Raw genomic sequence first — 1,078,657 nt, forward strand, 5'->3', positions numbered from 1 at the left:
AAAAGTAGGGGGAGGAGTATGAATATGGCTATAAAAGGGCCATATGAGGGATCCTTATAGTGATAAAAGGGTTCCCTTATCTTGACTATATCAATGTCCATATCTGGGTGTAGCAAAATATTACTACTGGGGGAAAATGAATAAAGGGTACATGGGATCTCTCTGAATCTACAATTAACTCAAAATAAAGTTTAAAAAATAGAAGTAATGCCCAACCAATAGAAGTTGGCCTAGAACACTTTTCTCTCCATTGAGTTAAAAGGTGAAGAAAGCCCCCAAACAATTTAATGTGGCTACTGATAGATTTCTCCATTAAATGACAACTGTCACAACAGTGGAGTCGATATGCACATCTACATTCTCCTCCTGTAAATGCTTGGCTAGAGGAAAACACTCAGATGCAATTTTTGGGACATATAGATGGTATCAAATTTGAATTCAATGTTCCATACATTTTGCTACAGTTTGGGAGGAGCAAAGGGTGGCCCTTTTGAGGATGCTATATCCTCTGTAGTCATGGTCTGGCATTACTGGTATTGTAAGAGATGAGCACAGGATTCAGATCTATCCTTAAGTATCCTGGAGAAATATATCTTCTCTTCACGCTGTGCTCAGCAGAAATACTAATTTATGATGGAAGTGACTATAACTAGGCCCTGGTCAGAAAGTTGTCTGTGACCTGCAGATGCCAGAGTATTTGCCATTGGTTTAGAAAGCTGAGAGAAGAGAACTTTTAATATATCAGTGGTAGCTGGGCTCTATCCCAATCGGGAGAAAAAAATATTGCAAAAATGTCTTAGTGAGACGTTATTTGGGGACACATAAAACAGGAGAGAGGCTCTATAAATGAGGTTATATTCAGAGATCTATACAGATGATCTCTATTACTTTCTCTCTATATATATGCATACTTTCCCTCTATATATATGCACACCCATAAACATGTGTGTATTTCTTATATAATCTCTGAATATGACTATATATACACATATTTATAATCTTATATTAGGATTTTCTTTCTCTTTAGGCATGTTGTGGTAGTTGCGGAAGATTCCTTCTAGATTTGGTCAGTGTCTGGTTAGTATAAATGTGCATTTTTTTCCTAAAGCATAAGGAAAATTTTATTTTAAATTCTTATAAACTAACTTTTCAAAAAATTCATTTGCGTATTTTTTATATAGTTCTTTGAGTACTTCTTTTGATTTTTCCCCTAACTTACACCCTGCCTCCTCCTTTCTACTATTTTCTTTGATTACTATCCTCTCATAGAATTGGCAGGACAAAATAACCCTGCAATTATATATTGTAACTGCTCAATAATAGCAAGCTTAGTGCTTAAGAGCTTCACACAATGGGTTGGTACAAAGATAGGACCCCTTCAGGTCATCTCTGCTGAAGATATTTATCATCATACAGATGTGAATAGAGTCATCTGAGAAAATGGTTTACGAAAAAAATAATAATTCAGAGGATGTTGGATGAGAGTGGCCAAAATTCCGTGGGCCACAAACCCACTATCAAATGAGAATAACAAAATAACAGAACACACAGAAACAGCATTTGATTGTTGCTGAAATGAAAGAAGGTTTGTGGGAAGGAAGCTGAAGATCACTGGGTAGAATCAAGCCTTGTTTTGAAATCTGATTACTAAGAAATGAGAGGGAGTAAGCAGCCTATTAGATTAAAGGGCTTGTGAAAACCTATCAGCCACTCTGAGCACACTTGCAGAGGCAGTAATGAAACCACTAAGATGTGCAAAGATAGACATAGATTTTCTGGGGGAAGAAATAACAAGAAAAATGGGGGTGAGAGTTGGCAAATACTTTCTTGCCAACTTTCAAAAGCTCTATTCTTTGCAACTAATGGATACTATGTTAGTCTTTATAAAGCTGAGCTCTAGGTAATTTTTTTTCTTATATAACAAAGTGCCTTAGAAAATAGACCCGAACCAAAACATTGCTAGGAAAAGAACTTAAAAAACTTGGGTTGAAGATTTCAGAGGTAAGTTATTTATGGCTTTCTTAAAAATCTCTAAAATTAAGCAGAAATTATGATCAAGGTCACAATATCACATATTCGGACTAACTATGGGCTAGTTGAGTTTTATGTTCTTAGGTAAAGAAAGAAAAAGCAACAAAGGAGAGTGAACAGGCCTCAGAGACATGTGGCAGCGTCAACAAAAGAAAACATGGAACCATGAACTGTCTGCTGGAGACATACTTTTGATTCAAAGACACAAACAAGTTGAAAGTAAAAAAAAAATGGAAAAAGATATATCATGAAAACAGTAATCAAAACAGAGCTGGATGGCTATACTAAAATCAGAAAAAAATAAACTTTAATACAAGAATTTATACTAGAGACAAATACATTTGTAAATCCATATTCACCTAACAACAGAGCTGCATGAAGCAAAAATTGACTTTGAATTAAAGGGAGAAATAGACAATTGAATAATAACAGTTGGATACTTCAATGACCCATTTTCAATAATGGATAGAACAACTAGACAGAGACAAACAAGGAAACAGAAGACTTAAATAAGTATATTAAGCAACTAAACCTAACAGGTATCTATAGAACGCTCTACCCAACAACAGCAGAAACCCATTCTTCTCATGTTACATTGTCTAGATTGGCCATATATTAGGCTATAAAACAAACCTCACTAAATTTGAAACAATTGAAATCATACAGCTTTGGTGCTACAAACACAAATAAATTAAATTAGAAGTCAGTAACATGATAAGATTTGGAGAAGTTATAAACATGTAAAATTAAACAACACACTCCTAAATAATCAATGGGTCAAAGATATAAAATTAGAAAATACTTTGAGATTAATAAAAATCAAAACATGACATACCAAAATGTATGGAATACAGCTAATGCTGTGCTTAGAGAGAAATGTACTGCTATCAGTGCTTATATTTTTTAAAAAAGGAGAAAGATTGCTGTTGATAGTCTCTTTTGAGGTGCAGAAGCTTTTTGTCTAATTAGATCCCATTGTCAATTTTTGTTTTTGTTGCATTTGGTTTTTATGTCTCTTTCATGAAATCTTTGCCTGGTCCTATGTCCAGAGTGGTATTTCCTAGGTTATCATCCAGGATTTTTACACTTTAAGGTTTTACATTTAAGTTTTCAATCCATCTCGAGTTGCTTTTTTGTATATGGTTTAAGAATTGAGTCCAGTTTCAATCATTTGCATATGGCTAGCCAGTTATTCCAGCACCATTTGTTGAATAGGCTGTCATTTTCCCATTGCTTGTTTTTGTCAACTTTGTCAAAGATCAGATGGTTGTAAGTGTCTGTCATCATTTCTGGGCTCCCTATTCTGTTCTATTCTATGTGTCTGTTTTACCAGTACTGTGCTGTTTGGTTACTGTAGTCTTGTAGCATTACTTGTAGTCAAGTAATGTGATGCCTCCAGCTCTATTATTTTTAATTAGGATTGCCTTGGCTATTCAGGCTCTTTCTTGGTTCCAAATGAATTTTAAAATAGTTTTTCTCTTATTCTGTGAAGAACGTCTTTAGTAGGTTGGTAGGAATAGCAGTAAATCTGTAAATTGCTTTGGGCAGTATGGTCATTTTAACAACATTTATCTTCCTATTCATGAGCGTAGAATGTTTTTCCACTTGCTTGTGTAAACAGATAACCTACAGAATGAGAGAAAATATTTGCAAACTATGTATCTGACAAAGGTCTACTATTCAGCATCTATAAGGAACTTAAACAAATTCATAAGCAAGAAAACAAGCAACCTCATTAAAAAGCGGGCAAAGAACATGAACAGACACTTTTCAAAAGAAGGCATACACACAGCTAACAAGCATATACTAAATGGCCAACATTACTAATCATTTGAAAAATGCAAATCAAAGCTGAAATGAGATACCATCTCACACCAGTCAGAATAGCTACCATTAAAAAGTAAAAAAAAAAAAAAAAAAAAAAACCCTAAAACAGATGCTGGCAAGGTTGTGGAGAAAAGGGAATGTTTATATACTCCTGATGGGAATGTAGTTCAGCCATTGTGGAAAGCAGTTTGACAATTTCTGAAAGAATTTAAAACATGATTACCACGTGACCCAGCAATCCCATTATTAGGGATATACACAAAGGAATATAAAACATTCTACCATAAAGACACATGCAAGCATATGTTCATCACAGCACTATTCACTATAGCAAAAATATGGCATCAACCTAAATGCCTGTCAATAGTAGACTAGATAAAGGAAAATATGGTACATATACATCATGGAATACTATACAGACATAAAAGGGAACAAAATCATGTATTTTGCAGCAAAATGGATGGAGCTACAGGCCATTATTCTAAGTGATTAGCAGGAATAGAAAACCAAATGCCACATGTTTTCACTTATAAATGGGAGCTAAATGTTGAACATACATGGACACAAAGAAGAGAACAACAGACATTAGAACCTACTTGAAGCGGGAAGGGTGAAAAGAGGATGAGGATTGAAAAATTACCTATTGGGGTACTATGCTTATTACCTGGGTGATGAAATAATCTGTGCTTCAAACCTCCGCAACATGCAATTTACCTATATAACAAACCTGCACATGTACCCTGAACCTAAAATAAAAGTTAAAAAAAGAGATCTCAGATAAAGAACCTAGTCTTTCATCTTAAGAAACTAGAAAATAAAAAGCAAATTAAACCTCAAATAAGAAATAAGGAAATAAAGAATAAGGCAGAAATAAAATAGAGAATAGAAAAATGATAGAGGAAATCATTCAATAAATATAGTTCAACATTTTTATGTGTCAGGCATTGTACTAGGTGTAGTTGTCACTATGTCTGTCCTATCCACTTGACTATGGGCTTCTTGTAAAGAAAAAGTTTGAGTGAATTGTTTTTATGTCTCCAGTAGTGCTTTGTACCTAATATTTAATGACATTTGTATTTGTATAATGCGGCCCATCCGATTGAATAATTAGTACTCACGGAATGGTATACTTTTATCAACAACACTCAGATGTACCTACAATCGGTTATAACTCTTTTGGTAATAATATCAATAGCTAGAAATAAGTGAATACTTTCTAAATTGCAGACTCTACCTTAGCTCTGATGTCCACTGAAATTTGGAAAAAGGTATGAGTAATCACGGCTTGTTTTCAATATATAAAAGTCAATTGTATTTTTGTTTCTTCTACTTTTAATTCACCCACAATACTTGTACGTATTTATCGGGTACCATTTGATGTTTTGATGCATGTGCACATTGTGAAAGATCAAATTAAGGTAATTTGCAAATATATCACCTCAAACATTTATCATTTTTTTGTAGTGAAAACCTTAACAATTCTCTCTTCTAGCTATTTTGAAACATACAATATATTGTTTTTAATTATAGTCACCCTACTATGTGATAGAACACCAGAACTTATTCCTCTTGTCTAATTGTAACTTAAGAAATGTCTATTTAGGTCATTTGCCCATCTTTGAAATTTGATTATTTGTTTTGTTTTTGTTTTGCTATTGAATTGTTTGCATTCCTTATATATTCTGATTACTGATCCCTTGTCAGATCGATAGTTTAAATATATTATTCCATTCTGTGAGATATCTCTTCACTCTGTCGATTGTTTTCTTTGCTGTTCAAAAGCTTTTTGGATTGATTTAGTCCCAATTGCCTATTTTTGCTTTAGTTTCCTGTGCTTTTGAGGTTCCATACAAAATATCTTTGCTAAGATCAATATCCTGAAGTATTTCCCCAAATGTTTTGTTCTAGCAGCTTTCTTCTTTCTAGTAATTTTAGGTCTTACATTTACATTTTAATCCATTTTGAGTTAATTTTTGCATATGGTGAGAGATAGGGGTCTAGTTCCATGTCTGCATGTACATACTCAGTTTTCTCCACACTATTTATTGAAGAGATTACCCTTTCCCCAATATGTATTTTTGGCATCTATGTTGAAAATCAGTTGGTTGTAAGTCTGGATTTATTTCTAACTGTATTCTATTCCCTTGGTGTATATGCCTGTTTTTATGCCACTACCATGCTATTTTGGTTATTACAGCTTTGTAGTACATTTTGAAGCCAGGTATGTGATCCCTCTAGCTTGGTTCTTTTTGCTTAAGATTGATTTGGCTATTTGGGGTCTTTTATGGTTCCATACACATTTTAGGATTTTTCTTTCTATTTCTATGAAGAATATCGTGGATATTTTGACAGGTATTACATTGAATCTGTAGATTGTTTTGGGTAGTATGGACACTTTAACAATTCCAATTCTTTAAATCAATGAACATGGGGGTATTTTTCTGTATCTTTCTATTTATTTGTGTCCTTTTCCATTTTTCATCAATGTTTTATAGTTTTTCTTGTAGATATTTTTCACTTTCTTGGCTAGGTTTATTCTTAGGAATCTTATTTTTTGTGCTATTGTATTGCAAATGAGATTTTTTTCTTGATTTTTAAAGATAGTTTACTAATGCCATCTAAAAATACTACTGATTATCTTAAGTTGATTTTGTGTCCTGCTACTTTACTAAATTTGTTTATTAATTATAACAGGCTTTGGTGGAGTCTTTAGGGTTTTCCATCCCTAAGATCATGTTGTCTGCAAACAGGAACGTTTTGACTTTTTTCTCTGCAATTTAGATGCCTTTTATCTCTTTCTCTTGCCTTGTTGCTCTGGCTAGGACTTCTGGTACTATGTTGAATAGAAATGATGAATGTGGGCATCCTTATAGACCTTAGAAGAAAAACTTTCAACCTTTCATTATTCACTGAGATATTAGCTATGGATATGTCATATATGGCTTTTATCATTTTCAGGCACATATCTTCTGTGCCTAATTTGTTGAGACTTTTTATCATGAAGGGATGTTGAATTTTGTCAATTGTTTTGTCTGCATTTATTGAAATAATCATATAATTTTTGCTCTTCATTTTGTTAATATGATGAATAATATTTATTGATTTGCAAATGTTGAACCATCCTTGCTTCCATAGGATGAACCCTACTTAATCATGGTGAATTATTTTTTTAATGTGCTATAGAATTCAGTTTGCTATTTTGTTGAGGCCTTTTGCCTCTGTATTTATCAGAGATATTGGCCTACAGATTTCTTTTTTGTGATTGTTGTGCCCTTGTATAAGGATAATGTTGTGATTATCCTTGTATAAGGATAATGTTGTGATTATCCTTGTATAAGGATAATGTTGTGCCCTTGTATAAGGATTGTTGTGCCCTGGAATAAGGATAATACCAGCCATATAGAATGATTTTGGAAGAATTCTGTCCTCTTTAATTTTCTGGAGTAGATTGAGAATAACTGGTATTAGTTCTTCAAGTGTTTGTTAGAATTCAGCAATGAAGCCATCAGGTCCTGGGCTTTTCTTTGATATAAACTTTTTTTATTAATAATTCAATCTTGTAACTCATTATTAGTCTGTTCAGATTTTCTGTTTCTTCATGATTCAATCTTGGTAAGTTGTATTTGTTCAGGAATTTATCCATTTCTGATAGGTTCTCTAATTTTCTGGCATATAGTTGTTAATAATAGCCTCAGATGATCCTTTGTATTTCTGTGGAATTAGTTGTAATGTCTCCTTTTAGTCTCTGATTTTATTTATCTGAGTCTTTTTTTCTCAATTAGTCTGTCTAAAAGTTTATGTGTTTTGTTTATTTTTTTAAAAAGCAACTTCATTAACTTTTGTACTTTTAATTCTTAGTTTCATTGATTTGTTTTACCTTTATGACTTATTTCCTTCTACTAAGTAAGGGTTTTGTTTGTCCTTGTTTTTCTTATTCCTTGAGGTGCAATATTAGATTTTATATTTGAGGCTTTTCTTCTTCTTTGATGTAAATGCATTGCTATAAATTTTCCCTCTGAGTACTACTTTTGCTGTATCCCATAGATTTTGGTATGTGTGTTTCCATTCTCTTTTGTTTCTAGAAGTTTTTAAAATTTCCCTTTTAATATTTTTATAATTCATTCGTTGTTCACGAGCATGTTTTTTAAAACTTCCATGTATCTGTATGGTTTGCAAAGTTCCTCTTGTTATTGATTTCTACTTCCATACCATTGTAGTAAGCACCAATTCTTAATACGATTTCAATTTTTTACAATTTGTTGAGACTTATTTTGTGGCCCACTAAATGGTTTATCTTGGATGATGTTACATGTGCACTAGAGAATAATGTGTATTCTACTAATGTTGGATGGAAAGTTCTGTATATATCCTTAGGTCCATTTTGTCTTAAGTATAGCTCAATTTCAGTAGTTTTTTAATTTTCTATCTGCTTAATCTGTCCATTGTTGGAAGTAGGGTATTGAAGTCCACAACTATTATTGTTTTGCTATCTGTTTCTCCCTTCATGTCCATTAATGTTTGCTTTATTAGGTGCTCCAATATTGTGTGCATATATATTTACAATTGTCATGTCTTCTTGATAAGCTGGTGCTTCACCGTTAAATGATGACATTTGTCTCTTGTGGCAGTTTTTGACTTGAAGTCTATTTTACATGACATAAATATAGTCACCTCTGCTCTATTTTGGTTAGCATTTTCATGAAATATCTTCTTCTTCCCATTTACTTTCAGCCTATGTGCGTCCTTAAGGTTTAAGTGTGAATCTCTCAAAGGCAGAATATATTTGGATCTTCTTTCTGTAAAATGCATTTAGCCCCTCTGTGTCCTTGGATTGGAGAATTTAGTTAATTTACATTCAAAGTAATTATTGATAGGTAAGGACTTACTACTGTCAGGTTGTTAATTTCCTACTGGTTGTTTTGTAAATCCTTTGTTCCTTTTTTCCTCTCTTGTTTATCTTTGTGATTTGCTGATTTTCTTCGGTGTTAATTTTGATTTTCTTTTTTTATTATATATGTATTTGCTATAGTTTTATCGCGTTGTGAACATCATGAGGTTATCATAGAACATCTTATAGTTAATAATAGACAATTTGACATTGATAACTTCAGTCACATACAAAAACTCTAAGCTTTTACCTTTCTCTCCACAATTTATAATTTCAGTGTCACAATTTATATTTTATATTACATATTTCTTAACAATTTATTGCAACTATTATTACTTTTGACTGTTTTGACTTTTAACCTTCACGCTAGATATATGTGTGAATATATACAAAATGTCATAACAGTATTGGTCTGTTTTCGACTTGACTATATATTTACCTTTACCAGTGAACTTTTTACTTTCATATGTTTTCATGTTAGTGATTAGTGTCTTTTCACTTCTACTTTAAGAACTCCCTTACGCATTTCTTATAGGATAGGTTTAGTGATGATATAGTCTCTCAACTTTTGCTTATCTGGAAAATACTTTTTTTTTCCTTTATTTCTGAAGTACCTCCTTGCTGGGTATAGTATTCTTCACTAGCAATTATTTTTCTTTCGGCATTTAAATGCATCATCCCATTCTTTCCTGGCCTGCAGGATTTCTGCTGAGAAATCAGCTGATAGTTTAATAGAGATTCCTTTATATATGATTTGATGCTTTTCTCTTGCTGCTTTTAAAATTGTCTATTTGTCTTTGACTTTTGGCAATTTAATTATAATGTGCCTCAGTGAGGACTTCTTTGTGTTAAGTCTGTTTGGGAACCCTTGAGCTTTATGCATCTGGCTGTCCATATCTCTTCCAAAACTTAGAAACTTTTCAACAATTATTTCATTAAATAAGCTTTCTGTTCCTATGTTTGTCTTTTCTCCTTGAATTCCTATGAATGTTTGTTTGCTCAGCGGTGTCCCATAAATCCTGTAGGATCTCTTCAATCTTTTTCATTCTTTTTTTTTTCCTTCTAACTGGGTAATTTCAAAAGATTTATCTTCAAGTTCAGAGATTCTTCTGCTTGATCCAGTCTGCTGTTGAAGGTCTCTATCATATTTTTTTATTTCATTCAATGAATTGTTTAGATAAAAGATTTCTGTTTGATTCCTTTTTATGACATGTAACTTTTAAGTTTTTCATTCAGATCATGAATTGTTTTTCTGATTTTGTTGAATTGTCTGTCTTCTCTTGTATCTTGCTGAGTTTCCTTAAAATCATTATTCTGAGTTTCTCTTCAGGCACTTCATAGATTTCTTTTTCTTTGAGGTCAATTCCTAGGGCATAATTATGTACTTTTGGTGTTCTTATATTCCCTTGATTTTTTATGTTTCTTGTGTTCCAGCATTGATGTCTCCCCAACCAATGGAGCAATTTTCTCTTCGAAACTTTACAAGGTGGATTTTTTCAAGAAAGACTTTCACATGGAGAAAGGTCTTAGTGTGCTGGTTGGGAAGGGTGTAGTGATTCTATTTTTGAGTAGATGCAGTGGTATAGCCTCCATGCAGTTTCTTCAACTGAAACCAATGTCAGTGAGGACTGTGAGTGTCTTAGTGGCCTAGGCTGTAGGAGTTTATGGCAGCAATGGCAGCAGCATAGATTGTTAGGGTCCACAGTGGCAAGGGCTTTTGGGGCCCTCCTATTCTTGTTTTCCCTGCAATGGGAAGATTTAACTGAAGGGTCTTAGGCTCAGGGCCTCATGAGCCTATTGTGGTACTTAGGACTTAAGGTTCAGGTTCACTCTCTGAGGCAGGACTGGATGTAGATTGTCTATAGTGCTACTTAGCTATGACTCTGAGGCCCCTTAAAGCAGCCTGGGCACTGGGGCTGGGTTATACTGTGAATCTGACCATATGGGGTGGGGCACAGCACTGGCCAAACTTTGGGGAAAAATGAGTGGTTTGGAGGTTTGGGCCCAGAAAGCTACAGCTACAATTCAGGAACCAGAGCCAATAGGGCACTGTGGCAATTCAGATCCTGAGGGATGAGTTATTGTATAGTGATCACTCTGGACCCTATACAATACCTCATCACCCAGGCATGACATGACTTGGAAGTACCCTACACTTTCTGAGGTAGGTACAGTAGCAACAAGGATCCCAGAATGGCAGAACACAGCCGTCACTTGAATCGTGGGGGGCAGTGAGCACAGTGATGACTTCACTCCCCATGGAGGAGGGTGTCTCAGCTTAGACTCTAGAAGACTAATTCAAGTTCAAGGAAGCAGGGCCCTAGAGTTGTTTGGCCTGAGGACCAGTGTCTCAGCTCAGCCACTTCTCTGTTTCCCTGGATGAGGGGTACCACATCATCTCAGTCCTGGGATACCTGACTGCTTGGCTCAGCAAGCCTCTTGGCCTCATACCCAAGAGGCAATGGGCCACTTCAGCTCAGACCCTGGGGACATGACTTCTCTGGGAAGCCAAGGTACTGTCTTCCCAGGAGGCAGGCACCACTTCAGCTCAGACACAGAAAGACAAGACATACAGAGACTAGGAGGAGTAGGTGGAGCAGTTCTGCCAAGGAGCTGTTTCCTTGGGAGACAGTGAACAGCTTCAGCTCTAGTCCCAAGAAATAAGGTGCAGAAGTTACTGGGTGGCAGGGGTCAGGTAGATGGAGCAACTCAGCCAAGGCATGTTTCTCCAGGAGAGAGTGCACAGCTTCAGCTCAGGCCCTGAGGGGCAAGGCACAGCAGTGGCTAGGAAGGGTAGATGAGGCAGCTTCAAGGCCACATGCTGCCATGGGCTGGGATGTAGCGGCAGCTTGGCTGAGAGATGGTAAGCCACCAGACAGGGGAGATTCAGTGGTGACTAAAACTCAGGAATGGAATGGTGTTGTGGCCATTCACTCCTGGAGGGGAACACACTCCAGCAGTAGCTCCAGTTCCAAGATGGCATAGTGCAGTAGCCACATGGGCCACAGGGTTGGGGCACAGTGTCAGCTCCTTCCCTTGGGGAAACACAGCTGTGTGGATCTAGGCAGCTCCCTCAGCTGGCCTTAGTGACTGTGAGAACTGCAGGGGTCCCTAGTGGTAAGGACTGTAGGCGTCCTAGGTATTAATGGGGGCTGCTGGGATCTGTTTATTTTTTACCCACAGGGAGAAGTCCCTCCTGGTTCTAAGCTGATCCTCACTGGGGGATAGGATGGCAGAGGCCAGGTGTTCCCTTTGGTTCTCAATGTGGCCATCCTGTGCTCTACAAAGATTTTTAGACTCTTTTGATGTACTCTAGTGCTCTCCTTTAGTTATTTTCGTCAAAATGTGGTTTGTTCATTGTTTTGGCCATCTTGGTTGTGGGGGAAGAACACTAGAAGCTTCTAGCCAGCCATCTTGCTGACATCACCTCGAGTTTACTGGCCTTTTTATAAATGAGAGGACTGAAGTTTGAGTTCTAGGTCAAGGACACATGGTAATAAGCGTGTTAGAGAAGAGTTTTAAACCAAAGCCTGTAGTACTATTCCCACCATACCATGCTAAGTATTAAAGTAAACCCTCGCTTGCAATTGGACAGATTATTGGGTACAAACAAGACACTAAAGGAATCCTTGTCCCAGTGTGCTCAAATAAGTGACCTCTGAGAGCAGCTGTCCAGGCAGGCACAGCTCTCCATGAGGGATGCCTGTGGCAAGCTCTCTAACAGTGGCTGCTGCCTGTCGCGGACAGCTAACTTCCAGATCTCAATGCTGACACCCATGTAAGGCCTCCCAAAATTGATTTTCCCTTGTATAATGGCTTTTGTACCCTTTAGCAACCCAGGCTTATTTTTTGATTGAACTAGACCCTAGTAATTTCCAGACTTAATGGATTTCAGAAGTTCTGAAATGCTGAACTGTTAGAGAAATGCATAACCTACATGTGGCCACAGAGAGAATCTTCCTCATAAGCCAACTGCACTCTAAATATTGAAATGTCATTTTCACAGCTATGCAGTTTTTCCAGATGGATTATTTTTCAAAATGGTTGACATTAGCAAAAAAACTCTTGCTATTAAAAAACTGCATAATATTCTGTTAATGAAAATGTGAATAAAAATGTCTCTAATGTCACTTGTCCCTAATTAAATTTTTCACAAGAATGTTGTCAGCAACATACTGTGATTCTGTTAAATAGGAAAAGGAGTTACATTACATGGCTTAACAATGTTCCTGGAGTTACTTCCATAAGGAAAAGTGATTAGAGCCATTCCAGCTAATGACCACAATGTACAATAGTCATCTGAAGTAAGCATCTTCAGATTGCAATCAACACTTCCACATAATAGCAAATTTGAAATTTTAACTGGTTTCTGGGTTTATCTTAGTTGGTGTCTCATTTTGTGTTTCCCTGTGATTTAATACCAAGTGTCTGTGTTGCAAAGTTTTGTTTTGTTTTAAACTTTCAAAATTGAGGCACAACATGCACAGACAGGTGTATAAATCTTCAGTGAACAACTTAATAAGTGTTTGCATATGTATATGTCTGTGCAGTTACCACCCAGGTCAAGTTATAGAATATTTTCAGTACCCGAGAAAGGTCATTTGTGCCCCTTTTCAGTCAACAGCCTCTTCAGAGGTCACCATATTTTTCCTTCTGTCATTATATATTTGTTTTGCTTGCTCTTGAGCTGCACAGCAGTACCCTTTATGCTTCTGGTTCGTTTTGCATAATACTGTTCCTGTGCGATTCATTCATGGTGCATGTGGCAGTAGTTCATTCTTCTTTGTTCTGTGTAGTATTCCATCATACCACGTTTCCTTTTAAGAATCATAGCTGGCCAGGCATGGTGGCTCATGCCTGTAATCCCAGCACTTTGGGAGGCCGAGGCGGGTGGATCACCTGAGGTTGGGAGTTCAAAACCAGCCTGGCCAACATGGCAAAACCCTGGCTCTACCAAAAATACAAAAATTAGCATGGTCTGGTGGCAAGTGCCTGTAATCCCAGCTACTCAGGGAGGCTAAGGCACAAGAATCACTTGACTCCCAGAGGCAGAGCTTGCAGTGAGCCAAGATCCCACCACTGCACTCCAGCCTGGGCAATAGAGCAAGACTCTGTCTCAAAAAACAAAAACAAAAAAACATAGCCAAGCTAATCACAGACTCACTCAATGTGGGGTGAACCTCTCCATCACTGCCTGCAAAGGATAAATTAAATTTAAAAAAATGCTATCATCTTATCTCCTCCTACAGAGAGGAAAGAACCATCATCTACCCAGAAAAATTTCATCTGACATAGGCAGACGAGTCAGCCCTTTATTGGGTCAGGGCTATTTTACTTGTCAAACAACTGCCTCTATGATGCTTTGCAATATCCAGGGATCCCTGATAAGAAGGTGGTATTGTTAATTGACAAGCATGGAAGAAAATATTGCCAGTTTGATTCATAATCAGTAAATCATATTTAGCGATATACATATCACCAGCAGTTTGAAGAGGAGACAGTTGCTAGGAGCAGTTCACTTAAGTCAAGCATTGATAGTACTCAGGCCCGAGTCACACTGATGCTCAGTGCAGAGACCCAGGTAGAATGTACGAGGACTATAAAGAGGCTCCACAGACAGTGCTCACCACAAACATAAAGGAGCAGAACAAAATAAGATGGATAATGAGCTTTAAGAAATGAAACCTTTTACTAAGGTAGATTTTACATAGAAATACAATAGTGTTATGTATCTGGACACATAGAAACACAGGGGTGGAGATCAACAAAGAACTCAGAGCCTAGAATATCTCTTAACACTTAAGGCTTGTTTTTATAATCTTGTAGGAGGTTGAAACATTCTGGTTTCAGCCTGCCATAAAGTGCATGGAAGTCCAGACCTTATCAGTGCATTGTCATAGTGAAAGCCAGTCATGCAAGTATTTATGAAAACTAGAAGCAGAGGAACATTTGATGAAAGAGAAAAAAAAGGAGGATGTTATAATATTCATACATAATGAAAGGATGAACTTGAGGAGAGAGCAGGGTTTTTAAACTACTTTAGCTCTACCTTTTCAATTTTATTAATAAAATAAATACTTAATTGTGTCTACGACTTACTAATTTGTTCATTCAGCTAGTTTTATTGAGCATCTTCCATATACCAGAACAGTGAAAGAGTCTCGTAGGTAGCAATGCCCTTTGTCGAAGGCAGCTACCCTGAATCTGCATCTTTATTTTCCAAGGACTTTTTTTTTTCCCGTAGCTGTTTTTGCTGCCTGCACTTTCAAGTCTGTAACTATATTTACAGTTTTCTTTTCGCCTTTGACATTTGCACTTCTCAACTTAATGCTTCAGTAACTCTCCATGCCCTTTACGTATCTTGCAGCTAATAACTATGCTGCTTACTTAAGAAGTTACAAGGAATCTCAAGTTGGAATGCTTTGAGAAATATGAGCCAACAGCTCCTATTCCCTGACTCTGCATTTTCTGAGCATGGTTTGCAAAGTAGAAGCTTTGGGGAATTGCTTGGGTGTGGGAAGAAGGAAAAGGAGGCATCGGCCTAAAATTTGAAGTCCTTGTAATGAAGCCCTTGGACTTTTAAAGTCCCCTATAATAAGAAAGGAACAATTTCCTTCATTAATTAGTCGTAGATGGTTTGAGAAACTTTGCCTACTATGCAAATTGCACAGTGCTCAGGACAGGAGATTCAAGAAGAGATGTCATTCTGGAGCTCAGCTGGGTTCATTCTGGCTTGAGAAAGAAGATTCTAGGAGGAGGAATGGAGAAGACAGAATGGACCAAGAGAATTGATCTTGAAAACAGAGAGAAAGCATCAGACTGCAGTTGAAGTTACAATGTTACAACATGTGTCCCATTTGTTGAGCACTTATGTGCCAAACCCTGTGTCATTCCAAGAGCATGTAGTATAAGCTTCCCAACAACCCTATGGGGGCAGTTACTATTATTTTTGTCATATCAAAGATGAAGAGACTGAAGGTCAGATGCTTTCTGTAGATCACAGAGCTGGTAAGTAGCAGAGCTGCAACTCGAACTCAGGTCTGAGCGACCCCAAAACCCAGGGTTTTAGCCATGTGCCATGCCATCTCCATGTTATCTCTTTGTTGAGATAAGGGAAGATATACAGGACAGGGTGATTTTCACTGGAAAGTGAAGGTGGTCAGGGGCAGGGGTACCTGCATGTCTGGAAATGGAGAATAGAAGGATGAGTCTTTGGCTTTTATAAAAGCCAATGTTCTCTGAAAACCTCAGAATACCCACTATTCTGAGTATTCGGGCAGCTCTACTTGTGGATATCACTGCCAATCAAAACTTGGATATGTCCTTCTAAGGAACCCTGGTTTTCTCATCTCTGTTCCTCAACCACTCTGAAGATAAGCAAGAACCTCTTTAACTGGAGCAGCTTGTTAACCTTCCAGAGAGCTCTCTTGCTTCTGACACCTTGACTGCCTCTCATCATGCTGCTGATGTTGTTATTCTCCTTTCACAGTGGAGACTGAGCCACAGGAGCCTACACGGAATCTAAACTAGACGGGTTCCTGCCCCTGTCTTCTTCCTCAGGCTGGCACAGTTATTTGTGGGTCCATCTATGTAAGCATAGAACAAAGAACCAGTGTAAATTTTGGTCAGAATTTAAATTAGATTCCAGAAGGTTCACAAACTTGCCTTCCTCTTTCTCTTCCTCTCTTTCCCCTCCTTCTCCTCCTTCCTCTTTTTTATTGCTTTTATTTTTCCTTCTAAGGAAACAGATCTGAAAGATTCAATGCACTTGGTCATTAGAGTCCTTCTAGAGCCAGATCCATGAACTGTTTCTGAGAGATGCAGAGAGCAGTGGCTCATCCAGCCAAGTTGAAGACCCTGGCATGGGCAGAGCAGCAAAGACCCCCAGAGTGTCTGGAATCACTAAGAATTGTTGCATGCCCACAGCTGGCTCTATCCACTAGAGTTGGGCTATGGTCTTATCCTAAAAAGCACAGACCCTTTACCATGTGCCAACTCTGCCAGGAGCTAGGCTGTGTGCTGGGGATTTGGAGTTAAATAAAACATAATTCAGGTGAAGTGTGTGGGGGGATAAGCATCGTAACAACGTGCCCTTGATGTGCTAAGATGAAGTGCAAAATCAACTGTGTCAATAATATACTACAGCACTGCTGAAGAAAAAAGAATCGATTATGCATTGGGTAAGGAGAAGAATTGGGGGAAGCTGTTTGTGTTGGGCTTGGAGTGGTATGAGTAGAATTCTACAGCAGGAGCATTATAGATAAAGGTGAGAAAACAAGAATAGTCTGAAACTAATAATGTCAAAGAGGGTTCTGTGATTTTAATACTTAAAGCATGATCCATTTATTTCTTTATTCAGGAAATTATTTGCTGAATAACTTGTGCCAAGCGCTAGCTAGTTACTGAGTACACAGCATTGAGCAAGACTGGCCAGCTCCATGTCCATGGGGGGGAAAGTCTCATAGAGGGAGATAGAAGAGAATATGCCATTTACACAGTTATTTCTTTGTTAACAGTCATGATAAATAAAAGTAAAATGGTGCCACAAATGTGCCTAGAAAAGGGCCTGATCTTGTCTTTGGAAGATGGAAATGCAGTTAGGATGCTTTTCCTCAAGGAAGTGACACTTGTATTGAGATCCAGAAGATGATTAGAAATTAGTTAAATGGAAGAAGAAGCCCATCCTGACACAGAGAGGTTTTATGTTCTGAATTTTGTCCCCCCAAAATTTATATGTGGAAGCCCTAAGCCCAGTACCTCAGAATGTAACTGCATTTGGTGATAGGGTCTTAAACGTGGTGGTTGGGTTAAAATGAGGCCATTAGGGTGGGCCTAATCCCATCTAATTGATGTCCCTACAAGAGGAAATGTGGATGTACAAAGAGTGACCAGCGATGCATGTACACAGAGGAAAGTCCACGTGAAGAAACAGCAAGAAGAAAGCTATCTGCAAGCCAAGGAGACAGGCCCAAGAATAATGCAAATAATAATTGCCAGCCTCTAGAACTGTGAAAATTAAATTCCTGTTGCTTAAGCCACCCAGTCGAGGTATTTTATTCTGGCTGCCCTGTTTGTTATGGGTTCTGCTTGAAGATGGGGAAGATGGTCAGTGTGGCTTATGACACTCCTTCACTCTGTGGCCTGGGTAAGTCTGTCTCCTATTCTTGGGACTGGGAGTTGCCTCCTGTAATACGAATGCGTTGGACTGATCACTCATCTCTGAGGTTCCTTCTGGGTTTTTGATGCTGTAAATTCAAAGCCTTAAACCCTTATAATTCCAGGACCCTAGGAAAGAAATGGGCAAGATGATTATTTGGGAATCCCTTAATAAAACTCAGAACACTTTGGAAAAATTCTTGATTCATCAAGTCTAACAGTGGATGATCAATAAATATTTGTTAAAAGAATGGACACTTGGATGAATAAACCAACATTTATCAATAGGTTGAAGGAGAGCTAGCTAGGTAGAGAGAATTCTGATGCTAATATGCAAAACAGTAAACTATTTTCTTTCAACTTCTTGAGGTATTGCTCCTCACAAGAGGGCGTTAGCTGTGAGGGTCTGCCCGCAGACCCTGACCCAAACGACGGATGGATAAAATGTACACTGACACACAGATATTCTGTTTTGCCAGTCCTGCTGAATGTCTGACCGCCTACACCAAGAGAGGTTTGTCACTGCGGCCAGCCCCGATCAGCTCAGGAGGCTTGCATTTATTCATCAAGATTAGCTAACAAAAGCTTGAGTTAACACCATTAGAGGGTAATTGACATTGAGGACTTCCTGAGTAAAAAGCATACGTTAAAGGCTTAAGGCTTAAGACCACATGAGTAAACAAGCTAACCAGATAACTTCCCCACATCCTGTTGTTTACTATTCTAATCTATATAACTAAAGGTAATGGGACCAGGCTGCCTTCTGCCCGGTCTATTACCGAAGTCATATGAAAACCCCAAAAGGGTTTTGTGGCTATCATAACGAATATTTTTCCCACCAGCCTGATCAAATCCCAGCAAGTTTTATTTTAGAATCATGGGGTGCATGGGCAGGTTTGTTGCAAAGGTATATTGCATGATGCTGAAGTTTGGGGTATGATTGAACCTGTCACTCAGGTAGTGAGAATAGAACACAATAAGTAGTTTTTCAGCCCTTGCCCTGTTCTCTCTCTCTCCCCTCTAGTAGACCGCAGTGTCTATTGTTCCTATCTTTATGTCCATGTATACCCAATGTTTAGCTCCCACTTACAAGTGATAATATCTGGTATTTTGTTTTCTGTTTCTGCATTGCATTAGTTTATTTAGAATAATGGCCTTCAACTGCATCCATGTTGCTGTAAATACATGGTTTCATTTTTTATGGCTGTATAGCATTTCATGGTATATATCTATAACATTGTCTTTATCCAGTCCACCACTGATGGGCACCTGAGTTGATCCCATTGAAAGGTGAAGCGAGCTGGACTTCCTGGATCCACTGGGGACTTGGAGAACTTTTCTGTCTTACAAGGAGATTGTAAAATGCACCAGTCAGTACTCTGTAGCTAGCAAGAGGTTTGTAAAATGCACCAATCAGCAATCTGTAAAAATACACCAATCAGTGCTCTGTAGCTAGCAAGAAGTTTGAAAAATGGACCAATCAGTGCTCTGTAAAATGGACCAATCAGCGCTCTGTAAAATGGACCAATCAGCAGGAGTCTAAGAGTAGCCAATTGTGGGGAGGATTGAAAAAAGGGCGTAGGACAGAAATAGGACATGAGAGGGGACAAACAAGGGAATAAAAGCAGGCCACCCCAGCCAGCAGCAGCAACCTGCTCAGGTCCCCTTCCATGCTGTGGAAGCTTTGTTCTTTCGCTCTTCACAATAAATCTTGCTGCTGCTCACTCTTTGGGTCCGTGCCATCTTTAAGAGCTGTAACACTCACCACAAAGGTGCAAGGCTCCATTTTTGAAGTCAGTGAGACCATGAACCCACCAGAAGGAACCAACTCCGGACACACCATCTTTTTAGTATTGTGAATAGTGCTATAATTAACATATGGGTGTATGTGCCCTTTTGGGTATATACCCATCAATAGGATTTTCCTTTGGGTATATGCCCTTTAATAGCATTGCTGGGTCAAATGATAGTTCTGTCTTAAGTTCTTTGAGAAATCTCCAAACTGCTCTCCAGAGTGGCTGAGCTAATTTACATTCCTACCATTGTCCCCTCTTCTCCACAGCCTCACCAACATCTGTTATTTTTTGGACTTTTTAAGCAAAAGCCATTCTGACTGGTGTGAGATGGTATCTCATTGTGGTTTTGATTTGCATTTCTCTGATGAGTGGTGATGATGAGCATTTTTTCATGTTTGTTAGCCGCATGTATGTCTTCTTTTGAGAAGTGTCTTTTCATGTCCTTTGCCCACTTTTTAATGTGGTTATTTGTTTTGTGCTTGCTCCATTGTTTAAGTTCCTTACAGATTCTGGATGTTAAACCTTTCTCAGATGCATAGTTTGTGAATTTTTTCTCACATTCTGTAGGTTGTCTGTTTTCTTCCTTGATAGTTCCTCTTCTGTGCAGAAGCTCTTTAGTTTTCTTATGTCCCACTTGTCAATTTTGTTGTTGTTGTTGTTGTTGCAATTGCTTCTGAGGACTTAGCCATAAATTCTTAACCAAGGCTGATGTCCAGAAGGGTATTTCCTAGGATTGCTTCTAGAATTTTTATTGTTTGAGGTTCTTACATTTAAGTCTTTAATCTATCTTAATTTTTGCATATGGTGATAAGTAGGAGTCCAGTTTCATTTTTCTGCATATGGTTAGCCAGTTGTCCCAGCTTCATTCATTGAGTGGGGAGGCTTTTCCTCATTGCTTATTTTTGTCTAGTTTGTCAAAGATCAGATAGTTGTAGGTTTGTGGCTTTATTTATGGGGTCTACATCTGTTCCATTGATCTATGTATGTGTTTTAGTCACTGTGGCTTTGTAGTATAGTTTAAAGTTGAGTAATATGATGCCTCTGGCTTTGTTATTTTTGCTTAAGATTGCTTTGGCTATTCTTTTATGGTTTCATATGCATTTGAGAGCAGTTTTTTTCTAATTCTGTAAAAAATGATGTTGGTAATTTGTTGGGAATAGCATTGAATCTCTAACTTGCTTTGGGCAGCATGGTCATTTTGATTATATTGATTCTTCCAATACATGAGCTTGTAATGTTTTTCATTTATTTGTGTCATCTCTGATTTCTTTTAGCAGTGGTTTGTAGTTCTCATAGTTATCCTTTACCTCCTTGGTTAGATATATACCTAAGTATTTCACTATTTTTTGTGGCTGTCATAAATGAGATTGTCTTCTTGATTCAGCTCTCAACTAGAATTCCATTGGTGTATAAAAATGCTACTGATTTTTTTCTGCTCTGATTTTGTATCCTGAAACTTTACTGAAGTCGTTTATCAGTTCTAGGTGCCTTATGGCAGTCTTTAGGGTTTTCTAGGTATGGAATAACTTTACCAGTGAAGAGAGACACTTTGACGTCTTCTTTTTCTATTTGAGTCCCTTTTATTTCTTTCTTTTGCCTGATTGCTCTGGCTGGGACTTCCAGTACTATATTGAATAGGAGTGGTGAGAGTGGGCATCCTTGTCTTGTTCCAGTTCTTAAGGGGAATGTTTCCAGCTTTTGCCCATTCAGTATAATGTTGGCTGTGAGTTTGCCATAGGTCGCTCTTATTATTTTGATGTATGTACCTTCAATGCCTAGTTTGTTGAGCATTTTTATCATGAAGGAGCATTAGATTTTATCAACAGTTTTTTCTGCATCTATTGAGATGATCATATATTTTTTGTTTTTAATTCTGTTTATACAGTGAATCACATTTTTGACTTTCATATGTTGAACCAAACTTGCATCCCAGAAATAAATCCTACTTGATCATGGTGAATCAACTTTTTGATGTGCTGCTCGATACAGGTTGTTTGTATTTTGTTGAGGGTTTTTGTGTCTATGTTCATCAATGATGTTGGCCTCAAGTTTTCTTTTTTCATTGTGTCTCTGCCAGATTTTGGTATCAGGATGATGATTTAGTTAGGGAGGAATTCCTCTTTTATTTTTTGGAATAGTTTCAGCAGTATTGGTACCAATTCTTTGTACAACTGATAGAGTTAAGCTGTGGATCCATCTGGTCCAGGGCTTTTTTTGGTTGATAGGTTTTTATCACTGATTCAATTTTGGAACTCATTATTGGTCTGTTAAAATTTTCACTTTTTCCTGGTTCAATCTTGAGTGGTTGTGTGTTTCCAGGAATTTATCCGTTTTCTCTAGATTTTCTAGTTTGTTTGCCTATTGGTGTTCATAATAGTCTCTGATAATCTTTTGTAATTCTGTGGGATCAATTGTAATGTCATCCTTTTCACTCTGATTGTGGTTATTTGGATCTTCTCTCTTTTTTCTTTGGTTATCTAGCTAGCAGTCTATCAATGTTGTTCACTCTTTTGAAGAACCACCTTTTTGTTTCATTGATCTTTTGTATGAATTTTTGTCTCTCAATTTTGTTCAGTTTATCTCTAATTTTACATTTTTCTTCTGCTAGCTTTGGGGTTGGTTTTTCTTTCTAGTTTCTCTAGGTGCATTGTTAGATTGTTAATTTGAGATCTTTCTAATTTCTTTTCTTTCCTTTTTTTTTTTTTGAAAGAGAGGCTTGCTCTGTTGCCCAGGCTGGGGTACAGTGGTGCAATCTCAGCTCACTGCAACTTCTGCCTCCCAAGTTCAAGCGATTGTCCTACCTCAGCCTCCCAAGTAGCTGGGACTACAGGTGCACCCACCATTCCCAGCTAATTTTATTATATTTTTAGTACAGACAGGGTTTAGCCATGTTGGTCAGGCTGGTCTCAAACTCCTGACCTCAAATGATCTGCCTGCCTTGGCCTCCCAAAATGCTGGGATTACAGGCTTGAGCCACCGTGCCGGGCCTCTAATTTCTTGACATAAGCACAAAACAGTAAACTATTCATAGCTAAAAGTTACTTCAAATTTCTCTGCACCAAACTCAGTATTAAGTGTTTCCAACTCAGTATATTTAATCTTCATGGCAACTTTTTTAATGTAAGCATTATTTTGTAAATGAATAAATTGAGACAGGGAGGTTAACCTTCTCAAGGATGCCCAGGTGCTTTGTACCACAGGAGAGCAGAGATGGTGAAACACACAAAGGAGAGCTTCCGTCAACTTTGAGTTCGGACTGGCAGTGTGACTGTCCTATGGGGAGGCTCAGGCGATGGCATGGCCAGTCCCTATCCATGGTAGACCCTTAGTGCCTTGTGAATTTGCTTTTTTTCCTTCCTCAACTTCCTGATTCCTACACCTAATAAAAGGAGCTGCGGGACGACAGACAAGATAGTCTATTCAGAATACAGTTGACAGTTTATAGATACTTCCCAGCTGAGTAAAGAATGCCCTTTACTGAATTAACCAGCCACCCTGTACTAGAAGGCTTGGAGCCTGTTAGTATAACTGTGCCAATTCATTTGATTCCATCATATATCGTCACGACACTGCAGGTGACCTTCAAGGAAGTGTTGGCTGCTTCTCGGTGGACCTGCTGGAGCTAAACCAAATTTTTCCTCATTATTGACCTCATCCATGAGGATGTGAATATGAATATAAAATATTCATATTCATATTTATATCTAATGTGATGCTCCCATCAACCCTCTGATAAGACAATGCTTCAATTAGAGTTGGTTTTGTAGAACACCCACTATCATTATATTTTCACAGCCAGCTTCTGGAAGACAGAAATCACCCGAGGTTGTTTCCATACAGAAGAAGGACAGAAAATTGGCAACCAGTCATCAAAGTATGGCTTCTGTGGACTCTAGAGATTCATAGCTCTAGTGCTGGGAAGAGTCACCCCACATGCAAAAGGAGGCCTCCCTGCCCATCTCATAACAAGGATGCTTCCTAGGGCCTTCTCAAGTAAAATAAGAGTGGAAACTGGCATTGGATCACCTTACGTGGACTGCAGAAGCTCAGCTCAGACTAGAAAATAGTGCTCCTTTGGTCACACTGCTTATTTGTTAATTTTTAAATTTTTAGATTGCACAAAGATCTAAAACTGTTGTAATTCACTGTGCTCCATTCACAATCATTGTCTTCCTTGCCTACACTCAAAACTCTAACCATTATCTTTGAAGTACTTCTTCCCCTAACTTTGCCCATCCATCAACCTAGTTTCCAAAAGGCCATTTTATAGACCAACTCATCACAATCAACTGAGTAGCTTTGTAGATCTACTGATCCCAGGCCCTCATCTGTTAATCAAAGAGATTCTTATTCAATAACTCTGTGGTGGAGCTAAAGAATATTTTAAGAATATTGCCCCACAATATCAAATAAATTGGTAAGGTCTCCCGGGAGGGAATCTTGGTGCCTGCGACAATGGCGTAGTGGTGCAGGGGATCCTTTTCACTGAATACCTTTTTCAGTATTTTAGATTTGTATCCAGTGAATGTATTACTTATTTCTACAAAACAGAATTCACAATGAATGCATAAATAAACAAATACATAAAAACATGTTCCCTTGGTGATTCTGCTGCACAGCCAAGTTTGAGAATCACTGCATTAACTCATCACAAGGGAAAAAATAAATTCAAATTAATTAGCCCATTTACCAAGCTTCCAGTGTAGACATCTGCCTTGTATCCCCAGTGATTAATACAGGGCCTGCATGGAGGGTAAGCAATAAATATTTGTTGAATTTAAATCAGTCTTCATCTGTCCTTTACAACAGACTGAGGTGAACATCGTCTCTTGAGGTTGAGTTCTGTATGTATTTTTATACGCCCCCTTCAAAGCTAGGGGCCACAGCACCATATCTTGTGTGATAAATTCCAGTTTCTAAGTGTCTAGCACTGAAGTGCATTTAATCAGGCTGGTCCCAGGGAACAATGGGATACCTTCTCTGATCCTGTTCTTTAAAGAATATAAATAGTCATCTTTCAAGATAAATTTGAAAAGGGTCTTGGGTCAAAAGTCAGAAGTTTGTATATATAGGGAGTAGTTAGGGATTAGGGAAGTCTTCATGGGGGAGAATGGCACATCTTGACCAAGCTCATCAGAATGATTAAGATTTCAGTGAACGGTGATATAATAAGAAAGGCGGACTCAGGGGTTAAGACATTCCAGGTGGAGGTATAGGAATGGGAAAGTGTAGCATTGGAAAGGCCACAAGTGGAAAAGCACATTTGGGAAAAACAGGGAGCAGCTAGCTATAGGGAAGAAAAACTGAGACACATAATCTGGAGAGGGTGGGGCCAGGTTGTGGGAGGCCTAATGTAAGTAATGCGAAAGTCTTTGAAATGATATGCGCAGGCAGGGAATCATAATTGTTATATTATTGTAATTTTTAAGTCCTGGTTGGTCCTGTAGGTAAACTGGGCTACTATTTTAAGCAAGAAATATGCTCCAAAGCTTGCTGCAAAAGCTGAACAGTACACGAGGAAGCAGGCTCTTTGGCAAAAGAATGTGTTCCCGGGACAGATTCAGCCAGGTTTTGATGTTGAACCCGCTGAGAATAATGAGAAGAGAGGTAGTGAGTGGAAAGAATAAAAAGATAATTATTACTTAAAGAAAGAAATGTAGAAGCAGATAAAATAACTGTTTTCTCCTTTCAAATGTAACAGGGAAAGAAATGCTGAGATGGGTAATGATAAAAAGTGGCCCAAGATGAAATAAAGTATGCAAGCGACAGAAATCAATTCCCTGACTATTGTGTATCCATTCTGGGCTCAAAGGCAGAGCCAACCTGGACTTTTGTTCCACATTCTCAGCTCAGTATATTCCTCTTATTTTCCCTGAAGCACTTCCTACTGAGACATTGTTGGGAGGGGTGGAATATGTTCTTCCTTCCAGATTTAACGCTGCCAGCCAGCCATAGTGTGAACTCCCAACAGGTGTTGAGGAGCACCAGAAACATAGGAGTCCAAGCTAATGGAAAACAGAGGAAATGAAAGCATTTCCTAAGTGAGCGCTATTTGCCCACAAATGTTTTGAGGGGGGAAATATGAAAGAAATCACACAAAATTATCTTCTTTCAGTGTCAGTTACATTCCCCCAGGACAGGGATGAAACCTGGTGAGCATGGATCACACTTATGAATTTCAGCCCCAAACTAGATGTAGTTATTTGTTTTACAGACTAAGCAAAGTTTAAGAAGTGGAAGTTACCTTTTGATGCAACCAGAAGCAAAATTTCCCCTGCTTTCTGACACTTGATGTGCTTACTTAGTTTTAGGTCTTACAAATCGAGGCACATTGCTTAACAGATTATTCTCTCTCTCTCATTTTTAATTTTCATGCCCCTATTCATGGCTCTTTACGTAGGAGATGAGGATAAATATAGAGAAGATGCTCCTCACTCAAGCCATTCTATTCCTCTGTCTGGCTGAGCGGAAATTCCCCTTAGGGTAACACATAACTAGCTTACTCTGCTTTAGTCTTTAGGGAGCTATGAGAAGTAAATTTGCTTGGGAAAAGATCCGGAAACAAAACTAGGCATTGAAAAAGCAGGACCAGCACTCAGGTGAGGTGAATAAGATAAGTAAGGCACAAAATTTAAGAAGTCACTCCCGCTCCGGGTCACAGCACAGGGTTGGCCCTGGGAGTGGACACCTCCTTCAATTTTAATCCCTGGGTGTCTCACTTGCCTCACCCTAGTCTCTGCCTAGAGCCCCAGTGTTCCATTCATAAACACCCAAGTCGCCTTGATATTTTATGCAATCAGTTCACTATTTATTCAGGAGATACATATCTGAATATTATTCACAATATCCAGAAGTTTTTCAAGTTGTTTCATCTGTTTCTTTCACTGGCAATGGCCCCAAGCATGTTAACTTTATATTTTCCTTATTGCTTCCTGCGGAGAATCTTAGAGGCACTGCAGGAAGCTGACATTAAGTGAATTTCAGAAAGTAAAATAATCATGAGGTGTTAATGATCACCTCTGAAATTTATCTGTTTTATAAGTATATTTTCTTGTTTTAATTTTCTACAAGTTTGAAACTTTCTATACATTTGGATTCCTAAAATTCACTGTCCCACAGGCCAGCTAGGAGGCTAAACAAAATGAGAGCAGCCATCGCTCTCTTTATTGTCAACTGATCCTGCATAAGATCTCCTTGAACGCTATATGCCATATTGCAATGTCTTAAACTGCTGGCTGCTAGATTCTCAGGGATTAATTAATTGGGAATGTACTGTTAACCACCTGGAAAATTGGATTCTTTCATTCTAGGATTCTGATTTAGTACCTTGCCAAAGAAAATGATCTCTATTAACTCGATAACAGAGGATTAGTTAGAATCCTTAGTCATTGCTGAAGGCTATGGTGACACGATAGCTGAATGCCTAAAGATGATACTACTTTTCAGATGGTCAGCTGTATTAATACTTTTCTTTGTGACTATTTGCTTTTATGCTTAGCAAGTTTTTTCCTGTTTACCTATATTATTTTTCTTTTTGATTTTTCATTTAAAATGTACTGAAGTCTTCTATTCTTCTAGAATTTCTGTTTATACATGTTCTAAGGAGAATATCTAAATTTATTTTTCTCTGGTTAGTAAAGCAATTCACCTAATACTGTTCATTTCAGAATTTCTCAAGTCTGTGTACACATGAACCCCCTTGAGCACATAAAAAATAGACTTTCAAATAATTGAGGACAAGGAGAAAAGGCTTACTATGCTGTGTTAACTATAAAACATCAGATACAAAACTGAATCAATTTGATCCATGTATAATGTTATACACTATACATGAATATAAATAAAATGTGCTTTACTTAAACATTTAAAAAGGCTAAAAGACACACCTAATTCTTAGTAGTTGTATGTATCTCGGGTGATAAAATTATAGGCAATTTTTATTGTTTTCTGTGTACTTTATGAGTTTTCTGAATATCCTCAATGCATATATTATTTTTATAATATAATGGTATCAAGATTAAAAATTTAAAACTTTTTTGCCTATTATATTAGCAAAGTGAAAAATACATATATTCAGGAGAATTCTGAGCAGAGGGTGGAAATGGCTATAAAGTTTTTCAATCTCTGAATGCCCCCATAAAATTTGAGCAACTTTATGGCAAAACACGGACAACATTGACAACAAAACTAGGTGAGGTGTCCCCACAAACCCTAAAATATAAGCTACCAACAGCCACAAGATCTATGAGGTATTGGCGTTTTTGTGGAGAACACAACTGAAACTATAGGCCAGCATTTTATAGGGCTGAGAACAGAGAACCCCAAAAACTTAATAGGTATTCACCGGAAAGTACCACAGGCTAACTAGAGAACAGCAGCTGAAATGAGGGTGGGGTTTACTCTATCTCATATCGAATGAGTGCAAGAAATCTGGCGCTAGACAGGTGTGAGGGAGCTGCAGCCATCAGCCAAAGCTTGAGATGAATTCTCAAAATAGCCAGAGCTCCTGCTACGATGGGCCCGCCCTCAGGAATAACTGCTGGGAGCAGAATCAAAATTGAGCAGGAGATGGACACCAGGGACAAGAAAAGACAACACTGGGGAGGAGAACAGAGCTGGGAGACCTCAGGAAGCAGGCTGCCTATTTTGGAGCATTATGAAACACACGAGCGAGCTCTGTGAAGTTATAAAAGCTTTCCTGAACCACGCCCATTCTAAAAGTGCAGAGAACCAATTACACATAAAAATGGGCAACAGAAAAGTATGAAGGCCAAACGCATACTCGGTTATTATAAGAAAAAAGAGAATAAGGGGCAGAATAACATCTCTGCAGACAATGAAAGCATGCTAGAAAGATATGCTCCCCAACAACAAAACTATATCCTACAATTTTGAAACTAAAAGAGATTAAGAAAATATGACATTCAAGAACAATACAAATCAAAATTAGAAAAACATAAAAATGTGATGACAAAACTTGAGAAAGAACTAAAAATAATTAAAAAAATGGTGATCGCCCTATAATGTTTTTTAGACATAAAGAGACATAGACATGAGCATCAGTTGTCAGCTTATAGGAATCTATAGAACTAAAACTAAGTGAGAGCTAAGAAGGAGAGGATAGAATTCATAAGTACTATGTATTATGACAATGCAGATAGAGTAGAACTCCAAGAAATACAGGAGGAGAATGTGTAAGTCATATGCAAAAATAATTGTAATATTTTCAGGAATTGTATTCATTAATATTAGTATTAGTATCAATATTATTATTTGGATACTGTTGTGTGTACAATATGTGAATAAATAAATGAGTAATTATGGAATATTTTCATTCTATCACCCCTGCTGTTCTTGAGAACCAAGATTCTCAGTGTGAAAGACAGGAGATGTATATATAATAGAGAAAAAGTTGAGTAAAAGTTCTGTCGGCTTAAATTTGAATTAGAGGCAGCAAAATAAACTTATGTGGTCTTTTATATGTATGTGTGTATGTGTGTATTTCCTAGTTCTGGATACTAATGAATGGAGAAGCCTAGAGACAGTGATCCTCCCAGTAGCAATGAGCTCTAGTACCCAGATTGTGGTATTGAAATAAAATTTGTCTCTAAAAGAAACCTGGGCTCCGTAAAGAAATAGCTAATGGCTGGGAGCGGTGACTCATGCCTGTAATCCCAGCACTTTGGGAGGCCAAGCCAGGCAGATCACCCGGTTGGGAGTTCGAGACCAGCCTGACCAACATAGAGAAACCTCGTCTCTACTAAAAATACAAAAGTAGCTGGGCGTGGTGGTGCATGCCTGTAATCCCAGCTACTCGGGAGGCTGAGGCAGGAGAATCACTTGAACCCAGGAGGCGGAGGTTGCAGTGAATGAGGCCAAGTCCACATAGTTGTGGGCTGCCAAGTCAAGGTGATTGTTTCAATAGGCCACACTTTTAAGGATCTAATCATGAGATAAGAGAAGATGAAAGATACCTCTAGGTGTCATCAATATCTCCAAAGAATGGAATAAATAAGAATATCATCAACAGGCAATGAGCCCAACTTGGAGGGAAACTCAGACAGCTAACAACAATTTCAGCTGATTTGCTCAGCTTCATTTGAAAAGGAAATAAGGCAGAATGGAGTCCTTCAATCAGATGGTTTAATCCTATCTTCAGGGAAGGCAAAAATCATTGTGTTAGAGATGAGAGCTGCCTTTTTAAACCAGTTAAAAACACTTAAACAGATAAAACACAAAAGCTGATGAGAAAAATAGGGCATTGAATCAGGCAGAGATTTTTTTTTCAGATTCTTGATAAACTTTCATCACAAGGAGATTTATTATTGGAAATCAAAGAGGAATGAGCTATTAATAAATGTATTAATGGGAGTAGAAGTATTACTCATACTTTTAATAATATTTAATACAATTAATAGCAAAAATGAGACAAATATCCAAATGGTATCAATTTGAATATTTTATCTACAAATGTATAGACATACAACTTTAATTTGATAACAATGACTAAAAAATGAAACTTAAAGGGTGATTTTTGTCCTTAATTTTAACCATTTAGGAGAAATGGAAATTAAGGTCATTTCATAAATTCACAAATAACTCAAAACTAATAACTAAGGTAAAAATTCAAAATAAAAATAATAAAAAACTGATTATTCATGAATATTTAGCCAGAGCAGAGTGATTTTAAAATGGTAAAGATCACTATTTCAAAATGATAAAAAAAACTCAAGGACTTTATAGATGCTGATATTTTAAGAGAAATTTTAAAATTCTCACTTTTGTAAGAAGAATTTATTTTATCACCCTGAGACAAAAAATGTTCTGGGTATTTTAGCCAAAGTTAACTAATACTTAAATTTGCAAGATTTTTATTGAATGCTAAAGGCCATTGATTCTCAATCATGGTTGCACATTAGAATCATCTGAACAACTTTAAAAATATTAATTCTGCATCTTATTCCAGACTGATTAAATTAGAATCTCTGGGAATAGGGTTGGGCATCAGTTTTTTCAAAAGTCCTCCAGATAATGCTATTGTGCTGTCAGGGTTCAGGACCATTAATTTAGATAGTGAAGAGAAAATTGTAAACATGATGAGAGTAAGAATGATGTGTGATTTATTCAACACAGTGCTTGGGGCACAATAAATGCTCAATAAAGATGGAGTGAATGGAGTAATTTAATAATCATGTGGCATGTCTATAATTAGGAAAGCCTACCAATGCTTCCTATTCCCATCATATCATTTTTAAAGTTGTCCATGCTGAGTGATAACTTATTTTTAGTTCTTCTTGATTATACATTCAAATAATATTTTCAAATCCAAAATCTAAAGAAATGAAATGTCTTTTGAAATGAAGCTGAATTTTAATGTGCCTACTTCTTGTCCTAAAGGAACCAGCTGCCTGTCTTGTTACCATTATAACAAGCACCTCATAGGTGGTGCCCCTAAGCACCTCATATGTGGTGACACAGTGCTGAGTTTGTGGCCTAAGGAGCCATGCCTTCATACATTTTTTATGGTGACCTGCTGTCACATATATTTTACATCAGAACCAGAATATCCATAAATTTAAATCTGAAACAAATATCAATACTAACCTTTAATATGTGAAATAATCTCTGATATGTTCTATTCTATTTAATTCACTAAAAATATTAGTAAAATCTCAATTAATTTCATGACCACTAGGGAATCTTTAAAAAACTTTGAAAAACACTGCTAGTGTACACTACTGATTTTTGTACGTTGATTTTGTATTCTGAAACTTTGCTGAAGTGTTTATAAGATCTAGGAGCTTTTGGACAGAGATTATGGGGTTTTCTATCTATAGAATCATATTATCTGCAAACAAAAAGCAGTTGCAACAAAAAGAAAAATTGACAAAGGGGACCTAATTAAACTAAAGAGCTTCTGCACAGCAAAAGAAACTATCAACAGACTAAACAGACAGTCTACAGAATGGGAGAAAATATTCACAAACTATGCATCCAACGAAGGTCTAATATCCAGCATCTACAAGGAACTTAAACAAATTCACAAGAAAAAAAAAAAACCAACCTCACTAAAAAGTGGGCAAAGGATATGAAAAGACACTTTTCAAAAGAAGACATACACGTGGCCAACAACCATATGAAAAAATGTTCAGCATCACTAATTGTTAAAGAAATGCAAATCAAAACCACACAAGATACCACCTCACACCAATCAGAATGGATATTATTAAAAAAGTCAAAAAGGAAAAGACGCTAGTTAGGTTGTGGAGGAAAGCAAATACCTATACACTGCTGGTGGCAATGTAAATTAGTTCAATCATTATTGAAAGCCGTGTGGTGATTTCTCAAAGAATTTGAAACAGAACTACCATTTTGACCCAGAAATCCCACTATTGGGTAAATACCCAGAGGAATGCAAATTGGTCTGCCATGAAGACTTATGCACACATATATTCATCACAGCACCATTCACAATAGCAAAGTCATAGAATCAACCTAAATGTCCATCGATGGTAGACTGTATAAAGAAAATGTGGTACATATACACCATGGAATACTATGCAGCCATAAAAAGAACAAGACCATATCCTTTGCAGCAACATGGATGAAGCTAGAGGCCATTATCCCAAGCAAACTAATGCAGGGACAGAAAACAAATACCACAGGTTTTCACTTATAAGTGGAAGCTAAACACTGACTACACATGGACACAAAGAAGGGAACAACAGACACTGGGGCCTACTTGATGGTAAATGGTGGGAGAAGGAAGACTATTAAAAAATTACTTATCGGGTACTATGCTTATTACCTGGGTGATAAAGCAATCTATATACCAAACCCCCATGACATGCAATTTACCTAGATAATAAACCTGCACATGTACCCTGAACCTAAAAGAAAAGTTAAAAAACAAAACAAAACAAAATGCTATAACTGAACAGTGCACATAGCATGGCCAAGGCAAAGCAGCAATGCTCTTCTTACCATGGAGGAGAAAATAGATTTTCAGTGATTATAGCTAATTCATAATATCCTGGTATTGTACTTGCTATAAATAGGTATTTTATTGTTTACTCTTTATTTCTTGCCTCATTGAGGGCAGAACTTTCATCTGCCTTCTACATCATTCTATAACGAACTAGGTATAAATATGGTGCCTAACTCATATTAGAAACTGAGTAAATGCTGGTTAGATTGATGAACACATAAATAAATAAATCACAACTATAGTTGTGTAAACTATATGAAAGTTTCAATTATTTTCCAAAAGCTCTCAATTCCAAAGTCTTAGTTGTACAATTTGCATCCTCTTGAAGAGCCGGGCATACCATTATTATTTTATAAAGGGATGCATAGTATTCAGTGAAAAATATCATGAATCTCCTAAAACTCAACCAAGGATTTAAAAAATCATCTTTTCTCTAAAGTTCATAGCCCTAAAACCAAGAATAATATCCCCATCAGCTGAGAGATGGAGACAGAGAGAGAATGAATCTATTTTTTGAATAATTTTCTATGAATAATAATAACTAAATATCTTGGCAGGGAAGAAGGCAGGCCTTGAAAGTAAAAGAGCCATTAAATCAAAAGCCTGGGAGCCATGAATGGTGAATGCCAGTGAGACCACCAGATTTTAGGATGATTTTGGCTTCTGAGGGGATTGGGAAAAGCAAAAAAGACCAGTAATAGGGAAATGATGGCAAAAATAAAGAAATGATATGTTACCTGGCAGGGTATCTGGGAGTAAAAGCAACCCAAGGAAAGAGAAAACCGGTGAGAACATAGATCAATAGATACTCATCCACATACACACACAAGATATCATAGATATACAAGTCAATGTAAGCCAGCGCTCATGTTGCTGAGTGACTCATACGTTTCGATTCAAAGATAAGTTGCACTTAGAGGTTTAGAGCCCAAGCTCTGATATTGGTAGAGAATGAAAATCCATTCATTTACGTAGTCAATAAATATTTATTGAACATTTGTCCTATACAAACATTAGGAATAGAATGGTCAGCATGGTAGACACTGTCCTTATCCCCATGACATTTTTATTCTAATGAGAAATTTAAACAACCATAGTATTAACAAATTAATTGCATAATTAGTTATTGATTATAATTTTAAGAGTTATGAAGGAGGTGTTCAATGGTACCATAAACGCTTGAGCTGTGGTCTAAAGCATGAAGAAGAGCCCACTGGGGCGTTCCAAGCAGAGAGGACAGTATTTGCAAAGGCCCCATGGCAATGGGAGTATGTTTCATTTGAGGATGGTGTGGCTAGAATACATGAGTGAAGGCAGAATCATGAGTGAGGAAGTCAGTAGGGTCTGGACCATGCATGGACTTTCAGGGCATGTTAAGTTTTGGAAACTTTATTCTGAGATTAATGAGAAGCCACTCAAGGCTTTTGAACAGAGTTCAGAGGGGTAGTGTTGAGGAGGATCAGGGACCGGAATTAATGTGAGTTATCTGGCTCAGGTCCGTTCTGTGGCAAGTGTACTGGCACGATGGCTGTCAAATGTCATGACCGTCTCATTCTAATTCTGACTGACATAGTTGTGTTAGGACAGCTTTAGTTCTGTTACTGAATGATCTTTTCATTTTATCCCTGGATCTGCCCAAATTACTGTATAAAGAAGTTTTCCAGTTTAAACCATTTCTCATTAGAGGATGATTTAAAAAGAAAAAGGCTTTGCCTGTCTATTACTACTGAAGAAAATGTTCTGGAGAGAGAGACTTGCCTTAATCTTGGGCCTGCAACTCATGCATTCCAAATATGATTTTCAATAAATCTGTTTAAATCCTCATTGTGTCTCCCTTTAAATCTTTAGCTCCTTCCTTACATATCAAGCTTGGGAAGACACAGTTCTCTTTATTCAATAAGAAAAGCCCACAGCACCATAACCTGAGAATGTAATTCCTTCTGTATAGAAGTGTGCATATCTTTGTGAAATTTTGATGAAAATGGAATTTTACTTTCTAGATGAGGAAAACAAGAGCCAGAGGCCTTGGGATTCCTAGCTTTCCAAAGAGCTCTATCTAGACAGAGAGGATGTATCTACATCCAGGAGGTTTTCTTTTTTTTTTTTTTTTTTTGGTACTGTTTTTAGGGTTAGATAAAATTAAATTGTACCATAAACTATGATTTTTTAGAAAACCTATTCTTGAAAAGTCTAGGTCTGAGAAATCTGAACTTACATGAAAGTATTTAAGTTTGGTACCAGATCCAGCAATGATGGAAGATTACAATAATTCTTTTAAATATTTATTAAGCAGTTACTGTGTGCCAGGCACATGCGGAAGCTTTAGATCCATTATCTCATTTTACCCTCTTAACTATTCCAGGAAATAGATACTGTTAACATCTTCATTTTACAGATGAGGAAAACGAAGCTTGGAAATGTTAATTTGCTGCCTGAGAATGTGGTAGGGCTGGGATCTGAACCCTGTTTATACAACTCAAGCACTCCTTCTTTAATTCCAACATAAAATGTAACACAATTAGATTAATGACCTATCATGTATAAATATAAGACTTTTTTTAAACAGGTTCCTAGCATTGTCCAATATTGAAAAGCTATTAACACAGGCTAGCATCTAGGAAAGACAATGACTTGAGCTCAGAAATAGAGCCCCACCCTTCCTTTCCTATAAAGCGATTAAAAAAACTACCAAAAGAATCCAAAAAATAAAAAGGAACACAATTCTGTCATTAGTGGCAACATGGATGCATGGATAAGCTCGGAGGACATTATGTTAAGTAAAATAAGCCAGGCAAAGAAAGATAAACACTGCATCTTCTCACTCATATGTGAAAGCTGAACAAGTTTATCACATAGAAGTAGAGAGTAGGGCAGCGGTTGCTAGAGGCCAGGGGAGGGCAGCAGGGAGGGCCCTCACTGTTCTTTCTTGACATCACATGTGGTACAGACACCACCATTTTTCACTATGAATAGTGAAAAAAAATTATCCTTTCCACTTAAGAGCTAAAAGAGAACAATAAAAAAAGAGAGAAATCAATCAGAATGGCAAAACATGGGTATTGTAAAACTGAGTGACAGGAGAATTCTTTATGGTATTCTCTTTACTTTTGTGTACGGTTGAAAGTTTTTATAATAAAAAGTCCTAGATTTGGAAAATAAATTCAGGAGTAAAGTTGAAGTTTACAAAATTAACGTACAAAAATTACTAGCATTTCTATATAGCAATAATGATCAAGCCAGGAAAGAAATGAAGAAGGCAGTCTCACAATAGCTACAAAAAAATAAAATACCTAGGAATAAATTTAATCAAGGAGGTAGAAGATTTCTGCAAGGAAAACTACAAAACACGGTTGAAAGAAATTGAAGATGATCCCAACAAATGGAAAAACATCCAATGCTCACGAATCAGAAGTCAATATCATTAAAATGATTATATTGCCCAAAGAAATCTACAGATTTAATGCAATTCCTGTCAAAATAACAATGTCCTTTTTTTACAGAATTAGAAAAACCAATCCTAAAATTCATATGGAATCAAAAAAGAGCTTGAATAGCCAAAGCAATCCTAAGGAAAAAGAAAAGAATCTAGAGGCATCACATTTCCTGACTTCAAAATACATTTCAAGGCTATAGTAACCAAAAAAGCAGGGTGCTGGTATAAAAAATAGACACACAGACCAATAGAACAGAATAGAGAACTCAACAATAAAGCCACACATTTGCAGCCAACTGATCTTTGACAAAACCAGAAAGAACTTAGAATGGGGAAAAGGTAGCCTCTTCGGTAAATGATGCCAGGAAAATTGGAGAGCCACATCCAGAGGAATGAAATTGACCCCTATCTCTCATCATATACAAAGATCAAGTTAAAATGGAGTAAAAACTTAAATGCGGGACACAAAACTATTAAATTACTAGAATAAAACCTAGGGAAAAATTTCCTGGTTCTTGATTTAGGCAATGAATATATGACTAAGAGCTCAAAAGCACAGGCAACAAAACCAAAAAACAGGTAAATGAGACTTTATTAAGCTAAAAATCTTCACAGCAAAAGAAATCATCAACAGGGTGAAGAGACCTCCTATTGAATGGGAGAAATATTTGCAAACTATTTATCTTACAAGGAATTAATATCCAGAATATAGAAGAACTAAAAAACTCAATAAGAAAAAAATCAAATAATACCATTAACATGTAGGCAAAGGACATGGATAGACATTTATCAAAATAAAACATACAAGTGGCCAATAGGTGTATGAAAAAAAACGCTCAATATCATTAATTATCAGAGAAATGCACATCAAACCCACAGTGAGGCATCATCTTACCTCGGCTAGAATTGCTATTATTAAAAAGACACAAAAAAACAAGTTGGAGAGAATGTGAAGAAAAGGGAAAAGAGTTCCCTTCAATTCTGTTGGTAGGAATTAAAGCTAGTACAGCCACTATGGAAAACAGTATGGTGATTTCTCAAAAAACTAAAAATGGAATTCCCATTCGATCCAGCAATCCCACTACTGGGTATCTACCCAAAGGAAAATAAATCAATACATGAAAAGGATACCTGTATTCACATGTTTATTGTAGCCCTATTCACAATAGCTAACATATGGAATCAACCTTAGTGTCTATAAAGAAAATGTGATGTATATAAACAATAGAATACTACCAATAAAATTATGTCATCTGCGGTAACATGGATGAAACTGGAAATCATTCTCTTAAGTAAAATAAGCCAGGCACAAAAGACAAATATCACATGTGCTCACTTATATTTAGGAGTGGAAAATAGATAATAAGGCTGGGGATGTGAGTGGGTGGGAGGGGAAAGGATGAAGAGAAGTGGGCTAAAGGGTACAAACATATGGTAAGATAAGATGAATAAATTCAAGTTTTGATAGCAGAGTAGGATGACCATACTTAACATTGTACTTAAAATCATACTTAACATTGTAAATATATTGTACTCGGGTAATGGACACTGAATACTCTCTTGAAGGAACCACATTATATACGCTACACATTATTTTGTAACAAAATTTTTCATGGACCCCATAATTTTTTACGGACCCTACAATTTTTCACGAATAAAAAAAGCAAAAAAGAATAGGAAGAAGAAATATGCATCAGTATGGGAAACCAGAGATGGTATCATACTCATGTCCAAAACTTACATGAGTTTCTGATATGGTACAGAAATTGCATAGGAAAGTGGACCGGCTTTGATATAATTAAGCAGAAGTGAATATGCAGAAATTGGATATTCCCTAATTGGGACTCCTATTGGAACAGAGTGGGGCAGGCTGCTGGACAGACGGGTCTCCCTCTGAGTACTCTTCTACGCTGCAGATCCGTCAACAGAATCAGCACAGCAAGCAGTGTTCCATCAAAGGAAAAGCCTTGGGGAAGAGGACTGCATATTGAGAGGCAATTCAAGACCCGCTAGGTGGATTTTCCCTCCATCTATGATGCCAAGAAGTAACAAAATGTTACCTACAGAAAACATTTCAATCAGAATATGCAATTCTTTCAGAATACAAATGGTTTCTTAGAAAGACAGGTAGCCTGTTTGAAGGACTGAAGCATACACTTGTTTATTAGCCTTGAGATTGTACAGGGAAGAGTCCATTGATATTTGTGGCATGGAAAGAAAGATGATGTGGTATTTGCTGGTTTTGGGTGCAGAAATTTGACTGTTTATCATTTCTTTTATCCCATGTCTAAGGTGCACTCCCTCCTTATCCTCCAAGACCCAGCTCAAATGCCCATTCTTACATAAAACCATTTCTTGTTATTCCATCCTAGTTTTTATCCTCCTCAGCTAGAAGTAATATTTGTCTTTCTTTTTGTTTGTTGATCCCTCGGGAAAATTTCTTCATTAACTTTTCCAGCCATTTTTTAACTGTCTCACTCCATGCCAGAGGCAATGACTTTCTGAATTCTGCTACAATGTATCAGTTTTTAATATTCTTATACTGAATATAAATGAAATAATATAGTACACAGTCTTATGTTCTTTTATTCTTTTTCCTTGCTGAGTAGTATTTTATTTTGTAAAATTTGTTTATCCATTCTCTTTTTAATAGACTTTCCGATTTCCTCTAACTTTTTCTTCTAGAAAGCTCTATATTTTTAAGCTTTTATATTTAGATATATGATATTAAGTGAATTAATTTTTGTGTATGGCATGAAATGGGGGCTGAGGCTTCTATTTATTCATACAAACATCCAATTATTCTAGCACCATTTGTTAAAACAGCTTTCTCCACTGACTTTGTGCACTGAAGTTCAGTTGTCCATATATGTGCGCATATGTATTTAGATTCACAATCTTTCCCATCAATCAATTGATCTAACACTATCTTTATTACTGTAGCTTTATTTTTAAATCATAAGATATAAATTATCCAACCTCATTCCTCTTTTCAAGGCTGTTTTTCTTATTATAGACCCTTTGAATTTCCATAAAAATTTTACTTTATTATATATTTACTTTCATAAGTTCAACTTTTATTCTAGATTCAGGAAGTACAAGTGCAGGTTTGTTACTTGGGTGTATTGCACGATGCTGAAGTGTTTGGAGTACGATTGATCCCTTTGCATAAGTACTGAGAATAATATCCAACAGTTAGTTTTTCAGTCCTTTCCCCTTCCCTTCCTCCAATGTTTAGCTCCCACTTATAAGTGAGAACATGTGGTATTTGGTTTTGTGTTCCTGAGATATTTTGCTTAGGATAATGGCCTCCAGCTTCATCCATGTTTCTGCAAAGGACATAATCTCATTCCTTTTTATTGCTGCTTAGTATTCCATAGTATAAATATACCACATTTTCTTTATTCAATCCACCATTGGTGAGCACCTAGCTTGATTCCATGTCTGCTATTCTTAATAGTACTACAATGAGCATATGAGTGCAGGTACCTTTTTGGTAGAAATGTTTATTTTCTTTTGGATACGTGCCCAGAATTGGGATTGTCGGATCAAATGGTAGCTCTGTTCTAACCTCTTTGAGTAATCTCCAAACTGCTTTACACAGTGGCTGAGCTAATTCACATTCCTACCAATAGTGTATAAGCACTCCCTTTTCTCTACAGCATTGCCAACATCTGTTGTTTTTTGACTTGTTAATAATAGCTATTCTGACTGATGTGAAATGGTATCTTATTGTGGTTTTGATTTTCGTTACTCTTATTAGTGATGTGGAGCATTTTTTCATATGTTTGTTAGCTACTTGCGTGTCATCTTTTGAGACATGCCTGTTTATGTCTTTTGCCCACTTTTCAATGGTGTTATTTGTTTTGTGCTTGTTCAATTGTTTAAGTTCTTTATAGATTCTGAATATCAGGCCTTTGTTGGATGCATAATTTGTGAATATTTTCTCCCATTCTGTAGGTTGTCTACTCTGTTGATAGTTTCTTTTGCTATACAGAAGTTCTTTTGATTAAGTGCCAATTTTCAATTTTTGATTTTGTTGCAATTGCTTTTGAGGACTTAGTCATAAATTCTTTGCAAAACTGATATCTAGAGAGGTTTTCCTTCTAGGATTCTAATAGTTTACATTTAAATCTTTAATCCTTCTTGAGTTAAATTTTGTATGTGGCGTCCAGTTCCATTCTTCTGCATATGGCTAGCCAGCAATCCCAGCATCATTTGTTGAATAAGGTGTCATTTCCCCATTTCCTATTTTTGTCAACTTTTATCAAAGATCAGATGGCTGTAGATGTGTGGCTTTATTTCTGGATTCTCTATTCTGTTCCATTGTCCTATATGCCTGTTTTTGTACCAGTATGGTGCTATTTTGATTACTGAGCCTTATAGTATAGTTTGAACTTGGGTAATGTAATCTCTCTGGTTTTGTTATTTTGCTTAGGATTGCTTTGAATATTCAGGCTCTTTATTGGTTCCATATGAATTTCAGAATAGTTTTTTCTAGTTAAGTGAAAAATAACATTGGTGGCTTGGTAGAAATGACATTGACTCTGCAGATTGCTTTAGGCAGTTTGGCTATTTTAACAATATTGATTCTTCCAATCCATGAGTATAGAATGTTTTTCTATTTGTGTTGTCTCTGATTTCTTTCAGCAGTGTTTTGTAGTTTTCCTTGTACAGATCTTTCACCTCCTTTTAAAGATATATTGCTAAACATTTTATTTTTGATGGCCATTGTAATGAGATTGCATTTTTGATTTGACTCTCAGCTTGAACATTATTGGTGTATGAAAACATTAATGATTTTTATACATTGATTTTGTATCTTGAAACTTTACTGAAGTCATTTTTCAGTTCCAGGAGGTTTTTGGCTGAGTCTTTAGGTATAGAATCATATTGTCTGTGAAGAGAAATAATTTGACTCCTTATTTTTCAATATGGGTGCCTTTTATTTCTTTCTCTTGCCTCATTGCTCTGGCTAGGACTTCCAGTACTACATTGAATAGGAATGGTGAGAGTTCTCAAAGGGAATGAGTCTAGGTTTTTTGTTTGTTTGTTTGTTTGTTTGTTTGGTGTGGGGGGATCTTGCTATGCTGACGAGGTTGGCCTTGAACTTCTGGGCTCTAGTAATTCTCCCACCTTGGCCTCCTAAAGTGTAGGATTACAGGCATGAGCCGTCACACATGATGGAATGAGTCCAGTTTTTGACTGTTCAGTATGATGTTGGCTGCCAGTTCATAATAGATAGTACACGGGTTTTGGGGGTTGGTAGTTTTTTTTTTTTTATTACTGATTCAATTTTAGAACTCATTATTGCTCTGTTCAAGTTTTCATTTTCTTTCTAGATCAATCTTGGGAGATTGTATATTTCAGGAATTTATCCATTACCTCTAGATTTTATAGTTTGTGTGCATAGAGGTGTTCATAATAGTCTCTGAGGGTCTTTTGTATTTCTGTGGGATCAATCGTAATGTCACCTTTGTAATTTCTAACTGTGCTTATTTGGCCCTTCTCTCTCTTATTCTTTGTCAACCCTACTAGGTAGCTATCACTCTTCTTCATTCTTTCAAAAAAACAATTTTTGTTTTCATTTGTCCTTTTTATGGATTTTTTGGGTCTCAGTTTCATTCAATTCTGCTTCAATTTTCGTTATTTCTTTTCTTTTGCTAGCTTGGGGTGAGTTTGTTCTTGTTTTTCCCTAATAATTCAAGAAAATTTCCCTAATCTTGCAAGTGAGGTAGGCATTCAGATACAAGAAATTCAGAGAACACTTGTAAGATACTACATAAAACTAACATTACTCTGGCATATAATCACCAGACTGTTCAATGTCAATGTTAAAGAAAAAATCTTAAGGGCAGCTAGACAAAAGGCCAGACCATGTATGTACAAAGGACACCCCTTGAGGCTTACAGTGGACTTCTCAGCAGAAGTCTTACAAGCCAAGAGGGACTGGAATCTAACCATGAATTTCATATCCTGCCAAACTAAGCTTCATAAACAAAGGAGAAATAAGATCTTTTCCAGTCAGGGAAATTTATTACCACTAGACCAGCCTTACAAGAGATTCTTAAGTGAGTTCTAAACATGGAAATTAAAGAGATACCCACTACCATAAAAATACACTAAAGTACATAGCCCACTGACCCTATAAAGCAACCACACAACAGGAACTACAAAGCAGCCAGCTAACAACTTCATAATAGGATTAAAGTCTATATATCAATTTTAACCTTGAATGTAAATGGTCTAAATGCTCACTTAAAAGGCAGAGTGGAAAGTTGGATTAAAAAAGTAGGACCATCAATTTTCTATCCTCAAAAGACCCATCTAACATGCAAAGACACTCAGGCTCAAAGTAAAGGGTTGGAGAAAGAAACATTGTGCAAGTGGAAAACAAAAAAGAGCAGGGATGCTATTCTTATATGAGATAAAGCAGACTTTAAACCAACAATAGTGAAAAAAAAGACAAAGAAGGGCACTAGATAGTGATAAAAGGGCTCAATTCAACAAGAAGATTTAACTACCACAAATATACATGCACCCATCAATTGGAGCACACAAATTCGTATAATAAGTACTTCTATACTTAGGAAAAGACTTAGATAGCCACATAATAGTAGTGGAGAACTTCAACATCCTACTGACATTGTTAGATCATAGAGGCAGAAAACTAACAAAGAAATTCTGGACTTAAATTTGACACTTGGTCAGTTGGACCTAATAGACATTTACAGAGTACTCTACCAATCAACCAAAGAATATACATTCTTCTTATCTGCATATGGAACATACTCCAAGATTGATAACATGCTTGGCCATAAAGCAACTCAAAATTTTTTTTAAAAAAGTGAAATCATACCAACCATACTCTTGAACCACAGTGAAATAAAAATAGAAATCACTACCAAAAAGATCTCTCAAAACCACATAATTACATGGAAACTAAACAACTTGTTCTTGAATTGCTTTTGGGTAAATAGCAAAATTAAGGCAGAAATTAAAAAAATTGAAATAAATGAAAATGGAGACACAACATACCAAAAACTCTGGAATGCAGCAAAAGCAGTATTTAGAGTAAAGTTTATAGCGCTAAAGACCTACCATAAAAAGTTGGAAAGATCTCAAATTAATAATGTAACATCACAACTAGAGGAATTAGAAAAATAGTCAAATTTCAGATTTTAAATACCTATTAGTTTTCCATTTTCTTCAATGTGCTCTGCTGGGATTTTAATTTTGGAGAGAATAAGCACCTTGACAATTTTGAGGCATCTGATCCATGAAAATTATATACCTCTCCATTTATTTGGATCTAACTTCATTTCTGTTTCGTTTTCAGTGTAGAAGTATTGTACATCTTTTATTAGGTTTATTCTAAGGTGTTTTATATTTTGGTTGCTATTATAAATGGAATTTTCCAATTCTTTATTATCAGAATAATACAAGTACAATTGATCTATGTATGTTGCATACACATTATGTTATTTGTTTTTTAAATGTTTGTATTCGCTGTATTAGCTTACTAGGACTTCCATAACAAAGTATTACCAACTGGGTGACTTAAACAACAGAAATTTACATCTTCACAGTTCTGGGTGCTGAATGAGGTCCAGGTGTTATCCGAGTCACTTCCTTCTGATGGTCATGAGAAAATAATCTGCTTCAGGCCTCTCTCTTTGGATTAGATACAGCCATTTCCTTGTGTCTTCACATAGTCTTCTCTTCGTGTCTGTGTCCAAATTTCATATTCTCATAAGGGCCCCCATCATATTAGATTTGGGCTCACCCCAATGACTTTATTTTAATGTAATTACCACTTCAAAGACCCTGTCTTCAGGTATGGTCACATTCTGAGGTCTTGGCACTTAGGACTCCAACATATAAATTTGTGGAGGGTGCTAAATTTAGCCCACAACAATGTCCCATAAATTCTTTGTTTCTTTGCTCCCTTTTTCCTCCTTTCCTGCCTTCTTTTGGACAAATCAGGCATTAAAATATTAATTAATGTTAAGATATTAATATTCCATTTCATATTATTTATTGACATCTTTGTTATACTTCTTTGTGTTAATTTTTAGTGGTTGCTCTAGAGATTACCATCTGCAACTTTAACTTTTCACAGCTACCTTCAAATAATATTATACTATTCATAAACATATGAAGGGTGTTTCAACATTGTAATTCTATACACCCCACCCTGACCTTTGTGCATTTTTTCCATATATTTTATTTTACTTCTACATCTGTTATAAAGCCCAGAATATATTTTTATTAGTTTCACTTTTTTATTTTATTATTATTATTATTATTATTATTATACTTTAGGTTTTATGGTACATGTGCGCAATGTGCAGGTAAGTTACATATGTATACATGTGCCATGCTGGTGCGCTGCACCCACTAACTCGTCATCTAGCATTAGGAATATCTCCCAATGCTATCCCTCCCCCCTCCCCCCACCCCACAACAGTACCCGAAGTGTGATGATCCCCTTCCTGTGTCCATGTGTTCTCATTGTTCAATTCCCACCTATGAGTGAGAATATGCGGTGTTTGGTTTTTTGTTCTTGCGATAGTTTACTGAGAATGATGATTTCCAATTTCATCCATGTCCCTACAAAGGACATGAACTCATCATTTTTATTATTATTATTATTATTATTATTATTATTATACTTTAGGCTCTATGGTACATGTGCGCAACGTGCAGGTAAGTTACATATGTATACACATGCCATGCTGGTGCGCTGCACCCACCAACTCGTCATCTAGCATTAGGTATATCTCCCAATGCTATCCCTCCCCCCTCCCCCCACCCCACAACAGTCCCCGAAGTGTGATGTTCCCCTTCCTGTGTCCATGTGTTCTCATTGTTCAATTCCCACCTATGAGTGAGAATATGCGGTGTTTGGTTTTTTGTTCTTGCGATAGTTTACTGAGAATGATGATTTCCAATTTCATCCATGTCCCTACAAAGGACATGAACTCATCATTTTTTATGGCTGCATAGTATTCCAGAACTCATCATTTTTTATGGCTGCATAGTATTCCATGGTGTATATGTGCCACATTTTCTTAATCCAGTCTATCATTGTTGGACATTTGGGTTGGTTCCAAGTCTTTGCTATTGTGAATAATGCCACAATAAACATATGTGTGCATGTGTCTTTATAGCAGCGTGATTTATAGTCCTTTGGGTATATACCCAGTAATGGGATGGCTGGGTCGAATGGAATTTCTAGTTCTAGATCCCTGAGGAATCGCCACACTGACTTCCACAATGGTTGAATTAGTTTACAGTCCCACCAACAGTGTAAAAGTGTTCCTATTTCTCCACATCCTCTCCAGCACCTGTTGTTTCCTGACTTCTTAATGATTGCCATTCTAACTGGTGTGAGATGGTATCTCATTGTGGTTTTGATTTGCATTTCTCTGATGGCCAGTGATGGTGAGCATTTTTTCATGTGTTTTTTGGCTGCATAAATGTCTTCTTTTGAGAAGTGTCTGTTCATATCCTTCGCCCACTTTTTGATGGGGTTGTTTGTTTTTTTCTTGTAAATTTGTTGGAGTTCATTGTAGATTCTGGATATTAGCCCTTTGTCAGATGAGTAGGTTGCGAAAATTTTCTCCCATTTTGTAGGTTGCCTGTTCACTCTGATGGTAGTTTCTTTTGCTGTGCAGAAGCTCTTTAGTTTAATTAGATCCCATTTGTCAATTTTGGCTTTTGTTGCCATTGCTTTTGGTGTTTTAGACATGAAGTCCTTGCCCGTGCCTATGTCCTGAATGGTAATGCCTAGGTTTTCTTCTAGGGTTTTTATGGTTTTAGGTCTAACATTTAAGTCTTTAATCCATCTTGAATTGATTTTTGTATAAGGTGTAAGGAAGGGATCCAGTTTCAGCTTTCTACATATGGCTAGCCAGTTTTCCCAGCACCATTTATTAAATAGGGAACCCTTTCCCCATTTCTTGTTTTTCTCAGGTTTGTCAAAGATCAGATAGTTGTAGATATGTGGCATTATTTCTGATGGCTCTGTTCTGTTCCATTGATCTATATCTCTGTTTTGGTACCAGTACCATGCTGTTTTGGTTACTGTAGCCTTGTAGTATAGTTTGAAGTCAGGTAGTGTGATGCCTCCAGCTTTGTTCTTTTGGCTTAGGATTGACTTGGTGATGCGGGCTCTTTTTTGGTTCCATATGAACTTTAAAGTAGTTTTTTCCAATTCTGTGAAGAAAGTCATTGGTAGCTTGATGGGGATGGCATTGAATCTGTAAATTACCTTGGGAAGGATGGCCATTTTAAAAGTCAATCAACTTTCATTGAAATTTTTAAAGGGAGAAAAAGTAGTATTTAAGAAATTAAACTATATATATGATATTACCCTGGTAAATATTAAATAGTATTTTAAATAAATATCAAAATACACACATATATTTATTCCTATATATATTGATGTGTTAGTAACAATGTATATAACATTTTATTTTCATTCATCAAGTTAAAGATGCTGTTCTCTTGTTTCTGGCCTCCACTGAAACAGGAATTTCTAAACTTAGCTGCTGTGGCCATAGAGATGAATGGGCAAAGAAAAAGTTTCCATGAAGGAAAGAACTTTGTCTTCCATGTAACATTGGACTTCGAAAATACCACTCCCCATCCAGACATGGGAATGCTGTATTCCTCCTCTTACTGTCGCCTTAGTATGCTCTTTGTCAAGGCTCAGAGGGGCTTCTTCACCCTGGATGAGAGATAAATGTACAAATTTTTAACGTCAAGTGAGTCTGTACAGGAAATCACTGATGGACTCTGTACTCCTCTTGCTGTTTACCCTTTGCAAAGCACAAAAGAAAATGGAAAAGGAGAAGACAAAGAGAAAACAAGGTCTTCTAAAAGATAAGAATATTCTGGTTTATAGGAGTGACTCTGGTGAAGGTTGGAGAAATATTTTGGCATGTAGTTTTGGAGCATACATGTGAGGATTGAGCAATTTTGAAGATCCTCTTTGTCCCACCAAGCACACTCATTCTGCTCATGACACAACCTTAGGGTCTTGAAGGTAGAAATGAGAATGAAGATGTAATGTGCAATGTGTGGGCATCTGCGCATTAGCAAGGGCAGTGTTTTGCAAGCACATTATCTGTCTTTGCTTCACCTACTCCCTGGTATTATCCCGGTAATGGCTGCATGCATTCTGATCTGAGATTTCTTTTGAGGAGGCCCTAAGGGCTAAACTATTTCACAGTATCCAAATGCCTGAATACAAAGTGGATTACTAAATTTAAAATGAGACTAAGTTGGGGTAAGTGCTTTATCTAAATTATGGTGCTTTAAGATTTGTCATGTGTGAAAATATTATCAATCAGTGATATTCTGAATGCAGTTATCTTAACTGATGATCTTCAATTTTGAATATTAAATCTCATTAGAATATGCCATTATGCAGTAGTCATGATCTGATAGATTTGACAGATATTCACATATCATATTTCCAAGTATAGGCTGATATTATGAATACACATAATTAATTATGCTTAGAAAATATTGTTATAGATATTTGTTTTACACAAGTGGTTAACACTTGGAGTGAACACTCGCAGGCAGTAAATTGAGGCAAATTATATAATGCCAGAGACTGCTTGTTCATTATCATCAGTTAGGGACTTTTTGTTGTAAGAAAGAAAAAGAAAAAAAAAAAAAGCCAAATTAAGCAAAAAATGGGGGTGAGGAAGGCAGTTCTTGGCTCATAAACCTGAAAGATTTAGGAACATTTCCATGTTTAGGTGATACTTGATTCAATAACACATATATTATAACCAGAACTTGATTTTTCTTTTTGTTCTGTCTTTCATAGTGCTGGCTTCATCCTCAGGCTTCACACATTGCTATCTTCCCCATTCCAAGCCCTCTTTTCTTATTTATGAACAGCTACTGCTAGTTGCAAACTCACAGCCTTAAACCATTCTCCAAGGGAGAAGGAGGGCCACTTCTAGTTGTTCCTGCACAAATCCTTAGACACTCTGTCTCTTATTGGCTCAGATTTGCTGATATGTCCATCCTGAACCAATTATGGTTGACATAGGGAAAGGAGACCACAATCAGCTTAAATCAATCAGGGCCTGGTCTTCAAACATAGACTGGGTCAGCTGCACCAGAACCATATAGTGTCAGAGAGAGGGAGGATAGGTTAGTTCCCCCCACTTTCTGGGTACGCTGGCCTGACAGAGGATTAGCATTTTACTCTCTGGGGATGGTGACATAGGGAGCTTAAAGTTGCAATGCATTCAATCCTTTCCTTGTGCAAACCCCAGGCTTTGGAATTTTCTCTATCAAAACTGATGCTCCCATTCAGGGCACCTACAGGCATATCCTACCCTTAAAAGGGGCATTTCCTTCTTGTTTGGGCAAGTTTTCCTTCTAGGGATGAGTTCTTCTTTTTCTTCTTCTTCTTCTTCTTTTTTTTTTTTTTTTCGAGACTGAATCTCACTCTCTTGCCTAGGCTGGAGTGCAGTGGCTCGATCCCAGCTCACTGCAAACTTCAGCTCCCAGGTTCAAGCGATTCTCCTGCCTCAATCTCCTGAGTAGCTGGGATTACAGGCATGCACCACCACGCCCAGCTAATTTTGTGTATTTAGTAGAGAGGGGGTTTCACCACGTTAGCCAGGCTGATCTCGAGCTCCCGACCTCTGGTGATCCGCCCACCTCGGCCTCCCAAAGTGCTGCGATTACAGGCATGAGCCAATGCTCGCAGCTGGGATGAGTGCTTCTAATTCAAAGGACTCTAGGAACAAAATTAAACAGTGCAAGTTTCATTTCAAAGTATAAACAGTTATTTTATTCCTGGGCACTCTAACCAGAAGGGCACTCATCTGAAAGCTTCAGAATTGCTTGAATTATCATCATCATCACCATCATCATCATTCTCATCATCACTTTCACTGAAGACACGGTAGGACACACATTGCACATAGTGCTCTACTCCAATCTTGGAAGTAATCCTTTTTCTAATCCTATCCATGTTTCAAGGCCCAGTTCTGATCTTCCCTTAGAAATTCTTCACAGTCACCCTGACCCTCATAAATATTTTCTTTGGGTGATCTTTCTTGTCTCAATTATTTATCTTAATCTCCCTTGTCCTGTCTTCCCACTGGGTTGTTAGCTGCTTAAAGGAGGAGACGTTAGATTCTAACTTCATTTATCCTCAGAGCCTAACACAGTGGCCTTGAACATCATTCAAGATTGTGGAACTCTCATTTCTTAAAGGAAATCAGAAAACCGTTGTACCACAGGAGAAAGCTGTTTGTAGAGTTCACATTTCAGGACAGTCATCTTTGGCTGCATACTTACAGGCTTATTCTGCAAAATTACATTGCTCTAAACACTTCTCACACTAAGGAGACTGAAGATTTAGGGCCAGAAATTTCTCCCTTAGCAGTTTTCCTTTCAGCTTCATTCCTGAAATGGGATTGGGATAAGCATTTGTAATATCTGATCTTTGTGAGAGTTAGAGCAGGCTGGCAAAAAGCAAAAAGATCACAGACCTTGGAATCACACAAGCCTCAGTTTAAATTCTAAGTCAGCCACTTAGTAACTGTATTATCTGATGGGAATTACTTAGTGTATTTAAACATTAACATATTCCCTGTAACTTGAAAATATGATTCCTACATTTGAATGTTGGGAAGTATTCCTGCCTTTACCACAACTAAATGTACTGTAATACAATTCAATTTAATGTTAACGACCTGAAGTTAGCATCAGATCAGCATGGTTCATAACAAGACTGTATATTAGACATCAATTATAAATTATGTGGATCCACAAGCCACCTGCATTCTGACTAATAAACTACCAATCCAAGAGTTTTCTACTCTGCCCCTCGTGTTTGATAATTTGCTAGAATGACTTACTGAACTCAGAAAAGTAATACTTATGATTACAGTTTTATTATAAGGTATACCCATAGGGTGAGGTCTGGGAGGAAACACGGAGCTTCCATGCCTCTCCCTGTGGACTGAGGGTGAATCACCCCCTTGGCACATCAGTGTTTTGATAAATTAGTAAACTCCACTGAGCCTTGTTGTCTAGAGGTTTTATTGAGTCTTGATTGCATAAGCATAATTCATTAGCTCATTAGCCATGTGATATGGTTTGGATGCTTTGTCCTCTCCAAATCTCATGTTTAAATGTGACCTCCAATGTGGGCCTGGTGGGAGGTGTTTGCATAATGGGGGTGGATTCCTCATGAATGGCTTGGTGCCATCTCCATGGTAATGCATGAGTTCTCACTCTGGTAGTTGATGTGAAAGCTGGTGATTTAAAATAGCCTGGCACCCCCTGCCTTGCTTCCCTTTTTGTCATCTACTCTAATTGTTAGCTTCCTGATGCCCTCACCAGAAGCTGATGCCAGCACCATGCTTCATGTACAGCCTGCAGAACCATGAACCAAATAGTCCTATTTTCTTTATAAATTACCCAGTCTCAGGTATTTCTTTATAGCAATGGGAACAGACTAACATACCATGTGACTTAACTCAATCTCTTGTTCCTCTCCTTTCCCCCCAAATTAAGATGGTCTAAAGTGCCAACTCTCTAATTACATGGTAGGTCTTTCTGGTGATCAGCTCAACTTGCCCAGAAGAAGCTATCTAGGGGTCCACCATGAGTAACCTAATTAGCATAACAAAGACTCTATCACTCAGGAAATGTCAAGGATTTTAGAAGTTCCATGCTAGGAACCCAGGACAAAGACTAGACAAATTCTTTATTATACTACTGGAAGATTATGAAATAATGAATAAAAATACACTTTTGTTGAGAAAAAGTGGACACAGAATAAAGCACTAAGTTTAAAAAACTAAGTTTTTAATTTCAATAGTTTCGGGGGAACAGGTAATTTTTGGTCACATAAATAAGTTTTTTAGCAGTGATTTCTGAGATATTGTTGGACCTGTTAACCAAGCAGTGTCCACTATGCTCAATATATAGTCTTTTATCCTTCATCCCACCACCATTTTTCTCCCCAGGTCCCCAAAGTACATCCTATCATTCTTATGCCTTTGCATCCTCATGGCTTAGGTCCTACTTATAAGCAAGAACATATAATATTTGGTTTTCCATTCTTGAGTTACTTCACTTAGAATAATGGTCTCCAACTCCATCAAAGTTGCTGCAAAAGCCATTGTTTTATGGCTGAGTAGTATTTCATGGTGTACATATAGCACATTCTCTTTATTCACTTGTTGGTTGATGGGTGCTTAGGTCAGACCTAAGTTCCATACTTTTGCAATGCAAACTGTGCTGTTATAAACAGGCATGTGCATGTGTCTTTTTCATATAATGAATTTTTTCCTTTGGATATGATATGGTTTGGCTCTGTGTCCAACACTAATACATGGTGTTGCACCTATGGGTGCACAGAAATTAAGAATTGAAGTTTAGGAACCTCTGCCTAGACTTCAGAGGATGTATGGAAACACCTGGATGTCTAGGCAGAAGTTTGCCGCAGTAGTGGAGCCCTCATGGAGAAGCACTGCTAGGGCAGTATGGAAGGAAACTGTGGGGTTGGAGCCCCCACCCAAATCTCATTTTGAATCGTAGTTTCCATAATCCCCATGTGTTGTGGGAGAGATCCAGTGGGAAGTAATTTAATCATGGGGACATTTACCCTCATGCTGTTCTCATGATAGTGAGTGAGTTCTCATGGGACCTGATGGATTTATAAGGGGCCTTTTCTCCTTTTGCTCAGTACTTCTCCTTCCTGATGCCATGTGAAGAAGGACATGTTTGCTTCCCCTTCTGCCATGATTCTGAGTTCCCTGAGGCCTCCTCAGCCCTGCAGAACTGTGAGTCAATTAAACCTCTTACCTTTATAAATTACCCAGTCTTGGGCAGTTCTTTATAGCAGCATGAGAACGGACTAATACAGTAAATTGGTACTGCAGAGAGTGTGATGCTGCTGTAAAGATACTAGAAAATGTGGAAGCAACTTTGGAACTGGGTAACAGGCAGAGATTGAAACACTTTGGAGGGCTCATAAGAAGACAGGAAAATGGGAAAGTTTGGAACTTCCTGAAGACTTGAAGGGCTCAGAATATAGGAAGGCATGGGAAAGTATGAAAATTCCTAGAGACTTGTTGAATGGCTTTGACAAAAATGCTGATAGTGATATGGACAATGAAGCTCAGGCTGAGGTGGTCTCAGATGGAGATGAGGAATTTATTGGGAACTACGGCAAAGGCGACGCTTGTTATGCTGTAGCAAAGGGACTGGAGGCATTTTGCCCCTGCCCTAGAGATCTGTGGAACTTTGAACTTGAAGGAGATGATTTAGGATATCTGGTTGGGGAAATTTCTAAGTGGCAAAGTGTTCAAGAAGAAGCAGAGCATAAAAGTTTGGAAAATTTACAGAATGATGATGCAATAAAAAAGAAAAACCCATTTTCTGGGAGAAATTTAAGCCTGATGCAGAAATTTGCATAAATAACGAGGAGCTGAATGTTAATCACCAAGATGATGGGGAAAATGCATCCAGGTCATGTCAGAGACCTTCACAGCAGCCTTTGTTATCACAGGCCTGGAGGCCTTGGGGGGAAAAATGGTTTCATGAGCTAGGCCAGGGCCCCCCTGCAGTATGCAGCTTTGGGATATGGTGTCCTGTGTCCCAGCTGCTTTAGCTCCAGCTTTGGCAAAAAGGGTCAAGGTACAGCTTGGGCCATTGCCTCAGAGGGTGCAAGCCCCAAGCCTTGGTGGCTTACAGGTGGTGTTGGACCTGCAGGTGCACAAAGGTCAAGAATTGAGATTTGGGAACCTACACCTAGATTTCAGAGGCTGTATGGAGACACCTGGATGTCCAGGCAGAAGTTTTCTGCAGTTGTGGAGCCTTCATGGAGAACCTCTGTTAGGGCAGTGTGGAAAGGAAATGTGGGGTTGGAGCCCACACACAGAGTCCCCACTGTGGCACTGCCTAGTGGAGCTGTGAGAACAGGGCCACCATCTTCTAGCCCCCAGAATGGTAGATCCACCAACAGCTTTCACCATGCTCCTGGAAAAACTGCAGACACTCAACACTAGCCCATGAAAGCAGACAGGAGGGGTGCTATTTTCTGCAAAGCCACAGGGGCTGAGCTGCCCAAGGCTGTGGGAGCCCATTTCTTACATCAGTGTGCCTCAGATGTGAGACATGGAATCAAATGAGATCATTTTGGAGCTTTAAGATTTAGCTGCCCTGCTGGATTTTGGATTTGCATGGGACCTGTAGCCCTGTCCTTTGGCTGGTTTCTCCCATTTGGAATGGGTGTGTCTACCCAATGCCTGTACTCCCATTGTATTTAGGAAGTAACTAACTTGCTTTTGATTCTACAGGCTCATCGGTAGCAGGGACTTGCCTTGTCTAAGATGAGACTTTGGACTTGGACTTTTGGGTTATGCTGGAATGAGTTAAGATTTTGGGGTACTGTTGGAAGGGCATGATTGTGTTTTGAAATGTGAGGACATGATATTTGGGAGGAGTCAAGGGTGGAATAATATGGTTTGGCTCTGTGTCCCCACCCAAATCTCACCTTAAATTGTAGTTCCCATAATCCCCATATGTCATAGAAGGGACCTGGTAGGAGGCAATTTAATCATGGGGGGGGGCAGATACCCTCATGCTGCTCTTGTGATAGTGAGTGAGTTCTCATGAGATCTGATGGTTTTATAAGGGACTTTTCCCCCTTTTACTTGGCACTTCTTCCTGCCACCAAGTGAAGAAGGATGTGTTTGCTTCCCCTTCCACTATGATTATAAGTTTCCTGAAGCCTCCCCAGCCCTGCAGAACCGTGAATCAATTAAGCCTCTTTCCTTTATAAATTACCCAGTCTTGGCAGTTCTTTATAGTAGTGTGAGAATAGACTAATGCAGGGTAGATACCAAGTAGTGGGATTGCTGGCTCAAATGGTAGATCTCCTTTTCGTTCTTTAAGGGATCTCCATACTGTTTTCTACAGTGGTTGTACTAGTTTACATTCCCATCATCAGCATAAAAGTGTTCCTTTTTCACCACATCCACACCAACATCTATTTTTTTATGTTTAAATTATGGCCATTCTTGCAGGAGTAAGGTGGAATCTCATTGTGATTTTTCATTTTCATTTCACTGATAACTAGTAATGTTGAACATTTTTTTCATGTTTATTGACTGTTTGTATATCTTCTTTTGAGAATTATCTATTTATGTCCTTTGATCACTTTTTAATGGAATTGTTTTTTTCTTGCTGATTTCTTGTTTGAGTTCCTTGTAGATTCTGGATATTAGTCTTTTGTTGGATGTATAGTTTGCAAATATTTTCTCCCACTCTGTGGGTTGTCTGTTTACTCTGCTGATTATTTCTTTGGCTGTGCAGAAGCTTTTTAGTTTAATTAGGCCCCATTTATTAATTTTTGTTTTTGTTTCATTTGCTTTTGGGTTCTTAGTCATTAATTCTTTGCCTAAGCTAATGTCTAGAAGAGTTTTTCTGATGTTATCTTCTAGAATTTTTATGGTTTCAGGTCTTAGATTTAAGTCTTTGATTCATCTTTAGTTGATTTTTATATAAGTTGGAGATGAGGATCCAGTTTCATTCTTCTGTATGTGGCTTGCCAGTTATCCCAGCACCATTTATTGAATAGGATGTCCTTTCCCCCACTTTATGTTTTTGTGTGCTTCATGAATCAGTTGGCTGCAAGTTTGCCAAAGATCAGACGGCTGTAAGTATTTGGCTTTACTTTGGGTTCTCTATTCTGTTCTATTTGTCTACATGCCTATTTTTATACCAGTACCATGCTGTTTTGGTAACTATAGCCTTTTAGTATAATTTGAAGTTGGGTAATATGATGCCTCCAGATTTCTTCTTTTTTGCTTAGTATTGCTTTAGCTCTAGGGACTCTTTTTGCAATTCCATATGAATTTTAGGATTGCTTTTTCTATTTTTGTAAAGAATAATCATGGTATTTTTGTGGGAATTGCATTGAATCTGTGGATTACTTTTAGCACTGTGGTCATTTTCACAATATTGATTCCACCCATTTATGAGCATGAAATGTGTTTCTATTTGTTTGTGTCATCTATAATTACTTTCAGCAGTGTTTTGTAGTTTTCCTTGTAGAGGTTTTTCACCTCCTTGATTAAGTATATTCACAAGTATTTTTTAGTTTTTGCAGCTGTTGTAAAAGTGATTGAGTTCTTAATTTGATTCTGAGCTTGATTGTTGTTGGTGTATAGTAGTGCTCTTTATTTATGTATATTGATTTTTTATCCTGAAACTTTAGTGAATTCATTTATCAAATCTAGGAGCTTTTGGGATGAGTCTTTAGTGTTTTCCAGTTATATTATCACATCATCAGAAAGCAACAACAGTTTGACTTCCTCTTTTCTGATTTGGATGCTATTTATTTCTTTCTCTTGTCTAATTGCTCTGGCTAAGACTTCCAATATTATGTTGAATAGAAGTGGTGAAAGCGGGCATCCTTGTCTTGTTCCAGTTCTCAGGGAGGATGCTTTCAACTTTTCCCCATTTGGTATTATGTTGGCTGTGGGTTTGTCAAAGATGGCTTTTATTACTTTAAGGTATAGCCCTTCTATGCTAATTTTGTTGAGGGTTTTTATCAAAAAGAGCACTGAATTTTGTCAAATGCTTTTTCTATGTCTATTGAGATGATCATATTTTTGTTTTGAATTCTGTTTATGTAATGTATCACATTTATTGACTTTCATATATTAAATCATCTCTGCATCCCTGGTATGAAACCCACTTGATCATGATGTATTTTTAAATATGCTATTGGATTTTGCTAGCCACTATTTTGTTGAGAATGTTTGCATCTATGTTCATCAAGGATATTGATCTCTGGTTTTCATTGTTGTTGTTATGTACTTTCGTGGTTTGGGTATTAGGGTGATACTAGCTTAGTAGAATGATTTAGGCAGGATTCCTCCTTTCTCCATTATTTGGAATAAAAATCTAACTTTTATGATAAACTATTATGCTGTTCTCCACCTTCCTTCCTCTTTTTCTGCTTTCCAGAACTCTGTCAATATTTCAGCCATTTAAAAGATGCAGTCTATGCAATGGGTAGTGTATTCATGGCATAACACAACATGAAAAGGAATCTGTTATAACTTATGTTTGTACTTAATTGATAAAATAAGGGACACTTCCAATGAAATAGTTTTAGCCACTTTACAGAAATGTTTTTAAAACAGAAAGAAAAAGAGAATTCTGGGTGACCTCCCCAGGATAATGTAATGAGAAGGGACAGTGATAAAAACAAAATCAGATCTTGTCATAGTAACAAATATGGTAAACTCACATGCTGAAGACTTAGATGTTCCAGAAAGATCTGTGATCTGCACATTCACCAAAGCCATTTTACTTCTGCATTCCAGCATGAATTCTTTTGAGATGTTTTCTTTTGAGGTCTCTACATCACCTATGCCCACCAGGTCTTGAGAGTGGGCAAAAAAAATGCTCACACAAAGCCTTTAGGTGGGCCTACTGCAGGAACCACTGTGAGCCACACATCATTTCCCTGTCATGAGTTTGACCAACATTTTTTTGAGTTTTTTTTTTGTTTCTGTCATCCCAGAGTTCATTCCTATCATTTTGAAATGTCAGGTAATCAGAAACATAAAAATGTGCAGAGGTAGCATGACCTCTGTTTAACAGTCTGATGAAAGGAGAAAGGAATTAATTCCATGCTAATCTTTCATTAGATTGTAAGCTCCTAGATCATGGATATTCATGTTAGTCACCGTGTGTGTTCAATACTAGGTCTCCTGTCTGACATATAGCAAGTAGCTGATGTCAGATAGTAGAATAACACATGAAGGGAGGCCCTCAATAGAAATGGAATGCTGGGACCCACAGTACAATTCATTTTTCTTTTATTCTCCTGGGGATCACAACAAGCTCCGTCTGAGTTTTTTTCCACAGTTGTTTACATCACTGGAATGATGTGTCATTGTAAGGATATTATAAGAGGTCAGTGTGAGTGATATAGACAAATGTTCATATTACCATATTTAGCAAAGAAAGAACTAGGTTACAAAATTAAGTATCAATCTAATTCCAGCCCTAATCCTTAGATAATATTCACATATAGAAAAAAATATTGGAGCAGTATATCAACATATACATTTTAATAAAACATAAACTTTTTAATCATGGCATTACTGTTTATGGTTCATTCTTTATTCTCTTCAACATGTTTACAGTGCTTATGCATTCATTTAATCATAATAAAATTATTTTAAGAAAACACTGTATGCTTTTGTGTAAATTGTCCTGTGATTATTTTCACCCTATTTCCTACGTGTCTGTATGATAATCTTATCTCCCAGGTGGAATTAAACTCCTGCACAATAGGCACAATGCCTCCCACTGACTCCAAACATGGCACATTATTTCCCTTGAAGAACAGGCTGATGATTCAAACAAGATACCTAGGAGCAGAATACCTTTAGAATGGTTCCAAGTCAAACAAAGGGGTGGAGCAAGATGTTGGAGTAGGACTCTCCAGTGATTGTTCTCTAGTGCAAACATCAATGTGAACAATTGTCCATGCACAAACACATTTTCACAAGAACTAAGGAAACTAAGTGAGAGATCATAGTACCTGGTATTAGGATAATAATTTTAAAAGACACATTGAAGATAGTAAAAAGAATTTATTGCCCTCATTTACCACTTCCTCCATCCCACGGAGTGTAGTATGGAAAGAGACACCATAAGATTGGGGAAAAGAGAGGGAAGTAAGTATAGGACTTTGCCTTGGAATTCAGTAATGACCCACCAAATTAAGACCCACCACTGGGATAAATGCCATGGCCCTTGACTCCAGGCCAGTTCCTGCAGATGGAGCCTATAGATCCACCCTGATGCCACATGAGGACTTCTGGCCCCAGCAAAAAGAACTCAAATTCTGTGTTGCATCACTGCCAACTGACTACAGCAGCCTCAGGTCCCGTATAAACCTCAGCAGCAGGCAGACTGTAGCCCATGGGCTTTGGGCAGGCCTCAGTACCGTGCCAGTCTCATCAGCAGTGAGCACTGTGTTTGACTGAGCACTTCATCAGCCTCAGTGGCCACAAGACTGCCACATCACTCCTCCCCAAGCTCTGGGCAGTGTAGCACAGAAAGGGATACTGTCTGCTTGGGGAAGAAGAGGGAATTAAGCATACGACATTGCTTTGGAACCTAGAACTGGGCCCACCACAGTAAAATCCAGCACTGCGAAGAACCCCATGGCTCATCAATTTAGGCTGGTGCTCAAAGACAGAGCCTCTAGATCTGTCCCAATGCCAGATGGGAATCTGTGGCTCCAGTAAGACAGACTAAAATTTTAGCTTTCATAATCACCAACTGACTACAGGGACTTTGGGCCCTTAATAAACCTCAGTGGCAGGCAGGCCATAGAGGCTGTACTTCCCCAGTGCTGCACTCATCTCAGTAGCCACGGGCTTCAGGTGCATGAGTACCGTGTCAACTTCAGCAGCCATGGGATTCTGACTGAGTCAGTCCTGGGCTTAGGGCACTCTCTGGCACTGTACTGGCCAAAGAGCTCATGGGCTTAGGGACTTTAGGAGTACACCTTTTTTTGAATATTGGGACAAGCTTACTGTTGAAGAACTCCCCTAAACAAAGCTAGACTGTGAAGACAGAATTAGGTACCTATATCAATGTGGATACATCAATGAATGGCCCTAAGGATCAAGAATAATCAGGGGAATATGACATCATCAAATGAACAAAATAAGATGCTAGTGACTGACCATAAAGAGATATAGATAAAGAACTGCCTGACAAAGAATTAAAAATAATTGTTTTAGGAAGCTTAGTAAACTTCAGAAAAATACAGAAAAAAAATTAGAAATTTATTGGAGAAATTTGATGGAGAAATCGAATTAATTTTTTAAAAGAGGAGGTGAAAAATACAATGAACAAAATGAAAGATACAAATAGGGGACATCAACAGCAGAACTGATCAGGCAAAAGAAAGAACCAGTGAACCTGAAGGCAAGTTATTTGAAAATATATACACAGTGAGAGGAGAAAAAAATGAAAAAGAATAAAGTTTACAGGGTTTATGAGATAACATCAAAAGAGCAAATGTTTGAGTCATCAGTATTCAAGAAGGAGTAGAGAAAGGAGTAAGAAGTTTATTTAACTAAATAATGGCACAAAATGGTTCAAAACTGGAGAATGATGTGAATATCAATTTACAGGAAGGTCAAGAGTTGCCAATCAGATTCAATCTAAAATATAGATACCAGATAATATATTATAATCAAGCTGTCAAAAATCAAACACAAAGCGAGGATGCAGAAAGCAGCAAAAGAAAAGAAGTAAATAACATATAAGGGAGTTTCAATATGCATAAAGCAGATGTCTCAGCAGAAATTTTACAGGCCAGGAGAAAGTAGGATAATATATTCAAAGCACACACACATACATAATCTTTCAACTAAAAATACTGTACACAGCAAATCTGTACTTCAGAAATGAAGGAAAGATAAATACTTTTCTAGATAAATAAAAGCTGAGGAAGTCCATTACCACCAGACGTGTCTTACAGGAAGTGCTAAAGGGAGTTCTCCAAGCTAAAAGAAAACGATGCTAATGAGTAGCACAAAAAACATCTGAAAGTACATTTTTCATACTCACTGGTAAAAGAAAGGACACAATCAAATTGTGAATACTCTTACAATATAACGGTGGTGTGTAAATCACATATCTTTAGTATGAAGGTTAAAAAACTATTAAAGTAATAGCAATAACAATTTTTAAGGCATATGCAATATAAAAAGATGTAAATTGTGACAGCACAATTCAAAATGTGGAAGGTGGAGTGTAGAGTTAAAGTGTAGACTTTTGGTGAGTTTCTTTTTCTTTTTAGTAATGAAAGTTGTTATTAGTTTAAAATAACCAAATACAAACATAAGTATGATAGTTTTTTGTAAGCTTCATGGTAGCCACAAAGCAAAAACTTAAATATGTATACTAAAAATAAAAAGCAAGAAATCAAACACAAAACTGAGAAAATTATTTAACCACAAAGGAAGACAGTGGGAGAGGAAGAAAGAGAAAAAAGAATCAACAAAACAACTGGAAAGCAATTAACAAAATGACAATAGTAAGTTCTTATCTAACAGTAATTACTTTGAATGTAAATGAAGTAAATTTTACAATTAAAAGTTATACAGTAGCTGCATGGATTTTAAAAAAGAAAATTATATGCTGCTGACAAGAGACTCACTTTACTAGTAAGGACACACGCTGACTAAAAGTGAAGGGATGAAAAAAGACATTTCATGCAAAGGGAAACCAGAAGAGAGTGGAATAGCTATAATTATATCAGATAAAGTGGACTTTATGTCAAAAAGTAAAAAAAGAGGCAAACAATGTCATCATACAATGATAGGCAAGGGGATATAAGAATTGTAAATACATATGCACTCAATATCAAAGCACCCAATGTCAAAGTCAACTATTAATAGTTCTAAAAGGAGAGATAGATTGCAATATAGCAACAGTAAGAGATTTCAACATCCCTTTTTCAGCAATGAATAGATCATCCAGACAGAAAATTAATAAAGAAATAATTGGGTTTAAACTGTGCTCTAGACCCAATAGACTTAAAAGATATTTACAGAACTTTTCATCCAACAGCTGCAGAATACACATTCTTCTCAACCGAACATGCAACATTCTCCAGGATAGAACATATGTAGCCACAGAACAAGTTTTAACAAATTTAAGAAGACTGAAATCATATAAAATATCTTTTCAGACCACAGCAATATAAATCTAGAAATCAGTAACAGGAGAAACCTTGGAAAATTTGCAAATCTATGGAAACTAGAAAATATGCTTCCAAACAATCAATGGGTCAATAAAGAAATTAAAAGGGGAATCAAAAAAATTTCTAGAGACAAATGAAAATGGAAACACAACATACCAAAACCTATGGGGTACTGTTATAAGAGAGAATATTATAGCAACAACTGTTTACATAAATAAAAAAAAAAAGTGCAGTGGCTCACATCTGTAATCCTGACACTTTGGGAGGCCAAGGTGGGTGGATCACCTGAGGTTGGGAGTTTGAGACCAGCCTGACCAACATGGAGAAATCCCATCTCTACTAAAAATACAAAATTAGCTGGGAGTGATGGTGCATTCCTGTAATCCCAGAAACTCAGGTGGCTGAGGCAGGAGAATTGCTTGAACCTGGGAGGCAGAGGTTGCAGTGAGCTGAGATCGCACCATTGCACTCCAACCTGGGCAACAAGAGTGAAATTCCATCTCAAAAAACAGACAAACAAAAAAGCAAGATCTGAAATAAACAACCTAATAATGCACCTAAAGGAACTAGAAAAAAAACCCAAAACAAGTGGAAGGAAAGAAAGAACAAAGATTTAAGCAGAAATAAATGAAATAAAGTCTAAAAGTAATTTTAAAAGATCAATGAAACAAAGACTTGTATTTTCAAAATGATAACCAAAACTGACAAACTTTTAGCTAAACTAGGAAAAAACGAGAAAAGACCCAAATAAAATTAGAGAGGAAAAAGGTAACATTACACCCGATAACACAGAAATACAAAGAATAATAATAGACTATTAGGAACAATTCTATACCAAAAAATTGGAAAACCTAAAAGAAATGGATAAATTCCTGGACACATACAACCTACCAATATTAAACTAAGAAGAAAAAGAAAACCTATATAGTCCAAAAGATGTGAAATAAGATTAGATAAGCAATAAAAATGTTTTCATCAAAGCCCAGAACCTGATAGTTTAATTGTCAAATCTTCCCATGAAATTAAAGAACTAATAGTAATTATTCTCAAACTATTTCAAAAAAATTAAAGAGAAGTGAATTATTTTAACCTTTTTCTGTGAGGCCAATATTACCCTGATACTAAACCAGACAAGACACAACAAAAAAGAGAACTGCAGGTAAATATCCCTGATGGACATAGATGCAAAAATCCTGAACAAATATAGCAAAATAAACGCAACAACACATTAAAAAAATCATTCACCATGATCAAGTGGGATTCATCCCAAGGATGCCAGAATGGTTTGACATATGCAAATCAGTAAATGTGACATATCACGTTAACAAAATAAAGGCCAAAACCTGTATGATCATTTCAATAGATGCAGAGAAATAATCTGACAAAATTCAGCCTTCCTTTATGACCATAAAAATCTCTTCATGAATTAAATATAGATGGAATGTATCTCGACACAATAAAGGCCAATTAAAACAAACCCACAGCTAACATAATACTGAATGGGAAAAAGTTGAATTTTTTTTCTCTAGGATCTGGAAAAAGACAAGTATGTCCACATTCACTGCTTTTATTCAACAAAGTACCAGAAGTCCTAGCCAGAGCAATCAGGTAAAAGACCTGGAACCAAACTAAATGTCCAACAACGAGAGACTGGATGAAGAAAATGTGGCACATATACACCATAGAATACTATGCAGCCATAAAAAATGATGGGTTCATGTCGTTTGTAGGGAAATGGATGAAACTGGAAACCATCATTCTCAGCAAACTATCACAAGAACAGAAAACCAAACACCGCATGTTCTCACTCATAGATGGGAATTGAACAATGAGAACACATGGACACAGGAAGGGGAACATCACACACCGGGGACTGTTGTGGGGTGGGGGGAGGGGGGAGGGATAGCATTAGGAGATATACCTAATGCTAAATGATGAGTTAATGGGTGCAGCACACCAGCATGGCACATGTGTACATATGTAACAAACCTGCACATTGTGCACATGTACCCTAAAACTTAAAGTATAATAATAATAAATTAAAAAAAAAAGACAGAAATGAAAGGTAACGAAACTGCGAAGAAGGAAGTTAAATTGTCTCTGTTTGTGGATGACATGATTTTATATACAGAATACTTTAAAGACTCCACAAAAAACTGTTTAAACTGATAAATAAATTCAGTAAGTTGCAAGACGCAAAATCAACATACAAAATTAGTGGCTGGGTGCGGTGGCTTATGCCTGTAATCCCAGCACTTTAGGAGGCTGAGGCAAGTGGATCGCTTGAGGATACGAGTTCGAGACAAGGCTTAGTGAAACCCTGTCTCTACTAAAATATACAAAAATCAGCCAGGCGTGGTGGCAGATGCCCATAATACCAGCTACTCGGGAGGTTGAGGCATAAGAATCGCTTGAACCCAGGAGGCGGAGGTTGCAGTGAGCCAAGATTGCACCAATGCACTCCAGCCTGGGCAATAAGATTGAGACTGCATCAAAAAAAAAAAAAAAGAAAAGAAAAGAAAAAAGAAAAATTAGTAACATTTCTATATATTAATAGCAAACTATCTGAAGAAGAAATCAACAAAATAATCCCATTTACAATAGCCACAAAATTTAGAATACCTATGAATAAATTTAACCAAGGAGGTAAAAGATGTCTACAATAAAAACTGTAAAACATTGATGAAAGAAATTGAAGCAAATACAAAAAGTGAAAAGATATCTTGTTATTAATTGTAATAATTAATATTGTTAAAATGTCCATACTACTCAAAGTAGTCTACAGATTCAGTGCAATTCCTATCAAACCCCAATGACATTCTGACATTCTTCATGTAAATAGAAAAAAATCCTAAGTTTCGTGTGAAACCACCCAAGAGCCCAAAGACCCAAAACAACCTTGAGTAAAAAGAACAAAGCTAGAGGTGCTACACTACCTGACTCAAAGTATATTAAAAAGCTATAATAACCAAAACAGAATGGTAATGGTACAAAAACAGGCACATAGACAATTATAACAGAATAGAGAGCCCAGAAATAAATCCACACATTTACAGCCAACTGATTTTTTTTTACAAAGATACCACAAGCACACGTTGGAGAAAAGACAGTCTCTTTAATAAGTGGTGTTGGGACAATTAGATATACACATGCAGAAGGATAAAATTAGACTCCTTTTTTTCACCCTATGTAAAGATTTACTCAACATGAATTAGACAATTAAATGTGAGACCCAAAACTACAAAACTACTAGCAAAAACATAGGGGAGATACTTTGTGATGTTGTTCTGGGCAAGGATTTTTGGTTAATGCCTCAAAAGCACAGGCAGTGAAAGCAAAAATGGGATTACATCAAACTAAAAAGCTTCAGGAAGCCACCAACATAGTGAAAAGACACCTGCAGAATAGGAGATAATATTTGCAAACTATATATTTGACAAAGGATTAATACCTAAAATATTTGAAGAACTCAAACAACAACAACAACAACAACAAAAATAAAATTAAATAAAATTTTAAAATGGTCAAAAGACCTGAATAGGGATTTGGCCTAATAGTAAATGGCCAACAGGTATATGAAGAAATACTCAACATCACTAGTCATCAAGGAAATGGAAATCAAAACCACAATGAGATATCACCTTATCCCAGTGTGAATCACTATTATAAAAAAAGATAAAAGATGACAAATGTTAGTGAGTATGTGGAGAAAAGGGAATTTTTATACTCTGTTGGTAGGAATATATATCAGTACAGACATTATGGAAAACAGTATGGAAGTTCCTAAAAAAATTAACAATAGAACTAACATAGGATACAGTAACTTCATTACTGGGTTATAGCCAAAGGAAATAAAATCATTATGTTGAAGAGATATCTGCATTCCATGTTTATAGGTGCACTATTTACAATAGCAATGATAGGATATCAACCTAATTGCCCATCAATGGATGAATGCATAAAATAGGTGTGTTGTATATATATACAATGGAATACCATTCAGTAAAAAGAATAAAAGGATAAAAAAGAATAAAATCGCCATTGATGACAACGTGGATGAACCTGAAGGACATTATGTTAAATGAAACAAGTCAGGCACAGACAAATACCTCATTATTTCACTCACATGTGGAAGCTAGAAAAGTTGAACTTATAAAAGTAGAGATTAGAATGGTGGTTACCAGAGGATGAGGAAGTTAGTGGAGAAAAGAAGGTGAGAAGACATTGGTCAAAGGATATATAATTACAGGAGAATAAATATGAGAATGAATTTCAAGAGATCTCTTGTACAGCAAAAGAATATAGTTAATGATACCTTGTATTCTTAAAAAAAGTAAAGAGAGTGGATGTGTTTTCACCACAAAAATGATAACCTTGTGAGTTAATGTATCTGTTAATTAACTAAATTTGACCATCCACAATGTATATATACTTCTGTCAATTTCACATAAATAAATAAATTAGATTTTTTTTTAAAAGAATGGGTTCCAATTCATTTTTAGAACTGCCCTGGGAGGAAAAATTCGGAATAAATACTGTTTTATGGAATATTCCATAACAAAATCACTCATTGATTCAAAATATGTCATAGTAGAGTCTGTAGAAAATGATGGAGAAAAAAACAAAGTCTTTATTTCATAAAAGTTATCCTGTTAATGTGGAGAAAAATCTTCTCAGCAAATATGTAACTTAAGGGCATTTGCCCAAATTCTATGATGCCTTGTTGTATATAGACACCGGCTGTAGAAATAGCTTACCTTTGAGCTTGAAGACAATTCATTTTCTCTCTTGCTATTTCATTGATTCAATCATTCATTCACCAACCCACTCGTTCATTCAACAAAAATTCAACAATTATTTGGGCCACCTACAATATTCATTATAGTGTGCTAGGCATTGAAGGGGATAAGGAGTAGAACACTTGGTCAGGTAACTTTCTAGTGAAAATCATCATGTGATAGACATGATGCTTCTGATCCATGTCACGCATTATCTGGATTTCAAAGTTTCCCTAGCCCTCTTAGTTCTCAATTTAAAATATCTAAGTCATGTTTTTTTTTTCTTTTTTGCAATATGTTAAATAAAAACTTGAGCCTAATTTCAAACACATGAATTTTTAATGTAACAAATTTTAAAATTTTACTATATGGGACTCCTTCTCATCCCCAAATAATTGAGAAGTAAGAAAACAAGATTTTCCTCTGCATGATAACCTTTAAATCAAAGTAATAAAGAACTCCATTCTCTGGCCCATGGGCACTGGCATTGGTGGCCACAGCTGGCCTTCTATTCCGGTCATGCCCCTGCCACTGCTGTTAGCCAAATCTGGACAATAGAATCTTTGCCATGTGGAGCCAATGAAGGAATTTAGAAAAGTCAAACAAACTTAAGAGGCCCAATGGTAAAATATAGGTATTACTGTGTGAAGAACCAGGCTTTATAAATGTGTTGTTTAGAAATATATTTTCTTGGTGAGCTCAAGAAGATTTCTCTCCCTTTGTAATATTAAAAAAGAAAAGAAACCTGGAAGAAAGTCTTATATATCATTTTTTTTCCTGCCAAGGAGAATTCCAAGATAGGTATTTTCTAGTAAATGTCTTGTTTGCAGTAATTGCTTCCTTGGCATTGCGATATAATGCTGCCATTTCCTTTAATCTGAGTCATATACGTTTCAATATCTGACCATTCAAGCCGTTGTAACAAGAGACACCAAAACAAATTACTTTGGCTGGTGTCCTGAGATGTTGGGATAGATGCTGTCATTTACAGCCACAGATTAGGAGAAATCGCTTTAAAAAGCAGGGAATCTGTCTGAAGAGTCTTATCTGTTTTATTGCAACATGATGGAATATGATCACCATCATGTATTGTGTTTTCATCCCCTGATTGATTTGGCTTCTAGTCTTGAGTTGTAATGACAAATACAAATACAAATACTGAATGACTTACCAGCAACAGAAATAGGGATTTAACATCAATCATCTTATAAAAAGCTCAAAATGCAATTTGAAACAAGAAAAGGAAATGCGACTGAAATGGAAATTTCCCATGGTGTTTGTGGCCCATCAGTCACAGCTTTATGTCTCCATTAAAAAATAGCCCTGTCTCCATACAAGGTGAGCAGCTGGCGCATGACCACAGCCCGTGGAGTGAGTCCACTGAGCTTGTGCTTCATTTCCACAAACGGCCTCAGGGGTTTCCCTTTCTTGGCAAATATAATTTGTGTAGGAATTGATTTGCTGCTTCAATAGGAGAATTACATTACTGATGTGCTGTGTACCTAAACTCCTAGATTATTTTCATTAATAAGTCAGATAATGGGTCAGTTTAGTAAACAGATCAGTTGGGTCTGATATCTAATCAGCCTTTATTTAAATTTTGCACCATCAGAGAGGATAGTTCTTTCATGTCTAAATATGTATGAATTATATGAATTAGTTTATGCCAGGCAACATTCTAGACCTTGAAGTTTTGTTGGTAAATGACACAGACAGATTTCCTTCCCTCATATTTGTAAATTGGGGGAGACCCACAATAAGTGAATTAACAAATTAAAAAGGCAAGAAAGAAAGAGACAGAGACAGATAGGGAGGAGGGGAGAGAGAGAGGAATAAGAACTCCGAAAGCAACAAAGGATAGGATATATGTATGTAAACCACAGCATTTATATGTATCACAACTGTAGCTCAGAGGAACATACAAATTAGAGCCACTTGATTTTAAGGTCAGAGACCTATGCTAACACCGCAGGTGTTAGTTATTTCACTGAAGAGGGATGGCCTTGTTGGTCTTTGCATTGTTCCTGAAAGAATGTAACATGGAAACAAGACCCCACTCCCTAGCCCCACAATAGAAGGAGTACTGAGTTCCAATTATACTTGCCCCACTTGAAAAGTCATAACTGATATTATCTGAGACTCTGGAAAGGCTGGTAATTCCTGTTTCATCTATTATTTTAATATTGAAACTTTTTTCCTGTCCCACTTATTAACCTTCCACCTTACTTGTATTCTAACAGTTATCACGTGGGTAGGAAGACTAGGGGAAGGGGGATCATTAAATAGAAAGCTTTATGCACCTGGGCACTCAACAGTACTGGAGAGTAGCCAAAAGACAGTTCAAGAGCAGCACATACTCTCTAGGAATTTATAATCTCAGTTTGTGACAGCTCAGTTTATGAGCAGCCAATCTGTGTCAGTCCTGGAGATAGAGAGATGAGTGAGACATGGTTGGTTTTTTATTTTTTTAAACTTTTATTTTAGATTCAGGGGTACATGTGCAGGTTTGTTTATATAGGTAAATTGTGTGTCACAGGAGTTTGGTGTACACATTATTTCATCATCCAGGTAATAAGCATAGCACCCAATAGGTAGTTTTTGATCCTCACCCTCCTCCTATCCTCCACCCTCAAGTAGGTTGTTTTCTTCTTTGTGTTCACATGCACTCAATGTTTAGCTCCCACTTATAAGTAAGTCCACATGGTATTTGGTTTTCTTTTCCTGTATTAGTTTGCTTAGGATAATGGCCTCCAGCTCCATCCACGTTCCTGCAAAGGACATTATCTCATTCTTTATATTGCTGCATAGTGTTCCATGGTGTATATGTACCGCATTTGCTTTATCCAGTCTGCGACTGATGGACATTTAGGTTGATTCCATGACTTTGCTATTGTGAATAGTGCTGTGATGAACATATGCCTGCCTGTGTCTTTATGGGACAACAACTTATATCCCTTTGAGTATATACTCAATAATGGGATTGCTGGGTTAAATAGTAATTCTGTTTTAAGTTCCTTAAGCAATTTCCAAACTGCTTTCCACAATGGCTGAACTAATTTACATTCCTACCAGCAGTGTATAAGCATTCTGTTTTCTCCACAACCTCTCCGGTATCTATTTATTGACTTTTAATAATAGCCATTTTGACTGGTGTGAGATGATATCTCATTGTGGTTTTATTTTGCATTTCTCTGATGATTAGTGATGTGCAGCATTTTTTCATACAGTTGTTGGCTGCACATATGCCTTCTTTTGAAAAGCGTTTATTCATGTCGTTTGCCTACTTTTTAATGGAGTTATTTTTTACTTGTATATTTGTTTAAGTTCCTTATAGATTCTGGATATCAGCCCTTTGTTGGATGCATAGTTTGCAAATATTTTCTCCCATTCTATAGGTTGTCGGTTGACCCTGCTGATAGTTGTTTTTGTTGAATGCAGTTTTTGCCCTCAAGAAAACAGAGTATAAATTAAAATCTGTATTTCAGTATTACTTGCTATAATCAAGAGAAGGGTCCAGAATAACCAGAGAAGCACAGAGCTCATTTGGTTCAGCCTGGACAAGACATGAGGGGTATTATAGAAGGGACGATAATTGCATATACAAAATTTCCTGGATAATAATCCATGATAGCACAACATCAAAAACTGGGTGATGTAGTTCAGATATAGTTCAGGAATTCAGAAACTGGAAGAAAGATTCTGGGATATTTGGTCAGGTATGGATTTCCACAGAGATAGTGGAACATTAGCAGGATCTTGAAGGAAGCAGGCCTAATAATTAGCTTTAATCATCTACAATTAATAATAATAATATTATATTAAGTATCATTAACTGTAATGGAAACCCTTCTCTGCATTATATTTGTGCCAGACACTGCACAGCACCTACCTCTCCAACAGCCCTCTGAGGTGACCGTCACGGCTGCATTCTTCTGTAGATAAAAAAAAGGAGCTTTGAGTGTTCAGAGAATTTGCTCAAGTGCACCTCAAGGTCAGGGGAAGGGCCAGGATTTTAGCCAGCCATGATGCAGACATTCACAGTCTTCACTGTGACACTGATTATGTTATTTGGACCCGATGCCCAATGATAGGAGAGGAGTCTTTTAGAGTATACTGTGAGTTACATGAAAGATAAAGAAATACTCCTTATGTACAAAATAGCTTTTTATGTAGCATGCTTAACTATACCTCCTCATTCCCTTTGGATTCCTAATACACAGGATTTGATGAAAAAATGTACAAAATACTCAATAACTCTATATGAATTACAAGTCTGCTTAGCTCAGTGCCGCATAATGACACCAAAGGAAATTTTATTTTGTGTTCAAAGTTCATATCCCATTTATAAAAGCTCCTCTCCCCAGTGCTGCTAAGTTTCCAAAAAATTAATATTAAATATAGACTTTGGAATTCTTTGCCTCCTCAAAGAAGATAAAATATGGAAATGACAAGAAAGGAGGACCTATATTTAGAAAGAAATTCCTCAGTTAGAATCAAAGTTGTTGTGATATTGAAATTACAGGTATTTGTGAGTTTCTCTAGTCTTGGAGAAATAGAGCTAACAAGTCAAATCTCAATGCCATAAGTCCTTTGGAACTTTCCCCTTAAGTCATCAAATTTGCTTGATAAAGAAGAGGTCTGCTTCATCTTACACATATCTCCATTTGAAAGAAAGACGTGATTGGGGTCTATTTTTTCATGTTGTTAAGAAATCATACTTTTTATTTATAAAGTTTTACACTTCACTATTTCCCTGAAGTATTTTTTAACTTTTATTTTCATTTCAGGGGTACATGTGCAAGTTTGTTACGTAAGAAAATGTGTGTTGCGGGGGTTTGGTACACAGATTACTTCTTCACCTCAAGCTCAGTACCAAAAATTATTTTTTTGAAAAAGAAATTATACTTGTCACAGAGATTCAAGAATGTCAAATATATGCAAACATTTCTAAATTTCATATGAGATTATTCATTACATTTGGTGCTAGATGTGCCAATGCTGGTTTGATTCTTTCAATTAGGAGGCATACAACATGCATGGAAAAAATATTTTGCATGAACACGGGGCAGATTGATTTGCCTTTTAATGCTACATGGAAGTGGTAGATCAGTAATATTTCAAAGGAAATGCCAGAATAGTGAGTTTTAACTCCTGTTTCCAGAGCTTTAGTTTCCTCATATGTAACAGTAAGCTAAGTAGAGAAAATATGACAACCGGATAAACAAAACCTTTTTGCCTTCTTTGACTCAAACCTGGGCTCCTTCTTCACAGCCTACTTCTCCTGCAGCCCTTTTAAGAGGTAGGTAATTCTCTCTCCAAGTGGATCCTTCAGGGTCAGCTACTGGAGTACATGCCCTTCTGGTTTTCTATTGTCATTTCCAAACCACTCTCAGCCTCTTGGCAAAAAAACACCAAACAAACAAAAATCTTCTTTGAGCCCTATGACATTCAGACTCTCCACTTTTTGCTCCTCAAATGCTTTTCCTCTGCCATCACCCATTGACTTCAACAGTCACATTGACAATTCATCCTGTAATGTGGCTGCTCAGCTCCTTGACCTCTTCATCTTCAGTGTCTAAGATATTCTACCCCACACTTCCTGTCTGTTTCTTATCATCATCTAAAACTGTTGACTAGAGTTGCTGACTAATAACAACTATTATTTCAGACTTCTCCTCTACTCCATCATCTGATCTTGGCCACTTTATCTTCTTTTCTACTATCTCTCAGTAATTGACCCAACTTGTGACTCAGAGAAAAGTAAAGTCATCATGTGGGAAATGCCCTCCATTTCCAAACGCTAAATCTACAGACCTATTTACACCTGTCCTCATTTTTTCTCCTTTTCTCCTTTTCTCATGCCCACTTAGTTTTTCTCAGGGACTTCACACGGACTATGGATTGTCCTTGTCTTTCTCCCGTCAATCTTTCTTTGGAACCAGGTCCTTCCCATAAGCATCTAAACATGCTCAAGTTCCTCTATATTAAAAACAAACAAAAGAGCAAAATCAAGTCTCCCAAAAATCTCTCTTCTGACACTATATCCACCCCCTGAGACACTTATCTTCTCTTTACAACCTATTTCTTTTATAAGAGCTGCCTTTACTTCCTGCCTTTATTTCCTGTCTCCATTTATTCACTTCTTACTTACTCCTCAACCCACTCTGAAGTGAATTACAATCATATCAAGCTAGCAATATAATGCCCGCTAAGATGACCGCTTTTCTAAATCCACCTTTCAGCTCCCCGTTGTTTGACCTCTTGGTCACATATCTTCATGTTGACTGTTCACTCCCCTCTTGAATCACACTCTATTTTGGCTTATGTGACATGACATCTTCCTTATGTTCCTCCAGTATCTCCATCCACTGCCTCTTTAGGTCATTAAATATTAATATTTGTCAAAATTTAATCACAGGCCCTCTACTTTTCATTATGTACTCTTTTAACTCTATGTTTTCTGCCTAGGTTTTCTTATTGATACTCATGGGTTCAATTGTTATCTATACATGATAACTCATTAATATAAATCATTAACCTAGCTTCCAGCACACAGATCTGACTACTTATATGACATCTCTACATAGATGCTTCTAGGTACCTTGATCTCATCCTCTCCAAAATATGGATTTAGTCTCTTTCCAATGTCCTCTGTCTCAGGGATTAGGATCCCCATCCATCCAGTTTCATAAGCCCAAAACCTATGAACCAAATGACCTTCTTCTCCTTTACATCTGCATATTCAATCTATCAACAAGCTCTCTCACCTTCCAAATCTGTGCACATCTCTTTCCACTGCCACAATTTTATTCTAAGTGGTGATCATTTGTCATTTGTCTCCACTATGCAGTTAGTCAAACATTTTCAAAATGCAAATTGGCCATGCCTCCTGTCTGCTTTTAGTTTGAAGACCAAAATCTTTAACACGGTCCTCGAGGTCCTTCTTGTGTTAATTCATGGATTAGTTGATTGATTAATTCTTTTAAGAAATATTTATTGACTGCAAACACTGTTCAAAGCACCGTGGATACAGTGATAAACAAAAAAAACAATATTCCTGCTCTTGTGGAGCCACAGAATATTTATTCTAGTGGGAAAGATCAACAACTCAAACATATACAAAAAAGAAGTTTCTTTTTGGGGGTGATAAATATGATGAATAAATGTTAAGCAGCATAAGGAGTTGAGGAGTAACCAGCAGAGTAAATTTAGAAAGAAGGTGGAGGAAGCCTCTCTAAAGAAAAGACTCCTATGCAGAAAACTAAAGGAAGTGAGAACACATTTGGGGCCCAAGCTCTCTGCTCTCCTTTATTCTCTGTGCTCTAGACTTGTTGACTTTTTTTATATTCCCCAATGCCTAAGCCTACCTGAGGGCGTTTACACATGCCCTTGGCTCTTTGTCCTTCTCCTCTTCCTTCTTCCCTTCTTCTCCTCCTTTTCCTCCTCCTCTTCCTTTTTCAGTACTTGAAACATTCTTCTCCCTTCCTCTCACTGGACCTGGTTTCCTCCTAATCCTCAAACCCAGGCCAAATTCACCTCCCCTGGGAAAATCCTTCGTCACCTTCCAGATAGAATCAATTTTGGTATTATGTGTTCCGCCTGATCATGTTCTTGTCTTCAGGTTGTCAACTGAGTTTTATGTTGTATGAGAATGGATTTTACACATTCAATGGGGTATTTACTATTACTTATACTTTAATTAATACTAAAAAACTTGCTTTTCTTAAGCATTAATCTCAGTTGGTGAATTATGTTCTTTTACTTATAATCTAGCTATTTTCTACATACATTAAAAAATGTTTAACTTGTTATTTGATTAATATAATTTGATTAATAGTTAATAATGAATTTAATAGATTAAATTATCTATAACATTTAACATAATTTTCTTAATTAATATGTCCTTAGATGTTTCAAATTACAATCACAAATGCAATGAATCTAATTCTCTCAGGGCATAGCTGTAGGCAGACCTACAATTCTGACATGATTTTCTTAGGCACCTAAAGACTACTTTCAAAACTAATTAATCTCAACTTTGGGATGTAACCGATCAGATTATTAAATAAACAGTGTTTACAAATACAATCAATCAAATTATCTAGACATTTCAAATTAAAATCACAAGTGTGTTACCAAATAAACAGTTAAAATCAAAATAACAACTCCAATGGGTCAGATGGACTTAACTGTTTCGTATACCTTAAATAGATGGTTACCTATCAGTACGCCCCAAGACTTGATACTCTCAGCTTTTGGGGCAGGCAAGTGGGGCTTGAGGTGGCCAGAATCCATGGGGCTCTTGGCATCCTGCCAAGAACAGCCTCATATAGGGCTCCAAATCCCTCTGGAGAGTAACCCTAGTATTCCTTTGAAATATTATTTATTCTATGACGTGGTAAATGTTGGCAAGCACTACCATAAATGACAAACACACAAATTGTTATGATTGCAAAACCTTCCAAAGCAAAATTTGCTAATACCTTGGGTGTGGCTTATGTATTTTACCAGCTGAGGGCTTATTTCCAAATTTCCCAGGGTACAAAGACACTTCCCCATATAAGGACAGCGTATTTGCCATTTCTGGCCAACCGAGTCACCAGTGTAAGACATAGGATACTAATGGATTTGGCTACACGTCCAGAATAATTCTACCTGAGCCTCAGATTTAAAAGCTGAGCCTTATTTTGTATTCAGGCTGTGGCTTCTTTCTCAGCTTTTAAAAAAACTGTAATCTATCTCATAGTTGTACTGCCTGATCGTTAGTTGGCTCTATTCACCCTACCTAGATGGTAACTAACCCCTTTCCTGACACTTTGAAAATTCTTTTACTCCCTTGGTTTTAGTTTCCTCTCTCGCACGCACACCATCATTATTCTACCGTTCTTTATTTATATATAGCATTAGGACAGTTTTAATATTACATTTAAGCCCTTGATTACGTGATTATTATCTATCTTCTTCACTAGACTGTGAATTCCATTAGGGCCAAGACTGTGTCTGCCTTTTGCTCACCATCTTATCCCTACCATGCGATACAGGATAACTACATGATAAATTTACCAGTGAGCAAATGAAGAATGAATTATTGCCCAGGGAAGGTGTGGTATCCACTAAAATAGAAGTTATATAGATAATATGAAAGTATTACATTAAGGGGTTATATGTCTTTTCAACAAAAATTTGGCCATAACAAATACCTAACTACCCTCTGAAAAATGAGCAAAACACCCAAAACATAATGGTTCAGGGTACATACGCACAAAGCCAAAGCCAGAATATATTCTAGGCCCACAAGATTGATTTGATTTCTCAACAAAAGCCTACTACGCAATGAAGTACTTAGCAAAGGAGACACTGACATTACCCATCTCAGCAGACTCCAGAGAAAAAGGTGCCCAAGGACACCTGGTCTGGTTTCTAGAAAACTGTGTCTCTGTTGTGGAAATAGCATCCAACTTCAAACATCCCTGCAGAGAAAAAGACATGGTTTATGAGCCAACAGAATTAGGAATCATAGGACATTCTTTCCCGCTATCCAGTCCCCCACTGTCCACCACCAGCACATCCAGCTCTCTCCTTTCTTCCTCTTTCAGCCATCCTTCAGGTCTCAGCTTCAGGATGACCGCCTCCAAGTTTTCCCCAGCTCCCCTCTCCCATACCCTGCTCCCCATGCTGGCAGAGATGCCTCTGTTCTGGGCTCCCACACCATCGTACACTTTCTACATCATGTTATATGAGTTCCACATTATTTCATACTCACTTGTAGCCAGTTTACATCCTTCAATAGATTGTGAGTTATTTCATGGCAAGAGTGATTATGATTTTTTCATCATTCAAAGTGTCTCGTACGGAGCCAGACTCATAGCAGTCGTTCCATTAATAGTTATTGAATGAATAAGTTGTTCTGATCTCCTGTTTAGGTGGCCACTAGTTGTTTTTGGTTGTTGTCGTTATTGTTTTGAGACGGAGTCTTGCTCTGCTGCCCAGGCTGGAGTGCAGTGGCATGATCTTGGCTCACTGCAACCTCTGCCTCCTGGGTTCAAGCAATTGTCCTGCCTCAGACTCCCAAGTAGCTGGAGCTACAGGTGTGCACTTCCACACCCGGCTAATTTTAGTATTTTTAGTAGAGACAGGGTTTCATCAATTTGGCCAGGCTGGTCTTGAACTCATGACCTCAGGTGATCCACCCACCTCAGCCTCCCAAAGTGCTGGGATTACAGGCATGAACCACCGCGTCCGGCTGGCCACTTGTTGATTATCACTGGCCTTCACGTGATGTGAGTTACACAGTGGGAGGGCAGAAGGTCAAAAGAGGAACAAGCATGCTCCCCTTAGGAGTCTGAATTTTCAGTGGTAAGTTATAAATTGGTGTTCTGGTTGACACATCAGTCTCTGGGCACTTAGTAAAAACATGTCCATTTCTGAGAGAGAAGTTATGTTTGCCAGGTCCTACCTGATAGCAAATGTCCCCAGCCCTATCAGCAGCCTCGTCAGGCAAACACCCTCGCTGTCTGCATCTCTTTCTCACCCTAAGCTTTGCTTTTGAAACATTCATACATGGGAGGAAAAATGCTTCAAGACTTAACCTGAAGGCAATGTCATCCTAGAAGAAATGAGCAAGCAAATGATAAACAGCAGCTTACACAAAGACCACATTCATTGGAGGTGCCCTGATGCTAGATTTTTATTCAGTTTAGGAAATGTGTAGCTACTTAGCTCTTGAATGTCAGGATCTAAATTTATTCTGCATTGAACGTGTAAAAAGTTCCTATGATGAAAACCTATAATGAAAAAACAGTTTTTTTTTTAAACTGGTTTCATCCCAGGAACCTATTTTCACCTTACCTGCAATATTATTTAGGGCTTTATTTTCCTCTTTTTTCAGAAGCCTTGGGGTTTAGTGAAAATGAAACCTAAAGTAGATGTCAGAAAAATATGGAAGGGGCTCTCACTGCTGTCTTGAGAGGGTGGTGCCCAAGAAAGAGAGTGTTTTCCATGCAGAGACAAGCCCTTGTCTCTTGACCACTTTATTCTGAGCTTAACATTCCTACTGATTAGCTGACAATAAGGAAGAAATAAAGAAGTTTCAAGCCTTCAGAGGCCATTTAAGAAACTTTTTTTTGTCTTTAAGAATGGACCCTGATTATAGTCACTTCAACTAGTAGGAAGAATTACCATGGTTATTTCATGTTTGCAATGTGCCAGACCCTATGCCAAACCCCTGCTTTGCATTTATCTCATTTGATCTTTGCAATGACCCTAGAAGTTCAACACTCATGCCCTTGCCTTCTAAGGCTTATGGAAGTTCAATGATTGCCCAAAGTCATAGAAAACGAACGGGTAGTGCTAAGGTTTATATCCATGTCTGTCTGACTCAAAAGTCCATCACTTTTACCACTGTGGTGTTCTGAATCCACAAAAGCAGGTGACATTAAGTGGTAAACACTGGCAGTTCTAACTCAGGTGCCCACTGCCACCAACATGTCCCACTTATCTTCTGTGATTTCTGTAGCTCTTTGAGGCCACAATCTCCACACTTGTCAGTGATAATACATCAGTTATCATTATTATAGGACAGCCATGCCAAAAATAAGAGTTAGATAAAAATTTTTCCCAGGTAAACTAGAGATAAGAATCACTCCAAATTAACCAAGGGAAAAATGGAGTCTTTCCTGCTTTCCAGGATAAGGGTTTTGAGCACTTTTAAAAAAGAAAGACATACACGTGTGAGAGAACATGTCATGTTCAAGGTGAAATAGAGACAGTAGTTAATACTCATATAAGGACAATAATTTGCGTTTAGTGGAAATAAAATAGCATTTGGTAAAAAGAAACCCAGTGACATAAAAGCAGCCTGCATGATTTTGTTTAACAAGTATTTTATTCAATAAGTAAGATAAAAATTTTTTATTCAACGAATATTTATCAAATGTTTAGTTTACGTCATGGACTGCTCTGTCCTAGATACTAGAGAATTTTTTTTCTCTTAAGCTTCTCTTATGGTTCTCATATTATAATGTAATCAAGACAAATGGTGATGACCAAAAGGTGACACACAATCTGAGACAGCATCCCTTAGAGCCAGGCACAAAGTTTCCCTCTCAGGGACAGGGAGTTCTGCAGGAGACTTGCCATGCTGTCACCTGGTAACGTTCTGTCTTAGGGACTGGAGATCTGCAGGGGAGTCCCTTCTGCATCAGAGAAGGCATTGCCAAATCTAGGACACAATTCTGCACCTTAAATGAGGATTCTGGAGAAGGAAAAAAATGGTGGCTGAATAACATTCAACTTTTTATTGAGCATTCTATCAATGTGTTTTTCATATGTCTTGAAGAAAGCGCTGTAGGATTGCATTAGTCCATTCTCATGCTGCTAATAAAGACATACCTGAAACTGGATAATTTATAAAGGAAAGAGGTTTAATTGACTCACAGTACAGCATGGTTGGGGAGACCTCAGTAAACTTACAATCATGGCAGAAGGAAAAGCAACACATTCCGCTTCACACGGCGGCAAGAGAGAGAATGAGTGCCCAGTGAAGGGGGAAGCCCCTTATAAAACCATCAGCTCTCATGAGAACTCACTCACTATCACGAGACTGGGATGGGGGAAACTGCCCCCATAATTCAATTATCTACATCTGGTCCTTCCCACGACATATGGGGATTATGGGAACTATAATTCAGGATGAGATTTGGGTAGGGACACAGCCAAACCATATCAAGGATACTTCAGGATGTAGGATAGTCTTAATTTGCTTTGTTTACTTATTTTGTTTGTCTTTGTGATGGTTAATTTTATGTGTCAACTTAACTAGGCTAAGGAATGCCCAGATAGCTGATAAAACACTATTTCTGGATGTATCTGTCTCTCAGGTTGTTTCTAGGACAGATCAGCATTTGAATATCTGTAGTTTACATAAAGCAGATGGCCCTCACCAATATGGGTAGACATCATCCAATTGGTTAAGGGCCTGAATAGAATAAAAGTTTCCTAAAAACAAAAATAAGAAGGATGAATTTGCTTCCTGTTTGAGCTGGGACTTCCATCTTATTCTGCACTTGGACATTGGTGCTCTTGGTTCTGGGCCAGACTTCAGACTCCAACTGACACTACAGCATTGTCTTCCCTGGTTCTCAAACCTTTCTTCTCAGACTGGGAGTCACGCTACTGACTCCCCTCCCTGGTTCTCAGGCCTTCAGACTGGGACTGAATTACCCCACCTGTTTTCCTGGTTCTGCAGCTTGCAGATGGCAGGCTGTGGCCTCAACCTCATAATCAATTCCCATAGTAAATCTCGTGTGTGTGAGTGTGTGTGTGTGTGTGTGTGTGTGATCTCTTATTGTGTTTGTTTTCTGGAGCACCCTGTCTGATACACTCTTCTAAAACAGAAATTTGTAGATGAGGTCAATTGAAGTTCCGTGCTTCTTTTTCTCAGCTTTGTGTGTTTTTAAGATATACAACGTCTTCCTTCTGTACCAGTAGACTCTGTGGCCTGTTTCTTCTCAAATTTCCAGGAGGACTTGCCTAATACAGAAAATATAATGTCACAGCTAACATTTTACTGATGATTTACTTCATGCCAGGCTCTATACTAAGCAGTGCTACTTCAGGCCAGTTTTCTTCTTATCCCCATTTTATATATGAGGAAAACAGGGTTAGCAGGTTTTGGTAGCTTGTCCAAGTAAATGGCAGAACTAGGATTGGATCTAAGTCTGACCTCAATGTCCCTGACTTTAAAGGATGAATATGCTCACCACTGACCACATAATTATGGAGTGCCCACTGTGCGCTAGACACCATAAACTCTGAGGCTATAGAGGGGATCAAAATACACAAACTTCCTGCCTGTAGGGGTTTCTCTGGGGATGTGAAGGGAACAATAGACAATAAAATAAACATGAAACACGATATCAGGGAGTGAGTTGTATGAGCAATGTGATCGCCTATTGACAGATGCACATGTATGTTTATATTAGAAACATGCCCAGAAAAAAAGACTAGAAAAAATCTACCATAAGGGTGAATATCTCTGGGTGGTCAGATTTCAATTTTCTTCTTTATATTTTTTGTAAAACTTCCAAATATTCTTCAGTATCTATAAATTTCTGAAGTAATCAGATGTGACACACAAATATTAAAACACACTTTAATCTTAGACAAACTGCATATGGTTTAGGTGGTCTTCTCTTACCCTATTTCAATTCAGTTCTTCATATTAGAAACTAATCACAGTTTGCTTTTTTTCTCAGCTGTAGCAAAGTCTGAAATATTTGTTCCTCCCCAGGAACCTTGTGGGCTGTCTCTGCCCCAAGCTTTTCTGAGTTCATGCTTATCTGGGGTTCTCAACCCTGGCTGCATATTTCAATCCTCTGAGGAAGCTCTGGGGTGGGGCTGGTCCCCCTCTGTAGATTCCAAAGTCCCCCAAGTGACTGGTGTGCAGCAGGGATTGAGACTCCCAGAACAATGGGCTCCTTCCTCCTGTTCCTCAGAGCCCCTGCCACGTTTCCTGGGGAGTAGCCAGGGCAGAGAGTAGTTCAGGGCCTCCTTAGCCCACCTTCCTTTGCTGTGTCTCACTGGATCTGGGTTGGCCCGGGAGGAGGAGGAGGGATGGGCTAGGGCAGGTGCCAGAGCCAGGCAGAAAGAAGACAAGCAAATCCCTAGCCCTGCAGCGCCTGGCTCTCCAGCCCCTCCCTCCTGACCTACTTACTCAGGGCACATGGTGTGGTGTGAGGGACTCAGGGCTGGAGGACAGCAGAAATTGTTAACAAAAGCAGAGCGCTGTGCAGGTGGGAGGCGAGGACACACTTCGGTCCCGCTAGACTTCTCACCGTTCCAGAACGCAGCACTCACTGTCTCAGCTTTGGGCCTTTGCCCTGGCTGCCCTTTCAGACCAAAATGTCCTGTGAAGCCAACTCTCTTCTTCCCTGAGGGCTGAATTCCACCCTTCGTTGAAGGTTAAGCTCTCTGAGGTCTCCCTTGACCCCCTCCCTCCCAGGCTGGATGAATCCCTCCCCCCTTCCCCATCCCTTGGCACCCACAGGAATTTGTCACACGATTTATGCAGCACTTAGCACATTTCATTACTCAGTAAAAGTGTCTGCCTCCCTGGCCAGTCTGGGAATCCTCCAAGGCAGCATCACGTCCTGATTCATCACACACAGTTGCCCCCCATCCCCAGCCCTCACCTCACAGGATACCTGGCAAGTGGATGAGCTCAGGCCTTGAAGTTCAACTAACCAGGTTCAACCCCAGCTCTGCCCTTTATGGCTGATGAAATGGGAAATCATGCCACTTCTTGCTACTCACCTAGAAACAGATTAGAAATGCAGAATCTAGGATCAGACCAGGACCTGCATTTAGTAAGACCTCTAAGTGATTCAGATGCACATTAAAATTCGAGAAACATTAGTAGTCTCTTTCATCCTCAACTTGCTTGGCTGTGAAATGGGAATAATAACTGCTAACTTACAGGGTTGTTGTGAGGTTTAAAAAGGCAACATACTCAAAGTATCCACCACAGTACAGAGCACATAGGGGATATTTTTATTGTTTCTGCTTGATGAATGTTGTCTTAGGAGGGGGCGGGAGTCTGCCGTGGCCCACATTAAGAGTTCTGGGGTCTGCTCCAGTGAGCCCTGGGGCACTGTAGTGGAGCAGGCTTAGCAACCCACAGAAGGAAAAGTAAGGGAGGGGAAACAGAATCTCAGCATGGCTCAGGTTTTAGTAGGTCTTATGATCTCTTTTCCATTTTTTTTAAGGGTCCTTGATCACTGAGGACAAGTGTGTGCTGACCTGCAATGCTGGGGCTTCCTGAGTCAGCCCATCAATGAAGGACAGTGTCATCAGGGCCCACCTGGATCTTCCTCACATGATGAAGTTCATTATATGAATTAGGTGAAATTCACAGAGCTTCAGTCAATTTATGCATGATCAAGCTGTGGAACAGGAAAGTGGGCGCTGTTTGGATTGGGCATTTTTGTGTTAATTAAACATTAGTGCTGACTAATAACTCCATCCAACACATGGAACATATCACATCTGTGAGAACTTACTTTGCATAGACCATTTCATTTTATACTGGCTTATTTAGTTTTTGAAAATCATGACGAAACTGTACACTGAGATCCATTTGGAGGTAGGGGGCAAATTATCAGCATTTCTGCAAGATCGCTCCCATGTAGCGATGCCTTTTCCTTTCAGAATTCCCAGACTCAGTTGCTGCTGGAAAGAGAGGACCTACATGTCTGCCTGGCCTGCAGGCTCCTCCCCTGGGGGCAGGGATAGAATGGAGACATCTTTCTGCTTATCCCGGGTCTGCTCTCATCAGATCATGCCAGCCCATAAGGGCAGGTAACCAAGCGGGAATGATGTTGATTCAATGACACCAGCTTCAATTTCTAACCTTCAGGCCTTGCTCCCAGACAAGTTAGATTAGGGTTGCTCCTAAAGCCACTCTGGCACACGATGAAAAAGCCTTGCCCAGGGAGACACATACGCTACGTGCACTGGCAAAAGGCATGTGAGTCCTTCAGTGACATGGCTTGAGGTTGGCTCAGCCTAGGATTGAGATTCGGGGACGCTGGGCAGCACACAGGCATTACTAGCAGGGATAGGGGCCAGTGGGCAAGGTGGGGCTAGTTGTCAGGGTAGTTTCTGCTATGCAGTCTCAACTCAGGACATACTTAGAGATTGGAGTTGCCAGTAAGGTGGGCAGACCAGGGAGCAGGAAGCCACAGCAGGACACTGTTCTTAGAGTAGGCGCAGCCCCAGGGGCATCTAAGTACAGGATTTGCCTTCCAGGACCTTATAATCCAATAGGAGAGATTAGACTCACAGCAACAAAGAGTCCAGATAAGTGCGGTTGTTGCCACAGTGAGTCAGCATCAGCTCTAGCCTTAATTCTCAGATCAGAGCATGGGGATAGTGGAGAGAGGACGAAATCAGAAGGTGAAGTGTTGAACTTGTTTTTACCTAGCATTATTGAAGGTATGTGCAAAAATATACAATAAACTGCACATACTTAAATGAATATTTTATATGTTTTGTCATACGTTTACACCTGTTAAATCAACAGCACAAACAAGATAATAAAATCAACACCCCAAAAATTTGTCTGTCTGTCACCCCCAAAAGTTTCCTTATGCCTTTTGGAAATTCTCCCTTTCATCTCTCCCTGCTCTGTCATTGTAGAATAGTTTGCATTTTCTAGAATTTCACATAAATAGATTCAAACAGTATATACTTTCTTTTGTCAGACTTCTTTCATTTAGCATAATTATTTTTATTTTCCCCCAGGTTGTTGCATAAATCAACAGTTCATTCCTTCTTATTGCTAAGTTGTGTTATTTATTCACTGGATAATAGACATTCGAGCTGTTTTCAGTTTTTGGCAATGAAAAATAAAGCTGCTATGAACATTCAAATACAAGTCTGTGTATGAACATATCTATGTATCTTTTATTTCTCTTGGGGTAAATAGGAGTGAAATGGCTGCATCATATGGTACATATATATTTAATTTTGTTAAGGAACTGCCAGACTCTTTTCCAAAGAGGCTGTATCATTGTTATCCCCGCAAGCAATGAAGAAAATCATCACTAATACATGGGATTGATGTGACCAACTTTTAAAAAATTTAAGCCATTCTAATAGATGTGTAGTGATATTTCATTTTAGTGTGAATTTGCATCTCTTTAATGACTAAGGATGTTGGATATCTTTTCATGCACATATTTTCTGTCCAAATATCTTCTTTGGTGAAGTGACTGTTGAAATTTTAAAAATTGTTTTTTAAAAATTTTTAAGAAATTTTTTAGGAAAATTTTTAAGACATTTTTTAAGAAATTTAAAAATTTTTAGAAATTTTTAAAAATTGTTTAAAAATTGGGTTGCTGTTTTCTTATTATTTAGTTCTGAGTTATTTCTATAATCTGGATATAAGTCCTTTATTAGATGCATGATTTGCAGATATTTCCTTCCTGTCTGTGGCCTTTTTGTTCATTTCCTTATGATGGTCTGCCAAACAGTTGAAGTTTTAAATTTTTGATAAAATGGAATTTATCATTTTGTTGTTTTATTCTGCTTTTGGTGCCCTACTAAAAAAAAATCTTTACCTAACTCATGGTCACAGGGTTTTATCCTATACGTCATTCTGGAAGTTTTACAGTTTTAGGTTTTACAATCAGGGTCTATGATCAATTTTGAGTTAATTTTTTTATGGGTGTAAAGTATTGATAAGTGTTTGGGTCTTTTTTTTTTTGCATGTGTATGTCCAATTGTTCCAGCACCATTTATTGTCAGATCATTTTTCTTCAGTATGTTGCCTTTGCACGTTTGTTGAGAATCAGTTATCCATATATGAAGGGTTGAAATTTGATAAAAATTTTTCCAAATGTTACAGTTCTGGAGGGAGGAAAATAAAATGTGTTTGAGATCTAATAGGTGGTTGGTCACGTAGTTAATGGTTTACATTCATAATAACTAATGCTAGTAAATAATAACAACAGACTCCCACGTGCTGAGCACTCACCATGAGCAGGCTGTGTGTTGAACACTTTACATGCTTCGTCTCCCTAATCCTCATCACAACCCTATGAGATAGGGTCTATTTTTGCCCTCACTATTCAATGGAATAAGTTGAGTCTCAAGAAGCTTAAATAACTTGCCTTTGCCTAGGGTCATAGGTAAGTAAGAAGCCAAAAAGAGCAGTATAAGAGCAATCCAGCCTGGATTCAAATTTGCAGATTCAAATTTAGATTCTGTGTCACTCCAAAGCATATGCCATATGATCCCTTAACTATATGATCATTAAGCCATATGATCCCTTAGATCAACATTTGCATACAACACAATTTTTATATCTTTCTCAGACACCATAACGGTCAGTGTATCATGAAATAACACTAATAGCCATGACTGTTTATTTTATTGAAATGTTGAATGTGTATGGGTGAGAAAGGTTTAGTATGGCAGGAGTTCTTTCAGCAGAAAGGCAAATTTTAAGTGTCTGATGGAACCTCTAAAAAGCAACTCAAAATACTACATGGGCAAATCTGTTCAGTGCAAGCCTCATGCCTAGTAGCTGCAATAGATCACCCAGCTCTAGTGGGTCCATGCTAGAATGACCTAGGAATATCAGAAGCAGGAACTAGTCAAGTCTCTGGTGGTCGGTTACTGATACCTCTCTGAGGAAAGAGAAGCACATGTCTGGAGCAGAAGGATTAATCTTACCAGTGATAACCAGAGCCTTTTGGGGCACTTGCTATTCCCTGTCTCACTCTGCTCTCCAGGCCACAGCTGCTTGAAGACTCCTTCCCATCTTGTCTTGCAGGGGGACGGGTACCTGCCTTCAGAGTTGGTCCTATTCCCAAGGGTGTGTGGATGAAGCTTGTACTTAGTCTCCAATACCATTCCCAACTTTCTTCACAAAATTCTATTGAGTCACAGTGCTACCCTGCCTGGAAACACCCCCACTGAATGTTACTCTGCATCTGGTTATGCTCGGTGACTCAGTTCAGGCCAATGAGAGGAGATTTATTGAATAATTTGTTTAGTATACATATGTTCCATGCAATATTGGGGATATACTTTTAATTTTAAAAATATTCTTTGTTTAGCTGATATTTAAATTTAACTGTGTGCTCTGTATTTTATCTGACAACACTATCCCCAGTTAAAAGCCCAAGATTGGACTACCATCTCCTAGTCCAGTAGCTGGCAAATTTTTTCTGCAAATAGTAAATATTTTTAGGCTTTATGGGTTATACAGTCTCTTTTGCAATTACTCACCTATGCCATTATAGTGCAATGGCAGCCATGAAGAATATGTAAATGAATGAATGTGGCTGTGATCTAATAACATTTTATTTACAAAAATAGGAAGCAAGCTGGATTTGGTTCACAGACCATAGTTTGCTGACCTCTATTTTAGATCACTGATCCTTAAAGTGTGGTTTCAGGATCAGCAGTATCCTCTGGGAACATCATCTGGGAACTTTGTAGAAAAGCAAACTCTCAAACTCTGTCCCAGACCTACTGAATGAGAAGCACTGGGGATGGGTTCAGCTATGTGAGCCCAGAAGATTCTGATGCACGCTAAAGTGTAAGAACCATTCTTACGAATTCTTAGTTCTCAAACATGAAGGATCATCAGAATCACCTGGGGCACTTCTTAAACTACAGACAGCTGAACCCTCCCGACCCTATGAATCTGAAACTCAGTGTGGGTATTCAGGATGGAGGGGGGACAAGCTAAATGAGTGTATTTCTACATTTCCACAGGTTACTCTCAGCTAGAGCTGAGAACAGTTATGAAGTCATCAATGAATGTTAGATCCAGAACCTGGTATGTTTTAAGATTTCAAAGCATGAATGCCAAATTAATCTCCCCAAAGGAATAGAACCTTTGCACTCTCTGAGCTACCACGTAATAAAGAGATACATAAAGGTTCATATTAGGAGTATAAAAACAATTACGTCTTTTATTCAAAGGTTGATTTTGAGGACAGACCTTAAAAACATCAGAAAATGCATACCGAAGAGAAACCCTATGAATGTAATGAATGTGGAAAAGCCTTTAGCCAGAGCACATATCTTACAAAACACCAAAAAATTCATAGTGAAGAGAAATCAAATATACATACTGAGTGTGGGGAAACCATTAGACAAAACTCTTCTTTTTTACAACAATAAAAACCTCACACTGGAGAGATTCTCTGAATGTCTTAAGAATTTGGTTAACGTGGAGACCCTTCCCGGGGAAACAGAAGGAAGATCTTCAAAACTGTTGACTACTTAGAATGATCACATGGTTTAGTGGAGAGAGCATGATTCTGGGTTTTAAAAGTCATGGATCTCAATCTCAGCTCCTATTACTAACTAGATCTTTTACTTTGGGGTAAGTCACTTCATATCTTTAGGCCTTAATTTCCTCATCTGAAAAACTGGAAGGCCTGATTTGTTGAGCTTTAAGATCCTCAATTATTATATTTACTAGGAATTCAAGTTTCTATAGATGTGGTTCAGAATTGTGACTTATTTATTGTACATCAGGTGTGATTCACAAGTGAGCTTGTAGTAGTTATTAAGGAGTCAATAAAGATATAGAGCACGTAAAAAAAAAAAAGGTTGATTTTCTTTGCCAAGAAACTAAACATGCATTTAATAAGTTGCATTAACCACAGTCCTATGATGCTATTCCCCTGGGCAGAGTTAGGTAAACTAATGCTCTCTCCTCCTGCTTTCCCACTGGGTAGGAAGCTAACGTAAAGTAATTTATACAGGGCAATGCACTGCAGTTCTTCGTTCTAAAGAATATTATTCTACACAAAGAAAAATAATTAAGCCAGCCAGCCATATTTCCTTTTGGCTAACTCCCCGTCCCTAGCCTCCCAAACACTTCCTCCCCAGACAAACAGCAAATACATACAGTGTTACAAGCCCAGGAAAGGAAAACATGAAAACTCATTAGATGCTTATTCTCCCATGAAAGAACCTCAGTTAAGGTCTTAAATGTTAACATTTCTGCCTTATAGTTATTGACTTGCTTTATTTCATTAAGAACAAGTGATCAAAGGGCTTTGGGCAGAGACTTTTGGGGATTGTTCTCCTTCAAAAGGAGTATTATTAATTAGTTAGCAAAATGAAATGTCCCTTTACAGTGGGATTGGGGAGTTGGTTATAGAGATCCAGGAAGGAGAAGTTCTTAAGTTTTCCCCTACAAAGGAGAAAAAGGTAAATAAAAACCCTGGACACTGGGGAAAACAGCAGTTTCCCTTGTCTGCTTTTTGAAATTTTACTTTGAACATTCCATCAAGTTGAACTGGCAAGTGAAAAAAAAAACAAAACAGTAACTTGGGTCCAAGTTAATTAAGCAACTCTGAACAGGAGCTCACAGGTTGGGAAGAATAAGGCACATGATTGGAAACCAGTCTGGCAATACTTTATTGAGAGTCACGGAGTTCATCATGACTTTTGGACCAAAAGATGAGAGATAAGGAATTCTTCCATACAGCTGCAGATCTCTTTCCAAAGTCTTCTTTTTGTAATATCTCACATGGATTATTTTTCTCTTGAAAATCCAATGAATATAAAGGGATGGAAAATTTGAAATACCTGTGTTTATATAAATATGTGAACAATACTAAATGTAACCATCCATGGAGGAAAGGCATTCACTTTTGCAAATGAAGGTAGTAGTTGTTAATATCTCCCAGTAGGGCACTTCTGATAAATTTTTCCTTTAGTGGAAATACTCCTACTTTTTATTATTTGCCAGTTGACTGGTCATGGTTACTGCAGCTGTCTTTGAACAGCTGATCTGCTTAAAAATAAACCTAGCATCCTGCAGAAGCTCAGTTCATAGGATAGAATAAATATTTCTGAATAAGTGATCAAAATGTTGAACACAGCTTCATATTCTTAGAGTCTGCTCCGTGCTATATCTACTTGGTCCTAAGTGTTTCACATTTTTTAAAGGATTTATTTCTCACAAGAACAAAAGTGTTCTTCCTCAAAGGAGGAAGTTACCATTTTCCCTAATTAACAGATCAGCAAATTGAAGGGCAGAAAAATTAAGTAATTTACTCTAAGGTGACAGCTGATTAGTAAGCTAGTAGGGATTGGAACTCATATCCTCCAAGCTTCGAAGTCTTCTCCACCACACATTTTTTCCTTTGCTCAGTTTCTTTGTTCCTTCCTTCCTTTTTTTTTTTTTTTTTTTTTTTTTTTTTTTACCGAGTCTCACTCTATCGCCCAGTCGTCCAGGCTGGAGTGCAGTGGCATGATCTCTATTCACTGCAACCTCTACCTCCCGGATTCAAATGATTCTCCTGCCTCAGTCTCCCAAGTAGCTGGGATTATAGGCGTGCCCCACCACACCCAGTTAATTTTTGTATTTTTAGTAAAGAGGGGGTTTCACCATGTTGGGTAGGCTGGTCTAGAACTCCTGACCTCAAGTGATCTGCCCCCTTGGCCTCCCAAAGTGCTGAGATTACAGGTGTGAGCCACTGCGCCTGGTCCCTTTGCTCAGTTTTTATGCACCCATCCAGACAAATGAGCTATAAATAATAATAAATTGCATAGTTTTATCACCATTATTTCTCAGTTCACTTTTTTCCCCTACATCAACAGAACATAATACTTGTAAACAACTTCCAGATGTTAAAGTTGGAAAACAGTTGGGAAAAGATTGGGAAACAGTGGGGAAAAGTTGGGAAAAATCAACATAGTAAGGCCTTGCATTCTTGCTAGTGTTTAATTGGAAATGCAGAATTTCTTCCACTGAATTCTCTTGGGGTCTAGAGACAGAACAGTGGTCAAAACCACGGACTCTCAGGTGAGAAAAATCCAGACTCTACTGCAAACTACATAATTTTGGGAATGCCTCATTCTCCTCATTTGTATAGTGAGGATAATAATGACATCCATTTTTTTGGATTGTTGGAAGTGGGTATTGACGAGAAAACTTCTGGCCTACTGTCAGCACATAATGAGCATTCACCAAATTTTATTTCCCTTTCTGCTTTCCTTCTGGTCTTGTTTGCAACTACTTCTTACCACATGCTTGATAAACATGGCAGGAGATATACTCTGCTTATTACGGCAACACACATAGATTGGACCTATGGGCCAGCATCAACCTTCAGGAACAGTATGTGGGTTCATCATTATTATTATAAGAGTAATTATTTCATTCACCTTTCAATAATTACTTCAGTTAAAAATGGGTCATCTAAATCCTTTCTGCCATTTTTTGAGTAGAGAATATTTTTCCAAATATTTCCTGTTCTAAAATTTTAGTCATTGAGGCAAATAGACTAAAGAGACCACAGCGAAAAACAACTACAACACCAGGAAGATAGTGTCCATCACTCAAAAACGGAAGGAAACTTCCCTGTCTTAGAGACCTTAAAATTGTCCTTGAAGATTCTTTCAAAGAGAAAAAGAAAGCACCTTCTTCATTCGGAGAGCAGGGTCAGCTTCCTTGCCCCTGTCAGCCAGACACAGAACCAGTGTGTGCTCCAGGGGAATCATGAGGATGGCGAGGTGAGCCAGATCGGAAGGTTTCCACGTCCTGGGAAGCTGTTCGCCCACTTTCTGGCTCCTCTGCCCACCTGCAACAGGCAAAGTTCAGCTCCCTTAGGAGCAGCTTGGAGATTCAGCTCATGATCAGGGTTTCGCAAATGGTCTTTTCAGCGCCAACAAAGTGATTTCATTCTTCTCCATGGAGCATTTTTCCAGAAAAGTCTTTCTTCCTTTCTCTGTAAGAAGCCAAAAGGAGATTTGGGGCTTGCAGTGATGTCTTCCTTTGAAGAGTTGGGGAGAAGTGACAGCAATGAACAGCCCTCTCTGACAGTCAGTAATCTTGGTATGCCCATGTATAACAGCTACCACCTATTGGACACCAGAAGGGGCTACCAGTACCATATACAAGACCACACTGGACCTTGGTAACAACCTTACAAAACAGTTACTATTACCATCTCCAGTCTACAGATGAAAAAGCAGAGGCTTAGAAAGCCCAGGTTACCTTCCTAGGGACATACAGCCGATACTGAGCCAGGGTTTAACCACCAGTGTGTGCCTCTTTTCTGTCTTTAAACAAACACTAAAGCTTAAAAAGGGTATGCAGAGACATGAACACATAGTAATTCTACCTGCAAGTGGCTCTCAGTTTCTCCATCAGGTCCTTCCTGGCCTGGCATTTCAGAAAAAGGTTTTGATGCAGGGTATTGACTTGGTGACCTGAACAATGGGCAAGACCCTGCTGTGCCACCCTCATTCTGGAGGATAACGTATACTGTGTGGAATAATGTGAAACATTTTATAACTTCTTGCTTGGGTGATGTGTTGGGAGGACATTGGAAGAAAGGGAAATACTGACATGTTTAGACTCTTTTAGTCATTAAAATTTGAACATTTGGATTAAGGTGAAAACAGAGTGGTGGGATGTCTTTCCTGACACTAAGAAGGGGAATGAAATCAAATACAAATGGAGGAGGGGCCCCCACCAGTCAGGGATTTACTTTTGAGGAAGTAGCTTCATACTAATAAATTACTAACATCAAGAGTCCTCTTCAATATGCCTGGTGTGTCCATAATTGTTTTATCAGAAGGTTTTTATGGGGGAAATCCTACACTGTACACACTGTACCCTCCCTGCACAGCCTTGGCCTCCAGTGGGTGACAGATGCTTCTGACCATTCCCCACCTTTTCTAAAGACCCTTTGACAAGGTCCCTGTACTTGGATTCCACCATCCGTTAGGTGTCTGCAATGCTCTGCCAATGTCTCATCACAGGGCAGGCGGCTAGGTGAGAAGTGGGTATTTCTGGTTAACATTAGGCAAACAGATGTGATTCTACACTAGGTGCCATTACTTGGCTCCTTAGTGCCCTCACGGCAGCTCTGAAGCCACATGATATTTCTCAGTAACAATTGTCCAGATGAGCAAATGTCCCTAGATCTCTCTTGGGGACAGAGCTAATGTAGCAGCGGACTTCATGCTCCTTCATTCAGGCCTTCATGGGCCTCTCCTCGTCTCTGCCTCCGTGTGGCTTATTTGGAAGAGGATGAAAGGACTTACCAGTAAAGAGGGAATAAGAAGGACATATTTATTAGCTATGGCCAGCTAAAGCCTTTCTAAGGACCCTTGTGGTGGGTTTAAGAACCTGGAATGGAGAATCTCAGTTGACACTGCTTTGTTGTTCTGCTTCTGCTAATGGCATTTGCTACCCCGGTTTTGTAGAAGCACCCTGGACCTCAATTGCCTCAAAGGTAGTAGAAAAGGGCATGGAAGATGGTAAAAAACTACAAAAATAAACAGTTTACAGCATCGTGCAATATGCTTATGTAACAAACCTGCACATGTACCCCCTGAATCTAAATCTTTTTAATGTAAGAAAATAAAAGAAACTGAGTTTGGAAATAATGCATTAAAATTGGTTTGAAATCATAATGGTAACATGTATGTTACCACCCCACGTATGCGCTGGGGACCTGTAGGAGCACACTGCATGAACATATATGAAATATATGAAATATGCATGTGAAGTCATCATCCTATGGCTCACTATGCACCTGTCACATCCAAGACTAGAAGCTTAAAGTCAAGTGGCAATCAAAGTTATCCAAAATGTGTGTCAAATAAGTGCAAAGAGCAGAGACAGGCCCAAGTGTCTCTGAAGTGGTCAGAGGAAGTGAAACTTGATTTGGGGCTTGAAGGAAGGGGGCTCACAGAATGTAGAGAAAGAACAGGGTAAGGCAAGCAGAGACCAAGAGGTAGCAAAAGCTCAGGGCCTGAGAATCAATAGGATAGAGTGATACATGGGATGGCCCTGGAGTGACTGAACCGTCCTGTGGACCTGAGTCTCCGCCACCTTGGCATTGTCTTAGAACCTTCTTAGAATCCCCAAAATTGATCTAGAAGGTGCCTCAGAGATTATAGTGCAACCCTCTCCTCCTCGGGGGACAGAAGGCTGGATATGCAGTGCTTAGGATCCCACTCCATGCTGGATCCTGGCCTAGCCACTCATTGGCTGTGAAACTGACCAATCACTTCCTCACTGTGGACTTCCTTCTCTTTCTGAGAAACAAGAGAAATTATCGACTGCCTCAAAGCATGGGTGTGAAGACTCAGTAGGATGCCACAGGTGATTCCATAGTATACCCAGTAATGACACAATAAATGATGATTATTGTTCTCATCATTATTACTTTCTTGACAGTGAAACCCAGGCTGAAGGAAATTAAATAGCTTGCTGGGGTTACCCAAATTACAGGCTGTGTCAGGCCTACAACCTGGGTCTCCTAAGAGCCAGCCAGATATTTCACCTCTAGGGAGAAATAGAATTTGTGGTGGGAAGTAGAGGTGCATATTGATAAGAGACAAAATTTGTTGCCAAAAGGGCTCCACCCCTTAGGAATAATACAACTGCACAAATTACCTAATCTCTCTTGGCTTCATCTTCCTCGCCTGAAAGTTGGAGATGCTGTCATCTGCCTCACAGAAAGGGTGAGGATTCACTGAGGTGAGACGTGGGAGGGGCTAGCAGGCAGCCAGGCACACAGAAAGAGCTGGATCCATGGACCACTTACTAATCCATCTCAGGAGAAGCAGACAAGATCCCTCTGGCCCCAGGTGCGGCATTTGCATGAAAAAATTGGATCTTGAATTTATTATCTGGCAGAAGGTTGCTTCATAGCATAATTGGAGACAGCCCACAAAGGTGGTAAAACTAATGCTGACCCGCTGCCTGAGAAGCCTTCAACCTGGGCATCCCCTTGAAAGAGCCAGGTAAACATGCATGTCCTGGAGACAAAGAAGCTTTCCTGAGAAAGGCTCTGAAATCTGCCCTGCAGGCCCACCATATCCCTTGAGATGTACCCAGAGAGGGAGGGAGAGATGGCCATCCCATTGTGCTGCTGCCCCCAGCTGCTCTGGGCATGCCACAGCACATTCACCACTTCCTAGCTTTCTGTTTTTGCTGATTCTGGAGAAGAAGCCAAGTAAACTCAATATTTATGGAGCACCTTCTATATGCTGAGTGCTGTGCTTATCCATATATCCTTGTGCCCCACCGAGGATAAGAACTAGAAAGCATCCACAGTCCCCTCAGCACCACCAGCCTGGGTCATGAGGGATGATTCATTACTTCATGAATGACAGCTACTTCATAGATATCTGAAATGTGCCAAGCCATGAGCTAAAGTACTTCTTAGGCATCATTTTGATGAATCCTTACAGTGTCCTAGTGAAGTTGGCCCTATTATTATATGTGAGGCTCAAAGGGGTGAAATAGCTTATGGCCATAGAGTTAGTAGGTGGTGAAAATGTGTATGCACTCAGGCCCCAGAGTCCACTTAATTAACCAGATCAGAAGGCTAGGTGAGCCAGGTAACAAAGTGAGGGCAAGGAGTGGGGCTTCTCTGTCTCTTGATCAGCTCCTGGGTAGCATTAGGGCTGAAGGGTTGATGCCACATAGCTTTTGGGAACAGGAGCCTGGCAACAGAAGAAGAAGGAATCTAGAGTGACAGCCCTTGCTCCAAGAACTCCCTCTGGGCCTCTGCTCTTCCACACCCCAGTCCAGCAATCTGCTTGAGTGGTTCCACCCAGGCCAGGCGCTCTAGAATCAGACAATCTCTGTTTGGGTGCTTCCTGGCCCAGTGACCCTGGACAGGTCCCTTAGCTTCTCTGAGCTTCAGTTTGGTTCACTACAGGAGGAAATGGGATTACCCAATTCCTGAAGAGCCTAAGGATTAAATGGTTTGACACGTGTATACGAGTGTCTGCCACACAGTAAGGTCTCAATGAACATGAACTTTCTCAGCTCTCTGAGAATGCACTAAACCATCCATCTTAATCCAAAAGATGCTGGCTGCCCTCTGAGCCAGGACTTACTGTAATTATTCACTTCTGCCTCCCTCTTGGGATTGAGCAGAGACCTGATACATTTATTTAATTCAATAGTGTGGGCTCTAGGACCAGAATGTCTGTATTCAAATCCAGTCATCATCACTTACTGCCTGTGTGATCTTGAGCAAGTTACTTGAATTCTCCGAGCCTTGGTCTCCTTATCTGTAGAAAGGGATAGTAATGGTGCATATGTTTAACATTTATTGAGCACTTATTTTGTGCCAGACACTTTGCCAATTGCTTTACAAAAAAGAAAAAGAAAAAGAAAAAAAAACCCAGAGCGATAAAACAGATGTTTCTGCAGTAGCCTCTGTGTGTTAGACTCAGCACTAGATGCTGGGGACACTCTAGTGAGTAAGACTGACCTAGACCCAGCCTCCTGGAGGTCACAGTATCCACTGGAGAAGATCTACACAACAGTAGACCAATAAATAAATCTAACATTCCACATTGCAGTACATTGTAGTACAGTCCAAGGAGAAAATGAACATGGTTTGGTGATAGAGAACGGGTAGGACCTACTTTGTGAAGGTCAGGAAGTTTGTGAAGTCTGGAAAATCCTGCATACTACAGTTGCCTGTTAGAAATTCATAATGTTCATTAACATATTAAAGACATGAGAAATCTTCAGCAAAGAAATGACGAAGCAAGTTAATTTTGTGTAACCTAGATATTTTTCAATTGTTTTGACTATAGACTATATTTCCCAGCAGATCTTTTAATCATCTTTTAAAAATTAGCGTTCTACCAAACACATTTCAGGGACTTGAAATCAGCTAATATTTCTCTGTAATTAGGTGTTTTTGGCAGCCTCAGGTAGGAATCTTTCATTTGGTTATTCTTTAGACTAGAATGACAATACTGCTGGTGAAAAATGTGTTTCCAGGTGTCGCATTCATCCTATTTTTCTTCAGTGTTATTGATTCCTTCTCTCTCTTTGAAATTTTCTTAGTACATTTCTTCATATCTCTCTGTTAACAAAGTGGTTTTCACCCTGACTTTTTGCAGAGGAATGAAAAAACATTCTCCTCAAGGAGCAATGAATTCAGGTGAGTTATGCAGCGGGCAGCACAGCATGGAGGCTTGGCAGCATTTTCCTGGGGCCAGCTCAAGGCATCCGTACCTGTGTGGTGAGAGCAAATGTCCTCTTTAGAATTCAGGAGTGACAACGAGGCTGCCATGCCAGCTGGCAGAGATGTCCTGGGCATCCCCGGCCAACATCAGCAAGTAAAAAGGGCTGTAAAGCTCAGTATGACTCTCCCAAATAAAGGAGGCTAATCTACTGCCACTAAATATCAGGATAGAGCACAGAGAAGGCAAAAGGTGACATTGGAGCACAAAGAGATGGCCTTGTGCACAAAATAATTCATATTTCAACCTTGAGAGAGAGTTAGAAAGTCTACCATTGCGCCTACCATTGAGAAGGCTCAAAATGCAGGCATTTCCTGAAATTAAATTGCAAATATTTTATAAACTTGGGAGCCATATGGGCTTGCCTTTGAGTCCTGACTGGCACCATGCTAGCTGTATAACCTTACTTACCTGCTCTATGCCTCAGTTTCCTCATCCATCAAGTGGGGATATTGCCACAAATCTCATTATGAGGATGACATGGGAAGGTGGCAACAGTACAACAGCAGGCACTTAGAAGGGAGTTTTAAAACGCCATTTTTGGGCCAGGCGTGGTGGCTCACGCTTGTAATCCCAGCACTTTGGGAGGCCGAGGCAGGTGGATCACGAGGTCAGGAGTTCAAGACCATCCTGGACAACATGGTGAAACTCTGTCTCTACTAAAATACAAAAAATTAGCTGGGCATGGTGGCACGTGCCTGTAATCCCAGCTACTCGGGAGGCTGAGGCAGGAGAATTGCTTGAACCCGGGAGGCAGAGGTTGCAGTGAGCTGAGATCACGCCACGGCACTCCAGCCTGGCAACAGAGCAAGACTCCATGTCAAAACAAAACAAAACAAAAAAGCATGTCACTTTGCCTCCGCTGCTCCTTGTGAGTCGCACTCAGCCATTAACACCATAGGATGAGTTGTTCATGAGATCAATCCTATCAGAAAGCTGGGTGTTGGGGGGCATGCAGTTGTGAGGAATAGAAAAAAGAATTGAAAAAGTGTGGGAGTGCTCAGAAATGTCAGTAGCTTGGGCACTCCAAGGCCTGCAAACCATTGGCTGCAAACTCTAAAGTGTGGGAGGCTTGTTGGCACACAGAGAAGGAAATTAGTGCAGAAGGGCTCCCTGGCATCATGGCTCAGAGCAAGATGTAGGCCTGCAACATACAGTAACAGCCAAGAGCCAGCTGTGTGATTTTGGCAGTGATGTTCCTCTCTGTATGCCAAGTGGGCACCTGATCAACGGATCACTCCTTTCTGAGGATGCCATGATCATTTGTCATAAAGAAATGCACAGCACAGAATTTTAAATAATCCACCTTACTCAACTTCCTCAATTGACAGGCAGGGAAACTGAGTTATGGGAGAAAGGCTGTCTTATTCAGTGGGTGATATAGTTTGGAAGTTGTTCCCACCCAAATCTCATGTTGAAATGTAATCCCCGATGTTGGAGGTGGAGTCTGGTGACAGGTAATGGGAACACGGGGGTAGATTTCTCATGAATGGTTTAGTACCATACTCTTGGTACTATCCTCGTGATAGTGAGTGAGCTCTTGCAAGATCTGTTCTTTTAAAAGTGTGTGGCACCTCCCCCTTCTCTCCCTTACTGCTGCTCCCACTGTGCGTGATGCCTGATCCCCTTCATCTTCCACCATCAGCGGAAGCTTCCTGAGGCCTCCCCAGAAGCATATGCCACTGTTATGCTTCCTGTACAACCTGCAGAACCGCAAGTCAGTTAATCCTTTTTTCTTTATAAGTTACCCAGTCTCAGGTATTTCTTTATAGCAATGCAACAATTGCCTAACACAGTGGGACAGTATGATCTAAGAAACCTGTTTGCTTAACTCCCAGTTTCCTCTTTCCACTTGATCTAATACTACACACCAGGAAAAATAGTCCTGAATGTCTTAGTACCTGGCACAATGCACAGGGACAGCCTGTATATTTGAACAGAATCATTAAGAAGCCATTTTGGAGACATCTTTTATTCTTCCTCATTACTCCTCCTTCCTTTTGCCTTTTTTGGAACATGGTGATGGTACAGCCACCATCTTGCGACCATGAGGATACCCTGAAGATGCAGCCTAGCACCAAGGAGGCAGAGCAGAAAAGAGGAGGAGGCTGGGCCGTAGAAGGCATCACAGAGCCATCATAATAGTCTGGACTGTCAACTCTAGGCTTATTTTATATGAGAAAAAAGTCTCTAGTTTACTCTGAATGTATGTGTGTGTTTATGTGTGTGCAATGTAGACTGATGTGAGACATGTATTGCATATACTGATGTCACCTTCAAATCCTAGCTCTGCAAGACTTTAAACAACTAGTTAATTTTTTCTCTGGAGCTTCCATTTCTTGATAACCATATAAATAATAATTGCCATAAATTAGACACTCTGTGCCAGGAGCTGTGCTACCTACTTTCCATGCATCACAGAGTAGGTGCCACCTCCATTGTACACATGAGGAAACTGAGGCAGATATTGGCAAGTAACTTGGGTGAGCAGGAATTCAGACCCAGGATTGTCTGATTCTGGATGCCCTACACCTGCCTAAGGAAAATGGATAGACAGTATCTACCTCATAGATTTGTTGGGAGGGCTGTGTACCAAAAGGCATGTAGAAAGCACTCATTAAATGGTGGATAGTATAATAATTCTTAGATAAATAATGAGAAATAAGAATTATACAATTTATATAATTATAGAATTATAAATAATTATGCAATTCTATTAAATAACAATTATAAATAAATTATTAGATAAAGTTATATTTCTTAGTTTTCATTTTATTTGTTGGTTTTGTTTGTTTGATTTGTCAGACATTGCAAAAATTTATGGAAGAAAAGGAGCAATCCCAAGAGGTCAAGAAAAAAACTAGGGTGAGAGGGAATGTTTTCCTTTGCCATCCCTGGCAGTAGCCAATTATCTATAGAAAATAATTAGAAACCCATATTTTCTATTGTATCTAGAGGCCACCTAAAATGGGCCCTAGACTTGGAATAGCAGGAAATGAGCTCTAGTAACTGTATGTATTAGTAGCTCACTATGTGACCCTAGGCAAACTCCATTCATTTTCTGAATCCCAGTTCTCCCCTCCATTAAAGGAGGTGGCTTCATTAAACATTGTACACATGTAGAAAAAAATATTACACTGTACTCTGTAACTATGTGCAATTATTATGTGTCAATTAAAAATAATAATAAAAAGAGAGATAGAATACATTTAATATTAAAGCTGAGAGGAGAAAAAGGGAGGGGAGGGAAAAGAAGGGTGGAGGTTGATAGAATACATTTTGCATGAAAGTATTTTCCAAGTACTTGAAGTTGATAGTTACCGTTCGAATTCACTTATAGTATGGAAAGGCAAAACCATGTGAATGAACACAAATACCAACAATAACACAACTAATAATGATTTTCTAAAAAGTAGATGTTTGGATTGGGTTGGCTTTAAGGGTCATTTCCAGTTGCTTTTCTGAGAATTTCAAGTTCATACAGAATGGGCATACCCCCTACAGAGTATTTATTAATGAAGTTTTCATATTTAGTCATTTTAAGACACTACATATTCATTTTCAAAGCATCTGTTAATTTCAAGACCACTACTGATGACATATGTTAATTTTAGCATCTTATCATCAAATCATTTTCTCTTAAGATATACACTACAGCTACTTCTTTAAAAGTTCTTTTTAAGACATTGGAATTAAGAAGGAAAATATACAAATAAAATTAAATATCAATAATCCTCAAATCTGGCTTTCTTTCCACATTATGTTTTGTTCAGTTTGCTGTTAAAAATGAGTTGGTATTTCCTGTCTGACAGCAACAGGAGGTGTTACAAGCTTCCAGGATAAAAAGAAAGCAGCCCAAATTACTTATGTGTTCTTAGACATGCCATGAAGTCCCTTGAGTGACTCTGGCTGTACTAATAAAGGCTGCATCCTGTATTCCTCTGGCCCATTATGCATTCCAAGATCCCAAAGCTTCCAAGCTGTCAGCAATGAAAATACTTGTGACAGCGATTCAACGACAGTCTTGGGGAAGATTCCTATCTAGAAGATTGCAGGGAATTGGTGTTATCTTCTAAGCACCTAGCCCTACATGCCCATCAGCACCCAGAGGGTAGAACAAGAACCCATGATCAAAGATAGGAAAACTTAAGGAAGAAATTCCTAATGACCAGGCGCTTACAGGCGGTGACCTCCTTGTCACTGTAAGAAGGCAAGTTAATGTTAGGTAACCTCTTAATGGTAAGGCCAGGAGATAAAACTTTAGATGGAGGGTTTGGCCTTAATGAATGTCACCTTCCCTTCCACCAATGCTCTTGACTAGAAATGCTAGCTTTTTTTTTTTTTCATTGTTATTAACTAAACACCCTAAACATCAGGATTTACTTGGATTTCATTACTTTTTTCAGTAGATGACCTCTTTCTGTTACAGGAGCAAATTCAAGAAACCACATTGCACTTAGTTGTGTCTCCTTTGTCTGGAATCTGTGTCTTCTTTACTCTTTCTTTGTTTTTGTGATGTTGACAGTCTTGAAGGTCTTGAGGATAACTGGCCAGGTATCCTGTAGAAATCTTCCGATCTGGATTTGTCTGATGTTTTCCTCATTATTGGACTGGTGATATGGGTTTATTTAAAAGATTATATAGAGGTAAAGTTACATTATATTAGAGGGTACAATGTAACCACATGATATCAGTGATGATTTTAACCTTTATCACTTGGTTAAGGTGGTGCTTGTCAGATTTCTTCACTGTGAATTTACTATTTTTACCTTTCTCCCTACTCTTTAAATATGTCACTAAGTTTGGCCTACCCTTAGGAGGCAGGGCATAAACTAAGCTTTGAGCTTAATGGTATTGTTCTAAATTGTATTTTGGAATTTTTTTTCTTGATATTTAAAACTACAATTGATTTTTGCATATTGACCTTGTACATGACAATCTTGCTAATTTACTTATTAATTATTTTTGTGGATTCTTCTGAGATTTCTATGTACAAAATCATATCTACTGTGAAAAATGATAATTTTACCTCTTCGTTTCCAATCCTCATACATTTATATTTCTTCCTGCCCTATTACATAGACTATGCCTTTTAGTATAATATGAAATTGATGTATGTATAGAAAGCACCATTGTCTCATTCTCAATCTTGGAGGAAAAGTTTTCAACATTTTACCAGTAAGTATATAAATAAAACTTGTATTACTTAGAAAGTGCCTGTATTAGTCTGTTCTCACTCTGCTAATAAAGACATACCCAAGACTGGGCAATTTACAAAGGAAAGAGGTTTAATGGAGATCTCACAGTTCCATGTGGCTGGGGAAGCCTCACAATCATGGTGGAAGGCAAGGAGTACCAAGTCACATCTTACGTGGATAGCAGCAGGCAAGAAAAGGGCTTGTGCAGAGAAACTCCCATTTTTAAAACCACCAGATCTTGTGAGATTCATTCACTATCACAGGAACAGCACAGGAAAGACTCGCCCCCATAATTCAATCACCTCCCACCAGGTTCCTCTCATGACATGTCGGAATTGTGGGAGTTACAATTCAAGATGAGATTTGGTTGGGGACACAGCCAAACCACATCAGCTCCTTTCTATTTCTATTTTGCTAAGACTTTTTATTATGTGTAGATGTTGGATTTTAACAAGTCTTTTTACTATATCCATAAATCTGGTCATATTATTTTATTCTTTTATTTTGTGAATGTTGTAAAATATACTGATCAGTTCCAAGGTTAAATCAACCTTGGATTCCTGGAATAAGTGTGATTAGGATGTATTGTCCCTCTTGCATATTGCTGTATTTGATTGACCAATATTTTGTTGAAAAATTTTACAGCTATGTTACGAGTTATTTTAGCATCATTAAATGAGGTAGAAAGTATTTCTGTTTTTTTTTTCAGTAATCTGGAAGAGTTTTTCTAAAATCATGTTATTTCTCCCTTAAATGTTTGGTAAAATTCACCTAATGAGCCACCTGAGTCTAGATTTTGGTGATGAAGTGTTGGGGTGCAGGGGTGCAAATTTTTAATTATGGATTAAATTTTATTAATAGTCATAGAAGCACTCAGATTTCTATTTCTTCTTCTGCCAGTTTTGAAATGTGTGTTTTTCTAAGAATTTGACTAGTTCATCTAAACTTTTAAATTTATTTGCACACATTTGTTTATAATATCCTTACTTTGGGGTGTTGTTTTTCTTTGCTGATGTTGGTTACTTATGCCTGCTTTCCATTTTTAAAACTTAATCGGTCATGTCATTTTAATCTAATTTATTAGCCTTTTTTAAGACCAATTTTGACTTCGTTACTAGGAGTGTTTTCTTTCTATTTCATGGATTCCTGCTCATATCTTTGTTGTTTTCTTCCTTTTACTTTGTATTTGGCTTACTTTTCTTTTCCTAATTTTTATTTTTTTAAATGTTTTATTTTTTTAGTTTCAATACGTTTTTGGAGGAACAAGTGGTGTTTAGTTACATGAATAAGTTCTTTAGTGGTGATTTCTGAGATTTTGGTGCACCTGTCACTTGAGCAGTGTACACTGTACCGAATGTGTAGTCTTTTATCCCTTACCACCCTCCCACCCTTTCTCCCATGTCCCTAAAGTCCAATATATCATTATTATGCCTTTGCATCCTCATAGCTTAGCTTTCACTTAAGAATGGGAACATATATAAGAGGTTTGATTTTCCATTCCCTGAGTTACTTCACTTAGAATAATAGTCTCCAATTCCATCCAGGTTGCTGTGAATGCCATTATTTCATTCCTTTTTATGGCTGAGTAATATTCTATGGGGGGTGTGTGTGTGTGTGCGTGTGTGTGTGTGTGTGTATATAATATTTCTATCTGTATATATATTCTATCTGTATATATATTCTATCTGTATATATATTTTATTCTGTATATATATATATATCACATTTTCTCTAACCACTTGATTGATGGGCATTTGGTTTCATATTTTGCAAATTGCAAATTATGCTGCTATAAACATGCATGTGTATGTGTTATTTTCATATAATGATTTCTTTTCCTTTGTGTGGATACCTATTATAATAGTGGGATTGCTGGATCAAACAGTAGATCTCCTTTTAGTTCTTTAAGGAATCTCCTCATTGTTTTCCATAGTGGTTGTAATAGTTTACATTCCCACCAACAGTATAAAAGTGCTCGCTTTTCATCACATCCCCACCAACATCTATTTTTTTTTTTATTATGGCCCTCCTTGCAGGAGTGAGGTGGTATCACATTGTGGTTTTGATTTGCATTTCCCTGGTCATTAGTGATGTTGAACATTGTTTCATATATTTGTTGGCTATTTGTATATCTTCTTTTGAGAATTGTCTATTCATGTCCTTAGCCCACTTTTTGATGGTACTGGTTTTTTTTTTCTTGCTAATTTTTTTGAGTTATTTGTAGGTTCTGGATAGTAGTTCTTTGTCAGATGTATAGATTGTGAAGATTTTCTCCCACTCTGTGGGTTGTCTGTTTACTCTGATGACTGTTCCTTTGGCCATGCAAAAGCTCTTTAGGTTAATTAAGTCCCACCTATTTATCTTTGTTTTTATTGCATTCATTTTTGGGTTCTTGGTCATGAAGTCTTTGCCTAAGACAATACTAGAAGGGTTTTTCTGATGTTATCTTCTAGAATCTTTATGATTTCAGGTCTTAGATTTAAGTCTTTGATCCATGTTGAGTTGATTTTTGTATAAGGTGAGAGTTGAGGATCCAGTTTCGTTCTTCTACATGTGTGTTGCCAATTATCCCAGCATCACTTGTTGAATAGGGTGCCCTTTCCCCACTTTATGTTTTTGTTTGCTTTGTCAAAGATCAGTTGGCTATAAGTATTTGGGTTTATTTATGGGTTCTCCATTCTGTTCCATTGATCTATGTGCCTATTTTTATACCAGTACCATGCTGTTTTGGTGACTATGGCCTTATAGTATAGTTTGAAGTCAGGTAATGTGATGCCTCCAGATTTGTTATTTTTGCTTAGTCTTGCTTTGGTTATGTGGGCTCTTTTTTGGTTCCATATGAATTTTAGAATTTTTTTTTCTAGTTCTGTGAAGAATGATGGTAGTATTTTGATGGGAATTGCATTGGATTTTTAGATTGCTTTTGGCAGTATGGTCATTTTCACAATATTGATTCTACCCATTCGTGAGCATGGGATGTGTTTCCATTTGTTTGTGTCATCTAGCTCATTGATGTTATGCTTTTCTGTTTTTTAAACTTACATGTGTTTCAGGCCATAAATATCTCTTTAAGCACACCTTTAGCTTCATCTTAAAATTTCAGTGTTTATCTTCCTTAATATTTGGCTCAAATATTTTCAAGTTTCCATTATAATTTCTTTATTGATCCATGGTTTATATAGAACTGTGTGTCTTAATTTTGAAACATATGGGGATTGTCTAGGACAAACACACTCGTATGTGCACACACACCATCTTATATACTTTGTCTCTATTTTCTGATTGTTCTCAGTGGGAAGATTGGTCTGCAATAATTAGTAACTGATTATCAGAAGCAGAAATCCCACTCCACTTTATTTCTCAACATTTTATAAAGGTTTACTTCTTCATAAAGATTTCCCTAGTTATCCCAACTTCAGTCTCTTTCCTTGGTATATTCTATCCAGTTCCATACAGTGTAATCAGCTCCTGTGTTTCTGTCAATGAGGGTTGTGCTGTTCCTTCTTTCCTGATTATATTTGGACTCCTTCTCACCACTCCTTACACCAAGGGCATCATATTTAAGTTCATCCAAGTCTCACCTCACATATAGGATGACTCTTCAAGGGTGTATTCTAACACCTGGCTGCCTGGTGAGTCTGCTGCCAGCCACACCCCTTAAGTGTGCAGCAACTATTGTCTGGCTAGTGACAGAATTTTTTTCTCAGTCCCTTTCAAGCTGAGACCTCTGGCTGGTGATGCTCCACCCAGGCCTCCCTCAGCCATGCTACCTGCTGCAGGAGATGGCCCACTCACTCAGCCTGCCTCAGCCAAGTTTGGCTTGTGTACCAGTTCCTGAATTCTTGTCCCATATCCAAAAAGAATGAGGATATACTGACAATCAGAGTGAGCAAGGTGAGGAGTGTTACTGAGTGATGAAAATGGCTTTCAGTGGAGAGGGGATGTGAGGGTGGTCCCCCTACATGAAGGCAGTAAAGTCCCCCCAGTGTGGCTGAGTCTGGGGCTTTTATGGGCTCAGAATGGAGGAGGGGCAGGCTCTAGGTAGTATTAGAAAAGGTAACATATGATTGGTTAAAAGGCACTATTCAGAAAGAATCCACTGGGAAAGGGTGGGCAAACAGAAACAGAAGTTCTCAATCTGTGTCATGGGTTTCATCCAGGACCAGCAGTCTGGTCTTTCAGCCTTTAGGCTGTTTTTGGGCTTGAAGGTGGGGTTTCACTGGGGACCCACCCCTGACTGCCTAGGCATTTGTCTGTCTCCCGTCACCTTTACTGGCAGAGGTGCTGCATGTCTTGCCCCATAGGTCAGTGACTGACTTTGATGCAAATAGTTGCCCCACCAGACACATGGCTGGACACTCTCACAGAGAAGCAGTGCGTGTGTTCCCACCCAGCCTCTCTCCTTATATATCTGGCATTATGGCTTTGTTTTCTGAGGTCAGAAGCCTTGACAACCACAGGAGCAAGTTGAGTGCATCAAGCCCTGGCCTTTCTGGAGCTCAGATGAGGTGCCCTGAGGAGATTCTGTCAGCTCAGGCTCTTATCACAATTGCTTAGAGAAAAAAAAAATGAGGGTACTTGGGAGTGATTTTAATTATATGGACTGCAATGACTTGCTCTGCTACTGATTTTATGTATTCAAGGAGTCTTTAAAGTGATTATTCTTGGAATGGGCAACCACCACCATATTGATTTCTATGAAGTCAACAGTATCTGGAGAGGAGCCAGTCCTGCTGGGCAGAATACATTTGGAAGCAAAGTCACAGACCCTTTTGAATGAGGCTCTGGGGGGAAGATGTTGAATATGGAGGAATGAGCAAGGGGGATGGCTTGAGGCAGATTGCTTTAAACACAGCCAGCATGGTCCATTTGTACTCCTTTTTTCTTCATGTGCAAATTTAGTTTTATCCTTAGGACCGGACAGTCAGTTTTCTCCCTACCTGCCTCAACCCTGGAGATTCTGCAGGCTAGTACAAAAGAGGCACCAGAACATTTTAAATAAATGGCAATTGCTTAGTCTTAATACCATTTATACTTGAGTTTATATTTGCACATGAAAAGAAACATATGTCTCAATAAAAAGGGCTAACATATTAGCAGCAACCATCTTTTGGTAGATAAAGCATGGTTTATTATAGTTTTCCACAATAATTTTTATATTCAGAAATACCTTGGTATAGCTGAAAATATATTTCAAGAAAGGACTATATGCTCTGACCCAATATTCTTACTTCTAGGGATATGACCTAGGAAAGTAATTTGAAATACAGAAAATATATTTATATATAAAAGGATGATATATAAAGAACTATTTAGAACAGTGAATGAGCTATACTTTACTCTTGATCTTAGCCAAAAGGCCGAGAAGTGATGAATGAGCTATACTTTAAAAAATAATTTAAGTATTCAATAATAAGGATAGGTAGAAGGAAATGGAGGTTTATGAATTTATAGTGTGGAATATTATGCAGGCTTTAAAAATGTTTACAAACAGCTTTTAATGATTTGGGGGAAGCATAGTAAATTTTGTGAAAAGAAAAATGCCAACTTACAAATTTTATTAATAATACAATAACTTTGTACTCCAATTTAACCCTATAAAATATACATAAAAATATTCTCGGCCAGGTGCGGTGGCTCATGCCTGTAATCCCAGCACTTTGGGAGGCTGAGGTGGGTGGATCATGAGGTCAGGAGATTGAGACCATCCTGGCTAACATGGTGAAACCCCATCTCTACTAAAAACACAAAAAATTAGCCAGGCATGGTGGTGGGTTCCTGTAGTCCCAGCTACATGGGAGGCTGACGCGGGAGAATGGCGTGAACCCGGGAGGGGGAGCTTACAGTGAGCCAAGATGGCGCCACTGCACTCCAGCCTGGGCGACGAGCGAGACTCCATCTCAAAAATAGAAAATAAAAAATAAAATAAAATAAAATATATATATATGTATATATATTCTCAATAGTTAGCCCTGGATGGCAGGATCCCAGGTGACTTTTCTTTATTTTTACTTTTCTATATTTTCTAGGCTTTCCTTAGTGAGCAAAAATATTACATATACACATATACACGCATGCACTGAAAAACTCATATTAGAAGGAATTTTGGACCCTGAGAGTTAGAATTTTGCTTACTTAAACTCTTCAGAGATTAAATGAGGCCTAAGTGAATATAAATTTTTATATCCATTTAATTTTCCACCTAAATTCCAGCTTAAATTCTTATGCAATTATTGAACCAATACCAAGAGCAATTTTACCAATTATTTGGAAGTCATGTTAAATGTGAATGCAGAGGCACACAACAGAAATGAGCCAAAGTGTCTGAGGCCAGATGTCATTCCATTTTCAGAAGATGATACTCCACTATGAGCATTAATCAGACTCTGTCTTTCTCTAAATCCCATTCCCCTGGATTGATGTAGGAGAAAGATTTCACACTTGCTTATTCTACTTAGAGACTGTGGTCTAATTTGATTCACTTATATTTGAGAGGGTTGGCACTTATAATTCACTATGGGTTTGGATTATTGCTACATTTTTTTCACAGAGCCACCAAACTGCACATCTCTGAGAAGCGCCATTTTGTGCATACAGCATGCCCTGGAGCACTGTGTGCAGGGCATCGCAGGGAATTTTCTTCCAGAGAGCAATCTTCATACAGCATTCTTGTGGGCACTACGCCCTGGAGTAGCAAGGGTCCTAAATTTTACACAAATTCCTGCTTTACTCTAACTGATTCCTTACCTGTCTCCTTCCCTCAAACTTTATAATTTTGTTGGGTTGAATTATTTATGCTAGCCATGAATTGGAATAAGGATCAATGTAGAAGGAAGATGAGGTGGTAAAAATTGTAGGGATATTTGACAGACCTTACCCAAATCAGATTCTATAATCCTTAAAATAGTAAGTGTTTTACAACTTACTTCCTTAATAGCAGTCTACTGACTGTGCCATTATGGAAAACGGTGATCAAATCAATACTACATATCATTAATATTATATTGTGATGTGCCCAGTTTGAATGGGAGCAATAGGTTTCAAGCAGGGCCATTAGTCTGATTGGTTAAATTAAGTGGTTAATCATCATGATTATGGTATATGCAAAGATTTAATCAAAGCCAACTGCCCTTCCAAAAAACAAAGAATAAATGTATTTTTAAAAAAAATAAAATGGAGTACATTAGTCAGAATGGCTAGTCTAGTCTATGCTTCAGTAAAATAAACACTCCCTAGTCTCAGACTTACAATAACAAAGATTTATCTTTTATTTACATCAGTCTGATGTGGACTTTACTGATCTACTGATTTACTCTCTTCCAGGTGGTGAGTCAAGAGCTCAGGCCACCTTTATCCTGCTTTTTCATCACCTTGGAATCCCTTGCTTCTGATAGTGTAGATTACACAGAAAAGGAGCAAACAGAATGTGTTTTCATTCTTAATTGTCTAGGACCAGAATCAACAGATCCATTAGACTCAATAATTAGTCACATGACTCCCCAAAAGATGCATAGGTACTGGATATTAGGTGGGGATTAACAGCCTCTGCCACAGGCAGTAAGTGAAGTATTGTATTCTAGCTGGGAGAGTTTGTTTCCATCAGAAAGCTCATGCAGGCTTGCGTGGCAGCCTAGTGCCTGGTGGGCTCATGTGTGAGTCCCCCAAGGAGAAACAATCTGTCTAGAGGGCCAGAGAGTCCCCGACATCAAACTCAGTCATTCCTTCAACCATAGCCCACTTTGGTCATATTTTCTTTAAACTAACATGTGCATTCACACATTACTCCAAGAAATGTGTGTATCCTGTCACTCCAGTTTCCTTGGGAATTGAGACATCCCTATCTGGGCTTTTGTTTGCCCTATTACTTTTGCCTATAATGACCCTCCTATTCTAACTGCAACCAATACTTGTTGAAAGGCTTACTTTCTTAAGATACATTTAGAATGGGTACACTTATGAAGCCTTCTCTGATCCTATCGATCAAATGTTCATTCCCTTAACAGACATTTACAGCAGCAAATAACATAACAAATTTTCTGACCTTGCAGAGTATACCTTCTAGTTGAAGGAGAGAGTAGTAAAGAACAAGTTTTTTTAAAATGCCAATTATGGCAACAGCTATTGAGGAAAATAAAATGGTTTTGTAATGAAGAGAGGTGGGATACTTTAGTTTGGGCAAAGACCTTTTTGAGAAGGTGGCATGTGGGCTCACACCTGAACACTTGAATGTGTGTTCTGTCTTCCTTCTGGGACCCCCAGCAATGTGTTTGTACTACTTAAAAGATACTTCTCATAATCTATATGGTATTTATTTTGTCTTCACCTCCTGGCCCATTCTTTTAGAGTATGAGCTCTTTAAGGGCAAAAACTGTTTTGTTTATCTCTTCATTGAAACTTAAAGTTTCCATTTTAATTATGACGTTTCATTAAATGGTTAATGCCTAACATGATGTCTGACCCTTCATAGTTGCCAAACAAATAGAAACTCTTAGCTTACTGAAGACACATATACCTTAAGTGTTCAAATCTGACTGTTGGATAGAAGAGAATTGGATTGACTAAATATATCATCAGGAGTAACTCACAATGTTAAAAAAACAGTTTCCTCGTGTCCATCCAGCTTGACAATGAATCAAACTTTCTGTGGCATCTTTTAAGTCAAACGACATAACGAGTCATCTCCACTTCTTCCATACATCACTCTGAGTGCACAGCTAACCCAAAGGGTTTTCTTGGCATCCAAGCACATTCCTCATGTAATGTGCTGGCTAGCCCTCATGCTCAGAAGAATAGGATAACATACGTTTTCCTGCAGACTATGGCATCCTGTCAAAGACTACATGGAACAAGCTGAACTGCTGTAGCTATCAATCAGTGAAGTCTTGACCAATTTCTGGGGTAGTGGGTGTAGAAGACTGTAACAGACTTAACACCCTTGTCAGTACAAGGTGAGTGATATCATTCTATTATTATTATTATCATTATCATTACTATTATTATGTGCCTGAACAAAGTCCTTGGCATGTTTTATTTCATTTAATCCTACCAACAGCTTTATGAGATCGATTTGACTATTTTCTCCATTTCACACAGGAAAAATGGAGGCTTCATGAAGTTGAGAAACTTGTCAGGGTTGCAGAGCTAGTAAGTGGTACAGCCACATTTGGAATGTGCAGTCTGATTTCAGAGCCCATGTATGACATCATTATTCTAAGACAGACAACCTTTCCTCAAATTTATACACAATTCAGGGCAGCTCTTTTCTAGGCCAGGAGCCCACATAACTGTCTGTCTGCCCAATACTTTAGGACTTACCAAGTGCTTTCACATCTATGATCACACTTGAAACTCCTAACTACCCCACAAAACATGTAGGGCAGGGTGAAGTAGAAAAATACCTAATACATGTGGGGCTTAAAACCTAGATGACAGGTTGATGGGTGCAGCAAATCACCATGGCACATATATAACAAATCTGCATGTTCTGCACATGTATCCCAGAACTTAAAGTAGATTTTTTTTAAAAAAGCAAAAAAAAAAAAAAAACAACACATAAAGAAATGGAGACAAAAATCCAAGGCTTAGGGTGATTGAGAGAGTTGCTGCTTTTCATAAGATGCTGGTGAATTGGAACTGGTCCTTGTGAAACTACTTTGCCTTTTCTTTCCTTAAATTTCATAGATACCACCATATTTTCCAATAAATACCCTTGCTCCAGTCTTTGCTTGAGGGAAGTATAAATTAAGAGTGTTATTCATAACTGAATGAATCTTGACCATGGTGTAGGATCATTTCCCCATGTGAAAGACCAAGGAAGTGAGTGACATTTCCTATTCTCACAGGTATAAATGCTAGAATGAAGGTTATCTATGCCAGTACAGTGCACTTTCTACTCTAGTAAGCTACCTCTTTAGACTTTGCAATTCAAGCACTATTTTATATGTTGCTTACTTGGATCTCAAACTACCAAATTATGAAAAACTCATAAGATATTCTGACACATAGCCACACATTGCAGTCTCTTAACTGGGCACTGCCTGTCCTGTCTAAGGCAGGAAACTACATTTACCAGGATTCCCTTCCCCACATGAGAGGACTTCTCTGAGATTTTGGAAGCAGAATTGAAGCAGGACCATACTCCCATTGGTTGAAGCAGTCAGGCACAAGGATGAGCCAGTACAGAAGTTCCTGGCGAGCCTCAACCAGTCCTTGCTATCTTCCTGTTGTTCATGAAGTTCATCTGGCTCTGCTGGCCCCACAGCAGCTTGAGGCCCACTCCCAGATCCATGGCCACAGGCTGCACAGTAGCAAGGTTCAAAGAGGCATCTGATTCCACAACGGCAGGAGTTTGCCAGACCACTCCAACAACTCGCCCTTTGTGGTCCCGTGATGCAGTCAGTTGCACAATACTCATATTTTCCTGAGAGTTCTGACTTGCACCCTCACTGATGCAGCAGTCAGATGGGCTAAAGACTCTCTGATTCTCCGACACCCATGTCAAGATGTTCACTTTCCCACATCCATCGTTTGCATAAATAGCAATTTACCAATTAAATCCTTTATTCTCATAAAGGATTCTCATAGAGCTCTGTTTTCATCAATGACACACATGTGAAATGGAAATGATAATAAAAAATAAATGACAATAATAAGACCATCACTCACTTCAATGTATTGAGTGCTTATTACATTCCAGGCTCATGCTAAGGGCTCTATGGGCATTACCTGGTGGTCATCCAGATTCACTCTTACGTGGGGGCATTTCTGAGTTATGGTGGCCATTCTTTTAGCAAAGAAAAGGCTTAGTTTTGTAAAAAAGTAATTTATGACCAAAAATACCAGCAAGATGGCTTTATCAAATACAGATAACTTTAGTGCTGAAGGACCTGCCTGTTTAATTGCACTCTTTAGTGCTCTAGTCTCTGTCAAGGATTATTTTCATGAGCCAATAGAGCCTCAACTCACATTGTGATGTATATTCTTATTTGCCACAATTGAAAGGCATTAATCAACACTCTTACAAGATAAGTCACCAGGAATATTCTTGCCAAACAAGGATTTGGTGTTTCACACAGCCCCCATGTTAAAATGAATGTAAGCTTCCAGTCTCACTTCACATCTTTAAAAATCTCTTTTCCCCTTTAACAATCACTCTCCAGTTCCATGAGCTGTGTGATAAATATTTTTATGCAAAATATTAGGCCTGCAAGGGGCAAGCATTGTCATTATTTCATGAGAACATCCGTATATGTTTCATTCAAGGATAATGAAGTTATTGATGTCATCATTATCAATTATTTGTGATCAACTTAATGGCCATACCAGGCTGTGTCCTTGACATACCACACCCTGCTCCCATGCCTTAAGAAGCTGGCAGTCTCCACGTGTGGGGTCATGAATCCCCACATTGCCAGAATCCAGGAACCTATATGCAACTTTTTTTGTTCAGCCGCTAAAAGTTGTTACACTGTGTGAGCCAACAGGCCTTCAAAGACTTGCATGGAAAAAATATCCTGCCATTTCCCAATTGCTGTATGTATCTACACATTCCACTTGAGAACCTAAAGAGCCTACTGGTAAGAACACCTAACCCTCATCTCTCCTCATAGAACAGAGGGCTGTGGGGTCTAGGCCTGGGACACCCATAAGAGGCGACCTGTGGTAGGCATACAAGAGACCAATGATTCTGAAAGTGGGAACCCTGTAAACAGAACCCTTCTTGGGAACAGTGTAATGAAGTGTCCCCTTCTCCCTCAAATGAATCTTTGACCCAATTCACCATAAGCCCATAGGCTTACCAACTAGTCTTCTACCTCCCACAAAGAAAATACTCAATAAATAGTAGATGAAGAATGGCAAATGAAAATATTTATAAGAATCCACATGCAAGAGGATCAAGTGGGGTCTTGAAGTGCCAATAGCAGTTACTGTGCCGCCTGAGAGACTGGCATGTTTTCAGGTAGAGAGATGTGGGTCTGATAGGAAGCACCATGACTTTACCGAAACCCTTGTATTGCCAGAGGTGCATATTTACAAAATACCTCCCTGAGATTTTATGTGAAATGTATGGTCACGAGATCCACCAATCCACCTGCATAATATGGGTTTTGCTTCATCGTCCCAACCTTCTAACAGAGCAAGTTCCCGTAACACCCCATTTCCATCTTCATTGACTTTAGCGTTTTCTACAAGTAACATATGGCGAAGAGGAAAACTGGCAATAATAGCAGTGGTGATAGTGAGCTTTAAGAAGGGCTTACTACATGCCAGGACTCCCTTTAAAATCTAATTTCCATGTAGTAATAGCTGTTATTCTTATTTTACAGATGAAAAGGGGAGATCTTAGAGAGATTAAATACCTTGCTAAGGTTAATTAGGGCTTAATCTACTAACTTGGTTGATCCTTTGAATTCTGAAGAACCTTTACTTTCTCCTGTTGTTCTAATAATCGAATATCAATTCTTTCTACCAAAGTCATACAAAATGCCTATTTTATATTTCCCTCACTATTCATAAGAAAAATGAATTGCAGTTTGTTAAATTCCATTTTGATTTTCCTCAGGAAAATTCAAATTACTTCCTTGGGCATGCTGACCAATAGAAGAGTGGAGTAAAAATGTTTTTAAAACCGCAAAGATTAGCACAGCATCATTTATGACAGCAGCCACAGCAGCATACATATAAAGCTATCTTAGAATGTTTTAAGCACACATCATATTTCTGGAATCTAAATGATCTAAACAGCATCAAGAAGGAAAACAAAACATACAATTACAGTGCTTTTTGGAATGACACATGGATTTTGTGACAAGCTGTAGGCTATGTCAGGAAAGAGTTATTTTCTGGTTCCTTTCTAAACGATGCTGTTTGGGAATTCTTCCCAGCGTTGTTAGAGATGGATGCAGACCATCTAGTCTGCATCTCTTTGCCAACTCTGTGATCGTTCAGTAGACAACAGATTTGAGCAGGAACTGGAAAATTCTGTCAGCCCATCTTACATGGCCTTTCTGCCTTGGCTGATAATAGGATGGGGACAATGATGCCAGCCCTGAGTGGTAGGATGTGCTGTTAAAAGGCAAAGCACAGAAAAGGGGTGCATGGTGTGGTGATGCAATGTTAATATGGAATTTTCCCGGGAGGGTCCCCACAGAATTTGACTAACATCTGACCCCCAATATAACTCCCACCTCCACCCCCTTATCTTCACTTTTCTGAATACCTAAACCTCTGAGCTATTCAGAAAAGTAAAAGGACTCTGGCCTTTTCAGCTTTGGACTGGTTGTTTAAGTACAAACACAACAAAACTAAACTTCCGGAAACTGAGCAATTGTAGATATGCTGGAGGCACATGCTGAGAAACAGGAAGGCTGCTCTTCTTGTATCATTTCAAACCAGGTTCTGGGGGCAGGATTGGATTTTATGAATGCCAAAGGGCCCAATCCTAAGAATGATTGCCATTTAAGTCTCTCCTCCTGGGTTTGCCAAGACATGTTAGGTCTGATGCACTTCCCTTCCTCCTCTGGTGACATGCACTGGCATTTTGGGAAGCCCACCAGATCACTGCTTGCCTCTGCCTGGATTTACAACATCTCACTGCAGGGTGAACCAGCAGGGTGAAGAGCACGGTGTCGGGCTTCAAAAACTACCTGTCAGATTACTGAATAATTCATCCAAATCTGCAAGGTTTCCTCTATTTCACCAAGTCATCTCTGAGACATTTGCTCTCAGATTTATTTCACTGTGCCACCTGTAGCTTAGGCAGATTTTGTGACTTTAAGTTTTGTATTTAGGAAGCAAATGGTTTTCATGCTATTTTTTTCCCCAAGGCTCCTTAGACAATATATAAGCCAATATTTTATTAACTCCAAGGCACAGGAATAATGGTATTTATGCAATGTATTAACTTCATTGAGCCTCATTCCTATTTCCAAGATGCATGTTCCTATGAACACATACCTAAATAATAATAATTATTATTATTTTACTTTAAGTTTTGGGATACATGTTCAGAACGTACAGGTTTGTTACATAGGTATACATGTGCCATGGTGGTTTGCTGCACCTATCAACCCATCAACTAGATTTTTTAACCCTACATGCATTAGGTATTTGGCAAACATGTCTTTTCTTCTTTGCTTACCAGATATTTACCAGATTATATAATAATAAAGTATTCAATTGGCTTTCAGTTGCACAGAAACAGGCATGCTTTGGGAGACTAATGGAGTTGAAAGACCAATAAGAAGATTTCCTTAAAGATTTCTTGTGCTCTGACCGCAGAATTGTGAGTGGGCGGCCATGTTAATGGAAGTTATACCCAAAGGTGTAGAGCTGCACTGAGCTGTATCTCAACCCTGCTTGGGCACCGACTGACTCTGTGACCTAGGCAGGCCTCCTGACTGCTGTCAAGCTTGGAGTTTTTAACAATAAGAGGATTGATTGTGCCTGGGTCATAGAATTAGTGAAAGGATTATATGAGTTTATACCAAAAAGTGCTTAGCACTGGGCTGAAGACATATTAAGTAACTGTTTACAAGGTAGCTTTTATAAATACAAAGGACTTCAGAGAGGGGGCTGGACAGGCTCATAGACTATTATTGACTGGGACCCTGACATCAGGACTTGTGTGAATCTGTATGTGGATTTACAATGCAGGAAATTAAATATCAGCTTTCCACAAGGCATTGACTGGCTCACGGAAGTCACAGCACAATTGGTTATTTTCACACAGAAAAATAATGTCACAAAATAACATTTTTGGCTTTATATCTTTCATCAGCCAATTCTTAAATCGCTTCTAATACCAGTACATGGAGCATGCCGTACGTAATATTCTGATATCTGTTCCAGTGTGTTTCTCCCCCACCTCACCCTCTATTCACACACACACACACACATGCACACACAGTATTATATAAAATCAAATGAGATAATAACGTCCATAATATTTTTTGGCTCAATTTTTAGCACTGAGTGAAATATTGTGAACATTTTTCATGTCATTAAAAATTATTCCACCTAATCAAATTTGACCTCATAAATTGTTTGAAATTTATTTCCACTTTTAAAATGTTCTAAATGACATTTTGGTAAAGATCTTGAAACATACATCTGTGTATATACTACTATTACAATCTTATAAAAAACTTCTAGATAAAGAAGTTTTGGGTCAAAGGATGTGCACAGTTTTAGGACTTCTGTTACATCTTGTCAGATTTTTCCATGGGAAATGCTAGACCAATTTTCACTTCTGCCAGAAGGGTGCTAGTTTCCCCTCACTATTGCCAACTGGGTACTTTAATTTAAAAACACTTGCCAATTTAAAAAATGAAGGTGGTTTATCAGGCTTCCCAGTCTGATTTACACATCTTTGAACATTTTCACACATTAATTATTTTTTTTCTCATTAGTAAATTGCCTTTCCTAAACTTTTTCTTTGTTAAAACACTGATGAGCCGTGGAAAGAAGATGGGAATAAAATTTCTTTTAAAATATTTTGTTGGCTTTTGAGACTGAAGGTAAATTAAATTCAACAGCAATGTCACACCCTTGTTCCTTCAGAGCAGAAACTCATCCAACAGAGCACTGAACCTGAGAGACGCCAGACATGTTGTGGACATCTCATGATTAGAACAAAGTTTCCCGATAGTAAATGCGATAATAATGAGGGATCTTAGGCCCTACATAGCTATCATGGGATAATAAAGAAAAAGCCCTTCCACCTTACAATAGGAAGTTTATTTTAGCCCTCCCATGAATGCTACTTGGACCAATTTCCAGAGTTTTTCAGGGAATCTGGAAAGACGGTTCTATATGTCATAGAATATCAAGGTAACAAAGAAACTTCGAAGAACAGAGACTACAGAAGGCCAGTCTTATATCATTTCTGCTTCCGTTTTATAGGAAGGTATTCAACAAAATCTGTTGCATGAATGGCAGCCATGGTAATCCTCATGCTTAAATTGTTCATAGACTTAATATTCAAAATAAAAATCCCAGAAGGAAACTTCTCCTGTAATGTGCCTTGGAGGTCAAATAGTGCCCACCCAAGTCCAGGCCTCATTAAAGCTGATGTGTTCATTCTTCCTAGTCCAAATCACTGTAAAGTGTTAAGTCTTGGTGTGTGAATGGGTGTGTGTGTGAGTGTGTGTGGGCTTATAGGAGCACATAGGAAAATCCATGATTATAGGGTGACAGTCCCACAACTTTATGAATCAGGGGTCAAGGATTATAAACCTGGATGCTTAAAATAGAAAGATTGTCCCACAGAATTTGAGAGAGGTAGCTGCAATTTAATTTGTCTCCCTTTCTGTGATCCAAGGCCAAGTGAAATGCTTGTGTGCTTTGCTTAAGTGAAACAGACCCACTGCTCTTACTAACCCTCTCATGCAGATACACATACGCACACACTCTTCCCTAACTTCTATGGCACCACCTTCACAGTCAGCTCTCATCTCATGCATATTTTCCAAGGAGGTATATAAGACCACAGATACTATACCTTCTCTGACCTTGTCGCTCAGACATAGATCACAATCCCAAACCCTTTCTCCTCCTAGTTTAAAGAGTAACACAGAGAAGAAGTGAACAGTGTTTGCTTCAGAGACTGATGAGGTTTCCCTTGGCCTCTGCTACTTCTCCAGCCCTGTGACTTTGAAAAGATTACTTTTAAAAAATAAAAAGTTACCAGTTTCCTTCTCAGTGAAAAGAGCATAAAAATAGTATCACCTTACCAAGGTAGTTGTGTGTATTAAATGAAATGTGTGCAAAGGATTTAGTGAAGTGGTACATTGTAAGTGTGCAGTAGCTGTAAGCATTTATTGTTATAGTCATTACTAAAACTCTTCCAAATAGATCCTGCAGTTACGAGCAATACTGGTTTCGCACTTCCCTTGGAAATGGAGGCAAAAGAACAGCGGAGATTTGTACTATTTAATGAGAAAACAAAATTGCTAGACATCTCTGTAGATTTTTTTTTCTCTGTAGATTTTTTTTTTCTCAGCTCCTTTCTGTTACTAGCTAGTTCTAGGAAAAAGCATGTGTACCTATTTAAAATTCCAATTACAAATAACACAAAGCCATTTCGTTTTCATTTTAAGAACTGAATGAGGGAAAGACAATCTGTTGAGGAAACCAGGATGCTCCTCCAGCTCCTAGGAGGAAAGAGCTGAGGCTTCCCCACACACAGAGTGTACTCAGTTGGAACTCTACGCCCACCATTGGTGTCTGCTGCCAATTATGAGGCAGCTCAGAGCTGAGCCAATTTCTTCACTAATGCAAACATCCCGGGCTGGCATAGTAGTCAATCCTTTCACCTCAGCTATAAAAGGAAAGAGAATGTCTAACAAAATTTGGTATTTTTCCTTTTAAATGTTATCCCTATTTTAATTATAAAAGTAACACATTTATTATATAAAATGTTGCAAAATCAAATAAAAAAGTTCAAGTCACTGTAATCATACCATCAGTGTCAAAGGTCACTGTTAGCATATTAGTGTATATCCTTGCTGACGTATATATACATATTTTTTTTAAAAGATGGGATACTATTTTAGCATCACTTCCCCCACTTAATAGAACATGAACATATGTCCATGTAAATATTTGTATCTAAAACATGTAAAATTGTGATGGTTTCATAGTATTCTACCTTGAAATGATACTCTTAGTTATTTAACCAACCTCTCATTTTTGTACAAATGTCTTGTTTCTTATAAACAACTAACTGACAAATAGCCTTCTAGCGACATCTATGAGTCTATCCAACAATAGTTCCTTAGGAAGAAGTATAATTGTGGGCTAATAGGCATACACAGTTCTAAGGGTTTTGATATGTTCAGGGGATAAGACTTGGCTAATCTAAGTCAACTGTGGTAATTCCATCTTCCTTCCCAGTGACCAGGTTTAGTCATGGGCACATGGCCAATTCTGGCCAATAGAACCTGAAAGGAAGTATATTTGCAGGTGTCCAGGAAATGAGTTCCTCTGATTAAAAGAGACACAGAAGGGAAATACATTTTCCCTCAATGGACCATTTTTCCAGTTCTTAAAGTGGAAGGGAATGTGTAGAAAGAGCTCCTGCACCCATAGGGTAACCACGAGAAGATGTTTGGAGGGGAAGAGACAGTGCACAGAGGACGATGGAGGGAAAGATGGAAAACTTTCCATCTTAAAACCTAAATGATGGGTTAATAGGTGCAGCAAACCACCATATTTACCTATGTTTACCTATGTAACAAACCTGCACATGTATCCCTATGTAACAAACCTGCACATGTTTACCTATGTTTACCTATGTAACAAACCTGCACATGTATCCCAGAACTTAAAGTAAAATAAAAATGCCATTCCTGGACAGCAGGACAGCTCACTAAATTAACTGCCAGAGAACAACTCCACACATACTCTTTGTGCAAGGTAATAAAAGTTTGTATTTTCTGAGCTATGTTTTGTCAGGTTTTCTGTAAATCACAATGAAAAACATTCAATCAGGGTAAGAAGCAAAAATGATATATAATGATCTTAATTTCCATCTTTGATTACAACAAACTTAAGCTTTATCTTTTTAACTTGGCCACTTACGTTGCTCCTTTTGTGAACTGCCTTTTATGTCTGTTGTCATTTTTCTGCAAGGGTATTGGCTTCATGTTGATTTAGGGAAGTATGTTTAGAGGAGGAGTTTCAAGATAACTAACTAGAAGTAAATAGATCATCCAATAGAGAACACTAAAATTCAACAGAAAAGTGACAGGAAATACTTAAGCGAGGAAGGAGAGGGAATCAAGGCAGCTTGCTTTGCCAGGATCGGCTGGGAGCCAAGGGACTTCCCACAGTGGCCCCTCAGTGGTCCACATCCCCACCTTGCACTTCTGCAATTCTAGCCATGGGAGAGCCCCTTAAGCCTTGTAAGTCCTGAAACTAACATGGGGAGTTACCAAGCGACTGTGTGATAGCGCTCCTCCAGGAAGGAAGCTCCTGCTGGGCCCCACACCCTCCGTAAGACCTAAGCAGCTGAAGAGAGCACTATTTGAGAGCCCTGCCCCCAATGGACTGCACATTGTCTCGGGGCCCAGTGGCGTCGGGGCTGAGGTTAAAGAGAAGTGCAGGTCACTGTCCCTGGGGCTGAGCCATGAGCCAGGTATGGGCTGGGGCAGCCAGGGCTGAGGCATAACCATCACACGGGCTATCACCACTGTTAGGACTGAGGAGAGAGCGAGGCAAAGGTTACCACCAGTAAAGCTGAGGTGTGAGTGCTTTGGGGCTGAGGCAAGAGCAGCACTTGCGTTTCCCACCTGCCCACCTAGGCTGCCACCACTGAAGGTGGCTCTGCATTCCCCAGTGGCAGGGGAACAGTGCAGCCACTGCTGCTTCCCACCTGAGCATTCCACGGGTAGCCTGGGGGCCACTCACCCCGGCCTACCATGACTGATGCCTACACACACCATCAGGGAGCCTGAGGACAAGGCTACCTAGCCCAACTTCATCCTCCACCCCATGGCAGAGCACACAGTACATGAGCCAGAGGGTTGTCCAGCCCAGTCCACCACCATTGGCACCTGAACACTCTTTCCTGGGGGCTTGAGGTGGGGTCTGCTCCCTCTGCCACTACAACCACAGCTGTCACCTGCACATGCCACCTGGAGTACTGGGGACTGGTCTGCCCAGCCCTTTGCAGCCACGGCCAACACCAGCACACACTACTCAGGACCCAGAGGGTCATCCTGCCACTGCCACTGCTGTAGCCCAAGTCATGCTGGCAGCCCAGGGGCCTGAGAATCTGCCCACCCACCCAGTCCACAGCTGCCACTACCAGGAAGTAAGCCACGTGGAGACCCAAGAATCAGTCTGCCTAGACTTGCTAACACCAGTGCCAGTGTATGCCACCCTGGGGCCCAAGGACAGTGATGATTAGCCCACCACTGCCACCACTGGAATCTGAAAATCAGCCTACTGGGAGTCCCAGTCTCCAATAAAACTTTACCAAAACCCGTGGCATACAGAAAAAGCAGTGCTAAGAGGGAAGTTTATAGCAACAAATGCCTATGTCAACAAAGTAGAAAGATTTCAGATAAACAATCTAATGATTCACCTCAAGAAACTAGAAAAGCAAGAACAAACCAAACTCCAAATTATCAGAAGAAAAGAAATAGCAAAGACCATAGCAGAACTAAACTAAATAGAAACCAAAAACAACAAAGTATCAATGAAATGAAAGTTATTAGAAAAGACAAAATTAATAAACCACTAGCTAGACTAACCAGGAAAAGAAAAGAGACACAAAATCAGAAATGAAAAAGCGGACTTTACAACTGATATCACAGAAATGCAAGAGATCATCAGAGACCGTTATGAACAACCATACACCAAACAAACTGGAAAACCTAGAGGAAAGAGATAAATTCCTGGACACATACAACCTACTAAGACTGAATCAGGAAAAAAATTAAAAATCTGAACAGATCAATAACTAGTAGCAAGATTGAATCGGTGAATCGGTAATAAAAAATCCCCCAAACAACCAAAGCCCAGGACAGATGGATTCATTGCTGAATTCTACAAAATGTGTAAAGAAGAACTAACACAAATCTTCCTCAAACTGTTTCAAAAAATTGAAGAAAGAATTCTCACTAACTCATTTTACAAGGCCAGCATTAACCTAATACCAAACCAGACAAACAAAACAAAACAAAACAAAAACCATAAGCCAATACCCCTGATGAACTTAGATACAAATATCCTCAACAAAATACTAGTAAACCAAATCCAAGAGTACATCAAAAAAATAATACACCATGATCAAGTGGGATTTATATCTGGGATGCAAAGATGATTCAACATAGGAAAATCAATAAACATGACACATCATATCAACAGAATGAAAATAAAAACCATATGATCATCTTAATAGATGCAGAAAAAGTATTTGATAAAATTCAACATTCTTTCATGATACAGACTCTCAACAAACTAAGCATAGAAGGTACATACCTCAAGATAATAAAGGCCATATATGACAAACCCACAGCTAACAACATACTGAATGGCAAGAAGTGATAGCATTTCCTCTAATAACTGGAACAAGAAAAGGGTGCCCATTTTCACCACTCCTATTCAACATAGTACTGGAAGTCCTAGTCAGAGCAATCAGGCAAGAGAAAGAAATGAAAGGCATACATACTGAGAAAGAATAAACCAAGTTATCCGGCTTTACAAATGATATAATCTTATAATTAGAAAAACCAAAATAATCAAAGTTCTTAAATGATAAATAAATTCAGTGAAGTTGAAGAATACAAAGTAAATATGCAGGATGGGCACAGTGCCTCATGCCTGTAATCCCAGCACTTTGGGAGGCTGAGGTGGGTGGATCACCTAAGGTTAGGAGTTTGAGACCAGCCTGGCCAACATGGTGAAATCCTGTCTCTACTAAAAATACAAAAATTAGCCAGGCGAGGTGGCAGGCGCCTATTGTCCCAGCAACTCGGGAGGCTAAGACAGGGAGGATTGCTTGAACCTGGGAGGCGATGGTTGCAGTGAGCCAAGGTGGTGCCACTGCACTCTATCCTGGGTGACGGAGTGAGACTGTCTCAAAACACAAAACAAAACAACAAAACAAAAATAAAATAAACATACAAAAATTAGTAACATTTCTACACCCTTAAAATAACTGAAAAAGAAATCAAGAAGGGAATCCCATTTACAATAGTTACCAAAAAAGAAAATATTAGAAATAAATTTAATTAAGAAAGTGAAATATCTGTACAAGGAAAACTATAAAATACTCATAAAAGAAATTGAAGAGGACACACACAAAAAAGGAAAGACATCTCATGCTTACGGATTAGAAAAATTAATATTGTTAAAATGATCATAGTGTCCAAAGCAATCTACAGATTCAGTTCAATCCCTATCATAATACCAATGTGATTTTTCATAGAATTAAAATAAATAGTCCTAAAATTTGCATAGGACGAGAAAAGAGCCCAAATTGCCAAAGCAATCCTGAGCAAAAAGAACAAAGTTGGAGGTATCACCTGACTTGAAAATATATTACAAGGCTGTAGTAACAAAAACAGCATGGTATTGGTATAAAAATAGACACATAGAACAATGGAGCAGGATTAACCCACATATTTCCAGCCAATTGATTTTTGACAATTAATTAACCCACATATTTCCAGCCAATTGATTTTTGGCAAAGACATCAACAACATATACTGGGGAAAGGACACTCTCTTCAATAAATTATGCTCGAAAATTAAATATGCACATGCAGAAGAATAAAACTGGACCCCTATCTCTCACCATGTACAAAAACCAACTCAAGATGGACTAAGTCTTAAATGTAAGACTCAAAACTGTAAGAATGCTAGAAGAAAACACAGGAGAAACACTTCAGGACGTTGGTCTAGACAATAATTTTATTGCTAAGACCTCAAAAGCACAGACAACAAAAACAAAAATAGACAAATTGGACTATATTAAACTAAAAAGCTTCTGCACAGCAAAGGGCCCAATCAACAGAGTGAAGAAACAACCTGTTGAATGGGAGAAGATATCTGCAAACTATTCATCTGACAAGGGACAAATATCCAGAATACACAAGGAACTCAAACAGCTTCATAATAAAAACCAATAATCCTGTTAAAAAGTTTTTTTAAAAAGTGAGCAAAGGACATGAGTAGACATTTCTCAAAAGAAGACATACAAATAGCCAATAGATATATATAAAAAAATGCTCAACGTCACTAATCATCAGGGAAATGCAAATTAAAACACATACAAATGACAAATATTTAAGGTGATTGATCTATATTAATATGACACCTGTCCCTACTTTAGACTTTTCTATTCTTTTTCATAACTGTCTGTTTTCCTTTTATATCATTGTCATACTACATTACTCATTGTAACTCCTTAATACATTTAATATCTGGCAATACAAGCCCAACCTCACTATTCTTTTGTAAACTTCTTTGTTTACTCTACTGATTTCTTTTGTATATAGGATTTCAAAATTATTTTTACATACCCCCCAAGTTTTATTAGGAGTTTTGAAATTACATTAAAATTACAAAATAATGTAAAGAGAGATAGCATCTTCATGTCACCATTCTTCTTATTTAGGACCATATTTCATCTGCCATATTTTTTAAGTCTTATTTTACTTTTCCTAGCATTTTGTTTTAATTTTCTGCAGGTAGTTTCTATATATTAACTTTCTTCCTAAATGATTAGATTTTTAAGTTAGTGATACAGTTTCCTCTATTGTTACAGGAGAAATAATTATTGCTTTTTACAGATTGTGTGATACTGGTGTTATAGCAACTCTTCAGTAATAAATATAATCAGCTAATTATGCACTTTTCAATCTTTCTAAAATATTAATGCATATTAGACAGGAGCAGTATCAAAGTAGACACTTCACTTTCATTAGTGTCCTCAGAGTTGTGAACTTTCTGCCAGAGCCAAGGTATTGAACAATCTTATTTTAGAAAGAAGAAAAGCTATTATCATCTAATAAACCTAAAATCTCTCAATAGTCAGACAGGTGAACATGATCACATCAATTACTAAGATAAACGCAATATCTCCCTTTTACACACTTAACCTTAAATAAATACAACATAAATACAATTATGTTTACTACACACTTAAAATATTTGTAAATCAGTCTCCCAATTGACATTATTTACATTAAAAATGACTATTTTACAGTACAACATAAAATGGGCAGTGGTTTACGCCGGTAATCCCAGCACTTTGGGACGCCAAGGCGGGCAGATCACGAGGTCAGGAGTTTGAGACTAGCCTGACCAACATGGTGAATTCCCCATCTCTACTAAAAATACAAAAATTAGCTGGGCATGGTGGTGTGCACCTATAGTCCTAGCTACTCAGGATGCTGAGGCAAGACAATTGCTTGAACCTGGCATGCGGAGGTTGCAGTGAGCCAAGATTGTACTACTGCCCTTCAGCCTGGGCAACAGAGCAAGACTCCATCTCAGCAAAAATAAATAAATAAATAATAAATGGCACTATTCAGAGGGACTTGAAAATATAATAGACTTTAGAAATCTGTGTTTTGGGAGAAACTCAGCTATGTAAAGAGTTCTTTTCCTTCTCTTCCTGTGTAAAGCCAGCTCCCTAAAACTTAAAATCGATGTTACTCTTTACCTATTTTGAAGTTTTAAGGTCTCATCCCTTCCATATTATAAATTAAAAATAACATTTTAATTTCTTTAATGTTCTTTTCATTATACTGCTGGGTTTAGATGTGTTGTAGCTATTCTAGGGTTTTACATGTATCTCTTTTTTAAAATTTTTTAATTTTTAATTTTTGTGATTATATAGTAGGTAGGTGTATATAATTATGGGTTACATGAGATATTTTAATGCAGGCATGCAATGCGTAATAATCACATCAGGGTAAATGGGGCAACCATTACCCCAAGCATTTATTCTTTGTGTTACAAACAATCCAATTATACTCTTTTAGTTATTTTAAAAAGTACAATCAAATTATTTTTTTACTATAGTCACCCTGTTGTACTAGCAAATACTAGATCTTATTCATTCTAGCTATAGTCACCCTGTTGTACCAGCAAATACTAGATCTTATTAATTCTAACTATTTTTTTTTACTCATGAACCATCCACACTCCCACTCCCTACCCACATTACCCTTCCCAGCCCATTCTTCCACTCACCATCTTGATGACTCAAATCGTTTTACTTTTTAGTTCCCCCAAATAAGTGAGATGCAAGGTTTGTTTCTCTATGCCTGGCTTATTTCACTTAACATAATGACCTCCAGTTTCATCCACATTGTGAATGCTTGGATTTCATTCTTTTTTGTGTCTGAATGGGACTCCATGGCCATAAAGGAAGATTTACAATGACCTGAACCGCTTATGATGATCTCACCATTGTTTATAATATAAAGAACAATTCAGAGAGATATGGAGGTAAGGGATAAAATCTCATATGTGCCAAGCTCATATGTATAGATCATATAGTTACAAATTGGATAAATTTCAAAACGAAATCTAGTTTATAATTTCACATACTTTCCTTGACGCTGGGCCCCCATGTGGGTCAGGCTTTCAGTGCAGGCAATGAATTCTAATCCGATCAGAGCATTAAGGGTACAGAACTCCATGTCTTTGATTTTCCATGAGAATACTTGAACTTCTCATCCATGTGCACTGATTTTTGTTCTCTACATATTGGGTCCATTACATTTCTGGGCCTCTTACCAGTTCCTGGCCTTCCTCTATCGATCATGTTGGAGAAGACATAGTAATTCACTTCTGCTTTGCAGTGAGGCAGAATTACAGCACAGAGGGCTTAAGCAAGTTGCCAAAGATCACATATCTGGGGAGGGGTAAAACCAGGATTTGATTTTCAGAGGTCTGATGTCAGAGTCAATGCTCTTAGCTGCTTCTCTTTTAAGGCCTTTTATAACAAATGTTATCAGTATCAGTTTCCCTTTCTCTCCTTTTATGCAATGAACTCTGCCTGTACTGGTGATGATGGCTTGATTCATGTTTGGAGTCGTAAATACCTGACTAATTCAAGACACTCCTCCGAATCTCAAAAACCCTTAAACAGGAATTCTCACACTTAGCTGCTCATTGTAATTACCTGGGGAAATTTTAGAAGTAGTAATATCTGGGTCTCAACCTGAAGATTCTGAAGGAATTGATCTAGGCTATGTTCTGTGCATTGGGAATTTTGAAAGCTCCTCAGGTGACTCAAATGTGCAGCAAGGCTGAGAACCACTGCACTAACAAACCTGGGCATCAGCTGGTTCACCTGACAAGGAAGGGCTCACTCCAGCTCAACTGATTTTATTTCTAGGTATTGGTGACACAAGCAAGCACAAAATGTATCAGTTTAGACCCATCCAAAGTGGAAATTCAGGTACATCACAGTTCTATAACATAGCATCACTGTATTATGATCACACACACACATGCACATGCACACACACACACACACATGCGCACCATTCCTTTAGCTGCTAGATTCCTATTTCTGTATGTCCTTTACTGCTGGGCCCTTGAAGAGCATGTGTTTAGGTATAATAGCATGGTGCCATCTCTCAGACTATTTATACTAATCCTTACAGCTCTTGAAGCTGTCGCTTTGTAAGTGCTATTGTAATATGAAGGGCTCTTCTAAAAATAGAGTGTTTTTTATCTTCCAAAGTCTTTGCTAACTAGGACCATGGAATACACACAGCTCCAGTGCAACTACAGGAAGATTAAAAAAACACTCTTACTTATCTCCATTTTACACCTGCCAGTGCTTTTGGGAGGCCTATCCCACCTATCAGGGCCAAGAAAATATTTAGCAGTTTGAGTTTTTACATTCATAGGTAAAACCACAGTGGAGAAGCACAAACTAAGGCTTGTGAGAAAACTTAGCACTTTACTCCCAGTAAAGTGATCAGCTGGTTCCTATCTTCAGGAGAGCCAGTCCCCTTTTCAGAAAAGAGTCTAAAGTGTGGATTGCTTCCAGTGAGCAGTGTTGGATACACTGAGGAGGGAGGCAAGGCAGCAGCCATGCAAAGCCAGAGCTCAGCATCACTCACTCATACCTCTCACTAACACACTCACACCACTGAACACCTGCCACAGCCTTGCGGGCCCTGGGACCAGCAGCCAACAAGGCAGATGTGGCCCCTGCCCTCATGGAGCTCACAGTCTAATGAGGAGGATGGATGTTAAATGATTAAGGGCAAATAAATAACTACAAACAGTAATAAAAACCAGAAAAGAAAAAAGGGCTATGAGAGAAAATAATAGGAAGAATCTTCTTGAGATTGAGTGTTGGGAGGAGGGGCAGATGCCCCAAGTTTAAGGAATGAGTGAGATGTGGCTTGGAGGAAGGAGAAGAGTATTCCAGGAAGGAGGTGTCACGGGTAATGCTAGCCCATTCCGCAAGGAATTCATATGATGAGAGGGGAGGCAGTGAGCCAGGGCAAGGACCCTAGAAGAGGTGGGAGAGGGAGATTGAGGTCAGACCACTCAAGGCCATGGAGGTCGGGAGGGGGATTTGGGATGTTTTCCTGAGTGCCATGAGAAGTCTTAGAGGCAGAGGGGTTGAGGTTACATGACCACGTTTGCATTCAGAGAGGAGAAAGAGTTAAAGAAGAGTGGATGTGAGCACACCAGAGAGAAGGGGCCAGTCAATCGCTCACAGCATTCTCACCCAGCTGACCACCTTCCCTTTCTTTAGCCTGTGTCCTCAGGTGAGGAAGCAGCCAGTGTGTTTGCTGCCTGTCAGCACTTGTGTTTTCTGTGCCTGGAAGAATGAGGCGGATGGGATGGAGACTGACATGGTTGTTGCATGGTCCACTCATCCACAGTGGCCTCCAGAACACAGCAGAATTGCAGATCTCTGTTTTTGGGGATGACTGCACAAGATTCTTGCCCATGGGAAGAGTCTGCCTGCCTCTGCTTTTTGGTGATGAATGAACCCTGTGTATTTTTGCTCAGTGTTTCTCCTGTCAATCTCCGTTTTTTCCCCAGCCTCTCTCCTGATATCTCAGTTTGGACTCTGACCTCCTTTCACCTGGCTTGCTGCAGTAGATTTGTAACTGGCCCCCCAACTGGTTTTAGAACCTCCAAATATTTTCTGCTAATCAGGCCTGCCTTGAAATCTGACTCATCTTCTCAAATCACAGTTTTCAGGACACCACACCCCTGATTTTCTCTTGGCTCACCATTGCAGAATGAATTAAACTAAAGTTCTTTCATTTGCATTCAAGTCCCCAAAGTACCTCTGCCTTTTATTGCCTACTGTTCTTTGGATTATTGACCCAACAGGACTGCACTCTATTCCAGGACCATGTCCTTTGGTCTCCTGTCTCCTGTCTTTGGAATTGGCCCTGCCTACCAGAAATAAGTGAAATTCCCTTCTGTGAAAGACAAGAGCATATTTCTCATGCCATTTACTCCCTAGCATCAATGGTTATCTTTGCCATCCATCTATCCTACATGTTCTGGGAGGGCACAAACTAGCTAATTCCTCACTGTTGTTGCCCATCTTAGTCCTAGGATCAGGAAACATTGACACACTTGGACATATACACCTGGAATTCTCTTCCCTCTTTTCCTTATCTTCAGATAACACTGGAAGTTTAGCAGTAGGTCAGAGCTGAGAAACACCTCCATTCTTTAAGTCTAGGTGCCTACTTTCTTTCTTATCCTTCTTTGTTTCTTTTAGCAGTGATGGTGTCAGCCACAGTTTTCTTTTAATAGAAGAGAGGGGCTGCAGAGACTTTTTTTCTCAGCCAGTATAACAGTGTTTGCAATACCCCCTCCACATGGCCAGCAGTTCAGTTTCAAAAGTCCCCATGGCAGTGATGGGTAGGTAGAAGGGGACAAGTTCTGTTTTCACCCGCTCTACTTGCAAATGGCTACAAAGTGCTAGTGCAAGTTGGCATTTGATTGACTCAGTCCCACTGAAGGGAGTCAAGAGGCTGTGTTTGTGCACCACCATCTCCAGATCCCTGAAGGGTTTGCAGGCTCCCGAGTCTGTAGACTGCAGCCAGCTTTAAGTGACTATGTCACAAGGCATTAGCAGGTCCTTAGCTGATGCAGAAAGTACCCTTTACAAAGTGTCATGAAGCATAGCTGTGGCCTCTGGATGTCAGGGCTTCTAGCACTACAGCTTCTGATTGCTAAATTCTCAAGTTCCTTACCAGGGACCAGGAATATCACAGTTCTTAAATGTCAAAGAAAAGGGAATCAGTGCCACCCTAGTCTTGACCTGGAGAGTAACAACAGCTCGGCAGTCTTGGGGCAGTGTTCTACAAAACCTGTTTATAGTCCTTGCAGTCCTGCCTTCCTCCACACTCACATTTTTCACTTTCAAACCCAATTCAAAAGCAAATTATGCAGAGGCTGACAACCCCAACGTGGTGAGGATTTGGAGCAACAGGAATTTGTATACATTGTTGGTGTAAGTGTAAAATAATAAACCACCACTTTGAGAAAAGGCCAGCAGCTTCTTATGAGATCAAATATACATCTAGCCTGGATCACCCTTAGGCCTTTACCCAAGAGAAATGAAAACATGTCCATAGAAAGGCTTGTGCTAAAATGTACATAGCTGTCCAAGTGTCCATCAGTACAAGAATGCATTAACAAACTGTGGCATATTCATGCCTTGAAATACTATGTAGCAATAAAAAGCAATACGCTGCTGACACATGCAACAAAACCTGGAAAATATGCTGAGTGAAAAAACCCTCATACAAAAGGGGACATACTATATGATATGAAATTCTAGAATAGGCAAAACTAATATATACTCGAAGAAATCACATCAGCCTCTGCAGAAGGTGAGGTCAGAGATGGACTGAAAGTCTCACAAGGGAGATTTTTGAGATGATGATAATGTTCTACATCTTGGTGGAAGTTTGGGTTAATTGTATGCACCTGTCAAAATTCAGAATGTACACTTCCTAAGACTTGTGCTTTCATTACATGTGGATTTTCATAAAAAATAAAACTGCACACAAATATTAAATTTCACTTAATGATTTTACTACGTATTTAGGGGGAAGTGTCCTGTAGCCTTCAATTTACTTTGAAACCCAAAATATGAGATGGATCCATGGATGAATAGCGGGATAGAGGAATGAATATGTGTTATAGCAAGTATACTGGCATGTCAGTGCTAGAATTTAGGAGGTAGATGTATAGGTATTCACTGAAAAATTATTTCAACTTTCTGAGTAGTGTAAAGCCTGAAAGTAAAGCTCCATATTGTGAGCTCCCTTGACATCTGGTGCAACCATGAGGGCCCTGAATGGCCTTACTGCGAGTTCCCCTCCCCACCCTGCTATCATGGATAAGACCCCAAGCCAAACAGCCCTCTTTATCCAGGGGTTCATACACAGGTTCCTGTTTATCCCTGAGTAGTGGGTTTCAGTTCCTTGCCAGCCCACAGAATTATTCAGTCAAGTCAATCATATCCTCCTATGAGAACCAGGGGCACCCCACTCTCTTGGTACTACAAAGCCTGCCACCCTCAGCCCCTGGTAGTTCACTTTGTTCCTGAGTGGAACCCCCATATGGCACTGTGTGGCGCTGGTGTCCTCCCTCAATTGTGAGTATGTGTGACTGATAAATCTCATCTGTCTAGTGTAGGGTGTCATGCGTTTAGCCATCCCCATAAACCAAGGGTGAGAATCCTTCCTTTGGGTGAATAGGAGACAATTAAAACATGCTTCATGCTTGAAATTTTTATAGTAAAATATTGGGGGAAAAATCTGCCATGTACCTGGCGGTGAGTAATGTTTCAAAAGAGAAAGCATTGCTTCTGTCTTTATTGAGCGTATTAACTTACTCGGGCAAATACTAAATAATATTAAATCACACACTGATCATGTAAATGTAGCATATACTGTACCCGCTGTCTATCATTTAATTCTGACTTGCTCAGGGCCTTGCAGTGATTGGAAGAGTACAAGAATCCACACATCAGAATGCAGTGGTGTGATACAGTTCAGAGAAGAAAGCCCTCCACCACTTTTTAACTCTGTGTCCTATAAGCAAATTACTTCCCCTCTCTGGGTCTCCATTCTTCACACATAAAAAGGAGGGGTTGCCACAATTCACCTTTCCAGCTCTAACAATCTAAATATATTTAATGTTAAACTAGCTTACATTACTGCACTTACAATTACCATATGATAGGAAAAGGAAAGGGGCATTTATTTTTGGACCCCTAATTCCTGACTAGTCATTTGCTTGGTAAACAGTTTATTCCATTGCAGACAGCCCCCTTGTTTCCACCCAAATGCAAACCCCCAAAGAGCAGGAATTTAATTGCCTGCCTAATTCAATCATCTGATTCTGAGAATTTGCACAATAGCTAGCAATTTTTTTTGGTCACACAAATACTAATAGTCAAATAATCCAACTCAGCTTTCTTGTGGACAATCACCCAGAGGGGAGCCATAGTTCTTCTCACTCACAGAAATGTTGGCATGAGGATTTCATACAGAGGCAGGCCACATCCATGCAATGAAGCTGAGTGTGTGACTAAGCAATCTGGATGTGTAGATAAAAATGTCACACGCTGCTGGGACAGATTCACTGCACGCCTGCAGAGATAACAATTTTTCCTTTTATTCTTCTCAGGCTTCAGCTTGCTAAAGATTGGTGAAAGATGATGGCTGATCTAGGACATATTCACCGAGGACAAAACGAGACAGATTATGCTTTAGAGACATCTTTCCGGGGATACTTTAAAATCTGGCTTAAAAGCTTGTGGGAGAAAAGACAGAAAGTACCAATTATCTGTAGATAACCACGTTTCTCTGCCTGTGACATTGTAGTTAGTTACCCATCACCAATTGGATTTTTTTTTTTTTTTCCCAGCAGAAGGAGTGGGCTTGCTGTAAGCCAGGATATCTTAACCTCAGCACTATTGGCATTTGGGACTAGATAATTCTTTGTTGGGAGGTGTGGGGGAATGGTCCTGTGCATTGTAGGATGTTTGGTAGTATCCTTGTCCTGTGAAAACTGATGTGTCTCTAGACATTGTCATCTTCCCCAGTTGAGAACTACTGTTCTAAACTATCCACACTCTCTTCACCAGATATACTGAAGAACAAGCTAAGCATACATGGAAAAGATGGGTAAGGTGAGGGAGGAGCCGTTGGCTCACTACCCTTACTTTCAATGACAGTGAGGAAAGCTTAGTTTCCAAATAATGCCCTCAAATTGGCACATTTTTTTAAATTGTAGGAAAATACATATAATGCAAAATTTATTATCTTAATCATTTTTAAGTGTGCAGTTCAGTATTGTTAAATATATTTATGTTGTTGTAGAATCAATCTCCAGAACTTTTTCATCTTGCAAAACTGAAACTCTATACTCATTAAACTCCCTGCTTCCCCCCAGCACCAGGCCACTGGAATTCTATTTTCTGTCCCATGAATTGGACCACACTAGGTCTCTCATTCATATAAGTGGATTTATACAGAATTTGTCATTCTGTGACCAGCTTACGTGACTTGGCATAATGTCCTCAAAGTTCATACATATTGTCGCCTGTCAGGCTTTTCTTCCTTTTTAAGGTAGAGTAATATTCCATTGAATAGATATGCCACATTTTCTTTATCTGTTCATCTACCAGTGGGCATGTGGGTTGCTTCCACCTTTTGGCTGTTGTGACTAATGCTGCTATGAACATGGGTACACAAATATCCTTGAGACCTTGCCTTGAATTATTTTTGACAAAAATCCAGAAATGGAATTGCTGGATTATACAACAATTGTATTTTTAATATTTTGAGGAATGGACAGACTGTTTTGCAGAGCACCTGGACTATTTTACATTCCCATCGGCAATGCAATTTATCCACATTCTCACCAACACTTGTTATTTTATGTTTTTTGTAGTAGCCATCTTGATAAATGTGGGGTGATATCTCATTGTGTTTTCTTCACAACTTTATTAAGGTATAATTGATATACAAATAACTGTATATATTTAATGTATACAATGTGATGCATTTTGACATACACATGTGGATCAGTGATAGTGTAGACTAGGTAATAAATATGTACATACCTCCAAAAGCTTTTTGTGTCCTTTTACTTTTTATTTTTGGTAGTAATAACACTTAACATAAGATACATCCTCTTAATACATTTTTAAGTGAACAATACCATATTGTTAACTACAGGAACTATGTTGTACAGCAGATCTCTAGAAATTACTAATCTTGTATAACTATAACTTTTTACCCATTACTATGGTTTGAATATCATTTGTTTGTCACCACCAAAACTCATGTTGAAATTTCATCCCCACTTTGGCAGTTTTGGGAAGTGGAGCCTACTGAGAAGTGTTTGGGTCATGGGGGAAGATCTCTCAGGCTTACAGCCATTCTCACAGTAGTAAGTGAGTTCTTGTGAGATTGGATTAGTTCTTATGAAAATGGATTAGTTCCCATGACAGTGAGTTGTTATAAAGCCAGAACACCTCTTGGGTTTTGTCTCTTCACAAATGTCTGCTTCCACTTTGACATTCTTTGCCATGTTTTGATCTAGCACATATCCCTCACCACAAACTAAGCAGATACTGGAGCCATGCTTTTCATAGTTCCCAGCCTTCACAGCTGTGAGCTAAATAAACCTATTTTCATTATAAACTATCCAGACTCAGATATTTTGTGATAGCAACACAAAATGGACTAAGACATGCCATCCATCGAACAAATTCCCCCTTTCTCCATCACCACATTTGCATTTCTCTAATGATTCGTGATGTTGAGCATCTTTGCATATACTGGTTGACCTGTATCCTGTATACTGCCAGCCTTTTTTCAAAGTGGTGGTTTATCAAAGGCTACCGGGCTTTTTTCAAAGTGGTGGTTTTAAATTTTACACTTACACCAACAATGTGTACAAATTCCTGTTGCTCCAAATCCTCACCACATTGGGATTGTCAGCTTCTGCATAACTTGCTTTTGAATTGAGTTTGAAAGTGAAAAGTGTGAGCGTGGAGGAAGGCAGGACTGCAAGGACTATAAACAGGTTTTGTAGAACGCTGTCCCAAGACTGCCGAGTTGTCGTTATTCTCCAGGTCAAGACTAGGGTGGCACTGATTCCCTTGTCTTTGCATATACTGGTTGACCTGTATACTTTCTTTGGAGAAATGTCTATTGAAGTCCTTTGTTCATTTGTTAATCATTCTCTGTTTTTTTTTTTTGTTGTTGAGTTGTAGGAGTTCTTGATATATTCTGGATATTATATATCAAATATATAATATGCAAATAATATCTACCATTCTTTAGGTTGCATTTCACTCTGTTAATTGTATCCTCTGATGCACAGAAGTTTTTAAATTTGATGTAGTCCAATTTATCTGGTTTTACTTTTGTTGCCTGGATTTTTGGTGTCAAGAAATCATTGTCAAATTCAACCCAGGATTTTCCCATTTTTTTCTGACAGTTTTATAGTTTCAGATTTACATTTAGATTTTTGATCCATTTTGTGGCATACACTGTTTACATTAATACTATTATGTGATACAGTTTTCTGAGTTCTGAGGTAGCTAGGTCTCAACTGCTCAGTAATAGATGGAGTCATGGTTACCGTGATAAGATAAATTTCTCAGGCTCTTTCTTCCCTTGCTATAAACTTTTTAAAAGTCCCTGACATTACTCCTGGCAGTACCAAGGGGGGCTCACATGTGCTCACAGGCAAGTTCAGTCACATGTTCCCTGCCACCTCCCATCATCCATTTCAATTGATTGGGTGCCATGAAGTCCAGTGAATACAACCGCCTTGTCTTGACCTGCCTGCCATCTACTGCCAGGCATGCCTCTACTTTTCCATTAAACATTGCCTATAGGAAACTATAGTATAATTTCCTATAATCCACTGCTGCCAATATATATGAGGGCCACCACCATCACCCTGGGGCTCTCAGGGTGTCAGAGCTGCAGTGGTAGTATAGGTTGAAATAAAGGAGCACATCTCTACCTTTTTATTGTGGTACATTTTCTTAAAGAAGCTATATGTTTTAGAGTTTGCTTTTGTTTTATCAATATGACACCTTTAGTATTTGCTGACAGCATCCTTCTCTTCCTGTAACAAGTTCCAGACACAAGTTCATGGGGTTGAGGTTGAGTTTGAGAAGCAGCCAGTGGCAGGGCAGCCACCATGCCTTGGTAAGACCCAGCACTCCAGTCCAATAACAAAGTTTTGTAACTGGGTGAAGCTAAAGGAGGCTGGCTCCTCTTTCCCTCTCGATGAATACTTTCCCATGGATCCTCACCGTCTTGTGCAAATAGACTTTTGTCCACCTATCCTTTTCATACCCCAGCTTAGTGTTCTGCTAAGATTCCATCTGAATTATTTTAGAATGACTGAGAGCTCAGGAAGCAACCTCACAGCTATGCTGATGATCTACTGTGCGTTAGTCACAGCACTGAATAAAGCTTCAATGTTGGATGTTTCCAAGCACTTATATAAATCTCATTTGTTTGGCACTAATGAAGAATCCCTCTTTTTTTTTATTTAAAAGGGATATTTGTTATACACCATCCAATATTTATGAGTTAATTTGAATCCTGCAGTAAAGCAAAATACAATCTTGAACCAGAAAATGCTAGTAATCCTTCCATTGTGCATCACTGTTGACACTGTTAATTTCATTTCAATCACACAATCTTACCCCTGAAATGTTGGCATCTGTGTGGCAATAATTCAAAGTGTTCCAACTTGAGGGGGATGGGGAAAATCACTAAATAAGCTGGCAATCAAACAAGGAAAAATTTGAACTAGGAATTGTAGCATCTGGTTGCCAGCACCTACTAGGCGTGCAGAAGGGTCAAGTGGCACCAACAACCCCAGAACTGTCCGTTGGTTAAAGAGAAAAGGTGATTTTCTTTTGTACCTAAAACCTAAGCCTCTCATTGCTTGTGAATGGGTTTTTTAATAATAATAATTATTATTATTTTATATATATATTTAACAATTGTATTAATATTTAGAGGGATGTTGTGAGCATTTAACAAGATCATGCAACGAAAGCGTGTAGAACAGACCCTGGTATTTAGCTCAGTAAATGATTTTTTTAATAATGTTTAAAAAAATACACTGAAGGCAAAGTGTGGTATAAGAGAAATAAAATGGGCTTTAGCATCATATGGTCGTGATCCAACCACCCCACTTAATAAGTAAGTGACTGTTGCTATGTTACTTCTGGAACCTCATCTTCTTCATCTATAAGATGTAGAAGTCATCATCTTCAAAGAATTGATGTTAAAACAGTAAATGAGATAAATCAATGCCTGCTAGAGTCACTGGTACTTCACTTTCATCATGAAGCAGTAATAAAAGTTAATGTTTAATGATCACCAACTATAAGCCTAACACTTTAAGTCGGTCCTTTTATTGTCTCTAAGAGATGAAGAAACTAAAACTCGAACAGGTTAAATGACTTGCCCAAGGTCACAAAACTAAAAAATATTCACCTTTGAACTGAAGTCATATCAGTTTGATGCCCAAGCTCATGAACTTAATCACTTTAACATACTGACATGCCCCCTTGTTGCAGAACTTTCTTCAATGATGCTTGGTGGCTTGGCATTAAAGAATCCAGACAAAGGAGGCTAGCTGAGGACATGAATAGATGAGGCAGAAAGGTGGGAAATGAAAAGGCTAATGGTGGCAGAGTGCTCTGTTGAGATGGCTGTTGTGAAATGAAGACAGACAAGAGTTGTGTGCATGTGTTGGGAGAGGCAGAAGGGAAGAAATGTTAGGATACTGACACGAAGCCAAAAGAGAGTAATGAAATGAGGAAATAGAGCAAGTCCAATGATTAGAAGACAAGATGGAGTTCCTAACAATGCACCCAAGAGATCTCTTCTGAAGGCAGCTGTTGATCCAAAGGCTTCTAAGAGAAAAATGAAAGCACATCTCTATGTTGTGCTGACTGGATTCTAACAGCATGATACTTGTGGGAATGAAACCACTTTAGAAGGAAAACAACCTGGGTAACTCCAGCATCACTCAGTGTACAAAGATTCTTCTGTAATAACTCTCCTGGTTGAAGAAAAATGCATTATTGAGCATTTTAAGACCATAGGAATATAGAATTAAGAGAACCAAGGTCACAGAAAACTCTATGAATGCCCTTATAAAACTTTCACATTTGTCAATATAAAATACATCCAATCCAATCCAATTAAAAGAATATCAAGTTTGTTTGTTTGTTTTTCCAAGATGGCAGATTAGAGGCTTTTAGTGTGCCTCAGCCACTAGGAAATAGCAAGAGAGTGTATAAAGATCAACTCTGTGAGCCTGAGTTCCAGAAGGAAAATGGGAATCCACTGAAATTGTAAAGGACACTCTAGGTCCTGGGGAAGAGAATGTGTGCGAACAGCCCTTATGACCTTGTCCAGCTGGTAAAAGTGAGTGAAGCTCCAGTATGTGAGAGAAGCAGACAGTCCCCCTCTGTGACTCACCTTTCCACTAGGGATCTAAGCAACCCCACTGAGGCAGAGCACTTTGCTTCTCCCAAACCCTGAAGCTAACCTGGGAAGAGACTTGGAGATGCTGTAAGAGTACGACACTGGGAAAAGCTGCAGACATTTTTGCAGATCCAGGAACAAGAGCAAGAAACCATTTTTAATCTGGATGCATACAAATCAGCCATTCTTTGGAGACCTAGCACCATGGTCATGCAGGCATTTTAATCTTGGGCCAGAGATTGGAGTGCCTGCTTTGGAATAGAGTAAGGACTCCACAGACAGAACTGTGGAAAGCACCTCAGTAATAGGCATGAGAATTGTGCTCTCCTCCATTGCAGTCCTGGGACAAGAGGAGAGCTGCCACAACTGTGGTTTCTCCTGGGTGATGAGACTTACAGCTAGGGCCAGCTTGGCAACCTGGGACTGGTCTGCATGTGTCATTGCTGAGTGCCCAGTCTACTTCCCTGAGATTGTGGTACAGCGAGACCATCTCCACTTCACACCCAGGCAGATCTCCAGGATTTCAGAGTACCTGCTAACCTGGATCAGCTGCCTGATCTACCCCACCTTTCCTATGCATAGATTGTGGTACAGCAGGGCCCTCTCTATCCCATGCTTAGGCAGATCTCTAAGGCATTCAAAGCACCTGCTTGCCCAGATTGGCAGCTTGAGCTACCCCATTTTTCTTGTGCAGATATCTCGGTGCAGGGGGGCCCTCTCTGTTCCATGCTCAGGCAGATCTCCAGGCATTTGGAGTGCTCACTCACCTGGAATAGCAGCCTGAGCTGCTCTACTCTTCCTATGCAGTGATCTTGGTGCAGGGGAGTCCTCTTTGCTCCACATCCAGGCATATGGAACACCCTCTTTCTTGAATTAGGAGTTTAGGCTGCCCTCCATAAACATCCTGAGAAGCTGGGTCTGAAGGGATTTCCTATCTCCACACCTAGGCACACTTCTGGGTGCTTGGTGGCTGCCCACTGAATTACCTCTCAGTGCTTGTGCTTGTGGTTGTCATCAGGGAATCTACAAGCAGACCTGCCCAGTCCAGCCCCACCCAACTTGGATCCCACTCCCCAAGGGCTGAGCATGAAACTCAGACTTCTGTGCATTCCATGAATCAGCTCATTGCCCAAGGCAACAGAAAGCTTCTCCCAGTAAACAACGATCAAGTGTATACCCAGCCACATTGGTTGTAGCTGGCTCTTACCTATAAGTGCCATCTACTGGCTTGTAGGTCAAACTGCATAGCACAATATAAAATCTGCCAAAAGAAATATATAGGGCTATAAAGGCAAAGCCAAAAGACCCTACCCAGAATTCTTTACAGTCATATCCCCTAGGGAAAGGATGAAAGGAAAAAGAAAAGAACAGAATAATATTATAGAGAAAAAAATAAAATATTCTACCTACACCAAAATAATTGCAAAAATTAGAAAGTGACAACATCTCCAGATGAGAAGGAGGAAGTGCAAGAATTCTGGCACCGTAAAAAATCTGAATGTAGTAACATCACCAAAGCTCTCCAACAATGGTCCTTAACCAAAATGGAAACTCAGAAATAACAGATAAAGAATTCAAAGCATGGATTGCCAGGAATCACAATGAGATCCAAGACAAGGTTGAAAATCAACACAAAGAAACTTCTAAAGCAATACAGGAAATAAAGGAAGAGATAAACATCTTAAAAAGAAATCAGTAAGAGCTCCTGGAATTAGAAAAGTCACTTGGGGAATTTCAAAATACAATTGAAAGTTTTAGCAATAAACTGGGCCAAGCAGAAGGTAGAATCTCAGAGTTTAAAGACTGGTCTTTTGAACTAGCCAAGTAAAACACAAATAAAGAAAAAAAATTCGTTAAATAAACAAAGCCTTCAAGAAATATGGAATTATGTAAAGCAACCAAATCTAAGAACTATTGGCATTCCTGAGAGAGAAGGAGAAAAAGTAAACAACCTGGAAAACATATTTGAGAATATAATTCAAAAAATATTCCTTATCTTGCTAGATAGAATAAATTCAGAGAATGCCTGTGAGATACTATACGATACAAACATCAACAGGGCATATAGTGAACTGATTGTTCAATGTCAATGCTAAAGAAAAAAATCTTAACACCAGCTACAGAAAAAGGTCAGATCACGTACAAAGGGAATTCCATCAGGCTAACAGTGAACTTCTCAATAGATACTTTACCAGTCAGAAGAGATTGGGGGCCTATTTTTGACATTCTTGAAGACAAGAAATGCCTACCAAGAATTTCATATCCTTCCAAACTAATCTTTATAAAGCTAAGGAAAAGTGAAATATTTTCAGACAAGCAAGTGCTAAGGGAATTTGTTACCACTGAACCAGCCTTACAAGAGATTCTTAAGGGAGGTCTAAACATAGAAACAAAAAAACAATACCTGCCACCACAAAAACACACTTAAGTACATAGCCCACAGACCCTATAAACCAACCACACAATAGAAGCTACAAACCAACCAGCTAACAACTTCACCTAGGATGGAAACATCACATATTAATATTAACCTTGAATGTAAATGATCTAAATGACCCAATAAGAGGTACGGAATGACAAGTTAAATAAAAAACAAGACGTATCCATCTGCTGTCTTCAAGAGAAGACATCTCACACATAATGACATCCATAGGCTCAAAGTAAAGGGCCGGAGAAATATCTACCACTCAAATGGAAAACAAAAGAGAGCAGGGGTCACTATTCTTATATCAGATAAAACAAATTTTAGACCAGCAACAGTAGAAAAGAACAAAGAAGGGACTTACTAATAATAAAGGGTTCAATTCAACAAGAAGACTTAAATACCTTGAATATATATGTACCCAGATTCATAAGATCAGCACTTCTAGTTATATAAAAAGACTAACACAGCCACACAGTAACAGTAGAAGACATAAACACCCCACTAACAGCGTTAGAGAAATCATCAAGGCAGAAAACCAACAAAGAAATTCTGGACTTAAATTATATACTTAACCAATTGGACTTAGCCGATATCTACAGAATATGCCAGCTATCAACCACAGAATATACATTTTCTCATCTGCACATGGAACATACTCCAAGATTGACCATACGATTGGCCATATAACAAGACTCAATAAATTAAAATGCATAGAAATCATACCAACCATACTATCAGATCACAGTGAAATAAAAATAGAAATCAATACCAAGATCTCACACAACCACACAATTACATAGAAACTAAACAATGTGCTCCGGAATGACTTTGGATTAACAACAAAATTAAGGCAGAAATAAAAAAATTCTTTGAAATAAATAAAAATGAAGACACAACATACCAAAAATCTCTGGGATGTAGCAAAAGCAGTGTTAAAAGGAAAGTTTATAGCACTAAACACTTACCTCAAAAAGTTAGAAAATCTCACATTAACTATCTAATATCACTGCTGGAGGAACCAGAACAACAAAGAGTAACTCCAAAGCTAACAGAAGAAAATATATAACTGAAATCACAGCAGAACCAAACAAAATTGAGACCCCCAAAAAACCATACAAAGAATCAACAAAACCAAAAGTTGGTTTTTTGAAAGGATAACAAGATCAATAGACTACTAAGTAGATTAACAAAGAATAAAACAGAGAAGATCCAAATAAACACAATCAAAAACCACAAAGGTAACATTACAACTGATCCCAAGATATACAAAAGATCCTCAGAGACTATTATAAACACCTCTTTGCACACAAACTAGAAAATCTAGAGGAAATAAATAAATTACCAGAAACACACAATGTCCCAAGATTGAATAAGGAAGAAAATGAAGCCCTAAACAGATCAATATTGAGTTCTAAAATTGAATCAGTAATAAGAAAAACCTATCAACAACAAAAAAGTCCAAGACCACATGGATTCACAGCTGAATTCTGCCAGACATATAAGGAAGAGCTGGTATTGGCTGGGAACACTGGCTCATGTCTGTAATCCCAGCACTTTGTGTGGCTGAGGCAGGCGGATCACTTGAGGTCAGGAGTTTGAGACTAGCCTGGCCAACGTGGTGAAATTCCATCTCTACTAAAACATTAGCTGGGTGTGGTGGCACACACCTGTAATCCCAGCTACCGGGAGGCTGAGGCATGAGAATTGCTTGAACCCGGGAGGCAGAGGTTGCAGTGAGCTGAGATCACACCACTGCACTGCAGCCTGGGTGACAGAGTGAGACTCCGTCTCAAAAAAAGAAAAGAAAAAGAAAAAAAGAGCTGGTACCAATTCTACTGAAAGTATTATAAAAAATTGAGGAGGAGGGAGTCCTTCCTAACCCATTATTTGACTCCGGTATCACCCTGATTCCAAAGCCTGACAAAGACACAACAAAAAAGGAAAACCGTAGATAAATATTCCTGGTGAACATAGATACAAAAATCCTCAACAAAATACTTGCAAATTGAATCCAGCAGCACATCAAAAAGTTAATTCATCATGATCAAGTAAGCTTCATTCTTGGAATGCAAGATTGGTTCAACATATACAAATTAATGTGATTCACCACACAAACAGAATTAAAAACAAAAATCATACGTTCATATAAACGACACAGAAAAACATTTTGGTAAAATCTAACACTTTTTATGATTAAAAACCATCAACAAATTAGGCATTGAAGAAACATAGTTCAAAATAATACGTCATCTATTGCAAACACATAGCCAACATCATACCGAACAGGCAAAAACTGGAAGCATTTTTCTTGAGAAATGAAAGAAGACAAAGATGCCCATTCTCACCACTCCTATTCAACATAGTACAGGAAATCCTAGCCAGAGCAATCAAGCAAGAGAAAGAAATAAAAGTAATCTAAATAGGAAGAAAAATGTCAAACGATCTCTCTTCTCAGATTATATGATTTTCTACCTAGAAAACCCTAAAGACTCTGCCAAAAGGCATCTGGAACTGATAAATGACTTCAGTGAAGTTTCAGGATACAAGATCAATGTATGAAAATCAGCAGCATTTTTATACACTAATAATATTCAAGCTAAGAGCCAAATTATAATGCAGTTTTATTTATAATAGCCACACAAAAAATAAAATACATAGGCATACATATAACCAAGGAAGTGAAAGATCTCTACAACAAGAGCTACAAAACACTGCTGAAAGAAGTCATAGATGACACAAACAAATAGTAAAATATCCATGCTCATGGATTAGAAGAATCTGTATCATTAAAATGACCATACTGCCCAAAGCAATCTGTAGATTCAATGCTATTTCTATCATACTACCACCATCATTTTTCACAGATTTAGAAAAAATATTCTAAAATTCATATGGAACAAAGAGCCCAAATAGTCAAAGCAATTCAAAACAAAAAGAACAAAGTCACAGGCATCACATTACCCAACTTCAAACCGTACCATAAGGCTACAGTAACCAAAACAGCATGGTACTGGTATAAAAACAGACACATAGAACAATGGAACAGAATAAAGAACCTAGAAGTAAAGCTGCACACCTACAGCCATCTGATCTTTGATAAAGTCAACAAAAAAAGGCAATAGGGAGAGGACTTTCTGTTCAATAAATGGGGTTGTGATAGCTGGCCAGCCATATGCAGAATAATAAAACTGCACCACTACCTTTCACCATATAAAAACTTAAGATGGATTAAAGATTTAAAAGTAGGACCTCAAACTATAAGAATCTTAGAAGAAAACCTAGGAAACACCATTTTGGACATCAGTCTTGGCAAAGAATTTATGACTAAGTCCTCAAAAGCAATTGCAACAAAAACAAAGATTGACAAGTGGGATCTAATTAAACTAAAGAGCTTATGCACAGCAAAAGAAACTACCAACAGAGTAAACAGGAAACCTACAGAATGGGAGGAAATATTTGCAAACTATACGTCCAACAAAGACCTAATATCCAGGATCTATAAATAATTGAGTTTATTTGAAAAGAAACTAAGATGATCACGTGCTTCAATCATGGAATGGGAAGAAATAGTTCAAGTATAAGCAAAGGTTAGGGCAGGAGTAGACTTTATGTGCATTTTGAAATAATTGGTGGGTTTGAGGCCTAGGATGAATAACCTTAGGTGACAAGAGAAGTGAATCAAGAGTCCTAAGGCCATCTATTGGAACAACGGTGATTTAAAAAAAATCTAACTGAACTTGTGACGGTGCTAAGATTGGAAAAGTTATACCCTGACCTTATATTTATCTCCAATGTTATAATTTTTGTAAGGAACAGTGTAGTCATATCTTACTTGAGTAATTTAAAAATCTTTAATAAAAAATTTTAAGGGTATGTCAACTTGTGAAAAGTTGGTATGAAATGGGTTGATTGACACTTTTTCTTTCTATTGTTCTGCATTTTTCTAATTCTCAAGATAAATAAATACATATATTTATGTTATATGTAATATATAAAATAAATAACTTTATTTTATTATATGTATTTATAATAACATATATCAATGTATACATTCTGCTCCTGTTATATTCTGCTATAACAATTATTATATCATTTGTTGAGTGCTACTTACGTGTCAAAGGGATCTACTAACAAATGCATCATTTCCTTTAAATATTACAACAATCCCGTAACGTAGAGACTGCTTTTATCTCTGTTTTCAGATAAGAAAACTGAGGAGAAATTATGTACTTGCCCAAAGTCACTTATTAGAAAATATAGTTAAGCTTGAGATTCAGGTCCCTATGTAAACTCCAGAACCTGCTTTTTAATGTTTATATTAAACATAAAAAAGCAAAAAATAAAAGTGTTTATATTTTTATGTTTACATTAAACATAAAAAAGCAAAACATAAAAATGCATGTAGAGTAGAAGCTAACTTTGTGGCTGTATATGACATAAATGAGACACTGGAAAGGAAACAGCCTTATCTTAACCTTCCAGCTTTGCTTATTCCAGAAGGAAGAAGGGTTACTTACCTACTGCCCTACACAAAGAGTTTTGTAATAATTTCTTGTTCATTACTGAGGTAGGCGTTGAGTTGGAAGAAAGGAAGACGATAATAGATGATAATGAAAAAGGAAGAAACTTCAAGGAGATATGAGATAGAATCTTTCTGCTGTCTGAGAAAACAACCCTAGAAGCAGATGCTATTGAGACAAAGGGTTTCTATTCCTAGCAATTTTCAAGAATAAAACTGATACACCACCTTTTCTGGCCAGCTTGGCCAGACAGGGGCCTGCATTTTGTTATCCCTGTGGATTCTGATCTAAGTCTTAAAGATTCAGCCATAATTACAGGGAAAGCAATTTGCTTTCATGCCTCGTTCATATCACCTCATTAACCATTCTGGTCTTCAGCTCCCTCTTCTCATCTCAGATTATCTGGGATAAGAATACTTTTGCAGAACCTGACTGTTTTCATTTTGCAGAAACAATTTAAGATAAATTGATCATTAGATACATGGTGAATTGCTTAAATCTCTTGCTACATGTAATCTTACCTCTAATGTATTTACGGAAACAGTGATGGAGCCTGCTTTCTTTTTCTTGAATATGTTAAACCTAAATAACAGAGAGAAGCTCTCTAAAAGAAAAAGATATTTATTTGGGAATACAGCATTTCAATGGGAATATGCATGCCACAGTAAACTATGTGAATATTAAGGGAGGTAAGGAAGTCAAAGGTTTTTAAAGAAAAAAAAATGAGAATTACATAATTGTTTTGAAATAATTATCCTTGGCTACAAAGATCAATAACATTTGTGACACCAATTCAAGGTTGGACAGGCAGTTTCTGGGTAGGTGTCCATGTGGAAGTATGTTTTTGTGTAAGGTTGTGATAGTCTTTGTGCAAGGTTATGGTATATTTTAGTCTTTTTTTTTAATCAGGTATACAAGCATTAGAATCCTCTCTTCATGGTCTTCCCCGGCTCTATTTGTTGGGGGTTTCTTATCATTAGTGACTCCATTTTGATTCTGAAAACTTTTACTTTTCACCCTTTTGATCAGGATCTTTCTTCTAAAGCATCACTGATCAATCACCCTGCAGTTAGGTTTTGATGTCCTTCCATGTTGGAATACACCTGTACCGGTTGTTGATCTTGTTTTATTTTGGGGAGAGTGACTGGTTATAGAAGTCAGTGTCAAAACCCTTTTAGCCACATTTGAGCAACAAAGGAGGTTTTAAGGGAGTGGCTTTCAGGCTTGTCTCTCCTGAAGTCCATTATTAAGTTCAATTTTGTCTGTCCCATAGTCTTTTGTTATTATCTCAAAGTGCTGGGCCAGCATTATTTTGTTAGTAGTCACATTTCTGCAAAAATTTAGCAAGTAACAGATACAAGTTTAAAAAGAGAAAATACAAAGGGAAATTAATAATAATATGACAATTTCAGTTTACATAATGGTTTAAGTCATGAACCTATGTTTAAATACAACCAATTGAAAAAATCAAATGACCATAGGGAATTGGGTGAGACCTATTATAATCTTAAGTCCTGTTTGCTTATTTTGTGTATATGAGTCTCATCTTTCCAAGAGGAATGTATCCAGGTACAGCACGTAATATTAGCAATAGCACAGACATTTTCTTATTTAATCAATATGTATTAAATGATTTTTGATTAGGTTCTCTTAAGTTACCAGCAGAAACTATTGATTATAAAATTTCAATTATACCATTATCCCATCAAGTGAAAAGGTAAGTGTTAAGTTGTGGGGGGGTGGTAAAAGTCTCATTATGATACAGAATCTTGTTCCAACAACTTAGGAAAAGCTGTCTACAGCATGAAAATATTAACTTTTTTTCCCTTTTTTTGTTTGAATGTCTCTAGTCATGACATTCTGCAGTTTCGTGAACTTTTTGTTGGTCCATACATCAGGCATGAGGCTTGCTCCTTAAACTGTGTCTAGTTTCAGCTTTTAGGGCTTTGGAACAGACAAACTTTTGTTTTTAGTTGGAAAATTGTACTAAATATTGGAGGATATTGGGAAAATTCAGGAACTAATCCAGCCTACATGTAGATAACATGAACTTGAAAACAATTAACAAGGCTACGATCTAACAACAGGTGTATTACAGATTTTCTTTAGAAACATAACTTTTCTCTCCACTTTGATCATATGGGAATCTCAGATTTAAAAATCTCTTGAAGCTAGGAAGCCAAGCCAACACAGACTTCAGATTTTACCCACAGTCGTAAGGTTCTTGGGCCTGCCAGAAAGTAATAATTTTTGCTCACTTACCATAAGGCTGGGAACTCTTGAAGCCAGGCATTTTATGCACATTCTTAAATATGACACTTCAGTCAAAGCATTGGTAATATAACTAATGTTTCCAATTGTATACTGCTTGTAAAGACAGAGTAGATTTTTATTGAACTTTCGTAAATAAAAATGAGAATATTCAACAAAGAGTTTCCAAATTTTGGAGGAATCAGCTGGGGAGAAAAAGCAAATGCTTCCACTTTTGGTTCACAGGAGTATACTTTACCAAATTCTTGTAAACTATAGCTAGCTTATGAGAGAAAATTTTCTTAAATGGGGAAAACAAAATGCTTAAGAACTAATAATGGTTTAAATAAATCATAAAAACGTTACCTTCATCAATTATTTAATTTCACATAATTTTTCTTGTTTTGCTTGATTTTATTAGCAGTATTACGAACGCATTAGTTTCATTATTAGAATTCTAAAAATTTTTATTTAATCTATTGATCTTAAAGCTATCACAAATCTATGTTCAAGAGTACATGTTAGTAGTCTTTTCCCATGAAAAGGAATTTTGGTTTATAGCTGACTGCAAGTGATTTTAGAGCAGAATTCAAAATAATAACTGTGGATGACAAAAACTTGGAATAATCATGGTTAAAATCTGATGCAAGTTCCCAGCTGACAAGGAAATTTAATTATTTCTACTACTTGCAGCATTTTAAGATAACCAGAATCATGACTGGCAGTGTCACATCAAGACTCCCAGACTTTTATAAATTTCATATAATCTTTTTTTTGGGGGGGGGTCATAGAGGATGGAGTCTTGCTTTGTCACCCAGCCTGGAGTGCAGTGACGGGACCCCGGCTCACTGCAACCTCCACCTCCCAGGTTCAAGCAGTTCTCCTGCCTCAGCCTCCCTAGTAGCTGGGATTACAGGCACCTGCCACCACAAGCAGCTAATTTTTGTATTTTTAGTAGAGATGGGGTTTCACCATGTTGTCCAGGCTAGTCTCAAACTCCTGAGCTCAGGTGATCTGCCCGCCTCGGCCTCCCAAAGGGCTAGGATTACAGGTGTGAACCACTGCACCCAGCCAACTTCATATAATCTTTAGAATACTCACATTATATAACATATCCATACAAATATAACTTTAGAAAAGAATTAACATAACAATCAAAATTATGATAACAATAAATTTTTATGAACGTATATAATTTTTGGAATATTTATATGAATAACACACCCACAAACGTAATTGAAAACAGATCTAGTAGGTATATTTGTCTTTGCTAGATATTTTTAAATGTCAAGGTTTGATACAAAGTTTGTAAAACGATATACCCAGCCTAAAGCAGAATGATCTTTATATAATTTTTTGATAAGATTAATTTAATATTGTTAGTTTAATGAAAACAGCCATATCTTCTGAGTTATTGGCAAAATACTCACACATCCTTTAAAAAATTCTGGCTGATTATGCCAGATTATACCATGTAGACATGCTGTATAACATGATCCATGTACATATGCATAGACACATTCAATACCTGTACACACACACATATTATAAAGATTATATAGCTTTCATTTTAGAGTTTATCATGAGTTAATAATGCAAACTTACCAACTTATAAAAGACAGTTGGATCTAAATTATATCTGACTCATCTGGGACCTATTCACATGGTTAAACTTTATTTGCCCCAATAGATAATCTAAAGAAGGCTGTGGGCCAAAATTTTGGGTAATGCAGTTTCAATGGCAGTTTGATTTTTAAAAACCTCTTTCATCCCCCCGTATTTTTTCTTTTCTTAGTTTTTAACGAGTTGAGGGTTAAATTTTCAATGTTTACATTTCAGGTAGGACTGGCTGATTTATAAAAGAAAAACAAAATCTCCAGGCAGCTTTGAATTAGTAACAAATCTATCTTTTGTTTGCTGGTCTGGTTTGCTTGACTAGCAGGAAATAATTTTAAAAGTTTCCTTTTCTTTCTTCTTCTTCTTTTTTTTTCTTTTTTCTTTTGACATTTGCATGGAAAAAGAAGCAAAATTTTTACACTGGACAGAGACAACTTATACTATTTCTCTGAGCTCAAGATTTTTACCTGTTTGATTTGAGAGGCTAACTTTTATAAATATTTATCTAGTTTTTATTTTAGATTATTAATTTTTCAATTAAGTGAAAAATCATACACAATTGATGATCATAAATCATACACAAGCAAACCTAAATTTATATTTGTAAAAGGTGTATAGGTTGTTGGTCACCATGGAGCTACTGCAATTTGTAAAACCATCAATTTGATAACCCTTTAAAACTTTTTTTTAATCCTGGCTGGAATGCCATAAGCAGTTAGTTTATCTCAACACCAGTAGAAAAGTGAGCAGATTCAAAGTAGTCTGAAAAAAAAATACGTAGACAGACAATTTAGAAGACTCTACATGTAAATTCTGTATTTGCAGGTTTTTCAAATAATGCTCATTTGAGTTCTGAATTTTCCTTGATGTAATTTTCCTTTTAGTTAAAAAATGTGTGCAAGAAGGGGCCAAAATATGTAGCCCACTAGAATCCCTCAAAAACCTGGCATGATTTAATGTTTGAGAATCCCATTCTGTTCCTTATTAATCTCCCAAAAGCAAAGAAAATCTTATAAATCCTGTTAGGGAATGTCCGGAGTTTAGATTGGTGTTTTAGATGAAGAAAACCACCCTAATGGCTTTTAATTAGCCATCTTGTCCCCACTATTTAGAATGTTTATTTTTGCTTTCAGAAAATTTTCAAGAAGAAATAATCTAACCAAATTTTTAAAGAAACGACAAGATAAGCATGTTCACAAAAATTTTTACCTAGGCACACAGATCTAAACAAAAATTTAACTGGGTACACAGACTGGACCAAAAATAAATTCACCGGGAGGCATGCCTCACAAACAGAATGCAAATTCTGCAGAAATCAAGAGTACTCAATCCAGAAAGACGCTTGTTTTTGTATCAGAAAGGACTTACCAGAAAAGACAGAAGTCTTTTATCATCCCAGGAGGGATGTATTGTCCTTTATTAAGTCAGCCTTATCCAAACCAGATCCCAAATAATATTAAAAAGCATCTACCAAAAGGAGGGAGGCTCAGCCTGAGAGAAGACTCATCAGGGCAGAAAAGGCGAGCCAAGGAAGCAGAGAGCTCAGAGGGCTCAAGTGAGTAGTGCACCGCAGGTCCAAGAATCACCAATGCAGCCCGATAGTGATCTTTTTCAAGTCCTGTTTCTGACGCATATAGGTCAACATAAAAAACAGAAAGAGGCACTCCAAAAGAAAAGGTATTTATTTGGGAAGAGAGCACTGCAATGGGGAATATGCATCCCATAGTAAATTATGTGCATATTCAGGGAGGTAAAGGAAAACAAAGATTTTTAAAGAGAAAAATGAGGAGGACATACAATTGTTTCGACATTGACTACAAAGATCAATAACAATGGTGACACCAGTCCGAGGTTGGACAAGCAGTTGTTAGGCAGATGTCCTTGGAGAAGTATTTTTTGTGTGTCTAAGATTGTGATGGTCTCTGTGTAAAGTTGTGGTTCTTGCAGTCTTTTTTGTTATCAGGCATACAAACGTGAGAACCCTCTCTTCATGGCTTTCCTCAGCTGTATTTGTTGGGGTGTTCTTAACATTACTGATTCCACTTAGATTCCGACAAGTTTCATAAATATTAATAAACAGTTAAAAACAGAGATACTAGTATTTTTTCTGAAAGCAAATATTGTTCATTCAAATACATTTTAAAGTATGTAGCAATTTGATGTGCTATGAAAATGACAATTGGCATATTACTTATTCAAAGACCAAATGAGTGATATATGAAATAAACCAGATACACTACACCCAGTATTATCAAGTTGGAGAGAAATGCATATTCTTTCAAAGATACAAGTTATAAAAGCAAGACCATGCTATTTAACTTAACAATCTTGCTTTTTCATGATAAAAATGTCACTATGCATGGTACAGCAAAATAAAGTCTAATTTAGCTAAATGTGCTTTGAGTAAATATTATATAATTTCTAAGTCATGTATTTTGAAGAAAACAAGCTGACAAGAATCTTGATACATTGAATTGAAGCCACACATTGTACTGGTTAAGATGCTTTTAAATGCAAGAAATATTAGCTCAACTTCAAGTGATTTTTAAAATAAATTCCTGATCTTGTATAACAGAAAGTCAGGTGGTAAGGCAGGCTTCAGGGTGCGTGGAGCCGGCAGTCCAATCATATCCTAATGGAGCATGGCGTTTTCATCTGTCCATACTACCATTCAGTATCAGATTCATCCTAGCGCAGTTCCATTTCATGGTGCTGTGGTGACTGCCAGCTACAACTGGAGAAATATTTCTGTTCATATCTAGGAGGAGAGGGAACTCCACCCGAAGCATGGAATAAAAATCCTTCCCTTCTCTGAGATAGACAACGTCAATTTATGTGCCCCCTTTTGAACCGGAGCAGTTGCCTAGGAAATGCCACATGCGTCCTTGTTAACAAATCAGAATCCACCCCAGGGCTTGTGGGATGAAGCCATTTTACTGCTTGTTGGTGGGGGCCGGGCAAGGGGGTAACTAGACATCTGAACAATATTGGAAGGAAAAGAGGGGCAATGGGTGCTGAGTTAGCAAGTGATAGGGTTCACCACAATCATCTTTTTTATTTCCCAACACATACACACATCCATTTTCTCATACGTACATTTCAACAATCCTGGCACGTGCATAAAATACTCACATTCCTTAGTCTCATCCAGTCCCAGATCCAGTCTTTCTGGGTGATGGGCAGTCCTTCCTTCCATATCTAAATTGTCTGCTGACATAATACCAGGGAGAAAACGGGTTTTTTTTGTTTTTTTTTTTTTTTAGCGCCTGAAGCTCACGCAATTTGGGAGGCCGTATTAAAGAAAAATAAAGTTAAATTATAAACACAAAATTTGGCACACAAAAGGAATATTTACTTAGAATGAGAAAACAAATCACAAAAAATTATATATTTTAAAAAGCTGACAAATACCATAAACATCAAAAAATTCAGAAAAAAATATATTATTGCATAATAAGTGTTATATTAATTGCCTAACTCATCTCTTTTCCTACATTTTTTGTGTGCATACGCTGATCATCTCTTCAAATGACAATGACTTCATAATTCAAATTTCTATGGAAAGAACAGAAAGATAATACAGTTTTTATTTTACTTTTTATTACTGAAAGTTTAGAAAGTTTCTTTCAACTTTGCAACTTCCTTCCTTATTTTTAGTACCATAGTTCTTAACACCCTCTGCAGTTTCTTACTCAGGCAGATCTGCATTGAGAGAAACTTTAGGAGAATTCCAGCCCTTTAATTTCACAGTATGGTGGTCCAGACTGCAGCTTCCTCAGCAACCAATTCCGTCTGACCTGTGGCACTACCAGTTCCTCCCCGCCTCGCCACTCTTGACCTGAGGCCAAGGATGGCCGGGAGGTGGTGAATCCTGGGTTGTCTTGGTTTTCAAGCAGGAAGCAGAGCAGTTGCTGATTCAGGCACTTCTCCTTTGGGTTAAAGATACACTCCAGGTGCTGAAATGTGGTCCAGCAGAGGGATGCTCTCCCTTGTAGCCAGGCAGATGTGGAGGTAGAACTGATAGCCCACTGGCTGCCTGAAGCACCAAGACCACACCTAGATGTAAAGAGTAAAACCCCACACTGGACAGCACTTCAGGGCTCCAGCTTCTGTATCCTGTTCCCTCATGCCCCAAGGGAGAACACACTGAGCTGTGGAAGGGGTCCATGCAAGTGAGGGGTTTCAACACCAAAACATCATTAACTTCATAGTAAGAGTCTGCCTCTTACTATGACTAAAAGATCATTGTAAAAATTCTCAAACCAGTCAGTATTCAATTGTGCAAAAGGAATGGGTTAATCATTCTATTTAAAAAGGAGAGAAAGGTAACCACGCACAGTGGTTCCTGCTACTAGTATATCCTGCTGCTGGACACAATGGGGAAGACCTTCTGCCCAGGCAATGGCGTGACTCTTGGCCAGCCAACTTGACATTCCTTGAATATTCTCTCTGGGACAACGCTTCTGTTCCTGTTTCCTCCTTGGCCACCTCTGGCCCCCAGAACAGAAATTGAGGGTCTGTACTGCAAGATGGTATGTATACTGGTGGATAATATGTGCCCTTGATGGGGATGCACAGCTTCAGCAGTCTTCTTCCTGACACTACACATTTCAAAGTCAAAGAATTGCTTTAGGAATTAAACATGTTTGCTGTTGTCAGCCAGCTGAGAGCTGTCATTGGCAATATAGTTCCTGTATAAATTTAGTGGTTTCAGTCTATTTGCTTCTAAGCATTTAATTAGGCACTCAAGTACCCAAAGTTAGATATCTTCTCTGCCACTGTGTCTTGTTCATCCACATGGCCTGAAGTTAAACCAATGTCCTCATTTGAAAAATTAGCCACAGTAAACCTCTCCTTGACCCAAGCCTCATCTCAGATATTTCTTTCCAGTGGGCATGATAATACCCTCTGTCAGACAGAAAATACTTGAGAGAAAGTGGTGGCGACAGGTTTATAGAAAAGGGCTTATCTTTTTTATCTCCTTCTAAGTCTTCTGCCTCTTCAATGTCTAACTTTAGCTTGGGGAAGAGACTTCCGCCTTTCTGACCTTGAATATCTACAAATTATTGGACTTGTATTCAACTTAGGTTTTAGGACATAAGCAAAAAGGACCTTCTTTAGTAAAGCTGCATGATCCTCCTTCTCTGCTCTTAGAATCCAGTGTAGCCTAAATTTATCTCTTGTAAGACCTTACTGAAGCTGAAAGAAGTGGCTAAAAACATACCTACAGCCTGAACTTTCTTACCACTTCCCGTAAAAGTAAAGCCTTTGGCACATGGTCTCTGCCCTCAGGTACAATAGGCAACAGAGTTTCCCAGCCGCATCAATAGGGTATCCCATTTCCTAACTGGAGTAACAGGTTCTCCCAACTCAGAGACATCAAGGGCTAGGCTATGCTGGGAGTAACTGGTCTAATTCAAAATTTTGTGCTGAATATTTACAGATGTTAGTATTAATTTTGGCTGCAAGTAACACAAAACCAGACTAAAAGTGACTTAAATCTGCAAAGATAGTTGTTATTTACAACAAAGATAAAAAGTCTGTAGGCAAGTGATTGCAGGGTTGATTCCGAGGATTAGCAATGTCAAGACTCTGGGTCTACAGGCAGAAATACTTTCGGTCTCTCACTAAGAATGACAAGATGTATGCTGAAGCTTCAGGCAACACACCCTTAAGTAACAGAATCTCATGCAGCAATAAGAATGGGGGTAAGTAAAGGGGCTCTTACTCCTACAATGTTGTTTCTCTTATTAAGAAAGAAAATTTTTTCCCAGAAGATCCCCCCTCAGTCTCACTGGACAGAACTGGGTCACATGCCCACACCCAGAGCAATCGCCAGTCAAGAAGACTGGGATTACCTGGACTGGATGAAACCATTTACCCCTAAGGATGGGGTGATGTCTTCCCTGAGCCTGCTGCCACCCACCTGCTGCTGCCCACCTGCTGCCTACAAAGCACAGCTCTGTTTGCAAAAGATAGAGGAGTGGTAGAGGGCAATGCATCTGCCAGAGAACTCTAGAAAGAGAGATACTTGCAAAGTGGAGAAGGCAGTGCCCAGCAAATGTCAAATATTTGTGGACTCCTTTCTGGAGATACACAAGTAAGTCTTTAAGACTCAGAAGTTTCTGATCCACTCATTAAGAGGTCTTAGCACGAGACACAGACAGCAGGAAAAAAAAAAGAAGGCAACTGGCAGAAAGGGAAACGGTAAAGCAAAGGAACAGAAAATTAAGAAGTGAAAATGAGTAGAGGAAAGAGAAAATTGGAGAATATAGAGAGGCAGAAGTGAGTTTGTTTTTTAGATTTTCATAGTGAAAAAGCTATAAAGGTTTTCAGCAGTTTATTTTTCTAGGAAGAGGAGAACAATAGAGGCAAAGAGTACATGGAGAGAGACTTAGTCTGTGGGCAGGGGTCAAGCCAGGTCTTATGGGACCTGAACTTTATGGAATTTGAAGGGCCTTCTTAAAGAAAAAGAAAAAATATATATAAATATGTGATTAGATGTGCAGGTGATTATTTACCTAGGATGAGAAAATAAAGCTATACAAATTTTTAAAATATGACAATTATTTTAAAGAGACGTTATTTTTATTAACTGACTGGCACACCTCTTTAATAATTTTTCCTTCAGTTTTTCCCTGTATATTCTTTAATATCTCTTCAAATATATAACAATCTTGCTGTATTTTTTATAGAAAGCATAGAAGGAAAAATCAGTCTTCTAGCATAGTAAAAATAAAAGATATTTTTATTACAGTGGGAATACATAAAACCTATGACTTTCCACATAGATGTCTTCACTATTTCTAGCACTGGTTGCAGGGCTTGTGCTCTACAAACACAGGCATTCAGATAAATCCTATTTCATGCAATTCAGTTTAGAAAAGGAGAAAACAGGTATGGTGCAATTATCATTACATGTTGGGTGTACACTAGACAGGACAGAATCTCTATTTGGATAAGTTGTCAATGAGACCCAAATTCTCTGCTAGAATTTTGCAAGCCTGATGACAAATTTTTCCTGGATCAGTCTTTGGCTCTATGTTTTTAAAACTTTTTTCTCCTCCACTATACACAAACTTCCAATGCCAGACCCTGAAAGCACATACTTATCCTAGTCCCCTGCATCTTTGTTGTCATGAGGTCTGGAGAGTTGGCAGAGTGCAACAGCAGTGTGCTTGGACACCATTCTCACACCAGATGGCTATCAATAACTTTACACAGAGATGATGGCAAACTCCGTAAACATATCCCACTAGACCCAAACAAAATGTGTTTATAAGTCAACTCTTCCTTAGCTGGATCCCCAAAAATGCCTCTCAGCTACTCTGGTACCACCCAAAACAAGAGGAAATGTGACAGAAAAGAATCTGGCATGGAAAAAACAGCAGTCTTAACCAACTGTCATTAAAATATATTATTTTTACAAAATTCACAAAAACATATGACCATGTGAAGACATTGCTAGGCCCTTTCCAGGACCTAAAATCATAAGCTTTCTTTGTTCAATTAAAAATGCTTCTGTCTGGAGGGAACAAAGGGTATAGATGGGGTTATGGGTAGTATGAATAAATAATTTCATCATCATGGTTTTTCCATGGACCAACGCTACTACCAGCTCCCTGACTTAAGTACCACCCTAGGGCCAAGGCAAGATACCAGTCTGCAGACCTTTGCTGTCAACACAGCTAAAATGTAGTTCTTCCTGACACATTTGGTGAATTCATCCCTCAAGAGTCTACAATTCCTTCTCCATGACACATTTTCTGATCTCTAGAGCAAAATTGACTTCTACTTCCTTCACTTGACATAACTGCACCCCTTCCACCCTCTCTTGAAATGACTCTGGAAATGACTCACTTGGACTGTGGGCTCTTTTCTCTCATGAGGTGTTTGATGGCACCACTAGATCCACAGTGCTAAGTCTAGTATTCTGCACAGAAGAGGAGAATACTAGAATACTCTGGGACTATGTTTTGAAAATAAGTCTGGGAAAAAATGTCAGAATGAGAGGTTCAAGGTGGCTGATTGGAGGCATCTTGTATATGCCTCCTCCACTAAGAAGAACTAAAATAGTGAGTAGATCGTCACACTACTATTAGATTATTCAAAAGAGAACACTGGAATTCAACAGAAAAGAGACAAGAGACCGCTAAAGCAAGGAGGAAGAGAGAACTGAGGCAGCCTGCTTGGCCAAAATCAGCCTGGAGCCAAGAGAGACTCCCTAACATGAGAAAAAGGCAACAGAACCTCCATGATCCATATTCCCACTGCAAATATTACTAAATTGAAAGAGAGAGATAAACTGCAATACAATAATTGTGGGGAACTTCAACACTCCACTCAGGTTTAGACAAATCATCTAGACAGAAAATTAACTGAGACACATTGGATTTAAACTGCACACCAGGCCAAATGGACCTAACAGACATTTACAGAACACTCCATCCAATGAATACAGAACACACATTTTTTTCAAATGCACATGGAACATTCTCCAGGAAAAACCATATGTTAGGCCGCAAAACAAGTCTCAACAAATTTTTAAAAATTGAAAATCTTTCAAATATCTTCTCAGACCACAGTGGAATGAAACTAGACACCAAGAACAAGAGAAACTTTGGAAACTGTTCAAATACATGGAAATTAAACAACATGCTCCTAAATGACCACTGGATCAAGGAAGAAATTTTAAAAATTCTTAACACAAATGAAAATCAAAACACAGCATACAAAAACCCATGGAATAAAGCAAAAAGAGTGCTAAGAGGGAAGTTTAAGGTAATAAGTGGCTACATTACAAAAGTAAAAATTTTAAAATAAACAATATAATAATGCTCCTCAACAATCTAGAAAACCAAGAACAAACCAAACCCAAAATTAGTAGAAAAAAAGAAATAATAAAGATCAGACCAAAGCTAAACAAAATAGAGTAAAACACAATACAAAAGATCAATAAATGAAAAATTGTTGTCTTGAAAAGATAAGCAAAATTGATAAATCGCTTGCTAGACTAACCAAGAGAAAAAAAGAATCTAATAAACAAAATTAAAAATCAAAAAGCAGCTATTACAACTGATACCACAGAAATACAAAAGATCATCAGAAACAATTATGAATAACTGTGCATCAACAAACTAAAAAGCTAGAAGAAATTGATAAATTCCTGGACACACAATCTATCAAGATTAAACAGGAAGAACTACAAAACCTGAACAGACAAATAACAAGTAATAATATCTGTATTAGTCTATTCTCACACTGCTATAAACATACTGCCTGAGAGTGGGTAACTTATAAACAAAAGAGGTTTAATTGGCTCACAGTTCCACAAGGCTGGGGGGCCTCAGGAAACTTATAATCATGGTGAAGGGGAAGCAAGGTATGTCTTACATGGTGGCAGGAGTGAGAGAGTGCATGCAGGAAAAACTGCCACCTTTAAAACCCTCAGATCTCATGAGAACTCCCTGACTATCATGAGAACAGCATGGGATAAACTGCCCCATCATCCACCAGGACCCTCCCTAGATGCATAGGGATTACAATTTGAGATGAGATTTGGGTGGGGACATGGAGCCAAACCATATCAATATCAAAGCAGTAATAAAAAGTCTCCCAACAAAGTACAGAACCAGATGGCTTCACTGTCAAATTCTGCCAAACATCCAAAGAACTAACACTAATTCTCCCCCACCTATTCCAAAAGATTGAAGAGGAGGAAATTATCCCTAACTTCTTCTACAATGCCAGCATTACCCTAACACCAAACCAGACAAATACAAAGAAAAAAACCCAAAACTAAGATGGATAACCATGATGAACGCAGCGCAAAAATCCTCAACAAAATACTAGCAAATCCAACAGCACATTGAAAGAAAAAATACATCATGATCAAATGGAGTTTACCCCAGGGAAATGAGAATAATTCAGCATATGAGAATCAGTAATTGTGACACATCACATCAACAGAATGAAGGACAAAAACGATATGATCATCTCAATGAATGCAGAAAAAGCATCCAATAAAATTTACCATCACTTCATGATTAAAAAAGAAAAAACTCCTAATAAACTAGACCCAGAAGGAGGGCACCTGAACCTAATAAAGACCAAATACGATAAACCTACAGGTAATATCATACTGCATGGGGAAAAGCTGCAAGTCTTTCCTCTAAAAATTGGAACAGGACAAAGATGCCCACTTTCATCATTCCTATTCAATATAGTACTGGAAGTCCTTACCAGAAGAATAGGGCAAGAAAGAGAAATAAAAGGCATCCAAATTGGAAAAGAGGAAGTCAACTTGTCTTTTTTTGTCAACTATATAATCTTGTATTTAGAAAGCCTAAAGACTCCACCACCAACCTATTAGATTTGATAAAGAAATTCAGTAAAGTTGCAGTATACAAAATCAACATACAAAAATCAATAGTGTTTTTATACACCAATAATGAACTAGTTGAGAAAGAAATCAAGAAAACAATCCTATTTACAATAGCTAAAAAAAAAAACCCGTAGGTATAAATTTAATCAAGGAGGTAAAGGATCTCTACAAGAAAACTATAAAGCAATGATAAAAGAAATTAAAGAGGAGACTCATATGAATGGAAAGACATTCTATGCTCATGGATCAGAAGAATTAGCATTGTAAAAATGACCAAATTACCCAAAGCAATTTATAGATTTCATGTAACTCCTATCAAAATACCAATGACATTCTTTGTCAGAAACAGACAAAAACAATCCTAAAATTAATATTAAACCCAAAAAGAGCCCAGATAGCTAAAGCAATCCTGAGCAAAAGAAAAAACTGGAGGCATCACACTAGCTGACTACAGAAATATTACAAGGTTATAGTAACAAAAACAGCTTGATATTGGTATAAAAACAGACACATGAACCAATGGAATATAACAGAAACCTCAGAAATGAATTCCAACTCATTTTCAATAAATGCACCACCTATACACACTGGGGAAAGGACACCGCCTTTAATAAGTGGTTCTTAAAATATTCAATATCTATAGGCAGAAGGATGAAACTGGACCCTTATCTCTCACCATACACAAAAATCAACTCAAGATAGATTAAAGACTTAAACATAAGACCCAAAACTATAAAACTACTAGAAGAAACCATAGAGAAAACAATTTAGGACATTTGTCTAGACAAAGATTTTATGGCTAAGACCTCAAAAGCAAAGGAAACAAAAAGAAAAGGAGACAAATGGTATGATATTAAACTAAAAAGCTTCTGCATAACAAAAGAAACAATCAGCAGAGTGAAGAGACAACCTGTGTAAAAGTATTTGCAAACTATTTATCTGACAAGGGACTAATATCCCAAATATATAATAAACTCAAACAATCCAACAATTAAAAAAAAACAAATACCATTTAAAAGTGAGCAAAAGCACAAACAGACATTTCTCAAAAGAAGACATTCAAATGAACAGTATATGAAAAAATGCGCTTAGCATCACTAATCATCAGTGAAATGCAAATGAAAACCACCATGAGATATTTTCTCACTCTAGCTAGAACGGCTATTACTGAAAAGACAAAAAATAATAATAGCTGCTGGATAGAATGCAGAGGATGGGGAATTCTTACACAGTGTTAGTGGAAATATAAATTAGTACAACCACTATGAAAAACAACATGTATATTTCTCAAAAAACTAAAAATAGAATTACCATGCAATCCAGTAATTCCACAACTGGATATCTATCTAAAGGAAAAGAAATCAGTATATCAAAGGGATAGCTGCACTTGCAAATTTCTCACAGCACTATTCATAAGAGCAAAGATATGAAAAGCAACCTAAATGTTCATTAGTGGACTAATGGATCAATAAAATGTGCTGTATATGCACACAACGGATACTATTCAGCCATAAAAAAGAGTGAAATTATGTCATTTGCAGCAACATGGATGGAACTGGGGATCATTATGTTAAATGAAATAATCCAGACACAGAAAGACAAATACTGCATGTTCTCACTCATACATGAGACCTAAAAAGTTGATCTCATGGTGTAGAGAATAAAATGATAGATACAAGAGGCTGGGAAGAGTGTGCGTGTGGGAGGAGGGTACGGAGAAATGTTGGTTAATGGGTAAAAATATAGAGTTAAATGGAAGAAGTTCTAATGTTTGATATGAGAGTAGAGTAACTATACTTAGATATGTAAAATATTATGTATCAATAAAATACCTTTTTTAAAAGTGATAAAAGATATCTTGAGAGAGTATGCAGTAATGTTAAATAATATCATCATTAATAGCATAAATCATATCATCATTAATAATATCAATAATAATACACATATGTTTTGAGCATTTACAATGTGGCAAGCCACTTTATAGTCACTGTCTCGTCTAATCCTCACCATAGTCCTATTAAGTTGGTACAATAATCACTCCTACTTTATATAGCTCAGATAGTTGAAGTAGTCACACAGCTAGTAAGAAGCAGAGCCAGGATTCCAGTCTAGGTCTGCATAACTCCATAGGCTCATACATAACAAATTTACCTTCTATACTGAGATTACTGAGGCTACCCTATAAAGATTATACAGCCAAGAAAGTCAAGTCTACCTTCCTCTTCTAGGGTTGTAAACAATATCACTAGTAGATCAGGACACTTTTGTCATCCTTTTGGAAGTAAAGTCTACATCCAATTCCAAATAGCTATCCCCAAATCACTTGAGGAAGAACAGAGCTAAAACTTGTATTTCTTCTTGCACCCATCCCTTCAAGTTGGTTGAGAGAAAAGCCACTTGCTCAGGTTTACAAAAGAAATTTGTTATAAATTTAGGTTAAGAATCCAAATCTCCACATTTCATCCAGTAGTCTTTGATCTACATTGTGTGACTGATAACCTTGCTTCTGGTAGCTTACTCTTTTTCTTGAGATTTAAGACTCATTAGGAGATACTCCCAGTGAGTTAGACAAGCTCTCATAGCTGATTGAGAAATGAGGTATTTCTGTAAATGAAATGAGGTATTTCTGTAAAGAGTTACACTCATATTTCTTCCGGTAATTTTTTATCCTGTAATTCATATATATATATGTGTGTGTGTGTGTGTGTGTGTGTATGAGTTATATATATAATATATATAATATAATATATATAATATAATATATATTATATATTATATATAATTCATATATATATAATTCATATGTATATAATTCATATATATATACACACACACTCACACATATATATATATTCCTAATAGATACAGGTGTGCAGTAATACTTCATTTTTTTCATGACGACTGTATAAACATATCAACTTAGTAAATTACAGTATGGCTACTCCTTGCTCTTTCCTCTTTCAAGAAAAATAATAAATTCTATCAATTTTATGGTGATTCATTATTAGCCAGCCATATTAGATCTATCCATGGCAAAAATGAATATATTATGAGTTTTAAAAACTGAACTTGGAAGACAGAATTTGCTTCTCAGAATATTCTTATCTAATATATATTACAAAAATACATAATAAATTTGAGCCAGGATGGAATGAAAAACACCTAACCTGCACTGATGTGTGAGAAATGCTCCACTGAAGCCACAAGTTGTCACTAGAAATAAACATGAGGCAAGCAAAACTAGAAACTCACACCCTGGTGGCAACCTGGGGTTGCTTCTGTGCCTCTAAGCCTGGTGGCCCTCCCAGTTCTCTGAGTGACTCCCAAGACCTTCCTGGGTATTACTTGCAGACCATCCCAATTAATCCTGCTGCTTCTCCCGGAGGTTCTAGTCTTTACTTTTCCAGACTCCAGCAAGTTATCTTTTATTCATCACCAAGTTTATATTTTACAGTTCTCTTACTCCTTCTTCTTCCCATCCAAGGAAGTTTCAATTCCTCCATCCATTCCTCCATCACTTCCTAAAAGGTCCAGCTGAGAGATAACTTACATCCGCAAAAACGAGGTTAGTGGCTACATAGTCTTGATAAAGACCGCTGGATGGAAAGTAGACACACTTGGGTCCTGACCTAGATCTACAACAAATTCCTTTAGTAAACCTGAGTGAGTCCCTTTGCTTTTCCCTTAAAGTTATCAAGAAAAGTGGTCTCTCAGAGTCTCCAGAGCCCAAATAACACAGTAGCAAACAGAGCCAATCAGATTTGTCTTCAGAGATCTTTCCTTTATGTAAAGCTCACAAGTTGTCTCTAGATCCAAAGGGCCTCTAGCTCCAGCTCTGAGCATCCCACCTTTGTGCTCTAGACCTTTTTACTGCCAATTCCCAATACTTCCACTCTTTCTTCTCTAAACCATGATTCTTCTTGGTTCTCGTCAGTGGGTACTAATTTCTTACCTCTGCCTAATAACAAAGTTAAATGTCAAGGGAGGCCTTTGATTCATCCCACCACATGTAGGGTTATAAAAATTCATCCTGTGGCCGGGCGCGGTGGCTCACGCCTGTAATCCCAGCACTTTGGGAGGCCAAGGCAGACGGATCATGAGGTCAGGAGATCGAGACCATCCTGGCTAATACTGTGAAACCCCGTCTCTACTAAAAATACAAAAAATTAGCCGGGCATGGTGGCAGGTGCCCGTAGTCCCAGCTACTCGGGAGGCTGAGGTGGGAGAATGGCGTGAACCTGGGAGGCGGAGCTTGCAGTGAGCTGAGATGTGCCACTGCACTCCAGCCTGGGCTACAGAGCGAGACTCCATCTCAAAAAAAAAAAATTCATCCTGTGACCTTGGACTTCAGGACAGTGGGAAAGATACTCTGAGACTGGCCTTGTCAATTTAACAAATGGGCAAAAAATCTGAACAGACACCTTACCAAAGAAGCTATACAGATGGCATTGGAAACAATGCTCAACCTCGTACATCTCTGGAGAATTGCAAATGAAAAAATAATGAAGTATCACCACACACCTATTCAAATAGCTAATTTTAAAAAACTGACAACATTAAATGCAGATCAGGATCGATATAAATGCATTCACTGCTAGTAAGACTACAAATGGCACAGCTACTTTAAAAGAGAGTTTGGCAGTTTTTATAAAGCTAAACATGCGATCCAGAAATCATGCTCCAAGGTATTTACCCAACTGAGTTTAAAACTTGTGTCCACATGAAAACTTGCACAGGAATGTCACAGCAGCTTTATTCATAATCACAAAAAACTGGAAAAAAATAAGATGTTCTTCAACACATAAATAGATTTTTAAAAACCTGTGGTACTTCAATTATTATTTAATAATAAAAAGAAATGAGCTATTAAGACAAAAAGACATGGAGGAATCTTAAATAGTGCTAAGAGAAAAAAAGCCAGTCTAAAAAGGATATACATTATGTGATTTTAAATATATGGCATTCTGGAGAACATAAAATTACAGCAATGGTAAACATATCTGTAATTACCTTGGGTTCAGGGACAGAATGTTTAGTTAGGAAAGGCACAGCGAATTTTTAGGGCAGTGAAACAATTCTGTATAATATTGTAAGGTGAATACACAGCACAATGCATTTGCAAAAATTCGTAGAACTTTACTACACAAAGAATGAACTTTAGCAAGTGCAAATTAAAAGCAAATCACTTAGGAGTTTGGAGAATCCCAGAATGGAATGCAGAATGTGAAAAAACAGCCCAACTGTATCACAAATATATGAAATAATGTCACTAAAGGTAGTGGGAGAAAATTGTACTGACAAGTAAATTTGGAAATGAGTGGAGTCTCTTAAGACTAAAAGCAAAATAAACTATAGAGGGCCCTCCGTATCTGTGGTTTGCATCCATGGATTCAACCAACCATAGATTGAAAATTTTTAAAAATTGTGTCTGTACTGAACATGTATTAACTCTTTTCTCCAATGTTATGCCCTAAAAAGTGCAGAATAACAACTATTTGCATAACATTTACATTGTATTAGGCATTAAAATTAATCTAGAGGTGATAAAATATATGGGTGGATGTGCATAAGTTAAATGGAAATGCTACATCATTTTATGTCAGGGACTTGAGCACTCATGAATTTTGGTATCCACTGGAGGTCCTGGGACTAATCCCTCATATATCCCAAGGGACAACGGTACACACAAGCACTGTGCTCTCATTTATAAAGCTATTTGCCATGGGAGTATTAATAATTCTGATATTGCTATACATGTATGCTGGAATTAAACAATTAAGTAAACAGACGGAGGATGATAGGAGCCAGGTTTTTCACTGCCAGGGTGGGAGATTACAGGTAAGCAAGAGTAAAAGTCTATAATGATCATGTGGTAATGGATTAGATTTGGAGACATCAATATGAACTCATGTCATAATCCAGATACAGATGGTTACAAATAGAAATATTTATTAAAATGTATATACACATAGGTTAGTATATACACATTAATTTCCTACCTCTGTCAGCTGAGCGGGCCTAGGTGCAATGCCAACCCAGTAGCAATTAGCACACCTAGTACCCAGATCTTGGTTCCTAATGCCATTCTCCAATAAAATGAACCAGGGTTCCTTAGAGAAATTATGATTCTTGGACTGAGTCAGGAAAGATGAGCCTGGAGTATCTTGTTGTGAAGAAAGAAAGGAAAGAAGATGACAGAGAGAGAGAAAGAGAGAGAGAAGAGAGAGAGAGAGAAACAGAAAGATAAAAACAAAAATAAAAAACAAAAATTATGATGGAGACATGTCAAAGGGACACTAGACATGTCTCCCATTCAGAAGAATTCCAAATAATTTATGCAGACACTCTGCCCTCAGGGATGTGGCACATAACTCTGTTTATTTTGCATACAAGTCATTTATCAGATATGTTTGGCAAATATTGTCTCCCAGTCTGACTTCTTTGTATGGCTACTATATTTTTCCAACTACAAGACATTCTAGAAAATTCAAAACTACAGAGATGGTAAATAGATAAGTGGTTACTAGGGGCTGGGGGGAAGAGAAAAAGATGAAAAGTTTATACACAGGAGATTTTTAGAAGATGGAACTATTCTGTGTTATACTTGTAAAGATTAATTTTATGTGTCTGCTTGACTTGGGGGCAATGGGTTCCCAGATATCTAGTCAAACACTTTTCTGGGTGTGTGTGTCAGAGTGTTTCAGATTAGATTAACATTTGAACTGGAACTGGTAGACTGAGAATAGCAGATTTTCATTCCTAATGTGAGGGGGCCTCATCCAATCAACTGAAAGCCTAAATAAAACAAAAAGGCAAAATCTATGAACAATAGAGAATTTCATCCCATCTGACTACCTTGAGCTGGGGCATCATTATTTTCCTGCTGTGGGGCTCCAAATGAAACACTGGCTCTTCCTGGCTCTTGAGGCTATAGGTCTCCAGACCTGGACTGGAACTTACACCATCAGCTCTCCTGAATCTTTAGCTTGTTGACTGCAGATCTTGGTTCTTGACAGCCGCCATGATTATGTGAACCAATTCCTTGTAATAAATCTCTGTCTTCTCTCTCTCTCTCTCTTCTCTCTCTCTCTTCTCTCTCTCTCTCTTTCTCTCTCTGTGTGTGTGTGTGTGTGTGTGTGTGTGTATTCTATCAGTTCTGTTTATCTGTACAACCCTCACTGATACTGTAATGATAGACACATAACATCATGTGTTTGTGAAAATCCATAGAACTGTACAAAACAAAGAGTGAACCAGCATAAAGAATATAAACTGTAGTTAATAATGACATCTCAGTATTTTTTCATTAATAGTAACAAATGTACCATATTAATCCAAGATGTTAACAGAGGAAACTGTGGAAGAGAAGAGGGGGTTATAGGAATTTTTGTACTATCTACCTGCTCAATTCTTCTGTGAATCTAAAGGTAAAGTCTACTAATTTAAAAAATGTAGAGTATGCAGAATATGGTGTGTTGGTGGTGTTTGGAAGAAATCAAGCTAATGTGCAACGGGCTGATAGTTGCTGCTATGAGATGCCAGAAATAAGTTGACAGTTAATTTAAAGAAAGTAAGAGGTTGTAACTTAGATGGCCAGATGCAATCCAATGCTTCCCAAGAATCTCCAGATAAACTGGGGATAAGGGTGGAGGTGGTAATAGAAGCTGTGTGTCCTGTTACACTTAGATTCAAAATCTGAATGAATTTTAGGTAAATTTTAAAGGATTAAGTGGCTTAGAACAGCATTATGTATGTCTTCAATTCCATCTGTAAGGTCTAAACTGACAGGTAGGTACCCCATCACCAAAAGGAAAAGTAGATTTAACACACTGAATTCTTTCTGTTTTCCTTTTAAAATTTTATTCTAGATTCAGAGGTGCATGTGCAGGTTTGTTATATAGGTAAACTTGTGTCATGGGAGTTTGTTATACAGATTATTTTGTGACCTAGGTACTAAGCCTAGTATCCAATAGCTATTTTTTTCTGTTTCTCTCCCTCCTGTCTGTTGTTCTCCTCTTTGTATCCATGTGTTCTCACCATTTAGCTCCCACTTATAAGTGAGAAAATGCAGTATTTGGTTTTATATTCCTACATTACTTTGCTAAGGATAATGGCCTCCAGCTCCATCCATTTTCTGCAAAGGACATGATCTCATTCTTTTTTACGGCTGCATAGTATTCCATGGTGTATATGTACATTTTCTTTAACTAGTCTATTGCTGGTGGGCATTTTAGTTGATTCCATGTCTTGGCTATTGTGAATAGTGTTTCAATGAACATACAGGTGCATGAAACACACTGAATTCTGATGTTAGTATAACATATTTCTTAACTTTTTCTTAATTCACTTGAAGCATAAATGTCTGCCATTGAGGTCTGTCCAGGAGACCCTTCTCTCCCTGTGTTCTCTATTCACCCTGCCCTGAGGTCTTTTTATCCTGTGAAGCCAAGCCTCAGTCTTCTCCTCAGGACCCTCATTGCCATCCAGGTGGTGTACTGAAAGTACTCTGGGCTCACTTTGAGCCTCCTCCTGCTTGCCTCCAGTGGGTCTTTTAGATACTGTGGTATGGATACCTTTCAGAGCTCTGTCATCTTTTCCAAAAAGCCTCCGTCTGTTTATGCTGTCTTATTACAGACACCCTCTTCATTAGGGAGGAGGAGGAGTAAAGATAGGTGGTAAGGAAACCCTATCTTGCCACACTAGTTAGCATCATTATCACCATCATTATCTTCATCATCATTGTTATTGCAGGTACCTAAACAGCCTGCTTCTTGACTGCTTTTCTGTCTCTATGCCAGGCCCTGGGCACCCAATAATAAAGCCCTTTTTCCTCTGAAGTAACCCCAGTGAGCTTCTGGTCAGGATACAAGGTGATTTCCAAATCCTTCCAACTTTCTTTGTACAAATGGAGCAGAGGCTGCTTATGCTTTAGGAAGTGAGAAGGAAGCACCATCCCAGGTGCAGCTGTTTTCACAGGAGCCAGAAAAATGTAGTTTGACCCCTATCATCTCCAGTGACTTATATTTTAATGAGAAATGCTTGAGGAGGCAGGAAACTTTCAGGGGTCTCTGATGGGAAGGAGCTGACTGAATGGCATGTAGTGTGTTTGGTGGGCACACGCTTCAGAACTGGCTCAGCAGCTCTGGCTGCACCCACGTCTCTGGCTGCCTCCCCCTGCTCCTGCCTTTTCCCCTCCATTCACAGACTGAAGGTTAGCTCCCCTGACTGAGCAGTGGTCTGCCCAGACTGGAGACAGCCTGTCCTTCCAGCATCCCATTTAGAAACACCAACCTCACACCTCAAAGGAGCATGAGCAATTTCATTTTCTGCCTTGAAGGCCAAAATGAAGAGACATCATAATGCCAGCTCTAAGGAAAGGTGGGCAGAATCAGAGACCTTTTATCCAATTCTTAGAGATTAACATTTCAAATCTGGAGGGTTTGATGCCTTTGTTCATAAAAGGTCGCAAGAAGGGCACGTTGACTCCAGTCAGCATTCTTAAGCAGTCCCTCAGGTCAGACCATCTCAAAAGCGTCAGCCTTTGGAAAGCCACGCCATACAATGACAAGGAACACAGAGAGGTGAAGAGTTTTCACTGCTAAGATGCTTTGTCTGACTACTCAAAGTCCACTGTGCTCCACCAAATGGGCACTGAGTTCTGGACCTGTTTCTATGCATACTTAGCAGGTGATTCTCTTCTCTGGGGCCTCAGTTTCCTCATTTTGCAAAATGTGAGAATGGACTACACTAGATCAAACACACTCAATGCTGGCTCCACTTTGGTGTTACCTGGCAAGCATTTTGTTTTGTTTTGTTTTGTTTTAATGGAAATATATAGATTCCTGGGCCCAATGCCAGGCTTGCTAAGTCAGGATCCCTTGGGCTGTGACCCTGGACCTTGTGTACCTAGTGACTTCCCTAGTGGTGCTTGAGGCAGCAGCTGGGTCCTCAGCAAAACCATACGTGGGAGCCACTGAATGAAATAACCTTCAAGAGACTTTTCTCATATGATTGTTTTGAAAATATTTAATTATATTTTAACAACCTAAAATATAGGCACTTTTCAGAAAAATCAGAAAAGTAGAGATAGAATTTTTGAAGGACAATAATTCTACTAGCCAAAGATCTCTATGCTATCATTTGTCCGTATGCATCAGTTTCTGGGATTTTTGCTTTTGTTTGTTTGCATAATTATAACCCCATTACAAATATACATGCATATCTTGTTTTCTCACTTGACATTAATCAATTTTAAAAATGTAAGTATTTCCCCATGTTTTATGTATTTTCAAAACCAACATTTTTAAAAGTAAATGACATAAGCTGAGAGTGAGGGCTGCAGTTTACTTTGTCACTCCCTTTTATTGGGCATTTTCAGTTAAATGAATTGCATCACTCACTTCGTTGCAGGGCCCCTTAGTGGAGGGATGAGAGAGCAAAAGATGGGCCATCTACTCTCCTTCCCTGGCCTTGTGGAACCCTGGCAATTCACAACTGCCCACAAACTGCACTTTATGGCACTTGTGCCAGAGGGAAACCAAAACATTGAGTCAGATACTGCTATGGAAAGGCAGCACAGACCTTTCTCCCTTGCTCTGACTCCTCTGCCTGAGAACACTGCATTAGTACTGCTGATGACACAGATTAATGGAGAAACTGATGGATCTGGCCTAGAAAACATCTGATCCTTCCCCATCAGCTTTCATTTGCTATGGGGTGTTTGGCCTTTTTAGGGGCTGCAGTGAGCTTCAATATTAACTAGTGAAATCTCAGGTCAGGGAAACTCATTCATCAACCCAATCATGAGCCCCTGACTAAGTAACAGGCAGGAAACTCAGGGCTAGGCTTTGGGAAGAGATGATGCTCAGGGACTACCAGTTCAGGGACATCATGGCTCCCACTAAACTTCTTATAGTTGGCAGAGAATCCAGCAAAACCACTCATTTTCCAAGGAGGAAGCTGAGACTCAGAGAGGCTAAGGAACATGTCTCAGGTCTTATGGGGAGTATGTGGCAAAGCCTGCTGGCTAGCCTGGCTGCCTGCTCCTGGCCTGTTCCCTACACAGACCGAAATGCTGATACAGGGTGTCCGTGACTCCTCCTGCTTCATTCAGGATGGAACAGAACAGTGACCTCGGTACTCCTCCATATTCCCCAACCACCCACTTTACCTAAAAGTCCGTGTCTCTCTAATATCCATGTGTTCATCTTTTTCTTTCTTTTTTCTCCCTCCATTCTTTCCTCCCTCCCTTTCTCTCTTCCTTCCCTCTTTCACAAAGTTTTTGAATACTAGGCAAATGTCAGGCACTCACTCTAGTGGAGACTCAAAGCATCCACCAGCCCACAGGCAGCTTCGCTACCAACATGATAAGAACCATAATGGGGTTGTAAGAGCAAACAGCAGGGCACTAACTCCAGACTTTCAGGGGAAAGGAAAAAGGCTTCCTAGAGATGGTAACACCTAGATTAAATTCTGAGGACCAAGGCATGAGTAAGGTGAAGCATAAGGAGGGGAGGGGACCCTTTCCTCCTGGGAGAGGGAATAGCATGTGCAAAGGCCTGTGAGTGAAAAAGCTCATGACGCATGTGAGGGACTGCAAGGCATTCCATATTTAGGGACCAAAGAAGGAACAAGGGAATGTGTTTGGGAGAAGAGGTGAGGATCACAGCAAGGCAATGAGTAGACCAAGCAGAAAGGCTACAGATCCTAAGTGGCCTTACTCATACATGGTGGTTACTACTTTATCCTGAGGGATGTGGGGAGGGGCACAATTAGGGTGCACCTGGGATGTGTCTGTGGCTGCAGAGCAAAGACTAGAATGGAGATCCTGAAATCTGCATGAGAAAGGGTGGTGGCCTAATCCATGGATGGGCTGCAGGGATGGCAAGGATGCAGAGAATATCACTTATGGAGTACCCCCTGCATCAGGGCTGCAGAGCTCTAAGGGGATGCCCACATAGTGCATTCCAGGCTACCCCCAAGAGAGTCCCGAAAGCAGAAAATAAGGCTACACAGCTCAAACTGCTAAGCCTTGGCCTTCTCCAGCCACTCAGGGTCATTGATTCCCTGGAACAACCAAGCTGGCTTTAATAACAGACACCTCAGTGCTTCCCACTGGGTAGAACCCTGCAGCTGATCAGTTCAGCCTCAGAGCGTGCAGGCCCCTGAGCACTGCGCACCTTTGAAGAGGGTTAATTGAATTTTTGCATCTTTAAATGTATAATTAGTGACCAAAAATGGAGGAACACTGGTTCTTTATTTCTCCTCGTTACCTAAATAAAACAGATGTTTGTAAAATGCAGTTCCTAAAGAATACAGCCAATTTTTTGTTCACCTGAAAACCCCACTGGTATAGAAAAGCTTTGATACAAGTTCATACTTAACAATTGCATTTTACTGTTATTTATTCTTATTTCCCCAACCCAGAGGTGATGTCTTCCCTCACAGGTATGAGACAAAGGACAAGGGTCCTTTAGAAAAGTCAAATGGTAAGTCTGAGGTGAGAGGGTACAGTGTTGGGACATTGTCTCCCTGTAGGAATGGTGTCTCCTGGGCCACTGATCATAAAATTAACCATCACAGTGAGCAGTAGGTGTCTGCTCCAACAAGAGAGAGCTATGGCTCCATGCATTTGGGGAAACTGAGGGGTCCATCTGAGCCCAAAAAGGAAGGAAGCTGGTTTTGGTTAAATAACACTGAAGGGCCTGTAATCCCAGCACTTTGAGAGGCCGAGGCAGGCAGATCACGAGATCAGGAGATCGAGACCATCCTGGCTAACACGGTGAAACCCCGTCTCTACTAAAAAATACAAAAAAAATTAGCCAAGCATGGTGGCGGGTGCCTGTAGTCCCAGCTACTTGAGAGGCTGAGGCAGGCGAATGGCATGAACCCGGGAGGCGGAGCTTGCAGTGAGCCGAGATCACACCACTGCACTCCAGCCTGGGTGACAGAGTGAGACTCCATCTAGGAAAAAAATAATAATAATAATAACACTGAAGGCGTCTTTAAAGTACAAAGGTAACTAGGAAGAGGGTATCATATTTAGCCATTCCCATTAACTGACATCTCTGTTCTTCCTGTACCTAATTCGGCAGGCACCCAGCTTGGCATTGAGGTGTGGAAACTCAGGAGTGATAAGTATTTCGGGTAAGAGTTAGATGATTCCTAAGAGTAGAACTTGCCCAAGTGGGGCACTGCTAGGAAGGTCCCAGGCAGCTGGGGGAGGGAGTCAGCAAAAGCAGGAAATCCCTGCAGTAAGGACAGAATGAGAAGGAGAGCTGTTGGGGACGAACTTTGCCTTATTCCATATGGGTTGAATTCTAAAAGCCAACAGCATCCCTTTCTCTGGGCTCCTTTTTGCTCATAGTATCCAGTTTATTACAACCCAAGTCTCACGGACAAAGGGGTCTTTTTGGTTTTATCGAAACAAATAATGACCTAAGCCTTTTAAAGAAGTAATCTTCTGCTTGAGGAGCTTGGATTTCAATCTTTATGAAATCACTTTCATTTGGGTCATGAGCTAACCCTGGGTGATTTCAGCTATTACCACCCTCCAAAGACAGTAACTTGACATTACCAATTAGTCTTTTTTTTTTTTAATCTGCATCTGTTACCAAGGGTCTTAGTGTTATTTCATAGTCACACAGTCCAGCTGGTGTCTATTCTCTGGATAATCTGGGAATAGTTATGAGGCAGACAGTGCAGAAATAACAGGAGGAGGGGAAGAAACCTGCAGTCACTGAGTGGCTCTTTCACATTTTGTATTTAATTCAGTCCTCACCACAAGTCTGGGAGGTAGGTTTATTCATCCCTGTTCTCAGCTGAGGAAACTGATATTCCAAAGGGGGTAATGTAGCCAGAGGAGACGTGGTAGGAAGAACTCTGTGATGAACTTCAATGACCCTGACCTTTTTATAATTTCCTTTTGTTGAATGTGGGAAGAACCTGTGAATAGGATGAGGCATCACTTTCATAATTTTATCTTGTTATATGGCAAGAGAGTTGTGCAGATATAGGTGGATTCATAATCAGTTGCATTTGAGTTTATCAGAAAAGAAGCTATCCAGGTGGACCTGACTTGATTACCAGAGCCCTTTAAATCTGCATGAAGAGGTCAGAGAAATAGAAAGTACGAGATTTGAAGAATGGGAGGGATTACACCTGAGAGAGAGTCTCCATAGCTGGCTTCGAAGTTGAAGGAGCCATATGAGAAGGAATGCAGGTGGCCTTAGGAGTTTAGAGCATTCTCAGCTAACAGCCAGCAATAGAGTTAGGCCTCTGTCCTACAAGAACAAGGAACTGAATTCCGCCAACAACCACACAAATTTAGCCCAACTGACACTTTGTGTAACTGAGCAAAGGACTCGGCTCAGCTGTGCTGGATTTCTGACCTATGGAAACCAGGAGGAAAGAAGGGGTTATTGTTTGAAATTGCTTAGTTTGTGTTAATTGGTTACAAAGCAATATAACATGAAGGCAGATGGTGATGAGCTAGAACATAAACTATCTGGACCCAAAGGCCACGCTCCTCCCACTGTAGTAGTTGCCTCTGCCTTCTACTTCTTCCATCTGGGAAGAGAGATAAGAAGGGTTTACTGGACAATTACATTCCACAAGTGTTTATTTACAGCCATTATGTGCATAGCCCTGGAGTAAGCAGGGGGTTTACAAAATGATTAAGGCTGGACAGCATCCCTTCAAGGGGCTCACTGTCTGGCATGAAAGATAAATAAGAGGCAGATGGTGAGAGCAACGTGTGGGAGCAGATAGTCAGTAGCATGCTGCTAGAACTGAGATGAAGAAAGGCTGTGAAGGAGAGGAGACTTTAAGCCTGGATGTGAAGATGAGGAAAGAGGATGTGGTAGGCAAGCTGGGTAGTGCATGTGAGAAAGGGCAACTGCACAGGCAAAATCAGAGACAGAACCCACACAACATATTTAAGCTATAGTATCAGAACCGCTAGGCATACATAGGGCAGGTGGGAAATGGAGCTGGAAATGGATTAGACCAGATGGAGGGAGGCCTCTCAAGCCATGATATGGCAGCTGAGCCATATCATAACCTCTGTTCTGCCAGCTCTGCCTGCCCAAAAGCCCCGTAAAAATCAAGGCAACTTACTAGACAACACTCTAGAATGTCTTAATATGTAAGACCTCAAATGGCTGCTATTTGGGGTTTTTTTCAGTTGACTTTTTTCACTTCATTTAATCATTGATTCATTTAACAAACATTCCTTGTATAGTTTCTCTTGCTGAGCACTATGCCACGCCTATGGGGTACAGCAGGGAAGCAAAGGAGGCCCTTTTCCCCCAAGTGGTTGACAGGTTTGGGAAGCTGCATGGACCTGCCTGGGTTTGGAGATGGGAGAGGAGAGGAAGACTGGGAAAGACTAAGATAATCTTTCCAGAAGGAGGAGAAGAGAATCTGGCTCCTGGGAAGTGAGGATGAAGAGGCCAGAAAACATCAAAGACTTCCCTTTTCTAAAATATTCTGGAATTCCCTATGCCCAGGCAACCTGTTACTTCTGATCAGGTTGCAGATGGAAATGTATGCAGGTTACCACAACCGGTTCATAGCTGGCAACGGTGCCCAGCCTGATTGCATGCTTAGGGCTAAATTGCCATGCATTCTTTGCTTTAATTGCATAATGGCTTATTTTGTTCATTAAACTTTGGCAAATGACATCATAAGCAACAAAACATTTCAGAAGCATTTTGGAAATAATTGTGTTTTTTTTCCTACAGCAGATATCTCCCCACTCTCAAGGTTAGAGCTTTTCAGCCTATTGTAGAAAAGAATAAAAAATTGGGGGCAGTGGGATTGTTCTGTATCCTGACTACAGTGGTCGTTTCATAGGTGTATTTGTCATCTTGGACTGCCATAACAAAATACCATAGACTGTGTGGTTTAAATGACAGAAATTTATTTCTCAACAGTTCTGGAGGCTGGAAGTCCAAGATCAGGATGCCAGCATGGTCAGGTTCTGGTGAGGGCTCCCTTTCAGGTTACAGACTGCTGACTTCTCACTGGGTCCTCACAGCTCTCACTCTCTTTCTCTCTCTGGTGTGTCTTCTTATAAGGGCACTAATCCTATCATATCAGGGCAGACTCTTAGGACCTCATTTAACCTTAATTTCTTCCTTGTAGCCCTGTCTCCAAATACAGTCACACTAGGGATTAGAGCTTCAGCACACGGATTTTGGGTGGACACAATTCAATCTATAGCAACTGGTATATAAATCTATCAAAACTGATGAATTTGTATGCTTCAAAGGAGTGCAGTTTATTATAGATAAAACAGACCTTCATAAAGTTGTTTTTAAAAATAGAACAGGCCAGAAACAGCCAGATCTTGGCCCAGTAGATTTAATAGAGTCTTTTAAAAAAGTCAGGTTAGTCCTTACTCCAGAATTGAGTGACTATGTCACTTGCTACTCAAGAGAAAATTGCAAAAGAAACCACTCCCTTCCAGAAACCTCTCACCCCACTGGGCTTACACTTGTGCCTCTATGACCAGGCTCCAGAGGACAAAACTGGACACTGCCTCTGTACCTGCCGAGGCCAAGTGGGTTCACCCTCTTCCCCAGGCAGCTTTGGCCACTGGTACTCCCCTTGGCTTTGGGTGCTCTCAATACCCAAATAGATGACTGGCCTGCCCCTGCTTTTAAGAAGTTAGGTCCATTTTACCACCTACTTTCCAAAGGGCTCTGGGAGCACTGTGCTGTGGATGGAAGGTCTCAGGTGCTCACCTGTTCAATCAGTGCCCCTGCAAGTTGTGCCCTGCTGTACCAGGACTCCTACCAAGTCTGATCCCTTCCCAGGGGGCTTCATGCTCCAACATTTCCTACTCCTACCCCTTTCTTTTTTTTTTCTTTTTCTTTTTTTCTTTTTTTTTTTGAGACAGAGTCTCACTGTGTCGCCAGGCTGGAGTGCAGTGGTGCAATCTTGGCTCACTGCAACCTCCACCTCCTGGGTTCAAGCAATTATCCTGCCTCAGCCTCCCAAGTAGCTGGGACTACAGGTGCGTGCCACCATGCCCAGCTAATTTTTGGTATTTTTAGTAGAGACACAATTTCACCGTGTTAGCCAGGATGGTCTCGATCTCTCCTGACCTCGCGATTTGCCCGCCTCGGCCTCCCAAAGTGCTGGGATTACAGGTGTGAGCCACCATGCCTGGCCCCTACCCCTTTCTTGATACCCTCATGAAATGTGCTTATGTCTTAGGCTCTACAGACTCTGTTTTCAGATAACGTACTGGTGACTGATAATGACTTGCAACCCAGGGTTGCCTTTTAATTTAACAGAAGCATTCTGGAGACAGCGTCTGAATCTCAGGGAATCTTGATGCTTTCAGTCTAACCCCTGCTAAACTATAAGTTTGTCTGGCCTACTATGCCATGAGGATTTTTCTAAAGCTCCAAATGGATCACATCACTTGGCTGATTCTAGTCCTTCATTATTCATTCATTTATTTATTCAAAATGATATATCAAGTTTCTGCTGCTCTTGGCTCTGGGCATAGAGAAATGAATAAGACATAGTTCTTACCCTCTAGGAAAATACTGTCTAGCAGAGGCAGCTACACCTGCATTTTATGTAAGTAGACAAATGTCACAAAGAGCTGTAGGTGCCTCGATGGAAATGATGGGATTTAGGAGAGCCTAAAGGAGAATTATATCATTTCTTCCTAGAAGGCAAGAGGACATTGTTTAGGCTCAAAAAACAATATCCCAAAATGAAGGCCACAGAAGCAGCCTCAGAAGCCTGTTTTTCTCTGACCTCCTCCTGCCCTCTTGAGTCTTAGTACCATTCTCCCTCAAAACTAGTCCTGTAAACTAGAATCCCGCTCCCCCAAAGCAGATCATAGAAATAAGAACTGCTTTTCTAAAAATCCATCCATAAAACTTAAAATATTCTATGCAAAAACTGGCCATAAAGAAATTATATGACATACCTTGTTTGACTGCAGGTCATTAGAATCCCATTCCAGAGAGAGGCCTGCCCATACCCAGAAGGGAGGAATGTGTGCTTAGCAAGGCCAAGAAGAATCTAGACAGACAGGCCTTGCTGGGTTTACCCAGTCCATTAGATCAGATCATACCTTCCTGTCTATGTTTCTACATGGCTGTCCATACTTGGTTGAACCTAAGTATAAAAATTGATAATTTCCCCTGTATCTTGGGTCTTCATTCTGAAGGCTCCTATGTATTAATGTATATACATTAATAAATGTGTATGCCTTATCTCCTATTACTCAGTCTGCCTCATGTCCATGATTTTCAGCAAATGTCCAAAGGGCCAAAGGCCTTGGCCCTTACAACGTCAAGAAAAGCTTCAAAGAAAAACTGACCCCTGAGCAAGGTCTTGAAATGAGAGGGTTAAGACATTTCTGGAAGAGGAAGCTACACTGAATAAAGGCATGAAACAACATGGACATGTTTATCCACATTTTACTCATAAGAAGTCTGAGGCTCCAACAGGTTAAAAGCTTGCCTGTGACCATATCACTTGTGTTGCTAGTAAGAGCTTCTCCTGTGTGCCAGGTATTATTCTAGGGGCTGGGAATATGGAAGGAAACAAATTCAAATTTAAGTACAGGGATATTTTTATTACTCAACACTGCAATCCCATCTTTTCAGTTTAGTAATGCTACAGAGCACACTTACTCTGCTCAAACATTTTGGGGAATACAGAAATGAGTTACACAAAGCTGTCCTCAAACAATATATGTAATATAGTAATCTCCCCATAGTTAAATTTAAATTTCTTTCCTGCCATATTCCCAAATAACTTTGTGGTCCTTTCAATTTTGTAATGTTATCTTAAAAATAATCACTGTTTTATTTTGTTTTGTTCATTTTATTTACCTGATGACAAAGTGCGAACATTACAAGAAAACCAAAGTCTTATTGACCTGGTACTTAGCGCTTGACCAATGTTTTGATTTATATATTTTTGTTTTTTGTTTTGTTTTGTTTTTTGAGACAGAGTCTCGCTCTGTCGCCAAGCTGGAGTGCAATGGCACGCTCTCGGCTCACTGCAACCTCCACCTCCTGGATTCAAGCTATCCTCCTGCCTCAGTCTCCCAAGTAGCTGGGACTAGAGGCACGAGTCACCACACCCAGCTAAATTTTTATATTTTTAGTAGAGGTGGGGTTTCACCATGTTGGCCAGCATGGTCTTGATCTCTTGATCTCATGATCTGCCTGCCTCGGCCTCCCAAAGTGCTGGGATTACAGGCGTGAGCCACCATGCCTGGCCTGATTTATATATTCCTACGAACAAAATTATGTGAGTTCTGGCCCAAAGGCAATTGGGGGCTGTTTTATTTGTACTCAGACTGTGTAACATGAATTGTCATCCTCAGAGAGGGCAATCTTTACAGTTAAGCTCTTGGGGCTGCTATGTAGGTTTCTTGTGCTAAATCCTTGAGGGGGTTCCCAAACCCATAAATCAGAATCCATACTCAATCTACTTTTATGCCTAGAATCTTTTCATATGGGTGCCTGAACATCTACCTCTGGCTGTTAGAGGAAATAGCAGTGATGAGATCCAGGTAGATAATGTCAGCCTCCCCCTCATGATACTTCTGTGTTAAACAAAGGTGAACTATGTCATCTCAACTCAAGTCTTTACATCCCCTTAGGTCCTCCTGGCCTGAGTTGGGAGGTATTCAGTGACGTCCTGGATGATGGGACCAGAGACATGAGCATCACTTCCTTTGGGCAGGAAGGAAGGCAGGAAACTGGGAATGACTCTTGAAGCCCACCAAGAGATTCCATTCCTACCCCACCCCCCAAGTAACCAATGCAACCTCTAGAATCCCTACCTGGAATTTTAGGTCCCAAATTCCAAAAGTAGTCTGTGTGTAAAATTTGGGGCATTAATAACAGGTCCTTTTGGATTTGTTTCATGGCCAAGGAATCTAGAAACACATTCTACTCATGATCCATCCACTTTCCCTATGAGTCCCCAAGAGAAATAAGATGCAGGACAAGTATAAAAGACAGACACACTTCAGTGTTAGTTGAGCCTTTGAACCTAAACCCCAATATAGAGAGTATCAGTGGGATAGACTGTGCCACAAGTAGCACTCCTTTTTCCCACATTAGTTGAGCCCACTTTCCAACCCTGGGCCCATGGCAGATACCACTAATCAATTGCAATACTCTACTGTTGATTCCAGACAGAGCCTCAGACCCTTTTTCAATACAGAGTTTTAAGAAGATACTCCTTATTAATAGGATTAGTACTGTACAAATATAAAGCCTATAAACTATTTTTTTGGCCCACGAGATGAGTGAACACTTGCTTGGTTCTGTCCTTGTCTTGCTGCTTCCCGCAGGATTCTTCTGCTATTCTAGGCTTGGCTGCATACCCATAGATTTCAAGCTATTAAGAAAGATGTCACATACTTGGATTTGGGTCACTAAAGCTCTGCCATATAGTTCCTCTCCTTCCTTCCTCTTTTCTTAATCCTTATCAGCCAAGTGATGGGAAGGCATTGTGTTTGCTTGATCTTTGTCCATGTGCTTTTTTTCTACCTCTGATTAGAGTCATGCCCTTCTACCTGGATTATCATTTGTTGGTCTTCTCCCCACCGGCTCATACTCTCTAACGATTTTCAAAAAAGTCAAATTTTCAAATGTTTAAACAAAGACTAACTGAAACCTTCTCTTTCATTGTTAACAGAGAATCTAATGTGCCAAGTATGCTGACACCTTTGACTTTGATGTCTCTTAATTCATAACAAATGCACCTACTGTCTGAGAGATATTTTGTGTTCCACCATCTCATGATGTCCCTGGGATGCTTGTTAAAAGATATTCCTCTCACTGAAGCCTCAAACCTTTCTACCTCCTTTAGAAAACTACCTTTCTCTACTTCACCCATATTGCTCCTTGGATTCCCAGGTTGGGCCCAAATATCCCTCTACTTTTCTTTTATTATACATTATTACTATTTTTAGAGAAAGAAAGAATCTTACTCTGTCACTCAGCCTGGAGTGCAGTGGCACAATCATAGCACACTGTAACCTGGAACTCCTGGCTCAATCAATCCTTCTACCTGAGTTCCCTGAGTAGCTGGGACTGCAGGTGTGCAACACCATGCCCAGCTAATCCTCTTCTGTCGTTGAAGGAAGTCAAAGAAGATGCCAGTGAAGAGGCATAAGTGGCCAATTACTCTTAAGCCCAAAGGCTCTTAGGAATTGACTTCTGCTTCACCAGAGGTGTCCAATATTTTGGCTTCCCTGGGTCACATTGGAAGAAGAAGAATTGTCTTTAGCCATACATAAAGTACACTAACACTAACAAAAGCTGATGAGCTTAAAAAAAAAAAAAGTTCTGTGTTGGGCCACATTCAAAGCTGTCCTGGGTCTTATCCATGGGCCACAGATTGGACAAGCTTGCTTAGAGGAAGGAATTCAAATCAGGATTTCACTCTAATTCTGTTGCTTTCACTCTGATGGAGGTATTAATCTGATGGGTTGGATTTCAGGGCCTCATTTTCCAGTGATTGGGAAGCCTTCAGGACATAAACGAGCCTGTGGATAGGCAGACTATGATTTTGCTTCCATCCCTCCTGCAGCTGGTGGATGTCTTTCTTACATAATGATAAGGTTCAAAACTTAAATTTGGTGCTGGGAAAGTGGGAGGTAGGGAACAGGCAGACTGTTCTGATAACCTCCTTTGTCTAAAGCCACTTAGGCTCAACTAAGTCATCACAAATGGTCATGGACAATAGATGTCCCCAATGCCCCTTATCAGGACTCTTAAAATGACTCTTAAAGCTCTAATTCTCTAGTCTTGCCTCTGATCTGTCCTGTATCCTGAACCATAGTGACTTTATGAAATGTGAAAATCTGATGATATCTCTACTCTTGGAAAGGCAAAACACATTCAGAGCTCTGGGACAAGGATCAGAGAAGTGATCTTGCTTAGGAAAGACAGGCCCCTGCATCCCCATAAGCCATGACTTATTAGAGAATTCATGTTCTTATATAGAGCCACACACACCTCAGCCTGTCCAGTGGGAGCTATCATGATAAGCAGAAAAAGGAGAAGGAACTAGAAAACAATTAAATAAGAAATTGAAAATCTAAGAGTTTGGTCAAATAGGTAGCCTTGTAAGATGCCGTCTTCTTAACCATCAGTAAGTGTCTATGTGTTCTCCCCACAAGCTGAGGATTCTGGGTCTATTTTTGGACAGGATAGCAGGGGTGTGGGCCCCAGGGTGGCAGGCTGGTCTGTTCCCATTTTTAGGCAAGGCCCAAAGCACAGCTTGGAGGGTTCATCCTGCCCCATCTCTCCTTCCAGGATCCTGGGCCTGATTAAGAAGCAACTCAGATGTAACGCAGTGGGAAGGAGTCTCTCTTCCTTAGCAGTTCAATTGGAAGCAGTCACGGCCAGCTGTCAGCACTGAGGCAGGAAAAGCCAAAAGCAGGTGGAGGCCAGGGCAGGTGTAGGGGGAGTGGGATCGAAGGTCAGACGCAGGAGTGTGAAATGAGGCCAAGCAGGGGCCGGGAGGATAGAGGGGCCTGGAGTCTGAGGCTAGGTCAGCTCTGCAGGAAACATCTAATCTGAGCAGTGTGTGAAAATTGGAGTTTGGGGTCAGAACCAAGGGCAAGCAGAGCTTGTTTGGAAGATGGGGCCAGGTTTCAGGACAGAGCCTTGGTTGGGAGAAAAAAATCACTTCTAGGTGATAGAAGGCCAGAGCATCACCAGAGAGGCCAAGCTTATCTTGGTTCTCCCCTTTCTTCTAAAAATTTTTACCTCCTCTGGTCTTAAAAGTGCAGTCGTCCAAAACTAGTATCTGTTGTAGAGGGAGGTGCTGTTTAGCATTAAATAATCAAAAGACATCAGCAATGTGTGGGAAGCCCAGGAGGGGACCACATCTCAGCTGAGGAGCCCCCTGCATTCATTACCTTCTGGTGCAGCGCTGAGCAGCATAAGTGGGCTGCTTCAACCCTTCTTTGGGTGTAAGGCATACGCATTAACAAGTGTCCTTCATTTCAAGAACATTCTACATTTTCTGTGATGAATTTTGAAATAAGTGTTCATCCTGAGGCATCATAAAACCAAATTTGAAAACCACCAGTATGACCAGTATCAAGGTAGATTTGAGGATAAAAAGAGCAGGAGTGGTTCCTGTGCAGCCTCTGTCCTTCCTTCTGTCCTCCGCAAGGACTTATGAGCTCCTTTTCTGGACCAGGATGGCCTTCCCCGATAGAGCATACACTTGGAGATGAGCTTCTCAAACCTCTCTGGCATTTTCTTTCCAGTCTCCCGGCTCTCCAAAAGATCCGTAGGGCTGACCAACATTTTATACTCATCTTGCAGGTTAAAACCAAAAGCCACAAAATTAGCCAGGTGCGGTGGCTCACGCCTGCAATCCCAGTACTTTGGGAGGCTGAGGCAGGAGGATTGCTCGAGGCCAGGAGTTCAAGACCAGCCTGGCCAACATGGCGAAACCCCATCTCTACTAAAAATACAAAAAATCAGCTAAGTGTGAGGCTGGGCACTTGTAATACCCCCTACTCGGGAGGCCGAGGCAGGAGAATTGCTTGAACCTGGGAGACAGAGGTAGCAGTGAGCCAAGATTACACCACTGCACTTCAGCCTGGGTGACAGAGCGAGACTCTGTCTCAAATAAATAAAAGCCACAAAATGGGCTTGTTTAGGGTCAAAAGAGTCTTCAAAAAAACAAGATACTCATCATTTGCATGACTCAAAGGTGCCAGATAGTTAAGCCAATTGTTTACTTTATGATTATTCCTCTCCATGATGCCGCTTTGCCTAGCGTTCCTTTCATACAATTCTCCAGCTTTAAAATGTTATGTGATTAATAGGAAAAAGAGGTAGGCAGTCTGGCTTCCCACTGAGAGATGTGACTCACCCTCATAACTTTAATGGCCTTAATGTGTAATGCCCTGTGCCTGAACTTGAATATCTGTGGAAGGATTCTCTTATCACTGTGTTTGCAGCCTATTCTCGGAACCATCGGAGGATCATATCGGAAATCTCCCAGTCTCTGATGTGAGTCTCTTCATTTCGCACAAACATTTTTCCTCTCTGAAATATCCTTTCTTAGCCATGTGATAATCATCACCTGCAAGGGACACCATGAAGACAGGCCCAGGTGCCACCCAGCCTTGCTTTGCTTCTGGTTCTCTGCAAGGGCCCTCAAATGCTTGTTGAGCGTAACCTCTCTTCAGGGCAGCACTAACCTCCTCTGAGTGGCCACCTGCAACCCCATACCACTCATTCATTGCTGGGAGGTAACAGCTACACCGTGGTGAGCAGTCTTTGGTAACAGAATGACTTAGAAACAAATCCACCCCTTACAGGTGAAAGATGTGTGCCTTTAGGTACAACATCCATGTCACTGAATCTGTTGATCTGTTAGAAAGATAAAATGACTAACAGAAAGAATGTCCCAATTGTAAAAATTAATATGAAAATCATAAATGTGCTTAAGGATAGCTTCAAGGATAAAATAGATGGGGCCGGTGTCAGGTGAAATCTCTGAACTTCCTCCTGTCCTGTACAAGGACTTACTAAGGACTGCAATGTGCCAGAAGCTGCATTCACTGCTAAGGATAGAGCAATCAACAAGAACAACTGGTCTTTTATCCCAAAAAGCACATACTGGGAGATAAGCATGTCAAAAATTACTCTGCCCTGGCACATGGTAGGCCCTCAGACACAGGTGGTTATTGTTCACTGAATTATTCTACATCCGGAAGACATATTATGTTCTTGTAGTTTTGTGGAAATGCACTGTTTTTGCTACACTTCTCTAACCCTGGTTTGGTGTTCTACAGCTAAGGAGAGAGCAAGAATGGTTTTCCTTTTCTCTGTCATTAATACAATGTTCCCAGTAAGAGTTCAATAAAATGTTCATTATTTAACTAACCACTGTTAGCAAAATTCAACTTCCAGGAGAGATTTTTCAGAACAGCACACAGTGTCAAGACTGGCATGTGGAAAATCACCTCTTACACTTTAAACTCTGGGTAGAGACAGAAAAGGAAAATGAACAATGATCCCTGGCCTTCCATACTCGGCTGGGTAAGGCAGGGTAGAATCAAACAGAATAATCTTAGCAAACTCAGGTAAGAAGGCCATCCCCAGTGGTGAGTGAACAGAGGGGAATGCACATGCTAAGAGAAGTCCAGCTTTGCCAGATCTCACTAAGATTTTATGTGTACTTTTCCCATTTTACTACTATGAGAAACAACCCAATGAGGGTGTGTAAGGAACAAAGGAAAGAAACCCACAAAATGTAATTGTTACGTGCATGGCATAATGGAGGTGATTTTAACAGCAGGTAGAAATAAGCTCCTTCAGTAAATTAATTCAACTGTAGTGGCAAAGCATCCTGAAACCATAGAGGCTGCTCCTGGCAAACCCTCAGTTCCTTGGCAGCAGTGCTTAAACACAACTTTATGTATTAAAATAGGAGAACCTCCTTTCCAGGAGAATGAGCCAGGAAAATCAAATAAAACAGCAACTTCTCAAATCATTTCAAGTTCAAGAAAATGCTGATCAAGTGGGCCAAATAAAATGAGTTGTGTTTCTAAAATAAGAAAGGTGGGTGTCTCTAAGAGTGGAAGTTGGTTTCATGACCTTTCCTGGTAATAGAAATCTCTTATATCTCTTAGGTCACATATTTCCACCAAGCCCCTCCTCACCACCAAACAAGTACAACAAAACCACCTCAGAATCATCCCTCTGTTTGACTGTCAGCAATGTGACCTTCAGTAAAATCTGCAGACCCATCTTGGAGAAACTTCACATGGTTTCTAGCCTAAAGGTGACTTTGTTTTTTGGTGAATCTCACCAATGTGGACATACACATCACAGGATTTATTTCAGATTGAAACTGGATCTTCTACTCTGATTCGAGTTCTGAAATTTAAAGATTGTTGAGGAGAGAAAATACCCAGAAACAGTTTCTCACAGTTCATTCAGTTCATCAAAATCGAGTTTTAGGTTACTGAAAATTATTTTCTTCCCCATTTTGGAATAATAATTGTCCCTATGAACATTAGGGCAACACTGCTCGTGCAGTTTGGAACACTGATTACTAAGGCAAAAAAACCAGTTGGGGCCGGGCGCAGTGGCTCACGCCTGTAATCCCAGCACTTTGGGAGGACGAGACGGGCAGATCACGAGGTCAGGAGATCGAGACCATCCTGTCTAACATGGTGAAACCCCGTCTCTACTAAAAAATACAAAAAATTAGCCGGGCATGGTGGCAGGCACCTGTAGTCCCAGCTACTCGGGAGGCTGAGGCAGGAGAATGGTGTGAACCTAGGAGGCGGAGTTTGCAGTGAGCCAAGATCGTGCCACTACACTCAAGCCTGGGTGACAGAGAAGACTCCATCTCAAAAACAACAATAACAACAACAACAAGAAAACCAGTTCGTATGTCTTAGAAATATTTTCAACTCCATAAGTTAAAATTAAAAAGGCTCTATGGCTAAAACAGAGTTAACCAGAACATTCAGTTTGGAAAAACATTATATTCACTGATATTTTTGGTTACTCACCATTTTGTTTTATTTTGCATTAGAATGAAAGGTTAATCATTCACTACTTGATGAGATGCTGCCTGGCATAATAGTGTGGGCTGGATAAAAAGCGACTTGGCTTTGTTTGTGTTTTGCTGTAAAGTAGCCTGGTGGCTCAGGGAAATTATTTAGCCTCTTGGAGGTTCAGAATGCTCAACTGGATTAAGATATCAAATTGGAGACTTTATAAGACCCTGTAGTTCTAAGTGCCTTCCATGTGCTTCCAAGTCATTTACCAGGTACCACAGGTGAAGCCAGAGACATTGGCCATGAGTTATCTTCAAGGTCAGCTGTGATCATCCCAATCTCTTCCTAAAAACTGTCAATCATTTCCAAACACCTACTGAACAAAATTCTATGGATACCATCGAAAGCTTCCTACCAATGAAGATAAAGGAAAAGAAAAAAAGGAATTTTCTCTGCCCCAAGGTGAGAAATGAAATCTCTTTCACCATTGTACTTTCTACCACAGTAATTGCTGCTAAGCAAGTAGCTCGACAGAGTGATGTGAGGTTTTTTTTTTTTTGAGACGGAGTCTTGCTCTTTCACCCAGGCTGGAGTGCAGTGGCGCAATCTCAGCTCACTGCAGGCTCCGCCCCGCGGGGTTCACGCCATTCTCCCGCCTCAGACTCCCCCATAGCTGGGACTACAGGCACCCGCCACCTCGCCTGGCTAATTTTTTGTATTTTTAGTAGAGACGGGGTTTCACGGTGTTAGCCAGGATGGTCTCGATCTCCTGACCTCGTGATCCGCCCGCCTAGGCCTCCCAGGTTTTAAACAGACATGACAGCCCCTTTCTAGCAACTTCCAGATTCAAGGTCAGTGAGGGTTACATGGACTCTGGGATTCTAGGTATTAGAGGCTGCGGTTACTCAGCAGCTGTTTACCAAGTTAATTGCCCTCTCTTTCTAGAAACACAACTAGACTAAGTTTCCTGGCCTCCCTTGCAGGTAATTGTTACTTTGTCATGGCATTCTGTCCTACACAATATGGGTGGATGATACCTTTTCTGGGCCTACCCCATGAAAACCTCTCACCTGGCCGGGTGCGGTGGCTCACGCCTGTAATCCCAGCACTTTGGGAGGCTGAGGTGGGCGGATCACGAAGTCAGGAGATCAAGACCATGGTGAAACCCCGTCTCTACTAAAAAAACAAAAAATTAGCCAGGTGCGGTGGTGGGCGCCTGTAGTCCCAGCTACTCGGGAGGCTGAGGCAGGAGAGTGGTGTGAACCCGGGAGGCGGAGCTTGCAGTGAGCCGAGATCGCGCCACTGCACTCCAGCCTGGGTGACAGAGCGAGACTCTGTCTCAAAAAAAAAAAAAAAAAAAAAATGAAAAAGAAAACCTCTCACCTAATTCTCAATTCCCTGTTGCCACCCATCTGCCAGCTGAATTGAAGATGGCAGCCTGGGTTCCTGAATGACTGTCTTCCACCACAGACTGCACTCTGCAAGAGTAAAGAATCAACTTATTTTGTGTTCAACTGCAGAAAATCTGGGTTTTTTTTTTTTTTTTTTTTGTCACAGCAACTAAATTAGCTGCATATAGAAATGTCTGCCTATATACAAAAAAAGGTATTTGCACTATTGATTTCTTCAATGGGAGCTTTTAAGCTTTCACCTAATTAAGTCAATAAACCATCTACTATGGTTCTGATACCAGTTCCTGGGGTCTTAATGAAGGAATGAATACTGAATAAATCACTGGATAAAGAAAAAGTAGATAATTAAGTAAATCATTGAATAAATAAATAAACAGGCCTGTCAGTGGTAGGTGCTCCAGAGTAGGGTAAGATGACAAAAACATCTTCCCTGGGCCTTTCTATGTCTGGAACAGCTGAGCACAACCACTGATTTATTCCTTGAGAAGTGTGACGTGAATTGTAATGCAGGCCTAGGACTCTGAGACAGTTAACAAGAGGCTCAGAGAGAGATTGGCTGACCCACAGCTACTGCCCTGAGACTGAGTAGTGGGGAGGCCAATAGAGGGAGATAAATGAAGTGCCATCTAATTAGGAAACAGGGCAATGGCTCATCCTAGAGCTGAGAAGGAAAGAGAGGCTGCTTCTACCAGGTTCTCCATCCTGCAACACAAGGTATGTCCAATTATAATTTCCAAACAATTAAGAGCGTGACTATGTGTTAAAGATTATTAATTTAATAATGAGAGAGTTGGTAAAATGGTAAAGCTGGTTCAAAGAGCATTTTAAAAAATAAGGGATTCTTACATAATCCAGGAGAGAAGTCATTCTGAAATAAATTTGCCGTTAGACAGAAAATTGGAATATCATACAGGACAATAAAATATAACTTTTAGGATTATCTATTTTAACAGAGAGAAATCTATGTTACATGTAACTTTATTGTATCTAATCCCTTAAAAGCAGGTATATCCCCATATATAATTAATCTTTGAATAAGCCTGTGAAATAATATTCCAGTATGACATTGAAAGGACATGGTGCTCTTTTCTGCCTTATTTCTAAGTTTTAAAAGATTTTTTCCTAGAAGTCCCCCTATTTTGATCATAAACAATTTGCAAAGATTATTCTCTATCACAAAAAAGCTGATGGTCTCGAGAGGAGGTGTCAGCTGGGCTTCCTGGGTCAAGTAGGGGCCCAGAAAGCTGTGAAACTCACTCATTTTCTGCATCAGGACTTACTTTGGTCCTGGATGAATAATATTGAAGATATATGCTTAAAATATTCCTAACATCAGAATTTGTGCATGTGTTTTCTTCCCCAAGAAAGCTATAAACAGCAAAAATTTTGTTGTAAGCTTCCCTGTGTCCTCTCTCCCTCCCTCCCTTCCCCCCCCCGAAACTAAAAGGAATGTTAAAAGCCCATTTTTCTGTGACCAGCAGACCTTATCTATGCTCCCAATTCCAATTCCTTGTAAACACAATTTGTAAAATCCTGTGAGATCCTGTCTCCTTTGCCATGCTGCTGCAAGGTTAGAAAGTAGATAAAACTTAAGTTGCAGTTCCGGTTTTCCTCAAGATCTGAGACATGTTATTTGTCTTTGTTTCTCGCTCTGGTAACATCTTCCTGCCGCATGTATTTCCCACCTTAAAGAGTTTAAAAGGTGATCAAAAAATCTAATACTGGCTACCCGCTCGGGACCCCTTCCACACTGTGGAAGCTTTGTACTGTTACTCTGTTCAATAAAGCCTACAGCTTTTTTTCTCTTGGTCCAATCCGTGTCTCTCTCTCACCACGGGCTGCCGTCACACTAAATCTTTGGTGTGGCTAAGGCAAGAACCTTTGGCGTTACAGTCTCATGGTGTTTTAGCTTGATTATTTACAAAAGTGAAAGAAGAGGTATTAATTAACCATAAAAGCCTCCATGAGCATATAGTACTAAGCAACTACTAAGGCCAGATAATTTAACTTCTGTCTGGAAATTTCATTAAGGAATCTCAGGTAGAGCTTTTTAAAAGACTCAATTGTTCTATCTTCTAGCCTGTGGCTAAAAACCAGGCCCAAGAAACTCCACCACATTTCACATGCAGAACCTCTACATTTTTGTCATTCAGCTTTTAAAACTGTGTTGAGCTAATTAAGAAATATGCATAAAAGAACTACTTATTACTAGCATCCCATTAAATCTTAGAAGATCTCAAAGGATGTCAGGTGTAAAATTTACAAGAGATAAACAACCCCATTAAAAAGTGGGCAAGGGATGTGAACGAACACTTTTCAAAAGAAGACATACATGTGGCCAACAAGCATATGACAAAAAGCTTAATATTAGTGATCATTAGAGAAATGCACATTAAAACCACAATGAGATATTATCTCACACCAGCCATAATGGCTATTATTAAAAAGTCAAAAAATAATGGATGCTGGCGAGGCTGTGGAGAGAAGGGAACACTTATAGACTGTTGGTGAGAGTGTAAATTTGTTCAACCATTGTGGAAAGCAGCATGGTGATTTCTCAAAAGAGCTAAAAGCAGAACTACCATTCAACCCAGCAATCCCATTACTGGCTATATACCCAGAGGAATGTAATGCATTCTACCATAAAGACGCATGCATGTGAATGTTCATTGCAACACTATTCACGATAGCAAAGATATGGAATCATCCTAAATCCATCAATGACAGATTGGATAAAGAAAATGTGATACATATACACTATGGAATACTATGCAGCCATAAAAATAAGATCATTGTCAGGCTTCTGAGCCCAAGCTAAGCCATCATATCCCCTGTGACCTGCACGTATACATCCAGATGGCCTGAAGTAACTGAAGAATGGCAAAAGAAATGAAAATGGCCTGTTCCTGCCTTAACTGATGACATTACCTTGTGAAATTCCTTCTTCTGGCTCAGAAGCTCCCCCACTGAGCACCTTGTGACCCCCACCCCTGCCTGCCAGAGAACAACCCCCTTTGACTGTAATTTTCCATTACCCACCCAAATCTTATAAAACAGCCCCACCCCTATCTCCCTTTGCTGACTCTCTTTTCGGACTCAGCCCGCCTGCACCAAGGTGAAATAAACAGCCTTGTTGCTCACGCAAAGCCTGTTTGGTGGTCTCTTCACATGGACGCGAATGAAATTTGGTGCCGTGACTCGGATTGGGGGACCTCCCTTGGGAGATCAATCCCCTGTCCTCCTGCTGTTTGCTCTGTGAGAAAGATCCACCTATGACCTCGGGTCCTTAGACCAACCAGCCCAAGGAACATCTCACCAATTTTAAATTGGGTAAGCGGCCTCTTTTTACTCTCTTCTCTAACCTCTCTCACTATCCCTCAACCTCTTTCTCCTTTCAATCTTGGTACCGTCTTTCAATCTCTTCTTTCTCTTAATTTCACTTCCTTTCCTTTTCTGGTAGAGACAGGAGACGCATTTTATCTGTGAACCCAAAACTCCGGCGCCAGTCATGGACTCGGAAAGACAGTCTTCCCTTGGTGTTTAATCACGCAGGGATGCCTGCTTGATTATTCACCCACGTTTCAGAGGTGTCTGACCACACAGGGATGCCTGCCATGATCCTTCACTCTTAGTGGCAAGTACCGCTTTTCTGGGGATCAAGAACCCCCCAACCCCTTCTCTCCGTGTCTCTACCTCTTTTCCACTTTCCTGGGGGGCAACAACCACCCACCCCTTCTCTCTGTGTCTCTACCCCTTTTCCACTTTTCTTGGGGGCAAGCACCCCCCCTTCTCTCCGTGTCTCTACTCTCTCTTTTCTCTGGGCTTGCCTCCTTCACCATAGGCAACCTTCCACCCTCCATTCCTCCCTCTTCTCCCTTAGCCTGTGTTCTCAAAAACTTAAAACCTCTTCAACTCACACCTGACCTAAAACCTAAATGCCTTATTTTCTTCTGCAACACTGCTTGGCTCCAATACAAACTTGACAATGGCTCTAAATGGCCAGAAAATGACACTTTTGATTTCTCCATACTATAAGACCTAGATAATTTTTGTCAAAAAATGGGCAAATGGTCTGAGGTGCCTTACATCCAGGCATTTTTCACACTTCCTTCCCTCCCTAGTCTCTGTTCCCAATGTGATTCCTCCCAAATCCTCCTTCTTTCCCTCTCACCTGTCCCCTCAGTCCCAACCCCAAGCATTGCTGAGTCTTTCCAGTCTTCCTTTTCTACAGACCCATCTGACCTCTCCCCTCCTCCCCAGGCTGCTCGTCACCAGGCCAAGCCAGGTCTCAATTCTTTCTCACCCTCCACTCCTCCACCTTATAATCCTTCTATCACCTCACCTCCTCACACCTGGTCTGGCTTACAGCTTAGTTCCATGACTAGCTCTCCTCTACCTGCCCAACAATTTCCTCTTAGAGAGGTGGCTGGAGCTGAAGGCATAGTCAGGGTACATGTGCCTTTTTCTCTATCAGACCTCTCTCAGATTAGTCAGCGTTTAGGCTCTTTCTCATCAGACCCCACTAAATATATACAGGAATTCAGATATCTAACTCTGTCCTACAATTTAACCTGGAGTGACTTAAATGTCATCCTAACTTCTACCCTCTCCCCAGATGAACAGAAAAGAGTTTTTCTCTAGCCCAATCTCATGCTGACAACTGCTGGCTCCATGAGCCAGACCTCCAGGAAGGCATTAGAGCAGTTCCCTGAAAGGATCCTCAATGGAACTATCAGGCAGATTCCCCAGGTATAGCTAGGTGAGATTACATGATTTCCTGCTTAGTTGAAGGGCTTAAAAAGGCAGCTTACAAAGCTGTTAATTATGACAAACTTAAAGAAACTCCCCAAGGTAAAGACGAAAACTCAGCCCAGTTCATGGCTCATTTGGCAGCAACCCTGAGATGCCTTACAGCCCTAGACCCTGAAGGGTCAGAAGGCCGTCTCATCCTAAATATGCATTTTATCACCCAGTCAGCTCCTGACATTAGAAAAAAAACTTCAAAAATTAGAATCCAGTCCTCAAACCCCACAACAGGAATTAATCAACCTCACCTTCAAGGTGTACAATAATAGAGAGGAGGCAGCCAGACAGCAATGCATTTCTGAGTTTCAATTACTTGCTTCTGCAGTGAGAAAACCCAGCCGCACCTCCAGCACACAAGAACTTCAAAATGCCTAAGCCGCATATGCCTAAGCTGCAGCAGTCAAGCATTCCTACAAGACTTCCTCCATCAGGATCTTGCTTCAAGTGCCAGAAATCTGTCCACTGGACCAAGGAATGCCCGTAGCCCGGGATTCCTCCCAAGCCATGTCCCATCTGTGCAGGAACCCACTGGAAATCAGACTGCCCAGCTCACCTGGCAGCCACTCCTAGAGCCCCTAAAGCTCTAGCCTAAGGCTCTCTGACTGACTCCTTCCCAGATCTGCTTGGCTTAGCGGCTGAAGACTGATGCTGCCCGATTGCCTTGGAAGCCCCCTGGACCATCACGGATGCCGAGCTTCGGGTAACTCTCACAGTGGAGGGTAAGTCCATCCCCTGTTTAATTGATATGGGGGCTACCCACTCCACATTACCTTCTTTTCAAGGGCCTGTTTCCCTTTCCCCCATAACTGTTGTGGGTATTGATGGCCAAGCTTCAAAACCCCTTAGAACTCCCCCACTCTGGTGCCAACTTGGACAACATTCTTTTATGCATTCTATTTTAGTTATCCCCACCTGCCCAGTTCCCTTATTAGGCCAAGATGTTTTAACCAAATTATCTGCTTCCCTGACTATTCCTGGGCTACAGCCACATCTCATTGCCACCCTTCTTCCCAACCCAAAGCCTCCTTTGTGTCTTCCTCTCGTATCCCCCAACCTTAACTCACAAATATGGGACACCTCCACTTCCTCCCTGGCAACTGATCACATGCCCATTACTATCCCATTAAAACCTAATCACCCTTATTCCACTCAATGACAATATCCCATCCCACAGCATGCTTTAAAATGATTAAGGCCTGTTATCACTCACCTGTTACAGCATGGCCTTTTAAAGCCTATAAACTCTCCTTACAATTCCCCCATTTTACCTGTCGAAAAACCAGACAAGCCTTGCAGGTTAGTTCAGGATCTGTGCCTTCTCAACCAAATTGTTTTGCCTATCCACCCTGTAGTGCCCAACCCATACACTCTTTTGTCCTCAATACCTTCCTCCACAACTCACTATTCCGTTCTTGATCTTAAAGATGCTTTTTTTGCTATTCCCCTGCACCCCTCATCCCAGCCTCTCTTTGCTTTTACCTGGACTGGCCCTGACACCCATCAGTCCCAGCAGCTTACCTGGGCTGTACTGCCACAAGGCTTCAGGGACAGCCCTCATTACTTCAGCCAAGCTCTTTCTCATGATTTACTTTCTTTCCACCCCTCCACTTCTCACCTTATTCAATATATTGATGACCTTCTACTTTGTAGCCCCTCCTTTGAATCTTCTCAACAAGACACCCTCCTGCTCCTTCAACATTTATTCTCCAAAGGATATCAGGTATCCCCCTCCAAAGCTCAAATTTCTTCCCCATCTGTTACCTAACTCAGCATAATTCTTCATAAAAACACACGTGCTCTCCCTGCCAATCGTGTCTGACTGATCTCTCAAACCCCAACACCTTCTACAAAACAACTCCTTTCCTTCCTAGGCATGGTTGGGTAGTTTTGCCTTTGGATACCTGGTTTTGCCATCCTAACAAAATCATTATATAAACCCACAAAAGGAAACCTAGCTGACCCCATAGATCCTAAATCCTTTCCCCACTCCTCTTTCCATTCCTTGAAGACAGCTTTAGAGACTGCCCCCACACTAGCTCTCCCTGACTCATCCCAACCCTTTTCATTACACACAGCTGAAGTGCAGGGCTGTGCAGTTGGAATTCTTACACAAGAACCAGGACCATGCCCTGTAGCCTTTTTGTCCAAACAACTTGACCTTACTGTTTTAGGCTGGCCATCATGTTTCTGTGCAGTGGCTGCCACCACCCTAATACTTTGAGGCCCTCAAAATCAGAAACTATGCTCAACTCACTCTCTACAGCTCTCATAACTTCCAAAATCTATTTTCTTCCTCACACCTGATGCGTATACTTTCTGCTCCCTGGCTCCTTCAGCTATACTCACTCTTTGTTGAGTCTCCCGCAATTACTATTGTTCCTGGCCTGGACTTGAATCTGGCCTCCCACATTATTCCAGATACCACACCTGACCCCCATGACTGTATGTCTCTGATCCACCTGACATTCACCCCATTTCCCCTTATTTCCTTCTTTCCTGTTCTTCACCCTGATCACATTTGGTTTATTGCTGGCAGTTCCACCAGGCCTAATCGCCACTCACCAGCAAAGGCAGGCTATGCTATAGTATCTTCCACATCTATCAGTGAGGCTACCGCTCTGCCCACCTCCACTACCTCTCAGCAAGCCGAACTCACTGCCTTAACTTGGGCCCTCACTCTTGCAAAGGGACTATGTGTCAATGTTTATACTGACTCTAAATATGCCTTCCATACCCTGCACCACCATGCTGTTATATGGGCAGAAAGAGGTTTCCTCACTACACAAGGGTCCTCTATCATTAATGCCTCTTTAATAAAAACTCTTCTCAAGGCTGCTTTACTTCCAAAGGAAGCTGGAGTCATTCACTGCAAGGGCTATCAAAAGGCATCAGATGCCATTGCTCTAGGCAATGCTTATGCTGATAAGGTGGCTAAAGGAGCAGCTAGCATTCCAACTTCTGTCCCTCATTGCCAGTTTTTCTCCTTCTCGTTGGTCACTCCCACCTACTCCCCCGCTGAGACTTCCACCTATCAATCTCTTCCCACACAAGGCAAATGGTTCTTAGACCAAGGAAAATATCTTCTTCCAGCCTCACAGGCCCATTCTATTCTGTCATCATTTCATAACCTCTTCCAGGTAGGTTACAAGCCACTAGCCCATCTCTTAGAACCTCTCATTTTCTTTCCATTGTGGAAATCTATCCTCAAGGAACTCACTCCTCAGTGTTCCATCTGCTATTCTACTACCTCTCAGGGATTGTTCAGGACCCCTCCCTTTCCTACACATCAAGCTCGAGGATTTGCCCCTGCCCAGGACTGGCAAATTGACTTTACTCATATGCCCTGAGTCAGGAAACTAAAATACCTCTTGGTCTGGGTAGACACTTTCACTGGATGGGTAGAGACCTTTCCCACAGGGTCTGAGAAGGCCACTGTGGCCATTTCTTCCCTTCTATCAGACATAATTCCTCAGTTTGGCCTTCCCACCTCTATACAGTCCGATAATGGACTGGCCTTTACTAGTGAAATCACCCAAGCAGTTTCTCAGGCTCTTGGTATTCAGTGGAACCTTCATATCCCTTACCGTCCTCAATCTTCAGGAAAGGTAGAACAGACTAATGGTCTTTTAAAGACACACCTCACCAAGCTCAGCCTCCAACTTAAAAAGGACTGGACAGTACTTTTACCTCTTGCCCTTCTCAGAATTAGAGCCTGTCCTTGAGATGCTACAGGGTACAGTCCATTTGAACTTTTATATGGACACACTTTCTTGCTCAGCCCCAACCTCATCCCAAACACCAGCCCTCTGGGCAACTTATCTTCCAGTCCTCAAGCAGGCTAGACAGGAAATTTACCAAGCTGCTAATCTTCTCTTGCCTACTCCAGATTCCCAGCCATATGAAGACACCCCAGCTGGATGATCAGTTCTTGTTAAGAATCTGACCCCTCAAACTCTACAACCTTGATGGACCGGACCCTACTTAGTCATCTATAGTACCCCAATGGCTGTCCGCCTGCAGGATCCTCCCCACTGGGTTCACCATTCCAGGATAAAGCTGTGTCCATCAGCCAGCCAGCCTAATCCCTCCTCTTTCTCCTGGAAGTCGCAAGTACTCTCCCCTACTTCCCTTAAACTCACTTGCATTTCTGAAAAACAGTAATAACCCTTATGAGCTTAATACATCCCTTCATTCTATTAGGTCTGTTCATCCTTACCCTTCTTTTTGCAACAGGGCTTTATGAAGTCACCCCCTCTACTTGAACTGAGCCCCAAAAACTAGTCATCCCTACTATCTTCTGTCTAGTCATACTCCTATTCACCGTTCTCAACTACTCATAAATGCCCTACTCTTGTTTACACTGCCGGTTTACACTGTTTCTCCAAGCCATCACAGCTGGTATCTCTTAGTGCTATCCCCAAACCGCCACTCTTAACTCCCTTTTAGAGTGGATAGATGATCTTTGCTGGCAGGGGACCCTCCAATACTTTCACCCTGATAAAGTTCTATTCTTTACTTTTATACTCACTCTTATTCTCATTCCTATTCTTATGCCACCCTCTACCTCTCCCCAGCTATCTCCAACACACTATCAATCTTACTCACTCTCTCCTAGCTGTTTCTAATCCCTCCTTAGCAAACAATTGCTGGCTTTGCATTTCCCTTTTTTCCAGCGCCCACACAGCTGTCCCTGCCTTACATACAGACTGGGCAACATCTCCTGTCTCCCTACACCTCTGAACTTCCCTTAACAGCCCTCACCTTTACCCTCCTGAAGAACTCATTTACTTTCTAGACAGGTCCAGCAAGACCTCCCCAAACATTTCACATCAGCAAGCTGCCGCCCTCCTCTGCACTTACTTAAAAAACCTTTCTCCTTATATCAACTCTACTCCCCCCATATTTGGACCCATCACAACACAAACTACTATTCCTGTGGCTGCTCCTTTTTGTATCTCTTGGCAAAGAACCACTGGAATTCCCCTGGGTAACCTTTCACCTTATCGATGTTCCTTCACTCTTCATCTCCAAAGCCCAACTACACACATCACTGAAACAATTGGAGCCTTCCAGCTCCGTATTACAGATAAGCCCTCTATCAATACTGGCAAACTTAAAAACATAAGCAGTAATTATTGCTTAGGAAGACACTTACCCTGTATTTCACTCCATCCTTGGCTACCTTCCCCTTGCTTGTCAGACTCTCCCCCCAGGCCCTCTTCTTGTTTACTTATACCCAAACCCAAAAATAACAGTGAAAGGTTGCTCATAGGCACTCAACGTTTTCTCATACACCATGAAAATTGAACCTTCCCCTCTACGCAGTTACCCATCAGTCCCCATTACAACTGCTGATGGCTGCCACCCTAGCTGGATCCCTAGGAGTCTGGTTACAAGACACCCATTTCAGCACTCCTCATCATTTTACTTTGCATCTCCAGTTTTGCCTCACACAAGGTCTCCTCTTCCTCTGTGGATCCTCTACCTACATGTGTCTACCTGCTAATTGGACAGGCACATGCACACTAGTTTTCCTTACTCCCAAAATTCAATTTGCAAATGGGACCAAAGAGCTCCCTGTTCCCCTCATGACACCAACAAGACAAAAAAGAGTTATTCCACTAATTTCCTTGCTTGTCAGTTTAGGACTTTCTGCCTCCATTATTGCTCTCAGTACTGGAATAGCAGGCATTTCAACCTCTGTCATGACCTTCTGTAGCCTCTCTAATGACTTCTCTGCTAGCATCACAGACATATCACAAACTTTATCAGTCCTCCAGGCCCAAGTTGACTCTTTAGCTGCAGTTATCCTCCAAGACTGCCGAGGCCTTGACTTACTCACTGCTGAAAAAGAAGGACTCTGTATATCAATCTGGCCTGGTATATGATAACATAAAAAAACTCAAGGATAGAGCCCAAAAACTCGCCAACCAAGCAAGTAATTATGCTGAACCCCCTTGGGCACTCTCTAACTGGAGGTCTTGGGTCCTCCCAATTCTTAGTCCTATTTAATACCTATTTTTCTCCTTCTTTTATTCAGACCTTGTATCTTCCATTTAGTTTCTGAATTCATCCAAAATCGTATCCAGGCCATGACCAATCATTCTGCCTGACAAATGCTCCTTTTAACAACCCCACAATATCACCCCTTACCACAAAATCTTCCTTCAGCTTAATCTCTCCCACTCTAGGTTCCCACATCGCCCCTAATCCTGCTTGAAGCAGCCCTGAGAAACATCACCCATTATCTTTCCATACTACCCCCAAAAATTTTCACCACCCCAACACTTTACCACTATTTCATTTTATTTTTCTTATTAATATAAGAAGACAGGAATGTCAGGCCTCTGAGCCCAAGCTAAGCCATCATATCCCCTGTGACCTGCATGTCCAGATGGCCTGAAGTAACTGAAGAATCACAAAAGAAGTGAAAATGGCCTGTTCCTGCCTTAACTGATGACATTACCTTGTGAAATTCCTTCTCCTGCTTCAGAAGCTCCCCCACTGAGCATCTTGTGACCCCTGCCCCTGCCCACCAGAGAATGACCCCCTTTGACTATATTTTTCCACTACCTAAGCAAATCTTATAAAACAGCCCCACCCCTATCTCCCTTCACTGACTCTCTTTTCGGACTCAGCCCACCTGCACCCAGGTGAAATAAACAGCCTTGTTGCTCACACAAAGCATGTTTTGTGGTTTCTTCATACAGACACAAGTGAAAATCATGTCTTATGTGGGAATGTGGATGGAGCTGGAGGCTATTATCCTTAGCAAACTAATGCAGGAACAGAAAACCAAATACCACATGTTCTCACTTATAAGTAGGGGCTAAACGATGACAATTTATGAACACAAAGAAGAAAACAACAGACACTGAGGTCTACTTGAGAGTGGAGGGTGGGAGGAGGGAGAGGAGCAGAGAAGATAACTATTTGGTACTGCACTTAATACCTGGGTGATGAAATAATCTATATAAGAAACCTCCATGACGTGAGTTTACCTATATAATAAACCTTCACATGTACCACCAAACCTAAACTAAAAGTTAAAAAAAAAAGAATGTTAGGTGTAAAAAGACATGTTGATTATTTTTCTAAATTATGCTTTGATTTTGGAATGACAAAATCAAGAGTTATGAGAAGAGATTTAGGCACTTGATTAGAATAGAAACAATAGCTTTTTTATCTATTAATCAAAGAGAGCATACGATATTTTAAATAAACATTGAAAAAGATGACACAAGTATATGGAATCTTGGCTCTTTAGAATCAAAGGCATGATAAAGTCACACAAAGAACATAAAATTATTCTGGCGAGACTTTGAATCCTTGCTATCCAGACAGATAACACAGGGTGTAAAAAATAACCTTTTTCTTTCCCTCATAAGAGCAGAAATAAATACTCCAAGACAAATCTATCACTTTAACAGAGAGAAATCATATTCTAGGTTTTCATTAATGTCAGACTCAGCAATGAAGATTCTCAGGTTCCTCTCTCCCCCCTTTTTTAAACTTATGGATGAGCCCATCAACACTACGCAAACTTTTCCAGAATTTGAGGACATTCCTTGGCTTCTTTCAGACTCATCATTTGTAAGTATTATAAATCAATTTCTAAAAACCCTCTACAACTTTCTATATTCAAGTTTTGTCTCCCATTATTATTTTTCACATGTGGAACAACCAGACACTTTACTTAGGTCAAAACTACCTCTTTTATCCTTGCCATTTTCCTTTCCCATGATCTTGCAAATAGTTGAATTTATTTGCTATAATGCCTGGTATAGTTTTCTGTTTGTTTGTTTGTTTGTTTTGTTTGTTTTGTTGCTGTTGTTGTTGTTTTTAGGTGGAGTCTTACTCTATTGCCCAGGCTGGAGTGCAGTGGTGCAATCTCGGCTCACTGCAACCTCTGCCTCCCAGGTTCAAGCGATTCTCCTGCTTCAGCCTCCGGAGTAGCTGGGATTACAGGCTCACACCACCACCCCCAGTTAATTTTTTATTTTTAGTAGAGACAGGGTTTCACCATGTTGTCTAGGCTGATCTTGAATTCCGGGGCTCAAGTGATCCACCTGCCTCAGTCTCCCAAATTGCTAGGATTACAGGCATGAGCCACCATGCCCAGCCCCTGGTATAGTCTTAACCATTTATATTCATTAAAACTTATGAACAAATTCTATTTTAAAAAGAGAACTTATAAGTAAGTATGTAATTAAGAATTATCTGTCATACACAAGCATTTAGGCAGACCCAAAAGCATAGAGGAACATATAATACAACCTCCTACTGCCATCCACATGCCTTTTACACCTTCTCCAAGTGGCAAAAAGAAACACTTCCACTAACAAGATCCAAAGATACAGTCACTGTATAATATATGCAAATAGGAAGCAAAAGTATATCCATTTAGTTGTTAAGATGACACTCAGTAACCAAGATTTCTGTATTCTATTTTACTTAGAAATTACCTAAGTAGTCAAAGATTCTTCATTAATCATTATCCATTATCAATTTAATGTTAGTCTATAGATTCAAAGTTTACTGATGGTGTTAGAAATTATGTTCCAACAGACATACTACAAATATAATTGCTGTTAATAGAAAAAGTTTGTAAAAACTGTAATTCAATTTATTTGAAAATTTTGTTTTCTCACAATCCTAAATATTGTGTAGGGCTAATATTAGCTAATCTAATAAATGAATTAGTGTAAAAAGTTTAGGAAGTTCAGATTAACTAGTATCTTCACATAAAAGAAAACATACCAAACCTTACTTTCAAAAAATCTTATATTTATACCCCACACTGATAAAATCACAGGAAATTACATGTAACTGTTGCTAATCCTAATTGTTAAATCAACCTGATTTGGACATGGATTCATCTTGATTACCTGAATTTTTATTCTTATGAAAATGCCTCCTAGCTAGCATTTTCTGTAAGAAAGAATTTTTGTAGTTTAGCCCACTTAAAATATTAGTTTAGCTTCTTTATTTTGGGGGATGACATGGTTTGGCTCTGTATCACCACCCAAATCTTAGGTTTAATTGTAATTCCTTATGTTGGGGTGGAACTTAGTGGTAGATGATTGAATTATGGGGGTGGATTTCCCCCTGGTGTTCTCATGATAGTGAATTCTCACAAGATCTGGTTGTTTAAAATTGTGTAGCACTTCCCTTTTTGCTCTCTGTCTCCTGTCACCATGTGAAGATGTGCTTGCTTTCCCTTTACTTCCACCATGATTGCAAGTTTCCTGAAGCCTCCCCAGCCATGCCTTCTGTACAGCCTGTGGAACTGTGAGTCAATTAAACCTCTTTTCTTTAAAAACTATCCAGTCTCGGATGGTTCTTTATAGAAATGTGAGAACAAACTAATACAGAAAATTGGTACCAGAGAAGTGGGGCGTTGCTATAAAGATACATGAAAATGTAAAAGCAACTTTGGAACTGTGTAATGGGCAGAAGTTGAAACAGTTTGGAGGGTTCTGAAGAAGACAGGAAGATGAGGAAAAGTTTGGAACTTCCTAGAAACTTGTTGAATGATTTGACCGAAATGTTGATAGTGTTATGGACAGTGATGTCCAAGCTGAGGTGGTCTCATATGGAGATGAGGAACTTATTGGGAACTGGAATAAAAGATCCCTCTTGCTACACTTTAGCAAAGAGACTGGCAGCATCGTGTCCCTGATCTAGAGATCTGTGGAACTTTGAACTTGAGAGACATGATTTAGGGTATCTGGTGGAAGAAATTTCTAAGCAGAAAAGTGTTCAAGATATGGCCTGGCTGCATCTAAAAGCTTATGCTCATTTGCATGAACAAAGAAATGACCTAAAACTAGACCTTATATTTAAAAAGGAAACAGAGCATAAAAGTTTGGAAAACATGCAGTCAGATCCTGCAATAAAAAAGAAAAACCCATTTTCTGGGGAAAAAAATTCAAGGTTACAGAAATTTGCATAAGTAAAGAAGAGCTGAATGTTAATAGCCAAGACAATGGAGAGAATGCCTTCAGGGCATTTCAGAGACCTTAGCAGGAGCCCCTCCCATCACAGGCCTGCAGGCCTAAAAGGGAAAAATGGTTTTGTGGGTCAGGCTCAGGGCCCTGCTGCTCTTTGCATCCTTGGGACAAGGCACCCTGCATCCCAATTGCTCCAGCTCCAGCTGTGACTAAAATGGGTCAAAGTACTGCTGGGGTCATTGTGTCAGAGGATGCAAGCTCCAAGCCTTGCTGACTTCCAAGTGGTGTTGGGCCTGTGCATGTACAGAAGGCAAGAGTTGAGGTTTGGGGGAATCTGCCTAGATTTCAGAGGATGTTTGGAAATGCCTGAATGTCCAGGCAGAAGCCTGCTGAATGGATGGAGCCCTCATGGAGACCCTCCACTAGGGCAGTGTGGAGGGGAAATGTGGGGCTGGAGCCCCCACACAAAGTCCCCATTTGGGCCCTGCCTAGTGGAACTGTGAGAAGAGGGCCACTGTCCTCCACCTCCCAGAATGGTAGGTCCTTTGACAGCTTGCACTGTGCATATGGAAAAGCCAAAGGCACTCAGTGCCAGCCATGAGGGCTGTACCCTGCAGAGCCACAGAGACAGAGCTGCCCAAGGCCTTGGAAGCCTACCCCTTGTATCAGTGTGGCCTGGATGTGAGACATGGAGTCAAAGGAGCTTTAAGATTTTATTTTGGAGCTTTAAGATTTTATTTTGGAGCTTTAAGATTTAAGAACTGCCCTGCTGGGTTTGGGACTTGTATGGGGCCTGTAGCTCCCTTTGTTTTGGCCAATTTCTCCCTTTTGGAATGAGAGAATTTACTCAATGCCTATACCCCCATTATATCATAGGAAAACAAACTTGTTTTTGATTTTACAGGCTCACGGGGGAAACAACTTGCCTTGTCTCAGATGAGACTTTGGACTTGAACTTTAGAGTTAATGCTGGAATGAGTTAAGACTTTGGAGGGCTGTTGGGAGGGTATGATTGTGTTTTGAAATGTGAGAAGAACATGAGATTTGGGGGGGTCCAGGGGCAGAATGATATGGTTTGACTCTGTGTCCCCACCCAAATCTCATGTCAAATTGTAATTCCCAATGTTAGAGGAGGAACCTGGTGTAAGTTGATTGGATCATAGGGGTGTATTTCTCCCCTGCTGTTCTCCTGATAGTGAGTGAGTTGTCACAAAATCTAGTTGTTATTTGAAAGTGCGTAGTGCTTCCCTTTCACTGTCTCTCTTCCGTCACTATATGAAGATGTGTTTGGTTCCCCTTTGCCTTCTGCCATGATTGTAAGTTTTCTGAGGGCTCCCAAGTCACACCTCCTGTACAGCCTGTGGAACTGTGAATCAATTAAATCTCTTTTCTTTATAGACTACCCAGTCTCAGGTAGTTTTTTAATAGCTATGTGAGAATAAACTAATACGGGGAATTCTGAGAATATTATATCTACATAATTCCTTAAAATCCTATGAAGCATTTAATTAATTTAAGAGACATTGTAATCTAATTTATTAATATCCTTCAGGAGAAGGAAAATGTTTCACACTCACAGTGAGAAGTAAAGCTTTTCTTAATTACATACAAATCTACAGAAAGCTTGCAGTTTCAGTTCTGTAAACTAAGTCACAGGTCAAGAACAGATACAAATACAAACATTCACTTATCCAGATCTCAAATGATGTGCTTAGTTCCAGGAAGCACAAAATATTTTCTTAGTTACTTGAGCTCACAAATGGTCAAACAAACTGAAAAGAATAACAGAATTATCTCTCATTTCTCACCCAAGAGAGTATATCCCATCGTTCTAGTAAAGATCACCAAATGATCACACTATGCAGCCAGAGTCCCATCATTGCAGTCACCAGTGGCAAATGACTATTGGTCATGCTTAAATCAGAACCATGGCTAATTCTGTCCAAGGGCCAGAAATAAAAAAGTGGAACATGATTAGAAGAGTAAGCAAGTGAAAATGTGAGAGAGAGAGAGGAAAGACAAAGGTTTATTACCACTCGAGATCCATTGTAGTAGCCAAAATCACTTGTCGGAGCTGCAGCAGCCCAGGTTTGCTTCCCATGCCTCAGAGTTTAATGAAAACTAGCAGGTTAGTCCACTTGACAAACTCAGCAAAGCTTCAAAAACCAACAATTATTTCAATTCCCCAAAATTTAAAAACATGCAAATATAGAAACAACATGTATCCAAAACTTACTGATTCATCACTAAGGAAGTAACTAAGAAGGTAAAGTTATTTAAAAGAGCATTTTGATCAAATAAACAATCTAATGCAACTTAAAGAACTAGAAAAGCAAGAGAAAACCAAACCAAAAATTAGTAGAAGAAAAAAATAATAAAGGTCAGAGCAGAAATAAATGAAATAGAAATGGAAAAACAATACAAAACATCAATGAAACAAAAAAGTTTTTCAGAGTTTAACAAAATTGACAAACCTTTAGCCAGACTAAGAGAAAAAGAGAAAATATTCAAATAAATAAAATCAGAAATTAAAAAGGACATATTACAACTGATACTGCAGAAATTCAAAGGATCACTAGTGACTACTATGAGCAACTATATGCCAATAAATTGGAAAATTTAGAAAAAATGGACAAATTCCTAGATTCATACAACCTACCAAGATTGAACCAGAAAGAAATTCAAAACCTGAACAGACTGATAACAAGTAACAAGATTGAAGTCATAATAATAACAATAATAAAAATCTCCCAGTAAAGAAAAGCCTGGGACCTGATGGCTTTGACTGAATTCTACTAAACCAAATTCTACAAAATATTTAAATAAGAACCAATACCAATTAGTTCTTCTAATTCTACTATTTAAGGAAGAACTAATATCAATCCTACTCAAACTATTCCCAAAAATAGAGGAGGATGGAATACCTCCAAACTCATTCTACAAGGCGAGTATTACCCTGATATCAAAACCAGTCAAAGACACATCAAAAAAAGAAAACTACAGGCCAATATCTCTGATGAATATTGATGCACAAATCCTCAACAAAATACTAGCAAGCTGAATTCAACAACACATGAGAAAGATTATTTATCATGACCAAGTAGGATTTATCCCTGAGATGCAAGGATGATTCAACATATACAAAGCAATCAATGTGATATATCATCTAAACAGAATGAAGGAGAAAAATCATATGATCATTTCATTGACACTGAAAAAGCATTTGATAAAATTCAACATCCCTTCATGATAAAAACTCTCAAAACCTGGGGATAGAAGGAACATACTTCAACATAATAAAAACAACAGACCCACGCTAATATACTGAATGGTGAAAAACTGAAAGCTTTTCGTCTAAGATAAGGAACACAAGGATACCTGCTGTCACCACCGTTATTCAACATAGTGCTAGAAGTCTTAGCTAATCAGACTAGAGACATGCAAAAGAATGAAACTAGACCCTATCTCTCACCATATAAACAAATAGAGTCAAAATGGATTAAAGACTTAAATCTAAGACCTCAAATTATGAAACTACTATAAGAAAACATTGGGGAAAATCTCCAGGACATTGGTATTGAGTATTACCCCACAAGTACAGGCAACCAAAGCAAAAACGGACAAATAGGATCACATCAACTTAAAAAGTTTCTGCCCAGAAAAGGATGCAATCAACAAAGCGAATAGACAACCCACAGAATGTGAGAAAGTATTTGCAAACTACTCAACTGACAAATAATTAATAATCAGAATATATAAGAAGCTATAGGAAAAAAAATCAAACAGTCTGATCAAAGATGGGCAAAAGATTTGAATAGACGTTTCTCAAAAGAAGATATACAAATGGCAAACAGGCATACAAAAAGGGGCTCAACATTATCAATCATCAGAGAAATGCACATCAAAACAATGATGAGATATTATCTCACCCCAGTTAAAATGGCTTATATCCAAAAGACAGGCAATAACAAATGCTGGAAAGGATGTAGGGAAAAGGGGACCCTTGTATACTGTTGGTAGGAATGTAAATTAGTACAACCACTATGGGGAACAATTTGGAGATGCCTCAACAAACTAAAAATTGAGCTACCATATAATCCAGCAACTCCACTGTTGGGTATATACCCAAAACAAAAGAAATCAGTATATCAACAAGATATGTGGACTCCTATGTTTGCTGCAGCACTGTTTTCAATAGCTAAGATTTGGAAGCAACCTGAGTGTCCATCAACAGATGAATGGATAAAGAAAATGTGGTACACATATACAATGAAGTACTATTCACCCATAAAAAATAACGAGATTCAGTCATTTACAACAATATGAACAACATAGATGGAACTGGAGATCAATACATTAAGTGAAATAAGCCAAGCAGAGAAAGACAAATATCGCCTGTTCTCACTTATTTGTGGGATCTAAAAATCAAAACAGTTGAACTCGTGGACATAGAGAGTAGGAGGATGTTTACCAGAGGCTGGAAAGGGTAGTAGGAAGGGGCGGGTAAGGTGAGGATCGTTAATGGGTACAAAAAAAATAGAAAAAATAAAAAGACCTACTATTTGATAGCACAAATAGCGACTATCATTAATAATAACTACACATTTTTAAATAACTTAAGGAGAGTAATTAGGTTGTTTGCAACTCAATGAATAAATGCTTGAGTGGATGGATACCCCATTCTCCATGATGTGCTTATTTCACATTGCATGCTTGTATCAAAACATTTCATGTACCCCATAAATATATATACCTACTATGTACCCATAAAAATAAAAAATAAAAATAGATTTTTAAAAAAGACTTACCATGAAACTAAGAAAAATATCTCTTTAAAATATAGTAAGGATGAAAAATAAAACTTATTTTTTACACAAAAAATAAGTAAATAAAAGAGCATTTTGAGGAACATGGACTGTGTTTACTATATTGTGGTAGGCTGAAAAAAGATCCCCCAACACTGTTATCCCCAGAACCTGTGAGTATAATATCTTACATGGCAAAAAAGATTTTAAAAATTAATTTAGTCTAAGGATATTTATATGGGAAATAATCCTGGATTATCTGAGTGTGCTCAGTTTAATCACAGAATAAAAATAGAAGAGGAAGGCAGACAGTAGGTCAGAATGATACTATGTGAGAAGGACCTGCTGTTGCTGGCTTTGAAGTTAGAGGAAGGGGACCATTAGCCAAGAACGTGATGACCTCCACAAGCTGGGAATATCCCTCAACTTATACTTAGCAAGAATATGGATGGGGACCTCAGTCACAAACCTGTAAGGAACTGAATTCTTCCAATAACTCAAATGAGAAGGAAACAGATTATCTCCTGAAAGACTCCAAAAGGGAGCAAAGCATGCACAGACCTTGATTTTAGTCTGGTAAGACTTGTACTAAACTTCTGATGTTCAGAAGTATGGAATAATAAATCTGAGTTGTTTTAAGCCACAACATTTGTGGGAATTTACTATAGCAACGATAGAAAACTAACATACTAGAATGGAGATTTAATTTGTTAACATCCTACAGGACAATAAAACTGTGATCTTGAAACTTATCTTTTCTACCACACAGATACCTACATTATGCATTTGATATGTTTAGGTTTTGTGTCACCACCCAAATCTCATCTTGAATTGTAACCCACAAGTGCGGAGAGAGAGACCTGATGGGAAGTGGTTGGATCATGGGGGCAGTTTCCCTGTTCTCATGATAGTGAGTGAATTCTCACGAGATCTGATGGTTTTATAAATGGTAGTTTTTCCTGCACTCTCACATGATCTCTTTTACCTGCTTCCCCTTCCACCGTGATTGTAAGTTTCCCAAGGCCTCCCCAGCTACGTGGAACTGTGAGTCAGTTAAACCTCTTTCCTTTGTAAATTACCCAGTCTTGGGTCCTACCTTTACAGCAGTGTGAGAACAGACTAATAAAGCATTTAACATCAGAGTATGACTTCATAGTTAATAGTGAATATCAAAATAAAAAACAGGTACATTATTCTAGATATTTAAGTTATTGTTGAGTGAATCCATTAAACAATGTCCCAGTATGACATTGAAAGAATATGCTATTCATCTTTTTGCCTTCTTTCCAAGTTTAATTATTTTTTTTTCTGCCAGGTGAGACTAGGAGATGTCATTTCATTTTATAGGCTATAAGTTTCATGATGGCAAACACCATATTTTTTTCAACAGATGTCTTACTTGAGTCTAACACATTGCCTGACATATTGTGGGTGCTAAATAAATGTTGAATGGACAAACAAACTCTGCAATCTCATGTCTGAATATTTCCTGCTGTGAAATGTATGATTCAACCTCACTGAATTCCTTCCATTCCTCTAAATATCAATAAACCATGCTCTCTCTCACTGTGAGACTTTTGCACTTTCTTTTTTCTCTGCCTGAAACCCACATCCCCATTTTGCCTGGCTAATGATCAATCAATGTTAGAGCTCAGCTCAGATGTCACTTCCTCTGGGAAGCAGTGTCTGATCGCTCTCCCCTTCCCATACATCATTCTCTTTGCTCTCACAGTCTGTGTACTTACACCTCCATAGCACTTAACACATTATATTTTTCTGTATGTTCTCTTCTTGATAGACTAATGCAGCAAACAATAATAGTGTTTTTGTTTGTTTGTTTGTTTTTGAGGCAGGGTCTCACTCTGTTGCCCAGGCTGGAGTTCAGTGGTGCCATCGTGGCTCACCACAGCCTCAACCTCCCCAGGCTCAGGTGATCCTCCCATCTCAGCCTCCAAAGTAGCTGGGACCACAGACCTGCACCACCACACCCAGCTATTTAGTTATTTTTTTGTATTTTTAGTAAAGACAGCATTTCACCATTTTGCTCAGGCTGGTCTTCAAAATGCTGAGCAACCATAATAGTTTAATCATCAACCCTAGAGTCAGACTGCCTGGCTCTACAATTGACTAGCTGTATTAATTTAGGTCATTTAATCCATGACTCAATTTTTCATCTCTAAAGTAACAACAATATTAATGCAACCATTGCATAGGGCTAGTGTGAGGACTAAATGTTAAGAACACAGCCTGGTATACTGCTAGCTCACAGGAAGCTTTTCCTGTTTTATAAGTTTCCTGAACTCAGAACCACCATCTTATTCACTCTTTTCCTTAGTTTCTGATACAGAACACCTGACATAGAGTGAGTGTTCAGTATCCTTTGGTGGCTTGAAGAGATTTGTGATCCAGTAAAGAACATCCTTCTGTGGGACCATAATTGGATATAGAAAAGCAATGTCTTTACAGTGAGATAAGCTACCCAGAGAGGCTCAACTTCAAAGGCAAGAGGGATCCTCCAACTCACCCCCACCCCAAATATCTGGAAACAAAAGTACCGGTCCTGGTGCTCCGTGGAGGGGCCTGTTGACTCAAGCCTTCTGGGACATATAGCTCATTACATCACAGATGCAAGAAGCCTATTCTCCCAAAAGACTGTGGATTCTCAGTAACAGCAGACCCTTTCCATCCCTACCTCCCTAATACACATAAATGCATGTGCACACACATACATACCACTCCCTCCATCCCACCCCAAGCTTCCTGGATTAGGAAATTCTCCTGTGGTCTTTAGACCCATTATGCTGACCCTAGGAATCAGCCTTTATAATTCCAAGAGCTTGTTCAGGCCCAGGATGACTCGAAGGAAAATAAGAGTTGCCTTTGACTGAGGGAACACAGTGCCATGCTTTCCCTCTTTGGTTATTGGGGTTCCTAGCTGAGTCATTACACCCTTTTTGGTGCACAGATTGAGAGCTTTCCTCAGCCTTTCTGCCCAGCAGGGTCCGGAAGCACCAGCCCATCCAGGAACAGCACAGAGCTGGCTGATGACTTCATCAAATTCACACTCCTGCAGGCATCTGCCTACAGCCCCCACAGAGTGAAAAGAGAACATAAATTATGTGAAAGGCACAGTCACTTTGCAGAAATTACCCTGAGCCAGCATGGAATTTGTGCATGGATAGAAACTGTGAGATTTGGTATGAATTTTTAAAGGCCCAGTCTTATCACATACTGGACCTGTGTGGGCTGCATTCAAAAGAGCTGTGCAGGAGCCTCACTGATGATTGTCCGCATCCTCCTAGTTTCCATCTGTTTTTGAATAAGGTTTTACATTGTTTGCCAATGTATGCTTTTATTTTCCCTATCACTAAAGAGCAGAAAACGCCAAGTAAACATAAAAAAAACTAGACAGTACATGCCTGAATTATTATTATTATTTTGCCATTGAGAAAAGCGAGCCAGAAGAGGTTACACAAAATGTGAAAGGTTATATAGCACAATAGGCACAGAGACCAGACTCTTGAGTTCCAGATTTCTAGGGACATTACAGCATATAATCCATACAACAATCTACCAGTTGGATGCTATTAACCCACTAGCAAGGAAGCACTTTTTTTTTTCCAATTAAACATTTATTTTTTACCTGAAAACTCCACAGCTAATAAAAGAGGTAGGTGAATATTAGAATTTTTGCTTTTTTCTGGTTTGTCTTATTATTATACCTTAAGTTCTAGGGTACAGGTGCACAATGTGCAGGTTTGTTACATAGGTATACATGTGCCATGTTGGTTTGCTGCACCCATTAACTCATCATTTACATCAGGTATTTCTTCTAACGCTATCCCTCCCTCTGCCCCCTACCCCATGACAGGCCCCGGGGTGTGATGTTCCCTGCCCTGTGTCCAAGTGTTCTCATTGTTCAATTCCCACCTATGAATGAGAACATGCGGTGTTTGGTTTTCTTTCCTTGTGATAGTTTGCTCAGAATTATGGTTTCCAGCTGCATCCGTGTCCCTACAAAGGACATGAACTCATCCTTGTTCATGCAATACTGCATAGTATTCCATAGTGTATATGTGACATATTTCCTTAATCCAGTCTATCACTGATGGACATTTGGGTTGGTTCCAAGTCTTTGCTATTGTGAATAGTGCTGCAATAAACATACGTCTGCATGTGTCTTTATAGTAGCATGATTTATAATCCTTTGGGTATATACCCAGTAATGGGGTGGCTGGGTCAAATGGTATTTCTAGTTCTAGATCCTTGAGGAATTGCCACACTGTCTTCCACAGTGGTTGAACTAGTTTACACTCCCACCAACAGTGTAAAAGTGTTCCTATTTCTCCATATCCTCTCCAGCATCTGTTGTTTCCTGACTTTTTAGTGATCGCCATTCTAACTGGTGTGAGATGGCATTTCATTGTGGTTTTGATTTGCATTTCTCTGATGACCAGTGATGATGAGCATTTTTTCATGTGTCTGTTGGCTGCATAAATGTCTTCTTTTGAGAAGTGTCTGTTCATATCCTTTGCCCACTTTTTGATGGGGTTGTTTGTTTTTTTCTTGTAAATTTGTTTAAGATCTTTGTAGATTCCAGATATTAGCCCTTTGTCAGACAGGTAGATTGCAAAAATTTTCTCCCATTCTGTAGGTTGCCTGTTCACTCTGATGGTAGTTTCTTCTGCTGTGCAGAAGCTCCTTAATTTAATTAGATCCCATTTGTCAATTTTGGCTTTTGTTGCCACTGCTTTTTGTGTTTTAGTCATGAAGTCTTTGCCCATGCCTATGTCCTGAATGGTATTGCCTAGGTTTTCTTCTAGGGTTTTTATGGTTTTAGGTCTAACATTTAAGTCTTTAATCCATCTTGAATTAATTTTTGTATAAGGTGTAAGGAAGGGATCTAGTTTCAGCTTTCTACATATGGCTAGCCAGTTTTCCCAGCACCACTTATTAAACAGGGAATCCTTTCCCCATTTCTTGTTTTTGTCAGGTTTGTCAAAGATCGGATGGTCGTAGATGTGTGGTGTCATTTCTGAGGCCTCTGTTCTGTTCCATTGGTCTATATATCTGTTTTGGTACCAGTTCCATGCTGTTTTGGTTACTGTAGCCTTGTAGTATAGTTTGAAGTCAGGTAGTGTGATGCCTCCAGCTTTGTTCTTTTTGCTTAGGATTGTCTTGGCAATGCAGGCTCTTTTTTGGTTCCATATGAACTTTAGTTTTTTCCAATTCTGTGAAGAAAGTCATTGGTAGCTTGATGGGGATGGCATTGAATCTATAAATTACCTTGGGCAGTATGGCCATTTTCATGATGTTGATTCTTCCTATCCATGAGCATGGAATGTTCTTCCATTTCTTTGTGTCCTCTTTTATTTCTTTGAGCAGTGGTTTGTAGTTCTCCTTGAAGAGATCCTTCACATCCCTTATAAGTTGGATTCATATGTATTTTATTCTCTTCATCTTGTGAATGGGAATTCACTCATGATTTGGCTCTCTGTTTGTCTATTGTTGGTGTATAGGAATGCTTATGATTTTTGCACATTGATTTTGTGTCCTGAGACTTTGCTGAAGTTGTTTATCAGCTTAAGGAGATTTTGAGCTGAGATGATGGGGTTTTCTAAATATACAACCGTGTCATCTGCAAACAGGTACAACTTGACTTCTTCTTTTCCTAATTGAATAGCCTTTATTTCTTTCTCTTGCCTGATTGCCCTGGCCAAACTTCCAACACTATGTTGAATAGGAGTGGTGAGAGAGGGCATCCCTGTCTTGTGTCAGTTTTCAAAGGGAATGCCTCCAGCTTTTGCCCATTCAGTATGTTATTGGCTGTGGGTTTGTCATAAATAGCTTTTATTATTTTGAGATACGTTCCATCAATACCTAGTTTATTGACAGTTTTTAGCATGAAGGGCTGTTGAATTTTGTCAAAGGCCTTTCCTGCATCTATTGAGATAATCATGTGGTTTTTGTCATTGGTTCTGTTTATGTGATGGATTATGTTTATTGATTTGCATATATTGAACCAGCCTTGCATCCCAGGGATGAAGTCAACTTGATCATGGTGGATAAGCTTTTTGATGTGCTGCTGGATTCAGTTTGCCAGTATTTTATTAAGGATTTTTGCATTGATGGTCATCAGGGATATTAGTCTAAAATTATCTTTTTTTTGTTGTGTCTCTTCCAGGCTTTGGTATCAGGATGCTGCTGGCCTCATAAAATGAGTTAGGGAGGATTCCCTCTTTTTCTATTGATTGGAATAGTTTCAGAAGGAATGGTACCTGCTCCTCTTTATACCTCTGGTAGAATTCGGCTGTGAATCCATCTGGTCCTGGACTTTTTTTGGTTGGTAGGCTATTAATTATTGTCTCAATTTTAGAGCCTGTTATTGGTCTATTCAGAGATTCAACTTCTTCCTTGTTTAGTCTTGGGAGGGTGTATGTGTCCAGGAATTTATCCATTTTTTCTAGATTTTCTAGTTTATTTGCATAGATTTGTTTACAGTATTCTCTGATGGTAGTTTGTATTTCTGTGGGAAGCACTGTCTTGAAAGGAATAAGACTGGATTCTGAGAGTAAGCATTTGATGAGAAAATATAGTTCAAATCCTGCACACCTGGGTGACTTAGAAAATTTTAACTATAAATAAGGGCATTCAAAATACATAGCAGTATTGGGAAAGGGAGTCCCAAATGCCATGCTCAGACTAATTGTCTTTCTCTCTTCTTTCTAGGACAGCAGTTGGTTGACATTTAAAGGGCCACTGTCCCAGAAGGCTGCTTGCCTTGGCCCATGGCACTGGCAGAAATCTCAAGACCAAGCTGAAAAAGCACAAAGAAATTTCCTTTGGTTCCAGGAACCTCTTGGCTTGAATAGGAAATAGCCTCTTAGTGACACTACACTGCAATTTCAAATAACAGGTTTTTTATCACCTCTTTGAGAAATATCACCTTGGGTTCATCTCAGAAAAAAAATACAAAGTAGAATTTTTTCAAACTTAATACCCTTGGGTTCATCTCAGAAAAAAATAGAAAGTAGAATTCTTTCAAACTTAATCCCCTCTTTGTATTTGTCTCCTCTGCATCTCTCCAAAGTAGATGGGTAGGAGAGGGAAACAGTGCTGTAGAAAATGGGACAAGACTGCACCCTAATAAAACAAGAAAACATGGTTTGCCAGAGGTCTCCTTTCCCAGGCTCAAGCTTCAAGTTTCTAATTGTCCCTACATTACTCCCACAAATGCCTTTCTGGGAGAGTCTTGTATGCTAGACCTCTGCCATCTTCCCATCCTTTCTACCTTCCTCCTAACCTTCACTCTTGAGAAAGCCTCATCCTGGCTTCTGTGTCCATAGAACCTTGAAGCAGCTTTCTGGTGAGGAGGTGAGCTACTTCCTGCAAAACTACTAGTAGCTGCTATTGATTAATGTATTCTTCCAACCAGGTAATGTATTCCTGTTCCAACAGAAGTCTTCTTGAGACATATCTGAAAGTGACATGGTAACCACAAGGAAGATTTTTGGAGGGTTCTTGAACTAGCTCTACATAGGGAACTGCCAACAATAACTTTCTGTGGCATTTGTTAAATTGTGATTCTGCCCCTCACTGCTTGACTTAGTCCCCTTGACGAGGGCCAGGAGGAGACAACAGGTCTCAAAGAACAGTGCACATCAAAGCCTGCCTTGCCAGCAATGCCTGACCCTGCCAAAGAAGGCAGGGAAGCCCCCACAGAGCCTCTTAGAAACCTCAACTCTCTCAGCCTCTTGTCCCAGAGCATCACTGGCAGGTATAGACCAAGTATATTCACATCCTCATGTACGTCTTTTTTTGCTTTTATTCATTTTAGTTTATAATAACTATTTATTTAGGACGTGGTTCTGTGGGCTGTTAAATTGTTTTATTGTCAAATCATAGCTGTATACATCTGTGAGGTGTTAAAACGATGTTTTAACGTATATATACAATCAGTGTGATTAAATCAAGCTAATTAACACATCCATCACCTTGCTTACCTATCTTTTTTATGGTAAGACATTTGAAATTTACTCTCTTAGTTGTTTTGAAATATACAATGCAGTGTTATTGACTATAGTCACCCTGGTGTGCAATGTATCTCAAAATCTATCCCTACTGTCTCTCTGAAACTTTGTACCCTTTGATTAACAACTCCCATTCCCCTCTCAATCTGAAACATTGTACCCTTTCATCAGCAACTCCTCATTCCCTCCCTCCCAGCCCACTCTTAGCCTCTCTACTCTCTATTTCTATGAGTTCAACTTTGTTAGATTTTTACATGTAAGTTAGATCATGCAGTATTTGTCTTTCTTATCTTTCTTCTTCTTGATAAAAGCCATATTAACAGATGTGAGGTGATATCTCATTGTGGTTTTAACTTGAATTCCCCTAATGATTAGTGATGCTGAGCATTCTTTAATGTACCTGTTAGCCATTTGTGTGTCTTCCTTTGGGAAATGTCTGCTCAAGTCCTTTGCCCATTGTGTTAGATCATTCTTTTGTTGTGAGAAATTAATATCTGAGATTGGTAAGTTATACAGAAAATAGGTTTAATTGGCTCACAGTTTGAAGGCTATACAGAAAGCATAGCCCCGGCATCTCCTCAGCTTCTGGAGTGGCCTCAGGGAGCTTTTACTTATGGCAGAAGGCTACTCGGGAGCAGGCACAAAGCATGGTGAAAGCAGGAGCAAGAGAGAGGGGAGGTGCCACACTTTACATCAGCCGGATCTTGTGAGAACCCATGGTTGTGATGACAGCACTAAGCACGAGTGATCTTCTCCCATGACCCAAACATCTCCCACCAGGCCTCACATCCAACATTGGGGATTAGATTTCAACATGAGATTTGGGTGGGGACAAATATCCAAACTATAACACCCATTTTTAAATCAGGTTTTTGTTTCTTTGCTATCAAGTTGTTAGAGTTGCTTCTATGTTTTGGATATTAACTCCTTGTCAGATGTATGGTTTGCAAATATTTTCTCCCATTCTATGAGTTGTCTCTTCACTTTGTTAGTAGTGTCCTTCGTTGTGCAGAGGCTTTTTAGTTTAATATAACCCCAATTGTCTATTTTTGCTTTTGTTTCCTGTGCTTTCAGGGTTACATCCAAAAATATCATTGCTTAGACCACTGTTAGGGAGATTTTCCACTATTTTCTTCTAGCATTTTTACAGTTTTGGGTCTTATTTTTAAGTCTTTAATCCATTTTGAGTTTATTTTTTAATTGTGTAAGATAAGGATTCAATTAAGCCCTGAATTCTCTAATTCTGAAAGGGTGGTGTGAAGTAACTTTATTCCTACTAGGAAGGTTGTAAGACAAACTTATTAAAAATAACTGTGGATCCAATAAATTCTTTAAAATATAAATACAAGAACAAATGTAAATTATGGCATTAAAAACAAAAGGTGGGAGAAAGGAAGTGAAAGTGTAGAGTTTTGTATGCAATTAAAAGCAATTATTGTCAGCTTAAAGTAATCCGTTTTAAGGATAACATGTTTTATGTAAGCCTGATGGTAACCACAAAGCAAAAACCTATAGTAGTTGCACAAAATATAAAATAAAAGATTTCAAAGTGTACCCCCACAGAAAATCATCAAACTACAAAGGAAAACAGTAAAAGATGAGGAAAGAAACAAGGGACCTACCAAACTATCAATAATTACATTGAATGTAGATGAATTAAATCATCCAATAAAAAGAGTGGCTCAATGGATGAAAAAAAAAAAAAAACAAGAAAAATCTTTCTTTACTAGTAAGGACCCACATAGGCTGAAAGCAAAGGAATGCAAAAAGATATTCCATGCAAATGGAAACTAAAAGGAGCAAGTGTAGCTATGCTTATATTAGACAAAATACACTTTAAGTCAAAAACTATAAAAAGAGACAAACATCATTACATAATAATAAAGAATATACAAATATATATTTGTAACATTGCAAATATATATGCCCCCAACATTGGAGCACCTAAATTCGTAAAGCAATTATTAAATAATCTGAAGGGAGAGACAGAATGAGTTACTATTATAGTATGGTGCCTCAATACCCCACTTTGGACAATGGGCATATTATCTAGACAGAAAATTAATAAAGAAACATTGGTCTTGAATTATACTTTAGACCAAATGGACCTGACAGACATATACAGCACATTCCATCCAACAACAAAATACACACTCTTCTGAAGTACACATGGAACATCTTCCAAGGTAGATCATATTTTAGGCCACAAAACAAATCTCAACACATGTAAGAGGAATGAGGTCATATCACGTATCATTTCAGATCTCAATGGCATAAAACTATAAATCAATAACAGGAGAAATCTTGGAAAATATAGAAATATGTGGCACATATTTCTGTTACAGTTTCAGTACACAGATCTTTTACCTCCTTGATTAAATTAATTTTTTTGGTTGCTATTGTAAGTGGGATTACCTACTTAATTTGCTATTCAGATAGCTTGTTACTAGTATAAGGAAATGTTCCTCATTTTTGTATGTTGATTTTGTAACCTGAAACTTTACTGAATTTATCAGTTTCAACAGTTTTTTGGTGATGCATTTATGGTTTTCTATACATAAGATCATGTCATCAGCAAATAGACTTGCATTTCCCTAATGATTAGTGATGCTGAGCACACTAATAGATCACAGAAGAAATAAAAAAGGAAATAAAAAATACCTTGAGACAAACACAAATCAAAACACAACATACCAAAAGTTAGGAAAAGCAGCCCTAAGAGGAAAATTTATAGCAACAAATACCTATATATGGAAAAAAATCACAATCTACTGTTATACCTCAATAAATTAGTAAAAGAACAAACTAAGCCCAAAGTTAGCAGAAGAAAGGACATAACAAAGATCAGAGTAGAAATAACTGAAATAGAGACTAGAAAAACAATAGAAACATTGATGAAACTGAAAGTTGGTTTTTTGAAAAGGTTAAAAAAGAAAAGACAAACCCTTAGCTAGACCAGCTAGGAAAAAAAGAGTAACTACTCAAATAAATAACATCACAAATGAAAGAGGAGACATTACAACTAATACCACCAAAATACAACCGATAATAAGAAACTAATATGAACAAGTATATGCCAACAAATAGTAAAACCAAGAAGAAATGGATAAATTCCTAGATACATACAACCTATCAAGAATGAAGAATGAAGAAATAGAAAATCTGGTTTGACCAATCATGAGTAAGGGATTGAATCAGTAGTTGAAAAAAAAAATCTCTTACCAAAGAAAAGCCCAGAATCAAACAGCTTCACTACTGATTCTTCCCAACACTTAAAGAAGAACTAATACAAATTCTTCACGAATCCTTCCCAAAAAATCATGGTAGAAAGAATACTTCTGAACTTGTTTTACAAGGCTAGCATTACCTTTTCACCAAGGCCAGACAAGGACGCTACAAGAAATGAAAATTACAAGCCAATATCCCTGGTGAACACAGATGTAAAATCCTCAATAAAATATTAGCAAACTAAATTAAAGAGCACATTGAAAGAATAATTTACCAGAACAAGTAGGATTTATCCCTGGGATTCAACGATGCTTCAATATATGCAAATCAATAAATGAAATATACCACATTAATGAAATGAAGGATAAACATTATATGATCATCTCAACAGATACATAAAAACTATTTGACAAAATTCAACGCTCTTTCATGATTAAGAAAAAACTCTCAACAGATTAGGTATACAGGGAATTATCTGAATAAAACAAAGCCCATACATGACAAACCCGTAGCTAACATCATTCTCAATGATGAAAATTTGAAAGCTGTTCATCTACGATCAGGGACAAGACAAGGATGCCACTCTCACCGCTTCTTTTCAACATAGTATTGGATGTTCTAGCCAGAGCAATTAAGCATGAGAAAGAAATAAGAGACATTCTAATAGCAAGGGAAGAAGTAAAATTATCTCTATTTGCTGATGACATGATCTTATGTATAGAAAACCATAAATGCTTCACTAAAAAACTGTTAAAACTGATAAATTCAGTAAAGTTTCAGATTACAAAATCAACATACAAAAATGAGGAACATTTCCTTATACTAATAACAAGCTATCTGAATATCAAATTAAGTAAGTAATCCCACTTACAATAGCAACCAAAAAAAATAATACTTAGGTCTAAATTTAATCAAGGAGGTAAAAGATCTATGTACTGAAACTGTAAAACCCTGATGAAAGAAATTGAAGAAAACATAAATAAATGGGAAGATATCGCATGTTCATGAATTGGAAGAATTAATGTTGTGAAAATGCCCATACTACCCAAAACAATCTACAGATTCAGTGTAATTCCTGTCGAAATTCCAATGTCATTTTTTAAGAAATGGCCAAAACAATCCTTAAATTCATGTGGAACCACAGAAGACCCCAACAAATGTCTAATATCCAGAATCTATAAGGAACTTAAATAAATCAACAAGCAATAAACAAACAGCCTCATTTAAAGATGGGCAAAGGAAATAAGCAGACGCTTCTCAAAAGAGACATACACATGGCCAAAAAGCATATTAAAAAAATGCTCAGTATCACTAATCATTAGGGAAACGCAAATCTAAACCACAATGAGATGCCACCTCACACTAGTCAAAATAAATATTATTAATAAAATCAATAAATAGCACGTGCTGACGAGGGTGTGGAGAAAAGGGAATGCTTATATACTACTGGTGGGAATGTAAATTAGTTCAGCCATTAGTTTCAGTCATTAGAAAATTAATTCAGTGGAAAGCAGTCTAGAGATTTCTGAGAGAACTTAGAATTATAATTTGACACAGCAATCCCATTAGTGGGTACATACCCAGAGGAATATAAGTCATTCTATCATAAAGAGACACACACACACATGTTCATCACAGCACTGGTCACAATACCGACATGGAATCAATCTAAATGCCCATCAATAATGGATTGGATGAAGAAAATGTGGTGCATATACACCGCAGAATACTATGCAGCCATAAAAATGAAATCATGCTCTTGGCAGCAACATGGATGAAGCTGGAGGTCATTATCTCAAGTGAATTAATACAGGAACATAAAACCAAATACTACATGTTCTCACTTATAAGTGGGAGCTAAACATTGAGTATATGTGGACACAAAGAGGCCTACTTGAGGGTGGAGGTTAGGAGGAGGGTGAGGATTGAAAAACTACCAGTTGGGTATTATGCTGATTACCTGAGTGACAAAATCATCTGTCTACAAAGCCCCCACTATACACAATTTACCCATGTAACAAACCTGCACATTTATTCCTTGAACCTAAAATAAAAGTTGGAAAGAAAACCAACCAAATGAACAAAAGTTACTTCCCAAGCTTATGCCACATTCTTTTTATATCTCCTTAATGAGGTCAAATTGTTGTCTTGGGAGGAGGGTTTTAAATGTTGGAAAATAGCCCAAGGTCATTACGAGTTTAGCCTGATGGCTGAGTACCTTGAACTCTACTGTCTCACCACTCTGCTTGCTCTTCTGCACAATGCTGGGATGATAATGAGAATAAATTTCTTGTATAATTTGTAAAATGACCCTGAAAGCCATCTTAAAAGAAGAATGAGAGTTATTGAATGGCTTGTTTAGAGCAACCAAAGCACCTGTGGAACAGGTGCACAGTCTTCCAGCATGACTACTTAGAAATCAATAACACTCACTAGGCCATATAGGTCTGGACAAGATTCATTTACAAGATACAATCAATGTCTCTCTAGCAGAGCCACATTGAAAACCAAGTAGTATTTTGCATTGTTACCACCTCTAAAAGCCTGAAAAATGGAAACAATTTCCATAAGCTCCAGAACATTCCAGAAAACCCTTTTCTTTTGCCTCCTACCACACGTATGAGAGACAGCAAGAGAATATGAGATAACACGGGTTCACGTGCATATGAAGGAGAGAAACACAGTGGATTTTTGTTAGGAGGATATAATTTCCAATCAGCCAGACCCTTTTCACTCAATAATTTCCTACACTGCAGAGAAGTTAGGTGTTGGATCACTTCCCTCTATGCTTTTTAGACCAGAAGTGTAAATTCTGGCAATGTGTTAATTTATTATCAAATGTGGTTATAAACTCCCCAATAATTTGTAGCACACACACACACACACACACACAGAGAGAGAGAGAGAGAGAGAGAGAGAGAGAGAGAGAGATCAAATTTGTAGGAAAAAATCATGTTTTGGAGTTGCATAGGCCATAGCAGTGATTTTTAGAAGCCAAATGCCAAGAGAATAGAGATGTTGAACACTGTAGTCCCTTTGTTCCTAATTAAGCACAAATAAATGTATTTGAATTATTTTATTTGATCTATTAGATTTTATTTTGCATGTAACTAGCATACAGCCAGACCTGGGAGTACTCACTCACCACTAAATTGTCTCCTGATTAGAAGGTTGAATGTTGTTGGTTGGCATTTGGTTCAGTTAGAAACCTTCCTTTCTGAGTGTCAATCTGAACTGGCCACCTTGCAACAAAAAGAAACAGTGGTGTGTTGGCCATGGGCTGGTTCATACCACGTTGAGGCTGAGGATGTGTGGTTTGATGGAAATCTGAATGCTGGAGCTCCCCATCAGTCTTCCCACATGTGAATGCCTGCAGTGTCTCCTATCTACTATGAGGACAGAACTCATAATCAAGAGCCTTCGGGAGAGCCTGGATTGATGGGCATGTGTCCCATGCCCTGAACAAAGTGTGCTTCCCAAAGCCAGCACTGGTGCCCCCTAGCACCCCTCCTCAAAAACTTAGGTCCACACCAGAGCTGAACTCCCTCTTCACTTATCTCAAATATGCTAAGACTAATTTCTGTCTTAGTTCATTTTGTGCAGGTATAACAAAATAACTGAGACTGGGTAATTTATAAAGAACAACCATTTATTTTCTCACAGTTCTGGAGGCTGAGAAGTTCAAGATCAAGGATTCAGGAGGTTTGGTTGTCTGGTGAGGGCTGGTCTCTGCTTTCAAGATGGCACTTTGATGCTGTGTCCTCCAGAGGAGACAAATGCTGTGTTCTCACCTGGTGGATGGCACAAGGCCCAACTGTCACTGAGGAGGGGAAGACCCAGGAAGAAAGGTCAAAAGTCAAGCAAATTGCCTCACTATCCTCTCAAGTCCTCTAGAGCCTCAGGATCCCCTGTGGACCCTGGAAGTTTTCCCCCACCTTCCAATGACAAAGGTCACTCCTTTCTCCCACACCTTCTAAACTTTGAGGAAACTAAGAGACCTGGCCCTAAGCATAGATGGGACAGGATGGTGTAAATGCGCAACACAAACCAGCAAGACACAGGTACTCTCCTCTACCTTCCCTGCAGAGCAAACAGTGTTGACAACAGTGAGGATGATGATAATGATGACAACTGAAGTGTTTTGGAGAGCAAATACCAAGGGCTAGCTATTTTACACATGTCCTTATGTTACTATCCAAAGAAACTTTATAAAGAGACAATGGAAAATCACGGCTTTGAACTAGATGATCTGTGTCTTTATTTGATTTGCCTGCCCTTCCTTCAGAATTTTTTTTTGTCCTTCTTTACCTCCCACAAGTTGAATGCCTACCTCATGCTCCTAGGGCTCTTCTCTATCAGAAAATTTGGTCCCCACTGGTACTATGGGTTACCCATGACTGTCTCCCTTGCTTAGGATGTGAGCTATAAGAAGCTGACTTTGTCTCTATAAACCCAACCCAATCCAGTACCAAGGACAGAGTATGCCCTTGGCAAATGGGTGTTGGATGGATGGATGGATGGGTGGATGGATAGATGGATGGATGGATGGATGGCTGGAAAAAAAATCTACATACAACTTGGCTTAGATTAAACAGGTATTGAATGTCTCCTATGTGTCAGGCTTAGTGCTAAGAATTCAATGGTGACCATACAGACAGTTCCTGCCTTTAAGGAGCTTCCAGTCTGGTTTATAAGTTTACAAGCCCCAACCCTTTTCCTTCTCCCTCCCTGGAAAAGTCTACCTAACAGCCTACTTCTCAGTGTTTAAGACACAGCCAGGCTCTCTTGAAGGCAGAGAACAGAGCAGGGGTCTCAGTCATATTCTCAGTTCTATCTGCCACAAGAGTAATGTAAGTACAGATGGTACGGATGGGAGAGAAGTTCAATCTTCTGTCTTTTGGCTCACCATTCAGAGGCTCCTACTTTCTGTGACAGTCCCTCTCAGGGCCATACTACTGCTTTTTACTCTTTCAGGTGCCTGTACTCCTGCTGACCTCCTCAGTCCTGAGTCAATGCAGCAGATGCCAGAACTTTCCATGTCCCCACATTGAGTGCAAATCACACAGCATTAAACAAAACAGACATCAGCACTGCCTACCCTCTGTCCCTTTCCCTTGACAAAAGGAAATGATAAGTGCATGCTGTTGAGTAGGTGTAGTGTATCTGGCAATTACTTTTCTAAACTCTCAACCAACCTGCAAGATAAGCATCACAGATATGGGAAACAAAGCGCTCAGAAGTTGGGCAGACTTGTTCAAGACCTCACAGGACTTGAATTCAAGTCTTTCTAGGTCCATAGCAGGTGCTTATCATACTATACCAGGCTTTATGGAGCAAAGTGAACGACTGTGCTTTGAACAACCAGGGGGAAATTTGCTGAAATGGCCAAACATAAATTATTTGGAGTCCTATCAAACGCTATGTTTTCCTCTGTGGATATGCAATCTTTTATCTCACAACCTAGAGACAAAAAATATTTCTAGGTGAAAGAGAGCTGACAGGAAGGAATTTAGACAGGCTTACCAGGGTGACATTAAATTGCCTCTGAACCAGTGAGCTATGGCAAATGCTCCACTCTTGATCAACTTTATAATCCAGCTGAGGCAGCGTATAGCCTGCCATGCAAATGAGATTCCAGAAAGATGGGCTGAGGTCAGGGTAAAATTGGGACTTGTTCTCAAAGGATGTCATGAGATGACTGTTGGGGTGATGTTGAATCCCCAGGGTGTTACGGCTAGTGTCAATCATTCCAACTAATGTGTTTTGGGGGCCAACTCTGGGCCAGGCTCTGGACCAGGCCCTATATTTTCAGTCATGAAAATGGCAGTGCAGACAGGCTGGAGAAGTGGCAATTAGACAAAGAAATCTCATGCACTGAGAAGTGCTAAACTAGGGGTGGCTCCTGTTCACATCTCCATGAGCGTGAATAGAAGCCCCTGCCCTCCAGGAACTTATGACTGCTGTGACCTGCGTGAGACAAGGGTGCAAGTATCTGACAACAAGTGGTACTCATTCATTCAACAAAACCTGCAGGCCAATGAGAAGACAAGATTAGTGAGACAGCCCTATCTTTTGAATATCATTACACACATTCTACAGAAGAGGGAAAATACCTCCAGACAGCTTGTCAACTTGCCTGGGCTCATAAGCTAGTGTTTGGCAGAATCAGATTGGAACACTAGACTGTCTGGGATCACAAGGCCTATATCTTTCCACAACATAACAGAGGCTGAAATGACTCTGAATTGCTCTCTCAATGAATCTCATCTGTAAGTATTCTTTGGAGTCTGAAGAGATGCTTTAATACAAGACTAGTGTCTAGTTCATGTGCTCAATTCAGGCCAGTTGGCTCAGAGGCTTAGAAAGAGCCCAAGCTGTTGCTAACTCTTCTTGGGCACCAGTTTATAACACAGGGGTAGAAACAGTGTGCTTCACTCAAGTAGCCCTCAGCAATTGTATATCCTCCATAGTAGGCTCAGAGACAAGCCACTCAAATCCCCCTCAAGGAAGGACTTGCTCCCCAGCTGCTGGGGGAATACAGCAGGCAACTCCAGCTGTCAGCTCCTCTTGGATCTGCCTCAGCTGCAGACAGCCTGGGTCACACCTTCCTGGGCAGCCTGTATTCAGTGGTATAGGGCCAGCCATTTCAGCCCAGCCCAACACAGGTGGGTGATCTTTGCTCCCGTGCTCCTTATCAAGTGGGCCAAGGCTTTGTCAGGTATACATTGTATTTTGGTTTTTCCCTCTGACCCATCCTGCTTCCTCCCCTTCCTTCCACAGGTGTTCATTCCTAATAGACATCTTGTTTTTTTTGTTGTTGTTTGTTTGTTTTTTTGAGAGGGAGTTTCGCTCTTGTTGCCCAGGCTGGAGTGCAATGGCATGATCGCAGATCACCACAACCTCCACCTCCCTGGTTCAAGTGATTCTCCTGCCTCAGCCTCCTGAGTAGCTTGGATTACAGGCATCTGCCACCATATCCGGCTAATTTTGTGTTTTTAGTAGAGATGGGGTTTCTCCATTGTTGGTCAGGCTGGTCTCGAACACCCGACCTCAGGTGATCCACCCGCCTTGGCCTCCCAAAGCACTGGGATTACAGACATGACCTAATAGACAACTTGCATTCCAGTTTGTCTCGGCATTTACTGTCAGAGACTCCAACCTCCAGCAGTGTTGAACATCTTCAGCACTGTGTGTGTGTGAGGAGTGGAATGAAGAGTGTTGCAAACAGACACAGCCTTGCTCTTAAGATGTTCATCATTCGGCATAAAGGGAGAAGTGTGGATGGTTCATTTCACACTCCCATTTGCACAAGAATTCAGTCTAAACTCCCTGCATCTGCCTGAGCACCAGCACAGCGGGCCCTCCTCGGTGCCCAGCCTGGCTGAGGGTGAGTCACAGAGGCCTGGGGCCATATGAGGAGTCTGTGGCCCTGGGCACCAGCTTCTTTCCAGCTCATCTGCCAATTACTTTGCTCACATTCTTCTCTTCACATCCACTGACCATCCTGATGCAAGCCACCAGCACATTCCCTGAGTTCCATCTCTGGACCCCTGCTTCCAGTCATTCTCCATAATATAGCCACAGTAAACTCAAAATGCAAAGCAGATCACATTCTCTACTGCTTAAAACTTCCCAGTGGGGCCAGGCATGATGGCTCACATTTGTAATCTCAGCACTTTGGGAGGCCAAGGCAGGTGTATTGCTTGAGCCTAGGTGTTCAAGACCAGCCTGGGCAACATGTCAAAACCCTGTCTCTACAAAAAATACAAAAATTAGCCAGGCATGATGGCACATGCCTGTAGTCCCAGCTACTCAGGAAGCTAAGGTGGGAGGATTGCTTGAGCCCAGGAGGTGGAGGTTGCAGTCAGCCGAGATTGCACCATTGCACTCAGCCTTGGTGACAGAGCAAGACTCTGTCTCAAAAAAACAAAAACAAAAACAAACTTCCCAATGGCTTCTTACTGCTTTTAGAATAAAACCTATAGTGCTTAATACTGTCTATTACATTCTCCATGTTCCACCCCTGTGTATGTTTCTAACCTCCAAAATATTTTGGGGAATCTGCCACATGCCAGGCAGGTGTTGGAGATACAGCAATGAACAGAATGAAGTCCCTATACAATGAGCTTCCATCCTAAGGGGAACAGACAACAAACAAACAACTAATGCATCAAAGAGTGATAAATGTCAGGGAGAAAAATAGAAAGTGCTGGCCAGGCGCGGTGGCTCATGCCTGTAATCCCAGCGCTTTGGGAGGCCGAGGCAGGTGGATCACGAGGTCAGGAGATGGAAACCATCCTGGCCAACATGGTGAAACCCCATCTCTACTAAAAATACAAAAATTAGCTGGATGTTGTGGTGCGCACCTGTAGTTCCAGTTGCTCGGGAGGCTGAGGCAGGAGAATCGCTTGAACCTTGGAGGCAGAGGTTGCTACTTGGGAGGCTGAGGCAGGAGAATTGCTTGCACCTGGGAGTTGGAGGTTGCAGTGAGCCGAGATCATGCCACTGCACTCCAGCCCGGTGACAGAGCAAGACTCCATCTCAAAAAAAAAAAAAAAAAAAGAAAGAAAGAAAGAAAGAAAATCAAAGAAAGTGCTCAGGGTGGGTGATGGAGACATTGAGGAGGAGTAGACAGGTTGGTAAGAAGCCTCCATAATAACTTGATATTCAAGCAGAGACATAAAAAGCCATGTGGGCAAGCATGTATGAGGGGAGGCAACAGGGAGTTCTCCAGCTGACAGAAGAGCAGGTGCGAAGGCCCTGAGGTAGGGTGTGTGCTTCGCATGTATGAAGAAATCAAGGCTGCTACTGGAGCAGAGTGGATAGGAGAGGCGGAGTGCATGCCGGGTCTTGTGGGTCACCGTACGCACTTGCAGGTTATGCTCTGAATGAGATGGGAGCTACAAAAGAATTTGAGCAGCACAGTACTATCATCTAACTTACATTTTCAAAGGTTCCTTCTGGCTGCTTAGGGGTAGAAATCAGGTGCGAGACTCCTGCTCACTCCAGGTGGAGTTGAACCAGGATGGCCATCAAGCACAATGAAGCTGACTGGACTTGCTGAGAGAGTGGCTACAGAGTGAGAGAGAGGGTCAAGGATAGCTGCAAAGTTTGGCCCCTGAGCAGTGGAAGAATGGAGATGGGAAAGATAAGAGGAGGGGCAGGTTTTGTGGGGAAATCAGTTCAGCTTGGACATGTGAAATTTGATAATATTTCATCTCCTATCAACCACTGATTTCACACTGCTTATTCATCAGTTTCTAGAAATGTAAGCTAGCTTTACCTCCTGGCCTTTGCACGTGCTGTACCCTCAGCTAGATGCTCTTCCTGTCTACATGGGCAGTGGGGTGCAGCCGTCTGAGAGACAGACAGGGCTCTCACCCTTGGGCACCTTCTTTTTTCAGGTTTCAATATGACTGTCACTTCCCTCCGATGTGTTTAAAGTAGATCTCAATCGCATGCACTGTTTGCTTTTTTGTAGCATTTGTGACTACCCATGACCTTTGTGTTGTGTGTTTCTCTGCTAGTCTAGCTCCATGAGCATCGCTGGCACCTAGCTAGCGCCTGGTACATGGAGGATGCTCAGTTAACATTTATTAAATTGATTTAACAGAGACTAGCAACCATGGTTCTATACTCCAGGGGCTCACAGCCAGAATGAGAAGGATATGTCACTAAAGATTAGTCACAGGTGAGAAAGAGCAAGTGCAGACAGGACCAAAGGAACATCTAGCAGCCAAGGGACAGGGCAGGGGCAGAGATAGGATCTGCCAGGGAGGGCGTCAGCAAGGCCAGTCAAGGGAAGATGAGCTGGGCAGGAGGGAGAGGGCATGGCCAGTCAGACCTGGATTAAGTGGGCCAAGCCAGGCAGGGCCAGGCTGAGCTGGCCTTCTCTCCACACAGCTAGCAGACAGAGGGGGCACAGGCCACACCAGGACCAGGGCAGGGAGCACCAGAATAAAAATACCAGCAACGTCTGCCACAAAGCCATTTCGACAGCTCCTTCTCCAGGTGGTGGAGGGAGGCTCAGAGGCCGTAAATCAAAATTAACTGCAGCTGTCAGGCAGAGGGTGATTCCCCAGGATGTTCATCTAGACACCACGGGAAAGAAACCCCACTGGGCCACCCAGGCCAGCGCACCGCGTGTTCTCACCCCACCAACCACTGCTTTACCTCTGCAACTGCAGCCAAAGCTTCCCTCCAACAAATCATGACCTCAACAACCTTCACCTTGAACACAGGGCAGAGGTAAACCCTCCCACAAGTCCCAGGAAGGCCAAGGCCTAAAGGAAATATGGCTGCTGAAAAATAATGAAACCCCTATGCACCCTAGAGCTACTCCTGCGTGAACCTGGGAGGTGTCCCTGAGGCTGTGTGGGTGAGGCCAAGGAGGGTGACAATCGCACATCACCAAGGGAAGGAGGTAGTTCTTGTCAGTTCACAGCAAGGAGCAGGGGCCCATGGTGGGGCAGCAAAGCTAGGCTGGGAGCACCAACCAGGATAAAGCCCATCTGGCAAATTTCCCCAAATCGATTGGCACTGGCTGCTAAGAAGCTAAGGCTGTGTTAGCAGCAGCTGTCAGAGCACAGTGTGGTGGAACCTGTGGATTTCTCCGCTCTGGGGTATTTTTCTTGGCTTCTTGAGGCCACAGAAAGTATGATCTCTCCCCATCCTCCAACCATGACCCTGGTCTGTGCCAGGGTTAATCTGGCTGCCCTGAAGGTCAGGAACCCCCTACATCAGCACTGTGTCTGGTACAGAGGGGACGTGCTGCCTTGGAGGAACTCCTTGGCTCTCAGATTTCTGGGCACTCCAGAGGCAGTCCCAGGCCCTTCTGGGATGACTGGAGGCATATTAACAAGCGTGGGACGTTTGAAGGGGCCTGGCTCTGGGCCATTTCATCTGCTGGGTTTTCGGCCCTCTGACCCTCCTTGGAGAACCTTTCTCTGGGTCATCCTCTCTGACTGTGTTGCAACAGCCCCTGCTCCCTAAGTCTCTGGCCTGGGCTCCTCGTTCAGATGCTCCAGCCCACTCACAGTCTGGTCCTTCATCGCCCCCCAGTGGCTGTCCAGGCTCACTGCTCGCTGAGCTGACTTACATTTCCTGTTTCCTTTGAACATGGTAAACAGACACTGCTTTCCTACTATTCGCCTGGCGCCCTCACTAGACCTGCAAGGGACACAGTGCCTGTCCTAAAAAATGTATAATCTCCCCAGGAGATGAAGGCACACCCTCAATGGAACACTGAAATCAAATAAGATAATATATGCTTTCAGGGAGAGATAAAGTCGCAGCAGAGAAGGAAAGGCTCAAAAAGACTGAAGCCATAGCATGCCTTTAAGCATGGAGTACATTGTGGTATGTGGAGAGGTTGGGGAAGGACTCCAGGAAGGAGGGACGACATGGGTAAAGACTGGGTGAGGAAAGACCTGCAAGGAGTCAGAGAGGAAGGAAATGAAGCAGTATGCATGGCTGGAGCCAAGATCCCAGAAGAGAAGTCACTTCTCTTCCAATGAAGAGAGCAAGAGAGACCCCAGCCAACTCCTCCCAAGTTATGGAGCACCTTGAAAGGGGCTTTTTCCTTTAAATACCAACGCTCTCAAAAAAGATGAATCTGACACCCAAGCAGGGGGTTGAGTGGACACAATAGGCTCCAGAAGTAACAAGCATAGCGGAAGCACCTAGGGAGCCAGCGGGCCCAGCCCAGCCCTTTGAAGGATCCCGTCTATCTGTGGAGAAGAGGAGGCTCTGGCACTCACTAAGCCCCTGCTGTATGCCTGATCCATGCAGGTGTCAAATCACCTGCTATCTTATTTAAGTGCCACGCGGGCTCCTGTGGGAGGCCTGTTCCCTTTTTCACAAATGGAAAGGCCAGGGCTCAAAGAGGTTAAGCATAAGGTCACATAGGTAGGAAGAAGCCAAGCAGAACTTCAAGCCCATCTGTGATTCCTCACCCGTGTTCTTCCTAAAAAATCACAGTTTATGTTAGTGTGGGGGCATAATCTGTAGATGTGCTTTCATATGCTTTATTTAATGTAATCATCATATTAACCCCAGGAAGCTGGAGGTATTATTTCTATTTTGCAGGAGAGAAAATAAAATCTCCAAGAAATAATATGCCCCATGATTCATTATCTAGTAGGTGGCTAGGCTAAGATTTAAAATTCAAACACCAGTGTTTCTGGCAACCTAGACCCTTTCATGACTCCACAGTGATACTGTTATGTGTCACCTCCTTCCATTAAAATCTGGAGACTGAGAGTTTTCCTACAAAAACTGTCCTGCTGTCTCCCAGCCCAAGTTCAATCTCACCTAAGCCCCCCCTCCCCATGCCTTGTCACAGGAAGTCAGAGGCACACACACTCCAAGGACCCTGACCATCAGGAACAGTTCCTGCCCCTCATTAGCAGATGTGGTTGATCTGTTAGTTTTGTCACTGCTGCCCTTGGATATCTCCATGCTCAGGTTCTGGGCTGGGGCACAGCTAGGAACAAATATCCTTGAGATTGCATGAGTGCCCCTAAATCTAAAGCCATGGTCTGGGGAGCCAGAATGGGTGAAGGGTTGATACAGACATGTTTTATTAAAAGAATTTTCTGCCATTTCTCCTGAGAACCATTTTCCCTAGAGCTGAAAATGTGTGGGGGACAACCTCTCTCCAACTAGAGGGATTGCCTGGGTGGAAGAAACAGCTCCCAACAACAGGAATGATGTAGGAAGGCAAGACACACATCCCAAGGTGGGATGGCAATGATTCTCACTACCTGAGTGTAGATTATAGGATGACAAGTAACAGAAATGCAAGAGAAGCACAAAGGCAGATTCCACAAAGGATCAGAACAAGGGCTCATGTTTATTGAGATTTACATGCTAAGGACTGCACTGCTCCATTCCAAATGAGCACCATAACCACCCAGTGAGGCCAGAATTCTCATGCTTCCATTTGACGGATCAGAAAATGGAGGCTCAGGAAGCTTAGGTAACTTGCCCAAGGCTTTGTAATCCAGTGAGACTGATTCCCTCCCCTCTGCCCATAATCACTGTTTGATATAATACTCCCCTGAAGTATTCTATCAAAGGCCTCACCTTCAAGAATTTCTGATTTAAAAGGTCTGGGGTATGGCCTGCAAATTTGCATTTTTGACAAGTTACCAGATGACTTGGAAGCTTTGAAAATGATTGTTCTAGAAGTTGGATGGCTAATCAATAATTTACTCAAAATCAACCCAAGTTCAATGGCAACAAGGATGTGTATCATCTTGCATTTGGGGGTGAACTGGGCTGGTGATGCCGATGCACTTCTTAGCTGTAGCAGTAACCAGCTCTGAGCTAGATCTTCTCCCTCATGGCTGGCTCCTGTGGAGCAGGGCACAGAGGTGGGCACTGTACCGTTGAGCCTTGAAAGAACCCCAGGGGGCTGATCCATCACACAAGGACAGCACCAATGTGGGAGGCTCCAGGGACTCTGACAGCCTGCAAGTGCTGGAGCCTGAGCCACCAGCCATGAGCCCAGCTGGGCAGCCCAATCCTACTCTCTATTTTTTGTAAACCACAATCATCTGAAGTGTGCATCCCTGGAGGTTTGGTTTTAGCATTTCAGGATCAAGAAGCAGACACACTTGCCTTGTCTGCTGCTCCAAGGGCACACAGTCCCCTCCTACCCCTACTCCACACATAGCCCAACCATAGAAGATGGCAACTGGAGGAGAAAAGGGAGGAGGGAAAGACAGTAGCCAGGAGGTGGTGAATAGAGGAGCTCAGAAGACCCTACCCCCTCGTGTCCCAGGATGTGCTGCCCCTGTCAGCTGAGTCCTAGCCAAGGTCCAGTTGCAGGTGGTGGCAAGAGATTTAAATTCATAGTAAAAGCATGGTTCTCATGTTTGCCTGTGTGGCTGCATCTCTGCTCTGTTTCAGGTCAGGCTGACCCTAGACTCCTAACATGGACAGACAGTCCAAATGGAGATATACTGTATGTACGATTAGTTGTCCAGCTGGAAAATGCACTTTCTAATGATGCCACACTTTGGATCTTTAGATCTTTGATCATTAATAGAGCATTTAAAAAGAAGCAGGTAATTTGTAGAAGCTCTAAAAGCCTATGTTGAAAATTCATTGCTGGGCAGCAGTCAGATATTACAGTTCTAGGGCCACCAGCATCCTTTGACGATGAATGTCAAATATAAGCAGAACAATTATGAGCCCTTGGTGAGTCCCAGGGCAATATTCAAAAGAAAATCATAAATAATTTTTCAAAACATGTTTTAATATTTGATGAATATAAAAATTAAAAAAGTAAAACATGCCCTTATATGAAACCAGCTATGTAGTTTCGGAAGCAGAAGTGACAGTTCCATTTGTTTTATGTTGGTGTAAAATTCACAAAAATTTAAAAACAAGGTAAATACAAAGCACAAACAAACCAAAACAAAGAATGCAAAGGAAAATAACTGATTCTATAAATCCGGGGTTGCACCACTGAGAGGTGACAGCGTGCTGGCAGTCCTCACAGCCCTCGCTGGCTCTCCGCGCCTCCTCTGCCTGGGCTCCCACTTTGGCGGCACTTGAGGAGCCCTTCAGCCCACCGCTGCACTGTGGGAGCCCCTTTCTGGGCTGGCCAAGGCCAGAGCCGGCTCCCTCAGCTTGCAGGGAGGTGTGGAGGGAGAGACGCGAGCGGGAACCCGGACTGCGCCTGGCGCTTGCGGGCCAGCTGGAGTTCCGGGTAGGCGTGAGCTTGGTGGGACCCGCACTCAGAGCAGACGGCCCACCCTGCCAGCCCAGGGCGACGAGGGGCTTAGCACCCGGGCCAGCGGCTGTGGAGGGTGTACTGGGTCCCCCAGCAGTGCCAGCCCACCGGCGCTGCGCTTGATTTCTCGCCGGGCCTTAGCTGCCTTCCTGCGGGGCAGGGCTCGGGACCTGCAGCCCGCCATGCCTGAGCCTCCCACCCGCTCCGTGGGCTCGGAGCCTCCTCGATGAGCGCCACCCCCTGCTCCAGGGCGCCCAGTCCCATCGACCACCCAAGGGCTGAGGAGTGTGGGCACACATGCGGGACTGGCAGGCAGCTCCACCTGCAGCCCCGGTGCGGGATCCACTGGGTGAAGCCAGTTGGGCTCCTGAGTCTGGTGGGGACGTGGAGAACCTTCATGTCTAGCTCAGGGATTGTAAATACACCAATCGGCACTCTGTATCTAGCTCAAGGTTTGTAAACACACCAATCAGCACCCTATGTCTAGCTCAGGGTTTGTGAATGCAGCAATCAACACTCTGTATCTAGCTACTCTGGTGGGGACTTGGAGAACCTTTGTGTGGACACTCTGTATCTAGCTACTCTGGTGGGGACTTGACGAACCTTTGTGTGGACACTCTGTATCTAGCTAATCTAGTGGGGAGGTGGAGAACCTTTGTGTCTAGCTCAGGGATTGTAAACGCACCAATCAGCACCCTGTCAAAACAGACCACTCAGCTCTACCAATCAGCAGGATGTGGGGTTGGCGGGTGCAGATAACAGAATAAAAGCAGGCTGCCCGAGCCAGCAGTGGCAACCTGCTCCGTCCTCTTCTACACTGTGGAAGCTTTGTTCTTTTGCTCTTTGCAATAAATCTTGCTACTGCTCACTCTTTGGGTCCACACTGCTTTTATGAGCTGTAACACTCACCCCGAAGGTCTGCAGCTTCACTCCTGAAGCCAGCGAGACCAGGAGCCCACCGGGAGGAACGAACAACTCCAGACGCGCCGCCTTAGGAGCTGTAACACTCACCGCGAAGGTCTGCAGCTTCACTCCTGAGCCAGCGAGACCACGAACCCACTAGAAGGAAGAAACTCCGAACACATCCTAACATCAGAAGGAACAAACTCCAGACGCGCCACCTTAAGAGCTGTAACACTCACCGCGAGGGTCCGCGGCTTCATTCTTGAAGTCAGTGAGACCAAGAACCCACCAATTCCGGACACACCACCAACTGCTCTGATGCTTAGCATAGGGTTTGATTGCCCAGGTGAAGGGGAAACACTGGTGTGAACAAGAACAAAGACACAGTTTTGAACCCCGCATGAAGGGTTGGGGTGCAGAGGGGAGAGACATCACCTTACTCAGTAGTCTTTCCTGTCTGGCTTAACTAGTGTCCAAAAGGAAAGTCTGCATTCTAGATTCCCTAAACTTGCAAGAGATAGTGAAGAGACAAAAAGATACCACTAATTCATTGCCCTGGCCAGCCTTTTAGATCAGTGGTTCTCAATGTAGTCTGAACATCAGAGTTATCTGGGGAGCATTTAACATCTTAATGTCAGGTCACTCCTCAGACTAGTTAAATAAGAATTGGTAAGAAGCAGGCATCAAAGTTTTTAAAAAATATTTCAGTGGGTCAATAGTCAGGCTGAGAGACACTGCTCTAGAATACTCTTTGACTTAATGTTGAATTTCCTGGATTTTTTGGCAGATTTTGATAATCTGCTTTATGCCATCATCCACGTGGTCAGTTAAGATCTGGCCACAAATCCACCTCACTGCCCATTCCTGACACTCTGCATCCTTATATCCTTATCTTGCATTGATTACCTTACAATGGGCATGAACCAAAGTTGAGCAATTAATTGATACTTTAAAAAGCAACAGAATAAAATTATGAAAGTATATCCCAGTCCTCTCAGCACAAAATGTCTTCTAAGAACACAGTAACATCATATCCAATTTCATTAGCCACAAATGCCTTTGCAAAGTAAACTCAATTCACTAGCAAGCCAAAGCTTTCTTCTCCCATTGTCAATCAGTTCCTTGATTTTATCCTTTGCCTCACAAAACATTTTGTGGAAGATCTGCCATCTACCTCTTCAAATAACTTTTTTTTTCCTTCAGGTTATGTGATAATATGGTCATTCTGATTTTTGTCCTAAGAGAAACTTATACCAGGCAGACAGGTCTTAGATCATTTTTTCTCCCACTTTACCATCATGCTGTTGTTCAATTTTTTTTAAAAAACGTTCTTTTAGAAGTGCCTCTTCCAATCAAAGGAAGGCAATTTATTTCAAGATATATAAATAGCTGTGGATTTTTAAGATTCTTCTAGAACATTGTATTCCTGACTCTATAGCGTTTATTTTCCTCCCAATTTTCTTATTCCTACGCAGCCTGAAAAATATTCCCTGTGGAGAAAGCTATAACAAATGCTTCAAAAAAGGGGGACTGTGCCAATTTATATGTGAAGTTCACATATAAACTTCAACACTACCAATAACTACACATTCCTAGATGAGTATACATGTCACAATTCTGACAAAGCATCTGGAGAAGACTGTGTTATTAGAAGTTCTAACAGGGGTCATTATCATAAACCAGTAGATAGAAGAATCCAATCTCTACTTTCATCTCTGCTCAGACTCACTCATGCATCTTGGTGAACACTGCTTGGATTCAAAAACAAAGGGAAAGGATTGAGATTATTTGATGACTTTGGACTTTTGTTTATCAATACTTGAGATAATCAGATTATTTCTTATTTTTTAATCTCAATTTGTCTTATACTTATATTAATGTTTTTGTCTGTATTCTATCTTTTAAACCATGCGTATTTCATTATGACACAGCCATGGTTTACAAGTTATCAGTCACTTAATCTTCAGGAGTAGATAATGACTGTGTAAAAAATGTTTTTTTCCAGGATTTGAATCAAGGAATAATTTGGTAAGGTGCCTAAAAAAGAATCAACCTCCAGGAATCATGTTCAAATCTCTAGTTGTCCCCAAACCAAGTCCAGAGTATCTGATCCCATGAGAAGAGCCCTAGATTTTAGAAAGACTTGTGTTTAAGCCTGCTCTCTGCTCTTTGAATGGGTATACTACTTGTTTTAATGTACAGGGAAATTCATTGCAGTGGAATTGATTATGAAGAAAAGTTTAAAAGCAACAGAAATGGCCAACAATTTATACTTGGTTGAATTCAGCAAATTTTGATATTGAACATCAATATAATGGAAAATACGCAGTCATTCAAACTGTATTGTAGAGGGATACCTGGAGACATGTATTAGGATATAGATTCAGCTACTATTAAGAAGACTTAATTTATAATGAAGCAAAGAAAATGGGAGTTTCTTCCTTATTCACAGTTTGGAGATGGTCAGTCCAGGGCTTGCAGTAGCTCTGCTCCATGAAGTCACTCAGGGCCCCAGTCTCTTTATATTTTGTTCCTCTGCCTTCTATCTTGTTAACAGTCTATTTTGTCATATCAGCCTTCTGTCTCATTATCAGTCTGTTTTGTTGTCAATCTATGTATCTTGTTATCAGTCTTCTTCTATCCTATTATCTTGTAGAGCATGATCCAAGACAATCCACACTTTGTCTTCATTCCCTTTAGCTGAAAGTAGCAAGAGTGGGCAACGGAGGGCATATCCCTTTCCTTCAGTGCAGTACTCCCATCCCTTCCACTGGCTAGAACTTGGTTGCATGGCTACATCTAGATGGAAAGGAGGCCGCAAAGTAGGGTTTTTAAAAGAATTGTGGACAATCATAAAACATTTTGGTGGATTCTGTTACTAAAGAGCAAATGAGCACAAATAGCAGTCTCTGATTCAGCACAAAAACATTTTTACAACATACTTAGTAGAAAAAAACAGGAAACAAAACAGGATCAGTTTTACATGTCTGTGTGTACTCATACATAGAATTCCTTTTCTATATAAACAGTGGTTATCTTTGAAAGTTGGAATTGTGGATGACTCCAATTTCTTCTTCTTGCTTTTATTGTGGAAAAAAAGTCCCAATTTTTTACAAATTAACATTTTTCCCCCAGTAATAAGAAAAACCTCGCAACTTGTGCATTAAAAAGAAGTAATTTAGGAGAGAAAGCAGTGCCTCTTTTCTGCTTGCAGCCATCTCCCTTTCTTCTCGGTTGTTCCTCTGCTGAGCCTCTTTTGTTGGTGGATCTCTTGGTTATCATGCAAAGTAATAACATTGTCCAGTCTGAATGGGTGTATTACTTTTTAAAAGAGGAGTAAGAGAGCTCTGTTTGGAAATTTCATTTTCATTGTGGATAATGGAGTGGTGTGTTAGTTGTTGATGTTCAAATGTCTATTTTGTGTGTTAGTTGACCTGCCTCAGCTTTCCCATGATGACCAATCTCAGGGAAACTAATCGATTTGGAGAGAACACATAGAAGCAGGCACAAGATTCATCTGCCCCCTTTCAGCCAGACTGTTTCACCATGCCAATCTACTAGGAGCCCTGTGTTTCTGTGCTGAAATTCCTTTCCAGTATTTCTTGGAAAATTTACACCTTTCTGAACTCAATTTTGAGAAAAATCAGTCAAGAAATCAGGAAAATGAAAAACAAATAATATAAATCTCCTTTGAGGGTTAAAACTTAATTAGTAACACAAAGACACTCCTGGCTTGAAGTTCAAACAAGAACAGGAAAATTTAGCAAGAAAAATCAAAGGTTAAGGTGGACATTTCTAGGAACCAGACATTAGCCCAAAGACAGTCAGAATCTAATTAATGTTTCCTTTATAGCTATGGACATGTTTATGAGTGTGTGTCCTTGGCCCTCTCTGCTGCTAATAGTAAGCCATTCTTTCAAGTAAAATGAATATTAATAAGCTTATAAACATAGTATGCTTTATACAAATCTTATGAGTGGTGCTTCAAGAAATAGTAAGTTTTGCAAATAAATTACATCCTAAAATGGGCAATTTTGACATGCAATTCTGTGAAGTATCATTTATCTCCCTAGGAGATCTGAACACTACAGTATCTCAGTACCATCCAAAAATGTGCCAGCATTTTCCAGTGTTTAAATCTATAGGCTACGGTTCTTTGTAAAGTCTCTAAACCTTCTTTTTACTTCTTATTTATTGAAACAACTTATTCTGCTATCCATAATAATAATTAAGAAATATGACAAATGTTCAAAGTTTTTTTTTTAAAAAAGTATGATTTTGGAAATTCCTGAAAATCCCCAGGATTCCAATTTCCAGTTTCCAAATTCTAAAGACCCTCAGAAATTTGGAAACACTGCTGTCAATTACAACTCCTAAATTTCTTAGTTTGGTGCCCTTATGGCTGCCTCCAACCTGGGCTGTCATCTGCCTTGGACTGGATTGCTGAACCAGCCTCCGGACAGGATCCTCTCAGTCCACCCTCTATACCAGAGCCAGACAGACCTTATGGAAACACAAATCTATTGGTTTCATCCCTTCACATGAGACATTCTAGTGGCTGCCAATATGACAACAAGGTGCTCAACTTCATTAATAACCTGGGAAATTAAAATTAAAACCACAATTAAGGATCAGTACATACCGATCATATTGGCAAAAATGTTAAGTCCCAGATTCATGAGGGTAGGGACAATATCCATTTTTGCTCACCATTTTATTTGTAAGCTTAGCACAATGCCAGACAACTAGTAGATGCTTAATGTCCATTTGTAGATGAATGAATGGGCAAATGAATGAGATTGATACATGCAAGGGCTCCCATTTTATACTATTACACAGTGTCACCCCACACATGGAAAAATTGAGTCCCCTAGGCATTGTTCAACCTTATTTTTCTTCTCTTAGGCTGACATCCAAAGATCCCTTGATTTTTCAAATGCCTTCTCCCATCACAGTGGTGAAATACATTCTTATGAGCCCAAATTTTCCCATCTTAAACAAAGAGAGACTGTACAACAGGCTTGGTGTTTCCTTCGTTCTGAGAAATTATCAAACTATATTAAATTCTATAAAAATCTATCAAACATAGCCAACATTATCAACACTACTTCCACCTGTTTTGTGGGATTGCAGTGAGAAAACAAAGGAGATAATATACATAAAAGTGCTCCATAAAGCACAAAACGTCATGCAACATTAGAATTCAACATTAGTAAATCGGCATGCCTCCACTTTACAAGCAAACCCCATCTACCTACATTTATATCACGGAGCCTGGGCACAGCCTTAAGCCAACCTGGAGAGATCCTCTCTTTATCTGGGAACACTTTCTTTTCTGATTCTCTTGCCCTGCTTTGGGTGTGTTATAATTCAGTACCTGACTTCCACAATCAAGATTTTCATTCTATCTGGAGAAAAATGCATTTTAGAATCAAACACACCTGGTTTTGAATTTTGACTTTGTGGCTTATAGCTTCTTCAAACACTTAACTGGTTCCTTTCATTTCTGAGACTCATTTTATGCACCTGTTAAATGGGAATAATCATCTCTCCCTAATGATGGTGTTTTGGGAGATCAAATAAAGCCATATACTCAAAGTAGCTTCCTTATTATCTGATTCATAATGAATAGAAGCTCTATCAATTCCCTTCTATTTCCCTGAGTAATCTCAACAAATTGAAAATCTCATTTTCACTAATAGGAGAGAACAAAAAGCAAGTTCTCCATAGTAAGACAAAAAAATGGAATATGAGGCAGGGTAAGATAGCATTTAGTCCCTTAACAAAGCAAAGGGTTACAACTTGGTCACGTAGAAGCCTAACAGCCTCTCTCAATGACCACCAAATTTTCTGGGGTGTTGGAAGAATTGGAATACACAAGAAAAGAAGCTGACCTACTGAGCAAAGACCCTTGTCTGAAAATATGTTCTAGGAGAATGACGATTTCCCAGGTCTCAAAGTCATAGTCAGCCAGAAATTGTACTATGCTAGGTTTGACTGTACTACTTTAACACATTCTGGGAACAATGCCAACAACAATCTGGATACCAATTGAGGGCCCCAAATTACTTATGCCTTAAACCTAAACTTTCAGTCTAAGGGATTGTCATCTTAGACCAAGACTTGCAATAGGAATGGCCTTGTCATAGGTTTGCTGTGAGACTTTATGCGAGACCACCCATATAAACCGATCTACAAACTGAGTAGGCTGGGCTTGAAAGTCTCAGGGCCCTCCCCAAAGTTGCATCCTGTTGATTAATGATACAAGCCTCTGACTGGCAATTCATGCCTCAGGATCAGGGACTGTTTCGCTTGTTTTGAAATCAAAATCGTGTCGGTTGTATTTGAAGTCTGTTCCTGCACTCCCTGTTCTTTCAACAGAGAGAAAAAGAGCTACTCATTGTTCCAAACTCCCAGGACTTCCTCTGGTTTCTGATTTCTTGTTTCGTACTTGCACTGAGGTCCCCAGCCTCAGCTCTGTGGCCACCAGGGTGCTGGCTGACAGCACAATGCAGCACATCAGGTCATCGTGATATCAGCAAAGGATGTTTTTATTCTGTACCCTCTCCCCATCACCTTGACACAAACAAATATCTGGTGCACAATATGAAAGTTTGCTTATTTCCAGTCTGACTTGGTTGGTACATTAGCTGAATCAGAAGGGGCTTTGATCAAATACAAAAAGTCCTTAGCTATAACAATCTCACGGCAAGAATTTTGCAGGATAGTCACTATTTCCAATATTACAGGCCTCCTTTCGTATCCATGGGGTATTGGTTCTCGGAACCTCCATGAGCAGATACCAAAATCTGGGGATGCTACATATAACCTATGCACATTCTCCCATATCTTTTAAATCAGTCCTAGATTACTTATGATACCTAATACAATGTAACTAGAAATAGTTGTTATAGTGTATTGTTTTTATTTGTATTACTTTTATTGCTATATGTTTTTCTATTTTTTTTTCCAAATATTTTAGATCCTTCATTGGTAGAATCTGCAGATGCAGAACCATGGACATAGAGGACTGACTGTACATTCTATTTTCAAATCAAGAGTTCTAAATTTTAATTGTGAAAACACTCACTGCAATGAGGATTAAGAGCAGTAAGATGGTTGCAAAATTGACCTATGTCAGAGATGTAAGTGATGAAGAAAATCCATGCCTGGTGTTCACAGCAGAATCAACCTGAACAGCAAGAAAACGTGCAACTTAGCAAAAGCCTTTTCACCGTGATAAGCCCCGAAGCGTGCATTGTTTCATGTGTGTGGTTTTACTGCCCTCTAGTGTCTCAGAGTGTTAAGGATGTGTTGAACCTGGAGATGCCTTCTTACCACTAATTATAGAGTCACAGATTCCAAAATATTATCACTTAATGAAAAAAAAAGAGATAATCTAGTGAACATCAACAACTTTTGTATAGGTGTCTAATTGAAGATGAGAGAGTAAAAGACGCTCAGTCAGCCAAAATTAGAAACAGCACAGTAATGATTAATCACCTCATTCATTTCATTGCAAAATATTGGAGAAGACAATTTACATTATTTGTTCCCTAAGTTAGATCCTTTTCTGTGAGGTCCCTCAGGGCAGAAAATTGCACCTCTGACTTCAGAGCCAGGGTTCTTAATTCAAACTTTGTGCCTAAGCTCCTTTATATCCTCCAGGAGAAAGGAAAAACAAGGTCCCTCTTGCTTACAACTGTATTCCAAGTGCTTTGGATAGAGTTTGACACATGTTAGGTGTGAAGTCACTATTTGTTGAAAAAACCAATCAATGAATAAATAGCAGGGTAATTTGTTGAAATATTAATCATGGGTTTTTTTGTTATTGTATATTTATCTCATTGCTCTAGGTATGTACACAAGCTGTTGAAAGAGCAAAATTTAGTAGGGTGTAGTCACAAGGCAATTCTGTCCCAATGACTGCCCTTTCATACCTGCTTAGTGGGCTAGTTGCTTTTTTCCCCCACACACAAGTTTCTCGGAAACTTTGTGGGCATGCAACCATGCCCACAGCAAGAAGCATGTTTTGCAGTGCCCAGGGCACACACTCACATGTGTTCGTGAAACAAAAGTTTCTGGAAAGAGTGATCTTTGTTATGGACCACATGCCCTGATAGTTCCAATTCCATTCATTCTCTGTGTTTTTTAAAGCTGGTCATGACATACGAAATGGGTTTCATGACTCACTAAGAAACTATGAACTTCAGTTTGTAAAACCATATACTAAACTGATTTCTGCAGTCCCTCTGAATCTTTTCCTCTTGCTCCTCTGAGATTTCACACTTGCCACTCTTTCTGGTAGGATTCACTTTCTCTTCTCCACTCCTCCTTTGGCTACTTCAATTGTGTATTAGGGTTCTCTTGAGGGACAGAACTAATAGGATATACACATACGTATATGAAGTTTATCAAGTAGTATTAACTCACATGATCAGATGGTCCCACAATAGGCCGTCTGCAAGCTGAGGAGCAAGGAAGCCAGTCCGAGTCCCAAAGCTGAAGAACCTGGAGTCCAGTGTTCAAGGGGAGGAAGCATCTAGTATGGGAGAAAGATGTAGGCTGGAAGGCTAAGCCAGTCTAGCCTTTTCATGGTTTTCTGCCTGCTTAATATCCTGGCTGCACTGGCAGCTGATTAGAAGGTGCCCACCCAGACTAAGGGTAGGTCTGTCTTTTCCAGCCCACTGACTCAAATGTTAATCTTCTTTGGCAACACCCTCACAGACACACCTAGGATCAATATTTTGCATCTTTCAATCCAATCAAGTTGACATTCAGTATTATCCATCACAAGTTGTTTCCTACCTTTCCTGCACATTAGATTCACACAGGATGCCTTAAAAATGCACTAATGCCTGGTCTCCTTCCAACCCATCCCTCAACCCCTACTCTGTGATTTTGATTTAATTGGTCAGGGTGGAGCCCTGACTCCCAGGTGGTTCCTCATAGGCAGCCAGAATTGAGAAGCACTTGGCCTCACTCCTACTCACTCTTCAAAATTTATCTGCAACATCCCCTCCAGGAAACTTCCTCTCCCACCCCCGACACACACACACACACACACACACATATGCATGCACACGTACACACACACACAAACACACACACAAACACAAACACACGAGTCCACAAGCTCCTAGCTCTCTCTGGTCCAGTCTCTATAACATTCACCACGTTTTATTATATTTGCTGTTCTATCTCTCTCCCCTCTAGGTGGTGAATGGCTTGAAGGCAGGGATGTATCATATCTTATGCCTATAAACTTACCCTACTTAGCACACAAAATGTGCTCAGTAAATATCGATTGCATGACCTCTGAGGCAGTTCCTATCATTATCCTGTTTTACAGGTGTGAGTTCTAATCCCATTGTACACTCCAGCTATATGACACTGGCTAGTTTATTTAACCTTCCAGATATGTTTTCTTTTTAATCGCCAAAAGTTGCAAAAAGTACTTGAAAACCAATCTGTCTGAAGGTATCAGAGAGTTATAGAGGTAATGAAAACTTGAGAAAGCTAAGATTTCCAAGAGACCAGAAGCCCAGAGACGTAATCACAACATTTGCCAAGGCACTCTCCCTGAAACATTTGGAGACTGGAAAGTAGTGGCAAAGATGAAGAGATGAGCAGGGAGCCAGAGATGAGAAGCTGAGAACCTGAGCAGAGATCTTCATCAGTGTCATGAGATGGGGGGGAAAGTCTTATTTCAGAGCCTGGCAAGGAGGAGCGACCCTGACAAATACTCCAGAGTTTCAACCGAGATCCCTACTCTCAAGGCCTTACACTAGATTAGTCTAGCCTTCGCCAAGAATGAAGCTCAATCCATAATTGCCCTCGGGTGATGTGCATCTAGGCTATCAGGCTGTCAGAAGTAATAGTAAATCCTCTCTGGAGAAGAACATCATACAGATCCTCACGTGATATCCAAAGTTTTTGAACACAAGCCTCATACTCAATCAAGATTAACCAGACAAAACAGAATATGAGATATGACCCCAAAATTTAACCAAACAATAGAAATAGTTTCATGGGAGATCCAGATATTGGAGTTATGAGATAGGGATTTTAACAGAGTCATTATTAATGTATTCAAAGAGTTAAAAGACCAAATGAAGACTTAGAGTAAATAACTATAAAACATAAAAAAGAATACAACAGAAATTTTAAAAGTGAAAAATACCCCTCGAAATGTGATATAGTTACAGAGATAGTTAATAAACCGGAGTATAGGTCAAAACATATCTAGACTGAAGCACAGAGAAATAAAATAATGCAAAATACAGAAAAGAGCACAGAAAACATACATACTTTTTGAGTCTGAGAAGTTGAGATGAAAAGGATGGATCAAAAGTAGTATTTGAAGAGTCAATGTCTGAGAATTTTCCAAAATTCATGAAAGAAATTAAGCCACATACACCAGAAGCTCTATAAACCCAAGGTAAGCACAAGGAAAACCACACCTAAGCACATCATAATAAACTTATAAAAATCAATAAAAATCAATGGTATTACATTAACACTATGGAATATTATGCAGCTGTGGGAAAATATTTGCAAACTCTCCATTTGTCAAGGGATTGATAATCAGAATATATAAGGAATTCAAACAACTCAACAGAAAAACCCAAATAATCCAATTTTTAAAATGGGCAAAGAATCAAAATAGGCATTTATTAAAGGAAGACATACGAATGGCCAACAGGTGTATTAAAAAATATTCAACATTACTAATCGTCCAGAAAATGCAAATCAAAACCACAATGAGGTATTATCTCACCTCAGTTAAATTGGCTATTATCAAAAAGACACACACACACACAAAACCAGATGTCTGTGAAGATTCAGAGAAAGGGGAACTCACACACTGTGGGGATGTAAATTAATACAACCATTATGGAAAACAGTATGGAGGTTCCTCAGAAAACTAAAAGTAGAACTAATATATGATCCAACAATCCTACTGCTGGGTATATAGCCAAAAGAAAAGAAATTGGTATATTGAAGAGATCTATTTGCACTCCCATAGTGCTATTCACAATATCACAGCACCATTCACAATAGCCAAGATATGAAACCAACCTAAAGTATCCATCAACAGATGAATGCATAAAGAAAATGTGGTGTGTACACACAATGGAATACTATTCAACCACAAAAAGAATAAAATCCTGTCATTTATAGCAACATGACAAATGGCCAATACATATATTTAAAGATTATTAACCTCATTACTTATCAGGGAAACGTGAATTAAAATTACAATGTGGTTTTACTACATACCTACCAGAATGCTTGAAATAAAAATGACTGATTATATCAAATCTTAGCAAGAACAGGGACCACTGAACCCTCACATGCTGATGGTGGAAGTCTAGATTGGAATGACTCTTTAGAACAACTCTTTAACAGTATCTATAAATTTTTTTTTGTATATGCAGAAAAAAAGGGCAATATCTTCACCAAAAAACATGCAAGAATGTGCATACAGCCACATTATTCTTAAGAGCCAAAAAGCATAAATAACCCGCCAACAATGTCTACTAATAATACAATGGATAATATATGGCATTTTGGCATTTTCACACAATGGAATCCAGGCAACTATGAAAATTCATATCAACAATTGTATGCAACACAAGGATGAATCTCAAAAACAGAATATTGAGCAAAAGAAGCCAGGCCTAAAAAAATGCATACTATGTGATTCCAAGTCTGTAAAGCAGAAAAACAGGAAAACTTACTTATATATATATATATTTTTTTTTGAGATGGAATCTTGCTCTGTCACCCAGGCTAGAGTGCAGTGGCGTGATCTCGGCTCACTGCAACCTCCACCTCCCGGATTCAAGTGATTCTCCTGCCTCAGCCTCCCGAGTAGCTGGGATTACAGGTGCTGGCCACCACGCCAGGCTAATTTTTGTATTTTTAGTAGAGACAGAGTTTCACCATCTTGGCCAGGCTGGTGTTGAACTCCTGACCTCGTGATCCACCTGTCTCGGCCTCCCAAAGTGCTGGGATTACAGGCATGAACCACCGTGCTCAGCCAAACTTACCTATGTTACCTATGATCTTAGAAGGCAGAATAGTGGTTTTACGCTGGTAGAAGAAGAGGGTAGTGACAGAGGAACATGAGGGGGCTTCTGAGTTGCTGGTGATGTGCTGTCTCCTAATCTGTGTACCTGTTTCACAATTGAGTTCACTTTTTGACAAAATGTACATTTAAGATTTGCTCACCTTTTTGCATGTATGTTGTACTACAACAAAGCTTTTATTTAAACAATGAGGATGGAGATGATTGGGCATATACTCATGCAATCAGTTTCTGAAGGACAAAGTGCTAATCTGCATTAAAACTCATCAACATTTTCATATCGTTTGGCCCAGGAATTCTACTTCCAGTAACTTATCCTAACAAAATACTTAAGAATGTGTAAAAAAGTAAAAAGATTTAGCTACAAAAAAAGTGTTCAAGATAGCATTGTATACAATAGTGAAAACCTGGAAATTGCCTTGCTGTCAAACAAAAAATGGTTTGCTAAACTGTGAAATATTAGAAAACAGTATAATAAATATAAAATTTAAAAGTAAATGTATAGACTTGGAAAGCTATAAACAATTTATTAGGACAAAAAGTTCAAGTTATTGGCTGGGCACAGTGGCTCATGCCTGTAATCTCAGCACTTTAGGAGGCTGAGGTGGGCAGGTCACCTGAGGTCAGGAGTTCAAGACCAGCCTGGCCAACATGGTGAAACCCCCTCTCTACTAAAAATACAAAAATTAGCCAGTGTGGTGGTGCACGCCTGTAATCCCAGCTACTCGGGAAGTGAAGGAAGGAGAATCGCCTGAACCCAGGAGGCAGAGGCTGCAGTGAGCCAAGATCACACCACTGCACTCCAGCCTGGGTAACAGAGGGGGATTTAATTTTAAAAAAATCTTTTTTAAGTTATCAACAGCATTTCTTTTCAGATTCTAATTATATTAAATAAATTGTTGGATTATATTCAGCAAAATTCTTTTTTTCTGAGTGGAAAAAAATAAGTGATTTTAAGTTTATTATTATCTTAATTTATAACTTTTCTGTAGTAACAACACACTACCTAAGCATATTTGCTGACTCCTAGGCTGGTGGTCTTTTAAGAGCAGGGACCTGAGGGTCCTTATAAGTGGCACAGATATGGCGAAAGGGGAGCAGGGATAGGGTGCTACTGTATAGCATCTCCTCTGTTATTTCACATTTAGGTGGCTTGGACAATCTGGTAAGTTATGCAATTCTTCTTCTCTGGCCACTCTAATCTTGTGATTCAAGAGATCTATTGCATCTGGGGACAGGTTGCTGGTATATAGGTATGCAAAGACAGCTTTTCCAAGAAAAATGATTTTCTGGAACAGATTCCCATGAGAAGCAGCAATGAGTGGGAGTATTTGGGGTATCTCAGAGGTAACCAGGTGTAAATTCAATGATGCTTCTGGGGATCATGTCAAAATAGCCACTGACTATTTTTAATCACATGAATTCTGAATTTGTAGGTCACTAATGTGCAAAATATGATAACTACAGCTCTGTCAGAGCTTCTATTTGTTTTTCATTTTCAGAAATATCTACCTACCAAATGGAGTAATAGTGTGAAGTGGATTGTGTTTGTACAGGCGGGATGGGAACTTGGAAGATAGGACTCTGTTATGAAGTAATTTGGGAGCCCTTCCTCTGCTGTGGACAATTCTCTCACTAAATATATGCTTATCTGTTCATTTAATACAGCTTTATGCTGTTGATATCTAGTCATCAACTTAAATTTTGGAATTTGGACATAAAGCTGAATATCTTTTAAGAAATAACTTCTTTGGAGTTGGGGATATGTTGATTCGAGGACACAAAATTTCTGTTAGATAGGAGGAATAAGTTCAAGAGATATATTTTACAACATGGTAACTAGTTAATAACAACATACTGCATTCTTGAAAATTGCTAAGAGAGTAGGTTTTAAGTGTTCTCACCACAAAAGAATGATAAGTATGTGAGGTAATGCATATGTAAATTAGCTTGATTTAATCTTCCCACAATGTATGCATATTTCAAAACATCACTTTGTACATAATATATACAATTTTTTGTGAATTAAAAGTGAAGGAAAAAAGAAAAAAGTACTTCTGATTGAGCATATACCTTGATCAAGTACTGGGCTATCCTTTTACAATCCTTTGAGATCTGTTGTTACTGATAATCCCATTTACAGGCATCCAAAATTTCTAAATGGTTACATAATTTGCTCAAGTACACGTATGCTAATTACTAGGGTCAGATCAGAATCTCCATCTTTCTACACTAAACTAATTTTTCTTTTTCCATTGACCCACCTCTTCCTTTAGATAATCTTGTTAATTTAGACTGAACTACCTTTCCTTCAGAAAGTGAGGTTCTGTAGCTAGAGTGGATAGACTTGACTTTCATAGCCTGGTAGCCTCAAAGCACTGTTCTCTCTTGGAGTCCAGTAGGACAGGGCCCTGCCCTTCTACACCAGGCCGTACTTCCACTGCCTGACCCCTGCTTGCCTCTCAGCCCTCTCTGCAAAGTGCAAGGCTGGTGCTTCCAGGGCAATCTTGCTCTCCAAGTGACTGAAGTAGAAAAGCCCAAAGAAATCAAACTGAGCAGATCTTAGTACTCCTGGTTGTCACCCATTATATTGCTAAAATATTTTTTATGAAAAGGCAGGGAAAGTTCAGCTGCCTTGCAGCATGTCCCAAACTTCTCTCCTGGGGTGGTCGGTTCTGGAAATTTTCAGCTGTGACTTCAGTGTGATGTTCATTATCTTTCCTGGTGGCAGTTTGCAGAGAGGATGTTGAGGTTGTACACAGTAATCACAGTAATCACCTGACACATAGTAGGTGATCATTAAATGCTTATCACATACATTAATATGCCTTCATCATTCCTTTTTCAAGCACTTTTGAATCTTCCACCTTCACATCTATGGAGTGCCCTGCAAGCTTGTAAACATTATTTGGAATGATAAAGTAGAAATTGTATTATACATCCTCCAGGGGAGGAGCCTGAGGCACTTTGATGCTCAAGCAAAGAGCTATGCAGCAGAAACATGGTAGAGGCAAAGATAGGTCAGAAATTATCAAAAAGAATCCTACTCTGTTGGACTCCTTTCCTGTCTCTCTGGCTGTTTCATTCTCTTTCTCTTCTTTCTGATCTTAACATTTCAGAAGTTCCTCTTCTCTTAAACCAGTGCTGAAGTTAATGGCAGCACAGGATCAATAATATAAAAGCCCCTTCATCAACAGAGCAGAGGCAATATTCAAGCATTGTGAACTCCTCTCCCACCTAAACTCTGAGATTGTATCTTAGAAGCCCATGGGCTGAAAGAGAGTGGCTAGTGACATATTTTGTTGCTGTAGTTTGTTGGATCATCTATCTCCCCATGGGGTCACTTGGGGACTCCCAGAGAGACAGTGTGGAATCACAAAAACTTCAGATCCTGGAGTCACAGCCCAGCTCATGGGCCTTGGCTTTGCACTCATTCAATAAACACTGACCACCAGCCACCATGCTGAGACTGGGGACTATCACGGTAACAAAACAAGCATGGTCCCTGCCTTTATGGTACCACAGGGTCACCTCTGGAAGATGGGCACTTGATGAAGGAATAGAAGCATGGCTCATATTTATGAGTGCTTGCCATGTGCCAGACACTGTGTTTAACAGGTTGCAAGCATTGTTTGAAGATAAAACATTGGGTGGCAGAGCTAGAGATTCATACTACACCTATATCTGTCTCACTCTAAAGTCCAAACAGGAGAAAAGAGAATGTATAGAAAATACCAAGTCAAATGTATGGCACTTGGTACATGGCATGGTTGAGGGAAATGGGTCTGGATGTGGAGTCAAAATGTGAGGGGTTGAGCCCTGCATCTGCTGCCTTTGTCTGTGATGAGGAAGCACAGGGGTGAGGCCACATCAAGAAACAGCGAGCTCCATGTAGCAAGGCCAAGCCAGGCAGGTTCACTACTTTACCCTTAGCATCTGGCACAAAGAAGGAGCTGGAATTCAATTACATTGACTTGACTTAGAACATCCTGGCAAACCTGCTTTGTTACAAAAGCTAAGAAATAGTCTGAAGAGGACATACCTATAGGAGTCAAGTGGCTGATTAACTGATGATATCACTCTCACCACTAATAATAGCATACTCCCATGTATGGAGACACTACTCTGCATACTCTACTACTACCCAATACAGAAGCTATTATTTCTATTTTATAAAAAAGAAAACCATAGCTCAGAGAGTGTATTGCTCTTGGCTACACAGCCAGTAAGAGGGAGAGTCTAAATTTAAACCCAAGTCCCTAATGTACCTATCCCAGCAGACCCTGCTTGCAGAGACTCCTCCTCAGAAATCACCCTCAGTCCAGGCCATATCCTCATTTGGGTGGACTAAAAGCTGTCATTCGAAGATAAGCTTTGGTGAGATTCAAACATCTCCCGGATCTGAAGTCTGTGTTTAGTTTGGAAGCAGTTACAATTAAGATAACAGAAAAGTTCTAATCAAATCGAACATTATCTGGGCCAATCAGATCTTCTGCTAATAAGAGTTCCATTCAAATAATAATGCACACAAAATTGTCTTTCTTGAGTTAAGGAGGAAGACTAGCTTTTATGAAAATATCTAGCCCTAAGCTGTACCAACACTCATCCCAGAAAAGCAGGTGAGTGCATGAGGCTGGGCCTTGTCCTGGGCAGCTCCAATTTCTTCTGAAACCTTGAGTGCTCCTAGCAGACTAACCAGTGGTGTCTGCCCATTGCCCTAAGGCAGGGTTTCTCAACCTGGGTACTATTGACATTTGGGCTAGAAAGTTTCTTGTAGGGGCTGTCCTGTGCATTGCAAGATGGTTAACAACAGGCCGGGTGTGGTGGCTCACACCTATAATCTCAGCACTTTGAGAGGCCAAGGCAGGTGGATCACCTGAGGTCAGGAGTTCGAGACCAGCCTGGCCAACATGGCAAAACCCCGTCTATATTACTAATACAAAAATCAGCCGGGCATGGTGGCACATGCCTGTAATCCCAACTACTAGCAGGGCTGAGGCAGGAGGATCACTTGAACCTGGGAGGTGGAGGTTGCAGTGAGTGGAGATCACACCACTGCACTCCAGCCTGGGCAACAGAGTGAGACTCCGTCTCAAAAAAAAAAAAAAAAAAAAAGATGGTTAACAACATCTCTGACCTCTATCTACTAGATGCCAGCTGAAGCCCCTCCCCTAGTTGAGTCAACAAAAAATGTCTCCAGACATTGCCGTATACCTCCTTGAGGGGAAAAATTGCCACTGGTAGAGAACCACTATGATAAGAGAACATTTATTTGGGGATGGATTAATTAATTCAGTCACTTTGCCCTCCTTGGTATGCTGGGTCTCTTCTCCTGGCCGCTGCCAGCCTTATATACTACGGATGCTATAATTAAGGAATGGAACACACAGAATTAAAGAAAGGAGCAATGCCTATCCCTGGCTTGCCTTACTTCTTTGTCTTACTGCATGTGAAAATCACCATGTGTGCTCTGGTAGACAGTTGCAGTGCATGACTCAGTAATGTAAGTGAATGAAGAAATTAAACAAATGTTACTAGTGGGTGGGAAGAACCCTTGCCTCACATAGGCCAATAAAGGTAATTTTTGTGGTTCTGGTTATTGAAATATCTAATCTACCTGCAAACTATCTCAGCGGAGGGACTTCGCAGGTGTATTTTGGCTCAGCGTGCCATGGGAAGTAGTCCCTGACATCTCTCACACTGGGACTCCTCAGCCTGTCCTTGTGGGATGGTGTATCAGAGTCCACTCACAAGTCAGGTAGCTACCCTGCCACAATGAGAGCAAAGCAGTGGTGCTGTTAGCAGTGGGTTGTAAAGTCACAAGCAGAGGGTAGAGTCAGGGAGTACAGGTGCAGCTTTGTTACATGGATGCATTGTATGACACTGGGGTTTGGGCTTCTACTGAACCCATCACCTGAATAGTGAACACAGTACCCAATAGATAGCTTTTCTGCCCTTGCTCCTGTCCTCTCCTCCCCTGTCTCTCCCCATAGTTCCCAGTGTCAATTATTTCCGTGTTTATGCCCATATGTGCCCATTTTTTAGCTCCCACTTATAAGTTAAAACATGCAGTATTTGATTTTCTGTTTCTGAGTTATTTCACTTAGGATAATGGCTTCTAGCTGCATCCATTGTTTCTGCAAAGGACATGATTTCATTCTTTTTTATGGCTGCATAGTATTCCATGGTGTATATGTGCCACATTTTCTTTATCCATTCCACCATTGATAGTCACCTATGTTGATTCTATGACTGTGCTACTAAGAATAGTACCGTGATAAACATTTGAGTGCAGACGTCTTTTTTGGTAGAATGGTTTCTTTTCCTTTGGGCACATAACCAGTGGTGGGATTGCTGAGTTAAATGGCATTTCTATTTTTAGTTATTTGATAAATCTCCATACTGCTTTCCACAGGGGCTAAACTACAAACAGTGTATAAGCATTCCCTTTTCTCCACATCCTTGCTAATGTCTGTTTTTGTTTTTTTACTTTTTAATAATATCCATTCTGGCTGGTGTAAGATGGTACCTCACCATGTTTTAATTTGTATCTCTCTGATAATTTAGTGATGCTGAGCATTTTTTTCATGTGTTTTGGCCACATGTATGTCTTCAAGTGTCTGCTCATGTGTTTTGTCCACTTTTTAATGGGGTTATTTGTTTTTTTCTTCTTGATTTAAGTTTCTTATAGATTCTGTAAATTAGTCCTTTCTTGGATGCATAATTTGCAAATATTTTCTTCCATTCTGTAGATCGTCTGCTTACTCTGTTGATAGTTTCTTTTGCCGTGCAGAAGTCCTTTAGTTTAATTAGTCCCAATTGTCAATTTTTGTTTCTGTTGTGTTTGCTTGTGAGGCCTCAAAATAATGAGAGCCATCTATGACAAATACACAGCCAACGTCATACCAAATGGGCAAAAACTGGAAGCATTCTCCCAAAGAACAGGAACAAGACAAGGATGTCCACTCTCACCACTTCTATTCAACATAGCACTGGAAGTCCTAACCAGGGCAATCAGGCAAAGGAAACAAATAGACCTCCAAATACGAAATAATGAAGTCAAATAATCTGTTTGCTGATGATATGATACTTTACCTAGAAAACCCTAAAGATTCCTCCAAAAGACTCCTAGACCAGATAAATGACTTCAATAAAGTTTCAGGATATAAAATCAATGTACAAAATTAGTAGCATTTCTATACATCAGTAATGTTCAAGCTGAGAACCAAATCAAGAACTCAATTCCATTTACAAAAGCCACAAAAAAAAAAAAAAAAACCCTAGGAATACATCTACTAAGGAGGTGTATTCCTAGGAATACATCTACTAAGGAGGTGTATTCCTAGGAATACATCTACTAAGGAGGTGTATTCCTAGGAATACATCTACTAAGGAGGTGTATTCCTAGGAATACATCTACTAAGGAGGTGTATTCCTAGGAATACATCTACTAAGGAGGTGTATTCCTAGGAATACATCTACTAAGGTGAAAGATCTTTACAAGGAGAACTACAAAACACTCCCTAAAGAAGTCAGAGAAAAACAAACAAATAGGAAAAATATTCCATGCTCATGGATTACAAGAATCAATATCATTAAGATGTCTATATTGCCCAAAACAATATACAGATTCAATGCAATTCCTATCAAATTACCAAGGTCAACTTTCACAGAATTATAAAAAATGAATTCTAAAATTCATATGGAACCATGAGTAGCCAAAGAAATCCTCAGCAAAAAGGAAAAAAAGCCAGAAACATCACATTACCCAACTTCAAACTATACTACAAGGCCATGGTAACCCAAACTGCTGGTACAGAAATAGTCACTGAGATTAATGGAACAGAATAGAGAACCATAAATAAAGCTACACACCTACAACTAACTGATCTTTGACAAAGTCGACCAAAATAAGCATTGGAAAGGACTCCCTATTCAATGAATGGTGTTGAAAAAACCAGCTAGCCATACGCAGATGACTATTTAATCCATCTGCCATATGGATCTATAAGAAACTTAAATCAACAAGAAAAAAACAAATAACCCCATTAAACAGTGAACAAAACACATGAGCAGACACTTGAAGACATACATGTGGCCAAAACACATGAAAAAATGCTCAGCATCACTAAATTATCAGAGAAATACAAATTAAAACATGGTGAGGTACTATCTGCCATATGCAGCTGGATTAAAGACTTAAACTTAAAACCTCAAACTATAAATTCCTAGAAGAAAACCCAGGAAAAATTCTTCTGGACACTGGCTTAAGCAAATAATTTATTATTAGGACCTCAAATTCAATTTTAGGGTAACTTCATTTACTTGGTTTTTTTTTTCCTTTTAGACTTTTACTTTTTAAATGAACTGTAAAGGTAATATTTATTATAGAGATACTTAGTAATGACAAAGAAGTACAACAGCACGGAAAATATGGATAATTCTAATGCCAGAAACGGTGAGGCAAAGAATTTTGTCATTTTTGGTCATAATTTGGTCAAGGTTTTTTTTCTTCTGTGATTTTTTTCTTCATTTTGAAATGTATTACTCACAGTCCCAGCAAAAGTACAGGATATACTTAAGTTGAGTAACTTGAAGATAATTTAGTAAACTTACTATTTATAAGAGAGTGGATGGAATGTAAGGAAACCACAAGAGATAGTGCAGCACCTAGGGTTTGGTATTAGTGGGGATGACATTGCCACCTGGAGCTTGAGTGGGAGAAGACAATGGTCAGAACCCAAAACAGAGAGAACTGTGTAGGGACCACCTCCTGACAGCAAGAGGAGGTAGTGCAACATCACTGGGAGGAGAATACATGCCTCAGCCTCACTCTTCCCCTTCCCTACCAGTGGCTTCCTCTGGCCAAATACATCAGAAACCAGCAATCAAGGCTGCAGCCCATTTATGCAGCCTATACCCCTGGGCATAGGACAGAGTCAGGGAGTGTAGGGTCCAACCAGACGGGCAAACAGAAGATATCCAGCCCAAACTGCCCAAACACACTTTGCTTTCATTGTCTGATATTCAAACATTAAAGATAAAGCAACCTCTCCCCTACAAAGAGGTAAGCATTGTTTTAAGTTTAGTGTATGTCTTCCAGACATTTTCCTAGTTTGTTACCTGTATAATATATGCCCTCATAATAGGTACAATTTTGTTCTGCCTGTGTGGGCATGTGTTTTGTAAACAGTGTGATACAATATGTATTGTTAAAGAACTTGCTTTTTTACTCAACAATTTGTCTTGGACTCTTTTCACATCAGCATGTAGAGACCTGACATTATTTTAATCCCCTGTGTGGCATTCCACAGTGTGGTTGATAGGAGGGCTGTTCTCCAATGTCCTAGTTCTCTCTCTCTCTCTCTGGGCACATAGTAGGATGGGAGCATCCCACTCTACTAAACTCAGGTTGCCAGTATGATTGCCTTTGGTCAAGGAGATATAAACCCCTTTCCCATATGTCACTCCCAGGCAAAAGCTTTAAGAGCTGACACATGCTTCATCTTTCTCTTTTCACTTGCTGTTGAGACTAGTGGTGTTCTCGACCAGCACTGCCTAGTAAAAAATATAATCTAAGCTGTTATCTAATTTTAAATATTCCATAAGTCACATTTAAAAAAAGTTAAACACAGGCAAAATTAATTTTAATAATGTATTTCATTTACCCAGTATACCCAAACTATTATCATTTCAACATGCAATCATCACGAAAAACTATTAAATAAATATTTTACACTCTTATACTCAACCTTTAAAATCCGGTATATAACTTACACTTACAGTGTTTATCAATTCAGACTAGACATATTTCAAGGGCTCAATAGCTCCATGTGGCTAGTAGCTACCATGTGGGACAGTGATGGAGCTGAGCCCCAGCTGAAGTGTGTTGAGTTACTTTTACTCACACTACAGTGTGAGAAATTTTTTATTGGTTTTTTTAAGGCATCGTGATTTGGATGTTGTTTGCTCCCACAGAATCACCTGATCTGTCCAAACACACATATCGTAATTCATTTAATCATTTCAATATGGGTGGACAAGCAAGTTGTTTCCAATTTTTCACTGTTATAACAAGATGTTGGTGAATATCTTTGTGCACATTTTTGTGCTCAGATGGAACTTTTTATATCATAGGCATTTTTTTTTACTTTAACAAATTTATCTAAAAGGCTGTCCAGAGTGTTTCAAATTTTCACTTCTATTAGAAATATGTGAAAGTACCCATTTTCCCCATATCCTTACCATTACCTGATATCGTCTAATTTTTTATTTCAAATACTTTTTCTATTTGTTTTTATTTACATCTCTTATATTAGTTGATATAATATACAGCCCATTCTTCTAACATCGTATTTTTATATAATTAAAATTTTCTTGAAACTTTGTTTTTCAATGACAGCATCAACATGTGGCCTAGATATAGCAAGTCAATTTCACCATTTCCCCAGTTTCTGGGATATTCACATTGGGATTACTTCCAAACTTTATTATACATATCACCATAATGAACATCTTTTGTGCATACAGCATTTTATACATTTCAGTTAATTTTCCTACGATAAGTTCTAAAAGTGTAGTTACTGACTTGAAAGGCCCATACACATTTATAGTTCTTGGTATTTGCTAGCAGATTCTTTTTTCTTGCTAGAAAATTTGTATCAATTAGGGAAATTTCAGGTTTTTATATGACATAAATTGAACATTTGCCTTTACAGATGCTTTTAGATACATTCTTGCATCTAATGCTTACAAGGGTTCCATAAGGTGAGCAAAAGGAAAATGACCTGCCAGGGTCACAGCGTAGGTGAGAAGCAATGCTGACATTTGAACTCAGCTTCAGACAACAAATTCAGGTTTGTTTGTTTGTTTTGTTGAATACTTCAATTGCTTCCTTTACATTGACCATGGAAAAATAGGCTTCTTCTTGATCCCCATTTCAGCCACAACTTGTGGCCCCAAGTAACTCATTAGTTTGGGTCTTCAAGGAGAGAGAACTAATATTACCAATGGCTTATTTCTATAAAAATCCTCCTCCGTGCTTGAAAAGAGGAATGTCACTCTATAATTTCAAGATGCCAGGTGAGGGCACTGCTGGCTCATAATTTGTTTCAGAAACAAAACAGAAATGGTCTCAAGAGGAGGCTGACAATTTTTTATATGGTTTCCCTCAGAGAGACACCTTCCACTGAAGGAATATTAAACTGGTGTCTGGCATAGAGAACTGTTTTCCAATGGGACTCACTGGGGTTCTCTATTTGGCGGATTTATCCACACAGACCAACTTGTTTCAAAATGAAAAGGGAGCCATAATAAAAAAAGATGTTAAGCTGTTTTAGGTGGAAACCACTGCAGATATTTTCTAGTATAGTTCTCACTACTGCAGACAACAATAAAATGCAAATGGGGAAATAGAGCGAAATGCAAAATTTCCTTTTAGAGTTCAATAGAGTTGAGCCTATCAGAAAAGATTAGAAACAACTTCTCAACATTTTTACATTTTGTTCTTTGGATAATGTTGATATATTATAGTTTTAGCTGAAAGGAGAATGTTTGTGTTCTCTGAAGTCATCTATCCCTTGTTGTAATCTGAGCTTCCTTCTTGCCTGGACCATGGCCATAGTGTTCTGATCAGGGTTCCTTCCCCCATTGTCACATCTCCATATCCAATTCACCCTCACTCTGCATACTACATTCTGTATGAACTAGAAAGTTCATTTCTAAGATAAAAGTTGGATCCTTTCACATCCCTTCTCAAAGTTCACCAGTGGTTCACCACCCTCTAGAAGATAAAAGCCTTCACATACCTTATACTACCTTCAAAATGAAGCTTCTACCCACTTTCCAGCTTCATGTTATGCCATGCTTCCTGCATCCCCTTGTAATACTGTGCTCCAGCCACACTGAACTTCTTGCCTTCTGCTATGGTCTAAATGTGTCCCCACAAATTCACATGTTGGAAACTTAATCCCCAATGCAACAGTGTTGGGAGGTGGGACCTAATTGGTGGTGTTTAGGTATGAGGGCAGAGCCCTCATGAATAATTAATGCCACCATAAGAAGCTCTTAAAGAAGTAAATTCACTCTCTTTTCATCTTCTGCTATGTGAGAACGCAATGTTCCTCCCCTTCAGCAGACACGGCAAGAAGGTATTAGTTTGGTGCAAAAGTAATTGTGGTTTTTGTCATTTCTTCCAATGGCAAAAACTGCAATCACTTTTGCAGCAACCTAATACCATCTTGGAACCAGAGACTGAACCTGCCAATGGCATGATCTTGGACTTCCTAGTCTCTAGAATTGTAAGAAATATATTTCTGTCATTTATAAAATACCTAGTCTTAAATATTCTGCTATAGCAGCACAAAATGAACTAGGCTACCTTCCCCCAAATGTGCTCTGCTCTTTAATATCGCCAAAGTTTTATACCTACTCTTTTTTCTGCGTAAGAGTTTATTCATTATTTTGCTCAACCTACCAATCCCTCTCACTCTTTAAAACCCAGCTAGCAGGTCACCTTTCCAGGATATTTTTTCCCAAATCTCCAGATATAATCACTTGTACCAGTCAAGGTTCTCCAAATAAACAGAACCAATAGGACACACACACACACACACACAGATACAGATAATAGATATCAATATGTGAGAGGGGGCCAGATGCCATGGCTCACCCTGTAATTCCAGCACTTTAGGAGGCCGAGGTGGGTTGGATCACTTTAGCTCAGGAGTTTGAGACCAGCATGGGCAACATGGCAAAACCCCATATTTACAAAAACATGCAAAAATTAGCCAGGCATGGTGGCATGTGCCCATAGTCCCAGCTACTTGGGAGGCTGAGGTGGGAGGATCACTTGAACCTGATCCTGTGAGGGTTACAGTAAGACAAGATGGCGCCACTACACTCCAGCCTAGGCAACAGAGACAGATCATGTCTCAAAAATGTATATCTATCTATCTATCTATCTATCTATCTATCTATCTATCTATCTATCTCTATCTATCTATCTCTATCTATCTGTCTATCTATCCATCTATCTATCCATCTATGGGTATTTATTATGGGAATTGGCTCACATAATTTTGGAGGCTAAGAGGATAAGCAGTCCCACAATATGTGATCTGCAAGCTGGAAAATCAGGGAAGCCAGCAGCCTGGCTCAGTCAAAGTCTGAAGGCCGAAGAACTGGGGGAGCTGAATGTGCAACTCTCAGTTCAAGGCCAAAGGCCTTGGTTGGGGGGACGGATTTGTGCAAGTTGCAGAGTTCAAAGGTGAGAGAATCTTGAGTTCTGATATCCGAGGGCAGAAGATGAGTGTCCCAGCTCAAGCAGAGAGAACAAATTCAGTGTTCCTCTGCCTTTTTGTTCTATCTGGTCCCTTAATGGATTGGATGGTGCCTGCTCACACTTGGTGAGGGCAGATCTTTCTTACTTAGTCTGCTGATTTAAATGTCAGCCTCTTTCAGAAACACCCTCACAGACATACACAGAAATAATGCTTTACCAGCTATTTGAGTATCCCTTAATTCAGTCAAGTTGACACCTAAAATTAACCATCACATGACTCCTCTATTGGTACTCCCATGAGTGATCTTAGGACTACATTATGTTGCTATTTCTTATTTTGAGTGCCTATCAGTACCTCTGTACAGAGAGCTCCTAGAGGAAAGAGATCATATCTAATTCATCACCGAATTCCAAATCTAAGCTTACGCTTGGCACATAATAGACCCTCAATAAACTATTATTATTATTTACATTTTGGTAGATAAAGAGGTTTTTCATGTTAATAATCTGGCAGCATGCCATATATACCATTCTAAAAGTTTATGGAGGTTCTGAGACATCATTATTCATCACTTTACAATTCATACTTGCAAAGATGTTTGTGCTTACTTTTACTTCTGTCTTCTTCTGGATTATTTGGTTTGGGCAGAAGGGGAGAGGATATCTGAGGTTAGAATTTGGTCCAATGCCAGCACAGGTTTTTTTAAAAAGAGGTGGAATTTAAGTGAAGGGAGGAAGATTTCCCAATGGGTAAGAAGGGAAACCTGCTCTGAGTATTTAACAGAAGAAAGCAGAAAGATTAAAGTGGAGAAGGAAGCAAGAATCCTTGAAAACAGTTTTGCCACATTGTAGGGAAGAGAGATGGGAGAGAACAGGAGTGAATTAGGAAGGAGAGAGAGAAGTGAGTTTAGGCATTTATTCCTCTTCCTACAACTTCTTTTTCTGCCCTCAGTGGCAGATATTAGCAGTGGTGAAAGACAGTTGCAAAGTTCTACCAACTCCCCATGTTCGTTTAGATGGTAATAAACTCTAAATGATCATTACATCTCAAAATGTAGAAAGTCACTAAAGGGAATATTATACATTCAGAGATCTATAAAGCTTGTCACTACAGAGTGTATACTATTTTAATGAGTCTTAAACTCTTTACACAGGTCCTGTATCCACACAGAGTCATAACCAATAGCCTATAAAACCACATGCCTGCACGTGTGTGCACACACACAAATATGGCATCTCACACATCTACTATCCCACCTGGGGCATGACTGTATTTTCCTACTGATGGATTGAGCTCTTGGGTTGAGATGAACCATCTGTCTCCCAAATGGATTTCTAGTACTTCAATCACATCTCCAGTAATCATGTCCCCTAAACACATTAGTGGGAAATGATGTAAAAAATAATTAAGCATAACTATCCAGTGCATTAGAAATTGATGGTATCTATGTTGTGTAAATTAGAGACATGTAGAAGAAAATGATTATTTTCACAACTCATTGCTACAGAAAGATCTCCTTATTATTGCATAGAATTCATTCTACTAAAAGGAATGTTTGACTTCAAAGGAAAGAAGTGAAAACTTTAAATGAAAGAGAGAGCTACTTAGAAAAAATGAAGAAGACATGATGGTGAAAGATGATGATGAAGACAAGAAGAAAAAGGAAGCTATGCCAGCAAAACTAGCTTCTAATCTTAAATACAGCCTAGAGTAAATTAATTTAGCTCCTGTGACCCAAGAAAGTGAGGCAGACATTTGGTTCCTAGAATATTGCTTCTGGCTTAAGATTATATCTTGCTGTAGCCTTAGACACAAGTTTTCTTATATTTTCACTAATTCACCTATGAAAAACTCTTGTCCTAAAGTAAATGGGTAGAGCCTTTGTTCATCATCATCTATCTGGTTGAGAAACACATCCAAGAAAATGGAGCAATGGCTCTCAACTACATGGATGTCACTCTTTTTGGCAGAAAAAATATTGCTTCTTACTCCTTTAGTGCACTCTCAATAGACACTTTTTTTTTCAGTAAATTTTACCTTACCCAAAGACATAACCCTGAGAAAACAACTAAACAAGACATATAGGGGAGGGGGGGAGGGGGGCATGTACAATGAGTATGTCTGTGGGGATGAGGTAGGGGCTACATGCACACAGCACTCAGCATTTTTTTCCACACAGGTTGAGTGCCCAGTGGAAACAAGAAATTGGGCTAGGAACTGTGTGTACCATTTTGCTCTTTGGCTATAAAATATGAGAAAAGTGTTTACCAGAATTCAAAGGCCTCAATGATTAATAACACATAGCAACCTTTGACTCTGCATAAAGCACATTTATTCAAGCACACGAGAGAAAAAACATTATGGGATCCATTAGAATATTCTACAGGATTGGTGAAAGGCTATTTTATTGTGAAGATGCAGAGGAATAGCAATCTTTGAAGATAATTTACTACAGAGATCAGAAAAAGAGTTCAGAAAATTGTTTGTATATTTAAGAAGATGCTATGAGGTGTGACCTCTCTGGAACAGAAGCAGAATTCCACAAGGTTAAAATGCAGTTAAAATATTTAATGCGGTTTCAAAAGTTTCTAGGAAAACCTAAACTGAACAGATAACATAATAAGATGGAAGAAAAAATAAAATGTAGATTTTCTGTAAACCAAAAGTACAGAATTAAATCTATATTGGAGGCATTAAAGATCAGAAGTGGCAGAAAAATTCATTTTAGTGATACAAACAGCAAACTTTAAAGTATGTTTAATAATTAGAGGAATGGGATAAATATTAAAATGGGAGCAATGATATATATAGAGAAAACAGAGGCTAAACATTCCACCTAATAATTACATGAATTTCTAAGGAAAATCTGGAATCATTAATATTGAATCAATAATGGAGAACATAATTGAAGAACCTTCTGCATAGTTTAAGGAGATTTTAATAGGAAGATATTAGGGTGAGAAATCTTACTACATTCTCAGATAGAATCAAAGAAAATGACCCAAATTTATATGTAAATCTAAAATGGAATATTTTAATTATAAGTACAAATAAAATTCTATAAGCATCCTTTCAGATGATCCACAAATGACCTGCAAAGAAATATATATCTGTTTGATGATACACTTTTCCTCTGTGATACTAAGTTATAGAGAAAAAGAGAGAAATGGTTTTGAGGGGATAACAATAGAATACAATAATTCATATGTGAAAGCAACAGGAAAATACTCTCAGGTCCACATATGTTAAATAAATGTACCATCCACACATCTATCTTTAAAATAATACTTGAAGAAATAGCTTCAATTGGCAAAATGACTCATAAGTCAAGAACCAGGATAACTTGTATAAAAGCATGGCAATTTCTTCTTCAATTCAAAGTCTCTGCCTTTAGGAAATAATTTTACATGCTATGATTTGTTATACAAAGATATTAATTGAAGCATTATTTCTTTTAGCTAAATGTTATAAACAAGCAAACTGACCAATATCTTCGAAATATCCAAATGACAGATTATTCTTCAGTCATTGAAAGTAATATTGAGGAAAAAATTTAAGGATATGAAAAAACACAATAAAAAGTTAAATGAAGAAAATATGATAGAAGTTTGTTATGCACAATAATATTTATTATGTAAAAACACAAAAGAAAGTAGATCAGAAGAAAATATATTTGATGTCAACTATGGTGCCTCTAAATAGGAGGATTAGGATTGAGTTTTGTACTTTAATGCAGGTTCAAAAGTTTCTAGGAAAACCTTGAAGATAGGGATGGAGAAAGCAGAATCAAACTTTTAGAACCAGAAAGGACTTTAGAGATTGTCTAGTATTGTGGCTCCCAACCATGAAGCCATTTCTGGAAGTCTTTAAGCAATGTTTAATGTTTCAAATAATAACAAGAAGGTACATTTATTACACATTCACTGCAAGCTAGTCACTATGATAACTCCTTTACATATACTCCCTCCAAGTTTAAGAAGAGTCATTCAGGTATTCATCAAAAGCTCTAGAAACCATATTTCAGGTCTTCTAATAACTGGTCTAATAGCCTTTCTAACACCCCACAATTCTCATGACTCTAGGTCTAGAGTGTTCTCATAGTGTTAATTGTTGGGACATTTGGTTTTCACTGGAGTAGATCATACTTTATTCTCAGGAGGAGAATATTTGGAATATTTTTGCAGAAGCACTTACAATGCAAAGCTCTTGGAGCCTGACGGAATTGGCTTTCAAATGTGACTCAACAACTTAAAAGCTGGATGGTTTTAGGCAAGTCAATTAACCTTTCTGAATCTCTATATCCTCACAGAAGTGTTGTAAGAATTTAATTAGATGACACATATGGAGTGCCTGGCACATTGCCTAGCATGTAAGCCTCCATTGTAACTATTGATTATCACCACCCTTTCACAGAGTCTTCAATATCTGCACTGATGATCCCATTTGACACCCTGACCTTGTAATCTGAAATGGGGAACACTCTATGTCCCATTTTCAAACATAATGGAGCAGCTTTCAATTGCCCTATAACTTGTTCCGAGTGCCCTCTTCTATTACGCTGTCTAATTGAACACTAAGTACTGCAGTTCCTCTTGGCAAGGGTTCTAAGGAGCTTCCTGCTTACTTGCAAATCTGCCTCTGACGCAGCCTATTTTCTTTGCCTCTCACAATGCCAATGGTAGCCTCTGTGGAGACCTCAAGCAAGGCTGGCTAAGCCACAGGTAGCAGGCAGCAGGCAGCTTTCTCACATGAAGTAACTCAAGTGCCAGCCTGGCATGAATATGGGCATTTCTGCTTTACTTACTCCCTTGGTCTAAGTCATGCAAGAGACCCAGACCTACTGATGAAAGAAGTAAGTTACAAGACTGACATCTTCTTTCATCTGAATGGACAAGTTCCAGGAAAAAGGCAATGGAGGCAGGTTGGTTCAGAGACACATTTGGCTGCAAACTACCCCTCCAGTCCCCTCCTTTTCTCATCTTCTCACAGACTGGCACAGACTATCACAATCCCAACAAGCTTTCGCCCACTCTGCCCTCCCTTCTGGAACATTTTCCCATCCCCTTTGCAGTTCTTTACATTCTAACTACCCTGTAGACTTCAGTTTCAATCTCATTTTGCCCAAGAAGCATTGTCTTACTGCCCCAGCCTACTCCATTCCCTACCTCCCCTCAATGCCTGTGGCACTAGGTTATCTCCCTTACTCAACTGTGTTTCAGAATTAGGACTCTGGAGTCAGAAAAAATGATCCTGAACCTAGCCTCTTCCTCTCATTAATCTTGAGAAAGTGAATTAAGAAAGTAAAAGTTATCTTGTGAGAAAAGTAATCTTGAGAAAGTGACTAATCTTTTTAAAATAAGACTTCTCATTTGTAAATAGACAAGCTAATAATATATTTCTCATAGGAATGCTATGAAGATCAAATAATTCATAAAGAAGACTTAGAAAAGTTTCTTGTACATAGTTAACTGTTTAATGAACATTTTCTAAGTTACTTAATTTTTTTTACTCTAAGTCCTATAGGGCAAGATTAATCATCTCTCAATCCATCCATTCTTTCATCCATGCACCCATCCAAGCATTTAACACCTGGAATCCCATAGATATATTAAACCCAGTCTTTGCCCTCAAAGAGCTGGCAGTCTTGCCAGAGAGACAGAAATGCAAACAGGTTTATTATGACATGATATATTTGAAAGGCTTAGGGCCCGCCAATTGGAACTTGTCAATCTTCCCCAATAATGGGACAGCTAAGACAGACCACTCTCATTTGCCTGCAGTGTCCAACATCCTCATTGCTCTTGGCTCCTCAATGAAGCCTTTTGGTTCCAGAGAAAAAGCTGAACCCTATGGCTACACAGGGGTCTAGAGGGACTTGTGCTATGTCCTGATTTCAATACCACAGCAAGCTCCCTTTTGCTGTATAGGAAATGGAAAACAACTTTTTAGCACAAGCTGCTGAAGCTTCCAGGACTTTTGCCAGGATTTTAGTTCATCCAAATCAATTATTCTAAGATCAAGGTCAGTGGACCAGCACAGGATGTGATTCGGGAGTCAGACAGCAAAAGTTGCAGGTCATCTAATGCCTTGTCAACACCTTCCATCCAGCAAGTCAGTCTAAACTATCACCAACAATGAGAAAGTCTTGTCATTGGAAGATTTTCAGAGAAGTGGTTCCACAGGTGCCCTTTCCAATATGAGATTAATCATAAAATCTCTGAATCATCCTACAAAGCTGCAGGAGCACATGAATATAGAAATAGTGTCCGATCAGCTCAGGGGATTATAATAGCCTGTGAGCACAGCCTTAGTCAGGGCTGTGATTCCCATGTAAGCCAGCTGGCCTTTCTCTGATGCCAGCAGACTTAATGCTGATAGGATAACATGTGGTCTTCAAAAACCAGGGGAGAGTGTAGGCAGCTCTGCACAGTCCCCATGACCAAAAGCTATACCCTGAATTGTTGACGTGCCTTTGCATATAATGTTCTTTCCAATTGGCATCATTTGCCTACCTGGCAGATCTCAGCTGTTCCACACAGACATTGCTTGTGTCTTCTCTGTTCTGTGAAATTCTCCTAATAGGCAATCAGTTACCTGATGCTTCCAAGGGTTCTATTCAATAGATATTTATGTGGTTCTCTTTTTACTTAGATGTGTATATGTCACTATATTTCATTACTTTTATGCATGTCTGTATTTTCTGTTAGACTTGAACTACCCAAGGACAAGGGCATGTCTTCTCTATTCCAATACTCAGCACACAGTTGGTAGAAGAAGATAAGCATAGATAGGACCAGATAAATAAAAAAGTCAGAATTCCATCCACACTAGTGGAGAAGGCATAGCGTTGCCATTAGCAAAGAGCTAAAAAAAAATGGAATAGGTTCCAGTGGTCTCTTGGCTCAGGAAAACAGGAAGCTTCTGAGCTGGGATGGGAAAGATATCAACTCAGCCCCTTGTTGGCTGTTTTCCCAGAGTTTAGCAACTCTTTTATCTTTCAAACACTTGGCTTTGCTTTTTTTTCTAATTATTTGACTACCTTTTCTATTATCTATTTTCTTAAGGTTATTAACATCTTTTGTATCTGTGTGGTGCACCATCACATACCATTTTCATTACACAGATACAATAGATGTCAATAATCCTAAGAATATTAGCTAAAATGCAGTCAAATAATTAGGAAGTGAGAAGCTTTGAGTTCACATCACCTTTCAAAAATATAATTTGTTTCATATTTAATTATATATTTATTTAATTATATACTTATATGATCTAGTTAATTGTAACTTTATATAATTTAATTTGTAACGTCACTATGTTTAACACTCAGCTTGGTGAATTCCTAAAAATAGAACAGTGAGCACTGTGAGCAGGCATGAGTCAGCTCCAGCAGCCCATTGTCAGGATGACTAACCCAGATCATTTCCCCTAACCATCTTTCCAGGACTCTGCACTCCAACGGGGATGCTTTACAGGAGACGCCACCTGCTCAGTACTGGAGACTTGAGCTTCAAACTTGTCCAGACATAAGCAAAAGCAAAGCAGTCTAGCCAGCAGGAGAACTGCCACTCTGCCCATCAGAAGACTGGGGACTATCACCATCATTCTTCGCAGAATTGAAAAAACAATTCTAAAATTCATATAGAACCAAAAAAGAGCCTGCATAGCCAAAGCAAGACTAAGCAAAAAGAACAAATCTGGAGGCATCACACTACCTGATTTCAAACTATACTATAAGGCCATCATCACCAAAACAGCATGATAGTGGTGTAAAAATAGGCACATAGACCAATAGAACAGAATAGAGAACCCAGAAATAAACTCAAGCATTGATAGCCAACTGATCTTCAACAAAGCAAACAAAAACATAAAGTGTGGAAAGGACACTCTTTTCAACAAATAGTGCTGGGATAATTGGCAAATCACATGTAGGAGAATGAAACTGGACCCTCATCTCTCACCTTAAACAAAAATCAACTCAAGATGGATTAAAGACTTAAATCTAATACCTGAAACTATAAAAATTCTAGAAGATAACATTGGAAAAACCCTTCTAGACATTGGCTTAGGCAAGGGTTTCATGACCAAGAACCCAAAGCAAATGCAATAAAAACAAAGATAAATAGCTGGGACATAATTAAACTAAAGAGCTTTTGTATGGCAAAAGGAACAGTCAGTAGAGTAAACAGACAACCCAAAGACTGGGAAAAAATCTTCACAGTCTATACATCTGACAAAGGACTACTATCCAGAAGCCACAACGAACTCAAATCAGTAAGAAAAAAATAAATAACCCCATGAAAAAGCGGCCTACAGACATGAATAGACAATTCTTAAAAGAAGGTATACAAATGGCCAACAAACATGAAAACACGTTCAATATCACTAATGATCAGGGAATGCAAATCAAAACCACAATATGATACCACCTTACTCCTGAAAGAATGGGCCTAATCAAAAAAAAAAACAAAAACAAAAAAAAAAAACAGTACATGTTGGTGTGGATGCAGTGAACAGGGAACCCTTCTACACTGTTGGTGGGAGTGTAAACTAGTATAACCACTATGGAAAACAGTGGAGATTCCTTAAAGAACTAAAAGTAGAACTACCATTTGGTCCAGCAATCCCACCACTGGGTATCTACCCACAGGAAAAGAAGTCATTATTCAAAAAATATACTTGCACACGCATGTTTATAGCGGCACAATTCACAACAGCAAAATCATGGAACCAACGCAAATGCCTATCAATCAACAAGTGAATGAAGAAACTATGGTATATATTTACGATAGAATACCACATAGCCATAAAAAGGAATGAATTAACAGCATTTTCAGTGACCTGGATGAGACTGGAGACTATTATTCTAAGAGAAGTAACTCAGAAATGGAAAACCAAACTTCTCATGTTCTCACTGATATGTGGGAGCTAAGCTCTGAGGAAGCAAAGACACAAGAATGACACAACGGACTTTGGGGACTTGGGAGGAAGAGTAGGAGGGGAGTGAGGAATAAAAGACTACAAATATGGTGCAGTGCATACTGCTCGGGTGAAGGGTACACCAAAATCTCACAAATCCCCACTAAAGAACTTACTCATGTAACCAAATATCACCTGTACCCCAATAACTTATGGAAAAATTTAAAAAAATAAAATAAAAAGACTGGGGACTATGAAGGCTACAAAGCAGGCCCATGCTCTCACTATTTGTTACAGATTAAGTCCTCAGGGGTGTGGGGGACTCTGTCATGGAGATATGTGTTTATTAGGGAATGTTATTGGGAACAACTGTGAGGGAGTGAAGGCAGCAGGACTGAGCAGGGGGAGATGTTAAACTGAGATTTACCTGAAAAGAGGACCCCAGCTGATCCCAGGGGAGGTCCAAAGCTGAAAGGTTTTCCAGAATCATCACACACGGAGGCAAAGAGCCTGGGCCTTTGTGTGCCCACATCACTCAGTCACTGAGTGTGATGTAGCATCGATCCCTGAGGAGATGTAACACTGGACAAGGAAACCGCTTCTTCCCAGGGCAATGCCTAAGGAGAGACTCAGCAGTGAGCCACCTAGAAGTTGAGGCAGCTAGGAAATAAATGCCTTGGTGCTGCAAGGGGGTTGGGGGTGTCTGTCCTACACACACAACATCTCTTACACCTGAGAGAGTCCTGGATCAGCATCAGCTGGGAACTTGTTAGAAACGAGTACGTTTAAGCCTTACCCAGGCCTCCTCCATCAGAAACTCTGGAGATGGGACCCAGCAATCTGTTTTGACAGGCTGCCCAGGTGACTCTGATGTATGTTGAAGTTTGAGAATAACTGCCTCATACCAGCAATTCTCAGATTCTGTGGTCCCAGAACCACTTATCCTCTTCAAACTTACCTGGGATCTCTAAGAATTTTTGTTTATGTGGGTAATAGTTATATTTACCACATTAGAAATGAAAGTTTAGAAATTTAAAAAATATTTTATTAATTTATTTAAGATAAACTCATCTTTTTTATGAAAAATAACTAGATTTTCCAAATTAGGAAAAAAGTTAGTAAGAAAAATAGCATTGTTTCACAGTTTTGCAAACCTCTTCAATATCTAGCTTAATAGAAGAGAGCTGGATTCGCATAACTACTTTTATATTCAATCTGTTTTAACATATGTCATATATATAGCTCATGGAAAACTCCACTGTACACTTGCAAGAAAATGAAAAAGAAAAAGGCAAATAACAACTTAGCATTATTATAAAAATAGTTTGACCTCATGGACCCTGAAAGAGTCCCAGGGACCCCCACTTTGAGAACAGCTGGCCCTAGCATCAATAATGAAGCAAGAGGCCCAGGCTTTTAGGTCAGATATTGCTAGTTACTCATTTGTGGTTTGGGATTGTGTCTTGGAACTTGTGAATGTTACATTTGGGAGACTGATTATGTTTTATCCGGTCATATCCTGAAGAGTACTTCCTCCCTATCCCCAGAAGATAATGCAATTGATTAAACTCAGACTACAAGCTTTGTCTCTTTGGCAGCGGCCCTAAGCTTTCCTGGAGTCTCTTCTGGGAGCGCATGGTGCAGGGCTCATGCAGAATTGGCAGAGTTTATACGCAAAATCTGGGGCCCTCTTTCTCTGGTTCTCTCCATTCAGGGATTGCTCCCTCACTTTCGGGTACGTGTGGTGACCTTAAACTCAGACATCTAGTTTTTCGAATTGGAAAGAATATGGAGTTTCTAGCAGACTTTTAGCCACCCTACAGAATGCAGATTTCAGTTTTCTCTAGAGTCAAAAACCCCATGCAAACCGCAGTCTCACACCACACCATTCCTTTGTTCTGAGTGTCATCCCCGCTCCAGAATCTGCCTGATAGTGTTCACTCTCCAGTCTCCTGTGCCTGCAGATCGTCGGGTTTGGATGCTTTGTCCAGTTTAGTTATCTGCAGGAGGATCAGACGGTCATGAGCTACTCAGTCACAGAGCAAAGGAAGGGCCACAGGTCCTTAGGAAGCCCCATGCTTCCCTCCGGCTCACTCCTCCCGAGAAGGAAGAATGCTAACATGGATTCTGGGCCTCCGTGAGTAGAATCACTGTGAGTTAAAGGGTTGGCACACAGCGCAATTCTTTTTTTTTTTCTTTCAGCTTTTATTTTAGGTTCACGGGGCACACGTGCAGGTTTGTTACATGGGTAAATAGTGTGTCGCTGGAGTTTGGAGTACAAATGATCCCGTCACCCAGGGAGTGACCATAGTATCTGAGAGTCAGCTTTTCCACTTTCACCCCTTTCCCCGTCCCCGATTTAGTAGTCTCCAGTGTCTATTGTTCTCATCTTTGTGTCTGCATATTCCCAGTGCTTAGCTCCCACTTATAAATGAGAACATGTGGAATTTGGTTTTCTATTCCTGCATCGATTTTACATCTTCCCTTTTGGTGGCAGAGAGGGAAGCAGACCTATCCAGACAACATCTTTTTCTCTCTGGGTGTCCTCTATTTCTCCTGCTAGATGGGCTAGCCTTGGGACATCTGCCTCCCCTGAGGTCCAGGACAGCTCTGAGCTAAGTACTGGAACCCAAACCCTTTCTTATGTTACCACTTCTCTCTGGTTACATTCCTCCTGCAGCGGATGGGTTTGCATTGGATCAATCCTCGGTCTGAAGTTCGTTAGGCCTAACTAGCTTAAGAAAAACATGTTTACCAGTTTACTAGAGTTCTCTGCTTTGGGGCTGGAGGAAACACCACAGCTGATAACATATTGTTTTGTTATATTTTATTTTTTCCAGGCATTTTCCTATATTCCTTGCTCCCTCTGGGGCCTCAAAGAAAGGGAGGCCAGAAAGGGCAGGATTAAGGACTCCCAAGTGCTTAGCAAAAATAGTATCTAAGAGTACAGAGAATACACTATTAGTGCCAGCTGGGGACACCATTAAAACTTGTCAGGCACATGGCTTCTCTCAGGCCAGACCCCAGAATCACAGGATCTATTTGAATGACTGAGGCACAGACTCCAGAGTTTTTTCCCACACACTCTAGAGAAACCTAGATATGGGAGACCTACATATTAAAGAGAAAGCACCCAGAACCTGAAGCCCACCCCAGCCACATTCCTTCCAGGTTATCTGCCAGGTCATGGGCAGAGTTCTGGTCTAATGCCTGACATACTATGGTGTGGTCAACCCCTTCCACATCTGCCTCCCCTGCTAGACTAGAGACCCTTAGGCATCTGTGAGCTCATCTCTGTTTCCTTCTACCCTTGCAGGCTCTTGGTACACATTGTCTATTCCTGTTCTCAGGTTAACACATCCAGAAGCCAGATCAATTTGTTCTACTTTAAATCTTTGGCCATGTAACCCAAAGGGGTCTACAACATCATTCAGCATGAGTACTGCACACTTTTTTAACAAAGGCGTGGACTGGGCTTAAAGAAGAAACTAGGGATGGTGCAGTACTCCAGTACTACAAATGGATGTGATGTTAGTGGAACCCAGAGAAAGAGCTCTATGGAGAGTGCCACCTGATGGAAACTGTAGCCTGAGTTCAAGGCACACAGCCAACCCGGAGAACTCAGCAGAGAGGGAGGCAAGGACATAAGCACCAACATAACTCTCCTTCTGTCATCTGGTCTCCTGCAGGTGACTTCCATTGGCTGACCTCAAACAGAAGCCAGCAGGCAAGGGAGCCCATTGAAGCAACACACAGAGATCAAGTTCCTAGGCACAGAGCAGAGTGGAATGTAGGCAGGGAACAATCTACAGCAGCAGAGAGAAGCTGATCAAGGGAAAAATCACCTAGCCCTACTTCCATTCCTACTAACTCAGGGCAAAGGAACAGAGGGAAAGGAAAGTAGCCCTAATAGAATGAACTGATGTTTTTGGTTTACTCATACTTACCTGCTGTATGATCTTGAGCATACTATTGAATCTGTATGCATCTCAGTTTTCACCTCTGAAAATTGATGGCAATGATACATAGTTTATGGGGATTTTATGAGACCGTTGTGGTAGACATAAAGCAGTAGGATGTGGTCTGGCACCCAGGAGGCTTCAATAAATGGCAAATATCCCTGCCAGGCCAATCTTTCCTCATATACCCTTAATCATATCAGTAATCCCTCTCTCTTTTGCAGTTTCATTCTCTCCAAGGAATTCTTCCCTACTGTCAGCAAACATGTCTGGACATCTCTTTTCCTAATTCAACTTTAATTTAGTTCACAAAATTAAATGCAGCGATTGGCATTTTTAGAGCACTGGAAACTCCTGGAGGGCCAAGCCCCTGGTGTGGATGTAGCCGTGGACTGGCAGCAAGCCCTTCATGTTTGGTCAACCCAGGACTAGGACCAGCTACTAAGTCAGCCTTTACAGCTTAGCCTACAGAAACTCAGGTGAGTATATTAGCAAAGGCAGTGCCAAAACTGGGCAGCCAGTCCACCCAGGTTTGGTTGTGTTGAGTCTTCTGTCAGAGACTGGTCAAAATACAAATCTGGAGAAGACTGCCCATGTTTGGATTTCATTGCATGCTCAGGGTTTATTGGCCTTTTCCAGTTGTGTATTGAGTGTGAACAATCCTCAGGTCCTAGGATCCAGGAGATGCCCCTTATTGGCGATGTTATAAGAAAGTCACAACATTTAAGCAGAGGTCAGACTACCATCAGGATTGGCAGAAGGTGTATAACACAAACTACCAATACCCAGATGCCCTTTGTATCAGTTTGCTAGGGCTACTGTAAGAGGACCACACGCTGGGAGGCTTAAACACAAAAATTTATTATCTCATAGTTCTAGAGCTAGAAGTCTAAAATCAAGACTTCAGCAGGGTTGGTTATTCTTGCGGAGCTGTGAGGGAGAATCTGTTCCAGCCCAATCTCCTTGGCTTGTAGATAGCCATCTCTCCCTGTCTACAACAGGGATATGATGTCTCTTCACATCATCTTCCCTCTATGCATGTCTCTGTGTCCAGGTTTCCCTTTCTTATGATGACACCAATCATATTGGCTTAAAGCCTAGCCTAGTTGACCTCATTTAACTTGATTACCTTTGTAAAGACCCCATCTTCAAGTAAGGTCACATCCTCAGATGCCAGAGATTAGGACTTCAACATTTGAACTTTAGGGGGATAAAATTCAACCCATAGCACCTTCTTGATGGCTCTTATGTCAATAAAGTGTCATATAAGTAAATATATATAGAAGAGTCTCAAGTTGGCTATATTCCCATAATTATTTTTCTAATTACTTTTCTGCTAAAGCAAACTTTTTCCCATTCTCCCTTGTAATTTTTTGGATAGTACCTGGGTATGCCAAATGGATTAAAGAATTCACAGACAGTACTAGGCTATTGACCGGGCTGGCCTCTTCCCTTTGCACAAATCAGGGCAGGTCCCTGGATAGCCCTGAATGAACTAACTGGCAGAGAACTCAGAGTTTCACACTGAGCCTGTCTGTTTACTTGCATGTGCTTCTGCCTCTGTTACATCTTTGGATAATTCTGTCTGAGAGCCACTATTTGTCGTGTCAACACAGACCACGAAAATATGAAAACTGAGCTCTACTAATCCTGACTTTTGTGCATCTTGTCCTATACCTTATGTCCAGAATCCCAGGGTATGCCTGGCACCTACCCTCAGGGCAACATAAAAAAAGGCTTTTCTCTCCAGGGCTTGAAATGTTCAGATTGATTCCACTGGCTCCAGGTTGCTGAGTCTACAGATGTTTTGCTGCAGAAAGCTAATGTTTTCCAGGGCTCAGAGATAAAACCATATCAGAGGCAGGATAGAGACAATGGGCATTTGGCTTGCCACAACCAGCCTTTGAAGAGAACGACGTGCTAGACGTGCTAGGTGCTGGGCTAGGCACAGGGAAGTTGGGTGAATAAGTCACAGCTCTCAAGGGACTTGCAGCCACTGTGAAACATTTATGGACAATGAGGCATTAAGGCTGAGGGGAGTCTGGAAAAGAGTTGGCCTGGGCTCATATGGTCCTGCTGGATTGGACTGTTTGTGTCCCACCTGAAGGATGGATATCACATATTCTTCTTGAAACTCAGTAACCCCAACTCTGGGATCTATTGATGTTGGTTTCTTGTATGATTTTCAGCTTAGTCCCTTAGGGTCAGACTGGTGATGTCATTCCTCCTGGAGGAATTGAAAACATATGCTGTCCCTTATCCTGGGCAATAAATGATTTAGAAGGCAGGCTCTAGATCGGGGTAAGGCAAAAATGTCCTCCTCTTCCAGGGTCCATCTGGCCTGATTCTGAGACAAAGAGGTATCCTGGTATAAGAGTACCCTGCCACAAGGAAGCCACTCAGTAATGAATAAACGACGTAGTGGGATGAAGCTTGCCTGACTTTAATGCTATTCCTCTGTATTATACTGTATTATACTTCTTTGTCATAAGTCTTGAAACTTTCAGAGTTAGAGCCTGACACATGCCCTACTGCAGGTGGTGATGGGAAGGGTGGGTCTCTTTCTCAGGGGAAGTGGACAAGGCTAGAACAGTGTCCTCTATGACCACATGGTGGCATCAACTGGGGAACCCATAGATGGGGCCATGTCCTGACAGGAGAGCGGGTGAAGCTCATGTCCCTGTGATTCAAGTTACACAAATAAACAGCCAGTTGGAATTCAGCCTGATCAATCCTGTGTACTGGGTCAGCACAGGTGCAGAGTAGAACACAAAGGCAGCATAGCTGAAGGATCAGGAGTGTAGGTGTGTGCCTGGGTAGTTAGCGGCTCAGAATAGGGTTCTGGAACCCAATAGCTTTGATTTGAGGGCTGTCAACACCCTCAAATTGCTGACTGTATGATTGTGGGTAGATTCGTTTTGCTAAGCCTCAGTTTCCTCATTTATAAAATGGAGATGATTATAATACTTTGTAAGATTCTTGTAGGATTGTGATAATCTTTGTAAAGTCCTTAATCTGTGTAAATCACTCATTAATTAATTCATTCATAATTCAGCAGTGTGCATAGATCACCTGTATTGCACCAGGTCCTGTTCTAAGCACCAGGATACATCAGTGAGTAAAAGCAGACAAAAATCCTGCTTCCTACCCCATTACCGCATTCCACCACCACCACCAAATTTATATCCACCAGGTGTTTAGTGCAAGCCCTCAAAAAAGTTAACAAGGCTTGTTATCCCTCAGGTAGCATTTGGGAAAGGAATCAAAGGGTGAATGAGGAAATGATAATGCAGAAAGAAGGTGAGAGAAAGGCTTTCAAGTCAGGACCTTGCACAAGTAAACCTGCAGGCTGACATGAAAGCACACACAAATTGTGATTCAAGTGGCCATTTGGGAGGCTCTCCATGCCTCACTATGACCGGTCAAGCCAAGCCACCCTCTGGAGGTGCACAGCACCGGGGTAACTTTGTAGCTCAGAAGTTCTATGTTGGAGCCCAGGGAATGCTGCTATGGGTCTGACTTTGTGCTCACATGGCCCCTAGGGAAAACGCAGCTGCATCAGGGCTGAACTGGAGTGCATTCTACAACTGAGCGATTCTGCCTTACTTTTCTAATTCTGGTAGCACAATAGAAACCTTCCTGTTATTTTACAGAATCAAATAGGAAAAGCAATTAGAGAATGAGAAAATTATGCAGGATTTCAGCTTGAGAGAGCAAAGAAATTAGCAATTGCATTATTGAAATGGAAACGTGACCAGGAGATTTTGAGAGCAGTGATATCCATACTGAGACAGCCGGTCTGTAGAAGATTCTGGCATCACTGTAATTCAGCTAAACTAAAGACTCCCACTGCCTTGGAAAGTGTGTGGCATTCTATCCCTCTCATCTCAGAGCCTCCTGCCATCTGAGCGACTGGTGTGGATGTGGTATTTGCAGGGCTCATCTGCACAGAATCTCTATTTGTTTCTGGCTTAATAAGTTCTCCATGTGTCCTAAACCAATCACCACCTGTGGTCTGTGAGTGAGCCATTTGCAGCGTTTGCTGTGCAGGAACATTTAATGGGATCCTAACACCTGCCTGGACCTCCGATAGAAAAGACAAGTGACAAGAAGTCAGCACTGCATCATTGCATTCTGGGAGCCAAATGCTGGCACTGTATATTATAGAGAGAAATTCACAGGGCGAGTCCTGTGACCTGTCCAGAGTAATAATTATGGAAGGATAGCTAACATTAATTTACCATTAACCTAAATTTTTACTATGAATAAGGTACTGTCCTAAGCATTCTACACATAGCAAGTTAACTTGGTCTTCACAAAACCTCTGTAAGATAGGTGCAATTATTAATTCTATTTTGCAGATAAGGACACTGAGACCCAGAGAGCTTAACTAACTTGCCCAAAGTGACTCAGTTGATAAAGGGTGGAGCCAGAGTTTGAATCCAGGCAGTCTGACACTGGGATCCTTGTTCCTGCACTTCATCTAAAGTTTCTTATCGTGGTGGGATGAAGGATTAGGCATATGAGATTGCAGCCTGCTTCACACCAAAGTCTGTGCAGAATCAAACTCCCACCCAATTTTAGGGAGCTTCAATCTAAAGCCATGTCCCCATCTGTGAGGTCTGATTCCTTGCCCTAGTTTATGGGATTTATTACTCATTACCTGAAATACCATTTGGGTGGTCTGGAGATCACTCAAATTCAGCGTTCAACTATTTAGACTCGATTGACTTTTTAAATTTATTTTTTATTTCAATAGGCTTTTGGAGAACAAGCAGTGTTTGGTTACATGAATAAGTTCTTTAGTGGTTATTTCTGAGATTTTGGTGCACCCATCACCCAAGCAGTGTACACAGCACCCAATGTGTAGTCTTATCCCTTACATCCCTCCCACCCTTTCCCCAGCATCCCCAAAGTCCAATGTATCATTCTTATGCCTTTGTGTCCTTATAGCTTAGCTCCCACATATGAGCAAGAACATACAATGTTTGGTTTTCCATTCCTGAGTTACTTAACCTAAAATAATCGTCTCCAATTTCATCCAGATAGCTGCAAATGTTATTATTTCATTCCTTTTTATGGCTGAGTAGTATTCCATGGTACATGGAATATATATATATATATAATATAGAAAACATATATAATATCTAATATATAGATATTATATTTACATATATATAAATGTGAGACATCACATTTTCTTTATCCACTAGTTGATTGATGGGCATTTGGGCTGGTTTTATATTTTTGCAATTGTAAATTTTGCTGCTATAAACTTGCATGTATAAGTATATAAGTATCTTTTTCCTATAATGACTTCTTTTCTTCTGGGTAGATACCTAGTAGTGGGATTGCTGGATCAAATGGTAGATCTAATTTTAGTTCTTTAAGGAATCTCCACACTGTTTTCCATAGGGGTTGTACTAGTATACATTCCCACCAATGGTGTAAAAGTGTTCCCTTTTCATCGCATCCCTGCCAACATCTTTTATTTTTTGATTTTTTTAGGTGAAATAACATTATTATTATTATTATTATTATTATTATTATTATTATTATACTTTAAGTCTTAGGGTACATGTGCACAACGTGCAGGTTTGTTACATATGTATACATGTGCCATGTTGGTTTGCTGCACCCATTAACTCGTCATTTACATTAGGCGTATCTCCTAATGCTATCCCTCCCTACTCCCCTCACCCCGTGACAGGCCCTGGTGTGTGATGTTCCCTTTCCTGTGTCCAAGTGTTCTCATTGTTCAATTCCCTCCTATGAGTGAGAACATGTGGTGTTTGGTTTTTTGTCCTTGAGATAGTTTATTGAGAATGATGGTTTCCAGCTTCATCCATGTTCCTACAAAGGACATGAACTCATCCTTTTTTGTGGCTACATAGTATTCCATGGTGTATATGTGCCACATTTTCTTAATCCAGTCTATCATTGATGGACATTTGGGTTGGTTCCAAGTCTTTGCTATTGCAAATAGTGCCGCAATAAACATATGTGTGCATGTGTCTTTATAGCAGCATGATTTATAATCCTTTGGGTATATACCCTGTAATGCTATGGCTGGGTCAAATGGTATTTCTAGTTCTAGATCCCTGAGGAATCGCCACACTGACTTCCACAATGGTTGAACTAGTTTACGGTCCCACCAAAAGTGTAAAAGTGTTCCTATTTCTCCACATCCTCTCCAGCACCTGTTGTTTCCTGACTTTTTAATGATCGCCATTCTAACTGGTGTGAGATGGTATCTCATTGTGGTTTTGATTTGCATTTCTCTGATGGCCAGTGATGATGAGCATTTTTTCATGTGTCTGTTGGCTGCATAAATATATTCTTTTGGGAAGTGTCTGTTCATATCCTTTGCCCACTTTTTGATGGGGTTGTTTTTTTCTTCTAAATTTGTTTGGGTTCTTTGTTGATTCTCGATATTAGCCCTTTGTCAGATGAGTAGATTGCAAAAATTTTCTCCCTGTAGGTTGCCTGTTCACTCTGATGGTAGTTTCTCTTGCTGTGCAGAAGCTCTTTAGTTTAATTAGATCCCATTTGTCGATTTTGCCTTTTGTTGCCATTGCTTTTGGTGTTTTAGACATGAAGTCCTTGCCTATGCCTATGTCCTGAATGGTATTGCCTAGGTTTTCTTCTAGGGTTTTTATGGTTTTAGGTCTAACATTTAAGTCTTTAACCCATCTTGAATTAATTTTTGTATAAGGTGTAAGGAAGGGATCCAGTTTCAGCTTTCTACATATGGCTAGCCAGTTTTCCCAGCACCATTTATTAAATAGGGAATCCTTTCCCCATTTCTTGTTTTTGTCAAGTTTGTCAAAGATCAGATAGTTGTAGATGTGTGGTATTATTTCTGAGAGCTCTGTTCTGTTCCATTGGTCTCTATCTCTGTTTTGGTACCAGTACCACGCTGTTTTAGTTACTATAGCCTTGTAGCATAGTTTGAAGTCAGGTAGCATGATGCCTCCGGCTTTGTTCTTTTGGCTTAGGATTGTCTTGGCAATGCAGGCCCTTTTGTGGTTCCATATGAACTTTAAAGTAGTTTTTTCCAATTCTGTGAAGAAAGTCAATGGTAGCTTGATGTGGATGGCATTGAATCTATAAATTACCTTGGGCAGTATGGCCATTTTCATGATATTGATTCTTCGTATCCATGAGCATGGAATGTTTTTCCATTTGTTTGTTTCATCTTTTATTTCGTTGAGCAGTGGTTTGTAGTTCTCCTTGAAGAGGTCCTTCACATCCCTTGTAAGTTGGATTCCTAGGTATTTTATTCTCTTTGAAGCAATTGTGAATGGGAGTTCACTCATGCTTTGGCTCTTTGTTTGTCCATTATTAGTGTATAAGAATGCCTGTGATTTTTGCACACTGATTTTGTATCCTGAGACTTTGCTGAAGTTGCTTATCAGCTTAATGAGATCTTGGGCTGAGACAATGGGGTTTTCTAAATATACAATCATGTCATCTGCAAACAGGGACAATTTGACTTCCTCTTTTCTAATTGAATACCCTTTATTTCTTTCTCCTGCCTAATTGCCCTGGCCAGAACTTCCAACACTATGTTGAATAGGAGTGGTGAGAGAGGGCATCCCTGTCTCGTGCCAGTTTTCAAAGGGAATGCTTCCAGTTTTCGCCCATTCAGTATGATATTGGCTGTGGGTTTGTAATAAATAGCTCTTATTATTTTGAGATACATCCCATCAATACCTAATTTATTGAGAGTTTTTAGCATGAAGGGCTGTTGAATTTTGTCAAAGGTCTTTTCTGCATCTATTGAGATAATCATGTGGTTTTTGTCTTTGGTTCTGTTTATATGCTGGATTATGTTTATTGATTTGTGTATGTTGAACCAGCCTTGCATCCCAGGGATGAAGCCCACTTGATCATTGTGGATAAACTTTTTGATGTACTGCTGGATTCAGTTTGCCAGTATTTTATTGAGGATTTTTGCATCAATGTTCATCAAGGATATTGGTCTAAAATTCTCTTTTTTTTTTGTTGTGTCTCTGCCAGGCTTTGGTATCAGGATGATGCTGGCCTCATCAAATGAGTTAGGGAGGATTCCTTCTTTTTCTATTGATTGGAATAGTTTCAGAAGGAATGGTACCAGTTCCTCCTTGTACCTCTGGTAGAATTCGGCTGTGAATCCATCTAGTCCTGGCCTTTTTTTGGTAGGTAAGCTATTAATTATTGCCTCAATTTCAGAGCCTGTTACTGGTCTATTCAGGGATTCAACCTCTTCCTGGTTTAGGCTTGGGAGGGTGTATGTGGCCAGGAATTTATCTATTTCTTCTACATTTTCTGTTTTATTTGCGTAGAGGTGTTTATAGTATTCTCTGATGGTAGTTTGTATTTCTGTGGGATCAGTGGTGATATCACCTTTATCATTTTTTATTGTGTCTATTTGATTCTTCTCTCTTTTCTTCTTTATTAGTCTTGCTAGTGATCTATCAATTTTGTTGATCTTTTCAAAAACCAGCTCCTGGATTCATTGATTTTTTGAAGGGTTTTTGTGTCTCCATTTGCTTCAGTTCTGTTCTGATCTTAGTTATTTCTTGCCTTCTGCTAGCTTTTGAATGTGTTTGCTCTTGCTTCTCTAGTTCTTTTCATTGTGATGTTAGGGTGTCAATTTTAGATCTTTTCTGCTTTCTCTTGTGGGCATTTAGTGCTATAAATTTCCCTCTACACACTGCTTTAAATGTGTCCCAGAGATTCTCATATGTTGTGTCTTTGTTCTCATTGGTTTCAAAGAACATCTTTATTTCTGCCTTCATTTTGTTATGTACCCAGTAGTCATTCATGAGCAGGTTTTTCAGTTTCTATGTAGTTGAGCAGTTTTCAGTGAGTTTCTTAATCCTGAATTCTAGTTTGATTGCACTGTGATCTGAGAGATAGTTTGTAATAATTTGTGTTCTTTTACATTTGCTGAGGAGTGTTTTACTTTCAACTATGTGGTCAATTTTGGAATAAGTGCGATGTGGTGCTGAGAAGAATGTGTATTCTGTTTATTTGGGGTTGAGAGTTCTGTAGATGTCTATTAGGTCTGCTTGGTGCAGAGCTGAGTTCAATTCCTGGATATCCTTGTTAACTCTCTGTCTCGTTGATCTGTCTAATGTTGACAGTGGGGTGTTAAAGTCTCCCATTATTATTGTGTGGGAGGCTAAGTCTCTTTGTAGGTCACTCAGGACTTGCTTTATGAATCTGGGTGCTCCTGTAATGGGTGCATATATATTTAGGATAGTTAGCTCTTCTTGTTGAATTGATCCCTTTACCATTATGTAATGGCCTTCTTTGTCTCTTTTGATCCTTGTTCATTTAAAGTCTGTTTTATCAGAGACTAGGATTTCAACCCCTGCCTTTTTTTGTTTTCCATTTGCTTGGTAGGTCTTCTTCCATCCCTTTATTTTGAGCCTATGTGTGTCTCTGCATATGAGATGGGTCTCCTGAATACAGCACACTGATGGGTCTTGACTCTTTATCCAATTTGCCAGTCTGTGTCTTTTAATTGGAGCATTTAGCCCATTTACATTTAAGGTTACTATTGTTATGTGTGAATTTGATCCTGTCATTATGATGTTAGCTGGTTATTTTGCTTGTTAGTTGATGCAGTTTCTTCCTAGCCTTGATGGTCTTTACAATTTGGCATGTTTTTGCAGTGGCTGGTACTGGTTGTTCCTTTCCATGTTTAGTGCTTCTTTCAGGAGCTCTCTTAGGGCAGGCCTGGTGGTGACAAAATCTCTCAGCATTTGCTTGTCTGTAAAGTATTTTATTTCTCCTTCATTTATGAAGCTTAGTTTGGCTGGATATGAAATTCTCGGTTTTTCTTTCAGAATGTTGAATATTGGCCCCCACTCTCTTCTGGCTTGTAGAGTTTCTGCCGAGAGATCCGCTGTTAGTCTGATGGGCTTCCCTTTGTGGGTAACCTGACCTTTCTCTCTGGCTGCCCTTAACATTTTTTCCTTCATTTCAACTTTGGTGAATCTGACAATTATGTGTCTTGGAGTTGCTCTTCTCAAGGAGTATCTTTGTGGCATTCTCTGTATTTCCTGAATTTGAATGCTGGCCTGTCTTGCTAGGTTGGGGAAGTTCTCCTGGATAATATCCTGCAGAGTGTTTTCCAACTTGGTTCCATTCTCCCCATCACTTTCAGGTACACCAATCAGATGTAGATTTGGTCTTTTCACATAGTCCCATATTTCTTGGAGGCTTTGTTTGTTTCTTTTTACTCTTTTTTCTCTAAACTTCTCTTCTCACTTTATTTCATTCATTTGATCTTCAATCACTGATACCCTTTCTTTCAGTTGATCGAATCAGCTACTGAAGCTTGTGCATTTGTCACGTAGTTCTCGTGCCATGGTTTTCAGCTCCATCAGGTCATTTAAGGACTTCTCTGCATTGGTTATTCTAGTTAGCCATTTGTCTAATCTTTTTTCAAGGTTTTTAGCTTCTTTGCGATGGGTTCGAACTTCCTTCTTTAGCTCGGAGAAGTTTGATCGTCTGAAGCCTTCTTCTCTCAACTCATCAAAGTCATTCTCCGTTCAGCTTTGTTCCGTTGCTGGCGAGGAGCTGCATTCCTTTGGAGGGGGAGAGGCTCTGTGATTTTTAGAATTTTCAGCTTCTCTGCTCTGTTTTTTCCCCATCTTTGTGGTTTTATCTACCTTTGATCTTTGATGATGGTGACATTCAGATGGGGTTGTGGTTTGGATGTCCTTTCTGTTTGTTAGTTTTCCTTCTAACAGTCAGGACCCTCAGCTGCAGGTCTGTTGGAGTTTTCTGGAGGTCCACTCCAGACCCTGTTTGCCTGGGTATCAGCAGCAGAGGCTGCAGAACAGCGAATATTGCTGATCAGCAAATGTTGCTGCCTGATCGTTCCTCTGGAAGCTTCGTCTCAGAGGGGTACCCAGCTGTGTGAGGTGTCAGTCTGCCCCTACTGGAGGGTGCCTCCCAGTTAGGCTACTCGGGGGTCCGGGACCCACTTGAGGATGCAGTCTGTCCATTTTCAGATCTCAAACTCCATGCTGGGAGAACCACTACTCACTTCAAAGCTGTCAGACAGGGACATTTAAGTCTGCAGAGGTTTCTGCTGCCTTTTGTTTGGCTATGCCCTGCCCCCAGAGGTGGAGTCTACAGAGGCAGGCAGGCCTCCTTGAACTGCAGTGGGCTCAAGTGAACTGCAGTTTGAGCTTCCTGGACACTTTGTTTACCTACTCAAGCCTTAGCAATGGCAGGCGCCCCTCCGCCAGCCTTGCTGCTGCCTTGCAGATAGATCTCAGACTGCTGTGCTAGCAATGAGTGAGGCTCCGTGGGTGTGGGACCCTCTGAGCCAGGCACAGGATATAATTTCCTGACGTGCTGTTTGCTAAGACGGTTGGAAAAGCACAGTATTAGGGTGGGAGTGACTCGATTTTCCAGGTGCCATCTGTCACCACTTCCCTTGGCTAGGAAAGGGAATTCCCTGACCCCTTGTGCTTTCCAGGGTGAGGCGATACCTTGCCCTGCTTCGGCTCACACTTGGTGGGCTGCACCTACTCTCCTGCCCCCACTGTCTGACAAGCCCCAGTGAGATGAACCTGGTACCTCTGTTGGAAATGCAGAAATCACCCATCTTTTGCGTCACTCATGCTGGGAGCTGTAGACTGGAGCTGTTCCCATTCAGCCATCTTGGAACTGCCCCCCATATTTTTTGATTTTTTGATTGTGGCCATTCTTGCAGAAGTGAGGTGTTAATACATTGTGATTTTGATTTGCATTTCCCTGATAATTAATGATATTGATGATTTTTCCATATGCTTCTTAGCCATTTGTATATCTTCTTTTGAGAATTTTCTATTCATATTCTTAGCCCATTTTTTGATGGGATTGTTTATTTTTATCTTGCTGATTTGTTTGAGTTCTTTGTAGGTTCTGGATATTAGCCTTTTGTCAGATGTATACATTGTGAAGATTTTCTCCCACTCTGTGGGTTGTCTGTTTGGTGATTACTTCTTTTGCTGTGCAGAAGCTTTTTAGTTCAATTATGTTCTAGCTATTTATCTCTGTTTTTGCTGCATTTGCTTTTGAGTTCTTGGTCAGGAAGTCTTTGCCTAAGTCAATGTCTAGAAGGGTTTTCTGATATTATTTTCTACAATATTTATGGTTTCAGGTCTTAGATTTAAGTCTTTAATCCATCTTAAGTTGATTTTTGTGTAAGCTGAGAGATGAGAATCCAGTTTCATTCTTTTATATGTGGCTTGCCAATTATCCCAGCATCATTTGTTGAAAAGGATGTCCTTTCCCCACTTTAGGTTTTTGTTTGCTTTGTCAAAGATCAGTTGGCTGTAAGTATTTGGCTTTATTTCTGGGTTCTCTATTCTGTTCCATTGGTCTTTGTGCCCATTTTTATGCCAGTACCATGCTGTTTTGGTGACTATGGCCTTATAGTATAGTTTGAAGTCGGTTAATGTGATGCCTCCACATTTATTCTTTTTGCTTAGTCTTGCTTTTGTTGTGTGGGCTCTTTCTTGGTTCTATATGAAGAACTGTTCTTTATTCTGTGAAGAATGATGGTGGTATTTAATGAATTTGTATATTGCTTTTGGCAGTATGGTCATTTTCATGAGATTGATTCTACCCATTCATGAGCATTAGATGTGTTTCCATTTGTTCGTGTCATCTTTGATATCTTTCAGCAGTATTTTACCGTTTTCCTTGTAGAGGTCTTTTACTTCCTTTTTGGGTATATTCATAAGTATTTTATTTTATTTTTTTGCAGCTATTGTAAAGGGGTTGAGTTCTTGATTTGATTCTCAGCATGGTCACTGTTGATGTATAGCAGAACTACTTATTTGTGTATATTAATTTTGTATCTGGAAACTTTGCTGAGTTAATTTACCAGTTCTAGGAGTTTTTTGGATGAGTCTTTAGGGTTTTCTAGGTATATGGTCATATTTTCAGCAAAAAGCAACAGTTTGACTTCCTCTTTACCCATTTGGATGCCCTTGATTTCTTTCTCTTGTTTGATTGCTCTCGCTAGAACTTCTGGTACTGTGTTGAATAGAAATGGTGAAAATGGGCGTCCTTGTCTTGTTCCAGTTCTCAGGAGGAATGCTTTCAACTTTTCCCCGTTCAGTATAATGTTGGCTGTGGGTTTGTCATAGATGGCTTTTATTACCTTAAGGTATGTCCCTTCTATGCCGATTTTGCTGAGGGTTTTGATCATAAAGGGATGCTGGATTTTGTCAAATGCTTTTCTGTATCTATTGAGATGATCATATGATTTTTGTTTTTAATTCTGTTTATGTGGTGTATCACATTTATTGACTTGCAGATATTAAACCTTCATTGCATCCCTGGTATGAAACCTACTTGATCATGGTGGATTATCTTTTTGATATGCTGTTGGATTCAGTTAGCTAGTATTTTGTTGAGGATTTTTGCTTCTAAGTTCATCAGGGGTATTGGTCTGCAGTAATATCTCCTGTTTTTTTTTAATTGAATTTATTTAGATCTTCTCTCTTCTTTTCTTGGTTACTCTCGCTAATGGTCTATCAATTTTATTTATCTTTTCAAAGAACCAGCTTTCTGTTTCATTTATCTTTTGTATTTTCTTGTTTCAATTTCATTTAATTCTGCTCTGATCTTCGTTATTTCTTTTCCTCTGCTGGGTTTGGGTTTGGATTGGTCTTGTTTCTTCAGTTCCAAGAGGTGTGACCTTCAATTGTCTATTTGTGCTCTTTCACACTTTTTGATGTAGGCATTTAATGTTATGAACTTTGCTCTTAGCACCACTTTTGCTGTATCTCAGAGGTTTTGATAGGTTGTGTCACTATTATAGTTCAGTTCAAAGAATTTTAAAATTCCATCTTGATTTCATTGTTGACCTGAAGATCATTCAGGAGCAGGTTATTTAATTTCCATGGTTTTGAGGGTTCCTTTGGGAGTTAATTTCCAATTTTATTCCACTGTGTTCTAAGAGAGTACTTGATATAATTTCGATTTTCTTAAATTTACTGAGACTTGTTTTGTGCCTCATTATATGGTCTATCTTGGAGAACGTTCCATGTACTAATGAATAGAATGTATATTCTGCAATTGTTGGGTAGAATGTTCTGTAAAAATCTGTTAAGTCCATTTGTTCTAGGGTATAGTTTTTTGTTTGTTTGTTTTTGTTTTTGTTTTTTGAGACGGAGTTTCACTGTGTCACCCAGGCTGGAGTGCAGTGGTGCAATCTTGGCTCACTGCAACCTCTGACTCCCAGGTTCAAGCAATTCTCTGCCTCAGCCTCCTGAGTGGCTGGGACTACAGGTGCTCCACCACCATGCCTGGCTAATTTTTTGTATTTTTAGTAGAGACAGGGTTTCACTATCTTGGCCAGGCTGGTCTTCGACTCCTGACCTCGTGATCCACCTGCCTTGGCCTCCCAAAGTGCTGGGATTACAGGTGCAAGCCACCACACCTGGCCTAGGGTATAGTTGAAGTCCATTGTTTCTTTGTTGACTCTCTGTCTTGAAGACCTGTCTAGTGCTGAAAATGGAGTATTAAAGTCCTCCACTGTTATTGTGTTGCTGTCTATTTCATTTCTTAGTTAGGTCTAGTAGTAATTGTTTTATAAATTTGGGAACTCCAGTGTTAGGTGCATATATATTTAGGATTGTGATATTTTCCTGTTGTAATAGTCCTTTTATCATCATATAATATCCCTCTTTGTCTTTTTTAACTGCTATTGATTTCAAGTTTGTTTTTCTGATGTAAGCATAGCTACTCCTGCTCACTTTTGGTGTCCATTTGCATGGAATATCTTTTTCCACCCCTTTACCTTAAGTTTATGTGAGTCCTTATGTGTTAAGTGAGTCTGCTGAAGACAGCAGAAACTTGGTTGATAAGTTCTTATCCATTCTTCCATTATCTTCCATTATTTGCATTCAATATTAGTATTGAGATGTGAGGCACTATTCTATTGTGCTATTTGTTGCCTGAATACCTTGTTTATTTTTCATTGTTCTATTGCTATATAGGTCCTGTGAGATTCATGCTTTAAGGAGGTTCAATTTTAATGTATTTCAAGGATTTGTTTCAACATTTAGAGATCCTTTTAGCAGTTCTTGTGGTGCTGTCTTGGTAGTGGCGAATTCTCTTAGCATTTGTTTGTCTGGAAAAGACTGTATCCTTCCTTTGTTTATAAAACTTAGTTTTGCTGTATACAAAATTCTTGGCTGATAATTGTTTTGTTTGAAGAGGCTAAAAATAGGACCCCAATCCCTTCTAGCTTGTAGGGTTTCTGATGAGAAATCTGCTATTACTCTGATAGATTTTCCTTTATAGGTTACCTGGTGCTTTTGCCTCACAGCTCCTAAGATTATTTCCTTCATCTTGACTTTAGATAACCTTATGACTATTTGCCTAGAGAATGATCTTTTTGACATGAATTTCCCAGGTGTTCTTTGAGCTTCTTGTATTTGGAAATCTAGATCTCTAGCAAGGCTGGGGAAGTTTTCCTCAATTATTTCCTCAAGTATGTTTTCCAAGCTTTTAGATTTTTCTTCTTCCTCTGGAACACCAGTTACCCTTAGGTTTGGATGCTTAACATAGTCCTAAACTTCTTGGATCCTTTGTTCATTTTTAAAAATTCTTTTTTCTTTGTCTTTGATGGATTAGGTTAATCTGAAAGCCTTGTCTTTGAGCTCTGAAGTTCTTTCTTCTGCTAGTTTGATTCTATTGCTGAGACTTTCCAGTGCAAATTGCATTTTTCTAAATGTGTTCTTGATTTCCAGAAGTTGTGATTGTTTTTTATTTATGCTATTTATTTCACTGGAGAATTTTCCTTTCATACCTTATATCACGTTTTTAATTTCTTTAAGATGGGGTTCACATTTCTCTGGTGCCTCCTTGATTAGCTTAATAATCAACGTTCTGAATTCTTTTTCTGGCAATTCAGAGGTGTCATTTTGGTTTGGATCCATTGCTGGTGAGCTGGTGTAATCTTCTAGGGGTGTTAAAGAACCTTGTTTTGTCATATTACCAGAATTATTTTTCTGGTTCCTTCTCATTTTGGTAGACTATGTCAGAGGGAAAATCTGGGACTCAAGGGCTGTTGTTCATATTCGTTTTCCCATGGGTTGCTCCCTTAATGTGGAATTCTCCCCTTTCCCCTAGGGATGAGATTTCTCAAGAGCTGAACTGCAGTGATTGTTTTTGCTCTTCTGGGTCTAGCCACTTAGTGGATCTACTGGGCTCTGGGCTGGTACTGGGGAGTGTCTGCAAAGAGTCCTGTGATATGATTTGTCTTCAGGTCTTTCAGCTATGGATACCAGCACCTGCTGCAGTGGAGGTAGCAGGGGAGTAAAGTCGACCCTGTGAGGGTCCTTGGTTGTAATTTTTGTTGAGTGCACTGGTTTTGTGTTGATTGGCCTCCAGCCAGAAGGTGGTGCTTTCAAGAGTGCATCAGCTGTGGTACTATAGGAAGGAAGTAAACTTGCCCTAGGGTTACCTGGTTATGTATTTAGGTTTCTCAGGCAGTGGGCAGGGCTATAGAGCTCCCAAGAGATTATGTCCTTTGTCTTTGGCAACCAGGGCAGGTAGAGAAATACCACCAGGTCGGGGCAGGGATAGGCATATCTGAGCTCAGCCTCTCTTTGGGGGCTTGCTGCAGATGCTGTGGGGGACGGAGGTGTGGTTCCCAGGCCAATGGAGTTACGTTTCCAGGGGGATTACGGCTGCCTCTGCTGAGTCACACAAGTCACCAGTGAAGTGGGGAAAGCTGGCAGTCACAGGCTTCAACCCACTTTCATGCATCCTGCAGTCCTAAAGGCATGTCTCATTCCCATTATGCACCACCACCAACAGCACTGAGTCTATTTCCAGGCAGCCAGTGACCAGAGCTGAGAACTTGCTCCACACCCCGAGGCTTCCTGCTGAGAAAACAAGCAGACTCACAGTTTTTGGCATTTGGGGAGCCTGCAGTGGCAATACAGTTCCCTCAAAGGGTCTGTGGATTCTCCTGAAATTATCTTTTATCTCATTAGATTCAGTCATTCCAATCACTTGAAGAATCTGAGTGGGGATATAGTCCAAAAGGCCAAGAGTTATATCCCTCTGACTCTGATGACTTTGTCTTCTCTGTTGTTCACTAGGTGAGCAGTTATGGCTTGCATTGTGGAAGTTGTTCAAGTAGGCAGCACTGTCCTATTACAGAAAAATTATAAATCCCTATTTCTTAGTTATAATATTCTTTATGTTGTTCTGATGGTTAAAGATTTACATATATACCTACAGTTTTTTTACAGCATTAAGTTAATATGGACAAGGGGAGAGTATTATGTGTGCATCCCAAAGCTGAACATTGTATAAGATCTGGAAAGGGAATAAATAATGGAAACAAAATCAGATAGGCAACTGTATTAGTCCATTTTCATGCTGCTGATAAAGACATACCCGAGACTGGGTAACTTATATAGAAAAAGAGGTTTAATGGACTCACACTTCCACATGGCTGGGGACGCCTCACAATCATGGTGGAAGAGCAAAGGACGTCTTACATGGTGGTAGACAAGAGAGAATGAGACCAAGTCAAAGGGGTTTTCCCTTATAAAAACTATCAGATCTCATGAGAAACTGCCCCCATGATTCAATTATCTTCTACCAGGACCCCCCTACAGTACATGAGAATTATGGGAGCTAAAATTCAAGATGAGATTTGGGTGGGGACACAGCTAAACCATATCAGCAACTTAGAAGGAGCCAGAGGGCAGATCATGGGAGAGGACAAGTTCTTACAAATCCCTCTGTACCACTTATTCAAAACTAAATGTTCAAAGGAACTAGACTCAGAGCAAGTTAGCAAATGGGGATAGGAGTACAAGATTTTTATTACCAATTAAGTGTCCATATTTGTGACCCTCATTTGTGACCCTGTGAAGCAGCAGAGATCCTCACAAAGTATTGGGCATGGAAACATGAAACTGCAAGACTCCAGCAGCTCTTTTTTTCTTGAACGAGTCCCAGAGGCTGTGCAGAAGATGTCATGGTGCCAAGGCTCAGCCTAATAGGGTAGCTCCCTCTAGTCTCCACCAGAGGGGAAGTGATTATTTCTATCAGACTCTAAGATGTTACCCTTTCTTTGCAGTAGAGAGCAGAAGGATGCTGAGCCCTCAGGCATGATATAAGCACTGGAGAGTGCAGACCCAACACATTCCCTTTGGTAAGCCAGGGCTACCCCCTTCTGGTTATAAATTTTATAAGGCAGAGAAACTTAAAAAAGAAAGAAAGAAAGAACCATTGACAGAGAAGTGACTAATGTACTTGATCTAACAAAAATCTGTGATAAAAGTAATCAAAACAGTGTGTTTATTGGTGGAGAAATTAATAAATAGATCATTAGAATAAAACAGAGGATATAGAAATGGTTCCAAGTAGATACAGAAATTTAGCTTAGGAAACAGATTGAATTTCACATGGAAAGAAAAAGAATGGCCTATTTTCCCTTCAAATGGATAACTAGTAGTCCCAATGTCGTTGATTTAATAAAGCTAGGTGTGCCCCAACTCTCTGTTCCCAGCACTAAAATGTAACTGAGATGGGCTAAAGAATGCTATATTCAATACAATGATAATATTAGATGAAAATAAACAAGAATATCTTGATGGCTTTGGAGTGAGTTAAGTCTTCCTACGTAGAATACAAAATGTCAGAAGTTTGAAAAAGCTGTTCACAGATGTGTAAAATAAATTTAAACTCTGTATACAAAAGGCATAAGAGAAGTTAAAAAAATAAGCAACATTTTTAAAAATTGCTGAGTATTTGAAATTTTTCTTAATGAAATTTGGGGAAAAATAAGCAACATACTAAGAAAAAATGTTTATCACAAAAATTATAGGCAGGATTAATATTCAGAATATATAAAAGCTATAAATGCCAGAAAAATTGAGAAAGATTAGAGATAGGCAATTAACATGAAAAGAAGTGCCAACAGACTATAAACATATGAAAAGTTGTTCAACTTGACTAGTAATCAGGGAAATGAAAATTAAATCAACAATTAGCTCACATTTTTTATTCATTAGATTGGAAATAATTAAACATATTGATCATATTCAGTGTTGTTGTTAAGGAAACAGACACTCTCATATACTCTGGTGTATTCATTGCAAAGTCATTTTGAGGGTAACTTGGAAGTATTATCAGTGCTTTAAATATGTACATTCCTTAATCCAGAAAATCTGTATCTCAGAATTTATTCTCAAGGAAGATGTATTTTCTTCAAGATTCATGGAAAAGCAGTGGGAAAAATGTCCATCACTAGAAGAATAGTTCAAAAAAACTGTTGATACACATAACCACTGCCTTCAGAAAGAATATCATAGATCTTTATGTACTGACACAAAAACATTTGCATGGCATTTTTCTTTTATTTAACTTTTATTTTAGGTTTAAGGGTACATGTGCAAGATTGTTAGGCATTTTTCCTTTTCAGTGAGAAAGGCCAGTCAGAAAACAATTCATAGAACATGATTTTCATTATAAGTAGAAAAAGAAAAAATGTTTGTTTTACATAGAAAACATGACTGGAAGGATGACCATCAATCACAATGTCTCACCTCTCTCTCACTCAGCAATTCTGGCTTTCTAATCTTTTTGAACATTCCAGGCTCTCTCTCAACTCACAGAACCTTTTTCTTTTTATAAACACCTTTCCTTTGACTCTTCAGGAGGCTGCCTCCTTCTCATCCATGAAGTGTCATTATTCGTATAGTGATCATTAGCCATCCACCTCCACCGCATAGTAACAATTTTCCTGTTTCTCTTCCTAAATGGACCACAATTTTGCTTGTCAAGTGGCTTTGATAGGACTAATCCCATGTTCAGTTCCCAGAATGGGTCATAACTAGCTTAAGCCAATCAATGTATTCCATCTTCCTGGCTATAACTATTGATTTAGGAATGGGCCAGATCAGTTCAAGTAGAACAATGAAATTTAATTCTATGGTTTGTAGGGTTGATGAGGTAATGGCTAGGAATGAGAAAAGTTGCAGTACTAGCTGTTGCTGGAGGATATCTCATGTCAGGGAGAATGGAGCCCACCTGAGAACAGTACCAATGCTGAGGTAGCTAAGCCAATAATTGGAGCAAGCATCCAGTTCTTTGATAATGTCATTTGAATGGCTGAGTCAAACTGTGCCTCTGGATGTTTGGTTAGAGTTCCTAGGCTTTCTGTGACTTGCAAAAGCATCACCACCACCCATATCTGAAGGAACCCTCTCTATCTCATCTTTTTTCCCTTTCATAAGTGGTCTTTGTACCACTCTAGAAGGTAAGCACTGTAAGGACAGGTATGCATCTGTCATAATTACTGTTATAACTCTATAATTAAAACTCAGTATTTTTGAATGATTAGATAAATGAATGAGTAAAAGTGAAGGATGCTATGGGATGACTTTCATGTTTTGCTGTGTATACTTATGTATCACTTGAATCTTTTACCTAAATGATATACTATGTATTATTTTTAAAATGTTTAGTAAAAGGTTAAAAAAAGGCTTGAAGAAATATACTTCCAAATGTTTATATTATGTAATTATATTAATAGAAAGTATCTGTGATAGTGAGATTATGGTTAGATTCCCTTCTTCTTCATATTTTTCTGAATTTTCTAAAATTTCTACAATAAACATACATTGCCTTACAATAATTTTAAAAGGAACATTTTTAAAACACTCTGAGGTCAGTAACAATGATCCTAAGTTGAGAATTAGACATCCCATTGTGGGCAAACAAGAACAATGTTGGTCAAAGAGAGACAAATTCAGAGTCTACAGGAATTAATCCCTCAGCTACCCAGGGGAAGGGTATTAATGAGTCCCTTAATGAGGAGGAACATAGTAGAGCTATAAAGGGTCATTATAATTGGTTGGTATTGTCTATGCAGCAAACTTTCTGTAGTCTTCAGCACAGAATGTGGCAGAGTGCTGTTTTCAATCTCTGTTCTCCTTTTTTAGCAACAAAACCCCACATTTTAAACTGCACACATGGTCCTCTAGGGTAAAGACTGGATTTCCCAGCTTCCTTTGCAGTCATGTGGCATGTCACTAAGTTTCAGCCAATGGGATGAGAGCAGAAGTGTAAAGCAAGGTGTTCCTAAAGGGATGGGGCTTCAGCCCATCCTTCTCTTCTTCCTTCCAGCTGCCTGGAGTGTGTGGCCAGGATGGCTGGAGCTCAAGCATTTGGGGCCATGACCAGGCGTCCACGTGCTAAGGATGACAAGGCAAGATGATTAGGAGTCTGGCTGTCTGATGCCATGAAGTGCCATGCCGGCTCTGGACTGCTCACCCCACCCCACCCCACCCCACTCTGTACTTTTATATGAGGAATAATCTTCCATCTTGTTCAAGCTGCCAGTATTGTTTCCCCACCCCGCTTTTTTTAAACCGTAATGCAGGTGAACCTAATCTAATTGATCCACAGTGTGGTCATTCTCAATAAATTGTTATTCTGTGTCGCTCTCAAGCAACCCTATTATAGTTTTCAGACAATCCCAAGTTGATTAAACCCACTGCACACTATGCTATTTAGATGACTGAACTGAGTAGACACCCCTGAATAAATTGAAAAAAATTCTTATGTCCAAAGTAGACAAAATCAAGGAAGTACCTTCCTTCATTTCTCCCTAACCACACACACACTTGCATACCACTTAGAGAATTAGGTCCTAATTAGTTTATAAGCTCCTTTCCCTATGGTGTGTTTTCTTAATACCTTGTGCTTCCACTTCTCTCATCTTTATCATAATTATTCATTCAAACTCTTTTCTCTACTAGCTTCTGGAAGGCAGTGACTATGCATTACATACCAGTGCACCCCTGAGGCCGAACACTGCGCTAGGCCCACAGAGGGCACCCAACAAATATTTGTTGGATAAATAAATAACTCCTTTCTCAAAGGCAACACCGAAAGAAATTAACACATTATTAGTTAATAAATTAAAATACAAATAAATTAGCATTTTTCTATATCAAATGGCTAATTGGAGAATAAGAAGTTTACATGTGACAAAGTGTGGGACTGTTTCACATACGTCACTTCCCCAAAGGTATTAAATGTATCATTCTATTTTCTCTAAGTTGCAATAAGAAGAGATCAGCACTTGTTCGTATTCTTCATGGACATGAGCACAGACTTCAGCAGGTGCTCTTTCTATACCACTGATAATGGGAAATCTCAATAGAGAAAAGAAAGAGAAGGGAGTGAGAGAAGCTTTCTTTTTCAGTTTGTCCTGGCACTTCAATTTTATTTTATTTTTTTAAGGAAAAAAAAATCTAGTGAAGATAACTTAGAAGTTGGGTTCCTCAAAAATAGATAAATAATGGAGGAAATGCAGCTCTCCTGTAAACACAGATAATGACCAGAGAAACCCAGTATCTCAGGGGTGGAATGGATCTGAGAGGTTATCCATTCCAGTGAAATTATTTTTGTTATAACATCTAAGTCTGCAGAAGATATGTTATCACTATGGGTGAGTTTTCAGGGAGGGATAAGGCTGCACGTGGGTGTTGGGAGGAAGAATACCATGTGTTGAGGACAGATGGAGCTTGTGGGGAAAACTGGGTAAAATGAACTCTCTTGTCTTTGTCTTCATCTTCAAGCCTGCCTCTGGTCGTGTTTGGCTCTATTTTGAGCAGACACTGCTTCCATGGGCTCTGTGTAAGCTCTGCAAGAGGAGCAATGTGACATCACCACACAAATGTATAATATCATGATCACTGCCTGAGTTGGAATTCTCTGTCTGCTTCACCAGGTCCATGGAAATCTGTTAATTGCCTGGTTCTCCATTACCAGTAAGTAGAAGGCAAATCATAAAAGTTTATTGAATTGATAACATTTTGTGCCTTTTTCTTAACATGGAAATAAGGAGGTGGTTCTTTGTTTGAAAATGATGTATGGCTTCAGGAGATGGCAAAAAAGACAAGAAGTTTGTACGTCTCTTTGGTCTCTGAATTGTTCCTAGAGATTGGGTGTGTGGGTTTTACCTGATTTGATAAATAAGATCGGAGACCTAGAAGTGCAAGAGAAAGTCCTAGGCTCATTATTACTCCACTCTTAGATTATTCTAGACCAGAGTTTTTCACTCTGTGTCTCTTGAAAGGGGTTGGGGAGACCAGAAGGTTGGAAAACAAACAAGTAGGTCCAAGTGTTTCTGTGGGACACGGTGTATTTTTCTCGATGAGCATAACTGAGTTTTGTGGTGACTGTTCTGCCCATAGCCCTGTTCTCTGGGAATTCTCTCTATTCACTCGCAGCCTGTGCAACCCTGGGAGGGTGGTACCGCAGCAACCAGCTTGCAATTCAAGTCACTGCTCCACCAGGAAGGAACTGAATTCTCTCTCCTGAGAATTTCAATGCCACAGAGGCCAAATCAGTCTTTTTAGGGCTCTGGAATTGAAAGTCCACATGGAAAGTCAGGGTTAGGCCCAGTGCCCCAAAAACCAAAGCCACACAGCAACCAAAGTGAGAGGAGGAGGCAGGGTCGGCAGAGGTGGCCAGATGGTGGGGAGAGTGGAGCTCATATCAGAGAGGAGCTGGGGAGCTCCATGTGGGAGATGAGGACAAGGACGAAAGGTCCAGACATTCAGAGACAGGGACTCCATGGCTGTATATAGTGCTTCACCAATGGATGTCTTTGAGATTTGTGTCCTTTCAATAAGTGCCCTTAAATGGGCACTGATGTAGGTGGATATATATCTCTTACTGAAAATCTCTAAGACACTTGTTTGATGAAAGTAATCCATCTTTTCATGAGTACTCTGGATTTGTGCATGTGTGCTATGAACCTCAGTGTTCTGCTACTAAGTCTATTCAGGCTTCTGTATATTCTCCACCAGAAAAGGCATGTGCCCATTACCAGGTGCCTCTACTTAAGAAACAATTTTGAACTTAAAAACTAGTTCTTTTTTTGAGATGGGGTCTCACTCTGTCACCCAAGCTGGAGGGCAGTGCGATCATAGCTCACTATAACCTTGAATTCCTGTGCTTAAGCAATACTCCCACCTCAGCCTCCTGAGTAGCTGGAACTATAGACACATGCCACCACACCTGGCTAATTTTTGAATTATTGTTATTATTATTTGTAGAGACAGAGTCTTGCTAGGTTGCCCAGGCTGCTTTTGAACTCCTGACCTCAAGTGATTCTCCCACCTCATCCTCCCAAAGTGCTGGAATTACAGGTGTGAGCCACCATGCCCAGCCAAGGACTAGTTCTTTAAAAACTGAGTTTCCTAAGTTTACGTTAAATATGGCTTACAAATACACAAATTTTTAGGAATGTTATATCTAAAACAAGGTCACTGAACACTAATCTCATTCTCTTCTGTGTTTCTCTGGCCAGCTGCATCATTGCTTCTGCCTTTCAGTGTATCTACATGATAAGGGACTTGGATAGTCAGGTACATTCTTCTCCTTTATATATGAAGAAACTGAGGCCCAAGGAAGTCAAGCAACCTACTTACCCAAGGTCGAAAAGTGATCCTGGACAAAGCTATGGATGAACTCAGTGGTCCTGAGCGCTAAGTCCCACGGCACTCCCCTTTCATTGAGCGATCTTCTTGTCTTGTCAATATTTAATTTATCCCCTAGCTACAATAGGCCCCTCTTGGCCAGCTGAGTATAAACTTAGGCATACTTTATTTCTTTTCCAGTGAAGTTTTTCCATATGGTCCTTTATATAATTGGTCCTCAGCTAGGAAAGAAAATGTATGCTGGTGTCAGGGGGTAAGCCCTCCAACAGTTCCAAAGTTAGCTTTCTGCCTGCTGCATTTTTCAGCTGCAGAGCTGAGTAAATCTAGGACAAATGCTCTCACGAATCACTGATGGGGTCTGTGAAGAAGAATGTTTCCAGTCCCTCTGAGGCCTGGCTTAAAAAATGCAAGTAGTTTTAGGAAAAGAGAAAGGTGGCTACTTTTCAAACCAATACTTTGTCCACCCTCTGAGTCTCTGACCTGCATGCACAACATTGGCTCAAACAAACATGATCCACTCAGCTTCACCTGGCTTGTCATCTCAAATCCCAAACCAACAGCACCTCATATTCAAGAAGCAAGGCTGTGTAGAAGCAGTAGGCAAGACTACAAAAGGCCTAGAATAAACAAGCCCAGGAGAAGCCAGCGAGTTGAGGGGAGGCAATGCTGCCATGGCCTGGAGCACTGGAGCTACTGAGAAGTTTAAGAGTGTTAGAGAATCTACCTGCCCAGTCAGGTCCCTGCCCATTGCACAGACAGCCTTGTTAGGCATTCCCCACCGTGAATGTATGCAGAAGAAGGAACTGAAGGCACTGAAGGAAACTTGTAAATCCTTGGGACAATAGAAGCAAAGCATCAGAGACAGAAGCCAACCAGCCGTAGGAGGAACACAGGACTAGCCCTTAAGCCTGTGCTTTGAACCTGTGCTGGGCCCTTATAAGGGAAGCAAGTGCTGCCTGTGGGGGTCATCCCAAACTGCTTCCAGCTCTGTTGCACACTGCTTTGTACAAATAGTAAAAGGCAACATGGATGTGGCATTTATCCTGGCACTGTGCTGGCCACTCTTTGCATTCATTAGGCGTTCACTGAATCTTCTCCAAAAGCCTGTTAGGTGGGTTTTCAGTATCCTTACTTTCCAAGTGAAGAAGCAGAACTCTGCAAAGTCAAACGACTTTCCAAATTTACACATTTATAAAGGAAAAAGGCCTAGATTTAAACCAAGGTTTTTCTAACCTTAGAATCCAAAGTCTTATCTCTAATTATCTCTTGCAATGTGTTTGTTCTACAAGAAATTGCCAACCTTCTTGGTAATCATGCTTAGATGCTGCCAAAGTTATTCAGACGACCCAGGCTTTTTAATTCCTCCCTTCTCCTTCTCCCCCTCCCTCTTTTTCTCTTTCCCTTTTCTCTTTCTTGCTTTTATTCTTTTTTTTCCTTTGTACTTCTTGAGAAACTCTCCCTAACCCCTAACAATATTGTTGAAACCAGTATTTGGCTCCCTGTGTCAAAGGCTTCCTATTTAGCGGCAAAGGTCACATTCTTTCCACTTTCCTATAAATGTAAGATCCTTGAAAGAAATTTCTGATAAAAAAAGTGTTGGCCCCTTTTCTTATCGGAAATTTCTTTCAAGGGTCTCACATTTACAGGGAAGTATAAATGGTTGATAAGCCTCATAGAAGAGGGTGCCAAGCCTTAGCAATAATAAAATATCCTCAAAGGTGAAGAATCACAGAAGAAATCAGGCACAATGGAGATTAAGTCACCAAGGAAAGGAATCAGTCACCATGAAGAATTGAGCTCACCATCAGGGCCAAGAAGAGGGAGGCTTTTCCATTGGGAATGGAGTTCAAGAGGAGAGATGGCTGGTAGACTGAGCAGGTTAACCTCCTTAGTTGACCTTCAGACCATCAGTGGGCAATGCTCTTCCTTCTCCCAAGGCTGCCTCCCTGCCGTCTAGCTCAGGAAATGGCCAGGTGGTCTTCTCTCCTTCCCCTTTGCCTTCCTTCTTAACTGGATCCAGGTTCCTGTCACATGTCCCATCCAGCCTGCCTCTTGAGGAAGCCTGGTTCCTCTTGTCCTCTAATATGGCTAATTTATCTAGGCCCTGGGTAAATAGTCTTATGGACAACCTATCTTCCCCCTACCCCACAATATTTGCCACCACAATAAAGTACATGGGGAAATCACATCTAGAAAAGAACATGCCCAGAGGTAGTCTCAGAATTGCAATTTCTCTTGGCTGGGCTGAACAAGGCAGCTAAGGGAACTGCTGTTCTAAGCCATAGAGTTATGAAGATATCCAGTATCTCTGAGGACCATCTCATGCTATTCCTGTATTTCATTAGCTCAGCACCAATTGACTTGACTAGAACAGACAAAGGCTCATTAAAATATCATGCTGAATGAGATGTAATTTTCAGAATAATGTTAATATCAAAAAGTGATTGGGAAACAGCTTTGCCCACCCCTGCAAGTGAGGAGATATTTTGCAAGGTAAGCACTTTTCTCAACAACGGGGTTTGGAAGCTGAGAAAAGGGAAAATAATATGGATGAAGAGGCTGTTGCTGTGAGGATAGAAGTTCCATGTCAACTAAACCCAGCTCTATCTAGTCAACCCAATATCTGAACATTTGGCTTCTCAAAACATAATTCTACTTTAACCCTAATCCACTAATTACGTCTTCTCTAAATTGACCATTCAACAATTCTTCCATACAAATTAACCACCAGTCCACTTTTAAGAGAAACTGCCAAATTAAATTTAGAATCAGCCAGTGCTGCTTTTCCCATAGAGATCAGTCAGTTGTGAAGCATCATGGCAATGATAACGTAGGCAGATGTAGTTAGTTTTGTATGGTATAAAGAACATGGCCTTGAGTTAGTCCTAACTTACAGTCTTAGCTCAGTCACTGTGGTGGGTTGAATAGTGTACCCCCAAAATTAATGTCCACTCAAAACCTCAAACTGTGAACTTATTTGGAATTAGGATTTAGTTTGGAGATAGTAATTAGTTGAGATGAGGTCATAGTAATTAGGGTGGGTTATACCAATGACTGATATTCTTACAAGAAGAGGAGAGGCTCACAGAGACACACACAGGGTAGAAGACCATGTGAAGACAAAGGCAGAGATGAGAAAGATGCAGCCATAAGCCGTGAGAAGTTAGGAAGAGGCGAGAAAGGAGTCTTCCCCAGAGGCTTCAGAGGGATTATGGCCCCACCAACACCTGTTTTGGACTTCCAGCCCCCAGAACTGTGAAAGAATAAGTTTCTGTGGTTTTAATCCACCAAGCTGGTGGTCGTAATTTGTTATAGCAGCCCTAGAAGAATAAGACAGTCAGTAATCAGCTGAGTAAACTTGAACGAGTTATTTATCCTCTCTGAGGGTCAGTTTCTTTGTCTAGACCAGAATTTAGGCCTACAACTTTGGATAAATTATATAGGCATTCTATTTGCTTATCTTAAAATGGACAGTAATATTACCTAGCTTTTTAAATAGAGAGAATTGGAATTAACATGGGTTGAGCTCCTAATACATCATGAGCATTAATAGGCATCTCATTAAATATTTGCAATAAATTTCTCTACACTGACTTGATCTGAAAAGAAGTTGAGATGGCTTAACAAATTCTTACCTTAAAGCATGATACACTTGGACAGAACTTGATGCTAGACTTTCCAACATCCAATGCAAAAAGGGAAACATGACATTTTATGTGACTCACATATCCACAGGGTAAATTATCACTATGTTATCCTGGCAATCCTAGGGAAGATACTAATGGGCCAAACTCTGCTCTCCCATGAACCCATTTTCCTGTCAATGTTTCCAGATTTGATTTAACCTCATATGTTATTAAATTTCTCTGTGAACAAGGCTTACCATAGCAAAAATAAGGGAAGACCTAATTTCTGTCCAGAAAGAACTTCTTGTCCAGTAGTGAGGTAGGATTTGGAGGGAAGTTATATAAGCCTACAGGAAACTGATGTAAAGCAGAATAGAATCATGTCCTAAGTCCTTTGACGCTTGAAAGGATGGATAAAAGACGGCAATAGGATTCTGAAATAACACAAACCCAAGTTCTATCTCACAGCCAGTTTTCTCACAAAGCAATGGACACCCCAAACATTATCTCACCTCCTACCCACAGCCTAGTGCCCAAACGGGGCAGTTTAGAGGGTTGGGGCTTCTTTTTTTCTGAAAAACTTACCTAAGGATTGGCATTTCCAAGAAAAGCAAAGTCTAGGAATTGATGCAAGAAATGGTATGTTAAGTTCTAGGAATGTAATGGTGAATAAAAACAGACAAGATCCCTGCCCTGATAGAAATTACACCAATCATAACCAAATTTGAAGGTAAAAATGTTCTCTGCTGTGAGAATGGATAATAAAGATGAGTATTCTAGTTAGAGCAGTCAGGGAGTTGTCCTGTTGAAGTGGTGTTAGAGCTGAGATTCAAAGCATGAGTAAAATGTATCTAGGAGAAAAGATGGTGACGCAGCTTTCCAGACAGGATGAACAGCATCTGCAAAGGCACTGAAATGAGCAGAGCTTGACTAGTAGAAAGGACTTAACAACGGCCAAATTCAGTGCTCTGGGAAGAGCACAGAAAATCATGGAGGGAAGAAAAAAAGCTGTTGTGTTAGATGGCAACGAAATCATGCAAAGACCTTGTAAGCCATGTTAAGCTGTGTCTGTATCTCAAGAGAAATGTGAAGCCATTTGAGAGTTTAGAAGTTTGTTCTGCAGTGTGGGTCATGGATCAGCAGCATGGGCATCACCAGGGAACATGTTAGAAAAGCCTAACCCCAGGGACAAGCCCATGCCAACCAAAACAGAATCTGTTCCCCAGGTGATTTGTATGCATATTTATGTTTGAGAAGCACTGGAAACTAGAGCATTTTTTGATGGTAGAGGAACCACCAAATGCAGAATTCAACGCAAAACATTTATGGTTTTTCTTGAAATCCTACTATCTGTAACAAAACGGATAAACCTGGAGGACATTTGCTAAGTGAAATAAGCCTGTCACTAAAGGGCAAATATGGCATGATTTCATTCGTATGAGGTGTCTAAAAGAGTCAAATTCATAGAATCAAAACGTATGATAGTGGTTGCCAGTCCCTAGAAGGAGAGAGAAAGAGAGTTGCTAATAAGCAGTCAAAAAGTTTCAGTCAAGCAAGATGAATAAACACGAGAGATATAATGTGTAACATTGCACCTATAGTCCATAATAATGTAGTGTACATTTTAAAATTTGTTAAGAGGATAGTTAAGTATTAACTCATGTTAAGTGTTCTTACCACAATAAAAAAATATGAAGTTGTACATTATTCTGTATCTTTCATATACCTCAATATATTTTTTCTTTTTTATATACTTTAAGTTCTCGGATACATATGCAGAACATGCAGGTTTGTTACATAAGTATACATGTGCCATGGTTGTTTGCTGCAGGTATCAACCCTTCATCTACATTAGGTATTTCTCCTAATGTTATCCCTCTACTTGCCCCCTACCCCCTGACAGGCCCTAGTATGTGATGGTCCCCTCCCTGTGCCCATATGTTCTCATTGTTCAACTCCCACTTATGAGCAAGAACATGCAGTGTTTGGTTTTCTGTTCCTGTGTTAGTTTGCTGAGAATGATGGTTTCCAGCTTCATTCATGTCCCTGCAAAGGACGTGAACTCATTATGGCTGCATAGTATTCCATGGTGTATATGTGCCACATTTTCTTTGTCCAGTCTATCATTGATGGGCATTGGGTTGGTTCCAAGTCTTTGCTATTGTGAATAGTGCTGCAATAAACATACATATGCATGTGTCTTTATAGTAGAATGATTTATAATCCTTTGGGTATATACCCAGTAATGGGATTGCTGGGTCAAATGGTATTTCTAGTTCTAGATCCTTAGGGAATCTCCACACTGTCTTCTACAACAGTTGAACTAATTTACACTCCCACCAACAGTGTAAAAGCATTCCTATTCTCCACATCCTCTTCAGCATCTGTTATTCCCCGACTTTTTTTTTTTTTTTTTTTTTTTTGAGACAGAGCCTCACGCTATTGCCAGGCTGTAGTGCAGTGGCACGATCTTGGCTCACTGCAACCTCTGCTTCCCAGGTTCAAGCAATTCTCTGGCCTCAGCCTCCTGAGTAGCTGGGACTACAGGCACGTGCCACCACACCCAGCTAATTTTTGTATTTTTTGTAAACACGGGGTTTCACCATGTTGGCCAGGATCGTCTCAATCTCTTAACCTCATGATCTGCCCGCCTTGGCCTCCCAAAGTGCTGGGATTACAGGCATGAGCCACTGCGCCTGGCCTTTCCTGACTTTCTAATGATTGCCATTCTAACTGGTGTGAGATAGTATCTCATTGTGGTTTTGGTTTGCATTTCTCTAGTGACCAGTGATGATTAGCATTTTTTCATGTTTTTTGGTTGCATAAATGTCTTCTTTTGAGAAATGTCTGTTCATATCCTTCACCCACTTTTTGTTGGGGTCATTTGTTTTTTTCTTTTAAATTTGTTTAAGTTCCTTGTAGATTCTGGATATTAGCCATTTGTCAAATGGATGGATTGCAAAAATTTTCTCCCATTCTGTAGGTTGCCTGTTCACTCTGATGGTAGTTTCTTTTGCTGAGCAGAAGCTCTTTAGTTGAATTAGATCCAATTTTTGAATTTTGGCTTTTATTGCAATTGCTTTTGGTGTTTTAGTCATGAAGTCTTTGTCCATGCCTATGTCCTGAATGGCACTGCCTAGGTTTTCTTCTAGGGTTTTTATGGTTTTAGGTCTTATGTTTAAATCTTTAACCCATCCTGAGTTAATTTTTATATAAGGTGTAAAGAAGGGGTCCAGTTTCTGTTTTCTGCATATGGCTAGCCAGTTTTCCCAACACCATTTATTAAATAGGGAATCCTTTCCCCATTGCTTGTTGTTGTCAGGTTTGTCAAAGATCCGATGGCTGTAGATGTGTGGTGTTATTTCCGAGGCCTCTATTCTTTTCCACTGGTCTATATATCTGTTTTGGTACCAGTACCATGCTGTTTTTGTTACTGTATCCTTGAAGTATAATTTGAAGTCAGGCAGCGTGATGCCTCCAGCTTTGTCCTTTTTGCGTAGGATTCTCTTGGCTATATGGACCCTTTTTTGGTTCCGTATGAAATTTGAAGTAGTTTTTTTCTAATTCTGTGAAGAATGTCAATGGCAGCTTGATGGGAATAGCATTGAATCTATAAATTATTTTGGGCAGTATGGCCATTTTCACGTTATTGATTCTTCCTATCCATGAGCATGGAATGTTTTTCCATTTGTTTGTGTCCTCTCTTATTTCCTTGAGCAGTGGTTTGTAGTTCTCCTTGAAGAGGTCCCTCATATCCCTTGTAAGTTGTATTCCGAAGTATTTTATTGTCTTTGTAGCAACTGTGAATGGGAATTCACTCATGATTTGGCTTTCTGTTTGTCTGTTATTGGTGTATAGGAATGCTTGTGATTTTTGCACATTGATTTTGTATCCTGAGACTTTGCTGAAGTTGCTTATCAGCTTAAGGAGTTTTTGGGCTGAGACGATAGGATTTTCTAAATATACAATCATGTCATCTGTAAACAGATAATTTGACTTCCTCTCTTCCTATTTAAATACCCTTTATTTCTTTCTCTTGCCTGATTGCTCGGCCAGAACTTCCAATACTATGTTGAATAGGAGTGGTGAGAAAGGGCATCCTTGTCTTGTGCCAGTTTTCAAAGGGAATGCTTCCAGTTTTTGACCATTCAGTATGATATTGCCTGTGGGTTTGTCATAAATAGCTCTTATTATTTTGAGATATGTTCCATCAATACCTAGTTAATTGAGTGTTTTTAGCATGAAGGTTTGTTGAATTTTGTTGAAGGCCTTTTCTGCATTTATTGAGATAATCATGTGGTTTTTGTCATTGTTCCTTTTTATGTGATGGTTTACTTTTATTGATTCACATATGTTGAACCAGCCTTGCATCTCAGGGATGAAGCCAACTTGATAGTGGTGGATAAGCTTTCTTATGTGCTGCTGGATTCAGTTTGCCAGCATTTTATTGAGGATTTTCGCATCAGTGTTCATCAGGGATATTGGCCTGAAATTTTCTTTTTTTGTTGTGTCTCTGCCAGGCTTTGGTATCAGGATGATGCTGGCCTCATAAAATGAGTTAGGGAGGATTTCCTCTTTTTCTATTGTTTGGAATAGTTTTAGAAAGAATGGTACCAGCTCCTCTTTTTACCTCTGGCAGAATTCAGCTGTGAATCTGTCTGGTCCTGGGGTTTTTTTGGTTGGTAGCCTATTAACTACTACCCCAGTTTCAGAACTTGTTATCGGTGTATTCAGGGATTCGACTTCTCTCTGGTTTAGTTTTGGGAGAGTGTATGTGTCCAGGAATTATCCATTTCTTCTAGATTTTCTAGTTTATTTGTGTAGAGGTGTTTATAGTATTCTCTGATGGTAGTTTGTATTTCTGTGGGATCAGTGGTGCTATCCCCTTTATCATTCTTTATTGAATCTATTTGATTCTTCTCTCTTTTCTTCTTTATTAGTTTGGCTAGTGGTCTATCTGTTCTGTTAATTTTTTCGAAAAACCAGTTCCTGGATTCATTGATTTTTTGAAGGGTTTTTCATGTCTCTATCTCCTTCAGTTCAGCTCTAATTCTAGTTATTACTTGTCTTCTGCTAGCTTTTGAATTTGCTCTTGCTTATCTAGTTCTTTCAATTGTGATGTTAGGGTGTCAATTTTAGATCTTTCCCACTTTCTCCTGTGGGCACTTAGTGCTATAAATTTCCCTCTACACACTGCTTTAGCTGTGTCTCAGAGATTCTGGTATGTTGTGTCTTTGTTCTCATTGGTTTCAAAGAACTTATTTATTTCTGCCTTAATTTCATTATTTACCCAGTAGTCATTGAGGAGCAGGTTATTCAGTTTCCATGTAGTTGCACAGTTTTGAGTGAGTTTCTTAATCCTAAGTTCTAATTTGATTGCACTGTGGTCTGAGAGACTGTTTGTTATGATATCCATTCCTTTACATTTGCTTAGGAGTGTTTAACTTCCAATTATGTGGTAAATTTTAGAATAAGTCCAATGTGGTGCTGAGAAGGATGTATATTCTGTTGATTTGGGGTAGAGAGTTCTGTTCATGTCTATTAGTTCTGCTTGGTCCAGAACTGAGTTAAAGTCCTGAATATCATTGTTAATTTTCTGTCCCATTCATCTTTCTAATATTGATAGTGGAGTGTTAAAGTCTCCCACTATTATTGTGTGGGAGTCTAAGTCTCTTTGTAGGTTTCTAAGAACTTGCTTTATAAACCTAGGTGCTCCTGTATTGGGTGCATATATATTTAGGATAGTTAGCTCTTTTTGTTGCATTGATCCCTTTACCATTATGTAATGCCCTTCTTTGTCTTTTTTCATCTCTGTTCATTTAAAATCTGTTTTGTCAGAGACTAGGATTGCAACCCCTGCTTTTTTTGTTGTTTTTGTTTTTTGTTTTGTTTTTGTTTTTGTTTTTGTTTTGCTTTCCATTTGTTTCGTAAATCTTCTTCCATCCCTTTATTTTGAGCCTACGTGTGTCTTTGTATGGGAGATGGGTCTCCTGAATACAGCACACCAATGAGTCTTGACTCTTTATCCAATTTGCCAGTCTGTGTCTTTATATTAGGGCATTTAGTCCATTTACATTTAAGGTTAAATATTGTTATGTGTGAATTTCATCCTGTCATTATGATATTAGCTGGTTATTTTGCCCATTAGTTGATGCCGTTTCTTCATAGTGTCAATTATCTTTACATTTTGGTGTGTTTTTGCAATGGCTGGTACCAGTTTTTTCTTTCTATATTTAGTGCTTCCTTCAGGAGCTCTTGTAAGGCAGGCCTCATGGTAACAAAATCACTCAGCATTTGCTTGTCTGTAAAGGATTTTATTTCTCCTTCACTTACAAAGCTTAGTTTGGCTGGATATGAAATTCTGGGTTGAAAATTCATTTCTTTAAGAATGTTGAATATTGGCCCCCATCTCTTCTGGCTTGTAGGGTTTCTGCAGACAGAGCTGCTGTTAGTCTAATGGGCTTCCCTTTGTGGGTAACCTGACTTTTCTCTCTGGCTGCCCTTAACATTTTTCCTTCATTTCAACCTTGGTGAACCTGACAATTATGTGTCTTGAGGTTGCTCTTCTCGAGAAGTATCTTTGTGGTTTTCTCTGTATTTCCCGAATTTGAATGTTGGCCTGTCTTGCTAGGTTGGGGAAGTTCTCCTGGATAATATCCTGAAGTGTGTTTTTCAACTTAGTTCCATTCTCCCCGTCACTTTCAGGTGTACCAATCAAACATAGGTTTGGTCTTTTCACATAGTCCCATATTTCTTGGAGGCTTTTTTCATTCATTTTTGTTCTTTTTTCTCTAATGTTGTCTTTACACTTTATTTCATTAAGTTGATCTTCAATCTCTAATATCCTTTCTTCCACTTGATCAATTTGGCTATTGATACTTGTCTATGCTTCATGAAGCTCTCGTGGTATGTTTTTCAGCTCCATCAGGTCATTTATGTTCTTCTCTAAACTGGTTATTCTAGTTAGCAGCTCCTGTAACCTTTTATCAATGTTCTCAGCTGCCTTGCATTGGCTTAGAACATGCCCTGTTAGCTCAGAGGAGTTTGTTATTACCCACCTTCTGAAGCCTACTTCTGTCAATTTGTCAAACTCATTCTCCATCCAGTTTTGTTCCCTTGCTGCCAAGGAGTTGCCACCCTTTGGAGGAGAAGAGGCATTCTGGTTTTGGGAATTTTCAGCCTTCTTGTGCTGATTTTTCCTCATCTTCATGGACTTTTCTATCTTTGGTCTTTAATGTTGGTGACCTTTAGATAGGGTTTTTGCGTGGTCATCCTTTTTGTTGACGTTGATGTTATTGCTTTCTGTTTGTTAGTTTTCCTTCTAACAGGCCCCTCTTCTGCAGGTCTGCTGGAGTTTGCTGGAGGTCCACTCCAGACCCTGTTTGCCTGGGTATCACCAGCAGAGGCTGCAGAACAGCAAAGATTGCTGCCCACTCCTTCCTCTGGAAGCTTTATCCCAGAGGGGCACCCGCCAGATGCTCATCGGAGCTCTCCTGTATGAGGGGTCTATTGACTCCTGCTGGAAGGTGTCTCCCCATAGGGAGGCATGGGGGCTAGGGACCCACTTGAGGAGACAGTCTGTCCCTTAGTGGAGCTCCAGCACTGTGCTGGGAGATCCACTGCTCTCTCCAGAGCTGGCAGGCAGGAACGTTGAAGTCTGCTGAAGCTGCACCCACAGCTACCCCTTCCCCCAGGTGCTCTGTCCCAGGGAGATGGGAGTTTTATCTATAAGCCCCTAACTGGGACTGCTGCCTTTCTTTCAGAGATGCCCTGCCCAGAGAGGAGGAATCTAGAGTGGCAGTCTGGCTACAGCAGCTTTGTGGCACTGCAGATGGGCTCCGCCCAGTCCAAACTTCCCACCGGTTTTGTTTACACTGTGACCAGAAAACCACCTACTCAAGCCTCAGTAATGGTGGACGCCCCTCCATTTATGTTTTTAAGTATGTGAGTATGCATTCATGTGTTAAGAAGGGACGATGATAAATCTCAACACAGAGCCATGCCCAATAATGCCACATACCACCCTGTTCCATGTACACTCTTTTTGAGAGCAATAACTACATTTTCTACTATGTCAGAGCTCCTCCATGCACTTGGAACAGTATTAGGTATGTATAGAATGCTCCATAATTGTTGCATGCCCTTTGTTGACAACTCTGAGGCACTCAAACCCAGTGCCTCTGTGGGGCTGGCTTCCACTCCGGAGAGATATCTCTTAACAGTCAGGCTCTATTTTTACTCAACACCAGAGATAAGACATGACCTGAGAGTCTCTCCACATAGTTCTCCTGTGCATACTAATTGATCTGAATTGACACACAAATGAAATCAATTTGCCACCCCCAATTTCTTTGAACAAGACATGGAAACAAATCTCAGCAACAATCAAAACTTCTGAACCTTCCAATGCATTTGCTCAGGGTCCTTCTGGCTTGCAAGCCTAATTTCTGGGAATACCTTTCCAAGAGGGAAGCAAAATCACACCCTGTTGGAGGTTGGCCAAGGGAAACAGTGATGGTTACACAGCAGGCTCCCCACCCAGAATGGGAGGAATGGATGCTAGCTCTGAGAGCTTGCTTCTTGCAGAAACACCAATGTTTGAAGAAGGAACAGCAGAGACATCATTGGGCCACACAATGATTAAGATGCATGTGAAATATGGTCAGCACTATCCCAAGTATACAGATAAGCTCTGATGGGTTAGAAAATGCGGTTATTGCTCTCAAGCAGTGCTTCCTTCTGGGGGAAGAAATTGTTTGTTCTTTTGAACCACCAGAGCTGCCTCTCGGTCTGCAAAGAAGGATGACTGGAAGCTGTTCAAAAAGACAACTTAACCTTCCTCCCACTGGGCAACTTCAGGTACCACAAGCTTGGACAGAGATGTATAAGCTGTCAAACACCACAAAACTAATTCTAAATCTCTGAACCAAGCAAGATTCCCAGCATAAATAGCCAGCCTCATTTTGCTTTCAAACTGTTTATAAAAGGACAGACAAATCTTTCTCTCCCCCTATTCACGCATAGAGGAGAAACATAAAACTGGATTTGCCACCAACTGTGCCAAATCCAACATTTGGTCAGTTCTTTCAAGCACAAGCGTTTTTCTGGACACTCAGCTCTGAGAGTGTAATCAAATGAAATTGATTTTGCTTCTGAATGAATCAACTTTATTTTGGGGGGGTTAAGTGGACTTAGCCTAGGTCAGCTTTTAGGTTGTATCCACTGGTAAATTTAAAGGGACCACCGAGCACATCCATATGTCAGTGTCCTTGGAGTCCTAATGTAAGAGGAAAAGGCAAGAAATGCAGGACATGGCTCGATCCTCAAAACCACTGCCACACAATTAAGTGATATTTTAACGTTTTATTTATCCATATACTATCAGGAGAGGCAAATATATGGCAGACCCTAATAAACAGACATAGTGAATAACATCAAACAACCAAACAGAAGGCTTTGTGTCATGAGGAAAAGCCAACATATCAATGAGGGCTACAGGATCAGAGGAAAGGGGAGACTTGGGATCCATGTGGAACTGAAAGAGAAAAAACAGGAAGTTGGGCTTTTGAACAAGTCACCCAACAGATATATGTGTGCCTTCATTGAGCACATTCGGAATGTCTTAGCTGATGCTGTACCCTTTACACTTACACCTACCATACTCTTCCCAAGGAGAGAGTCAGGAATAGGACAGATTGCCAAATCCTGAAAGAAACATCATCCAAATGGGTAAAGACATCTTTCCAAACGTAGGAAGTCCCAAATCACTGCAATGTTCAGAAAGATTTACTCTGGAACACAAAAAGGTAGCAACTAATTCCAGCTTTCATATCTGAGTACTATAATTTCTATATTCCCCTGGGAGTTATTCTATCACCGTTTTATGTTATTGCTATGTTTGTTTTTATGCTCGGCATGAAAACCTAAGACTTCATGGCACCAGATTCCATGCTGCTGATTCACTATTTTATACCTCAGCTAACCCCTCTGAGAAAAGTACTATTGAGATATATTTCTGTTTGAGAGAGCTATGATTTTACTAATCAACAGAAAGCCCATTGCTGAACAAAAGACATGTATTTGAGTGTGTTCATTATGCATCCTTGGCATAACTGTAAGGCTTTGTATACAATGAGGACTAAGGAAAGTGTTAGTTCATTCAGAAAGTCAGTCAAAAGCAGCTGTTGATTTCAAACAGTGAGAACAAATGAATGAGGTAGGAAATTTAAATGCGTTGTTTGAAATTTCATTAATGGGGTGCATTTAATGACAGTGGGAGCATGCATAAGGGAGACTTAATTATATTTAGCTCAGCTTCTTGAAATGGAGGTCTAAAACCCGAATGATATGATATATATTTTAAGCCGTAGGTAAAAGGAAACATAATTTTAAAAATGATATTATGCTTAATTCTGATTGGAATACAACAGGGAAAACATATTTAGATCTAGGTTCCTTATTTTAACAAACATAAATATTCATAGGGAAGTGTCTAGGGTAGTGAAGTATTCAGAAACTGCACCACATGAAGAATGGGGAGGGCATTTACCGAATTTTAATCCTGGGAGGATGGCTTCATGAAAGTAGTATCATTGAATGACTGAAGAACTGCTTTGTGGCTGCAAACTCATTCTATGTTGTTCTACAAGGGCAGAAACCATGAAGAAGTGAGCACGATGATAGGGTTTCCAAGCTGCTAGAACTGCCCAGTGATAGAATCAGTGTGGCAGAAGCAGAACAAGATGGGACAAGAAAGGGAAATAGTTCAAAGAGTAAGAAACTGAATGAGGAATCATATTGCAGACAAGACCCAAATCTCTACATAAAAGGAATCAAAACCAGGGGAACTTTTTTTCCCAATAAAGTTTATTTTTTCGGAACAGTTATAGGTGTACAGAAAAATTAAGACCGTATACAGAGTTCTGGTATACCCCACACCCAGTTTCCCTTATTATTAACCACTTACATTTGTTACAATTAATGAACCAACATTGAAACCATATTTTTAATAACTGAAAGTTCATAGTTACCCAGATTTGCTTAGTTTTTCCTTATGTCCTTTTGCTGTCCCAGGATCCTATCCAGGATACTACCATACACTCACATCATGTCCCCTTAGGATCCTCTTAGCTGTGAAATCTTCTCTTAATTTTCTCATTTTTGGTTACCTTGGCACTTTTGAGTACTGGTCAGATATTTTGTAGGATGCCTCTCAAATAGGATTTGTCTGTTATCTTTCCTCACAATTAGACTGAGATTGTGGGCTTTGCGGGGAAAACCACAGAGGTAAAGTGCCATTTTCATCACATTATATCAACATGGTTTCTCACTGCTGATGTTGGCCCTGATCGCCTGGCCATGGGTGTTTTCTGGGTTTCTTCACTGTAAAGTTACTCTTTCCCTCCTTCCTTTCCATGCTGTACTCTTTGAAAGGAAGTCACTATGAGAAGCCTACAATTAAAGAGTAGAGATTTATGCTCCCTTTCTTAAGAATGGAGTATGGAAACCATCATTCTCAGCAAACTAACACAAGAACAGAAAACCAAACACCACATGTTTGGTTTCTACTCATAAGTGGAAGTTGAACAATGAGAACACATGGACACAGGGAGGGGAACATCACACACTAGGGCCTGTCAGGGGATGGGAGGCAAGGGGAGGGAAAGCATTAGGAGAAATACCTAATGTGGATCACGGGTTGATGGGTGCAGCAAACCACCATGGCACATGTATACGTATGTAACAAACCTACACGTTCTGCACATGTACCCCAGAACTTAAAGTATAATAATAAAAAAATTGTTAAAAATGCTACCGGAAGTGTGATGCACGGCGGCTATTTTCCCTTCTGTCAGATCTTGATGAATAAAGCAGTCATAATTCATCTCTAGAAAGATTATTTATACCCTGGCATTTGAAATGCTTTTTATTTAGAATAGTAGTAAAAATGGAAAAAGAAAAAGGAAATAATGATAGAATACCAGACCAAGGGAATTCCTTGGATTTTTCCGAACACTTTAACCAACTTGAATTTTTGGAAACTCATGGACACCTTATTCCTACTGGTACTCAAAGTCTTTGGGTAGGCAATACTGATGAAGACGAGGAGCAAGATGAAAAAAATGAAGAGTGGTATCAATTGCAAGAAAAAACAATGGAAAAATACCCAGGCAAATTGCTTCTTTGGGCTGCTGAAAAAAATCGGCTTACTACAGTGCAGAGACTACTTTCTGAAAAGGCTGCTCATGTGAACACTAAGGATGAAGATGAGTATATCCCTCTTCATCGTGCAGCCTACAGTGGACACGTAGATATTGTCCAGGAGATCATTGCATGGGGGCAGATGCTCATGCAGTGACTGTGGATGGCTGGACGCCCCTGCACAATGCTTGTAAGTAGAATAATATAAGTGGCTTCTTTCTTACTGCAGCATGATGCAGATATCAATGCCCAAACAAAAGGCCTCTTGGTCCCCTTGCATCTTGCTGCTGGGAACAGAGACAGCAAGGATACCCTAAAACTCCTCCTGGTGAACTGTTACATCAAGCCAGGGCTGAAAAACAACTTGGAACAAACTGCATTTGATATTGCCAGGAGGACAAGTATCTATCACTACCTCTTTGAAATTGTGGAAAGCTGTACAAATTCTTCACCTCAGTCTTAACAGTTCTAGTAATTTTCTTAAGTTTCTAAGTACCAGTGCCTCCTTTGTGTAAGATGTAAAGTATTCCCATAATCAAAGTTGACATTGAACATCTTACTACAAAAATTCAGTGGTATTCGTTATAATGTTCTTCCAAGTGAATTGCCTGACTTTGATGTCAAAATGTATTTGAAAGTTGTTTGCATGCATCTTTAATAATTAAAAAAAAGAATGGAGTATCTACATGATTTACTTGGAATTCTTTTGAAAGGGACATTTGTTTCTTCTCCATCATTTATTTAGTCATTTTCAGTATGGACTTATGGATATTTATATTACACTTTGGCTTATAATCCAATACTGCTATATTTTGTTGTTCAAATCGTTCCAGCTTTTTCCATTGGAAGTTCTTTCAGTTGGATTCTGTGTCCCTCTGTTCCTCTGACATAATCCCATCATTGTGAGTTTCTTTTAATTTTTAAGCGCTTCCTAACTTTCTGATATTACAAGATGCTTGAGGCTCATCTTGTTTGTTTCCTGCCCCAAAACTATAATCAGCCATTTCTCCAAGGAATCCTGGTTCTTTTTAATGGTTCCTATAATTGTATTATAGACCAAAATCTGGATTCTAGGTGTGTTCATTGCTGCTGGGATGCTGTTCTTTCTAGCCCCTCTCAGCTAACAGAATGAGGAAATACATATGTATATACTAAATTATGAATATACATTTATCCATAAATATTTCTGTATCTGTATTAAACTAAATATAAATTCACACTGATGTCTCCAACTGTAATGAATTACCACATGGACAATTCCATGCTTATCTATAACCCCTTGCTTATCTGTAACCTCCCACTTTAACAGTGAGGAACCTGGCTCCCACACTTCTACTGCACATTTACTTAATTGTTCAGTTGCTGCATATATGTGTAGCAGTATCTGGATCATTAATCTGTTCCCCATAAGAAACAACTTTATCAAATAGCATACAGTGCTTATTTGAGTCCCTTTTGACTTTAGTCTTATAGACTTTACTTTTAGACTAAAGTTACATAGGTTAGCACCTATCCTACCCCCTTCAGTGGTGTAGTTTTGTGTATTTGCAATACAATCAGAATCTCTTATCACAGTCTGAATTCCTTCCTGGGATTCTTGGAGCTCCTAATTTTTTGCTTGTTTGTTTGTCTACATTAAGGTTCTCTCTTTGTGCTATAAAATTCTATAAACTTTGAAAGTAATGTCATGTATCTAACATTATAGTATCATGAAGAATAGTTGTATTATCCTAAAGATCGCTTGTGCTTCAACTGTTTAACCCTCTACCCCTCCCCCGAACCACGAATCTGTTTACTACATTTATAGTTTGTCTTTTTCAGAATGTCATATAATTTGAATCATACAGTATGTGGTCTTTTCAGACTGACTTCTCTCACTTAGCAATATGCATTTAAAGTCTATCGGTAGCCTTTTGTGGCTTGATAGTTCATCTCTTTTTAATCAGTGAATAAACATCTATTCACCTATTGAATGACCTCTTTGCGGCTTCCAGTTTTTGTCAGTTATGAATAAAGCTGCTGTAAACACTTGCTTGCAAGATTTTCTGTGGAAATAAGTCTTTAAATAGGAAGATGATGGCTGAATTATATGGTAAGACTATGTTTAGCTTTGTAAAACATTGACAAACTGTTTTCCAAGATGACATTTTTCATCCCTATCAGCAATGAATGAGAACTCTTGCTGCTTTGCTAGGATTTCTTTTTGGGTTTGTTTTTTTGTTTGCCATTTAAGTAGGTATGTGGTAGTATCTCATTGGTTTAACGTAAAGTTCCTTGATGACAAATAATTTTGAAATTTTTTTCACATTGTTATTTTTTATCTGAATATCTTCTTTGATGATGTGTCTATTCAGATCTTTTGCCCATTTTTAAATTGTTTGTTTGTTTTCCTATTGTTGAGCTTCAAGCGTATTTGCGTTTTGGATATAAGTCCTTTATCACATATGTGTTTTGTAAATGTTTTCTCCCAGTCTGTTGCTATATTTTCATTGTTTTTTTTTTGTGTGTTTTTTTTTTGACGTGGAATCTCACTCTGTCACCCAGGCTGGAGTGCAGTGGCATGATCTCAGCTCACTGCAACCTCCACCTCCTGGGTTCAAGCAATTCTCCTGCCTCAGCCTCTGGAGTAGCTGGGACTACAGGTGCACCACCACACCCAGTTAATGTTTGTTTGTTTTTTTTTTTCGGTAGAGACCGGGTTTTACCATGTTGGCCAGGATGGTCTCAATCTCCTGACCTCGTGATCCGCCCTCCTTGGCCTCCCAAACTGCTGGGATTACAGGCGTGAGCCACCATGCCCAGCCTTCATTCTTTTAATAGTGTCTTTCACAGAGTAAAAGATTTTAACTTTAATGAAGTACAACTTATCACATTTTTTTCTTTCATGGATCATGCTTTTTTATTACCTCTAATCACCAAACCCAAGGTCACCTAGATTTTCTTCTGTATTTTCCTCTAGAAGCTGTATAATTTTGCAATTTATATTTAGGTCTACAGTTCGTTTATTTAAGTGGTCATTTCTAGACATTTTTTGAATTTTGACATTCAATTGTTCCAGTACCATTTGTTGAAATGGCTATTTTTTCTCCATTGAATTTCTGCATTTTATATTTGTATATTCCTTCTTGTACAATGAGAACGAATAGTCTATAAATAGGCATAATGAGAACTGTGGTTCTCAGTATCAATATAGTTACTCATTGCTCAAATCTACAGTACAATGATTAGTGGTTTCAAAGTTACTACACCAATGCCACTACCAAAACAAATTTCCTAAATAGAGTTCAAGGTTTCTTTGTTGTTCCTTTTGGTCTTTAAAATAAATCTCAACAATTGTATCTAGTGATATATTCAAAAGTTACTTGAACAAATCCTGGTTTTCTTTTGTATGCTTTTGATAGCTATTTGATATTAACATAGGATCAATAGTCTGTGTTTAAATTTCATTTTAGCTTTCCTCCATCTTTATTAATTTATTTTGATTATTTAGCATATGTAAAACATTAATATGGAATCAAAGGAAAACTATAAAAAGATATACTCAGAAAGACTCCAGTTTCTTCTGTCACTCCTATACTGTATTCCTGCCCATTCTTGTACATTACTTATTACTTGTTATAGTAAGGTTTATTTGACCCCTCCAAATCTCATGTTGAAATTTGATTCTCAATGTTGGTGGTGGGCTTAATGGGAAGTGTTTGGGTCATGGGAATAGATCCCTCATGAATAGATTAGTGCCCTCCCTGGGTGGTGGGGGTAAGGGAGTTCTCACCCTATTAGTTTCCTCAAGAGTTGATTGTTAAAAAGAGACTGGTATCTTTCCCTGCTCTTTCTTGCTTCCTCTTTCACCATGTGATCCCTACACATTCTGGCTCCCATTCACCTTCCACCATGGGTAGAAGGAGTCTGAGGACCTCAACAGAAGCAGATGCTGGCACCATGCTTCTTATATAGCCTGGAGAACCATGAGCCAAACAAATGTCTTTTCTTCATATTTCCCAGCCTAGGTATTCCTTCATAGCAGCACAAATGGACTAAGACATTAAGTAACTAATTTTTTTAGTGTCTGGTTTATTCTTCCTGTGTTTCTTTTTGCAAAATAACACACACACACACACGTGCGTGCACACACATTATTTTTTAAAATTCTCTGTTTGGATTATTTAAAAGTCTTTAATTGTTTAGAGCAGTTTTGGGTTCACAGCAAAATTGAGGGAATGATACAATGATACAGAGATTTCCCATATATCCACTGCCCCTACACATGCAACATCCCTCAGTATCAACATCCTCATCAGAGTGGTTTATTTGTTAAAATTGGTGAACACATTATAATCACTCAAGGTCTATAGTTTGCATTAGGGTCCACTCTTGGTGTTTTACTTTCTATGGTTTTGGACAAGTGTATAATATGTATCCACCATTATAGTGTCTTATGGAGTATTTTCACTGCTCTAACACTTTTACATGCTCTGCCTATTCATCCCCTCCACCTCCAACTCCTGGAAAACACTAATCTTTCTACTGTCTTCATAGTTTTGTCTTTTCCAGAATACCATGTAGTTGAAATCATAAAGTATGTAACCTTTTCAGATTGGCTTCTTTAGTTAATATTACGCATTTAAGGTTCCTCTGTGTCTTTTCATGGCTTGATGCTTTTTTTTTTTTTTAACACTTAATAATATTCCATTGTCTGAATGTACCATAGTTGACTTACCCATTCACCAACTGAAGGACATCTCGGTTTTTTCTAAATTTTGGCTGTTATAAATAAACCTGCTTTAAACATCCATTTGCAAGTTCTTCTGTGGACATAAGTTTTCAACTCCTTTGGGCAAACACCAAGGAAATTTATTTTAATATAAACAGTAAAATATTATATGTAATTTTTTGCATTGTGCTTCTTTTCACTTGAAGATACATATTCTGGAAATTATGCCAGATCATTTCACAAATATCATCCTTATTTATTTCTACAGATGCATACCATTTCACTGTATGAAAATACCACCAGTATTTTATGACTAGACATTTTGTTCATTCTAATATTTTGCTATAATAAATAACTCTTCAATGAATAATATTGCTCATATGAGTGGTTTTGATATTATTGAGAATCAATCTTCAGGGTAAATCCTTACAAGTGAGATTGCTAAATCAAAGTGTTTCTCAGCCTTTTTCCTCCCTTGACATGAATGCTTAGATTCAATTTTGAAAGCAGGGCTTTTTGTTTGTTTGTTTGTTTTGCTTTGCCTTTGTATTGTGGAGGGGTGGGGAAGAATATAAGAATATTTTGTTTATGCAAAATTGTCAAGTCTGAAGCAATGGAGAACTAAACTCTTAAGTGTACTAACTTATCTCCATATATAACAGCATCAACAGGCAGGCCCCAAACTGGAAGTAAGAGGAAATTTGACTTATTCTTATTCTGGACCTAAGGAAAAACATAAACAAAAATGAAGATATAAATACCAGCAGGGCTGCCACACTGGCAACTCCATAAGGTGCTATTCATATGTTATAAAATGTTAATCATGTCCCCCAGGAGTTACAGAACATGACAGCTCTGGGAACTTGGACTCTAGAAGGGAAAGGCCTATTCAGACCTTTGATATTTGGGCACTAAAGGGAAGGCGAACCTGGAGATGTCAGGAGCATCTGGACAACAACAGCAGCAAAAGTTTGTTTTTGAGCAATTGGATGGATTTAACACAATTTAACTTTTATTTGGTGCATACTGTACACAGGGTTTTTCAGGATACAAGCAAGCACTCAGTACTTGCTACATGCCATAGTCTGTACTGTTAATTACTTCGGCTAGTATTAACAAGTTTGTAAGTTAGGTGATATTCATATCCCCATTATCAAGATGGGGAAACTGAGATTCAGGGTGTTTCGTATATGTCAGAACAACCAAAGTGCAGTTCAGCTACTTCTGCGCTATATAGCCTCGGGTAATTTAGTTAACCTGAGACTCAGTCTCCTCAGTTGTAATAAAGGAGATAATTAGAACATTAGAACACAGTCTGGAGCAGTCTCAAAAAGCAGCATCAACATCACCTAGGAACTTTTTAGAAATGCATATTCTCGGGCCCAACTACAGAATCAGAACTGGGCATGGTGGAGGAGGGGGTGGTTAGGACCCAGTAATTTATGTTTCCATGAGCCTTCCAGGTGGTTCCAAAGCATGCTCAATTCGAAAGACTGGTGGTGTAGAGTAAGGATGTGGATTCTGGAGTCTGAGTCCGTGATTTTGAACCCTGGCATTGTTTCATTGTTATACTTATTGGTCGTGTTACTTTGCTTACTAAATCTCTAGTTACTTAGCCCATCTGAATCTGAGTTCACTCATCTATAAAATGGAAATAATAGCTATATCTGCTTTGTTGAGATTGTTATAAGGATTAAGTTGTGAATATACATAAAACACAACGTGTCTGGCCCATACTGAGTGTTGTAGTGAGTACTTTATAGCTGTTTGTTAAACAGAATAAATTAAAATGAGGTTTGTTGGGGAAATTTGGGTAATGTATGTAAATTGTGCTTGGCACATAGTAAGTGCTCAACAAATGTTAACAATTATTGTCATTAGTAGCCATAATGTTCTAATAACTTGTTCTAAAGTCCCATAGCCTCTAAGGGACAGGAATGAGCTTGGTGCATTTTATACCCTCAACATACATACAGTGTAATCCACGTGAACACAGTCTCTGTTTTTGAGGGGAGGTGAAAATAAAAAGTCCAAACTAAGCAGGTAGGCATCAGAGTAGAACTAAACCCAGGAGCCCTGGGCAGTTGCAAATATTGCTGCAAGAAACTCGATATTGGTCTCAGAGGGATGACATCAGTATGGGGGAAGCAGTGGAGGGAGGAGGCTGATGGCTGCTGGGTCAGAATTGAAAGGGAAACACCATTTCAGCTGGAAACACTCAAAACATCACTATTTCGAAATTGCCGAGCAAATTCAATGACTGGTATTGCTGTGCTAATGTGTTAATAATAATTCTGCAGTTAGAGACAAGCCTGGGCTGTTAGCGTTCAAGGCCACTTAAATTTTAAAGAGTCATTTTATGGAAAGTTTTAATTAGCTCTGGATTGTAACTAACATTCTCTTTAAAACTGTTGTGGGCGTTTGATGAGGTCTGAGTTCCAGTGGATGGAAATGAGAGCTGGATTTTACTCATTGCTCTCACAGTCTGTCCAAGGCAGTTCATGTTTTCGGGGCCTTGGCATGAGTGCTGTGTAGCCAGGCATTACGCCCACCAGAGAATTCAGGCCTGCATGTCCTGTCATCCTCTGCGCAAAAGGAAAAGGGAGCTGGGCCCTTCAAGGGGGAAGGTATTTCTGACCCTCGACTGCAACCCCTGCTTCCCTCCTGCTGCAGTTTACATCTCTTCTTCTGAAGCCCGAATGCCCTGCCTATCCCTTAGGACAGGCTCCTGTGCACAGGTACACACTCCAGCTTCATGCTGTCCCCTCCTATCTCCCTCCTAAACTCCTACCCAGCAGGCCCAGCCGTTCATCTTTCTTCTTTGCAGCATGGTGCAGTGGGACTAACAGCAGGATTCTGGTGGACCTAGGTTTGAAAACTGGCTTTGCCACATATAAGCTATATACCTTAGGCTTATTAATTCTCAGACTCAGTTTTTTCATCTATAAAATGGGGAAAAAACACCTAATAATGTTACTGTGATGATACTCAGTAGCAAGTATTCAAGGAGAATTTTATCATCATCTAATCACTTCCAACCATCCTAACATTTACTTCGGTTCTGCCTGTGTCCTTCTTAAATTATTCCATCATGTCCTCCCTTTAACCCCTAAGAAGAAGGATCTGGATGACTTCTTTGATTACTCTCCTACGGCTCCCCCCACCTAGTTCCCTGCACACTAATCAAATTTCCCTGGTGACTGGCAGACCTGTGCACAGGACATGAGCACCCTTGCTCATGGTGGAATTGGAGGATTATAAAATGACTCCAATGGTGTAGCACTTAAGTGGAAAGAAAAATAATCATTCAAATTTGAGATCTAGAACTTTACGATCCATGCTGACTCTGGTGATGGAGGAAGCCCAGGTGTGAGAAATGATTTGTGCCATTTCTGCAGCTGTTTATGTTACTTGAGGGTCAGAGAGCCTCACAGGAAGTCAAGGGATTTGGAGGAAGTAAAATGAATCTCACCCACACCTATGATTGAGCAGGGGGAAGCAGAGAGCCTAATAAAGAAGTGAGTAAATGGAAATCTACCAGTAGGGATGTTGTGGCCTCTGACAGCTGTCCTGAATGAGATCCTGAGGCTTTGGCTGGCAGAGCAGAAAGAAGGGAAAACCAGGATGGGGACAGAAAAAGACAGGCAGCATTAAAACTCACTCCTGGTTGGTATCTTTGAAGGAGCTCGCTGGGCTGTGTGTGTGCAGTGACCATCCTTGAGCTTCTTCCCTGCAGTGGACCACCTCCCACCTTGTGACTGGCTGCCCATTTCTGGCCATTTCCTGTTTTAAATGCAGTCTTTTTTCCTACTGGGCTGTGAGTTCCTTGGGACCGAGAGCTCTGATTTTTTTTTAGGTTTTGAATTCTGGGTGTCTACTCTGTGCCTGGGCCATAATGAGGAAACTCTAAATGGAAATATAAAAAGAATATTATCTTTGGAATTATCCAGACCTCAGTTTCAATTCAGGCTCCAGCATCTATCTGCTTGTCTAGTTATATCAGACAAGTCACTTTACCTCTTTGCTTTTTCTTATCTGTAAAATGGCCAAAATGAGGCTTATCTTTCAGCTGTGAGATTTCTCTCTTGAGGCACATGTAACATATTACCTGCTCATTAATGGCAGTTATTTGGTGGTCAATCACATTGGTGGGTCAGGTAAGGTCTTAGCCTAGAACATCCAGTGATTTCAAGGGATGACAACTAAACCCAAATGACAAAAGCTCTTCAATTTTACAGCTAATTTAGTCCAACCATATTTAGCTAATTCAATCAGTTCTCATTCACCAATGGATAAATTGTGCTCATCATAGGCTTAACCATGCAACTAATATGGTTTTGAGATAGATTGATTAACAAAGCCCTAATTGAGGCTAAATAAATGAGATAAATCTGTAAGTCTATAATATCAACCAGCAGTTCAGAAAAAACCAGTGGCAATATTCAGTCACCTGCTTTATTTAGCAATATTTCAACAAATACTTATCGTGTGTCTACTCTGTGCATGCCAGGGATAAGACTATATCCTGTGTCAAAGCTGGATATTAAGAGAATATTAACTCAGCTATGGTCGGTCCGAGTAGAATATAACTAAAAAGGATGATCACTGTGGGATCAGAGTTACAGCAGGAAGTGTAAGGCCAGAGACAGAGCCAAGCTGAGAGAGGGACCAAAAGCCAAGGCCAAGAAGCCAATATTGCAAATATTGCTGCAAGAAACTCGATGTTGGTCTCAGAGGGATGATATCAGTATGGGGGAAGCCATGTGGGGAGGAGGCTGATGGCTGCTGGGTCAGAATTTTTCTGAAAGGGATACTCCAGACACACTGGGAGTCAAGAGGATCTCAAACAGCTAACAGAAGTGAGGATAGAGCAGGAAGGGACAAACAGAGATCTAAGAGTGATCAGTCTGAGACCAGCATCTGTGTGTGGTGGGGAGGAAGGGCAGGAATCAGAAGGGGGAAGACTGCACACACAGGCTTCTTTTATAGGCTGGCTGTATTCTTGTACGTCTGAGTGAACTAACATAATTTATGAGGACCAAATAGATATAGATTGGTTAGAATCACCACAAAATGCTACATTCTTGAGCCAAATATGACCTGTTGACTTTACAGCTCTGAGCCTATGTGTCCTTCCTGTAGAGAGTGGGAAACTGCACAGACAAGCAAATATGTGCCTATTTTCTTTCATTTTAACTGTGGCCTCAGCACTACGCCCATGTTGTCTAAATTTACTACACATCCTATTTTCTGAGCAGGGCCATCTCACATACTTGCTTTGCTTCCTCAAATTGATTTCCTGACATTGGCCCTGTTTCTTTTCCAACTTGCACAAAAACTCAATGTCCACTTTATTGTCCAATTCAAATTGGGCTTCTCATCCTTTTCCTAATAAAAGTATTTATCAGTCTTCAACCAAAACATGACACCTCTGTCCCCTCTGCGACAATGGCTAAAAACAGAGATGTGGCATGTGATGGCTAATTTTATGTGTCAACTTGACTGGGCTAACAGGTGCCCAGATGGCTGGCAAACATTATTTCTGGATATGTCTATGTGGGTGTTTCCAGAAGAGATGAGTGTTTGAGTCAATAGACTGAGTAAAGAAGATCTGTCTTCACTATGGGTGTGAGCATCATCCAATCCACTGAGGGCCGGCATACAACAAAAAGGCAGAGGAAGGGCATATCTGCCTGAGCTGAGCCATCCTTCTTCTTCTGCCCTTGGACATTAGCACTCCTCGTTCTCAGGCCTCTAGACTCAGACCAAGCTTTACATCTTTGGCTCCTGGTTCTCAGGCCTTTTGGTTGAGCTTGGGCTGGAGCTACATCACTGGCTTTTCTGGGTCTTCAGCTTGCAGATAGTAGATCATGAGACTTCTTGGCCTCTTTAATTGCATGAGCCAAAACGTTCATAATAAATCTCTTTGTATTAATATATAAATTATATAACTTTATTTTAATATACTTATATTAATATATAAATCTTATTGGTTCTGTTTCTCTGGATAAGCCTGACTAATAGAGAGCAGAAGACTCTGCATCTTCCCCCGATGGTTTTAAATGAGTTTTAATCACCCGTCTCCACACTCATGCAAACATAGCTCAGGCAAGGAGTTTCAACCTGCAATGCATTTTTTTTCTCCTTTTATGTAATCAGTTGATATTTTCCTATTTCAGCCCTTGGGTAGATTTGCTTCACTCATTAGCTAACAGAGCTTATTTTACCTACCTAGGATCTGTACATCTCAGGTCCTTAGTCTTGCCCAGAAGGATGTCTGCTATTTAAAGGAAATAGTGTGTTGTATGATCCCAAATTGCTGTCTTCAGTTCTGGAAACTAAGGTTTGGGAAGGGCTGTCAGTTTAGGATGGTTCCAATAAAAGTTCCATGAGAAAATAAAAGTATGCTCCAATGATATGTCTTGGAATTCAGTTGGCTTCTGAATACATCCTAAATTTCTTTTGATGTGTGACTTGATTATACTTAGTTGAGAATGTTGTTGACTGGTAATTATATTCCACTATTGAAATGCTGATGGCACTCAGGGAACTGGTGAGATCCTAGGAAAAGGTTGAGAGAAGGCCTAGAACTCTCTAATTCTTCACACTGTTTTTGAGCTTTTGTTTTCTTCTATAAAAAAGGAGTAACTTCCCTTCTTGAGTCCCATTTTAGAAATGCCACCTATAAAAGAAAGCTTTTCTAATAGCAGATCAGTTTCCCAATTAACTGTGTTTATGTCAGAATCAAAGTGAAAGTAAGGGCAGAAAGAGATCATTAGTTTGCAAGGAAGTCAGTGTCTTCCTCATCCAGCTTCAGCTCTGAAGGCTATACGAGCCCCAGAAGCAGCTGACACATAGAGGGACACTTGTATGGCATCATAGATGTTAGATATCAACCATTAATGCCACCTATTTAACAAGAATGAACTTGCTCTTCTAAGTCATCTGTTATGGAGAGTTTCAAGAATAGAAAAACTCACAGCAAAACATTTTCTTAGTGTGTCTACCTAATGGATGGGCATTTGGAATCCTCTCACATTCACCTTAACCCCTTTGCTTTGAGTTATAAGGCAACTCCTTGAACAAAAGATTTGTCGGTATCTTTTTTTAAGCTAATTATTGTAGATGTCCCCATGCTGTTCCCTCTCAACTGCTGAAAACCATTCTAACAATACTGTCTCTCAGCTCATATACTTCTAATCTAAACTCAGAATAAATTTTTAGAACAAGTATGTTTAGAAGTAGGTTTTTGACATTTTCAATTAGAATTTGGAACATTTTTTTCTGTATCAAATGCACAATGGCAGAATGTACCCCTAATCTCAAGAAGACTCATTAAAAACTTCCATCTTGATACATAATTATCAAGAGTCAAAATGGTCATGATCAGTCAAGCTTCAAAATTAAAATCCTCTCTTTGATGAACTTTTGAAATAAAATGCCATTATCATCTAAAACCTCTATCATCTATGATAATGAAGCTCTCAATTAATTCTTCTGTTATTCACAAAAAGATTAATAATGCTAGTTCATAGTTTTTTTGTTTTTTTTTTTTTACGTGTGTAAATAAGTATCCACGTCTGCAAGAGGCATACCATATAAACCATATGTAACTAATCTCTTCCAAGGGAAACAAGAAACAGATTTGAGCATATATTTTATGGACAGCTAGTATTCCCCTACAATAATGGCTCATGCTAATTATTTTTCTTAAATTGATTATACTTGCAATAAATTATTATCTTTATGACTATTTCTAGTTTTAGGAAAGTGTTCATGAAATAAATGGTGATTAGTCTAAATGACCTTGCACAGAGTTAGTGTTTCAGATAAATGCCACATTAAGTGGATAATTGTCGTGAGCTGATCCTAACTCTTCTAACAGCTTCTTCTGGTCCAGCTGTTGCTTTAGAAATCTTGAGCACCAAACTGAATCCTACAAGTATTAAGGCTCTATTGGAAACTATTGATTGGAAAAGTCCTTACATTTGTGTGGAATATTGTCCTGGGCATTGTAACAACTTTGACTTAGGTGGCCAAGTGTGATAACATTGATGGCTTTTACCTATTTCAAGGTAGCGATCCACCATGGAAGCCAAAAAATGACTTACACTTCATTTGCCTGTTAGATCCCTAGCTAAAACACAATATTTGGTCATCTTCCTATGAAAATTCTCCTAAAGTTCATAAGACACTTGGTTAAGAAAATCCGCCTTTATAATTTAAATTTATTTTGCATCATGTTTTATCCTAGTTGCAAAAATAACTAGAAACTAGGTGCTCAAACTCTACTAATCATTGCTAGACACATCACTGAGAGAGAAACTATTTATAGAGAAGTAAGATTACATAGCTAACAGTAGATACGTATTACCTATTGCATACAGGAGGCTTCTGAAGGGTCAGCTCAGCAGTCCCTTTTGTTGTGGTTGGGGAAACATCTCATGAAGTATTCAAGTTCAAATGAAATATAAGCTAAATATCTGAATCTAGCATCAGCGAAATGAGCTTAGGATCCTAATATTTATTAGGTCTTCCTTTTTATCTCTGATATACCACAGTGTTCAAAAAATATGTGAGGCATTCATTATGCTGGACCGTACAGGAGAGTTGTGAATGAGACAGCCATCTCACCTGAGCAGTCTGCTGAGGGATATCAAGTAGAGAATGACTATACAAGGCTATGATGTGGTTATGGTATTGAAGGTATATGGGGCTACGTAATCAGAGAGGTGCCGCTAAACCAGCTGGGAGTTATGGAAGACTGCCTGGTAGGAGTGAAATCCAGGTAGAGTTTTGAGAGGTGAACAGAAGTCAAGAGAATGCAAGGTAACCTGGGTGAGGTCTGGGAAGGCATATAGAGACTTTCTTTAGGTTCTAGGCAATAGGTACACATATATAACCTTCCAAAGGCCAAGAAGACTACAGTACACTTTGAGAAGAGTAGTAGCTAAGCCTGGGGAGGGAAAAAGATTGCATTTTATACAGAAAGTAGAGAAGAGCCATAATAGGGTATTAGGAGGGGAACAATGTTATCAGATGTGCTTTTGAGAAAACACTCTAACAGCAACATGGACTATGGATTGAAGGAGGGTAGGGGAGACCCATAAATATGCTGGAAATAGAGCCTAGCACTAAGAATGGGGCTCACTTCAATCAGTCTCATTTTTCCATGTTCTCTGCAAGTAAAATCCACTTTGGGAACCAACTCAACAATTCAAGGGTGTTTTCAATTATTCTTTGTAATAACATAATCTACTTCATATGAGAAAAATCCTGTTTGCCATAGTTGAAAAATGCTCAGTTGGTAGTTCTCTGGGAGAAACTACTCAGTTTCCTAAAATTTAAATACCCACAGAGTACAAACAAAGGCTGCTAATAAGAAACGTGTCATTGAAATTGAACAGAAGCTAGAGAAGTCCCATTTCTTGTTCTTTTTATCTTTTCAAAAGCATAGTTCCACAGCAATTTACCCATGATATCATTCATCCTTCGTATCATTAGCATTTGGGAAAATGCCTGAAACTGTCACCATGAGACAAGCAACATGTAGAAACTAGAAATGCAGTTTGGGGAAATTAGAAAATAAAACTCCTAAAGAGGAGAATTGAATGTTTCATTAAGCATAAACATGATGCAAAAAAAAATCCTTTCTGACTTCAACTGTTGCTGGCTACTAAAATGTCATCATCAATTAGGTCTTTTTGCATGCTCTGTGGTGCAAAACCAATTACCCTGACAGTCCCTGTTCTCAAAACACCAAGATCACTGATGTGGGCAGACAGAAAAAGAGCCAACTTTTTGATACAAACACATGTTAAAGCAAGTACCAATTTTTAAAAGAAAGTCATAGGTAATCGCTCATTCATTCATGTATTCATGCCAGTATACACCATGCAAGGCAGGGGCTAGGGGAAGAGGGATAGGTGCTAAAACTGGATTAGGGTCATGCCCATAGTAGGCTTAGTTATAGTCTGGTAGGAATGTCACATCATATAATTAAGTGACAGAAAGAAATGAAAGTGGAAAGTAGTAAGTATCAATAGAGACTGTGTTTCAGTAAAAATAGATGAGGAAAATGTTGGAGAGTGGTAGAAAGTAAAAAGTAGAGGGAGGAGGAAAATTGCAACAGTTCACATTTTACTGAACCAAGCACTGTATTTGTGTATTTATATCTTAGATTTCAAGTGATAGGGACTATTATTACTCATATTTTAACATCAGGGAACTAAGACTTAGAAAGATTAAATAGTTTACTGATTCTTGGATATGGGTAGCACTGGGGATCACCATGGTGCCTGGTGTTGGACTTCAAAGCAAGCACATCAATTTATTTCTAGCCTACTCTGCAGTTGAGGTCTCAGAGGGAAGAAGACATTATGAGTTTGGTTCAGGATTTTGCAGACTTTACTAGGTCAAAGAGCCATGATCACATGCATTTTTGAGAATTCCATATATACACTTCAAACAGTAAGACAGAGCGCAGGAAGCATGGAACTTATGAGGTACAGAGTCTCTTCTACTGTGGTACCAAGATAAGCAATTTGGATGATGAGGACTCTGGAATTTCAGGATTGAGATCTCATCCTGCCAAGGAAGGTTTCCTAGAAGAGGTGGGGCATAAGCTGGGCCTTTGAAAGTAGGACATGAGCAAAAGGAAGTACAAGGAAACCCTCTGAGATTTCAGTGAGCTGTGATCACACCACTACACTGCAGCCTGGGCAAAAGAATGAGACCCTGTCTTGGCCAGGCGTGGTAGCTCACGCCTGTAATCCCAGCACTTTGGGAGGTCAAGGTAGGCAGATCACGAGGTCAGGAGTGGGCCTGAGAAAATGAAACCAATTCTGCATTCACTGAAGGGTAATTTGATTCCAGTTAAGGTGTCTGACCAGTGCCCGACCAAGAAGTGATACTCTGACGATTGCACACCAGAGTGTTCTGCACTGTGCGGGTTGGAGAGATATGATTTCAGAAGCAGCCAGTGATAGAAAAGGAAAGGCTGAGCTGCTCCTTTAGTCTCCACTTGCCTCTCTCCATCCTTGGATGTGCACAGGGAACATTTTCTTGGTTTTGACAAATGTGGCTTTAGACCTCCCTCTTACCCCTCCCCACCTTCCAATCAGATTATATAGATATGGCCCCCGTTGAGCCATCCCCTCAGAAAAGGGTAAATTAAAAGGAAGAGGGTTGGAGATACTAGAATATATCATTTATTCTCTGGCTGTCACCATCTCCTCCTACATTTTAAATTTATATACCTGGTTTGTAATTTTCCTCCCATCACTGGTTGAACATAACCAATAAATACATTCAATGCCAGAGAACTCAAGCCTGTATGCACATGGCATTCTCCAGTGAAGGTTACAGCAGTGGGGTGGAGGGTTGAAGGTAGATCATAGGATTCAGGAATCTTGGATATATTCTGGACGTTGGGCTCAGTCATAGCTTTGATATAAGAACTAACTTGTTTTTATGAGAACTGAAGTAGTAAGCAATTCCTCTTGTTCTTCACCTTATTTAAAGGAAAACAGGTTGGAGGCAGGGTTGCAGGGGAATGTCTTATACAAATCAGAGAAGTGAGATTAGGAGGACAGAGTTAGATTTTCTAAATAGCTGTCTACTCCTCCACCTGAAGTTTGAGTGTATGATACATGGCTTGTATGTCATTGGCAGATGACTGATAAATACAATGACTTCTAGCAGGCTTAGCTCTGTCTGTAATAGTGGTTGCTCAGTTGAAATCGCCCCAGTGTTCACAGATGAAGTTACCTGTTGACATAGAAGCCCCAATGACATATACAGTTTAGAGATGTAAAATGAAGTCAATAGGCACATATGCATAGCTTTAAATTTGCATTTGAAAAGACCTTGGGGAAGCAAGACATTTCTCTGGTTGTTCCTCTTAATTCTGGGTTGGTGAGGAGACTAACTTGGTTTTGAGAGAATTTCTACAGGGAAGGTAGGAACCCATACTTTCTTTTACTATCAACTTTTGACATCTCAGATGTCTTCTTGGTCAATACAGCACCTTTTCGAGATACCTTTTCTGTCTAAGTAGCTTTCCTTCAGGCTTGCTGTCATTCAGCCCACCATGCCAATTTTATATCTCCTATATAAGAGGAGTCTGATTCCATTTGTGACAAGAGGAGCTGCTATCTGGGCCAATCTTCTTCAAGCACTGTCTCAGTTAAGCTGGTACTCTATATATTGTAAGGATACAAAGTTCCAATTGAATTAAACAGAATATTGCCACAGGAAACAGAGACAAAAAAAGTAAAAATAAATTATCTTGTGTTAAACACTTGGGTGGATTCGTGCTTTCCATATTCCAACATCATAAAATATTTACCTATAACCAAGACATCGTGCAAAATAAATCAATGGTACCATTCTGTTTTTGAAGAACCAATCATCTCTAAAAAGTCAGTGTTTTTACATAGGGCTATATTTTGATGTGTTAGAGAAAAAATCAACACTACTAGCAAAAGTGCCCAACTTCGTCTTGCTATTTTAGCTATTATGCTATTCCTGTTTCATTCTGCTTGATTAAATCAGTTGAGGCTTAAGACAAAGCTAGAAATACAAAGGTGATTAGGAGAGAAATGAAGGAAAAGAAAATAAAGTACCCATAAAGGTTGGGTGGTAATTACTACTTAGGGAGTAGGAAGGATTAATTAACATTATTCTGTCTAATATAAACCCTCCTCCCTACCACTGTGAACTAGGAAGTCCAATAAAATATAAGTGAATAAAGTATAATCAAATCTACTTCTTTGAAATGTACTTTAAACAGAATTTTTACAAATTCTTAAACATTTCTTTGTTGCAAAGAATCTACCTATGTAGTAATTACTTTAGTTCAAGTGGCTATTAATTTTTAAGCTAATTTTATGCCTAGTGCTATACATCAAAATAATTTCCAGATGAGCTAAAAGTTTATATATAAACATCTATATGATAAAATTACTTAAAGAAATTATAACACATTATAAAATTGAAACAAAGCTGATATTTCCAAGTGTGACTCCAAAAAATGAACCTACCAAAAAGGTGGGGAGGGAATAGGTGAAACTATCAGCATTGAATTATTTCTGAAGTTTATCCATAAAAAGATATTGTAGATAAAGCTAAAAGGGAAGTTTTTAAAACTGAAAAAAAAAATTACAACATATGACAAAGGACAAATAGGGGGATAAATAATTTTTAAAATAAATTAAAATAGCCAATAAGTGTACACAAAGTATTCAGCTCCCCTAGTGATGATGTCAAAGACATAGCAAAATGGCAAAGATTTTAAAATCAACAATGATAAGGGAAATAGATATTTACATTCATTCATGGGTGTTTGGAAACAATATTTCTAGGTCAAACTTTGGCATCACATTTCAAATTTGATTATACCTTTTGATCCAGAAATTTCATACTTGGGAATCTACCCTATGAAATACAGGTTGAACACCCTTAACACAAAAATCCGAAATTCAAAATGTTCCAAAATTTGAAACTTTTTGAGTACCGACATGATACTCACAGGAAATGCTCATTGGATTATTTCAGATTTTGGATTTTTTAGATAAGGAATGTTTAGCTGGCATATAGTCTTCAAATATTCCAAAATACAAAAAAAAAATAAAATCAAATATTTCTCTGGTCCAAAGCATTTCAGATAAGAGGTACTATAATAACAAAAATTAAATTATAAAATAGCTAATTTCCACTGCATATTTATTACATGAAAGGATCTGTGTCAAGTAATTTATATACTTCGTCTCATTTAATATTTCCAATAATTTTATGAGATGGGGGCTGTTATGTTCTTTTATGAAAAAAATGAAGCAACTTAAAAGTCTAAGAAGGGAATTTGTTAAATTATGTCACAGTTATACAGTGGAATTCAGCCATCCTGACATTAAAAAATGATATCAAATATTTTTTGACATACAGAGTTGCCTATGATGTATTAAGTACAAAAAAGTAGATTACAGGAGAGTATATACAATATCATCTCATTTTATTTTAAAAGTATCTGCATATTTTTCCTGTGTACATACCAGATACATTTTTATTTGTCTCAAAGTGTATGCATCAAAATATTAATGGTATTTATGTCTATAGTGCATTAATTTTCTTTTTTGTTGATTGCTTTTTTTATCTCTCTACATTGAATGTATTTTATTTGTTTAATATAAAAGGTGACAAAGAAAAAGAAGCAAAGAATTTATAACCCAACTAGAAAACAATTAACAATATGACAGAAACAAAACCTCACATATCAATATTAACCTTGAACATTAATGGTCTGTGTGTGCTCCACTTAAAAGATATAGACTGGTGGAATCAATAACAAAACACAGTCCAACTATATGGTTCTTAAAAGAAACTAATCTTAGCTGTAAAGACATATAGACTGAAAGTAAAGGAGTGAAAAAAGATATTCCATGCAAATGGAAACCATAAGTGATCAAGAGTAGCTTGCTTATATCTTTATGCTTTAAACTTTAAATCAAAAATAGCCAAAAAAATGAAGAAAGTCATCAAATAATAATAACTGGATAAATTCAGCAAGGAGATATAACAATTCTAAATATATATATGCATCCACCACTGGAGCACTCAGACTCATAATAACAAATATTACTAGACCTAAAGAAAGAGACCAACAGTAATATAGTAATAGTGGGGGTTTCAAAACCGCAGTCACAGCATTAGATTTTTAAGATAAAAAAAAAATCAACAAAGAAACACTGGACTTAAATTAGACTTAAAGCCAAATGGATCTTAAAGACATTTACAGAACATTTTACGTAAACAACTGCAGGATATACATTCTTTGCATCAGCACAAAGTACATTCTCCAAGACAGACTATATGTTACGCCAAAAAACAAGTCTCAACAAACTTTTAAAAACTAGAAATCATATCAGGTATATTCTCAGATCACAGTAGAATAAAACCAGATATCAATACCACAAGCAATGTCAGAAACTATACAAATACATGGAAATTGAACATGCTCCTGATCATGAGTGATCATTGAGTCAATGAAGAAATTAAGATGGAAATTTTAAAAAAATTGAAATAAATGAAAATGGAAACACAACATACCAAAACCTGTGGGATACAGCAAAAGCAGTGTGAAGAGAGACATTTATAACAATAAATAAAAAAGTGGAAAGAATGCAAATTAACAACCTAACATCAAACCTAAATAAACTAGAAAAGCAAGAATAAACCAAATCCAAAATTAGCAGAAGGAAGAAATAACAAAAATCAAAGCAGAACTAATGAAATAGAGGGCAAAAACACAATACAAAGGACTGACAAAACAAAAAGCTGCTTCTTCAAAAAGATTTTAAAAATTCATTAACTTCTAGCTAGGCTAACCAAGAAAGAGTGAAGATCCAAATAAAACAAGAATGAAAAAGGAGACATTACAATTGATACCACAGAAACACAAAACATCATCATAGACTATTATGAACAACTGTATACTCACAAACTAGAAAACCTAGAGGAAATAAATAAATCCCTGGAAATATACAACCTCCCAAGATTGAACCAGGAGGAAATGGAAAACCTGAACAAACCAATAATGAGTAGCAATATTGAGTCAGTAATAATAGAAAAATCTCTCAAAAAAGAAAAGCCCAGGATCAGATGGATTCACAGCCAAATTCTATCAAACATACAAAAAACTAATACCAATCTTCCTGAAACTGTTCCAAAAAATTCAAGAGTAAAGAATTCACCCCAACTCATTCTATGAGGTTAGTATTATCTTGATACCAAAACCAGACAAGGACAAAACAAGAAAAGTACAGACCAATATCCTTGATGAACATCTAGCAAAAATCTTCAAAAAAAAAAAAAAGAAAAAGAAAAAGAAAAAAGAAAAGAAGAAACTAGCAAATCAAATCCAACAGCACATCAAAATGATAATACACCATGATCAAGTGTGTTTTATACCAGGGATGCAAGGATGGTTCAACATATGCAAATAAAAAAATGTGATACATCACATAAACAGATTTAAGTACGAAAATCATATCATCATCTCAGTAGATGCAGAAAAAGCATTTGATAAAATTCAGCATCCCTTCATAATAAAAGAGCTTAAAACACTAGGCACAGAAGGAACATACCTCAAAATAATAACAGCCATATATGACAAAACCACTGCCAACATCATGCCAAATGAGGAAAAGTTGAAAGTATACCCTCTAAGAATTGGAAGAGGACAACAATGCCCACTCTCACTACTCCTATTCAACATAGAGCTAGAAGTTCCAGCCAGAGGAATCAAGCAAGAGAAGGAAATAAAAGGCATCAAAATTGGAAAAAAGGAAGTCAGATTATCCCTGTTCACTGAAGATATGATCTTATAGCTAGAAAAACCTAAAGACTCCACCCCCCAAAAATCTCTTAGAGTTGATAAATCAGTCTGGTAAAGGTTTAAGATACAAAAAACAATGTACACAAATCAGTAGCTTTTTTTTTTTTTTTTTTGAGACGGAGTCTGTTTCTGTCGCCCAGGCTGGAGTACAGTGGTGCAATCTCTGCTCACTGCAACCTCTGCTTCCTGAGTTCAAGCAATTCTCCTGCGTCAGCCTCCCAAGTAGCTGGGACTACAGGCACAGACCACTGCACCCAGCTAATTTTTGTATTTTTTTTTAGAGACAGGGTTTCACCATGTTGGTCAGGCTTGTCTCGAACTCCTGACCTCGTGATCCGCCCCACCCCCCTCAGCCTCCCAAAGTGTTGGGATTACAGGTGTGAGCCACCGCACTCTGCCCAAGAATCAGTAGCATTTCTATACACCAATAATGACCTAGCTGAGAATTAAATCTAGAAGCCAATCCCAGTTAAAATAGCTACAAAAAATAAAAAATAAAATAAAATACTTTGGAATATATTTAACCAAGGAAGTGAAAGATCTCTACAAATAAAACTACAAAATACTGATGAAAGAAATAATAGATGACACAAGCAAATAGAAAAACATCCCATGAATATGAATCAGAAGAATCGACATCATTAACATGCACATACTGCCCAAAGTAATCTACAGATTCAATGCAACTCCTATCAAAATACCAAAGTCATTTTCCACAGAATTAGAAAAACAATCCTAAAATTAGTAGGGAACCAAAAAAGAGTCTAAATTGACAAAGCAATCATAAGCAAAAGGAACAAAGCTGGAGGCATCACATTGTCTGACTTCAAATTATATACTACGAGGCTATAATAACCCAAACAGCATGGTGCTGGTATAAAAATAGACACATAGATCAATGAAACAAAAGAGAGAATCCAGGAATAAAGCCACATATTTATAGCCAGCTAATCTTTGATAAAGTTGACAAGAACATACATGGGGGAAAGGGCACTTTTCTATAAATGGTGCTGGGAAAAATAGACTTCCATATGCAAAAGAGTGAAACTGGATCCCTGTCTCCCACTATATGCAAAAATCAACTGAAGGTGGATAAAAGACTTCAATGTAAGACTTAAAACTATAAAAATAAAAGAAAAAAATGGAGAAAAACTCTTCTGTACATTGGTCTAGGCAAAGAATTTATGATTAAAACCTTTAAGGCAACAAAAACAAAAATAGACAAATGGGACTTAATTATACTAAAATGCTTCTGCACAGCAAAAGAAATAATCAACAGAGTGAACAGGCAGCCTGCAGAATGAGCGAATATATTTGTAAACTATGAATCCAACAGGAGACTAATATTCAGAATTCACAGGGAACTCAACTCAATGAAAAATCACAAATAATCCCATTTTTTAAGTGTGCAAATGACATGTATAGACATTTTTCACAAGAAGACATATAAATGACCAACAGGCATATAAAAATGTTCAACATCACTAATCCTCAGAGAAGTACAAATTAAAACTACAATGAGATATCATCTTATAACAGTCATAATGACTATTATTAAAAAGACAAAAACTACTAGATGTTGATGAAGATGTGGAGAAGAGAGAACTCATACACCGGTAGAAGTGTAAATTTGTACAACCTCAATGGAAAACAGTAAGGAGATTTCTCAAAGGGCTAAAATAGAACTACCATTGGATCCAGCAATCTCACTACTGTGTATCTACCAAAAGGAAAATAAATCAATATATCAAAAAGATACATATACTCATATGTTTATTGCAGTAGTATTCTCAATAACAAAGATATGAAATCAACCTTAACATATGTTGATGTTAAGTGCCCATCAACATATGGCTGAATAAAGTGGTATATATACATATATAATATACATACATATACACAATGGAATACTATTTAGCCATAAAAATAATGATATAATGTCTTTTGCAGCAAAAGGAATGGAGCTGGGGGTCATTATCTTAAGTGAAATGAATCAGATACAAGAAGACAAATATTGCATGTTCTTGCTTATAAGTGGGAACTAAATGTGTACATATGAACATAGAGTGTGGAATAATAAACGGTAGAGACTTGGAAGGGTGAGGGGGTGAGAAGGGGGTGGATGATGAGAAATTATTTAATGCCTATAACATACATTATTCAGGTGATGGGTACCCTGAAAGCCCTGACTTCATCACTATGCAATCTATGCATGTAATAAAATTGCACTTGTACCCCATAAATTTATGGAAATAAAAATACTAATTAAATTAAAAAATAAAAAATGACAAAAATAAAAGCAAAACAAAGTCGATTAATTGTTGTTAATTTTTTATCTCAAGTAGAAAGTAGAAGATCTGTGTTTAATTGTACTTAGTAGGCAATTAAACAAAGCAGGCTCAAAAGAAATTGGTTTCAATGGAAGTTTCTAAAGATTTTCTTAAATACCAGTGAGTAAAAATTAAAGTGCACAGCAGAGATAGACTGGAGGGTTATGTGTCTTTATAAAAAACAAAAAGGAGTCTCTCTGAAGTTGAATTGCTGGGTCACTTATCCAAGTACCTCTATCTAGAACTGATTCTAAACTTGGGGACCAGAAACAACAGGACACCAGATGGTTTTGCTTGGTTCAGGAGTTGCAAAGTGGTGGCCCTTGGATGTGTTTCATTCAGCCTCCCCAGTGTTTTTAAAAATGTGTGTCTGAATGCCTTCAGTTAGACTTGCATGCTCAAACTTTCCACAATTGCCATGGTCCCTTCTTGCTGCTCAGTACTCCTTTTTAGTTTACTTGCCTGGCATCTTAGAAGGTCCATGGACAGAATTAAGGCTGCCCATGATCTTGGGTTGAGGGAAATTACATCTTTATTTTCACTAAGGTCTAGCTACAAATTAAATTTTCCTTCAGTTATAAATGTAGGTAGTAAACCATCATTTGCAGCACATGTGACTTTGCCACCAATAGAAAGCCCATATAGTTTCATATTATAAGATATTACTATTTATGTTTATTATTTCTTTAAAATTATGGCAGTTATTAGCTCTGCAAATATGCTTTTGTCCTAATTATTTATGCAATAATAAAGAAGCACCTATACTGTCGTATTATCTCTTTAAGTTTCTTTTTTAATATTTTGCAAAAAAAACCTCAATATCATTGGTTTCCTTTGGACTTGTATGTATCTTAATTTTATGTGTTTAAAAATAATGACTCAAAAAAAAGCCTGAGTTTAGGATAAAATATCTTCAGCCTCACTCCCTTGAAGAACACAGACTTAACATTGCAGCATCTGAATACTGAATAACGAAGGTTTGGTTTCTTCACCCGAAAATATTTTTATCAGTTAAATCCAGGCCCATGTGTTTTTCTGGCTAACTCAGTTCACTCAAGTTCATTTGTTCCCTCTTCTAGAGCTGTGCTGTCCAACATAGCAACCACATGCTATACATGGCTATTGAGCCCCTGAAATGTGGCTAGTATGAAATGTGATATGCTATAAGAATAAAATACGCTTTGGCTTTTGAATATTTAGCAGAAAAAATATAAAGTATTTTGATTTTGTTTCATTAACTAGTGTCACAGAGCTGGTGACAGAAGTGTGAGCACAATGGCTGCCGCACAGCGAACATTTTTATATGTGTCTATCTTTTCTCTTCTCCTTTCCTTACCTGCCTCTTTGAGTGGCTGGTGGCTATCCCTGACTACAAGCCTACTAAACAATAAGAAGTTATTAACTAGCTACTTTTTACATGCCCATATATCTAACTGTACTCAGTGGGGGCTATTTTCCAACTGACATATGCATAAACGAAGTCACCATTCAAACCTCTGCTGAGTACACATCAGGTACAATGCCCACAGTGTGATCTTTGGAGACACACAAACTGTTAGCTCCTTGTCCTCAAGGAGAGTTCTAGCTGATGGGACACAAAGGAGGTGCATGCAAACCATTTTCACAGAAGGTGGATGGTAGAAGGAGCATTTGAGCTTGATTTTGGGGTTTCATTGCACATCTGTTTCTGGGATCTCAGCACTTGCCTATTTGTTTTCTTTGTAGAAGTTCGGCTTCTTTTTGTGATGTTCTTATGAAAAAGCAGCATTAACAAAAACATACTAATCATCCTTTCTCATCTCTCTTTTGAGTTTGCTTTTCTGTCCCTTTAGCTGTTACATCCATTGCTTACCATTGAGCAATACATAGTAGGTGCTCAATTGCTATTTTTCAGGCGGATGAATGTAGCTAGCTTACAAAACACTTTGACATCTGTTGACTTACCACTGCTCCTTAAAGTGTGATCCAAGAAACATCTCACAATATTGTTGAAAGCAGGACTGGGACTGATTTTAATCTGCTGAGTCAGAATCTCTGAAGTGAGGTCTCAGAAATCCGAATTTCTAAGTTATTTCTCTTCCCTTTCTGGCCCATTTCCCCAGTGATTTTTGTTCACATGAAAATTTGAGAATTGCTATTTTACATGATCTTCACAAAAATCCTATAAATTAGGTAGGCTGAAAATCATCAGTTCATTCTAGAAATTAGGAAAATGAACATAAGTGATTTTGTTTAAAATGATACATTTATAACATGGCAGCTGGTAAGAGTATTATTCATAGAGATAGAGGTAGGCAGAGAGGGAAAAACGTAAGGAGAATTCCTGTCAGCCAGAACCTTGAATTCAGGCACAGACAATGGGGAGTATAAGATGGGCGTGGAAAGTGGGAGGCTGGGGGAGAAAGATAGCTCAGGAGAGTTGCCGCAGTAAATTTAGGCAAAGGGAAGCCAAGGCTTCAGTGAGGACAAGTGTATCAGGTAAGAGAAGGAAAATGCATAGTTGATTCTCATTATTCACATATTCCATATTTGCCAATTCACCTACTGGTTACAATTTATTTATAACCTCAAAATCAATACTCAGGGTGTTTTCACTGCTATTTACAGGCGTGTGCAGAGGATCAGAAAATTTGAGTTGCCCAATACTCACACTTCCAGCTGAGCTGGAGCAAATTTACACTCTGTGATATAGTTTGGCTGTGACCCCACCCAAAATCTCATGTTGGATTATAATTCTCATAATCCCCATAATCCCCACCTGTCAAGGGAGAGACCAAGTAGAGGTAATTCAATCATGAGGGCAATTTCCCCTATGCTGTTCTCATGATAGTGAGTGAATTCTCACGAGATCTAATGATTTTACAAGTGTTTTGTAGCTCTTCCTGCATTCACTCTTCCTCCAGTTACCTTGTATAGAAGGTACCTGCTTCCCCTTTGCCTTCCATCAGGATTGTAAGTTTCCTGAGGCCTCCCCAGCCATGCGCAACTGTGAGTCAATTAAACCTCTTTCCTTTCTAAATTACCCAGTATCAGGCAGTTTTTTATAGCAGTGTGAAAATGGACTAATACCCTCTGCCTTACTGTTTCAGCTCTCATGCCGTAAACACGCATCCTTTTTGTGGTCTATTTAACAGTGCCATGTTTTTTGCATTTTTGTGCATTTTATTGGTGATTTAACTGTTTAAAATGACCCCAAGCATAATACTCAAGTGCTGTCTAGTTTTCTTAAGTGCAAAAATGCTCTCATGTGCCTTATCGAGAAAATATGTGTGTTAGATAAGCTTCATTCAAGCACAAATTATAATGTTCTTGGATACAAGTCCGATGTCCATGAATCAGCAAAATATATCAAATGTCTTTAAATAGAAACACACATAAAACAAAGGTACATACTGATTGCTCAATGATAATGTTGTGATCATATGTTTATAGGAACCTAACCCTGTATTTCCCTAGAACCAATGGTTCTAGGGAAATATTCACTAATTTAGTGTCTGGGGCAACTTTATAGAACATAACCACTGTGAATAACAAGACTAAACTGTAATGATTATAGCAAGAACAACTAAAAGTAGCTGGGTGTGGTGGCTCACACCTGTAATCCCAGCACTCTAGGAGGCTGACGCGAGAGGATTGCTTGAGCCCAGGAGTTAGAGACCACCCTGGGCAACATAGGGAGACCCCAACTCTACAGAACAAAACAAAATGAACAACTCAAAGTATCTACTCAAAGTAGTAAAGTACCAGTCTCTCAGTGCTTTAATAGCAGGGCTATCAACCCTTAACAACACCTGCACCGTATCTGCCATGATCTACACGGCAAGGGTTAGGAAACTGAGGCTCAGGATGGTTAAGTTTATCCTAAGTCACTTCTGAAAGAACTGCCAAGTGCTAGTTTGTGATAGATATTTCACAGTCAGAACCAACAGGGCTCACTTACTGTTAGGATGGAAGGGAAGGGAAGAAGGGAGTGGCTTAAAAATAATCCCAAGGTATCAAGCCCTGTCACTCAGGAAGGTAGTAATGCCACTAGAAAAAAGAACAGGCTGAGAATCAAATGTGTGCACTTGGTATGGTGGAATTTAATTAGAAAGGCAGGACTTGATTTTACTATAGATTTGGAACTCGTCCACAAAGATGCATTTATAGTCAGAAAAGAGGATGAGACACAATCCCCACCACCACCACCACCAGAAGAAAGTAGAACTTGAAAATGTTTGTATTTAAGAGAGTGAGGGCACAAGGGAAAGCAAAGAAAGGGAACAAAAACCACATCCAGAACCAAGGAGAGAAGAAAGAAATTGCAAGATAACGGAAGCAAAAATGAATTTTCCATAAAGGCAGAAGAGATGGTCCATAGTGTGAGACACTCAGAAAGGGCAAGCAGCATGAAGACTGAGAAAAGGTCACCACATTTGCTGATAGAATGTCATTAGTGACCTTTGGCAGAGCAGTTTCTGTCGATGATAGGGACTGAAGACAGAGAAAAAAAATAGTGACTAGGAAATGGAGGCTGCAGATGTGGACTGCTCTTCGCTCTTCTCCCATCTGCAAATTCCAGAGGGACGAAATGGAATGATCACCTTAAAAGGAGAGTGGAACAATCTTGGAGACCAGAAAACGGAGACCACAAAAACTGGAACAGCAAGAGATGTGGTTTCAAAACACAGGGGAGACTGAAAAAGGAGGAACAAGCAAATCTCTCCCATGGAAAGAGAAGTCATTTCTTCTTTTTGAGACAGTGTGCAGCTTACATCTGCTGATCTGTAGAAACAGAGAAATCTAAAGTTCTCAGCTGAGTTCTAAACCGTTAAACACGGTCATCTGAAAAATGAATAAACTGCAAGAAAGATTTGGACCCTTGGTGTTTTCAGTCTCAGAGATAATATGTCAGGACATCCTGATGGGAGCATGTCTAGTCACTGAAGGAAATAACATTGTTGGAGAAATAGACTACAGTTTTAAAGCAGGAATAGTTACTTGGCTACTTCTAAAAAGTTATGACCTAGAAATCTTGCTGAATCTGCTTTTGCCATTAATAATAACTATTTAGGAGCCGGCATTTTCAGACAGACACCATGCTTAAGTTCTTTACAAATAAAACAACAACAACAAAAAACCACTTAAATCCCTCAAGTAGGTTAAATGTTTCCTATCCTTACTTGTCTGTTTTCCTTATTTATCAAGAAATCTGGCAAATTTTTTATCTACAGATATTGCAGAAGCAAACTTCAGCCAAGCTTATACTAAATTGTCACAAAACTCCAAATTAATAAGACCTGACTGCCTAACTCCACACTCTGGCTATACCTGAATACCCTTAATTTCCCTGCCCATGGGCATGGGAAAGTGGGCTAGGCAATTTGAATGCATCTTGGTTAAGTCTCCTCAATGATAAAATGCTTCCAGACATAAGATGTTCCAAACAACCTGTTCCAGGGAAATACTGTGTAGAGGCTGATGAGTAATAGCAGCTCGCTCAGCTAAGCCCAGCCATGAGAATTGAGTTATTAAAATTTGATATGCTAGGGAAGCTATTCTAACCCTGGGTCCAGCTCACAGCTGTCACGGTTCCTGCCCTGTCACTGGGTACAGCGGAAATTGCTCACCACCACCTGATACTCCTGTATAGAGGCCTCGTGCTGGACCTCTTGGTACCTGGAAGCCCTCTACCTGCATCCCCACCCCCAGGGATTATGTAGTTGGCCTGACCTTGGTTCAGACCCCAAATATGTCAGGAAAGTGTGGTGCAAATTCAGGCAACTTAGCATTTCTGAGCCTGTAAAATGGGAGCATAAGGCTTTCGTAAGATGCAAGCAAGAGTGTATATGAAGCACTTAGCAGTGGATATGATACATAATAGGCTACAAAGACGATGCTTTCTATTACCCGTTAGTACTATTTGCTACTTTATATGCTAAGCAATTTAATGTTTCTATGGTTTTATTCTTTTTAAGTGAGATTCCAGTAATCTGTGTGCCTTGTGGCAACTCAAATGATACATAGGGGTGCGAAGAAAACCTTAATTTTCTCTTCCTCCTTCCCAGTACGTCCTCCACTCTCCCTGAGGTATCCAGTGGTAAGTTTCATAGGGATCCCTCACACCTTTCTCTTTCCTCACAGGAATACATACATAATCATCAGAGATTGTTTTCCCTAAGTTCATATGTATTGTTTTTGTTGTTGTTTTACCAAAATGAAATCATAATGTCCTTAAAGTTACTCTTTCTACTTTCACAAACATCTCTCTTGGGTCAATATTATACATCAACTTATTCTTTTGAAGAGCCACATGTTATCCAAAACAGCCTGTTAATATAATGAGTACATAGTATAATGCTACCATAATTGACTCAACCAACCTCCTCCTGATGGAAAGTTAGGCTACTTATAGCTTTGTTTATCTAGCAGAAATATTGTCATTAGTAGTAGTCGTAATGTTCCATTATGGTCATAAGATTGGGCCTCCAGAAATATCCCAGTTTTGGTGAGAAAACCAGAATTTATAGTTAAATCCTATATTCTGCATTGTTTTTTCTTCCTCAACTCCCCTTTCTTTCTCACATACCCCTCTGTCTTCCCCTCCATCACCCTCCCTCTCTTTCTTCCTCTTTCTCTTCCCCGCTTCCCTCCCTTTCTCGTTCCTCTGCAGAAAAACCTGGAAACAAGGGGACATTGAAGGTTTGTTTTCATTTCTGTAGTTTATTGGATCTGGCCATCAGGGATCCTATAGTCATTTTTATGACAAAGTATTAGTTGTAAGAGGACTTTGCAATCCCTAAGCAAGAGGTCTTACAGAAATGAATTACCAGGTTGTACTCTCCCTGCTCAGTGGACACTCTGTCCCATCCCTGATCGGCTCATTCTATTCTATTAGTATCCTCAGGAAAATCAGAAATACAAGCATTCTCTTAATCAGAGGAGAGCTCTTATTTCACTCTGGAGAAGAAACATTGGAATTTTTTTTTACAATTTCTGTTGTAAACTGCATCTTTGAGTCTGCAGGCTCAGAGGCATAAACTGTTTCCTAGAGTGTTGTTTGCTCTCTTCTTCCCATAGCTTCTGCTTCTGGCACATGCCAGGATTAAGTTGATTGTAAGGACAGAGACCCAAAGTCTTATTCTCCCGTGGTGGTTCCCACAGCTGGCTAGTGCTGGACCCATGGTGGCAGCGGCAAGGGCTGGAGGAGGAGGATAGGGCTGGGCTCAGTGGGGTAAGTGCTGGCTTCCAGGGCAGGTAAGAGCTGGCTCAGACAAGGCCTCATCCCTCTGCCTGGCAAAGAGAAAGTTAAATTTAGTCTAACACACTATATTCAGTTCAATTTATAGTGTTTTGGTCACTTCTAGTTCAAAAGTCTCTCCCAGGTATTAAGTCAAATTTACATCCTGTCAGTATTTGGGAACTACCCACCATTCAGAGTTTTCTCTCCAGGGTTCCCACAGACGCACACACACTTACTGATTCCAGGTATCTTGAGGTCTCACACCAAGCAGAAAGGGTGGACAGGTGGAGGGAGACTGTCTTTTTATTGGTGCCTCTCCGAATACCCCTTCTCTATCCTTCTGGAACTGGAGGCATGGAAGATTCCACCCGCCTCCGTTAGCCTCTCTGCCTTGGCCTTTGTTCTGCAAGGGGTACTCAGTGTGTACCTTGTCATAGGACAGCGAGCTTCTCCCTGGTCCAGGCCCACAGGAGTCTGGCCATGCTAGCTCAAGCTTGCAGGGATTGAGTAAGCTTTGCCTTCTGCTTTCTCCCTCTGCCACCCTACCACCTCTGCTGCTCTGTCCAGCTCCCTAAGGGTTTCTGTTTAGGAAACTCCCATCAAAAAGTGGGTACTAGACCTTGTATTACTAGTCACTCCAAAACTGTCGAGAACATTCTCTGGGGATCACTTCTTGACTTTCTCCAAAGTTCCTCTCCTCTCTTTCCCAGTCCTTTTATTCCTTCTGTCTTGGTAGCAAATAACCACCCCCCATGCCCCCCCCACCCCCACTAAACCAGTTATGCTTTATTTTCTACTTGGTATGGACTGGGAGAATCTGCCCCCAGGAAATATATTTCTTATCATTTAGAAGATGAAGGACACAACCTCTCTGGCTGTCAGCTGTGAGCTTGCCTTCTAAAATTGGGCACTGATGGGGGTAGGGACAGGCAAACAACCAGTTGGAGCAGGGAAGGCATCTTTTGGTGACATTTAACATCACCTTGTGTCATAATTATATAATTAATTTTGTGACCAGTTGCTTTACATCAGCTTCGCATTTGCTGGAGGAGGCAGCCTGTGTCATGGTGACAACATCCATGTTTTTGTTCACTGTTATAGCTCTAACAGTTTGCATGTGACCTGCCATGTAATAGGTGCTCAGTTAATGTTCGCTGGGTGAATGAAGGAGCCATCAAACTAGTGCCCAAGGTCAGAACCTGACTGCCTACAAAAGCGAGTTCTGTCAACTTCACAAGGGCTGACTGACGCTCCTTTAAGTCCTCATCCAAAGACCAGAGTTAATAACACTTGTGGCCAGGATAGACAGATTGAGCAATTGGTAGAAGAGAGGCAAGGATCTGGGGAACCAGGTAGGACCTAGCAAAAGCAGATGGCTGTCTGCTAACTACAAGTCTCCTAGTCTGAAATGCAAGTGTTTATGTCTAAATATGAAGAACAAGACTCTTTGTCTGCCAGTGCAAGATCCCAGCTGTCATCCACGGTCATTTTCTATACCTTACTTGGGTTGAATTCCAAAGGAAAGAGAGAAAAGTATCTAAATCCCATCCACTTTGCTCTTTCATTTGAAAGGGCTTTGTCTGTGTGCCTGGGTGCACGTGATTAAAATCCACAAGTGTGGAGCTCTCTCTTCATTTTTATAGACATTTGTTATTCCCAATTTTATGTGGGAGGCAGTGTAATATAGTGTAAAAGGTTGAAATCCAAATTCAGCTACTTGTTAGTTGTATGGCCTGTTACTAAATTTTCTAAGCATCAGTTTCCTTATCAGCAAAACAAGGGAATGGACTTGTAATAAATACTAAATAAATGTTAGCATATGTAACAGGCAGAAAGAAAACACACCTCACACTTTTGCCACTCCTTGGTCAATTAGTCTCATGAATGCCATGTAAACCCAATTGCATTCATTTCTTTATAAACTCATTCATTTGACAAACCCTTCTTGAGCCACCACAATACAGTTGCTAAGACCACAAGCTCTGGAGCTCCACTATCTAGATTTGAATTCTTAGTATTTATTTACCGGCTGGGTCACCTTGGGCAAGTTACTTAACCTCTCCATTCCTCCAAACCCCCATCTGCAAAGCAAGTATACCAATAGCATTTATTTCGTGGATGATTATGAGGATTAATTAGGTTCATGCATGAAGAAGGTGGCAAGAACCCAAACAAATGTTGGCCACTTCTATGACTATGAGCCAGGCACCATGCTAGGGGTGGGATATAGTGTTAAGTAAAAATAGATGCAAACTCTGACCTAACAAAGCTTACAACCCAACAGGAAATGTGGCTTATAAATAATTACACAATATTCTTGTAATTATAATCATGCTAAGTGCTAGGAAAGCAATGTAAAGAGGTCAATGGGCAGATGGACCAGAAACTTGATCTGGAATATGTGGAAAAGGGGCCTCCCAGTGAAGTGACAGTAAAGCTGTGCTTTGAGAATTAGAGAGCTTTGGTCAGGCAAAAGGCAGAGGAAATGGCAGGTGCAAAGGTCCTGGGGTGGACAGAACCACAGCAAGCTAGAAAAACTGAGACCAATCTGGTGTTGTTGGGGGGAAACAAAGGGTGACCAGGCTGGAGGCGCAGGCAGGCACCAGATGGTGCGGGCCTTTGGAAGCAAAGTGAAGATTGCAGACTTGATCCAAAGAATATCAGAAACCATCAAGGGGTTTTAAGCAGGGAAGTGATATGGCAACTTTCTCACTGTCTTTTTCTATCTTTAGAGCTACAAGATGAGATTAGGACATGGCCCTTTGGCCACTGAGGCATCCTAATGCTTTCTTTCTTCACAGCTTCGTTAGGTAATTCATCTCAGCAGTCTAAAAGCTAGGGACAAATCTGGGAAAACTCTAGGGCCTGAAAAATTTGATTCTTCAACCATTGCTGTCTAGCATTCCCCACTAGAGGATGCATTCTGGAGGAAAATGGTAACACATATTTTTCTTTTCCAATTACACCCTCAGTGCTTACCATACCATAAGGTGTGATATAAATTGATCCATGCATAAATGGTGGCTGTTCAGAACCATCACCAATACTGACATCATTAGGAGCTCAAGAACACCAACCCCAGATTCCTTTTCACTCTGGTCTTTATGATTTTGGTGAGTGGGACAGGGGCCTCAACATCGGCTTCCTCCTTTGAAGCCCTGGTGTGGCGTGAGTCAGTTATTTCTGATTTTAGGCAGCTCTGAGGTTCACAGGGACAAGATGTTGTGACACTGCTTTGCTTTATTTCTATAGTTTTCTTTGAGCAGCCATTTGTTCCCTCCTCTTCTACCTCTTTGAAAAGCTCCCGATTCTCCATGAAGGATTGAATTCATTTGCATTACAATACATTGTGTTCTAAGCCAGAGTGTCTGTGCTGGTGAAACCTTCCCTTGATCAAACTCCACGACTTCTGTAGAGTGTTTGGAGAGGCACAATGCTTTTTTTTGCTATGCCCGAGGAGTATGTTTCGAGAAGAAAATATCGCATTCTCTGTGTAACAAATCATACCTGTCAGGTAGGCTGTCCATCTTAGAGAGAATTAAGCACAAGCCCAAACTCTCTGCAGTTTTCCCTGGACCATAACTGATTTCTCAAGGACTGATTAAACAGCAAATGCAAAATCTCTACAGACAAATATAGGTCATCTTCCCCTTCAATGGCTGAATTGCTATCTGCAGCCAGAGCTCCTGCATGTCAGACCCCTAACAAGGTTTTGTTTTACATTGCAAACACAAGCAGGCTCATAGAACCCTCTGCCCCACCGACAGACTCCAGACCTCAGCTCCCCCTGCATAAACGCAAGGCTGTCCCTCCTGCCAAAATCCCAGGACTTGAACCAAATGTAAAAACAGTAGAATTCAATTCAGGTTCAGTTTAGAGAATATTTTTATTTTCTGGTTGAATAATTCTAGAAAAGATATAGGTTTAGTCCTGAGTCCAGCTGGCTTATTGGATTTATGTATTTAAAAACAACTTTGATTTGCTTCATAGCTTGCTTTAAAATAACCTGGGCTCAATCTGATTCTGGGAATGAGAATGACCCATTCCCGCTTCTGCTTAGTGCTCAGTTCAAGACCCTATGCCCTACATAGAAAGCTAAATGAAGCTCAGTTCTGAAAAATAAATCTTCCTAGTCTGACTGTGCTTGGGACCCAAGGACAATTGAAAAAGCCCCAAAGTTCCTTTTAAACAAAGAGTTGGTCTATAGATAATTTTAATAAAAACATTTTTACTTTTTGGCAATGACCATAGATCAGCCTTCCATAGGACAAGGGAAGCCTGGAGGGGGGGTTGTTGTTGCTAGCAACTATCCTGGAAACTTGGCAGCTGATCTAAGTTATTCTAAGAAATAAAAAATTGACTTTTGTCCAATTCTAATCATGGGATTTAAGGGATCAGAGAGAAGCATTTAGCCCATCAAGGGAACTAAGGTGTCTCCCCTTTTCTCAATCCTTCATTGTCTACATGTTTGTGATTCCTCTTGCTGTACCTGGAACCAAGCATGGGGCCAAATATATAACAGGTGTTTTCTAGGTGTAAGTTGCATTAATTCCAACTCTTACCTTATAGAAGTTAGGATTAGATTGGCTGCAAGAAACATAAATTCCCAAGAGTGACTTAAATGAGATTGAAACTGGTTTCTCTGTAGTGTAGAAGCAGTTCAGAGGTACATGGTCCAGGGCTGACTTGGCATCACCGTGATGGTCTAGAACCCAGTTTTCCCTCTGCCATTCATACTGAGTAAACCTGTTTCTCCACCAAGGAAGTAAGAAAGAAGGATGTTCCCCTCACTCTTTTTAAGTTACTCATTGTGAAATGTAACAGACATATAGAAAAATATAAAAATACATTATCATAAAACAAACACATAACCAATACCCAGGTCAGAAAATAGAATATTGGCAGCAGCCCAGAAGTTCCCCTCGAGGTTTTTGCCTAATCTTTCCCCTTACCACCATCAATCCTAAAAAGAAAACTACTAGGCTGACTTTAATAGTTGACAGTCCTTACTTTTCTTTATAGTTTTATCAGTTAAGTTTTATCCCCACAGGCTACAGCTTAGAATTGCCTGTATTTAAGATCTTTATAAATGGAATCATGCAGTGTGTATAATTGTCTGATTTCTTTTGCTCAATATTATGTTCATGAGATTCATCCATATTGTTGTGTGTAGAAATGGTTTTCACTCTTACGTGCAATTCTTGTAAATGAACAGTAGTATCTCATTGTGCTTTTAATTTGTGCTTTCCTGATTACTAATGTAGTTGAGCACGTTTTTTGTGGCTTTTAGTCATTTGGATAACTTCTTTTGTGAATCACCTGCTTAAATCTCTCATCTATATTTTCTGTTTTATTTATTTATAAGAACTCTTTGCATATTCTGGATACAGTTTGTCAGTTATTGGGATATAAATATCTTCTCATACTTTGTGGCTTTGCCTTTTCATTCCCATAAGAGTGTATTCTGATGGTAAAAGTCCCTACTTTTAATTTAGTCAAAATTATCCATTTTTTTCTTTGTGGTTAGCAGTTTTGGTTTCTGGTTAAGAAATCGTTCTATGCCCTGAGGTTATAAGAAAATTTTCCTATGTTATTTTCTACAAGCTTTACTATTTTGCCTTTCACATTTTCGGTCTACCATCCTCCCAAGATTGACTTTTATATATGTATGAGACAGGGTCGAATATTCCCCCAACTAGATTGCCAGTAGTTCTAGTACCATTTGTTAAAAAGGTCATTCATTTCCTACTCCTCTGCAGTGCCACCTTTTCCATCAATCACATCACATGTTCATATATGCACGGTTCTGTTTCTGAACTTTCTATTCTAGTCCATTGATTTATTTGTCTCTCCTAGGTTTCAATCCTGCATTGTAAAAATTACAATGAAGCTTTATAGTAGATCTTAATATCCAGTAGAGCCTGTTTTTTTCATTTTCTTCTCCAAAGATATCTTGACTTTTCTTGGCCCCTTGTATTTCTCTCTGTTTCAGGATCAGTTTGTCGAATTACCCATGCACACACATACGACGTAAATCTGGTGGACTCTTGATTAGAATTTCTTTAAATTTATAGATCAAATCTGGGGAGAGATGACATCTATACAGTCCCTACTTTTCAAACCTGTGAATGTGGCACATTCCTCTGTTTAATTAGATCTTCTTTAATTTCTGTAAATAATATTTTACAGTTTTCTGTGTGAAGTTCTTTCACATAGGTTATTCCTAGGTATTTGATTATTTTAAGGTTATTGTAACCATACCTTTAAATTTCATTTTCTAACGGGCATATAGAAATGTAATAAATGCTCATATTCTGATCTTGTACTGAACAATTTTTTCGAAGCTTAGTTGTTAACTCTAATGATTCTTCTATAGATTACTGTGAGTCTTTTACAAATATAATTATCTCTATAATTAATGGCAGTTTTATTAATGAAAGTTTTCTACCTTTTCAATCCTTATACCTTTGTGTTTATTTTAAATTTCTTTCACTGTATTTGCTAAGACTTCCACTGCAAGTTTGATTAGAAGTGACAATAGTGAGCATCCATTCTAGTTTGTGATCTCACAGGGAAATTTTTTAATATTTCACCATTAAGTTGATTGTTTGCTATAAGTTATTTGTAAATATCACATTTCAGGTTAATAGACTTCTTCTATTCTAAATTTCCTAAGATATTTTAAAAATCATAAATGGATATTGAATTTAATTAACTGCTTTCACTGTATCTACTGAGACAATCATATAATGATCTTTTTTGTTGTTGTTAATGTAGGAAAATACATTGATTTTTTTTTTTTTCTAATGTAAAACCCAGCCTACATTCCAGGAATCAACCCAACTGGTTCATGAAATATAGAAAGTAGATTGGTAGTTACAAAAGGCTAGGAAGATACAGAGGAGGGAAAATGAAGAGAGGTATATAAATGGGTACAAATATACAGTTTGATAGAGGAAAGAAGACCTACTGTTTGATAGATCAGTAGGATGACAATAATTTACAATAATCTCTTTTGTATTTCAAAATAGCTACGAGATAATAATTTGAACTTTTCTAGCATAAAGAAAAGGCACAAATTTAAGGTGATGGATATCCCAATTTTACTGATTTGATTTTTTCAAATTATGTAAATGTATTATCAAATGTATCCTGAAAATATGTACATCTTTTTTTGTTTATTTGTTTGTTTTTGAGACAGAGTCACACTCTGTTGCCCAGGCTGGAGTCCAGTGGTGCAATCTGAGCTCACTGCAATCTCCACCTCCTAGGTTCAAATGATTCTCCTGTCTCAGCCTCCTTGGTAGCTGGGATTACAGGCGCCTGCCACCACGCCTGGCTAATTTTTTTTTTTTTTTGTATTTTTAGTAGAGATGGGGCTTCACTGTGTTGGCAAGGCTGATCTCGAACTCCTGACCTCAGGTGATCCACCCACCTCAGCCTCCCAAAAGTGCTGGGATTACAGGCTGTGTACATCTATTTGGTATCACTTTTAAAAAATTTAAAAGAGAAATAACCTTTTAAACATATTACTGAAGTTGGTTTGCTAATATTTCACTTATAACTTGTGTGCCTATGTTCATGAATGATATTGGCTTCAATTAAATAATATTCTATTCTTAAGGTTCTTTTATGTTTTGATTGTATAGTTATCCTGGGCTCATGAAAAGATTTGGAAAGTTATTTTTTTTTCCAGTGGCTGAAGCAATTTGTGTAAGATTAATGATATTTCTTCCTTAAATATTTGGTAGAATTCTCAAAGAGGCTTTTTTGTAGTAAGGTCTTATAGATTCAATTTCTTTAACAAATATAAGGTATTCAAATTTCCCACTTCTCATGTTAGTTTTAGGATGTATTTTCTAATAATTTCTCATTTCATCTAAATTTTAGCTTACTAAAAATTAAAAAATAACTCATAATAATATAACTTATCTTTTTAACATCTGCAGGATGTATACTGATATGTATCTTCTTTAGTCCTGTCCTTTATTAGGCAATTTTAAAACATGATCTCACAAGAAACTTGTCAATTTTATTAATTTTGTTAAAAAGCCAACATTCAACTTTGAGCCTATTTTGTCATGTAACATTTCAGCTTTTCTATTCTTTTTATGTACTTCCTTTTTTTCTTCTTTTAAAAAATCTTTTGGGTTTTAATACCTTAGTTTTTTCCTAACATTTTTAGATGGGTTTTAACTTATTGATTTTTCCCAGACTTTTAAATTTTCCAATAAACACACAAAGCTCTAAATTTTCTTTTCAGCATGGCTTTCATTCCACGAGTTTTTGTATATAATATTTCTATATGTAATATTTTCTTATAATCCAGTTAAAATATTTTCTAATATCAATTGCAGATTGACTTGTGGAGTTTTTTAGAAATGTATTTATTAATTTCCAAATAATTAGGGACTTTGGAGTTTTCATTTTGTTATCAATTTCTAACTTAATTGCATTATGGACAGAGAATATATTTTATATGATTTCAATCTTTGGAATTTTTTGTTTTGTTTTTTGTTGTTGTTGTTTTTATATAGATACAGGGTCTTGCTCTGTCATCCGGGCTGTTGTGCTGTGGCCCAATCATAGCTCACTGCAGCCTTGAACTCCTGAGCTTAACTAATCCTCTCACCTCAGCCTCCCCAGTAGCTAGGGCTAAGGCTGACACCACCATGCCCAGTTAATTTGTTGTCATTGTTGTTGAGATGGGGTCTCACTATGTAGCCCAGGATCACTATGTTTCATGGTCTCAAGCTATGCTTCTGCCTCAGTCTCCCAAAATGCTGGGATTACAGGTATGAGCCACTGTGCCAGGCCCAATCTTTGGAATTTGTTGAGACTACTTCTTGGCCCAGGATATGGTCAACTTCTGTCAATCCATGTATGCAATGCTTTTATATGTCCAATAAGTCAGGTTGAATAACCCGTTATTCAAATCTTTGTTTATCACATATTAAAATTATGACTTTATATAATTGTGAATTTGACTATTTCTCCAGATTATTTTTTGCTTCTTACTTTAAAAAATGAAACTATGATACTAGATATAGTCAGGTTTAAAACTGTCACATATTCTTAGTAAATTGAACTATAATTATATTTAAATTAAAATCACTTCTTTATCTCCAATAAGACTTTTTGCCTTAACGTCTACTTTGATGTTAGTATAATTATATTAACTTGTCTTGGTTAGTGTTTTCATGGGATATCATATCCCATCACTTTATTTTTCAACCTGTCTATGTCTTTATATTTTATGTGGATCTTTTGTAAATAGGGTATAGTTTGATTTTTTCCTTCCTAATCCACTATGTCAATCTTTCTCTGTTAATTGAATATTTAAATCCATTTGTAATTAAGAAAATTCCTATTACGTTTGTGTTTTAATATTTTCCATTTATCTTGACAGTTCTACATTTTTTCTTTTTTTCTCTTTTCTTGATTTCTTTTGGGTTACATATTTTTGTTATTTCCTATTTTATTTTGTACAATTTTTCAATTAAGCTAGCTTTCACTATTTATTCATGTTTTAGTTATTCACCTAGAGATTATAACATGCATCCAGATCTAACATTACAACTTCTTTAACTATTCAAGGGCCATATAACTTTAATTCTCTTATCTTGCATTTTTATTTATATATATTTTAACACATAAAATCTATGTTTTTTTAAATTTTACTTTACGTTCTGGGACACATGTGCAGCACGTGTGGGTTTGTTAGATAGGTATATGTGTGCCATGGTGGTTTGCTGCACCTATTGACCTGTCCTCTAGGTTCCCTCCCCTCACCCCCACCCCGCAACAGGCCTGGTGTGTGTTGTTTCCCTCCCTGTGTCGATGTGCTCTCATTTTTCAACTCCCACTTATGAGTGAGAACATGAAGTGTTTTGTTTTCTCTTCCTGTGTTAGTTTGCTGATGATAATGGCTTCCAGCTTCATCCATGTCCCTGCAAAGGACATGATCTTATTCCTTTTTATGGCTGCATAGTATTGCATGGTGTATACATACCACATTTTCTTTATCCATTCTATCATTGATGGGGATTTGGGTTGGTTCCATGTCTTTGTATGGTAAATAGTGCTGTAATATACATACATGTGCATGTGTCTTTATAGTAGAAAGATTTATATTCATTTGGGTATATACCTAGTAACAGGATTATTGGGTCAAATGGTATTTCTGGTTCTAGACTCTTGAGGAATCATCATACTGTCTTCCACAATGGTTGAACTAATTTACATTCCCACCAACAGTGTAAAAGCATTTCTTCACAGCCTCGCCAGCATCTATTGTTTCTTGATTTTTTAATATCACCATTCTGACTAGTGTGAGATGGTATCTCATTGTGGTTTTGATTTGCATTTCTCTAATGATCAGTGATGTTGAGCTTTTTTTCGTATGTTTGTTGGCCATGTAAATGTCTTCTTTTGAGAAGTGTCTGCTCATATCCTTTGCCCACTTTTTGATGGGGTTGTTTGATTTTTTCTTGTAAATTTGTTTTGGTTCCTAGAAATTCTAGATATTAGACCTTTGTTCAAATGGGTAGATTGCAAAAATTTTATCCCATTCTGTAGATTGCCTGTTCACTCTTATGATAGTTCCTTTGGCTGTGCAGAGGCTCTTTAGTTTAGTTAGATTTCATTTGTCAGTTTTGGCTTTTGTCGAAATTGCTTTTGGTGTTTTAGTCATGAAATTTTGGCCCATGCCTATGTCTTGAATGGTATTGCCTAGGTTTTCTTCTAGGGTTTTTGTGGTTTTGGGTTTCATATTTAAGTCTTTAATCCATCTTGAGTTAATTTTTGTATAAGGTGTAAAGAAGGGGTCCAGTTTCAGTTTTCTGCATATGGCTAGGCAGTTTTCCCAGCACCATTTATTGAATAGGAGATTCTTTCCCCATTGCTTGTTTTTGTCAGGTTTGTCGAAGATCAGATGGTTGTAGATGTGTGGTATTATTTCTGAGGTCTCTGTTCTGTTCCATTGGTCTATATGTCTGTTTTGGTACAAGCACCATGCTGTTTTGGTTACTGTAGCCTTGTAGTATAGTTTGAAGTCAGGTAGCATGATGCCTCCAACTTTGTTTTTTTTGCTTAAGATTGTCTTGGCTATACAGGGTCTTCTTTGATTCCATATGAAATTTAAAGTAGTTTTTTTCTAATTCTGTGAGGAATGTCAATGGCAGTTTGATAGGAATAGCATTGAATCTATAAATTACTTGGGCAGTATGGCCATTTTCATGATATTAATTCTTTCTATCCATGAGGATGGAATGTTTTTCCATTTGTTTGTGTCATCTCTTATTTCACTGAGCAGTGGTTTGTAGTTCTCCTTGAAGAGGTCCTTCACGTCCCTTGTTAGATGTATTCCTAGGTATTTTATTCTCTTTGTAGCAATTGTGAATGAGAGTTCATTCACGATTTGGCTCTTTGCTTGTCTATTGTTGGTGTGAAGGAATGCTTGTGATTGTTGTACATTGATTTTGTATCCTGAGACTTTGCTGAAATTGCTTATCAGCTTAAGGAGTTTTTGGGCTGAGATGACAGGGTTTTCTAACTATATAATTGTGTCATCTGTAAACAGAGATAATTTGACTTCCTGTCTTCCTATTTGAATACCATTTATTTCTTTCTCTTGCCTGATTGCCCTGGCCAGAACTTCCAATACTATGTTGAATAGGAGTGGTGAGAGAGGGCATCCTTGTCTTGTACCAGTTTTCAAAGGGAATGCTTCCAGTTTTTGCCCATTCAATATTATATTGGCTATGGATTTGTCATAAATAGCTCTTATTATTTTGAGATAGGTTCCATCAATCCCTAGTTTATTGAGACTTTTTTAACAGAAAGGGATGTTGGATTTTATCAAAGGCCTTTTCTGCATCTATTGAGATAACCATGTGGTTTTTGGTTCTGTTTATGTGATGGATTATATTTATTGATTTGCGTGTGTTGAACCAGCCTTGCAACCCAGAGATGAAGCAGAATTCATTATGGTGGATAAGCTTTGTGATGTGCTGCTGGATTTGGTTTGTCAGTATTTTATTGAGGATTTTTGCATCAATGTTGACTGGAATATTGGCCTGAGTTTTCTTTTTTTGTTGTGTTTCTGCCAGGTTTTGGTATCAGGATGATGATGTCTTCATAAAATGAGCTTGAGAGGAGTCCCTGCTTTTCAACTGTTTGGAATCATTGCAGAAGGAATGGTACCAGCTCCTCTTTGTACCTCTGGTAGAATTCGGCTGTGAATCCATCTGGTCCTGGGCTTTTCTTTGGTTGGTAAGCTATTAATTACTGCCTCAATTTCAGAACTTGTCATTCGTCTATTCAGGGATTTGACTTTTTCCTGGTTTAGTGTTGGGAGCATGTATGTATCCAGAAATTTATCCATTTCTTCTAGATTTTCTAGTTTATCCACTTAAAGGTGTTTATAGTATTCTCTGATAGTAGTTTGTATTTCTGTGGGGTCAGTGGTGATATTCTCTATCATCTTTTATTGTGTCTATTTGATTCTTCTCTCTTTTCTTCTTTATTAGTCTAGCTAGCAGTCTATCTATTTTGTTAATTTTTTCAAAAAAACAGCTCCTAGATTTGTTGATTTTTTTGGAGGGTTTTTTGGGTCTCTCTTTCAATTCTGCTCTGATCTTAGTTATTTCTTGTCTTCTGCTAGTTTTTTGATTAGTTTGCTCTTGCTTTTCTAGCTCTTTTGATTGTGATGTTAGGGTGTTGATTTAATATCTTTATAGCTTTCTGATGTGGGCACTTAGTGCTATAAATTTCCCTCTTAACACTGCTTTAACTGTGTCCCAGAGATTCTGGTACATTGTCTCTTTGTTCTCACTGGTTTCAAAGAACTTCTTTACTTCTGCCTTACTTTCATTATTTACCCAGAAGTCATTCAGGAGCAGGTTGTTCAATTTCCGTGTAATTGTGTGGTTTTGAGTGAGTTTCTTAATCATGAGTTCTAATTTGATTGCACTATGGTCCAAAAGACTGTTTATTATGATTTCAGTTCTTTTGCATTTGCTGAGGAGTGGTTTACTTCTAATTATGTGGTTGATTTTAGAGTAAGTGCCTTGTGCTACTGAGAAGAATGTATATTCTATTGATTTAGGGTGGAGAGTTCTGTGGATGTCTATTAGGTCTGCTTGGCCCAGAGCTGAGTTCAAGTTCTGGATATCCTTGTTCATTTTCTGTCTCATTAATCTGTCTAATATTGACAGTGAGGTGTTAAAATCTCCCAATATTATTGAGTGGGAGCCTAAGTCTCTTTGTAAGTCTCCAAGAGCTTGTTTTATGTATCTGAGTGCTCCCGTATTGGGTGCACATATATTTAGGCTAGTTAGCTCTAGCTCTTCTTGTTGAATTGATCCCTTTACCATTATGTAATGCTGTTCTTTTTCTTTTTTGATCTTTGTTGTTTTAAAGTCTGTTTTGTCAGAGACTAGGATTGTAACCTGTACTATTTTTTTGCTGTAAAAGCTATTTTTATTGCACTTAATATTTATTATGTTTATAGATATGTTTACCATTTTCATTTGCTCTGTATTCCTTTTGGTGTCTGGAAGCTAGTGCTTCAGTTATTTTCTTCTTTCTTTTTTTTTGTTGTTGTTAAAGTCAGCTCTCAGTCTAATTGTTGCTCCTATAAAGGTTAATTTTTTTTTGTTTTTAATTCTGGCTGCTTTTTAGACTTTTCTCTTTTTTCTCAAAAATTTTACTAATATGTGTATATGTATGGATTTCAGTTTATCATGATAGAGGCTCATAGTGCCTTTTGAATCTAAGTTTCAAAGTCTCATTGGCTTTGGAAAAAGAATTCTCAGTCATTTTCTCTTCAAATATTGCTTCTGTTCCATTTGTCTCTCCTTTTATTTAGGAACTTCAATTGCATGTATCTTAGACCATCTGTCTTTTTTTGTCTCTTTCTCTCTTTTCTGTGTCTTCTACCTTTATGTCTCTTAGGGTTTTATTACTGATATATTATTTTATCCTAAATCCTAGCACATTAATTCTCTCTTTAAATATGTCTAATTTTTTAAACCCATCCATTTGAATTCTTAAATTCAGCTTCTTCAGTTCTATAATTTTTATATGATTCTTTTGCAAATATATTATGTTACTTTTTTTAGTTTCTAATTCTCTGTAAGAATTCACATACTTTTTTTTAAATCCTCAAGTGTAGTAAGCATAATTATTTTAAAATTTGCTATGTGGAGCTTCTCTGGGTGTCACTGTATTGTCTGTTATTTCTGTATGCTCTTATTCATTTTCTCATGAGCCTGGTTATTTTTTTACTGGATGTCAGTAATTGCATACACAAAAAGTGTAGAGATAATGTGAAAGCTAAGATGATATCTTCCTTCAGAAAGAATTGATTTTTGTCTCTGCCAGCTTTCTCATGACGCTGGTAATGCAGAGCCTTTTAAACCAATTTTTGGGACTGAAATATTTGAAGCTGAGCTGAAGTTCTGTGACAGTTTGTCTAGGTCTCATTTGTCACTATTCCTAGGGTAGGACCCTTTAAAAGTCTAACCTTAAGCACAGAAGATTTATCAGGGAGGATCCACTTCCTTGGCAGACCTTGGACAAAACTTTTGTCTCCCAGTTCCAATGAGGCTATCAAAAGTACTGCTCGGCCTCTTAGCAGTCTGTAAAGTTTTCTTCATACCTAATCATGTCTGCAAATAAGAGTTTTACTTCTTCTTCTTCAATCTGCCATTTACCTAATTATCTTGCTGTATTTCACTGGCTTGGACCTTCAGTACAGTATTAAATAGAATTGGTGATACAATATCTTTGCCTTGTTTATTATTTTAAGAAGGTATTATTAAGCCCTGCATTATTGTTTATAAGTTTACATAGATGCCCTTGATTAAGTTTAGACAATTCTCTTTTGCTCTGTTTTTGGAAAACTTTTACCATAAAAGAATATTAAATTAAGGGGTGGGAGCTATCTGCATCTATTGAAATAATTTTGGGTTTTTTTTTTCTTTTTTGTACTAATATAGTAAATTGCACTGATTGATTTTTTAATCAATTAACTTGATTGGTATTCCTCCTCCTCTGATTTTGCAGAGAGATTAATATTCTTTCTTCTTTAAATATTGGATAGAATTCACCAACCAAACAATTAGGGCCAGGAGTTTTTTGTCTTCAGAAAAATTTTACATTGCAAAATTCAATTTTCTTAAGTGAGCTAAATCTGTTCAAGTTTTCTATTTCTTCTTGGGTCAGTTTTGGAAATTTGTGTCTTTCAGGAAATTTTTCCATTGTTGCCTAGATTGCAAAATTTATTGTCATAAAGTTACTCATAATATTACCTTATTATCTGCTTAATATTTGAAGGCTCTGTAGTGATATCTCCCTTTTTACTCTTCTACTTTATTTCTTGATAATTCTGGCCAGAAATTTTATCAGTTTTATTGATATCAAAAAACAAGCTTTGATTTCTTTCTTTATTGTTATTTTATTTTCTATTTTATTAACTGTTCTTGTCTTTATCTCATTTTGTCTGATTGCTTTATGTTTAATTTGCTTTTCTTTTTCTAGATTTTTAAGATAGAAGTTTAGATCATCAATTTAAGTTCTTTCTTTTTTAATATAGCCTTATGAACTTACAACATTCCCTCTAAGCATTGCCTTCAACTCAAAATTTTTGATATCATATTTTTATTATCACTCAGTCTAAATATTTTCCAATTTCTCATGTGATTTCTTTTTTCAGAAGATTATTTAGAACTGTGTTGTTTAATATCTATATGCCAGAGATTTTATTTGTAATTTTATCATTTTTATTATTTACTTTAAATATTTTCTCTGCATTCTTACTCTCTCTTCTCCTATGGCATTTCAAATACATGTATGTTTACTGTTTGATATAATATTATCTAACAGATCCATAGATTTTGTTTATTTTGTTTTTAATATTTCTTCTTTCTCTTTCACCTTGTATAATTTCTGTTCCTTTATCTTTGAGTTTACTTTTTTCTCCATTATGTCTATTTGGCTGTTAAGTCCATCCTATGAATTTTTATTTTAATTTTTGAGATTATATATTTCAGTTCTCTAATCTTCATTGCTTTATTATCTCTATTTCTCTGCTGAGATTTTCCTTTATTGAAAATATGTTTGGGTTTACTTTTTAAGAATAGTTAAAATGTTTGTATGTTACTTTAAAATCTTTTTATGTTACTTACAACATTTGGTTCAGTTCAGGCTAGGACTCAATTACTATTTTCTCTTGAGAATGTGCTCCATCCTCTTTGTTTGTTTGTTTGTTTTTGTTTTTGTTTTTTGAAACAGGGTCTCACTCTGTCTTCCAGGCTGGAGTGCAATGGTACAATCATAGCTCACAGTAGCCTCAAACTCCTAGGCTCAAGCCATCCTCCTGCTTCAGCTAAGGATGGCTTCCTGAGTAGCTGGGAATATAAATTGGTACCATCACACCTGACTGATTTGACCTTCTTCCTTCCTTCCTTCCTTGCTTCCTTCCTTCCTTCTTCCTTCTTCCTTCTTCCTCCTTTCTCCTTTCTCCTTCCTTCTTTCTTCTTTCTTCTTCCTCTTCCTCCTCCTCCTCCTCTTCTTCTCCTTCTTCTTTTTCCCTTTCCCCTTCACCTTTCTCCTCCTCCTCCTCCTCCTTCTTCTTCTTCTCTTTTTTTTTTTTTTTTTTTTAAGTAGACACAATGTCTCTCAATATGTTGCCCAGTCTGATCTCAAACTCCTGGCCTCAAGTGATCCTCTTGCCTCCACCTCCCTGAGTGCTGGAATTACAGGCATGAGCCACCAAACCCAGCCCATCTTTTTAATTCTTTGAATGTCAGATAATTTCAGATTATATCCTGAACATTATGAACGTTAAGTTAGTAGGATTTGGGAATCTTGGGTTTTGGGGATTTGTCTGCTTGTTTTTAACCCAGTGGGTGTTGCTTCCTTTGTCCTTCGTTTCAGCAGATAATTTTTCTTGGCTGGGCTTGAATTTGCAAATTTTATTTCTCAGGCAGCAGCTTTGGTCTTAAAGAAGACATTTTGTCTTCAGCTTAGCTGCTCTAAATCTGTTCCATGCCTGAATAGTTTAGGGGTTGTACAGAGATGTGGGTAGGCAGAGTTTGGGGATCTTCTATCTGGCTTTTCTTTTCTTTTGAGGGTCTCTCACTCTTCTCTTCAGCACCCAGCTCAATTGCCCGGCTTCACTTTTCTGGTTCCCCAGGCTGGAAAGATTACAGGTTTTTTTCATGCAACCCTGTCTGCCTCTGTGTATTCAGCTTAGCCTTAGGCTAAAAGCCTCAGAGGTGGAAACTTATTTATACAGCTCCCTGGCTCCCTCATCTAAGCTATGCACTCCCCACCAGTCTGTCTGCTTTTGTTTACTTTCCAGGATCTTTAGGCACTTGGGTTTTGTATCATATCCAGGATTAGTACTGGTTTCCTCTAGGAGAGGGAGGTTGTCTTATTCCGTCATGCCTAGAAGTGGAAGTTCTTTTTTAGGATTCCATCAGGGAGATAGGGAGAGGTGGAATCCAATGGCAGTAGGTCAGGATCCAGACTGCCCTACTGCTCCACTTGATATAAATATTTCACCAATAAATTTTCTTATTTCTGACATTAGGATATAGGCAATATGATCAAACTGCCTCTCATTCTAGCCAGAGTTCCCAGACACATTGGCCTTCTGAGCTGGTGCCACAAAGTGGGCCCAAGGTGTACACCTACACTAACTATTTGGAAAGTTATTGAGTTTCAGGTATATTCAATAGGGCATAAGTCAAGCCTAGTAATTAGAACCTCATGTCCCATAAGGGGAAACCCTTCCAGACCTTTGTCACCAATGTTCCCCAGTAAGAACAGTATATATGGTCTTATAGAAATCAGACATAGGAGAATTAATCAGGATGGTATAGAATTTAGAGGAAGATAGGAAGAACCCACCATGAAATTCACACTGAGAAATAAAAACATAAAAAGCACTGGAGTTTATTAAGAAATGACTTACTGAGCCATCTGGGAAATAGTCAGGAGCAAAATGTGGGCAGACAAGGGGCTGCTCAGTGGGTCCAACAGGGCATGCTTACCACAGGGCAGGAACAACTAAATATTGAGTGCCCACCATGTTCTGCCAGGGCTGCCTCAGGGCTCCTGTTGGACAGAGAAGGAGGTAAACCTCAGACAGCTTTTACTACTTGCTCAAGGTTTCACAGCTAGTAAGGATGTGAATCATGGTCTGCTTGGCCTCAGAACAGGTAGATAATCAAGCTACAAGGTGCTATGGTTTGGACATCTGTCTTCTCCAAACCTCATGTTGAAATTTGATCCCCAGTGTTGGAGATAGAACCTAACAGAAGGTGTTTGGGTCATGGGGGCAGATCACTCATTAATCACTTAATGCCCACCCTATTAGTTCCTAGAAGAGCTGGTTTTTAAAAAGAGCCTGGCCCCTCCCCCACTCTCTCTTGCCTCCTCTCTGGCCATGTGATCTCAGCACACACCAGCTCCCCTTCACCTTCCATCATGTGGCAGCAGCCTGAGGCCCTCCCCAGATACAGATGCCCAATTCTGAACTTTTCGAGCCATCAAAATCATGAGCCAAATAAACCTTGTTTTCTTTATAAATGACCCAGCCCAGGTATTCCTTTATAGCAACACAAAATGGACTAAGACAGGAGAGAACTTCACATTGTTCCCTGCATCAGAAGTTCTCAGCCTTTTCCAGGCCTCAAGTATACAGTATAGATAAGACAAATAGTAGAACTTTATCACCCACTCAAGAAAGCAAATTAAAAGACAGATGAGCAAGACATTGTTAAAACTTAACCAGGAATCTCAATTTATTTCAGAAAAAAATTATTCGCACTGTTCAGTGTCTTGATTATTATACACAACAAATTACATGAGCCACCATGTCATAATTTATCCTGACATATCAGGGTGAAGGCACTCAAGGCCTGGGGAATGTTATCCTGGAGAAAGGGAAATATTTGGATGCAGGGACTCAGCAGGAAAGAAGCTGAATCAGTTTCCTCAGGGGCTTTGCAGCACAGCAGCAAGAAGCAACCAACCAGAAACCCGGCTTCTCCCTATCTACTCCCAGCCCCTCTCCACCTCCTTGCTCACTCCTTGCCTGCCATCAATCTGGGCTCTTAGAGCTATTGACTGGGCTGCCTGAAAGTCATTGACCAAATTCCATCTCCTCTCAAATCCATTTTCCCTGCCTCAGAGAGAGCCAATTGGATTTCTCAATTATCAAATTGTACAGTCGTGAGCTTATATACTTCTAAGAGGTAACACGGTGTAAGTTTCTTTTCTGTGGAAACGTCATATCAGCTCCTTTGGGAAGTGAATGGAATATTTAAAATACTCTTTCAGTCTCTATGGCCCATTAAGAGGAATGCCAAGATGGAATGTGACTTTGCTAAGGCTGCAGTAGAAACGTATGTTCTTTAAGAAGCTTGGAGGCAGTTTGCTTTACTGATAACATCACTGCCTAATCTTATATTATCTTTCTCTCTCTTCTCTTCTACCTGGTTTTAAAAGTACATAAATGGGCAAATAAAATTTATCCCTTAATACATATCTGTAACACACATAAGCCAATTTTGGCAATGTATTTAGCACCTTTAAGGCTAATTAAATCAACACTGCTTGTTTATTTTTTTAAAATAATAAAAGCAACTACCATTTGTTTGATCTGTACTTTGTGCTAGATAATATTAAGGCATTTAAAAAATGCTATTTAATTGTAAAAATTAATGTTTCTTATACATATAATATATGCATATATTCTCCTTAAAAATTTCAAATAATTTAAATAATACTAACTCAATTTGATCTCAATCCTTGTTCTCACTCAAGGCTCTGCTATTCTACTCAAAAGTAGCACATTTTCAATTTAGTGTGTCCTTCCAGAATTTGCTATGCGCTTACATACATATGTTTCTGTAAAAGAGATATAGTACCGTGAATCTCTGTGTGTGTGTTTGTTTTATAAATAGAACCATCAATATGTTTTATGCTGCAATTTGCTTTTCACACTCAACAATATGCCCTGGGTATTTCCCCATGTTGGTAAGAGAGTTCTGGCTCATTCTTTTAAATTCCTATTTCAATTTTCATAACAGGATAGCAGTAAACTTTATTTAGCTGTTGCCCTTTTAAAGCATAATTAGGTTTTCTTTTTGCTTTTCTTTTTCCTTTTGTAGTTACACACGGTGAATTTCCACAGTCTCCATCTTATTTGATGATTGTTAGCTTTCTTATTGCCAGTGAGAGGGTGCTGCAAATGCAAAGTCGGCCATAGCCTAGTGTGTAGGGTTACACAGACAAGATTCCAGAGCCTCAATTCCGGTATCCAATCATAGACAGGATTATCTGCATTTTATTTTGAGGGTGATGATAAGGAGAAAGAAAAAAGCTACAAATGTAAACAATAGCTGTTGAGATATCACCTCTGGGATATTATATATTTTTCAGACAACATGAAGGACTACCAAACAATAGGAAACAGTCATTGTTTTCATCTTGATTTCTTGGTGTTTTTAACTGGAAACTATCAAAATCTCCTGCAGATATGAGAAAAACAAACTCTTAATTTAGAAGAGTGTATAACGCATGTGAAGACCCCTTTCTTTCCAGACATTACATGTAAATGCAACTTCTTGTACATCCTCATAGGCTTGCACACCCCATCTTGTGGCTAAAGCTCTGATCGGTGCTGCCACCCTCTCGTGGTTCTGGATCTCAGATAGCTGCACTTCTGTCCTGCAGCCTTCAGAAGAACAAAACACAAATGTTTGCATTTGTTTATCTTTTCCAAATTAGTAGGTTTGTTTAGTGACAGAGTTATTATAAACATGATTTATACTCATACCAGATATTCAAACATTATGGAAATGTATAAAGAAGAAAGTAAAAATAAAATCTCCCCCAGTTTCCCTCTCCTGATGTGAATTAACATTTTGATAAACATGCTTTCTCTCTCTCTAAAAACTGAAATTTCTATACGTGGCTATAACTAGCTTTTTTTTTTTTTAAGAACTAGCTTTTTTCACTCAACAGATGTTATATATATATTTCCTTAACAATGCTAATAGATGTGATTTATCCTAGATACTGACTAAATCATAATCAGGCACATAGTGGTATGGTAGACTTGTTCATTCATTTATTCATCTATCTATTCATCCATTTGTCCTCCAATCTTCATTTTGTGGCTTGCTACATGTCAGGCAGTGTACTAAGCACTGGGCACACAATGGGGAGCAAGACAGGCACAGCATGAGGCCGATAGATTATAGTTCTAGCAGAGGAAACAGATAAGCGATAACAATATGCGGCAAATCTTACTATACCCAGTTTAGGGGTGTGATTAGGAGAGGCTTCGTGGAAGAACAAATGACTATGCTCAGAAGTCGCAGATGATGAGGGGGGAGTTTGCCAGGCAACAGGGAAGGGGCAGAGGAGGTGTTTAAGTCAGAGGGAATAGCCCTTGCAAAGACCTGGAAATGAGAGAGATTTTCACCATTCTGCTGAATATATTGTATCTAGCTGGAATACATTGTTTTCGGGGGTATGGAAACAGATGAAGCTGGAGATTAGGCAATAGCATTAACCTTGCTCAGTGACCCTCTAAACTGAATCAGCAGTTATTTTCCAAGCATGAACATATTACATCCCTAAGTCATCTAGTTAAATTCAGACCTGGGCATGACTCAAATAAAAACGAAAATCAAAAATTAGTTTCCTCTATTTTGATATATTGTAAAAAATTGTAAATATGACCAGGGACTTTCATAAAGACATTTAAAAGGAGGCAGAAGACTTTGGCAGTGAGAGACCATGGATTGGCTCTTTTGCTGCTACATAATATTGTTGAGTGGGACCTAAAAAGAAGAAATTGAATAAGCACAGGAATAATTGCCCAAATACCTGTTTTGCTATTGTCCAGGTCTGGCTGATTTTATGAAGGGTGGGTGGGTAGTAAGACAAACATCATGAAGAATATTACAGTATTAATATTCTAGAAACACTTGAACACAGAACAAACTTTTATCATTCTGGGGCCCAATGAGGCAAACAAAAGTAGGCAGCCAGGCCCTGCTGGCTCAAGCAGAATGAGACCCCCAAGACAGTTGTAAGTCAGATGTCTGTCCCATGTGCTTCAGGAGCATATGCAGGTTAGGAATTATGAGCAAGGTAAGTGGCCAACATGGAAGATTTGGGACATCAGAAGCAAGAACACTGATTTCTGCCAGAGGACAGGACTCCTCTCCCATCAAATCACCTTCAGCAGCAGAGAGAGGGAAAGTAGCCACAGAGAAGGCGCTGACCCTGCACCTCCAATGCTCTGCCTGGGCAGAGCGCCAAGAGGCTCCCACCAGCCCAGGTCTGCTCAGGGGCAGAGCAAACCTCCTGGGGAGTGAGGAGTCCCCTAAGTATGCATCAGTGCCAGAAGCACTGGCCAAGGGGTAATTAACAATGTTCTGATCTCAAAGATGGAGACATAAGGGCTAATATAGGAAACTGAAAACTAAACAGTAACTTACAATTTTGACATTTAAAAGCAGCCTCCGCTGGGCATGGAGGCTCACGCCTGTAATCCCAGCACATTGGGAGGCCGAGGCGGGTGGATCACTTGAGGTCAGGAGTTCGAGACTAGCCTGGCCAACATGGTGAAACCCTGTCTCTACTAAAAATAAAAAATTAGCAGGGCATGGTGGCAGGCACCTGTAATCCCAGCTACTTGGGAAGCTGAGGCAGGAGAATCACTTGAACCCAGGAGGTGGAGGTTGCAGTGATCTGAGATCGCACCACTGCACTCCAGTCTGAGTGACAAGAGTGAAACTCTGCCTCAAAAAAAAAAAAAAAAAAAAAAAAAAGTAGCCTCATTTCCTAAGTGTGGTTTTAAATGGACATTTTTATATTCTCCACTAAGCGAAATTCTGGAAAATGAAGATAGAGCCACACAAGAAAGCACAATGAAGATAGAGGCACACAGGCAAAGAAGGCAACTTGTCCAATTAAGGTCAAAATCAAGTAGCTACAGGCAGAGACAGGGTCAGAAAGTAGGTTTATTCTGTGCACTGTTCTATCCGCATCTGATGAGCAATCCTGCCTCCTTCCAAGGAAAGCAGTGCTTGTTTTACTTCTCTCAAAGTAAACAAGGTTTGGGACACAAGGAAGCATAAAAAATATATGAAACATGTCTTTTAATAAATAGAGAGTGGGCCATGATAAATCCAACAAGACTAGGTTTAATCCCACAAGGCTGACCACAGAACACATTGATTGACTCTAGAAAATTAAATTTTAAAATTATTACTTGACTAACTTTTGATAAGAATTCAATTGCATGATTTGAAACTTTAAAAAGGTATAAAATATTTAAAAAGGTATAAATATTTTATTTTTGATACAGTGTCTTACTCTGTCACCCAGGCTGGAGTGCAATGGTAAAATCATGACTCACTACAGTCTTGACCTCCTGGATTCAAGCAATCCTCTCACGTCAGCCTCCTGAGTAGCTAGAACTACACATGCACACCACCATGCCCGGCCAGTTTATATTTTTTTTAATTTTTTGTAGAGATGAGGTTTCACTATGTTGCCCCTGGTCTCAAACTCTTGAGCTCAAGCAATCCCACCTGGGCCTCCTAAAGTGTTGGGATTACAGGTGTGAACCACTACACCCAGCCTTAAAATTTCTTTATGGTTATTCAAGACAAATATAAATAGATATTCATGCTTACTTCCTTTTTATTACACAAAATGTAGCGTATTACACATATTGATCTGCATCTTTATTTTATAATTTAAAATATATCTTAGAGAACTCTCATATGAACACAAAAAGAACTATCTTTATTCAGGTACAAAGTATTTTATTAGAGGGATGAAACATAATTTAATTAAATGGCCTCTTATTGATAGACTTTGGAGTTATTTCTAGTCTTTTGATTTTAGAAAAATTTTCTTTAGTGACTAACATTGTCCATAGTCCAAGGGTTTGTGCATTTGTAATTTTGACATATTGCCAATTACCCTTGTAGTTGTTATACCAATTTACATTCAAGTCAGCAGTCTGAGAGGGCCTGATTCTTCACAGCCTCTACATCCGAGTGTGTTATCAAACTTTAGGATGTTAGCCAATATGATGGGTGAAAAATGGTATTTAAGGGTAGTTTAGTTTGCATTTATCTTAGGAATGAGGTTGAGCATCTTCAAAATACTAGAAAATGGAAGTATAGAATGAAACTAAAACAGCATTTTCTTCTCTTATCAAGACCAAAAACCTGCACACAGCAGGCCCCAGAGAAGGAAATCTCAGCTTCCTCTGAGAAGCATTTGGGAACAGACCACCCCTCAGTACAAGTACTTCACATGAATTAACCCATTCAAATTCACACATCCTTGAATTATAGGCACTTTTATATCATCTTACAGATGAGAAAACTGAGGTTGAGAGAGCATAACCTTCCCAAGATCTGTTAAGTGACAGAGCGGGGGCTTAATCCTAGGTCTGGAGAACTTCAGGACCCTGGATATCAACCACTAGCCTATACTATTTAGGAGGCTGTATTTATGCATGGAGTTTGAATTAGGCCATTTGTATGCTGTTCTTCTCCCATCGGATTTATGCTCTTCTCACTGGCCTAGCCATCTTCCAACTCTGCGCCTGGCTTGGAAGGATATATTTTTTCTTTAATGTAGCTCTGGTTCATTGCTTTTACCTGTAGAGTTTTGAGATGCAGCAAGTTCATTCTCAGGCAGTCTCTACCTCTCTGTACTTTACCCTTTTCTGCATGTGTCTTGATAGAAGCCACTGTGTTTGTAGCAAATTATAAATATTGATCTGTTTTCTCTCTCACCTTCATATAAATATGGGAGTTGGACCATTGGGCTGTGTAGTGATCATTTTTTAAAAAGCAATTGGGGAAAATTCATTTCTTGATTATATATGAGGGATTAACTCAACATAATCATGTGAGCACAAAATAATGTAAGACTAGTTGATTTATAATTCCTTATTAAACACAACTGAACTTTCCAAAATTACTTAGGAAAGATAAATTCCTCCCAAGTAGAACTATTACATTGAAAATAATGGGCCAGGTGTGGTGGCTCACGCCTGTAATCCCAGCACTTTGGGAGGCCAAGGTGGGCGGATCATGAGGTCAGGAGATCGAGATCACCCCGGCTAACACGGTGAAACCCCGTCTCTACTAAAAATACAAAAAAATTAGCCGGGCGTGGTGGCAGGCGCCTGTAGTCCCAGCTACTCGGGAGGCTGAGGCAGGAGAATGGCATGAACCCACGAGGCGGAGCTTGCAGTGAGCTGAGATTGCGCCACTGCACTCCAGCCTGGGCAACAGAGCAAGACTCCATCTCAAAAAAAAAAAAAAAGAAAAAGAAAAAGAAAAAGAAAAAAAAGAATGGAGAATTTAAAAGTTAGTTCTCTAGCTATATAGCAGTTGTGTCTATACCATCATAGTCAGAGTGAATTATTAGTCTTCCACTGAAGTGGTGTGTACTTCATTAGAATGGATTGGGAGCCCTATCAGCAACAGCTGTCCATCTAGGAAGCCTTCAGTAGGTTATAAAATAACTAACCTGTATTCACCTCTGTCCTCTCCAGGACTGCTTGCAAACCCTTCCAGGTTCCTTTGATCTCATGGTTGCATCTAGGCATTCTCATTCCCAGCAGCCACCTTCAGAAACTTCTCTCTGGTAACCCAGGACAGCACTTCTACAGCTGCTTCTGCCTTCCCTGTCTAGCTCTCTTTCCTCCTCCTAGCCTAAAACCTCAACACGGCTGCTGTAGGAAAGCAAGCTTTTTAAAGCTGGGTCCCCTTCCCATGAAACCTGCACCAGCAACATCTAGTTTCACAATCTTGGGTCATAGAAGTCCTGGAGACCAAGGACCAGGTTAAGGTTGTTTAGAATAAAAATCACCTAGGCAAATCAAATCACTTGAAAATTGCCATTACTATTATTAAAAAGTCAAAAAATAACAGATGCTGGCAAGACTGCAAAGAGAAGGGAATGTTTACTCACTGTTGATGGGAATGTAAATTAGTTCAGCCACTGTGGAAGGCAGTTTGGAGATTTCTCACAGAACTTAAAACAGAACTATCATCTGACCCAGCAATACAATTATTGGGTATATACCCAAAGGAAAACAAATTGTTCTACCAAAAAGGCACATGTATTCATATATTCATCGCCATGCTATTTACAATAGCAAAGACATGGAATCAACCTAGGTGCACATCAACAGTGGATTGGATAAAGAAAATGTGGTATATATACAATGTGGAATATTATGCAGCCATAAAAAGGATGAAATAATGTCCTTTGCAGCAACATAGATGCAGCTGGAGGCCATTATCCTAAGAAAATTAAAACAGAAACAGAAAACCAAATACCACACATTCTTACATATAGGTGATAACTAAGCATTGGGAAACACATGGATGTAAAGATGGGAACAATAGATGCTGGGGACTACTACAGGAGGGAGAGAGGAAAGGAGGAAAGGCTAAAAAACTACCTATTGGGTACTATATTTACTACCTAGGTGACAGAATTACTTGTACTCCAAGCCTCAGTGTCACACCTTATACCCATGTAACAAACCTGCACATGCATTCCCTGAATCTAAAATAAAAGTTGAAATTAGAAAAAAAAAAAAAAAAAGAAAGAAAAGAAACGACAATTGCCCTTAACATGTACCTCATGTCCCTGCCATACAATTCAGTTGAACAATGAAGGAATTTAAGGAATTGCCACCCTATGCGCTGCCTTTTACCCCATCCCAAGGGCTCACCTCAAAGGTGTCTTTTTCTGTCCTGGGTAGAGGTAGGTCTGGAATAAGACTTTGGCAGGAAAAGAGAGAAGGGGAACCAAGATGCAGGTGCCTCTATTTTTCTTCTCTCTGCTTCCACTGCGAACAACTTCATTTTACATGGTGGTTCCCTGCCCCCTTGGCTACATATCGGAACTACCTGGAAAGTTTTAAAAATACTGATGCCTAGGTCTAATTGGATTTGGATGGTCTAGGGTGCAACCTGAGTTGTTTAAAGACTCCCACATGTACACACTTGTTGATAGCAGCATCATTAACAATAGCCAGAAGATGGAAGCAACCTAAGTGTCCATTGATGGATGAGTAGAAAAACAAAATGTGGTGTATGTATGTAATAGAATACTATTCATTCTTAAAAAGGAAGGAAATTCTGATATATATTACAACATGGATGAACCTGGAGAAAACTCATGCTTGAGTCTGACAAGTGGACTAAAAGACAAATACTGCATGATTCCACTTGGTAGAGGTAGACTGCGAGAGTAGTCATGGACTTTTGGCTCCTATCATAGATATGAGCTGTTCTCACATGGCAGTTTCCAGATTTGCTCTGCAAGAACCTCCTGGGGTCTCTAATTTTCATCCTACAATTATAGAATCTGAATTTTGATGGTTGGAGCCTGGGAATATAAACTTTAATCATCCCCCCAAGTCATTCTGATGAGCCGTAAGTGCTGGAAGTCACTAGATGTCCTAAAATCCAAACTCTCTGATCTCACCTGAGGTCTTGGGCACTCTGGCTCTAGCACATTTTTCCAGCCTTACATCCTATCTTCCCTGTGCCCTTTAGACAAGGCATTGTGTCCTTTATCTCCTCTGCACTTACACCATGCCCTGGTTCAGAATTTTCTTCCTGCCTAGAGTGCCTTCTACTCCTTTGCACTTTGCCCTTCTCCTCAACCTTTGAGGCTTGGACCAACTTCTGCCTTTTCCATGGAACTTCCCCCTGGATTCCTTTCCCCATACTCATTTTTTCTCTCTCCTCTCCCCACCACTGGTCACAATTTGTTGCGAGCTGTAGGGCCCTTTCCATTGTAGTGTGTGCATATCTCACTTTTGACATATTCAGGATATGGTCTCATGCTTGGTTCTAATTCTCTCTGGGCAAGATGATGAAGTTCCCTGGTACCAGCATGATGCTTGGCTGAGAGTAAATATTCAGTATTTGTTGTACTAAAATGAATTTAACTTTCCAGCTCAGATCTTCTTTACTTCTAAAGTCCAGATAAATATATCCAGAGGTCTACAAGATGTCTCAAGCTATTCAAACAAAACACAGTCAAAATGAAGTCTTGATATTTCCTTACAGTTCTCCCTTTCCTAGTGTCCCTGTCTCAACAATGGCATCTCTAGCTACCCAATTACTTGCTCAAGTGAGAATGCTGGACATCACCTTTTATACCTCTGTGTTTCTCTCCTCCCATATCCAATGGGACACCGGGAACTGGCAATTTCATTCCCAAAATGAATTACAAACCCTCCCTTTTCTCTCCATCTTTATTTATCACCACCTGGTATTGTCATCTCTCTCTAAAGTGAAATATGACCTTGTCTCAAACACCCACCTTGCCCCTTCCAGCTTTTTCTCCTTACTGCAAAGAATGAGGTTCTGGCCTCATTCTGGCCGTGTCACTCCATTGCTCAAACCCTGTCATTGGCTGCCCACTGCTCTTGATAGTCATGGTCTTCTGTAGGATCTGGAAGGCTCTGAGTGATCCAGCCTTTGCCAGTGCCTCCTGCCTCGCACTCTGGTTTTACTCCTGCTACAGCAACACCATCTCCACCACTGTGCTTTATTTTGGCCTCACTTCTTTCCTTCTCCAGAGAATTTGCCCATAATGATCTCTCTGCACAAAGTTCTGGTACTATCTACCCTGTGAGTAACAACTACACATTACTCTTTTTTTCAAGCTTTAGTGTATATGTCACTAATTTAAAGTGAGGTGTCCTCAGCCCAAGTGTAGAAGGCAGCCAGATTCCCTCCACAGAGCACTCTTGATTTTTCCATCTTAGCCCCTATTATAAGTGTACTTATCCCAGCATGGCACATGTATACATATGTAACTAACCTGCACATTGTGCACATGTACCCTAAAACTTAAAGTATAATAATAATAAAATAAAAAAATAAATAAAAATAATAATTTCTTGGATACTCCCACTCTACTGAGTTTCATCCCTGATTGCATCCCCATCTTTAAGCATATAGTAATTGCTCAATAAATAATTGCTGCATGAATCAACTCCATCCAACCTGCCTGCACAGACCATCCTCATTTTCCAAGCCCCTCTCCTTTTCAACCCCAAGGTAGAAAAAAAATCATTAATTTATCTGCCACAGAATTGCTCTTTTCTTGAGCTGGCCCAAGCTAATCACTGATATGCAAGATGGGGAGAGCTATCTTAGGAGGGAGAAATGCAGGAGTGGGCTTCTGGTCACCATCGTGCTAAAAACCCGAGTCCTCCACCCCTTCTCCAATGAGCTCCCGCCATGACTGGAACAGAGTTCTGTAGCCTCTGGCCCCTACCTGCCAGGCTCTGGACCTGGGACTGGAAGTTGGGAGGGAGGGAGGCCCCACCCTTTTTTCTTTGCCTTTCAGGGCACATTGTCATGAACAAAAGCAGGAGAAGGAGGATTATTTTCTTGTGATGAATGCTGCATTTTAAATGAAGTTCCTTAGGCATTTAAACAATCATATTTATTCTACATGCAACAGTAGTTTCATTATATATAGTGAAAATCCTTCTAAATGTTAATGTAACATTGGCCCAAGGAACCTCACATTTGGAATGACTAAACCAAGACGTGGCCTCACATTAGTGAAAACGTACTGAGCTTAGTTCTCTGCTGCAAGTTGTTTTAGGAAGAAAACAATTTTTCATAGTTGTAAAGAACACAGGCTTTGAAGCCTCTGAAGACCTGGGTTCAAATCCTAGCTTACTAACCTGGTGGCTTCAGGTAAATTATTTGAGGTTAGTGAACCTTCGTCATAGGGCTTTTTGAAGGGATTACACTGAAGAACATATATCAACTTATTAGTATACAGTGCTTTCAGTATATAGTATACAAATGGCCCTCCATACCCATGAGTTCTGCATCTGTGGATTCAACCAAGCACAGATTAAAAATACTTGGGAAAAGAAATTCATAAAGTCCCAAAAAGAAAAAACTTGAATTTGTTGCACATCAAGTGCTGTGTCAAATCTGAGTGAAGTGATGTGTAGGCATTGTATTAGGTATTATAAGTATTAAAATTGTTAGTAGTATTATAAATTCCTTATACTCTATTAATAGCACAGTGATAGAGCTTATCTTGAGTCAAGTTGAATCTTGCCTAACATCCACCATTCATTCCATAATTATTTCTTGAGCTCCTACTTTGGTTCAGGCAGTATGCTAGGTATTGGGTAATATTTTGGTGAATGAAATGAATAAGGGTTTGCCCTTATGAAGCATAAAGTCAATGAGGGACAGAAAAACAGGTAAACGAACCAATTAGTATATAGCTATTAATACAAAATGTGACTTGTGCTGCAGGGGAATGAGCTGTGTGCTGTGAAAGGAGATGATAGGGAGGAACTGCACAGATGAGGTCATCAGAGATGTGCAAACCCACGAGTGCAACTGAGAAGATCAGGCGCTTGGCTGACTCCTGTTCCCACCCCCACAACACAGGACCATCAGAGACTGTCAAAAACTGTGTTTATTCATCATGGTACTCTTCACATTTCCTGACATTTTACAAAGCTAGCCTCACTCTGATGCTTTCCCTAATCTGACCAAAAACTGGTGATTGTGCAACACACACCCAACCTTCAGGTCGGTAGATTAAAAAGAAAAACCCTTAAATAAAATGTTAGCAAACGCAATCCAGCAGCATTTAGAAAGAATAATTCACCACAACCAACTGGATTTATTCCCAGAATACACAGGTACATTGATATAAATTAATCTGCTAATATAATTTATCCTATCAGTCCCTCAAAGAAGCAAAACTGTATCCTCATCTCCTACAGATGGAAAAAGTCTTTCATTGTATTCAACATTCAGAATAAAGCTTTTCCTTACTACTCGTTGCCGTGGTTATTTTACCTGAAGTTCTAAGGCTTTTGATTACCAAGCATGATGACTAATGTAAGCAAACATCAAGGTTAGAACAAAAGCGCTGTGTGTATCCCTGTGTGTGTGTGGAGTGGGGGTAAACTGGCCATTTCTACCAGGTTCGTTTAGATTATATCAAATCCATAAGACTTCAAACCAATATAAGCACCATTTCAGCACAGTTCATGCCTTGTACTTAGCCCAGGAACTGAAACAGAAGTAACAGGAAAAAATCCCCAAAGGCTGTGGACGCTCACAAGTGGGATGGTTTATGCTAAGGTATAACTGACTGACAGCCTCTGCTTCTGAAATTAATTACTTTTCTTCTGGAGTTAAATTTGCTGATGATGCTTCTCACAAAAATATGAGATCTTTACATAGCAAATGCTCTAATTAAATAAGAATAAAGGCAGAAAACTTCAAGACCTAAATGAGATACATTTATTCCGTGCATGTGGTTGAATCTTTAATAATTTGAAATGTAACAGCCTCTTCCCTCCTGGGATGGCGATGATATCTTGCTCTTTCCTGAATTTGCATCTATCTCCCGTCTGATGTTTATTTATGACTGTGGTAAAGAGGAGAGATGCACTCACTTTGTTCTTTCCCTACCACCCCCTGCCCAAGCTCTCAATCTGCTGTGCTGTGTACAGAATGGTGTCTTCCCCAAATCCATATGTTGAAGCCCTAACCCCCAATATGACTGTATTTGGAGATAGGGCTCTTAGGAAATAATTAAGGTTAAATATAGTCATAAGGGCATAGGATCCTATCAGATCCTAATCTGATAGGATTTGTGGCCTTATAAAATCTCTCTCTCTTTCTTTCTTTTCCCTTCACCCACAACAGAAAGGCACCATGTGAGCACACAGCAAGAAGGTGGCCACCTGCAAGCCGAGAAAAGAGCCCTCACTAGAACCTGACAACACTGGCTCCCTGATCATGGACTTCCAACCTCCAGAACTGTGAGAAAATCAATTTCTGTTCTTTATGCCACCCAGTATATGTTATTTTGTTATGGCAGCCCAAACAGATTGTGATACCCAGAGGGAAGAAAAAGGAATAGCTACGAGTATAAGGAAAATGAAGAGATCCAGCTTTTTCTTCCTTCTTTTGTTTAAACATTCTTTCCTGCTTTCAGCACTTGGCCCACTCAGGGAAAAATGCTGGGTTACTTGTGCCTTTGAACTAGCTTCCAAGAGACTAAGTGTATTGGTATACACTTCCCTGACGAGGGACCACAGACATCATTGTTGTCTCAGAATCAACCTCTCTTTTCAGCATCCCTCCTCCACTGTAGGTCAGAACACAGTAAAGATGTATGGCAGGGACAGTGGCACCACTATGTGCCAGATGCTGGGCTGGGCAATGCAGCCAGAGACCAGTCATTTTAATCCTCATATGGGCTGCATCAGAAATACAACAAAGGAGCCTCAGGCTATAAGTCATAGAACTTAGGCATGTCTGGCTTTGAGGCTAGTCCTCTTGGCACAGTTCTCTGCTCAGATCATGATGCTTCCAAGAGCTAATTATCCCAGGAGCCACAGCTGGCCAAGAACATGTGTAATGCAGACATCCGGTGGATTTCCAAACTAGTGAGCATTCTCAATAGGAGTCTCAACTTCTACTCTCCCACTTCTCCCCCATTCCCCTTCACCCCAGAACTGGATCCATTGGGCAAAGAAGATAGACAAGTCCCAGGTGCTCCATGCCCTCAAAGTTCCCAAAGGTTGCTCTTTTAAGTATTTGGAGGGAGGAGAAAGGAGAAAAAGAAAGAGAACATGTTAAATGAGAATCTTTCAGTGGCAAGCTAGCTTGGGTAGGGATGAGGAGAGATTTAATGAATGACAAGGGTCAGTTCACAGAACCCAAAAGCAGAAAAGGGCTGGGCCCTAGGAAGAGTTACTAGAGTTAGGAACTGGAAACTGGACAGGATGTCCTGCAACTCTTGTTCTCTGTCCATCCTGCTTAACTGGTTTATCCTCCTCTCTATTCATGTAACAACAGCTTAGTATTATTATTATTATACTTTAAGTTCGGGTACATGTAAAGAATGTGCAGGCTTATTACATAGGTATACATGTGCCATGGTGGTTTGCTGCATCCATCAACTTGTCATCTATATTAGGTATTTCTCCTAATGCTATCCCTCCCCTAGCCCCCCACCTCCCGACAGGCCCTGGTGTGTGATGTTTCCCTTCCCATGTCCATATGTTCTCATTGCTAAATTACCACTTATGAGTGAGAACATGTGATGTTTGGTTTTCAGTTTCTGTGTTAGTTTGCTGAGAATGATGGTTTCCAGCTTCATCCATGTCTCTGCAAAGGACATGAACTCATCCTTTTTATGGCTACATAGTATTCCATGGTGTATATGAGCCACATTTTCTTTATCCAGTCTATCACTGATGGGCATTTGGGTTGGTTCCAAGTCTTTGCTATTGTGAATAGTGCCACAATAAACATATGTGTGCCTGTGTCTTTATAATACAATGATTTATAATCCTTTGGGTATATACCCAGTAATGAGATTGCTGGTCAAATGGCATTTCTAGTTCTAGTTCCTTGAGGAATTGCCACACTGTCTTCCACAATGATTGAACTAATTTACACTCCCATCAACATTGTAAAAGTGTTCCTATTTTTCCACATCCTCTACAGCATCTGCTGTTTCCTGACTTTTTAATGATTGCTATTCTAACTGGCATGAGATGGTATCTCATTGTGGTTTGGATTTGCATTTTTCTAATGACCAGTGATTATGGGCTTTTTTTCATATGTTCATTGGCTGCATAAATGTCTTCTTTTGAGAGGTGTCTGTTCATATCCTTCACCCACTCTTTGATGGGGTTGGTTTTTTCTTGTAAATTTGTTTATTTGTAGATTCTCGATATTAGCCCTTTGTCAGATGAATAGATTGCAAAAATTTTACTCCCATTCTGTAGGTTGCCTGTTCACACTGATGATAGTTTCTTTTTCTGTGCAGAAGCTCTTTAGTTTAGTTAGATCCCATTTGTCAATATTGGCTTTTGTTGCCATTGTTTTTGGTGTTTTAGTCATGAAGTCTTTGCCTATACCTATGTCCTGAATGGTATTGCCTAAGTTTTCTTCTAGGATTTTTATGGTTTTAGGTGTTACATTTAAATCTTTAATCCATCTTGAGTTAATTTTTGTATAAGGTGTAAGGAAGGGGTCCAGTTTCAGTGTTTCACATATGGCTAGCCAGTTTTCCCAGCACCATTTATTAAATAGGGAATCGTTTCCCCATTGCTTGTTTTTGTCAGGTTTGTCAAAGATCAGTTGGTTGTAGATGTGTAGTGTTATTTCTGAGGCCTCTGTTCTGTTCCATTGGTCTCTATATCTGTTTTGGTACCAGTACCATGCTGTTTTGGTTACTGTAACCTTGTAGTATAGTTTGAAGTCAGGTAGCATGATGCCTCCAGCTTTGTTCTTTTTGCTAAGAATTATCTTGGCTATGCAGGCTCTTTTTTGGTTCCATATGAAATTTAAAGTAGTTTTTTCCAATTCTGTGAGGAAAGTCAATGGTAGCTTGATGGGGATAGCATTGAAACTATAAATTACTTTGGGCAGTATGACCATCTTCACCTTATTGATTCTTTCTATCAATGAGCATGGAATGTTTTTCCATTTGTTTATATCCTCTCTTATTTTCTTGAGCAGTGGTTTGTACTTCTCCTTGAAGAGGTCCTTCATACCCCTTGTAAGTTGTATTCCAAGGTATTTTATTCTCTTTGTAGCAACTGGGAATGGGAGTTCAATCATGATTCAGCTCTGTGTTTGTTTGATATTGGTGTATAGAAATGCCTGTGATTTTTGCACATTGATTTTGTATCCTCAGACTTTGCTGAAGTTGCTTATCAGCTTAAGGAGATTTTGGGCTGAGATGATGGGGTTTTTTAAATATACAATCATGTCATCTGCAAACAGAGACAATTTGACTTCTTCTTTTCCTAGCTGAATGCACTTTATTTCTTTCTCTTGCCTGATTGCTCTGGCCAGAACTTCCAATACTATGTTGAATAGGAGTGGTGAGAAAGGGCATCCTTGTCTTGTGCTGATTTTCAAAGGGAATGCTTCCTGTTTTTGCCCATTCAGTATGATGTTGTCTGTGGGTTTGTCATAAATAGCTTTTATTATTTTGAGGTACATTCCATCAATACGTAGTTTATTGAGAGTTTTTAGCATGAAGCACTGTTGAATTTTGTCAAAGGCCTTTTCAGCATCTATTGAGATAATCATGTGGTTTTTGTCATTGTTCCTGTTTATGTGATGGATTATGTTTATTGATTCATGTATGTTGAACCAGCCTTGCATCCCAGGGATGAAGCCAACTTGATCTTGGTGGATAAGCTTTTTGATGTGCTGCTGGATTCGGTTTGCCAGTATTTTCTTGAGGATTTTCACATCGAGATTCATCAGGGATATTGGTCTGAAATTTTCTTTCTTTTTTTTTCTCTTTCTTTCTTTTTTTTTTTTTTTTTTTTTTGTTGTTGTTGTTTTGTCTCTGCCAGGTTTTGGTATCAGAATTATGCTGGCCTCATAAAATGGGTTAGGGAGGGTTCCCTCTTTTTCTATTGTTTGGAATAGTTTCAAAAGGAATGATACCAGCTCCCTTTTGTACCTCTGGTAGAATTCGGCTGTGAATTGTCTGGTCCTGGACTTTTTTTTGGTTGGTAGGCTATTAATTATTGCCTCAGTTTCAGAACTTGTTATTGGTCTATTCAGGGATTTGACTTCTTCCTGGTTTAGTCTTGGGAGGGTTTATGTGTCTAGGAATTTATCCATTTCTTCCAGATTTTCCAGTTTATTTGCATAGAGGTACTTATAGAATTCTCTGATAGTAGTTTGTGTTTCTGTGGGATCAGTGGTGATATCCCCTTTATCATTTTTTTATTGTATCTATTCGATTCTTCTCTCTTTTCTTCTTTATTAGTCTGGCTAGTGGTCTATCTATTTTGTTCATCTTTTCAAAAAACCACCTCCTGGATTCATTGATTTTTTTGAAGGGTTTTTCATGTCTCTAACTCTTTCAGTTCTGCTCTGATCTTAGTTATTTCTTGTCTTCTGCTAGCTTTTGAATTTGTTTGCTCTTGCTTCTCTAGCTCTTTTAAGTGTGATGTTAAGGTGTTGATTTTAGATCTTTCCTGCTTTCTCTTGTAGGAATTTAGTGCTACAAATTGCCCTCTAAACACTGCTTTAGCTGTTTCCCAGATATTCTGTTATGTTGTGTCTTCGTTCTCATTGGTTTCAAAGAACATCTTTATTTCTACCTTAATTACGTTATTTACCCAGTAGTCTTTCAGGAGCAGGTTGTTCAGTCTCCACGTAGTTGTGCAGTTTTGAGTGACTTTCTTAATCCTGAGTTCTAATTTGATTGCACTGTGGTCTGACAGACTGTTATGATTTCCATTCTTTTGCATTTGCTGAGGAGTGTTTTGACTTCCAACTATGTGGTCAATTTTAGAATAAGTGTGACATGGTGCTGAGAAGAATGTATATTCTGTTGATTTGAGATGGAGAGTTCTGTAGATGTCTATTAGGTTTGCTTGTCCCAGAGCTGAGTTCAAGTCCTGGATATCCTTGTTAATTTTCTGTCTCATTGATCTGTCTAATATTGACAGTGGGGTGTTAAAGTCTCCCACTATTATTGTGTGGGAGTCTAAGTCTCTTTGTAGGTCTCTAAAGACTTGCTTTATGAATCTGGGTGCTCCTTTATTGGGTGCATATATATTTAGGATAGTTAGTTCTTCTTGTTGCATTGATCCCTTTACCATTATGTAATGCCCTTCTTTGTCTCTTTTGATCCTTGTTGATTTAAAGTCTGTTTTATCAGGGACTAGGATTGCAACCCCCCCTTTTTTTTTTTTTTTGCTTTCCATTTTCTTGGTAAATCTTCCTCCATCCCTTTATTTTGAGCCTATGTGTGTCTTTGCACATGACATGGGTCTCCTGAATACAGCACACTGATAGGTCTTGACAGCCACTCAGAGACCCCATCAGAAGGTCACCAACATCAAAGACCAAAAGTAGATAAATTCACAAAGATGGGGAGAAACCAGTGCAAAAAGGCTGAAAATTTCAAAAACCAGAATGCCTCTTCTCCTCCAAAGGATTACAACTCCTCCCCAGCAAGAAAATAAAACTGGATGGAGAATGAGTTTGACGAATTCATAGAAGTACGCTTCAGAACATGAGTAATAACAAACTCTTTCGAGCTAACAGAGCTTTTTCTAACCCAATGCAAGGAAGCTAAGAACTTTGAAAAAAGGTTAGAGGAATTGCTAACTAGAATAACTAGTTTAGAAAAGAACATAAATGACCTGATGGAGCTGAAAAACACAGCATGAGAACTTCATGAAGCATACACAAGTATCAATAGTTGAATCTATCAAGCGGAAGAAAGGATATCAAAATTGCAGATCAACTTAATGAAATAAAGCAGGAAGACAAGGTTAGAGAAAAATAGTGAAAAGAAATGAACAAAGCTTCCAAGAAATATGGGACTATGTGAAAAGACCAAAACGTTTGACTGGTTTACCTGAAAGTGATGGAGAAAATGGAACCAAGTTGGAAAACACACTTCAGGATATTATCCAGGAGAACTTCCCCAATCTATCAAGGCAGGCCAACATTCAAATTCAGGAAATACAGACAACACCACAAAGATACTTCTTGAGAAGAGCAACCCCAAGACATAATCGTCAGATTCACCAAGGTTGAAATGAAGGAAAAAATGTTAAGGGCAGCCAGAGAGAAAGGTCGGGTTACCCACAAAGGGAAGCCCATCAGACTAACAGCAGATCTCTTGGCAGAAACCCTACATGCCAGAAGAGAGTGGGGGCCAATCTTCAACATTCTTAAAGAAAAAAAATTTTCAGCCCAGAATTTCATATCCAGCCAAACTAAGCTTTGTAAGTGAAGGAGAAATAAAATCCTTTACAGACAAGCAAATGCTGAGAGATTTTGTCACCACCAGGCCTGCCTTACAAGAGCTCCTGAAGGAAGCACTAAACATAGAGAGGAACAACTGGTACCAGGCACTGCAAAAACATACCAAATTGTAAAGACCATTGACACTATGAAGAAACTGCATCAACTAACGGGCAAAATAATCAGCTAGCATCATAATGACAGGATCAAATCACACGTAACAATATTAACCTTAAATGTAAATGGGCTAAATACCCCAATTAAAAGACACAGACTGGCAAATTGGGTAACAGCAGCTTTGACTCTCCAGTCTGCAGGGTGAAATGTGGGTGCCCCACTTGGGCAAGCTTCCATATTTTTGCCTCAGCTATCCAGAGATTTCTGGGTTATCTCTTATTTATACATCCCTAGGAGATGCATAATGAACATGGGTGAATGTTCTACCCTTGGTCCAGTTTGCTGTGGCCAAGAGAGACAGAGTCATGAGGTAAGCAAGGCAATGAGGTGAGAACAAAAATACATCCCTCACAAAAGCAATGCACCACAAAAAAAAAGAAGAGAAGAGAGCCCGAGGGAGGAGAAAGCTGGCTGGATAACTTTTATTGACTATCTCCCAGGTGTCTTACTATGTTCTAGATGTTAGAATGAATGCAAGGTGTGATGGTTAATATTAGGTATCAACTTGACTGAATTGGGAAATGGCCAGATGGCTAGTAAAGTATTGTTTCTGGATGTGTCTGGGTATATACCCAGAAAAGTTGTTGCCAGGGGAGATTGATGTTTGAGTCAGTGGACTGAGAGAGGAAGACTCACCCTCGTTGGGGGGCACCATCCAATCAGCTGCCAGTACAAGAACAAAGCAGACAGAAAAAGGGCGATAGGGTTGCTTGCAGAGTCTCCGGACTTTCTCTCCTCCTGCCCTTGGACATCATATTCAAGGTTAGTTGGCCTTTGGACTCTGGGTCTTACACCAGCAGCCTCCTGGGGGCTCTTGTGCCTTAGGCCTCAGACCGATGGCTGCACTGTCAGCTTCCATGGTTTTGAGGCTTTTGGACTTTGAGCCATGTTACTGGCTTCTTGCTTTTCCCAGCTTGCAGATGGCCTATCCTGGGGCTTCATCTTGTAATCATGTGAACCAATTCTCCCGATAAACTCCCTTTTATATGTACATATATCTTATTAGTTCTGTCCCTCTGGAGAATGCTGGCTAATGCATAAAGGACAAATAAAGCATGACCTTCTAAGGACCTAGTTGTGGAGACCAGAGAGACATGGAAGAGAAATTCCCTGTCAATATGCAACAGTATTTACCCATGAGCTGAACTGTGAGGCCAAGATGCTGTGCCTCAGGTTGCAGAAGGAGTAGGGTCTGTGGCAGTGAGAAGGAAATTCGAGTTTACTGTGCCAAGCATCTGCTAGCATGTTCTTATCTGACTCCAGCCTCTCAACAATTTATCTATAAGATAAATGCTACCTGAGAAAACTTCCTGGAGGATAGAGGGAAAGGGCATGTTAGTGGAGATAATAGCATGGTCAAAGTCTTGGTGGTCAGAAAGACCATGGTTTGTGCAGGGGAGATTCAGGTAACCAGTCTAAATGCTTTAAACTCTCCAGTCTGCAGGGTGAAATGTGGGTGCCCCTCCATGGGGCAAGCTTCCATGTTTTTGCCTCAGCTATCCAGAGACTCTGGTGTAAGACCCAGAGTTCAAATCCTTTGAAGCAGGAAATGTTTTGAAAGGGTGGAATTTGTAGGAAGGAAGTTTAATAAAAGCTCAAATGAATGAAACCGATATTCGTTTATTCAATTTACTTCTTGATCCCTACTATGTTGTATGCCAGGCTCTGGGTATGTCCCTACTATGGTGTGCCAGTCAGGTATTAGGGACAAAGAGATAAATAAGATACAGCACAAACTTTGAGAAGTCCACAGTCTAGTGGGCAGAAGAATACATGTTGGAAACAACAGGCACATGCTTCACAAATTTCAGAGACTGAAATGTCGCCCACAGATTCTGGTTTCTCGGTATATGAGCCATGTTTTGCCATGGCAAATAAGTAAGGCAAAGGATTAAAACCAGAACATCATTAGTGCAGGCTTTATGTGTCTCTACCATTTTTAAAAGCATCTAAGGAGATTTTTAAAAGAGATTTAACAATCTAATAGTCAAGACTTTGGGGATTTTAGGGTGACCTGGTACCCAAAGCAACAGCATGCTGAAGACACTAATCTACAGTACCAACTCTGAATAATACTCTAAAAAAGTTGATGCCATACCATTGGGCAGTCACTTTGTAATGCTGTTCATATAGAATAAATCTCATTTTTAATAAAAATGTATCTTTAAGATATATTCAACGATTACCCTAGAAATAGATTGGGCTGTCTATTATATTGATATATATGCAAAGTTGGAAATTTGTCTCTAGTGCCTGGTTTACTATACCCAACAGAATTTAGAGCTCCATAAAAATACTTTATAGCATTCAGGCAGCAATGTTCCTATTTCTTATGCGGATACATTGGAAATATGGTTGGGGCTGTCATTCATCCCTGGCACCTAAATGTTTTTCACAAATAGTTGTTGCCTTAAGGAAGTATCACCAAATAAAATGTTTTTATTTGGTTCTTTGGTGATATGTCAATAGACATTAAAATAAAAACTTCCTGTACTTAGGTGCAATAGTCCCCTTCAAAGTGTTTTCAAGAGGAGCTGGAGGGTCTCTAAGGACCCATCAGTGGGAATGAGGAGGCAGAGCTGAGGGATTATTACCTCTTAAAAGGATGGATCTTTCTATTGGCCACTTCACCTTTATTGGGAAGGAGGGAGCATAATAGAATTTTATACATACTATCACACATCCAGAGGAGGATCGTTGATATGCTGTGTGCCTCGTGTATCTGCCAGCATGGGAGCAGGGCACACACGGGCCTTGTCTCCAGACACCAACAAAATGCAGTTGTCCATTTCTCCAATGAACTCAGTTCATGGTAATGTCTTTGGATATTAATAATAATATCTTTGGATATTATCACGATCTGAGTTCATTGGAGAAACGAGATATTACCATGAACCGAGTTCGTTGAAGAAATGGACACCCGGATGTGGTTCAGGAGGAGGATAATATGCAGGCCTTACACAATGACTTATTTGTGATCTATTTAAATAAGGAGGCATCATAGAACAATGAAAATAGATTTTTTTGCTTCCATAAATTAGATTTACCTTCCTAACTGTATTGCCTGGGGTTATATACATATATATATATATAAAATATATATTATATCATATATATGTATATCATATATATGAAAATTTGATTCATTCCTTATTAGTCATATAACAATAGTATTACTAAAAATAGCAATAGCACTCCCTTAGCCCCTTCATTGCTTTAGTTTTCTTCATAGCACATATTGCCTGATAAACTATTTATTTTATTATTTCTGTATGATTTTCCTCCCTCCACTAGAATGTAAATGCCATGTGGGCAAAGATTTTGACTTCTTTCTCCTCCCCCACCCTCTGCATCTATCCCCAGAGCCTAGAACATGTCTAGCTCAAAGCATGTGCTCAAAAAATATTTTGTAAACAAATGAAAAAGCTAGCCCTTAGTAAGTCTTGATTATATACTTTACCTTATTTAATTAATACAATACTGTGCGTAACATTATTTCCATATTTTTGAGAAAATACATGAATTATTTTTCATATAAAGAGTTAAAATGGGGCTGGCATGGTGGCTCATGCCTGTAATCCCAGCATTTTGGGAGGCCGAGGCAAGTGGATCACTTGAGATCAGGAGTTCGAGACCAGCCTGACCAATATGGTGAAACCCCATCTCTACTAAAAATACAAAAATTTGCTGGGCATCATGGCTGTAATCCCAGATACTTGGGAGGCTGAGGCAGGAGAATCACTTGAACCTGGGAGGCAGAGGTTGTAGTGAGCTGAGATTGCGCCACTACACTCCAGCCTTGGCGACAGAGCTAGACTCTATCTCAAACAAACAAAAAGTTAAAACACTACTAGAGGCCAGATTGTAGTCTTTAAATACCATATCCTAGTAAAATGAACAAAGACTTCCTAGAGAAATGGCTGATTCTAGATCTAGTGTGGGAAATACATAGAATGAGACTAGAACATCCTGTTGTGCAGAAAGCAAAGAAACTATCAAAGACTACGTGAGTAGTGTCAAAGATTTAAAAGACCAATTTAAAGGGACTCCCACTGTCCAAAGCTGGGGCAATAGTGATTTTAAAAAGAATAACTGCAACAGATTGAAAACCTTAAAATGTTAAAATCCATTAGTTCATAATAGTACTGCCAAAACAAACAAACAAACAAACAAAAAAACCACCTGATTGGTCACCTTTGGAAGATACTAGAGAACACCCTCTTCATTCTGGAAGTGGTAAATAAGAGAATCAAGACTCAGTTTCATCTCAGAGATACAAAGAGTAGAAAGCAGTATTGTTCCCACACTTACAGCATGAAAAAAGCTTTAAAAATGCAAATAAGCAACTTTTCTTGAACTTTCAGAGAACTGAGGTCACAGGGCAAATAACTAACCTGAAATCTAGTGTTGAAGACAAAATGCACAAGACAATTAAGGAGATGATTATATTTAGACTATTGTAATAGAAGAACACCTTGAATTCAAAGATCAGAGTATCTCAGCAATGTGGTTTCATCCTGGACTTTTTAAAGGAGAAGTAGATAAGTTACAGCTGGGGTGATTTACAGATGGTATCATTTTGCAGTTAGAGGAAGTCTCAGTCATGTTGCTGAACTAGAGATGTTTATTTCTACGTCTACCAGGTTTCAGGGAAACAAATGGTTCTAACTTCAGCTACTCATTCCTAAGGCTAGGGGTGAAAGGGAAAGGATCTATATCTGGCTTATCAACAGGTTCAAGCAAAAGGGGAAAAAAAAAGATCTGTGTTTGACCTTGTCTCAGGTAAACACAAAAGTCTTATGTCAGTCATGACAAAATGTGGACAGCAAGTTTTAGCTGAGTCATATTGGGAAGGGTGGTTCTTTGTGATGTCCTTTCCTGAAACACCAAATAATCGGAGAACTTCTTAACTATTGCTGTCTGCTGGGAACACAAGACTCAGTAAATTTCAGCATTGTTCCTGGAGAGAGACAGGTGCCTACAGAGAGAAACAGGACCAGGACAGCTGCCTATCTGATGCAGAATACAAACACCATGTAAGTGCATAAGAAGGTTCATATATAAACTTTTAAGGAATTCCTAAAGTCTGGATATGGGCTATAAGAGTGTTAATTTCTTGGGAGCCACAGAAACAGAGGTTTGCAAACTCTTACAGGTGTAATTTCCCTCAGGTGTTCAGCTTACTTTAGCTTTAGCCCCTGCTGAAACTTCACAGAGACTCATCACCCCTTTCAAATAAAAGCGTTCATCTTCAGAAGGAAGCACAATAAAAACTGTAGCCTTAAGAAGCTGGAAGCAATTCATTGCAGCTGGGCATGGAGAAAAGGAAAACATTTTCTATCCCTGAGAGAAAGGCAGGAACAGTACCAAGCCTAGCACAAGTCTGCAGGAGGGTAAGACCACACCCCCTTGAGACAGGTGCTCAGGGATTGTCCACGACTGAGGCTCAACCAGAAAATCAGAGAACATCGCCCTGCTTTACACCAAGTGTTAAGAAAAAGTAACAGTGGAATAAGATAGGAGAAGCACAAGAAGTGGATTTTCTTTGGGGAGCAGGTCAAAGGGAAGACCCAGTGCCAAGGCAGTATATCCAAAGCCAACGGGGGAGCAGACATTGAGAAAAACACTCCAGCAGATTATCCTACATCCTGAAACAAGGTAGGACTCTCCATGAGTAAAGTCAGTTTTTCTTTAATCCTTATAAAATCTATTTCATTTATTTTTTGCCTTCTATTCTGCTTCATCATATAGCAATTAGCTTTCTTGTTATTACTTGCCTCATGTGTGCATTTCCATCCCTTTACTTCCAACTTTCCTATGTCACTTTATTTCAGATGTGCTTCTTGTAAAAGTACATCACTGTTTTTGATGTTTGCTGTGTTGCAATTTTATAATGGCCATTTTGAATCCCTTGATCAGAAATGTATCCTTGGAAGGTTTAGAGAGGATCATAAACTTGGCTAAAGCCACTGGCTCAGCGGCATGATGACCTGCTGCTACATTGCCTTTAACTTCCATACTATCTTTTTATCTGGGCTTCAATTTGATAACAGCCACCTCTCTAGGAAGTAGGAATGCAACTAAATGTCTCTTAATTTGCTGTCCACTTTTGATGGAAGTTCCAGGGAGCTGAGAGACCCTCTTTATTTCCAAAGCATCCGAAAGTCATGTACTACTCTAGAGTAACCCTGCTATCTGTATATAAGTCTATTCTCTGGTCTTTGGCTATTTGACAAACTCCAGTAGGTGCAATAAATTCTGCCACCTGGGATGCCTTTTCCTCAGACAGAGGACTGTATTCTAAAGGAGAGCTTGGATTAGTGATGGAATATCTTGCTCGATAACCGCCAGATTCAGTTTTTGTTACAGTAAGTAGCTAGTCAGGTATGAGCAGGGCATAAAAGAGCTCCCCACCACCCAACACACACTCCAGTAGTGTCAGGTGACCATCCAGTGACGGTCAGGCAGTGTTAACTGTCTCTCTAAGGAAATAATTGATCCCAGCTGGCACTAGGGAAAGACAGTCTCCTAATAGAAAATACCTGAAACTGGTGATTCGCAGCTTCCCGATAAGATCTAAGGAGTTGGGAGAAGTGACACAAGACCCGGAAGTATGCCAACATATGAAACCCCAAGTCAAAAAGGTCAAATTGTGCACTTGTCTTTCAAGTTGCCCACTTGGCTCTCTTCCAAGTGTACTTTCCTTCCTTTCATTCCTATTCTAAGGTTTTTAAATAAATGTTCTCTCCTGCTCTAAAACTTTCCTCAGTCTCTCTTGCCTTAAGCCCCAAAGTCAAATTCTTTCTTCTGAAGAGGCAAGAACTGAGGTTACTGCAGACCAGTACCCATTTGCCACTATTAACATATTTTGGTGCCTTGTGACTCAGATACCTTCCACTACTAACATTTTGAGGTATGATCCATAACAAATATTATGAGGTCATTGTTCTCAATATGAGTCTCTGTTAAATCTGATTGTGGTACCGAGGGTTCCCTAATTAAGAAAAGATAATCCTGAGGTTCAGCTCCCCATCTTCTTGTAGGGCAGGAGAGTGACAGGTTTTAGGTTTTGTTGTGGTGAATAACCCATGTGAGAGGCAGGGAGTAATAGCATCTCATAAGAGGTTAATCAGATGGCTGAAAAGTGCTGGTGTCTTCAGTAATGTCTGTATTGTGTGAGGAACCCTGAGGTCAAGTAGGGAGCCAAAACCAGTTCAGCAGAAACATCACCAAGTTTGCAGCTGTGGTCCTCAGACAAGGAGGATGAACCTTTGCCCCTGGGTCTACTGATGATGCAGTTAAAACCCAAAGGGCATGTCCCAATCACTCATATGCAAATAGATGAAATGTTTTTTGTTTTTTGTTGTTGTTGTTGTTGTTGTTTTAGTTAGAGATACCTAGACAAGGAGGCAATTGAAAAACCTTCAGGTGCCAGAAGTCCTGCTCCCATTTGGACTTTCAGAGCAGAAGTCTGTCCCTGAGGATTTATTCGTAAAAAGGTTTTGCAATCTCAGAAAAATTTGGAACCCATTGTCTGCAATATCCACTTAAACCTACAGATCCTTTCTATTGTAGTTTCTAAGAGATCTAGGGCATGTTTGAAGAGCCTTCAGTCTAACAGTTTTTCCCCTCTTGTGCCGTATTCGATAAACTATTCAGGAAAAATGGTAGTTTATCTTTTGAAACTTTAAGTCCATTTTCTAAGACTGAGAGCAAGTAAATGGAATCTTTTTTATGGTCTTACTTGTTCTCAAAAAAGAGTATGAGATCAACTACATACATATTAGAACTGAATCACAAGATAAATTTAGATCTTTTTTATTTTTTTATATTAAACTTGAAATTCTGGGATATATGTTGCAGAATGTACAGGTTTGTTACATAGGTATACACGTACCATGGTGGTTTGTGGCACCCATCAACCCATCATCTACATTAGATATTTCTCCTAATGCTATCCCTCCCCCACTCCCTGACAGACCCTGGTGTGTGATGATCTCCATGGATCCATGTGTTCTCATTGTTCAACTCCCACTTATGAGTGAGAACATGTAGTGTTTGGTTTTTTGTTCCTGTGTTAGTTTGCTGAGACTGATGATTTCCAGCTACATCCATGTCCCCGCAAAGGACACAAACTCGTCCTTTTTATGGCTGCATAGTATTCCATTATGTATATGTGCCACATTTTCTTTCTTTTTTTTTAAATTATACTTTAAGTTTTAGGGTACATGTGCACAGTGTGCAGGTTTGTTACATATGTATACATGTGCCATGTTGGTGTGCTGCACCCATTAACTAGTCATTTAGCATTAGGTATATCTCCTAATGCTATCCCTCCCCCCTCCCCCAACCACACAACAGGCCCTGGTGTGCGATGTTCCCCTTCCTGTGTCCATGTGTTCTCATTGTTCAATTCCCACCTATGAGAGAACATGCAGTGTTTGGTTTTTTGTCCTTGTGATAGTTTGCTGAGAATGATGGTTTCTAGCTTCATCCATGTCCCTACAAAGGACATGAACTCATCATTTTTTATGGCTGCATAGTATTCCATGGTATATATGTGCCACATTTTCTTAATCCAGTCTATCATTCTTGGACATTTCGGTTGGTTCCAAGTCTTTGCTATTGTGAATAGTACTGCAATAAACATATGTGTGCATGTGTCTTTATAGCAGCATGATTTATAATCCTTTGGGTATATACCCAGTAATGGAATGGCTGGGTCAAATGGTATTTCTAGTTCTAGATCCCTGAGGAATTGCCGCACTGACTTCCACAATGGTTGAACTAGTTTACAGTCCCACCAACAGTGTAAAATTGTTTCTCTTTCTCCACATCCTCTCCAGCACCTGTTGTTTCCTGACTTTTTAATGATCACCATTCTAACTGGTGTGAGATGGTATCTCATTGTGGTTTTGATTTGCATTTCTCTGATGGCCAGTGATGATGAGCATTCTTTCATTTGTCTTTTGGCTGCATAAATGTCTTCTTTTGAGAAGTGTCTTTTCATATCCTTCGCCCACTTTCTGATGGGGTTGTTTGCTTTTTTCTTGTAAATTTGTTGGAGTTCATTGTAGATTCTGGATATTAGCCCTTTGTCAGATGAGTAGATTGCAAAAATTTTCTCCCATTCTGTAGGTTGCCTGTTCACTCTGATGGTAGTTTCTTTTGCTGTGCAGAAGCTCTTTAGTTTAATTAGATCCCATTTGTCAATTTTGGCTTTTGTTGCCATTGCTTTTGGTGTTTTAGACATGAAGTCCTTGCCCATGCCTATGTCCTGAATGGTATTGCCTAGGTTTTCTTCTAGGGTTTTTATGGTTTTAGGTCTAACATTTAAGTCTTTAATCCATCTTGAATTAATTTTTGTATAAGGTGTAAGGAAGGGATCCAGTTTCAGCTTTCTACATATGGCTAGCCAGTTTTCCCAGCACCATTTATTAAATAGGGAATCCTTTCCCCATTTCTTGTTTTTGTCAGGTTCGTCAAAGATCAAATAGTTGTAAATATGCGGCATTATTTCTGAGGGCTCTGTTCCATTCCATTGGTCTATATCTCTGTTTTGGTACCAGAACCATGCTGTTTTGGTTACTGTGGCCTTGTAGTATAGTTTGAAGTCAGGTAGCGTGATGCCTCCAGCTTTGTTCTTTTGGCTTAGGATTGACTTGGCAATGCAGGCTCTTTTTTGGTTCCATATGAACTTTAAAGTAGTTTTTTCCAATTCTGTGAAGAAAGTCATTGGTAACTTGATGGGGATGGCATTGAATCTATTAATTACCTTGGGCAGTATGGCCATTTTCATGATATTGATTCTTCCTACCTATGAGCATGGAATGTTCTTCCATTTGTTTGTATCCTCTTTTATTTCATTGAGCAGTGGTCTGTTGTTCTCCTTGAAGAGGTCCTTCACATCCCTTGTAAGTTGGATTCCTAGGTATTTTATTCTCTTTGAAGCAATTGTGAATGGGAGTTCACTCATGATTTGGCTCTCTGTTTGTCTGTTATTGGTGTATAAGAATGCTTGTGATTTTTGCACATTGATTTTGTATCCTGAGACTTTGCTGAAGTTGCCTATCAGCTTAAGGAGATTTTGGGCTGAGACAATGGGGTTTTCTAGATACACAATCATGTCATCTGCAAACAGGGACAATTTGACTTCCTCTTTTCCTAATTGAATACCCTTGATTTCCTTCTCCTGCCTGATTGCCCTGGCCAGAACTTCCAACACTATGTTGAATAGGAGTGGTGAGAGAAGGCATCCCTGTCTTGTGCCAGTTTTCAAAGGGAATGCTTCCAGTTTTTGCCCATTCAGTATGATATTGGCTGTGGGTTTGTCACAGATAGCTCTTATTATTTTGAGATACATCCCATCAATACCTAATTTATTAAGAGTTTTTAGCATGAAGCATTGTTGAATTTTGTCAAAGGCCTTTTCTGCATCTATTGAGATAATCATGTGGTTTTTGTCTTTGGTTCTGTTTCTATGCTGGATTATGTGTATTGATTTGCATATATTGAACCAGCCTTGCATCCCAGGGATGAAGCCCACTTGATCATGGTGGATAAGCTTTTTGATGGGCTGCTGGATTCAGTTTGCCAGTATTTTATTGAGGATTTTTGCATCGATGTTCATCAGGGATATTGGTCTAAAATTCTCTTTTTTGGTTGTGTCTCTGCCAGGCTTTGGTATCAGGATGATGCTGGCCTCATCAAATGAGTTAGGGAGGATTCCCTCTTTTTCTATTGATTGGAATAGTTTCAGAAGGAATGGTACCAGCTCCTCCTTGTACCTCTGGTAGAATTTGGCTGTGAATCCATCTGGTCCTGGACTTTTTTTGGTTGGTAAGCTATTAATTATTGCCTCAAATTCAGAGCCTGTTATTGGTCTATTCAGAGATTCAACTTCTTCCTGGTTTAGTCTTGGGAGGAGGGTGTATGTGTCCAGGAATTTATCCATTTCTTCTAGATTTTCTAGTTTATTTGTGTAGAGGTGTTTATAGTATTCTCTGATGGTAGTTTGTATTTTTGTGGGATGGGTGGTGATATCTGCTTTCTTATTTTTTATTGCATCTATTTGATTCTTCTCTCTTTTCATTTTTATTAGTCTTGCTAGTGGTCTATCAATTTTGTTGATCTTTTCAAAAAACCAGCTCCTGGATTCATTGAGTTTTTGAAGGGTTTTTTGTGTGTTTATTTCCTTCAGTTCTGCTCTGATCATAGTTATTTCTTGCTTTCTGCTAGCTTTTGATTGTGTTTGCTCTTGCTTCTCTAGTTCTTTTAATTGTGATGTTAGAATGTTAATTTTAGATCTTTCCTGCTTTCTCTTGTGGGCATTTAGTGCTATAAATTTCCCTCTACACACTGCTTTGAATGTGTCCCACAGATTCTGGTATGTTGTGTCTTTGTTCTCGTTGGTTTCAAAGAACATCTTTATTTCTGCCTTCATTTCATTATGTACCCAGTAGTCATTCAGGAGCAGATTGTTCAGTTTCCGTGTAGTTGAGCAATTTTGAGTGAGTTTCTTAATCCTGAGTTCTAGTTTGATTGCACTGTGGTCTGAGAGACAGTTTGTTATAATTTCTGTTCTTTTACATTTGCTGAGGATTGCTTTACTTCCAACTATGTGGTCAATTTTGGAATAGGTGTGGTGTGGTGCTGAAAAAAATGTATATTCTGTTGATTTGGGGTTCAGAGTTCTGTAGATGTCTATTAGGTCCACTTGGTGCAGAGCTGAATTCAGTTCCTGGATATCCTTGTTAACTTTCTGTCTCGTTGATCTGTCTAATGTTGACAGTGGAGTGTTAAAGTCTCCCATTATTATTGTGTGGGAGTATAAGTCTCTTTGTAGGTCTCTAAGAACTTGGTTTATGAATGTGGGTGCTGCTGTATTTGGTGCATATATATTTAGAATAGTTAGCTCTTCTTGTTGAATTGATCCCTTTACCATTATGTAATGGCCTTCTTTGTCTCTTGATCTTTGTTTGTTTAAAGTCTGTTTTATCAGAGACTAGGATTGCAACCCCTGCCTTTTTTGTTTTCCGTTTTCTTGGTAGATCTTCCTCCATCCCTTTATTTTGAGCCTATGTATGTCTCTGCTCATGAAATGGGTTTCCTGAATATAGCACACTGATGGGTCTTGACTCTTTATTCAATTTGCCATTCTGTGTCTTTTAATTGGAGCATTTAGCCCATTTACATTTAAGGTTAATATTGTTATGTGTGAATTTGATCCTGTCATTATGATGTTAGCTGTTTATTTTGCTTGTTAGTTGATGCAGTTTCTTCCTAGCCTCAATGGTCTTTACAATTTGGCATGTTTTTGCAGTGGCTGGTACTGGTTTTCCTTTCCATGTTTAGTGCTTCTTTCAGGAGCTCTTTTAGGGCAGGCCTGGTGGTGACAAAATCTCTCAGCATTTGCTTGTCTGTAAAGTATTTTATTTCTCCTTCACTTATGAAGCTTAGTTTGGTTGGATATTAAATTCTGGGTTGAAAATTCTTTTCTTTCAGAATGTTGACTATTGGCCCCCACTCTCTTCTGGCATGTAGGGTTTCTGCCAAGAGATCTGCTGTTAGTCTGATGGGCTTCCGTTTGTGGGTAACCCAACCTTTCTCTCTGGCTGCCCTTAACATTTTTTCCTTCATTTCAACTTTGGTGAATCTGACAATTGTGTCTTGGAGTTGCTGTTCTTGAGGAGTATTTTTGTGGCATTCTCTGTATTTCCTGAATTTGAATGTTGGCCTGTCTTGCTAGATTGGGGAAGTTCTCCTGGATAATATCCTGCAGAGTGTTTTCCAACTTGGTTCCATTCTCCCTATCACTTTCAGGTACACCAATCAGACGTAGACTTGGTCTTTCAACATAGTCCCATATTTCTTGGAGGCTTTGTTCATTTCTTTTTATTCTTTTTTCTCTAAACTTCTCTTCTTGCTTCATTTCATTCATTTGATCTTCCATCACTGATACCCTTTCTTCCAGTTGATCAAATCAGCTACTGAGGCTTGTGCATTTGTCATGTAGTTCCCGTGCCATGGCTTTCAGCTCCATCAGGTCCTTTAAGGACTTCTCTGCATTAGTTATTCTAGTTAGCCATTCGTCTAATTTTTTTTCAAGGTGTTTAACTTCTTTCCATGGTTTCGAACTTCCACCTTTAGCTTAGAGTAGTTTGATCGTCTGAAGACTTCTTCTCTCAACTCATCAAAGTCATTCTCTGTCCAGCTTTGTTCCGTTGCTGGTGAGGAGCTGTGTTCCTTTGGAGGAGGAGAGGCACTCTGATTTTTAGAGTTTCTGGATTTTCTGCTCTGTTTTTTCCCCATCTTTGTGGTTTTATCTACCTTTGGTCTTTGATGATAGTGATGAACAGATGGGGTTTTGGTGTGGATGTCCTTTCTGTTTGTTAGTTTTCCTTCTAACAGTCAGGACCCTCAGCTGCAGGTCTGTTGGCGTTTGCTGGAGGTCCACTCCAGACCCTGTTTGCCTGGGTATCAGCAGTGGAGGCTGCAGAATAGCGGATATTGGTGAACAGCAAATGTTGCTGCCTGATCGTTCCTCTGGAAGTTTTGTCTCAGAGGAGTACCTGGCTGTGTGAGGTGTCAGTCCACCCCTACTGGGGGGTGCCTCCCAGTTAGGCTACTCGGGGATCAGGGATCCACTTGAGGAGGCAGTCTGTCTGTTCTCAGATCTCCAGTTGCGTGCTGGGAGAACCACTACTCTCTTCAAAGCTGTCATACAGGGACATTTAAGTCTTCAGAGGTTTCTGCTGCATTTTGTTTGGCTATGCCCTGCCCCCAGAGGTGGAGTCTACAGGGGCAGGCAGGCCTCCTTGAGCTGTGGTGGGCTCCACCCAGTTTGAGCTTCCCAGCCACTTTGTTTCTTTGTTTACCTACTCAAGCCTCGGTGGCATGTGCCCCTCCCCCAGCCTCGCTGCCACCTTGCAGTTTGATCTCAGACAGCTGTGCTAGCAATGAGTGAGGCTCCGTGGGCGTAGGACCCTCTGAGCAAGGCGCATGATATAATCTCTTGGTGTGCTGTTTGCTAAGACCGTTGGAAGAGCGCAGTATTAGGGTGGGAGTGACCTGATTTCCCAGGTGCCATGTGTCACCCCTTTCTTTGACTAGGAAAGGGAATTCCTTGATCCCTTGCACTTCTCGGGTGAGGTAATGCCTCGCCATGCTTCGGCTCACACTCGGTGCACTGCACCCACTGTCCGACACTCCCCAGTGAGATGAACCCGATACCTCAGCTGGAAATGCAGAAATCACCCGTCTTCTGCATTGCTCACACTGGGAGCTGTAGACTGGAGCTGTTCCTATTCTGCCATCTTGGCTCCACCCCTGACATTTTCTTTATCCAGTCTATCACTGATGGTCATTTGGATTGTCTCCAAGTCTTTGATATTGTGAATAGTGTGGGAATAAACACACATGTGCATGTATCTTTATATTAGAATGATTTATAATGCTTTGGGTATATACCCAGTAATGGGATTGCTGGGTCAAATGGCATTTCTGGTTCTAGATCCTTGAGGAATCACCACACTGTCTTCCACAATGGTTGAACTAATTTACACTCCCACCATTTGTGTAAAAGCATTTCTATTACTCCACATCCTCTCCAGAATCTATTGTTTCCTGACTTTTTAATGTTCACCATTTTAACTGGCATGAGAGGGTGTCTCATTATGGTTTTGATTTGCATTTCTCTAATGACCAGTGATGATGAGCTGTTTTTCATGTTTGTTGTTCACATAAATGTTGTCTTCTGAGAAGTTGTCTCTTCATATCCTTCACACGCTTTTTGATGGGGTTGTTTATCTCTTGTAAATTTGCTTAAGTTCTTTGTAGATTCTGGATATTAGCTCTTTGTCAGATGGATAGATTGCAAACATTTTCTCCCATTCTGTAGGTTGCCTCTTCATGATGATGATAGTTTATTTTGCTATGTAGAAGTTCTTTCATTTCATTAGATCCCATTTGTCAATTTTGGCTTTTGTTTCAATTGCTTTTGGTGTTTTAGTCATGAAGTCTTTGCCCATGCCTATGTCTTGAATGGTACTGCCTAGGTTTTCTTCTAGGGTTTTTATGGTTTTAGGTCTTACGTTTAAGTCTTTAATCCATCTTGAGTTAATTTTTGTATAAGGTGTAAGGAAGGGGTCCAGTTTTAGTGTTCTGCATATGGCTAGCCAGTTTTCCCAACACCATTTATTAAATAGGGCATCCTTCCCTAGTGTTTGTTTTTATTAGATTTGTCAAAGATCAGATGGTTGTAGATGTGTGGTGTTATTTCTGAGGCCTCTGCTCTGTGGTCTGTATATCTGTTTTGGTACCAGTACCATGCTGTTTTGATTACTGTAGCCTTGTAATATAGTTTGAAGTCAGATAGTGTGATGCCTCCAGCTTTGTTCTTTTTGCTTAGGATTTTCTTGGCTATGTGGGCTCTTTTTTGGTTCCAAGTGAAATTTAAAGTAGTTTTTTCTAATTCTGTGAAGAAAGTCAATGGTAGCTGGATGGGAATAGCATTGAATCTATAAATTACTTCAGACAGTATGGCCATTTTCATGATATTGATTCTTCCTATTCATGAGGATGGAATGTTTTTCCATTTGTTTGTGTCCTCTCTTATTTCATTGAGCAGTGGTTTGTAGTTCTCCTTGAAGAGGTCCTTCACATCCCTTGTAAGTTGTATTCCTAGGTATTTTATTCTCTTTGTAGCAATTGTGAATGGGAGTTCACTCATCATTTGGCTGTTTGTCTATTACTGGTGTGTAGAAATACTTGTGATTTTTGCACGTTGATTTTGTATCCTGAGACTTTGCTGAAGTTGCTTATCACCTTAAGGAGATTTTGGGCTGAGACAATGGGGTTTTCTAAATATACAATCACGTCATCTGCAAACAGACAATTTGACTTCTTCTCTTCCTATCTGAATACACTTTATTTCTTTCTCTTGCCTGATTGCCTGGCCAGAACTTCCAATACTATGTTGAATAGGAGTGGTGAGAGAAGGCATCCCTGTCTTGTGCCAGTGTTCAAAAGGAATGTTTCCAGTTTTTGCCCATTCTGTATGATATTGGCTGTGGGTTTGTCATAAATAGCTCTTATTATTTTGAGATATGTTCTATCAATACCTAGTTGATTGAGAGGTTTTAGCATGAAGGGTGTTAAATTTATCAAAGGTCTTTTCTGCATCTATTGAGATAATCATGTGGTTTTTGTCATTGGGTCGGGTCTGTTTATGTGATGGATTACATTTATTAATTTGCATATGTTGAACCAGCCTTGCATCCCATGGATGAAGACAACTTGATCATGGTGGATAAGCTTTTTGATGTGCTGCTGGATTCAGTTTGCCATTATTTTATTGAGGATTTTCACATCAATGTTCATCAAGGATATTGGCCTGAAATTTTCTTTTTTGTTATGTCTCTGCCAGGTTTTGGTATCAGGATGATGCTGTCCTCATAAAATGAGTTAGGAAGGAGTCCCTGTTTTCTATTGTTTGTAATAGTTTTAGAAGAAATGATACAAGCTCCTCTTTGTACCTCTGGTAGAATTCGGCTGTGAATCATCTGGTTCTGGACTTTTTTTGGTTGGTAGGCTATTAATTACTGCCTCAATTTCAGAACTTCTTTTTGTTATTCACGGATTCGACTTCCTCCTGGTTTAGACTTGGGAGAATGTGTGTTTCCAGGAATTTATCCATTTCTTCTAGATTTTCTAGTTTATTTGCATAGAGGTGCTTATAGTATTCTCTGACAGTAGTTCTTATTTCTGTGGAATCAGTGGTAATATCCCCTTTATTATTTTTTGTTGCATCTACTTGATTCTTCTCTTTCTTCTTCTTTATTAGTCTGGCTAGCTGTCTATTTTGTTGATCCTTTCAAAAAACCAGCTCCTGGATTCATTTTTTTTTTTAAGGGTTTTTGGTGTATTTATTTCCTTCAGTTCTGCTCTGATCTTAGTTATTTCTTGTCTTCTGCTAGCTTTTGAATTTGTTTGCTCTTGCTTCTCTAGTTCTTTTAATTGTGATGCTAGGGTGTCGATGTCGATTTTAGAACTTTCTTGATTTGTCTTGTGGGAATTTAATGCTATAAATTTCCCTCTACACACTGCTTTAGCTATGTCCCAGAGATTCTGGTATGTTGTGTCTTTGTTCTCATTGGTTTCCAATAACTTATTTATTTCTGCCTTAATTTCGTTATTTACCCAGTAGTCATTCAGAAGCAGGTTGTTCAGTTTCCATGTATTTGTGCAGTTTCTTAATCTTGAATTTTAATTTGATTGCACTGTGGTCTAAGAGACTGTTATGATTTCCGTTCTTTTGCATTTGCTGAGGAGTGTTTTACTTCCAATTATCTGGTCAATTTTAGAGTGAGCGTGATGTAGTGCTGAGAAGAATGTATATTCTTTTGATTTGGAGTGGAGAGTTCTGTAGATGTCTAGTAGGTCTGCTGATTCCAGAGCTGAGTTCAAGTCCTGGATATCCTTGTTAATTTTCTCATTGATCTGTCTAATATTGACAGTGAGGTATTAAAGTCTCCCACTATTATTGTGTGGGAGTCTAAGTCTCTTTGTAGGTCTCTAAGAACTTGCTTTATGAATCTGGTTCCTTCTGTATTGGGTGAATATATATTTAGGATAGTTAGTTCTTCTTGTTGCATTGATCCCTTTACCATTATGTAATGCCCTTCTTTGTCTCTTTTGATGTTTGTTGATTTAAAATCTGTTTTATGAGAGACTAGGATTGCAACCTCTGCTTTTTTTCTTTTTCTTTCCATTTGCTTGGTAAATCTTCCTCTTTATTTTGACCCTATGTGTGTCTTTGCATGTGAAATGGGTCTCCTGAATACAGCACACCGATAGGTCTTGATTCTTTATCCAATTTGCCTCTCTGTGTTTTTTAGTTGGGGCATTAGCCCATTTACGTTTAAGCCTAATATTGTTATGTGTGAATTTGATTCTGTCATTATATGCTAGCTGGTTATTTTGCCCATTATTTCATGTAGTTTCTTCATAGTGTCAATGGTCTTTACAATTTTATATGTTTTTGCAGTTGCTGGCACCAATTGTTCCTTTCCATGTTTATTGCTTCTTGTAAGACAGGCCTGGTGGTGACAAAATCTCTCAGCATTTGCTTGTCTGTAAAGGATTTTATTTTTTCTTCACTTATGAAGCTTAGTTTGGCTGGATATGAAATTCTGGGTTGATTTGCATTTCTCTGATGGCCAGTGATGATGAGTATTTTTTCATGTGTTTTTTGGCTGCATAAATGTCTTCTTTTGAGACGTGTCTGTTCATATCCTTTGTCCACTTTTTGATTGGGTTGTTTGTTTTTTTCTTGTAATGCAAATCAAAACCACAATGAGATACCATCTCACACCAGTTAGAATGGTGATCATTAAAAAGTCAGGAAACAACAGGTGCTGGAGAGGATGTGGAGAAATAGGAACACTTTTACACTGTTGGTGGGACTGTAAACTAGTTCAACCATTGTAGAAGTCAGTGCGGCGATTCCTCAGGGATCTAGAACTAGAAATACCATTGACCCAGCCATTCCATTACTGGGTATATACCCAAAGGATTATAAATCATGCTGCTATAAAGACAAATGCACACATATGTTTATTGTGGCACTATTCACAATAGCAAAGACTTGGAACCAACCGAAATGTCCAAGAATGATAGACTGGATTAAGAAAATGTGGCACATATATACCATGGAATACTATGCAGCCATAAAAAATGATGAGTTCATGTCCTTTGTAGGGACATGGATGAAGCTAGAAACCATCATTCTCAGCAAACTATCACAAGGACAAAAAACTAAACACTGCATGTTCTCTCATAGGTGGGAATTGAACAGTGAGAACACATGGACACAGGAAGGGGAACATCACACACCGGGGACTGTTGTAGGGTTGGGGGAGGGGGGAGGGATAGCATTAAGAGATATACTTAATGCTAAATGATGAGTTAATGGGTGCAGCACACCAACATGGCACATATATACGTATGTAACAAACCTGCACGTTGTGCACATGTACCCTAAAACTTAAAGTATAATAATGATAAAATTTAAAAAAAAATTCTGGGTTAAAAATTCTCTTTAAGAATGTTGAAGATTGGCCCCCACTCTCTTCTGGCATGTAGGGTTTCTGCAGAGAGATCCACCGTTAGTCTGATGTTAGTCTGATGGACTTCCTTTTGTGTTTAACCTGACCTTTCTCTCTGGCTGCCCTTAACATTGTTTCCTTCATTTCAACCTCGGTGAATCTGACAAATATGTGTCTCTGGGTTGCTCTTCTTGAGGAGGATCTTTGTGGTGTTCTCTGTATTTCCTGAATTTGAGTGTTGGCCTGTCTTGATAGGTTGGGGAAGTTCTCCTGAATAATATCCTGAAGAGTGTTTTCCTCCTTGATTCCATTCTTCTTGTCACTTTCAGGTACAACAATCAAATGTAGGTTTGGTCTTTTCACATAGTCCCATATTTCTTGGAGGCTTTGTTCACTCCTTTTCACTACTTCTTCTCCAATCTTGTCTTCATGCTTTATTTCATTAAGTTGATCTGCAATCTCTGATATTCATTCTTCTGCTTGATTAATTCAGCTATTGATACTTGTGTATGCTTCATGAGGTTCTTGTGCTGTGTTTTTCAGCTCCATCAGGTCATTAATGTTCTTCTCTAAACTGGTTATTCTAGTTAGCAATTCCTCTAACCTTTTTTCAAGGTTCTTAGCTTCCTTGCATTGGGTTAGAAGATGCTCCTTTAGCTGGGAGGAGTTTGTTATTATCTACCTTCTGAAGCCTACTTCTGTCAATTCATCAAACTCATTCTCTGTCCAGTTTTTTCCCTTGCTGGTGAGGAGTTGTGAGCCTTTGGAGGAGAAGAGGTGTTCTGTTTTGCAATTTTCAGTCTTTTTGCACTGGTTTCTCCCCATCTTTGTGGATTTATCTACCTTTGGTGTTTGATGTTGGTGACTTTCAGATGCGGTTTTGGTGTGGACATCGTTTTTGTTGATGTTGATACTATTCCTTTCTGGTTGTTAGTTTTCCTTCTAATAGTCAGACCCCTCTGCTGCAGGTCTGCTGCAGTTTGCCAGAGGTCCACTCCAGACCCTGTTTGCCTGGGTATCACCAGTGGAGGCTGCAGAACAGCAAAGATTGCTGCCTGTTCCTTCCCCTGGAAGGTTCATTCCCGAGGAGCACCTGCTAGATGCCAGCCGGAGCACTCCTGTATGAGGTGTCTGTCAAACCCTGCTGTGTCTCCCAGTCAGGAGGCACAGGGGTCAGGGACCCACTTGAGGAGGCAGTCTGTCCGTGAGCAGAACTCCAGCACTGTGCCAGGAGATCTGCCACTCTCCTCAGAGCTGGCAGGCAGGAATATTTAAGTCTGCTGAAGCTGCACCTATAGCCGCCCCTGCCCCCAGGTGCTCTGTCCCAGGGAGATGGGCGTTTTATCTATAAGCCCCTGACTGGGGCTGTTGCCTTTCTTTCAGAGATTCCCTGCCCCAAGAAGAGGAATATAGAGAGGCAGTCTGGCTATAGCAGCTTTGCCAAGCTGCAGTGGGCTCCGCCCAGTGCGAACTTCCTTAAGGCTTTGTTTACACTGAGGGAAAAACCCCCTACTCAAGCCTCAGTAATGCCAGATGCCCCTCCCCCCCACCAGGGTGCAGCATCCCAGGTTGACTTCAGACTGCTGTACTAGCAGCAAGAATTAAAAGCCAGTGGATCTTAGCGTGCTGGGCTCTGTAGGGGGTGGGATCCACTGAGCTAGACCACTTGGCTCTTTGGCTTCAGCTCCCTTTCCAGGGGAGTGAATGGTTCTGTCTTGCTGGCATTCAGTCACTACTGGGGTGTGAAAAGAAAATCCTGCACCTAGCTCAGTGTCTGCCAAACCCCTGCCCAGTTTTGTGCTTTAAAACCAGGGCCCTTGTGGTGTAGGCACCGGAGGGAATCTTCTGGTCTGTGGGTTGCAAAGACCATAGGAAAAGCGTAGTATCTAGGCCGGAGTGCACTGTTCCTCACAGCACAGTCTCTCACAGCTTCCCTTGGCTAGGGGAGGGAGTTCTTCAACCGTTTGTGCTTCCTGGGTGAGGCAATGCCCCACCCTGCTTCTGCTCACCCTCTGTGGGCTGCACCCACTGTCTAACCAGTCCCAGTGAGATGTGCCAGGTACTTCAGTTGGAAGTGCAGAAATCACCCGCCTTCTGCGCTGATCTCGCTGGGAGCTGCAGAGCAGAGCTTTTCCTATTTGGCCATTTTTCCAGCCTCTCCCAGATCTTTTAATTCTTGTTTGAGGACCTGGGAAAAGTAGGAAAGGGCTTCAGCAACCCTCTAAGGCGTGACTTTCTAGATAGAATGTTGTCCTTCTCAGGAAAAGGCAAAAAGGTATTGACTCTTCTAGTCTACAGGCACACTGAAAAAGGCAGAGCAAAGGCTCACTGCAGGTAAGCAAGTGGCTTCTGGAGGAGTTGTGTGTGTTGGGGTATTTCTGGAAAGTGAGGAATAACAATTTTGCCAATGGCCTTGAAGTCTTAAGCAAACTGACATTGTCATCTGTTTGAGTTCTTTACTCACAGGACAGAAGTGTTACAGGGCTAATGCGGGGTATGAGAAGACCTTGGGATACAAGGCTTGCAACTGTAGGTTTGATCCCTTACCTGTGTCTGAGTTCAAGGAATATTAGGGAAGTTTATGTAATGGTTTGATAGACTCTATCTGTATTTTTTATAGGTTCTGCTCTGATTATTTTGCCTACATCAGTAAAATTTTTGCCCATACAGTGTCACTTTTCTGTGGCATGCATTAAATGTAATGGGAGAAGCAATGGCATATCTAGAGCAGACACATCTTGACCATGAACAGAGGAGTTCTCTGGAACCTCAAGAAATAGTCCTCCTGGCATGCTTTTAATCATTCATTGCAGCTCCATTTGCAAAGTAACCATTCTATTAAATTTGCAGGGGTGGTATCACAGAGCAGGAAGGAATGTTTTTCAGTCAAAGACACAAGGGTTAGGTTAAGAACTGGGAGATGGGGAAAACCAGAGGGTTATTTGAAATACCTTCCACATATGTTGTAAGTTTACTCTGAGGAAGAAGTTAAGAAAGGTAACAAGGTATAATGCAGAAAAAGTGGCACACATATCTTTTTTTGTATGAGTTGAACTAGGAATTGATTAGCATGACTGTATTCATAGTTAATTTACTTTGAGTGTTTGAGGGTATGGCAAGATATTGAATGCTTTTTCATTTCTTGGAATGCCTTCATTGATCCAAATTGAGGGATGTTTCTTTGTCTTGGTTTTTCTTTTATCAGATGGATTCATCTTTTTCCAGTGTTCCTTCTGTTAACAATATCTACAAGTGTCCTTGTCAGCAGGTGTTTGGTTGGGGAATGGACTACCTAGCTGTTTAATCTATAGTCCCATCAATTTACTTTAGAGATTGTCTCACTTTTGTCCTAAAACCCTGGCAAAATGTTCTGTCAGGTATTAGAGTTTAGCTAATGGGGCTATTTCCCATTCTAATGTCTACTTTCACATTAGGACTTTAACGTCAGGTTTAACTCCATCGACAAAGTGAGATGAAAGGGCTGCTTTGTTCCCAAGAGATGTCAGAAAGTATTTCCTACTCTATCTTGAGCAATCTATAGTTTCATCTTTTGTGCCTATTTGCATGATTGAATTGTGGTCCTATCAATTTTTACTGTGAATGTTTCAGGTATGGCTTTTTATGAGACGTTGACCTAATTTTCTGGCCTGTTTTTGACCCTCAGGTTTGTTATGGAAAGAAGGATCCTGTAGATTGCTTTCTGGGTCAGCCCAATTAGCTTTTGCCATTTAGGATTTAGTATCTGAGGTTTGGGCCAATGTGTGTACAAGCTGATATAGGTCAGGTAACCCTAGGTCATATGTGCCCAAAATAATTATAAATTATTCTATGAATATTTGCTGGTCTTGTTTGAGTTTAGGGAAATCTTTAGTTGCAGCTCTTGAATGAGCTCAGGTCCAAGACTTAAGTTCCACAGTTGCCTGCAGGACAGGCTCATGAGAGGAATGGGTCCTTATAGGCAACTGGCATTGGGGGGTTTTAGGAAAGTTGTTGGGAAAGGTAGGGAGGCTAGACAAAGGGAAGAAGAGGTAGGAGGTGCGGAAGGAGAGAGATCAGCAGCATAAGAGGAAGACATTGAGGTCCCTTGAACTGTCTGACCCCCCTGACCTGAGGTTCTTATCACTACCCATACTCCTCATTGATTATCCTGGACCTAGTGATTGTGCTGTCCCTAGCACCCAGTGGGTGCTTTGGAGAATTCATTTGGTCATAAGCTTGGGCGATGGGAAGGGAGGCAGTTTCTAGAAGAGCTAGCAACTGGAGGATAAGGACTGGGGGGAGGATTTACTAGGGGAATAAGTCTAGTTTGTTCTTGCTTAACTTTGTCAAGGTGCCCTTTAGCTTTAGCTGGAGGCTTTTTTAGTGACGCAATTTTTAATTCAGAGTTTTGTTTGGAGGTCCCTGAATACCAATCAAGAAATGCTACCCTTGCAGTGAGCCAAGATCGTGCCACTGCACTCCAGCCTGGGTGACAGAGCGAGACTGTCTCAAAAAAAAAAAAAAAAAAAAAAAAAAACAGAAAGAAATCCTACCCATGGAGCTTGTAGAATCTTATTCGCTTTCTTTTCTAAGGTGCCTCTCCAACTATTTTATTCAAATTCAGTGTTCCCCAGAGTGGCACTGAAGACCTAAGTCATCTTCTGAAGTTATGCCATTTAGAGAGACAGGCACAAGAATTAGGACTGTAATCAGATTACATACAAGAAGCAGGGATTTTTCCAAATACAGGAGAGAATTTAGACTTAGAGGACCCCACACGAGCTGGTGATAGTTGGTTGGAATGTAATGCTGTGCACTTCGTGTCTCAGGTCCACAACCTGACAGTTGGCGGCCTCTGAACATAGACCCAATAGTCTGTGCCCCTGGCAGGTGGAAAACCAGAAATAACATTCCTTCTGGATCAAAGCCAAGCTCTCAGGAGCCAAATTCAGGATGGAAGAAGAACCTCATCTGGTTTCATTGGCGACCCACAGCAAAGTTTGTCCAATGGACACCAGTCCAACAAGATCTGAAAACTTCCCTGCCTGTGAGGCCAGCTTGAACAACAGGCCAGTAAGGCCTTTGCCCATGTTCTGCCCTAGGATTCTCCTTTTGACAAGTAACACTTTTAGACAGCGCAACACAAAACAGTAACACAAAAAATAGAAAAAAAAGAAAAGGGTGGGGAGGGATGAAAAGAGATGGCCTGATTCAAACAAGGGCGCCAAACAAATAGGAACCAATAACAAAGCCAGTGACTCACCTGAGAATAAATAGCCAAGAAACTCAACACAAAGAGAGCAGAGTTCATGCCCAGGGTGTGGCATCATAGAATTCATAAGCTATGAGCAGCAAGGCACGAGGGGACTTTGTGAATAGTGCACCTGGATGAAGGCTGGGGTCTGTACAGTACGCAGTGCAGACAGGCGCTCTGTGGAGCCTCCACAATAACTATGGAAATGAATGAAGACCAACCAGATGAGAATAACCAGGCATGGTTTATTCAGAGCCTGCCATAGCAAGGGAGTCAGCCACCATTATTTGTGCTTGGCAGAGGCTCAATGGCAGGCAGAGGAATGGTAAAGCTTTATAGTGAAAAAAGGGAAGTCTTCATGTATGCCCTACTGGAGGCTATTGGCATGGGGAAGCTGCAGGCAGGCTAACGAGAAACAGAGCATTCTATCTCGTTGGTTAGTGGTAAGTATTTGACTTTACCTAATTGGTCCTCTGTTGTACAAAAGTAGGTACAAAATTAGGAAAGCTGTCAGTTATTAATAAAGTCCTGCTTGGGGATAATTATCACAGGTATTATTGTTTAGCTTCCTGGATTTTTGTTAGAAGTAGAGATCTGACACCCTACAAAGTCTGACTTAGAAATAGCAGACTGGTTTCCTGGGCTGTTTACCACAGATTATGGGTTGACTTCCTGAGCTGGTTGCTGCGGATTGTGGGTCAGAGTTCTATTTTTATATATGGCCTGGCCATTGTCTGTTTGTATATCTAGTCTCTTGCATCAATCTGATTTATTCATGTGTAGCTATTATGAGTTTCCAGCATATTTTAGAGTTTTACATGTATCCTTGACGTTATCTTGCTTGACACTTAGTGGTCTCTTAAACTGAAGACTTGTGCCTGTCTTTAGTTCTTGGCTATTCTTCCTTCTCTCATTGCTATTCCTTCTTTATCAATTCTCACTCTCTCCAGAACTTCCGTTACAAACTTGTTAGTTTTTAGATCTCTCCTTTACATTTATTAGCTTACTTTCCTTCTTTTCACCTGATTACTCCTTTGGCTGTATTTTGGAAAAATTCCTTACTCAATTTTCCAGCTAATTAATTTGTTCCTTTTAAGTGTTTATTTGATGTTTCAGTACATCTATTGAGAATTTTTCCCCTCTAAGTTATATTTTTCATTCTAAGAAGGTAATATATTTTAAAGATTTTCTAAGTATGTAAATTATCTTTTTTAAAAATCATATTCTTATTTCTATTACTAATTCTTTGTCTTTGGATATAAATTCTGCCATTGATTGAGTTTGCTTCTTCCATGGTGTCAAATTTCCTCCTATATTTGATGATTTTTGTATTGTGTGTTCACCTTGGTGCTTGAAGTTTCCTGTTAAATTTTCCACTATCCAGTATTTCTACACTATGAGACCTTAGCAGTGTTACTATTTTGGATGAAATGTATCTGGTGAGAATGGGCAAGGGTGGATTGAATGAGTTGAGTAGTAGCTGGCATTTGGTGCTTGAGCACCCTATGTTTCTCCTGGCCATGGAAGCAATGTCCTGCCTCTTTGATTTCAGCTCCCACCTGCATATACCAACCCTCCATCCCTACCCCCACCCCTATGGCTGCAGCCTGGGCCCTGAGGAGTGACACACAAGATTTTATCTGCCTAGAGTATCTCAACTTAGCATCCTATTTGTTGCTTCTGGATCACCTTCAGGTTCTGACATCCACCACCTCAATGCATGGGACTTTTAAAAATGAGATTTTCAATTGTTTATGATAAAATTCTCCTTCAAGGAATTTCCCTGTCCCCTGACGCACACATACTTAGTTTTCTTTTCTTTATGGGGTGTGGGGGAGGCAGGGTCTTACTCTGTTGCCTAAGTTGGAGTGCAGTGGTGTGATCATGGCTGACTGCAGCCTCAACCTCCTGGCCTCAAGTCATCTTCTGTCTCATTCCTCCTAAAGTGCTGGGATTACAGGTATAAGCTACTGCATTCAGCCTATACTGAATTTTTTTTGGTACAGCCATACATTTTTATTTTAATGTATTTTCTGTAACTTCTTTCAGTTTGGCATAGGATGTAGAAGATTGGTACACGTGTTTAGTTTGCAGTCTTGTAACTGGAAACTTTTTAGTGTAGTAATTGTTAAAGTGTGATCCAAGGACCCCTGGAGGCCACAAAGACTCTTCTAGAGAGTCTAAAAGATTCTTCCTTCTTCAGCCTCACATCTATGTGAAGTTGAATTCTCTTTATATACTTCAACCAACACAACATATTGCAGCAGATTGAATGCACAAACAGATATGACAATCCAGCTGTCTTCTATTAAGTTGGACATAAAAGAGATTTGCACCAGTATAGAACATTGCCATTCTTCTCATTGTTTATTGTTTTGAAATATATACTTATTTTTATAAAGTATTGATATTAACGTGTAATAGATGTCTTATTTAATGAATTAAATATTAAAAGAAAAATAAAGGTTCATATTTATTAAAATAAGTAAAGATTTTCTATTATCTCATTTTTTTATTTTCACAAATTCCTTTGGACTATTCTTTTCCTCTCATTCCATACATTCCCCTTAACTAATTTGGTGTTATACATTGTTACCATTGTTATAGTGAATGAAGTGAAATTTTTAATATTTACAATTTCATGAGTCTAAATGTAATAAATGTATTGTTTTTTCTCACACAAAATAAGAATCTGTTTTAGATCTGATCATCCCAATATTGATCTGTATGCTTTTGTATGCTACAGTGTTCATTCTAAATTAATTTTTACAGCCCTTCAGATTAGAAAGTAATGTTTTTGTTTTCCATAATTAATATTGGTTTAAATTTACCATTTTGTTTGCTTCCCTATTTCTTTTTCCATCTTGAATCTTCCTTCTGAAATAATTTTTCTTCCTCCTGAAGCACATATTCTTGAAGTTATTTCAGTGAAAGTCTTTTTTAAACTCTCAATTTTTGTCCAACAATATCTTTATTTTGCCCATGTTCTTGAAAGATAGTTTGTTTTCCCATGTATCAATTCTAGATTGACAGTGACATTTTTCACTTGGTACTTTACAGATAATGTCTTTTGTCATTCTAATGTCTTTCGTTTTCCAATATTGCTCTTTATAATGCAAATATCACTCTAATTCAGTGATTTTCAAAAGTGGTTCTTAGACCAGCAGCATCAGTATCACTTTGGAGCTTTTTCGAAATGCAACTTTTAAAAATCTTATTCCAGATTTGCTGAACCCAAACTTTGTAGTTGGGGTTCAGAAATGTGTTTTTAAAAGTCCTCCAAGTGATTCTACTGCCCACTTAAGTTTGAAAGCCAGCTATCTAATTGTTATTTCTGTAAAGGGTAAAGGTAATTCACCTTCTATTTCTGGCTGCTTTTAAGGATTTTTCTTTGTCTTTAATGTGCTACAGACTCTGATAGGTCTATAAATAAATTTACTTTTATTTATTTTAATTGGAATTTATTGGGCTTCCTGGGTCTAAGGATTGGTGGCTTTCATTAATTTTGGAAAACTGTAACCCATTACCTCTTTAAATATTGATTTTACCCTACTTCCTGTATTCTTCAGAAACTTCAATTATACTTATATTGGACCTTCTCACTTTACATTTCATATTTTAAAATTTTTTCCCCATATTTTCTATATCTTATGTTTACTATATTTGGGATCAGTTTTTCAGCTATTCCCCAGAGAAGATTTGTGTTTACTTCTGCTGGGGACACATTAAATTCAATTTTCTTCTTGGGTTTTTGGACCACATAGGTAATATAAATTCTTCCCTCAAACCCATATGAATGCAGATTGTGTTAAAAATTCTCATGGGAAATGTTTTTTCTTTATTTTTATTCTATTTTATATGGCACCAAGGCCAAGATCAGCATATCTACTCCTCTACCCCAATTTTCCTGTTTTTAAAAAAATTCATTCACTGAGATCATTGCCTTTTGAAGGTCTTGGCTTCCCTGAAGTTTCTGAGCTTACCTGTATACTTACTTCCATGGCCTAGGCTTTGTCTACTATCTCCTGAACCCACAAACTATTAAAGACAGAAACCACCAAAAGATTAGCAGATACTCTGGGGCAAAAGCTAGCTCTAGAATTAGCTTAACCTTGTGGAGTTTTGCTTGCTTGTTGTTTTTTTTCCCTCTACTAATTGGGACATTATATTTATATCTATATCTTGGCGGTTGAGCTATCAGTGAAGTACATTAATTTTATTCAATATTTTGAAACATACTGAGCTTCCTGTCAGTTCTGTTACCAAACATTGAGGTCACTTGAATTATCTAGCCCCCATGACCTCAGGTTCTTATCACTACCCATACTCCTCATTGAATATCCTGGACCTAGTGATTGTGCTGGCCCTGGCACCCAGTAGGTGCTTTGGAGAACTCACTTGGTCATAAGCTTGGGTGATGGGAAGGGAGCCAGGTTCAAATTCCCTGGGGAACCCACAGGAGTTTTGTCCATAAGAGTTTAGGCCTTATTCTGGCTCACTGGGAGTTTTCTGGCCTGAGATAACCTGAGAGCAACTTGGAGAGGGTGGGGTTTTAGAGGTCATGTCCCCCTTTTCCTTCAGTCTCAGCTCAGAAGGGGCAGGCCCAAGTGCCATCAGAGAACCTCAAAGGAGACAGGCTGCAGATCAGAACAATGAAGTAAAAGCAACAATACTGGGTATCCTGGATCTAGCAACTGCAGTACCCTCAGATATGGACCTGGAATTGGGAAATTCTCTCTATTATGAATGTCACAGGTTGTAGGATCGGGGGAAACCCCATCAATGAATACAGTAAAGATAGGGGCAAAACAAATATTTGTTGAGTGGATGAGTTCACAGGAATTTTTCTGAGCCTTGGAATATTACTGGAGGTTCTAGTCCATGATTGATCCTGGGCTATTTCAGTTCTTTTCATTAAAAAAGAATTTTTATTGAGCATCCAAACCAGCCAAAAGCCCAGGCTATGCTTTTGTGGGGTGTAGAGAAGTGGCCTTTTTCGATGATTGAGGGGTCCATGTGGGACAGCTAACATATCACCTAGGAGATATCAGTGCTGATGCAGATGCTTCCACCAAGCATATGGCTTGAAGTGGGGAAATAGAGGAGACATTCCAGAAACAGAGAAATGAATGTAGGATAAAAGTGAAGCAGATTGAGAAAAAAGATTAACGTGGAAAAGGAGGTCAAGGGTGATGGGGGTAGGCTTTGCATACACAGAGAAATTGTAGAGGGAGTTTATGTGTTATTTATGTGGCAAAAAGCCATGGGCTTTTGACCAAAAATGGGCCAGGATATTTCATGCTAACAAAGGCAGTTGACTGAATCCATAGACAGGCCAGAGATTTTATGTTGGGGTAAGAGACTACAGGATATCCTTAGAGTTCTCTAGGAGTGATTGTTGTGGTTGGTTTCTAGGGCAGGTGGTGCTGTCTGGTGTCAATAATGACTATCTCCTGTGGCCAGCTGGCTGTGACATTATGTAGTATCCTTACATTAAATGTGATTCTGGAAAGTGGCTTCATTTCTATTGGTTAATGTTAGCCAGCTCCTAAATCCTAGTTTAATGCTCATCCAAAGTGCTAAGTCCCTTTGTTCGTGAACCATTTGTTAAAGTATAAAATAACTTGGGAATTATTCTGCACGAAATGTCAAGCGGCAGAATAAATAATTATTCCCCTCATTAATCCCTATGGGCAGCGTCTGTTTGAGAGCTTTGCTTTTCCATAATGAAAATATGTCAGCCCTGAATATATGCTTGTGCTATTGAGACTGAACAGTGAAATGAAATGAATTCTCCACTCAGCCACAGGTGAAATATGGCAGTTTGTGGCGAATGAGGCACTGAGCGCTGTAGGAAGTTGAGACTCAAACTTTGAGAAACCATAGGGAGGCTAAAATCAGTGAGAGAGGGGAGGGCAGTGTGTGATTAAAGTGTAAAGCAATTCCCCAAACGAAATTCATCTTAATTCATTCTCATTTATAAGAGAAAGCTACTCCACATAGTACAGCTGGGTGTCTAAGAAATATGTGGGGCTTCGTTGTCCTCAAAGCCATGGAGATCAGGGGAAAGCCCAGGGGTGAGGGTTTGATGTGCAGAAATGGTGTCATACAGAAAGCAAAGAGCACAGACTGTCAGTGAGCACTGAATCATAGGACCTCACGGACAGCCCATCCATCTCACAGGTGAGGACCGTGAGGCCCAGAAAGGGAAGGAAATTGTCTAAGGAATCAGAGAGCCAGTGAAATTCCTACCCAACAGGGCCTATAATCAGACTAGCCTATTCACTCAACACTGTGTGCAGAATGCCTAGCTCTCTGTCCTCTGCTCTCTCCAGTGCAGAAATCAGTAATTCTTTAAGGGCAGCATCTGATTTCTTCCTCAAATAGTGCTGGGTACCTGGTAAATGATAAATATTGTGAATTGATATATTACTGGATTTTTCCTCGAGGTCCAGAGTGGTATGCTTTGTGTACAGATGGGTGGAGGGATGTGTATATGTAGTTACCTTCTTTTTATTTATCTATGTTTTATTTTTTTATTATACTTTAAGTTCTTGGATACATGTGCAGAACGTGCAGTTTTGTTACATAGTTATACACATGCCATTGTGGTTTGCTTTCATTTTTTAAGTCAGATCACATAGCCCCACAACATAGCAGTTAAGAATGTCAGCTTTGGTGATTGCCCATGCAAGGTTTAAATCCTCACTCTGCCATTTATTAGCTGTGTGACTTTAGACAAGTTGCATAACTTCTCTGTCAAGTGGAATGAGACATTGTATCTACCTATAGAACTGTGGTGAGACTTCTACAAGATAATGTAGTTGTAGGTAAGTAGTCCTGGCCTCTAATGATGGTTGTTAATGTTATTTCCCTTTCATCCTAACTCACTCCTGCACCAGTTCCCCCATGCCAACTCTGCAGAGGCTGAACTACATCCACTTGTGACACAATATTCTCATAGCATAGCTCTACATTAAGGCGTTGTTGCTTTTCCTAGCTTGCAAAGCTGCCTCCAATCAGTGTTCTTCTCCATGGGAGAAGAGTGAACCACTAAGTAGACTGTTAATGTTGATGCCTTCATTTGTTTTTGAAAATGGTCACAGATGATCAGGAGGTGAGCGAAAGCTGCCTTGAGCCTCCAATCTACAAGACATGGAAGCAGCATTACCAAGGTCCCTATTTTAAGAACTGGCTAGAATTTTCATAAAAATTAGACTTGGTTTTACTGAGTCTCATTGTTTTGCCAGAATGTGATTAGCTTTTTAAAATTAAGCTTGGGTTTATAGGAATAGAGGTCAAATTTGTGAAAAATAAGTAGGAAGAAAATATTCTTGTTATATATAATCAAATGGTCTCTAAGTCCTTTAAAAAAAAACAAAAAAACAAAAAGGAGCCCGGGCGCGGTGGCTCACGCCTGTAATCCCAGCACTTTGGGAGGCCGAGGCAGGCAGATCACGAGGTCAGGAGATCAAGACCATCCTGGGTAACATGGTAAAACCCTGTCTCTACTAAAAACACAAAAAATTACCTGGGTGTGGTGGTGGGCACCTGTAGTCCCAGCTACTTGGGAGGCTGATGCAGGAGAATGGCGTGAGCCCGGGAGGCGGAGCTTGCAGTGAGCTGAGATAGCACCACTGCACTCCAGCCTGGGCGACAGAGCAAGACTCTGTCTCAAAACAAACAAACAAACAAACAAAAAAACAAAAAAAGAAACAGTGAATAGTAAAACTAAGAATAGTGGAATAAAATAGTAAAAACAACAGGAATGTCAGGAAAAGAGAACTGCCCTCTGATTTGGAGAGCATGTGCTGTCAGTCGTTTAGAGTCTCAAGACCCATTGCTGAAAACCTTTGCAAATCATTATATGGCACCAGCATTACCATTCGAATTTGTGATATTTGAACTTTTGGACAGTAGAACCTTGACATTGTAGATTTGTCATCGTGGATCTACATGAAGCCCACATGTAGTATGATTCTATTTTATGAAATGTTCAAAAAAGGCAAATCCATAGAGACAGAAAATAGTTTGACGGTTACCTGGGGCTCAGCATGGGAAAGGGAAAGGACTGGATAGCTGGGCATGAGGTTTCATTCTGGAGTAATGGAAATATTCTAACATTAGATGTGCTGTGGTTAACAACTCAGTAAATTTCAAAAAGTCACACCTCAAATGGGTGGACTTTATAGTAAATAAATTATTCCTCAATAAAGCTATTTATAAATTCAACTTGTGTGAATGATGAACAATTCAATCTGTGTAAAAGTATTGATCAAATGTCATTGTTTCTATGAAGTTTCTTTTTAAAAATATATCCAGGCAGAATTAATTGGTCAGTTTTCCTTGTTCCTATTGCTATTTGCTATGTTCATTATTCATTCAACAGACAGTAATCGCTCGTCTACCATGTGTTGAACACTGAGGAATAAGAGCAGGATTTTTTTTTTACTGTGGTAAAATGTATGTAACAAAATTTTCTATTTTTATCATTTTAAATTTAAGGTTCAATGGGATTAAGTACATTCACATTTTTGTGCAACCATCACTGCTATCTTTCCCCTTATTATTCCAGACGAAATCTCTGTATCCATTAAATACTAACTCCCCATCTTCTGTTTTCCCCAACCCCTGGCAACCACTATTCTACTTTCTATCTCTGTGAATTTGACTACTCCAGTTACCTCATATAAGTGGAATCATACAGTATTTGTCCTTTGATGTTGGCTGATTTCATTTAGCATAATGTGTTCAAGCTTCATCTATGTTGTAGCCTATAACAGAATTTCTTTTTGAAGGCTGAAAAATATTTCATTGTATATATTGACCACATTTTCTTTATCCATTCATCCATTGATGAACATTTGGGTTACCATTTCTTGGCTACTGTGCATAATATTGCTATGAATATTGGTGTACAAAGTATTGCTATGAATATTGGTGTATAAGTATCTGTTCAAGTCTGTTTCCAGTTTCTCTGGATAAATAAGTAGGAGTGAAATTACTCAATCATATGGAGATTTTACATTTACTTTTTTGAGGAACTGCTATTCAGTCTTCTGCAATGGCTGTCCTGTTTTACATTCCTACCAGCAATCCACAAGATTTTCAGTTTCTCCACATCCTTATTATTTATTTATTTGGAAATAGCCATCCTAAATGGTGTAAAGTGGTATCCCATCGTCGTTTGGATTTGTATTTCCCTAATGATTAGTGATGTTGAGGATTTTTTGTGTGCGCTTAATGATCATTCATATATATTCTTTGGAAAAATGTCTATTCAAGCAAGTCTTTTGCCCATTTTAAAAATCAGGTTGCTTTTTTGTTGAGTTATAAGAGTTTTTAAAATATATTATTGATATTAATTCCTTACTAGATACAGTATTTGCATATATTTTTCCTCTTCTATAATTTGCATTTTCATTCTGTTCATAGTTTCTTTTACACAGAAGTGTTTAATTTTCATTAAGTTCAATGTATCAAGTTTTTCTTTTGTTGCCTGTGCTTTTGGTGTCAAATAGAAATCATTGCCAAATCCAATGTCTTGAAGTTTTTTGTTTTTTTTCTCTTAAGAGTTTTATAGTTTTAGCTCTTACATTTAGGTCTTTGATCCTTTTTGGAGTTAATTTGTATATAGTATAAGGTAAGGGTCCAATTTCATTATTTTGCAAAGGATATCCAGTTTTTCCAACACAATTAGTTTAAAAGACTATTCTTTCCTCATTGCATGGTCTTGGAACCCTCACTGAAAATCATTTGAGAGTTCATTTCTTGGCTTTTTATTCCATTTATCTATATGTCTGTCTTTATGCCATTACCACCCTTTTGATTACCATAGTTTTGTTGTAGGTTTTGAAATCAGGAAGTGTAAGGTCTTCAACTTTGTTCTTCTTTTCCAAGATAGTTTTGGCTATTCAGGGCCTCTTTAGATTCCATATGAATTTTGGGATGGGTTTTTCTATTTCTGCAAAAAAATAAAAAATCATTGGAATATTTATAGGGATTTGTTTTGAACCTGTAAATCACTTTCAGAAACATCTTAATACTATGAAGTCTTCTATGAACACTGGATGTTTTTCCATTTATCTATGTCTTTAATTACTTTCAGCAATATTTTATAGTTTTCATTGTAAAAGTTTTTTGCTGCCTTTATTAAGTTTCTTCCTAAATATTTTGCTCTTTTTGTTGCTATAGTAAATTGAATTGTTTTCTTAATTCCATTTTTGGAGTTTCATCGTTCTTTAGAAATACAGCTGATTTTTGTCCGTCAATTTTGTGTCCTGAAACTTTGCTGAATTCATTTATTCTAAGTTTTTGTGTGTATGAAATATTTAGTCTTTTATATATGTGAGATTATGCCATCTGCAAACAGAGTTAATTTTACTTTTTCCTTTCTAATTTGGATGCTTTTATTTTTCTTGCCTGATTGCCCTGTCTAGAACTTCAAATACTATATTGAATAAAAGTAGTAAAAGCAGAATCCTCGTCTTGTTTTTATGATCATAAAAGAGAGGCTTTCAGTCTTTTGAGTATGATGTTAGCTAAACGCTTTTCACATATAGCCTTTATTAAATAGTTTTCTTCTATTTCTAGAGTATTTTTGTCATGAAAAGGTGTCGAATTTGTCTAATCAGTTGAGATAATCATGTGTTATTGTTTATTCTTCACTGTTAATATCAGGTATGTTATACTATTGAGATTTGTATGTTGAACAACCTGACATTCCAGGAATAAATTCCACTTTGGCATGGTTTATAATTTTTTTAATATACTGCTGAATTTAGCTTGGTAGTATTGAAGATTTTTACAAGAATATTATTGATAGTGGTCTGTAGTTTTCTTGTAGCATCTTTGGCTTTGGTTTCAAGGTAATATTGGCCTTATAAAATTACGCAGGAAGTTTTCTGTGAAGAATTTGAGAAGGGCTGGTGTTATTTCTTCCTTAATTGTTTGTTTGAATTCACTAGTGAAGCTTTCTGGTCCATAGAGTTTGTTTCTTGGAAAGTTTTTGACTACTGATTGCGTCTCCTTATTAGGAGTCTATTTTGATTTTCTGTTTCTTCATGATTCAGTCTTGGTAGGTTGTGTGTTTCTAGAAATTTTTTTCATTTTGTCTATTTACCTAGACTATCCAACTTGTTGGCATACAACTTTTCATAGCATTCTCTTATAATCCTTATTTACATATAATCAGTAGCAATACCTCCCACTTTCTGTTTTGAGTAATGTAAGTCATCTCTTTTTTCTTAGTCAATTAATTAAAGCTTTGTCAATTTTGTTCATTTTTTCAAAAAATAAACTTTTGGTTTTGCTTATTTTTCTGTATTATTTCTCTATTCTGTATTTTATTTGTCTCTACATTAATCTATGTAATTTTCTTCGTTTTGTTAGCTTTGGCTTTATTTTGTCCTTCTTTTTCTAGTTCCTTATGGTTTAAAGTTAGGTTGTTGATTTGAGATTGTTCTTCTTTTTCAATGTAAATGTTCAGAGCTATAAGTTTCTCTCTCTCCTAGTGCTGGTATTGCTGTACCCCACAAGTTTTGGTTTATTTATTTTCATTTTATTTGTGTCAAGATATTCCCTAGTTTCCTTTGTGATTTCTTTTTTCACCTACCGGTTGTTTAGGAGTGTATTGTTTAATTTTCCCACATTTGTAAGTTTCCTCATCCAAGTACTAACTAGGCTCAACCCTGTTTAGCTTTGGAGATCAGATGAGATTGGGTGTGTTCGGGGTGGTATGGCTATAGGTTCACACATTTGTACATTTTCTAGTTTCCCTTTTGTTATTGATTTCTAGTTTCATTCAACTGTGTTTAGAAAAAAATACTTTGTGTGATTTCTGTCTTTTTAAATATATACAATTTAACATCTTAATAAGACTTGTTTCATGACATAATATGTGGTCTATCTTAGAAAATGTTTCATAAACACTTGAGAAAAATGTATCTTCTACTATTGTTGAGATAAGTGTTCTGTATATGTCTATTAGGTCCAATTGGTTTATAGTGTTGTTCAAGTCCTCTATTTCCTCATTGATCTTCTGTCTGGAAGTGGGGTTGAAGTCTCCAACTATTATTGTAGAGCTGTCTATTTCTTCATTCAAGTCTGTTTGCTTTGTGTGTTTTGGAGCTATGATTTTGGGTGCATGTATGTCTATAATTGTTATGTCTTCTTGGTGAATTGACCCTTTTAACATTATACAATGTCCTTCCTGGTCTCTTGTAATCATTTTTAATGTAAACTTCATTTTGTATAATAGTATATCCATCCCTGTTCTCTTTTGGTTAACAATAATATTTACATGGAATATCTTTTTCCATTCTTTCATCTTCAACCATTTGTGTCCTTAGATATAAAGCAGAGCTTCTTGTTGAGGGCATAGAGTTAGATCATATTTTGTTTATCCATTCTACCAATCTATACCTTTTGACTAAAAAGTTTAGTCTATTTAAAGTAATTATTAATAGGAAAAAATTTACTCTTGCCATCTTGTTATTTCTGTGTGTCTTACAGTTTTTTCCCCCCTCATTTCCTCCATTACTGCCTTCCTTTGGATGTGTGTGTGTGTGTGTGTGTGTGTGTGTGTGTGCATGTGTGTGTGTGTTTTGGTCAGAGTCTTGCTATTGCCCAGGCTGGAGTACACTGGCAAGATCCCAGTTCACTGCAATATCCACCCCCTGGGTTCAAGCGATCCTCCTGCCTCAGCCTCCTGAGTAGCTGGGATTACAGGCATACACCACCATGCCCAGCTAATTTTTGTAATTTTAGTAGAGACTAGTTTCACCATGTTGGCCAGGCTGGTCTCGAACTCCTGACCTCAGGGGATCCACCCATCTCAGCTTCCCAAAGTGCTGGGATTACAGGTGTGAGCCACCATTCCTGGCCAGATTTAGTTGATTTTTTTTGTAGTCACATGTCTTGATTCTCTTCTCATTTCCATTTGTGTATATTCTATAGATATTTTATTTGTGGTTACTATGAAAATTACTTCTTAAAGTTATAACAATCTATTTTAAATTGGTAATAACTTCAATTGCATACAAAAACTCTACTCCTTTACAGCTCCACCCCCTTCAAGTTTGTTATTGTTTCAAATTACATATTTATATATTGTGTACACATTAACCTACATTTATAATTATTTTTTATTTATTTGTCTTTTAAATCTCACAGAAGCTAAAAACTGTTATGAACCAAAATTACAATAATATTGGCTTTTATATTTGACTATGTATTTACCTTTACCTTTAAGGAACTTATATCTTTGTATGGCTCTGAGTTCAGCATCCTTTCATTTCAACTCGAAGGACTACATTTAGCATTTTTTTATACGGCAGGTCTGGTGGTACAGAAATCCATTAGCTTTTGTTTACCTAGGAATGTATTAATTTCTCCCTCATTTTTGAAGTACATTTGTACTGGGTAGAGAATTCTTGGCAGACAGATTTTTTTTTTCTTTCAGAACTTCAAATATCATTTCATTCCTTTCTGGTCTCCAAGGTTTCTACTGAGAAATCAGCCTATAATTTATTGAGGATTCTTTGTATTTGATGGTCATTTCTCCCTTGCTGCTTTCAAGATTCTCTCTTTGGCTTTGACTTTCAACAGTTTAATTATGATATGTTTTGGTGTGGCTCTCTTTGGTTTATCTCACTTAAAGTTCACTGAGCTGTTTGGATTTGTAATGTTAGGTCTCTCCTCAAACTCGAGACATTTCCAGCTTTAATTTTTCACAAGTAATCCCTGTACACCTTTATCTCTTCTTCTTCTGGAATCTTCTTTTAATGTGCATATTGGTCCATCTAATGGTGTCCCAGAAGTTCCTTAAGTTCTACTTGCTTTTCTTCTTTTTTCTTTCTGTTTCTTAGACCTGTTAATTTTGAATGTCCTATCTACAAGTTTTCTGATTCTTTCCTCTACCTGCTCAAATATACTGTTAGACTCTTCTAGTGAATTCATAAATTCAGTTATTGTATTTTTCAGCTCCAGAATGTCTAATACTTCCTCTTTTTTTTTTTTTTTTTTTTTTTTTTGAGAGGGAGTCTCACACTTGTCACCCAGGCTGGAGTTCAATCTTGGCTCACTGCAACCTCTGCCTCCTGGATTCAAGCAATTCTCCTGCCTCAGCCTCCCAAGTAGCTGGGATTACAAGAGTGCACCACCACACTTGGCTAATTTTATATTTTTAGTAGAGTTGGGTCTTCACCATGTTGGCCAGGCTGGTCTTGAACTCCTAACCTCAGGTAATCCACCCACCTTGGCCTCCCAAAGTGCTGGGATTACAGGCGTGAGCCACCGCACCTGGCCTACTTCCTTTTTATAATTCACATCTCTTTTCCATATTTTTATTTTATTCATATATCATTTTTCTTATTTCCTTGAGTTTTTGGTCCATGTTTTCTCTAGCATTTTTTTTTTTTTTTTTTTTGAGAAAAGGTCTCATTTTCACCCAGGCTGGAGAGCAGTGGCAATCAGGGCTCACTGCAGTTTCAAACTCCTGAGCTCAAGCAGTCCTCCCACCTCAGCCTCCCAAGTAGCTGAGAGTATAGGCATGTGCCTCTGTACCTGGCTCCTTTAGCTCTTTGAGTGTGTGTGTATATATATATATGTATATACACACACACACACACACACACACACATTAGACCCTAATCCTCTATCTCTTTTATGTCACCTATATCTTTTTTAATCTCTTGTTTAAGTTTATGTTATTAATTTTGATGGAGGCAAATTTTTTCATCTTCTCCATTTGGCTCATGTGTGCTAAGACTTAAGAAAAGTCTTGCTGACTCCTACTGTCATAAGTATATTTCTTATATATTTCATTCTGTCATTTGGATTTTTTAAAATTTGCAGTTGAGGTGTCAGTGAAAAATTCAAGTAGAATTATCTAAATGGCAGGGATTGTTTCAGAATGGAGAAGAAATCAAAACCTACACTTGAGTTACAGATTGGGGGCATCTCAAAATGGAGATGTTTAAAACCGTAGACATAGATAAGACTGTCCAGAGAAAGCACGTAAAGTTAGAAGTGGGACAGGGATGCAGATCTGAGGTACACCCATACTAACAGAACTGGTTGAACAAAAGAATACACAGGAAACCTAAAAGGAATGTCCAGAGAGGCAGGAGGAAAGCCAGGGAATGATGGATAAAAAGAACCAAGTAAGGCAAGCTTTAACAAGGGTTGACCAGCTACTGCCCTCAATATCAACCCATTATGATTACGACAACGTCAACCCTTTTTTTTTTTAGACAGGATCTCACTCTGTTGTCACCCAGGCTGGAGTGCAGTGGTGCGATCATGGCTCAGTGCAGCCTTGACCTCCCAGGCTCAAGTGATCCTTCCACCCCAGCTTCTGAGGTAGCTGGGATTACAGGCACATGCCACTGTGCTCAGCTAGTTTTGTTTTGTTTTTGTTTTTTGTTTGTTTTGAGACAGAGTTTCACTCTGTTGCCCAGGCTGGAGTTCAGTGGCATGATCCTGGCTCACTGCAACCTGTGCCCCCTGGGTTCAAGCAATTCTTCTGCCTCAGCCTCCCAAGTAGCTGGGATTACAGGCGTCCACCACCACACCCAGCTAATTTTCATGTTTTTAGTAGAGATGGGGTTTCACCATGTTGCCCAGGCTGGTCTCAAACTCCTGAGCTTAAGAGATCCGCCCTCCCTAGCCTCCCAAAGTGCCAGGGTTACAGGTGTGAGCCACCACACCCAGCCTCAACCTATTTTTTAAAAAGAATTATTGGCCAGGTGCAGTGGCTCACACCTGTAATCCCAGCACTTTGGGAGGCCGAGGTGGGTGGATCACAAGGTCAGGAGATCAAGACCATCCTGGCCAACATGGTGAAACCCTGTCTCTATTAAAAGTACAAAAATTAGCTGGGCATAATGGCGCACGCAGGAGAATTGCTTGAACCTGGGAGGCAAAGGTTGCAGTGAGCCGGGATTGTGCCACTGCACTCCAGCCTGGAGACAGAGCAAGACTCCATCTAAAAAAAAAAAAGAATTATTTACGTTTGTCTTGTTCAAAGTGGTAATAACTTTTTCAAGCAGGTACCAGATCTTACTCATTTTCATATTCCTAGAACTGAATATGTTTCCTGCCCATGGTGCCATCCATCCATCCAACAGAGTGAAATCTATAAATCTACCAATTAACCTATAAAGGTTTGTCGAATGAATATTTTTAAAATCTTTCTTTCTTTAAGTCAATATATCAAAGCAAATCTCACCACTAAGAACTTTAAGAAAGTACTATGACCTTTATGGTCAGCTCTATAACTAAAGCTGGAGAATTGGCTTCCAATTCTTCCTCCGTTAGTCTTGGCCTTTAACATACTAACATGGCATCCATGAAGGTGCAACTTTAGGAGAAACGTGGGGTTTTACCTGCTGATTTGAGAAGAATTGGAAGTATGTTCACAAACACCAACAACTCTTTAATGTACCCTTTAACTACCTTGAAGACTTTACATTGGTCCTTGTTCTCCTGACATTAGTTATTTTGTGGATTTATTAAGCACCTTTTCTTGAACTGTCAATCTATAAATTGTCTGTAAAATTTAGTCCCGAGGGTAAAGGAATGGAATTATTCATAAGATAGTTTCTACCTCAGCTCATGGCGAAATTATTCACTCAGGGTATAATTAAGTCGTAGACACACTGATCCAAAAGTGGATAGAGGGGAAACGGAAATAATTCCTGTTCCAATTTGGGTGCTTTCTGATGTTTGACAAGTATCTAGTGTACACAAAGAGAGGGGACCCTAGGGTCCCCATAAAGGGAAGAGAGGTGAGTTGTGTTTTTTTGTTTGTTTGTTTGTTTGTTTATTTTCAGAGAATTGGAGAATAACTGGCTGGGGAGGGGAGGGAAGGGATAAGCAGAGTTTAAAAACTTTAAGGTTGTAAACAGGATGACAAGAGTGAAATCTGATAGGTAAGGAGTAAAGTTGGAGCCTGAGAGAGGCAAAGGCAGCCAAAAGAAGGGCTCAGGTGAGGGATTCTAGAGCAGTGGTCCCCAACCTTTTTGGCACCAGGGACGGGTTTCATGGAAGACAATTTCTCCATGGACCTAGGGGTGAGGGAGATGGTTTCAGGATGATTCAAGTGCATTACATTTATTGTGCACTTCATTTCTATTGTTATTACATTGTAATATATAATGAAATCATTATATAACTCACCATAATGTAGAATCAGTGGAAGCCCTGAGCTTGTTTTCCTGCACCTAGATTAGTCCCATCTGGGGGTGATGGAAGACAGTGACACGTCATCAGGCATTAGATTCTCATAAGGAGCATGCAGCCTATATATCTTGCATGCGCAGTTCACAATAGGGTTCTCACTCCTATGAGAATCTAATGCCACTGCTGATCTGACAGGAGGCAGAGCTCAGTCGGTAATGCAAGTGATGGAGAGTGGCTGTAAATACAGATGAAGCTTCACTTACTCATCCACTGCTCACCTCCTGCTATGCAGCCAGGTTCCTAAGAGGCCACAGACTGGTATTGGTCTGTGGCCCAGGGTTTGGGAACCCCTGTTCTAGACTGAGCAGGCACAGGGCATGCATGTGCCAGGGGTGCTGCAGGTGCCAGGCCAGACCACCGGCAGGCAGACCTCCCCACCACAATCAGAAGTCCTGACAGAGCCTTATTGGCTATCCCCTTTGTCTGCTCATACTATTCTGTAGTGATTGAGTGCAGGACATGGCCTGCTGAATGTACATTCCACCCAGTGAAATACAAACACTCAGATGTTGCAGACAAAGTAAAATTTATTGAGACAGACAGAAATGCACCTACTTAGGACTACAGTTAAGCATTTACTATTAACCAAAGAGTTGTGTTCACATTCCAGATAAGTCTACGTGGAAAAGCATTCAGAATTTACTAGGTTTTTGCTACATCACTATTTCATCTACAATAGGGACAACAAACTGACGCTCAGGATTTGATGGGCTCTCATTACAATGCTATACATTTAACAGGAACAAACATCAGTGACTTTGAGAAAAAGTTATAAAAAGACCAAAACCACCCACTGTAGAACGGGCTCTTGGATGTTACTGTACAGCGTGGTCAAGGTAACAAGAAGAAAAAAATGTGAGTGGCATCCTGGGATGAGCAGGGGGGCAGACCTGGACAGACACGTTGTCATTTGCTGCTGTGGGTAAGAAAATGGGCGTAAAGGAGGAGAAACAGATACAAAACCTCCAACTCAGTATTAAGGTATTCTCATGCCTAGAATATTGGTAGAAACAAGAATACATTCATATGGCAAATAACTAACCATGGTGGAACAAAATTCTGGGATTTAAGTTGGATACCAAGGAAATTGTATTAAAAGAGCTGTTTATGGAATAAGAATAAAACTGTTCATCAAGAACTTTTCAAAAGTGAATTAGTGAGGATTCAGCTTAATACCTGTATCAAACAAGGAACTGGTTTATCACAATATTTTTGTAATCAGTATTTTATGTGTACTTGGTGACTTCTTGTCACTGGTACAAGTGGACTTTTTGGAGGACTATTTCCAAGAAGAAGAAAGCAAACATTCTACTTCTAAGGATAAGGTAACTCATCATAATCTTTAGTACTCATGGAAAGTATTAAAGATCTTTAAAAAAATCGAATGCTGTCATGTCAAAGTGAGGCATGAAAAGTATTATTAATGTGGCTTCATCGATTTGGGGGCTCCAATCTGAGGAGGGCTTTTTATTTAATATTTTAATGAATCAAAATATCTTCTTAGAATGTCTCTGAAAATGGCATCTCATTACCTTACTGGGAACTGTCTATTGAGTACTCTTCTCCATCATTAAGTTAATGCTAAGGATCTTTAAGTGTCATCTTAATTTGATACTTGTCATAAGATAATTAGGCAAATTAAAATCAGTGGTTCACCCTGTTCCTAGAAGTTTTTCTAAGTGAAATCAGTTTTTCAATTTTAATTTGTTCTCTTGTACATTTTCCTAAGCTCAAAGGAGATAGTAACAATGGTTTTCTTTGATGATCTAAAGTGAGATTTTACAATGTCATGATTTTTAATATACTTTATAGTAATTTTATTGCAATTAAGCACCTGTTTTCTAAATTATCTCAGTTTTGTTCAAGAGAGAAAAAAAATATTGAAACAAAGGTGATGGAGTTGAGATCCCAAAACAGAGTTTGCCTATGGTCTGTCTTCCTATGGGGAAAGTAAGTACAAAACCTCAGGGTTATTTACGAAGCCAAAGGACTTTGCTATATCAAGTAGTTCATTTCCTATCTAAGACCAACTATAGGTATGATGCCACTTTATTCAGCCAATGCTGATTGGATTGGAACATGCTAATTTAAGGTGAGTTGAGTACATCTAAATGGTCAATTTGGGATGAGGGACTGGTCAGCTGCCACTATGATCATGTTTTGGCTGAACATAATTCTTGCTTGAGTTTATGTGGCTTTTGTGTGGACAGGCTGAAGTTCATGGGGAAGGCAAGAGATAGATATGTGGGCCAGAGAGGCTTGCTTGGGTGGCTGATTCTGATTAGAACACCCTGGTAGATGAAAACCAGTGGGGGACAGGAGCTTATAGAATGGTACTGAAGGAAATGGGGGAACTTCAGAGACTACTGTTTGGTACTTGTATCTGGGCCAGCTTGATAGGGAGAGAAATCCTAAGGAATGTAGAGATGATGACCCTACCAAATTTGGAACTAGACTCCAATGAGTTTAGTTAAAACAAACACTATGGTGAAGAACTTTCTTCATTAGTATCTTGTCACTTGGGGGAGTGAGAGGGGGACAGAATTTGCTCTTAAAAACCCAGGGTTTGCTTCCATGTGTTATTATGACGTTCTTTATAGGCCTCCATTTGGGATTGAGTGGTTAAAAAAAAAAAATCTGTACAGCTTTTGTGCCCTTATCATGATTTGTCTGTAGAAAGGGACTAAAAGCAAAACATTGAGTTCAGAATTAGAAATTTTCTTCTCTTAAGGAACACAATGGTACTCTCTTCTCAGAGAACAGGAGATACGTGTGCATGCCTTAGAAAAAGCCCTTGAGTAGGTAAGGAAGGAAGGAACCTATGGCAGACAGGATTGCTGCAGCCAAGGGGGCTTCAAGCAGAAATGAAAGAGATGGCTTGTGAAGCTGCCCGTGTCGTGTGGGAGTCGCATGGCTTCTGCGAGAAAAGTGATTTAGGCAGACGAAGGTTTTTTCTCAATCAGAGGCTTTCAGTAACTCTGCTGATGCACAGAGAAGACACCTCCTCAGCCTGCAGGCTACAAGAGCCAACTGTTAGTGCAAAAAAGGACTTTAATACAAATTTCTTATTCCAGAAATTTTGTTCCAGGTCTGGACAAGCTGATAAATTTATCATTGTTTTTCAAGTGAGTTTTTAAGATACCCAAACACTTTTTCTGAGAGGTATGGGTGTGTGTGCAAGGCGCACACACACAGTCTTTCTGTACATGCATGCATATTTATGCATGTACAGGGAAGTATCCAGACACCAATTTTTAATAAAATGAATTCCCCAAAGGGAGTTTTGACTGAATTAAGGCTGTTGTTTATAGGAAGCCAGATATAATGATGTGAAAAAAACTAATTTTTAATAATAAACACCAGCAGTAACGGGGGCAGGGGGAAAAGGTACAGTGTGGTGTATTTTTTGTTTTTTTTCTTTTTCACGACATCTACAGGACACAAGAAAAGCACTTAGACACTGTAAGGCTGGGAACCATGCTGTAATAACCACCAGTGTGGGTAATCAAAAAGGGTCTTTGACATTTAAGAGGGTGGGGGCTCCCTGCACTGTCAGAATTCCACATAAATCACATGCTTGTTGGAAAAATCTCACAGAAAGGAAGGAGGCTCTAATTAAGCCAACCACTTCCCTATCCAAAAAATAAACATCAACAAAAAAAAAACACAACACCCTTTCTCCCATACAAACATATGCAAAATCAGAATCCTCTGGGAACAAGCAGTTGTCTTCCAAACCTTAGGTTGGGTATAGAGAGCAACAATGGAGAAGAGACCTTGGTGCCTTGGAGTCTTAGATACAAATGCAGGAATAGGAAGTGACTTGCAATTTTGTGCAAAACTTGTGTCCTCTTTCTTGTGGGCACTACCATATGTACCCGACCTCATCCTCTTTGTCGTCATCCTCGTCCTCATCATCCTCTGTCACGGCTCGGGTGTGCACCCTCAGCTTCCCCTCTTTGTCCTTTGGTCCCAGCTCCCGTTCATCTTCTAGGTCATCCAGCAGGACCACAGAGCCACCACTGCCAAAATCCCCTGAGGTTTCCTGCTCCTCTTCTGAAAGATTAAAAAAAGCATTGAGGTTAGTTTCCACTTATACCTCATGACCCACGTCAGGGGTTCCTTTGCCTGAATTGTAGGGTAAAACCAAGCAGTTTACTTTCTGAAAACAGAAACATCCCTGCCCCACTGAGGTGAGTCTTCAGGGCATAGATTACAAACTTTGTTCTCATAAGAGCCCTAGAATTCTTGAGATGCTCCTACCTTCCCAGGAGGTTTACAACCCTAAATGAGAAGTGAAAGCAGCCTAAGTCGCTCTTTGCCTGCAGCAGTTCTGTCTCTCTTCTCTGGTCATAGTGAGTTCCTGCCACTTGCCAAGCTAGCTACACAGGAGCTCATGTGATTTCAGGGTTAGTATGCCTCTATTATAAACTTAATGTATACTGGAGTTACCTCTCAACATTCTTCTGCAGAGATCCCTATGCAGTGAGGACCCACAGGCCACCCAGGTCATTGTGGGGCTGATGCAGGAGGCCTTACTCACCACAGCTCACAGCACCCTGTTTCCTGGAGCCAGCCAACTCATTCCCATATTTGTCCACACACCAGCACTGCCCCGTGCTGCCATGGCACTGTGTGGCTTTGTAATAGCCCTCCTCATTACACCGAGGTATGAAGGCCCCTGGGGGAACAAAAGGTGCAACTTTAATCAGAGACATGCAGAGATACTTGGGGTTAATGCCCCTCAACACAGGGAAGAGGGCTCACATGTCAGAATATCTGCTGCAGGGTCAGCAGCAGAGGATGGAGATGGTTGGCTATTAGTCAAAATTACAGGGCCCTTAACTTTTAGAGGCCCAAATGCAATGAGCTCTAAGGATGTCAGTGTTTAAACAGGAATGATAATAGCTATCATGTATTGAACACTTCTATTATGGGCACTGACCTAAATCATGCTTACATATGTATGTGTATATATACATACGTTTGCGGAATCTCTTATTCCCACAACTCTAAGAGATACGTACCATCATTACCTTTTAATATGAAACTGATGTCTAGGAAAATTAAGTAATCTTCCCAAGGCATTATCAAGTCCAGCATTACCAATACTTTGCCCAACCACATAAAGTGACTCTGTGAAATTGTTATAAAACTTTCTATACGCATTAACTACTGCACTTGGTACTGAGTAGTAACAAATGTTCTATGAACAACACCAGTCTGTGGATCATACAGTTCCAAGCTATTCCTTGTCACTGTCTTCTAGCCTCTAAGAAAGAGGTAATTAATAATAGGTAAGTGCTTTACTTGCATTATTTCATCAAGCCATGCCAATATCACCATAAGGTGTTGCTATTACTATCTCCCTGTTTACAGGCAAAAAAAAAAAAAAAAAAAAGTGATAAACTGGAGTTAAACAATTTGCCCAGTGTTAAGCAAAAATCCTTCTTTGATTAGTTCTAATTTTTCACTTTAAATCTTGAATGGATACTACTGTTATTACATTTTTAATGTGAGAAAATCATATGGTTTTTATGCTTTATATACTTTTAACAAGATGGATTACTAGTGGCACAAATTTACAAGTATGTTACTAAGTGATTGATATGGTTTGGCTGTGTCCCCACCCAAATCTCATCTTGAATTGTAGCTCTCATAATCCCCATGTGTTGTGGGAGGGACCCTGTGGGAAGTAATTGAATCATGGGGATGGGTTTTTCCCATGCTGTTCTCATGATAGTGAATAAGTCTCACAAGATCTGATGGTTTTGTAAAGGGCAGTTCCCCTGCACACGCTCTCTTGCCTTCCGCCCTGATTGTGAGGCCTCCACAGCCATGTGGAACTGTGAGTCCATTAAACCTCTTTTTCTTTACCCAGTCTCAGGTATTTCTTCATAGCAGTGTGAAAATGGACTAATACAGTGATTGAGGCATATAATTTTGTTTTGGTGTTTTCTGCATTGTTTCTTTTGAAGTTCCTAATTCATAAAATGATTCAGATATGCTTGAGATTTTTTATAAAATTAGAATCTCTCTTTTGAAGAATTTGCCCATAAAAATATCTTGAGCCTGGTGCCCATTTTGAGGGATGAAAGTAGCATTTTGATTAATTTCCTGGTTTTGATTTACTTGGGTCTTCTGTTACCAAAATTTGGTAACTGATAGTATCCATTTCAACTAGGTTTTCATAATTGTTATAAATTGACTTATAGCAGTGGTTCTCAAAGTGAGGTTCCAGGACAAGCAGAAGTGGTACCACCTGGAAAACCCTTAGAAATTCAAGGTCTTGGGCCCCACCTGAGACTTAGAGAGTGGGGCTCAGCAGTCTATTCATTTATTTAATCCTCCAGTTAATTCTGGTACACACTAAAGTTTGAGAACCACAAGTTTATGGTATTCTTCTATAACTGAGCTTATATCCCACTTTTAAATTCATGACACTATTTGAGACTTTTCACTTCTTCATATTGTCAAAAGTTTGTCTATTTCATTAGTTTGTTCAGAAAACTATCTCTGATATGGTATTTTAATATTTTTACTTCACTGTTGTCTGCTTTCATCTTATTCACTTTGTGTTGTTCCTATAGTTTAAGTTAAATCTAGTTAATTTTATTTTGATCTTTTTTTATAAATGCATTTGACACTATGAAGTTTCACTTTAGTTGCTTCTCATGTATTTGGTACACCATGCTTTAATTTTCTTTCATTTCTAGATATTTTGTAGATTTTACTTTCTTCATCTTTGATCAATTTTTATTCATGAAACCAAATGTATGGGGGTTTAGTAATCTCATATTTTACTTCTATTGTTATTGTGGCCAGTAAGTTTGATCTGTGATCATTTATTTGAAATTTGTTGAGTTTTCTTTTGTGGTATGGTCTGTGGCAGATGTTTGAAAGACTACATTCAATGCCTAGATTCAGGAATACATATATAAGCATGAATGCTAACAAATCTTTGTCTACTTGAACTGTAAGTTTCAGGAAGTGGTATGTCAAAGTTTCTGAAGACCACTGTGGCTATAATTCGCCCTTACAGTTCTATTCCATTTTAAGTTATGAGTATAGTCATGTGCCACATAACGATATTTTAGTCAACAATAGACTGTATATGTGACAATGGTTCCATAGCATTATAACACCATATTTTCACTATGCCTTTTCTATGTTTAGATATAAAAATAATTCCCATTGTGTTACAATTGCCTGTAGAATTCAGTACGATAAAATGGTGTACAGGTTTGTACCTAGGAGCAATAAGTTACACCATCTAGGTTTGTGTGGGTATACTCTATGATGTTTACACAATGACAAAGTTACCTAATGACACATTTCTCAGAACCTATCCCTGTCATTAAGCAAGTCATGTCTATACAGCAACTGATGGCATAATATGGTAAAAGGGATATTTCAGCAAGATGATTGCATTGTAAAAAACAGATTTGCTTTGTCAGATATTAATGTTGTTTAAAAGAGTATTTACCCTCATTTAATTTCAACTTTCTGTGGAATTATTTTTGTATAACTCTCCTTTAAAATACTAATCAATAATAATAAATGTGTTTGACCTGTTCACATTTATTGTGATTACAGATATTGTGATTACAGAAATGCTTACTCTTATTTCTGCCACCACACATTCTTACCACCTTTTTCTCACTTCCCCCAATTGTCTGGAATTTTAATTCCAGGTTGCCATGTAACTATTTTTATTGGTCTTATTTATTTAGAGTTAGCAGAATTGTCATTTCTTTTTCATTATTGCATCTGAATAGTTCTTTCTGGGATCATTTGTTTGGTAGAATAAATCCTTTAGTGATATTTAAGTGAGTCTGGGGTTAGTAAGCTGACTGAATCTTAGATGGTTTCAGAGTACTTCTGTCATCACACTTGAATGATCACTGGGATAAATTTAAAATTGTAGGTCATCACACTTGAATGGGATAAATTTAAAATTGTAGGTTCATAGTTATTTCCCCTCAGCACTTTGATTCTCATTGTACTGTGGGCAATCTTTATTTATAATAGTTTTTAGTTTTGGTTTTCCTTACAGGGTATGTGTGTTTCATGATAGTGTGCACCTTCTATGGAAGAATTCTTCCTCTTTGTGTAACCTGGGTGGTAACACCATCTACATCGGCCTCCTGAAAACAGAGGTTCCTGCCTACCACTGTAGCTTTCTATGCCCTAATTTTATTTCTGATTTTGTGAGTGTGCTTACATTTTCAAATTTGCCTTTTATTTAGTGGAACAATCCCAGAATAAAAGTGTGGCATGGGAGGGACAGATTTCTCCTATTTTGAACCAAGACTTCAACCCAGACCCAGCTGACTCTAGGGTCTAGTCTAGAACATGCTACTCACTAGGCTATACCAAGATGATCATATTCTCAGAGATTAAATGAGACCATGGAACACCATATCTATCACTTAGGAAAGGCTGCTGATGCCACAGTATCCACCCTCTCATTAAGGAGTGTACGCCATCGCATGCTATCAGTTTTCAAAGAGCAGTAGATAGAAAAGAAAATGTAGATGCTGTCAGTAGCCCAGAAAGAGATTTGTGAACAGATTCTCAATCAAGGACTGCAAAGAAAGTGGACATGTAGAGAGCTGGCTCCTCCTTGGACCAAAAAAAAAAAAAAAAAAAAAAAAAAAAATTGGGCTGAGGCCCTGGGTTGGTAAGAAGCAGGTGCTGCTCTAAATCTACAATGCAATAATTATAGCTGATAATAATTTGTTGATTGTTTTATTTATTTGACTCTGTATACCCCTGACTACATAAAGAATTTGTAAGCAAATGGCATTTTTTCTGAGTCAGCTGGAGTAATCTCCATATGTGGGAAATGTGATAAAGCAAGCTTTAAAACAAAATGGGGTTTATTTTAAGAGAAAGGTAGGCATTTCATTCATGTGCACTAGGGTAAATGAGACATCTTATCACAGGTGACCCTTACCAATAAGGCAATGTATGTTTTAATAAACAGCAATGTACTAATTCTACAACTACCTGCGGATCATAGGTACGTCACTCAAAATAATATCCCACATGGAGAAATGAGATCAATAAACACAAGTCTTTGCACTAGAAAAACCTATGGAACAAGTCTTTGCACTAGAAAAACCTACGGAGGAGGGATCCAGCCACTTGGCCTTCAGACCAGAAATATATCTTTATGTCCTTTTACTCACCAGAAGAATGTAGGCCCAAACAGTTCAAAATCATGACAACTTTCGGGAAGTCTACAGGCATTTTGAAATAACTCAAAAAATCCTAAGAGAAGAAAATTACCGGAATTCATAGACTGCCTACATTTGACAATCTGCAAGAAAACTTGCCCATTTCCTTCTCTATTCACTTCCAATGAATAGAGAAACTTCTGAAATGGCAGGCTGCTTGGGGAATGCACCTGCCTCTGAATGCTTCACAGGAATAATTCTGTATTACTGTGTTGCAGCTGACACCTCCTTTTTTAAAAGCAAGGAAAGCAAAGCAGGCTCCTCCTTTCTTCAGCAAACCAATGAGAATGGCCAGTGTTTCTATTACAAATGCCAGGACTTCCTCCACGTGCTGGAGAAAGGCAGGCTTGGAGCTAAAGGGGACACTTTGAGAGGCCTGCAAGTTGTGCATGTTAGGGGAACACACATTCACTCAACCTACTTGCTTCCGTGGTGTCCAAATAGCCTGCATACTTTCCTGGAGGGATTAGGTGAAGGTAGAAATAGGCTTAAGCACATACATGTCATTCAACCCTGTCTGATAAATTCTGAAGAAAGTACAGCTCATCTGCCTCCTTCAACAGACAATCCTATCTGGGGAATGGAGGAAATGCTATAATTTTTAGACCTTCTAGTTTGAGCACTTGATAGCACCATTCAATGATCTTACTTAGAAAAAGCCAAGATTTGTTTTAGCCTAAGATCAGGGAGGAGTTAGCAGTGGGGAAGGTACTGGACTCCAGCCCTGGCTGACCTCTCTTCCTGCCGAAGGAACACACAGCAGTTCTCAACCAGCCAGTCCTCTGTTTATGTCCAGCTGCCTGCAAGAGTTCTGCCTGGGGTAAAACAAGGCATTTCTTTCATGAAACACTAGCCCTAATTGAATAACCATTGCCATGCTGATCATTACAAGGGACATGGCTGGTTTAATTAGTTGTTTAAACGAGTGGCAAGAAATTGTACTTACCCAACAGGCTTTTCCCCTTACTCAGCTTCTGAATTCTGTTCATTTCATTCTGGCAAGGGAGACCTAAAAAATAATTTCTGAAAGTCAGTTTCCAGATGGTATGGAGTACAATCTCTAATGATTGACTTCACTCTTGATGTGAAATGTAGACAATGACACACCTGGGAGTGGAATTGTTCCATATGCTGTTACTATGCAACAAAACAAATTCGGGCCATTAGTGTTACTAATTAAAAAACAAACCTCATACTACAATGCACTTAAAATAGTATTTGGGAGCCACTTGCATTGTATAGAAATTTTTCTTTCTAGTACCAACTCAAGCAAATACCAAGTATCTAATAGGTGGTGTAATGGACTTTTTCCTTTCTATCAGGAAGCAAGTAATCAGCCAAGGCTTACTAGTGGGGAAGTGTTCTGAATCCACAGACGAACTAACCAGAGGTGACAAATACTTATGTAGCCTAGGTTTTGCTGTAGGAAAGGATGGATAGGAATGGTTACTTCAGACCTCACTACCCCCAGGAAAGTAAAACAGGCTTTGAGGGACAACTATGAGGATACAGAAGAGATCTGGAGAGGCAGTGATGAGACTTTGTATCTAGGCTCTGCCACCTCCTAGCTGAATACTTTGGGCAAGTCTCTTCACCTGTCCCAGCCTCTGGGTCCTCAGCGGCAAAATGCATGTCATAGAAAAGAAGTTAGTTTCATTCTAAGCAAAGTGAAAACTGACCTCATTCATTCTTCAGAGTTTTACCATGATTTGCCTTTGCAGACCTTGTGGCTCTGGGAGTTCTGCTATTTGTTCATGGTTCTCCTGTCCTTGGCAGAGGAGTTCTGGTTCTCTGAGTTCTTATCTTTGGCTGATACTGCCTCTTTCTGCAGGCCCCACACTTGCATATAAAGTATCTAAGCAACCATTTACAACTCTTACCCTGTAGACTGCACAATGCTACCTGGTCTTGCTGCTTGTTCCATGAGAGAAACTGCTCGTAAAATACATTTTGTTGACTTCTTGTTTTAAGATGCTTTCAGAGTAAAGGAGAAACAAATTTCATCTGGATTATAAAAGGTAGCATTTCCTGGATGCTGTGCCACAGGAAGGGGTTCTGGCTTTCAGCAACTGCAAGAGTAAGGGCAGTCTATCCACAGATGTCCCATGTGGCCAGGTGACCAGCTCTGGTACTGTTACCTCCAGGCAAGCATTAACACATAGGCTCTGTGTTGTAAGGAAACCATGCTAAAAATCACGTTACAATATGAACTCAAACCTAAAACTATCACTAGGCTTAATGCTGAGAATCACTACAAGTATTTACACTACTAAAATTTTTAAATGGCTATTATCTTAACATTGATTTTAGGTACTAACAGATGTAATTAGAAAAGAGAAATGAGGTATAAAAATTGAAAATGAAGAGAAAAATTATCACTGTTTGCAGATGATATGATTGCACACCTGAAAAATCTAACCAAACCGATCAGAATAACTTATAAACAAAGCAAGATTTTAGTAAGGTGGTTGGGAACAAAATTAATGTTGAAACAACCACCAGGGAGGGAATATAGTGCAAAAAAAAACACCTATTTCAGTTACAATGGTAGCAATAATAAATACAAGGGAAGTATAATAATTGTTAGAACAAAATTTAAAAATTAACACCATGGGTTGATAGATAACTGTTCTAAAACAAAATGATTCCATATTACACAGCTATTGATTTTTATTTGATTAATTTTTCCTGATACTTAAAAATTACCAATAGGAATTGTTGTTAATTGGATAAACTGATGCTAAAGTTCACACAGGGAAAGAAACATACTAATATCCAGGAAAATTCTAGAAAAACAGTAATGGCAGCAAAGGATGGTTCTACCAGGTAATAAAACATATTGTAAAACAACTGTGATTTAAAAGTCTAAAACTGATTTATTATATATATATAAATATTTATATATTTTTTATATATATTATATTTATATATATAATGTATATATAATATTTATATATTATATATATAATATTTATATATATTTATATATAATATAAAAATATATTTTATAATATATATAAATATTATATATATATATATAGCAACTGGATGACCATCTCCAGGGAGGCTGGGAGCCTACTTGACTGTGTAATACACAATCTAGACTGATACAGAATTTAAGTGAACAGCAAAAAAGATAAAGTGAGAAATACCCTTCTAAGCTTTATGTCTTCTTAGAAGCCATAAAATATAGAGAAGCTTGGCTATCTTAAAATTTCTCCCTAACAAAAATGCATGAACTGTAATTTGGGAAAAAATAGTTACAATACCTATGACCAGAAAAGTTCCAATTTCCTTAAAAAACAAACACAGGAGAACCTGATAGAAAAAATATACAAAGAACATATAGACATTTCAAGAATGTTTCATAAGTACAGATGTTCAACCTAACTCATAAATCAAGAAGCTTGGTAACGCCATAGAGAATAGGTATTCTCATATATCTTTGGTGAATGTAAAAATTGTTATAACGTCTTTGGAGGTGAGGTCAATTGCTCAAATTTTAAAAGGCACATGCCTTTTGACTAGTAATTTTAAGAACATATCTTGAAATCCCATACACACATACTTATCTTTCACTGAATACCCACGTTTTTTGTTGTGTGTGTATTGTCTATGCATACATAACTTAAATACTTTCATATTAGCAGCCATCCTCCTTTCCTGGCAGTGGGATATACCAGCTATGCCTGTAGTTGTATGTTCTCCCAATGTGGGCCAGTCTCTGCTGGTCCCATTAACTGTGACTGCCATACTCAGGTGCACCCCCTAGACAGAGGGAGGTGAAATCAGAGCACCTGACACTGGCTTCCTGTCCCTACTCTGAATCCCCCAGCAGGCCAACCTGTCTGACTTTGGGTTATATGAAATATCCCGGTATCTTTTCTTCTATTCCCCAAATCTTGCCTCTTTTTTTCATTAGCTGGAGTTTATTTATAACCAAAATATTCTTGTCTAGGACACTTAGTATAAATCTGAACTTATCCTAGAGAAACTGACAAGTGACTTTCTCAATGAGAATGATTTTCATTGTCTCTTACATTTTTAAGGTATGTTTTACATTGAGAGCTCACAATGACCTTTGGATTATGTAATGAAGGTTTCTATACCCATTGTATAGATGAAAAAACAGACAGTTGAGAGACTTCCCCAAAGGGAGGAACAGACAGAAGTAACTGACTACTTGATTTCTACTCTTGGGTTTTCTAGTATACCACATTAAAAGCAGAAATAAAATGGAAGAAATGAGACTTTGGGCCTGGCATTAAATGGAATGAATTCTTTATTCTCTGGCTGTGGCTCTCTGCCCACTTCATAGTCATATGCAGTCCTCCTCTGCTCCAGCAAGGCTGCCCTGGTCTAGGGACCCCACCCCTCCATCCCACCTTACCTCCAGGCTTCTGGAAGCAGTAGCACCACTCATTGTTAGAAAGCTTGCCATCCTTGAAGGAGTCACACGAGTTGAAAAGAGGCTTGATACAGGGCTCGTACTTATCCAGGTAGATGGCATTGATCTCTGAATGGTCAAGCAGGAGGTCATAGTTCATGTCCAACTTGTTGAACATCCAGCCCAGGGAGTCCTTGCAGATGGGCAGGATGCTAGTGTCAAACCCTGCCAAACAAAAGGCACATCTCAGCTGCCACCAAGCCTGGTGCTTCCCTCCCTGCTCACTCCCCAGCTTTCTGCCCCAAGAAGATGCCAAGGCCCACCTGACTCCCCTCCTGAGGCTGTTTCCTTCCCAGCATACAGATTTAGAGGTTCTCTAGAATATTTTGTGTTTTTTTGTTTTGTTTTTAAGTGAAATGGTTTAAAAGTCATCAAAAGTCATCATTTGAGGAAAATATGTTCTAAAGGGGAAAAATCCCCAACGTTAACTTATCTGTGATATAAATATGTGTTTTCATTTGCTTAAAATGGGGTATGCCTGAAAGAAATAATAGAAACATGGTGAGTGAGAGGTATAGCTTATGGTATCAGAAACTATGCTTTCATATTTCAAAAAATACTGAAAAACCAAAACAAAATATTTTTAAAAGGATAGCAGTGAAATGAAACAATATAGCATAATCCAGAAGCACCGATTGCATCCCAGAGGACCTTTAAATCCAAGCAGTCTGAACGTTAATGGCAAAACAAGCCAGGTGCCTGCCTCTGTTCCCCACTCTTCTCTTCTGCAATCCCCTAAGGAGATCCATGAGATGGATTCCAAATCAACTCAAACAATAATTTCTTTCTTATTTCCCTGGGGGAGAAGAAGTCGTTTTCTTAAAGAATTATTTGTTTCCACAATGGAAAGTGTATGCACTAAAATAATAACACTTAGCTCAACACTCAGGATATTGAGTCTACTGTAGACATGTCCCAGATTTAAAACTCATCTTTTTTCAGAATCAAAGGTCCCGTGCAATCTCAGGTTATTCTATAAACTGGATTTCTAGGGCTAGTTGTATTTTTCTGGAATACCCCAATGATAAAAGTGAACGTCTGTTGCTATATAGAAAGCATGCTTCTAAGCACTTTGTACTTAATTTTCACACTGAATCCTTGTAACAGTCCTATGAAATGGTGCTATATCATTTCCACTGTACAGATGAAAAAATAAGGCTCAAGGTTATACAATTGTAGAATGGAGATTCAGACCCCGGCAAGCTTAATCCAGAATCTACATATTCTCAATGACTCCTCTGCTAGCCTTCTGCCTGACTTGATCTTCCTGTCCTGAGGCCATCCAGTTGGCCTAGAGTGTCATGTTTAGGGATGCGCAGTGCAAGGGGGGCCTGATGGGGTCAGTTGTCCACAGCCTGGTCATTAAGTTTCTATGTGTATCACTAGGAACCCTTTCTTAGTGAAATGTGGAATACAGCAAAATGTACCCACTCTTTTTTTTTTGAGATGGAGTCTCACCCTGTTGCCCAGGCTGGACTGCAGTGGCGCCTTCTCGGCTCACTGCAAGCTCCGCCTCCCGGGTTCGCGCCATTCTCCTGCCTAGCTTCCTGAGTGGCTGGGACTACAGGTGCCTGCCACCATGCCCGGCTAATTTTTTGTATTTTTAGTAGAGACGGGGTTTCACTGTGTTAGCCAGGATGGTCTCGATCTCCTGACCTCATGATCCACCTGTCTTGGCCTCCCAAAGTGCTGGGATTACAGGCGTGAGCCACCACGCCCGGCCATGTACCCACTCTTTTTAAAGCAGCATCGTTGCAGAAAAGTCTTCAGTGTCCAGAAGCCAGTAAAATAAGTACAGCATCTCCTCCTCTGAGCTCTCTTATAACCCTATGCTTCCCCTCATTGTCCATGCTTGTTAATCAGACTATAGGCTCCCTGAGGGAAAAGACTGTCTTGTCCCCTTCAGCAGCCTCAGGCATGACAGGCATACAGTGCTCAATTTAAAAAAAAAAAAATGTTGGGAGGAGTTTTCTAGCTATTGTAAACTCTATTGCTTTAAAACATAAAATCTTTCCATTTTTAAATTTATTCAATATCTTAGAACACATTTTAAAATACCCACCCCTCTCTTTTTTTTTTCTAGAAGAGAAGCTATGGGACATAACGTGGCCCCTTCTTTGACCGAATGTCATGATTGTCAATAGTCTTTGCTGGTGCTGTCCTCAGGGGCTGCTGAATGAGAGGAGATAATTTACTTTGGCACTACACAGCTCTACGCTTTCGTATACAATATTTTACATACATCAATTTTATAGGATATCGATATTTTAATACATAAGGCAAGAGGAGTTTACTGCTGACTGGTCAGTAAAAAGAAGTGCCAGTCTGGTTGGGTAGTAGTCAAAAAGTCAAGCACAGCCCACCCCACCACTACTAGAAAAGGGGTGCCTGCATCTTGACATCTGTGGTTGCCTGTCATGAGGGAGAAAGGAAAGCAGCCCTTCTAGTTGGCCCCAAGAGTGCAGGGACCAAGCAGGGTTCCAGGGCTTCCCCTTCAGAACTCCTAGACTCAAATGCCGCTCACTCCTCTGGCCTTCTGGGCTAACCAACATCATGCTTTAACATTCCCTTCACTCCAGTTGCTTCAGGATATCAAATCTAAAAGCCTCTTAGGGGACTCAATTTGCTTTTGGGCAAAGGCAGGTCTTCTGGAGAAATCTCCAGAGACTGGAGGCTGCAAGCAGCTGCTCTCCTCACATCAATCTGCTCTTTGTTGAAAGGTTGTTCAGAAAACCCAAGGGTCAGTCTGCTCCTACAAGATCCAGGGGAAAAAAATCTTATTTTGCTTTTCCAACAGACCCAACCACCAAGAGCCACTTTGGAGACACTTAAATGCTATTTTTTCCTTAAGGTAAAAGATCCCAACTACTAAAATAATTGTCCCCTGGATTGATGTTCTCCACTGATATCTCTAGAAGGCTATGAGCAGCCAAAAATAACCAAAAATTAAGGAGATCATTTTTGTTTTGGCTGAAAACCAGATGCTAGTCAAACTCAGGATCTCAACAATTGCTACTCTAACTTCTTACCTACTGCGTTCAATCCAGGAGCATTACTTTCAGAAATTCCAAACAAGCAGGGGATCAGGTGAAATGCTGTTTTAAATGATGTGTTTTTATATTTTGACCAAATAATATCAGAATGGCTACACAGAAAAGGTTGTGGCCAAACTACATATATCAAATAATTGTGTTTAGTAATCTATTCTGTGCTCATTGGCCACAGTGTGGAGAAGCCTATCCCTAACTGCCTTTGAATTAAAGGCATCAAAGAGACTCCATCGATGTGCAAATGTGAGGACCCACTCTGAGTGGTCTCTGCAGCTTACAACAAAGCTGAGTATGGTCTCTGCCAACTCAGCACCTGATGCTGGCAGGAGGCTCCTTGAGCAATCTGCATGTTATGGATGGGGAGAGGGGACACCTGTCTGGGAGTTTCTGTGGAAGACAATATGCAGTCTGACTATTGTACAAAAAGACATAGCACCAAAGATGTTTGCTGCAGTGTTACTTCTATTAGCCTAACATTGGCAACAACCTCAATGTCCCAAAATAAAGATCAAATTAAGTAAATTGTTATCTCCATAAACTGGGATTCTGTGTAGCTATCAGAAAGCAGAATACTATTCACAACATGAAAAGATAGTCACATTTCTACATGGTAAAAGATCATAAAACAGTCCGGTAAGTATGATCCAAACTTTGTAATTATACACACACACACTGTTTCATACATGACACCGAAAAAAACTCAAAGTATGTACCACAGCATGCTTACGGTCATTAAAATGGTGAGATCATGTATTTTTTTCAAAATGCCTATACTAAACATTTTTTAATCCAACTTTTTTTTGAGACTGGGACATTTTTAAAGTCAAAGTATATATTTAATGTAGTGGGTGTTTTTCACCCCCAAATGATATTGCTAACCCTAAATCAATGTCTAATAAATTGAGGAAATATGATATTTAAAATGGTCTTACTGCCTTGGGCTGTGTTGGAGCTGGTGGGCTTGATGACTCTGTTCGCATCCTCATGGAGAGCTCCAAACCAATCCTTCAGCCGGGAGGCAAGGTTCCGCAACTCCTTGTCTGTGCAGGCTAGAGAAAAGCAAACAGAACAATGGGTCTAGGGGCTTTCTGCTTTCTGTGTGCAGGGCTACTGGCAAAGCCATGTTCAAAGCAAACCTTTCTATCCAACCACGATATAACTGTTACCTCACGTGGAAAACACCCCAAAGATGCTGTTAGCACAAACAAAGAGTGGGACAAAAAGAGAGCCTAGACCCCCAGGGCAAGCAGCCATTGTTCAGAACTTGAATTTGGATGGCCTCTGTGCTGTGAAAGCAAGCTGCGGTGGTCTCACAGTTGTGCAGCATCCTCAGAAGACAGTCACAGATCACTTTTGCTAACCGCATAAAGCTTGCTCTTGCAGTTTTGCCAGAGGAGATTACATTTTCCACTAAACTCATGCCAAGAGATTAACACCCAGGCACAGCTAATGCTCTTGGAGAGAGGCTGCCTAGGACACCAAAAGATCCGATTAACAGCAGACTCCCAATTTTGTCTTAGCCAAGGGTTTGGATTTGGGGATTGGGCCTATTTTACTAGCCTTCCAGTGGTCTCATTCTTGACTTTCCACTGTAAACAGATGGATGCCTTCTCCATGAAAGAGTCCTTTCAGCCCATCTATAACTATTTAGTCATTTCTTAGGATAAGACAGAATCAATGGGGCAGACAGATACTCCTGAGAACAAGAAAATCCAGACAGATGAATGGGTGGGCAGGTGAGTAGGTAGGTGCAAGCTATTTGAAGGTCTTGTAGAGTGCTAAAACTTGAGGAAATAAATCCCAAAGGAATAAAAATGGTGCAGAGAAGGGAGTTGACTTTCCCTAGCCCCTCCCTCTCCCCTCAGGGCATACGCTAATTCTTGGTACTGAGAAAACCTGCAAAGGGTTCAGGCAGTAGGCTGCTACCAAGACCCAGAGAACCCAGCAATGCGTTTGGGGTCTTTAGCATCTGGAGACACAGAAATTAAAGATCTGAGGAGTCAAAATTCCAATGAGTAAAATGGGACAAAGAATAGAGCCCCACATCTGTAACGTCTCCCAAATTCTAAAACTACAGGAGCACGCTGCTAAGGAGTTAAGTAGAAATGCTCTTACAAGGCACAGCCAAGTTCTGAATATCTCATGGTGCTGAAGAGACACAGATTAAGGCTCAGAACCTACCAGTGCAGAGGGAGCCTGGGGGAATCCCTGGGGTCTTCACTGGAAGCCATAGGGACAGTGATGAAAAAGGAGTAGACACAGCCTCACCAAAACTCCAAGCTAGCCTTCAACCAACGCGGGACCTGATTGAATTAAGGTGATCAGCCCCCATCGGCCTGCCTTGCAAAGAACTAGGTGAAACTTCTCCAGAAGAAAATACCATGCAGATCCTCTCCTCATTTTTATCATCCACATGTGCTTATCAGGCAAGCCCATTTCTCACCCTAAGGCTTGATGGAGAACCCAGCTTCCCAGAGCTCAGGCAGAAAAGGTCTTTCCCCACCCTCCATATTAGAGGAGAGGTGACCAGGCCCTGACTGGGTCTCTGCAACCTGAGGACTCTCATTTACGACACTGCCTTCTGTCCAGGTAGGATCCAGACTCTACACTCTGCAAAGCATGGAATGAATGTGTGTCCAGTGTTTATACCCCAGTTTTTAATGACCTTAAAATACTGCCTTGCTTTTAATAACCAGGGTTTGGCTGTATTTTAAAACAACAGCCAGGAAACAACACTGAAAAATGTCTTGACAGGCAGCAAAGAATAACTTCTCAGGAGTCGCGCTGGCTGGAATGAATCCCAGCTTTGCCACTCACTGGCTGGGTGACCTCAGACAAGTCAGCCTCCAGCATCTCGGCTTCCTTATCTGTAAAACTTCGGATAATATGGTTATATAACTATAAATCAGACAATGTATATAAAGTTCTTAGCAAAGTACATGATATATGGTAATTATTCAGTATGTGCCACCTATGATTTTGATTATTATTACTATCGCTATTTTTAAACTGAAGATTTATAGGTAACATTAGGGCTAGCATCACAGCATTCAGAAAGCCAACAACAAATCCACCTACACACAACTGGCTTTAGCCACATAAAATAGATGCTTGTGTTATCTAGTAAGCTGCCATTAGCCATATATGGCTATTTACATTAATTAAAATTCAGGCCAGGTGCGGTGGCTCACACCTGTAATCCCAGCACTTTTGGAGGCAGTGGATCACCTGAGGTCAGAAGGTTGAGACCAGCCTGGCCAACATGGTGAAACCCTGTCTCTGGTCAAAATACAAAATTAGCCAGTCATGGTGGTGCACGCCTGTGATCCCAACTACTTGGAAGGCTGAGGCAGGAGAATCGCTTGAACCTGGGAGGCGGAGGTTGCGGTGAGCTGAGATTGTGCCAGTACACTCCAGCCTGGGCAACAAGAGCAGAAACTCAGTCTCAAAAATAAAAATTTAAAAAATCTAATAGATAGTTCCTCAGTTGCACCACTGCATTCAACAGCCCCACACAGCTAGCGACCTCCACACTGGACAGCACAAACGCAGAATTTTCCCACCACAGCAGGGTGTCGTGCTGGGCAGCACTGAATCAGGTTAGCAATCATTTTGGGCTAACTTTCTGAAGCATCATCATGATATTCTGCCATCCAAGTTTGTTCCCGTACTTCTCCCCTTCAACTGTTTAAGATGAGCTGAGAAAGAAGATAAGCTCCCCAAGCCAGGAACCAGCATCTCTTGCTAAGCCATGCTCCCAAATAGCAGGGAAGGTAGTTGTTTAGTTGTTATGAAAGTGGAGAATCCTGGCTTAGCCCAGGTGCCAAGGCAGATCCTCAGGAGCAGGCCCTCCCGACACACTTATTGGATCCAACTCAGAACCTCTGGGGCACTAGGTGTTCACTTTTCTGTCACTGCCCTGCTCTAAGCAGGAGAGAATGTGGCCTGTTTTTCTGAGGGAAATAGGTTGTGCACTCCATAGTCAATTTCACATTAGAAAATGGGAAACAGCCTCTATTTTTTCTCTATTGCCATGCGCACCATCTATTCTAAATGTTCTCTGAACAGAGAAAATTGCCAAGTCAACGTGCAGAGGAAATCTCATGCTTCAAGATAAATTAGTCAGTCGTGTTTAACTAAACCCTGACAGACGTGCAGGTAATCTGTATCCTTACAAGACTGCTGGATTTTCCACAGGTTCCCCAAAGTACTCAAGTCTTGGATGTCTGACGGGATCAGGCACTGAAATCCTGAAAGAATGAATCTGTCACTCAGGGACAAGTCCACTAGCAAGGAGCCACTGGTGTGGGTCGAGAGAGATCAGAAACCCGAAATGGAAAGAGGAGGCTCTCAGTTACTGGGCCCTGTTCACTCACAAAGTCTTCAACTGAATGGTCCTTATGAGAAGAAAGTCAGGCACAGGTTGCCCAAAGCTTGATACATCCCAAAGAAGGAAATAATCAAAAGCAACAGCCTGCAGAGGGCTATTTGTTCAAATTTGGTATTCCAGCCACAACGCACAGGCTGGTGATGGGAGAAAAGTGCCTGCCTTTTAAGGTGCTCATCACCACCCCCAATAAAGGTGTGAATGGGGGACTGAAGCTTTCAGAAGTGGGGACCCAAAGGATACGTCCCACACACTTAGTACATTCCCAGGGAAAAGTAATGTTCGTGGGGTGAAAAATATAGTCATATATCCCCCTGCTATTCTGGTGCCATTCTGGCATTCTACCCTGTGGCAATCCTGGCAATTTCTGGAGAGGGGTCCTGGCGAGAGGAGCAGGGCACTCGGGCTACCAGCATCAGACTCTTCAGAGGAAAAGACAGTGCTTTTGTGGGAGAGGATTTGGATTAATCACGAAGACCAAGACCTGCTTTCTTGTGCTCTCCTCACCCTCCTGGATGGACATGTGCCAGCTAGCCCTCTAATTCTCCCATTTTCAATTACATTCCCTCCCGCCCTCCATCCTGGTTTCAGCTTGCTTTTCATTGCTCTTGTGCTCCCAGTTCTTTCCTCAGCATCCTACTGAGAGGTGAAGCCAGCTAGACTTCCTAGGTCGAATGGGGACTCGGAGAACTTTTCTGTCTTACAAGAGGATTATAAAATGCACCAATCAGTGCTCTGTAGCTAGCAAGGGATTGTAAAATGCACCAATCAGTGCTCTGTAGCTAGCAAGAAGATTGTAAAATGCACCAATCGGCAGGATCCTAAAAGTAGCCAATCGCAGGGAGGATTGAAAAAAGGACACTCTGATAGGACAGAAATGGGACATGGGAGGGGACAAATAAAGGAATAAAAGCTGGTCACCCCAGCCAGCAGCGGCAACCCACTCGGTTCCCCTTCCACACTGTGGAAACTTGGTTCTTTTGCTCTTAACAATAAACCTTGCTACCGCTCACTCTTTGGGTCTGTGCCATCTTTAAGAGCAGTAACACTCACTGCAAAGGTCCATGGCTTCATTCTTGAAGTCAGTGAGACCACGAGCCCACTGGAAAGAACCAACTCCAAACACACTACTTCTCAATGATATTTCCCCATTTACCCTACTGTTTCTACAGGTTATGATGTATCATTTTTACACAATCTCCATCTGCTCCAACGGGCTGGTGTGTGAGCCATGTCTCTGGGATCTGCTCCCCAGCCTTGTGTCTACTTCTTCCCATAGTCAGAAAATGGTACCAGCAGATACTCATATTCTCAGGGCAAACACTTGGGAATTGTCCTGGTTCACAGTGAAAAAGTTCACTGCTTCTTATCTTCACTGCCTCTATTCTAGTCTCCAATGCCACCACTACCTCCCACCAAGACAACTGGAACAGGCTCCTAATTGGTCTCCCATCTTGCCCCCTCCCTCCCCCACCATGTTCCCTTCTCCATCCAGCAGCCAAAGTGATATTTCCAAAATGGATATTTGATCAAGTCCCTCTCCTGCTTGAGATACTTCAGAGGCTCCCAGTTATTCTGTAGGTTAAGTCTAAACTCCATAATGTGAGCTAAATGGCCTGCAGGACACACTCACTGAAAAACTGAATCTCTCTTCTGTATCTGCTCCTCCTCAACCTTCATGCTCTGGCCTTACTGCCCCTCCGACATGCTCTTCTACTGGGAAACAAACACCTCCTCCCACTGCCTTACTAATGCCAATTCCCCCATCAGATCTTGGCTTTAAAGTGACATTTTCTTAGAGGACTTCCCTAATCCTCAAACTTGAGATTTCTCTTTTCTATGCTCCCAATGCCTTGTTTCTCTGATAGCATTCATAACACCCATCTCGTTCAGTGCCCATTTCTCCCCTAGATCATAACAACATAAAACATGCCCTGACTCTGCCCAGCACTGGGGACCCAGCATCTAACCCTGTCAGTTCCTGGCATGAAGAAAGTTCTCAATACGCACCTATTGACTGAATAGAATCACCCTTTTACTGCCTTTTGTAAACTTCAATTTTTCCATCTGCAAAATGGTGTAATAAAGCTTAGCTCATAGCATCACTACATGGAATAAGATGAAACAATATTAGTAAAACATAGCTCACAGCTACTGGCATATAGCAGGAACTCAATAAATTTATGTTCCCCTTCTCATATCCCAACTGTCTGCATAATATGTTAGAATTTTATTGTTATGCTTTTTTTAAGCCTGAGGAGATGCTTGTGATATAAAGAATAACATCTCTCCTTATTTTATACATGGGTCAGTAGAAGTCCAAGAAATACAGGTTGCAATATCTGTCTGCTGTGGATAAGTTCCAGGATTGGGAGATTGGTCTGACTTCCCCACACCCGTATTCTTAGCACTTGCTCTAAGATAGCATGTAGTAGTTGTTCAAAAATATATTTATCACTGTAAGTATATTTTAAATGAATGAACAATAGATCACAGACTCCCAATGTCAAACAGCTATTAAGTAGAAGAGACAGGATTTGAATCAGGCTGTCATCTTGCTGGGCCATCCCCATGTGCAGGACTTACTTCCTGGATATGTTGGTCTTGTGGGCAGCCAATATTAACCTAACAATTAATATACTTGGTCCATACTCTGGGTTGAAAAAAAATCAAAATATCAGGCCTTGCCTTGTGTAGGAAGCTCTGCCAATGATGCAGGTGAAGTAGCTAGCTGAGCAATATAGGGTGGAGGGAGAGCAAGTAGGCTCTCGCCTTTGTTAGCTTTGGTGTGAGAACAATGGTCTTTTGGAAGAACTGCGAACAGCCTGCTGCCTGTGTCACATGTGTGGCCACTGGGGCTTCATTAGAGAAAAGTATAGTGCCATTGCACATTACTCCAAAATGTGGAAAAAGACAGCTCTCTCCCCCAGGAAAGCACAGCACTCAGGCAGAGAAGGGCTCAGGTAATTTGGTCCTCTCCCAGTGGACTTTTCCTGTCTGTTTGGAAAATATGAACAAAATGCAATGAGCAAGTGTAAATAAGGCACGTTCAGTCTCCATGGAAAGTACATAGCCCTGGGAAGAAAATGTGATCGCTCTCCACCTGGCCACCTTTGCCCCCTCCACCCAAGGCATGGAGCTTTAAAGGGCTTTAAGCTAGACTGGATTTGAATGCAGACAGTGTTCAAACAAAGCTTGGAGTGCAGCATGAGGAGCGCAGCTGATGGGAGGGAGAAGGAGGCACTGTTGCCAATACTGTAGGACAAAGAAGCTGCTACAGGGTTACCGCAGCCTTGGTGGGGTTGTAAGGGGGAAGGGGAGCTCTAAGTTATTAGTATTTGCTTATGTGGCAGTTAGACTTCCCAGGCAGTAGTCTTTGGAGGAAAGAAGGGTTGCTTCTTACCTAGATGAGTGCCAGTAGTCTGGCTCTGCCTGTACCCTGGGACCCCATTGTCCCCTTCTCCCTGGCCCCTGTATCCTCCCTCAGACAAAACCAGGGCCTAGTGAAGAGCTGGTGAGGAAGTTTCAAAATAGGTAACGGTTTTGAAAGTGGAGAGGTAGGAGCTGGGAAATCCAAGCATCTTTGAAAAATGCTCCCAAAGGCTATAACTGGCGTTCCATGCTGGTCTCAGCTCATTGATGACTTCAGGGGCTGCATGACAGTCTGAAAAGCCCTTTCTGAGGATTTGACAAAAAAGGGGAAGACAAGGAAACAATCAGTGGGATAAAAAACATTTGGGAGATGAGATAAAAAATGGAAAGGGAGACAGAGGATAGAAATCCTTTATTCAAAGCTATAGTGTTACTATCTAATAGAGTAAGAAGTGGCGAGCAAGTGTGAGTGAGCGTGTCTCTATTAGAAATCCTAACTGAAGCCACATTTGAACACCCAATTGGGGATGTCCGAAAATGGCAAATCTGACACACAGGCATCACAGGATATCTGTAAACCTCTGTTGGGGAACCAATTACTGGTATATTCTTGTAATGCATGAAATCTTTCAGCTAAAGAACCAAAGGATAAAAATAACCCTACCCCACTCCCCGCCTTCTGTCACAGGACCAGCCCCCCTCTCTCAGGCAAACCTCACTAATGCGATCTCAGGGCTCTAGCAGAAGCAAATATGAAGACAATCAGAATTTAATTTAAACTTTAGTGACTCCGAAGGTGATTAAGGAGTTGGGCGAGACTCAAGTTCTCTTTGGGGCAGGCTGGGAGGCCTCTCAGAAATGGAGACCTGATGCTGATTCTTTCAAACTAATCTCCTTCAGCCCTCCTAGGTGCTGTTGTGAATAATTACTTAATCAGAGCAGTCCTGGATCAATGTGCTCAGAGTGTTTGCAATCAGTAGCTCCTGTAGAAGGTCCAGCTGGGCTTTCCTTAGAGCAGTGATGAGTTGAGATGAAATAACACTTTCCAGAGTCTGGGTTCAAGCAAACACAAGGGTGCCTTCCTGAACTGCCTTGCCTGGGTTGGGTCTCTTCCCTCCATCATGGCATTCTCAGGCTGCTGGAAGCCTTCAGCAGCAAGTGTCTGTCTCCCAGTATAGCATGGTAGGCTCCTCCTTACCAACAGGGACCATGTCCCTCCTGTCATTCAATATCTAAGGAAACAGAAGATGCCCCAGTGCTGGAAAAATGTGTAGGAACACCAAGGAGAGGATGCTGCATGCCATGGGAGCATGAATGTGGAGGAGTGAGTCTACAATTCCCTTAGGAATGTGGGCCCCAATAAACTTGAATGCAAACAGGTGAAGATTGATTCTGCTTAGCACAGTCATTCTGCCTTAAAAGCTTAAAAGCAGGAGAGAGAAAGTAGGCTCTGGGCCAGGCATGGTGGCTCATGCCTGTAATCCCAGCATTTTGGGAGGCCGACTCACCTGAGGTCAGGAGTTTGAGACCAGCCTGGCCAACATGGTGAAACCCCGTCTCTACTAAAAATACAAAAATGATCTGGGCTTGGTGGCAGGCGCCTGTAATCCCAGCTACTCTGGAGGCTGAGGTTCCAGTGAGCCGAGATCACGCTACTGCACTCTAGCCTAGGAGACAGAGTGAAACTCCATCTCGAAAAATAAATAAATAAAAAATAAAAAGTAGGCTCTGGAGTCAGGGCTGAACGCAGATCCCAGTGGTGCCATCCTCGCTGAGACTACAGACAGGTTACTTTTTAATCTTCAGTTTCCTCATCTCTAGAATGACGGTGATAACAGAACTAGTATTAGGACCATGAGGAGAATGAAACTATAATAGAATGCACTTAAGTGCTCAGCTCCAGGCTTGCCATGTGGTAGCACCAGGCCACACTCAGTAGCTGTCGGCTATGATCTGATTTGTGTTTGTGGACATGGAGCAGCATGGTGATCCATCAAATAGAAAAGTATGGGAATCAAGAACATGCATGTGATGTTTTCACAGGAAACGACCACAGGAAGCCATCCAGCAAGATAGGAATCTCTTCTATTGCTTTTCAGAGAAGGTGGATGATATCTCCCAGGTCCTACGGATGGTAAATGGCAAAATTGAATTCAAGCCCAGCTCTCTCAACTAGAGGTTCACTCATCTGCTCATCTATGACAACCCCATTTTCCCCAAAGGCATCTGTGTCTGCTCTTCCACTAGGCATGCTGAGCACCTCCTCCACAAGATACAGACCATGCACCTGAGTGCAAGGTTGGGACCGACACTCCCTCAGACTTCTAGCTCTCACAACCCTCAGTGTACAAGTTGGTGCTCTTCACGCAAGCCCTTGCTCTTCTCTGATCCCCTGCTTTTTCATCTGTAAAATGGGAATAATGGTTGTGGTGAGGATTTTTCTTTCAAATACTGACAGGCAGCCACTATTTCTTCTCTTCCAAGGAGCTTCAGGGGCTGGGAGCACTTACCCTTGAGAGGCTGATAGATAATAGGCTCCTTGCCATAAGCAGTTTTGTAATAGAAAACACAATAGGAGCTTACTGAAGGGATTTAAAAAACATATACAAGGTGAATTGCCTTTCTAATTGGAGATCATCTAACAGAGATCTTTGAGCCAGGTTATGCCTGCTCAAATTAAATTGCATTATATGTAATTCCAGCTTTTACTTTTCACTGCCTAAAACATCAATATATATGCGTGTTCTCTTATCCTTAGAGAATGCGTCATTTTATGTAAAAACAGGCATGAGCAAAGGAATTAGGTGCCATTATTCAGGAACTTGCTAATAAAGTCTTTAAAAAGCAATCTTTGGAAGAGTTTAAAATACTGACATTAAACTTGGAAAAAGATGAGTTATACTAATTAATGGTACAATCTACAAGCAAAGATGAATAAATTTCCCTATTAAACCCATTAAGACTATTCTAGGTAAGCTGATTTGAGGAGACTTTAATGTTTCCCTTGATTCTAATGATAATCTTTCATCTGGAAAAAGAAACACATTTAGAACTTGCATAACATCTGTAAATGTGCATTAGTGGAGTAACGCTTTTTTTTTTTCTCCCTGAATAATCTAGATCAGGGAAGTCAGCTAGATGAAATAAGCTTTTAAAGCTTCTGATAAAATCCACAGCCACTTTCACACTCTGGGGCAAAAAAATATATATATATTGAATATGCAAAATATTGGTTTAAAATGCCAAGTCTGGCTTTAGTTGTGCTCCCTAGCCAGTGGGTCAGCATTTCCCTACATGGGAAACCTGAAATCGATTAGCAGCATCATACCCAGCAGTATTACTGAAGGGTTTCATGGGCAACCAGACTTTTTAGGCCCTCAACCAATAAAGAGTAAGCTGCAGAAATGACAACTGCTGTTCTCATCTAAAATCAGCAATGGCAAATGCTCTGAGATGAGGGTGTAAAACAGGCTCAACCTGGACTACCGAGAGAGCCACGGGCGAAGGCGAAGGACAGAGTCCTGGGAAAGGGGCTAGGTGATAATGCCCAATTCCTTCATGGGCCATCCCACTGCGGAGAGCCAGACTGAGTGTCTGAGAGTCACTTTGCCTTTTGTTAATGTATGAGCTTAACTGGCCAATAGCAGTCAGTGAAGGCTTCCTGGAGGAGGCAAGAATTGAACTGAGGCTCATATGCAGGGAGGACTTAGAGACATTCTAGGCAGGCCTTAGAAATAATGAGGAGCCCACTTTGAATAAAGTGATTTATTTTTAATGCTCTGCTCAAATTAAATATACCATTTCTAAATCATAAACGTATATAAAATCATAAGTTGGGGCCTGGTGCAGTGGCTCATGCCTGTAGCCCCAGCAGTTTAGAAGGCCCAGGAGGGTGGATCACCTGAGGCCAGGAGTTCATATCAGCCTCGTCAACATGGTGAAACTGTCTCAAAATACAAAAAATTAGCTGCGCATGGTGGTACACGCCTGTAACCCCAGCTACTCAGGAGGCTGAGGCAGGAGAATCACTTGAACCTGGGAGGTGGAGGTTGTAGTGAGCCAAGATGGCGCCACTGCACTCCGGCCTGGGTGACAGAATGAGACTCCATTTCAAAAATAAATAAATAAATCATAAGTTGTATAAATATGTATATTTGTTCTGCATATCTGTTTAAGCTATTCCACTATATTACATAATATATATGAGTATATACATCTCAAGGGATGACTTCTGACAAAGGTAGCACCGCTTGTTCCAGGGCCAATATATGAACTTATATCTGTAAGAGGCTGTTGACAGACGGTGTCTTTTTAGGGTATATACAAGTCTCTATTTCTAATGAGCAATTTGTTTCCAGTTTGACCTGCTCAAATTCAACATCCAAATCTAGGTATTATTGAACAATTTTAATTTCTATATTTTTTCAATCCCAGAAGCATCAAAATATGCATGTATGTTTTTACACTTAAACATGAGGTAAACTTAAATTGTTATTTAATGGAGCAGAAAGCCACAAAGAATTGGTGGAGGACCAAGCTTGGTATTTGAGATCAGATCCTGAAGGTGATAGGAAGCTTAGGAGGTGTCTGGAACCCGGGAATGGCTCTTTTATTTGGGAGTGGGAGGAGAACACTGGTACACTTTCATTCACAGATTACATGGGGAGGATCAGACATAGACTTAAAATGAATGCAGAGAACCATGAGCTCCTTTTAATTCCCCCCACTACTCCACCATTGCCCTGGTTTAGAGTGGATGGTGCCATGGGGTTATGGGCTGATGGAAGGGTGGTAGCATTGACTCTTTCTTGCAACAAAGGTCCAGCAGCATCTCCAGGGGTGCCAGAGTCTAAGGTAAGATGGTGGATATTGAGCTGGAGTTGAAAATTCCCACTTGGAATTGAGGCCAGAACAGAATAATCCTGGAGATGCCTGGACCAGATGCAGCAGGACACCTGCATTATCATGCTTCCAGTGAACAAGCTGATGAAGGAGGAAGACAGATAAATGAGGGTCTAGGGACAAACTGCATCCTGAAACCATAAAGGTGTTTTAGGCTATTCCAAATCCTGCTTGCTTGAGTGTACAACTTACTACTCTTCTCACTCTTCAGGTCATGCAAGTCTCTCAATCATCTCCCCTTCTCCTGAGGGCATGATTAGGTATAGTGACTTGGCATGAAAAGTAGCTGGCATTCAAGCCTCAAGTGACCTCCTGTGGGCTCAGAGAGGATCGTGTGACTGGCACAGTGATGAAATGTTTGCTATTACCTCTATTTCTAGTAAAACTGCTATATTTGATCTACATTTCCTATTTAGAGATCCAGTATCTAACAACACAGCATGACATAGCTAGTAATTTATCTCTTCCCCTCCTGAATGTCATATATAAGCAACAATGTACCCAGGAAAAAAAAACTACATTTTATTTTCAGTAAAACTAGGAGATATATCCCCAGGCTTGAACAGTACAACAGAAGCCACCCAGATGGAAGTTAAAAGGTCCAGGTGGACCAATAGAAACACAATGACCCAACAAAAATAGACTTCCTACAGGCAAAGAGCTCCTTCTGAAGTGATAGACTTCTTGTTCAGCAAGAACTAAGGGATCTGGAAGAAGGGAGAGTGCACAGATTAAACAGAAGCTGCACAGGAAAGTAAAACAAGGGAAGGAAGAAAAGAGCAAAATGGCCTAGAGGCAGCAGATCTCAGAGAGCATCTACAAAATTATTCTTGTAGGCAAGAGGCTTGCCATAAAGTACAACTTGGGTCTGGCAAGAAAATTAGAGACAGAGTGAGCACAGCTGATAAGAGAAATCTTCTTAGACCTGATCTGTTTCATAGAAACAGAAAAGATAGGACCATACAGAGGAGCCATTTTTATAGGGGGCCATCTGTCACTGGTAAATCCCTGAAGCAAGTGCCTTTGGAGTGTGAATCTATAAAGACAGCCTGGTTCTTCCCCTTCCATCCACAGGGCTTCCTTTTGAATAGATAGGCCAGTAACATCTAACTTATTCCAATAATAGCTTTTTTTTTTAAGGGGCTGGCAAGTTGATTTTTAAAGTGAGTTGCAAAAGAGCAGCATTGCATCTATGTTCTAGGTTTTGAAAAAAAAGAAGAAGAGGAAAACTTACCACAGAACACTTAGCAGAAAGATGGAAAAGATGAACATGTAGACCAAGTATAAAACCATGGATTAAAATGAAACAATCACCTTTGTAAAGAAAGACAACAAAGCAGTATTCAAGAACTCAGGGGAGAGATAAGGAGTCAATGAGGAAATGGCATGGAAGCATTTAGAACCTAGGAGAAAATGAAGCCAAAGTGTAGAAGCACAAGGGAGAACAGACACTGTGGAAAAATACAAGAGAGAAGGATGCCAGAAATGAGAAGAGTGAACAACATGAAGAGGAAATAAAGAAGGAATTACAGAAGGTTACAGAGTAACATATAGCTACAGAGAAGAGGCAAATGAAACCCTATATATGGATAACTGAAGCCTCTGAAGAAACAAAAGACAACAGTGGAACACGACATAATTTAAAATACAATTCATTAAACCACTCCAGAAATAAGGGTGGAATTTACATGTTTAAAAGGCACAGCATAAGCTAGGGAAAATGGACCAAGAACGGTCAATACTAAGATCTACCTAAATAGAGTTACTGGGTTTTAAAAGTAAAGAAATATCAGGTTTGTCAAAGATCAGATGGTTGTAGATGTGTGGTGTTATTTCTGAAGCCTCTGTTCTGTTCCACTGGTCTACATGTCTGTTTTGGTACCGGTAACATGCTGTTTTGGTTACTGTAGCCTTGTAGTATAGTTTGAAGTCAGGTAGCATGATGCTCCCAGCTTTGTTCTTTTTGCTTAGGACTGTCTTGGCTATACGGGCTCTTTTTTGGTTCCATATGAAATTTAAAGTAGTTTTTTCTAATTCTGTGAAGAAAGTCAATGATAGCTTGATGGGAATAGCATTGAATCTATAAATTACTTTGGGCGGTATGGCCATTTTCACCATATTGATTCTTCCTATCCATGAGCATGGAATGTTTTTCCATTTGTTTGTGTCCTCTCTTATTTCCTTGAGCAGTGGTTTATAGTTCTCCTTGAAGAGATCCTTCACATCCCTTGTAAGTTGTATTCCTAGCTATTTTATTCTCTTCGTAGCAATTGTGAATGGGAGTTTGCTCATGATTTGGCTCTCTATTATTGGCGTATATGAATGCTTGTGATTTTTGCACATTGATTTTGTATCCTGGGACTTTGCTGAAGTTGCTTATCAGCTTAAGGAGTTTTGGGGCTGAGATGATGGGGTTTTCTAAATACGCAATCATGTCATCAGCAAACAGAGATAATTTGACTTCTTCTCTTCTTGTTTGAATACCCTTTATTTCTTTCTCTTGCCTAATTGCCCTGGCCAGAATTTCCAATACTATGTTGAATAGTAGTGGTGAGATAGCGCATCCTTGTCTTGTGCCGGTTTTCAAAGGGAATGCTTCCAGCTTTTGCCCATTCAGTATGATATTTGCTGTGGGTTTGTCATAAATAGCTCTTATTATTTTGAGATATGTTCCATCAATACCTAGTTTATTGAGTGTTTTTAGCATGAAGCGTTGTTGAATTTTGCCGAAGGCCTTTTTGGCATCTATTGAGAAATCGTAGTTTTTGTCACTGGTTCTCTTTATGTGATGGATTATGTTTATTGATTTGCATATGTTGAACCACCAAAAACAAGCAGTGGTGAAAAGATTCCCTATTTAATAAATGGTGTTGGGAAAACTGGCTAGCCATATGCAGAAAACTGAAACTGGACCCCTTCCTTATACCTCATACAAAAATTAACTCAAAATGAATTAAAGATTTAAACATAAGACCTAAAACCATAAAAACCCTAGAAGAAAACCTAAACAATACCATTCAGGACACAGGCATAGGCAAAGACTTCATGACTAAAACACCAAAAGCAATTGCAACAAAAGCCAAAATTGACAAATGGGAAGTAATTAAACTAAAGAGCTTCTGCTCAGCAAAGAAAAAAAAGAAAACCTATCATCGGAGTGAAGAGGAAATCTACAGAATGGGAGAAAATTTTTGCAATCCATCAATCTGACAAAGGGCTAATATCCAACATCTACAAGAAACTTAAACAAATTTATGAGAAAAAAACAACCCCATTAAAAAGTTGGCAAAGGATATGAACAGACAGTTTTCAAAGGAAGACATTTATGTGGCCAAGCAACATATGAAAAAAGCTCATCATCAGTGGTCATTAGAGAAATGCAAATCAAAACCACAATGAGATACCATCTCAGGCCAGTTAGAATGGCGCTCATTAAAAAGTCAGGAAACAAAAGATGCTGGAGAGGATGTGGAGAAATAGGAACACTTTTACACTGTTGGTGGGAGTGTAAATTAATTCAATGATTGTGGAAGACAATGTGGCAATTCCTCAAGGATTTAGAACTAGAAATACCATTTGACCCAGCAATCTCATTACTGAGTATATACCCAAAGGATTATAAATCATTCTACTATGAAGACACAGGCACACGTATGTTTATTGCGGCACTATTCACAATAGCAAAGACTTGGAACCAACCCAAATGCCCATCAATGATAGACTGGAAAAGAAAATGTGGCTCATATACACCATGGAATACTATGCAGCCATAAAAAAGGATGGGTTCACATCCTTTGCAGGGACATGGATGAAGCTGGAAACCATCATTCTCAGCAAACTAACACAGGAACAGAAAAGCAAACACCATATGTTCTCATTCATAAGTGGGAGTTCAAAAATGGGAACATATGGGCACAGGGAGGGCAACATCACACACCGGGGCCTGTCGGGGGGTGGGGGGCAAGGGGAAGAATAGCATTAGGAGAAATACCTAATGTAGATGACAGGTTGATGGGTGCAGCAAGCCACCATGGCACATGTATACCTGTGTAACAAACCTGCACGTTCTGCACATGTATCCCAGAACTTAAAGTATAATAATAAATATACACACACACACACATCAACACAGTAGCAGAAAAGATATCCAAGTAACTTAGGAGAGGAAAAAGGAATAAGTCTGCCCTCAGATTTCAGCACGGCAATATTCAAAAGAGGAAGTCAATACAACAACATCCTTAAAACAGCCAAGAAAAGAAAGTCGAACCAAGGATTTTCCATTGAACTGTGCTCTCTATCAATAATAAATACTTCAGAAAACCAGTTCTATACATTTAACCAGGAACTACTGTTCTCATGAGCCCTTCCAAAGGAAATACTAGAGAACTGTAGGCAACTGTGGTGACTGGAGTGACAGATAAGAAGGCAAACGCTACATGCCCTGTCAATGAAGAAATGATATAAACAACAACAACAAAGAGGGGAAGAGAAGAAGAAGATGCAAAGTACAACAAGTTTACTGATGGCCTTAAACATAATAGTTGGAGTCAGATGACAGAATTAAAAGCTGAGTAATATAATATTGAACATATTTCACTGAACAAAGATTAAACCCTAAGAGGATAATTGTATCAACTATGATCAAGTGTCAGGAGAAATGAAGGGGAGGCTAAACTGGGGGAGAAGGGAAGAGAGAGAAGAATCATATTAATTTTATCACTGTTTTAAGTGAGAACATTCCTGAATATCAGAAGAATGATACACACACATGCCCTGCCACACAATATTAAAAAACATAAAGGAAAATATGGAAAAATAACAGAGATGATAGTACTAAACATAACTTTTTACTTTGATAAGTCTAAATGAGTTAAAATTCACCTCTCAAAAGAATAAGATTTTATTTTCAGACCAGGTCACAAAGAGAAGCCTAACTCCATATTGATTTTTACAAGAAATATAACAATGGCAAAGTGATTCAGAGAGGTTGCTAGATATTTTGACCCCAAAATTTCACTTTGGGACTAACACCTACAGATATGCATATAAATACATTTGAAGTAGCATGTATAAGGCTATCTGTAACAGCATTATTTGAAATAGCAAAAGGCTGGAAACATTCAAATGTCCACGGTTAAATCAATTATAGTATATCCACCAATGGAAAAACTATAAAGCTACTCATATGAGATGCAAAGATCTCCAAGAGAGGTCAACTGAAAGTGCAGAATAGCGTATATTCTATACTATATATGTGTTAAAAGGGAGAGAGATAATCTGTATTTGCATTCGTTTCTATGTGCATCAAGAGCCTCTTCAAGCATACACAGAATATAAATACATATAAATGAGTGAGCAAAGGCAGTGCAGGGTAGTAGCCCTGAGGTGGGAGAAAGCTTGAGTGATATGAACATAAGAGACTTGTTAGCTATAACCCAAGACAGTTTGCACCAATCCATCTGTTCTCATGCTACACACTACCATTTTTCTTTTAAACCAAAAGGGAGAAAATAATTCCTAAATGCAGGATTTTTTAATCAACACAATCTGTGTGCTGTTCTCCATTCTGCCCTGTGACCTTGGGCAGGTCTAAATTCAATTCCAGCACTCCCTAAATCAGACACTCTGGGGGATACAAAGATGATTAAGACATAGCCCTTGCCTGGTGCTTGGTCTCCTCTCTCCTAATTTGTAAAAGGAGAATGCATTCCCTCCACTGAGTTGGTGGAATTTTCACAAGGAAGACACAGACTCTCTCTGTCTCAGAATCCTCCTTCCTGGAGAATCAAGGTTTGCTTCAAATATGTGTTCACCTGGGGAATCTTCTCCCAACACCCATCCAAGAAGAGTCTGCCTCCCCCTCCTTGGGGTGTCCCCAGGGCCCTATTCATGCAGTTCTACTTTTCCATGCCATATCACAACCTGCTATCTCTTTTGGACTCTGAGGTCAGACGCAGTAAGAATTCTGCAGCAGTCACATCTATACTCACCCGAGTTCCCGGCAGAGTGCCTGGCCAAAAGTCGGCATCAATATATGTTTACAGGAGGTGCAAAGGGAAGAATGTGAATACTTAAGTGAAAACGCTGCTCCAATTACCACAAGAGCACCAAGAATAAACATGCCAAACAGGTCACGGCCAGCATGTACCTTTGAGGATGTTGTGGAGAGAGAGCCACCATGGAGAGGGATAACTTCCAGCCAAACAGAAAATGGACTTTGGGGGAAGGGAGGGGCAGGGAGAAATGCATGTGTGTGGGACACTATGATGTAGCATAGATAAAAAGACACACATTGTCTCAGTGAAGCCTCAGGATGTCCTGGGAGGGTGACACTATGATCTCTACTACATACCTGAGAATACCAAGGTCCCTAAACAGGCTAGGGGGCTTGCTCACTCCAGCCTCCAGCTCCCTCACCAGCACACACATAAAGGCCAAAGTGAACATTTGACACCAGGACAAAATAACTCAAATCTGTGCTCTTAACTTCACCCATGCTGACTAATTTATGAAAAATATGACCTAATTCTTCTACCACAGATATCACGCCAACATCCCTTGCCTGAGAACAGGAATTACCAGGTACCACATGCCGAAATTGGGTCTCTGGGTTTATAGATTGTTGCTATCCCACCCTGATAACACCTCAGACCTTAGCTTAGCCTGGCAGCAGCCTGAGGTCCCTGGAATGTCATTTTCATGTTTCTTCGCATATTGTGATTGAGGGATGCTAGAACGATTGCACACCTAGCTTGTTTTGCACTGGCTTCTCATTCCTGTCTGGATAGTTACCACTAAGTAATTTAGTTTATCTGTGTCTCCACAAGCTTATTTGAAAGCCATGGAATGCTGCTTACAGAAAATTAAGCTTCATTTTCTTTAAGCATCCAGCCAATAGCGCAGGCAGGAGATGGTGATTTGGAGGTAACTGGCTTATGCATATGTAAACATGATGTATTTAGCAAATTTTATAGACTTCACACTTCAGAGCATTGAAGAAAACAAAGGTACCTTCCAAAGAAACTTTAGTGCAATCGAGTCATTCTGAAAGGAATACAGAATTACTGGTTTGTGAGAATAGTTGAGCTCGGATATGAATGGAAAATAATGGTGTGGAGCACAGGCATAAACAAGAATTTGAACAGGGTTAATTTTAGGTGGTATTACGGCATCTCTAAGGACTCCCAGGAATTATACCCCATAACGTGCCTTGAGATTGAATTCATGGTGTAATGAGGTTGTATGTTTCAGACTCAATTCCACTGTGACTCCTCATGCTTTCCACAATTTCCCAGCATGTTTTTCTCCTTAAGCCCAGAGGCAGAATTCTAGACATGCCTTGTGCTCACAAAGCATTGCAATGGTTAAAGCATCCCTGAAATTTATTACATACCTTTTCCATTCTCCACCAGGTCCTTTTGCCTCAGTCTCATCTACCACATCAGCAATACATTGCACTGATAATGTAATTAAAAATATCACCCCAGAAGAGCAACCTTATAAACCACTGTTATGGACTTTAGAACTCCTGGACAAGTCAAATTAGAGTACTTGGGTGTAAGTAGTTTCCAATTTGTAGACCAAAGTCAAGATGGTTCATTTGTCTGCAGGTGCTGCACCTAAGGGGTACACTAGCTTGCAGTGCTCAGACTGCCAACAGTTTACTGCAAGGGTCCAAGTGGCACCAGTGCAGTTCAACTTGTCGTGTTCATCAACATCAACACCAGGAGTCCCGAGAGCTGCCATATATTAAACATCTACTGTTGCCAATAACCATGTTAGCACTTTGCCTTCATTTATTTCTTTTTTCATTTAATCCTGGAGAAAATCCACTGAAATTATTATTTCAGGTGACTTTTATCCAGCTGCCACTGACTGCTTGTTGTAGGACAGGCACTCTACACCCAAATGTGATCTCATTGACTCAGCACACGAACTCTCTGTGAGGTGAGGATTTTAATTCATATACTTTTTCCAGACTGTGAACCTGAAGAAGTTACAAAACATGTCTAAGTCAAGGAGCTAATAAGTGGCAGAACTGGGAGTCACATTCAGGTCATGGCCACAGTCATGTCTGTCCTGTTGTATCCTGCATTCTCACCATTTAAAAAGAGGTTCTAATTGCCAGAAAATGAGGATGAGCTGCAGAAAGAAGCACTTTGGGCATGCAGAGGTTATGTTGGTCTCTGGTACATAATTCTTCCCTTTCTTCTCCCTGCCATCCTCCCATACACACACACACACACACTCAATTCCAACTGATAGACTCATTAATTCTCACAACTCTTTGAGGCAGGCACTATTTATCATTCCCATTTTACAGCTGTGGAGACTGAGCCTTGGGCAAGTGACATAACCAGCTCAAATTCAGTGAAATATATAGTAGGTTCAAAGTTTGCACTAAGGCTGTCTGATTCCAGGTCCCAACCTCTCAGCCAGAAGTTTCTATAATAGTTAATCTAATAATTAGAGGCATGTTTCTGATGGTCCAAGAGCTAATTCTAATTAGCGTTCTGCCTCAAGATGAGGGACAAACACTGAAAATTATGACCCGTTAGATTTTCTATAATACTTAAGTTGAATAAGCACAGGTGGGTGCAAAGATGATGTTGTACTCTTATAACTATGAGGCTTATCATAGAAAAAAATAACCTAGAAATAATGTCTAATATTAGGGGTTAAATTGTGGTTTACAAATATGTTGGAAAACTACGAAGGCATTAAAAATTATGCCAAAGAAGAATATTATGACATGGAAAATGTTTATGATACATTGAGTGAAAAAAAGCAGCTTACAAAAGCATCTATGATTTGACCCCACTTTTGTAACATGAAATGCATAATGTGGATGTGTGGAGTGAGTTGGAGGGAGAAAGAGAGACAGAGAGAGAGAGACAGGGGAAAGTATATAATAAAAGGTTAACAATGGTCTCTGACATGAGAAGAGCATGGCTCTTTTTCTCCCATTGCCTATAGATGTTTTCTAATTTTCTACAATTAACATTGTATCCATCATTTTGTGATTTTTTTTAGGTGGTTTTTTTTTTTTTTTTTTGGCCTAAGAACTTGAATGTATGTGGTATAAGACAAAAACACTCCAGTGAGACTCTGAGATAGGCTGCTGTACTGATCTCCAGCAATCTTTTCTGAGTCTTGAGTTTGTGGATATTTCCTGAGAAGTCTTTCATGGTAACATTCGCTTGGCAAACTTTCTTTGTTGACTTGGACTGTAGCCTCGTGTTAAAGAGAGTTTATTTAAATTTGCTTAACCTGGAGGTTCCCCAATTTACATGACCACACAACATTTTTTGTGTGCAGTACATAATTGGTATCTTGCAACTCTGAGGAACCCAGTCTGGGAATCGTTTGCCTAGAGAACATTTTTTATTCATATCTACGATCTATGTGTAGTCCGAATGCCAACCTCTCCCTCCAGAAATTCTCATTCTCTAACACCTGTAAAACTAATGAATTTTTCCTCTCTGCATCCCCTATAAATACTTTCAGAATTTAACTAAACGAAGCAGAAATATTTGTACTCCCTCTAGACATGGGATACCTGGATCTGTAGACATAAATTCCAGTCAAAATACTTTGTGAAATATGAAATGCTTCTCTTTTTCACTGCATCTACTGCTAATATTGCTAAGAGTGTTATCACCAGGAGTTACAGTTTTTTTAAGAGCTTGCCTTGGGAGCCGGGTCAGCAGAGATCCGCAGGTAGTGGAGACAGTGGGGGCGCATCAGGATAGTAGAGATGGCTCTGACTATCTCCTTTCTTGTTGATATAGTTTGGATATTTGTCCTTGCCCAAATCTATGTTGAATTGCAATCCCCAGTGCTGACAATGGGGTCTGGTGGGAGGTGTTTGGATCATGGAGGTAGATCCCTCATGGCTTGGTGCTGTCTTCATGATATTGACTTCTTGTAAGATCTGGTCATTCAAAAGTGTGTGGCACCTCTCTTCTCCCTCCCCCTACACCCCCACTTCTCTTGCTTTGTTCTGTTTTTGCCATGGGATATGCTTGATCCCACTTCACCTTCCTTCATAAGTAAAATACTTTCTGAGGTCTCCCCAGAAGCACTTGCCAGCACTATGCTTCCTGTTCAGCCTGCAGAACCGTGAGCCAACTCAACCTCTTTCCTTATAAATTACCCAGTCTCAGAGGTATTTCTTTATAGGAATGCAAAAATGGCCTAAGACACTCACTGAGCCCATTTTCTTTGGCCATGTGGTCCCGAGTAGGGGTGTGGCCTAAAGACATTCAGGTTCACACATATATCCTTGTTAGTCCAAGACTGGAAATCTTGCGGCATCAAGATTTGGGGTTTTATTCAAAAAGTGCCCTTAGACATAATTTACAAGCTAGTTAAGCCTGCTATGCCCAGATTGTAAGTATCCAGGATAGAGGACGAAGAGAGAGACCCTCTTGGGTCTCTCAGATCTATCCACAAGAGGGACTTTCTGTGTCAATATACCTGAGCTTATCACCCATAATGGAATATGTACATAGCTAAGGCTCATTAATCCAATTTTCTATCTTAAGGGATATTAGAATCCTGACAAGAACAAATTCCTGAGAGGGTCAGAATATATCATCTTTTATTTAGTTTGTTTTGCTTTTTTAATCTTGTGTAATAATGTGAAAACTGCCAAGGACTCCAGCAGAAACCACCCATTTATCTGACAGTTATTCTGTACACGGTGGGGGTCTTGCTGAGAAAACTTGGCAGGGTGAACAGACAAAGGTCAAGCCCATTTGGAGGTGACTTCTCCAGAACATACAGATTGTCTCCTGTGAAATTAGGCTGGAGCTAATTCAAAAAATGTCTTTGGGTAAAAGCGAATTCTGAAACCTCATTTTTCTACTTTTGCCAAGAGGTGGCTTAAGTAGCTGTGGAGAAGAATTTGTAGCACGGTTATCACATTAGTCTTGGGAAAGTAAAATTGGTCTGCTTTTTAAAAAGCAGAGCAGGCCAGGCGTGGTGGCCCACGCCTGTAATCCCAGGACTTTGGGAGGCCGAGGCAGGCGGATCACGAGGTCAGGAGAACGAGACCATCCTGGCTAACACAGTGAAACCCCATCTCTACTAAAAATACAAAAAAAAAAAAAAATTAGCCAGGCATGGTAGTGGGCACCTGTAGTCCCAGCTACTTGGGAGGCTGAGGCAGGAGAATGGCGTGAACCCAGGAGGCGGAGCTTGCAGTGAGAAGAGATTGCGCCACTGCACTCTAGCCTGGACGACAGAGCAAGACTCTGTCTCAGAGAGATAGATAGATAGCAAAGCAGAGATTCAGACACTAGTGCTGGTAGCATTCACATTCACACTCACATTCAGGGCACATTTTCCCACAAGGTTCTCCTTCTCCAAATAGGAGCCTGAAGGAATCTGGGAAGCACAGTCAGAGCCCTAAAAGGTCCTGCTTCTGATGTTGTCACCCTTTGACAGTTCTCAGCATGGGAGAAAATGGGGTCTGTTTGTGTGCACACATGCACATGTAATAGAACGTAATAGACTACAGAGGGGGAACTCCCATCCTGCCCTTCTGCATGCAAATCCTCTCAAGGTGACAGATCTGTTCTGAGACATGTCTGTGGCCTGCCCCTCTGGAGGCATGGAGCAGATCCGGGGGAGTGGCCACAGAATGGGACTGCTTTCAACATCCCCCAAGTCAGGATACCATTTTAAAAGGCTCTAGCACCTAAGCACGTGACACTGAGCCCAGTGACAGATGGCTTTTAAGGGAACCTAGCCAGCGTAGAGAAGTGTGGAGGAAAGGAGGAGAGAAATCATTCCATATTGTGGTTCCAAGACTTGGAGTCTGAAGGATACTCCTACTGAAATGGCTAGAGTTAGGCAGGTCAACTTCACTGCAGAAGAAGGAGAAGGCCTAGGGGAGATAAGGGCGATGGAATCAGGGTGTCAATACCCCACTGGAAAAAAGGCCGCTTTTCATCGCAAAATCAGAGTACTAACAAACCCCCGCGCGTTCCTACCTCTGGACCTTTACAAACATGAACATCCCTCCCAAACTGCTATGTTCTCCTTGTGAGCTCTGAGATTTCACTCATGTGAATACTGGTAAAAATAATATTCCCACCTCACACATTGTCATACAGAATAAATGAAGGTCATGCAATACCGCAAGCATGAGCACAGCAGGAAGTGGGTATTTAACAAGCCGGACATCCATAGAACACTCATTCTCTGGCTTACGTACTTAGAACTCTTTGCAAGTGTGGAGCTGAATAGATAATACGTTCATAAGTTCAAATTCAAATAGCATTTCCCAAATAAGAAGACCTAGAAAATAAATCCTATACCAAACAATAAATTTTCTGTGGGAAACAGGCTTGTACTAAAAAACCCAGATTATAAGAACTTGGAAAAATCAAACAGGACATCTTAACACCAACTGGTGTCTAACAGTGAAAACATGAAGAAGTCATCCAGTTCTTGCACAATTTTTACCACAGGGACGGGGTATATTTTTCTAGACTTCCAGAAGGAAACAAACAACCCAACTTAGAGTTTGAGTTAGGGTAGAGAAAGGCTGCCCAGGCATCAAATGGGCTGCCTAGGTCCAAAACTATTTGCTGTATTTTAAGAGAGCAAAACAAGCAAAAACAGCAGCCTACTATGGCCTCACGTTCACAATGGTATGAGATGGCCCTGCAGGTGGTCCAAGGAGTGGAACCTGGTGGGGAGTAAAGGAGAAACCAGGAATGATGGGGCTCTGTTTTGGGTACAGGTGCTGGGCCACTCCTGTGTGCTCAAGCACATGTGGAGGCTGGAGCGCTGAGGCTCCTCCTTCTGACTGGGAAGTACTCGAGGCCCTGCAGCATGCTGTGGCCCCCCACAGTTCTCCTCCCCTGTTCTTCTAGCTGGCATCACATGACCTGCTGAGGCAGGAGCTCTCAAGGCTGCCTGCTGCTTATGTGAATGGAGGACCTCAGCTACCACAGAGCAGGGAATTAAATAGTCAACTCAGCCACAGGAGGCAGCACATGTGGCTTCTGGATTTGAGTCTGCCTCCCTACCAGACCACAAGGCTTTGGCAACTATAGACAGCATTACATTTCTGTCTCTCTTATGGCAGTACCTTGACGTGGTAGGAGCTTCATACACAGTTGCTATTGGCGACCAATTAAGAAGCTGAGGCTGGTGTTCTTGCTTCTTTTCTGAGCCAAATTCCAATGGGAAATTTAAATGACTTAAAAAGTCATAAAAGAAAACAAGAATAATAATTTTTGAATTGCATTATTCTCAACACCTAGCTATGTATATATGTAAACAAATAATATATAAGTAGGGTCTTTGCTCTAATAATTAAAAACTATAATATTGCAAGATTCTTTAGACAGAACCGCAAAACAATATATGACGCTGAAAAGGTAATAACACAATGAATGTCTTAAAGGACATCATAATAGAATTATTCAGCCAGTGGCATCATTATATTTGTTATTTTAAAAGAAAAAAGTTGCAAAAAGTTAAAACTTCACCTCACAAAACACATCAATGTAAGTTTTACAGGGATTAAAGGATTAGGCTAAAAACAATTAACAGTACCAATTATTAAAAGATGAATAAAGAGGGGGTCTGTATATATCAAAGCCATAAAGGAAAAATTTTTAAAAATTATAAAATTGAGTATAAAAATGAAAGATTTATGTTCATTAAAAGACTCTCTATAGCCCCACACTGTGGAAGAGAGCCTATGGGCAACCAGCCACAATTCCATCCAAGCAAATCAAGCCAGAAAATTCTCCAAATTACAATTCAATCTAAAAGTCCCCAAAGCTTAGAAGGAAACATCTAGCATTAATTGCCCTGTGTCAGCTTTAGCCTGGAACAGTGATTCTCAACCAGGGCTAGTTTTGCCCCTGAGGGGACATTTGGTAATGTGTGGAGACACTTTTGTCCTTCATAACTGGAACAGTGCTACCAGCATCTTGTGGGTAGAGGCCAGGGATGTTGTTAACATCTTATAATGCACAAATCAGCCCCTACCACAGAAAAATCATCCCACCCAAAATGGCAACAGTGCCCAGGTTGAAAAACTCTGGTGTAGAAGAGAAAAGGGGTTTATTCTGTGGAAGATATGACTAAGTGGGGACCAGTAAGGTGACCTGGAGGAAGAAGTGGACACAGGTCTAAACCTCAGGACTCTGGTCAACATGGAACCATCACTAGGTTAATTCCTACTATAATACGTATAAATCATTACCCTGCATATATTAATAGTTGTAATTTGCTGAAGCCTTCCTTTCCCCTCACCTTGTTCCCTCCCTCAGGTATCTCATATAGTGACAATGAAGTATTATAACCCTCAGGAGGTACATGATAACCATTGAAGATATTGATACAAAAGTATGGATATGTACATCCACAGAGGAATGACTGATGAGGCAAATCACCCCTTCCCCCCATTAGTTAAAAACTCTAGAGGAATGCTCTGCCCCTCTCCTTCTTAGAGGTATATTTTATTTGCTTTTTCTCTTCTTATTATACAAATGCATATTAGGATCTTTTTTGAGTATATATTTTACCTTGCCTGTAATTATTCCTCTCTCTTTTTTCAAAATGTATACCTGAATCATTTTTAAAATTTTAAAAAAAGAAACAACTAAGTTACTATAAGTGATGTTACAAGACAAGCTGGAAAACAGTTTGGAAAAAGGCAGAGTCAATATTCTTCATATATAAAAAGTTCTTTCAAATCAATAGCAAGACCATTAAGAATGTAATTGAAAAATCAACAAAGGCAATGAGCAAATGCTCTAGAGTGAGAAGAAATACAAATAGCCAATAAACACACACACATACACAAAAGTGTTTCACTTCAATAGTAATAAAAAAGTATAAATTTTATAGTATACTTATTTTTTATAATAGTATACTTATAAATTTTATAGTATACTTATAAAATTGGCAGACATTAAAAATATAACTGCTACTCATACACTACTGGGGTCAGATGTGAATGTAAACAATCCAATCTTCCTTAAAATCATTTTGATTATGGGAAACTTACAAAATAAATTACTGGTTTCTAATTATAAATGCTATACTTGCTTGTGTAGAAAGTTTATAAAATATCAAAAAGTATAAAAATGAAAATCAAATCACCTATCACTTCAACATCTGAGAAATAATTTTAACGTTTTGCTATACTTTTCCTAGTTTTTTCTCAAGGTGTTTATGGGTGTGTGTGTATCATGTTATACATACAGTTTAGTGCCTTGCTCTTTTTCACTTAGTATTGTATTGTGAGTGTATTCCTATACTATCACATTACCTTTTAAAACTTAATTTATGGTTGTAAAATATGTCATATTTGTATAGCTAACCACTCCCCTATTGTTGAATATGTAGGTTTTTCACTGTGCTTTTGTTTTTGTCTTTCATAAACAATGCAGTAAAGATCATCATTGTGCCTCAATCTTTTCTGAATTTTCAATGATTGCTATTTGCCAAGATTTTACTTAGAATGACAGGAAAATAAAGACAGTGTGAGACAAACAAAAAAATAGATATTTTGCAACAAACAGACCCTCATTATATGAATTTCCATTAAAATATATTGTTCTTCAGAAAGAAGAAAAATGCCCACAGACAGGACTTCTGAAGCGCAAAAATGAATGATAGACAAAGAAAAAGGAAAATATATAGGTAAAACCAAGCAAAACATAAACTATATAAAATAGTAATATCTTGGAAGTTAGAAAATGTAACACACAAACCCACATCAATAATGCCATATAAGTTAGAGCTAAAGTATCCTAAGCTTCTTCCTTGTATTGTCTGGGAGGAACGCAGAGATACTGATTAAGTTTAGGCTCTGATAAGTAAAGTATGCTGCCAAAATCTCTGGATTACAAACTAAGAGAATAGAATAGGGTGGTTATCTTTAAGACTAATGAGCATAAAAAAATAGGAAAAAAATCCAAAATTAGAAAAAAGGGAGAGATAAAAAGCAGAAAATATTAATAAGAGAGTAGAATTTCCATAAATCTATGTAGGTTAAATTATACCAGAATGAAAAAAAAAAACCCATCTGATTGCTGTTACCAGACAACCAAGACAAAAGGATAAAGAAATATTTAATATAAAAGGATAAAATTTTAAAAAGATATTCTAGGCACATACTAAGAGAGTGGCAGTAGCTATATTATCAGACTTTTAATATCAGAATTCTTAATTATCAAAATTCAGAAAAGACTACTAAAAACAGAATCAAAACACAATAAGAGGTTCACATCACCAGGAATGCAGAGTCTTCCTAAAATGTATACACTTAATAATACAAAAGATATTCAGAAGAAAATATAATAGAATATGTTTATGACTTCAAGGTCGGGAAGGATTTTTCAAGTAAGGTAGGAAAGGATTTTTAAAGAAGGACTCAAAAGATTGCAAAATTGGATGGTATAAAATTAACAATTTCTTTTTATTAAAAGACACTACAAAGAGTAAAAAGAAGCAGCCCACAAACTGGGAGAGGATATTTGGAACACACAACTGAAAAAAGGTTAGTATCCAGGATAGAAGAATAATTCTATACATAAATGTTTTAAAAGACAACCCAATACAAAAATCAACAAGAGACATGAACAGGAACTTAATAAATGAGAAAGCCAGAATGACCAATAAATATAAGAAAAGATGCCCATAAATGCCAAAGAAAACCATGAAGATCCCATTTCATACACACCAGGTTGGCAAAAGTTAAAAACAACCTAAAAAAATAGAAAAGAAGTTTTGGTGAGGATGTGAAATAACCAGAACTTTCATGTACTCATGGTAGAAGCATCAATGGAACAATGACTGTGGAATACGATCTGCCATTTCTTATAAAGTTGAAAATAAGCATTTATTATTCCTCAATAATTTCATTCCTAGGTATATGCCCTGCATAAAATCATTTGTACATATACACCCAGAGAAGTGTAAGAATGTTAATATCAGCATTGTTTATGATAGGGAAAACTGGAAAAAAGAAATGCCCATCAAAAGTATATGTTCTTGTTTACAATGTTGAATGCTATATAACAGCAAATGTGATTGAAATTTAGCTACATGCAGCAGCATAGATAAATTTTGGGAATGCAGCATTGAGTGAAAGAATACGATATGATTCCATCTACAAAAATATTCTAAAGCAAGCAAAACTGAACAAAATGTCATTAAGGGATGCAAATATGTGACAAACTGTAAAGAAAATTAATGTTGCAATAAACGCAGAAGTCAATATGATAGTTACCATGAAATAGGGAGGAGAGAGGATGCGGTTAGGAGGTGACACAAGGTAACTTCGAAGTTAATGGCAATAATCAAAGTTACTGGTGTTCTTTCTTTGTATTGTTACCGTTTATCCCTTACACACATTTCATAGATTTAAAAAATTACCTATTTTATATTAAATAAAATTCTAACAAATTAAAAATGAATATACTAGCTGTGTTTCATTAAGCTAGTTCTGAGCCTAACTGTATTCACAATAATCTGGCAGCCATGAGAGAACATTTTTCTGTGAACTAGAAAACTCCAAAATGGAATGCAGTTATTCTACAAATTATTCTGGTTGTTCAACATCCTTGGAACTACTCTAAATTATACTTTGCTTGGGAAGAAGATGACAATATTTTCCATTGATTGGTACTGCTCAAGATGCAGTTGATTTTTTTAATACCCATATGTTTCACTGAGAAAAGAGTTGATATCAATAATGAGTTTAAAGAGAAAGATCTATGCTGACAGAAATGTTTGCTTGATGCAGAAGTTTTAGCTCTAAAAGAAAACAAATTTTTGGAAAAAAACTGTGGCAGATTATATTTTCAAAATATGCTCTTCTTTATAATGCAACCTTGGCACACTTGCTTAGAGAGATGGCATCTCTCTGTCCCCTCCTTTTACTTGGACAGAGCTTTGTGACCGACCTACAGAGTATGGAAGGACTGATGCACGATGACTTGCCAGTCTAGGTCATTAAAGGTGACAGAGTTTCCCCTCAACCCCACCTTCTCCCTTCCATACCACATTGCTAGCCTTGCCTGTCTCTGGGCACTTGCCCTGGGAATCTAGCTGCCAAGCTCTGAGGAAGCCCAAGAGACCACAAGTGGGTGTTCCAGTCAACAGCCCCAATTCACGTACTAGCTGACAGCCAGTTTCAATGCCAAACATGGAAGAATGCTTTTAATATGACTCCAGTCCCAGGCACTATCTGCCTGCAACCACCTAAGAGACCCCAAGTGCAAACCACCCCAGTTGACCTGAAGAACCACCATAGATACTGACGATCAGTAATTTGTTATTATCTTGTCACCAAGATTGGGGCAGTCTGTTACATAGCAAGAGATAACTGAAACAAACTATGATTTTAAGCTCCCTTCAGGCAAGTAGAGGAAAGAGGATATAGAATATTATACTCATGCCAGACGCCCAGGATGTACAACGAAGCCCTGCTACTAAGTAGCTGTGTGCCTGGTTAAGCTCTGTGAGCTTCAATTTCCCTAAGTGAAAAAAAAGTGTAGATTTATATCAATTTACATGTCTCAAGGTTTTTCAAGCATAGGATATATTGCATGAAAGTCAGATCATATACAGTAAACAACAAAGGGCAGCTATTGACATTAGTATTACTGTTGTTAGGGCTGGCATTTGGGTGGCCAGCGTTCTCTTCCAGACCTCTTCCATTCCTATATGGGCCAAAGATAGAATTCTCCACTGCTCATTGGCTGAGAACACATCAATCGTGTCTGCAGCTCACATGAGGGACCACTTGGTTTCACTTTTCTCTGAGTTTGTTCTTTCTTTCCTATTCCTTAATCTTGGTTCTGATTCCCAGGCAGCAAAGCCTAGCAAATAAGAGAGGCAGCACAGTACAGTGGATACAGGCATAAATGCTGGAGTTGACTGCCTGAGTTTGGATCCTGGCTCTGCTTCTTGCTGTCTTTGTTACCTGGGAAAACTTGCATGCTTTCTTTGCCTCAATGTCTTCATCTTAAGAATGAGACTAAGAATAGTATCTATCTTACAGGGCTTTTAAGAGGATTCAAATAAATGAATTAACATATATAGTTCTTAGAACTTTGGAATATAGTAAATTTCTTAGTAAGCATTGAGAGCACTTGGTCACTAAGTTGAATAAAGTGACTTATTTTGGTAATGTGAAAAATAGACCTCAATAGAAACAGAAGGGCTGGCTTCACTTCCAACCAGCTCCCCAGTAGAGAGTAGGGACTGGGTTTTGGCTAGAGGATTAGGTACCCCTACAGTGACATCTTGAAGACACATTCTGGTAGCCATTGCTTGACAGGCACTAGGGGCAGATTTGAAGGCAGGGTGTGATAGGCTAACTATTGCTGTACTTCTAAAATCTGCAACACATAAAACATGCTCCGAGAAAAGTGACATGAAAAGTGTGACTTATATACCAGACTGGGACTAGAAGGATAGATGAGGAAATGAGAATCAAATTTTGCTACCGATGGACAGAAGGTGCCATGAGGAAGGCATCCTTTCATCTGCAATGCGTTGCCCAGACATGTTCGATACCCTAATTATCACAAGAGAAGAAATGCCAATTCTTTGTCAGCCTAAGTGATTTTCTTCCTCTGTCCCTTCCTTTCTGCTCTCACAGAAATGAAGGAGAACCAAGCTGATTTGTCTCTTTTAAAAGACTGCTCCCACCAAAGACATTGAGTATCATTAGCAAGAACTGCTTCTATAGCACAATGCAAATAAAGGTAGTAAAATTCACATAACCATAGCAGACTACATGGTGAAATTGGATCTAATTAGCAAGTGTCAATATAGTTTTTTGTTTTGTTTTGTTTTGTTTTTTGCTAACTTTAACACTTGCATCCTTTGCTATTTCAGGAAGTCTGCAGAAGATCTTCTTAGGCATGCAACCTAGAAGCTTGTACTTCCTGTTAAGTTACTTTATATTAATAAGGTAGCTTCTCTCTGAAATTCTAGTGCTAGGCAGTTCCTTAAATGATACAGAAGAAAACTTTGGCTTTTAAACAGCAAACCCAGCAGCACAGGTACTGCTACCCTGATAAGGTTAGCACAGAATGAGAGAGTGCGGCCGAGGGTGACGGGTGTAATTAAAATTATGTTCGGCTGCTGATCTGCCAGACAGAAAAATTCCATAAGCACTAAATTGCAGCAGTTTGAGGGGGGATAGTTACAACTGACTGCTCATTTTTTGTTAGATACAACACTGATGTAAAGCTGGGATCCTGACAGAAATGTTTGCTTGATGCAGAAGTTTTAGCTCTAAAAGAAAACAAATTTTTGGAAAAAAACTGGCAGATTATATTTTCAAAATATGCTCTTCTTTATAATGCAACCTTGGCACACTTGCTTAGAGAGATGGCATCTCTCTGTCCCCTCCTTTCACTTGGACAGAGCTTTGTGACCGACCTACAGAGTATGGATTTGCTGTGATTAATAACATCTCACCAGGTTTTTAGAATAAAAGGAACACCAACCTTTGACCTACTGAAATATTTAAAGTAATAATGCAGAACATGGGAGAAAATGCCCTGCTTACTGCTATCTACCCCTCTGTGGCGCTAACATTTGAACATCTCAGTCATTAAAAATAATTTCCTGTTGTATAGAGCAATTACTAGGAAGGGAGCCATCTGACATGTAAAAAAAAAAAAAAAAGTAGAAGAACCACAAAGCTAGACAGGGAAAATAAAAAAATTGAATATCCACTGATCTCATGATATGTCAGTCATCTCTACCATGCAGTTAAGACTGAAGGCATCCACTATATGCTCCAGCAATTCCACTTCCGGATATTTATCCAAAGGAACAGAAATCAGGATCTCAAAGAGACAACACTCCCATGTTCACTGCAACACTGTTCACAAGATCCAAGATGTGGAAATAACCTAAATTCCCATGAACAGATGAATGGAAAAATAAAATGTGGTATGTACATATAATGGAATATTATTCAGCCTTAAAAAGAAGGAAATCTCATAATGCAGCAATGTGGATGAATCTTGAGGATATTATGCGAAGGGAAGTAAACCAGTCACAGAAGGATACATACTACATGATTCCACTTATATGAGGTATCGAAAACAGTCAGTCAAATGGATATCATCAAAGAGTGGAACAGCAGTTGCCAGGGGGAAGAGAAAATGGGGCATTACTAATCAAAGGGCATAAAGTTTCAATTAAGATGAATAAGCACTAGAGATCCATTGTACAACATTGTAACTATAGTCAAAGATAATGTATTGTATACTTAAAAAGAAGGTAGACCTCATGTTAAGGTAGATCCCTTTTCCAGGCCTTATCTCACCTGTGATGCTGCCAGAGCACAATGAAATTTTTTCAAAAAAGACTGGCAGCATCACAGGTGAGATAAGGCCTGGAAATGAGACATTAACGGCAAGCCAGCAACAGTGGGAAATAATCCTACACTTGAAGCACCTGCTACATACATCAACTCTGCCCATATCACTCCCTTCTTATAAATTCATTTAACATTTAATAGACAGATATTTCATGAGCATCCACTGTATTCTAGCTATTCTATTTACACAATGGTAAATAAAACATAATTCCTTTCCTCAAAAACAAAGAAGCAGCTGGGTGTAGTGGCTCATGCCTGTAGTCCTAGGTACCAGGGAGCTGAAGTGGTTGAGGTGGGAGGATCACTTGATCTAGCTAACACAGCAGAACCTGTTTCTAAAAGCAAAACAAAACAAACAAGGAAGGACAAAGAGATCAGGAGAAAATTCTAAAACTGAATGAAAAGTGATACAAAGGATACCATGAAATAAACTAGCATACCATTTTACAGATGAGATAGCTGAGATTCTGAGAGGTCAGCCAGCAATAAAACCGAGGTTAAAATCTAAATCTGAGTCCAAACCTGTGATATTTCCAGTCCATCATGAGCCCCCTTCTAGCTGCAGGAAGGCGAATAAACTAGTCAAGGCAGCTAGGGAGGTGTTACCCCACTCAGGAATACATTGCCAAGGAAAATTGGGCTTAAGGACTTAAACAAACAAGTGAGGAGGCTGGCTTTGAGGAATGGTGAAAACTATCATTAAATAGAAGGAAGGCATACAGAGAAACATGTCTGCAAGAGGCGAAATTCTATATACCTGAGGTCATCTAGCTCTCCAAAGGGATGGAACAGGACCAGGCTAGAGAAAGAACCAGACAAGTAAAAACATTGGCTCAGTGTGGTCAGGAAATGGGTCTCCTTCGGTTGCAACTCATTGCCACCAAGGGAAGGTAAAACAAGAATACCAGAGCAGTTAATTTTATGTGTCAATGTGGCTGAGGCCACAGTATCCAGATGGTAGGTCAAACATTATTCTAGATGTTTCTCTGAAGGTATTTTTGTAGATGAGATTAACATTTAAGTCAGTAGACTGAGTAAAGCAGATGACTCTCCATAACGTCGCTGGGCCTCATCCAATTATTTGAAGGCTTTAAAAGACTGACCTCCCCTAAAAAAGAGGGGGAATTCTGCCAGCAGATTGTCTTTGGGCTTGAATTGCAGCATCAATTCTTCCCTGGGTCTCCAGCCTGCCAGCCCACCCTGCAGATTTTGGACTTTCCAGCTGCTATAACTGCATCAGCCAATTCCTTCAATACAATTTCCCTCTCCCTCTCCCTTTTTCTGTCCACACACACACCCTCTATTGGTTCTGTTTCTCTGGAGAACACTAACACAACCACATTAAAATACAGAACCGGCTTCAATATCCAGAAGAATCCAACCAAGCCTGGAGTACAGTCAATCCAAAGCTGCCTCCCAGGTGCTGGTCTGAGTTGCTGGGCCGAGGACCTCCTCAACATTCACAGGAAACAAAAAGGAACAGCAGGCTGGATGGCTTGGTGGACTTGTTCTAGGGTGAGTAATTTATTCATTGGTTTGATAAATATTTATTGAATATCTATTATGTTCCAGGCCCTGTGTCAGGTGCTGGTGAATCTGGGCTCTGATTCACCTGAATCCTGGCACAGAGTAGGCATTCAGTAAATATCCTTTAAATGAATGAATAAAATCTTCATTCAAAAATAATTAAACTCATGTATTTTTATGATTGTTTTATTTTGTGAAAAACTCCACCGCTGATGACTACATCAGGAACTTGGGTCAAAATACCTAGAGGACAAACATCACCTAAAGGACCAGGTGACAGTGGCAAGAATTCCTGTGAGAGACTGAGAGTTCTGGGACCCTGCTTCACAGGCCTGAGACTTTCTCAAGCTCTTTCCATGTTTTGAACTTGATTTTTTGTTAGGGGGAAGGAGAGATGACACCCAGATAGTGCCTTCAGAGAAAAGCAGGCCCCAATTTATACAAATAATATAGCCATCAGAAGCTATTAGGTCAGTTTTATATGAATTCAATGCTTATAAAAATTTTCTAGTGTTAATGGAATCCCAAAGTGGCTTCTTTTGTAGAGCCAGTAATCCTCTGCCCTGTCCCAGAGCAGTGCTATCCAATATAACTTTGGTGATGATAGAAATACCCTATATCATAGTGTCTGATGTGGCAGCCATTAATCATGTGTGGGCTATTGAGTACTTGAAATGTGGCTAGTGTGACCAAGGAATTGAGCTTTTATTTAATTTTAATTCATTTTAATAGCCATAAACACTCAATATCCATATGTGGCTAGTAGCAGATATAGACTAACTGAAGGGTGTGGTAAAAGGGTGTTTTAACAGAGTAGGTCTCTCCAAGCATGGGGAGGCTTCTTCCATCAACTCCCTTGCAGAGCTCATCAGCAGTCAGTACGGCTGTAGTTCACCCTCCTGCCCCCATACTCACCACCCCTTTTGCACCCCTCATTCTCTCTTGCACAAAAGCAGGCAGGAAGCCAAACCTCAGTAGAGACCTTGTAGCTGCACTGCTGAAAAGCCTGCTGGGCAAGGAACTGATGAGAACCATGGGGCGAACCTTAAGGTGGGCAGCAGGGAGAGTGGGTGTCTATGAAGCTCTGTGGTCAGAATAAACTTACCACCCCCAAACTGCTGTGTCCTTCAGATTTCAGGAAGCCAACCTCTCCCATCCCCCCTCCAAAATGGTATAACTAAGAGGGAGGGCATTTTCCACAGGAGGGGTACCCACACCTCCTGTGCTCCTCTCTGTAAGTCAGGTGACTCTGACACATCAAAGCATCCAGCTGTCAGAGTGGTGAATCTCCTCTGTGGGATGCAAGCTGCTTCCCCAGGGACACAGGTGAAGGGCTGAAGGACTGGAAATTACAGTATGAGGACACATGCTCTCTCGCCACGTGAAACGGAGTAGAAAAGTCACCTCAGCCAGACTCTCACTGGGCAAAATGCTGTGTCCCAGAGGAAATGTAATTCATAGGACTACCACTTGCAGACTCTAAATGACAGAATACAGGATCTGGCAGAGAAGGTTCACTGGAAAAACGTATTATCTAGCACAGCAACACAGGGCCGGTGGCTTTGAGCATGTTTACCAATATGTTTAGTGGCCTCTAGGAGCAGCAGGAGTTCCTTGAGCTTGCTGCCAGCTCCCCAGAGACACTGAGAGAGAATGTGTGTGTTGTTAGGGATGTTATCCCTGGGGGTGGGCTTCATATTCCAGATCATTGCTTAAGGTAGGAAGTTTACAGATGGGTCCTGGGGTAGAGAGATCAGTGAGGTCCAAACCTCCTACCTACCTATTCTAGGACTCTCTGGAAATGAGACTGACCTCAGAGAAGTGAATGACAGAACCAATGGGCAAGTGAACACATGTGAAATCTCTCCCCGAGACTTGACCCCAGAATGAGAGCAAGACTTGGTGGGAACTAAGCCAGTTTCAAGACATTGACACATCCGGACAATGTGTCAAATAGGAAAAAAAGAAAAAAGTGGTCATTATAGAACCAAGAAGAAAATGAGAGCTTGAGAAGCAAGCACTGGAAGTGCCCTTTGAAGCCCTCTCCCAAGGGGCTGGGACCTCAGTCCATGGATGGTCATGTAAGCAAGACTAAACCTAAAAGCAGCCAAGGTCATCAAGCTATTTTATCCAGGGTGGTGTTGGGGGGCTGCCTGCTTATGGTCAACTGAGTCCCCTTGCTCTAATTCCCAGCTCACCTAACAAGCATGAATTATAATCTGGCTCTGAGAGAGCCATACCCAGAGAGTAAAACTGGCCCAGGATGTGAGTATTTTGGTCTCCATCTATTTCACAACTGTCCAGACTTGATAAGCTATCTTGGTTTTGGTTTATAGAACAGTCTTTTGAGAACTTGCTTCATGTGACCTCATTCCTGAGAGACTGAGCCACTCTCAATGTAAAACTAAAATCAAGTTTCAGATCTGTAAAACTAAGATCCAGACAGATCCAGGCTATAATAAATATGTCAAAGAAACGGCCACCTTGTACAATCTTTTGTCATAACCAGCTAGACTTCCTTAATGATAAACTTACATGACTTGACTAATAACAATAATTTAAATAATCATCTTGACTGATCCTTACAAAAACCCTTGTGCGGCAATTTATTTACCTATTTTAAATAATAGGGAACTGAGACCTAGAGAAGGTAAGTAAGGAGCTCAAGACTTTTTAGTGGAAGAGCTGGGATTAGGCCCTGGGTCGGCTTGGCCTCAAAGTCCTCACAGGTGCAACTCCAACAGTGATTATCAAACTTGGTTTGGCAAGGAAGCCAGAGATCATGCTAGGGTCATGGCAAAAGCCAAGAGGAAACCAAATTTATTAGCTTCTACAGAAAGAGTACTAGAGGGCTAGGCATGGTGGCTCATGCCTATAATCCCAGCCCTTTGTGGGGCTGAGGCAGAAGGATAGTTTGAGGCCAAGAGTTCATGACCAGCCTGGGTAACACAGTGAGATCCCTTCTCTATTTAACAATAATATGAAGAAGAAAGGGTACTAGAGGAGGTTCCGTTTTGTTTGCTACAAATTGGATTTGATCATCTGTTTGTTGCTCAAATTTGCCTCCCCAAGGAAGCATGCAAGGAGAAAACAGACACATGCCTTAGAAATCATGTGCGCTGGGAGGCTTCTGCTATTTCATGAAAGCATGAGCACTTTCTATGGGTCAAAAATGTCCCCTCTTGGACTTCTGTTCAAAAGGATTTCCTTTCATGAGTTCACACACTGTATTATAAACTCTTCTTTAGACCACCATTCTTGAGAGCAGGAACTAAAGCCTAAAACACAGCCTGGCACACTTAAAAATATATATCGGGTAGAGTGATGGATGAAGTAATGTCCTGCCACTCCTGGGGATAACAGCCATTAGCTCTTGGCCCTACGGCCATCCAAGTTACTGCATTATGATTCATTTAGCATTTATCCAACAAACATTTATTTTTGGATAAATGAGCAGTTTAAAGGTCTGATCCAAGAGGACATAACACAGCTTAATGAACCATTAGTGACTACGCCGTGGCAATTCAATGCAAGAGCAGAGGTGTTAAACAAGGCCCGTAAGTACAAAGGACACAAATGGCAATTTACAAAGGAAGGACTGCAGCTTGCCAAACAAAAAAGAAAAAATGTTCAACCTCACAAGCAATCAAAGCAATACAAATTAAAATAGGAATCGATTTTGGGGGGAGGTCTAGCAACTAAGAAACACTTAAAAAATTCTGTGTCTTTTTAACCAACAACTCAGGATTAGAAAAGATGTTGGCAAATGACCAGAACATGGGAGTATGAGTTGGTAGGGCATTTTTGGGCAGATATGTTGGTAGCATGGATGGATTAAAACACCTAAAGTTATCTATACTTTTGATGTGTAATTTCATTTTAGCTATTTATCCTATCAAAGATGTGGACAAAAGCCTATCTGTAATAATGCTAACAAAATATTTTGAATAGCAAAAAATGTCAAACAACTTAAACCTGGAAACTAGTTAAATACACCCTATGACAGAATGCTATGCAGCCCTTTAAAAATCAATTCCTCAAAAAACTGATTTGAGGGGAGTTTGTGATATATCTTAAAGTCAGAAAAGTAGGTTCCAAGGCACTACCTATAAAATCATTCCTGTTTTGTTTTAAAAATCCATAGTTTCTGTATTTTTCTTTTCTCTATACTAAAATAATTAATATTTCCCACATGTTCAATAATACATATTTTGTAATTTTTTTAAATGGCATTTAAGTCTCACAAATAAAACTAACAGTAACCGCTCAAATTTGTGTGGGACTCTGTACAATTTCCTTACTCTTTTTATTCCCCACAGTATCCCTGACTTGGAAAGAGAAGAAACAATACATCCGATGCTTTCTACTTATTAAATGCCACCTCACACCCAGGTCCCTCAATTCAAAGGCAGAATTCTTTCCATTAAACTAAAGCTAGGTCTGCCCTGAACCAGTGTCAATTTCCAAAATTCACCGGCTATCATGTTGAATTTCTCTGAGTTAACATAATCCAGTGGACTTCAAAAACAGCAAATGTAATTATGCCATTTCTCTAGATGTAAATATCCCCCAATGGGAAAACCTAGCAGCTACTATATGTTTGTAATTCTAATTCTTCCCAAAGAGTTTTAAAAATTATAATATGTACAGTAATGAAGAGTTTTGTTTTGTAAGTGTTTTCCCCCAGAATTATGAAAGCACATTCTTCCTTGTAAATTATACATGGCATAACTACAGCAAGATGGGCCATGTTTTGGGTCTCGTTTCAAAGAGATTCCATTTTAACACATTCCTTCTAACAAATACAAAACACTCACAGCCTGCACTGTGCAACTAACAGGAATTAGCAGACCCTATTTTTTAAGGGTAGACGCCATCCAGGGAATTAATACCAAGTCCTCAAAGCCTAAGCTTTATCTCAGAAAAATTCTTTTTATCATAATCAAGAATTAAGTGGGTGGTGAAAATGACAGTGGCAAGAATGATTAACAAATGTATGGTGTACATAGAGTTCTAGCTTGTGGGTGAACTATCAAAGAGGAGTTTACAATATACATACATACACACACATACATATGTGTGTATATATATGTGTGTGTATATATATACACATATATAATATATAATAAAATATATATATTCCCCATATATATAAAATATATAATAAAAAGAAATATATATATTCTCCATATATATATATAATATATAATAAAAAGAAATATATAATATATACATATTCCCCAGCCAGGAATGCCATTTCTTTTTTGGCATTCTCTACATCTGTCCATCTCCTCAAACCCACTAGAAACTTCTGAACAGCAAGCTACATGTTAGGAGCTCAGTACATGTTTGCTGACTCACTGTGAGTACCAATGAGAAAGATCCTCCCCACAAACAAACAGATAAACATGTCTCATCCCAGAGGAGGAATCCCAGTAGGTTAGCGTGGCTTCGTGAGTTGACAAAGAAAAGAGGATTCTCAGGTTTGGGAACAGCATAGGCAAAGGTCTAATCATATTCACGGGACAATAAGAATGAGCCTGGTTATACCAAAAGGGAAGAATGGCTATTCCATAAGTCATGATTTTAAAAGATTAATTTGGGGCTGGGGAACAGGGGAGTGGGAAGGAGAAAAGAACAGGCAAGAAAGCCTGTGAGCAGGCACTGCAGCGGGGAAGCTGAGAGATGATGGTGCCAGAAAAGGGCACAAGGTAGCATAAGTGAATAGAAGTGTGGGCTCCTGCAATGTGGAAAATGATGGTACTCACGAGAAAACCAAGGGTGAGGTAGCCCAGCAATCAGCTAAGGCAAAAGGAGAAGAGTTTGCAGAAGGAAGGAGGTAGTCAACATCCCCAAAATCTATGGAGAGAAAGTAGCTGAGGATTTAGCCATCAGGGTTGCTGTGGTGGGGGCAGGTGATGAGAAAAGGGAGGCAGTCGGTATGTTCTGCACGATGAACTCAGAAGCATGGTGGTAACGAGGTGTTCAAGATAGGAGAGACCCTAATGGATTTGAAGGCTGAGGATGGAACAGGCAGAGAAGGAGGGGCAACAGGAAAAAGGAAGGCGGTTCACCAGGTATAAAGGGATTCTTCTTCCTGTTCCTGAGAAGAAGAGATGCACAAGAACTCGGCCCTCACAGCCTCAGTGCAGCTAAATCAGGAAGAAGTGGACCCGCTAAATGGCTGGGGATGGGCAGAGAGGCAGGTCTAGGGCTGGGCTTGGCAGGGCTGCTGCAGGGTCAGGAAGTGAGCTCAGTTCGGCTATGATGCAGCTGAATGAGAGCCCAGTATGAGTCAGGGGAGATGAACTCCCTCGTGGCGGCCGAAGGCCTGGGTGAGGCAGGAGGATGGAGCAGCTGGCGATCTGCGAGAGGAGCCTGGAGTCCCGGTGTGCTGCAGCCTGCAGTGCGGGAAGCATGGAAGCCTGGATGCTATGGAGCCACAGTGTCAGTAAGGGCTGAACTCCACAGGAGAGGACACTGGTCTCTGAACATGCTACGTGCCTTCTAATTTGCATACCTTTGCATTTGCTGACACGCCTGCCTCCCTACCAAACCCCTATTCCTTTTTTCCTTTCTATTGAAATGCCCCACCTCTGTGAAGCCCAGCCCCCAAGGAAATGCAGGGCTGTTTCCTCACTGTTCTTCCTGCATATTGACACCATCCTTCCCTTGTCCCCGGGACTCACCTTGCAAGCTATCCGAAAGCCACTCACATGCATGAAGGGGTCTCCCCACTGGTAGCTCTGTCTACCCCTCTCCCTCGCCTCATTCACACTTACAAATCCTTCCAGCCTCAGATCAGGTGTCATTTCCTAATGGAAGCCCTTCTTCCCTGCTCCCACCCAAATGAGGTCAACTTCAACCGTTCTTCTCTTTCATGGTACCTTGTACTTGTTCTTCAGGGCTTCTCTATGTTGTTATTAATTTTCATTTATTTTTTATTTTTTGTAGAGATGAGGGTCTCACTTTGTTGCCCAGGCTGGTCTTGAACTCCTGGCTTCAAGTGATCCTCTTGCCTTGGCCTCCCAAAGTGCTGAGATTACAGGCAGGAGCCACTGCTCCCCACCAGGGCTACTCCTAACACACTTACCATATTCCTAATCACACGCTGTGTTTTATAATTGTATCATCACAGTCCATGTCTCCCACTAAACTGTAAGCTCCATGAGAGCAGAACCCTTTTCTTTTTTTACCATTACACTCTACCTTGTAGCACAGTGGCTGACCTCAAGTAGGCACTCAGGAAGTCCCTGTCAAAAAACCAGCAGGTGAATGACTTGGACTCCAATAGCCATGTGCTGCATTCTCTCCTGCCACGGAGAACAGGCTGCTCAGGGCTTACCATGCAGTAAGTCCCCGCCCTCAAGGAGCCCTTGACCTAGGGAGAGAGACAAATGAAACCAAGCTTTTCAACAGAGGGTGAAGAATGCTGTGTGAGTACCGTGTACAGTGCTGAGGGGGAAATCTCCACCCACTTATTGGTGGGGTCTTACCAGGTGCCAAACTTGCTGGAGACACTTCACCAAGATGACCTCATGCAGCTCCTCATAATACCCCTACAGTGAGCCAAGGGATGGCATTCTCCAAGGCAGAGCTGTAAATCCCTAAAGGCAGCTGTTGGTGGTGAGAACCCCTTGCACCCATTGCTGTGATGATGGCAGATGGCATGACGGTGCACTCACTGTATTCCAAGCCCTATAAAAAATATTTCACAGACATCATCCCCTGGCTTTGTCACACTCCATGGGCTCAGCATTATCAATAAGCCTGTTTTACGACACAGAAAACTCGGGTTGTCTCAGAGAAGTTAAATGATTTGTCCATCCTGCGGCTAGGAGGTAGCAGAACTACGAATGAATCCTAGGTCTGCGGGGTTCCAGAGTGAACTACGAGGCTGTGGTTAAGGAAATATTCAGTCCAAACAGGAGCCATGTGGTGATGACAGATCCACAGTTGAGAAAGGGCACTCGGATGTGGCACTGGGGCCAGGCTGGTGTGGACAGTGGCACGGATTACAGCAGCTGCCTTTTCCAACTGACAAAGCGTGTCTAGGAGGAAAATTGGAGAACACGAAAGGGCACATGCGGGTGGCCCAGAGGGGTCCAGGTGTAGGCCTGCCCAGCCTTGGTGGGGTGGGAGGGGGCATTGGCTGCCTCCAAAGTGGGTTCTACTGCTGGGGTTGGCTGTGGCTGAGTTCTTCCATCAGATGCACGCCTTCCCTGTGAGTGAGACCACAAACAACTCCTCAGGCCCTGAGCCTGGCATTCACAGGACTGCCACAAGTTAGCACCTGAATTTAAATCAGGCAAATTAGTGCTATTTCTGCAGGTGTCTGTGCTGCAACTTCTTTTTTCTCTCCCTCTGCCTGAAGGAGGAGAGGGAGAAAGCAGACAGCCGAGGAGCACAGCCAGCCGTATCAGGACCAGAGTGGTGGCTGTCAGCCCCTGCGGCTCCCCCAGCGGATGGCAGCTGTCAGTCTGAATCACAGAACCCCTGGGGAAGATACAGGGTCTTCACTGTTTTCAGGAAGCCATTTCTGGGCAGAGACTCCTATTTGCAAGGCAAAGGCACAGACACTGTACCTCTCTGCAAGGTGGCTGTTTTTCCAAAGGGAGGGTAGATGGAAAGAAGGATGACAAAGCTGGAAGAGGGTGAATTAGGAAGGGAGAGGAGGAGATGCAAGCTATAACCGGGGGGAATGCTCACCTGGGGCTGCTGGCTGCTGCCCTTCAAGGACGGCCTGTCTGCCAGACCATCCCTCAGGGTGGGGCTTCCAGTCTGAGACTCCATGGAGAAGAAGCATGATCCTGAGGTCACTGTGTGCTCATGCCCTCCCCCTTGTCACAAGAATGAATCATAGCCAGCCTTTGCTGTGACTGTGCTTAACCCAAGCTGGAGCTGTGGTGGGGAGCATGTGTCTGCTAGCAAGTCCTCACCCCATGATGCCCAGGAGACAACTCAACTTGCCTCTTGGCTAAGCTGAACAAAGGCAGTGGGGAAAGGAGAGACCAATACCTAGACAGGAGCAGGGTTGCACTGTCTCTCTGCTCAGACTCCTTCTATGTGTCAGCCCAGTGCTCCATACTGGGGATTAACCAGGGATTGAGGCAGAGATGGAGCTGCCCTCATGGAGCTCCCCACAAGGATGAGAGTGAGGAGAGGGAGACTAGCAGAAAAGGGGAGAACAACCGCAGGGGAGGCAGGAGAGAGCTGGGCTTGCATAGGAAATCATATGTCCCTGACAGCAAAAAAGGGCTAAGCAACACTCAAGGGTGGTGGGTTAAAGGGTAGTGCATCTGTTTTCTTGAAGAGGAAAGAAGCTAATACCTGCTGGGTACCAGCTCTGGCAAATATTAATTATTTTTCTAATTAACCCTTATCCATCTAGTAACTCTGAGCAGGGAGGTTGATCACATAGTTCTGGATTTCTCTGCCTTGCCCATTTTTTTTTTCTTTAACAATCAGCAGCTCTTGGAGAAGGTTTGCAGGTAAGGAATAGTCAATGGCAAGACATATGAAGACTTCTCCTCCATCCAGGAAGCCCTCTCTGATGATCCCATCTGCTCCTGTGTCCTCCTCCCTAAGCTCTCTCTACTTTCCTTCCTTGTTGTACAATATAAAACTATAAACCTGTTTGTTTATCTGCCCTGCAAACAGGAAGCTGAGGGCAGGGATGGCATGTCCAGCACTGAACACAGTGCTCAGAATTTGTGTCATGGAATAAATGGGTAAATCAATGAATGAATGAGTGACTGCCATTCTCTCAGACCCTCACAAGCATGTCGACTCATTTCCACTTCAAAGAGCCCAGGCACTGAGGCAGTCATTTTACAGGACAGTAAGGCCGGAATGTGATGGGAGGGAGGATCCTCCACCTCCAAGGCTTTTCCTGCTCCAGGCAGTTCCTGCTGCCCTGAGCACTGCCCCCAGGCTAAGCCCTTGGGAACCTGCTTCATAAACACTTACTTAGCAAGACATTTAAAATGCTATTGATTTCTCTCCTCAGAAGGAGAGGTGAGACAGTGATAGACACGGTGAGCAGTTAGCAACAATGAGTCCCATTCACCCCCCAACCAGAAGTCATTTCCCTCTCAGATTACCAGCCCGGCAGCCCTGGGAGAGAGAGAGAGTGGCTGCACGCTAATGTAGGCAGCGCTGGAACCAGCAGGTGCTCTGGCTCTGATAGTGGCAATTAGAGCTTAAGCTCCTTTTTCTATGAGACAATGAAAAATAAAGCTAATTTCAGATGGCATATTCTGTATACCTGAATCCAAGGCACCCTTCTCCCCTACTTAGGAAGAAAGACAGGAGTCCATGCCTCCCCAAGAACCAGAAGGAGATGCCTCTGATCCAAGTCATGGTATCATCAACAATATTTTCAAGCACTTACTAGATGCTAGACAGAGATCTTACTAGACGGGAATAGGTACTGGGAAATGGAGGCACATAACAATGTAGCCCTCATCCCCTGTGGCTAGCCTATGATGGACAGAACACATGTGTACCACACATACTAGATAGATGGATTAAGTGCTGCCCTGGAATTCTAGCTCCATGAGAGCAAACCTTCCTCTGTGGTCCACCTTGTTAGGCTCCCAAATTTCAGAACACTTGTCTCATAGCAGGTGCTCAACAAACACTCTTTGAATTCATTTTGTATTTTGTTAAGGTAACAGCAACTGCTATAATAAATGCCTAACATCTAAGTGGTTTAGGATAAGAAAGTGTATAATTACCACTGTCCTCTCCAACGAAGATCAGGGAGGAGCAAGATCAGCATACATATACTCCCTTAGCCTCACTTGCAGATTTCTCTGGGGTGAGCTGTATTCCTTGAACTCATGGGAGTCGCTAACCTAAAAAAAAGTTTCCTGATACATAAATATGCGTTGGGAATAACAGACCTAGAAATGAAGTTTCAGAAACTCCAGTTGCTTACCCCTGATATTTGAGGATTTTGTGGCCCAGCTGAGCAGGGAGAGGTGACTCAGGGGTGCTTGTCTCATTCACATGAGTGGAATGCAGCCAGTAGCTACATTTACATATTTTAATGATCACATAAATGGGAGTTGGTGGCAGAGGCCATATCAGATTTGTCATAGAATAGAAAAATCCCTTTGGGAAACTAGGTATTAGGAAACAACAGACCTTTCCACCTAACTGCAAGAGGGGTTGAGATGTATGCCCTTGCCTGAGGGTGGAGCTGTCTCTCCCGTAAGCCTGTTGTGGGGGGAACATGAGGCAAAAGCCTCATGGATTGTAGAAAGAAATGCCACTGAATGATTCCTCTCCTCTGCTGACACAGAGGGCAACACAGTTTAAGAAGCTATGTAGATCCATGCTTTTGTCACCAAAGTCTGAGACTCATGAAAGACCTTACTGGATGTCAAATTACTCTGTCTTAGGGGAAACCAGACCTCTGAGCACTCCCTCTACCCCTTCACCCCAGTGAAGCTTCCCTGGATACAGGATGCTGGTATCTGGCAGGTAAGGAGCAGGTACCTGACAATGCCCAGAACCAGGCCTGGGAAGGGATGAAGATCTCAGTAGACATCTTCTGCCCCTTTCCTCTTCCTCCTGCAGAAATATTTTAAGTGCCAAGGTTTCAACTGACTGGGTGGTTTGAAAGTGAAGAAGAGAGGTATGGAATGGAGGGATTTAAGAGAGAAAAGGAAGAAGGCAGGGAAGGGCAAAGGGAATAACTACTTAATGCCAGAACAACAACAAAAAATTGGTGAGGAGCTTTGCAGTGGCTTTAATTTACTTTCCTGTCCTCTCTGGCTCTCATCACTTTTTATGGAAATATATTTTTTGTGTCACAGATTGACAATGACATGAGCCAAGGAAAGAACTTATGGGTCAGGACTGTTTGAAATCAGATGGATGCCATTACTTTGGTTTTCCAAGCAATTAATAATCACAAATTGCATTGCTTATTTTTATATTTATTAATGAAATTTAATAAATTTATCAAGTTTCACCCCTAGAAGGTATAAGCTCTATGAGAGCAGAAACTGTGTATGCATGTCTGTATCCATCAGTATGTCCTACTATATGTCCGGCATATAGTAGGAAACAAAAAGCGTTTTCTGATTTTTATTTAATGCAGAGAGCTGATGACAGAGGGTGGAAAGAATGTTGTTACATGGACCTTCCTATTGCTAATAACAGTGTAGATGATGATGGTGGTGGTGGTGATAATAATGTCACTTATTATAAGCTGGATCCCATTCCAAGTGCTTTATTTTGATCATTTCATTAAAACCTCAAAACAACTCCATGAGGAGGTGGAGGTATTGTTATTCTTATCTCCATTCTTCCAATGAAGGCATGAATTCAACAGGTAAAGGATTTGTTACAAGTGATTTAACTAGTAGATGCTGAATCTAGAAAGAAGACTTTATCACTCTGCCTTTCTGCCTGCCACATATTATTTTTTTTGCAACAGGGACATTCTGCCTATACTTGGAGCCCTAGGAGAACAGAGGTGAACTTGAGACATGTGTAGACAAAATAAATTATGGATCTTGATCCTTGAGGACCTCAATGCCCACGTTCATGCTAATGATCCATTGAGTACTTGAATTTAAGTTACTACTTTTCCTCAGTATTATTCCACCCTGTATGCTGACCCTTGCAGAAGACTCAAGTTGGAAGATGCAAATTCAGATTACAAGCTACCTCACCTGCTATCTGCCACCTCTCTGGCTCTCCTACAAACCAGATCATCCATGCAACAGGTCCCACAACCCCATGGGCAGGGCCCACACCATCAGTAGGAAAGGCTTTGCTAATGATGGCCTAGAGGGAGGAGTAGCCCTGGCATCAGAGCCCTGTGTATGATTTAGCCTATAAACCCAAAGCTGCTATTAGCTTCTACTAAGCCACCACATTGGGCAGGTCGTGAAAGAGAAGAACAAAGCAGCCCCATCAAAGGGAACCTTCTATGCACCCAGGGCAATGCTGGGTATTCACAGGTATACAGGTGCCTGGCTCTTCACCTGAACAACAGCTTCCCTCCATGGTAGCTTTCCTAAGGTTAGGTTATGACCAAATATCCCTGCAGGGAACCCATTCATTGCTCCTATACTTTGAATAATAATAAAACCGGCTGCTGGCTGGAGTCTGCCAAGGTTACCTCCCAGGAGAGCTTCTCTGAAGGTTAATGCAGAGCTGTCATGCACAGCCAGATTTTCACTTAGGCCTTTGTTGTTCCTCTTGCACTTGTTTCCCTGCTCTGGCTGTGTCCAGCAGCTTCCCAGTGCCCACTAGGTGGTGATGCCAGCAGAGACTGGGCTCTGAGCCTGGAGCAAAAGGACTATCAGTATGAATTGGCTTCCAGCTGAAGTGGGCCCACCCAGCAATCCGAAGAGGTGGGAAGGATGGTGTTAACAGCAAGCTAGCACTTCATGAGGGCTTGGATTACTGTTCAATGCATTCTGATGAGCACCATCTGCTGCCAATCCACACTGGACATATGTCTTTTTGCCCAAGCACTGCACTGTGGCTACAAATTCATCACAAAGCATGCATAGGACTTGCAGAGAGGAGAGAAGTGCTGGAGACAATCTCCAAGCATATCTGGGAGCAAGGGAAGACAGGTGGAAAAACACTCTGTAAATACAGGCCCACAAAATACATAGGGGACAAATACTGCCTGAGACATTTAGCAATACCCAGTTTGCCACATGACAGACCATAAAAGTGACCAGAGAAGTTTCTGCACCAGCTGAAGCCTTAGCTAAATCTATTGCTTAAACTGCTTCTTTTGTTTCTGTATGGTATGTTTGATGTTCTAATTCCCATTCAACTATGAGCTCCAGTTCATCCCAAAACTTTTTTTTTTGTTGTTGTTAAGAACAATCAATTTCACATCTCTCTCTATTAATCATCAGCACTAGGAATCAGTTTTCTTTTGGGAAACATAAGTGTCTGTCACCCCATGAGAGATGCTGAGGCATAATGGCCCATCAAGATGGTCATGCCCAACCATCTGCTGAACTCACTGGCCAAGGAAATTGTTCCTACTGTCCTTCTAAGCAGTCAGCAAGTGACAAAGGAGGGCCTACTGTGTACTTGGCCAGCACTAGATTGCCCAGACAATGTACGTGTATCAGGCAAAAAGGCTAGGAACCATACGTATTTCTTTAAAAAAATTTTTAATTACATTTTTTTAAAAAGAGCATTGTAATACTGAAGAAGAGAAACAAAGTATGAGGTCTCATATTACCAGATGTCATGACTTACTATAAGGTTGCAATAATAAAGGCAGCATGGTTGTGGTGAAAAAAAAATAAACAGATTAATGGAACAGAATAGAGGAATGAGATATAGCCAACTGATTTTTTTTAAAGGCACAAAAGCAAGGAAAGGATAGTCATTTCAATAAACGGTGCTGGAATAATTAGATATTCAAATGCAAAAGAATGAACCTAGTCAGAGACCTTCTACCTTACACAAAAATTAACTCAAAATGGATGATAGATCTCACTGTAAATTACTAAACTATAAAACATCTAGAAGAAAACATGGGGAAAAAATCTATGTGATCTTGAGTTTGGTGCTGAACCAAAATCACAACCTATAAAAGAAAAAATAGATAAGTTGGACTTTATTAAAATTAAAAACTTATACTCTGTAAATGACACTGTTAAGAGAACCAAAAAGCAAGCCACAGCCTCAATAAAAATATTTGCAAAACACATAGCTGATAAAAGACTTGTATCCAAAATACAAATGCTCTTAAAATTCAACAAGAACATAACCCAACTTTAAAAGTGTACAAAGCATGGGAACAAACATTTTGCCACATATGATAGAAAATAACCATATCAAAAGCTTATGAACATCATTTTTCATAGGGAAATACAAATTCAAACAATAATACCATATCACCACATACCTATTATAGTGTCTAAAATCCAAAACAACTGACAATACCAATTGCTGGCAATGATGCAAAGCAACAGAAACTTTCATTTATTGCTGCTGGAAATGCAAAATGATACAGCCACTTTGCAAGACAGTTTTTCCATTTCTTATATAACGAAATATCTTATAAACAAGTTAGTAACAGCACTCCTAAGTATTTACCCAACTGATTTGAAAAATTATGGTAACACAAAAAGTTGAACTCAAATGTTTATATCACCTTTATTCATAATCACCAAAACTGGAAGCAACCAAGATGCCCTTCAATATGTGAATGGATAAACAAATTATGAAACATCCATACAATGGACTACTATTCAGTGATAAAAAATAAATGAGCTATCACACTACAAAAAGACCTAGATGAATCTTAAATGGATATTGTCAAGTGAAAGAAGCCAGCATAAAAAGGCTATGTAATGCACAGTAAAATTTATATGACATTCTGGAAAAGGCAAAACTGTAGAGAAGGTAAACAGATCAGTGGTTCCCAGGGTTTTGAGGTAGGGAAAAAGGAGTAGTTGAAAAGATGAAACACAGAGAATATTTTTAGAGTAATAAAACTATTTGTTATGATACAATAAGGGCAGATACATGACATTAGAAATTAGTGAGAACCCAGAGAACTTTACAGCATAGAGTGAACCTTAATGTATGCAAATTTTTAAAAAATCATTTAGGAGGCCAGGGGATCCTAGGATGTAATGCAGAATGTGACACAGTAATCTGAATGTATTATAAAGGTGCTGACCTGTGTAGCTTTGGAAATGAGTGGAGATTATAAGCAAACAGCCTATACATAAGCACTGTACTCTAGTTGATAAAGTTGTTTCCCATGGCAATCAGGGTTAATAATTTTGATACTGGGATTAAAGAATTAATAAATGGATGGTGGATGGTGGGAGCCAAGTTTCCTACTGTTGGAGTGGAGAATTACAGATAAGCAAGGGGAGGAAGCTATAACGATATGGTAATGAGTTGGATACATTAGCATAAACTTGTATTTAGCTTAATATAGATACATATGGATACATATAGAATTTATAAATGTATGTACATACATTTATATACACACACACATACACACACACATATGGATTAGTATACACATATATATTCCCTTGCTGTCAAATGAGAGTGCAGAACAACAACAACATTCCTGAAGTAGTGAGCACACTCAGTGCTAGGATCTTGGTTTCTAATTCCATTCTACAATAAAAAGAACCAGGTCTGTTTGTGGAAGTTGCTGATTCTATGGCTGGGATACTAAACACACAAGATGAGCCTGGATATTTTATAGTGCCAGAAATAATGGAAGTGTTCAAGAGTAGGTAAATAAAATACACCACAGTGAGGGTATGTCAAAGGGACACAAGACCAACAGAAAGAGTGCCAAATGACCAAAGCTGGAACAATTTGAAATGTAAAATCTTAGTATTGGATTAATAGTTAGTATTGGATTATAACCTCAAGTACAAAATATATATCCATGAGTCCACATTATATAAATATTAATACATGCTTTAACAAACAACCATAAATGGGGTAAAAGAGATAAATATCTCATGCAAAACATTTCAAATAATTTATGTAGACACACTACCCTGAAGCATCTACATAAGGAGAGGGAACATTAAACACCTACTCCTTAAGTGTAGGCTATGCATAGTAACTTCTTCCAAAAAGTATGGTGTAGAAATGGGGTAAAAAGAGTACCTTTGCAGTAGAGAAGCCTGACAAACACTACCTCAGCCAGGTGATCAAGGTTTGCATCAACGGTGATAAGTCGTACAGATAAGCATGTAACTATGACTTCATAGGATGACAATGACACTTGTGCTGATTCCTCTGTGGATCTTGGGGGTTCTTCCCCAAAACTCATAACCCTACTCTAATCATTAGACCAACATGGAACAAATCCTAATTGAGGGACATTTTAGAAAATAGCTGACCAGTACTCAGAACTTTCAAGGTCATCCAAAACAAGGAAAATGTTAGCAAAGCCTAAGAAGACCTGATGACTAAATGCAATGTGGTATCCTGGATGAGATCCTGGAACAGAAAAATGAAATTAGGTAAAAACTAAGGAAATACGAATTAAAACATGGACTTTAGTTGATTATAATGTATTGATATTTGTTAATTGTGACAAATGTACCATGCCAATGTAAGACATTAATAATAGAGAAAAATGGGTGCAGGGTATCTGGGAACTCTCTCTACTATCTTTGCAATATTTCTATAAATCTAAAAATTTTCTAAAATAAAGAGTTTATGTGAAAAAATTAATATTAAATTAATGACTTTGGGATATAGTAGAGCTTTATTGGACACCAGTTGCTAAACAGAAGGGGAACACAGTGTTCTAAGCATGAAGAATGACCAAGAATTGATCAAGCCAAGAAAGTGAGGAGAGTTGTCTCTAAGTGATGCATCAGGAGTTCACCAGACCAATCTTAGAAGGATGGTGTGTGCAAAGGCCTTCACAGCCTTGATTCCCATTTATGCCCCAGCAACAACGGAAATTACTGTAGCAGGGACTTCTTAGCAAAGTATTATTCACTTTATTGTGAAAGTTTTAACCAAAGCATTAAGACACACACACAAAAGAAATGTAACATACATATAGACAATAGAATGAAGTACTTAAAAGCCCAAGTGTAAGAGTAAGAATAATCTGAGTTCAAATCTTGGCTCTGCCATTTGCCAGATGGGTGTCTTGGAAGAATTTGAATTTTAAAAGGCGTATTTTCTTGTGTTTAAGATGAAGATCATAGTCCCTCCCAACACTGGGCTTTCAGGACTATTACATGGAAACATACATAAGGTACAGAGTGTCTAGCAATAGTGACATAAATAAATAGAGACATAAATAAATGACTATTTCTTAAAATTTACTTTGGAGAGGAAGATAAAAATGCCCATTATCTGCAGATGATATCATTTTCTAAAGAAAATCCAAAGTGATAAACTAAAAACTGTCAGAATCAAGATTTCCTATTTGAAAGAAATAGTCATTTTAACAAAAATGGAAAACAGATTTCATTCACAAAAAGCAATCTCAAACATTGACTCTCGAGTCATAAATGTAATGAGAAATACTCCCGTATTCTGAAAGAAAACTGCAGACGTTTTCCAAGGAGGCTTGGAGAGATGTGTGCCACATTTCCAGATGGAACAACTTAACTCTAAAGTTATCAATTCTTCTCCAATTACTTTGTAAATGCAATCTAAATATCATTTCTTTAAAGTTTTCAAAATGATTTTGAATATTATCGGAGAGAATAGATAAGAATACCCATGAAAAAATATGAAAAAGCAGATAACTTGTTAGATGAAAGATGAATTATTGAGTAAAAATCATTTTTTTTAACTGGCTATTTAAAACACACACACAAAATATAGTTTCAGTTTTCCTATTATACCCCAAAAAGTATTAGACTGATTATTAGTAGTACTTTTCCAACTACGAGTGCAATCTATGAATGGGCCCTCAAAAAATCTTTCTCAAACATGAGGTATGATAGAGAAAAGAAAATAGGGCATGTCTTACAGAGTAAGGGTGCTGCCTGGTGAAAGCTTTGAGTACTGGCTTACTGTAGAAATGATTTCTTCCTGTTTGAATGCCACTGGCCTTATGCATCGAACATGAAAAATTCAAGCCATGACAGTACAAAATAGAAACATAGGTGGAATTTTATCTGATCTCAGAGTAAGACAGAGATTTATAAACACATATCAATGCCAGAAATTCTAAACAAAAAGAATGATGGACCTGACTGGATAAAAACCTCAAAATCTTAGTTCATCAGAAAGCACTGTTAAAGACAAATGACATATTGGGAGAAAAGTGAACTATATATGAAGAATTCATATCAAATTAAGGATATAAAAGAATAACCTGAGAAACTATTGAGAAAAAAAATCAGCATCCTAAAAGGGAAATCATAAAGGATATGGGGCATTTTAAAAATAATTACAAATAGCATGCACACACACATACACACCTTTAACCTCCAGTATGGTCAAAGAAGTAAGAAATCAAAATGTGTAGGAGTCAGATAATTGTCTCCCAAGACCCATTCTTCTGCCTAGTAATAAGAACCCTGATTTTTAGCTGGCTTACTGCTTTCGACCTGAAAACTCTGTACTCCCCAGCATCTAGGTAGGACCATGTGTGACTGTACTCAGACTAAATTCAGACTGAGATGGCCATTGAGATGTAAGCAGAACTGTATCCAAATTCACAGAGGTCTGCTCGAAAGAAAGGGATGCCCTTCTTTGCTCTTCAATTTTTCCCACTGACTGGACTAAAGCTGGAAGGGCTGGAGCTCTAGCAGACATCTTGGACCATGAGGCAGACTTGTTTGAGCAACAAGGGTGAAGCCTGGTTCCCTCATGATTGAGGTTGCCTCATACAAGCCCTGGACTTCCTACCACTTGACTCATTTTATGTGAAAATGAAATACACCCTCTTTTGTTTAAACCCCTGTTATTTAGGTTCAGGAGTGTCAATCACATACTGTTAAACTAAATCCCTGCTAAGAAAGCTACCTTTTTCTTAACCCACAAAGTGGAAAAATACTTTTAAAAATTATAGTATCCAAAAATGATAGCGGTCCTCTGACTAGGCATTCCTACACATCACTTGTGGCACATCTTTTCTGAAAGAATTTCTGCTAGTATGTAACAGAAGACTTACAGTATACAAGCAATTTTACCCAGAAATTCTACTGCTAAAAATGCACCCTATGAAAATAATTAAGATGTGTGCAAAATTAATATACATTTTTGTTCATAAAAGCAGTATTTATAACTAAAAATTAGAGAAGCTAAATGTTCAATAATAAAGGACTAGTTATAATAATTATATACTTTTATAGAATTGAACACCACGCAGCCATTAAAAATCAGGTTTTAAAAGAATAATTGATGATATGGGAATATTATTAAGTATTATTAAGCTAATAGTAAAGATTTTTAAATAGTATTTTATTATATTCAGTTTGGGAGGCTGGGTAATTTTAAAAATTTATTCTTTGTATTTTGCAGTATTTTTAAGTGTTCTATAATAAATATGTATAACTCCTATGTTTTTTTTAATGCTCATTTTAAATGAGCCTATGTCTCCTGTCTTCCATCACATACCTGTCTTCTCCAGTTGGGTGGTTTCTTCTACTCAACTGCAGGCACAGGGTGTTCCGGTCCAGCATGCCTTGCTGGCTGGTACCATGGGGCAATTTTTCTGCTCCCTTGTCAGTCTTTACAAGGCATGAGGAACACATGATTTATAACCATAGGTCAAATATTCCCTCTCCAGGACATTCTAAGACCTTTAGCTAGTTCTAGGAACTACATGCTCCTGAGACAAGGAGCATGACCTCTGAGCCACACTGTGATGTCCCTTAGCTGCTGCTCATGCACAAGAAGGCAACCAACCAAGGTGCACAGGGCACCAGAGGGCAAAGTAGTCCCTTGTGGTTATCACAGAAAGCCAACAAGGAAAGCCACCCAGAGAGTGTAGAGGCCAACTTGAATCAGAAGTCTTGGAGTAAACCAGAGACGGCTCCTGAGGCCATCTCTGGTCTCCTCCTTCCTTAGATACCAAGTTGCCATTATTCCTGACACCTTGGCAACTTCTGACCTTGCACCAATATTGCCTGTAAAAAGGATGTGCTCTATCTCCATTATAAAATGTGTTCAGCTGCAAATAAGAAAGCTTAGTTAACAGTGGCATAAATTCATGGGGATTTACTTTGTGACACAAGAAATCAGAAGAAAGGCGTCACAATGTTGCTTCAGCTACTCCATAGTGCCACTGGGGACCCAGGTTCTTTCTGGGCTTCAGCTCAGTCATCCTTAATGGGTGGGGGGTGGGTTTGAAGCCTTAGGCTTGGCATCCTGTGGCTACAAAAAGGCTGCTGCAGCTCCACTCACACCTCTGCAAGGATAAAACACAGCACAAGTTCTGCCTGTCCCTGTTTGTTATAAAAGCAAAAGCTTTCTTAGAAATCTCTAGAAGACTTTTCTTGCATTTCACAGGCCAGAACTGAATCACAGGGCCACATCCTCAGCTGGAAGAGACTGGGAAAATAAGAATGCAGGTGAGCTTATTCTTCCTCAAAGAAAACCAGAATCAAACAGGTATGGGCTAGACAACTAACAATGTCTCTGCTACATGTCTGCAAGACTAATTCTAGAATTCCAAGGTCTTTTGGAAGGCTGGTATTGTCAAATTGTACAAAGAACAGATCCGTGTTAATGGGTGTGTGTGTGTGTGCATGCATGTTCACACACATTAAAAAAAGAAGGAAAATGTTATTTATTGAGCACCTTTTAGAACCCGCCACTTTCATAATTATCTCAATTAATTTGTTTCATTCTAATAACCTCTCAAGATAGGCCTACCTATTTTTTTTTACAGATGAGAAAACTGAGACTCAGAGAAGTTAAGTAGCTTGCCCAAAGCCACACAGCTAGCAAGTTCTGGGGCTAGAATTCAACTTTACAATTGCCTGGTTCCACAGGCGATGCATTTTCTAGTGTATAACACTCCCTCTCAACAAGTCTCATCATATATAGTTGAAGGCAAATAGTAGAGAAGTGCAAACAAGTTTGCCTAAACCTTGAAGATACAGAGTTAGGCTCACAGAAGGTCAGGGGAACAGGAGTCTTCCTGTAGAAGACAGAAAGCAAAGGCAGCACATGTGGCAGAGGCCACACTGTGATGTCCCTTAGCTGCTGCTCATGGACAAGGAGGCAACAAACCATGTGCACTGGGCCCCAGAGGACAAAGGAGTCAGTGTGGTTATCACAGAAAGCCAACAAGGAAAGCCACCCAGAGAATTTAGAGGCCAACTTGAATCAGAAGTCTTGGAGTAAACCAAGAAGGAGGTCAGTCTCTGCCATATGGAGAAAAAACAACTCATAACAGACAGGAAGTAGAAACACACTAAATTTAATTTAGATATTTATGAAGTATTGCTCTAATTAAATATGTAACAGATATATTACAGATATATTATATATTATATATATTTATATATAATTATATATATAAAATATATTATAACAGATATATTATATTATATATATAATATAAACAGATATATTAATTTACTAAGTGTAAATTAATATTTACACTTAATGGTGACCATATACTTGACAGACCCTATGCTGGGGATATAAAGATAAATTAGACATAATCCCTGCTTTCAAGAAGGTCACAACCTAATGAGTTTACAATGCCAGTACATAAGGTTCAAAACGTAATAGAATCACCTGTATTTTTAAGTAGGTGTCCTTGTTTCAACCACATGAAATGAAGCCTAGCTCTTCTGACCAAAGAGACCACGATCGTAGTATGTCAAAATTATAGAAATGTATTCAGCAATAAAAATTATTGGAGTCCTGGACTTATAAACTCTGCTCTATAAAGACATGGAAAACAGCTCAGCTCGACACAATTATTACCCTGAGACATAAGTGAGCTCCATATGCAGACCCATGAGCAACACACTGTGGTTGTATCTGGTCCTAAGACTTCTTGTTATCCCACTTAGGGGAGAAACAGCATAGGACCTGGGCACAGAACAGGCACTTAATAAATGCCAGCTGGCTGGATGGACGGCTGAATGGATGAAGATACATTACTCACTACCACAGACCCAGTCGCTGTCCTCAATTTTAGGGCAAAAAAAAAAACCCTCTGGGGGTATTGTTTAAAGCTTTAAATTTTAAATATAGCTCAGAGAACTTGAGAAGCAAGGTACACAAAGTAACATATCTGTGTTATTTTAACTCATTATACTTTCCCCAAATAGGCAAGTTTCCTCTTGGGCACAATGGTAATCAGATTTTAATCCAACTATTTCACAAGACAGAACTATGTATAATTCTTGTAACAGAAGCTCTTCACTCAAATGAGAACAAATGCTCATAATCTCCATATACTTCCTCCTCTGGCTATAAATGTTCTGTGTTCTCACAAGAGCCCAAAGAAACACTAAACAGAATGTTCTATACCACAGGATGCTACACCTCTGTCATTAAGGCAAAAATATTTGCTTCTTGAGACACCTTGAGCTCTTCTCTCAAGTCAGGGAGGTAGGCTGTAGGGAGAGAACAGACTGCCTGAGCTTGCTTCTGATGATGGCATCTTCCCAGTGCAGGGGAGCCAGAAACGCACAGCAGTTACCTGTTAGCCTGAGGTCATGCCCCAGAATGACCCATGTAAGGAAGTACATAGACAAGTACCTTCAGGTGGAGGAAGCTGCCTCTTCGACTTTGGGACCTAAGTCACCTACAAAACCCAACTTTTCCAAGGGCTGGGACCACCAAAATCTCAAGTACATAAATGTGCCTGGAAAACAGTAAGACCCTATACATTTCCTCAGATACTTCATTCCACAAATGATTGAAGTCAGCCTAATCTGTGCCATGCACTGTCCTGGGCATGGTACACACAGCAGCCAACAGGCTGTAGGAAAAGCTGGAGCTGACGACCCTGGTGGAGAAGACAGGCTGGCAGGTGTGAATCACAGACAGAAGTCTGGCAGGTGAGGGGACGCTATTGCAGCCACCCAATCATGTGGGGGTGGCGGACAGGGGGTCTATGGGAAGTACAGATGCCAGATCCTGGAGGCTGGGGAGAACCAGCAGTATCCCACCCTAGAGGAAACAGGTCATAGACTGAGATCTGGATTTAGATGAGGTCAAGGGAGTAACGGGACATGATGCCGTCCACTCCAAGCTACTGTCCTGGAGTGCAAAAACTCCCTGGTGACTAGCCTGGCTTATGATATAATATCCTAAATTCTAAGATTTTGGGATTTACAGGGAGAGAGATTTAGGCCTCTTCAGCCTCTGTAATACTTCTCAGGGGTAGTTCCATAGGATTAGTAGCCCTCATAAAAAAGGACATTTATTTTTTTTTTAACTTAGTTTTTTTGCAAGTCATTTTCGGGAGTATTTCTTGGCTGGGGCTATGATCACATCTGTTTTTGAGTGAAGCCCAGGGGATCTACTTGGTTGTCAGCCTCACTCCACTTCCACACATGACTTGGTGGCAACAGCCATTTAGGAGACTCAAGCTTGGACCAAACATAGTAAGGCCAAGGAATCCAGAGTAAATTGGTGCTCTCTTGGCTAGGGTGAGAGGAGACAGGCAAATGTAACTACCTTCTTGAGACCCTCCCCCCACCACCGACTGCTATGCAACAGGTGGGCTGGGTTTGTTCATTCAAGATCCTTCTACATGGTAAAATTTACGCAAGTATGAAGGACCTGCCTCCAGGAAGACCTGCTACTACATCACTGGAAAACTTGAAAGCAGGGCTTCACACATTATGCAGACCCTATGGTCTCCTCTCTCCTAATATCACTGTTCCTCAACCTCCCAGTACTTCCCCTAAATTGTTCTGAAGTTATTGCTGCTTTAAGCTCATTCTAAGCCTTGAAATAATAAGATTCATAACCAGATCTCCTACTGTGTCAGCAGGTCTCTTCTCTTGACATAGAGCTCTGCTCACTCTTTTCAAGCAGGAGGGCCTTGGAGGTGACCTTTCTGGGACTAAGAGAAGAATACAAGGTTTTACTCTAATTACTTCTTTGTGATTTGAACACATTTCTCAGTTCCCTCTTTTACTTCAGTCTCTTCGGAATAAGGAGAGAGCTGGATGGTTGTTTGTGTTTTGGTTGCAGCTCTAACCAATCTGAACATCTATCACTATACATTCAACCAACTATTGATTCTGAGCTTTATCTGGCATCATTATATATTCCTCAAGTTAAATTATCAAAGTGACATTCCTGCTTTATATGTAATTGCCACTTCGGGTTTTCAAACAGAGAATCATCATCATTGATATGACAATGATGATAAAAGTTATATTTTGTGAACTGTGACTCTACTTTTATAGCGAAAATTGAGCTCATTTGATTCTCACTACACCTGTTGGACTGGGGCCACACCTTTCTTTGCTCTCTGCCCTGTCAAATGCCTAGCTCCCAATACACCACTTGGATCTAGGAAAGAGGCCTACCAACATTTCACTAAGCAGCCTGCTTTGTGGGGTGGAAGCCACTTACTTTCGTCTGGTGATAATTTCAATTTATTTTTTATTGTAATGCTGTCTTTTCTTTTCACAGTAATGGATAGCAGGGCAATGGAAGAATAGTCAACCTCAGGACAGATTACAAATTAATTTTTATCTTTAAGAGCTAGGATGGAAACTTGTAGCTATCAGAAAAGTATAATATGGTGGTAAACAATGAGCCCATGCCAGTGTTTTGGTAAACTTCAGAGAGCTAAGCCTGCTTGAGAAAAAGACAGGAGAAAATGTGTGAGGACATTACTTCCTTCACTTTGGAAAAATCCCATCAGTGAGGGCTGTGATCTCGTAAAGGGCTATATTCTCTGAATACCGAAAGCATGGGAAAATTTAGCTTAAAGTGTATGGAGGGACACATGTGTGGAAGAGTGGGGTGTGCACTTTTTCTTTTTTCAAAGGAAGCCTGACCTTTCAGTGGACATTGAATTTAGGTTAAGAACACAGTATAATGTAAGGGTAAGAGCACAAGTTCCAGAAAAGGCTTCAGATCCCTGTTCTGTCATCTATTATCTGTGTGGCCTTAGGCAAGGTACTGAATAGATCCAAATCTCAAATTTTCTCACCAGCAAAGGAGATAACATTATTTGGCTGTTAGAGGGATTAAACATATGCATAAAGTGCTTAGCACAATTCACAAATTAAGCACCTTATACAGACTATCTTGTGCCATAAATCATCTGTTTACTATTTTAAACACTGTATATTATGGTACATATGTACAATGGACAACATTTTAAAAAGAATAAGGTAGATTCATTTGACATTTGTCAGTCATTGAAAATCTAGACAAAAAGACTTCCTGTAACTTCCATTCTACTTGGGCAAGATAGACAATAAAGAAAAAAGGTAAGCAAACGAATATATTAGAAGGTGATAAATGATACAGAGAAAAATAAATAGGAGAAGGTAGGTAGGAAGTTCAGGGGAAGGTTTCCTGAGAAGGTGACATTTGTGCAAAGATTTAAAGAGGTGGTTTATGGAGTGGCCCCATGGATGTCTGGGGAAGAGGTTCCTGGCCTAGGAGATGGTCAGTGCCAAGTCCTGAGGCAGTGGTGTGAAGGGCACATTTGAGGAGCTCCAGGGAGACCTGTGTGCCTGGAGCTGAGCACACAAGTATCAGAGCAGCAAAAGATGGGGAAGATGAAAGAACTTTACTTTTCCTCTTAATCTTAACAAGATGGAGTATCTTGAACAGGAGACTACATAATCTGATTTACATTTTACAGAATCCGTTGGACTACCATGTGCAAAAAAAAGAACGTAAGGACCAGGAGATCAATTAGGAAGCTATTACAAGACAAGACAAGGATGTCTTAAACCTCTGGGGTGGTTCCTCTGTGGAGATGGTAAGAAGTGGTTATGTCTGAAACTATATTTGAAAGTGGAGCCAATATGATTTGCTGATAAGTTATATGTGGCATGTAAGAGAAAAAGAAGGTTGTTATATTTTTGTTTTTTGGCTTTTTATTCAGCAAATGGAAGTATAGAGTTGCAGTTAATTAAAATAGCAAACACTGCAGGACGAAGGAGCAGATTTTGGGGAAAGAGTAGGAGTTTGATTTTGGACATTAAGCTTGATATGCCTAGGGCATCCAAGTGGAAATGCTAAGTAGTCATTACATGTTTAAGTCTGGAGTTCAAGGAAGCAGGTAGGCAGGTTAGCTGGTGATAGACAGGCAAATACACACATATCTAGATAGGTCTACATGTACTTACATGAAAATATATGTATGATATATAAAAGGCAGGGTGCAAAACATTTTGTAGAATATAATCCCAATTATGGATGAGTAAAGTTAAAAAATTATTATATGCATATAAAAATAATTGAAGGTAAATGCAAAATAAATAAATTAATAACCAAACTGGGATGATGGATTAAAGACTTAAATGTAAAACCTAAAACTATAAAACCTCTTCAAGAAAACCTTGGAAATGCCATTCTAGACATAGACCTTGGCAAAGATTTTATGACAAAGATGCCAAAAGCAACTGCAACAAAAACAAAAATTGACAAATGGGACCTCATTAAACTAAAGAGCTTCTGCACAGCAAAAGAGAGTAAATAGACATCAACAGAGTAAATACACAACCCACAGAATGGGGGAAAATATTTGCAAATTATGCATCTGACAAAGGTCTGATAACCAGAATCAATAAGGAACTTAAATTAACAAGTAAAAAACAAACAACTCCCTTAAAAAGTGGGCAAAGGACATGAAATTTTTCAAAAGAAAACATATACATGGCCAACAAGCATATGAAAAAATGCTCAACATCACTAATCATTAGAGAAACACATATCAAAACGACAGTGAGATACCATCTCACATGAGTTGGAATGGCTATTATTAAAAAGTCAAAAAATAACAGATGCCGGCAAGGCTGCAGAGAAAAGAGAACACTTATATACTGCTGGTCGGACTGTAAATTAGTTCAGCCACTGTGGAAAGCTGTTTGGCAATTTCTCAAAGGATTTAAAAGAGAACTACCGTTTGACCCAACAATCCCATTATTGGGTATTTACCCAGAGGAATATAAATTGTCCTACCATAAAGACACCTGCATGCATCTGTTCATCACAGCACTATTCACAATAGCAAAGACATGCAATCAACCTAAAAGCCCATCAGTGGTAAACTGCATAAATAAAATGTGGTACACATGTACCATAGAATACTACATAGCCATAAAAAAGAGTGAGATCGTATCCTTTGCAGCAACATGGATGGAGCTGGAGGCCATTATCCTAAGCAAACTCATACAAGAACAGAAAACCAAACACTGCATCATCCTACTTATAAATGGGAGCTAAACACTGAGTACACATGGACACAAAGAGGGGAAGACTAGATACCAGGGCCTACCTGAGGGTTGAGTGTGGGAGGAGGGTGAGGATCAAAAAATTACCAATTGGGTATGCTTATTATCTGGGAGATGAAATAATCTGTACACCAAACCCTCACAACATGCAATTTATCTATAGAACCAACCTGCACTTATACCCCTAAAACTAAAAGTTAAAAAAAAAAAAGAATTTATGTTAATTTTGTACATAAAAAAAAAAAAACAGTAAGGGCAGGAGAAGAGTACTGTCTGGGCAAACTATCAAAGCCATTAATTTCTACCACAAACCTCTATCCCATTCACTGAACTCTGGTTCCAACCCCAGCTACATTTCCCTCAGCTTATCCTTCTTTCTCTGTTCACCTTTAGCTTTCCCCAGTCACTTGCTATCAAATCGACTTCAGAGGACCGGGAAAACCTGTGGTGCACTTTCCCAGAGTTGAACTCACAGAAAAGGAAGAATCTGAGATCAAAGTCAAAGTCAGCAGTTACCTCAGAGTCCTGACAAATGAGTTTCTCTTCTTTGATGCAGTTGCCAATTTAATTCTCAAGCATTTTTTTAAGGTCACGACATTTAGAATAACAAGGCCCTAAAAATTAAATATTCCTTTATGTGCTTAATTTCTGACCCAAATGTAGTACTGAATGACAAGTGAATGAAGCTGAATAGGTATAGAAAGGTTAGTATAAACTGCTTTTAAATTCCAAGTTTGCAAGCCCAAGGCTTTCACTCTCTTACACAACGGGCATTAAAGAAAAATGTTCTTTCCTGGATGCAAAGATAAATCTCCATTTTTCTAGGAGCCTCTGCAGCAGGATTCTTTCAGGAATTTTCCATTGAGACATTACAGCTAGGAGGAACTCCTTACCCTATTCCCTTTTGCACCGCCTCCTGTTCCCTTTTATACACATTTTTCCATCTCCACTTGTGATAAGTAATGGAATTGGACAACCGTCTGTCAACCCAAGACGGTTTCCCCCAGAATCTAGCCCTCAGGTTGAAAACACTGTTTGAGAAAAGAAAATCACTGTAGACTATTTTTCTACTGTTCTAAATAGCTCAGCTGGAGGGAAGTTGTTATTTCCTCTTTAGCACGCCCTGTTGGAAAAACTTGCAGTTCTCTTTCCTCCCCTCCTGCACCAAACCTGCCCCCATCCTGCTCCTACCTCCCAGCTCATGTCAGGCCAGGAAGCGGGTAACAGTTCCACAGCCTTCTCCATAATTTCTTAGGCTGGAGTCACATCCCTTCTAATCTAATCTGTGCCAACAGAAGAAAAGAAGGAGCTGTCCTTGGAGAATGTTCTGTTTCCTCTTCTAGAGATAGAGTGGAGGGGGCGGGTGGGAGAGCGCCTGTAGGATGCCATTCTAAACCTTGCTGGTTTGGGAGTGTGGTGACATTCTCTGCCTGATGGTTAATACTGTAAGATGCGGGCAAGTGACTTCAGACCCAGGAGAAATTAAATTTAACTCCCACCATACAGACCTGCCACCATCTTCAGGCTAAAGATGCTGCTGACTGTGACTGAGGATGTACCCACACGTGATAGGAACAAACTCACTAGACCCAGGGTCAGGTGAGCTGTCAGCTGACAGCACGCAAGGATCTTTTCTCAGTGAGCCTCCAGGGTTCTCTTCTGGTGAATGTGGACTGAATAAAGACGAGTGGTGGTCAAACTCTTCCCACAGGTGTAATCTAAGTGGTAACGTGTAAGAATGGAGTCACTCTCGGGGAGATCTGAGGCCCCACCAATTTGGCCTTCCCCTGGTCCCTATGGGGAAAGCTGTGGCACCTTGGAGGAACAGAGAGGACTCCTCAACATGGTGTGATAGGGGATAAGTGAGACCCTTCTTGATCCAAAATCCTACAACCCTGCCAAGTCCTCACCTCGGGGAAGAGGAAGCTCCAAATCCCTCCTCAGATGAGGTGCGGGGAATGGGGCTGCTATGCTCAGGCTGGAAGGGAGTGGTTTATGTCCCTGAAACAGGGGAAGTAGGGCAGAGTGGGCAGATGCTCAGGTTCAGAAAGGGTGGAGTATGGGCTAGCTGAAAAATCTACCTTAAAGCCTCCACTTTTAAGAGACCTCTATTTCCTCTTTAGATTTTCAAGCATTACAAATAATAATAATAATAAAGACAGCACCTCAGACTTTCCTCATGGTTTTCACTGAGTACTGAAGAAAAAGCATCAGCAATGCCCTGGAGCTGAAGAATTCAGGTCAGAGCTAAAAAAGTGACTTTGCTGACTGGGCTGACTGTTGGGTCCTAAAAAATACCAAGAGAAACTGGGAGAGACCTTTCCTGAAAAGACTCAGAAAAAATGCACAGAACCCCAGGTCCAACACAGAGATTTCAATTTTATCTCCCTCTTTTTAACTGTGTTTTCCTTTATTTATTTTTTGTTTTTGTGGATAACCATTGCTTCATACTCTTGAGGCTGGACTGGCTTTATGGAGACGAGAGAGATAAGGCAATGAAGTCACCTGCCCATGTCAGGAGGTAATTTAGAGGTGTAGTGGAAATATTCAGAAATTTTAAAGGATGGTCCCACCTTTCACCATCTCTTCAGGGTACACGCCAAAGGAGAGATGCCAGATAAACAAAGAGAACAACAACAACAAAAAAATCAGCCGCTTGGCTTTGACTTCTGAAAAAAAAAAAACAGATGAAACTTAAAGGTGAGACAAGAGACTTCTGATTTGCCAGAGCTGAATATGTTATAACTCAAAAGACCAAAGGCTGGAAGAGGCAGAGAAGCAGAGCACACTAGGAGATTGGAAGAGAGTGAGTTAGACCTGCCTCATACATCCTCCACACTGACATCCAGTGTTGACCAAAGTGGGGCTACAAGAAGTAAACCTCTGAGAAGGAGAATATCATGCAGGTGAGTGCTGGATTTTCCTCTCTGTAATTCTCCCCATCTCTCACCCAGTTCTGGACCCTAGGTTGGGAAGAGGTGATTCTGAAACCTGAGACAGGTGGGGAGCCCTGGCAGTAAAGAGGACCTGTGTTTGGCTACCAGCTTGAAAGCCAATTTGAGGCAAGCCTCATAAAACCGTGCTCTGCATTGAGTAGAAACGGTTGCCAGGCACCTCTAAAAGAACCTAATGCATATCTTGGTCTAACAGAACAGATCCATGAAGAGAAGGCTTGAGATAGCAACCTCACTACAGTCTTTCTTGATGCCAGAAAACCACAGAAGGGCCTCCTCAAGTTTTCTGTGCCCCTGAACAGGGCCAAGAAGAAGCTGAGCGGGCTAGTAAACCCAGAGGAATCTAACAGAGAACAAAGAGGATTCACCATGACCTCAGTGGACAAGGTGAGTACAGGTCTCTCGGTAGATGCAGTGAGAATGAACACCACTGGCCTAACTGAAGATGTTAAGAACTCCATCTAAGTGGATGGATCCCAAAGAAAGAGAAAACACCAGGAAAAGCCTCCCACCAATACTGTAGCTCATAAGCCCTCAGCCCACTTCTACTTCCTGGAATTCAGGTACAGCCCTGCGTTAACAGAATTGACCTGGGAGTGACTTTATAAAAGTTTCACCTCAGAAATGAGGTTCAGAATAGAGGTAAGGTTGAAAATAAAATATCAACACAACAGTTTGTGTGTATGTATGTGTGTGTATGTGTGTGCATGTGTGTATTGCCACAGTTTTTACAGACCTGCATTTATAAGACTGTAAACTCTCATTTCTGCAATAGGCACAGAAATAAGACAGCTCCTCCTACGGTCCAGAGCCATAATGTGTCTCAGGGGCCAGGACTGCCTGTGGACACCACGCCCACTGCCTGCAGCTTCTGGAAGAGGCTGCTGACAGGTAAGGGGAGGTGGACTGCATGCTCAGCTCTTCTTCCTCCCTCTCTCCACAGCTAAGTTGCCAACTGAAAGTTGCCTCTTATTTCACTTCTGATCTCTCCCTTGTACCCATGCCCTCCTCTTCATTTGAACTGCCACCACCTCAGGTCAGCCCTGTTGCCTGTCATGAATTACTGTGAGAGCTGCATGGAAAGGGGTGTCAAATCAAAGGAAAAGGTCAGCCTTCCCGTGCTCAATTTTGTCCAGGTAAAGCATTATTACTTAAGTGTTTCATTTCAAAGAATGACTCTGGGGATTTATCAATGCCCTCACTCCCCCAAATGTGTTCTTATCCTGTAGGAAAACACTGATCAAATCCATATTAGATAGTTTGGCCAGGCCTAGTAGCTCACACCTGTAATCCCGGCATTTTGGGAAGCCGAGGCAGGAGGACTGCTTGAGGCCAGGAGTTGAAGACCCGCCTGAGCAACATGGCGAAACCCCATCTCTACTAAAAATACAAAAATTAGCTAGGCGTGGTAGTGCACGCCTGTACTCCCAGCTACTAGGGAGGATGAGGCAGGAGAATCGCTTGAACCCAGGAGGCAGAGGTTGCAGTGAGCTGAGATTGCACCACTGCACTCCAGCATGGGTGACAGAGCAAGATTTCATCTCAAAAAAAAAAAAAAATCCATATTAGATAGTTAAACATGTACCCTAATAGGTGATTATTTTCTCCTGCGTTAGGATACTGTTGGTATTGTCATAAATTAACTACCACCAACAGGTAGCTTCTGCTTCCCCTCATACTTACGTGAAAACTCTGCTGTAAGTCAAAGCCTAGAAATGAAGTCTTTAACAATGAAGCACAGTCTTAGAACCTCATGGAGAGAATTGTACCAAGTTTGAACTACTGACACTCCAAGTAACAGACTCATTGGTGCAGGCTTCCAAGGTGGTATTTCTTAGATAATTTCCAAAGAGTGTTCATAAAAGCAAATTGTTGACCCAAGATCCGGTGGAGCAAAAATCATTATACTGGACTAAAGGAACTGATGAGGAAATAGAATTTTAGTTGTTTTGTAATATTGTTGGTATTATGTTTAATGTTCTATTTTCTGATATCACAGAGTTTTTTCTGTTTTTTCCTGATCTGTCTCTCACCAATAACTTAGTAGCCTGTGCTTTTGTAAACATTTTGAAATGAAAGATTTTTAAATGGTAATCTTGTTCTCACTGGCCTTTCAGAATTCAGGAAGAACACTTTGTCTGAGTCTCTTTACTTTTAATGGCAATGGGGTTACTTGTATAGATTCAATAAGAATCTGTTCTCATTTTTACCCATAAATAATTGAACAAATAGATGGCACAGTCAAGGCCACACCTGGAATGTCAATCTCATCTGCTTAAATATGAAGCCCATCATTAAGAAACAACGGTTGTTCTTTATTTGCAAAATCATGAGGCCCTCCCAGAAACCCAGACTGTTACCTTATAATGGCAGACTTGGAGGCCATCTCTCTTAAGGAGAGATGCATTCACCCTCATTTACAGATACTACAGGCAAAATAGTGGCAATGACTTTTTTTATTTAGTTTTTTTTGAGATGGAGTCTCACTCTGTTGCTCAGGTTGAAGTACAGTGGCGCGATCTTGACTCACTGCAACCTCCACCTCCCAAGTTCAAGCAATTCTCCTGCCTCAGCCCCCTGAGTAGCTGGGATTACAGGCACCAGCCACCACGCCTGGCTGATTTTTGTATTTTTGGTAGAGGTGGGGTTTCGTCATGTTGGCCAGGCTGGCCTTGAACCCCTGACCTCCAGTTATCCACCCACCTCGGTCTCCCAAAGTGCTGGGATTACAGGTGTGAGCCACCACACCCGGCTGGCAACATGGCGTTGCCTAGACTCAGAATAAAAGCAATAAACAATATACCTAGAATAAGAGAGGCTTCTGAAATTTCCTAAGATTTTTAAGAAATCTCCAGACAGAAGTTAATTTTCTGGGCTATGTAGTTGCTTAACACCACATGGCTTTAGATTTTCTGACCAGACTACAAAAAGGCTTATGTATATTAGTTAACTTTTCTTACTGCATTTATAACTAAATGAATCAGGCCTAACTGCAATGAGATTAGCTTTTTAGAAATCAAGAATAATAATTGGAGATTATTTGTAATCACAGTGTTTTGTGGTTTACAACGTCCTTCCACATCCTGACTTAAACCTCGTTAAAAAGCCTTTAAACACAATATTCCTGAAGTCACCATGATTACATTTAGATTTGAAATCGTCATCATTTATTTGCCCTGGAAAAGACAACATAGCTTATAAAGAGCCAAATAGATAAACGTTCACACCCCATTCATTCCGCTCCATTACAAATCACTCCTAGATTTAAAAACATAAGCATATACACACGTGTGCATGCACACACACACACACACACACACACACACACAGAAATGCAACAATTTCCAAGAAAAGCCGACTACAGCTGAGAAAGCCCAATTCCACAGAAGGCAAATTCAAACGTCTATCTTGGGTCTCACCAAGTAAGGCTCAAAAAGAGGCTGAGACCAGTGGGACGACATTACTTTCTCCATCATGAAAACATCCAAACGAGCCCAACCTTTCCTGCCCCTCTCAGCCATGGAAGAGAAACAGTTACCCCTAGGGAGGTATTCTCTTTCATCTGTCCCCTGGCTCTGTGCTGCCTTACAAGCAGAATATATTAATAAGGAAATACTTTAGGGGAGAACTCTCTCCACTGTTGTGACATCTCTGCAGTCTCTGTTTCGATATTTGGTCTGAGAAGTTCAAAGGATTCGAAAGATTAGAGTTCAAGAAAGACTAAGATGTACCCCAGGGCAGGTCCTGGTCTTAGATGCTGAAAAACATGCTCCTCCCACACCATAGCAAATATGACCTCTAAAAGAACCTAGTGGATATCCTGGTCTAACAGGATTATTTTCAAAGGCTCTTGTTCTTCTTTTTAATGGTAGTTGAAGGCAATTCAGTTTAGGGTCCCTAAATCTGGAGTACTTACTTGTCATGTCTGCTCATTTCTCCAGTTTGTTCCTGGTGCCTGAGACAGAGCTCGGCCACATCAACCCTCCATGACCCCCCATTCCTGCCCAGGAATTCTCTGGAGGAGACCCCCACTCACCACTCCTTTCTGCCTTGTGCTTTGGTGGCTCAGGCTCTGGGAGACATGGACAGGGCCCATCACAGAGGGTGGTGAGGCTTTTGCCAGTAGAACAAGCATGGAACTCCAATTTGCACTGCAAAACAGAGACACAACAGGTCTTAAAAATGCAGCCACAACAGACCCCTACTCTGCCTCCTAAGAAACAGCAGTGCCCTTTGCTTCACAAAAGCAAAGACAAAGCAGGGAGAGGTCGACCTCAGGTAGAGGTCTCAATTACAGAATACTGAATACGAAATGGCCTTTTATATTTTACCAAATGCAGAGGATAACTTCTAAAAACACTGTAGAAGCCCTAGAAGACTTCCTTTAATGATGGTAAACACTACTGTTACTATTTCTAAAATAAAATTATTAATATGAAACTTAACATCTGTAGAGTCCTATCTGGTCCAGGAACCCCCTCCATTCACTTTGAGGCAACTTCTCCACACTCCTCCCGTGTGGAGGCAGCACCGCTGGAATATCGCTGCTGGTCCCTCTCAGCCTGCTCACATGCTCTTCCTGGGAGGGAAGAGTAACAATCCCTTTAGTAAGTCTGTATGGTAATCTGAGGCTCAGCCCTTTCCCCTTGGGAGCAACGAGGAATGAATGCTCTTGCTTCCATTGTCCAAAACCTAGGTTTACACGGGTCTTCCCCCATCAGAGGATGCCTGCCATCTAACTAGCTTGTGACTCTGTGGAAATGTTTACCTAATTCTAGGATTAAATATTAGAAGCCCATAATCCACATCCTCTTGTCAACCCTTTGTCAGTAGCAATGGTAATATTTTAGTCATTTTTCTGTCAGCTCTTTACTCTTAAGTCTCAATGAATTCTCAGAACACAGGTGGGAGAGAGGAATGTTATTAATAGGTGCAAAAGACAACAATTATCAGCATTTGTATTATTCCTACATTATGGAAGAAGAAATTAAGACTCAGGTTAAGTAACTTGCAAAAGATCACAAAGCTCAGGGCTAAGCACTTAATGCATTCCACAACACTGTGTATATGGGGCTTCGGAATACAGACATCCCATACTGAACTGTGTGTGGCTAATTACGCAACTTTGCTATTGGCCTGGATCTGTGTTGTCTGAGAGTTTACTCCTTTTTTGTCTGTAAATTTCTCAAGATCAAGGCTGGTGTGTAATCGGTCCTCTGCAAAGACCCATGGGCCCAGGACCACATGTGTATCTGGTGGAGGTTCAAAGGAAGAAGAGATAGGTGAAATTTAATGAGCACCCACTGTGCGTGCAGCTCTTATCAGGTGCCATGGGGAATCTTTTAAATGAAAGAAAAGAGGAGATACAGTCCTTGCCCTTGGAAAACACAAATGCATACCTTTGAAAAAAGTACACTAGCATTTGCAAAGCCACACACATGAGCGCAGATAAATACTGGCTCATTGTGAGAGGACAAGCTATTCAGTCCCTATACCGAATAGAAACGGAGGGAAAGAATACTTTAAACCTGGTTCTAAACGTACTGAAGTCATTCCTGTGTCACTCCAATGATCACCCATACAGTCACCGGCTGCCCATTCAGGGAGAGGGCAACAGAGCAAACCGACAGAGTGCTGGCTCCCTCTTGATACAAAACTTCCTCTTGTGCATATTTGTTCAGTGCCTAGTACGTGCCCAGCATGGCAGCAGGCATTGTGGGGGCTACACAAAAATAAGCCATTGCCCATGTCTCACACATCAACTGAGATGATGAAGCAAAAAAGAGTGTGTCCTTGTAAAGCCATGTGGATGTGACTATAAGGTGAGGCAGGACATACGTCTCCGTAGGGATGGGGTACGAAAGAGGCTCTCAGGTATGGGATGTGCTACAGAGAGCACGTGGACTGAAGTTGAGCCGAGTGGAATGCCGGGAAGGCAGCAAGCAGGTCACTAGCATAAGGAGCTTCCTTTCACTCAGCACAGCGTGTGTGCACGTGCCCAGGGCCGGACACAGCTGCCATGACTGGCCTGCTGCCTCCTCCGCCTCTTCTGGGCTAGTTCTCTGGAACAATCCTCTGTTTCAGACTAGTGGTTCTCCAGCTTATTAAAAGAATCCTTAAAGCTAATTTAGGGGAAAAAATATATTTTTATGTGTCCATTTGTTTCATAAAGTCAAAATTATTACCTTTATTTATCATAAAGTCTTATCATGCTATTGCTGTTACTGCCCGATTGTATCTGTGATAGACTGTGAGACTCCCCCTCTCCACCCCATTCTCTTCTCTCTCTGAGAGAGGAATCCACACTTCTGCTCCAGGCCCCATGTCTTGCAGCAGCACCTCCCTGTAGGAGGGTCAACTTTCCCACCAGGTCTAGCCACATGCTCACTCCACCCAGTGGTGGTTAGTAGGAGGGATGCAAGCCAGGTTTGAGCAGACATGTCAAGAATCACTGGTTTCATCACCTCTCTTGCTCTTCTCTACCATGAAAATGATGTGCCAGATAAAGGCTGTTCCCTTCTGCCCAGGACCCAGAAGGCAGAGAACATGGAACAGAGCTGAAGTGTTCTGAACAGAGCCACAGCTAACGCACAATGTGAACATGGAAATAGGGTTTATCATAATAAGCCAACGATGTTTGGGGATTATTTGTTATTACAGCATAACTTAGCAAAAGCTGACCAACAGAATGACTTACCTCCTGCTAGACCATGAAGACCTTAACAGCAAGAAAAGGTTTTAGTTACTGTTTTATCCCTGGCGTGATGTGACATACACAGAGCCCTGGCATAGAGTAGGTGTTCAATAAACAGCTGCTGAATGACAAAGGCAGAAAGAAGGGAGCCACAATTCACTTTGCTGCCGTGGACCTCTGTTCCAGTCCCTGGGTGCTTACCAATCTGCCTGCACAAGGAAGGAAGTGCTGGAGCTCAGTACTCACCACATTCATCCTAAACCATCCTTTACCCATGTCTACTCCCTAAGACGCCTCTTTGAGCTCCACATTGAGTACTCTGCCCCTCAGCCTGCCTGCTCACCCCAGCCTATCATTGGAGTATGAGCCTCTCTGGGTAGCCTTGCCATGACTGTGGGCCCTGTGGACTGTAATTCCTGGAACTCCACTTTCTCAGCTGGCCTGCAGCATCCCCTCTCCTGTCCAGCCCTGGTGGCCATCTCTGCAGGCAGCCCAGTCTCCTCCCTAGCTACAGAAAGACACCACCAGAGAAAACAGTACTTAGCTCTTATCTGTATCAGTGAAAATCCAAGTTCAAGGGCACAGATCTGTTTTTTTTACCTTTCAGGACAATATGTGGCATTTCACACATGTAGCTCAAAAGGCTAATTTCTTTCTTTTTTTTTTTTTTTTTTTTTTTTTTTAAAGAGACAGGGTCTCACTCTGTCACCCTGGCTAGAGTGCAGTGGCATAATCACAGCTCACTGCAGTCTTGAACTCCTGAGCTCAAGCAATTCTCCTGCCTCAGCCTCATGAGTAGCTGGGACTATAGACATGTGCCACCATGCTTAGCTATTTTTTTAATGTTTTATAGAGATAGGGTCTCACTATATTGCCCAGGCTGGTCTAAAACTCCTGGGCTCAAGCCATCCTCCCACCCCAGCCTCCCGAAATGCTAGAATTACAGGCAAGAGCCATCATATCCAGCCATAATTCCATTTTTTATAAAGCTCAAAACAGGCTATTTAGAGATGCATATACATGTGGTCAAAGATCCTTTAAAAACTGGCAGGGGAGGGGACCATGACAAATACCAGGAAGACAGAGGTCACCTCCCCAGGGAAGGCAGCAGGATTGGTCAGACAGGAGCCCAAAGGAAGCGTCACAAACATTGATGATGTTTTATTTTATAAAGTAAGCATTAGATTCTGAGGCTTTTGTTCTGTTACTAGGCTTGACAACTTCTATAAATAATATATACATTTTTATGTATCAAAGACTTTATGATAAAACATAAAACAATGTTTATAGGCTCCTATGGAGGTGACAACCAAGCTGGAACCACACCTCCCAGAAAACTCCATGAGCAAGTGTGGGGAGAGCCCTCCAGGAAGGGTTGAGAGTGTGAAGCTCTGCTCCTGAGCCCACGGCCTCCCACAGATGTTCTATTCCCACAACACTTCTCTAATTCTCACCCTTGAAGTTACCCTCCCAATCACTTTCCCTCATCCTCGCTCCTCCCTTCTCCCAGGTTCTTTCTAGGGAAGAACAGATACAGAAGCCAAAACCTGATCACCATTCCAGCTTTACACTGAGGACTCTATGTAAAGACTATAAATCTCTGTTGTTGAAGCACCCAGTTTGTGGCACGTTGTTACAGTAGCACTAACAAATTAATATTCTTTCCATCCAGATTTTTTAAAAAGAGGGAGACTCTACAGAATGAAGACACTTTGTCTTAGGTTTCTAAAGCACAGATCTTTGTGCCAAGATGGCTCAGCTCTGCTGGAAAGAAACAAAACAAAAACTATGAAACAGCAGCCTCAGGATATGAGCAGTTGGACCTAAAGAACTTGGCCAAGTTGTATCAGTTGTGACGCATGCCCAGAAAAGAGGAAATATTAAAAATTCAAACCTTTATATTGATTTTATGATGAAGCAGTCAAATAAATAATTAACTCTAACTCTCTAAAGGAGGAGAGTTGAGAAACTAGGAAATAAGTTAAAGACTTTTAAACATTATACTAGAACCCATACTCATACACAACATATTATTATAAATACAAACCCCTGGGGATTCTAGACCCTTGACCTGCTAAAACAGAGCTGCCTGCCCTTATCACTGCAGACAGAAAAAGAAGCGAGAGCCAATGACGACATGAACGGGTAGATACATTCAAAATGTTGACCTACTTAAAAATAAATGTGCTAGCAGATTTCCCAACCAATCTTTCCTTCCATTTTGCATAACACACTAATACATTGGTTGGAATGAGTGAATGTTTTCCTGCAAATGGCCAGTAAATCTTTCTCTTTTATGATTTGTAAAGCACAGCTAACAACCTCTTTCTGGTTCATTGCTCACACAGGTCTCAACCGAGTACATTTCTCTACCACACCACACTCTGCTTTGCCTCTCATGCTTTGGGTATTATTTTTAACATTTTATTCAAATTGCCTTCTCCACTGTATTTCATCAACCTATCATCCATTTTTTAAGCCAGACTGTTGACAGTTCACAGTTGACAATTTTGTTCACAGTTGATGAATTCTGATTTGTTTTTATTCACCCAAAATCATGTCACAGTAGGTCAGGGGGAGCAATCCTGAGGCTTTGCCTGCTTTAATAATTGGGCGGGAAGTGAGCGGCTGCTGACTGCACCAGTCAGATGCCAACATGCTATTCCTGGCTGACGGGAGAGTAACCACCCATTTCTGCACGGGGCTTGAGTGGCTCAGTGTTCATCTGGAAGCAGCTATGCACAGAAACAAGGGAAGGTCTTTGGTGTCATTTAGAACCTTATTGAACATCCATAAATATATGTGTTCCTTTCTGCATTTAACACATATTCACTGAGCATCTACTATGGGCCAGGCCCTGGTCTAGGTGTAGAACCAATGGGACAAAGGTCTGTTTCCATGAAGTTCACGTGGCAGGCATTGATGGCAGTCAAGGAATTAAGTAAGAGAGAGAAAGAGACAGGAAATAAAGGAGAGGGAATGATGTATTGTATGGTGTGATCTTCTGAAAAGATGGCATCTGAGCACAGAACAGAAGAAAGTGAGCCATGCAGCTCTCTGGGGAAGGAGGGTCTGGGAAAAAGGAAGCACAAAGGCCCAGGGTAGAAGATTTCGACTACACTTGAGAAACAATGAAGAAGCTAGAGAGGGATGAGGAGAGTAGGAAGGATCATCTTAGTGGAACCGATGTTTGACCTGTATGTGACCCAGGGCACAGTCTTGCATTCTCTCTCTCTCCCTCTGTGTGGTACACACACATTTCTATGAGTTAAGACTTCCAAATAAGTCAAAGCCTTAAACTTCTTTAAGACCAAGCTGCTAAAAATATAAAAGAGGAAAATGGTTTTGTTTTTTTTTTAACAAGAGAATAGCAGCTACAAAATTTAAAAGAAAGGCTAGAGTTAGAAAGTCACCATTTTGAAACTCCTCATGTAATTAATTGAGTCAGAAAAGGACCATTTGATGTTTGCTAAAAATTTTGGGTGAAAGTTATTAGAGAATGAAACATTCACACAGTCTTAAAATGTCTCCTTACAGCGTTATTATTATACAAAGAAGAAAATGCACACTTTCAATAAAACAAATGGCAGTCACCCCTTAACAAAGGGACCAAGGGTCCAAGCTAATACCACTGGCGGTGGGACAGGCTGGCATGTGCCTCCTAATATGCAACAAAAGAAAATACACAGTAGCACCTGTGAGGCACTGGTATTAAAAAGGTTGAACCTGAGTCTATGCATTAGGAAACAGACAAATCCAAAATTGAGGACATTTTATAACAGTCTGAACTCTAAAAGCAAATAAAACAAACCAGGGGCAGGTGGATTATCATACTAGAGTAATCATTTCTAATTAAAATAAATTAAAAATCGGAAACAAACGAAATGAGTGAAAGTTAATTGAACCTTGACTAATAATTATTATACAAAACACACTATTATACAAACATTTGGGGAAGAATTTCTGTGATGTTAATGTGAACTATATGCTAGGTGATATTATGGAATGTTCTTATAGGCATAATACCTACTAAGGTTAAGGTGGTTACATAAGAGAATGCCCCTTTTCTTAGGGGTGAGGTGTCACAATGCTGCCAATTACTTCTAACTAGTTCAGGGGAAAGTGCGTATGTATATACAGAAAGTAAGAGTACACAAATGTGCCAAAATACTAACAACTGCCAAACCTTTTTGTTTTGTTTCTGTTTTGAGACTGAGTTTTGCTCTTGTTGCCCAGGCTGGAGTGCAGTGACCTGATTTTGGCTCAGTGCAACCTCCGCCTCCCAAGTTCAAGCAATTCTCCTGCCTCAGCCTCCCTAGTAGCTGGGATTACAGGCACCTGCCACCATGCCTGGCTAATTTTTGTATTTTTGTTGTTGTTGAGACGGAGTCTCACTCTGTCACCCAGGCTGGAGTGCAGTGGCGTAAACTTGGCTCACTGCAAGCTCTGCCTCCCAGGTCCACACCACTCTCCTGTCTCAGCCTCCCGAGTAGCTGGGACTACAGGCGCCCACCACCACGCCCGGCTAATTTTTGTATTTTTAGTAGAGACAGGGTTTCACCGTGTTAGCCAGGATGGTATCGATCTCCTGACCTCGTGATCAGCCCACCTCGGCCTCCCAAAGTGCTGGGATTACAGGCGTGAGCCACCGTGCCCGACCTAATTTTTGTATTTTTAGTAGAGACGGGGTTTCACCATGTTGGCCAGGCTATTCTTGAACTCCTGACCTCAATGGATCTGCCTGCCTCATCCTCCCAAAGTGCTGGGATTACAGATGTGAGCCACTGCAACAACTGTCAAATCTTAATGATGGGTATACAGTATTCATTGCATTATTCTTTAAATGCTCTGTACATTGAATAATTATTAAACTAATAGCCAGGGAAAGAAAATTTAACTTGCTTTGCCCAGTGGTGCTAGGAGAACTCTTCCCAGAAACCACTCCTCTTTTCCCTCCCTAAACTCCTCCCTCCCCAGTGGCTTGCCACTCTCAGGTGTTACAATTACTGTCCCTCCTGCAGCTCCCGCTAGAGGGCGGCTCTCGAGGCAGGGACTGGACCCTATTTCCTGCTGTATCCAGGCTGGCTTACACCTGGTAAAGAGCTGACCCTTCAGTAAGGATTTGTTAAAGGGACAAGTGATTGAGGCTTTCCCAAAGCACAAATTCTCTTGATTGATATCAGCAATTAGCTTTGCTCATTTTCTCACCTTGTTTATCTTGTCAGTGATTTAGCAAACCCTTTTCTAGTGAGTGAGGAGGTAAGTTTCAGTCCAGTTCATGTACAGATTGTCACAGGCTTGGTTTTAGAGACAAGGCTGAATAAAGTTCCTCTAAACTGTGTAACAAAACCAGTGGAGAGTCTTGCCGTCCTCCAGGCAACGCATCCAAGAGTGGCTGGCACCGTGGAGAGGAGTGCAGCCCTGCCCTGCACGTGCAGGCCCACCCCGCGCAGGCTCCTGGCCCCTGCTTTAAGCTCCCAAACTGCACACAAGGGGAACTGCCTTGGCTCACCTCCACGTTCTCACTTCTAGGAATTTTCCCTGTTATCATCTCCTCTGCCTGGGATTTTCTTAGGACTGGACGCTATTTTGACATTTTAAATTTCTGTGGAATTTTTTACTTAACTGGGATTTTGGAGAATAGTGCAGATGAGGAAGGACTTGAAGTTCCCGGGCCTGTCATCCTCTCTAGGAGATGGCTGACCCCAAGGAGGGAGGACATCAGAGAGGTGTGACCATGCACAGCCTCACCAGGCAAGGCCTGGATGCAGCAGAGAGCCCAGACCAGAAGGACCCTCAGTGAAGGCCCAGTCAGGCCAGCTGCAGCCCTCTCCTCTTCCGAACCGGGCTCCAGTGCCTTTCCTCCAGGAAAGCTTTTCTGAGGCTCCTGCCTCTGTGCCCCAGGACAATTCTCTCATTGCACTCACCACTGGACAGTGCTTATCTGTTTACATATCTACTTCTTGAAGGAAACAGTATCTTTGACTAGAGCCTAGCATATCACAAGTACAGGTGCTCCTCAACTTACTATGGGGTGACATCTCAATAAACCCATCTTAGGGTAAAAATAATCAGAAATTGAAAGTGCATTTAATACGTCTAACCATCAAACATCATAGCTTAGCCTAGCCTACCTTCAGTGTACTCAGAACACTCACATTAGTCTACAGTGGGGCAAAATTATCTAAGATAAAGCCTATTTAATAATAAAAAGTAGGATATCTCATGTAATTTATTGAATACTGCACTGAAAGTAAAAAAAAGAATGGTTGACGGGTAGCCAAAGTACAGTTTCTACTAAATTCGTATCTCCTTTGCAGCATCCTAAAGTCATACCATTTTCAGTTGAACCATTGTAAGTCAGGGACCATCTGTGTCTTATATATTTTTTGTTTATTTATGGGATATACCTTATGTAACCCTATGTGAGAGCAGGTGTTAATACATTCATTCTATAGATTAAGAAACTGAAACTAGAGAAAGCAAATAACTGCCTCGGGGACAAAGGTGAGTAAGTAGCAGATTTAATTCTTTTTTTTTTTTTTTTTTTTTTTGAGACAGAGTCTGGCTCTGTCACCCAGGCTGGAGCGCAGTGGCATGATCTCAGCTCACCGCAAGCTCCGCCTCCTGGGTTCATGCCATTCTCCTGCCTCAGCCTCCTGAGTAGCTGGGACTACAGGCACCCGCCACCTCGCCTGGCTAATTTTTTTTTTCTTTTATTATTATTATTATTATTATTATTATTATTATTATACTTTAGGTTTTATGGTACATGTGCGCAATGTGCAGGTAAGTTACATATGTATACATGTGCCATGCTGGTGCGCTGCACCCACCAACTCGTCATCTAGCATTAGGTATATCTCCCAATGCTATTCCCTCCCCCCTCCCCCCACCCCACAACAGTCCCCAGAGTGTGATGTTCCCTTTCCTGTGTCCATGTGTTCTCATTGTTCAATTCCCACCTATGAGTGAGAATATGCGGTGTTTGGTTTTTTGTTCTTGCGATAGTTTACTGAGAATGATGATTTCCAATTTCATCCATGTCCCTACAAAGGACGTGAACTCATCATTTTTTATGGCTGCATAGTATTCCATGGTGTATATGTGCCACATTTTCTTAATCCAGTCTATCATTGTTGGACATTTGGGTTGGTTCCAAGTCTTTGCTATTGTGAATAACTGGCTAATTTTTTTGTATTTTTAGTAGAGACAGGGTTTCACCGTGTTAGCCAGGATGGTCTCGATCTCCTGACCTCATGATCCACCCGCCTCAGCCTCCCAAAGTGCTAGTATTACAGGCATGAGCCACCGCGCCCGGCCCCCGCAGATTTAATTTTTAATTCAACCCCTTCACTTCTCCCTAGTCCAGTGCTATGTGTAATGACTCACAGACTTCTACAAGAGTGAGGGGTTTGGCAAAGCCTTTACAGGAATCCTAGGAGGACAGAGAGGAGAGGGAAATTATGCCAGAGCTCGGGAAAGGGAGAGAGAACAGGAGGTGCCCTGCTGGCGGCTGTGTGGTGCTGACTGGCAGGGAAGAAATGGAGTCAGCCAAATACAACCCTTGCTTGTCAACTGTAACTTGTCACTAGTGATAGTGATGTTATTCAAAGCCACTTTAACATGTTGCAATTAGCTAAGCCAACTTACAGAAGTGAAGCTGATCAGCTCACAGACTTGAATCAGGTGATGTGGCTACCTTCTGTGTTCCAGAAGCTGACAGCAGCCAGACTTAGCCTCTCCTGGAGGCATAAAGGCCTGCAGCTATTCCTAGCTAACAGATTAACTGTCAAGTGTGATCATCGGAGCTCTCCCAAGCAGTCCAGAGTGGCCCAGCCAGGGCCTCAGAAGACAGTTCTGTTCATAGGATCTGGTCTCCGAACTTGACTCCCACCTGATGCAAGCTCCTTGAGAGAGCTGTCCATGCTCATATACCCCAGGGCCACATATAAGCTGTACCTCGAAAGTGGACAGGAAGAGGTTCCTGAAATAAATTCATCATCTTCCCAGAAACTCTAGGAAGTTGGAGACTATCACTTTCATTTTACAGATGAGAAGGAAAAGGGTAAGAAAGGAAAGAACACAAATAAGAATGAAAGAAGGAGAGAGCAAGAAAAGAAATCTGTAGAGGAGGCATGACAGAGGAGAGGAGGGAAGAAAAGAGAGAAGAAATACAAGAAGGAGAACAGAGAAGATGCTTCAAGTATAGAAAAAAGCACAAAACATCCCAGAGAGACTTGGGAGATGCAAAAGGCAATGTGGGAGCAGAGACCTTGTTCACATGTCTCTCGCCCAGCCTGGATATGTGGGCTCAGGCAACGTTAGGAGAAAGGAAGAGGATGTTCTGAGGTGCTGGCACCTGCTTAAAATTAAAATGTCTCTGCAGCTATAAATGCCCTCGAGATGCCTGTCTCTCCAGCTGTCCTGGTTTCCTTGGAGGGGACCCAGCCCACACTAAGCCTCCTCTCCATACTGCCTGTTCCCCACTGGCTCGGGCAGTTTACTCCACAGACAGAATTCACCGGAGGTGGAGGGCAAGTTGAGGTGGCACCTGATTCTATCATGACTCACACCTCTCCAGCTGTGATGGTGGGTAGGGAGAAACTCTCTGCCCAGGATCTTTCTGCATCTCTCATTACAAACCTAGTAGGGAATCTGACACCCAGGGCGCCACTGCTTACCGGGGTTAAAGGCAGGTCAATTTACATAACCTGTCCAAATCTTCATTTCCTTCTCACTAAAGATAATCCCTACTTCCTGCAGCCATCCTGGGAGTAGAAAGGATAACTAATGATCTCTAGATCTCTAGTGCCTGGCAGCATTCCTGGCACATGGTAGACAATCAATCTTTGCTCCTTCCTCCATACCCCAAAGCCCACGTTCATTCTCTTCTTCCTCCAATAGCTTCTCCAGGCCGGACTGATCTCTGTAAAATGCAAATGTGTTTGTGACACCCTACCCCAGCTTGCAACCATTCCTTGTATCCTGCTATCCTCAGACAAAAAGTAAAGATTTTTAGCCCAGCAGAAAAGGTCCCCAGAGATCTGTACCCCACATATCTCTCCACTCACATCTCTTATGTCTCTCCAAACACATGCTTACTGTGACCCAGCTTGCAGACCACGCTTACTCCCCCTCGGTCTCCTCAGCCATGTCCCTTGAGGCTTCCTCTTGGATGCTTTGCTTTGTCTACAGCTCCCCCAGGAGCCTGCAGTAGGCATCCCTAGGTACTTCTAGCACCTGCCCACCTCTAACACTCTGTCTCTTGCCCTATACTTCAATGACAGTTTTCTTGCCAGTCTCTCTTATGAGTTCCATAAGGACTAGGTTTTAATTCACTTGGTTAGCCCCAGTGCCTGGAAAAGAATCTAAAAAAGAGTATGTACTAAATAAATGTTGGACAGCTATATAGATGCATGGGCAGGAGGATGGAGGGATAGCCCCACCCACCTAACCACCTGCTGAGCAATCGACACAGCTCTGCTGTCATCTCCAATGCACTTGGCCAAATGAAGTCACTCTCACTATCCATCTCCAGGCTTTGATACTCCTTGGGTCCATGAATAGCATCTGGACTGTCACAGTCCAACAGATGCAAAGCTTTGACTGTCTCTCCTACCATCCCATCTGATTCCCCCCACTTAGTGAAATGTCGTACCAAAGATCCCAAACTAACATTTTGCTCTCAAGTCCTGATCAAAACTCAAGTCCTCCCTTTTGATGCTGGTCACCATCTGGTACTGATGCTGCTTCTTCAAGAACACTGCTCTGACTCTTCCACAGTATGCAACAATTCTTTAATAGCTATCTTCTCCCTCCTCCCCATCCCTGCTTCACTCTGATGTTGCCTCATCTGAATACCTCTTTCTTTTCCCATCCCAAACCTTCCCCACCCAGGCGTGTCTTCCTCTGGACATGTCCCTGACCACTCCTCCTCCTGCAGACCCCCATTGGCTTCAGTGACATTTCCAGCCCACCCCACTCAACCACACACAGTCCCATGCCTGCTCTTCTGGTTTCCTCTTACCCTCTAATATTTTCTTCCCAATTATAATTTAGCTGCTAGACTTCAGGATATTTGTGTCATATGTCTATGTATTCTTCATAATACAGATACGAGCACTAAGTATATTTCTATTCTTCACAGTGCTGGTAGAAATGGCTTCTAATTCTTCATAATGTAAATAAGGTTTAATATAACTAATCATGAACCTGGCATTGTGCTAAAAGTTTTACCTATATTTTCTCCTTTAATTTTCACCCCAGCCCCTATATGATAAAAATGATAACAACATCCATCTTACACATGAAGAAATGGAGGCTCACAGATGTCGTTTGGCCAGTGAAAGCCAGCTCTAAGTTGCGAAGCCTGAGTCCAAATCCAGCCTATCTGACTCTAAAGTCTGTGCTCTTAAGAGGTTAATTATGTAGTCTCAAGTCAAAATGTTTTCTGATGTTTGCTCAGGTCACATGTTTTCACAGTGTTCAGGGCTGTGCTGACAATGGTCTTCTCTGTCAGCTCACAGTACCTGCAGGAACCATTATCTTCCAGACAAAGCCAAGTCACACAAAAGGTAGGGAATTCTCTGAGAACTGTACCAAGGTAGTGCGCACTCAGAGTTACAGTGTCCCTCCCAGATGTCTCCCCTGCCATGATCTCGCTGAAACGAGGGCTCCACCATGGGTGGAGATCTTGGTCTTTTCATTCCCAGATGCACCCCAGGCACACAGAACACAGCCAGCACACAGTAGGTGTCCTTTAATTATTCCTTGAATCAAAGAATGAATGAATGAATGAGATAGAAAGCAAGCCCCACAAAGCCCTGCCACAACTATCACCAAAGAAGGAACAAGTTTCTTGGTGAAATGAGTGACGAAAACTACAGAAAATCTAAGTAGCTGTATCGGAGAGAGCACTTCACAGCCACCAGAAGGCACGGGTGAGATGACCACATCACTAATAAAAGGGAAAGTCAGAGCGAACAGAGGTCTACATCAGATCTATAACTGCTACAAAGCAGCCCAGTAATGGCCTCTTTTGCAACTTCAAACCAATTCTGAACTGATTCTGAACTCCCGAGGGTGCAGGCTTCATAAGTACTTTATCATTCAGAGTTCAGACAATCAACAGCTCCTCTGTTCTGATCCCTCAGCAGGGGGGCTGTGCCTCCTGTCCCTGGACATCTCTGCAGATCAGCCTTCTGAGGGGCATTCCAGGCCTGGGGTCTGCCCTCCTCATGCTGTCTGTGTTTCTTTGTCGTAACTAACACACTGTAGAGGGCAGGCTCCTGAGCCTTAGTTTCTGAAGCAGTAACCTCTCTTAGACTCTCTGCATAAAAACACCTCTCCTCGCTTACCTACAGAGACTTCACAGATCAGGGAGAAGAAATGCAGATGGAGAAAGAATAACAGCAGATTTTTAAAGTGATAGAGAGGCAGTATTCCATCCCTGGTTGCCCCCAGTGTACTCTGAAAATGGAAAAACGGATACTAGCTAAGCACATCCACCAATTTCTGTCCAAAGCTGACACTTTCCAAGGTCAAAAACAGCCATTAAAATCTCACCTTGGGCTGCCATAAGATACCCATCACCAACCATTCAGCCTGCTTTAGTTCTGCACTTCAGCCCAATTTCTTCCTTTCTCCCCTATCACTTGCTCTAGAAAATAAACCCCAAATATCTTTCTGAATAAAGCCTGCATATGTCCATAAGAGCCAATAGAAACGAAACCACAGATAAAGGTGACCAAAAACGCCAAAGCAGACTTTTGACCAAATGCAACAAAATTAAGTTGATATTTTTTAAATGAAACAGTAACTTAAACTTTGAATTACTGCCTGATTTTACTGCTTAGAGATGAAAGACGCTGTAGTGCTGAACAAAAAAGCCATATATAACTCAAAGAGGATTTTCTTTGCTTGGCATCACCTCTGTGAAAAATACGTTTAAGTAATAAAATGCCCTTGCAAGAGTCGATTCTCTGATGATGGAGCTGAGGTGTGAAAACGGTTGAGGGCTGGACAAAGACTGTCATTTTTCCTTTCTTTTGATTACACAGTTTTTCTGGAACACGACTGATCTCATTTCTCTGAGAGCCTGATGAAAGGAGAGCTGGCTAGGCCTGGTGCCCCAACAGGCCTGCCTTGGTGACCATTCTGCCCTGCGAGGCAAGTTGTGTGCTGATTGCTCCCACCACTTGCCCCACGGCCAGAAACGCCCAAGTCACGTGGTCCATGCAGACCTCACTCTCCTTTTCTATTTAATTTTGAGGCCAGAACTATAGCCCCAGTGATCCTGAGATGGTCATGATTTGAGAAGGCAAACTCACAAGGCTGGGTGGGATGCAGACATCTGATGTGGGAAGGCAAATATCTGGGTAACTTCTTGGTGTGCACAGAAAGAAGCAGATCTAGAGCCAGGAGGTCAGCCCATGGGGACAAAGGGAGGAGAGACATGCCAGCTACTTGCAACAAGCTATTGGGATAAGATGCCACGAGCCTAACCAGGTGGGTGGGGATGCTTATAGAGAAAGGTCCACGGAGAAGCAGTTGGCATGGGTGCAGACAGGAGGGGTAAGAACACAAACCATGTGATACAGAGGCAGGCATCCAGGGACAAGATACCTCTGGAAGTCCTTGTGAAGATTTCAGGGAATGGTGACATTGGATGAGGATGCATAACAAGTATCCAGGTTTTTAGGAAAAGAGATGCAAGAGAAGCAGTTGGCACAGCTTTTGAGGGTCAATCAGCCTTAGATTTCCATCCTGGTTGTATGCTTGGGCATGGAATAGAGCCAAGAAAGCCCCAGAGTCTGAGCTGGGCCTCGGTCTACAGAGGCCTAAGCAAAGTGGGGCAGCTTCAAAGACCCAAGAGCTCATTACATATTCAGTCCTCAGCTCCAAGCTTTGTACGAGCCTTCTCTTCCCCTGATTTCAAAGTTAGAAAGTTCAAACTAGTCTCCTCCCACTCCTACTAAGTTTCCACTTGCATATTTTGATGTCAGTCCGAATCCTGTGTTAATCAGGCCAAAATTCATTAACGAAGGCTAACTGTGATCTCCAGGAAGCTAGCTGCTCTCCATCTAACATAATCTGTGTTTCATACAGCTGAGTGGTTTCTCAAACACTCTAACACCAAGCTCTGAGGGGGGGACCCTGTGAACAAAATAGAACAGCTCCTGTCTCATGGTGCCTGTTGCAATATGTGTGCTCCTGTTTCTGGGAATTCTGCACTGCAAAGTCATAATGAGCAGTCACATTGAGGCGCTCTCATCATGTCATTTCCACAGATAATTAAGCTCATCAATTATCTCCTTTCCTTCGCTGCCTTAAGAGGATGTCACTGTGAGCTCACAGGGAAGCCAATAGATCAGCTACTCAAATTCTCGGGAGCCACATTGCTGACTCCCCAGAGCAGCAGAGTGGTGAAAGCAGAGGCTCTAAACAAACTAACCTGGGTTCAAACCTTCCCTGGCTCCAGCCTTATAAGCTCCGAGGAACTAACCCTCCTGTGTCTTAGCTTTCTGATCTGTAAAATGGGGGAAACCATGATGCCTCCCTCAATGGGCAGCGGCACTCCATTTATTCAACTGATACTTGTTGAGCACCTATTATGGGCCAGGCAGTGCTCTGGTTGCTAGGGATACAATGGTAAACAAAACAGGCAAGGCTGCTGTCAGCTTGGGGCTTACATTCTAGAGACGAAAGCCAGGTATTAGAAAAAAAATTAAATAAAAGAATGTATATGAAGTACTTGACACAATGCCAGACGCTGAATACTTGCTATGTGAGAGCTGAAAACTGAATACTTGCTATGTGAGAGCTATGTTACATTTGGGATACACATCGCCCCCAATACCCAGCCTATGGAGGGAATGGGCATTCTTAAAGCCTTGACCTTGGGGAAGTTTGCCAGGCTCCTGTCCCTCCAGTGTGACAGGAGTGAGCTACAATGCAGGAAGAATTCTACTGGGCTCTGGAGCAAGGCAATATCACCAAGAGGAACGCATTTGGAGGCAGACAAATCTGGTCTCAAATCCCAGCTCTTGCTTGCCCACTCTATGACCCTGAGCCTGTCACTTAAGGCTTTGAGACTTAGTTTTTACATCTGTAAAATGAGGATAATAAAGCTGCCTGCCTCTTTGTGTTATGAGGATTAGCCAGGATTATGATGAGAGTTCAGCTCAGTGCCCAGTGCAGAGTAAGTGCTCATCCCCCTCTGCCAGCCCCACCTCCACCCCATGCAGACTCAGGAAGCTACGGCTGTTATGGTGCCTCGATCCCACTTCTGAAACTGTGCCCAGAGTACCTAAGTCATTTCACTTATTGCCCACAAAGATGCAGTAAATTCCATCCCCACAAGCTGGCCCTGCCTCCTTCTGCTTGCTAAGGGTATCCCTGAGCAGCAGGACACACCTCAGAAGCTGCAGAGTGGTGTGGGAATTGCAAGTCCAGGGCAGTGCACTGCCTATAACTTCCCATTCAACCTGGGGCCATGGCATGGATAACGTCTTTCTTCTCCCCTGCCAGACTGAGCTCCAGGAGGGCAGAGACTCGAGCACCAGTGCCAGCCAGGGGCATTTCTAGGGCACAGGAAACACACAAGGGATGGAAATGAGGCCAAGTAGAATCAGTGTGGTAGGGGCATCGGGAAATCCCTATTAGAGAGGGATGCATCTAATACTCTTTGATTCCCTCACCAAAAGTCCTAAGACACATTAGTGAAAAAGGAATACTCTGTTAAAGATTTCACAGGGCCACAGAGGAGAAGGTTAATCCACAGCGCCTTACCAAGCCTAAAAAGAAAAAAAAAAAACGGAAAAGAAAAGAGAAGAAGAGAAAAGAAACTCTATTAGGTCCTTTAATCTCCACTGAAAGTCCTCTCAGCTGCCACTGACCCTGGGCTGCCTTTACCTTTCCATGCCAACCCCACTATACCACTCCAAATGCTTTTCCTCGGGGTCCTTACACCCATATCCCTCTAAGGAAGCGAAGCACTTGCTTTGGGATCCAATCTCATCAGAAGGCAAGAGATTTATACGAAGCAAAAAAACAAAAAAAAAATTGCACCATCACACACATTGTTTGGATGTATAATCAGAACAAAGCAATAAAACATGTTAAAATTGAAAAGAAAAATGTCCCATTTATCTAGAAGACAACTAAATACGTGATTCTAAAGGAAAGAACCTTCAGCGCTGACAGTAACAAGCCACATGAGGAGGTGGCAAGGCACCTCAGGGTCGGAGGGTTCCCCAAGTAGCACTACTGGGGCTGTCCGCAGATGCCCCACCTGGCCCACCCTACGCTCATAGGGCCAGTGACAAGGACAGCACGGCATGAAGCAGGCGTGAGGGTAGCGGTCAGAAAGGACCTCTATGTTACTAGAAAGGAAAAGCCATGATTTAAATTTAGGGCCATCACCAACCACAGCTCTGAGGCATTTGTGAGGCAAGAGCAGAAAGTGACATTTTCCCAAGCAGCAGCTCAGCCCCAGTGAGATGATCCCACTCACCATCTGCACAGAGAGCTTCTGGCCATGCCTCTTCCAGAAGGAAGTGGGGACTGATAGAGAGGCCTGTGGGGAGACGGCTTTAGAGAAAGAGACCAGTGTCCTGGAAAACACAGAACAGTTTGGGTCTCCACACTGGGGAGGAAGAACATTCACCTTTTGCAAGGGAATGAAGGAAGATCAAGCCAGATCTACACCCATAACAAAGGAAAAGACCAGCTCCACTCCCGGTCAGTCATTCCTGAAGTGAACGCCTAACGGTGATGATGATGACAGAAACTGAGTAATAAGTACTAAAGTTGAGCTTTGCATCCCTTAGCTCATCTGATCTTCTTGATAAACCTCTAAGGTAAGCATGCTTGGTTCTTAAACTACTTGCCAGTTTGATGGGTGGAAAACTGTATCTCACCATTGCTTCTGATTACCTCCTCACCCAAGGCAAAAAGCCCTTCCTCCCTGCCCCAGTAGTATTATTCCAGGCTGGAGTCATGGGCTCTGCAGTGACAGACTGAGACCTACAGTGTTTTCTGCAACATCATAGTTGAGTCCTGGTTCTCCCATCTATAGACTAGAGGTAAGAGTACCTATTTCAAATGCTGTTTTAAGGCAAATGAAATTAAAAATGCTCATAGAGTATTTAGCACAGGAACTCCCCATCTGACCCATCTCCCTTTTCTCACTGGGTTAATTTGATGCTTGCAGGCAAAGCACACCTGACCCTCACTAAGAAGCCAGACCTTCTACCTGAGCTCTGGGGCTCCTTCCTTCTGCCCCTCCCTGCATCTCTCACTGCATCCCACACTGCTCAGTTACAAAATTTCACTTAGCGACAAAGTTAGCCACCCCACAGGCTACAAGATGTCAAGGGCTTACCTTCCACGTTCCAGCCCCCACCTAGATGGGGCTAAAAACTGGACAAGGACAGTAGCAGCATCTCTGCTGGGAAGACACCACACCCAGGCCACAAAGGCAGCCCAGGGCTGAGCAGCACTCAGCAGCCCTCATGGAGGAGGTCGCAAAAAAAAATCTCAAACATGAGGGCACAGGCTCTTTGTTTACTCTGAAGATGAGCAAAATCATCCTCTAGAAGGCAGAGCATCATCTACAGAACCCAAATTGAATAAAGGCCTTCTCAGGAGGTGGCTGACTGGGGCTCTGTATGCTGGGTTGGAAAGACCATTCGTAAGGCATTCACGCCCTCCACCATTCCTGCATCCACTGAGTAGGTCATGCAAGCAATGTCTATGCAGCCCCTGTCACGTGCCTGATGTCACTAGTCAATGAAACTACCAGCTGAGCAGAATTATGGCAGACCCAATTCCTGATCCCAGAAAGTTTAAATTTTAATGGGCATGTTTCGAGTTAATAATAGGGAAAAGAAACACTTAGCTTTCTACTACACCTTATTCTTAGTAAAGTGCCCTCCTTTCTACTAAGTTTTTTACTGTGCAGCAAGCTTTTAAGGGACCTAGGAAGCCAGCTGCGTCTGATGGATGGAGAAACTGAGACTCACAGAAGTCACAGGATTTGCCCAAGGTCACCGGGATAATACAAGATAGAGCTGAGACTTGACTAATGTTTTCTGAGTTCCAATCAACTGCTCTTGTTATGTAACAAGCTGTCATTTCCCCAGCAACTAGAGAAATCCTTGTAGATATTTGCTGAAATTAATCAAATTGATACAACAAAAAGCCACCAGAAAAGCTTCCTACTGGGAATGGTGAAGGGAGGCAGGCACAGTCTTTTTTTCTTTCCCTCCCATCTGATGAACTGCAGCAGGGAGGTGTCACCAGGTGGGCTCCCTTCCTCTCTCAAGGTGAAAGCCACATGTGCAGCTGCATCTGGAAGGGCTGACTGCTGGAGGAATAGGTCTGGGCATGGGCTCAGCTGCATGAACTCAAACAAGGCAGTATATCTCTCTGCACTTCAACATCTTGCTCTAAAAAGAGAACTAGTACCACTGACATCTTTGGCGTTGTACTAAGTGAGATCACAGAAGTAAAGCGCTTAGCACTGGGCAGCACTCAATATACAGAAGCCATTTTATTGCTATTATCACCGTCATTAATACTGTTATTCTTGTCATCAGGTTCTTCACTAAAAGAGCTACCTCCGCAAGGTCTCTCACTCTCAAAAATCCTGCAACTTGGGGCCTCTGCATGGCAGGGAGGGCTGGAGACTTGGCCTCTCTGTGAAGCAGCCACTGGCAGCATCTCTTCCGTGACTACTGCAGTGTGTGTCCCAGGGCAGGGCCCTGGAGAGCACCAGGACCTTGGTGTGCAGGAGACACTGAGGTAAGGGGCCCAGCCTCCGCTGGATCTTTCAGAGGTTTTAGGGAAGGTTTTCCAAGCCCCATGAGAGGGAGAACATTGAGAAGGTTCAGAAAGGAAGTCAGGAAGCAGGGAGGAAGAAAGAGAAAAAAGTGTACAAACCAAGGGAAACACAGGGGTGGCTGTATCTAGGAACCTCCCACCCAGGATTTCTGCAACAAAGGGCTGCCAACACTACATGCTTTCTCTACGCCTGTTGGTGCCCAGAAGCATCTACCACTTTCTCGTGTAAAGCTCTTAGGTAGAAGTGGGGAGACTTTGGTTCCAGTCTGTGCTTAGACAATAACCTAGCTTCTCAGGTCTAGTTTCCATGTGTGTGAAGATTGCTGGGGGTCAGGGAGTAGGGACCACAGGAGGCTGGACTAGATAGGCTCTAGGCTTCCCACCAGGCCTTCATCAGCCACCAGAACATCCTGCCTCAAGGACTAATCTGGGTCCCTCTCCAGGGAGAGGTTACAGCTTCTATTCCTACGAACCTCTCACGGAATGTGTCTGAAGTCTCAGAGCGGTGTCACGGACTTGAAGTCACATCCTTCTCCTGCATATTTGTCGGGTAAACCTTAACTTCATAACCGCATTTGTTTTTATCAATGTGAGCTGGTTGTATGTTTTCCTTTGCTCAGCAATTTCTCACATACTTGAAAGATGAACTATGTCTGTCTCCCATATGGGTTTGTTTCTACTTTTGGATATAAATCACCTGATCGGCTTGCTTCCAGGCATTTGTAAAGAAAGATAAAAAGAACATTATCAGGATGCCAAATCTATCAACCTCTGAGAGAAAGTTTGCTAATCCTCCTGCCCCTTGTCTCACCCACCATCACCCCCAGTCCTCCAGATATCATTAGCTTTTCATGCCAATCATCTTTGTGTTGCAGGAGTAGGTATTTTGAGAAATACACAAAAAAGGTAGCAAGGTCAGAGTCCCTACCCTTAAAGAGATTTCAGGTAGATCAACAAATGGATCAATTAGCATATGATACCACATCGGTCACAATTCCATGGTGAACCATGGCAAGGGAACTTAAGTACCATGGGGGTTGAAAGATGGAAAGCCATTGTGGGGAGAATCTTCCAGGTGGATTTGCAACTTGGTGCAAGGTTCTGAAAAATTTGGAAAGAATGATGTATGGGGGAGATCAGGACCCAAAAGATTAAGAAACAGGTTTAGAATCTAATTTGGTGCCTGGTCTTGTGAGAAGCGAGAAGCTTCTACTGTGGGTTCTCAAGCAAAGGAGAAGCAAGTCGACATGCTGAGAGAGGAGGCCAGGAGAGCACTGGGACTATGGCAAGGGGGCTGAGCAGGAGAATGGAGGAGGGACTAGAACGGGGAGCTAGCACAGACATGCAGGTGCAAGGGGAGGAGGAAGGGGGCTTGTGCCTGGTGGGGCCTACACAGTGCCACCTTCCTGGCTTCCCATCCCCCTCTTTGTCCCTGCTCATAAGCGTCAAAATCTTTGACACTGCCTCTGAATTAAACTGAAACAAAACAAAACAACAACAACAAAACTTCAAAAGCCACCGTGTCTCAACAGCATTTTCTAATTTTCTGGTTAGTCATTCTAGGGAAGATGCTCCCAGACTCAAAATGTGGTGACAACTCCTTTCTCATATGGAATATAGCTGTCATGGCCAACAAACTAACTCACAGGATGTGGCCACTCTCCTCCTCCTGCCACACCTGCTACAACGTGATAGCAGAGGGCCTTGGAGCCAGTGACCTGAGGGCAGTAGGGTACCAGCAAGCTCTTTTCTGTACCTAGGACCTGGGGAACTATGCTGCTGCCCCTCAGCATCTCCTCGGTGACCTAGTGCAGCCACACCTACCAGTGCCTGAAGTCACCAAGAAGCTGATGTTCAGAAGCCACACAAAGCAGATGAAACTTTAATAAACTTTAATGTCTCTACTAAAATCGTAGGTCCCCTCAACTCCAAAGTCCCATCAGATGCATCATCTCATGCTGAAACAGAAACACCAAATCTACACTGATTTTGAGTAACAAAATTAGAAATGTATTCTCAATCGAGAATACATTTTTAGAAATTCACATTTCTAAACACATTTTGTGAAGCCCTAGGTTAGAGGCCTTTATAACTATCAAAGATAGCTGCACAGTTTGACCTGGAATAAAGAAAAGGGCCTCTTCTGAAATACACCAGGAGATGCACCAGGAAGTCCACAGAGGCCACTGGCAGGCTACAGCATTTCCCTCCTCAAATAACCAGGGCAGGTGTAAGCACTAGGATCTAACACTAGATACTTGGCATTTTTGCTCACTGATTTGGTTGGGACTACATGGAGATCTGGAATCAACCCATCATTTAGAACAACAGAAATGGAAGCAATACTTTCTCTGACAAAAAGCAAATCCCACGCAAGACAAGCTGCTAGTTTAAGGTTGTATTTCAATGAAGAAGGGTTGAGCCTACCTCAGGAACAAACAAGTAATTTTTAGCAAAACAGCAACTTGAAGTTCATCCTTTTGTCAACAAAACTGCTATGTAATTTCTAAACTTCCCACCAAGAAGCAATCAGCCAACAGACACATCTGTGAATACCAGAACACCTCTCTTTTCTTGCTGTGTCAGAGAGAATTTTATCCTGGGCTCTGCCTCTGGCCACATCCAGGCCTTCCTCCCTCTGCAGATCACAGGCATCTGGCACACAAGCATAGACTGTTCAGGGAACAACCAACCTTCCACTGGAGTGGTGCTCACTGCCCAGCCAGCATAAGTTAAGAGATAGCTAGAATTATCAACTCCTTGAGGACAGGACCTATGTCCAGCCATCTCAACACCCCTCACCTCACAGCCAGGCATGGGGACCCAGCAGGCACCTTTGCTGGCTGAAGTTAATGAAAGAGCAGAATTCAGTCAAACTTGATTGTGATGTGAAGTTGTATTCCAAAAGTATAAAATACCTCTCAAATATCCCACAGTCCCCAAGCTTCAAGAGGAAAAAGGGTCATGGCACAAACAGAATGGGCAGATTCTGTAAAAGGAAAATCTCTTTGTTCCCCTGGGCTTTTCAGCAAGGGGCTTTGACAAGATGCAACTTGATTCTCCTGAGACTCTCAGGCACCTGCAGTCATGAAGTGTTTTCTCTTTCTTTCAGTATTCTCTGGCTCAGTTTCAAATTCCAGTCTAAAGCCCTCTCCTCCCCACCCCCATCTCTTTACATACTAATTCAGCCATGGAACTGAGCCAGGACCCAGGAAAAAAAAAGTAGCACAAGAGAAATGAAAATGGGGCCACAGGAGCCTCTGTGTTCAATGGCCAGGAGGCAAAGGGGAGCTGAGGAGAATGAAGACACAAGCATAGGAGAGTTGGCTAAAGGGGTGCAAAGACGTGTGTCACAAATCAGCCAGTTTCTGCACAAGCATGGGGACTCTGCTTTCAATCTGGGCAGCCAGTAGGTCATTTCTCCTGTCCTCCCAAGGACTATCTCTTCCCTGCTCCATCCCACCCTTCCACCAACATTTACTGAGCACCTACTAGCTGCTAGGCACAGTAGTAGGTGCTGTGAATATAAAGTAAAGGCTCTAGCAAAAACACACCCAAGCCAGGACAAGAAGACAACCTCAAGGGTTACGCTAGCCAAATAAAACCCTCGCTGTAGATGAAGCTGAGATACTATCCTTCATCATGATATCAATGCCAGGCAGCATTCCCTGGGATGTATTTGGAGAAGGCCTGTGTTCATGTTTACTGAGAGTGGTGCCCACTGGCAGCCTTTACATTTATGTTTTGGTTTCTAGGTAAGGACAAATAAAAATAACAGTTCCCTTGACAGCCACATTTAATTTAATTGCCACTCCCCTTGGCTCTCAGGCTCTCAGAGCCTCCCACAGCTTCAGCAGTTCAAATTTCCTCACTGTCAGTCTGTTGGAGTATCACAGATCGGCCCTCCCCTTCAAATGGAGAGTGCCTCCAGGCAGGGGAGCTTGAATTATTCATCTCAGGCATTCCCAGAGCTGGGCACAAAGCCTGGAACCAAGGTACACAGAGGACACTGGATGGTGAATTGAAGTTTATTAGCCCCTCTTTCCAGGACTGAAAACTCTTTGCATATGGGAGCTCATCTGCTCTTACAGATTCTTTATAATATTTACTCATGAAGCTATTTCATCCACCAAGACTAGAAAGAATCCCCAAAGTGCTCAATTACATCAGTTACTTACAAACACAAACTCACATTTCCATTATTTTCTTGTCAAGTCCCTCAGTGGGCGACAGAGACCTTCCTGATCTGGCCCCTGCTCACCTCTCCAGCCCTATCTACCCCCATACTCCCTGCCACTCCACCCACCTTCCAATACCCAAGTGTCCATTAAGTAATTTCTCTGTGTCAGGCATTGTACAAGATTCTGAGGATAAAGCAGTAAGCCACAAACAAACATGGTTCATATTCCATGTTCATAGTTTACTGGAGTATAGAGACATTAAATAATCTTACAAATACAAAATTAATCTATAACTATGGCAAATGCTAAGAAAAAAAAGATGCACAGTGCTGTTGAGATGTGTAACAAGAGGCCCTGAGCTGGTTGGCTCTCAGGGAAGGCATTCCTGAGGAAGCAACCGAGGGGATGAGATTTACAGGAGGAAGAGTGTGCCACAAGTGTGTGAATGGGAGGGCAGGGCGTCCAAGGCTGGCCCCACTTGGCGCTTCTGCCAGAGGCCCTTCTTGACACTTCTCTTATGTAGCTCAGTCGTTACCTCCTCAAGAGGCCCTCCCTGATATCCAGGTGAGGTCAGATGTTCTCTTACTGTGTGCCCACCTGATACACACCCACTTTTCTCAAGCCATTCAATACATCTCCCCTTCTGAACTGGGAATTCCAGGAGGACAGAGACGTTGCCTAGTACATTTTTGTATATCCTGTGCCTAGAGAGGAACAAGCACCCAGTTGTTTCCTGACGAACAGGAGAAAAGATCAATCGATGAAAGGATGGATGGATGAGCACAGTGCCTCTTTCCAGCACTGACGCTTGCACACGTCAGTGTTTGGGCAATTGTAGTAGACCATTTTCTGTTGCTGAAACTGGGTAATTTATAAAGGAAAGGAATTTACTTCTCACGGTCACAGAGCTGAGAAGTCCTGGGTTGAGGGGGCTTATCTGCTGTGAGCCTTTTTGCTGGTGGGGGCTCTGTCTAGGGTATCGCATGGCCAAGGGCCTGAGCACATTAATGAGTCAGCTCAAGTCTCTCTTCCTCTTCTTATAAAGCCACTAGTTCCCCTTCCATGATAACTCATTAATCCATTAACCCATTAAAACATTAACCCATTAAAATATTCATTAGGGCAGAGTCTTGATGATCCAGTCACCTCTTAAAGGCCCCACCTCTCAATATCTGCCACATTGGGGATTAAGTTTCAATATGTGTTTTAGAGGGGACATTCAAATCATAGCAGCAGTTATCAGCATTTCTGTATTAACTACCATGCTCCTGTGCTATGTCTCCCTGAGATCCTGAAAGAGCAATTAGAAGAGACTAGCATCCTCACTGGGGGCTGAAGAAGGGCAGGGTCTCTCTCAGCCCTGGAGAGATTCTGGACTAATATAAATCCAATGTTCCATCCAGCAGCTTTCCTGGCACATTATGAGAACTATAGCACTTTAATCATTTAATTCTTTATTCACAGTGTTTACTGAGAATCTACCATATGCTAGGCCCCATTCTAGAAATTCAGGAGGAAATAAGATAGACATGGACTCTGCCTTTGTGGAGCATACAGTCTTGAGTAGCAAGTGAAATAAGAGATTTCAGATGCAAGTAATTGGTATGAAGAAAGTAGAGCAATAGGCCAGAAAGTAATGAGGGGAAGACAGCTCTGTTGTGTGGTGGTCAAAGAGGGTCTCTCTGAGGAGATAACCTTCCAGCTAAGATGGGGATGAGGAGAAGGAGCCAGTCCCATGACAGTCTAGGGAAACAGCATGCAGGCAGAGGGAATGGGATGTTCAAAACACTGATATGAAATGAGCTCAACACATTGGAGGCAGAAAAGCCACCCAAGTGACTGGAGCGGAGTCATGATGAGAAAAACATGGTAAGACAGAGGTCAGATCATAGAGAACCTGGGGGAGCAGGGTGAGGACACCACTTGTAAGTGAGGGGAAAAGAATAGGCTGTTTCAATGATCACTCAGCTGCTCTGTGGAGAATAGACTACAGCAAATACTGATGAAAACAGAGACCAGTAACGAGACCATGCAATGTCCCTGGGGCTCTCACCAGTGTTTAAGGAGTAGCAATGGGGATAAGTGGTCAAAATCAGGATATAGTTTAGAGGTGAAGAAGACAAGGCTTGCTAAGGATTGATTGAAGAAAATGAGAGAAAATCAACAAAGATGACTCCAGAGTTTTTGGCCTGAGTTACTGGATACAGAATAGAGTCATTAGCAGATTGGGGGAAACACTGGGGACCAAGGAGAATCAGGAGCTCTGTTTTAGACACATTGAATGTGAGAAGCCAACCAGATATCAGGGTGGATGGTTCAAGTAGGCCACTCAAAAGCTACTCTACATATGCACCATGCTATTCCTATTCACCACTATTAAACCAGGAGAGTTTAGTACTTTATAAATTTCAAGTACAGGCAAACTTCAGAAGTATTGTGGGTTCATTCCCAGACAACCACAATGAAGCAAATATTACAATAAAGTGAGTTACTCAAATTTTTTGGCTTCCTGGTACATATAAAAGTTATCTTTATACTATAGTATAGTCTATTAAGTATGCAATAGCACTAGGTCTAAAAATAATGTACAGGCCTTGATTTAAAAATATTTTACTACTAAAAAATGCTAACCATCACCTGAGCCTTCAGAAAATCATGATCTTTTTGCTGGTGGAGGGTCTTCCCCTGATATTGATGACTGCTGACTGATAAGGGTGGTGGCTGCTGAAGATTAAGGTGGCTGTAATTCCTGAAAATAAGACAATAAAGTTTGCCACATTGATGGACTCTTCCTTTCACAAAAATTTCTCTATAGCATGTGATGCTACTTGATAGCATTTTACCCAAAGTAAAGCTTCTTTAAAAACTGGAGTCAATCTTCTCAAACTCTGTCACTGCTTTATCAACTAAGTTCACAGAATATTCTAAATCCTTTGTTGTCATTTCAACAATGCTCACAGCATCTTCACCATGAATAGATTCCATTTGGAGAAATGATTTTCCTTCCTCATCCATAAGAGGCAACTCCTTATCTGCTCAAGTTTTATTCTGAGATTGCAGCAATTTAGTTACATCTTCAGGCTCCACTTCTAATTCCAGTTACCTTGTTACGTCTACTTACATCTGCATTTACTTCCTCCACTCAAGTCTTAAACCCCTCAAAGTCATCCATGAGGGGTGGAATCAACTCCTTTCAAACTTCTGTTAATGTTGATATTTTGACCTCCTCCCATGAATCACAAATGTTCTTAATGGGCAACTCCTTATGTTCTTAATGAGCAACTCACTTTATTGTAATATTTGTCTAGACTGTGAACCCTTTCCAGAAAGTTTTCAATTTGCTTTGCCCAGATCCATCAGAGAAACCACTATCTATGGTAGCTACAGCCTTATGAAATTTATTTCTTCACTAATAAGAATTGAAAGTAAAAAAATGATCCCTTAATAATTTTGGCTGCAGAGTAGATATTATGTTAGCAGGCATTAAAAACATTAATCTCTTTGTACGTCTCCATCAGAACTCTTGGGTGACTCCGTACATTGTTAATGAGTGATAATATTTTGAAAGGAATCTTTTTTTCTGCGCAGTAGATATCTCAACAATGGGCTTAAAATATTCCATAAACCATGCGGTAAACAGATGTGCTGTCCTCTAGGCTTTGTTGTTCCATTTGTAGAGTACGGGCAGAGTAGATTTAGCTTATGTCTTAAGGGCCCTAGGATTTGGGAAATGGCAAATGAGCAATGGCTTCAACTTAAAGTCATTAGACCCTAATAAGAAAGTCAGCATATTCTTTGAAGCCAGGCATTGACTTCTCCTCTTTGGCTATGCAAGTCCTAGATGTTATCTTCTTCTAATAGGAGGTTGTTTCATATATATTGAAAACTTGTTGTTTAGTGTGGCCACCTTCATACATTCTTTTGGCTAGATCTTCTGGATAACTTGCTGAAACTTCTACATCAGCACTTGATGCTTCATCTTGCACTTTTCTGTTACGGAGACAGTTTCTTCTCCTAAACCTCATGAACCAACCTCTGCTAGCATCAAACTTTTCTTCTGCAACTTCCCCACTTCTCTTAGCCTTCATAGAATTGGTGAGATAATTTTAGATTAGGTTGTGGCTTAAGAGAATGTTGTGGCTGATTTGCCTTCTATCCAGACCACCGGAACTTTATCCATACCAGCAATAAGGCTGTCTCCCTCTGCTATCATTGGGGTGTTCACTGGAGTAGCACTTTTAATTTCCTCCAATAACTTTTCATTTGCACTTACAACTTGGCTTGGCACAAGAGGCCTGGCTTTGGCCTACCTCATCTTTCAATATGCCTTTGTCACTAAGCACAATCGTTTCTAACTTCTGATTTAAAGTGAGAGACATGTCACTCTTCCTTTCACCTGAACACTTAGAGGCCACTACAGTGTTATTAATTAGCTTAATTTCAATATTGTTGTGTCATAAGGAACAGGGATGCCCATGGAGAGGGAGAGAGACAAGGGAAAGGCTGGTTAGTGGAGCAGTCAGAACACATACTACATTTATCAATTAATTTCATCATCTTATGTTGGAGTGGCTTATGATGCCCCAAGACAATTTCAATAACAACATAAAAAATCAGTGATCCCAGATCACCACAACAAATATAATAATGATTTGCAAAGTTTGAAATATTGCGAGAATTACCAAAATGTGACACAGGGACATGAAGTGAGCACACATTGTTGAATAATTGGTACCAACAGACTTGTTTAATGTGGGTCTGCCACAAACCTCCAATTTGTAAAAAAAAAAAACCTCAGTATCTGCAAAGCACAATAAAAGAACGTGCAATAAAATGACGTATGCCTATATTAACCAAAGACCAAAATTGTTTGGGTTCAGCTAAGTCTAGGTTCAGATTCCACTTCTGTCATTTATGATTGTGTTATCTTAGGCAAGGAACAACCTTTTTGTGAGTGTTGGTTACCTCTTCTGTAAAAATGAAAACAGAATTGTGCATCCCAAGGTGGCTGTGAGGACCAGACATAATGGTGAGCAGCAAACTCCCAGAGTAGCACCTGGCACAGAGTACACACTGCACATAGGCCCACCAGCACTACTCCTATGATAGCCAGGCTGGCAAGCAGCTCAGTAAAGTCAGCTGTGGTTCTCCATTCTTATCATTAGCCAGTATTATCCCTAGGCTGATGGAAACCTTAGGAAGGAAAAAAGTCTTAGAAATTCCAAAGCAATAAAGTAATACTGTTTTGAGTGACTGAAATAGCAGGTCAAAAATATGACAGCTACAGGGATAAAAATGTGGATCTACAAAACATGCAATCAAGAAAACCTGTGAGCTGTGAAAACCAAGTAACCTCAGGAACCCTCATTCCCTCCCCATAGCACCAGCTTCTAATAGCACAGAAGAATCTGGGTAGATGGGTGGGTGGGCAGGGGGAAGGAGGGAGCCTTCCTCATTGACGGGATGGGGTCATCAAGGAGAATAGATTTCGGGAGACTGACACCACCAAAGGCGAGCGACAGAAGCCCTTTGTTTATAGGATGCAATAATGGGGTGGTATACACAGCGGCCTCCCTGAGAGATGCCATGTGGTCTACCCCATCCTCAGCCCCCCAAGTATAGCATACTGCTGGAGCCATCTCTGAAATTGCTCAGCAGTATGCTACACTCATCTGCCATAGCTGGGCACTCCACTCTTTCCAGATAGTTGTAATAAAACAGTGACCCTTCCCAAGACAAGACAAAAAAGAAAAAAAATAAAAAAGAACCCAAATAGGTTTCCATGACAACCACTTCTGAATGAGGTACTTGGGAGATGGTACCATGCAGAGAGGCAGCACCAGCGGGGTCAGTTATGGTCTATGGAGCCCAGCCCTCCACCTCATCCCACCAACACTTAGACCCCTCTGTTCAGTGAAATGCCATCCTGGGCTGGGCTTGGGATCATAAAATCAGGAGTTTGAGAAAGAAACAGTCTACTCAAAGGGAGAAATTACTGCAGGCATAATTGCAATAGGAACATCTCAACTACTCAGGAAAAGAGGCTGCTTGTGATACTTGAAAATAAATCATCATAGCACATAGTTGTATCCAAGAAATCGATGAGCCAACCCAAGCCATCGTTTGCACTCATTTGCCAAGGCAGTATTAACAGACCCTCAGTCTGTAGTCATAGTATTTTTTTAAAAAAGTTTTTTTAAGAATTATATAAACATATTTAAAATCCAGTCTTCTTGCCATTGTTAACTGAACCCAACCCCTCCCAGGTTAGTATGAATTGGTGTAGTTCTGTCATAGTGGCTTTTGCAGTGTGGAGGATGCTTGGCTGTCTGGACTCTATGAGTCAGGGTGATGTGTTGAAGCCTGGCTCCTCCACCTATGGGCCAAGGGAGCTCAGGAGCATTAATAATAACTGAGTATCCCTCTCTGCATTATCTGAAGAAGAGGTTTTTCAGTAGCACCCATCTTTCGAGACTGGCATGAGAATTATGTAATGTCATGTTACGTGCATAGCATGGCAGGTGGCACACAGCAGACAGTAATGTAGTACCAGTACTAGTGTTCATGCAAATCACACCTACTTATACACAGGGAGGAGCTGGAGTATGATGCCCAGGTCAAGGGAGGTGAAGCTGGCCACTGGGGAGTAGACCCTGGTCTCTGCCCTTGTGAATAGAGGGGCTGCTTTTGCTTAATTTATTAGGGAGGGGGTCTTGCCCAGCAAAAGCAGTTCTAAGCCCAGTTTTCTGACTCCCTTGCACATTTGGCAGACCTGAGAAGGTTCCAGTACAGGAATGGTCATCCCAGCAACCAAAGTTGCTGCTCACTTAGTCTTCCGACATAACCCTGTCTCAGAGAGATGTGAGCCGTGGCTTAGAAATTCCAGCAAAGCCCAATAACTATTCCCAAGCTCTAGCAAATGCAGCCAGCTCAATTCACCTGCCTCAGCATCCTGTACACAGACTGAGCATGTCAGAGGAGCTGAGCAAGCATTGGACAAATGGATATATGGCGGAATGGGGATAAGGGGATGTCACAGAGAGCCAGGAGAACAACTGAGTGTGCAAAAACATTCCCCCTTGCAATGCTGGGCAGGTTTTTACTCACTTCCTATTGGAGCCTCACAGTCTATGTAAGATTCTTCTGATTTCACTAACGAAAACTAACCCGAACCTGCTATGGCCTAATGCTCACTACATGTTGGCAAAATGAATGAAAACGGACCCGAATACCACTGCATCTGTCACGTTGGGTGCTGCCATGGGATCAATAATGAGTAAGAAAAGCCAGGCCCCAGCCAGTGCCTGCTAAAGAGTCTGCCCTCAATCAGAGGTGCCTGCTGCCATTACCACCACCATCGGGCAGAACATGGTGCAATCCCACCTACCCAAGAGCAGAAGGCAGAGAAGGCTTTCTGAAGCAAATGGAAGGTGTAATGTAAAAGCTGGGCCAATGGAGCTAGGGGGAGGACTGGTGTGCTACAAAAGATCCTTCAGACTTCCTTGGGGAGGGGGTAATTAGTAATAAATGAGTACTGATAGATGGCTTATCAATGTGACAGATACTGTTCGATGAATTTAATATGTAATAACTCAATTCTCACAAAAACCCTTCCAGACAAGTATTATTATGTCCATTTCATGGACAAAGAAACTGAAGCATAGGAAGATTAAGTAATTTGCTCAAGGTCACACTAACAAGCCAAGGACAAGCTCTTAACTCGGACACTGCTGCACCCAGCCCTCCTCTTCCCCACCCACAGTACCTCACCCTGGCTCTACTTCCAGCAGTCCCCTCACCTGGCTGACCTGTGAAACTATCTACATTTACATATGTGTCTTCCTCAGAACCAAGCAGCAACCTGAGCACAGGACCAGTGGCCCAGCAGGCGCCTGGCAAAGGGTGGGTGTGTTAGATGACTTTAAAGGGACCACCCTGGAAGAGGATCCCAAAGCAGGTGCCATAAAAGTCTGTGGCCTCATCTAACTCTGTGGACTAAAGGTCTGAGCATGGAATTGGTGGATGGAGCCTGAACACCCGCAGTCAGAAGACAAAGTGGCCCCTCCCAACCCATAACCTTCACAGGTACAACCTCCCTTGCTCCATCACCTACATGGCTGAAAGCTTTGTCACATCAGTCTCAGAGGCCATGTCAAGAACACATTGCTCTTCCCTCACCTGCACTGACCATCAATTTTTGTCTCCCAGATACTTAGAGACTTTGCATAGTTTATTCTTGCCATACCATGAGCCTGAACTCTCCCTCCCACCAAAGCAGATTTTCTCTGAAATGCCACTGGGTCCACAGGCTCCACGGGCCACCTCAGGAGACCTGCTCTGCAACCGCAGCCACCTCCTGGTTGGCTCCTCCGGCTGCTGCTCAGTCCCCCAAGACTTCTTCTCAAAGAGGTGGAAGAAGGGCAACACCAACAAATGAGAACCAGGCTTTGTTCCCAAAGGGATGTTAAAATCCAGGACATGCTTCAAGTACAGACTTTCTTCAGGAAAGGAGAGTCCAGAGTGATTGAGTGTTCGGGGTGCCCACACCTTTTTTATCTTTCAATTTTTCACTGGAAAAACATTTGAAAAGTGTCACCTCCATTTTCTGACGTTCCTCAGCCTAGATGAGAGAGCAAAGCAGGATCTTTCTCAGTGAGGGAGGATACCAGCATCAAAAATGAGAAACACAGAAACAAATGTGGGTGACTGGAAGAATGTACTGATCTCTGGACACCCTCCACAGGTCTCATTTTTAATATACATACTTTTTAAACAGCTCTATTGAGGTATAATGGGTTGGGGCAAAAGTAATTGCAGTTTTTGCCACTACTTTTTCTGATTGGTTTATGTCTGTGTCCTATATATGTCTTTAAATATTTTGTGTAAAACCTTTGCCCTGAGTGAATGCAAGTTCTCTGTTATAAAAGTTTCATCAGGGATCTTTTCTCTCTCTAACCAGAGTCCAAGCTGAAACTGGCAAGTGTTCTTTTGCCCTGTTTTACTAACAGGCAGATTTAAAAATATATATATATGTGTGTGTATATAAAAATATATATATATACACATAAATATATATATACACACATATGTATATACATGTATATCTACGTGTGTGTGTATGTGTATGTATATGTACATGTGTGTATATATATATCTCCCACCCTTTAACTCAGGGTGAACCCACTGAAGGTCTTGGATTTATGTTTGTGGTTTCAGCTCCAACTTCTCACTATGTTAGGACTTAAGGCATTGTATCCAGTCAAGCTAATCAAGAGGTTTTGGGGCAACAGCTGCATATTGTTGCATTGGGGTATGCAGCTGTTACCTTAAAATCTCTTGAGCTTCCCTACCTCCCCACCCCCCAGAGTTATGGTCAGGATTCTGTCTGGATTTCAGTGCTCCTCTCTCCCTACAATCAGGGATTTCCCTTATATCCTGCAAGCTCAACTATTAAAATAATGTCTGCATTATAACTAGGAGTTCGGTATCAGAGAGTTTTCAGGGACTCTAGTCTATCATACGGCTGGATTTCCAAGTGTACAACAACATTTCCAATGTGATGGAATCAGTGCTCCAACAGGGGAGTTTACAGGAAAGAAATGGTCTAATTTGGCACAAAGGGCTCAGGAGGGTTCACTGAGGAGATGGTTCTTATTCTAAGCCTTACAGCTAAAATCCCAGGAAAATGGTTCCTCCTTTTTTGTAGGGCTAGATGTGGGTGAGGGATCATCATAGTGCATTAAATTGCCAAAACCAATTGATGCATTCTCTCTATTCCACCTCTCCTTGTCCCTTGTTTGGTGCCAGGGAGTTGGGTTGTGCATTGGTTTGTTATAAAGAGAAGCCAGGTGGCTGGACTAGATAGCTTCCAGCAGAAAATGGTAGAAGACAACGTGCATGATGTAGTGAATCTTGATTAGAGCCACCTTTGGGGCATCCCACCCTCACTGATACATATCATCTTTTGGTCTCTCCACTGGAGAAGAGAAAGCAAAGAAATACTCCTAATGAGCTCAATCTGACCAAACTGTTTGGGGTCACCTGTTTCCTATAGCATCCAAGTTTCTTACCTGCCTGCCATTGTACAGCCTGACTTTGGGGAGGTTTGGATTCAAAAGCTGTCCTTACTGCCTTTGGATGAGAACTTGGGAAAACTTGCTCATTTGGACACAGGGCCTTTCCTGCTACTGGAGGTTTGCTGTTCTGAGCACCTTCCTGGACAGAACCTAGCAGCTCAAGAAGGACACCCTTGTCCAGAGGAAGAAGCATTTCTGTTCTGTTCATGGTATACAAAGATTCCCAAATGTTTCATTTGTTTCCGAAAGGGGGCAAAAAAAAAAAAAAAAAAAAAGCTTGCTTTGGTAAAAATAAGAGCATCATTAAAGCCCATTTCCTTCAATACACAATTATGGCAATAACTCATGGTAAGTCCCAACCCAGTTAATATTCCTTAATTTCCTCATATAACACACAGGTCTCAGCCTAGGGCTTATAAAGTAAGATCAGCTTCACTGAGCACTACCTACATCTTGGCGCTGAAATGTTCTCTTGAAAAATGTGAAGAAGTCTGACCGTACTCATTTGAGCAGAATGTCAGCAAGGGAATATTTTGTTTGTCTCTTTTAAAGAAAAACAAAAGTGACATGATCATGAACTTAATTACAGTTGTTTGCAATGATTTAATTAGGCTTATAGCACTGTGTCTATTCATTCTGGCCAGGGACATTTCTGTCTTTTAAAGGATTGGTAGGCAGAGATATCATGTGCTGTGCAATTTTACCTAATCCTTAATTTCATCTCCCGATGAAATGAGGCCAAGCATCTTCGTGTTCAGGTAATTGCTTTATCAAATGGCTTAATTGTGCATTCAACAGAACCGACAACAAGAAGGTATTCTTCCTAATGTGTTTTTAACAAAAGCACTAACTAATTACATGGCATTCTACTCAGGGCATTTGAGAAGAAGAAATGAAAACCTATTCTTCAAATCTTGGTTAAATGCATGTTTGCATATAGAACACAGAAATAAGTGGTAAAATAATTAGTTGAATTGCTTCCTTCTGCTCTAACTTCATGACTAATCTGCGTGCTTAAGTAGTCTGTGTAAATTCTGTGGATGTATTTTCACAATGGACGATGTCTGAACATCTGTGCTTTCTGAAAATGTCACAACAATCATTTTGCCTGAAAGTTTATCTTCAGGAGCCAAAAAGACTGTGTTATCTTGGCATGTTCTAAGAAGAAATAAATGCTGGGAGAACTAAGGACAGATGTGTCCCATGATCAGAAGAAAGTATTAAATCATTAGGCCAAATGGTTTAAAAACATCCTGAATTAAAATGACACTAGATCACGTTCCCGTAGATGAACTTCCTCTTCAACTAAACAACATGTCTGGGATAAAAACTTGCCTTGCATGCCCCTCTATGCCCGTCATTCCTAGAAACACAATATGCCTTAATACATTCTTACCACCTCAAACCAGGCTCATGCAGCCATAGCATTTAATGAGGCTAACATAGTTAATATTTAAAAAGGTGATTGGGTGGTACACTACTTATTAAATTTTATTCATGCAGTATAAACTCTTTTCCTCCCACTTCTTCTGCTGAAAAAAAATCTTAACTCTTATTCATAGCGAAGGTTGGGATGAAGAGGTTCATGTGACCAGAGTAGGCCAACCATAGGGCCATATCAGCCTGGATATAATATTTCATTAAGGGAAGGGCACATGATTCAAAATGAGCTAGTTGGAATCTTTTGCCAGGGTTAAAACATGAGTAAATTTCTTTGGTGTTTCTAGGCTGGGAGCAAGTGAATCTGGGGCTATTAAAATCCCTATTCTCTGCTGAGGGAAGAAAGCCTCTTTGCAGAATAAATACAAGTAGAAGCAAACAAAGATGAGCGATGGAAAGAAATGGAGTGGTGGCAACACTGAAGGTTTCCTTCTTTCTCTAAGGCCTGGCTACCTCAATATGCTTTCTAGTCTTTTATGCCAGTAACTGTCCTTTTTTGGATTGAGTCACGTTTCTGTCATTAAAATCAAAAGCATTCTGTTATTACAACTAGTATTTTACATTACTTTTCAGATGGTTTTTCATTCGTGAAAGTAAAAATTGCAGCTCTTGGGTCAGACAGACCAGGGTTCAAATATCTACTCTGCTACTTACTAGCACTATTGACCTGAAAAAAGTTGTATAGCTTCAGTTTTCTCATTTTCAGTTTAGGACTGACAATAGTACCTACCTTACAGGTTTACTGTGAGAGCAAGATGAAATAATACAGAAAATAAAATAAAGAATACTGCAGTACTTAGCACAATGTGATAGTACTTAATATGCTCAATAATTACTGTTTTTCTGTTGTTATTATTATTTAAATATCACTGTGGTAGTGATTGCTGGATAAGTCCAATATCTACTCTGTTTTGTGTGTGTGTGTGTGTGTGTGTGTGTGTGTGTGTGTGTTTTAAAGACAGAATCTTGTTCTGTTGCCCAGGCTAGAGTGCAATGGTGTGATCTCCACTCACTGCAACCTCTGCCTCCCAGGTTCAAGAGATTCTCCTGCCTCAGCCTCCCAAGTAGCTGAGATTACAGGTGCCCACCACCACGCCCGGCTGACTTTTGTATTTTTGGTAGAGACAGAGTTGCACCATGTTGAGCAGACTCAAATTCCTGACCTCAGGTTATCCACCCACCTTGGCCTCCCAAAGTGCTGGGATTACAAGTATGAGCCACCATGCCGGCTTTGTCCTTCTGTTAATAATGTAACTTTCCTATTTTGGCTGGATACATTGCTGCCTATAATAAAAACAACATTCCCCAGCCTCCCTTGAAGCTTGCAGTGGCCTTATGATTAAGTTCTGGCAAGTGGGATGTAAACAGAAGTAACACTAGTGGCTTCGCAATTGTGCCCCCTTTCTTTTCCTCTATCCTACTGGCTGGATGTAGCAGCCATCCTGGACCCAGAGACAGAAACTCAGCAATTCCAATCACTGAGAATGACAGCAGGCCAAAAGGATCCTGGTCATCGCCAGTCTGGAGGCTGCACATCAGCCTTGGGCTGCTTACCTTGGTAAATGTTTACAGGAGCAAGAGCTAAAATGTAATCCCGTTGTAAGCCTCTGTTTCATTTGGGTTTTTGTTATAGCAGCTACAACCTATATCCTAACTAATGCACAATTAATATTTTAAATAGTATTCTGACTTGCTCCTTCCAAAAGCCCTGAAAATCAGAAAAGAGAATAATTCTAACAAAACTAGGGCATGAACTCTATTTAAACTAATAGTTGAGGATTTTCACATAATGTAAACTAGCTCTTTTTATTAAATGATATTTGGCTAAGGAAAAAAGGTTGAAAATGAGCAAGGGCTGGGTGGAAAAGGCAAAATTGAGTCATCTGACACTGAGTGTTTGTCCCCAACCCTCAAACTGTTGAATGTATAAAGCAAAATCGTGTGGAGTTGGTTAGATGCCACTGAGTACTTCTCCAAACACATACAACTTCATTTGTTGGCTTTTTCTAAGCAGCAGTGATATGGTTTGGATCTGTGTCCCCCACCCAAATCTCCTGTTGAATTGTAATCCCCAGTGTTGGAGGTGGGGCTGGTGGGAGGTAATTGGACCATAGGGGCTGATACCCACTTTGGTGCCATTTTCATGATAAGAGTTCTCAGGAGATCTGTTTGTTCAAAAGTGTGTGGCATCTTCCTCATCTCTCTCTCTTCCTCCTGCTCCTGCCATGTAAGATGGGCCTGCTTCCACTTCACTTTCCACCATGATTGTAAATTTCCTGAGGCCTCCCCAGAAGCAGAAGCCTGTACAGCCTACAGAACCATAAGTCAATTAAACCTCTTTTTTAAAAATAAATTACCCAGTCTCCGGTATTTCTTCATAGCAGTGAGATAATGGACTAATACAAACAAAATCAAAATAATAAAATCTACCACCCAAATGCCTTATCGCAGAGTCCCCATCCCCAAGGCCATGGACTGCTACTGGTCTGTGGTCTGTTAGGAACCAGCCCGCAGCAGGAAATAAGCAGTGGGCAAGCGAGCATTATTGCCTGAGCTCCGCCTCCTGTCACATCAGCGGCGGCCTTAGATTCTCATAGGAGTGTGAACCCTACTGTGAAATGCACATGCAAGGGATCTAGGTTGCATGCTCTTTATGAGAATCTAATGCCTGATGATCTGTCACTATCTCCTATCACCCCCAGATGGGACCATCTAGTTGCAGGAAAACAAGCTCGGGGCTCCTGCTGACGCTACATTATGGTGAGTTGTATAATTATTTCATCACAACAAAATAATTATACAGCATTGTGTATTATTATGTAATAATAATAGAAATAAAGTGCATAATAAATGTGATGTGTTTGAATCATCCAAAAACTATCCCCTGCCATGGCCCAGGGAAAAAATGTCTTCCACGAAACTGGTCCCTGTGCCAAAAAGGTTGGGGACCGCTGCCTTATTGGACTGTTGGTGTCCACTGTGGTCTATCTGCACAAGACTCTTTTCCCTACTACCACCCAAGAGTAGGCAGGGATGAAATTGTAACTTCTCATCTCCCCTCAGTGCTGCACAGATGGGAACATCCAGTGACTTGCCTAATTGCTGCTGCTGCTGCTCTCATCCTTAACGCCATTGCTATTGCCATTGTGTTCCAGCCTGTGGATGCCCAACATGTGCAAGTGCAATCTTCTGCCTTCAGTTTCCAATAATTTTATTTTCTGCTTAGTCAGAAGCAAGGCCCTCACCAATAAGCCATTTGCAAGTAAAGCCAGTTTTCAACCCACCAGGTCTGGTGGGAGCAGGACTATCCAAAAAATACTCCTGAAAACACCAACAGTCTCAACTCTGCTTAAAAGAAAAGTAGCCACACATAAAAACCTCCTATGCCTGACATGGTCACAAGGTCATAAAAGCCTGTGGGAGACAGAGAAGTCATGCTGAGCTTAAAGCCATCTTGAGAAGTCTTACACATCCACAACCCTGATTTGCTCCGACCCTGAGAATAGCCTGTTGTTAGGCAATGTCGGCCAATACAGACTCTACTTGCCAAGAACTTCAAACATGACCTTTACAAGGTAGCAATTGTTGGAAACTATTAAGATGCCTCTGAAAAAACAATATAATCTGCAGCGACAATATGCTGAAAGAAATGCCAACCCTGTAAAGCAAGTGCTCTCTTGCCTCCCTCACACGTGCTCAGGCAGAAGGGAAGAGAAACATTTTCCTCCACAGCAGTTCTTAACTCTGCATCTCTCTTCTGTCTCGAGACATAATTGAGCCATTTGCTAATTGTTTAACAGCAATTAAGGAAGAGAATGTCAGGGGGAGGGGAGTGACAGCAGACAGGTGTTTGCCTGCTTAGTCACCGATTACCAACAGCCAAGCTGATGCCAGTGAACGGTGCTGGCTCTCAAGACTCACAGTGGTGGCGCTTGGTGGGCCCTCTCCTCAAAGACAAGGCCCAGTGCTGGGAAGTAAGCAGTCAGCCCTGACATCTGAGCTTCAGTCAGGTGGGCCCAGATGACTGAAGTCCATAAAGTCTTATCAAAGGAGGCCTGGCAATTAGACACCTCCACCCCCCACCACAACCAGGGCCAGGACCTGGAGCAGTAGCAACCTCCTCTTCTGCTCCTTTCTGAGCTCCCAGGAGCCCAGTTCCTTGCCAGATCTCCTCCCATTTTCTAAAGCAGCTCTCTCCTCCAGAGTGAGAAAGCCTGAGACTGCCCACCTGGGTGAAGCCTGGGCTGCCCAGGGTCCAGTCAGCAGTATCAGTGCTTCTCTTCTAGCAGACAGAATTAAAAGCTGGCAATCAGGCCCCCAGCAAGCTTTATTCTTTCTATGCTGATAACTGAAAAGAAAGGAAAGGATTCCAGAAGTGCTGGGCTCCCAGATGGTCCAGGACAAAACCACAAAGCTGCAGGCAGGAGGACTTGCAAGTCCCGCCAAGATGAAGACGATGAAGAAGTCCTCCTGGGCTCAGAGCTGTAATGATTCTATATCTGAAATTCAAATCATTGCTAAGACCAGCTATAGCTTCCCAAATACCTTTTTAGATGGTTTTCCATCCATCCCTGTACCCTCTCTGCAAATCCAGGCCTCCCTCACACCAGGCCTAGATGATTCCAGGAGGCTTCTCACAGTCACCCTGCCTCCAATCCTGCCCCAACCATGCCCACCCTGCAGCCAGTGTTAGCATACTCAAAAATATAAACCTTTGGTAGGTTCCCCAATATTCTTCAGGTAAAGTCCAAACCCCCTCATGTGGCCCCTGCAAAATGTGGCCCTTGGTGACTTTTCTAGCCTCATTTCTACAGCTAGTGAACCCCTTTCCCTACCTCACATGTGACCCAGCCACACTGACAGTCACCAGTTCCTTCAAGGTGCCATGCTTTCTCTCACCTCTTCGACCCCCTCCTCCCTGACTGAATGAGCTCCTGTGCCCCCAGCTCTTACTCCGGTTGACTCTTTCCAGCCTTAAGATCTCACCTGAACCATCGCTTCCCCAAAGAAGACTGCTTACACCTCCAAACTGGTTGAGGTGGCCTTGCTCTGTGTTCCTGCAGCTTCCCAAATGTCTCTTATCTAAACACTTATTCTAATGAAAGGAGACTGCTTTTCAATTTGTCTACCTTCCTTGTAAGTTCCATGAAAACTGGGGCTTTGTCTATTTTGTCTTTGGCCATATCCCTAGTATTTAACACAGTGTATGGTACAGAGGAGGAAATAACTCAATACATATTTATTGAATTTCTGAATTCAATAAATTCAGAAATTTACTTCAGTCTTCCTTGCCATAAAAATGCAGTATCAGGAGTAGTTAAGAAATTACTAGGGTGATCCTTACTGCCTGGAAGCCAAGTGAAGGGTCAGAGTCTATATCACACTCTCAAACCAGCTGCACTGTTGGCCTTCCTTTTGTCAATTCCCTGTAGTACCCTTCTGTTCCTTATCTTTTATGGATTATGCTTTATAGTGTCTGAATAAACATTTATTGCCATGTAACATCTTATATCCCTTCATCTCAAGCCTCTGTGCCTTCCTGTGCACTTTATCTTTGATCCTGGGGGAGTCACACAGCTCTGAGTGGTGTCCCTGGTATCAGGGCATTAGAAGATTCCTCAATGCATCCTCCACTTCTAAGAACCTCTGACTACTGGTGGCCCAGAAGCAGAAGGAAAGCTTGCTTGATGAAACCCAAGGACAGATACCAGCATCAAGAACAGGAAGATGCTCAGGTTTCTTCTTCCAGCTGTCCCGGTGATGCTCATACAGCCATGGAACCCATCTTGAAGGAGTAAACAATTCACCCGGAGAAATGTGATTATGTACTATGGAGTGTGGGTTTCCCTGGTGATGATGGGATGGGGACAGTAATATATTTTTGCCAAAATTAATTTTTATGATTTTGACTTGATGACATTGAATCACCTCCAGCTACACATGCATCATGGTCTCATCTGTCCTTTGTTTCCTGACACTGATGATCCAAAAAAGGTTCTAACTCCATGGGATGGGAAGTCATTTGCTCCTGTACAGTTAACTAATTCACTCTTATTAATTGAGCATCTACTGGTGGTCTCCAACAGGTTTGTCTCTGAAACTAAATCATCTTTTTGAACCTCAACAAATAAGTGGCCATGTATTTAGGAGCAATGTCTAAAACACTCCAGTAGTAAATCCAACCAGACTGAAATAGCCCCCTTGGAAGGAAGTCTCATAGAATGCCACAGGGGTCTAGAATTGTCCTCTGCTTCAGAAGTCTTCAGCAATCAACATACAGCTTCAGATTAAGTAATATTTGCCCCACTATGTTAAGAAAGAGAAAACACAAACTTCTAGATGTTCACATAAGACAGAAGACTAGCACACTAATGCCAAGAACTAACACCCATGCCATTTCCCACTGCAGCAGTGCCCCTCCCACCACTCTTTTCCCTTTATCTTCCAATAGAAGTGAATAGATCACAGATACCCAGGCAGGAGACCATGGGTGTAAAACTCCCACTCTCCTTGTCTTTAGGGGCTTCGGTATATCTTATATGGAATATGGGAGAAGAATATTACAACCTTTGGTAAGACGGCTTTAGACATCTTCTTCTGCCCCAGGAAAAGAGTTAAGCAGGTCTGGGAAACTGAGAACTTGGTCAGGCTGGCGCAGGAATTCAAAGACACTAAAGGAACGTCAGGATGCTGTTTGGGAAGGTCTGAGGGCCAGGCCCAGCAGTATGTATATGCCACTCCTCTTATGAAGAATCAGAAGTCATTGCAAAGCGGTCTTCCCAATCCTTCTCAAACCAGCTATTAAGTACTTGTAAGCAGGCAACCTTTCCATATCCAAAAAGTCAACTTTCCTGCCCAAACTACCAAGAGGCTTTGACCAGCAAACATTTCCAGAGCTATTCCCTGGGCAACTGACAGCATTTCAGCCATGTCTGACAGGTTACCACTGCTCTTTGCAGCTCAAGGTTCACAGGGAGCTGGCATTTTAAGCTCCTCCTGCGAATGAGAGGCAGAGGTGAGTGAGCAGGTTTTTACTGGGGTTCGATGTACAATACGCCACTTGCCCGAACAGTCCTGAGTACTCAGACATCTCATGGCTCCTCTCCAGTCTCAGGCTGAGGATCAGACAGTTTGCTCCAGGGCTGGAAGGAATAATTTGAACAGCACAAACAGGATCTTCACAAAGACAGAAACATTGCAAGGAGCTGCTAAGTCTCTGCCAGAGCCCCAGGTTGGGTGTTCAGCTAAGCAGCTTGGCCCAGGATAGGGATGGCTTGTTTTTTTCTATTGCAAAGCTCTCTTCACCCCATTGACTCAAATCCAAGTTGAGTTATGTGAACTGGAATCTCCCCATTCCTTCTCAGCTAGACTCTTTTTTGGCTCCTCTCTTGGTAATGATGTTTTCTGAGCAGCCACTATCTACTACACCCCATGCCTGAGCAGCCACTATAAACGTCTCTGCCTCTGGGATCTCACATTCTTAAGGCAATTACAATACCGAGTATTCCTCAAGCCTGGAATTGCCAGATCATCTTCTCACCTTCCAGGCTGGCTAAGTGTCCCTGCTTAGACAGTGTCGATATCCTCCCTCTCCTCCTTATCTCGTGTCTCTCCACAGGGGCATCCTCATGGTTCTTCAAACACCTCACACTGACTTACTGCACTGGCCCATGCTATTTTCTCTATCTGGAACATTCTACTCCTCCACTCTCAGTTTAAAGGACACCCCCTCAGAGACACCTTCCCGGATCACCATCCCCTATAAAACAAGTCTCTCTCCAACCCTCTCTTTCAGAACTATGCTTTGTAGCACTTACTAAAATTTGAAATTACATATTTATTTGCTTGGTTACCTATTTATTTCTGTGTCCCCTACCAGATGGTAACTTCCAAGTGAGTAGGAATGGTGCCTGTCTTATTTCCCACTGCCCTCACCCCATGTTTTGCACAGTCTGTACAACAACCTCAAGTGTTCAATAAGAGCTGCTGAACAAATGAATGAAAGATTATTTCTATGGTGAGTGACCTGGAGCAAAAGGGGGCAGGCTCTGGAGGGCCCCGTTAGTAATGATAGTGGCAAGGGAGAGCTAGCCAAGCATTTTTAGCAGAGGAGACACACAGACTTTTATTACAAAAATTCCCCATCTTCGGATATGTGGAAATTGACTTTGGGGTAGCAGGAGGGGCAGACTGGAGGCAGGGAGACCTATTAGAAGGGTTCTATAAACACTGATATCCTTGCTACTAAAAGTGTGGTCTGTGGACCAGCAGCTTGGCCATCACCTGGGAAACTGCTAGAAGTGCAGAATGTCAGAACTGTCATCTCAGAATCTGCATTTTAACAGCATCTCCAGATGATTGTTTACACACCTAGGATCTGGGCCCTAAGTGAAAGACAATGATGGCCTGATATGCCTTTGGGAAGGGAGGATAGAAATGACTCATCAGTGTCCCCTTTAAATCCACCATTCCAGACATGGCTAGGGTATCAAAAGCAAGTCCTGTTACTACAAACTATCAAAAATGTTGAATCTATTAGGGGCTAAAAAGAGTAAGGGGATGGGGAAGTGTGGGTTTAGTTGAGCTGAGATGGGCTATGGCTATTGAGAAAGGCTATAATCTTGGATAAAGAATTTCTAACTCACAGAACAGGTCTGGAGTTAGAGAGTTAAGGATTCCTGAGTCTGGCCATGAAGAAGAGCCAACTCTTTTATTCCCACTATATTATAAATTTCCCCAGCACCTGGCACAGTGCCTGGCACTAGAAATGGATCAGATGACGCCTGTTGAATGAACCAAGGAACCAATCAAGCAATGATATGCTATTGAATCCTAAAGCAGATCCCATGGGTCTGAGTACAAGCCAGACATATGTACCTTTCCACTTTCCTGTTTGTGAGAAACACATTTTTCTTCTCCTTTGTTAGAAAAATGTGAACATCTGGGAGGATAAAACTCAACTATTAGTGGACAAAATCATAAGGATATATGACCCGTGAATCACAAAATCGGTAGGGAAAAGTGGTCACAGCCTCTAAATAACCCTGATAAGTCTCTGAGGACAGCAAGCAGTGAGGATCATCATGAGCCTGTGACACCTCCTTGGTGTGAGGGTCACAGAGAACAGAAGTTGCCAATTGTCTGTGCGGTGGTAGCATGACAAGGAGGAGGTCCCAACAGAAAGGCCCAAGAACCACGCAGCTGTGTGGCCAGGAGTCACCATGATGTCCCCTACAGCAACTCTTTAGTCACGGGCTCCACTCTGCAAGTTAAACCTTACACAGAAAAACAGGAAGACAGATGAAAATGGTGTAGCTCTGGCTGGAGGAGACGGGGAGGGCAAGAGCTCTACTCCCACCCACCATGTCTTACAGAAAACCCTGACACACGCACCCATACGCTGGCTCCTTTGTGTCTAGCAGTGTTAGACCCTCAGGGGATGGTTGTCAGATATGAAAATGAAGAAGCAAACTCCTATCAATTCTACGGTTTCCCTTTAGTTCATTATCCTGGTGAAACGTACCCATTCTCAATCACAAATGGCCATACTTCACCCAAGGAGAGTTCCAAGAACAGATTATCACCTCCTTTCTCTACTTCCATAACCCCTGCCTCCCTGCCTGTAAATCCTATTATTAGAGCTTAGGTGAAATGCCCCTCTAGAAGAGGCTTTTCCTCATCCTTCCAAAGAAACAAAGCCTTTCCTCATCCCTCCAATAAATATAAATAGACATATTTTATCCCAGCCCCTTTTTCTGTGAAACTATTTTCTTTTTGTTGGTTTGAGTTAAAATGACCTGTCACTCACTTGTCCCTACCCCCATTCATCTGGGAATCCCTGAGGCACCCCCCAGAAAAGAACAGTGCCTTATTTGGGGCCTGTGCAGGGCCAGATGCATTCTAGATGTGCAGTAAGTGTGGATTAGGTGTGCACTGACGTCACACCCCTTCCTTCCACTGCACTGGCACAAGGCAGCATCCCGAGCCCCCCTTACTGGTTTGCTCCCTATCATTTGAGCTATATGACTTGCCTCTTTTGAACAGCTGGCTATCCCACCTTCTCCAGGAAGCTTGTCTAGATTAACTTCAGGATCACACACCACTCTCAGAACCACCCCTTCTTCTTACCCTCCAACCAGCCCAGTTACACGGGATAGAATATTTTTATTTTGCTTGTCTCCATGGCCAAAGAACATCTCTGAGTCTGCTAATGTAGCAGCTTCTCAAGGGCAAAGTCTGGAGCCCACCACACTTCCCAAGCTCCAGTTTTGGCATAGAGACGTGTTAGAACAAGCCGACATGAAGTATTTTTGATAACATAAAAAGACAAGAAAACCAACCTTGGATGTGTAGGAGTGACCATCTGAGCCACAGACCATGGCTGACTGCGCCACGGGACAGGGCTTGCACTTGACCAAATTCGAAGGTCCAACCCAGTGTTTGTGGGCCACGTTCCCTTTCTTTTGCCTAAAGATGAGAAAAAAGGGGATAAATTAGTTGAAGCTCCAGACCCTATGAGTCTTTCCTCTAAGTTCCCAGAATAAAAAGCCAGATAAATAAAGGACTATCCAACCAGGCCAAGGGATCCTGAGGGCCTTAGCCAGCATTTCCATTTGCTACAACTCATGGATAGGAAGCAGAGGATTTTGTCCCAGAAGCATAGATTCAACAAACCAAATGGACTGAGGAAAACAATGTAGCCATTGAAAACGTGACTACTGACATGGGAAGATGTTTACAACACACAGAAAGAAAAAAAAAAAAAAAACAGTGAGGGAATATGGCTTAATCAGCCCCAATACCATATATGGCATATCACACGTGCCCAGAGAACAGCACTCCGAAGTCTGAGACTCTCCTGGGGCTCACAGGCAGCCTTTTGTGTGGAGGACGCACAGGCAACTCAATGAGTGCTTTAGACAAAAGCATACCTCTGAACACAACTGAAAGACTTTATCACAGCTGTAGAAAACTATCTCTGGATATATTTTAAAGTAATTTCAGTCCAGCTTCCAATCTGCCATTTCATAGAGGCTCTGAGGTGATGGCACTTTCAACTGTTAAAATAATCAGAATTCTACTCTTTCATTCCAGCTCAAGTTTTCCCCCATTCTAACCTTTGTCATAATGATAAATGGTGCTATTAGGATGGCTTATGTCCACGGAAGGAACCCCATCACTATACCATAAACCACTGAAATAAAGGCCTGCAGTTACTGCCACCCTTCCTCTCTTAGCCGAAGCTGTTCTCCAAGCAAACCACTTGGAGCGACTCCCAGGGCCCTGGGGCTGAGTTCTGGTTGAAGGCTACCCGTCTCTGGATAGCCCATCAATCAGGCAATTACTGTGCCTTTGAAATGTTTGGCACTGGCCTTCCTGCATGATGATTAGTGCTTGGGCTCTGGAGTCAGAAAGTACAAGTTCAAATCTCAGCTCTGTCATTCACTCACAGTGCGACCTTGGCAAGATATTTAATGGTACAAATCTGTTTCTTCATTAGTAAAATGGAAGAAAATAGAATTGACTTCAAGTGGATATTATGAAGATTAAATGAGCTGATGTATCTGAAGTACTCAGCAGAGTGCCTGCAAAATAGGAAGCAGTAAAAATGGTAGCCATTATTACAATTATTACTTGCCCCCACAGGTGGGGGTATGGAGGATGAAATTACCAATATCCATAGAAATGTGATTAATCCTCAGTCCTCAGGCTTGGAACGGCATTTAATTTTCAAAATAATTCATGGAAGCAGAAGAAGGAAATATTTTCTACCAGGTGTGGAATGAATCTCCAGTCCTCAGGAATTCAGGTTTGGTATCTAGGGTAACCTACCCTCTTCCAAATGAAGGAAAGTGAGCAAGAAAGAAAGATGCATAAAGCCAAGAGCACTGTTAATTTGGTTCTTATTCTACCTCAGACCTACTCTAGCAATTTGGGGGAGGCGGTAGGAGGAAAAAGGTCTGTTTGGGAAACAACCTTTGAGGGTGACATCAGAGAGGATCAACAGGTACCCACAGCACAGCACATGGGGCCCACAGAGATCCTAGGCTGGGCAGGCCACAGGGCTGAGCCTGTCTAACCACAGAACCAGAGAAGAAAGTCTTATGAGTGTCCCTTGAAATCACCTTGCTTGTTCAACTTGCTTGTCTTACTAGCGGGGAAAACTGAAACTCAGTGAGAGCCAGAGTCTTGCCTAAAGTCGTAGAGCTGATCAGTAGCTAGATTTCGGATGGCATGCACGCAGCTGTAGAGAGTGTCCAGGGATGTGTCTCTCTTCTTTAGCCCATCTCAGCCCAACCTAGATTACCAGCTTGAAAATTCTTTGAGGGCACCCATATGTGTGTCATTTGGGGTCTTCTCTCCAACACTTCACTGCTTTCACAGCTGCTGCTCACCTTGGCTTTGCCCTCTGGATTTTTTAAAGTCTATTATTTGCATTTATAAATTACATGGGCATGAGGCCTCCTATTATCCTTCATCAAACATACGGTACTCTTTCAGGATTTGTTCTAGGATACTGATAAAGGGATGGTGGGTGGGACTCCTTGTGGTGAAAGAGCGGGCTGTCAGCATGGGGTTAATCGTAGGGTACGTGATTCCTTCAGCAGAACACTAGACATTTATCATCATTCACACAGCAGATTGTCTGACACTGATAATGAATCAGCAAATGCAGGAAGTAGTTCTGGCATCTAGCAGCCCTGCTCCTGGGTCAGTCCCCAGTGTGCATGTCTACAGCTGAAGCAATTCTTGTTATGAGTTCCCAGAAAGGGGCTATAAAGTCCAAAGAGTGGGCAGCTTTGCTGGAGCAGACATAACCATGTACAATGATGCCCTAGAGGAAAAAAGCCTGAGGGAGCTTAGCCACAGTCAGGGGAGGGAGACGTAGACACTGAACCAACGGCTTTGAAGAAAAGATGGAATCAGCTATCAATCACCAGTTAATGACAAATCATCTCTATCACTGGACCTGAACTTCACCATTAAAGTAAGTTCATTAAAGGGAAGCAACGAGGTGAGGCTGACTGGTGCCTATCAGAGGGCCCGGTGCATCCTGGACGCTAAAGGTATCCCTGTAGGGTGGCGGGGTTGGGGGCGGGGGTCCCTATGTGCTGACCACTGCAGTGGTATCTCAGCAGTTAATCACAAAATCACAGAATGTCAGAAGAAGGAAACACCTTAAAACTACTCTACTTCAACAACTTTATTTTCTAGGTGAGAAACCAGAGACACAGAGAGGAAGTGACTTTCCCGGTGTCACCAAGAAATACGGCGAAGTTACATCATCTAAATTTGTTGAATGGAAGTTGTTCAGGAAACCAGCATCAATCTGGGACTATTTTCATCCCCTGTTTTGGCATCTGTACTTTCATTACCAACCTTCAGTTTTATAAATAATAGTCCTTTGAAACATTGTTCCTGGCTCTATACCTGCAGAGCAGCAAGCTGGACATACTTGATATCAGGTGGTTATGAATTATGCCCAGATAAAACCACCTTTGACTTCTCCAAGGACACCTTGGGGGCTCTGGACACAAAGGCCCAGCCATTCTGAATGCTCTCAATTCTAAGGAAACAAGAATACCTGTTAGATGGGGGCAAACTCAGCTGTCGTTTACCTCCACAAGGTAGGACTCTAGTGGAGATGGCACATGATTCTGAAGTCTCTTTCCAGAGGCCAAGTATGTAAAGTTATGTACAAGTATATGTGAGCCCAAGGAAGCATAACTTCCCTGGCTATTGTATATTTTAATCCCTACAATTCAGGGCAAATCATAAAAAATAACTAACCCACTTAAGGCAAGGGACTAAGATTTTTAACTCGAGATATTTCCATTCTTGAGTCAATGAAGAGTGAAATCCAATGAAGGTATCTTGATGGCATTGTTATGCCCAATGTCACAGATATTTGTCAACTGGGGTGACACAACAATTTAGTCTGAGAGCAGGTTCTGTCAGCCTTCTCTCATTGGCCAGTGAGCCCTAAATCCACCCCAGCCCAGCTGGTGCCAAGGGGCAGCCACATCTCCTGCAAGCTGATGGCACCACACACAAAATCCCAACCCTCAAGCCCGCCATGATGTCAAGAAGATAGATAATCAACAGATCACTGACATTTCTTATTCCTTTTTGTTCAACTGTATATTCTCCATCTTTTTTCAAAAAGTATACTCAAATTCCCAGCATTATGTTTGTGAAGCAGAGGAATGATTTTTAGGTGCAAATCTGATCATGTGATTCTCCTGCTTAAAACCTCTATCTTCAGCTGGGCGTGGTGGCTCACACCTAAAATCCCAGCACTTTGGGAGGCTGAGGCGGGTGGATCACCTGAGGTCAGGAGTTTCTTCCATACAAATTAACCACCAGTCCACTTTTAAGAGAAACTGCCAAATTAAATTTAGAATCAGCCAGTGCTGCTTTTCCCATAGAGATCAGTCAGTTGTGAAGCATCATGGCAACGATAACGTAGGCAGACGTAGTTAGTTTTGTATGGTATAAAGAACATGGCCTTGAGTTAGTCCTAACTTACAGTCTTAGCTCAGTCACTGTGGTGGGTTGAATAGTGTACCCCCAAAATTAATGTCCACTCAAAACCTCAAACTGTGAACTTATTTGGAATTAGGATTTAGTTTGGAGATAGTAATTAGTTGAGATGAAGTCATAGTAATTAGGGTGGGTTATACCAATGACTGATATTCTTACAAGAAGAGGAGAGGCTCACAGAGACACACACAGGGTAGAAGACCATGTGAAGACAAAGGCAGAGATGAGAAAGATGCAGCCATAAGCCGTGAGAAGTTAGGAAGAGGCGAGAAAGGAGTCTTCCCCAGAGGCTTCAGAGGGATTATGGCCCCACCAACGCCTGTTTTGGACTTCCAGCCCCCAGAACTGTGAAAGAATAAGTTTCTGTGGTTTTAATCCACCAAGCTGGTGGTCGTCACCTGAGGTCAGGAGTTCGAGACCAGCCTGGCCAACATAGTGAAACCCCATCTCTACCAAAAATACAAAAAATTAGCTGGGTGTGGTGGCGGGCACATGTAATCCCAGCTACTTGGGAGGCTGAGGCAGGAGAATCACTTGAACCCGGCAGGTGGAGGTTGCAGTGAGCCGAGAAAAGAAAAAAAAAACTTCTATCTTCTCCCTACCTCCTAGGGCATAGTCTACACTCCAAGCTTGAGAATTAAACTGTCCCAGCCTACCTTCACAGGCTCCCTGTCTACCTGCTCCCCTCCCCAACACACACATGCACACTGACCACGACCAACACCAATTTTTGCTCCAGCCACTCTCAGCCATTTCCCAGAGTCAGCTCTTTCCCATGTGCCATCACGTGGGTTTTCCTTGACCCACATTTCTCCCCTCCATCCACCTTTCTCTGCAGCCTAGCTAAAATATCAGTTCCCCAGGAAGCCTCCTAGGCCCCTCCAAAGGCAGTCAGGCTGCACTCCCACTCCACCATAGCCTAGTGACCGCTTCTGGTTGGGTTCTCTGACTAATTTCCAAGCAAGCACCTTGATTTAACTCGACAAAAGGTTAAGAGGTTATTATTATTCCAACAGGACATGGGGCACACCCAGGCTAAAAGCCTGGGAAGCCCATGCTGGACACCTCCCTCTTCCTGCTCACACCAGTTTTCCCTACCAGGCAGTCCTAATAAGTTCTATCTCCAGCCAGCCACATCTACCACTTAAGTGTCTCTTCCACATGTCAGGCAAATTCAAGTCTATAGGACTGGACAATTATTTTCCATCTGCATAACAATGTCTATTCCTTGTTCAAGCTTCAAATCCATTGCTTTCTGTGAAGTCTTGCTGACCCTGTAAACTTCATCCCAAGTAGTTAACCATGACATTGTTTATTCCAACATTATAACCTGTTCAGTCCCAACTGTGGCATTCAATACAATGTGAAAGTTCTTTTTGTGTCTATCTTCCTCAATATACTATGTACTCCTTAAGGGAGGTGACTGGGCTTTAATCATGTTTGTGCTTCTGGTACTTAGAAATAGGGGAACACTTCGCACATGATCCTACTCAGTCTATAAGTGAACATATTAATCTGGACCTTTAGAACTTTCTCCTTTTATTTCTGGAAAATGTTAGCACTATGGCGAAGACAAAAATGGTGTGTTGTTTTAAGCAACAAGAATTCAACAGGCTCTTGTTTCCAGAAATCCTAATTCAGACTATGAAAAAAAAACCATTTAGCAAAAAACCCCACAAAACTCTAGAAACAACTGAGAAGTGGGTGGAGGGAGCTCCCCTGTGCATCAGCGGGCTAAGGATTCCCACACTCTAGAAGTCAGACAGTTTCCAAAGCTGCATGAGGGCCTCTGATGATGTGGTTCCAAACTGTTGGCAGATATTAATCTTCAGGATTCAGGAATGATAAATCAGAATGCTGAAATAATGTTTTTCTATATTTCTCACAATATTTTGTGTTTTTTTAAATAAGCAAGAAATATTAAGTTTAGTAGTATTTATAAAGACATGCAGCCTAGAGCAAAAATTCAAAAACTGTGAACTGTCATCCAACATTATTGGGTAGTACTCAATTAACATAACATTTGGATCTTCTAACAAGTTAACAGTACTGCCCAGAATCACATGTTGATATTATCAAATTGAAGACTTACTTTGTTATAAAACAATTCTTTGGAACTCCACTCAGAGGATATTTATAAAATATACTATTGAAACAAATCTATTCACATTCATCTTATTTACAAGAACAACTCGCCATGAGTGGCTGACAGGACTATAAGCACAATCTTTTAAGATGGCAACAGCTACAAGCAAGATGGACTGCCCAGGTCATAACCCCTCTCTTCAACATGCTCCTGTCCTGGTTCCCGGGAATGTCAACCTTAACCTTCAACTCCACACATCAGTGTTTCCCACTCTTGCTTTAGACAGGACCCCACTAAGATATCCCCACCCTCACCCACCCATGCCCTGTTACCTCCCCCACAGGTGACACCAAGGGATTCCTTGATGACATCAATGTGACCCAGCATTTCACTTGACCATGGCATAATGGGGCCACAGCCAGGGCCCACAGCAAGCAGGTGGCAAGACAGAGTAATTTTTTTTAGCAATAAGTACATGTACAGGTGTAAATTTCCTGGCATAACCCTGCTGAATGAAATTCAAAAATCTGTGTCAAAAATATTTTAATAACGGGGAAAGTAGCTGCTAAAAACATGTAGAATTGCTGGCTTTTTCTTTCAGTCACTGAAGGAGGGCCATTCATTTTACTCAGTACACTCTGCCATCTACCATGTTTGTATAACTTTAGATAAAACTGTTTTTGCTCTGCATATGAACAGCTGCTGAAGGAGTAAAGCAATTCCAGATAATGAACACCAGCAGCAGCACTCAACTTGTTTCATGTGGCTACTACATGCCAGTCTAATTGCCCTGAACGCATCTCCCTGATTCCTCGCACATAGCAACTACTCTGAGGGTAAATGCTATTAATAACCCCATTTCACAGATGGAAAAAATGAGGCATACATAACCAGTCCTAGTAACTGGACCTTCTTTTCTGTCCTGTCTTTGTTCTCTTATCACATCTCTAAGACAGAGACCTGTCAGCTCAAAGGGATGAAGAACCCACCAGAGAATGATCCCTCTCCAATAATAAGAGTGTTTGTTTCCTGGCACAGAAGGATTACATGCATTTTACTTTCATGTTACTATCAAATTGCCTATTCAAAAATAATATTGAATTTGCTTGCCAAATCAAAACTAATTGCTTCTAAAGCAGATAGTTAACATAGTGGCTATTTTGAACCAGAGACAAAATAATGAATGTTAATTGAAATGAAAAACATGTTAACCATTGAAATAATCTGTCATGTAAAATGATGCTATAATTCCTCTGTTGTTAGGGTTATTTGAGTCATTATACTAAGTCATAAAATTACACAGGAAGAGCATAATGGCCTGTGTCATTTACAAAAGCAGCTCTGATGAAAGAGACTCCCACGAGAGAGATTTTCCATCATGGGCTATGTGGGCTCACATGTCTCCCTCCTGTTCCAAATGAAGAAGATCCCAGACGCGAGATCATGTCCAAAGAATCCAGTTTTCCTAACAAGGCAAAGAGAACTGAAGAGAGTGATTCCTATGTGCCTGAGGGTGTCCCAAGCGCTACTGGGCACACAATGGTGCAAAAGACTTGCTGTTTACAGAAGCTGAAATTTAAAAGGACAAATATGTAATAATAACAATAACGCAGCTAAACATTTACTGAGGCCTTATTATGCCACTGCTGCTACTACTGCTGTTACTACTACCCATAATAGCTCACATAACATGTGTCCAGTTCCTATAACGTACCAGGCATTGTTTCAAGCCCTTTATTTGATCTGTCCATCTCCTCCTCTCAACATTCCCAAGAGGGAGAAAAGTCAAGGAAGAGCAAGAGAATCTGTTAGGGAGGGGGTGATTTGGGGAGATTTCATAGGAAAGCAGACCTGGGGCAATGGGAAGGACCCATACCCACAAGATGAGCCCTCAGCATCAGGGTGGAGGGCATCCATTGATTCAAGCTGGGAGGTCAACCACAGGAATACCAGCACCTTTATGTGCTTCACCCCGTCTTGCTTGGCCCAGATAATGAGACCAGGGTCACCACACATCCAGGTCAAGACTTGCTCATATCAGGAGAGACAAGCAGGCCCCAGAAGAAGTAGAGAGCCATCATCCCAGGGCATGCTTTCCAAACCAGCCCCAAGCCAGGTTTCTCAAGCACCTTCAAAACTCCTAGGAAAAGTGCACATTTAAAAAGTCTTAGAGCAGAATCAGGCCCACCAGAAGGATACGTGTCTGGTATGCATGCAATTCCAAAAGCATGAACATCTCTCTGGTGTACCTGAATGTCGAACTCTAGACTGTGGTTCATTTCAACTTGGGACTCCATGATGTACCTCTCACCTGGACTGCATAGTGGCCAAGGCAGCTGAGGAGAATCTGTTCTTCATAGATGAGAGGATTGAACAGCCTCAAATGAGAATTTCCAAAAACACTTTATGTGTAGGTGCAAATAAATTGAAAATGAGTAAAGAGGCACACACCAAATGTGTAACACACCCTCAAGAAAAGTAGGATTGAGGACATGAAACAGAACTACTGCTTTGTTACTCTATATGCCTTTCTATTGCTCAATTCTCTTACAACCACGTATCGCTGATCTAAATTGTTCAAAATCTAAAAAGGAAATGCATTTTCAAAATTTCTAAAGAAATACATGCTGCTGGACTGACACCTGCCCACCAGTCTCGCATTTCTATAGCAATGCTTAAAGAAACCAAAGTTGTCACAATCAGAGAAAGATCTCCCAAGTGCAGGAAGGAGGCTGAAGAAAGGAGTTCACCTAGACAAAATCTTCCTGACGAGTCCTCAAAAGTTCAGTGGAGATGAAGAGGTGAGATCAATCCTATCTGAATTAAATTTCCACCTTAATATTTTGAGGGCCTGTTTAAGCTAAGCTATCAAAGCTGAAGGTATAAACGTTCCAAATGTGTTAGGATTCTACAGGGTCTTTACTTTTTTAACAAACACTTATTAATTACCTAGAATGTGCCAGAAATTGAGCAACAAATTCGAAGATACTGCTAGCACTGCATTAAATGTACGTCCCATAACATACATTAAATGGGATGATTATTAAACATAATGATCATATTTAATTTCTCTGAACAGCTAAATTTATTCAGTAAAGGTATTATCTTAACTATTTTTGCTCTTATTCTTATTTTGAGACATTAAAGATCCACAGACTGCTAACTTTTCCAACAAAATATTTATGTGGCAAGACATTTGCTATTAATTTCAGGAATCCCACGAGCCAGGCTATATTTAAATATGCCAGGAGCAAATTATGTGGCCAATGGGAAAACAGTAAGAAGAAAATGAACTTGCCAGATCACAATCCATATCTCTGGTGGTTCACACATTTTGGAACATTACTTGAATCAACGTTTCCTTATAAGTGAAACCAAATTTATATATAATATATTTAAATATATAATATTTATTATCATATATTATATATATTTTACATTACATAGAACATTATTCTATATTACATATAGTGACATTAATTATATATAATATATATAATTATATATTATATATTTGGTTTCATATATATATTTATAAAACAGGGATACCAGTATTACTGGACATCATATAAGTGTGTGTGTATTTTATATACATATATAAAATAGGGATACTAATATCCTTATTATCCTTATTAATAGTATCCTATTATCCCTATTATTATATTTTATATTTGGTTTCAAATATATAATATATAATTATATATAATTATTAGTATATGTTATTATATGTCATATATAATACTATGTTATTATATAATGTATTATATATATGATTTTATATATATATATATATATATATGATGTCCAAGGATACTAGTCAAACCTACTTCCAGCATTAAACTCACAATATCCTCCATGTTTCCTGACCAGATCATGAAGACTAACAGGATGGTGTGACCATGTAAAGTCTACTAACTGCTATGAGACTGCAGTCTCCACTTACCATTAAGAGAGTGACAGAGCACAGCCAGTAACACTAAGGGTATCTGTAAGGCAGACACCAGTGGGGTTTTACCTCAAAGTTCAGTTGTTGAACAAGCAAGGCCCCTGGGGCCTGCATGCAAAAGCAGTTTACACACACACACACACACACACACACACACAGAGGCACTCTCAGGCTCTAACTAAAATTCTGCTTTGCTAAGGAAAAGTGCCAAGCAGCAGTGTAATTGCAAGCTATTAGGGAAATGTAAACGAACAGTTGAGCTTTTTTTATTCCCTTAGGATAATAGTTAGTGATGTACTCCATTTTAAAAATCCATTTCTTACTAACAAGGGTCAGAAAAGAAATTGTTCCTTTTGTCCACTGACCTTTGGCATTTTGGTTTGATTTATTGTTTTGCTACTTTACTTTTTTCATTGGCCCAGTAAAGAGAGGTCCATCTCTATCCCTGAGACCTTAGAGGAAATCTTTAGCAATGGACACACTAATTGGAAAAAAGCAAATACTCATCAAGCAAACCCAGGACTGAGAACTTCATTTGGTACCTCCTTCCTGAGCATTCATAATGCTGCTTCTTCACAGGAGGAGCCAGAGCAGCTGGGAAAGCACAGATTCCAGCTAATTGTAGGCTCAGGTGTGCATACAAAGGCTGGCACAAGCACATGTAATTCCACCATCAGCTTCACTGTTCTAATCTTGGAAAACACTTGCTTACATTCCTTGAGGGCAATTAATTATCATGGGATGTGCCCATGGGATAGAAAACACTTGTAATTGTTTTCTGGTCACCAGCAGCAAAGCCCGTTATTCTGGGAGGGCTGGGTATGATCTCTGTTAAGAAGGAGCAAGTCAGTAAAATGAAGCAGAAGTGGCTTCGGGGACATAATGCCAGGACAGACACAGAGACAGGCTAAATCCTGATTGAGACATGGCATTTGAGGAGCTTAGGCTGAACACCACTCCCCATAAGACATTAATGGTGAGTCATTCACAAAAGTGCTACAGGAGGCTGGTACAGCCAGATCCGCATCATTACTTATCTCATGCTCCAGAAGTTTCTTCACAGTCAGTGTTGGAGGAGAGAAGATGGAGCCCCAGGAAAGCTCCTTCTCTCCTGTGTGGCCCTGACTGGTAGGACATTTTCTGGATTGGTAGTCAAGAACTCTGGCTAGCTCCCCAGGCCTTGTGTTTTCTCCAGCACTTGTCTTCTGCCGGTATGCCCCATCCCTTCCCAAAGGTGAGCTCAAGTAGCAACCCTCTCTGAGAAGGTCTCAGATAGCCTCCACCTCCACACACATTTGCCCTGTGTTCCCAGCCACTCATACATAGCTGTTTATCAGTGGCCACTTTGGGCGATACAGTTGATACTCAACTGCCCCTCTTGTAGAGACAAAATGCTCAAAATTGTGTCAGCACAGGGAGTAGTAAGCCAATGTGTCCCGATGCTATTCCACAGCAGAACCAAATAGAACCTATTCTACCTAGACCATGTTGAAGTTATCAAGAAAAAGCCTTTTGACTCAACCTAAGGAAGATAACTCAAACATCACATAAGAGCTGTCCACACAGGAAAGCTACTTCAGAAAGTTGGTAGGGAGGTTCGTAATACTGCAAGAATTCAAGCAGAAATCACCTAGAGGAAGGGGATCTTTCCATTTATTTAATCTTGTCATCACTGAACATCCTGAATCACATTGAACATCCCTGTATATAAACCTGTATGTGAATGTCTATTTACTTCCATGAGATAGATCCACCAAAATGGAATCAAAGAATCAAGGGGGTCAAAATACCCACCAGAAATGTTGCACCAATTTGTACCCCCAAAGCCAGCACCCTGAAGGAGCACGACTTCATGACCCCAAGCCTCTGCTCTGCCTATTTCTACCAGGTATTGCTCTGAGAACCGCTCTGATGCAAAGGATTTGGAACACCACCAAAGAACTGTAGGTAATCACAGAGCCATAAAGAGCAACAAGCCAATTTTCCCGCGTACCACAAGACGAAGAAAACGGTGCAAGGAGAAACTGCTCAAGTTGGAGACCAGGTAGACTGGCAGGAAATCACATATTTCAATTAGTTTGCAGGTGTATCCTGGGCTCCCACATGGCAGAGAGCAGCAGCTGCAGGCCTGAGCGCCTCTCAGGGTTGAGCAGCTCACCACCCAGCCCCTCTTCTCTGTTCTTCTCCCCGGGACATAAAGTGAACCCATGAGGATGCTGCCTGCTGCCTCCCCAGGCTTATTTCTGGCTGAGTGGGCAACACAGGCCTCAGGCAGCCCTGTTGCCTCCTATTCTAAAGGGCAACATGGGTGAATCCTGTGGACCAAGGGGAGAGGAATCAGACCTTAGAGAGAAGAGATTCTGGAGCCTACAAGCCTCATGGCTGAGGCAGTCCTTAAGGATAAACCTAGGCCAGGCATGGAATAGCCTTGGGGCTCAGGAGCAGTGAAGAGCCATGCAGGCCCTCATCGAGACAGTCAGCAGTGTGCACACTCAATACCTCTCTCTCTCCTTTTTTACTTCCTTAAGGCAGATCCAAGGCCATTCTACAACACTCTGAAGAACAGAGAACTGCAGGTCTAAGAGACTCCTGGGGCCACTGGGATGGATGACATCCTCTCACCACCAGCTGCAGAAGAGAGCTGACTTTAGATGTGTGTAGTCACTTAGCCCTGAGAGAGGAAGGCAAAGAGACAAGGCCCTAAATAAGAGGCTACCAGGTCAGGCAGGGTGCAAAGTCTAGTTATGCTGCTCTTTCTCAAGAACAGGGCCACTTTCACAGCAGACTGACACATTACCTCCAGTTTCCCTGGGGAGTTTCATAGACACATTCTGAGTATTTTCTGTGTATCCAGGAATGCAGTAGGTTCTATGCAGCAAACAAAAGGAAATGGGATATACTCACTTCCCTCATGGTATTAACAGCCCTAACTCTTACTGTAAGCATCACTTTGCAACTCAGCTGACCTAACACAGCTTCCATTAAGTGCACCAGCTTGGCCCTGTACCCCAGCTCCTTTCTTGATTTAACTGATTCATTCATCCATTAAACATGCCATGAATACCTGCAGTGTGCCAAGGCCTGAGCTAGGCCCAAGGGATACAAGAGTGAACTAGTCATGCCCGCCTATGGCTGACACTCCAGAGGGAATCTGGGCATTGCGAGTGATAAGAACAAAACAAGCAGTGGAGTGTTCATTCAGCCAGTAGAGAAAGCAACAACTGCTGTAGATCAAATGTTTGTGTCGCCCCAAAAATCCATATATCAAAATCCTAACCCCTAAGGTGATGGTATTAGGAAGTGGGGCCTTTGGCGGGGGTAATTATGTCATTAACTCACCTCTCAAAAGGGATTAGTGCCCTTATAAAAGAGACCACAGAGAGCTGGCTAGCTGTTCCCACAATGTGAGGACACAGCGAAAAAATGTCCTAGTGAAAAGGGACTCTCACTAGACACAGAGTCTGCCAGTGCCTTGACCTGGAACTTCCTAGCCTTCAGAACTATGAGAACTACATTTCTGTTATTTATCAGCCAGTCTATGGTATTTTTGCATAGCAGCCCCAAACATGATAAGATGGAAAATTGGTACTGAGAAGTGGGGTGCTGCAGTGACAAGTACCTAAAAATGTAAAAGCAGCTTTGAAACAGGGCAATGGACAGAGGCTGGAAGAGTCTGAATGTGCATGCTGGAAAGAGCCTAGATTGTCATGAAAGGATCTTTATGGCTATTCTGGTGAGTGCCCAGAAAGAAAAGGAGAGAGCTGTAGAGAAAGCTTTGATCACCTTAGAGAATACCTAAGTAATCCTGAACAGAATATTGGTAGAAATTGGATAGTAATATAGTTGGAATATCTGTCCCCTCCAAATCTCAAGTTTGATCCCCAGTGTTGCAGGTGCAGCCTAATGTAAGGTGTTTGGGTCATGGAGCAAATCCCTCATGAATGGCTGGCTGGGTGCCGTTCTCACTGTAATGATTGAGTGTTCAGTTCTTGCTCTTTTTGTGTCCATGAGAAATAATTGTTAAAAAGAGCCTGGGACCTCCCTCCTCTTTCCCTCTTGCTTTCACTCTTGCCATGTGATGCTGCTCTCCTTTGCCTTCCACCATGAGTGGATGCTTCCTGAAGTCCTCATCAGAAGCAGATGCTGCACCACGCTTCTTGTACAGCCTGCAGAACCATGAGCCAAATATATATCTTTTCTTTATAAATTACCGAGCCTCAGGTGTTCCTTTATAGCAACACAAACATATTCAGATAGCAAAGGCTATTCTGACGAGGACTCAGACATAAATGAGGAATATATTATTAGAAACTACAGGAGATCAGGCACAGTGGCTCACACCTATAATCCCAGCACTTTGGGAGGCTGAAGTGGGCGGATCACCTGAGGTCAGGAGTTCGAGACCAGCCTGACCAACATGGAGAAACTCCATCTCTACTAAAAATACAAAATTAGCCGGGCATGGTGGCGCATGCCTGTAATCCAAGCTACTCGGGAGGCTGAGGCAGGAGAATCACTTGAACCCGGGAGGCGGAGGCTGCAGTGAGCTGAGATCGCACCAGCCTGGGCAACAAGAACGAAACTCCATCTCAAAAAATAAAGAAACTAGAGGAAAGCCACCTTTGTTAGAAAGTTGTAAGAAACTTGGCTGAATTGTGTTTATGTCCTAGTGCCTGCGGAAGGTAGAACTTGCAAATAACTAAACTGGATATTTGGCTGAGGAAATATCTAAGCACAGTGTTCAAGAAGTGGCCTGGCTCCACCTGATTGCTTATAGTAAAATGACTCAAAGATGAGATTGTTCATCAACAGGGAGGCAGAACTTAAGGATTTAGAAAGTTCTCAGCCTATTCATATTGTAAAGAATGAGAAAACATGGTCTAGAGAGAATGCCAAGGGTATGGTAAAGTGACAATGTATAAAGGAGATTAGTATGGGTCAGCCATCTCCACAGAAGCCAGGCGCTATTCAAGAAAATGGTGAGATTAGTCAGTGACCTAAACAAAAGCCAAGAGCTATCATCAAAGACAAGGAAAGAGCAATTCAGAAATTATCATCCCCATCAAGCTACCAATGACTTTCTTCACAGAATTGGAAAAAACTACTTTAAAGTTCATATGGAACCAAAAAAGAGCCTGCATTGCCAAGTCAATCCTAAGCCAAAAGAACAAAGCTGGAGGCATCACACTACCTGACTTCAAACTATACTACAAGGCTACAGTAACCAAAACAGCATGGTACTGGTACCAAAACAGAGATATAGACCAATGGAACGGAACAGAGCCCTCAGAAATAATGCCGCATATTTACAACTATTTGATCTTTGATGAACCTGACAAAAACAAGAAATGGGGAAAGGGTTCCCTATTTAATAAATGGTGCTGGGAAAACTGGCTAGCCATATGTAGAAAGCTGAAACTGGATCCCTTCCTTACACCTTATACAAAAATCAATTCAAGATGGATTAAAGACTTAAATGTTAGACCTAAAACCATAAAAACCCTAGAAGAAAACCTAGGCATTACCATTCAGGACATAGGCATGGGCAAGGACTTCATGTCTAAAACACCAAAAGCAATGGCAACAAAAGCCAAAATTGACAAATGGGATCTAATTAAACTAAAGAGCTTCTGCACAGCAAAGGAAACTACCATCAGAGTGAACAGGCAACCTACAAAATTGGAGAAAATTTTCACAACCTACTCTTCTGACAAAGGGCTAATATCCAGAATCTACAATGAACTCCAACAAATTTACAAGAAAAAAACAAACAACCCCATCAAAAAGCGGGCGAAGGACATGAACAGACACTTCTCAAAAGAAGACATTTATGCAGCCAAAAAACACATGAAAAAATGCTCACCATCACTGGCCATCAGAGAAATGCAAATCAAAACCACAATGAGATACCATCTCACACCAGTTAGAATGGCAATCATTAAAAAGTCAGGAAACAACAGGCGCTGGAGAGGATGTGGAGAAATAGGAACACTTTTACACTGTTGGTGGGACTGTAAACTAGTTCAACCCTTGTGGAAGTCAGTGTGGCGATTCCTCAGGGATCTAGAACTAGAAATTCCATTTGACCCAGCCATCCCGTTACTGGGTATATACCCAAAGGACTATAAATCATGCTGCTATAAAGACACATGCACACGTATGTTTATTGTGGCATTATTCACAATAGCAAAGACTTGGAACCAACCCAAATGTCCAACAATGATAGACTGGATTAAGAAAATGTGGCACATATACACCATGGAATACTATGCAGCCATAAAATATGATGAGTTCATGTCCTTTGTAGGGACATGGATGAAATTGGAAATCATCATTCTCAGTAAACTATCGCAAGAACAAAAAACCAAACACCACATATTCTCACTCATAGGTGGGAATTGAACAATGAGAACACATGGACACAGGAAGGGGAACATCACACTTCGGGGACTGTTGTGGGGTGGGGGGAGGGGGGAGGGATAGCATTGGGAGATATACCTAATGCTAGATGACGAGTTAGTGGGTGCAGCACACCAGCATGGCACATGTATACATATGTAACTTACCTGCACATTGCACACATGTACCATAAAACCTAAAGTATAATAATAATAATAAAAAAAATTTAAAAAAAAAGAAATTATCAGGGCTGCTCTACCCATCACAAGCCCAGAGTACAAGAGCCACAGTGAGTACTATGAGGCCACCACAGAAAGACCCCATTACGGCAACACCCACCTACTCCAGCAGCTCCATACCAGCAGAGCTACCAGTGTATGATTCCAGCCCAAGGGAGCTATGGTTGCAAGAACCAGAGACACGGCAGGGGGACAGGGCTGCCTGGAGCCATCAGGGGCCCCAACCCTGCTAGGCAAAGCCGTGGGGGCAACACAGCCATCTCAATGGGTCCAGAAGGTGAGACTCTCACTCCAGTGGGTCTGGCAGGCAGTACCCCTACCCCAGTGGGTCTGGAAGGGAGGAGCTCTGCCCAGTGGGCCTGAAGGGCAGAATATCAAGTCACAAAAGATTATTCTTGAATGTTAAGGTTTACTACTATTTGCCCTTTTGAAGTTTCCACTTACTTGGGGCCTGTTATCCCTTTCTTCTTTCCTATTTCTCCCTTTTGGGATGGGAATCTTATACCTATCCCACAATTATATTTTGGAACCACATAACATGTTGGTTTCACAGGTTCACAGCTGGAGAGCAATTTGCCTCAGGATGAACAGTATCTTGAATCTCAGTCCTATCGGATTTAGATGATATTTAGATGAGAGTTTGGACTTAAGACTTTAAAGTTGATGTTGGAATGAATTAAGACGTTTATGGCTATTGAGATAGAATAAGTGTATTTTGCATATGAAAAGGACATGAATTTAGTGGGGGTCAGAGGAAGAATGCTATGGACAATGTTTGTGTCTCCCCAAAATTACTATGTTGAAACCTAATCCCCAATGTGAGGGTATTTGGAGGTGAAGCCTTTGGAAAGTAATTAGGTCATGAAAGTGGAGCCCTCATGAATGGAATTGGTGACCTCATAAAAGAGGCCCCATAGATATTCCTGGCTGCTTCTGCCATGTGAAAACACAGCAAAAAGACAGCTGTCTATGAAACAGGAAGTAGGTCCTCACCAGACACAGAATCTGCCAGTACCTTGACCTTGGATTTTTGAGCCTCCAGAACTATAAGAAATAAATTTGTTTATAAGCCGCCCAGTCTATAGTATTGTATTATAGCAACCCAAATGGACTAAGATAACAACTGACACCACCCAGAACATTAAAAATAGCAGGACCCTTTGCACATATGATCCTGAAAACCTCTGTGAGATTAGCAAGGATTGTTCCCCCATCTGATTGTTCCCTGAGGAACTAGAGGCTCAGATGAAAGACTAAATTTACTGAGTGCCTACTATGTACTGGTACTAAGCTCACTGCTTTCCTTATAAAAATACCACAATGTGGGGATTAAAGTAATCATTTTAGAAGGAAACGGAGATTCAGTGCAGGAAGCAGCTTGAGGGCAGAGTGGCTCTTACACAGAAGATGGGTTTGGGGCAGCACTGCCCTGGTCCCCCAGCTGTTTCATTTAACAGGTGTCAACATTAAGCATGTCCCAGTGGGTCTAAGCCAGTGTCCTCATATGCTCTTAAACACTAGTAAATACTAATAAACACTACTAAGTAATGCTCCTTATCCGAGTTCAACCCTCCCCCAACCCCAACTGCAGCTGGAAGCGCTTGCTTCCTTCTTAGAGCTTCCACTTTATTTCATGGGATTTTCTATCTTCTAGATTAGATTATACATATTCACATTCTTTACCTCCTCTACTAGTCTACAAGCTCAATGAGGATATCGTTAGGATTTTTAATGCACACAGAACCCTCTAGATTCTCTCATGTGGTACAAAAGTCTGCTTTAAAGAACAAGAACTTAAGGAAATACAGTCCACCCTAAACCACACAATTCTATCACTCTCCAACTGAAAGTCTCACAAAACATCCCATCATACCTAGTCTGAGAGCTGCACATGTCCTCATGGTCTTCAAGGTGTTTCAAAATCTAGCCCTGCCTTTCTTTCCAGCCTCATGTATCCATACTCCCTCAGTCACCTCTTTCCTGCAGCACAGGCCTCCCCTTTCTCACTTTCTTTTGGACACCGAGCTCCTTCTCTTCTTCCCTGACTCAGGGCCTTTGCAGAAGCTGTTCCCTCCACTGAGAACACTTCCTCTCCTCTCTGACTTGCTGGTACCTACACCTTTGTAATTGCCTGATAGATTCTTCTTGCCCGCTACACAGAGAAAACCAATTCACCGAGACTGTGATATTATAGTAGAGAAAGAGTTTAATGCGGAGCTAGCCAAGTGGTCGGACAGGAGTTTTCTTGCTCAAATCAGCCTCCCCGAGAATTCAGAGGCTAGGGATTTTATGGACAATTGGGTGGGCAGGGGCCTAGGGAATGGGTGCCACTGATTGGTGGGGGATAAAATCACAGGGCTGTGAAAAAGGGTCCTCATGCACTCAGTCCTCTTCTGGATAGGGGCCACAGGACTGGTTGAGTCGTGACTCCCAGGTCCAGGTGGAGTCAGTCAGGTGCTTGATGTGCAGGTCTGAAAATATCTCAAAAGATCAATCTTAGGTTCTACAATAGTGATGTTATCTATAGGAGCAATAGATAGAATAGGGAAAGTCACAAATCTTGTTACCTCTGGTCACATGACTCCTGAGCAGCCAGGGATCAGAGAAAGGCAAGCTGGTAGACAACGGCTGGTTATTGTTTAGCTACACCTACATTTTAGCTGAATTCAGACCCCTCCCATAATCCTAATCTTGTGGCTTTTCATTAGACTCACAAAGGTGGTTTTGGTCCCTGAGCAAGGAAAGGGATCATTTTAAAGAGGGAACTTCCCCTCCTTTCTTCCCCACCTCATCCTTCTTTCAAAGTTTAACTATAAACTAAGTTCTTCCCATGGTTGGTTTGACCTGTGTCCAGGAATGAGTGAAGACAGCCAGCCTGTGAAGCTAGAGGCAAGATGGAGTCACCCATGCTAGACTTCCCTCGCTGTCATAACCTTTACAAAGGCGGTTTTACCTTTGTCCCCCCCTTCACTGTTCAACCAATCTAAAGTGATTCTTAAACCATTCCACTCTTATCCTCCTTAATCTTACCACAGTTTATTAGATACTAAATTTTTTTTCATCTGTCTCTTTCAATAGACTTTAATCTCCACATGGGTAGACTATGCCCACTCATCACAAAACTCCAAACATATAACACAGTGTCTGGCAAATGGAAGGCACACATAAGTATTTGTTGAATAAAGAAATTATCACAAACTCCAACTTAGTGGGATCTGAATTAATGACCCAAAACCCACCATCACCAAAGCATGCACATGAGCAGTTTTCTGAGCTAGTCCTGCTGAAGCAACTATAGGAAGGACTCAAGCTCTAATGCATTTCATCACTGTCACCATATTCAGAGATGGCCTTCCCTGGTGCCTGCCAAGAGAAGGAGTCTAGCTCAAGGCCAGAGGGCCCCTTGTCACTTTGCTGTCTACTTGGGAATTCCTCACAACAATGGAAAGTTTGAGCCAGGTCTCCTCCTTTCCTTCAGGTCAATGTCACCATTCTGAAGCTGGACTTGCAGTTCACTGGGAAGCATGACACCACAGCACCTCCAGCTGTGGATGCATCATGGACAAGGCAGGCTGAGAGGAGAACTTCTCATTACTTGCAACACAGCAACATTGGGTTCGATGTATGCCCATGAAAAACCTCATTTAAGAGAATGCCTTGGAAAGGTGCCGAGGTCCCCAAACTAATTAACTTTCATCTCTCCTGTCCCTCTGTGTACAGAGGGCCTGCCCTCTGCACCCTCTCTCCAGGAGGAACATTAAAGACAGAACATCAGCTTGAGAACACTCTATTTAAAAGAAAAGTCCTTCTAAAGATAGCCTTGAATGTCCATCTAAATCATCCTAAATCCATTTTCTGGCCCAGAACCCACATGGTCAGTGCCCCAGATGGGCCCTACCATGGTGGCTTATATCCATAAAGAATGTCTTTCACGGTTCATTGGTTGGATTAATCTGATATAAAATGTCTAAACTGAAAACCTCTGGGTTCGGATCTTGATGAGTTTTGGCAGAACAGCAAGTAAGTGACAGTAGATTTATTAATAACAAAGGAAAAGGAAAGTGATTAAAGAAAAATTAAAATGAAGTAAAAGTGGGAAAGTTCAATCTCATAACTTTTATAAAAGAAGATTATATCGGCCGGGCGTGGCAGCTCACGCCTGTAATCCCAGCACTGTGGGAGGCTGAGACGGGCAGATCACAAGGTCAGGAGATTGAGACCATCCTGGCTAACATGGTGAAACCTCGCCTCTACTAAGAATACAAAAATTAGCCAGGCATGGTGGCACATGCCCGTAGTTCCAGCTACTCGGGAGGCTGAGGCAGGAGAATCATTTGAACCCGGGAGGTGGAAGTTGCAGTGAGCCGAGATCACACCACTGCACTCCAGCCTGGGCAACAGAGTGAGACTCCATCTCAAAAAAAATTAAAAAAGATGACGACATCTTTGTGAGGAGGCCACACAGGCTCTGGTCTACCTGAATATTAAAAAATATCTCCGGCCGGGCATGGTAGCTCACACCTGTAATCCCAGTACTTTGGGAGGCCAAGATGGGTGGATCACGAGGTCAGGAGATCGAGACTATCCCGGCTAACAAGGTGAAACCCAGTCTCTACCAAAAAATATAAAAAATTAGCTGGGCATGGTAGCAGGTGCCTGTAGTCCCAGCTACTCAGGAGGCTGAGGCAGGAGAATGGCGTGAACCAGGGAGGCAGAGCTTGCAGTGAGCAGAAATCGTGCCACTGCACTCCAGCCTGGGCAACAGAACAAGACTCTGTCTCAAAAAAAAAAAAAAAAAAATCTCCAGAACTTACTAGGAATTTTGTACTCAAGATCGGCAATTTAACATCTTCAGTGATTCAGTGAATTGCAGGGGGGCTCAGGTTTGTTATTTTCTCAATGTTTAGGGAGAGATGTGCTCTAGCAATTCACACCTGAGTGCTGCCCAGCAAGACCTGATCCCTAATGGAAATCACACCTAGTAATTATCTATTCAAAATAGGCACACCTACCTCAACCTCCTCTTTCTACTCCACTGAAATCCGATGCAGGAAATACATCAATATGTACATTCCTTAATAAGCAAGGACACCAATAAATACAGCAACTGTAGCCCCATCATTCTGGGCAGAACCACAGAGAAGGGCAGTGCACTTAATGCCATTTTACTGGAAATGGAAGTAGGAAATCGGAGGGCATTGCTAATCAATCCCTGGCCCTGCCATTCCCAGCTTCGCAGACACTTGACTTATTAGCATCTGAGCATGTGCACATCCTGGGAATTCAACCATAAAACATTCTCCATCTCCTACAGATAAAACGTGGCTCATAAAAAAAAGATGGTGATCCAGTGCTTTGGGGTCAATGGAAAATACGAACTGCCCCCTCTGGAAGCGCTTTTTCTGTTGTTTTTTGTTGTTCTTGTTGTGTTTCTTCAACAAGTGCAGCCTGGAGGGGAGATGACAAGCTCCTAGGGCAGAGGCTCTGGTTCTTGGCACGAGGGCACATCTAGAAACTACTAGGCCAGGCAGGAGGTAGGAGTCTCACTGGTTGACCTTGCCAGGTAAACCTGCCCCACTCACCCCCATCTTCAGATGGCACTGAAAGCAAGGCTTAAATGAAAAATGGGAAAACAAGGCAGAACAAGATGAGTGTGACACATTTAACTGGCAGTCTTCTCTTGTTATTTTTAAAAATGTATTTGTAGGCCAGGTGTGGTGGCTCACACTTGTAATCCCAGCACTTTAGGAGGCTGAGGCAGGCAGATCACAAGGTCAGGTGATAGAGACCATCCTGGCTAACACAGTGAAACCCCACCTCCACTAAAAATACAAAAAAATTAGCTACGTGTGGTGGCATGCACCTGTAGTCCCAGCTACTCAGGAGGCTGAGGCAGAAGAATTGCTCAAACCCGAGAAGTGGAGGTTGCAGTGAGCCAAGATTGCACCACTGCAGTCCAGCGACTCCATCTCAAAAAAAAAAAAAAAAAAAAAAAAATTGTATTTGTAAAGGGGGACCCCCAGCCTAGCGAATTTGCCTGACAATGTGCAATATCTGCCTCTCATTCTGTTCCTTAATCCAAGGGACTAAAAATTCCACGTAATTATTCACATCTCCATTATGAATTGCTTTTTACTCTCTGCTGCTTGTCATCAAGGTCATCTAATCAATAGTCTTCGTTTCAGAGAGAAAAACAAAGGAACAGAGGAGTTAAGCGGCTTGAGTTATAAAACCTTGTTCAGTGAAGGCTCCACAAGCAGCTAGTTCCTTACCCTGAGCACAGCCATAAAGTGCTTCTGCTGTTTAAAAAAAAGAGAGAGGCGCTTGCGGGTTTAAAGTAATTAAATATCTCTATGTTTAAGTGACATGTGGTTTGAATGATTACTTTCGGAAAAGCCAAGAAGGGGAAAAATGAACTCAGAATTATTGCTTTGGGCACAGAAAGAAGAAATAGGTTTTAATACCAGGGCATGGACTAGTTGCTTTGCGAGGGGCAAGGATTGGGAGAAAAGGTCCCAGGCATCTGTATAGCAGCACCTCTAAGGCCAGGAGCAGATGGGCTGGGGGTGGGGCGGCGGGGGGCAGGTGGCAGTTATCACTAAGGGAAATGTACATCAGGCTCCTGGGAGCTTGCCCCATGACTCCACAGCAGAGGAGGCTGTGCAGCATAGGCAACAGGCATGGAATCTGGAAGTGCAGTGACCTCCACTGTGGTTCTAATCTTCCCCTTACTGGCAGTGTCCAATTAGGACAGTTATTTATAGAACCTCAACAATTCCATCTGTAAAATGGGTATTATAATACCAACCTAGCAGACTGTTGTGAGAAGTCAGTAAGATTCCTCCTGCAAAGTGTGCCTAACACAAGATAGGTGGTCAGTAAGTAGCATCCTTGAGCCAGCCACTTTCATTCTCATCTTCTTTACTGTCCAGTGGTATTTATTTGCAGAACAATAGACCACAGTGATGATGTTTCTGTTTACAAAGATGACTGACTCTGAAGAGGGAAACCCAAAACTCCATGCATTAATTCCACAATCAGTGTAGGAATATAGCACCAAGCTCTCATTGGCACCCTATCCAGACCCAGAACACAGTAAATGAAGATCCTCTGAGCTTAAAGGAGAACCCCAAAGCAATGCATGAGCCACTTGGAGAAGGGGCATAAGCTACATAAATACAAAATCGTAGTAATGAATGTGGGCACAATCACTCTTTGGTCACTGGCAATGCCTTGACTTGTGAAGTGCCAGAAAGCCATCCAGACACCCAGGAATTACCCACCTCCTGCATGGCCACGTGTCTTCCAAACCTTGACAGCTATGTGTATATATAATCAACCAGTTCAAAGCCCCTGTAGCAGGAGGCAGTGCTTTGTTGTAAAACAAAACTGAGATGAAATAACCATCATCCTTTCAAATCTCCTCTGAGAGTTTGGTATTTGAGGCACATTCTGTGATGTACTTCTCTCTGACCTCGAACACTTTGATTCTTTTTTTCAAGTTCACATAAAAGACAGAAAGCTCTCAGATCAGTCTACTGTATCGAGATCCTCGACTGGATCTGAATCCTTTGCTGGTGTGGAGAATTAGTTGTTATTCCAGATAGTTAAGAAGTGGAGATAAAGGGCCATTACATTAGAGAGGCCCAGCCCATTGGGAAGTCGGGCCATGTCTGCTCCTTATTTAAAAACAGATTAGTTCCCACTGCTCCCCTAAGGCTTCGAAGGGTACGCTTAGATATTGTAAGTTCCATCCTAAAATCCCTCCCTCCCATTCACAGTACACTTGCAGAATTTGAGAATGTGGCTTGTCTGGAAGGCTTAAAACAAATGCTTCAATTTTCCATTCTCCAAATGAAAATCAATGGCAACAGAGAGGTAAAATCAATGTTCAGCACTCTGTAGGGAAACCTCCACCCTCTGCCCCACAGAACAATAAATCAGAACCAGCCATGCAGACTAGCAGAAAATCCCTGAGGGCAGAGCCCTCTGCAGGCCTGAGGACTTTCTGTTTATCCCCCTGTCCCCTAAGAGAACATTTTTCTTAAGAATGCCTATGAGAATGTTGCTAAAACCTAAGTCAGGAAGAATAGCACAATGTTGTAATAAAAGCCCTTCTTCTGCAAACAAACCCATTTACCAATGGGATCCTGGGCATCTAAGACCAGAGTGTGACTTAACTGTCTCCCAAAGGGTCTACTTTATGATCAAGGCTTACAGAATGCTTAGGCACTCAATGATCATTACTCTGAGGACAAATAACCTGCTTTCTGTCATCACAGATTGGTCTGTATTCTCTACAATTTCATGTAAATGGAAATTGTACAGTATCTCCCCCTTTTTGTGGGAGGTTTGTCTTCTTTCACTCTGCCTAATTATTACCAGATTCATCCATTATGTTGGATGTATCAATAACCTATTTCTTTTTATTGCTGAATAGTAATCCATTATGAGATAGACCACAATCTGTCTACTCATTCACCTCTTGTTGACATTTGGGTTGTTTCACAGTTTTTATCGATCACACATAAAGCTGATATGAACATGCAGGATGGAGTCTTTAAATGCACATATGCTTTCATTATATTTTACTATCAAATCTTTTGTTGTACATGTTTTGCAAATATTTTCACTCAGAGTGACTTGTCTTTTTCATTTTTGTAAAAGTGCCTTTAGAAGACCAGTGATGAAGTCTAATTTGTTGCTATTCTTTTTGCATTACAGTTCAGGCTTTTTGTATCCCACTTAAGAAATCTTAGTCAAACTCAAGGTCATAACTCCTATGTTTTCTTCGAAGCCTTCTTCCAAGACTTCTAAAAAACCCTAAGCTCTTATATTTAGGTCTATGACTCATTTCAAGTTATTTTTTATATAGTATGTTATATAATGATTAAAATACATAACTATATTGCTAGAGCCCAGGAGTTCAAGGTTACAGTGAGCTATGATCGCTCCACTGCCCTTCACCCAGATGACAGAGACTGTCTCAAAAAAAATTATATCTATAAATAATTTGTAGTATCATTAAAATACTCACTTATAAAAATTAACTAAAGAGGGTGCAATAGAAATTTTTATATACAATATAGGAACCACTTGATGAGTTTTGATAAAAACACACCAATAGACAAAACTCATGATTCGAAAAAAGAATGGAAGAAAATATTCCGCAATATTTTAATTACTGTTTTTAGATAGTGTGACCATTGCCTATTTCTTGTTTCTTTTTTTCCCTCTACTTTTAATGTTTTCTATAACAAGCATCAACTATCATTACACCAAACTAAATTAAAAATTATTTTAAAGTAGCTTAAGAGAAGGCTTCCTGACTCCCAGCTGTCTTCACACTGCTCTTTTGTGCATAACTGGCCCTTTTAGAGAACTTGAAAGATGAACATACTACAAAAATCTGTCCCTCACAACCCCACTCAATATTGCTTAACAGCAGGAAGGTGTGAAACAAAGAATTTCCAAAGAGAATTCTCCAAAGAGAATATGAGTTTACCTGAAACCAAATACAAATGCCACCCTAATCAAGGAGAAGAACTCCAGCAGGGGAGGGCTGGCTGCCTTGCTTGGCCCCCCACTGAAATTGCTTGCTTGCCGGCCCTGACACACTGCAGTCACAGATGTGTGTGTCAAACAGCTTCTCTGCTCACTCAATCTCTGCAGGCAAGGAAAGCTAATGAAATTCTCTCACTGATGTGCTCACTGTCCTTCTGTCTTGATCTGCTTGCAAAGATAGCCTAAGTCTGGAGCCTCATAACCAGCTAAAGCCTGGCCTGGCTAACTCTCTGTGTGCACTCATGACTGTCTGGCAGGTGAGATTTGCCTCTTAAGCTGCTGCAGAGGCCAACTTGGCTGGCGAGAGTGCCTACAGATGTTTCACAGAGAGAAAGATTACTTCCCTGATTGATGAATAAATAGAGTTGTCAACATGGTCTCCCTGGTCAGAGGGGACTCCTGGAGTATAATGTGGAAGGACAGATGTTTCTTCTGGGAAGGTGTCCAAGACCCTTCAAAGAGGTATGCACTCAACTGATATCGTGGGCTGAGTAATTCAGCCTCTAAGAGGAAGAGAAGGAAGGCTGGACATAACAACCACAACAAACACACTCAGGGACTTCCTGGGCCAGGCCGCCTCCCAGATCTTGATAAAGGAGTGGGCACACTATCTCAGCCAGTGCCTCCTCTTTGGGCTTTTTCCAATGAACCGATGGGCCCAATTATCAGAAATCCCATCATCTTCTTAGTCTACACCTGCTGTGAATTGCAAAGGGGGCAGCAGAAATGACACTGTCATCCTCACGCTAAACCTCAAAGGCTTCCTGTTGCAGAAATTGCAGACGCAGGCACAATCGAACTGGGTAGGGACCAAGGCACCTGTAGTGATTTACTTTTTAGTCAGTAACTTGCAACTTTGGAGATTTCTGGCTGACCTTCCGAAATGAAGTAGACAATAATAACTATTAGCATAATTGTTTCAGTAATTGTACGAACAGCTGCTATTATTTGACAATAGACTATGTACTTTACACACCATCATTTTATTGAACACTCAAACACATGCACACACACACACACACACACACAATACTCTGCAAGGATTCATAAAATTTATCACCCATAAGTCCTCCCTATAAGAATTACTAGAGGAGGTGTTCCAGCAAATGAAAAAGAGGAATGGTAGAAGCACTGTCATTAAACCTATTTAACAGATAAGGAAGCACAAATTCAGAAAGATAAAATAACTTGCCAAGGCCACTTGGAAAAGGAAATAGCCAACCTGGGAATTGAGCCCAGATGGGTCTCCTTCCCAAATCCATGCTCTCAGCCACTGTAATTTTGTGGTCACCAGGAGATGTGGGAGATGAGGATTACAATTTTCAACACAAGCAAAAGTGTTGGTGCTTCCAACACAGAAACATGGCATGCCCAGAAAAACACCATTTACACCTGGATATACCTGAATATCAATGAGGCTGCTGAATAGATCTCAAACCAATTTGAGTTTAAAACTAAAAATGTCTTGTCTAACACTTCCAGAAAGGGCCATATCCTGCATTGTAGGAGGAAACATGCAATGGACTCTCCATCTTACACACACACACACACATGCACACATGCACACACCACACACACATGGCTAAACAACCTAGAGCACCATCCCAAAGGGTATTTGGGTATTTTTAATTCATATGGTCACATCTTCCCTCCATCCAAGAAGAAAGACATTGCATGTAGCAGGAGATTCTAGGCTAGTTTTCTCAGATAATATATACCTTAAAAGGAACTTCAAATAATAACCCCCCCCAAAAAAGTGGTATTTTTTTACATACCACTCCCCAATGAACTTGACTTTCCTTGAGGGTAGGAATAGGGTCTCTTGTATACCATCTGTAGCCTTAGTGCCTAAGGCCTCGATACCTTTTCGTTGAATGTCAATGAACGGATGAGCAGACAATCACAGGTAGAATGAAGACATCAACATATTGTAGTAGTGAAAACCATAAGCTTTGGAGGCAGACAATCCTGGGTTTGAATCATGCTGCTGCTTGCAAACAAATTACTAATGCCTCACTAGCTTCGGTCCTCTCATTTGTAAAGCAGAGACAAAATAAATACCAAATTTACAAAATGGCTGAAAGAACTCAAGGAAACAGGTGCTGAGCACAACGCTAGCACAGGCTGAAGTATTCCAGGGATGCAATCTAGCTTTACCACCAGGAAAACAGTTCAGTCTGGGGACAGAGAAAAGCACATTATGACACCTTGCATCTTGCTCTTGTAGAGACAAAGTCTGATTATTTTAAAAACAACCTTGACAGTGACCCCAGAGCAAGATGACCCTGGAGGCTAGGTCTATTGTTGCAGGTGCCAGGCTCAGAGAGGCCAGAGGGGTATGGGGTGGGAGCTGCTCTAGATGCTCACCTCATGCCAGGCGCACCATTTCTCTGCCAGACCATGATTTCAGAGGGCAGGAGCTCCCTAGGCACATTCAGAGGAAACCATTCACAGGATTGAGGGAAATTAAAATACCCCCAGAGGAACAGCCAAGGGGACCAGCATTGCTTGGACTTCAGGAACAGAGGGAAGGGATAGGACCCATTCTGCATGGTCCCAGCTCAAGCTGGAGATATAAAGCAAAAGTTCTCAATGGGGAGCAGATTTAAGTGGGAATCTTTATTTATCTAAATTCAGAAAGGTTGCTTTATTTGTCTAAGGTCATGGTACAATGCCGGTGAGCGGCAAAGCATATTACCCACTTGGGAACTGGACATGGGTAACTCCAAAGCGCCATTGCGACACCTCTCAATTATACAGCAGCACAGGAAGAAGTGCAGAATATGCACTGAAATTGCCTTCCTCTCATCCCTGCCCCATCCAACTCCCTTCTTAAAGAAAGCCCGCTTGCATGTGTATGTTTGTTTGCTTTCATGCTTCAGGTATTTTTGCAGGACCAAAGGCAGAAGCAGTCTGAATTGAAAGCCTGCATCCATCATTTGTGATGCTGGGAGTGGAGTTAGGGCTAAGAGCAATGGCTTTAAGGGCCCTGAAGAAGATGGGGGACACTTCCCCCTGGGCTAGGGAAAAGAGGATATCAGGGGCTGTATCATGAGGAAATAGCATGTTCTCAGAAGGAATGGTGGTGTGGTGGTCTTAAGAAAGAAGGACCCAAAAACCAAGGCTGGCAAAGATGCTACATCCAATGGGGACATGGAAGCAGAGAGCCCTTGGGCCTCAATGGACCTCGAAGAATCATCACAGTGAGGTTGTTAGTGCAACCAGGAGACTAAACACTTGGCCTCTGCTTTCTTAGTTGTAAGTTTCCTGGGTTGTGGCATCACTCAGGGAGGAGAAAGGTTTCAATCATGACCAAGAAGGAATTTTCTGCTCATCTGTTCAGATCAGGACTCAGAGTCAAAATGAAGTAGATTTAAAGGAAATAAAGATGGACATTGTTTGTAAACCTGTGTTTGAGAACTGAGATTCCTATCATAGTCGGAGTACAGGCACCAAACACCATACAAATGGCAACCCTAACACTATGCTCTCCCCTCCCCATATCCCCACGTCAAAGACTGGAAACTCTCAGATCTGCCAGCTGCAGAATGCCTCCCAGCCCCCAGCCCCCGGCCTTCCTGCCTTACCTGGGGAGCAGGTGCTTGCGGCTGACACACAGGGCGGTCTGGTAGTCCTGGGTCACACACACTTTGTGAGGGCTGCATTTTACCTTCAGGCAGGGGTCCTTGGATGGGTCCAGGGCTGAGGCAAAAACAAGAAGGAGGGCGGGGTTAGGACCTCCAGGGAAATTTAATTTTTCGTTTTCCTTTTTTTTTTTTTTTTTTTTGGTTGAGACATACTCTCACTGTGTTGCCCAGACTAGTGTGTGGTGGCGCGATCTCAGCTCACTGCAACCTCCCCATCCCAGGTTCAAGTGATTTTCCTGCCTCAGCCTCCCAAAGTAGCTGGGACTAAAGGTGCATGCCACCATACCCGGCTAATTTTTGTATTTTTAATAGAGATGGGGTTTCACCATGTTGGCCAGGCTGGTCTCAAACTCCTGACTTCAGGTGATCCACCTGCCTCGACCTCCCAAAGTGCTGGGATTACAGGCCTGAGCCACTGCACCCAGCCTTAATTTCTATTTCTACTTAAATAAACAGATAGGAAGATAGGAAGTAAACCAACCATGTGTTTGCCCTCGGTGCTGTTCTCTGAGGCTGGAGGGGAATAGAATGAAAGCCCAAGCCAGGGGAAATTCTGTGTCTATCACACATTCTTCCTCAGCATCAGGGGAGCAATTCCTTTGTGCTTTGGGAGTTTCAGCATCTTCAGCTCAGGCAGGAATTACTTTTAAAAAATCCTTTAGAATCTCACATGATCCAAATACTTTTCCCTCTTTGGTTATGAATCTGGTGTTGCTTTTTATGACTTCATTCATGCCTAAGTTTACTTATTTCCTATAAAAAGTCCTTGAGGACAGAGTTTTTTGCTTCCATTCAGTAAACACTAACTATGTGCATAAACAACCTATTTTAAGTTTTTGAAGAACTTCAGGATATATAAGACAGTTTTGTGCCACACAAAGTTACAATGTAACAGGGAGGGGGAAAAGCTCACACATAAATATTTATTGTGCAAGGCAGAATTAGATAAGGACCATGACGGCATATAAAATGATAACAGAGCCCAAGAGAAAAATGGAGATCAATTTCTAGGGCAAGGATTGGTGAAGCATTAATATATGAATTGGATCTTGAAGGATGGGCAGGATTTTGAAAAGCAAAGATAGAAAAAGCAATCCAGGCAGAGTGAACCGGCACAGCGAGTGTAGGGAGGCATGTTCAGGCAATCATAAGATACTCAATCTGACTATTAAGTGTGGTTTGTGGGGAGGCAGTAATGAGACAGGAGGGGGTGAGGGGAGTTGATTCAAACAAGTAACTCCAGAAAGGGTCTCCAAAGACAGCAGTTCATATATTGCAACATTTCCTGGAATAGGCTGAGCAGCAGGCCCTCAGCTAATCAGCACTCTGCATGCTGAGATGCACATGCTCATCATTGGCACAGAAGAGACCTCGGGGAATTCTCTGCAAAACAAAAGCAATTGTGCCATCTTCCAGCTCTGGGGCCTAAAGCCTATTAAGCAGTAAATCTTTCATAACTGCTCTCCACAGTCAAGGGAGGTGATGTCTCCCCATGTCCTCCCCATGCAAACATTTGGTTAAACAAATTGGCATCCTAAGCAGGTACAGCAAAACTTCTATAAGAAATGACATGGTCAAAAAACCAAACCAAAACAAACACAAAGAAATGTCACAGTGCCCTCAACCATTGGACTCAGCCATCCCGACTCCTCAGCATGTAGAGGACATCACTGTTCCTCTCCTCCTGCCCAGGCCCAGAATCTGCACACTACTTTCTTCAAATGCCTGCTGAGAATTTCTCAAGGGTCCTGAACACACAACATCCAAAGGCATTTCTGCTACTTGAACAGCTTAGCTGGCTCCCTCCACTGCCGCAGCTTCAGCAGCTGTAAACAGAAGCCAGGCTGCATTCTCAGGCCCATCTGGAAAATAATAAGACCCAGGGCCCGGTCCTAGGGGAGTCACCTGGTAGAGTCTACTCCCCAAGGGATGTGGCTCTGATACTTGGAGCTTAGCAGAGAGAAACAGGCTGTGAGATAAAAGAGAGGCTGATTTGAGCCCCAGGGACAGAGTGTTCATTCACTCAGAGCTCTTAAGCTGAAGGCAACCTCTTCAAGGCAGGTAGCAGGGCCCTGTGTCTGCCTTCAGAGTCTTCCAAGGCTGGGGCTTCCAGAAACTTGCAGCAAGAGCTTCCTGGTCCTAAGTGGAACTCTTTTGGTTCCTGGGGATGTCTGCATAAGAAGCCAGGAGACTGGTGCGGTCTCAGTCCAGTGCACTGCCCCCGACGCCAACCCTGGGGCTGCAGCTCAGCCAACTTTGACTCATTCTCCAAGAATCATCCAAAATTGAGTCAACAATTAAGAATGATTACCAGATGACCACTAATGATGAAAATTTCTCAAGGGTTCTGAACACACAACATCCAATGGTGTTTCTGCTGCTTGAACAGCTTAGCAGGACGTGTCAGTCCTTCATTGCCCCTTCTCACACTTCCACACACCACAGGATGAAGACATTTATAGATCTCAAGAAACTTGGGTACTAGACCACTGGCAGCCCCAGTCATAGTTACCAGCTGAGGCATTTTCCCCAACAGATGCCAAGTGCTACAGCAGAGAACTTGAGATTTTCACCTGAGTGGATGTCAGAGACAGAGAAAAACAGGTTGGCCTAGGGTGATGGGTGTCAAAATCTGCAGTACTACATGACAAGCTTTGTGGCAGAATTTGAGCTTATTTTTGCCTCTGTAGCCAACTTTGTTAACCTGCCACACTGCCCTCCGGGTGGTCTCAATGGACAGTGCAATCACAAGGATCATGAATCAGCTGAGCAGATCCAGGAACAGCACAGACTCCAAGGCGGAGTAGCTTCTGGGACTGAACCCTGCTCTGCTGCTTGTTAACCTTGCTATAACTCACTTTCCTCTTCTGTAAAAATGGGGATAATAACATCACCTGCTGTTGCTTGGTGGTTGTCATGAACATTTAATGAGTTGATATCTGTAAGTACTTAGACTTGGAACATGCTAAGCACCTCATATGTGTTTATTAAGTTTTTTGTGTTTGTCTTTTGTTCCCAGAGTAAATAATCAGTGTTCATAATAACAAAGAACCACAGTTAACACTCACTGAGTGCTTTTGACATACAGACAGTGAACGAAGCCCTCTGATTGGATTACCACATTTAATTTTCATAGCCATCAATGGAGGTAGCTGCTATTAATGTGCAGGTCTTAAAAATAAATTGCTAATGAGAGATGCAGGACAAACCTGGTCTGTGACTCCAGAACCCAAATTCTTCACCAGTGTATGCTTGAAGCATGAGAATCTCCTACTATCTTCTTTAAAAAGCTGATTGGGGGGCTCACCTCACACCAAGGTCCCAAGTGCATCATATTCTTAAGAGGCTTTGGGGGCAGAATGAGACTTACTGGGTAAAAGGAGGGGGCAGCCAGATGACCCGGTGCTGCAGAGGATGGTCCATGATTCACTCTTAGTACACCCCACAGGATGAGGTCACCAGCCCTGATCTTTCCCCAGAGGGTGGGGTGCCCAGCTCTGGACACCTGAGCCCTCAGCCTACCCCCTCTGAATGAAGCCATCCCCCAACTGAGTCAAAGGAACCATGGTCTGGTCAATTTTGTTCCTGTAGTTTTGCCATCTGTCACCCTACCTTAGGCTAACTCCTGTAGACCACCCTCCACTTCTGGAAGCTAACATTTCTTTAAAAACAAAAAATCTCCAACCCAAAATACTAATAAATAAAAACTGTTCGTTATTAAACTCCCTACACATACTTAATAATTTGCATACAGAAATCAAGTCTGCTAAAAATCAATTACTAGGGTCTGAATACTTCAAACATGTATGCAAATTATTTAGAGTAAATGAACTTCACAGAGCAACAAAACAGTAACAAATCAAGCTGTCAGCGATTGTTTAATCACCTCGCCGCATTTTGTTTTTGAAAAACAGCAACACTGGGATTGAAAGGGGATGAGGAGCGTGTCATTTCCATTTAAACTCAGGCCTCCCAAATACGTTTTACCTAGCAGCCTCAAGGCTCAGGGTGATTGATGCTCCTGAAAGGCACCCAGCACCAGTACTGGAAAGGACTGTGGATGCACTTTGTAAAGGGAAGGATAAGAGATCCGAATAATAAGTGGCATTTGAGAGGCCTTTTAATAAGTAGGGGAAACTGCAGGTGAGAAGGTAGGAGAGGCAGCTGAGCGTGACAGCCCTGAGCAGGGTTCAAAGTTTCCTTGTCATGGTGCTATTGATTTCTTGGGGACTTGCTCCAAGTTTCAGTCTCTCTCTGCATACAAGGAGTGAGAGGATGCAGACATCCCCAGAGGATGACAAAGCCCTGTGTCCTCTCTACCACTTCTATCAACAAACCTGCAGGACTCCTGTGGACCCAAACAGGACAGCATCCCTAGCACAGAGCAGGTGCCCACCAACGGTTAATTTTATCTTTCCCACCTATATGCAGAACTATTCAAGAGTCAACTGGCACCCAGCACAAATCCAATTATTTTTTTCAAAATGACTTTTTACAGAAACTTTTCTCAAGGAACAAACCAAGAATGAATTAATTTAAAGAGATTTGTTAAGCTATAAAGCATTGAATTCAAAAGCCAGTTAATTACTGGTTCCATGTAACTTTTCTTTGATTAATTTTATTTTTAAGCTCACTACTTGGTCTCAATTAAGGTGGTGATATTTTAATTATCTTAATTGTTTCTGAACTTGTTTTTCAGTTCAACGAGTTATTTTTTAATTAGCTACATTGATTTTAAAATCCTGAATCAAGCCTTTGCACTCTCCTTGAGCACATCCTATAGGCTAATTGGCAAAGGGTCATGACACCTAGCACAGCAGAGCTTGATACCACCTCAGAGATGCTGAGATGAGAAGAAGACTCCATTTTGTGGGTTGGCCCAAAGTGTTCCTCACCTGGGGGAAAGCACGCACATTTGTGTTTATTCAATTAATATTTACAGAGTGTCATTCAGTGTGAAGCATCTTTCTGCAGGCTAAAGGTGAATACAAAGAGGTGAGCAAAAAGATGTCCTTCCAGCTTTCCAGGGGTTCACCGTTGAACATAGGAGACAGGTGAGAGGAGAGTTCTATGGGGGACAGGTAAGGTACCTAATTCAGCCTTTCAGGGGGTCAGGTGAGACTTCCTGGACAGACTGACATCTATGGAAAAGTAGGTTTAAACCAGATAATAGGATGAGGAAGAACACTCCAGATAACAAGAAGCTGTCTTTCCAGGGGTAAGAAAGTTTGTGGCAGGCTTAAGGAATTCAAGTGTTTCATCAGGCTGGCAGCAGTTGGAGCAGGCCGGTGAGTAAAAAGGCTGGAGAGGAGGCTGAGCCTGGTCCTGAAGGGCCTTGGGGCCACAGGGACCATGCTGGGGAGCCAGGGCCTTTGAGTTCCACAGTGCCTTCAACCCAGCATGCAAGAACCTGTGACCAGACTAAAGTCGAGGGAGAGGGACAGGAAGAGGGAACCCTAAATATGCATTTTATGTAGAAAGTGGCACTTAGTAAGAACAGACACACTACAAATATTCTCGTCCGCCAAATGACAGAGGACGTCAGGGCTAGAAGGCCCAGTGGTCAACTCTTAGAACCCCTTTTCTCCTGCCAGGAACCTCCTTCCTCCCTCTCCCCAGGAACACCAAGCCACACAGGATTCTGGGAGGCACAACCCTACCTGTTGAGACCAGTAAGCAAAAGATTAATCTAAAACAGCAGCTTGAACTCCTGGCCCACGCTGGTGACTTCCAGAATCTTCCTCAGGCCAGAGGCCACTCGATTTGCAAAAAGTCCACCAGTTAAAGATGCCCTGTTGTCTCGCTGTTGCTTTTAAGACTGCTCTCTGCCTGAGTCATGCGAACCCAAGGTTCACATGAAGAGCAGACACTCCCAGTGATTCATTAGGAGTGACTTAATGGACGACTGACAAAGAAATTACACCAAACTGTGAAAACCTCGTCAAGCTAAGAGCAGGAACATTTATTGCAGCTTGTCTGTCCCCATGGTAACCCGTGCATGCATCTTGCCTCCCGTGTCTCCAGAGAGGCTTGTTCACCAGCTGACGACAGAGCCTCTCAGAATATAAAATAGAAGATTCTGCCCATAGGATTTTTGCTGTAACCAGTGAAGAATGGCAGCTTGGAAAGCCTCCTCACCATTCTTTCCTTTCACATTCAAGGGGCTGGCCAAGTTCTCCGAGGCCAAACAAAGGGCCTATTAGTCATGTGCCTGGATAGGGCAGAGAGCAGAGTGGCATAAAGGTCGGACTCCTGCAATTAAGGATTGGGGAATCGGTGGGGAGGGACACAGTACAGACAGAGACAAAGAGGCAGAGGAGAGAAAGATGAGTCTGACCGAAGATAGCCCTCCTGGGAAGAGACCTTTTCTTTCCCCTTTAAACTGAGGGCCTGGGGACTTCTTTCTGTGTCAAAGATAAAAGCATCTTCTCTGTTACATTATGTGTGTGTGTGTGTTTGTGTGTGAGGTGGCGGAGTGGGTTAGAAATTGATAACAGCCTTTTTTGGGGGTCAATTTTTTGGTTGTGCCCTTAAATGATAACAATTGTTAAATGTAGGTAGATGGGTGTATAGCAGTTTATAGTATCCTCTCAACATTTTGGTATACATAAAAATTATAACAAGAAAAAAGGGAAAAAAGAAACATCCTATGACCCAGCAAGTGAACATATTCGCAAAAATGTTCATCTTAATAATCTATAATAAGGGAAAATTATAACAATTTGAGTGTCCATCTGTGTTAGTCCGCTCGGGCAGTCATAATGAAAGTACCACAGATTGGTGGCTTAAACAACAGAAATTTTATTTTCTCACAGTGCTAGGGACTAGAAGTCTGAGATCAGTGTGCCGGTAAGGTGAGGTTCTAGGAGGGCCCTCTTCCTGGCTTGCAGCTAGCCAGCTTTTTGCTACGTCCTTACATGGTCTTTCCTCAATGCAAGCACTTGGAGAGACAGAGAGCCAGCCCTCTCTCATGTCTCTTCTTATAGGACACTTATCCTATCAGCTCAGGGCTCCACCCTTTGGACCTCTTTTAACCTTAATTACTTTCTTAGACGCCCCCTCTCCAAATACAGACACCCTAGGAATTGGAGCTTCAACATGGGAATTTGAGGGGGATAAAAACATTCAATCCAGAACACCAACTGTAGGGAAATGGTTTAGTTAATAACATAATACATTTTTTAAACATCATGCAACTATTTTACAGAAACTAGTAGATCTATATTTGGTAACATAGGTAGATATTTATGATAAATTAAGTGAAAAGGCAAGTTGAAGATGAGAAAACCAATTTGAAACGGTAAAGTAACTTCCCAGCACCATAAAGCCTTAATGGCAAAGCCGGTACTCAGAACCAGACCTGCCTTCTTCCAAAGGAAGTGCCTTTCCCTTCCCTACCCTTCCTCTCCCCATAGCCACAGCCTCCACCCCACTCACAGACCAGGGCCCTCAGTTTCTCCTGATTGCCCTCTATCTCATATCCTGTCTGCAGCAAGGAGACAATGACAAGCCATGATCATGGCCAGGGTCCAGAGCAGGTGCCTAGCCCTGGGTGATCTTGGCATTTGTCTCTGAGATGAAGGAGTTAAGGACTACCCGCTACTGAGAGTGTCTGGGAAGAGCTTGGCCCCTCTGCTCACATGCAAAGCAAGACATTATGAGCAACCACTGATAAGCCCAACATGGTAATTTACACGTCTTGATCATTAGAAAAGAAGGCATTAAGAGGGGTCTGCCAGAGCAGCTGTGGAAATGTGTGTCATAAAATCAACGACCACAAAATTTTATTAGCCTGGGCAGCCAAGCCTCCCTTCTCAAAGCTATCATCTCACATTTTCCCTGCTCCCCAGCTGCTCTGACAAGGACCCTCACTCAGCATTTCCATCAAGAAATTGATTTCCCTTTGAATGTGCGGTGGGAGTGGGAAGAGGAAGTAGAAGGAAAGGGGGGATTAAATAGAAAGGAAGGGGAGGGAGAACATTACATACTCTGTCACCTAATTAGGGGGCTGACATGGAGACAATGACAACCACCAACTATAGAATAATGTACTATTATCCTAATTCAACAATAAAGAAACTGATACAGAGATCAGATCATTCTTAATTTACCAACTGGTAACTGACAGAGAAATGTTAAGCCTGTTTGTGGTCACACAGCCAGTGAGCCTGGATTTTAATCTTGGTGAGTCTCACACCACGGCTGATACTTGAAGCCACTAAGCCACTAATGAAAATAACTTGTGATGGGGATAAAGGTGATGATTAAAATGTCAAGCAGCAATGTATCACACCCCTCTGTCCACCTTCCCCAAGATTCATGTTACCCAGAAGACCTCATAAAAAAAGACTTCCTGTGAAAAAAAAAAGATTGAGCTATCAGAAATCAAAGCCAAATTGTTGGCTATCTTAATAAGCTTGTATTACTTTTATAATGAATACAAAAGTGCAAGCTGCTTTTAAAGGCAATGCTGCTGTCCTGTGAACTTAACTCCCTCTGACTTAAGAAACAGCAGGGACCAGGTGAACTGACTGTGGTTCCTTCCTTGAGGGGTCTCTGTGAAGTGTGCACATGCTCCACACTGCTAATGGGGAGACGCATGAAGCCCAGCGCAGCATAGGACAGGGCAGCGTAGGCAACAAGAGCTGAGAATGGCCTTGCCTCTAAGTAGAGAAAAAGATATCATCCACAGAGAAGTCTTCACCTTCTCATCCATCACAATGGCCAGAATTTATTAAAATGCTATAACAGTAAAGGTACTTGGGTTCTATTTCATTATAATTGACATAAATTATTCATAAGACATTTATGAACAAAGGAGAGAGATTTACTCAAAATACAAAAGAACCAATTCTATAACCTAAGAGAATAATAGGGCATAAAAAGCATAGTAAAAATCAAATATTTCCTGGAAAAAAGTATACTTAAAAGATCACTGTGGCTCATAAAGTCTATCTTTTGTACCTGTGCTTCACTTTAATGCAATTAAAATTTCTATAAAAACATGGAGCTTTTCCCAGGCCAAAGACATCCAGAGAATTAACTCTTTTGGTGCTGATTATTCTGACATTATTCAGCAGCCATGGTTGTTGATCATGTAAGGATTGGGAAACTCAGCAACTCCAAGAATTTCTGCCAAATTTTTAGTGTACCTAGAAGACAAGAACCCAAAGCATTTGGCTCGGAGAGATATAAGTTTGAGAGGAGAGAGGCAGCTTTACCACTTCTTGCCTAGGAGATATCTTGATGGGTTACTTAACTCTTTAGGATTCAGTTGCAAGCAAACAGATCCACTTTACTGAGATGTTGTGAGGATCTGATGGGATAACACATGAAGGTTGTCTAGCACAGGGCCTGGTACACAGTTCATGCTCATTTATTATCCTCATTGCTTTTACCAGCTCTTTTTAGCTTGATCCTAAAATACAGAAAATAGATGTCCACCAAGGGCAAGGGACCCTGGACACTTCAGAAACACAAGATCCTGGAGCCATAATTCTGTTCAGTCTTTCCATTCTCAAAATGGTAAACTCTATAAGAAGAAACATTAAAGCTTTTCAACATCAAGCATGGGGTCCACTTTGTCCCAAAAACTTCTGCTGACTAACCACATCCACACCACTGATGAAGCCACCCTACAACAACAAAGTAGCTCATGCCTCTCTAGTAGAGCTGTACTCTGCCTTGTCTATACCCACAGATAGTAACGGCTGGGAGTAAAGGATGAAAATCCTCTTCCTCTCCTAAGTTTTTGGCACTAGGTTCACACAACAGAGCCTTGTACACAAACCTACGCTCATGCTCTTTTTGTTTTAGGAGAAGCTCTGTGGGCTTTGAAATGTCACTATTGAAGAGTCACAGAGCTTAATTGTTAAGGTATCTTAAGGACCTACATTCAAGCACTGTTGATTAAGAGGCTAGAAAAAAAGAGCTTGGTTAGGGAAACAGAACCTGGCAAATGTTGTTGATCCAAGCAGACAAGGAGTCCAGGGAAGTTGGTGGCAAGGGGTATGTTGGGGACAAATGGGCAGGCAGAGCTCAGCAAGGCAGGTTTGGTGTCTAAGGTTGGTGCTTTCTGATCCTCAGCCCATGAATGTCTTCTGCCCTCTCCTACAGAGCCTGGCAGTGACAGGTGTTAATTGAAACCAGAACAGGAAAGTCTGTAGGGAAAGCCTACCCCAGATTAGAAACAGGGATCTCAAATCCCCTCTCAGAGCCTCAGATGAAGAGGTCACTTCTGCAGTATGGCAGCCTACGGAACACAGCTTCAGTGGAGCACTCTGGTGAGGTCACCTCTCAACAAGTCTAAAAATCAACTAAGGGAAGGGAAACAGGTAGGCCTACACCATATGCACCTAACAGAGCCTGGCCACTTCTTTCTCTTGTGTTCCCATAATCCAATCTAATCCTTGCTTCTCAGACTATATGGTAGGCCAAGAAGAATGCAAATCTATATTGAATCTCCCTGCAGCTTCTATTTTACTAGATGGTAGTGGGTAATCTAAAACTTACATTTTGTATTTTGTAATTTTTTTTGTTGCTGTAGAGACAGGATCTGTCTATGTTGCCCAGGCTGGTCTCAAACTCCTGGCCTCAAGCAGTCCACCCATCTCAGTCTCCTGAAGTGCTGGAATTACAGGCTTGAGCCACTGAGCCTGGCTAGAACTTATTTATATTAAGGCAATCAATGATCTAGTATGGAATAGAATGAGAAATGTATATAAACTTGTATGGAAGAGACTTCAAGAACGTACGTCTCACAGTGGATTCTGCCCCCCGAACCTCAAAATAGGTGTTTTCTCTTACTTGTCCTTAGGAGCTCTTTGGTAGAAAAGTTTGAGCAGTGCTGAAAATATTGAACAAGTTTAAAGGGTCCTAGAATGAAGTGGTAAGCTCTCCAGGGTACTGTTACGTAAGATGGAAAATCAATACCAGTAAAAGTACACACAAAGAACTCTCATAAGCAAATTCCTTATTCTTGCAGGACAAGAAAGCAGCTCCCATTAAATCTAACTAATCAAAAATGTATCCCATGCCACCTGAAACAGATTTCCATACCATCTCTTCCCTGGAATCTCAATCCCACAGGTGAAAGGTCCTAGAGTTTTTCAGAGAACTGACCCTGCAAAGTTCAAAGCTTGTTTGAGAGCCTTGTAAGTGCCAAGCACTGGGTGAGGTATTTAAATGAGCTACAAAGCATTTGCAGTTCCCCAGATATATTAAAATTAAAGCTGTTACTACTTTCATCCCTCTCACTGTTAATTTTTCAGAAACACTTGGCTGTGGGTTTATAAATGGATATTTGAAGACTATTCATTTCCAAGCCCTTTCTTTCTCTAGTTAGAGTGGGTTCATTTCTGCTTCTTTAGGATGGTTCCCAAGGTTATTAAATTTCATTCCTCAGCTGATAACATTGAAGCAATCATGACAAAGTTAGTGTCGACTGGAGCTGAAGTTTCTTGGGCACCTACTATTAGAAACCACCTCAAGCCGAGAGAAAAATGGTTGCATCCCCCACTATAGGAATTGGTAAGCGCCGTATAACTTAAGTCTTATGTATTCTTGTTGTTTCTACATTTTTTGTATGTGTTCTGTGCTATTCAGTCATGGCTAAAATACTTCATCAATGCATCTAAATAAGCTAAATAATTCGCAGTTCCTGCCTTGCTCACAACCAGATCTTTCCCACCAATCTCTCCACCAATGTGCCACTCAATGACTAATTATTTCCCTTACATTAGCTAAGATAAGGACTATCATGCTAACATAAAACATAAATCAGGGCTTAACCGCACATGGAAGACAGTTGCAACATTAAATAATGGAAAAGGACATATGGGGTTTCCTAAGACAAGCATAAAACAAACACAAGGGGCAAAATCTTTCTTTTTTTGTTCTATAGCAATAAGTACTGATCACCTAACAGGTAAGACAGAGTAGAAAGAAAGTCATCTTTGGTTACTACAATGGCTGCAAAATTCTTTCCACCAGAGGGGTTGTAGATATTCTAGTTTTTTGTTAAAGTTAAGGATTCTAGTTTTTTCCTTTAAAGGAGCCTCATGACTCTGTCTTCTACAGTCTGGCTTGAAACTTCCCTTCCAGAATGTAGTTCCCATTTCCTGCCAATATTCTCCTTATCATCCAATATTTACCCCACCTTAATTTATATGGACAACCCACAAACTCTCAAACATTTGAGGTGCTTTCATGTCTCTTGAGTCTTGACTGCACTGCTCAATACAAAATACCATTCCATTCTTACACCACCCTGTGAGGCCAAAAGAAAGAATTAGAATTTGCCAGAGATAATCCAACTAGTAAGTAGCCAATCTGGGATGTAACTGTAAGTCTGCTAAATCCAGTTGAAGCTCCAAGAGACTAAGGACAGTGTCTGTCCTCTTCACTGCCACATGCCACCTCTCACCCAACACAGTGTCTGGAATATCTTGGGGGTTCAATAACTATTGCTGAGCCCAGGTCTATGGGCTTAACCACTAGTCTAGCCTGCTCTGTGAGGCCAGGGGCCAAGTTTTGCTCACTATTTCTGAATCCCAACTCCCCTGACATGTGTCTTCTGTAAAGTTAATGCTGAAAAACTCTGTGCAAGGGGCATCTCTGGATGGATCTAATAACTTAAGATTTCCAGGTCACAAAAATTCAGAGCTGTGAGAATCCCTGGAGTATTTCCAGACCAACACACTCATTTTTCTTTTATTGTTTTGTTTCAGAGAATAAAAACACACATCTTTAATGTAGGGGAGACTTCATTTTGTCAATTCAACAAACATTTATGAAACTCATTTTATACGTCAAGTACTATTATAACCATTGAGAATTCAGAGATGCTTAAGACAGACAAAGTCCTAGCTCTTAAGGAACTTATGACCTAGTAGAGATGTGATAAGAAAGAAAAGAGGGGAGGAGAAAGAGGCCAGGCACGGTGGCTCATGCCTGTAATCCCAGCACCTTGTGAGACTAAAGAGGGAGGATTGCTTGAGCCCAGGAGTTCAAGATCAGCCTGGGCAACAGAGCAAAACCCTGTCTCTACAAAATTGTTTGAAAAAAATTAGCCAGGTACGGTGGCACGTACCTGTAGTCTCAGCTACTCAGGAGGCTGAGGTGGGAGGATCCCTTGAGCCCAGGAGGTCAAGGCTGCAGTGACTCGTGATCACGCCACTGCACTCCAGCCTGGGTGACAGAGCAAGATTCTGTCTCAGAAACAAAAAAAAAAAAGAAGAAGAAGAAAAGAAAGAAGGCAGGGAGAGGAAAGAAGAAATAGATAAGGAAGAGAGGTAAGGGGAAAACATGAGATAATGATAAGACCTAAGCAGCACATTTTAAGAGTGATATAATAACGGCGGGCATGGTGGCTCAAACCTGTAATCCCAGCATTTTGGGAGGCAGAGGTGGGCAGATCATCTGAGGTTGGGAGTTTGAGACCACCCTGAACAATATGGAGAAACCCCATCTCTACTAAAAATATAAAATTAGCCAGGCGTGATGGCACATGCCTGTAATCCCAGCTACTCAGGAGGCTGAGGCAGGAGAATCACTTGAACCCAGGAGGCAGAGGTTGCGGTGAGTCAAGATGGCGCCATTGCACTCCAGCCTGGGCAACAAGAGCTAACTCCGTCTCAAAAAAAAAAAAAAAAAAAAGAGTGCTATAATAGAGAAGCTCCTAGGTGGTCACTCTAGATTAAGTGGTCAGGGAAGACCTCTCTGAGGAGGTGACATTTAAGCCATGATCTGACAAGAGGGAGCCAGTGTTTTGAAGATCTGCTGAGGAACAGTGCAATCCCTGGAGAGGGATTGCAAGGGCCCCAGGATGGGAAATGGCCTTGGAGTGATGGAAAAGAAAAGGTAGCAATAGATCTCATGACTTTTCCAAGAACACACTATTGGACCTGGACCAGGAAGTATCTTTAGAATGATGGGTTCTCACATCAACATGTGCATCCTTGGTGCAATGAGTCTCCAGATATCTGATGAACATGTTGAAGTCTAACTGAGGTTCATCAGCACCAATGGGCTGGCCTTGCTCCAGATCTGTACTCAGCTTTATGATCATCATAATGCCCTTACAGACCCATGGGGCTGCTTCAACACAGGGTTCTTGAGTGACCATTGCTCAGAGTGCCAAAGCTAAAGGTGAACAATCTGCAGAGAACCCAGATCACCAACTTCCTGGTTACAGTCTTTGCTCCTATAAGCAAATCACCAACACGTGTAATAGAAATTATGTGGAAGAGCCAAAGGAGAATGAACTGGGGGCTTCATTCAAAGGAGAATGAACTGTGGAACTGACACAGCCAGTTCCAAATCTGAGCTCAGCTCCTTCCACGCTGTGTGAACTTGGGCAAGTTACATAGCTTCTCTGAGCTTTAAAGAGGAGTGGTAACATCTCCCTGATATGGTGGTCAGGAGGACTGGGTGAGACAATGTGTCAAATGCTTAACATTGATCTTTGCAAGTCCTCAGTAAGTGTTAGTTTCAACTCTTTCCCACATGATCCCTTTTAAGCATTCCTTTCAGTTGCAGCAGCCCAAACTGGGCCCCTTTTCCTCTCCAGGTTTCTCCACCAGGTCATCTTTAAGCCAAATTACAGTCCTGAAATTGTGTTGCCTCTAATCTCTATTTCCCAGGAGACCTCCTGTGAGCTGCCCCTGGTGCCAGAATGGCCCTGCTATCCATAGCCGTCCCCCGTCCCCTGCTGGTGAGTCCCCTTCTCAATGGGCCTGCACTCCACTCTCGCAACTCCCTGAATCAGAAAGCTGATCACCTCACCTGGCCTCTATTGTTGCCCAGTTAGCCAATGTGGGGAAAGGTGAAAGGATGGTTTAACACCCTCCACTCAGTGAGGTCACGCTGGAAATTGATACGTGGCACTCCATCAACAGCAGAAAGGAGATGAAATACAGGGATACCCTTTCTCCAAATACTCCTTCCCCATGAAAATGTGTAACAGAGACTTTTGGCAGCAAATCCCACTGGCTGGGACTAAACCAGTCATCAGGCTTTTTGTGATCCTGAAAAAGCTAATGAGAAGATGTGTCTCTGTGTAATTCAAACAGTATCCATTTCATGCCCAATCGTTTTTTAAATGGGCAACAAATCTCCCTGGCGTGTTCCTTTCTCTGACAAACAAAGGCTCCGTCTGGTCTCTTTGTGGGCTGTGTCCAATCAACAAGGGCAAGAGGCCCTTGATGCCTGTTCAAAGCCCTGTTAGAGGGCAGACCCACTGGGCGGCCTTGCTCCCTCCTGAAAAGTTTCTCTCATTGGAAGCCAAGTCAACATCTAGAATTTTCAACTCAGACTGATGAAGCAGGCCACTGATTTCAACCAGCTTCTAAATGGCAAGTTGACAACTTTTCAGACTACGTTTACTCCTGTTTCAGGCAGTAGCATTAAGGGATGGAGTAAGACAAAACCACATAGCATCACCAGATAGGGTAGCACCACAATGTAAGGGGCCCCTGGGGTGCATTCCTGGCTCCTCAGGTCCTGGGGGAGCAGGGCAAGTGCCTCTGCACCCTGAGAGTGGGGAGGGCCCGTAGCAATATAATACTCTTGCACCAAGTATTGCTGCAAAAATGAGGTGACATGTGAACGTGGTCTGCCCTGTGAAGGTGGCCTCTGCTGTCCTGGCTTCCAAGGGTCATGAATAAAATAACCACACTGCTTAAATTCCAAAGACTTCTCAAACCATCCCTCTCTATCTCAGCAGAGTTTGCGCATTCATATCCTGGGGCATAATTCCTCACGAGAACACATCGCCATAGCAACCCCTCACCTTTTGACCTCAAAAGGGAAATTAATAGGAGAATAGAGTTTACTCTGAAGTAGTTTGACATCCAATAATTCATGTGTGTGAAGCAGTGACCTTCACTGAGCACCTACTACATGTAGAGAGTTTTCACTGAGCACCTACTACTACATCATTTGGGGTGGTGAATATACATGTTGAAAAGGGAGGGCCTATACCTGTGCTCAGGTAATTGCAGGCCTGTGAAAGGTATCTGGTAGGTGCCTGGTATATATGACCTCAAGGAATCTGTACAGCAAAACCATGAGCCAGGTGTTTCCTTCATCCTCATTCTATAGCCAAGGTAACAGAGAAATTTGTTGAGAAAAGACCCAGAATTTGCTCAAGCACCTACAGCTAGAAGGGATGAGCAAGAATTCATACATAAGTGAATCCAGAGCCCTCCTGCACCAGAGGCCACAAAGAGTGGATCCAATGAGCCCAAAGGTGTGTGGTGACCAGCCCATATAGTGCTTTTAAAATAAGGTGTTAGCAGTAAGAAATTAAGGAATATCATACAAAAATCTATCATAAATTTTTGGGTTATTTTTAATAGAAAGATCTGGCCACACTGGGGCTTGCACTCCCCCATGGCTGCCTCCATCCTGTTATCATTTCCTTCTCCCACTTTACACTCTGCTGCCTGGGTCCCTTCCTCCCTCCTGCACTCTTACATGAATTGCCCACTTGGTCCCACCAGCACTGGTGTTTGCACTACCTATAGCTCCATAAGAACACATCTTTTCTTCATAAAATAAACAACCACACTGCTCAAAATAAACAACCACACTGCTCAAATTCCAAAGACTCCCAAGACAATTTGGATGGGAATGCTCCAGGAGGATTAGTTTTCTTCAGTTTAAAAGCAGTTCCCAGTCCCTGGTACTTCATTGTGTGGCAAACGACATGATAAACTTCTTTTTTAGCTTAACAGGCTGTGTAATTATTCTTCCTTTGAATTTTTGCATCTGAGTAATTAATTTAGCAATCCTCTGTCCTGAAGAATTTTCCCCCTCCTACTAGGCTGGACTCTGCTTTTTCCTTTCAGTCTTAAGAATGCTGTCTAAATGCTGTTGGATTCCAGAGGTGACTCCCAGAGGAAGAAAGGGACCTCTTCCTCCCAGTGCTTTTGCTGGGCTGGGTCTTTAGCACCATGTATCCAAAAGCTGGCAAGTGAGGAAGCCTTCTACATGGTTTCTCTCTCCATAGAGTTTTCTGTTAATCACTTGGTCCCAATCCCATTCCCCAGGCACTAACCTCTGAAATGATATGAATGAACAGAAACTCCTATGGATGAAAGGTTGGTCACTAGGATTCTGGGAACAGCTTTTAGATGGTTTAAAACTGGCATATGGGGCCAGGCACAGTGGCTCACACCTGCAATCCCAGCACTTTGGGAGGCCGAGGCAGGCAGATCACCTGAGGTCAGGAGATCGAGACCAGCCTGGTTAATGTGGTGAAACCCCGTCTCTACTAAAAATACCAAAAAATTGGCTGGCTGTGGTGGCGCTTCCCTGCAATCCCAGTTACTTCGGAGGCTGAGGCCGGAGAATCACTTGAACCTGGGAGGCAGAGGTTGCAGTGCCATTTGCACTCCAGCCTCGGCAGTAAGAGGGAGATTCCATCCCAAAAAACAAAAACAAAAACAAAAAAAAAACTTGCACACAAAACTTTATGGGCACTTTTGTGATATGGGGTCCCAAATGCCCACTCTCCACTAAAAAGACAGATGTGCCAGCTGATCCTACCTTTCTCCATCCTGATGATTCCATCCCAGTGACTGTCCAGAGACTCTGCAATGTGAAGGAGGAGCCCCAGGGCAGAGGGGACACTGGCAATGATTAGACTGGGGTTCCTGCTGCCTAGCCCTTTGGCCTCCCCTTAGTCCTTTCACATTTCCAAGCTGGGGTTTTCTAGCCTCTCGCAGCCTCTGGGAGCTTTGGATACCCTTCCTGGGACAGTTGAGTCACGTTCTGTTGCTAACGTCCAAAGAACTCCTTGGCAATATAGGCTCATACTCTGTAGAGAACTTCAAAAGGGTCTCTGGTTAGAAATCAGTTTTGGGACATGGAACATGTCAGTTGAAATGCAGCCAACACCTGAGCAAGTTAACACACTGAACCTTAATACCATGAAGGCTCTGAGTGATTGGGGTGAGCCGATTCTCCTCAACACCACAGCCCACAGAAAGCTGCTCCCTGGAGATGAAAAATACTATGTATATCACTGGAATGGGTGTCATGAAATTTACACAGAACACTCCACAAAATGCAGCTGGAAAGGGGGCAGTGGCTGTGCCACAGAAGGGAAGGAGTCTCAGGGGGACACCATGACAAGGGAGAGACCATGGAGAAAGGACAGGTTGGGGGTGTGAGAAGACCCCTGAGCAAACCTCATCCACTTCACAGGGATGAGGTGAATGACCTGGTCCGCAGAGGATGGGATCTCCTAAACAGATGGCAAATTGCCGACTTCTCATGTGGCTTCTCCAGTCTCCACAGGGGAAATATGGCTGCCCACGGCTCCCAGCTCCAGTAACAGGAAGAGACTGACATGCTCTTATTCCTAAATCCAAATTCTCGGTCTAAATGATCAGGTATACCTGACTGGTCCAGCAGGAATCAGATGCTCCCCTTGACCAAATCAGCTATGGCCCAGGGAAGGGAGGCTGGTCTCAAGAGCCCATCCATAGGTCTTTCTTCTTCTTACTTTCTTTGATGGAGATACAATATTCCTAGGGAATGGGTAATTTGGAAGTGGGAAAATACTTCAAAGAATATCAACATAGACTTCTTAAAATGGGATTACTTCTACTTTAAATATTCTAGGCCATAGAATAAATACCTTAGAATTGACAATGTCAAGTATATGTTGTCTCACAAGTCTCCAAGTAAAGCTAATTAGGATCATTTAAAAACCTAACGCTTTCTGGGATTTTAGTACACCCATCACCTGAGTAGCATACACTGTACCTAATATGTAGTTTTTTTATCCTTCACCCCCCACCAGCCAGCTCCACCCCCCAGCCTCCCACTTCTGAGTCTCCAAAGTCCAACATATCACTCTTTATGCTTTTGCATATCCATAGCTTAGCTCCCACTTATGAGTTACAACATGCAGTATTTGGTTTTCGGTTCCTAAGTTATTTCACTTAGAATAATGGCCTCCAGCTCCAACAAAGTTACTGTAAAAGGCATAATTTCATCCTTTTTTATGGCTGAGTAGTATTCTACGGTGCATATATACCACATTTTCTTTACCTACTCATTGGTCAATGGGCAGTTAGGTTGGTTCCATATCTTTGCAATTATGAACTGTCCACTTTTAATTCTAGTTCTCTTTCTTTTTCTACTACATCTGCAATTACTTCCTCCACTGAAGTCCTGAGTCCCGCGAAGTCATTTATTTTTATTTTTACTTTAATTTTTTTGCCAATCCATGTCTATATTTTAGTGGAAATCCAGCATGTTTTCTTTACCTTGGTGAACATAAGGAGGCAAATAAGTCTTTTTTTCCATAAGTTATTGAGAAACTGGTGGTGTATGGTTACATGAGTAAGTTCTTTAGTGGGGATTTGTGAGATTTTGGTGCACCCTTCACCCGAGCAGTGTACACTGCACCATATTTGTAGTCTTTTATCCCTCACCCCCTTCCCACTCTTCCCAAGTCCCCAAAGTCCACTGTATCATTCTTATGCCTTTGTGTCCTCATAGCTTAGCTCTTACATATCAGTGAGAACATACGATGTTTGGTTTTCCATTCCTGAGTTACCTCACTTACAATAACAGTCTCCAATCTCATCAAGGTCACTGCAAATGCTGTTAATTCGTTCCTTTTTTTGGCTGCATAGTATTTCATCTCATATATATATATATATAATATAATATATTATATTATATAAAATATTATATAATATATAATATTATATAAAATATAATATATTATATATAATTATATAATTATATATAATATATTATATATAATTATATAATTATATATAATATATTATATATAATTATATAATTATATATAATATAATATGTAGTATATAATATAATATATAATATAATATGCAGTATATAATATAATATATAATATAATATGCAGTATATAATATGATATATAATATAATATATAGTATATAATATGATATATAACATATAGTATATAATATAATATATACTATATAAAAAATAATATATATTATATATTATATAATAAATATATAATATACAATATATAATATATATGATATAGAATATATATTTATTTATAAATATATAAATATATATTATATATTATATAATATGTATTATATATTATGTACTATATATAATATATATTATATATTATATATTATATATCACATATATATTACATATATTATACAATATATTATGTATTTATATATTTATATGTTTATATGTTATATATTTGTATACTATATTATATATATTATATATAATATATGTATAATATATACAATATATAATAAATATAATATATATTTATATAATATATATATAAAACATATGAAAAAATGTTCAACATCACTAATGACCAGGGAAATGCAAATCAAAACCATAATGTGTTACCACCTCACCCCTGCAAGAATGGCCATAATCAAAAAATCAGAAACACAGTAGATGTTGGTGTGGATGCAGTGAACACTTCTACACTGCTGGTGGGAATGTAAATTAGTACAGTCACTATGGAAAACAGTGTAGCGATTCCTAAAAGAGCTAAAAATGTAACTACCATTTGATCCAGCAATCCCACTACTATCTACCCAGAGGAAAATAAGTCATTATTTGAAAAAGATACTTGCACACGCATGTTTATAGTGGCACAATTCATAATAGCAAAATCGTGGAACCAATCCAAATGCCCATCACTCAATGAATGGATAAGGAAACTGTGAGAGAGATATATATTATATATATTATATAATATATATCTGTAATATATAATATAATATATATTTCTAATATATGTATTTTATATATAATATATATCTCTAACATATATTATATAATATATATCTGATATATCTAATATATTATATAATATATATCTCTAATATATATTATATTATATATCTGATCTATCTAATATACAATATAAATCTGATATATCTAATATATTATATAATATATATCTGATATATAATATATATCTGATATATATTATATATCTGATATATAATATATATCTAATATATATTATATATCTAATATATAACATATATCTAATATATAACGTATCTAATATATATAATATATATTATATATATACACATATATGGGACATGGAACATGTCAGTTGAAAAGCAGCAATAAACCTAATGCTTTACACAAACTATACTCACTGCACCCCATGTTGCCCAGGAGCCTCTAAACTCTCTCTCCAGGTAAGTCTGACTACCTTGCCTGCCAACATGACCCCACACTTGGGTTTCTTTGGGCTCCAATGGCAGTAATTGCTTAGGCTATAAAATCATCATTGCTTTCATCTACACATTTTTTTACGATTTATATTTTGAGTTATGCTTCCCCTGGTTTTTGTCTTACTTGTAACAAAATTGTGAGCTCCTATCTTATATAAAGATTTTTGCTTCACTCAGAGCAACCAGTACCATACTTTTGCTGACGAAATGTTATTAACAAGTTCATAATAAATGCATGCTTGATAACATCCTGGCTGCACTGAAAATGTTGCCATCTCCAAACTGTTTTTGTATTAAAAAATCCAGGATTTGCCTGTATCTAAGATGTGAGCAAGATGGAAGATTTTTAGAACGTATCTTTTTCATCAAGTATTCAATGCCACAGCTATCCAATTTCCATTATGTAAGAATAAGATCCAATAGCTGTCATATTCTGGGTAAGATCTAAGAGTTGTCACTCCCTATTCTAATCTTTGGTGATATATTATACATAGAATTATCTCAGTGTGAATTCAGGTCCCCAACAAAATATTTGGGCTAGCTTTATATCTTTACTTTCAAGCTGGTAAGAAAGTCGTTTTTCTTTCTTTTCCTCCCTCCCTAGGGGAAAAAGATGCCCCTTATCAATGTACCATTCCCATTTGTTCTAGTCTCTAATGCTTTCTTTTTTTTTTTTTTTCTCTTAAGATGGAGTCTTGGCTCTCTGTTGCCCAGGCTAGAGTGCAATGGTGGGATCTCGGCTCACTGCAACCTCCACCTCCAGGATTCAAGCAATTCTCCTGCCTCATTCTCCCGACTAGCTGGGACTACAGGCATGCACCACCATACCAGTCTAATTTTTTGTGTTTTTAGTAGAGACAGGGTTTCACCATGCTGGCCAGGCTGGTCTTGAACTCCTGACCTCAGGTAATCCTCCCGTCTCGGCCTCCCAAAGTGCTGGGATTACAGGTGTGAGCCACTGCACCTGGCCTTATAATGCTTTCTGAAATAAGACTATGAAATAATGTGTGCCTAATCAGGGATGATTGTTCCCTTTCCCTGCCTCGGTAGACATTTAGCAACCTCTAAAAACATTTTTGCTTGTCACAACTGTGTGCAGAGGTGGGGGTGATGCTACTGGCATTTAGTGGGTTGAGGCCAGGGTGGTGCTAAACATTCTACAATGTACAAGACAGCTTCCTCCCCTACAACAAAGAATTATGTGGCCCAAATGTCTATAGTTCCGAAGTTGACAAACCCTAGCTTAGATACACAAGATGTGCTGGGAGAAGGTATTGTTTAAAAACTTCTCTGGGGCTACAGTGATTTCTGTATGGGAGACAAGAAGGAAATAAGTGAACCTGGCAGTTATTGGAGGCATAGGAAAAGAGGACAGGAAACTGAGACATGTCCCTAAAGAATCTCCTGAGAACCTACTTACTCCACATCAGCATTGGAAGGGTCTTCAAGAAATTACATAAACCAGTTTCCTTGTGATGCTATTTGGGAATGGAGAAGCAGAAAGGGAAGGCTGACTTTTCCAAGGTTCTTTAGCAAGTTAGCTGCAGAGCTGAAACTAGAACTCTGGCCTCATACCCCTAGCCCAGTGTTCTGCCTACTGTATCATGCTGATCCTAATGAAAACAGAAAAGGAAACATTGCTCCAAAAACTACCATTGGCCTTTAAATTAATTAAGAGAGATGGGAAGTGAGAAGCCAGTAAATTTATTCAACAACAAATATGTATTTAGCACCTACTATATACCAAGCACTGGTTTTGGTGCTGGAAATGTAGCAGTAAATGGGAAAGAAAAATCCCCTGCTGCCACAGGACTCTTTCTAGTGATATACGCAAGACAGGCAACATGGCTGCCAGGGAAAGGCAGCAAAGATAAACAGAAGTCTAAGGTACATCTGGTACCCTCCAGGACTCAAAGACCTCAGTGGGCAAATTCCCTAAATACCTTTATACAAGATATTTTAGGATGATGTGACATTTGACTTCAGGCTCTAAAAATTCCATAGGTCACTAAGTAGTTCATTACTAGGCAATGAAAGAAGAGTAATAATAACATCAGCCAACACTTCCTGGATACAAATGTATGTGCAGGATGCTATCTTACCATCTCACTAAATCCTCATAATAATCTTTTGAAGTAGACATCATTATCCCAGTTTATAGATGCAAAAACTTGGGTTTGATGACATAAAATAATTAGTCCAAGTTAGAGGAACTCACCCTCAGGTCTGTCAGCCTTCAAGGCCTATTCTCTTAGTGACCAGGCTAGATGGCACAAAGCTTTTCTAAGCTTTTGGAGCTAAGATCAATCACTCAGTATGGCAGCTACTCCAGGACAACATGTGACTCTCAAATTCCCTGTTCCTTTACCAAGGCACAGCTACAGTTTCTCTATAAGATCTCATATCACACAAACACCTATCTTAATTATATATATTGCTCATATTTCTTTCTGTTTAAAGTAGCTTCTCAGAAAATTTAAATTGTTAGCAGACCATATATTTCACACACTGGAGTAAGGGCCACCTTGATTGAAATGTAAATGCTTATATGCTGTTAAACTCTGAAATCAGAAAGGTTATATGAAGAGTTCATTTGCACTTTTGAGAACCACCAGGCAAGACTGATTGCTTGCTGCCCCATAAATTCTCACCAGTAGATTAAATTTTGTTAATGGGACCAAGAACATTCAAAATAACCCATTTTTCTATGTGAATACTTGATCTAAGTCATTACTTCTCTACCAGATTAAGTTTGTCTTTTTTTTTTTCTTATCCCTATCAAGAATCTCATCAAGCTCAGCCACAGCAGGATAGGGCACCAGTCAGTGGGGAGGCTCCCATTCCAGGCTGCAGCTCTTGGACGACACTTCTAGACACACCCTGGGACAGAAGGAAACCCAGTGTCTTGAAGGGAAGGACCCAGTCCTGGAAAGATCCATCACTTGCTGAATATAGAGCCCTTGGATCCTGAATCACCAGCAGTGATATCCAGGTAGCTCACTGTGGGCCTTAGGTGAGGCTCTAAGATGTGCTGGCTTCAGGAGGGACCCAGTACATTCCCAGCTGTGGTGGCTACAGTGAGAGACTCGGGAGGCTTTCTTTTGTACCTTAGGTATCAGCTTGGCCACAGTGGGATAGAGTACCAAATGGGCTCTTGGAATCCCTGCTTCCAGGCCATGGCTCTTGGACAGCATTTCTGGACCTGCCCTGGGCCAAAGGAGAGCCCATTGCCCTGAAGGATGAGTCCCAGGCCTGGCAGCCTTCACCACAAACTGACTAAAGAGCCCTTGGGCCTTAAGGGAACATCAATGGTAGCCTGGCAGTACTCCCTGTGAGCCTGTGATGGTGGTGGCAATGGGGTGAGGCTGTTCTACCTTCGGAAAGGGGAGAGAAGAGTGAGAAGGACTGTGCCTTGTGGTCTGACTGCGAACTCAGATGCAGTAAAATAGAACACTAGGTAAATGTCTAAGGCTTTTGACTCTAGTCCCTGGCTCCCAGATGGCACCTCTGGACCTGCCCAGGGCCTGGGGGAACTCGCCACCCTGAAGGGAAGGACACAGACCTGGCTGGCTTTGTTATCTGCTGATTGTGGAGCCCCAGGACTTTGAGCAAACATAAGCCATAGCCAGGAAGTGGTTACAGTAGGCCTTGGGCAAGAACCAGTACTATGCTGGCTTCACATCTGACCCAGTGTGGTCCTAGGGGTGATGGCCACAAGGATGTTTGTGTCACTCCAACCCCACCTCCACATGGCTCAGAACAGAAAGAAAGACTTTGTTTGTTAGGGAGAAAGCAAGGAAAGAGACCAAGAGTCTCTGCCTGCTAATCCAGAGAATTCTGGGTCTTGTCCAAGACCATCAAGGTGGTACTTCTATCCGTCTACAAGAACCACAGCATGACTGAGCTTGAGGTGTCCCCCTAAAGGATATACAGTTTATCACAACACCCAAGTCTTTGCAAATATCTGAAAAGCCTTCCCAAGAAGGATGGGCACAAACAAGCCCAGACTGCAAAGACTGCAGTAAATACCTAATTCTTCAATGCCCAGACACAGATGGACATCTACAATTATCATGATGATCCAGGAAAACATGACCTTACCAAATGAACTAAATAAGGCACCAGGGGCCAATCCTGGAGAAAGAGAAATATGTGACCTTTCAGACAGAGAATTCAAAATGTTAAGGAAACTGAAAGATATTCAGGATAACACAGAGAAGGAATTCAGAATTCTATCTGATAAATTTAACAAAGAGATTGAAATAATTTTAAAAAATCAAGCAGGAATTCTGAGTTGAAAAATGCAATTGGCATACTAAAGAATGCATCAGAGTCTTTTAATAGCAGAATTGATCAAACAGAAGAATTAGTGAGCTTGAAGACAGGCTATTTGAAAACACACAGTGAAAACACAAAAGAAAAAAATTAAAAACAATAAAGCACACATAAAAGATCTAAAAAAATAGCCTCAAAAGGGCACATCTAAGAGTTATTGGCCTTAAAGAGGAAGTAGAGAAAGAGATAGGGGTAGAAAGTTCATTCAAAGTGATAATAACAGAGAACTTCCCAAACCTAGAGAAAAATATCAATATCTAAGTACAAGAAGGTTATATAACACCAAGCAGATTAAATCCAAAGAACACTACCTCAGGACATCTAATAATAAAACTCCCAAAGGCCAAGGATAAAGAGATGATCCTAAAAGCAGCAAGAGAAAAGAAACAAATAACATACAATGGAGTTCCAATGTGTCTGGCAGCAAACTTTTCAGTGGAAACCTTATAGGCCAGGAGAGAATGGCATGACATATTTAAAGAGCTGAAGGAAAAAAACTTTTACCCTAGAAAAGCGTATCTGGTGAAAATATCCTTCAAACACAAAAATGAAATAAAGACATTCCCAGACAGACAAAAGCTGAGGGATTTCATCAACACCAGACCTTTCCTGCAAGAAATGCTAAAGGGAGTACTTCAATCAGAAAAAAAAAAGACATTAATGAGCAATAAGACACCATCTGAAGGTACAAAATTCACTGGCAATAGTAAATATACAGAAAAACACAGAATATTATAGTGCTGAAACTGTGGTATGTAAACTACTTATCTTAAATAGAAAGACTAAAAGGTTAATGAATCAAAAATAATAACTACAACAACTTTTCAAGACACAGACAATACAATAAGATATAAATAGAAACAAAAAAAGCTGGGGGACAAAGTTATAGTGTAGAGTCTTAGTTTTCTTTTTGTTTATTTGTTTGCTTATGCAAGCAGTAAGTTGTTATCAGCTTAAAATGATGGGTTATAAGATAGTACTTGCAAGCCTCATTGTAACCTCAAATAAAAAACATATGATGAATACACCAAAAACAAAATTATATCACCAGAGAAAATCACCTTTACTTAAAGGAAGACAGAAAGGAAGGAAGGAAAGAAGGGAGAGAAGGCTGGCCACAAAACAACCAGGCAGCAAATAGTAAAATGGCAAGAGGAAGTCTTTATTTATCAATAATAACATTGAAAGTAAGTGGACTAAACTCTCCAATAAAAAGTCATAGAGTGGCTGAATGGATTTTAAAAAAACACTGAAAGATCTGTTGCCTATAGGAAACACACTTCACCTATAAAAACACACATAGACTGAAAATAAAGGGATGGAAAAAGATATTTCATGCCGTGGAAACCATAAAAGAGCAGGAGTAGCAATTCTTATATTAGGTGAAATAGATTTTTAAGATAAAAACTATAAGAAAAGACCAAGAAGGTCATTATATAATGTTAAAAGGGTCAATTCAATAAGAGGATATAACAATTATAAATGTATTTGCACCCAAAACTGGAGCACCCAGATATATAAAGTAAATATTTGATCTAAAGAAAGAGACAGACCCAATACAATAATAGCTGGGGACTTCAACACCCCAGTTTCAGCACTGGACAGATCTTCCAGACAGAAAATTAACAAAAAAAGCATAGGACTTAATCTGCACTATAGACCAAATGAATCTAGTAGATATTTACAGAACATTTCATCCGATGGCTGCAGAATACGCATTATTTTTTTCAGCACCTAGATCATTCTCAAGGATGGACCTTTTTTGTTAGGTCACAAAACAAATCTTGAAACATTCAGAAAAATTGGAATAATATCAAGCATCTTCTCTGACCGCAATGGAATACAACTTGAAATTAATAACAAGAATTTTGGAAACTATACAAACACATGGAAATTAAACAATATGCTCCTGAATGACCAGTGGATCAATGAAGAAATTAAGAAGAAAACTGAAAAGTTTCTTGAAACAAGGGAAATGCAACATACCTATACTATGAGTATAACCATGGGATACAGCAAAAGCAGTACAAAGAGGGAATTTTACAGCTTTAAGTGCCTACATCAAAAAGAAGAAAAATGTCAAATAAATAACCTAACAATGCATCTTAAAGAATTACAAAAGCAAGAGCAAACCAAACCCAAATTTACTAGAAGAAAAGAAATAGTAAAGATCAGAGCAGAAATAAATGAAATTGAAACAAAGAAAACAAAAGATCAATGACATAAAATATTGGTTTTTCTGAGAAGATAAACAAAATTGACAAACCTTTAGCAAGACTGACAAAGAAAAAAGAGAGAAGACACACATTGGGGAAAGGATAGTCTCTTCAACACACGGCACTGAGAAAACTGGATATCCATATGCAGAAGAATGAAACTAGACACCTATCTATCACCATATCAAATCAAAATTGATTAAAGGCTTAAATCTAATACCACAAACTATGAAACTACTAGGAGAAAACATTAGTGGAAAGTCTCCAGGACACTGGACAGAGCAAAACTTTCTTGAGTAAGCACAGGCAACCAAAGCAAAAATGGACAAATGGGATCACACGAAGTTAAAAAGCTTCTAAACAGCAAAAAACTATCAACAAAGTGAAGAGACAACCCACAGAATGGGAGAAAATATTTGCAAACTACCCATGTGATAAAGGGATTAATAACCAAAATATATAAGGAGGTCAAACAACTCTGGAGGAAAAAAATCTAATAATCTGATTGAAAAATAGGCAAAAGATCTGAATAGACATTTCTCAAAAGAAGACTATACAAATGGCAAGCAGGTATACAAAAAGGTGCTCAACATCACGATCATCAGAGAAATGCAAATCAAAACTACAATGAGATACCACCTCACTCCAGTTAAGATGGCTTTTTTCCATAAGACAGGCAATAAATGCTGGCGAGGATGTGAAGAAAAGGAAACCCTAGTATACTGTTGGTAGGAATGTGAATTAGTGCAATCACTATGGATAACAGTTTGGAGGTTCCTCAAGAAACTAAAAATAGAGCTACACTATTATCCAGCAATTCTACTTCTAGGTATATAAAGGAGGAAATCAGTTAACTGTTAAACTAAAAGCTCATGTTTATTGCAGCATTATTCACAATAGCCAGGATTTGAAAGCAACCTAAGTGTCCATCGACAGATGAATGAACAAAGAAAACATGGTACATATACACAATGGAGTACTATTCAGCCATAAAAAGGAAGGAGATCTTGTCATTTGCAACAACAAGGATGGTCATTACATTAAGGGAAGTGGCTGGGCACAGAAAGACAAACTTTGCATGTTCTTGTTTGTGGGAACTAAACATTAAAACAATTGAATGTATGGATATAGAGAATAGAAGGATGGTTACCAAAGGCTGGAAAGTGTTGTGAGGGGTTGGGGGGAAGTGGGGATGGTAAACAGGCACAAAAAAAATGTTAGAAAGAATGAATAAGACCTAATATTTGCTAGAACAAAAAGGTGACTATTGACAAAAAATTAATTGTACATTTAAAATAACTAAAAGAGCATAATTGGATTGTAACACAAAGGATAAGTGCTTAAGATGATAGATAACTCATTTGTCCCCATGTGATTATTACATATTGCATGCCTGTATCAAAATATTTCATGTACCCAACAAATATATATACCTACTACGCACCCACAAAATTAAAAATCAATTTTAAAAAATTTCACCAAATACCTATCTGCCCAGGCACACACCCACCGCATCTAGATGCCCACATCAGGGGCAGGAGAGTCAGAGCAACCTAGGAGTTAAGACCACACGTTAATTAACTGTGCCAAATCAATGAATACTGTACCGATAAACCTCATCCCACCAACATTTAGAGAACATCCACTATGTATCAGAAAATACATGTGGTTTCGCATGTATTATCTCATTTAGTTCTCATCAGAAGTCTGGGAAGTAAGATGTGTTGTTCTCATTTTACCAATCTGAAAAGCTAAGGTTCAGAGTTTTGACCACTGCTCTAGGGCATGTGGCTAGGACACAGCCAGGCCAAGATTCAAAGCTACTATTCTGAATCCAAAATCTCTGGTCTTTCTCCTTTCACCCACATCTTCATTGTAGCAATCATTTCCAGTAGAAAGCCACAAATAAAATACGGGCCTCACTTAAGTATCTCATAATTTTACAGGGAAAAAAGATATACCCATGTAACTATAGAAGTTAATATTCACAAAGTAATGTTGTCCTTCAGTATCCATGAGGAATTGGTTCCAGGACCCATGCAGATACCAAAATCTACAGATGCTCAAGTCCTGATATAATAAAATGATGTAGTGTTTGCATATAACCTCCACAATCCACCTGTTTGCTGTAAATCATCTCTAAATTACTTATGATACAATGTAAATGCTATGTAAATAGTTGTTATATTGTTTTTATTTGTATTTTAACCATTGTATTGTTATTTTTGTTTTCTCTTTTAATATTTTTGATTCATGGTTGGTTGAATTTGGGAATGCAGAACCCTTGGACACACAGGCCTGACTGTACCTATCGTGTACCAGGCATTGGACCAAGCACTCCACAAGCATTGTCTAAAAGCAACCAAATGAAGCAGGTGCTGCTACGGACTGAATTCTGTCCCTCCCAAAATGTGTATGTTGAAGTCCCTGGCCCCTGATGTGATGATATTTGGAGATGGGGCCTTTGGGCTATCAGGGTTAGATGAGGTCAGGAAGTAGAGCTCCTATGATCGCATCAGTGCTCTTATAAGAATAGGAGAGACACCAATGAGCTTGTTATTTCTCTCTCTCTCTCTCTCTCTCTGTGGACACTAACAGAAGGCCGTGTGTAAGCACTGTAAGAAGGCAAGTTGCCTGCAAGCCAGGAAGAGGGCGCTCACCAGATGCTAATTATGCTGCCTCCCTGATCTCAAGACTTTCAGCCTCCAGAACTATAAGAAAATAAATTTCTGTTGTTTAAGCGACTCATTTTATGGTATTTTGTTGTGGCAGCCCAAGATGACTAATGCAGGTGCTACTACTATTATCATTTTAAAGATAAGGAAACTAAAGCTCAGAGAGGCTATGAGACTCACCTGAGTGCACAGAATCATAGGCTGTGACTTGGGGCCTCCTGTGGGTGACTGCAAAGCCCTTATCCTTAATCACTGTGCTCTGAGACTATGTCCACAGTTAAGCAGGTGAGAGACTGCCCCCGTAGCAGGGATATAAATACACATGTTCTAGAGGTTCCCAGTGGGGAGAGTGTCCTGTGGAGTGAACAGGAACAGCCTCCAATAGAACTCAAACATAAGCAAGCCTTTGGAGACAGCAAGCATCCTCGATGCACCCGAGACCACCTGCTCATCACCGGACTGTGTCCTGACAATCTGCTCTTCTCCCATCACGCCCACCTCTGAATTCATGTTCATGTCTGGACAGCCTCCTATGACCCATATTCAATTCCACACACGTGGAAAGGCACATGGTCCTCTCTTTGCCATTCCTGCATATCTTTCTCCCTGATGGTGAGCTCCTTGGGGACCGAGAGGGGCTCTTGCTCATATCTATGCCACCACTGACTTCCATGGTGCCTGATACAGAGCTGGCACTCAATCAACCTTTGCTGAGTCTAACTGGGAAGCGACCTTCTTGAAGCCACCACATGAAAGGGCCAGCCACGCTACCAATGTGGAGGATCAGGACCCAGCTGCTATTGTGGGCTCTGTAAATGTCAGCTGGATCAAGGAAACTCCACTCACCAGTTTTAAGCAACTAGAAACCATTTATATGAAGATATCTTCAATTTATTCTCAGACTCAAGTAGTTGTTGGGAAAAAAAATTACAAATGACCAAAGGAAAAATAATAATAATAAAGACAAGAGAGGAAAACCTCACGCTGGCACACAGTAGGCGTTCGATGACTGTTTTTTGACCTGCAGAACTCATTTCCTACTAACAGATCCCACAACTAACAATTCCTACAAAGAGAAACCGATGCTAGTGTGAATTGCCATTCATATCTGAGAGGGCAACATCAGTATCCTCGTACCTTTCTAATAAACATATGTTATATGTGTGCCTACAATTATAAAGGTTACTGTGACTTAAAATTCCATTGAGAGTACCAGAGCAGCTGCTCCTGTTCTGTTCATCTTATATACGAAACCACCATGAACAATTTGCCTCTGTGGCCAGTGAATGGCCTGAGCACCTGGCCTTTGAATGTAGGTTGTGATACTTCACTTGAGTGAAATAGCTTTCTCAAGAAAGTCAAAAATTATTTCACTTAAACCCTTTCCACCAAACAGTGCAGCCCTGGGCCTCAACACCCAACTCACAACATTTCTAAATCTTCCAGACAGACAAATAACAAAATAAGATTCTACCAAGTTTTAAAAAGATGGTCAGAATGGTTCTCAAGCTTAACCCACAGAAAGTGCCTGATCCTGCAAGCTGGTTTATATGAAAATGCCAGTACTTTCCTGTGCCCCTCCATTCATTTTGATACCTCAGTGATGGCAGGATAATGAGGATTTGGAAAACAAGAATCACTTGGGTCTATCTCTCCATTAATAGAAAACAAGAATCACTTGGGTCTGTCTCTCCATTAATAGACAGGGCTTGATATGGTGAGCAAAAGAGTCACAATATTTCCAATCTATCTCCGTTGCCATGTAGAAAAACCAATTATCCAGAGGCCCCTCTCCCCTGCAGGAAGATGAGCTCTCTGTGCATCAATATTTCATGCACTGTCATCTGTGCATTATTTAATAAAGCAATTGAAGGGATGAGTCTATTTTATTTTTCAACCTTCCCACCAGAGACACTAGGCCTATAGTGCACACAGTGCTAGAAGTTGGTGGGCAATCCTAGAGATGTATTTGCTGATTTTTTTGAGGCCAAGGGGCTGTTTCTAGTCTTAACTACACACTCCCAATGTCTAATACACTCCTTACCCCAGGGACACCCAATCTGTGTCTGTGCTAATGGAGGTGAGCTCACTTCAGAATCCAATAAGTGGGATGCAACTGATCACCAGGCATTTACTGAGTGCCATACTTGGGGGTACAAAGCTTATAACCCAGGGTCCCTGCCTCCTGGAACCTAAAGGCTGTCTGCAAAGACAAGATGAAAATTCATGGACAGGCAAAAGACAGACCACAAACCAGCTAAGCACATGATTGACCAGGACACAAGTGATGCACAGAGCCTGGCATGTCAAGGGCACAGAAGATATCTGTCTTTTTTAATCCCCTACCCAATATCTAACTCCCTTTCTTCTTGCCCCCAATCTCCCATTGTGTATGGTGTTAGTGGGAATGCAGCTTCCATGATGCTTGCCTCTCATCTCATAAGTGAAGGTACCAGATATTTCTTTTACCTGAGTCCTGGTATTGCTGTGGGCAGGTACATGGTCTGAACTCAACACGAGACCTCTTTCTTGGACCTCCAAGTCTTCAAGGAGTGACTCAAAGAAAATCTCAAGATCAAATTTACTACAGCCAAGATGGTAGCCCTTAGAGTTGACCTTTTCCAATGTATGGCCTTCAGCAGGGCCCTCAGATTCTGCTCATTGTCCTAGCCCCCTGGTAGTTCTGTGAGCTACCTAATAATCCTAATAAATCACCTTTTTGTTAACAAGAGTTGGCTTCTGTTTCTTGCAACCAAGACGTTGACTGATCAAGCACTCAAGAATTGTTTGTTGAAAGAGAGATGGAAGCTGTGATCCAATTGCTATTCCATTTCATCACCAGCAGCCTGAACGTGTGCTTAAGGTACCAAAAATATTTTTCTAAGACTGTGATATTTCAAAAACAAAAACTAAACACCACCAAGCTGTGGACTAGAATGATGATAAACATCAGATACAATACAAATCAGTATTTCTTGAATTTATTTTGTGGTTCAGTATTGTTTTTAGTTTGAATGGCATATGAGGTCAGAACTTAAGGATCCTAAAAATTTCAGCCTAGCTCTGCTCAGTGTGCAAACATCTTTGCATTTATCAAATCTCCTTAACCAGGGTAACGACTCCTTCAGGGAAAAGTCTGAGCAACACTTATCCTCCTAAATATCTAGCTACTATATACCTGGCACCATCTATGCCTTAAACAGTTACTAAAATCTGTGTATCCTTGTTATCATTTAATCCTTGCAACAATGCCACGAAGTATGTGTAATTACCATTTTATAATAAAAGGGATAGAGGTTCAGAAAGCAAAACTAGCACCAACTTATGCAACTGATGAAAGGCAGAGCTGAGATCTGAACCTGCTTTAAGAAATTCAAAAGCATCTGTGTCTAACCTAACCAAGTAATGTCACATCATGCTTACTGTCACATACATATTGTGGTACTTCTCACATTTAAATCAAGTCAGCAAGCCCAGGGAACAAGAGGAAGTTTAAGACTTATCTAAGACAGCTCCCTGTTTCTGCCTAAGCTTTCCTTCTGGAAAGAGGGACTCTCTGCAACTTCGATACAAGCACTTTGGTGACAGCTCCTGCCAGCAGGTAACAATTGCACATTTAGCTGAAATCATTCCTTTCCAAGCTTAAACATACTTCTCTCCCCTCCACGGGGAAGAGACAAGCTGACCTAACTCAGTGGTAAAATTGGCTTTCATATGCTTCAAGACAATTACTAGATCTCCCTGCAGGCTTCTTTCTCTGAGGCTACAATTCCTAATTATTTTTCATACATGCCCTAATTTCCAACTCCACAACGAAATCTGTTGCCCTCCTTTATACCATGTCCGAACTGTCCTTTGTAGTCAGTGGTCCTGACACATGAGCAGTGCACCCCAGTGCCTGGGCTTGTCCATCCTCTCATTCCGGACTCAGGTGTCTGCATCCATGGGACAGAGATAAAAAGGATCATCCCAGAATGTGCAGGACAGTCCCCATTCCAAAAGGGAGCATTTGTCTTGATCTGATATTTTGTTCCAAAGCCACGTCACTGGCAGGCCCGAGAACCCACAGGTTGGTATTGATCAGGGAAGAAACACTATTATGGTTTGGTGTCAGGGAAGTCCTGGCCTTTCACCAGCGCCAGTGTTCTCTAATGAATGACTGAGACAGAAAAGAGGGGTCCAGAACCCACGGAAAGGAGTGATGGCATAAAGGCACCATATGCCCCATGTGGCACCTCTCACTCAAGGAATAAAACCTTGCTAGAAGCTGAAGCCACCACCACCTTCTTGATGTTCTGTGTAGCATTACAGGCCCAAACCCGTGTACCCGACCACCACACACCTTTGCAGAACCACTCTCACTCATTCTGTAAAAATCTACAGTTCAGTCCTGCCCTCAAGGAGTTTATACAACTATAAAAAGAAAGGTGCCAAATGTCACAAGAGAGAAAAATGACAAATTACTATGGAAATGAGTTGTGAAGAGGGGGAAATTACTACCTGCACCAGGCATGAAAGCTTATGGAAAAGAGGGTGTTAGGAGTGGGCCCTGGAAAATGGGTAGTACAAGACACGTAGAAACTGTGGGTAGTAAAACCATGTGATCAAAGGACCAGAGGCCACCGTTGAAGCACTGGTGGGTTGGATAGGTAGGAGGCCAGTGAGGCTTTTGAGTAAAATTGTGATATGATTAGAGCTGATTCAACCCCTTGATAAGTACAAAAGTTGTATGTCTAGAATTAGCATGTAAGCTGCTTAGGGGAAGAGCATACAGTTGTGCCAGGGAATGGTACAGTAGGAGACTAATACATGTTGGTTATGATTTGATCTGCCAGTTCCTGGAATTGCTGGATTGTTATATTAAGTGTTATTGTCAGTCAATATAGCTTAGTAGTTAAAAGTTCAGGCTTTGGGTTCTAATCCCAGCTTCACCATTTACTAGTTTTGTGACCTTGGATAAGTTACTTGGTTTTACTTGACCTCAGTTTATCTTTGAAGTAGAAAAATAATTATAGCTATCTCACTTCTCACTAGGTTGTCAAATAACAAAGCAACCAATCCATGTAAAGTGTTTTGCAGAGCACCTGGCATATAAAATGTACTCAGAAAAGCTCCTAAACCATCCTATCTAGCCCCACCAATCTCCTCCACCACCATCCATTTAGACATGTGCATGTGGATACACTTCAGCACATGCAAATACATGTTTATGGCAAGCAATAGGCAGTGACTTCTTGGGGAAAATGCATAATTTGTTCAAATTTCACAATAAAAATTTATCTGCAATAATAATAAAGGCAGGAGGCTTGCACTGCCCACATGTATTTTTGACTATACTTATGCTAACTCTAACACTACAGAAAGAAACTTCTAGACCTGGATATCAAACCCAGAGGAATGCCAACAATATAAACTTTTACTTTATCTTCCTAATGACTGAATTAATCTAAGGCAACAACCATTAAAACTACCAACCCTCTTGCTTACAAAAGCTCCTAAGATGAAAAGCACTAAGCAAATCCCACAATGATGTTTTATTTGTCTTCAAGTAAGAAAGACCGTGTTCCTTAATCACACAAATGGCCAGTATGTCCTCAACCCTCTTCAGCACTTGCCATCAAGGTCATCTTGAACAGGCTCACAGGTAGGCATTCTCTTGGCAGTGAACACAATAGCAAGGGGTGGTGCCATGAGTTGGCAGATCCCCTAGAAGCAGGGAAGACTCTTGGATGTCCTGGAGGATATTTAGACCCTGCTAAAATAAACTTGAGATGTTCTAATGGAGAGACTCAGGATCCTGGCAGGTTTCTAATGATTACAAAAATCTCTCCCACCACAATTTGTGTGTGTGTGTGTGTGTGTGTGTAGGTACATGTGCATATACACACATATGTATATATATTTACCTTACTAGAAAGGTACATTTTATTCATCAGCAATTAAAAATGACTAAGAACCCGTCATACCTGTTAAGTCCTCAGAAAGATGAACCCTTCATCAGAAAAGGCAACAACTCAAATTGATGTTCTCATCAATACAAATCAACTGTAGGGGCCAGACAGGCTGAAGGCTGGCATGGATAAAAAAGAAAAATGATGCTAATAAACTGCATATGGAGCTAATAAGTGGTATCTAGTTGATGAAATGCAGCAACAATTGATGCCAAAAGAATCCTAAAGCCCTGGTTTCTCTTCTTACAATATTCTCCTAACTGGCATTTGTGGTGGTGGAGGTCTGGTCAGGGCAGGCAGAGGGGTGGTGACTAGGTCTGAGTACATAACAGTACAACCACAATCCACTAATCCATTTTGAAAGTTCGGATCATGTCCTCCTCTGCCAGAAAAATTTCAGTAGCACCCAAAAACTGGGACTGGGACTTACAGACAAGAGTAAATCCCTAGACACAAAAGGAATTAATTAACAGAAGATGGGATAGAGTATGCTCAGGGAAAAGAGATGAATGAATGGCCTCACAGAGCAGCATCTCCCCCTCAATAATGAATGCTGGGTGTACTTTTTTCTTAGTAGCTGCAGAAATTCCTCCCAGAGAAAATCTACCATGTGAAGTTAAAGACAACATTTGCTTTCTTTGAAATCAGGGCAACTTCAGCCAGTGGGCAAATAGGTGTCCTGCAGTACAGGTCTGCTGGGGGCCATCCCCAGGTTATCAAAGGCATCTTCAAAGGAGTCTGGGGTTGGAGGAGACCAGAGGCCCCTTCACTTAGAAAACAGCCCTTGGCAACAGCTGGGTTAAAGAGCTCAGGGAGTCCAGCTTGGGGACAGAGAAAGTGAGTGCAAGGGAAAACCAGAGAGGAAAGCAAAAAAAGAAGAGGTGGGAATCATGCAGGCGTGGCAAAGAGAAGATCAGATCAGAATACATGCTTCAGGAAAGGGGCTTCAGGAGGTTGGGGGGTGTTTGGAAAGGAGGAAAAAGAAAATGGAATTTTCTAAGATAACAAAGTTTAAAACTCCCTTTAACATTAACACACATTAAAAAAAGTATTCCTCCACAAAAATGCTGTTGGACTCAAAGATAAGAAGAAGGGGAGCCCCAAGCATTCACTTTGAAGAGTCTTTTTAAGAAGAAACGTCTTTGGTGTGATCCAGTCGAGAGAAATGAGGAGTGGGAAGGAAAGGAGATCTCTAGGGGAGAGGGTGTGGGGAAAGAGGGAATCAACCAAAAAGCTTTCCAAGTACGGACTGAGAAACAAAGCCGGGCAAGCCCATGCCCTCCTGTCCTAAATAGAGGCAGTATAGCTAGGAAAAGGTGAGGACAAGGGAAACGGAAGGACCTCAAGGACCACATGTTGAGAGGAAAATGTGCCTGACACCGGCTTTCTTCAGGAAATCTCCTCCAAAGCCCTGGCAGGCGAGCAGAGAAAATATGAATCTCTGAGGCAATTTCACCCCTAGCCCATCTTACCATCCAGATCAATGCAAGTGACCCTTCCTCCAAGAAGCCTCCCAGATCATCCTGCTGCTTCATCAAGACACTGCCCTAAAATTGGCCAATACATTTGTTTGGTTATTTCACACTGATTCCCCTGCTAGAATGTGAGTTCCATGAGTGAGGGAAATTTGTCTGTCTGTTTAGCTCTCAATCCCCTGTGCTTGGCACATGGTAAACACACACTTTGTGGAACAAGGGAGAGAATTTCCAAACAATTCCACTTCTCAGTTACATGAGTAGCACTGTTGGGGCAGCACCTTCTTAGCGGGCAAAGAGAGAAAGTCTCACGTTTGTGATGTCTGGTAGGCACCGGGCATGCAATTGCAATCCATTCTTACAACTTCCCATGAGGAAGCATCTTTATCCACACCTTGCTTTTAAGGAGACTGAGGCTCAGAGAGGCCAAGTGACTTGACATTTCACATGACTGAATACCAGAGCAAGAAGTGAACTCAAATCCTGAAGTTTCTTTCTCTACAGAGTCTGCGGTGGAAGAAGGGAAAACAAATGACAGAGTCTAGTACCAGCCCAACCAACTCCCCTTCCTCTGGGGCCACCCTCACAACAGTCCTGCACCCTCAAGTGAGAAGGGGGCAGAAATAAGAAATGAAGATTTGTTCAGACTAAGACTGCCAGTGACCTGCATCTGGGCTGGCCCACCAGAGACACTTTGTTTATCTGTCCCAGTAGAAGGCACATCCACAAGAGCAGTGATCTTTTCTACCGTGTAAACCACTATATCCCCTGGGATAGGCTTAAGATAGTAGTACAGCATAACCTTAATAAATGGCTAAGAATCCCTCCACATCCCCAAGGACTAGCACAGTGCCTGGCCCAGAAGAGCAGGTGCTCAGAAAACAATGGTGTGTTGGGTAGGGAATGGTGACTTCCTCCGTTTCCAACCTGGCTAATACATGACTGACTACAGAGTATTTCTAAGGCCATTCAGGCTATTTAAACTCTGATGTTATTTTTCCTCCAATATCAAAAACAAGTTTTTATTACAAAAATAGGACTGTGCAAAAAGGCAGAATCCAACCCCAGTCTGCTAAGAGCCACATGTATAGTGGATTAATAAAAATAAAGGGACTGGTTTCCACCCATATCCAGTGAAAAACAACAAAATATCTGATCCCTTTTCCCAATTTGATCTAAAAATAAAGGCACCAGCTCTGAATTCCTCTGAGAGCATTTGATTTCAGCTCTGATTTTGTCTCACAAAAGGCACAGCCATTTGCTCTCCCTTAATAGGACATAATGCTACCAATTAGTTAACTTACACATTTAAGTTGTCACACAGGGTGAATTACAGGCTCCCAGGGCTGGCAGACCTGCAGGGGTCATCTAATTTCCCCTCTGCTTTATCAGACCACCCTAGGCACTTGGGAACCACTCTTTTCTTAGAGGAGGGGGTCCCATCACCCACTTACGACACCTTTTTGTTTAACCACCCTTTTGACCAAAAATTCCCCCCGGTAGCAGCCTCAATCCTGCCTCGCATGACGACAGATTGTTTGCCTTGCTCTATCTCCAGCAGAGAGTGAGGGGAACTCATTCCTGAGGTTGCGTAGCCAAGAATATGAGGTATAAGACCTGCTCCAAGCCCCACTTAATGACTTGCCAGTCATGAGACTTGGAGCAGTCCCCTGACAACTGTCCCTACTACTTCCTGGGGCTTTTCTGAGGATTAAACATAGATGAGGTCTTCTGCCCCCTTGTACCATGTGCTCCTTGAAGACCAGGCCCCAACCCCTCCCACCTTGCCACTGCATAGGTCACTGTGCCCTCACCGATGCCAGGCAACAGAGCGCCACAGGAGGTATCTCCTTTCATCCTCAGAATAACACTATAATGTGACTGCTAGCATCTCAACCTTATAGTGAAGAGACTCAGAAAGGTTAAGCCACTTGCCCAAGGTCACACAGCCATTGAGTAGCTGAATGGGGATCTACCTGGATCTGGCAGAGGCAAGCATCCGGTTCTCCATCCCTCTAGCACCTGCCTCCTAATCATCTCTGTACCTACCTGCACGGCATGGCTGGCCAGGAGCACCAGGCACACAGCACATGCAAGCGCTTGTTGAGCCAAGTGTAACATGTTTTGTACAGCAAAAAGATGCACGTGTAAGATGCTAGTATTAATATTATGTTTTGTAAAATAATGTTGGTAACTCTACCCTCAGTGGGTTTAGATAAGGGGGTGATGGCTGGGGTGGGGCAGGTAGGTGACAAAGAAGAGATACTTGACTCTCTGAAGCATCAGACACATCGCCTGAATTATCTTATTCCTGCATGGCTCTGAGCTATACATTAGTATCCCATTTTACAGGAGGCAACACGAAATTCAAAGAAATTTCCAGCTTCCTAAACTGAAACCAGTGAGTTCTAGTCCTCAAAGACCCTGCTACTAAGAGACTCACGACTGACAATGACCTGTACAAGGGGGTTGTTTGATTCCTTGGGACAGTTCTCTTCACCACCCCAAGGACAGCTCAGCTATGGCCAAGAACCCCCACTGTTTAGTTAAAAGAAAACCAGGTGAGCCAATTTTAGAATATTCAGGTCAGAGCTGTGAGGAGACCTCATTTCCCCTCTTCAGTGTTTTCCTTCCCAGTCTCTGACAAACAGTCTCAAAATAAAAACCCCCAGGGTTTAGGCATTGGGATACTGGAATAACACAGAAAGGCCGTGAAGGAGCTGTTCATTCTCCTGGTCCTCACAATGAAAAATTGAAATGATGGGTGATAAGTGATGGCTTGGCCAGCTTTGTCTTGGAATCAAATCCAATCTTACACACATATCATGAGCTGCCTGTGAGGTCTTGGGCTAGGCACCAGGCAGAAAGATGGGGAATAAAGGTGACACAAAGATCATCAGTTCAAGGGCCTTCTAGTCTGGAGTTCCAGTCTCACAGATGACTCTAACACCGGTCCTAAAACACCAAATGGGAAACAAGGATGCAGACTAATAGAAGTGAAAACACTCGATGGAAGGAATAGTATCAAGTTGGGCACCGAAGAACATACAAGATTTCTAACAGGTAGCAATGAGAAGTGGCAGCATGAGCAAACACAGGCAGGAGAGGAAGGTAGAGGGGTGGTGTACAAAGGTGTAGTCTGCAGATAGAACATGAAGCACTGGGCTATTAAGTTTGGACTTTATTCCATAATCAATGAGAGCTACTGTCAGTTTCTGAGGCAGGTAGTGACACAAAGATATCTGCTTTAGGGTCCTTCATTCTATCAGCAATGAGGACTAGGATGGACTAGAAGCACCAATCAACAGGGGGCTGTGGTTCTGCTCACAAAATGAGGCTCTCTCAAATTTCTGCCTCAGAAATGAAAATTCTAGGCTGGATTCAGGGAATGGGAGAAACAATCACAGGGCTAGACTTGGAGGGGCCCCACGGCCAGTTTCCCAAGCCCAGAAGTCTGTAGCTTGCCATCAGTTCTGCCCCTCTCATTTGCTGCATTTGAATTAAACATTAAACAGAGCTGGAAACGGTCCCCACGGGGGCTAGAAACTTTGGAGCATTAGCTGACAAACAGCCTTGCTGCTGTGTAAACTCCCAGGGCAAATGCAAAGTGTGAGCTAATCTTGCCACCATCACCAGTTCTCTGAGCTGAGGATAATGTATGATAATCTAAATCGGGCTGGGCAGATGCCTGCCTGGGAAATCTGATTAGGATTTGCTTGATGATTCCCTTTCATCCCCCAGGAGACTGCAGGGCATGGTATACAGGACCCGGCCATGAAGTTGACATGCTCCCAGTGGTCCAGGCCCCAAGGCACTCCTCTGCTGAACCTCCACTGGTAGCAAAAAGGGACATGAAGACAATAATCTGCAAATAGTTTTGCAGCAGTGGGCCTAAAGGAGCAGATCCCCAGGTTGATCAATGCACAGCTAAAGAGATCAGGGCCTCTTTCTTACAGAGACTGTGTAAAGTGTGTAAGCTCAATCGTGCCACTTTTTTGCCCTGCATCCTTCAATGGATACCATCAATTCTGGAATAAAGTTTAAATTGCTCAGTAGGACCCATCTCTCTGGCCCTCATCAGCTGTGATTTTCCTCACCTAAAACTTAATGTCCAGATAATAAATGAACTGCCAGTAGCTTCCCTCATCTACCTCACATACCACCGGGTCTTTGCTCCTGCAGTGCCCTCCATCTGAAACACCCTTCTGCTGGCTGAATCTTACTCATTCTTCAAAACAAAACTCAGACATCTTCTTTTCTGGGAAGCTTTTCCTAAACAATGTCTCAGCTCTTGGTTATTCAACAAATATTTGCCAGTGTTTCCTATTGGTATACACCAAGGACCTACTATTATAATCCCTTCTTTACAATGAGGGAGACCAGAGAGCTTAACTGGCTGGAGGTCACATAGAGACAGCCTGGATTCACCCCACATTCTTGACTGGATTTCGGAGCCCTTGTCTGAGTGACCTCCCTCCTCACACTAAACCTCTGGGTCGGCAGTTCTGCTTCTGGGTTTGCCTGCCAGACTGTGAACTCCTTGAGGGCAGAGATGGTCTGACCCATCCCTCTGGCCAGCATGGGGTGCTGGCCCGCTGCAGGTGCTCAGTCAAGAGTCCCTGAGCTAAAGGTCTTCACTTGCTCAATAGAAGTGGCCACAGTACCATCAGGCTAAGCTCCTAAGCTGAAGCTCTCCTCCCCTCTAGACCCACATGCCCACGCTCTGGCCACCTGCCTTTCAGTTCCAGGTCACCAATCTCCATGGAGGCCTGGTAAAGGAACGTGGATGGGTTAGTGCAGAGCCACACCCACAATTTGAAAAACAACTCCTAGTGTGTTTATTAGGTACAAGGCACCTGCACTGGTGTTCTCTATGTGAATGGTAATAATTGAAGCATGAGAACCTCATGTACATCCCCTATAGTCTCTATTGGGAAGGAACAGGTAACTCCACATGCAAACGCAGGCCATTTTGTTACATGTAAATATATCCTTCCAAGCATCCATCAATCTCATTAATCTTTATGGTATACTCACTATGTGGCAGACACTATGAATAAAAAGATTAAAAAGTACTCATCCCCAGTCACATTTGGCAAAGAAGAATGAGCAGGCACTAAGGTCTGCACATGGTGTGAAGCAACAAGCATGGGGTCACAGAAAGATGAATGGCTAATTCAACAAAGATAAAAGTCAGGAAAAAAGTCTATAAAAGGGGCATGGAAGACATCCTGGCCTGCAAACCATGGTTCCCTGTGTAGAAAGTTATTGGCCTTAAAGAGGATGAAGAGAGATCCGCGTAGAAAGTTTATTCAAGGAAATAACAGTGTAAGTGTCTGGGTCAGTGGTTCTCAAACCCAACTTCACAACAAAATATTGATTCCTATATCTCACCTTCTGAAATTAGAATCCTGGTGGTTGCAACCAAGATTCTGTACTTTTAAGTTCTCCAGGGGACTTTTGCAGCCTGTTTGGCACTGGTCTAGGGGTGGGACCTGGTAGCCACTGCTGTGGGTCATCAGCTACCTGGAGAACACTAGAGGGAGCCCAGGGAAGGCTAAGAGAGCCTCAATCTCTCGAAAGGCTGTGAGTCCGGTTTCCAGCCCTCGCTGGCTGTGTAGACGTTGGCAAGTTGCTTAGCCTCTCAGGGACTCGTCATCAGCAGGCAGGAAGGCACAGAGGTAGAGAATCAGACTGCCTGGATTAAAATTCCAGCTCCATTCTTTCCCAGGAGGGTGACTTTAAGCAAGTCACCCATCCCCCTCTATGCTTTAGCTCTCTTTATTTATAACACAGAACTGTGACTATTATCTATCGCATAGGAGACAATCCAGCCAACACACTTAGCACAGTGGCTGATGCCCGACATTATTGACTACTTCTGTGCTATTATGATTGTCAGCAGCAATTGCTAAGGTGTGGCCTTAGGATTTAGTCCAGTGACCACAAGCAGGAGGATTCTCCAGGACAAGAACAAATTTTACCAATTTTTAAGTATAGCTTTGCTTTCCTCAATGACCATGTAAAGTAGGCTTTTGCCAGTGAGCACCTGAGCTTCAGCTTTCTCCCAAGGGCATACAGCTGTGTTTAAGAGGCTAGCCAAATAAGCACACAGTAGACATGATTCTGATAAACAGAGTCAGAGGAAGCCAATGAGGCACAAGCCTGGTGCAGGGGCATCTCAGCTCCTCTCATGGACAGATCCTAGCATCCAGCCACAGGAAGCCTTCTCTCCCCTGGCCCCACACATGTTACTCCTGACCCAGATTGTTGGGTCTTTCCTTGCCCCAGAATGTCCCATCAGCCCCTGGAATCTGCTGCCCAGCATGGGCAAAGCTTTTCCATTTAGGAGAAGGTAAAGACCACCCTCCCTAAGCTGCTGGGCAAGTAGCAGAGGTTCTGGCCAGAGCTCTGCAAAGTTTCAAGTAAAGTAAATACCCATGTCCACGAGTCAACGAAATCACAAGGGGCATCTGGCCCTTCACAGCCCAGCACAGAGAATATTGGGGCAGCCACATCACAACCCAGCTCAAGGAATGAGGATGGAAGGCACAGAGCACAAGACAACGGACTTCTTCATAAGGATCAGAAACAGGTGCATGCATCCCAGCCTGTCTCCAACTCCTCCATCACTCCCTCCTGTCCCCCACCCTCAATGCCTCCTCTCCCTTCTGACCCCTGCTCTCAATGCCTCTCTAGGAGGCCTTGGAATTGCAGCTCCCTCTGAGCCTTGCCCTTCAAATGTTCTCAAGCTTGGCTCCTTCTCATCCACATGTCCCCACCTCAGAGATGCCACTCCTCACCACACTGTCCCTGTCATTCTCCATCACTGACACCTGCTGATTCCCTGTGCAGAACTTAACCATGATTGAGACTATCTTGTCTGTCTTGTTGACCACTGTATCCGGCACCCAGCACAGCAAATGGGGCAGAGCGAATGAATGAAATGACAAACAAGGGAGGAACAGGGTGAAGTCAGGGCACAGAGATGACAAAATGGAAAGGGTCAGTTGGGAGAGGGGGAGGGAAGAAGAGATGGAGAAGGTGAAACAGAAAAGAAACTGCCTCTCTTATATCCTGGGTGGCCAGAGATTTTTTTATTTCTTATTCTCTTTCCTTTGGAGGCCTATGAAGGGATTACACAGGTTCCACTCCATTCATTTCAAATTTACTTGCTCCAAGACTGAGGCCATCTTCCCTGAAGCCCCTGCCATCAGAAGATAGCCACCAGCTGCCCCTCACCACCTGACTGTCACCAGAGTTGAGCTGCAGGTCATGAGCTGAGGCAGGACCCTGGAACTCCTCTCACAGATGCCTTGGTTCTAGCACCAAAGGAGTTTCAGCAATTAGTTTAATTTGTTGCATTTCTCTTTTTAATTCAGGAAATAGACAAATTAGCTACACTTGTATGACTTTAATACCTGACAGCTTTGTAGCAATCACTTTTCCATCTAGGGCCCTCTGAGGTTCCTAAGTCTTAATAAAATAAAGAAATAAATAAAATCTTCAGAAGAAATGCAGAGAACATGGTGGGATGGGCATGAGATTAGGTGATGGACTACCGTGGTGCCAGGGTGCCGAGAGGAGGCTGTCTCACCAAGGGGCAGAAAACAGATGTGAGCCAGGCTGGCACCTAAGGAGGCCCCTGCAGGACCACAGAGAAATACTGCACAGGGAAGATGCAAGCTGTGTCTCTGCTAGATAAGGCCTTTCAAAGTACATCTTGGTAATTGAAAACAAAATGAATGTGGTATTGCTACAAGACAGGCAGTAACAAAATACAGTGCTCCATCCTGATAAGCCATGAGAAACGAAGTCTTCTAAAGGGGCAGAAGCGGGAAAGGCAGCGTATGGAAACAAATTCCCTTTGAGATCAAATTTATCTGTGCCACAGAACAGAGATGGTTATTGGGAATCCAAAAAAATTCCTGTCCTCGCAAGCACAAACCTTCTGAAAATCCTGATCTGGAGGTGGGACAGCTGAATAGACTTGAGTCACCCTGTCTTTAACAACTCTCAGTCCCATATCCCCCTTCAGATATTTTCCTCTCTCATTGTCCTTTCATAGCCAACCTTCTTGAAGGAGTTGGTGGAGAAGTAGTACTGATGATCATTGAGATAATGTACATGATCAGTACATGATCACAGAGACATGCTAAGTTGAGCAGAACACTTTTATGAGCCACCCTTCCCTTTGCACAGGCCCCTGTTTGGGGTATAGGGGGATTGCATCAATGGCTAGACAGTGACATAAGGGCTAGGACTGCTCCTGCTCAGCCATCTGTTTTGGATTTCATCCACTGTCACCAGCATTGTCTTGGAAGGACTCAATTCCACTCAAAGAAAACATCTTCAAAGCCCTGGGCCAAACTGGACAAGATAACATCAGTAACTTTCCTCCAGCTTCACAAGGCAATGGGAAGGGGACAGAAGACATGGGGCTTAGGAGGACACAACACTTATTGTGTCTTTATGAAATTTCATTTGCTGGGTTGGATTTATATAAGGGCTATCTGACCCAAGTGGAGCCAAGACTTCCAGTCTGTGAGCCAGGTGTTCTCTGCACTCCTTTCAATTATCTCAGGATTCCCAAGCATCCAGCCTGGGGAGGCACAAGGCAGTGAGCTAGGTGCTGGTCTCCATCCAGTGTACAGCTACTGTCTTCACTGCCTCGCTTCCTCCCCTTGGCTTCCCTCCCTGTCACTCCACTTCACAAAACTGTTCTCACCAGAGGACCAATGACCTCCAGGCCATTAACTCCAAAGGCCACATCAACGTCTTCATCTGGCCTGGCTCTCAGAATCCCTTGGCCCCTGATCATGTCTCCCTCCCTCCTGAACATGTTACTCCCTGTAGTTTCTGTGATATTGTGACATTGCCCCATCCAGTCCACGTCCCACCTCTCTGGCAGCTCCTTCGTCTCTTTGTAAACTCTCATCTCTCTTGTTATTCCTTATGCTTTGCTGTTCCTTGGGGTTCTGCCCTAGGTTATCCCTCTGTCCCACTCCCTGAAAGGATAATGCAGCATGCCACCCGCTCCATGGCTACAAAAAGCAGCCTCATGCTGACGACTCCCAGACATTTCTCTAGGCCCGACCTCAACCCTGAGCTCCAGGCCCATCTGTCAACAGCCTGCTTCTCCTCCTCCCCAGGGTGATTCACTGGAAACAGAGCAGCAAGCTGGGGCCAGTGTTTACCTCATGCTTTCTCTTTCTGTGTTCATCTCTTCTCTCTACGTTCCTTATCTAGTTAATGAAGCCAGAAACTTAGTCATTTAGAGTGTCGTCCTTTCTCTCCCCACATCTAAATTCACCCTTCTACCCTCTAGTTACCACTCCAATCAGACCCCTTCTCCAGCAACCTATCATACTTTCTCATCTATAGCAAATATCTCCTTATTGACGTGTTCCTGGGTTCAAGCTTAATCTCTCTCCCATTTGCCATTGTTATCTACCCCCAACGCAACTGTAACTCATACATGTATGGAGTACCCAGTGTGTACCAGGCACTGTGCTGGGCACTATGGACAAAATGGTACGCTCACTCTGGGCATGCTCCTGGTGGCTGTCACTGCTAAACAAGACAGGAACCATTAAAATTCAATATGTTAATAGGAGAAATCTGTATATAGTTATGTAGGAGCCTAAAAAAGAGGATGATAAAGTTGTTCATGTCACTTCCCCTCAACAAATCTCAGTGATTTCCCTGCAGATGCCTTCAAAAAGCTACCAGTAGTGGTGTCCTGACACATGGGAGGGTTATGATCCATTATGAGATAGCCAAGTAATTAGTTAGCATAAATTAGTGGAAGTAACAATGGCTCAAGAACGGGAGTTTTTAGAACGTTATCTTTCCACCCCTTGGAGCAAATATAAGGTTGTCTGGTAAGAACACATCTCTTGTTTAGCCGCAGTGTAGAGAAGAGGAGTTACAATCCTATTAGGTGAGTATCAGCCCAAGCAAGTCCACAGGACATCCTGAGTCAGGTGAATCATGGCAGAACGGTGGGAGCTCTTATTATGCTATCCAAGATCCCATGTATGTGGCCCCATTCTTCCCTATCTTACACCTGCCCCCAACTTGCTGCTTGCTCCAGCCACATGTGGCCACCACTTTCTGCCTATACAGCATATCTTATCTTATGGCGCTTTGCTTATTGAACTTCTCAGATCTTGCATTTTTTACACATTGAAGGTTTGTGGCAACCTGAGTTGAGCAAGTCTATTGGCATCATTTTTCAAACAGCATGTGCTCACTTTGTGTCTCTGTGTCACATCTTGGTAATTCTTGAAATATTTTAAACTTTGTCGTTATTATTATATGTGTTAGGGTGCTCTGTGATCAGTGATCTTTGATGTTACTATTATATTTGTCTTGGGGCACTATGAACCACATGTATATAAGATGGTGAACTTCATCAACAAATGTTTTATGTGTTCTGACTGGTCCGTTGACTGGCCCCTACCCCATCTCTTTCCCTCTCCTCAGGCCTCCCTATTCTCTAAGACAAAACAATATTGAAATTAGGCCAATTAATAACACTACAACGGGCTGTAAGTGTTCAAGTGAAAGGAAAAGTCCAACATCTCTCACTTTAAATCAAAAGCTATAAATGATTAAGCTTGGTGAAGAAAGCATGTCAAAAGCCAAGACAGGCTAAAAGCTAGGCATCTTGTGCCAAACATTTAGCCAAGTTGTGAATACAAAGGAAAAGTGATTGAAGGAAATTAAAAGTCCTACTCCAGTGAACACATAAATTACAGAAAAGTGAAACAGCCTTATTGCTAGTATAGAGAAAGTTTCAGTGCTCTAGATAGAAAATCAAACCAGTCAAAACCTTACTTAAGCCAAAACCTAGTCGAGAGCAAGGCCCTAATTCTCTTCAATTCTTTGAAGGCTGAGAGAGGACATTTCAAAAGAAAAGTTTGAAGCTAGCAGATATTGGTTCATGAGGTTTAAAGAAAGAAGCCATCTCCATAACATAAAAGTGCAAGGTGAAGCAACAAGTGGTGATGGAGAAGCTGCAAGTTATCCAGAAGATCTAGCTAAGGGAATTGAAGGTGGCCACACTCAACGGCAGATTTTCAATGCAGACAAAACAACTTTCTATTGGAAGAAGAAGCAATGTTGCACTTTCACAGCTAGAAAGGAGAAGTTAATGCCTGGCTTCCAAGCTTCAAAGGACAGGCTGACCCTCTCATTAGGAGCCAATGCAGCTGGTAACTTTAAGTTGAAGCCAATGCTCATTTACCATTCCAGAAATCATAGGGCCCTTAAGAATGACACTAAAGCTACTCTGCCTGTACTCTAGAAATGGAACAACAAAGCTCAGATGACAGCACGTCTGTTTACAGCATGATTTACTATGTATATTAAACTCACTGTTAAGATACCTACCATTCAGAAAAAAAGATCCCTTTGAAATAGTACTGCTCATTCACAATGCATCTGGTCATTCAAGAGCTCTGATGAAAATATATAGGAGATTTATGTTGTTTTCAGGTTGCTAATACAACATCCTTTTTGTAGGCCACGGATCAAGAGGTAATTTGACTTTCAAGCCTTATTATTTAAGAAATATATTTCATAAGGCTATAGCTACCATAGATGGTGATTCTCCTGATGGATCTGGGCAGAGTAAATTGAAAACCTTCTGAAAATGATTCATAATTCTATATGCCATTAAATACTTTAGTGATTTACAGGAGGAAGTAAAAATATCAACATTAACAGATATTTGGAAGAAGTTGACTCTAATGCTCATGAATGACTTTGAGGGGTACAAGACTTCATTATAGGAAGTAACTACAGATGTGGAGGAAATAGCAAGAGAACTAGAATTAGAAATGCAGCCTGAAGATGTGGCTGAATTACTATAATTTCTTAATAAAACTTGAACAGATGAGGAGTTGCTTCCTATGGATAAGAAAAGAAAGTGGTTTATTGAGATGGAATCTACTGCTGGTGAAGAGGCTGTGAGCATTGTTGAAATGATCACAAAGAATTTAGAATATTCCATAAACTAAGTTGATTAAACAATAGCAGAGTTTGAGAGGATTGACTAATTTTGAAAGAAGTTCTACTGTGGGTAAAATGCCACGAAACAGCATAGCATGCTACAGAGAATTCTTTTGTGAAAGAGTCAATCAATGTGGCAAACTTCATTGTTGTATTATTTTTAAAATCTGCCACAGCCACCCCAACATTTAGCAACCACCAATCTGATCAGTCAGCAGCCATCAACACTGAAGCAAGACCCTCCACCAGCAAAAAGACTCTCTGAAGGCTCAGATGATGGTTGGCATTTTTTAGCAATAAAATATTTTCAAATTAAGGTATGCACATTGATTTTTAAGATATAATCCTACTGCTTGGAATAGTATAAATATAACTTTTATATGCACTGGGAAGTAAAAAATGTGTATGACTCACTTTATTGCAATATTCACTTTAGAGGAATGGTTTGGGGCCAAACCCACAGTATCTCTAAGGTATGCCTGTACTCTGTGCTCCCTAAACCTTGGAATCTTTGTCATACTGTTCTCCCTTTCCTGAAATCCTTTTCCCACCCTGTCTACCAGCCTTCAGGTCCTTCAGGTCACATGTCACATTTCAGAAAATCTTGACAAACCACTTGACTCCTAGAACTCCTTTTCATCTGCAGCCTTCCTTCCCATTCCTCCAAGAGACTGAGGTCAAGATTGAGCAGGGCTGGTGTCTAATCCAGACACTGGCAATGAATACAGGTCTATGTATATTTTCTGAGCAAACCAAGGGGAACTGATTTTGAAGTCCACCTGTTTCAGAGCCTTAGGAAATAAGCCTGTCCCAGACAAGGAGAAGCAAGCCTCGAAAGACCTTCCTGTCAGTGTCTACCCTTTGTATCTGGGGATACAGAATGTTCCTGGCTGTCTTCTATTCTCTTCTCTATTAATTCTTCTGTCTTATTTTCCCAGCTAGAAGCTACAGAGGGCCAGAAACAACAGGATATGGGAGAAAGAAGATTCTAACTCTTCTTGGCTGGGATCTTGAGCAAGTTACTTAACCTCTCTGAGTGTTTCCTCTTCTGAAAAATGAGAAACATAAAACATCCCCTCACATGGGTTTTATGAAGAATAAATAAGTTAACACATAGCTTTCAAAGCCCAGAGTAAGTCCTTAGTTAATATGTATTTAACTAATCTTCTCCATTCTCTTTTTTCATAATCTTTGCTAAGCAAACCACAGGATCTCGTACCACTAGTTTCCAGAGAAGGCCTGCTGCATGATGGAAATTCTGTATCAGTAGACTCTAAGACACAACCCATACTCTAGGGCTTAGCTAAGAAGTCTAATGTACTTGGACTTTGAACATAAAAACTTTTGTTTGAAATAAAGTAGATTTCATCCAGTACCTCAAAACCTTCGCATGAATCATAAATTTCTTTTTCAAAACTGCAGTATGTGACCTGTAGTATCAATAGATCAATCATACTCTTCCAAATTACAGACAATATCAGTGGCCTATCAGGTTAAACAGGCTTAGAACTACTTTTTCATTATAGAAAATGGCACATTCTATGTGCCATGTACACCACTGATGACCTTCACTGCCTTTGGCCAAGGTCACTGGAGACATTAACGTGTGGGGAATAATTTGGGGGGAAACAATACCTAAAGTCTATGAGTCTTAAAACTAAGGTGCTCAGCTCCAGAAAATTCCCAATGTCTGCATGCTACATTCCAACAAACTCACCATCTGTCCTTGTGGAAAAGATACAGGAAACAGATAATGAAAATTAAGCAGTATGAAAAACAAGCGGCCGGGCGCAGTGGCTCACACCTGTAATCCTAACACTTTGGGAGGCTGAGGTACGTGGATTGCCTGAGCTCAGGAGTTCAAGACCAGCCTGGTCAACACGGTGAAACCTCGTATCTACTAAAATACAAAAAAAATTAGCTGGGCATGGCGGCATGCACCTGTAGTTCCAGCTATTCAGGAGGCTGAGGCAGGAGAATTGCTTGAACCCGGGAGGTGGAGGTTGAGCTGAGATCACACCACTGCACTCCAGCCTGGGTGACAAAAGAAAAAAAAAAAAAAAAAGAAAAGGAAAACAAGCTCAGAGAGTCTCCTTCCCAGGGCTGTGTGCTGCATGGAGAGACGGGGGGCGGAATGAGTTGTGCAAGAGAGCCTCACACGCATGAAAGCCTGGCAAATCAGCATAAACCCAGCTCCCAAGACCTGAAGTTCAACACAGCAGAGTCCAGTGTTATTTGTTAGTCACCCACTAAATCCCAGCCACTGCTAGGTGGGAATAACGAAAGGCATGGAGTTAGCTTACATTAGAAGGATTTTTCCCACTCCTGAGGCTGCCTCCCCGGCAACTGCCTGTGTGGGCTGTGCAGTCCCTAGCATGGGCAGGGGCAAACAAGGCCACGCATCCTGCACAGCCTCCTAACCAGGGCACTGAAGGGTTGTACACAAAGGAGAAACATGATGTGATTCATACTTCGCAAAGATGACGCACTATCTATCAACAGAAAGATGGTCAAATAAATCAGTCTGTACACAATAGACTATGGCCCAGCGGCTACGGTGAATGAGCTAGAACTGCATGAACCAACAACATGGAAAAACCTCAAGACTATGTCAAGGAAAAAAACAGTGTGATACCATTTGTACGGGGTTTGATACATGCAAAATAATAGTATGTAATGTTTACTTACAGATCATAGTAAAAACATACACATGGGCATGAAAAATACCAAATTCAGAATTGTAATTACTTCTAGGGAGGCAAGGAGAGAATGAGATCTGGGAAAGATACACTAGGGTCCTCACTGACAAATCTCTGATGTTTTGTTTTTGTAAGTAAAAGCTCTGAAGCTGATAGGGCTGTATTAATGCTGGTAAGTAGATACAAAGTTGCATTTTTAAACAGAGAAGAAAGTATCACCCTGATGTTTGTGTGGCAAAGAGTTTGGAGGGGAAGGGGAAAGACTGGAAGAAGTATACCAATTAGGAGATTGCTGCAACTAGGAGGTTTAAGAGGGTCATGTTAAATTAGGAGGTCCTAAGAGGTAGAGGAAGGGGTAGACCAGTTAGGAGGCTGCTACAATTAGGAGGTCCAGGCAAGAGACAGTGAGAAATGAAGAGACCTGGGATATGCCTGGGAGGTGACCCAAAGCCTTGGGGATTGACTGCGACATTAAGGGGAGGTAGAAAGTGATGGAAGGGGAGAAGGAATTTTGATGTCCGGTTTTCTGGCTATAGTAACTGGGTGATGGAGGCCCTGGAGCAGGCAGAAAGCAGTGGAGAAGAAACATCCAGACATTCCAGGGATAGATCAGAACCAACCACCCCCAGCACAATTCTCTAGTAAATTAAGTGAGATACAGAAATCTCCCCAGACTCATAATGGGCAGTCACCATAGAATATCGTGAGAATTATTTTATAAGTCATGCCTGGTGCCCACCTCTGATGAAATAACCCAATTAAAGAAGGGATGGAAAGGGTAGAGCTGAAGCCCCAGGTAAAGCAGACAGCCCTTGCTTCATTCTGCCCTCAAACCTTTGGGTACAATCAGCAGAGAAAAATGGGAGGTCTGAATGGTGTCCATGAATACTTGATAGCTCAATATAGCTTTGGGGGTGCAAATGACTAAGAAACATGAACAGCGTCTGGCTGCCCCTGAGAAGTTACATTAGCGGTAATAACATGGAGGGCTATAGGTACAGGGTGCCGGTAATTTATTTCCCCTTTAAGGATATGTTAGGAAAGGCAGATTTAATAGTGTGGAAATTAGAATGGGTGAGAGATGATGTGGCAATCATGTAGATAACCCATCAGGCTACTCTAGCCCCAAAATGGCCTGGGGTCAGCTCTCCTCCTCTAGAGGCAGCTCTGAAGCCCTCTGCACAGCTTCTTCCCTTCACCCTATGGAAAAACAATGCACACCTCACTCTTGGGCAGAATGGGGAAGCATTTAATTGCTTATTTAATTCCTGGGCTGCTGGCAGAAGGCAGGGAGAGCCTGGGCCAGCCACTCCAAACAGTACCACCCACAGGTGGAAAAAGAGATGGCTACAATAGCAACTTTTCTTCCTTCATGCTTTGCAGATTCAATAGCTCATCATGAGGGGACAGAATAGCATGGTGGCCTTGATCACTTTTGTTAATGAGGTATTGACTGTGCTGGGGCCAGGGCATTAGTCAAAGAAGTGAAAGAGCATTTCAGAAAAAGGGAACAGCTCATACAAGGGTGCAGGAGTGAGAGAACATGCAGCCTGTTAGCAGAACTGCAGCAATTCAGTTTCCTCAAAGCAGAGTGGTGGGTGGAAAGTGCCAAGAGCTGAGGGTGGGGGGCCAGGCAAGAGCACTGATCTTTGCTTTCTCAGAACTCGGCCCTGTGCCACCCTATGCTGGGCAGATAGAAGGATGACATGGAAAGCCCTGCCCTCTAGGAGCTGACAGAGCACAGCCAAGTCTTCCTCCCCTCCTCCCACATCCTCCTCTTTCCCGGGGACCAGACTCCTGCTCCCCATACCAGGCCCCACCTGACTTCCTTCTAGAAGGGCAGTGATCACCCTGTGGCTCCACCCTCTACCCCAGAGCATTCAGTGAGCACTCTCCTCTCCAGGTCCACGAAGACTCAGTGAAAGCTCCCATCTGAGCCTCCCATAAGCACCAGCCCTGAGCCGGCAGCTACAAGCCCACTTCTGGTCAGAGCCTTCGGAAAAAGGATGCCATCACCATGCACAGCACCACAAAGGACCTGGTCCTGTCTGGTCAGGCTCCACAGGTTTAATCACAATGAAAACAACATGCTGAGAGCAGCCACTCTCTCTCTTCAATGTGGTTCTTATTCCCTCCACATCCAACATGTGAGTGAGGGAGAAAGAACAACCAGTCCCCCATCCCTAATTAAATTCACCACACGGCAAAGGGGTCATCCATCACTTCTTTTGTTTTCTTCTCACTCTAACAATGTAAAATGACTCTCTTAAACCAAACTAAATAAGCTCGTTTGGCCTGTCCTTTTAATGCCCCTTCACTGAAAGCATAGCCAACATATGTAGACAGGTTTCCAACTCCCTCCACTCGCTTCCACTTTGTTTCTCTTTCCAACTTTTAGGAGCCTCTGCCCATTTAGTGGGCAGATACTCTCTCTCATAGATACTCACCTGCCACTTTGCCTTGATGGGCAGTGGGCAGTTCACCAGAATCTCATAGACATTTACAAAGATAATTTCAGGGCTGTGGTTTTGCTTAACATTAATTGTTTTTTGAAGATATCTTAACAAAGCATGCAGGCAGCCATAAAATGAGTTCTGAGTTCCAGCCCTGACATCACTACTGCCTCACTAAGCAGAGGAAAATGTGGGAGCTGGGGCAGTGGATGAAGGATGGGGCTCAGGCATGACAGCCACCCTATTTGGCCACAGGCTACAGTAGGCCAGCCTTGAGCTTGGACTGCTGCCAATGAGCATGGCATGATGTGAGGGTGGCCCACAGCTCCAGATTTGGAAACTTTATGTCAGTCATCACCCAGACTACCTACTCCAAGGCAGGTGACTCAGCCCAGGCAGGCTCCTGCAGCAGGAAATGCAAAGATAGGTATGAGTACATGACTGGTTGGCAGCACCAGGGGAACATCCCTCCAGGATGGCTGGAATAGGCTGGGCCAAGCCAGGGATGCAGATGCCAGCCCTCTGGGTAGTAGTAAATATGCAGAATTGTGTGCACCCCACAAGTCTCTTAGAGCTACTGTCACAAAGTATGACCCCCAGAGTCACTAAGATACCTCACCCTGGGCATGTGGAAGACTGAGAGAGAAGAGAATAACTCTCTCAGGCCACCCAAGAGCACCAGTCAATCAAATTAGCATCTACCATATGCCCAGGGCAATGTGAAATGCTGTGAAGGATCTCAAGAAATAGAAGACCCACTTTTGCTACCCATTACCTCATAGATCATTGCCTCAGGCCCTCTGACACCCCTCATCTATTCTGAGTCCATCTACCTGCCAGCATCTCCAGCACCAGCTCCTTTCTAGTGCAACCTAAGACTAATGTACAGCAACAGTCTCCCAACTGCAGACTCCAAACCCCAGCTCTCCCTGCCCAACCCATTCCCCACATGGCAGCCAGAGAGCACTTTTCAAAACATAAATCTGTTGCCTAGCCCTCTGCATCTGCCTGAAAACCTTTCGGTGGGTTCCCATTGCTGCTAGGATGAGGACAGTACTCCACAAGGTGCATGGCCCTGGGCCATCTGGCTTCAGCTGGTCCCTCCATGGCATCTCACCAGGCTTTCCCTACTCTCTGCAACTGGTCTTCTTTGACCACCTCTCATCCACTGCCTTCCATCACAGAGTATTTAAACATGTGATACCACTGGCTACAATGCTCTTCCTTCTCTGCTTTAACCTATTCAGCTCCTTCAAGTCTCAGATCGAATACCACTTCCTCAAGGAAGCATTCCCTGACTGCCTCCAATTATGTCAGATCTTCCTTTTATAAACTTCTGGAGCACTGTGTGCCTCTACTTGGCACATATCACTGTTTAAAATTTACATTTATTTATATGATCATTTGGTTAATGTTTCCCTACTGAACTATAAGTTCCTGGAGGGCAAGAATTGTGCTTGTCTTTATCATCATGTGACCAGTCCTCTTCAGGGTGCCCCTGCACAATATGAGCTTAGTAAATATTTGTTGAATCAAAAAATCCTGGCATCAAAGGGCTTGCAATAGCTGGTCTAGTTTCATGACAGGATCCACATCTAGCTTCAATAAAATTGACATCCAGCAAAGAAAATAACCTAGCCACCCCAGAGCTGTTGAAGAAATCCAGGCAAAGAGGTTGACCAAAGTCCCCTATGTGCCAGAATACCCACCTGAGGACCATCACCTTAATCTTGACAACATGATCAGGATCTTACACTCTTTGGATGACTGTGGGAGGCTCACTGATTCTGCGAAGACTCCAGAATTCATTTACACATGAATCTCTGCATTCATACCACCAAAACCTGCTCTGGAACTCGTATGTCCAGGAGCTTCAGGGCCCTCTCACATCAGAACAAATGACTGTCCTGAGTAAGCTGCTGGTACCTGCTTGTTTTGCACCATTAAAAAGATGTGGCTGAGGAAGATCAAGATACTCTGGGAGGAGATGAGGGATGAGGGAGCAGAACTATGAATTCCGCTTTGAAAGCAAGCAGAACTATGAATTCCAGCTCTGCAGTGCACTGGCTATGTGACCACGGACAAGTCACTGTGCCACTCTGGGCCAGTTTTCCCATGCACAACAAGGTCAGGTTAAGAATCACAGTATCTACCTGCCAAGGCTGTGAGAGGATTAAATAAGATAATGTGTGTGACATGCCTGCCACAGGAAATTCAAATCCTAGTTTCCATTAGAAGAGAAAAATCTTCATACTAAGAATCAAATTTGCTAACACATTGTATTCCTTTAAAAATTTTTTAAAGTTTCTTTTTTTCTGATTCATCACAGTAATACATTTTCATTGAGACGTAATGTGGAATAGGAGATAAGAAGCCATTAAATGGGTTCAAATCTAGTTCCACTTCCTAACAGCTGTTTGACCATGGGCAAGTTATTTACCTGCCAGAGTTCAGTCTCTACATTTACTAAATGGCTGTGATAGTATTTCCCAATTTATATCCTAGCTGTGGAAATTAAACAAGACAATCTATATAAAGTACCTGATACAGTGCCTGACACACTGTGAGGACTAAGTAAATATTATTACAATCATCCTCCTCACTGCTACTGGTAAAACTTTTTAAAGTCAGAATTGTACAAAAATAAGAAAGGCAAATAATTTGTAATACCACCACCCTATAGACAGAGTGTTTTTTCCTTACATTGACATCAGTATTTTTCTGTTATGAAATTGGGGTCATATGATATAAACTTCATCATATTCTGATCTTTTCACTTTTTTATGTCATAATTGTTGTTTAAAAACAAATGTAAAAAAGTTTCATATATTCTATTCCATAAAAGTAACAAAATTAATCCATCATAACAGTTCACCAACAAATGTTTTATTAAATGTTAGTTTTATAAATAATGCTGCAATGAATGCACTTCTGCATATGTCCTTGTCCTAATTTCATTTCCTTAGAAGAGACTTCAAAAGGATAAATTACTGTTTAACAAAACATATGTATTTTTTAAAATTCTCAATATATGGCTAACTGCTTTCCAGAATTTATATCTCCATGCTTTTTAGCACAGTGCTTGCCATATTGAGGGGCTGGATAAACAGCTATTAAAGGGAGAAAGAAAAGTAAGCACTATCTTTTCAAAAAATACTGGCTAATGATAGAAAGATTGTTTCTTGTTGCATTTTTCACTCCTTTGAATGCTAATGAAGTTGAACTTTTTCATGCTAATTGTTTATCTATAGTCTATGAAATTTTTTGCTCATCTCTGTCTATTTAATAGTAAGATTTTAATACTTTTATTAATTTGTAAATGCTTTTTATATAGTATGGCTAGCATCTCCTTGACTTATTTGTGGCAACATTTTTCTTAATTTGATTGGTGTGTTGTTTGATTTTTGACAGGTTTTAATTTTAGTGTATCAAGACTTATTTTAAGATTATTGTCTTTATGGTTAGATGAAAACTCAACCATGTCTTCTATTACGTGTTCTAAATTTTTATACATAACTCTTCTGAATAAATACTAAACGATGAATAAATGTATTTTGGTGGGTAGCATGGAATGCTACCTTAAATCATTTGCAAAATCTACCTTAAAGTATCTGCAAAATCTCCCAGCACCATCAAGAGAACAATCCTTTATGTGATACTGCCATAACTGTTTGTTAAAGACCTACCAATGACTATCAGGATTTATTTCTGATTTGTGGATTCTAGTTCATTGTTCTGTCCATTAACTTTTTCACCGTTTACTGAGCTTTTAAGGAGGAAAAATTCATCTTCCTCAGAGTCTGAGTCAGTGGATCCTGTCACATTGTGACCCAGGAGAACACAGCGTGCTGCCACCTTATTGCGATGACAGCCACCTGTCTTAGAACCAGCCCACACGTTGATACAATGACCCCTGTGTTCAGAAGAACATGGCATCAGTCTGACACATGCCTCCAATATCATCAATACCACTCAGGCCAGCAATGACCCTCCTTCACCTCATAGATTCCCTTCTCAGCTGTGGTTTTTGCTCTCTGCATAGGTTCTCTTAAGTTCAGGCTGGTTAGAAAAGAGCCTCCTGGGTTGCATGAGTCACAACAGACCTAGTTTGTTGAGCACAAAGTTGAGCAGGATGGTGCTCAGCTCTCTGTGGCCACTACTGAAACCTCATGGGCTCTGAGTCCTTGCTTCACCTGACCCATCAGCTGCATTAAACCCCGATGATCTCCTCCTCCTCCTTGAACATTTATTTTGCTTCTAGGACACCACATTCTCATGAGTTTCCTCCACCTTTCTAGCAATTTCCTCTCAACCTCTTCTACTACTGTCTTCTAATTTTTCCAACTTCGGAATGTCAGAGAACCCAGTTTTTAGTCATTAGGCCCCTGCTTCTCTGCCTAGGTGATGCATCTCACCTCATGGTGCTAAATACCAACTACAAGCTGATGACTCCCAAAGCTTTTACATGCCCAATCTGGGTCCCTCCCCTGAAATTCAGACCAATAGACTCAGCCATCAACACAGAAGCCTCTAACGCGTCCTGAAGTGAACACCCATCCTTCCCTGAAAACCAGCACCTCCTGCTGCCTGCTCCCTCTAGACTCCAGCAGCAAACTCACCAAAACATAGCCAGAACTCGGCAGTGCCTTTTTGCCTCTGGCACCACCACTCCAGCCCCTAGAGCCCCGAGCCTGCGCTAGAGCAGCAGCCTCTAAGTGGTCTCCCTGCTTCTTCCATTTAGTCTGTGATCCCATCATATCACTCAAAGTGAAGAGTCCTTCTGTATTAGTCATGGTCCCATGGCTTCTCTGTTCTCATTGTCAAATATTCTCCACCCCCTCCACCCTCCACCAGATGTCCCTGTGGTTCCTCAGACACATCAGATGCACCCTTTTGGACCTCCGGACCCGCTGCTTCCCTCTCCCCAGTGTCCCTGCCTCCTCACTTCATTCTAGTCTTTGCTCATTGGCAGCTTCTCAGTGAGGCCTTTCCCTGGCCCCATCTGAAATATCAAACCTCCTAAAATGAATAAAAAATAAAATGTCAACTCCTCACTTTATACCCCCACTTCCCTGCCTTACTTTTTCTCCTTGACACTTACACTACCAGACTCTGTGTTTTACTGATTTATCCTGATTGCTGGCTGTCTCCCTCACCAGCATCTATGCTCCATAAAGGCAGGCATTCCTGTCGGTTTACTGTTGCTAGAACAGTGTTTGGCACATAATAGGTACTTACTATTCATTCAGTGAATGGGAGTAAATGGATGACTTTACAATTCGAATCCCTCTTTTTTTCAATTTTAATTTTTAATTTTTATTTTTTATTTTAAATCCTGGGATACACGTGCTGAATGTGCAGGTTACATAGGTATACATGTGCCATGGTGGTTTGCTGCAACTATTAACCTGCCATCTAGGTTTTAAGCCCCTCATGCATTAGGTATTTGTCGGAATCCCTCTTCTATAAACAAGGAAACTGAGGCTTTGAGTAGTTTAATAACCTCCTGAGGTTGGAATTGGAACCCAGAGCTGATTCTAGAATAAGGCTTCTGTTTATGACACTGTGAGTATGAATTGAAAAGTTGGGCCAGTGACACTGTGAATAGACCCTGGATCTACTTAGCAAGCCCCGCTCTGTTTTACAACACAGCCGGGGAGTTGTCCACTGGCATCTTTAGAATGTGGTTTTCTTGGGGAAAGAAAATAACAACAAAAAAAGAAACAATACAGACATCAAGGCAACTGTCCTGTTGAGTTGTCCCAGGAAGGGAAAGGCATCAGCAAGACAATGTCTCACATTGAGTGAAGGATCTGATTGATTGACAGAAAAGGGGAAGAACTAATTCATCAGAACAAAAGAGACCAGAAGGGCTGGACCAGCAGAGAAGCATGCTGTCCATCTAGGGGCTCCATGGATGGAATGTTGATTACAAAACAAAACAATCCTAATAAGATCACAGCTGATAATGAATCCACTACAAAACTCTAGAACGATGTTAGGATTTTAATAAGCATCCCCCAAAGACCATTCAGTCAATTTCACAAATACCCATTCTCATCACTTAATTCTAGTGGGGGAGAAGGACTGCTCTACCTACCTGTTTCCAAATTAATAATGTGCTTCATTCCTGTTATGCTTCAGAAACAAAGCCACTGTAACATTTCCAGCTGCTTGGGGAAGAATTTTAATATTCTCACTGCTAATATAAACAGAACCTTATTAACTAAGTCCCAGAGATGCCTCGTTTGGGATGTAATCCAAGCCCTGGTACCAATGCCAATGTTAACATTTGAAAATACCTCATGTTCATACTTCGTTTGAACAATTAAGGCAATATAAGCTTTCCCCTAGAAAAATGGAAAGAAAAAACAAAGATAATGCTGCACCACATTGAGAAAGACTGCTTAATCCCAATTTGGATAAAGGCTACAGTAAATGGTACACACTGTCTCTTCTTCATCATTTTCATACCAACGCTCTATCAACTCTGAGGGGCCTATGCTAAAAATACACTCAGCTCTATTCCATGCAGGGGAAAATAAAATGAGAAAACAAAACCCATGTGACTTAAATACACATTGAAACTGCATCCCAGCAAGCGACACAACTCTCAGTCCAACCAAGGCCCAGATGTGGCACTGGTACCAAGTCTCCCAGCCCACTCACTTTGCAGCCTGTGCCTGAACACTCCAACCTACAGGGGTGCTCAAGCCTGCTAAGGAACAATACATGGCCAACCATCTGAGCAGAGAATGGGCTTTGCATCATTGGATGCAATCATTTCCCAATCATACTGATCCCATTCTTATGACTCAGCCTCTAGGGACAACCCAGACTCATGTAGCTGTAGCAAATCCTCACCACTTCCAATCCCAACAGAGGAAAGGCTACGAATAGAATGATGAAAAGGAAAAACTGAAAGAAAGAAGTCATGGGGGAAGGTATGGTTTGTCTACTTGTTCAAAATCTGGACAAAACACTTGCTTGTGAATATACTGCTAATACACAATTTTTTGAATGTTTTTCTTGTGTTGGAAATAGAAACCCAGAAGGTTTCATGCAACACGACAAACCAGAAAAGCCAAACTAATGCCCAGGACAAGCTGGTATTCCACTCCATTTGAGGCCTGGTTTTATCCATCCTGATATAGTTGTATGCAGGAATGTACATAAACAAATGTACATGATATCAATTTTTGGTGTTCCCAGCATGTATAAATGCCTCCAGGAGAACCAATGAGTAAAAATTGTGTTGAATAGCCCTTAGAGGCTTTGAGTTCAAAAGTCATTTCCTCAGTTTGTAAATGAATTAGTTAGGTGTTCACAGGCTGAAACAGCTGCTTCACTTGAGGAACTCTGATTTGAAAAGGAAAATAACAGCAAAGCATTCTTTTCCTGGAATTAAAAATCAGGTCACAGTAAACTCAAAAATAACTTTGTAAAGGCTAAGGATGGGAATAGAAGAGTTCTTCTATAAATAATCACTAGCATCCATATTCATTGTAAGCCTTTTAAACTCGCTGGACAAGTAGCTTCAGAAAAGCTGTGGCTGATCTGAATATGTTGCTTTAAGAACATCATACATATTCACGTCCTTGATGCATTCTAATCAACAAATCAAAGCACTCGACTAATTAAATGTTGATTGCTTGTTGCACAAAGGTGAAAGTCAACCTTCTTAGCCAAGGTTTGAGTTATTCTAAGAAATGATGATAGTTCAGCTTTTTCAAACCATTTTGTGCTTAATGAGTACATTACCCTTAATGAAACTTCATTTAGGCTAATGACTACCTTGGTTTACCAAGTAACTAACTGATGACAGCCTGTCTTTTAAAGCCCTAAATGTGGTAACTGACACCATGGACATGAGTAATAGATTTCAAACACTTTTCTGTGCTTGGCCATTGGCAGTCAACAGATGATCTACTGTGTCCCAGCCCCCAGGTGATGAGCTCAGCCTCATCATCGAGGGAAAAAGTGGCACCTGATATGAGATATTCACTGATAAGGTTCACGAGAGCTTCAGCATCACCACCCAGGTGTGATGAGAACATTTCCCCAAATTAGGGTGGCAAGGCTAAAGACATGTCACTCATCTCAGGAAGTGAAAAGGCGATGAATGGCTCCAGGCCTGAGCAGCTTATCATTAACTCCCTGGGGAAGTCCCAGGGAGCTGCTTCTAATTACCGATGTTCACTATATGATTTCCTTATCATTACTGCTATTTACACTTTTTTCCTTAGGATGACATTACCATGTTTACCTGAAGAGTAATGTGTGCTTTAGCTAAATGAGAAAATCATTTTCTCTCTATAATCCTCGAGAACTTGGCATATGGGGCCACATAAATGAATTTAAAGTATCTCACCAAATCATCAACAGAAGTTACTTGCTTTATCCGGCTCACAACTTTTTGATTTATAGGGGCTTTCTAACGTTGCACATGTAAACAAGAAACTACTTAGATCAGGAGCAATGTCACTCTTGCATAACTGTCTCTACTTCATCAATTAATCAAGCTGATTGGAGGACATTATGGAAAATCCCTCTTAAGTAATGTGGATTAGCAATGTAGATGTGCCACCACTTCCAAAGGGAGGGGAAAAGTTGAATTCTCCCTAAACATGGAATGTTGGCAACACACAGAGTAACTCTGGATAGTGGATATGCACTGGGGCTCTGGATTCTGACAGATCTGGATTTGTCCTGTACTCTGCATTTGCTTGGTGGCCTTGGGCTGGTTACCCAACCAGCTCTAGCCCTGTTTTACTCCTCTGTAACGTGGAAATAACTACTCCTAACTCTTGGTTTGTTATGAGGCATCAATCAATATCATGCCTACAAAGTCTTTAGCCCTGGCTTAATAAATGTTAGATGCTAATATTATTTTTTTATTTTGTTCAGAATATTTGTAGTGATATTCAGCCAGTAGCAAAACAGCTTAAAAATAGAAGACAGTTTTGTAAACCTGATGGAACAAAACCTAAAATGCTTCATGCATCCCCACTCTGTGTCTGGGAGAGTGCACTGTCTCAGCAGAAATGACTCAGCTCTGATGGAAAACTGAGGCAGCAGATTGGAAAGAGGGAAACATATCAGTTGGTTTCTAGGACTCTTCAATAAATGGCACCCTCCCCTCACCTAATGGTCAAGGTAGAAATCTAAGAGCCATCCTTAAATCCACCTCATTTCTCTCATTCCCTTTGTTCAGCCCATCACCCTGTACCATAGATTCTACCACTAAAACATACTCCCAAGCCTCCCCCTCCTCTCTTGCACTTCTAGCACTTGCCCCTAGGGCAAGTTGCAATATTACAAGCGGTTTGTAACCGACCTCTCCACTTCCAACCCCACCAAATGCAGTCTCCATCCAACAGCCAGACTTGTCTGCTTCAAACCCTTGAGCAGCTTCATCCTGCCTTTGGAATAAAGTCCATATCCCAACTGACCTCCGCTGACCCCTGCAATCTCATATCCCGCTCTTTTCCCCTCACTCTATACACCCTAGAAGCACTCACCTCTGCTCCTCGAGCACGCTCAGCTTGTTCCCACCTCAAGGCCATGTGCAAGTTGTTTCGTCTGCATGAAAGGCCAACTCCACCACCCTTTGCTTGGCTGGCTCCCTCTTTGTCACCAAGATCCAGCTAAAAGATTTTCTCCTAAGAAGTGATAATCCCAATGACTCCAAAGAAGATGATTTATTCCCTATCACCATACGCCATTTGTTTCTTTACAAGTTTGCTGAAGTTGATGTTCCTTTTGCTTGTTTACCAGTTGATCTCCCCACTAGACTACCGGCTTTACAAGAGCAAGTTCATTCACTGCCATGTTGTCGCTATGTAGCGCAGAATTTGGCTTGGTACTTGGTAAGAATGAATTATTCAAGTGCTGTCAAGGAGTAAAGTGAGATGTGGATGTTTCTCTACATGGTTTCAGAATAAGAAGAAAAGCCATGAATGGGAAATATGAGGCAGCCTATTGCACGCCAGTGAAAGGAAGCTGTCATGCTCTCTAACGAGCTGCATGCCCTGTGGGTAGTGAGTTTCCTAGGCCTGAGAGTGTTCAAGCAGGGACAAGTCAACAGTTTACAGGAAATGAATGATTGGACTACACAACCTGGTAGGTGGCTTTCATCCTATGACTCCATGAGATGAAAAAGGCCCTGCTCTTGGCAGTGATGAATTGTCTGTGTGGGGTGGCAGGAAAGGAGACAGTGGAACTATGCACTTGGGTTGCAGAGGCTCTCCCAGCTGCTGCTGTGATTGCAGGTGTCCCTGTGTCCTCGGATCCTGAAACATGCCTCTTGGACTCAGTTTTAGAGAAGAAGCATGATCAAGTCACAGCCACCACTGAAGGTCAAATAACATTTCTTACTTGTTACATACAGACTGAGGAGCATCTCTATGCCAGAATAGCCTGAGCTGGTCACTGGGGAGAGAAACAGTGGAATAAAAGAAAAAAGGAACATCTAACTGAGTTTTGCATAGCACTTATATGTACTCGGCACAGTTCCAAGCACTCTGTATAAATTAATTCATCTAGTCCTCACCAAAGCCCTATGAGAAAGACACTATCATTGCCACCACTGAACGGATGAGAACATTTAGACACAAAGAGAGGTCAACACACAATGCCCAAGGTCAAATATCTACAATGGCAAAGCCAGAGTGAGAAGCCAAGCAGGCAGACCAGAAAACACACTGGTAACCCTCACACTATCCTGCAGCACAACAACTCAAAAGCAAGATTCAATATGTATCATTCTTTTCAATTCCTCTACAAGAACCATTAGCTGTGCTCAAAAACCTACTTAACATCCTTGTTAAGGCTGCCACACTGGGCTGGATTCCAAGAAGCCAGTAATAATCCCTAAGTGGAAGTACACTTAAGTTTAGGTTAAAGAAAAGGGCTTCTGAGAGTGCAAACACGAAGCCACAGAGTGACCTGAGAATTCCCTCCAAGCCTCTGGAGCTTCATGCCCCCAAGGCCATGCTGGCCTCCTAGGCCACCCACACTGGGTTCACCTGCCTATCTCTACCCAGCTTTCAAGTTATAGGAGGCTGCCAGGCACAGAAAGAGAAATAAGAGTCCTTAGCATATGAAAAAGCCAACAAGGTGAAATTATTTTAGAAGGGTACACGACTGAATGGGAGAAGCCGGGGCCATGACTCAGTGGAATTTTTCGCCCTGCAATTTACTAGCAGAGGCACAAGAAGCTAGAGACTTGCCCCACCGTGTGTCTGTTTCTTCACCTGTATCAACCAACTGCTCCTTAGGGCTGCTGTGAGGTATCAGTAGGTGTATTTAGAAAATGCTAATTGTAATTCTACAAATTAAAGTTGCTTTTAATATGTTACAACCAGCATATTTAATTTAAACAGGAGAAACTTCACATAAATATCATCATAGCTGACATTTATTAAGCATTATCTATGTTCCAGGCAACATCTTATGCGATGTATTTGGGGTGTTTGATTTAATCCTCAAATGCTCTATAAAGACAGGCCAAGTATCAAGCCCATTTTACAGTCAAGGAAACTGAGAACCAGAGAGATTTAAAGACTTGTCAAAGGGACATGATGATGATGAAGTGGCAGACCCCAGATTTGAACTCAGCCAGGTGATTCCAGAGGCCACATGCTGCTGAACCACAGAGGCACCAGCCTGTGAAGAATATGAGAGTAGGGCACGCTTGCCCCTGGAATGTGTACATAAATATACCTATATATAAAGTGCAGTCCTTGGCCCTGAGTAACAGATTGTCCCAGTTCCAGTCTCAGGTCTCCAGAATGTCCTCTTGCCCAGGTCCTCTGGTATCCAGGTAGGGAACCCCGAGCAGCCTGTCTGATGAGTTCCTTCCATGCCTGTCACCGGCCAGCACTGCTATCACTCTGCCAAGGTCACTGACAACCCCAGCTGCCCAGAATGAGCACCTGCAGGCCTGGAACAGGGCCACCAGCAGGGAGCCTTTTCAGTGGGGGGCTGTTCTAAGTTGGAACCAACACACCAGCACCTGCATTCTCTTGATTTAGTATTATGTAGTAGAAGGGATGGTGAATAAATGATTTACAGGTGCACATATATTTCCTCCATGAATTTTTTCAATCAAACTTTTTCTAACTGCAGGAAGAGGTATAGGCTTCAGTTGCAACACAGCCCTGGGTTTCCATATGCTTTACCTGCAGGTAACAATAGGTCCCCTGGGTTGCCTCCTCTGCCAGTGTGAGATGGTAAATGGAGACATCACTGTGGGTGGACTTAATAGAGCCCTGTAGCAGGAACAGAGACACTGGAGGAGGTGGCAATGTGACTCAGGGACAAAAGACAGGGGTCAGGAACCAATATTTACTGAGCACATGTGATGTGCTGGGCCCTGTGCTAGATGCTTCTGGGGTGCTGGAGGGTTAAATAAGAGGATGCATGTAAAGTCTCAGCCCCGGGCCTGCTCTGCTCATGCTCCACCAATGCTACTTGTGGTTCCTGTGATTTACTATTGCCATTGATTATTATTTTTAATTATTATCATACCCTATGAGTCCACAATCCTACACGGTTTACAATCAGAGCACAGCTCATTTATTTATCAACTTAAAAAATAAGAAATTTCATCCTTTACTCTCCCTGGAAGGCATTTTAAAAGGTTCTAAACATACAATCCCCAGCAACATTAATCAAAATCCCTCCCTCTCCCATTCGTCTCCCTCACACCCACAAAAGAGCCAGCCTCACTATGAGCACTCCCAAAATAATCCCAATTTAAATGTCTTTTTCTCTTTGCCCCCAATTATTTTGACTGGCTTCACCTCTCTCCCAAACAGAAAAACATTATTTTTTTCTATTTACGAGTAGGAGAGAAAAGCAAAAACAAGGCTGGCAATTACAGGATTCTCTTTGTTGAATGGCAGAGCGGGGAGCTCTGTGGATATGCTCATATCAATAACTTTTGCCCCAGAATTATTATAATATGGATGACTGTGTGAACTGGAGGATGTTGTCCTTGTTTTTAGAGATGAGGAGATGAAGCCTGAGAGGTGTTAAGAAAGGCCACACAACTCACAGATGGGAGAAAGACTGAATTCTGCTTCCCTAAAGAGACCATGCCATCCAAAACACCGTTTCATATCTGAAATTCAGTGGATTAAAGATAAAGAAAATGTGGTGCATATACACCAGGAAATACTATGCAGCTCTTAAAAAGAATGAAATCACATATTTTGCAGCAACATGGATGCAGCTGGAGGCCATTATCCTAAGCAAATTAATGCAGGAAGAGAAAACGCAATACTGCATGTTCTCACTTATAAGTGGGGGCTAAACAGTGGGTACTCATGGATGCAAAGATGGCAACAATAGACAGTGGAGACAGCTACAGGTGGGAGGGAGGAAATGGGGCAAGGACCCATAAATGAACTATTGGATACTATACTCAGTACCTGGGCGATGGGATCAAGCGTACCCCAAACCTCAGCATCACACAGTATACCCAGGTAACAAACCTGCACATGTATCCCCTGAATCTAAAATAAAAGTTGAAATTATTTTAAAAAAATAAAACTAAGCAGAATTCTAGTTTTATGGAGTAAAGGAAGGAACACAGGATGTGGAGTTAGCTCTGACGGTAAAACCCAGTTTCATTCCTTCTTGATGAAACAATCACCAATCAGCAAGTCTCCTAGCCCCTTTTGACCTCCATTTCCTCATTTGTAGAACTGGGATAATTAAGTGCTTGTTTTATAGGAGTGTTGTAAGAATTCAAAGAACATACTCAACAAATGTTATTTCCACCCTTCAACCTAATGAGACATCTTTTAAAAAAATTTCTATATGTAGCCTCTTGAATGTGGCAGCAACAATCTTTTTCCCTTTCAATATCAAATCCCACACCATGGTAGTAATTACTCACAAAGACTGTTTTTACTATTTCCTATCTCCAAAATATATTTTCTGTTGGGTAATTCGAAGCTATTAAGGCTGCCAAAACCCTAAATAACCAGGCCACGTCAGAGCCAGCATTGCATGACCTGCATGCTATAAATGAATTGCTTGTAAACCCAAGTAGATGTGGAGGTAGTTTGATTTTGCTCTGATATGACTCAAACTAATAGAAACACCATAAATATCCTTCCCAAAGTTGGAAGCAGGCAACATTACCGTTGGCAGTAAATGTGAAGCCATTTTCATAATAATTTGTTGAGCCAAGAACCTCGAGAGTGGCTTCTGTGACAGATGAGAAGTCACTGGGCTTGACTGAATCAGACTAACCACATATTACTAGACTGTACTCTGCCTCCATTATGGCCCTCCTGAGAATTCAGTCTCAGTGTCAGTCAAATCAGGACAAAACAAGAACCCAACCCTTTCGCCTAACAACGGCCAGGAAAGTTACATTATATTAGAAGGTAGAAAATTGATTCATACAGTCAATTAGTATGTGGTTACTGGGATCAAGTTTTAAAAGAGGCACACGATACGCTTGATATACAAATATAAAACCACAGGAAGTGCAGAGAAAAATAAACTTTCTCAAACACCAAAGGTAATAAATCCATATTTATGCTCTTGGGCATTAAGACTCAAGTACTTCCAGTGCTCTCAATGTTCCACTATAGTCTTTTCAAACTTGTGTATTTGCCAACACAACTAGATTTGATATTGATTTTTTGTTACAAAGCCAGAACTGCAAGATCTTGGGACCAAATATAAGATCCAGAGTGGTCCCTTCTTCTCCTTGCATTTCCAATTCTATAAAATTTCAGGGTGACACTTCGCCCTGTTATACATAGGACAATTGAGCAAAGTGATGAGGAGATGTCAGTTGTATAATATCAGCTAAATGAGTTTCAATTTCATTCCACGCTCTGTCAGCTTCCCTTCTTCTTGCACACCCTCCTTCTTCTATAGAACAGGAAAAAGAAACTGGGCCAAGTTTTATGTGAATTCATCTCAAAGAAACACTGAAAATGCCACCTAAAGAAGCAGAGAACTTCCTTGCTTTCTTAATATTTTCAAGGCTAGAACTGGATACATTCTTTATCTAGGGAATCCTTAAGGCAACATCACATCTTAGTCTTTGGAGAACTAAGAATGAATATACAAAAACATGTGCACTTGTTTTTGAAATGCTTTAGAATAATCGGTTTTATTTCAGAGTCATTTCATTCCGTTATTTAAAAGCCTCCTACCAATCCTTTTTATTAACTCAAGAAGGTTCAGGAGAGACATAATAAAAGGCACATTTGTAATACAGGTCAGATACACGGTCTGGGACTAGGGGGCATCTGGAGAGGTGAAGGTAAGCCTTTACCAATAAGTCATCATTGTGAGTCCCAGAGCTGTCATTCTCTAGATAACCCAGTCACCAGGCAAGGCACGCAGAGGCAGCTGGGATGCAGGGGAAGGTTTGCCCAGTGCTCCACTGCACAGCTCTCATCTTCTAATTCTGTTATTTGTATTCTCCCTAGTCCGGCTTTATGCCAGTTAGGGAAGAGAGATATCTAGACCCAAAATTGTCAGTAAACTTGGCCGCATGACATCACTGGAGTCCAGGGGCTCAATTCTAAGGTTGTTCTTTCCCCCAGTACTCTGTCCAAAAGCCAATCAGCTATAATTCTTTGTAATAAGCCAAAACAATATGGAAACACAGTTGTCATTCTCAGCAGCCAACACACCAGCAGCAGGGAGATGAGCTGGGGTCATAACTCAGCCCTTCGTATACCTGATGCCCAAAGAGAAAGAAGACTAAGAATGATAGTTCTAAGAGAAACCTCTAAAACCCCCAACTAATGCTATTTCTTGGAAGATGAGGAAACAGAGGTCCAGGGAGGTAAAGAAACACAGTTCCACACTTTAGCCCCTACTATCCTGGATCCCACTGGTGCACAGGAGTTAAGAGCAGGATCTTCAGAGTCAAATAGATCTCAGATTTCTACCGCAGCTACCCACTAGCTGTGTGACCTTGAGCAAGTCTTTAAGTACCTGTGAGGCTTAGGTCCTACAACTACAAAATACAGGGCACCTACCTCAATAGGGATGTTACTGTGATATTGTGATAGAAGAAGTACATATTTGGTCTGTGCCCCTGGTTTCTGAGACAAAGCTCCTAAAACTCTTACGGATAAGGGTATAGAAAGATTCTATAGATACGGAATGTTTTGTTCTACTATTTGGTCTTTGACCCTGGCTTCTAGCAGGCAGTTCCTAAAACCCTTGGAATATCGGGAGTGATGAGTGTCTTTTGTACACTAATGAGTTGACTGGCAGTTGGGGGCCCCAAGATAGCTTCCAGATGGAGACTGGTCATCAGAAAGACCAAGGTATGAATAGAGGGTTGGGACTTTCAGTCCCACCCAACCTCTCAGCTGGGGAGAAGGGCTGCAGGTTGAGTTGATCACCAATGGCCAATGATGTAATCAATCACGCCTATGTAATGAAGCTTCCATAAAACCCACAAAAGCAGGGTTCAGAGAACTTTTGGATTGTTGAACACAATCCAAAAGGGTGGTGCACCCCAAGAGGACATGGAAGCCCTGCCCCCTTCCACACACCTTGTCCTATGCATCTCCTTACCTGGCTGTTCATCTGTACCCTTTGTAATATCCTGTATAATAAATGGGTAAATGAGAGTAAAGTGGTTCCCTGAGTTCCATGAGCAAGTCTAGCAAATTAATCAAAGCTGAGAAGAGGGTTATGGGAACCCCAACTTATATAGCCAATCAGTCAGAAGCACAGGTCACAACCTGGGGCTTATGACTGGCATCCAAAGGGGGGTCCATCTTGTGGGAGTGAGCCCTTAACCTGTGGGATCCAATGGCAACTCCAGGTAGACAGTGTCAGAATTAAGTTAAACTGTAAGACATCCAGTTAGTGTCCACTGGAGAATCAGGTGTTGGTGGGGAGAAACTCTCACATATTGTGGTGACTAAAGGTGAATTATTCTGTATTGAGTGTGTTGAGTGTGCTGAGAGTAGAGAGAAAAAACAGGGCTTTTTTTTTTTGTAATGTTTCAGACTAAAAATCAGGGACAATCAAAGTGTTTCACCCAGTGTCTGGCAAATAATAAGTTTGCAATATATTGCAACTAATATATGAATGATGGTGCAATTTCTTAGAATCCCTTTAAACCATAATTCTTTCCAGATTAATTTTATTAATTCAACAAACATAAGCTGAATATATACTATGTGTCAGGCACTGTGGATTCTTCTGGACAGAAGCAGAGAGCGGGAATTGTGCATCAACTTTGGCCTGATTTGCCTGCATAGTGCCTGATTAACAATCTTATCTTGGTCAGGTGAGAAGCCCATATGGTTACTTTTTTAGTCCATCACTGACCTAGAGGCCCTGGGCCAAAGGCAAGGAGCCTTAGTCCTTTCAAATTGCATTTCCAGAATTTCCTAAATTTGTATTTTTTGTGTTGCCAGATTGCTTTACCCTGAAGCTGAGCTTCCTTGCAGTAGACAATGTCAGAGGCTCACTTATTGCATGTGGATAACAGCCTCAAGCAGTTGGCTGGACAAAGACAACTGCACAGTCTGTTGAAATAGAAAACTGCGGAGAGTGGGGTAAACATAACCCCAAGCTTAGCCTCTGACCTCCCAGACTCAAGCTGCTGCCGACCAGGGGGTAGGTGCTCAGCCAAGTCTAGGGGAGGTCAAGGCCATGAGTCTTGGTTTCAATGCACTGCAGAGGCCTCTGCAAATCACTGTGGATCCTTTCAGGAAGGAGAAAGCCCACTGCAGCAGCTGGAGACCATAAAAGGTGATAATCTGGGGCATAGTCATGGGTTTCATTCTTGATGAGGGGGAAAAGAGTGGAGAAATCAAGCGAAATCATCCACCCCAGCAACACTATAGTGATATCTACCCTTTACTGAGCACTTGCTATTCAGAGTGCACGTGTTCATTACAACTATCCCCATTTACTCATAAGGAATCTGAGGCTTAGAGAGGATAAGCAACTAACCCGAGGTCACATAACAAGTAAGTGCAGAAACAGACTTCACACCCAGGAAGTCTCATAGATTCTGCACACTGACTATACTGACAACAACACTATCAAGAACTCATATTTTTAGACTTGATGAGCCAAGCTCTGTGCAGAGCAATTATATTCTCTCATTTTATGCCATCAAACCTCTATCAAGTAAGTGCCATTGTTATCCCCATTTTACAGAAGAAGAAACAAACTCAGGTCACATTACACTAGTGGGTGACAAGGCTAGGGTCTGCCTCTAACCACCACGCTCACAAGAGCACTAGATTAGGAATCAGGAGACCTGGTTCTAGTCCTGTATTCACCACTCAATGACCATATGCTCCAAGCTAATTCAGCATCTTGATGAGCCTCTAGTTCCCCATCTGTAAAATAGGGGAACAATACCTCCTTCTTGGAGTTTGAGTGAGACTCCAATAGAAGGGTGCAGCACACACACACCTGGGAGAATGGTTATTACTGTGATGATAATGACCTTCCTTCCATCTGGGGTTGCTGTTGTATACAGCAAAGCCCTGGAACCAAATCTTGCCCTGGTCTCATCATTTTAATTCATTGTACTCTTGAAGCAAGAACAGTGTCAACAGAAGTACTGCCAACAACAACAAAACCAATGTGCATCTGTTCTTGTCTGCATTTAATTTATACCAACACTAGGAAACTTAGACCAAAGAAAACTGCAACCAAAACTCAAGTGCAATGGCCTTTCTCATTATAATATTCCTTAATACTTAGCATAATACCTAGCCCAGGGTCGAACACATAATAAGAGTGAAAATATTTCCAAATGACAGTAAATAGTTAACAAAATTACTGTTACTTACTGCTATGAACCAGACATTGTATTATCTCAACTTATCTCCCCAACCTATAAAAAAGAGGTTACTTTTATTTCTATTTTACAAATGAAAAAAACTGAAGCTTGGAGGGGAGATATATGTTGGCCAAAGTCACAGAGCTGGCAAGTGGTGCAGCCAGAATTGAAACCCAAGTTTGTCTGAATCAAATACAGAGCCCACCTCCCTAGAGTACCATTGCCAAGGCACAATAAAAAACATCCAGACACCAGAAAGTGACGTCACTTCTACAGGGCTGAATCCGCCCTTACAGAAGCATGTGGCTTCATCATTCATTTAGAAAGAAAGGATCATGTTTATCTGCTTCACCAGTATTTCTCTACAGCCAAGCAGACTTGTGGCACATTGCAATCACTCAACAACAACAACGATGTCAGATGACTGATTGAATAAGCATGTATTAGTAGCTGTGGTCTATACCTTCAAACCAATTGGGATAAATAATAAGACACAGGCATGAAAAGATAAACAGAAACAATACCTCACATACCAAGTGCTAGTGTCAGGATACAAATGAGAAGAGATAAGGGGGAATGAGCAAGAGATAGTGGGGCCTGACGTGGTCAGGAAACTATATTTGAGCTGAATTTTAAAGAAAGTACCTGAATGAGTAGAAATGACATGAGGCAGAATTTACAGTATATTAAATCATGATCAGTTTACTGTAGAAATATTCTACTCCTATGCATATTTTTTCATTCACAAGTCCTACCCCCAATTTTTTAAGCAAAAGCTCAATGTAATGAGCTTGTAATGACAAGCTCCCTTGAAATGACAAGGGAAAAGTTAATATTTACTCCTTAATTGGGTGCAGACCACAAGCATACCATGTCCTAAGCACACACACACACACTGTGACTCAACAAATGAAAGATAAAGTCTTGCCCACAAAAGATACTGGATAAATATTGGCTAGTGTGGGTGGGTAGGTGGCAGGGTCTATAATTTCAATGGGAGAAAACAATATTTCTGAACACTTACTATGTGTCAAGAACCAAACTTTCTATAGGTTTCCACATCTAAGACATACGAGAAGGATGTTTTTACCTCTCTAGAAAACAGGTATATTCCTTCCAAATTAATGTTAAGAATCTGGTTTGCACTCAGGCAATGAGGTGAAATGTCTTCCAGGCAGCCTCACCCACTTGGTGAAATCACCCTGTATACAGGTCTGGCCTTCAGACCAGGAAAGGAAGAACTGTGCTCTGCAGGGTCCCTATGGTCAGATTCTTCCCTCTCACCTAGAGAAGACTTACATCAACTAAGCTTTGAGGGACAAGAGGAAAAGCCACAGCACCAAAATGTCTCATCTTCAATGAGAATTAGAACAGTTGTGATGATAGTACCTTCCTGGAATGTAAATTTTACTGGATGATAATTTTACACATTTTTTATACCAAAATAAACACAGATATGTTAAGAAGTAGAATTCAAAATGTGTATGAGTTTTTAAGATGAAACCTAAGACTTCAAAGAAATTTAAGGTTTATGAAAGATTGCTTCAGGCCATACTCCCAAACCTCCCAGCAATAGGGTTCATGTTCCCCTACCATGAGCAGTTTGTAGTAGAAGGTTTTGGTAAAGCTCTGAGTTTGTCAATTTTTGTAGATTCAGGAACCACAAGGTATCTTTAGGATAACTGCACATTTTTGATCTGATGCATAAGGGTTCATTTCAGAGGTTAATCCTCAAATTCTATGCCAGTTAAAGTTCTTAGGAACACACAACTACCTATTCTAGAGACAAAGAAACTAGTGTTTAAAGAGATCAGTGGCTGGCCCAAGGTCAAACTGTGGCAGAACTGTGGTTCAATCCAGGTTCAAAGTCAAAGCCTGGTCCCTCTTTTACAGAAGCAAATGATCCAGGGGGCATACCAAATGTCCAATGAAAAGATGGCTCATCATGTAATGCTCCCTATGACATGAGTTCTGAAGTGAGTAAGGATGACCAGGCAATCCATGGCATGGCTGGGAAAGGGGGCACTGAGGTAGACCCTAAATGACAGGAGGGACTCAGACAGAATGGGTGACACATTCAGCAGGTGAAGGCTGTCTTGAGCAGGGGTCTCAAGATAATCAAATGAGATGCTTGTATATGGCCCTGCAGAGCACTGGGCACAAAGAAAGCATGCAACAAACATTAGCTGTTATGGCTCACTCAGTTCAACATCCAGACATTTATAAAATACTCACCCAGGGCAGCCATTGTGCTAGTGATAGCAAATAAAAATTGTATAATATAGCAATGTTTCTTTCAAGGATCATACAGTAAGGCCAGGTGCGGTGGCTCATGCCTGTAACCCCAGCACTTTTGGAGGCCAAGGCGGGTTGATCACTTGAGGTCAGGAGTTCGAGACCAGCCTGGCCAATGCTGTAAAACCCCATCTCTACTGAAAATACAAAAATTAGCCAGGCGTGATGGTACATGCCTGTAGTCCCAGATACTCAGGAGCCTGAGGTAGGGGAATCACTCAAACCGGGGAGGCAGAGACTGCAGTGAGCCAAGATCACACCACTGCACTGCAGCCTGGGTGACAGAGGGAGACTTCGTCTAAAAAAAAAAAGGGCTCATGCAATATGTTAGCAAAATAAGCGAGTATGAAATGAGAGCAAGGGAGATTAAAACACCACCCAACTCTACCTGGAGGAATCAGGGGTTGGGGGTGTGTTGTGAAACCATCACTGGGAAAGGCATAAAAGAGGTGATCTTTTGGCTGACTTTCAGGACAAGTAGGAAATCACAATGGAAAGAAGTGGCCAAAAGGCATGGTTTTAAAATAGGCATAAGGCAGGAATTAGGAGGCTTGAGGACAAGAAGAGGAGCCCAGAGGCAGGAGGTGGGTTAGGAGGCAAGTTTCTGAAGGCCTAGGTCAGGAGAAGGGAGTGGATAGCTCAGACTTGACACTGGGAACAAAGAACAAGACAGGGAGGCCCATGAGAAGCCACAAGGAATCAAGATAAACCAACAAAGACAACAAAACTCAGTTGACTGAAGAATTTCTTTCATGTACTGGAGTCTCTTTTCAAACATAATGAATAAATAAACATGCTCCCAGTAACAAAGCAGTACTTTGCTTCTATCTAAATCACTCCCCAGAGCCCGTGGTTGTAGGAGCACTGAGAGAGCACCATCTCATCCAGCAGCAACTCCTCTTCTTGCAGAGGCCCCTGTTCTGGGCAGCACTAAGCCGAGGGGAAAGAGACAGAGTTCAAGAATGTGCTGGAGTCTGAGAACAGGCCCCACTTTGCCTTGCCTCCACCCAGGGACACTGGACTAGAGCCTCCCCCACCACAGCCTCCGTTCCCCATCTGTAAAACATGGACTCTGCAATTGCTTCCAGCTCAAATGCTCTGATTCTAAAGATGGGATTTCGTCTTCAGGGATGGGATATAATACGCCTCTGTGCTGCTTAGAGGTTGTCATCTATATCCAAATGTCGGTACCACACTGTGGTTTGAAATAAAAAACTGCTTGGCAAAGTCAGCCACTGTTACTGAAGTAAGTACTCACTGTACTTCTTATATTAGTAAGAACAGCTTGATAACATTTTTACTGATCATCTACTATGCAAAGTACTTAAAACGCCTGACTCAATCATAGCAATCTTTTGCGGTAAGGACTATAACATTCTCCTTTTACTGATGAGGAAATTACAGCTCCGAGAAGCTAAGTAATGTATCCAAGGTATTGTGGTTAATAAGTGACAAGCTGGAATAGAAGTCAGGCTGTGTGGCTCCAACCCTACTCCTATCCATTATACTGCACTATCTTACTTACCCAACCTCACAGCATCTATATTACTACATAGGTATAGATGGTCAGAAGGAGAAGGAGAAGGAGAAGGAGATTTGGCAAGACCCAGCTTAGGATTGCCAACACTCACCCTTTCCTCCCCTAAGGGAGACATGACTAATCAATTACAGAATTCTTCCCCACTGACTTGTGACCACAAATCCATTTCTAACTAATCAGAGTTCAAGATGAAGCTCGATCTTTATCTTCATCTCTGGGATAATGGAATCCCATCAGAGGGGTGTAATTTGTTTAAGGAAGCGCAGCTTGTTAGTGACAGGGTTGGAAGTAGAATCTTGGTCTCTTGACTTTCAGTCTAATGGGTTGATGGTAAGATCTCCCTATGCAAAGGACAGTGCCTTTTCTAACTGACCAGAGAGAAATAATAGAACATATACCAAAGATGACCACATCATCAGGTGCCAGAGGAGACTGCTCTAAATCCAGCCCTAACACATGGTTCTTGGACATTACAAGTTATCCAATTAATGGCCACTGTAAAACGGCATTCCTGCTTTGTTCTGATTGAAATGAACAATTTGTAAAGCTGAGAAATTAACTTTCTTTCAAGGTAACAAATATTTGAAGTTGGAATCCCAGAAAACTTGTGAATTAAGCAAAAGAACAACAATGCCACTTATTTAATCCTTCTGGAAAGACTAGATTTTATTCAAGCTTTGCTGGGAAAATTGACAAGTTGTATGACTCAGCTACATCAAACAAATGAGCCACTGGTCTCATTCCTGAGACAGCAGAAGCAAGCTGCCAGAATTGAGTCCTATAGTAGCTAGTCAGATTCTTCCCCTACATTGAAGGTGTACAACAAGCACAGGTGGTCCCAAACCTGCCCAAGGAGGAGCTCCTTCTCATCAGACCACCATACCAGACAATACCACCAAAGATAACTAGTTACCAGGTGCCTGGGCAGAGGCGGCATGGTGATATGAAAGAAAATCATCAACAAGGAAAAAAGCAGTGCCCAGGCTGGCTCCAAGCAGGCTGAAGTGGGACAGACAAAATGCAGCGTCCCTGCCAAGGCACTCTTTTGTTGTAAGCCCTGCAAGGGGGAACCTTAAGGAGGCATATGAGAAGAAACCTGTTTTATACAAAGCTCTCTTCCCTAGGATCTCACCTGGAATCTCTCCAAATAGATGACGGCTGTCAAATCTGCACACAGGAAATGCTAGCATCACCCTCTTAATTTGTCCAGTGGCCTGCTTACACAAATACACTGTGTTCTTTGTGTGAACCTGAATTAATGATGCTAAGATGACAAAAATCATTCATCTAAAATTATTTGCTGAGTGGTAAGTAAACAGGATTCTGGCAGTGGGTGTCAAAAGGACCTTTCATTAAATGTTAACTCTTCCTTGTGAGAGGTGGATTTCAGTGGAGGCAAAGGGATTGGAAAAAGTAAGAGTATCCCAACACTTAGCAGGGCCTGCCCCAGGGAAAGCTGGACATCTCCGCTGCTAGAATGGGCCTAATGAGCCCGGAATTGGCATTGCTGCAAATATGTTTCTTTCTAAAAGGGGATTCATTACTCCAGGACTCGCATTTCTGAATTCATGAAGGTAAAATTACAGCAATTAAGAATCATGGCTTTTTTTCTCCAAATGAATAGAAACTCAAAATATCACCAAACAAAACTCCAGGTCAAATTTCATGAGAAAGTATACCTTATTGCCAGAAAACACACAGATGTGTGGAGAAACAATAACTGGCACAGTGCCTTTGCCCAGTGTTCTAGAGCTCATCATGATCAAAGTATTCATGGAACATATGTCTGTCCAGGCTGTGCTGAGTGCTTAGGAAGCTGAGATCTTGGCCCTGGCTGGGCCCCTAGTCTACTTCACTGAAGATAACCTAGGTGGCTATTTTTCCTGGAGAGACATGATGATTTTATAGGGCCTCCATGGTGTCTTTTAGAGCTGCTTTGCCTCCTTAGAGTGAGCAGGTCCTGAAGAAGCAATTAGAAAATGTGAACCTTTCTAGAGCCATGGCCTTCAGGATTCTCTTCATCTAGACTCTAAGCCCTGGGCAACCCACCCAGTATTCCATCTGCCCCAGAAGCAGATTCTGAAAGAATAGCCCAGGGTATCTAGACACCACGCCCTACATCTAGTGGGGGTCAGTTGCGTCTCCTGACCCAGGAGGGTGGTGTTTCTAGATAGAGCAACAAGAACCCATGTTTGAGAGGAAGGAAGATGGGAAGCATAGAGACAGAGCAGTGCAGAACAAAATCAAACAACCTCAAAATCATGTCCTCCACATCCCATATTGACAACTCCTCATTTCCAAAAGCACTGTTTCAGTTAAATCTGTGGAAAAAGAAAACAACCTTCTCTCATTTTGGGGGGCATGCACCTAATTAATCCTTTCACTTGAGTCACCCTGCCTGGCAGTGCCCCCCAGAATGCATTTGCAGTCACTCTCTATAGCACCTGGCTGTGAAGCCATGAATGGGTCATCATTTTCTAAGTATTATCACACGCAAGGAACTGTACTTTACATGGATTTAGATTACTTAATCCTCAAGGAGCCCTGTGAGGTTGTTTGTATTTTAACCCCACTTTATAGAGGAACAAACCACATCACATAGGATGTAATAATTTGGCCAACATCACCCAGGTCTGACTCCTGAGTCTAGTCTCCTAACCACTATGAACTCCACTGCCCTCTAGTGTAATTGTTGGGCGTCTCTAAACAGTGAGGACACTAAGGACAAGGACTGAATCACAGTCATCTGTTTCGTCAGCACCTTAGATAGGAATCACTGCTCAGCAGGCACTGAGCAAATGGTCACTAAGAAGATGTGTCAGCGAATAGGTAGGTGAGTGAGTGAATAAGTGAAGGCTGCTAGTCTCCATACTGAATCCTCAGCCTCTCTTGGGCACACACACGGTTCCAGAGCACAAAATGTTAACATTCTAAAGAAAGTCTAGTGAAAAAGTCCCCCAACTTTTATTAAGATGTGTGACTTTATATCCATGTTTTCAAAGCATCTTTGCAATTATTCTTAGAATCACTCATTTAACACTCCACCACAGTGAGCCAACAGCCACAGAAACATGGCCAGCAGAAATACATCTGCTTAAACAGGTGTGTCTCACTTTGAGAAAAACTGGAATATAAAAACCCAAATATCTATGTAGAAACATAAATGGGGGAGGCATTCCAATTTTAAAAGGATTCACAAGTTTCCTCTAAATAGCCTGTTGCCTTGGAAATTTCCATTTTAAATGTCTGATTTCAGCACCTTCCAAAAATCCCATCTTTTAAATGTCTGTCCATCCTAAGGTAAATGACCAATGAGTTATAGTTACTAAGAAAAGCACATGGCTTCATGTTATAAAAGTCCAGGCCCATTTCAGAAACTGCCACGTGCATTCAGCTGTAAAAAAGCACTCGAAGAAGCAGCATGCCTAACCCCCCTAAAATGAAAAGGCAATATATATGATACACAGAGGTCTTGTTTCAAGGAATCTGTCCCAACAAAGCAAATAAAAAATTCAACAGATCTATATGTTATGAGGGCAGTTGCCTCATCTCCAGGTGTCGAAAACAGCATGAAATTCCTAATAACTGAGACTTTTACACAACATCTTCGATGAGATATTTTCAGTTTCAGTCAATGACTGAGATGACAATAGATTCCAATTTTAGGAACTTAACTGTATTATTACATCCATGAGGGTCCAACTATCAGAACCATTCATTATGATATGTGTTTAGACTGTAACTAAATTCATTTTCTTGGCATGAATATTCATTATTTTTCTTTAATTGTTAAAATAAAAGTAAGTGTGAATGTCAATCTTCTCTTCCAAGAAAATTAACATCTGAAATATTTCTATGGAGAAACAAGGCAATAATGAAAATAATGAATGAATACTTCTCCTTCTGGGAATGTACACAACCAGTTATTCCTCCCACGGCATCTCAGGGAAGCAGCACCCACCCTCCACAAGGCTCAGGCACTGGGTTTGATTCTGTCTGAAGAGAAAGCCTTGATCAGACTCCATCTGAAAAGGTCTTCCTGGTATCTGGCTTCTTTAACACACCAACTGTCATGCTTTTATTACTATTCCCATCATACAGGACAGCATGAAGCCTCGAGTTTTCTTGTTTTATTTAATGTACTCAAAACTCTGGCTTTTATCATGTCACATCCATACGCCATCAGGAGACAGGACAAAGCAGCTGCAGCATATCAAGGGATCTAAAAACACGCAGGCTGCCTGGGCAAATCCAGAGTATAATAAGAAGATCTGTTTAAGTGCTTCTATTTGATTCCCACCCCTACTTCAGAGTAGGTGGGGGGAACCTCTCTTTGGGTAGGGCCAAGCAAAATACTCTCAGGGGCTCTGTCACCAAACAGTTCAGGTTCAGTATCAGAGCTTAAGTAGGAACAAAGGCTAACACCAATAGCTAATAAGAGCATTTAGTAAATTTGTACATTTGCTTTCTGTGTATACATAGATCATCAGGGATAATTATCTATAGGTTTAAATAAGACCCTCAATTAAAGCATTACCTCTCCTGGATAATCACAGACTCTTAAAAGAAGAGCACAGATTTAATACAACTATAAAAGGGAGACCCCCTTCACATATCTTTCAAGTGGTTAGCCAACATTTGTTTGGCCTCTACTGAAAAAGAAAAAAAGACAATGAAATTCTAAAAACAGATGCTTGAAAACTGCAAGCACATCATTTATGTGTGGGTTTAACCACTTTCATGAAGACAGGCATCCGAGGTAAGTCAAATTAATTCAACACAAATTAATTGAGCACCTACTGTGCTCCATGTACTCCTTTTGACACTAGGTCTAGAATGTGCTTTCTCAAAGGGGGCCACACTGTCCCTCAAGGGAGTGAAAACTGGTTTTTCATGGATGAAAACAAAATCTTACATTTCTTTTTACATATAAAGCACAGATATACAAATAGCATCTAAACAGATACGCAGTATTAGTGGCTTTACATTTCAGAAAGGGGAGAGGCAATTAGGAAAAAAAAAGTTTAAAGTCTTCTTAGGGAAGTGATAATGAAAAAAACTGTTGAGACATGCTGATCTAGAATGACAAAACTCCCTACTCTTACGGAGCTAATAGTCTACCAGTGACATGCAGATGATAAACAAGTGTCTGTGCTATGGCAAAAATAAAGCAGGGAAAGGAGATAACAACTGGGCAGGAAGAGACTGAGGATGGAAACAGGAACAGACCACCATTTCCATCAATTAATTTGTCACTTTTCTCCCAATCATGAAGTGAGAAAAATGAACTTTTGATGACAAATTAAAGGGGTAGCCCCTATAATCCAAGGCAGCCCTATACATAATGTGCTATATAGTATGCAAAAAAAAGTAAAAAGTGTGACAATGAAACAACAGGTCTATCTATGGGGGATTGTCTGTTCCCTACCTATTAAAACAGCATGAAATTCCTAGTAACTCAGCTTTCGAAATACCATCTTTGATGACACATTTTCAGCACTTCATTTGTGCCCTTTATTTTCCTCTTTCCTCACAATTGACTACGTAGTTGGCTGTCTTAATTCCAGGGTCCATCCATCTGAGACTAATGATTCACCATTTGGGGCCTGCTTAATGACTCTCAATGTTATCTCCACATTTATGAGACCCAGGTTTTAACACATATTTTCAACAATGAGATGAAATTATTCTCATTTTATCACATGTTGATAAAATAATGAGCAAAAACATGTTCTAAACGTTCAAAAAATTGCTCAAACATGTAAGGTTGTACAAGCAAAGGTGATGGTCTTGCCAAAAACATGAACCGTTAACTGACATGCCCTGCCAGAGTTCAGAATGTCTGTCTACTCAGGAACATCTGAAAAAAAATATAAGGTCATTTGTGGGCATCAGTTCATAAAGTACAAAATAAAGTTTATGAAAAAGTTAAATCTGAAAAAGTTGGAATCACCTTAGTGCACGCACCTACTAAATAATAAGAGAATGGTTAAGAGTCATTTCATGAAGTTTACTCCTGAGGTCTTTTTCCCCTAACTAATGATGCCACAGAGATTCCAACTTCCTGCAACACTCTAACATTATAACAGATGCTAAACAAACTTACTCTCCAAGGGAGAGGCTGGTTCTTTGGAAAGAGGAACAGCATAGCTCAGCACTGTTTGTTAAGTTCAGCCTCCCTGTAGCTTTGCCACAACTTTTCTACAGGGAAATTAACAAGAAAAGCTCTCAGCTTAATATATTATTGGAACTTGGCTACAAGCTTATTAGGAAGGAGAAATCATAGGGAAATGCAGTCCATCACTGGATGTCTCCAATATAAATCTGGAAAATGGTGAGACGCTGAATAGACAGAGGATTGCTTGCCGTGTAGGCAGGGTATACACATACATTGTGACTTAATTTACATTTATTCCTTGGAGTAAGTGACATGCTTTCAAGGTACAGACTCCAAAGTTGGAGTCCATAAGGAGAAAACAGCCAAACAGAAATCCTTAAAGAATGTTAGCTGAGAAAGGAAACATGTAAAATCAGAATGCCAGTTCACACCTAATTCCCAAAGTACCTATCTACATGCAGATTTCAGAACCAGGGAGAAACTTGAAAAAGCATCACCGATCAACCTGAAAGCAGCAAGCTGAAATTCGGAAGCTGACTCTATTGAGCTTAATAAAACAGAAACCTCATACACATGGCTTCATGAAGGTGTCTAAGCCTCTGCCAGATTACTCTTCCCAGTTAAATAAAATTGTTGCTTCTAACTATTTAATAACAAGAAGAAACTCCCCAGGGAGACCCGCAGGCAGCATGGGAGCCTTGTCCTTCGCACAGGCTGCTGCAATGACCTGGGAAGACAATTAGCCAGGCTTCCTCCCACACTCCAGGTCTATGTTTTAATGGCTTCAATCACAGGGGGCTGGAAGCACAGGCCAGGCTCAATTTAATAGGCAGTCATTCACTTGTGGTACATTTCAAGTGTAAAATAGCTCACTTCATTTTCTTGGTTCCTGTTTATGCTTCTAAAGTTACTCTTGGAGAGAAGATTAAGTATCGTTCTCCCCGAAAGCATGAAAGCCCTTCATGCTCAATCTCTTTGCAGGGCTGTATATTGAAACACGTCCACCAAGCCAGCCCAAGAGCCGCACACAGGAAACCCAGGTGATCCTGAAATCAGTCATCCCCAGAAGAGCCAGTACATAAGCAGAGAATGACAAGAATTAGACTTCAGTGGCCAAGTGCAGAACTGGGCTCAGGTTCCATCTCTACCATTTTCTGGTTGGATGATCTTGAGCAAGTTAGTTAACTGCTCTGAGCCTCACTTTTAGTCATTATAAAATGGAGACAGTAAATGCAACTACCTCATAGAGGTTACTGTAGAAATAAAATAGGATAATGTCTACAATGCTTGGCAAAGTGACTGTCACACAGTACACATGCAAAATTGTTAGCTATTGTCATCAACATCTTCATTAGGTACTAACGAGGATTAAAGAACTTTCAAGTTTCACTCAGCCCCTACTCAGGTGTTACCTACAACTATTTCCCTGCACAGAACCTTCCCTAAATGGATCAAACATGTTTACCCATACTCAAACACAAACTTAGACCTTCCACACTCTCAAATGCTAGGGCATGCCACACGATGCCTCGACATACACACTTGATGTAGCAGTGGTTCTCCACTTGAGCATCCTTTAGAATCACCTGGAAGGCTTGTGAAAACACAGGTTTCTGGCTCTATCATCAGAGGTACTGATTCAGCATGCCTGAGGTGGAGCTGCAAAATTTGCATGTCTAATACTGCTGGTACAGGGATCACATTTTGAAGACAATTGTGCTAAAGAAAGGAGAAAGAGAAGCCAACTTCAAGAACTGAGAAAGGAATATGTGCAAACAAAAGCCTTTTGTGAGAAGCTCAGAACCAGAAGAAGTCTAGCCCTCAAGGACACTAGGAGGTCTCCCCCCAGAGAGCACCAGGAATGGTGCAGGCAGCCTTCTTCCCACTTGGAGCCAGCCTCACCAGCCTCCTGGATCTTGGACTGTTGGGCTGACCCAAGGCCACAGCCCAACAGGGACATCCAGACCCAACCTAAATCCTGAAAAGAGATGGGGTTTTTGAAACAAGACTATCAGTGGGCTGCACACCATCCTGCTCAATTATCATCTCTTCCTCCTCTGTGTTAAAGCAATTCGGCAGCACAATGATTCTTCACAGGGAGATTGATGGGCGTCTTTCATGCTAATTCATTCTGGAGTTGGGAAGCCTTTATTTTCCTCATGACATGAAGAAAATGATGGCAGACATTTCCTGTAGAAATGCCACTGCATTCTTTATAATGTCATTCAGCTGCTGCCAGAATTAAACTATTGACCAAACTAATCTGTTTACCACCCCCGTTATGGCTTGATCTCCTTGCCCCAAGGGGTGAAGCATCATGTTGCAAAGGCATCCACATTTATTCTCAGTAAGTGATGCTGGATTGCAAAGTGCCATGCATACAGGCTGGGTTTTTAATGTCATGGAAGCCCCGCAGAGGCCACCTCATCCTCCACTGTGCTTTACCCACTTCAAACCATCCCCTACCTCCTTGAGGGTTAGATCCAAACCCCTCAACATGGCTGATGAGCCCCATATGACCAGACTCTCATTTTCACAGCTTCCAATCTCCTCTGGTCTCACTCTCTACACCCTAGGGAACCCCTACCCATAGGCTCAGGACTTGCCCATCTCTGGGCCTTTGCATAGGTTGTTCCCTCTGCCTAGAAGATGGCCCTCCCCTGCTTTCTCTAGATGCTTAATTTCTACTTGTCCTTTATTCAGTTTAAGTATAACTATTGTGTGCCCTGTAGTATCTTATACCTCACATGTTATAGCAATCATGTTGCTGATAATTATTTGTATTCAGATTATAAGCTTTGAGAGGCCAAGAGCCATATCTAATAAAGCACCTAATAAAAAATGTGATGTAACAGGTGCTCAACAAATATTTATAAATGAATGCATGGATAGCTAGCTCTGACAACTCCCTCTTTCAAAGCCTTCCTCTGTTATCCATCTGCAAAATGAGGAATTTTGACTGAGGATTTCTAACGAGGGATTTGTGACAAGGGGACAAAACAGGGGCTCCAGAGAAGCTGCAAGAAATGAAGTTCAAAGCATGCAGGGGATCAGAACACCCTACTCCTGGACCTTTCTGTCTTTTGTGAACTACAGTACTTTTCCCTTAGCTTCAAGGCAGTGGAGAAGGATGCTTAATGGCAATACTCCTCAAAGCATAGACCCTGAAATCCTAGGGTTCCAAGAAAGTGCCTCAACATCTATTGTAGAAAGCAAGGAGTAGGCCAGTCTTAGAAACTGTACCTTAATCCATTTTATGTACTACGTTCTAGGTGAGAGTTCATTTGCAATAAAAGTAGACTTTGCTGCTTACAAAAAGGAAATTTGAAAGCATGAGCTGAATTGGTCACTGAATTAGGATTTAAAGTACATCATCATCAGAGGGTCATGAAATCCTGACAATCCTCTGGCTCTGGTATGCTCGAAACAGATAAGAGTCTTTGAGAATTTGGCATCTCTTGCCCAACTCACTACCAGGCATTGAGAATTGCAAAGGAGCCTAAAAGCCTTCTACTCTGGTGAAAAGAACAAAGCTTCCTACACAGCAAGGTTTATAGAGTAAGGAAACATAGGGAATAACCCAAACTCAATAACTCTCTTAGAAGAAAGGTCACAGCTTCAGATCAGACCCTGGGGCTTTGCAAACAAAGATGAGGGCAAGTTATCATAGGAGCAAAGGGAACAGCCAACAGTGCCAGTAACTCTGGATACAGATCACCAATGCAGATTTGTGCCATAAGCTTGTGCCTCTTAGACCCTTCCCTCCTCTGAATCTTTCTTGTCCTATTTCTCGGGGCCTCGTGTGAGGCAGATACATCTATGAAGAGGAACCACAAAACTCTGCGATCTGGACATTTCCTCATCCATATCCAATGCAGAAAAAGTATAAATACCCTTTCTTTAATAAAGCTAATCAGCCCAAATATGCAACGATGAGAAAACCAAACCTGTTTTCTTTTCTTTGCATTTTCTCCTCTTCATATATCTGCAAACAGGAATACATGGCTTTCTGACCAATGCCAGTTGATCTGAGCATCCCTGAATGACTTAAGCCCCAGGACTCATACATGATACATGGCTGGTACAACTGCAGAGATGGCTTCAGCCAACATGAATGACCAAGGAGGCTGTCACTGTACACAGTTTGTAAAGATGGCACCCAAGCCATAGGGCAAGACTTAACCATCCAAGTGAGACTTCAGACTGAACACAGAAGTGAATCACAAAACGACTTTTTTCCAGGATCCATCCAATATGAGACTTAAAAAACTAATCATCAGCCAGATGCAGCGGCTCATGCCTGTAATGCCAGCACTTTGGGAGGCTGAGGTGGGTGGATCACTTGAGGCCAGGAATTCGAGACCAGCCTGGCCAACATGGTGAAACTCCATCTCTACTAAAAATACAAAAAATTTAGCTGGGTGTGGTGGTGTGCACCTATAGTCCCAGTTACTTGAGAGGCTGAGGCATGAGAATCACTTGAACCCAGAAGGCCAAGGTTGCAGTGAGCAGAGATTGGGCCACTGCACTCCAGCCTGGGTGACAGAGAATCTGTCTCAAAACAAAAACAAAAACAAAAGAAAAAAAACCTAATCATCTTCTCAAAATATTGCTTAAATGTTACTCAGGTGGAATTGCAGTACAAAAGTACAAAATTTTAAAAATCACCTCCAAGAATATTTTAAATATGTTTTGCTGAGGGGCAGAAAGCATGTACAAATATAATATTTTCAGTTTAATTACTACATAGTAGCTCTTACCCAGATAATGGATTTACCTCAGAGCAATGTCAGAATTTAGGAACAATCTAAATATACTTCTGCAATCCCGCATTGGTCTTGATTCATGAATTTGTTAGAACTTACCCTGGGTGGCTTTCAGTAACCAGCCGAGCTCATGCACTGCAAATACAGGCACTGGGAGCAACCTGGGCTGCCCAGTCCAGGCCTTCTTAAATTCTGATTAGGGGGAATTTGTGGTCAGACTGGAGCTGCTCCTGGAAAAGCATCATCCCCACTAGACATACAATGGGAATCTTCAACCTATCTTGACTGGGATACAGCAGGAAACTTACAGACAGAATAAAATGATGAACTTATTTTTGCTTTTCCATTTATAGTTAAGAACAGTAAGATAAAGAGAAAAAAATAATGTATGTTGATCTTGGCGAAAGTATGAATTGGGACATGTGAATGCATGTGAAGGAAACTCAATGTGAACTAGCTCAGCCAAGGAACACACCTCCCTAGCTCATAAAAACAAACAGCGAAAAGGGGGGCTGGTCTCAAGGATGACTGGTACCAGGGGCTAGTCTAGTACCAGGTCCTAGAGACACCTCTGGTAGCTCTCAGGCCCCCAGTCACTCCTTTTGATCAGGAGACAGACCCTATGGGAAGACGACACTCTCACTTGAATCACAAGATTAGGCAAGAGGAGAGACACATCTGCTAGAAAGGTGGATGGCTAATGTCTGGTCAGACCAAACAACAGATGTCCATAACAGGGGGCTCAGATGAGAGATGTATTAAGCTAAGAGCAGCCTTGTCACTATGCTGTAGAGCAGCAGTCCCCAGCCTTTTTGGCACCAGGGACAAGTTCATGGAAGCAAATTTTTCCACAGACCAGGAGGTGGGGTGGGGGGAAGAGGTTGCACAGAGATGGTTTCAGGATGAAACTGTTCCACCTCAAATCATCAGGCATTAGATTCTCATAAGGAGTGTACAACCTAGGTCCCTCACATGTACAGCTCACAATAGGGTTCACACTCCTATGAGAGTCTAATGCCGCAACTGATCTGACAGGAGGCAGAGCTCAGGCAGTAAGGCTCACTCACCCTGCTGCTCACCTCCTGCTGTGCAGCCCATGGGTAGGGGACCCCTGCTGTAGAGTAGTGACAACGAAGGCAGCCTTTGGCCAATGAAGGAAAGGCAATGCAAGACTCGCCCATGCTCCACTCTTAACAAAAGGGGCCAGTCAGAGACAAGATTGGATACTCTGGAAACTAAGCTTGCCCCATTTTCTTTATATGCAAACATCTATTGGCAACAACGTAATATAAACTCAGAGCCACTGAGCGCACATAAGACGCATGCTTCATTATAGTCTCTTGGGTAGCTAACTTCTTAAACTTTGTGCAAGAGCCTTGTCTCAAACCAATAGCATCCCTGCAGAAAGACAGACCCAGCCAGTCAGACAAAGACATTCACACCCAAGGACTTGGGGATTCTCCTTGGAAAGAAAAATCGCCCCATCAGCTTCCTGCAAAATGAATGTTAGAAGGAACCAGCAAGAGCAAAACAAAACACCACAGCCTGGGCTGTCTATTAAAAAGCAAACACTCATAGGTAATGTTTATTTTATTCCTTGTGCTTATTTGGAAATTTTAAACACAATGAATCTTTACTACTTCTTCACATCACATCTTTTTATTGAATTTTTTTGTTGAAATCATTTTGGATTCATATGCAGTTGTAAGAAATAATCCAGAGACATCCCATTTTCCTTTACCCAACCTCCCCAGAAAGCGACTTCTTACAGAACTAAGTACAACTGTACTTGCACTATTTGTGTATGTGTGTGTACATATGCCTAGTTCCACAAAATTCCATCACATGTATACCTTCCTGTATCCACTACCATGGTCAAATACAAAACAGTTCCATCACCACAAGGATCCCTGGTGTTACCCCCTTTTTTTTTTTTTTTTTTTTGAGATGGAGTTTCACTCTTGTCACCCAGGCTGGAGTATAATGGCATGATCCTGGCTCACTGTAACCTCCACCTTCCCGGGTTCAAGTGATCCTCCTGCCTCAGCCTCCTGAGTAGCTGAGATTACAGGCATGTGCCACCACAACAAGCTAATTTTTGTATTTTTAGTAGAGGCAGGGTTTCACCATTTTGGCCAGGCTGGTCTCGAACTCCTGTCCTCAGGTGATGGAGACCCACTTCAGCCTCCCAAAGTGCTGAGATTACAGGTGTGAGCCACCACACCCAGCTGGTGTCACCCTTTTATAACCCACCCACCTTCCTGCTGACCCTGCCCCCTTGTTCCCCTACTATCCCTAACCCCTGGCAACTACCAATCTTTTCTCCATTTCTAAAATGTGGGCATTTCAAAAATATTATATAACTATACAGTCTAACATTTTGGAGACTGACTTTTTTCACTCAGCAAAATTTCCTGAAGATTCACCCAGGATGCTGCATGTATCAGCAGTGCATTCCTTTATTATTGCAAAGTACTATTCCATGGTATGGATATGCTACAGCTGGTTTAACCACTCACTCACTGAAGGCCCTCTGGCCTGATTCCAGATTGTAGCTATTGTAAATAAAGCTGCTATAAACACTCACGTGCAGGTTCTTACACGAACATACGTTTTCATTTATCTGGGATAAATGCCCAAGAGTGCAATTGCTGCCCTGTATGGTACTAGCATTCCACAGTGACTATGTCACTTTACATTCTAACCAGGAACACAGGAGTTATTCAGTTTCTCCACAACCTTGCCAGCATTGGGTGTTGCCACTATTTTTCACTTTAGCCATTCTGATAGGTGTCTAGTGATATCCCACTGTTACACTTCAACTTGCATTTCCCTGATGATGGTGAACATCATTTCATGTTCTTATATGCCATCTGTATATTCTCCTTAGTGAATGTCTCTTCATATCTTTTACTTGTTTCAGATTGGCTTGTTCAGATTCACTCTTGAGTTTTAAGAGTTCTTTACATATTCTCAACACTTGTCCCCTGTAAGATATGTGATTTGCAAATATTTTCCAGTCTAGTTTTTCTTTTCACTCTTAACAGAGTTTTTCACCCAGCACAAGTTTTTTTTTAATTTTTTAATAAGCCCAGTTTACCAAACTTTCCTTTTATAAATCAGGTTTTTGGTGTCAAGTCTGAATTCTTTGTCTAGGCCTAAATCCTGAAGATTTTTAATGTTTTTTTCCTAAAAGTTGTATAGTTTTGAATTTTACATTTAAGTTCATGATGCATTTTGAGTGAATTTCTGTCTATGGATGAGGCTTTGGTCCAGATTCGTTTCTTTGCCTATGAATGTACAGCTGCTCCAGCATCACTTATTGGAAAGGGGAAAGGCGGTCTTTTCACCCTTGAATTGTACCTTTGTCAAAAAGCAGTTGAGCATATTTGCCTGGCTCTCTTTCTGGGTTATCTATTCTGTTCCAAGGATCCATGGGTCTATCCCCTGCCAGTACCACACTGTCTTGATTACTGTAGCTATATAGTAAGCCTTAAAATCAGGTAGAGTGATTCTTCCTACTTTATTCTTCTTGTCAAAATTGCTTTAGCTATTCTAGGGCCTGTGCCTTTCCATATAAATTTTCAGAATAACCTTATCCATGTTTACCAAAAAACCTTGCTGCAATTTTGATAGGAATTTCATTGAACCTGTATAGCAATTTGGAGAAAATGAACATCTTTACCATGTTAAGTCTCCAAATCCATTAACAAGATATGTCTTTCTGTTCATTCAGGTCTTCTTTGATTTCTATCATCAGTGTTTCTTATACTGTAAGTATAATACAATTTGTATTTGTCAATTGAAATAGATGTGTTATTCCACACTATCATGGATGGAGGGAAGATCTTTGTCTCAGGCTACATGGAACATACTGTGGTTAATCCCAGTCCTGCTCATTGTATTTGCCTACTTGGACTCCTTTCTAGACCTGCATTGCCGTTTGATAATATTCAGAATACCGATCCTAAATATCAGCAGTCCTCAGGCTTTTTGGCACCAGGGACTGGTTTCATGGAAGACAGTTTCTCCATGGACCAAGAGAGGGGCAGGCAGCGATGGTTTCAGGATGATTCAAGTACATTATATTTATTGTGTACTTTATTTCTATTATTACATACATATGAAATAATTATATAACTCACCATAACGTACAATCAGTGGGAGCCCTGAGTTTATTTTCCTGAATCTAGACGGTTCCATCTGGGGGTGATGGGAGACAGTGACAGATCATCAGGCATTAGATTCTCATAAGAGCACAACCTAGATCCCTCACATGTGCAGTTCACAGTATGGTTCATGTGCCTATGAGAATCTAATGCTGCTACTGATCTGACAGGAGGCGGAGCTCAGGCGGTGATGCAAGCAATGGGGAGTGACTGTAAATACAGATAAAGCTTTGCTTGCTCACCTGCCGCTCACCTCCTGCTGTGTGGCCCAGTTCCTAACAGGCCATGGACCACTACTAGTCCATGGCCTGGGGACTCGGGACCCCTGCTATACATGTCTTAAGTGTATATCTAAATATTTCTTTTTCTTTGGAGTAAACATACATGACATTAACTTCAATTTTTACATATTCATTGTTAGTATGAGGATATGTACTTTTTTTTTTTTTTTTGGTTATTGATCTTGTATCCTGTGACTTTGCTGATCTCACTTACTGATTCTAGGAGGCTTTATTTCCTTTAAAAAAAAATTTCTTGGGATTTACTACACAACCATGTCATCTGCCAATAGGCACAGCTTTATTTCTTCCAGTGCCTTTTATTTATTTTTCTTGCCTCACTGCAGTGACCACAATTTCCAGTACTACGATGAATAAGAGTGGTGAGAGCAGACATTCTTGCCTCGTTCATCAAGGCAAAGGGTTTCCTCAGACCAGGCCATCTGGTGTCACCTGGCTGGAAAGGACAGTCTGAGGCCCATGAGGATGAGAAGACATCCTGAGTGCCCTCTGCCAGTGTCTCCAGCTGCCCAGGTGTCTCTGGGTAGGGAAAAGGAGTTTTGAGCTCACAGGGATAAAGAGGCTTCCCATACCAGGCCACTTATTGTGGGGCCTGTTCTGCTGATGGCCCCCAGACACTGTGGCCTCTCTCAGTAGAGGACAGGATTCTTAGGACCAGCAAAGAGGCCACTATTTCCCTTAGCCTCTTACCCAGGTGCTGGGTTCAGCCTCTTACCCTGCTGGGGCTGCTTTCTTCTGCTGGGTGGTGGGTCAGGAAACACCATGCCTGGGCCACCTTCTCCTGTTGGGCAAGGGGAGGATTTAGATGCCCTGCTGCTGCATTGCCTCTCCAGCACTGGACTCCCAAACCAGCTCACCTTCTTCTTACCACTTTCACCATTCTCTTTTGGTTGCCTCTTGTGCTATTTCCAGCATTTATTAGCATATTTAACAGAGAAGAGCGGAAAGAAACAAGTCTATACCATCTTGTCCAGGCCATAAATCACATCAAATCCCATTGTATCTTTTTAAAAGTTAGGGTGAGTGAAATACTTCTTTCAATACAATTCTAAATAATATATGTAGATGCTGGTCCCTACAGGAAACAGACCTTAATTCCTCCCCTCCTCCCCTTGAGGGTGGGCGAGAGTTAGTGACTAGCCTCCAAAGAAGAGTAGGGAAAGGGGAAATCATGGATTTACAGAGAGGCAGCCTGAAAAACACCATGTTCACCAACTGATCAAAGTCTGGAGTTTAGTTAATTAGTGATGTACTAATGTGTTTCTTAGGTTTGACAAGTATATTACTAAATACCAAACATTCTTCCAACAAAAATTGCTCATCAGAGAGATGAACATCTTACAACACTGACATTAAAGGGTTTTTGCCTAAATATTGCTGACCTGGAAGTGCCTCACTGAGCACATATTATTTCATCTCAGAGACAGTACTGCTACGGAAGCGACAAAACCAAGTGCGTGCTTTGTGTCTGCTCCTTCTAGTGGGCAGTGACCTGGGGACCAGACATTTGGGGCTGAATCATTGGCAAAGTGGGAGCTGAGGCTCCCAGGAAGATCTAGCATCACTTAGGCTTTCCTGTATGGTTTCTTTGATGTAGGATGTTGTAAGGAATGCTGAATATCGTCCTAAAATATCCAGGTCAGGGAGCCATGGCCAAGTCCTCTGACCTGTTGGATGGCAAGCGTAAACCTTCAGAGGGAGTGTGTCACCTAGAGAGACAAGGTAAAAGGATGTTTATGTTCAGATTACCTTATGGTCATCAGGAAAAACAATGTGGCCGGTATTCATTATCCACTCGTGAGTCATAAGTAGAACCTCTGTAAAATAACTGCACCCAAAACCTTAACGCCTTATTTCAACCACTAGTTCCAACCTGAGTCCTGGTAATACCAATGATCACAAGTGCTGACAAGAAAAACATGCCCAGATAAAGTGTGGCTACATGTTAGAGAAATGAGTATGGGCAGAAAGATGCCTACGTTTGGAGGTATGTATACAAGTGAAATGTTGGTGGGTATACATACATGTGTGAGCAAGTAGATGCACGTGTGTGTGAAAACACTGCTCTGTGTGAAGATTTACAACAGGTGTCTGGGTATGGGTGCCATAGTGTGGCAGACAAGTGAGAACTACGAAGAGTGTGTGTTTATACATAAAAGTAGTACAGATATGACTACTGGGAGTATAGGAGTCTGTTAGTGTGAAAGGATGGAATGTGTGAGTACAACAGGCAGACAGCTCACATAGGTGGTTCGGCTTCTGATCATCCGTACATGTAAATGTCTGTGGGGGGTGTATACATGAACATGAAAGTCTGTGTTTAAAGCCTCTCCTTTGATAGAGGCCCCGGAGAAATGAAACTATGCTAACATTTTGCAAGTCGAGCATCATGCTCAGACACAGGCAGGAAAAGCCTCCACTCTGTGCCTCATCTGACTGTGTCCCTCCCAGGGCGGTGGGGCTTCTGTAGGGCTTAGAAAAAATGATCAGCCAGAGCTCATGCTTTGCCTTTCCAGCGCATGTCCTTGGTCCCTGAGATCCCAGAATTTTCTGCCCAAATGGCCCTGAGCCACCTTCCATGACTATCTGGCCTGTCCTCCAGGTCTATCCTCTTGAGGTGGCCTAAGCTGCCAGTGAGGGCCCTCTAGGCCCAGGAGAAGCCACGGGAAAGTGGTTTGCAGTGACGAGGGGGTTACAATCAGCGCCTTGCTGGCTGGCTGCCAGCATGCACACCAGGCCCTTCATTGAGTAGGATGAAGCCAATGGTGGTCAGTGAACGGGAGCTCTTTTCACACGGCCACACCCCAAGCATTATCAGGGTTAACTTGCCAAGGAAGGAGGACAGAACACATGTTATTGTTTAACAGTGGGTTAGCCTGATTTATAATTTAGTTATTTAGACAGGAGGTATGTGAGCCTCTGCTTGAACTCTCCCTGTAGGCCCCACAAATGTTAGAGGCAGGCTGTGCATAGATGTACAATAAGAGCATGCTTGCCCAGACTTCTTTGAGCTCTACCAAACCTAGTCTCCAGCCCTTAGGTCCTGAGGTATAGAGATGTAGACTGGGGCTATGGTCATATCTGACCTGGATTGGGGAGAGAATGGTTTAGAATCAGCTCATACAAGTACACACTCTGCAGACCCTAAAAACTGGTTCCTTTCCCTTATCAATTCCCCACTGGTCACACACACAGATGCACAGCAGAAAAACATCTACTGAGCACAGAAATATGTCAGGCCTGGGAGCTTCCTGAACTGGACAAGATACCTGAATATAATGAAGACCTCATTTCAGCAAACTATACTTGGTCACTGGTAAACCCATGGCACCCTCACAGCCCCCAACCAATACCATTCAGATCTAATTACTCTGGGGTGAGGACCAATGCCGGGATGAGAGGCATGTTATCGAAAACCACTTTAGCACTGCTCCAGCTCACAGCCACACTGCCCTCTATAATGACTTCACCCAATTAACTTGCTAGCAGTCTGCCTTTTGTAAATCAGCGATGCCAATGGAATGAATTCTGCACTGAAAGGGAAGGGCAAGCAACTGGTAATTGCATGGAAATCATTAATTGCCTTTCAGGTTAAGTGAATTATCATTATTTCCTCCATTTGGTGGCACTGTGTGCAGATGAAGTCAAGCGGGCAGCCCACCATGAGCTCCCATTCCCAACATTCACTCATTCAGTGAATGGAAGAGTGGCAGTGTGTACCTCTCTGAGAGGCAGAGGACTAACGGTGCTGGGCCCTCCCCTGAGAGCCCCCCATCTACTTAGTCCCAGGAAGGAACATCCCACAGACAGGCCATACACGGAAAATGTACACATCTGTGAACTGCTTTCACTCCTAAAATGAAGCCTAACCAGTTTGTTAAAACCTCTGCCTGGACTGAGGCTCTGAGTAAATGATGCTTTACTGACGTCTCACAAGAATGTTTAATTCTCACAAGTTTCACAGGGAGCTAAGCTGAGCAAATACTCCCTTTTGTGAACAAGACGTATGGTGTTAAACAAATAATTAGCCTTTATTTCTGGAAAGAAAAAAGAATATTTTGCCCTTATTCAAAGAGTCAACATGTTAATAACTCCTACAATTCAGACAGCAGAAGGGAAGAAGAGGATGCAGCCTCTAAGGCACTGGTTCTTGAGCTTTAGCGTATGTGAGGATCACCTGCAGGGCTTATTAAAACACAGATTGTTGGGCCTCATTCCCTGAGTTCCTGCTGCAGTAGATCTGGTTGGGGTGTGAGACTCTAGCAAGGTTCCAGGGGATGCAGATGCTGCTGGTCTTGGGGCTACACTTGAAGGCACTGCTTCAGGAAATAGGTTTTTTTAACCTCAAATTACCTACAAAAACTCAAATTTCTTTTAAAAGCAATACATCATGGTGGTTGAGAATATCGATACCGGGATAAAGGAGATCTAGATTTAAAGTGTGATTCCTCCCTTTACAGCTGTGTGATCTTGGGCAAGACTGGTTCACCTCTTCAAAATAAGCTTTCTCTTCTATAAGTTGAAATCAATTCCTTACAGGGCTGTAGAGAGAATTAAAATGAACTAATATATGTAAACCCAAGCTACTTATATTAAACTAAACAATTACTTCAATTAACTAATGACTGTTATCAGTAGGTCTTATTAGTACTAATGAAGTGTTAACAAATTATTTTGCATAATATGCCACCCCAAAGAGACAAACCCTATTTTCACTACTGGCTGAAATTTGCACTCACATACACACTGCAGTCCTTGAAACCACTTGTTCCTTTATGCTAAACATGCTCCTTACAATCTTGCTCACAATGTGAAATTATTTAGAAAACACTCTTTCACAGAAAAACTAAATGTAAGTTCTTTAAAATAAGTGCTACACATAAAAGGCAACTCAAAATGAATCTCATTTATGAAGAGCAAAGTAAAAAAAATTACCACAAAGACTCAAGAAGCACAATAAAAGAATAGTATGTCATGACCAAATAGAGTTTACACAAGAAAGGCAAATATTGCACAATATCAGTAAATCCATCAAACCAGTGAATATTAATAGAGCTCAAGTAAAATCATGTAACCATTCCAAAGACGCTGAAGAAGTACTGAGCAAAATTCAACCACTCTTGGTAACAACAAAAATACTCAATAAAATAGGAACAAACATATACTTCCTTAACATGATAAAATATATTTTTCCCAATTACAAAGCTAAGATCACACTTAATGGGGGCAAAACTAAAATACATGTGTGATAGTGAGATATACACTTGATCTTAGCCAAAAGGCTAAAAAGTGATTGATAGTGAAATATAGTAAGAAATATACATTTGGTCTTCATTCCTGGTTTGTGGCACAGAGCTCCTAAAACCCTTAGAATGTGAGTGATAAATGGGAGAGAAGCATCTTTTGGTATTCACAGTAAGACCCTTTTAACCCCATATGAGTTTATGCTAATGAAGTGACTCCTGAAGGATGGGGGCTGGTGTCCAGAGGAGCCAACCATGTGATTAAAAGATTTTAACTTGCAGCACTAATCCCCAATTTCCAGGGAGAGGAGAGGGGCTAGAGATTGACCTAATCACCAATGACCATTAATTTGATCAACCATGCCAACAAAACAAAGCCTCTATAAAAACCCTAAACAATAGGATTTGATGAGGTTCTGAGGTGGTGAATGTATCCACATGCTAGGAAGGTGATGTACCCCAACTCCACAGGGAAACTCCTGCACTTGGGATCATTCTAGACCCTTGCCCTATGTATCTCTTCATCCGGACTTTCATTTATATCATTTATAACAAACCAGTAATAAATAAGCAAAGTATTTACCTGTGTTTTAAGTATTTACCTGGCACTGTGACCCATTATAGCAAAGTATTGAACATGAGATGGGAGTTGTGGGAACTCCTGAATGTATAGCCAGTCATCAGAAGTATGGGATTTGTGACTGGCATCTGAAGTGAGGGGCAGTCTTGTAGGATTGAGTCTTTTAACTTGTGGGATCTGACACCAACTCCAAGTGGATAGTGTCAGAATTGAACTGAATTGGAGGACACCAGCTAATGTCCACAGAGAATCAGAGGATTGCTTGGTGTGGAAAAAAAAATTCAGACATTTTGTATTAAAAGTGTTATGTCTATAGAGAAAAAGTTTTTCCCTTTAACAGACAAGAAAAATCAAGATCAAAATAAGACAAGGGAATTCACTACCATCATTGTTATCTTACATTGAATAAGGGAAACTAGGAAAAGCCTAAAAAGGTATAAAAATGGTAAGGAGTACTTAAATCTAGGACTTTTTAAAAACAAGTTGATTATATACTTAGAAAGTCTAAAAGAATAAACTAAAAAAACTATAATAAACCCAACACAGCTCAGAAAGCTAGTAAAATACAAAATTGACTTGCAAATATCCATAGCTTCCTTATATGCAAACTTCCATCAAGTAGTAGACCTATGTGAAGAGAAAATTCCATGTAATATAGTACATATGAAATAAAATACCAAGGAATTGACTAAATAAGAAATACACCAGAGCTATAAGAATAAAACTTTAAAACTCTTCTGAAGGACACAAAAGAAAACTTGAACAAATCAGAAGACATACCATGTTCTTGGACAGTGTATTAAACCATTCTTGCATTGCTATAAAGAAATACCTGAGACTGTGGTAATTTATAAGAAAAGAGATTGGATTCTCTCAAGGTTCTGCAGGCTATCTGGGAAGCACAGTGGCATCTGCTTCTGGGGAGGCTTCGGGAAGCTTCCAATCATGATAGAAAGCAAAGGGAAGCAGGCATACAACATGGCAAGAACGGAGCAAGGTGGGAGGAGATGCCACATATTTTTAAATGACCAGATCTTGCCAGAACTCAGAGTGAGAGCTCACTTATCATCAAGGGGATGGGCTAAGCCATTCATGAGGGCTACACCCCAGTGATCCTGACACTTCCCACCAGATGCCTCCTCCAACACTGAGGATTACAATTCAACATGAGATCTGGGTGGGGATATCTATTTAAACCATATCAGACAGGAAGACAAACTCACAGAGCTGTCAACTCTCCTTAAGGAAATTTGTAAATGTAATGCTCTCCTAATGATAACCTTGTTTTTAGGTTGGAGACTATACAAGTTTATCCTTAAATACATTTAGAAAAATATAGGACTATAAAAAAAAAAAGAGAGACTCTGAAAGAGAAAAGTCATGAGGAAGGACAAGCATATCAGACAGTATAACATTACCGAGCAATGATTAAAATAGTGTGGGACTGGTACTGGAATGTGACTATAAGACAAACAAATAGATCTAAATACAAAGTCCAGAAACTAATCCAAATACAAATGGAAATACTTCAGTGTAAGTGAAGATGGCATCTCAAATCAGTGGACAAAAAATGTATATTCAACTAGTGACACAAGGACAACTGAATAGCATCTAAAGAATAAAGTTGGTTCTATATCCTACATCACATACCAAAATAAATTCCAAATGGATAATGAGATCGATAGGAAAATCCTATTAAATTGAGGGGTGGTGGGAGCAAAGTTAAATTTAAAAAATGATGGGAGAAAAACTAGAAAAATTTATTAACCTCAAAGTGGAAAAGGCCTTTAAGACATGCCTGAAAATCCAGAAGCCATAAAATTCAAGGTTAATAAATACAAACACATAACAATGAAACTTTTCCTTAGTAGTACACATAAGCAAAGTCAAAAGACAAACACCACCACAGAAAATTGATTCAAACTATAGGTAAAAGGCTAATATCTCTCTATATAAAGAGCTTCCAGAAGTTGACAAGTGAAAGACCAAGGACCCATCTGAAAGATGGGCAAAGGACATGAATAGACATACTTACTGCCAAGGCTGGTTGGAAACAATTATTCCCAAATACTGACTGCTATGGTTTGGATGTGTCCCCCAAAAATCATGTATTGGAAATTTAATCCCCAATGCAACAGTGTTGGGAGGTGGAGCCCAGTGGAAGATGCTTATGTCATGAGAGCTCCACCCTCATGAATGATGAATGTCAATTATAAAAGGATTCCAGTCTTTAAGTTTTATCTCTTGCTCTCTGTCACCCTTTTTGCCCTTCAGCCATGGGATGGCACAGCAAGAAGGCCTCACTAGATGCTAACCCCCTGATCTTGAACTTCCCTGCCTATAGAACCATGAGCCAATAAATTTCGGTTCATTATATATTACCCAGTCTGTTGTGTTCTGTTATAATAGCACAAAGAGACTAAGACATTGACCATTATGGAATGGGGACAATTTCCCAATAGCCATCAAAATTAAGAATGCATACATCTTCTGACCCAGCAGCTCCTCTTCTGGGAATTCAGCATATTGAAGAACTGGCACATGTAAAATGACATATATACAAAATTATTCATTCCAGAACTGCTTATGATAGTAAAATACTGGAAACAATTCAAAGAGTCATTAACAGAGGATAGGTTGAATAAGTTACAGTCTATTTAACACTAAAAAACCATACAGGCCAGCATGGTGGCTCCCACCTGTAATCCCAGCACTTCAGGAGTCTGAGGCAGGCACACCTCTTGAGCTCTTGAGTTCAAGACCAGTCTGGGGGACATGGCAAAACCCCATTGATATGGTTTGGCTGTATCCTCACCCAAATCTCATCTTGAATTATAGCTCCCATAATTCCCAGGTCATGGGAGGGACCCGGTGGGAGGTAATTGAATCATGAGGGTGGGGTTTTTCCTGTGCTGTTCTCATGATGGTAAATAAGTCTCATGAGATCTGATGGTTTTATAAAGGGCAGTTCCCTAGCACACACTCTGGTGCCTGCCACCATGTAAGACTTGCCTTTCTTCCTCCTTCGCCTTCTGCCATGATTGTGAGGCTTCCCTAGCCATGTGGAACTGTGAGTCCATTAAACCTCTTTTTCTTTATAAATTACCTAGTCTCAGGCATTTCTTCATAGCAGTATGAAAATGGACTAATACACTTGTCTCTACCAAAAAAATACAAAAATTAGCCAGACATGGTGATGTACGCCTGTAGTCCCAGCTATGCAGGAGGCTGAGGTGGGAGAATCACCTGAGCCCAGGAGGTCGAGGCTGTAGTGAGCTGTGATTTCTCCACTGCACTCCAGCCTGGGTGACAGGGTGAAACCCTGTACCCCCAAACCCCAAAAAACCATACAGCTATAGAAGAATAAAAAAGTTAACAATTATCTCTATGCACAAACACAAAAATAAAAGATATTATTTGCAAAAAGCAGGGCAGAGAACATTGTGTATAACATGTTCATATGTCTTGGAGAAAGAGAATATATATACACATGCTAACTAACGCGTGTATTAAAATTCCTCTGGAAGAATACAAAGAAACTAATAACAGTGGTGACAGGGTGAGAAAATTGAGCACAAAGAGACTTTTTACTGTACTTCTTTCTATTTTCATTCCTGAACCAACTGAATTTATTCCTTATTTAAAAACTACATTCAATAAAAAAATAAACTAAAAGGAATGTGATCTTTTCTGGGATGATTTTTTAGAAAATGTTATCCAAATGTGTCCTGGGAAGTGCCTCGTCCCACCTACAACTGAGCCACTGATTTTTCCTTGGCTCATTCTTGAGCCCCATGTTTCCTTTTTCTTAACAACTAATACCTGGGGAAAAGCACGCTGAGGTCTTAAGATGCCACATAATTGGCGGCTATTTTTTAATCTCTTAAAATTATAATGAAACTCACCCAAACGTCAAAGCCAGGCTAGTATTTTATATTTTAAATTCAGTATCAGAGCCTTTCTATTTTTATGTGTTTTCAGTCTCACTTTCCTAAGACCAAAGACATCATCAAGAAGATGATTTTCTGAAACTGATAGAAAAAAAGGTGAGTATTTAAATGCGAACTGCTGTATTCACATATGGGTACCATCCAGAACAAACTGATTTAAAGTTTCTAAGACAATGGAAGACTTATTCATGTAGAAAACCTCCTATCTCTCTGTGTTACCAAAAGACTCTAAATTAATCCATGTAAGAAATGATTCTGTCCAAATCTACTATTACATTTCACAGGAATTCTGCAGGAAAAATGCCATAATTTAAGACACTGATGGTGCTGCTGATGCAATTTTCTGCTTGCATAAATATCTGCTAAATCCCTTATTATGAATGAACACAGCTAGCCTCAGGTATGAGACCTCCAGTTCTAATCACTGCAGCCACCAGAACTAATGATTCCATAATGACCCGAAACTGATAAAATAGCAGGCCAGCCTCACCCACCACACTGTTCCGTGGGCTTGCATTAACAGCACTAGCAAGGATAGTCAGGATCTATGGGCAATGAACAGGGATTAAAGGATTATTTAACCAGATAAAAGCAACGAGGATGAAACTATTTCTAAAAAGGTGGCAATGGCCCTCTTTCCCAACAGTGGTGGCAATCTCAGTAAATATTCCAGAGAAGAGTGTTGCAGCTTAGGTTATTATTGATGAAAGATATAACTGTAATAAAAATTCAGTGAATATAAAAAACGTCAGAGATGGTTTTGTATCATGTGTAATAAAGAAAGGCACATAAAAATAACATGTTGCTTATAAAGAGACTATATTACATTCGATAGAGGTACTCAAAAACACAAAGTCAGGGACTTAAAGAGTCTGCTAGTGGCACAGGGATCCACAAAAAACAAACCTCCAAAATTCAACGTGTAGAAAATTCAGATTATGCTGGGACTTGGAGAGACTGCTCTGGGAAACCCGCTGTCCTTCAGGTAACTGTGAGCCTGTTGCTTCCATTATGCGATTTTCAAAATGAAAATATTTAGGAAGAAAAACACATAACAGAATTTGAAGGGGGAAAAAAACATTTTTGAGGCAACTAAAAAGAAACTGTACATATTGAAGCTGAATCCTAGACGCTTCCAAAAAGCCATATAGTTCTGACAGAACTATAAAACACAGTAATCAATTCTGAATTTGAAGTCAGGAGAATATGAAATCCATGGGCCTTAATTTAGTAGTATCCCACCAGACGACAGAGCCCCACTTGACACTGACCATCAAGATTTTTTTCTACCCTCAATGGAAAGTGCTCACACCCAGAAAAAAAGGAACTGGGGCTACCAAACCTATTTATGACTGAAAATAACTCCACAAGGCAAGGTGCTGGGCACCTGCTGGTACCTGGGTGCCCTTTTTCCCACCCGATGCTCTCTACCATGCCAGTTTCTGTCACCTTGGCCTAGTGCCCTCCAACATAAGAACCAAAGATCCAACCCCCTACAGGGTGGGGAGGACAGACTCTTTCAAAGATCTTTGCTGGTTTTTAAATACTAATTTTATTACTTACAATGTCCAGTACAAAGTTTACCTCTACCTAATAAGAGAAAATTGCTCATAGAAATGGTTGGAAATTTTAAAGGTTGATTTTAAACTCTGAGTAATTCAAAATAATCCTCTACAGATTTGAATAAAAAATATTATGACTCTCTCCCTCCCACCCCTATCCTCCACAAAATTAAGAAGATACTAGTGAACATGACCACGTGTCCCACTAAAAGGAGAAAATAAATTTTACTGGCATTAAGCTGCCAGGTGAGAGCTAACATAATTAATAGTAAACACATCATATTTCACTAGGATTCTCCTTGATGCCAGTATTTAAAAAAATCAATCATCTTTTCAACTTAATGGCCAATCTGAAAAGTAATCTGAGAAAAATAATTGGTTTTAGAAACACATGGATGTAAGTGTATCTTTCTATGACTTTCTGGAACTTTACAAGGCCATTCCTAGTACTCATATAACATTTATAAGAAATAATTATACCTCAAATGATTATTATGCCAATTGTTGGTTCTAATCAATAGTTAAGGACATAGTAGAGGAGGGAATTCATTAAATATTCAATATTGCTCCTTAAAAATGAAAGCAAAATTGAGGGCAATAAAAGCATCAGAAACTTAGCGGAGTCAGAAAAGCACAAGCTCCAGATGAAAGTGCCCACGCATGGAGGGCTCCCGCTTTGCAAAGGTGCACAGAGCGTTCTGGAATTGAATCACAGAGACATCCACAACCTCAAGCCTCAAGGGATGTATGGTTAGATGGCCCAATCATGAATTCTCTGCAGCATGAATTTTCTGCAGCATGAATTTTCTCACAGCTGCATTTGTGTAAAAAAAAAAAAACTGTCGAGATATTCTTTGAGATATTCTTTAAGAATGGGATCCACGATTAAATAAGTTTGGGAATCACTGTATATACTGCCTGTCTATTAACATATAAAAGACTTTGAGAAGTCCAGCAAGAAAGATGTCTAGCTAATGTTTAAACTAATGTCCCAGCTTCTCTGACCAACATGCATGCCTATAATAACTATTAACACCTATTAACAGGACAAGGACCATCTTTAGGAAAGGTTTCTCTCTAGATTTCTTAGTTGTCCTCTATGTCCTACTTGAACAGTTAGTGATGGGATGTCAATCCCCCTACAAGCAGCCCATCATTATAGTCAACTCTACCTACTGAGAGGAAACAGCAGAGTGGACACACTTCAGGTTTTAAAGCGAATCTGACCAATATTTGAATTCTCACTACCCACTTAATCACTGCGTACCCTCAGCAACATTTTTAGTTACCTCTGAGACTCAGTTCCATCATCTGTAAAGCTGGGGTAACAGTAACCATTTACAGTGATGCTGTAAATCTTAGAGACACTATCTATAAAGTGACCAGTAAACTGTCTGCCATCTATTACTATTGTCATTATGATATGACATTTCCTTCTATCAAGATAAAGTTGACCTCCCTATAACCTACATCCATTAAGACTAGTTCTACCTCCTGGAATCAAATAGAACATATTTTCTCCCACTCCCACTTATTACACTGGCTTTTCCCAAATTAAACATCCTCAGTTCAACTTTCCATCAAGGCTTCCAGAGCTTCCACTGCCATCTCCACATTTCACTGCTTCTCATATCTCTGATTTTGCTATTTGCTTTGTAATGATGGACTCTAAATTTGATGGCCCTGACAGGGGTAAGGACAGTGTGACCTGATGGGGTCTTCACACTTAGAACCTGCCATGAATGACCACTCCCACCCACTACTCTAGATCTCATTCTGTCACACATTCAGCCTAAAATTGTCCAAGCAACCTTGCCCAACATGTGGCCGTGGCACATGAGAGGTAGAAGCAAGGCCCTCAAAACAAGCTGAAAATCACAGAGTGAGTTTCTGGCAGCTGCAATGAGTCACATGCCTGGAGCTTCTGCTACACTGGTTCTTCAGGTGGGTCTTTAGATCACCTAAATCAGAAGCCCCATCCCAGACCTGCTGAATCTAATCTCCACGGGTGGAGCCCAGGATCAGCATTACAGCACATACCCTCACATGTCTTCAGGACACTTCTGTACCACAACCCTGCAGTTTGGAGGACATCTAAAGTTGAAGTTCACTTAACCTGCAAAACTTTCTGAAGGATGAAGAGACATCAACCACAGTAAAGAAGAAACCACGGAGGGAAGGCAGAACATGGCAGGCAGAGGCTATGAACAAGGCATGGATAAAAGGCCCATGTGCCAGAGTGGGGAAAGGGCAGAGGAGGGCACTGTGAAGGGAAGCTGGAGATGAAAATGGGTGCCTGGCCCAGGGCCTGGCAAGCAGCAAGCTCAGTTCTTGCACCAAGAGCTGGAGGAGTTCTTCCAGGCCACTCAGTTCTGGTGCAGGTCAGTGGCAAACATGCCAGGTTTAGACTCCCCCTTGATTCAGATGCCACCAGCCATGCAGAAATTATGGCCTTGCTATGGTGAATACCCATATCATCCTATGATTATGGAATTAATGCAAATTGTGTGATTTCTTTGCAATCTCTCTTCTGCTTATGTATCCATAATCAACCATAGTGCAGAAAACATAACATATATCTCTTCTGGACCCCAGCTATACAACCAATTATCACCAAATAGATTTGCAGAGCACTTAAAAAAAACTGCTTATCTTGTAGTCCATTTTATGTTGCTATAAAAGAATACCTGAGACTGGGTAATTTATAAAGCAAAGAAGTTGATTTAGCTCAAGGTTCTACAGATTCAGTTCAAGGGCATGGCCCTGGAATCTGGTGAGGGCTTTCCTGCTGCATCATGACATGGCAGAGGGGGTCAAAGGGGAAGAGAGGAAAACCTGAGGGGGTGGCCTGGCTTCATAACAACCCACTGTTGCAGAAACTAATCCATTTCCACGAGAACTAATCAGTCTCACAAGAACTCACTACCTGGGTAAAAGCACCAAGATACTCATGAGGGATCTGCCCCCCAAAACCCAAACACCTCTCATTAGGCCCCACCTCCCAACATCGAAACATTGGGGATCAAATTTCAACATGAGCTTTGGTTGGGACAAACAAACTTTTCTAAATATAGCAGTTTTAGATAAAAGTTTAGATGCAAAAGGCTTCGGGTTAACTGTTCTTACCTATTTCCCTACACATAACTTAGGGGTGAAGGATTAGCTACCAACAAACTTTTAACATATTAAAAATAAAATTTACTATTCTTTTGATCTCATTACTAAGTGAGGAAATATAGAGAAGAATATACTTTCTAAGCCCTTCTTTCCCTTAAAAATCTATAGCATCTTAATCTTTACACCCTACTACTTAGCCCCTGATATTATAAAGCCTTAATATATCTTCTATTTTATGTGTATGTGTCAAATTCATTCATTGATCTGTTCAGTTCATCAACATTTTTGAGCACTTTTCTGCACTTGGGTCATATAGGTGTAAGTGACCCACCATCCTGTCCTCGAAACTCACAGTCTGGCAGAAACACCTGTTTCTATGTCTAGCTGTGAAGCAGAAGGCAGAAGCAACAGCTACTTCTGTGGCTCCCTCAGAACCATTCATTGATCTCTATCATGCAGTAAATTAATACTTACAAAATTTTGAGATGACTGGTGATCAAAAACAGAGTTTTGAAGTCAGCTCTGTGTTCAAAGCCTAGCCCTACCATTTCCTCGTTCTCTGACCCTGGGCCTCTCTGAACCTCAGTTTCCCCATCTGCACAGATAGGGATGAGTGAGAATAGTCCCAGTCTTACATGTTCATCATGCATATTCAAAGAGATGATTCATATAAAGGGCTTAGTACAGAAGCTGGAATATACAGTGGTCAAAATCAGTAGACATCAATTAATGTATACGCTATTAACAATTCTCCCTTAGGCTTTGAGGAACATTTACAGAGATTATGGTTTTCACAAAGCATTGTTCCTTCCCCATCTGAGAATCTTGGCCAAGGAGGCCCAGAAAACATTTCTTATTTTATCAAAGAAAAGTTGCTTTTTTCTTGTAAATTTGTTTGAGTTCATTGTAGATTCTGGATATTAGCCCTTTGTCAGATGAGTAGGTTGCGAAAATTTTCTCCAATTTTGTAGGTTGCCTGTTCACTCTGATGGTAGTTTCTTTTGCTGTGCAGAAGCTCTTTAGTTTAATTAGATCCCATTTGTCAATTTTGGCTTTCGTTGCCATTGCTTTTGGTGTTTTAGACATGAAGTCCTTGCCCATGCCTATGTCCTGAATGGTAATGCCTAGGTTTTCTTCTAGGGTTTTTATGGTTTTAGGTCTGACATTTAAGTCTTTAATCCATCTTGAATTAATTTTTGTATAAGGTGTAAGGAAGGGATCCAGTTTCAGCTTTCTACATATGGCTAGCCAGTTTTCCTAGCACCATTTATTAAATAGGGAATCCTTTCCTCATTGCTTGTTTTTCTCAGGTTTGTCAAAGATCAGATAGTTGTAGATATGCGGCGTTATTTCTGAGGGCTCTGTTCTGTTCCATTGATCTATATCTCTGTTTTGGTACCAGTACCATGCTGTTTTGGTTACTGTAGCCTTGTAGTATAGTTTGAAGTCAGGTAGCGTGATGCCTCCAGCTTTGTTCTTTTGGCTTACAAGAAAAAAACAAACAACCCCATCAAAAAGTGGGCAAAGGACATGAACAGACACTTCTCAAAAGAAGACATTTATGCAGCCAAAAAACACATGAAAAAATGCTCACCATCACTGGCCATCAGAGAAATGCAAATCAAAACCACAATGAGATACCATCTCACACCAGTTAGAATGGCGATCATTAAAAAGTCAGGAAACAACAGGTGCTGGAGAGGATGTGGAGAAATAGGAACACTTTTACACTGTTGGTGGGACTGTAAACTAGTTCAACCATTGTGGAAGTCAGGGTGGTGATTCCTCAGGGATCTAGAACTAGAAATACCATTTGACCCAGCCATCCCATTACTGGGTATATACCCAAAGGACTATAAATCATGTTGCTATAAAGACACATGCACATGTATGTTTATTGCAGCACTATTCACAATAGCAAACACTTGGAACCAACACAAATGTCCAACAATGATAGACTGGATTAAGAAAATGTGGCACATATACACCATGGAATACTATGCAGCCATAAAAAATGATGAGTTCATGTCCTTTGTAGGAACATGGATGAAAGTGGAAATTATCATTCTCAGTAAACTATCGCAAGGACGAAAAACCAAACACCGCATGTTCTCACTCATAGATGGGAATTGAACAATGACAACACATGAACACAAGAAGGGGAACATCACACTCTGAGGACTGTTGTGGGGTGGGGGGAGGTGGGAGGGATAGCATTAGGAGATATACCTAATGCTAAATGACGAGTTAATGGGTGCAGCACACCAGCATGGCACATGTATACATATGTAACTAACCTGCACATTGTGCACATGTACCCTAAAACTTAAAGTATAATAATAATTAAAAAAAAAAGAAAAGTTGACTTTTCCTTTAAACAGATGTCAAAGATCATGATGAGATCTGGAGCCCAAAACCTTAGTGTCACCATGTATTAATTCTCTACAAACTGTTTTGAAGATGAAACACAATCTATTTTCTCAGCAAACAGAAAACAACAGACAAATGGAAGTGTTAGAGCAGGCAGGAAGGAGTCAATTTTCCCACCAGCAATGCTATTCTTTGTGGACATTCATGGCTCAAGCAAATAATTTGCTTGAGAGTTAATATAAGAAAAACATTAATTATCAAAAATGCACATTTCCTTTGATGCAGTGGTTTCACTTCTAGGAACTTATCTCACAGAATTATTTATAGATGCATGATAGATTTAATTGCAGCATATTGAATGAACTATGTTTGATAATAACCAAAAACTAGAAATAAATCCAACAATGGAATCATGGTTAAATAAATAACAGTATTTCAGAAGTACACCACACAGAATAACTATGCTATAAAAATTATGTATCAATAGACAAATTTTTATGGAGCACTAAGATGTATTACATGAAAAAGCAAGTATGCAGTTAAAAATGAATATGCATACATACATACTGGTATATTTACATAGCCAACTTCTAGAAGGATGCAAAAAGGCTATTAAGAATAGTTATCTATGGGAAGAATTATTAGAGATAAAAAGCAACAGGAGAAAGAGTTTTACTCTGCCTTTTATCTACTTTTGAAGTATTTGAATTTTTTATGCTGTGTGCATGTTTATTTTACTTAAAAAAACTTTACAATTCCAAGCTGTCAGTTCAAAAGCCAAAATGCCTTCCCAAATTATAAGTAACACTGAGCTAAAAAGAAACACGTCCAGAGGAAATTACAATTAGACATTCCTTGAAAAATTTGACAATCTTCACAATAAAGGCAAGTACAAAAAAAAAAGTACAGTTTTTTTTTTTTAAGAAATAAACAGTTGACAATCAGCTACTCTCCTTATTATGTGCGGCATAGTATAGCAGAGATTAAAACCTGGTTGAGAAGACACACTTGGATTGGAAACTTGATTCCAGGTGACTGTAAATCAGGGGTCAATAATCTATGGCCCACAGCCAAATCTGGCCCGCCACCTGTTTTATATAACCCATGAGTTAAGAGTTATTTTTACATTTTAAAGTAGGTGAAAAACTTAAAACAATATTTCATAACACATGAAAATTTTATGAAATTCAAATTTCAGTTTCCACACATAAATTTTATTAAAATGCAGCCACACCCACTCATTTGCATATTATAATGGCAGCTTCCCTCTACAAGGCCAAATTGAGTTGTTGCGGCACATGTGGACCCCAAAGGCCAAAAATATTTATTATATGACCTTTCAAAAAAATAAATTTGCTGATTCCTGCCCTATAAACTGACTTAATTGAGCCTCCGTTTCCTTACCTGTAAGATAGGTACAATAATAGATAGCCTCAACTCCACAGAGCAGTTATGAAGCTTGAACATAATGATGTATGAAATGCTCAGCACGTACTGGTTTTTTAATATTGCTTCTCACATTTTAACATAGAAACCAGGATTTTTTTAACAGTCAATGGCATGTCTGAGTCCGTTCATAGAAGTGGGGGAAGCCCCACTGCACAGCCTCCCTGAATGCTCCCTCAGCTACATCCTCCCCGCTGCCTGCCAACACGAGCTGCTTGCCCCTATGTGCAGAGCATTGGGAAGCTGAATCTTTCCAAGAGAGCCTCGAGAGGACACACGGAATGGCTTCAGTGTTCAGGAACAGGCTGTATTATGCTACGGAGAAAGGAAGTAAATGAAAGTAGCCTCGAGGGCACATCATAAGAGGGAGTACCAGGGATATTTACCAGTTCATGAAGATCAGAGCAAACAAATGTTCCAAGCTGGATTACTTGGGCTAAAACTGTACAAATCACACTTGCCTGTATTAGCTCACTGATTCTTCCACCAATTCAGCAAGTTAGGTAGCACCACCCCTATTCTACAGACCCAGAGAAGTCTGGGACATACCCTACACATCAGCTGATGGCATGGCAACACCAGAAAGCGGAGTCTCAGCTTCTTTCCATCTTACCAGCATTTTCTTAAACTTGAGCTTGCATCAGAATCAACCAGAGGGCTTGTTTCAACATGGATTGCTGGCCCCCACACCCAAAGTCTCTAATGCGGCAGGGTCTGAGGTGAGGATGGAGAATTTGCATTTCTAACAAGTTCTCAGGTAAAGACCACACAGCTGTCTGAGGGCCACGCACTGAAAACCAATGAATTATATAACTAAGCCACTGAAAACGTAAAGTCCTTACCCCTCCTCATCTTTCACACCTCCTATTCCTCAAAGTGAATCCCAACCAACCTCACCCACACAATAAACTATTTTCTTGTTTGTTTGCGTGTTTGTTTTCAGGAAAACAATCACATTAGTCTTCCCATTGTTGTCTTGATGGGACTCACTGCAAGACTAGGAGCCAGGAGACTGCAGACTAGTCCTGATAGGCCAGTAACTAGCTGGGGAGTTTTTGGCCAGTGACTTCTCTCCAGCCTTGGTTCCCCCTCTGTGAAGTGAGAAAGCCAAATCAGATTATTTCCAAGAGCTTCTCTATAGAACACAAGGCTGATGCTCCGATTCAACAGAGCAGCCTCCCTGCCTGAGTGGTCACTTTCAACCCATGAAACTCATAGACAGGTTCCCCTCAGTAATGAATGAACTAAAGAAAACTACTGGGTGAGACCTGTTTATGTAGGCACCAGCAAAATGGTGCCGCAGATGGGCTTTTAGATGCCTGCATGAAAGAGCTCACAGTAAAATGTTTAGATAGACAGCATAAAAAATTATGAAGCAAAAAGTAAATTCCTCATACCCCTCTCAGCCCATTCCTCAGAGATAATACATTACGATTTGGTACTGATTCAGGTATTTTATACGCAAATACAAGCATTTGTCAGATACATACATACATAAACACTCTGGCATAATTAGGATCATATTCGACATATTATTTGCTTTTTTATTTTTCTTCAAGATGGAGTCTTGCTCTGTTGCCCAGGCTGGAGTACAGTGGTGCAATCTCGGCTCACTGCAACCTCCACCTCCCAGGTTCAAGCAATTCTCCTGCCTCAGCTTCCTGAGTAGCTGGGATTACAGGCACCTGCCACCACGCCCAACTAATTTTTGTATTTTTAATAGAGATGGAGTTTTACCATGTTGTCCAGGCTGGTCTCAAACTCCTGACCTCAGGTGATCCACCTGCCTCGGCCTCCCAAAGTGCTGGGATTACAAGCGTGAGCCACTGTGCCCAGCTTAATTCACTTTCTTAATTAGAATTCTCCCATCTTCCCCCATGCTATCTGGAAATTTATACCAGCAGGATAATTTTCCATTTGGTACATTTGAAGAATCAAACTCATGGAGGAAAGCATGGTTCTAAGAAACATGGTACACATATAGAGCAATACAGAGCAAAGGAGAAAAATGTGGATGACAGTCATGATCATACAGCAGCCACTGAGAATACTGTATGCAAAAGTTCCTACAGCACGAGTTACTTAATGTCAGGCATTATCTTTCCTGACTGACCCCTGCCCTGTCATACTTCAGCCTGAACATCCCTGCAGACAGAAACAGTTCTTCCCCTTTCTCTTCCAGGGCAGGCCAGCTCATTGTTGACCAGATATAAACACTAGGCACATAGTTTCCAAACACATAATAATGTGCCTTTATCTGAGAGTGGTAGGGCCTTTTCTTTGGTGTCTGAGATAGCATGATGTTCTAAAAATATAAGAAGTTGTTACTTGATACACTAACAAAACTACAATTAATCTGGCATGCATTTCAATTCTTAAACAACATGAGCTAAGTCAGAAGACAGGAATCCCTAAGAGCATGCCCTTTGGGGCTGTGGCATGGATTTGTGGATACAGCTCCACACTTTGAAGCTGGACAACAGCACACTGGTAGGGACACGCATAGGGACTTGTAGGGATCTAACCTAACCCTCCAGATCCTCAGTGGTTACTCTGTAAAGACAATGACTTCCTATGCCATTCTTTATTCACCTGCTAGTTGCCTCCCCAAGCACCTGAATGTCAGGCAAAAGCACTTCCTTTTCTAGAGGACAAAAATCCCTCTACATGAGCCTCACATTGAGAAGTCACACTGCATTTGGAAACGTATGCCTGCGTCTACAGCTCTGGATAGACAAAACAGGGCACCAACATCATTTATTCCCCTGCTTTTCTTACCAAAGACAATAGAATCCACTCAGAGCAATAGGTTAGTTCTAAATTCATGAAACTGAAGCTCTACAATGAGTGGGTAGGTTGCTTTTCTTTACTAGGAACATCCAGTACTTCTGCCATTTTTCTTTCTTACTCCCTTGTATTTGCAATGAATGAGGCTTTGATTGTAAAAGATTGACCTAATTTACTTATTAGATATTCTTGCAAAGCTGCATAGACATAACTTTGGTAAACTGAATCTACCTCAGACATACTAATTAGGCAGGCTGTTTGAGGAAATTCTATGAGGAGTCATTGTATAAAATAAATTATCACCCCTCAACAGTCCTGCCTTATCACAGAACTGCCTAAACTCAAGATCAGAAACAATCTCAATAGTATCTCTGTCCTCGTCCAATGTTCAATTCCCCCTACATCAAACCAGCCATGTGGCTGTCTACTCTTACATGTACACATCCCAGGAACGGTGGCTCAGTCTCCCCCATGGCAGCCTACCCCATCCTTACACAGCTTGGGATATGAAAATGCCATACTTGGATTGAGCCAAAAGTCATCCCTTTGCAACACCCACCCTCTAATTCTAGAGCTACCCTTTGGAACCAAATAGAATCCTCAACTCCCTTTGAGCAACCTACAAATATCCAGGTATGGCTATTATGTCCAAAGGAGTTCAAATGTCCACACACTGCACTAGCTTATGTTGAGGCTGCCCCCAGTTCTAGGTGTCCCACCATGCTACCCCTGCTTTTAAAACTATTCATAAAGCACTCAAAACCATTTCTGGGTGAAGGAATCTGTGCCTTGCTATGAGAACAGAATGATGAATACTCACTCTTAATCTGACAGTATAATTTTATCATTACAAACTGGGAATTTCTCCTCCTGCCTAATCACTGATAGAACGAACAACTCAGGATCGACCTCGCTAAAAGCAAAAATCATAATTATTAGCAGATGCCTGCCAACATTTACATGGCTTATATCCAAAAATTATATTTTTCCCAAGGGTATATTTTTCTCCTACAAATAATTTTATCTTAGCAGGGTCACCGCAAAGAGATGTGGCTTAAAATTAGGCATTCTGTGGATTTCTATTGGTATTTTTTATGGCTGTTTCGTAATACCTGCTTGAAAACATTACAAAATGAAACTCCTGCATGTACGCACTGTGGTAATGTGCCCAAATTCTTCCACCATGAGAAACTCTTTCCACTGTCAAAAAAAAATTTGTAAACTCCACCTCCCCTTGACCTCTCCAAAGATAGCTATCATTCTAATCGTTCTGTTAGTTGCTGAGAATTTTATAATGACAAGATCTAATATGGATTTGCTGATGTCTTAAAATAAGATGTGGATTTTATTGAGCACATCAGCATCCACACACGTTTGAGAAACATATGTAAATATGCATGTATGTGTGCAAGGAAAGCATTTCCCACCCACGTAAAGCCCATACTACACTGTGAAGCTCCACAAAAAACTGCCCTTGGCTCTGGTGGCCTATAGGGAAGAATGCTGACATTCTTAATCCATCATTTGCCTATGGGGTCGAACTAATCTACAGTGTTAGCATGGAGGAAGGTAACTATGCAGTCAGGCATCAAAGCTCTAGTTTGGATTCTGAATGTCTAACCAACAAGACTGGCTCTGCCTGCCACTTGGCTGAAGAGAGAAGAACCATATGCTTCCATTAATTGGCAGCACAGATCATCTGAACTCCTTGTTCCTGCCAGGAAAAGCCCAGAACTCTCTGTTCCCAATGCTAATCAGTTAACAGCAACAAAACAATCAGAGTATTCCCTGATGGAGATGCAGGCCAACCATTCTTCCTGATATTGTCAATTTCGTCCATGTATCAAGCCAGGCCTTTAGAAGACAGTGCACTCTGAATTATTGAGTTGACTTATAGAACTGTACTTTGGCACTAAGCATCATTGTATAATGAAAGATCTTGGATGAAGTAATCATAAAAGCTTACTAGGGTATTCACTGCCAGATACTGGCGGGAACACTGGCCACCCTGATAAACCCCCTTCTGAGAACCCACAGGAGGAAAGCATCTCTGGTCTCACTACTATGAATACCTGTATTTCTCCTGAACACCTGCCTTGTTTACACATCATGGGAACATAGTGCTCTGTGTGTCCTTCTCTACTTTGTTAGGAAGCTCTGAGCCCAGTTACAGAAGTATACAGAAACTTACTGGGCATGTGATGGAGTAACAGCATACATAGCATGGCTTTGCTATGCCTTTAATTTACTTATACTCAAATGTTTTTTCTTATACTCAAATGTTTTCATCTATTCGTGTTATCACTTGACACTTATATATGCCTATAAGTTGTTTTCTGGTGAATGAGGCAAAGACAAAAACAAAAAAAGACATATCGGGTTATCATGTATTTTGTTACAGATCCAAGGACCACAGAGTGATAGTTCAAGTAAGTTCCTGCAGGGAAAGTGAGCATTCATGGACGTGAAGTGAAGGCAGGAGGAGAACTCAAGTGCATTGATCACCATATATTGAAGTTAGGAAGGGAAAGGGGGAGCTAGAGTGGAGTTCAGGGCAAGGGCCTGAGAGTGGCACAACCCCGGGCAAATTTAGGACCTGAATGTCACAGTGGCTCCAGTGGGCTCGGAGGATCATTTTTCACCTAATTAGGGATTGTCTTGCCTTGGCAATGACTGCAACTGACATTTTCCACCTTCTCTAGCCCTTTCTACCATGAATTTTGGAGGCAAAGAAGAAGACGAGTAGTGCAGGGCCATCTACTGTACACAGCATCCATCCTCTGCTAAGCAGTTCCTCCTGGCCAGGCTGCCAGTGCCCATGGAATTACCCACACCCTCCTGGCAGCAAGGAAACTCAGCACCTCACACCATCACTGTTGAGATCACATGGGTTCCACTTTTGTTCTTTGGGAATTGGCATATGTTTCTAAATCATGGTGGCACCATATTCTGTATGGATTTTTGAGTATGAGACTTGTGCATGTGTGCATGTATGAGGGCATGGGCTGTGTTTCCCTCTTTTAAAGGATAAACCACTCCATCTCCAGGTGATGGAGGCCACATAGAAATAGCAATTCAGGCTCTTATGCTTATTACAAGTGGCTTTAGGCCTTGTACTGGTCCGTTGTGTGCTGCTATAATAGAGTATCATAGACTGGGTAATTTATAACAAACAGAAATTTATTTGGCTTATGGTTCTGGAGTCTGAGAAGTCCAAGATCAAGGGACTGCATCTGGTGAGGGCCTTCTTGTTGTCTCAGTACATGGGGGCAGGCATCACATGGTGACAGAGGGCAAGAGGTCAGACTCGCAGCCTCAAGTCCTTTTACAATAGATAGGCATGGCTCCATTCGTGAGGGTGAAGCCCTCATGACCTAAACAGCTCCCCTACGCCCCACCTCTCAACACTATTGCATTGGGGATTATGTTTCCAACACATGCTTGTGGGGGGAACACATTCAAACCACTGCTGGCCTCCTGTGGTCTCTGAGCACAGTCCCAACAAAGACAACTTCTGCTCAGGCAGTCTGTCCCCAACTGTGCGAGGCACTGCCTCCACCCCAAGGGCTACGCAGCTGCACCAAGTCAGAGGGACCCCAAGGACACATCAACCTCCAGTGCACGCGTGCCACAAGCTAAAGACAAGAAGAGAAGCTACAAACAGCCCAAAGGCACATTTACCCTCTTGCTGTATTTTTTTAATAATTGATTTTCCAGCACTGAAGAATTAAGTTTCACACACAAAAACAAATGTTCATTTCCAGCTGCTTTTGAGCAATCCGTAGTCCTTACAATGCTGACCCAAGCCCTCATAACCATCGTCAGCTAGAGTTGGGTCAGGGCTGCTCTCTGCCGGTGGCATGGGTGTCAGTTTGTCCCAGTCCCACCACTCCCAGTGTTACTGCATCACGCCCATCTTGCTATCTACAATCCTGCTCTGGGTGTTTCAAGGTGCCCAGCAGAATGAGACTTGAGAGACAAAGGGAAAAAGTGAAACAGCCTACTAAAGTAATGATTGACATTTCCTTCATATCTCTTAACAAAAGTATTTTTAAAAGAAGCATCCTATCTGCACTGAACTGAATGTTTGTGTCCCCCCAAAATTTAAGTGTTGAAATCCTTTCTCCAATGTGGTGGCATTAGAGGTAGGGCCTTTGGGTGGTGATTAGGTCATGAGGGTGAATCCTCTTGGATGTGATTAGTGCCATTATCAAAGGAACCCCAGAGAGTTCTCAAGTTCTCTTTCCCCCAACATGAGGACACAAGAAGATGTCCATCCACAGCCTGGAAGAGGGCCCTCACCAGCACCCAGCTATGCTGGCACCTCATCTCCAACTTCTGGCCTCCAGAACTGTAAGAAATAAATTTCTACTGTTTGTAGGCCACCCGGTCTATGGTGTTAGAACAGAAGCCGCAAAGGACTAAAGCATGATCAGATTTCACCTCTGCAGCACTGAGCGATCAGCTGTCAGAAAACATTTCTCCCCACCAGATGCTCCCCTTCCTCTCTACCTCCAAACACCTGCCCATCTTCAGAAAGGCCCCCAGGTCACCTCTTCTAGGATCCTTTTCCTGACCTTCAACCAGGAAGGGCTAATCCCTGGCCTGAGCCCCAACTCTGCCAGCTTCTGTCAGGGCACCTCAAACACATCCTTTGAGTGATTTTATTTTGTGTGTGTCTCTTGGCTCTGTAGACCACAAGCCCCCTGAGGAGAGCACTGTCACACTCCCCTCCACAGTCCTCACCAAGTCTGTGAGTTCTTCATTCAATGATTAACTGATCAATGAGCTCACACTCTGGTGGAATAGGCAGAGACACCTAAAACCACTAAGATCCTTCCCAATATGAAACACCAGAAGAAGACAGCAGTACTCTATCTCCTGCCAAAGCTTTCTTGCCTTTCTCACGTGCATTCTGAGATTGAATCAGGAGTTTTATCCCTCATGCCACATGTGTAATAGATGTCATAATTTCTATGTTACAGATAAGAAAACTGAGGCACCCACTTAGGTATACACAGCTATTAGAGGGAAGAGCTAGAAAATGAACCCATTCTCTAAGAGTGCAAATCCCCAGGGCCTTTCCACTATACCACATTGCCTTTCATCAGGCATGGTTTCTGAGGCAGAATGAACATTTAATAGGTTTCCAGCAGTTAATTGCTACACAGTACAATTGAGGAGCTTAACAAAACAAAACCCCCATCTCAGGCCTGAAAGTTGTAGAGGATGCAGGTGACGCCTGCAGGTTTTTCTCCAAGCAGCCATTTCCTGATTGGGAAAATGCAATAATCCATTCTACCTTCTCAAATGAGAAAAATTTAAGAGCATTACTGATTGATTTTAAAATTCAGCTGACATTTTTTTCCCTATTGAGAATTTTCCCAAACCAAGGCTGGTTCATTAAGACTCAACAAGTACAATATAATTAATTCAGGGACTGTTGTTCTAGCAGGTGGATTAACAGGAAGGTTTTTTTTCCCCCTTTTATACAACTAACACCACATTTTATGAGTTTGGGGAAAGGTAATAAACATGTCTTTAAAATGGATTCATTCGTGCTGAAAGAACCTCTTAAACACAGTATTAGAAAGCTGCAGTGCCCCATAATTGCAGGGAGAATTTTACCACCCTTCATCATTCACTACGATTCCCTCCAAAGGGTGGAGCACAACCCAGAATGGCTTTTGCTCCTTGGTTCTAGGGGCACAGAGTCCTGAGAGCTCTTTGTGAAGTCAGGGTGAAGCCAGAACACAAACTCATAGCCGATCCCAGCACTCAGTGAGGAAAAGGAACCTACATAGTTCCTGGCAGAACTGACTGAGCAGGAAGAAACGCTCTTTGTAGAGAACATACCACATACCCACTCCTTGGCCCTTTGCAAACATGCCCTCTCCACAAATGGCCTACAAGACAGCTGTGATTAGACCCATTCTACAGATAAGAAAACAAAGGCTTATAAATCATTCTACTATAAAGACACATGCACACATATGTTTACTGCGACACCGTTCACAATAGCAAAGACGTGGAACCAACCCAAATGCTCATTAATGATAGACTGGATAAAGAAAATGTGGCGCTGGGAGGAGCCAAGATGGCCGAATAGGAACAGCTCCGGTCTACAGCTCCCAGCGCGAGCCACGCAGAAGACGGGTGATTTCTGCATTTCCATCTGAGGTACCGTGTTCATCTCACTAGGGAGTGCCAGACAGTGGGCGCAGGTCAGTGGGTGAGTGCACCGTGCGCCAGCCGAAGCAGGGGCAAGGCATTGCCTCACTCGGGAAGCGCAAGGGGTCAGGGAGTTCCCCTTCCAGGGGTGACACATGGCACCTGGAAAATCGGGCCACTCCCACCCGAATACTGTGCTTTTCCGACAGGCTTAGGAAACGGTGCCCCAGGAGAGTATAGCCCGCACCTGGCTCAGAGGGTCCTACGCCCACGGAGTCTCGCTGATTGCTAGCACAGCAGTCTGAGATCAAACAGCAAGTCGGCAGCGAGGCTGGGGGAGGGGCGCCCGCCATTGCCCAGGCTCACTTAGGTAAACAAAGCAGCCTGGAAGCTTGAACTGCCTGGAGCCCACCACAGCTCAAGGAGGCCTGCCTGCCTCTGTAGGCTCCACCTCTGGGGGCAGGGCACAGACAAACAAAAAGACAGCAGTAACCTCTGCAGACTTAAATGTCCCTGTCTGACAGCTTTGAGGAGAGCAGTGGTTCTCCCAGCACGCAGCTGGAGATCTGAGAACGGGCTGACTGTCTCCTCAAGTGGGTCCCTCACCCCTGACCCCCGAGCAGCCTAACTGGGAGGCACCCCCCAGCAGGGGCAGACTGACACCTCACATGGCCGGCCAGGTACTCCAACAGACCTGCAGCTGAGGGTCCTGTCTGTTAGAAGGAAAACTAACAGAAAGGACATCCACACCAAAAACCCATCTGTACGTCACCATCATCAAAGACCAAAAGTAGATAAAACCACAAAGATGGGGAAAAAACAGAGCAGAAAAACTGGAAACTCTAAAAAGCAGAGTACCTCTCCTCCTCCAAAGGAACGCAGTTCCTCACCAGCAACGGAACAAAGCTGGACGGAGAATGACTTTGACGAGCTGAGAGAAGAAGGCTTCAGACGATCAAATTACTCCGAGCTACGGGAGGATATTCAAACCAAAGGCAAAGAAGTTGAAAACTTTGAAAAAAATTTAGAAGAATGTATAACTAGAATAACCAATACAGAGAAGTGCTTAAAGGAGCTGATGGAGCTGAAAACCAAGGCTCGAGAACTACGTGAAGAATGCAGAAGCCTCAGGAGCCGATGCGATCAAATGGAAGAAAGGGTATCAGCCCTGGAAGATGAAATGAATGAAATGAAGTGAGAAGGGAAGTTTAGAGAAAAAAGAATAAAAAGAAATGAGCAAAGCCTCCAAGAAATGTGGGACTATGTGAAAAGACCAAATCTACGTCTGATTGGTGTACCTGAAAGTGATGGGGAGAATGGAAACAAGTTGGAAAACACTCTGCAGGATATTATCCAGGAGAACTTCCCCAATCTAGCAAGGCAGGCCAACATTCAGATTCAGGAAATACAGAGAACGCCACAAAGATACTCCTCGAGAAGAGCAACTCCAAGACACATAATTGTCAGATTCACCAAAGTTGAAATGAAGGAAAAAATGTTAAGGGCAGCCAGAGAGAAAGGACGGGTTACCATCAAAGGGAAGCCCATCAGACTAACAGCGGATCTCTCGGCAGAAACCCTACAAGCCAGAAGAGAGTGGGGGCCAATATTCAACATTCTTAAAGAAAAGAATTTTCAACCCAGAATTTCATATCCTGCCAAACTAAGCTTCATAAGTGAAGGAGAAATAAAATACTTTACAGACAAGCAAATGCTGAGAGATTTTGTCACCACCAGGCCTGCCCTAAAAGAGCTCTTGAAGGAAGCGCTAAACATGGAAAGGCACAACCGGTACCAGCCACTGCAAAATCATACCAAAATGTAAAGACCATTGAGACTAGGAAGAGACTGCATCAACTAACGAGCAAAATATCCAGCTAACATCATAATGACAGGATCAAATTCACACATAACAATATTAACTTTAAGTGTAAATGGACTAAATGCTCCAATTAAAAGACACAGACTGGCAAATTGGATAAAGACTCAAGACCCATCAGTGTGCTGTATTCAGGAAACCCATCTCACATGCAGAGACACACATAGGCTCAAAATAAAAGGATGGAGGAAGATCTACCAAGCAAATGGAAAACAAAAAAAGGCAGGGGTTGCAATCCTAGTCTCTGATAAAACAGACTTTAAACCAACAAAGATCAAAAGAGACAAAGAAGGCCATTACATAATGGTAAAGGGATTAATTCAACAAGAAGAGCTAACTATCCTAAATATATATGCACCCAATACAGGAGCACCCAGATTCATAAAGCAAGTCCTGAGTGACCTACAAAGAGACTTAGACTCCCACACATTAATAATGGGAGACTTTAACACCCCACTGTCAACATTAGACAGATCAACGAGACAGAAAGTCAACAAGGATACCCAGGAATTGAACTCAGCTCTGCACCAAGCGGACCTAATAGACATCTACAGAACTCTCCACCCCAAATCAACAGAATATACATTTTTTTCAGCACCACACCACACCTATTCCAAAATTGACCATATCCTTGGAAGTAAAGCTCTCCTCAATAAATGTAAAAGAACAGAAATTGTAACAAACTGTCTCTCAGATCACAGTGCAATCAAGCTAGAACTCAGGATTAAGAATCTCACTCAAAACCGCTCAACTACGTGGAAACTGAACAACCTGCTCCTGAATGACTACTGGGTACATAACAAAATGAAGGCAGAAATAAAGATGTTCTTTGAAACCAACGAGAGCCAAGACACAACATACCAGAATCTCTGGAATGCATTCAAAGCAGTGTGTAGAGGGAAATTTATAGCACTAAATGCCCACAAGAGAAAGCAGGAAAGATCCAAAATTGACACCCTAACATCACAATTAAAAGAACTAGAAAAGCAAGAGCAAACACATTCAAAAGCTAGCAGAAGGCAAGAAATAACTAAAATCAGAGCAGAACTGAAGGAAATAGAGACACAAAAAACCCTTCAAAAAATCAATGAATCCAGGAGCTGGTTTTTTGAAAGGATCAACAAAATTGATAGACCGCTAGCAAGATTAATAAAGAAAAAAAGAGAGAAGAATCAAATAGATGCAATAAAAAATGGTAAAGGGGATATCACCACCGATCCCACAGAAATACAAACTACCATCAGAGAATATTACAAACACCTCTATGCAAATAAACTAGAAAATCTAGAAGAAATGGATAAATTCCTCAACACATACACCCTCCCAAGACTAAACCAAGAAGAAGTTGAATCTCTGAATAGACCAATAACAGGAGCTGAAATTGTGGCAATAATCAATAGCTTACCAACCAAAAAAAGTCCAGGACCAGATGGGTTCACAGCCGAATTCTACCAGAGGTACAAGGAGGAGCCAGTACCATTCCTTCTGAAACTATTCCAATCAATAGAAAAAGAGGGAATCCTCCCTAACTCATTTGATGAGGCCAGCATCATCCTGATACCAAAGCCTGGCAGAGACACAACAAAAAAAGAGAATTTTAGACCAATATCCTTGATGAACATTGATGCAAAAATCCTCAATAAAATACTGGCAAACAGAATCCAGCAGCACATCAAAAAGCTTATCCACCATGATCAAGTGGGCTTCATCCCTGGGATGCAAGGCTGGTTCAATATACGCAAATCAATAAATGTAATCCAGCATATAAACAGAACCAAAGACAAAAACCACATGATTATCTCAATAGATGCAGAAAAGGCCTTTGACAAAATTCAACAATGCTTCATGCTAAAAACGCTCAATAAATTAGGAATTGATGGGACGTATCTCAAAATAATAAGAGCTATTTATGACAAACCCACAGCCAATATCATACTGAATGGGCAAAAACTGGAAGCATTCCCTTTGAAAACTGGCACAAGACAGGGATGCCCTCTCTCGCCACTTCTATTCAACATAGTGTTGGAAGTTCTGGCCAGGGCAATTAGGCAGAAGAAGGAAATCAAGGGTATTCAATTAGGAAAAGAGGAAGTCAAATTGTCCCTGTTTGCAGATGACATGATAGTATATCTAGAAAACCCCATTGTCTCAGCCCAAAATCTCCTTAAGGTGATAAGCAACTTCAGCAAAGTCTCAGGATACAAAATCAATGTGCAAAAATCACAAGCATTCTTATACATCAATAACAGACAAACAGAGAGCCAAATCATGAGTGAACTCCCATTCACAATTGCTACAAAGAGAATAAAATACCTAGGAATCCAACTTACAAGGGATGTGAAAGACCTCTTCAAGGAGAACTACAAACCACTGCTCAATGAAATAATAGAGGATACAAACAAATGGAAGAACATTCCATGCTCATGGGTAGGAAGAATCAATATCATGAAAATGGCCATCCTTCCCAAGGTAATTTACAGATTCAATGCCATCCCCATCAAGCTACCAATGACTTTCTTCACAGAATTGGAAAAAACTACTTTAAAGTTCATATGGAACCAAAAAAGAGCCCACATCGCCAAGTCAATCCTAAGCCAAAAGAACAAAGCTGGAGGCATCACGCTACCTGACTTCAAACTATACTACAAGGCTACAGTAACCAAAACAGCATGGTACTGGTACCAAAACAGAGATATAGATCAATGGAACAGAACAGAGCCGCCAAAAATAATGCCACATATCTACAACCATCTGATCTTTGACAAACCTGAGAAAAACAAGAAATGGGGAAAGGATTCCCTATTTAATAAATGGTGCTGGGAAAACTGGCTAGCCATATGTAGAAAGCTGAAACTGGATCCCTTCCTTACACCTTATACAAAAATCAATTCAAGATGGATTAAAGACTTAAATGTTAGACCTAAAACCATAAAAACCCTAGAAGAAAACCTAGGCAATACCATTCAGGACATAGGCATGGGCAAGGACTTCATGTCTAAAACACCAAAAGCAATGGCAACAAAAGCCAAAATTGACAAATGGGATCTAATTAAACTAAAGAGCTTCTGCACAGCAAAGGAAACTACCATCAGAGTGAACAGGCAACCTACAAAATGGGAGAAAATTTTCGCAACCTACTCATCTGACAAAGGGCTAATATCCAGAATCTACAATGAACTCCAACAAATTTACAAGAAAAAAACAAACAACCCCATCAAAAAGTGGGCGAAGGACATGAACAGACACTTCTCAAAAGAAGACATTTATGCAGCCAAAAAACACATGAAAAAATGCTCACCATCACTGGCCATCAGAGAAATGCAAATCAAAACCACAATGAGATACCATCTCACACCAGTTAGAATGGCAATCATTAAAAAGTCAGGAAACAACAGGTGCTGGAGAGGATGTGGAGAAATAGGAACACTTTTACACTGTTGGTGGGACTGTAAACTAGTTCAACCCTTGTGGAAGTCAGTGTGGCGATTCCTCAGGGATCTAGAACTAGAAATTCCATTTGACCCAGCCATCCCATTACTGGGTATATACCCAAAGGACTATAAATCATGCTGCTATAAAGACACATGCACACGTATGTTTATTGCCGCATTATTCACAATAGCAAAGACTTGGAACCAACCCAAATGTCCAACAATGATAGACTGGATTAAGAAAATGTGGCACATATACACCATGGAATACTATGCAGCCATAAAAAATGATGAGTTCATGTCCTTTGTAGGGACATGGATGAAATTGGAAATCATCATTCTCAGTAAACTATCGCAAGAACAAAAAACCAAACACCGCATATTCTCACTCATAGGTGGGAATTGAACAATGAGAACACATGGACACAGGAAGGGGAACATCACACTTCGGGGACTGTTGTGGGTTGGGGGGAGGGGGGAGGGATAGCATTGGGAGATATACCTAATGCTAGATGACAAGTTGGTGGGTGCAGCGCACCAGCATGGCACATGTCTACATATGTAACTTACCTGCACATTGGACACATGTACCATAAAACCTAAAGTATAATAATAATAATAATAATAATAATAAAAGAAAAAAAAAAAGAAAATGTGGCACATATACACCATGGAATACTATACAGCCATAAAAAAGGATGAGTTCATGTCCTTTGCAGGGACATGGATGAAGCTGGAAACCATCATTCTCAGCAAACTAACACAAGAACAGAAAACCAAACACTGCATGTTCTCACTCATAAGTGGGAGTTGAACAATGAGAACATATGAACACAGGGAAGGGAGCATCACATACTGGGGCCTGTTGGGGGATGGGGAACTAGGGGAGGGGTAGCATTAGGAGAAATACCTAATGTAGATGATGGGTTGATGGTTGCAGCAAACCATCATGGCACATGTATACCCATGTAACAAACCTGCACATTCTGCACATGTACCCCAGAACTTAAAGTATAATAATAATAAAAAAAACACTGAAAACAGATGAAAAGTAAAGGCACATTAAAGTAAAAAAAAAAAAAAAAAAGAAAACAAAGCCTAGATAAGTCAAATGATTCAAATGTATACAATGAGCTTATGGGAGAGGCAAGATTTGATTTGAGCGCTTTCAACTCTTGCTCTTTCCTCCACAACTCACAGTGTCCCATAGGATTCTGTAAGAAAAGACTTCTTTGGCCTTTTTTGCTTTTTATTCTGAGCCCTCTCCACCCCTGATGGTTAAAAGGCCCATTTAATTCCATTGGTTTTATTTCAGTTACAGTATATTCATAACTCATTAGCTAAACTGTAACCTTTGAAATAAGAGCATCATGCTTCAAATTTTTCATTTTTCCTTTATGAGAAAACATATATGGAAAACTATTCTGCCTGAACTTAACTACCATAGCTCCCAAGGACTTCAGCAACTATCTCATCCACCCTCTTTATTTCAGAGATGGGTGAACTAAAGTCCAGAAAGGACATGTGATTTGCCCAAAGTTGCACATTTTAACAGTGGCAGAGCCATGTCCCACCTCAGCCCTCCTCCTGGCATCCCACACTCTTCAGGCCAAGCATTTTACATTTAAAAATACTAAGAAAAAGCAGCCCCAACAGCAAAACAGATGGAGTCAAGAGAAACATCCATCAGTGGGGGAATAATTGAATTAATTGTGATATATTAATACAATAGAATAGCACAATATACAAGAATTCATTAGATCTACAACTACCAAAAAAGGTACCTCAAAAGCAATGTTAAGTGGAATAAACAGATTAGAGAGGGAAACATTAATTTCTATTGCAAAACATATAATGTAACATTGCCTGTATACATATACATGACATAAAAACATAAGGACATGAACAGAAAAGCAAATCAATGATATGGTCACCTTTAGAAAAAAGAAAATGGGAAAGAAGAAGGGGCACCCATGAGATTCAAATTTTGTAGCTGATATTTTATTCTCTAAAATAAGCAAACAGACAAAGGCAGACAAAGACAAAAGAGAAAATATTCAATTTGATCAAACATCGAGGCAGAGAGACTGAGTTAAAATAGGAGCACACTAATATTTGAATTAATAGCTTTCTGTTTCTTCCCTGGAGTACTGAATTAGAATGTTTAAAAATCAATACTCCAAAATTTTTTTTAAATAGGACTATCTTATTGTCACAATCAAGAAACAGAAGAAAAGATGGCAGTGGGAACAGGCTAATTAGGCTGGAGCCGATTGTGCGTGTCTGGGGCAGAGAGTAGGTTAATGTGAATAAGACGAGTAGTTGCTGTCGGGGAAAGCGTATTCCTAATTATGTGCAAAAGGCAAAGGTGAGAGGGAGAAACCAACCAGACCAAACATGAGCGAGCCAGGAGAAAAGTATTAAGATGCTTCCCACAAACGAGGCCAGCTGCCTCTGAAAATCCACAGCTCCAGGGATCAGATAAGGTGAAAAAATTCTTTAAAAAACTGAAAAACTTTCAAGGCCCTATAAATGCTAATCAGAGCTTCTTTTGGGGTGAGGCTAAACTCCACATTAAGAAGAAAGCTATGGGGAGTTAAGATTTCTATTAAGCCTATTATGTAAATTTTCAGATTAATCTAGAGAAGGAAAACTCCCCTTCTATAGAAGATTTTTAGAAATAAGCAATCTTGACTCCCCAGGCACCCTTTAAGACCTTGGCAAAACACAAATGCTGTGATAATCCATTGGGCTGCGGTTCCAGAAACACAGCTGGAACACGAGAAGAACTCCTTCCTTTTGAGTTTTAGAATTTTTGCCTCAAAATAGCTCAGGGCTTTGGTCAGGATTTGAGTTTGTCAGGATCTTGGTATAATAGACTGGAAGTCAAAGGGTGAGGTCTTTCTTTTCTCCTATTCACGAGAACAGCATGAGTGAAAGGGGCCCCTGACTCTGTGAGTTTTATTTTTATCTGGAGATCAATTTCTACAAGTTCACATGCTGCTTTGAAGATCACCAGCAACATCTGAGGTTTATCTACAGCCAGTCTGCTCTGGAAGAATGATTAGTATTCACTCCAGAATAAAAAGCATCATCTTTAAAACCAATGTCTATACACTTTATCTGAAATGTTCATTGATTCCACTTTAAAGGAACCCACTTGTCTCAGGAAAGTCCCATGCTAAATCTCTCCAGCCATTAGTCCTACAGTGGCTTGTCTCCTCAAGTGGAACTTCATAGCCAAATAAATTGGGGGGGAGGGTTCTTTCCTGAGTGCACCCTGTGGCTCCAGCAGAGAACCTGTTAGTGTTCCATCACTTTGAGACATCTTCACGTAATCAGAATTTTTTTCTAAAATAGTATGGTGGTTATATACATAAATTACCTTCCAAACCTTCCAGTGCACAAAAAATCCTTTTGTTCAGCAAAATTACTAAAAATAAGTTTCCATTTTCTTCTTCTAAAAGAACTAGTCAGGCAGCTTTGAAAGACCTTCTTAGAATTCACTTTGCTGTATGTTCACCCCCTATTCAATGAATCCCCAAAGCATTACCTTTATTTTATTTTTACAACAGCTTTGTGGTTCAATAAATTCTATCTTTCATTCCCCTCCAGACCCTCATCAAGCCATCTCACTTAAAGGCAAAAGAGACAATCTTTGTGACAACACCTTTATTATTTGCATTGAAGGTAACTGTTACCAGCAAGTGTTGGTTGTACAGCATCAGGGAGCCTGGTCCACACACCAAAGGCACAGACTGCATAAGGCCAAGGCATAGCAAAAAACATCACCTCAACTAAAACTGACCTGTCACCTGTATAAACACTTGACATATTAAGGATTTCCCTGTTACCCAGACCAACTCTCCTCACTTCCCTACCCCCAATAGGACCTTGGATGGATGTCTCTGAGGACTGATAACCGGGAGTGTCCCCCAAGAGCGGTCTTCCTTAGTGTTGTCCCTATTATCCAGTTCAGTGCATTTAAACATCAGGCATTTGGTAACCGCTTAAGGAATGAAGGAAGGAATGAACACATTAAGAGCCTGAACTTCTTCAGCTCCAATAATGGGGATCTGGAGTATACCAGTACGATGACCCACCACTAGTTAAGACAAGCCAGTGTCAGTTTAGCTCCAAGAGCTTCAGAGCATCACAACTTGGAAGGCCACCAGGAAGGAACAAAAGGAGAAGGGAATAAAACCAGAGTGGAATGGGAAGAAAGCCACTAGGAGAGGCTGCTAAATAGGAAGAGAATGAAAACAATCAATGACTTGCTGATCACTTGTCAAGCACTTCCTATATGCCAGGCATATTAACTCACTTCATCTTCTCAGGGCTATTATTGAAAGTACTTATCATTATTGCCATTTCCAGATAGGAAGATTTAGAATCAGAGAAATTAAGCTACTTGCCCAGGATCACACAGCTAGTAACTGACAGAGTCAAATTCTAAACTTGGAGAATCTGACTCCAAACCCTAAGACCCCAGACTGCACTTACCAAAGTGTATCATGCCAAATACATTACCTCCTCTGAGTATCTGATAGGTGTGTAGTGGAAAAAAATTGAAAATATGGTCACAGGCAAATTTGGAAAATGATAGGTTAAATGGGCTTCTTTACGGAAAGACACCTCAGAGTTTTTAAGTTGATAATGAGCATGTGAATCTCCAAGAGATGAGGGTACATGTGTGTCCCTTATTTGACCATCAATGGTTTTCTCGGGGAAGCATCTTGCTGACCCAGATTCCCACTGAGAAGTACTAACCTCATATGCGCTCCTGAGTTTGTCAGGGGCCAGTTAAGGGAAGGTGCTGGCAGGGCAAAGTGGCAGAGGCAACCAAAAGCTCTGGAATCACCCCAGAGCTCTGCAGCCTCAGCCAGCCCTCTGAAGGTCCATCCAGGGGTCTTCATTTCTCCTGACTATGCAAGATAAGAAAGCCATTTGCATTGGCCCATGGCTCTCTCAAACTGTGCAGCCTGTCCAACTCTGTCTGCATGGTGTCTTTCTTTATGGACTTCACAAGGGAAATTTCTCACCTGAGTTAATCATTGCCTTCAATTCTGAACTCCTGTCTGTCCTTTCTGTGAGGAGATTTGGCATTAAATCATTACAAGACAAAAGGATATACTACTTATGCCACTTTACCCTAATCTCAGGAAGAATTCTTAGAAAAGTCTGAAGTTGATGGCCATTATACTCCACTGACAGAAACATTGAAGATTCACTTAAAGATAACAAGTTAAAGACATTCTGAGTCTCATCATTGGAGAGCACCAGGTGAGATAGTTTTCTTCTAACTGCCTTAGAGTCAATTATGTGATGATAGCACTCGCTCCATGAAGCCCTGTTGTTCAAAGTTCAGTAAATATCTTTAAGCAGAGACAGCAATTACAGCTAAGTAACTATTTCTTGAATACTTTGAGTCTTCTAACTATTCACCACACCAACACGACAATCAGAAGCTGCATGGGCATTTCAGAGGTCAAGCTGGAGAGCTGAATTGATAAGTCTGACCACTGGTGACAGCCAGAGTCCAGGGCTCCAAGGCAATTAACGATGCCATGAAGAAGTTACCCAAGAGTCCTAGAGGAGTGACATCATTTAGCAAGTATGTTTTTGGGTTCCTAATTATAGCTGTTGAGTCACCAAACCAAATTCTCTAAAATACTGCCCTCATTGTGTCACTCGCCTGCTCAAAGACTTTCTATGGCACCCCACTGCCAAGAAAACAAGGTTCAAATTTGGCAGATTGGTATGGAATGTCCCCTCAACCCATTTCAAATCCACCTTTCTGACTACACTATTACCAGAATTCTCTATGCTGGGCCTTCCTTCTCCTCGTCTCCCTCTACATTCCAAGCCTACTCCACACCCACCTCCATCATGAAGCCCCTTCCATCCCCATCCTAAACCATATTTGTCATCTGAAACTCTGAAGACACTCTTCAACAAGTTCTATTTCTACAAACTAAAACTTTCCCCCAACCACAAACCCATTTTAATTATGTTTGATTCTTTTTTCAGCTCAGAAGAGGAAATGACTCCTCTCTTTGGCTGTCATCTTCCACTGGAGTTCAGTAATTCTCCTATTTTCTGGAAGATGAAATGCTCTACATCTTCCATGCCTGTGGTTTATATTTCACCAAGTGGTGTCAGCGCTGATAGAGTAACCTCTCATTTTTATTGAGCCGCACACAATGTAATTGATGACATCTGCTGGGGCTGATATTTTAAGTGAAGGCTATTCTCAGCTCTGCCTGTGCTCCTCATGGTTCTGTATATAAATAGCCAATGGCAGCTACCCCTGAGGTACAAAGTGGGGATACTCAGCTAAGGTCCTTAATTATATCCCATAAAGTCATAAGGTTTTCTGGGAGGGTTAATCTGAGCAGACCCAGTTTTCAAGCCTGCAGAGCTAGAAAAAGAGAACAGGATGGGGCTCTGCTGGATATAGCTGCCATCAATCCTAGGAGAGAAAAATCCTTGTTTGAACTGTTTACCTACTCAGGTTTAAAGACGGTGATTTTGTGGTTCTCAAAATTTCTGTGTTAACTCCCAAACCAAGGGAAGCTATCATTTATATCCCGAGTGGCAAATGACACCTACCTTGATGTATTCTTTCTCCAATGTGCATTAGTAAAAGTAAAAATGTCTTCCCTCGGGAGAGTGTATTCATTTGCAAGCTTTGGCAAAGAGTAATTTTGACAGTTATTTAGGCAACATTTGATCCTTATAGCACAAGAACCTATTTCTAGTTCTTAGCTAAAAAGAATCAGTTCACAGCGACTGTCAGCTGAGTTACCTTTGCAGGCAAAAGCCTGGTAGGGTTGTTTGCAGAAGGGCTTGTTTATCAGGCACAGACAGGGAATTTGTTGCTCTTTAACTACCAGTATTCTTCATAAAGTTTTATCCTATTAAAAAGTTTTAAACTTTTTGATCACTTTTAATAAAACATTTCTAAACTAAATTACAAATGCCTTTGTATGCTTTTGAGTGAATCATTGTGATGATTCAGTCATTGTTAGGATTGTAAAGGAACAATTCCGTTACCACTCTAAGGCTGCTAAGACGTGTATAGTCCAGATAGAGCCTCCAAAGGAATGTTTTGCTGGACACCTTGCCCTTTACACAAACATACACAGTTCTCCATCTGTAGATTCACATGCTTCCCTGAACACACCTGCATCACAGCCATTAACAGATCCCACCACAATTGTTGACTGATTCATTTCCCTACTCCCCACTCTGAGCTCCTGTAGGGTAGGCACCACAGCATTTTTGCTCTATCCCCAGTACCTGGCTTGGTGCTTGTGCATACAGTGAAAGCTCAATAAATGTTTGAGAATGCTAGCGTGCATGAATGAAAAAAATGTTACACTACTTCAAAGCATATGATAAATGTATATATGGAAATTTTAATACTATTTTTGCTTATGAGAAAACCAGAGTCCAGAGGTAGTGACCCATTAAACTGACAAAGCAGACGGCAGAAAGAAGCACCTTCCTCCATGACACATGTCAATGCCTCCCTCAATTTCTTCGTATCAAGTTGGCCATCATGATCACATCGAATACTCACATTACAGAACTGAAGCTGATTCTCAGAAGCATGAACGCTTTGAGATGTAGTAGGTAATACCGTTTCATTGTGTTTTGGCATTAATTGCATACGAACACATGAAGTGCAATCTACCATCATTTTCAACAGCACCACACATGGAACAACGGGGGAAGGGATGTGATTCGTGGCAGGTCCTCATTGTGTGTTAAATAACTCACAGGAGGACACTGTTAGTGATTTACAACAGCTATCATGAGAGACTGGTTTGATGCTTGCTGGGGGAATGGGGGTGGAGAAAGCCTTCTGTGGGCCATGCTTAAACCCTAGTAGTCACCAAGCTAACTCTGAAACAGGCTTCTATTTAGAAACCATGATGAAGTTATTTAACAAATAAAATCGCAGTACCCTTGAAAGTCTCCCAGGATTAACCTTTTTCTAGAAAGAAAGTTTCATTTTTATGGCTCATGTGAATTAGGGAAGCATCTCCAGGCATAGTCTGTTCCATGAATGAAAGCGCTGCATTCAGCCCCACAATTCACCATGTTAATTTGATAATCAAATTTCACTTTTTTCAAAACAAAACCAATCAATGATTATATTGGTCAAGTCAATTAAAAGAAATTGTTTAAATCAGCCCTAGATATAACCTCAGACAAATAACCAATTTGATAAAATAATTTCTATCACCCCAGTCAATTCAGTCCCCAAAGTCAATAAAGTAACACCGCTAGCTGGCCCTTGTGGAAACATTAACTCAGCGTGCAAGGAAGGAAAAATGAAACCACATTTACCACAGAGTATACAGCAAGAAATATTGCATCCATTACCTTGGTCAAAGGGCTTGTTGGGATTCCAGTTTCTGAAATAATCATCCTATATAAGGAAAAAATAGAAAACAAAGGTCAGAGTTCAAAAAGCTTCTCACATAACTGCATAAAAACCTGCCTTCCTTTTTACCTCCCAAAACACAAAGGAAAACACTGAAAGCTTAGAAATTTTTCCCAAAACAGGCATTAATGTGTAATAAAAAAATATCAATTTCCTTTTCAAATTCCTGTCTTTCAAACTGTATGTATTAAATACTGGGAAGAGTAAAAACATTTCAGCCCAGTATGGAAACAGCGCTGCTCTTCTTAGTTTGACATATAAACCCAGACACCTTCTAAGTGCAAGGTGTATTTGCTATCAATTATACTGTAGGTGATGCCTTGCTGCTCTCAGTTATGATTAAGCCTCTATGTTTGTAACAGCTGATAATTCAACTGTCAACATTTCTTTACATAGAGACATGCATCTTGTGGTGCACAGTTCCAGTTTTTCAATACTCACAAAACCTAAAAAGAGACAGCCTTCCAAATATTAGAATTAACCAAAGGCGTACATTTAGCTTAATATCATTTGTTCTGGGTATGGAAAGATGAAAAAACAAAGGCTGGCCAATCTGGTCTCTTCATAACCATGTCTTTCTTGCATTTGGGTTGCATCAATTTATGCTCTGAGGATAGGCAATTCATTACTTTAAAATTGCAAGGATCTCAATCACTCAATTCTTCATAGCTATGTTAACTTCTTCCCCACTCCTAATAACCCTTTCCTTCCTAACAGCCACCGTGTACTCCTTTTATTCTCCCCATCAGCACTCTTTGACCCCATTGTTTCCTGGCACACCCACTGTATCAGCAAAACTGAACAGCTTGCAAGTTGAAGAGGTGTCACCCATGCACATTATTCCCATAGCGTCTTTAAGGATTTGTCCCTTTGTAGTTAATATTCAATTGCTTTGCTATATGTGTTTTTGGCAGGCAGTCTGCATGCTGCAGTTTCAGAAAGCTGTCCAAAATGAAGCCTCAATATCTCTTCTGGAAAAGCTAATTTACATCAAAGTGCACAATTAGTTTAAATTATTGTCCATGCTGTGTTCTGATGCAGTTTATCTCTGACACGATCTCCTGTGAATTTTATCAGCCTCAGTGTCATTCAATTACGTAGCTTTATTATATCCTTGTTGAGTTCACCTAAGCCCTTAAATAGATTTTAGGAAACTAGCTTTAGAGTAAACTCAGAACATATTGTTTCTTGGCCAGTGATTCCATCTTCCAAAGCATTAGGAAATAAACAGCTTCCTCTGGATCCAGAGGATTCAGCACTAAATTATTTTTAGTTTCAAAGAATTGCCCACTTTGCTCTGGCTTGCTTTAATTTTATAGAATAACTGGCCTTCTCACCAATCTAGTTAGGGAGTCTTTGAGCTCTTTACCATGAAATACCACTGAGGAAATTTAAAACAATCTCTCTGCAATATCTTTCCCTATTTATAAGTTTAAATACAATCCCAAACTTTTGGAATTGTGCTGTCAGAAACTCGGCAGCCACTGTTAAATGATTTTAAGTTAAAAGTTGGATAGTAGATAGGAAATTTAGCACCCAATTTCTAGGTTTGATGACCAAAGTGTTCTTAGCCTTAGACAACCATGTTACCAATATTTTCTGCTATTCTCAAGGGCAGAAGAGATAACCCAAGATGAACTCATTCTCACCAGTGGAGAAAAAAAGGATCAAACTGTTCATCCTTCCAACTGTGGTTTATCGATGCTCTCTCCACATACAGAGGACGGCATCACGTATAATGGCAATATGGAATCTTGTGAGATATTTTCTACCTGAACATGCTGTTCTAATAGATAAAGCCCTTGGAAGCTCAGGCTGTGTATCCAACAGGGAAGGGCTGGAACCAAAGACAAGTTCCTTTAACTTTAATTTCACAGGTCACATTCTCTTTGATGTCAAAGAAAGGTTTGAGCAAGTCTCAAGAACTGGATATTCCCTAATGATTTCAACATACTTTATAACTTGGATGGAATTTGAAGCATTCTTCTGGACCTTGCCACTTTTTCAGGTTAACTATAATTACCATTTTTACATATTTCTTGGGGAAAAATCACAGTTTTAAGTATAAGGCCTCCAAAAGTAGCTATCTGCATTAGGATATTTAAAACCCATTGCAAATGTGACAATACTGCCTAATTGCTGCCAAAATGTGAAAGTACACCTTGAGTGAAAACTCATTATGCAAAATGAGTCCTTCAAACAACCCCTTGCCCAGCCAGGCCAAGCAGGGAAGAAAAATGATTCTCTGCATCTGATTGCTTTTGCCCTGCCTCAGGAAAGTGGACCGCCAAAGCAAAAACCAATGAGCCAGAGCTGATAAAACCTTGTGTGTCACTGCTTTGGCTGCAGCTGAGAGAGGAAACCTCACATCAGGGGCCAAGATCATGAACACATGTGAAGGACTCTAGGCACCAGAGCCCACTTGGGGGGATGGTCACTGAGCATGGGGGAGGGGTCTCTTAGCAGCTACTGCTGCAGTCTATGTCAGGGAATAAGTGCTGGAGCATACGTGATCACTCCTGCACACTGTCCTAGCTAGGTTCAAGGGCTTCCACACATGGTGAGTACAAGCAGGCTGGGCTGCATCAATTAAGTCACTCTGTGTCTGGGAGAATTCTGGTGAGGCACAGTCCAAACTCAAGTGGAGAAAGCCAAAGATAAAAGACAAAAGAGAAAAGAATGGCTCCTCTAGAGCTTCATCTCCTGAAAACTTGTTTATCCCTGAGACCCACTTAACAATTGGGGTGCTCAAAGGACATAAGGATAGCTGTCAGTGGTCCTGAACCAATACCCTACCAATACCAAGGCTGGGCATTTCACCAGGGCCTAAGACTCAGGTGGCAGAGCCAGGCTTTTAAAAAAAAAATCTTATTTTCTCTCTAAATAAAAACATATTGTATCTATTTTACATTGTCCTGAAATGATCAGACCCCATGACTTGCTATGCTGTCAATAATTCTATCACTTCTACCCTGGGAAGTAGTATGTCTGCCCCAGCACGACCCCAGAGCTGTGTGGGCCCCACACTTAAGCCCTGAAGCTGACAAAGTGCAGGACATTAACAGCCCTTGCCTCTGACCTTCTCTCTGGCCCAATAAAGTTATGGCTTGTTAAAATTCAAACTGTGGTGAAAGACATATTGGATAGATCAAACTTGTCAGGCAAGGCCTATCGATCTAAGTTAGCCTCTTGAGTGGCAATTTTATCATCTAATGATAAAGCTTTTTTAAAGACTTGCAAGGAGCCCAGCAACAGTTAATTTTTAAGACATAAACCCAAATATCTAAATAAAGTCATTTATTAAGTTCAATAGCTATCATTAATGCATTCCACAGGTTGAGGAATGAAGAATGGCAGTGTTACTACATGTGTATTTTATGGGTTACACTGAAGAATATAATTATGTCAGGCATCTTCTGGACAGGACAGAGAACAGTCTTGCTGTAAATTCTAACTAACCCATATGAGGAAAGACTGATTCCATTTCACTATAGCATTTCATAAATGAATATTATTCAACCCTTTTTTAGGGATTGTTAAAACCTGAAAGACCCTATAAATGTAAACAGAGGCCCAAACTTAAGCATATTGACTTAGGTCTAGAATCACATAGTATTCCAAGGCAGCAGGAACTCTCTTGAAAAGTTGACATGGCCAGGCGCAGTGGCTCACACCTGTAATCCCAGCACTTTGGGAGGCTGAGGTGGGTGGATCACCTGACGTCAGGAGTTTGTGACCAGCCTGGCCAACATGGTGAAACCATATCTCTACTAAAAAATTAGCTAGGTGTGGTGGCACATGCCTGTAGTCCCAGCTACCCGAGAGGCTGAGACAGGAGAGTCACTTGAACCCGGGAAGCAGAGGCTGCAGTGAGCCAAGATCGCACCATTGCACTCCAGCCTGGATGAGACGGAGCAAGACTCTGTCTCAAAATAATAAATAAATAAATTAATTAATTAATTTTTAAAAAGTCACCATAAAGATCATGGCAAGAAAGTGACAAACCATACATGTCCAGGATGAAGGAGGAGGGCTGGTATTAGTGGGAGAGGAAGAAACAGAGACTGGTAGCAAATAAGACTCCAGTTACTGTTTTATTTTCTACAGCTGATCAACAAAGATAAAACTATATTTCTCCATTTATCTCACTTATTAAATATTCCACTAACATAGTATTGAAACCTGTGAAATTATTGGCACTCGATGGCTGGCGCAAAGGAATTTAACTATTAATGCTTTAGAGATATTCTGTTCTGATAAGCATCAATGAAAAAGAAAATGTTTTACATATACATATATACACATTTTATATATTATATATTATTAAAGATATATTTGTTATTATATATTACTACATGTTTTTCATACACATAAATATGCCAAGAGCATTCCACTCTATAATGCATCTTCCAATGAAATAATTAAGTCTGCTTAACATGAAATGACAAAATATTCTTGCTATAATTTGGGTGATTAAGTCTCTTCATCACGGATGATCATAGCCAACTACAGAGCCTATGGTTCCAGCCCATTTTGAATAAGAACCTGAATTTTCTTTTACTATACCATAGCCCCAAAATGACTGATGCAATTTAGCTCAAATATTCCCCAGGGATTTGCCTTTCAAGAGGTACCTATTTAATCTCCAAGGAATGTCAAAGCTGACTCTGAGGAAAAGATGGGGTGGCAGAACCAAATGAAAACCCAATTGCCTTGGCACCCAATTATAAAGATGATAATGTAATTTATTACATACTACAGCTTCAGATGCTACAGATCAAACACATTTAGTTCTCATGAAACAGATCATTTCTCCTTCATACATATTTTAGCTAAGCTGTTTGAACCCTGCCGTTTCATCTGATGATTACCTGAGATAATATTAATACAAATTACCAGCCTAGAAAATAAATGGGAGCCTCATTTGTCTTGACCAGGAGGGAGCAATAGAGACATAAACCGAAGGAAGCAAATTAAAAGGAGGGCAGGCAGTCACTTTGGAGTTGTCTGTGGGCCGATTGCAGATACACACAAAATGGAGAAGCACTTCCCTGCAACGCTAAGTGGATCAGAACTGAGTCTGTAGATCCCAGATGGAGGCAGACTCCACTTTACCAAAACTGCAACCTTTAGAAAGAGATCAATGAAGGGACTGTAGACAAACTGCTCTCAAGAGGATTCAGTGCAAACTGGTTCCATTTATCTTCACACTACTTGACTGGGGGGAATAGGAAGAAGGTCTGGTTGGTGGGTGGGAGAAATGTCCCCAAAATGATAATAGAAGTCACCAGAAAAGTGAGATTTCCAGACCATTATGTAAATGCATCTGTTATATAATGTGACATTTGCCTGTAATTTTGTGTGCAGTGGAAATCTCTGCTAATCAAACTATTATAGGGTACAAAACACTCCATTTATTAAGAAAGGAGCTAGCGTCAAACACAACTACCCTGCCTCTGAGCTGTTTTCATTCACATCTCTGGGCAAATAATTTACTGTTTGTCTCCTCCCCATCTCTGGTGAGGAGCCTCAGTGAGAATCCTTCTGAATGAAGTGACCCAGCTTGGGCAGTGACTTGAGGCTTCTCAGCCTTCCATTCAAACCTACCACTCATGAGAACCCTGTACAACAGGGCCTGGGAGTTGTCTGCATTAATACATTTCTGTGTGCACAAATCAGCCACCCCCACCCCCCACCCCCCCCACACACATGGACCTAGGCCGCTTCTGAGCAGGGATGGGTCTTACTCACCTGCACATCCCCTAAGGTATCACTCAACAGCACACAGTAAATCCTTGCTAAATCACATCAAATATAAGTAAGCAATACCAGTTTTATTAATATCTCTATATCCCTGTGAAATTCTCATAACTATTACTGGCGTGTGTAAGTACAGGTGGGTGTATGTTTATACACACATTCTAAATCACCTTCGCCCTGAATAGAGCAATTCTTTGATAAATTGGTCTGACATTTGGTTTAAAGTCCTGCAGGTCTTAGACAAAATGATTCAGGAAATAACAATGTCAGTTGCTCTGCTCTTTCAATAAGTAACCCACCAGTAAAACACAGATAATAACTGACAATCATACTTGTACTGTAACTAATGAGAAAAGATAAAGCAGCAAATGGACTGTTTATATGCATTTGATAAATTGCATCCCTTGGATATACCAATGAAAAATAAATGTGTGTGGTACTGGTTCACTGAACTAAAACAAATATTTACTACTGAGATTTCAGATTTAGAATGAAATTTACATTTTATTTGGCAACTACTTTGATGCTATGTCTACATACAGTTGAAAAATCAAAAACCTACCTCAACTTCCTGAGCACGAAAGCATTATAAATGAGAAAAAAATAAAAGAATCACATCAAACAATAGGAAGAAATGTATACATTTTTGATAATTGCATCAAATTTTCAAATTATCATAACATTAGAAAGGTCATCCAGATATGCTCTCTTAAGTCACCTACCATCATTCCTTTGAAAAGGTCCCAACAATTCACTAAGTTCATGGGAAAGGACATGAGGTTATGGGGTAGAATAACTGAAGCGGGAAGAAATCTGAGTGTGCTCTAGTGATCTATATCATTGCTGCCGAACAGCTAGCAAAATCATGATTAAATCCAAACACTCAGCCATGATTACCATCCACTAGAATTTCAAATGAGTAATTGCCTGTGACATTGGTCCAAAGGGCGAAATTCAATAAAAACCCCAAGATGACATCCAAGACCAAGAGTAGTATACCTTCTACATTTCTGCAAAGAAATTCCTTTGCCTTGCAGTTTCAAAATAGCTTGAGAGGTCCTCAAATCTGAGAAAAATATGGATTTATGTTCCTAGGAAATATGTAAAATGAATAGCATTGTCATTGCTCCTCTAGCTGATTCAAGGATCTTCACCAACACAAAGAGCTCCCTCTTCTTGGGGACTTTCTTTCTGTCTTGGTCAGTCCATCCAAGCTGGGGTGGAGAGAAGTCACCCACTGGCTTGTTCTTTTCCCAAGGGAAAGAACTGAGTCTGAGGTTTCTTCCCCAAAATATGCTCTGTGTTTGAGCTTTTCTTCTGGGGATATGAATGGGCATATGATGCTCCATTTGTACTCTGGCCAAGACATGTGTTGTCTCCTCAGACTCAAAACCATCCACAACCTTGACTTTATTAGCAAAATTATCAAATTGAGCTAGCCAAGAGCAGCCTTCTCAATATCTAGGAAGGAAAGAATAGGTCAGCACCAGGGAGTTAAAGTCAGAGAAGATACTGTAAACATGGCAGGCTTTGAAGCAGATGTGGGTTCAAATTCTGGCTCTAGCACTCACCAGCTAAGTGGCCTTGCACAATCTACTCAGCTTCTCCGAGTCAATTTCCTTATCCATAAAACAAGACCACTCGCACCTACCTTGAAGGATGGTCACAATGACTTGCAATAATGATGCAAAGTGCTTGGTATGATATCTGGCATATAGAATTAATAAATAAAAGGCACACAATTTCATGTCCATTTCCTGAGGTTTACGGTAGGGGGATGTCCCAGGAACACTGAGAGAAACATTAGTCTTTGTGTATATGTTTTAAATTTCAATAATGCAATTCTTGCGTATTTGAATCTTGTCAATTAGGCCCAAGTGAAGGGAGACCAATTGCAACCGGAAAAAATAATTATGAAATACTTAAATGCATGTAATTTTATTAGTCTCACGTATGAAGAGAGATTTTTAAAAAATCAATGAAATTTGAAAACTTGAGCTACAGGCATATTTTGTGTAAAGGGCAGACCCCTACTATCTAAGATTCGGTCACCCCTACTATCTAAGATTCTCTATTGAATAGACCCTATCTATTAAAAAAGATAATACTTACACCATTGGGCCTATTTGTGCATTGGTGTGGTGTTTTAAACCACTGAAAGGTATTACCTATCATGTAAATGTAAACAAATTAATTAAAGTTTCAATTATGATTAACTATATCCTGATAAGGGACCTGAACCTGCTCTGAACAGGCAAAATTTCTGTGTAATCATTAATTTACATGTAGAAAACAGATGGAGGAACCCTGAAAGGGTATGTCTCCTTGGCATACCAAACAAAGCCATTGCCATCTTGTAGCTTACAGCATGTAAACCTTCATTTCAGAGAAAGTACAAATTATACTGGCCTGAGGCCCAGCCTTGTCCGAGTATCACAAATTCCAAATTAATTAGGTCCAGGCATCTTTCTAAGAATGCCTGCTCCCTTCCCCTGCCATAGCTGGCAGGCCTCCATGAACATCCCGATGCTACCTTGTAGAGAATAAAACACCAGCTATTAACTACCACCTCACCATCCCTCCCCACTTATCCTCTCGCCAAACACAGGGATTGGCAGAAGCAGTGGTTTCCACCTTGGCTGATGTCTGGGGATGCTGTGGGGCTTTTCAAACACTGATGCCTGGCCCAGGGCAGGAGGTGCTGATTCAGTGGCTGGAGTGTAGCCTCCACACTGGGATTTTTTAAAAGCTCTCCAGGTGATTTTAATGTGCAGCCTCCATAGGAAGTCACACACTAAATCACAGTGACTGAGGTGACTGAGGGAAGGCCAGGCCCACCATGGAGAGCAAACCAGGTACAGAACATCAGGGGCCTTCTCCCCCAGCTTCTGGAGCTTTCCAGACTTGTATCCACCTACCACTCTCAGAGTCTGCTGCTCTAAGAGTCTCCAGCTCAGTAGACAGCACCTCTCCACCTGCTGCTGAGGCAAGAACCCAGGCCGCGGGCTGGACTCCTCCCTCTTCCTTCCCTCTGCCATTCAGGCAACAACGAAGTCCTCTTCGCTTGCACTCCTGGGTCTCTCTCACATCTCCCCTCTCCTCTGCCTTGGGTCAGGCCTCCACAATTTCTCCTCACAACATGGCCACGTGCCCTAACCAGCCTCCCTGCCTCCCCTGAGCCCTGCCCAGGCTGTTCACACTGCTTCAATAGTGACCTTCTAAAAGGATGTTCTGGTCACATCACCCTCCTGCTTAAAATGCTGGGGGGGGGGGCTCCCAGGTCAAGGCCAAGCCCATCAGCCCAGCTCACAGGACCTCTGTGCCCCAGCACCTGCTGAGCCTTGCAGTCCCCTTATGGCCACACTCTAGCTTACATGTTCGAGCCATCAGTGAACTATGTTTTAATCCTACAGCAGCCCACGCTCTCTTTGTTCCCCAAAACTCTGTCCATGCTATTCCTTCTGTGCCTGAAACACTCCACCTTATCCTTCTTTTGTTAACATTTACTCCTCTATCAAATCCCAGTTTAGACACTTCTTCTCGTGGAAAGCCTTCCTTGTCCCCAATCCCTCTGCACTCGAGGCACCCCTGCTGTGTGATCTGCAGCCCCCTGGGCTGCCTGAACAGAGCACTGAACTGCTCACACTGTAGAAGCTGGCTACTCCTCTGCAACTCAGCCACACAGACGGCAGTCCCTAGGGCCAGGGGCTGGGTAGCCTCACTGCTGAACCTCAGCACAGCATTCATTTGGCACCAGGTACTCTAACATCTACTGAATGAATAAGACAACAATCCAACTTTGGCTGGTTTTTTATGCCAGTATCTTGCACTGCAGCTCCTCAACTTCTTCCCCTTCATCTTAAAACTGATGGTTCTGTGACCTGGAGGTTTCTGAGGAAGGTGAAATAGATAACTCCCTTTTAGTGACTAACTGGGGCAGTAACAGGAAACTGGAAACCAATGGGGATGACATTGGAAGGTCTCAGAGGGATCAACCAGGCTCCATAGAAGGCGGACAGGTAGATTTCTGCCCAATGGCCCCATTCCACATCTCCTAATGCCCTGAGTCTCCTCAGGGACCAAAAGGACTTCATGATTTGGAACACTACAGCTGAGCCAAAATCTGATACAAGATTTAAGACTTGCATCAAATCAAAGCCCAAATCAAAACATCAAAGTAATAGTAATATTAATAGTAATCATCGTAATAATAGCAGCTACCACTTTTTTTTTTTTTTTAATAGACAGGATCTTGCCATCACTCAGGCTGAAGTGCAGTGGCACAATTGTAGGTCACTGTAACCTGGAATTCCTGAGCTCAAGTGATCCTCCTACCTCATCCTCCCAAGTAGTTAAGACTACAGGTGTACACCACAATGCCCAGCTAATTTTTAAATTTTTTGTAGAGATGGGGTCTTGCTATATTGCCCTAGCTGGTCTCAAACTCCTAGCCTCATGCAATCCTCTTGCCTCAGCCTCCTAAAGTGCTGGGATTACAGGCACGAGCTACTCTTGCAATAACAATCTGAGACAAGCATGTCAGTGTTATTGTTGTGGAAATTGAAGCTTAGAGAGATAAAATTACTATACAAGTTCACACAGCTAGTGAGAAGCAGAACCAGGATTTGAACTCCATTTTTGCCTGACTTCAAAGATCATGCTGTAACCACTACATACTACTGCTTCAATGGCATCAATGTGAACACCAGAGACCCTGGAGAGAAGGCATGGGGCTGCCTGCCCTGTGGAGATGCACCATGGTACAGGAGATACCAACAAATGGGAGGTGAGAACACAGATGAGGGGCCTCTCAAGAGATTCTCACTACCACTACCAGGACTCTCATTATGTCTGAAGCCTCAGCTTTCCTATCTGTGAAATAGGGGATGAAAACACCTGCCTCACAAGGTCTCTAAGTAAGCGGACAGCAGGTCTATCTGTCGTGTGTCTGCCCCAGGAAAGCAGGCAGGACACCCTGGATTCCTGATCCACCCCTAGCCTCAGGCCCAGCCTGACTAAGATGGTTTTCTGGGAAGAATCATGGCCTTCGGCCCCAAAGATAGCAGCCCCAAGAGCAGGCCGGCAGGAGATGAACAGGAGTCTCCTGCCTTTATGTGCCCTGAACTGAGCACTCACACCTGTTTACCACCAGCACTCCTGGTGGCTCTGTGCAAAGTGAAACATCCAACACCAACATCCAAGCACCATGCAGAGGATGTAGTGGCTTTCGCATGAATCATCTATCTGGAAAACTATGGCTGCAGGCTTGGCATGAAGTTTTCTTTAGCTGCAAAGTGAGGGATGCTATGGCTCCTCCTAGCCCTGCCGTTCTGCAGCTTCTCTTCCAAGGAACATCTGGGAAAGAAAGCAATAAAACTCCTTTCACTGTGTCCCTAAGACTGTCCTAGCTGCCACCTTGCAGCCCTGTATCCTGAGGCTCCAGCCTTTGGATCCACTTACACAGCAGATGCTCCTCACCAAAGCACCAGAAATAAATTGAGTCCAAGACTTTTTCCACTCCAAGCCTGTGCTGTCTTGATCTGATAATTCTCCTTTGAAATTTGCAATTTTGGAAGTGACATTTTCCCCATGGTAAGAGGTAACCAGAGTAGGCAAGCCTGCCACAAATGGACCCACATTCCTGAGCCACAGTTTTCCCGTACAATCACCAACAAGGCTTCCATGAAGAAGAGTGGGCATCCCCTCTCTGAGCAACAGCCACTGCTAACACCAGGGCCTACCACATGGGTAGAACAGTCCTCTGAGATTGACTGAAGGCTCTCCACAGAACCCACACTCCCAAAGGCTGCGGGGTCAAGGAGTCCTGAGCTACCCTGCCTGTTACCCAACAGGCACTGATGCAACTCTGTAATTGTTGTAACACAATTTCTTCTCCCCAGCACTGACAGAAAGATGCCTGATAGAAACAGATGACCATGAGGCACTTCAGCCAGGCTCCACTCTTCATAACTTGCTCAGCTGACCCCTTGGACAGAGAGATGATGTACTGATGTCATGTGGACAAGATGGATGGTCCAGAGAACCTACAAGAGAATTGTCTTTAGAACAAGAGCAATGAACATGAGTCCCCAGATAGTAGTCCTAACCCCACTTTTGAGGACCCATGTACTAGTCTATGCCATGAACAACTGGCTGTCCTACTTCCCCCCAGGGGGAATGCTATTATCTGGTCCCGCTTATTTAGGGCCTGGGCACCCACAGAGACAAAGTGAGGCTAAGGCTAGGAAAGAAATGGAGATCAAACGCTCTAGGACCTCAATGCCCAATGACACATCCAGATTTAACCTATAAGCATTGGGGAGCCCCTGGAGGGCTTATTTGGAGGGTGACCCCACCAAACTGGTATTTTCTAAAGCACACTGCACTCTCTCTTGTGTGGGACAAATTAGAGAGAGCCCAACTGAAACCAAGGACACCAGCGAAGACTAACAACTACCCTTACCCTCTTGAAACCCATGGTCTAGCCGAGGAGAAGTAACAAGAAATGTAAGCAGATTAAGCATAACATGACCTGGTAACTATCACTTAGAAAAATTAGCTATGGGTACACAGAGGAAGAAGCCACAAATTATTCCAGAGAACCAGGGAAGATTCTACTTAGGAAGTACCACTGAAGCTAGCTCTTGAAGGACGGTTTTCCAGAGGAGGGACACACAGTGGCGCGAGAAAGGACATTGCATTCAGGGGATCTGGCAGGTGCACGATCATGCAGTCTTTGCCACAGCAGCTCTAAGCTATGACAAAAGGCCATGAAGCATGAGCCCAGGTGCAACAACAGAGAAGAGAAAATGGGAGATGCTGGCAGCTCTACTCAGTGTCTCCTGCACCTCTCAGTCTGCTCTTTGCTCTGTGACTAGGAAACTCTGTAGCTACTGCAGCTGGCTGCCAGAGATAATGCATATGATAATTACAATCCCTCCACTTTAGCTGGAAGGCTGAGCCATGACACTGTGTCTATGCCACCCAAGGGACAAGAAGCAAGCCCACACCCTGGCCCTTCCAATCCAGCAGCAAGTTTTGCCATGCCACCTGTTATGGACATGTGTGAGTCATTATGAAGCATAATTAAAACCAACTAGTCTTCTGCCTGCCCTCTTTCCCTCCTAAAGAGACATGCTGAGAGCTTGCTGTACCTTTCCTTTGTTAAATAATTAAACGTCTTTCCCTCTGAAGGTGAGCTCATAGGGCCATGCCATGTGCTTACGAAACCAGGACCCTGGAGGTCCCCCCCACAGCCAGTGATTGTGATTCATGGCCTCTGGCTCTCACTCGGCCTTTGAAAGGTCCCACTCTAGTTTGCAGGGGACTAGAGAAGGGGAAGAGGAACAACCAGGGTTCCTGAGTCCCATCTTTTAAAATAAAAATTCTCCAGGGTAAAATTATCAGGTAAGATCATTTATACGATAAAAAAATACACATCAATAAGGACATATTTATTTCTTGTAAGGAGCACCCAGCTGACAGAAATCATGTAATACTTTTATGTTTTCTTTTCATTTATTATTTGGGGAAACAATAGGAATGTTAATAACATTGCAAGTCCCTTCCAGTCCTAACAGTCTATGATTCTAAACATGTCAAATGATAAATCAAATATGCCTAAAAGCTCTGTGTAAATAAACTAGGAGCAATTTTCAGACTAGCAAAGACTGGAATGCACTGAAAGAATCCAAGGCAGACTAAAGCAATAAGCTGCTTTTGCTTTTCTTTTTATTTTTGTTTCCAAATTTTAAGGACCTAACATGAACACAAACAGTAATTATGTCCTAGATCTTTAAAAATCCCTTTCCTGTTAAATAACTTATGAATATTAAAGAAAGATTCCAGTTGGATTTTTCTCATGATGCCCAGAACTACTAAAACAGAATCTCTTGAGCAAATTATCAAGACCAAATCCTTTGGCAAAATTATGTTCTCTTGCAAGTCGAAGACTCTTAGGGGAAAGTTACATAGGAAGACATGAGAAGAAAACAGAAAGACAATAAGAAAGAAGACTAAAGATGCCACAGTGATTACTTCATCCACCTCATAAACACAGCCCCGGTGCACCAATCCCCTCCTCCCAGGGCTCAGAGTCCTGCAAAGGAAGGACAGCCACCTCCACCAACGTGCTGGAAGCCTCAACCATCCTTACATAGTGCCCATGACCCACTGTAAGAAGAAGAGAAGGGAATACAGAAAAGGATTAGAGAAAAATCAAAATGGTAAAAATTGTTATGGGAATATGAAGGGTTTCTTCCTGTTTCCACTTTACTACTTTTCAATTAAAAAAAAAACATGGATTACTTCTTAAATTCATATATTGTCTATATATTCATTCATTTATTCATTCAGTCATTGACTCGTTCATTTAAAGCCCTCTGGGGTAGGTATAAGGAAAACAGCATCACCCTAACATTATAATCTGGGAAACTATAGCCCAGAAAAGTAAAATCATCTTTACATGAATTCACACAACACTAAAATCTATAGTATAAGGTCCATGTACACCAGTGGCATAGACTCTGAGAAAAGTATCTACATCCCAGACATGAGGAGTAAAAATGAAGAGCTTCTTGGGCCATGATCATGGATAAAGTCCAGGAATGCTTCCAGGCAGCTGAATGGAACCACAAACCCTTATAATTAGCCTGTTTCTGCGATGGCAAATAGTGTCACCCATTCATTTATTTCTTTTGTCCTGGCATTTCTGCTACCCTATTAAGAAATGAAAGATCTGAAATAAGCAAGGAGTGACCCTCAGCTCACCCACCAACACATAGCCCATGGCCCATGCCAGAAATATGCAGGAGAAAGCCCCAGAAATCATGTTTACCCACAAGGCGGTGACAGCTCCTGCAAAATATCCAAATTGTGGCTCGATTTGTTCAAGCATTCAGGGCTCAGCTATCTCATCTAATTTGCCAGCAAGACACACAAGTCACAGCTAGAACTGAAGGCACCCTGTCAGGGCTGCCTGCTGGAATTATTTGGGAACAATACTGTGTGGGTTACTGTCAAGCTGCCTATCACAGCCTCGGATGTCCGTTTCTCACACCTCTCTTCACAAAACTCAGCTCTTAGCCCAGCTTGGAGCTAAAATTAATGGTTCTGCTTCCTGGTCTAAAACATGAAATATATGAACGGCTATGGTAGTTTTTTAACTGGTAACTTTTCTTGATGTTTCTATTGCCATTGCCTAAGTGACTCTGGACAAGCATTTAACCTTCCTAGGCTTCAGTTTCCTCATCTGAAAATGAGGGCAATGGTGCCTACTCTATCGGGGTTAATGGGAGGATTATTTGAGACTTATATGCCAAACACCCAGCACATAGGATGCACCAAGAAATGGTAACTATATTTTGTAGTTGACCCCAGTATATCCTCTGCCTTACGCTAATAACAGAGTTTTAAAAATATACTGCTACTTTCCTCTGGATTAGTATATTTGTGATGCTGCCATTCTGACTCTGAGGAGATTTTTAAAAATCAAATCTGGGTGATAGCTGCATTGGAAAAGCGGCAGCCACTGCTCTGTGCAAAAGTGTAAATAAAATGCCACTTAAGTAATCACATTACTCACAGCTTAACGTATGCAGCTCAGAGCTGCAAGCAAACACGCATGTGTGATGGATTTCTCATTATCTGTTGACTGCCACTGCAGTCCATCCAGCTGTCTGCAGGCGTCCTGCCTGGGAACGTCTACATCAGCTCCTGATGGGCCCACACTCCTGCTATCAGTGGGAACAGACCTAGCAGGAAGGAGGTGATGCCTTCATAATAAGGTGATAATGCAAACAGAAATGTTTGTTTGGAGAAAAGCTGCCAGGTTCGAAGTCAGCCACTGAAGTTCCCTTCCTTAGCTTCCAAATGATGCTGGGACTCCCCAACATCATTTGGGCCAGAGGAAACTCTAGTTTCTTCCTCCTGGTCCCTGCCATGGAGAGACTCGGCCTCCTCAGAAGCTATGGTATCTTCTACTTTTGACTCAGCAGTGCCCAGTGCCAGACCAGGCACCAAAGGAGAAAACCCAGAAATACTGCATTAGACTCTAGCTCCTCTCTGAAGTGGGGCTCTGAAATCCCAGGGGTTCCCATTTGACTAAAGCTGCCCAGAAAAGTGCCAAGAACTGACTGCAGATGCATTACGTGCTTAGACCTTTTATACTCTGGATAGATACAGAACTTGTGGAGAAGCCACTTCACAATCCAACTGCAAGTGTACAGTGCAGTTGTGGGTGTCTACAGGGGCACAGGCTGGAATGTCCTCAGGTAAGGATGCGAGGCTCAGTTCCTCATGCTAAATCTGATCCTCTGAGGCACCTGCCACCTTTCCTTGGGGATGGGGCTGCCTCCACGTGGGTATCTTTGATTGGGGTAAGGCTTATCCTCAGAGACTCTACCCCTTTTGCCTCTACCTCCCAGTGGAGCTTCTGTGCCCTCATGATCTTCTTCCCTACCTTTGCACCTCAACACTTGCTCCTGGATCCTTCCTCAGCTCCCAGTTCACTCACATGTTATAAGTGATCCAAGCCTGAAGTGACAGACTTCTACCAGGGTGTCTGGCTCCTGAATTTATGGCATGCCTGACAGCCTCAGTCAGAAAAGGATGGAAGGTGAGGACACTTAAGAACTAGCAGAGACCAGGGGCAGTGGCTCAGGCCTGTAATCCCAGCACTATGGGAGGCCAAGGTGGGCAGACCACTTGAGGCCAGGAGTTTGAGACCAGCCTGGCCAACACAGTGAAACCTCATCTCTACCAAAAAATACAAAAATTAGCCAGGTGTGGTGATGTGCACCTGTAGTCCCAGCTACCTGGAAGGATGAGACAGGAGAATCACTTGAACCCAGGAGGTGGAGGTTGAAGTGGGCCAAGATCATGCCACTGCACTCCAGCCTGGGTGACAGAGTAAAACCCTATCTCAAAAACAAGACGAAACAAACAAACAAAAAAAAAAAAAAACTAGGGTAGAGGTAAAAGGGAATGAAAATATTCTGCAAATAGCATTCAAGGAAGAGACAGTGGCCAAGAAAATGAGCATAGTCAATGTGAAAACATTTTCTACTACAGACCTGAAATAGGCCCAGTAGGCAGCAGAGCAAGGACCCAGGTCCTAGTGGAGGTAATGATACCTTGCCATTTTCTAAGCAGAAACCAAGAAACTGTAACTTGAGCCTGTGTTCCACCTACAACAGGAAGCAAATGAATGTTTACTGAACATCCATGGCCTGCCAAGCACCGCACTCTGTGCTTTACATAGATTATTCCACAATATCATCACAATGACTTTGCAAGGATGATGGTAGCCTCTATATTTTGTAGCTGAGGAAACCATGGCTCAGAGAAGTTAAGTAACCTGTTCCAGGTGACACCAGGCAGGAAACACAAGAGCCAGCAGTCACATCTGGTTCTGTCCAACTGCTCCTTCTATGCACCATGATAGCCTATCGCCCCAAATTGACTACAGGTTCCACCAAGTTCTAGACCATCATCTTCCAAAGGGTGAACTCTGCTGCACCCGACTCAGACCCATACAACCAGCAGAGACTCAGAACAGGTATTGGTTAATCAAAGCTGCTACATGGAGAAACTATGACTCCTCTTGGCAACTAACAATTCTTTTGAAGGAAAAGGACCACTCTTGATAAAGCCTAGGGAAACTGAGCTTTCTGTGCTAAAACATGAGTGAACACAGGATTTAGAAAGAGAGGGGACAAGAACTGAAATCCTAAGAGACATCTGGAAGGAAGGGGACGGAAGGACGAGGAAGGTGCTGGGCCTGGCTCTGCGCTAGAGTAAGGTCAGGAGAAAGCCAGTCCATGGGAAGGTCCTTCGGGTGGCGGAGTGACCTCATGAAAGGAGAAAATACACGTTTAATTACAAATTTTGAGATTGTCTGTTGTGGAGTGTGTGAGGTAAGACCCATCCTCAGTCTCCCACACAAAATCTTTAGTGAATTCCACTGGGCACACTAACACCTGTGTGCAAATGACTCCTCTTTGGGAAAGGAGGGGCGGGTTCAAAGAGGTGGCAAGTTCTGTGACTGTAAGGGAAGCTCTGGGAACTACAAGATGAGGGAACAGCTGGCCCCAAACCAACCTTGCTATGACACTGGACCTCTGCATGGCTCCTGGGTAGAGATGGGCAGTGGGCAGAGGATAAAGCAGGAGTCTCGCTCATATAGTGTTTGTTTACACAGGTTCTGGGGAGGGCCAGTTCTCAATGTATGGAGAACAACTCGCTACTGTGCATCAGCCCACAGTTCGATATGTGAATTGCCCCAGACTAATGTGCCTCTGTCCCCAGCAGCAGCACAAGCACAGATCGGGCCCAACAGCCAAGCGGGTTGCTGGCAGACACACACATGTTAAGAAACCTGGGGCCCGCCTCACTAAAATTAGATGCAAATTTGATTTTGGTCATTGCTTGCCTTCCTGCTGGTCCTTGCATACTTCTACTCAATGATTATATCTGATGACAGAACTGGAGAAAATATTAAACAAATTATGAACACATGCTCAATCATAGCAACACAGACCTTTTGCGTTATTAACATTGTCTCTCTGCTCTTTAGAGGACCACATTATTCTTGAATCTTTCACAGCTAAAATCTACCTGCAAACATAAATCTCCCTCACCATAATGTGAACAAGTTCCCTAACAACAGCAGCAGTTCATTACCAAACCATTTTGGGTTAGATTTCTCCAAGAAAATAAATAACTAGTTTAAAGACTGTCAGAAAAATGGCCCACTCATATTCAGCTTAAACATGGTTATTTATTAGAAATTATCAAGAGCCACTCACACCTGTGGTAACTATTAGCACAGAAGGTCCTTAGTGAGGTTTCTACTTAAAGACAGGAAAAAGACATGAAACATGGAGGTGCCATGGCATTCCATTTTGAATAGATCTGCATTTCAGCCTCGCCTTGGCCTTTGTGTCTGATCTTGGTAATGGAAGCCTTTTGCACCAATTGTTCAGGCATGGAAGAGCCCTAGGGGGATATTTGTAAGAGGGGAGAATATCACATGTAGGGCCACTACTCTGTGCCAGGCAGGGCTCACCCTCCAAAGTGGGGGTCAGCACAATTGTTTTTTTCTGTAAAGGGCCAAATAGTAAATAGTTTAGGTTTTGAAGGCCATATGCAGACTCTGTCACACATTTGTCTTCTTTTTAACCCCTCCTTTAAAAATCATACTAAACTAGCTGGCCTCAGCTGGAGCAGGCCTGTAGGCTGAGTTTGTCCACCCTGCTCTAAACAGACTACATTTCTTAATGTTCTTCACCACCCTAGGTGGTCGATGCTGTTTTTACCATTTTAAAGATAAAGGGAATGAGGTGCTGAGATGTTAGGGAACCTGCTTGAGTTCACACACTTGGCTAAGTGTCAAAGTACAAAGCCAGGCAGGATCTAAATCTAGGTCCATTCGTTTTTAAAGGTCAGACACTTCCCACTATATCACATGGCCTCAAAAACATTCTAAATTTGGCAACTCTCTTCTCAGAAAAGAGTGAATTTATACTATGAGTAAGAAGGGATGTAGGGAACTAATGTTTCTTGAACATCTATGTGTTGCCCTGGCCATGAGAGTCCACAGGGCTGCCATGGATGGTTGTATAGGTCACTCACTGAACAAGAATGCCAGGTCAGGAAACTAACACAGGCTGAAATCCCATCTGCACTGCACACAGTAACCAAGCACCCTGGAGCAGGTCTGCATTCACCCAGAGGTGCCCCTTCTTCTATTTCTTACTAGGCCCATGGTGGCTGCAGCAGCCCTGCTAGTGTACCTCCCAGGGAGGCAGAATGAGGGAGGACCAGCCTCACCAAAATCCAGGGGAGACTGCACCCTAGAACAGCAAAGGGAGATAGAATAGAGTCTGAGTGTGTCAAATCACAGAGCAGGAGGGTGGTGGGTGAAGCCAGTGACAAGGACCCAGGTACCAAGTCTCGACCACAAGGAGAACAAAGTCCCCCCAACAACCTTAGGATAGAATTTTGCAGTAAGAAGACAAACAGACTACTGTTGCACACACAGTATGAATTAACGTACATCATTATCTCAAAAGATAACAGTGGAAAATAGGTACTTTAAAGGAAGAGTTACACAAATTCTATTCAGTTCAACAATTATTGGCTCTCTTAGTGATCACTTTATAAGAGCTTATTAAAAGGCGACAGGAAGTGCTGGAGAATTTCCCTAATATCTTGATGTTTATATTCTACAGGTGCCATCCTTAACAAAAACACACTGTTAACCCGGAAGAAAAATAGGTGGCACCCAGGGTCACACTGCTTTTCAGTTGGTCCTGCAAGCTCCCAGCCCACAGTTCTTCAGACCACTGCCTCCAAAGTCATCACCCAAGCATTATGGGGACATACAAGTCCCCACTTGGCTGCCATGGTGCAAACTGTTTCTGCCCTAAAGCTCCCTGTCAGAAGACAGCTAGGGTCCAGTCCCAAGACTGACTGTATGTCCTGCTCATCATGCCCCTCCTCCTGGACTCAGATCTTCTGGTCATAACTTGCAGGATGCAAACTAAACCAAACACCACCAGAAGTTCCTCCACACAGAGGCATGCTCCTGCCTCAGGACTCGACAAGACTTCCTTGCAGTGACAGTGCTGGGAAAGGGTCCTTAAGCACCCTTGAGGCTTCTGTTCTCCCCCATCCTACCCAACTGGAAAAATATGCTCAGAATCGTCTCCCTGAGATCGCAGAGGGCAAAAATTTAGTGAAATTGATAGGGACTAGTTAACAAATGGAAGAAACTACACTTTCCGTTTTTAATCTCCAATTTTAAGGACAACATTTTTCTCAGATGCCTCTAAAAATTTCTGCAATTGTCTCTAGATAGACACTAGTGAAGAGAGAAAGCAAATTGCTCCCTGCAATTACTAAGCTCTGAACTCCTAAACAGCCAATTTTTATGCTGCCATTGTAGTTGTGTCTATGGACAGCTGGTTCAGGCTAGGGCAATCATTCCCAGAGCCCTTCACTACTGCTAAATGCAATGTGGAAAATTACCCAGAAAACAGCTGTTTGTGCTTTAGGCGGTACCTACATGGGGAGAGAAGCAATGGGCGGGTAGAAGTCACAAGCCATAAAATTGAGAAAATACTATTTTCAAGTTAAAAGCAAAGGGAAGTCCCATTACAAGAGGTAATCAATAATCAAGAAGAAGGACAATAAGAAAAGACCCTCTGGTTAAAGAGAGAAAGGAAGCAGCAAGAGTCCCCTCCAAATGACAAATAAGTGAGCTGTAACAGTCCCAGAGAGACTTCACTTCACCACTGTTATGGTCCCAAGAGCATTGATGGCGCTTCACTCAGCAACAGTGAGCCAGGCACAGTCCTCAGCTTCTGTGTGATTTTCTCCTTCAATGCACACAGCTCCACAATGTAGAGGCAGCTTCTATCTCAATTTTGGTAAAGTCTGTGGCTCAATGCACACTGCTACTGACTTTTGAAAGAACAAATAATGGCAGCATACCTATTACTACTTTCCAACCATAAGCCAAGAACCTAAGAGACTTGGAACCCTTGGACATACCCAATCCTGACTCTGTCCCAGGTCTCGACAATAAGCTGCCCACAACATAGAAAGACCAGCACAGTGTCCTGAATCCTACACAATGCTGGGCCCTATCTTCCCAGCCACAGCCAATTCTCACTCTTTACTTTGAATCCCTCTTACCTGTGAACAATTGGCCAGTGGGGTATAAAGCAAGGGTCTCTAATCAGTGAATACAGAGAGGGTCCAGAAGCAGCCAGAGAATCAAATCACTAGCCTCTCCTAGGTTCCTGAGACCTGGCAGTCATTTGCTGCCAAGCCTGGACACCAGGCTACATTTAGATGGAAAATCTGGACTCACAGAGATTGTTACATACAGAATTCTAAGCAAGGTTATTGAAGTCCCTCATGGTTTACCCAGAACCTCCAGGCTCTCCTAACTGTACCAGGGGAACAGGACACAATGCCATCTGGAATGATGTTTTAGTAAACAACTTTAAAAGCCACTAAGGTGACTGTTGACTTCATTGATTTATTTCTGTGATGGAGAACTGGGGAAGGAGAAGCTACCCAATTTTTCCTCAGTACTGAACTAATCATAGCAGAAAGCTTGAAATGTGGTTTGATTAGCTTAATGCAAACTGCAAAAAGCAAGGATACATCCTCACCAGCAGAGCAGTGCAGTAGAGTACTGAGCTCTGGGGTCCAAGAGAACCCAGCTTGAGTCTTCGCTTCAACAGGATTATTGACTACGTAACCTTAGAAATGAACTGAACCTCACTTATCCAATCTATGAAATGAGGTTATTAATGAAGCAAGCTTCATAGAGTTTACCAAGTCAAAATGAGTTAATCCATGTAATGTGCTTAGCTAAAGGACTGATGAATGCTCATTATAAGTAATACTCTTGTTTAATAAATGATTATAAATTATATGTATTTTAACCCTTACCTCCTTTTTTTCTTTCCAAGGCCTGCTTCTCTTATAATCATTTTAGGGGAAAATGGTTAAAGGAAATACTTGATTGGCTTGTTGCTTTTCTTTAAAACATGGCACATTCTGCTTCCATGTTCTAAAATATGATCCAAAAAGTCAGTGACTCTTTGGATTTTACCCAGTGGAAATGAGTCCTTTAAAAAGAGGTCTAACATGTAAGCCAGAGGCAAAGGTGAGAGAAAGTGGTTCTTTTTTATCATAAAGCAGCAGCAATTCAGGGGAGAAAGACAACAAGTTTCCCAGCTAGAGATGTGTTGGTTGAAGCTGGAACAAAGCCATTAGAGCTGTATATCATGCTCAACAAGAGAAGGAAAACCACATTTTCCCAGATCTTGCTTTAAAATGCATAAGGGAATGAGCAGGCAAAGAATAAAATTCATAAAGCATCTCCCACCTCAAAAAAACACCAAAAAGAGAGTGAAAAGCCAAGCCACATAGAGAGAAGACACTTGCATCATTTAAAACCAACAAATGGCTTGCATGTAGAACTTACACCAATCAATAAGAAAAAGACAGATAATCCAATTAAAAATAAGACACAGGAGGTATGAATAGGCACTTTACAAAATAGGATACCCATAGGCCAAAATATACCAGAATGCCTAAAAACTAAAAGATAATGGCCATACCAAGCATAAGAAAAGATGTGGAGCAACTGGAACTCCTGCACACTGCTGGCAGGAGGGCAGCATTAAAGTGCTACAGCTGCTTCAGAAAACTGTTTGGCAATAGGAGCTGAAGATAAGCACATGAACCTCACAGCCCAGCAACTCCAACCCTAGGATTTTACCCAATGGAAATGAGTACAGTAATACAAAAAGACCTCAACAGAAATGTTCATAAGCAGAAATACTCAAAATAACCCTCACTTGAAAAAACTCAAATATCCACCAGGAATATTAATCAAATGGACACTGTCGTATGTTCACACAACGGAATTTTACACAGAAAAAAAAATTGCTATGCATTACCAGAGATAATATTACCTACATAACAGTGATTGACAAAAGGCCAGACATAGAAGAATATTAACTGTGTGAGTCCATCTATCCATCTATATAAAGTTCAAAAAAGGGCAAAACTAACATATGATGAAAAGTTAGAACAGCAGTGTCCTTTGGAAACAAGGGAGGTGAAAGGAGTCAGGAGGAGAATACGATTAGGGGAGCATAAGTGAGGCTTTTGGAGTAATAGTAATATTCTGTTTCTTGATCTCAGGGATGGTTACATGGGTGTGCTCACTTTGTGCTAAGTCCATTCTATTCATGTATTTTGCACACATGCATATCACATTTTAATAAAGGTTTGAGAAATAAGTGAAACAGAAACAGGCTATTCTGATGTCTTGATATCATTGACATGGGCCACTGCTTAGTTGTGAATAAAGAAATACTCTGAGACAGAAAAAGGCATTTCCAGGGAAACCTTCACATGGCAGAATGGACAGGTTTCCTAATACCAGGTGAACTGCTGAAGGTGCACATCCCACAGTCAGGGAGAAGCAGGGCCCTTGTCTAGTCTCAACCCTGACAGGTCTGGAAAGTCAGAAAGGCGCAAGGGGAGCCTAGTACTGGCACAAGTAGTAATTAACATATCGATCGCTTACTAAGTGCTGGTATCTTTCCAAGTGCATAAAACATCTCAATCGATGTAATCCTCATTACTCCCTATTTTATTTTTCAAGTGAAGTAACTAAGCACAAGAGGAATTTGGGGGTTGGCCTGAGGACACACAGCTGGTAAGAGCCAGAGCCTAGATTCACCTGGGTAGTCTTGATCCAGAACCCACATGCTTAACAGCACAATTGACCACCTCCCTGAACTACCTGGCGATCTATAGAAGAACAGGAAATCCATCCATCTGCCTCAGCAGAAGCATGCATGCCAGCCCAGAAGAGAGCAGACAGACACTGGAGGAGCAGAGCCACCAGGGATGGGCACCAACCACATGCCAGGCAACAGGCTAAGCGAGCTCTCTGTCCCAATTTCGATTTAATTCTCACATCCCTCTAATATAGCTATGATTATTGGCCCTATTTGAAAGATGAAAAACGTGAGGCTCAGAAAAGTTAACTTTACACAGCCAGGGAGGGGCACAGGCAGGTTGCAAGTGTGTAATTCCTTCACCTGAAAGGTCAGTAAGGTCTCCCAGGTCCTACAAACTAGAATCAGAACAGGCCCTGACATCATGGTGTTTCCATGGAAACTCTAGGAGGCCACCACTACTGAGGTCAGGTGTGGGCAGAGGAGTTCACACCTATAAGATTGCTTTATAGGTCCAGGCTAGAACCAAATGCAGCAAATAACAGAGCTCCCTCGAGCAAGGAGAGGGGTAAGCTGAGCTATGAGAACTCCATGCAAATGAAAGCTGATGGGAGGCTTGGACATGCCCTGCCTGGAGTGGTGGAGAGGACCTCTGTTTTATCTGTCCCACAGGCTTCCCCCTTCTTCCAAGCAAACCATTTACCTAAGGTCCAGGCATGGCTGACCACACCCCCAGCCAAGCTGGCCACTGTGAGCTCACACTCCTTGCCACAGCGATGCATCAAGGAATGGATGCATGACCTTCACAGCTTGGTAAAAACCCTTCCTGTTTGCATGTGGATGCCAGAGAGAAAGCGTTCTCTCTCCACATGGCCCTATTAGGAAGACGCTGGCTTGGAACTGCCAGAGAAGATCTTCCCAGTCAGTGATAAAAGCATCTCTGAGAATAAATCCAATGTGCCAAAGGACCTACAGCCAAGAGAGAGGAAGAAGCGAGTGCAAGCCTGGATGCAGCCATGCCTGAAGTCCAACAAAGAACTTTCAAATTACACGGAACAATAATTCGGCTTTGTATGTAAGCCAGCCTGAACTAAATTTCATTCATGTGTAACCATGAGAATCCTAACACAGTAGAGGTCTCTGGATGAGGTATGAGGAAGGAACATTTTCCAAAGCAAGAAACTGCCGACTAAAGGGGGTGAAGCTGAACAGTCTTAATTACCCTTGAGGAGAGTTTCGAATGGGAACTACCCTAAGCTAAACTCCTGAAAGTGTTGCTCAGCATCCAGAAAAGGAAGGAGCTTGGTTTCATAGGAAAACCCTATGCTGTCCATTCACTGTGTAGTTAAAGAAAAAAAAAAGAAAAAAAGTTGGAGGAGCCAGACCAAAATGCTGGGGCAGCTGCCATGGGTGTGAATGTGATCTGAAAAGACTGAGTTACCCATCACCTTCCAGAGAAAACAATTGTTAGAACGAAGCCCTTCCCAGGACAGAACTAGTGCATAGCCAGCTAGTCTTCTGCACATGAATCTCTACAGTGTAATGCATTGACACATCTTTAACAAGATTTTCCTGTGATTTTCATTCCATACAGGATTCAGCCACTGAGAAAGAACAAAATGGTATTTTACTACCTGTAGATACACACCCTAACTTTTAAATTCGTATCTTCAGATAGGAAGGGAGTTGGCAATAAGAGGTAATTAAATCCATAAATCCACTAGTTTATCACTGGACAAACACACAACTGGCACCATGACAGTAAACTCTTTGCAGGCCACATTTCCCTCAGAGTCGCTGCTGCAAACACAGCGGAAAATCCTGATTTGGAGTGAGAAATAATTTCATTTTGATCTTGTTTATCTTCTTGGTCTAGTAATCCCCTGTGACCAGTGCCCATCTGGCACATTCTTTTAAGAAAACTGTGGCCACTGCTGTTTCATTCAATTCTGCGGTTGGTTTGTTGAATTTTTTTCAATGTACATTGTAGGCCATTGGGTATTGGGCTTATTTCTTTAAATAAATCTAATAAATGAACACACAGCACCATTTATTTCAGGAATATTTTGAAAGCACAAATAACATGTTGGCAGCTTTTATTAGAGCACATGAAATGCTGTCTCCAGGGGAGTTCACAGAGCCCAACAAATTAGTTTAATCTCAAGTGGACCATGATGAAGGAAAGTGATCCACCAAAGCAATACACAATTAGTACTAATATTCTGCAATTCTGTAGCTTGCATCATCTGAGCATTTTAGGATGGACTACATGCTTTAATAAATTCTGACAATGCCCTCTAGAGCTTCAAATCTCAAACTTTAGCCTGCATCAGAATCACAGAGGAAGTGGAAAAAAGAGGCAGATCCCTGGGACTTACCCACAGAAATTCTGATTCAGGAAATCTGTCACGGGGCTCTGAAATCCCACCTTGCCTCCTCTCCAGTGTGACGGTGCTCCTGGTGTGAATCAGGAATACTACCATAAAGAAAGGTAATACCGCTTTCCCTATACACGGACAAGAGCTCGGAATAAGTAGAAGCTTGACACTTGCTGTAGGGCAGCACCATCTAATAAAACTTTAAACAATGCACCAGGCATGGTGGCTCACGCCTATAATCCCAGCATTTTGAGAGGCTGAGGCGGGTGGATCATGAGGTCAGGAGATCGAGACCATCCTCGCTAACACGGTGAAACCCCGTCTCTACTAAAAATACAAAAAAATTGGCCGGGCGTGGTGGCATGCACCTGTAGTCCTAGCTACTCAGGAGGCTGAGGCAGGAGAACAGCGTGAACCCGGGAGGCGGAGCTTGCAGTGAGCCAATATAGCACCACTGCACTCCAGCTTGGGCGACAGAGCAACACTCCATCTCAAAAAGTGATGCTGGAAATGGTCTCTATTCTGCACTGCCCAAAACAGTAGCCACGTGGGCTAATGACCTCTTGAAATATCACTAGTATGACTGACAAATTGAGCATTTAATTTTATTTAATTTCAATGAATTTAAATTTAAATGGCCACATGTGTCTTTTGGCTTCTTTATCAAACCATATGGTACTAGATGAAACAGCAGCATCTAAGAAAAAATAATTGAGAGTTAGCTGTACTAGATCATATTTATTTCCATCATGAGAAAAACTACAGCAGTTTCCTATATCAATAGATACAGGCAAAATGGCTTGGATTAAGTACATACTGTGCATTATAAGTCTCTCAAAAACTCTGTATTAGTTACATTTTATAGGTAAAGAGACTGAGGCTCCAAGAAGCTAAGTGATCTGCCCAAGGATGCAGGGCTGGCCATGACACAGTCAAGAGCTGAACACAAGTCCTACAATTCCAACACCCATGCTGTCTCCATCACAACACACTGCCTCCATGTAGATGAGCTCAACTGAAAACACAAAGTCCAAGGCCGTGGAAGTTGTCACCTCCCTTATCTCACACTGACATTTTCCATTATTTTCCACATATCAACTGGCATTCCTATCCAGGGTTCTATACATAAATAAAGACAGCATTTCACAGAGAAGGGAAGGTGTTCCAGGACCAGGATTTGACCCTATTGCTTCTCCTACTTTCTAGCTCTCCCCTCTGGTTCACTCTGCTCCAGTCACTCTGATCTGCTGCTGCAGCAATGTTTCAGGCACATTCTTGCCTCAGGGCCTTTGCACTTGCTGTTTTCTTATCTGAAATACTTTTCCTTCAGGTACCCACATAGCTTACTACCTCTTTCTTGAGATCTCTGCCCAACTGCCCTTTACAAATGAATCCTTCCTTCACTAGCTATTAAAAGAAGACCAAACTCCTCTTTCCACCCCCGTGATCTCCTACTTCTGGCACTGCCCTTCTCCCTTTATTTTTCTCTGTAGGATTCATCACTCATTTATTGCCTGTCTTCCTCTACTCCCTCTAGGACATCAGCTGCATGAGGGCAGGAATTTCATTCTGGTCACTGATGCATCCCAGCACTTGACCTACGGGAGATACTGCACAAATACCCTGAATAAATACCTAGACATACAACCAAAGTTCACCTGCATGGCTGCAATACAGCTGTTTTTTGTTCTTTATGCTTTTCTGTACTTCCCCAACATTCTACAATAAACTATGTCCCCTGCAGTCACAAATCGACATGTCTTTCACATAATGCTACTCGGTGGTCACTGTGTTGCCCTAAATGTCACTGCCTCCACGAAAGCTCACCTTAAATCTACCCTACTTGCCACTCTTCCTCCTTAGAGCTCTACCACCAGCAGCACAGAGCTAATATTCCCTGGAAACAGAGATGAGCATGTCTACGTTTCATCAAAACTCTTGGATCGAAGAACTCACCACAGGGCCAGCCAATGAACAATTCTCCACTTATTTCATTTGAGAAAAATAAAACTTTACCATTTCTGACAATTTTACAATTGTGTTGAAGGCTAAGAATTAAAGGACCCAGTATTTGCTAAAGTAACCACGTGATTTTTTCCCCCAATACAGGCCAACTACAGACACTGTTTACAATGCTGGCATCAGGAAGTTAAGGGTACACTCCCTTCACTGACCAAGCACGTTTAGTTAATACTTTTTTACTGGAAAAAAAAAAAAATACATATTATTGGGTGTGGTTTCTGATTTATGTGAATCAAATATGAGTGGAGTTATATATTAAAATAATAAATACACATGGCATACTACTTCATTTTACAGTGTTTTCCCTCATGTACCACCTTCCTGAATCTTCTGAACTCAGTAAGGGGCGGTTTACTCTTATTCCTGTTAAGAAGTTGCTATGGGCTGAATGTTTGTGTTTCCCCCAGATTTTTTGTTGAAACCTAACCCCCAATGTGAGGTGTCAGGAGGTAGAGTCTTCAGGAGGTGATTAGGTTGTGAGGGCACAGCCCTCAGGAATGGGATTAGTGCCCTCATAAAAGAGGCCCTGAAGAGACCCCTCATCCCTTCTGCCACATGAGGACACAGTGAGAAAACAGCATCTATGAGGAATGGGCGGGCCCTCTCCAGATGATGAATCTGCCAGTGCCTGGATCTTGGACTTCCCAGCTTCCAGACTGTGAGAAATAAGTATCTGTTGTTTACAAGCCACCCAACATATGGTATTGTTGTTACCGTGGCCTGAACAGACTAAGTCAGAAACTGAGGAAACAAAAGCACAGAAAGGCAATATGCATGCCTTTCTCAAATATCACCAAGTCATGCAGGGGGAGCCCGCATTCAAACTCAGGACTCAGGTTGCATTAAAGGACGTCATTTCTAGTCAAGAGTGATGAGCAAAGCAGCAAGGCTGGGCATCCAAGTAATGGAGAGGCTGGGATGGGTGACTGCAAAGCATGGCATGGCTGACTGAACGTGAACTAAAGGAGCATCCAGACTGCGAAATTGTGCTCCTGGCTCTGTCTATGAACATTACTGTTGGACAAGTGCTGCCCAGTGAATCAGGGGATGGAAAGGCTTTCCCACTGACCTGGCACTAATGCAGGCCTCATAAGTAAATAGCACTCATCTGTGACAAGCACCAATAAATTGCAGTTTAGGGCTTTCCTTTGGAAAGACTGGTGGAGATGTCCTGACTAGCATAACTCATCATCCCAGAGAGACACGTTAAAAGGTACATTCAATGCTATGCAGAATCCTGACACAGGCTCACACAGGTGGGAGACTGGGGACTTGGGATTTGAAGAAGCCCATGTATGGAATAGCAGAGACCTTAGCAGCAGGCTTCCTGAGACCAGGCTACCCAAGCCCTCCTGCAAAAGGGGGAGAGAGGCACAGCTAACCCCAATGAACTGCAATGTACTTTGCTTAAAGAATTTTAGCTTGAGTGATCCTCAAGAAGGACAGACAAGAGTATCTATGTGTGTATATATGTACAAACATACAATACATACATACACATGCAACAGATACATATGTGTATATGTATATAAACATAATATGTATGTATATTTTCTTTTTGCCTTTTCTTGAAGTTAAGCTTCAATTAAAGAGGGATGTATATACACACACATACATGTATTCATATCTTTATGTGTGTGAATACACGCATACATGTATATTTTTATACAAATAAGTGTGTATGTGTCTACTTATCTCCCTTTAATTAAGACTGTCCTCAGAATGCGTCTCCTTTGGAATGACTGAGTAAACTATGATTAATTCACTCAACAGCATATCATGATACGTTAGAAAAGATGCTTCCAAAGAATCTGAAATAATGAGAATATTTTATGAAATTATAACTGAAAAAAATTGGGATTTTTATTAAGCATGCACAACAAAAACACAGTGGAAGCAAATATAAAAAAAATTAAGGGTAGCTACCTCTTAGTGATAAGAGACATTTCTTCCTTTACGCCTTTCTATAGCAGGCATGAATTGTTTTAACAACGATAAGTATCAGACTATGTTTTAAGGAGACTATGAGGTGTGCCTCTCTTTTGTGAGGGGAGGGGTCCCTTCTGGCCTAGTAGAGGGCCTGGCCTGCAGTGAGCATTCAAATCCTCGAGGAACAGGGTGGGGAGGTGGGACAAAGGCAGGAAGAAAGTAAGGGAGAGCCTAGGGAGACATGGTAGGGCACAAACCTGAGCAGACCAAGGATTGTCAGAAGTTATCTCACGAAGATCTAGGAGGTCAGTGATTGTCTTCAATTGAGGTGCACAGGGCAGACTTCTGGCACACTTAATTTTAACAGAAGGAGGAAAATGATAGGAGAAAGTACAAATCGGGTAGGAATGGACATATTTTCATCAGAAAAGAGCATAGTACAGTTTCAAAATCTCATCAAGACAGGAAATGTGACCATACAAACATGATTCAAAGACGGTATTTTACTATGGCCCAGAGAAGTCTGTCTCTGAAATCAGACAGACGTGGCCCCAACCTCAGCTCACCCACCCACTAGCTGTGAAACTGTGGGCAAGTCACTCAAACTTTCTGAGCCTCATTCTTCTTACCTCTAAAACAGGAATAGTTGTATGAAGATTACATCTAAGGTACTTTTAACAGTGCTATGTGTGCAGTGAGGACCCAGTGAACGCCAGGTGCCTTCTCCTCTCACTGTGATGGGCCGACCATACCCCACCCTGAGGGCAGGTTCTCTTGCTTTGGATACCAGAATGGGGTCTCCCGAGAGCATGTTTAATTTCCATTTATTTAGGATTTTGTTGATATTGTATTGATACTAATTTCTAATTCAATTCCAGTGTGGTCAGAGAACAAACTTCATAACATTTCAATGGTTTGAAATGTGGGTCTTATTTATGACACAGAACGGTTTCTCTTGGCAAATGTTCCACATGCACTTATTAAAAATAAGTACATTCTTCTTTTGGGTGAACTGTTCTACAAAAATCAATTAGGTCAAAATGGTTGATTGTGTTTTTAAGATCTTCTGTATTCTTACTAATTTTTAATCTGATTGTCCATCAGTTGCTGAGAGAGGAGTGTTGAAATCTCCAGCTACAAGAGAGAATCTGTTTATTTCTTCCTATACTTGTCTGGTTTTGTTCAAATAATTTGAAGTTCTGTTACTAGGTACGTACATATTGATGACTGTTAGGTTTCTAGGTGAATTGACTCTTTTATTCTTACGAAATACCTCTCTTTATCTGGGTTAATATGCCTTGTTTTAAGGTCTATTGTCTGACATTACTATTGTCACTCAAGTTTTCTTATTTTTATAGTTTGCATGGTATATATTTCTCCACCTTTTAACTTTCAACCTACCCATTTCTCTATATTTCAAGTAAGCCTCTTGTAGACAACATTTAGGTGTCCTCCCTTTCAATCCAGTCTGACAATCTCTGATTTTTACATGAATGTTTATTTACATCTAATATAATCATTGAGATAGTTGTATTTAGGTCTGACATATTCCTATTTGTTTTCTATTTGTTCCATCTGTTCTAATTCTCATTTCATTTCTTCATTTAATCGAATATTTTTAGCATACCATTTTAATTCTTATACTGTCTATTTTGGCTAGATCTTTTACTATTTTTAGTAACTGATATGATGATCACAATATGTATCCTTAATTAAAACAGTCTAGGCAGAGTTCCTGTTGTACTACTTAATGTAGGAAACACAATCATTCTATTTATCCCCTCCCTACATCCTGTTCCTACAGGCTATTGCTGATGTTCATATATATGAATATATATGCACATGTTATATAATATATATTGGGTTTATACACTATACCCATTACAAATCCAATAAACTTTTTTAAGTTTTTGTTCCAAATTACTGTCTTTTAAATAAACTGAGAAGAAAGATATATACATATATAGTCCTGTATACATTTATGTTTATATATAAATTTATGTTTACATATAAAATACATATATTTCATTCATTCCTGTAGATCCATGTTGCCATCTGGTACAACTGCCTTTTAGCCTGAAGAAGTTCCTTTGGCATATCCTACAGTATAGTTTTGCTGGTGACAAATTTTCTGCTTTTATCTGAAAATATTTTACCTTCATTTTTGATGAATATTTTTGCTTAATGCAGATTTAAGAGTTGACAGGTTTTAATGTTCTAAATAAATTTAAATTTAAAATATTTTGTTCCATTGTTATCTGGTCTCCATTATTTCTAATAAGGAGTCAGGTTTTTAAAATATCATTATTCTCACTATAAATAATGTATCTTTCTGCCCTCTCTGGCTGCTTTAAAACTTTCTCTTTCTTTTGGTTCTTAGCATTTTGGCTATAATATACCTAAGTGCAGATTTCTTTGTATATATCCTTCTTTGAGTTTGCTGAGCTTGCTGTATCTATAAATTAATGTTTTCACCAGTTTTAGGAAATGTTAGGCCATTATTTCTTCAAATATTTTTCCTGTCCCACTTTCCTCTTCTTTCTCTGAGATTCCTATTACACATATATTAGACCACTTTATATTGTCCTGGAGGATCCTGATACTCTGTTGACTTTTTTTCCTACTTTTTTCTCTTTTTCAGGTTGAATAAGTTTTTATTGATGTAAGTCTAGATTCAGTGACTTTTTCTTCTGCCATTTCCAATCTACTCTTGACTCCATCTGATAAAATTTTCATTTCAGATAGAATTTTCATTTTTAAAATAGTTTCCATTTTTCTGCTCAGAATCCCCAATTTGTGTATTATGTCTCCATTTCCTTTAGGTCTCTGAACATATTTATAACATTGTTTTGAAGTACTTGTCTCCTAATTCTCACATCTGGATCATTTCAGGGTCAGTTTCATCTAATTGTCTAATAACCATGACTTAGACACTCCTGTTTCTTCACATGCCTAGCGATTTGTATTGTATAGAACATACTGTTGGCCACAAAGAGTCTCTAGATTCTTGTATCTTTCTTTTAAAATAATTTTTATTTCTGTGTTCCAATAGGCAGTTAATGTGGCTAGACTCCAAGTCCAAACTGTCTCCCCTGCAATGAGTCACAGCTGAAACTGCTCAGTTCTTCCAGACTTTTCCTGTTGCTTTTTGCTGGAAACCTTGGAGTCTCACCCATTCATGTGAGTTCAGAGGGCCACCAATAACTTGGGTAGAGTTTACAATGATTTTAGTGCTCCCCTTCTGTGGTTCCGTCCTGTCTGAAATGTCTTCCCTCCCTTTCCAGTTGTTCTAGCAGTTCTTAACTGTGTCCTCCAATTCTGAAATCCAGTTGTAACACAGCTCTCAGCTGTGACCTCCAGCAGCTCCGTGCCACAGTGAGTGGAGGGCACCCTCACACAGAAAGCCCCATGAACACAGATTGTACCAAGTGTAGCTCTCTTCTCACAAGGGTCCATTCCCTCCCAGGTTCTGGTGGCCACTGGGTTTTTTCCTCAAAGAGAAGAGGCTTCTTTAGGACTCTAGTCTAAGACCATGTGGTCTTAATAAAGGAAGAGGCTCATCCTTAGCCAAACAGAGAAGAAACAGAGACATCCCTGGGAATCTTCTAGTCTCTTAACTGACCCCTTAGTCTCTTTGTCCATGCCTCCATTGGAATTAAGAATTCTTTTACAGCCTTGGAGCTCCCAGTAGGAATGCCCAGGACCTATAGAGGGACCTCCTCCACCTTCCCAGGAAAGGGGGAATGCCTCTGCTATACTCACACCTGCAGGATCTTCTCCTCCAGCCTGGACAAAGAGCAGATCCCAGTGGATGCCTGTGGCTGTCCTGGACCTATTTGTCACTGATATTACTCAAAGCAGCTTACCAAATGAGAGGCATCATGACAATAATATTCATGAAACTGGGGAAGCCACAGGGAAACTATTTTTGGGCAGGATGCAGGTAGTACCATTTTCTGCCAACACCAGTTGTGAACTCCTTCAGAAGCATGAACAGCTCCATATAAACCTGCCTTCCATCTCCACCATCAGTTCCCCTTGGTCTACTCTAGAACAGTCAGTCAATACTAAAGCAGTATCTTCGCATCTCCTGTTTCTAGGGTATGAACTCCAGTTGTAATCTTCAGGAACTACCAGCAAACGTACTCATTAAGCATTTCGTCTCTTTTTTTTTTTTTTTTTTTTGAATGTGTTCTCATTTTGGGCAAGGACTACTCAGGGCACAGAAGGAAGAACAATGACATAGTTTACTCAACTAATATTGGCAAGATGATTCTATGCCTTACAAAATTTCCTGTACACAAGCAGAGGCAATTTACAGAATAATGAAAAGCAAGCTGATTTCAGGTTTTCTATTTTAACAACTCCAGATACACAAATTTTCTCTAAACAGTACTGCTTCAGAGTCATCAATGAATAATTTAAATACTGGGAGGATGGCAAGAGCTGTGAGTATGATGACTGACATCCACAAGCCCACTCCAGGTGGCCCATAATGCTGAGGGTCATGGCGCTTCTAAAACAACGTGCTTTCAACCATTATAAAATGAAATTGGTTCTTGAAGAGGCATCTTATAAACAGCCTGAACTTACTGCCAAATAATATTGCAGAACCTATAAACAGTTGTCCAGAAATTCAGGCTGGTCCACTCCACAGAAACGAGACGTTTTAGAATCAGAATGTAAAGGGAAAGAGAAAATCAAATTAGATATTAAATAGTTTTGAATGATAAATTGTAGGAGAACATGCATATTGTAGGAGATTCCTTTGCTTTACATGAGGAATTAACATTGAAGCTCCTTTAAATCAGTTTATAGGCTGGGGGCGGTGGCTCACGCCTGTAATCCCAGCACTTTGGGAGCCCAAGGCGGGCGGATCACAAGGTCAGGAGATTGAGACCATCCTGGCTAACACAGCGAAACCCCGTCTCTACTAAAAATACAAAAAAAAAATATATTAGCCGGGTGTGGTGGCGCACACCTGTAGTCCCAGCTACTTGGTAGGCTGAGGCAGTAGAATGGCGTGAACCTGGGAGGCGGAGCTTGCAGTGAGCCGAGATTTTGCCATTGCACTCCAGCCTGGGCAACAGAGCAAGACTCCATCTCAAAAAATAAATAAATAAATAAATAAATCAGTTTTAGATGCCATTAAAAGTCTAACCCAACTATATTTCTTCTCCCATGGAAATAAACATATATACACATACATATACGTTATAAATAATTTCAGGAGTAAGGTACACCTTCTAAAACGTCCTTCAACTCTGCATCCATGAGGACTTCCTGACTCAACATTAAGAAACTCAAAATAGTGCATCTTTTGCTTCCCATTGCTGTCTCAGTCTTTGGGGAGTTATAAGGCTGGAGTTGTTCCATTCATTTCCACAATAGTATTTTCAGATCTGGAACAGGTACAGGGCTGGCACAAAGTAGGTACTCAATAAATAATAGCAGTATATTTTATTATTTAATCTTCATGAGAATCCTTTTGAGGAAGGTAATGTCATTTCCATCTTACAAAACCAGCTCAGAGAGGTTTAGTACTTGGCTGAGAAACACAGCTAGTGAGTAGTGCAACCTGAATTGGAAGGAAGAATCACAGGACCCTGATTTTAAAGTATGCACTTTTTTAAGGCTTTTTGTGCCTCTGGGGTTATTGTACAAAGAGGCAAGCATTTTTGAGTGGGGGTTCCTTGGTGACTAGATTAATGATGTATATGTGGAAAAAAGAGACATTAAGTAACAACTATTTACAGAATGCCTATGACATGTGATATCTCAGACCCTCTTGGGAAAGCGAGACCTATAAGATGTGGGGAGGGGTGCCCACTGTTCAAGCACCTGCTGCTTGGGAGGCAAGATACTAGATGCCTCACATACATTTTCTTATTGAATGCTTATGATTATTCTATGTGATAAGTCTCTGTAACTTTAACTCAGAGCTCAGTGAAGATAAGTAATCTGCACACACAGACACACAGATTTTAAGTGGCAGAACCAGGATTTGGACTCATTTTTGAGTTTGTTATTAACAAGTAATTACAGTGATTGAAAATCAGGTCATAAAATCAGGTCACAGCATGCTCAACCGATGACAGAGGATCAATGTATTCAGCAGACACATAGGCTGTGTTTAGTATTTGTCCCAAGAGGAAAGGAGCAGGCACTGGGTGGAGAACAACAATGCCTGGTTGAGAAGGCAGGCAAGGCTTCGGGAGGAGGGGAGGTTTGGTTTGGTTCCTAGGGAACCTAGGAGTGGGCTCCTGAAGCAGGTGGTGAGGACAAAGTCCTGGAGACCAGGCTGGGGCAGCCAGGAGGTGCCCACAGAGAAGGTGTGTGATGCCTAGGACCCTGAGCAGGAATTCCAGCGACTCTTTGCCCTTCTCCTTTCTTCGTACTCACTCCCTTTTCCTGTGGGCTCTCTGCTGCTCTTCTCCTTGTGCCAGGAACCGGTTTGGAAAGCCGTCTCCCTTAGGAGTCTCTCAGTGTTGCAGAGGAGAAAGAAAGATGGTGATGACATAGGCATCCTTCACTTCACACTGAAAATCTATCTACTTTTAAATGACTTTTTCCCCAAAATGCAATGGGCTTTTTTTTTTTTTTTTGGTTTTGTTATAAAAGCAATTCCTACTCATTACAGAAGAATCAAATTCTTTAGAAAAGCACAAAGAAGGGGGAAAAAAATCCACCACCTCATCACCTGGAGATAAACACAGTCAAAATTTTACATCCATAAGAAACAAGGTTTTGATGTTCAAAGGCTTGAACCCACATGTAATACTCAAGGTAGGGAAAGGAGCAATGTTCTGTTTATCTCTGCATTCCCACAGCACCTGACCGAGGCCCTGGAACACACAGGCTTGCCAATAAACCTGTATAAACAGCAGCTCACAAGCCCTGCCCCGGCTGCTTTTCCTCTCAGGCTTCCAGAAGGCCCTCAAATGAAGGGCATGTGCTTTGCCAAGTTTATCAGTTTGAAGTGTGCTGGCTGACATGTAAGCTGAGTTGTGCGGGGCGGGGGGACAGGAACTGCAGAGTGTGTGGGGCAGTCAGGAATAGGATTTTTATGGGAAGAGGAAATTAAGAATGTGCCACAGAAGGTGCCCTGGTGAGGTCTGCAACATGGGAAACCAGCAGGTTTGGTAAGGGAGGCAGCTTCCCCGCACTGGGTGAGCAAGGCAGATTGTCTTTGTCAATTGAGGAGCAAGACCCCCTGCTGCTCTGGACCAGTGGCCCATGTACCATGTGAATACCACCAGAAGGGCCTCTCTACAGAGAGGAGGGTGGATGCGCTGCCCAGGCTCTACCGTGAGTGGCTGTGTGACATCAACAAGTCACTTAATCTGTGTCTCAGCTTCCTCTTCTGCCAGTGGGGGCTGTGACTGCACCTGCCTTGTATGTTCGGCAGGGGAGAGTACATCAGCTTCCTAGGGTGGCTTTAACAAAGGACCATAAACTGGGGGCTTAAACAGCACAAACTTACTCTCTCAGTTTCAGAGGCTGGAAATCCAAAACCAAAGTGTTGGCAGAACCACATTCCCTCTGAAAGCTGTAGGGGAGAACCCTCCCCTGCCCCTTCCTAGCTTTAACTATTAATTTACCCATAGCTTCAATTACACTCATCATTCCAATTTTATTAACCACCCTCGAATTTGCTGTAGCCCTTATTCAGGCTTATGTCTTTACACTATTAGTAAACTCTCTCCTTACATAACACATAATGACCCACCAAACTCATGCTTATCACATGATAAGCATGTAGTGGTTGTCAGCCACCCTGGGTGTTTGCCTGAAGGCAGTACTTCACCCTCTGCCTTGAACAGCACTCTCACCCTGTGTGTCTGTGCCCCGTGTCTCTTCTCCCCGCATAAGGATGTCTGCCATATAGGATTCAGCCCCATCCTGCTTATGTTATCCTAACTTGATCTGTAAAGACCTCATTTCCAAAGGTGGTCACATTCATAGATGCCAGAGGTTAAGACTTAATATCTTTTTGGAAGCCACAGTTCAATGCATGGCCTAGAGACTCACTGAGATAGGGCTGGGGAAACTCACCTGGCCACCGGAAGTGCTCCATGGGATGTCAGCCGCTCTGCTGTAATCAACAACACGGACAGGTTTCGGGATGGCCATTCTTATCATTTAATCTACACCATCTCCTTGTCCTCACAGCCTAATGGCCCTTTAATTATGATCTCCACTGTAAAAACACACCTCCTCATTTAGGCTGCACCCAGTCCTACTGCCTTCACACCCAGCTCAACTCCAGTTCCTCCATGCAAACTTCTTCACTCAAGGCAGCCAGAGTTCCCCTGAACTAGAGGCAGCCACGCTGTGAGGTTAAGAGAGCCTCAGGTCTCCTTCTTGTGCATGCTCCTTCCAAGATCTCGGGGCAGGCCCTAGCAATGCATTCACGTGGGTATATGTTTGCATACGACGTGCAAAAGCAAGATCTTTTAACAACAATTAGTTAAGACCTCTCTCTTTCTATCTCACCTTGTTCCAGGTAGCACAGGAATCCAGCTAAGAGGTGGGGATGTATTCAGGGAGGATTCAGTAGGGTGGACTGTGTAGTTGGTGGGGACTTCTACATATAGTTAGAATTACTGCTAGTCACCATGGCGTGGAAATGGCTTTTAGGAACCCACAGTAACACTTAAGAATGGGGCGAGAAGCCATGTGACAAGAGGAACACATCCTACAGTACACAGCACTGGAAGTCCAGGAAGGTGGAGGAGAAACAAGTTCTGAAACCTACAGAGCCAGAATCTAACCTGTGGCACAACCTGCCAGTTATCAGACACATAAAACCACCACGGGGGTTTGGTGCTCGTTGCTGCCTGTTTAAAATGGAAGTTCTCATCCAATAGGAGTGTCCCCGATAATGCAGCACGTACAATCACAAATGCTCATGCTTTGTTCCTCTCTCTGGGTGGGAGCCACATGACACAGAATTAATTAGATTCCCTGTGCTTGAGGGGAGTAGTATTACAAGCGGTGAGCAGGGGACATCTGTGTAGGAAGTTGTGTGCTTTCTTCGTCCAATTATCAAAAATAAAAAGCAAATTTCCTCAGCCATGCTAGAGGAAAGACTGAATTATCTTTTCAATCTCTCAGTAGAGAAAGATTACAAAATTGATGTCATATAAAGAGACAACCAAAAAGCATACAGCAAAAAACATAACATATGGGGAAATTTTATTATAAAGCTGTGTTGGGCAGTTAATTCACAATGTAAATCTGGTTTTTTTTTCAGACCTGACCATGTTTGTAATGTGCATAGCTTTTTAAAGTTTATAATTTTGTGATTATTTATTTTCTCAGCCTAAACAACACATCATTTTACTCCTAAGTGTGTACATATAATTCTATGGGGATTTTTTATAAAGAAGGCCACTATGTCATACAAGCTTTAGGCCCCACAAAATCTGGGTGCACCCATGTTTGAACAACTGCAATCTCTGAGTTTACTGCTCTCTCTGGAAAATCCAGTGGTCTTAGAATGCACTAAGCACACACAGAACCCTCCGGCAGGCCCATCCTGGTGTCAGACTCCACCCTTACCCAACTCTAGTCCTTGCTAGTTGCTAGTTGTTTATCTAACCTATTTGAGCCTCAATGCCCTTGCCTGCAAAATGAGGATTGTTTATATGGTAGTGTACATATCCAACGCCCAAGAAATATTTTTAAGTTTCCACACACGAGGAGATAAAGACAAAATTACGTGCAAAAGCAAGACATGATCCTTATTCTCATGGGACAAAGCTGGAGGCAGGCCTTTGCCGATGGAAGAGCCCGGCCACTTAACTGCCGTCTCCAAAATCATTTCTAACTACCAAACATACATACCCACAAGCCACAATGGCACAGTTTTGAAATTTACCTATTTTTCTCCAAGAACTGTTTATGCTGTCAGCCAGGGAGAAAAAACACAGCCCCACCACACAGCTAAAGCTCTCAGCCAACATGTTCTGCCACACCGTCCTGAGCCAATTCAATTCTGCTGTACTATGCTGAAGCTTCTCTTCTCACCGTTTATTTTGTGTTCTGGTCCACGGTTTTTACCCATTGTGGGTAACACTCAATGGTTTGCAAAAGTTGTCTAGCAAAGGAAGAATGTGGCACATGATGCTAAAATGCCAATTTCCCAGATAAAAACCTACAGAACACAGAGCAAAGGCCAGCAGACTTTTAGTCATTGGTGACCACCTCGGTGACTTAGAGAGGACATCATAAAAACTGCTGCAGCCTGGATGGACTGCCCTGCAGTTGTCAGAAATTGGGAGTATAATAGGCAAAGATGGATGCCTGACATGGCCTTGAGAACTTTGCCTGGAAGGGTGACTGCCAACATCTGAAGACTAGAACGCTGTGCTGCAGGGGCTCAAGTGTCCTGACCTTGCATAGTGCTGACTCAGTGAGCAAGTTCGTTTCCAGGAACACATCCTGCACTAAACCAGGTATGCATTTCCATAATGTCCAAAAGAAATGAATGTGATGCTATGAGCCATGAAGATTAAAATGATGATATACACAAAGGGCTGAGCACAGTGCCTGGCAGTTAGTAAATGCTCAACAAACAGCAGGTGTTGTTAGCCTTCCTATTATCTCCCCTGTTGACCTTTACTACAGAGCAGGAGCAATGTCCTATAGTTCTTTGTATTCCCAACTGGACTTCAGCCAGTGCAGGGCATACAAAAGTACTATAAAGATATCATCTCATTAATTCTACCAAGATTTTTCAGACTCACAAAGCCTTTGGACTAAGTTGACTGATTCTCATCCTTACCAGTCATCTGCCTATTTGATCTCAGAAAAATTCCTGTCTCTGCCTCTCCTCTGCTCTGCTCTGTATCAGAGAGAAAAGCATTTCTCATTCTCCTTTGACCTCTGGCTGCAGCAAGGCAGCTTTGTCCAGTGGGAGGCCCAAATGGAATGTTGGAAGGTAGAAAACCAGAAGCCAGGGCATTTCTCCCCAGCTTCCCCTGCTTTGAGTGGCACCTCAGCAGTGAGAGAGCAGTGCCATGCATCTCTCCCAGGGCCCCAGTTCCAGAGGACAGCACATCTGTGGTTCCAGCTCCTACCAGAAGGCCCTGGCTCCTGGCCTCTGGTATCATCACTGCCTCCTCCCATGTGAACCCTAGCCCAGGGGTGGTAGCAATTTCTTGCTGCTCTCAGCTCTTTCATCTCCCATGTAACCAATTCCCTGTATAAAATATTCTCCATTTAAAACACCTATTGTGGGTCTGTTTTCCTGATTGGACCCTGACAGATACACCATCTAAAGAAGAATTTTTATACAACCATCCTATGGAGTACTCAGCAGCCATTAGAAACAATGATACATATCTAAACATACTGATGTATAAAGATGACTGAGGGTTATTGTGAAGAGAACCAGAAGACAGTGAAACAGTGTTATACCCAGAGAGCAGATGTTGAGAAGTATGCACATTTACACACTTAAAAAAATGACTGGAGAAATATACATAACATTTTGACTGTGGTTATCTCCAGGTGGCGAGATGCTGGATTTTTTTCCCCCTTCTTTGTGCTTTTCTAAAGAATTTGATTGTTCTATAATGAGTAGGAATTGCTTTAATATCAGAACAAAAAAAATTTCCCATTGCATTTTGGGGAAAAAGTCATCTAAAAGTAGATAGATCTTCAGTGTGAAGTGAAGGATGCATACATCATTGCCATCTTTCTTTCTCCTCTGTAACACTGAGAGACTCCTAAGGGGAACAGCTTTCCAAACTGGTTCCTGGCACAAGGAGAGGGGCAGCAGAGAGCCCACAGGAAAACAGTGTGGATAAGGAGAAGGGCAAAGGGTTCCTGGAATTCCTGCTCAGGGTCCTAGGTGCCAGGCACCTCCTCTGTGGGCTCCTCTTGGCCCCCCCAGCCTGGTCTCCAGGTCTTTGTCCTCATCACCTGCTTCAGGAGCCCACTCCAGCTCCCTAGGAACCAAACCAAACCTCCCCTCCTCCTGAAGCCTTGCCCACTTTCTCAGCCAGGCATTGTTATTCTCCACCCAGTGCCTGCTCCTTTCCTCTTGGGACATGCACTAAACACATCCTATGTGTCTGATGAGTATATTGATCCTCTGTCATGGGTTGAGTGTGCTATAACCTGATTCTCACTCACTGTAATTATCTGTTAATAACAAACTCAAAAATGAGCTGAAATCCTAGTCCCTCCACTTAAAATCTGTTTCTATGTGTGCAGATTACTTATCTTCACTGAGCTCTGAGTTAAGGCTACAGAGACTTATCACATAGAATGATCCTGAGGATTAAATAAGAAAATGCATGTGAAGCACCTAGTATCATGCCTCCCAAGTAGGAGGTGCTCAAACAGTGAGTACCCCCCATTCAATTTATAGGTTCTACTTTTACAAGAGGGTCTGATATATCACATGTCATGGGCATTCTATAAATAGTTGTTACTTAATGTCTCTTTTTCCACATATACATCATTAATCTAGTCACTGAGGAACCCTCACTCAAAAATGCTTGCCTCTTTGTACAATAACCCCAGAGGCACAAAAGCCTAAAGAGAGCATAGACTTTCGAGCCAGGATCCTGTGATTCTTCCAGTTCAGGTGGCACCACTCACTAGCTGTGTGTCTCAGCCAAGTTACTGAACCTCTCTGAGCCAGTTCTGTAGAATGGAAAAGACACTACCTTCTTCAAAAGGAGTCTTAAAAGGATTAAATGAGAAAACGTAGGCACAAAGTGCTTAACAGAGCTCCTGGCATGGGCAGTCTCTATAAATATAAGTTCCTGTCTCTCCCATTTAAATGAATGGCACCAAGCTTTTCTGAGCTCAGGAAAAAAGCAAGCAGACCTCGCTGTAATTATAAACACCACAGCATAATGGCATCCAGGTGGAACCATGCTAGTGTCATCCTCATTTAAGAATTTTATATCGTCTACTGATTTATTAGCCATAAGAAGCCATGCCCCAGAGGAGACTACAGTTGAAATAATTGTTTTGAAGAAAGTAGGGTGGATCAACATGCCAGAATCATTAATCATCAAAACAGCAACATATATTTGATGAGCTGGCCTCTGTGGAGCTTGCTTTCTGTGACGAAAGGAGAATTTGCACAAAAATCTCCAGCCCTGTCATCCAACAACTCATTGGCATTTTTCCTATATCTGCCCTGTTCCACTCAAACAAAGTGGGAATCTGCATCTGAAAATGACAGTTCCAATGGAGGATGGACCTCATCATTAATTGCTGCAAAGCTGCAAGGATTTAATGGGTTTATTAATGAATTAATAATTTGGAGAATATTTACTGGCTATTTTCTACTGAATAACATCCACGTAAAACCGCAAAAGCCACCCAGAAATGAGAAACTATGATGCTGAACAGAAGAAAAAGCTACCTCCCCCAGATGCAGGCAACACACAGCTTTAAAATCAATTTGACCCTCATGAGAAAGGAACAGAAGGACTGCTCAATTCCCTAACACAGGCACCCTCTATGAGGGAACAGGCCTTGGGGAACCCTTCTCTCATTCAAGAGCAAACCTCCTAAAGGCCAGTCTGAAAATCTATGCTGTTTTCCTCTTAAAAAGCACATTTCCAAATGGGTACTAGGATCTCAGGCCACAAGGTAGAGCCTCTGAGTGTTGGTTTAACAAACAGAGATAATCCAAAAGGGATAAATTCAAAGTCATCTCTTTTCCCTATTGGCTTCAGAATGTCATGGTTTAATTTTAACCAGAACAAAAGCACTGATCCCAGAAAAGAAAAGATGAATCTTCTGGATACCTACTGTGTGCTAAGCACCTTCCTACATTCTCTTGTTGAGGGGTGGGAAGGAGGGTGACTGCAAATTTGTGTCTGTTCCTGAGCCACCAAGCTAATGTTTGGTTTTCAATCTGGACCGCATATTAAAACCACCTGGAGAGTATTAAAACATACCACTGTCTTGGATACCTTACAAATGTTCTTCTTCCATAAATAATTACAACAAGCATGTATAACAGATAAGGTTATTCCCACTCTGTTGAACCTCAGTTTCTTCATCTGCAAGCATAAGTAATGTCCAACATAATTTTAAATAATTTCAAACTATCTACTCCGTTCCTCTTTTCCTTCGGTCTAATCTTTACACACACATAAGCACACGTGTACACTTTTACTGACTTTTCTCCTTTTGATAAATATCATGCATACACTGAAAAATATATAAATATGTAAAAATTTTTAAATAATCACCTGAAAGCAGAACTCCCAGGAAGAATCACTGTTAACATTTTGATGTCTGCCTAGTCAGTCTTTTTGTATACTGTTTTTTAATTATGAAAGAATAGGATAAGTCTGTACCCAGTCTTTTGTAACCTGCTTTTTACACTTAATAAAGCATGAACTTTGCTTCATATCATTAAATATTCTACAGCATCATTTTAGTGGCTGCCTAGCATCGCAGTGTATGCCTGTGCCCTAATTTACTTAGCTCGCCTGAATTAATTAGGCTTTACTGTCTGACAAAAGTTAGTCTTCCATTTCTATCCCCAAACTAGAAAAATCAGGTACCCAGGTATTTGAAAATGTGGAGACACTTTCATTGCTTGGCACGTAGCTCCATTAATATGCCAATTCTTTCGGGTACTTCTTTTTCAAAGAGATCCTAGACACATTTCATTTCAATAAATGTCTGGAAACCCCCTAGGGGATGGCTCAATATTCAAACTCAACTCCCTTAAATCCCTAGCAGCAGAGCTGGCCTGAAAGAGCTTACCACACCTGGTCCCAGGCAGCCTGCTGTCCGGAGAGGTGGAGAGGGAAGGAATGTCACAGGTTCCAGATTCCAGGGTCTGGCCCAGGCTTGGGACCTCAGAGGGTCACGGATCTGCTTGATCTCATCCCCACAGCACTCAAATAAGAGAGACCTCCTCCAGGAGGGTTGGAGAATAAAGCAAAAAATTGCTGAGGCCTTCAGGAAAACCATGCCATAAACAGTCAAAACCCTTTGTCACTACACCGGTGAGGAAGGACCAGAATTTTGGTTGTTTTTTTTTGTTGTTGTTGTTGTTGTTGTTTTCTCTTAATTTAAATTCAGATGCTGGGTTATGAATTATATTATTCCAAGAAGTGCCAATGCAGGAGCCCACAGCTGTCAGGAATCTGGGGTGGTTTAGGTTGGAATGTGTGCTCTTTCAGGAGCAGCAGGCCCATCCTTCAAGCACACAGCGAGTGGGGTACAAGTGGACAGGAAAGCACCCACAGGAGCTGTGTATAGAGGTTCTGAGAAGAGATGCTCTCTCTGCCCCAAAATCCTACTTCTACCTCTCTCCCATCATCCCCATCTAGTCAATTGTCCACTTGCAGGAGATTCCTTTGTGTTAGGAGGACTTCTTTGAAGACTAAATGCCCCTGGAGGAGGAATGCCCACTTCTGCATAGATCTGAAGGATGACAGCTACCATCAGACCACAGTCAACCAGGGACAGGCCCATTTTCCTACTGGCAGGTAAACATGAATCCCAACCAGGAGTATCCTGGGTTGCTGTCTTCCCCTTGCAGCTCCTACAGTAAAAGAAAGGCTAGACCCAGGAGAACACACTGCCACCTACTTGGGGTAACAGAGGGTGGGGTTAAGTTACCTGGACCAAAATGTGTCCCTACCATCCATTCCCAACAGTGCCTGAAATTCCCACAGTTAGAGTCTCTCCTAAGAGCCCAGTGGAGATGTGTGTGTTTTAATAAACATAAAGCATTATACTTTTGGAGCAACACATAAACCAGTCCCTGCTATACTCATTAATCCTATTAGCCTTATTGACAGGACACTATAATCATTTATTTGGAAGTAGGGATGAGGTATGGGCACACAGAAGAGCCAGACATTGACAGGACAAAAAGATTAAAGAGAGGAAAAGTAAAGCCCAGCATCTTGCTCCAGAAAGTGTCTTACCTGCTGCAAGGGGTGGTCTCAGGAAATCATCAGGGCACAGGCCGGGCACCTGTGACACCCACCCAAAACAAGGACACCAACAGCCTCAGAAGGGATCCGTAGGAGAGTCACAGGCTCCAGCCTGCCTCCTACCTCCTCTTAAAATGAACCTGACCCCATTCTTTTAAGCTCCCAGAACATATTGCTACTTTGCACAAATATAGATGCTCTGGGGAAAACAATCATCCAAGTCTATCCAAGCTACAACCCACTGCTTGGCCAGGAGGCCACCCTACCCTACCCAGCTGCTGCCTATAGTTCTTCCAGAGCTCCTTGGACCAAGGGCATTTACAAAGGGGTTGCATTCAGGCATGACAGGAAAAGGAACCATTTTCCTACCTAGCTCTTTCTGATCATGTACTGCAAGGCTCCACATCCTGGGGGAAATGAAGAACCCCCTTATAAATGCTTCCCACAGAAGAGAGCAGCAGCAGAACTGACATACGCTCACAACAAGGAGATAAGGAGACTCTGGCTAGAGCCTGCTTTTTGTGTTCCCAGATGGTCCTGCACCACACCCACATGCAGACATCCAAGCTCTCCTCCCATCGCCCTTTCAGAGCTCCTTGTCTCTAGATCATCTCAATTCAGTTTGGCCTCAAGCTCTGAGCTCTACCCCTTAGGCTTTCCTGCCCAGGGGCTTTATCCCAGTTAACCCTCCATTTCTCCCCAGCCCCTCCCCAGCCTGACAGTCTCTGAGGACAAGTAGTGCCCATCTCATTTCCTTTTCTTGGCTCATTTTAATTAACAAGGCAACCAGGCACATCACTGCTCATCAGTGAATAAGGACCAGACAACATCATTCTCTCACATGATACTGGGACAATTCTTACTTTCTAATACCAGTTCAAAGGCCTCCAAACTCCAGCCTCACAAACGCTACCACCTCTGCACTCTAGTACCTCCACCAGCTTCTGTGGGCTTGATTTAGAAGTGACACATGATTCCACAGAAGGAAGACAGGACTTGGCACCTAACAAACCTGTACTGCAACCCCAGTTCTTCCAATGACAAGCTTTCTGAGTCTCATTTTCCTCACCTGTACAACAGAGATAATAAAATCTGCTTTGGGGATTTTCAAAAAATTAATTAGAAATGCCATCTATAAAGCACCCAGCAGAGTGCCAGGAACACACACTCTGTTCTCTACGAAAAGTAGCCAGTATCAGTATTTGTCACGTGTCTATTGTTTTTCCACAGCTAGAGTCCTTAGCTATCGGTTTACTGCCTGGCTCTATTTAAAAGGACATATGGGATCCTGCCATATTTAAAGGTTTTAGAGTGCATGGACCACATATTCCATGTTCTCTTTACTCCTCCACTGCCTCTCATCCTGAGCTCAGCACCAAGCAGGTGCTCAATAAATTAGGCTCTCAGGACAACCCCAGCCAGTTCCATGTCTTTAATCGGCTTAACTGAGATAGTAGCATTTAAAACTGTCTGTCCACCTACATGCACCAGCTCAGTCTCAATACCCAGCAGAAATGAGTTGTCTTCAGGAACATTTGAAAGAATTGCTGTATGCACCAAAGCCAGCTTCAGTATGCACCAAATCCTGTAGCTTCTCTAAAATAGGAACCCTCACCTGTCTGCTTACCCCTGCCAATCCCCACAGGTCCCTACTCTTTTCTGATAGGGAAAAAAATGGCAAAAGCTAGAACTAGAACTATGTCAAGGAATAGTTTCACTGTCTTAGCTAAAAATCCATCTCCTTCCACTAGGAAGCCTTCCAAGATTCACCATGGACAGAATTCAACACTAATCCTCAGTGCCTCTCTGCATTTCATATTCCATGGGGCTGTACTCCATGGAACTGTAATTCTCTCTCCATCTCATCTGTCATTCTCATGAGGCTATGAGTTCCAAGGATCTGTCTTCAACTCTGAACCACGTATGGCGATGGATAGAGAATACAGGTTCAGCAAACTTTTGATGAATAACTTAGCAGCCTTCTGAAGCAAATATGGCATCCCACCGCCCACCCCCCACCCCACCATCTCCACTTTGATACATGAGAAGCAGTAGCTAGGAGCAACTGAGCACTTTACCTTCAATGCCTCTGTTTTACACAGGAGAGAAAAGAGACCTCCATGCCAGGACATGCCACCAGAGCACATCGAGTGGCCTCCTGCTGCACTGATGGCTCAAGGCTCTCACAAACACCCCTTTGAGATCATTTCATAATCATTATTTGCCATCTTCTCCTCTGGACAGTTAGCTTCCCGAGACTAGGCACAGTGTCTGTCTCCTCTCGCTGTGTCCAGCACTAGCAAGGCAGGCAGGCTGTAGGTTCCCATGAAGATCTGCTGAAATAATACAGACAACTCATCCATCCCTCTCTGCTTCTCAGACTTCATGGTGCCTGTGAATCCCCAGGAGATCTTGTTAAAACGCAGATTTTAACTCAGTAGGTCGTAGGGGGGTTGGAGGCAGGGTGCTGGAGAGTCATCCTTTCCGATAGCTCCCAGGTTTTGCCAAGGCCACTGGAAAGCAGACTGCCTTCTGAGAGGCGAGCCGCTAGTTGTTGAAGGCTTGGCTGGTCGTTCACTTGTGCTATGACAAAATACCTGAGACTTGGGTCATTTATAAAGGACAGAAACTCATTTCTCACAGTTCTGGAAGCTGGGAAATCCAAGATCGAAGTGATAGCATCCGGCATCCAAGGAGGGATGTACCGTCCAAAGGGGAGGAACACTGTGTGCTCACATGGTGGAAGGACAAGAGCCAAATGCTGCTGTGTGAAGCCTCTTTTATAAGAGTCATAATCCCATTCATGAAGGAGGTGCCCTCAAATCACCTCTCAAAGGACCCACCTCTGAATGCTATCAAATGAGCAACACCTGAATTTGGGGGCTGACGCATTCAAATCACAGCGGCTAGCTAGAGACAATCCTCCTATTTTCAAAAAAGAAGTTTGTCTTTCCCGAGCACTTGGAGTTGTCTTTTCTTTCAGCTATAACGTGAGCCCTTCCTCCTGGTCCTTGATATCATGTGATTCAAGGAAGTCAGAGCAAAGTTTCAGCCCTGAAGAGCTAAAGGCTGAGAGCTGGAGAACCTGCCAGTTGAATCCCCTCTCTGCTAGCTTCCAGGCCCACAACCAGGACTTGTGACTCACAGTTTATTATTGACAACCTGGCTTTGGCAGCAGGAGCATTTTTGGATGCCTTTACTCCTAAATCCCTGGAATTCAGAACTGTACAAGTTAAACCTTATTCTAACTACTTTTTTCCCTGCAGTTTTCATCTCTAGCTCCTCTGCCCTCTGAATATTTCATTCATGCCCAGGACAGAGTCTTAAATTGCAGGAAACCAGAATTCTGCAGATCAATTGGCCTAACTCACAACATGTCATTTTTCTTATTTAACAATTAGAATAACACCATTTCTGTGTTCAGCATGGGCCCGCTGTGTGCCCACTGGAGAACAAATCTACCTGCCTTTGGAGGAGATCCATTTAAGAACCAAAGCCCCCATGGGGCCTCATCATCTAAGAAGGGTGACACTGTAAATCCTTCTGAGGATTACTCTTTTTTCCAAGCCGATAAGAGCTCTGAATGGCCACTCAGCTAGGAAGATCAAGCAGCCTACCTTCTTCCAAGGGCTTCTGGGCACAACAAGGATGCTCCTTGATTTTACTGCTTGGCTGAGGCAGAGGGGCATGTCTTTTGGCAGAGGTGAGTGCGGGTATCCTGGGGGAGAGTCTCTGGTCACCAACTACAGCCCTTGTCTCCCTCCCAGTTTTCACTACAGCTAGATAAGCACAGAGGGCTTTGTAAGAAATGTTCAGTCAAGAAGCAGAAAGAGCCTCTGCTTTTAGGTCCTACAGTGAAATTGCTGGAAGCCTTTTCTTCCTTGCTCCTCCCATCTCCTGGCCATGGACTAAGGGTAGTGAGATCTGGTGGTCTCCAACCTTCAGGGACTTCAGGGGATTCATCCCTGACCTACATTACTGCTGTTTTTGTGCAATGCAGGACACTGGAGAGAACATGGGCTTCAGCAGATCAGGAATAGGTGAGTTTCAGGAATGGATGGAGGGAAGCTCCAGTCAGATGGGAATGTTTAAAAACAAAACTAACGGTGTACACAGCATAGTTAAAACATCCTTGTCAAAAAAGCCTCTTGGACACACATGTTTCAAGAAATGAAGGCTCAGCTCCACAGGTATTGTTCTTCAACATGTCTGACAAGTCAACCCTACAAGTCAACAGGTTGAAGAAAAGTCTGGCATCCACAGAAATAAAACATTACTGCAAGGCCACCTCCTTCCTCCAGAATGTGAAGCATTCATGACAAAAGAAAGAATTCACTAACCATAATCTACAAATAAAACTAGTCACGATGGGCATATTTTCTCTTATTTTACTCCATCAGATGAAACTAGTTTCCAAGATCCGCATAGCTGTCAATTTCCCCCCGCAATTCATATTTTTATTCTTCTCAGTAGACACTTTATTTTTGTAAGCTGTACCCAGTTTTGTTTTGATAGCTCATCAGAACCTGGAGTAATACTTTTAATTTGATTATTTAAAAAGTCTCATTAACTTTTCAAGCCACACAACATACACAAGCACAAATGTATTCGCCAGACACCCACAACCAGTGAAGGTTAATAGTCATTTAATGTAACTGCATATGTTACAAGCAATCTTCCTGTCCCACTGCATTTTCAAAGACCACATAAATATGTAATCCATTCCTCTTTTTTCCTATCATAACATTCCACTGGGGCGATTCTGATGAGCTGTCCCCCCGCTGCCTCCACAGTAAAGTACTGCACAGTGGCTGATGGATAGATACTGGGTTTGAGTAAAGAGGATTTCTGCAGCCATCCATAAACCCAGCTCATTTAAATTGCTAGCTGTCGACTACCTGAGAAGAAAGAAAAGGCTGTCCTTAAATAATAAAAAAAGCATGGCTCTATTGTCTAGAATGTCAAGCAGAATTTCTATTTCCAGGTAGCAGCACTGAGGGACCACCTGATCACAATGAGGGGCTTTGTCTGTCTTCTCAGCCCAGTCTCCTGGGAACCCCTCTCAGTACCTTGAGAAGAGGTAAGAGTGCTCGAGATTCCTCTCCCTGTAACTAGGGTTCTGGTGGATGGTGAGCCAGATAATTGTTTAGATGGCCAGGTGGGTTTGAAGTGGAAATAGAAACAGATCCAGGATGTTACTAGGAGACTACCCCTTGATTAAAGGGAATTCAAAGATGAAACAAGTATTGCCTATTGTTTAATGTTCCCTTCTTTGCAAGTAGGGTGTTTGGGGAGAAAGCTAAGACTCTAAAAACCAGAGCATATATGAGACAGCACAGAGCAGGCCCTCCTTAAACTTTTCTCTTGGTCAAGATAAAATTTTTCCTAATCCCAAGACATGCTGCTGAGGGCAGAGACACTCAATAATGTGGATTTACTGACCAATTCACCTGCTTCTCTGCAGGAAATCAAAGTTCATTCATTCACAGACTTGCTCAGTGACAGAAGACGTTTAATAGATGCCATTCTATCCAGGGCATACAATTCATGCTTTAGCCCCTAAAATTTGCCAAGCAATGCAGTAGAAAGCTAAAAAACATAAGTCACTTTCTCTATATCAGCAGTTCAAGTTTGTCCAATCTCTGCCCTCAGAGAAAAGAGGAGGCACACACAAATTCCAAGACTATATATCATGAAGGTTATGGGGCCTGTTTGAGACCTCACAAAAACTACCCAGCTGAATTTTAAGCTGCCTCTCATCAGAGAACTGAGGATTCACAGACTTCCAGGGAAATTGCATTTTGAGGGAAATTCTTCTAGGTAAAAACCCATATAATTCAATGATGAATATTTCCTTTGGCCTTTAATTGATTTACAAGCAATACTCCATGGCTAGCTTTAGGTGAAAGATCTATTAATTTAAAGCCATTCATTACCCTTTTCTTTCATCTAACACATTTTTCCAATATGCTTATTGTTCACTATAAGTAACAGATTGACATCTCTCCAAGAGCAAGTCCTTTTAATACTTGTAAATGTTTCTTGGAAGGCATCAATGATAAAACTAGTTATGTTTTCAGTAGAGTGATGCTAGGATACACTTTTATGCAATGCCATGAAACTATCCTTCTTATTGAAGTAGCATCAGCAAGATAGTAGAATAGGAAACCCGAGAGCTCATTTCCCAACAGAAACACCAGCTTTAACAACAACACATGATCCAAAAAGCCTTTATGAGAACTCCAGAAATCAGTTAGGAAGTCACAGTACCGCAGGCAACTCAAAATCAAGAACAGCTACATTGAAATGGGTAACAAAAAGCTATTTTATTACAACTGCATCAATCCTTCTCCCAAGCCAGCACAGCTCATGATCAAAAGGAAGAGTCCAACTTGTGTATTCTCCCTTGGGAGGGAAATTGAAGAAATTGAAATACTTCCAATGTTCCAGCTTTTCAGGAAATTGCCCAAGGGACTGGTTTCTGTCTTGCCTGATTCAGAGTGCTGATGGGAAACTGACATACCTTGGATGCCTGGGATCCACAGAGAACAAAAGAGAGCTCAGAAGCTTGTGGCAGCACCAGAGAACTTGTAGTATCACACAGAGACACCAGCACAGCTTGCCACAAATTACAGAAAGCACCCAACTCATGGCTTCTCCACTGGGAGGGAAAGGAAGGGTGGAATGTATATATTGTGTTCTGGCTTTTCAACGGCTGCCAGAGGGAGTGGTTTCTGTTTTGCCTGACTTAGAGTGCTGACAGACTCAGAAAACTTTGGATACCTGGGAGCCAGAGAACAGAAAAGAGCTCAATGCCAGAAAAAGCGCCAGAAAACCTGAAATACCTCATAGAGACACCAGAGGGAGCAAGAGGCTACAAGCGCCTGAAAAAGAGACCAGCAAATCTCTCTAAATGGGAAATTACACACACAAGCCTAGAAAAGATTTCTCTCCCCAAAAGGGTTAAGAGACGCTTGGAATCTCTAGCTAGGCTGATTGCTGAAGGTCTTTCCCTATAAGAAAAACCATAAGGACTGGGAAAAGTGGTTGTGTTTTCAAATGTGCAAATCCCAACACAAAATTATAAGGCTCACAAAGTAATAGGGAAACATAGCCCAAAGTTACAAAATAAATATCCAGAAATTGGTCCTAAAGAAACAGAGTTATATGAATTATCTCATAAACAATTCAAAATAACCACCATAAACATGCTTAGCAAGCTCAGGAAAATTGTGTATAAACAAATGAGAGTGTCTGTAAAATGAAAAAGAGTATTTTTTAACCAAAGAAATTTGTGAGCTAAAGAACACAATAACTGAGTTGGAAATTTCACTAGAATAATTCAAGAGCAGAACTGTTTAAGTAACAAGAATCAGCACACTCAGAGACAGGTCATTGGAAATTATTCAGTCATAGAAACACCAAACCAAAAAAAAAAAAAAGTGAAGAAAGCCTAAAGGACCTACTATGGGACACCATAGAGACCAATAGGTATATTATAGGTGTTCCAGAAGAAAGAAAGACAGACAAAGGGGCAGAAAGCTTATATGAAATAATAATGGCTCTGGTAAAGGAAATGAACATCCAAATCCAAGAAGCCAAATAGATCTCAACCAGAACATACCCAAAAAAGTCCACACTGAGATACATTATAATCAAGCTGTCAAAAGTTAGACAAAAAGAATTTTGAAAGCAAGAAAAAAGTAACTCGTCACATACAAAGGAGTCTCCATGAGACTATCAGTGTATATATCAGCAGAAACCTTGCAGGACAAAAGGGAGTGGGATGATATATTCAAAGTGATTAAAAAAGAAAAAAAAGGGCCAGGGCAGTGGTTCACGCCTGTAATCCCAGCACTTTGGGAGGCCGAGGCAGGTGGATCACGAGATCAGGAGTTCAAGATCAGCCTATCCAAGATGGTTAAATCCCATCTCTACTAAAAAAATACAACAAAATTAGCCAGGCATGGTGGCAGGTGACTGTAATCCCAGCTACTCAGGAGGGTGAGACAGGAGAATTGCTTGAACCCCAGTGGCAGAGGTTGCACTGAGCCAACATCATGCCACTGCACCCTAGCCTGGGCAACAAAGTGAGACTCTGTCTCAAAAAGAAAAAAAAAAAAAAAAGAAAAAGAAAACTGTCAATCCAGATTTGCGTGTCTGTGTTTTTCAAAAATTAAGAAATTAAAAGCTTTCCTAGAAAAACAAAAGCTGATAAAATTTATCACCACTAGACCCGCCTTACAAGAAAAGTGAAATAGAGTCCTTCAAGTTGAAAAGAAAGAATGCTAAAAGAAAAGACACTGGTCAGCAACATAAAAGCATATAGAAGTATAAAGCTTATTGGCTGAGGCAGGCAGTGAACCCAGGAGTTCGAGACCAGCCTGGGCAACATAGCAAAATCCCATTCTTACAAAAAAATACAAAAATTAGCCAGGCATGTTGGCACAACACTTGTAGTCCCAGCTACTCAGGAGACTGAGGTAAGAGAATAACCTGAGCCCAGGAAGTCGAGGCTGCAGTCAGCCATGATTGTGCCACTGCACTCCAGCCTGGGCATCAGAGTGAGATGCTGTCTCAAGGAAAAAAAATAAAATTAAAAAAACTCACTGGTAAAGGTAAATATATAAATATTACAAATACAGAATATTGTAATACTCTAACAATGGTAGGTAAATCACTTAATTCTGGCATAGAAGTTAAAAGACAAAATACAAAAATAACTATAAAGATATGTTAATGGATACACAATACAAAAGATGTAACTTGTGACAATAACAAAACAGAGGGGAGAAGTCAAAGAGTAGAATTTTTGTATGTGACTGAAGCTAAGTTGATATCAGCTTAAAATAGATATCACAACTGTAAAATAAGCCCCATGTAATCACAAAAAACCTACATAAGGTACATAAATGAAAATGAGAAAGGAATCAAAGCATATCCTTACCAAAAAAAAAAAAATCAAAAGAGGAAAAAAGGAACAAAACCACTAAGAGGCAGAAAACAAAGTGCATTTTAGTCCATTTTAGTATCACAGGAAACCTGAGACTGGGCAATTTATAATGAACAGGAATTTAATTTCTCACAGTTCTGGAGGCTGGGAAGTCCAACACTGAGGGACCAGCATCTAGTAAGGGCCTTCTTGTTATGTCATAACATGGTAAAAGGAATCATGGTGAAAGGAAGCACATGGTAGAAGAGCAAGAGAGAGAGTAAAAGGAGGATGAACTCTCCCTTTTATAACAAACCCACTCTTGCAATAACAGTGTTAATTCATTCACTCTATTCTCAATGGCCTAATCACCTCTCATTAGGCCCCACCTCCAAACACTGCTGCACTGGGGATTAAGTTTTTAACGTGTGCATTTTGGGGAACATATTCAAGCCATAGCAAAAAGGCAATAGTAAGTCCTTCCCTATCAGTAATTACTTTCAATGAAACTGAATTACATTCCCGAATCAAAAGACATAGGGTAGTTTAATGGATTTTTTTTAAAGAAGATGAAACTATTTGCTTGTTTTAGGACACACACAGGATGGAAGTGAAAGTATGGAAAAAGATATTCCTTGCAAAAAGTAACCAAAGGAGAACAGGGTGGTCATATGTATTTCATACAAAATAGACTTTAAGTCAAAAGCTGTCATAAGAGACAAATAAGAACATTACATATTGATAAAAGGGTCAATTCACCAGGAAGACATACCAATTATAATTATATTTGCACCTAACATTAGAGGAGCCAAATATATGAAACAACATTGACATGACATGGGCTCAACAGAGGGGGAGAAAATGTTTACAAGCCGTATTTTAGAAGGGATTAATATCCAAAATATATCAAGAACTCAAATAACAGCAAGAAAACAACCCAATTTTTAAAATGGGTATTTTAAAAAACTGAAATAGACATTTCTCAAAGAAGACATACAAATGGCCAACATGGATGGGAAAAAAAATACTCAACATCACTAATAATCAGGGAAATGCAAGTTAAAACCACAATATGATATTACCTCACACCTGCTGGAATGACTATCACCAAAAACACAAAAGTATTGGCTAGGGTGTGGGGCAAAGGAATCTCTCACATATTATCAGATAGTGTAAATTAGTACAGCCATTATGGAAAACAGTATACAGGGTCCTCAAAAAATTAAAAAGAGAACTACCACATGATGCAGCCATCCCACTTCCAGGTATCTACCCAAAATAATTAAAATCAAGATCTCAAAGAGATATTTGCATTCCCATGTCCAATGCAGCATGATCTATAAAAGCCAAGAGGTGGAAATGACCCAAGTGTTCATCTATGGATGAATGGATAAGTAAGATGTGGTGTACAAATACACAACCAACCTTAAAAAAAAGAGAAAATTTTGGCCAGGCACGGTGGCTCACACCTGTAATTCCAGCAATCTGGGAGGCAGAAGTGGGTGGATCACTTGAGGTCAGGAGTTCAAGAACAGCCTGGCCAACATAGTGAAACCCCATCTCTACTAAAAATACAAAAAGTAGCCAGGTGTGGGGATGAGTGCCAGTAATCCCGGCTACTTAGGAGGCTGAGGCAGGAGAGTCGCTTGAACCCGGGAGACAGAGTTTGCAGTGAGCCAAGATCACACCACTGCACTCCAGCCTGAGTGACGGAAGGAGACTCCATCTCAAAAATGAAAGAAAGAGAAAATCTTACAAATGGATGAACCTGGAAGACATTGTGTTAAATAATACAAGCCAATCACAAAAGAGGAGATACTGCATCATTCTACTTACATGGGATATCTAAACTAGTTAAACTTTAAAAACAAAAAGTAGAATAGTGGTTTCCAGGAGCTGCAGAACGAAGCAGAAGAAAAATGGAGCTGCTGTTCAATGAGTACAAAGTTTCAGTCATGCAAGATGAAAATGTTCTTCAGCCATACAACAATATGCATATAATTAACACTGAAATTTCATTAAGGAGGTAGCTTTCATGTTATTTGTTTTTTTAACCACAATTAGGGAAAAAAAAAAGCTATACTTCCTGTACAAGCTGGAAATCTCCAAAGAATCTGAACACAACCCATTTTGCAAGCAGGTTACCCCATCCCAAAATTTCGTTTCCAAAGGGACAGAGAGAGCAGACCAGCACCAACACTAAGCTGTACAGACAAGCTTGATGGCTCAATCCTGAAAAAAAAAAATGAGGGGTTTGCACTTACCAAGGAAGCTAAATTGTCAATACACCTGCAGACCTTGAGTTTGATATATGTGTGTATAAACACACAAAAATATGTCTGGAAATAGATATGGCAAACTAACAGCTCTGTCTTTCTGAGAGGAAAGGTTTTGGGGATGGGGGACAACTGGGATAAGAATTTGTCAAAATAATGACTTAATTATGTAATTCAAAATCGTGAAAATAGAAGTTTTTGATTGAAAAAACTATTTACCAATCAGCTATGGTATTATCTCTCAATATATGTCCTTGATATTCAAAAACATACCAGCCCTCCCTTGCATGACACCCCTTCTCAAATCGGGAAAATTTCATCTTTCTCTCATCAGAAAGCCACATGGTTTCTGGCCACTGAGTTCATTGCCCTTTGTGCTTTGGGGCCAGAACAAAGTACCCCAACCCCCTCCTCATCAAGAGAGCCAGATCTTGTATACAAACATGTCTCTTAAGTCACTGATGCCTTTGCTAAGAAGAATTCTGCATACATGCTTCCTGAAAACTAACAGCTCTGCCCTCTGAAGTTGTCTGCCAAAACAGAACTTCAAGGCAGTAACTTGTAATTATATCACTCAATGATTTATGAATCACCCACTCTGTGCCAGACATAGCACTGCTCTCAGTGCTGGGTACACAGAAAGGAGCAAATCAAAGGCCCTGCCCTCTCAGACCTCTCATTTGTTGGGGAGATGGACAGACAAACTCACACATGCATATGTTAATACCAGGAAATATCAAAAGCTATGGAGAAAACAGCGGCATAAGCAATCCACAGAGTGATGGGCAGTGGTAGTTTACATGGGGCAACCAGCTATGACTTCTCTAAGTCACATTTGGGCCAAGGGCTAAAATAAAGAGAAAACCACACACACATGCGGGAGTAATGCATTCCAGGCAAAGGAAACAGCAAGTGCAAAGGCCCTGAGGCCTTTTGGTTTTGATTGATAACAACAGGTCAACCTCTAAAAGGGCTGCACCAATTCCCACTCATCAGCAGCATCTGGGAGTACCTATTTCCCTACATTTTTACCAGCACTTCTTACCATATTCTGTTTATTTCCATAAAAGATAATTACTATTGTGTCATATCTTATGTAATATCCATAGATGGACTCAAAGCACTGATGATAGGAGAAGAGGAAATGAAAAAAACACAGCTCCCATTCAGTACTCCCCGTACCATATACTGCACCCCTCCCAATTGACAGATGTTTCAATTTATCCTCACATCAACCCTTTAAGGGAGGCATGAGGTACCTACTTCTGCATGCAAAAAAAAAAAAAAAAAATCTAGATCCTGCAGACGTTAAGAAATCAGGCCAAAGGCATTCGATTCTTAGGCTATAACCGGAATTGACCTCAGGTGAGCCTACCTTCAGAACCTGAGCTCTTTCTATTCCACCAGTTTGCTCCCTAGTCCAGGGGCACAGAAGAGCTTGCTTGGCAATCCCATATGAGGGACAAGCTCCAGCCTGAGTGGAGCTGGTTGCCCTGGATAATTTCTTGCATATGCATTTGATTTTTCTTTCACTGGACCTTTTTTAACAGCAAAAGCCAATCTTCCCCAATGTACCAGGAATTTATCTACAGCTGAAGGAAGTTACTGTCAGGAAGATGTGGATATGAATAATTAAGGCCCTATTAAACATGCACACATCTTGTAATAAATCTCAAATTAGAATGTGCCAAGATCTTGTTAAACCTGCCAACACATATTCCCAAATAAGGTGGGAATATAATTTGGAGCTTATCAGGAGATTCAACCTTTCACAGAAAAATACTATTTGACTGTTTGGAATTTTAATCTGTAGATTACCTGAATTTGTCTCATCTGTCATTCCGTTGTGTTTATGCCCATTGTGAAAAGTCAAACAAGTAATTTCTCTCAGGATGTTCTCAAGTGGTGTGTATTTTGATACATACTGCACTAAACCTCATTATTTCTGACATTATCCAAAAGAGCCTCACTCTGAATACACTTCCCTTAAATTCTAAAAAAAAAAACAAAAACAAAACAAAAATGTTCATTCATCAATGACTTAAACAGAACTTTTTGAAAAGCCCAGGAGTTACACTTCCTGATGTGGATAGGGAGAGAGCACTATGGTTACGAGCACACACTCCGAGTCCGATTGATTTCCTGTCCCGGCTCTACCACTTACCTATTGTCATATGGGAACGGCAGGAATGCCTGCTGCGCAGGGTAGCTTTAAAGACCTCACGAGTTAATCACCTAAAATGCTGCCTTCCCCATAGTAAGTGCCAGCTGTAGTTATTATCATTGGGTGTATCCCAATAATGAAAACTGATGTTACCAAAAACATTAACTAACAGTTCTTAGTAACCTTTAATTTTTCTGATATAAAAAATACAGGTTTATTTTTATAATCTTATGAACAACTCACATGAACAAATAAGAAAATAGAGTCTTAAGCATAACATAATGAAGTGTTAAATATCCCCGTGGCACTGGCAGAAACCAATACAACTATATCTGTTTTGCCATCAGGGAAACTGAGATACCAGTGGTTGAGACTTTGGGTTTTAATCTTCCAGAAAAGAGGAAGATCCCCAGCCTTTCATGACTCTTTAAATGCTGCTTCCTGTTCCAATAGGCCAGTACATTCTTGAAATATAGGCTTAACTTTTACACTGAAGCTGTGTAACCTCAGACAAAGCAAATAACCAGGCTGTGCCTCTGTTTCCTCATCTGTAAGGTAGAAAATAATAAAAACACATAGCTCTTAGAGTCGCGGTGAAGAAAATGAGCCAAAATCATAGACAAGTCCTGCCACACACATGCATGAGCTGCTGGAAAAGCATGCCCATTTGCCTGTTCTAGAGTGGGCCTTCCCAGTATGGGAAATAGTCCAGATCCTCAAGCCAAAGAAACAGTGGAAAAAAGCCACGGCAAGGGGAAAAAATGAATACACTGTTCCTACAGAGATCCCTCAGATTCTTAAGATCACACTGCGGAATTAACCATCCATGGTCCACGCCCACCTGTGAAGCCATTTAAGGTGGAAACAGCAGCAGCTCATCACAGCCTTTGCTGCCGCCTGACATCCTACTGAGAGCTAAACTCTTTGCCAGTAATTGGAGAACAAATTGTGCAAAATGATTGGACTGACCAATAAATCTGTGCCGGTAACCCACTGGAAGGGCAACCATGTGATTCTGTAGAATCTGTAAATCTCACCCAGATGGCAAACTTACTGAAGTCCCTGGGTCAGGGGCCTTAAGTTCCCAGGCCATATCCCCAACCTCATCTGTACTCTGAGGACAGGGATGGCAGGAAGAGGATGGACTGGGAAGAGTGAAAGTTCGAAAGGATGACCTATGCCCTCCCCAAGAAATAAATCTCTCATTTAAATGACAAAAGAAAAAACCCAGAAGAGAAAATATGATCTGTGTGGTCTTCGGGGGAGAGAGCAAGTCAGATACTAAGACCTGAACCTAGCTCCTGAGCAGGCAGGCCAGAAGGGAGTTCACACAGACAAAGCATTTAACACCGTGCCAGGCCCACAGTGTTCACTTAATACTGACGCTAGTCACTGCCCTCCTTCTCAACGCAGAACACAGCTATAACAGCAGCCAGTGTGCTACAGGCCAAGGCACAATGCTAAGTGTTTTACATGAATTATTTAATTTTCTCCTCAAAACAATCCTAAGGAGCAGGTGCTATTCTCATTCGCACTTTCCTGCTGAGATAGCTGAAGCTTAGAGAGGCTAGGAGACATGCCAGGATCACACCATCAGGACACGGCAGAACCACACCACCAACCCAAGCCATCTGCATCACTACTTCTAAATGACATCGTCTCTGTATACCATGGGATCTTTTAAAAACTGTTTTTGCTACCTGCAATTCTTTTGGGAATTGCAAATGGTATATAAAGTCAGAAACAGCTGGCACGCTTTCACCACCCCACCCCCGCCTTTGGATGCTGTGATGGTTAATTTTATCTGTCAATTCGACTGGGTCATGGGGTGCCCAGACATTTTGTGAAACATGATTCTGGCTGTGTCTGTGAAGGTGTATCTGGATGAGAGTCATATTTGAGTCAGTGAACTGAGTAAAGCGGACTGGCCCTCTCCAATGTGGGTGGGCCGCATCCAATCCATTGAAAACCTGAATAGAACAAAAAGGCTAGGGAAGAGGGAGCTCCTCTTGCAGAACTGTGAGCTGGGGCATTGGTCTTTTCCTGCCTTCAGACTGGAACTGAAAAATAGGCCCTTTTTGGGCCTTGAGCCTACCAAATCTTAGACTGGGATTTACACATCGGTTCTCCTGGGTCTCCTGCTTGCTCAATCTCCATAGTCACATGAGCCACTTCCTTATAATAAATCTATTTATATATGTACACCTATATATACACATACACATCTATCTGTCTGTATCTCCTAATATCTCCTTTTGGTTCTTTTTCTCTGGAGAACCCTAATACAGATGCCTTGCATCACAGAAATCCAACTGAAGCCTTCATTAATAGTAGAGATTTTTTTATGGGTCATTTGGACACTAAGCATGCAATAACCCAGTGTTTAAAACTAAACTTTAGAGGAATGTCCAACCTAAAAAAGCACTGCGGTGAAAATAAAATGGGAACTGATGCAAAGCGTGGGATGTAGTGGGGAGGGAGAAGGGAACACAGAGGAGCGGTGTGCCCTCATGCCCCTGCAGAACCTTTCTGCATTATTGTTTTGTTGGCTCCTCTAATGCACCACATCCCTTTGTGCACACACACTATCCCATAGTGCAAGCTCGAGAAGCCATCTGCATGGCTCACTCAGCATATCACCCACAGGTCTCCTCACCTAAATGAATCTAGGTAAGGATCTGAAAGAGACTGAACAAATGGTAGAAGGAAATGCTATTTTGGGGTCGGAACCTTCTTTGTAGTTCCTGTCTCTCTCTCATTTACAAGACAGGCTCCCTTGGCCCTCAAACTAGGCTCAGTGGGAATTAACTGTCATGAGCTGGAGCCAGATCAGCCATTATTGTATGTCCCATGGGAAGCAGACCTGAGACCTCACTCTGTTCTGCCAGGCCTCCCACCAGGCCACTGCTCCTGAAAATTAGCTCTTTCATCATGACGAGCTGCCCAAAGCGCAGGAACTAAGAGATGACCTATGGGCCCAATTCATAATATTTATGTTCCTGCCACTTCGCTGCCCTCTATCTCCGCTCAGTACCTTTGGCTGGCTGAATCAGAGACCCCCCAGACACTGTGGGGATGGAAACTATGATTGCAATTGTCAGTGGTGAGCGGCTTTTATGGTGAGGGCTACAAACCTACAATCCTCCTGCATTTCCCAGCTCCTTCCACCAGCTTCAGCCAAAATTCAGACTGACACTACCTCTTTAGATTAGGATAAAGCCAGTTTAATTCACTCCTTAAATGCATCAGCATTTATTTTAAAACCACATATCTCTCAGATCATAAGACATGAACCTGCTCCAAACCTATCACCAGATGCATTGTAAAAATTCACACAGAAAGCTAGAAGCAAAAATTAAAAGTGAATGTGAATACAAGGCTGATACTTAGGTATCCAACTTGCTTTAAGTTCTTGATAGTAAAAATATCCACTCATGCAACTCAACAAATACATATTGACAAACTACTATGTGCCAGACATAGACTGAGGAGATGAAGAGATGAGGCCCTGCCCATATGAGCTCAATGTTCTAATGCACTCCACCAAACTTCCCTCAGTTTGCCAGGAAGGAGTTGTGTGAATCTTTGCAAAGATCTTCCCAGTCCCACATTCACCTTGATAATTGTAGCTTTCATCTAAGGAAGTCACACATGCCAAGCACTATTCAGCCATAGGTATTTTCAGCATTCCATTTATTGAGTACCTATTATATCAGGTAACTGTGATAAGTACTATGCACATTATACGATTTAATCCACCTGACATCTCTGCAAGGTATGTATTTGTACCATCATTTTACAGGAGAAGGCCGGAGAGATGTTAAATAACTTTCCAAAAGTCATGTAATCAGCAAATGGCGGTGGAGCTAGGATTCAAATTCCTAGCCTAATTGAACTTCCTGGGCATCCACTGTGATTCCCAAGAGATTCAAAGGAGGCCTCCTCTTCACTCAGCTGTACAGCAGTGTTCATGCTACCCTGTCTAAGGCCAAGGGACTGTTTGTTCCTCTGTGTGAGAAAAAGGAGCACCAATGTAACTGGCAAGGCTGCAGCCGTAGGTCCCAGGTGAGTTGCCTTCCCTAAGTCTGCCTTGTCATCTCTCAAATAAGGAAGGTGAACAAAGGGATCCATAAGACATCTTCCAACTCCAGAGTCTTCTGAATCCCTGCAACTGGAAGACCTGCCAAAGTGTGGCCAAGAAGACCTAACTCATTCCCAGGGCATGCAGCACCACAATCAGACCCTCACCAGGACCCACAAGGGAGAAGATGACTCCAAAAGACCTGTGTATTGGGCCGTTCTTGCATTGCTATAAAGAAACACCTGAGGCTGAATAATTTATGAAGAAAAGAAGTTTAATTGGCTCATACTTCTGCAGGCTGTATAAGCATGGTGCCGGCATCTGCTCAGCTTCTGATAAGCCCTCTGGGGGCTTTTACTCATGAAGGAAGATGAGGCAGGAATAGGCATGTCACATGGTGAGAGGGGGAGCAAGACAGAAAGAAAGGAGAGGTCCCAGACGCTTCTAAACAACCAGATCTTGGTGAACTAACTGAGAACTCACTCATCATCAAGGGGATGATGCTAAGCCACTGGGGAGGGATCCACTCCCATGATCCAATCACCTCCCACCAGGCCCCATCTCCAACCCTGGAAATCACATTTCAACACAAGATTTGGAGGGGACACAAATCCAAAACATATCAACCTGCCGCAGCACATCCCAGGCAAACAGAATACTCCCCAGACCCATCGCTGACCTTCAAGTTCCACCCTGATTTCATCTGACTTGTTGAAATAGAGCCATTATTTACAGATTCAAGTTCTACTAACCCAGATCACATCGCTCCCCCACATCCAAAGTAACACACACACCTGAAAGCCAGTGATAGAAACTCCTCAGCAAGGCCTGCAAGGCCCCAGGTGGTCAGTCTGGCTTCTTTTCCCCTCTCTGGCCCTGCCTAGGCTCCCACGTCCCAGCTCTCCACTCCAACCTCCCCAGGCACCCAGCTTTTCATACTCTTTTCCTCCTGGGATCCCCACCCTTCCCTCTGTCGCAACACTTCCCCCCAGCCCTCTTCACAAGACTGTGCCCCTCCCTTTGACCTGAGCTCACAAGTTCCCTCTTGTGAGAGAGCTTCCTGCTCATTATTTAAGACTCCAGCCCTGTTTGGTGCCTCACAGTAACCTCACAATTAGTAATTTTTCTACTTAGGTTCATCGCTCATCTTCCCCCACCCCGAGAACTCTGTGTGCTTCATCCACCATCTGCGCTCTGCACCCAGCCCCCAACAGAGCACCTAGCACAAAACCAGCAGTCAGTAACACTTGCCTAATGCTTGAAAGAACCTGCATTGCTTATCTCAACAGGCCCTGTATGATTACCACAGCGACTGGCTGGCCAGCACCATGGATCCTTCTCCACTTCTACGGGCTGGAGGAGGGGGATGTGCCACGTTTTGTGCAGATAGCAAAGGCTGTGCTCTGCAGGACCTAAGGAATACACACAAAAGTGTTTTCAGATGATACGGTGCCATGCAAATAGAAAGCACTTTCATATATATGTATGTGTGTAGATACTACACTTGATCTTATCCAAAAGGCCGAGAAGCAACTGTGTGTGTGTAGACAGGCAGACAGAGAGATGTCTGCTGAAAAAAATGCATATATAACAAACATTGAAATCATGGTCCAAGGCAAAACAGGCTAAGTGCAAAGTGAGTATCACAAATAATGAGTGCCGCAAAAATGAGGGTGAGTCCAAGAGGGAAAGGTGAGGTTACCCAGGGAAAATGGACTTCAGTCAAACTCTAAAAAGTGGCACATATCGATAGATGTCAACAGCCAGAGCAGCATAAGTGTGGCCCCAACCCACTTCCATCAGTATCACCTGGGGTGTTGGTCAACTCCCTGCCTACTAGCAGAGCCCCGGAAGTTGGGCCTGGAAGTCTGTAGTTTTTATCACATGCTCAGGTGATTCTGACGCACATTAAAGAAAAGTCATCACTGAGCCCACCAGGCAAAAGGGCCTAAGTGTACAAAGCTGTATAGGACAATAATTTGAGAGAACTAGGAAGCAACAGCTAGAAATACATGTTAAGGCTCGAGAGCTAGGTCTGGATTCTATAGGTAAAGGGAAGACACTGAAGGCTTTTGGATAAAGGAGTGACATAGTGAACATGATGTTCTAGAAAGCTTGGGAAACAGCTCAGGAGGGACTGGGAAAAGAATTGAGGAGGAGGGAGCCAAGTCAGGAGGCCACAAGACCTCCAGCAGACACTGGGGCCCTCCCCAGGTTGAGACCCCCATGTTGGCCACCACCAGGGACCAATCGGGGACATGAAGAAGCCTCCCTGGTCTCATCCATGGACATCTGCTCTGGTCTTCCTGATAAGTCGGGGCCTGAGGATGTTTTGATAAAAAAGAAACACACAGGATCTCAAGGCACAAGTGAGAAACTCTTAAGAGATCCTTCAGAATTCACGTGCTCAGGCACTGGTACTGGGCAAGGATGTGCTGTATGCCTGGCACCCAAGTTGCTGGAAACAAATAGTAACTGTAATCTGGTCAAAGCCGAGAATTTACATTTCTCAGGAACACTGAAATATGCACATTAAATCTATAAATACATAAAGATTTCTGGGAGCACTAAATAGAAATGTGAGATTTTTCCAAACAGATGTGTTTGTCTGTTAGGAGATGAATCTCAATGACCTCTACTACTACTTAACAAAAAAAAGAAAGACAAAAACAATCATGAGTTAGAGGCTATATAAACATCATATCCAATGCATCACTGTGAATATGAAGCAGGTTGGGTAGTTTCCATCTTGACAAGGGAGTTTAAAGGGTGCCCCATCAGATCCCCATGGAGTCCTACTCTCTGGGGGTCTCTGCCAATGGAGGCATTCCTCTCTCCCTCCCTGTTTCTGCCTGGCTCTTGTGCTGTAAGCTGTACAAAATTCGCTGTCTTCACAAGAGTACACAGATTCCATGAGACAGATTTGCCTCAAAACAATGCAGATGCATAACTTGAACTCCAGCTGACAAAGCGTATGAGCGTCCAAACAAGTTTCTTTTCTGCTGAGATGAATAGAAGAGGTGACTTTTCGAAAGCTTTCCTCTTTCAAATATATGAACAGGGTTCCAGCCAAAAGGAACTATATCATTTCCACCTGTCTGAAGGCAGACAGGCTGTAAACATTCCAGCAAGATGTTTGGGGAGTCCTTTAAGCTCCGTGCAAGAAAGCAAATGGTTTGAGAAAGGTCTCTCTAATTAGCTAGTGCAAAGGGAGAGCAACAATGTTTCAATTCCAAGAGTGTGGGAGGGTTTGGTCGCAGAACGCGTTCCCTGTGCTTCTTGCTCTGGTGCTCCACATTCTCTCCAAAGCAGACAATGTTTTTCTGGCCTTGTGGTTTCAAAAGATAACCTTCATGGTAAAAATCAATAGCTGTAACACAGTCTTCGGTTCAGAATGAAGCAATAACCCAGGCTCTAAGATGAGGTCCCCTGTTGAGGTCAGAGAGATGCTGACACAGATGCCTCATTTTCTCCTCACAGTCTTGCTAACATTTGTAATCGCTGCCCTCTTGCCCGAGGAGAGACACCTTTGCTGTCTTGCCTTTCTCTGATGGGAGAGATGCTCACAGCCTTCAGACCGTGGTTCCCAACGCACTAAAAACAGGTGGGTCTCTAAGAACATTTAAACCAGACCATTTAAACCGACCGCTGGTATGATATTTGCACTTTGGTGTTGCACCCAAGGGCGCACCTGTCACTAAGGGGGATACCACTAGTGATGCTCAGAAAAAGAAGCCAAATGCCAAAAACCACCTGTGGACAGATTTCACCCCTATGACATGTCCACAGACGGCACATTTACAGAGACAGAAGGCGGACCAGCAGTTGCCTGGGGTTAGGGTACAAGTGAGATCTCAGGGAATTTGGGAAGACAATGGAAATGTTCCCAAACTGGATTGTGGTATAGTTGCAAAACTTGTAATTTTATTAAAATTCATGAACTGTATACTTAAAATGGGCTAATACTATGAAATTAAATTACACATCAATAAAACTGTAAAAGAGATGCATTCATCGAGTAGTTAATGATATGTGGAAATACAGGTTAAAAAACACAGAATACCAGATATTAAATCATATGTTCCTGTTTAAAAAAAAAATGCATCAGCACACATTGGCTTCAGAGGAATAAGAGAAGGCAATATGCCAAAATGTTTATAGTAATTGTTCTTTATGTAGTGGAATGACAGGTGCTTTTCACTTTCTTCTTTATACTTCCTGTGTATTCCAAATTTTTATCACGAATATGCACGTGCTTTCATCATCAAAAATTGATGCTGTAATTTAGTAATGCACCTGTGAAATAATTGGCCAAGAGTACATAACTGAAGAGTTAATAGCCAAGTTTGAGAGGACACTGCTTATGGCCTCTGCAATTGAGCAGACACTTAATGGCTATTGTGAAACTCAGGGACCCGAAAGATTTAAGGCCTCCCTCTTCAAGTAAGCACACCTTCCTCCCCTCATCAGGCCCACTGTATGTGTCCCCAGAAAGGGTCAGGCCTTGCACAGGGAAAGCAAACATTAATTAACTTGCATATTGCACGTGCACACACACCAGTCCCCTGTTAACACACTGGAACAAATTTCAACATGTTCAAGTCAATCAAATACAGGTGACAGGAACTGAACTACATTACAAAGCATGAGCCCTGCAGTGCCCATCGCCAATCTAGAACACAGCCTATCTGTACAAATGCTTCTTGTTTTCCCCTGTGAGAAAGGCTCTTTATTTTCTTGGAATACACAGTCTTACCATAACAGAGGACTCACTGACCCTAATGATTTTCTCTCCTTCAAAATTAATATCACACAATGGCTCTCTAGGTACTTTACAGTACTTACAGAATTTTCTAAAATAATGAATACTCTGTACCATGCTAACACGGGAGTTTCTCCATCCTTGGTGTTAAAATTGAGGACAAGGGTCAGCTGAGGCCAGTCCTGCAGTTTGTTGGTTTGGAGAAGGATCCTAAACTGAGCAGACAGCAAGTTTCCTTGACTGGCTCAAGAGGAAACCTTGAGGGTGGTATCCTTAGCTCATCAGCATTTTTCTACCATTGACCTGTGTCTATCATAGGGACAGGCCCTGCAGCCTGGTTTGCATTCCAGAACCCACCATCCCCTGTCAGATCACAGCTGCTGGAGCTGTGAGCAGCACAGCTGACCCAATTATTCTCTCCTCTGACCTCAGGAATGGGAATTTACGGTACTGTTGCTCTCCACTGGTAATCTGAAATAAGGCTCTATAAATTCCAGAGCTGTGGGACAGACATTTGCTGCCAATGTACCTGGTAAAGCAGGTAAATCCAGGCTCAGGAAAGAGCAGTGCAGAGCAGAAAAGCAGAGAACAGAGAGAGAAGAGGCCAAGAGTTGCTTTCTTGGCCCCCTTAATTCTCTAGCTCCTGGTAACAGTCTCTGTGAGGTCAGCAATCAGGCTGCACAAACTACCCTCTCTGCCTCCTGATTACTGCTCCTTCTAGCCTGAATGAGTCTTTGTGACTTACATCCAAAGGAGGCTTGGATAAAGAACCTACAAAATAAATTCCTCTCTGAAAATAGGAAATACTTCCCTGGGCTCTCTGCCTGGAGGCATTAGCAAAAGGACAGCCAGAGGAATTAAACATTTTTTTCAGGATTGGAGCCCAAGAGAGCTTCAAGTGCAAGTTCCTAAGAAAAGGGCTCCTAGGGCAGGTGTCCAGGCTGGAGACCCAGCAGAGCCTCCAGAGTGAATGATTCACCCAGTGGAGGTCAGAATGAGAGCTCCCCCAGGGCAAAGACCAGCGACACTGTCTCCCTTACTAACCACTGTATCCCAGCACCTAGAACAGTGCCTGGCACACAGTGGGATCTCAACTAGTACCTGCTGAATTAACTCATAGGTGTATAAATACTTGATGGGTAGCTACCTTTTGCAAAAAGTAATTCTAGGCACAGGCTCAAGAAGTTACATAAACCAAGGCAGAAGCAAAAAAGTACAGTGTATCTCCAGGGAGCAGGTAACAACCCCATTTGGCAGATACATCAAGCCTATTTGCAGAGCTATAGGATGGGACTACGAGGGAGAAAGCTTTGCGTATCAGGCTAAAGAAGTAGTTTTGTCTGCAAGGGTGAACGTCCTGCAGCTAACATTTCCAATGACCAAAACACATTTCCACTGGAGTTCCTTAAACACATACTTCCTATGCGGCCTTCTCACTCCACCTCCTAGGTATCCCTACTGACCCAGGAGACTTGATGGCATCTTCCTTTCTGTATCATGTACCATGAAAATAATAAGTCTACTGAAGCTGTGGCCTACAGACTTCACAACATCCTCCACTTCTGGACATTCTGACTAAAGGCACCTAATAACTCAAGTTACAGGATCAGAGAGGCAGCATCAGCTTCAGCATCCATCGAGCTAAAGGCAAGGGGCAAGTATCAATTCACACTAAGACCAGAGATTCAACTCTCTCCACTTTTATAACAGAATGTATACAATTGTATATATTCACAAACACACAGAGAGAATTCAGTTTACAACTGCGTCAAGCTCTGACCCTCCTAAACAAAGACATTTTTCAGTTTCTCCTTGTCATTGAAGAAGCATTAATAAACATCTGATTCTCTTTCAAATAAGTATGTCCACAGGAGTGGGAGAGTGATTTGGTAGCAAGAATACACTCTGGCCACTGGACCTGAATGAGTTCTCATCGTGGCCTCTCCACTAATTAACAATATGATCTTGAAGGCATTTTACCTCCCTGAGTCTGTTTCTCTATCTGTAGGTTGGGACTAGTGACACTCCTCTGTATTGTTATTTCTTTTTTTATTATTATTATTATTATACTTTAAGTTTTAGGGTACATGTGCACAACATGCAGGTTTGTTACATATGTATACATGTGCGATGTTGGTGTGCTGCACCCATTAACTCGTCATTTAGCATTAGGTATATCTCCTAATGCTACCCCTCCCCCCAACCCCACCCCACAACAGTCCCCAGAGTGTGATGTTCCCCTTCCTGTGACCATGTGTTCTCATTGTTCAATTCCCACCTATGAGTGAGAACACACAGTATTTGGTTTTTTGTCCTTGCAATAGTTTGCTGAGAATGATGGTTTCCAGCTTCATCCATGTCCCTACAAAGGACATGAACTCATCATTTTTTATGGCTGCATAGTATTCTATGGTGTATATGTGCCACATTTTCTTAATCCAGTCTATCATTGTTGGACATTTGGGTTGGTTCCAAGTCTTTGCTATTGTGAATAGCGCTGCAATAAACATATGTGTGCATGTGTCTTTATGGCAGCATGATTTATAATCCTTTGGGTATATACCCAGTAATGGGATGGCTGGGTCAAATGGTATTTCTAGTTCTAGATCCCTGAGGGATCGCCACACTGACTTCCACAATGGTTCAACTAGTTTACAGTCCCACCAACAGTGTAAAAGTGTTCCTATTTCTCCACATCCTCTCCAGCACCTGTTGTTTCCTGACTTTTTAATGATTGCCATTCTAACTGGTGTGAGATGGTATCTCATTGTGGTTTTGATTTGCATTTCTCTGATGGCCAGTGATGATGAGCATTTTTTCATGTGTTTTTTGGCTGCATAAATGTCTTCTTTTGAGAAGTGTCTGTTCATCTCCTTTGCCCACTTTTTGATGGGGTTGCTTGTTTTTTTCTAATGAACTGTATTGTTATTTCAAAGATTAAGTCAAAGAATGTGCATCAAAGGGACTGTCAATGCCTGACATGTGGGAGGGACTCAATGAATGGTAACTATAATATTGCCACCGACTTAAGTGTAAGTTGTCACATCAGCATTAGCACATGGCCAGGGCACACATACATGTCTGCTTTGTAATATAGTCAGAAGTGTACACTGGATTCTCCCCACACAGCACACATAACCCCAGCATACAGCCAGTGACCAGAGGACCAAAGAGATCTAAGAGAAGTAACCAGTTTTATATCACAGCCACCAGTATCCATCTCCCTTTCTATAGGTTCCTTTGGGAAACCAGCTGTCCCCTACATTTGGTCCCTGGCTTTGTGACTCTACCCCAGTTCCGGGATGGAGCATGTGACCCAAACCTAAGTCAACTAATGCACTGCATTTTCCTGGCCAAGGTGATTGGTCCATGGATGGGCACATTTTCCTTGGACAGGGAAATGTAATGAGATACTTGCCAGAATGGCTGAAAGACATTTTCTACTAAATGTATATATAAAGGCCTTTAAGACTGGCCCTGCTGCAGCCAGCTCACCCCATGAGGACAGCCTGCCCAAGAACAGACCTAATGCACAGAGAACAGAGCTCAGAGACGGGAAGGGGGAACCCAGCTTCCAATGACATTTATGAGCCTTTGCATCAAGCTAAACCTAAAACCAGAACTAGCTCTTGAGTTCTTGGCAGTGTCTTAAAGCTCCTTTTTTTTCAATCAGTTTGAAATAAGTATTCTGTCTCATGACACTGGAAGAGTCCAGACGGGTACACATAGCAGGGGTGTTCATGGCTGGCGAGACGTTTTGGGGGAGCAAGCAGAGACACCCAGATTATGCTTCGTGAACCATAATTCTACTTCTAAGCCAGGAGCCCTGATTCACTCTAGATTATAGAAAAGATGCTCTGAAGAAGTGGCTGGGCCTGAAAGTAAATTGGAAGCCCCTGGGATGAGTGCTCCTAACCTGGGGACAGCACCCTCTAAGCCTGAGAGCCTGAGCTCTACCCACGGGGTCCAGCTTAGGTGTGATGTGTGCTCCTGCACATGCCAGCTTCTGACTTACTAGTCTTCTCATCCTTCCAGGTAGGTGGGAATGTGATATTTACAAGGGCCATGTTCTCCAGAGCACGGTGTGGAAGCGCCTCATAAATTCTACTTTACTATTTCAAAGGGAAAAAAAAAAAACACTTGATTAAAACACACACCAGAGAAGGTACACAGTTAGGGGCCTTTCAGTCTCCAGCTGTCACCACTGAAGGAGATCTTGATCCCGGTTTGTTTCAAGAAAGGGGAACTGAAACAGTTGGATGACACGCCCTCCTCCACTGCACAGGTGCAATGCATCATTACCTGACACTGGCCGCCTGAACTTTTCTGCTGAGCCCTTCCTTCTGACCCCTTCCTGGAGCTCCCCAATAAACAGGTCTTCACTGAGAGAGAATGCTGGATAATAATTAGTGCCACACTCTGAGGCTTCAGAACATCCAGGGCTGGCTGGATTCCTGACCCACTCTGCCACTTCCTAACTAGGACCTAAAACAAGACATTTTACCTATCCGAGCCTTCAGTTCTGCACCTGTGAAATAAGAATAACTGTAGTACCCCTCACCAGGTTGTAAGAATTAAGTGAGGAAGTCAGGGAGGCAGCAGATCTTACTTCAGTTTTACTTGTAAGAAGGTTGAAGCTAGGCACGGTGGCTCACACCTATAATCCCAGCACTTTGGGAGGCCGAGGTGGGTGGATCACTTGAGGTCAGGAGTTCAAGACCAGCCTGGCCAACATGGCAAAAACTGGTCTCTACTAAAAATACAAAAATTAGCTGGGCGTGGTGGTGTATGTCTGTAATCCCTGTTACTCAGGGGGCTGAGCCAGGAAAATCACTTGAACTTGGGAGGCAGAGGTTGCAGTGAGCTGAGATCACACCAATGCACTCCAGCCTGGGTGACAGAGTGAGATTCCATCTCAAAAAAAAAAAGGAAGAAGAAGATTGAGGCCCACAGTGGCTGTCTGACTTGCCCAAGATCCTAGAGCTAATAACTGCAGCATCTGGGACTCACATCCAGGCTTGACATCAGAGCCCTCATACTCTGCCCACCCTTCCACAGGACCATAGGCCTGATCCCTCTGGCACTCCATGACTCTGAAGTCAACATGCACATCTGTGATGCTGTCTTCACTGTCTCTATTCATGTACTTGCTGCACCATCCAGGCCACAGTCTCCTTGAGGGGGAACAACTTCAAGTATTATGTTCTGCACGCACTTGGCAGAAACTTTATGCTCTTCAAGGCAAGGTCTCAGAGACAAGAAACAAGTTCTATTCTCTCCTAATGTGTGTGTTTGCTCAGAGTGCCTTGCAGGCACAGTATAAATGTAGTTATATTTTAAGATCTGCTCAGAATAAACAAAACCTGTTCCCAGAGACTTTACTCTTCATAAGTGTCAAGAAAATCCAGCAAATCGAACAGGTGTCTCACTGTACAAAGAGAATCAGGACGCTGCCAAGGAAGATGGCTTAGGCCTCAGGGATGCAATCGTGTCTCAGGTTTGAAAAAATGATAGCAAAAAATAAAAGCAAAATGAAATATGTCACTTGGCTTTTGAGATTGTGCCTACTAGCACAGAGGACATGTGTGAACTAAGAGTTTTACAGGCCGATTACATTTTTTAAACAAAACTTATCTTATTCACTCATTTGTTCCATGAGTTTTTACTGAGCTTCTATGTGTCAGGCACTGTGGTAGACCCTCAGGCTATACCCCTGAATAGGACAGATACAGCCCTGGCCCTCCTGCTGAGAGTAGAGACAACACTTCCCGGCATCCCCTGCCAGTCACTCAAATAGGTTTGCAAAAACTCCATGTTTACAATGATGTGGGTAACAGCTAATCCCAGGAGAAAATCATTTCATACAGCAACATCTCTAAAAACTTGTTCCTTCTAATAATGTGTCACGGGAAGAAAACAAAAAGCTTTTGTAGCCAAATTACCTGAGAATGAGTGGTTTTAAAGCTGGCAAACTTTAAAACTGTGACTGTGCTCAGTGACTTGCCAGAGAGCGCCAGGGCTGCAGTGTGTGGGTACACAGGCCTGCCCAACTCCAGGAAATGAGCAAAGCCTTGCAAACATGTATGTGATCAGACAAACTCTCAGCAAAGAGCGTTTTGATGGATAGTGTTCCACAGAAAGCACTTCAAAAAGACATCTCCGTGGAGGAGCGTGTCTGAGCTAGACCTACTGTGGAGATGAAATCCCAGCCTCACCTTGGCCCTCCTTGCTAGGTATGCCATTGCCCTGATGCAACCAATATAGAACTGCCAGGTTTCCTTCAGAATAAGAATCTCTTTCAATGGAAGAAAATAAAATTAAAAATCTGAAAGGTATTTCATCCTTTATGTCACTAAAAAAAAATCTTGTCTTGGGCATTTCTTTCAGCTCACCCCATGGAATCGGTCACTATGAATAATTGAAAATATAAATAAAAAATTCATTTGGTAGCCCAGCCAATCTCTGCTGTGTCTGTGGAGGGTGGTAAGACTTGTTGTCTCAAGAGGAATTTCCATGACCTCTTTCCTACCCATTCAGGAGCAAATAAAGTCGATTTCCACTAGAAGAATGTCAGGCAGAAGTGTGAACAATAGTGGTGTAGAATGACAAAGACAGTAGGTTCCTGGAAGAAAATGAGGGTCTTCACAGGTTATTTAAAATAAAGAAATCTGGCTAGAGTTTCAGACCAGAAGAGAAGAGCAGGCTGAAATGGAAGATGCTCAGTTATTCACAGAAAATTACCTGTGGTTGAGGAAGGAGTCAGAGAACCTTGCCCTTTGGCAACACCGGAGAGTAGAAACTTATTTTGTCTGTTCTGGTCTCCAAGTTCGGTGCCCTTTTTGTTCCTCCTGGCTCTTTGTTCCACTCTTTGTTCTTACTTGACCCTCTCAGAAGTACAATATCTGTATTCTCCTTTCCCAGTGAAATCTGATCTCAGGAAATGAACTGAACCTCATTCACACCAAAATGAAATGACTAATGCTAGATAAATGATCTGATGCCAGATCAAGTGTTAAACCAAAAGAACTGTACTCCCAAAGCAGGCTTTCAGGCATCAGAAGGCTGCTGGGTGACTGTCTTTGAGCAGAAGGCCTTCAATCAAGTGCAAGTACATCCCGTCACTTGTCCACCCCCACAGGTGTCAGAGGAAGCCACAGAGGCCTCAGTCACAAAGGGGAGGTCTGAGAGGGTTTGGCTGTCCCCTCTCCAGTGTTCATGCTGATGCAGAGACTAGCTAAACCTGCAGACCTTCAGGAGGGAACAATAAGTTAGACTGAGGTCAAAAACCACATAGCATTTCCTTCCCCTCCCTACTGAGGACACTCTTGTCTAGGCTCACCCAGAGCAGAAGAGGTGCAAAAGCCAGCTCTTCTTCCCACAAGGTCCATCCACACAGTGATGCCACTTTCAGTGCCCTGGAGATGTCCAAGCTCAACACTCCCACTCAACAGTGGAAGAAGGGCCCCAAGAAGGGCAGAGGCTTCCCCAGGGCTGTACAGAGGACCCGTGGAAGAGCCTTGCAGAAAGCAAGCACCTCACTGCTTCCAACCCACTCAGCTGCCTCGACTCTAGCAACCATCACAGCCACCTGTGAAGCTCAGCCTCTCAGCCCTGTTGTATGAAATCCCGGGTCCAACAGGAAGCATATTCACACAGTTCCTCCTTAGTGTCAATCCCAACCCTCTACTTTTAGGGAACAAGAAGTCAATCCCTTCTACAATACCCAAGGATTCATCCTGCAACATGTTCCCTGGTGTTTGGCTATTCCTGTGTGGGGCACTCTGTCCCAGCATGAGAAGATCAGAAAGCCTGTAAGGTGCTGGGGGGGTACTGACACTCCCCCAGTTAACTGACTTCCAGTTGAAGTGTTAAGTCCAAGAGGTCACTTCTGGGAAAGCCATACCAGGTGCCATACAGGAGACTTCAGCTCCCCATCATAGAACAGGCTCAGCAAGTTTCATTTAACCAGGCTAGGGTCCACAGGAATGCCCAGTGAACTCTCTTCCCCACAGTGAGTATTGTCTGTAACCTTTTGGGAATACGTTTTCTGTACAAAAATATAATTCACACAATAAACAGCCCCTTCCCACAATGGAAAAACCTAATAGAATTTAATTATTGCAAAGAGATTCTGGGAGAAAAGAAGTTACACTTCTCTCTCTTGATCCCTCCCGAGAGGCTCCCACGCACCAGGAGTCTGAGCCAAAATAGCCGCCTGAGAAAGGCACAGGGTGGCCCATGCTCAAGTGTGGGGAGTCCTTAATTCCAGTCCATCCTGTATGACTTTCCCTGATGACTATTTAAAAATCAAAACAAAGGTCATAAAGCCAGAACGTTTTATTCTACTTACAAGTCCGAAGTCATTTCACATTTGCGTGAATAACCTTCTGTAAAGACAGGTGTCACATCTTAACTTTTAGTGACCCTGTGGCACTTGCTGTCATTGAAATGGGCTAGATGTTCACAGCACACCTCAGGGCAGCAGTTCTTAAGCAAAAGTGATTTTGCCCCCTAGGGGACATTTGCCAATGTCTGGAGATAATTCTGATTTTCACAAATGGGGAGGGGGCGGTGCCACTGACATTTAGTGGGCAGAGGTCAGGGATGCTGCTAACCATCGTATACTGTGCAGGACAGCTGCCTGCAACAGGGAATTTTCCAATCCAAAAGCCAATACTACCAAGGTTGAGAAATCCTGCTGTCAAGCAATGGTTTTAAACAACATTGGGCGTAAGGTTCACATAAAGTATTTAGTATAAACGCAAGTTTCTGGATTCTACCCACAGAGATGGTTTCAGTTGGTCTGAAATGGGAATTTGCCATTTTTTAAAAAAAAACAAAGACTGTTCCCCATTCCCCAAGGGATTTTGATGCAAGTGTTTCCTGTATTTCCAAAATGAGGGGCTTGCAATTCCAAAAGCTACCACCAGGCAGCAGTGCTGTTAGCTTGGGTAACAAAAGCTTTATAGAAGGTTCTTAGGCAGAGTCTCAACCACACACGCTCTACTTCCCCACGAAAATATAATCACAGGTAAGTAGAAACATGGACTAAATATAGAAAGTGAATAAACTCACACAATATAGATCAATATTTAAAAAGAATGCAAACACCAGACATTAGGGGCACCCTTCTAACAAATATTCATCTCTGCCTAATGTAACTTATATGGAATTGTTTGGAGCCAAGTGATTTCAGAGGTGGAAGGACTAAAGTCATCCAGTCCCATAGCCTCATTTTAGCAAAGAATATGACTGCCTTTAAACGACCAGTTTCTAGAATTTGAGACCTTGCAATGCTGTGCCCACTCAGTCCCAATAGTGAGCACTTCAGAATCCCTTCCCTGATGAGCTCTTCTGTTTATGGGGTGAGCCTGTGTCTGCCTCTGAAACATATCCCCAGCTGCTTGCACCTCTTGCAGTAAATACTCCTCCTGCAGAGATGGGCATTACTTGGATTCCATACTTCAGTGTTAACCAAATTTGCTTTATCCAAGAATCACCTGGGGCTTGGTCAAAATACAGGCTTTCCCTCTGAAGATTCCCACACAGTTGGTCTGGAGCAGGGCTGACAATCTGTATTTTTAGCAAACACCCTGGTCTAAGTGGCTCTTTAGCTCTGGTTCTATTCCAAAACTTTCCCAAAATGTGGTCCCTATAAAAAATCAACTGGGAGCCATTCCAGACCAGTCACTCTCTCTAGGGGCTGAGCCCAGGAACGTGTAACAAACTGCAGGTTGAGTATTTTACATATTAAGGTTGAGGCCCCTAACACTCTACATAGAAATTACTTACAGCAGGATGCCCTCCCAGATCTTAAGGAAGCCTCATCTCTAAAAAGGCGGGGAAGAGAAGGCTACCAGATAGACACAAATGTCTCAGCATTACTGCAGGCACTCCAGCAGACACTGCGGGCACCAAAGAGCACTGACCTCTGCCTCATCTGGGCCTCAGATACCTGTGTGACAGGGCTTATCACTGCCATCTTATCAGACAAAATAGACTCGGAAAAGCGAAGCAGCTGCCCAAGGCCATGGGGCTGAGTAGCTGAGTCAGGATTCAAACTCAGGTCTGTCCCACCCAAAGGCCCTGTCTTCCTTTGCACAGGCTCCCTCTCAAGAGGCAATTTTGGTAAGGCCTCAACTCTCCTTTCTCCTGCACCAGATGCCCTTTGGCTTCCTCTCCCAGCACACAACAGAATAGACCCCAAAGAACGAGAAGCCCAGAAAGACTGGGAAGTTGCATTTCCTTGTGGGCCCCTCCTGCCCTCATGAGCTCGGCACCTGGAAGCTGGGGTCACAGGAGTTTGCTCCCCCTCCTTCCCTGCACCCCTCCTCCACCTGTCCTTTCTCGTGAATGGCTAATTTAAATGGATAGGATTTATTTGACTCAACTCTGCATTGTCTGACCCCAGCCTGCTTCCAGCTATAACTCCGAACTCAAAAGGCAGGAAGTCAGAACAGGGAGGAGAAAAAGGCTGAGATAATCAGCCCTTGATTAACATTGAGCTGTGAATGCACAGCCTTTTCTAAAGCTGCACAGAGCGTGAACAGGAGGAATGCAAATGAGGTGGCAGTTATGAAAATGATGCCTGAACTGTAAAGCGCCATATAAACAGTAGGTATCATTCAAATTTAAAAGAAACAAACAGGAAAACATGGTTTTCCACACAATTCTCCTCCGAGGCTTGCCTCCTTCCACCAACGTTCTCCCGAAAAGGGGTTCGCAGCTCAGAAAGACAACTCCTGATAGCGCTGTGTGCCAGGCCCAGTGTTAGACACTGTAAGTCAAACAAAAATGTGCAATACATGAGCCCTGTCTTCAAAAAACTGATGATCTGATAAAGAGAGGAACTGAGAAATACCCGCAAATCTACATGGTATATGCCTAGTGGGGCAGACTCCAGAATGTGAGAGTCAGAAAGTTACTCAGACCTTCTGCAGGATACCAGCCAATGGCACCTCCTAATGGGCCTCTCCCTTCTCTGTTACCTTCCCCACTCCAGGGTCCTGATCCAGTTCTGCCTCCTAAACATGTCTCAAAGGCACCACCTACCTCCCCTGCAGCATCATTACCTTGGTCCAGGCCTGTCCTCTGTATCCTGGGTAGCTCTCCACCCTCCCTTGCACCAACCCATCTCCCACATTGTAGCTGAAGTGATTTTTCTTCAATCCAATCATGTTTTCAAATCAAATAATGTTTAAATGCCTCAATGGCTCCTTGTGACCACCTGGGGAAAGTTCAAACTTCTTGTTTGGGGACCTGAAGCCCCTCTCTGCCTCCCATGTTGCCCCCAGTGCTCTGAGCTCAAAGATTGTAATTCCTCTAACAGGGTGTAATTTCTCATGCGTCAGAGTTTAAGCACACTGCCTGGAATGTGAGATCTCACACAACCACCAGTCTTTGCCTGGTTCATGCTTCTCTGTCCTTCCAGTATCAACTAAAACAGCCTCTTAGGCCAGACATGGTGGCTCATACCTGTAATCCAAGCACTTTCGGAGGCAGATCACCTGAGGTCAGGAGTTCAAGACCAGCCTGGCCAACATGGTGAAACCCCATCTCCACTAAAAATACAAAAATTAGCCGGGTGTGGTGGCATGGGCCTGTTAGCTACTTGGGAGGCTGAGGCAGGAGGATCACTTAGAACCTAGAAGGCGAAGGTTGCAGTGAGCCAAGACGGCACCACTGCACTCCAGTCTGGGCAACAGAGCAAGACTCCATCTCAAAACAAAAAACAAAAAACAAATCAAACAAACAAAGAAAAAAACCAGTCTCTTGCTTTGAAGCCTCCCCAGAGCCCCCAGAGCCACGCCTTCTCTGGCACAGGCGTAATGTGATGGCTCCTCTCAAAATGCCCTACACGTGCCCTTCCTGAGCATTTTCACACTATATTTGAACAACTTGTTGAATATGTATGTCCTCTTGTATAGGAATAGGAATCACCTGGCCATCTTGTTAAACTGCACATTCCGATTCAGTAGGTCAGCAGCAGGGCCTGGCTTGCTACGTTTCTATCCACCTCTCAGGTGATGCTGCTGCTGCTGGGCTGTGGGCCACACCTGGTGTATACAGACTGGACTTTGCTGCCCAGAGACAGCAGGGCCAAGTTTGTCTTGTTTACTAAGTATCCCTAGCACCAAGCCCAAGCCTGGTACATGTTGGCACTAAGTAAGTTTTTACAGAATGAACAAATAAAGAAGGTAAACAGGTTGGAGGTGGACATTCAGTAATTTGGGGTTCAAGTAATAGTTTCATCAGGGCCACAGGGGATAATGACACTGACAATGTCTGCAAAATTAGCACCATCCCTTACAAATCAGACCTGACTGATAAATATTTATCCATTTATAAATTTGATTATTGGCCTAAATCAAATCCATACAGCAAGTGCATGACCAAAATAGAACATCTGAACTTGGTGATTTTGTACCCTTTACCAAAGCTAAACAAATTGCTGCTTGCTGCAATCCCAGAGGGGTGGGGGTGGGGGTGCGGCGGGGGCATAGCGCCTGTGCTTAACTGTGAATTATTAATGTGAAAGATTTGCATGTGCTTTTTATGATTATAGCTGACTTTGATGTCTTTGTGCCCTGCTCAGGGCTTCAACACACAACTATAATTTATTTGCAAAAAAAAAATGTGCATAGACCAAGTATCAGAAATATGTTGAAGTAGTTACAATATAAAATAAAACTGCAACAATTATATTGCTCCTGTGTTGCCAAGGGTAGTCCAGAGGCTCTGAAAGGATGGAGCACACGGACTTGTTCAAATCACCGTCTAGAGAAAAATAGCACAATATCTCTTTGGAAACCTGACTCTTAATTCTGCAGACCAGTGATTTCAATATCACTGAATGGGAAAAATAGAGGTAAGCATTTGCAACAACTTCAATAACCCACTGCAGATCAATACAGCTCTAACACTGCCCTCCTCGCCCTAAGCCATCCAACGAGCTCAGCCAAACCTCCGAGATTGGTTACAAAGGTCACATTGTTTGACTCAACACACTGGTGCTGCTCTTACACAATGATGGAGAAACTGGTCAAAAGAGAACTTTTAGATAACTCTCCCAACTCAAAATCGATAGTTCTCTGAAGAATTGAAAGGCAGGCAAGCTGCTGAGTCCTTATTTACATATATGTGGCTCTCAATAGATGCCTTCCCCATGGCTGCAAGAAGAAATCAATAGTTTCTCTCAGGAAACTTCAAGTACAGAGGGATGGGATGGATATAAAAGATGTTTGGGGTTTGCATCTCTCTTTAATTCCAATTCTGCATATCCTCAGGGTAGTAGCTATAATTGCCAAAAGACCTGCAATATTTGAAAGCATCTATTTAAATAGTCAATATTACTGAGTTCCTAACTTCAAGCCAGCCCAATTCTTGGGACTGAAGATTCAGGTTTCCAGCTTGATTAAGTGGAGAAATTGGGGAATGACTTGCTGAGACCAGGACTAGAGGAGGAAGATCAAGCTTACAGCATAGATGGTATAAGGGAATATCTTTGTTTCCTAGAGTAGTCACACAAATGACCAAAAACTGGGTGGCTTAGCACAGAAATTATTGTCTCACAGATTTGAAAGCTAGAAGCCCAAGATGGAGGTTGGCAGGGCTGGTTCCTTCTGAGGCCAGGAGGGAGAATCTGTTCCATGCCACTCTCCCGGCTTCTAGTGGTTTGCTCATCTTTGGCATTCCTTGGCTTGTAGATGCATCACCTAGATCTGTGCCTTCATCTTCACATAGTGTTCTCTCTGTGTCTTCACACTCTTCTCTCTCTGCATGTCTGTCTCTGTGTCCAAATTTCCCCTTTTCATAAGGACACCAGTCGTACTGGATTAAGGGCCCACCCGAATGATCTCAGAGTAACCTGATTACCTCTCTAAAGACTATTTCCAAAATCTGAGGTACTGGGGATGAGGACTTCAACATCTCTTTTTGGGAGGATACAATTCAAGCCATAGCGTGGAGGGAAGGGGGATGTTAAGCCCCGTTCTCAGCATGTTGAGAGTGAGCTATCTATGAATGCTTGGGTGCTAAGATCAGAAGAAAAATTTGCCCAAGAGATATAGAGCTAAGAGACATGTTCCTTTAGCGGTTCAAACAGAATCAGATGCTTAAGAGTCAGGTGCTGGTGTGGATGGCATGGCTGAAGCAACAGACAGGAGACTGCCCCCCAGAGAAGTTACAGTGCTATGGACAGAAGGAGAGCTGAGAAGAGGTGCTGCCAATGAGGTGGAGAAAACCCAGGCAACCTCAGTGAAGCCAAGGGAAAAGAAGGTCTGAAGGGAAATGTCACTGGTCTAATTACACTGTCCCAGTTATCTATTACTGTGTAACTAACTACCCCAAAATTTAGTGATTTACAACAACTGCCACTTATTCTCTCTCACAATTGTGTGGTAAGGCTTGGCTGAGCAAGGCTTCTGCACCACGTGGCATCAACTGAGGTAACTTGGAGGAAGTTCATCTGGGGGAGGGATGAACTCATCTGGAGGGTACAACACTGCTTCACTCCCATGTCTGGCACCTGTAGGAGTGAGTGCAGGGGAAATGTCTAGAAGGCTGGACCCAGCTGCAATCATCCAAAAGAGTGCACACACATGGCTTCTCCCACTTGTTGGTCTCAGGGGCGGGCTGAGGGCAGGGCTCTTTCTAGTTCATGATTCCTCATCCTCCTGTTTTCAGTGGAAGCAATCCTCAGCTGCAAGATGAATTTGTGGGGCCTAACACAAAATGAAAGTGTAGGAGCCCTTCTTCAAAAAGCAGGAAGGAATCATATAGGGTTGTGTGTGTGTGCGCGTGTGCATGTGTGTGTGTGTGCGTGTGTGTGTGTAATGTAGCATCAAAGTGGGCATGGAAGCACTACTATGCTAAGATCAAGTTTGATCAGTTTTCAAGGGACATGAGTTTCTATTTTATCAACATACATGCTTCCCATGTGTTTCACATGAAGGACATATTTCATTCATGATTCTATCATGACTCAGCTGAGTGTAGGTAGTCACAATGTCCAACTAGGCCTCAGTGGCAGGTTCGGCAAATTCCACATCTGTTTCAGAGAACAGTTATAAAAACAATCCTGACCCACCAAGGACCATAGGCACTTGAGATAGCCCAACAGCCAGAAGAATCTGGACGAAGACAAGAGCATCAGAGAAGCAGGATGCTGGGTTGGAAAGGTAGACCTTCTGCGCTGGATCCCCACTTCCCACCAGAGCAGATGGTCCTTTAGAAAGAGCTCAGCCACATCTGCTGACAATGCCACTCACTGGCTGTGTGCAGCTGCCCAAAGTGCTTGGCCACTCAGGCTCCTCGTTGATGAAATGGAAACACAATGCCCTCTTCTTGCTAGGTGGTTGTATCAACTACAGCTGATTAGCAGGAAGCACCCTCTAAAGGAGATATTCTCATCATTCTGCTGATTCCAAGGGTCCTCCTGAAAACCACAATCCCCTTGTTGTCCATCTCCTCCTGACAAAGAGAGGAACGTAAGGTGAGACAGAACCCAGGGAGTATTGCATTCTCCATTCCCAGAGTGGGAGAAAACTCCTAGATTTTACTCTCCAGGCCCTCCCAGTTCTGTTTCACAGCCCACCAGCCATCTTGCAAAGGGGCCTGACATCCAGGCTGTAAATTTGTAGCCAAGATAGCTGTATGTTTTGACCACATCCAAGGGCAGTACATTGCCACAATCATATGGTAATTAATGTTTCAAATGTCACCACCTTTCATGCATCCTTTAAGATAGCACCCTTTAAAACACAAAAAGGATACATAATGTTGTCATGTAGATCCGAATAGCCACATAATCATGATGGGAGTAGGGCCCACGTAAACTAAAATTAAAGGACGGGCATGGAGGAGCATGAATCCCAGCTCAGCCTCTCATCAGCCTTGCTCTAGATGGCACAGTGGAGAACCTGCATGAGAAGCTACTTTTCTGGAGGCTCTAAAAGATGTTAAGGCCATTCCGTAAGCAAGGATATGGAGAGAGACTCAAAGGGCTCCAGCTCTGGAATCAGACAGGATAAGGTTGGAATCCTCTCTACAATATATTGGCTGTGTGACCTGGAGCAAGTGTCTTAACTTCTCTTCCCCCTCATGAGTAAAATCCAGACTTGCCAAGCTGTTTAGAAGGCTTGAGAAAATTGTAGAGAAATATCTAGAATGAGAGCTGATATACTGCAGGCCGCCAACCAGCTGCAGTTACTATCACTTTATTACCATTCCAGTAAATATTTTAATAGACTAGATGTTCTTCCTCAAGGCACAGAACAAAATTTCACCCACAAAGGCATCTCTGTTAATCACTCATTAAATATTTAGCACGCCCCTTATACAGTCAACTATTGTGGGGGTAGAAAAACAAATAAGGCACAACGTGTCTCTCCTCAAGGTGGTTATAACGTGGTGACTGCTGAGGATGCGGCATTCTTGGACACATGATTGCTAAAGAATTTTCTATCTTTTTCGCCAAGTTGTTATCAATCTTTTTTGCATATGACTGTCCTTCCCTGGAAGGATTAAACCACATCTGTTACAGAGCTAGTAGAGTGCCTGGCACAGCTCATATAACAGCTCAGCAAGAAGCCACAGTGGAAAGATGCAGGAGGAGGAAAAGAGGAGGAAGAAAGAGGGAGGAGAGGAGGGAGAACAAAGAGGAAAGGGTGGAAGGGGTGGAGGAGAAGGAGGCATTTAAGTCAGAAATAACCTGAAAAGGTAGCCAGAACCATGCAGTCATAGACCTTGATAAGCTATAGCTAAGGAGAATTTGTTATCTCTTGTAAATGCTAGTGAAATAAATTCTCTAGTTCAAAACAAAGATAGGGAAAGAGTGGGTGATGTTTCATGTGTGGTTGCAGAAGGTGGACATTGCAGTGACCCTTCTCCATATTCTTTTCTCTCTCAGACACATACAATTATTTTCTATATTTCCAAAAACACACAAAGTCCTTCTGATGGCTATCATCTTTGTAGTTCTGGATTTACCAAGTACCACTGCAGTACTGGTCAAGTCAGAGATGACAAACTGAAAGAAGACAGAGATGAAAAACCTTTCAGAACCCTTTCCTAAAAGTGACACAGGGGCCAGGTGTCGTGGCTCACTCTTGTAATCTCAGCACTTTGGAAGGCTGAGGTAGGCTGATCGATAGAGCCCAAAAGTTAGAGACCAGCATGGGCAATATGGCAAAACTCCATCTCTGCAAAAAAATACAAAAATTAGCTGGGTGTGGTGATGTATGACTGTAGTCCCAACTACTCAGGAGGCTGAGGTGGGAGGATGGCTTTAGCCCATGAATTCGAGGCTGCAGTGAGCAGAGATCACACAACTGCACTCCAGCCTGGATGACAGAGCAAAACCCTGATTCAATCAATCAATCAATCAATCAATAAAAATATAAATAAATTGTGACACAGGCTAAGGGAGCCCACTGCCACCTTCTTGATGAATCAGACATACAGCCCAATCACAAAGCCTCTGCTGACCCCACACCTGCCACCACACACCTCAGGATGGGTTATCTTTACACATCAGAAACAAATGTCTCTGCTCAGATAACAGAGACCTCCCGATCAGTTAAAGTGGCGCCTTCAACAGAGACTAATTACTCAGTCCATTCAAATTCTGTAGCTGCTGCCAGGTCCCTCCAGGAAACTAACTTTACACTCTGACCAATAGGGACTGCAGTGATGTACAAACAAATCAAGAGTCTCTGAACACAGCTAGCAAACATTCATGACCTAGAACTCCTTCCTAGATGAGAGGTTCAGCAGGGGCAAGCCGAGGTGTCCCTCTTCAATTTCCTGTCCCCAGTCTCTCCCTGGCAGACCCATCCACTTCCAGAAGGGTAACACCTAAGTTTCCATTCCTTACCCATACCCTCCCTCTACAGACACTTGCTGGCCTCCCCAGCACCACATGACAAAGCTAAAAACCACGTCTTCCCTCCCCAACGGCATCACCAGCTTAATTTCCTGATGTCTGCTGAAAGTGGGAAACTCTCACATTTGCCCTTTCCTTTCCACTGCCACCATTTTCACTCACGTTCTGACCCTAAGAAGCTCTGAAATCAGATCTCCCTGACTCCAACATCTTTCCACTTACTACCGCCATCCCCACACTCATCCCGAAAGGTGTTTCTTAATCCACTGCTGCAGGAAACCCAGTGGTGGCTCCCCAGCCCTCACCACACTAAGCATCGATCCCTGTTCCTGGCTTCTCCCTTCCTAGTCTCCTGCATTCCTATACTTACATCCTTCATTCCAGCCAGATCTTCCCAGAATAGTGGATGTGGATTTCTGCCCTTGCAAGGCCCTGCCCTCATTGGTCCTCTCCCCACTCCTCAAGAATACCTCAAACCTGGCTCCCATTGAGGCTTCTCCAAGATTCCCCAGGATGACATTGCACCCTCCCTTGACCCCCCCCAGGCAGCCTCCTCAGTCCCTCTCTGGGGACACACCCTGCCCTGTGTCACCTGCATACTCGACTTCTCTCTGCCACCCCCAACTATGAGCCCCTTGAACTCAGGACTGAGTGTATCTGCCTCTGAGGAGATCTCCCATGGTGCAGACAGTTTTACACACCATAAGCTTTCTATCAATATTTGTGGAACAGACTGTCTAATCAATCCATAGAGCATAAAGTTTAGGAGCAACTGCCCAGCCATCAACTGCAGACGTCAGGTACTTTGTTTGTTGACTGCTTTGTGTCTCAGCCACCAAAATGTAACCTTCCTGAGGACAGAGCTGTGTTTCTCATTCCCTGCTGTATCCCAGCACCCAGGAAAGGATTGGCCCCTAGGAGGTATTCAGTGAATATTTCATTGATTGAAAAACCTGCTTTCAAGTATCACTTATTGACTGTATCACCTTAGGTAAGTGACTCACTCTAAGTTTTGTTTTTTGTTTTTTTAAAAAGGCATCTCTCTCTGTCTCCCAGGCTGGAGTGCAGTGGTGCAATCTCAGCTCACTGCAACCTCCACCTCCTGGGTGCAAGTGATTCTCGTGCCTCAGCCTCCTGAGTAGATGGGACTACAGGCAAGCACCACCATGCCTGGCTAATTTTTTGTATTTTAGTAGAGATGGAGTTTCACCATGTTGCCCAGGCTGGTCTTGAACTCCTAAGCTCAGGCAATCTGCCCACCTCAGCCTCCCAAAGTGCAAGGATTACAGGTGTGAGCCACTGCATCCAGCCTGTTTTTAAGAGTTTTGGTCTCACTCTTGTCATCCTGGCTGAAGTGCAGTGGCACTATCATGGCTCACTGCAACCTCAAACTCTTGGGCTCAAGTGATCCTCCCACCTCAGCCCCCAGAGTAGCTGGTACTACAGGTGTGTGCCACTACACCCAGCTAATTTATTTTTTGTAGAGGCAGGGTCTCACTATGTTACCCAAGCTGGTCTTGAACCCTTGGCCTCAAGTGATCCTCCCACCTCAGCTTCCCAAAAGTGCTGGGATTACAGGAATGAGCCACAACACCCAGTCCTGACTCTAAGTTTTAGTTCTCACCTCTGAAATGGGAGAACAGGATAGTATCATCTCAAAGAGCAATCACAAGGAGTTGAAGTAATCCAGGATGAGGGCTTGGTATGGGGCTGGGCACCATGATTGTTTACAATGACCATCCTGGAGAGGTGCCGGACTGTCTCAGCATTCCTGCCACACCTCTTTCATCCAGTTTGCGTCAAGGACCTGAGCTGTTCCAGATGTTATCCACAACACCCCCCACACCACTCTTCTCTGATAGCTTTTCTTGCCCTCATGCCTCCCCCTCTCCTTTTCTGGCTCAGATCATAGCCCAGCCCCCAGGTGGCGTCCTGCATGCCTCCCTCACAGCGTCAAGAATGCTCAGGCAGCAGCTGCTGAACACAGCAGGCCCAGTGGAGCAGACTCCAGCCTGGTAGCTCAGCCACCTTGGACACATCCTGCTGGAGGAGAACCCGCTCCTCCTGGGAAGCCACAGACTCAGGGAGAGGCTCAGTTCTTCCAGCTGTCACTTCCACTACCCTCCTGTTGGAAGGAACCTATGTACTTCTGAGAGAATAACTGAGATGCCTGAACAGCCCTGCCCTGAGCTCACCCTCAGAGGGTGGGCTCAACTGAGTCAAAGCACACCAAGCTCTGCGACCTCCTTACACCTGCTCTGTCTCATCAGTGCAGGTTGGATTAGGCTGACCATGCCATTTCCATTTGCCTAACTCTAACTCGGCCCCAGGCTAGCCTATCAAGCCCACCACCACAAAGCCCACTTATTACTAAGCTGACTGCCAAGTGAGGTCAATCTGTAATTTAAATCTGTACTGCATAATGCATAAGAGATCTTGGTATAAATTATTCACCCGCAAATTGCCTTCTGGACATTTAGGAAACTTAGTGGGAAATCTAAAAGGGAAGTGGGCATTTGCCCAGCATCACCTTAGTAAGCAGAGAGTGCTCTTTTGCTGCTGTTGTCATTTTATTTGCCAGGAACCCAAGCAGATGGATTCCATTTACCTCCACCAAAAAACATTTTAGAGGCGGGGTGTGGTGGTTCAGGCTTGTAATCCCAGCACTTTGGGAGTCCCAGGTGGATGTATCACTTGGGGGCCAAGAGTTCGAGACCAGCCTGGCCAACATAGCAAAACCCCTGTCTCTACTAAAATACAAAAAAGTAGCCAAGCATGGTGGCACATGCCTGTAATCCCAGCTACTTAGGAGGGTGAGGCACGAGAATCACTTGAACCCGTGGAGCAGAGGTTGCAGTGAGCTGAGATCACGCCACTGCACTCCATTCTGGGCAATAGAGCAAGACTGTCTCAAAAAAAATATATATATATAGAGAGAGAGAGAGAGAGAGAGCGAGAGAGAGAATATGCAGACCAACCAGGGGGCCAGCTACTTACTATGTTTCCTCTCCCAGCACCAGATCCTAGAGCCAAGCTCCAGCTTAATATAGCTATAGGGCACCTTCTTTACAGGAGCTTCTCCTGTCTCCCAGGAACACAAAGGGAAACTTGGCCTACTGCTGACCTGGCCATTAGCAAAGACTCCCTTCCCTTTCTCTCATGTCTATACAAAGAACTGGTTTCTGCTCTCCCATGGCTCCATCTTCCCTATAGAAACTCCCCTGAACAGGTTATTAGTGCTTACACCAGAATCCAACAAGAGGACCACTCATGGAGTTTGCTCTCTTACACTAGTCCATCCTCTTCTTAGGCCACTATGCTAACTCTATCCATTCAGCTAATCATAATTGAACATCTATAATTATGATTCAGGCACTAAGGACAAGGGTGAGTAGAACATGTTCTCTGTTGTTAGGGAGTTCACAGACCAGAAGGGTAGGTGCTCATGCAAACAAACCACTACAAAACAAATTTGCCCTGATGCACACTTTGTTCTAGGCACAGCGTGAGGCATTGGGGGATGTGGGAATGAGAACTGGAATAAAGGTTCTCATTCATGACCTGGAATCATCTCATGACCTGGAATCAAGGTCAGTGGGAATATAAAGGAGCTCATGATCAGCTCTGCTTGTGGAAGGAGAGGGTCAGGGAAGGCTGCGCAGAGAAAGAGATGCCTGACTGGGTCTTTAAGAATGAGTAGGAGTTGCCAGGCAGACATGTTACACCCACATGCACATATGGGGAACGGCAAGCAGGTAGGTGAGTGTACACAAATGCTTTAAGGATCATGCAACCCAGCTTGTACTGCTGGGACAGGCTGAATATAGACTACATATTTCCTTTAAGGAGATCAGTGTGTTTCCATTTGTGACAAATGATTCTCATACAATCTTTGTGAAGTTGGAAGGAAATGGAACTTCTCTCATTCTGTCACAGCAGAAAAATTGGAACCCTTATAATTCCCTCTTCTTACCTTCTGTTAATAATCCACCTTTCATCAGAATAAAATATCATTACCCTAAGGTACCATTCCATTTAAACCTTATGGATCTTCCTAGGAATCAAGAAATCATTGCCAGGCTCACCTCACCTTGAGACACAAATGAGAAAAAAAAAAAAAAAAAAGACCAGAAATTTGTCTTCTGACAAGGACTTCTGGAGTCCCATTTCCTTCCTGAGGACTGTACCAGTCACTGCAAATCCTGAAGGTTTTTCTATGCAGAAGTCAGAAAGCACCAAGTGGCGCAACTAGCCTGCTTAGGGAGGAGGAGTAGAGTAAAGGTGTTTTGTGGCTGCTATGTGTCCATGAGACGCATCACTGAGCAATGACTGAACAAACCAGTCACTTTCTCAAGGCCAAAAAATCTCTCCACCATCCTTCATACCTGCCAAGCATCCCCAACAGGTGATGTTCATCCAACACCACTGCCCAACTCACAGAAGAGGACACAGGCTTGACCCAGGGCATCTCTTGCCCCTGATCTGTACAACACATTTGGCTCTTACGACCTTCATGCAAGAAAGAAAGAAAGAAAGAGAGAGAGAGAGAGAGAGGGAGGGAGGGAGGGAGGGGGAGGGGAGGGGAGGGGAGGCTGGAAGGAGGGAAAGGAGGGAGGGAAGGGAGGAGGTGGAGGAGCGGGGGAAGGAGGAGGGGAAAGAGGAGGGGAAGGTGGAGGGGAAGGGGAAGAGGAAGAGGAAGAGGAAGGGAAAGGGGGAGATAAACTTCCTCCCTCTGTAATATCTACCCAGACAGCCATATCTTTCCACCAACCATGACAAGAAATTGAACCTATCCAACAGGTCTTCAGCATTTTCCTGCAAACCTGGAATGTTCCAGGTGGCTGTGCATCTAAGAGACATTTTCTGTTGGTTTTTGATAAACTGTTTATATCAGAGTTTGATATTCTTTGGCTAACCCCTAAGACTCTGTTCAAACAGATTAAACACTCAAAACTTTGAAGGGTTTTTCTATGCCTCCTGGACAAAATTTCAAGACTTACATGATCAAATCAAGACTCTAGGTACCCTGAACTCCAATTTAATAGGCACTTTTGGATGGTACTGAAAGTATGAACTCATCACAAAGCCTGCAGTATAGAACAGAGCACAGCTTCTTAAGGCATCATTTCTGGGATGAAGGCTAAAAATTGTCTATCACAGCCAGTTAGCCTCAAAGGGAGTCTAAATAAATCGAGCCCACTGGGGAGTCTGTGAAATAAGACCTATATTAGGAGCAATCTTTTGAGCATCATGTCCATATGAAGTAAGAATTCTCCCTCTAACTGGGGCACAAGACCCTCTTAAGAATAAAACTTTGGATCATTTCACAGTAATATGACTGTATCTTAGAAAGCAATCTAGGGATTGAACTAGAAATTTGCATGATACTCTCATTTGGTTATAAGACCCATCTCTGGCTGTTCATCACTAGGAAAGCAATTGCCCACAGGAAGGTGAGCAAGATACAAGGCATTCTCATCATCACCTCCCTCTCTGATTAAACATCAAAATATGTTTGATCCAGAGCATACAAAATCAATTAAGAGAGTTAACACATGTAAAGCACATTGAATCCTGAATCAAAATTAGCTATTATATCAATAAAAATAATAGCTTCCATTTATTGAGTACCTACGACAAGGCAAGCAGTAGGTTAGCACATGTGCTCTCTAATTTAATCCTAACAGCCAACCCTACAAGGTAGTGCTAACTCTCACATTTTATAGACAAAGGTAAAGAAATGCAAATTGTGTTAGTTTCTGCCTTGCTTGCAGGCCTTTGCTAATGAAAAGTCATTTTTATTTTTTTTATAAAGCACTGCAGTCCACACTAAGGAGCAAATGCAGTCAGCATTTTTATATGCTTGCCCAAATTGGATAAAGATAAAAAGTCAAGAAGAAATACATAGGCAGATATATTTCCTGAACTGGATTTTCTTTTTCCTCTAGGATGGACATAATATAGTGTGGAGCTTTCTCTACATCACTTGCACATCTATGTGGTTACCTATCCACTGCTGGGAGATGGCTGTGGTCCACAGATTCGTCCTGAAGCAACTTCAGAGACTCTCGTGGTGACAAATGTACTACTAAATCTCCACAAGGGTTTCCCTGACCAATTCCATCTCCTGATCACCCAAGTAATAAAGAGGGCCAACTTCTATTTCAACCACTCAGAGAGGATTTAAGACCAAGAGCAATTGGTGCCATTAGTCTCTTGTTGCAGATGCACAAGTCTAAGCCCAGGTCAGCTGTCAAACATAAACATGCAAGATCCAACATGCAATCAGTTTGCCACAACAGCCATCTCTCCCCATGTCACTCCTCATGGGAAACACATAAAAACAAACACACAGGTAACAAGGCAAAAGGAAGAAGGCAGGCATTGTGTGCTCAGAACTTGGGAAGAGTGTTGGGTTTGAGTTTTGCCCTTGCTAAAATGTTGTGTCACCTCACATCTTACAAAGGCACACAGTCTTGTCCACATTAATCCAACAGTCATCTGGACCCACATGGACCTTGAGCATCCCTAAAGTCACCAGAAGGCAGACAGGATCCGGGATCTCAAAACAGTGCTGCTGAACCTTCAAAAGGCAAGAGTACTTCCAAATACTACCCTTCCTAGGATGTGCCCTTAAGTCAATGGAGGTGATTCTGGAACATTGCCTCCTATTTCAGGAATAAGTCCAGCATTTCCAAATGAGTCTGCGCACTTTGATCTCTGCAGTAGGGCTTTATTTTAAGAAGATAGTCTTGATAATAATACAGCACAGTGATATTTGGGGTTCCACCACTCACAGTAACTACTAATTTATTTTCCTTCCATCTCATTTAGACGCACATTTCTCAAAAGACTGTCTACCATCCCAAAGAAAGCTGGTAGATCAGGGTTTCTCAAACTTCCTCCAAAGAGATGACTCAGAGACTGGGACTGGCTTCCTCTGGGAAGCCTTCATGCAACACTTCAAGTGAATTGATGGGTCCCTTCTGTACGTGTTTCTACGTATCCTCTACTTCCCATTAGGGCATTATCACATGATGTCTGTTAGGGATTGAATGTTTGGGTTCCCTCCTAAACTCACATGTTGAAAAAGAACCCTAGCCCCCAGTGTGATGATATCTGGAGGTGAAGTGTTCAGGAAGTAATTAGGTCTAGATGAGATCATGAGGGTGCTGCCCCATTAAGCGATTTGTGTCCTTCTAAGAGGAAGAGACCCCAGAGCCTCCTCTCTTCTCTGTGTGAGGATACAGAGAGAAGTTAGCCATCTGCAAGTCAGGAAGTGGGCCTCACCAAGAACTGAATCTGCCAGCACCTTGACCTTGAATGTTCTAGCCTCCAGAACTGTGAGAAATAAGTGTCTTTTGTTTAAGCCACCCAGTCTATGGTATTTTGTTATAGCAGCCTGAGCTATGACAATGTTATAATGATTAGTTATCTCTCTATATGCCCTACTAGACTGTGAGCTCTGTAAAGGGAGAGATAAGGTCTATTTTACTCACCACTGTATCAGAGTCACCTAACAGGGTCTGGGATATAAGAGGCACTAAGGAAGTATCTGTTGAGTGAATGGATGCACGGGTGGGTGGAAGCACATGTACATGCATAGATAAAAATTATGGTTTTAAAGAATATCAGACACTAGAGGAAATGCTTTATGGCATAAGTAAAAATGCAGGAAATAAAATTATTTAAACAATGTGATTTCAATTATGTAAACATTTACACACGATTAGGAATCTGGAAGGAAATATGCTAAAAAATGCTAATAGTGGTTATCTGGGTGGTAAGATTTGGATGAATTGTTGCCGTTGCCTTCATTTCCCATGTTTCCACAAATTGCATATATTACATTTATGATTCAGAAATAAGATTACATTTTTAAAAAGCAAATTACTGAGAAAAAACTTGCCTGCACGTTTTAGGAGGTTTTCACCTATAAAAACAGGGCAGAGAGACTCGGGGAAGAAGTCAAGACTCTGGGTGAGTTCATGTTTCCAGAGTTTAGGAGCTCCTGTCTCTCCCAATTTCCCAGAAGCATGAGGGACCCTCAAACACAATGATTTCACAGCAAGCTTCCCCCTTAAGTGTTCCTCTCAGCCCCAGCCATTCAGTACGGAGAGCTGTTCAAAGATGGAGGTGGAAGAAATGCCACCTTTTGAGGACAGATCCAAAACTATGAGGGATCAAGAGACCAGAAGAAAAAGGCTGGGAAGGAATTCCACCCAAATCTTCAGAGCCATCAAGACCAAAACCAAGAGAAGCACAAACATGTTCCTCAAGCATTGAGAAGTTCCTCCCAAAACTCAAAAGTACAGAAGAAGGTCACTGCTTTAAAAGTGACTTATTTAAGGGTTAGAAGGGGGGTGGTGAAATTATAGATAATGACAATAATTGTAATAAACACTGCAGCTTACCATTTATTAAGGACTTAACACAGACATCAGCAACCCTTTTTTTTTTTTTTTTTTTTTTGAGACAGAGTCTCGCTCTGTTGCCCAGGCTGGAGTGCAGTGGCACGATCTCTGCTCACTGCAAACTCCTCCTCCCAGGTTCACACCATTCTCCTGCCTCAGCTTCCCAGCTACAGGCACCCGCCACCACGCCCGGCTAATTTTTTTTTTTTTTTTTTTTTTTTTTTTGGTAGAGACAGGGTTTCACCATGTTAGCCAGGATGGTCTCGATCTCCTAACCTTGTGATCCACCCGCCTCAGCCTCCCAAAGTGCTGGGATTACAGGCATGAGCCACTGCGCCTGGCCAGCAAACTTTTAATGTAAAGGGCCAGGTAGTAAATATTTTCCACTTTGTGAGCCATATGACCTCTCCTCAACTCTGCCATTGTAGTGCAAAGACAGCTATAGATAATACATGAAAGAATGAGCATGGTTGCATTCAAATAAACCTCTATAAAAACAGACAGACAGGGCAGATTTGGCCTGAGGGCCACAGTTTGCAACCCCTGGCTTAACATGGGCAGGCATTGTACTAAGCTCCTGACTTAGCACTAATTTAATTCCCACAACCCTCAAGTGGGGAAACTGAGACTCAGGAAGATTAAATCACTTGCCAGGCTATACTGTCAAAAGGTGGCAAGGCTCAACTCAACCCTAGGTTAGTTTGACTCCAAAGGGGACACACTTTTTCATGAGGTTATTCAGCCTCAGAGGCCCTCATGACAGTAATCAATCCTCCTTCACCACGTGAACACGTACTGAGCACATCTTTGTGCTGGTATCAGGCTGAGTATGGGAGATCAAGGATGAATAAGATCCAGACCTTGCCCTCCAAAGTTCATAATTTGAGCTAGGCATCTGCCCTGTAAGTACCTACCTAGCTCTCCCTCCCCAGTAGAAGTATGTCCCCAACAGAATAAAATAGGTCCAGGGATACCAAAAACTCACACCACAGACATGCATTAAATACACCTCATTTCTTTACAAAAGGATTTTATGCTCTACACAAGACACTGCTAAGAAGAGACTCCACTCAGAACTTGTAAATATTGGCTTACACATCCATAAGTCCTGAGTGCAGAGGTCAAGAAACAAACTGCAGCCTGAGAAGCTCTACCAGAAATTCACTGTACTGAGTCACAGTTCAGCTTGATGGTTAAGGGCATAGAACCTGAAGACAGACCTGGACTGGAATCACAACTCTGCATCACCTTAGGTAAATGACCAACCTGCTCTAAAAGCCTCAGCTACCTCACCTGTATACAAAAGTTAAGAATCCTTACTGTCCTAGAGTTGTCAGGAGACAATGTAGGGTTGGAGGGCAGGGACTAGATTTGTCTTATCCATCATCATATCCTCAGCACCAGGCAGATACCAGGTGCAAAATAAATACAAGGGGATAAACAGAAATTGAGACTTTTTGAAATAACCTCAGTGAAAGGAAAATAGGACTTACTTTGCAAAGAACCTCACAATTAAAGAAGTCTAGCACTGGAAGCAAGGTGCAGGTGTCCTGCAGAACCAGCCTGGGTAAGCCAGTCACTGGGGACAGGCTTGAGATGCACAAGTCCATGCTCAGAATGGGCCTGGGAGGCCCTTCTCTGCAGGAAGCAGGGCGGACGGCAGCAAAAGTGAGCAGTGAGGTGCAGGCGCATCTTCTGTTTACCCATCTCTACATAAACAGCCTGAGATCCCAGGGCCCTGCATCTGCCCCAGCCCAGCCCAGCCCTGCTGCTTATTTCCCCCACCCACTCATCTCCTGCTTCTGATTCTAAATAAACTCTGATCTTATTAACCTCCATCACATGGGGGAGTGAACACCCAGCCTGCCCCTTCACAGGCCTTTCTGACAGAGGCTGCCTCACTGGAGAAGGACGGAGGTTAAATACCGAGATTTGCAAGCAGTTTTCCCTAATACCTAAGCACCATCTGCCCACCTGTGGCTGCTTCATCAACCTCAAAGCTAGAGGCAAGGATGTTGGGGAGCGGGGTGACATTTTTTGCAGCTGTCATGTGCCAGGCACCATGGGGCTTAACACTCAAATTGCGAGTGATTTATCTGCCAATGGAAAGCTAAGTGACCTGACAGAAGAATCTGCACAAAGCCAAAGAAAAACGGAGTCATTTTTACACAGCCTTTGGATGGGGTAGATAAGCACAAGGCTGCAGAACAAAGAGCTTTTTGCATGAGGGTCCCACAGCCCTGGTGATACCTGAATCCAGGTGACAGGAGCACCTATAGTTCTGCTTTGCCTCCACTTACAGCTTCTCCACCTAAGACAAGGGCAATTTGCCCATTTCCCTAACAAACAACTACAGTGGGACTGTATGAAAAGGGCAAAATCTGAACCTGCTCCCCCGAGCCTATGTTGTGGGACAGTGCCCAATACTCAGTGCTTACCACACCACAGCATTAGCTATCATTTTATACCAAGGATAGAGCAGGATTTAAGAGCCAAGACTTGGAATTAGCCAAAGCTGTGTCCTAGTTGAGGCTCTGTCACTTATTACCACGTGGCCTAAAGGCTCCTCATTTGTAAAATGGGGCTAATAATAGTGCCTCCCTCAAAGAGGTGCTATTAGGATCAGATGACTTAGTTGCATGCAAACTGCTCCTTCATGCTCACTGTGGGACACTGTCATCTCCTCATTTGTTGTACCAGATGGAATGTGAGCTCCTCACAGGGAGGATTCATGTCCAAGTGCCCAGCATGGGTGCTGGCACACAGTAGGGCCTCAGGTCATACTTCTGGCGAGGATACCAACCCAAGCTTGTGGGATGCATCTGCAGAACACCCAGCTTTCCACAGCTGCTCCCCTGCTCGGTCGTCCCCTCTCCTCCCAGGCTGCAGTTCTCAGTCCAGGGATCTCCACTAAGACCTTCCTGAAAGCAGTGCTGTGGCCAGTAAACAAGTGAGGAGAGCCCCAGCCATTCTGTCCATCCACACGGGAATCTCTGACCAACTTGAATTAAGTTGGTTCCTTCCCAGCTCTCTGGCATATGCTCAGGATTCAAAGGTTCACCTTCCAAGGGGCAGTTCTGGTTTTCTCAAGCCTTTCTAATTGAGTCAGGTTTGGGAGGAATTCTAGAGTCTACTCCAGAACTGACAGAAGCAGGTAGCCTCTCTTCCCTAGAAGTAAGTTTCTCTCTTTAAATAAAGGACCCTGAGAAATTGCCCCTAAAAGGAACACCAATATTGGGGCAAACCCTCTCTTTGGAGGGTCTTGGTTAGTCAGCTAAAATTCTCCCTTTTGAAAAAACAATTGTGAAGCAATCTGCCTCCTAATCCATTCATAAATCAGACACTCAAGTCTTAGAATAATTTCCCCATAATTCATGTTAATCATTCCACTCTCATAATATGAATCATCTGTTTAATGGAAAACTTTCACCAAGACGGGCAAGAGCCACTGGATCTTGCTTTAAAAATCTCTCCAGAGCTCAGAAGGTTTTCTATTATTGATAGAAAAGTTACTATATTTTTAACAGGCACTTTAAATATTACTCATGCAATCAAGACTGTTTTCATAACTCAACTTACACAGTTTTCAAACATGTATTATGTTTGACCTTATTAAATATTCTGTAGTACCACTTACACACAACGATGCACAAAAGTACAGTACCAAAACTTCTGGCAGCACTGGAAAAAAGCAAATCCTCATGAATTGCCCAAAAGGGTGCAGCAAAAGCTCTGAGCATAGCATGGACTCCCAACCAGTGCCATGGGAGGCAGGGACAGGGGGCAGGTTCCCAGAAGAGCTCTTTGCCCTGAAGTTCAGTGATCAGGAAACAGACAAAAATCTGGGATTTTTGCACTTCAGTCAAGAATTTCACTGAATCTTCTCCAAGAATACTCCCCCAGTGCTCCAAGAATAAGACAGCACTGTTCAACCTTATTAAGATCCAGGATGTCACATAGGAAACAAGACAATTTTGATGTTTTCAAAATAGAAAATTTGGAGCTGTCTTATCAAAATCTATAAAATAGACAATAATACCACAAATAGCTACCATTTACTGAACACTCAGTACCAGGCATTGTGCTAACTAATGTAAAGATAGAAGATCTTGTTTAATCCCCACAAAAACCCTAGGAGGCAAGTGCTATCTTCATTTTTCCGACAAGAAAAGACAAACTTGCCTGTGACCACCCCACCAAAAAGTGACAGAGCAGGCTGGGAGCAGGGGCCTGTTGGACTCCAACATCTGTGCCCTAAATCCTTCCACCAAACTTGCCTAGGAGGTCAAAGCTGGAGTCCTGCCCCACCCCACCAGCTATGGTGTAGGACTACATTCAGTGAGTTAATGCCATTTAACACTAACGAACTGCTTGTCAGAATAGCTTAGCTGCTTCGAATGGGAAGGTCTTTGAGTCCTGCCAAGACATAAGTGATTAAGTAGGAGTTTAGTCAAAACAGGTGGGGCAAGGGATTCTCTCACCGGCCTTGTGAAAGTCAGAACCAGAATGAAAAGCATGTGGCTCTAAGAGAAGTGAGAGAAAGGGAGATGGATGCTCCAACTAAGTGTGGACCAGTTGTCAGCAAAACAAGAAAAGTATCAGGCCAAGTAACTGAGAAGAATAACAAACAACTATGGTTGCAATTTTTAAATACAAGGCCTTAGACTGCTTCAATTGCTGAGCCAGAGATGAGAAGGAGACAGAGAGTGCACTGTGACAATTGAGTCAAATGGCAGTGATTCCAGTGTTCTTGTTTTGTTAATTCATGTGTTCACATATCTTAAAGTACGTGAAGTATCTGGATTACACTTGCTTCATATAAGCCCTGGATTCGGGGAACTGAGTGCCTATAGTTCTGCTTTGCCTCCATCAACGGCTTTCCTGCCTAAGCTGATGCCCTTCCTTTGCGACTTGAAGTGAAACACTGACAATCACCAGGTGGCAACAACTGGTACAAAATGTATGATTGACAAGAAGAGCCCTGGTCTGGACTCCCCGTAAGCCTTTACCATTCCTGAACAGTCACACCCACTCCTGCAGTCAACATGCCGCAAGAAGCAGCAGCACTGTTGAGCACTGTGCACGGAAGAATATGAAGTTCAGGTTTACAGAAACCAAGTCACTGAGTATTTCTAGAGCAGCTCCAGGGGATCAAGGCCCCAGATAAGGCACCTGGGGGACACTTTCCTGTAAGAAGTTTACAACTTAATGAAAAAAATATAAATAACTCAATTGGAGACATGCCTCAAGAACATTAAATTCGAAAGCAGGCATGCAGTGAATAAAACAAAAGTGCCAACACACGTGATCTATATTCCCCACGGCTATCCCTTGTCGAGCCCCTTCTAGCTCCCTGTTTTTCTTTGCCCGCACTCTTTCATGCTGACCCATATAAACCACACATCCCAACAAAGCAGGTCAGGCTAAACAGTTTGGAAATCGCCTGATGCCTCTTCTCTTTCATGTTGGAACCAATACCATTTAGGCACCAACTACCTGCCGATAACTGAGCCAAGTTCTTGGGATGCTAACATAAAGTGCGCGTCCCTGCCCCCAAAGTCAGAGGAGCTATGGCTTTGGATGCAGAAAAAGGGCTGTAGCCAAGGCGAGGGCAAAGGGGGCTCGGGTCCACCTCTAGTTAGGAAACCGCAGTGGAAATATCAGCCCATATGCTCTCCATGCCAGCCTTCCTCACCCCACTTATACTATCCAACCGCCCCCAAAAGGCAGTTTCACTATCACACGACCCTCTCTTCAAAGCAGTTTCCATTAGATTAATCCTGATCCTAGAAGACACACTCACTAGCCCAAATTAATCCAACCACATTCCCCGTCAAACATCTGTACCTAACAGTCACAAGGATTATGGTCAGCTAATTATGGCTTTTGAGCCAAATGATGTTGAGCCAGGGCTGGGAGAGTTGTTTCCAGGCATGAAAATATGAAAAAACAGCCAGGGAAATCCAGTTTACTTAGTGAAGCAGAATAACCCAAGTGGGCAAAAGACATGGGGAAGAGGGTTACAAGTTAAGGTACAATGACAACTGGACCGTGCCACAAAGAAAGGGAGCACGGGGTCCTGAGAGGGAACAATGGGCACCTGTGACCTGCTTTGGGGGTCTGGAAAGGTTTCCACAAGCAAGTGAGACCTGGAGGCAGAATGGGAGCTAACTAGGCAGTAATGGGAGAGGCTGATCCAGGCAGGGAGGAGGGCACATGCAAAGGCCCTGTGCAGTCCCAAATACAGCCAGCTAGGCTAGAGGACAGTGTGCATGGGGGACACATGCAGCATTTCACACACAGCTTCAGGGCATCTTCAGATTGCTAGAAACCCATCCTGGACCCAGGTTTAGAACCCCTGTCATCATGCGGCCCTTCCTCCCAGGAAGTGTCTTGGGCTGGCTTTTGTCTGGGGCTGCTGGCCCTGTGTCTCCCTCTCCCTTCCCCACAGCCCTGTCCCCACTGCTTCCATATCTCCCATGTGTCTCCCTTCACGACTGCACACAGGACTGTGTGTTCCAGAGGAACACGTGGTCTGCTCCCTTATTAATCTTGCTGTATCTTATTAAAATGGCCTCATGCCCGCCTGGTATTATTCTGCACAGAGCAGCGGGGTTCATGCAGCAAGCTGCAGCTAGGCAAGCTTTATTTCATTTCTTTTGTGTTGAAGGAATGACCTAGATGCTGCTCTGTACAACAGACTCATACTTGCAGGCTTTAACTTGTTCTTTCCCATCCAGCCTGGTGCTCAGATGGAAGCAGAGGTTTGGACTCCCACCAGGGTGGTGTCAGTTGAGCTGACAAGTAGGCTGAGTTGGACCCATGTGGGAAAGAACAGCTTGAGACCCTTCAGAGCTGCTCCTGATGACAAAAGCAATGCTCCTTGATGGGTGGGTGGGTGTCTGGACAGCAGAGGAAACTTCTCTGGGAATCCTTATTCATGCAAATTCATACACAAGACATGAGTGAAAGGAAAAGTTGAGTGACTTGTGGCTTCCTCCATCTATCTACCTCTTTCCTTGGTTGGTTTCCATCCCGGGCTGTCATATTCATTCATTCACTGTGCTGTTATCTATTCAATGTCTACTCTACACATGGCTTTGCAAGGGACCCAAAAATAATGACAGGGCTGTAAGAGATCCTCCTGAGGAGAACATATATAAGCAAAACCCCAACAGGCAATATCCATATTGTCGAGAAGTGCCAGGGAGACCAGCTGTTATCCCCAGATTGACCTGGGTGTGCCACTTACTAACTGGGAACTTATGTAAGCTTCCCAAAGTTGTGAACTAGAACTAGGACCACTGTCTTAGCTCAGGTTTCCGTAACAAAATACATTAGAGTGAGTGGCCTAAACAACAGGAATTTACTTCTCACAGTTCTAGAGGCTGCAAGTCTAAGATCAAGGTGCTGGCCAATTCAGTTCCCTGGTGAAGGCTCTCTTCCTGGCTTGCAGATGGCTGCCTCCTTGCTGTACCCTCATATGGCAGAGAGAGAGGAAGCAAGGTCTCTGATGTCTCTGCTTATAAGGACACTAATCCCATCATGAAGTCTACACCCCCATGACCTAATCAAAACCTAATCACCTCCCAAAGGCCCCATTTCCAAATACCATAACACTGGGGGTCAGAGCTTCAACAAAGGAACTTTGGAGGAACACAATTCTATCCATAGCAACCACCAACCCCACAGGATGAGTGCAGTGATTTACTGGAATCCCACAGGTACACCTCCTTATAAGAATAAGCCTAGCTGGTCCACTTATTCTGGTAGCGAGTGATGCAAGGATGGTGCCTAGGGTGAATATAGGTAGAATTCATCTCCTAGGACCTAGGCTGCCTCTCAGCACACTCAGGACCAACCGATTCTGCACCCTTCTCACCCGCTGCCTACCTCTGCCGAGCCAGAGCATGACTTGGAATTGAACTTTTTCCCCCCAGGGGTATGAAAGGAAACAGAAAACACAAGAGATGTGATTACATGCTGAGCTGGTCATCATGCCATGATCAGACAGTCACACGCCGACCAAGTCCGGTGATTTTCCACCTCTTAATCATGTCCCTGCCAGATTTAAAATGCAATGAACATCAATGAGAACAAATGCTAATAAGGCTCTAACAGGCATTGGATGTCAAGAGGTGAGGAATAAACCTTGCATATTTTGACTGAAAGGGGGTCAAAGAGGAAATAACTGGATACTAAATAGAATTCTTCTATTCAAGAGAAAGCCTCCTTGAAAGTCAGCTGCTCCAATGAGTGACACTCGCTCATTAAAGAATGCATTATTCAATGTCCCGTGGCAACAGAAACACCCAACCCAGTGACACATATCTTTCCTGGAATTTAGCTAATGTGGTAAAGTCACCAGCAAATTTATATCAGGCCTAAATGAAAAAGAAGATCCTTTTCTGACACATGCAATCATTAGAGTTTTAGCTGTACTGAGATTTCTCTAAGAAAACACTGTGGCTTTGGAAATGTTATATCACATGCCTCCTTTAAGCAGCGTTGGCAAAGTTAATGCATTTGTCAAGCATCTCTGCCTCTCCATGGTCTTGGGAAAGCCTCTCGGGTGGATGGGCCTCAGGTCCATGAATGCATCCTATAAAATCTGCCTATCTGACACAAAGGGACAGCCTGAGACCAGGGCTGTGCTGTTCTCACTGCTGGTCACAGTAGCTGGCCATGCCTGTCAATGGCCACCATGTACTGCACTCTGGTTCCAGAACCCAGTTCAGCCCTGGCCTGAGGACTCAGCCATTTTCTGGGCTTACGCCTTCAGGCTTATGCCCTCTCCAGTGTCTCAGACATTCTGAAATACCCAGTGTGCTGCATAAGGTTTCCTGTTTAAAAGAGACTCACTTTTTGAGTTCTAAGGAGGCAGAATGAATAGTGCCACAACTTGAGAATCAGACTGACCTAGATTCAAGGCTCAGCTCCCTCACGTCCTGGCTGCAAGATGTTACTTATGCTAAGTTCTGCTTCCCTCCACTTAAACTGGTGGGGACAGCACTTGCCTTGGAGGGCTACTGTGAGCATTAAATAAAGAAATATATGAGAAGCACTTAGCATAGTGCTAGGCATATGGTAAGCACTTCCCAAAGGTTAGCTATTTATAACTGGTTTCATGAAAACCTGATTTTTCACTCCATTGCAAGAGTCAAAGTAGCTTGGTAAATAAATAAGCCTCTGGGGATTCTACAAAGCAGTTTGCAGTGAGCAGCCATCCCTTTAGGTAACAGGATTTACCATGAACTGTATACACAGCCTTCCATTACCAATATAAATGAGGAGCCAAAGGGATGAGGATTACTTATAACACCAGAGAGCCCCAAATCATAAACAACCTCCTAAGAAGTTGATAAGTTTACCTCAAACCACAATCCAGATGTCTCCACACCCCAACTTTCTCCTCTTAGCTTAGGTTTCCACCCTGGATGATAAGATGATGATGACGATAATGTCAATGATGATCATCTGAGGCTTTGTAAATACTTACTATAAGCCGAGTACCAAACTAAACACCATTCATCTATTCACCCATTTAACCCTCACAGCAACCCATGAAGAAGGAAGGGGCTGTTACTATCCTCAGGTGAGATCAGCACTATTCAACAGAAATATAACGTCAACCACAAATGTGAACCACATATATAATTTGAATTTCTGGCAGTCACACTAAAAAGCAAAAACAGGGAACATTAATTCTAATATTTTATTTAACCCAACATATCCAAAGTATCATTTCAACATGCCATCAATATTTTAAAATATTAATGATCTTTCATCCTAAGGCATTGAAATCTTGGTGTTTTATACTCCCAGCACATGCCACTGTGAGCTAGCCTGGTTTCAGCTGCTGAGTAGCCACATGAGCCTGGTGGTTACTGTACTGGACTGTGTAGGTCTAAAGAATGATAAAACAGGAAGAAACTTCATCAGTTCCTCACGTGGACCCAAACAGTCTGTGTCCACAGCCAAGCTCCTAACTACTGTGCTCTTCAGTGTCTCATTTGCTGAATCCACTTAACCCCACATTCTGCCAACCAATACCCTCCCTGAGCAACAGAAGCTTGATCTTTCCTTATAAGGATTGGATGCAAACCCCTTCCTGCATGCTGAGGGAAAGTGTAAGGAGACACCTGCACTGTAACTTTTAAAGAAAATATCTTGACAAGGCACCATCACTAAAACTTGCTAAAAACGACCCCAGGGTAAGAAACAGCTAAGAGGAGACAAGCAGTTTTTCAACAGCACCCAACTGATGTCAGAGGATAATTCCAAAACTGTCACACATGAAAAAGGGTCCAACACTGTGTCAGAAATTCCAAGAAAGGGTAAAGAGAGTGTTACAGAGATTAGATACAATTAGGTAAGGATTCCAATGTAAAATACCAGAAGATGACAATGCTAAGCACAGAAAAATATGGAATAGAAGAGGAGATAATACATACTTAAGTGGGAATGGGTACACACACACTTAATGGAGATAAAGAAAGGACAAGCACCAGGCAAAAAAAGCCTGGAGGTGAGCAGCCACTCTCTGCCTGCATCTCATCTCATAAATCTTCAGTTCTTCCTCCAAGGATGTAGAAATGATAGCAGACAGGAACTCTTTGCAGCTACAGTTTGTGGTATGATGACATTGCTATGGTTTGAATGTGTCCACCCATTCATGAATGGATTAATGCCAATTCTAAAAAGGCTTGAGGCTGTGAGTTCCCTCTCTTGTTCTCTCTGTGTATGCTCTCTTGCCCTTCCACCTTCCACCAAGTGATGATGCAGCAGGAAGGCCCTCACCACATTTAGGCCCCTGGATCTTGGACTTCCCAATCTTCAGAACTTTGAGCCATATAAGTTTCTATTCATTGTAAATTACCCAGTCTCAAGTATTCTGTTATAGCAGCACAAAACACACTAAGACAGGCCTAATGGTAATTACCTGCTGCCGACTATACTGTGAGTAAAAGGGCACTTAAAAATCAAAATGGCTTGAAAAGCCTCCACAAGACTAACATGATCAAAAGGGAGTTTCCTACTGAGAATACCTAGAGTTTAAACAGAAGGAGATGAAAATCCCCAAGCACGAACGATCATTGCCCTAAGCACAGGACTGATCCAAGACCTCTGTCAGACAAGGGTGGGTTTCACCTCCTGCCCCACCAATTCCCCTGCAGCATCCCTGTAGAAGGATCCAGGACAGGAATATCTGTCCAATGCCTGCAGAATTCTGGTGAAGGGCCAAGATGGAAGCCCATCGCCAAGTCCTCTGCCATGCCAGACTGGGGGCAGCAAAGACCTGGACCCATGCAGGTGAGGGTCCTGAATGGCTCCACCTGGATGGCAGGTGGCACATCCCATGTGTACTCAGCAGCATGTTGGGCTCATTATCACAGGTACATATAAACACTGAGCTCAAGGTAAAACCCCTCTCTCTCATCCCATCCTTTCAGGAGGGGCCTCCCCTCCAATTCTTGTACAGGAGGACAGTTGCCAGCAGGAACTCAGAATCAAACAGACCTGGCTCAGCCTCTTACTAGCAGTGTGATGTTGGGTGAGTCATTTAACTTGTCTGAGCCCCAAATTCTTCTTCTTTAATAGAAAGAATCATTCATTTATTTTACACATTTATGGAGCCCACACTGTTTTAGCTTCTGGGGATACAACAGTTAAGAAAAGAAAAGAAAATCTCTGTCTCATGGAATTTAATTCTAGTTAAAATGGGGAGGTGCCCAGTGGGCAGATCAACACATGTAACTGTACCTATCTCATAGGACTGTCGGGAAGATTAAATAACACATCTAATGGAGATTGCATGCACTAATAATTGTCGCCTATTGTTATTACAAACAGTTATAATAGTAATAACTAATCCTTCCAGCAACACATGGGCCTGGGCCTGGGCCTGGCTCCAAAAGAGCAATTTGGCTGGAAGCCAGGGTAGAATAAAAGCCTGAAAGGGGCTCCATTCTTCACATCATAACCTCTTTCTGGATTCACGCCACAAGGACGTCCTGTCACAAAGATGAAGCCCCAGGCAGTCTTTATTTAGCAGACTCAATAATCCCAACAAGCCGAGGTACATAGTGAAAAATGGGTCTGAGAAGTAGAGCTCTAGGAGGTCCAGTTCCACTCGTGAAGAGAGTGCCAGCCTTCTGCCAGTCCCATGATGAGCGATGCACCTGCTGCCCACGGGTTCCTGCACTAGCAGGGAGGAGGGCCTCAGAGGCACTCCAACATGCTGTGACATGTCACATCTTCACGGGCTGGAGGGACAGTGAGGGCTGTGATTCTGCTACTGCCATGAATCCATGGCTTTCTGATGGTGCCCCAGGGAGTACTAAGGCTCTGCAGAAAATGACACTGACTACAGTGATGACAGCAGTGCTCACCACACCATTTATGACACCCTTACTGAGGGGAACACAGCATGCAGTGCTTTCCTAGCACTGCTTTTCTTAATGCTTTCTAGAACCCTGCAATGTAAGGATTTTTTTTTTCTTTTTTAAAAATCTCCATCTCACAGATGAGGAAAGTGAGGTTAAGTAATTTGTCCAAGAATGTACAGCAAGGAGAAAACAGGCAGGCAGTCCAACTCCAGAAGCCAGGTCTGAACTAACAAGCTAAACTGCTTCACCTAAGGGCCATCCTATAGGGATAAGAGAAAGCAAAGAGGCTGGGGGCTCCAAGCCACTCTCCCCCATCTCAGTTGCAGCCGTTCACATTTTATCTGTTTCCTATGAATGGACTCTATATGAAATTTCCTTTGGAAAAAAAGAAAGATCCACTGCTAATTTTTAAAAAATCATTGGAATAAATGATGGCCAACATCAAAAGATGGTTTTTGATAAGCCAAGCTTTAAAAAAATGTCAAGAAGTAACAAGAAGTAAAATGCCCAATTAACAGAACAGATAAACTGTGGTAATAAACTCACAAAAAGGAATAAAACACAGCAATGACAAACAACGACTTCTAGACACAACACCATGGTAATCCCATAGACATAATGAGTGAAAGAAGGCAGATACAGAAGAATATATACTGGATGAATTCACTTTATATCAAATTCAAAAACAGGCAAAATGAACAGTTGGTGATAAGTTAGAACTGTCATTACCCTTGGGAAGGGAGCACTGTCTGGGAAGGGCACTAGACGGCCTTTGGAAGTGCTGGAAGTGCTTTATATCTTCATCTGGATAAGGTAATAAGGTTACAAAGGAGTATTTAGAGGTAAACATTTACTGAGATGTACACTGAAGATCTGTGTACTTTTTCTGTACGTGTATTATGCCTCAATAGAAATGTAAAATAAAAAGTCAAAAATATCTCAGTAAATTGTTTAATCCAGTATTCTACTGTTAGGTAAGAATGAGGCCATACTCATTTAAGAAAGAGAGCAATTGTGTCTCCTCATTGTAAAAAACTAAAAATAAGATTTTTTTAACTCCAAAACAGAAATTCAGCATCAACAATAAAACACTTGAGCAATAGAACCGACTAACGGGAGCTTTGTGCTCCAAGTCTGCACAGGCTACGCGTGACCTCCAGCTACCCCAGTCCACCCTGCTGGGGAGATCCACAGCTTGATTCTCAGAAGATGTGTCTGCAGAGAACAAAGTCCAGGCCTGCCACTTCAAAGGGGCTTAGAAGAATGCTCCCTTCCTCTGCGCCTAGGAGCATCAGGCCTTTTAAGAAGGCACCATGAGAAACTCAAAAGCACTGAATGCAATAAAACTGTCGCTGGCTATCTCAACAACCAAGTACATGAAGTAAAATGGGCATACATGACAAAAGGAAGCCAACAGCCCACCAGGCTTTCACCACACAGTAGACAACCGCAGGCATGCTTGCCTCTAATTATTTCCAGGTCTGGGGACAGGTAGGGCCTAGAATAAAAGCCCAGGGATCTGCCCAGTTACACTCCCAGAAAGGAACCCAGAGCCCTGGGTCTTTCTAGTTCCAAGAAGAGAGCAGCACAAGCACCTCTTGCCACCTACCACCCTCCTCCTGCAGACGGCACCGGCTGCCCCGCCCTCTTGTGCTACCCTGCCTATTAAAAGGGAAGCCGGCCTGCTGAGAATCACAGGCTAAGTGTGCTCGGCTTTGCTCAGTATCAATGTGAGTGGTTTTGATGCAAGAGGCAAAGGAGTAATGAGAGTCACTTGGTTTGATCACAATTGCACTCTGATTTGAAATGCAGTTCAGCAATTACAAGGTCCTCAGCTGTAGAGCTCCCCAGGGATGGGGGCAGAGGGGGGGCCTTTTAAAAGGGAAATTATAATCACCATACAAAGGTTTCACTTTTTAGCTCCTTGTAGAAGATTCTTTTTCACGAAAAACCCCTTCTGGAGCTGAGGAAAAGAATAAGCCTTATGGGAAAAGTAACTCCTGGACTTATCTTATTTTCAGGCTCTTGTTTTTTTTCTCTTCATGCCAGTTTCTTCTTTAAATACTGCTGTATACTGACTCTCTGCAAGCTGTCTCCAACCTTTCTGGTACACCTCTATATAGATGCATAGAAAAAAAGATTACAAGGTCAACAACAAAATATTAACAGCTGTTAAGTATGAGTGGAAGGACCATGGGTGACTTGTGCCTTCTTTTTGTGTACCAATATGTTAAAATAGTACATTAAGAATTTTACTGGTATCTTCTGTTCATCTGTTTTTGCTGCAATATGGCACTTTGCTTCCTAACTCATGAAGGAAAGACCAGCTTTGAACTTCCTAAGGTCTGGGCTCTCATTGCTCCACAAAAGAGTAAACATTATTATTTGTGGGTTTCCAAATGTGAGGGAGGAACCGACAGGCAGTGGATAAGCCCTCCTCCAATTTTTTGTCTTCAGTTTGTTGGCCCAATGAGGCAAATTAATTGTACCAGCACTTCCAAATAGGAGAGATGAAGGTATGTGCTTCAAGCACTGTATCAGGAAATGGCCCCACACAGGTTACTGGGCAAGGCAGTGATTAATGAGTTTATGGGGCCTCCCCTGGGAGAGCCTGATGCCTCTGCAACACAGAACTCTGATAGGGTAGAAAGTTGTGTGGGGAAGGACAGGGAGGTACCACTGAGACAGGAGCACTCAGTGCTGGGGCCTGCAGAGCCTTCTGGCCATCCTCTCTTCCTCCTGAGTCTTATAAATTCCTCCTCCCAAGGGAAGAAGTCTTGAGGAACACCTGATACTGGGCTTCTTGTCTATCTCAGCAAATTATGCTTAAAGTTGATTTAACTTTAGAAAAATATTTTAATGTGTGATGTCTTACTCCCCAAGTATCAAGGAACAATTTGTTCCTGTTATTTTTTTTAATCTACAAGGAACATGTACTACTTGTGGAATAATAAATTAAGTTTTTGGAAGAATGCAAGACATAAGCAATTCAATAAGCTGACAGATAAATCGTGGGAGGGGGCCACTTCTTATGCTCCTGCATGACCATCAGCTGTAGAAGGATTCCGGATTCTCTTACAATGTGTTCAGAAGAAACCCCTTGACATTCTCTACAATGGACGGGTTCCAAGATCAACGAATTAATCAAATCAGTCCTGAATGGAATTTCTCGTCCTAAAGAGAAATCAGACAGGGTCTAAAAGAAATCAGGCAAGCCTAAATGCAAAGCAGGAGACAGAGCTGGCAGAAATGCAATACAATCACTTCTTCCTTTTTTTTTTTTTTTTTTTTTTTGTCTTTTGAGACAGTTTGCTCTTGTAGCCCAGGATGGAGTGTAATGGTGCAATGTTGGCTCACTGCAACCTCCGCCTACTGGGTTCAAATGATTCTCCTGCCTCAGTCTCCTGAGTAGCTGGGATTACAGGCATGCACCACCACATCCGGCTACTTTTGTATTTTTAGTAGAAATGGGGTTTCTCCATGTTGGTCAGGCTGGTCTAGAACTCCCAACCTCAGGTGATCTGCCCGCCTTGGCCTCCCAAAGTGCTGGGATTACAGGCGTGAGCCACCACACCGGCCTTCCCTTCCATTTCTTAGCTTTGTTCTGCATGAGAATTGCTATGTGAGGGAGACTCAGATGCTTGAGTTCTCACAGCTTTACAGCTAGAAGAAGTATGGAGAGAACAGGTCTAGTAGGAGGTAAGAAAGAAGTGGCATTGGGGATACAGGTAGGACAGGCATAACAACTCCAGCTCCGTACACTGTGGACAGGCCAGTTGATATTGAAAAACCACCTTGAAGGTTGAGCTAAATGGTGGTAACTTGTCTCACGCATGGATGGCTGCAGTCTCTGAGCTAGATACGCTAATGACCCAAAGGTCCTTCATGGGAACAAGGTTGGAACCCCACCTGAGCCAGAGAAGAGCCTAAGATGATGCAAAGAGCTACATACTGACAGTTTTCTTTTTGAGCAAATCAGCTGGACAGAGTTCCATGGCCATAGGTCAGCATGCTTGGTACCAGGCAAACACCCCTGGCCTAAACTAGCCAGACCAGGGTTTGGTGCCTGAGGCAAAGGCTGTTTTATATAGACTAGCTAGCAACAGGATCACTTGCAGCAACTCAGTTTCCTTGTGGGGAGTTTGAAGTGGGGCTTGAAGAAATGTGTCAGTAGCTAGAGAGAAGAAAGCAGCATCAGAGGGGTAAAAAGGCACCAGAAAGGCAAACTGCTAGGCTTGGAGATAGCCATGGAGCCAGACCTAGGAAATCACTGCTGTACCCTGAGCCACTTCCCAGGGCTCCACGGGGTTGGCTGTTTGAAAGGCTTTCCTTTCATACAACTAAGACTATATCTTGAGTCTCTTCATCTCCCCTGGGAGCCCTGCAGTGCAACCCAAGCCACACTCTTCTCCAAGAGCCTAAACTCTCTCCCATCACCAGCTAACCTCAAAGGCATGTCTACAGGGATGGGGGGATGCTATAAACTACTATGGGCCAAGGAGCACTTGCCACCCTGCCCCCACTCCACAATCCCCCAAGCAACCCCCGCCTTGGCCCTGCGTGGAACTGATAATGTCAGAATCATGTTTTGAAGCCACCAGAATGAAAACTTATTCTAGCTTTCCATCACAGCAAAGACAGAATAACCATTTGAAAAGAGTTTCATCATAATGATTCTATTTTAATCTCCTTCAAACATGAGAGATCAAACATATACAGATTTATCTTTACTGAAAAGAAAAAAAAATCCTGGGTAATATGCGAATGCATTTCTGAGACATCCTGTGGCTTTAACAAAAAAAGGAAGGTTTAATGTTCAAAAAGATACTGCTCAAGTAACAAGATCTCTTAATACCCACCGCCCCCCCACCACCACCACCACTCCTAAACACCCTGCAAATGCTCCTGAGCAACATCCATTGCTGACCAGAGGGATTTGGGAGCTACTTAAAAATCACACAAGACAAGCCAGTGATTTCAAACTTTACTAATGTCTTTGACTTAACAGCCATAAATCATACATGAAATCAGCATCTGACTTGAATGTGAGATTTTGCTCTGATGAGCCAAGACATGCTTGGCAGTGCCACCGCACCAGTCACCAGCCAGGGCTTGATGTGACAACAGAAGCTGTAAGGTGAGTGGGGCTTAAAACTATCTTCTCTTTCCAAAATCCAAATAAACTCATCTCTCAAGTCATTCAGACCTTAGGGGTGGATTAATTCATGAGCCCCAGTGGTGATAGCACTAAAACCAATTCTCCTGCACAGACTGAATCATCAAACTAAATATTGCCACTTTAACACTTAGTGGGTAAGAATTAGAATGTCAGGGAAGAGCTTTCCAAGCATTCATCATTCTCCTTTTTTCCCTCTAAGATATTCATATAGCAACTCCCTAAGACCCACACCCAATAAACTCCAGACCGACAGCTTGGTGGAGCAAATGCTGTGTGTGTGAATCATGCTCCATCTATGGCATAATATATCTGCCTGCCACCAAAAGGACTCACTAAGGGCACAAGGCAGGAGTAGAGACGGTGGGGGCTGGGGGAAAGGTGATGTGACAGGTTAGACAACATCCAAAGCTAAAAATGAATGCAACACAACAGAAAACTCATTAATGCAATTGCTTTATTGGTGTAGTCACCACAATAGCTTCTGGGTACATTTTCCTATGCAACATAAAGGAGACAGAAGGTAATAAAATGATCTGTGTGTATCTAATGTATGAGTGTGAGCTTCTGAAAAAGTCTCTTGCTTAGGAAGAGGAATGCCGTATCAGTCCATTTTCACATTGCTATGAAGAATTACCTGAGATTGGATGATTTATGAAGACAAGAGGTTTAATTGACTGACAGTTCCATGGGCTTAACAGGAAGCATGACTAGGAAGCATCAGGAAACTTAACAATCACGGCAGAAGGTGAAGGGAAACCATCTTCACATGGTGGCAGGAGAGAGAGCAAGGGGGGAAGTGCCAAACACTTTTAAACCATCAGATCTCATGAGAATTTACTCACTAATGTGAGAATGGCAGGAAGGAAACCCACCCCTACAATCCGATCACCTCCCACCTGGCCCCTCCTGCAATTCAACATGAGATTTGGGCAGAGACAAAAATCCAAACCATATTATTCCATCCCTGGCCCCTTCCAAATCTCATGTCCTTTCTTGAGCCTCTTCAGCTCCCCTGGGAGCCCTGCAATACAACCCGAGCTACATTGCAAAATACAATTATCCCTTCTAAACAGTCCCCCAGTCTTAACTCATGTAAGCATTAACTAAAAAGTCCAAAGTATCATCTCCCACTAAGAGCCTGTAAAATCACATACAAGTTATGTACTTCCAAGATATAATGGTAGTACAGGCATTGGGTAAATGCTCCCATTCCAAATGGGGGAAATTGGCCAAAAAAAAGGGGGTTACAGGCCTCATGCAAGTTCAAAACTGAGCAGGGTAGTAATTACATCTTAAAGCTCCAAAATAATCTCCTTTGAATCCATGTCTCACATCCAGGCCACAGTGATTCAAGGGGTGGATTCCCAAGGCCTTGGGCAGCTCTGCAGGGTACAGTCCCCATGGCTGTATCATGGGCTGGCATTGAGTGCCTGTGACTTTTCCAGGAGCAAAGTGCAAGCTGTTCATGAATCTACCATTCTGGGGTCTGGTAGATGGTAGCCCTCTTTTCATAGCTCCACTAGGCAGCGCCCCAGTGGGGATTCTGTATGGGGGCTTCAACCCTATGTTTCCCCTCTGTACTCCCCTAGTAGAGGTTCTCCATGAGGGCTCCACCCCTGCAGCACACTTCTGCCTAAACATCCAGGCAAGTCCATACATCCTCTGAAATCTAGACAGAGCTTCTCAAATCTCAACTCTTGTCTTCTGCACACCCACAAGCCCAACACCACATGGAAGCCACCAGTGCTTAGGGATTGCACCCTCTGGAGCAATGGTCTGAGCTCTACCTTGGCCCCTTTTAGCCATGGCCAGAGCTGGAGTGGCTTGGATGCAGGGCGCCATGTCCCAAGGCTGCACAGAACAGCTGGGCCCTGGGCCTGGCCCACAAAATCATTTTTTCCTCCTTGGCCTCTGGGCCTGTAATGGGAGAGGCTGCCACAAAGGTATCTGAAATGCCTTTGAGGAATTTTCTGCATTGTCTTGGCTATTAACATTTAGCTCCTCTTTACTTATGCAAATTTCTGCAGCAGACTTGAATTTCTCCACCAAAAATGGGTTTTTCTTTTCTACCACATGACTGGGTTGCAAATTTTCCAAACTTTCATGTTCTGCTTCCCTTTTAAATATTAGTTCCAGTTTCAGATAATCTCTTTCCTCACACATACAAGCATATACATTTAGAAACAACCAGGTCACATCTTGAATGCTTTGCTGCTTAGAAATTTCCTCTTCTAGATACTCTAAATCATCTCTCTTGAGTTCCACAGATCTCTAGGGTAGGGGCAAAATGCCACCAGTCTCTTTGCTAAAGCATAGCAAGAATGACCTTTGCTCCAGTTCCCAGTAGGTTCCTCATCTCCATCTGAGACCATCTCAGCCTGGACATCACTGTCCATATCACTATTTGCATTTTGGGCAAAGCCATTCAACAAGTGTCTAGGAAGTTCCAAACTTTCCCACATCTTTCTTTCTTCTTCTGAGCCCTCCAAACTCTTCCAACCTCTGCCTGTTACCCAGTTACAAAGATGCTTCCACATTTTCAGGTATCTTTATAGCAGTGCCCCACTCTCCTGGTACCAATTTTATGTATTAGTCCATTTTCACACTGATATAAAGAACTACTTGAGACTAGGTAATTAATGAAAAAAAGAGGTCTAATTGACTCACAGTTTTATAGGCTTAACAGGAAGCGTGACTGGGAGGTCTCAGGAATCTTACAATCACGGCAGAAGGTGAAGGGGAAGCAAGGACCTTCTTCACATGGTAGCAGGAGAGAGAGAGTAAGGGGGGAAGTGCCACACACTTTTGAACTATGAGATCTTATGAGAACTCACTCACTATCATGAGAACAGCATGGGGGAAATCCACTCCCATAAGCCAATCACCTCTGACCAGGCTCCTCCTCCAATTTGACATGAGATTTCAGAGGGGACACAAATCCAAACCATATCACATGCCCAGGAGGACAGAGCATACAACATTACCCAGTGGGAGAAAGTAGCTTAAACATATTCACCTTAAAATTAAAGCATGTGATGTGACAAGTTCTCAGAAATTTGATTAGTTGCTGGGCCAGGACTCGTTAAAATGATGAAATAAGTAAAAAATGGCCTTTTTGTTTTCTGTCCCTTTCCACAATCTCCACGTAGAAGAGCCAGCACCAAGCAGCCCCCTGAGGGCCCTGCCTGGTCTGTACCTCGTGCCTCAGAAGCAGTAGGTAAGGGGGTGGCCTTTGGAGTCAGAAAGACTCCAGGTTCAAATCCCATCACTGTCATTTACTGTGAGTCCTTAGATTAGTCACTTAAGAGTTAAGCCCTCAAACCCTTTTTCCTACCTATAAAATGGAGACAGGAAAATTTATCTCAAAGAGCTGCTGTGATACTTCAGTTTAAGAAAATCAGGGAAAAAAAATCTTAAAGTCTTAGCATACTGCCTGGTACTTGGCAGGGCTCAACAAATGGCAGCTCCATTTGCCCTTCCCCTCCCCACATCCTGACCCACCCAGCCCTTAGTATCTACTGCTGGCCTGATGAGTTGGTCTTTCCAACCACACTAGCAGCTAACTGGCTAGCTGAGTTTCAACTACATCTGTTCCCCATGAAGAAGGGATGGAAACAGATTTGTGGGGAGCCTTTAGAAGCTAATAATGATCCTTACCCCCAAGAATGCAGCCAGCCTGTGTGAAAGGCTGACCTTACAAGGTGACCTAGTCAGGGTAACTTCCTCCTTCCCTCTAGCTAGTTAAGATGGAGCTGTAGTGAGATAAACCAAGGCAGTCTAAGAATGAAGAGGGCAGTGGCACAGGCTTTGGCCAAATAGACGCAGCCACTGATTGAGACGGAAACGATTGATGGGGGAAGTCCAAGAAACAGTTAACTGCGAGGTCCCTGTAGGCCCAGACCATCCTTGCATCAACAGTCTTCCCACAGCTGCAGCTCTCAGGACACACTTTCACTCTTTCAGGCATTGGAGTCTATTCCACCTCTTTTTCCCCCTTGGGGAGTCCTGAATCATTTGCAATTTAAAATGAGGATCCTGGTAAAACTCAGCACTGGCTCCCTCCTCATCAGCCAACCAAGGTCACTGTTCTTTCAAGGACCACAAAAGGCACACACAGTTTTCCCCACCCCCTAGACCAAGCATGGAGGCCTCTGCTTCCTGCTATGTCCACAGCCTGTGCCTCAAATGCCCAGTCCAGCTCCAAGCCACATTTTCCAAGGCTGCCCTCTGAGTCCCCAGCTGGCATAAACCATGTGGGCTCTGTTCCAGGCACAAGGACTGTCAGCACAGCATGGACATATGGCCCAGCAAGCTCCCTATGGGGATTCCACCTGGGCCTCTGTACACAGGAGGCAGAGGGGCACTTGCCCTTTGTGGCGGGAACAAGGCCTCTGAGGAATAAGCACAAATGCTCACTTAGAATTGACAGGCAGAGCTGCCCAGTGGGACTCTGCCCAAAACATTTTGTTAATCATGTTCCACCACATCTGGAACCCAAACCCTGCTCTACCAGTCTAAAGTAGACTACCCTATCAAAGCTCTAGCTTCAGTTCAAAGCTCTAGCACTCACCAGATATGCCACCATGGACAACTAATGAAACTTCCCTGGGTAAGGTAATAATTGTTTTCTGTGGCTGCCATCACAAATTAACACAGGTATATACATACATACACACATGCATGCATATATATATATATATACACACACACACACACACATACATACATATATGTGTGTGTATATATATATATATATATATATATATATTTTTTTTTTTTTTTTTTTTCCTGGAGGCCAGAAGTTCACAATTAGTGTGCCCAGCAGAGTCCCTCTGAAGTTTCTAGGGAATTCTTTCTTACCTCTTCCAGTTTCTAGTGGCACCTGACATTCCTTGGTTGCGGCAGTAAAACTCCAATCTCTCCCTCCAACTGCACGTGGCCTTCCCCTCTGTGCCTCTGTGTGTCAAATAACCCTTTCCTTTCTCTTTTAAGGACAACTAATCATTGATTTAGTGTCCACCCTAAACCTAGGATGATATCATCTCAAAATTTCCAACTTAATTACATCTGCAAAGACCCTCTTTCTAAATAAAGTCATATTCACAGGTACTGGGGATTATGACTTGACCATAACTACTGCAGGATGGGTGGGGGGAGTGGTGCATAATTCAGCCCTGCAGTGTCTATCACATAATAACATGGAGTTATTTAGATTAAAAGAGATAATGTCTGCAACATGCTTTGCACAGTATCAGGCACATGGTAAATAATAAACATTACATGTTGCTTTTATCACAGTCATAATCTTCACCTCCCTCTCCAGGAAGCCTTCCTAATACCTCATTCCAAAAAGAATTTGAGGCAATTCAGACTGCCACTCTAGATCACAATCACCTTAAGAGCAGGAACCATGCTTGTTGATATCCACTTCCTCAGTATTACTAAGAGTGTGTGGTACATATAAAGGTCCGTGGTCTCAGTGGCAAGATCATGGGCTCCTGCATCAGATAGACCCATGCTTGGAAACTGGCTCTGCTGCATTGTAATGATGTGATGTCAGATGTGTGAATCAATGTCTAAGCCTCACCATTACCATCTGTAAAACAGGAATATGACCAGCTTTGTAGGAATGTTAAACACACTTCAGACATTGCATATGTAGCACCAAAGAGTAACCAGCAAATAGTACATGGTCCATAACTAGAATAATGATTCATTATTGTGCTTGGGAATTGTTTTGTTAAATAAATGTCTAATAACTAAATAAATGAACACCAACAGCCACTCCTCCTCACAGTCCAACAGAGGTGTCAGATCACCATCCACACTCCTGCACAGACTTCTGGTCCTCAGAGATAGTGCTGAGATTGAGCCCACAACCTTACCTCCTCCACATCTCCTAGGAGTGAACACCCCACCTGCAGATTAATAAACCAACCCATTCATCCATTCTACAGGCATTCACTGAACACATACTCTGCCAGGTTCCTACCATCTGCTAAATGCCTTCTGAATGCTCTTGAGCAGAGATCAGCAAACTTTTTCTGTCAAGGGCCAGATAGTAAATATTTTAGGCTTTCTGGGCCATATGGTGTCTGTTGCAACTACTCAACTCTTCTGCATGAAAGCTGCCACAGACGACATGTAAACAAATGAGAATGGCCATACTCCAGTACAATTTTATTTACAAAAGCAGGTGGTGGCTAATAAGCAATTATAGCAAGGTGGCAGGATACAAGGTTAATATAGAAAAGTCAATTGCTTTCCTATTTGCCAACAGTGAACAAGTGGAATTTGAAATTAAAAGCACAATATCATTTATATTAGCATCCAAATAAATGAAATACTCAAGTATAAATCTTAAAAAAGTACAAGATCTATATGAGGAAAACTACAAAACTCTGATGAAAGAAATCATTTTCTTAATCCAGTCTATCATTGTTGACACCAGCATGGCACATGTATACATATGTAACTAACCTGCACATTGTGCACATGTACCCTAAAACTTAGAGTATAATAATAATAAAAAAAAAGTAAATGAAAAAAAAAAAAAAGAAATCAAAGAATTAAATTGAGAGACATTCCATGTTCATGGATAGGAAGACTCAATATTATCAAGATGTCAGTACTTCCCAACTTGATCTGGAGATTTAATGCAATCCTAATCAAACTCCCACAGGTTATTTTGTGGATATTGACACACTGATTCTAAAGTTTACATGAAGAGGCCAAAGACTGAATAGATAATGCAATATTGAAGAACAAAGTCAGAGGACTGACATTACTCAACTTTGAGACTTATTATAAAGTTTCCATAATCAAAACAGCACAGAATAGAGAACCTAGAAATAGACCCACATAGATGTAGTCAACTGATCTTTGACAGGGAAGCAAATGGGTAAAAGGTAGTCTTTTCAACAAACAGTGCTAGAAAAATTGGACATCTACAAGCAAAGAAAAAATCACAGACTTTACACCCTTCACAAAAATTAACTCAAAATGGATCACAGACCTATGTGTAAAATACAAAACTATAAAACCCCTAGAAGATAACACAGGAGAAAATCTAGATGGCCTTGGGTTTGATGGTGACTTTTTAGATATGGCACCAAAGACAGAATCCATGAAAGAAAGAATCGATAAGCTGGACCTCATTAAACTTAAAAATTTCTGCTGTACAAAAGACATTGTCAAGAAAATTAAAAGACAAGCCACAGACTGGGGGAAAAATATGTGCAAGACATATCTGACAAAGCACTGTAATTCAAAATATATAAAGAACTCTTAAAACACAACAATAAGAAAACAGACAACTTGATTTAAAAAAATAAGTCAAAGACCTTAACAGACAGTTTACAGAAGACATACAGGTGGTAAATAAGCCTATGAAAAGATGCTTCACATCATGTCATTAAATTTGTTTTAATACAAATAAAAAAAAATGAGATCCCATACACACCTATTAGAATGGCCAAAATCCAGAACACTGACACCACCAAATGCTGATAGGAACTCTCATTCATTGCTGGTAGAACTGCAAAATGGTGCAGCCACTTTGGAAGACCATTTGGTGGTTTCTTATATAAGTAAACACACTCTCACCACACAATCTAGCACAAGTGCTTTCTCCTCGGTATTTTTCCAAAGGAGCTGAAAATGTATATCTACACAAAAACCAGCACATGGATGTTTACAGCAGCTTTATTCATAATTGCCAAAACTTGGAAGCAACCAAGATATCTTTCAGTAGGTGAATAAACTGTGATATATCCAGACAATGGGATATTTTTCAACACTAAAAAGAAATGAGCTGTCAAGCCATGAAAAGACATGGAGGAACTTCAAATGCATATTTCTAAATGAAAGAAGCCAGTGTGCAAAGGCTTACAATACTGTATGAGCACAGGGGATTTTTAGGGCAGTGAAACTAGTCTGTAGGACACTATTAATATAATGATGGATACATGTCAGTATGCACATGTCCAAACCCATAAAATGCACAACACCAAGAGTGACCGTAGTAATGTAAACTATAGTCTTTGGATGATAATGATGTGTCAATGTAGGTTCATCAACTGTAACAAATGTGTGACTTGCAGGGATGTTGATAATAGCTCAGGCTGTGTAGGTGTTACAGCACAGGCTATATGGGAAATCTCTGTACTTTCCTCTCATTTTTGCTGTAAATTTAAAACTGCTAAAAAAAATAAAGTCTATTTAACAAAGAAAAGACAGTGAGCTATATACAGTTTGTAACCCCTGCTTTTGAGGATACACAAATGAGTAAGATGCAGTCTCCATACAGTGATAAGAAAAAGTCAGAGAGAGAGGAAGGGACAGTGCTGAGAATAGAACCCAGGTTTCCCATTCCCATAAAGGCTATCGAGCTAAGTCCTACCTTGTCCACCTAGGGCCAATTAAAAGTGCATTTAAAGGGAAAAATAGAAACAGTTATACCAAAACAATTTGTCAGATGGCACAGAGGAAATATTTATAATACAAAATCCAATCAACAGATATGAAGAGTCTGTTCACACACACATTTAACTAGTATTTACTGAGTGGATGAGAGTTTCATCTCCTGGGTAACAGCATTGTGCTAGATGCTAACTGAAAGCATGCAAACTATATAAGCACATGGCAGACCAAGAAACCCCACTGAAAACAGATACTCTTTCAAAAATTGTGCCAAGTTCTTGGGTTCTCTGATGGTATCTCTAGGATAAGGGGTATGTGGCAGGGGGAGAGGCGGAAATGATGTTGAGTTTACAAGACATTGTATACCAAAAGCAAGGTCACAAAACTATGCTCTATTTTTCCTGATATGCAGTCAGATGTTTAGAGTGTACAGGTCTGTGATGACCCGTACCATCTCCTGCCCTTGAAGGACTTCAACCTCTCATTGAAGTCCACATGGTATGATGGCATGTAGGGCCCCAGCCCCAGAGGCACCCCTCCAGTTCAGCTCAACATCATGGATGGCCACTCTCACCTTCCAGCTCTCCACAGATGTGGACCCAGTTTCTGGATGTGGCATTCACACATCACACCGAACTAGAAGCTTTTAGCACCTCTGCCAGGGCTCCAGATTCTGTTCTGCAAAACACCGCAACTGCTCAGCAACCTCTTCAAAACAGTCAAAATTAATTTTAGACAAACATTTAAGGGAAAAGAAAATCTATCTGAGGGATCTTGCCAACACTCACAGCTGTGACACTGACAAGAAAAGGGCTGCAGAAGAGAGAATTTGCCACAGACCATTCACTTGTCATCATATACAGCATTTTGCACAAATTGGCATAATTTAGGTGGGCAAGAAAATAGGCCAACTACAGCAAAACACCTAAGGCTTATTCCAAAGACCAATCAAGACAGGATGAGAGAGGTACAAATAAAGCACACTGCCACACACTTTCTGGGAGATGATTTTTATCGCAGGCTTACAAATGATAATCCAAATAAGACACATAAGTTCCAAGTATAACAGCCCTCTTTAAAATAGCACAGAAGCATCTCCAATTTCTCACAAGCTCTGGTGTTGCACAAGACTACCAGAAGGGCCAAGAGCTTTCTAGGCTTCCAAGAACACCTTGTCCTGGTCCTGTCTGTCCCCTCAGGAGCTGATATGCCCTGTCCTCTGTTGGGGACTGCCTGCCTTTGTGGATCCCAAATGTTTGAATCCCCACTGTCTAATACTACTCGGATTTGTATTAAGTTTTTGACAATACAGTGCATTACTGCACCAAACATCCTTCATCAGGGTTCAAGATGTCATTGCTGAGGTGAACCAGAAGCAGGAGGGACCCCTGACTTTGTGGATTTGACACATGGTCCCAACACTTGATGAAGTGATGAGCAATCCAAAGCTGGTGGTGATGGCAAGAGCCACTGTTTCTGACTACCGTCATGTGCTGAGCTTCCACAGAGTACTTGCAGGTCCGTCCTCAGCACAGTGACATCCTCATCTCACAGACTGAGAGCCACAAAGCTGCAAGAGGCAGAGCTGGTGTTCATATCCAGGTGTCTGAGATGCTGAGGAACAGATCTGAATCCAGTCCCTCATAGCTGGAGTGTGGAAGAAAAACCAGTTGGCCACAACATCTCGGGTTCCATGCAGCTTAGCTATGTTGTCTCTTTAAGGTTCTGATGGGTACATACGGGTTTCAGACATGCTTGATGGCATTTTATGGGGAAAATCCTAGGCTACTAACAATATTAACTAATTCTGTGATGTGAGACTGTCAAGGGCATATTCAGCATGCAGGGATACCACCCCCGCCCCATCCTACTCCACCCACAGTGTCCTGTCCACTCTGGTCCATGTATGTGGGTGAGGGAGGATCTGTACCTCCACCCAGGTTCAAGCAGAACTTCACATTCTTTCTTGCTCTGACATAAAAATTCCCATGTCTTTGTCCTATGTTCCCTACTAAAGGAAATCCTTTCTCCTCTTCTCTCTAAAAGGGACTCTGCAACCTGGGGGTACTTGGGGATTTTCTATTTAATAAAAAGGGCAAAATACAAGACATCTTGGCATTCAAAAATCCCCTATGGTCTGAAACAAGGTCATGGAGAAGTCAATGTGGGGAAATCATGCTTGCCTGGAAGCCGTATATATCTATAAGCAAATAAAGGACATTTGTTCCTGTGGCTGCTAACACAATGACCCCTGGGAACTGAACAGCCTCCCAGCCTAACTCATATATATTTTTAATGAAAAATTGCAAATTAGATTAGCTTAATTTGACCACATCTGCCTTTTTAAATAAAGGAAATTACCATTTTAATAGGAATACCAGCCATTTGTCTTGAGGAAGAAGGTCCTTGTGAGGTCTGCTTTGCCCGTTCTATTTCCATTTTTAATAAGAGAAAAGGGGACTGGAAGGCAGAGGACAGACAGCTGCTCGGGCTTGAAAAACACACAGTGGTTCTCCTGGTGAGCATACAAAGAGACTGAGAGAAACACCAGATAAATCTCCACCTTCATAGATGTTCTCAACTACCAGAGGCAAAAAGGGTTTCCCTCTGCACGTTAACACGGCCTGTCTCAATTGCCTTCAGAAAATCTGTTCTGAGCCCCTACTGCCAGCAAGGCATGGTGTCAGGGCCAGCACTTCCAGAGGAGTTCAGGAAAGAAGCCAGAGGTCAACTGTCCAAACCAAGGCCTGCAGTTAGGGAGTAGCTGGTGGGGGGTGTGGCAAATGGAACAGAGCTGGCGGGAGTGTGTATAAATATATGTATACACACACATACATACTTTAAGTTCTGGGATACATGTGCACAACGTGCAGGTTTGTTACATAGGTATACATGTGCCAAGGTGGTTTGCTGCACCCATCAACCCGTCATGTAGGTTTTAAGCCCTGCATGCATTAGGTATTTGTCCTAATGCCCTCCCTCCCCTTGCCCCCCACCCCTCAACAGGACTGGGTGTGTGATGTTCCCCTCCCTGACGTTTCTCATTGTTCTATTCTCACTTATGAGTGAGAACACGCAGTGTCTGGTTTTTTGTTCCTGTGTTAGTTTGCTGAGAATGATGGTTTCCAGCTTTATACATGTCCCTGCAAAGGACATGAACTCATCCTTTTTATGGCTGCATAGCATTCCATTATGTATATATGCCACATTTTCTTTATCCAGTCTATCACTGATGGACATTTGGGTTGGTTCCAAGTTTTGCTATTGTGAATAGTGCTGCAATAAGCATACGAGTGCTGGCGAATATTGAGGGAGGGATTGGCTGGATGAGGCTGAAGAACCACCAGGAACCCCAACATGAAGGGCACCCAGCAATACAGGCCACCTTAAGGAGAACAGACTTCAATCCTGAGGGCAAGGGAGATCAAGAATCGTTTTATTTTCAGAATACCCTCTGGCTCCTGTGTAAGAAGCTGTAACTGCAAATACAGCAATGGTGACTACCCCATGACAGAATGGGTCTTATCCTTTTCTGCCAGCCCCACCAAACCCCCGATTCACTCGGTGCCTCCCCAGGTCCTTCCACACATCTCTCCCCGCTCCCCTCCATGGTCAATTCCTCCTCCTCAGCTGGTTCCTGGTCTGCATTTTTCACGTGTCCCCTGGGATCTGCTCCTGCAATTAGGCCTCTCTCTTAAGCATCCTAAATCATTTCCAACTGCTTCCTCTTGAGCTGCCAGTCTCTACGGCACAGACAGCCCTCTCCCCTAGCCCTGCTGCCCCAAACAAAGGTCCTGGGCTTGGCTGCCAAACTCCCTGAGTGCAGGCTCTAAATCTGACACTCACATACTGCCCTCCAGGTAGCTATGCAACCTGCCTTCTATTGCCACAGCTCCCTGAAACTGCCCTCTCCAACACCTTCACACTGACCTTCACACTGCCAAATCCTAGAACTCTTCTCAGTTTTCTTCCTTGTGGCTTTTCCCACACTTGACCATACCCTATTCCTCCACCTTGAAACTCTTCTCCTTTAGTCTAAATTAATTCTATCCACAATATCCACCTACTTTTCAGGTCACTCCTTCACTGGCTCAACTTTCTGTTTCTAAGTGTACACTGGCCTCAAAGCTCCATTACCAGCCCTCCCTGCTCTTTGTATTTCCCAGATCCCCCAAGTCCATGGCTTTACCACTGCTTGCACCCACAGTCCATAGACATCCAACCGCCCAGTGCATATCCAACCTCAGCAACTTTACAATCCCCAACGCCAGCCCACAACTTGACTTCTATCTACCTTTCCTACTTCTGTCCAAAGTACGACTCCTATGACTGGAATGTTCAGTTATTTCTATAACTTATCTCTGCTCCTCTTTTCTTCCATCAACAATTACCAAGTCTTAGCAAATCTCACTCAATGGTATGTGCTGCTCCCAGGGGTGATCTCTGGAGTTACAGTGAAGGGTTCAGGCTCTGGAGACTGACTGCATGGGCTCACACCCAGCATAGACATGAGGTGTCTGTGTGACCTTAGACAAGCTGTTTAATTGCTATGCCTCCACCTCCTTGTCTGTAAAAGGGGATAATACGAGTACTGTTCTGAGGATTACAGGTAAACACAATGAGTTTGACATAGTGCCCAGCATACAGTAAGAACTCCATTAATGAAAGCTGCAATTATTAATCTGATTGCTTTTGTCTATCCCTTCCTTTCCATTTCCTTCTACCCCAGGCCTATACTTGAATTATTCCAATACATAGTGACTTGGTTCCCTTTATCCGCCTCTATTCACCCAAATGTGTGCCATATATCATTCTTACCTTTACTTTTTGAGGCCCTACCCTTATTGTATCATCCCGCATTTCTGACAAGATAAAGTCCAGCCTCTTTCTCCTAACACACGATGCCCTGTGACTCTCCTCTGCTCATAGAAAATGGGCAGACCCAGCCCCAACATCCAGTGCTTTCTCCACATCTTTTCCAACACATACCCTTTGTCTTAAAATTCCTCCACCCACCCCCTGCATCTATAGGCACATGATGGAATTTTGTGCAGCAAGCAAGAACGGCAATGACGATGTATATTACAGTAGATGAATTGCATTAGGGGTCCCAATTCTTCACCCCTTCCTGTATGTACACTCTTGGCCATGTCACCTTGCAGAGGGCTTACACTCTGCCACTGAGCCCATCCATGTGACTTGTCAACAGATAGGACACAAGCAGAAGCTTGAAAAAACACTAGAGTGTTTCAGCTACTGCTCCTTTGCCTCAGCCATCACCATGAGAACATGCCTGAGCTAGCTTCTGGGAGATGAGACACATGGAGTTGCCCCAGCCAAGGCTATCCTGCATCAGCTGACAACCAGTGGATGCACAGGCATGCCAGGAGACCAGCCAAGGTGAGTCCACCCTAGCTAACTACAGACATAAATGCTTACTGTTGTGTGTTTCAGTGGCTAGTTGATTTGCAACAGATAGCTGATATATACATCAAGTGACATCAAGAAAAGTTCACAGCACATTAGAAAGGGAAGATCACAGACAGCAGAGCAATAACATGGTCCCAACTGTGTATGTGTGCTTATGTTCATAGGAGGTGACACAGCTGCAATTACATATTTCTAATAATTGTTCAACTAATGCTAGGCTGTTTCCCAGCCTAGCGGACAATGTTCTTAAGAAACCATATCTGCTTTGTTTACCATAATAAACTTAAGTGCCTAACTCAAGGCCAGGAACATTGTATACACATAATAAACACTATTAAGTGAATGAAAGTCCATGAAAGTGCATGCATCCACAGATCTAGAGGGTTCACACCAAATGGTAAAAAGTGGTTATCTCCAGATGCTCAAACGATGAGTTATGTTTTGGGTTTTTTTTTCAATAAGTATTTTCTATTTTTCTACAGTTAACATGGATGACTTATATAATAAAGTAATAAGAGTAAAGTAATAAATCCTTCAAAATGAAGGTTCCTGGATTCCAGGCAGAGGCTTTGTCAGTCAGCCAAACCCCAGGCAATGCTTCCTTCTCTGAATCCTTGGTGTGCACTGTCATTCATTCTTGCATTTTTATTTACTTTTTTAGTGTCATTCATTCTTACATTTTTATTTACTTTTTTAGATAAAAACTCCTGACATTAAGAGTTGTACAGTTTACTGGTGGATCTTTATCTCCACCGGTAGACTGTAAAACTCTTTATTAAGATTTTTACACACTACACACTACACAGTCCCATAGTACTTAATGTCAACTTTTAAATATTAATTCACTAGCATCTCTGAATTTTATGACAATTCTGAAACAGAGAAAGTCCTAAAATTGTTGTACATTTGAAGAAACTGAGGCACAGTGAGTTGCTTAGTATCACAAAGGACAGCATTATAATTCATCACAAGGCTGGAATCAGGTCTCAAACCTTGACCTTTTCTCCAGTGTTGCTGCCACCACGCCTTATAGCCTTCATCAGCATTAGTGCTGGTGACCACATGTGAAGCTTCCCACAGGCTATACCCTTTAAAGGCTGGGTATGAATCTCATTCATCTTTGCAACTCTCCCATCTGAACCAGTGCCTTACATGCAATAAGTGCTCAATAAATGTTCCCTGAGCTGAACCAGGAGGCAGAGACCACAAGAATGAGAAAGCCAGCTCCAAGAGGCAGCTCTTGTTTCTTCCATGAGAGAAGTGTTATAAAGTGGAATAGGGTTTTAAGATAGTCTCCAGAGCAGAGTGAGTCTGTGAGACTCATTAAGTCTGGGGGTCCTTAACCCGAGACCCATGGATGGACTTCACAGGGTCCATCAAGTCCTGGCACTGTATGAAAAATGCTTTTTGGATATGTACATGTTTCTCAGGGAAAGGGTAAAGCTTTGATCAGAATTGGAGTCAATAACTCAGCAAAGCTGAGGTCCAGCAAGACCAAGTTACTTCTGCCCATTGGTGCATGGTGGCCACTGGGCAGAGCTGGGGCCAAACCCAGACCTCCTCATTTCTACCCTGGGGTCTTCTCTTCCTTGTAGGCTGCCCAGCATGTGGCATGTGTACGCCAGTGACATGGTCCCAGAACTCTACATTTCTGCAGCTTGGAAGGATGGTCAGACAGCTTTGTAGCTTTATTGGATTTTGTTTCCCGCAGGCCACAATGTTTTGTAAGGGTAAAAAATTTCTGACGTGATCTGGATACATTCCTCTAATTCATCAGCAATTCATACAAATGTCAGGTATGCCAAAGTAATTTTCTTTAAAATGATTTATCAGCCATACAAACACAAGCCACCCCGCCTGATCTTTGGAATTAAAACCACATTTCTCTTCAGAAGGGACTAAAAGTGCAGTCTTGACAAACAGGACATATTTTCACTGGTCTGGGATGAGCTGGTCTCCATCAGGGAACAAAGTGGTAAACAGGAGGACACTTTGTCAGGCCTGTGAATCTTCCCCACATCTCATCCACACCAGATCTGGCACTTGATACCTGGTGACTCATTCCTAACTGACTGTGTTTAATAACTAACATAATCACCCAGCTACCAGCCAAACTGCAGGCAGCTACTACATTATGTGTGCCCTGGAATAAAGGAGAAGACAGGGCTATGGTGAGGTGAGGTGGTTGATGGAGCAGAAATAGTGTTCCTGCAATGCAGCTTGGAAGAGATAAAAGTCAGTTCCTGCAAGGCATGGAGCTGTATTCTTGAGAGGTGAGGAGGTAAGCTCAGCGGGCCAGTCCAAAGCATGCTGTTTATCCTGGGTGGGATTCTATCCCACATGTGCACTTACCCTCTGAGAAAAGCCTAGATAGGAATAGCTAACCAAGGTCATTCACTTAGTTTCCTCCCAGAAAGATCCAAATCCCCCCAATACAAATAGAAAGGCTACAACTGCCTACTAATGGCACCCATTCATAACTCTGAATCTCTCTCCAACATAAGTTACGTTTCCTTACAGCCAATAATATTACCCAATATTTTGCAGCTTTTTGAAGGACTGCCTCAGTTGAGTCTCCTGGGTTCCACTATCTAGAGACAGATGGAGATTTTAAGCCTCAGAACCCAGACATCAAACTGGATTTGGGGTTCCTCACTGAAATTCAGCCAGTTCTGTTCCTCAAATTTCCTGGGATAAAAAATTCCCTCCACTAACCTATCTCCAAAATTCCTTGAGTATTTCTTAATGAGAAATAACATAGAAAACACCACTAGCAAGCGTGACAAGTAACTCAAAGGCATTTGACTAGCACAGTGTTTTTCAAAGTATGAAACAACTAAGGATTTTAGAAAATATACATATATTTTTTATTTAAGTAATTTATATGAATGTGTATTAAACCTGTGGCTTCAAATGGATTATCCTTTAAAACTAAGTTAGGGGGAAAGAGGAATTGATTTTTTAAATATTTCTACATTAATTCAGGTGTCTGATAATGTGGCAGGAATCAGGACTGTGGTACCCACAAATCTAGGAAGCACTGGATTAGGTATGAGATTGGAGACCCCTGCCTAGTGCACCTGCTGCACCTGCAGCTACCTATGAGCACACATCTAGGTTGTGATTAGGGGAAGGCAATGAACATTCTCTGATTATATACTCTGTTTCAGGAGCCATTTGTGCACTGTTTCATTTAATTTTCCTAATGACCCTATGAGGTAAAACTCAGCCTCCTCATTTTATAGTCAGAGGAAAAAACCCAGATACATTAAGTAGTTGTCCAAAGTAGTACACTTATTAATCTCATGTGCATTGAGTGACTTATCTGGCCTTGACATGTGGCTGAACCAATTCACTGCCACCCAAGAGAGGGTGCCTCAGGAGCCATCTATCCCCCTTCTAAAAAATATAACACTAAGAACTTGCTCTCCAAAGAGCCTTATGCTTTTATACTTTGAATGCTTAAAAAAACTTTTGCAACCATCAACACCTGTGTACCTTGTGGTATTACTTGAAACAGGGCCCAGAGATGTTGAGCAAGTTGCCCAAGGTCACTCAGTAAGTGAGGAATTGAGGCAGGATCAGAACTGAGACTTCCAGATTATTGGTCCGAAAGCTCAACACCCTGTTCCATGATCCCACCATGATGCCAGACCAAAGAGTCAGAGCCTTACCAAAGAACTCATCCAGAAGTGGGATGCAGGGAGCTCCATGGATGACCCTCTAGAACAGCAATGGCATCCCACCTAGCAAGGGCTGGTCCAAGAAGTGAGTGGAGCCACGCCCACTCCTCCTCAATATTTGAGGACTGGGTATGTGTGGATGCCAGTGGTGATGGACCACTTGCTGTCATCTCCTAGAGATCAATGTCTGGGCTGTACATGTGATCACAGTTTTTATTTCTATCAAACAGAGCTTTCCAGCTTTACCTTCCTAACTGGATCATAAACTCCTTAAAAATCTTAAGGACAGATATCAAGTCTGTCCTTCTCTTCACCACAAGCTCCTCTCCTCTCATAGAGGCAGCCCTGGAGGTCGGGTTTATTCATCGTCCTCTCGCTCCTCACAACTGTCTCCTTTTCCTTGCCAACATTGGGTCAAATTGTGGACTTTACCTGTCTGTCCTCTGTTAAAGAACAGTGGTTGAGCATGGGAGCTCTGAAGAGAGACTTCCTAAGTTCACTTACTAGCTCTTGACCTTGAGCAAGTCACTTACCCTCTCTGAGATTCATGTCCTTCTCCATCAAGTGAGAATAACACTAATACGGACTACTCAGGGCTGCAAGGGGCCTAAGTCATTTCAGCTGGCTCTCACATATTCAAGACTCAACTCAAACATCGCTCCCCCAGGAAGCCTTGTTGGACACACCCACCCTCCTGTCCACAGAGGCCAACACTACACCCAGCATATACTTGATGCTCAGTAAATATTTATCCAGTGAATGTTTGAAGAAAATTTCCCAAAGAAAAGAGAATCATCAGAACCTAAAAGAAGGAAGATGAACTACTAGAATGGCGATGGTAGGGTCAATCCTCGGTAGCCTGGACAGACTACCCAGGACACCGTCTGGGCCATACCAGCCAGCCACACCACACAGGAGGCTGCCAACACCACCGACACCTGAGCCCATTCCACTGGCCCACAACACTTCCATGAGGCCTGCCAGCCAGCCTGCCTGCCATTTCTGAGCATCTGCAAACCTTAGTGAGGAAGCCTCATTAGCTGATGGGTTGCAATGAGGTGGCACCACGACAATAATTTGTGCCTCTGAAATAATTGGTGCCTAGAGACTAAGTGTTCAGTCCAAGATAAAGTGGCATGAGGCAGAGGCAGATCCCCATCACCCTGGGAGATGGGCCAGAGAAACCTGAACTGCAATCCATCCTCAGCTTCCCCAGGAAAAGCAGAATGTAACGTGATTGTATCTGGCATTAAGCAATGTATCTGGCCTTGGATCATTAACTTATATCGTTCACGAAAATATAGTAACAAATCTGAAATATTTGCTTAATTTATCTCTGACTCAATCCCTTCAAACAGCTTCTGATAGGATATGCAGAACACATTCTTCTCTCAGGAAGAGAGAAACAAATATTTGGGGGAATTATGAGAATAAATAAAGGAGGAGACACCCCGAGACCACAGCTAAACAAATACTCAACAAATCTAATTGATTCTGTAATTTGAAAAGTTGGCAGATTAACAGGGATTTATGGTGATTTTATGGATAATATTTCCATAATTTCTTCCTAGTTAAGTGATCGATAAAATCTAATACTATGGCACCTGTTTATTCCTGCAAATGAACAAGCTGCATGAAAAATACTTTATGGAAGTTGCCAAATGCACCAGCCTACCATAATCTGCAGCCCACAAAACAGGGCAGAGAGACTAACACAATAGGTATACAGCATGCACCACGCCAACTGGATTTTCCAAAAACCTGACACTGCAAGCAACTAGGGAGAATTGAAGAGGGCCAAATAAATTGGAGTGGGGAGGACCATCTGCATACAAATGACACCATCCTAACTTATGCAATGAAAGGCAAGGAGACAATGCATGCCACCCAAAAGATAGGCACTTCACATTTATATCTTAACAAGCCTTTTATTTTTCCTGAAAGTTCTACTTTTCGAGTCACAGTAGCCTATGTAGGGTGCCAAAAGTAATGCCAGAAAAGATTTGAAATATGTCAGCAGTGGGGACATCAAGGAAACCTAGTAACCTTAATAACTAATACTGAGGACTAGGCATTGTAAGTGGCAAGTTTTTGCAGGCATGAGCTCATTTAATTCTAATAAACCTACTAGGGGATATCCAGGGCGCAGCTTCTTCACTACTGGGCTATATTGCCTCTTTATTGTTTGTTGTTGTTGTTGTTGTAATTGCTTTATTGAGGTATGACTGACATACAAAAATCTGTCAGTGTTTAATGTATATGACTTGGTGAGATTGCAGATAAGTATATATTCATGAAACTATCACCATATTGCCTCTTCAAGTATTAAAAAAAAAACAACCTGTGACTTTGCCTCCATCATCGAAAACATTTATTCCATGCAGAGATTGACCACCACCACCACGGCTCCCAGCCAAGAGATATGGGTGTACCCCAAAGACCAGTGTAGACCAGACATTTGCACTGTAAAGAGAGACCTCACCAACAGCAGAGGAAAGCTTTGTGCAGTGATTAAAAGTTGACCTTTTCAAACTATATATTTTTTAAATTGATTGCTTTTAATTGTAAAAATTATTTTAAAAAAAAAACTAGTAAGTAAACTAAGAGTCTCTCTTCAGAGCCCTCCTGTTCAACCACTGTACCTTAACAGAGGACAGAAAGGCAAACTCCACTATTTGACAGTGTTGGCAGGGAAAAGTGGGAGACAGTTGTGAGAATAAAGAAACCACTAGGCTTGTCAACTCTGGGAGAGTTTAACTTCTTTTCTGGACTTGCTATCTCTGAGGTCAACATTTCCTGAAAATAAACAGAATTGCTATTTAATCTCAAAGTTTTCTACCCTAAAGCAGGTCTCATCCACCAAACTGCAGATAAGCTGATTCATCTGCAAAAGCCTGGCTTGCACACATGGGCGTTAAGTTAAGTTAACTGGGATATTCTTGCCCCTCTGCAGGCAGTATGTGCATCATGAGGCTGAGATCACTGTAGCTTCTGGCCAGCTCGAGTGATCACCAGACCACAGTGTGGAAGAGGACAGTATTCCAAGTACAGCCTCATACAGGCTGATTCTTGTAGCCTGTCACCACAAACAGAGACTGTACCAAGCCAGCCTATGCAGACTCTGCAGCTCCCCAGGACAAATGCAAATGACTTAGAGAAAGACTATAGGAGTCTTCGCAGAGAAGGGGCTCAAGCCAGCTCTGTATGGGAACATCCACAAGTAGGTAGGAGACCACTGAAGTCTTCCAGGAAGCTACATAGAGTCTCTACCCACACCTATGCCTGAGAGAGGTCTCATCTCTCCCTGTTCACCCAGTCAGCACAGCAAATCTGCAAGCTATGCTGTATTTCCTAGAAAAAAATTGCCTTGGATTATAATATATTATAATATATATTATAATATATAATATTATAATATATATTATAATATATAATATTATAATACTCCTGCTTTGAGGAACCAAGTGGAAGAACTCTCCGCCTAACTTGTCTTCAGGGTTTTATGGAGTACTGTGGCAGTGTGGTCAGCACAGTTGTCATCAAATGGTCCTTGCAGGGCCCTCAGCACACACAGCACTCAGAACTTTAGCGGGCCCTTGAGAAGACTTAAGCACTTCTCCCAGCCAAGGAGCTCAATGCTGCATGGGCAAACACCCAAACACAGATGGTCCAAAGAACAGCTGGCAAGGAGGGAGGAAAAGTGTGGATCAGAGAAAAGAAAAGTCCAAGCTACAGACAAATCAGGGGTGGTTCCCACTACCCAGAGGGCAGCTCTTCCATAGCCACTTTCAGTTTTACCCAGCAGAGAACCTGCTGGAAACCCCTCTCCTGCCCACCCCTTCATGTGCTGCCTTTGCCGGAGCCAGAGTCAGTGGACAAGTATGGGGCCAGTGCAAAGAGAGGGCCTGTCTCTCAACAGGGGCTATTGAGCATCCTTGTACCAAATCCAACATATAAGCAGAGGCTAGAAACCAGGGGTCATCCCTGATGGTTCCAGCAGGTCGGGTAATAATGGACTAAGTCATCAAGAGAGGTGTACACCAGGTCCCACTCATGGAAACACTTCAACTGGAGGAAAAGTAATAGTGCTTAAGGAGTTTATCTTTCCGTCATTCCAACAGCAACAAGAAAGAGTCTTGTGGGGGGCAGGGGGAAACTTAGCAAAATGATAGCTAATAAAAGCTAAAATTTACTAAGTGCTTATCATGTGCTAGTTTTATATGCATCATCTTATTTAGTCCTCTGGTTGACCCTATGCAGCAGGCATTATTAACATTCTCATCTTAAAGCTGGGTATAGTGTATGGTGGGTGTGGTGTCTCATGCCTGTAACCCCAGCACTTTGGGAGGTTGAAGCAGGAGGATCAGTTGAGGCCAGGAGTTTGAGACCAGCCTGGGCAATATAGCAAGACCTCGTCTCTACCAAAAAAAAAAAAAAAAATGTAAATTTAAAAAAATTCACTGGGCACGGTGGCACACACCTCTAGTCTCAACTACTTGGAAGGATGAAGCAAGAGGATCACTTGAGCCCAAGAGTTCGAGGTTACAGTGAGCATGATCTCACCACTGCATTCCACCCTGGGTGACACAGTGAGACCCTGAATCAAAAAGAAAGGTTGGGAAATGGAGGGTCAAAGAGGTTATATAATTTTCTCAAGGTCACACAGCTTGCACCAAGGAAAATCTGCTCATGATACATGTACGCGTGATGTGCACAAACTCCCCACACTTCTCTCTCACCCACCTCTCCTTGAGTCCCTGCATCTCTTTCTTTTAGGGGAAAGCTAAAGGTGTTTTTACTCAAGAAAGGCTTCTATTTTGTCTAAGATATCAAGATTTTAGTCTCATATTTCTCTGTAAGGAAAGGGGCACTTTGAAATGACGCATTTATTAGTGTTACCTCAGAGGCATTCTATCTCCCTCTCAAGGAGCAACAAGGAGCCCCATCTGTTCATGAAGATTTCACCTTCAGGCCAGCACCAAAAAGCCAGGGAAGACAGGTTACAAGGGCAAACCTGTCATGTCTTGAAGAAAACAGGCCCGTTTATTTTGGTTCCCCTGAGTCAGAGGAGTTTTCATTTGTTTCAGTAGAAGCTGTTAGGTTTCTCTTGGAAAAGCTTTCAGGAAATGTACAATCATTGTAGATACTCTAGTTCATCGGAGGTTAATATGCTTATAGGCATTATAACAAAATAGACTTGCACATCTTCCCAAAAATGAATTTAAATTATGTAAGAAAGCATTTCACAGGCTTGAATTTAGTCAGCATTTTTAAATGTCATTTTTTATTGACAACCATTTGGAGTGGGAATGAGATGTGTTTTGTGCCACTTGGCTGAGGCAAGAGTTGGCCTATATCATTTCATCTTTGACTGAAATTAATTCTCTTTTAGTAAGAATGGCAGTGAAAATCTCAACAACTCCATTAATTACACATGACGGTGTGAACGCTGGGGTTGCAAAAGCAGCCCCCGGGTGTCAGACCTCAACCTGCTCCCCGCCTTCCCAGAAGGGATATGAAAACCACAGCCCAGTAAAACAGCTCTTTGAAATCATATCATATTTCACTGAGTGAGGGGAAACTGTCTGAACCCAAAATGGAGTTTCTAATGAAATCTGAAAATAAGAAAAAGTATGTTTTTAATAGCACTGATTTAGATTTAGGAAATAATTATGGATCCTACACAGTGCAGATGAGAAGCACAAATAATTTTACTTAAAGTTTCTCCTGCTAAATGTGAAATATAGTCAGTGTGGGTCAGGACCTTCTTGGAACTATTGATGGCTTACAGAGTTGTGAGAAACGTCAGAGAATTCTCCAAAACAACAGGCTCATCTCATAGATGGTAAAACTGATGCTCAGAAATGTGCCAAAGGTCACACAGCTGATGACTTCAGAACTGGAACAACCTAAACTTGTCCCTTCACCTTCCTTCCCTCCTTCTCCATTTCCTCCTTGCTCCATTTGACAGATACACTGGCACCTTAATTCCCATTTACAGAGAAAGAGATAGAAGAGCAAGGAGACCACTACGGAAGATGATCAAGGAAAACTGTTAGGATTCCAGCCCTCACACCTCCAGCTGAGAGCAGTCACTCTGCACTGCCTCTGCTGAGCTTCCCTGCTGGGCAGTGTGCACCCAGATAGAAAGACAACCTCCAATTCCCATCATTTTAAGGGTTAAGCACCTGGAAGCACTCAGAAAACAGGAACATCCAACAACACATATTTATTAATACCCACTCTGTACCAGGCATGCCTCAAGATGCTTAGGATAAAATGGTAAACAAACAAACAAAAAAATCCTTACCATCATCAAATTCACATTCTAGCAGACAGAAGTGGAAAATAAGAGACATGATAAAGAAAGCATCTAATGTGTTATTAGGGAATAAATGCTATGGGAAAATGAAAGTGTACAGCAGGCTGAGGGGCAGAAAAATGCAGGGGGTAGGGTGTGGCCAGGTTGTAGTAATAAATGGGATGGTGAGGGGAGGCCTCATTGGTAAGGAAGTGAGAGAATTGGCCAAGCAGATATCTAGAGGGCATTCCAGGCAGCACGGGCACAGGCACTAAGGTCTGGCTTGTTCAAAAAACAGCAAGGGGGCCGGTATGGCTGGAACAGAGCGACTGAGACAGAGAGGAGGAGGAGGAGATCAGCTTGGAGAGGTAACAGGAGGCCTGTCATGACAGCCTGCAAGACAGGGTGGGTACTTTGGCTTTTCCTCTGAGAGAAATGGGGGCCCACAGCAAGGTTTGGAGCAGAGGAGTGATACGCTCTGACTTACATTTTCAAAGGCACAGTCTGACTTCTGTGCTGCGCATAGACTTGGGCTGGGAGGAACAGGGAAGATGCAAAGGTGAAACAGACAGGCCTGCTGGTAGACGTTTGTGTCAATCCCGACCAGAGATGTTAGCTCAGGCCAAGATGGTGCAGCAGAGTTGACAGGCAATAACTCACTGAGCATATCCACACTCACTTCTCTGGTCCTGGAGTCACCAACTCAAATGCGCATATGTGGCCAAACTGATAAATTAAATAAACAAAGAAGATCAGGTAGAAACAGAAAAAAGCTGCACGGCAAGTGCACACCAGCCCCGTCGGAAGGGGCAGCTGCTACGATAGCCAACTGTGTCCGAAAGGGATCATGGGCTGGTGTGCTCAAGTCTGAGGATTTTCCCAAAGAATCAGGCAATCCAGATGTATGGATTTTTAGATGTTTTTAGATGTCATCTTCTATTTTTTTAATCTTAACAACTAATTCAAAACAACTTTTTTTTTTTTTTTTTTTTTTGAGACAGAGTCTTACGCTGTCACCCAGGCTGGAGAGCAATGGCATGATCTCGGCTCACTGCAAACTCTGTCTCCTGGGTTCAAGCTATTCTCCTGCCTCAGCCTCCCCAGTAGCTGGGATTACAGGCCCTGCCACCACACCCACCTAATTTTTTTTTTTGGTTTTTTTTTTTTTGTATTTTTAGTAGAGATGGGTTTTCACTATGTTGGCTCGGCTGGTCTCGAACTCCTGACCTCGTGATACGCCTGCTTCAGCCTCCCAAAGTGCTGAGACTACAGGCATGAGCCACCGCACCTGACCTAAAATAACATTTTAAATATCGTTGGTACAGGCCAAAGAAACCACATCAAGCCAGAGTTAACCCATGGGTTTGTCACCTCTGGTGCTCCCGTGCTAATTAGTTTGATGAATCAGTGAAAAACTAGCCTACTGATATATAAAGAAATACGCTGCATCAGCACTACCCACAAAGTTACGTTTCCAGGTGCTTATTAGTTTTTATGTTTAAAAATACTCCATCCTTCCATTTGAATCTGGCTGCCAATACAGCAAACATTCATACCAGGAGCTAGCAGGCTGAAGTCCTCCCAGGTGATGCTCTTAATAAATATTTAACAATTAGGAAAATAAAGACAACACAACCATATCAAAGATGCAGGGAGTCTTTGGTCACCTATAGAGCCAGAAAATTTCCTGAGAAACCCCACCTAAGACAAGCTTGTTACAAAGCAATAGATGCAGAGATCAGAAGTTATTCTGAACTAAAAGAAGCTAATGTCTAAATTCATCACTGTTTAGGTCAAGAAAGTGAAATCAACCTGAAATGATTTTGCAAGCATCAAAGGGAACAGGGAATCCCCTCATCAATTCATATAATTACTGACAACTCACATAATGAGCTTATCTTAGTCCCATAAATAGGCTGAACTGCAAGTTATTAAGTCTCTGAAGGGAGAGAGCTTGGGGTGCACTTCCTGGGAGAAGGGCCAGAGGCAGGAGGTAAAGCTGGCTGCCCGTTTCTCCTGTGTCCTATTTTCCAGACAGAAACGAGGGTCCTCCTGCGGGTATCCCAGGGCTGAATGCTAGGCACCCACTTCACCATCCCACCTCTGTCACCATGAATAAGCCAAGGACGGGCAGACAGATCCCTACTGGGCCATAGAGGGCTCTTCCTGTTTCTCCTTCCCAAGTCCATCTGAGCTCCAGATTGCCCCCAGCTACACAAGTGAGAGGCACCAAGAAGAACAAACCCACCGACAACATCTAAATTGCAGAGGGCAAGGGAAAGAGAAAAGGTTGGCTAATTCCTTTCTCAGTCTAGCCAAATATTTCCATTCCTAATTTAAGAGGATACTCTTTGTGGTTAGAAAAGGAAGCAAGGGCCCTCAGAGCTGTGCTGTGGATCAACAGTACATCTTCGCCACACCATCTGGGAACTCAGACCAGGCAAACAGAACCATCCCACAGGCTTCCTGCAATGGCCGAGTCTCCAACTCTCCTCTGTTCACCCATTTGGCCCACCAACTGAGGGGAAAGAGAACACAGAAGACTGTGGCTGGAAGGCAGCCTGGCTCTGTCACACCTTGATTCAGAGTCCCCGGGCAAGGTGTGGCTCTCCAGGCTGCTGTGACAGTCCAGCTAAGACAACGTCCCAGTTTCTAGAGAGTCAAAACAAGAAGCTGTAGGCTCCCTGCTAGAGAAGCCCAGCCTCCTACAGAAGCTCACCACTAACAGATACTTACAGCCCCGGAGCCAGGCATCCAGACAGGGGCAGCCTCTCACCAGGACAGTCATATCTAGGGACATAAAAGTGGTGTCAGCCCCTAGTGCTTGATGCCAGTGCCAAATGCTGTAGGTGCCAAAGTCATCGGAAGGAAGAGATTAATTCTAGGACTGAGGTGTGTATCAATGAGCGAGGACTCCCACAGGAGCAGTAAGGCCAGGCAGGAGTAGATGCATGCCCACGATACTGAAGGCAACCAATGGGCCTGGGGGTCTGGGCAGAACACCGATTTTCAGACAGCCTTGCCTTGTCAACATCTAATGGCTTGACATGCAGTCCTTCTTGAGCACTGGATGCCAAAGAACTGTCACCATCAGCAGAAAGCCCATTTGGATTCAAAGCTTCTGCCCTTCTAGTTAGAAGTCTTCCAAGAGGGCAACCCTTCAGAGCTAGAGAAGAACACTGATTATGTGCCAGGCACTGTAATAAGTGCAATGCACACATTTTTCCATTTAAGTCTCACAGCGGCCCTCAGAGGGAGGTTCTATAGATAGCTCTAGTTAGGGGCCAAGAATATACACTCTGGCTTTAGATCCCAGCTTCTCCACTTTCCAGGTGAGTGGCATTGGGCTAGTAACTGAACCTCACCCGTGTTCACACCTGTAAAATGGAAATAATAATAGCATTTGCCATGTAGGACTGTTAAGAGGACTCAATGAATTATTCAAGCAAGTGCTTCAATAGACTAATATGAATGTTCACTTCCATTAGCTTCTACCATTATAATAATTTTATATTGAGGACACTGATGCTCGCAGGAGAAAGAAATCTGCCTAAGGCCAAAAAGTGAGTGGCCAAGCTGGGTCTTGAACTAAGGTCTTGCCCTTAACCACTGTGAGGCATTAACAGCATCCTGGGATAAAACATGGCTGAAATAAACTCAGAAAGAATTAAGAGCTTAATTATATCAGTGAAATATGTACTGGAGCAGGACATAATTTCATGGTCTGGAAAAAATAGATAAAAGATTTTTACTTCAACTCCATAGCTGTCACTTTAAACCACTGCTGTCCAAGGAGAATGGGCAATTTTAGAGCAATTGATCTTTTTTCTCTAGGGAAATGTGACAATGTTGTGCTCTTTAAGCTGCATTTCATAGCTGGGGAGAAACTTGGGAAGAGACAAGAGGCAGAGAAAGAGCAGCACTAACAGGCTTAACCCAGAGGGCAGGATGTTATGATAAAAATCAAACCTTCCTGAGACACAGGACCCCAGGGTTCTTGCAGTCACTCACCAGCTTGGTGTACCTGAGAAGGGGGAGTGGTGATCAGATTAGGAAACTATTCGATGGTAGCATTCTGTAGTGACCCAGGAATGCATAAATCCTGCCTGAGCCTATATTCCCCTCCTGCAGGTCCCTGTAAAAAAAAATATATAAGACAAAAGCAGCACAAAACACTACATTCTTGAGTCCAAACCCCAACATAAAATGCCAGTGATTCAGGCTAGACCACAGAGAGAACTCTGATCACTCAGACTAACATAAAGAATCTCATTCTCCCCTCAACACAAAACAGAACCTCAAGTCTTTCTGCTCTGTAAGAAAACATAAGCCACTGCGCACCTATCAGCAGAGCCAGAGAGATAGAGAACATCTGAAACCTATGTCAGGTCACATCATTTCCTAGATTAAAACCCATTGTTGGACATTTGGGTTGGCAACCCAAATGTCCAACCATGATAGACTGGATTAAGAAAATGTGGCACATATACACCATGGAATACTATGCAGCCATAAAAAATGATGAGTTCATGTCCTTTGTAGGGACATGGATGAAATTGGAAATCATCATTCTCAGTAAACTATCGCAAGAACAAAAAACCAAACACCGCATATTCTCACTCATAGGTGGGAATTGAACAATGAGAACACATGGACACAGGAAGGGGAACATCACACTTCGGGGACTGTTGTGGGGTGGGGGGATGGGGGAGGGATAGCATTGGGAGATATACCTAATGTTAGATGACGAGTTAGTGGGTGCAGCGCACCAGCATGGCACATGTATACATATGTAACTTACCTGCACATTGTGCACATGTACCATAAAACCTAAAGTATAATAATAATAATAATAATAAAGTACTGAAATAAAAAAATAAGCATCAAACCTAAAAAAAAAAAAAAAAAAAAAAAACCCATTGGTGCTTTCCCCTATGCCTAGAATGACATCCCAGTCCTGCTTCCAAGCCACAAGGCCCTGCAGGATCTATGCTTGCTGGCTTCCTCTCCCGCCCCCACCCCCACCCCCACTGCTAACTTGGCTCCAGGCACAAGGGCCTCCTTGCAGCCCCTGTAACAGGCCAAGCTCTGCACTACCTGGGACTCTTTGTAGATGATATTTCATCTCCCTGGAAGATTTTTTTCACTGCATCTTGACATTTCCTTCACAACAATTACCTGAAAATAGATGATTTATTTGTTTTCTGGCTTAATGTCTATCTGTTAGTTCTACTAGCCCACAAGGCCCATGAGAACAAAGACCTTGGCTGTGTTATTCAGTGCTGTGTTCCTGACACTCCCCATATATTATAGAAGACTGAAGAGGCTAGGTGTCCCCCAACCCCACCACGGATGGTGAGTGGTACGGTCTTACCATCAGATAGTCAGGAGTGGGGATGTGAAGGGGAGAGAGACAGACAGGGATACGTTTCCTCTCATACAGGCCCAACCATGATGCCCAGCAGACTGAGGCTGAAGAAGAAACACCACAGCCCTTTGCTGTGATCATTCCTGCCTTGCCAGTGCCACCTCTAGCATGCAATACCTCCTAAGTGCCCTTGAAACATATCAGTTCTTGCCCTCCTTCTCAGGGATAAAAAGCTTATCTTTGTCTCTAATCTAAACCCATTCTTGAGGAAAAAGTAAGGGGAAAGGGGAACAGCTTAAGCTCTTAGCTGTGGCCAATGTGAAAGGAACATATTTACCCTCTCTGGACCCCATTTACTTTATTTTTTTTTAACTGCATAACTCTTAATGTTACCTGCAGCTCATTTTCTAATGTTATGTCATGGCAAAGGATACCAGCCTCCACCAAAAGCCAATTCCCCTGGAAATCAGAACAAGATGTCAAGGAAAGAACATGAGACAGACCAGGAGCAGCCCAGCTCCACCACTTACTAGCTGCATGGCCTTGCCCATGCTTCTTAGCCTCTGTGAGCCTCAATTTCCTCAACCAAAAAAATGGGAGGATAACTCCACTTTCCTAACTGGGTGAGTGGGAAGACAGCCCTCAGCATTGTGCCTAGTGCTCAATTTATGTTTCAGTCCCATCTCCCTCCCAAACCCCTTCCCCAAACACACATTTTAGAGCACAGCCTATCAGACTCCTGGGAAAGAAATTCCAAGTCTGAAGGAATCCAGGCCACCTCCAGTCCACCATACAATCTCCAAAGTGCCATCACCACCCACCACTAACGCTATCCATGAAGCACCAGACATGGTCCCCACCTCCCCATCCTCAAAGGGGGTTTTCCCTTTCTTTATGAAAAGCCTGGAAGGAGGCAATACTGTTAGAAGCATTGAAAGTGTCTGTACCAATCCTATTTGTTATACCCTTCATAGGAGACATAAGCTTCATAACCCTAGGCAGGTGGGCTGAACCAAAGCCATGGGTTTGGGGAATCGCAGATCCATAGCCAGCATGCAGGTGGAGAGGGAGGCTGCCATGGGACCAGGCTGAGGAGTGCTGGGCTAAAGGAAATCTGGAGGAGGAAGTCTGGCCTAGCATCTCAGAGCACGGGATCTAGAGTCAGACAGTCTGGGCTCATATCTCAAATCTGCCGTGTGCTAGCTGTGTGTCACTTTCTGTAAAATGGCATAATGATAGTACCCATCTCCTAGGGTTGCCCATAAGGATTAAATAAAATTAGCCTTAGCAGAATTTTAATACATGATAAATTAGCAATACTTGGCACATGATGAATTTTACATGGGTAAGAGGCACATGGCAGCTGCCATGGGAGACTAGCTATTGTGCCCACAATGATTGGGTTGGGAAAGTTAATTTTGTTTTTTGGTTTTGACGTTCCTATGTTTCTGTTAGGTTAGAAAGATATACATACCAGAACTCCATTCCTTCCACCATTTGACAGCTACTGTATGCTAGGCTCACTAATAAGTGCTGAGCAAAATAGACATCTAGCCCTTGGGGAACCTATGGTTGAACGGAAATTCAGTTTAGCTTGGTTTAGCATTTACCAGCTACCTCCTATGCTTCAGGCCAGGGCTGAGCACTGTGGTGATGGGAAGGAATGCCCAGGCACATCAGATATGGTCTAGCAATGGTCCACCATGAGCCACCTCCCACTGCCACCACATAGCTGGCCTGGGTCCCAGCTGTCTCCTCAAGCTGTGAAAACTTCACTTTCTCCCTCAGCTTCACCACTTCCCAAATCATCACACCACAGACCTTATTATCTTTGCAAGCCTTCCCATTTTATGCCTTTATTATCATGCTCCTGATATTTGGCATTCACAGGCACTTAATCAAGGTGCTCTGCTGGTTTATTACAACATCTTCCAGCTGATCTATTTTCCCTTATCTAGACACTCCACCACAGTGCCTGTTAGTGTTTAAAAGGATCTTTCTGAGGTATCATTTGACTGGTTCTGATGATAATTAATTTTAAGAACTGATCAAGATGTTAAGGGGAACCAGCCCTTGGAAACTGATGACCATGTAGGTTTATCATGACAACAGAGCCTTTTTAAGATGTTATGAGCAGGCTGGCTGCAGGAAACCAGGGAAAGGCTGCTTGTTGATAATCATCTCATTGGCTGCATGGATCACGGCTGTCAGGTTCTGTTATTGGTTTCATTATTCCAAACAAGTTCCGTTCTGTGCCCATTGGATAATTGGCCCAGAAGATATCCCTGCATTTTAATAAAGTCAACAAATATTAAATAGAGACTGCGCCCCACACCACTGGACAGCTCTCTTTGCCTATGGCATATCACAAAGAGTAGGCAAGCAAGATTCACATCTGTGAGCATGAGCTCGAGTTCAGAAGGGAGTGTGCCACGCCAGCTCTCCAATGGACACCAGCCAACGCACAGTCAGAGACATCCCATGCACAAAGGAGATCTGCTTTCCCTCCAAGGAGGCCCAGATGGAGAGACAGGCAGCAATGCAGTAGGAGGGAGGAGGGGATGCAAGCCACAGAAAAGGCAGAAATACTGCCTTGAGAAGAGCACCAAGCCTTGCAGATGAGCACATCAAGTTTGGGGACCTCAGGAAAGTATGTTTCCTAGTGTCCTGCTTTGAATAAACTCCAGAAGCAAGTCACAAATGCCCATGCTTCTCAGGACCAGTGGCAGCAAGGGTTCCAGCCAGAAGGTCTTCACTTGGCACCATCTTACGGGCTGGGCACTGTACTGGGCCCCAATAAAGATACGGTGGGGAAAAGCACAGGTGCAGTCCCTGCCCTCACAATCCTATCACAATACAATGGAGCAGGGTGCAGTGTGAGCAGCTGGAACAGACAACTATTTAACCCAGTCTGGGATCTAGCTAAGACTTCCCAGATAAAAGGAGCTTTGAGCTAAGGCCTATAGGATGGGTCCTAATTATCCACAGAATGAGGACAAGTAGAGAGATGAGCACAGTTACAAGCAGGAGGCAAGATGGAGGATGTTCTATAGGATTACAGCAAACACCTGAAGAAGGGGAGAGCACCAGCGATGAGGATGGAGGGAGAGGCAGGGCCAAATCACCAAGGACCTTGTCGGGCATGTTGAGTTTGGGCGTCACTCTGAAGTTAACAAGGAGCCCCAAAAGATTTCAAGAACAGTAAAGACATAATACTATTGGCATTTGAAGACAATCCCTCTGAGTAACCAATGTGATGTTCTGGAATGCACCTTGGACTGGAAGAAAAGAGACCCCAGGCTTCTTTCCACTCTGCCACTTCCCAGCTGTGTGTTTTTGGATGTGCCACCTCCCCTCATGGGCCTCACTTTATCTTCTGTAAAATGGGGTTAACAACTTCTGGGTCTGTTTATCTCACCAGGGCCTTGTGAGGCTCCCATCCTGCAAATGAGAGCATGGCAAAGTGCAGGAAGTTAAATAAATGCAATGGATAATGAAAGCTCTCCCAAATACCAAACTTTCACTTCATCCCATAGCTTCAACCCTCTCCAAAAAAATTAAAAATCTATTTAGACCTTCAAAAGGAAAATGTTGAATATGTTTTTCCACTGCATTTCCTAGCCTTCACCTACGCAGTAAAGAAAAGGTCCGCGTGGCTATCACAGCAGCCAAGGAGAAAGAAGAATGGGGGAGAGAGACACTCTAGGACTCTGATGCAGAGCTCTCGGACTCCAGATAAACAATCTACCCACACTGTGAAGAGTTGAGGGGAAGAGTCACCTGTCATGGAGATGGACTGCACGAGCCCAATGCAACAGTGACCTCATGTATTACTTCTCTCACCAGACAATCATTTTCCAGGCCCACAAGCCCCACTCCACTCAGACAAAATCTCTAATTTGTCAGAGTGCAGGTTTGCACTCTGCAGGCTCATTGTAACTCACCGACAAGGGGCAGGTATAGAGCTCCTGTTGGCACCCAATTTCTGCCAGCTGGAGTGCCTTATGCCAAAATGAACATCTGGCAAGCCTATGGAAGTTGAGCCACAGTGAAACATCAGCTGGGCTTCCCTTCTACAGCTGACAGGCCTGAAAAAGGCAATTCATGGGAGATGGCTAAGTATGGGTAGATGTTTCCCAAGTAAAATGTGTCACCTTGAAATGTCAATGAATGAGAAAACAACTGCATAGCTGTCCACTTTGGTTTAAGGAGGGACACAAGGGAAGCACAAGGTCACTGTCTGGGAAACATCATTCCTAGGCCAAATGAAAGGAACCAGGTTGACCCACTCAGAGCTCCTGAAGCTCAGAAAGAGAAGCAGTCCCTCAGACAGAAAGAGAACAGTATTGACTCCAATTTCCACCTCAGAAGAAGCCTGGGAACTTCAGTGGAGTCTTCACCTGGGCCTGTGATCCAAGGCAGGGACTGTGTTGCCCTTCACAGGCCTCAAGAACAAGTGACAGAGATGTTATTCTTCAAAGCTAATAAATAAATAAACAAAATAAATGTGCAGAAATGTTCTCTACTGCACTGTGAGAGAAGACAAGTGCAGAGGACCTAAATTTCCTTCAACAGAAGACTTGGAAGATAAATGAGAGTCCAAGTGTACTCTGATTATCTGACTAGATCACTATGTTCTAACAGAGAAAGCTGTCCCAAATCTAGTGTTAAGTGGGGAAAAAAAAGGTACCTTTAAAAACAACATGTAGCATATAATGCTATTTTTATAAAATCTTAAAAGTAATTTTTGGAGGTGCTGTATCAAAAACTTACAGTCATAACCTCATTTAGTTCTCTATGAGGTAAAGACCACTATTACCTCATTTTAGAAATGAGGACAGTAGCTCAAAATTCTTTTCTCCTCAGTCAACTCTGCTGAATGAAGAGCTATACTTTGCTTCTCATTGACTCTTAGTCTATTTCGGGTTTTTTCCCCAGAATTACACTGCATTTAAATATAAACTCATGGAAGAAAATATAGAAATACACAAACATTAATTCTCTTTCACTGATGACAAGCAAAATTTTTAAAATCGTGAGCAAAAACAAAAACCACACACGCACTATAATCTATGATTTTACCAACTTCTCTTATTTCAAAATTTGCTTTGGTATTAAACTGTTTTAATAATAATAATAAGCAGATAATTAACAGCTGAGTGGACAGATGAATGGGATTTCTGTTCACTTACTAGGGTAGTTTCCCCCTGATCTTGTCCTGCCTTCCTGGAAGATCTCAGCCACATCTATTCCTTCACAGCTCCTGGCATGAACTCCATCCCACCTAAGCATAAATCACAGCCCTCAAACCAAGACCTGAGCTACACTCCTGGCTTCTCTGAAGGCACGACCTTTGGAGAGAGCAGTACCATGCCCTATGTCACATCAGGGTATAATGTGATGTCACAACTCTATTTGGAAGGCTTCTGCCTCTATACAAACTTCAGTCCCAAATACCTGATTAAACATTTATCTCACATGATCAAGAAGTACCAAACTGTTCATAATGAGCCCCTATCTGTTCCCATCAACAACTAGTTTGTCTATCACAAGGTTCTACCAGGTATGTGCATGACAAGAATCTGAATTTCCTCAGCCCCACACGCACTTTTTTAAAACAGAAATTACCCTCCCTCCACCCATCTGTTCTCCTGAAACAAATACATGAGCACTGTCTCCCAACTATTGGTTCAAGAAAATATCATCTATAGACAAACCTTGATTGGTAAATGATTCCAAATGGAAAGAAAACACACACACACAAATGTTTTGTCCTGCTTATAACCATATGAACAAATTTAATACAGAAGAGCAAAAATATAATTCTTAGGGATCAGACAGATTCTGCTTACTTCCTATTCCTCCTCCACACTTCACTACAGTGTCTGCAATCACAAAGCTTCCCCTCCAAGCAAGTACACTGGCTGGGTGAGAGGGGTGAGCAGGCCAGTGTTTCTGAGTGGCAAAAGATAGTGACCAGACATGCCTGTCCTTTGTCACTAACCACCTTTCAAGCTTCCCCTTCTGCCGAGCCATCTGCAGGAAACTGTCAACATGTGCTGCAGGGAAAAAATGTATTTGCTAATTTACATGCTGGGTAAATTCACTTATTCAGTAGAATAATAAAAATGTGACTGCTTACCACCTTTCCCTTCTAGAGTAAAGACATCTTTATTAATGATTTTAAAGCCTGAAGAAACAGGAATGCTTGCTCTGTTTACATTTCCCCATATTAAACGGAAGACATTTACTTGCTAGTGGCGAAACATTGAAAATACCCTTCTGGTCATGATTTATTGCTGGAGAAATTTTACTAAATTGGGATATGACCATGTATCCACCTATTAATTACATTGCTGGGAAAATAAAATAACAGAGATTTACATTTTCAGTAATTCCTGAAATAAGCACTCTGTGTTTCTGGAAGGTATTAAAAAATATTTTCCAAGATTTTATATTTTAGCATCTAAGGTCTGGAGTTTCAAAAGCCGCATACTCTGAAGCTAAAAAAAGTCATAGATAATCCCAAGTATGTCCCCGCCCACCCCCCTTACTAACTGGAGGATATTACATCTTGTCCCTTAGGTGCTATATCTTTGCTGATCAAAGCTTGTTCCATCAAAGACCCCCCTGAATCTGAATTTGGCCTGAATCCACAAATGAACATTCAATTAGGACCAGGGAAGCATTCCAATTTAGGAAATAGCATAGTTATAAGTAAGCCAGAAGAGGAGATACAAGATAATATTTCTAAGTCCTACTTAAAGGATAAAAGCCATTTGGGGGATTAAATTTAAAATTGATGAGAAAAATGTATTTCAGAATAAATATGTAAATAGAGATTTATGAATAGTTCCTCAATTAGGGAGGAAGGTGAGATAAATAGAGAAGAACCCATATAGTTTGAGATTCTGATCACAAAAGGCAATCCCTTCCTATTACAAGCACACAAATATTTGTGAGCTGAATCAGTACTACTGGTAATTCTCTGGGCTGACTGTTTAAATAGGATTTGTGAGGGAGGAGGAGAAACACAAGCCATATGTTTGTGTGACTAATGAAGGCCAGTGGTTAAGAAGCATACTGTGAGCTATACAGGCCCAAGGTTGAGGGACATGCACCCAAAGGTGGTAGGAAGGGTCCTCTAGGATGAGGTCAAGATGACAGCCAGGTCCTTCCCTCTCCCTCCATTGTGAAGAAGAATGAAAACTGCTCGGATCCCCATAATGGGGTAAACAGGCAGTTCCCTGGTTCAGAGGAATTCTTCAGCACATTCCAGAAGCTTGATTCCAATAAGCACTGAGCCAAAAAGCCACAAATGGGAAATCTCTACCTGGTCAACTGCCCAGGTGAATAAAAATTTAAATGAAGGTCCTTATTTTCTTAACCAAGAGTCTGGTGGCAAGCTCACTTAAGGTTTCTGGGAAAAAAAGAGAAACTTTTGCTGATCTATATCCACTTACTTACCTGCTAACTTAATTGAACGAAAATACATTAGCTGTCACTGTCACGTTGGCAACCCTGAGAAATCATACCTTCCTAAATATCCCAAAAGCTCAAGTCACCTTGTTAGTTCTTAGAAACCTAAGCAGATTAAAAACTGTAAACCCACAGATCCAATAATCTCAATGAACCTCAATCACAGGAAACAGGAAGAAAAAGATACAAAGGCTCATATCAAATTGCTCCAAACTAGTCATAAAGAGAAGAAGTCATAAAACCTTAAAATCAGCCAGAGGAAAAATAGACATGTTACATACAGAGGACAATAGAAAAGGAAAAGAACACATTTCTTGCTGAAAACAACGCAAGCAAGACAGAAGAGCAACATCTTTAAAGTACTGGAAAAAAAAAAAAAACTGTCAACATAAAATTCTATACCCAGCAAAAATGTTTTTCAAAAGTTGCAATAAAGACTTTTTCGGACATACAAAACCTTAGAGAATTCATCACCAGCAGATCTGCCCCTCTGAGGAAAAAAAAAAAAAAAAACATTAAATGCTTCAAGCAGAATAAATATTATACCAGATGGAAACCTGGATCTACACAAAGATATAAAGAACTCTGGAAATGGTAACTATATGGGTTCTCAGAATCAACATTAGTTATATATATTAGCTGCTTTTCCTATAGTAATTGTCTTTTTAAATATACCTATCGCTTTCTTTGATATTACTTTTAGTTAAGCAGAGGAGTAAAAGTGATAGCCTTATATAATCCTAGTCAAAAATAATAATGGAACTTGAGAAAACCTATCGCTCTCCCCAGAGAGCCATAAAACTGGGGGAAATAAAAGATACAGTGGAGGATGTAACTGTAACTAAGAAAGAATCAGAAGGCTATCAAAAATAATATTAATAGGAAACTGCCAAACACTTTTCCAAACCAAGTGTAGCATTTTACACTCTCAGCAACAACCAGTGAGAGTTCCACATCCCCATCAGCACCAAGTATTGCCAGACTTTTAAATGTTAGCCACTATCATGAAGGTGAAATAGTATCTTCTTGTGATTTTAATTTGCATTTCCATAAGTACTAATTTTGAACATCTTTTTATGTGCCCATTGGTCACTTATAGATCTCTTTTTGTGAAGTTTTTGTTCAAATATTTTGAATATTTTGAATATTTGAATATTTGATTATTTTGAATATTTTGAATATTTTGTGAAGTTTTTGTTCAAATATTTTGTCCTCTCATTGTGAAGTTGTAATATTTCTTTATATATTTTGGGTATAAGTCCTTTGTCATACATATACATATCCACATATATAGATATATGTGTACGTGAATGTTTACATGCACATGTGTGTATATAAAATATTTTCTCCCAGCAGGTGTCTCATCTTTTCATTTTCTTAATGGGGACTTTCTAAGAGTCCAAGTTCTTAATGTTAATGAAGTTCAGTTTTTTTTTTCTCATATGAGAATGCTTTTTGAGTCCTATCTAAAAAATCTTTGCCTACTCCAAGGTAATGAACACTTTCTTTTAGAAGTTTTATAGTTTTACATTTTACTCTGATGTTCAGGTATGTATAACCCATTTCTTTTTTTTCCTTTTTTTTAAAAAATCAATTTTATTGAGGAAAAATTACTGTCAAATGCACACATTTTAAGTTACAGAAGATGACTTTTGACATTCACATACACTGTGTAACCACCACGCCAATCAGTCAAGATATTATAGGACATTTCCATTAACCCAAACAGTCCCATCATGTTCCTTTGAGTCAACCCTCCACTCAGCTTCCACTCCAGACAATCACTGATCTGATTTCTGTCACAATTGATAAGTTTTATCTCCTCTAGAACTTTACATTAAGAAAACAATAAAGTCTGTACTTTTTCTATCTGGCTATTTAAATTCAACATATTTTAGATTCATCTATTACCAATAGTTTGTTCTTATGTATATCTCAGAAATTTATTCCTTTCTAATTGCTGGCTAGTATTTCAGTATTTTTGGAATGTTTTTCTATTATTTTTTTATCTTTACTAGTCAGTTTTTATTTTTTATTTTCTTTTATTATACTTTAAGGTTTAGGGTACACGTGCACAACGTGCAGGTTTGTTACATATGTATACATGTGCCATGCTGGTGTGCTGCACCCATTAACTCGTCATTTAACACTAGGTATATCTCCTAATGCTATTTCTCCCGCCTCCCCCTACCCCACAACAGGCCCCAGTGTGTGATGTTCCCCTTCCTGTGTCCATGTGTTCTCATTGTTCAATTCCCACCTATGAGTGAGAACATGCGGTGTTTGGTTTGTTATCCTTGTGATAGTTAGCTGAGAATGATGGCTTCCAGCTTCATCCACGTCCCTACAAAGGACATGAACTCATCATTTGTTATGGTTGCATAGTATTCCATGGTGTATATGTGCCACATTTTCTTAATCCAGTCTATCATTGTTGGACATTTGGGTTGGTTCCAAGTCTTTGCTATTGTGAATAGTGCTGCAATAAACATATGTGTGCATGTGTCTTTATAGCAGCATGATTTATAATCCTTTGGGTATATACCCAGTAATGGGATGGCTGGGTCAAATGGTATTTCTAGTTCTAGACCCCTGAGGGATCGCCACACTGACTTCCACAATGGTTGAACTAGTTTACAATCCCACCAACAGTGTAAAAGTGTTCCTATTTCTCCACATCCTCTCCAGCACCTGTTGTTTCCTGACTTTTTAATGATCACCATTCTAACTGGTGTGAGATGGTATCTCATTGTGGTTTTGATTTGCATTTCTCTAATGGCCAGTGATGATGAGCATTTTTTCATGTGTCTTTTGGCTGCATAAATGTCTTCTTTTGAGAAGTGTCTGTTCATATCTTTTGCCCACTTTTTGATGGGGTTGTTTGTTTTTTTCTTGTAAATTTGTTTGAGTTATTTGTAGATTCTGGATATTAGCCCTTTGTCAGATGAGTAGATTGCAAAAATTTTCTCCCCTTCTGTAGGTTGTCTGTTCACTCTGATGGTAGTTTCTTTTGCTGTGCAGAAGCTCTTTAATTAGATCCCATTTGTCAATTTTGGCTTTTGTTGCCATTGCTTTTGGTGTTTTAGACATGAAGTCCTTCCCCATGCCTATGTCCTGAATGGTATTGCCTAGGTTTTCTTCTAGGGTTTTTATGGTTTTAGGTCTAACATTTAAGTCTTTAATCCATCTTGAATTAATTTTTGTATAAGGTGTAAGGAAGGGATCCAGTTTCAGCTTTCTACATATGGCTAGCCAGTTTTCCCAGCACCATTTATTAAATAGGGAATCCTTTCCCCATTTCTTGTTTTTGTCAGGTTTGTCGAAGATCCGATGGTTGTAGATATGTGGCATTATTTCTGACGGCTCTGTTCTGTTTCATTAGTCTATATCTCTGTTTTGGTACCAGTACCATGCTGTTTTGGTTACTGTAGCCTTGTAGTATAGTTTGAAGTCAGGTAGTGTGATGCCTCCAGCTTTGTTCTTTTGGCTTAGGATTGACTTGGCAATGCAGGCTCTTTTTTGGTTCCATATGAACTTTAAAGTAATTTTTTCCAATTCTGTGAAGAAAGTCATTGGTAGCTTGATGGGGATGGCATTGAATCTATACATTACCTTGGGCAGTATGGCCATTTTCACGATATTGATTCTTCCTACCCATGAGCATGGAATGTTCTTCCATTTGTATCCTCTTTTATTTCATTGAGCAGTGGTTTGTAGTTCTCCTTGAAGAGGTCCTTCACATCCTTTGTAAGTTGGATTCCCAGATATTTTATTCTCTTTGAAGCAATTGCGAATGGGAGTTCACTCATGATTTGGCTCTCTGTTTGTCTGTTATTGGTGTATAAGAATGCTTGTGATTTTTGCACACTGATTTTGTATCCTGACACTTTGCTGAAGTTGCCTATCAGCTTCAGGAGATTTTGGGCTGAGATGATGGGGTTTTCTAGATATACAGTCATGTCATCTGCAAACAGGGACAATTTGACTTCCTCTTTTCCTAATTGAATATCCTTTATTTCCTTCTCCTGCCTGTTTTCCCTGGCCAGAACTTCCAACACTATGTTGAATAGGAGTGGTGAGAGAGGGCATCCCTGTCTTGTGCCAGTTTTCAAAGGGAATGCTTCCAGTTTTTGCCCATTCAGTATGATATTGGCTGTGGGTTTGTCATAGATAGCTCTTATTATTTTCAGATATGTCCCATCAATACCTAATTTATTGAGAGTTTTTGGCATGAAGGTTGTTGAATTTTGTCAAAGGCCTTTTCTGCATCTATTGAGATAATCATATGGTTTTTGTTGTTGGTTCTGTTTACATGCTGGATTACGTTTATTGATTTGCATATGTTGAACCAGCCTTGCATCCCAGGGATGAAGCCCACTTGATCATGGTGGATAAGCTTTTTGATTTGCTGCTGCATTCGGTTTGCCAGTATTTTATTGAAGATTTTTGCATCAATGTTCATCAGGGATATTGGTCTAAAATTCTCTTTTTTTGTTGTGTCTCTGCCAGGCTTTGGTATCAGGATGATGCTGGCCTCATCAAATGAGTTAGGGAGGATTCCCTCTTTTTCTATTGATTGGAATAGTTTCAGAAGGAATGGTACCAGCTCCTCCTTGTACCTCTGGTAGAATTCGGCTATGAATCCATCTGGTCCTGGACTTTTTTTGGTTGGTAAGCTATTAATTATTGCCTCAATTTCAGAGCCTGTTATTGGTCTATTCAGAGATTCAACTTCTTCCTGGTTTAGTCTTGGGAAGGTGTATGTGTCGAGGAATTTATCCATTTCTTCTAGATTTTCTAGTTTATTTGCGTAGAGGTGTTTATAGTATTCTCTGATGGTAGTTTGTATTTCTGTGGGATCGGTGGTCATATCCCCTTTATCGTTTTGTATTGTGTCTATTTGATTCTTCTCTCTTTTCTTATTAGTCTTGCTAGCGGTCTATCAATTTTGTTGATCTTTTCAAAAAACCAGCTCCTGGATTCATTGATTTTTTGAATGGTTTTTTGTGTCTCTATCTCCTTCAGTTCTGCTCTGATCTTAGTTATTTCTTGCCTTCTGCTAGCTTTTGAATGTGTTTGCTCTTGCTTCTCTAGTTCTTTTAATTGTGATGTGAGGATGTCAATTTTAGATCTTTCCTGCTTTCTCTTGTGGGCATTTAGTGCTATAAATTTACCTCTACACACTGCTTTAAATGTGTCCCAGAGATTCTGGTATGTTGTGTCTTGGTTCTCGTTAGTTTCAAAGAACATCTTTATTTCTGCCTTCATTTCGTTATGTACCCAGTAGTCATTCAGGAGCAGGTTGTTCAGTTGCCATGTAGTTGAGCGGTTTTGAGTGAGTTTCTTAATCCTGAGTTCTAGTTTGATTGCATTGTGGTCTGAGAGACAGTTGGTTATAATTTCTGTTCTTTTACATTTGCTGAGGAGTGCTTTACTTCCAACTATGTGGTCAATTTTGGAATAAGTGGGGTATGGTGCTGAGAAGAATGTATATTCTGTTGATTTGGGGTGGAGTGTTCTGTAGATGTCTATTAGGTCCACTTGGTGCAGAGCTGAATTCAATTCCTGGATATCCTTGTTAACTTTCTGTCTCGTTGATATGTCTAATATTGACAGTGGGGTGTTAAAGTCTCCCATTATTATTGTGTGGGATTCTAAGTCTCTTTGTAAGTCTCTAAGGACTTGCTTTATGAATCTGGGTGCTCCTGTATTGGGTGTATATATATTTAGGGCAGTTGGCACTTCTTGTTGAATTGATCCTTTTACCATTATGTAATGGCCTTCTTTGTCTCTTTTGATCTTTGTTAGTTTAAAGTCTGTTTTATCAGAGACTAGGATTGCAACCCCTGCCTTTTTTTGTTTTCCATTCGCTTGGTAGATCTTCCTCCATCCCTTTATTTTGAGCCTATGTGTGTCTCTACACATGACATGGGTTTCCTGAATATTGCACACTGATGGGTCTTGACTCTTTATCCAATTTGCCAGTCTGTGTCTTTTAATTGGAGCATTTAGCCCATTTACATTTAAGGTTAATATTGTTATGTGTGAATTTGATCCTGTCATTATGATGTTAGCTGGTATTTTGCTCGTTAGTTGATGCAGTTTCTTCCCAGCCTCAATGGTCTTTACAATTTGGCATGTTTTTGCAGTGGCTGGTACCTGTTGTTCCTTTCCATGTTTAGTGCTTCCTTCAGGAGCTCTTTTAGGGCAGGCCTGGTGGTGACAAAATCTCTCAGCATTTGCTTGTCTGTAAAGGATCTTATTTCTCCTTCACTTATGAAGCTTAGTTTGGCTGGATATGAAATTCTGGGTTGAAAATTCTTTTCTTTAAGAATGTTGAATATTGGCCCCCACTCTCTTCTGGCTTGTAGAGTTTCTGCCGAGAGATACACTGTTAGTCTGATGGGGTAACCCGACCTTTCTCTCTGGCTGCCCTTAACATTTTTTTCCTTCATTTCAACTTTGGTGAATCTGACAATTATGTGTCTTGGAGTTGCTCTTCTCGAGGAGTATCTTTGTGGCGTTCTCTGTATTTCCTGAATTTGAATGTTGGCCTGCCTTGCTAGATTGGGGAAGTTCTCCTGGATAATACCCTGCAGAGTGTTTTCCCACTTGGTTCCATTCTCCCCATCACTTTCAGGTACACCAATCAGACGTAGATTTAATCTTTTCACATAGTCCCATATTTCTTGGAGGCTTTGTTTGTTTCTTTTTGTTCTTTTTTCTCTAAACTTCTCTTCTCACATCATTTCATTCATTTGATCTTCCATCACTGATACCCTTTCTTCCAGTTAATCGAATCAGCTACTGAGGCTTGTGCATTCGTCATGTAGTTCTCGTGCCTTGGTTTTCAGCTCCATCAGGTCCTTTAAGGACTTCTCTGCATTGGTTATTCTAGTTAGCCATTTGACTAATTTTTTTTCAAGGTTTTTAACTTCTTTGCCATGGCTTTGAACTTCCTCCTTTAGCTCGGAGTAGTTTGATCGTCTGAAGCCTTCTTCTCTCAACTCATCAAAGTCATTCTCTGTCCAGCTTTGTTCCATTGCTGGTGAGGAGCTGTGTTCCTTTGGAGGAGGAGAGGCACTCTGATTTTCAGAGTTTCCAGTTTTTCTGCTCTGTTTTTTCCCCATCTTTGTGGTTTTATCTGCCTTTGGTCTTTGATAATGCTGACGTACAGATGGGGTTTTGGTGTGGATGTCCTTTCTGTTTGTTGGTTTTCCTTCTAACAGTCAGGACCCTCAGCTGCAGGTCTGTTGGAGTTTGCTGGAGGCCCACTCCAGACCCTGTTTGCCTGGGTATCAGCAGTGGAGGCTGCAGAACAGCAGATATTGGTGAACAGCAAATGTTGCTGCATGATCGTTCCTCTGGAAGTTTTGTCTCAGAGGAGTACCCAGCCGTGTGAGGCATCAGTCTGCCCCTACTGGGGGGTGCCTCCCAGTTAGGCTACTCAGGGGTCAGGGACCCACTCGAGGAGGCAGTCTGTCTGTTCTCAGATCTCCAGCTGCGTGCTGGGAGAACCACTACTCTCTTCAAAGCTGTCAGACAGGGACATTTAAATATGCAGAGGATTCTGCTGCCTTTTGTTTTCCATGCCCTGCCCCCAGAGGTGGAGTCGACAGAGGCAGGCAGGCCTCCTTGAGCTGCAGTGGGCTCCACCCAGTTCAAGCTTCCCAGCCACTTTGTTTACCTACTCAAGCCGCGGCAATGGCGGGTGCCCCGCCCCCAGCCTCGCTGCTGCCTTGCAGTTTGATCTCAGACTGCTGTGCTAGCAATGAGTGAGGCTCCGTGGGCATAGGACCTTCTGAGCCAGGCATGGGATATAATCTCCTGGGGTGCCGTTTGCTAAGACCGTTGGAAAAGTGCAGTATTAAGGTGGGAGTGACCCGATTTTCCAGGTGCCATCTGTCACCCCTTTCTTTGACTAGGAAAGGGAATTCCCTGACTCCTTGTAGTTCCCGGGTAAGGCGATGCCTCACCCTGCTTTGGCTCATGCTCGGTGCGCTGCACCCACTGCCCTGCACCCACTTTCCAACACTCCCCAGTGAGATGAATCCAGTACCTCAGTTGGAAATGCAGAAATCACCTGTCTTCTGCGTCGCTCACACTGGGAGCTGTAGACTGGAGCTGTTCCTATTCAGCCATCTTCATGTTTTTTTCCGTATAACCCATTTCAAGTTTATTTTTGTATATGTTGTGAGGTATGAGTGAAGATTCATTTTTTTTCCATACAGATACCTGGTTGTTCCAGCAATATTTGTTGAAAGTCTATCCTTTTCTCCAGTGATTTACATCTTGACATCTTTGTAAAAACAAACAAAATAAGCCAGGCATGGTGGCGCACACCTGTAATCTCAGTCTTTGGGAGGCCAAGGCAGGAAGATTGCTTTAAGTGAAGGAGCTTCAGAACAGCCTGGGCAACATAGCAAAGGCCTATCTCTAAAAAAAATTTTTAACTTAGCCAGGCATGGTGGCATGCACTTGTAGTCCTAGCTACTCAGGAGGCTGAGGTGGGAGGATCACTTGATCCCAGGAGTTTGAGGCTGCAGCAAGTTATGATCATGCCACTGCACTCCAGCCTGGGTGACAGAGCAAGACCTTATCTCTAAAAACAAATAAAAATTCAACTGACCATATATGTGTGGGTCTATTTCTGGACACTCTATTTTGTTCCATTGATCTATAAATATGACCCAGCAATTCCACTCCTAGTTACTTACCCAATAGAAGTTAAAAGCATTCATTGCCATGAATGCTCATGGCAAACAAAAGCTTTGTACATGAATGCTCATGACAACCCTACTTATAATAGTCTCAAGCTGGAAACAATCCAGATGGCCATCAACAGGTGAATGGATAAACAAGTTATATCTATACAATGGAAAGTAGTCAGCAATAACAAAGAATTACTGATATACACAAGAACATGGACAAATCTAAAAAAGATTGTGCTAAGGGAAAGAAGCCAGACACTAAAGATTACATACTATATGATTCCACTTATACATAAGATTTATCTACAGTGACAGAAAGTAGATGAGAGGTCTCCTGGGACTGAGGGACTGAGTATAAAGGGGCATGAGGAAAGTTTGGGTAATAAAAATGTTCTAAATCTTGATGGTGGTGGTATTTACATGTGTGAATACATTTGTTAAATCTCAAACTGTATACTTTAAATGGATGCATTTGATTGCATATGTTATCCCTCAATAAAATTGATCATTTAAAAAGCAGTCTTCCCTGTTATCAATACAAGCTTCCCATTCTAGAACTTTACCAAAGGGTTTGTCTACATTCATAAATATGAACAACACAGTTATAAATATAAATATTTCAGGCTGTCCCTTGTTTCTATTGACTACTTCTAAAGTGCTTTCACAAGGCTAATATTTTAAACCAACACTTAAGATTGGGCTTAATACAATGGATGGCCTTACCTAGTGGAGATATATTTATTACTAATGTACTTATTGATCTGCTCTGGTTGTTTATTTTCTGGATTCCCATAAAGCATCGGTATGGCAAAAGACTATGATCCTGGAGACATGAGAGAATATTCAACAAAGATATATCCTACTGCACATTATCTCCTGCTCCCATGTATGGCTTTTCATCTGTGTCACATCAAACATCCTCCACAACCTGCCCTCCAAAAAAGAATGACCTGAAATTCTGCTGCCAAATTCATCTCCAAAAAAAAAAGAAAGAATACCACATGCATTTTCTGAAGCAAATGACAACTCTAATAATGTTGCTGAATCACAATATAACACAGTACTACAGAGAACTGAAGCTTGCCCAGATATCTGTGTTTGCACGCCAGTGTCTGGATGCTGATCACACATCTACAACCTCTGGTTTAGCAAACTATATATCAAAGCTTCTCAAGCTGGGACCTGCTTACGTCTATCGGTGCCCTGCATTTTACCAGAGAGTACAGCAAGCCACAAAATAGCATGGTGCATATTTTCTTGAATGTCAATTTTACATGGAAATTTAGAAAGGATAAAATGAAAATGTTTTCATGGTAAAAGAGTCACACTATATTATAGAATAGAAAGCCATCTTCACAAAATTTATTAAGATGTTTAAAAAGACATTTCCCACTGCAGTCGATGCTTCTAGTTAAACTCCCCAAACCCTCAAACGCCTTTGGGGTATGCATTCATCTTCTGTATTGTTAAGGGTACATTACAGAAAAAAAAAAAAAAAGGTTGCCAGAAGTACACCAACTCATTCTAGCTTAGCATCTATCCAGAAATTAGGTACTACACCCAAGAGCTGGGCTCCAACCCTGGCTTGGCCACATCTCTACAATATGACCTTTGAAGGATTGCTATAGTTTTTGCATCCATAAAATAGACATGACAAGAGTACCTGGCTTATAAAGTACTGCACAGTTCATATGCCTGGCCAACAGTAAGTGATCGATTAGTGTTAGCTACCTATCATCATTGCTGTTATTTGACTGTTGCTTTTAATCTATATATACCATGGCATAACTTTTTTACATATCAACTGCAGTCCATTTGGTGATAAGATTATCAACTGCTTACTCCCCAGTGCAGAAGGAGGCAATGAGAATTCTGGACACCCAATGTGAACGCACAGCTTTTCAGGAACTCTTAACTCAGGGACGGTATACTCTTTGGATACCAACTGACATCAACAAAAGAAATGAGGGGTTTTCAGGGCTGAGCTTTGAAAAATTACCTGGAGCAATCTTGATGCTCAACATATGCCTAACAAGGGCAGCCTGGTGAGTTATTCTCCCACATTTGTAGGATATTTCTATGGAACGAATGTGGATCATCTCCCCTAGAAAAACTCTGGAAAATTCTTATTACATGTGACCTGAGTTTCCTCAAACACCATCAACCTATAGGCCTTGCTCTAACCTATGGGTGACTGCCTCAACATGATGTAAGAACTGCTACCAGAAGTGCCACCCAGTTATTTCTGGGAGTCCCCAGAAGTGAAAACAAGAGTTCACAAGGAATCCTTCCCAGTCAGCACCCCCATTGCTCAGTCCTACCTGCACAACACCCTGATAGTGCTGACATCTCTGCCACGGGTCACAGATACCAACGGACTCCCATAAGGTGCACCACAATATTGCTGTATGTGGCACAGAGAGTGAGTGGTCCACCAACCATTCACATTCTCCTTCCAGAGTAGATGTACTGCTGGGAAGCAGCTTCCAAGCCAAGGACTTCATTTCCCAGATACCTCTGCATGTAGGTGGGACCATGTGACTAATTCTTGCTAATGGAGTGACTAGAAATAATGTGTGTCACTTCCAGGTCGAACGGTTAAGAAGTGGGTATGCCTTCTCATATTCTTTCCCCATTTGCCAGTGGATTCAGAGACAGCAGCTGCCCCCAGTAGCCTAGGTCTCTGAATGATGCCAAGAAGCAGAACCCTCCCCTAACCCACTGAGGTGCTGGGATTTCTCTCCTATAGCAGCTAGTATTATCTTTACTAAAAGCACTGTGTTCACTGCTGAAGTGGAGAGAAGCCTTTCTCCACAACACTGGTTGATACTTTTATGCTTGGGCCCAAAAGCAGTGTGGGCTGTGCTCATGTATCTCACCAATGTCCCCATAAAAACACAGTTTTTTTCATTTACTCTGGAAGAAGCAGCTAAGCAGGGCCAGGGTTAGGAAGAAGCCAAGGACATGGGCAAGGGCTGAGCTCTAGGTGATCTCCCTTGTTTTCTACAAAGGTGCATCCAGAATCCCCCACAGAGTAAGATGCCTACCAGGCCAAAGATCTCAGAACTATGATCTCCCTACTACTCCACTCTGGGTCGGAACCCAGAAACAACTTGTCTTACCGTAAAAGGCAGTAACTGGCCAGGCACGGTGGCTCACACCTGTAATCTCAGCACTTTGGGAGGCTGAGGCGGGTGGATCACGAGGTCAGGAGATCGAGAACATCCTGGCTAACGTGGTGAAACCCCATCTCTACCAAAAATACAAAAAATTAGCCGGGCGCTGTGGTGGGTGCCTGTAGTCCCAGCTACTCGGTAGGCTGAGGCAGGAGAATGGTGTGAACCCAGGAGGCGGAGCTTGCAGTGAGCCGAGATCGCGCCACTACACTCCAGCCTGGGTGACAGAGCGAGACTCCGTCTAAAAAAAAAAAAAAAAAAAAGGCAGAAACTTTGGCTACTCAGCAAGTCATGTTACTCTGGCCAAGTCCTGTTTCCATGCTCAAAGGTACTGCTGTGCCAGGAGTAAGCTCTCTTTACTTGTACCTGCACTGTAGAACCCAGAAGTTTTCCATTTCTGTCCACTTCAGGACTTTCTATGGATAAGCCAAGCCATGACCCAGCACAAGTCACTCCCTGGGGCCACTGTAGACATACCAATCTCTTTGTAACCTGGCTGGACTCAGGTTAAAAACAAGTTAGAATGTGTGAAGGAAGGAGAAAGTGGAGAGGACAGTAGTAGGAGAGAGACTGAGAGGGTAGACTGTATCTTTTATACAACAAAGAACCTTCATTCAGGCTTTTAACCTCTTAAGCAAAAGGTTTCTGAGACACAGTCACATCACTAGGAGAGTCGTGTGGGGAAAATGGAAAGGCAGGGAGCCCAGTTCAGAGGCAATCACAGCCAATGAACCAGGAGAGATGGCCATGGGAGAGCCAGTCTCCAACCTGTCCTTCAAGGCAACTTCATCGACTCTTCCTGGAGTTACTCATGGTTTGCTGGACCTCATGGAATCTAAGTTCCTTTCACTGTTTGTGTCAACCATTTTCATTCTGCGTCTTTCCCTGGAAAATTTGTAGACTGTCTACTCACTGAATGGAAATGTTGCATTTTCCCTCAGATAAGCTTTCCAGAAGCACTAGTTCATCCCCGTTAGGTATAAGTTCTCCCTCAATGTCCTGCTGCCAAACTGTGGGTCCCCTCTGGCTCTCCTCACTGGCCCCTAGCCCACCCATCCCCAAAGACAGACAACCAGAATTATGGGAGTTGTCCTAACACCTCCCTCTTCCTAATTCCTCCGCCTTAAAGTAAAACACCAAATCCTATCCATTCTGCCTCCTGAGTTTCTCTCAAGCCCTTCAGCTTCTTTCCATCTCCACTGCTGCCATCATCCAAGCCAATAACAGCTCTCTCGCATGGACTGATGGAACTCCCTCCAACCTGGGTGCCCTCGTTCTTCCCCAGCCTGTTTTCATCCTGCAAGAAGAGTGATCTTTTACAGACTTACATCTGATCATGGTACTCTCGCCCTACCTTGAGTGGTTTTCCTTTATTCTTTGGATAAATACCAAAATTTCCACATGGTTTTCATGATGCTGTGAGGATCTGGGCCCTGCCTACTTTTCCAGCAGTCTTTCTGCTTTTCTCCTATTCACTCATTCTGTTCCCACAGATTGGTCTCCTTTCAGTTCCTGAAATGCAGCAGGATTCTGCTTTCTCAGGCTGCTCTGTCTCTGGAAATAGACTTGTGACTCTGTCCCTTGGGATCACATATCCCGCAAAACATAATCCCACAGAAAACTCATATGTACCCTTCATCTCTGTTTAAGGCAGAACTTTCTCTGTGAAATGTTTCCAGCTCACCCCCATCCCCATTATATCAGGTCTCTCATTACATAACACATTATATTATACTTTCCTTTACAGCACTTACCACCACTGTAATTAATACTTACTTGGATAAGTATTTGTTTAATGGCTGTCACATCTGCTGAATGTAAGCTCCATGAAGGCAGAAACAAGTTCAGCATGCTCAGTACAATGGCCTCAGAGCCAGTGCATTCCCTAGCTCATAGTAGGCAATCAGTAAGTATGATTTGGCTTAGCACATTCAGCATGCCCACATAGACTGAGAAGAATAAACTGAGGCCTAGAAAAGGAAAGGGGATTTCCCAAAGCCTTGTCTTCTTTGGCAGAGCTGTAGTTTAAACCCTGGACTCTTAATCCACAGTTCAATCCTTAGCCCATACTGACACTGAAGTCACTCTAGACCCAAGAGATCAATCCATCTATAATCCAAAAGAGAGGAGAAAAACTAAACTGTGGAGACCAAAGATCTCTATTCAAATCCTGGATGGACTGACCACTTAAACCTCACAACACTATGGCAGAAATTAAGCAAGGTGATGTGTACACTATGATTGGTGTAGAATCTGGCCTGAGTGGTCTCTCCAGAGACGTGGCTGTTTCTAGGACAGCTTGTGAAGTGTGTCTTCAATTCCTGTGTGTCCACCTCAATCCAGGCCAGAATAGCAAGTACTTGGGAAGGCAGGAGAGCATTTCATATTGAGCAGTTGCTGCTTCCCCAGGCAGCTGGTAAACAGCGTTTGATGAGGATGATAAACACATGATACTAATCTTACTACACAGAGGTGTGTTCAACATTCTAGCACACAGAGCCACATGGCAGGTGATCCATCTTAAAAAGATGACATTTCTGGCTGATTTCTGCTGCAGTGTATTTACTTGGAATTTAAATTTTGATTTAAACCTACCTATAGCATTATTATAGAATATACCAAAGGCTCTATTCACAGGTGGGCAAAAAGACTATCCATCACCCCAGCTCATACTCAGCAATTCACAGACAGCTTCTCCTTCCTTCATCCAGGACAGCTGGGTGTCCTGGAAGCTTTTCTACCACTGGCATATTAAAATGATGCTTCAGCCAATTCTGTAATCACCGATTTATTTTGCCCATGATGTTTCACGCCCTGTGCTAGACCCTAGGGATTCAGCAATGATGAGACACAGCCTCTGCCCCAGGAAGCTCCAAGCCTAGCAAAACTACATTTGCATAGTCCTTTACAATCTACTAAGTGATTTGGACTTAAACCTTTTATCCACCTCTCCTGGTATTTTCATTATCTTTGTATATGCCTTCCTTGGTTGGAGACGATTTTGACATAAAATTTGTTTCCAGTTAAAATGCGGCAGAGGAACTTAATCACTCTCATTTTGGCTTTAGAATTCTAATTAAGGAAAAATAAACCCTGGATTCCTCTAGAAATGTACACCATAACTGACTGTTGAGTGGCTGCCCAAAAGCCACTGCAAACACCTTTTCCCTTGCTGCCTTTCACTGCAGAGATGGCAGAGTCACTCATCCACTTGCCTTCTTTACACTGAGGGGTCATCACATGATCTAGTTCCGGCCACAGCAATGTCTGTAGAAATCTGTTCAGAGGCTTCTACCAAAGCTTTTCCTTTAGTTTTTTATAAAGACAGTCCAAGCTAGTTTGGCCCTTATTTCTTCTCCCCATCTTCATCCTAGATGTAATGTTTGGGGCTGTAACAGCCACCCCACAAACAGGAAGCAATGAGGGAGCTATAAGGGAAAGACCCAGAGAATCAGATGTTAGCTCTGATGTTGTTGAGCTAATGAGGCAAGGACAGCAGCTACATCCCTTCAGACTAGTTATTAAGTAAGAAAAACAAACTCCTCATTCTTTAAACCAGTGTAGGAGAGGTTTTCCGTTACCTACAGCCAAACAGTCTTGGAATGCATGGTTCAGGAGATGATTAAGCACACAGCCTTTGAACTAGACACACTTGGGTTTGTGTACCAGCTCAGTCACTCACTGGCTGCATGGGGCTGGACAAGTTATTTAACTGCTCAGAGTTCTGTTTCCATCTTCCATGAAATGAATATACTATAACTGCCTTTTTCACAGGCTTGCTGTTAGGAATAAGTGAGATGGTGTATGCCATGATTTGGATATGGTTTGTTTGTCCCCACCAAAACTCATGTCTAAATTTGATCCCCGGTGTGGTAGTGTTGGGAGGTGGGACCCAGTGGGGAGTGTTTGGGTCATGAGGGTCTCACCCTGGTGGGTGGCTTGGTGCCATTCTGGAGGTAGTGAGTGAGTTCTTCCTCTGGCATGACTGGATTATTTCTCAAGGAAAATGAATTAGTTCCTGCAAGAGTGGATAGTTACAAAGCCAGGATATCGCTTGGGTTTTGTCTCTTTGCATGTGTCCGCTTCCCCTTTGACCTTCTCACTATGTTATGATGCAGCTTAAAAGCTCTCACCAGAAACCAAGGCCATGTCATTGAACTTCCCATCCTGAAGAACCATGAGCTAAATAAGCCTCTTTTCTTTATAAATTGCCCAGTCTTGGGTATTCTATCACAGCAACACAAAATGGACTAAGATAGTGCATGTAAAGACTTTTTGTGCAATGGCAATGTCTAGCTAAACAACTACTCAAATGATGAACCACAGCCAATAGGCACATGAAAAGATAATAACCATAATCATAAAGAAATGCAAATCAAAACCACAATGAGATACCACTTCACACCCCTTAGGATGGTTATTACATAAAACAAAAACGAACCCAGAAAATAACAAGTGTTGGTATGAGGATATGGAAAAATTGTGCACCGCTGATGGGTGAGTAAAATGATGCAGCTGCTATGGAAAAACAGCACTGAGATTCCTCAAAAAGATAAACATAGAATTACCACATAACTCAGCAATTCCACTTCTGGATATATACCCAAAAGAACTGAAAGCAGGGACTGGAGAAGATATCTGTATACCCATGCTCATGGCAGGATTATTCACAATAACCAAAAGGTAGAAACAACCCAAGTGTCCACTGACCAGCAAAAAGATTTTTTAAATGTAGTATATAATACAATGAAATATTATTCAGCCTTAAAAAAGGAAATTCTGACATATGACACACCATGAATGAATCCCAAAGACATTATGCTAAGTGAAATAAGCCAGACACACAAAGACAGATGCTGTTAGGATTCCTGTCTGACTTATGTGAGGCACCTAGAGTAGTCAAACTATTCACAGAGACAGCAAGTAGAATGGTGGTTGCCTGGGGCTGGGAGAAAAGGAGAACAGTGTTTCCATTATGCAAGACGAAAAAAATTCTGGAGCTAGACAGTGGTGATGGTTGCACTACAATGTGAATATACTTAATGCCACAGAAGTTCACAGATTAAAATAGTGAATTTTATGTTACATTTTATCGCATTTTTAAATAAATTTTTAAAATAAAAATGAAATAAAATGATGACCTGCATTACTGATCCTAATACTGATATTATCATCTTACTGAGTTTTCAGTAACTCAGTAAGTTGTCAGACAATACCACTGGCTGGGTACAACCCTGGGTCAAATGCTGAAATGCTTGCCCCCATCGCATTTTTGTCCTAGATCAACATATCTAAAAGGCATTTCATCCATGCAGCAAACAAGCATATTTACTTCTTTCTCTAGGAAACCAAACGTAAGTCAAATGGTTTCCTGCCCTGTGGAAGGCAAAAAGATGTTCACAAATAGCCACACTACAAGGTAAGATGTAGCACCTGCCTTGAAGACAAATGCAGAATCTTCAGAGAGCAGAGCCACTGTTTCTGGCTTTGGGGTTTGAGGAAAGTTCCAAAGAAGAGATGGAAATGGAGCTGGACTTGAAAAATCGGAACTGTTATTGCTGAAACAGAAGGAGTGTTATAGATGATTCCAGGTAGAAATAGCAGCAATGTGAGAGAGACAGCAGAGCATCTTGTTTGGTTGGAGGCAACTGTACATTAGGGTGAACAGAAAAGACAATAGCCAGTCACTAGGCAGAGAAACCATGTCTTTATTTCATGGAGGAGGGCAGGAGATAAAGATGTGTTTACATCCACAGCACCTAGGACTCTCTTAGCACACATCAAGTTGTCAAAATTGTTAATTCAATCATTGACCAGCAGATTGGAAGATCTGTAGAATCCTCCAGATGTCTAGCATTGATGCTCAGGAGAGGCAGGCCCCATTTGGCTGCCAAAACCACCTCTTTCGTGTCACTATTGTCTAGGCTACTTCCCAAGAGATGGAGGAGCATAGCAAACAGGCGAACATCTCAAAAGGCCTTTGGTTATTGATGGACACCACAGGCCAGTCCTAACCTCCCAAAAACCTTTATCATGCATGCTCCCAGATGGAATACAACCAACTAGAACAGAGCTTCCCTTCCAAAGGAACACTGAGACTACCCTCCCAGGACAACTTGAACTCTGGGCATTGTGTCCTTTGAAAGCATTTTCCATGTCCTTATCTATATGGAAGGCAAGTACACTAGCACAAATAATTGAGGGGGAAAAAAATGGACAAGGAGACCCAATCAAAAAAAAAAAAACCATGTATTCAATTGAGTACCATTTTAAGGAATTATTTCAAAGTTCTAATCACTATAAGTGATGAAACAATTCATGACAAAAATTGCAATTACCAAAGAAATAATCTGTTCTGCAACAGCAATTTTAGTGACATTTATAACACACAAGAAATCATGAAGCTTAATTATTTGAATTTACTGAGGCTACAGATGCCATGTTTAAATCTAATTAAACAGATCCACCAAAACTGGCCGTCTGAAGAAATGGCAAAGTTGCTGAACCGAGCGCTGGTTTTTAAAAGCAGTTCATGAACAGCCTCCAAATAGGCAGTGAGTAATGATCTATCTTTCTTCCTCAGCTGTCATTTGGAAAAAAAAAAAGAAACACTTCTATATTGATCTTCAGTCCTTCACAATAGAATTTACCTCAACTCCTAAAAAAAAATCCCCCATTCCAATGATCTTTGATAGATCTGCAGGATAAATGGGAACTCTCCTACTATTACCTTTCAGGTCTCACACTCAAACTATATTAGATCTCAAGGAAGTAGGTACAAACCCTTAAAAGTGATTGAGAAAAAGATTTGCCTTCTCCACTTCTTTTTTTTTTTTTTTTTTTTTTTTTTTTTTGAGATGGAGTCTTGCTCTGTTGCCCAGACTAGAGTGCAGTGGTGGTGCAATCTTGGCTCACTGCAAGCTCTGCCTCCCGGGTTCACGCCATTCTCCTGCCTCAGCCTTCCGAGTGGCTGGGACTACAGGCGCCTGCCACCACGCTCAGCTAATTTTTTTTTTTTTTTAGTAGAGACACAGTTTCACCGTGTTACCCAGGACGGTCTCGATCTCCTGACCTCGTGATCTGCCCGCCTAGGCCTCCCAAAGTGCTGGGATTACAGGCATGAGCCACCACGCCCGGCCTCCATTTCTTAAGAATGTTAACTGGTAAATATCAGTAGCCTACAGAATTTGTATAATTCCTGAAATATCAATGAATTGTTTGCTTAAATAATAAGTATTCTATGAAGACAAGATTCTGATTATAAAAGTAATAAATGTTCAAAGAAGAAAATATGGAAAACATAAAGAAACGAAGAGAATTAAAATTTCCAACAATCCCACTAACCACGTATGATCACAATTAACATTTTGCTCTCCTTACTTCCAATGTCATTTCTAAGCTTACATACTTTTATCACAATGCGAACATGTTATATTTATAATCTTATATCTTGTTCTATCATTAAACATGATATCAAGTACATTTAATTTAATTTCTTTAAGCAACCTCTCATTGCTGGATTTATAGCTTGTTCCCAATTTTTAAACTTTCATCAATAAACTGACTTACATTCACATAGATAAACCTATGGTTGCATCTCTAATTAATTCCTTAAGAGGAATTCTCAAAAATAAACTCTTGGGATGGCATTCATTGACTCGTTAAAGTTCTAATAAGACCTGCCAAATTGCTTTATCTAAAACTTATACCAATCTACATTTCTACCAATGGTATAATAAATAGCTCAAATTTAAAACTCTTTTCTTTCCTTTCCAACAGCATTACTTAACTTTCAGTGAATTTCTTACCAATTTTTTTGTATGTTTCTCTGTTTTACAGATTTTTGATACACTATTTTGTCTCCTGTTGTTTCCACTTCATATTAAACTCATTTCCTTAGGATATTAAGGCTTCTTTGAAAACATGATTTTCTTAAGGGGCACATATAAGCCATCCTATAAAATGTATTTCTTTAAGTAAAGTGGGAGGCATTGAAAGGCTTAAGATTTTTTTCGTGTTTATTAGCTATTTGTACTTATTCTGTTAATTGCCATCTTACTGCCTTCACCAATTTTCCCATTAAGGTTTTAGTGTTGTTCTTATTCCTATATTAACAAAATTAATGCTTTGTTGCATGTGTTTTTCTTAGATTTTTTTTTTTACCAGCATCTTAATTTTAATTTCTTGGGGGAGTTTTTTTACTTATTAAAACACTAATTTTGGCTGGGCGCGGTGGCTCACACCTGTAATCCCAGCACTTGGGATGCTGAGGCGGGCAGATCACCTGAGGTCAGGAGTTCAAGACCAGCCTGGGCAACATGGCAAAACCCAGTCTCTACTAAAACATGTAAAAATTAGCCGCGCATGGTGGCGCATGCCTGTAATCCCAGCTACTCAGGAGGCTGAGGCAGGGAGAATTGCTTGAACCCAGGAGGTGGAGGTTGCGGTGAGCCAGAATTACACCACTGCACTCCATCCTGGGTGACAGAGTGAGATTCTGTCTCAAAAAACTATATATATATTAATTTTATATGGAGAAATGAGTCATTTTCCTCCAGTGATATTTTGTTTCTGTTGACTTCCCTAATGTCAGAGTTACCCACAATTTTTCCTACTTTTCATTTTTTATTATTAAAATTTTTGCATCAAACCAAAATTTATTTTGGTATATAGGGTGAGGAAAGGCTCTAATCCCATTTTTTCCAAGTAGTTAACTTAGAATATATTAAATAATTCATCCTTTCCCTCCATCATGCACCAAACCCTCTTTCACATTAGGCTCTGTTTCTAGACTATTCTGTTCCACTTACTGGCATGTTCCGGCAATAATAACCACGTGGTCTTAATTAGCATCATTTGAGTACATTTTATATCTGGAAATGTAAATCTCCTCTATTATGCATCATTTCCAAAAATTTTTTGGCAATTCCAGCTAGCATATTCATATTTGAGAATAATTTGACACAATCCAAAAAAAGAAAGAAAGAAAACCCCAGCTGAGATGCTGATTGGAATGGGGTGAAATGATACATTACTTTGGAAAGAACTGACATCTTCATCACACAGAGAAACTGGCAGCACATATCTCCATTTATTGAAGTCTCCTTTTATGTCAGTCAGTAAATTTTTGTGATTTTCCTCATACGGATTCTGTAACATTTCCTGTTACGCTATTCCTGTGTGTTTTATACATTTTTACTCCTAAGTAAACTACACCAAGCAAAGAAAGTCTGAGATTGTATGCCTGAATTTCAACACCACATCATGAAATATATGCCTGTCTCTCTTTAGGGTCTGACAGAGAGGGCCCAACATTTCCGGAATGAATGAGTGATAAATGAGTCCAAAAGCCCTAGTATCAGGACAGAACTGGGTGGGCTACACTGTGTAGCAGACTCACAATTGTTCTTTCATGCTCAGTGCCAATTTTATATTTTCAAAGAATAAAAAATCATCTTAAAATAATCACACAACTACCTCTGATAGTTCTGCCATCATGGTACACTCTCCCGCCACTCCTCATCCTCCATCTCATCCCAAGAGGTGGGTACAACCAAACCAAAGTCCTTCTAGGAAACCTCAGTTTGGGACAGAATGACTAGCCTTTGGAGCTGAGCCAAGACAGAGATATCTCCCCATGAAAACCATCTCTGAGTCCCTGAAGAGGAGCACAGAGGAAACAGAGGTCAGCCCTGATGCATATTAAAAAGCAGGTTTGCAATAAAAGAGATTAACTCTTTCAACAATTTTATTGAGATCATCATCCGCATACCATACAATTCACCCAATTAAAGTGCACAACGGGTTTTAGTGAGTTGTGCAACTATCACCACAATGGATTTTAGAACATTTTTATCACCTCTAAAAGAAATCCTGTAGTTTTTTAAAGTTGTGGTAAAATATACATTAACTTTCCCATCTTAACCTTTTTAAAACAATTTTTAATTGATGTATAATAAATGTACAAAGCTATGGAATACATGTGATAATTTAACACATTCATATAATTTGTAAAGATCAAATCAGTGTACTTGGATATTTAGTACCTTATATACTTGTCATTTACATATGCTAGAAACATTCAAATTATTCTCTTCTAGCTCTTTTGAAATGTAGAGATTATTATAAACTATAGTAACCACTTCTAAGTCTACAGTTTGGTAGTAGTAAGTCGATTCCCTGAAGCCAATCTCCAGAACTTTTTCATCTTGAGAAACTGAAATTTATACCCATCAAACAGTAACTCCCCATTCCCTCTCCCCACCCAGTCCCTGGCAACTGCCACTTTAATTTCTGTTTCTGCGATTCTGACTACTCTAAGTATCTCACATAAGTAGGATAATAACAGTATTTGTCTGTTTTTGACTGGCTCATTTCACTTAGCATAATGGCCCCAAGGTTCATCCATGTTTTAGCATATGTCAGAATTTCCTTCCTTTTTTAGGCTGAATACATTATGAGCTTTTTTAAAGAGAAGAGAAGGGAGGGAGAGGTAAGGGGGCAGTGGGGGAAGAAGTAGGGAGCAGGGAGGGAGACCAGAAACTGGGGGCTCCTGCACAGGTCCAGGCAGGAGTTGATGGCGGTCTGCCCTCAAGGAAAGATGGGAAAATGGATGGGAGTAGATGAGTTCAAGATATATTTGGATTAATATAATTAAAGATAAAATGAGAGGACTTGCAGATGAATGGGATGTGGGAAAGGGAGAGGAATGCCCCAGGGTGACACCTTGCCTAACAGAAGGAAGACTACAGAGAGCAGAGAAAACCCAAGCCAGGCAGCTCCTGGGTGCACCTCCTAAATAACCCAAAAGAGAAATGCAAGTCCTCAAAGTAGTGAACGCAGTTCTGCCCTGGAAGGGAATATCTACAGCCAATTTCCCTCTTAGAATGTGTTGACCAATCTATCACCACTGTATGCCTTTGTAAGAAAACTTCATTTCTAAAATTTCATTTGGAGATATTTGCATATGCACACACACACACACACACACACACACAGAAGCCACCAAGCTGAACCTGATGACCTGTTTGTCTGAATTCCCACCCATAGGTTTCAAAAGGAAGGTAGCATCTCTTCTCAGCCAAAATGAACTGGCAGGCAGGCTGCTGAATTGCAGAGAGAGCAGTAGGAGGTAGACTAGACAGACTCCCCAATCACAAGGAAAATAACCATTACTTAAGTTTCCCAAGTCAAGTCAGCTGTAAAAGTCCATGATAAAAGTAAGTAAAGTTTTCAGATCATTTGGGTTCATTAGGCAGGGCTCAACAACTCAACACGTGATTTAAGAGGGTGCAATGCATCAGTAAAGCACACACTTTGGAGTCAGATGCTGGTTCTACCACCAAATAGCTCTGTGGCCACAAGCAAATTATACCATCTGAGTTTCAGTTTCCTTATTTGTAAAATCAAGATAATCAAGCCTAACTCATAGGATTAGTGTGGCAGTCACATGAAACAGAGAAGGGGAGGACGGGAGACGAAGAGACAGAGGATGGGGATGTTGTGTGTGGGTGTGGCTGTGACACAGTGCTGAAGTACACAGGATAGTTTCAATGCTGGATGAAGAGTCAAAAGACCCAGTTTCTATGCCAGCTTCTACCCTAACTAGTTCTATGAGGACAGACAAGCCACTTCCCTTCTCTTGCCCTAGGCTTCCTCACTCATTAAAGTCTCAGCTGACCTGAGGACACCAAAGTGTAAACTAGCACAGGGAGAGCTAAGGACCAATCCATTTAACACTACAAGTCCCAAAAGGCTGAAAAGCTCAGGCTATTATTAACAGATTCCTCCAGAGGTAGGAGGTGAGGGGGCTAAAGTAAAAAGAATTGATTGCAATTGTGATCAACAAGCAGTCAGGCCCCTAGACTTCCTCTGCCACTCTGCACAACAGAGCTGCCTGCTCCTTCTCTACCATGGCAAAATACAGGAGGCTTAATAACTGGTACCTCACAGGGTCTGTTAATTAAGGGCCTAGGTTTAAGGCTGGGGTACCTCATTTAAAATAGGAGTATTAAACAAAGGGAGATGCCAAGACACACACCCCACCACACACAAACACAACCCTCTCATCTTTGCTGGCTCCCAGTAAAAATGGCAGCTGGCCCTTCGCTCTACAGGTGGGAGATGATAAGCATCTTCTCTGAGGTCTGAGAAGCCTAAGAGGAAAGACCTAAAGATACCAACACTGATTCTTAATCAAACAGCCCAGCCAGATCACCCTACAGTGAAGCTCAGCGTCGACTAGCCCCACCCACACATCAAAGCCTCCAAACAGCTTTGTAGTCCCTCTTACAGATGAACAACAACTGAATATTATCAGACATTGGAGGAAAGCCTTTCACGGGAAAATGGAGATTAAAACGGCGGGGAAAAGAACGTAAAAAGCTTGGAGAAAAAAAGACTCTGCAGGGAGGGGGAAAAATCTTTAAAATAATTACCATGAATATCTTTAGAGAGATAAGAAATGATAGTAACCGTGAAATAGTAATAATATGATAAAATAAAAGAACATCTGCAAAGACAAAAGAAAAAAGATCTGGAAAGTTATATTTATGTATTTGTGTATATTCACAGACATGGAAAAGTTAATAGAGAGACAAAGACAAAGGAAGAAGAGAGAAAGGGAGGGAAGAAATAAGTTTGCATGGCCCAAGAATGTAATGGTAGGGAAGAGTATGTACAGTTAGCTTTGGAGAGATGTTCATTAAAGACCAAAGCCAAGAGCTACAGGAATGATTACATAACAAACTCTCATAAGTGAAATCTGATTATGTCAAGGGTTAACCCCTGCCACTTGCTGTTCACGATCTTTTTAAAATGATCTCTCCAACTTAAGCACCATCCAGTGGGTATAACTGTACCTTTGCTATGAGCAATCATCTTACAGAACTCAGAATCAAATTTTGAGTCTAAACCACATTATGGTGAAGTGTTGATATAAATGGAAATGGTGTCGTGATTTGGTTCCCTGGAAGTTATATTTTATTTTTTATATCTAAATTTGATTTAAGCTTTTACTCTTATAATCTGCCAGTTTTATTTTTTCCCCAAAGCCTACTGCTTCAAAAGCAAGTTCCAGAAAAAATAAGCCTGTCTAATATGAGTAAAGAAAGATGAATGTCTTATGAAAATAATGTCTATTGACCCAGATCCTGCTGAGAGAGCAAGCGAATCCTTAGGTGCAAATGAGGCACTTATTGCTGCCATTCAGCTTCAGGAGGCTTCACTTATTACATGACTGTTGGAGGGCAGTAATAGTTCTTTAATAACCTGAAGAGTAAAGGAGTTTTCTAATATGACAACTGATGCTCGTTCACTTGTCTGCAGGTGACTGAACATTCGTCACAACTCTTCCTGTGATTCTGGATAGAAATAGGTGAGTCACAATCAGACGTTCAACATCAGAGTGGCTGAGAAGAAACTCACCAACAGCCACTGGAAAACTGATGAGGTTTCTCCAATCTCTTTATAACCTTCTTTTCCAATTTTCTTAGGCAATAGGACCAGCCTTCGAAGCATTTGCCATGGAGACATCTGAAGTGGTAGCAGAGAAAAATCACCGGGGTATGAGGCAGAGGGCCACTGCCTCAGCTGTCACCTTGGAGTCTCCTCAAGACCTAGCCAAGGAAATCACCACCTTTCTCCAGCCTTGGTGTTCTCCATTGGGACTGGACCAAGGTTCCTTTCGGCTTTAAGTCTATGATTCCAACTTTTATCAAATCATACTATTTAGTAAGATAAATCAGCCATCTTAGCCACCCGCCAGGCTGAAACCACTGCTCACCACAGGCAAATGAGCAAATGTGTATTTGCAGGGCTCCCTGGCATATAGAAAGGGAATGGGAAAGTGGCTAATGGCAGAGCTTTGTAATCACTTTGGAGGCTCTGACCCTTGGGTCCCAGTCACACAAGGCTGGCAGCTGTGTCTTATGCTGCACGGATGGCAACACCAATCCATTGTGCATGGGCCATTGACTCTTGGGTAATTCATTAGCAAAAGAGCACAGACCCACTCTGGTAACAAAAGAAAATCCACAAGAAGGAGATCTCAAACAAAGGGAATGTTTCTGTCTATGTAGTAAGACATTGGCTTTTAAAAGGACACTCACTCCAGCTCTCTGGGGATGAGCAGTTACCTACTCACAACTAGGCAGGTGCAGAACCCCCAACAGAGCCAGAAAGCATGTCCCCTGCAAGAATAAAGGGCCCCAGAGCCACCCCTAAAGGCCACAGGGTGTTTGATAGCATCACAATTTCTTGAGTCTCAGAAACAACCTCCTTCCACTTCTAAAGAGGCAAAAAGAACAAAGTCTGTCAGTGACAGGCCTGGAGTGTTCACTTACTGATGACATTCCGGCAGATCTTGATCCATTCCTCCTGGGACTTCAGCTAATGCTAATCCCAAGACCTCAGCTAGTCCAGCTGCAGACTAAGGCCTCTATATGGGTTGTTTGAAATGTTTTGGGTCACTCAACCAGTTACTTTTTAAACAGTCATGCTAGCCCTTACGAGTCTTCAAGAACAATCATAATTCGGGTACAGGGGAGCAGGGGGAAGATGCAGGTGAGGAGGCTCTGACTTGGATAAGACACCAGCCCAGAGAAGATGTAGAGAGTAACTGGGAAGGCCAGGGAGAATTGGGTTCAAATCTCCAATTTGCCATTTATTAGCCATGGGATCTTGTACAAATTGCTAACTTCCTTTAGTATTGTTTCTGCACTGGTAAAATGACAATGATAATATTACCTAACTCACATGGTTGTGCCAAGAATTAAATAAGATAGTGCATGTACAACACTGAAGTCTACTACCTTGCACCCAGAGTAGGTGCTCCATAAATGTCAGATTCAGGTGTGTGCCCACACTCACACTAACCGAGGATCCCACAAACTCTTTATAATGTAGCTAGACAATTCTAACACAAGTACCTTAGATAAAAACTGATCCACCATGTACAATCAAGGAAGGAAATATTAAATAGGGAGGCATGTGCCAATAAGGAAAACAACAGAAATAATTATAGTAGATCCTCTGTGCCTTGTGCCCAACAGAAAATGAGTTTGTTGTTAGGTTCCTTTCCTGGTCACAATTCACGGTGCAATTAAATCCCTGGCATTGTTTTTCATGTTCCATTTTAAACAGCCTTCTTGTCCAGGTCTCTGTCATGTGACCTGCTCAGTGGGGCCAACAGAGAAATGAGCCCAGTGGGCCTCCCTCTCATTGGCACCTGTAATGCTCAAGTTCCTCCAATTTGACATCTGCCCAAGTTGCTGAGGTCCCCTAAAGGAGGAGGTTTTCTGGACTCTGGAGCCTCCATCTCTGCTACCACCACCATTCCCATGGGGTGGAAAAGAACATGGGCTTTGGAAAAAAAAAAAAAACACAGGTCTGCCACTTTGGCTTGACAGCTAAACTTGGACATGTTATTTAAACTCTGAGCCCCTAAGTCATGGCTAATTCCACCCACCTGCAAGACTGTTGCAGATTTACAAAGTGAGGGACCTGGAGTTCTCAGCATAGTATGTGAATCACAGCAGACCTCCAATTCATGGTAACAGCTATCCCTGCCATGCCCTTAGGTCTCCTCCTCCATCTCTCCTTGGTCCTTCTTAGTGTCCTTTATGTGCACTCATTTCTCCTTGCCTTTTCCTTAAACACTTGTATCCCTAAACAAAGGCTTAGTCTTTCATTTTCTCTTCTTCTGTGACACCACTCCCCCTGAACAGTAGCATCCACACTGAAGGATCCAGTTCTCACCCACAACCGAATGACTTGCAGATGGCTGTCCCAGGCCAGTCTTCTCTCCTGGGCCCCAGACCACTACTTTCAGGTCCACACTTGACTCCTTGTCCGGCTTCCCCATGACCCCAAACCATAGACCTAAAACAAACTTCAACTGCACCCCTGCCAAAGCCTGCCCTTATTCAGCTATCCTCACTAGCCCCTCTCCAGACAGCCATGGGTTCACCAAGGGCTGTGGTCTGTACCTCCTTGCTAGCTTTCACATGAGCACTATCTTACCCCGTTGTATTATCACTGCTTTGCTCAGGCCCTTCTCTCTAAGCTGGCCTCCGGGCATGCTCCTGTCCCTCCGTCCTCTCCCCTACCTCCTGAATCATCTCCCTAACTTGAAATCTCACCCTGTCCCTTCGTTGTTTAAAATCCTTCATCAGGTCCCATCATCTAAAAGTAGGACAAAGATATTTCTTATCAAACCTGGGCACTTTTGAGAGTGAAAGAGGGACACCGTTCATCATTGTACCAGGATAACAGGCATAAACAGGCATAAAGCATGACACAGTGAGATGTACAGTCATCCTACCTATGAAGAACAAGCCTTGGCCAGGCTCCCAAGGCACTTTGTGACCTAGCTTTCACCTGTGAGAGCAATCACACCTCCCTTTCTCTCTCAAATGCAATCTGCTCTGGACTTCTCCCTGCATCCCCTGTGTCATGCTCTTCCCCACCTGACACATCCTTCTACCTCTGCCTAGATGCTCCCTCTGTCCACCAGGCAGTTGCCTACATCCAACCCTACATCACCTTCCCTGTGATGTCTTTCTGCTCCCTGGAGCACCCTGGATCCTTCACTCCCACCCTCTCAAGTGCCTGAGCATGTATCATATAGGCTCTGCCTGGTGTCACAATAGGGTTGGGTGCAGAATGCAGTGTAGGTGTCCAAGGTTTACCAGATAAATACGTAAGTTTCCAACCAATGATCCCCTCTCTCAGGTGCTGAACTCAGAATGGCCAGAGGTGCTAAGTCACAGCAGAGAGAACAGACTGACCCAGGCACACTAGGACCAAGCAAGCCACTAGACCTGGCCTCCAAGAAGATCAAAACCAAACCTCAGCAACAAGCTCCTGAGATACAGCCAGGACTTGTTCTGCTTCCTGAGACTCCCTTTATTCTTAACACTCTTAGAAGCAAGTAATAGAGTCATCTTCACTTCTCCCCAGAGGAGAGTGGGGACTTGCAGAGAATCTATGCCACAGCCACAAGAATATTGACATGGGAGTGCACGCAGGGCTATAGCCAGGCCCTACAACCAGGCAAGGCCCTAAGGACTGGAAAATCACCCTCTGCTGACCATTCTCTTCCCCTTGTTCAGCCTCCTGGCAGATACCAGGTTGTCCACCTCCCAGCTCTCAAGCTCACATGACACAAACCCAGCTACCTAAGTTCCTCTCCCAGCTCCTAGTCCAAATACCCAGGAAAGAGGCTCTGATCTTGGGTTAGGGGCCTGTCCCTAGCTCAATCAACTAGATATCTGGCAGGATGCTTCCAGACAGAATGGCCATGGAGGAGCCCACTACTACAAATGGAGAACGAGGCAGAGCATCAGGGCTCACATGAGCCAGGTAAACACTCCAAAAGGAAATTCCACTGCCCACCTCCACCATAGACATTGTGTTTTCTCCTCCCCTCCCACTTCTCTATATTCCCTTCTTCCTGGGTATGCTATTTTTCCTCTACTAAAATTATCTTCACAAATTCTCTGCCCATTCTTCAGAACTGAGACCAAATTTTACCTCCCCATGAAACTGGGTGTGGCTAATTCTAACTGATTACAAAATGCTATTCACATTGCATTAGGAAGCTGCATTTTATTTGTGATCATACTTTTCCTTCAACCCTATGAATGGTCTACTTAAATTCAGTACAGCCAGATTGAGAAGAAAAAAAAAATTTAAAAACTCCCTTCCATGTGCTGGGCACTCAGAGGCAACAGGGAGGCTTGGGAAGCTTACAATCTAGCAAGAAGTAATGTACAAGGTCCCTGAAGAGTATCATACAAGTGTAAATGAGGAAAGGGAAGAGGGAGTCAAAGTTGAATGCAAACATTATTTCCCAAGAAAGGTTAATTCAAGGATGATTTTTGTCATGTTATAGAAGAACTCTTCCATTTTCAAAATGGTTTAATCCAGCAATCCTCTAATAGCCAGCTCCTTGGAAGCATTAAGTTCAAAAGTTGACTTTGGCACAGAAGCACTTATCTGGGGTAAAGAGAAGGCAACTGACATAGGACTTCAGACATGGTCTGAAGAATTTATAAATGGTATAATCACTTCTCGCTGCTGACAGACTGGACATACAATCACTTCAAGCTAATAGATATATTATGCTCTGAAATGAATGGTGTTCAGATCCCTGGAACTAGATATAGTTTTATAAATTCCAAGGGGGTGCATCAAGAAATAGAGCACAAAATACAAACTGTGACCTAAGCCTGATTCCAGCTTCGCCATTAAACACTTCCCTAATCAGGGCCCCAAATTCCTCCCCTATAAAAAAAGGAAGTTGAAATTAAAGCTCTCAGAAATCCCTTCCAGCACTAAAACTCTGTGCTCTACATTAAATTATATATATGCAGGCTCCACAATATCCCTTTGGACTTAAATGTCACACCAAAAAACGTGCCAGGCATTTATTAACAATAAAAATTCAAATGATATGGAAAAATGATTACATTTTATCTTTTGGGGAGATAGAAGCACCCAAAGACTTTTTTCCTGCTGTACCTTGTATAAATCGTTAACAGCAGAGTCACTGCAATTAAACCAAACCTAATGATGCAACTAATCAATGCAGCTGCAGAAAATGACACAGCATTTGGATCTCCAGAGAGCTGTTGGGCCAGGAAGAAACAGATTATAGATGCTAGGAGACATGAAGAGTAGACACCCACCACAGCAGTGGCCCAGAGGCAAAGGCAGTCTTCCCTTTGGTCTCAGCAGGATCCCACAGGTGAGAGATCCCAGAACAAGTCTAACCTGGATTCTAAGGAATTCCCATAGGAGGAAGGTATGTGAGATGCACAGTATGAGAAAATTGGGAAGGTGCCAACACCATGGAAAAGACAAGACGGGCACAAGTCAACATGGCAGAAACTAGAAATGCGATGATTCTTTTTATTGTGATTTTTAAAACAGAACAAAAAATTTACCATTTTTTTGTAAAAAAAATTTTGTAAAAAAAAATTAAACATTTTTTTTGCAGATTTATTTATTTATTTATTTTATTATTATTATTATTATTATTATTATTATTATTATTATTATTATACTTTAGGCTCTATGGTACATGTGCACAACATGCAGGTAAGTTACATATGTATACATGTGCCATGCTGGTGCACTGCACCCACCAACTCGTCATCTAGCATTAGGTATATCTCCCAATGCTATCCCTCCCCCCTCCCCCCACCCCACAACAGTCCCCGAAGTGTGATGTTCCCCTTCCTGTGTCCATGTGTTCTCATTGTTCAATTCCCACCTATGAGTGAGAATATGCGGTGTTTGGTTTTTTGTTCTTGCAATAGTTTACTGAGAATGATGATTTCCAATTTCATCCATGTCCCTACAAAGGACATGAACTCATCATTTTTTATGGCTGCACAGTATTCCATGGTGTATATGTGCCACATTTTCTTAATCCAGTCTATCATTGTTGGACATTTGGGTTGGTTCCAAGTCTTTGCTATTGTGAATAATGCTGCAATAAACATAAGTGTGCATGTGTCTTGATAGCAGCATGATTTATAGTCCTTTGGGTATATACCCAGTAATGGGATGGCTGGGTCAAATGGAATTTCTAGTTCTAGATCCTTGAGGAATCGCCACACTGACTTCCACAAGGGTTCAACTAGTTTACAGTCCCACCAACAGTGTAAAAGTGTTCCTATTTCTCCACATCCTCTCCAGCACCTGTTGTTTCCTGACTTTTTAATGATTGCCATTCTAACTGGTGTGAGATGGTAACTCATTGTGGTTTTGATTTGCATTTCTCTGATCGCCAGTGATGGTGAGCATTTTTTCATGTGTTTTTTGGCTGCATAAATGTCTTCTTTTGAGAAGTGTCTGTTCATGTCCTTTGCCCACTTTTTGATGGGGTTGTTTGTTTTTTTCTTGTAAATTTGTTGGAGTTCATTGTAGATTCCGCATATTAGCCCTTTGTCAGATGAGTAGGTTGCGAAAATTTTCTCCAATTTTGTAGGTTGCCTGTTCACTCTGATGGTAGTTTCCTTTGCTGTGCAGAAGCTCTTTAGTTTAATTAGATCCCATTTGTCAATTTTGGCTTTTGTTGCCATTGCTTTTGGTGTTTTAGACATGAAGTCCTTGCCCATGCCTATGTCCTGAATGGTAATGCCTAGGTTTTCTTCTAGGGTTTTTATGGTTTTAGGTCTAACATTTAAGTCTTTAATCCATCTTGAATTAATTTTTGTATAAGGTGTAAGGAAGGGATCCAGTTTCAGCTTTCTACATATGGCTAGCCAGTTTTCCCAGCACCATTTATTAAATAGGGAATCCTTTCCCCATTTCTTGTTTTTCTCAGGTTTGTCAAAGATCAGATAGTTGTAGATATGTGGCATTATTTCTGACGGCTCTGTTCTGTTCCATTGATCTATATATCTGTTTTGGTACCAGTACCATGCTGTTTTGGTTACTGTAGCCTTGTAGTATAGTTTGAAGTCAGGTAGTGTGATGCCTCCAGCTTTGTTCTTTTGGCTTAGGATTGACTTGGCGATGCGGGCTCTTTTTTGGTTCCATATGAACTTTAAAGTAGTTTTTTCCAATTCTGTGAAGAAAGTCATTGGTAGCTTGACAGGGATGGCATTGAATCTATAAATTACCTTGGGAAGGATGGCCATTTTCATGATATTGATTCTTCCTACCCATGAGCATGGAATGTTCTTCCATTTGTTTGTATCCTCTTTTATTTCCTTGAGCAGTGGTTTGTAGTTCTCCTTGAAGAGGTCCTTCACATCCCTTGTAAGTTGGATTCCTAGGTATTTTATTCTCTTTGAAGCAATTGTGAATGGGAGTTCACTCATGATTTGGCTCTCTGTTTGTCTGTTATTGATGTATAAGAATGCTTGTGATTTTTGTACATTGATTTTGTATCCTGAGACTTTGCTGAAGTTGCTTATCGCTTAAGGAGATTTTGGGCTGAGACAATGGGGTTTTCTAGATATAGAATCATGTCATCTGCAAACAGGGACAATTTGACTTCCTCTTTTCCTAATTGAATACCCTTGATTTCCTTCTCTTGCCTAATTGCCCTGGCCAGAACTTCCAACACTATGTTGAATAGAAGTGGTGAGAGAGGGCATCCCTGTCTTGTGCCAGTTTTCAAAGGGAATGCTTCCAGTTTTTGCCCATTCAGTATGATATTGGCTGTGGGTTTGTCATAAATAGCTCTTATTATTTTGAGATACGTCCCATCAATACCTAATTTATTGAGAGTTTTTAGCATGAAGGGTTGTTGAATTTTGTCAAAGGCCTTTTCTGCATCTATTGAGATAATTATGTGGTTTTTGTCTTTGGTTCTGTTTATATGCTGTATTACATTTATTGATTTGCGTATATTGAACCAGCCTTGCATCCCAGGGATGAAGCCCACTTGATCATGGTGGATAAGCTTTTTGATGTGCTGCTGGATTCTGTTTGCCAGTATTTTACTGAGGATTTTTGCATCAATGTTCATCAAGGATATTGGTCTAAAATTCTCTTTTTTTGTTGTGTCTCTGCCAGGCTTTGGTATCAGGATGATGCTGGCCTCATCAAATGAGTTAGGGAGGATTCCCTCTTTTTCTATTGATTGGAATAGTTTCAGAAGGAATGGTACCAGCTCCTCCTTGTACCTCTGGTAGAATTCGGCTGTGAACCCATCTGGTCCTGGACTTTTTTTGGTTGGTAAGCTATTGATTATTGCCACAATTTCAGCTCCTGTTATTGGTCTATTCAGAGATTCAACTTCTTCCTGGTTTAGTCTTGGGAGGGTGTATGTGTCGAGGAATTTATCCATTTCTTCTAGATTTTCTAGTTTATTTGCGTAGAGGTGTTTGTAATATTCTCTGATGGTAGTTTGTATTTCTGTGGGATTGGTGGTGATATCCCCTTTATCATTTTTTATTGCATCTATTTGATTCTTCTCTCTTTTTTTCTTTATTAATCTTGCTAGCGGTCTATCAATTTTGTTGATCCTTTCAAAAAACCAGCTCCTGGATTCATTTATTTTTTGAAGGGTTTTTTGTGTCTCTATTTCCTTCAGTTCTGCTCTGATTTTAGTTATTTCTTGCCTTCTGCTAGCTTTTGAATGTGTTTGCTCTTGCTTTTCTAGTTCTTTTAATTGTGATGTTAGGGTGTCAATTTTGGATCTTTCCTGCTTTCTCTTGTGGGCATTTAGTGCTATAAATTTCCCTCTACACACTGCTTTGAATGCATCCCAGAGATTCTGGTATGTTGTGTCTTGGTTCTCGTTGGTTTCAAAGAACATCTTTATTTCTGCCTTCATTTCGTTATGTACCCAGTAGTCATTCAGGAGCAGGTTGTTCAGTTTCCACGTAGTTGAGCGGTTTTGAGTGAGATTCTTAATCCTGAGTTCTAGCTTGATTGCACTGTGATCTGAGAGATAGTTTGTTATAATTTCTGTTCTTTTACATTTATTGAGGAGAGCTTTACTTCCAAGTATATGGTCAATTTTGGAATAGGTGTGGTGTGGTGCTGAAAAAAATGTATATTCTGTTGATTTGGGGTGGAGAGTTCTGTAGATGTCTATTAGGTCCGCTTGGTGCAGAGCTGAGTTCAATTCCTGGGTATCCTTGTTGACTTTCTGTCTCGTTGATCTGTCTAATGTTGACAGTGGGGTGTTAAAGTCTCCCATTATTAATGTGTGGGAGTCTAAGTCTCTGTGTAGATCACTCAGGACTTGCTTTATGAATCTGGGTGCTCCTGTATTGGGTGCATATATATTTAGGATAGTTAGCTCTTCTTGTTGAATTAATCCCTTTACCATTATGTAATGGCCTTCTTTGTCTCTTTTGATCTCTGTTGGTTTAAAGTCTGTTTTATCAGAGACTAGGATTGCAACCCCTGCCTTTTTTTGTTTTCCATTTGCTTGGTAGATCTTCCTCCATCCTTTTATTCTGAGCCTATGTGTGTCTCTGCACGTGAGATGGGTTTCCTGAATACAGCACACTGATGGGTCTTGAGTCTTTATCCAATTTGCCAGTCTGTGTCTTTTAATTGGAGCATTTAGTCCATTTACATTTAAAGTTAATATTGTTATGTGTGAATCTGATCCTGTCATTATGATGTTAGCTGGTTATTTTGCTCATTAGTTGATGCAGTCTCTTCCTAGTCTCGATGGTCTTTACATTTCGGTATGATTTTGCAGTGGCTGGTACCGGTTGTGCCTTTTCATGTTTAGCGCTTCCTTCAGGAGCTCTTTTAGGGCAGGCCTGGTGGTGACAAAATCTCTCAGCATTTGTTTGTCTGTAAAGTATTTTATTTCTCCTTCACTTATGAAGCTTAGTTTGGCAGGATATGAAATTCTGGGTTGAAAATTCTTTTCTTTAAGAATGTTGAATATTGGCCCCCACTCTCTTCTGGCTTGTAGAGTTTCTGCCGAGAGATCCGCTGTTAGTCTGATGGGCTTCCCTTTGATGGTAACCCAACCTTTCTCTCTGGCTGCCCTTAACATTTTTTCCTTCATTTCAACTTTGGTGAATCTGACAATTATGTGTCTTGGAGTTGCTCTTCTCGAGGAGTATCTTTGTGGCGTTCTCTGTGTTTCCTGAATCTGAATGTTGGCCTGCCTTGCTAGATTGGGGAAGTTCTCCTGGATAATATCCTGCAGAGTGTTTTCCAACTTGTTTCCATTCTCCCCATCACTTTCAGGTACACCAATCAGACGTAGATTTGGTCTTTTCACATAGTCCCACATTTCTTGGAGGCTTTGCTCATTTCTTTTTATTCTTTTTTCTCTAAACTTCCCTTCTCGCTTCATTTCATTCATTTCATCTTCCAGGGCTGACACCCTTTCTTCCATTTGATCGCATCGGCTCCTGAGGCTTCTGCATTCTTCACGTAGTTCTCGAGCCTTGGTTTTCAGCTCCATCAGCTCCTTTAAGCACTTCTCTGTATTGGTTATTCTAGTTATACATTCTTCTAAATGTTTTTCAAAGTTTTCAACTTCTTTGCCTTTGGTTTGAATATCCTCCCGTAGCTCGGAGTAATTTGATCATCTGAAGCCTTCTCTCAGCTCGTCAAAGTCATTCTCCGTCCAGCTTTGTTCCGTTGCTGGTGAGGAACTGCGTTCCTTTGGAGGAGGAGAGGTACTCTGCTTTTTAGAGTTTCCAGTTTTTCTGCTCTGTTTTTTCCCTATCTTTGTGGTTTTACCTACTTTTGGTCTTTGATGATGGTGATGTACAGATGGGTTTTTGGTGTGGATGTCCTTTCTGTTAGTTTTCCTTCTAACAGACAGGACCCTTAGTTGCAGGTCTGTTGGAGTACCTGGCCGGCCATGTGAGGTGTCAGTCTGCCCCTGCTGGGGGGTGCCTCCCAGTTAGGCTGCTCGGGGGTCAGGGGTCAGGGACCCACTTGAGGAGGCAGTCAGCCCGTTCTCAGATCTCCAGTTGCGTGCTGGGAGAACCACTGCTCTCCTCAAAGCTGTCAGACAGGGACATTTAAGTCTGCAGAGGTTACTGCTGTCTTTTTGTTTGTCTGTGCCCTGCCCCCAGAGGTGGAGCCTACAGAGGCAGGCAGGCCTCCTTGAGCTGTGGTGGGCTCCACCCAGTTCAAGCTTCCAGGCTGCTTTGTTTACCTAAGCGAGCCTGGGCAATGGCGGGCGCCCCTCCCCCAGACTCGCTGCCGACTTGCTGTTTGATCTCAGACTGCTGTGCTAGCAATCAGCGAGACTCCGTGGGTGTAGGACCCTCTGAGCCAGGTGCGGGCCATACTCTCCTGGGGCACCGTTTCCTAAGCCTGTCAGAAAAGCACAGTATTCGGGTGGGAGTGGCCCGATTTTCCAGGTGCCGTCTGTCACCCCTGGAAAGGGAACTCCCTGACCCCTTGCGCTTCCCGAGTGAGGCAATGCCTCGCCCCTGCTTCGGCTGGCGCACGGTGCACTCACCCACTGACCTGCGCCCACTGTCTGGCACTCCCTAGTGAGATGAACACGGTACCTCAGGTGGAAATGCAGAAATCACCCGTCTTCTGCGTCGCTCGCGCTGGGAGCTATAGACCAGAGCTGTTCCTATTCGGCCATCTTGGCTCCTCCCCCAAAATTAAACATTTTTAAGTGTGCAGTTCAGTACTGTTAAGTATATTCACATTGTTGTGCACCCAATCACCAGAAATTTTTCATCTTGCAAAACTGAAACCCTATACTCATTAAACTATACCCCATTTCCCTTCCCCACGGCTCTTGGCAACAACCATCCTACTTTCTGTTTCTATGCATTTGACTACTTTAGATACTGCATAAAGTGAAGTTATACTGTAGTTGTCTTTTTGTGACTGGATTATTTCATTTAGCTTTATGTCTTCAAAATCCATCCATGTTGTAGCATGTGATAGAATGTCCTCGCCTTTAAAGCTGAAAAAGATTCCATTTGTATGTATACATCACATTTTCTTTACCCATTAATCCATCAGTGCACTCTTGGATTGCTTCCACTTCTTGGCTGTTGTGGTTAATGCTGTTATGAATATGGGTGTACAGATATGGAGATAATTCTTATAAGTAGATTCTCATACACAGAAATGCCTATTTTGAACAAAAGGTCAGCCTAATGTTTTTCATTGTTTCCTAACATAAATTATTGCTCCTTCTTGCCTAACGTGGAGAAAAGGAGGGCAACAGCTGAGAAAGGCCTTCACCAGCAGAGGAGAAGAGTGTCCACACTAAAGGACTGTCGTGTGTGCTACATAACATATGCCCCTGAATACACAGAGGAGAACATGACCTAGTCGCAGGGATATAGCTGTTCCCCAAACCAGTGGTCCTCTACTTGTTCTGTTTCTGTCTGAGGAGACTCTCTTAAATATCTAGAAAAACCTTAATTAAAATAGGTACACTGTGACAAAAAACTACTGGCAAATCAGAAGTGTTTTGAAATAAATCGGTATTATATTACACTCAATCACACACATGTAATAGGCAAAGCTTAGCAAACATATGGATTCACCAACTTGAAATCATCCCCCTACCAATATATGACCCACCACCATTATACCTACCACCTCTCCCAGGGATCTCAGAGCCAGAAGTGGGAAACGCCTCCCTAAACCATCCCTACTCACCTGTTCAGGCATCTGTGAACCTATCACCATACCTATAAGAGAAATCACCAGGATTCAATCTATGCCTGCAAGAAAATTCCTAAATAAATTTAATCCGCCTCTATAAAGCCAGCCAAAAACATCAGCAACCTCAAGGTAGGTGATATAATCCGGCTATATTCAAAAGCCCAGGGGTTTGATGCCTGGCTTTCCATAATATTACCATTCAGTCTCTAACATCAAATAGGCATTAAGCATTGGTATGAAAAAATAAATACAGCCAGGCACAATGGCTCATGCCTCTAATCCCAGCACTTTGGGAGGCCAAGGAGGACAGATTGCCTGAGGTCAGGAGTTCGAGACCAGCCTGGCCAACATGGTGAAACCCCGTCTCTACTAAAAATACAAAAATTAGCCGGGCTTGGTGGCAGGCACCTGTAATCCCAGCTACTCAGGAGGCTGAAGCAGGAGAATCGCTTGAACCCTAGAGGCAGAGGTTGCAGTGAGCCAAGATCATGCCATTGCACTCCAGCCTGGGTGACAAGAGCAAGACTTCATCTCAAAAAAAAATTTTTTTTAATTAAAATTAAATACACACCCACTCCCTGGTATCTCAGTAAGAACCACACCTCACCTCATGTTCGTACTACAGAGGGTACACAATCTGAGAGCAAGTTAGGGTCCATCCTCCTTCTACCAAACATCATCTGATTAGAAACCTGGTGGTTTCTTCGGGGCTCTTAGACTAGGGAGGACTGGACAGAATTCTACTGTGAAGTACAACCCCAGAGATCCCCAAACACCTACAGATGCCACCTGACTCCCTGTGTGCCTAGGCTACAGGGGCCAGGACTCAATTATTTCTTTTCATTAGGTGTAGCCACTAAATGGAATTCAAATACAGGTAAGAATGTATGAGTGACAAATAATCAGATTTTTTTAACTTTACAGGAAAATTTCCTTGAACTTGCATTTGCAAACAGCAGCATATCAAAGACATTTTTTCCCCATCAATCAATTTGAATCATTCATTCAGAATTAATTCAATGATGATTTCAAACTCCAAACATCAGATTCTCCGTTGTTTCATCTTTCTCAGAGTTAGCAGACACTTTGTACAGAGACATCCTGCACTTGGCACCTGCTCCACTTTCTGTGCCCTCCCAACTTTCTTCCTCCCATGGGGCAGGGCCCTATCAGAAAAGCCCTGCCTGAGAGAAGAAGGTCTGCCCTTCAGTAGGAATCTGGCCTGACACCTGATTTCCATGGAGTTGTCAGCAGGGTGCCAGGGAAGTGAGACCGCACTCTTCGTTCAGGTGTCATTTCCACAGTCTTCCAGTGATCTCCCTATCCTCAGGCCCTGCTTCAAGGCATCAGAACTGCTAAGAAGCCAGGAAGGAGATGCTTGGCTTCAGCCCCCGGGACAGCTGCAGGACCAGTTGCCCTGGCACTCTTTCCAGCCTGCTGGCTGGTCACTATCGCAAAGTAGAAAATGATTTCTTCTCAACTGACCCAAGGGCCCAATACCTTCTGCCCAGTGGGACAAAAAGAGAGAGTCTCCTTGAGCAGACACAGGCAATCCTGGGCCATGTGTCAGGGACATGTACCACCTGCACAATAACTTTGACTCAAAAACATCCTCTGCTCTACCCCACCTCTCTCCTCTTAGCCTAAATAAAATAACCAGTTAGTTTCCTCAGAAAGTAGTTTTAACATTAGCTCTGCTACAACTGTGTTTTTTCAGTCTTAAGCGGTTCTGATTGTCTGTGTTTCCATAGCCAGCAAAGAGAGGCAGCATCACAGAGATGGGCTCTGCCAAGTAGAAACTGTCAAATTTTAGAGCCTCTTGCCTCTCTAAGTCCCAGTTTCCTGCAAAATGAGGCAAAACCCACGTCTAAGATTAAACAAGGGGCCTGGCACAGTGGCTCATACCTGTAATCCCTGTACTTATGGAGGCCGAAGTAGGAGGATGGCTTCAGCCCAGGAGTTCCAGACCAGTCTAGGTATCATAGTGGAACTCCATCTCTACAAAAAATAAAATAAAATAAAATAAAATAGCCAGGTGTAGTGGCAGATGCCTGTAGTCCCAGCTGCTAAGGAGGCTGAGGTAGGAGGATCACTTGAGCCCAGGCTGCAGTGAGCTATGATCATAGCCACTGCACTCTGGCCTGGGCAACAAAGTGAGATGCTGTCTCAAAAAAAAAAAAAAGAAAAAGAAAGAAAGAAAGGAAACAAAATAAAAAGTAAATAAGAAAAAAATGAAATAATTTTTTAAAATTAAACAAGGTGGCATTCATAAAAAAAAAAAAAAAAACTCTATAGAAGAGTGTGTCCAAAAACACATGGTAGATGCCTCCCAAAAAGGGCAAGATCTTCTTTCCTCAATGCAAAAAAGCCCAGGGAATCTTCAAGCTATACCCTTGGGGGAGTGAGATGTTGAGGTGGGGAAGGGCAAGAAGATTGAGAACGTTTCTTCTCAACTTTAATAGTTTTCACTCAAATTGCAATTGATGACAACTATCAGAGGACTTGTGTCTCCACATCTGTTCTAGGGAATTTATCACCTTTGGTAATGATAGGTGTTAACCCACTGGGATAGAGTGGGTTCGGTTCCACTCAAAGACTGCTGTGATTCTTGTCCTTTTCAACCCTGGTCACCGCTCTGTGGCATCCTGCACCAATGCATGCAAATCTGCTCTGAGTTTTTACTTGAGCATTCCAAAAATGGGGGCAGGTGCATCTCCCCAGGAAAGGTGTGGGGTGTACATGCATCTCAGCACCTCCAGCTCAATCAGGGCTGACTTCATGGGTGTGTGGCCTGCGCATTCACACAGGGCCCATGCTTAGAAGGGCCATGCTCTGCTATTACCATCTTGAAATTCTTAGTAATTTTTTAACAAGAGGCCTCGCATTTTACTTTTTTCCGGGCCCTGAAAATTATGTAGACAGTCCTTACTTCCAAATTTCGCAACAATATTCGGCTTCTTTCAAAACTGTTCTCCCTCTTTTTTCCTGATAATGGCACCATTATCTCTCCTATTACCTGGGCTTGAAGTCATAGGCTCTCTCCCCTCACTAGCCCTCTGCATCTGAAAGCTGCAAGATGCTGCCAATTCTATCTCCGTGCTGCATCCATGTCATCCCATCCATTCTCACTGTGGCTGCTCCACCTCTTTCTCTCACCCAAACTATTAAAATACCCTCCCGACCAGTGTTCCCTCCTCCAAACTCCTCCATAGCTCATCTACCCTGACCACCCATGCCGGGCAAATTTCACCAAGGCAAGAGCAATCATAGCATTCTCCTGCTCAAAGCTCCTCAGTCTCTCCCAGTGTGGCAGTTCAGTTGCTCTGACCACTGATAATCCCCACACCTGGCCCAGTCTAGGAACAGACCCATCCTACCCAGGACTCAAACTTTTCAGGTAAGCCACAGGCCACAGGGTAGATCACCTCTCCCTCCTTGATCCTTAGTCTAAAACAGAACAGTTTTCCCCTTCTGAGGTAATACCATTCTTATTATACTCCATGCTCCCTGCAGCCAGGAGCCATGCTTGATCATTCCATCTCTGCTTACCCCCAAACACTCCTGCACAACGCAGAATTTTTTTCAAAGTGACTGTCACAATACACAGTTTCAATGTTGCCCCAAGCTCACGTTTCAGCCTTAGCAGGGATGAACTCAATGCTATCACAGTGCTTTTTACAATGTATTCAATTTTGCAGGACATCTGTCACTTCCTTTTCTTCTTTTTTTAGTGACAATAAACACAAACAGAAGAATTACATTAAGCATCAACAGACTCTTAAAATCTACCTCAAAGTAATATGAAAGATCTGCACTAATCCAGCTAATGTGCTTTCCCTGCAACACCACGGAAACCCAGCTCTCATTTGAATATTTAACAAGCATCATCTTGGTAAATCTCATTCCCTTGATCCATGTAGAAATAAAAAATGGATTTAGCCCATTCAGACTGTGTTTGGTCCTGCACATACATTTTATGCCTCCACTTGAAATCTTAATCCTATTGCAGCACACTAATTCTGGCTTGCATAAGATGCTGCCAGCAGAATCCATTGATTTGCTTCACCCATTTACATTTGTATCCTTCAGCCAGTCCTATAACGTTTTAGCTCAGTAAGTAAGCATGTATATTTTTGAGTTCTACAAATTAGGGTAATTTTAGACCCTAAAGGTTGAGTTTCCCTCATCTAAAATGCTTGGGACCAGTAGCGTTTTAGATTTTGGATTTTTTCCATATTTCGCAATACATGCATTATACACTGACCTTGGTTAAACATCTCAAATTTGAAAATCCAAAATGCCCCAATGAGCATTTCCTTTGAGCATCAGGTTGATGGCCAAAAAGTTTTGGATTTTCCAGTGTTTCAGATTTTGGATTTGGGATGTTCAATCTGTATAACAACTACATACTTTAGACCACTAACCACGTAGAAAACCTTGAAAGTATGTTTGGTAAAACAAGCCAAAATTCAACTATTTACATTCGTGGTATATAACTTCACCATCACATGCCGTGTGTTTTGTATCAAAATGATATGATTAGATGAGCTTTTTTGCCAATGAAATGTATTTTTTTATACCAATTCTGCTGGCTTGTTGCTGTACATACTAAGAAGACATGAAAATGGAGTGTTTTGCCAAGTCATTATGAAGCCGACATTTTGAAAGGGCGGGGCTTACTGAATCCCAAATAATTTAGTTATCTTTCTCCCCATTTGCATTGGCTATTACCTACTGCCACCTGGTAAAAGAAAAAAAGTGAATCTGATTCAAGGTTTATAACATAGTAGTTTTGAAAGAACTCATCTTTTTAATTTGGATGTGTCTAACAGACATCCTAAAAATTGAGATTGTAATGTGCATAGGTGACATGTCTCATCTAATACCTCATGTAATAATTCTTGTGAGAAAATAAGCAACAAAAACAAATCCCAAAGCATAGTTATGACTCACAATGGTGCTTGTATTTTTATTACTTGCACTTGAAATGCAAAAACTATAGTTTCCCTTTTGCTTATGTGGCACCCTTCGCACATGGGCAGTTATCTATCCTATGTTCTGTTTCCTCCACTGCTCTATCAGCTCTATGAGGGCCCAGATGTAAATTCTCAAGAAATATACATTAAATCCAATATTGCTTTTGGTCCTGGTGCTAGTATCAAAGCGGCAGAGCTACCTGGGTGGAGAAAAAAGCACTCTCTTGTTTCCTAAGAATTTTCTAGGGCACTAGCACCCTAAGAATCCAGGACACTTTCAAGTCCATGAATCTGAGTTTTAGAAAAAGAGAAGATGAATGTTACTTGACTTTTAAGTCCTTTTCCACTTTATCACGTTCTTCACCTCATTCAAACCAAAGGTAAATATTAGAGAGCTGTGTTTTCCCCAAATGTCCCAACTAGTAGGTTTGCTTAGAAAAAATAAGGCATGCTTCTGAAATAAAACTAAAAACCAGAGCCCACTTGGTCCTTCCAGAAAGTGATTATGAAATTCACTGTCAATGCAAATGGCACCAGAAGCACATCTCAGACTCCCTGATTCCACTAAAAAGCAGTGCAGGAAATTCAGAGTAAGAAGCTGCTTCATATACACCTCTCATTAAAAATAATTGTCAATTCCCTGTGTGCTTTCTGTGATACTCTTGGGTAGCTACAGGAAAGAAAAAATGAAAACACGAGCTTTATCTACCAAAAACAGCCCAGTAGCAAGAAATTCGTCCAATGTCTAAGACCAAGAAAACTTGGGCCCAAAATATCAAGGCACTGAAAGCTAAAACCATTATTTTGGCTCAATCTAGTGAAACAATTGTCCCCAATTTTCTATTTCATTCAGTATGGCAAAACCCAGCCATGGGAATCTAGAGCGCTAATTTCAGGGGGCAAAAGGTTTCATTCCATCCAAGGCTGCACTCTTGTTCAAGAATAGTTTTCTTAATAAGCCTATCAGCACCACGGACAGTTCCAAGTAGCATTGCTGAGATACATATTACCACTGCCCCATAGGTGTATCTACGCCACAACAGTGATGCAATTTAAGGGGTAGAGTGAGACATGATCAAAGTGTCCTTGTGTGTTTTTATTGTCCTGTTCTGTAGGGGTACAGGGGGTGCAGAAAATTAAAAGTAAATGAAAAATCAAGGTCTTAGAGGTCTAATGTGACTGTAGTGGAGTCCCCTTATTCCCTAGGTTTCACTTCTCCAAACTAAATTTAGCTGTTTGTACATGGATAAATTCAAATGCATGTCATGCTCCCTAAGGACAAACATTATGATGTACAAGGATTTCACTATCAAGGATAAAAGACAGATACTACTTGGGATCAGGAAAAAAAGAAAGAAAAGAAAGATTTCAGAGTCCATATATTGTATTCAAGAATAGCACTGGTGAGAATAGTGAAGATAAATCTCTACAGGATAAAATAGAATTGTTGTCTCTGTTAGTGTAGCTCAGCTCATATAACTTAAGGTGGCTCATCTAACAAGCAAAACCTGGGCCTAGATGGGTATTAATGAGCTCAACAACAGAGAGAAAGCCAGACTTAAGAGGACAGCCATGCCTACACCAACTCTGGCGACCACAGGGTGGGTTATAAGTCAACTGCAAGGATCTCCCCCAAAATACTTAGAATAATGGGAAACACATTCAGAGGATCACTGAGCTCCTGCTTAAGGTGACTCAATAACATTCACATGAAAGAGCATTTAAAATATCTTTTACATAACCAAAAGACCCTAAAGGAAAAGCCATATTCCTATAAATCCATACAAGTCCCTCAAAATCTGCTGAGGCTGGAGGGGAGGGGGAACAATGAGATATAACTTGCTAAGGTAATGAAGTGAGTCCCCTAGAAGAATTCAAAATTATTTATTCCAGCAATGTTTGAGAGAGGCTCACAGTGATTTGTATTCTCATTCAAAAATAGATATTGATTCCTCTATGGAAGGATAAATAAACATTAAAGTTACATGATTGGCATGATGAGAATGTTTTCCCTTAATTTTGTTTTGGCAAAGGACAATGAAAGCCCTTGAACAATTAATCACAATTGTTGAATCACAGCAATAAATGACAGCTCTTATACAATCCAAGACCAAGAATGCTGTCAAATCATATATATGCAAAAGGGGAGTTGCTTTTAGATGCCAGCTTTTTGGAAAGCTGTCATGCATAATTTGGAACACTTGAATATGAAGCATATATCTATCTATCTGTTCCATTGTTTTTTACCAAGAAAAAATAATACATGAGAAAATGGTCTCTCTTTTCCAAAGCAAATTTATCACCAAACAAGACCTCCATTGTCTTAACGGGTAAGCTTCTTCAGATAAGTGTTCAATTCTCAAACCTTTGGGTTATCAGTTCACTTAGCAAGGAATTGTGGAGAAATGGTGCCACATTTTGAGGCTGTAACAAGACTTTGTACCTTACACAAGAGAATGCACCCATTTATCATTGTGATAATATTACTTCACTTTCATCTTCAGGAGCATGTTTCCTTGATGGATCTGGGTCTATTCACAAATACCACCTTATCTTAAGGACAACAAAGTTATCTGAGGCCAGAAAAGGTGGAGGGACTTGCCTGGAGTCCCACAATAACTCATCAAGAAGGAAAGATCCTTCTTTACAGATGGTTTTGTTTCCAGGGCACACTGTAGGCACCAGGCTGCCTGAATCAAACTAAGATAGTTTCTCTCAGAATATCGAGCATGTCTCCTAGGAGACAGGGCCCAGGCTGGCCTAACAGGGTATATGAGAAGAATAGCTGCTTCTTGGAGCCTAAATAAAGACAATACTAAAGAGACAGCAGCCAGTCAAAGTCACAGCCCTAAGATGGCCTGGAATAATAGCAACCATTTACCATGGGAATCTGTGCCAATGTGGTCTAGAGTAACAGGTTGCTTCTTGTCTCTAATACCTGCAGCACTGGGGATCTGACACACTTAGAGGATCTTCTCTTAAAATGGAATCATTCCTTCCTGCCAGCCACCAGCTTTCTTCATGGCTTAAGATTCAGAGACTTCCTGGGCACAGTGGCTCACACCTGTAATCCCAGCACTTTGAGAGGTCGAGGTGGGAGGATCGCTTGAGCCCAAAAGTTCTAGACCAGCCTAGGCAACGTAACAAAACTCCACCTCTGCAAAAAGTAGAAATAAAAAAAATTAGCTGGGTGTAGTGGTGCACACCTAGCTACACGGGAGGTGAAGCAGAAGGATAGCTTGAGCCCAAGGATCCAAAGTTACAGTGAGCTATGATCACACCACTGCACTCCAGCTTGGGCAACAGAGTAAGACCCTATCTCTAAAACGGAGGAGGAAGAAGAAAAAAGGAGGAGAACAAGGAAGAAAGAAGAAAAAGGAGGAGGAGAAGGAGGAAAAGAATTCAGAGACTAATTTCTTTTCCTAGTCCAATTTAATAAGTGAGACTGCTCATATGAGGGGCCACAGCCTGAATCTAAGAAACTTCTGTAGATGTCCACAGTGTTTAATTATCATCGCCCCCAGTTGCTTCTCCTATTTCTCAGGAGATTCCTACTCAATCCAGTGCTCACAGCTTTCCTTTGGACAGGAAGAGAAACAGGAGTCTGTATTATTACAAAACTAACATAACCAATAACTCATGTGTCATAATTCATGGAGCTGTTTGTACATACTTTTAATACCTATAAATACAATGATTTCTTCTCTCCTTTTGGCAAACTGAGAAGAAATGTGCCCTTTATACCTTCTAATTCTCTAACTATATTAAATGCTAAAGAATCTTGGTAATTCCTGATCCCAGATTGTATATTTATATCCAACGACCCAAGGGTGTTTTTGACCCATCAGCTTAATTAGAATTTTTGATGTATTTATTCAATCAATGAACACTTACTAAATGGTATTATGTTCTGTCACAATTATCACCACTGGGAATGTATATGAAAGGAGAAAGTCTTTGTCCTCAAGGAGGTAATAATGAATGATGAAGGAAAGAACCCATAACCAGTAAAATGATTGTCTATAGGGACTATGACAGAAGTCTGTAATGGATACCGTAGTAGACTGAAACAATAACTAGTCACCTAGAACCAATGGGAAATTTATATAAATTGTATCTATGAAACTATAATCATGATACCAAACAGACTACTTCAATACAAGATAGCTTGACACCTACAGAAGAAATTCATTGTTAATACACACTACCAACTACTATACCTCTGCTAGTGGGTATATTAACTTTTGTTTCAAGAAACTATACAGTAAATCTGAAGTAAGTCTGCAAGTTGTTTGGCCAACTCATGTTTTCCAATAGTTATCCTACTTAATGGTCTGGGGCTCTCAGTTTAGCTTGATATTTAGTAGGGAATAAATTGAAATGTGAAAACAACTCATCAGATGGATAAATCACTAGCTAAGATGAGGCTTCACTATCAAGAAGAAGGAGTTTCACATATGGCTGGTTTTGAGCAGAAACCCACACATACGCAGATACCTGCCGAGGTCCTTATAAATTTTTCAGAGGAAGATCAAAGAGAAAATAGACATGAATGGGTTGGATCAGAATGATATAAAGTGGAAGCAGTGTCAGTATGGGTTAGAATTTAGATAAAGTCTATCCATGCAGGACGAGTCTGAGCAGAATACAATGTTCCTAGGCTTGAGGAGACTGATGAATAATATCACTGTGGGGCAGTGGGAGAGCATGAGCAGCTTTCAGACTCAATGTCACTTTTCGAGATTTTTGTTTTCACCATACCAAGAATCATGGACCCTTTCAAATCTCATATTCTGGATTGACTATTCCTTCTAGACAAGGCTGCTACATTAGGCTGCACAGACAGGACAGTACTTGTGCAAAAGTGCCCCTAGAGTTATGCAGTGTGGCAGCCCTCTTTCAATGAGATAAGCTAATAAGGATGTATTGGTGTTTTAAATCAGTAATTCAACTAGCCTTGTTTGAGTACCAACTATGTGCCAAATAGTGTGAAAGGCATTGGAGATGCAAAGATTAAAAAGCACTGAGCCTACCTTCACAGAATTACTACATTCCTTTTATTTCAACAAGAACATATTGGCTTGTCTAATTATCCCAAAGGGGGAAAAAGGGGAATTTGTTCCTCAAACAAGGTAACTCTCCTTCAGTTTTAAACAAAGTGGGAGCTGCATATGGGGGATAAACCAAACGATACAAAATGAGAAAACCCACAGAAATGACTCTATTCTGTTTTGTGGTTATTAAAAATAAGAAAACAGTGGCAGCCAGTGCACTGCTAGGAAATATAAGCAGGGACTTAAAGAAATGTTGAGGTGTCTTTTAAAGAGAGGTGGTTTCTTTACGGACCACAACATTATCATTCCAGTAAGCTCTCATTCTAGGTTAGGCTGGACTCTTCTTGATAAGTCAGAGAAGCACATTTCAGAGGGAACAGGCTATGGGAGAGATGACCTGGCGAAGAACCCATGTAAACAGACACCAGTGTCACTTTCTTGTGACATATGTTTAAGACATAGAACTGGCCAGCAAATGCTCCTGAAGACACCACAAGCTTTGGTCATCATTTCCAAACCTGAGTCCATAATCAGGTTCTCTTGGAAGAGTCTTAGAAACAAACAAACAAAAAAAAAAAAAAAAAAAAAAAAACAAGAGTTGACACTATTTTCTAAATTTTCTACAATAAACCTATGTTACTATTATTTTTGTAATAAGAGAAACAAATATTTAAAATACAGAAAGTATTAAATACTGCCTGGGGCAACATCTTTCGCCCCTAGATGCTTTAACTTTGCAAAATAATTCACTCTTCCTGAGAAAGTCAGTGAATCTTGACCTTCACTCAAGCTTTTATGGTAAGATATGGTAAAAACTCATGTGCTATTAAATTTAAGAAACGTTACTCTTCAATTATCCCATTTTGCTCCAACTAAATTTCTCCTGCAGTAAGGGTTCCATTTCTTGTTTGTTTTTTTTAGCTTTTACCAATAAAGGCAAGAAAACATCTAACATTCTTGAGTGTATCACATTGTCCCTTTGAGAAAACACATGTGCTCTGTGGGCACAAGGGAAGCACTTGAGCATCAAATGACAATACACAGATTAGACCCTCAGCTAAAATAAAATACTATAGAAACACTCATGCCAAAATAAATACTAGAAGCAACTGTTCTGGGGTGGTTTTACCATCTTCTAAGCCCATAAAGATGGGCCACCAATTCGGTTGTGCTAAGTTAGAATGATGTTTACCAACAGGGAGACAGAGAATACACACAGGAAGGAAAGTCTGTCTGTATCTTACCATTTCCCAGTGAAGCTGCACACACAATTCCATGTGGTCAGGTGGTGCAGTGAGGCTGGCAGCCCAAGTCCAATGCCCTATATCGAGTGAGTGTGTTAGTGACTACATGTTGAACCAGACAGGGCCTGCTCTTGCTCAAACTGAGTGGGTGAGGATGTACGTGTCATGTAGTCTCCTGCGAGCTAAAAACAAGACCTATTATTGAATTCAAGAGCAGGGGAAGCATCCTCAAGTCTGAGACAAAGAATATTTATCAAATCAATGCCAGAAGCAACAAGGCAGTCCCTGTGACCAGGTCCACCTATCTCCAGAGCTGACCTTCCCCCTCAAACAAAAATAGGCAACTCCCAACTCCAAGCTTTAGAGGAATTTTCCCATCAATGAAGAGGTGGTTCCAAGAGCAGGATGCCCTTGCCTTCTACAAGGAGAGAGAGGCTAATGCAAGGCTTTTTTTTTTTTTTTTTTTTTTTAATTCATTGCTCACAGCTGGACTCGCGGGGAATTATTTCAGCCAGGGACTTCTTTTGGAAACTATCTGAAGAGCTGACCGGAACACCAAGAAATTTAAGCAGTGCTACTCTATCTTTCTGGACTATTTCATGGGGAATATACTCCCACCCCAACCTGAAGAAGGTGCGTGTGGCTTCCAGCTTGTTCACAGATTCTCACCGTCTCTGAGGCTTTTATCAACACCATCAATAAAGAAAGTGCCCTGCGCTCCAGGAGCTGACGGTACACTGGAGGAGATAAAAAGGTAAAATAACTACATGGTGAGGCCATTACAGACAAAGACTGTAAGTACTAGAGCCATTCAGAGGTATATGAAAGATCCTCATGAATTAAAGCAATTGGGGAAGGCTGCCCGGAGGGGCAGGTTTGGAACTGGAAATTGAAGGTGTTCCTGGAGTGCTAGGATAATGGAAAAGGTATGCTAGGAGAAGGGGCTTGGCATATGCAGATGCAGACAGGACATTGGTATTTATACATTGTGGGTAAACATGTACAGTATGGGAAAGAATCTGTGTAGGAGAAGTATGAGCGAGAAGGATGGGGCAGTAAGTAGGACTAAATGGTAAAGGGCCTTGAAATCCAAGCTAAGAGGTACGGATTCAATTCACTGAATTGAATTAGTTTTTAAAGCACCTGAGCAGGTACATTTAAGGAAAATATGACAAATATGAATCAGGCAGTGGGATGGTCAGCATGGTGTAGGCCTGTGCTGGAGAATAAGCAAAGGCTCAATAAGTCTGGGAGATCTGGCTTCTACATCTGCAAGGTGAGGAGTCTACTGACCAGGACTTCTCTGAAGATCTCTGCCCCTGTATGCTTAACAATCTTCACAGCAGGGGAGTAAGCCCTTAGGATATGAGGCCTCCAGGGAGACTCTTCCAGGTCAAGGCACGTGATAAGGACCAGCCTGTTTAATGCACTTAGGGGACACCGAAGAGCCAAGGAGTAGAGCTCAGCAGCCCCTCCCTGCCCTGCTCCTGTGCCCCAACCCTACAGGAGACATTGAAGTAAGCTGGTCCAGTAGCCAGCAGATGCAGGCCAGGCTCCAGGATGAATATTAGACAGACAGAGAGGACAATGGTGACTGTCTCTAGTAGAGAGGCAAGTAACGTGAAGTTGCAAAGACTCTCCAAGCAAATTCACTCTGAGTTTCTACTTGTTAAACTTGATGAGTAGAGAAGGTGATCTCTAACATCAAATACAATCCAATTCCTTACACGGATCTACATGGCCCTGTATGATCTACAAAGCTCTACCTATCAATTATACCACACTGCTGCCCATTGAATGTGCTCCAGACATCCTTCTTTTATTCCTCAAACACACCATATTCATTCCCACCTCTGGGACTCTGCATTGCTGCTCCCTCAACCAGAATGCCTCTCCCCAGATCTTAATCCAGCTGCCTCCACTCAACTTTCTACAAGGCCTTCCTGGCTGCTTTTATTTAACTTTTGTGCCCCCAAGGAGGCATATCATACGTATCACATCTCCCTGTCATGTCTTCTTCTCTGGACGTAGCTCTATCAGAAATTCTAATATATGTACATAGTTGGTTTGTTGTCTGTGGCCCTATTAGAATGTAAAACCTAGGAGAGCAGGGACCTCTTCCGTCTTGCTCAAGTCTGTCTCTCCAGGATCTATAAATGTGCCTGGCACATATTAGTGCTCAATACATTTTTGTTAAATAAATGGAATAATTAATCAGTCCGTGTCTTGGGAGATCCATGAAACTTTACCTCCCTGGGTAGAAAATCTGTTTAAGGGTATGTGATGCTCAAGCAGATCTTAAAGAGACTGCAGCTACAGAGTTTCTAGTTTCTTTTAAACCATCTGCATCCAAGACACTGGCAGCTGGATATTGTGTATGCTCACATCAAATGGAGGAAAAGCCATGGGGAACCAGCTGAACACACAGTCAGTGAGAAAGGATACTTCCAGAAATGTCTTCATTAATGAAGCAGCTTTTGGGGGCAGCCTCTTGAAATGCTGTCAGTGTTGCTAATAAAACTCCCATAACTGTGGACTTAAAGGGTGGGAGAGACAAGGATAAGATCACTGGAATTCCACTGTGATTGAAATAAGAGTCTCCTGGAAAGCTTAGGCTGCAAGTCACAGTGTGCTCCAGGGCCTGCATTTTTGTTCTGCCCGTCTCTGGGCTCTAATGAGGCTTTATGAAAAGCAGAACTGCCTTTTAAGAAAATTTCATCCTAACCTAGAAACAGCAAAATGCAGCCAAGTCTCACTTACTGGTGCTAACGAGATAGAGAGACAATAACTGAAACTCAGATAAATCAGAAATATCTTCCAGCAAACCTCTCTATGATCTAATAATAAAAACTACCCCCATTTCTGTAGCATTTGATTACTCACAAAGCACTTTCACATCCCATTATCTCTTGTGATCCTCAAACTCCCCATGAAGCCAGTGTTAACATCACCAGATGAAGAAACTGAAGCTCAGGACAACAAGGAGACTCACCCAGAGCCCCAGATGAAAGGCCAAATGAGGACTTGAGCCATGACCCTCTGACTATGCTGAAGGGGTTAACGCCCAACCTGTGCCTGCACCTGCTGGCACTTAAAGCCTTAAGCGAAAGGAAGTGGGAAGGTCCTGATGGCCCCCTGTGCTTAGCCTCTGGAGGCCACCAGGAGGCCACATCTGGGCAAACCCCACACCCTTACAGCCACTTTATTTTCTCTTATTTTTTACTGGTAGAATTTCCCATTGTTTCTAGCATGCACATTTCTCCTTGACAGCCAGGATCCAGAAAGACCCCAAAGGCAGGAACCACATCTGTTGTTCCTCTGGCAGCAGCCAGAGCCTGGAGCTTCCATCCATTCAGGCATTCAGCCCAAAGTTTCACTGCAGCTGGATACAGACAAGGCCATGGCTCACACTCCAAGGTGAGAAAGGTTTCCAAGGTCAGACTAATTCCTGCAAGCCACAGACACTGGGCAGCTGAATCGTGCACTGGCTAAGGGGCAGGTTCGTGGTCAGACTGCCAGGCTTGGAACCCCAGCTCCGCCACTTCTCACCTGTATGACCCAGGGCAAGTTACCTTGTCTGTGCATTGTTTTCCTTATCTGAAAAAAATGAGGATTATAGTGGTATTGATGACACGGGGCTACTGTGAGTATTAAATGCAAAGCACTTAGAATGGTGTCTAGCATGTTAAGAATGGGCTTAATAAATGTAAGCTATTGTCATTAATTGCTCTTATTTCAGATATAATGCTATTAAAAGGTTAAGAGAGTCTGCAAAGAAAGGGACGGGGAGAAACATGTCCATGTGTCAGAATGTAGCATGCTGAATAGTATCTCAGAGAGATGAACAAAGAGCCAAATACAAAACCAAAAATTCACTAGAAGGAACAGGGAGGGCTTCACTGAGAACAGCAAGTTCATTCCAGCTTCAACAAGTGCTGATAGTTTCGGTACCATTCAGGGAGTGGAAAAGGATGAGGCTAAAGGGATGAGCAGGAGCCAAATCATTCAGGGGCCTCATGGGTCACAGTAAAAATTTGGACTTAGTCCTGAGGACAACGAGGAGACATCACTGAAGCATGTTAAGCAGGAATGTAATAACATCAGATTTAGGTTTCAGAAATATGGAGCTCAAAGCCAGGTCCATATGAAAGGTGGCTTAAAGATGATATGCTCCACTACTGGGTATATACCCAAAAGAAAGGAAATCAGCATTTTAAAGAGATTCTACACTCCCATGTTTGTTGCAGCACTGTTCACAATAGCCTAGATTTGGAAGCAACCTAAGTGTCCATCAACATGTGGTACATATACACAATGGAGTCCTATTCAGCCATACAAAAGAATGAGATTCTGTCATTTGCAACAACATGGATGGAACTGGAGATTGTTATGTTAAGTGAAATAAGCCAGGCACAGAAAACAAAGACAAACATCACATGTTCTCACTTATTTGTGGGATCTAAAAATCAAAACCATTGAACTCATGGAGATAGAGAGTAGAAAGATGGTTACCAGAGGCTGGCAAGGATAGTGGGGGGGTTGGGAGGAGGGAGGTGGGGTGGTTACTGGGTACAAAAAAAATAGAATAAATAAGACCTAGTATTTGATAGTATAGCAGGGGGACTATAGCCAATAATAATTTAATTGTACATTTAAAAATAACTAAAAGAGGCCGGGTGTGGTTGCTCATGCCTGTAATCCCAGCACTTTGAGAGGCCGAGGCGGGTGGATCACGAGGTCAGGAGTTTGAGACCAGCTTGGCCAACATGGCGAAACCCCATCTCTACTAAAAATAGAAAAATTAGCTGGACACAGTGGCGTGCACCTGTAGTCCCAGCTACTCCGGAGACTGAGGCAAGAGAATCACTTGAACTCGGGATGCAGAGGTTGGAGCAAGCCAAGATCACGCCACTGCACTCCAGCCTGGGCGACAGAGCAAGATTCCATCTCAAAAAATAAAAAAATAACTAAAAGAATGTAACTGGATTGTTTGTAACACAAAGGATAAATGCTTGAGAGGGCCAGGCACAGCGGCTCATGCCTGTAATCCCAGCACTTTGGGAGGCCAAGGAGGGCAGATCACTTGATCCCAGGAGTTTAAGACTAGCCTGGGAAACATGGCAAAACTCCATCTCTTAAATAAAAATACAAAAATTATCCAAGTATGATGGTGCAGGCCTGTAGTCCCAGCTACTTGTGGGGGCTGAGGCAAGAGAATCACTTGAGCCCAGGAGGTTGAGGCTGCAGTGAGCCATGATCATGCCACTGCACTCCAGCCTTAGTGACAGAACAAGACCTTGTCTCAAATAAATAAATAAATAAATAAATAAATAAATAAACAAACAAACAAACAAACACACAAACAAAGGCTTGAAGGGATGGATACTCAATTTTTTGTGATGTGATTATTACAAATTGCATTCCCTGTATCAAAATGTTTCATGTACCCCACAAATATATACACCTACTATATACCCAAAAAATTAAAAATTATAATTTAAAAAAAATTAAGAATATGGAAAAGATAGTGTGGCAAGAAATGGTATGGGCCTAAATTAAGAGACTGGCAAGAAGCCAGTGAAGATGGGTTGAGAGCAACTGAGGAGGTCAAATGGACAGGCCTGGGTGGGGTGGGGTGGGGTGGGGTGGTAGATAGCAACAGCCTGCCAGTCTATGTGACAGGATGAATGGCAATGCCACTCACCACAACGAGAAGCAAGAGGAAAAGGAGCAGGTCTAGGACAAAGAGGAACTCAGGTCTGCACATGCTGACTGTGGGGTGACAAGGTGGAGGGGCCATCCAAGTGGAGAGGTCACTGAGCAAAGGAACGAGTGGTGTCTTGAACCTAGGAGAACAACCTGGACTGGAGACACGTATTGGAGTGTGAGCATATATGTGGTAGCAGAAACATTCCTAGTGAATTAAATTATCCAGGAGAGATTAGTAAGGTGAAAAGAGGTCTGAGGACAGAACCCTGGAGAATCACCAATATTTAAAGGTTGAGAGAAAGAATATGACCCAGACAAAAAGACAGAGCCAGAGATATCAGAGAGAACGTGCAGAAAACCTTCAGAGAACAACGCCATAGAGGCCACTAGAGAGGAAGGGAGTGCCAGATAACACCAGAGGCCAGGATTCACGACTGAATGAGAAATAATCAACAAGCATCCAAGGCCATGAATTTTGGTTATATTCATAAAATACCTCCACAAGGAAGATATAAGATCTCAAAATAAGTGAACGCATTTCTCCAAATTTAGGTTGTTGAAGAGACTACCAAATCACACTTACTTAATTTGCTTGTGATCTCACTGAGGTTAGAAAACAACTCCAACATCAGAAAGCTGCCAAAATCATGACAGCTTTAAAAAAATTAAAATCATGACAGCTGAACACCATGGGCAAAGCAAAGCCTTGGAATATAAAATCCAAGTTCCATCCAAATTCCTTCTCATAACAACATTAAGACTAATATATAAGCTTATAATTTCTAAAAATTGTAAACTCCTCTTTTCCTGAGAGCCCCAACTTGATTCTTGTTTAGCTGGAAAAGTTCTGCTGAACTGTCAGGGATTTTTGCTACTAGATACACAGGCATATCTCCACAATACAAAGTCTGATCTGAAGCAACATTTCAAATAGTCACACACTCAAGACACATTTCATATCCAACACTTATCTGCAATCTGTATCTGTATATGCCAGGTTATTTGGCAATCACTCAAAATTAATCTATTTGGGTAAGCAATTATCATGCAGTACTCAAGAAGTTGCCAAAAATCAATTCTGAGGCAAGAGATATAGAATCACACCAAAGAATAGAAAAACAGACAACAAAAGAGTCTTGGTATTCCAAGATTTCTAACAAAGAACATATATTCCAGAATCCAGGGCTCAGAATCACAATGCATACAAAATTACAGCACAAGGTCTTAGAACCTCATAACCTAAAACCATAGTGATTGTACACAACATTTATCTCTTCCCCCAAACATCTTACATTCTGTTCATTACATTTTAAGATCTAAAAATAAATGAGATAAAATGAAACATAAGCTTAAAGACTTTATTACTGGTTTAAATATTCACAATGCCACAATCTGCCTCAGACAAATCAGAGTCATGTGGTTAAATGTGCAAACAATTACTCGATTTAATTTCATCTTGCAGAGGTTGAAAACAAGCTGTAATCACAGTGGATGCTGCTCATTTTATTCCAAAAGCCACCATCTTTTGTGTTCCTGGTTGGATTTTATTCTTGGACACAAGTGGAGTGACTGACCAGAATTTCTTCCTGGGTTTCCACACTAAGCATGCTAATTCATAGGATATTAAGAGGGTCATGCCTAAATAAAACAACAGCTGGATCTCTCCTAAAGGAACTTATTTCAGCTCCTTAAAGAGACAGGGTCCAAGCTGAGGCACTGCCCAAATCTTCATACTGAACAGTTGGACAACTTACTTGCATTGAGTCCTGGAAGCTCATAAAGTCAGGAGCCCTGGTCTTTAGGTGAGGACAGAGCCCAAAGCAATTCCAAGTCATAGTTTACCTTCAGATTGATGGGTAAAAGCAGACTCCAGGATCACACTCCCAGCGCTCTGCCAAGGCTTTAGACAAGTTACTCAATCTCTCTTTGCCTCATTTTTCTCATCTGTAAAATTGACATAATGGAACTTACATGGAGTTAATGTAAGGAATACATAAGAGTGTGCATCTTAAGTGTTTAGCACAAGACCTTGCCCGTATTAAGTTCCCATGAGCATCATTTGTAGCTAAAAACCTAACAGAGAAAAATCTGTGTATGAGTTATCTATGGCTTTATAACAAATTACCCCCAAAATTACTAGCTTAAAATAGTGAGCATTAATGATCTCAGATTCTCTGGGTCAGGAATCTGAGCACAGTTTTGCTCAGTGCCTCTGCCTCAAGGTTTCTCACAGGCTGCAATCAAGGGATCTGCCAAGGTTTCACAGGAAGCTTGGATGGAGGGAGGGGCCACCTCACAGTCCACTCACATGGTTGTTGGCAGGATTCAGATCCTCAGGAACTACTGGGCTGAGAGCCTCAGCTCCTCGCTGGCTGGCAACTAGAAGTTTCCTTCGGTTCCTTGCCACATGGCCTAGGCCTCTGGTAGGGTAACTTACAGCATGGCCACTGGCCTCCATCAGGGCAGGCAAAGAAGGGAGTGAGAGAGGGCACACAAGCTGGAAGCCACGTTCTCTGTAACCTAATTTCAGAAGTGATATCCTATACTTTTGCAATATTCTACTGGCTAGAGATGTGTCACTAGGTCCAGCCCATACTCAAGGAGAGGGGACTACACAAGGGCATGAATGTCAGGTGAGAATATTTGGGGACGTTCTTAAAGGTGTACCTATTGCAATCTGAAAAGCCAAAATCTTCACGATGAGCTTCCAACTCTTCCTTTCCTTCTTTCAACAACTATTTGAGTACCTACTTGGTGCCAAGCTATGTGCAAGAGCTTGAAAACATATTAAAGAAAATAGACACACCTCTGCTCTCATGAAGCATATAACATAGCAGAGGAAACAGATGTTAAATAAAACAAATCATCATTGACTTAAAGGTGTGACAAGGGCAATGAAGAAAAAGTACATCTGATAACACCACAGGAAGAATGTGATCTGCTTGGGATTCAAGTAAGGCTTCCCTAAGGAAGAGAGCCAGGCTGAGACCAAAAGGATGAGAAATAGTTAACCAGGTAAAGGGCAGGGCCGGTAAAGAGACAGCATTTCAGACACAAAGGGAATAAAGTTTTTGAAGACTGTGAGGTTGAAGCTATCTTGCACATGGCAGAGGCTCAGCAAATGCAAGGGTGGAGGCAGATATGTGCCCAAGCAACATCAAATAGAAACGTTTCTAATTGGCCCTTGTTCTCAACTAAATTAAATTCAACAATGTAATTCAGGCAAATTGACCCTCCATGGTTTAGGTTAGATCTACAAACAATCCAGATAAACAGAGTTAATAAAATCCACTTTGGTCTCAATCCTCCACACTTCTAAAACCTCCAGTGCCTTCGGGGCTTAGAATTATTTTAATAATTTTTCCATTAAAACAGCTTTATACAATAGGACACACTGTCCCTAATCAAAATGAGATCTCACTCCAATGGATTGCTGCTAACCAAAAGACACTCACTTAGAACAATGAAGACTCCTTCTCATTACATTTCTTTAAACTCAATCAATTTTTATATAAGTAATGCTACTTAGTGACTCCTGGAGTTAAAGAGAACAGAGGGCTGCCAATACATGGCAGAGGTAGACCGAAACACTCAAAATAAAGATGCTTTTCTTTTGATTCCCGTGCTTAAAGGATAAACACAGAAACAGACACAGACCAGTGGGTGTTTAAAGAACTTTCCTGCAAGGCATTTGAATTCTGCCCAGCGCTTTCTCCTGCTTACCAGCAAGCTGCAGGTTCAAGTACCAGCCATAGAATGACACATTTCAATACATCCGAAATCTGATGCATTTGTACAGGAAAAGAAATTAACAGTTGCTCATTATAGCCACATTAACCTGGGCTAATATACTTATGACAAATGGCCAACATTGTAATCCTATTGACAAAGGACCATCTTTTCTATTGATGCTGTGAAACCCCCAAGTACACTGTCAGTAGCCAATACATACGTAATAATAATGCAGTGGAAGTTTGGGGGGCTGGTAACACGTTTTTATTACGCTCAAAAATTGAGTGTCAGCTAAAAGTCAGCTACGGGAAAAGCCCGCCTTCAGCCCCAATTCCAGGATGGAATTCCCAAAGTAAAAGCCACAGGGAGAACGAAGCAGGCATGATCACAGTTACATGCTTTCCTGGGTCAAGAAGCTGTAGTGAGATAAAACTGAGAAAGAAGGGCCATTCCCCCCAACTCACACACACATGCCGACAACTGTCCCCTCACCCACCTCATCACAATTAAGGCCCATGATAATGGATGAAGGGGAGTCAGGAATGATGGGCCTGCAGAAAACTACTTAATAAAAGGGTTAACCTTTTAAAATAGTTTTGGTAAACTGTAGGAAGCTGGAGGGCCCTAAATTTAGAGTTTGTGGGCTGACAAAACAAGCTTCTGGCTGGAAGTTGAAAGAACTGGATTCCAGCATCAACTAATTAACTCTTTGGCCTTTAACAAACATCTTCAATCAGTCAATTAACAAGTAATTATTGAATAGCTATTACATAGTCAGTGCTGAGAAAGCTGTGGGCTTGATACAAAGGATGTTAGGATTTCATTGCTTGCCCTCAAGGAACTTAACATTTTAACTCAGGAAGGAAACACAAATATGTAGTCAGCTTTCCAAAACCCGCCAGGAACAACTCTGTTATTCAGTCCTCCAAGAGTTGGAACCTTTAAATTCAACAGCTTTTTAGCAGTTAAGTGCTTTTACCATAGAAATCTTTCAGAAATATACTATCTCACCATTCCCAAAGTTTTTTTTTTAAGGCACAGACCCTGGTTCTTATGAATATTAATAAGAGTTATGCAAAAAAGTAGGGAGATCCCATGGTAAGTTTGGGAAACAATGAGTTGAAAAGTTGAATAGGTTTCTTTAACTATAGAACATCTTAGAGCCCTTTAAAAACTAATGTGTACTGCACATATCTAAAGGGAGTATATTATATACTTCTCCAGGGAATCATTTATTCTCATGGGATTAAAGTTCAGTGCAACCTACTTTGGAAACACTGTGATATACAAATCCCATTCTCCTTGAGTAAATGCTCCTGATGGCTCAGAACTGTCTTGTCATGGACCTCCGTCATGGAGATGGACTGGTGATATGGATAAGCTGCTGCATGGAAATGCCTTCATTGGCCACCCCCACCCAAGAGGCTATTTCATGGGCAGAAGCTGTGGACACTACTCAGTCATGCTCCACTATTGACTATGCTGCTATGAGGTGGCTTTGAGAGCAGCCCAAACTTGACATTCCCATCTGGGACCCAGAGGCTGGCTGTGAAAAACTTTCAGGACCTAGAACACTCTTCACTCCATGATGCTGCTACTATAAGTTATCTCCTACCCTTGAAGCTCCACCTCCCTTAGAAATACTCTAGGCCACACTGATCTCCTGCTCCACTGAGACCACAGATGGCCTGCATGATGTTTGTGGCATTCACCCAGGCTCTGCCTTATGGATTTCCATCCACAATGAAATGTATTTGGCCATTTATTGTGGACGGATTTGTGGGTGCATCCTCAGCTAAACAATATGTTCCACAAGAGCAGTGTCTGTGTCTCCCTGTGGCACTGAGAACATACTTTTAAATTTTTGCTGATTGATCAAGAAAAATTTAAAGAGAAATGCAAGGTATTTTTATGAAAAGAGGTCAGTCAAGCTCAGCCAGCCATCCTGGCATTGGCCTTCTGAGATAAGAGTCATGCTGTTTGTCTTATCCACAGGCACAGTGTGGGAGGTGAGGCTGTCCCCACACTGTGGTGATAGTATTAATAAGAAGTCCAAACCCAGACAGAGGTAGAGGAGGCTACAGGGACATCCGGAAAGGCTTCTGAAGGTGTGGCTGCTGAGCATGGTGCCCTCGAGACCCCACCATGCCCTGAAGTGGTCAACCATCTCCAAGTGTAGTCTGGTGGCTCATGCAAGAGCCACGCACTCTGCAGCCCACGGAGACTGCCTTTGTACCAAGCCCACCGAAGCCAGAAAGGAAATCTGCTTTCTTAAAATCACTGGTCACTGGTTCACCAAACAGTAAACAGCAAAAAATTCTGGCTGCCCTGTCTCCAGTACTAAAAGGGAGAATCTGTCTGGAGGATGCTGCCCAGTGTCTAGCAGAATTTCCCTAGCCTCACGGGAAGCAGATCAGCTAGGTCTGCTCAACCGGAGGCAGATCAGCCAGGTCTGAATCATGGCTCTCTAGTGGTTAGTCATCCAACCTTGGGCAACGTGGTTAGTGTCCAGGGCCTCAGTCTTCTCATGTGTAAATGTAAACTGGGGGAAAACAGTTCTTTTTCATAGGGTTGTTGTGAGAGTAATACGAGTTAATTGTGCAAAGTGCTCAGCCCAGCACTTGGCATGCAGTAAATGCTCACTAAACGTTGGCATTATTGATCAATAGCTCCACCTGCTCTGTGCAGGACTTATCTCTGTCCAGCTCTCCAATCCAAGCTGAGGTCCCCAGAGCCACATAGGGTGATCCTGGGCTGATCTATTCAGATGACATAGGCTCAATAAGTGAAATTTATTTTTTACATAATTAGATTGGCAGATTTTGCTGCCCTCCCCACCAAATCATAATACTCCCCAAAGTTAAATTAGTTGTATATTTTTACTTTTTTTTGTTTGTTTGTTTTGTTTTGTTTTGCTTTGATACCCAATAGCTGTGAGGATTTGGGCAGCTTCCTTATCTGTAAAAATGGAGATGATGATGGCACCTACGTCATTCAGTTGCTGCAAAGGTTAAATGGAATACAAGTAACATGCTCAGCCCATAGTAAATTCTCAGTCAGTAGTCACCGCTATTCCTATCTGTGCATCTACATTTGCCAGGATCAAGAGAAAGATCCACCACCACTGCTTTTTCTGCCATAGTGTGGCTAACAAACATTGCTAGAGACTGCAGGACCCTGGTGACTATTCTAAAGTAATGTGAAAGCCCAGAAGCAGTCCTTTCCTACCCAGCATAGATAATGATGGCTCCTGGAGGCCAGCAGTCAGCAGATCAGACCCACGGCAAAGTGCACCACGCCTAGAAGGGCAAGGTCTCAGCAGCCAGAAAAGGAGCGTCTCCCAAGAGCAGGAGGAACCCCATCACTCCCTCCACTTCTCAGCAGGGAAATAAGAGGCTGAGAACAAGGTGATTAGGGAACTCCACAGCCTTGCAATCAGCGAAGAGGTAATCACATGCCCATGGGACCTGAGGGCATGGGAAATAATAGGGCAGAGTGACTTCACCCAGGTAGATTGGGCAGGAGAGGAGAACACAGCAACTGACAAGGGTGAGCAGAAATAAAAGGGATGAAAACATCCCTCAAGTCACAAACTGTGCTTCCAGAGTCAGATTCTCCCTCCACTAAGAAATTCATCTGGAGGGTGGCTTGCCAAAGACTCACTGCCACGAATTCATGGGAGGACACGCCCGGGGCCCTGGCTCAGTGCTGCCAGCAGACCCTGTCCACACTTGGAGTGGACCTTAGGAACAAGGACACTTGATGAGGGCTTTAGTCTGCTGCTGCAATTCTCCAGAGACAGAGTTTCTGGTCAGACAGGAGCAATCCCCATCATACTACCTTCTCTTTGACTCCCCCATCACCACCTTATCCAGCAAGAAGTGATTCTGCCAGGAAAAAGGGGGCTTGAACCTGAAAAGAATGTATTAGGTGTACAAAAAAAAATGCTCAGTGCAAACTAACAATTCACTGAGATCACATGTTTTTCCTATCAGGACAAAAATCCAAAAGGCAATCACTCAGTCAGTGGGGAGAAAATAGGCACTCACGTGTGCTGCTGGTGGGGGCTTTAACTGGGGTAACCCATGGAAGGGGAGTGTAATTTGGCAACATTCATTAACATAACTAATGTATATGCCCTTGGACCAAACAAATTCATTTCTGAAATGTAACCTACATATACAGCTGCACATGAGTGAAATGAGGCTTCCCTAAGATTATTCATTACAGCATTGTTTTTAACAGCACAACACAGGGAACAACCCCAGTTTCCACCAATAGGAGACAAGGCAAATAAATCAAAGTACATTCAGACAATGGAATATACACAACTTTCAAAAAGAGAAAGAATTAGGACCCAATAGAAAAATGGGCAAAATTCATAAAAAGTCCACACAGAATATTTGAAAAGATGCTCTACTTCACTGATAATAAAAGAAATGCCAATTAAAACTACACTGTGATACCATTCCTCACCTATCCTGCTTGCAAAAGTCCAAACGCTTCATCACATATTCTGTCAGCAAGGCTGTAGGGAGCCAAGCACTGTTCTATGTTGCTGGTTAAAGGGCAAAATGGTTCATCCCCATGGAGAGGGATTTGGCAATTGCTGACAAACCTGCATATGCTTCTGCTGTGACCCAGCAATTCCCCTTCTAGGAATTTACCCCCAAAGATATACGCCTCTTCAAACATGAAACAACAAATGTACAAGGTTATTCACTCACCCTCATGAATATGCCAGAAAATGTTCAAACAACCTAAATGCCCATACATAGGAGACTGGCTAAATAAACTACTATAAATTCACACAACGGAAAAAATTCTGCAGCCCTATGAAAGAGTGAGAAAGATCTTGATAAACTGCTATAAGCTGTTTCCATGTATTGTTAAGTGGAAAACAGCAAGGCACACAAGTAAACATGTATACATGTATACACATGAGAGAATAGGAAACAAAAACATACGAATATACATCCTTGTTTTTCTAGAAAGAAACACAGAAATAATAAACTAGCAGCTACTAGAAATGGTTCCCACAGCGGGTAGGAGAAACAGAGCGGGAAGGACAGTAACAGGGAGTAAGATTTCTATTCCTCTCTATATAGTTTTGATTTTGAACATAAATGTTTTATATTTTCAAGAAATTTTAAAGTGATGAACAAAGCATACCCTAAAGTTGAATACAAACAGCAATAAGAAAACCTAATCATATATTAACATGGAAACAAAATCACTTTAAAAATAAGAATTTGTCCAAGTAATTTTCAAAACACTACTCCTTTAAACCTTTACTGGGATATACTGTAAGAACAAAAAGAGCTGGCTGTCTATAGCACCCGAATTATTTTCTTCGCACTGTTAGGATAACCTCACTTCAACAATTTTAATAAAGCCAAATACCCATCAATCAATGAGTGGATAAAGAAACTGTGGTGTATATATACAATGGAATACTATGCAGCCATAAAAAGGAATGAATTAACAGCACTTGCAGTGATCAGGATGAGATTGGAGACTATTACTCTAAGTGAAGTAACTCAGGAATGGAAAACCAAATATCACATGTTCTCACTGATATGTGGGAGCTAAGCTGTGAGGACACAAAGGCATAAGAATGATACAGTGTGACTCTGGGGACTTGGGTGGAAGAGTGGGAGGGGAGCAAGGGATGAAAGACTACATATATGGTGCAGCGTATGGTGCACCAGTGATGGGTGCACCAGGATCTCACAAATCACCACTAAAGAAGTTACATAACCAAATACCACCTATATCCCAATAACTTATGGAAAAATAAAAGAAAAAAGAAAAAAAAGAAATTTTGAACTTTGGTAGGTTTGTTGTATTATCAGTACGGTAATTCCTAGACTCTTGTATACATCGTAGAATACAGTAAATAAGTAAATGTATTGATCTTATTTGGAATTAGGTTTCTCACTGTGGGAAAAATAAAGAGCCTATTTTGTGGAGTCTAATGGTATGGTGTTTGATTTACACTGAAAGTATCGATAAGAGCTCATAATTTATAGCATTCCTGCCTCTGTGCATTTAAAGTGGCTCAAAGTAATGACAAGTGCTGATAGCGACCTGCACACCCAGCCCCCAGATCTTGGTTTATAAATACCGTCCTCATTAGAAGGAACCAGGATTCTTTGGATCTGATTCCAGGACTGGGGAAATGCAAGATAAGCCTAGAATATCTTATTATGCCAGAAAGTGAGTGAGTGCTCAAAAGAACAGAAAAGCAAGCTTGAAAGGGCTCCCATGGTCAGATTTGGGACAATTAGTGTCTCAACCCATTGAATGGTAATCACTGAACTGAAAGAAAATCCAGGAGTCTACAGTGTTACTAACAAGGTGGGAGAGAGATGAAGCTCTTCTTTACTAAAAAATACTAGCAAAAAAAATGTGGGTAATATTGGAAAATCATCACTTTGCAATGTAATACCACAGGAAAGCACCATTAATGCATGCTAAAGTATTTGGGTAAAAGGTCTGTTGAAGGACAGGATATTCACATGGTCTCAAACTTCCATCTCACAGATTATTTATTGGATACAAAGGAAACAGAGTGCCTTTACTCTGAGCTAGCCAGCAGACACCCCCTTAACCAAGTGATCAAACTAAGGATCCCAAACAGTGAGACAAGGCGGCATGGCATCTTATGTGCTACAGTGGGAAGTATAATACAGACCATCACTGCTGTGACCTTCCCGGCAAAGTGTCTGATCAGAGTCCAGTCGTGAAGAAGCAACCAGACAAGTACAGATGGGGTGACATTCAACAGGACAACCTGCCTGAACTCTTGAAAAATAACAATATCCTGAAGGACCCCCTTCGCCCCCAAATGGTAGCAGTACTCTTCTCTTTTCTAGACCAAAGTTGATTCTAACAACCAAATTCAATATCTCACAGATCCTGGAATGGAAGAAAAAAACAGTTACATACAATGCTTTTGGAAAGTAAGAGGAAATGCTTTTCAACAAGGTTCTAGCTAAAGTAAGAAATTTTAATGCAAACTTGATATCATTATTATATTAATGTTAAATTTCTTAGGTCTGATCATTTTGTTACTGAAAACATGAGATAATTAATGTATCACCTAAAGTATCTTTATTTATCTATTTATTTATTTATTTTTTATTTATTTATTTATTTTGAGACAAGGTTTCACTCTGTTGCCCAGGCTGGAGGGCTGAGGCACAACCACGGCTCGCTGCAGCCTTGAACTCCTGGTCTCAAGCCGTCCTCCTGCCTCAACCTCATGAGTAGCTGAGACTACAAGCACACCATGCTAGCTAATTTTATTTTTTGTAAAGATGGGGTTCTCATTATGTGGCCCAGGCTGGTCTTGAACTCCTGGCCTCAAACAATCTTCCTGCTTTAACCTCCCAAAGTGCTGGGATTATAGTATGAGCCACCAAACCCGGCCTAAAGGGTCTTTGAACATAAAAAAAGATGAACATGTTGTCTCTGTTCTGATTATTTTTAAAGTTTCTTTATTATATTTTATGTTTAAAAAGGCAAGCTAGAGAATAGTGTGTATAGACTTCTACCTTGGGGTAAAATGTTGGGGAGGGGGCAAGTTATAGGTTTTTTTTTTAACTTTTAAGTTTAAGGGTACATGTACAGGTTTGTCATACAGGTAAACTCTTGTCATGGGGGTTTGTTGTACAGATTATTTCATCATCCAGGTATTAAGCCTAGTATCCAACAGTTATTTTTCCTGATTCTCTCCTCCCTCCCACCCTCCACTCTCTGGTAGGGCCCAAATTATACAGTTGCTTATATGCACACATGCAATTTCTGGAAGAATATGTAAGAAATTAATAAAGATGGTGACCTGTGGCAGGTAGCAAAGAGAAGCAGAGAACAAAACAGAGCAGATAAGAAACACAGGTAGGAGCAAGTACATCAGCTGTACCTTTTTTGAAATATTTTGAACCATGCATAGGTATTATGTACCAAAAAAAGAAAAAGTCAGCATTGTGTTTTAGAAGAGAAAAGTGAATATCTAGAAGGTGGAAGGAATAGGTCAGTGAAAGAACTAAGAACTTTGAGACCTTAAGGGAGGGGACCTTAACATTTTCTAGGGGTGTCAGTGATGTCCTTGGTATCATGAAACATGACCTTCTCAGGCTGAGTGGGGAAGAGCGGGTGTGCAGCTCAGCAAAACACATCAGAAGTCTTACATTTTTGTAAGACACGGTGGCTCACGCCTGTAATGCCAGCACTTTGGCAGGCCGAGGCAAGTGGATCACTTGAGGTCAGAAGTTCAACACCAGCCTGGCCAATATGGTGAAACACCATCTCTACTAAAAATGCAAAAATCAGCCAGGCATGGAGGCAGGTGCCTGTAATCCCAGCTACTTGGGAGGCTGAGGTGGAAGGATCACTTGAACCTGGGAGGCAGAGGTTGCTGTGAGCTGGGATCGTGGCACTGGACTCCAGCCTGGACAACAGAATGAGACTGTCTCAAAAAAAAAAAGTCTTAGATATTCTTATTTCCCAGCAATTCAGCAATTCTTTTGCTAAAAATATATGCCAAGGAAATAATAAAGATGAACAAAGATTTAATCACCGAAAATGTTTATCACAACATTGTTATAATAGGGAAAAACTGAAAACAGTCCAAATGTTTTAAAAAGCCTTATTTAAATAAATTATTGGACTATCCACCCAAAGAAATACTAGACAGTCATGCTCAAAGTATATGCCATGACCCAGAAAGATGTTTATGTAGCATTTTAAAATGAAGGGGGCATATACAACTCATGATTTCATTTAAAATTGTTTATGTGTGGATATATAAATGTATAAAGCAATACGGCTATCTTGGGGTGACAGGATTACAGGTTTTTTTTCTTCTGGTTAATTTTCTCAAAAAGTGAGGTTTATTCTATGTTTTGTTTTTTGTTTGTGTTTTTTTTAAGTAGTGAATTTATTGTTGTAAGTGGGACTGGGAAGGCCCTGGCAGAGAATTCTGGAGAGGCACAATCCAGATGCCCTTCTCATCAGCTTCAAGGTTGGGAAGACACTTGCAGACCACTCAGTTTGGGTATAGCCAACTTGCACCTCTAGCTTCTGAAGCATTTCTCAGTATAACTTGCAGGGAAGCAGAGGGGGCCAGCCTTCTGGCTAAGATATCAAAGCAAACCTGTCAACCTGCTGACAACCCCTAAGAGCAGCTAGAGTAGGTCAATGTCCACTGGACTGTGACGCTTCCCCACTCACTCTCCAGGGAATGATCACATTTGAGGGGGAAAACAGAGCTGCATTTTAACAGAGCACCCCTTGCTAAGCTCCACACATCAGCTCAGACAGCACCTGAAGCTAAGGACCACTGTAAAAAGCTGACAAAAGCAGCTCCCACACATCAGCATATCCTGCTGACTCTGGAAAGAGAGACGCTTGGCTTCATGTAAGGAAGCTGAAAAAGTCCTGGTTTCTGTCAACTTGCTGGCTGCCGAGGCAGTGAACAGAATGAAGTGGACTTCATTCAGCAACACAGCATGCTGGAGAATGCAGATTTGGGGTCAAACCCAGATTTGAAGCTCCCCTTCTATTCCTTAGCTCCTCTACTTGGGCAAGTCACCTCCTCACCCTGTGTTTCAGGTTCCTCAGGTATATAACGGAGGTAATGGGATCTTCTAGCAGAACCAGGAAGATTAAACGGGCTATGTGTAAGGCTTGGATAGAAGTCCAGTACATGTGTAGGTGTACACGTGCATGGGAGGACGGATAAACACAGAGGAAAACGGTGACAAAGCCATCTTAGAATAGCACCTGGCACAGACTAAGTCATAATAAATGCCAGCTGTTATTGCTAGAGCAAAGATCAGTGAGCTGGAGTCACCCACCAACAGATCACATAACCAAGCATCAGGGCCTGAGACACAATCTCTTGTGGCAAGATTCGAAGTCTCCAGGAGACAAGCCTGGCATTGGTATCCCAAAAAGGGGAGAAATTACTGGATTTAAAGTAAAAATCACATCTGGGTCCCACATGACAGAGACATTCAGATTTGAAATAATCACTGGTTTTACTTTAAATGCAACATAAACTAAATGACCCAATAAAATGTTTGTTTTTAGAAATTAAACAAGCTTTCTCCCCAGTCCCTAGTACATTTGAACAGAAAAAGAAATTTGGGTTCAGTAAAAGTTCCACCAAAATAAGCTAGGCCACAAATCTAAAGGATTTTAAAATCGGTATATATTAGTAAGATTTCCCATTTATCAATAAACTACTACGTTTCCAAGCAGAGAGTTAGGTCTCTTATATCCAGACTCTTGTTTAAATGGGACTTTGTATTCACCACCACCCCCAACCCAAATTTGACTAAGACCAAAGTTCAACACCAAATTCCTGACTATTCTAAAAATAATAATAATAAGGAAGATAGGGGTAGCGGGGCAGGAAACAAGCTTTCAGATGTGAAAGCTTTCAGATGGGTAATTCTTACCCAGAAAGCTTCATAAAAGGGGTAGAAAGAACAAACCTCTACCATTACTCCACACCAGCCCTCCCTGCTCCCCCAGTCTGTATAAGAAGAAAACCAAAGGGAGAAGGCGGTGGTCACCAGCCTTTGGGGACATGCAAGGTTCACCAGGTTTTCCCACTGAGGTGTGTTCCCCATTCAAGTGCCGTGTAAGGGTATACTAGATGGGAGAACTGCTCAAAAACTGGAGCACCTGCAAGAAGAGAAGATTTGTTTCCCCACTTGGGCCTTTTCTCAGGCAGCGAGCCTGCTTATCTGTCCTGTGACTAACTGAACAGAGAAAAGGAAATTCAAGAGGTCTAGCCAAATTGAGAGAAGAGGCAGCATTAGGGAAGTCTCTGTCCCCGTGGGTTAGTAGAGCAAGGAATGAGAGTTTAGGGAGCATCATAAACAGTAGCTCAGCTGGAGCCAATACGTGCATATCCATCCGTCCATGAGGACCACCTACAGGTGAGAGGACTTTAGTAGCATAACACTGCAGGATAGATCCCCAGAAGGGGATGCCCTTGGGACAGTATTAATACCACTGGCCAAGCATGTGACTTCTCCACCTCCTAGGCACATGATAGCATCACCTTTAACTGGCCTATTGATGGGGGGTCTGGCCACGTGACCTACCTGGCTCTCAAAAATGGCATCTCCTCTAAGAAGATGCACTGAATTGCTAATGCAAGGCCCCACAGCACACTCTTCCTCCTGCACAGTGATTGTGAATGCACGGAGATGGAGCCTTCATCAGCCTGGTGTCCTGGGACAACACAGATCAGAGCCCCTACCAATCCCTGAGAGATGTGTGGCATGAGAAGAAACAAACCTTTGTTGTTTTAAGCAAAAGTGTGATTAACATGGAGTTATCGGTTACCACAGCATAATTTAACCCGTCCTAACTGATAAAAGCGGGATAGGAAGGAAGAGGTTGACCTGGATTCAAACAACTGCATCAAGAAATTATATAGTAGGCAAGTTCCCTGCCTGGCCCTCTAGAGGGCATACCTTGATGGCAAGCCTGGGAGGAAGAGGGTTAAATAATCAATCAGACATTCATCCCCACTCGGACTCCTCAAGCCAAGTCAAGACTGTGCAGGGGAACAGGAAGAGAAAACCCCAAATCTGATGTAAGATGGAAGTTGTAAACTCAACTGGACTTAGTTTTAAGGCTAAAAATGATAGAAAATTATGCAATCTGCCAAGATGTTATTAAGGGAAAGCAGCAATTAAAAATAAACAAAACTGCCTCGTGTTTATTTCCCAAACTGAAATTCTTCAATACGCTGGCTGCCCATACATGTTTGGTAAACAAGGACATGTGTTTATGACTGGTCTTAGAAAGCTACAGCTGTTCACGTTGCTCGCCTTCACACACACACACACACACACACACACACACACACTCATTCACTCGTATTACTGAAATAATTTCCAAAAGACAATCAATATTGCCCCAAGACAATCAGTTCTAATCGGCTCTACCAACTGTGATATATTAATCCTATTATGTGGCCTTCCTGCTTCTTTTGGACATAGAGTTGTTTTGCTTTGCACAAAGAGGGTACACCCGCTGGGAAAGAGAGATTAGGATGTCTGAAAATAATGTGTCCAAGAGAAGTAAGTGGATTAGAGCCCGACTATCATTACTGAGAGGATGGGCACTGAATGGCCAAATGGCCCATGAGTGTGACAGGCAGGAGATTTATTAAGATGTCAAGCTTCCCCAACTTCTCCCCACTCCACATCACCCACCCCATGCCCTCTAAAGAACCATTGTATCTATTTCTAGCCTGGAAGTCAGGAGGGTAGAAGAGCACCTAAGAAGCCAGGGGACAGTGGGAAGTATTTAACCAGGAGAGGCAAATATCTCCTGGCTAAGGAGAAGAGTTTTATGCTGTTGTCACAAGAGAGACTCCTGCGCATACAAAGGGATCAAAAGAATGAGGAGAGGGAAGAGGAAGAGGAGAAGGAAGAGGAAGAGGAGGAAAACAGAGCTTTCGAGAACCTTCATTGTGGGTTATGATTTTGAGTATTCTTTAGTATTTTTTACTTGAAGTAAAAACTGAAACTTCTCACGAATTCCTTTGGCTGGTGGATGTGCATCTGTGAATGGAACTTTAAGCAAAGCCCTGGCTGTGTGAGGCTCTGAGGTTTATTTGGGTGACAGATTCTTCCGCATCATTCTCCCCCTTGCCCTCTTCCTCTGATACTTCTCCAAAAGGCATTTCACAATTTAGAGCAGATGCCTTCTCTCTGCAAGCCTCTCTGACCTCTCCACTGGGATTGTATGACCCTCCCTGAGGCTCCCCTGGCGTCCTATGCTTCCCCTCACATCAACTTGTATTACAGCTATTTACCTGTTTATCCAAGTATAGCCTTAGCTCCTTAGAGCCAAGATTTAGTCTTGAATTTCACACCCCTGAGCCTGATACCATGCCTAGCACACAAGTATTCAGTAATTAAGACAATCTAGCATCTCTCAAACTCAAAATTTTACTAGGTCAAAAATATGGGAAGAAAATGATTATCTGCTTCCCTTGTCCCATAAAACATAAACCGCATTTCTTGCCTATGCATCAACATCTGTGTTATTTCTGCAGAAGCTCAACCATTCTTCTGGTCAGTCTTACATACATTTCACATAAACACTAACTCTGTAGTGGGGAAGGGAATTGAGGAGAAAGATTTTAAAACTATAACAAGTATCTTAAAAGTTTACTCCAGAAGATTCCCTGGAGTATCAAGGTCTCTTGTTGGATGATGAGTCACGGAGTAGCAACGTCAGCTACAGGTCTGTGTGAGCACCTCAAAGGATGGGGTCCTGCCAAGCTGCGGTAAGTAAGCAGGCTGAGGCTATGACATTACAGGTTTTCTTCTCTGTCTTCCATTCCCCCTAAAGTATGCCAAAGAGCTTAGTGGGCCTTTAAACTTTAACTCAAGACTGGAAAGGAGAAAGATACACTTTAGCTTAGAATTGCTCAGGAGTTACACTGGCAGGAAGTTAATATTTAAAGGGAAAGGGGCCTTTCAGACTGGACCCAAAAGACTTTTCTCCCATACTCCTACCCATGCCTAAGACATCCGACCTTTACCTGGCAAGTGACTGGCCAGGGCAGAGATAGCAACCCATGCTGGATGTCGGGGATAGAAATTGGGAGGATTTGGGGAGGGATACAGAATAAAGGGCAGGGGAGGGAAGGGGAAACTGCAGAAAATGCCCAAAGGAACTCTCTCTGCCAGCCATGGGATGGGCCACATGGTACACCACATAATGCTGGACTAAGACTTCACATCCATGAGCAGCAGATGTAGAAATATCCAAATAGAGCAGAGGCATTTGTTCCCCATCTCCACTATCCTATGGACTTGACGTGGACTCACAGATAACTTGAACCAGAAGTAAAGACGTGATCAGACATCCTCTGAGAGGCTGGTGGGCTTGATCACTTTGTTATGGACCGTGTCCCCTTTCCCACACTAAGGCAGAGATATTAGAATTATACAGGGAAAGAGAAGATGCTCCCCCAGCACAGCCTCAAATGTATACTGACCATCTAGAGAGGCTTCTAGATGCCACAATACAGAAGCCAAGGCCTGGAACACAGGAGTTCACAATCCAAGTGTGCCTCAAACCAATCAAATGGGAGCCAGGGTGAGGAACATGCTCCCCAATACCTAGCCATGTGGCATTGGCTGTCACTGCTACAGAATTCAGGGGACCGGGTCATTAAAATTTGCCATGCAGCAGATGAAAAAGAAGCAAGCTGTGAACAAGGATCATCTTGTTGGAAATAACAGATACTACCCAAGATGTGCGGAGAAACAAGAATCAAGCGAGAATACCCAGCCCATCCATCTGGAGACTGTCAGTTCTCTTGGGGAAAAGCAATATTTTTATGCTGCATTTTCCTACTCCTCAGGGTAAAAAAATCAAACAGGCTCTCTGATTCACAGTGCAGCCAATTTACTGTAACTCATAGGTAAATAAACAACATCTCCCAGTGGCCATTTATCTTGGCAAAAATAATAAAAATCATATAGTCTTTATTATACCTGATTGGATGTAATAATCTGTCAAACTTCCTTGAGATATAAAAAGTAATGTATTTAGGCCGGGCACAGTGGCTTACGCCTGTAATCCCAGCACTTTGGAAGGCCGAGGCGGGTGGATCACCTGAGGTCAGGAGTTTGACACCAGCCTGGCTAACATGGTGAAACTCTGTCTCCACTAAAAATACAAAAATTAGTCGGGCGTAGTGGTAGGCACCTGTAATCCCAGCTACTCAGGAGGCTGGGACAGAAAATTCACTTGAACCTGGAAGGCGGAGGTTGCAGTGAGCCAAGATCACGCCACTGCACTCCAGCCTGGACAAGAGTGAGACTCCATCTCAAAAATAAAAATAAAAAATAAAAAGTAATGTATTTGTTCAGTTAGCCCTCCCTTCTCTTGGCTCTGGAAAAGTCAAACTTCACTAACAAGAGGAGCCATATGCCCTAGAACATAAGCTCCATAAGGGCAGGGAATGTTGTCTGTTTTGTTCAGAGCTGTGTCCCATAGCCTGGGAGAGTACCTGGCACATGTATTTCTCAAATGAACAACACTCTTACCTTCATCCACCTGGACTATATCTTACATTAAAAAATAATTATAAAAGGAGCAACTGTATCTCTAGGCCAGCATTTCTCAACCTTGACCTTAGTGACAATTTATTTTGGGGTTGGAGGGAGGCTGCCCTGTTCATTGTAGGCTGTTTAGCAGCAGCCATGGCTTCTACTCACTAGATGCCAGTAGCACACTCTCCAAGCAGTATGGCACCAAAAATGTCTCCAGACAGGGCCAAAAGTCTTCTGGGGCAAAATCTCCTGGCTGGGAATCACTGCTCTAGGCATGCAGAGAGCTCCCAAAGAGCTGACACAGACCAAGAGAACTGTTGTGTTTTCTGTCTCATTCATGATGCTGAGACAGCACCTGGGGAAGCCCTTCTGCCTGCCTGCTCTCTGAGGTGAGTGCACCAGACAAGCCTGCGGTGGGAGGAAATATTGGGTAATGAAAATCAAGTAGATGTCTTGAACACAGATGAAGACTGAGATGCGGGCCCAAGCCTTGTCTGTATTCGACAGGAAAAACCACTTTACCGCTGTGGTGGGAATGGACTTGGGTTTTAATGATCTCCTCTCACCCTCCTCCACCACAAGGGCATTAAAACATCTACACATTGCACCAGGAGCAGGGCATCCGTCAGCAGCAATTTCACTTAAAATCCAGCTTGGAGCATTTGCTTCTGCTCCTAATTAGGAACAAGGCTGAGATTCATTAATATCCCCACAACCAGTTCAAAGGGCTCTTCGGAGAACAGGCCCTGCAAAGCATTCCCAAGGCCAGGCACAAGCATGAGGAAGGGCAGCAGCTTCTGCTCCCTGGCTCTGGGTGAGCTGTGGGCTCTCACACCTGTTTCCCTGACAAAACTCAAGTGGGATCAGAAAAACCTTCCTCCCAGTCGGGACTCTGATGATCATGCATCACCTTACCTATGCGGATTTAGTACTTGCACATAACCTGGCATGCCATGTTTCCATCAAATTCTTCTTCTTTACCAAAATTCACTGATACCCATGGCTGGAAAGGTTGCAGTAAAACACACATTCTACAGCTCCAAGGGTAGAATCAGTACCACATGATAACAAACATCAACGCCCTTTAAAATACATGTGCCGGCACACCGAGCATTACTACTTCTGGAAATATATCAAAAGGAAATCATTGTAAATGTAGTAAGACTTATAACCAAAAATATTCATCACACAATTATTTAGAATAGGGAAAAAATAGAAACAACCAATTGCCTACCATCAGATACCTTAGTTTGGCATACTGTAGCATATACACTCACTGGACTCAAAAACACCATTAAAATGTCATTTACAAAGAATAGCACCATACTAAAATGTTTATGTTGTGTTGTTACATGAAAAAAGACAGCACCAAATCATATAAACAGCATGATATCAACCATGAAAATAAAAATTTTAGTATTCATAAGTCTACTGGAGGCAAATAGACCCTTCCTAAAAAGTGCTCAAGGTGAGTGCATTTTGGAGGGAAGTAATTTATTTCACTTTTCTGTATCTTCTAACTTCTTTTTTAAAAATTATCTACTTCTTCAAATTGGGAAAAGAACAATCTAAAGTCAAAAGAATAATGGAAGACCCACCATTAAAGCATAAATATATCCCCTCTATATTCCCTCTATATTAGGGTATCTTTTTCCCTAGCACTTAAAACCAACCATTGTATCTTTAACTGTATTACTTTTCTCCCTCAACTGGAACATAATTTTCATAAGGGTGCGCAAATGTCTGACACGTAATTGATAGACTTTTGTTGAACGGATGTATGAGCTAGATTATAGGATTTCTCTTTTTAACTTCTCAATCAGCAAAAAAAAATGTTGCTCCCAGTGAACTTTCATATATGAATGAAAGAGTAATTGGCACAACCACTTTGGAAAAGTAGTTAACTGCATCTCTTTAAGTTAAACACTCGCCTATCTTATGGTAACCAGTGGATTCCCACACCTAGGTATATACCTGAGAAAAATGTGTACATGGGTTCACAAAAAGACATGTCTCAGAGAGTGCTATTATGTAATAAGCAAAAACTGGAAACTAACTGCCCTTCAACAATATAACAGGTAAATAAATTGTGGAATATTTATACTGCAAGGAAAATTTTAAAAACACACACATAAAAAAATATAACAAATTAAATGTTGAAAAAAAAGAAGCCAGACATTTAAAAGTACATATTTATTCCATTTATACAAGTAAGAAAATGGGCAAAACACATCTATGGTGTTAGAAGTCAGTGACTGCCAGGGGCATGAGATGGTCTTCAAAGATGCTGGTAATATTCTGTCTCCTGATCTGGTTGTTTGGGTGTGTTCACTTTGAGAAACTGCATCAAGTGGGACATTTATAATGTGCACCTTCTGATCTCTGTATGCTATGCTCCGATGAAACACACTCCCTACCAATCCAGGGCTGCTAAGGGCAGGGTGTGTTTTCCATAATTATCCCTCCATTCACTACAGCCCTCGACCAACAGCCCTGACAAGGCTAAACTCACCACACTTCAGCATTTATGCACACACAAGTTCTATCTTGTCTGAACTCTCCACCTTGATTGTACAGGCCAGCACCTTCCTGTTGGCCTATTGGCAGTGTCTGCACCCATAAAATTGGGTAAAATGACAGAAGTTGCCCATGTATGCCAGGAAAATTTGAGGCAAACTGAAGTGACCTGACTATCAGAAAGATTCAGAGACGTGGCCCTGGATCACAAGAAGGACACTGCCTCTGGAAGCCCAGCTTGCCAGAACTGCTCTGGGCCATTTGCCGAGTAGGCCCTTTTCTTTGCAGAAAAATCCCCAACAGGTTTCCCTGACCTCTAAGCACCTCTTTCTCTCACTTTGTCGCAAATAGAAAGCCTGCAGCCTGACCAGGGGACAGGAATCATGTTTGTTTCCCCTCTGCTACGTCCTAAGTGCATAGCACAGTGCCTGGTACATGGTAGCCTGGTCAATAAGTATCTTTGGTATGAACACACGAATAAACAAAACTTACTGAATCAGTGCACCAGGATCTGGTTTCCAAAAAGGCAAAGATCTAGGACCTGGATGGCCATGGAAAGAAACAAAATATTCCAAAAAACACATGAAAAGGTCTTTCTAGGAATTTTTAAACCAACAATTCTGGCATGTAAAAATCTCACGATTTCTCTAACAACAGTAAACACAGTATTATTTTATCTTTACTGTGGATAGAATTTGACTGTCTTAGTCATTGGAAGTGATGCAGGCCTCATTCCAGGTGGCTGGACAAAGGCTCCAGACCAGGTCCAGAGTCATGACAAGGCTGACTAACTCAGATGGGAAGTGAGGCCTTGGCCAGATGAAAGTGCTGACACCAGCCAACCACGTCCACAGAAGTGACAGGGAATCATCATGTCCAATAAGCATGGAAAGATCCAGAAATTCCCCATATTCCCCCAACAGTGGAACAATGGAAAGACCCCCAAATAGCCACATAAGTCTGTCCAACAGACTTAACTATTTTCACCCTTTTGGCAATTTTTTAATCAATTTTAGGGGTCATGAATTTACCATTAATTAAAGGAAATGCAAGCAGCTGGGGAAAAGAACATTTGAGAGTTTGTTCAGTGGGAATAGAATGACTTCAGAATGAGGAATACTGCCAAGTCTGGTTGATGCTCATAAATTTTCTAAACTTTGATGAGTCCTTTTTTGGGGGGCGGGGGAGTGGATGCCTTCTGATCTTTCAAAAAAAAAAAAAAAAAACTCTGGCCAACCAAGAAAAGAATGGACTACACCAGAAAGAGAGTATCAGGTAATGTCACCATCTAGCCCCTGTGTCTCAGACTCCCTCTGTGGTTCCGACTATCAGTATCTGCATCTCAGTGCCCAAGAGTAAACATTCTTTATTACATCCACCATTCCTTGTTTGTTACATACCCTTAACACCACTTTGGTTTCAATACTCTTTTCACTATAAAGTGAAGCCAATGTCAGAGTCAATTTCCTTCATTTCATCTGTGCAGAAAACATATCAGTTGTGTTAGATACAAAGTCAGGCCAGAGTTAGCTAGAAACAAGCCTTTTGGAGACAAATATGCTGAGATGATTCCCTGGAATTTCATCATGTAGAAGGTCCCACATCAATTCCACTGTGCTCATGTGTGCAAGCATCCCTGGGCCCTGGCAGCCAGTCAAGACCCAAATGTTATTCCATTCCAGAAAAACCTCTTGACAATAGTTGTTGCTGAGGCCTATGTTGAGTCACACATTGGAAAACAAGACCGTTTTTTCTGATGTGAATGGTAGCCCTGTTGGCATAAAGGGAAAATACTGCACTCATATTAATTTATTGCAAGTCTTCAAAATAAAATGCTCATTTTGTCTAAAATGTTATTATTCATTGCAGCTAAATGGTGTCGGCTATTTGGGATGAATAACAATTCTCTAGGATTTTCCTAAAAATACAGTCTGAGAACTACCTACATCAGAATCACCTGGATTGGGCCGAGCACAGTGGCTCATGCCTGTAACCCCAGCACTTTGAGAGGCCAAGGCGGGCGGATCACTTGAGGTCAGGAGTTTGAGACCAGCCTGGCCAATGCGGTGAAACCCCATCTCTACTAAAAATACAAAAATTAGCTGGGCGTGGTGGCACATGACCGTAGTCCCAGCTACTTGGGAGGCTGAGGCAGGAGAATCACTTGAACCCAGGCGGCAGAGGTTGCAGTGAGCTGAGATCACACCACTGCACTCCAGCCTGGGCGACAGAGCAAGACTCTGTCTTCAAAAAAAAAAAAAAAAAAAAAAAGAATCACCTGGACTGCTTATTTAAAATGCAGGTTCCTGGGTGCCACTTTGACCTGCTAAAGCCTATGCTCTGGACTAGCAGGATGAAATCTGCATTTTAAATAAACCCTGACAGTGATTTCTCAAGACTGTAAAGATATTAGTCTGAGAATGCCACTCTAACAGACCGCTCTGGGCATCTTTTCTCTTTGCCTTGGCCAGGCCTCTCAGAATTGAGTTAGAGCATGACTCCATTTGCATGGCAGGACAGATGAGTACAGCTGAAATAAAAAGTAGAGGCCTCTGCTCTCTGCATGTTTGTTTTCTCCATGTTTTATTTGGGCAAAGATTGCCTGGAACACCTGCAGTAAGTTCCACTTCCCTGCTCCAATCACAGGCGCCGACGGACTTTGCATAAATGCCTGCTCACCTACCACATAATTCTGTTGGGGAATGTTGACAGTGCCCTCTGGAGTGTGATGTGTCCCAGATCACACAGGAAGGGTTTCAGAAGCACTACAAATCCTTGTGTAATATGTCCTCCCTTCCTCCCTTTCCCCAAAGAAAAGTTTGTTTTTGAGGATGAAGTGAGAGGGTCTCTGGGGGGTATATTTTCATAAAACCATGAGAAAAGCTACCAAATCAAATTAACTTGGATCTTAGCATTATCCTTCTAAAGGAATCCCCAATAATTCACATCACCAGTCTGTGAATGCATCTTTCATCTTTCCCAAAAAGAAACCATTATCCTCATATCTGTCATAGGAACGCTGGGCAGACTCAGACCCAAGGGCAAGAAGGTGCACACGCTATCCACACACTCCCCATGTGGTGCTGAAGTAACTGCATGCGTGTCCATCTCTGCCGCTAAGCTGATCCCTGAGTGTGAATGTCTTGCTTTTCATCTTTAGCCTCAAAGCGACGGTGGAAGGGGAGAAGGTAAGGGGAGGAGCGGAAGGAGCAGTCCCATGTATACTAGTCTCATTTTTAAAATATAAACTCCACAGATCACCAGAAACACTATGGTCCTCTTATTTCTAAACAGCAGTAGGAACTGTAGGAGCTCTAAAGCCCAGGACACTTGACCACAGAGGGAAGGAGAAATTTCCAGACCACGGACACCAGAGGAGTAGGAAGGATTAAGTGGGGGACCAGAGCGAGGGATGTTTATACAATAGAGATGGCTGCAGAAGATGGCACAGAGAGGCACAAAGAGGAGAGGAAAAGAACAGGCCATCCTTCCAAGTACTTGGGCCATCTGTGTGCCTCACTTTTTGCAGTTGACTCATTCCCCTGCCCCCAAATGTGTGTTAAGTTGAAAATGTGTGAAGTGTGCTTTAAAATATACTAGGAGAGAGCTTGCTACTTAAGGGAACCCTAGGGCAAACACATCTGATGGAAACACATCAAGGTCTTTCCCACTTCAAGACCTTTGGACCCGCTCTTCCCATGGCCTCTCCTCACCTGGTTCACTGCAGTCCCCCTGCAGGGCTCAGTTTCAACACCCTTCCCAGGGAAGCAGTCCCCAGCCAAAAAGGTTAATGGGTTCCTCCTCCCTCTTCCCATGACATATTCTGAGAGCATCGGTGCCTCTGCCTTGTAGCGCTTTTCTCAAAGGAACCTAAATGATTATTCTGTGATTGTTTGTCTACCGCACTAGACCATAAATACCAGGAAGGTATAAATGTGTCTATCTTCTTCACCCAACACCTAGCAGAGGCCTGGCACATAGCTGGCATTTGAAGAACATTTGTGTGACAACAAATTACCCTACCTGCATTAACCATTTGTTATTGCTGGGTTTCTCCTAAGCCACAACCAACCTGCTTGGGCTGTAGTGAATGACAGGCCCTCTGACGACCTGTAATGATCTGGAACTGAAGAACTGGGTCTTTGGAGAGAAGGATCAAAGGTCTGGCTAATCCCTACTAGTATTCTCCTTTGGTTCTAAAGCCAAATCTGGAGCTTAGGGACTGCCTGAGTGCCAAGAAGCATGTGCTAGCCCCTGCAAGAACTTCCCCAAGTATAGTGATGCCAACGTGATGCAAAATCAAGACCAAATTATGGGCACCAGATGTACAGAGCATGCTGAGAACACCACAGTAATACACAGGCTGGTTGGATCATTTGTCTCAAAATGGATCCCATCCGCTGGTGCCCATAAAGCCTGCCTGGGACCTCTCTGGCAGGACAGGATGAGGTTTCTACCTCTTGAGATGAGCTGGAGGCAACTGGATCAGAGCTTAATATTAAAGTGACACCAAGTAGTGCTTAGTTCCATAACGGGGCTCCCAGGAGCACCCTTCGCATAACTTGGATTTCAGGCACAGTTGCATACAAACCCCCTCCCAGTTACGTCATGATAAGAGTTGCCAGTTTGGGGGAGGAGGTCCAGCAAGAATGTAAAATATGATGGCAAGGTCTTCTGTGCCAGGAGCTACAACTGGAAAATAACAAAGAATGGGCCATATGGAACCTCACACAGCCTTCCAGACTGGCAAGAAATGGAGTGAAGACAGGCTCAGGATCATGGAACTGACTCCCCCAACATGTTTCTAAGAGACAGAAAGCAGCATCTATAGCTGAGTGCCAACAACTCACACTCACAAGCCAGACAAGAAGCTCCCTTAAATTAAATGATTATAGATCATTATGAATTAAAATAGATATACCAGCCACTCAAAGATCACAAGTACCTACTCTGTGCCACGTGCTTACTCAGTCCTCCCCCAGAGCCCCACAATGCAAGTATCACCATTCCAGTTTTACAGAAGAAGAAACTGATGCTCTAGCCAAAGACCTAAGCTTAGCTTTGGCAAGACTGGAATGTGATCTCAGGTTAAGAGTGGGCACTTACACCATGACATGACTCAGCCTCAAAGAGCTTTTCACGGAATCAGAGATTGTGCTGGAATTGCAAGGGGGGTTGCATTTCCCTGCTGGGTTCCCTCTGCCTCTCAACAGCACTGCATTTGTTATTGTCCATCATCATTTTCAATTACTAATAGAGTGAGACATACACATTCGAAGCTAGTATGACTCACTCTGCCATGACAGCCCTCTGCAGTGAACCCTTCCACTTGCCACAGGTGTGGAAAGTTCTGGCCTGGGACAGTGCACTCAGCCATTCATTCATTCCAACATTCAATGAGCAGCTTTCTGAGTGGGGCTCTGTGGTAAAGGTCTGAGGACACCAAGCTATATACGATGGTGTATCTTAAAAGAAATTACAAAGGGGTGAGGTCCTGGCTTAGAGATAGGAGTTAGACTAAAAAACAGTTTTTCGATATGTGTGATCCTGAGAATTTCCACCTCTCAAAGACTATAAACCCATGTGCCTACTATGCTCCTAAAAGCTTTCCTTCCTCAGGTTCATCCAAGAGGTTTGCTCGGGAGGCAATTCAAGTCAACAAAATGCTTACTGGCCACCTGCTGTGTGTGAGGCATGACAAGACTTAGGTTCTTCAGGAGTCATCCAACTATTAAATAAGCTAAAATGTAGATATATACAACTATAAATCAAGGAATACTGCATAACCGTGCTATAGGAATTGTTGATATTAATAAAAAGAATGGCCTCCACTTGCTGAGTATTTATGATGCTAGGCATTGTGCTAAGAGTTTCACCTGCATTAACCAATTTACTCTTCATGCTAAACCCATAAGCTTGGTCAACACAGTGGACATCTGTTGACGTCTGCCCATCAGGCATCCACTTCCCCTTGAGAAATTACCCTTCTACCATCCATCAACAGTGGGATCCAGGGAAACCCCTCCGCCACTCTAGCCCTAGGCCCCAGCCCTGGGCACATAACCCAGACTTGGACAATCAGCACACTCTACCAACTTAGCCAAAGTGATTGACGGAGGAACGAGTGCCTAACACCGGGAAATCTGACAAGTCTCAGTTCTGGGACTTCTGTTGGCACTATCGAGAACATGAAAACTATGATGATGCAGATTTGCAGTTGCTATGAGCCACTACATGGAACCAAACAACCTGAGCACAAAACCAACATATGAGCAGCGAGACAGAATGAGACACACACAAACCCCTAGTCCTATGATGTAACTTGACCCCTGGATCCAGCCTTACATAAAACCACAGCTTATTAGAATTTTTTAGTTATATGAGCGAGTATGTTTTCTCTTCCATTTAAGCCAGCTGGGACCACATTTCAGTCACTTGCAATCTAAAGTTTCACCAAAGGAATATTATTATCATTTCTTAACAAATGAGTCAGAGGCTCAGAGATGATAAATAATTTGAGATTGCTTTAAGTTAAATGAACTGTGTAAGTTTTTTATGGGGGGAGGGCACAATGAGAGTGTGCACGTAGACCAGAAACCTGCGAGAGTGCCAGACTGCTCAGTTGCTTGGAGCATGTCTTTTCTTTCTATCCACCAATGGAAGGTGAAGACAGGCAAGTAGCCTTGCTGCGGCCCCTTCCCTTCATGGTGAATTTATTTCTTGTTTGTCTCTACACAGACAGTGTAGCCCTTTGGAATTCCAGCTTTAGCCAGAGGTCTATTAAACTCTTCACACTGGGCACTGTCTTACTCCTCGACGGTTCATTAAAATGGTGCATATTACCATCGGTGGCATCTCACACTGAATGAAACATGATGGACAAATACTTGTAACCTTAAGTGAATTACATAATCTCTTACAGGAAATTTCTTTTGTTTGTAACTATCTCACCTGGAGAGATAAGACCAAGTATAAGTCTGGGTCTTATGAATTTTCTAAGGACCACAGGCAGTCACTTCACCACAGGAAAGGTAAAATGAGTCATCCTGAATGTGCTTGTGTTTAGATATTGTGTTTGGTTTGAGTAAATCAATAAGAAATGATGATACATTATTTAATTACTAACATTATTTTGCCTCCTCAAGTAACAAAGTGATTGAGTGAATGATGAGGTCCCACTCCTCTAGGCAAGTATTACGGGTCCATTATCCATTTGGAGCCACTTCTTGGTTTTGAAACTGGCCTCATCAGAATATAGGAGAGCCCTTATCCTCCCAGTGATACAGTTCTGCTGAAGTATCATGGAGAGGCCTGGGAAGGCCAACTGGGGCAAGGAGCTCTGCCATCTGAGAAGACTTAGCTTTTCTCTGGCAAGGGCACACCGAAGGTAAGGACAGAGAAGACAAGGAGGCTCTTAGGCCTATCAGCTTTTATACTGTCCCTTTATAATGATCCCTGTGAAATAATTATTTCTATCAATGGTCAGCTAGTACAGGGGATTTAAGATAGTGGGTTCATTAAAGAGAGTCAGGATCACAAACTCATTTAAGTCTCCTTGAACCTGTTTAATCAAAATGATTTTCTGCTACTCTCGATTACGGGCTGAGTTTCTGTGGTGACAGATTAATGACTGATCCACTAAGCCATACCACCTCTTTTGTCACCAGCCCCACTGACTGGGCCAGCCACTATTTTATCAATAGGCTCCACTTGCCCTTGAAACTCATTATAGCTGTTATGTTAAGATCAAATGAGCAGATCAGATGCTCGCTGCCACCCCAGCTCTGCTACAAAGACCACCAAATCCCACAGAGCATGTGCCAGAAGGAAAAAGAGCAGAAGTTGGTCCTTGTGCTCTTATTAGAATTACACACTCAGGTCACTCCACAGTAAGATAAATTCCAGCAAAGGCAACACTTCTGATTCTTCAGGCCCGCTAAAGGTAATTATCCTAAAGTTAAATGTCAGGGTTTCATGTGTGCAAAAGAAAGAAAATGTCATGTTTGGTGTAAGCAACAATATTATTTTAGTCAAATCAGAAGCTCATTATTAGGAGAAGATAAGCCCTGACATGACCCCCACAATACATTGTGTCCAGCTGACTTCCCATCCCACTTTGTCTTAACCTAAGGCTATTCACGTGTTGCCCTCATTCATAAAGCAGGAAAAACTTGCAATGTGCTATCAGTGGAGGCTTGTACCCCAAATCCACTCAGCCCCTGATTGGCTGTGGTACAGAGGGAGCCTAGAGTCAGATGGCATAGTTCCAGCCCCAGCTCCTCCACATCTCAGCTCTAATTTTGATCAAGAGACTTAACCTCCCAGAAAATAAGAGATGATAATAAGAGTACTTCTCTCATAGGATTGTTATGAATATTAAGTGAGATAATACATGGAAAGTACCTCAAACAGTGTCTGGCACACTTGGTGCTCCATAAATGTTAGCTATTACCTATTTCTTCAATGTTTTAATCTTTTAGTTACAACCAGACTGTATTGTTTCTAGAAAAAAATATTTTTAAAAGAAAACAGAATAAGAAGTCTATGACAGCATAAGTTAAAGAATTTCCTCTAGCAGACAAGAGGTTACATGAAAGAAGAGATTACATGTATGTATCTTGTTCACTCTTATAACCCAATGCCTAGTCAATGGTAGATAAATATTTGTTGGAATGAATGAACGTACAAATGAACAGAGGAAAATTTCCTTACAGTAATGGTTATGGAAAGCCAAAGCCAAATCAGATGCAGAAAAATAAGAATTGTTGTGTCATCTTGATCCCTCAACCTCAAGCCATGGAGGAGTTAAATGCATGTCAGCTAAAGATGGAAAATTATTGAACAACTTAATACAAAGATCTGCTTCTTCATCGCCTCCTTAACATTGTGTACAAAAGTCCAGGCCTCCATCTGACCAAAACTTCCCAATTGCTAGTGTTTATAAAAGAAGAATGACGAAACTAACAGACCACAAATACATTTAGGGGCAATCATCTGAGTGTTGTTCTATTTGTCCTGGATCTGTAACTCCAGGGAATAAGCCATGGAGTTGTTCTAAAGGCTTTACTTCTAAAAAGAAGGGAATAGGAAGTATTTATACATCTAGAGGAATAGGACACTTTTCAAAATGGTAAGTAGAGGTTGCCAGGTCACCTCTGGCAATGTCATAGCACACCCGGGAGTCAAGGGATATGGAACACACACCCCACTGTCATATTCGTTTCAAAGTTGACCCTGTAACAACACCCAAGGGCTACAATCAACTCTCTAAGAGCAGCCCTTAGTTTTCAGTTTCCAAGGTTCAAAAATCACATCTGAATCTCTCTCCCCCAAGTCCAACAAAGAGACAAGTCAGGAGGAAGGCAAGAAGTTTTCTTTCACAATGAGTTCCAAAAATTGACAAGCATCATAACAATAATTGTGGGACACAGCCTTTCAAAGTTATCAGTAGCTTCAACAAAACAACTAAAGAAATAGCAAAGAAGCTGGGGCTTTGTCAACCTCAAGCAAGGCTTGGCTCAATGAAAATGATTAGGCTGGCTGAGCAACTGCAAGATTAGCTGAGGCTTTATCGATTCTCCACTGAATAGTAGGTTTCTATAGAAAGTAAATTCTTAACCCCTGTTCCCTGGCTTTGTGATTATTCCAGGGACTTGCCCTAAAAGAGTGTCTGGTCTGAGTTCCACAACACTTTAAAGAGGTTAATGACATTAAATTATGTCTAAGCCACTGTTAGTGTCAGGTGACTCCATGCAGCACATAAAATGGGTGATGATTGAAGATGTTTGAGATTTTTTTGAACATTTTTAGATGTTTTAATGGCATGCTGGATTAAATTATCATTTTTTAAATATATGCTGCTAAAAACATTAGTTTAATGTCTAAAACCACTCCAGAAACAAAAACAAAAAAATAGTGTATTGGGACAAAAAAGCTTTTCTTTTTGTTATGTCTTGGACATTTTTACACTATCTAAAGGCAGTATTTCCTAAACATAAGAATAACCTAGTATGTTTGCTTAAAATATGGATTCCCTGCACTCACCCCAGAAATGTAAAGTCAGATTCTCCAGGGTAGGACCATGGATGCTATAATTTAACAAGCACTTCAGGTGAGCTTCGTCCTCAGTCAGGTTTGGAAACACACTGTTCCAAAGATCTAAAAATGTCACCACCATCCATAATAAAGATGGGAAATGAACAGAAGCCCAATTTTAAAAAATTTAAAGCTAAGCGGGAGTTCAGAATATCATGCTTATGATACACTGAGACTAGAAAATCTTGAACAGGCATGAAAGCACAGTAAACCTTTCCATAACCCAAAGATCCAACAAGCACAAGTGTTTTCAACTCAATCCAGCTGCCAGGAGCACCAAGGCATCTATCTCCAGAGGTGGCCCTTCACTTCTAATCCTGGCTCAATTCTTCCACCTCTAGCAAAGTCAAGCAACTGCCCTTCTCTTCAATTCTATCTAAAACATAGCCATAGAAAAGTAAAAACAAAACAAAACAAAAAGCAAAATTATCTCTGCCCCAGATGAATCCTTCATGGTTTGGGCACCCTTTTCAGCCATAGGGAAAGGTAATCAATGAAGGATTCTCAGATCTAAGCAGTTAACAGAGCAGGTCAGGAATGGGGCAATGAATGGCAGGAATCTCACTGGGGTAGGGGAGGAAAGTGGGGGGCATATCTATGGCAAAAGACCCCTAATAGTTATTATGTATCAATTAAAAATTTTAATGAAATAACAATTTCGATAAAAGGCCCCAAATAGCTGTGGCTATTCATTGAAAGTGTTTGAAATCCCCTTTCCAAGAGAAGCAATCCAACATCAACTAGAAAGAAGAAGAGGAGGAACAGAGAGGAGAGTGATAAACCCCCACACAAAGCTATGAGTGCATCTCCTCTGGATAGGGATCTGGAGAGGGTGCTCTTTAGAAAGTGTATGGAAACATCTGGGATTCATTCAATGTCTCAAATCCCTTCTCCCCGCAAGGCCTGCAGATACTGAGAGCAGAGCTTAGAGGAGTCCAGTGGAGGAAGCTGATCCCCATACATATCCCACCTCAAAGAGTCTGTAAACCATGCCCGGTGACATTAACAAAGGGGGTCTGTGGTATAGGTCAAATTATCATTTTTAAAAAATACATGCTGCTAAAAATATTAGTTTAACACCTAAAACTGATCAGAAACAAACAAAAAGAAACAGTGCATTTGAACATTAAAGCTTTTCTCTTTTTTACTGTTATGCCTTGGGCACTTTTACAATATTTAAGGCTTCTCAGAAACAGGAATTCCTAATGTTAAGTACCATAAAACATGGTACTTCCAAGTCCCCTAGAAGGGCATGGCCCTGGCCAGCTGGGGCAGTCCTTGAAGAAGCTGGCAGACGCTCCCACAGAACAGAGGAGATGCCATCTGCTGGAAAGACTGCACCAGATGCCTCTTGCCCCACATCCCTGGGGCACACCTGGGGAGTGGCAGCCAGCCTTGAGGCAGAAACACGCCGCAAGTGTGTTTCTGGGTGTCCGGGAGTAACTTTCTCCACTCCCAGGGCTCCCACGGAGGAGCAATGCTCTGCCACCCAGGGCCCTTTCAGGACAGGGGACCAACTGCAAGGGCTAGTTGTTCCTGTTTCAAGATTCCGAGGGTCAAACCACCCCACCTCCCCTGCATTTTATCAGGCTCATTGCCATGACCGCCCCCCTCAACACACACACACACACACACACACACACACACACACACACACACACATGCAACACCTGACTCCCCCATAAATAGCTGGGACCACTCCCAGACCCAACCTCTCCAGCAGGGATTCTCCTGACACACCCTAGAGATGGTCCACGCCACCGCTGCCCCGGGGAGGTCTTCTCGGGAGCTAGGCAAGTCCACCATCACGGTTAGGAGAAGTCGGAAGCTCAGAGAACCTCTTTCTCCACAGCTACTGGTGATCTGTGCTGTATTTTAGTGCAGTCACCTCCCGCAGCCCTACAAATACACACACCTGGGCCACAGGTAACAGGCAAGCGCATGGAGCCTTGGAAGTTCTCTTTAAAGTTCCTTTCAGGCAAGACCGCGCCCAGGAAGCAGGGACCCACCAGCCCCCGCGGGAGATGCCCACCTGTCCCCCTCCTAACCCTCCTCCCACACACACACACACCAACCCCGCTTCAGGGGTCCCCTCCGAGAGGCTCCGCGCCCCCAGGGCCGGGTGGCGCCGGTACTCACGTCTCGAAAGCGGTTCCAGTACTTGTCCCGGTCGTACTGGGAGACGGTGCTCAGCCACTGGTCATTGTCTAGGAAATTGCCGTGGTTGGGGCCGGCGCCTCCGGCGAGCGCGTCCAGGTGCCGGCTCTCGACTTGGAGGAAGCACCACGCCGCGGCAGCCGCCGCCAGCACCGCGATCGCCGGCATCTGCGGGGCAGGGCGCGCAGGGCGATGAGCGGAGAGGGCGGGCGGCCGCGAGCCCCGGGCACCCAGGCGTCCCAGCGCCCCAACCCGGAGGCGGGGACCCCGCGGCGGGGACGGGCAGCACTCGCGCACCTGGGGCGCCTGTCGCGCCTCTAGATCCAGGGACCCCTCTCACGAATGGGGGACTCATCTACGAACGAGGAGGCTGTGTCACGAATCCGAGGCTGCCGTCCAACTATAGGGGACCCCTCTCGTCTGTTCTCCGAGTGCCTCACAGATGCCACCCTCCTATCAGGGGCTTGGTACCCCTCCCCAGAAGCGGGGAGCCCGGGTCCGCCCGCCGCACTCCCACAGACGGTGCACACGGCTTTGGGGCAGGAGAGGGGAGAACAGGGCTCCGGCAGCACCCGAGCTCCGGCAAGCGGGGTGGGGGCTGCCAGCAGCTGGGGGTCCCCGGCGACAGCTAAGGGAAAGGTCTCCCTTGCGCGCCCTGCGGTCTCGGGGGTAAGAAAGGCGCGCAGAGGTAACCCCAGGCCCTGACCCTGCCAGCCCCAGCCCCCTAGGCGGCCGCGGGGAGGTCCCAACTACTCCAAGTTGGGGCGCGGGGTTCCTCTGGGCACGTACCTTGGGGGCCGGCCTGGGTCCCCTCGTCCGAGTTGCTCGAGCTCCCGCGGCACGGTCGCCGGCAAGGCTGATCGCTGGCTCGCGCCCCTGAGCTCCTGCCACCCGCCGCCACCGAGCGTCTGGCCGCTTTGTGAGCCCGCAGCGCTGTGCTCCGCTCGCTCGCTGGCTCGGGCGCGGCGTCCGCGGGCGGAGGAGGCCGAGCGCTCGAGCCAAGGCTCTGGCGCCCCCTGGCGGCCGCGCGCTGCCTGCCTGACAGCCCGGCCGCCCCAGCCCGGAACGTGGTCATTCACATCTTAATGCAGGGCTGAAATCAGCTTTCAGGCCCAGGATGGTGAGAGACAGAAGAGGGGACTGAGGATATGAGGCCAAGACGCAGGCCAGCATGGAGGCATTCTCAAAAGGAAGGCCGTTGGGTTATCTAGATCAAAATCACCTGGGTGGAGAGAGAAGAGAGCTTCTTAAAAATGATTCCTGCCCCACCAGCCCCACTTGCTGAGTCAGCATTCCTTAGGAAAGCCTCCAAGTCTGCACTTTTAATGAGCTCCCCAGGCGTTTTTTATGCACAGCAAAGTTTGATAACCACCGTCCTGCCATTCCCTGGATAAGTGAATATCTGCACTGCCCATCCCAAGTCATGCACCCACCTGCATCTCTGCACTCCCATGCCCTATGCCATGCTTACCACTGTCCTGCCCCTTGAGAACCGGCCCCAGCACTAACTTGTTGGGTTCCCCTAGATGGGAGGGAGGGGAGACAAGAAAAACAGATCAGGCTACAGGGACAGAACACTGAGAAGCAGGAGGCTGGTCCTGCCCCATCCCCCACCCCCTTTCCAAATACCAGCAATGTTTGGTGAAATAGGGCTGGAAGGGACTTAATGCCTTCCCCTGCCTGTATACAAGTGATACTGGCCTGTCACCTTTCTCTGTACAACTACACTCCATTCCTCAGGCACCTGAGCGCTCTTTCAGAACAAGTCTGACCATCCCATCACCCCTCTCCGCTCAACACAAAATTCTTCACAATGCTTTCCTGATAAAGACCAATCTCCTGGCTGAAGCCCCCAGGCCCCGCACATCTGGACCCCGCCTCTCACCCCACTCTCTCCTCCTCTGACCTTCTGGACAGGCTGGCCCTGACCCCAGTGGAAATAGGCTCCCTCCACTCCTGGGTATTCACTTCTGCCTGGGCTGCTGTCCATACCCAGTCCCAGCACAAGTCTCATTAATTCTGCTCTCTGCTTATTCATCCTCACTTCTCCAGAGACTCTTGCTACACCTGTGGACCAGGCCAGCACCCGCAGTGACTCTGTCTTTGAGAACACAGTGCTTCTCTGGCTGTAAGCTCAATTGATATCACTTACTCTATGTCCGCCTCCCCACCTGGCTAGAGCTCCTGAGGGCAGAGGCTATCTTTGTCTTGTTCACCACTTCTCCCAGTGCCCAGAGTACAAGATCTTGACACATTGTTAGTGCTCAAAAAAATTTGATAAATGAATGAATGATTTAATGAATGAATGCCACCCAATCATGTCTGGAACAACACATCTCAGCCAGCATGCCAACAATAATGTATGGCGTGATCAATAATAAGTTGTGCTACAAATAATTTGGTTACATATAATAGTTGAATGTGTGGAAGTCAGCAGATCTGTGGTTTTCCCAACATTACTCTGACTGATTTGCATTCCTAGAAACTTTCTCAAAAGGGAGAAAAAGGAATGGAGTCACAGCTACTATGTTGGGGACTGCACATCATCCACAGTTTATTTTATCATGGAATGCTGTGGGTGGGTGCATCAGAGTGGGAGAGAGGTTTAGAAATGATGAAGAGACTGTTTCTTATGTTCATAGAAACCCAAGTAAGCAGCACTTCCCCATTTATCTGCCCAGTGTGACAACAAAATCTCTCCAAGGAGTTGTCCCTAAATGTCACTTTTGCCTCCTCACCTCCAACTCATTCTTCAACCCACTCCAATCTGCCTTTCATTCTCACTAACTGAAATGACTTGTCATCATCAGCAGCCTCCTCCAAGTCACCAGATCCAGTGGGTACCCTCGATCCTCCCCAGTGTGGCCTCTGAGCAGTTTCTTTTGGCTCCCATGGCTCCAACCCTCTTGGCTTTCCTGCTCCCCCATCATTCCTGCTGATATTCCAGTGCTTCTTAGGGCTCAGACCTATCCCTCTTCTCTTTCCCCCAAAACCCTTTCCCCAGGTGCCCAAGTTCAGTCCTATGCTGAGATCCTCCAGGTACAGTTCCAGCCCAGAAATTCCAATGACTTCTGACTCCAATGAAGCTGACCTCCAGCTTCATACTTTACATCTCCTCAATGCCCCATGGGCACGTCAGATCTGTGACCAGGCCAAAACAGAAGTCTAGATGTCCTCCATGCATCTGTGTTCGCCGTTCATCCCTGTTACAGTGAATGTATCCTCATCCACATGGCTGCTTAAGTCAGAACCCCACAAGTCATCTCCAGTTCATCCATCTCCTCACCCCTCACCTCCCATCCATCAGCAAAGGGGGTCCATCCCACTTTCGAACACCCCCTGGAGCCACCCACTTCACCCCACTTCCACAGATACTCCTGAGTCCACAAGACCATCACTTCTCACGTGGAGAACTACGGTACTTCTTGGCTAGTTTCCTTCTTTCCTTTCCCTTGCAACCCATTATCCACTCAGGTGAGAGCAATCTTTTTTTAAGCGAGCTTTCTCTTTTTAAAATTTTTGTGGGTACATAGTAGATGTTTGTACTTAGGGGGTACATGAGATGTTTGATACAGGCATGCAATGCATAATGATCACATCACATAGAATTGGATATCCATCCCCTCAAGCATTTATCCTTTGTGTTACAAACCATCCAATTACATTCTTTTAGTTATTTTTAAATGTACAATTAACTTGACTATAGTCACCCTGTTGTGCTATCAAATACTATGTCTTATTCATTCTTTCTAATTTTTTTGGACACATTAACCATCCCCACCTTCCCTGCAACCATCCACTACCCTTCCCGGCCTCTGGTAACCATCCTTCTACTCTCTATGTCCATAAGCTCAATTATTTTGATTTTTAGATCCCACAAATAAATGAGAACATGTGACATTCGTCTTTCCATACCTGGCTTATTTCACTTGACATAATGATATCCAGTTCCATCCATGTTGTTGCAAATGACAGGATCTCATTCTTTTTATGGCTGAATAGTACTCCATTGTATATATGTAGCAATCTTTTTAAAATAGAAATCACTCCCTTGCATAAAACCTTTCAATAGCTTGCCATGACAGTAAAACAAAAATTCACATTCCCTCCCATGACTCATAAAGCTTTGCACCATCTGGTCCCTTACCTCTGCCCTTCATTCCCTAGATTCTAGCCAGATTTCTTCTCATTGTTCTGCAAACTTAGCAAGCTTGGGCCCCGCAGGTCCTCTCTTCTGGCCAGGCTCTCTGCCCACAGTGTTCCTTTCCCTGCTCTTCACAGGGCAACTCCTTCTTAGCTGTCAGGTCTCACTCAAATGTCACCATCTCATTGAAGCCTTCCCTGACCACATCTTCTAAGATAGACACTTCCCTCCCAGCCATATCAGCATTCTCTCTTGTTGTACCTGGTTGCTCAGTCCTTCAAGAGTGTTTTACTCCTTTGTTTATTATCTCTCTCTTCCTCAATTTGAATATTAATTCCAAGAGGGCAAACACTGTCTTTTTCACTCCTGTATCCCTGGGCTAATCTCAGAACCTGGCATTCAGTGGGCCCTCAATAAATATTTATCCAGTGGTTCAATGAATGAAGCAAATTCCATAACCCTTGATGCATCCTGAAGTATGAAAGCCCTGTCTAGGGCCATTTCCTTTGTCCTCCTTAAATTCCTTGTTCTGCAGATCCAAGTTCCACTTTCCTCGGGGACCTGTCCCCAGTTTAATCAGAGAGCATCTGCTGCTAGCCATGCTCCAACTTCACAACTGGAATCTTCCCCATAACCATCCCCTGCATGGGAAGGGTGACCAAAGGAGCAGGGGCAGGTGTGGCCGTGCTGGATCTGGCCTGAGCCAAGGAAGGACATAACCTTGGAGCAGGGGCAAGGAGGCTGGGAGCTGGAGACCTGCCATCAGCTCAGCCAGCACTTGAAGGGAGAAATGGCAGATTTATTCAGCCGCGGGAAGCACCCAGGACCAAAATCAATACTGAGCCTTGGGGCTGTATTTCTGCTTTTCATTGGCTTATGCACAACTATAATAACTCCTTGTTTTAACATAGTGCTTATTTCTATGAGCCCCACATGTTTTATTTTCAGTTTAATGGATCCTCAAACATGTGCTACTGGTAGTCAGAAGCAGACACAACTATCACCATTTGATGCTGAGGCTAGGGGAGCCCAGAAAGGCAGATAAATTGCTCAAGGTCACAGAGAGAGAAAGAAAGATGGACCTACTTGCAGAAAGTTCTAGGTGTACTCCCTGCCCCCTGTTCATGATGCTATGCTGGCAAGAATCAAATCACCCACTGGGCTCCATCCAATAAAAGAGGTGCCTATAATACCTTATCATCAGCACAGATTTATTTTTAGCTGCAAACTCATATATCTACCTGCTACATGGCATCTCCATTGCGCTGTCTCATTGGCACTCTCTGAATTCAGCGTGTCCAAAATTGAACATCTGAGCTGCATCCCCCCTGTTAAACCTACCCTCTTTCCTGTGTCCCCACGTTGGGGAAACCACTTCCCACCCCACTCAGACCCTAGTGTCACTCTGCCCTCCTTCTCAGCCCCCACTTTCAGTGACTCACTCATCTGTCAATCTCCCTTTCACTCCCTTCAGCTCCACCCACTCCCCACTGCTGTACCTCTAGAGTCTACTTCCCACCACATGTCACCTGCACACCACAGAGCCCTTATAAGGGTCTCCCTATCTCAGTTCACCCATGGTTATTCATTATCGACACAGGAGCCAAAGTGGTCCTCTCTCAAGGTAAATATGATCACTTTTCTCTACTTACTTCCCTTCCTGTGCCCTCAGGACAAAGGCCAGGCACAGCACCATGACTCCTGGTGCATTCTGCTAAGCCCAGGGGCCTCTAGATCCTTCTGTCCTGGACGTTCCTGCCCCTCCTGCTCTGGTCACCAGTATCCTGCCCCCTCCACTCAGGCCCTTTCCTGCAGGGCTCCCTCCTCCTACTGAGATGCTCTCCTCCCTGTCCCCTCTTCTCCTGGACAGCCCCACTCACCCTTCTGGCCACAGCTTCTGCAAGTCCTCAGAAAAGTCACCCCTGACCCTCACAACTTTGCACTCATCACAGCTGCACAATTGCTTGATGTCATTCTCCCACCTGACATTCAGCGGCACAAAGGCAGGGTCCGGGTTTGGGTCTGTCTCATTTGCTGCTGAACACATAGTGCTGAAAAAAGGGACATAAGTGCACAATAAATATTGAGTGAATTAATTAATACTCATAGCTCAATTGCATTTGTTTCCTTCCCTTCTTTGAAGCAAAGAAGCTCCAAGATTTAGGTTGAATATTTTAATCCCCAAACACCCCTTGGATAGAAAGTAGGGACAGTGAGGGAATGAGATGACCTTCCCACTCCCAGGCTTTTTTGCTGTGGTTTGAAGGTGATGTTGGAATAATTCCTTATCCCAAGAAGAGGAGTAATGAAATAGATGCATTTCTTGACACCATTGAAAGCAGCTCACCCAGCAGGGCCTGTAACTTTTGTGAACACGTCGATTTCACCCATTGATTATATGTATTCAGCAGAGCCAGGCTCACTCCATCTCCCTGCATCCCTCACAGCCGTTTCCCCCACCAGCCCCCACCCCCACCAACACACACACACACACATGCCTTCTTGCTTTCTTCCCCCTATGCAGAGCCATGGTGTATGGACAACCCACCTTAGGAGGAATTGATTTTAAGCAAATGAATACCTCACAACAATATGAAAGTAAACACCAGAAAACTCTAATGGCAAAGCAACTACTCAGAAACAGAGAAGAGGATGCCCAAGCCCTGACTATAGAGGAAAAAATCATGAGGGCCACAAGACTAATAACAACATGGGCTGACATGCGTGAGCACTTACGGCATGTCAGACACCGCAGTCCTGTGTGTTATCTGATGTAATCTTCCTGACAATCCCCCATGAAATAGGCACCGTGAGAAGCCTCATGTTAAAAACAAAAGCCTGAGTCCCAGAGTTGAGAGATCCTTTATCCCAGATCACTCAGTGAGTAAATGGAAGAAGAGCCAGGGACTACTTGACGTCAAAGCTCCCATTATGACCCACTACAGCACTCAGGCACACTGCTGCCACCGCCCATGGAACCCACAGCATTTACCTTGATGTCCAAGACTTATGCACTTCATAGTCTGATGGAAAATATGTACACACCTGATCTCTGTTGGCTGAATAACAAGCCCTCTGAGACTTGAAGACAATTTTCTTTTCCTTGCTCAGAAAGGCAATCCAGGTTCTTTTTCTTTTTCTTTTTCTCATTAGCTTTGTATTCATTTACAAAGAGAAATGCAACCGCATGTCGGCATCAGGCTCCATGCATGCTACAAAGCTCTGGGATAGGCTGGCAGGGCCCTCCTTTCCTCTCAGGGTCAGTGTCAGATGGCTGCCTTTAGAAGGACCACACAGTGTGGGTGCGATGCGGGCTCACGCCTTGGGGAATAGAAGATGGTGACTGCTGAGTCAACAGAGAGTGTGGCTGTGCCCCACAGGACGAGGGTCCCGAAAGAGGCTCCAGCTCACTGAGGGTCCCAGGACTGGGAGCAAAATGGAGTTCCTTGAGGAACAAGCGCCTCAAACAGCTTTCAAGCTGGGATGGAAACCAGAGAGCAAAACTGGAGCTGGAGGAGTCCCACACAACCAGAAGGGCCCGGGAAACACAACGAAATGAACCCAACTCATTTGCAGTGCCACCTGAGAAGCCCCATCTTACTGGAACTCAAAAGGAGTTCTAACTCAAAAGGAGTTCCAAAACCACCCACTGAGCTAGCATGAACCAAAACCATACTTCCTGTGAGTATTTCCTACCAAAACTTCCAAAATGGAATACAGATGAGTCAGCAAGGTTCTGCACACTAAATTAAACATGCTCAAGCACCCAGAAGTGAACAATACTAGAAAGGCATCAGTATCATTATTATTATTATTATTATTATCATTATTTATGCTAAAAACTCTTAACATGAGATGTACTCCCTTAACAGATTTTTAAGTGTAAAATGCTTAAATATTGTCATTTATAGACCCAATGTTGTACAGATTTCTAGAATTTATTCATCTTGCATAATTGAAATGTTATACCTGTTGATTAGCAACTTCCAACTCCCCCTTCCACCTGCCCCTTCGCAACTGCCATTCCACTCTCTGCTTCCATGAGTTTGACTATTTTAGATACCTCATATAAGAATCATGCAGTGTTTGTACTTCTGTGACTAGCTCAGTATCCCCCAGGTTCATCCATATTGTCACATATTGCAGGATTTCCTTCTTTTTAAAGGCTGGATAATATTTCATCATATATATTACATTATATATTACATATTATATATATTATATATATAATGTAATATATATATATCACATTTTCTTTATCTATTTACTTATCCATGAACATTAGGTTGTTTCCACATCTTGTGAATAAAGCTTCAATGAACACAAGAAGGCTAATATCTCTTTGAGATCCTGATTTTAATTCTCTTGGATAAACACTCAGAAGTGGAATTGCTGGATCACATGGTAGTTCTATTTTTAGTTTTCTGAGAAATCTCCATGCTGTTTTCCATAGCGGCTACACCATTTTGCATTCCCACCAACAGTGTACAAGGGTTTCAGTTTCTCCTCATCCTCACCAACACTTGTCTTTTTTGTTTTTTTATAATGGCCATTTTGACAGGTGTGGGATGATATCTCCTTGTGATTTTCATTTGCATTTCCCTGATGACTGGTGATATTGAGCATCTTTTCATACATCTGTTGGACATTTGTAGGCCTTCTTTGGAGAAATGTCTATTCAAGCAAAGATATGGAATCAACCTGAGTGTTCGCCAATAGACGATTAAAGAAAATGTGGTGCAAACACACACACACAATGGAATACTCTTCAGCCATAAAAAGGAATAAAATCATGTCTTTTGAAGCAACATGGATGGAAATGGATGCCATGATCTTAAGTGAAACAATTCAAAAGCAGAAAGTCAAGAACTGCATATTCTCACTTACGGTTGGGAGCTAAACAGTGTGTACACATGGACATAGAGTATGGAACAATAGTCATTGGAGATTTAAAAGTGTGGGAGGAGCATAAGGGATGAGAAATTATTTAATGGATACAAGGCACACTAATCAGGTGACGGTTACACTAAAAGCCCAGACTTCACCACTATACGATATATACATGAAATAAAACTGTACTTGTACCCCTTAAATTGATAGGATTTCATAATTCTATACCATGTAATTTTTCCTTAAAGTCTCACACATGCAGCTCACACAAGTAGGTTAGTTCACCCCTTTATTGACTGAGAAACTGAGGCTCAGAGAAGAAATTTTAACCGGTCAAAGCATTGGGAAGAATTCGCCTGGCTGCACACATATTTGCATATAATTTACAGATGCCTCCAACTACGAAAGACATCCTTAGGCAATTTGCAAGTTAAATTTGTATCATTTCACTCAAGGCATGAAGTGAAAAGGGAATTATCAAGCCAGGGAGAACTGCAGGGGAGACAGCAGGGGTCCCCAGAAATTCTCCCAACATCAGTGGGAGTACACTAAATTCAAGAATTTAGCATCTGCTCAACAAAGGAATATTATGCAGGGCATTAAAATGATGGCTATAAAATCCATGAAGCAACATGAAACATAGAATGAAAGAAAAGCAAGTTACAGAATTGGGTGTGCAGAATGACTTTAGCAGGGGGGGAAGGGAAGAGGAAAAGAACCGCACCAGGGACAAGCTGTGACTATGTTAGGGCACAACCGTGGGGAATGTTCTTTTTCTTCTTCCAAAGGGTTCCTAGCATGGATGACCTCTACATGTTTTTCACCCTCTCTGTGCCTCAGTTTCCTTTTTTGTAAAGTGGTAGTCATAATAGCACATATCTATCAGGGTTTTGAGAAGATTAGATCATATACACAGAGTGCTTTGCACCAAATATGACATATACTAAGTGCATGATTAATGTTGGATTGGCAATAGTGTCTATTATTCTGTCGGCTCTTAGCCCTCACTTCTGACAAAGATGGTGGAGCAAGAACTCTGTTGGGAGTCATGAAGCCTGGCCCAATCAATGCCAGATTTTCCTGGACGTTCCTAGGACTCAGTTTGTTCTCTTGTGAAATGAAGGGACAGGGCCATGGTACTTCTACCCTGTCGTTGCATTCTGTGAAAAGCTGTGTGGTGCTCTTTACATCTACAATTGAAAGTTCCCTGTACTTTCAATCAATTACAAAAAAAAAAAAAAGGCTCAAAGAAATTAATGAGGGGCCAGGCACAGTGGCTCACGCCTGTAATCCCAACACTTTGGGAGGCTGAGGTGTGCAGATCACATAAGTTCAGGAGTTCAAGAGCAGCCTGGCCAACATGGTGAAACTTCGTCTCTACTAAAAATACAAAAAGTTAGCCCATGCCTGTAGTCTCAGCTACTAGGGAGGCTGAGGCAGGAGAGCTGTTTGAACTCAATTGTAGTGAGACGAGATCACACCACTGCACTCCAGCCTGGGTGACAGAGTGAGACTCTGTCTCAAAAAAAAAAAAAAAAAGAAAAGAAAAGAAAAGAAAAGAAAGGAAAAAGAAATTAATGAGGAAAATACATCAATGGGAAAACGGGCAAAAGTCTTGAATACACAATTCACCAAAGAACCACAAATAACCAAACTGCCAAGTAACCAAAGTAAAACACATTAAGATAATAAGTCACCGATCAAATTTGCAGATACTTCTAAAAATCATTATTCTCTGGGTTGGCAAAAATGAAAAAAAGTTGCTCTCTTTGTGGGCTCATAAACTGGTACAGTCCTCTTGGAGGCCAAAGTTCTTGATATTTATGTTAAAAGCCATAAAATGTTTGTGACCAGTGACTTTGTAACTTCACCCATAGGAATTTAACGTGAAAAGATAAGTAAGAATGTTTACAAAGGCTTAGCAGCAATTATTTTCTTCTCTGAATTATTTATAATAGTGAAAGCTCAGGAATAACCTAAATGTCTAGAATCAGGTTGGTTCAGTAAACTATATTCATATAATAGAACATCGTGTGGCTATTAGAAATCTTATTATTTGAGAATATTTAAGAGCTGGGAAAGTATGACATTAATTGAGTAAAAATGCCCAATCAGCACCATCTCTCTAGAAGCAGAGCCTGAGACAAGGATTCTTGAGGAAGTGATTGATTGAGAGCATAGTCCGAGAAGGAGAGCAAGGGAAGCAGACAAGTTCAGGGGAAGAAAGCTAAGCAAAGGTGTGGTCTCTGCTAGAGACCACTTCCATCCTGTCCCCAGGGAGCTCAGGAACACAGAGTCGTACCCCTTCTTGGTGCCCTTTGTGGGGCTGGTCTTTTGTTTCCCCATGGCATTAGCTGTTGGCTGCCTGGGTGGAGGGGTATGAGGATGAGCAGGGGTGCTCTTTCTTCCACCCCTTGATTCTCTGACTCATGTATTCTGTCTACTGGGGACACAGCACCATCTAATGTCTATTGGTTTAAGGTGTCTATTCAGCCTAAAGAATGTTGCCCCATCCTTGCAGAATATCATCTCTAAACTAGTACCTCAGCTATACCTTCAAGAGGCTGTTCCAATCCTTAATCAGGCCAGCAACTTTCAGACGGCATAGTTTTTAAAAGGATCAGTGGATCTCATGATATGTTCTCTCTGCCATACCTTCTTTGCCATAAAAGGCAATGTAATGTGGTATCCCATGCCAGTAGATCAGACACCGATTTGGTCCCTAGCATAGTGGTGCTGGCTGAGACACTGTGGGCAGGAAAGGCAAATCTGACCCCTTAATATGTGTCAATCCCAGTCAGAATGAAACATTGCCCATTCCAAGTTGGAAGAGGTCTGATACACAAGGGCTCAGCAATGGTCTGTTTCTGGCAGGTGGAACATTCAGCTGTGGCAGTAGCTAAATTAGCCTTAGGGTAAGGGAACCCGTATTGTTGTGACCATACGTAGTTTTTATCTGTGCAACCATGGCCTCTCCTTTCATCAAACCATGGTGCAAGAAATATAGATGGTATATTTATGGATTAGTAAAATACATATATTTCCTAGCTCTATGGAGAGGGTCTAGAACAAATGCAACCCAGTATCTATGAGCATACCTAGGGCCTAGGTCTTTGTTTCAAAGCACTATTCTATTCTAAGCACTATTCAATTAAAAGAACTAGGGTTCCTTGAAAAGTGCTTGATTTCAGTGCTAGAGCAGGAAAAATATGAGATAAAGCTGGAACACTTTGTGGTGATAGAAAGTCAGAAAATGCTCACAAAGGATGTGGATTTGTCAAAAGAATAAGGTATAGATACATAAACTGTGGTATGTCCAAACAATGGAATATTATTCAGTGCTGAAAAGAAATGAACTATCAAGCTGTGAAGAGACATGGAGGAAACTTAAACGCATATTACTAAGCAAAAGAAGCCAGGCTGAAACAAGGCTACAGACTGCACGACATTTCAACTATACAATACCCTGGAAAAGGCAAATCTACAGAAACAGTAAAAAGATCAGTGATGTCCAGAAAATAGGGGGTGGAGAGGTAAGAATAAGCAGAGCACAGAGCATTTTAGGGCAGAGAAACTACTTTGTATGACATTATAATGAGGGATACATGTCATTAAACTTTGTCTAAACCCATAGAATGTACTGCACCCACTGAAACATAATTACTTATGGATTTTAGATGATGTCAATGTAGATTCATCAATTGTAACAAATGTACCACTCTGGTAGGGGATGTCGATAATAGGGGAGTCTATGCATGTTGGGGGGACCAGGGAGTAGGTGGGACGTATCAATGCCTTCTGCTCAATGTTGCTGTTAACCTAAAACTGCTCTAACTGAGTAAAGTCTATTGAATAAATAAATAAAAGAATAGAGTCCAAGCTAAAGGAGCTCCTAATGGTCACAGCTAGAAAAATTTTGGAAAAAAAATAATGATAGTATTGGATTTAACCTACAGAATAAATAAACATACAAATAGGGAAGAAAGGACAGTTCCTCCTTACAGTAGAATTCTAATTAATAAATGTAGAAGGAAAAAGGGAAATAGAAAATCATCATTAGGCAAACACTGCAGTAATTGTTGCAGACAAGATCTTTCAATGGATGGTAAAATTAGCAGGTGACAGTTTGAAGAAACGTAAGATTTGCATGGTCTCAAAGTATTTCCCCTAAGATATTTGTTAATTATAAAAGGAAGGATAGTAACTTTATTGTGAAGAAACCTTGCAGAAACTACCTTAACCAAGGGATGAAGGTCAAAATCACCAATAATAAGACATGCTGACATCATGAACCTCTTTATACCATTCACAGGGGATACTTCCTTGGTGTTCCCGCCAAAAATGCATATCTCAGTCCAAGCATGAGAAAACATCAGACAAACCCAAACTGAAGGCATTCCGCAAAATAACTGATCAGTATTCTTCAAAAGTGTCAAGATCATAAAAAATAAGATAAACTGAGAAACAGTCGAAAATTGGAGGAGACTAAACTGAAATAACAACTAAATGTGGGATTATGGAACAGAAAAGGAGCATTGGTAGAAAATGGGTGAAATTCAAATAAAGTCTATAGTTTATAGTGTCGTACCAGTGTTAGTTTCTGGCTTTGTTCTATGGTTATATATGATGTTAACATTAAGCTAAGCTGAGTGAGGGATATAAGGAAACTACACTACTTGTGCAACTATTACATAAGTCTAAAATTAGTTCAAAATGAAAATTTTTTTAATCCAAATAATAAAATACACTTCACATTTTGTAAACCAAGAGAAAAAGAAGAAAGAAAGTATAAACCCAGATAATGCAAACTCTTTTTAATGTTTCCTAAGCCCAAGCAAGACAAATAGGCAGATAAATAAAAAATCATGTCCACTCCCTAAACCAAACAGAAACTGTATTTAGAGTCTCCACATGCTGTGTTCTTCCATTAGCATGGATAATTGGAAATTGACTGCCTTTAGAAATGATGCCCAGTTTCTCTCTCTGAGTATAACGCAAAATAAATTCCCAGAGCAATGGCCTATGTTATTGAATCCAACAGTAATTAAGTTAATGTATCCTATCTTATGTGTGGAAGTGTAATTCAGGAGGTACAAATCTTTTACTGAACTCAAATTCAATAGTCATGTACAATTCCCCTACTTGTGATGTGTACAAAGGTTGTAGGAAAATTACAAAAGGTGATACATTATATTTTTATTCTTATGAAGACTGGGTTTATTCACCTGACACAAGCCATTCATGGAGCACCCTTTCATTTGCACAAAGGCAAATGTTCAGATGAGTAAATATCAGCACATAATAAATGGAGCAGAGACCTGAGGCTTTTGCCTGCCCAGTATTCTTTACTTTTTCTTCTGCTAAACATGTGCTGATTTTCCTGTGAGGAGCCCCCTCCTGCCCTCCCTCAGCCCATATGATGCAGGAAGGCAGGTGCCTCCCAAGCTGGACAAATGACCCCAGCCTGCCCAACAAGCATATGATTCTCCTGGCCATAGTCATTGGTTCAGGATGAGCACATGACCCAAGCCAGGCCAGTGTGGCTTAATTCTAGAGCTTTCATTGGAATTAGCAGGAAATCAGTGTCTTTTCACTGATGATGCTAAGATGACAGCCAGGAGTCAAAGGTGGCCATCCTGCCCTTCTTGGAGAAGATGCCAAACAAGGCCAACAGAGAGAAAAATCAGAGCTGAGGGGGAAGGTAAACAGCCAGGTACATTTGTCAACACATTCCATTTAGTTTGTCTTTGCTTAAGTCAGCTTCAATTGGAGTATATATATACATCTTATTTGCAATCTCAGAACCCAGGTCCATCTCTGAATTCACTCACTCTGTTGTACCATTATAAATAATCCTATCTTTGTCATTGCTTTAATTACCTTCTCTCCCTGTCTCTCATGTGTCTAGTCTTCCCTCTCACCTCAGACCGCAACAAGATTTACAAATCACACCTCTTCCCGGAGCAGTCAGGTGTCCCACCAGCCCCCTTCCCCAGGTGTCACACATTTGAAACCTCTAACTCAGACTTCGAATGTTCTCTCGGCTCTAAACTAAATGGCAATTTTTAAGAGAAGAGAAAAATACAGGGAGAAAGACTTTCATCATCCTTCTGGGGTTACACTTGTAGGCTTATTCTAACAGGGGAGGCAGCCAGACTGGAGGTGCCAGGATCTGTGTTTTCAGGCCAGACACCAACCAGCTCAGTCATCTCAGGCAAGGCCCCTGATGGTACCGGCCTCAAGTGCTTGCACCACGAACGCCATGAAATGAAGGGTCAGGCTAGATGGGAAAGAAAGCTTTTTTCACTGATGGTGTTTAAACCAAGTCAGAGCATCCTCTAGAAGGGGAAGTTGCAGGGCCGAAACCTATCTTCCAATGCACAAAGACACTAGACAGGCCTGCATTTCCATGAGACTGAGTGGCAATGTTATCATTTGACCTTAACATTTTACCCACCCTCCTCCATTAACCAGCGTCCTGTAGGGCAGAGACCATCTCCCCGCAAAGAAAAATAGCAATAATGACAGCAGACACTGTCTACGTACCTCTCATGTGCCAGGCACTATACTAAACGTGCTTCGAATGGGATCTGCAGTCCTCACAGCAGCCCTTTCAGGTAGGTCATCTTAGTTTTCCTTGTTAAGCGAGGAAACTGAAGTTGAAAGAGGTTACGTAACTTGACTAAGATCCTACAGCTAGGAAACATCAGACCATTATTCTACCCCAGGCCTGCCTAGCCACAGACCCTGTTCCCTTTCCTCTATGTCATGTTCCTCCACAGAAAAACTCCTGCCTTTCGTCAGCCTCCACTTCAACCAGGAAAGCCACAAGCAGTAGCTAGCACTGGGTCCAGCTGGTGTCATTGGAGGGGGGCCGGGGGTGCTGGGTCAGCCAAGTGGAGAAAGGCCACATGACCACCTCCAAGCCTTTCATCCAGCAAGCCAAATAAAAGACAATATCCCAAACAGTTTATATTTAACAAGGATGAACAAAAAGTACACATTTACAAGGTGTACAAAGGAGCTGGTCACAGCACTATTTATAATGGGAAAAAAAGCCCAGAATCATCTACCCGGGGAATGGCTAAGCCAGGTGCCATAAATCATTAGAATGCAGATCATATAGCCCTAAAAAATGATATTTGCCGTTGTGCACATGAAACAAGATTAAGTGAAAAAAACGCAGAAATCAAAAGAATAACATCAATTACAACAAAACAACCTTTTTTGATCACTTACCATTTGCAGATGTAGCAACTAGCACATTACATAGATTATCTGATTGAATCCTCAGCTATAACTTTATGAGACAGGAGTTATTATTTGTCCCCATTTTTCACATGAGGAAACTGAGGTTTAGCTTAAGCAAAATATTCAAAGTAATTAAACCGGAACCCATTTTAGAAGCTAGGAAATTTGACTCCAGAGCCTTTTAAGAGTTTATCACTACTGTATGAAATGCAGGTAGGAACATGCATTCAAGGACTAGGTAGGAATTCCTAGATACACCAGCCCTTGCTAGGGTTCTGGGATACACAATAAACAAAACAGAGAAGGGTATATTTCTTATGGCGTTTACCTTGTGGTAGAGACGGGAGACAGGCAAATATGACTGGTGGAGCTAAGGACTGTGAAGAAAATTAAGCAGGGTTTGAGGATGGGAGCTAGTGGGGATGGTGCTAGTTTAAACGTTTAAATAGGGTGGTCTGGAAAGGTCTATTTGAGAAGGTAATATTTGAAAGAGAAAGGGAAGGAGGGACCCTACCATGCAGCTGGGGTAGGGGAGAGGGTGGAAGTGAAGGTGCCCCAGGGGAGGAGACATTGAGTGCAAAGATGAGAAAGGACACACCTGGGTGTTCCAGAAGCAGCCAGAACACCAGTGCGGCTGCAGAAGAAGCAGGGATGATGGCAGGTGAGTTCAGCAGGGGCAGAGATGATGGGAGGCAAGTTCAGGAGGAGAGGCAGGGACAATGACAGGTGAGTTCAGGAGGGGCAGGGATGATGGAGGCTAGTACAGGAGGGGCACGGATGATGGGAGGCAAGTTCAGGAGGAGAGGCAGGGATAATGACAGGTGAGTTCAGGAGGGGCAGGGATGATGGGAGGCTAGTACAGGAAGGGCAGGGATGATGGAGGCGAGTTCAGGAGGGGCAGGGATGATGGAGGTGAGTTCAGGAGGGGCAGGGATGATGGAAGGCTAGTACAGGAAGGGCAGGGATGATGGAGGCGAGTTCAGGAGGGGCAGCGATGATGGAGGTGAGTTCAGGAGGGGCAGGGATGATGGAGGCAAGTTCAGGAGGAGGGGCAGGGATGATGGAGGCGAGTTCAGGAGAGGCAGAGATGGAAGGGCCATGCAGCTATGGTAAGGCCTTTGGTTTTATGAAATGGGTAAGACCTTAGGAGAATTTCAAGCCGAGGAATGACATGATCTGACCGGTTTTAGAAAGACTGTTCCAGCTGCTATGGGGAGAGCAGAGTGGCAAGTCAGGCAAGTGGAAGTGGTAAGAATTGATGGGATTCTGGACATATTTTGAAGACCAAGTTGACAGAATTTCTTCATTCTTTGGATGTTGGATATAGAGGAAAAAAGACAAGTCAAGGATGACTCCAAAGGGAGATCTACTGACAAGGATCCAAAGGAAACATATAAAGAATATTTTAAGGTAAAGGAAATTTTTCTGTAAAATATTTGAATGTATAATGAATTATATATCATTAGAATTTAAATGATAAAAATAACTATACATAGATTCAGTAAAATGGTGGAGCTGCTATGGAAAACAGTACGGCATTTCCTCAAAAAATTAAAAATAGAACTACCATATGATCCAGCAATTCCACTTCTGGGTATTTAACCAAAAGAATTGAAATCAGGAACTCAGGGCCAGGCACAGTGGCTCATGCCTGTAATCCCAGCACTTTGGGAGGCCGAGGCAGGCAGATCACTTGAAGCCAGGAGTTCAAGACCAGCCTGGCCAGCATGGCAAAACCCCATCTCTACTAAAAACACAAAAATGAGCCGGGGATGGTGGCAGGCACCTGTAGTCCCAGCTACTCAGGAGGCTGAGGCATGACAGTCCCTCAAACTCAGGAAGCAGAGGTTGCAGTGAGCTATAATCATGCCACTGCATTCCAGCCTGAGCGACAGAGTAAGAGACTCTGTCAAAAGAGAAAGAAAGGAAGGAAGGAAGGAAGGAAGGAGAGATAAAGAAAGAAACAAAGAAACAAGAAAGAAAGAAAGAAAGAAAGAAAGAAAGAAAGAAAGAAAGAAAGAAAGAAAGAAAGAAAGAAAAAGAAAGAAAGAGAGAGAGAGAGGGAGGGAGGGAGGGAGGAAGGAAGGAAGGAAGGAAGGAGGGAAGGAAGGAAAGAAAAGAGGAAGGAAGGAAGAAAGGAAGGAAGGAAGAAAGAAAGAAAGAAGGAAAGAAAGAGAGAGAGAGAAAGAAAGAAAGAAAGCGAGAAAGAAAGAAAACAGGAACTCAGATACTTGTACCCACATTCAGGGCAGCCTCATCTATTCACAATAACCAAAAGACGAATGCAAACCAAGTATCCATTGACTGAGGAGTGGAGAAACAAAACTAGTCTATACATTGAAAAGAACAACTGCTCAGCCCTAAAAAAGGAAGAGAATTTTTTTTCTTTTTTTTTTTTTTTTTTTTTTTTTTGAGACAGAGACTCACTCTGTGGCCCAGGCTGGAATGCAGTGGCATGATCTCGGCTCACTCTAACCTCCGCCTCCCAGGTTCAGGCAATTCTTGTGCCTCAACCCCCCAGGTAGCTGGGATTACAGGCCTGTGCCACCATGCCCAGCTAATTTTTTGTATTTTTCATAGAGACAGGGTTTCACCATGTTGGCCAGGCTGGTCTCAAATGCCTGACCTCAAGTGAGCTGCCCACCTTGGCCTCCCAAAGTTTTGGAATTACAGGTGTGAGCCACCGCACCCAGCCCAAACAAGAGGGAAATTCTGACACAGGCTACGACATGGATGAATGTTGAGGACATTATGCTGAGTGAAATAAGCCAGCGAAGTAAGGACAAATTCCACTCCCAATAGGCACCTAAAGTAGCCAGATTCATAGAGACAGAAAGTAAGATGGTGGTTGCCAGGGAGATGGGGGAGAGGAAGGAAGGATGAGTTAATGTTTAATGGGTATCTAATTTTGGGTTTGAGAGATGAGAAAGTACGGTAGGTGAATGGTGGTGATGGCTGCACAACAATATAAATGTACTTAATCCCACTGAACTGTACCCTTAAAAATGGTTAAGATGGTACACATTTTATTATATGTATTTTACCACAAAACAATTGTTTAAGTCATCACCAACCTCCTCTCACCACAAAAAAATAGAGCCATTGTCCTGCGGAAGGGGGGTAAGCCATCCTAACATCTATTGTTAACAGTCCCAGAAATGGCCAGGGCATTTGGGTGGGAGAAGGTTGAGTGGGGTAAAGACCTTGGCTTCCTTCTGACTGCTTAGGTATCTCAAAGAGAAACTGTAACAAAGAGTGCTAATAGATGGTGTGTTGTTTCAGTGTCTATTAGAAGAACAAATGATGGGTTCTATTCCAATTTAATGAGGCAGAGATCATCAAACATACATTTCAGGCTATAAAACATCCCTTCTCATTGCAAACTCCCCAGGGGAGGTTGCAGAATAGATGGGAGTTAATATCTGAAGATTAAATAACACAATAACAGATTCAGTATGTTTGACCTACTTTTTGAGAAACTAACAAAGACTGTTTTTACTCCTCCTCTCGTAATAAACAGCCTAATAGGTCACTGTGGAGTCCACTATCATGAGCATGGTGGTAAGCAGGGAGATAAACGTGTATGCACCCATTTATTACAAGGACCAGATGGAATGTGGGGTCTCAAAAGCAGCTGAACACCCCCAAAGTAGGCTGGCAAGGACCCCAGTGTGTCCTGTGGTTCTCCCTCCAGGCCCCAGGAGGGGAGGAAATGGCTTCCTGTTTTACCATCCCTCAACTCATAAAAAGAGCCAGAAGTCCCCCACACACACACATCTTGCTTCCCGTGGGCCTAAAAAGAGTGTATATAAGGATGAATTCCATGCTCAAAATATCTGAAGTCTGTGAGGCCTCTCAAGGGCACCTCATCCATGTTTAGATAGGCAAATTCATTCCAAAGGTGACTGACCCAAGGTCAAACAGACAACATGTGGGAAAGAGCCAGTTTCTTAGACTACATGTGTGGCCTTGGGAAACAGAAGGAAATGAGAAAAGGAAAGGGGTCTCCACATTTCTCATCAAAAGGAATAAGAGACTGTCGGTCCCCTCCAGCACAAGGTCACTGAGGCCTCTGAATCTTAGTGTTTGTGTGTAAAATGGGAATAATAGTTACTTCACAGAGGTTCCTCCTTTTTCTGAGATAGAGTCTTGCTCTGTCACCCAGGTTGGCACGGTCTCAGTTCACTGTAACCTCTGCCTCCCAGGTTCAAGCAATTCTCGTGCCTCAGCCTCCCAAGTAGCTGGGGTTACAGGCAGGCGCTTGCCTCATTTTTTTTTTTTTTTTTTTTTTTTTTTTTAGTAGAGATAGGGTTTTGCCATGTTGGCCAGTCTGAGCTTCTTCTAAAAAATAAGACATATATGCTTATCTAGGTATGATCATGGATTATTGATTACATTATACTGTGTTCACCCATTTGAGAAATCTTTGCTGGTTCCCAGTTGTCTATCGGATAGAATCTAAATGACTGTCATCCAGATCTCATCTTAAATATGACCACATACTTCACCCAACCTCTCCTGGCCCATTTCCTTTCAAGCTCTGTAACCCTCACTGCATCCCTAGGCCTTTCTACCACATGTCCCTGTTTTATTCTCTTGATAGTATTACTGATTTTCTTATTTATTCACCTATCTTGCTTACTGCTGTATCCCAGTACTTAAACCATACCTGTTATGTAGTGTTGTCCTCTGCAATTGTGGATGACTTGGCTTGAAATTAAAGACCTTCCACAAGACTCTTTTGGGAATGAAGTGATTCCCAAGGGACATTGTGACACCCCCCCCTTTTCTACCTGGAATGGTTTGAATATGATTCTGCCAGGAAGCAAAGAGCTGGAGCAGAAGACTTCTTAAGGCCCATTCTGCCTTTTAGAAACATTTGACCTCTCCCCATGTCTATTTGCCACTGGGAAAATCTATCCTTTGCCAGAAGAAACAATAAGACAGCAGCATGTTCCATTTCCCTGCGAAGCCTTAAGCCTAGGCAAAATTGTACAATCTAGTCACGCAGTTGAAACTCAACTCTTGGAAGGGAAGGAAGGAGAGAGCTTTTTATACTCAAGAGCTAAGACTAAAATATATAAAGATAAATAACAATGCTGGCAGTAAGTATAGGCAGCCTCTCTGACTGCAAAATTCAACTTTTAAAAATTAGGTAATTCTTCAAACTACAGCTAGACTTCAGGAAATTAGGGTTTGTGTTCAAGTGGGCACATTACAATTTCATAAAAATTGCCTTAGCTATTTCTCTGCTGCGGACTTTCAAAGACAAAGATGCACTCAATGTTTCCGATTATGTTGCTGGGCAAATCAGGGATCATGGAATAATTGGAGATGCAGAGGCTGGAAGGCATTTGGAAATAAATAAACCAGAGGCCAACCTGCAAGAATTGTGTCCTCGGTTAATAGGCTGGGCCAGGCCTTCACACCATACCCCTGCCCCACTCCTACTTCTTCTACTTCAGATCCTTTCAGTCAAGTTCAACCAAAAGCGGCAGAATATCCTAAGTCCATACCTACCAAAATTGTTCTGTTTTGAAATAGGTGATGTTAAAGGGCAAAAACTCCCTGCTGTGTGACAAATGTCGTAATGGGTGAAAACAGCAGGCAGGCCCTTTGAGAGCAAAGGGTCACTGTGCCTTCCAAACCACGATTATTCCAAGTCAAGGATAAGAATGTTTAACAAGAGAATTTAGGTTTTGTCTCCTAGCAAGTAGTCTCCACTAGTTTAAATCCAGAAATGTCTTGCTTTAAGAATACCCAGCATAAGAAAATCAGATCCTACCAACTTAAAAGTAGATAGAAGGAAGCCCAATGTCAACCCTCTCTCATTTCACCCAAAGGAAACTAAGCCTCCAACACACTGAATTCCATGTCCCAGGGGGTTCACCTGAGCCCAGACGGGATCCAGGATATCTTTACTCCCAATTACAGTGATCAACCATCCTGGTTTTCTCAGAACTGTACCCGTTTTAGTATGGCAAGGCCCTTATCTGACTTCCAGTTTCTGATCTGACATGTAAGGAGTTTGGAAGTCATCACCTTGTCCTAGTAAAAAGCTAAACAAACTGAAAAATTAATAATTCTTCTCAGATCCATCAGAGAAGGAAGGTTCATGGGGAAAACCACTGCCCCAAAAGTTGGACATATAGACAAGCAGAGACAGAAAATCACAACTCACCAGAGCAGAAGCCCATGAGCAGAAACCTGTGTGGGAACCAGTACTGCAGTAAGATGACCTGAACTGTAATTGATGAATTGCTAGAGGCTCAGGGTGGACAAGCCTGAGAGTTAAAAATTACAGGGGGCCTCAGTTATAGGGAGGCCCTCACACTTCTGTGAGTCTTATCCCTAGAAGCCTACCAGGTTCTCACAGTGAAGGCAGGAGAAAAATCCCCTCCTGCTTACAGCAAAAAGACAGGGAAAGCAGCCGCTTTGAAATACACCAGGGAATTCTGTACTTCTTAACAAGGCTTGCGCGCAAGAAAAACTATTTTACCAGAGCTTATCCTGTTGGGGTTATATCAGAATCCAACTTAACTGGGGGAAGGAAATACCCAACTGCATCCCACTCTGGCCTTCCATGTGGAGGAAGGAGAATACACAACTCGGACCGCCTCTAACCATCCTGTCCCATACAAGGTAGGAGACAGGGAACACTGGGGAACATTATAAAGGTCACAGTCCAGGGGCACAGGCTCACTAAAAGACCACAATCCAATTATAGGGCTATAGAGCACCTCCCCCAGCCAACACCTCACCACCACACATCTAAATGCCCATTTACCAGAGTTCCCTTCATCCAGGTGTGGCTATTAAGAAAAAAATTGCAGGCACACTAAAAGGCCAAAAACACGTTTTGAAAAGACTGAACAAGTGTCAGAACTAAAGTCAGGTGTGGCAGGATGGTTGGAACAAGAGTTTAAGACAACTATGATTTATATGATCAGGGTTCTAACAGAAAAAATAGACAACATGCAAAAACAGATGTGTAACATAAGCAGAGAGATGGAAATTCTAAGAAAGAATCAAACAGAAATGCTAGAAATAAAAAGCATTGTAACTAACAGGCTGGGCACAGGGGCTCACACCTGTAATCCCAGCACTTTGGGATGCCAAAGTGGGAGGACTGCTTGAAGCCAGGAGTTCAAGACCAGCCTGGGCAACACAGTGATACCCTATCTCTATAAAAATGTTTTAAAAATTAGCCAGGCATGGTGGCGTGTGCCAGTAGTCCCAGCTACTTGGGAGGCTAGGCCCCAGGACTGCTGCAGCCCAGGAGTTTGAGGCTGCAGTAAGCTATGACTGCATCACTGCACTCTAGCCTAGGCTACAGAGCAAGAAACTACCTCTAAAAATAATAAAAAATAAAATAAAAACCACTGTAACAGACATGAAGAATACCTTCCATGGGTTCTTTTGTAGACTGGACATGGCTGAGGAAAGAACCTTTGAGCTTGAGCATATGTCAGTAGAAATTTTCAAACTGAAAATCAGAGAGAAAAAAGACTGAAAAAAAGCAATACAGAATATCCAAAAACTGTGGGACAACTACAAATGATGTAGTAACACACATGTGATGAGAATACCAGAAGAAGAAAGAAAGGAAAACAAGCAATATTTGAAGCAATAATGACTGAGAATTTCCCCAAAATTACTGTCAGACAACAAACCACAGACAACACCAAGCAGGACAAATGCCAAAAAAAAAAAGAAAAACCACACTGGGCATTTAGTTTTTTTCTTTTATTTTCTTTTTATTTTTTATTTTATTTCACTTATTTATTTATTTTTTTTTTTTGAGGGTCTGTCATCCAGGCTGGGCTGGAGTAAATGAGTATGATCACCGCTCACTGTAGCCTTGACCTCCTGGGCTCGACCAATCCTCCCATCTCAGCCTCTTGAGTAGATGAGCGACAGGCACATGCCACCACACCTGGCTAATTTTTGTCTCGATAAAAAAAAACAAAACTTAGCCAGAGTTTCACCATGTTGCCCAGGCTAGTCTCAAACTCCTGGGCTCAAGCAATTTTGCCACTTCAGCCTCCCAAAGTGCTGGTATTACAGGCATGAGCCTTAAATTTAAACTGCAGAAAACCAAAGATGAAAAACTCTTAAGAAACCAAAGGAGAAAAAAAATCCTTACCTACAGAGGAGCAAAGATATTAATTACATCTGACTCTTCAGAAAACATTCAAACAAGAAGATAATGGGATGAAATATTTAAAATGTCAAGAAAAAGAAAACTCCCCAACCTAGAATTCCATATTCTGTGAAATTATCCTTCACGAGTAAAGGAGAAATAAAGACTTTCTTAGAAAAGCAAAAATTAAGAAAATTTGTTACCATTACACCTGCCTTGTAAGAAATGCTAAAACCTCTTCAAATAAGAAAGTTATAAAGACCAGAAACTCAGATTTACATTAAAAAAGAAAGAACATTAGAGAAGGAAGAATTGAAAGTAAATTAAAATCTCTTATTTTCTCATTCTTAATTGATCTAACAACAGTTTGTTCAAAATAATAGCAACAATGTTAACAATGATTACAGCTTATGCATAAGTGAAATGAATAACAGCAATGATGCAAGAGATGGGAGGGAGGATATGAGTATTTTGTTATTATAAGGTACTAGCATTACCCGGGAAGCAGTACAGTATTATTTGAAAATGAACTTGGATTCATTGTAAATGTATATTGCAAACTATATACCAACCACTTAAAAATTTAAAAGTATATGCTTTTTAGCATATGATGGATATGCTAAAAAAAAAAAAAGACAGTAGAATCACACACAATGCTCAATTAAAACCAAAAAAGGTAGAAAAATAATGGAAGAGAAATAGGAACAAAAGGAATAAATAGAAAACAGTAACAGAAAAATGATATATATTAATCTAACTATATCAACAATTACTTTAAATGTCAATGGTCCAAACATACCAATTAAAAGACATCATGGCTAGGCACACTGGCTCATGCCTGTAATCCTGGCACTTTGGGAGGCCTAGTGGGAGTGGATCACTTGGGGCTAGGAGTTCAAGACCAGCCTGGCCAACATAGTGAAACCCTGTCTCTACTAAAAATACAAAAATTAGCCGGGCGCAATGATGAATTCCTGTAATCCCAGCTACAAGGGAGGCTGAGGCATGAGGATAGCTTGAACCTGGGAGGCAAAGGCTGCAATGAGCCAAGATCACACCACCACTGCACTCCAGCCTGGGCTGGAGTAACCACTTGTATATGTAACCATTTTATTGAAGTCTGATTGACATACACAAAGCTGTTTGGATATATGGTGGAATGTTAAATTGCTTGAATGTAGGAATCACTTTACTATGTGTGTGTGTGTGTGTATCTATCTATCTATCTATCTATCTATCTATCTATCTTGGGATCACTACAGTCATGTGCTGTATAATGGCATTTTGGTCAACAGTGAGCTACATAGACAACAGTGGTCCCATAAGATTATAATGGAGCTGAAAACTTCCTATCACCTAGTGAAGTCATAGCTGTCATAATGCCTAGTCTCTGATAAAACAGACTTTAAACCAACAAAGATGAAAAGAGACAAAGAAGGTCATTACATAATGGTAAAGAGATCAATTCAACAAGAAGAGCTAACTATCCTAAATATATATGCACCCAATACAGGAGCACCCAGATTCATAAAGCAAGTCCTTAGAGACCTACAAAGAGGCTTAAACAATAATAATGGGAGAGTTTAACACCCCACTGTCAACATTAGACAGATCAACGAGACGGAAAGTTAACAAGGATATCCAGGAATTGAATTCAGCTCTGCACCAAGTGGACCTAATAGACAGCTACAGAACTCTCCACTCCAAATCAACAGAATATACATTCTTCTCAGCATCACATCGCACTTATTCCAAAATTGACCACATAGTTGGAAGTAAAGCACTCCTCAGCAAATGTAAAAGAACAGAAATTATAACAAACTGTCTCTCAGACCACAGTGCAATCAAACTAGAACTCAGGATTAAGAAACTCACTCAAAACCGCTCGACTACACGGAAACTGAAAAATCTGCTCCTCAATGACTACTGGGTACATAACAAAATGAAGGCAGAAATAAAGATGTTCTTTGAAACCAATGAGAACAAAGACACAACATACCAGAATCTCTGGCACACATTTAAAGCAGTGTGTAGAGGGAAATTTATAGCACTAAATGCCCACAAGAGAAAGCAGGAAAGATCTAAAATTGACACCCTAACATCACAATTAAAAGAACTAGAGAAGCAAGAGCAAACACATTCAAAAGCTAGCAGGAGGAAAGAAATAACTAAGATCAGAGCAGAACTGAAGGAGATAGAGACACAAAAAACCCTTCAAAAAATCAATGAATCCAGGAGCTGCTTTTTGAAAAGATCAACAAAATTGAGAGACCACTAGCAAGACCAATAAAGAAGAAAAGAGAGAAGAATCATATCAATGCAACAAAAAATGATAAAGGGGATATCACCACCAATCCCACAGAAATACAAACTACCATCAGAGAATACTATAAACACCTCTATGCAAATAAACTAGAAAATCTAGAAGAAATGGATAAATTCCTAGACACATAAACCCTCCCAAGACTAAACCAGGAAGAAGTTGAATCCCTGAATAGACCAATACCAGGCTCTGAAATTGAGGCAATAATTAATAGCTTACCAACCAAAAAAAAGTCCCGGACCAGACGGATTCACACCCGAATTCTACCAGAGGTAAAAGGAGGAGCTGGTACTATACCTTCTGAAACTATTCAAAACAATAGAAAAAGAGGGAATCCTCCAGAACTCATTTTATGAGGCCAGCATCATCCTGATATGAAAGCCTAGCAGAGACACAACAATAAAAGAGAATTTTAGACAATATCCCTGATGAACATCGATGCAAAAATCCTCAATAAAATACTGGCAAACAGAATCCAGCAGCACATCAAAAAGCTTATCCACCATGATCAAGTGGGCTTCATCCCTGGGATGCAAGCCTGGTTCAACATATGCAAATCAATAAACGTAATCCAGCATATAAACAGAACCAAAGACAAAAACCACATGGTTATCTAAATAGATGCAGAAAAAGCCTGTGACGAAATTCAAGAGCCCTTCATGCCAAAAACTCTCAATAAGTTCAGTATTGATGGGACGTATCTCAAAATAATAAGCACTATTTATGACAAACCCACAGCCAATATCATACTGAATGGGCAAAAACTGGAAGCATTCCCTTTGAAAACTGGCACAAGACAGGGATGCCCTCTCTCACCACTCCTATTCAACGTAGTGTTGGAAGTTCTGGCCAGGGCAATCAGGCAGGAGAAAGAAATAAAGGGTATTCAATTAGGAAAAGAGGAAGTCAAATTGTCCCTGTTTGCAGATGACATTATTGTATATATAGAAAACCCCATCGTCTCAGCCCAAAATCTCCTCAAGCTGATAAGCAACTTCAGCAAAGTCTCAGGATACAAAATCAATGTGCAAACATCAGAAGCATTCTTATACACCAATAACAAACAAACAAAGAGCCAAATCATGAGTGAACTCCCATTCACAATTTCTTCAAAGAGAATAAAATACCTAGGAATACAACTTACAAGGGACGTGAAGGACCTTTTCAAGGAGAACTACAAACCACTGCTCAATGAAATAAAAGAGGACACAAACAAATGGAAGAACATTCCATGCTCATGGATAGGAAGAATCAATATCGTGAAAATGGCCATACTGCCCAAGGTAATTTATAGATTCAATGCCATCCCTGTCAAGCTACCAATGACTTTCTTCACAGAATTGGAAAAAACTACTTTAAAGTTCATATGGAACCAAAAAAGAGCCCACATTGCTAAGTCAATCCTAAGCCAAAAGAACAAAGCTGGAGGCGTCATGCTACCTGACTTCAAACTATACTACAAGGCTACAGTAACCAAAACAGCATGGTACTGGTACCAAAACAGAGATATAGACCAATGGAACAGAACAGAACCCTCAGAAATAATACCACACATCTACAACTATCTGATCTTTGACAAACCTGACAAAAACAAGAAATGGGGAAAGGATTCCCTATTTAACAAATGGTGCTGGGAAAACTGGCTAGCTATACATAGAAAGCTGAAACTAGACCCCTTCTTTACACCTTATACAAAAATTAATTCAAGATGGATTAAAGACTTAAATGTCAGACCTAAAACCATAAAAACCCTAGAAGAAAACCTAGGCAATACCATTCAGGACATAGGCATGGGCAAGGACTTCATGTCTAAAACACCAAAAGCAATGGCAACAGAAGCCAAAATTGACAAATGGGATCTAATTAAACTAAAGAGCTTATGCACAGCAAAAGAAACTACCATCAGAGTGAACAGGCAACCTACAGAATGGGAGAAAATTTTTGCAATCTACTCATCTGACAAAGGGCTAATATCCAGAATCTACAAAGAACTCAAACAAATGTACAAGAAAAAAACAAACAACCCCATCAAAAAGTGGGCAAAGGATATGAACAGACACTTCTCAGAAGAAGAGATTTATGCCGCCAAAAGACACACGAAAAAATGCTCATCATCACTGGCCACCACAGAAATGCAAATCAAAACCACAATGAGATACCATCTCACACCAGTTAGAATGGCGATCATTAAAAAGTCAGGAAACAACAGGTGCTGGAAAGGATGTGGAGAAATAGGAACACTTTTACACTGTTGTGGGGAATGTAAACTAGTTCAACGTTGTGGAAGACAGTGTGGTGATTCCTCAAGGATCTAGAACTAGAAATACCATTTGACCCAGCAATCCCATTATATGTACCCAAAGGATTATATACCCAAAGGATTATATAGCATGCTGCTATAAAGACACATGCACACATATGTTTATTGCAGCACTATTCACAATAGCAAAGACTTGGAACCAACCCAAATGTCCATCAATGATAGACTGGATTAAGAAAATGTGGCACATATACACCATGGAACACTGTGCAGCCATAAAAAAGGATGAGCTCATGTCCTTTGTAGGGACATGGATGAAGCTGGAAACCATCATTCTCAGCAAACTGTCACAAGGACAACAAACCAAACACCGCATATTCTCACTCATAGGTGGGAATTGAACAATGAGAACACATGGACACACGAAGGGGAACATCACACACCGGGGCCTGTCGTAGGGTGGGGGGATTGGGGAGGGATAGCATTAGGAGATATACCTAATGTAAATGACAAGTTTATGGGTGCAGCACACCAACATGGCGCTTGTATACATATGTAACAAACCTGCACGTTGGGCACATGTACCCTAGAACTTCAAGTATAATAATAAAAAAAAATAACTCAGAACAGATCATACACCTAAGTATAAACTGCAAAACTATAAAACTATTTGAAGATAACAGGAGAAAATCTAGATAATCTTGGGAATGGTAATGACTTTTTGGACACAATACCGAAGGCACGATCTATGAAAGAAATAATTGATAAGCTACACTTCCTTACAATAAAAAATTTCTCTTCTATGAAAGACATGATCAAGAGAATGAGAAGACAAACCACAGATGAGAAAAGTATTTGCAAAAGACATATCTAATAAAGAACTTTTAATCCAAAATTTACAAAGAACTTGTAAAACTCAGCAGTATGAAAACAAATAACCTGATTAAAAAATAAAAAGACCTGAACAGATACCTCACCAAAGATGATACATGGATGGCAAATAAATATATAAAAAGATGCATCAAATGTCACTAGGAAATTGCAAATTCAAACAACAATGAAATACCTCTACACACCTATTAAAATAGCCAAAATTCCAAGCACTGACAATACCAAATACTGGTGAGGATATGAAGCAACAAGAATTTTAGTTCATTGCCAATGAGAATGCAAAATGTTACAGCCACTTTGGAAGACTGTTCGGCAATTTCTTATATCTTGTTAACGTAGGATCCAGCAATCATGCTCATATGTATTTACTCAAATAAGTTGAAAATTTATGTCTACACAAAAATCTGTACATGGATGTTTATGGCAGCTTTATTCATAATTGCCAGAACTTGGAAGCAAACAAGATATCCTTCCGTAGACGAATGTATAAGTAAGCAGTGCAGTGATACATCCAGACAATGGAATATTATTCAGCACTAAAAAGAAATGAGCTATCAAGCCAGGAAAAGACATGGAGGAAACTTAAATGCCTATTACTAAGTAAAAGAAGCCAATCTAAAAAGGCTATATACTATACAATTCTAACTACATAACATTCTGGAAAAGGCAAATCCATGGAGACAGTAAAAAGATCACTGGTTGTCAGGGATTTGGGAGAAAGGAGGGATAAGCGCGTGGCACACAGAGGATTCTTGGAGCACTGAAACTATTCTGTATGATACTATAATGGTGGATGCATGTCATTATACATTTGTCCAAAACCATAGAATATACAACATCAACCCTGATGTAAACTGTGGATTTGGGGTGATAATAACGTGTCAAAGTAGGCTCATTGATTGTAGCACATGTTCCCTGTGTGGTGGTTGTTGATAGTGGAGGAGGCTGTGCACGTGTGGGGGAAGGAGGTAATATGGGAAGTCTCCGTACTTTCTGTTCATTTATGCTGGGAACCTAAAACTACTCTAAAAGTGTTGTTTATTTTTTTTAAAGGGCCCTTATCCCAGGAAACCTCTCAGTCACAGGCAGACAGGGACAGTTGGTCACCTTATTCCCAAGCTGAGATAAGTTCTGCTTGTGCCTCACTCAGAAATGAGGGCAAAGTGTCTCTGAAACGATCACATTAGTTAATGGAGAAATGTGGCTTGGTTTCTAGAAGTTGGCGTTCATGAGAAGTCTTCTGAAACGGGCCTGCTATATAAAACAAGACATACCTATTTTCAAAATCCTCATAAAGCAAATATTTGAAAGTGGATTTCTCAAATCATGGGTTAAGATGAATTACATCAGTACCTCTCTCCTCAGGCTGTGAGCCATTCTCCCAGGAGAGAGCGTCTCCTAAAATTAGTCTGTTCACCTACACACACAAGGATTTATAGATTATTTTTGTACAAACCTTACTGAACAGAGGGAAAAAGACAGACTCACCTTCTAAAATACATGTTTTAAGACTTTTAGAGAAATCATATTTTATCTGTTAAAAAATTCTATGCACCTGAGGTGCCCCCAGATCCTTTAAGGACTGTAAAATTTGTAATTATTGTATCAGGAGGTGGTGAAAGGGGGTTGGAGAAAGAGAATAAATACCACAAGGACTCTTGTGCTGTGAAGACTGGTACTGAAGAGTCAAGCGGTCAACAAGCGAGGATCCCCATTCACCTGCACCTTCACACCCGCCTTCTCCTGAGGCCGATGTACCTTGCTGGACCTCTGGAGACACCTTTTAGATAATGAGATGCCTGCCCTTTCCTGTAGAATTTTTCCTAATCCTTTGTTTCACTCTAGCAGATATTTTAAATGAGTGTTCCTAGAAAATTTAAATTAAGCCTGTCCTGCAAACACTGAAAGTGAGGTGAGTAATTGTACTGATGAAAATGGCACTTCTCAAACTTCAACGTGCCTTGAAAACACCTGGGATCTTGTACTGTGCTTGTTCTGATGCTGTGGGTTGAGGTGGGGTCTGAGCTTCTGCATTTCTGACAAGCTCCCAGGTGATGTCAATGCAGGAGTAGCAAGTCCCAGGAGCAGCAAGGACTAAAGTGTCTCACCCCAGATGAGCCTGGGACTCACCCTTCCCAGACAAATTGGATTCCACACAACTTTCCACATAATTGGATTCTTATTCCTCGAGGTTAAGAAACTTTGTCATGAGGCTTTAAGATACCTTCTCTACACTGACAATTCCCAAATTCACATCTCCAGTCTAGATGTCTCCTCTCAGTTTTCAGACTTGTAAATCCCACTGCCTGCTTAATAGCTCCACTTGAATGCCTAACACACTTCAAACTTAATATATCCAAAACTGAACTCCGGATCTGCTCCACCAAAAATTAATTTAAACAGTGAATCAATCAAAAACCTGCTCCACCATTGGCCTCCCCCAACCCATAGAAGGAATCCCATCCTTCTAACTTCTCATACCGAAACCTTGGAGTTATCCTTGAATCCTGTCTTTCTCTCACACTCCCCATCCAACCTGTCATTAATCTTTTCAGCTCCCCATCATTTCTCCTGCATTAACTCTGGCCTAAGCCATTATGATCTGCTGGGATTTCTACAGTAGCTTCCTAACCAATCTCCCTACCTCTGACCTTGCCACCAGTCATAGGTTGTATGCCCCCAAAAAGATACATCCACATCCTAACCCCTGTAACCTACGAATATGAGCTTATTTGCAAAAGACCTTTTTGCAGATATAATTGAGAATCTCAAGATGAGATCATCCTACATTATCTGAGTGGGCTAAATCCAATGACAAGTGTTCCCATAGGAGTAAAGTAGAGGGAGATTTGAGAGAGAGAAGGGCTAGTGAAGATGGCAGCAGAGATTGGAATTATGCAGCCACAAACCAAGGAATATCTGGAGCCACTACTTGCTGGAAGAGGCAAAGAACAGGTTCTCTCCTAGAGCCTCTGTGATGGTTACTTTTATGTGGCAACTTGACTGGGCCAAGGGTGCCCAGGTATTTTGTCAACATTACTCTGTGTGTCTGGTGAGGGTGTTTTGGATGAGAATAACATTTAAATCAGTAGAAGAGTAAAGCAGATTTCTCTCCGTAATGTGAGAGGGTCTCCACCAATCAATCGAAAGCCTCAATACAACAAAAAGGCTGACCCTCCCCTAGTAAGATAACTCCTCCTGCTTGACTGATTGAGCCAAGACACTGGTCTTTTCCTGCCTTTGGACTCAAATGGAAATGTTGGCTCTTCCCAATCTCAAGGCTGCCTGCTTTTGGACTAGACCTTACACCATCAGATCTCCTGGTTTTCAGGCCTTTGGACTTGTGCTGGAGATATACATTGGCTTTTCTGGGCTCCAGCTTGCCAATTGCAGATCTTGGGACCTCTCAGCCTCCAAAATCATGTGAACCATTTCCTTATAACAAATCTCTGCATACATGTGCGTGCATGTGTGTGTGTGTGTGTGTGTGTGTGTCTATGTGTGTGTGTGTGTACACATACATACACAGAGGCTGGCTCGATTTGGGCAGGGTTATAACCCCATAAACCCATTGTACATGGAAAATACTGTAAGTCAAAAATGCAGGTAAGACAACTAACCTACTGAACATCATAGATTAGCCTAGCCTACTTTAAACGTCCTCAGAACATTTACATCAGCCTACAGTTGGGCAAAATCAGCTAACACAAAGACTATTTTATAACAAAGTATTGATTATCTCATGTGATTTATTGAAAAGATCGAAATTCAAAGTAGGTTTCTACTGAATGTGTGTCACTTTCACACCATTGTGAAGTCAAAAAATTATTAAGTCAAACCACTGTAAGTCAGGGACCGTCTATGTACATATATATATAAACACATACACACACACACACCCTATTAGTTCTGTTTCTCTGGAGAATCCTGACTAATACAGCCCCAGAGGGAGTACACCTCTGCCAACACCTTGACCAGACCTCCAGCCTCCAAAACTGTGAGAATAAATTTCTGATGTCTTGAACCACCCCGTTTGTGGTCATTTGTTTTGGCAGAAAACAAACACACGTCCCTATCATCTAATCTCAACTAGCAGGCAGAAGATTCTGTTGAATAAAAAGTCAGATCACTCCCTTCCTCATAATGGAAGCTCCTACAGTGGCTTCCCATTTCATTCAGAGTAAAAGACAAAGTATGTGCGAAGCCCTGAGGAATCTGCTCCCACTCTCCCCCCATTTCCTCTCTGATTTCCTCCCCTCCTGCTTTCCCTCCTGCTCCTCCACTCCAGCCACACTGGCTTCCTTGCTGTCCCTTGAACACACCAACGATGATCCCATCTCAGTGCCCTGATCTTCTCCTGAGGTCTGGGTGGCCAATTCCTTCACCTCCTTCTAGTCTTCGGTTAAATTTCACTTTCTCAATGAGGAGGTTAGGACAGACAGTTATAAACGTCTTTTGCAAATAAGGTCATATTCACAGGTTAGAGGGGTTTGGATATGGATATATCTCTTTGAGGGGCATTCAACAGGCCAGAGTGAATGCAGGAGAAATGGTGGGGAGCTGAAAAGATTAATGACAGATTAGATGGGGAATGTGAGAGAAAGACAGGATTTAAGGATAACTACAAGGTTTTGGTATGAGAAGTTAGAAGGATGAGATTCCTTCTATGGGTTGGGGGAGGCCAATGGTGGAGCAGGTTTTTTATTGATTCACTGTTTAAGGTCAGGATAGATCTCCTCATTGAGAAAGTGAAATTTAATCAAAGACTAGAAGCAGGTGAAGGAATCCTGATTTTTTTCTAAACTGTAAACCTCAGTTTCCAAATATTCTTATCCTGCTCTACTTTCTATTTTTCCATAGTACTAATCATCTTCCAACATATTAGATAACTTCCATATTTACTATATTTATTACCTGTCTCCAGTGGAAGACTATAAGCTCCCAGGTGAAAGGAATTTTTACTCCTTTGTTCACTAACATATCATAAGTGCCTTAAATAGTGCCTGACTCATAGTAGGTATCCAATACATATTGAATGAATGAATGAATGAATGAATGAATGAATGAACGACCACAGTAAATGTAGAGTTCAGATTCAAACCTAACACTGGCTCTGGGAGTAGTTCCAAGATGGCTGCATAGGAACAGCTCCAGTCTACAGCTCCCAGCACGAGTGACACAGAAGATGGGTGATTTCTGCATTTCCAACTGAGGTACTGGGTTGATCTCACTGGGGCTTGTCAGACAGTGGGTGCAGAACAGTGGGTGAAGCGCACCGAGTGGGAACCAAAGCACGGCAAGGCATCGCCTCACCCGGGAAGTGCAAGTGGTCAGGGAATTCCCTTTCATAGCCAAGCAAAGCTGTGACAGACGGCACCTGGAAAATTGGGTCACTCCCACCCTAATACTGCACTTTTCCAATGGTCTTAGCAAATGACACACCAGGAGATTATATCCCGTGCCTAGCTCAGAGGGTCCCATGCCCATGAAGCCTTGCTCATTGCTAGCACAGCAGTCTGAGATCCAACTGCAAAGCAGTAGCAAAGCTGGGGGAGGGGGACCTGCCATTGCTGAGGCTTGAGTAGTTAAACAAAGCGCCAGGAAGCTCAAACGGGGCGGAGCCCACCTCTGCTCAAGGAGGCCTGCCTGCCTCTGTAGACTCCACCTCTGGGGGCAGGGCATAGCCAAAGAAAAGGCAGCAGAAACCTCTGCAGAATTAAATATCCCTGTCTGACAGCTTTGAAGAGAGTAGTGGTTCTCCCAGCATGGAGTTTGAGATCTCAGAATGGACAGACTGCCTCCTCAAGTGGCTCCCTGACCCTCAAGTAGCCTAACCGGGAGGCACACCCCAGTAGGGACAGATTGACACCTCACACGGCCGGGTACCCCTCTGAGAGGAAACCTCCAGAGGAACGACCAGACAGCCACATTTGCTGTTCAGCAATATTCAGTTCTGCAGCCTCCACTGCTGATACACAGGCAAACAGGGTCTGGAGTGGACCTCCAGCAAACTCCAACAGACCTGCAGCTGAGAGTCCTGTCCTGACTGTTAGAAGGAAAACTAACAAACAGAAAGGACATCCACACCAAAACCCCATCTGTATGTCACCATCATCAAAGACCAAAGATAGATAAAACCACAAAGATGGGGAAAAAACAGAGCAGAAAAACTGAAAATTCTAAAAATCAAGCACCTCTCCCCCGCCAAAGGAATGCAGCTCCTCACCAGCAATGGAACAAAGCTGGACAGAGTATGATTTTGACAAGTTCAGAGAAGAAGGCTTCAGACGATCAAACTTCTTCGAGCTAAAGGAGGAAGTTCGAACCCATCACAAAGAAGTTAAAAACCTTGAAAAAAGATTAGATGAATGGCTAACTAGAATAACCCATGCAGAGAAGTCCTTAAAGGACCTGATGGAGCTGAAAACCATGGCACAAGAACTATGTGACAAATGCACAAGCCTCAGTAGCCGATTCGATCAGCAGGAAGAAAGGGTATCAGTGATTGAAGATCAAATGAACGAAATGAAGTGAGAAGAGAAGTTTAGAGAAAAAAGAATTTAAAAAAATGAACAAAGCCTCCAAGAAATACGGGACTATGTGGAAAGACCAAATCTACGTCTGATTGGTGTACCTGAAAGTGATGGGGAGAATGGAACCAAGTTGGAAAACACTCTGCAGGATATTATCCAGGAGAACTTCCCCAATCTAGCAAGGCAGGCCAACATTCACATTCAGGAAATGCAGAGAACATCACAAAGATACTCCTCGAGAAGAGCAACTCCAAGACACATAATTGTCAGATTCACCAAAGTTGAAATGAAGGAAAAAATGTTAAGGGCAGCCAGAGAGAAAGGTCGAGTTACCCACAAAGGGAAGCCCATCACACTAACAGCTGATCTCTCGGCAGAAACTCTACAAGCCAGGAGAGAGTGGGGGCCAATATTCAACGTCCTTAAAGAAAAGTATTTTCAACCCAGCATTTCATATCCAGCCAAACTAAGCTTCATAAGTGAAGGAGAAATAAAATCTTTACAGACAAGCAAATGCTGAGAGATTTTGTCACAACCAGGCCTGCCCTAAAAGAGCTCCTGAAGGAAGCACTAAACATGGAAACGAAAAACCGGGATCAACCACTGCAAAAACATGCCAAATTGTAAAGACCATCAAGGCTAGGAAAAAACCACATCAACTAATGAGCAAAATAACCAGCTAACATCATAATGACAGGATCAAATTCACACATAACAATATTAACCTTAAATGTAAACAGGCTAAATGCTCCAATTAAAAGACATAGAATGGCAAATTGGATAAAGAGTCAAGACCCATCAGTGTGCTGTATTCAGGAAACCCATCTCATGTGCAGAGACACAAATAGGGTCAAAATAAAGGGATGGAGGAAGATCGACCAAGCAAATGGAAAACAAAAAAAGGCAGGGGTTGCAATCCTAGTCTCTGATAAAACAGACTTTAAACCAACAAAGATCAAAAGAGACAAAGAAGGCCATTACATAATGGTAAAAGGATCAATTCAACAAGAAGTGCTAACTATCCTAAATATATATGCACCCAATACAGGAGCACCCAGATTCATAAAGCAAGTCCTTAGAGACCTACAGAGAGACTTAGACTCCCGCACAATAATAATGGGAGACATTAACACCCCACTGTCAACATTAAACAGATCAACGAGACGGAAAGTTAACAAGGATATCCAGGAATTGAATTCAGCTCTGCACCAAGCGGACCTAACAGACATCTACAGAACTCTCCACCCCAAATCAACAGAATATATATTCTTCTCAGCACCACACCTATTCCAAAATTGACCACATAGTTGGAAGTAAAGCACTCCTCAGCAAATGTAAAAGAACAGAAATTATAACAAACTGTCTCTCAGACCACAGTGCAATCAAACTAGAACTCAGGATTAAGAAACTCACTCAAAACCACTCGACTACACGGAAACTGAAAAACCTGCTCCTGAATGACTACTGGGTACATAATGAAATGAAGGCAGAAATAAAGATGTTCTTTGAAATCAATAAGAAGAAAGATACAACATACCAGAATCTCTGGCACACATTCAAAGCAGTGTGTAGAGTGAAATTTATAGCACTAAATGCCCACAAGAGAAAGCAGGAAAGATCTAAAATTGACACCCTAACATCACAATTAAAAGAACTAGAGAAGCAAGAGCAAACACATTCAAAAGCTAGCAGAAAGCAAGAAATAACTAAGATCAGAGCAGAACTGAAGGAGATAGAGACACAAAAAACCCTTCAAAAAATCAATGAATCCAGGAGCTGTTTTTTTTAAAAGATCAACAAAATTGATAGACCACTAGCAAGACTAATAAAGAAGAAAAGAGAGAAGAATCAAATAGATGCAATAAAAATGATAAAGGCGATATCACCACCGATCCCACAGAAATACGAACTACCATCAGAGAATACTATAAACACCTCTATGCAAATAAACTAGAAAATCTAGAAGAAATGGATAAATTCCTAGACACATACACCTCCCAAGACTAAACCAGGAAGAAGTTGAATCTCTGAATAAACCAATAATAGACTCTGAAATTGAGGCAATAATTAATAGCTTACCAACCAAAAAAAGTCCTGGACCAGGTGGATTCACAGCCGAATTCTACCAGAGGTACAAGGAGGAGTTGGTACTATTCCTTCTGAAACTATTCCAAACAATAGAAAAAGAGGGAATCCTCCCAAACTCATATTATGAAGCCAGCATCATCCTGATAGCAAAGCCTGGAAGAGACACAACAAAAAAAAGAGAATTTTAGACCAGTATCCCTGATGAACATCAATGCAAAAATCCTCAATAAAATACTGGCAACCTGAATCCAGCAGCACATCAAAAAGCTTATCCACCATGATCAAGTGGGCTTCATCCCTGGAATGCAAGACTGGTTCAACATATGCAAATCAATAAACATAATCCAGCATATAAACAGAACCAAAGACAAAAACCACATGATTATCTCAATAGATGCAGAAAAGGCCTTCGATAAAATTCAACAGCCCTTCATGTTAAAAACTCTCAATAAATTCGGTATTGATGGGACATATCTCAAAATAATAAGAGCTATTTATGACAAACCCACAGCCAATATCATACTGAATGGGCAAAAACTGGAAGCATTCCCTTTGAAAACTGGCACAAGACAGGGATGCCCTCTCTCACCACTTCTATTCAACATAGTGTTGGAAGTTCTGGCCAGGGCAATCAGGCAGGAGAAAGAAATAAAGGGTATTCAATTAGGAAAAGAGGAAGTCAAATTGTCCCTGGTTGTAGATGACATGTTTGTATATCTAGAAAACCCCATCATCTCTGCCCAAAATCTCCTTAAGCTGATAAGCAACTTCAGCAAAGTCTCAGGATACAAAATCAATGTGCAAACATCAGAAGCATTCTTATACACCAATAACAGACAAACAAAGAGCCAAATCATGAGTAAACTCCCATTCACAATTTCTTCAAAGAGAATAAAATACCTAGGAATACAACTTACAAGGGGTACATGAAGGACCTCTTCAAGGAGGACTACAAACCACTGCTCAATGAAATAAAAGAGGACACAAACAAATGGAAGAACATTCCATGCTCATGGATAGGAAGAATCAATATCATGAAAATGGCCATACTGCCCAAGGTAATTTATAGATTCAATGCCATTCCCATCAAGCTACCAATGACTTTCTTCACAGAATTGGAAAAAACTACTTTAAAGTTCATATGGAACCAAAAAAGAGCCCACATTGCTAAGTCAATCCTAAGCCAAAAGAACAAAGCTGGAGGCATCATGCTACCTGACTTCAAACTATACTACAAGGCTACAGTAACCAAAACAGCATGGTACTGGTATCAAAACAGAGATATAGACTAATGAAACAGAACAGAGCCCTCAGAAATAATACCACACATCCACAACTATCTGATCTTTGACAAACCTGACAAAAACAAGAAATGGGGAAAGGATTCCCTATTTAACAAATGGTGCTGGGAAAACTGGCTAGCCATATGTAGAAAGCTGAAACTGTATCCCTTCCTTACACCTTATACAAAAATTAATTCAAGATGAATTAGAGACTTAAATGTTAGACCTAAAACCATAAAAACCCTAGAAGAAAACCTAGGCAATACCATTCAGGACATAGGCATGGGCAAGGACTTCATGTCTAAAACACCAAAAGCAATGGCAACAAAAGCCAAAATGACAAATGGGATCTAATTAAACTAAAGAGCTTATGCACAGCAAAAGAAACTACCCTCAGAGTGAACAGGCAACCTACAGAATGGGAGAAAATTTTTGCGATCTACTCACCTGACAAAGGGCTAGTATCCAGAATCTACAAAGAACTCAAACAAATTTACAAGAAAAAAACAAAAAAACCCATCAAAAAGTGGGCAAAGGATATGAACAGACACTTCTCAAAAGAAGACATTTATGCAGCCAACAGACACATGGAAAAATGCTCATCATCACTGGCCATCAGAGAAATGCAAATCAAAACCACAATGAGATATCAACTCACACCAGTTAAAATGGCAATCATTAACAAGTCAGGAAACAACAGGCGCTGGAGAGGATGTGGAGAAATAGGAACGCTTTTACACTGTTGGTGGGAATGTAAACAAGTTCAACAATTGTGGAAGATGGTGTGGCAATTCCTCAGGGATCTAGAACTAGAAATACCATTTGACCCAGCCATCCCATTACTGGGTATATACCTAAAGGATTATAAATCATGCTGCTATAAAGACACATGCACACATATGTTTATTGCAGCTCTACTCACAACAGCAAAGACGTGGAACCAACCCAAATGTCCATCAATGATAGACTGGATTAAGAAAATGTGGCACATATACACCATGGAATACTATGCAGCCATAAAAAATGATGAGTTCATGTCCTTTGTAGGGACATGGATGAAGCTGGAAACTGTCATTCTTAGCAAACTACTTCAAGGACAACAAACCAAACACTGCATGTTCTCACTCATAGGTGGGAATTGAACAATGAGAACACTTGGACACAGGAAGGGTAACATCACACTCTGGGGCCTGTTGTGGGGTAGGGGGAGGGGTGAGGGATAGCATTAGGAGATATACCTAATGTAAATGATGAATTAATGGGTGCAGCACACCAACATGGCACATGTATACATATGTAACAAACCTCCACGTTGTGCACATGTACCCTAGAACTTAAATTATAATAAATATATATATATATATATATATATAAAAAAGACTGGCTCTAACACCTATACTATTTCTAATCCATACCATCTCACTAGATTGTTGTTACAATACTGCCCCTGAAATGCCTGCCTATGGGCATCTTTGTAGGTGAAACACTAAGAGGGGACCCTCTTAGAATTCTCTTGTAAACACACTTGACGAGAGTGCAGGGCAGACTTACCTTAGCCATGGCAGGAGTTACAAATCAGAATAAGATGTTAGCTCTGTGTGTAAGGAGAGGAGGGTAGGGAAGAATAGAGGTGATCATCTTTCTTAATCAGAAAATAAACCAAAAGTAACTTAAGTAACTCCACAAGGCAGTGAATCAGAAATGCCCAAAATTGGAGAACAGTCAAAGGCCACTAAGACCAAACACCCACTAATGCTAGAATTGCCTCTAACTCAATCCCACCAAGAAGGTAGCTCAACTTTTACCTTCAATTAATATCTTAAATTTAACTTTTCTTCCTTTTATTGAGTAAAATATACCTTCTTAAAGTATTCACCATCAACTCCTCCAAATCAGACCTTATTCCCATACGTTAGACCTGGGGTCAGCACACTTTCCTTTGGAAAGAATCAGAGAGTAAATATTTTAGGTTTTATGGATCATATGTTCTTTTTGGCAACTCTAGTATTGCAGCATGAAAGTAGCCATAAGCAATATACAAAATAGTATGGCTGTGCTCCAATAAAACCCTATTTACAAAAGCAGGCAGCAGACCATAGCTTGATGATCCCTGCATTAGACCACCCAGAACAAATCAAATCCCTCTTTCATAGGTCAGTCCTGCAGATACTTTACAGTAAACTCAACAGCCCTCAATTATCTGGATCAAATAAGCTCAATGCCTTCCCCTCTCATTGGTAGGGTCTCCAGTTCCTCCAAGGGCCTGGACCCTCCTCCAACACACTCCAATTTTCTGTGCAGTTCTCACTGGAGGTTCCTGACCTGAGTAGGATGTGGCAGCATGTCCAGGCCACAATTGAAGGGGGCTGTCAGCTCCTCCACTCCAGCCAGACATCTAATGAAGTAGCCAAAGATCACTTTACTTCCCTGCATCCCACATCCCACATCCCACTGTTGACTCAGAATGTACTCACAATCAGCTACAACCCCAAATCACATCCACACAGGCTAAGTCCTTCCTCCCCCACTCCGTGCTGGTACCCTTGTTAGTTTAGGCCTTACCTTTTCCCCCTTAGCTTTTGCTTTGTTGAATTTCAGGCTTCAGCTCCGTCCAGTCAAGATCTCTTTGATCCCTGAACCTGTCATTCAACATACTGGCCATCTCTTCCATCTCTGTTGCTGAGAAGACACTCTCCATCTTCATTCAAGTTCTTGATGAGAAAACTCTAGGAGGACGTGGCCACTCTCTCCCATAGTCCCTGGCACTTCCACTCTCCTGTGTATCCCCTCTGTGATTCAGGACACCTACAGTCATGGCTCCCCTGGCTGCTTTCTCTCTCCTTCAGATGCTGCATCACAGGGGTATAAACACCAGACAGGATAGAATGGAATTGTGTAGAACATGTGCCTGTGTGTGTGGCATTCAGAGGAGAGAGGGAAAAAGGGAGAGGCGCCTCTACTGGATTCTGTGGCAAAAGATATGGTCGTTAAACTCCAGCACATTTGAAATCCAAAGATCTGCCTGTACCCACTTGCTTGGAAAACAACATGATTGCAGTAATTTCACATGATTATCTCTGATGTGTTATGGAGATGTGTGATATCTCTGATGTGGAGAAAGTCGTATCAGTGGCCTTTCTCTCACTACCACTAAGTCATTGAAAATGGAAGTTTTCCCCATTTTCTAGACTGGCTGGGCTTTTATGAGATTGGGAATTAGTGTTTTTTCTTATTTTTTAAGTGTTTTTGAGTGAAAAACTAACTGTTTTTCAATAGCTGCCAATCATTGACTTCTTTGTTTTTAGGTTTTGAACATTTAAGTCCCAGGAGAAAAGCAATTCAGAAGAAATGCTGGTCTCTCCCTTGTCAATATTAATCTCAGGTTTCAGGCTGCAAGAGAACCAGACTTTCAAAATCAGGGAGAACAGGACACTTGGATTTGAGGCGGGTGTTTCCGGGCAAAGGCAGGGCTATGACGGCCTCTATCACTAAAACCCCAAAGTCTCTCAACCTCTAGTTTCCCCAAAGCCTGCTTGGTGTCCTGAAGCTTGTTTATTCCCTCCAGCATCCACCACCTACCCTGATTCTCCGCATTTCCTTCAGCATTGATGTCCTCCACCTGCTCTGATTTCCTGTTTGAATGTAGAATTGAAGAATTCTTTATTGTAGCCCTAAGAAGTGAGGCTCAAAATTCATTAGCCCTGAGCCAAGACGGGTGGTGGCCTTTATTTCTACGTGAATAGACAGAAACAAGCTTAGAGTGTGCGTATGTGCAAGTGTGTGTGTGCTTCCAGCCAGTTACCCAAATAGAATTTGGTATTCATGAGTTTTATATTTGTCTGTTTAAGGATGCTCAGACATAAACGGATCTTTAATTACACAGGTCTAAATATAACCCCATCTCCTTGCACATGAATCCCACCTTTCACCAAATTTGCTCCTACTAACATTAGCTTTTCCTGAACTTTCAGAGAAAAGTCTAGGGTGAGTCAAGAAGAAACTCCTGTGTGCAAAGGAAAGACCTCTCCCCAGCAGGGAACCCTCCCCCACTTTTCTGTGAGTTTTCCTCTTTCTAAGAAAAGTGGAGTGAGAGGAGCCAGCGACCGCCTAATTATGGCCTGCCCATCTGCTATTTGTGAATGTCAGTGTTTTTCAGGCTGAGTAGCTTCGCCTTAAAGGAGGGGTTGTCAGTAAGTGCAGAAAGGCTCCCCTCTGCTGCCCTGCATATAAAGCATCAAACCCAGATTTGAGGTGGGTGTCTCTGGGCAAAGGCAGAACCATCAAGGCTCGTGTCACTCAGGCCCCAGGAAAGTCTCTCAGCCTCTGGTTTCCCAACAGCCTGCTTGCTGTGCTGAAGCTTGTTTATTTCCTTCAGCATTGATATCCACCAGCTACTCTGATTCCCTGTTTGAATGTAGAGTTGATTCTGGGCTAATGGAAAGCAGGGGAATCTGGCTACAAATGACCATTAGATTTGTCACTGAGCTTCTTTCTGGAGGCACCCCCAAGGCTTTTCTTCCTCTTCCTCTGCTCCCTGAGAACATGTGAGCACAAAACTGATCCCAGCTTCTATCTATACTTTCAGCCTTTCTATACTTTCTTTCTTTCTATACTTTCAGCCTAGGCCTTTGAACCCTCTCTTTGCAAGCCTGGCTTCCTTTTCTTTCTTTCCTCCTTCAAATCAGCTCAGATCACCCAAGAAAGTGAGACAAGATTCCAATTGGTCTCCTTGAGCTTCAAACCTGAGACTTGTTCATTCCTAGAATTCAACGCCCTAATAGCTTGAGTGCCATCACAAGCACTCCACACTGCAGCAGAGGCAATTTGTGCTTCAAAAGTAATAGAGAGTAAATTGCAGAAGAAATATTTTATGCAAATTAACCAAGCTTAACATGTTGATAAAGGGCTTTTTTTTTAAATGAACCAAGGAATCCAATACTCCACTGCAAGTTTAACAAAAAAAAATTTCAAACGTCTGAATTTTTAAAGTATGTGACAGCAAGAGAGATTTCACCTGGTATGTAACACCAAGAGACATTAACCACCTATAAGATGGAACACAGGAGCCTAAGTGCCTAAAACTATTAGTTCAAAACAACATTTTTGTGAACTTATGGATTAAGGTGTTTCAATAATTTAAATAACTCTCTCTCTCCTTCTCAGTGGACTCATCACTAAGCCAAAACATATTTGCTGTGAGATCAATGCTCAATTTGCATGTGAGCTTGGAATCTGCTATCAAATAGAAGAAGGAAGGAGAGAAGAACAAAGATTTGTTGAGCGTGAACTATAGCCAGGCCCTGTGCTGGGCAGTTCACATGTTATCTCATTTAAACAGGCATGCTTCCAGTCCCCTGAGAGAAAATGACAAAGGAACAACAAAAAAGCCATATGCTGATTATTCTGGGTAAAGACATTCCCATTTGGAAAGAAAATGAGAAGAGTATAATTAATATCTTTCTCACCCACTCTCAGGACTCTTGAATAAGATGCTCCTTCATAACTGAAAAAAGTAGGTTGGAGACAAAAGTTTTTAAAAGCCTGCTAATACTCCCACTTACACCAAATTCAGGCTTCCTGGAAGCCCCAAACCCACATCCCCACAATTCGCAGCTGAAAGTAATCTAAAGGAAGGGACAGGTTTCAGAAAAGGGAAAATATCTGAGTCTCAGCTCTACCTTGAAAGGTGTGGTTCCCAGTGTGGGTTCCCAAACCTGAAAGGCCTTGAAATTGTTACAGGGGATCAAGCATCCTCAAGCACACCAAATTTGTAGACAGAATATGTATTTCACACATAGGTACACCATTTCCCAAAATGTATATAAGTGCTGTGGTGATTATTACAATGCAAATTCATTTTTTTAATTTTTTTATTTCAAAAGATTTTTGGGAAACAGGGGTAAGTTCTTTAGTGGTGATTTCTGAGATTTTGATGCACCTATCACTACACTGTACTCAGTGCGTCTTCTTTTATCCTTCACCCCACTCCTACCCTTCCCCGTAAGACCCCAAAGTCCATTGTATCATTCTTATGCCTTTGCATCCTCATAGCTTAGCTCCCACTTATAAGTGAAAATGTAGGAAATTTGGTTTCCCATTCCTGAGTTACTTCACTTAGAACAATGGTCTCCAACCTACGAAAAGACTTAGACTGCCACACAATAATAGTGGGAAACCTTAACACCCCACTGTCAATATTAGACAGATCAATGAGAAAGAAAATTAACAAGAATATTCAGGACTTGAATTCAGCTCTGGACCAAGCAGAACTAATAGACATCTACAGAACTCTCCACCCCCAATCAACAGAATATACATTCTTCTCAGCAACACATCACACTTATTCTAAAATTGACCACATAATTGGAAGTAAAGGACTCCTCAGCAAATGCAAAAGAACAGAAATTATACCAAACAGTCTCTCAGACCACAGTGCAATCAAACTAGAACTCAGGATTAAGGAACTCACTCAAAACCGCTCAACTACATGGAAATTGAACAACCTGCTCCTGAATGACTACTGAGTAAATAATGAAATTAAGGCAGGAATAAATAAGTTCTTTGAAACCAATGAGAACAAAGACACAACATACCAGAATCTCTCGGACACAGCTAAAGCAGCATTTAGAGGGAAATTTACAGCACTAAATGCCCACAGGAGAAAGCAGGAAAGATATAAAATCGACACCCTAACATCACAATTAAAAGAACTAGAGAAGCAAGAGCAAACAAATTCAAAATGCAGCAGAAGACAAGAAATAAATAAAATCAGAGCAGAACAGAAGGAGATGGAGACACGAAATACCCTTCAAAAAATCAATGAATCCAGGAGGTGGTTTTTGGAAAAGATTAACAAAATAGATAGACCTCTAGCAAGACTAATAAAGAAGAAAAGAGAGAAGAAACAAATAGACACAACACAAAATGATAAAGGGGATATCACCACTGATCCCACAGAAATACAAACTACCATCAGATAATACTATAAACACCTCTATGCAAATAAACTGGAAAATCTAGAAGAAATGGATAAATTCCTGGACACCTACACCCTCCCAAGACTAAACCAGAAAGAAGTTGAATCCCTTAATAGACGAATAACAAGTTCTGAAAACGAGGCAGTAATTAATAGCCTACCAACCAAAAATAAGCCGAGCACCAGATGGATTCACAGCCGAATTCTACCAGAGGTACAAAGAGGAGCTGGTACCATTCCTTCTGAAACTATTCCAAACAATAGAAAAAGAGGGAATCCTATTTAATAAATGGTGCTGGGAAAACTGGCTAGCTATGTGTAGAAAGCTGAAACTGGATCCCTTCCTTACACCTTATACAAAAATTAATTCAAGATGGATTAAAGACTTAAATGTCAGACCTAAAACCATAAAAACCCTAGAAGAAAACCTAGGCAATACCATTCAGGACATAGGCATGGGCAAGGACTTCATGTCTAAAACACCAAAAGCAATGGCAACAGAAGCCAAAATTCACAAATGGGATCTAATTAAACTAAAGAGCTTATGCACAGCAAAAGAAACTACCATCAGAGTGAACAGGCAACCTACAGAAGGGGAGAAAATTTTTGCAATCTACTCATCTGACAAAGGGCTAATATTCAGAATCTACAAAGAACTCAAACAAATGTACAAGAAAAAAACAAACAACCCCATCAAAAAGTGGGCAAAGGATATGAAAAGACACTTCTCAAAAGAAGATGTTTATGCAGCCAAAAGACACATGAAAAAATGCTCATCATCACTGGCCATCAGAGAAATGCAGATCAAAACCACAATGAGATACCATCTCACACCAGTTAGAATGGCAATCATTAAAAAGTCAGGAAACAACAGGTGCTGGAAAGGATGTGGAGAAATAGGAACACTTTTACACTGGTGGGACTGTAAACTAGTTCAACCATTGTGGAAGACAGGGTGATGATTCCTCAAGGATCTAGAACTAGAAATACCATTTGACCCAGCAATCCCATTACTGGGTATATATCCAAAGGATTATAAATCATGCTGCTATAAAGACACATGCACACGTATGTTTATTGCAGCACTATTCACAATAGCAAAGACTTGGAACCAACCCAAATGTCCAACAATGATAGACTGGATTAAGAAAATGTGGCACATATACACCGTGGAATACTATGCAGCCATAAAAATGATGAGTTCATGTTCTTTGTGGGGACATGGATGACGCTGGAAACCATCATTCTGGGCAAACTATCGCAAGGACAGAAAACCAAACACCTCATGTTCTCACTCATAGGTGGGAATTGAACAATGAGAACACTGGGACACAGGGTGGGGAACACCACACACCGGGGCCTGTCATGGGGTGGGGAGAAGGGGGAGGGATAGCATTAGGAGATATACCTAATGTAAATGATGAATTAATGGGTGCAGCACACCAACATGGAACATGTATACATATGTAACAAACCTGCACATTGCGCACATGTACCCTAGAACTTAAAGTATAACCAAAAAAAAAAAAAAGAAAGAAAAGAAAAAGAGGGAATCCTCCCTAACTCATTTTATGAGGCCAGCATCATCCTGATACCAAAACCTAGCAGAGATACAACAAAAAAGAAAATTTCAGGCCAATATCCCTGATGAACATCGATGTGAAAATCCTCAAGAAAATACTGGCAAACCGAATCCAGCAGCACATCAAAAAGCTTATCCACCACGATCAAGTTGGCGTCATCCCTGGGATGCAAGGCTAGTTCAACATATGCAAATCAATAAACTTAATCCATCACACAAACAGAACCAATGACAAAAACTACATGATTACATGATTATCTCAATAGATGCAGAAAAAGCCCTCGATAAAATTCAACACCCCTTCATGCTAAAAACTCTCGATAAATTAGGTATTGATGGGACATATCTCAAAATAATGAGCTATTTATGACAAACCCACAGCCAATATCATACTGAATGGGCAAAAGCTGGAACCACTCTCTTTGAAAACCAGCACAAGACAAGGATGCCCTCTCTCACCACTCCTTTTCGACATAGTATTGGAAGTTCTGGCCAGGGCAATCAGGCAAGAGAAAGAAATAAACGGTATTCAAATAGGAAGAGAGGAAGTCAAATTGTCTCTGTTTGCAGATGACATGATTGTATATTTAGAAAACCCCATTGTCTCAGCCCAAAATCTCCTTAAGCTGATAAGCAACTTCAGCAAAGTTTCAGGATACAAAATCAATATGCAGAAATCACAAGCATTACTATACACCAATAATAGGCAAACAGAGAGCTAAATCATGAGTGAACTCCCATTCACAATTGCTACAAAGTGAATAAAATACCTAGGAATACAACTTACAAGTGATGTGAAGGACCTCTTCAAGGAGAACTACAAACCACTGCACAAGGAAATAAGAGAGGACATAAATAATTGGGAAAACATTCCATGCTCATGGATAGGAAGAATCAATATTGTGAAAATGGCCATACTACCCAAAGTAATTTATGAATTCAATGCTATCCCCATCAATCTACCATTGACTTTCTTCACAGAATTAGAAAAAACTACTTTAAATTTCATATGGAACCAAAAAAGAGCCCACATTGCTAAGCCAATCCTAAGCCAAAAGAACGAAGCTGGAAGCATCATGCTACCTGACTTCAAACTATACTACAAGGCTACAGTGACCAAAACAGCATGGTACTGGTACCAAAACAGATATATAGACCAATGGAACAGAACAGAGGCCTCAGATATAACACCACACATCTACAACTATCTGATCTTTGACAAACCTGACAAAAACAAGAAATGGGGAAAGGATTCCCTATTTAATAAATGGTGTTGGGAAAACTGGCTAGCCATATGCAGAAAACTGAAACTGGACCCCTTCCTTACACCTTATACAAATATTAACTCAAGATGGATTAAAGACTTAAACATAAGACCTAAAACTATAAAAATCCTAGAAGAAAACCTAGGCAATGCCATTCAGGACATAGGCATAGGCAAAGACTTCATGACTGAAACACCAAAAGCAATGGCAACAAAAGCCAAAATTGACAAATGGGATCTAATTAAACTAAGGAGCTTTTGCACAGCAAAAGAAACTATCATCAGAGTGAACAGGCAACCTACAGAATGGGAGAAAATTTTTGCAGTCTACCCATCTGACAAAGGGCTAATATCCAGAATCTATAAGGAACTTAAACAAATTTACAAGGAAAAAACAACCCCATCAAAAAGGGGGCAAAGGATATGAACAGACACTTCTCAAAAGAAGACATTTATGTGGCCAACAAACAACTGAAAAAAAAAGCTCATCATCACTGGTCATTAGAGAAATGCAAATCAAAACCACAATGAGATACCAGCTCATGCCAGTTAAAATGGTGATCATTAAAAAAGTCAGGAAACAACAGATGCTGGAGAGGACGTGGAGAAATAGAAACACTTTTACACTGTAGGTGGGATTGTAAATCAGTTCAACCATCGTGGAAGACAGTGTAGCGATTCCTTAAGGATCTAGAAGCAGAAATGCCCTTTGACCCAGCAATCCCATTACTGGATATATACCCAAAGGATTATAAATCATTCTACTATAAAGACACATGCACACTTATGTTTATTGCAGCACTATTCATAATAGCAAAGACTTGGAACCAACCCAAATGCCCATCAATGATGGACTGAATAAAGAAAATGTGGCACATCTACATATACATGACGGAATACTATGCAGCCATAAAAAGGATGAGTTAATGTCCTTTGCAGGGACATGGATGAAGCTGGAAACCATCATTCTTAGCAAACTAATACAGGAACAGAAAACCAAACACTGCATGTTCTCACTCATAAGTGGGGATTGAACAATGAGAACACATGGACACAGGGAGGGGAACATCACACACTGGGGCCTGTTGGGGGGTGGGGGCTAGGGGAGGGATAGCATTAGGAGAAATACCTAATGTAGGTGACAGGTTGATGGGTGCAGCAAACCACCATGGCACATGTATACCTATTTAACAAACCTGCACGTTCTGCACATGTATCCCAGAACTTAAAGTATAATTTTTTTAAAAAAAAGAAAGAAAAGAATAATGGTCTCCAACTTCAGCCAAGTTGTTGCAAATGCAACAACAATTATTTTCTTCCTTTTTATGGCTGAGTAGTATTCCATGATATGTATATACCACATTTCCTGTATCCACTCACTGATTGATGAGCATTTGGGCTGGTTCCATATTTTTGCCACTGTGAATTGTGCTGCTATCAACATGAGTGTGCAAATGTCTTTTTCATATAATGACTTCTTTTTTTCTGGGTAGATGCCCAGTCATGGGATTGTTGCATAAAATGGTAAATCTATTTTTAGTTCCTTAAAAAATCTCCATACTGTTTTCCATAGTGGTTGTACCAGTTTATATTCCCACCAGCAGTGTAAAAGTGTTCCCTTTTTACCACATCCACACCAGCATCTATTTTTTTTATTTTTTAAATTATGGCCATTCTTGCAGGAGTGAGGTGGCATTGCATTGTGGTTTTGATTTGTATTTCCCTGATCATTAGTGATGTTGAGAATTTTTTCATGTTTGTTGGCCATCTGTACATCTTGAGAATCATCTGTTCATGTCCTTAGTCCACTTTTGATTACACTATTTGCTTTTTTATTGCTGATTTCTTTGAGTTCCTAGTAGATTCTGGATATCACTCCTTTGTTAGATGCATAGTTTGTGAAGATTTTCTTCTACTCTGTGAGTTGTCTGTTTACTCTGCTGATTATTTCTTTTGCTGTGCAGAAGCTTTTTAGTTTAATTAAGTCCCACCCATTTATCTTTGTTTTTGTTGCATTTGCTTTTGGGTTCTTGGTCATGAAGCAGTTGACAAAATTCAGCATCCCTTTATGATTAAGACCCTCAGCAAAAATCTGCATAGAAGGGACATACCTTAAGATAATAAAAGCCATCTAGGACAAACTCACATCCAACATTACATTGAACGAGGAAAACTTGAAAGCACCGTCCTTGGAGCTGGTACCATTCCTTCTGAAACTATTCCAATCAATAGAAAAAGAGGGAATCCTCCCGAACTCATTTTATGAGGCCAGCATCATCCTGATACCAAAGGCTGGAAGAGACACAACAAAAAAAGAGAATTTTAGACCAATATCCCTGATGAACATCGATGCAAAAATCCTCAATAAAATACTGGCAAACCGAATGCAGCAGTACATCAAAAAGCTTATCCACCATGATCAAGTGGGCTTCATCCCTGGAATGCAAGGCTGGTTCAATATACGCAAATCAATAAACGTAATCCAGCATATAAACAGAACCAACAACAAAAACCATATGATTATCTCAGTACATGCAGAAAAGGCCTTTCACAAAATTCAACAACCCTTCATGCTAAAAACTCTCAATAAATTAGGTATTCATGGGACGTATCTCAAAATAATAAGAGCTATTTATGACAAACCCACAGCCAATATCATACTGAATGGGCAAAAACTGGAAGCATTCCCTTTGAAAACTGGCACAAGACAGGGATGCCCTCTCTCACCACTCCTATTCAACACAGTGTTAGAAGTTCTGGCCAGGGCAATCAGGCAGGAGAAGGAAATAAAGGGCATTCAATTAGGAAAAGAGGAAGTCAAATTGTCCCTGTTTGCAGATGACATGGTTGTATATCTAGAAAACCCCATTGTCTCAGCCCAAAATCTTCTTAAGCTCATAGGCAACTTCAGCAAAGTCTCAGGATACAAAATCAATGTACAAAAATCACAAGCATTCTTATACACCAACAACAGACAAACAGAGAGCCAAATCATGAGTGAACTCCCATTCACAATTGCTTCAAAGAGAATAAAATACCTAGGAATACAACTTACAAGGGACTTGAAGGACATCTTCAAGGAGAGCTACAAAGCACTGCTCAATGAAATAAAAGAGGATACAAACAAATGGAAGAACATTCCATGCTCATGGGTAGGAAGAATCAATATCGTGAAAATGGCCATACTGTCCAAGGTAATATATAGATTCAATGCCATTCCCATCAAGCTACCAATGACTTTCTTCACAGAATTGGAAAAAACTACTTTAAAGTTCATATGGAACCAAAAAAGAGCCCACATTGCTAAGTCAATCCTAAGTCAAAAGAACAAAGCTGGAGGCATCATGCTACCTGACTTCAAACTATACTACAAGGCTACAGTAACCAAAACAGCATGGTACTGGTATCAAAACAGAGATATAGACTAATGAAACAGAACAGAGCCCTAAGAAATAATGCCGCATATCTACAACCATCTGATCTTTGACAAATCTGACAAAAACAAGAAATGAGGAAACGATTCTCTATTTAATAAATGGTGCTGGGAAAACTGGCTAGCCATATGTAGAAAGCTGAAACTGTATCCCTTCCTTACACCTTATACAAAAATTAATTCAAGATGGATTAAAGACTTAGATGTCAGACCTAAAATCATAAAAACCCTAGAAGAAAACCTAGGCAACACCATTCAGGATATAGGCATGGGCAAGGACTTCATGTTTAAAACACCAAAAGCAATGGCAACAGAAGCCAAAATTCACAAATGGGATCTAATTAAACTAAAGAGCTTATGCACAGCAAAAGAAACTACCATCAGAGTGAACAGGCAACCTACAGAAGGGGAGAAAATTTTTGCAATCTACTCATCTGACAAAGGGCTAATATTCAGAATCTACAAAGAACTCAAACAAATGTACAAGAAAAAAACAAACAACCCCATCAAAAAGTGGGCAAAGGATATGAAAAGACACTTCTCAAAAGAAGATGTTTATGCAGCCAAAAGACACATGAAAAAATGCTCATCATCACTGGCCATCAGAGAAATGCAGATCAAAACCACAATGAGATACCATCTCACACCAGTTAGAATGGCAATCATTAAAAAGTCAGGAAACAACAGGTGCTGAAGAGGATGTGGAGAAATAGGAACACTTTTACACTGTTGGTGGGACTGTAAACTAGTTGAACCATTGTGGAAGTCACTGTGGCGATTCCTCAGGGATCTAGAACTAGAAATACCATTTGACCCAGCAATCCCATTACTGGGTATATACCCAAAGGATTACAAATCATGCTACTATAAAGACACATGCACACGTATGTTTATTGCAGCGCTATTCACAATAGCAAAGACTTGGAACCAACCCAAATGTCCAACAATGATAGACTGGATTACGAAAATGTGGCACATACACACCATGGAATACTATGCAGCCATAAAAAATGATGAGTTCATGTCCTTTGTAGGGACATGGATGAAGCTGGAAACCATCATTCTCAGCACACTATCGCAAGGACAAAAAACCAAACACCGCATGTTCTCACTCATAGGTGGGAATTGAACAATGAGAACACATGGACACAGGAAGGGGAACATCACACACCAGGACCTGTTGGGGGGTAGGGGGAGGGGGGAGGGATAGCATTAGGAGATATACCTAATGTTAAATGACGAGTTAATGGGTGCAGTACACCAACATAGTACATGTATACATATGTAACTAACCTGCACGTTGTGCACATGTAACCTAAAACTTAAAGTATAATAAAAAAAAAAAGAAAGCTCTCTCCTTGAGAATGGGTACAAGACAAGGATGCCCATTTTCACCAGTTCTATTCAACATAGTACTGGAAGTCCTAGACAAAGCAATCAGACAAGAGAAAGAAATACAGGGCATCCAAATCAGTAAAGAGGAAGTCAAACTGTTGCTGTTTGCTAATGATATGATTGTATACCTAGAAAGCCCTAAAGACTCCTCCAGAAAGCTCTTAGATCTGATGAATGAATTCGGTAAAGTTTCAGAATACAAAATCAATGTACACAAATCAGTAGCACTGCTATACACCAACAGCGACCAAGCTGAGAATCAAATCAAGAACCCAACCCCTTTTACAATAGTTGCAAAAAAATAAAATACTTAGGAATATACCTAACCAAGGAGGTGAAAGACTTCTAAAGGAAAACTATGAAATACCACTAAAAGAAATCATAAGTGACACAAGCAAATGGAATCACATCCCATGCTCACAGATGGGTAGAATTAATATTATGAAAATGACCATACTGCCAAAAGCAATCTATATTCAATGCAATTCCCATCAAAATACCATTATCATTCTCCACAGAACTAGAAAAAACAATCCTAAAATTCATATGGAACCAAAAAAGAACCTGCATAGCCAAAGCAAGACTAAGCAAAAAGAACAAATCTGGAGTCATCACATTACCCGATTTCAAACTATACTATAAGGCCATAGTCACCAAAACAGCATAGTACTGGTATAAAAATAGGCACACAGACCAATTTGTGCCCAGAAGTAAATACAGAGCCCAGAAATAAAGCCAAACACTTACAGCCAACTGATCTTTGACAAAGCAAACAAAAACATAAAGTGGGGAAAGGACATCCTATTCAACAAATGGTGCTGGGATCATTGGCAAGCCACATACAGAAGAAGGAAACTGGATCCTCATATCTCACCTTATACAAAAATCAACTCAAGATGGATCAATTCAAGATGGATCAAAGACTTAAATCTAAGACCTGAAACCATAAAACCTCTAGAAGATAACTTCAGAAAAACCCTTCTAGACACTGGCTTACACAAATTCATTTTTTAAAACAACTGAATGTGTAGGAGTTTTGGGTCATTATATATTCTCCATCAACAGACCTTAAAAGTATAATCACTATCATATGGAGGCCTACAATTTTTTAACACTAAAAAGAGTACCTCAACACAATAAACTTAGAAAACAATGATCTTGAAAGGGCTTAAACAGTTGTCACCAAACTCACACATACTGCTATGTGGGAAAAAAATCACAGTTCCACACTGCAGCCTCATTCACTGTTGTTTAAAAAGAAATTTTAAGATACTTGACTAATCCTTTTTCCAAAATTAAAAGTTGCACATTAGGAAGGCAGAAAAACATAAAAGGAATGCTCAATTGATTTAACCTTATAACTTTTTACAATTCCTGTGTATCACAAATTCTCCATAAAAATTAAAACTATAAACTGGAGGAAAAGTATATGAAATAAACATAAGCATAAGGGTTAATAGCCCTTAATATGTTTATCAGTTTTTTACCTATTCGATTGATCACAGATGCTTAAAAATGATAAATTAATAGCATCAATCTGGTGAGAAGGGATTTACACACTCCTGGTTGGAATATTAACTACTACTTTCCTAGAAAACAAATGGCCAAATGTAACAACGTATTTTTAAGAACTAGCTTTATCAAAATATAATTGGCATATAATAAACTATACATAAGTGTATTATTTGATAAATTCTGATATATATGTGTACTTCTATGAAACCATCACCACAACCCAGATAGCAAACATATTCATCACCCAAAATATTCCTTGAGCCCCATTGTAAACCCTCTCCACCACTTCTTCCCACTCTTCCATCCCTAGACAACCGTTGCTATGCTTTCTGTCACTCTAGAGTAGTTTGCATTTTTTTCAAGCTTTATATAAATGGAATCACACAGTATATTCTCCTTTTTTTTCTGGTTTCTCTCACGCAGCAAAGTGATTTTGGAATTCATCTATGTTGTTGCACATAAAAATAGTTGATTGCTCTTTATTGCTGAGTAGTATTCCATTCTATGAATACACTGCAGCTGATCTATTTATCCATTGATGAAATTTGGGTTTCTTCCAATTTTTGTCTATTACACTAAAGCTGCTATTAGCATTTATGTAAAAGTCTTTCTGTGGACATATATTTCCTCTCTTCTTGGGTTAGTACCTAAGAGTGGGTCATATGATAAGACAACTTTGGAAGACACTGCCAAACTGTTTTCTACAGCGGTTATACCATTTTACACCCTCACAAGCAATGTATGAGAAGAGGAGGGATGCTGCTATCAGCAACAATTGGTATGGTCAGTCAATGAAATTGGGCTTAAAAAAAAAACAAAGCAAAACTCTAGAATGTGATCAATTAATCTCACATCTGAGCATCTATCTTTTAAAAAAATTAAAAATAAGGATAAAATACCCACAAATATTCATCATACATTTAATTAGTTTTAAAAATTCAAATTGCCTGAATGTTAAATCATAAGAGATGAGGTAAATTAAAATTGTACATCTTATGATAAAACTCTATTCAATCATTTTGTAAAATAGCTCAATAATATGAAATATATATTAATATATATTCAGTATGATTGAATTTTCATACATATGTGTAATGAGGAAGAGAGGAGGGGAGAACTAGATGGAAAAATGCTTATTCTTCATACTTGTTTGTATTTTCTTCTCCATATTTGTTTGTATCTTTCTATTTTCTAGGTAAGTGTGTTTATTACAATCAGAAAAAAAAAAAATTTTTTTTTTTGAGACGGAGTTTCTCTCTGTTGCCCAGGCTGGAGTGCAATGGCACGATCTCGGCTTACTGCAACCTCCACCTCCCAGGTTCAAGCAATTCTCTGCCTCAGCCTCCCGAGTAGCTGGGATTACAGGTGCCCACGACCACACCCGGCTAATTTTTTGTATTTTTAGTAGAGATGAGGTTTTACCATCTTGGTCAGGCTTGAACTCCTGACCTCTTGATACAATCAGAAAATTTTAAACTTTTTTTTTTTTTGAGACAGAGGCTCACTCTGTCACCCAGGCTATAGTGCAGTGGTACCATCTCAGCTCACTGCAACCTCGGCCTCCTGAGTTCAAGAGATTCTCGTGCCTCAGCCCCCCACGTAGCTGGGACTACAGGGGCATGCCATCACACCCGGCTAATTTTTGTATTTTTAGTAGAGACAAAGTTTTACCATGTTGGTCAGGCTGGTCTCGAACCCCTGACCTCAAGTAATCCGCCTGTCTTGGCCTCTCAAAGTGCTAGGATTACAGGTGTGAGCTGCCACACTGCACCAACATTTTTTTTTTCTTTTTGAGACAGAGTCTCACTCTGTCACCCAGGCTGGAGTGCAGTGTCACGATCTTGGCTCACTGCAAGCTCCGCCTCCTGGGTTCACACCATTCTCCTGCCTCAGCCTCCCGAGTAGCTGGGACTACAGGCGCCCGCCACCATGCCCTGCTAATTTTTTCAATTTTTTTTTTTTTTAGTAGAGATGGAGTTTCACCGTGTTAGCCAGGCTGGTCTCGATCTCCTGACCTCGTGATCCACCCGCTTCAGCCTCCCAAAGTGCTGGGATTACAGGCGTGAGCCACCGCGCCCAGCCTGCACCAACATTTTTTAAAAGAGTAAAGAAGTAAAAATGAGAGGGCAAGGCATGAGACGTGACTGCCAAATGCAGATTGGCATGGAAGGAGAGTGAAAACGAGCAGCTGCAGAACTAGAAAAGCCCAGCTCCATGCAACACAGATTTTGGGAGGGAGGGAAATACATATATCTTACCACAGGATTAATAAAAATTGTTCCTACTGATATAATCAATACTCTGATCATAAAGGCAAGGAAGTTTATAATACAATCTTAAAATACCTCCATCCAAAAAAAGTTGTTAGTGTAGAAAAGTTTTTTCTGTGAAATAAATAAATTCCTTGACGATGTTAGGTGCATGTAGAACCTATTACCGTTAAGTGGTGGCATTTGACACCATAAAGAGAGGTTTAGGAAAGATGTGGAATCTAATAGATGTTACAAGAGAAGATGGTCATGTGAGCATCCACTGCCACCCAGCAAAGCCCAGGGCCCTGCGGCAATGAGGCATCAGTTCAAAGGTGAGGAGGGTGAGAGCAGGGGGTTCTGCCCAGGAGGACTGGGAGACAGGTGTGAGAGTCCCATCAGACACTGGGCACCAGGTATGGTGTGACCAAAAAGAGATAGGGGTGGAGATGGTTGATGGATTAAAAAAAAAAAAATGAATGAATGAATAAGACCTACTATTTGATAGTACAACAGGGTGACTATAGTCAATAATAACTTAATTGCACATTTTTAAATAACCAAAAGAGTATAATTGGATTGTGTGCAACACAAAGGATAAATGCTTGAGGGGATGGATAGCCCATTCTCCATGATGTAATTATTATGCATTGCATACTTGTATCAAAACATCTTATATTCCCTATAAATATATATACCTACTATGTACCTGCAAAATTAAAAATGAAATAATTTTTTTAAGTTTAAAAAAAAGAAAATGAAAAAGAGAGAGACAGACTGGGACCTGACAAGCCCATGCCTCATCTCTGGCCTAAAAGTTGAAAAATCTGCCCACCTGGAACCACATCTTATTCCTCTTTGGGGAAGGTGGGGAGTAATCATGGAAGACAACGGAAAGTGACAACTAGCCTCATGGGTGGGTGACAGCAAAAGGTGGATACACTGAGAGAATGTAAGAGAAGACCCAAGAATCTAGCCACAGGCTCGAAGTTCAGCCCCTGAGTTGTTGGAAATTGGTGACAGTTGTTGAAACAGACTCAGTGGATCTCAGAGCTGACCAGGCAGCTCTGCCCAGGAGGCCTTTTGGAGCTCAAGCATCATGTGGTAGGCTGGGAAATGAATGGCCCCTTCTCAACAGAGGGCTTCTAGACATTTCTACCCACAGAATCACCTTACAAAGGAACACTCACACCAGAGCAAACTGCGAGATGATGAGGTCCCAAGAGATGGGTCTGCAGCAGTGGGCTTGAAAAAAACTGGAATTCTAATCAAGAACTTCAGTTCTTTTGATTTGCTGGCTTTTCTTTGCCAGGACCCAGCTCTGAGATGCAGATTCTTGCTGGAGAGAGTTGGGGAGGGAGGGAGGGAGAAAGGGAAGGAGGGAGGGGAGAGAGAGAGAGAAAGAGAGAGAGAGAGAGACCCAAAGGTCTGGCTGATACTGAAAGCTGGGGAAAAATAGCTACTTTCATTATCCAAAAATTCCCTGGTCTCTCCAGCCTGTAGATGGAAATGAAGGCACATTGACATTAAAAACAGATTCCCTACTCTTGCCTTATGCACTTACAAAAGTCCTCCGGTCCTTAGAGAGCCTCCATCTCCTAACAGTCCCCAAGGAGTGTCCCTTACAAGCTCATAAGCCCATCTATCATCTGTGATCACTATGCAGGATCAGCCATGTCTTTCCTCTGCCTTATCTACATTCTCCCCCACACTCAACAAGAGAGTTTCATTTCTGTTGCTTCTGACAGTACCCATCACAAATACATAACATATGCCAACATCCACTCCAAAAGTGCCTCTCCTGGTGGGGCATGGTGGCTCACGCCAGTAATCTCAGCACTTTGGGAGGCCGAGGCAGTTGGATCATCTGAGGTCAGGAGTTCAAGGCCAGCCTGGCCAATATGGTGAAACCCCATCTCTACTAAAAATACAAAAATTAGCTGGGCATGCTGGCTCATGTCTGTAATCCCAGCTACTCAGGAGGTTGAAGCAGAAGAATCACTTTAACCCAAGAGGTAGAGGTTGCAGTGAGCCGAGATTGTGCCACTGCACTCTAGCCTGGGGAACAGAGTGAGACTCTATCTCAAAAAAAAAAAAAAAAAAAAGTGCCTCTCCTGACACCTCCAGTGCTTACAGACTCATTCTGCCTTCTATACCCAAGTGAAAAATCCCCTTTCCCTGACTCTGCATCACTCTGTCGTATGGGGACAGGGCATCCTTCAACAACTCCATAACTTATGGGGTCCTCTGCAAAAATGGCAACTTCAGCTTCTCTCCTTAAGCCTTTTCACCATCACATTTAGGGACTGGGCTGGGACACTAGGGCATCCCTTCCATCACCCTTCCTTCTCCCTCTGCTCCAGGTTCTCCCTCTACCAGAAGCCAGCCCCCTTCTTTTAGCTAAAATCCAAAAATCCCCATAAACTGCAACTCATGCAAATAAAGAACTAAAGGGGTTCAAAGTGATTATGTTTCTGAAACCTGTATTTTTGCTAGATTTCCACTAGTCTACCTCTCCTCAAACCCAATAGGAGTAAACTGAATTCTTCCCTCAAACCTCTCCACCACTACCCCCTTTTCTCTTGATCCTCTTTCTCAACTCCACCTCTATTCACCAAGTCCTAATGAGCTTTTCCTCTTTTCTTCTGTCCTCTTCCATCCTCAGCACTGCAAGGCTCACATCAGGACAATGAGACAACCTCTACCTGGGCTCCAACCTTTCTCTCTGTCTCTCTCTCTCTGGTCCATGGGACCAACACTGTGTCAGAGCAAGGCTGCTGTCTTAATACATTTGGGCTGCTGTAACAAAATACCCTAGACTGAGTAATAGGTAAACAACAGAAATGTATTGCTCACAGTTCCGGAGGCTGGGGAAGTCCAAGATCAAGGTGCCAGCAGATTCGGTGCCTGGCGAGGGTTCTTCATTGATGGTATCTTCCATCTGTTCCCACACAGCAGAAAGGGCAACCAAGCTCCCCGGCCCTCTTTTATCAAGGCAGTAATTCCATTCATGAGGGTTCCACCCTCATGACTTAATCACCTCCCCAAGGTCTCAGTTCCTAATAACACTACACTGGGAATTAGGTTTCAGCATATGAATTGGGGTGTGTGGCTGGGGTGGAGGCCACAGACATTTAGACCACAGCAACTGCTAAAGCACATCTCTAGTTATAGCCCATTACACGCACACACACTCACGCACAGTGATGCTGGACTAGACAGTCACCCATGGAGCAAAGAAAGTCATGCTGCATTACCCCGTAAGCATTAGTGATAGTAGCCATTTCCCATGCCCCTGAATCATGCACTCTAAATATCTTATTTTATCAATCCTTACCCAAATCTGTAAGGTAGTAGCTATTGCTCCATTTTATAGATAAGGAAAATGAGGTTCGGGTACTTACTTTGCTTTTCCTTTATAAACAGAGGCTCTAAACATGTTTGGAGTCTCAAAACACTGTGAGAATCTAGCAATAGCTATGGACCCTGTGAAGGCCATCTGTGTGCCTCCCAATGCTGTGTCCCAGGTTAAGAATCCCAGCTTGACTCTACCTTTCACTGTCCCCAGAAGCAGGCCTCTAGGATGTTAATTTTATTTTCACTTAGTGATCTTGGAGGTTTTCCTTTCTTTTTACTTTTCAGCACATTCTGCACCCCTGGAATGGGGTCAAGCATCCAGCTCAGAACTCTAAAACATGAGAGAGAGAGAGAGAATGAGAGAAAAGGAGTAGCCATTATCCCTGACACTGTCCCTCAACTCCCCACAAAAACCAATTCCAGTTTCCTGAAATGTGTAAGAGGCATTTTCCCCTGGACAGCCAATGTGCCTTTGAAAGAGATGAGCAGAAGAGAGGCTGCAGCTGCATGGAAAGTAACCCACAGGGTCAAGAAACCAAGGACTTCCCTTCAGGAAGATCAGGAATTAATCTGATTGGTGTCAGAAATACTTCCTCATGGCACTAGGATTTAAACTCATGGCACCAAAAGGGCCCTCCAGCTATATAATCACTAAAATGCCTCCTCCAGCCCTGGGTTAATAGGCTGTCACTCAGACAGGTTGAGCCAGAAACCATCCAGAGCAATGACAAAACAAAGCCTCTTCCTCTCCTTCTCACTCACTCATCCACCCATCTATACATGCAAACATTTATAGGACACCTATTGTATGCCTGTGGGTTTAGCTGTGTCCCTGTTTTCAATGAGCTCACAGCATAGAGGGAGAGACAAATGATTAAGTGGATAATTATAGTGCCACATGAATGTGGATAAGTGTACATTATAAGGGATGGATTAATTATGAAACAGCCACACAATAGAGTCCTATACAGCCATTAAAAAGAATAATATAGCGTCATATTCATGTCACATTTCCATTGATATGGAAATATCTCCACAGTATATTAAATGACGAAAGAGGGGAGCAGATTGCAAAACAGTATTTACAGTATTTTACTCTCTTTAAAATTGTATTTTATATACACATGAATGCTGGAAAGATGTTCACCAAATTATCTACTGGTTAGCTCTGGGTTGTGGGTTTTTGAGGGACTTTAATTTACTATACTCTTCTTGTCTTTCTGTTTTGTTTATATAATTTAAATTTTTCTAAATGAAATAGCTTTCTGTGATAAAAATAAGAGGCATTCACTGCAGAAAATCAATATGCTGAGTTCAGTAATGGAGACAATTGCAGGTGCACCCTGCCCCCACCCCATCCCACCAGTCACTTGGAGAACAAAATTCTCTAAAGTCTCTAAAGGATTGAAAGGTAAATGAAGATGTCTAGCGTTTTCTTCTATTTTCAGTTAGCTGACTATTACGGATTAAAGTTTTCAATGCTAAAGATTTTGGAAAATAAGAAATGATACCAAGTGGCCCACAATTACCTTCAATGGCAACAATGTCTTTATTTCTCAGAAGTGAGTTTACCTTGACAACCACAGAAGCTTTCACTGGATTTTTCTTTCTTTTTTTTTTTTTTTTTTTTTTTTTTTTTGTGAGATGGAGTCTTGTTCTATGGCCCAGGCTAGCATGCAATGGCACAGTCTAGACTCACTGCAACCTCTGCCTCCTGGGTACAAGCGATTCTCCAGTGTCAGCCTCCCAAGTAGCAGGGACTACAGGTGCATGCCACCACACCCGGCTAATTTATGTATTTTTAGTAGAGACAGGGCTTCACCATGTTGGCCAGGCTGGTCTCAAATCTGTGACCTCGTGATCTGCCCGCCTCGGCCTCCCAAAGTGCTGGGATTACAGGCATAAGCCACCGCTCCCAGCCCACTGGATTCTTTAAGAACAGCAAACCACTCACCAGCACTATGCCTGGGCCCTCATGCCATCCCTCCAGACCCTGTCTGTAAAACACACAAAAGCAGATGAAAGAGTATGAACCTGATTCCAGACTACTTCTCCTGCTCTCACACTCATAGAAGGTTTGGGTGTTAAGTTCATTTATTTACTTAGCAAGTGCCTTGTGAGCACCCCCACCCTTTGTATTTGGTTTATATTAGGAGCGAAGGCACAGAGTGAACAAAACAGCATGCCACCATCCCCGTCCTTATGGAATTCAGGATCTGGTGGGGATGGGCGACTGAAACAAAGTGACTCTGGAGTCAAACTCTGAGTTCAAATCCTGGCTCCTGCTTACTAGCTGGGTGGCCTGAGCATGTTAGTTACACTTTCTGGGCTTCTGTTTCCCTGTCTCACAAAGGAGCCTAATAAACTCACAAGGCTGTAACAGAGATGCCATGAGACAATGCATGTGAAAGGCTTGGCACAGGGCCTGGCGCAAAGCAGCCCAGCTGAAGGCTAATTAATATTGTCATCAGCACTTACACTTGTAATGAGCTGTTATGAAAGAAGAGAGTCCAGAGGAGGGACTGGGTGCTCACAGCAGGGAAATCATTGAGCATCTCCCAGCACCACTCCCCATGTTTCCCAATAACAGTGGTCCAGTAGGAGGAAAGAACAACTTGATCAGACTTGGCACCGTTCCTCTCTCTTATTAAAATCATAGCCATCAGGAACCCACAGGACTGATGCAATTTCCTGACTACAGGGTTCGACTTGGGTAATACGGAAAGGCATGCAGAGGCCGAATGCTAATACCTCCCATTCTAGGGAAATATATTGCAGGGACCCCACCATGCTGACCTTTTCCACACAGAGTATTTTGATTAACTGGCCACTGATTCCTCCCCTGCAGGTCTGGAAGACTATAAACAGAAAAAGGGGTGAGTGGTTGGCCAGTCAAATTTTTGGTTCACTGAAAAGGTTAAGAGAGTGCAATAAAGCACAGTGACTGGAGGAGAGAGGAACCTCGTCCCAAGTCACGAGAGGAGGAAGCCAGAAGGCGAAGCTGCCCCACATACTTGGCGCTGAAAGAGGCTGACGTCTTTGCTTCTGGTCCTGAGCCAGGCTCGGCCTTTCTGCAGGCCAATTAATTCTAGACACAACATCTGCCCTAAATTCTTCAATGTAATTAGCACCACATGTTATCAACAGGAAGCTGGTACCCAGGGGCACTTGAGATAATTGTTTCAACACTGGCATTTCTCCGCCTACCGTGAAAGGTCACTGCAGCCGATATATCTCTGCTATCCCCCATTCCTTTCGTTAAATGACAAAAAGCCGTCCCTTGTCGTTACAGTAATGTCAATTCATGGGTGCAGGGCTCAGGACATCCATACAAAGCCTTCTTAGCAGTAAGTATGCTCTAAGAGTTTGCAATAATTACTTCCTGTGACTTCTGACATCACCAGTGTCACACCCCCCTCATATAGGCCATATTGCCTGACATTGTTATATTGCCTAACATCTTTGGGCTGCTGGGGCGGCTGGGGAATGTCTGCACAAGGGAGCCTCCTTTTTGCTGCCCCAGTTGCAGGAGGCCTTTACAGATGGAGCACATAGAATGACAAACAATGGCTGTTTAGAGCAGTACTGAATGTTTTGCCCTGTCTTGTCACTTGACCTATGAGTGCAGTGGGCTGACAAGCACAGCTTAGTTTGCTGTGAATAGGACTTAGTGTGCTCAGGATGACTGCACTGGACAATTGCCACCAAGACTACTCAGGACGCCCCCACACATTGTCCAGGAGAGCAAGGAAAGTGGAAATCTTACAAAGTTTCCTCACCTCACCCTGCACCCATGCTACAGCCACACTGAACCCCTCTTTACATTTTTTTTTTTTTTGAGACAGTCTTGCTCTGCCAACCAGGTTGGAGTGCAGTGGCATAATCTTGGCTCACTGTAATCTCTGCCTCCCAGGTTCAAGCAATTCTTCTGCCTCAGCCTCCCGAGTAGCTGGGATTACAGGTGCCTGCCACCATACCCGGCTAATTTTTTTGTATTTTTAGTAAAGACAGGATTTCACCATGTTGGTCAGGCTGGTCTCAAACTACTGACCTCAGATAACCCACCCGCCTTGGCCTCCCAAAGTGCTGGGATTACAGGCGTGAGCCTCCGCACCCAGCCTCCACTTACTCTTGCACAAGCCCCATTCTCTCACCTCTAGAACTGTCTGTTCTTCCTTTTTCTCCGGGCACTCTTCTCTCACTCCTCATTTCACCTGGCTAGCGCATACTCATTATTCACCCTAGATAGCATTTCCTCTGGAAGCCTTCCCTGAAGCCCCCTGAACTAGGTAGGGGCCCAAACCCTTCACCTTTGACAATCTTGTTTCATGGTCTCTCTGCCACTAGCCGGAGAGCTGGGTAAGAGCAGGGGTCTTGCCTATCTTGTTCATTCTCCTATCTCCCATGCTTGGCAAGACATTCAATAAATATTTATGGAATGAAGTTCGAACACATGGAGGGCATTCCATGCTGCACTGGCTGAGTAACATGAAATTCAGGGGGATATTAGTCCTCAGGGAGACACAATCAACACATTCTTGATTCCAGAGTAAACAGGGGCAAGAAAAACCATACTGTGACCTGGCTGCCCCAGCGCTAGTTTCCCAGCAGGCAGGAGCATCCTTCCTGGGAAACAGTACCTCTGCATGGAAAGCTGACTGCACCCACAGGTCACGTAACAAGACAGAGCAAAACATTCAGTGCTGCTCTAGACAGCCAGTGCTTATTTGTCATCTATGTGCTCCATCTGTAAAGGCCTCCTGCAACTGGGGCAGCAAAAAGGGGGCATCTCTTGTGCAGACATTCCCCAGCCACCCCAGCAGCCCAAAGATGTCAGCCAATGGCCACACCAAGTCATGGCTTAGGGAGGCTTTAGTGCCTCTCCCATAATCTCCATCAGTTCCCTGACAAGCCACCCCAAAATCCAAACAAAAACAGTGCTCTTGCTCTGCCTCCCCTCTCCCTCCAAAGAGAGATTCTGGAGATCCCACTACCCCCAGGATAAATGCCAAAATCCTTCCTGTGGCCAAGCCCTGCTGCCTCTCCAACCTCCCACACACATCCCCAGCCCTCACTCCCAGGGCTCTGGCCACACAGGCTTCTGTCCACCCACACCTCCTGGCTCTGGCCTCTCCAGGTTGGCTCAGGCCTCTGCATCCTTCAAAGTGTTCCACCCCTCCAGGACACCCACACAGAGGGGCAGATCCCCCAGAGTGCCACACTCCTCTCCCACACGGGCTTTCTCCTGCCGTGACTCTACACTAAGTGTGTGCTTACTTGGTTTATTGCTTGCCTCCCCCAGTAGACTGTCAACATGAGAAGGGCAGAGCCAAGACTAGGTCTGCTTTGGCTCATTTATCTCCCAGTACTCAAGTGGCATGCAACAAAATTCTGTGGAAAGAAGAAATGCATGAGCTAACCTAGGTCAACATTACCCAAACTGCCTCTTAATGAAATGCCAATGAGAGCTTGTAAGTAAAAGTTTGAAAATACGGTGAACTCTTACTTCACAGTATGCATTCGCGTAAGAAAAAAAAGAACTCACCGTCCTGCAAGAAAGAAACCTGTTTAATTTTAATGCGATGTTTCCCAGCTTAGCTGAGTATGAAATCCTGTTCTCTTCTCCTTCAACTTCCTAGAGAGTAGTATGCCTTAGAACAGCAGTTTGGGAAACACTATCCTAGATCATGTTTCTGTGTTTAAATGTTCTATTTAAACAAACTGGTAAAGACGCAGTTCTTCAAGATATTCTGAGCCACAGAGCCTGGTGAGGTGGGGCAGGATCCGGGGTGCTCCTGCTTCCTGCCTGCCCATCCCTGCTCTGCCTTCTGTGGTCTGTGCTACGATGGCTTTGGGAAATCATGTTGCTACAGACAGAAAGCCTCACTTCCCTGGGGGTTAGGCCAGAACTAAGGACCAGGCTGGAACTTGGACGGGCATGGAGTAGGCGTCTTTTCAAGTTCACAGTTCCTTCCCAGCACACGCTGGCCACACAAAACAAGAACAGCAATTGGTATCAGCGCTCTTCCAGTCATGGTTACTGATGTGATCCTTTTTGCCTCGAACGAAACCTAGTAGGTAATTCAGATATAATTTTTCTTATTTAAAAGTTTAGAGGAACTAAGACCCATGAGGTTCAAGCAATTTGCTCAAGGTCACTTGGCCCCGGAACTTGCAGAACTTGAACAAAAGTACAAGAGCTGAGGCTTTTTCTTCTATGCCACAAGGTTACTCTTTCAAACTAAAACTATCCCTAAAGAGGCAGCTGCCGACCAAGCAGGTCTGCAAGCACCGAGAGAACTCCTTATGCTGTGTGATAAGATGCCATAACTGGCCTAATGCATCTATGGCAGAGGCTGCCAACTGGTAGCCTCAGGACTGGATCTGATGAGTGTGTTTTATTCAGCCACATAGTGGGGTTTTTAGTTACCTACATTTAAAATTCAAGAAATTTCACCTTACAACCTGGATGAAAACTCAGAGGCCTCCCCCTACCCTCAGCTCTGTGTGCTTGTGATGACCGTCAGCTGGAGGGGCAGCAGCTTCCCTTTCCAATATTTCCGTACTTGCCGGACCTTATGGCCATTAGAATGTTGCTCCCCTGCTTTGTAGATGATGGGCACTTGTTCCCAAGACCACCAGACACAGAGGTGTGGCAGAACAGGACAGAGGGATTATAGAGAAAGAGGGAGAAACACCAAGAAGAACATCTTCTGAAGTCAGAGATAAGAACCTCTGCTAAAAATAAAAGCAAGCTTCTGCAACAGAGGGAAATTGCAAACATAAATTTCCCTTAACCAGCAGCCAAACATTTTAATATTTATGCCTAGACTTTCCCAGGCAATTTTAATTCACATTACACTCTTCCTACAGAAAAGAAAAAGGAAGACAAGGGGTACAGAATGTGGAAAAAAATACTTAAAATGCCATCATTTAAGTGGAATTGAATCCTTTTCAAAACACTGTGTCCAGAGGAGCTGTTGCCTCGAGAGGTGGTTTGTCAGTTCTGTGCACCACTCAAAATCCATTGAAAGCTATAAAAAGCACCTGCCGTCTTCCACAAACTCCAGATTCATTTTCTCCGGGGTTGGATTCTAATGTGGCCCCTTTGCAGCAGAAGCAGAGCTAGGGGTGACAGCTGAGGAACTGCTCAGGCCTGTGACAGGCGAACTTGTTATATTACATTTCAAAGCCACACACTGTTATAAAGAGAGGCAAAGCCATCCAGAGATGCAGCATCTCAAACCCAACTTTGTCAGGTCTGGCTGGCAGCAGCGGGGAGAATACTGATGCAGAAATAGCCAAGCACACTTTTCAAGTTCTTCAGAGTTCAATAGGTCAGGTTGGTTCTTTCTTTCAGCAAATTCACCTCGTATTGGCTGTGGAGTTGGCTGGCTGGGTTTTGTATGGGGGATGGGGATTAAGTTCTCTCCATCCCTCATACAAAACTCCCCAACCCCCACACAAAAACTCTCAAATCAGCCCACTCTCCAAATGCAGGTTTACCATTGTCTCCCTGCAAGGAGCTGTCCACCATCTTTCCAACCCTCCCCATCCTCGCTTTCCTCCCAACTGCTGGAGTCTTTGGTCTTTTTTTTTTTTTTTTTTTTTTTTTTTTGAGACGGAGTCTCACTCTGTCACCAGGCTAGAGTGCAGTGGCGCGACTCAGCTCACTGAAACCTCCACCTCCTGGGTTCAAGCGATTCTCCTGCCTCAGCCTTCCAAGTAGCTGGGATTACAGACATGCGCCACCATGCCCAGCTAATTTTTGTATTTTTAGTAGAGACGGGGTTTCACCATGTTGGCCAGGATGGTCTTGATCTCCTGACCTTGTGATCCGCCTGCCTCAGCCTCCTAAAGTGCTGGGATTACAGGCATGAGCCACCGCACCTGGCCATCTTTGGTCTTTTTAACACATGATCTACTGCCTGTCCTTTTTACATGTGGAGCTTTGTGACTTGCAGCTACACAGGCTGATCTCTGAGGGCAGGGACAAGGTCTCCTGTTTCTCTTTGTAAACACACATGGCGTAGGTGCGCAGTGGGAATGACCACCCCTATGCAGTAGGCAGACTGGACAGGAGGCTCAGGGCCCTAGTGTGGGAAGAAACAGCAGAACTCGGACCTAGGGGACCATGTGTGGCTGGAAGGACAGCAGCTCAGTGGCCAATGGCAGAGCCTTCCCAAGCCCTTGGCGCTGCCTGAGGAGAGGCAGTACTCAAGAATGACTGAGCCCAAGTTTCTGCCAGCCTGGTAGGATAGGGACTCGGATTTACAGAAAATGAGACACAATACACCTCTGAGTTTGTGACCTGAAACTCCCATCAGCCTCAAATCCAGCTGAAAGGATGACAGAGGAAACAAAGAAAGGAAGTGGAGATTTCAGCCTCAGTGCAGAGGAGGGAGGCACTGAGAACACACGGGAAGGAGGCGGTGACACAGGCTCCAGGAGCAAGGAGTGGGGCACAGCTGAGTCCCAGATCTGAGCCTGGTGGTATATGTGCTTTCAAAACCACAGTGCCTATTCAGACGTAACTTACATATTGATTTCAGCATGGACCTGGACCCCTATTGTCAGTCCCCCAGGACAAACCACTAAAACCCATCTGGAAGCCCCAAGGGAAGTAGGGTGCCTTCTGAGCAAAGTCCCAGCCTGTATTACTCCATTTTCACACTGCTATAAAGAACTGCCTGAGACTGGGTAATTTATAAAGAAAAGAGATTTAATTGACTCACAGTTCCGCATGCCTGGGGAGGCCTCAGGAAACTTACAATCATGGCAGAAGGGAAAGCAGGCATGTCTTACATGGTGGCAGGTGAGAGAGAGCATGTGATGAAGGAACTGTCAAACACTTATAAAACCATCAGGTCTCATGAGAACTCACTCACTGTCGCAAGAACAGCACGGGGGAAACCACTCCCATGACCCAATCACCTACCACCAGCTCCCTCCCTTGACAGATGGAGGTTACGGAGATTACAATTCGAGATGAGATTTGGGTGGGGACCCAGAACCAAACCATATCACAGCCCCAGGGGAAGATACTTGGGTACAAAACCATGTGGTGTCACACCGCAAGTGGCTGTCTCCCACAAAAGCCCCAGGACGTGAACCAAGTTTCCCAAACCTCCTTCACCAGCAAGCAGGGTGTTTCACACATGGTTGAATGCAGAATGAATGTGTCAACCCATCAGTGACGCCCACATCTACCATCCATTCATTAAAGAAATATTTATTCAGTACCAGTTGCCTCGTGCCACATGCACTGCACGTGCACATGTTCCAGCACAAGGGACACAGCAGTGAACAAGGCAGATCTGGACAGAGATGGTCCCTGCCTTCATGGAACTCGCCCTCTAGTTGAGGGAAAAGTCCACCAAAAACTAACAAATGGAATATTTCAGGTAGGGGCCGAGGCAATTAAAGAAAATTAAAGCAAGATGAGAGAGAAAAAGTTCGGGAAGAGGCTGGGCATGGTGGCTCACACCTGTGATCCCAACACTTTGGGAAGCTAGGAGTTCCAGACCAGCCTGGGTAACATAGTGTTATCTCATTTCTACAAAAAAAAAAAAATTTTTAATTAACCAGGCATGGTGGCATGTACCCTTAGTCTTAGCTACTCAGGAGGCTGAAGTGAGAAGATTGCTTGAGCCCGGGAGTTTGAGGCTGTAGTGAACCAGGGACACACCACTGCACTCCAGCCTGGGCAACAGAGCAAGACTCTAACTCAAATTTTTAAAAGTTGGAAGAAAAATCTATCTTGGTGGTCAGAAAAGGCCACCTGCAGGAAGGGTGGCATGTGAGCAGAGACATTTGTGACTGGGGGAGGACTATTCCAAGCAGAGGGAAGAGCAGAAATGAAACCCCTAAGGCAGGGGTGGGTATGGCAGGAACAGCAAGGGGGCCAGGGTGGCCCAGGTGGGGAGGGGCTGTAGGAGGTGGCTCATGGTGGCTGGCGGTGCCACTCACTCACCACAAGTGTCCTCACAGCAGGTGCTGCCTGTTACTGTTCTTTTATCCCCAGTACGTAGCCCAGGAGGGAGATGCACAGGAAGGTTGTAGCTTGACTGCTCCCATCCCTCATCTGCGCCTCTAGCACCACAAAGTCCCCACAAATCCTGCTGATAAGAGAGAGCCCACAGAGCGCCCATCCTTAAATGAGATAAAATGGAGTGTTTTCCAACCTAGAACTTTCTGAACATCCCCATCAGGGCCCAACATTTATGTTTGATATCAGCTCAAAGGAAATTTTCTCTTAAAGCATTAGTTACATCTGTTCTGCTATTTTTGCATCTAAGGGAGCAGGAAGCCCAAAAAAAAAAAAGCCTTCCTTTAAAGAAAGATTCCGGAGATTTCTTTCCCTCCTGCTTGAGTCATTGAAGTGATGCTGAACTCCCCAGATGGAGACAGAAAGCAGGTAGAGAGACGAGAGAAAAATGCTACCGAGGTCATGAATCAAGCCCTTGTGATTGGCCGGAGGTACTGTCTGTGCCTTGGCTAGAGACTGAGGGACTAGACACAGAAAGAGCAATAAGGCAAAGACAGGCCAGGCACAGTGGCTCACGCTTGTAATTCCAGCACTTTGGGAGGCCAAGGCAGGCGGATCACTTGAAGTCAGGAATTTGAGACCAGCCTGACCAGCATAGTGAAACCCTATCTCTACTAAAAAAATACAAAAATTAGCTGGGTGTGGTGGCAGTCTCCTGTAATCCCAGCTACTCAGGAGGCTGAGGCAGGAGAATCACCTGAACCTGGGAGGCGGAGGTTGCAATAAGCCGAGATCACACGGCCACACTCCAGCCTGGGTAACAGAGCAAGTTTCTGTCTCAAAAATAACAATAATAATAATAATAATGGAAAGATGAGGACAGAGGTCAAGGTCCATCCATCAGCCACAGTGTCCTCCTGTTGTGTCCCCTCCACTCCTTCCCTGAGCTGCTGCCAGTCACACCCGATCACCCCGCTTGCGGCCATTGCGCAGCCACAGCCTCTCTTCCTCCTGCGGACTGCACTGCAGGTGAGGGATGGCTCTGAAATGCAGAGGTAACCTTGTTGCTGTCTGTTAAAAACCCTTCAAAGGCTCCACCCTCTCCTAGGGACAGAGCCCAAGTGCCTTTCGCAGCCCAGTCCTCATCACCTCCCCATCACCATCCAACTCCTGCACTCAGTCCAGCTGAGCTGGCATTCCCAGAAGCCTGTGACTATGCCCAGGGCAAGAGGTACATTTGCAGGGCCCAGGGTACACACCACATGTGTTTGTGAAACAGAAGTTTCTGGAAACAGTGATCTTTACTGTGTACTGTGTGCCCTGATATTTTCAATCCATCCATTCTATTTGTTTTTTAAAGCAGGTCATGACATGGTAAATCAGTTTCATGACTCACTAACAAACTATGAACTCCAGTTTTTAAAACCATATACTAAATGAATTTCTGCAGTCCCTCTGAATCTTTTCCTCTTGCCCCTCTGAGATTTTATACACAGCACTTTCTGGTGGGATTCACTTTCTCTTCCCCATTTCCCCTTTGGCTAATTCAGTTGTTTTCCATCTTAGCTGCACATGAGAATCACAAGCATGCCTTAAAATTATACCAATGACCGGACCCTATCCAACCCACCCCTCAACCCCCACTCCGAGATCCTGATTTAATTGGTCAACGTGGTCAAGGTGGAGCCCTGACTCCCAGGTGGCTCCTCATGGGCAGCCAAGGTTGAGAAGCACTTGGCCTTACCTTCAAAATTTATCTGCAACATTCCCTCCAGGCAACTTCCTCTCTCACCCTTGACACACACATGTGCGTGCACACATGCACACACACACGCACACACACACGCACACTCTCCCACCCCTGACACACACATGCACATGCGTGCATGTGCATACACACACACACACACGAGTCCAGTTTTGATGACCCTCGCACAAGTTCCTAACCCTCCCTGGTCCAGACTTTGTAGCACCCACCACATTTTATTGTGTTTGGCGTTCTGTCTCTCTCTTCTCTAGGTGGTGAACGGCTCGAAGGCAGAGATGTGTCACATCTTATCTCTGTAAACCCACCATGCTTAAGGCACCAAAGGTGCTCAGTAAATATTTGCTGCAAGACCTATGAGGCAGGTCTTATTTTATAAGCAAGAAAATTGACATCCAGAAGGTTAAATAAGTTAGCCAATGCTGTACAGCTAGAAGTGTACAATGGGATTAGAACTCAGATCTGCCCAGTTCTGGAGTCAGAGCCTACTAACCAGCACGGGAGCCTCCTTTAATACCCTCAACAGACCAGAGTCACAGTGAGTCCACAGACCCAACCCAAGCTGCTGCAGTCCTTAAGGATGAAGGTCCCAAGAAAGCCATCAGCTTTGCCAGCAGAACTGTTTTTCCCCGGCTCTTTTCTGGCTCTGGGTTCACACAGGCACCACGCGCCCCCATGCAAAGGACTTGGTCCTCATCCTCTTGCATTTTCACTCTGCTCTCTCTCAACCCAGATGCTCCAACCCAGCTCCCATACTCCTCATGCTGGTTGGACATTTCCAAATGGACATTCTCTCAAACAATATGATTCATCCCAAACTCAGTCTCTTCCTGCTCTCATTCCCAAACAGTCTCACATATCTCTCTCTCTCTCTCTCTCTCTCTTTCAATCCTTCTAATTATCTAAGTTCAAAATATCCCAACCCTGACTTTTCTGCCTGGCCCCCTCCTCCTCACTCCCTTGTGCCATCCTTCTAGGCACCTGGGCTCCTCTATTGCTATTCCTCACACCCTAGCCATCGACCCTTCAGCCCACGGCCCTCCCATGCCATTCCCAGGGCCAGCCTGCTCCCAGTTTATCACCACCATTCCCTGGACTGAACAGCGGTCTCTAGTACATCTCCCTGCTTTCAGGCTCCCTGCACCTATTGACACCCCCAAACAGGATGCCTGACAAATCTTCCAAAGCCCAACTCTGGCCAGGTCCCTCCTTTATTCAAAATCCTCCAGTGAGCCCATACTAACCCACATTGGTAAATAAAACCCAAGTGTCAAAGTCCACTAGTGTGAGCTGGTTGTAAGGGATCTTTCAAGCCATATCCCACCATGGCTCTGTGACATGTGCCTGCACTCCCAGCTGATGGGTCTGTCAGGCATGCCATTTCTCAGACCTGCCTCCTGCTCCACCCTGATCCAGGCACTGTTGTCATCCAGGAGCAGAGCTCAAGGGAAATAACAACATCAGCAGGACCATCCTCACAAGCCAAATGATACAGGCATTAAGCCATTGCTGCCCATGTTAATTCCATGTCATCAAGTCATAAGTTGGGTTCATTCATGAGCTAACAGCAGGAAGAGATTCTGCAGCCTCCCTTGTCCCTAGGAAGACTCATAACCAGAGCAGAAGTGGGAAGTCACCACCACATTTTCTGATCTACACCAAGTTTCCTAGAGGAAGGACAGGTAGGTGATGGAGTTTCCTACTCCTTTGGGCCCATGGGAGGCCCAAGGGCCATGGGAGTACAGAATCCTTGTCATATTAACTGTGAAAAGAAGGTGGGGAAATGTTTCTAGTGGAGCCTTGGGGAAGGCAGGTGAGGGTAAGGCACACAAAATTGTAGGAGTGGGGAAAGCTGGCAGACTTGGAGATGACACCAGGTCATGGTGTCCCTGTGGGCTATAGAGGATGGAGTTTCTGGCCACCGATATGCCCTCAAGTGACTTACATTTTCATAAGGGAAGAAAGTTATTCCAGAGTAATTCTGGAGTAATTAAGGCTCAGAAGTCCAGGGAAACATTCATCAGAAGCACCTTCCCTTGAGCAGGGCTTTCTTTCCTCCTTAAACCTGAGAAGGCTGGGGCCTTCCTTCCCTCTACCATCCCACCACACATGAGGAATCCAACCCTAGATGTCCCATTCCATGACCAGATCTCTTCAATTCAATGCTTGGGGTCCCTAAGTCAACCCCTCCCCACCCCATACCCTGTCCCTGTTTCGAGTCTGATCCTCCCTTGCACATTGAGCTGATTAGGGCTCCTACTTTGGCATTCCAAATGCCTAATTGGGAATAATTACGACTCTTAATTACACTTCAATCATTACATACCAACACCACAGCTGCTTTTAAGTTTTATATTTCATTAAAGCAATGTTTTCAAGAGCCCATTTAAAAAGGTGGAAAAACTACTGAATAATCATTTATAATTTAAAAGTAAATAAGAGCAAATTATGATCATGTTTGTGAAACAAAACACTCTATCCAATCCAGTTAGTTATTAACCTAAAAATCTTTCTGAGTCACCTGGAGCTTTAGGTTCATGTAGTAAGCTCAGTGACTCTGACTCTAAAATTCCAGGCTTCATTTCCAGTGGTAAAATGCTACAGCCCAAAGCTATAGAGTTGCCAAGAAAGGATGGCAATAACAAAAATGTGGTCAGGGCAGAAGGTCAGGTATTCCCAAAGCAAGACTCCTGAAGACAATAATAACAATTTCTTGTATCGATACAGCACTTCCCACCTTAGAATGTATATTCAGGTGTATGTGTGCCTAGGTCCAAGCCTCATTTTCTTTGATGGCTCTTAACCTTTTAAAGGTGTAGTCATGAAAATTATTTTCCCCAGAAAAATGCACATTCGTCAACCATACACAAGATTTTTCACATAATTTTAAGAGGTTCACAAATTCTTACACAAGATCATCCATGAATTTCTTAGGATTTGTGATTTACAAAGGGAAGGATGTGGGCTACGCTGAGGAGGAAGGAAGAGGAAGTACTAGAAGAATTTTGGTCCCTGGGATGCTGCCAAGCTGGGGCTGGCCTCCCTATAAAAGCTGCAGGAGGAATGGAAAGGCAGGGAAGTGTCCTGGCACCAAACACACAACAATGATATTAACAGCAAGACCTGAGTCCCATACAAGTAATTCCAACCCCTTGAAAGCAAGCTCATAAGCTTAACCCAGCAGCCAGGGAATGTGATCAGTTCATCCGTTAATTTCCAGGGGTGTGCTGACTGTCTTCTGAAGACCCTACACACTCAGCATAGGAATGAGAATTCGTGACAGAGATATTTGTTGTAAGAAAAGCAAAGACTAAGTGCAAAGGATGTAGCTAATTTCATAGGTGGTGTAGTAGTCTGTTCTCATGCTGCTAATAAAAACATACCTGAGACTGAGTAATTTATAAAGAAAAAAGGGTTAATGGATTCACAGTTCCACATGGCTGGGGAAGCCTCACAATCATGGCAGAAGGTAAAGGAGGAGCAAAGGCACGTCTTACATGGTGGCAGGCAAGACAGTGTGTGGAGGGAACTGCCCTTTATAAAACCATCAGATCTCGTGAGACTTATTCACTATCACAAGAACAGCAAGGGAAAGACCCGCCCCCATGATTCAATTACCTCCCACCGGGTCCCTCCCATGACACATGTGGATTATGGGAGCTACAATTCAAGATGAGATTTGGGTGGGGACACAGCCAAACTGTATCAGGTGGTTTATTGCAATGACTGCTCCCATGTGACATTCTAGTCCCCTAATTCTGAGCTTGGCTTCTGATGTTTACAACCTGTTATTTTGCCAAGCAAACATTTGTTTGTCTACAATATACTAACATCACTATTTTGTGAAAGACATTTCCTTATTATCTAAGAATAAAAATAAAGGACAGTTTCATAATGAAGGCCACTCCTCACCAGAAAAAAAGAGTTGGCATTTCACACCATGTGTGTACCCACAACACACACAAATACACAGTTTACATTTCCTTATTTTTCTAATTTTTCTAAAGACCAGTGAAATTTCATCACAGCTTAGCACCAGTTCACAGAAGGACATTTGGAAACCACCATAAGGATTCGGAAAACAAAGCAAGAGCAAAGTATCTGCAGAGCAATTTGCCTTGCCAGGATCAAAGAGAGAAGGTTTTCAGTGGCAGAACTGTCTGGGCTGGGTGCTGAAGGATGAAAGGAGCTCGAACTAGTGGGTTGCTGGAGTCCTGTAGACACACTGGAAGCGAAGGCAGGTGGGGAGAAGCACAATAGGAAACCTCATTAGTTTTGTCTACTAACAGCCCTTAATGTCCACATCAAACTTTTGTATCTTATACATTGTCATTTCTAATCTGTTCTTTGTTCTCCAAAGGTAGACTTTCCTAACTAATGGACAAACATTTCAAGTTATTACTGGGTGGCCTTGTTCCCCAAGCAGCAGTTCAGTTTTGTTAGCTTTACTATATTTGTGCGTTGTTCCTTATTTTTACAAATTCTTTAATATTAGATTACAGGGGGATAAAACCAAAGACCTATTACTAGAGGAAAAACAGCATATAAGCACTGTACAGTTTATAAAAAGATGAAGTTTATTTGATGATACAAAAGCAGAATTGTACTTGCTGGACCTAAGCCAGTCAACTACATGTTTAATTTTGAAAAAGAACAAAAATATTTTTAAAAAATTTGACCTCAAGCATTTGTCTCTTCTCCCTCTGAAAATCCCAAGAAAATGATAGTAAAATAATTTTTTTTTTTTTGAGACAGAGTCTTGCTCTTTCACCCAGGCTGGAGTGCAGTGGCATGATCTCGGCTCACTGCAAGCTCTGCCTCCCAGGTTCACGCAATTCTCCTGCCTCAGCCTCCCGAGTAGCTGGGACTACAGGTGCCCGCCACAACACCTGGCTAATTTTTTGTATTTTTGGTAAAGACGGGGTTTCACCATGTTAGCCAGGATGGTCTCGATCTCCTGACCTCGTGATCCGCCCTCCTTGGCCTCCCAAAGTGCTGGGATTACAGGCATCAGCCAGCGCACCCGGCCCGAAAGTAAAATAATTTTTAAGTATAAATAACCAAAGGAAAAGAGAGTGAGAAAGGAGATAAAAATGAATGAAAAATTTCTACAAGGCTGGATGCATAACGCATTACCATACTATTCTCAATAATGTTTAAATGCTTAAATATGTTAAATTTTTTGTGATCTTTCCTATTCTCTGAAAACAGACTCCCTTATAACACATAAGTCTATTGTTCAACTTGGACCTATTTAATTTTCACCTGTACTTTCAGGCACATGTTCTGTACAAAGGCAAGGATTCATCTGTTAACATTTTTCTAGCACTCAGTAGCTAATGGCTCCCCAGCCCTCTGCAGTTCTGAGTCCAGGCTGGCACCTAATAGTTTCACAGTTGGCCCAGCCAGTCTGGCCCACAAGCTAACAACCCATTCATTGTTTCCTATGATAACAGCAGGCTGAGCCATGGTTTTCAACAGCTGGAGCCCTTAGCAGCCCACCAGGTCAGGCCAATACTCCTGTCTCTTCAGGAATCCATCTGGCCTTCAGCAGGACCTGGGAAGTTACTGGTGCCAGCTTGCTCTTCTGGCTTAATGCTGAGGACCAAGTCCTCTACCAATACATCCTTCCTGGGAAGATAATGAAAGTGGCATTTTTCAAGTAATAATTCCATAATTGTAATGATTAATAAACTTCCCAAAATGAAAGTCACATCTCACCAAGAAGCCAGCAGCAGTTAGACCCCTACAATCTGTGAAGCCTTCTGGGGCTAGGGACCTGAATATCCATGACACCCAGACCCTCTTTCCTGGAGGTATCAGAGGCTCTCCTTCTGTCCGACGTGGACACCAGTCTGTGTGATATGATCCTGCCACTGAGTAAACATCAAGAGGGCCAGGCTTGACTTGGACAGTCTTTTCCCAAATCCAATCATGTCATAATCAGATTTAATTGAGATTAATAACCTCTCACAACTGGCTCTAGGTATTTCATCAACAGACACCCTGCTAAGAAAACTGTTTTGCCAGCCTCCAATCTGGCCAAACAAGCTCATCCCCCCTCCCTCCCCATACTGGCTCCTAGCCCATCAGACCACCAAACCATTCAAAGAGAGAAAAAAGTACCAAGGGTACTTCAGGAGTCAGAGGATGAGAGAAGCAAATACAGAACTACTACTGAGTCAGAAGCATTGAGATCCTGGCACGAGCCTCTTTGCTCTGCTCCAATAGCCCCTACTGGGTAGAGGCCAGAAAGTTCTAGAAGCACTGTGGCCATCATTGTTCCTAGGATGGGCCCGACCTAGGCTTGTTTGCACCATAGCTAATGCTTCCCAGTTCTGGCCGCCTTGACTGCTACACTGAACTAAGAGTCAACATCTTATTCACTTCCTCAAAGATATATGTTAAGCACCCACTATATGCCAGGCCCTGTACAGGGCACTATAATTTAGTGGCGACTAAGACAGCACAAGGTGCGGCCCATGTGAGTTTAGAGTCTAGACATGGAGAATGGCTAAGCCAATAATCTCACACATAAATATGGAAGGACACATTTTAATGAGGGATATAAGAGTATGGGGGTTGATGACAGAGAATAGATAGGGAACCTAATGTAGATTAGGGGTCAGAGAAGGCCTCCCCAGGGCCAGCTAAAAGATGACTAGGAATTAACTGGACATGGAGGAAAAGAACCTCCCAGTCAAAGTAACCATCTGTGCTGTGTTGCTGGAGTGGGATTATGACAATTGGTTTGTGTAGCTGAAACAGAGCAAGAACGGGGACAGCAGAGCCAGATGAAGCCACAGAGTCTGCAGAGGCTGGGCCATGGTAAAGAGGCTGGGCTTTATCCGAAGCTCAGTGAGAAGGTGCTTATGTAGGACAGCTCTTTCAAAGGCTTGGAGAAGATGTGTGGGCATAAATCTTATAGCACAGCTCCTATGTTTCCCTTTTGGGAAACACTTTCCTAGAATAAAGTACATTCATTCATTCATCCAGCAAGAGTGTACCAAGGTAATAAGATAAACACACACACCCTGGGTGGATCAGTTTCACGTGGTCAATGGTGTAAAGTTTGTCCTAAAGAACTAATGGGTGCTTCACTCCACCCAGCAATGTGGAGAAAACACAGGCTCCTGCCCTCTAGGGGCTAGAGGGAAAAGGCAGGTCAACCTGTGGTTTCCATAGAGGAAAATGCCCTTTCACACTTGTTCTAATCCAGTTCTTTTAACCCAGGACTTCAAATGGAAACAAAACAATTGAAAGGAATTGAACTTGCTCTTTGGAATGAGAATTCTGAAAATGTACCCAAGCAGTCCTTTTCCCATGAACACACACATACATTTCAATCTCGGCCTAGGGCATTCTTTGCTGAGGGGTGGTACAGATAGTCAGTGCTGTAAGAGTTAAGAAGAGGCCCAGGCGTGGTAGTAATCCCAGCACTTTAGGAGGCCGAGGTGGGCAGATCACTTGAGGTAAGGAGCTCAAGGCCAGCCTGGCCAACATGGTGAAACCCTGTCTCTACTAAAAATACAAAAATTAGCTGGGCGTAGTGATGGGCGCCTGTAATCCCAGCTACTCAGGAAGCTGAGGCAGGAGAATCACTTGAACCCAGGAGGCAGAGGTTGCAGTGAGCCGAGATCGCACCACTGCACTCCAACCTGAGCGATAGAGCAAGACTCTATCTCAGAAAAAAAAAAAAAGAAAAAAAAGAAAATAAGAAGAGGTGTGGATCAGTTAAGGTTTCAGATGGAAAAGCAAGAAATACCCCATCTAGTTTATCTCAGCCCCATTAACTCATACTCTGCACAGGAGCTATTCAAAGAGGCACTTTATAGAGAATCATAGCTGAACACTTCAAAAAACTTCAACACTGAAGATGCTTTTTGATGGGGTTAGAAGGTAATAGCTTTAGTCCCAAGAGTCTGCATTGGCACCAACAGTTGATACTGAGTCTTTAAGGTGACCCAACTCTTGGGAACAGCTTTTTAAAAAAATTGGAAATGGGACCCTACCTTATCCATTGCAACATGAATGCTCTGCCTATTACCCAAACTGCCAGGTATGAAAGGAGAGAACATGAGATGGCAGTCCCAGTGAAAGCTGCAATTACCCACGGCTCCAGCTCATCTTTGTACTTCCAGTCTCGGCTGCTTTTCATCGCATGTTTTTCAAAAGCCACTGAAACTCAAGAGCTGGGCTGCGTTCCTGCCTATTGCCAGACCTCTCTTTCCTAAGCCTCCTGGGGAGGCCAGAGGCCCCAAATTCTGGTCCTATCTCACTCCCCTTACCGATGAAACTGGGTGGGGAGTCCAAAGCCTCACCAAAGTTTCCTTTGGAAAGTCAGATCCCGGGGAGCCTCTCTCTTCAGAGTGTGGGGTTAGAGCAGGTAAAGAAGTGTGAACAAAGGGGCTATAATGAAGCTTGTGATTCCAGAGTTCTCAGAAGCTTAAAAATATACACGAGCAAACAATGCAACTCATGATACAAACTCAAATTGTTTCCTCATCTGTTCCCACTGCCTTTGCCTGAATTTAGGGACTCACCTCCTGCCTTCTGAACTTTCCTGGCAGTGTCCCTGCCTCTTGCCTGTTCAATCCAGCTCCCAGATTGAGAGCACACCTCTTTTTTTTTTTTTTTTTTTTTTTGGAACGGAGTCTTTCTCTGTCACCTAGGCTGGAGTGCAGTGGTGCGATCTCAGCTCACTGCAGCCTCTGCCTCCCAGGTTCAAGCAATTTTCCTGGCTCAGCCTCCCATGTAGCTGGGACTACAGGCATGCGACATGCCTGACTAACTTTTGTATTTTTAGTAGAGACAGGGTTTCGCCATCTTGGCCAAGCTGGCCTTGAACTCCTGACCTCAGATGATCCGCCCACCTCAGCCTCCCACAGTGCTGGGATTACAGGCGTGAGCCACTGTGCCCAGCCTGGGAGCACACTTCTATCAGTGGCTTTTCTCTAACTCAGTCCTGACCTGTCACTCCTACATTTAACACTCTTCCGTGACCACCAACTGCCTATTAGAGAGAGTCCAAGCAAGCTCCCTAAGTAGCATACATGGCCTTTTGTGATCCGTCGCCTGTGACCGCCACTGCTTCGTTTCCTCCCCTCTCTTCTCCTTCCCCAAAATGCACGTCTTTCCCACCCGGCAGAAATGCACCACCAGGGACAATCCCCAGAATGTGCCCTAGGGTTTGCATGCCTGTGTCTTTGCACACCCTGTTCTCTCTGCCTGGCATGCTTTCTCCAACTGCGTCATCCAGTCATAAAACTTCTTCTCTTGAAAAACTCACTTCATGTTCCCTTCTTTCGGAACCCTTCTCTGGTGACTGACCTCTTCCTCTATTGCCCAATAGGGCTTGTAACACCAAATGGCAATTGTTGGTTTACATATCTGTCTTCCCCACTAGACTGAGTTCCGTAAAACACAGATTAAAATTTCATCCTTCCCCAGGCCTTACCCAATACCTAGAATGAAATGATATTTACATAGTCCATAGTTAGGTATAACCATTCCCATTTTATAGATGAGAAAACTGGGGCTTTAAGAGAAAAAGTCACAATGCCAGTTGGCAGTACATTTGGAACTAGAAATGAGTTTTCTCAACTCCTAATTCAGAGTGTTTTATACTAGGACTTCCTTCCCACATGGGTCAGGACACCTATCTATACAGAAAATCACATTGTCAACTTTTCGTCCTACTCAGCCAGAGTTATATGACACAAAGGTCTCTGAGGTCAGGGTGTCAACACCAAAACACAGGGCACCTCCTTGGCATGCCATGTAACCTCATTGCCTTTTTCTCCCCTTTCCAGGGGGCTCACAGACTCCCTGGCCGCAGCTTCACTCCAGAGACCTAAACTCACCCAGGCTTCTGAGGGTCTATGGAAGACATCACTCTAAGCACTATTTTCCAAGGACTAGAAAGGTGCCCTAGTTGGGTTGCCTTGGCCCTCTGTCCAAGGGAGAGGTTCTGCACAGGGGGCTGAGAATGTCTGTATCGCTCGCATTATCTTAACCTCCTAGAGTCATAAGCAGGGAAGGCCATCAGGAGGAAGCCTTTAATTACCTGCAGATGATCCCAATTAAGCAGCACTGCCTCCCCAATTAGCAGTCCCTTTCATTGAAAATCATTAGGCTTAATTTCATTTCCCAGGAAACACCTTAATCAAGCAAGCTCTGTCCCCAACTCCTGAGGCAGCCAGACTCCCACTGACATCAGCCTGACCCTGTCTGGCCTGGATGATGATGCTAAATTGAGCTCTGGGTCAATTTCCCAATTAAACCTATCCCTTTAATTACACTGTTTTCTAACATGTAGCCAGACCAATGGTCTGTGTTCCTTAAATTACTTACTAAAGGTAGAGCATGTTCAAAGAAGGCCCGTCCCTAAAGGGGATAAATCTGTAAGCACACTCCAAAAAGGTACCTCTTATAAAAAGTAAGTCTGAAACACCATAGCATGACAGCCACAAAGCACAGCCTGTGTTCAAAATGCAAGGCAGGAAAGCTGCTGGCGCCTTCACCGTCAAAGCGGGAGGAGCCCCAGATTTCTTCTGCCCCTTTTTTCCTTCACTATGCCCCAAAAAGGTGAAAATTAAGGGAGAGAATCTTAGCATGCAAACCCTGCACCACCTTCTGGGGATGTCACTGATGGTGTGTTTCTGTTCGGTGGGAAGAGTTCTTTCCAAGGTGCAGATGCCCATAGGCAGCCATTTACGTTCTCAGCCTTTGAATCCTAAACCTTTCACTCACAAGGTGAGGGAGAGTGACTGCAGGAAGAAGAAAACTCAGAGTTGTGCCACCCGGACCACTATCAATGGAATTGCAGCCTATTACATGTCAGCACTAAAGCCAACTGCTTTAGATTTAGACTTACTAAATCTAAACCCATCAGATTTAGAATTACTGTAGAGAACCTCCTTCTTGTGTCCAGCTCTCTTATTCCAAATTCAGAGCGCCCATTCAGGGTTCAGGGTAAACCAAGGAGTCCATTTCCCCTGTCAACAACCAGCCTGAGATCCTTCACACTGCTGTGTTCCCAAAGTGGTTTTCCTCCCCATCCCAGCAAGGCTCGCCCTCGGCTGGGCTGGCTCTTTTCTTCCTTTTACTTGATTCTCAGCAGACTTACACCTCCAGGAAACAGGAAAGGGAGGAAGAAAAGTACAAGATGGAATAGGTTCAATCACAATTTAGAATCCCTGTGAACTTATCCACCAAAACCCTACAAATACATCTTAATTTTCACACTGAAATAGGCTATGAAGTTCAAATCAAATTCTGTTTCCTTTAACTTCTTTCATATCCATGTTAATCACATTCCTGTGAAACTGAAGAGAGAGAAGTGTCCCTCTCCTTGATACTAAATTTAATATGGAGATGATTAGAAGTGCATTTGTCATTGCTGCCTGGAGATCTTCATGCATTAGCCCTCCCCAAATCAGATTAACACCTAACCATTCCCTGCTGCTCCCCAAGTCCTCACTGCTATGCCAGGCCTCTACAATAATCACCTTCTATTGATTTTTCCCGAACTATTTATTTTTTAAACTTTATAGTCAGCTCTCCTTAATTCATTCGTATTCAGCTTTCGGTGAAAAACCCCAAACATTGGGAGACTCTGATCCTGTCCCCTCTGGTTGAGATATATATATCTCATCTCATATATTGTATGTCTGAAGTCAATTGTTTTCTATTGACTTTTACCATTTCTTCCCTCTCTTTCCCAAAGACAAAACTATTTAGATCTGATCAGGCATCTGGCCTGTTAGATCAGCTGCCCTTTCTCCTTTATAGAAATCCTGATTGAAAATGTGGCTGCTCTGATAGTGGTCTAGAAACATTTCCCAGGAGCAAGCCACAATTTGTCACTGCATCAAGTTTCAAAGCCTTTTGGTTGGGGAAAATAGGATTCTTCAAATTTTCCTTAACAAAGTACCAAGTCACTCCTGAGAGTCCAGATAACCAGTGCCCCAAGCTTTGCAACCCACACTGCTTGGGTCTCTGTGCTAGCTTTAGGGAGTAAGCCAGGTAAAAAGCTTAGTGATAATACCAGAGGTGGCCATACTACTACTACTACTACTACTACTACTACTACTACTACTACTACTAGTAATAGCTAACATTTGAGTCTTTACTGTGTTCCAGAAATGTGAAGAGTGTTCTCCCTGCAATTGTCTCACCTATACAATAGATATTATCCACAATTTACAGAAAAGGAAACTGAAATTTAGAAAAGTCAAGTAATTTCCTCAAGAACACACAGCTAGTGAGTGATTGTGCCCAGGATTAAAACCCAGTTTGTTCCATTGCCAAGTTGCCTGATACCTCAGAGTAGGTAAAGGAAGAATTAATATTGAGCTGAGATTAGCATCTATTATATAATAACCCTCCATTTCTGCTTGGCTTGATAAGCATAAATTAATTCAATTTAGATCTGTCCCTGTACTCAGGTTCTGACATCCAGGTGAATTAATTCCCTCTGAGTCTTAGTTTTCTCATCCATGCAATGAAGACATTGGACTGAGTGATACCATGGGAAACTCCCAGCTCTTACAGTGTGGGATTCTAGATAAATGTGATATAGACAGAACTATGGACAGACATTTACAGCTAGAGAAGCCCTAGAGATGATCTAATCTAGGTGTGTCAAATGCACAGCATACATGCTGCCTCTTCCCTCTGCTGTGCCCATGGTAGACATCACTAACGGATCCCCATCTTCTTTCTTGACGAATCCAGTCATAACTTCAGAATTCTTTCCAATTCTATGCTAAGTAACTGAATGAGACAACTGCACATAAAATAACCCTAGTTGCCATCCCAATTGTTAACCAACCTGCTCAATTTAAAAATGAGGAAACTGAGACACAGAGAGGGTAAGGGATTCAATAAACATCTATTGAGCGATTGATATGTGCCAGATCTTGTGTTAAATTCTGAGAAAGAGATGAATAATAATAGTCTTACCCTCTAACAACTTTCAGTTTAGTGAGCAATGTAGGCTGTTAAATAAGCAGTTACAATACTGTGTAATGAGTATTATTTGACCACTTGGGAAATAATCTAACCTGGACTGATTCACAGAAAGCTCCCTACAAGGAGTAGCACTTAAGCTGAGACTTGAATGCGAATAGAATTTTGTCAAATGAATACAGAGTGAGAAGGTCATTCTAAACAGAGAAAAGAGTCCAACAGCTCAAGAGAGCTCAGACTACTTAAAGAGTTGTAAGTTACTAAGGATGGCTGGAACCTTAGAGCATAAAATGCAATGAGTGTGTGAATGTTGGGCAGGAAGGAGATCAGCAGGAGCCAGCCCATGAAGGGCCACACATACCATGCTACAGAGGCCATTCTTCACCCTGAGGGTGGTCAGAAGACATGGCTGGAAATTCCTTGACATTTCTCCCACTGAGAGGTCGTGTCTATATCCCCTCTCCTTGAAACTCAGCAGGCTTGTAACTGCTTCAACCAACAGAGTAGTATGGAAATGGTGCTACATGACTTCTGAGGCTAGGCCATAAAACACCATGCAGCTTATATTTTGTTCCCTAGAGCTCACACTTGTGGAGCCATGAGCCACCATGTAAAAAGACCAACCACCCTAAGAACACCATGCTGCAGGGGCCACATGTATGAGCTCCAGCTGACAGCCCCAGCTGAGGCTCACCTTCTGACCTTCCCCGCAAAGTGCCATATTTGTGAGTGAAGCCCATTACCAGCTGGATACCACTAACTGACCTCTGCTGATGCCCCATGGAACAGAATAATCACCCAGCTGAGCCTTGCCTGAATTCCTAACCCACAAATTATAAAATGTAATAAAGTGGTTGTTTTAAGGCACTGAGTTTTAGGGTCTTTTCTTATGTAGCAATAGATAACCAGAAAAGAAAAGGAACATTGAAAGTTTTTAGGAAGGAAGGTGACATGATTAGATTTAGTCTGGAAGTACTACTTAGGCTGCTGTGTGCGGAAAGGATTGGGAAGTGGGAAGAATGGAGCAGAACAACTCTTTGGGCTACCTCAGTTGTGCAGATAAGTAATGACCAGGACAGTGGCAGTAAAGCAAAGAGAAATGTTGACCTGATTAGAGATATACGTAGAGAGTAGAGGCAATAGAATGCAGTGACTGACTGATGGGTATATGAGAGACAGAGGAAAGTCAAGAAAATTCCCAGTTTTCTGGGCCAGGTAATTGGGTGGATGGTCGTACCATGTGCTGAGACGGGCACATGGAGAGGGAGATGAGTTTCTTTTTGATGTGTTACGTGAGATAGTGCAGGATGGGGTAGGCAACACCTAGGGAATTCAGGAGGTCCATCTGGGCTGGAGACCCGGGTCTGAGAGCCATCCACTAAGGGATGGTGATCCGTGAGAGGGATAGAATGACCAGGCATCTCACTGGGAGGAATGAGAAGAGGGAAACAGGGCAGAACCATAGGGAGTGGCCAGGCTGAGAATGAGCAGGGAAAGAGCACACCCTGGTCCCTGAAGTTGCTCTTGAGTGATTCACTCCAAATTGCTTACTACCTTCCTTCTTCTGTCTCCTGTACCCTAGAAATTGTGGGGCTTTGAACATGGCAAACACTGAGGCTAAGGAAACTGTGAAACTAGACTCTCTTCCACTGTCACTCACCAGACTTGCATAAGCCACTCCATGCCAATTTCTTTAATTTTTAAATGCACTGTTTTATTCTGTCTCCATTCCCTCCAGCCTGATTGTTTTCTTTTAAAATGTTCGTCATTTCTGTCTCATTTCATTTTCTTTCATCTGCAACCTGCTATTAAGGTTGTTTTCCCTACAGCTATTTTGACACCAAAGCAGCTTAATCTGTTCTCCTAATTAGCTTGTGATACATACACAGAGTCCAACATCTCCTGTACAATAGCATTCTCTCCAGTCGTCTCCATGGCTCTCCACCTCCCTCTTTCTTCCCTGCTGTTTCATGGGCCCTCCAGCCAGACCTTTCTCTCCATGTTTCCAAAGGCAGAAAAGCAGAGAAACTGCAGGGATGTGTTCTTACCCTCAGAAGTAATATATCTGTTGCAGGTGGCTGATCTGAGGACATACAATGTCACCAAGAACATGAGTTGTAGAGTCTAGCAGACTGGAATTAAAACTACTAGTTTAGCTACTTGCCAGCCACACGGCCCTGGGCAAATAATAAACATTTTTGAGCTTCTGTTTTTTCATCTGTAAAATGAAGATGATATCAATACATAACTCAAAGGATTAAAAGAGAGAACTGTGTTAAGCTCCTAGCACTGAGTATGGCACAAGGGAAGCATTCAATAGCCAATGGCTGTTAATACATTATGCTAAGGAAGCGTCTTATTACATTTGAGCTTTGGGGTTTGGTGCAAGGGTTGTTCTTGAGATGAGAGAAACAGGTGCTTTCCGAACTGGTACTGGGTAGCTTCCATGACCAGCTGCAGTTTCAGGAACCATGTTCACTGCCTGGAAATGTGTTGTGGTGTCTTCAGGCATGCCTTCACCTTCAGATTGCTAAAAGCTGTCAGTGTCCTTCACATAGACTCTTGGTCCACTTTAGGTTCCAAAATTGCCATTTTGTTATGGTATTTCAGAGATGAGTGGATGAAAATGGACATCAGCAACCATCCAGTCCAAAAATCAACCCTTACATGTGGGGAAAATAAATCATTCAGTTCAACAAACACCTGATCTACCTCATATTCCAGACCATTTCTTCAACCTAAGTCCCTCCTACTCAGCCTCCAGGATGTCAGTGCATTAAATTGGTCAGCAAATATTTAACGTGCAAGGAAACACGGCAGGCAATGGGAGTAACAATAATCAATCAAGTGGGCAAAAATATCTGATCTCGTGGAACTTACATTCTAGTCTGGAAAGATAGACCATCAACAAATGAATGAGTGGTACAGAGAAAACTAGAGCAGATTCAGGCAGAGAGGGAGTAAAAGAAAGAGTCTTTCAGTTTATGTAGAGACATCAGAGAAGGCCTTGTTCACAAGGGCTTTGCATAGAGGCCAGATAGCACAGAAGGAGTGCTATCTGGGGAAGAGTGTTTCCGGGAAGAGGAAGGCAAAAAAAGAAAGACCCCAGGTGGAGATGCGGTTGCAGACCAGCAAGGAAATTAGAGTGTACAGTGGTATTATCAAAAGTGAAAGTGTAAAAAAGGTCAGAGACATAGTAGAAGATCATATCAGGTAGGAACTTGTGAACCATGGCAGCAAGTAGGGCTCTAACTGTGGAAAGATAGGCAGTCAGTGTGGGCCGTGGCTATGAGAAGACTTAAGTTTTTCAAGGACCACTCTGGATGCTCTACTGAAAATGTACTGCACAGGTAGCAGGAAAAAGCAGGGAGGTCAGTTAGAAGGCTCCTACCTTATTATTATTCCAGGAGAGAGAGGATGGTGACTTGGACCAGGAGATGGCAGTGGAGGTGAGAAAGGGGAAACTCAGACCTCACTTGCTACAGGAAGCCTCATCCTCTCTCCTCCCCTGTGTTTCCACCACCCTAGCACTTTCACCTGTATTTTAAGTGTCTTCTACCTCCACTGATTCTGAGCTCCTTGAAGCAAGGACCATATTTCATGCATTTCTATCACCTCGGAACTTAACCCGCTGCTTAGTGCATGGAACACAGTCCTAATAAAATGAACAAATAATTGTTATCCTCCTAACATGCCAGGTACCATAGGGATGAACATGTGTGGCCTGTGGCCCTAGAGAATGTAGCACTGGAAATTTATGCAATCCAAGAGTGACTCTGAAGTCTATGGTTTGTCATTTTGCTGAGTCACAAATTTGAATTATTTGCTTGAAGACCTGTCCATAAGGAAAAGGGACCTCCTTGGTGACTGAGCCCCAGTGACTACCCAGAAATACACACCTCAATCCAACTTAGTTTTTCTCTCCTTTATTCTTAGTGGTATTTTGCCAGGGCGTTGTTTAGTGGATTCACATATTTCAAGTTCCACAAAGATCTCCCACCTGAAAACCAAGAATCAATTGCAAGATGCAGTCTCTACCTTCATCAGGCTCATATTTTAGTTGGGAGGCACACACTACAATAAAATATAAGTGGAATAATAAGATGGAAAATATGGAAAGAAGACAAGAAGGATATTTAATATATGGAAATAATTAATGTATTATACCATAACAACAGAATTAAAAAACAAACACTATATGATTATCTCAATAGATGCAGCAAACGCATTTGGCAATATCCAACAGCCTTTCATGATTAAAATAAAAATGTTCAACAAATTATGAATGGAAGGGAAAATCCTCAAAATGCTAAAGGGCATCTCCAAAAAACCCACAGCTAGCATCCTACTTAAGGTACAAGAACTGTATGCTTTCTCCCTAAGACCAGAAACAACAAAAGGGTATCCAGTTTCGCCACTTTTATTCAACATTGTATCAGATGTCCTAGACAGAGGAATAAGGAAAGAAAGTGAATTAAAAGACATCCAGATTGTAGAGGAAGAACTAAAATTATATTCGCAGATGATATGATCTTAAGTATAGAAAATCCTAAGGAATCCACTAAAAAAATTCTAGAAATGATAAAGGAGTTCTGTAAGGTTGCAGAACATAAAATCAATATAAAAAATTAATTGTATTTCTACACATTAGCAATGAACAATCCAAAAGTGAAATTAAAACAAAATTCCATTTAAAATAGCATCAAAAAGAATAAAATATTTAGGAATAAATTTAACAAAAGAAGTACAAAACTTACATTCCAAAAATTATAAATCATTGTTGGAAGAAATCAAGATCTAAATAAATGAAAAGACATTCCCAGTTCATGGAACAGGAGACTTTATGTTGTTAAGATGGCAAGACTCCCACAAATTGATCTACAATTTCAGTGCAATTTTTATCAAACTTCCAGATGGCTTCTTTTTAGAAATTGACAACATGATCTTAAAATTCATATATAAGAGACCCAGAATAGTCAAAACCCTCTTGGAAAAAAAGGAATGAAATTGGAGGACTCCCACTTCTTGGTTTCAAAACATACTACAAAGCTACAGTAATTGTGATCATGTATTGCTGGCATAAGGATAGACATATATAGATCAATAGAATAGAATCGAGAGTCTAAAAATAAATCCATATGTTTATGATCAATTAGTTTTCAACAAGGATCTGTGACAACTAAATGGGGAAAGAATAATATTTTCAACAAATAGTGTTGGGTCAACCGAATGGCCAATGCAAAAGAATGAAGTTGGAGTCTTATGTCACATCATATGCAAAAAATAACTTGAAATGGATCAAATATCTAAATGTGAGAGCCAAGACTATAAAATTCTTATAAGAAAACATAGGGGTAAATCTTCATGACATTGGATTAGGCAATGGATTCTTAGCTATGACACCAAACATGCAAGAAATAAAAGAAGAAAAGTTAGGCTAAGCACAGTGGCTCATGCCTGTGATCCCAGCACTTTGGAAGGCCAAGGAGGGAGGATCACTTAAACCCAGGAGTTCAAGACCAGCCCGGGCAACATGGCGAGATGCCATCTCTACAAAAAATTTAAAATTTAGCCGGGCATGGTGGTGCATGCCTGTAGTCCCAGCCACTTGGGAGGCTGAGACAGGAAGACTGCTTGAGCCCAGGAGGTCAAGGCTGCAGTGAGCCATGATCGTGCCACTGCACTCCAGCCTGAGCTACAGAGCAAGACCCTGTCTCAAAAAAAAAAAAAAAAAAAAAAAAAGGCATTGGCATTGGGCTTCTTCAAACACGTTTTTAATTCAGAGGACACTATCAAGAAAGTGAGAGACAACCCATGGAATGGGAGAAAATATTTGCAAACTGTATCTGATGGGAAACTTATATCCAAAATACATAAAAACACATTTAATAATTTTTTAAGAAACCAAATAATTCAGTCAAAATGGGCAAAAAATTCAGAATAGACATTTCTCCAAAGAAGATGCCAGTCAGCACATTTAAAAAGAGGCTCAGCATTGTTAATCATCAGGTAAATGCAAACTGAAATCACCATGGGATATCATTTTATACCCAGTTGAATAGCTATAATCAAAAAGTCAGCTAATAACAAGGTTAATGAGGATGTGAAGCAATAAAAACCCTCATAAGTTTCTGGTGGGAATGTAAGATGGTGTAACCACTATGGAAAACCATCTAGAAGATTTTCAAAAAGTTAAACGTATGGTTACCGATCCAGCAATTCTACTCCTAGGTATATACCCAATAGAAATGAAAACGTGTGTCCATACAAAAACTTTTACATGAATATTTATAGCAGCACGGCCAAATAGTAGGGGGAAAAAAACCTATATACCTATCAACTGATGAATGGATAAACAAAATGTGGTATATCCTTAAAATGGAATAGTATTCAGTCATTAACAGGAAGGAAGTACTGATACATCCAAACGTGGATGAATCTTAAAGACATTGTGCTAAGTGAAAGAAGCTGCTCATAAGACACTATGCTAAGTGAAGGAAGCTGCTCATAAAAGAGCACATATTATATAATTTTATTTATATTAAATGTCCAGAACAGGCAAATATATAAAGACAGAAAGTAGACTGGTGGTTGTTTAGAGTTAGGTGAGGTGAGAAATTGGAATATGATAGCTAAAGGGCATGAGGTTTCTTTGTTAGGTGATTAAAAGTTCTAAAATTAATTGCCATGATGGTTTTACAACTCTGGACATACTAAGAAACCACTTAATTGTATGCTTTAAAAATTGTATGGTATGTGAATTATACCCCAATAAAATCTATTACAAAAACAAAGAGACAAGGGAGTAGAGTGAAAAAAATCCAACATGTTTAACCAGAGTTCCAAAAGTAGGAGAGAAGAGAAAATGAGTCAGAGGCAAAGTTCGGAGAGGATTTTCCAGAACATACAAAAGATACCAATCCATAGATTCAGGAAGCCCAATAAATCCCAAGAAGAATACAATTTAAAAAAAAAATCACCTTAAAATGTGATATCGTGAAAGCACAGAACACCAAAGATAAAGGGAAAAAACATAAAAGCACTCAGAGAAATATAACAAAGGGGAATGAGTTCAATAGACAGCTGACTTAGCAACAAGGGAAGCCTGAGCATGGTGGAATTATATGTAAAATATTCTGAAATAAAATTGCTACCAATCTAGATATGGATAAAATAAAGACAAATGAAAACTGGATAATTCAATTCTAGTAGAATAAGTTGAAAGGGAGCTTTTTAGAGGAATAGTTACTATAATTTTTGTGTGTAGTGAAAGAAGAGCTTTAGCACTGGAACTGCAGGACCTGAGTTTGCACCCTGCCCATTACTACTGGAGAAAATAAGAGTTGGGCAAGTCACAGAACTTCTTTGTAAATCAGTTTTCTTCATCTGTAACACAGGAATGTCTGTCTACTTACAGAACAGGGCTGGTACAGAGCTTGAATAGAATCACATATCCTAAAAGTCTTTGAAATCTGTAAAGAATGGGGCAACTTGATGCGTACTGATATAAAATTATCTCTAAGACATTTTGTTAATTGAAAAAAAAGTTGCATTATAGTGTATACAGTAGGCTATTACTTGTGTACAAACAGGAAGAAATATGGTAGGTGTATACTCTTACGTGCATAGCACATTTTAGGATTCACAAAAAATTTATAAGTACAGTTACCTCTGGGTAGGAGAAGTAGATGGCTGCAAACAGGAAAGAGAGAGCTACGTGAAATTTTTCATAATAACATTTAAAAATATAAAACCATAAAAGTGCTAGACAAAATATATGGCAATATATATTTTTATAATTTTATGACTTTTATAATCTTAAAGTCAAAGCCTTTTTAAAATGACACAAAACCAAGATATAAAAGAACAAATTTAACAAATTCAAATAGCCAAAATTAAATGTTCCTGCATGACAATAAAAACATCACAACATCTTTTGCACATTTTAAGTTTTATACTATGTAATTGCATGTACCACATACCACAAAATAAGTAAAATCATATTTGAATACTTTTGAATCTCTGATGTTACATGAACCTCATAAGATCTCTGTCCCTCTCTACATTACTATTAATTCCAGGACGAGATCCTGTGAGCAGGAAAGGATCTCAACCTTCACTCCTCAACAGAGGGCCTCCCCTAATGGTGGCTATTTGGGAAAATGTGCTCTACCCTACTGAATTATCCCTTACTTCTAGGTGATGTTCCTGATACTTAGATTATTACTCTCCTAGCTCTGTGACATCCTGTAAACTACATAAGCTAATGGCAGCAAAATAGTGGCAGCCAATTTGCATGTCATTTGCATGTCCTTTGATACTGTATTCCTGTAAGAACAAAATGTACCCAAGTTTCTCATCCATAACTCCTATAAATGCCCAGATATCTCCATCTCAGGCAGGCCGACCAAGACCCCTAGGCAAACCACTCACTAGTCTCCACTGAGGAATACAGAGCCCCAACTCTGGCCCCAAAACTTCCAATCAAAGTCAACTCTGGCTTTTTCTTCCTTTTTAATCTTACCAGCTGTCACAGGATCCTCATTCCCTGCTACCAGCTAGCAACTTTCTGACACAAATTTTGTCTGGAGTTGTTAGGCTCCTAGGAATAAAACATTTTCTTTCCTAGAACAACAAGGGACATATTAGTCCACTTTCAGCTCTGTAGCTTCTAAATGAGTATATAAACTTTTTCTACAGGTTTCAATCTTGCCCTAAGGTGATGCCATTAAATGCATTTTAATTAAACAGAATGATGCATCTGGAGAAGCAAGCATGTATGTGGCACTGTCCATGGTTCTGGTCCTGCTTGCCAACTACTCCTAACCTGAGAGATCAATGACAACTGAGCAACCTCTTCCAAGAATTCTAAATATAAGAGAAAGGCAGTGGCAGGAGACAAGGAAAGCAGGAAAAGGTGGAGGAGGAGAAAGAGAGAGAGAGAAAAAAAGGCTATTTCAAAAGCAGAGACCACTGAAAGATCAATTAGCGAAATGAAAAAGAAGGCTTCTGTTTTATTTTTCAAACAACTATAGTTAACTGAGAAGCCACAATCAACCACAACTGAAATATGAACTACAAAATTGCTGAAGGAAAGTAAAAAGTTTATCAAGGATACTGAGATTTGTTGGTGTTGATACAAGCAAATGAGTTCCTAGGGCTGGATGAGAACAGCAGATAGGTCAAGATGATAAGATTGAGTTGTACCAGTGTTTTTATGATTTTTCTTTTATACCTTGCTGCAAATTAGGACTTATGTGTCACAATTGACATAGCTTCTTTCAGGCTCTTGTAAAAGTCCTCTCACACTTCCAACAGCTAAATTATTTTTCTCTTTGAGAGATTGAGGAGCATTCCCTTCCTTGTCCCCTCCTCTGCTCATCCTTCCCTGGGGTCAGCACTGACAGCATATACTGCCCAGGGTCACTCAGTCCTGCAGCTGCTGAATGTTGACAAATTGCCAGTTCTTTTGGCAGATAACAATTCTTCATTGCTTATTTTCAAAACACTTGAACTCTATAATGTATGCTCACTCTGCTACAAAGAATTACAGAAAATTGATACACTCCTCAATCCCAAGAAGCAGAATTATTGTTCTTGGACTGGTTGTTTACGTGCAGTCTGGGCTTCAGGGCACATGAGGAGAAACTGCAAAATTGAGGGCAATGTTCAAGGGGCTTGGAGTGTGAGATGGCTGAGAACTGCTCGGAGCCTGGTAGGAACTTTGCTGCAAAGTAATCACAGGCACTGGCATAGAGGTGTCACTGCTAGAAATCAAGGCCATCTGGAGTGTTCTGCATGGGAGAGAATTCTATTCAGTTTGCTTTCGTGGCCCTTTTTATTCTCAGTAGAATTTCTCAGTATTCCAGAATGTCAGAGCTAAAATAGCACTTAAGTCCATTTTTTCCAAGCATGTTTTCCATTTACAAGCAAACAACAACAAAAACAACCCAAAAACAAACCCTGAAACACAGAGAAGTTGGATGACTTCCACAGTCACAGAACTAGAAGGAGATAATCGAGGCTGAAATCCAAGTCTTTGCTCCCAATCCAAGGCTTATTTATTACACGATGATCACCCCAGCCCTGCCTCTCACTGTCCATGTGTCCCTGAGTAAGCTAATTGATTACTTCCTCTGTGCCCAGATTCTCTCATCTATTAAAAAGGAACACAATTAGCACCTCTCTTTTTGGGTTCATATGAGGATCAAATGAGGTAATTTATGCGAAGTGCCTAGCGCAGTGTCTGGCTCATAGTATTCAATAAATTCAAATTCTCATTATTATTACTAATGTTGTCATTAATTTCCATCTTACCTATGAAGAAACTAGGTATTAGAGCTTCAAGAAGACTTGGCAAGAGAACAAGATTCTAAAATAATTGCTTTTGAATTCTAAACCCTAACTTGTTATAGATACTGAGATTAGTTCTCTCAGGAACATGCTTCTTAGGACACACACATATTGAAGCCAGCAAGATTGTACCTCAGACACCCCCAATGCCCCAGGTAGTGAGCTGAAAATGCCCCAACAGTCAGGAAGAAAACTGACCTTGAATTGTTCTTCACTCCCAGCTTCTTGATCCCCAGAACCAATGCTGGGCAATGAAGCCATCAGCAGACTGAAATCCTATATTTTGTGATCTGACCTGGCTGTAGCTTTAATTGCTCAAAATCCAAATTTCTGTTCATCCTCTGACCTTACTGATGAAGCACAACAAATGTTTGAGGATTAATAAACATATTAATGAGAAAAAAGAAATGAATTTACTAAGGATGCCTGGAAGATAAAAGAATAAATATCGTTAGAGGGAAAATATTAAAAGATGCGATTAACTGTACATGAGAAAGACACAATTACCATTGCTGTTTTCAAAAAAAAAAATCTCATCACATGCATCAGATTAAATTGCCCCTTTTTTCCTGTAAATAAACCAGAGATTTAACTCTGTAATGGAATTCAACCCTTAGTCTTGTGAATCGGGATCGGATTGTAATGCTGTCATCCAGTAAGTCTGGGATTATTTCCAGCCAGTTCAGCAGCTGCTCACTCTTGGTTATATAGATCATCACCAGAAGCAACATATAGGAAAGAAGACCCAGCTTTCACACAAATCAGGAAAAAGGGAAAAGAAAGGGGAAGATAACTTGCAGGTGGGAATCAATTAGACCGGCTCATGGCCTTTACATACTTGTAGACTCACTCAAAGAACCAGATCAAACTCCAACTCACACTCCCATGCACAGCTCAATCCTGAAGACCTCATTCCTCTAGCAGAAAAATCCATGTTACGGCACAGAAGAGACAACATAGATAAGCAGAAAGGATGGTACCTTCCACTTTCTGGGCATTTTAGACATTGCAGGCCGTTTAGTGTACATGATTTTACCCAAGCTCTGTACCAGCCCTGTGAGGGAAGGGAGCCGATGTTCTCCAGTTAGATGTGGAAGCCGAGTTCCCAAGAAGTCCTGCGATTTGTCCAATTTGAGGATATTTTTCCCCAATAGTACCAAGGCAAGGATTCAAATTTAGGTTTTGTGGTTCCAGGGCTAAAGTTGTTCATTATGCACATACAAAAATGATATTGATACAAAAATTAGCCAGGCGTGGTGGTGTGTGCCTGTGGTCCCAGCTACTCAGGAGGCTGAGGCAAGAGAATCGCTTGAACCTGGGAAGCAAGGCCTACAATGAGCCAAGATCGCCCCACTGCACTCCAGCCTGGGTGACAGAGCAAGACTCCATCTCAAAAAATAAAATAAAATAAAATAATAATAATCATAATAATAATAATAAATTATATTGGAAATCCCTGCAGAAATCTCCCTGTCACCTCAATTCAGTAAGAGAAACCTAGCAGAATGTGGGAGTGGCATGCACAGAGGAAGGGAATGAAATTGCCCGAGCACCTGCTACAAGCCAAGCACTGCATACACCAAATCCTCACACCAGCCTGCAAAGGAGGTATTCATGTCCCTAGTTTACAGATCAGGAAACTGAGTCACAGCAAAGCAGAATGGCTTGCTTGGGTTTCAGTTTCCTCATGTATGAAATTGCAGGATTGAACTTGATGATCCCTCACATCCCATTTACCTCTAGGAATCTGTGATTTCAAGAAATGCAAAGAAGCTGCCTCCACCACGCAGAGGAGGAGACCCATGTTCACCGTTACGCCACCCCCACCAGCTTGCTTGCTGTTGTGCGGGGCCAACCCCCATGTCTGGAGCCCTCCCAGACCAAGGAGAGGTGTCTTCTGAGAAGCAAGAAACCTAATAGAAGTTTCTTTTGTCTCTCTCCAAATAAAATATCCCACAGATCTGAGCACACAGCTCAGGCCCACTAACCCGTGGATTCCCATGGAAATGTGGCTCCCAGCCAAGCAGCCCCATATGCTGAGTGGGAGGCCCCCATACACACAACCAGAACAAACTTCCTGAGAGCCCCACAGGGCCACCAGATTTCTGTGTGCCTCTCCACAGCCCACCTGCCTCGGCCCTCCACTCCTCCCAGCAGGAACCCACAGTACCCACACTGCAGAGAGGATTTATGGAAGTGTTGGCCTGACCAATGTTAATTTCCCTTTCCTGACATTAATAACAGCAGCAGCAGCTACCATCTGTGCACCTTACCACGTGCCAAGCACTGTCCTGAGTGCTTTCCATGGCCTGCCTCTTTCAGTCCTCTCCACAACGCCATGCTCTGTGCACTATTATTATCCCTGTTTTACAGATGAGAAAACTGAGGATGAGAGGTTAAATAACTGGCCTAATCTCACACTGCTAGTAAGTGATGGATTCAGGAGTCACATCCAGGTTTTTCTGATCTGACAGCTTACACTCATAACGACTCCCCCCAAGGCCTGGCACTGTGCCTGGTGCTCACCAAGGGCGTGATGAAAAGCCAGTATGTCCATATGGCAGGAGGACATGGAACTCTTCAACGGAAGAGTGGTGGATCACACTGAGCTCCAGGAGGATACTTACACATGCCTGCGACCATGCTGCAAGAAAAGCAGGGAAGCCTGCACACAACACTGGGAAATGTAGCACCACCCTTGCTGAGGATCAGAAATGAATAGGGACGTGGGGTGGGTAGTAGTCCATGTGAGCATCTTCTTTCCTGAGTGTCAATTTGCTATACAGTCAAAATTCACAAGGTTCAAAACATACAAGGGAATCATCTCCAGAGAAAGTCCTAAAAGGTAGGCTCAATGTAGAGAAAAAAGAGAAACTTCCATTCATTCACTCAGCAAATGATCTTGAGCCCCTACTGTACACCAGTCTCTATGCAGGACATTCTCCTGGAGCACACAGTCTGTTGGGGTGAGACCCTGCATAGGGCAACTTCAAAATACATGTCTTTAATGACTGTGATGGATGCCATGAAGGAAAAGCAAATTGTGAGCATATTTGATGAAGAAATTTGATTTAGTTTGATGGGGTCATGCCAGGCCTAACTGAAGACATTTAAGCAGAAACATGAAAGGCGAGTCGGAGTTCATGCAGCCAAGGGAGAGTGGGGGTGAGAACGCATCACAGGGCGGAGGAAGAGCATGGGCAAAGCCCTGAAGTCTGAGTGCTGGAGGAAGGCTGGGGTGGCAGATGGAAGGTTGTTGCAAGGTGGGTAAGAGGAGGTGGGCCTGAGAGACACAGGACCTGAGCACACACAGCTCTGGGGGCTGTGTTTAGGGTGTTTTATTATGTGTCAGGCACCGTGGCAAGTCACTAAGTTGGCGAGAGACAGGAGCAGTTTTCCATTTTGGAAAGGTCACACTGGCTGTCGTGCAGGGGATGGATGAGGGCTGTGGGAAGCTGGATGCAGAGAGACGAGTTATGAGGCTAATGCTTTCATCCAGGTGGGAGTGGAGGGTGGCCTGGAGAGGATGGTAGACTGAGGTGGTGGTAAGCTATGCACTAAGTCTGATGACAGTTTTGGTGGGAATTGAGAATGGGGAGTAGCAAATAGGATAGAGAAGAGCTGGAGCCCAACACCTTCTTATCTAGACCTTGCATAGCTCCAGGGGCAATGACCCAACATTGATTTCTAGGAATGATGTTCCTGAGGTCTCAGCCCCTCCAAACACCACTCCCCTATACTTGGAAAAAGCCAAGGGCAGCTCTGGGTGCCTGCTTCCCCAGCTTTCTCCCCGATGTGGGCCCCTTCCCCACTGACAGCTAAGTGGCTGTCCTCAACCAGAGCTCCCCGGGGCAGGGGGAAGGAGGTGGCACCCCTGAGAGGAAAACAGGTAAAAATAAACCTCCCTCCCTTGGTAGAGGGGAAAAGATGTATGTCATCAAATGCTTCACAAAAGGGAGAAACAAGATATCAAGAGACAGGGAAATCCAGCCCAAACCCAGCCCAAATCCCAAACAAATACTTTCTTTCTCTTTTTTTTCTCTCCTTTTTTTTTTTTTGTTGTTGTTCTTTAACTTATACTTTAGAATCAGGAGGTGCGTTGCAGGTTTGTTACAAATTCATGATGCTGAGGTTTGGAGTATGAGGTTTGGAGTCTGAATGAACCCGTCACCCAGACAGTGAGCATAGAACCCAGTGGGTAGTTTTTCCACCCTTGCCCCCAACACCCTCTCTTGTATTCCCCAGTGTCTATTGTTCCCATCTTTAGGGAGGCATGAAATCAACCCAGGTGCCCATCAGTGGTGGATTGGATAAAGAAAATATGTTATATATACACCATGGAATACTATGTGGCCATAAGAAAGGATGAAATCACATCCTTTGCAGCAACATGGACACAGCTGGAAACCATTATCCTAAGTGAACTAACGCAGAAACAAAAAACCAAATACCATATGTTCTCACTTATAAGTGGGAAATAAATGCTTTCTAATTAAATAAAAATCCTGATATTGTCAGAAATATATATCCAGTCATTTCTAAGTGCCATCATTTATCTCATCTCAAACCGACTTTTCTAGGGAGCAGCCACAAGCACATTTACCCTTATCAAATGCTTGAATTCAGAAAAGAAGAGGCAGCAATAACTCTACCGATGGGAGGTATCATTCCCGGTGGAGCCAACAGCTAAGGATAAGCCCTCATGGCAGCCCCCAGCCCTCCATAAGTGCACCTCCACTCATGCTTCACAGAGCAGCCCCCTGTTCTCTCACCCCCACATCCACCCCAGGGCTACTAATGATGATAACAACTATAATTTATTGAGCAGCTATTGAAAGCCAGACCAACATTTCAAATAAGCCTTGTACACCAGATGAAGGATCTGAGACTCAGAAGGTGAAGCAACTCATGAGTGACTTAGTTAGGACTCGAACCCCAGGTCTGTCTGACTTCTGAGCCACACCTAACCACTTGGCTAAGCCTCCTACTGGGCCCCCTGGGCCATCTCTCAGGTACTGTTGGCTACATCAGCTGAGGGGGGTGGAGGGATGAAGGAAGGGCCAACAGTTCCCTCTTCAGCAATGAGAATGAGAATGATGGTCCTTACTTCTGTCCCCTCACAGACAGCAAGCCTCCTGTTGCCTGCTGGGCTGAAAAACAGAGAGAAACAACTGCAGAGCTAAAGGCCAAGGGTTCAGGTCCTGGGCCCCCTGAGGCCATTGGAGTGCAGCTCTCAGAAGGGGAAGACCGTGGGAACCCCAAATCCAGGACTAAGGCTGACGGCTCTCCCTTCCCTTCTCCACCTATCTCTAGGGCTGACTTCATTACCCTCCACTTCAAGCCTTTGAAGGGAAGGCCTACCCTGGCATGGTCTCACTGACCCCCAGGTTCCTCTAAGGCACAGAAAGGGAGTGGAGCACCATGGTTAAGAGCAAGGTCCTGGAGTCAGACCACCAGGATTACAGCCTTAAGAACCTTAAGAAAAGCACTTCCCCTTTCTGAGTCTGAGTTTTCCCATCTGCGATGTGGGAATCACTGCATGAGGTTAATGTAGGAGATAATGCATGTAAAACCTGCCACCTGGCAGGCTATGTCAGCCAGCATCACACCTTCCACCCTGGAAGATGGTCCATCCATCTGGGAAAATGAAGTTGACAGTGTCAGCCCTGCCAAGAGGCCTTTCTGGGGGCAGCTGTACCCATGTCCACATGCAAGATGGGGCTAAGCACCATCCCTCCACCTGACCAGCACGGGAGCCTCAGGCCTTCAGGATCACCCTCTCTATGCAACAGATGTGGAAATAGAGTCTCAGAAAGGTGAAGTGGCTTACCCAAGGCTACCCAGTCAGTGAGGACTGCTCCAGGAATCAAGCCCTGATCCAGTGCATACGCCATTGTTTCACACTCTCTGTTTGTGTCTTTCTATATGGAGCATGCCAATGAGTACTTTGTCATTCATTTATGAAGTCCATATCTTGAGCCAGAAACTATACTAGGCTCTGTCCTCAAAGATCTCACAGTCTTCTAGGGACAGATAAGCATGCCATAATGAACAGATGATTGCATTTGAGGGTAGAGGTACCTCACCAACGGTCTGCACAAGGTCCCTTAGGGACACAAAGGAGGTAGCAATCAACCCTGCTAGGGAAGGAGGGTCAAAAGCAGAGGCTGCCTGGAAGGGGGGCTGCCTGAGCCAGTTAAACAAATGTGTCTGGGAAGAGCATTCCAAACCCAGGAATTTGAGGTCTACAACTGGAGTGATCACCTATGTCTTATGTTCCTGTGTCTATGGGTCTGTGCGGTGCCCTGGTCCACTCTTCTAGGATTCCCCCTGATTAATCCACAGCAACAGTCCCCAGCTCTTTCCTCAGGCCACCTAATACTCACCTGACCACGAGGCACAAGTTTCCACAAAGTGCCTACCCTCCAGGAGGCCACAAAGGTCTGGGATTGCTCAGCTCCTGATAACTGGCTCAAGAAGCCAATGAGGCTCAAGCAGCCTTGGCCTCAGCCTCATTTGGAACCCTCCCTCACCTTGTATTCCCCTCCAGGGCTGCTTCTGGGCTGGAAGCTGGGGACCATGGTGCCACCTGTCCTGGTGATATCAGATTGAGCCCTACCACTTACCCCTAAGGGGCCTTCTTCTCCAGATCCCAGCTTATCTGGCTGCTTTACTATTATCAACAACTACTATGATGATTTTGTAATGCTTCCTAGATTCCAGGCCACAGCAAAATTAAAATGAATATTCTGCCCAGAATCTGCATCTCACAGTAACACATTACCCCAGAAAGATGGTGGAGTTAATCTCCTTCCTAACCTTCCTTGACCGAAATCTTCAGCTCTTCCTAGGCTGTTAATATTTTCCTTTGGAGAAATAAAAGATCCTAAATGCTTCTACTCTGGAAAGCACAGATATTTCAGGATTATTTCAGGGACCAAATGTCTCTGTGGTAACAAGAGACTTTCTTCCCCTCCAAATGTGGGCCTGTGATAATGATTAAAACGATAGACAGGCTAGCTACTTTCCAGCAATCTGTGAAGACTGCAGCAATATACCCCAAAGTGTCTCCAGAGAAAAAAGAGTGAGATTAAATAATTTGAAGATAATTTCTTCCGTGAAAAGAATAATGTTGCCATCAAAATGAAAACTCTTGTAATAAAACCAAATTATGCTGAGACTTTGGGAGCACTCTGTCTCTCTCCTACCATTTTGAGGCAGCGCTTCTACAAAAACAGTGCTGGAATTGTCAGCACAGGGTTTGTACGAGAGGCTGAGATAGTAAGGCAGATGCCCCTGCTGCCAGTCCCATAGACAGTGTGCTCCAACGGGATGGAACACGTGGGCCCAGGTCTAACATTACAGGATAATCAAGCCGGCAAAAAAAAAAAAAAAAAAAAAAACCAACAACAACAACAAAAAACGGGCAATTTGCTCCAGGGCCTACGTCTAATATTATGTGCTAATATTAAGTCCCAAGGTCTAACATTAACAGAAACAGCCTGGTCAACACCTAAGAAGCCAAAACCAACCTCTCTCAGGGGCCTTAAGGAAATCAGGATCACGAGAAACAGCAGCACTACTTTCTCTTCCCCAGTAGGGTCCAGTTAGGTGGGTTGAAGCTTTCCCATTTGGTTTAGTGTCTGTACATGGAATAGACACAGAGACAAATCTATGTGTGTTGGATCCCGGAGGGCTGAAGGCAGAGAAAGGCAGGAGGTGGAACTTGCAGGGGAAGGAGAGAGACAGCTGACAGGATGCCTCCAGAACCAAATTCTGTCAGGCCAGGGATTTGGGCAAATCATCACCAAGGTTCCTCCAAAGAAAATTACATTTCTGTCCCAGCATAACATGCAAAAAGGCTGGAGATATTTTTTCTTTATATTTAAGGATATATTTGAGATAGTCCAACCTAAAACACAGGGACACATCACAGTGATTTTGGGAGCAGTATGAGGTGATGCCTCTTCATCCAAAGCAGTTGAAACCAAAGTACAGCTATTGGCACCCAAGGGCCAGACCCTCAGGTAAAATGTTTCCATGAATAGTAAGACACTGCAGACGGAGAAAACAAACAGGAGTGCTCAGTGTGGGTTCTAAACCAAAACTCAGGAACACAGACTCCCTGGCTTGCAGGATTTGGGTTGTGATGGGCAGCTTCTAACCAGGCAGTGAGTAGCACTTACTTCCTGATATTTAATAATTTATCTGAGCCTCAAAAGGGATGGCGGAAGGAGGTGTTGTTCTCTGCAACTAGCCAAACAGAGAGCAGTGAGAAAAGATGCAGAGCAAGGCCTGAAGCTTCAGTATGACCCGGCACCAAAAGGATGCAGCCCCGAAGAAAAGTCTCTTTCCTCATATGCCAGCTCCTCACTCTCCAGCAGCTGCAGGCTTCCATGTGTACCTGACTTTCTCCTCAACTCTGCATGTGACTCCTAGAGGCAGGTCTTAGTCATCAAGGGATACCCAGAGCCTGGTGGGTAAACAATGAATAAATCTCTCAGTCTAAGGCCTGAAGCTGGTGAGATTAGTGCAACTTGACTTTGCAGCTTCCAGCTCTCCCATGTCTATTCCTCCCCTGCTCTGCTGAGCTCCCTGCCTCTTTCAAATTCTGCTCTCCAGAAGGGACATTTGCTTACTTCTCAGGCAAATTTATCTGCTCCAGGACTCCTGCATTTTAAGCTGGGTGCCTGGGATGAAAGATGTTGTTCCTACCTGAGACATGCCTAGCCTTTGCAGACTAGCAGAGGCGGGCAGCAGGTGGGGGGTGTGGAGGGTGCTGAAGAGAGATTGGGATTGAGATGGAAAAGCATTTGATTTAGTGCAAGTAAAACGTAGGGAGAAAGCAGGAAAAAGGCAGAGGAGCCTATAAGCCCCAAAACAAAGAGCACCACATCCCCTGAGGGAGAGACCAAGGAGAGGATTAATCAAGGTTTTGATGCCAGACAGACCTGGATTCCAATCCTACCTCCGTTTTTTACTAGCATGCAATTTTGGAGAAGTTACTTGACCATTCTGAGCCATTTCATCATGAGCACTATGGGGATGCTAATACCAGGTGCTCAGGACTGTTATGAAGAGTAAGTGAGCTGGTGCAGATAAATTATTCAGAGGAATGCCTGGCACATGGAAGAAATCTGAGAGCTGGCAGCTGTTAAGCTATTTGTACTTCTAAATCAAACAGGGGCCTCTGGTGTGCAAGTAAGGTATTTTCCTGTGCTACAGGGCAGAACGGACTATTAAAATCTTTGAGATCCTCTTCACAGGAAGGCAAAAAAAGCTCCTAGTATGTCCCTAAGATCTGGAAATAAAGGAGGAAGACAGCTCGAGGGAGGGCACAGATGGCTTGATGTTAAGTCTGCTCACATAACACTACACAGGGTATTTTTTTTTTAATTTCCAACTTGAAAAAAATTGCAAATTTTACACTGTTACAGGGATAGGGGTTGGGAGAAAGAGCCATAACTTGTTTCTGTTGCATGTAGTCAATTTCATGCACTTGTAACAGTTGCAGCATATTCCTAGTATATAAAACTTCAAACCTCAGCCTCTGACATCTGGAACATCAGCACAATATATCATATTTGCACTAGACAGAAAAACCCAAGGGCAAGTGCTTAAAACTGAAAGGGCAAATCAGTTTCATCCCTGGTGCCAACTCCAACTGACTGGCAGGGGCAGCCTGGTGCCTTGTCTTGCAGGGGTCAGTAAGCCAGTGTCATCGTTGATTAGTGAGTGATGTGTGCCTTAGGCTCAGAATAGGGTACCAGAGGCTTCTTGATACATTTTTTTATATCAGTAGAGTCTATGCCAATTCTCCAGACACTTACGAAAACCAGTAATAATGACCACATTCTGCTTAACAGTTGTGACAGCAAAGAGGGTGGCCTGAGGAGAAACACTGCAGTCAGGAGGAGGATGGCCCAATGCTTAGAGCCAATCAGGAGGAGATGGAAAACAGAGTTTGGAAAATTGGAATATGATGAAAGTCATCTTAACAAATAGCCACTTTGATCAAGGCAGTCCTTGGAAGAAAAAACTTTTTTTTTTTTTTTTTTTTTTGAGACAGAGTCTCACTCTGTTGCCCAGGATGGAGTGCAGTGGTGCAACCTCTGCCCCCCAGGTTCAAGCGAAAAAAAGTTTTTAATCAGCAAATGTGGCAACAGATTGTGCCTGAGAGAATAAAGAACCATTATCTGACAAATTTCCTAATTCTTTGCCATCCTTGTGAAAAAATTAAGACCAGATGGGGATAAGGAAAAGTCTCCCTCTCCAAACTTTGATGAGGACTTTGGTTTAATTTCCAAATATTTGGTTGGTTTTTTTTCCAGATATACTGTTACTATTGATTTCCAGTTTAATTCCACTGTGGTCAGAGAAAGCATTCTGCATGACTTCAGCTTTTTTAAATTTATTGAGACTTATTTGATGGCCCCAAATATGGTCTGTCTTGTTGTACACATATATTGTGGTAGATGGTTAAGATGGCCATTAATTCTTTACCTCCCAATGAAAGATGGAGTCTATTTCTCCATACCTTGAGTCTGGGCTGGCCATGTGGCTTGCTTCAGCCAATGGGACAGTAGCAAATGCAACATAAACAAAGGCTCTAAAAGTGTGGTTGCACATTGGGACTTGACCCCAAGACTGCCATGTGAAAAAGCCTGAGTGAACCTGCTGGAAGATGAGATACCCTCTCCAATAACCAGCCAACCACCAGATATTTAAGTGATTCTACATCATCCAGCTGTTAGCTGACCTGCTGGCTGAATACAGATGAATGAGCAAGCCCAGCAGAGATCAACTGAGCCACATCAGACCAAAAGAACTGCCCAGTCAATCCTCAGAATAGTGAGAAATAATCAATAGTGATTGCTTCAAGCCAGTAAGTTTTGGAGCACTTTGTTATACCACAAAAACCAACAGATATGTGAGTATATATGCATGTTATACAATACACATACACACAGACCTCAATTCCCCTCTTTCTCTCCTTTTTTCTACTTTGCATAGTATATACTGTGGTTGTTAATTTCATATTTAGGCTTCAGGTTATATGATATTAAGGAAGAATTGTCACTAAACTAGAGGAGGGATAATGCCACCTAGAGATGCAGTGGCTGATGACATTTGAAGCTTTCCCATTGTGGAAGAAGGGTAAGCACGTTTTAATTTTCACAGGGGATAGCTGTAACAGGTTAGAAAGGAGCCAGTTCTCGCCACGGGAAGAAGGGTGTGTACGGAAATTGAGCAGCCACACGGGAGGAATGTGGCAAACGACGAGGACTGATAGTTCCACAAGCATTCTACTCTGCTTCTATTACCAAGAGGCTAGAAAGCTAAAAACCACATTTCCAGACTCATTCGCAGCGAGGGTTTCTGACTGCAGTTTAGCTTCTGCTACTCAGATGCATTGAAGCGAAACAGAGAGCGGGCACTGAGGATTTGTGGAGTGCCCCTGTTCCTGGTGTAGATTGTGGCAAAGGTGGGGACAGGAGCTGTTTCCAGTTCTGCAGGTTCCTGCCTGGGGCAGAGGCAGCACACCCCTGGTACCCTAACTCGGCAGCATAGCTTTGAGAGCCGTGGCAGCCTAGAGTGTGTTTCTTTGCCTCCCCAACAATTTCATAAGCCATTAAATATCCTGCTATATGTCCCTCTCTCTGCAACTGAACCCTGACTAGGCAAGAACCAAGTCTACGTTAACCAGATTAGACTAAAATTGAAAAGTTTCCCTTCCCACGAGCCAATAAGTGGGAAACTTGTGAGACAAATTAGAACACTATTACAGACTGCATTTTTCTCTGCTCATATGACTATATTTTCATGTATGCCTGCCAAATACGTATTATCTCATTTAATCCTTCCAACAACCCAACAAGTTAAGAACTATTGTTACCTCCATTTCAAAGATGAGGTAGCAAACTCAGAGAGACTGTGCCCAGGGTTACGGTTGGAGCCAGGCTCATAACTAGACAGTGCACCCCCAGAGCCCTCTTCACCACTTTGCTCTTTCACCCCCGATTTTCCCCTCCCTGCTCTCTTGGCCACCACTCAAGTCCTCAGAGCCCTTTGCTTCCCCCACTGTGGAAACGTGCTTGGGCATTCACACTGAGATGGGAAAAACCACTGAGGCTGTAACTTGGGCAGCAGGGGTGTTTTCATTTTACTAGCATGAACATCCTCCGTGGCAGTGAAATTGTATCTCCATCAACCCTGACTTCAATGATTGAAATCTGTAACTCTCCCCAGATCATCAACGGAATGTGTTTAGGTACGGGAACATCTGACAGGAAACTGAAATATTGATGAAGATAAGTTTATAATATTTTTGACAAATAAGATGCCTTCTGATACTAGATTTTAGTAGAAACAAGTTGTCAAAGTATAAGCAAAAATTTGCATCAAAAAAAGATTAAACATGAGGAAATGTTGTTTCTTCCGTTAATTTTTTCCTGTGGCTTGGGAGAATACTAGCGCCGAATGTTCACAGTGGAACAGCATCTGTAGTAGATGCCAATTAATCTTTCAGCAGAAACAAATCTGTGAATAAGAGAACACGGAATAGCTCAGAATCATAAGGAACGTGGCCTTCAACCTGAGATAGACACGAGTTCACATTCCTGTCCAAATCGTAGCTAGTTGCCGAGCCCCTGTGCAAGCTGTTTAACCTCTTGGGGCTTTGGTTCACTCATTTAAAGCGGGGGTATAATAATACCTGCCTCTTAGGGTTGTCATGGGGATCACATGCTAAAGCGACAATCTGACTGTGCTACTTCCACCCATAAAGCCTTCTGCAGTGGATGTAGTGGTGTGTAATCCACATCCCCAAAGGCACTCACTCCTCTGGCCTGCTTAGAGTGTCATCTGCTAATGCTCACAGCTGAGCTCCTCTCCAGAAACTGCCCTCTGCCAAAGGGAGCTGCCTCACCCACAGTTATATGACCTGTGGGGTTTCAGGGTGGGGGGATGCACATTCAGTGACTGTTTTTTACTTGAGTCATCATTTCCATGCCATAAAAATGCACCCCTTTAAAATTACAATTCAGTGAGTTTGGGTATATTCACAAAGTTGTGCAACTGTCATCACTATCTCCAGAACATTTTCATCACCCCAAAAAGATATCCCAGATACCCCAAGCCCATTAGCAGCCATCCCCTATCCCCTCCCCCTCAACCCCTGGCAACCTCTAATCTACTTGCTATCTCTATGGATTTACCTATTCTGGATTTTCATATAAATGGATGCATGAACCATGTGGCCTTCTGTGTCTGACTTCTTTTACTGAGCATGTTTTCAAGGTTCCTCCATATGGCAGCATGTATCACAACTTCATTCCTTTTCACGCTAAATAATATTTCACTCTGTAAATATATGACATTTCATTCATCCATTCATCAGCTGATGAATATGTAAGGGTTTTTTTTCACTTTGGGGCTATGATGGATAATGCTGCTATGAAAAGTCATATACAAGTTTCTGTGTGGTCATGTTTTCAATTTTCTTGGGTATATACTTAGGAGTGGAATTGCTGGGTTGTATGGTAACTCTACATTTAACTTTTTGCAGAACTGCCAGTCCATTTTCCAAAGCAGGTACACCATATTATTTTCCCACTAGCAATGCATGAGGATTACAATTTCTCCATATCCTTGCCAATATTTGTTATTGTCTTTTTTATTACAGCCATCCTAGGGGGTATGAAGTGCTATCTCACTGTAGTTTTTATTTGCATTTCCCTGATGTCTAATGATGTTGAGCATCTTTTCATGTGCTTATTGGCCATTTGTATATCTTCTTTGGAAATTAAATCCTTTGCCTATTTTAATTGGGTTATTTATCTTTTAACTGTTGCATTGTAAGAATTATTTATATCTATGGATACTACACCCTTATCAGATATATGATTTGCAAATATTTTCTCCCATTCTGTGGGTTTTCTTTTTACTTTATTGATGGTATCATTTGAAGCACTGAATTTTTAAATTTTGATGAAGTCTAATTTACCTATTTTTTCTTTGGCTGCCTGGACTTTTGGTGTCAATCACTAATTTTGCAAAGATACAAAGGGTTGTCTCCCTTGTGTCAACTCAGAACAACACTGAAAGGCCATCCAATTCCAGAGCTCCCCATAGGATTTTCTGAGGCCTCTGCTGCAGCTTCTTCACCCTCTGCCCTCTCCTGCTTCCCTCACCCCTTCATAGGTGTTATTGCCAAAAGTACTAACCAATAATATTCTGCATGAAAATCTCAGCATCTCAGTCTGTTTCTTGGGGTACCCAACCTTAGACACTTTCGATGTTCCCTCATTGACCTCAAGACAGAGGGTCACCTCCTCACCATGGTTTCAAGTCCTTTTGTGACATGGCCCCTGCCCACTCTCTGGCCGCATCTCTCTCCGCACGGTCTCCTCATTCACTATGATTTAGCCGCACTGAACTGTTTGTGCTTCCCCATAAAGGCCATCTCTCTAGCCACCAGGCCTCTGCACTTGGAATTCTTTCCTCCTTCCTCCCTAACACCTACATCTATCCCCTCACCTGGCTGACACCCATCATCCATCCAAAATTATGACTCAGCTTGTCATCATTTCCACCAGGACACTTGCCCTGACTCTCTCAGTGCTTCCATAGGCCCCTTCACTCCCCAACCCTTATGCTTACCATACCGTATTATAATTCCTTGTTTATGACTTTGTCTCCACAAATTGATATGAACCCCAGGAGGACAGGGATCCTCTCATTTACAACCTATCTCTAGAGCTGGCACAGAGCCTGACACTCATGAAGTACTCAAAAATATGCAGTGCATGCATGACACATGCAAAGTACAGAAGCAGCTCAGAGAAGGCGGCAACTAGCTAGGGGCTGCTTCGGGAAGGGGGTGGCCCCTGCCCAGGGCTTCACAGTGGACAGGAGTCCCCCAGGCTGGCAGTGGGAGGGAAGTTCTGGAGTTCTGGAGCTCACTTTGGCACCCCCGTGATGTATAGCCGGCATTACAGCAAAGCCTAATTCTCTCATTCACCCCACCCATCTCCACCTGGGCCTTCCAGAGTCCACCTGGGGCTGGCCTGCCTGCATTCACAGGCTCCTGGTGCCTAGCAGTTTCCCAGATCCAGATAGAAAATTTCTGCTAGAAGCTGCTAGAAATCAAACTACCCTTTCTAGGACATGCATAAAGCCTCATCTGGCTACCTAGAGATGGTTTTATGGGCGTCCTTATCTGGACTCTGCAGCAGTCGCCGGCATCAGGACAGACAGTTCCTTAGTTAATCATTCAAATAGGAGGTCTGGGTTACATTAAAATGATGGATCTGTGGCTGGAAAATACATTTGGAATGCCCTATGAAGCCTCAGCCTTCCCCTGCACGCTCTCACCTCAGATCCAGGCTGCTGCTTGCAGGTGGAGGTGAGGCCCAGAACGAGGGAAAGGCCCGCAGGGGGCTGTTAGCTCCCCTAGAGTGCGGGCTTCCTCACCCTTGGAGTGTGCTGCCTGTGGGGACCTGTTTGTCCTGGGAGGGCGTTTTATCACCAGTGTCACACTACTAGTAATTCACAGGCAGAGATTCAAATCCACGCTGTCCGATGCAGAGCCCGTGCCCTTAACCATTATGCTCTATTGTCAAATGATGTTTTGAGACTAGATCTTCCGGTTCTCACTCCACCCTTTCCATGCTGCTTCACAGCCTCCTTATGAGATGCAGGGCAAGGCCCAAGCCCCTCTAGCCCAGATATTCCTCCCTCCCTACTCCATGCCAAGGCTAGAGTCAGGCCCACACCTGGGGGGCGCAGACCTGGGACAGCCCCTTGGCAGCAAGACTGTTCACATCATTTCTGTGACCTCCTTCAGCTCAGCTCAGCTGAGGACACCACTGGATGGGCTGTCATTAAATCTGAGGACGTGCTGGAGGGCAAGAGGACAAGGTTGTTGGAAAAATTGCCTCCAAGAGGCCAACACCAAATCTCACCCACCTCCACCCCGCAGTTTGTGGCTCAGAAAGATTTATGGTGCTGCACAGATGGGTCATTCTTGAGATAAAGTTCATAGATCTTGCAGTTGACAGGTCTTTTCAATCAGTGCTTCAGGAAAACTTCCACAGCTGATAAATGAGCCGCCACTAAAGCCTCAGCAATGGGCTCCTAAAGGTCTCTATGGCTTAGGATTTCTCATTTATCCTGCAATAGGGACATCCACTGTTGATGCCAAATAGAGCAAGGAAGAAGGCTGGAGTGCAGTTGTGAGACGAAGCCTTCCCTGCCCAGCCCTATTCTGGGCCCCCACTCTGCATCCCCTCAGTAGATGCCAAGTGCACAGGGAGCATCCTTAGCACCCACTGACTAGAAGCCCTGCATACAGTCAGTATCCAGCCAAAATAACCTGCAGGGCAGATGCTAGAGGATGGACCAAAAAGACCTGGACTTTTGGATCCAAGAAAGCAAAGTCCAAGCTGAGTGGTGGAGAGGAGGCCACATGGCATTTGGAGACATAAGGCTACAGGGACTTTCCACTATGGCCTCATTGGTAGTTGCCCAGCTAATGTCCATTCTCCCCTTCTTTCTCCCAAGGCAAACTCAGTTTGTTTGGAGCAGCAGCATGCCCAAGTAAAAGTATTCATCTGCCCCAACTCACTTGCAGCTGGGGCACCATGAGAATGTAAAGGGTGCTCTATTAGGGATTTCTGAAAAGGTTTTGCTTTCCTGTCGAGGCACTGTCCCTTCCACCCTTCATTTTCATCCTGTTGTGCAGATGTCAGAATACCTGTGGAGCACCTATCTCACAACATGCTAAGGATGGAAGAACAAGAAGACAGCAGGACTTGGGCACTGAGGAGCCGCTGTGCCAGCCCTGGAAAGCCAGCCTCTGGACCTGTGGTTATGTGAGCAAAATAGCCCACTCTTTGGTTAAGCCACTGCAGTCATTTTGCTGTCACCTGGAACCAAACACAATCCTGGGTGATAGAATCCAAGCTTGGAGAATTTCATTGACTTCCTTAACTTCTCTTGAGCTTCAGCTTCCTTATCTATATAAAGGGAATAAGATGATAATATTTGTTCCCCCCAGTAAACTACCCACTATGCACAGGCACCATGCAGAGTGTTTAGCATGTGCCACCCACCATTGTGTACAACAGGCAGAGACAGTGCACACAGTAATACCTGCCAAGGCTACCCCACAGGACTTCTGAATCAGATGAGACCACATGGGAGATTCCTTAGTCATGTCCACACTTACACACATGCCTACCAAAGCCCACATTCTCTGGTGTGCACAGAGTTGAAACCAAGACGAGGCCCTACTCTGAAAGCAGGAAGTAAGCTCCTGCAACTCATGTCTTCCACCACCTCAGAGAAAGAAGGAAAGAAAAAGGGATTTCAACACATCGTGCCAAATAGAGAGCAGCCAAGTGGCCACAGGTGAAACCAGGCCCTGCCAGATGGCTCCACTTGGGGCAACCTTCAGAAATAAGATTCTGCTTATCAAAGATCTAATGATTTTTAAAAAAGAAAAGAGGTCCTAGGTGTATCTCCTGGCCCAGACAAGACCCTGGGACAGAGAGCTCATCCTTTGTTGGTGCGCCTTCCATCCACACACACTCCAGCCCCTCGAGCGTGCACGCAGTCAGCACATCTCCAGCACCAGCACCCACCACCAGAGACTCAGAGTGCCTCATGCTGGAGGCCGCTTCTGCCAGGCTGTGCCTAACTCCTGGGGCCTGAAGTGGCTGCCTTCTATGTTTTAGGGCCTTCTCATGTTCATCTCCACAAGCTCACAGATGTGGTGCATCATCCATATTTTATAGATCAGGGCACTGGCTCTGAGAGGGGAGGAGACTCCTCAAACCCATGTGATCACCCTGTCTGAGCTCAGGCTTGAAGTCTCCTGACTCTAAAGCTTCCCATCTGAACCGCCATGCTGACCCGTCCTCTACCAGAAATGACTCTTGCTCTCTCTGTCTTAACGCTCTCACCCTCTCATTCTCTCTCTCTGGGTCTCTGCCTCTGTGTTTCTATATGAATGGTATCTCTTCTTCCCTGGCCATGTGTATGTCTTTTTTATGCTTCTGCCTCCCTGTGTTTCTGTGTGTCTCCATCTCTCACATTACGTCTCTTGCTCTGTGTGAGTCTCACCCCCTTTCCCCCAGTCTGTGTGTGTCTCTGTCTTTCCTGTTGCTCCCTGTGACTCTCGCTCGGAGGCATGTGTTTCCATTCCTCACCCACCCCTGACCCCGCAGCAGATCAGCCTGTACCTGTGTCTTTACCTGATCGTGTTCTTTAGAAACTCAAACTTCCATGTCCACAGGGACCGCCTGTTCTGACAGCAGTTGCATCTTAAGTTCCCAGCAACACACAACATAGATGATGGATATATTCTTGTTGAAGGAGTAACTGTTGAACACACTGAAAAGGGAGAATGAAAGACTCCCACACTGGGAAGGACAGTGGGGTCTTTCCCAGAGGCAGCTGAGAACTAGGAATGGGAAGGAAAGAAAAACTGAGGAAAGGAAAGAGGTCTAAAGCCAAACTTTCCAGCCTTTAGCTTACAATTAGGAGATTCATCAAAACATTTTCATCATGTTCACTGGCAGGGTCCTGGGGTCTAATAGATTAACAACACGTGCAGCAGAGCAGTCAAAAACTACTACCATGGAAGATGTGGGTTCAAATCCTTGTTCCCCTCATCCCTCAGCCTCTCTGAGCCCCATCTCCTTGCCAGTCACATAGGAGCAAGAACAGGGCCTGGTGAGTGCAGTAAATGCTCATAAGGACACACGTTCCTTCATTTGACAGACAAGGAACCAGAGAGGTAAAAGGATGTGCTGCAGGTCACACAGCCAAGAACAAGGCCTCCTTCCACCCTAGGCCAACAGACGCCCCCACACCTGCGAAGGAGAGTTGCAGCCTCCAGCAACCCTGGGAGCCTGGAGCAACCTTTGAAGCTGGAGCGGCCACAGGGTGAGAATCTCAGAGAGACCAGCCCTGCCATGATGGGGGCCACCCCTCCTCTCTGTTCCACCCCGAGGGTCGTGGCCCTCAGGCCTGCAGTTGCTGCCTTTCCTCAGCCCCAGAGCCCCCCACCCCGCCAGAGGCAGGTAGGCAGGCATAGGCCCTGGAGCCTCCACTGGGCTGATGGGAAACCTGGCTCAGCCTCAGGCACTAGTGGGCAGCTTTGGAGCTGCAAGTAGTCTAGAGAGAAAGCCACATCAAAACTACCTAAGGACAAGAGCCAGCTGCCTCTCTATAGCTCCAAGCCCCAGGCTCCCCATGTTCAAATACATGGGCTGCATCTGACAATGTCTAAAATCCCAGTCAGGGGCCCCTTCCCATGGGCACTGACCCTGGAGCAGTAGGAGAAGCTGTCTGAGCAGAAAGGGATAGACAATGGGGAATGCAGACTCCTATGTGAAAATCACATAAGGCAAACAGAACAGAAGATATTTTTATTAAAGTAAAACAGCTTATTAGGGTCAAAAGACACTATTTGTAAACTATAGAAACATAAGTTGGTAGAAAAACCACCAAATATGAAATTACTCTGAAACTTCTCCTGTAAGGAGAAACCAGGCCAGCAGCATAGTGGGGGAAATTTGTGCACCCTGAGACAAAGCCCTCACTAGCTAGCCATCAAGCCCTCACTAGCCATCAGCCCCTCACCGGGCCTCTCCAAGGCTGGGCGAGGCCCAGAGCAGATTGGCCCCAGAGGGGGTCTCCAGCCTAGCTCTGGGATCTGCTTCCCTGCCCACCTTGAGGGCCAGACGTTGGTGACCTCCTAGCTGCAGAATGCACTCACAGGGTATGGCCTCTGGGATCTGAAGATGACACAACTCAGCAAGCAGCTTCAGCAGGAGGAGGGAGCCTGCACCTCTTCTCAAGGGTCTGTTAATTAACTCCGGTAATCCTGTGAATTAGGCAGAGCGTCCTGTGGTCACTTGCCTCCATGAGGTGTTATGGAGATTAATTGGAATTAAAGCATTCAGCACAGGGCCTGGCACACATCAAATGCAAAATAAATGCTGGCTGCTATGATTATTGAAACAATCGCAGCCTGAACCCTCTTCTCAGGCTGATGCTCAAATTCAATTGTGGGTCAAAAGAGTTAGTAGGTTTCACCCAGGTATGCTCCACCTGCTCACAACACACCCTCAGATAAATGAATTCACCTTTGTGGGCCTCCTCTGTCCAGGGGCACAAATTCCTGCCCATCTGCTCCGGGTCTGTGGGACTCAAAGAGGCCTGACCTCATTCTTCTGAACAGTCTAACTGCTCGACAGGAGCAGAGGGTGAGTGGTGAGAGATGGGAGAACGGAGGCTCCAGCGGAGGCCAGCCCAGGAGAGGGGAGAGGAGTTGGAGGAAGGAAAGACACTGCCACCCGAGCCCTACTCACGTGCCTTTCTTTGCTCTCCCATCAATTGTTCCTGAGTGCCAGGCACCAGGAGTGCAGAGTAAGTCAAGCAGGCTGTGCCCTCTTGGAGCTCAAAATTCACTTTCCCAAATATGGGGAGGAATCTGGCTAAGGGTTCCCACTCGTCCCTTGAGTCTCTCCAGCTTGAAGATAAGTCCAACACCTCTGTGCTGTCCATCTGTCACCTAGTACAGGCCAGAGCTACTGACATCCCAAAAGGACCTGGGACTGGTTTGTTAACTATAGAGGGAGCTAAGTCTCTGAGCAGGAGGCTTTGAGAAGTTACAGCTGAGCCAGGCATCCACCCCCACTTCATACAAGGCTTCCCTCCCAAATGGTGATGCCCAGCTGAGCTAGCCATCTTCCCCACCAACCCTGACTCCCAGTGGTTCCCAGTGATTATCTGGCAGTTGTGCACACCACCTAACACCCCCTGGAGGGACTGTCCTCTCTTGGCCTCATTGAAGAAGGTCTTTGTGGGTCTGGCACTCTGCTGCGGCAAGTGATGGAAACCAAGGAACCCAGATATTGTCCAGTAGATCTTAAAATTTGTTTAATCCGAAGACATACAGGAATAAGTCTGTCCTTTTCATGTTTGAGACATAGCAGAGAGATTGGACTATAGAAATGAAATACTGAGAAAAGTTTGCACAGTTCAGCTTTTATTAAAATTAAAGGATGGGAAATTAGAACATGATTCCTGTTAAAATAATACATTTGAGGAAATGTTTCTTCAGCTATCGCTGTAACTGATCAAGCATGTGACAAGTGTTCTTTTACAAGATATACAGTCCCTAACAGCCATGCAGAGAACACCAGATCGAGGATCTTACCTATGCAATATGTTGTACGGGGTGTCAGTGATCAAGTCTGACTGGCTACGACAACCACAGGGACAGAGCACCCACACAGACATACACATTCAGTGTCTTCAGTTTTCTTTCAAAGAAAGTATTTTACACATAATATGCAAATTAAACAAGAAGTACAACAAGGGTCCTCTATTGCCACTGAAAATGAGGGGAGGGGAGGATGGGGGAGCGAATAATTTACAATCTCATAACCAAACATGGCACTAGGGTGATTTGATGCTGCAAATGCCACAGTCCTGTGCATTCCTGCCATGGCTGATGCTATATCCATGAGTCACTGAGTCCCATGAGGAAGGCTGCACAGGGACTATGAGGCTGTAATTATCCACTACAGAAGAAATCTCTTCCATTCCCAAATGCTGGAAGTGCTGCTGGCTCTCCTGCTTGGTCAGTAGAAACACAGCACAGCTGAACATGAGGGGCTTAGGACTCTAAATAGTGCAAACACTTAAAAAAAAATACATTCTAACCTCCTTGCTTCTCCAGGCAAACAGAGCCTTTAAAAACTCCAACTAACTGGAATATGAGTTTGCTGAACCTCCCAACTTGATCCAGCTAGGTGCAAATGGGGAGCATGGAGGCAATTTAAATGGCACCTGTCCCAACAATAATAATAATAATAATAATAATAAATTTTAAAAACCATGATGCAAATGGCAGATAAATACACAAAACAGAGCCTGGAGTAGAGACATAGCTCAAGAAGCAAGTTGTAAGTGTAGTGTGAGCACCTGCAAAGCATATGCTTAACACATGGGGACCATAAGGATTGACCCCTCTTTTAAAGGTTACAGACAAGATGCTCCCAAAAAGGGCATCACCCAGCAGCAAAGGCCTCAAGCTATTGGAAGCTTCAGATGAACAAGGAGATAGAAGAGAATAAGGAATGGTCGGCTGGACCTAGGACACTATGGGAGTATGTGCTGCGGGGGCAGGCCTTTCCCTGAGGCTTCTCCATGCCACAGGGTGCCAGGCTCAGTGCCCGTCAGTGGGAGCCACCATGAGACAGCCCGGCCTCACCCCCACAGAAAGCAGACTCAAAAAAAACAAACAAAAAACAAGCAAACAACAAAAAAAACCACAATCAATACAGACGGGCAACTGCTGAGTTGAACATAACATCAGTCCCTAGCAATTCAAGAAACACCAGCGACTGCGTTTTAAAATTCAGCAGACTCCCTTGACTATGGTATTTAAAAAAAAAAAAAAAGGCTCATCTACCTGGAGCTACTGAAAAATATGTTTCTGGAGGGTGAGAAACAAAAGGAAGAGAGCTACAGGCATGAACTATGTTTAAGAGTGAATGATGCAAAGAACATAACATTTCATTATCATGGACGATAAAAAGCGATTCAAACATCTTGAAAAAAATATCTTATAAAAATATCTACCTTAAAATTTTAGCCTAAAAGCTATAGCTTCAATTTTATAAAAAGGCAATCTTTGAAAGGATCTGGCTCAGAAATATACAAACATTACACAACAGATATCAAAGTAAGACAGCTCAAAAAGCATCTTAGGGGATATTGCAACTGGCTTGCTGGGAAATAGAATTAAGTATTCTTATTGCATAGCAGAAAATGAGGTCACTTTTATTTGCATAATACTGCAACTTTGTAGATGGAGAGATGCCATTGGGTACTTATGAGAAATAACTTTGGAATTCAGAATCTGACTTCTACATTGTTCAAATCAGTATCCAAGTGGCGTCTCGGCTGCTTCTAACCTTGGGCCTCAATTCCATTTCACCACCACAATCAGATGACAGATATGTCACTGGCAAAGCTGCATTCACAAGCAGCCGTGGCCACCCTAAGTGGGGCAGTAAGAGGCTTCATCTACCATGTGACCAGCACAAACTAGAAAATAGCCTGCTGTGTCCACTGTGGAAAGAGAATCATACCTGGTGATGAAGAGATAGCAGGTTTTGGTGGCATCTGTGGGCAGCTAGAGCAGATTGGCTTTGGTGACGACGTACCAGTGTTCTGGTGCCCGTGAGAAAGGACACATGAGGGTGGAGTGCACATGGCCTTGGCAGCACGCCCAGCAGAGGCAGTGCTTTGTAGGGAGGGAGACATGAGGTGAAACCAATTGCAAAAATCCAAAAACAGAAAACATGACTGGCTAGCTTTCGGTGGAGGGACCCTTCCCCGGAAGACGACACATAAAAAATAGCCTCTCCAGCATGAAAGTCTAGCTTCTCAGTGGTGGGGGAGGGGCGGGGAATTCACCTATCATCTGAAATTGAGAGCTTCTGTGAATGGCATACATCAGATCCCAACCCCAGCCTCATCCCCATCACACAGACACACCCAAACAAGTTTCAAAATTTCCTCAGAGAAGGAGAAAGGACATTTCTCATTCCATCAGCTTCCAACCCACAGCCAGGTAGAGTTATGAAGCCACAGTCATCCCCACTTCATAGTGAGACCAGAGCACTTAACTAAAACATGCCTTGCTTCCTTTGGAGACATTTCTTCCAGGTCCCCCAAAGCTGGATATTTTAGCCTCTTCTGAAGGCTTCTAAAAATTCTGGGTACCTTGTGGTTCTCCAAGCATCTTGTTGAAGTCACATGTGCTTAACATCAGAAAGAGAAGTTTTGTCTCTAGGAGAGATGCACATTTAGGGCACAATAAATATACAGTAAATACACAAAGTGGCTCACTGGCTGGGAAGACCTCGGGGTTTCTAACTGCAGGGGCTGGGGGATGCCAATCTCCTGCAGCACCTGCTTGGAAGTAGCCCAGTCGCATCAGAAGTCCAACATCAGGATTTATAAAGTTCCTTGGCTTCCTGTAGGTGGATTCTCAAAGTAGGGAGGGTGTCCCAGACTGCAAGGTATGAGACTATTCTCCAGACACAAGACTTCCCCTGCTTATGCCAGAAATTCCAGCATGAGCAATTTGCTAGTTTAGGAACAGCACAACTTTAAGGTTTTTTAAATACAAATTACTCCATGCACCCTCAAATGCCCGCTCCTCAAGATGCTTGAAGTTCTATCATTAATAATTTTTACCTGTGAATTAGCAAAGCTCTCACCAAGCTCCCTTTTTAAAATGCAAGCACATCTTAGGAGGCCTCAAATCCAGGGCCCACTGATATCTCCTACCTCACAGGGAAAGTAGTAGTGGGGTTATTGGGGGTTGGGGAGAGGGTGCACACCCTGGAATAGGGGGAAAGCACAAGAAAAAGAAGACAAGGACATTAGACAGACTTGACCACTGTCACAAAGTGCCAAGGGCCAGCTCTAGTGG

The 1,078,657-nt window shown here is 41.3% G+C and overlaps 1 protein-coding gene, 2 long non-coding RNA genes and 1 pseudogene across 3 annotated transcripts; 3 read left to right on the forward strand and 1 right to left on the reverse strand.

Moving 5' to 3' along the window:
* Positions 1-28,848: 28,848 nt before the first annotated feature.
* Positions 28,849-81,748, forward strand: LOC129059538 (uncharacterized). The gene is made up of 3 exons (XR_008525518.2): positions 28,849-28,892; positions 51,862-51,958; positions 81,473-81,748. It is a non-coding gene; the product is annotated as an uncharacterized LOC129059538 (long non-coding RNA).
* A 105,515-nt stretch (positions 81,749-187,263) lies between these two features.
* LOC134761495 (uncharacterized) lies at positions 187,264-221,677 on the forward strand. Its single transcript, XR_010140174.1, has 4 exons — positions 187,264-187,338; positions 212,373-212,534; positions 212,918-213,994; positions 221,110-221,677. It is a non-coding gene; the product is annotated as an uncharacterized LOC134761495 (long non-coding RNA).
* Positions 221,678-311,411: 89,734 nt separating this feature from the next.
* LOC100442761 (ankyrin repeat domain-containing protein 49-like) lies at positions 311,412-312,128 on the forward strand (annotated as a pseudogene).
* A 110,363-nt stretch (positions 312,129-422,491) lies between these two features.
* SPOCK1 (SPARC (osteonectin), cwcv and kazal like domains proteoglycan 1) lies at positions 422,492-958,443 on the reverse strand. Its single transcript, XM_024247208.3, has 11 exons — positions 958,266-958,443; positions 957,459-957,644; positions 719,779-719,824; positions 585,724-585,838; positions 555,699-555,825; positions 509,157-509,271; positions 439,654-439,770; positions 435,615-435,836; positions 432,171-432,233; positions 426,526-426,663; positions 422,492-426,038 (listed from the first exon to the last, which is right to left on the reverse strand). The coding sequence occupies exons 2-11, from the start codon at positions 957,642-957,644 to the stop codon at positions 425,848-425,850; spliced, it is 1,320 nt and encodes a 439-aa protein (XP_024102976.1). The 5' UTR covers positions 958,266-958,443; the 3' UTR covers positions 422,492-425,847.
* Between the last annotated feature and the right edge of the window lie 120,214 nt (positions 958,444-1,078,657).

The sequence above is a fragment of the Pongo abelii genome, chromosome 4, assembly GCF_028885655.2.
Source record: "Pongo abelii isolate AG06213 chromosome 4, NHGRI_mPonAbe1-v2.0_pri, whole genome shotgun sequence".
Classification (NCBI taxonomy): domain Eukaryota; kingdom Metazoa; phylum Chordata; class Mammalia; order Primates; family Hominidae; genus Pongo; species Pongo abelii.

What these genes read in the sequence shown, in the direction of transcription:
- SPOCK1 (XM_024247208.3), bottom strand. Translation starts at nt 957,644, where the DNA reads ATGCCGGCGATCGCGGTGCTGGCGGCGGCTGCCGCGGCGTGGTGCTTC. An exon ending in GCACAAGGCAGAAAGGAGTG is followed by an intron (nt 439,771 to 509,156) that starts GTGAGTGGGGGT and finishes GCTTTTCTCTAG; the next exon opens with CCTGCACAGACAAGGAGTTG. An exon ending in CTGCTTCCAGAAGCCTGGAG is followed by an intron (nt 432,234 to 435,614) that starts GTAAGGTGGGAT and finishes ATTATTTTTTAG; the next exon opens with GTCTCCCTTGCCAGAATGAA.